Source organism: Venturia canescens, chromosome 1 (genome assembly GCF_019457755.1).
Source record: "Venturia canescens isolate UGA chromosome 1, ASM1945775v1, whole genome shotgun sequence".
Taxonomy (NCBI): Eukaryota; Metazoa; Arthropoda; class Insecta; order Hymenoptera; family Ichneumonidae; genus Venturia; species Venturia canescens.
The window spans coordinates 19325692-20261228 of NC_057421.1; the positions used below are offsets into that span (position 1 = coordinate 19325692).

Consider the following 935537-nt stretch of genomic DNA (forward strand, 5'->3'; position numbering starts at 1 on the left):
CAAGATTGCCAATCCTTATCGTAACTCCAACAGGTATCGCACAGTATTAGAGTACGAGCAGACAAAACTGGAAAATTATGTTTTACATGGTAAGATCGACGGGCAGCAGTAGAAGCCGGGCTTTCCTAGGCTGCTCTCCGAAGAACTGTGACATCGAGGATTTTGTTGTCTCTTCCTGCTGTAACTGCTGCCGCAAAATGAGTGAGGAAATGGGAGCACTTGCCACTATCTACGACAAAATGATGATATTTCCGGAAAAGAAGGAATCGTTCGACTCGATTGAAATGAAATGAACAATGCATTTTTTTTCTTTTAACTGAGAACGCGAAAGGATCTCAATTTGATGTTGTTCTTTTTGTCACGCAACATTTTCAAGCGCATTTTTGTATCAGATTATTAGCATGGATTAAGAATAATTGTTCTACGATGCAAGGTGACGATTTTCAGAATCACTTGATTCATCAAATGATCAAGTGCAATAGTGCTCCAATTATTCATAAAATGTCTCGTTTCATCGTCACCTTTTTCAAGTTATTAGTAATACTGTGTCAACACGCTTTTTATTTCAGAAGGTTCCTCTTGCAAATGAGCCAACACAGTCTAAAAAAGATTTTACTTAAAGACACAACCCAAAATCATTGTCAACGAGGTAGAAATATGCAATTATTGTGCAATATTTAAATCGACAAAAGTTATAAAAAGCAGTTTGAAAAATAAATCGTTATTAAAAATTATAATCTTCGGTGACGACATTGAGAATAAATAATATTGGGGCAAACCCATAATTTGTAATTTTTCAACGCTCGATAAGTCATTTCCACAAGAAAATATGTGTAGGAAAAATTATATTTTTTTATGATAATCGATCTCTTTTATCATTAAAAATTTCCCAATAGTTCATTAATGGGAACATTTTTTATTTTCCATCTCTGGTAAAATGAAGATTTCAGGGAAAACATTGAATCGAATATGTCCGTATGTTGTTTCACGTTCACGTTTATTTTAATCACTTACTTTAATTTACAAAAAAACTATTATTCGAGCGTGGTTTGCTGTTGTTTTTTCTTGTTTTTTTTTTTCACATTGAATTGTTTTTTATTCATCGTTTGTTCCGTTCTCTCGAGACACATTTTGACTACGTATTATTTGTTTATAATTACATGAAGGTTTCCTACGGTTATAATAGTACGATACCTTGAAAATTGAACGGAACGAGTGAATACCAAAGCCATTGCCGGCTCACACGTGTATTTTTCCTCGACTCGTTTATAATCATCATTCAATATATACGTGAAGATGGACGCTCAGTGTTTCTGGGGTATTTATTCACTTTTATTATTATTTTTCTTTTCACCATTGAAGAATAACGGAAAACATAGAGAAATACTTGGACAGAAATACTTCGGTATCCTTGACGTAAAATAAATATACCGTCAATAAATTTTCAAATCATTTCACGTAAATATTTATAATAATTTTTCTTCGACATTTCTCGAGTTGAGATATATCCAATGTATCGAAAATGTGTTCTTGGCATATCGAGCATTTACTTTCATCCGACAAGGAACTTTTCTTCACTGATTTTTTTGACTTCGTTTTTTATTCTTAATTTCCATGAATTATTCCCGTCGTTGGCCATTTCCATTCACTGAACGCCAAAGATTTCGGTATCTCGCTATTCCAGCGACAAATTCCTCGCAGCTTCTTAAAACTATATATCTATGTATATATTTATATTGTAATTGAACATCGCTCGCCAGCGAGCATTGTATTTCCCAAATTACTTAATATCAGGTAAAAGTCAATCTTTGTTTTTTCCTCTTTCTTTTATTCTGCTTCATATGTATAATTTAGATTTATTTCTGGTTTTATTTTCCTTCATTTTGCTCATTGTGTTCCCTCGGAAACGAGGCGGTATCACGATAGTTGAATAAATACACACAAATTTTGGGGTCATCTTAAATTATGTACATTCACACAGAATTGTTCTATGGCTAAAAATATGGAAATTTCCACAGTGATATTCGTCTCGGTGACATTTCGCTCTCCCTCTAGCGTCGTCAAAGTCTCCGATGAATTTTGATCGAATGATAAGCATACAATGTCAGTTGCATTAATTTTTCCTAATTGCTCAATTTGCAAAACGAATAAGACTGCGGAGGGTGTGATTGTTGGCCTTATCACGACTAAAACGTAATGCGCGAGTTTGGAAGAGAGGCTAGGGGTTCTACAGAGGAACGGCGAAAAAAGTTCAATATTATATTATACAGCAAGAATCCATTGACGTTATTTGCGTTTTACTTTTCATCTTCACACTTAATCCTATCCTTGATTTTTTTTGTCTACCCAGAAATTACATTTATTTTCTTCGTAGGTTCTCAGTATTGTTCAATCATACAATAATCACGAAGTCTTCCAAGTACTTCACGAATTATATTTAGTAAAGCAGTTGTCTCGTTAATTGACCATTGTGGAACAATAATATTACTGATCGAACGATTCAAATGAGAATTGACGTTTATAGTAACGGCTTGGGATTGGAGAAGGTCGTTAAATTTCTTCGTCATTGATCATGCGGCTCTGAGACCGATTAGGCCATTTTATTGCTGTTAAACATTTTGCCAAAACTCAACGATACTTTGAATATCTTGATAATATTGTTTCTCAGCCAAATTTTCTTCAAGATTGTGTCGTAGGAATATCGGAATATTGTCAAATTGAAGACGCAGATGACACTGGGGTTGTTGCAACAGTATTTTTTCTACTCACCAATTTTCATTCGATTATTTCATGAAAAGGAAGCAATGATTCGAAGAGAAGTTCGAATGATTTAGTTCTGAGCACGGAACCATCAATTATTATATTTCGTAGGAAATGAACGTTTTTACAATAATAGTCCCGTGACGTATCGAATCACACGCATACGCTCACACACGCACATCGTACCAAGGAGAATCCAACGATAAACCGATCGAGATCGAGTGCGATTCCAAATACGCTTTTCCAATATTATTTCTAGCCTGACGAATATTTACATAAATGATATTCGAAAGAAAAAATTCATAGCCAAGTTTCACAAGAAGAAACAAAATACAGCAATTTGCTCTCGCTGAATTAGTTTTTCATTATACTTCTAACCAATGAGACCTAACACCCGAAATAATCAAGATGTAACCACAAGCTGAACACAAATAATCTATTGAATTTCAAACTACCGAATATTCAGTGTTGCAATCTCCCTTAAAGTTTCTACGAGGCAAATGACTTGTCCAAATTTCCAATTTTCTCTTTAAATTCAATGATATCATTTTGTTTTCATTGTGAAAAAGAAGAAAAATAAAAAATCGATTTAATACACGGGATAGACGAAATAAATAATGACGAAGATATCAGGCACAGGTAGTGTTTAATAATTGTAGAGATCTCGGTAAATGGTTTATTCGAGAGAACGACACGTGGAATTTTATTCGTCAGCATGTACGTATGTGCAAATATGTACGTATATGTATTATGAAAATCCATATAGGCGTATCAAATGCACGTACATAAATCGCAAATAATCGATTTTGGTATGATACGTAGGTAGTAAAGTGTGTATATTGTTGTGTTTTTTTTTTCTTTCTTTTTTTCGTATATTTTTCATTCGTCGACAGTTTATGTACGTTTTAAAATTATTTATACACTTCGAAGACATGCGCTAATTGGTCACGAGATTGAAAATAATCTCTAACGAAGAAATATAATACATGTATCACGCGGAAGTATTAGAGTCCAATAGAAAAGGGGGCAACTGTGCTTTGTGATGTCGGATTATCGATTGAAAAAAATTGAATTTTGTGTGCTTTTTAATATCGTGTAAAAACGTTCGAGGAGAATGATCGAGAAGAGAAAATCTCATTGAACATAAATGATCGACGATAAATAACGAATCGAGACTATCCATTGAAAAGGAAATAAGAAATAAATGAAAATGCCCAATACGCATTGGGATAAAAGTAAATAACGTAAGACTAGAGTTCAACAATACATGCGGTTTTTCATCGCCGTATATAGAGACACACTGATGAAGTATAAAAATATAAACATCTAAAAATCCAAAGCGTGATATCGTAGGTGAACTAATCGTGAGAGTCGTTTTATTTATTTTCGATTATTCAATGTATCACTGATATCAATTATTGAACAAGTAGGCTACGATTCGCGTATATTCATATATAAATACTCACAAAAGTGTGAGTCGTATACCGACGGGGGGGGGGGGGGGGGGGGGGGGGCATGATGTCGCGAGAACGAGCGTATTATCGATTTGTTCAGTACAACGAGATACGTCTCTTCCGAATTAAGATGAATTCATTTATATTTTTAAATCGTGAAAAACATTCACGCGAGTTTCGAACAACCGTACAATTGCAGATGGAAAGATAAAAATTTTTGGCAAGTGCGACAATACACACTGAAAAGATCGTCCACAGTCTTAGGATATTCAAATAAAACGGTATCCGAAGCACCCCAATATGTACGAATCTACATAAATATACGCAAATAACCAGTTGATTTTTTTTATGATTACAGCTCTCTTTTATCGATAGCCAGATAAGACGTCATAATGTGTATCGCATTATTCATATATTCTAGCAATTGTTTCCCTTTTAGCAACATTCCAACAATTATTCTTTGTTTCATTTGATTTTGTTGTTTTTTTTTCCTTCTTTTTTCGAATTCATCATATGGCCGATATGTTATATATAATACATATACACAGATGTATATATGTTCGTACATATATATACATGCACACTTATACGGATGTGTACTTATCTATTAAATTGTCTGCAGTTTCCTAACATCTATATTTACCGATGAAGACAGACATTTAGTTCTTATATCTTTTTTTTATATTTTTTTATTTTTCTTTTTGCCTTACTAGTTTTATACCCCAAATGTTAACATACGTTGGTGGCGATTTGAATTTCCATTTCGATACTTTTCGTATGTATATACACGTATAATTATATAAATATATTCATACATACGCTATCATTGTCGTATGTATATACACATTTTTTCATATACGCGTATAACGAACAACATTGATGAATTAGTCACTATGACTACTCGTTAATAGGACAATAAATAAAATAATTCTACGTAGCTAAACACTTACGGACTGTCGTTCGGACAGAGTCACCTGAATTCATTGAAACTAAATGTATCATCTCCGATTAAATTTCTACATGATCGATGATTTTTTTTATACTTTTTCCTCCAGTTTAAGACATACTCCTCTACCGCTATGCATCGTCGCAAGACAATCCTGAGGAGAAAGTCAGGAAAAAAACGAGAACACTCGACAATGATTTTTTATGCGCAAACAATCGCATAATTAACGATTTTCTTAATCATTCGACAACACACTGTGGTCTCCGATAGACCTTGCACGAAGAAAGATGAGAGGAGAGAGAATAAAGTTCTGTATTATCGTTATAACGAACGATATTTCACATCAAATCTAGTCGCACAATTCTTCACGATCCTCTTGTTCTTGCAATCGACTGACCGGGACCATCTTATTTTCTTCATCGTTCAAAAGAATTGGAACGTAATGAAACAAATATAAAAGCAGATAAAATCACTTATTCTTTGGAAATGAGCGCCGTTAAAAAATATTTCTACCTTGTTGACGATTTACAGGCGAATAATTCGAAGTTTTTTGGTTTTCTAAATGTCAGTATCAATCATTCGAGAACAGATATTCGTGTTCCGAATTGCGTAATTTTTTCACACATTTTCAAAGTCAAGGTTCGATGGATTTTCAAATCAAATGAAATTTTCATACTTCACGAACTACTCGGAAAAGGACATGTTTTGACTGTGACTTTTTTGCTGTCAAGTATATAATTATCGATGAAAAGTAAACAAACAATATTTTATTGTTAGTTTTCACGTGGTAATATTAATTATGAAAATTGTCATAACGAACAAATTTCTGTTGTTATAAAATGAATTATATCTCGAACGACCATTTCAAACGCCAACAAAATAGAAAGTTTGTGTCTGTGTGTTTTAAGGTTCCTTTGTGAGGCCAGCGCAGCAAGAGGATCTTTGGGCCCACCAGTTGCTGAGATCGGCGAATCTACCGGATTTTGTCTTAACGGAGACCACAACGTATCACTTAATTTCCTCGTGACCGGGAGATTGAAGACCATGAGGTAGAGCACTTTGCAAGTCACTGGACTGTCGTTTAGGACGAAAACTGGCTGCCAAGGAAGATATCCAGCCAGTTTGTTGTTGCGAAGTCTGATCATTGAGTGAACTGCTGTTGCTAGCGCTCTTTGTGCCGTCGATACTCATGCCGGATTTGAAGCGTGAAAAAATGCCCGGTGACGATTTTTTCGCACTGTAGGGAGAAGACAATCCGGCAAATGATTTTTTCACGTTTTTGGAGGTATCTTTGTATAACATGGAGTCGAGACTACCCGTGTGTTGTTGATGTTCGTCGCCTTTTTTCTCTTCGAGGCCACAGCCCACAATAATATTTTCATTTTGCTTAGTAATTTTAGATATGTCTTCCATGCTGGCGGAACTTCGTCTGATCTCAATTTTTCCGATATCATCGTCATCGCTGTTAGCATCAACGACGTTCGAACTGCCTGGATTAACAATTATCTCGGGTTTTTCCGTGCTCGTTTTTCTCACGTCGATCTCTTTGAATTCATTTATATTAACCGACTTTTCATTTTTTCTCGTATGTTTGAGACTTTGAGTTTTGTTAACGACGATTTTACCTTCGGGATTAGAGAGATTGCGCTTGTGTTTGGTACCGCTTGTATCAATGTCATCCCCAACAGCCGGCAATGTTTCCAGAGATATCGAAGGCCTTTTTTCTTTGACGAATACAATACGCCAGCTCTTGTTCTTACTGTCCTGGGATTTTTTCACTTTCGGTAGAGTCGTAGCGCGCTTCTCCATGCCATCGATCTCGACCACCGTTGTAGTAGTCGTCGTAGTCGTCCTTGTTGTTCTCGTCGTTACCGACGTATCCTTGATCTCGTTCTTACTCATCTTGGCAAGATGACAACGTTTACAAAGTAAGAGAGAATTGTTTTGCCGCGATGGTTTTATCGCCGATGTGCCACTGGTGTTGCTACTACCCGTTACCGATTCGCTCTTCGTCAAGGTTCTCGAACTTGTATGAAGCTTCGATGATTTTGTACATGGCACAGTGTCCCGGGAGTCAAAACTGATGCTCAAACGATCCGTGAAATTTCGCAATCTCGACAACAGCGATTTGTGGTTGTTCGACGTTGCGGTCTTGTCTTCGCAGCAACAGTGCAGAATCATCGACTCCTTGCGCACAGCGGAACTTTTCCGTCCTGTACGAAAATCATCATTTTTCTCCTCTCTGTCGTTATTTCCGTCCTCCTTCTCGTTATCATCTTTACCGATTAACGACTTGACCGACACAACTAATTTCCCATTACCTTCCGGTCTTTCATCCCTTGTCCTCGTTTTCACGCTGCTCATCTCATCCCTCTCCAATTCTTCAATTATTCTACCGTCATCGATGGATCTAGCGCTCACCGGTGAGCTCATATCACTATTAAAATTTTCACCCCTACTGCGTCGTCTCTCACGATCGTGATCTCTAATTGCTTTCGCTAGATCGGGATTGTGATAATCCAACGATGATTTTTCTCTGCTTCCCTTACGGCTTCCTGGATAACTTTTTCTCCCAGCGCAGCTTCCCGTCGTACCCGTACCTTCCGTCGATATCTTGAACTTTAATGTTTTCTCACTTATCTCAACCTCCGTCGCGGTTTCCGGATCCGAGCTCTCCGGATTTTCCACTTCCGCGATCGTCGGATTTTCCGGATCCTCGTCTGTCGAACGTGAACGTGAACGTATCGTGCCTGCCGAACGCTTCGATCTCATACTGTGCGAAGACGTTGATTTCGTTACTGACGCCGCTGTACCGGTTGATATCGACGAAGCTGACTCACCGAGATCAACGACACTCTTCCGATGATGTCGCTCGTCCTTGGCCGCCTCGTTCAATCGCCTGTAGTATTCGAGAGCGAAACGCACTGGCTCAACTATGAAATCCTAAAATCAAATCGTTTTCATCTTATTACTTTTGCCACGTGGAACATCATTGGAGAAAAATGTTAAAATGCACTTTTTTCGGGAATAGAAACCCCACACCGGGTCTGGGAAGAAGCGTACAATTTTTTTCTAGTTTTACATTGCTTTTTCTGTTCCCATCTTATAAACCACCGAAAATTATAACCTGAAATAAAATTTCCAAACAGGCAAATTTTTACTCCGAGCAAAAGAGAGTAGGTGAAAAGGACAAATCGAGATTCGATCAAATTGGCTATTGATGTATTATGATCTTCGATAAGGCATAATCAGTCTTTCTCTTTGAGCGTTGGCGAAGACGTAACGAACCTGCAGTTCCGGCAAAAGTTCCCCCAAAGACTCGAAAAGAGGCAATAAGACGAGACCAATAAAGCTGCATTGAGAAGACGGCTTAGTGACTTTGTCACGATCCATGAATGGGGTTACCGGAAGACCTTCGAGCTTTTCCGCATCACTCTGCTTGAAGAATTCCTGAAGGAGGCTGTCCAACCACGGTTCCGCAACGTCCATGGGTCTCGCTTCGTTACTTATATCAGCTACTTTTATTAGGACCATTGAGAGCTGTAACATAAGCAATTATGTCCATTTTCAATCCATTATTTTTATCCCGAATTCCGATGAAATCATTTTTTTTCCATTTCCTCTCGCTTGCATTCGTAACTCACCAAATTGATGTGACTTTTATTTTGATAATCAAAGTCCGGAACTGTGTCAGTGAACTGGCTGAGAATCTCGTTGTGCCTTGCCATGTCGGTGGCGAGTATGCATCGGATTATCCCTTCCCGGACGGTTCTGAAGGTCGCAGCATCTAGAGATGCAAGAATATTGCACTCGGGGGCTTCCAGAACTCGAAATGCAATCGAACAGTGATGATTTTCCAAAGGTGATATGTCGTTGTAACGTAAAGCTAACTCCGTCCGCGCATTTATCTGATATATGTTGTTGTAACCAGGATGGTCGAGATCGTGACAAATGCAAGAGACTATCAGTACGAGCACTTCGAGATGTCCAATTTTCGAGGGTAGATCCACTGCCCAGGCTATCGCGTACATCTTCAAAGAAAATTCAACAATTAAGTAGAATCATTTCAATTAGATACCAACCAAACATTTTTTCCATTAGACAAATTTTCAATAAAAATTTCACCATGAACATAATCCACTCGCGAACATTAATTTTTCTTTTATTTCAATAGTTCTCTATTTATTATTCAAATGATTAGGAGAGTTTTACGATTGAATGATGTTTGAATATTCCAAGTAGGAATTCGGCTGACTGACAACAGAATTTCAGTTGATAGCGAGTCAGAATTTTTAGGTCAAGTATTGAGCGGTTTTACGGCACTTTAAAAACCGAAATGGTCCATTCGCATTTGGAGTTTTAACTAAAACAGTCTTTCTCAACGAGATGAGAGCATGAAACGCGGACGTATTATACAATTTTAGAATTTGAGAGCCGGAAGTGAGACGAGCACGATAGAGGGATATTCGTAAGTATTGCATAAGCTTACCATTTGAGCGACGCAGAAGCAGTGCCTGAAGTTGTGAAATGGTACCTCGTTGTAATTGTTATAAACTTCATAAAGGAAATGCCTGAGCGTGGTTAATGGTATGTCGAATTTTTGTAACAATTCAAGCTCAATGAACATGGTTTGAAGCATCAGGAGAAGTTCCTCGTCTTCCCATTGTCGAGCATCGAACGCTGGCGATCGCAGCCATTCTCGTACACACGACGATACGGCTACGTCACTGGAAAACGTAAAACGTAAAATTCAGTGCATATGTCGTTAATACCTTTGGACAGTTGCCCTAAAAAACTTTATTCGCAAACTTTAGTAGAAGAACATCAGTTGATAACGCGTAATTTTGTCTCATTACTTTTACCGTATTAAAGACTTTTGCCATGAGAATCAATATGGGAAATGAATCTTTAACAAACGTACGCATTAAACGTTCCGCCGTTGAATGCAGAAATTATAAACAAAGGGAGGAATATTAACGACCGTGCTGAGTCCAACCAGTTGCAAATTAATACGCTGCTATTAATACACCGAAAATTCTCTGTGAACCAGCACCCACGATGTATTTTAAGCAGAGCTGCAATCACGCAAAATCTGACACTGACAGATATACATTCGATAATGAAATTTTCACTGGGCACGCTCTAATTGAAAGCATCGAAACCATTCACCCATTGTTATGTCCTAATATAGTCGTTGATATTCTATTGTCTGTCTGACAAGCATAATGATGAGTTGCAATGAATTTTCAACGTTTTCCATCATTATTCTTCAATGTGCTCTGCCAAAGAGCATTCTTATTATTTCATTCTTGAAAATGTATTCCTACATTAACCTCAATAATTGATTCTTTCTCGATTCTCATAAATTCTTAGCGGTCGATAGTACAAAAATCAATTCATTTATTTTTTCCAATGAATCGTACCGGCCCTGCTATTTTCGTTCGACACACCATCAACTGTCCTAGTACCATTTCAATGAAATCCTGCAATTTTGAAGTAAATTTCGAACGTTCACTTGCCGAAACAGTGAATTCTCGTCGTTTTTTACAATTGGTAAACAACTGATAAAACGTTTTTGTGCAGATTCGAACTAAAAATGTTCGTTCTTGCGAAAAGACGAAAATCTCGTCTTTATTATCAACAATTTGTTATTAATGTCGTTCCCAGATACTTGAATCTTGCTCCATTTCAATGAGAACATTTCGTTAAATGATCAATAGAACGATAAAGCGGTACAAGAAGAATGGGAATGATGGACATGAATACGGTTTATCGTCTCGGATAAGCGAAGTTTAATGATCCGCTATAAACGAGAATCAAAGCTCGTGACATATAATTGATTGAATGAATCGGACACCCCTGAAAACACATATGAAGCGTTCTCTGTTGGTCAAAGGCTGCGCGGACTTGGGCTGCGGTAACGCCCAGGGAAATTCAATCCGCGACTATGCGCGTTTGATGCTAAAGTTCGAAATTTATTTCAGAAATTCGGTTATTACGTCGATGCACTGAAAACCCCGGTGATATACGCGACAACTGCAAACAGCAGAGCAAACGATGCGAGATCACCGATGTCCATTATGAAACGAAGTTAAACAAGATTGACTTGCCGAAATAAATGACAAGCTCGAACGAAGTTCAAATGCTAACGAGCCAACCACGACTGTCTTTTCCTTGCATTTATTTTAGAACACGAATTACAATATTATCGAACATGCTTCGTTACCGTATTACAGAAACATTCCTGAAGCGAATAACCAATGGAAAGGAGGCCGTTTTTCTGCTCAACTTTGTAATCATCCTAGAAAACTTCTGGGTTCGATCGATTTGGATAAAGATCGTTGAAGTACCTCAAAGACACCAACGAGTCCGAAAAAAACGTTTTCAGAGTTTTTGATCTATCAAAGTTAACGTGGCGAGTTGTTTATTGATTAACGAACCAACGCACTCGAATGCTAATGGCTTATTGACTTAGGGGTACACGTAAGGGACTTAATGGCATCTTGCTGTATCCCACCTCTGTCTCCTTCACGAACCCGGAAGACCATACATAGGTATATAGCCTTGACAAGCATGCTCCTAAGCTTTGGAGTGTTCGCCTCTATGGAGACCGAAGAGAAATAATGCTGTTGGCGAAGCTAACCTTCAATCTACGCTCAGTAAAATCTATATGTACACGTATGTGCGTAATACCTTTAGACGTACACGTCTAAACAGTGCACATATATAGATTCGTAATCAAAGAACGGCTCACTACGTCATGCATTGAACCCTAGCTTGTTTCAGTCTTCAATGGCATTAAATCAATAAACCATGAGGTTAGGGATAGGGATGATGAGTCCTTAATTGAATAAGTTGAAGTTACGTAAGTCGCGGAAATATTGTTTCCGAAGAAAGCATCAAAGAGTGAAGCTTGTGAAACGAGCCCTTGAGCGGTCACGCTATCAACGCTTTTCTCACTCCTTTATTGAAACGATGATAACTCTGGGGGTTCTAATGGCGTTTGATTTTTTTCTCTTTCCACCACTGTCAATGGTTAAATCGTCTTTGAATGTGCATTAATTTAAAAACAGCAATAAATCCTGAGCATTGAACGCATTTATCCATGATTGTAGAGAATATCTAGACCGAATGAACTGATTGAAGGAGTTTGGATTGTGATGAAAAAACGAGAACAGAGCAGTCAGAAAGAGCTCGAAGTGTTCGTCGAAAAGATTTTTTTCATCGTTTGTACGGAACGGAACGACTGAAAATCTGTACAATCTGCCATCAATCGATGCACTTGAATACAAATTAATGGAAAACGGTCACGCAACTCGTTGGATCCTCGTGCCAAACATCATCGAATCATTTGTTACCAGATGAGATTAAACTCAAATAAATGTCACCGATTTCAAGCAACTTTCCACCCACGTCATCGTTGCGCGGACCATCGAAAGCCGGGGCAGTGCTTTGTTCCAGTGAATTATGGGCAAGCCGTATTTGCCAAATGCCTCGCATCAGATAGAGTACTCACGAAAACACGTAATGGATGGAGAAATACGTCGAAATATTGAACATGCGGCTGGAGATGTGTTCAACCGTTCAACCATTACTAAACATGTTTCCACCGCGGATTATCGCACACGCATAAACCATGCACAAGAGGAATACGAAGAGACGTTGGCCCTTAAAAATTCTGCTCTTGTCTTCCGTCTCCTCTCAGACTACTAATCTCATCTTTCCAGAAAACTTGGAGGTGCAGTTGATAAGCTTTTTGCAACGTAATATACGAGCCTTGGTAGAAAACAGCGTTCTTCCAATTAGCCAGGAATGATAATGGAGTTTTGAGGTTGAATAATGACATTAGCATGAGCAGAATAAAAGTATCAACTCCACTGGGAACCCAAAGATGGCAGGACAGTCTAAATCGCTCGCCTTCCTCTATGTCTGGAGGCCTCGTCTAATCTGATTCCACGAGAAGATATAAAAATTCAAAATATAACACTTCAGTAAGACCGGAGCTCAGACGAAAGTCGAGTTCTGAGGTGTACACAAGAAAAACTTGAATATACGCTCGTGATAACGTATACACATCCGGATGATAAGAATGTACACGCGCTTGAAACAAATTCATATCAGTTTGTCGAAAGTTTCCGATAGTTGAGTGATACGCTGATGATTACTGCGATAGCGAGGGTAAACACGATGTTGTGTTTTCGATACGGGAGTCGTGATTGCAAGTTGCGGCTGTGAATGTTATGACAATTAGGACGTAATGAATAAAACAAAGTAACATTCACGAAGGTGCTTCCATTCATTCACTAATAATGTGTTTTGCTTCACTTCACAAGTTTTTACTATTTCGGAATACGAATTCAGTTTCCCAGTCGTAATACTCTCGGTGCTCCAATTGTTGTTATATTCGTTCCCCTTTCCCGAGGCGCGAAGCAGTTCACGAGAAACTCAGAGCGCGATTAAAATTCGCAGCGAAGATGAAATTCTGTGAGAATTGTGGAAAGCCCGGAGTGAAGTTCTCTAATAATTTGCCATAATTCCCCAAGTTTTATGCGTGTCACGATTTCCTACGTAGAAACGTCATAATTGCCCACAAATGATCATGCAGAACCAACTCAACTTACTGGTATTGCCGGAGCTGCTGCACTTATTCGTCGCACAAACGTCATTAACGCATAGAAAACATGCAAATCGAAATAGATTGGAGGAAAGCACGTTTTCGAAACATGCGCCAAAATCGCTGTGCGATTCGTCCTCACGAGAAACGAACAAACGAGTAAAAGATATGTGAATATGTCACCATAAAAAACATTCTTCGAAGCCAAGTAGAGTCATGTCCCTTTCGGGAAATTTCCTCCACTGAGGATTTTCGGTGTTGGCATTCTTCGACAAAGTTTCTTAACCGATTACAAAAAAGACACAAAAAGCCTCGCAAAAAGCTGCGATGATCTCAGAATATTCTGCGAATGAGTGATAACAATTATATGAAACAGAACCGAAACATTTATCCAGAAGGTTCGATACGACGCAAGTAGCCGTAACGCCAGAAACAATGAAAATAAAAAAAAGCGATGTTTTCAAAGATCACGTTACTGCATCGGAAATTACAAGTGTTGCCGAGATGATCGACAGTTTTCGAATCATATAAAAATGCCTATTTCGTTATAAAAATGTTGATTGTAAATTGGTTACTCGAAGATTGTCGATCTGCGACGTCGCTCTCCGATAACGAATGCTTACATCGGAACTGTAAAGCGGGAAATATCACACCTCGAGGGAGAATTGAGAGAGGATGGATTCTCGGAAACAGGAGGAGATGCGACGATATTTATTCTATTTTAAGATTCTCAGGGGTCCATCTGCACTTCGTCCGAGAAGTTTGTACAAACACTTACCGACGTACTTGCGTACAAAGAGAGAAAAAAGAGACAGGAAGGGAGATGGTAAGCAGCATGATTTACAACGAGCACAATGCAGGAGGAGAGTGCGGCGAATATTCCAAAGCACCGGAAGCCGCTTGCATAACCTCGCATCGTGCTGGATTTCTTGACCCAGCTTTGAGAATCATAGTGTGCAAATTTTCGCATTTCGAATTCCACAATTCGTTAGGTACGATCGGATTTGGGTACTGCGAAGTCGTACAGCCTGATTTCGAAAGAGAAGAGAGCCCACATTATGATTGCACCAGAGTCTTATGTAAATGCACCCCATCAGGTCAAGTCCAAATACACAGCAGATGTTTATTCAAATCAATCGTGCTGTTATATCGAGCGTGTATGTGTATTAGAAATGAATTTTCGAAAGGCACTCTGCGAGCGAAACTTCACCTCGGAGGCTCGCTCACAGAGTTAACTAAATCCAAGGCAACCAGGAGTTTTGAGGAGCATTTCGATCAACGGAATCAATGGAGTTTATCCATTTTCGAGGGTGCTTTTCGAGGGTGTAAATGCAAGTCGAAATACAACGCGACCAACAATAATGTGATAACGAAGAAAAAGTATCAGAAGGAGGAGGATAATTCAATGTGAGGAGATGACCATAAAAAATGATGCTGAAGTTTCCAACGTTGGAGTCCAACGAAATGATCGCGAAAAAAACTCTCCAATAATTCCAGTAATTCTCCTATTTTGTTCCCTGCCAAATTTGCGATTCGTTGTTTTTCAAGCTGCACCAACGATTCGTGAAATAAAAAATCGGTGAATTTCAAACGTTTTTTTCGTTCATTTCGTTGGACTCCAACGTTGGAAACTTCAGCGTCGTCATAAAAATGACTAAAACAGCAAATACTGGAATTTGCAAAAGACAAAACTTCGAGAAGAAAAAATAAGGATTTTGATTAAGTTCGCGGGGATAAAACAATCACGGTATTTACAAGAGGAAATGGGATTTTTACGGACTCCGCATCTTTCGAACAGAATGAGAAGTGAAGCCCTACGGTCAAGGGATCGTAGCCCGGAGGCATCGGAATGGTATTTGCCGCATGCTCCTGCGGCCCTTCGAAAAGTTATCATCCTAAAGCTAAAGTAAACTCCAGGAATATTACGTGACGGTCTTAAGCCCCGGATTATTATATCACACATATCCAGAAATGAAGCGCGTGACTCAGGCCGCGTACACGAATTGAATAATTCATATTCAGTGCTTCGTTTCGGAGAGGGATTTTTCGAAAGAGCTTCCGTTAGAACTTGAATATTGACAGTCTATAACGCTACTTCGTCGTTCCGTTGGTTCATAAGCTTTAATCTTGTCCGAAACTTTGTTCAAGTTGAGACGGGGGAAATGAATTAGCAGAGAAAAAGTAGTAAAAGTTACGCCGAAAAGGCGTAACTGTAGAGCCGGACGAAAAATGGCGAAACAAAATTCGTTTCCTGTATCTTGTTTTCATAGCACAGATGTTCAGATGTTGGTATTTTCCAAGATTTTTGTCGGTAGGCTTTCATGCATTCTTCAATCGACCCAAAGTCACCTACCCGAGTCCCGGGTCCCGGGAGACTTTTCACCCGGTGCTCTTCGTGGAACGTGAATGTACGAGGTGAGTTGAAAAAGAACAAGGCCTTCATCCTAAACGCTCCGAGCTCCGATTTGCGCAGAAAGGAGTGCAATAAAATATGACTTTACCGGGCGGAATGAGAAGTGAGAATATATTATGAGAAAATGAAGTTACGCAGTGCAAAAGCTCTTTGTGTTCAGCTTTCGAACGAAAACGTTACGTTTGTCGATTGAAACATGGGGCGGAGGACTCAGGTGGGACGACAAAGTGACGCAGAAAATTAAATAACTTTGTTTACGATCCCGACAACACACGTGTTTTTGAGCGAATTTTCATTTTCAAAAACAGTTGGAAATGGGGTTCTACAAGCGAGAGAGTCTGAAGCGAAGTCTCTTTTGAAAAGTACTTTTCTCGAGTTGCTGTAATTCATAAAAATAATGTTTACTCAATTCGCAAAGATCGAAAAGTAAGCACAAATGTACTGAGTGAAGAAAGAATTATTTATCGACCTAAAACCATTTTCATGGACGAGAATTCGGTAGATCCAGAAATATTATCGTCGGACGGCTCAAATTTTATCATATCATGAACCCAACCAAATCATTCAAGCCGTTCGACTGTAAACTGCTAGGGGAAATTGGAGTAATTCCGACCGCCTAAGGGAAATTGATTAATAACGAATCACATGATGAAATTACAAAATAAATTTTCCATGTATTTTACTCCTTGATATCTTGTTTACGATTTCCAATGTAAATTTAAACTGAAAGATAAAAAAAATTGCTAGATATTTAGCAAAAAAACAACACTCCGTAAAACTCGGATTTACCCCAAACCTCCGGGCTAATTACGGACGGCCCTTGGGTTAGATCTAGATTGCATTAGAAATAGTTACACGTGTCGCAAACAAATTCTCGACTCGTACTTTCGCTTGTGCAACTTTGAGAGCCCACAATTCACACTCGATTCACATAATTCAGTCTTCGGTTGGTGGATCTACATATTTTTCAAAACAAAAATAACTCTTTTGTTTTCACATCATCCACTGCTTTATTTGTGCACTCAATATCACAAGTTGGTGTTTTCTTTCATATGTATTTACGAGGTATCTGAAATTTGGAAAAAATCAATTGATATGGGGTAGGAGCAGAACGTCCGGAATTCTTCGAAAAAGCCTTTCGGAGTTACCCAAACTGAGAAATCTCACGAGTTAATTAGTAGTTAAAAAACGATGAGAAAAACCAAAATTTGAACTGCGTTTATGATACTCATAAAGAGCAAGGATATTAAATTTATTTTCTCAATAACATTGAAACCGTTTATCCTGTAGTTTCTTCAATTCATTTTATAGGCAAAAATGACATCGAAATGTACGAAATATTACAATCGGTCCTACCTCGACAAAAATATATCAATTAACGCCTCGTACAATATGAGTTTATTAAACATCGATAGAACTATCGCACGAGTTCAAGTGCATGAACGTGGGGGTTTCGGAATATAAAGATATCGCAGTGTCCATGTTTACCCCGCATCCGGAATTACCCCACTCTCCCCGTCTACTCAATTGTCTACGCATACTTTTTAGTTGAATTAATAAATATTCGTTCGAATCTAAATCATCAAGCTGACCGAGTACAACGCACATTTGGATGGATGTATGAACGAGTTTATTTATATAATAGATTGTTGCACACTAAACAACGAAATTTGTTGAATCAACAAATCCCATTAGCGAAACTGAATAGGTTATCAAACGAACTAACGAGTGGCTTCGCGTTCCTGCCACCGCGTGGCGCAGAGCGCCAGAATCCTTCTCACATGCACGATAAGCTCTAGAGACATCGATTATCGAAGTCAAATAACCTACAATCGATTATAGAGCAAAATAAGTCAGCTAAAATGTTCGGCCCCTTCGGGTAACATTCGTTAAAAAAACTGATCGGAGTCAATGTGTAAGTGAAAGGTTTTCATTGCAGCCATACATCTTGCCCAAAATTATTTCATGGACCCTGTTAATCAACAATGACGTTGATATTGGCTCTGCTCTTGATTTTATTAGCGTCTTTATCAGCAATTGGGAGGATCGCGGGTGAATCGATTAAGGATCCGGGTTATATCGTCCTGCATAGAAACACCAAAGTGCGCTCGTCGTCGATCGAAGAGTATAATCACGGAAGCAACGCTACCTCTCCGCCTATAAAATGAAGAAACCGAACGTGTGGGACGCGCGGAATCTGTACACCGACAGACGAAAGCTTCGCCGTGTATTTTGACTGACCAGTAACTGAATAAGTACGACAACAAACGAAAATACGATCGATGGGAAATAATGGAGCAATATAAAAGCCCTAAAACTCACTTTTCGCAAGCTCTCGAATGACTTGCAACGAGAAAGGACGCTCAGAATTCAGACTTTCTCAAGGACACGAAAACAGCAGGTTTGTTCTATTTCACGATGTCCATCGTTGGGCGTCGATTTAAGCAAAGGTGTTGGAGCAGCCATTCATTATTTTTTCGTGTCAATTTAACAACGGGGCTAATCTGTAACTGAATTGACACTCCGAGTTGAGTATTAATGATAAATTGGATGAAAATGAAGTGGTAATAACGATGATAAACGAGGAGCACGAGTAAACGGATCAAAAGCACCTTAATAACAAGATTTAAAGTGCCTGACCGTCTCAGGTGAAATTTCGTTATAACATAAATATTGAATATCGCTTAACCGCGAGGCAAATCCAAGAGGAAGTTGATTCCAAGGACGAAGCTACAGAGACACAGAGCCACTAGCTCCAGCGCTTGCATCAAGGTATAATGGTCCTGAAAATAACCTTGATGGGAAGTAGTCCCAGTAGAGCTTCACAGTCGAAGTCCCCCTTCCATCGTTAGAACCAAACGAGCCATCGACGATCCACTCAAATGTTATAGTGGTTATAATGGTATATCGTGACCGCACAGAGCGGTTGTGCTGTCGGATGGTATCGACCGAAGCTACTACCGGGCAACCCGAGCCTTTTACCGGGCACACTATTCCGCCTCTACGCCTGGTCCTCTCCACGGTGCTTACTGGTTAAACGCTCGCGAAACGAAACGATAAATTTACGAAAAACGGAACTCTCCTCTGGCCAACGGATCTCCTGGGTACGGCTAAAGCTTATGTCGTGTGCCCGGTTGTTTGTGACCCACTATAGATTCCAATATTCCATTCACGTTAAGATACTTGAAAACGAACAATGCTCCAACCCCGAACAGGGGAATGGGAGACATGAAGAAAACCGAGATGAAGAAGTTTTGAATTATTCTTTTTTATGATGGAACATTACGAGATAACGAGGGAAAAATTGATCGCATACGCACCAAATGTTGAGGAACTTTTCACGTACTCGACGCTTCACACTGTCGCTCTTCCGTCTGTACTGCAATCTTCGACAAGCCTCCGAGGACACGGGTTCCGGCAGCTGTTTGTAAAAGCCTGAAAAACCAAGTCACAACTCGTTATTATATTTTCAAAATACATTTCTTTGTCCCCGACTTTGAGATTCACTGATTGAAAAATCGTGTTACCGACAGAAATCAATGTGAAATTAAATCAATTCAACGGTGGGGCACATGCTCTTGTTTGGTGAGATGCTCCGTTTCGTGAGCGAGTTTCAAACACTGTCACGAACCCATTTCCAGCACAGTTTCTATAGTATTTTCAAGCAGAACTCTCCCAAGACTATTCGGTTAAACTTGGTTGGAATAATCCTGAAGTCTTATGGTGACCAAATAAACGAGTCCACAGGCTCATAGACGTGATATAAAAGCACTTTGTGAAAGCTCGAAAGTGAGTAATTTACTGTGCCCAAGAGCAACCATGCACCGTAATTACTGAAACCATTTTCCGGTTGAGCTTGCCCTTGCGAACATTAGTTTTTCATTAAGCGAGACGTGACGAAAAAAAGTTGTCGCTTTTTCCGATATCTAAGAAAAGAAGAAAGTTCGGGCAACCATTCAACGAACCTACCGGTAACTAAATTCAAGGTTTTTCTCAGTTCGTTTTGTCGACGAACGTTGGTGAAGCAGGATATGAATAGCACGACGAGGGTAAGCTCGGGAGAGCAATAGCAAATATTTGTTCGAGACAGACGCAAATTCTGGCAGCGAGGCTATTTATCCGCTCATATATCTGTCATTCGGTTCGAATGTGCACCGCTCATTTACGGATGATTGAAAAGAAAAAAAAGACTTCGGTAGTTTACGGAAAATGCCAGGATCGACTAGACGTGTTTTTCTCTGTTGTGAATGATTTTCGGAAATCTCGAACCGGGTGGATGAAAATTTGAAGAGCCAATGTGCTTACTCACCTAACCAACTGAGATGCTCGGTCGTTTCGAGCTTGTTCTTGAACTCGCCCATTTGTTGTTTAAGATCGCGTAATACCAAGGAAGATTCTGAGGTCGCGGCTTCCTGATGTTCGCGCAATTCACATTCCAAGGCGGCAACGCGCCTTTCCAGAGCACGTAGAAGGTCCGCCTCGATCATCCCCAAAGAGGTCGGGTGTGCTCCCACAACCTACGACATACAACAAACGTATCTTGAGCCACGTCTCTCATCAGGCACATCAGCAACATGTGTACATTGATCCATTCGAACATCGTTCGTTTACGGGCTCGCAGGTATCAGCCTTCGACGTTTCTTAACTCGAAAGATTTCCCTCCGTAAAGAAACGGAATCCCACTAATTTCTTATGCGAGTAACCTCTTGAAAATGTTATTCAATATCATGCTAGTGGTTATTAGATGAATCGAACTTACCTGGAGCGTGTAGGGTGTATCCGGCGTATTTGGAGGAAGTTGCGGTGAAATGTTGAGAAGTTTATCACCCTTGCGAAGTTTCACGATGTCAAGAGGTCCAGCCTCTGCTGCGCTTCTGAACAATTCTGAAACAGTATCAAATACAATCTTGTGAAACCCAGTAACAAGTAAGAATGGGAAACTGTGTAGGGCTTTTTAGCAACAACAATTTTTTCAGCGGATCTTTTGCCTGTGGAAATAACATTTTTCGTTCATCAGATCTTGAACGAAACGTGTGAATCCAGAAAAAAATTATTTCATGGTATTTACAGATGCGGTAAGGAGTACTTTGATTTTATTTTTATTTGCTGGAGTCCTATTGGAAAGTTCGATCTACAGTGATTAGTTCCCCTAGTTGCTGAGCCTTTAGATATGTTTTTCCTGAAGGTTGAACAACTGTTCCATCGCGCAAATTCAATTAACTTGAGCGCAAACACGACGAAAGATGATTTGTCTGAGAAAAGTTATCAGATACTGTAATTTATTTATTTAGGTGCACGAATATAAAGTGGACACGTTTCCTTTAAGGTAAATGGTTGCTCGAAGGTTACCGTCAGCTTCCCTTCCTCTGTTTCTCGCTTGCTCCAAGTCCAACATTTAAACGCTCCAAATGAGTTTGACTTTTGGGATAAAAGCGGAGGAAAAAAGTGAAAAAGAAGAGGAATAAGGAGAGAAAAGCTTTGTAGAGAAAATTCTTCCTGCAAGTGTTGAGCACTCGTCGTTCGTAGAAAATCCAGTCGCGTAAATCCTCGGGGAAAGAATCTTCTGCGTCAGTTATCCTAACGCCGGTTGCCTTCAGCTAGAAAAACTTGTAATGGAAAAAGAGGAGAGCAGAAAAGCTTTGGTGGCAGGGAGAAAGGAGGTGGGGAAACAGCAGGTAAAGACGATACAGCGAGCAGACCTCTAGGAGGAAAGTAGCGAGCGAGTGAAGAGCGGAAGGATTCTACGAGGAGCTTTTGCCCTGAGAACGCATCAGCTGCATACTTTTGTTGCTCATTGTGTTGGTGGTACCGAATGCTGTGCTTTTCTTGTGCAGCCGATGGAAAATGTTACCTCACGTTTTCGATCATCCGGTGTGAAATGAGAATGAACGAGAATGGAAATACGAATGAAAACGGCCAGCATCCACGAAAGATACAAATGCACTCTTCGACGTGGCTGTTTCATTCCAATTCATTCAATCGCTTTATCTGTATGTACGCGATAATTAAAATGAATGTAAAAGATGCAATGAGGAAAATACAATTGACAGGTATCCACAGCCTTTTTTTTCTCTCAGAGCTTTCGAACTAAATTTACGATTACCATGAGCGTGAATTTGAATTTTCGTTAATGATAATGTCACCGCTCGATAAAGAGCAACATAACACTTGTACTACAACCACCTCGAGGGAGATTCTCTTCAAGTTGAATTGTACGAATAAGTTTGTTTGATTATGATGAGAAATGCCTCGTGCTAACTTTCGAAACCGCCTCAGGGACTTCTTTCCAATTTTATAGCCGAGGGAACTCACTTCTCGCCTTCGTCGTTTGATGTCACCAAGGTGATTTGTCGCAAAACTCCGAACAGATTCGCTACCCCAGAGGGCAACCGAGTTCTATGATCAAACGAGAAATATTATACGGGAAAACCGTTTTCGGCTTCCGCGTTGAATAATATAAGAAACCAAAACTCATTTGTGGAATTTGCTCCTACGGCGAACGGTACTGGCACGTACAGTCATTGAACTTGCATCACTTTTTCACAACATCGCCCATGTTATTAAACTTTATTCGTCATAACTAATTTAACGGTTAAGTAGGCTGTAGATATCGCTATATCTGAAGCTCCTATCAAAATACGAGAGCACCGTAGTCCCTCTGACGTATATAAGCGTTCGTGATGCAATACTGTGCTTATACAAATCCAATTGACTGATAGCCAACAATTTAATTCGAAATTCAAACATCCTCCGTTATTTAACGACGTCTATAATAAACCAATTATGCAAATGCTCTCTTTAATAATAACGAAGTTAATGATGGTTAGAGGTATTATTGGTTGCGATAGAATTACGGCGAATCATATTTATCCATTAGCATTTAATAAACGATCGGCACAATGTACTTCAAGAGTAGAGGATGCAACGATAGATGCAAATGTCAACAAATAATAATCGTAAAATGCAAATTCATAAATATCTTTTCGCTGTGACGACGTAGTTTCTTTTTCATTGTTTATTTTTTTTTAATTTATTTATTATATTTATTTATAATACATAATTTTATTAAAAGTAATAAAAATTTTATAATATTAATTTATAATTTATTTGTCAAGTGCAATTCAATCGAGTATTATTGGGTGCTGATAATGGTTGGAAAACTTGCACAACAAATATCAAGAACAAAGTCCTTCGAGCTTTCAATTCCGTAAAATTAGTCAGTCCAAGCACGAAATCCACTCTGTTGGTGTAAAAAAAAACCGAACGTGAGTTCGAGAAAGTTAACGAAATGATAGTGGCAAAAAAAAGGGAAATGAAAATCTCAACAGGATGAAAATGAGAATAAACACTGGGCGAATGGCGTTGCGAGCTTTTATATTCGAAGCTACAAATAACGTTGGTGTTTTACGGAAGTTAGAACGCTTCTTTACAACCACGTACACTCGTTGAAGTTACGACCCTTCGCTCGAGTATAATGCTACCTGACAACCCCCGGGTTACCCGTGGAAACGCTCAGCTCGGAAGCAGAGCGAGCTTAGAAGAGAAAAAAGGATGAGAGATCCGATTTGGTGAAGGAAGAAACATCAGAAACGAAGAAGAAAAATATGCAAAAGGGAAGAAAGAAAAATTACTCATTCACACAAATGCTGAGACGGGTGACGCTATATTCGCACGAAAAAGAAGCCGAAATGCGCATCAACAAATTGAACGACGATGAGGACGAGCAGATTTTTCAAACCATCATAATGGCTCGTCTGCAGATGTAAAAAGTGCTGAAGCTCATTTATAATTCAACGATTTTAACATAAAAACAATGTTAAATGATAATTTTGTGACATTTTGCCAAAACGCAAATTATTTATAAAATGATTTTCTAATGATTCCACCAAAGTTTATGCCATAGAGATACACCTGGAAAAGAAAAAGTTGATGAACTTGCGAATGAAAAAATCTGGCAGCAGATTTGGGTTAAAAATTCCCAGAATTTAGTGACAGGCTGCCGAAGATGTTGATATTCACAGCGTTCACCAGCTGACGACTCAGAAACGATCAATCTTGCTCGAGGGAAAGTACCAGAAGCTGAGATAAAGTTTGAGCACTGATAGACGGAGCTTTTCACGAAAATTTCCGCTCGCAAGAATCAATTTCATTCGCTCGCCTTCTCTACCACATTGCCAAACCCAACCGCGTCCATGAGAACGTATCTTGAATACTTATATACCATAATTGCGCATCTTAGATTCCATGAATATCATTATTGAGATTAGAACAGAAAAGCGAATACGAAAATTCGAAGAATAACGACAATTCAAATTCTATTCTTACTGCCATCATGACGAATGCCAATCGCCAATCATCACAAGAAATAGTTTTCTTCCTCAAGCGTTCGAAACAAATCCAAACCTGGATGCAAGCCACCGACGTAAATCCTTTGAAACCTGGCACATCGGTTTGTAAACCAGAGAATTCCAATATGTCTAACGAAAACTTGATCAGATGGCACGTGCTTATGGACTCCTTTGCAAATAGTATTCACTCAATTCGCCCCGATGTACTCCGGCTCGTCGAGTGCGCAGCTGGAAAACCATTCGATTGTACGACATCAAAGAAGTTTAGGATTGAATTTTGGAGTCTGAATTGAAGCGGGGTAAATTTTGTCCGTAGACAGAGAAATTTGGCCGTGGGTACATCAGAAGAGAGGAAAGGTCGCGCATCAACGCGTGTTTACAAACTACGCAGATGATAGAAAAGTACGCGTGTACGTTGACGAAGAAATTAGGTAGAGAAGCCAGAGGTTCGAAAGTAGATTTGCCAGCGAGCTGGCAAAAGCAGAAACGTTGAATTCCGCGAAGGCCGAGACGACCCGAGAATATCTCACGTCGAGCGCGGAGCTCCGAGCGCATTCGGCATGCTGCTGCTATGCAATTCCAGATGCAGAAGCATGCGCTCAGTAGTACTTTTCGACGATCGCGTACGCGTGCGTTTGCCGAGGGCTCATATATATATTGGCAGAGCAGGGCACATACACGATGTCGTTGCGAGCTCGTATGGGCTCTTTAAACGGCAATTTATATGCGAGTTAATTCAACGAGTATAGATATAGGAGAGGACAGAGCAGTTGGGCCAGGGCGCGACTCTCGTCGTTCCGGGAGTCTTCAATTATTTAGGCCGGAAAGTAAAGTACAAACGTACCGTCGCTCCTGTGCGAATAACACAAAATAATGTTGTGACACTTAACCACTGTTTTCCTCTGGGCCTTCCTGCGATTTTGACCAAACACGCGACGCGTCACCGGTCAAAAGAATACGCGCAGTTACGAGCCGCTTGCCATGTGGCGAAAAATAAAACGTAGCGAGGTTGAAATGTGCATCGATGGGAAGTGATCCGTGCGCGGTGTATACCGGATGCCATGCATTGACGGGCACACATCGTGCTTTCGTTACGAACGCTCACCACTGGCCGGCTCGAAAACGGCGTCTCTAATTAACCGGTCACATGACTTCAAGGCAGCGACGGTATAGAAATCGAGGAGCGGCTGACCATTGGTAGCTCAAATGTAAAGAGAAAAAGAGAGAGAAAAAGGAGGGAAAAGATGATGGTGGCAGAAGAAATGAGGAGCTTGGAGGCAAGCACACCCGCAGAATACACCGTGAGCCCGGGAAGAACCGACGATATTTACGAGGTCCTTATATAAGCCCGAAGCCCGGATCATACGACTCGATCGAGCCAACGATATCGAGTGGAATTGCTGCAATTAAGCGTAAGTAAGAGCGCACCGTGACGTCGCGAATATACGTGGTACGTCGATGTGACTACTGTGAGATGGGCGTTTGAGAATATGTACCCACTATTAGTAACAATAGAGATGGAGAACGCCGCTGCTTCCTTTTGTGCATTATCCCGTCGCGACGTTTGATCGCTTCTTCGCAAACTTGATAGCATACGCGCCGCAGTATAGCCGTAGCACGAGACGTGTAAAGACACTTGCGTGGCTATAGCATCCTCTTACTTTCCGCACTTTAGCTTCGTGATACGAGCGACGATGACTACTGTCGTGCACGCCTTGTCTCTGCTTTACACGCGAGATTATCGTTCCCGTTTCCGTCCGCAGGAGGCTCCACGCAGAGGGGGAGAGGGCAGCAAAGAAATAACCAACAAGGGAGGGCCGCACAGTGAAAGATAGAGACACAACTCCCACTGATAGAACAGAGAAAGATTATGCCCGGTCTGCTGGGACTACGCGACCGGGAAAAAGTACCAGGGCCGTGTCACTTTGAGGGACTCCCAACTATCCAAGAGGGGACACACCACCAAGCCCGATTACTACATGTCTTCTATCCCATTCATTGACTCTAATAGGATAATGAAACGTGAATCATGGATGTACGATGGACGATTATATTTTTATTGTGGCCCGCTCAATTTATCCATTATTTTGTTGAGGCCAATATCATTGGCAACCCTCCCAGAGGTGTAAGCAAATTCAGACGTACGAGCTGCCTCGAAGATACGCTTCGTGCACGAGTTTTTCGATGCTCACTTCCACATTGAACGACGAAGAAAAAGGAGTGGAAAAAATTGAAATTTCGAATGTATTGGACTCTCATTTTTCTGTCAGATCGAATTTCCCTGGTACTATGAAGAAAAATCCTTTGAAATGATTCGAAACTAACTAGAGCCGTTCGAAACTTTGAACACTGGCAATTTAAGGCTAATTTACTACTGAATAATAACTTGGCTATATTTAACAAGAACTTATAACTTTACACGATTAATTGAGGCATCGCCCAGCATCCATGAAATATTATGTGGTTACGCTAGGATATTACATTCTTGCGGTTTGGCTACCGACCACCGACCACGATGTCGCTAAACTTATAGGTCCCCTTCGTTCTTTGTTTTCTTAAGTTTTTATTTAAATATCTGATTTAATAGTTTGCTCTAGCGCCGCCCAACGGTCCCTCGGACCTGCTCCCTCCTTCAGAAATTCCAATGCAATATTCGCTACTTCTGATTCTCGATCGTTGTTTTCATTGTTTTCACGATTCAATTTCGTAGCAGCGCATCCCCGGAGACAAATACGAAAAACTATACAACAGTTATTCAAATGTGATTTACAGAGTAACTTTGATTTCGAACTCGTACATGAAGTAAGCAAATCATTTGAAATTCACTCGTCCAAGTTTTGCTATAGCCAGATACAAATTAAGGTAACAATGTAGTCTAAGCAGGTATGAATATTTATGGGAAATGGTAACTATACAAATGTAGGGACGAAATCAGCAAACACGGACACGAGGCTTATCAGAGCTCTCGGTTTCGTAATTTCCGCAAAATGGTCCTGCTCCACACATACGTACACGCGTTATTCGACGTTATACAATAGTTTGTACTAAACCATTATAGGATCGATCGGATTTTCGAACAGAACGTGGTTGCCGTGAAACGAACGCGCAACAGGGAAGTGCATTAATAGATGTCTGTGAGGATAGAATCGATTCTTTGGTTTCCTCCTCCCTTTCAAACTTCTCCCGTTAAAGCTCTCGTGCTTAATATAGTAATCCATTGGCTTGAGTATACATGTATCGAATAACATGTGAATATATGTATAAACAAACATACGTACGAAGCTTCAAAGGCGTTTCGCTCACCAGCGGTCGCGATCATTTTCAATTTCCCTGAGATTTTATCATGAAATAGTATCCTAAGAAGGTAATATCCTAATGAATTTTTTCGATTGTTATTTAACGTTTTTTAAAAGTTATGATTTATTAATAAATCCAGATTTTGCGAGTTTCGAAAACGTTCCGAGGTCTGGAGCTGTAGAAAGAATCGGGATATCGAAACATTTTTCATTTTCGTTCATACTATCAGGAGAAAAAGGAGAAACATAATAAATCAGCGTTAGAAACGTTTGGTTTCGGTGTGAAAAAAAAAATTGTTTTTTTTTTTCAAAAATGATTATCATTTTTTTTGCAGATAATTCTATGAAGATAATTCTTATGACGCTGTTTCCATGACTCTTCGGCTTTGATTTTGAAGCTTTTATTTCCCAGGAAAATGAAAAAGGATTGGGATCAGGGCTGCGAGCAAAATGGTGTAAAAGCCCTCGGATACATGTGCCCACGAATTAGGGATGAAGAATACGCGATTATAATTTCCCAACCACTGTGGCTTCACTCCGGGGGTGCAGAGCTCGAGTTCGAACTCGTATTTATCCTCGTTGAATAATTCAGTTCTCTTCTCACCAGCGTCATGTATTGAAATAGTACGACGTGAGTGGAATCGATCGTGAAGCAGGATATTATCTTAGCGACAGGACTTTTGTCCTGCTCCAACAATGCTTATAGACATTCATATATGCCCACAGCTAATCCGCAATATTGCGGCTGATACACTCCCGGAAAACGTGGGTTTGAAAAATTGAGTCTTCCCCGTCCATCTCTCTACCTTTTAGTTGATTTTCTTATGAATTATCATAGGAGAATAAACCGCGGATGTAATAATTACTAATTCAATTTGTAGAATAAAGTTTTTTATTCGATTTGAACTAATCCATCGATGTATAACGTAAATAACGTAAATAAACTTAAATTCGAGTGCGTAAATGGTAACAAACTTTTTAACCAAGAGTTTGTCCATCCTCGATCAGAATGAACGAAAAAAATTGAATAATTCATGTAAAATACTGTCCAATAAGACTCACGAAGGAAAATTATGGAAAATATACGAAAAGCTCACCTTTGAGTTCGTTATTGGTGACGTGATCGGAGCGAAAGGTGGCGGTTTCCATCCGATCACCGACGTAAAAGTAGATATTCGTGTAATCGTTGTCGGGGTCGCCAGTTCCGTTCCTCGTCTCGTCGAGGTCCATGGCCCGTTGATTGTTCGATGTTCGATGCAGCTGCTGTCGTTGGTTGGAGGTCGTTTCAACCAAGGAACATCGGCAACGATCGTGGAGACAGGAATCGACGATCTCGTGCCCAACAACACGCTTGTACTGAGTCCGGAATGGGAGTAATATACGAACTCTTTGGTTCGGGGGTGTCGGGTGACGCGCCGCTGCTCCTGGACTCTCGCCGGACTCATCGTCGCATCGCCACCCTGGCACCCCCAAATAAGGCTGCCGGTCTCGACAATGATCCTCGTAACCCTCCTGACTCTGCGATCACGAAGTTACATGCGACGACCTCCTTAATGACGTAATATGACGCTGGAGAGTTTGTTACCGAGGCTCTTCTAATCTCGTCTATCCCGAAATCACCAAATCTCATAACATCTTCCATCCTGCAATACACAACAGGATCGTCTCATTAAGTTGTCTTTATCGCTGGTTCATATTGCAATCGTTGATTAAACAAAATGTACTTTATGGTTTGCCCATATTGTGGAGTTTTTTTTTATCGTTTGTTGCTTTTCTTGTTGAATACCGTGTGCGTTACAATTTAGTGAAAATTGATTCAAAGAAATCCCTATTTTTTCGATAATTCTTTTATTGTGAATCAGAAAGTTCATTATAATCGACGCTGCTCGGCCCGTCATACACTGAGAAAAGAAATTTGGTTGAAACACTTGAAAAATGTTCAATTCAACTAAAATATTTAGATAATTATTCAAATAGATAGCGATTTGGATTAACGAAATTGAGGGTTATGTGACGATATTTGGGTTACTCAAACATCATATTTTGTGGCCAAGAAAATAATTGTATATTGAATCTCCGTAGATTGTGATGTGGTAAGAAAATCTTGAAGCTGAGTTTGCAAAATGATATAATAAAATATACTGAACTTTTCTTTCGAGGTAGACATTTGTATAGACAATTAATTTGGTTCGTCATCGATAAAATTTAGTTAAGCTACACGAAGAAAAAATCCGACTATCAAAATTATTTGTTATTTTCCACAAATCGTATTGGCTAATACATTTCAACAAATTTTGGACTATATTAATCTGACCGATTCGATTTAAAAAATATTTATCATTCTCAACAAAACCGTTTACTTACTTCAGTACTTGATATTCATATAAATATATCATAAAGGTGCATGTGAATTAAGTAAAAATAAACAAGTTTCGAGTTCTTTGAACAAAAGATTTGGTTTCACTCGTTTAGTTAATGCACACAAACAAAAATTTAGTGATTCTGATAAATGAACTATTCCTAAAAATATCAACTGAAGATTGCTACAACGATTTTTTTTTTTTTTTACAATGTCTCCCTCTGACTCGTCAAATTACCTATTCGCTTCGCTTGTCCCAAAGAATCACACCAATTTTCCACAAAATAAAATAAATGCATGTCCGATACAAGCGTTAAAAATATAGTTATGTTTAATTCTCGTGGAGTTATATGAAATTTAGTTGCTTCTCTTATGTGGCTATCGTGTCATGGAACGTTGGTAATAGTAGTGAGTTATTAGTAATTATATACCGAGAAGATGGTACGCCCTATGCAGCGTGAATAATATACATTCGGTATGAAATGTTGGAGATTCATATTGGTTGGATTACAGGATTTCCCACGATCCAGTCGAAAAAATAACTCAAATACGTCAAACCCTTTGAAAGTTTTTGAATGTCTTATGGACCTGAAAAAATTAAAAATTCGCGATAGTTCAAAATGGTCGACATGCCTCTACCACCCCAGAACCAGCATAGAGGTGCGCCTCCAATTTTAAATATATTCTTCTCGTTCTCTTTACCCGAAGATTCTGTGCAAGAACAGCCCGCCGCGCTTGATCCGCTTAGCATTGGATTCCAGAAAAAATGATATGATCGGACGCGCCAATATCCACTTCTAAAACTTCAATGATTCGTAGAATATTGGTCGGATCATCACTAAAATTGCACAAGCTAACGTCAGTCACTATATTGTCTCACTTCTGAACATGTGAGGAAATCGCCTCACTTCCGTACATGTGCTAATGTTACATAAACGCAATTGTTGTTTGGATGTGTTTCTAACAAAACATACAAAATTTTTATCAACTTTACTGCATGAAGGAAGCTAGAAATGAAAATGCGAGACTTAGGCTGAGCAGGGAGTTACTGAATGCAGCAGCCAATCGTCTCGGGAGACCGACGCGCTTAGGGACTAGGAATTTCAATATAAAAAATTCTTCCAGCTAACGAACTTTTTTCTTCATAATGTAAAAGTTTCGAAGTTTCACCGTTTTCGTTAACTTGTCCCCGCAGTCAAACACATTCGGTAAATTTTACAGTGAATTTCACGCTAAATATTACCGTTTAATTCTCTCCGTGAAGACAATTGTGCTGGTACTTAATTTGAAAATACAGTCAAATCTCGATGGTATTAATAATGGAATAAATGAGAATAGGAAAAAATACGAGTGACTACGTCATTTAGAGATTTTCATTGATTGACATCTATCATTGTCTCCTCTGTTAGCAACGATTCATTCAATGTGGTAACAAGCGGTCGGAGCCGTGCGCACGGACACAAGTCGATGGTGAAGAGAAAAAGGATGAGGCCATCCCCTGTGAGACCATTAATCTGATTCAACGGTTCTAGCTTTTGCTTGATACCTGAACAAGACGAGAGATGCGGTCGGGATAATTGAATGAGAGAATGCTCGGTGGTGGACGGATCGAAAGACAGGTGGTGATGTATTGACGTATACTACACGTTTTTACATCCAAGTGTAGGTGAAAATGTACGTATATGTTGTTCTATATACACATATAGATGACAGCACGATCGTTGCTCTTCGAGAAAGTGCGGGGCACGGTGAAACCAATCAGTTTATCGCAATATAGCAGAGATCGTCAGGCGAAGCCAATCAGGCCGGAGTTACCCCCCGTCCCGAAAGACTCTACTTGACAGAGGAAACGAAATTGCTGAAGTTTTAATGTATTGAAGGAGAGAGAAATAAAGAGAAAAAAAACCGAACTCCGTAGATCGGAAATAGAGCACATAGTGAACCATCTATCAAAGCCAGATCCTTCGCGGACGTTAAGAATTTAATTACACGAAACATGGTAACTTGGAAGACTGACAAGTTTGGCAAAAAAGAAAATAAAAAGTCCGCGGCGAATAGCCCGCAATTCGTTTTTTTTTTTTTTTTCTTACACAACGAAAAAGTTGTCAGCCATAAAGCTTCTTCGAATTTCATTATCTCAACTCGGCCAAGATTTATATTACAAAGCTCCGTAATTTTGAGATTTACAAATGAATTTTTTGCTAATTAACGTGTCGACAGAACCCATTCGCTGCCTTGGGCATTTCGGCCCCATTGCCCGCAGGTTTCCTCTATTTTATTGCGCTTCGCGTGGCACTACATTTTATAATTTCATTGACCTACTATACCGCGACGCACAGCGGAGCGCAGGAAACCGCGGGGATTCGTTGCGTTTTCGTGCGGTATAAATTCATTATGAACCTCGAGTAAACCTGCGAGACTGCGTATCAACATATATTGATACTTTATCGTACACACTTATTTACTTTTGGGCACGAGCGTATATTTTCGCTTGTCAATATAGCGTACATAGAATTGAGGCGATAAACAATTATTATGGGATGCCGCTATGAAGTAAACTGTGGGGGGAGTGAAAAACGACAAAATTCAAACTCCGACAAGAAAACAAAAGCTCGATCTGGGCCATTAAGGTGTATTTTTTTCCTTACTTTATTCCCAGTCCATTTTTTCTTGAACAACAAAATCTACTTTGGCAACGTCATCGACGGTTATCACGGAATTTAGTACCAAAGAGTAATGTACTGTCCCGTGTATTTTATGTTTTGAATATGGATCAGTGCAGTCATTGCGAGTGTCCGTTTTTTATTCGTACTAACCATCATGTTTTATCGTCGAACGTACGAATTTATGGATTGATATTTTCTTACGATAACCAGCATAACCTCTTCGCACGGTTTTCGTACTTCATGGATTTCCGTTCACCATACTTGGCTCCGACGATTCAAAAAAGTTACTTCGTATCGTAGACAGATTTCGCATCATAAAAGTGGAAAAAGCTTGGAAGCTTACTAAACGAAATGTCCAAAACGAAATTGAACAGCAAGAAAAAAGCTGCGGTTCGACTGCTTTCCAGTGAAAAAAAATGTAGCGAGACTGCAGCAACTAAACGGCAAGAATTGAAAGCAAAAACTGGCACGAGCTCTGCTGCAGCCTCATACGAAGGTTTTAAATTATGATATGAAAAGGGATGGTGAATGCTGGAATGAAAAAGAAAATGATAGCTTTGACACTAATTTTAGTGCCGGCAGATATCGATTTTTCCCGTCTGTCATCGGGAAGCGCTGACCCATGGTATTGGCATCCCGATCCATCTCGGCTTCGCAATCAAATGCATATCGGTAGAAAAAAGGAGATAAAAAAAAAATAGAGAAAAAGAAAGTACGATGGGGTTTCGGTCGTCACACGCGCGTTTATGAAGTTCCTTTTTTCTTCGTTCCTCCCGTCCTCAATGGATGGCTCGTCAGGCTTTCCAGGCGAGCGACCAGTTCCGATAAAAGTCGCAAGATTAAATGGTTCGATCGTAAGCGTGAAACGATTCGATCTTCCTGTTAACACTCGTGGAAAACACCAACTCCCTCACAATCAGACACAAAGAGCATCGTAATAGCGGGCACATACACCCAGCAAAAATACTGTTCCATTAGCACTAGAGGAAATAGCGCCATTGATTTTCTATCACGAACCTTTATCGCGATCAACAATAAAAAAGGCATGAGCCGTTCTACACCGCTTGACGAGACATTGTTTCTTTCGTTCATGCGACCCCGACGCGATCTGACCCAAGTCCAAATGTCCATTGCACTTGCTACCCTTACACCTTCGATTACACGTCCTGACACTAGTAAACTGATGCAAAGACAGAAATGGAGATTTTCATTTAGTAGATACCAAAAGAAAAAATGATCTGAACCATCAACCCAGACAACGATCGAGGGGAGCCCATTAAAAAAACCAATCAACATCCCATGAATATATTCGAACATTTGTTCCCATAACGCACAGTGAGATGTGTCAATTCGAAACTGCCACTTACGAGAAACTGATAGAAGCTTGTTATGCTCCAGAGCAAAGCTTTGCCAAGACAATTTCTTTTGATCCGAGGTCAATTGGTGGAGGAAATTCACAAAAAATCGCATCACCCCAATAATGTTCACTCAACAGGATCGACTAAATGAATTTTTCTCGTTTCTTTGATAATTTCTTATTAACTGTGACTCCTTAGCATTCTCTCATCAGCCCTGTAACTTCCGTCTATTTATTATGACCACTTAGAGAAAAGGTACATAAAATAAGCATCTCCATATCCACACATATTTATGTTCTATTCCTCTTAGGCTGATGTTGGCGTGTTTTATCGCCTCGGTACGAGTATCAAGATGATTGGAGGGCTTTTTCTCGCATCGTCTTTGCCTGTCGGTGGGTCTCTGAAGCGCTCGTGGACACCGTGTGTATCCGTTCGTCCGTTCTTCTGCTCGTTCTATCGGAATGAGTCAGGGAAAAAGGAAACGTGCTAACGAGGCCCGGTCAGCATTAATTGTAACATCCTCCGCATGATGCTGCTTACCGCCGGTGGCGTACGCACACACGTAGCATAGGACTTCCGTCGAAAGAGAATCGCCTCGGGTCTCAAAACCCCACAAAGGAAGCTGCCAAGACGACCTCAACGCCCACGCTCACTGGCGAAAGGGCTTGGACGACTTGTCAGACTAAATACATATACGCTCATATGAGCACGCTTCTTGTCTTTGAATTAAAACGAAAGCAAGAGAGTGACTTACGTGCAACGACGAAGAACGGAAGAGTCAACATGTGACGAACATTAAACATGCTTACACGGTAGCCTACATTAATTCAAGTTTGTAGCACTCGGGGAACAGATTGAAAGTATTTTTTCATAAGGAATTTGACAGCTGCTGTCATTTAACTGCACTGGATGATGTATGTCATCGTGTAATTTTCATAATGGAATGTTATTATTGATCAAGCACTGGCGGAACGGCAGGCCAAAAGAAAAAAAAAAAAAAATTGACACATTTTTGGCATTGATAAACGTGCCCGGATGCAGCTGATGATTTGCTATTGGGCCTCTATCATTTATTCTCTTGACAAGTGCCCCAGCCTTAGAGAGTTACAGGAAATATCGAGCTGAATGGACACGATTTTCTTTGTACAAGAAAAAAGTACTCGCGTCCTGTGAACGTATCCGCATGAAGTGTTCATCAAGTATCAAGTTTTCTGCGAGTTCCACTCGTCTGTAAATTTCGCAGTGCGATATCTTGGAGAAATAGATCGGTTAGACTGGTTCGCGGCGCGACACTATCTCGAGACTCATTTTTTCTCAAGACGGCGTTTGACGTCACATCGTTCACCACCACCCGCAATTCAAATATTTGCCTACTCCACACCTCAGCCATGCTAGCACGTGCCCAGCTTGAACGGGACCAGCGAGAACGAAGAGCCAGGTAAAACGGATATTCTATATCGATCAGACAATTAAAGACACAACTGAACGATTCGAAACGTACGTCCATGGGGTATTCACATGCGACTTAACTCGCCGTATACCAAAGACGATGAAGAGAAGAGTATTTTTATAATTTTGTAGGAAAAATAAAACGAGCGTCAATGAACTGTTTTCTGATTATCTCCATCGATGATTACTTCAAAATGTTCAACTAACGAAAGAGTCGTATTCATATAGAATCTTCAGTCACAAATTTGAGGCTCCGCGTCCAAGAAATCTTCCAACATTATACACAGCCAAAGAATTAGCTTCAAGTCATTTGATTGCCTAGTCACGCATTCCATCGTCGGTAGCAATCGAAAATTATTCAAACGATGATAACAGTCCCAAAGTCAAATTCAAGGCGCGTCGACCCGCGTTGTACTTTGTAGTTTAGCATCGCATGCGGGTATAGAAACCCAATATAAAACTCTTCTATAGATGTAGTACAAGGAGAGTATAATCATTAGCATATGCGCCATAAAAAAGAATTTACCATGCGCATGAAAATGAATCAAGCAGAATATGAATATTCAAAAGTAATGCGTTGAATATTGAGCCCAACAATAATGGAGGAAACGCCATTTTTCAGTTAAAAATGCCTGTCGATACAGCCTCTCTCGTGTCATCAGTGTGATGCACCTCGAATTTCAGAACGGGCTTAATTAAAACAGCTTTACCAAACCTTTGTGATCCCGTGCATGGATTATTTTCTTCGACAGAACTAATATCACGACTAGGGATTACAGTTTAGATGATATCCTCACAAAGACGGACGAGGTTTGGTGAAATAGAAGGCATTTTCGATATCAAAGGGTAGTCGTTGCTGTTGCCATCGGCAGATGAACGATACTTGGTTTCGTAACAGAGCCAATAAGCATCCAATGTCTAAATGGAATGTAGGGAATGGAAAATATAACTCGAACTCTACGAAAAACAATGTGAAACGAGTTAATTTACATTCTGAAAATAGGAACCTCCAATTAAAAAATCATTCAATTCATTCAAAGTACAGTTGTTTCAGATGAAAAGTATGAGGATAAAAATGAAGTAAGGAAAAAATTCTGATATGAAGAAAACAATCGAATCGAAAAAAAAAATCAGCCAAAGTACTCCATGAGTTTTCTAGGTTCATTCACTCTACGCATTCGTGCCACGAAATAAAACGTGACAAGTTGCCACGGCCTCATAGCTTCAGATAATAAAAAACGCAGAATCGTGACACAAAAATTTGGCAACGTTAAATGTAAAATCAAACAAATATTTGCTGCCCCGTTGAAAATCGTTGATGCTAAAAATCGAATAATTTTCAGCATTTGCCAAGCGCTTATGCAAATGATTGAACCCATTCATTTTCCTTTACAACGCGAATGAAAATGCAAGCAATACCAAGATGCGTTTTTTCCTCCATCTGGAAAAATGCTCCTCGATATATAACAGCCATCACGTTTTAACATAGCTTCATCCATCTAATCAATATGCAGAGGAAGCTTCGTCGATTCTCCGGATCGACCCTAGAGAGGCTTTTCGCGTATACAGAGCCGTCTCACTTACCTCGTGAGAGTATGTATTGGAAAAGTGGAGCACAGACTCTCACGGATTGGATAGGGTGAACCAGTCTCGTGGTTTCCTGAGCGCGTTGCTGCAAAATCTCAACCCGATCATTTCGTCGTATCGTATCACTTGGGGATCAACTTATAACACATTGTTGTACTTGGCTGCATGGATACACACTGTCTTCGTCAGCTTATTTGCTTAAAATGGCTTGCTAAGGTTCTCCGCATACGTACGACCCCAAAAGGGTGCAAACAAAATTTACGTACCACCATTTCCACGCCATTTTTCCGCACGTAACACTCTTGGAGTATGCAAAATTCTTTTTTCTTAATACTTGTAAAGTCAGCTGCACTAGTTCTGTTTCTTATGGTTAATACGAAACGAGGTTTAGTAACTGAGCTATGAATAAGTTGCAAAGTAAATTTGCACCCATGACCACCGCGAAAAAAACGTCGATACAACCTCATGTGTACGAAAGGTCTGACTAAACTTCTGTGACGTTGAACCTTGATGCAAATCAATCGAGAATGAACCGAAGTGACGCCATGCTAGGGTCCTTCATGAAGACTCGGCAAAGACCTTTGCAGTTATATTTTCTACACTCGTATACGATAAAAAAAGGAACGAACACTTGGAGCCCTTGAAAAATCTCATTTACAAGCTTCATTTGAAATTCTTGTAGTTGAAAGTACCAGTACAGCACCCGAACATCTGGAAAAATCCTCCCATAACTGTGAAAAGTGAAGATGAGATTTCATAAAGATGAACTGGCAGGTAAGGTCTGATAGAAAATGGAGTTCGCGTCTTGCGAGAATCTTCAACGGTGAAAGAAGGATTTCTCTGAGATAGCATTCAAGAGAGAAGAAGACTCGGTAAGAGAGGCTACACCACCTTTCGAGGATAAATGAAACTCTTGCTTTACGAGCAGACGTGGCCTTCGATATATTTTCACATCGCTACGAGCCCCAAGAGCGTCACTTACTGTGGTAAATAGCGTTCGAAGCATCGTCTTCGCTTCTTGCGTCTGATACTATGACGAAGACGATGAGCTGTGAACTATTTTAATGGCTTGCCATAAACGCGGTGTATAAAAGGGTCGAGATATCGATCTATGGGCCTGACCTGGTGGGCAACACGGGCGACTATGTACAGGGAATTCTAGACCACATTAGCGATTATTTATAGGTGAAAAAATGACCCCTTTATTATTTAAGCTACATCAAGTTGAAAAGACGAAAAAAAAGTATCGAAAATTAGTTGAAGGGATAAGTCTCGCGAAGACTTTGAAATTTTTCTAACACCTTCCGAAACGTATTCCGGGCGACCTGAAAAAATTTCAACAAGATTGACTACTTACTCATTCAGAAAAAAAAATTGTGAAATTATCTTCAAATAGACACAATAAACTTATGAAAATTCGTTGAATTTTTTGGGATGGGACCGCACAAGCCTTTGATGTGGCAATTTTAACGAAGTAAAGAGACAGACAGATGGAACGGAAAAAAGTGAGAAACTCGGAAGATAGAAGAATCAGATTAGAAGCATCGCGGCTAGTTTGTGCATAAGTTAGAGACCCCACGCGTCCCTCGAAGTAGAAGCAGAACTTTCATAATCAAATATTATCTTCTGTTCGCAAGTACACAGCTGAGAAAAGGATCTTCCAAAATTTGAAAAAGTTGCCTCAAAGCTGCCACCGTTCTGAGACGTGCCTCCAGCTTAGGCTGCCGAGAGATTAACGGGCCATGACCACGTTTAGGCTCGACAGGGAAATTGGAACGTGGTTAATAACGCAGAGCTAAAAATCTTATAACATCGACGAAAAAATATTATTTTTTCTTCGCATAGTAACTTTTCTTTTCTTCAGTCACAGCGACGTCACGTTCAGATTCTGTATCATCGGAAAACTATGCCCTCATCCATATAAACAAGTTTTTTGGATTTTTATGCGCTCCCTCCCTCGATGAAATGAAGAAAAAAATGATCTTTGGCACTTATTGATTACTCCTGGTTCTCACTGAAGGTAATAACTGTCTAGGAAGGCATATCAAATATATACAGAACATTTCTGCGGTAACGTGACGATCGAATGACTGCTTTGAAGAACTGATTTTCCTGCAGTACACGAGAAACATGGATTGCAATCAATATGGTGTCCGGCGCAAGCGATATCTTCTTTACACCTCTTACAACTAGTTCCAGCCAGTAAATCAACAAGCAAGCGATGTCAGTGTATTAATACAAACGGCTGATTCGGTTGTTCGTCAATTTTCTCAAACAGACACATTGACTCTGGTATCAAATGCGAAACGAGTGTTGGCCATCCGAGCAAATGCTTTCAATTATACGTAGTTGATGTATCCACGTGGAGCCGTAACCGGGTGTTTGGCCGATAGTGTACACGTCTCACCATCGTGATCGTGTTAAAGCAATTTGCGTTATGACAGAAGCTGAGCGTGTTATACATACCTACATTGAATCCAGCCATCAGAGTGTTCATGAAACCGACGAAACTTATACACGTCGAACGTCTGTGTAGCTAAAGGGAAGAGCAATGAGAGTAGCGCTCACGTGCTACTTACGTGCACCTGTTCAATGCGATTGAAAAATTCGTAGTGATCATTGAGCGCAGTAAATCGAATTGGATAGCATTTTGAAATGATGTAACGTGCATAACCCTGTAACACCGGAAGCTCTGCCAAGTATAACAATTGATAATATCATTTGAACGATTTCACAGTGAGGAAAGATTGATGCCGAATGTCGATCAGTTTGTGGGAATCGACTCGTTGTGAAAGCGCGTCTTGGAGTAAAATTTCACGAGATCAACGTCGATCCTGCGTGTCTGAATTTCAGCGTGAGAACATTATTTCCCTATTTTCTACCGCACTCTTTCCATATTCTCTGCTTCATTTATTTCCGTTCACACTTCGTAGCAGACTTTTTCGGGGATTATCAGCATGAAAAAGTAATTGAACGGTCAACAGCTTGGCCCCTGACTCGCTGGCGAACTTGGCGACGAAAAAGAGCAACGCTACAACGAGAAGCAAGAAAGTATCGTATCGATCTCGCAATCGAACAAGCACAAGGTCCTGACAACCTTTTTTAATCAACTTGAAGCTCGGTGCTGCGAAATGGCGCTTAAACTTTGACCCGACTCCGAGACCTCAAACTCTCATCTGTCAAACGCTCAACATGCGCGTCTCGGCCACACGAATCATCTTTCGACTCCGTTCTTTTGTGTTTAATGATACACGGCGAGCATATTTTTCCAATAGCGTTTTCGAGCTCAATGTGCTAGGAAATTTGTAGCAGAACATTGATTGCTCGAGCCAGTAATTTTCAATGAGCACAGCTGATGGTAATTCGCTCCAATAATCCGCCGCCATATCGGTTTGCTGTGTTACCAAATCCACGCGTTCCGGTACATTCAACGCGAGCAGCCGGTAGTTCTCAAATAAGACAATGGAACCGATCGTGGTTTGTTAGAGTGTAATGGTGTTACAAGGCTGTTGCACCCGTATAGATGGCGTGTCGGAATAGTAACCTCCCTTAAGCACACGTCACTTTGGAATTTGCGGCAATATATTGGAGAACGGGGGGCTAGCCTCACACGGATACACGGGCATCCGGACAAGCATTATAGTGGTGCAATGTAGTGCTCCTTGATGGGAATCCCACTGTCCGCAACGATTCGAGGCATGCGTCAAAGGTGTCAGAATCGTCAACGATGCGTTGATTAAACGTCGTAGCGATGCGACGTGTTTTAATAGTCTGAGGGTTCGATGCTCTGCAACTACGTAAAAACGTCGATATAAACAGTCCGTATTAGCGATTGTGATTTTGTGACAAACTCGGTCAAACTAACCGATAAACTGCCACGAAGCACGTTGTTCATTATCTGTTTTTTTTTTCTGAGTTATTCACAGTGTTTGAACAAATGATTCGTGGAGTCACAGACCCTTTGGAACGCGACCTCAACCCAGATGCATTATTGTTACTGCAAAAACAAGCGTGTGATCAACAGCAACGAGAATTTTCGAAACAATTGGGTCAAATTACCTGCTGCTCGGTTGGTAGGACAGTTGCCATTTATAGTTCGAAGCCACAAATTTCACGTTACTGCGTAGAAGAGATTATAATGAAGATTGTCGTTTCACAAATTACGAATATTTGTTTTACACGATTTCACAAGTAGCTCGCTCTGTAATCATCGTACGCGTTGGCACTTATCTGACGAACACCACGATCGATGGATAACGATAATCCATGGATGGTAATTAGTTATTACAGCAGGTCAGTTTCATTAAGGCGTTATAATTGTGTTGTCGAAGCCTGATTCATGGACGGCAAGCTGGAGAACGAAAGCAGGCTGTTGGTCCCGTTAATGGATGCTGATACATCTCGTGGGTTTAGAACGATAGTGGTATTTTGGTTAAATTCATCTGTCCACTCGCTTCCCCCTCCGTTCTCCATTCTCTTTCCACATTTCTGCCTCGTACGAGTAACGCTCTGTATGCTAAATAGCACTGTGTATACGGCATCACTGTAGCTAAATATTAGCCCGTAAATATTATGCGGATAATTAAATTGGACATAATTTAAAACATGACAAGCGCATAGATAATGCACCCCACTCGAGTATCCGTAATCCTGATTTATGGGACGAGGTGCACGCATGTACTTTTTCCTCCCGCGCTTATGCGAATATATAGTTGGGAGTCTCAACCAGAATTTTACGTAATGGCTTCACCTCATGAGCTGGTATTGTGAAGCTAACGAAACGAACGCAGCCACTGCCTCCAACATCGACATTTCTGCCATATCTTTTATTAGCGTGTACTGTGTATCGTTTATCTCGTGTAATAACGTTCCCTCGTAGTCCGCAATAATTTAATGAAGCCGATCAGAGTTTTTCCCTGCATTTGCATTAAAACACGCGGCGGATGTTCAGAGCAGTAGAATCCACTTTTGTTTCATATCAAACCCAATTTTTCCAACATTTCATAGATCTAGAAAAAAGTGTCCAAGATCCAAAAAATATCCAAACAGAAAAGTTGATAGTTCCTTAAGAATGACAAAAAATAATTCAAAGGTATATCGCTTTTGAAACTCGTGACCTTGGTTCACTGTTCACAATCTCAGCCCCAAATATTATTGAAGATCGTAAAATATATGCTCAATTCTGTTGTAAAATTGAGTGAATCGTTTCACACGATGAGACAATAAATATACGAAAATCCGATGAATCAACACTGTAAATCAATATTCGATCTGATAATACTTTGATTCAATGAAATATGAAACATTTCAAACTGGCGCCAGAATCTACGTTAGCTAATTTTAGAGCGTGGTGGAAAGATACTGGCTTAGCTTTTCGAAATGCTACTTTGAAGATCGAACTCGTTCACTCGACTCGGAAACGCGCACACACGAATGTATAATTGCTCGGATCTGTGATTCGTATAAAGAGGGTCGGCGGATTTCGAGGTCGTTCAGGGCCAAGATTGGAAATCTACGTAGGAATATTTCCGCGAGATCAAAGAAGCCTGTGGCCGCGTGGGCACCTCGTGCTCTGTATCACATATATGTCAAGATGATACATATTTCGCGCTTTCCCTGAGCTGCGTGCTGTGTGCTGTGAGGCAAAGCGAATATGTATTCGCTCATGCTACTGCTGCTGATGCTATACGATGCTGTACGTTCGACGGAAGAAAACAAACACTCGTTAACGAGTCGCATCAGAGCAGATTGGAGAGATTTCCTGCCGCGCCGGGCGCGCGCGGCGCTCTTATTTGACTCTGTATTGGGCCCCAGTGTATGCCACTAGGCTGATGTGCCCTCCATAGACCTCGGCCCTCGACCGGCCAGGGCGGAGGTTAATTTATCGAATTAAGCCTGCGTACAATTGTGTTATGAGTTCGAGTCACGAAGACTTTTATTACTGGTACAAGTACAGATATACGGGAATACACGCTTGAGTCCGTTTGACCGTAGCGAATAACACAAGATTTTCGCTCCATCTCGCCGTTGTTTATTGTTAAGTTTCTTCAAAAGCAGCATACGTTATAATCGTGTTAATAAACAGGTTCAATATTTTGAAAGATCGTGAATTTTTGGCCAGCAGAGTGTTCCATGATTATTTCTGGTTAAAGCAAACTGATACTAGTCTCGATGCCTTGGATATTTAATTACAAATTATTATCCGATTAACCCGTGTCACTCGGGGTCCACTGGACCCCGGGCCAACTTCATGGCCATTTTAAGCTAGGACAGACTTTTCCGAATCAAACTTTTCGCGCCATCTGTTCTCGTTTGAACCCAATACATTAAATTTGAACACTTTTCAAAGGGCTGCATACCGTCAGTTGACCAAGAGACCTCGCTCAGTGCCCGCATGTTTTCTTGTGGGGCCCAATAAACCCTGTGTGACCGTACAGTGGCAAAGAATCGGGTCTCAAATTCGTTTTTTTTGTGCCAAAGTGCATTCAGGAACGTAAGAATTGATGCAAGAACTAAATTATTTCTTTGGCCGTAAATAATATTCATAATCTTCAAGTAGATGCTTCGTGTGACGAGTATCGCATATATTTGTGCGTCAATTGCGGAGGCCGTAAGTAAAATAAAATTTTTTGTTCATATTTTCATCATTTTCTATCGAAAATATACGATTTGTGCTACACTTTTTACCATTATTGGTCCATTTAAACGTTCATTTAAAATAGAATTTAAAATTCTATTTTTTTCTTGAAAATATAATATCCAAAGAGTAAAGCAGCGTTTGATTTTTTACCATACGTCAAAAATTCAATTCTTAGCGAATTTTTTTTGTCAAAAAAAAGTCAGATTTCGTGAATTTTATTTTCACGCCGTGTTTTGACGACTTTGAAATCCTAAATAAAAGACAATAACGATTAGATTATTTATAAAACATGTTAACTCGAAGTTCGACAGTCGATTTAACCCGATAGCAAAAAAAGAACGCAGACGAGAGCAGTTTTTGTGAGTGGGGTTCGCTGGAGGACCCCGCGTGACCGATAAGTTATTATTTGGAGGTGTGACCATCGCCGATTAAAAAAAAATCGTAAATGCTCCTTCAAAACCAATTTCTAACAACATTTTGAGAACACGTACAAGACAAATTTGTATGGAAAATTTCCTAGTCACACTGCTTTCGATGAACCTTCGGACAAAAGGACGATCGATAAAGACTGAAACCGTCACTTACTTTTTTTTGTTCCGAGCTAAGATCGTGCCAGTGCGGCATTACGAATCGATACACCATCAACGGAGGAGTCTAATTGAATTAGCGATCACCATTACGGATAACCGCACAGCAGTACTAATTCCTCCCCATAGTATCGTGTCGTGAGGCTCAGTAATACGAAAGATTCTAAAAGGTTTGAACGATTCCCTACTGGTTTATATTCTTGTATACTCCTTTCTAGAAAATTGATTATTTCGAGGGCCTTATTAATGTACATGTGTATTTATGTCCGAGAGCAAATACTCCTAAAACTATGAATAGGTATATCCACGAGGTGGCTCTTGTGAGTGAGCACTTGTGCACGACCATTTCTCCCATGTAAGCTTCAAAAGCTCGAGTGTTCTGCAAATACAGTTACCGCCGGGTCCCGTACCTGTGGCGAATGAACGGTTCGCTTGTCTTTTATCTTGCGGAGCTGCTGTCCTACCAGAGTTTTCAGTAGTCCTTCACTTCGTACAATTTGTTGATCCAACTGAAGAGCTGCTCATCGCTTCAATATAACGATTAATATGGCTCACGTGGATTCATCTATTTAATTTACTATTATATTTGAAAAAATGTCATTAAAATTCCCAAATTACTGAATCGCTCATACTGAAACGTTCATAAGCAGACATACACTTGGGATTTAGTTGGCGATTGGATTCATTTGAAATCATCGTAGAAATGTTTTTTATGCACACATCCCGACGGTAGGACAGTAAAAAATTCTTTTGTTGGGAGGATCAATTGCAGATAACATATTATTCATGTTACCTGCGGCGTGGCCTACTCTGTTACCAGAAAATCACGTAAAACAACTGCCGGACACTGCTGATCGGCATATCAAACAAACTTTATTATTAAATGTTGTATATGCGTTACCTACACTTTATTCCCTATTATTTTGCTGCTGGTGCTGCTCGTATACTGCGGTTTTAATAAGCACGTGCGTCTTCATCATGCTAGTGTTTAAATAGGGAATTGAGCTAGAGGGATATGAAGAGGGTAGAAGCAGTTAAAGTTGATATTTGAAGTAGTTCGACCGTTCTATGACTAGTCAAGTTTACAACTATTTTATGTGTCGATTAAATTCAAATCTAAATTATTAATAAAATTAATAAACCCATTGAGAATATTTTTATCATAAGAATGTAATAAAATCCTTTAAAAATATCGTGAAAGATAATATTTATGCTTCAACTTGGCTAGTTAATGATTGAGTCGGTACCGGTGACACTTTAAATATACATAACCTAGGGAACATTTATATTGTACGAAAGAAAGTTTATAACGGTGTAATGGCGGTGTAAAAAAGCAAAGCTACTAGACGAATGAAAGCACGTGAGCCAGTCTCAAAAATAAATTTGATGAAATTCCCACGAGATTCGAATTTACCCGAAGTTCAATCAGCAGTCAAACGTAACGACTGACATCCGCTTTCGAAGCGGCGTCAAAAAAAGCTCTGTAAAATAATGTTATTTTTTTAAAGGAACGGAATCTGTGATAAATTTTCTTCACGATGTAAACTTTTCCGAAGCTCGAACACAGTGCAATATTTTTCCAATTAATATTATTGTGAGTTCCCCCAAAAGGTACCGTGTCAAAAATTCAAAATTGTAAATGAAATAATTCAACATTTTGCCCCGTAAGAGGCCCCGGAACTGTGCTTATCGTTATCAGGGGACCTTAAACTATCATTTACCGCAAAAAAAGTGTGTCTTCGCCGTACTTTATCGAACGACCGAACTACTTTAATACACACGTGCGCGTTTGATCCAGAACTCACTATCACCTGCTCTCACGAGTTAAAAATCAAATTTACACTTCTATTCTTATAAGACTTTTATCGCAGCTTCCATCTATCCCAAGCTGCATTCAAAACAACCGATCATCAAAGGTAGAATTTCAATTATCATGGCAATTCGCTATGCATTGGATAAAATGTAAGCCTTGACACAAAAGTGTTTGATACTCGATGTCCTTTCTCATTCATCGATGGCTAATTTGAAAACGATCACAGTAATAAGGATTGAGTTGGCTGAATTTTTCCTGAGAGATTCTTATCCAATCAACAAGAGACAGTTTCAATAAAAAATCAATTTCACAAATAACGAAACGAGACCAAGTGAATTTATGAAAGCTTTCACTGTATCAAAACAGTCGTGTTCTCTGGAAGAGTACGAAGAGTAAATAGAGGGCAGACAACGACGTGTTGGCCAGAGTTTCAACTGTTGGTCTGGTCGACGATCGTTAAATCACCAGCACGGAGAGCCTCATCTAGCTAGACAATTTGTTACTTCCTTATCACTCGACTCTCTCGCTACTATTCGCCTCTCTGCCTTCTCTCACTCTCGTACTCTACATTTATCCTTCCCTCGCATTGTCTCCATCTTCCTCCAACCTGTGTACAACCAAAAATACACACTTTTGCCACACACGCGAGATTAAGCGTTATACGGTAGGGATTCCCAAAAGAATTTCAAAATTTACCTTCTACTTCGTACATTCGTCAGCTAAACAAATAAAACTACCACAACGTCTAATTTTCGCAAAAAAAACTTTCAACTGGCGATTATAAAAGTCGTATATCACGTTCCAAATGAGCTGCCATCGCAAAAAGTTTGCAAAGTAATCGCGTTATTATGTGCTCTTCGAAAATCACTTTACGGTTCATAGATTCCAAGTAATTATGCGCAATCATCGAGTCGTAAAACCCATTTTTTTTTTTAACTTGTTCATTCGCGAGCTGTTCATTCGTGTCGAAGTTATTACCGACTACATTATTTCCATCATTATACGTATTACAAATACACCATAAGATAATATACGCGTTCTAACAGCAGTGTTCGCGTACCCACTCAACAGGCGAATGCATCGACAGTATGCTTGATAAGTAAAGTTCAAGTAGGGAAGAGGTTTCTTAAGTAGCATACACACAAACAACGCACGCTAGTTTCACAATGTGTACTCATGAATGGATATTCATGAACGGATCGTACACTAGTAGCAAAATCTTAAGTGCTTCGTAAGCCGGTATCAAAAGAACTACCGAAGGTTGTCAGCAAGAGTAAAGAACAAGTTACTATAGACCTCTCCTTTTTCTCCCCCCCCCCCTCCCCCCTCTCCGCCTCACCTGTCGCTGCTGATTGCAGTTATAACGTAATTAATGAACAAAGAGTCACAATATGAGGCTTTTCTACGCTGTCGATCAATTTCTCATTTTCCCTCTGCCAACGTCCACATATCCACGCAGCATTTTCGTTGTATAAAATGCATCGAGGCACTCTACGACGCGATTTATAAAATACGATGACGATATAGGGTCAGCGATGGAAACAAATTGATTGCTAGATGCAATTATATTCCTATTTTATCGAAAGATATTTATTGCTACAATAATTGTCTTATTTGTAATCGGAGTTTCCCAACTGTTTCAAGCTCGTCGTCACAAGCCTTGAATTTCAATGGAATAACGCGAAGGAACTGAGGCGAGAACATTTTTTTTCTGTTTTTCCGGTTCTTCTTACTAAAATAAAACTAAAATGAGCACGAATTTTGGTGCTGACGTATTGAAAAATTGAGAAGACAATAAAAATTTAATTGCACTCTTCACGATTTTTGTGTTCTCGTGTATGCCCTAAAGAATGATTGAAATCTAGTTGAAATTATTTATAGTAAGGAAATGAATTTCTGAAAATTCGTGACTGACACATTGGAATGCTGCAATAATAGAATAAAGTATAAACGCTATGGGATTGTAATGAAGATAGAAGAGAACCAGGTTTTATATCGAGGATGAGTGATGATTATTTATCGGTAGACTAATCTCGCGAAACGTTGGGAACATTTGCGTATACTACATTTAAATACATCATTATAACGTCCAGCATAAACATAATCATATTTATACATGCATTCACGCGTACATATGCGTACGAAAGAATGCAATGCGCTGCATTTTGCACATGCCATGTAATTTTCTGCGGGACGAACAAACTGCGGCATCTCCAATCGAGAGACAGAGCAAAGTTTAGATTAAATTTCATCTGGTCTTTACGGATATAAACTCGATTATAATATCATATTCTGCGAAGAAAGGAAAAGGCGAATGATTTTTTTCACTCCAATGGCTTCCGAGCATGAGTCTGCGCATAAAACTTTTAAAAATTGGCGATTTTATCGTTTTTTAATACAATTTTTCAATCAACATTTCAAATATTCGACACTTTGAGTTCCAGATTCCATGACATCAACGGGCTTATAAGCCACGAGTTGTAAAAACCCATCACTTTTAGAGAAACGAATTGGAAGACATGAAAACAATATTTAGTGTCTCAACAAGTACTCCGTATAATAAATATGGAAATTTAGATTTCTGTAGCAGTCAAGACGAGGTAATGCTCCAGTGTTTGATATAAGAAAGAGACGAGCGCACACTTTTCTCGAATGATATTAAAGAATATTCAAGCTCGTAGATTGACGGGGAAGATGTGCATAGTTTTCGATTACTTAAGATGATGGATCAGTCGGTAATCACAACCGTGAGTGCGAGAGAGATAGCTGCAAATTTTGAAAAGGACGTTTTTCCACATCGTTCGTCTGATCGAAAAAATAAAAATGTCATCGGATTTTTATTGTCATCGAACGATGTCAAAGAGTTTCAATTTCAAAAATTCGAGGTGTGATTACCGACTGATCCATCATCTTAAGGCCTTATATACACTTGCGGCAGGCCTAAAAACGTGATTTCCTTGATTTTTTTTTCGACAAGAAAATAAATGTTTATTGTAAAACTGTGTGCGACATTCAGTAGTACCTGTACAACTTTTTACGTAAAAAAATTTCTTAAAATGGCGCAACTCCAGCTGTATTCCAGTAGCACCTTTTTTTAAGCATCAGTTGCGGTGGAACTCTAAAAAACTATTAATCCGATCCATACTAAATTTATACCACTTATTTATAATAATAATAGTTCAGGCCTGGACGACGGATTTGTAAAAATATTGATTTCCAAATAAATGCCGACAGTTTTAACAAAAGATTCATCTTTTGAGCTGCTAAATTTTCGGCTCTTTTGTTATAATTTTTTTTCCAACAAAATACGAAATCCTTCGTCCAGGCCCTAGCTATTATTATAATAAATGAGTGTGGATTGGATTAATAGTTTTTTAGTAATCGTGTCCACCGCAAAGGTATTTTTCGAAAAAGACGATTCTGAGATAATCCCGTTCGGTTGAAGTACCCATAGCTACGAATCTGATGCCCCGATCTTTATGAAATTTCGTGAAAATATTCTTCAGACATTGTACTTGAAGAATATCTAATAAAAAATGAATTAAATTAATTGCAAAAAGTTGTGAACGATCGATAAACGAGTATCGGTGCAATCACGAGTCTATATATCAAACTTTTGTAAACATGTATATACGCATGTCGGGATCTCTCGGAATTCACTACAAATATATTTGTATATTGTATATGAGAGGTAGGATGCCTGGCTTTAGAATAGACTCCTCGTGTGTGTAGGTGTATAAACCACAACCGCTAGGGGTTGCATAATGACAAGCAGTTTAACTGCACGTGAGAGCATTATACCCGAGCCTCCTGTTCGTTCATGCATTCCCCAAAGCTGGGGGTGGCGCATATATGAGAAAGCCTTGCAGCAAAGTTTGAGCGTGTACACAGACACGTGCACATGAGACGCCAGGTACATCGACGCGAGGATCGTGTGTGCTATTGCACGATGTCATAGACTTGAAAACGCGAAAGCGCTTCCAGATATATTTATATAACTATGTGAGGTACGTGTGTGTGTGTGTGTGTGTGTGCGTGTGCGCGCGCGTGTGTGGATATATTGACAAAGATTTCCGGAGCACGGAGCTTAAGGGCATAAAATGTGCCTTCAATACCTATATTTCTTGCTCTCTTCCACTCGGCCTCTGTCTTTCTTGAAAAGGTTTCACCTCTAACTCTCGTCGTTATGCTCCTGCAATACTGTTTATGGTACTAAAATAGATTAGTTTCCATCGAATCAATGTCATTAAGAAGATTGAAACAACGGTGTGGTTGCACGCTTTGCACGTGAGCTATATCGCTAAGATAATAATTGCAGTGACATCGTTATGATGTTGTAGGACAAGACTGAAATTGTGCTCTTATGAGTATTGAAGTTTAAGAGGAAGTGCAGTTTCCGACATCAAAATTGACTCGAATTGTTTCATAGTTTCAAGTAGAGTTGAATTACGTAGACAAATGACACTCGCATTCGGGGATAAAGAATTGTAAGATTTTCCAGTTGCTGAACAGGCGGTAATTCATAGAAGCTGTTGACAACCGATTTTCCTCGCCCTTGAGAATGTGCAATTGTTTTTTACAAATTTAAATATCAATATTTTCTCGTTCGATAGAGCGTTTCTGGTCGGCACAAGTCTCGCGGATCACCAGCACTAGTAATCTGCGAAACTGAAACTCCGGTCGAATGTGAATTCATTTGGATCAATAAAACCAAAAATGTAATTGTCTTTATCGAACAAATTACGCGATTTACGATGGTTGAATTATTCTCGTAAATGGACAGCGAACTACCTTGATATTTAAATCGTATACTCCAATGCTCCAAAATGTTAAAAATCATCATTGAACAGAAAAAAAGGAGGATGAACGAAGCGAATGAGAGAGGGAACGAAAGAGAGAGAAAGATAAAGACGAATTAAACTTCCATTAACGAGATCAAACTCGATTACGGTAGTTCTCCTCTCATGCCCTTATCTTATCCGAACGCCAACTCGAGAGAGCATTCGAAAGAGTGGGAAACGATGGGCGAACCGGAGAAAGAGAGAGAGGGAAGAAGGGAGGGTGAGCGAGCGACGAAGCTCATGCCATCGAGCGCTGGAATAACTACTTCGTGAAAATTTTCTCCCTGAGCCAAATAACATACATTCACACTTCGCAAGTCGAAGATCTTAATTGATAAACTCGCGAAAAGATTCGGACGATAAGTTTTATAACGAAAATACCATCGAGAAAAGGGGAGACAAGGCACGCCGGGGACAGTTTTCCCCAGGGAAGGAAAACACTCGGGGGTCGTGCAGAAACAATAAAAAAAATGTTTAATTTATAAGAAAGCATACAAAAATGGAATCAAGCATCTTTGCCAATTTGTATGTAGTTTCTTCACCTATCAAAACTTCACACTTTTTACATTTTTTTATTGAAATATCCACACATCGGTGTCTAACGTAAAGTCATAGCCGCACGTGACTCGTGTCTTATTCAGATTTGAAAATTCCAATGTGCTAACGAATAATGAGCTGCAAGTCAAAACTTTCCACCCCGATTGATTTCGGTACGATAAAAAGGACGTAAAAATGTTCGTTCATTGAAAGTTAAGTTTCAAAACAAGCTTCCAACAAAGTTGCATATTCGAATTTTCCGAAGTTATCATTGCCTTGAGAAGAGCTTGGGTGCAGAAGATGAAGGAAAATGTTTGAAATCTTAGAAACTTCGGTAATGAACGATTATGTATAAGCTGGTGAAACGAATGATACATTCCCGCGTCATCATGTACGCGCTCACTAATTCTCATTAATCGTTCTGAAGTTAATTGGCAATCCGATTGGCGCATATATGTGAACTTATGCACTTGAGAATGGAAGGAAAAACAAGTCGCACTTGCTCGAGGCATGCGTCACAAAATCTCTTCGTCGGTCTCTCTCTCTCTCTCTCTCTCTCTCTCTCTCTCTCTCTCTCTCTCTCTCTCTCTCTCTCTCTCTCTCTTCTTTCTACGATTGTACCAACAATCTCGATGTTACTCTCGCGGATCTTGTCAGATAATGCTGATGGAACTCTCGCTAGTTTCAACCGTACAAAATCGCACGCGCGCACTCTAATTAGCGACGTCTATACACGTCACTCTACAAGCTTTGTCACACTCTCACTCTCGCCCTCTCTCACTGCATTTTTCCTACAACAACTCTTCAGATAGTCAGCCGAGCATCCCACGCGTTACTCGTGAGGAAGTACAGCGCCAACACACGCCCCAACTAATGCTCGAGAATCTCCCACAAAATCATCCCAAGTGTGTGAGTGCTTCCGACAAATCCGAACATTCGTTAACGCCTCTCACATCCGGATTGCCCACTTTTACATTATTGGTCGGACGTAAAAAATGTAACGAAAACTACTCTCTATGTTGAATCCCTGAAAAAATAGACTTTGAGAAAAGATTTGGAGCAAATCGTAAAGGAAATTGCGCTTTTTAAGGGAGCAATCGATGCGGACAAATGATCTCTGTTAGAAAAAAGGCATTGCTCTGACACGAGCACGCTACTATAGGTCCGTTAAACTTTCCAGTGGTTAAGTTGATTGCGGATGCTCGCCAAAAATCTCGCGAGGGAGTGATATTTCGTTGAAAAATAATGAGCAATCTGTTGCTCACCGAGGACAGCTGTACTAACTTTTCTTATTACAGTTTCACGGTGTATGGAAACTTGGCAAGGTATCAAAAAATGTGTGGCTGCTCGGTTTTCCCGTGCATTACCGGCGAAGCGAAATAACGTTCACGCGGTTGTAGGAGTGCGAGTAACTTCTGCGAACCTGTTAATATCAGTTTTTTATGATCATTGGTCAGCCATCGTTTATAGCCAACGCCGCGGACTCCGAGATTGCTCCGTTCTCGAAAAGTTATCAAATAATTTATGAGAATGAAATAAATGGAAAATTATTCGCTTCGTTAATAATTCAAGCGAGTCTTTCATAATTCGATGAAACGACGTGGCGACCGAATGGCCTGCAGCGCTGCTATTGAGCATCTCGAATTGTACGAAGACCTGTAGAATGACATTGAAAATAATTGAGAATATTCAACTGCAGGTTTGCCTGCGCAAGGCAGCGCCATCGATGAATTCATCTTGCCGTCAACAACCCACTTGACGCGACCATACGAATGATCTAAACCGCGCGTATTGCATCGAAGCAGTTTCCCATTACGTGAATTCCCAACAGAAAACACAATATGACAATTACCTTCACATACTCGCAGTAATGACCCGTGTATAGGTAATTTGCAGTGTCGACTTGGGTGGCAAATTTGACTCTGCGATATCAGAGAAGGTATAAGCATCGCATTAGCGCTGCGATATGATCAAGCACGGAGGTCTCGATGTGTGTCACGATCGCTAGACTTCTAAAGTGTATACAATTTGCATCGCAAATCAATGCTGGATCGTCGCAGTGCGAGCATCTCTGCGGCGGCGTTCGTATTATGCCGAATGCGAAGAATCCATTCTTCGAATTAACGGTAATCAAAATATCGTGCAGTCATTTTATTTAGCGCTCGAATATTTCGTGTGTATGAGCAGAAGGTTTGGGCGACTCTTTGATCGTCGTTGCAGGTGGTCTCCGTCACCGGGAGCGACTAATGGCGGGTCTCGTATTCTCGCGACCGCTTTTGTGTTACCAAAACGAAGTAGAAGTGCCGCAAACATCCACTGAGCAGAGGAAGGCGTTCGACGAAAAAGGTGATTGATTGTATCGCTGAAGAACGAAAATAATGGTTGAATAAACAGTTTAATGATAAGAAGCCTCGATTACTACTGCAACAGTGATTGACGAATGTTAAACAAAGAGGAAACATGAAGCCATTGATGCCTCAATCGTGACATTTGCTCGCGAGAACCTTGATCAAAATGATTGTCAATAGGTTGAGAATACAAGTGCACCTTGATTTATTCATGCGTGTGATCGACCACAAGGAGAAAGACGTGTTATGATGAAGTGGCGTTCATTGGAATCGGAGATGTAGACTTCAGAACGTGCACGAAGAAACTAACTACGAGTGTGTGCTAATGTGTGTGTAACACAAAGTCTGCGTTATGGCTTATGCACGTCGAATGGTTAGGACAGTTATAAAGTCAGAATGCACGACAAAACAATACCGAAGAGGCATTTAATATTCCAAACGGTCAGCGCACTTGACCATACGTTTCTTGCGTTCGAGTACAAATCACGTCGCGAATGTACATGCGTATGCACACAATGGTGAAAGATTATTGCGCCACGGATATCTCATTGTTTTGGTGCTCTCGGTGAAACCTTTTGTAATTATTGAATTATCGTTGCAAGAACGGTTCTGCTGCTGTCAATTTTCAAGGATTACATCACCAAAGACACTTGAATGAGATTGTGTTTTGAAGTGGTTCGGTTGTTCCATAAAATGCTGTGAAGGTCCACCTTTTGCGGTAAATTATATAGTTTAAGATCCCCTGATAACGATAAGCACAGTTCCGGGGCCTCTTACGGGGCAAAATTTGGAATTATTTCATTTACTATTTTGAGTTTTCAACGCGGTACCTTATGGAAGAACTCACAATAGTATTAATTGTAAAAAAATTGTACGGTGTTCTAGCTGCGGAAAAGTTTATATCGTTAAGACAATTTATCACAGATTCCGTTTTTTTTTAAACATTACCTTACAGGGCTTTTAAGAAAGAAAACATGAAAAAACTTTGGTTTTTGACGCTTCGGAAGCGGATATCAGTCGTTACGTTGAACTGGTAACAGCTGATTGAACTTTGGGTAAATTCGGGTCTCGTGGGAATTTCATCAAATTTATTTTCGAGACTGACTCACGTGTTTTCATTCGTCTAGTAGCTTCACTTTTTTAAAATGAATTGACCATTCCTTTTTCTCGGTGCGGTTACACCGATAAAAACTTTTTTTTGCACAATAAAAATGTTCCCTTGATCATGTGTATTTGAAGTGTCACCGGTACCAACTCAATCATTAACGAGTCAAGTTGAAGCATAAATACTATCTTTTACGATATTTTTAAAGCATTTTATCACATTCTTATGATAAAAATATTCTCAATGTGTTTATTAATTTTATTAATAATTTAGATTTGAATTTAATCGACATAAAATAATTGTGAACTTGAGTAGTATTTTCTTTCGCGGTGTGCGAATAAATCTGGTTGTTGCTGCTTTAAGGAAGTTGAAGCGATATATATAGGACATGATACGAAAAATACATTAGATTTTATTATTCCAAATTAATGAATTGAAAATTCACGTGAATCTTCTTGAACAGCGCTTAATTATGTGTGAAAAAATTGGAGAGGTTTCACCGCCTGGTAATCGAGATATTCGTTGTTGAAAATGACAAGGTTAAACATGGGCTCTTATGGAAGCTTTCAAAAAATTGCTAACTTCAACAATAAACATCTCAATTTCACGACGGTGAATCATCGGCATATCCCGCCAGAAGTTTAATACTGCCTTAAGCTTTCTGTTTAAAAAATTTTAATGTGCAAAGTTGGAAAATAGTTTTAACATAAGATACGCTTCAACCTCCTTAAAATTCCCGTTCTTACATTTCAAATAAATGACAATTCATCTTTTAGTGATTAATGTGGCTCCCCCGATATGTGCAGAGCTAAGTGTTGATTAAATGCGTTTTTTTTTTCACTAATAGTTTTCCAGAAGAAAATATCAGAGTTGAGCCGTTTTTTTTTCAGAGCGTCGAGTGGACGTAGCGATTCGATCCCCTTCCGTTTCAATAACTAAATGAAGAGTCAGCGAATTAGAAAGACAGTTGGAGAAGGAAAAAAGCATAACAAGTTCGAAGGTGCTATTCGGTGTGCTTGGATAAGGCTCGTGAAGAGCAACGACTCGGAAAAATAAAATTGGAAGATGAGAATGAAGAGATAAATTAAGCTCGCGATACTTCATCCTCGTCCATTGTCGGAGAGGAAACGAGCACTCACGTTGCTCTTCCCTTTTGGGAGCGTCTGAGACGTACACGTCACTTCCGCCGAGGATAGTTCCCTCGTCCAAACTCTGTCTCGTCCAGCTATCGCTGTGACAGGATTCCGCCCCCGGGTCTGATGAGCCGGTAGAAATGATTGATATTACCGCGCCTCTTGGCGAAAAGTGTGCCCTTAACAGCCCATTAACATTGCTGGTGTTTTCTCTCTCTCTCTCTCTCTCTCGAAAAAAAAAAAACGAAAATATGAAAGTGAGAAAGAAAATGCCTAGCGGATTAGCTGGCTTCGAAATACCAAAAAATTTGTGTCTAAATTTGTGTGTAAATGCCTGACGCAGTTTTATTGATCGATCGAATTGAAAATAGCCAAGAAATTTGAGAAACCCTTGCCATCAGCCATCAGTAAGCATCGAAAACACGCCTTTGGCTATCCACCCGAATATGAAGCAGCGTCGCTCGCACACATTACACGAACGATCACAAAAGGAATTTACGTGTTTAAACGCCAGGGTATCATCGATATGTGAAATATGCACTGGCCCGGTGAGTTTGCGTTGATGATATTCACAGCAAAGCTACACTCACGTGTCATATATAAAGCGGCCAGTGCAGAGGGATCCTAACGCGTGACATAACCGTTGACGCTACCGGCGTATGTAAACTCAGCCGAACATTACTCATGGTCCAGCAACGTACACGGCGTTTATCGTTGTTTGCTTGTAGGAGGTATACGCTGTAAAGCGTATCATAGGTAGCCTCAGTAGTCAGTATCATTAACAAGGTGTATCAGTCAATGACTCTATCCACGTTCGTCAAATGAGAAATAATCGTTGTATAATAGGCACACAAAACTAATGGAACTCGAGGCTCATTCGTACACGGAGAGACTTTTATAGCAAAAATTACTATGTTTTTATAGTAACGTCGGACCACATCGATATTATAATAATAATCGCTACGGAGTGTGTCAAATAATGCAAAAGTTTGGGGAACCATTACCACAGTTCATAATAAATAACGCGCTGTTCTATATCAAAAATGAACACCGAGCGAATTTTTATCAAAAACATATAGTAAATAATGAAGTGATTTGATGAAAATTTAGAAGATATCATAGCATTAGTTTCTCTGTGTCATACGAAAAATTTCATACTTTCGTATTTTTCCTTTTACCACACTGAATTTTGCTCAATAACATAGCAAAATTCATGCGCCCACCAATTATACGAGGCGTTGCGAGTATAAACATGAAAATTTAGCAGTGGCACATAGTAAAATTTCAAGCAATTCGTCCAGTCTAATTCACCAATTTTTAACATTTCGCCAAAGACAACAGGGTGACGTTCGGGTATCGATGCATCATTCGATGTAAGAATGTCGCAGACCTAAATTTTGCCTATCGTACATAGTAAAATTTAAGAGAACTGATCCGGCATCAAAACTACTATACACTTTGGTGAAATGTAATAGAATGGCGATATAGAACAGCGCTGCTACAAAACATGCAAATTTTTCTAGCAAATTCATCGGAAATATTCGTATAAAAGTCTCTCCGTGTGCAGTCCGGCGTCGAGGTCATAGCACAGAGTATCTTCAATAAATAGTGCATTTTGTTTGATAGTCAAGCCAGCGAGCGGGTAGCGGAAAATGGTTCGTCATGGGGCCGCATCCCTGAGCTGGTTGGTCGATCCAGGCGAGCGAGTAACGCGGAGAACGTGGAAATACATGGATGCGTGTGTATAGCAGACATTGCATAGACGCGATGCATAACGATTGGTTAATTATCGAGACCACCGGTGCACGTAACTCACACAAGGATGTTGGCCAGTATCTCCAGGTCGAGGAAGTAGTAACTAGTGTGGGTGTGTTGCACACACGCTGTTACAGAGTTTGAAAGCATAAAGATTCGTGTGTAGGCTACACTTGCCACGGAAAGGTGCCTTTCCAATGTCGAGACTGTCGACATATTTGCTCGATATTGTTGGGAAGGCAAAGTAAAATCGAAGTGTCAAAAGCAGGCAGAGGTCGTTATTGTATTCTCACAATCCTGGCGTGTGCATGGTTTAGCGCACGACTCACAGGTTGCATTTGCCATTTGATTTTCTTATCGAGAGACAGCTTGTAAGCTTTGGTGATTGGATTGTTCGTGTACGTGAGTGTGTTATGCGGCGGAGCGTTTGTGTTGGTGTGGCGCCAACGGAGCGCTGTAACGAGGCGGCCGAACGGTAATAAATCGACTTAAGTGAACGATAATAATCGATACCACGGGCAGCCGGGGCCACGTAATGAATCGATTTATATACGAGTATGTATCGCGCGGGCGAAGCGCCAATCCACAAGAGAGGAACCGAGAGAGAGTGGCCGAGAAAGAGAGAGGAAAAAAGAGTAGGATTGCTATCATATGAGTCTGCGTGGAAGGTTTATATGCACCGAGTGCGCGTACCCTGAGCTCTGGAAACGTGTGTCGAGAGTATATAATCGCCTGCGGCCCAGAATCACCCTCTGTCGAGAATGAGAACTGTACGGATTGCTCGTATATACTAGCGCCAGGAATACAAGTACGAGCACAGCTCATGAACATGCTTCCCTCTCATCGGTTATCTTAATTGCTTACTTATGTACTCGTGTGTACATAATACAGCTCGCTGCTCTTGGCAAACCGCGTGCGCGACATTGCGTGCGTCTCGTCTCGCGCGCGCGTTAGATCACTCGATATAAAAGCAGAGATCCGAACCCTGAGGGGGCTGGCATTCGTTGATGCCGGTAATTTCACGAGCGCTCTATCGATTTTCTTTCCTCCTGCGGATTCAAATTATTTTCTTCCGATACATACGTTGCAAAACACAAAAAATAATAGACATCCGTCTATTATCGATGATCGTGAATGAATCGAGCTTTTCTGCAACGACGCTTCTTCTGCTGGATGTGCGCAGTTTAGTTTGAGCGTGGAAATATTTGCTGGTATATTTTCATCAGGCAATTTTCAATTTAACAACTCGACGCTCGCGACGCCGATCGAACGCGTTGTACGAGCTGTCAGCGTATGACACTGAAGTTTGCAACGTCGGAGTCCAACGAAATTATGGAAAAAAGCCTCCAATAATTCCAGTAATTTTCCAATTTCGTTCCGTGTCGAATTTGCAATTCATAGCTTCTTCAACCTGCACCGATAATTCGTGAAATAAAAAATTGGTCAATTATAAATGAGTTTTTTTGTTAATTTCGTTAGACTCCAACGTGTACCGTATCGCAATAGCGAGAAAATTACAAATGTCGGATACTTGTCAACGAAAATAATAATTATTTAACGGACGTTATGACACGATTTTCGCGATAGTGCTGCATTTAACGTGAAATTGAAATTTTGTGGCGACGAGACTCCATATTGGTTCGAAGACACACACGACCCATGGATTTGAAAATGAATTTTAATTGAGCGAATGTGGAATAAAGTTCGATATTCTTTTAACTAAAGTAAAATTGTCTAAAGCGTGATAAAAGGAAGGAAATCATCCCTTAATATTTCGTCTGGAAGTGGATTCTCTACGACTTCTTTGATGGATGCCAACACGGTAGAATTTCATTCCCACAATTGGGAAGCATCAGCACGATTTTAAACGTACTTGTTAAATGTAAAATGATTCAAATGGAAAGCAAAAAGACTGAATGCGAGGAGCATAACGACTTTTCTTAATGAACTCGCGATCGCGTTCGAGGCAAGAAAATTTTCAATCTTACGAACCTGTGAGAAGATACATCGCTGGGGAAGATTCTGATATGAAATCTGAGTGATCGCTCCAGTTATGCAATGATTGTAGCGAGTAATTCGGTAAGTCAATGTAAGGAAGTGTGGAAACGTGATCATACAGAGGAAACAGAGGAGGAAAGAAGCACGAATTCAGAAGAAAAATTGTTGTTCTTTATCCAGGCGATATAAGAGAGGGAAAAAGATGGAGAACGAAATCGTTGGACTCATACAATTGAGACTCGAAAGGGCCGACTAAAATAGAGGTTTGAGAGGGGAAAAAATGAGAGGCGGAGCGCAAAAAGAGACTGGAGGTGGAGATAACAACGGGAGAAAGTATGTCGCTCCCGCAGAGCGTCCATTCAGAGCAAATAGACGCGGTGCCAGCTCGGAAAGGTTTTTAGGCCACAGGTTCATTTTTGCAAAGCACTCTGCAACTGGAAACGATGATGAAGCCCTCCAAGTTCCAATTACTTTTGTATTATGTCACGTAAATGCTGGCATCCCGATACGTACCTTTCCAGATGAGATTCTTTCTTTTATTTTGACGACAATGAAAAGGGGCTTAATAAAAATTATAGGAAATTGTAATCGACTGAAACGAGTGCTACAACGAATTATTGGAAATGAAACTTTTCAATTTCAATGAACATCATTCATATCAAAATAATTGTTCAGCATAATTACTGTTCTCGACATTTTTTCAATCTCCATATTAATTCAACCTTAATGCTCCAAACGTTTCAGAACAAATGTCCTATTCGTATCAATTTATCTTCATGACTGCATCAATTTTCCAGTTTAATATTTACAGCATTTCAAACATTCTTATACGATGAAAACTAAAAGCAAACATTGAAATATAACAAAACATTTTCTCTGAACCGTTATCCATTTTGGTCACTCAATTATGTCAGAACTGATTGCAAGCTAAAAGGAAATGTGACGTTCCTGCGAGGACGTTTATTTTTTATTTTTCGTCGCGATGTCAAAGTACACCGGAGAGTACCACGAAACGAAGGAAACCTTTGCGAGTTTCTGCTTTTCTCAACCTTTTCCTGATGAGCGTTAATGAGGGTGGTAGTCATTGATACCTGGCTCCTAATTATAAATTACGAACAGTACGTCATTGACAGGACGTTAATTCGTTCCATCTTCGTTCTTTGAAAGCTCTCAGTGCCCTTTTTGCATTCGGTAAAAAAATCGGAAAAATAGGGGAAGAAATATCCGTTGTAATTGATTTATCGTCTACCAAAAAAAAAAAAAAAAAAAAAAAAAAAAAACAGTGAAATTAAGCAATGTTTGTTCAAACCCTACTTTCCTGGAAACTATAAATTTGAAAATGACAAAATTCCATCGAGTCTCATTGATAAACGGTTGAGAATAAATTGAACAGAAAAATCGAGTCAGCATCCGCAGTGAATACTTCTTTGAACGGATTGATCGATTTGCCTTGGGCAATAAAAAAAATGATCGTTATCGTTATAAAGATTGTTTTAATAATCTCGATACGTGTTTCATATGAAAAGTGTGACGTAAACATATTCGACGACACAAAGATATAATAATCTCGAGTACCCGAAGCAAAGTTATCTAAAACATTTTCGAGAGTCGGTATGTATATGTTGGCTATAGAAGAGGCAGAGGAAAACGTGTTTCCAGCAGCGAGTGAAGGAGTACGGAAGAGTATAAGAGAGACACCGGAATCAACGGCGTCTCCCTTGACTGGTGGAAAAGTAGAGTACATCCGCGTCTAGTCAGGCAGCGTCGAGCGAGCAGGTTCCAAGTTTTGACGAACTCGCTTTCGCTCTTCTCGCTTCTCAAACTCGAGCAGTACAATTTCTATACACGTGCGCACACGTATACGTATATATAAAGACATATAAGTTGAGTGGCTTGGGAAAACTCGAAAATTAGTTGGAAAGGGTGGTACCTGCGAACGTTGCGAAGAGTCTAAAGACGTGGTCGCGCCGCCCACTTGACGGGAAACGCTTCTGGCGAAGTAAATAGGAAAGAAAAATTTTTTCCGAAGAAACGAAGCAGCCACGATTCTCGTATCTATTTTCCTTCGTCTCTCATTCTGACTCGCATAAAAACTTTCAGACGTTCTATTGCTCTCGCTGAAAACATTTTATTCTCCCAACTTTACTAATGACTTGTAAGAACAAAAGCGAAAAATCCAGCCAAGAATAATTGGAAAAGTCCGTTTAATTACCAGCACCGTTTCATTGCAGCCTCTTCTATCTGTGGATACTACCGACATGTATCTCTCAAACGTATATCAATATGGGCGAGCTTAAACCGAAGAGGATACCAAAACCTGCAGATAGATTTATATCGCACCGTTTAGGGCTACGAAACAACAAAGTTTTACGTACCGACCGAAAGAAATTTATGGTTTCACGAAAAAGATGTGTTGGATGTTGAACGTGGATGAAAAAAAACGTACGAAAAGTAGTGATGGATGCGCGAGCACGCCGAAATAGTTTTTGTAAAGTAAGACGCATAGTACAATACGAGAAGATGAATCGAAGCAATAGTTGTCAGGAGTAGAAACGTGAGGGTCAATCTAAGCTACTTTTGTGTAGCCTTCTCTTCTCCCCCATTTCGTGGTCGATTTTCTTGTTTGTACTCACGAGCCTGATTCCCGAACTCTGGGGCCAATGAACCAAAGGTTTAGTCATGTTCTGCTGGGGCAGAAGTTCGTTGCCCTTCATAAGCAACAGTCTGTGAACACCCTGCAGTGACCTCGAGCCCTCGTTGCTTCTGTATACTTTGGAATGGGGCTTGGGGAATAGTTTTTCGATCTTATCTTTTAACTTAATTTTGTTTTTATTGGAAAAGTTTGATGGCCAGTAATCAATCGTGTCTGTCGACTGATTTTTACGTGTTGTTCATTGATTCGGTTTTATGAATAACTAAAACTTATTTTCATTGGAATTGAATGAATGAACGATGAAGAATGTGAATGGAGATTTTCAACGGAAGCGATTCGTGTATACGATAATCGCACCGATTGTATTTCAATTTATTCATAGAATTGAAATAAAAAATTGAGCGAAATCGGTGTTTGAATTATTCTTTGTACTCACTTTCTCACACAAGCTGCAAGCAAGGTTTTCATAAAAGAACTGTGCACAGGAGTATCGGTAGAAAAAAAAATTATGTAAATTTCGAAAGTCTTTTAACGAGATTCCATTCCTTGAACCAATTTCGATCGAACCCAAACGCACGTATACGTAGCAATGCAATTTTCGATCCACTTTATGAATTCTAGTTTTTCAATAAGAATTTCTGCGATTCGAAATCGATTCTATTGTCATAAGGAATGAAGTTACGCGAATAGCTTCTCGAGCATCGCTCGCTCATCAATTTCGCTTTTAATAATGGAATCAGGTCGTCGCGTCGCTTGCGACGACAACATAAAAGAAAACAGAGAGAGAACGAAAAAAATGACAAAACAATCGGTCGTTCTGGAAGGTACGACCGAACGTCCTCGTATAACGACGCACCACTACTGCACAGCGAAAGAGCGAAAGAGAGGAGCACATCCAGACGTTACGAGGTACTGAATATTTCAGTTGTTATTACTTACAAGTGAATAGACACAGCGAAAAACGAGAAAAGGATAAAAAGACGAAGCGAGGTGTGGCGCACAGGATTATGATAGGACGTAGGATTATTGACAAAGAAAAAAAAGTTGCGAGAGCAAAGTGAACGAAAGGTAAAGATTAAAATCCAAAGAGTTAGAAAATTTCCAATAATCCTCCCTTCGAATCACGAGTCAGAGAGGAATTTCATTCGAAAATATTCTCAGAGTCAGAGGAATCAGATCAGAGGAAAACAAAGTTTCTCGTTTTCATAAATTTGCTTTTCTACAACCAGAAGATCCAATGACCATACGAATCTTGAGTATCATCACTATCGGAATATACTATTGCGATCAACCATCCCAGTACCCTTGTATATGAACAGGAACATTGAGAAAACAATGTAGAAATTGTGAAGTGAATTTTCATTGTGTATAATAAAGATCACGAATGTTCAAGAACGTTAGCAATGATATCTCTGAAATATGATGAAAGATAATATCAACGGAGAGTATAAATTATTAAGCACCCCCCTCCCCTCTCGATTTTTATGTACTCGCGCGATCAACGAGAAAAGAGCTCATCGATAGTCAAAGCTATTATGTTTATACGTATAAATAAGTGTGTAGACAGTAGACAAACGTGTAGTGTTCGAGAGCCGTGACACGAGCGCGGTTAGAGTATCGTATGATCGCTCAATAAACCGCGGACTGACTGGCGTCGGTAAAGCCACGAGAATTTCCAACCGAGAACAACCGGCGGAGCCAGCCCGAAGTGTTTGAAAAAATAATGATAAATTTTGCATCAACACGAGAGCTATGCGAGATTAAAATTATCTTCCACTACGTCTTCGAGGACAATTTACTCGTTCTAGAATTTTCCTTGTCCTCTTATTTTTCCAATTTTTTTCCTAACCACCAATCAATGTATATTTTGATATTATTCATTCTCGTGGTGAATTTATCGTCTAGGAATGACGAGGAGAATATTTTTAATGGACTATTTTTCCGAGGGCTTTTTGAAATTACTAAAAATCAGACCCTCCAGCATGTGCCCATCCATTTTATATTTCGTCTATTATCATCCCCTAAGTACATTAACCCAACCGTGTATGTTCATTACAAATTCAACGTTTTATTAATTTACAAATTTTAAATGTGAAAAATTACATTAAAAAATTCATGAAACGTACTCGCAGGCTCTCCCGGGCTGCCATTGCGTTGTTGAAACTTTATAGTGCGTTTAATGTTTGGAACGTAACGTACCGCAGAGCTAAACCTAGAATTCACAGTGTTCATACACTCAAATATCGTGTCGCAATATTGCGAAAATCGAAGAATGTGAAAAAACGTATTTTCGTTAGTGTAAAATCACAAAAAGGTTTTTACTCCCAGGCAGTAACTATTCAGTTGAATCGAACGATTGATAAGAGCAATTAAAGGTATTTTTCAGCGTTATGAACATTGCACCCACCGTATTCTCAGCCCACAACTAGCTTCGCATTAATTTAATTTGTGAACGAGAGGATCGAGCCTCTCGAGAAAGTGGGACAAGCTGCGGCTGCCGACTATTTCGTGTGAAACAATGCGGCAGCTCCCATTCTCGTTTTGCGATGCAGCCCGCGAGTCGAGGGAGACTGAAAAACGAGTGGAAGACGAAAAGAAAGAAAGTAAAAAAGGGGGATGAGCTTGTGAAAAAATATGAAGACACACAACGTCGTGTGACTGATGAAGACCTAAGCAGGTGGGATAAAGGCCTATATACGAGATGAAGCTGGAGAAGCTCCGGAAGTTAGGGAAGAGTCTGAAGCAGAGAGTAGTGTCAAGTGTGCCTACTCGAATAAGAAAGAGGGTTGGTTCGTACGCCTCTCTACGGACGATAGAACTGGCACGGATTCACATCCCAGCATACGTATTTGCATCCACGGTCATTCTCGAGAGTCCGTACTGCCAGCGCACTTACTCCATTTCTTTCATTTTCTTACTTTTCTCTCGGATTTTTATTTTCTTTTATTTTTTATTTTTTTTACTTTTTTTCATACTTTTATAACCATAATTCCGTGGTTTTACGGAATCACTTTTCTCGCGTTTTCCGTATAAAACTGGAGCTTTGTTCGTACGTTTAAAGAGCTCAGAAACGTACCTTTCTATTTATTTTTTGCGTACTAGTTTGATGCCTTTTCATGTTAATAACTCGAGTCGATATTTCAGGACTCTTTATTGGGGAGTCATTCGTCCGGCACGAGCGATGTTTACGCCGAAAACGGTAAATATATTTGGGCAAGTGATATTTGACATTAATTGGTATAATTGATCATTTAATATGAAATCACGATGAATGAACTGCGTCGGAATAAATTCACTGACCCAATTCACACATTTTTCGTATAAACGATATTGAAATCCGGATCCGGATAATGAAATTTTAAGCCCAGAACTGACTTCGAATGATACCGGAACGAAGTTCGTATCAGTCGGAAAAATACTGCTCTGAAGTCCAGCTAAATTTATATTCATTTGGGAGTTTGATAACGTCCAAAAGACAACAACCACAAATTTCTGTGCGCCGAGAATGAACGGAAAAATCGAAAATGATAAAATAATTCCAATCATGGCTCATTGTCTCAATCATTTTTCTACCGTCTTCGAGCTTTCATTGGATTATGAAAACATGCTTCGAAATAAATGGCACAAAGTTTAAACAAAGCAATATTTTATTTAATGAGCTTTACTCTAAGAGATCTATTGAATAAGTGAGCGTTGCAGCGATCGAAAAAGTGACTCCGACTCTAACGACAAAGGACCTCGTGTGTTGACCTCTTTCTTGATCTATATTCGTTTTATAAACAAACTTATAGGACTGCAAGCACGCTCTTATGTGTAGTGTTTAATATCAAGTTTTATAACTATGCTGATGAATTATTTTTGCTCATATTCCAATAGCTTCAATCGACCAAATCAATAAATCAATTCTTTCGTATTTTTATTTCGTTTTTGCCTGACTACAAAAGAGCAGAGAAAATTGTGTTTGTCGCCCTGATTTTTGATCACACGAATAATGCTGAAGGTCTGAAAAGCTTTTTCTTTCAAATGATTTTTTGAAAAATGTTAACTGCAGTTTGAAAAGCTTGGAAAATTAAAATTCCGAGTTTGAGTGAAAGCGTTCGATCAAAAATCATTACAAAAAATTTGAAATTGCTCGAAAAAAAAAAGATTTTCACTCGAACGATCTACACTCAACTGAAAATATTCCTCCTCCCAGCGATTTGAGTCAAACAATTTGTTCAAATTTTATAATTCGCCAATATAACTTGGCATCAAAGTGCTGTCACATTTCTAGAATTGTTAAACATATCTTTAATGAAAAAAAAAAATAGCTGCAGAAGATTAAAGCACATAAAAAGTCCGAATACTGTTTTGAGCTTGAACTTACCTCGAATTAGAGCATCAGTTGACGAGCGTACACCAGAAAGATTGTTTCTTCCAGTAAATGTGCATATAAACTCTCGGCTCGCCCGTTTCGCTCGGTCTCACGATGTATTTTATTTGGTCTAGTATCCTCTCAAGTATGTAGATCTCACGAAATTGTCACTGATACGACAGTTTTATAGTGTTCTCTGTTTCCACCGTCATGTAAAACTGCACTCTGGAGAATCCGAGAAAACGAGAAAAACGTCAACAGCGTCCACGAGCGAAACACATTTTTTCACGTATGTCGAGACGGAATAGCATACCTATAATAAATATTATGCTCTGTTCTCTCCGGAGATACGAAATGGGACACTTTTTTAACGCGAAATCGATCCGATGCTTTTACTACAATTTTTCCGAGATCATGTTCTACCAGCTGTAAAGGTTGCAGCACTCGATCGTCCGTACTGAAAACAAAAAAAAAAGAAGAAAATTGAAATTTTAGAGCTTCGTATCGAATGGTTCAATTGATGGGAAAAATAAACATTTTGCATCGATATCTGCTTCGCAGCTCTCATTAAATTTAATGAGAATAAACATACTTAGGTATTTCATTCAGTGAGGTCAGTAAGTTTAAAGTTACTAATGATAGAATTCAACGTTTCACTGGAATGGAAATAAAAACCATGGGGGTGGGGATGAAATGTTAAAATTACCAAAATTTCTTTAAACTTCGAATAACAATATGGAGACAGATAAATTCGACTAGAGCTTTGAATGTCGAAAATAAATAAGGTAGAAACTTCAAGGTTCTAAGCACGTTTACATCGAAAAATAGAATGTAACAAAAATCCATCGAACGACGACTGAAATATCAATTTTCCGAAAATTCGACTATCACTTTTTCGATTTATGAATTACTACAATCAGCAATACTGCGAATATTCATAATTTCGAAAATATAATAATGAAAGAATAAATATTATTGAGGTTGAAATACTGAAACACCAAAAACGACCGATCAAAATAAAGAAATGCAACAGAGCTCAATATACACGCGTCTCACTCACTCACTTACTCAGACCGGTGATATCTTCAATTTCAAACTCGCCATTTTGACTTTCGCCTTTTCGAGCCATCGCTATCCTGCATATCGAAGTTTTGTAGGCTCCAAAAATTCACCTTCGATTTTCTGCCACTCTATATTCTGGTCTGTCTATAAAACTCTTCATTTTGAATTCGAAAATATGAACTTTTGACATTTGTATGGTCCGTTAAAATTGCATTCGAAATGAAAACTATCGAAATATATATTTTCGAGTAAATACGAATTAAAAGAAGGAATAGTCGGTTAAGCAGATAATCTGCTAAATAGTCGATAGGAAATAAGAATTTCGAATTACTTATTTTTCTCTAATCTGACATTACAATTTTTTTAATTTCGAAATATCGACCGTTCTACAATTTGGTTATTTGACATATTAAACCCAATCCCATTTTATTTCTTCAGAAAAGCCTTCCTATGAATCAAAAACTTTTTTTACGCTTCTAGAACCTAATTTAGCGAGAGACTTGATCGAATTCAAAGTTTTCTTAAGATGCTGTGTCGAAATATTACTTTTCGTTGTGTTCTGATCGCGCTAGCTTGGATACAATCACAAGTTAAATACAAGAGTTTCAGTTGAGAATCTGGTACATCAAAAAAAAAAAATGCGCATCAGATATGCCCTGATATTCGCGATTATCTTTTGTTTCGTTTTTAAAAAAAAGTATACGATGAGCGAACTATCGAGTAATAACACAGCTTAAAATATAATTTTTTATCCGTCAGCCTTGTAAAATAATTTCAAATACGAAATTATTCGAACACTCATAATTTCTTTAACAATTTCGTTCTTGAACCGTACGAGTCAGATATTTTTACAAGCGAATTTGCTTCGGAGGATGAAAATCCAGGAAAATTTCAAAACGAAGAAGGATGCAAGCACCTTCTACGAGGAAAAATAGCCAGCGAATTTTAATCAAATTGTACTGAAACATGTATGCGCTCATATAATAAGCTCGCGAAGATAAAATAGACAAGAGAAAAAGCAGATTTACTGGGAGGAAAATTACTCATGTATATACTTACATCGACGAAAGATCTCGTCGACGCTATTCTGGCCCTGTCTACACTGGGCGTGCAGATTATTTCACCTCGCCTTTCTTCATTGGGAAATATTTAATACTCTCTATACTTCCTTCCTCGCTTTTTCGTTTATAAACAAAAACCTTGCAATTCCGAGTCTGAAATATTTTCAAACAAACCCAAACGGTAAATAACCGTGCGCACGATGAGCCAGCATGGGGCAATTTTTTCGAGCTGTGCGAAATCAATGACTTTTCAAAATGACTTGCAGTCAAAACTCGATGAATGATTAAGAAAATAATTTTCGTAATTACGAGTCTGGATGAAACGCTAAACTGTCACGTTTGGGGTACCGAGCGAGTGATTTAAATTAACGTCGAAGAGAAAAAAAAAATTAAATCTGCGCAACAATAAACGAGGAAAAAGTGAATGAAAAAGGCAGCGATAGAGAACAAGGAAGGATTTTTCAAATCGTCTATTTTAGTAATACGAAGGTAAAAAAGTCGACTAATTGGATAGAAGTCTTGGCAACTGGCGTGTTCCAAGGGGAGGAATTGGAGGAAAAGGACAATAAAAGCCAAAGGAAAAATTGCTGACTCTCGACCATTTCATCGAACAAATTGCCTTGTCGCTCTCTCCTAGTTCCTTTGAGCGCGCGCAAGGTACTAAGGTAATTTTACAAGAGGTGTTTGCTTACACTCAGGTTGTCCGTGTGGTATACGAGTAGGCGCTTATATTTAGGTGCGTACGTATACGTGTTTGAGTGTAGCGTAGCGTGTTGTACGTTAACAACCGATTCTTTGAAACGGAGCGGAAGAAGCAGCCCACTATACGCGCTGAGGATGTAGCGGATTGAGAAGAAAATTGCAATTGCACGTGGAAACGAGAGTAGAAAAGACGGAAGGCGTTGATAGTCCTCCGAGGCATCTGTGTACCAAATATATTTCATCAAGTTCGTGTCTCGTGTCTCTGATACAATTGACATGCCCTGATGAGAGGAGTTCAATTTTTCCTGTCGATTTTCGCAGTGTGTTAAATCACTACACTCTCGTAAGCCCAATAAAAGAATTTATTTTCTAAATTACTCAAAAGTCATATCGATTATTTTATTTTCGAATATTTTATGTGAGTTGCGAAGAGATTTCACTCGAAGCATCCCAAGAAAACAATTTTGGTGCCTGTTGATGATCCTTCATTTATAGAAACTTCACCAGTTTCGTTTCAACTTCAAACTCGTATACGCACAAAACCGATGGAGTTGTTAGCACCGAACGTTTGGTAAAGAAGAAAATCGAATGAAAATGTTTTAGCTATTGACTAGGCACTGTTTCGAGCACGGTAATCCAATAACGTTTTGGTACTTTCGTCGAATTCTCGGAATTGTTTTGTATCGAAGTTCAAAGCATATGGCTGAAGGATCCACCGGATAGTTTGACTGAAAAAACAAAAAGTCAATCCATTTTTTCTCCGTTGGATGGGCGGAGTACTCTGCGAATAACAATGAAACAGACAATGCGAGAGTTATAAAAAGAGAAGGAGAAAGAAATAAAGGAACGAGAGAATATCCCGAAAATAGTATACAAGTTATACCGTTTCGATATAGATTGCCGATACCGAACTCGATTCATTATACTCCTCGATGCAGTTTCAATCAACTTTAATCCGATGATACATCCTTAATTGGACGCTTTCAACTCATCCCTCTTTTCCTCTCTTGCTCCCTCCCGCCCTTCCTCTTTACATGTACGCTCGATCCAGCCCACACGGGTTACGATGGCCTTCACTTCTGTATTGTTGTATAGAAACGTAAAAACTCGAAAATACATATGCATCGGCACATAAACCGTAAAATTGCACGCTCAGTGAAATTTTATTCAAAGACAATTGGCGAAGTGTGCAGGCTCTCGTTGGAATATGTGATAATCGGAAAATCAGTCAACGTCGCCTCTGCCTATCATCTGGAAAATCTCTGGCCAAACATTCGTCATATTAATCTTCAATATTCGTCGCTCATGATACGATTATCTCACGAAAAAAAAAAAAAAAACAAATGACAGGGTCAAAAATCGAATTTGCACTCGTATATGGTCCAGAATAATGATTCGATCCATCACGATAAACATATTCAGGAATACAAATGGTTTAAAGTTGAAAAAAGTTGTTATATAGAATCTAAAAGATCCAAAGACGTTGAAGTCCAACGAAATGAAGGAAAAAACATTTGTAATTGAGCAATTTTTTATTTCACGAAGTATCGGTGCAAGTTGAAAAACTACGAATTGCTAATTCGGCAGGGAACGAAATTGAAGAATATTACTGGAATTATTGGAGGCTTTTTTAGATCATTTGGTTGGACTCCAACGTTGTAAACTTCGGTGTCATGAAATCTCATCCGATTTTTCATTCTTCTTTCAAGGACCAATTTAATGAACACTTTACATGACATTCATGAATACTTTACCTGCTGGCAATTGAGAAAGGAAAAACAATTCTTCGATACGCAAAGCAATGAGACTCAAAGTGTAGGAGAAACTCAGCATCAGATAATTCTTTTATTGAGTAGGTGGGAAAGAAAAAGTAGTACATAACCTCGACGGAAATGCCATGGTCCCATATATCTTGACACATAAAATAGAGCCAAGTAAATTCAAGTTGCCAGACACGCTCATTTCTAGAGTTGACAGTTTTGTGAATATAACGTCGAGCACGGACTCACTGTAGCCAGAAGTCACGTACGTCGAATTTGGCAACATGTCAAAGGACCCGAACGTTACGGTGGACGTAGAAAAAGCTATGCAGGCGAAGTAAAGGGGTGTAATAGTTGGGACGCACATCTGGTTTGTATTATACATATAGATAGAGAAGTGGAACTGCATTTCTTCCAGGAAGAGTGAATAAGGAGAGAAACAAAAGGAGCGAAACAAAGGGAGAATTCAGTGCAACGAGAAATTGTCGGATAAAAACGAAAATTGCCACTCGCACAAATTGACATGACCCTTATTTTGTTTCTCGTAGTTTCTTTTTCACTATAGCTCTCCGCTGCGCTGCCAAGAAGTATTTTCTTTATGGTATAGTTTGTCGATGAGAAGAAAATTTACGAGTTCAAATTTTACGAAGCACATCAGAGAGGTTCAACCTTTAAGGAGTTTCCAATGCAATTTTACAACATGAGAATTCGACTCGAACGATATATTGTAACACTGCAACGTTGATGGTTGCTAGATTCTTATTTTCCAATATAATCCAAGAGAAAAGGAGATGACAGTCATCGAAACGACACATTTCAAGTATAAATTTACGAGCAGTTGGAAATTTGAGGCTGCATTTTTCGCACCATTCAAGCTTATCCGTGCGCCAATGTTTTTTGAAATTTGGGGGAATTTGGACTACCCACGACGTTGAATTTTGCAATGCTGGAGTCCAACGAAATGAAGGAAAAAAACACTTATAATTCACCAATTTTTTATTTCACGGAGTATCGGTGCAGGTTGAAAAACTAAGAATTGCAAATTCGACAGGGAACGAAATTGGAAAATAACTGAAATTATGATTAATATGAATTAGCTTTTTTCGATCATTTTGTTCGACTCCAACGTTGCAAACATCAGCGTCATGAACTACCCGCGCGCGCTCTCATGATTCTGTGATGCGATAAATTTGGTAAATTTTCTAACGTAAATTCGCGTAAAAGTGACATTTAAACAGTTGAAAAGGAGTTGCGATAAGTCATGTCCCCGGAGGTCCAGAAGTTTTTTACAACTTCGTCGAGTTTTCATCCAATTCGATTGGTTCAACTCGATGCACTTTATATGGTTATTGAAAATAGAGACTGAACGTGATAGTTGAACCGTTCAAATCCACCGGCAGTCGAAATATCAAGTAAAACGTATCCATGCATCTCAGTTTCAATCGACTGACTAAGGTTTCGTCGTGAGCTCAATTAGTCCAGTTATCCTAAAATTTGTACTCGCTCGTTCGAATTAGTTCAGCTGTTCCAACATTTCTATTCGGTTATTCTAATTTCCGGACATGTCGCAAGTAACTGAGATACAATGCGGGGGAACTCGATAACGTTGAAAATTAGTGAGGGAAGAAGCTGCACGTTGAAACTGCATATAAATGACTTCCTGGATCCTTTGCCCGATCTTAAAGGGCTCCTCGTGGAATAAATCATCACAGAGGAAGCAAGCTGCACGGCCCCAGTTGATCGAGCGATTCGCCTTATCTCTAAATCACTCGTACAATCATGAGAATCTCATGACCATTTTTTTTATCAATTGCCATTCAGAAGCGATAACATTAAGGAATTTTTTTTTCATTTCTTCAATATTTAGGATTTCTGATTATTGATTATCTTGTTTTTACATTAGAATTGTTTCCTTTCGTGTATTTTGACTTTAAGATAGTTCATGGACAAAACAATTTTCTCAATAAAGTCTTGAAATTTACAGAGTTTCAATGGGTACTCGACTGACACGATTATCAAATTCTCGAGCAAATTTTAAAGGGTTCGTCTTATTGGTTATTTAGATAAACGTATTTAAATATGAAGAAAAATACACAGGGGACTATGCGTAAAAAATCGTTTACCTTTCCATATAACGAATGAACGCTTTTCGCGAAGTTTATGAAAAAGTACACAATAACAATGAAATATCTAACGGAGGTCTGGAAAAAAATTCGAGACGATTGTCTTACTAGTAATAAAGATATATTACGTTAAAGATTGAACGAAATTGGTACTGAGCACTCGTATAACCTCACATTTGCATATTTCGGCGATTTGTTTTTTCTTGGCTTGGGCCATTCCTGTCATAGCCTTCTGTATTTTTATTCATACGTTTTTCTTGATGCATTTCCCGTTGTGTTTTCCGTTTGCGCTCTCTAAAGCGATTTTTGACATAAAAAAACAACACTATTTTAGCCAGGGACGAATGAAATTTCGGGTTCAGTCCCCGTTTATCCCCGTTTAATTAATGGCTTGTAATTTCATTCGCCAAAAAATAAGTTGGAAAAATTTATTTAAAATTTTGTATCAATAACTCTGACAATAATTTAAAGTGATAATATCTTCCTTAATATCTACCTTAAAATTTTGATTGAAATGGAAATATCTTCGAATGTTATTCGATACCAGCGATGAATGTACATTTAGGAACCCTTTAGAAGGAAGAAATTCCACGAAGCAAAACGGTGGTCCACATTCGCACCAACGGTGCACATAGAGTTTATATATATCGGTAAGATTTGCGTGCGACAGACTGAAGGGGTCTTGGCGGCGAAAGAAATAAATATTCATATTGGCTCGTCGTGAAATCTCTCACGCGACGTACTTATAATATTATGAATATACATATATATTGATATAGTATAGAGAATGACAACGAGAGAAAAAAAGAGAGAGAGCGAGGGAGAGAAGGAGGAGGGGGGAATGAATGACGCGGAGCAGACTCGTTAATACGCCTGCGAGTAAAAACGTTGACCCGATTCTCAACCGCAAGTTATGTAATGACTAAATGCAGCGTGAACCTCGAGCTCGCATGAATTAGAGAGAAAGTCAAAAGCTCTTGTGATGCTCGATTGATAAAAGCATTGTGGAAAAGGCATTTCTCTTTTGCGACGAAATAGATTGTTGACCTTTCAACACTTATTGTGAAATCCCAGATGTCAATACTGTAGCGAATTTTATGATGTTGAAGTTTATATCGCTGGACGAATGGAGAAAAGCTTCTTTCGTTCGTTTCTTTCCCCCGATTTTTCAATCTCGTCCGAATTTCTGTCAGCCATTCGTCTATTAACGATGCCTGGTGGAGATGTTAGAAAAAGCAGTTATCTTTGGTAAAAACAAAATTCTTAAGTTTCCTAGCACATTTCGTGCCCATGAGGCGTTGTTTTATGACGTTTCCCTCAACGAAATGTTGAATAAGCAAAATGCTTACGTGAAAAAAGTGATGGACGTAAATATGAGAGAAGTTTCCGTTTGGAATCATCGTCCTTCGACTTTGACGAAAGATCGATGTATTGGATTGCGCACATTTTTATCCTTTTCTCATGTTCTTTCTAATTTCTATGTGAAGAAACCAGCTGAACTTCTAATCCCTCGGGGTAACACGATAACCTCGCGGGACTTTTTTCCACCAGTGATTTTGCTAAGCACACATTTTGAGCCATTTTATCGAATATCTGCGGGAGCCCCAGAACCGGAGAAAATCCAATCCGTCCGATCAAAAAATAGGCTGAGAAAAAAAATTTGTCTGCGAATGTCGAGAACAGCGCCACGCTCGCATTTCTTACCCTATTTCAAAAGAAGATTGAAGCAAGGAAAATGATTCCGGAAAGGATTTTCACGCAGTTACTTCCTCACCTCGGATCCGACCGACCATATCTGTACACGTGGGGTATTCTTTTAAGGGTGTTCGTGAAAAGCTAGAAACGCGATTGCGCCCATGAAATCCATTCGGAGAACGGTGAATGGTGGATTTTTCTTCCAACCTTTCATTCAATCTTCTTTTCACGTCGTACAATGTTTAAAAAATACATGCGTTACTCCTCCACTAGGAGCGAAGTTACCGAGGACATTCTCGTTTGATTCACCATTTTCACTACAAAGCAATATTGCTTGTTAAAATTTAATCAAAATTCGCAAAATCATCTCCATCAACGCTCCCATTTTATTCTTCATATACCATATTTATGAAAACAGTTTGAGTGCGTGCAGTACTCGACAACCGCTTCACCACAGTAACTTCCCATATGATTTACTCCCCATGTAATATTCCAGACTAGTAACTGTTCAATCGAACCTAAAATTCGCCTTTTGCGAGAATCCCTACGTACCGCAAAAACGTGGAATATTACGATCCCTATTCCGAGTTTATGGGGTCGTCATGCCCAAGTAACACGAGATTTACCTTGAACAAAGTCCTGGATACATTTCGTTACACCGACGTATATGTGGGTTATAAAAGAGAACATGTACGCGATCAGGTAATAGCAGAAGCTACTGGAGGCCACGAGGGGAAAACCGATGGGGTGATCGAGGGTAGCGAAAATGGACATCCGACGTAGAAGCATAGCAATACACAACATTTGCACGTTTCACACTGGCGAGTGTGTCAATGCAAGTTTCCTTTTTTATTTTTTCTAGTGGACAGGCACGACACAAAGTACCGAGCAATAAAGTGCAATTTCACCAATGATGCACTTTCTTGCTCCGAGCCCTCGATAACTGAACAAGTGCACTCGTTTTACATCCTTTGTATCACATGAGACCTGGTTGTTCAGCATTTTCGATTTTCTTCTGTGCTTTTTTGTTCGATATTGAATTTGCGCAGAGGTCCAAACGAGCTGATAGGAGACGACGTAGAAACCTTATGGATGAGATAAACTGCAGCATTTATCGCTCTGAAACACTCCTTTCGAGATTCATCTTACAAATGACGATTGCTGGAACGAATGTCCAGTGAATTAATGATAGACGATAAATGCACACGATTCCAGAATTCTAACTCAACACCATAATTGTCAACTTTCGTGGCGGACTAAGATTCGCTGCGATTCGAAAAATTTTCGAAATTTTCTCAAAACTCGAAACAAATTTTCACAAAGATCATTAAAAATCACGACGTTGAGGCTTGCAACGTCGGAGTTTAACGAAATGGAGGAAAAAAACATTTGTAATTGGCCAATTTTTTGTTTCACGAAGTATCAGTGCAGGTTGAAAAACTACGAATTGGAAATTCGGCAGAGAACGAATTTGGAGAACTACTGGAATTATTGGAGGCCTTTTTTCATCATTTCGTTGGACTCCAGCGTTGCCAACTTCAGCGTCATTTCAAAATCTCTTTCCAGTCAGAATCTTCATTCAAAATTTCCAAGAATTTTTGTAAAGATACGAAAACCAGTGGGCAAAATTAGTATCGTTTATTACAATATTTCGAGCGCTCATAAAACGTAATAAACGTGTCTCGCTACTAGGGCACTACAATAATTTCGTTTAGCTGTATACACAGGTGCATGAAAGCATCCTCGTGTATAAATGAGTATCGATCCCTGTAATAAAGAAGTTAGTGCAAGTGAAGCAAATATTTAACTTGACCAGAAGGGAGAAGCTACGATCGTGACTATTAAACGAAAATCGTTAAATACACTATTTTAGTTGGAGAGGCTGGCGATACAGAGAGATACGACGAAGGTAAATGGGTGTATTGCACTACGTGTGCATTAAATTACCGACACGAGGGCTTTCAATTTGTTTACATACTTGCACCAAACCCTGGAGCACATATAACGCTGAAAATATTGTATATATTTTAGTATTCCTGCCTACTACAACGTATATAATATTCGTTTTATGTCGTGAAAAGAATCCATTTATTTGCCCTGTGTTACATGTTATCCCGGCGATCCTAACGCTCTCAAATTCCCCCAACATTTTTATTCTCTTTGCATTTAAATAGAAAATCTTCACATTGCAACCTGCTAATATTCTTCGATGCGATAATCCACGTCGTTATAAACCTATATAATAGTTTCGATAACAGCATCCCAGTGTACAGATTCACGTACTCCTTTTAGCACTATAGAGCAGTCGTTTTTACAATCTTCTTTGCATCGAGCTCACTTATTTACAGCATCAACTGTTCCATTTCGTAAGCCTCGAAATGTCATTACTCGTGGCGATAAAGAAGATTCATGAACACGTCGATTCACCATTTGCATAAATCGACCAGAACGAAGAGTAACGTTGAAAAGTACTGCGAATTCAAGAAAATCAATAAAAAGCTGATTCTCACTGGTGATATCGATTGATCGGTCGACTGAAATTCTATTATATTTTTATCAGTACGTTTCATTAAAAATGCCGGCCTCTAATTTTCGGGCTGCAAAGTGATAAACGAGTTCGGAAACAAAATCAGCAGTCTCGAGAATTGTCATAAAAAATTTTGTAACGGTTTAGTTTGTCTTTAAATTTTTTCCTGCGCAGCTCGATCCAGTTCTGAAGAAAAAAGTTTTTTTAATGCAAGCTCGAGGCACATCGGCATGTGCTGATAATTTACGAGAACATTAATCAAGCCAACGTATTGTTCTCCCTCTCGCAGTGCCAAACGTTTATTGTAGAAAAGAAAATATATCATTCGAATTTACGCTCCCCTTAAATCACCAAGACATCGAATAATCCGTGTATATATATTTATGATTATGAATGATGAAGACGCCGCAGATAGCGATATTGTTCTCTGTCTAGTCGTCATAATGGCGGAAACCCTCCCGGCTACAGAGGTCGTTCCCGTGATGAAACGTTCAAGACTGTCGAAGCAAAAAAAACAAGCGTATAGGGTCGGCTCTGACCCGGATAACGAGACCACTGATGATGATGATAAAAGCTCTCTCAGGCAGCCACGATTACGACCCACGATAAAGGCGGTAGCGTAAAAACAAAACACACGGTGGAAGATCTGATAACGGAAGTAACAATTATGTCTGTACAGTTATAAAGATGCGACGTTAATCCCAAAACACGTATTACAAGTTCTTCTACCTTTTTAACCACGAAATGTTTATAAAGTGTCAACCGCACACGAGTGTGACCTCAGTGACGGTTTTGAAAAATTCAGATCCAACAGCTTTGAGCTCGATTTTTATTCGGGAGATAATCAAAGTTTCATTGGAAAATGATCACTGAGCTTGGTTCATTCATCTCGAATCGATCTCAATTTCGGAGTGATGAATCTTTGAAGTGGAATGACGCCGCTGAAGTTTGCAGGGTTGGAGTCCAACGAAATGAGGAAAAAAAACATTTGTAATTGAGCAATTTTTTATTTCACGAAGCATCGCGGTGCGGGTTGAAAAACTACGAATTAGAAATTTGGCAAGAAACGAAATTGCAGAGTTACTGAAATTATTGGAGGGTTTTTCTACATCATAATTTCGTTGGGCTCCGACGCTGCAAACTTCAGCGTCATTGAAGTGGAAAAAAAATACTTTGAAATGAAAATTGCAAACAACAGTAAGTTCATACAAACATATCAACTGGAATCGACTGTTGGCTTCTCGGTGTTTTTCTCCCACGACGTCAAATTATATCTTCAACGTTACGAAGCGATAACGAAAAACAGATATTTGACTTGCGATAATTTTCTCGAATGCGACCGTTCGCTTACGAAAACTGTTGTGGAGAAAGAAACTATAAAGCGAAGATAATTTCATATCGTGTCTAATTTCCCAGCCGTTTTAACGACGTTGAGAACATTTTCATTGCATTTCACCCGTCGAACGCTCCCTTATAACGGAATCGAAAAATTACTTCGTTAATCAAAGTGGCTGCACCAGGAATGTCTGCTTACTGGCGTGTTTCCCATCAATGGGGTTCGTTCGATTCAGACACACCGGGTTTTCAATGATCCTCTCAAGGAAACGCGCGGGGTCTCGACCTTCGTGCGGTGTACGACCTCCCACGCCTGCATGCATATATCGGATATACAAGTCAGCTCCATCATCATTCGCAAAGTAGGAAAAGAGAAAAAGAAAGATGTGCGGTAACGAGACAATTACGCCCAGGAAGTCGTACGATCCGACCGCACAATATTTAATTAGCATCGCACTGCGAGATCCGGTCCATTCTCGAGGGCTCGTATCGCCGAAGAACGGAAGAAACACAAACGCGCGTTGTACAGTATTTTACGAGCGCTGTGAAATGCCAATTTCGAGATGTTCTCTGATTAAATATTCGATTCGTTTTGAGCTGGTCGAAAGGTGGAATTTGTATAACGTGAAAAAAAAAATGAAAATCTGATGATCAAAACGACGATTGCAGACAAGATGAAAGAGCCTACGATATAATAATGGTCGCTGGCATGCGAACTCTGATGCAGCAGATACATCTATGCGTATCTCTGACTCGACGTAATATTCCGAAGACTTGATAAATTTTAAGCCCTCTGCCATAACGATGTGGAATAATTGGAAAGAATTTTGTTTCTCCACCGGCGAAAAAGTTGGACGGAAAGTAAAATTTCGTCAGACGAATATGAAGGAAAAAAAGAGCGCATATAAACGATAAAACAAAAGCATAGAAAAAGTGTCGGAGGTAAAAAAGTTTCATTAGTAACGTTAAGAAAAGCGTAAAACTTTTCTGAGGATAAAGAAAACTGTCGAGCCTCTAAAAAGTAGTGTGAAAACTTTCATTCGTATATTCTCCAAGCTGAAATAGCAGTCCGTCGTCCCACTTATCGTAAGTATTTTCTTTGGCCCTGCTGACAACGTTCGGACTCGGTGTATAAACGTTGCTCTTGCAGCGACCACGGTATATTTTTCGTATTACGTCCGTCTCATGAATCATGAGGATTTCCTTAAGACATTTACTAGCGACGTCAGGATTAACAATTTCATATGGTGATATATGTACAGCGAATATGTAGAAGGAGATCTCCATTTTATTACACCGGAAACGCATAAAAGTAAGTGATATTTTGCTCGCACAAAAAGATAGCACGAACGCAGGCTACGCATATTAACGGGTCTCTTCGTACTATCCTGCGCGCGCGCGCGCCATGGAACCATAGTGATTTAGGATAATAAAGAGGAAAATGTGATATTCAACGAAACATATGCCGAGGAAATTTCAGCAGCGTTGAAAATCATGCTGCGAAACGTTTAACAACAATCCTCGCCGTCGATACAGTTACGTTGTTACGTCGACGCGTATCGCTCTCACCGCAAAGATAAGATTCGTCGTCGAGAAAGAAAGAGAAGTAAATAACAATGAAATCGACAGTTGTTTGAGTCGAAGGAATTAACATTCTCGGATGCAGCAGAGATAAGGCAAATCGATCTTATCGAAAAGTGTCTCGTTCTATCTTGTCGCTCCTCGCGTCGCCGTCGCCGCGCCGTCGCCGCTTCTCTCTCCTGCCATTGTCTACTTCAATGTGTGCTATCTCGAAATGCATTGCGTCACGACGCTTCTCAGCGCGATAATAGAGCTCTATTATTCTGTATATATGACATATATCAATATATACGTATATATGTGAGATCGTGGCAGTTTCCGCTTACCGCCCTCTTACTTACACACGTCTCAAGTTATGTGAAGAAACGAACGAGAGTATGTTACATGTAAGGCTGAATAAAACACTGACTTTTTCCTTCTGGCGTGCGGAATTCGATCTCGAGGCGTAAATGTTATTCAAAATTTCTTGGAGGCACGATTCTAAATTGGCTGTTCAACGATCATGGTCGAGTTATGAAAAATTTTTCGAATTCAGTCATTTTTCAAACGACGCTGAAGTTTGCAAGGTTAGACTCCGACGAAATGGGGGAGGAAAATTGGCCATTTGCAATATAGGCCAATTTTTTATTTCACGAAGTATCGGTGCAGGTTGAAATACTACGAATTGTAAATTCGACAGGGAAGGAAATGGGAAAATAACTGGAATTATTGGAGGCTTTTTTTCGATCATTTCGTTGAACTCCAACTTTGCAAACTTCAGCGTCACTTGAATTTCTGTTTCTCACACGTTCGTGTAATTGGTTGATTAATTACAGTTGAAAAATGCTGTTCATTGGATGAAACTAAATAATCGAAAAGCGGAAGGGAAGAGAAAAAGTTTGATGTACTTTGCGTGATGAGAGCGCGGGGAAGAGGATGAGTGTGACGGGGGGGGACAGAAAGCGATGAATGAGTTTGTAAGCCCGAGGCAAAATCATGGCTTTCAGATCGAATCTTTTCCGGGTCATCGTTTTGCACTATGGACGCGTATAAACGGCTATTGAAATGTATTCGAACGCGGAGAAGCCATTGTCAAGGCAAGAGGATTCGTTGCGAGAGAGCTGTTACTACGTATTTCGATATGTAAGTGTGAGAATCCCATTGGTATTCGCACTCCAATGCGATTCTCGTTAGCATCCGCGTACAATAACAACAGCGTCTCATCGATAGCGCCTTCCGGTGTCAACGCAGTCACTCCTGGTAAATCCCATCGGGGAAAAAGTGAGTGGGCGAATTCACAAAGTCAAAGTAAGAGAAAGAGAGAGTGCTCGCATTAGGAAAATGTCCTCGATACTTGTCAGATCTTGTGACGCTGAAGTTTGCAACGTTGGCCAACGAAACGATGTAAAAAAGCCTCCAACAATTCCACTAATTCTGCAATTTCGTTTCCTGCCGAATATTCAATTCGTAGTTTTTCAGGCTGCACCGATACTTCCTGAAATAAATAATTGGCGAATTACGAATGTTTTTTTCCTCCGTTTCGTCGGACTCGAACGTAGCAAACTTCAGCGTCGTTCAGATCTTCCGATCTGAGAGCAGTGTGATGAAAAGACAAATGAAACTCACATTTATCCTCGTCAATTCGAACATTGGCTGAGAACAGGTTCGTACTATTCATTAAAACACGAAGAAATACAAATAGAATAATCTATTTGTTCTATGGACATGAAATGAAATAAATTCACGAAAAATGCTGAGACTGCACAATCGTGAGAAACCGTTGCTCGCGATATTTCCCTCAATTTCGAGGATTATGGTCGATTGTCAGTCACTGCGGAGAGTCGGTGAACAATAACGTTCAAGTTTGGAAGAAAAAAGCTTTGAAATCGCTGTAAGACCTGACGAAGAAAGCGAGATTAGAACAGGAGTGGGAATCGTATTTGAATAAATTTCATTTTTTTCTTTTATTTGTCCCTCTCAAACATTCTCAAGGTTTATGAGCAATGAAGAATCGCATATTGTACAACCAATAGAATGCTTCGATATTAATATTCAGATGGTATTTATTTGACAAAGGGAAATAGCAATTTACGAACCGCGTTATTCCAGAACGTTCGAAGTTACATTAACGTAATTATACGAGGCCACCATAAATGGGCGCGGAGCAGACGGTGAAGCAAACGGACAATTATTCTTGTGACCTTTGCTGCGAATAAAATGAAACAGAAATTCGGTACAGAGAGCATGAAAATATTCGTTATTTTAATATTATTCGAAATTCTTTGCATACACATGAAAAACAAGATTTTTCTACCACCCAATACCAAGCACAGGAAATTTCTTTCTCGCTCAATCGGAGCCTGGAAACCCTGCAGGATTTTCACATCCGAAATTTATCCATCTACGCCCATTTTCAATCGTTCGTTCATTCATTCATTCATTCAGTATCGGTGTCAACCCCTACACTTTCTTAATCCATTAAATAAAAAGAAAAATCGATTTAATATTCAATCAAGATCTATGCGTCAACCGCACGAAAATACAAAATACATGAGGAAGCAGAAATCAGCGACGACGCTGAAGTTTCCAACGTTGGACTCCAACGAAATGAACGAAAAAAACGTTTTTAATTCACCAATTTTTTATTTCACGAATCGTTGGTGCAACTTGAAAAACTACGAATCGCAAATTTGGCAGGGAACAAAATAGGAGAATTACTGGAATTATTGGAGAGTTTTTTTCGATTATTTCGTTGGACTCCAACGTTGGAAACTTCAGCGTCATAAATCAGCGCAGCCTCTTGAATCAATACCCGTGCATGGAGAAATATATAATCCGACGAATCGTGATCCTCCGCCGTGTTTGAGGTACGCAGCTTCATTCTTCCTTTAAGAGGGGGCAAAAACCATTTTTTAATTACGATTCTTTAATTAACGGTTTGTTGGTACATCGATGGGTAGAGAAAAACTATATTGCGAGCTCGATATTGCGTTTTTTGTTCTCCCGAGAGTCTCGTTTATTGGCGAAACGGAAGTCACCAGAAGCGTGTACACACACACACACACACACACACACACACACACACACACACACACACACACACACACACACACACACACACAGCCACGCGCATATATTTGTATCAGTCCAAATACATACTCGAAGATGCAGAGAAAAATGATGCAATTGAGAACAATGGGGAACAGGTGAGGGGAAAATCGCGCAAGTCCGGAAAATCACATCCTATGGACGCGGTTGTGTCGAACTTAATGGAACGGAAAGCCCACGAATATAAAAGGAACATCGGTCAAGGTCACTAATCAATGAACAGTTCAACACAAAAACTTTTATTTGCCCGTTTGCTTTCAACATAAAAAAACCAATAACGGAGGATTCTCCACGAGGCAATCCCTCCTCATTCGTGAAATGATAAAAACTCGTTATTAAATATGCGAGGAACAGAAAATCCATGCTTTTCGTTAACAAAAGAAACGCATGCGAGAGGAAAAACACTCGTAGAGTAGAAACAAAACCTCGACTTCATTTTCCAGAGTTTTACAGCATTCGGTATTCGAACGTTTTCCATTTTGTAGTATTTCAAAAAGTGTTCATAACGGAAAACAAAGGCTGCGCTTGCACGTTGAAACAAGCCCCTTTAGCCAAAAATTTCTTATAGAACTAGCGCATATCGGAAAATAGACGTGGCTAGTTGAAAGTAGTAAAGAAAGTAAAAAAGGTTTGGAGGAGAGACGGGAGAGTAAAAAGCACAGAAAACTCAAGAGGAATGTGGATACGCACGTCTATATACATAAAATGGATCGATGCGCATTGAGAATGAGGGAAAGGAGAAAAAGAGTGAGCTCGACAGCGTCGAGAGACAAATCGAAAAATAGGCGGAAAAAAAAAAGAAATGACGCGTCGTTGGGTCGTCGAGCTGGAACCGGAATCGAAGTGCCACGCTCTGACGTTGGAAAAAGTGAGTAAAGAAGAGGTCGATGGGGATTATGCGTCTACAACGGCGTCGGGATAAAACGAGCGCCGAGATGACGCCGCTGCAGGATTGTAAGTACTAATGGACATCAATTCACGAGAGAAAAGTTGTTTTGTTATGCGGTGATGTATAGACAACCATAAATATATAACCATAGATATATATTTATTAGACATCACGAAATCTCTAGAGTTGAAGCATCGACATATGCTTAGACAGAAAGCTGCATCTATTCAAAATTTAATCTGCAGCTAAGTGGTCAGCTATCCACGATTTCCGATGGGGATAAAATGTTATAATAGAATGTAACAAGCCGCCATAGAAAGACGACGACGTCGACGACTGAAATATTGATTTTGCGAAAATTCCTTTCGATTAGTAAATTACTACAATCAGCAATACCGCGAATATTCATAATTTTGAAACTATAATAACGAAAAATAACCTCAAAAATATTATTGAGGTTGAAATACTGAAACGCCAAAAACTCGATGGGTCCAAATAGGAAAATGCTAGAAAGTCGACTGATCGAAATAAAGAAACGCAGCGGAGCTCAAAATACAGGCGTCTCACTCACTTACTCATTGTCAGACTGGTGATTTCCTATTTCAAACATCGCCATTTTGACTTGCCTTTTCGAGCCATCGCTATTCTGCATATCGAAGTTTTGTAGGCTTCAAAAATTCACCTTCGATTTTTTTCTGCAACTCTGTATTCTGGTTTGTCTATGAAACAACTACTCTCCATTTTGAATTTGAAAATATGAACTTTTGACATTCGTATGGTCAGTTAAAATTGCAGCCGAAATGAAAACTATAGAAATATATATGTTTTCGAGTAAATACGAATTCAAAGAAGGAACATATTCCATTAAACACGCAATCTGCTAAATATATAGTTGATTGAAAATAAGAATTTCAAATTACTTATTTTTCTCCAATCTGATATTTCAACTTAAAGAATTTCGAAATATCGACTGTCCTACAATTTGGTTATTTGACAAATTTACTTAAATTATTTGACAAATGAACCCTACCCACGATTTCGAACCATCTGAATACTTGAGCTGTGCGTTCTATTTAGTTTTCTAGTTTCACCCTAACGAGTCCAACGAAAGTTGTTTTATGGAAAATCTAATACCGATTGGTTCTCTAAAAACAGTCATCTGAGTTATTTCATTAATTCAAGGGCAAATTCATCATTCAAGCAGTTTACGAAAACGTCTTTAAAGGCTGTACCATTGGTGAATGAATCGCTCAACAACGGGCGAATATGGTCGAGATCGATAGTTTCACGATTCCCACAAAAAAAAACATACGGGGAGGTCAAAGGGGAACCCAGGAAAAAACAGACCGAGTCACAAATACCGATATTAAGCAACCGAAACCAAACTGAAAAAATAGGTGAGCGATAATCAAGGTGACAAAGTAAAGAACAATGTCTGGTGATTCGATTTTCACTCTGCGAAATAAAAATTCACAACTGTCACTGTGAACCATTAGAAAACAAAAATTCCAAGCCGAGACCGTTGAATATTGGATTTTTCATGTTTTCGTGCGAGGACAATTCCCATCGGAAGACACTAAGCGAACATGGTCCAGGAACATGAAACTCCGTTGTATCGGTATCCCCAGAAATTTCCCTGAGAAGATTTTTCTCAGAAGTTTTGAGCAAAAATATTATTCCCGACAAACCTGCTCGCTCTGGACGGACCTTCGGTCAGTTGCTGCAACATTCGATACCAAGCCCGTTCCTTGTTTCAGGCACTCTAGGGTTTCAACAGTGATGTGATAATCTCCATAAATATTATGGTTACAAATTGAACAACTTCGATACCACAACATTGATATTTTGACGCTTTTACTGTTCGTAGTGTGAATCTTGTGAGGAAAATATAACTACAATAGCGAATATTGTTGAGAAAAGATATTCCGAAGGTACAATGATGGTTACAGGAATGTTTGAGACTTTCAATGGGTTCATTACTCTACGACACGCCGCATGATGGGTTCGAAAAAGCCATGAAGATTCAACAGTTCCTCCAAAATGTACGAATCATTTCGACCTTGCATGAGGTTCGACCCACATTTTGGACCGGTCCATACATTTTTCGACGTAATTTCATTGAATTTCGTAAGCATACAACATGCAAAAATGAAATAAAATCAGTACTCGGAGCCAAGAGCGAGTTTATGAAAATCTTTAAACATTGGAGAAGCTATAGCTCGAAAAAAATTTCCCCTTCGAGCTATCACTGTCGAAGATCACTTAGAAGCTCGAATTTATTTGCAACAGTGAAAGACGATCGTCAAGACAATGTTGATAAAACTGTAGTCCGTTAGCACACGAACCACGATTTCCATGAGTACATCGATGACGAAAGAGCCCTCTGACGTACGTACGTTAACTCACGTTCGCGAGTTATGGTTGTGAGTCAATCAAAATATATAGAAGTTGTGTTAAATCGGCCTGAAATGTGCCGCATGCAATCCATGTACAAACTCCTCGTATAGTCAAAAAGTGTTAGCCAGCAAACATTGGGAATACCGAGGTACACATAAGAGAATGTGAAGCAAATACGAGGCGAGAGAAAAGAACTTTGGACCTAGGGGACACATTTTCAACTAGTTCAGCTATCATGAGCGGTGTTGCAATGAGTAAGAGAGCGTGCAAAAGAGCTGGAGAGTGGCAAAGAGCGAGAGGAATATAGCGATACAAATGTACAGAAAAAAATGGTACTGTAACTACGAGGATCATAAAAAAAATTCTTTTACGCGCAGCGTATGAAGATGGTTTGTTTTTAGTAAAATTACTGCAGAGTCTGTAATGTATGCAAGCTAAAATAAATTTGATGTAACGTGATAACGGAAACGTGATAATTGAAGGAAATTCGAGTGAAGGTCTGAAGTACAGAGCAATATAATTCGGACGCTTTCACTGTCATTTATCATTACAAAAGCTCAAGACTTCTGAATGCATGCACTGTAGTGTACAATACGTTGAAACATCCACCCAGAAACTTCTTCAGCGATCTCCCAGTTTAGGCAGCCCCAAACGAAGCCACCACTCAGAGGGGTGACTGCTTGGCCATGTACCAGTGATCTTATTCATGAGCAAGCAGTAGGCAGTTTTTCTGAATTTCTGATGACCCCAACTAATAACTGGAACCTAAGAAAAAATTCTAAAATTTCTAATTTATTTTTTTTTTTTTTAATTTCTAAAAACAGTGGAATAACCACGTCCCAGGAAACGCTCTAGAGCACGAATGAAATAATTTCAGAAGCATGAGTAACCCCAGAAGGCCAAAAGATCTGTAAGCAGCCATGTAACGATATTTATTTATATCAAGTACGAAAATGTTTTACGTCATGACGTACACTCACGGGACCATGAATGGTCAAAGTATGAGGAGTACAAAACGTAATTAGCAAGACGCTAATGATCAAGCTGATTCGTCTCGAGCTACTTACAACTCCAAACGGGGCTTTATGTATAAATATATATATATATATTTATTCATATATACATATAAGTCGAGCTGAATGGCAGAAATCCCCTGACTTTACGGCTTAGGGATTCGACGAACGAACCAGAATCATCCGTTTAATCAGAGGCCTCCTTGATCTTTCCATTGTACGTTAGTTTATGAGCAAGGTCTTTACGGATTTTCTGCGTTAGGTATTCCTTTTCAAATTTAAGACCTGAATAACAAACAAATATTTCCAATTCTGGTGTTTAGCCACAAGAAATTAACTAATCATGAAATTCTGAACGATATAAATTGCATTAGATTCAGCTAACAAATTCTTTTGTCAATTGTAATACGTGTGTCACTAATTTCGACACACAAATAAAAGCCCATAAAACACGCAGACCTCAAACGCGGTGACGAGGCCACGAAAAATTCGGAGCTAATTCAGCTCGTTATACGGCACAATATTACAAAGAATATACAAAGCAAAATGTATAAAATAAGAACGCAATTTCCACGTTTTAAATCGCACTCGCGCGGACCAGCAAGCTGCAAAAAGAGTAAAAAGTTACAGAAGCTCCGCTCACGTAGCTTTCCCAAATACAGGGGGGTTTGAGACACCCGGAAGCAAGCCCGTAAAATCTCTTCAAAGCGAAAACGTTTGAGCTGAAATCGTCAGAGAAAGGGGCATCTGCCTCTTTCAGCGAACTCGTTTCCCGTGCAGAACATCATTTTATATGAAAATGCTTTCTCCCATTCCTCATTCATCTCTTCGGTAGAGTCAGCAGCTCTTCTCTCCTCGCTGCTTGTTTGTTTCTCAACACATAAATAAATAAATATAAATATGTATGTGATATACGGTGCAGCAACAATCGATTGATAGTTAGGCAGTCGAGTTTAAATCCTCTGCAGGGAGAAACACAGATGATTTATGTGCAATATATATTAGTCTCGAAGGGAAGAGGAAGAGAGAGAAAGCCATATTGTGTGTGTAGCAGAGTTTGAAAGCTCAATAACATCGACACAGCGAGAGTAAAGCTGCCATGGCGAATGCGTACGTGGTGCATACGTGTGTACAGATTTCTATGGGGCTCTACTTTCTTTAGGATTGGATTTATCTGAAAACTCAATCTAATGGATTTCTTATGGAATAATATTTCGTATGACGCTGAAGTTTGCAACGTTTGTTCAACGAAAAGATCGAAAAAAGCTCTCCAATAATTCCAGCAACTCTCCAATTCTGCTATCTGCTTAATTTGCAGTAGTTTTCACTCTACACTAATGATTCGTGAAATAAAAATAATGGGTGAGTTGTAAACGTTATTTTCGTTAATTTCGTTGCGAACTTGAGCGTCGTACGTTTCGTTTCGATTTTAATGAAGTATTCGAATGCGTTTATGCAATCGGTAGACCCATCAATGTAAACTGTAGCCGCGCGCATTAAAGGAATATGAAAAGTTCAAATTCGCTTGAAGCCTCATATTAATTCTCGACTCTGATACAAGCAGTACGGGAAAAAAATGTTAAACAATACCTGCGAGCCTGAAGCTCATTGAATCGTATATTACGAATCTTATATGCGAAGACTCCTCGATTCCCAAGCCTCCTAAATCCATTAGACTCGATGGCGTGGGAATAAGTGTGTGTAAGCTCTTACGCCAGAGAGATTATTTCAACGATTTCATTTCAACGGTTCACCCAAAGACAGGATTGACCTTTCGATTACTAACGACATGACTTCTGGCTGAAACATGTACGCGGGGTTGAGTGTTGACTTGGAAAAAAGAGCGTGAGGGGAGAGAAATATGAAAAATCGAGGAACGGAGAGGAGTGCGAATGCCTGACCCCTCGACACATAAGTTAAGTGGTTTCTGAGTTTCAAGCACGCTCGCGGCTTCGTAAAATCGACTGCGGAGAAAAAAAATGCGAAAATATTATGACACACAGGGCAGGCAGCCCGGTACGCTATGAACTTCCAACCGCCAGGTTATCTGACGCGAAGATGATTGTACGAGGTAAATGTATATGGATATACATGGTTGATGGTGCGACCTCCGACCACCCTCACGCTCCGGTGCGTCGGTACGTATATACTTGTGCTACTGGCGTGCTACCTGCCGACGCTCCGGATGATCAATAACTCGAACAGTACGTTCTAGCCCTGCCTGCTTGCCTGCCTGCTTGCCTGCCTGCCTGCCTCTCTCTCTCCCTTTTACCGTTGCGATCGGTCCTGGGCTTCACTCAACATGCTGATTTCCTCTTCTCTTCCTCACTGGCCCCGCACTCGGTGTCTCGTGCTCCTGTGCTGTCTAGCGCCTCACGTGCCAGCTCATTTAGTTGTAGCGGTTTTCTCCGCGTCTGTCCCATCTACGAAAAGCCTTAGCCAGTTTCTGGCAGTGTTTATAAAGATACGAAAAACGAAAGGGAGTCTAAAAGCGTGTCTAGTCGTTCGATCGGGCACGAGACGCCTGTTTCCCTGAGAGTTTTATATATATAGAAGGGGGGCTTTCGAGACGCTTTGCTGTCTACTTTATTCCATGAGAGGCATGCGAAGAAACGAACTAGACAGGCCAACGGGGGAAGGGCCTTGCGAAAAACTCCGAGTTCATGCACCTTTTCTCCTCCGCATTTGTCTGTCCGTGTGCGTGTGCTTCTCGTGTCTGAGTATTCGGATGCTCGAATGTGTTCAGTCTCGTAGAGAGTCTGTGACTCGCTTCTTCTGCCTCGCACTTCGTGTACACTCGTGATAGGATCATTCCGACAGGACTTTTGAAAGCCGTAGTGCCAGCAGGAAACACGGGTGTTCAGTGTGCCTCAACGAGAAGCGAAAGAAAATCGTGCAGAGTCTTTCCTAGATTGAAAACACGTTTCAAAAGGCAACTCAAACGAAGCATACAAGCTACTTTAAAAGAATGGGAGGAATGTGCGAGAAAGGTTTTTACTCCTTTTTATATTAGATTCGCTTTTCGATTCGATCCCTGTATCCTTTGACATACTCCCTTTATATGTGCCCTGGGACCTCAGAACTCTGTGGCGTAAAGAAACTCTACCGTTTTTATATCGGAGCAATGAAATATTCTCATGCTCTGGTCCTTGTCAAGCAGCTTTCAATAAAAACCAGCAAAACCTTGACAACTCTCAGTTGCGATTGAAGAATTTTGTGACTTTTTTCGATCAACGATCTAACGCATACCGTGGAATTTATTTTCATCAATATTTCTGCCTCCACAAACTGCTGCTGCTGCTGCTGTTGTTGCCAATACCGAAAATTCTTCCACACGATACTTTTCTCAAAGGATTTTATTCAATTATTCGAGTGATACCACCTGACTTTTTAAAATTCTCTTGCGTCGGAAATGTGCCGTGCACAGACAAATGTCCTATCGTTTCCGACAGGCTTCAAAGAAAAAAGGCTTTCTAGGCTATCAGGAGATTCCCCCCTCTTCCCCGTGTCCACGTCGCGCCAAGGAACGATAAGCTAATTCAGCCGGCCTCGTTTCGACCGGCATATGATTTGGAAAAAACGTTTCAAGAATGCCAACACTTCGCGCAATCATATTTTCGGCGCGAGCTACTTTTTTAACACTTTGATTGTTGCTTTATCTTCGACGAGGCAAAGTCATGAGGGCGTGCCTGATTTTACCTGGCTAAGCAAAAAACGGCACTGGAGAGTCTTTGGAAAAACGACGCTGAAGCTTGCATCGTTGGAGTCCAGCGAAATTAACGTAAATAACATTTGTAATTCACCAATTTTTTATTTCACGAATCGTTATAGTGTAGAATGAAAAACCACGAATTGGAGAATTACTGGAATCGTTGGAGAGTTTTTTCAGATCATTTCGTTGGACTCCAACGTTGCAAACTTCAGTGTCATTTGGGAAAGTCTGCCACAAGACGACGTGCAGAGAAACTTGGGGTGAGGATCAAATGTTGGAATGACTAAAATTTCGAACAGCTAAAATTTCGAGTTTATAAACTATTGGAATGATAATATGGAGACAGATAGATTCGACTAGAGCTTTGAATGCCGAAAATAAATAAAGCAAAAAATTACTACAGTCAGCGATACTGTGAAAATTCACAATTTTGAAAATATAATAACGAAAAACCAAATATTACTGAGGTTGAAATATTGAAACACCAAAAAGTCGAACAGTCAAAATAGCCAAACGTTAAAAAGTCGATCGATCAAAATAAAGAAATGCAGTGGATCTCCAAATACACGCGTCTCACTCACTCACTTACTCAGACCGGTGATCTCTAATTTTAAACATTGCCATTTTGACTTTCGCCTTTTCGAACTATCGCTATTCTGTATATCTAAGTTTTATAGGCTCAAAAAATTCACTTTCGATTTTTTGCTACTCTGTATTCTGGTCTGTCTGTAAAACAATTACTCTCCATTTTGAATTCGAAAATATGAACTTATGACATTCGGATGGTCTGTACGAATTCAAAGAAGGACTTTTTGATTAAACACGCAATCCGCTGAATGGTCGATCGGGAATAAGAATTTCGAATTACTTATTTTTCTCCAAACTGATATGACAACTTTTAAAATTTCGAAATATCGACCGTTCAACAATTCAGTTATTCGACATATTGAACTCCACCCGAAACTTGTTCGCAAGGCATAGTCATGACAGCGATAGCTTCGGAGATACTGTTTCCGAGATTTTTCGTTAATTTTTACGCTAGTCTGGCAGAGACTGCTTCTTTTCCTCTCTTCGTCTTCGTGTCGATGCTCTTACAAACGCACTTTTTCTATCTCTCTCGCAATCTCTTCCTTCCTTGCTTACGTGCTCTTCATTCTATTATTTTCGTTCTTGTTTCTCTCTCTCTCTCTCTCTCGTTTAGTTTGCATGGCGAGTGGAATTTTCAAGGAAAATTGCTAAGCACAAAGCGGAACTTACGTTTTACGAAGTCTTTTTTGGCTTTTCCTTCGATTCTTCCAGCTGTTAGCTAGCTTTGGAAACGAGGGAAAAAAATGTCGGAAGAAACTAGCCTCATGACGTGCGGTAAGCGTCGGAAAGAGTCTCCGCGAACAAAGACTTGAAAAGTCTGCCTCGCGGTCCTACGAGAGGACTCTGCTCCGAAAGATTCTATCGTGGACTGCATATGTGTTTTCTTGCGCAGGTGACTAGAAATTGTTACGTACGTTATTAGTATAATTTGTTGTCTGAGGGGAAGAAGAGAAGCGCTCCCCGCTAAAACGAAGCTTCACAAAGAGTTGAGCGGGGGAAGAGACGGGCGCTCGTAAATTTTCAGCTTCCAACCGCGATCAGGAAAAGCACAGTAGTTTTTACGAGGATTTGAGCGATACCAAAACATTAATATTATAATAATATATTATAATTATACGATTGGGAGAGACGATATCCAGAAAGAGGGTGTGCATTTGCCTATTCGCTTGAGTGCGCGTAGAAAAAATAGGAGCAAAAGTGCCAAAAATAATAAATCAAAGTTGAGAAGCTCGAGACGCAGAAAATTGAAGAGAGAATCGTTCGATCGGATTTGCTGGGGCGAAAATTCTGAGCCCGAATCTCGCAGAATACATTTTTTCAAAGGCATTATTTCTTGTGCGTATCGACACCTCTGCCGCTCAAAACGAAATGTATGCGTTAAGAGCGAAAATATGGGGATTCGATTTCTCATCCTTAAGATAACAGGAAGTGTTCTTCTCTCCGTCAATGGCTCAGGCTCAGCAGAAGACAGTTTTCTCCGGATTTTTCATGTTTTCCTTGCAATCACTTCACAATATAAATATACGAAGATAGTACACAAGTGTGAACATGCATATAAATATTGACATTGTTAGTGAGATGCAACGTTTAGAGAGCAGTGGCAAAAGCGATACGTTTCTTATCATGTGAAACCGAGAGATGTTTCTTATCAGCGAGACGATGTATTCACCAACGACAGGCGAGATATCTGAGTATATTTTTTTCCGTGCAACCATCCCACAATCATCCCACATCCAGGCCTTCTGCTGTGAAGAGGGTGTCAAGAGAAGGGGAGAAAAAAAATGAGAGTTTCATCGTTCTCTTTCTCTGGAGCACTCGATATCCCTGGCCCCTCCTCTTTCACGCGGTCTCTCCTTCAACATTTTCCTCGTGTGATTATCGAAGCCATTTCTCTGTGTGGGAGCATAAACCTTGTGGCTAGAAAATCTTGTCTTGCAATTCAACGAGTGGGAAAGTGACACACGGAAAAAACAAATGACTCAATATGATCCGGAGCAGTTAATATTTTGGTGGTAAAGCTTTGAAAACTCGCGTCCGCAGCGGAGAGGAACGCGAGCCCGCACAAGGACCGCATTAATATTAATACGCGCATGTACACTTATTACGTTCGTACGCATCAAGTTCAATTGCGGTTTTACCGTGTCGTTAAATCTCGTGTGCGGATTTCGTTGTACGATGAAATTTATGCCATTCCGCGCAAAACCAGAGAGCAGAAAAGTGAGAGAGAGAGAGAGAACCGCTAACGATGAGACCGTGTTTCGAATATTCCATCGAAACGTGACGCTGCAGGAGATACGCAGGCTCCCCGTGCCCATAATTCTATATATATATATATATATGTTTCATTCAGCGTGTGCTATCGATCGCCCGCCGACTCCGGAGTGTAATTTCACCCTGAATTCAGGAAGCTTCAGGTTTCCATCCTTTTCTCCCCCCCCCCCGCCCCCCCCGCCCCCCCTCGTTCTCACTTTTCTCCCTATCTTATCATCTCTCCATAATTCCCACACAAATTCGTGTATCTCTCTTCTACAGTGCTCCGTAGTGATCAAGAACGAGAGGATTGGGGAAAGAATAAATTTAAAAAAAAAAAAACACAAAGAAAAACCGAGTATTCGCGTTTGTTTAAACCGAGAACCGAAACGTGACATATTATTCCGAGAAAGTGATGTGTGCTCGCTGGCTCGTTGAGAGCGAATTTCACAACATTTTTAGCCCCAGCGTGAATTTTATTTTTTACGGCCCTGGAAAAGGCGTCTCGCAGCAAAGGAAATGATTCATTTCGCTGGGATATGAATTAGATGAATATGAAAAAATGGATAAGTTTTCGGACGAAAACGAGCAGCGCTATATTGGTTTTGAAAATCTGTATTCGATCGAATTGTCCGCCATTGGAAACGCATCATTTCTAGTGAACCACTCGCGAATTTGTTCCTCAGCAAATATTCTATTTACTCTGATAGTCGAACGCTCGCTTATTCCTCGTTCACTCTTCAAAGGCCAGATGTTCAACGAAGTTTGAAAATAAATATTATACGAGCAGGTTTTCAATGTTTGAGCAAGCCACGAGTTTGATCATAGAATATTTTCAAAGGCTTTCAATTCGCCGAAAAGTTGCAGTCGTAAATAAATAATAGCCGAGGAGCAAAAATTTCAGCTTGAGTTGAAGAAAAATCTATTATTTTTCGAGCATCGCCGTAAGAGAGTCTCGCGTGAACGTTTTGCGCCGCGAAACCATCAATAACGTGGATAGGATGGCTTTGTTCGAAACTCTTTACCCGACTTTGACTGACTGAACTTCGAATTCGTTGAATTTACTGAAAACGGGAGATTCGTGAGCTTTTGACAGTAGAAAAAGGCGAAAACAGCAGCGTACGTAGCTTCGGTAACAGTGCATTTATTTGTACACTGGAGACTTTGGGGAGATGAAAAGCCAACAGGAGTCTCCTGAATCTGCTGCGTTGATCCTCTTTCCCCCGTAAGAGACGAAAACGTATAGAAGCGAGTCGGTAAAACGAGCTACTCCCATCATATATCATCGTCTTCTTTTCCCACATAAATTTATATATGAACGAGGTTGAAAGCCGACCCTGGAGTTCGAGGAAACACGTTTTTGTGGTCGGCAACGACTTTTCAGGGGATTTAGCTGCGTCTTCGCAGCAGCACCGTTTTCAAACTGGGGAAAAGTTTTCCACGAGCTCGTGCTGGGAGCTCTAATCGTTGACCAACAATCCAGAAAATCCTGCGGCCTCAGACGTATTCGCCGACGAAATATAGTTCACCAAATGTTTCATCGTTTTTCCTCCATTTGTCAAAGCCTTGGGGGGTGAGGGTGAAACCGACTTTTATCATTCGTTTCGTCACGATAACTAAAAATTCTCGCCGCTCATCGTAATAAGCTATCGATTTACTGGGTAATATGAAAGATTCAAATGAACAGGAAGGAAGTGATGGATGCTCGAAAATTCGTGTGGAATGTTGAGCGAATCCTCGAGCTGGACTTTGGTGCGGATTTACACCCTCAGAGTGATGCCGTTTTCATGAGCAAATTCAAAGCAAGATTTTCAGAGCGCTTACGATCAGTTGAACGCGAGTTCGAAGCCCTAAAGAACGGCGGTGTTCAATTCGCCATGAAATGCCGTCACACTACGCGACACCACTGCTCGTCGAACTCAATCCTGCAGTCCAACAATACCAAATTTTCCGGAGGAATTCTAAGAGTTGAATCAAAAGCGATGTTTCGAGGAACAACCGTAAATGCAGCCCGGAACAAAGGGAGGGAAATATAAAAGGAATTCCTTGCAATCAGGGTCCCCGATACTTCAAACTTTCCCCATAATACTTGGTTCCGTCAAAATTCTTCGTAAAATAACAACGATCGTAGAAACTTTAGCATCAAATATACAACGCGACAAAGCATCAAAATATCACGAAAACCAATTTCGTCTCTTAAACGGAAGTAACGAAAAATAAACGAAGTATATGCCGACTCGAGAGTTGTTTTCCTCATGAAAAATATCAATAAAAACTAGCTGATTTAACAATAGCTCAAAACATCTTATATAATTCCATCTCAAACTGATTTTCCACGCAATTTTTTCAATCAATTTTCTATACAATGTCACCCGCGAAGCTTCGAAAATGAAAAGAAGAAAAAATCGAGTCTGAACGACGCTGAAGTTTCCAACGTTGGACTCCAACGAAATGAACGAAAAAAACGTTTTTAATTCACCAATTTTTTATTTCACGAATCGTTGGTGCAGCTTGAAAAACTACGAATCGCAAATTTGCCAGGGAACAAAATAGGAGAATTACTGGAATTATTGGAGAGTTTTTTTCGATTATTTCGTTGGACTCCAACGTTGGAAACTTCAGCGTCATGAGTCTGAAGTAATTCCCTGGCGCCGCGACGTCCTCGATAAAAAAAATATAAGCGACAGGAATGCAGCGCCAACAGAATGTTCACGAAAGTATCAATACATAACGAGAAAGGACGACTGGCAAATTGGGCAATTGATAATAATCGTAAAGATATATGGATATATCGGTATCCCAGCGCTAGTGTTTGAGGTGTTCCTACGGAGTATTTCGAATGCGAGAGTCGTGATTTGCGAGTGAATATGAGTAACGGAATTCGCAGCCTCTGACCATTTAAATCGAGAAACATCGCGATCGGTGCATTCCTGATATCGGTACGTAAGCAAACGCTGCGAAGCGTGCACGAGAGAAAGAAAGCAAAAGACGAACAACGTGCAGGCACGTGTACGGGCGTACGTACAGTCAAATATACACACAGAGAGAAGCGTGGAATGACGAAAAGTGATTCGAGAAAGGGCGCGATCCCGGAGATTCCGCGTTGCGAATGGCCCGAGATTCGCCATTATCTGAGCCGCTCATCGTTACGAGTTTGTATCGAAGAAAAGTGCAGCGTATCGGGGGGAACGGACAAAATCACGAGCGAATAACGAAGGGCAAATCCTCGGGTACGTGCACGAGCGAACGGGAGTGGTGAATCTGGCGGATCTCGCCTCTCTTTGGCAGTAATAGGTTAGACATACAGTCGAGAGTCTCGATCAGTCGGACGAGCACGCGGATCGCGTATATGCCATTTTTGGTCATAAACGAAGAGCGTCGCGACAACACTGACGCACACGCTGCACGAAGAGATGCGAGAAAAATTCTTTCAGCGAGATCTTTAAAGCGAAGGACTGAGATCGAGGGATCTGTTTAACGTCGCTGCTCATAATCCTGAGGCTTTTTGTATAGACTTTATGAAATGCGGAATATTTTTGACCTGAATACCACTCACAGGAGGACAAAGAAAACCGTTTCTCGTTTCTCGTCGCGTTTATCAAGAAACCAAATTCATGAAAATCGTTTCGAAATTATTGTCGAACATTGAACTGTAGTCCTCGTGCAACAACTTCAACCGCCACACGATTATTGTCATGAAATATGAAAACTTCAGGCATAATATATTGTTTGCTGCACTCCGAGCGAGTCAACCTTTCGAACCCATGAAGTAGCTCTACGTTGAAGAATCCACGTTACAAACTGATAACTATCTTTGGGTTGGACGTCCAGGAAGATTATGGCGAATTGTACAAATTTCAGCATTTCCTGATCCAGTATCTTCTCTTCTCTATGTACTTCCATCCGTTCGCTAAAATGCTTGGGCACGTTTGGGTCGGAAACTGCTGAGCAGATTACGGCGCATCTCTGACGAGATCAGAGATTACGATTCAAAGCATTTTTGGAGTTTAAGAAATATCTGATATTTTGTTTTTTGTAGAAATGTAAAAAAAAATGTTTGAAGATTCGTTCGGATATGAAAGTTCATGATTCACCAGAATTTGAGAAACATTTATAGACGTGGAGAGCGAACGATGGGTTTAAAAGTTATTGGAAAAGGGAAAAAGCGATCTGTGGCGCTGTGAGAGTCTGTGTTACGGGCAAAAATTCGATAAATTTTAATCGAATGATCAAAAATTTCTTAATTGAGTATTGTCGATATTTTTTTAAAAGAAAAAGCCGATAATTATGTTTGACATTGAAAAATGGGTGTGCGCAGCGGGCGAACAAGCCCGTAGGCAGGGTTATAAGTTTAATCAGGAAACGATCAACGTGCGGAAATGTAATTTTTTATTTGAAGAGCTGGTGGGTAGAAATAACGGCGACGCAAATGCGCTGACTAAATAAAAACGACGCTGAAGTTTCCAACGTTGGAGTCCAACGAAATGAACGAAAAAAACGTTTGTAATTCACCAATTTTTTATTTCACGAATCGTTGGTGCAGCTTGAAAAACTACGAATCGCAAATTTGGCAGGGAACAAAATAGGGGAATTACTGGAATTATTGGAGAGTTTTTTTCGCTATCATTTCGTTGGACTCCAACGTTGGAAACTTCAGCGTCATAAATAAAATCGATCGTTCGAACGAATTGTATATATAAAACTGATTCGAAAAATGTTGAATTGCTTAAGATAGGAAGAATCACAAAAAGATACAATGCTATTATGTACCCCAGTCACATTTGTACTCCGACACACTTGGTCGAGTTTCCCCTCGTCTTATTTCAAAAGAAAAGTCACAAATAGTTGACACAAATTCTTCCCCTGCACGGGAGAGAAGAAAAAATTGGGTTCCGCAGCCCATAGGACCCGAGAGGAGTGAGCCTATGAGATAAAAATTGAAATGAAAAAAAATGGAGGGGCTGTGGGCAGCGGAAGACATGACGAACAGAAGTATAATTCCACTGCGAAGAGGAAAGAAGAAACTTAAAATGTCCAATCTAAATTCCCACGTTGTTGCCATTCCACTAATGCGATACGCCAAAAACTTTTCCCCAAGATTTATCGTCTTTTTCGACATTTTATTTGCAAAGTTCTTATTCGTTGGCAAGAATACGTATAAAGATTCGATTCGACGCATCAAAAACCGTGACAGGTGTGCGAGCAGCAATATTCCTCGCATCGTGTGTGCGAGTATCTTGTGCGAAGCTCTCCTGCCTTTTTTTCGTTTAACGTTACTTGCATAACTTCGTCAATGTGTATGTGCGAGCGAGGAGTGCTCGTGCGGTGTGGATCACTCATGTGTCAAACAACGCACGTGGGATTAGTTCCGCATAGTACGGAAACTGCTCCTTAAGCTCGTAAATTTTCTACAGCCTATCACAGGACGCCCTTCTCCAACAGCAACAACAACAGCCCCCCCCAGGTCTCGGCCCTTTCTCGGCATGACACTCAGATACAGCTTGTTCAAGCAAAAGCAATTAAGGTAGTCGATCGCACGAACGAGACGAGAAGCAGTGTTTGAAATAGAAGGAGAAACAGTGAGTGAGAAATAGTGCTCTCGAAGTGCTCCAACGTCGATATCTAGCACTGTCCCGGGTCTTCGAGAAAAGAAAAACCGAAGGGGCGGAGAGGGTTAGAAAAGAGAACTGCGAACACGAGAGAGCCGCTGTCTATATTGAAGCTCGTCGTGCTGGTATTGAGAAAAGAAATATAAGACGTGGATATATAAGAGAAAAAGAAAATCCAAAGGGAGATACGAAATGAATGGAAGAAAGTTGAGGGATAGAGTGAATCTATCTTGGGTGGATGAAAACGCTGTTTATTTCGCAGTAACGAAAAATTATTCTTCGTAGTAATATTCTTCGTAGCACGTGAGCTTATTCGTGAAGGATTCAATGAATATACCGATTGAGTATTAGGACAAGGGCCATTAATTCGTGAGGTATTTTCAAATCAATAAAATCTGCACGAAATTGTTACATTTTTGGACCATTAGATTAAACGAAGCGACAAGGAAAAAGACGCGGAATAAAAAACCAATGAAATTGGAAGACACGAAGAACTACGAAATCAAGAAAATGATGAGTTCGAGCCCTACAGTGCTTCATTCCTACGTAATAATTCGAGTTGAACGAACCCCTTCGAAAAATTTACCATAAATTTATGCAGATTTCTCAGCGGATCTCCAACTTGGGACATGCAACGATAAAACGAAGAAAGAAAGAAAGCATTAAAGAAACGATGGAGAAATGAAAGACGTGTAGAAACGAAAGCAGCCGAGTCCCTGACGAGCAATGCAGCGTGTGACGCTCTCTGTGAAGGACACGCTCTCTTCACGTCTTGTCCTTTCGAACGATATGCTCAGAATGTATCCGGCACACCTGCCCCAAGGCGTCATTTCGAGAAGAAGATTCGCCGGTGTCTTAGTCAACAAAAAATGCAATTCTACGTGTGCGCACGTAAACCAAAACGAATTTCCAGTCGGATATATCAGACGAAAATTTTCGACAAATGGCTCTCCGTCAGAGAAAAATGTCTGTACAGAGAAAATTCGATACTTCAGTGATTAATTTTCAAGTTTAAATATTCAGAAAGCCATTTACCGGACGTGGTTGAAAAATCGTCGATAAACATTGATATGAGACGCGAAACAATCTGAAATTGCGCAACATGGGCGCATATCTCGATACTTATTCTCATGCTCTAAATGAGAAAATAAAACTCGAGTAGAGCTTACTACACGATGAAAAAGATATGAGAAAATCGCAGAGACGATTCAGCTCTCTTGTTTACCGTGCCGATGAATGTGACGATTTTTTTTTTCATGAGTATGCAGTGAGAATATCGAGAAAAAACATCGTTATTCCTGTGAAATAAAATACGTACAGATAGTGAAAGAATATCAGAATAAAAACAATGGAGGGAAAAAAAAAAAGAAAAAAAAACGCAACATGCGTCGATACGACAAGTATCACAAAAACATGCAAATATCCGCCCAAAGCGGAAGGAAGCTTTGCAGATAGATTTTTCCTAGAACCTGGTAAGTTCGAATGCTCGTAATTTTTAGTACGATTTTATAACTCTTAATACCCATTAATTGAACAGTTACAGACGAAAAAAAGTACGAAGGCAGAAAATATAAAAAACTTGCATCGAATTCGATTGATAAAAATTTTTTGTGGACCTTTTCTGTTTCGATGGATGCATCAATCTAAACTGCATCAAAATCTAGTTTTGAGGCTTTTTGTCTTCTCTTTCATTTTTTGTTTTTTGTTTTTCGTTTTTCATTTTCGTCTCCTTTTGCCTAGTTAATAATTATCAAAATTCTCCATCGTGTTATCATATGAGGGAAAAAAACGATTCTCTCCATACTTAAGTTTTCACCGTATTTTTGTCACAAGTCTCGAAAGATAATTGAACTAGACAAAAGAATTAGACAGCTCAGGAGGTTTTATTGACCGAATGAAACGTGCGATCGCCGGAATATGATAAACGATCGATTGACAACGACGATTAAATTGATTTTGTATCACAGAACGTCCGAAAAGCGATAATGTGCGATTGCGCCACTATCTCGCATCAGAGGCCCGCTTGATTTCTTCAACTTTACGTAATTTGTGGTTTCACGATGACGAATCATCGGTTTAATCCGCGACGAATTGGTTAATTAAATAGTTTATGACTGTTTGCATCGTTCGAATGACAGCAGAAACACACATTCTGAACAAAATAAATGAGAAATTTTTGAATTCAACGTCCAAAGGGAGAATATCACAGTGGTAAATCGACTCGCACAAAAAGCTAAAGAATTATGAGTTTGAATTCACTCGAATTGGAGTATAAAGACAGGTCTTCTAAATCATTGGCACACGCACACCTCGTACGATGGACAGAGCCGATGAAAAATCTCAACGGATATGTAACAATTCACATTCTCATAAAAAAAAGTCATAAACGAACGAAGCTCACGGTTAATAGAGTAAAAACGGCGAATATGCAACGTAATTAATAACCGCACTGAACGTGAAAACACGAAAGGTCCCAACGCAGAGTTGAAAATTATTGAAAGTCTTGATAACATTGTGTGCAGCGGGGAATCACGAGTTTCTAGATGGTCAATTAAACGCATCGACGAGTATTCTATGCCGGCACTTAATACCGCGTCGCATAGTGTGGCGCATAAGTATGCGGGGGCCGTTTCGCACGCGCTAATCGACACAACCGTTATGATATGTATATACAAACGACACGGTAGGTAGACAGGCGGCATAGCTACACGAGTGCATCTCTCTCGATCTTTGACTTTCCCGCTCCCTACCTTTCTCTCTTTCTCTCTCTCTCGCTCTCTCTTGAAGGAAGATCAGCAGCAGCAGCAGCAGCAGCAGCAGCAGCAGAGTTCTGGCCGGATTCCAGAAGCTCGTTCCCGTGTAGGTCGGGCGCCGCCGGTTTTATTGTCCATGGCCAATGCAACTGGGAGCTCTTCTCTCTTTCTTTTTATCCTGCGAGCAGAGACTCGGACAAGCAATGCACATCGCGGCGCGTTGCGGCGAACACAAACTCGCGCGCACACCCGTTTCCCGACTACGACGATCTGCCAACTGTAATATATACGAACGCGCCAACAGTTTCTCTGCACTCACAACCACTTTTATTTAGCTCTTTAAACTTCTAAACACTCGTCTCCGGCCCTCGGATTTTCGCGACCTCGCGATCAGCCTGACATTTCCAACTGTTCATTATTCCTTATTAGATGACCAATAAATATCACGTGGAACTATCAACGCCCTTGGGCCGGCTGAACAAATGAACGATCTCTGGTGACACGCCTGCCAAATAATCACGATTCGCATTTTCGGAGGCTCGTATACCCAACAACAAACGGACTCAATGAATCAGTGCGCAACGCAATTCTCGTTGGTAACTTCCCGTTTTTTTCGAGGTACGAGGCAACTTATTATATAAACCGAGGCACGTTAGATTTCGGAACACGTTAAAAGCCGTCAAAGGAAACGTGAATTTGAACTTGTCCGAAGGCGAGTTCAGCGGCACAGTTGAACTAAATACAGGATTGAGCTAAGAGCACGGGGAAGCGCGCACGCAGGTTAATTAGTTCGAACTCATTGCTCCAAGGACTTTCCATCGCCCGAAATTCCGGTAAATTATATTGCCCACAGCGAATGAGTAAGCGGCCAGAAATGTAACCATTAGGAAATGCTTACTGCACGCCCGGTTCAATGTTTTTTCTTCGATCCCATTCAAAATGTTGATTGCTGATGTAGGTCAGATAAGATCGCGAGTGCGGCTAGATTCATTTCAGATAAAATGAACAAAACACACGATTTATCAAAGTCTAGGAATGAGTGTGTTTCGACAGAATTCAAAGGAACAATATTGATTTTACCATCGTTCAAACCCAATAGAATCAAATATTTTTGTTTTTCTCCACATACGCAGTGTCTCCCTAAAATAATTGTATTTTTTTCTTTTTGCTACATGGGAAGTAAACTTTCGAGCAAAAACAAATCGATTTCCGAAACGAATATGAATTAAAAAATTATTTCTTATTGCTGTCCAACGGTGAAAACTTTCGAAGAATTTATAAAAGTATAATGTAAACGGTCAAACATTATGAACATAGAGTCTGACGATAGGCGTAACAAAAAAGTTCGAACGAACTTTATTTCTATGACAGAGTGTCGACAAACATCTGAGATAAAATTTGTAGAGTAACTTTTATCTTTCCCAACGAGCCAACAACATAATTTACTTTGACATTTCTCTCTGATTTCAGAAATGAAGCACGAAGAGAAAGAAACAACTAAACGAAAAACGATAAAACGAGATGGAAAAATGTGCGTACGCAACGTGTCAGTGTGCGTGTGTACGTGTCTAAGTTGGAGAGTGAGAGAGAGTAGGATTCGAGCAATCTCTTTCGGGAGACTGAAGTGAGGGACACTAAAATGAAAAGAGCATGGAACGAAACGAAACAAGATTGTTTCTTAGATATGAACGAGGACGCAAGATAAATTGAGATTATAATAGAAAAACATTATGATGCTGGTAGGAAGAGCCACTTTTTTTTATAACGTCATCAGTCTCAACGAAACGGTTATTTCCAAAGTATTTCTCGCTATTGCCAACGCCTTTTTTTCTCAGTCTGTCTGCAACGAAGTGTAGATTATCCTTAAATATATGTTCTACGTTTAAGTGTGTTACGAATTCTTCCACTTCTTACGCCTTCAAGCAAAAGATAATTGCGAGTGTTCCACACTGTGAAATAAGTTGGCCTCGAGGCGCTTCGTCTTCCATCCTACTGGTCTAATGCCTCTTTTCTCGTCTCGTCCTGCAGGAACGAGACGAAAAATGAACATTTTCACTCCTTTCTTAAACATTTTTCTGTCTCTCTCTTTCTCTCTGTTGTCTTTGTTCCTTTTGCTTCTTCCTACGTTCTTGTATTCTATTCAGTTTCAAAAACAAGGAGAAAAATCAACGCAGCATCCAGACTGCAATCCCAAACTAACGTTCTGGAAATAAAAAACGAAATAATGGGAATTTTGTACTGCTGAGGCTTTTATAGATGAGATTGAATCTCTCGTTTCAACTCTCAGTATTGAACCTTTCTCATACGAATCTGCTGCGAAGAGTTTGGATCTTTCACAATGAAAACTATTGATCCAATTTCTACGAATCGTTCACAACAGACAAAGATCACAGATTTTCATTCAAACTCTGGAGTCGATTATACGAAACTCCGATATTTTTTTTTTTCTACACAAATGTCAAAAAACCATTTCGGATCGACCTCAAGCGATTTTCGAACCGTTGCACCTCAGTAAATATGCTTTTTTCGTTTTTTTTTTCTAGAGACTTATTCTGCAGTAGATTATCCATATTTTATGGTCCAAAACTTATAAAATGCCAAAAAATTCGCCCAAAGGGGGGAATATGTTGAAAAATGCATGTTTGGACGAAAAAAAATCGTATTTTTTTCTCTCTTAAATAAAAAAAAACCCCCCGAATCGTCATCCTCGTCCGATTCCTGAGGCCAAAAACGCTCTGCGTTACATTTTTGTTGCTCATTCGACACCCGAAATTCATAATTTATTATAATAAAACAAAATAAATTACATCTATTAGCTTTTACTATCGTAACACACTTACTTTTAAAGATTCCACACAAAACTTCACAAAAAATTGGATTTATAAGGCACTACTGCACAGACGGGGTCAAAACGACCCAACGTCGTTTTCGGCTGTTGTCGCAGGTATACCGGAAGACTCTGGGGAAGGGCCACGGCGTCTACCCATCGAGTAAGGAGTGAGAGAAAAATGCGGCGTCGAGATTTGGGTGAATAGATCCCCTCCCTTTGCGATAGAATCGACGAAAGAAAACTTCCTGGCTCATAATGACCCCAAATGCAGTCAAAGGGTTAATATCACCACGTTTAAGCATCGAATTTGAAAATGAATCAGTAATTTAAGAAATCCTGATAAACAGGAAACTAATTGCCAATTTAAAGAAATTGTACCAAATCGATAAATAAGCATATGTTTAATAATGATGAAGAATCTCTCGGAAACATTCGAGAGCCCACTTATAATTTCCAAATCATTTGTGCGAACATGAACAAGTTTTCCAAAAACTCGTGCATTCTATACACACTCAGTATTAAAATTCAATTTTTTCATAACTCGTGCAGCAACGTGACAAAAGTGAGTACAAACAATGGAAGCTCACAACATTGAAGAGGCGTACGAACCGGGACAGAGTGCGAGCTAATTAAAAAAGTAATGAAATTCCCGAAGGGAAAGTACGCCCGAGAAATACGCTTGTATCGAGAGCAGGAAACAATCAAATTTAAGGGGTGAATTTCATACTCGGAGATTATTAAAAACGAAAGAAGAAAGCACTTTGACGAATAATCATAAAGATAATTTTTATTGCTAATGCGAACGGATGAGAAAATCGATGAAATTAACAAACTCATGACGCTGAAGTTTCCAACGCGTTGGAGTCCAACGAAATGATCGAAAAAAACTTTCCAATAATTCCAGTATTTCTCCTATTTTGTTCCCTGCCAAATTTGCGATTCGTAGTTTTTCAAGTTGCACCAACGATTCGTGAAATAAATAATTGGTGAATTAAAAACGTTTTTTTCGTTCATTTCGTTGGACTCCAACGTTGGAAACTTCAGCGTCGTACAAACTCGGAAGGAAGCCCACCCACACAGAGACGAATAAGTAGACTTTGCCAAGGGTGCGAGGCTCATATTAAGCAAAGCATAAGCGAAACAATGCACTCGGAAATTGCAAATTCTCCATACTCGTTCGCGACTTATACGTGGATGCTACGAAGAGGTAGATACCGAGAGCTTAATACAGACGTTAAAATTCAACCGGCGTTCGCCTCGACAAGATTCTTTTATCAAGGAATTAACGATACGAAGCACACCAACATTGTGACGTTATTATCGTAACGTAATGTAAGTTATGAGCGATGAAGAACCTCTCGCGCGAGAATCGATAATAAATGAAACCCTCCTCAAGTTTATATGCAATTGAAGAAGCATCTGCACCGCTCTTTCGCTTCCAGCGAAGACGAGTCGAAATGAAAAATCGATAAAAACCTATTGGGTGAATGTATTTTGAAATAGTGCTTAGCTTCTTATTGCTATTTTTTTTTGTTTCTTTTCTCGTTCACTTTGCATTACACGTTGATCGTATATTATTGCGGGGTTGAAGAGATTAGCACGGTTAATTCTATAAGCCGAGTAATTGAATGCTCGTGGTGAAGCGGATGTGTAATTATGTGGTTGTTGACCATATATACACATCTCATCGTTGTGTACCCTCTCTTATATGTATACACATTGTGGCACAAGAGATGCGAGCACCTCGAGAGTCTCCGGCTGGCCAAGAGGCCTTCACTTCACTGAATACACACGTATATATCCACACACGAATGCACGAATGACCTCAAAGTCAAAAGGGCATATGAAGCCTGGCCGCGTAAATGAATTTCAAGCCATTCCGGCATCGAGCTATCCGGGTGTAAGCGAGTTCTCCTCTCATTGTCGACGACAAATGTGTCATCCCAGGTCAAATGAATAAGGTCATGACTTTCCCAATTTCATTCCTCAAATTCACTTCTATTACGTACCAACAACGTTGAATCAACATTTTTTATGGACAAACATTATCGACGAGTTTTCAAAGGAGCATCAGCTAAATACTTTCATTTTTAAACGTATGCAGCGACTATAAAACCGTTCCGGAAGAACTTGAAATACGTTGAGACTTTTTGGGTCGGCTCAGACACTGGAAAATAGAAAATTATCGATATTTTTATTACGACGCTGAAGTTTCCAACGTTGGAGTCCAACGAAATGAATGAAAAAAACGTTTGAAATTCACCAATTTTTTATTTCACGAATCGTTGGTGCAGCTTGAAAAACAACGAATCGCAAATTTGGCAGGGAACAAAACAGGAGAATTACTGGAATTATTGGAGAGTTTTTTTCGATCATTTCGTTGGACTCCAACGCGTTGGAAACTTCAGCATCATTTTTTATTTTATCTAATAGCACAAGCCGATAGAGACACGACGACTCGAGTTAACGGAACATTGGAGAACGTCGAAAATCAGTGAAGTCGTTCGTCTGAGAAGGATCGAAAGTTGAACATGAAAAAGTAATATTTTTTTGGGAAAAAGCCCCGTTGAACGGATGAAACGCAAAAGTGATTCAATTTTCTTACTTTTCGTTAATAATTGAATGGGATTCCTATACTGTGGAATATTCCAGAGAAAAAATAATTGAATGTACATTTTGTAGTCCCACATCGTAAAAAAGCCCACTTTTGACCCAAATTTAATTTAATGGTTGGCCTAAAAGGAAGATGTCATGTAGGCTAAAAGAGGGTGTAGTGAAGATTGATGATATTGGAGTTGATAGGAGGGAAGAATTCAGGTTAGGAAGGATGTGTAAATTGATGCAGGCATCTCTTATCCATCTATGAACATAATAGAACGAAAACAAAAAAAATCTTCGAAATAATAATACCAAAATGTAACATCGATATGAACTTGAGACAATAAACTATGTTCTTTCTCACAGATAATTTATGAGTTCCCACCTACACTTTGGCAGGAATACATGAAAGTTTTTTCAAGCGGAAGGGTGGAAGAAAAGAGGGGAGAAGAACTGTAATTAAAAATCCACAATGTCGACGTCAACCTGTCAATCGAATGGGAAATCAGCCAAGAATTGATGGTCAGTTCCGGTTGTCCGAATTGCGAACTTTCCCATTCCTTCATTCGCCCTCTTTTCCGCTCTCATTTTCTGTATGCTCCATTTTCATGTAATCGTTACGTCAAAGAGTTTATAGGAAAAAGTGGTGAATGGAAGACCGAAGTTTCTTTACCGTAAGGTTAAAAAATCCACGTTTGTCAAAGCTGCTTTTGCCTTTTTCTTTCTCTCGTCACAAAAGCACGAAAATTCCTAAACCGTTGTTCTTTATTCTAGTTTATTTAATCTCATTGCGTACGAAATCATTTAATAAAAATGATAAACGAAAAGTCGACAGTAGACGCGGAGCAAGAATCAAGCGAACGAATCAAAGAACCAGGGTCGATGAGCATATGGTGAAACGGCCCCTCCGGCACTCTTGTCCAATTTTTAGTTTGTTGTTGCACAAATCTCAACTGTAACAACGTGGAAGCGAAAATATTTTAAAAAACCACTGAATAAATTGTACTCGTGGATTTTTAATATTGCTGGGAATGAAGAAAATTTCCGAAAATCGGCAACGTACGTGAGAAGAAAAAAAAATTTGACAACTTGCGCTTTATGAAAAACCGAAAATGACGCTGAAGTTTCCAACGTTGTAGTCCAACGAAATGATCTAAAAAAACTCTCAAATAATTCCAGTAAATCTCCAATTTTGTTCCCTGCCGAATTTCCAATTCATCATTTTTCAAGCCACATCAATAATTCGTGAAATAAAAAAATAATGAATTATAAATCTTTTTTTCCTTCATATCGTTGAACTCCAACGTTGCAAACTTCAGCGTCGTTGGTGTGAATATCGTTGAAAGAATAGCGAAAATGAAAAAAAAGTTACACCTCAGCGTAAAGTGGCTACGTATCGTGAGCAACGGAAATTTTTGTCTTCGTATACTTTCCATTCGCCATTGACAGAAGTACTTATTGAACCGTCGAACATTTTTCAGCGTTTCAAGCTCGAAAATATGCTGAAGGATTTGAATTGGGAGAAGCTGGAAGCCTTAAGGAGCTCAGGGACAACGCTACTGTGACATTCTCGCTTCATCTCGACATCGCTTTGCACATACAAGAAGCTTGCACGAACACAAAGTACACAATACATGGGTTCCGAGAGGCTTTCCTCGTACGATCAATATCACAATTCGATCGTGAAATATGCGCGTGCGTGTGTGCGTGCGAGTATTATTCCGTGTATAGCAAATATTTTGCTGCATTATTCATATTGTAAATAAAAATACCACAAACAAGCACTTACGTACGTGTTCTCGAAATTTCTAAGTTTCGTCTTTCATGAGGCGCATAAAAATGAAATTTTTTATTTCACAGAAATTTTACGAACCTTTTCGAAAGGAGAGATTGTACTCACTATTAACTTCCTTAGAACACTTTTTTTTTGTTTTAGCATACGCAATCAAATGGTAATCATTATTTTGAATGAATTTTGTCAGTTTATGTTTATTGAAGTGTCATTTTTAGTTGAATTCATCACGAAACTTTCCATAGTTATAAGAGTTTAGTTTTATTCGTTATAAGAGTCCTGGATAGAGAAAAATTGTTGAAAGATACGTTGAAGGTCTTTGAATCGAGAAATAATAATTATATTAAGATCTCAAGTCGTCGCTCCTTCGAGTGCCTTTATTTTCCTTCTTCAAGCGAACTAGCAGTGACGTGCAGGAATTTCTTCGTTATTATTCATAGATTTTAGCGCTATTTATACCTCGAATGTCGAATACGTGTTTAGCAGTGAATTAGGGGAAGAATGTCTGATGGGGTGAGAGCAACGAGTGAATTATTGGGATTATATGGACACACGTCACCCCCTTAACCCAACGACATACATCGTGTCTCCGCAATCTCGTATAACACTATTATATTCATGGATCAATTGACATGAGTCACGTTTGAAAAATGGCTGTTCCGGGTCGAGTATTGGGGTGACAAAATATCGCGTGCCATTCAGTTCAATGGATTCTCGTTCAGTAAAATACAAGAATGTGAAAATTAATTCATTCTGTTTTCATTTCGAGTGTGAATTGTGTGCACTTTTTTTTCCAACTTATTATTGGACTCGAGGACGAATCACTTGAATGATCCAAACAACTTTTTTTTCATCCCAATAAATTCGAGCCGTTTATCTGCAAAAAGAACGACGCTGAAGTTTACAGCGTTGAAGTCCAACGAAATGATCTAAAAAAGCTCTCGAATAATTCGAGTAAATCTCCAATTTTGTTTCCTGCCGAATTTGCAATTCGTCATTTTTCAACCGACATCAGTGGTTGGTGAAATAAAAAAATGATAAATTACAAATCTTTTTTCCGTTCATTTCGTTGGACTCCAACGTTGCGAACTTCGGCATCGTCAAAAAGACTCTTTTCGTCGTGGAATATTTCAGAGCGAATAAAACTCGATGTGAGAAAAAATTCAGTACTTTTGTCCAATGGAATTAAAAGTATGCGCACGCGTCATTATTTCTAATCGATCAAACGACCAAAATGTCAAAAAATCGTGGGAAAACCCAAGTGTTTTATCTTTATTGAAAGTTATCTGACGCAAATTCATTTTGCGCCTTAATAGGCGTCATTAGCGTACGTTTTTTCGTGTAATCGATTTAGGTAATCGCCCTTCTAGTCCGCTCAGTTATTATTCTCCGAAACATGCGAATTCAAAGTTTTGAGAAACTCGACTGTTTGCCCAGTCGATAAAGTGTACGTCGTGAGTCGTCCCTATTAGGTTGTCAGGGTTCGACCTTAATAATTCATCAGCGTCCGGTCATCTCAAATGCCTGAATAGAGAGTTTACGAAGCTTCAGGGCATATTTGTCGACTGAATAAACTAATAACTGGAATTCGGTACGATACGTTCGGCGATCGATTTTCTAGGGACCTGCTAAGTACGTCGACGATCATTGACATTAATTCTTGCGACTGGAGACCTGAAAAAGCCGCACGCACTTAAAAAAAGTTCTCCCCCCAACCTACTAGGACCATTTATTCGGCTTTTTTTTACCTCAATCAACAGAATTGCTGTCAACGTCATCTGAAATGCTGTATTTGGATCAAACGAATGATGCTCTGAGTGCATTTATTAGGGTGCTCACGGAAGCCCATCGCTCGGCCGCTCCATGTCGTAGAGCATCGAGACTTTCCCTACAGGTAGAAAAAAAGCTGTAAAAAAGTTGAAACGATTACATTTGATCCCCCCCGCAGACTGAGTGATTATAAATTCATTTGAAATTTCACAAAAAGGGAATGAATAAATCTTTCGAAAGTATTTACAGTTAAATACTATTATTGAAAAATCTCTTGCAATCCCTTCTCAGTACCAACAGCACAGTTCAACAGCACCAAATTCCACTTCAATTTTTCAGCTATTCACCCCCTGCCCGCTGTTTTAAATCCACAATCGTTAAAAATAGATGTTGATCCCATCCGAGCACATCCAAAAGTCATGAACGAAAAATCGTCGTGGGTTCCGTCAGCCTCACGTTCGAGACGACGCTGAAGTTTGCAGCGTTGGAGCCCAACGAAATGAACGAAAAAAAAATTTGCCATTCACCAATTTTTTATTTCACGAAGTATTGGTGCTGGCTGAAAAACGATGAATTGCAAATTCGACAGCGAACGAAATTGGAGAATTACTGAAATTATTGGAGAGTTTTTTTAGTTCATTTCGTTGGACTCTAACGTTGCAAACTTCAGCGTCATACGTTCGAGTCGCTACACCGATTTTCTACATATACGAATTGCGCACTGGATGTGCATAAGTTGCGGAAACCCTGGTGGATTGTTATCCTTGCTGAAATCGGATCGTGTCTAAGAACAAACAGACCGTCGTGAATCATCATGCCCACCGATGGTTGCAGACGCATGGAAACATTGTCAAATGAGAATGACACTAAATACGATATAAATAAATACGAAATATTTAGATGAGAGAAAATCATTTGTTCGAGTTGAAGAGACGAGGAAAAAATGAATTTCGAGTAGGTCCAAGTTTAATTGGATCTGGACTGGATGTTTTTTTGGACAGAATTTGTGACTGCAATGTTAAAAAAATTTTAGCAGAAGCGACAGGAACGTCAAGGCACAAAAATGAATGGATTCATTCCAAAGCTAACTTTACCACGACACAAATACACTTTTTTTCGGTTCCGATGCTCCAAAAAACGAGTAAAATCCAAGAGTTTAAATAACTATCGTTATACAGTTGCTTTCCATGCACACGTTCGTTCAGCATCCCCCAACTCACGTGCGACGTAGCGTTCAACATCGCCCGGTAGTATTTGGTTTTCGGTACCGAATATTATCGATAACGCACCTATGAAAAATGATTGACGTTTGGAAAAAAAATACCAATTTTTTCGAGAGTTCCGCGAGCAATTCTGAGAATTTTTATTCAAACTTCCAACGAGTCGATCCATTTTTATTAAAAAACGAAAGAGCATGGAAACGAGAGGAATTATTAAACAATCACAAAATCTTAGAAACTGGAGTGCCTGTCTCTCGGTTTCGTCAAAACGAAATTCTATTCTCTCGATGAGCCAGCAGTCAACGAAACGAAAAGCTTTTCACCACGTATCGACGTAATGGATAATTCAAGAGTTAGTGTGCCAATAGTCTTTCAATAAATCTTTTTGATCACCGTTAGAAGTGTACCCAGCGGTGGCTTGCGTACAAATCTCCAGGGGTCTAATGAACTTTTGAAAATTCTCTTCCACATCGTCCTCGTCGCAGTCGTCGTTTTCCTCGTGGCAACGTCCGCGTTCTTCGCTTCACCTCGATTATTTGGATTTGTCAAGATTCTTTTTACAAAATGCAGAAACTAATGCACCCTGAATCGTTTATACGATAACACCGTAATAACGACGCTGAAGTTTGCAACGTTGGAGTCCAACGAAATGAACGAAAAAAATATTTGCGATTCACCAATTTTTTTATATTTCACGACGTATTGGTGCAGGCTGAAAAACTATAAATTGCCAATTCGATAGAGAACGAAATTGGAGAATTACTGAAATTATTGGAGAGTTTTTTGAGATCACTTCGTTGGACTCCAACGTTGCAAACTTCAGTGTCATCCGGAATAGTAACCGCAACGACGATAAGAATAATAATAATGACGATAAAATAGTACAAACAACAGAACTTGAAGCACTTAAAAAAAAAGCGAGAACTCAATTATTCAATGCACCAGAGATAAAAAAAATAATTTGTATTGTTTATATTATTGGCACTTTCTTTAATACGATTCTATCATAATAATAATGATGATGATTATAATAATAATTGAATTCAGCAACATTCGCGATAATTATTGCCAGACGCAAACGTCTAATAACGCGACTGCCTTTCTTTTCATTCTCTTTCGAGGTACACACAACGATCAGGCTGGGTCAAAACAGAGTCTCGCTCGAATCCGTTGATAACGACCTCTTATCACGAACCACTCACGCCCAAAACGTCGAGGACCATGCCCCCGTAACGATTTCGCATGAATTTTTTATTTCGTACATTGCCGCAGTGTCTTCCAACATTCTGACTGAAGAAGGTCAGGGCAGAGGCGAGTTATCCAAGAAAATATAGAACTTTGGATCACTCCGCCTTCATTTTAATGAATGTTATTTATCGAATTTCCTGTTTGAAACAACTACTACGATTATGGCTCAATGAATACCCCCTTAATCCCTGCTCTGTTGAGTACAAATGCCTTTAGAGGAGGATCCAACACAAAAAATTCTGTTGGACCGAGCGCGAGGAACGAAATTAAATTTCGCGATATGAGAAAACTTTGGAGGGTTCAACGAGGTTTTTTTTTTCGTAATTGGAAACCTTTATTCGATTGAGCAAATCGAGTGTTGGGGTCAACTTAATTTTGGGTCACCGACGAACTTTGTTTCCTTCACCACGATTCGTTGGTCCAACATGAATTTGGTGAATGCACGCTTCTCCGTGACTTTTAATTAATGAGCCTTCGTTGGATCATGGGAACGAGTGAAATTCCACTTCCTGCATCCTGAGCCACGGGAAGCGAATTCATGGCGGATTCGAATATGTGGAGAATGTTCTGCAAAAAATGTACAACGATGACCATTTCTACATTTGTTCTACATTTTCGCAGGTCCTGGAAAACGCACTGTTGCAATTTCCTGCAGAAAAAATTGTCACATTCGCAAACAGAGTCGCGACCTCAAGCCAAGTCTGTTCCGAGGCTCGTGCTCGATATCTGCAAATTGATAAGATCTCTAATGACATAAACACTTCACCGTCATCGGTGATATGCGCTGAAACGATGATTTGCAGCAATTCTAATTCCAAAAGAATTGAGACGTTGCTTCGCGGTTGAATGCGGCTTTGAGCGCGAACCGTAGACCAGAATGAACAGCGCATGCGTACAATATTATATACAAATGAGGAATGTCGATTGAAAGAAATGTAGTGGGATCCGAAAAAAAATGAGAAATTCACGACGTCGGAGGAAGACGCTCAGCAAAGCCGGTGCGCGCAAATTCCTCATGACTCAAGCCCACTTACCCAGAAGTGAACATTTCAAAGATAATTAAAACTGCGAGCCCGTGAAAAATGAAGATGTCATTTGTATCTGAATTAATACGAAGATCGAGCGTCAGAATTCGGAGGCAACAGTTTCCGCACACATTCGTACGGAAACTATTGTTTTTTCGAGTTAAAGTGTAAGGTGATGCATTGGACGCGTGATCGAATTTGAGATACTACACGTAAGTGAACGGGTCGGCGTCCTTGCTATATTTTACGAGCTGCGCGTCTCGCGGCAATAACCGCGGAAAGTCACGCGTCCGTGGCGCCCACTGTCGGTACTTGAGAAGAGGGGAAAAAAGATAAATCGAGACAGACAGAGCGAAAGAAAGGGAGTGAGGGAGAGAGGGGGGGGGAACCCAAACAAACATGCGGAAAGATAGAGATAGTGAGAAAAAAATAAAGAGAGAGAGAGAGAGAGAGAGAGCATGAGAAGTGAAAAAGCTTTTCCGCAGGCCGTAAAGAACGTGGGCAGCTAATAACTTTTCGTACCTCGACTCGTTGGGCTCTTCTATGCGACTATAATGATCGCGTGTAGTCGCGCCTCTTTCGTACAACACCCGCTCGATTCGGCCAGCTTCCGCGGGCGAAAAAAAGCGTAAAAAAAGACAGCGAGCGGAACGAAGAAAGGAATCATCTTCGAGGAAAATTTTAAAAAATAAAATAACAATAAATTTACAAACGATGCAAAACAAAAATGGGCGGAATGATGACACGAAAAACGGAACATGCTGATAACGCTAATTGACATACCCTGCAGCGCACAGTAACGTCAATTAATTTGATATGCGATCGAGAATAAACCTCGCGCGATAATTGGAAATCATTATCCGAGGCGAAAATTCACGCTAATTGCACAGAATTGTTCGATGTACCTTTGCATATAAAACTCGATAAATTTGTCTTTATTCGCGAGACGCGTTTGTCACAATATAGATGAAAACATAGCGAAAATGGACCAAGTTTTATCGGTGATTGGTGATCAAAGAAAAATGTATTCGTCGAGAGTGTTTAGGCCCTGAAATGCGACGAAACATACTCGAACCTTTTTTCGTGATGATCAAACAATTATATACGCATCAAGTTTTGTCGGGCGTTTTTTCATCGAGATTCGTTTGTCCAATCGATGATATAAACTCTTGAAAAATCGTTGTGATTATATTTCACGAGGATGCTCGGTGGCACGAATCTGCATTTGAACAGATTAACCCCACAGGATTAGGCTTTAACCTTCGGTCGCAATAATAAATGGGAATAGAAAAAAACGGTGGAAAAAAGAATAACGAAAAGCTCGCACCGGCGAGCCCATGTTTTTGCGCATATTCAAACGAAACGTTTTTTTTCAGCAACGGCTGTCGCGATATCGACCCTTTATTTAATGTGCCCGGAGCGAACTTGATAGCCGTCCGCTTTTGAGACACTTGTGACGACGAGGTAAAATATATTTGCCCCAATATTTACACAGCGTAGTGGCTTCGGAGGGCGAATTCATAACAAAAATAAATGAAAAGAATTACGCGCGCGAGCGAAAGCGTGGGACTCGAATTTTGTGGGCGTCGATTTTGTGCCAAATCTCAAGTCTATGGAATTGGATTGCGTTGTCCCTAAAATCGGGTCAAACCCGTTGATTGGGGACCATAATAAATTTAGCAGTTCAGAGTAACCTTGGGATAGACCGAACTTTATGAATTAGCTGGATTAGTATTTTTTTATTCATTTACTTTTATACTCGGATACCATTCAATATTTTCCCTTACAGTTTTTATAAGACGAAAAAAAAACACGACTGAGATGATTATTTGTTTTGGTTCATCTGCTCTCAGTTTCATCGTCGATGAGAATTTATTCTCACCGTTATTTCGTATTTTTATTATGAAAAAAAAAAAAAAAAAAAAAAAAAAAAAAAAAAAAAAAAAAAAAACAACAACGTACGACACAGTCGATTCATATTTGAACATGTAAGATCAAAGTTCGAAAGTAAAATATATGAAAAAAGTCAATTAATCACCTTCGTCTTATCTTGATTTTCCAGCGACGTAGGCAAATTCTTTGCATCTTCGTGCATATATGGTATTATCGTACTACATTAGAACGATAAAAAGCTTTCTCCGAATAACGTCTCGGTATCAACGTGATTACGCGAGAAAGTCATAACAAGGCGAAGAAAAAAAATCACAGGTCTCTCCTAAAGCGAACGACCAACGCGGTTTCGAAAAAAACGTATTTTACTTTTTTTTCGCATTTATTCGATGTTCGAATCGCGAGAGGTTTCATATTTCGGAGATCCGAAATAGAAAAAACGATCTCGCGTTTTTCTCATCACAAATTTTATACACGGAAAAATTTTTTTTTTTTTCATTTTTTTCACTTTCGTTTGCCAACAACGTCGAATGATATTTTTCTCATTGCAGAATAATAATTCGTTTATAACCGCCGTCAGTGCGAGTTGCAGAGTCAAGAGAAATTTGGAAATCGACATTGAAATTCGAAGCCAAACACGGAATCCGAATTTTGGACTGTGATGAAAAAAAAAATGTTGAATCCGTTGCATTCCCAGGATGCAACCTCCAACGCTAGAGCACGACAGCAATTTCAGCTCGTTGCAAGAGGCCTGTTCTGCTGCATGCATTTAATACAATGAAAAATGAAAAATTGAGAGAGAGAGAAACAGAAAAATTGAGAGAAAATTGTAATTCTCGGTACGGGCCCGTGGTTTTTGAATCAAGTCAATAAAACGAGTCAGTCAAAAAGCCCAGAGGCTTGGGAGAAACTCAGTCAATCGTGTTTTCACCGTACATGCGTTCAAATTTCAATATAATGCATGAAAAAAGGTCAAGTCTCAAACGAGCAGGGAAAATGTAACCCCAAAAACAACATGTTAAAAATTAGGATTCGCGAGATTCACCTCGACGAACGAACAGCGTAATAAAGGAATAAAAAAAAAAAAAAAAGTTCAACTCCCGATGCATAGGCGCATTTTGTGTATGCAGTGAAATCGAAAAAGGTATAGAAGCTTAACCGTAAAACGTTTACACACGCGAGATATATAGATCGAAATGGTTCCATGAGCCACGTATGGATACACGGGCGAAATGTACGTTTGCTCGCTTTAACGGAAACTGAATCTCGTTCCGCGTAACTCTCTTGCCTCGAGAGGAAATTAAGCACCATGAATACAAATTGTTTCGATAAAAAAAGGGAAGCCTTCATTTCGCAAGACGTATCGAAAAAACGTTGGCTGTGGATGAACTCGATAATTCACTTCCGAAGCTCTCGATTTAACCTTGTAATTTTATTCATGTTGCCTGAAGAAAAATCGTTAAATAAGATTAGTAGAAAAAATGATCGCGTATTCCAGCAGCATGCCAAACCTCAAAAGAAGGCAGTTGTGACGGAAAAAATAGCTTGGAAAATTTGAAAAAAAAATGAGAGATTTTCTGACTAATTGCAAGGTGGAAAACGATGCGTAATTTTCTGAAACGACGCAGTCAAAATAGGCATTGAAATTTAGTACGAAAATGAGTCAATGGCGTTTCCATTTGTCGAAAGTGCCGGACTTAGTTGGCACAAATTGAAACACGAATATGTCAAAAAAAGACAAATTCCTTGACAGATTTCATAAGAGCTTTATTTTTATCTTGACATTGTTTTAAAATTCATGAAAATTTCAGTAAAGACTGATGCACGGAAAATAAAAGAATAAAATCAGACTTTGTAAGTCATGTGACGTTTATCATCTGTCCAGTTGATGGCAAAGCGACAAACTAAAGAAACAACTAGAAATATTGTGATTTTCGTTGGAAAGAAGAGTGAAAAAAAGAAACGAGGAAAAGTGCAGTGCACAAATAAAACTTTGGTCTTACCTTGGCTATGGCGAGCACGATTTTCCCCTCGTGAAGTCCATTCACTGTCGCGAAATGTCAGAAAAATCCTTTTTCCCTTCCGCTTGCTTCTTTTAACGTGCAACCGCTGATCCGAGCAATCGTATAATTCCTCTAGTTCTTCGTTTTTTCATTTATTTTATCGCACTTTTTCACCATTTCCGGTAACACGTTCCAGCAGTAATTGACCGCGAAATATTGTTCCGAAGCCAACAAAATAGTAACACAACTTTTTTTAAGGTTCAGTTCTCGTTTTTCAATTATTTCCGAATTCTCGACGAAGCACTTCGAGTTACATGTTTTTCGTAAATCTAGAAATGCCGGTTTTCTTGATTTCTCACTCGAAGATTAACTTTTAGCTGATCCGATTGACCGACGATTGACTATGTAAATGCAAAACAAAGCAAAAGTGTGAAGACGTAATGCAAAAAATTTGTACATTTTCATACACACACGGATTCTATATTATTTATGTACTTTTTGTTTTTGTAGAAGGCAGTCGAAATAATTTTTCTGATTAGAACGAGAAAAACAGATAATAAAGTACTTCAAAGAGGTGACGAAGCTCCCATTAGATCGAGCAAATGACTCCGGGATATCAAGATAACCTCAAAACATCTCGTGACCTGTCATTCACTTTACAAATTAACTCTCAAGAGATTTTCTCGATAGCCTGATCGATGGACCATTGATTAAATTTATTGAATTTACGTAAGAAGAATCGATCGACGTATTGATGGGGAAAAAAAAACGAAATTGATCATCGAAACATTTGACCCGTAGACTCAACGGATAAAGACGTGAAAGCGATGTTTGAAAACTGAGCGGAGCTCTGATTTGATCGTGTGCCTTCGAGTGCAAATATTTTGACACGACGCGAAATAACAGAGAAGACAGAGAGCGAAGCGCAAAAATTCAACAAATGCACGATAATTCGACCGATATGTACAAGCTCGAGAAAGAGAAAAAAATAAATCTGCATTTCGTTATTTCTTTCAACGCCGCAGCAAATGAAGAGGAAAAAAAATCGATCTAACGATTGCGAACGAATATGTATCGCCACTTTTAACCCTACACCCGTGCTCGCGGATTGACAAAAAAAACGTACACCTCTCCGACACTGACGATTTTTTTTTGTATGTACTCCGCGCGGGAAATTCGACACAAATATTTGTTCACTTGTCAGAGCACGATACAGCAATCAAACGTAATAATGCAATCCCGGCGTCGCAGCGAACCGAGCAACATCGTTCGTGAACCCACTATCCGTCGTTTGTTATTTCCATTGAAATATTATTCATGTATATGAAATATCGCGTCGTAAACACACTGACAGATCGACGAATTAATATTTTCCGCGCTATATAATCGCTAGCGATAGTAAAACAGTAATTATTTAAAAGAAAAAGAAAAACAAAAAACAAATGACATCGGCGCAAAACAAAAGAATAAAACTTCAAAATGGCGGGATGAAGGAAGGAAGTTGATGTTTAGCTTTAACGCGCACGCGCGCAATAAACAAAACACACGCGTAAATAAAAAAAATGTATCGATAAACGTACGGATTAACACAAATATTCAAATATATTTTATGCGCATACTGATACACACATACGTACAAATATATGTGTATACGCATATAAATATATATAAATATGTATCTCGGGATCGACGATGCCGAGAAATCCCGATCCTCCGGGGTTTCCTGCTCAAGATCCGAGCAGGCACTGACCCCACTGCGAGACGAGAGACGAGAGAATCCCCGCGCTCGCAGAGCCCAGAGGAGTGGTGCGGACGACGAAATAAACCTCGACGACGAGCGCGAGCGACACGAGAACGAAGCCGCGCGCGAGGGAGACGGAGCGAGAGCGAGAGAGAGATAGAAAGAGATAAAATAAGAGGAAAGGAAAAAGATATAGAACGAAAGTGAGAGCGAGGGAGACAAAAGATGACAGCGATGAACCGCAGAGACAGAGAAGTGTAGAGTAGCCGTTCAAAGTCGATGGTAAGTGGCTTCGGAGGCGATAGAAAGGAGGGGTACGAGAAAGAGCTGGAAAATACGACGATGCCGTGCGAGCGAGTTAATGCGAAAGAATGGGATAGAGAAAGAAGGAAAGAGAGAAAAGAGGCGAACGCGCAGTGGCGCTGCGAGAGGCCGCGACAGTCAGACTGACGTTTCTTCCCTCGTTTCTTTTCATTCATATATATGTATATAGAATAAATGTATGTACATATTTATACACATATGTGCGCGACGTATGCGTGCGCGCCTGTGTGTATGCATACATATATTCCCACAAAAATATATAGAAATATTAAAATGTACACACGTAGAGTGAGTAGCCAAATGGTTGCTGATAGTGTGTATTATTATTTTTATGACTATTATTATTGTTAACTACTGATACAGGTAGACGTGGATAATATATATGAATATTAATCGCGAGTTAGCTCGGTCGTGCTAGCACGAGACACCGCGCGCCGACTTGTGGCCCGCGCCCGCTAGCGAATGCGAAATGCGAAACAAACGTCTCGCTCGCATAGCCGTGAGCCGCGAGCGCCGCACGCAGAGGAAGGGTGGGGGAGGGGGGGGGGCAAGGGACCCGCCACTAGAGAGAGAACGAGCTAGCTTCCTTCCCCCTTTGACTGCTCTTACCCCTTCCGCCGCTCTTTTCGAGCGTTCCATACCACCTCGCCGTGATTCTCTCGGTAAACCCGCATGATAACAAAAAGCACGTAGGAATTTTACTCGCGCGAGGCGTTCATCATCATATACATATATACGTCAAAACACGATGCCATCAATTGTTTCGAATTATGTATTATAAAATAGTTTTATTTCTTTCTTCATTCCTCCTCTCCATTGGCCCAACTCTCCGACAACGCGGACTCGTGACGTCGATTGCGAAAATAATGGAATTAGGCCGCCAAATGACCCAAACGACAATCCTCTATCGGCACCGAACTAAATACTACACAGTCTACCATCGCACAAACTCGTACCACTGCGCCTCACATCGACTCTGAATCGACCTACTCCTGCTGCTGCTAGAGCTCTATACAGCTGATAAAATAGGTATAAACGTCATGCGAATTGTAACATTTCCCCATTATTTTATCGACACATTTATTCTTCGTTCACCAGACACTGAACTCTCTTGCTGATACGACACTCGCTGAGAAAAGCAAGTAATCGATACATCCAATCCTTTAGCTGCTTATGAAAATACACCAGCGACGTCTTCCCCGTGAAATCAACGAGGAAAAGTTATCGATTTTTTTTTTTAATTTTCATCGTTTTTTTTTCGTTCTCGAAATTCCAGAAAAAATCGACCGTTAAAAACAATACTCGCGTAACGGAGCGAGGAATGTTCGCGCCTCCGTCACGTTATCGTTCACGTCATCCCTTAGTCTTCGAAATGTCATAGAAAAAAAGTAAGTGATAAATAAATTTTCGATTCTCTTGTGAATCCGATCTCAAGGACGTGTCGAATGTTTCGTTGCGCGCTTTTTTTTTCATAACCTAACGAACCCTGCCGCATGATTTTGAAAACCCGTTGGTTAAAATATGATGAAAATAATTCAAAGTTTCAAGTCCCACACGTTGAAACTCTTCTTCGATCCTTCTCGGCATCGATTGCTCACCACCTCAGTTTACCCTGCTTTTCTATTAGCGATGCACATCTTCCTTACGCAGTTGTTTTTCCGTTCTAACCTTACTTAGGATTCATATTATATTATGTACTGTATTCGTTTATACAATCACACATACACGTTAACTTATATATTTATTTCGTTCGTGCAGAGCCCCACGCATTCTTAAATATTTATACATACGGGAATCATGGTGCATATGTGTACTCTGAGATTCTCGTGTTGGCCGCCGCTCAGTCGCGGCTGCTGTCACTATCGTCACGCACGTGCCACTCGCGCGTCTGATCTTCTAACCGAGCATACTCTTATTTCACAGTATAACACGAGATATGTGTATAGAATTTAGTTGACGTGTATCAAAGAATATTATACATAAGTATATGGTTATACGTCAACTTGTGTTGAGTTTATTTCGTACAGATAGACGGGAGTGAGATTTTTAACTTCGGCGTACCTCGAAAGAGCATCAACGACTCGATTTACATGAACCAAGGTCGTCTTCCTACGTCGAACGACGAACGTACGACTGAGCGATAAGACATTTTTGTATTTCGATATTGTTTCAGTGAATACGAATTTCTCATTTCAACTGAAGAATTACCTTCACTTTTTACACATTCGTTTGCGTTGGTTATGTTTGTGAATTCTAGTTTATTTTCGAGATTTGTTAACTTCTCGCTCAAAACGCGTGAGAACATTTATTTGTGCATTTCCGTGAAATTAAATGAAGTTTCACGTTTTTATTGGCAATAGAGGAGAAAAATATTCGTATTTTTCAACGAGAGTAGATTGAATGATGTACAGAAATGGAAAATTCGATAGACGAGACATTTCCATTCAATTTCACCACGACGAACGGACCTGGCGCGTCATCTCATTTGACCGAGGATATTCCTAACCTAACTTTTCTGCTTTATGTCATATAGTATTTCCAAGCTAGAAACGTATTCATTTTTTTATTTACGATCATAAATGTTGAGAGGCATCTTTTGTCGACATTTTTATATGTTTGAAGAACATTCGATGCTTTTTCGACGAATCAAAAAATTTCTGCAGTTATATGATTATTATTCAGCCCCGTTGGCTTTTTTTTTTTTTTGAAGATTCTCGAGAATAAAAATCGAAAAATTCGCTAGCTTCAGCAATTGAGATTCACGGATAGAAGCCCATTTGGGCGTGCACGATCATTCGAGGTATTGAATTTCCCATTAAATTCCCACAATAGTGTACGTGCGCTTCAGTCTGACAGTAGAATTTTACCTGGACGCATTTTTTTGTAACCCACAAATACCAGAATATGAAATATGTCAAATTTTTATAGGAAAAATCTTTCGATGGGTCGTTTGCACAATAATGGAAAAAATGTTTGTTCAGAGGTAAAAAAAAAAATGATTTGTCAGACGAGCAGTGTTTATATGCGTCCAGATAGATAAAATCTTACTTTCGAGCTACGAAAAATGGTGAAAAATGAGTGCGGAAAGTGTTTCCAAGAGCTGGAATCGATTACCCTTCGATAAGAGTTAATGGTTTCGAGGTTTATCGTCATTAATCTTAATGGAAATAATTTTCCAGAACTTGAAATTCCAATGATTGTATCGTACGTTGACTTTTACAAAATTGACTTTTTTGCGATTTTTTTACAGCGTTAATTAACTCTTGGAATTACGATATAAGGAAATTTAATGCTCTTTTGCTGCATGAAACAACTATTCTTTCCTACCACGTAAGGAAAACTACCATATTTTCTCCAAATACTCGTTCTTCCAAAAATCAGGATCTAATTAGTCGAATAACCGTCCTTCGAAAATGACTTTTTTGTCGGTTTTTTCCGTTGACGAGAATTTTTTTGAAAGATTTTCCCCCAATGGTTCATAAACTGACTGATAGACGGCTCTGCCATCGCCCGTGATTGCAACGCCTCTAACGGAACAGCTCGAAATGCGAATCCGTACGTCTTCGCTTCAGTTTTTTGCACACCCATACATGCGAATGTATGCCTTCTACACATGAATGTCGGTACTCGAATAAAAACAGTAGCAAACGTGTAAATATGAAACGAAACCGCGAGGCAACGTATATGCTGTGTACGTGAACATTATGCAAAACGATTCCTATATCGATTCGCCGGCTAAACCCGAGTAAGACTTGTTGCACGTTTATAGCGCCTTTAGCTATGCCCAAGGAACTGGCGCATCGCGCACACATACGCACACTTAACCAACGCATGCTCGCAGCATTCGCGAGGTTATTTTCCTCCAACTTTTTTATGGATGCATCATGAAGATTCTCCGTGACGGCTATGGCATAAACTGAACGAGAAGTCTAGCGAAAAATTCAAAGTTGATATCCATTCTATGCAGCTTACGAGAGTGATCCGTATTTGAACTGAGCAGAGAAAAAAACAAAAACACTCTCGATCACGAAATAACGCTTCGCTCGTCAAAAATACAACTTTGTGCAGACAGCTTTGAAAAACCAACACAAATGGGGCAGCACTCTACGCCTGTCTGCATCCGAATTGAATAACGAAATACCGAATTAAAAAAAAAAAAAAAAAAAAAAAAAAAACACTTCACGCTGAATACAAGTTTGAAAATGTGGAAACTGCGCGTACGTTTCCAGATAGCAAGGCGATAAAGCTATGGTGAAAATCTTGAATAAATCGATAAATGTCAGTTGGAAGTGATTTCTTTTTCATATTGAAAAATGCGCAGTTTCAAAAAACGCCCTCCAACGATTTCCTGCCTCGAAGTCAACCTTAAAAGTTTAGCATTATTAAGTTTCACAAATTCCATTTCGTATTGAGACTCCTTAATATTGGAGAATGACCGGAGGCTGCTAAATTGAGAGTTAAAAAGCTAAAAAAAAAATACATGTACATACTATGGAAATATTCATAGGTAGAACTGATTTGAACCAAAAAATCAAATACCAAAGTTGTTGCACTGCTATATACATGAATAAGAATAAAAAACGTTTCCATAAAACTGTAATCATGAATATTTTATGATGGAAAAACCGATACGCCCGCAGTTTTTTTCGTACGTACATGAATTCTCAATTCCTGAAACGTGTATTCTACGTTCGTACATTTTTTTTTATCGTCATCCATAAAATAAAAAGTTTTTTTTGTATTATTTTTTTTTCCTCGTCAAACGTGGGAACCATGTGTGCAGTAACTTCGCGAAAATTTGATTGTGAATAGATAAATGTATGATGCAATATATAAATTTGAGTTTTCGTGTTGACGAGATCGCGAATAAAAAACAATAGATTAATCGATTGCATGATAAAGACACGGTTTTTAATTCCAACAACTGTAAGCTTCAAGTCAAATAACGATTGACCCCATTCTGCTAATGTTTAATCCAAACTTTCATGCTCCACGAAGAATGAACGAATCTTCCACCGTTTCTGAATCAATATTTTCAACAAAATATTCAAGCGCCTACAGATGGTGTGACCTTATCACAGATTCTGGGTATATTCTCGTCGATATTATAGTTTTCGGCGTGTGTTTCGAAGCCATGTATTTCCTGCCGCAGGTATGTTCTAAGTTTGCCTATTCAATAAAACTCGTCAACATAAAAGATCAAGTCGCTGATCAATAAAGAAATAAAACTCAAATAACATTTGTCATTTACTGCGATCTGGTGACGGAACCTTGGAACCTGTTTCGAATTTTCAAACTTCTCTGTCGGTAATGTTCACTCACCTTTTGAAAAAACAATAATGTGCTATCCGGCGAACATCATGACAAAAGCGATCCATAATAAATACGATTATACTGTCTGTCAAATTAATTAACAAAATTTCTATTCCGTTAAGAACCACAAAAAAGGGAACAAAAAAAGCAGGAAACGACAGTCAAGAAAAATGATTTATCGTGCGTGGTCAACAAATACAAACTTATCTTTGAAAAATTCGTCCAAATCTTCACCACGCATAACGAATTTTGTAAAATTCAACTATTTGCTATAGATTATGCTGAATGTGTGAATAGCTTTAATCCAGAACTATCATTTCATTGATTCGACACATCTAAAAATCGATTACGACAAAAATAGTAATATTGGAGGTTATACGTACGTAAAATATTCTGTGCAGGCATTGTTTACAAATAACTGAGAAAATTAGTACTGTCAAATATCCTTCGTTTCGAAACTCCAAAAAATCTCCATTTATTGAATGTTACCACAAAGCAAACAACGTTCCACAACATCCAGCTTGGAATTGGAAATAAAAAATGCTTCAGAGCATGCCACGCAGTTATTTTCTTGGTATTTCTAATGAGAATTACGAAATGAAAAATTGAATTCCTTCATAAGTGAATAACATTGAATGAAGTCAAATCCTGGTTTGACAAAGGGTGCGTGGAATCAACTGTTTGTAAGTAACTAATAGTCTGCTTACTGCAACAACTGATTTTTTCATGAGCAAAAAAGATCAACTGTTTTTATTTGCATTTGATGCAACACATAAAAGTTTATATATTATTATGATGTGATAAGTCATAAAAAATGAATTACAGGAGTTTTTGGCTTTGAAAAAGTTTACGAGGATTCCGATCCTCCATAGTACCGGCTGAGAAAAACGTTTGAAAATTAATTGAGAAGAAATTTGTAATTCTATTATTGTTCGTATATCTCAAAAAAAATGTGTGCCAAAGAAATATATGACAATTTCCTGGAAGAATACAGAACAGTGGTAGGCAAGAAGTGCAAGGAGGGAAAAAATGGGCAAACAGTACTCTGTGATCCGATCTATTTCCACTAACAGGAAAGTACCGATCATGGGTGTAATGAAAATAAACATTGTTTCCTGCTGGACGAGGCGACGTGATTCAGCGTATAGACGGGAAGTTTGCGAATCACGCGAAAGAAAAACGAGAAAATCGGGAAGGTTTCATCATGCAGAAGTCAAAATGGCCTGGAGCAATGACTGAATGGGAATGAAAATGAAGATAAAAGCGATTGAAAAACGTGTATATTTTATGAGAAATCGGCAAGGGTCGCGAAGAGGCGTAAGGTGCTCATTAGAACGAGTCGTAAACCACGTGGACACGTGATTAGATCGTTATCAAGCAAAACTTTTTGTCAATAACAAAAGTTTCGAATTAATATAAGCTTAAGGGATGTCGAGGTGAAGAATTCCGTGCATAATCACGTCGGTGTATAAAAAAAGGAAAAAATTGAAAAAAAAAAAATCAAATAAAATAAAAATAAAATGAAGAAGCGTGTAAGAAAAGAAAGGGAGGAGAGAACGAGAGGGGGAAGAGAAAAGTTTCCCGGCGAACCGGTGGGCCGATAATGACGGGGATCCGCGTACAGTTCCCTCGCCTCCTTGCGTGCAAAGTCAACCATATACGCAATTATCCTTTGCCGTAATATGCGGTTGTCGTAGCCACGCGATTAGCTGTCTTCGTTCGGACGATTCTGCTTGTCACAAATTGCTTTCGACCACCTTTTTCCCCCCTTTAATCCTCCTTCCTTGCGTTCTATAACTGGATTCAAGTTCTTCAATTTACAGAGAACTATCATTCTTCAGCTCTTTCACACCCTTCCGCCTGTCGATTTACGTATACTTCGATACGTTTTCTTACATCCGGTTAAACGAATGTAGCCAACTAAAGAACGATTGTTGCACGCATCGACCGTTCCAAGTTTTTGAATACGAGCCTCTTCTACAAAACAACGCAAATTAATTGATTAAAAATATTATAGTCAATACAAATCGATGTCAAAAATGAATACGTTTTATGAATTCTCATTTATCAGTGTTCGATGTAACTACATTCTGAGGCTTGTCAACATTTATTTTGCTTCGGTGCAAACTTAGTCGATTAGACATTGCCTTACGTAGAAACACGCTGTCGTTGGCGAAATATTGGAATACTTTGGTGATTAACACCAAAGACAATTTGGTAACAAATACAAAACGCCAAATTTTTTCATGGTGAGCTTTTCGTCATCTTTTGATATCTTTTTTAGTAACATGCTGCGGAAAACGTGTCAAAATATCTGACGATTTTTTCAGTAAATAATTTCCATTTACCAAATCAAACATTATTGTGGAAATGATCATCGTGGAGAGAGACTAGTAGTAGTAGTTTCGAAAGGAAATGAATAATCCACGTTCTATAGCTTATCATAGAAACTTTCTTTCGAATCATGAAAGTTAAGCAGAGAGTCGGACGAAATGTGATTGAAAACTGTTCGACAATTCGGAGGAAAAATCAAAAAGTTTGACATTTTTAACTGTTGGAAAGTCCTGATCCACTTTCTCAGATAGACTTTATAGATTTTCCTCAAGTTTATCTATATATGGTAATGCAATGATACAATCGAAATTACGATCTTAACAAAACATACGACGAGGAGTTAAACTTATTTGCAGTTGCTTTGATCCTCCTTGACATTCTATTCGTGAGGACAAACGTTTAGGGAAAAACTCTGAGGCGACAACAATTTCTTTGTTGCGCAGTGATGAAGATTATTCAATCAGTCAAATGTATTTCATTTCACTCCAAAACCGTTGAAGAACGAACAATGTTTTTAAGGAAATCTTATTTAGAATTTAACGAACAATAAGCATTAGTCGATGTTTTCAATGAGTGTCATTCGAATGATCCACGAAAGAAATTGGAATGATAAATGTAAATGAAATAAAGTTATTTGGAGCTTCGAATGAAATATTTCATCACATGTATGAAAAAATTTGAAAAAAAATGTAATTCTTACGATGTAAGTGAAGAGCGATTGTTCAATGGTAGAAACGATACTCCGTTAATGATATCATCAGTATAATTAATATTGAAGCGATCTTTTAGTCTGTATATCGTCTAATATAGTTCTGAGCTCTTCATCTTCGAGTCGACCTTCCAAACTGGGGATCAATGCCTTAGCCTCTTCAGGAGTTTCCGGGCACAAGTTGGCCAACGACGCCAGTTCGAATTTATGTAATTTTTTGTACGTTAGCAGGCTGTAAATATAATCATAATTAACCCAAAAATATAAAAAATAATATCAAAATTGTAAAAAGTTCAATGTAATTGAATTTAAGTTTATGAGTACAACGAGTAATTTTGTTTCAACGTACTTTCTTACAGCTGCGATGATTTCTTTGTTCTTGAATTTACGAAATCGATCCGTGTAATTCAGACTCTTTAAGAAAACCTCAGAAAATTCCTGCTCCTCCTCGGCTGACTCATTCTGTGCTTTCCTGTGTTCCAATAACATGTGAACTTCGGAGATGAGCAGGGTCTCAGCATTTTCGAATTCTGGTAGAACGAAAGTATCAATAACAAAGAAAACAAAAATTATACAATAAGATTATTAGAGTTTGATAAATCAATAAAGATTATTGTCGATCTTTATCCTCCGAAATTCCATGGCTTTCGAGTATATGCTTACAAGAAAAGTTCGCACTTTCTGTGCAATATAATTTTGAAAATGTATTTTTTGTTGTTTTCTTATTTTTATAGCATGTACAAAACTAATAATTGGGTTTTTTTCAAAGTAAATTTTACACTAAACGGATCACTTAATCTATCGATAATGGTCGCTCCTTCCGGAAAGTACAATATTTTGAATATGAAGAATTTGTTCGTAAACATGGTAACAATGATAAAAACAAGTCAACCGCAGATGTTGGGTAGTAAAAAATGTTGTATTTCACATAATCGTAACTGTAACTCACATGTGTGTAAAAACAGGAGTTTTTGTATCGAGAATTATCACTAATATCACAATGTTAAAACGACCTTATGACTAATTACGAAAAATCATTACAAATATATTAAACAAGTTAATTGAACGTCACGAAAACTTTCATCACGTTTGCAATTAATACTATAAGGGGGGTTTATTAATGTATCCTTCTTCGACCAAAAAGTCGTAAAGTTTGCGCGTTTTGTTGACATCAATTTTCAGCAAAACTCTCGCTTGTGCTAACCTCAAAGAACCAATTTTTTTATTTTCGTTTATCAATATGCGCTTGTAATCGAAATAGTTGGCTGGTACAATACGAGCATTCGAGCATAGTTCTCTTTCGTTTGGTGTAAGTTTGTCACTTCCGGGTAATCCACGTATTTCTAGAGGCGGTGGAACTTTGCGTTGGTTCGTTGGAGCAGTGACTTGTATGGATGGAGTTAGGACTGAGAGTGGTAAAACGCTTTTCCAACTGTACTCCGGATTGTTCATGTATTGTTTTCTATCTTTATCATGTTCCCTCCGCAATTTTGACAACTTTTTAAACATAGGAATACTGCGGAAAGTTTTGAGTCCATTCGCTCGGTAATCCATGAGTTTGCTGATATAATTTTTTATCTCTCCAAAGTGATGCAGTCCTTCAAGAATATAATCAAATTCGATACCACTTGTGAGTTGCATAAATATCAAAAGTCTGTCAGCAATTGGCCTTGTTATTGTTGTCTCGTATCTTTGTAGCCATGAAATCGTTCGTCTGAATGCAATTAAGCCATGATTTCGAAGGATTCTGTATCTTCGAGCTCGTTCCATCAATCTATTGTTGTAAGCCTGGACAATGGCGATTTGGAGACTGGTACCCAAACGGTAGTTATCATCCTGTGGTTCAAACTCTCGGAAGTTCAATTCTGACACAAGGGACTCCGCATGATTGTCAAAATTCACGTCAAAATCGGATCTGGCAGCATTGTATCCAGCTAATAAACGACCATTCATACTGTTGGGAATAAATCTTGGGGGTTCGTCAAGGTCTTGAAGCTTAAAGAGATATGGAATTGGTTCGCCACCGAAAAGACTCGTTCTTGTTTCCCTAATTCTTGGCAGATCTGGTAAACTCTGATGTTCTATGTAATGTTTCAAGTAATGGATCTTGCATTCTTCTGCACTTTTTCCCTGGATTCTCTTTGCTATGTCTATCCAATTGCCAAATCCACACTCCTGGATCACATCCAGTAATCGGGACTCTTGCTTAGCTGACCATGTGGATTCCTCTATAAGAGGAAATTCGTTCTTCACCACCACATAATTGTGATCGTTCTGATGCTGGTTCATTTCTCTACCGTTGGAGAAACACAACAGACACAAACGTGTATTTACACATTCTGCACATCTGATATATGGCTCTGATAAAGTTGTTTTACAAGCACAACATGGCGGATCTGGTACAAATGTGTCCTCTGTTGTGAGAGAAATTTCTAGCTCGAGATTCGAGTCTTTGTCATTCATATCATCGTCATTATCATTATAATCATCTTCATCATCATCATTATCATCACCATCATCATAACTATCAATATCATCATCACCATTACCACTCTTTACTCTTACGTGAGACACGTTTTCTGAAAGCAAGCAAAACCACGATTTAAGAAGCGTCGCTTAAGGCTTAAAAAGTTCTGCATTAACTTAAATTTTATCGAATGAAACTATTGAGTTATAAAGTATTCGGATGAACATATTTTTACAGGGGCAACTTCAAAATCCAACGCCCATACGAATTCAACCTAAAAAATCTCAAGATTCCTTAAAAAATAATACACAAATATAATACTGTACGGTACTATAGTTTTCTTTCCTAATAAAACCCTGCCTTACTAACACGGTCTATGTAGCGTAAATATTAAATGATTTGAAGTTCAGAGGGATTGAAAAATCGATTGTTGAACTTGTGTGAGCATGGAATCCCGGAGGTTAGAATAACTTTTTGTTTAAATATACCTTATACTTTACCTTTTGGAAACTGTAAGTCAGCTGCATCTTCCTCCGTCATATCAGCCAAATTTGGATTTGCCATATTGTATATTAACTGATTACTCAGAGAAAATCACGTTGCGTAGAAAAACGTAGACTATGGGTACATTCTACTTGGACGCTGACAGCCGACTTGGAGTTGTAAACGCTACAAGCGTTTATATGGGTGCGTTTAGAATTGTGTTCTCAACGCTCCCGACGTTCAAGTGGTTGAACGCATCCACAGAGAGAATCGTCTGTTATCTCTGTATCGTACTACTGCTTGTTTCGCTGTCTTCACTTATATATAATTCCAGTGTTATTTCTGTTATTTCGTCGAGTAATTGAAAAAGAACAAGATCACTTCTTGGTTCCGCCATTTTGTAACCAAGTCGAACATGACGTGAACGCAACCAGCGTCACCGCGTTCACTTCAAATCGAACACGTTTCAGCGTTATTAGCGTTATTAACGCTATTAACGCTGTCAGCGTCCAAGTAGAATGTACCCAAAAATTTAACCTAACATCCGAGTCTAGTTCCAAATATGTTAACACAAATGTGGCTACGGTCATTTTCTTCGATAAAGAAAAAAAATACGATGACAGAGATTCTCAACTTTGTTGACAGTCGAGTAAAGACACATTTACATTACCAGAAACATTTCAACCGAAATTTGATTGCACAACTACCACATATCAACTCTGCAGAACATTCTATTCGTAAATCTATAAATCGCAACGACTGTATCATGAAAAAAAATAATATGAAAATATTATATCTAACGGCTCATTATTAGAAAAAAAAATACTCCAATGAAATATCCAAACGTCATCCTGACGTTCACGTGTTTTGATCATTCAATCGGCAGAATGGTCTACATTTGTAACATTAAAATCATTTTTCATATTTCGCGCACTCATATTTGAAAAAAAATCGTAGATGTAGTTACTCACGGTTACAGGAACGAGCCTCGATCTTCTTCCTACCTTTTTTCCCGCGATCCTTGCAATCTCCGTTTTCCTCGACGATCCTCTCCCTCTCCGTCTTCCTCCACGATCCTTTCGCTCTGCCTCTACGATTCTCTTATCCTGCTGCTCCATGGTTCTGATCATAAAGAACTTTCCACATATTTTCAACACACTTTTCTTCCAATGTTTTTTCGTCCTCCCATGTTTGGAATTTATCATTTCACCTTTAACTTTTATTATCACTTCACCGTATCGCAGAAAATCGTAATCGCGATTCATTATCACAAAGTTATATTTCCGCTGGTCTTTTTTTCGAGAACGAATTTGGGTTTTTATTCACCAAAAATTTAACTTTATACCGACGCGAGATAAAAAATTCGTTATTTAATTGTACGACCGATTGAATACGAAAATTAACATAAACGATAAAAAATATCCCCATTTTCAGGGAGGGCTCTTCTTTGCCTACTCTTCCCTAGGTTTTTTTCCCCAGAAAACCGTTTTTGCGCAAATAGATAAGCCAATATGTTGAGTAACAGAAACAATTGTAGTGACAAAACCTGTACCACCGTTTCATAGAGAATCAAGTGTGCCCGCGTGCGTGCACGCGTGACCGGTTGCTCGCGTCCTATTGTTAGCATTTGACTAGTAAAAACTATTCGTAATGCTGTACATAGCTGCGGTTATAGGCGTTGCGTGCATTGCTTAGCGTGCAGCGTTTGCAACTCCGACTTATCTGCATGGAATCTTGCCTGCGCGACTTCAAAGTGATACAGAAACTGTATCGGCCTCGGAACTGTGTCAAACTATCCGCTATGGAGTAGATTTACTGACTGTCCGTCTTCGCTTGCCGACAACCCCATGGCTTTAGGACCGTGCGTTAGGTGCTTTGCTTTGCGTTGCGTTGCTCGGGGTATGCTTGCATCTTAGCTCGCTTGCGGACACGCGCGCGTGCGAGCATACACAAGACTCTCGAAGGCTATGTTACAGGCGTTACTAAACTCTTTCTGTTACTGGCCCTTGCCTCGATACTATTTTTCACGAATTACCGAAATTTTATAAATACTCATTCATGTGCAAATTTTGTAATAATAATAATATCGAGTGCGAGGACTTCCCTATCGGCTTATCTATATATAGTTGCGTCAAAAAAAGGAATCTCAATTATGAAAGAAAAAAAGTGTATATTGACAAGGAGCGAATCATTATTTTTTATTAAATTTCAACTTTAATATTCGTTACGTTGTGTTTTCGTGTCTTTTATCGATTCGCACGATCTTAAGTTCTTTTATTTTGTAATTTAGATGACCGATCAGTTGCTTCAGCGAGATTGAATTTACTGTTAAAATTATGAAATAACTGTTGAAGTTACAATAATTGATAAAATTATGACCGCTACTAATTTTTATTGATTTCTATTTTATTTGTTTATCGATTGATTGAAAAAAATTAAATCGTAAAAAAAGATTATTTTCGTTATTCAGGATAAAGTAGAATTCCACGTGTCGTATTTCGTGTCCCGTTTTCTCAATGCACTGGAATGTACAATGCGTAGCGATAACAGCACGCTCACGTTCCACGCCATTCCTCACCCTACGCCCGCCGGGCGGTGAGTGACGAGTGAAGCGAAAAGCAAAACGTTGTGCCTCTCTCCTGTCTCCTGTCCAGCCCTCCCCTCGGGCCGGAGCTCCCCCTCCCTGTGCGCGCCGAGCGGCGTGAGTGAAGCGAATCGTGTTGCGCCCGCGCCTCTCCCCTGTCTCGAGCTCCGCCCGGTGTCCGCCCGTCTCCCCTCTCTCCCACGGCTGAGCGAACGCCTCTATCCCCACTCCACTCTGCTACTACGCTATAGCGAATAGTCCAAACACGACCAAGCGTAAACGCGTGAAACGTAAACACGTGAAGAACGAAAACAAACCGAACGAACTATCCAAAATCCATTCGTAAATATTCACCAATTAATTGCCATAATTATCAATACACAAAATTGTATGTACCGAACCGTTGATTAAATTATGATTATCCATTAAAATTATACATTATTTGTGGCACTCTAATATTTATATATTAAGGTATTTTTATCAAATTTTAATTAATATTTTTTTATTTTTAACCTGGAAAACTACTTCACCAAAAAAGTGAGGTAGTGACGTAATATGATAGAACATTTTTGAAGTAGAAATATTTTCTGGTGGACATTTTTTAAATTATTTATTTTCATGGTACAGTCGTTACATTTTATACATTTACGAATAGAAATGTTCTCGTGGAGTTGATATGTGGTAGCTGTGCAATCAAAATTAAATTCATGGTGCAGTTGTTAAGGGGTAGTATTTGGTCATGGTAGAATATGAAACTTGATTTGTTGGGTGTAGATGAATTTTGGTATAGATGTTTCTGGTAGAATTAAATTTTGGTAGAAATGTTTCTGGTCGAACTGTAATGTGTGTGTCGTTTAACACGAAACCAACTCTTGAATTCAATTACCAACAAAATCGAGAGAATCTCTGTCGTCGAATCTTTCGAAATGCTACAAGCGTTTAGATGGGTGCGTTTAGAATTGTGTTCTCAACTCTCCCGACTGCTCCCGACGTTCAAGCGGTTGAACGCATCCACAGAGAGAATCGTCTGTTATCTCTGCTATTGTGTACTACTGCTTGTTTCGCTGTCTTCACTTTTCGATGAATCCAGTGTTATTTCGTCGAGTAATTGAAAAAGAATCCCGCAAAAAACTTGTTACTACGGAATTATAGTGAAACGGGGTCTTCGACAATCTGGCTGACTAGTTTTTTATTTTTAATTATTTGTCGGTTGAGTTCTTTGTCGGTGATTGGTGGATGAAAGTTGACGCTTGTCGGAAATAAATTGAATAGAAAAAATCAAAAACAAATTCCTCGTGAAGATTTTGGAACCATTGAAAAAAGTGAATAACACGTAGAATATCGCATTAAATTAAGTAAAACCATAAACTTAATTTGTTACCTATATATTTATAAATGTCAGAAATCCGAAATTAATCGGCCAAGTTCACGAAGGTCAAAATGAAGAACCTGTTCATTTCCCCCTCTGTTGTTACGTATGGCTATATTAGCGCTTACTTCACATCACTGCTCCCTCGAGGAGGTGGAGTACGGATACCTACTAAACGACCATTCTTTCAATGTAACCTGAAAAAATACTTTTATTTTCGAAAAAAATGAGTGCGGACAGCATTGAAGTCAGTAAGACACGTAATGACGATAATAATGATAAGGTGCAACCGCAAAAAGAAGTGGAAGCGAAAGAAATTTTGCCAGGCTACGCAACTTTTGACGATTACGTCAAGGTAATCGAGTTGTTTTGATGATCACACGTGGTGAACCACAAATTTCATTTACCTCACCGTTTCCCATGGCAGTTCAAAATTTTTAAACTTTACCACAGTAATTTGCCCTAAATATTGAACAATATCAACTTAATTATAATGGCATGAAAATATATGTCAATTAACCCTATGAGATCTTTCTACGTTATTATTGATATTGACCAATTCATTATCATGATTCTTGCATTTATGCTTCACTCAAACGACTACCGCATTCACTATGTAACCAGAAACCTAATTAATCTTTGAACTTCAGGATATAAGCTGTTAGGGTACATGACACTGAAAATTCCTATTTTCTCTCATCAACGGTGCCCCACGTTTTGTGTTGCATATTTTTAGGGAATTTTTCCAAGATGTTTAGTTAGAATAGGCAAAAGAATGGGTGTTTTTCAATCTTTTTTTTATATTCACTGAGTTATATATCAATGAGTTCTGCTGGCAAATATAATTTTTCTTGATTTCTTTCATTCATGGTAACTGAAGAATCTGTACATAAACCAAAATTCTTTATTGCAGAATGCGTTCAGTGCCATGAAAGATGGCATCAAAGCAGCTAACAGCTTACCAGCTGGAGAGAACTTCAATTATTACATGTGCTTCCCAAAATTCAACGAAGTAAGGAACAAAGAATTGAAAAAGATTCTTAATGTTATGCAAGGCATTGCACAATTGTCAGGAGTGGCTGGCAATATGAGACAGAGAGATGTTGAAGAGAAATTTGATCTTCTTGTTGAAGCTAACGACATATTTCTCGATCGAGCGGTAAGTTTACCCTTCTTAATTGAATTGGCTACTCTGAAAAGTAATTTGAGAACGATAAGGATTACTTTATTTGAAAAACTGACTTTTTCCATTGCAAAAGTATCCATAGCTATTGCATAATTCTGGAAATATAGTCCATCTAAAATCGAGTTGAAAATCTTTCACAATAATTATTCGTAAGACATATGAATCTGTGCTGGTGACATGATATTTTTGAAGTTTTCAAATATTAAGAATATTGAAATCATGAAATGGTTTGTTTGTGAGAGCCGTTTGAAAATTCTGTGACGTCATAAAACCGGCATATTCGCTTATATAAGAGTAGTGGCAGGGCTCGCGCTGGCTTTTCTTTTGCGCTGGAGTATTTCCTTTTAATACTTGGCGTCGAGCCGCTACCTCGTCTCTTGATGAATCATACTTCATCGTTGGTAAATTTTGACAGGGTGTGTGTATGGACGAGGAAGAGGGCATACCAAAAAAGCCAGGAGTATCGCTGATAGTATCGCAAACGAATAAAAAAAATGTGTATGGTTCCTGGAATGCAACAGTAACGAATCATGGACCAACCGAGAGTACAAACCCGACCGGTGCATCGGCGATTCGTTTATTGGCAGCTCGTAACGTGCAGAGGCCTCAATTAACGTTCAAAGACAAAATTGACAACAGTTCCAAGCCATGGCAACCAAGAATTAAGGATAAGCCAAATTCTCTCAAGCCTCTCGCGCTTTATCTTGAGGAAGGTGAGAACGGTGAAGTATTTAATCATCCGTACGAGTGTGAACTAGAGAAGTTCGAACCTCCGGAGAATCAGCTGGAAAAACGGGATCCTATACCGTACAAGAGCCTCGATGAAACGCTTCTCATCGTTATAGAAAAACCTCAAGACATAAAAATCTTACTCGACGATTTGAAACAATACAACGAAATTGCAATCGATCTTGAGCATCACTCTTACCGTACGTTTCAAGGTATAACATGTCTCATGCAAATATCAACGAGAGACACCGATTATATTATAGACACGTTAACACTGAGATCGGAGTTACACGTACTGAACGAGATATTTACAAAACCGAGTATTTTGAAAGTATTCCACGGTGCTAACTCGGATATACATTGGTTGCAACGTGATTTATCGCTGTACGTTGTTAACATGTTTGACACGTACCAAGCAGCGAAACAGCTTAATCTGCCGTATCTAAGTTTGGCTTATCTTATGAAACGATATTGCAACGTTGATCCTAACAAACATTTTCAACTTGCTGATTGGCGCATAAGACCACTGCCCGAAGAATTGATGAAATACGCCCGTGAGGATACCCATTATCTGTTGTACATCATGGACATTCTACGCAACGATCTCATTGATTCTGCCAATGGACAGAGCAACATTCTTCGAGCGGTTTATGACCGAAGCACCGAAGTTTGCAAACAAGTCTACACAAAACCCGTGTGGAACGAAGAGAGTTACATGAACATGTATCGCAAGAGCCAAAAAATGTTCAACAATCGGCAATTGTACGCTCTGAGGGAATTGCACCAGTGGCGAGATGTGACAGCGAGACAGGAAGACGATAGCACCGGTTACGTTTTGCCGAATCACATGTTACTAAACATCGCGGAAACACTGCCACGCGAGATGCAAGGAATTCTCGCCTGTTGCAATCCAATTCCTCCCTTGGTCCGACAAAATCTTTTGACGCTCCATAAATTCATTTTGAAAGCTCGCGAACAGCCCCTTATCAAACCGGTATTAGAGCAGGATATAAGACAACGATTGACACAGAGAAATCAAGCTGCTAATTCGGACGTTTGGATTTATACGCCACACGATGTACCGAGTAACACAGAAGTACGAGCAGATTTGCCCTGCCTACTTAACTCTGAAGACGCGAATGATGCGGTTGAGAAAGATTCTACGACCGATCATATTGTCACTGTTTTTGATAGTCCTACGGGATCTGATGTGAGTGATACTATTTTGATTCCTCTTAACTTGTTACACCACGAATCATGAAAGACAAAGAGAACAAACTATGCCGTTAAAAGAAAAAGAAAAGCCTTATTCGATGGTTCCTCAATATAATAGCGAATTAAGTTTTTTTTCTTTTCATTCATCTCCATTCCACAGTAATATGAATCATATTTATATACTTTCAAGGATTTCAAACTCATACTAATATTCAACATAGTATTATGGAAAACTAAAATTATAGTGTACTCATCGTTGGGTGCCATGAAACTGTAAATACAGAGTCACATCTACTTGACATTTAATGTGTTGATGTAAAAAAAAAGAATATTTTAATCGATTTTATTCGTCAAATACTATCATCGGATAGAGAAAAAAAGTGGTAATTCGGGCAACCAAATGCGGTCCCGTAGACAGTAAAGCGTTAACAGTACAGATATTTTTGTGTGATTAAAACAATTTTAATATCAATTGAGTGTGTGGCATGGCTCGATAGAAATTATTTTTTTTTTCTTGAAATGTGTATCATAATTAAAAGAAATATGGAACAATTTGAGGTTCAATACGACGCTACACATGTATTAGATTATATTTGTGGAATTTATTATTAAAAAATGTTGAAAATTAACAAAGTTATAACAGATAGAGTGACCAACCCTCGGGAAAAAATGTGCGATAACGAAAATTGACTGAAAATCAAATTTTTCAATTTTTTTCTTTACATATTCGTCCAGGTCAACGAATCTGCTTATGGTGATAAAATATCATTGAAAATTGTATAAAATATTATGAGAAAATAACTGTGACTGAAAAAGACGAGTTGCTTTAAAATTTTTCATTATTCGTGAAGGTTTCCTGCTATTTCATCAGGAAAACATGATCCACTAGTGGAAGTTGACTCATCTTTGTATAGTAAAAGGTTGAAATTAATTTACTATAAATTTCATATTTATAGCACGACGAATGGATAGAACGACGAAGAATATTAAGGGAAAAGAAAACGAAGTTCGTGAGCCCGTTCGAGAGATACAAGAGAGTGATGCCCATGGTCGCAGCGCAAGAAGAACAGCAGCGAAAAATGCAGGAGAAAGAAGAAGCAGAGCGGCATCGTAACGCGCTTGATGAGGCGGAAGAAACGGCGATGAGCATCCAGAGAGTACACGAACATTTCAAAAATGTTGCGCAGAATTCGAACGTCCCGGAAAATTCGAGGGAATCCCGAAAGGATAAAATTCAAGTTCCACTCAGTCAGATGCATGGTAGAAAACGAAAACGACAATCCGACTTGGTGGATTCTTCCGATCATCAAGAAGATTCAAAGTACGATGTTTCGACACCAAAACCTTCGATTGAACTGACCATTGCTCAGAGCTACGCTAGAAAGAGAAAACATGAAATGACGGATTATCCAGGAGCCCGTAAAGAGATGAAACGCGAACCGATTGTGAAAAATAAAAGTCCACAGAAGGGCAGGAAAATTCAAGTTTTTCCTAAAAACGAAACGTCGACGGGCCCCCAAGAAACTGACAAGAGATTGAATTCTGTCGGCAGATTGAAGTAAGTTTTTTTCCTTTCTTTCGTTCATTAACAAGTGATCGGGTTCGATCGATACTTTTCTCACGTCAAAATTCACTCAATTTCTTTAATTCATTCATAATTTTTTTAATTTTAATCAGTAACGTCGTAATTTAAATTATTTTAACTTCCCATTAATTCTATAACATGAAACTATTTCATTGATATTCAATTTTCAGTCTGAGATCAAAGGAGCAAAAACGCGCAAACCGAACTGAACTGGAAAAGAAGGGAATGCTGCCACAAAAAAATTTCGATTACAAATCTGTAGATTTCAGCAGTTTCCAAGGTGGAAGTTCAAAGGGTGATGAATCCACGCAGTTTCACCAGCAGAAGGTATTTTTTATGCATTATATAGCATTTCACGTAAAAAAAAATTTTTAACTTTATTCCAATTCATTTTCATTTTAATTTCTCAGCAAAAAGATAAAACCAAGAAAGGTAAGAAACGGAAGAAGCAGAAGATCGGCAAGATATGAAGAAACCAATCGACCTCTTTGTACAGTAACGCGTACGTTTAAAACTTTCATTTTCATATTTCATTTTTCTAGCCTCTTTTTACAAATGTATTATACTCAAAGAAAAATCTTTTGAATATCGTTTCGTTAGTTTTATGCTAAACTAAACTATTGTAAGTCACTGAGTTGTCGAAATTACGATGATTCAAAACAGACGAAATTAATTTATAACACGCTTGCGAAAGTTATTCATTGTGTTATAAAAAATAAAGAAAAAACATTTCTCAACAGGATTAGTACAAAATGTTTCAAATCCATCTTCCCAAATGTCAGGATTCCCAATCTGATTTTGTTTAAAACGTTTTCTGTTGGATAAAAACCAAACTTTGGAGCTCTCAAACGCAGAAAATATCGAAATGAACTCAATTTTGGGCTCTGTCTTCCGCGCTAAGTTTTTCAAAATTCTCACGATATTGAGGACATGCTTGTGAGACAGCTTCTATACACATTTTTTTCTGCCAAATTCTCAATTGCAGGTGGAAGTATAACGAAATTTAGAAAGAACACATTTTCATTTTGACGTTTCGTTCAGAAAACTTTTCTGATGTTCTCACTTTTCTGAGCCTATTTTTTCACCCTTCGGTCAATTTTTATCGAAGGTTAAAGATCTGAATGTCAACGGTTTGAAGGGTCTCGTAAAATGTATCTGGATATAAAAATACTAAAACGGCGATCGTATGTGAAGCAATTTTTCCTCTAGAAGTTGTGAAGATTTTTATAGATCAACGACAGGAAGAACTTTATTCATGACTGGAGCGAGACGAGGACTTTAAACGCCTCTCTTAAGTGGAACCGGTACTTTGCTCTGATGTCAATATCACTGAACTGATTCACATCCTAATCGATTAATAAGCGAATGTAAAACGGAAGTTATTTTCCTTATTCTCCGCACTAAATGGCGCAAGATCGTGCGTCGTTGTCTTATCGTGGTCAGCGGATTTGTTTTTTTCTTGTTTGAAGCTGACGAGAGAATCCATTAATATCATTTTTGAACTAGTTCTTCTCTCGAACAGTCGTGAAAATTTCTATGAAAATGAAATTCGTTAAGCATTTTGTGTTTTTAATGAATATTTTTGTAATCGTTAAAGGTGAAAATCATGTGAACGAAAGTTTGTCGGAATTCGTCCCGAGCAACAGCAGTGATTACGCAATAGCTTGGGCGAACGGTTCGGTCATAAGATTGAACTCGAGTTTGCTTGATCATCGAGTCGGATTTACTCCAATCGATTGTTTTGGACTCGGATCAACGGTCGCTGAAACATTGCAATGGTTGTTCGCCGTCCAAGGAGATCCCGCAAAGGCGAACGACGTCCGGTTCTATTATTCATCGAGAAAACAGCGGCAACGAGTGCGTTTGATTACGGGTGAACAATTCGGTCTCGAATGGACGGACTTCAACGTTGAACGAAGAACCGTGTTTATAGTTCACGGCTTCTTATCGAGCGCGAGTCAGGCTTGGGTCAAGCGCATGGAGGAGGCGTTTCTTCTGTGGGCAAGTATTTTGTGTTTTATACAGGGAGCTCCAGATTTTATGGCCTTTGACTACAAACCGAAAATTAATGAAAAAACTTCTCTGGCGATTCTCAAAAATGTTTCTTTCGAGATTGAGACTCGAGCAAAGCGAATAATAGAACTTTATTGGCATCGAGAGGGTCGAGTAGGTGAGAATTTTTTGCATTGGCGAAAACGAATGAAAGTTTCCCGTGCTTCAGAACATACTTTCGAAGAATTTCATACTTTTTTTAACATCACTGAGGCCCAGTTTTATAAAGACACCGCTTTGGACCTTGGATGAGTGTCAAAAAAGAAGTTTTGAATTTGACTTTGTGTACAACAGGCCGAATATTGATGAATTTCGATAACCAGTTATCAAAAGGCAGTGTGAACGTGGTCGAAAGACTGCGGTGGAGTCTTCGATTCGCAGTTTTAACTGCACCGACGTCGAGCTCATTTCAAACCTGGATCGCCCTGTAGAACAATTTTATTTCAATATCAGCGTGGAATAAACTTCTACGTGCTCCATCTAATGTCTCAAAAATCTTTGTCTCGTGTTAGGACGATGTTAATGTAGTAGCGGTCGATTGGTCTGCGAGAGGAAATAGCTACAATTATGTCAAAGCAGTCGTCAACACACGTACGGTCGGCAACGAGATCGCGAGGTTCGTACGTAAACGTTAATTTCACATCAAGGCTTGTCGTTCCTGATCAGTGAGCATTCAGGTGAAACTCTTTGAATCTTATTCGAATGACTATTTTATAACTTTGATCAATGAAGTATTTCTCGATCAATTAAAATATTTTCGAAATGATTTTCAAAGAAGTTGGCTTTTAGTTTCGAAAAGATAGTGAGAGAGAAAAGAAAAGTGAGATTTAGACATTTCGAAGAACGTTGTTAAAGTTCTTGTAGAAATTTCGAATTGGTTAACATTTTTCATTACTTTTCGAAACTCCATAAGTCTTTTTATACTTCCACAAATCCATGAAACATTCCGCACTTGAATTCAACGAAATAAACAGTCGATTTTTGTTTTTCCATTGTCAAGATTACTCCACCAGATCGTCAATACGACGATAGCTGCGACTGGGCCGTCCGCTCGGAAATTGGGTCCGCTCCATATGGTTGGGCACAGTTTAGGGGCCCATATTTGTGGTTTTGCAGCTAACGCCTTTCAGAGAAGACAAAGTGTGTGGAAAGTCAGCAGAATTACGGGACTGGATCCAGCGAATCGATGCTTCAGTAACGTCAGAGCGTCGTTGCGACTGAATACGGAGGATGCTGCATTCGTTGATATTATTCATACGAATGGCCGGTCGGACGAATTATTTTCTTTTGGATCCCCTCAATCCATAGGTTACATACAACAATCGATGATTTCATAAGCAAATCAGTAGAAAATCTAAGAGTAGCAATTATTTCGCCGAAAATCAGTGCTTAAATCAAATTAATGCTTTTTTTCTCATCAAAGAAATGATCAGTCTGTTGACTCATTATAAATTTCACCTTTTCAACCATCAGGCCACGTGGATTTTTATCCAAACGGTGGAAAAAGACAACCTGGTTGCTCGTTACACAAAGGCCTATTGCCCGAAATTGTAACGGCTCCGCAGACAGGTCAGTTCGATCATTGATCGATTGTTTTATTATCTGTTAATGGAAAAAAGGATTTTATTCTATAAGCAATTACTGAGTGAGATTACTGAGTGAAATCCAGTAAAAAGGGTTGATTTGAAATTTATTCGTACGCATTTACCACTGAAACAAGGCATATGCAGCCACGGATATTCCTACGCCTATTTCACGGATTCATTGATCTCTGCGAGCTCGAAAAACTGCACATTTTGGGCCCATCGGTGGGACCGATCCTATCGACGTGCGTTGCAGCTAATATCAGAAGTTTGTAACCCGAATAACTGCACAGAAATGGGCATAAATGCTGAAAAGTATTCTCAGCGTGGTACTTTTTTCGTTGCGACGTCACGAGCCCCACCGTTCTGTGGTGAGAAACCTAAGAAATCCTAAAATTTTTACCGTCTCCTTAACCGCAACTTCATATACGCAATTTTACCTTTTCTATCACTTTTTTTGCAGTCACTGACGCCGAAAGCAGAGAAGAAGTACGACAGCAATTGCAGATTGATTATGCCAGTGAAATACTCGATTGAACGCTAGAGATCATCGCGAATCCGAGTAAGAATCTACTTCGTTCTACTGAGATCAAATACTCGAACCACTTGATTTACGATCGAACCTGTCGACGATGAGCACCGTAACCAACGCCATTCTATTTTTCACCGATAGAAAATCCGACATTCCTCACCTCTTCTCTTCTTCATATATCTAGAGACGTGACAGCGTCTTGACGGCTAGTAAAGTATTTTAAAAAATCGTTCGACCGAATGCGGAAAGACGTGCAGCGTATCTTTGCCGAGGATTGATCGTTAAATATTAAAATATGCAAATCCGTTTACTAAGAAAAGTTGGCTGCTTTGATGTCGATAATCGATAATAACCGACAAAACGGACGGTGTCGGAGCTCATAATTCCACAAAAATTATAGTAGAGTACTAAAAAGTTCAGGAAAATCAAAATCTCTAAACAACAGAAGTTCAAATCGAACCGCGATCGATTTCATATCTTGATATCCAAACTTGTTTATCTAGACAAATACCGAGACAAATACATTTATATAACGAGTCGCCGCCAGAGAATCTGCACCAGAGCAGTAATGTTTCCAATTGTTTTCGAAAATTTTCAACATTTGTTTATTTAATAATTAATTAATTAAATAATAGTTCAGAGAATACTGTAAGTTGACGTATTTTTTATTCTTTATTTATTTCGATTTTTGACGAAACGAGGCATGTCTCGAAACGATCAATGCTTTGAATTTTGCGAGATGCTCGTCCTTCGCACCGAGAGACTCTTGCGTAACTCACGGAACGCGATATATTACTATGCAAATTACAGAAGACAAAAGATGTTTTTACAAATCGCGATGTCGTTCCCATAACTGCAGCATCCTTGTCGCTTATGAATAAATAACTGTCAATAATATGTAACGAAGAATGAAAATACACGTGTATGCAAATGCAAGTGATTATGTCGATCAATGGAGATTTTAAGATTCACACAAAAACTTGACAAAAATAACTTTCCATTAAAAGGCAATGTGCACTCGCGGATTCACGGGTGAACAGTCACCACTTGTTCAATCAAACGCGAGACAATTCGCGAGTGTCGCGAATGGATGACGTTTGTTTTTCGGTGCATTTAAGGTAATCAGGCAGGGAGATTTTTCTACATTTCCGTGTGTATATAAGATTAATCGCGACTGCTCACCAGCATCAGAAGCCTTCAGTTCCGTCCTTCCGTCAAGTTCTTTTTAGTTCGCCCCTCGAAACAACAAATTTCACGAAAATGTACGTGTTTCGCATAGGATTTTTCGTTTTTCTCCAATTACTCGCTTTTTCCGAGTGTAACGATCATGTCGAGGTGTACAAGGCGGTTCTTGGCGAAGATTTCGAGGCGGATACTCTCGACGGGTCAGACGTCCCTTGGTCGGACGAAGTTTTCGAATTGTTCAGCGACACCGGTAACGCTTCTTTCCCGGCCGAGTCCACCAATTGCTCTGACATGAATTCGGTAATATCACGTGGCTTGAAATGGATGTTCGCGAATAAAGTAGATTTGAAAAAAGCTGTCAAGCTTCGCGTCTATTTGTCGACGAGGAAACAAACCAATCGCTTCGAAGCATTCGCAAACGATAAGTTTAATCTCGAGAAGAGCGATTTCAACATCGAACGAAGGACCGTCGTCATCGTCCATGGTTTCTTGAACAGCGCATCCGAGTCGTGGATCAAGAAATTGGAAGAGGCCTTTTTACTTTGGGTAAGTTTCGCATCATTTTTATCCCACTTTTTCGACGAAAAAACATTCGACTTGCATCGTCAAGGTTTTTTTCGGTTCAGGGCGATGTCAACGTTCTCGTGGTCGACTGGTCGGCGGTAGGAAAAACCATCAACTACTACAAAGCAGCAATCATGACGAGAGTCGTCGGCTTCGAAATCGCGAGGTACAAACATTCATACTTTTTGTTAACCAACGCAATTCGCTTGAATTTTCACTTCCAATAACTTCTCGCATTCACATTTTTTTTCAATTCCATCCACACATGGATTTTCCCAATCTGAACCATGAATGGAAACCCATCGCGTGGCCTCGTGACTAATTTCGATGAACTTTAAAGATTCCTCCATCGAGTGGTCAATGTGACCGTCGAATCGAACCCGCAACCGAAATGGGGAAAGCTTCATCTAGTCGGGCACAGTCTTGGATCCCACATCAGTGGTGTCGCAGCTTACGACTTCAAAAAAATGCAGAGCTTATGGCAAGTGTGGAGAATTACTGGTTTGGACCCAGCTCTGCCGTGTTTCGAACAGGTCACCGATGTCTACCGTCTCGATCCGACTGATGCAAAGTTGGTTGATGTTCTCCACACTAGCGCGACTGAAAAGTGGACTGTGGGATTCGGAAACGTTGAACCTTTAGGTATCGCCGATGAATCTTGCTTGGACAATGCTTCGGAGGAAAAGGAATGTTATTTTGACATTAATGTTTGATCAAATCTTCTCAAGGTCACGTTGATTTCTATCCAAACGGTGGAAAAAGACAACCAGGCTGCCACCGAGTGCAGGGTTCCATTTTCGACTTCGTATATGTGCCAGTTGGACGTGAGTTAAAATTCGTTCGACACACGAGTGTTTAATTGATTTCTAATAATTGTATGCTTGAAAATTCAGCTATAAAGCGAGGCACGTGCAGTCATTCTCGTGCCCAAGAATACTTCACCGAGTCATTGGTCAACGCGGCCAAAGGTGGTTGCACTTTCTGGGCGAAAAAATGGGACCGCACTTACAACGGAGCTATGAACGTCATAACGCAATCCTGTGATAAGTCCAATTGCATAGAAATGGGTATCCAAACTGAAAATTATTCTTCCGCTTCGGGCACATATTTCGTCACTACTGCCAAGAGATCACCGTACTGTGGTGAGTATTTAAATGACGAGAGTGATCAAAATCGATTTGACCGATGGCTCATTTTTTTAAAATTACTATTCTCTTTCGCAGTTACGAACAAGCAAAGTATCGAAGAAAACAAATACCAGTTGGAGCTCGACTTCCTGAACGATGGCCAGCAGCAGTAATGATTGTAAAGAACTTGTCAAATTTTCCAAAGATTTTTCGTAATAAATACTCGTTTTTTAAAATAAATTTTCCTTTCAATGTTTGTTTCTTCAAAGTCGGCCGTTCGATAAAATACGGCGAAGGTCCACTTTTTAAGGTTCCGGAGCCTCTTACGCTTCGGAAAAGTTTACATCGTGAAGAAAATTTATCACAAATTCCGTTCCTTTACAAAAAACATTACCTTACGGAGCTTTTAAGAAAGAAAACATGAAAAAACTGTAGTTTTTGACGTATCGAAAGCGGATGTCAGTCATTACGTTGGCCTGCTGGTAACAGCTGATTGAACTTCGGGCAAATTCGGGAATCGCGGGAATTTCATCTAATTTATTTTTGAGACTGACTCACGTGCTTTCATTCGTCTAGTAGCTTTGCTTTTTGTTTAATGAATTGACCACTCCTTTTTCTCGGTGCTGTTACACCGATATAAACTTTCTTTCGCACAATAAAAATGTTCCCTAGCTTATGTGTATTTCAAGTGTCACCGCGGTACCGACTCAATCATTAACTAGTCAAGTCGAAGTATAAATTTTGTCTTTTATAATATTTTTAAAGCATTTTATTACATTCTTATGATGAAAATATTCTCAATGTAAGTGTTTATTAATTTTATTAATAATTTAGACTTAAAATAAATCAACATAAAGTAGTTGCACACTTGATTAGTGATTCCGACTTTAATTTTGAATTATTCCAACACGACGATCACGAATCATCCGTCGGACGGGGCAAGAAAAAACGATCGATCGAAACAACTGCTGAGCGTTTACGTGCCAAAACAAAGTTTCGAAGAAGCGATGACGAATTCGCTTGAAAAAATGTCATTGACCGTTTTCTTCACGTTCGAACTCGAGCCCGATACGAGATACGTTTTAAGCAGCTTTCACAAGGTTGTCTCCATTTCAGTGGATATTTTCCGACACGAATGGGAGTGTTTCAATGCCCACCACATATCTTCGTTATTGCCGGGAAGATAAACGTGCGAGACGTTTGTTCAGACACTCGCATGTGTCGCGGATCGTGGAGGTTGAGATACTGCAAGAAATGTGACAGCGCACGTTTAACGAGGCTTATAAAATTCATTTTCACAATAATTTTCAAGCGAAAGAGAAAGAAACGAGAATTTTTTGAACGCCTCGTTGCGCGCCCCCGTTACGTGTGACATCAGGCGCAAAAGCCCGAGACGATGCACCTTATCTGACGTTTTCGCATTCAGCGAATCGTCTGATATTCACGGACACTCGTATCTCCCTGATATTACTGTGACAAACTCGGATCTAAACGCCTCCGTGATAAAGCACCGCAGTCGTGTATATCAGGGCACGCAGAGGAAAGCAAAAGCACGTAATGCTTGGCGGACTCGCGCAGCCAGCCTCGGAGTGGGGAATCGGTTATATCGAACTAAGAACGGCGAGACGTTTATTCTGTGACGGGAGGAATTCCTCCTTCCCTCAATCTCGTTTATCTCGTTTTCAAGGTATTGTAGTCGGACAGTTTACGAGTGCGCTCCACGCTCACCAGTGAACTATAAACACCATCGACATATATTCTGTATTCGAGCGTTCGCGACTTCGTGATAGCCCCAATTACTCGATTTATCGACGATATCGACCGGGTCGAAGGTGTCGGGACCTCTGACGCCTGTCGGGACGGATTCGATATCTCATACGCGAAAAGACGAATTTCGTGGACTGATTTTTGTTTCTCTAAAACTCTATTTGAAACCGGTCACTTTTAGTTTCACGTAGAACTCATCGCACGGAATAATCCAAAATGAGGAGTCTTGGATTCATTGTTGTGGCCTTGCTTTGCTCCCTCCTGCTTGTCGAGAGCTTCAAAATATCTTCGGTTTACCGGTCTCTCGTCGGTGGCCGATCTGATACACCACGTACAGAGATAACGTCCGATCCCGACGAAGACGGAATGACCTCTGAACACGTTGATTGCTCCGAAGTTAAATCGATGCTGGGACGTGCCGTCAAGTGGATTCTCGACACGTCGAAGAAAGTACCACGTGTTCGGTTCTTCCTTTCATCGAGAATTCAACCAACTCCCGTCGAAGTTTACGAGGGCCAGGAATTCCGATTGGATCCAACCGATTTTCGAAGCGATCGGAGGACAGTGCTCATTACACATGGATTCAAGTCGAGTGGGTTCAAGGGCTGGGTACAACGAATGAGAAGCGCACTTCTTTCGTGGGTTAGTAACGTTCCATTAACAAATAGGAGAAGATTCGAGTTCGTTAGCGCGTACAGTCTCTCAAATGGCTCAGATCTAATGGGGAATTGAAAAGATAAAATTCGATGTCAACATCTCCCCAATGTTGACTCATTTGCAATGTTTTCTCTGTTACCCATCCGTGACATTGTGAAATTAGAGCTATTATCGATGCGAGTGTAAATTGAAAACTCCCAGTCACGCAGTGCCGCGTGGATTTCAACTTTTTGTCGGGTCTCGTTGAATGAATCAATGTTTTTTTTTATATTTTTCCTCGCCAAGAGAATAACAAAGTAAAATTTTCGAATCTTCAATCAATTTTATGAAAATATTATTTTAAAATCGCAAAGAAAATGTCGAATTTACCATTTACAGCACTCCCACAATAGAGTGGACTTATTTTGAGTCGGAAATAAATTAGAGAACTTTAGATTTCGTTCACGTTTAGTCCTTAGAATCTTACTTTTGGCTGTGACTGTATGAGCTAATAAACCTTGAGGTACACATCTGTGCGTTTGTATACTTGGTATTCAGAAATAGTTCGTGTCCTTACGAATGAGAAGAGAAACTCGTGATTAGTCCAATTTGAAGAATATCTGCCTGAGTGAAGCGAAGAAACGAACGTTCAATAATTGATTCACTTTGCAGAAATCTTTTTGCTTTAGTTTGTTGAGGAAACTTTACTTACTTCTACCGAATTAATAAAAAGAATATTTATCGAAAGGTCAATTAAATAAACGCGGTAAATAAACGCACGTAACTTTGCTCAATGCGAGGAAAGTTCATTCATGAAAGGCCACGAGTTTTTAGTCATTTGAAAAAATACGCCAGTTTTAACGTGCTCAATATCAAACGAGGAACTGCTTGCTCCGATACTTCACATTTGACATCGTACTAATGAAAATTATATTCTTTACGCATTTGATGGTACCTTAAATCACGCAAGGCCGATGTTAACGTCATAGTGGTCGATTGGTCGGGAGGATCGAAAAGTTACAACTATCTTCATGCTGCAATCAACACTAAAGAGATCGGTAATACAATTGCGAGGTAAGCATCACCACGTGAGTGGATCATTGGTTTACAAATACACTCACATTTGTTCAAAGGCAATTCAAATTTCTATTATGTTCAATGGATTAATTAAAATTTGAGAAACTGTGAATAAATTCAATTGTAAATCCATAATAAAAGTAGGCGATGTGTTTTTTGACGTAGGAATTGACACTGAAAGCACCCATTCGATTTATAATATTTTGTTGAAAAATTAGGACGAATCGTAGATTTTTAATGCTTAAAAAAAAGCTTTTCCGTGTCGAATTTTACGAAAGACTCATTTCCTTAAAGCAGATATCCAAAAGCGTTTTCTAAGGTAAAAATTTGCACACACACACATTCAAGATTTCTTCGTGACGTGGTAAACGTGACAAAATCAGCGGTGCAGTTTCGTCAGCCCACTTGGGGCCCGCTTCATCTAGTGGGTCACAGTCTCGGAGCTCATATCAGTGGAATAGCAGCTCGCGAATTTAGAGAAATGGGAAGTGATTGGCGAGTCAGTAGAATCACCGGTCTGGACCCAGCGGAGTTGTGCTTCCATGACGTTGCGTTGGAATTCCGATTGGATAACACCGATGCAGATTTCGTTGACGTCATTCACACCAGCTCCAAAACGAAGTCTACATTCGGATTCGGAATGCCTGATCCCATAGGTTTTATTGACGTTGCTTTCTGAAATTATTTCATCCCTTCTCGATGCATTGGAGCCTCTGAGCTCATTGAATCAATCGCAAATTTATTTGTTCGATTATACAATTCCTCAAATTTTGTTCAACAACGTGAATTTTATTCGATTTTTATAAACAGAAATAGGATTGTAGACATTCAAGAGAGTCGTGCAATGTTCGATATTCTTGTAATCATTCAACGTGATCATGCATGCGTCAAAGCATCGAGAATTTTTCGCTCTAATGAAGATAGTCGTTTTTACATGAAGGATCGATCAAATGTAACGTGATTGTTTCATCAGGGCATGTCGATTTTTATGCGAACGGTGGAAACGTTCAGCCTGGTTGCACTCATCGAAATGGATCACTTTGGAAATATGTACCAAATAAAAAAACTCGTAAGTGCCATATAATTTATCAAATATAATTATTCTCCAGGATCATACGAATAGCTCAATACATTTTTGTTATCCAGCAATCGAAATTGGTAAATGCAGTCACCAGCGTTCGTACCATTACTTCACTGAATCGGTTGTCTCGGCGAAAGCAGGAAATTGTACATTTTGGGCAAAACGGTGGGATCCGAGGGACGCGGACACATCTCAAGTTTCGTGGGAAACATGCAACGCTAACGATTGTACGGAAATGGGAATACGATCGGAAATGCACGATGAGAGAGGCACGTTTTATGCGACAACTTCGGCGACAGCACCTTTTTGCATTCCACCGTTCCATATAAAATAATTTTCATGAAACTGGAATTGTGATTTGGACGTGAAACGCTTTTTCAATAAAGCAATTTAGACCGAACCAGAATTTCTCGGTCGCAAGTGTTTGTAATGGAGTAATGATGCGATTTGAAGAAAAGACAATTAAAAACGTTTTTAAGAACTTCGAAATTTTCAGTTTCAACGATTGAAAGGACGTTCGTTGTACTCGGTCTTTTTAATGAATTGCCATCCAGTCGATGTTCCCAATCAATTATGTGACCGATATTTTGATCATCCGACTAGAAAAGAAGTTTCGATTACGCATTTAAAGTGCAAAGAAATGATAAAACGTAGAGTTACGTTGTTTCCAAATCAACACAATTCGTTTGTTCATAATTTGAAAGCTAATTCGTAATATAATTCGACGGTCAAGTCTTACATAAATCGTGAATGTTAACGAGTTGACAAGAATCATCAATTAACAAAGATTTCGCTTTTGTTTTATTGCTTCGATTAATTTACAGAATATTAACTTGCATTATTTTAATTTTTTTATTTAAATATTCAAACATTCTCTCGTACAGGTGATATGTCTATGTACAATTCAACAAGATCGCAATTCAATTATTGTTATATACAAATGCGTCATTTGGTACCGCTTATTTCAACGTTCTTTTGATTTCTTCATCAATTCCGTTCGATAAAGATAACATAAATTCACGATAGACTCCATAATATCAATGAAGAGCCAAGTTTTTCTGTTTCTCGTACGGTATAACCAAAAATTCTAGAAACACAGTTATGAAAATACGAAGTTTTCTTTTTCAGATAAACGTTTCGATGAATCTTTGTAGGGAAACATCAGAAAGAAAAAAAAAGAATCCGCAGCAACGAAATCGCGCGTGCACTTTTTTTGTTATTTAACATCGAAGTCGGATGTGTTGCGATCTATAAATCTTTCATCGATGTTTCGATTACGTGCCAAGTTAATAAATCAAAATATTTTGAGCTCCGCGCAACTCATAGGACTGCTCAATATTCGAAGAGTTCGTACAGTACAACGTGTGAGTTAAGTCCGATTTAATCAAAACTAAAACGCTGAGGTCTATAAATAGTGCTCAACCCTTTTTTCCCCCAAACAAATTTGGAGCTACACGAAAAATCGAGGTGCAGATCAACTGGAGGGGATTGATTTTTGCGTTAGTCCATTATTGACTCCTCGATAAATGGACGTTTTGAGGGATTGGCACTTGCAAATTTGCAACTATATGTACATGGATAATACGTCACGTAAATGAATGCTCGCCTCGTAAGTACGCGGGGGTAATACGTTACGAAATTTGTACGACATATTCGAAGGCCATTACTTGTTTTAAACCTCTTAGTCGTCGTTAGCGTATGAGTTGAACATAAGTGGCCGGAAAAATACCAGTTCTTCCAGCACATTCGCCGATCCACCAACCGTCGGCTTGTTTTTCATGTATCGTTATGAGATCACCGGGTGTCAGGCTAAGCTCATCGTTTAAATTAGCCGAGTATTGATATATTGCTCTGCACTGCTCGGTTATGTCGGTCTTGTCCGTCATATCAGCTATTTCGACCTCCTGATTATTGTTGTCCTCGGACTGACTACTAAATTCGTCAAAATCGCTGAAATCTTCCTCGTCCGGTGGATTTTCCGAGTTTCCGTCACCGGCTGTTCTGTCAACCCAGTCTTGTCTCTCGGCGTCGTGATCCTTCGTCAAATGTAGCTCCAGCTCGTCCTGGCTCTCCGGAAACTCGAACGATTCGTTTTTCGCCCAAGAGGGGACCTGAAACATTTTCGATTTTATTGAGTATCAAATTTTCTCTGTACTCACACTGAAAATTTTGAAATTCAGCTCAATTTTTTTTTACTTCTTTCTATTAAATCCTATTCGTTTTTAAATTGTCTCTGTTGTGAAAAAAATATCAGGAAAAAAATATGAGAGTTGACGTACTTTGAGAACACTTTGCTGCAGCCCTTGCTTGTCACGCGAGACCAGTATGTGCTCAGCCAACGGATGTTTTCCTCTCTTACCACCCTCGATCTCGGCCAGTGTACCACCAACTTTGTATCTTGCTGCTTCCAGAAACGTCAGCATAGATCTCATCTGTACGAAGGAATTTCAATTTCAGAACAGGATTAACGACTGTGCTCGTCGGCCACGAACTTATCGATGAAAACGTGTATCTACCACGTCTTTGGACGTCGTGCACCAAACTATTCATTTGATCTCGAGAATAAAATCTAAAAAACTCATCAAAAACACCAATATTTGTATTTTGGCCTCAATTGATGCGAAATCTCGAGGATAATCAAAGCGAATTTGATCCTAGTACGATTATATTGTTTTTTTAACGACTGGGCCAGTTACGTAAAATTTCACACGATTCCTGTATCGCGAAAAGTAAGATGTGCGAAGTAAAAAAGGCAGACAGAAAAGTTTTTTGACGTTGGCTTTCTGAGGCGAGAATTGATAAAATAATCGATATATAAGTACGGTGGATTTGTATTTATATATACATAAAGATATTTATTTCACAACTTACGTGATGCAATTTCTCCGTCACGTTCTGTGTGCTCTCGTCAGCGGCAAATGCCGGTGTCTGGATGAAAGCACGATGCAACGTCTCCAGGCCTTCTCTGCCGCGCCTTTCTCTCTCGAGATCTTGCCTTATCAGGTGCAATACTCTGACGAGAGATTGCTTCCGGCGTTCTCGATTCATAGCAAGGGTTACATGCTCGGCATAAAAATCTGGCAATAACTGATCGACGTTCGAACCGTCGTTGCTCTCCAATCTTCGAATAACGTTTTTCAAGATATCAACATCTTGGGAAACATTGCAGCTACGTACCGGCGAAGATAAACGATCGGCGCTCTAAAAAAAGTAAATAATGCCAATAATATTACATCAGTATGCGAACGTGGAGAGAAGAGCGCGAGGCAGCCGTGAGATTTCAATACCTCGTTACGTTTACGATGACACCATGGCAAATTAATCGTAATTTATCTTCATCGTCCACAACTCGATACTATCTTCCATTTGACTTTATTTATGCAAGCAAATTAAATTCAGAAATTCACAAAATCTCTATTCTTTAACTCGGAATATTTGGAGCGTAAACAAAAACCAAAATATTCTTTATTCGCTTGTTATTATTTGCAATTTTGGTGTCATCGATCAAGCTCCATTTAGCATCGGTCATGCTGGAAAAAAGTACTCAGAAAAGGGGCTATACCTGCTGAAGTCTCGGTGCAAGTGCCTGCAAATGTGCGAGATAAACGTTAGCGAGATCCTTGAGAGCGCTGAGTCTCTCCTCTTCGAGTAGCTCCATCTGCTTGGCTCCTTTTCTCACAGTACTTTCATACTCGAGTCTCGCTCTTTCGGCTCTCACGCTGACCGTATAAAATTCAGTGTCTGCTCGGCGTGACGAGTCCTCAGCCTTTCGTCTTCTAGTTTCAAGTTTATTGACTTCCTTCTCGGTCATCTGATGGCTCGATATTTTGTTGTTGTTCTGTTGGCTCTGGCTTATCGATTGTATTCGCGCGAGATCCTGCAGCCTCTCGTTTTCTCTTGCACACGAAAAACTCTGCTTCTTGCTCTTCGCAGCAATACCACGCCATTCCTGCAACGATTTCGACGCCTTGTCGACCGAGCTCTCGATCGCTTTCCTTGAGCGACCTTGCGCCTCGGCTACTCCCACCTGCCAAATGTCACAATGAAATACTTTATGTGCCAAACACCCATGAATTTCCGTTCGAAAGAACAAATATACGAAGCTCGTGTACAGAAGTACTTTGAATGGAAAATAAATTACTTTTTTGAGGTATTTTTTAGTAGTCTGTCAACTTTGACCTTTTCGAGATTTCCAATGTAAAGCGAAGCGATCGTTTTCATTTCTAAATATCCGTGTTTTAAAAATATTTATACATTCTTCTGTTGTTCGACGTAAATTAATTTTCATAATTAACAATTAACCACGATTTTCCATTAAATATCACTCACCCTCAATGGCTTAGCGAGCTGTTCGCCGAGTGCCGCACCCCAGACTCGGTGTGCTTCTGCCGCGGCCTCCATCTCTTCGCCAATGCTTCTCCATGCTTCGGTCACACCTCCACTAGTATTTCCACCTGCATTGCGCAAAGTTCAATGTAATATCAAAGCCTCGAGATGAATAAATTCCAATAGTTTTTTATTACTGCTTGAAATTTCGGACGAAATTATCTCACCTTGATCCTTCGCACAGGCTTTTGTCAGTTTACCACTGAGCTTGCTGAGACCCTTGGAATACGATGCTTCAAGTTCAGCTCTGGAAGGTCAGACAAAATCAAAATGAAGAAAATTTCAATAATTTTCAAACAATCGAATTTGTTTCATCTTCGTTCGAAAACACTTTTATGTGCACTGAAGGCCTTTGAGATGAGAGATAAAATTTTACCATTCACTTCGAATTCACGACGCTGAAGTTTGCAACGTTGCGCAGTTCAGCGAAATGAACGAAAAAGACATTTTTAATTGACCAATTTTTTATTTCACCAAGTATCGGTGCAGGTTGAAAATCTACGAATTGCGAATTCGGCAGGGAACGAAATTGAAGAATTATTGGAATTATTGGAGGCTTTTTTAGATCGTTTCGTTGGACTCCAAAACATCGCAAACTTCAGCGTCATTCGAATTCACGGAATTTATTTTTCGACACATACCGCGGAGGTGCCGTTCAAACTTTGTGACGATACGGCGAAGACCGTTTTCGAAAAATAAAAAATCAAAACTGAAAAGTATTGAGTTTGTGTATTGATTAAGTTCAGCGTAGAACTCACCTCTCATGTAAAATAGCTGCGAGCTCCTTGCAAAAGTCACCACCTTGTTTGACGTATCTTCGAACTTCCTCGAAACCGCCGGGACCTCCCTGCAAGAAAAAAGCACACGAAATGATTCGATGCCAATAGCTGGTACTTCTGACAAGAGCAGGCCAGGGTCATACGCCTAATTTATTGTTAGCCTTGATGCAGACTCACTGCGAATAAGATATTTGTAATATCGATATCGAGCAATGACTGATAGCTCCGACTGATAAAGCTCGCTAAAGATCGCGATTTCCTTCGACGCATTGTTAATTGCGTGTTTGTTTTTTTATATTTTTTCCACCTCATGTGACTTCGCATCATTCGATAGCATCGGAAACGTTTCCGCTCTTTTCCTCTCGAGCCTTTCACACACGCTTAAATAACCACAAAACTACTAGCAATACGTTATCCTCAAGTTTATCATAATGATACACCGTCTGAGCCCCGACGATCGTTCGATCTTCTCGTAACCGTTGTTATTCCGCTATTTCAACTTCGTTATATTCCCAACGGTAAACACGCTTCGTGATGCATGAAACACGATATTTTCAATATTTGCAGTTGTCACTGGTTATGACGATATTTGCTTTCGGTAACTGGCCGAAGGTCAACCTCGCGATTCCACTGTTCTCGAGCTCTTCTTCACTTTCTTAACTAATGCGAACCGCTCGGGATGTCACATTTCATATAGAAAAGTCAAATCTATGCTTGTGATTAGAACGAATGTTTGAATAAGAGTACGCAGGTGTGATCACATGAGATGAGATTCGAGAACGGTTCACACAAATTCTGCTCTTTGTTGATGCATAAAACGACTGGCTCGTTCAGAGCTTATACAAAAATGAATAAGCATTTATCTCGGCGATGGCAACACTGATAATCCAATAGGACGATAAGGAGCGACGATGAAAAAGGTGACCAATGTAACGCGAAACATTTTTATGCCTCTTTTTTAATATTTCCACGTTGAAAATATTAGTCACTCGTCAGTACTTAGATCGTTGTCGAAATACTTTTTCACTATAGAGGTGCCCACATGGCTAAACTTTATCTGTGAATCATTCAAGTTCAAGCAGAAATATTTCGGTAAAAATGAAACTTGGAAAAATGCGCGAAGGAAACTATATCAGGTGAATTCTCGACGAAAAAACAGGTTTTATAGAGATGCTTTTATCACTTGTTCAGAATACTTTCGAAGCGAAACGTTGTAATTGCATAAATTTGACATTACCGGGCCTGAAGTTCTCTAGAATAAAAAAAAAAAAAAAAAAAATTGAGAGAGAAGAAAACATTACTGGCGTAAATGGAGAGTATGGGATTGTGTGATAGTGACCACGCATTTCCGTGTGCCTTTCACCTTGACTATTCGAGTGTGTCGAGCATCGCAAAAAGAAATGGACACATTCGTCGTAACTTCGAATAAATTGACTTTCGTAGCTCCAATCTGACATTTATGTTTTATCAAGGTTTGTATCTTAATCGGCTGACTGCGAGAAACCCGCTCGATATTTTATAACTTATTCGATTTTTCGCAATCAAAGATTCGTTATTTTTCGTCAGCCAATGCTTTTATGCATTGCCTAAAATTGTGCAACGAACAATCTACAAAAATTACGATATCGGAACGTTCCTACATTCATTTAGCGTATTCATATTTGAACGCTGGGTTGATTTAATTTTTTATAAATTACGTCAAACGATCGAAGCATGAAGAAAAGACCGGTTCGACAGCGTATTCAAACCATATGGAAAAACGTGTTATTCAAATTCTCTACAAAAACTCGTCAGCTTGACTTTTTTCCGATCCGCGTAGACTGGATTGAGAAAATATTTTGAAATGTTGGTTATTTTTCCAGTCGAATACTCGTTTTGTTTTTTTCTGACGTGATCTTATCGTTAATCCCAGAAAACAATGAATTTGAAATGATTTTTGTCCTTCGATTTATGATTGATTCAAAATTGTGACGAGTTTCGTAACAGCGGAAATTCTGGTTGAATTCGTCGATAAAAAAGACAAATTTGAATGAACCAGATGTAAAGTAGGCTTCTGATTGACGTCTGTGGAATTAATTTTAAGGGGGGAAATAGGTTTAGACGGTTTAGAACATCGATTTTTGTTTCATTTCATAAATTGTTAGTAGAATTATTGAAAAATATATTCTCAAAATTTTTTAGTAAAATTCCGACTCGCTTGTAAGTAATTAAAAAAATTTATGACTGCTCGACTCTGTTTTTCTTGGTACTATATATTTTCAAACGCGTTTTTCTCAAAACGACTTTTTTTGAACTTGCGTAAAAAACTTGCAATAAAAGTAAATTCCAACCTCGTTTGATTTTCAATGAAAATTACGGCTTCCAGAATGTACGCAAAATGCTGAGTCTGATTGTGACTTGCAATATCGGGTCGCTAACATCTTCGGTGTTTTTCAAGGAAATTCTTCAAAATTTTTATAGTATATGCTTGAATATATACGTATAAAATATTCTCACAGTTTCAATAAATTATAATCATTTTTTATACTATAAAAAAATTCATGAAAATCATTGAGAAAACGCTGTCCTAACCCTATTTCCCCCCTTAAAAGCTTGCTGTAATGCCACAATTTTAGTAATTATTGCCAAAATAATTGAGTCGAATTGACTCGTCGTGCGATTTTCGACAATCGTTCGAACGATTTAGTCATTTGTGTTGAAAGTAATGCAAAATCGCGGTTCGAATTGAGGGTTATTCGAGCATAAAGTATAACTCGTTATCTCAGATTTGGCGTACTCCCGGACGTGCATAATTCCTCGAGTTGTCAAGTTGAACTGATAAGAAGCGATTTTTTGTGTAATTTTTTTTACTTTTCTCGTCTTCGATTAGCCGCAGACGGGAGCGGCGAGTGTTTTTTTTTTTTTGCATAAAAGTGAGTATCAAAGAGCCAAGGCGATGTGATGAAAAGGGGTTTCGAAAAAGTGAAAGGCCGGTCGATATTCGTGCTCGTTTTTTTCGTAATTTCACAATTCTCTTTTGAATCATTATTCTCAACGCGAATCTTTTCTTTCCGCGAGAATTCGAAAATTCGAAAGAAGACTCGCACGAGTGTTCGCGCGGCACGAAGAGCGAGAGTTTCGCACGTTCCTGTACGAAGACTTTCTACAAACCTGGTGAATAACCAGGAGACACAAGGCCAGTATTCTCTCCACCTCTAGGAGACTCGAAGGCACTCGTTTACCTTTACAATGTCACGGAATAAAAGTCATGAAGCGTGCAATTTTCTCAGCTCCGACTAATTCCTATTAATCAAGTAATTGGCCCCTCGTGGAAAGCTCTAGAGGGACGATGTTCCTCCAAGCTTTTTGTAACTCGTCTTACGAACTGCTAAATTGCCAGATGAATATTCCCATCGTTTCGCAAAGCAGGTGCACTGGGGAGTGGTAAAAGAGCCAGCTACGTTGGATGTACAATGATCTCAGAGAAGAGATCTTAAAATAGCACGAAACTTCGAGCTCATTTCGTCACACGCTCGTCCCATGTACTTAACGTCAAAAAAAGAGAAAAACAAAGAGGAACAGGGAAGTATGAGCCAGAATAGAAGAAATATTGTTCCCACTTTCTCTGATTAGTACAGTATGAAAATGCAACGAAAGGTAACACAGACGAGAGGCCAAAATCTGTACGATGCTATACAAAGTTCGGCCAGGAAGTCACGCTCATTTTCTGCCACCATTCGTTGCGTTTGTAATAACAATGCGTCACGTACAACAACAAAGTATGACCCCGAGCATCCACTTTTTGGCACGAATGGTTCTGTGACGTACGAGAGACATGACTAATTGCATTTGGTGAGATTGCAGCTCGGCAATTTCGTGCTTCGGGCACGGTCGACACCTTCGATCTTGCTCGAAAACCGTAACGAGTAATATCATGGTGTATATGTGTATTGAAATGTACCATGGAGGCATCGAATGCAATCGATTGAGCAAGATTAAAATTCGATCGATGTGGAGCGTGCAACGCGCTATCGACGATCTTGAAGTGTCTATGAGTCCTGATTCGAAATTCTGCTCTCGAATAAATATGCACCGATACAAAGTATTTCGATGCTTCGTTACGATGCTTCTTTTTGCCAAAAATTGGGTCAGTGTCGTTCGTGATTGTCAAACGAATGCTGCATTACAATAATTGTGTGAAATTTGTTTCAACTCTGACGACAAAATGAGAATGAAAATAATAGAAAATGTTGAAAGCTCTACTGGTAATCTACGAAACGAATGAAATCCGAGATCCTAGAAAACAAAACCGTTTCTGTGCTCGTCGATCATTACGAGGATTCTGCAAAATGTTGCATAAACTTGAAGGGAAAATTGACAAATGCTGACTCGTGAAGCTACAGCGATAATACGGTTTCCCTGTTATGTTGAGTGGACAATTTATCGAAGCCAATAAGCGTCGCACTGTGGTCAAGTAATAAATTGTAGACTGCTGAGTTGTGTACTTTCTTTCGTACTTTGCTTCGAGCACGTTACACGCGTTCTTGAAATATTAGAATTTCTCCGGATGCCTCCATTGTCATGTTTGTATACGTGAGGCTTTCCAGGCCGAGCCGATCGGTATTTTCACTCCTGTATATTTATGATGATAGAAATCAAATGAATGTTATTTCGTTGAAAATTTCATTATGCAACCGAAACAACCAACATATTTCGAATGGATTCGAACAAAGTTTCCATTATTCCAGACATTCGGGGTGCTTGCTGGCTGAAAATTTGTTTCACCGTTTCCATATAGCAAGTGGCATATATTCGCAGATGTGCACAGCCAGCACTTAGTCTATAGTCTCCATATCTGAAGGGGAATCTCTCGGGGCCATTGCTTTATCGGTCATGGTTGTATTCCTCGTACAACGTGAGCGATTATTCCTACGAACGCGTTCACGTGCGTGTGTCTCTTTCTCTCTCACCACATGCATGTGTGTACTCTACGTTTCCTGATCTACGCGCACTGCAAATCGTCTAGAATAAAAGACGCGGCGCATTTTCACCACGCAACTTTCCCACACTTTCCATGCTACAAGCGTGATTAAAGACGGCGAAAGAGGCACACATCAACGATCGCGCGTGCTCTCCTGGCCGAATAAATTGCCCGTTGAACGCAAATTATGTTATTATGCCGGGGATTTTTTATTTTTATTTTTAATACTCGCTCGAACTTAATGTCGTTACCACTTGCGAGTATCACGAATTATTCGAGGATGGATATCTGTGAAATTGATTTCGAGTCTTTATTGAAGGTCGTGATGTGGACAATCGATTTTGAGTCGGCATTACTTTTGGGCGATATGCAGAGCCGGAAGCGTGGTAGGAAAATGAGTTTTCTAAATATTTTCAATGTACCATTAAATGCGACAATATTTGTGCAGAAATTTGAGACTTTTTTCGATGCAGTCTGCAGATTCTCCATCCACCAATCAATGCTACATTCAGCCTTCGAAGTACCTCCATAACGAGGAAATCTATGTATGAAAAAACATGGCGCACTGAAAAAACGCGTTTTCTTTCGTCAACTTGTTCATTTTCAACGATTAATACATTCGAGACAAGTTTTCAGAACGGGTTTTCTCGCCGCGCAGCACGCGAGATACGGTGCACAGTAGTCTCGCTTTTAATCGTGAAACGGAGAGTAACGCCGTGGCCGAGTATTGAATAAATTACAGTATTCGTATCGAATGATCGATGTTACACAAATTTTCTCTGATCCATGAAAAACATGAACTTCGCATTGTTGTTAGTTGCATAAAAATAACTCATTCAGCACAGTTCATTACTCATCGATGTTGAAGAGTGATCGCTTAAACGAATCAGGGCACAAAGTTTTCTGATATCGCAGTACCTCGAATTATTGATTACAGTTATTTGCAGCTGGCCCCGATTCCACGGAATCGTACGTCTTGAAATTTGATTGAAGCACTTCGATCCGCAGGATTTTTTTATTAACGCAGCAAAATGGGACTCGACTAATAGCCGAGCATCATTAAACTCCAAAGTAATTCTTCATTTCAACCATTATTAACGACATTACACGGAGAGAATTAAACGGCAATATTTAGCGTGAAATTCACTGTAAAGTCTACCGGATATATTTGACTCCGGAGACGAGTTAACGAAAAATATTTATTCCAGTAACGCACTGTAAAATTTTCAATATTTTGCGAAATTTTCAGTTTTATAACAATAAATATTGCAGATGGCGAAAGTTACGGTACGCATGATAAAATTTACAAAACGTTCAGTGAATTTCACGGTGCATCACGGTTAAATGTCTTTGCCTTAACGTAGGCCGAATTTCACAGCACATTGAAACGGTGATTTACACACTAACAAAGGGATGAGCACATAAAAAGAGTGGGGAAATGGGCCGATATAGCGACAAGATAGTCCTGCAATGTCCCCAGTATAGCCGCATTTTAGCATAAACATTCGTAGGGAAATTTTGACAGTGCAGCGCAGTAAAATTCACCGTGACGTCAAAATTTACTAAATACTCTGTTAAAAGTTCCTACTGTGAACAACGAATATTATTTTTTAGTAGGAAAATTCAATTTCTTTACGGCACTGAAGTGTGCAAAGTTAGAGTCCAACGAAATCAACGAAAAAAACATTTGTAGTTGACCAATTTTTTATTTCACCAAGTATCGGTGCAGGTTGAAAAACTACGAATTGCAAATTCGACACGGAACGAAGTTGGAGAATTACTGGAATTGTTGAAGGCTTCTTTTAGATCATTTCGTTGGACTCCAATTAATTTAAGTCCAGTAATTTTTCCTTTGTCCTTGAAAATCCAGTAATTTTTCAAGTTTAATTTCCTCCGTGTATTTAAGTATTGAAAATAAAAATCGTGTAAAAACGGTTAATATCAATCGATGCTCACATCAGTCGTGTTCGTTCGTCTTAATCGCGGATGGTATGCACGTATGCGATAATTAAAGGCGAAGACACGCCCGTAAATGATGTAAGCACGAGTCGCGTGGAGTAAGTTGGACTTTTGCATCTGCTGTCTACGTGGAAAGAGCGAGTATAGGTCCATGCGGAGGCGTGGATGTGTGAGACAGTCCGATTCGTACGAGCTGAAAAATTTTCTTGGAGAATATTTTCCTTGTGGCGTAACTCGAACCACCTAACCGCAGCACGAATCGAATAACCTCTTATGCGGCAACAATTTTACCTGTGTAGTTGCGTCTACTTACATATAGTTGTAGGGATATCGCGTCGTAGCGGAATAAGCAGAAAACACTTAACGATTGTCTCGCATCGTTGGCATACTATTTTCTGTATACATAGGACAATTTGCGAGCAGTGCCAATAAGCGTGTTGCGTGTAAATCCATCGAACGGTAAATTCGTCGAATCATTTGTGAGAACACTCGAATTCCCGTCGTCGAGAACCACGAACCGTCTAATTTCGAATGCAGCCATTAACCCTTTTCCCATTGTTCGTCCTTTACGATCATTTTGATGTATTCCGGCGGATCGTACTTGCCAATTGCGTTATATACAGACAGAGGAAACTGCCTTGAGCGTCGAGGTCCTTGCGGTTCATTATCGTCGCGTTTCTGCCCTCTAATATGCACATTCGTTCGCTCAAATTTGCATCGTAAGATGCGCGTTTGAGTGAAACTTGTATACGTAATCCGTCAGCTGATCCGTCCTAACGTTTCGTGATGCTTGTCATTATTACGAGGACCTGAGATTGTAACACTCCACGGGATGCGAATCGTATGACCTCGTCGATTAACGCGATCATCACACGCCCCTAACACGTAACGTGTGCTCCGGTTACTTAATGGACGCCCACAAAAGTGCTCGCATAATTCGATCGGAACGACAGGAATAGTTTGAGAGTGTTTCGATTCGTGTGAGTTCATCAAGATTACGAAATTCGGTTAAAATAACGTGTATTATTGAAATAACTTGGAAATTAAATGGTACGCGTCGATGGTACTTGCGATTATTAAATGAAACTGCTTAACACGTGAATGCGAAAGTGCATGCGAATTAACGAGCATTAAGGCCTCGATATACACTTGCGATGGGCGGAAAAATCGAAATTTTTTTAATTAGATATTCTTCGAGTGCAATGTCTAAAGAATATTTTCACAAAGTTATTCATAAAGATGGGAGCATTAGATTCGTAGCTGTGGCTATTTCAACCGACTGCCCGCCGGTGCGCGCGGTCGTCTAGTTCTTGAATCTTTAAACGCCGTTATCTCAGAATCGTTATTTTTTTTTTTTAAATACCTTTGCGGTGGAGACGATTACTAAAAAACTATTAATCCGATCCGTACCGAATTTGTACCACTTATTTATTATAATAATAGTTGCAGCCTGGACGAAGGATTTCATATTCTGTTGGAAAAGAAAATTTTAACAAAAGCAAAAACCGAAAATTTAGCACCTCAAAAAACGAATTTTTTGTTAAAACTCTCACCATTTCTTTTAAAAAATTTTTTTCCGAATCCCTCGTCCAGGCCCAAGCTACTATCTTAATAAATAAGTGGTATAAATTTCGTATGGATCGGATCAATAGTTTGTTAGTTATCAATGCTGCTCAAAAAAGGTGCTACTGGAATACAGCTGGAGTTTCGTCATCTTGGAAAATTTTTTTATGAAAAAAATCGTTCAAGTACCTGAACACATGTATTAATAAATATCGTTCACAATTTTTCAATAAACGTTTTTTTTCTTGTCGAAAAAAAATCAAGAAAATCACGCTTTTTCGCCCGCTGCAAGTGTAAATAAAGCCTTAATGTGGAGAAAAGTAAGTTATATTAGGTGAAAAACCGCAATGAAATGCAATGTTTACACAGCACATGTAGTCTACCGCTGCGATATTATAAAACGAGCATGAAAATATAGATAAATATCCACATATTCGCGTACTCGAGGATCATATCTACTAAATAACAAAACTCACACACAGAAACACACATATTATAGCGTGGATAGAGTGAGAGTTGTGGTCGAGTTTAGCTACCTCTTCAGTCTCGTTTTGTTGCTGGTGAAGGAGATGAGTGGAAGCCATTAACCCCCTGATTGACCCGAGCATTCTCCTCTTAATCAGACCACCTTTCCCAACATGATCTCTCGTGGCGGTCGTTGTCGTCGATGTGGTTGTGTGTTCACTATCCCGTCGAAGGGGGATCCCGTTGGTAGGATCGTCGTTGACCTCGTCGGGGCACAATTTGTCGACACTGAACGATACCGGAGTTAATTTCATTGGCATCCCTCGGTGCGCATTATCCGCTCGCAAAGTCTTTCCCAATCTTCCCGAAGCCAAATCACCGTCCGGATAATCATTCGGAGAATGAGCCAATTGGTTTCTTTTCCTGTGGTTTTCTTTGTCTTCCTCGTCTCGAGCATCATTATTATCGACTTCCAAGGCGCATCCGTCATCGTCGTCAGCGTGTAATTCGTCCGTCGACCATTCGGGTCTTTCGGAATCTGAGGCATTGCCTTCCTCCGAAACCGACGAGAGTCCGAACTCTTCGACGCGTGTTACCTCGCCCAATTGCCTCGTTCGGGCCTCGGTCAAATCGTACGAACCCGTTCGACTCCCCATCGACAAAGCACTCTCGGATTTGCCGCTTCGATGATGCACGCCGACCGCCTGCATCTTTGCGTGTCTCGTGACAACTTCGCCCAATCGTGATTTCTCCTCCCTCAACCAGGTTCGCATTTTGCCCCAGGCTTTGCCAAGTCGCCGATGACGTTTTCGATTTTTCAGTCCTTCGACGTTATCCAACTCGTCAATAGCCCCTGAGCTTTCCTGGCACTCCGGATCCGAATAATAAGCTTGAATATCTTTGGCTCTTTCGGTATCCAAAATTTCTATCCTCCCGACGCTTCTGCCCGCTCTCAAGGACCTGTAAGCTATTTTCCTCTGATCCCGCGGACGGTGAAGCTCTTCGGTACTCAGCTTCTTCGTTCCGGTCTCCTCCTCGAACGGGGCGTTTATGATCTCGCTACTTTTGGAGACTGAGCACGAAAGATCTTTCGCATCGATTGGGGACTCGTAAAGTCTGTCTTCCAATTTGTCAATGTCTTCGGCGCATCGAGATCTCACAGATTTCATCGGCGTTTGCTGTTTCAGCGTAATATCGGACTTGCTAATCTTTGGACTTTTAGCTGGTAAATTGGGTCTGCCGTTCTTGGGGAAATCGTACAGCTCGATCTCCGTCGATCTCGGTGCAACGCCATTTTCACCAATGTTCACTAGTCTCCTCGGCGGCAGTTCAGCGGTCGGTTCTTTCTCTTCCGCCTTATTCTCAGCAGCCTCCTCGTCGCATTGAGCCGGGCGTTTGTTCGATTCGCGTTTCGGGAAATCGTACAAATCTTGCCTGACCAATGGCTCCGATACTTCGAGGCTCATTTCCACTTCGTCCTCGCCCTCGAGCGGAATATCGCGAATGAACGGTTTGGCGTTATCCTCGCTGCGTAGGAAACTGAAGCTGATCGTAGGTACGCCTTCGTTGTCTGTTTTTACAGTTGCCTTTGCCGTCAGTTCGACGCTGGAACTGTGTCGCCTGCTGCCGCTGCTGCTCTTCCGCCGCCTCCTCCTTCCCGCGATACTCCCATTGGATTCGTCTTCGGAGCGCTTTTCGTCCTCGCCTTCGATCGAGTCATCAAGATCAACGGGATTTCTCAGAGTGGAAGATTCCGCGTTGATATCCAGTTCTTTGGTGCAAATTTTACTCAAACTGTTGAGCGCTGCCTCCACGTTATTCTCATACAGTACTTCTTCGTGCGAATCCTGTTTCGTGAAATGGTTATTTTCAAAATTTGAATTCCCGTTCAAAGTTCCATCACTGGGATCGCTGACAACGAGCGTGCACCTCGAAAGTCTTCCATTCCGTGAGACGCATTCCTTCTCCCTCTGGCCCTCGACCTTCGCCTCATTTCCGAGCTCCTCGGCGACGTTGGACTTGCGGAATTCATCGAGGAAGGTTCTGCGCAGCGAAGCGATCGTTTCGATGCCAGAATCCTTGCTCAACCTCCGTTTCGGCATCGAGCCTTTGTATCCTTTGATAGAATTTCCCCCATTTCCCGGACTCCTTTCATCCGATGTTCTCGACATCGCGTTCGAATTGTCGCCCCCTTCCTGGTCGAACGTTCGACCATGAATTATAACTGGGACCGGTGCGTCGTACCAGGTTGCTCGGGAGTTGTTATTACCGGGAATGGAAGTGTCGCTAGCACCAGGAGCCGAGGTACCGCTCGTCACCAAGTTTTTCGATGACAGAAGTGCAGTCCACGCCTGTTTGACCTCTTTCATTATAGCCCGGAATCGTTGTATTGTCGTCACGTGACAACGCGCTTGGTTTCAAGTCCGTTTATCGTGCAGTTTATTGGGATCAGGAAGATTGAAGCAACGGTCACCGCTCCTGAATAATTGCTGTCGATTTTTTCTCCGTGTTTGTGGGACACACAGCGTCGCAGTAGAAAAGTTTACTGCACTACGATTCAATTACAGAATCCATGGGCATGAAGAGTCGATGCGGTGTATACGAAACGTCCGAGGTGTCTCGGATGCGGTTGATAATCTATCCCCGCGATCCCGTTGCATCGACTGGAAAACTATTCCAGTGCTTCGAGTCGAAGGAGCACCGGTGGAAACGCAGTTCTGGATTCTCCTTCATCGTCACGTCAAAAGCAGCGTATACATATAGATTCGCACAAACGTTCGAGCCGTTCGAGACAGAACGTGTTTCGTAAACTCGTACTCTCAGTGGCGATGCACGGGGAAACGCACTGGAACGACACGGTCGTGTGACTCCAGCACGCACGTTTGACACGTGCCCTCGCGACCAGTGATATCCGTACGATGGCGATTGTGTATGTGCTTTACATGTGGTTACAGTTAAAAATGCTTTTCCATTGGTATCGGTGGAGCGCACCGCCGAGTTTTCGCAATTTCCTGGATCCAGATATTGTGCACGTAACACTCGCGTTTCTAGTCACCAAGTCTTCGAACCAGGAAGTCAAACGAGATATTTCACCGATCAGTATATTTTGTATTTGGCCTTTTTTCTTCTTATCGCAGCCCCACGCAAAGTGCTTATCGATTCATGCGCCCCTGGGCCCGGCTGAGAGAACGATCTTCCGCGCACTTATTTCCACCTCGCACTCTGCTTTTATCAATAAACATTGAAAAAGGCTGAGGCTACAGTTTCACAAACTGGACGAATTTTCACCGCGGTGCCATGTTCCCCAGGCCTGATAACCGCAACGGAAACGTCAGCGAGCTTGATACGAGCACCTCGAATTCGAAATCCACCATGTTTCGTGCACGATGTACACACCGAAGACACCTCTTGTTCAAATAGATTCAGTGACGAATCTCCTTGTACGTGTATACACTCGTACACGTAAACATTATATAGCTACCTGCTACGTCGTTCAGTTCACGTATTTTTTTCACTCTCAGTCAGTTGCTTCGTCACACAAATATATATTTCTTCGAACGCACAACGAGAAACTTCTCTCGTCATTCAGTATCTTTTTCCGTAATTTTCCTTCCAATTCTTCAAAGAATTCATGACGATTCGATCGTCTTAATTGACTTTTTTTTGTCAATCATCCACACATTTCATAACGATGCTCTTTCGATGAGATCGTCCATTGAATTGACCTAAAATTCACCACTGAAAATTTATACATTTTACTCGTGCCACAGAGGAATCTGAGATTGAGGCTGATTGAATTTCAACATCTTAACGTCCATGCGTCACGAGCGTTTCGACAGGTGTGTTGTGTGTATGGAAGCCCGCGAGAGAGCTCGAGCTACCGGGCCGGGCCCGATCGCAAGACTCGCGGTGAGTCGCACTGCATCATCACACTCTCGTAGCCACACTCAAACCTCCACGTTCACCGGTGGTGTAGACGCGACAACAGTGACCAGCGAACAGTCGCTGGCACTTGTCTCTTTTCGAGCGACGTTCGATAGTACTGCGGAGACGTAACCGAACGAACAGTGTCGAGCTTACTGAGCCAACTAGTTGCCCGAGTCCGGTATATTATAGAAACGGTGCTCTTACACATTTAACGAACGAATCAAGCCTCCTCGGAGCGAGAACGAAGGAGCGAGAGAGGAAGAGAGAGAAATGGAGCGAGAAATGTCTATCCAAATAGACGAGAACACGTAGGCACAACTTAATTCGGCATCGGAACGAATTTTATGATCGATTGTACGAAAACATCCTCGAACGAAAACGATCCTTCAAAAAGATGCTACCATCGATACTGAGGGAACCCCAAATTTACCGGTAACTTATTGAGTCACGGTTTATAAAGAACATGAGATAAAAATCTAGTCAACCGGTGAAGAAAAACTCCTAAATTTAAGGTATTCCTTTCGCGGAGCCGAATATTATAAAAATAACTGATTTTAAATAGCAGTAAAGTAAAAGTACATGCGAGTAGATTGGCAAAATTTCAGGTCAGGTTACCGAACATTTAATAAAGAATTAAAACTTCAGAAATCGTAAATTTATACAGGAGCTTATGGAGATTCCATCGTCACCACATTTCTATTAAATAATTCATGTACTTAATAGTTCTAAATTCTCCTGATACAAACTGTCTCACAGACAGAAAAAAATGTAAAGAATCTATAACTTTTCTCATGGAACGGCGACTCCTCAGAGGTTAGAAATCAGTCGAGATTTCGAGTGCCCTATTTGCACCAAGAAATACGGTCATACAAAAGGAATACCTTAATTGGACGTTGGGGGGAAAAATTTTTTTGAATAGTTCTTAGTAGCTGACACTTTTGTGGAGAAGATACTATCAACGACTGCTACAAAAACTTGCAACGAAATTATCATCAATAATTTAACTTCATTTAAAAGACATTTTACTAACGGTAAACGTTCAAAAAGTTTTAGTATCTCAGTAATACCGTTCAGACCATAAGATCGTGAGTTTAAATTGTTTTTTGATTATAGAAATGTTGACTCCAGCAGAGTTTTCCTATACGAGCATATACTCGATTGCCTCGTGTCGGTGGTTCCCACTTTTTTCTGTACATAAAACGTTTTTTCATGAGTCTTTTCATAGAGGAATCTTCAGCGAGATAATTAACTGGAAATATTGAATTTGTGAAAAAAATAAGTTCATTTGATTGTATCGAAAGTTGCTATTAAATGGTACAGAATCTGTCGAAAAAGTCGGAGAATTTTTCACTCTCTTCGAGCTACCGATTTTCACCAGTCTCGTTACGAAGGAAAATAGCGTCCTGTTTTCACGAGAGTTCACTCGCTATTGCGCAGATTACGGGTATGCAGAAAGTGCACGGTCGCAAAAACTTGAAATATCCGAAAGACCATTTGGATAATTTTACTTCCAAGTGTACAGCCCCGATGGATACTCTCGTGACTTTTTTCTCTCAATAAATCGTGGCTCTTTTTAATAGTCGAGTTGACGAGCGAGTGCCCCTCTTCGCAAATCCTCTAACCGCTCATTTTCCCTCGGTGTGTGCATTCACATGCATATTTTTATGTGCGAACGAGTCCGTGTGCGCGTATGAATGCTTCGCAATAAAAACGCGGACTAGATAATACGCGCAGCCTTCTGTTCCAACGACGAATGGCACTCGCGGTGTTATGCAACCCGATTATTCTTTCGCGCCTCCTTCCTCGATGTGCTCGCACGAGAGGGGCCCTGCTCCAGTTTAACAAATCGTTTAACGACCCGCTTTTAAAACCCGCCGACCGATCCAACGCGAAGAGAAATATCTCGGAATTGGAAGTTACTTTTTTCAACGCGCTCGAAGTTAAGAAACATCCCAATAAATCTGTTTGTCAGCAAGAAATTAGCAGGCCTGGAGTTTACTCTCGAGTTGGCATAATCGCTTAAATTTTCGTTGGTCCGCCATGACGTGTTCCAATGTCAAGAAAACAACGGGAGCTACTCTCGATTTCAAATTCTCGCGCGGCTCTTTCGCTAACGCGGGTCTTTAAAAGTGCTTCAACGGTCCAAAAATCAATTGATATCGTTACAAAAAACGTTTCGAAATGTTTTTTCCTCACGATATTGTTCACTGAACTGAAATTTTATAAATTTTGCAACTCCGAGGGGTCGATGAACCTCCGGAATGAGAATTTCGCAATTGGATTTTGTGTGTGGACCTAAATTTTTGTCAACTATCCAACAACGAATATACAGAGCTTGATTTTCCGGTAGCGAGTTCTCGAGCGGTCAGTCACATTGGCAACCGGACGACGCAGCGTGATTCAAGTGTCCTCAAACGCGATGTTATTGTAACGCACGTCCAATAAAGATGGACACCGGAAATCACGTGACTGACGAATTGCGTGAGTTATTTTTTCTTTTGTTTATTGTGGCGACGATGTTGACTGAGCGACATCCGAGAAGAATCGAACGCGGATTCGTCGTTCGACGTGAAAGCCCTTTTTTCGATCCTATCCTACTGGAGTTTCGGATTGAACGAGATCGAGCGGACTTTTCTAACGGTGATTTGAAGCTCGAGCTATTTATACCAAGCCCACACGTACACGAGTGTCAAGAGCGAGCCGAAATTCGAGTGTGAAAGAGAGTCACGAGCTTTCTTAAATTTTGGCGAACAGAAGCAATGCGAGCCAGAGCTTGAGGCGCGTTTCAGCTCCGATAACGAAATACACACCCGACTTGGACGCGACAAAAATAAAAGTTCGAAACCCGAAGCCCCTCGCGTGTGAATCTTTTTTATTGTCGACGGCATCGTCGTCGTCGAGGAGTTGACGATAAGTACACGCACAAGCGCGAATGAATCGTCGAGCGACTCCCGCGGTGCTCGACTGGATCCGCACTGATGATGGAACTCGAGCTCATGTGGAAGTCCCGACCGTATTACACAACTGCGTCAAACGATTATATCCGTATTGGATTTGATGTACATGCACGTACACGTATGTGACTGCAACGTACCCGCGTACATAAGAAAAAAAAAAGGAAAAAAAACTCGTATCCGTATAATTGACTGTGTTTGTCTGTACACTCGATACACTGCACGCGCATGTAATTGTACTTTTGTACACACGAGAGAATACGAGTGTTATACAACCGGGAGCAAACCGTCGTACGCAGCCTCTCTGGGAAAATGCTTTTGCCACGAACTCCCGATGCAGCCTCGAGTCTCAAATAAAAGAGTGTATATAATAAAAGAGGATCGCTGACGGACATGTATGCTTATAATGCCATGTACGTAGTGCACTCGCGACACCGATTGCGAGCAGGAAAATCTCGGAAGAACGTCGACAAAAGGCCTGAGGAATATATTTTTGTTCGTTACTGCAAGCTTCTTCGCTACTGAAAATGGAATTTTGTTGATTTCTAACCTTCGATGGGATTTTAAAAAAATTCGTTTCTGTGTGAAAAAAGGCTGCTGGAAATTACGTTTCGCGAGTACAAGAATTTGGTTGAATGAGGGCAGCAAAATGTTGGAATATTTGAACAATTTTAATGTGGATTCCTCCCATTTTGAGTTATAGAGATCGGTAACACTGGAAATGGCCGATTCCTGCATTTGAGCATAACCCAGGAGCGCGATGACCTTGCCCACTGGCGATTCGATCTTGCGATATATCGGCGAAGTTCATGCGCGCGCATTCTCCGACATACGACGCGCGTCTATCCGCAAATCCCGATCGCTCTGTATCAGAGAGTGCAACTTTATGCGATCGCGAGTCTCGCTGCCGGAGCGAGGACATCGAGTCTTGCAATGTCACCGCTGCACTTTTTCAACTCCGTTCTTTATTTCGGACGATGCCATTTCCGCATAACTACAAACTTGCGTCGACTTTTATCGAATAATTTTTTCGGTAGACGTGCGAATAGAAACTCCGAAATTTCGCAACGTCAGTAGATCGACGACGCTGGAGTTGGCAACGTTGGAGTCCAACGAAATGTGCTCTCAAAAAACTCTAGAATAAATCGAGTTAATCTCCCATTTTGTTCCCTGCCGAATCTGCGACTCGTAGTTTTTCAACCTACACCGATGATTCGTGAAATAAAAAATTGGCGAATAACAAGTATTTTTTTCGTTCATTTCGTTGGACTCGGACGTTGCAAACTTCAGCGTCGTGCAGATCGATCGAGAAAATTCCTATATGAGACGATTTTTTGCAATTTTATATTTTGTCCAAAGCGTATTTACTCGGATTTTGAATACACCCGCGACGAAAATTCAGCTCTCAGATCGTACGATGTTAGAGACCGAGTGGAGGTGAAAAAAACGTGTGAAAAAGTATTCGAAATGAAACTATCGTGGAGTCGAAATAGTGGACGATAGGAAACAGATGTTTTTCTGGATCTATTCGAGAAACCATAGCTTGGTTAACCTGACATGCCTCGTATGACAGACTTTTTTTTAGAAATTACAGCGTGGCGAGTATCACTATTACTTAGAAGATCTATTTTTGACGTCAAGCACGTGAAAATGTTTGTAATAACGGTTGAATTCGTTGTAATAACCTTTGGAATCACCTTGACTACTGGGGGCTAGCAATTTCGACCAATTATTTATCTAGCTCAACTCTAAACACGAGATCTCTTTCTGTAATTCATTATTTCCGTGTAATTATCCGAGCTCATGTTTCTATCGACCTTAGCCAGCGGTAGAAAAGCACGCAAAGTGGATCCATGGGGCAGAATGTTCGATAATATTTGTGAAAAAACCCACAGAATTCAGCAATTTTTCTTACTTTTTAAAAATCCATCGCAGTGTTTTGGTTTTTTGAAAAAAATGATTTTTTCCCCTCTACGAAGCCACTGACAACGAACTTTACGTATAAAATTCGCAATAAAACATTCTTCACACTATTCAAGCACCCGAGGTCCCTCCGCTCACGTCCGCGAAAACTTTTGCACTGGCATCCAGAGTCACACATCGAAAGCAAAGGCGGGGAAATAGCTCGGGTTAAGAATAGAGCAAAAAACTGACAATGGAATCGCGCGCGAGCCTCTTGTAGGAACGTAAGCTGAAGCAATAAAGCGAAGAAAAATTGATGATGAAAACGTGTACTTTGGATGACGGTTTAAATGTGTCTTATCACGTCACGGTCGTGCGCGGAAAAATATGAATTTCTCCGTGAACTCATTCGACGAGTTGAGCGACAGCTGGACTCTTGGGAGAGGATTGGAGTCGCTTCAAAATAAGCATTGAACAAGCACCCGCGAAGTATTGACTCAAATTCCCTCATTTTTTCCCAATTTTTCGATTTCATGAAACATCAATTTTCCTGCTTATCGCCACACGAAATATTTCACGCATAAGCAATCAAAGCTAATGGGTTTTTGGAAATGACTTTACGGAAAAAAACTTTCTCTCCTCTTCAATGTTACGCGATTCACTATACGACGATGACAAACCGTTCAATTTCTCCGGAGGGAGCACCAAGTCGAATTTTCATTCACCCATCATCGCGATTCGTTATTCCCAAATAGCAATATAAAAACCATTTTTTTGAAAACCAGACGCTACGGAATATCGAATTGACATTTGTGCGCGTCAAGTTGCACGTACATACAAAAACAAACGTTTGAAAAACTTATGGACGAACATCTCGTTCTCGGAGTTGGAAACGCGACAAAAAAAACAGCCAACTACAGCAAACGTACACTTTTGCGGTCGTCACGTAGTTTGATGTTGAGAAAAGTTGTTACCAGCACCGCACGAGAGTTGTTGCACTCAACCGCGACTGCGGCCCGCGGGAACACGAAGATCCCGAACTAACCAAAAAGACCTACGGTTTCTCGTATCATTTTCTATGCGTATATAGGTATTTTCGTCTTCACTTAACATCACTCTCTGCTCTTCTCTGTCTCGCCCCTCGCCCTCCCGCGGGCTGGTGTGTTATAGCGGTGGTATCTGTACAGTGCAACTCGGCGTAAACCTATGCGGGGGGGAAATGTTCTCAAGCATGGTTTTTCTCTCCTCCTGATGATTATATTTAGTCTTGGCACTCTCGCGACTCGCTCGCACGTGGGCCGAGCTCTGAGAACGCAGGCACGCGACTTGTACCCAAGCTGGGAAAATACTCATCGAAATATACCGAATTCTAGTACGAAATCCGGGCAAAAACATGCTTTCGAGTGTTCACAATTATACCTGGGAAAGGCACTTCCGTTTCTCTATAAATTCAATTTCGTTGAAGCGCATCATGAGTAATTATTTATTGATTCTTTTTCGATTATGAAAACTTGGAAAGGCCGGAAAACTGATTCACGATTCGACCATTCGAATGATCCGAGCCCTCCGGGAGCCTGGGGTGGCCAAACTTTTCAACACTTTTCAAAAAACTTCAAGAAAAAAGATTTCACCGAAGGTGAAACCAAGACAGCCATATGGGGAAAAATCCTGCGGAAAATTCTCGTGACTCGTCGGCCTGAAACACTTCTGAGTCGGTTACTCGACGGTCACTGGACAGCGGTATTGAAGGAAAGTCTGCTCGTTGTTCTCCCATTATTCGAAGGCACTCGTCGTGTTCTTTCTGTGGGGAAGTTTGAACAAAAGCGAACGCTAATTCTTCGGGAAGTTCTGAAATAATTGTAGAATAATGAGGAAGCGATCAACGATTAATTAATAAAGGCATTTAAAAAGTTCATTACTCATGGAAATGCATAAAATTTCGTATTTATTAACGTATATTCTGACGAACACCACCATTTCCTGCAACCTTCGTTTTTACGCAATTGATATTCGGATCGTATAGCCAAGATAATGAAAAATCAGTACGAAGCATCGCTAATTCGCTGTCTTTATTAATCGCAAAAGGATATGAAAGTTCATATGCGCTTTGCAACTGAAGACTATTAATATTCGGTGTACTAATAACACTCGAATGCTTATTCTCCCCCGTCGGAAAGTACCTTGTTCCAAAAGAAGAAGAAAAAAACACACAATAGCACAGAGCAGAAAGCGTGGAAGAACGTTTTGAAAGATTGAACTCGAGGAGAATATTCGTTATACGAATAAGGCGAATTATACAGGCGAATTCATAATATGCTTATATCGATAACATTCATTTACTCGTTTATAAGAAAGGCGAAGCGAGCTTCGAGGATATGCAACGTTAAAATGCTGTCTCTCCACACTTAATTCTAACATATTTTCCGACAATCTCTTCGACGCTATATAGACCGTCGGTGAACGTACCGGGTCGTTGTTCTCAAAGTGCATACAAATATAAATATGGAAAACAAGTTTTGCACTCTTCTCATAATTTAACGCGCAATTAGCCTCTCGCTCGAGTACTATTTTATATCTTGAAAGACGTATTATGCATATGTGAATTTAACGACCTTATAAAACAGTACCCCAACGATAAATAGTGGGCAATCGATTAATCCAAAGTCGAGAACATGCGCGCCGGATCGAACATAGTCATTAGATAATTCATTCAATTTTTAGCCTCTCACACTGTCGCTCGAATAGCGTTTGAAAATCGAGTGGAAAAATATTCTTTCGCGGAACTTTCGGATCGTTGGAATATACGGAAATGGAATGTAACGACGTTGCAGCAACGTTGCAGTGCCAGTTCAATTGTTTTTCGAAGAATCGATCAGCGTTCCTGAATGAATGAAAACCCGCGCGCTGAAACTGCCGGTATACATCCGCTCGTTACAGTGATAAGAATAACCGCTTGTTCGTGTGGATAAATCCTGTACAAAAGTACATAAATCATCCATAAAGCGAACGCGCTCACGCGTCGAAAAATGTTCTGTCAAATGTGTCGAACCATTTACACGTTCGTTTACACGTTACACACTCGCCTCTCGTCGCTTTATCGCAAGAATATTATCATTCGATAAGAACCTTGAAGAATTTCGAACGAAACTCACTCATTTCAAGAAAAACTGGGGTTCAAAATTTCCAAATATTTTCACCTGCTTCCATAGGCGATCGAACCTCCATGATAATCGTATCAGTACTGCACGTGACGATAAACCCAAACAAAAATGATTCCACATTATTGTTAACTGCGGAACCAACATTTTTAGTGATTTTATCAACTTCATCCTCTGAATTGTCGCTTCTCGATTAAAGCGAAATTCAACATCCGAACGCGGAGTAATCTCCAGTATTTTTTTTCTACTATTCTTAAGAGTATAGATCAGTCGACTAAGTTCGCACTTGGAATTTTCGAAATCGAAATTCTTTGACACACTTTGACCGATTAAAAAGAGGCTCTGTCGATAGGAGGCTTCGTGTCAAACATCAAAATCATGATAAAAAATCCGGCATCGAAAACCGGAAACTCAGACCCGAACGAATCTCGATCAGCTCGACGTACAACGGAAGCAATTTTTCTTTCCTAGTAATTAAAACTCGATCGATCATCGGTAAACTCGGTCGAAAAACAGCTAAAAAGGCACCACCCGTAGTGTAGCCGACGATTAACCTTTAGAGGACGGGACTGTCCCTTCAGGGACCACCTGCTTGGTCGGAGATTTGTCCTGAGATTGTAAATTCGATTTATATATGAATTACACGATTTGAAAGATGTCGATTTGAACTGAAAATTTCCCGTCCTCTAAAGGTTAAAGGCGCAGGCCCCTTAGCTATCGAAGTTAAAATGGAAAATCCGAAGAATAAAAACGATCGAGTACACGGTTACGGAGAAAGACGTGAAAATTGTTCGCACCTTGGCGGTAACGTGTTTTCAACGAACATTGTACATTTATCCAATGTATTAGAGGAGTTCTAATTACAGGCTGAGGGGAATGTACGACATAAAAGCGAAGAAGGAAATGAGCCAGGTTGGGCGGTACAAGAACCCTTCCTTCTAATAAGGATAATTGGAATAGTCCGTTCAAACCTAGAAACAAGAACGTCGCTCGCTCCGTGCATAAGCTCGAGGCAGAGTAATGCACGAATCTTTACGGTTTCGTTTCTTGCCGGTGCGTTGTTTATACAGTTAGTAGCTTAGGATATACTCGTGTGTGGGGATACGTGTGCAGTCCTCGTAACGAGTGTTAGCTAACGGAATGGCACCAACGTCGGTTGTATCCTTCATGAAATCGGCGAGGTTACGCCTTTACGTTCGTCAGCATTAAACCGTGCAAAATACCATACAGCGGCCCGGTGAATGCGACTCGAAAGAAGGAAGCCTTATCGCGCATAGGTGCGGGTCAATGAAACGCAAACATCGAAGCATAAAAGACTCCGTGAAAAAGAATTAGAAAATAGTACCGACGAGAAATTATAACGGCAGGAAAGTTGAGAAAAAACATCTCGTCAGCATCCGGTACTAAAAACGCAGCTTCTGTCTATCGGATGAAAATCGCCTGTGCACAATCAACAAACTATCGAATATCGTAAACCTACTTTTTTCCACTCATCAATCGCTCCAGCGTAGTTGGCGTGCTCGCAATAATCCTTCACAATGTGATTATACGCAAACTATAAATCAGTTGATGCGGGATTTACAAGATTTTTAGTTCGCTATCGTCTTTATTAAAAGACGCTACGGCACCCAACATTCTTTCTCTCGTTTCAGGCACGAATGTCATCTCATTATTTTTGCTCTCGTAAACACGGAGTAAACAAGCGTGAATAGCACGGCAGTCCAGTAATATGTTCCGTTTCCTACGTTTTCAAGGTGATGCGAAAAATTCTTTATTCTTTGCTTGCAGAAATTGAGAAATCGCTTGTTACCTTTCGAGTAGCGTAAGAATTTTTTTCTCTAAAATTCAAATGCTTATGGCAATCAGCGACTCGTGATATACAGTTTACGCTCGCAATCAGCGACTCGTGATATACATTCGCTCAAATATGAAAAGATTCCCAAGAGCTTGGACAGATTCGAAGCACATACGAAGCTGCGCGAGATCCTGTTGGTGCGGAGTGAGTTGGAAAAAAAAATCGTGACGTATGCGAGCTGCTTTCGCGCGATGATGCGAATCGCCCAGTATGTTTTGTTCGGTGTATTGACCCGCTTTGAAGTAGGGCTGAGACAATGTATTGCGCGTTGTGCACTTGCAAGACCTTCGCACGCTCGCGAACGATCATAATCAACATGTATGCGCAGATGAGCATTCGTACGGAAATAGAATACGCCGAAGTCTCACGGGTTCACGTTTAAGATCCGCTCGCTCGTTTAGCAGTCATTAACATTTGAAAACGCACCTGAACGCAAAAAAATGTGCTGGAATAAGGAATTTCGGGACTTTTCGATACTGCGCACAAGCAACAACGCTTTTTACAGGAGAAAAATCGAGAGAAAACTACTCACGTGTCCTCGAATCGGGTGAGGATAAAATGTTGGAATGACTAAAATTTCGAACAGCTAAAATCTCGAGTTTATAAACTTCGAATGATGATATGGAGACAGATCAATTCGACCAGAGCTTCGAATGTCGAAAATAAATAAAGCAGAAACTTCAAGGTTCGAAGTACGTTTACATCGAAAATAGAATGTAACAATCGCCCACAGCAGGACGACTAAAATATCGTTTTTCCGAAAATTCGACTATCACTCTTCCCATTCATAAATTACTACAATCAGCGATATTGTGAATATATTAACAATTTCGGAAATATAATAACGAAAGAGCAAATATTACTGAGGTTGAAATACTGAAACACCAAAATCTCGAACGGTCAAAACGGCGAAACGTTAGAAAGTCGACCGATTAGAATAAAGAAATACAGCGGAGCTCAAAATACATGCGTCTTACTCACTCACTTACTCAGACCGGTGATCTCCAATTTCAAATTTGACTTTCGCCTTTTCGGGCCATCGCTATTCTGCATATCTAAGTTTAAGGCTCGAAAAATTCACTGTCGATTTTTTGCTACTCTGTATTCTGACCTGTCTATAGATACAAAACAACTGCTCTCCATGTTGAATTATTAATATCGAAATATATATTTTCGAGTAAATACGAATTCAAAGAAAGAATATTCGGTTAAACACGTAATCTGCCAAATACTCGATCGGAAATAAGAATTTCAAATTACTTATTTTTCCTCAATTTGATATTACAACTTTTATCATTTCGAAATATCGACCGTTCTATAATTTGGTTATTTGACATTAATTGAACACTCGAATCGTCGATTTCGTACGGATGAAACATGCCCAGCCCAATATTATCGCGATCCATTGTAAAAAACATTGTGGGCGTGAAGGGATACACGACCCAAAAAGTGAACCGTTAAAACCTTCGACGCAAAAGGACTTACGGGACAATGCGAGGACAAAGAAGAACGAAAATTTACTCGGCACGGGTTTTTGTGTCGCGTTGAAGTCTCCGGTATGAGGAGCAATTGAAAATGGTGCTGACTCGATCGTATACAACCGGTAATGTGCATATACATATATGTATGCAGGTCACATTTAAATCCCTATTATACTGCGATAATTTAAACAGCCTTACGAAACGTTAAGTATCTTTTTCGACGAAAATATATCCGTTCTTTCATTGGACTAATAAAAAGCATGGGTGTGCCACTAATCCACGGAGGCAATAATACGGATAATTGCGAGGTAAGAAAGTTTCAATAATTCGCGCGAGTATCGCACGTGCGTGTTGAATCTCAACCGCATTATCTTCATCCAAGAGAGCAGGAGATGACCATGATTTTATCGTCTTTGTTTATTTTTTTCTTTCGACTCGGTACCCGCGTACGAGTTTGTTCGAATGAACGTCGGTTGTTCTGTACGAAATAATACGTTATGAAAGTAGTTACGGTTCAGTTGACGCCGCAAAAGAGCGAGACAGCGACGCGCGTATTTTCTGGGTCTTAGCTGCATACAATTTTTCGGCGCACACATTCAGAGCAAACCGATTGCACTAAAGACGGGGTGGATGTCCGAAGCAACGCGTCGTTATCAGAAGGCTCAACGCCTTATAAATAAATCATATCCGCGCACCAAGAAATGAGAACGCGACCTGAAAATACTCTGCGAAAATATAAAGCTGTTGAAAAATGATTTTTTTTTTCTAGTTCCACGATCTTGCGAGGAGGGAGAAAGTGGAGATTCGTGGAATTTTTTATATCCACTCCACTTTTCTCCGGCATAATAAAATACTTTCCTGAATAATCATTAGTGCGTAAACGAAAATCATTGTTTGCAACGAGAATAAATTTTCTACAGAGCACTGTCACTCGAGCGAACCTTCGAAAGCCGAAAGTTAATCCAGTTTCGAAAAATTCTTCGAACGCACTAAATTATATGTAATCTGCCACCTTGTGATTACGATTGACGCGTTAAAGTTTATCGCTGCTCACGCTCTCGCCGTAAGCGGAAGCCTTAAGTTCAAAGAAGAAAAACAGCCCCCTCCGAGGGCAATCGCGATATAAAAAAGAGTTTTCGCGATAAGATCGGCTTGTATATTATACTCGTTACGTTGACTTCCGTGCGGTGAGTTTACTATCGCGTATAGGCTCGCCGCATTTAAGCCAGTCAAGCGGTCAGTAGCACCACCCACGTGCGCTCCAACGTATACAAATACATGTAGCAGAATGTTGTCGAGCTCATATGCAAGTTTCCGGTTTTAGTGAACGCGCGACTCTCGTTATCGCGGGACTTCGGAGCCATACGCGAAACGCTGCGCAGTCGATCCAGATCATACGGTCTTTGGCGCACCTCTGCTTTTAGTGTACCATACCGAATTCGAGACTAATCAAAAAGATTCGTTTTCCGGGTCTTTTGTAACCTCCATGGCAATCGGATTGAGACAATTCATTTCGTATCATCCTCAACAGCGACATCAATCATCTTTTCAAAAATCGTCGCATCATTTTAGAGAAAATCAGAAAAGCCACGATGAATATAGAGAATTTTTCTGCATTACTCGTAGAGAATCCACAGGAAACGCTCCTGGGACGTCCGCGTGACGAAACCAAATTGCCAAATCGAGATGCAAAACCAGACTGGAAACGGCCCAACTGTTTTTATAGATGGGAAGCTTTAGGAGCGTCCGCGAATACGATTCTTGCACAGGGAAGTCTGTAAAGAACTGAGAAGACCTTCTCTGCAGCGTCTTCTCGAAACAGCAGCGCACTTTCATCGCCAACCGCATGGCATCTCGAATTAAGTGCCAGGCATCATATAATGATGATAATAATTACAGTAATGGTGAGCATTGTTGCGTCGTCATTAAAACTGTAACTGAGTTAAAATATTGTATTGAGTCCACTGCCAGCACATAAGTCCCTCCATTTGGAACTCGAGCACCATAAAACAGTTCTAACGATTACGGTAATGCAATTGCAATTATATTTGAATAATCAGATCTCTCTTTTTCATAGTTATTCCACTTTCGTCGGTATACTTTATTGAACAGATAATTATAATGATATAAATCGTACATGAAAATCCGTATTGTAAAATCGTCGCGAGAGAGCCACCGTGCGAGACGATATGGGCCCGGAAGCGACACGACGACCACCGGAACCGTACATATACTCTTGCACAACGTTCATTATATCCGAGAGAGGCCCGACGGAATGGATGGCTTCGGCTCCCCCACGAACTAACGTTTTCACCGTTCTGTACGTAAGCAGGACAAACGGCACAGTGGAAATTCTAATACTGGATGAGACTTGCATGTGAAAATCGAAAATTCGGAAGCATCGAAGAGTTTCGATCATTTTTAGGCGTTGAGGATTTTTTTTTATTAGATACCACAATTTGTTTAACAATTCAGGCATTTATTTTTGATCGTTTATTTCTCATTTCATTGAATACAAAAAAAAATTTTGTTTTACGGTATAAAATTTTTCTTCATGCGTGTTCATGACGCTGAAGTTTCCAACGTTGGAGTCCAACGAAATGGTCTAAAAAAACTCTCAAATAATTCCAGTAAATCTCCAATTTTGTTCCCTGCCGAATTTCCAATTCGTCGTATTTCAAGCCACATCAATAATTCGTGAAATAAAAAAATAATGAATTATAAATAATTTTTTCGTTCATTTCGTTGAACTCCAACGTTGCAAACTTCAGCGTCGTTGTTCATGATACTTCAATTTCGTTCTAGGGCTGACGAATAATTTCGCGTTCATCTCCGGCTAATCGAACATCTTTCACCTTGAGGCAGTCAAATTTTTTATTAAACATAAGCCAGCATTTACTCGAGCGAGGTCAGCTCTCGTTGGAGGTTCAACTGTAACAGCTCCTCTGCAGGATTTTACGCACCGATGGAACCGAGACGTGTGGCGAGGGATCTCGTGTATGAATAAAATAACAGCGTTCCGCTTATCGTCAATGCAAACATCACAGTTTTTATACTCTTGAGTCTCACCGAATGGCAGACTCTTAATCAAGGTATCCAGGATCGATGGACGACGAAGCAACGAGAGGACTAATTTTTGAGAAACAAACTAAAACGATCGACCCCAAAACAATATTTTTTTGACTTCAATGCCGTTCCAAGCTTTTCTGGAACAAAAGTTCCCCCGAAAATCTTCCAATCGATTATTAACGAAATGGTGCGCTACGATTTCGTTACACTTTCATCTCCTCGAAATATTTTCCCTTCATGGAGATTTCGTAAAGCATAGACGAAAAATAGTTCAGCCTAGAACTCCAGGAAGATCAAGGAACATTGAATTTGTCGTTGTTTCGACAATCTTTCAAAATAGTCAATTATTCGCTCCGTTGAGAAGCTCGTCGGAGTAACCGAAATAACCAATTCGACACGAGTGCTCTGGGAAACATCGGAATCGACGAATTCACCAGCAATGCAGAATATATTTAATGTAACAACGAAAATTATCATGATTATCCAACAAAATGTATGGCCCAATTAGAATTGCGTTCGATTTCACATCGAGAAATAAAATAATGCTGCTGATTGAAACGAAATGGTTGAAGAATTTATTGAGCATCAGGTTTATTAGAATTCGTACAGGATTGCTAACAATGAGGTTAATCCGTGTTTTGTCGAACGACATAAATTTTTCAAATCAGACAACTCGGAGAATACACAAGCGTTTTACTCGTGCTGCACACTCGCGCGTTACGTGTCGAGAGGCCGGAGAGACTTTCCGAGATTAGTTAGCGAGAGTACGGCGATAATGCACTTTGAAACGTGTTCGTCCCGCGACCTTTACCACGATCGGGTAATACGCCAAGTTTTTCTGTGTGTATAATATATACGTGCAAGGACTAACATCGATTCCTGCTATAATACTGCTTCGAAGGCAGTGCACGCGGGGATAGAAAATCGTGGCACGCCTTTTCGCTTCCCAGCAGCTCCGAGTCGACAGTAAAAACGTCGGACGAGCATATCCTCGCAAATGCTGAAGTACAATGACTTTATAATTTTATATAAGTCTCTGTGAGACTGGCTCTGAAAGGCTGTGCCATTCACCGATTTCCGGTACGAGAGCTATTCGGTGTCTGGAAAAAACGAGATTTTCAGATCAAATGCGATCTCCCGTATTTTTGAAATGGCGAGCAGTCCAAGCGCGCAGTAGCAGCTTCTGACAAAAGCTCTGCGAACTACTTTCACTTGTGATTGCACCAAAAAAAAGATAATTTTTGACAGTTTGGAGAAAATTTTTCATCTACGAATCGCGATGAGCAGCGAAATGAAATTCATTGACTGAAGAAAACTTTCGATGATTCGACAAATTTCGTTTTGATCACAACGGTTTTTTGATTCAACATTTTTTCGTTTAACAAGTTTTGGTTTTCTGGGCTTTTTCTTTTACAAAATTGCAGTTCGATGCTTTGGCATAACAGAAGCAAAACTCACTGGAAATCTTTTTAGAGAAATCGAGTGTTATCCCCAACACTTTATACCGACGTTGGGCAGACGCTTTTTGATGTATCTCAGCGATCACAGCAATTGCTTCATGCTGCAATTGCATCCAGTTCCTCGTGGCTGCATTGCATGAGATATCTCGAATACCAGACAATAGACAATCGAAACGTAAACTCGGATCCAAGCTGGAGATCGGAACACAAAAATCGTTGTATACTTTCAGAATAAAAAGATCGATAGAAGTAAACGTGTTTGTTAATACGTTTATTTGTTTCCTGTTCCTTTTCTCACGTCGTTTTACAGTCTCAAGAGCATATTTTCTCGCTGTACAAACGATTTTTTCCGTAAAAGTTATCCCAACAAGCTCGAAACGAATATCAGACTAATGAATGATAAAGAACCTTCAAATTTGCGGGGTTCTCGTGGTTCTTTTACATTCGCAATACTTCGATCTCGCATTTGGAACGATCATACTCGATCAGGATTAGATTGTCATTATATTGACGTGATCGAGTTATTATAATGAATTCTTTAGCCTTCCAATCTCCCGGCCAAATTCGGTAAAATGTCAATCAATCCGGTAATTGATTTTCTTTTCTCTCGTTCCGAATCATTCATCCTACGCATGTTTCAACGTGCGCCACGTACCTTCAAGTTTTTATTGCAAAATATAATCGCAATACACGACCGGCTCGTGACATGTGGCCTCGAATTTTATCCGACCCGAATATTCCGACTCAAGAAACTCGATCTCCCCTCTATTGAGCGAGACGACGAACGGCGAAAGAGCGAACGCTCTGGGGATGAAATAAAAACGAGTAAAGCTGGTTCGAGTCGGGCCACTAAAATTCCAAAATTTAAACAGTTTTATTTACACATTTTTTACATTTAAACGACATTTATGGCACGTTGAAGATGCATCGTCGTCGAGTAACAAAAATAACTGAAAAAACAACATTTAAGGAGTGCCTATCTTTACCAAAATCTTCAGCACAAAGCCCACTCGATTATAAATCTACAAATTTTATCTCAAATTCGAATGATTTCAGTTTGCCTCGCACCGTCAATGAAACTGTGTTTTCGCGAAACTTTGTTCCATTAATTCGTTATAAACAACGATAGAAATTTCCACGAGCGAGGTCATTAGCCTTAGAAAGTAACGAAAAACGAAGCAACATATTTTCATCCATCAACGTCACTGGACCACAATTTCCCAGTGACTCGTTGTTGAAGCGGTAACGCGAAGATAAAATATGTATAACAATACGTGAAATATCGTTGGTCCCGAAGCCACGAGTGATTTTACATTCTTTTGGTTAATTAGCATGAATCAGAGGTGGCTCAAAGTCGCCATACAAGTATGAAGACGCCGCCATTATGAAACTGGTGAAGAATTCCCAAAGAGGACGGAGTCGTCGTCTCGTCAGCTTCGCCCATTCAGCACATTTTTCATCCTCCTACGTCTTTTCCTATGGTCACGTACTGATGAGTGTGTATTCAAGAAGAAAAACTGTTCGTCACTCGTCGGAATACAAGCGATAGAAGCTCTCGACGCTACGATCCTCGACACCTGATTATCGTTGCACGAAAATAACTAAAAAATGGTATCACACATGTGGGTTTCGTCTCGGTTTCAGGCTTCTATTACAGGTGCTTTACACACCTGTTCGAACGCACAGTGTACTAAATAGATCCAATAAATTTTTTCATTCAAAGCGATCCACTCTGGATAGACAAAATATGATACCCCAGTTCACCGTCGTGGGTCAACGAACCTTGGCATTTCTCTTTTCAGTGAATTGCACACAGTGAGGAAAGAACTTGTTGGTGGAGCTAAATTTTCGTTGGATCAACGGCGGAGAGCACGGAGTTCTTTGAGTGAATGAAAACGAACGTCGACGATGGTTGGTTCGAACCCTTAAGGAGGGTGGCTACGTTCGTCAAATTGATAAGAAATTGATCAAATTTGGTGATAATGTTCTTCAACATCAAGTGCGAAGACACCATTTTTTTCAAAATTTTCTTCTGCTTAGTTATCGAGTAATTACGCATTAAAGCAGATTTCTTATGCCCGGAATGTATACCTATATATATGGAAACGCTATGCTTATACACGTGAACTTTAGTGATCAATTACTCGATAACTGTACAGAAGAAAAATCTTAAAAAATTTGTATTGTCAAATTTAACTCTAGAGAATATGTTCACCAAATTTTATTAAATTCTTATCATTTTGAAATTTTTAATGTATTTTACATGGTTTAGCATGGCAACATTGTATCGTCCCTAGCCACCCTCCTTAAGGTAAGAGTCGCGCGACTCTATGGTCAAATGACTATTTATTAATCGTCGAAATAAAATAGGTTATAAGAAAGGTTTTCTGTATTGAATAAATCTTGGGGCAATTTAAACTGGATTCGTCTAAATTTATACAAGATCATATTTAATAATTTATGATTAAAAATATCTTATGATTGCTTATTTGACCCGGTTTTTCAATATATACATATATATATCGGTTCTCTTCTCACCTGACAGTCGAAAGATATCCTAGCCTCCAAACTCGCCGGCTATCACGAAAAGTATATATATATGTATACATTCTTAACGTTGCCAAGTATATCGAGCCACTTCATGGCAGTCGATCTCCTTCCATTTTCTGAGTTTTCATCGAGATTATTTTAAAAATTCTCTTCGAATTAGTCGATGGCCCTATATTTTTATGGTCACATTATAATCTTTATAATATAATCTATGAGGAGCAATTTTATCATAAACTATATCTAATCGATAAGGAAATGAATTCTGCAATCATAGTGTTGGCGGGATGGGTTTCTCATACGATGCGGTGTTATATTTCTATTTTGGATCGTAAATTTCTTGATATAATTTTCGGTAACCTATTAAATCCTTTAGCCATATGAAAGTTTATCACGTAAAAATGGTATAATTTAAAAATCACGAGTTCGTCTAATATCGATTGTCGCGCGACTCCTACCTTAATTCGCTGACTCAGATAAATATTTTTCACTAATATGCAAACTAGGGTGTCCCAAAAATCGTCTTTCAACAGCTCGTATATGGCGAAAGAAAAAAACCTCGTGAAAAGAGGGCTCCGAATCTCAATTTTATAAATGGTACGAGCCATTTTTATATTTTTTTTCAAAATATTATGAACAAAAGTAGTTTTACCGTAGAAAATCAATAACGTAGAGAACTCATATCAGTGAAACAATATTCGCCATTCATATGCTAGCACACAGAGGTAAAAAAATGCCAGGACATCACATTTATTTTCCAATGTTGCTCACACATCATTTTTTTCGCAAGTTGGGTATTTTTCCCGGTGATTTTGGACAATTTGTACCAGACATTGAATTCGGGTTTCGTCTTTCCATTCCATTTATTACAAGGATGCTATTACAATGATTGAATTGACGATGAAAGTTACTCCCAATCGACAAGTTTCATTGAGTTCGCCACGATTTGTTGAGGCCACAAAATTTCTTGGGTGAAGCAAGTTTCCTTTCGCAGTCCATTGATCGAGGAGAAGAATGCACAACAATTTCCAGTTTCCTCCCTTTCCCTGAACTTCCAAATGCTTGAAGTCATACCTGCGCGAGTTCAATTCTCTCATTGAAGAGAACTTTCGAAATTCATGAATAAAACAGCGATGTCGTTTCCATTGCAAAATGCGCAGCTCTGTAATGACAGATAGTAACACTATTTTCGTACTCCGATATCTTCAAACTCGTTCAGGCCATACGATCTCAGTTACGGATAAAATCATTCGCAGAAAGCTCGAGAGCATATACAGTCCATCGAAAAATGTGTATTTTGGACCGCTACCGCGACACTGGAACCGATTTTTACGTCACACTGAATTTTCTTACACTCGAGCGCGCAATCGACGAAGTGATTTAGTAATCACAGCTGTAGATCACGTTGCTTCGCACGGGAAAAAAAAAATGATTATTATTTCAAATGCGATCGAACATTCCGATTTACTTGTTCGATCAACTGAATTTGTAATTGAAAACATGAGAGTCCTGTACCGATCGAATGCTGCCTTTCACACTGCTGTAAATCGAAGCATTTTTTTCTCTTTTTTTTTTTCAAAAATTCCATTTTAATGAGCCAGGACTTTTGACCATTACAAAATGCGTAATACTGCCAATAACATCCATAAAGCATTCTCTACATGCCGTGAGAATTCGCAGTCCACATACATTAGAAACGTATCTTTGTTATTACAGAACAGTACGCACAGGCTCTCTTGCATTAGTAGATCTGTGAAAGGCATTGAATCAACATTAAGAATGATGATACAAGCCAGATGTATATACGTGCGAAACTATCGTGCACACGCCTCGATATTAAGATCGTAACTCGAGTTTATACCTCAAAGTGATTTATCTTCCTACGAAGCTGTGTATACACTTATATAGGCATACGTAATAGAGATTCGCAAAGTGCAGTATTAATATTTAGCGAGGGTATAAATTAAATATTTTCCGCTTGTAACGTATCGGTCTTCATCTGATACTTCACGCAAACAGCTTTATCAAAGACGCGTAGTATAAATAACTGTCCAAAATGGTTTTATTTATATGACACATTTTTCAATTGGAAAACAATATCCGGAGCTTCGATGATCCGCTTCAACTTCACTGAATATATAAATTCGTTGATATCCAGCGTCGAGATTTTTAATCGGTTGAACGAGTCGTGGCAACCGAGACAAAACTCAACCCGAACGAATATTTGGTTGATTAAATTGATTGTTTTACTAAATTTCTTAGCCCAGTGCATTCGATTTTCCAAGCTTCGGTATAGTGAAATCCAATTCGGCATCCCAGTTGATTCGACGAGTTATAATTTTTAACAAAATTCGAAACTAACTGCATTTTTCCCGTCGAGTATCGAAGCAATCAAAAAATAAAGATCGCAGAATGTGAAAAAAAAACGATTTTGATGAACAATATTTTAATATTTTCATTAAATTCATCGATAACACCTCGCAGACAGAAACGGCGTTTAAATAGACACAGAACCGCGCATGTCAGCCTGCGAGCTGCGGCATATTTACGATCGCATATACCACCGTGAAGATGATCCGGTGAATCGCCATTCATCAGTCGGCGAAGTGTTGCTTGTATTCATCGAGAAGGAAATAACATTCCGTGGGAGCTCCGAAGGAGATCTACTATCGTTGACCTCTCTCTCTCTTTCCCTTTTCTCTCTCCCTTTCTATAAGAGGCATATAAACCCCGTGAGCTAAAACTACGACGGCTCGTCTCGTTATTGCGTGGGCCGGTCGCTGGTCCAGCATAATAAGATGCATGTCTCTGACATAAGACTTTCACCCCCGTCGGGGCTAGTGCTATCTGTGCGTATATAATACATATTATATATTATAAATGGATAAACCGTCGGCGATAGTGTGTATCGCAAGCGCCGGAGGAGCCTTTTATGTACGAATGTATGGGACATTCGAGATTTTCATCTTCGTAGATCTGACGCGAAGACAAAAATTTTTCAACTTTTGTAACATCACGCTCAACACTCGCAATGTCGATGGTTTTTTTTTCATGTTTTTCAGAGCTTCGCATAATGCGTTTATCCAATGGAATGATAAACTGAATTGTGAAACGAATCGTTCCACAATGACGGCCCTTCGGTAGCCTGGCGAGCAAATTCTGATTGAACTTTTGGAGAAAAATGAGCACCGGTAGAAAAAGTAGGTTCCGGTATGACGCTGAAGTTTCCAACGTTAGAGTCCAACGAAATGATCGAAAAAAACTCTCCAATAATTCCAGTAATTCTCCTATTTTGTTCCCTGCCAAATTTGCGATTCGTAGTTTTTCAAGTTGCACCAACGATTCGTGAAATAAAAAATTGGTGAATTACAAATGTTTTTTTCGTTCATTTCGTTGGACTCCAACGTTGGAAACTTCAGCGTCGTGATTCCGGTGAGAAGAAGATCGAAATTTGAATGTAAATTTGAAGACTCGGGAGCGAAGAACGCATTATGTGGAGAAGAGCCCATACGTAAACTTCCAATTCAGATTTATCTCTACGGTATAACTACAACTTACGCGGATAATGCCCGCCTGACTCCTCGACCACGTATAATCGTATCCAATAATTATATAATCAAATAAAACACGCCAAGACGTCCGAGGCGTAAGAGCCGGTTGAACTTTGCCGCACTATTCCAACGTTACGTTTTTCTCTTCTAATGTACACACACGTAATGCACAACTGGAGAATTCACTCCTTCGGGAGATGCCCGCACGTCAGGCAAATTATCCGCATATTCTGCAGTTGTTCATCATCCTCCCAAGAAGCCATAATTTCCTTGATGAAACCTGCATTTTTATTCCTATCAATTATTCTTTTTCTTCCTGTTCGACGAACTCGTAACTACGAGAAAATATTTATTCGTATATTTAACGAGCCTCGGTCAAATCTGAACAAGATTATCGAACTAGGTTCCGGGCAACCGAAGATTCAGTTTACTTGATCGAATCGCGAAACGACGCTGAAGTTTCCAACGTTGGACTCCAACGAAATGAACGAAAAAAACGTTATTAATTCACCAATTTTTTATTTCACGAATCGTTGGTGCAGCTTGAAAAACTACGAATCGCAAATTTGGGCAGGGAACAAAATAGGAGAATTACTGGAATTATTGGAGAGTTTTTTTCGATTATTTCGTTGGACTCCAACGTTGGAAACTTCAGCGTCATATCGCGAACCGGCTTGCGTTGATTCCAAATTTTATTGCTACTAAAAAAAAAACGATAAAATCCCTGAAAAGTTGAATGATCGGATGTAATTTTAGTTAAAACTACTAGAAGTTAAAACGACTTTGGGCACGAGTCCATCCGATCACAAAACACCGACTGACTGCTCAGCAGAACTTCATTTTCAGCTGGGAGTGTACAAGAATGTATTCTTAAATGATCCAACAGATGAGAATATGAAACGTTCTTACGTCAACCTAATTCTATGGCGTATCGAATTTGCATACCTTCACAAAATTCGTCCTTGAGAGCTACTGAATAGTTGACACCAGTATTTTGAAATAAACGCTACTAACGGTTTTAAAAGTATACGTGTCGATAGTGCTTCCGTTGAACACGTGCCTATTAATATAAAAATAATAATAATAACAGTAACTTTGATCTGAAGCATCAAGCACTATTACATTTTGATGTTCAACTTAAAAATAAGTGCGTGTATCGAAATGGGTGAGAGATTGTAATTTAATACTAGCACGAATATTCAATCAGCCTCGAAGGAAGAACATTTAGTTGCTTGGATCCCAGCAGAAAACCGCTACTTTGGTATACACATTTAACCAATCCTGTCAGATTCTCATACGTGACGTGATGAATTGTCACGTACGTGTATACTATCGATATAATTATCCGTTATCCGTTACCATAGCCTGCCTCAGTAACATGTTTATATAGATCCGTACGATGCATAGTTTTGATGAAGTTTTTTACGCATAAGCATACTCGTACAAAAGCCTACGTTCTCAGGTATAGGAATTTTAATTCCCAAGATTTCTTCGTCCTCGTCAAGTGACAGATTCGATACGTCCTGCCAAGAGAAATTATGAATCATCGATATGCTAGCACACTTGTTCTCATGTCGAACGAGTTCATTTCGGAGCAGGAAATTAAGAGCCGCGACTGTGGAAATATAGTCCAGGAAAGACCGTGGCGTGCAGAAAGTCATTCGTTAAATCTACAAAAATTCGACTGATTCAAAGAATCGAAGGAATCTCTCTAAGACGTAAAAACCGACGAATCAACGAACGACGCTGAAGTTCGCAGCGCGTTCGAGTCCAACGAAATGAACGAAAAAAAGATCTGTAATTCATCATTCTTTTGTTCACGAATCATTGATGTGGATTGAAAAATTAATAATTGCGAATTCGGCAGGGAACAAAGTTGGAGATTTACTGGAATTATTCAACAGTTTTTTCAAATCATTTCGTTGGCCTCTAACGTCGCAAGCTTCAGCATCATAATCAACGAATGTTTTAGCTATTTCACAAATTTCAATTCCTTTTTACCACTTTTTCTTCCTTTTTCCTTTTTATTTTTTTTTTTTCGGTAACTAGATTCTACTATTTTTGTTAATGTAATCTGTCGATTCAACGAAATCTTTCGTTCTTTGGTGCAAATAATATTACGTATCTGGGTGTGTTCCATATTGTCATGAATAAAAAGGAATAAACTTTTTAAACGATTCGGTAGCTGACAGCTCTCTACGAGACTTTGAATTCTTTATAAAAGAGTCGGAAGTCGCTATTATAGTTATAAGATGGGAAAAGAAATCGTTGATGTCACGCCGGTGTGAATGGAACCGTAATTTGTAGCGTCACACCATAATATTAACAGAATCATTGTAAAAATGTTATAATTTCTTCCAAGTACGATGGGTTAATGAACGGTTAAAAATTAAGTTGATCACGTTGAATTTAATAACTTTACGGAGACGAAAAAATGCATGTAATTACGAAATTCGATGCACCGCGGAGTGGCAAATACACACAGACATAAACAGGTTGCAGATAGACCTCGGATTTGTGATCAAGGATAAAACTAAGTAACGCCGTACACGGAAGGAGAGAGTGGGGAGAATAGACGAGAATAACGGAGTCTTAAGAAAAGCCACAAGTGCTCGTAGCTCGTGCCCGCACGATCTCGATCTGAGCAACGGTGCAAGGCAGATCACGCACCGGTCTTTATCCACGTATATCTCTTGTAGCCTTAGCGCTTATGTGTATTACGTACATTTTTCTATATACACATCGAACCCTTGCGATCGCGATAAACTGCGGAGGAAGGCAAAAAACAGGAAACTACGATATTAAAGGCGTGAATCGTGCAATGAATCAACGAAATTTATCAAATCTGGGGTTACAGAGTTGAACCGTGAGCTCGAGTTATTAAAAAATTCTCACTCGATCACTGCAACGAGAAAAAAAATTGTTGAGTGAACCGAATCTTTTTTGGTGTGCACAAATTCGGCAGAACCAACCATTTTTCTGTGATTTTTAGCTTCATTTGTTCGATCGAATGATGATAATTTCAAATACTGTCCATTTATTCGCTATACTTTAAAGTTGCTTCGATAAATATTTGCTCGAATCCGAATAATAAAATAGATCAAACGATCTTCGTGAGCTTTTACAAAATTTACCTTGTTTATCTTAATAATACAGTTCTTTCCTTCCCTCCTTTTGTACATTTCTCTTTTTCTATAGATATTAGTTCTATTTCTCTAAAAAATTGACACGTCTTTATCAATCCTTCCCACCCATCCCATTTTTAGATGACGTTGAAGTTTGCAACGTTGGAGTCCAACGAAATGATCGAAAAAAAGCCTCCAATAATTTCAGTAATTCTCTCCAATTTCGTTCTCTGACGAATTTTCAATTCGTAGTTTTTCAAGCTGCACCGATACTTCGTGAAATGAAAAATTGGTCAATTGAAAAATTTTTTTTTTTTTGCTCATCTCGTTGAACTCCAACGTTGCAAACTTCAGCGTCGTATTTTTAGCCTCTTTTGACCTTACTTTTATATATTCTTCCGTTTCCTCTGTTATTGACTGCCTTCCTTTTTCGCAAATGATTACATGTTCGAAAGTTTCATTTTCATGCTCGCACATCCCGCACGTCGATTCCTCGTCCCCTTTCTTTCCATCTCTCCCTATATTTCCTTACCTTATTCTTGCCCACATTTCTTTGTATCTGTTGCCTTAATATTTTTCGCCTCCCTTCCAAGGTTTTTCTTAATTTTCAGTTATTTCTTCATATGCATTATTGTACGTCGAGCTTTGTGTCTGTTCGTTTTCTTTCGCTATGGTTCTCGTTATTAAATTTTTCAAACCTTTCTCAATTAGATTGACTCTTGTTTTTATCTCTCTTCTTTCGATGGCCATATCTATTAGTTCCATGACGCTGAAATTTACAACGTTGGAGTCCAACGAAATAATCGAAAAAAACTCTCCAATACTTCCAGTAATTCTCCTATTTTGTTCCCTGCCAAATTTGCGATTCGTAGTTTTTCAAGCTGCACCAACGATTCGTGAAATAAAAAATTGGTGAATTAAAAACGTTTTTTTCGTTCATTTCGTTGGAGTCCAACGTTGGAAACTTCAGCGTCGTATTAGTTCCTCGATTTCTACTTCTTTTAGCACTCTTGCTAAAACTTCCCCCCACTTTGACGGTTTCTTATTTGCTGTCCCTCGAATTTCCTCCCTTAAACATATGCTTGGCCATTTGTTTCTTGGCATTTTTAATACACTGTAATTAACGTACCGCAATGCTCGGATCGGTACGTAAATTAGTGAATCTTCTTGATATTTTGTTGCATGAATATCTCCCGCTGGGTCCAAGCTCAGTTGTTTCGATCATCGACGATTTGTTTAAGCGTCGAAGAATCATTTTAACTCGACTTAGAAAAATTTAGACGTTTGAGAGTAACGAAAAGCGTTTCTGTTGTGAAACTTTTCGTCACTCCATGGAGCGGATTCAGGCATAAAAATTGTTTATTCTATTAGTTTCGCCAATGAGGGAAGGAATTTCTGACTAAATATGAAAGCCACCCACGAAAGATTTGCGCACGGCACGTTGCCTCTGAAGAATGAAGCACCTACGCTTTCAAATGTGTGCGCACCCACGTTTCAACGTTTAATGATAATGAAGAAAATAAGACTGCCGTTTTGATGAGAGGCGATCCGAGTTGTCCGCGTTTGCGGCTAAATTGCCTCCCTGCGTTGCGGCAATCTCGCGCGCGCGCGCGCGGTCGCATCGCAGAGAAAAAGAGAGTGAGGAACGAGCACCCGAACGAGATATATGTACGAACAAAGCTTCATAACAGCCTTGTAACAAATCTCCATTTTTTTCCATCGCTCGCTTTCATACGGGAGCCGGTCTCTCGAAAGCGATTTTTACCATTTTTTTACCGCACGAATTTCGCTCGTTACACACACGGGACAACGAGAGTACAGCATGCAGGCACTAAAGTTATCCGTGCAATCAGCCGATAGATACGAGTCAGTAAACATTCGCGATAAACCACGTCTGTGTAGAGCTCGACATTAGAATCACCTGCGGCAACAGAACTGTCGTTTTGATAACAAAAACGACATTTATATTGAAACCATTTTGAGAACAACGCTAAACTTTACAGCGTTTGACTCCAACGAAATTAAGGAATATGACGTTTCAAATTCCCCAATTATTTATTTCACAAATCATTGGCGTAGACTGGAAAACTACGAATTGCAAATTAGCCAAAAGTAACAGAATTGGAGAACCAATGGAATTTTTGGAGAGTTTTTTTCAGATCATTTCATTGGACTCCAACGTTGCAAACTTCAGTGCCCTTTTTGAGGTTTCAACATCACACACCGAGTTCATTGCGCATCCAACGGAGACTGATCTTCCCTCGATCTTTCCCCAAGCGATCTTCGATTGATGACAGTGAAGTTTGCAACGTTGGGGTCCAACGAAGTGATTCGAAAAGGCTCTCCAACAATTCCAGTAATTATCCAATTCTGCTAGCTGCCTCATTTGCAATTACGACGCTGAAGTTTGCAACGTTGGAGTCCAACGAAATGAACGAAAAAAAAACATTTGTAATTGACCCATTTTTTATTTCACGAAATATCGGTGCAGCTTGAAAAACTACAAATTGCAAATTCGGGAGGGAACGAAATTGGAGAACTACTGGAATTACTGGAGGCTTTTTTGACATCATTTCGTTGAACTCCAACGTTGCAAACTTCAGTGTAATTTGCAATTGGTAGTTACTCGGTACGCATCAATGATTCTCGTGAAATAAAAAATTGGTGAATTACAAATGTTATTTTCGTTTACTTTGTTGGACTCCAACGTTGCAAACTTCAGCATCGTTTCGATAGTGATCATTCGAACAAACAAAAAACTTGTTTGACGTCCATATGGGAGAGATCAATATCTCTAAAAACATATAATTCTTGTTACAGAGCCGAGAAGCTTCTTGTTTTTACGATGATTCAAAATGACGATCATTCGGTACGAGTAATGTTAGCAAACACCTGCAATGATCGATGATGAAACGTAACAAGATTTACGCAGACTCATTCGTCAGTAGGAAGGACTGACGTGCAGTGGAGAAATAACATTTTATAAACGGCGTTTTGTGTGGACCGGAAATCGAATATTGAAATAATTGTACAACAAAAACTCAAGTCTACAATAAAAGCAGAGCATAAAGCAAGATTACGATTTACTCGATAATTACCGACATGAAAAACGAAAGTTAAAATAACTTCACAAGCTTTATATCTATATTGATATTAATAAAATAACGCGCGGACTTTACTTTTCACCTACTGTGAGATCGAGCGCTCTCAAAATCAAAACAAGAACAACGACGAGAGATGAAACGCGCGGTTGTACGGCGAGGATGGCTTTGTACGAAGCTCATTGCTACCGCATCACCTCGTGCCAATCGCTCGCACAAACCTCTGTACACATGCACACACACTCGCGCTACGGTAAAGGTAAACTGCGACGAAAAAAATGAATCATCCCACTTGTTTTCTCCCTCCATTATTATATTCCTCTCGAGATCCTTCTCCGCGGCTGCTGTGTAATTGCAAGTCGACCGATTCCTGGGGCCGATCTCTCGTCGTCTCGACGATCGCGTTTCTATACTTTTATATGTTGCGAAATATTTGAAGGTATTACTGGATGGATAGCCCAGCCGATAAATTGTACCTGATCGGAATTTCCGTACTTCATGATGCAATAAAAATCTGAAAAAATTCAGCAACATTTGGAAAGTTATGAACTACAATTATCAACAATAATATTGCCCAAAAGTTATTAATAAATTGTTTAAATAAACAATTTTTCAACAATTTTACAGTAAATCCTTGTTTTTTTTTCACGAATCGAATGTGCGCATTTTTCTGAATGCTCACGATTTTTTTCAAAATTTTCGTGGATTTTTGAAATTCTCTTTTTACAATTTTCTAAGTGGCTCTATTTGTAGATTTCTGATCCGGTAACCTTGAGACTTTTCAAAACTGATGGTAAATATGTCTTCTAAAACATATCCAAAAGTCAAATTTAAAAACATTTTTTTCAACATTTTTTCAAGAAATTTCAAAAATCGACGAAAATTCTGTAAAAATTCATAAGCATTAGGAAAAATACACACATTTGATTCGTAAAAAAAAAACAATAGGTCACCGCAAAATGATTGAACAATTAATTGTTTAAACAATTTGTTATCAACTTTTGGGCAATATTATTATTGATAATTGTTGTTCATAGCTTTCCAAATGTTGTTGAATTTTTTCAGATTTTTATTGCATCACGAAGTACGGAAATTCCAATCAGATATAATATTTGGTCGAACTATCCATCGCCAGTTATACCTTAACACGGCGTACGAGTTTTAAATCGTTTCGTGTATCGATCAATTGAACTGTCGAATCGACGAATAATCGAATTTTCATTTCGCTCTCGAAATTATCCGTGGACCGATGACCTCAAACATTATTTCTCGAGAGCACACAAAACGGTGAAGACGTTCATTATGAAAAGAGTTGATCGAATGACGCTGAAGTTTGCGACGTTCGAGTCCAACGAAATGATGTAAAAAAGCCTCCATTAATTCCAGTATTCTCCATAATTTCGTTCCCTGTCGAATTTGCAGTTCGTAGTTTTTCAACCTGCATCGATACTTGGTAAAATAAAAAATTGGTCAATTACAAATGTTTTTTTCGTTCGTTTCGTTCAACTCCAACGTTATACGTTGACGCGACTTCTCCGCGCAACGAAAACCCACTGAAGTTTACCAAGCGAATAATAATCTCGGGAAAAAATGCGACTCCGAGCTAAATATCGTAAAAAAACATCGAGCAAGTCAAATTGTGAAAACTTGAAAGCTGCGTAGCACCGATAAAAAAAATTTCAATCAATCAAAAATTGTCTTGCGCAAAACAGTATCGTGAATAAAAATCGAACGCAAATTGACCGCGATTCCAACAGGAATGGGATTACACATTGACAGCAGAAATGCCCGACTATAAGCCGAACCCCTCCAACGCGATCCTTACGAAACTCTATTTTTCTAAATCCCAAAATGCATGCTGTCAATAAGCCAAGAAAAAAGGCCAGTAGCAGTTCAGCCGGAGCCGACATAAACGTGTGCTTTTAAGAAAATGAAAAAACTGCATGGAATACCTTTCATAGCAATAATTATACGCCGCGTACAAACACACGCATGAAATGATCGAACTAATCGTTCATCCACTTTAGAAAGTGAAGCTGAAGCGTATTCCGCGTAAATTATACATTCGCAGTAACCGCCACGGCGCCCCGCCGCACCGTCGACGAACCTTCGTATCTTCCGGTTCGAATGGATACAATGGCGCGCTTATCTTTCTGTCTTCTCACTTTCACGAGAGTCTCCTCGGCGGATCAAAGCTCTGCGGAACGGGCTCGGAAAATATTTGCAGAATCCATATTCCGCGTAGAAACGAAAGAAAATGAGGCGTGACGTGATTTTATACAGTTGACAGGCACTTTCAACGACACTGCAAGAAACACGCCGGATTCGATAACGTATCTGCGTTTGCTTAACGTCCGTTCCAACTTTTAACGTTTTTTTTTTTTTTCCTCGACGTTGCTGACTAATTATACGTGCAATAATGTCGCTGGTGACATTGACAGTATCTGCGGCGACGCATTTATATCGAATACGAGAATAATTATAGGAAATCGCTTTCTATAATTAAGAGAACAGTCACGTTTGCTCGATGATCTCACGGATATATTTTGCCAGCGTTATTAAACCCTCGCAACAATTGACAGCGCTGCCGGCTGATGAATCACTCGAAAACTATCAATTTCACTATTTCTCACTCCCCGATATTATAAAGCGAATAAATTCGCTACTTTTCAGATACTTTTCATCAAGAGGCCCGGTAAACAGCGTTCGTAAGCACGATGATTAAACCGTCGTTACACTTTCATTTTCCTGTCAACGATAAAATACTTTTTGCACTCCTCCAATAATCGCCACCGCTTCGAAATTACTGAAAACATTAACCCTCGTTTCAGTTCGAGATTTCTGTAAACTCGCGGCGTTATTGAGAAGAAAAAAAAAAAAAAACAATTCGAATCGCACACTCATTTATCCATTTTTCCCCATTTTTATATTCACTTTGCAGCAGATACATCGACAGGGAAAAGAACGGAAAATCGGTTGAAATTTTTGCGCGAAAAAGACGACGATCGAAGCTTCGAAGCAAGCTTACGACGCAACAGTTATTTGTACCTCGTACATTCGCGTTATACATGGATACGATACACTTTTGAGTCACGAAGTTTACTATTCACGTTTTACTATCGATAGTTAAACATCCGTGAAAGTGTCAGGTGTTGTCTACTCAGTACATACACACGTATAGAGGGGCCCCGGTAAACGCGATACACTTAATGCACGTATATACGAGAAACCGAGTCCGTGCGCTCGAAACCTGAAACTTTCTGTCATAAAATACCAGAGAAAAATATACGAAGGAATCGCGGCTACCGATTCGTGTAGACATATTCGAATAATTTGTCGGAGCGTGTTATTCGCGAGATCAAATAATTTGCGATCTCCTGCGGGAGAAGAAAAAGGAAGAAATTTATTCTCATGTTTCAATATCTAGTAAAATGTCGACGAAATTGTGTAAGGATCGAAATGAAAGGGAGGACGTAATAGTTTAATTTTAATGGAATTTCATTTTTTCGTGTTACTATATGATTGATAAAAATGGTGAAGTATCGATGAGAAGGCATGCGCGCACGTGAAAAGTATTTTTGACACTGAATACCCAAGTTTTGAAAGATCACCCGATGCTGCATGTATAACCTCAACAACTATGATAATAAACATTATAAAATGAAACTTACGGCGTACTTGTCCTTGTAGAACAACGAGCTGGACGACATGACTTTAACGGAGCGCTCATTAACACGCCGGTTAGCAGCTAATTATCCCGACATCCTATCAGCGACGGCCTGTTGCTCACTCTGTCTTTTATTCGGGAATTATCCGTTCGTTGTTGTGCACGATTTTTTAAGTTTTTTAGTTTAAATATCAAAGAACATTGAATATTTTATAAACTTTTATGCGAAAAAGAGAAATGAGCGATTTCTCCGACGGGCTGACCGCGCGGTTAATGCACTCGACACTCGGAAAAACCACACAGTAGCACGTGCCGCTATAACTTTGTTTCCGGGTTTTTATGGTTAGATTCTTTTTTTTTACGCTCTTCAAGTTTATTCGTTTATAGGATTTTTTTATTGTACTATTTTATTCTCATCTTTATTTTCCATCGGTATAAAAACAGCGCGAACTCTGCAAGACGAGACGAATGACTTTTCTTGTTGTGTTGTTGTGTTCTGTGTGCGCGCTACGAGAACGCCGTCACTTCTATATCACCTGGATCGAAGCTACAGGAGAAAGAGACTGGCGGTTACCGTCTCCATGTCCAGTTAGTTCGTGGCCGCCAACCAAGGCAGAAGGGTACACGAGTATTCCCCACCAGTCGCGCTGTAAACACACGATGATGGAATGACCTACAATCCCGAGTTCTCTATGCTGCCCCCTCCCGCCCTCCTGCCGCAACGCTTACTCTTCCTTCCCGCTCACGCGTCATTATCTCTCCATAATGCCCATAATGCTGTATATTCACATGGATACATATATGTACTTTTTACGCACTCGGGACGCATGAAAAACACTGCCAAGTTACAATTACGAACAATCATGAAGGACACCCAAGCTTCTGCGAAAGGTACGTCGGAATAAAAATATCGAGCATCTTTCCTCTTATGGCAATCGCGATACCTCACTTTCTCTCTAAAAACTCCTCTTTCAAGACCATATTTACAAATAAAAAAAAAAAGTCATCGTAATTGTTCCAATTAACATTTATGAGACTTCAGTAAGTGACGAAATTTTCATGTTTTTTCTTCCCCTAGACGGGCAGTTGATAATAATTGGATCTTCTCGCTACATGGTTGTTCAATTGACAGACTGTGTGTAACGTACAAAAATTCGTATGGTATGAATTCGATCAGATGCTTTCGATGATTTTTGCGAAAAATCTGCTTCCGTGATTCGGTGTAATTTTTTTAGTTTTCATAAAAATCCAAAGAAACAAAATGTTTTTTAGGATTCTCGATATTATGAAGTATAAAAACGTATGTTTGAATAATTCTCGAAGACTTGCGGAAACACCCGACCCTTTACGAATAGATTGTGACGACACGAAGCAGACCCGTATCAGGGCGCAAGCGCGATTCCACTTTACGGTTTCCGGTGTCTAACCTCACATTTGGAATACCCACGCCCGTCTTCATAAAAATAAACAAAGAATATCACTGCACACTATTTACAACATAAAAATTTCTTGCAAATAAAATAAAAATTGATTTTCATATATTTTGCATTTTACACTAAATGTTCAAGTGATCGTCATTTTGAAAAACGTCTCAATACTCTTATAAAAAAGCATAACATTGTCCCTCTGTTCGATTCTCCTACACTTCGGTGTGCGATTCCATCATTTATCTTTCAAATACACCGGAAATAATAAAAATTTCATAACGAATTTTTCCCTTCTCGCTTAATGGCGACTGGTTCTGTAATCTGTAAATGGATTTTTAATTTACTTCTAGAAATACAAGTTATTGATAAAATTATTTTTCACGAAAGATTCCTCGAAAAATAAAAGATAGTTATGTCCCTTCATGAATTTTCAGTGAAAAGTAATGAAATAGCATAAAAAAAAATGTTAGCAAATATTGCTTAAACTACGCGCCAGGAAATGCTCGATTACTCGTATGGTTAGTTGTGCTCTGATTGGCTGAATTCATTTTATATGTGTTTGGTCGATACGTGCCGCAGGGGGTGAAGAGTGAAGAGCCTCGGAAACATTCTCGAATCAGTTTCGTGCGGCGCGATACGTGAGTGTGCGCTCTGTGTTTGTTTCCTTCGAGTGTACGAAAAGCAGTCTTTGCTGAAATGAGTCAAGAAAATCAGTAAGTAGTCTTTACTTAAACTACATTAATATCACCATCATTCAATATTTCTGTATAACACCATATCATCGGTTGGATTGTCGTTAATCATATCTTGAAATTGTTCAAATGATGCGTGATCTGATATGGGGCCTGTGGCTTTCGAAAGACCGCCATGTTGCACGAGGAATTTTATTGATTCTCTTTGGTTTAACGACAAAAGATGTACGCCTCACACAAATTTCGCTGTTTTTATCAAAATGATAAACACTCGTTGGATAAATGTGCAAAATATCGGTTTATCTTGATTTCACATTAATTTAATTTTTCTTTGCTCGCCGGCCGGGCTGTCCGAAGCTATGGGAGGCTTGATCGAGCCAACTCGCGTAACACGAGATATCCCACTCTCCCCCGCTGCCACTTGAATATCATAATCTCGCTTTGCCGAACGCCGGAAGAATCGTATTTCATAAATCTGATTCTTAATCGATCGTTGTATATAAATATTTCTACCTCTAATATTCATATCCAGTAATTCTTGTAGTCAAGCCATTCTTCAATTTATCCAATGCCATTCTCGGAGATTGCTAAGGTATTCCTTACAATGACTCGCGAATTCATCGCTATCAGGCCTAACCTATTCGGCGAAAAAAAAATTGACCGCATGCTTAGCAAAAAAAAAGGATACAAAAGAGCGACATGATGTAATGATTAAAAACAACGAAACCCCATTGAAATACTTATTATGCAAATACGTTCTGAGCTTTATAATACAATATCTCGGTGTTCATGGTCTCGATTCTCTGCCCATTTTATCACTTGTTTTTTTAATATTCTTGCAAAAATAACAAACTGTTAATGAAAATGCATAAAAAATCAATCGCTTTTTGAATGTTCAAAAAAGTAAAGAAAATGTTACATTTTGGCAAAGATTACATTGTTACTGTATTTTTCCATTGTTTACAATGAAGGTTTTTGTAATATCAACAACCTTATTACCTAATCTGTTGTGGTGAGGCTCCGCATAAAAGTATTGTTTGAAAATTTACAATTATTATTACCTTTATTGCTGACGTGAAATAACGATTAATGAACATTACCAATCCTTTCCACAAATATTTTTTTAGATTTTCTGTTTCAGGCTTTGCATTCTTTCTAATTGAAATCATAAATAGAATTTTCAACCTAATATCTCTATCTTGAACTTTAATGCGAAAGTAACTTGATGTTTTTCTAATAATTTTTGTTCACTTTTCAGAGTCATCCCGCCTCCCGTAATATGGGCTCAAAGAGCAAACATTCTTTATGTAACAATTTGCTTAGAAGACTGTAAAGATCCAACACTCGAGATTGAGTGCGACAAGATTTATTTCAAAGGAGTAGGAGGAACTGATCGCAAAATGCATGAGTTGACGATCAATCTTTTTAAAAGCATTGAACCTGAGAAGACTGTGCGAAGTCCAAAGGAAAGAGTATACGAGCTTGTGCTTTACAAAAAAGAGGAAGGTCCTTACTGGCCTCGTTTGACCAAGGAGGACAAAAAGTTTCACTGGCTCAAGAGTGATTTCAACAAATGGAGGGACGAGGATGACAGTGAAGAAGACAGCGAAAGCCAACCAAAGGACTTGGAATCGGTAATATTTTAAATATATTAAATTTTCAATTTGTCCACTATAATCCATAAAATCAGAATATTTTCAATGAATTCTAAACTCTTGCATTCTTTTATATTTGATCTTCAATTTACTCAAATGAGATACAAATAAGACAAAATTTTCAAAATTATAGACGCTACAGGAAAATTATAAATATTAATACGAACATGCATAATTTGTTCGAATGTTATGACCATATGATATTTGCAAGTTGTATGAAAAAAGATTTTGCGTGGATTTATTCAGAATTTTTGCTTTTTTAAGTCAACTCATATAAAAATGGTAAGAAAAATGCCAAGCTAATGTAATCTTTTTCCCAACAAATGTAAAGATAAATGATACATTATCAAATTTTACTCATTCATTACTTATGTTGTTTCTCATATACAATGGACAAAAGTTTTGAAAACGTGACTCAATCATTGTAATATTAAGTATCTATTGAACGAAGAAAAAAAATTTGTTAAATTAAAATTATATGAATGTTTAAACATCGTTTCCCCAGAGATTGATCCCGATTTTCTGAATAGCAAACATGAAAATAGTACCAGAATTGTTGTCTTTAAAAGGGAATATTTGGTGTGAAAGTTTTAGTGCGTCTAACTGAAATTTTTCGTACAACTTTTTGTGCGTGTTAAAAAATGTTTTCTCCCCCTCCCGTCTAAAATATAAGCAATTGTGTGAACCTCAATCTGATTTTTCCATACGTTGCAATAGCTCGGCGATTATTCGCAGGTGATGCGAGACTTGGGATATTTGGGTGGCGCTAAGGACGCAAAGCCAAGTCTGGACGATCTAGAAGATAATACAGAAGATGCGACCGAATCGGACAGTGACGACGAAGATTTGCCGGATCTCGAGTGAAGAAAAAGAGCGCCAGCGCAATGAAAATTCGATAATAAACTCAGTTTAATCCTCGTAAAAGAAACAACAAAAACAAAGTAAAAACAAAACTAACATCAATTGAAATTTGGAGAAAACAAAAGCAAGAAAAAAAAAGTAAGCGGTTCAGAATGCGCATGGAATGCGTGGTCAAGCCACGTAGTTAGTGTTTCACTGGCTGTACGCGTAATATCTTACCGCGATGAAAGAGAAAGAAAAAATTCATTTTCAATTTGCAAATAATATTTTGCAAATTTACGAAAGGGCCAATGACGTGTATTAGCGAATGAAAAGCAAATCGGAGGTGGGCCAAAATATTGTTACCGATGGGATAATTCATCATCGACGAAAGCCGATGTTAACTACGTGAACGGCAATATAGTGTTCATCAAAAGGCCCTTTTTAACAACCTCTGGATTCCTTCGTTTTCCTCGTACTACCGCCCTCTCCTCTTTCTCTCCTCCCAAAATCCTCTCTTTAACTTTAGTTCGTAAAATAAGTTGTAATGGAAAAAAGCTTTTTTAATGATGGTCGATTGAATGTGTAAAATATTTAAAAGTGACAAAAAAATATGATGTGCAGAAAACGAACCGACTTATTGAAGACTGTAGTCGTGCTACCATTTATGGAGTATTTTATTCAGTGCACACACTACAAAACACAAACATTCACACGTTGAATTCAGTTAAAATGGTCGAATGCTTATTCCAACAAAACGACCACGAATCTTTTTTTCATTGGTACAATCAGAATTAGTGATTGAAATTTTAATACTTTTTTTGTTATTCTTATTTGGAACGAATTTTTTCTATGGAATAGGCAATCGAGATCATCTATAATTTTCAATTAAAATCGATACCAGTTTATATTTCAGACTTCACATTACTTTTATTTTCTCTATTCTAAATATTAAGAAACCTTTTTGCGTCCGCCCTTTTTCTTAGGCATAGCTCGCGAATCACAAGACTTGCACGTTTTTCACGATTCACCGTGGAATTATTATTGTTATTTTCATTTTCTTTTTTGACAAGTTTAATCAACCTACGATACTAGAAGCACCTCGCAGTGCTAAGTATCCAGCAGTTATGTCCATCGGCAAACTCCTTACCGTCGAGAATTCCTCGGCAGTCGCATAGTACAATTTAGTCTGAGGATCGGTGTACCGTGCCTGCAGAAGACCGATTAAACAAATGAAAAAAGCAAGCGAAGGATTTGTAACGAAACTCGTACAACATATTAGCACGCATAAAATGAATGTAAATTAAAGTGTTTTTTTTTTCGAATACGACTCTGTTCCAAATAGATTTTTTTGTTAATCAAGACGTAAGAGAATTATTCGAACGTACCGGTAAACCAGAAATGTCCGAATATTTTTTAGCGGGTCTGAAACTCGGCGGAGCATTTATGCAGCTGTCTGGAATTGTCAAAACGATGAAAATATAGTTGATGTCGCAGTATTTGGAAAAAATTACAAACTTTGATGCAACGAAGCGTTATAAAATCTAGTAAAATTTTTAACAGATTTGTTCATTTTCCTTCCATCGCTTTTTAAAGATCGTTGAGGTTTGTACTTCCTCGCATGAAGTATGGTTTTTTTTTGTGTTTTTAAAAATTGAAGTACTTCATCACTAAAATTGTATTTTTTTTTGACGGTCTGGACTTCGTGGAAAATTGAAAAAAAAAAAAAATACTTGCAATGAACTACTTCTGGTGGCCATGGCAATGATCGTTCTTGAGCAAGAACTTGTTTGAGCGAACGCCAAGTCCTCTTCTTCCCGGACGTACTTATCGGTCTGAATTGCTGTTGGAACGACGAATTCTTGAAGACCAACTGCTGGGGCTTCTTAGGAGATTCTGTAATTTCTTCGCTCACCATGTTTCTTGCAACAGCAAAAAAAATCAACCCAACCTCAATGCTATTTTCATTTTTTATGTGCTATCATCAATCGACAAAAGGTCAATGTACCCATTTTATTAACGGGTTCGTTAAATTTTCCAAAAATAAGCTCTTTCTGCTAACATAGAATTGTCTTGTTAATTAGAATAGTGTATTCGAGTCTTTTTTCATGCTTGGTTTGTTTTTGGGTTCAGGCTATATTTATGAAACAAATTTTACGTTATGGCACAAGCCCCCCGGTGGGAGAAGCCAATGATGGAGAAGAAGAAATTTTACGCGAGATGAAATGATGAAAAGAGGGTTAAATTGCGATAAAGATTTTGAGGTTACATTTTTTTCTGAAAAACAAGTTGCAAATCTAAAAATTACAATTAAAATAAATTCCATCTAGATTTTTTGATAAAATTCTGAATCTTCATATTCGCAGGTTTCTAAACTTGCTCAATTTCTTTTTCATCGCATTTCACTTCGAAATCAAACGTTAACAATCAATGGGCTCGCAAAAATGCTTTGCAAACTTGTGATTTTCTGCCTCAAGGTTCTGTTAATGCAACTTGAATATAACATCAAAGACCATTTATAATAATGGGTGAGTCGTGATTTTCAGCAGCTCGTGAATAAATTCTATTTCCAATTATATACTTTTTAAGTATTCGCAATGAGGATTTTATTAGGTTGGGTATTTCTCAATTTTCATCGAAGTACAATGTTCCGTTGTTAAATGTTCTATTCGCTAAATTCTTTGTGCTTTAGATTGTTTTCGAAGGACGTATGTGTTGAAGCTCAACTTTTGTACGCGTGTATAGCGATTGATATAATCCATAGGGTTCGAGTAATTTGTGCCCAAAATCTTATCCGTCGATCATTATACTTTTACATTCTGATGTAAATTCTTCAATATCACCACCACAACTATAGATGTAAAGAAGTTCGCTTTTTGTTCAAGTTTGAAGTTGACCACTATGTGGAATTGCGGATTAACCGCTATTTGTATTGCGCTATAAAAACAATCATGAAATAGTGCCCTAGTGTCAAACGTCTGATGAACGGGATTCATTAGATTGCGAATTCTTTATTGATTGTAAAAAGTGGCATCATACGATTTTTCTGAGCTGGACACTAAAACTCGCGGAACTCAAATTATTCATGATCAAACAAAATATACTTACAACTCAATCGCAGATACTTGTTGAAATTGCGATTTCAAAACACAATAATTTCGAAGTCTTTTATTACAACGATGAAACAGCTAATTGATGATTATATTTTGAGATTTTTCCTGACAAATATCCTTGCGCGCCAAAGTCGTAAAATAGGTTAGGAGCGATATAAGACGAGTGGTGTAAAATATATATTATTCTTCATTTATTCTCACTCAAACGAATGATTCATATTTTGAAATAATTCAACAAAGTTTATGCTGTTAAATAGTCATAAAAAATATATTTTTAATGTGTATAAAAATTGTATAAAACAAAACTTTTTTAAGCTTTGTGAGAAAAGGAAATTTGTTATTCTGATTAAACCTAACCTCTAAACAAAGGTTTGGGTCAAGTATTTCAGATTGTTATACTTCGAATGTCAAAATGCAATGACAGGTGATTTATTCACATCTTGATTGTTAGCAGTGTTATACAATGGCGTTAACAATGTCAAAAACTCTTTTCCAAAATCGCTCGACAATAATCACTCGAGCTTTGAGTTCTTCGAGCTCGTGTTTACATCTGCAGCGTGACAGTGTTATGAACGTTTTCGACAGAAATGCGAAACTTCTGCAACGAGAACGAGCTGCTCGAGCGTCCAATGTCAAATTGTATGATTACCTTAAAGACGAAGTGGGCTATCGTTTGGCTGACAGAATTTTCGATATAAAGAGAGAATTTAAAACTGCTCTTGATCTTGGCTGTGGTAGAGGTCATGTTGCAAAAAATATTTTGCGTGAATCTGTAGAAAAATTAATTCTTATTGACATGTGTTCAAGCTTTGTTGAACAAGCTGAATCAATGCCGGATCTAGTCGTAGAGAGAAAAGTTATGGACGAAGAAAATTTTGTGTTCGACGAAAACAGTTTAGATCTTGTCGTTAGCTGCTTAAGTTTGCATTGGGTTAACGACCTTCCTGGTTGCTTCAGTAGAATCATTCATAGCTTGAAAAATGACGGAGTCTTCATGGCAGCGATATTTGGTGGAGACACTTTATATGAATTGAGGTACAAACACTTAATAACAAATACCAATATTGAAAATTCTAACGGAAAAGTGTATTCAAGTTTTTATGGTACTGGCTAAGACCATATTGAAAAAAAAAACTTTTTCTAGAGACTGAAATTAATATAATTCAAAATTATCTCAGGATTTCATAAGCCTGAAATTTCTAAATGAGGATTTAGACTTCCATTGGAAAATACAATTTGTACAATTATTACTTTTGGAGAAAAAATAATTATTGGAAAATAATGCAAGGTTCCAATGATTTAATGTAGTTGTTCCATTATGGTCTCACTATACCTTCATGTTTATTCAAGAAACATCTAAGATACTGATACTTGACAACATATTAATTTTTCTAACGAATTCCTTTTTCAGCCTTCTAATATTACCATCCGAAGTAGAAAAACTCGAACTATAATGTATTAAATCACTCGCACGAATATATATTTTGTAATTTTTACAGAAGTTCTCTTCAGTTAGCAGAACTTGAAAGAGATGGTGGCATATCACCTCACATTTCGCCATTTACTCAAATTAGAGATATTGGAAGCTTGTTGAACAGAGCAGGATTCACAATGTTGACAATAGATACGGACGAGCTGGTCATTGGTTTTCCTTCCATGTTCGAACTCATGTGGGATTTGAAAGGTAACATAAGTAGCTAACAAAGTTTATGATGCAGAAATGTTCAATATTTTTTTCAAAATAGGAATGGGCGAGAGTAATGCAGCGAGAAATCGAAAACTGCATCTAAAACGTGAAACTATGATTGCCGCAGCAGCAATATATGAAGAATTATATGGAAAAACCAAAGATGATGGGTCGACTTACGTACCGGCAACTTTCCAGATAATTTACATGTTGGGCTGGAAGCCAGACCGTTCTCAACCAAAACCATTGGAAAGAGGCACCGGCGAAATATCGCTCAAAGACTTGTATAAATTAGATCAAATAATTCGTGACAAAAAGAAAATAAAGCTCACTGACGAAGATAACTAATTTCAGAAAAGTTCAGTTAAAAAAATACAATGTAAACATCATTAAGTTTTATATAAATTTATTCATCAAATAATAGTCTTCTTCCTTATTTCAGAAAAATTAAATTCATTGTTGATGTGTTGTGGTTTGTTTTTTCAGGATTATTGCATATTCTGTTCCAATAAAATTTGTATTAATTGAATTTTTATTTTTGTTCATCAGATTTTTCTTTATGTACCAAAATGCCTCGTTCTATAAGATCAGGAATTTCTACGGCAAGCCACGGGCCGAGCTGTAAAGTAGAAATATGTATGCATTGACAATTTCCAATTATAAGTGAAAAAAACTTGGATGTCGTTATAAATTATCTCACCCCTAATGCCATTGCATGTGAAATTCCAAATTTTGGAACATTCCTCGCCCACAAGGGTTTAAAGTGATCTGTCAGGCATATTTTTCCACCCCTGTACATTTTAGCTGTCTTACCGTCGAGTTCTGGCAATGCCAATTCTGGTGCAGTTACCGGGTATGTAACAGGAATCTGAGTAAGTGCAGTTATTTCAATACTTTCTATATAATCGCACAATAGTTAAAAATAATCATGCAGCAAAAATTGACAACTTCATCTATGTCCAAGAATCAAAAACTTAAAATAAAAATTTCACGAATCGAGAGTTAGATTATTGTTTAGAGATCATAAAAAGTATGTAACTTACATCAAATTCAACATCAAACTCGTACTTCAATAGATTGTGAATGTACCAACATTTTCCGAACCATTTAGTTCCCTCCTTGTTCGATTCCAATCGAAACCAATCATTGTCAGATTCTTTGTTATTTTGTACATACTTGACATTTGGAAAAAAATACAGGAAACTGTTAATAACTCAGGAGCAAAGCCTCAACACGTAATCTAAGATTTTTCTATTAAAATTGACTTTCTTTACTTTGCACAGATATGGAATTCGTACGTCATCAACTCATTTAGTCAGCTGTTATAACCATCAATTTTCGTGATCAATCACAAATGAATTCAATAATTTGAGCATATATCACGTTGAATAAAAAATGACACGAGTTGATGACAATTGTACAGGGTATTCCAAACCATATGGCGACAATTCAAAATGTATATAAACCTTAATTAGACTCATATATTCTTCCTTGAGTCGTTGGACCCATAATTCTTTATCTCTCGGTCCAGCCTTTGTTTGACACAATGGAATACTGCTTAATGTTTTTTTCGTCGACGCATCAACCATCGTGACAAGTATGTAACTATTTGTTTTTTTTCTCTCGAGGTTCGTTCCGTTCGCATTTACTAAACGTGGAACGTTGTTTGCTCCCCAACCATGCAGAGGATGAATTAAATTCACATGGTACTGAGTTTGATGATGACAAGATTCAATGGTAATGTCGCACTCTGCTTTGCAATTTTCCAAAACAATTCGAATATTTTCTGTTTAATTGTATTCCATTTTTTTCTAAATAACGAAACCATACGGTTCTAACTCAAATGAATTTTTATAAGCGTATCATGCAAAATTTGCATATCCCCCAAGTCTTAATTGCAGTTGAAATTACCAATTGTTGGTGAAAAGAAACGCTAATCTATCTATCACTTGCGCGAGTGCGAGAGAGATAACTGCAAAATGGTTGCACGGTTTACTCGGACACCCTTGATTTTTTGAGAAAAATAAAAGTTACACCTTGTTCTCTGATAAAATGAGAATAGCGTGTAACTCATATTTTCTTTCAAATATCAAGCTACTCGGAATAAACCGTGCAACAGGATTTTTACCGACTGAACAAGTGACAGAGCACCTTAACCTCTTCCCCCTTCCGACTTATAAAGTTTACTTTTTTATTAGCTTTCCGTTTTTTTAGTGATAAATCTGTTTTAGAAACGTTAAATTTGTCCTTATAGGTACCCCAGTATAACCAAATAATAATCATTAGTATTTTTAAAAATTTGACAATATAGCCAGCACCCCCTGCCTAAGTGAAAATGGCATCAAAAGGTTTTACGTTTTAATTAAAAATTTAACACCATAGGCCATATCAACTTTCATCAGATTCTTGCAAAAATCTCATCCGTTCTTACTTATGATCTAATCAGCTGATGATCAAACCATCTCAAATCTCAACCACGGTCTGTCGAGGAGTTTCTCGAGTAAGGAAGGAATGGTTACGTCGGTAAAGGAGAGATCCCTATGCAGTGCGTAGCTGTGGAAAATATTGGGATCGTTACGTTTCGTCTTCGGTACGGTCACAGATTCATCAGTAGGGCTAAGCGACCGTACCGTGCCCTAAACGAGCTGAGGATGTTGAGGCGTAGCGGCATATCGTGAAGTCTCAGATAGGCGTATCTATGCATACATATGAGAACCCTTGTCGCCGAGATTGCAATTTTCAAATTATCGATGAAAATACATACTCGTCTCGTACTTCACGGAGAGTTTCGTACAACAGCCACCGCAATAAACTCCTTGACATTGTTACTCGTCAGACACACGCGAACGGATGTTCGAGCATCTCTCTTTATTTCTTCTCCCGCGACGTAAACAACTTCGCTAAAAGGCAGATGGGGGGGGGGGGGGGGAGCAAGACACGTTTGTGTACGAGGCGTGTCTCGCGAAAACGACCTTTTTCTATTCACATTTTTAAATACATATATTTTGTTCCTTATTCAGAGAGTCGTAAAATGTAATGAAAAAATTCTTTGTGTCGATTTTTTAAACTTCAAGAATCTTCCATCCGTCTTTTGTCCGGTCAACAATTTTAATGCAATCAGAAAGTTCTGTTCGAGGTGATATAAAATTTGGAAAACCCAACTCTGACAAGGTATTTTTCGAAAACTCCTTTTCAATCGTGAAAAGTTCTAGTGCCATTAAAGTTTAGTCTCCTAACTTCATTTTATTAGGATTCTGAGAAAGGAACAATGGATTAATATGATCGCGACTACATTTGAGGTTACTCGTCAAAAAAAAAGCGAAAGATCAGTTTTACGATTTACGAGATACTGACGAACGAAAGTAATTTTTGATTTTTCATGAAAATTCCGTTATGTACATTTGAATAAATCAGATAAGGCACTGAGGCAGATTTATTGTATGAAAACTTTCATATTAAAATGTATGCCTCTTGATTGGAAAAGAAATCGTGAGGATTTTTTTGTCGGATACTTCAAAAAATTGTTATGGAAAAAAAATGCTAATTACCGGAAGACACTGTCACGTCGACTTTGCGTGGAACGTAGCATATTTACGAAGTGTGTGTACACCTATAGGTCAGTCGCGTGCGAGACGACACGAAGACGGTTGCCGGTTGCAGTCGCGGTCGGTCGGTCAGTCGGTCGATTCGTTCGCTCTTTCGAGAGTCCCCCCTCAACCTACGCAGCTCGACGACGAACACACGCCGTAATCCCTTCCCTACGACTTTTAACCCGTTCGAATATGATTTGCGAGTGCACGGGGCATTTTTATTAAAAAACGTTCTGTTTACCTTTCAATAAAACTTTTGCGAGAATATATTTGGGAAATCCTGGAATAAATTATTGTTCAGGCAACAAAATATCATTCGTATTGACGGAATTCAAATATTTAACGAAACCGTATTGTTCAATGGAAATGATTCTTTAAATTCGAAACAAATATTTTCGTGAGGCACACCAGATTGTATAATTCAAACTGATTTTTCGTATCCTTAGCAAAATTTTTCTACGATTACCTACCACAGGTTCAAGGTTTATTTTTATTTTTTGCTCTGCGATAAGAAAGATAACTTCGACAAGTTTTCTATAAAAATTGATAACTATTCGTTACGGAAAAATAAATAAACGCGATTTTAGCGAAAGGGTAACGAGTATTTTCTGTTTGCCGAACGCGTCGTTTCCAAAACATCTGATTTCAATGTTGCATATTATGATTGTGTACATGAACTACATCTAATAAGTGCTGCTAAATCAGATAAAGTTTTATTCGATTCTAAAATGTTGCCACGTTTTCGCTCTGAGCGTTTCTCCGTGAAATCACAAAAATTGAGAAAGAAATTGGGATAAAAAGTGTCGTATGTCCGAGTGTACGAGCAAACGAGCATGCGGCAGCGCTCCAGCCGGCTTTTTTTCGAAACACATGGCAGGCACGCTTGACATGTGAATACATACGTGCAAAGGACGCAAATTAGCGTCGTAATTTTCACCTTCTCAACTTTCTGCAGCCGTTTAATTAAGACGCAATGAAAGGTCAGAGTCAGGCAAGTATCGAGGGTCAAACGTGGCTCGAGGTGACGTCGTCGAATGGCTTCTATGTACATCAAACGATCTTGGGATGTGGGATTCAAAAGCTTGGCGAACTGTGATAAATTCCTAACTTTTCCGAGGTTTGCAGCAGCATATCCGAAATATCGTTGGACTATTGACCTCCATACAACTTTCCCAATATACGACGTCCCTTTTATGCTTCTCGGAATTTTTTCCGTGTCGATACTACATTTGCGTCTCTGTACGTTCATAAATATATGCATATATTCAAACAGACGAATACATGTACATATTTCATAAGATCGGTGTAAACGAGTTGTTTCATTCATTCGGCGATGCGTGTATACATACGTAACAGGAATTGCAATTATGCAGAGGATAAAGATATCGACGAGTAGTTTCGCCAGTCATCGTGGACACGAGTGTATTATATCGGAGACCGGTACGTACGCATTTTACACACCTTAACTTATATAGCAGTTGGCATAAAAATCAGTTATTCCCATTTTAAATACAGCGTGGTTTTTTTTATTGGCTATATCAATTTTTTTTTCTTTTCAATTATTTTAAGTGCTACAAACAAGGCTCAAAATTACTTATTTACAACACAGTGGGAAACATTAATAGCCATTGATACTTCAATTAATGGACTGTGATGCGTTTGAAAAATATTAAAACGACATTCTGCGATTGCAAACGTAAATCTACAGTTACTTTGTAACTTGCAAGCTTCCACGATTCCTAAGAGGCAAATTAAATGTGTTTTTTCCTGTTATTGAATATATCAAAATTGTTAAGGGACAGAATTTAATTGGCATTGAAATATCGTCAGAAAAAAGTATTGAGATTTTATTTTTATTGTATATCCAAAATTAATATTTTTTTACTCATTTTTCAGGCTCGGTGTGCAAAAAATCTAGAATGTGGAGATTCCTCCGATGGCTCTTGTACGATTTTGATGTTTTACTTTCGTGTGAAAGCCAGCATCAGTGCAGTTGAAATATTTTGATGAAACGCTCCTGTCGTAAAGTTCATTTGACAAAAGTGGATTTTTCATTGGCATTTGTTCCGGTCGCTCCGGACCACCTGAAAATTCTTCTTCCACGGAGCATGTGTCTCAAAAAATGTTTTTATATATAGAAATGTGAGTATGGATATGAAGAGTCCACGACGAAATTGTGTCAAGTTTGGCGTGACTGGGGTCCGAGAGGAGGGAGCTTGGAGATTAGCTGATGGTTGTGCAGCTTTAAGAATGGGACATTCGTGCCGAACGGGAAACAAGAGAAGCGGGACAAGAAAGAGAGAGAAAAGGAGGGGAGGGTCTCACTCAACACGAAATGCGAGAGGAGGCGAGGAGTGTATGAGAGAAGAATGAGAATGAGAAGAGAGAGGAGGAAGGGATAAGTACACCTTGCACGAGACGCGGTGTCGCTCCGTTGAAGGAGGTTGAGGGGAAGGAGCAGGTGACGAAGGCGCGAGGAGGAGATGAGAGAGAAGGCCGAAGATATGAGAAGATTCGTCGATCTGTGGCAGCAATGAAAATAACGTTTATCCTGCTGTTTGGACCGCTTGAGAGACCACGTTCTCCTCTCGTTAAATGTGAACAATTGTTTATTGGGACATTCCTTCGGAATATTTTGATGGTTTTGAATTTTCAGGCTTCCCCGTACTGTTTGACTCTTGCTTTTGTTTCTACCGAATTCACGAGACCGTTCGGTTCATTCATTTTGCCGGACGAAAAGTTCACTATTGAAGGGCCTCGATTCCGAGGTCGAGTTCCAGCTCGAGCTGCAACACAAAACCAAGGGAAAAGCTTCGCGTGGGTCATTGAAGAGACAGGTTTCTGGCATTGTTTGTGCGAACGTCGTACAATTGACTCCTTTTCCGGTGATCTAATTCGAGCCATGCAAAAAGTGTTGAATAAGGTCACGAATTTTTTGACGAGCATCTCAAGACGAAGTTACACTTCTAGACGGCGAGCTTGACCTCATAAATCTTCATCGATCCGGCTTTAATGAAACGAAGGACCGATTATTCAAATTTGATAGGAATTCAAATGAGAAAAGCACACCGCGCGATTAATCGTACAGCGAAAAATGAAAGGTCGCAAAAAAATCAGTGCACCTCGCGAAGGCAGGGCGTTCGGTACAGAGAGATGGACCGAATGGAGGGAGGGCTCGACGATTTAGGATGGGACATCCGATGGACCATATATACACATATGGATTCTCCTTTCTCGGTGGCTCACAGGGGACCTATATAACTGTACCGCGTGTCTGGGTCAGGGGGCGGTCCGCCACGTTATAGTATACACTCTGTATATCGTACAGGTGTATACCATTCCGTCTCCGGCACGAGTTTCGCGCGTACACGCATCATCGTCGACGTACATTTCTCTCGTGATCGCCACTTTTGCATCGTCATCATCGCGTACAAATTTCTCTCTCTCTTTCTCCTTTTTTCTCCTCCTTTCTCTCTTTCTCTCTCTCTCTCTCTCTCGCTCTCTCTTTCTCCTCGGCTCTCTCAATGGCTGTACAATAACGTTGGGATCCTCATTTCTGTATCAGAAAATCGACAGACGCTCGGAGACGACGACGACGACGACGAGGACAGCGTCTCCGAAAAGCCCAACGACTTAGTACTTCTTTAGATTTAAAGAAAATAGAAAACTCGTATATTTAGTCGCTTTTCTAACCGATCCTCTCATCATCCGAGCTCACTGTTTGTCGAAGCGTCAGGCGTTTTGGCGAGTGTTTTGTTGGACCTTCGAAAAGGTCGAGAGACTCTGTGCTAGTGCTATTCATACGCGGCGCGAAAGACTTTCGGCTCAGGCCCACTCGATTTCGTCACTTTTCACGGCCCATTTTTTCCTCCACGCTCGAGTTACCCACCATTTATCATCATCATACTCGAAACTACTGTCCAAACAGAACTACCGCTTTGCCACTGCTGTCAGAACTGTCTGACCGGTGACAGGACGTTTCTACTTGGCATTTACTGCTCGTGACTTGTGCCTATTCAGTGATTGTGCACCGACTCGGACTGAAACCACGCGACACTAACTACCGTCTTCGAATTACCCTTAAGGGATTGTCTTTGGATACGCACGAGGTAATTTTTCATCATGCATCATATATTTACTATTATTAACTCCCTGATTATCTCGTTTTCTCCAAAATAGTTAAGACGACAAACAAACGTTCGGCCTATTCCTTGGTGCACTGATTGAATGGCCAATTTTTCGGGGACTGACAAACATGCTAACCCACGTTCAGACCAACGATCGGATTTTTATTTTCTCTCGGCCCGAAATTAATAGAAAAAACTACTCGACCACATTTGAGTTATGAGTCCACGGGATGAAAAAGTTCAAAGTACTTGCATCGAGATAGCAACCCTGAGAAAAACTATATGCGTGGTAAAATGTCACACGTATTCGGTGTATATTCGTGTATTTGTCATAGAATTTACTATGCTGACAGTGAAAGTTTGCGATTTACAATTTATTTTCACTTATCAGTAAGTGCTAGTCCGACGCGATGAATAACACTCGAAAACAAAACGAAATATAGCTCTCACGCGCATCACTTTTTGCTATCCGCATAAAGCTGTTTAGAATTGAAGGGACGAAAAATAGCAAAATTCAAAAAATATGACGCTGAAGTTTGCAACGTTGGAGCCCAACGAAATGATCTAAAAAAACTCTCCAATAATTTCAGTAATTCTCCAATTTCGTTCTCTGTCGAATTTCCAATTCATCGTTTTTCAGCCTGCACCAATACTTCGTGAAATAAAAAATTGGTGAAAGGCAAATGTTTTTTTCGTTCATATCGTTGGACTCCAACGTTGCAAACTTCAGCGTCGTCAAAAAATACTATGCAGCTTGTAATCGGTGGCTAAATAATTTTAAAATTCTTGAAAAATAATATATTCCTCATTAAACAAAACGAATCCGTTTTCTCCGTGTAGTTGAACGGAGTGAGAAATTGTATATCGATAAGTGATAATCCACCGTGCATAAATAATCCTGTGTAATCTTCTCCAATCTTTCCGATTCTTATGAATCGCGTCTTTCCACCTGTACGGTTTCTCCACACCGTGAATAACAACGACGAATACTCTTGCACCGTCCTATCGTAGCTTACTCGTACAACTCGCTTTAATTAACGCCTCGGTGTACTACGATCAAGTTATTCACCGACTAAGAAATATGCACAAAACCGAAAGAGCCCGCAATAGCGAGAGAATGTGAAACGAGAGAGAGTATAGTTCCCTCCGTTTACTGTGCCAGGATGCACGTATATAGCAAATAAACCAGGCAGTCTGGTGAACTTCTCGTTAAAATAACATGTTTACGAGATGTTTTGTCTGACGTTGCAGCCATCGGTATATACGCGATCTTACCAATTACATTTTCCTACTCTTATAGACGTAAAAGATCACACGAATTCTCAGCATCGTTTGCTCAGACACTTTTCGAACACTTCAATTATTTTCTTAGAGTACTGCTACTTGATTTTTCTTCAATTTACGAATTTATTGAATCCCGAAAATTTCAAAATATGACTCGATGAGTTGAACGTGGAGGCACAGATTTTTCATTAAACGTTATTTCGAATTATAGAGTCAATCATATATCGGCGAAAGCGAAATATTTTTTAAACTTCGTCATTTTGGATCCACACGCTGATTCGGTGATCGGAGAACTTCTTTGTGTTTGTGTAATTTCAGAAACGATATGACGAAGGCGAATCGTAAAACTTACAGTAATAATTGATCCATCGATTCTTATGAGAGGCGCTTAATTAAGGATTTCTCGTGACAGGTGTCATGTCGAGGATTGAGGCGTTGCCACGTGTGTTATGCCCATGAAAATATGACACACGCGATCGAGACGAGCACGAAGTGGCTGCGAGAAAAATCATTCAGGATACACGCAGCGTGTGCTTAGCAGCCGGTTTAACGCCTTTCTCGACCGGTTAATATTTTCATGTTATCGTTACATTATCACTATCGCGTCGCATCCTGACGAGCCCCTTTATCAATCATCGCTACCAGCGTAGCTTTTCATTAGGATGTTATAAGTGATACGTACAATGATTAAGTGACGCGTAGGCCAACACTTGAGATTACTTGATCGTTATACTTATCTGTCATATTAAATCAATTCGAGGCTTGAGAGACTGATTACAGTCCGATGCTGGAACTAAAGACAAATATTGGACTTTCTGTACATTTTTTAACCGTCTAATTGAGGTGAAAAATTGGAAAAAATTTCATTCTCAGTCCACACGAATCGAGGCTGTGGCCCAGTGATGACGATTAACGAACCGGAAGTTGAATTGAATGTTCGTCCGAGAATTTTATTAGCGATCTCCTCGTCCGATTATTGGATCGTTAAAAGATCTCAAATCGATTTTGAAACATTAAGCGGCCATTCGAATCGATAATTTAGTTCAACGCATCAACAACTCTCTCCCCGTTCCTTTGTAGCAAAAGAAGTAACAAAAAAGTGCATTCGCGATAAAACAAAGGGAGCAATGAGTCGAGCGGCGTTGAAAACCGATCGGACCGAAACGATAGGCAGGACGTTTGTCCAAAAAAAATTGGATAGAGAGTGGGGCCCCAAGCTGGATTTTCAGTGCTGCTCGAAATCGAAACATTGGCACGAGACCACCAAGGAGTGTCGAGGATTTGTGTGGACAGAGGTATTTACAAGTATAAAAAAAGAAGAAGAAAAAAAAACAAAAAGTAAAGTGGCAGGGAGAAGGAGGATTGGCCCTGATTTCCATACAGGTCACCAATAAGTAAGAGCACGGAGCACCACGGAGCACCGCGGAGCACGTGTGTGGTGCATACACATACGCCTTCATTATGTGGGAATTTCACGTGTTTCATTTTTTTCTCTCTCTTCATGTAGATTTTTTATCCTTCTCGCTCCGCCAATATAAGTATATATAGAATCCATTGAGACCGAAGCTGATAAAACCGTTATATGTATTTGGCAAAGAGCCATTCCCTCGCGTGGTTGTACCCGATTCTCGTTGATGCCCCTTTTATTGCGCTCTGTGCGTTGAGCTTCTGTTTTTCTCCCTGGTTGATGGCTCGCCGGTAAAAGAATTGCTGACGATGTGGGATGAGAATAAGATAGCCCCAGGCGCTTTCCTGCCCTGGGATCCTCCTGCCTTAAAATTATACGTGTGTGTACATTTATCCAAATACATAAACTTGGGCTTTTCTTAAGTCAGAAAGAAATAGAAACTCGAGTGAAAGAGGAAAAGAATTAGTGCGAGAGAAAGGTTGGCCAAAATAATGTTTAATTTTTTATATCGCATTTTCTCGCTCGTTCGCACCACGATCGAGAGACACGCCGAGGATTACTATCGGAATGACCCGTTGGCTCGTTCAGACGAACCGCTTGAAATACTCGGTTTCTCTTTCTCTCTCATTTCTTGCTAGCGCACACGAGAAACTGCGAGCTTTAACGCTCTTATGGGTGTACGAGAACGCGGAGGAAAATAAGCCAAGATTTATATAGGAACGAGAAGAGGACGCGACTCAGACGAGATCCCGTAACTTAAGTTACCGAAGACCGTGAGTAGAGAGAGTGCGCCAGAGGGACCGAGAGAAAACGCGACGAGAATACGAAGCCCACAGGGCAATTCTCAGTTAATCGTTAAAATTGCTGTTTCAATCAATAATCATAAGTTAAACGTCAAAATAAACGAGGGATTATGTACAGAGAACGACTCGCAACGTCCTTTTTTTTACTTAAAAATATTACGATGATCGATGATCCATTGGAGATACGTACGGGAGGAAAATTAACTTTAAAGCTCCATGATTAATTATAGAAAACTTCAAAGTTTCGTTGCTGTTGGATATTGTTAGATTTGTATTAACAGAATAATATTAAGACTCGTTCTATATTTACTGATCCAAAGTGGTGAGAATCCTCTGCAACTGCAAAAGTATCATTGCCAGAAAGTGAACAAAGATCTTTATGCAATGGATGATCGATCGTCAAATGAATGGATCGTTGAAAAAATCAAACTGAAACTGGTAGTCGGGACAAAAATTTTTCTAAGAATTGAAGTGAGGATAAACGCGGCAACGTTTTGCCACGGAAACATCGAAAAGAAAAAGTTTTAACGAACCAAGGAAATCTTCAAAGACTTGGTAAAAATTAGAATAGCCTGTGCTGAAAAACGCTAATGAATACTTCGAGTAGCGTTAGTTACGAGAGTTTGAGTGAATGAAAGAGAGCATAAATTAGATGAACACTCGCATATGAGTATGATCCGTGAAGTGGGCTCGTGTAAAAATGAGGTTCGAAATGTATTCGGGGAGAAACGTGCCGAGTATGAAAAGACAAAAGTAAACCAAAGTGATGATAAGTTCCGGAAGACTCGGGGCATTGAAATTCGCGGTGTAATATGAGAAGCGCGAGACTGTGAAGAGAAAACTTAAAAGAGTATTAAAAAGTCTCATACATACAGAGAACTCGATTGGCAAAGTGATACAATATGTGGCTGGTGAGTGGAGCGTGGATGGGTATGCTAGTTAGTAGGACACATTTTCAGTGGCGCATCCTCGATGAGAAGAGTCGTCACGTGATCGTGGCTTGTCCTAACGTTCGTTCGTGTGTGAGCAAATATACGAGTTGGCCGGAGGGCTCTGAGGCCTACTTGCCTGAATTTTGCATTGTCTAAACACCGACGGATAAACACGAAGCATTATTGGCCATATTACTATCGGGAGAAACGTGAGCATCTGCTCTTTCTACCCAGCAGTTTACTTCGCGCGTCCCTATTTCCATTGATCGAATACGGTGGAATAAAACGACGAGTATATCCATTACGTTGGTTTATATTCGCGAATCTCTTTCATCTCAATTTCTTCTTGTTCTTCATTCCTTGCGTTAGCTCTTCAAGGACTTGGTAGTCTTGTTTTTTACCTCATTGTCGTTTATTTTATCGTATTTTTTCTTTGCCTCGCTTCTGTCATTCACACCTTTCTATTCAGCTCGTCAGCTCTCCTGACGTTTTTCATCTCCGTCATTGATTCTTTCCTTTTTGACTTTCCCGCGTTCTTTAATCTCCCGCGACTTCCTCCCAATTCGCACTCGAATTTCATTCGTTTGTTTTCGTTTTTCTTTTATTAATCTTTCATCATCCGCGTTGCAAAGTTTTGCGGTGATTTATTAAAACTACGCTAAAGTCTGGCGCTCGAAAATAACGGCAATGGGCAAAAGTAAGCGAACGCGAAAGACGCGCTCTCACGAGCGAACACACTCGTCTCTGGAATTTGGGACAGCTGAGGGGGGCAGAGTGAAGATCCGAAGAGCTCGATAATCAAGAAGCGATCCCAAACTCACCGTGCGCAAAATTGTTTTCTCTCTCTTTCTTTCTCCACTCCCCTCATCGCTCTTTCCGTCTTCCGACGTTGTTTGAATTATTTATGATTTATTTATTCGACGCTGTTTATTTCCTTGTACGGTTTCTTCGCTTCTTTCATATTTATCGTTCACGACGAAACTCTTCCGAGTCCACAAATTGATACTCCCACGGCTGATTGTTGTTTGTTCGGGCGAATATCTTCCGCGGACGTCTAATAATTGCAATTGATTTTTGAATCTCAGATCAAATTGGCGAAGCAGGCGCGTCACCAAAAGCATCGTGAAACGCATGCAATTGCGCGTAGACCGCAGCCGCGTGGACTGCAAAATGCGCTGTAAACTCGGTGCTTTCCGCACTTTCTACTGAAAATACTATTTCATTAGTATCATTGAACTCGTTACCAAATCTGGGCACAGTGTGAGAAAGCAGTCCAGAAATAGGCTCTCGTAATTGTTGTTTCTGGAGCGTTTCACGTTAAGCGTACGATCTCAGAAATTCACATATTTTATTTCCCTGAATTTCTTCAGGTGTCTCCTTTAATATGAAAAAATTAATCGAATTTTTGACAAACCTCACTGTCGATTGTTGCTTCCCATTTGTTTTTTTTGAATCTGGGTGAACTTATTTGTACAAGTCATAGCTACTCGAATTTATGAATGCTCCTCGAATAACGATCACTTTCGGCCCCGTCAGTGAGTTTGTGAATATACTGTAATAATGGTACTTTGTTAACGACGAAAACGAATATGAAAAAAAAACTTGTTTTTTCGAAAAGAAAAAAGCATGATAAATCTCTTTTTCTGAGCAATTTTAAACCTCTGAGAAAAAGTTGAAAACTCTGGTCAAAAAGGTTCCGATCATTCGGTTCCTTTCCTGTCCGGTTCATAAAAATTCCAAGTTGTTCACACGTCCGGGCCCACGAGGAAGCGTGTTTGCGCTCGGTATCCCATTATATAAAGGCCTACGAATCTTGACCTTGAATTTTATTGGGGGCCCCTCGATTTACTTGAATTTTGAACGAATCTAAAAAAAAAAACGGTTTTTGTCAAGTGCACCATCACGGGAGTACGTATTCCGCAGTCTCAATAATCGATGATTCAAAAAGCTTGTCCTCAGGTTGGTGCTTTGGACGAATGAGCGTGACCTCAAAGATCCGGAAATGAGAGTCTCGTAAAAAGAGCGCGCGACAAAAATTTCATTCTCCAAGACGATCGTAAACAATCTCATTTATCAGACGAATTCAATAGCGTCATTTGCAATCAGTTTAGAAAAGTTTTCCGTAATAAAGTTTTGTTATCGAAGTGAAAAGTAAGTGCCAAGTATTCCAAGCATCTTCAATATTTTTCATCAACAAGTGATACCTTCAGCAATCTATCGTGAAACGAAAATAAATTAATTCATATCTTGTTATCTCCCGATGGTTTTTATCACGATTCTCGTGAGGTCCAGCACCGACGAGGGACTGTGCTATCGAAAAATATAACGGGGACCCGATGGCCTCGGGGACACAGACTCACGCGGAATTTAGGACGAGATGAGAAAACGTGCACGGCTTGAACGATGGGCGGGTTCGCCGATAACTAGCGATCAAACAAGCTACTTTACGGCGATGCGAGTTTAACTGGGCGTCATATATTTTATCACTGTATCGCTAATCGACCGCTAATCGTGCGATCCTCGTATTCTAACTATCCATCCAAATGACATTTGAGTGGACCCGAGTGTACCCGAAAATCGTATGTGAATATCCGACACAAAAATACGTCAACAAACCATGAACGTGCATTCTTTCGAATACCGCTGCGTCGGAGATGCGTCAGCTAACTTGACCTACTCTTCGATATTGACCTCGAGTGTTTCGAGAATGTGAATAAAAATAAGTAAAAACAAAAAGTTTTTTTATTTATGGGATTAGAAAACTCAAAGTTTTTTGGCATTTAAAAATGATCTTACGTCTAAATTTTTGAGCAAATACTTCAATGCAGATTAAAATGTTTCTGGAAACACTGGATCGATTTTATTTTGATGATCTTTGAAATCAGAAGCTTCCGACTTTGAACGAAGTATGTAAAAAATCAAAAAAATTGGGTTCTATTCGTGTGTGTTTGGTTTTGTTGAAGAAATTTTTATTTTGTATTTCTCAGATGAAAATTTCTCAATGAAATCTTGTTATAATGTGATTCGATGTTGGGATGAGATAAAAGAGGAATTACGGCAAATAAGGCGAGTAAGAGCGGTAGTGATGTCGATCTTGAGGTATATACATAATAATGACCACGTGCGCGCGGCAAAATTCTCGATGGCAAGGCTCAGCCGCACTCTCTCGAACTACTCGAGCTCGCGGGATACGTAATTAGAGTGCAAGCAGAAAATGCGACGAGGAGAGTGGTTTCCTCTCTCTTTCTCGAGCACGCTCTCTCTCTCCATTTCACCGAGCTCATCTTTGATTCTCGTTTTCTTTACCGTATGAGAGTTATTGTAGGCTTTGAGAATCGCTCGCGTGCATATACTTATCACAGAATGGCACGATTTTTTAAATCAATCGCTGTCGTAAAGGAGCGATGCGATGTACGAGTGAATTTGGAATGACTGTGATGATGGGAAAATAATTTTTATCGCTGGAGTAGACTGTTTATTAATTACGAATGATAAGTATCCGGAAGTATATTATTTGAGTGATGTGGTTGCTCCTTTTTTCGAAGGTGAAAATCAGCACGGTGAGCGAGGAATGGATGAATGGAAAAATAATTTTTGTCCCCTGCGTTTGAATCATTGGAATTTTGATAAATTAATAAAAATCGAGGCCACGAGATTCGTGTCACGCGACTAGCGAATAATGCATCGAAATTCGATGCAGAATTCACGATCTGATAAGCGTTTAATTGAATGTGTTTCAGAGTGCCAGTTACTCGATTGCCTCACCGTGGACGGGGACGCGGTATGCGGTTACGCATTGTCATCCTAGCCTGTCTCCTACTTCAGGGGGTAAGTATTCGAATTATGAGTTATTGTGATTTATACGTGCAGCATTCAATCATTTCTTTCGTAGTCGAATATTCGAGTTAAAGGAAAATACTGCAGTTGAGCCACGAGACGATCGATTTTCATTTGTTCATTATTGGAATGAGCAATGAAAATAATAAATTCTGCAAATTTATTATATAGTGTTCACATTGTATTTCTCGATAAACGTTAAAGATTAGCCTCATGGAAAGAATTTATATTTAAAATATATGTAGTATTGTATGAAAAGTATAGTTCTCATATGAAAATATATTTTTTAAACTTTCGTACACACAAATATATGAATTATTTTTTTTATCAATGATTTTGTCGATGTCAGTATATTTTAATCATGTATTGTGCTGTCATTAACGATTCATTTTTTTAAATATTGAACATACATTTTTGATAAAAGTAAAATACATTTTTTTTTCAATTTTGAATGAATATTTCTCACATAAAAAATACTATAACAGTCGATCGGAAATATGTTTTTTTTTTTTATATGAAATATCAAGAGACTCGGCAGAGTCAGTCGGCACTGACACTCCTCTTTACATTTTTTTGTATTGAAATGACACTTTCATTGCACACACCAAACATATATTTATCATATGCCAAATATGTATGATTACTGTATGGAAAAATCTATATTTTTGATGTTTACATGCTAGTTTAAGTTGACTTGTTAACGTCTTAACGTTATCTAAAAATCATAGAAATCATCGACAAAATAAATACATGATTGATATATTTGTGTGTATGAAGGTTAAAAAAAATATATTTTTTATATATGCGGAATATACTTTTCGTACAATAGTACATATATTTTAAATATATAAATTATTTTCATGGGGGTAGCGAGAGAATAGAATTCGAGTAAAACGTAAGGAAGGGTGTCGAGGACTTGATATACGTGAAATGAGAATTCCGACGAAAAATTGAGTCGATTATAATTGACCTGAAAATAAAATGAACAAGGCATACTTCGGTATATAATACCGGGAAGGGGAAGTAACCCTTTAACGATTTAACACGGCGCGTACCGCTATAATCATACAGAGTACATGTGGAGCGCGGCGTTAAAGAACGTTTCGTCCGAAATCGGATCATGGGAATAATAAAATGCATGTAAAAGCTCAAAGGGCCCGGGTGGATCGTGCTCCGAAAACCAGATTGATTTCTCACCGCTCGTTGCCTCTCGTTGGCTGCTCTTTCTCCGTCGAGTTGTACAAGAGACCGCCCAGAAGCGATTGACTCTTGGAGTTAAGGAAGACCGCGAATAATTCATCGATCTCTCCTTTCGATCGATCTCTGTCCACCCCTCCCTTATTTCCTACCTCTCCGTTTCCCTTCTCCCTTCCCTCCCCCCTCGCCGAGCGCTCTCTTTTTCTCTCCGTCTCTCCCTTTTTTCGGTGCAGAATTCGGTGAAGAGGATGACGACCGCGAATGCGCGTATAGATTGATCGCCCTCGCTCGTGCAAACCGACGAGCAAAACTCGACCGGTAATTACAACATTATAACCCAGATATCGAAGCTCAAGAAACGCGACGGGCGCACCGGGAAACGCGCAAATGCTCTTTCGCCCGCGCGGCGCGTTTAATGCCGTTACCCAGTGCCCTGACCCAGAGCTAAGGGCGACGGACGCGAGCACCGCATGAGATGCCTCGAAATGGTGCGTTCGTGCGTTCAGCCACGTTTCAGACGCGCGAGCGCGTGCGCGTTACGATCTTCGCGGCATTCGATCTTGCGACCTGTTCCTCATATCTATTTATACATCATACGTTTCGATGTGAATCGGATAGTTTGTCGGGAGGTTGAACGAGCGCGTTGAACCTTCGAATGGAACAGGCTACATGGACCAAAACACGATAAAAGTATGAGAAGAAGACGAATTTTATCAACTGTTTTGAGATGATGCATTTTTTTTCTTCGTTTTTTTAATTGCTCGATGAAAAAGCATTTTTCGATACACGACTTTGGTTTCGGAAAAATATTCGATTCTGTTTGGGGACAAATAAGTTTTTTATTTTTCGGCATTCGGCCATTATGGTGCTCTCGTTCGTCCAACGTGATCGTGAATCGGAACGCGCTGAATAATAATAATAATTTATACGTTTTTTTAAACGTTGAAAAGCGTTGCTCGCGGATAATAAACGTGGAGCATGTGCGTTAAACGTGTGAAAAATTCTCATGTGCTTGCTCGAATATCCGAGTAATATACATCACATGAACTCGAACAATTAAGTTAACGTTCGTATCAGCAGGAAGTCCTGACCGGTTTGCCCCTTTCTCTCTGCCTATTTTGCATCCTACATATTCATTCGGTGTATACGAGCACACTCGATCTTCCTCTTTATTTTTCATTTGGTTGGATGGGAACCCGCGCCAGTCGAAAATTCACTGTCGGTGAGATAAAAACAAAAAGTAGGAACGGGATATATCCTCATTTCTCTCCTCGTGCTCGTCCTCGACCTCGTCTCTTCTCAGGTGTCCCGGGGAGGTCACGAGGCCACACCTTTTGCCGATATATACGTACGGGGTCTTGGGGTTCCTCGCTTTAAGGTGAAGTTACGATATGCACTCTAAAGATGGCGTTTGCGGGACTATATGGACATTACGACAAATCACTGTCTCACTGCGCGTTAGGCTAACTCAGAGTTACGTGTTTTCGTCTCTGTAACTTCACAGTGGTTAGCTCAACATTTTTTATTTCATTTGCATGATCAATCCCCATGGCTCAACGTCGAGCTTCGTTCGTCGAGCAGGTTGGGCATGAGTCAATAATGTCTCGAGACTCGGCAGCGTTTTGACACAAAGTATTATATAAAAAGATAAACTCATTGTTCATGAACGTCATTCTTTGAATAACTTTGATGCCCTCAATGACTTTTGGTACATCGAGGCCTCTAGACGGAGCCCTGGATATTATTTTCCCTCGCAATGTTCATCCGGTCGCTTTGTTTTCGTGACATTTTTTCTGCGCAAGCTTTGAGCGGCTTATTTCCTGCCGAAACTCTGCGTGCCTGTCGTTTCCATCTCTAGAGTCGGCGTTTGAATGGAAAAAGTGGCAATTAGCGGCACACAAAGAATATTTAATCCACATTAAATACGATATTTGGCAATTAATATGCGTCGCGTTTTACATTCGGTAAAAGTAGAATATACAGAGAGCGACGGGATACCGTTGTCGATTTAGTTTAAGCCGATTTTCGTTGCCGGGTTACGAGGTCACATCCTCGTGAAACAGGTATATCGATCGAGATCGCCCAATAACCCGCTAGCTTTGTCCGTTTATCTACACGCTCGTATCCCCCAATGTGGAATAAAAAGTGGTGCAGCCCTCTCTTTCGTAAGTCGCCGCGACCGCCGGAGGATCCGGGGGTCCGCGTAGCCACGAGCACACGTCGACTCGTACACAGGAGACGCTCGATCGTGAGGAATCGTTTATTTTGCGGGAGAGGATGCTAGCGGGAGCGCTGTATTAAACTGGCTTATTTGGCTCGAGGTCGAAGGAACCGGCCCCGCAACACGAGTCCACATTACAACGCGAATCCGTATCACTACTGTACGTACAGATTCGTTGATCGGCGTGGAAGTACATACACGCTTGATCCCGTTCGACAGGAAAATCGGCCAGGCTCTTGTCGGAGAATTTTCATTGTAAATGGAGATTTGACCTCGGCGGTGTCGATGCCCATCTTGACTGGAGAGAAGCTTACAAATGCGACGAGCGCAATTTCCGTTGCTCCTTGACAAAATTAGGATCATGCTTGTCGTATCGAAGCTAATGAAACATATGGTCCTTGGAATCTCAAGCAAGTTAGCGCATCGAATTTGAATATCCTTGCTTTTCATGAAACCAGCGGCGGTTTTTAAGTTCAACGGAAATGAGAACGAGCGATAGCTCGGTAGGGAGGGTTTAAAAAACAACGAAAACACACATAACCCGTCTAACTTTGCGGCGATATTTCCTCTCCCGCCAGTTGGCCTTTTTGATGCTATAATAATCGAAAAAAGAAGAGGCAACGAAAGAGGCGAACGCCGAGAGAGCGTTATACGCGTTCGAAAGAGGATAAGAGGGAGGCGAGATTACACGCGGTGTGTGGGCAAACAGGAGAGCTTTCGACGAATTATGGAAGATGCAACGTTACGACCTCCCGACTACCGAAGAACGTGTCCGGGATGTATGCACGCGTTTGTACAAACGCCAATATCAGAGAGTGGAAGGGAGTCAATGTCGGTTGGAGCGGCTCAGTTTGTGTACTCGTGTATAATGCCGCGTGCATATATACACAGGCATATAGATCGAGGTGAGCGCGAGCTTGAGATCTGTGAGAAACGCTGTCCGATTGACCCGCGGCTAAAGACACCGGGTGGCCCGTTATGCCCGAGGGTCACGCGTGACGCAATTGTCGGCGGCTCTGCTGGGAGCCAGCGCGATTCTCCCAGTTTTTATTCCCTCCCTCCTTCTTTTCTCCCCCCTCTTTCTCTCTCTCTCTCTCTCTCTCTCTCTCTCTCTCTCTCTCGTGCCATGAGCCCCTTCCTCGTAAGTCAACCAGACATCGTCAATGATCTTATTTCGTCTTCGTTCTCGTCGTCTCGTCGTCTCGTCCCATTATTCGCGGAATAGCGTATTCCCGAGACAAGTTTCTCCCTTGGTCTAGAGTGCAGCCCCCCTCCCCGGGTTCGATCTCCCTCCGCCACTTCCGCAATATCGCGGACGAAGACGCGCAAACGTGAACGAGAAATTTGCAGTATCATTTCGATTATCTTGTCATACCGGCTGATCCAAGTTTTCTATGTAACTTTGTATACGAACTTCGAACTGTGTCACGTTCGAGTTGAGAACCGCGATGGATTTGTGGATCCGAAAGGTCTTTCGTATCGGAATAATAATTGAAGTTTCATCGAACTGGGAAATAAGGGATTGTTTGACCTGCACCAATGGTTACAATCGGATTTCTCATTCTACCGGGACGTCTCCCCCTTGAGAACTGATCTCGATTCAAAATTCGTTCCTGAGGTTTCGCGTCGTTCGTTGTACGAGTTGGTCGTTTTCTCGATTTATAAAGCACGTTATTGCGGTTGCGCCGTTGAGACTTTGATAAATAAGTCGTTCCCGAAATTCAAAGGTGTCTGTAATCGCGAGCAATGTTTAAACTTGATTTTCGAATGTTACAGCTGGCTCGATCAGAAGATGTCGAAGTAGTAGAGGCGATCCCAGGCGACGAGAATCGAAACGACAATACCGGCTTGAATCGTCAGGATGGGGAGATCGGTGGTTCGGATCAGCTGGCACTCGAGTCCCTCAACGAGAAGGAAAATAGTGTTGGAACATCCGCCGGTGGCAGCGGAGGCGGAGGAGGCGGCGGCGGTGGCGGAGGAGGCGGAAATGCCGGAGGAGTTGGCAGCGTGCAAGGAGGAAGTGGCCAGTACAAGGGTGCCCTTCGGGGTCATTCACACTCGTTGCCACCGGGACGAGGAAATCTCGGGTTAGCGCATACACGACCGCATCACAACGTTGCGTATCACGGTCCACCACCTCCTTTGCCTCAGAAACCTCAGACCGAAGCAATGGATAAAGTGTTCAGCACCGGCAGCGGAATAAGTAGTTCCGGCGATACGTGGCCTGCGAGCACACCGGACATGCCAAAAATCATATCACTCGACGTTAAGTGCGAGAAGAGTTTGATGAAAGTATATCTCGGCTTTGACAAGCCTTTCTACGGCATCGTTTTTTCGAAAGGTCATTACAGCAACATCAACTGCGTTCATTTACCAGCTGGCCTTGGACGAACATCGGTCAACTTCGAGATAAGCATTCACGCTTGCGGAACAGCTGGCAATACGGAGAACGGTCTTTACGGTTACGGTGCCGAGTCCGGTTCGGGTACTTACTTCGAGAACATCATCGTAGTGCAGTACGATCCGCAGGTCCAAGAGGTGTGGGATCAGGCGCGCAAATTGCGTTGTACTTGGCACGATCTGTACGAAAAATCAGTCACTTTCCGTCCGTTCCCCGTCGACATGCTGGACGTTGTGAGGGCGGACTTTGCTGGTGATAATGTTGGCTGCTGGATGCAGATTCAAGTTGGTAAAGGTCCTTGGGCTTCGGAAGTCTCAGGACTGGTGAAAATCGGACAGACCATGACGATGGTACTTGCCATCAAAGACGACGACTCCAAGTTCGACATGCTGGTTCGAAATTGTATGGCTCACGATGGCAAAAGGGCACCGATCCAGCTGGTCGATCAAAAAGGTTGCATCACCAGGCCCAAGCTCATGTCCCGTTTCACCAAAATCAAAAACTTCGGCGCCAGCGCCTCCGTATTGTCTTATGCGCACTTCCAAGCATTCAAATTCCCCGATTCAATGGAAGTTCATTTCCAATGCACCATACAGATATGCAGGTATCATTGCCCCGAACAATGCTCCGAGTCTGGTCCGCTGCTCGATCAACAGTCCGGCCTCCTGGAACATCATCAAACGAATATTCATCCTGCTGATGTTGGCTACGGTCTTCCGCCGCCGCTGCCACTCGAAGCTTATCTTCAAGCTGCTGCTGGACGACCGCGCGATGAAAGACGACGAAAATCTCGAGAAATCCCGAGCCCGACGTCACTCAAGAACGTCGGTGTTGATAGAATAATCAGAGTCGTTTCCACCGGTGATCTGACCTTCGCTATCGACGAATCGAACAACGAGGCACCAAGCTCGACTATGGTATTCCCCATCAAAGATTCCACCGCCAATTCGAGTCTTATATGCATGACGACACCTGGATTTGCGGTCACACTTATCATTCTTCTAGCTGTACTTTTAGCCTCTTGCATACTATCGACATATCTTTGCATAAGACTCAGACCATTCGGGAAATCGAAAAAATGCAACGTCGGCGTTACCTACAGCAGTAGTCAGGGTGGACTGAAAAAAGCTCCCAAGACCTGCTTCTATTCGTAATTTACTTTAGTTTATTTTTAATCACAGGAAATAAATTCATTAGAGCGAGAGTCTTTCTCCTCGAACAGCTGATCGTTTCGGTTTAAACAATTTTAGGATTACCTTCCCATGGAAATAAAGTATGTTCGAGAACGTAGACATTTTCTTGCCAGGCTGAATGATTTTTTTGCTGGGAATGTATTTGAGATCAGGGTCCATCTGCAAATGAAGATGCTTCGAAGTTGTGATTCGAAAAGAATGTGATTGGGGAAAAAATCTTTTTTTGTCAAACGTTAACTATCACAGTCGTTTATATTTCATGTTCGATTCCTTTCGATGGGCACTCGATTAATCGAGTCAAGAACATTCAACAATTATTTTCAATCCGAATCTACATATTCTTCGAACATAATTTATTTCCATTGTGACTTTGTTGTCCTGGTATCACGATTTTGCGGATCGTCCATAAATTCGAATTATACAGGGCGATACCCAAAAACGAGCGAGTCCGGTAATGCCCGGTTCGAGTTTCCTCCGCACAGCACTGTTCACTGTGACCATCGTGTCTGTGACCTCTTCGGTGGAGAGAAGAGGCTATATCGATTATAACCGTAAGCACGATTCCATTTATATGTATTGTGACGTGTGTGAACAAAACCCAGCTCCGTATTCCGTTTATTGGACTCAGCGAGGTCGTGATGTACAGTTTAAAGACCACGATAACGAGATCCTCCACTATAGATGGATTCGTGCTTGATGGTCGTAGAGACGTTCTTTTCCCTGATCCGTGTCGTGCGTGAGTAGCCAATAAAATATTTTAATTCAGGCACGTATGGCATCGAGGCAACGGCGGATTATTTAGTCAAAGAAAAAATTCTTCATATTTTTTATGCGCTAAACATATACGCACACGTACGATTGGAGTGTACGAATGGATGGAAAATAGGCTCGATAAACTGTTTATTTAAAGTATTATTCGATTATTCTTCCAACATTCGTTTTTCGATAATGATTTTTTTTCGTCTCATGATTTTTCGCAAATATTATTCATTCATGAAACGATCAAACGTATTTACTTATTTATTTATTTATATTCATATTTCGGTATTTACGAGTCATGGGAACAAAAAAATTATTGTTTGAAGAAAATGCATTGTCAGAAGAATAATCATTTGGGTTTTCGGTTGGTGATTTTTTTAGTGCTCATAGGGATACGAAATTTAATTTTCACAGTTATAAAACGGAGCGAATCCAATGAGATTTCTCCGAATTTCCGCAATCACATCTGCCTTTTATCATCACAATTCATTAATATTGTACAAATAGTGCGTGAGGCCATTTTCCAATAAGATAAAGATTCGATGAGCGATTTGAGGCACGCGTCCGTTATGACAAATGTCAATATTTAATTATATATATGAAATATTTATTTTAGTCAATATTGTTATACTTGTGCTCATACACGAAATTATTTTAAGAATAAACAATGAATAAATGATTAAAAAGTAATTAGGAAAATTATTGATCAATTTCCTTTATGTTTGAAATGAATTATGGTGCACCGAGAGATTGTGTTCATTTTATTGTCGCATTGTTATCAACGTTCTCGAGTAAATGCGACAACGCTTGCCACAGGTACAGTGAGTAAACTTGTTAATTAGATCAGTAAACTATTTACTTTTGTCGTATAACAATTATGATTGCTCATTTACGTTGTTCGTGCACGAATAATGCGGAAAGTCCAGAGGCCCTCGTTCGTTGATGCGTAATTTAGGATAGAATTTCGTTTCGTTTTGAAAATCATGAAACCTCAGAACGTTAAACGATCAACGAGAGATGCACATCTAGAATAGCTTGGGAAACAAAAATTGCAATCATTCAATAATTATGACGAATTGATTTTCAAGAATCAACGACGTGTTAATCATATTGAAAAATGTAGGGGGAAAAGAAAAAGTTAGCGAAATGGCATTTTGGCAAATTTTGTTATCAATTGTTTAATTATGTGAATAAATACTCATTTTTATAAAATCTGTTCTTCTTTTTCCCCAAAATATAACTTTTTTTATAATTTAGTAATAAGTTTCGAAGAAAATTTTCGTGCGAACAAAAGTTTAATGTGATACAACTATAAGTTGGTGAAAAGTTTTTCAAACGACCAGAAAAGTAAAATTGAGTAGACTCGAATTATAAATTGTCCAAACAACTCAAGCCGCAAATGGTTACCAAAAAGAATCAAAACGAGAATCAAGAACGTACCTTTACAATGAAATTCGTACTTTTCGTTCTCTCAGGATCGCTTGAATCGAATTTTTATTATAACATTCCACATAGATACATAAAATATACAATAAACGATATCAAACTGAAAAGAATGGAATTGTTTCTCGCTATTAGCGATAAGCATAGCAAAACGTGTTGAGTACCATCGGACAAGCCTAACGATCGAAAATGTATGGATCAACATGAGGTGAAATATATTATTACAACTATTATTGCCTAATGGATCTACGAATCAAGTAAGAATGAAAGTTCAAGGAAATTTTTATGATGAAATAGAACCATGAAGACTCCCATTGCGAATAGACAAAATAAAACCATCCTCATTTTTTACGTTTATTACCGATGTACCTAACGATAAATTGAACTTCGATTTTATTTTCATGAATAACGAAAGAAACAGAGTGTATGCAAAGGCATTGCGTCGATGTGGGAAGGAAAGAAAATTTTATCGCTCTTCGCGATCGTTGACGAATTTTTAATACTAAAACATTACATAATATCTTGAAACTAACCGGATATCATTCATTTTTACCATACAGGTAAGTTTCTCAAAATTGATATTACAAGGTTTGTAGTCGTACTCTTCTATTGTTGGTATTCAAATAATCATGAGGTCCAATCCATAGCAGTAATGGACCGAACACCACCGTTCCACATACGCAATTATGTATCGTGAACGATTAATAACTTTAATAATAGCCCTAATAGAACTTACGTACATCGGGTAGGAGTGGCAGGTAAACGAGCTTATCGCTTTTTTTCCTTCGTGTTGAATACTAACTCAACAGGGATTGAGGAAGGCCTAACATTACGTCTACTGTACCACGTCTGCCCGAATGAAATAGTAATAATAATTATTACAATATTGGTATGATAATTAATCGTAATAAAATATAATTGATAATAATAATAATAATAATAATAATAATAATAATCATAATAATAATAATAATAATAATAATAATAATAATAATAATAATGATAATAATAATAATAATAATGAGTTCTGAATTCTGGCTCAGCCCTCTGACACGTATCGGTGACATTAAATAGTAATAACAATATTATAATATATAATAATAATAATAATAATAATATCGATAAAGTTAATAATATTCTTAATAATACAAAGTACCTGACCTTCTCCTGGGAGTGGCTTGAGGTTCAAATCTCCATTTTCATTAGTTTCTCTAATTATTTTTGCACTCACTTTCATTGTACCGGTTCATTGAAATTTTTGAGAATTTTCATCTATCAAAAATAAGGTACGCGTGCGATTAAGGCTGTATTATAAAACGAAACGAGAAAGAAAGGGAGTAACAGAAAATAATGGAAACTCCACGGTATTTTGCTTCTACAAACGCACTTACGGTACTTTGTACAGGGTATTGCACTATGTGTCTCTCTCTCACGGTATTTGGCGCGTTGCAAGAATTGTCGTTTTCAAAATTTTTCGTCCGATCGTGGGTCATCTCATGGTAAGTTCACCACACTGAGTTGTGACCACTGTTGCAAGATAACGCGAAGAATGAATGACCGAATGCCTGTCACTTTATCTAATCGTCTTTTTCTCCATTTTTTTTAAGTTTTTCTAATACTCCTGTCGACACGAGCAGTAATTCCACTCTAAAATTACGGTCACTATCGTTTCATGGCTCTGACAGTCAATTTCGCGCTGGCAATGATACGCTGATGGATATCCGTTAAGCAACCGGTTATTAGACTATCTTGTGTTAAGTGACGCGTCATATAATTTTTGCTAGTTCAATAACTTGGCGTACAATCGTTTTGGGTTCAACGACCACTGGGGTAACTGCTCCGTGTATGTCCAATGACCTTCGCACGGCTTTTCATGTTTGAGTAACCGCTCGTTTGAGTCACGCCATTGGATATGAAACCGCACGGGTTCGGCGGAGTCCGTCGTTTGGTTAACAATTTTTATATTATTTTTGAGATGCTCCATCAGATGGTGCAACGAAAAATTGACAATTCGAATAGAGCCGCGGCCTCTTCCGGCTACGAAACAATGGCCGAGTACAACGCTCGTGAATCATCGACGAAGATAATTCGACACATTTCCACTGACCCAGATAACACTCAAGTCGCGAAACATGATCGCACAACGCATATTGCGCGTGACGAATACAGCAATTTCTCGTTATCCTCCGGACTCAAATTTTTACAATGCTGCGTGGATAATTGGAGTCGCGAATAAAAGAGGAAAATAAAAGAATAGAGCGAGAGGATAACTAGAAGTTACTGTATTTCCATTAGGACAAGTCGCCGGCGGGGTTGTTCATGTAGACATTCTTAACGCGTTATCTTACGGGTGATCGGCATCTCAGCCTCGCTCAACCGGACTCGCATCAACGACTTCCTGTTCCTGCTTTTGGAGCCGTTGTTGTGGTCTGTCGGGACAACGTACGCGCAACAAGCCGTAAGGCAACCAACCGTTAACACCGGCTACCGGTACCGTACCATTTTTTCTATTGGTCGTCGCGACCTCTCGCTGCGTTTGTAATCGATGCAACATCGCGCCCGCAACGAGGGCCGAAACAACTGCCGAAAGTGCAACGACTATGAAGAGAGCACTGAAACCTGGCATCGGCAAACAAATACCGTAAACGACCTCCTCCCGTATCCTACCCTGGAAAACTGTAACCGCCTCCGCGTGACTGTCCGGACTGAAAGCCAAATCGGCCTCCGATATGACCTCGTATATCCCACTAACTCCAACATCCGCGCTACGCACTTTACGGTCGGATATTATCATCGAACGTTTCCTTCGCCGCGAACCCGATAACGAGGGCGTTCCAGTTACGTCCTCCTCCAGATTACGAGGCCCGTGGGGGAATTGCTCTTCGCTCTCGTATCTCGTGACTCTCGGTGGTTCCTGCTAAAAATTTCAAATTACCAACGGTTAATCATCGATTCTCCAATTTCTGTATATGTTTTTAATCAAAAGCTCATGTTTTAGGGTTCTATTGTCGTTTTCATACTCTTCTCAATACCGATCAAAGCAGAGCAATTTAATTTGTTGATTCTCCAAGTGACGATTCCCTTCGAGACTCACCAAGAACGGATGAGTCAAATCCGGATCGTCGGGACGAGAATCCTCGTGCTGTTGATTGTCGCCGGAAGTGGAAGAGAGGCGATTGCTCATTTGCGCTTGGGCTTTGGGAGCCGATTTTTCGACGCCAAGAAAGTGGCCCCCTATCGAGGCCATCTCATCGCCATTTTGGATGATATCCTCGTACAGCGATGTATCGTCATCTTGAGTCGTCGAAGGTACCGTGGTCGGTGGGTACAGAGGTCGGACCTGGTGTTCCTGATGTTCTTGCTGCTGATCCTTGCGATCTTGGATGAAATGTCCGGCGTTGTCGCTGAGCTGGCAGTGGTCGAGACAGCCGTGTCGACAAATTTCGACTTTGCATTTGATGTGAACGCTCAATGCATCGGGAAACTTGAACGCGTGGAAGAACGCGTACGTTATGACGGTAGCGCGATCGTCCGAACCACGAGCTTTGAGAAAACGACTGATCATTTTCGGCCTGAGGACACAGCCCAATTCGTCGCTCAGTTGTATCGTGTGACCACCTCCGTCAGATGCGACACAAGATTTCACACGCATGTCGAATTCTCCTTGAAAAAAACAATATTTATCAATATTATTCTCATATTTCACCAGTAAACCTCATACTTGGTCTCTCTGAAAGCCACTAAGCAACGTTCGTGTTCTACTTTTCACTCAAGATGGAAAATACAAATAACTAACCATCACGAATAAACATGGCTTGCCTTGATTACGCAGCTTGGGATATAATAAGCCCAAGATTGAAGATGAAAATACCAATAAGAGTTACCTCTGTAATCATTGATGGCGACGACGAGTGTGAGGGTTGAGCCCAACGGAACGATACCAGAAACCGGTGGTGCCCAAGGTCCCTTGCCATGTTGAATTTCCATCCAGCAATCGACGTTGTCGCCTGCACAAAATTGATATCATAGTTTCAACGATATTTATCCTACTGAAAACCGCTTTCAGCAGCGCCATAACGTTCCAGCACCATACACAATATATTATTGCCTCGATACTTATTCGTGTATGTGGATTCGTGTAGATACGGAGATGGTAGATAATAAACGTACTCGTTTCGTATACATGTAGAATATAATCTCGATGTGCATATTCGAGGAACAAACGCGTACATAGGAAGGAGACTGAAAGTGCGAAAATGATGAAATACGTGCAACAGTCGAGCTTGTATATGTACGTGACTCGCGGTTGGCTCTTGCGGTTGACCACTTTGGCCGTGCGCGTTCCGCCATTACTCCATCAATTCACACTTCCCGTCTGTCCCATGCAAAGATTATACGTTTATGTGCGCGGGACCGTTAAATTATGTTTCGATTTATCACTTTTCTTTTCCCTTCGAAAAATCGATAAAAAATTAACATCATTTTCCTGGTGTATTATTCTCATGATTAAGGTAGAATTTTAATGGTTTGAAAATTGCATTGAAATGTTGAAAATTCACAATGAAATGGGGCCACGAAAAGTGGAAGTTTTTATTTCGATATATGAATTTCCGTTGGAAATGATTTAGAAACACGATTTCTCTGATGTCGAACCACGTAAAAATAACGAACACGAACCAAAACGACCATCAAAAACTTTTTAATCTTTAACCAACCCTTAATAACTCTGTACTCGTAATAAATATTATCGAAAATTCTGCAAATCCCACGCACCGATCAAAAGGTTTGACGTCATAGCATAGAGTTCCATTAGACACGTAGAAAGAAAGAAATTCGAAAACAATGAGGTAGAAAAAATGGGATGATTGATGACTTTATTTTGCTGAGATACATATGCTATTGCATGATTTACGGAGGGCTAAAAGCCGCACTTACTCCGGTCCGAATCATATTCGCTAAATCGTTATTTAATTCGTTTTAATGATAATTGTCGACTTCGGTAATATTAAGTTTGTTATTTTTATTTTTCCCCCTTTTTTCCCCTCAGTATTCTCAAAGATCTTCGTCAATGGTGATAATTCATCGTAATGGAATATTTAAACGATATCAATCAGTTTATTACGATGTATAATAAGAGAGATTAAAGTTGAAGATGTATGCGAAGGAAAAGATTTTTTTGTACCTCTAAAGTCCAATTGTATAACGTCGAGATCGGCTATAACCATCGGTGGTTTCGACGCCGTTTTCTCGTAATCGTTGAACCACTCGCATCTCAGACGTTTCGCCTCGTCCCACACTTCGAGAAGATCCTTGTCGTATTGTACAACAACCGTGTTCTCATAGAATTGACCGTGCATGTCCGGCTTCGTGCCGCACCTGTGAATGAGAGCTCGAAATTGAGGTCTACGTACGGTGAGAAATAATAATAGATTATATTAGTGTGATACTTTAATATTGTTACAGACGATGCGAGATCCTACGATTAGAGTTTCGAGGTCAGCATTAGGAGAGAAATGAAAAATCATTTTTTATCGTGTGCTAGTGAATTGCGATTGTCAAACAATCACGCGTTTCGATTGATCGTATTCGAATGATGATAATAAAGCTGAAAAAATTAATTGGTAAAAGTGAAGTTAGAAATTAGTCCGAATTTCGAGTAGCCCAATTTGCGCCACCAAAAAATACGCTCGGGCGAAAGGAATGCCTTAAGATAAGAATTTTTATTGCTTCTCTCGTTATTTTACAGGCGTTGTGCGAAAAAAAAAAAAAAACAATAAAATTTCATTATCTCGAATGGTTGTCATGAAATTTTTATTTACATTAGTAAATCAATTCCTCGATAGAAGATATAATAAAATGCGTACATGAATGGTTAAAAGTTCACATTTTGATATACAGAAAGAATATGAATACTGAAATCGAGTAAATAAAAATTGATTATACAGAATATCATTTAATTCATTGGTTTTTTCAAATGACATTAGTCAATGGAGAGTATACTTAAGGTACTTTTAAGTCTCACCTCGCGTATGCTATCCGAAATGAAAAAAATGTTTGGCCCGTAGATGGAGGGACGTAAACGCAACGGGGATCAGCGTGTTGACCCTTGGAGGACACGATACCCTCGAAAGGCTGGGAGAACGATAAATGTACGTCCATGTGGTCCTTACCGCACATTACTTCTAGAGATTGGATTGCTGGCATACCCTCGGGCCTTTCCAATGGCCAGATATCGCCGTTGCTACTGACGTTCCTCAGGCCAGCCATCTAGATCACGAATATTGATATTTTTTTTTTTTTTTTTTTTATTGAAACAGTCATTACTCATCTCTGGGTCATGATTACTCTCAAAACTTGAATGAATATCGAATCCGAGGAAGATAATATTTGGGTTAATGGGAAAAGAAATTTCGACATAAATATTGTTCTTTTGCTCACATCATAAAAACTTGTCAGTGCGATTTTGATGATACCCAAATATCTGAATTTCGAAAGTACGACGATTGCGTGTGATACCCAAATCGATAAAAATTAAACCACACATTATTCCACGAGCATTTAATTTTCCGTCACTGCTGAATTAGTAAATTTTAATATGAAAGCATCGTTGGAAAATGATTAGACCAATTGAATAGTGTAACTGCACAGATGCGATAGAAAATTCCGTAATGAGAGCAATGTCGAGTTTCTGTATTACTAGGACTGAGCTAGAGCACATTAATCATACAAATTGTACGAAATTGGATTCGATTAATGTTTTTTTTTTTTTTTTTTTTTTTTTTTCATAACTCGCAAATTACTAAGGCTTCTGAAGATCCTACATAAGATATGAGACGTGTACGCGTATAATACGAAAATAAGAATATACGTGTCTCCAGTAACGACTCGATCCTAAGGAAGATAGATCTCACGTGCAGCATCGCGGGAGTAGGCTGTCAGTGAATTCGCAATTAACGTTGCACAACTCGCTCGTATGACCGTATGCAATGCCAATGGTAAATAGTACACGTGTACAGTATTCGTGGTACAAAAACGTGCGGGACACAGACGCGTGTATGCGAGAGAGGAATATAAAAAGAAAGATTGAGAGAGAGTCTTCCATCACGCTTTGCGTATCATGGAAGAGCATCTCGCTCTCCGTTCTTCTTTCCATTTCTCGTCTCCTCTTTTGCTCACAGGCACGTGTAAGTGATCTAGGCTCGCTAAGGATCAGCAAGTAGCTCCCTTTGCCAGTGCGAGGGGCAAATTAGAGACGCCGCGGCAGCGATGCTTCATTACCATGTTACAATCACACGTTTATTTATATGTATAGCATGTACACTCGTTTTATGTACTACTCCTCAAATGATTGCAATCTAACCAGCATGTTTCTATATGAGTTACAGTGAGCCGGCAATAAGCGGTCCCTGCAGCATCGTGCACGAGGGTTTAAATTTCCTGTGGATGAAGTAATAAGATACACGTGCTGCAAGAAAGAACGACGTTTGGTTGACAGAATTAAAGGGTTTACTTTCGTTCTGGATTCGAAGAAGCTTCGATTCTTCGGCAGATCGATGGGCCTTTCATTTTCGTGTAGCGTAAATTTGCAACGTTTTTATTCACTAACTTTATCTTCTGGATTGGTAAAAATACAGGCTGTGGACGATTTGCAATTATCGTGAGGGTGCTGAAGGAATTTATGGTGTTGTGATACCTCGAAGCAGAACGCTCAGGGCGGTCGTTCCAACTGCTACGCAGCTTCCTTGTCGGCTGAAAGCGTTCAATTATAGATGCTCCTCTGCCGTGTATATACGCTTGCCTAAATGTTGAAACAACTCCCCCTAAGTAAATATAAAATACACGATCGTAAAGATACGAGATTCAGATATGCTCGGGAGATATCGGCAGAAGATCGCGCGCCTGTCCGGATCAATTAAGCAACCATATATCAGGAACAACATGTGGGAATTAAACTGCTCAAGCGTGTGGCTGCTCGGTAGGCGTGCAATGAGACTCCCCGCATAGATTTATCGTTCGTACTATTCGTTTGGTGCACTCGCATTTACATATCTCTCACTTGCCCATCGCCTCGACTATAACGATAAGGAGATTCGTTATATTTATACTCTGTTGGCTTCCCATACAATGACGGTAGTATGGACTTATATGGGAACTTCGTTGATTTCGATTTCAATATCGGAATCGACCATTATCGCTCTGGAACTGGCCATATTTAGTTTGACACTTGAACGTCAACGTTGGTCAGTCCATCCGAGGCTTTAGGGTTTTTGTCACTTCGAGTTATCTTTTTACAGTTTCCGGGAACGATGAGTCTTGAAGAAAATAACGATATAATAGTGAAAGAATTTTTGGCTTTTCAAAAAGGTCGGTCGAGGCTGCAGTAATTCGTTAACGGACAACGCTCAAACTTTCGGTTAACAGTGATGAAATTCGGTTAGCACGGTTTACACGTCCAGGTTTAACATCAGGGTCGAGCTCGTGTATCGGGAACTGGAGCATTACGGACAAGCTCGATGTTGAACACATCCGGAAAGGCTTTTCTTCGAAAACGATGTTATTCGAAGCTCCTCGCAAATTCGACCTCATACGCGGGCAGGCTGTTTCGAACTTTTTTCAAAAGATCTTTCGCCTGCAGTAGCGAATCTTTCAGTAAGAATTCAAAATGTGTTAGTTGGTCGGAAACGATCGCAGCACGAGGAGGGGAAAGAAACTTGGTCGTTTCGTTGCTTTTTTTTCGGTCAAATATGTTTAATGATCGCGGAAACGTGTCTGGGTAAAATTCGCCGGCTATTCGTCTATGTGACTGTCTCTTTCGCGGAATCTCGGTAGCGTCTCGGAAGAAAAGGTGTTCCTCGTGTAGTCCAAGCTCGCGCTCAATCCTGTAACGGGAGAGGCGTCTTTACCGCTGCATTAACGGTCGACGTTTTTCACACAAGTGAAAACAAGTTTCCATGCCGTTCGCTCACAATCGCACTGTTAAATGACAAAGTTTCATTAGAAAATGATTACTTATATATATCGCTATATAAAATATATCCAACTGCTGCACAGCTTCGTTGCTTGAAAAGAGCAAACCTCCTACTGTTTTGTCCCTCAGAGACAAACATTTATTCTGCTAGCGAGAGCGTAATACTTTTTACGAAAGAAAAATTCGCGTTCTGGAGAGCATGCTGGATCGTCGAGTCGAAGGTAAATGTGGAATATTATTGAATGTATATACGTCCATGTATGCATTTACTTGCTTTATAAGAACGGCATTTGTACACTAGGATTGCGAGTTTAGCGATTTCCTGCTGGAGTAGTCAACCTCGAGAGACCTCGAAACTCCAAATGCATGCTAAATGACTGAATTTTGAACGGCAAGGAAGATTTTTTTTTCAGTAGGATGGAGACACGACGATATCGAGAACAAATGGCACGGAATCGATGCAAAGACGGTCCGAAAATCATCATTTTCATAAACGTGAATTCCCCCGTTCGAATCACCGAGACGTTAGAAATAATAGTACAACAAATGAAGTACCTTTTTTTCATCGGCTGTTTTTTCAGATTGTCAAACTCTGCGAAATTTTGTTTCTCTGTTCGATAATTATAATATTCGATTGTCGCTTCGAAGAGGACTAAAAACTGTGGCTGATTGAACTATGGGAGCATCCAATTAGACAATGGACAGACGAAATCGTTCAGGAGATGAAGGTCATGCAGGTTATCCGATTGTGAGAGCGAGAAAAATGGAAAATGTGAGAAAGACGTTGACAGCAACGAAACAAGGGGAACATCCGCTTAAAAAACGTGGCATTTAAACTCAGACGAGTCGTTTCAATGTTTGGAAGAAGGAAGAAAGAAAAATGCTAGTAAAAGTGCATTTTACCGCGTAGCGCATAAAGTACACTTGATACGGCTATTACAACCGTCGTATAAATTCCTGAGTCACACAGCACTTGGGAAATAAATAACTTTGAAACGATATACTGCAATGTATTTCCTATTAGTGAAGGGGTCCAGTGGATACTACCTGTGAAATAATCGCTTATATTTAAATATATATTTATATGGCGTATAAAAGACACGTCAAAAATTTAATGACCGCAATGACTGTCCGGCGTTTATGCTCGGAGACACACAAGTTCTCGATCATAAAGGTACTCATAAACATGAATAGATGTACGGTACAAGATGTTGAAGAACCCGGCATAATTTTAATCGCGTGTATTCAGCAATGAAATATTTTTTTACGATAAGATTGAATGGATTAATGCAAAGCGAATGATAGGATGGAAAGTTGGTCGTATTTGGAGGGCGAAAAGTAAATAGAGAAAAGCTGATTATATTTTTCATTGGGAATGTCGATTCGGCTGACGATTACGGAACATTTTTTCACGGAGGCTCGCACCTGATCGTGGTTCTTGGATAAACTTTTGCCAATCTCTTCAGGTATTCCATTGGAAAAATTTTCGTATTGAGATCCTGCGCACAATCCTCTTCATCAATGTTTATGAGGGTTCGGAACGAGATTTTATCGCGGCATGTACGATAGAATGTATCCGAACGCTACTGGCTTTAACGACGTCTTTCTCTCAGCGATTACGAGCTTTTCGTTGTCTTCATTCAACAACGTTCCAGCATTCCGATATTCATCAGAAATCGATGCTTCGCGATGCTTTCGGCGCGAGAGGGCAAGGTGTTCGAACGTAAATTGCATCATTAAGTGGCCGTTGTAACGTTGTAGCAGGGACATTTTATCGGCGAAAAAGAACGAAAAAAATGAGCGAAGAATCAAGTCCTGCGAGCTTGACATTGCTTACCACTGGGGGGAAGGCGATAAAGAAGACGAAAAGCGGGAGAAAAATGCAACGGGTGTTTGAATGGAACGGCACGAGCATCGTGAACGAGGGCGTCTGCTAAGAATTTGGAATTGAGAAGACACTGTAGGACTCTGCAGCTTGAGATCACAGTTACAACAAATCGAATTTGCATTGATTTAATTCTAGTCGATTGAAATACGTTCTCCCGCTCGGAGGATTAATCACTGGAACGATCCAAGGAAAAAGAATATGTTCATTAAAATGTAGCGAGTATGCCTGAACGATCGGTGAATATGTGTAAGCACGTTTGGGTTCATTGGAATTTCCACATAGTAGAGGCAGACAAATTTCCGGGACGTATACGACCAGGCGAAGAGGCTCGTTCTTGATTCTTCTTGCGGCCCGCGGTGTTCACGTCGCGGAATCTCTTCTCGTCTCCCCCCACCGTCTTTCACCATCGTTTCATGTACGCAGCACCCACACGTACACTTGGCCGTGTACGTATACAGAGTATATCGAACAAATTAGTATTTCGCGTGTGCGCGTACGAAAGCCAGCCCGTAGCCTTGGCCGCACGCATCTTTCAAAGAGCAGTGAAAAAGAGCTCGAAGAAGCGAAGGAAAGAAGAGAAACATACACGAATGCTCGAAGGGGGAGTTCGTCCGTGGAGATTTCCCGGCGTGGAGGATAATCGGGCTCGTCGATGTGTGCATATGCGCCCGTATGTGCGCGCCTATCTTTCGATCGACCAAGAGGTCCCGTGACACGGTAACGTGGCCATGCACGTATGCGCTGCACCGCGCGCACACTCCTTCCCACAAATACGTTGACGTGCGTCTGGTTCGCTGTTGCGAATAGCAACAGGAAGACGAATCGGAGAGTCGAGTCCCTCCACCGATGCAGGTAGGTAGGTAGGTCGAGAGGGGAAGGCAAGAGGAGAACGTGGCGGAGGACACTTGAATAATGCACCGCGCGGCGCGCCGGGTTCTCTTGAGATACACTCGCTACTCACGGTCTCAGAGGATGAGGAGAAGAACAAGAGGGGCTAACGGTACCTAGAGTAGGCACGAATATCCGCTTGCAAGCTGTCGCGAAACGACGTCCCGCCGGCAATATTGTATCCTCTTCACTGCCCGCCACCCTCCTTTTCCCTCTCTCTCTCTCTCTCACTCTCCTTTTGTCATTTGGGCATCCATGGTTTTACGAATCCGTACCATTGTTGCGGTTCTATCGATTCCTCGTTAATCCAATAACTTTAATTATCGTTGAGTGAGGTTGCCTGTGTAGTACATACTTTTGTAGTTATATGTATACGCATAAACAATACGGTTATTTGAAATTTAGATACGGATTGACGGAACATTCGTGGTTTATGTGTATCTCCTCGTATATACGATCCAATAATCCGACACGCTCGAGTCTGATGTGTTTACCATTCATCGATGTCGACCAACGATATTTCTCGGTGTTTATCGAAGCACTCTGGTCAACCTTCAGTTTATAGAGGATCGGAATACCGCCCGAAGGGATATCCGAGTATTTATATTCGGGCCAATTATGGAGACTTGGAAAAAAATGTTGGATAATGGAATTTTCATTGCTGTACGGATATGTGCAGCTTCGTAACGGTTGTGGACTGGTCACGAATTTTTCATATTTTTAGCTTCGAAAAGTTTGCAGGGCACAAATATCACGAGAATTATGATAATGAATCAGGCTTGAGGGAATTGTCAAATTCGGGTTAATAGTGAGGTCTTTAAGTTGAATTATCACCGACGAAAATTCACCAGGTCGTAAAAGACTTGAGTTTTCAGTTTCACGTACTTATGCACCGAATGGTCTCTCGACTAAGAATAAAATACACGGCATAATGAAATCTGCCATAGAATTACGAGAAATGGAACTAAATGAGCGCTCGAAGTCGCGTATTATTTCCTTAATGTACCAACCATTTGTCGTTATAGCACATTGTTTCTTTTCCCTTTTCTTTTCCTTCTTAATTCCTGCATATCTACTTTGAAGAAATACGACGGTTTCGTTTATTCTTGGCGCATAGATCTCGGTCTCTCTCTCTCTCTCTCTTTCTTGAGCTATAACGGTATAGTTCAAGTGTATAGAGAACACAGGTAAGTACTTCGGTGTGTTACATACACAGAGGTAGAAAAAGAATGAGCGAACCGGGCGCTGGAACGATAACGCTATGCTCGCTTCCGGTTTTATATAGTAGTTCGTCGTCTCGTCAGGTCGAATGAATTCAATATGTCAAAAAAAGAATCGATAATATTTTTACTCATCGTAGTGAATATCAAGTTCGTCTCCCGCGATTTCCACACTTTGGTCCATGAATAAATGTTCTAATTACTAAAAAGTCGAGCCTTCCGAATCTCTATCATCATCATTTGCTCTTGCAAGCTCAGTTTAATGTATTTCCTCGGACCCCTCGTTTCAATAACCACATATACCAAAGTGCAGACCTCCCATTAGCCGTTGATTTGGAACTTTTAATACGTACCATGTAGATCAGCATGCGTAGCAACTTCCACACCCCTGGCATCCTGGAGGTTCCAGCCTCTCACGCTGAAACTCGCGCACTTGCCTGGAACAATGTTGGAATATCGATTTTATTGTTCAATCAGAAATCGTCTAACGGGATCGTAATATCCATCGATCTCTAAATCATTTTTCCGCATGCTTGTTTCTCATGAACTTTACTTTATCTCCGAGTTAATGAGAATTGATGTTCCGACGAAATCGAACAATCATTTATCAGACATTGAATCGCATGTTGTTTTTCAATTACGACCAAGATGAGCTGGGATAGAATAATCTTAGTTTAGACATTCAGCTTGCAATAAAAACTTACTATTTATCCCTTTTTTATCGGAACGATACCGGATACATATGTATATCTGTGTATATTCGTTCATATTGCAGGGTATTTTGTGTGCGAGTGCGAGCACGGTCTAGTAGGCTAATTAATTGAGCCTCAAAGTACTCGACGCTCGAAGTACGTGTTGCGCTCGAAGTACCAAGGAGGTCTTGAGTGCAGCAAAATTTCCTTGTCCCGAGAGAAACAGCGTAGCCCCGATAATACTTAATAAAAAAAATAGAGGCAGGAGGCAAAGAAAAAAGACAACGTATAAGTAAGGGGAGGACGTAAAAATAGTAAGAAATATCCGACCAAGCAAGAGGACAGTGTGAGCCAAAGAGTTGACAAATTGTAACGAAAATATTGATAACAATGGCCCAGGAATATGCTCCAGGAAGAAAGGAAATCGATGAAAAAAATCGAAACAAAAATGCGAGGACAGAGACCTCAAAAAATAATAAACGAATGCAGAATATGGATGAGATGAAAAAAAAGATGACGAATGCGTCTCCTCACGAAGGGTGCATCCGACTCAGGTAATAGTCACTGTAATGCCTTAAAGTACGAGACGAAAGACGAATAAGAAGACTGAAGGAGAGGGATCGTGAATGATATGCCTGTCACGACTTTTGTGAAGTTGTATATATATTTGCATTACGTGGAAGGGTTGCTGTATCATGTAAGACGAACAGTGATTGAAACGTTTGCGCGGAAGACATTAAGTTTATGCGTGATTCTCATGAGGTGTTTAATTCGGGTGTTATTAAGATTTTATCTTCTCGCACAAATTACTTCAATTCGTTCAACAGAGCAAAAAAATTTGATAATTAAATAGCGACTGGGTACGTACAGTCGGGTCGAAAAAGTACAAAATTGTTCACACGAGTATGCGCAGGTTACCTTTGATCGAACGGTTTTGCTGGGACCGTGGTTAATCGTTGTTCGCTTGTCTTGAAATTATTCTTAGCTTTGTTCATATTATGCTTTGTTGTTACGATATTTCACGGCTTATCTGGCCTGCGGTGAGGATGATGTGAGGAATAGAAAATGGATTGTTTACACGTCGTTTTGTGACTTAGGGCTTCAATGCCTTTGTGTTGGAATTAATTTTTCAACTCTTCCCGCTGTTGTTTCCTGTTCGGAAGTTTTGTATGTCTGCGAGTCTCTCAAGGCAGACCGCGAAGTCAGTCGGAGTTCGTTGATCAAAAAACTCTGTTGCCTTCTAGAATTTCAATTATCCGAGAGAAATTTTCTTATGCATATAAATTATGAGGCAGCAGAGCATAAAATTCAATTGTGATCGATTTTTCTCCTTTACTGCCTCGTAGTCTCGTGCAGAATTGCTAATCTGAAATAAAAATTTCGTCCATTTACCGTTCAGAACGGTTTGTTTACAGAAATTTTTTTGAGAACAAATTGAAATTTCATGCTGAACCGTTACCAACAGTTTATCGTAATCCATTAATTTGTACGAATGAATTATAGTGTTTTGTCTATACTTTTGGAAACTCAACGTATTTGCATTTCTGCACACATTCGTTTCTCGTTTGTTTGAACCTCCCTTCACTCGATCGCGTCCGTCTTCTGAATTTAATCATTGCGTCGTATCAACGCAATCATCATAAACTCATAATATTTAACTGTAATGATTTCTCCCGCGGGCCGCTGTGACGCTTCGTTCCCATCGAAAAGTGGCTTACAAAATCCAGTTACGAATGATGCGTGCATCATTCGTGACTGCGTTGCAACGTGATCAAACTGTGTTGGGTAGTATATCAAAGCGATTATTATCGAGTCGCGAAGCCGAGCGCAACGGTCCGCTCAATCTCGATTTCAAGCCCGCGCGTTCGTAGTCATTGGATGCACGAGCAATGCCATTAAACGAGAGCAGAGAGAAAGAGAGGAAAAATCGTTTAAAACGTTGTAAACAAAATATTAAGAAATTGCTATAAATAAATATAAATTTTAAGAAGTCTCCCTGAAAATTAAAATGGTCTCCCAACACTTTGGTTTGCGGCATAGCTTTTAATCAGCACAAACCTTTCATCTTTAGAAAAACGTGTCGAATTTCCAGTTCTCAAAAGTTTCAAATATCGATTTAGTTCTTGAAAAGCCCATCTCAATTGAGAGCCCGTTGAAGGTTAATTTTCGTGGTTCGGTGTCAGTGACACGAATCCTAACGATGAAGGATTAAGAGTGCGTTTAGCCCCATGAAGTTAAGCAAGCAGTTTCATACGTTTAAAATACACTGAAAGTGAAAGATGTTTCCGGAGGAATAACGGAGTGGAAAAAGTGAGAAGAACTAAATTAACGAACACAATTTCTCCTGGATTTACGGGGGATTTCAGTCCTTCCTAAAGGATCCTTAAAAAATAACACAAACCCTAGTCCATTGGTCCAATCACGTTTGTATTCTTAGCTCAAAGTCCAATCACATTGTTTACGAGTCTCACAAAGTCTACATTCCCGTTTGTTTATAATCCCATTGTGATAAGTTCTTCATTTTAATCTCAAAAGACTCGTCGAATGTGTTGAAATCACGAGATAACAATTTTGGGGCGGCGCGCTCACGATTCATGTTCATCGGGGTCTGCAAATGGATTACGTTGATTACACAGTGCAATGCTAATGCCTCCTCTTCTCCTCTTACCGCGTGGCAGCTTCCACGAGTCTAACCGATCCGCATCGTTATACACTTCGTACGTCCACAACGACAATAGTTGTTGCATTATAGTTAGTATATATTTGGATTGCTATCAACCGCATTACTGTCACGGCCGGTGCGACGCGATGTGACTAATTAACGTAGAGAACCGATATACATCCGCCCCCGCAGCCTCCTCGCAAATCGAATTTCTATGTATCTATGTACCGATAAATATGTACATATATTATAAGTAACTATATACAGTTGGACGGATTAGATCCGTGGACTGAGCATTAGTTGATACCTAACAATTACCGCTAATTGGTTAATAGCCATTAGTTATCGGAAGCTAAGCCTCGAAGCGCGATGCCGTGCGTTCGGATACGCAGCGGAGAGAAAGAGGGAGGGAGTGAGATCGATAGCTGTGAAGGGGGAGATTGAAATAGGATGGGAGAGAATGAGATGGTTGATGAGAAGGTGCGTCATGAGAGCCTGACGACGTTTACAGCTTCTCGCGATCGCGGATGAGATCCCTGCGGTTGAAACCGCACCACCTCCCCGAGGGAGCTAAACAATCCTGACAGATCACGCACGGATTTACGGGAATCCCAAGATTCACGAGTAACTATCAATCAATGAGACAACAAGACGCGATTCAACGGATTAAGGATTTACTCCCCGAGAACATACAGGCTCGAAAGTTATGCATTTTCTCTCTTGGCATTCTTCGTATAATCTTGCGTCGGTGAGAGTACTTAGAAATTTATTAGTCATTGTTAGTGGTGAAATTTTTTTCACAACTTAGATAGGAGAATCCGCAGTGAGGAAGACGTTCATAAATCGGAATAATAAAAACGCTCAACTTCCAAGAAAGCAGTTTGAATGCTAATTCGAATTCATATGCATTGCGTTTCCTTTTTTCTAATGATTTATGGGATAAAGGGATGAGAGAATATTAACTTCGAGTTCACTGGACACAAGGAAATTCAACGACTTTCTAGACTTACTGTCCCCTCGGTCGAGTCCAAAGCTCGACAGCTATTTTCGAGCCGTAACTATACTTCAAAGAACTCGCTACGATGTAGAACTTTACTTGACACGAAACGTTCTCTCGAAAATGTTTAATTCTTTTGATCAAATACGTTATAAAGTTCACAACCACAAGTGTCTGTTCGTTGGGTCCTGATCCACGGAGTGCAGCAGTGCAACTCATGAAATTTCTTTCCATTTCTCAAACAAAGTAGAGATTCGCGTTTCTCTAATACTCAAATTCGTCGAAAATCTTGAATTTTTATCTCGCACCGTCGTTGTCCTCGAAACGGAACGTGGACGCGACGACTGCTTTTTTTTTTTCATTTTTTTTGGAAAAGCATGCATCAAATGTCGCATCTCAAATGCACCGCGCGCATTATCTTTTTCTCAATACCTTAAACAACTGTATTGCGGTTTGTAATCTTATGCGATGCATAAGGAAGCTTCTATTCACGAGTGTCACTTTGCTACCTCGATGCGGTGGTTCCAATTCTTCAATCACATACCACACAAACACACATACAAACGTATATGAGATAAACTTGTAGTATTTCTCATAATGCACACGTCTCGAAGTCGCGTTTGTGACTATCGTATACAGGATGCAAGAGACACGATCTCGGCATATCGAAAAGATATGCGACTCGTGTCGCGGACCTCACTTGATCTCTCTCTCTCTCTCTCTCTCTCTCTCTCTCTCTTTCGGTTATGTCTGGGAATGAAGCGTGGAACGTTCCTAGACGAATAGAAGCGTTGCAGCAGCAAAATACGCTACGTTTCTCGGAGTAACGTTTCCCAAGCGCACAATACATTCCAGGAATGTTTCAAACGGAGAGGTCCCTCTTGAGTTGAGAAGAGGGGAACTTCATGCGTTGAAGAAGAGCTCACAAGCCGGGTTAACGGTGATTTTCCCACTCGGGCTGGGCCACTAAGACTCTCAAAGAGTTCTACTATAGGTACAGCGAAAAAAAAGATGAAGAAAGAATAAAAGAGACGGAGAGGAACAGATAGAATGATGAGCTCATACCGATCGAGTATCGTCGTACCTCACCATGAGAATATAATGCTTTTCTATATGCACACTCTCTTTCTTCCTGCCTCTTTTTCTCTTTCCCTTCCTCTTTTTAACATTTTTTTCATTCCTGTGTCTATGCGTGTATGATTTTTTGCGTTCGTTCTACGCATAAATTTTCATATACTCAACTGAGTATGAACCTCGTAGTCGAGTCTATTCTGAACTACATCCTTGGAAATAAACTGCACACACGTTCTAGGAAAATGTTATGTCAATGGAAACGAAGCTAGACAAAAGTCAATTTGAATATGGGCTCTAAAAATAAGGGAGGCATCGATTCATGGACATTGCACGAGTCTTGTGTTAAGGTAGATCATGCCTGAAGGACCGTATTTTATGGGTGTCTAAATTCGGTCGATTTTTACTTCCCAATTGAAGATATAATCATTTTAAATTCATGTCAGAGTTATTAATTCGAAATTGTAAATACATTTTTTCAACTTATATTTTGGCGAATGAAATTACAAGCCATTGATTGATGGGCCAAGCAAAGAGGAAACAAAATGCCGAAATAAGCGAATGTGAGGTTGTACGAGTACTCATCATTACCAATTTCGTTCAACCTTTAACCTAATATTTCTTTATTACTAGTAAGACAATTGTCTCGATTTTTTTCCCAGACCTTCATTATATACTTCATTGTTACTGTGTACTTTTTCATAAGCTTCGTAAGATACGTTCATTCGTTATATGGAAAGATAAACGATTTTTTACGCAGAGTCCCTGTGTATTTTTATTCATATTCAAACACGTTTATCTCAATAATCAAGAAGACGAACCCTTTAAAATTTGATACGCGTGTCAGTCGATTACCCATTTAAATTGTGTGTAAATATCAAGTCTTTCTTAAGAAAATCGTTTCGTGCATAAACTACCTTTGAAAGAAGCATATTTATTAATTGTTCATTTATGCGGAGAGTTAGTTTTTTGAGAGTTTGAATTTCATTGGATTACCAGTTCCCCAGTTTTGCTTTCGACTCTCTTTTTTTCACCATCCAATAAAAAATTTATTCGAGCTCGAAGAATTATTTATCCACGTTATCGTGAACAAAAAAAAAGTAAAATACGCAGGGACGGTTTCTGCCCGTTCGGTATGTGCTCCGGTACGTGGGGCAGCATCGTACACGCGTGTGGCACGGAAGATCCCACGCTAATATATAATTCTCCACCTCTGACACCGTTTTTCTCCGCGACGTTTTAATGTGACACCCGTATCGTTTTCTCAAGCACCGGGATGCCGCCACACAGAGACGCAGAAAGAACGAGAGGGAGGAAAAGAGAGGGCGACATCCAGCAGCTTCGCTATTGCTGCTCTTGGCTTCTTGCTGGCGACTTCCGTCGTACGGGGCACGTATCCAACCGTCCGTTCTGTAGTTTTGTGATATGGAATCGCGCGGCGAACGGTAGATCGCTGCTATTTTGTCCCTTTTTACCAGCTTCTACGAAATCGGTGAACTCGACCCCGAATTTTTATCGCGATGATCTCATGGGTATAATATAAGTATCAGTGAGATAGCGTACACATGATACGTTTTCCTGGTTCGCAGAGGCCATTTTATATATGATCAAAGCGCGATTGCGAATGAAACTGATGTATGGCGATACAACGCTAAGGAAATCCCTCGACTTCGTTTAAATTAGTTGTTTACTTGATCATTCGTTCTCTTCATAGTCTCTGCGATTGGAATTTATTCTCTTGTACGCCGCAAAAGTTGTTATGCACAATGAAAATTTGAATGAGTAAATTCTTGTGAGAAAACACAACAGGCAGTCATTTGAAGTTATTCCGAGTTTATCTAAATCCGGGATGAGCCCGAGAGGAGCGAGCCCAAGAATTCCTACGGTGAAGTAGGTCAGGGAAAATATTCGAAATTGCAGATGACATCTTCGAAGAAATTACAGCAATTTTATTCTTATGATTCCAGGCACGTGAAATGGTAACTATTGCATTAGAGTGTAGGTACTTTCCGAGTGCATGACTAAACGCGGATTCAGTATTCTTTGCAGCACCGAGTCCAATGAACTCTTTTGTATTGGATGAAACTCATCGCGTATACCCCAAATCTAGAAAATATAATTGCCTACTTTTATGTCATTTTAATATGAACAGTACTTCGTACCGGTACCGATATCAATAATTATTCCCAGTATACATAATAATTAGCGAATACCTTTCCAATTTCAGGCGTTCATTCTAGTTCTCTAATTCAATCGGAGAACCGTAATTTTTCTCCTAGTCATGAGGAATGATTGCCAATTACTACTCTGCCAAGTACATTGGAGATATTTTATTTTCTGTTTTATTTTTCCATTAAATTAATTAGGGGTTTTCATCTGTACTCGTGGTTAGAGTTTGATTGTTCTAATAACACCTTTTACATATTGAGAAGATATTCCATCCTTCAGCTGCAAACTCGTGAGCGGTCGGGAGACTGAGGGAGAGTAACATTTCGTTGGATCGATATTCGGTTTCTCGATCGATAAAAAAGGTGAAATTCAGCTAGTGAAAAAATGAGCGTAAGTTCGCGGGCGAGGGAAGAAAGAAATGTGATGAAAAACGTGCGTTGAGAAAGGCACGCGGTAAGAGGGCAAGAGAAAGAGGAAGAAAAGATTCGGAGAAAGAGAAAAAGGCCGATGGAAGGAGTAAAATAGAGAAGAAGACGAGAAGCTAAAAGAGATGAAAAGGCTCGTGCGTCCCGCGTACACACCGAGTGTTGGCACAATGGTCGGCGAGGCGTGTGAACGCGAACGCCCCGACCAGGAGTAGAGTGGAGTGTCGACTGCGCCGGCGGGCCCATCATCATGAATGGGAAAGCTCGTCTCTTTTACTCGCACGTGCGAGGCCTCGGGATAAGAGAGCGCGAGAGAGAGGGAGAGCCTCTCGTCTGCGGGGTCTTGCCGCAGTCAGCTAGCCGGCGGTTCGTCGCGTTTCGCTCCTCGGCACGGGTCCCAATCTTACGCGCACACACACACACACACACACACACACATATAGAAACATAAATGTCTGTAGAGAGAAGATCGCGCCTCAACTGCTAGCTAACGAGTCACGGTCTACGAATGGCTGGAGGTAATTACCGAGCTCGAGCCACGGCAGTGGACACCCGTTAAAGGCCAAGCCTTTCCACTTCGATTCACCAGATCCATCGCGGGTTCTCTCTTCGTCTATCGTCTTTCTCACGCATGCTCGATCCTCTATTTTTTTAAATACCGGTATCGGCCTCTTACTACTTCCGGCACTTCGTATTCATTCAATTTTACCTTTTTTTATTATCCTCTGTGTTCATTCACGAACGATATTATACTACTTTTTCGATCGGGACTGCGACTACTCTTGAAATTTCGGTATCCGAGAGTTTCGTGGTCAACAGGTTTTTAATTGATTGTTATAAATTATTCAAATTAAAAAGAAAAACAGCATCAAATGAGTGAACCATATTTTCATGTTTATCGAGATGACAATCGTCGGTGAGAATATTGTGGCTCGTGACAGGAGTGAGGAATGACTCGAAGATTCCAATTTATTCGTTTCGAATACCAATGGGTACAAATAATATTTAAATTTATCACTAAATTGACGATTCCAACTTTTACCAAATCTTTAGTGAATCTTCCAATCCGGCGAAATGAATTCATTAATTAATTGAAATATATGAGTCAGCCTCGAATATTAAATTTAGCGTCTGTAACCTCAATTTCCGGTTCTGAGATGTTTTTCTGCATTTACGAATCTTTGAGATCAATGACCCGAAAAGGCTTCCTCCAAAATGTATGTGCCGTGTGACGAATAAAGTTTATTTTTCAATTTGAAACGATTTTTTTCACCATTCACAATCCTCTTAAATAATTGAGTTCCCAAGTTTTCATTCAGCCGAATTTTAGGTATTTCGAGAATTCAATATTCCGATGCATAAAAACATGAAAAAAAAAAATGACGCTAATACAATCCTCTGAAATCGGATGCAATTAATAGTCCTTTAATGCCAGTAATAACCAGAGAGTCGATATATCATTAAATTTTTTTCCACTTCCCAACCTACAATTTTCTAGGACTGAGTTTCTATCTGTATCATTATAATTATCTCGAAATTTTTCGTTATTCAAACAATTCTCAATGTCTTTTGCCCACATTATCAAGTTTAATGAATGTCTTACAAAGTCGGGCTATTAGTACTCGAGCGAGTCGAAGAAATTTACATTCAGCGAATACCACACCGGCGGGGATATTGCATAATAATGATGATAATTCTTGTTTCGTTACCGGTGAGCTGAAGCAACGATCGAGCCAAGAATTCTCGTCAAGAGTATTATACTTGCGGACAGTTTCTGTAGATTCCTCAGGTCCTCAGGAGGATGAACGAGAAACAGTGGAAAAAGTGGGTTGAAATTAAATCGTAACGCTGAGCGGTTATGTGCCAGTGAGTTTATTGCACACCTTCAATATGTATATAACGTTCGAGGGTTATCACTCACCACTGCAAAAGACGTTTTATTCAGCGTTCTATCTATATCGCATTTATATATCTATATATCTCGTTTGTACGTAATAATATAAAATATCTACGAAGGCTACTGGGCTTTCGTGAGGATCCGCCGCGTATTCGTTATACCGTGCTTAATTACTCCAAAGTTTTTTGCGTTCCTTATGAACCGTTCGTTAAGAATTAATGGTCATCTTGCCACGCATTTTTCAAAGCCGTTTATTTTTATATTTATTTGAGTAAGTTTTTTTAACGTACAACTTTTTCTTACGCGTGCATACATAAATGTATTTATCTTTTTATCGGGTCTCTTCGAGATCTCACTGCTTCTTCTCTCGCCTCAACCGACTGGCCCAGAATCGAGTGGACTCTTGTGTCCGCGATATTTTATTAGATTTTAGTGCGGTATAGATGCTTGCGCGCCGTGTCGAATGAACACGTGAAACAGCCTCGTGTGAAGATAATGGATAATGACAGACGCCGAGCGGACTTCGTTATAGGCGCACTGGCTTTTCGCAGAAGTATCAGCTGCTCAAAGCTACTGTGTTTATACTCGCAGCCCCCCCCCTCCCCCTCCCCTCCCCGCTCCCCCCCATTACTACGAACCGTTCATTACCATCTGAGAACTTGATTCGACCGATTTTTATACCCCTTTCGCTGCTAATCATCAACCATGCCGTGTATTAATATTAGCTATTCATAATTCCGCTCCCATGAAGAATTCGTGAGAACTTGGCTTTGAATAATACATCTTCCCTTCGTTTGATCTTTTTGCACGGCAAAGGCGTGCTTTTTTATGATTGGAGAAGCTCTCATTAACGGTGGCTTTCGCAGCTTCCATATCGTTTGATTTCCCATTTTGTAATAGTCTTTAATTATTTATTTGAATTATATCGAGTTCAGCCGAAATTTGCGACGCGTGGATGCGACGTGTCTAGGTCCACTATCCCTACTCCAAAAGAAAATGTGACGTGCGAGATTACAAGATTCTAAATCACATCGTTTAAATTTGCCAAGAAATAAATATCAAGTCAGTCAAAATAAAATGCAACTCGTTTTATTTTACTACAGTCTGGAACATTTTGGAGATTTAGGATTCCAATTGGTCACAAGATCTCAATTTTTTATTGCTCGTAAAACCATCGAGTCGAAATACCGATCCTTAGTCGTCCTTATCTCGAACTAGTGAAAAGGCTTTTCCACCAGGAAAAGGGAGAAAATACAGAAGCGAGCAAACTCTGGGAACAACATTTTTACTGGAATGATAGCTTTAGTAGCGATTTTTATGAATGAAAATTCAAAGCCTCTCATGAAACTCTACGCAAACGTCGTAGGTATACGTACATTATGCCGACTCGAGAGATAGATGTATAATTTCTCTCACGTTCGGAGAAGTGTCGACTCGATGCTGACGTTCATGGTGAACTGTGAATCGGCAATAAATCCTGTGTGCAAACACCACGGAGAAGGGCGCCGATCCTCAATGTCTGATAAATTCTATGCGCATGGTCTCGTGCGTCCAGACGCTTATGCATCTGTGCGTATCTATTCACAAGCGCCATTTATAGAAGTACATTGAGTAAGCAGCTTGCGTTCGTCTGGTTCTTGGTCTCAGTTAACCGACGTATGACTCCATGCATACGGGCAATTCAAGTTCAAATCGTTGAATTCGTGAACTTCGGTTGTTTCGTCGATAATCGTATATATCGTTGAACATTCGCGAGTTCGAACAACCTCGAAAAAGGCACGTTAACATTTTTGACCCTCGTGGCTGCCAGTTATAACAGAAATGAATGCAAAAATTGCGTAGACGCAGATCAGGCAAAGCCTCGATAGAAATTTATGTCAAAACCTCGAAACTTTTTTATCGTTCAAAGCCCAAAATTCCGTGCAGATTCGATGATGGTAAAAAGTCTTCAAATCTCAATCATCCAACTGCACGTAATCATGAATTTCTCTTACCACCGATAAGCACCGGTGTGAGCTGGAAAATCCTGTGCACGCCGGTAGCCACACCGATGATAAAGAAAAGGGCGCATCCGGCATAGTCTGACGCGCAGACGCGCGCGAAATACGGCGTTTTGTCATTCGACACGATACATATATGCAAGCGCACTTAACTCGGGGCATCGAGAGACGTTTAGGCAAACATCCGGAAGGTCCGACCACGCACGTGCGCCCGCAAAAGCACGCACGCACGCTCATGTTACAGGCCGCACATTCGCGTTTCACCGCCTGCATTTATGCTATCCTTTATATTCAATATCATTATCATATTACGTTACACGAGTAAGCCGTGTTTTACAGTATGTTACTATAGCGTGTATCTAGACTCGCGTAATAAGTTATTTAATCGGCATAGAGTATCGTGTTATTAGCCCGCGTGTCGGCTGATAATTCATCGTCAGTTTCATATAGTAGAACGAAAGGTGCGAACAAAAACCACTCGATGAATGGGAGCGAGTACGGATGCATTTGAACAAAACTCCTTCTCTCGGCTATTCATTTCTATTCTGTTTTATATGAATATCCATATTTTTCATACCACATTCATAGCAGGACGAGTCATCGCGTGCTTCGAGCTAATTGATTTTTATTAACACTAAATAAGACGATATTACGAGTCTCGAGACATCCTCTCGAGATTTCAGTGACCTACTCCGCGGAACAGCATATATTTTTTCGAATATATCAACATGCTGATGTGAGTAGTCAGTTTCACGGTAGAAAAAGTTCAGTTCGATCCAGCACAGGTTTTGGAGCACTCTGAATTTTCGGGTGGATCAAGCAGTTTTTTTTTAACGATTTTTTGACAAATACTGGGTGCAAGATTTCGTACAGGAGAGCTGATATCATCATTGATGTATACTCAGCCGCCTGATATTTTACGTAGTAATGAGCCATTAATAATCCTCCGTGGAAGAAAGAAGCTCGCCTCACGACCGTTACCACCTTTCCATCGTTTTCTCGCAACGTCTGTCTTTCTGGCTGCGTGTACACAGTCGTCGTCGCGCATACTATTTGACTACTTAACGCTCGAGCGTCTGACGACAGACGTGCACGCTCTACTGAATCGGGGCGCGCCTTCTCGAACGCTCTCTTCATCTCGTTCATTCTCTCTCTCTCTCTCTTTATTCTTGCTCTCACTGAGCTAAGCACGAGAATCGTGGATTTTTCTGTCGTTCGGCTTTCCTGAGACGAGGTCGAACACCCGGCATTTATCACCAGGAGTTCAGGATTAGCGAGAGCGCGTGGAGCAAAAGTGTACGCTGCCTCTCATATACCGGAGCTTCATATAATCGTATGCGCATTCTGAATATTTAATGAATATCTCAGGGAAACAAGAGACGACACCTGTTTGCAAAAAGCAAGGACATAACCGTGTGTCCGTTATACATATATGTCTATGCGGATATTCAAATTTTTCAACCATACATATACATTAGGTACATATATACATAACGTATCTTTGATACTCAAGAGTGGGCAGAACGAATTTCGGTAGTGTATTAGCTATATGTACATTTTTAGGTGCTAAACAGATACGGGGAATTTCATGAGAACTTGACTCACATCTGACTCTTTAAGATTTGTTTCACCTTCTTTTTCAAATTATCATTGCGTCTCTAAAAGAGTTTGTGTCTTTTTTTTTTTTTATTTACTTGAGAGTATCGTTCAGCGCTTGCTTTTAACACGGTCTCAGTCAACATCTCACCGACGTTATTGTATGTAAATACTTCTCGCACTCATGGCATCGCAAATTTTAAGAGAAGCAACAGTATTTAATTTTCAATGATTCGAAGGAAGTTTGGGTATGGAAAATCGTGTAAAATTTCTTTGTTTTCTCCAATTCATGGGGCTTTATGAGACTCGTGAATCGCCTTTTTAGAAGGTCCGAAAGACTTTCGGATTCGACCCTTAAAGTGCGCACTACCTCACGATATTGCGAGGAAAAAACGTGAGTTTTCTTGATGCTTCTCGATGTAGCTGCGGGGTAATTCAGGGTCCTTAGCGCGAATGGTTCTTCCTCGGATTACTGAAACACTTGGGTGAACTAGTTCGGTGGATTAAGTGACACGCGATACGGGGGGAAGCATAGAATGTACTCTGAGTGTAAACAGGTAATGTTGCTATCTTTGGGAGCCTAGCTTCTAAGGATTATTTTCGAGCGTTCGGAACGTTCAATTCCGGCATGAATAATTGGCCAAAACTGATTATCGATCGATTAGGAAAAACGTGCAAGAAGATTTACTAAAAAAAACAGTGTATTTAAGTTCTGCAGTTTACAACTGTCGTAAAAAATGAATGAAACATAAAAATCGAAGCTGGATCGAGCTGGCTTGGAATGTCTCATTTATATCCACTTTATGTACGTTTATATGGCTACTAAAGCCTAATAATTATACGAGTTTCTAAAGTCGCCGGCGGCGTTTAAGCGGCCAACACGGCCTCTCGGCAAATCTACTCGATGCAAATTGAACATGTTCAGATATACGCGTGCGTGTGGACGTTAAACACACATCCGCGGAGATTCGGTGTTATACGAAGGCACAACGTTGAACGATCGGTAACGTACGCGAATGATTATTCCAACTTTCGCCAGATAAATAATATGAGCTGGCGATAATAATAATTTCTAGGGGTTAACGCGCTGGATGATTTTTTTCTCACATCCTCGTGTGCGTATCGGTCCACACGCAGTGGGAATGACGTCGACGACTCTTTAACCGTTATCTCATCTCTCTCCGCTCTTCTCTTCGTTCAACCGCGGGTGGGCAGGGCGCTTTTTTGCACGAGCGACAAATTATTCAAAGTTGAATCAGCGAGATGTCTAGCGGGACAAGAAATCTGTAACGTGTACTCGTCAAAATTCAATATTATTTTCGATCGCTCTGTCCGAGAATCTGAATCCGGAATCTGCTTGTTACAGAATTAGATTCTGATTGGGACTTGAGCACGTTTCTTTCGCAAACTTCTCGGAATTTGATCGTCGATCATGATTATATTCTTTTCGTCCTGTTTGTAAACTTACGAAAAAAGTCAAAAGGATCTGCTGAAAATTGAAGTGGAGATCAAATAAATTCTGACGGAATATTCGATAGTGTAACCTTGAAATCCCTCGTTTGCACACGCTCTTAATTGTGTCAATGAAAAACAGTTTTTTGCATCTTGTCTGCGCGTCTTTAATAACAAATTCGCGCTTGATCACCCTCAGTATCAGTCGGCTTACGTTATTCATTAAACGCTGCCTCATGATTACGTGGCTCTCACAGTTTCTGAGTTAATATCGAACTCAAAAGTTTATATCGATTGTTTATAATAATTAGAATTTTGTCTTTTACGTGGCAAAACAAGTGCCGCACTTCACGTTCCTCAAGAGGTTAAAGCATCAGATGGGTTGCACAGGAAGACGAGTGACGAAATTTTCCTGCGATTATACTCTTACGCGTACCGCTAACTGGAATGTCGCGTGCGAGAGGCTCTGACAACTTGCACGCACATGGGGGCCAGAAGAAGATGAACAGAATGGAGAAGAAAAAAATGAGAAAAGAAAAAAGAAGGAGTTAAAACGCAAAGAGGTAACCAGAGAAAACGAGGTCGCAGAGATGTCGTGTCGGAAAGAGGTCCGAATTTGGTCCCACAGGTGAATGTAACCCGAAGATTCGTTAGCGTGCAATAACGTAGCCGAACAAACAAGAAGAATTTCGACATTATCTTTCCGAATCAAGAGAATCGCGTCATCCAATTAACATGTGATTTAATAATGTCTGAGTTTACGATATTTCCAATATCATATTTTTTTTGTCGCACAATTAACACTGCTCAGTAAGAAGTAACATTTTTGTCACGAAGTTTTCTTCTGCGAGGACTTTTTCTTTACGAGTTGACATTGCATTCGTAAATAAATGTCTCGGAATATCTTGAGTTTATACTTCTCAAAGCTTTTTAAAGTATAAAATTCAAAAAGTTGCGAAATTACAGGATTCGATCGTGTGGATTAAAATCTGTGCTGGGTGATCTTCAATCTTGATAAATATCTAGAGATATTGGTATTGGGCAATGTAGAAAATTAATAGAGAAAATTCTGTCGTGCTGGGTTCTGAAAAGTTTTCGATTCAACGAGGGTTTTTCATCAAGATACTAATGGATATAATTAGCTGAACTCCATTAAATATGCTCCTAAAGTATAGTAAATGAAATATTCAGCTATCTCTTGGGATGGTTCACGTCAAATAAATGTTTTTCCATGATAGATGAAAACATCATGAAATTATGGATACGAGCAGTTTTACGAGGTTTAGAATATATTGAAATACACTATAAAATATCCCTCGGTATAGTGGAGCATTTCAAATAAGTTATAAACTCAATATGCTTATAGTTAAAAAGTGTACAAGTCGTTAAAAAGGTTTTCTCGATTGGTAGACAAATAGTTAGGTATGAAGAAGAGGATGAGCATAGAATTAAGAGAGCACGCGAAGCACGTGGCGTTCTTCCGCGTCGCGCGTGCTAGAGACGAAGCTCTTCTCATCGCTTCGAGAATCCACCCGTTTACACAGTCAGAGAGAAAGACAGAGAGCGAGAGAGTGAAAAAGATAGGAAGAAAGAGAGAGAGAGAAAGGGTGATCCAAAGGTACACGATGGGACGAAATTTTCAGAGAGCTTCATTCGCTCAACGGGCTCTTTCCTTCTCTCTCCTTCGCCCTCTCGATGCGGTCGTTGCAGCTCTCGCCTCCTCTTCCTCTTGTGAACCGACCGCATTCCCTCCCCACTATCGTTCAATTTCCACGAGACGAATTTTATCTGTCCTCTCGTTCTTTCTCTCTTTCGCTCTTTTTTTCTCTTCTTCTCTCTCTCCTCTCTTTCTCTCTTTTCCCGTCTGATCATCTTCTTGGAGCATCTTTTTCGGTTTTACTACACGTTTATCATCTCTCTTTCTCTTTCTCTCTTGGTATCGGGCTATTCGGACTTGCGCTCCCGTAAATCGGTTAAGGGAATCTGGGATACGCGACACGGGCATTCGGGCATTCCATCCGTTCTCGTTCGGTAATCGGTATATAACAGCGACAGTTAACATCTCTCGTCGTTTTCCTACGTCCCTTGATGATGTAGTAATAAAATATCTCCCTCGAACGGCTTCGCTTAATTTTTATGCGCGAGACTGTCCCATTAGGACAAAACGGTACAAAGTAACATTTTAGAGCAGGTTTTTTCATTTTTTTTTCATTCCGCTTTTTAAACGTTCTCGTCTTTTTTTTGCACACGCTTGCAAATTTTGAGACTTTTTTACAGCTATAACATACATCTCTCCGAGATCTATGGATCTCGATCGTAAGAAGTTCGCGTTGCAAATTGCGCTCATCGATGAAAATGAATTTTTAATGAAATGCTCGAGATTTATTAGCAACCGGATCCCGTTTTTTTGTGCTCCTCTCTCTCTCTCTCTCTCTCTTCGCCTTCCTTTTCTTGTTGAATAACCGTAGCAAGAGGTTAACGTGATTTTAATGCAAACCTCGCTGCTCATGCAGTTTTGCCTCGTGGCACATTTTTTTTCACCGGCGAACCGTGCAACGAAATTATTTCTACTGAACTGTAAATTTGTATGTTAAATAATTCGAGGCCGAACGAGTACCGTGAAAAATCTTACTCGTATCTTGGATACTTCAAATTTTTCATTTTTATTGATGAACCGACCGTTTTTCAACGTAAATTACAGGAAGAAAAAATCGCACTGGACGAAAAGTACACACCTTTCGTATCGAAGTAATGAACTTAATTAATGTCCATTTAAATATTCATTTAAACGATATTTCCATACGAAAATGATGAATTTTTATCGTGCCTGATAATTCCCGATATTTTCATTTGTCCAACTAATTTATTGTACAGAGCAAAAAATGCGAAGGTTTTATGTGGTAATAAAATTATTATGTGTCTCCGCCCGAGAGTTTTACGAGGTCGATATGCGATCAACATTTTATTTGCTCTGGTTATATCGTTCCGGTTGTTAATCCGTTAATTGAGAGAGAACATGGTAGACTGGGAGGCACGATGTGCGGCCAGGATCGTAATCCCGACCGGACAAACAGCTGATCGCAGCAAATGCTCACTCTGGTACGGTAATTTAGTGGAAGAAACGGAATCGAGTAATAAAAATGTAATATACAAAGATATGTGAAACGGTGTAAACCGCAATGAGAGAGGGGGAGAGAGAAAAAAAGAAGGAGAGAGAGAGGTATCTTACCTCGTGAGTGAGGAGTGTGTGGAATCGCCACGTGTTATCCGGAGCTCAGGACCTCCTCGTGCCGCATCCCGACTACCGGATCCGTAACGTCGTCCAAGTCGATTTTTCGGGTCTTAGAAAAAGATAGAAAATCCTGTAACGATTTTCTCTCAAGTTGTAAATGAAATAAATATTAAGGCCAATATTCAAATGATTTATCGTCAAACAAATTTGGACCACACTTTTCGTCGGTTAGTGTTTTCTCCGATGATTTATGCATGCACGTGTCCCGTGGGTCAACGTTTTATGAAATAAGTTTATAAACTTTAATTGTTGTTTCACGTAACAATCAACGTTTCGTCGACTTTATTGCTTTTTTCAATTGAAATATTTCGTTCGTATCTGCGCACTTCACATCACCTTTCCGTCTCTGGCCAATGGAAATCTCAATGCAGTATTTAATCACAAGTAGCACCCGCGATAATACAAACAGAATAAACGTGAGTGAAACTTTTCTGACTTTTGGTTTCAACTCTTCTTCGGTATACACAACGCTTTATATATCGATGGCGTTTATTTTCAACGTCGAATCGATTTTTTCTCTGGTTTTTATTTCATTACTTTTTCTCCCCGCGATACACACATTTGTCTCCGAAGCCTGATAATTGAAAATTTCATCTATTTCCCGCCAAAATGACCGTTCAATCTTTGTCAATGGACAACATTCGCTTTCCACGCCCCCGCATACCGTCCCTTCTTCGCCCCCCCCCCCTCTCTCTCTTCCTCTCTCTCTCTCTCTCTCTCTCTCTCTCTCTCTCTCAAACGTATTTCTATGCTCTAATCGTGGTTTCGCGAGCTCCCTGCTCACGTGTCGTGTTTAATTATACACATTTACGTTCTTCCACATGTACACTCGAATATGCAATCATGTGTACAAGTACACGAGGTATAAACATGTATATAAGCCGATTACATATACACACATACATATATATGTGGTTTTATACATGTGCACGTATCGGTGGAGAGCTCAAGCGAAAAATAATAGAGACACGGGGATGCCGGGTTCTCTCTTGTGGTCCCGTACGCGACGAAGATGTCGTGCCGACTGATAACCCGTCTACTTACCTCCTCGGCGAGCCCCCTATAACGCTCACTCCCAGAACGCTCCTGCTGCTCGGACGTTGCTGCTGCTGTACGACAGGTGCCCGCTACGAAGGGGAGAGGGGGAATGAGTGAACGAGAGGCGGAGGAGGAGAAGGAAGAGAAGTTGGGGAAGGAGGCGGATGAGGATGTGAAGGAGGAGAAGAAGAGAACGAGCGGTGCAGCCCGGTCTCGGCTCGCGCGGAATTGCTGCTCAACCTCACTCTTTGCTGCACACAACAATGATGTGTGTACGGTACATTCGGCACATGTGACTACATACACCTATATATTCACCACTTTTAAGAGGTGTTAAAACATTTTTAAGTTTTTAAAAGCCCCTCGATTGACTCGAGACACTGGAATGGAGAATATACGAACGAGTCGATTCCTCGCACGGGGGATTTAGCGCTTTTCATTTTCTCTGGAGCAGACGTTCAGCGAGACTTTGACCAACTCCTGATACGCAGCTTGGCAGGGTTTAAATATTTTGCAACGAGAATGTGCCAGGACCGATCACGACGATTATGCGGTCACAGCGAGCATGAAATGTATGGCCAAGTTTCGGTTCTAGGGCTTTTTGTAGGTGTGGAGACTTTAGGTATAATGGTTGTGACAAACAGTTTCTGGGATTGGAGCTCAGAGGATGAGTTTATCCCAGTTTTAATAGAAAGCAGCGAGTGATGATAGCAGTGAAATGGCCAGGGTGAGGATTCCGCGACGAGGGACCCCTGCTTCTGTATTTTGACCGTAGTCGAATCGTACCGAATGTCAAAAGTTTTGAGACAATGATTCACCGTTGTATAGAGATATTCCAATATAATTTCGTAACGATGTTATACTGGTGTGACCATTGACTGAATACATTGTATAAACTCGTAACCGACTTCTAATCTCCATCGTGCGTACCCAACAACCTGACAACATTGGACAGCTTCATCGTTATACTCGTTACCCGCACTCGCTCCAAATTTGTTTCAAGTTTAAGGCGCGTATCGCTAAGCACATTGAGAAGCGCGACAGCGTCGTGTCATATAACACATCAACGTACTCTTTCAGGTATTTACATGTCTATGGAAGTTGTCGGAAAACCAAAATTTCCCGCACACCTTCTGTTCCCTCATACACACAAGTATCGAAGACATGCACACACTCACGCATACATGCCAATCGACGTTTTAATGGAAGAGGGCGAAGGTGGAGAGTCAATGTTCAAGTGCAAAGAGGTGAAGAAGAAGGTAGAGCAGTTGACAAGACGAAGAAGATGGAGACGAAAAGGGTGTAGGGCACAACCGAACAAGACACGAGGGCGTATAAGAATACCCGTATGTATGCACATACACTTCTGCAGATTCATATATACCTGGGATGTGTAAGCATCGGTTGAGTGTGTGCCATCGGGGGACCAGACCGAAGAAGAGGGCAACGACATCGGTGCTTACTGTACGAGCTACCAGGGACAAACACACGTGTATACATAAAATGCGTTCATGGATATATTATATATGGATATGGGATACTCTACGCAAAGTGAGGCAATTGCTGGTTCATCGTTCTAACAAGCGAGGCTCAGTTTATTCGCGCCGCTCTCAGTTCTACGTGCGAGAGAAATTTGAAGAAACTTGCAGAACTCGTTTCCGGCGAGGCTATTATCATATTTTCATCGATGCTTAGTCGATTCAATAGCTACTGCGAGATGCTCGGGTGGGAAAGGAAACCACTCTCCGTTGAATAACCCATACACGTGAATACGTGTATATAAATTTGTGAGGTCCAGTGCGCGTGTGTGAATATACTCAATCTATATACACGCGAAAGAGCCACCGACGTCGTTGTCGCGGTGATCGCATCTTTGGCGAGCACGCGGGAAGCGAAAGAGCGAAAGGCAGAGAGAGAGGGCACCCCCCCCCCCTTCCTTCCCCCAGCCCCCCCCCCCCTCTCCCCGCCACGTTTACCGAAAGATTGGGACGGTGATCACTGCAAACGCCGCCGGGTTGACGATCATCCTCTCTCTATCTTTCATTCTATCCCGAGGAGAGGCTCCACGAATCGGTGGGAAGCGAGACTCCGGAGGAGGACGCACGCACATTCCTTCGCTTCCGGTTCGCGGTCAACGAACAAAAGCGAATCGGAGGATGATCAGGTGAGGCAATAGCTTCACATTTTTTTTTTCACACCCTCTTGCACTCGGGCGTGCATTTTAAACGTGGATGCAAGAGTTACCGGCCCTTTTTACCAAACGCCCTCGCTCTCGCTTCGAAAGGAATAATATGTGGGCGTCGAAGATTATTCTCGAAAAAGATTATAAGGAATGACGTTTCAACCGTTGAATCTGTAAATACCAAGGAACAGAGAGAGAGAGAGAGAGAGAGGAGGAAAGAGAAAGAGAAGAGTGGACAAGGAAAAAAACGAGTGCGCGATATATTCCGTAACTTGGTGTGAGAGACGTGGTCATTCCCGAACATTGGCCCCGACCCAGCCCAACTCTTACAGTTCAACTGGCCCGGATCGACCGGCTCGCAACGCAGGGAATACAAGCTCCGGATATGCTCGATGCTCTTCCTCTTCCTTCCTCCTCTATCTCCGAGTATTTATCGAAGTAGGAACATTCGTTGGAGACAAAAAAAAACAAGAATTTGAGAGTCAGCCCGGGTGGGATGTTCGTTCTTAACACGATTTTCTTAGCATCGATTATCTATGCATAGTTTTCTAATGTTATTGATAATACTATCGGATTCAACTGTTCTACTCTCAATTTTCTCTTCCATTACTCCTCTTTTCGTCTCAGACGATTATCAGGGAGGAGGAACAATGCAAATATCCTTTTTCCATCAGATGAGGACGAACCTAAGATTGCGCAAACGGAAAAGAGATCTCGAAAGGGGAAAAAGTAGCTTAACCATTTTTGCCATATCGCTAAAGATATTTGAAGCTCGTAATGGCTCGAAAATTTCCAGGGAATTGTTCCAGGCTCTCACTCATTCACTAAATTTAGAATTTCCATTTCAGGCAAACGAACAACGAGATGAGAATCAACGAAAAATAGGAACTGAAGATCCGAACGTATACTCGAGTGAAGAATAAGAATCTAGATGAAGCTTCCGCTACAATCTGTACGAAAGCGATGCATCACTGCATAATCGTTCTGCGATAGTGCATGGGAATTAAAATGCATTTAATCGATTGGCATCGAAGTCAGTACAGTAATATAAAACTGCGCGGATCCCAAACGCCTACCATGCCTTATTTTTCATTGGAGGTTGAAAAAATATTGATATTTTTATCATTGAATCATACAATGTAACGCATCATTTTGAATGCAGGGTCCTCCGGGGCAACAAAAAAGAAGAGGAATGAATGAATTTTAACCACTCGCGAACGGTCATAAATATGGGATGTAAATAATAAGAAAAAATGAAGAATACGATTCGTGCATCTCTCGGAGGCTTTAAAAGAGCGAAGGAGAAAAATAACAAAAAAAAATAAGAACAACGAGCGAGTCGAAGTGGACCATATATCTCCATGTAAAACTTCGTCAATTGGTCATTCTCGAACGTTCGCTCCGACCCGTGCCAACCCTTTCTCTCTCTCTCTCTCTCTCTCTCTCTCTTTCTTTCTTTCTCCCCCGATAATCTCTCATTCCATCTCGTCGTTTTCGTTTGACCGGATGGTGGTACGATGATCACGCGAGAGTTCGCGGGATGGTCTGCGGCTTTTGCGACGGTCCAGGGAAGCAGCGTTTTCTCTCGCGCGAGTCTTTGCTCCCTCTTCGCATCAGGCAACCCTCGGGTTAACTCTTCTCCCGTGATCGTGCAAGCCCACGGGGGTCTCCCACTCTCATCTGGGCGGCGGCGTACGCATCGCATGAATCCCGGTCCTCTCCGCTGGAGAGAGTTCTCTCACGTTCCGGTGCCCTGGAGACTCGGGGAGACCTCTCTTCCTCCCAGACTTTTCTCATTCGCTCTATCGTTTTTTCAATGTAGTAGTCCCATTACACTCAGTATCCAGTATAAATATGTACGTGCGCGCATAATCGTATTATCCAAAGAAGACTCGGCACGGTGCAATTTTACATGCAAAACGATCGTAGTTACGACCTTACGCGATCGTTCCTGTGTTCGATGTATGCGTGCACCGGAATTCGTTGGGCCGTGGGGGCTCTTCCAAATGTATACTTACAAGGGGTCCTCAAAATTATTTTTACAAACTCGCAGTTAACCAGATTCGCGATACTGAAATCGTAAACTGCAAAGAACTCTTCACGTTCGATTGACCTTAAATGGTTCGAAAGGGTCGATCAATTTGGTCAAGAAACCTTTTGTATAGAAACAACGAATGAATTGTTTCATTTAGGAAAATTATCTTAGGCTCGCTGACTTAGGCTCGCAAATCAAATAATTTCTAAAAAAAAGCCTTTTTTTTGAAGACTCCGCGCGATCTTGGCTCAAGCCGACACTTACGAGCATGATTTTCAGGACACCAAGTATATAGACACATGTGAGGCAGGAGCTGATCAGCAGGCTATACTGGAGCAGAGAACACCTCTCAGCGCACCTTACGCGCTCAAACTTACCGAGAACTCTGCCACGTACCTTCATCGCAAAGTCTCGTGTACTCATTGTCCGCGTGTATGTACGTCCGTTTCTGTATGCGTGAATGTGACGAGAGAACGTGAGAATACCCTCGGAAGTATTCCAAAGTACTTACTTCACTTTTGAATGCGTATCTTTATTTATGATTGATGGCTCTGCTTTTTGTTATTTTTTTCGCTCTCTTGCTAGGAAAATGTAGAGACTGTGACACATTGACGACGAGAACACTTTTTGATGAGAAATGCGAATCACGATTCGTTGCTCAGTTTCATTTTTCTGCTGGGAATCGTTCTTAAAAGGTTAACACTTTTTTAATCCTTCACTTGCGAATCACTCGAATGCACAAGTGAATTTATTTGAGGTAGGTTACATGACGTTAGTATCGCAAGCATAGGAATACGCGGTATTACAAAATCATGGTTTTATTGCGACGATATGTCAGATCTTGATGAAGATTTCGAAATGATAGTTTTTTCATGGGTTTTATATTGAATTTTTCAAATGATTTTTTTTAAATTTCGGAATCCAGGAAATACGATAATACCCAAAGAGTTTTCTATCCTTAGCATTGAATATTTTCTGTTTGATAGAGAAATTCTTTTTCAAAAAGCCCTCGCACAATCAGAGGGCAAGACATTCGCATAAAGGTAATCGAATCTTCTCGAAAATGTTCGCTTTTCGGACGAAGTTTTCAAGGGATCGACATTCCCGGGCAAGAAAATAAAATTGAAGTTGAAACGATGCGGTTCGAAACCCGTTTTTCCCCTCTTTTGTGACTCGTCACTATGTCCTCAGAAATGAAGTGGAAGTAAGAAGAGGAAAAAACAAAAACAAAAGGGTAACATTTTCTGTTTTCAAGATCGCGCCAGTTCATCCGTCGCGTGAAAAACCCGACGAGGACGACGAGGACGAGGCGGCGTCCTGGTGCTCGGCTTTCTCAGAATGAGCGAGGTCGCGAGTCTCGCCGAGCGAGTGTTGGCCGCTCTCGCGAGTCCGCGATCGACGCGACTCCGACTGTATCTACTTGAGAAAGCGAGACAGTAACCGAAAGACAGAAAGAGAGGGAGCGAGAGAAAGAGAAAGAGGAAAAGAAAGATAGAGATATATGGACGTGCGGAGCAAACGTAGCAAGAGCAGCCGCGGCTGCTAACGCTTCGCTCGCTTCAATTCCCTAAAAGGAAGTTCTTCTCTCGTCGATGCGCGGACCCTTCGAGATATTCTCCACCATCGCCATATGTATATATATATTTTACACAGGATTATGTATGGAGATATGTGTGTTTGTATTTTAATCAAGAGCAAGTCGAATGGTGCAATTTGCTCACTTTTATGAGTTAAATCCTGCACGTCAAGCCCTTCTGTTTCCAAACATTCGACGTAGAGGAGTGACGATGTTATATCGTATATTGGAACGATCCTTCGAACGGGTTTGAATTTTTTTCGACGAATTTTCAATCCCGCATGAGCAAAATCAGTGAATTTTTTATTTTTTTATTTTTTTTTTACACACTTATTTTGCATATTTAAAGGAGTGAGTGGGAGAAGTTTTACAAATTTTATTGCGAATCATTTTTTCTGATTTCTGAATCCAAGATAATGTTTTGGGCATGGCTTCGGTGCGTCAAAGTTCGATAGTGCTCCTAAGGTCTCTGTGTCGAACCAAAGAGGAGTTGAAAATTGGTAGAAATGAATTGTCTAATAATTTTCTGAGCGACATCTGAGATATTCTGCTATCGGTACTGTCTTGCGTGGCAGCATCACTGCGGATTATTCAGCGTAAGAAGTTAAGAACAGTCGTTCTCTCATGAGTAGTACAGTGATGTTAGCTACTGTAAAAAAAAGTCGTGAATTGAAAAAAAGCTGAATTTATTGATGAGCTGTCACCACTCGTTATTGGAGAATTAATTCACGCGAAACCCCTCGCTGTATTGACGATCGGACTTCGCTCTATTATGATAGTATATCAAACAATGTCCTGTTCAGGGTTTGACAGTTTAAAGCACTTTAAGAGTATGGATCAGTCGACTAACCTCACTTGGAATTTTCGAAATCGAAATTCTTTGACACAGTTTGATCGATTAAAAAAAGGCTCTGTCAGCCTACGCAGAACGATGGCAAAAATCGACTGACAGAGCCTTTTTTTAATCGGTCAAACATTGTCAAAGAATTTCGATTTCGAAATTTGCAACTATCTCTCTCGCACTCATGGTTGCGATATACCGACTGATCCATCCTCTTAATTGTGAGAGACGTGGCGATTCACGCGAATCAAGCTCATCGATCGTAAGTAACGAGGGGAGTTATGCCAACCAGGCACCCTGATCATGACTGGTGAGGATCACCGGATAGTTTCGCAATTACCTCTGGATGTGAAACCATCTTTTTATCAAGCCTCTTTACGTTACATTGTCTATTTATGAGGTGGCTGCTAACCACGACTTGAAATGCTTTCCAATATTAAGAAACACCTGATCGTAAAAAATCATTGGGGTAAAAGCTTTTTCTTTTCCCACATGAAATAGCACTTTGGGAATTCCGTTCAAATAAAGTTTTCTTCGAACCAGAAGAACATAAGTTGTTGGGCTCATTTGCACTTATCATACGTCCTTTGCGACAAAATTTTAGTAAGGTTGGAGTGGAAAGATGAAGTGTTGAAGCTCAGGCCAGCAATGAAGTGATAGAGACGGAGTGACAATTATGTGCTGCGTTGATGAGAGAGTGAGAAAGAAACAAAGTTGGAGTTTAAGGTCCGCAGTTTCTTTAAAAAATTGTTCATTTTTTTTCTCGACGACAAAGTGCATAAGTTTCAGGCATTGTGTCGTTGGAAAATGTTCTAGAAATTTTTTTTTTCTTGCATTACCTGAAAATACCGACTTTTAGGAACATGTTAAGGTTTGGTTTCAAAATTATGCCAAGGACTATTCCAGCTGCCCTTGGGCCAAGATTCGATAGAGAAAAGGAGAAATAAACGATCAAATGTTGAAGAAATGAATGTTCTATGGAGTTATTGCCCTACACTCGATTGCCTATATGTTGCCCTATATGTTGCGAAGCTGTCATGAGTCAGCGTGTTTCCTGTTCACAGGATCCTCGTATCAGACTCGAAATCGGCAAGATAATCTCGCTTACATCCTGTTCAATTCTTGCAGCATTTCTTTTGATGAAAATACTTTTGATGAAATATAAATTTTGTCAGGTAATTATGGAATTATGCTACGGACCTATCCCACAAGGAACTCATAACTGAAAGACCACGATCCGATCTAGACCGGTGTGATTTACGAATCGCTGGTTCCAAGGACCGAGCGAGTCCTGAAACGTTGGATTTCAATTGCCAAAATTTTGTTATTTTGTGATCGATTGCTGGATGGATTGACTTGTAGCAAGAGCCATGCAATGAAAATGGAGAAGAAAAAGAAAAATACACCAGAAAATCCAAGTTTTTTGTCTGTTGACACGTTACCGGGTAATGAAAGCCTGAGAAAGAGACAGAGAGAGAGAGAGAGAGAGAGACGAGGAAAATAGCAGGTGGGGAACGGGAGAGATTTTTCATTTTCGTATCGCAACTTATCACCGATCTACGTGTCCCGAACCTCTTGTAGAGACAATTCAAGGCTTTCTTAAGTATTTCTAGTGCAGATATTTCCACACATATACGATCGTAGATGGCAGAACGAGAGGAAGGCTGTCGGTCGAAGCATTCGCTATAACGCGGACACGCGCGTGAAGCCACCGAACCCGTGCAACGGCACTTTTAATTAATCCCTGGAATAGAAACGTTTCCCACCACCTCCCTACTCTTTTTACTATGCCTATTTTTCAAGTTCTCTCTTCGACTATTGACGCCAGCATGAAAAGAAGTTAGCGAACATCGTGTTTACTCACGCGTGTATCATCGAGCCACGAAGGAGGCCGACAATTCAACAAAAATTGCGCATACGTGTTTCACCTTTTGTTCGGACATTATTCTCAGACCGTCTGCACGTAAAATGTCCGATCTCTCTGCACACTTCACGTCGCTCGAAGACTATCATTTACCACGAAAAATGGAAGTTTGGTCTCCATCGATAAATTGTAGGTTTCCTCAACGTCGTTTATGAAACGTGTTAAATGATTTTTTCCTCACACAGAAAGTACTGAACGGAATATTCTAAGTAATGATGCCTCTCGAATGGAACAGAGATTTTCAACTGTTTTTTTGTAGCAATTTTTTGCACGATGCACGTTTGAATGATATTTTGTCGTCATATGATCATCACTCTATAGAATCGGATATAATAAATTCGACATTCTTTATTTTCAAATATAATTTCCAGTGTATAACAATATTTTCTTAAGGAAGCTACTGCGTTATCGAACTTGTCATGAAAACGTTAGGCCATCGTTTGACCTGAGTAGTAGTTCATCTATCAACGTCGCTTTTCGTTTTCATGTGGGCGCGTTTATGTGTGTTCAAAGAGATGCAGAATACGATTCGTGCATCTCTCGGAGGCTTTAAAAGAGCGAAGGAGAAAAATAACAAAAAAAAATAAGAACAACGAGCGAGTCGAAGTGGACCATATATCTCCATGTAAAACTTCGTCAATTGGTCATTCTCGAACGTTCGCTCCGACCCGTGCCAACCCTTTCTCTCTCTCTCTCTCTCTCTCTCTCTCTTTCTTTCTTTCTCCCCCGATAATCTCTCATTCCATCTCGTCGTTTTCGTTTGACCGGATGGTGGTACGATGATCACGCGAGAGTTCGCGGGATGGTCTGCGGCTTTTGCGACGGTCCAGGGAAGCAGCGTTTTCTCTCGCGCGAGTCTTTGCTCCCTCTTCGCATCAGGCAACCCTCGGGTTAACTCTTCTCCCGTGATCGTGCAAGCCCACGGGGGTCTCCCACTCTCATCTGGGCGGCGGCGTACGCATCGCATGAATCCCGGTCCTCTCCGCTGGAGAGAGTTCTCTCACGTTCCGGTGCCCTGGAGACTCGGGGAGACCTCTCTTCCTCCCAGACTTTTCTCATTCGCTCTATCGTTTTTTCAATGTAGTAGTCCCATTACACTCAGTATCCAGTATAAATATGTACGTGCGCGCATAATCGTATTATCCAAAGAAGACTCGGCACGGTGCAATTTTACATGCAAAACGATCGTAGTTACGACCTTACGCGATCGTTCCTGTGTTCGATGTATGCGTGCACCGGAATTCGTTGGGCCGTGGGGGCTCTTCCAAATGTATACTTACAAGGGGTCCTCAAAATTATTTTTACAAACTCGCAGTTAACCAGATTCGCGATACTGAAATCGTAAACTGCAAAGAACTCTTCACGTTCGATTGACCTTAAATGGTTCGAAAGGGTCGATCAATTTGGTCAAGAAACCTTTTGTATAGAAACAACGAATGAATTGTTTCATTTAGGAAAATTATCTTAGGCTCGCTGACTTAGGCTCGCAAATCAAATAATTTCTAAAAAAAAGCCTTTTTTTTGAAGACTCCGCGCGATCTTGGCTCAAGCCGACACTTACGAGCATGATTTTCAGGACACCAAGTATATAGACACATGTGAGGCAGGAGCTGATCAGCAGGCTATACTGGAGCAGAGAACACCTCTCAGCGCACCTTACGCGCTCAAACTTACCGAGAACTCTGCCACGTACCTTCATCGCAAAGTCTCGTGTACTCATTGTCCGCGTGTATGTACGTCCGTTTCTGTATGCGTGAATGTGACGAGAGAACGTGAGAATACCCTCGGAAGTATTCCAAAGTACTTACTTCACTTTTGAATGCGTATCTTTATTTATGATTGATGGCTCTGCTTTTTGTTATTTTTTTCGCTCTCTTGCTAGGAAAATGTAGAGACTGTGACACATTGACGACGAGAACACTTTTTGATGAGAAATGCGAATCACGATTCGTTGCTCAGTTTCATTTTTCTGCTGGGAATCGTTCTTAAAAGGTTAACACTTTTTTAATCCTTCACTTGCGAATCACTCGAATGCACAAGTGAATTTATTTGAGGTAGGTTACATGACGTTAGTATCGCAAGCATAGGAATACGCGGTATTACAAAATCATGGTTTTATTGCGACGATATGTCAGATCTTGATGAAGATTTCGAAATGATAGTTTTTTCATGGGTTTTATATTGAATTTTTCAAATGATTTTTTTTAAATTTCGGAATCCAGGAAATACGATAATACCCAAAGAGTTTTCTATCCTTAGCATTGAATATTTTCTGTTTGATAGAGAAATTCTTTTTCAAAAAGCCCTCGCACAATCAGAGGGCAAGACATTCGCATAAAGGTAATCGAATCTTCTCGAAAATGTTCGCTTTTCGGACGAAGTTTTCAAGGGATCGACATTCCCGGGCAAGAAAATAAAATTGAAGTTGAAACGATGCGGTTCGAAACCCGTTTTTCCCCTCTTTTGTGACTCGTCACTATGTCCTCAGAAATGAAGTGGAAGTAAGAAGAGGAAAAAACAAAAACAAAAGGGTAACATTTTCTGTTTTCAAGATCGCGCCAGTTCATCCGTCGCGTGAAAAACCCGACGAGGACGACGAGGACGAGGCGGCGTCCTGGTGCTCGGCTTTCTCAGAATGAGCGAGGTCGCGAGTCTCGCCGAGCGAGTGTTGGCCGCTCTCGCGAGTCCGCGATCGACGCGACTCCGACTGTATCTACTTGAGAAAGCGAGACAGTAACCGAAAGACAGAAAGAGAGGGAGCGAGAGAAAGAGAAAGAGGAAAAGAAAGATAGAGATATATGGACGTGCGGAGCAAACGTAGCAAGAGCAGCCGCGGCTGCTAACGCTTCGCTCGCTTCAATTCCCTAAAAGGAAGTTCTTCTCTCGTCGATGCGCGGACCCTTCGAGATATTCTCCACCATCGCCATATGTATATATATATTTTACACAGGATTATGTATGGAGATATGTGTGTTTGTATTTTAATCAAGAGCAAGTCGAATGGTGCAATTTGCTCACTTTTATGAGTTAAATCCTGCACGTCAAGCCCTTCTGTTTCCAAACATTCGACGTAGAGGAGTGACGATGTTATATCGTATATTGGAACGATCCTTCGAACGGGTTTGAATTTTTTTCGACGAATTTTCAATCCCGCATGAGCAAAATCAGTGAATTTTTTATTTTTTTATTTTTTTTTTACACACTTATTTTGCATATTTAAAGGAGTGAGTGGGAGAAGTTTTACAAATTTTATTGCGAATCATTTTTTCTGATTTCTGAATCCAAGATAATGTTTTGGGCATGGCTTCGGTGCGTCAAAGTTCGATAGTGCTCCTAAGGTCTCTGTGTCGAACCAAAGAGGAGTTGAAAATTGGTAGAAATGAATTGTCTAATAATTTTCTGAGCGACATCTGAGATATTCTGCTATCGGTACTGTCTTGCGTGGCAGCATCACTGCGGATTATTCAGCGTAAGAAGTTAAGAACAGTCGTTCTCTCATGAGTAGTACAGTGATGTTAGCTACTGTAAAAAAAAGTCGTGAATTGAAAAAAAGCTGAATTTATTGATGAGCTGTCACCACTCGTTATTGGAGAATTAATTCACGCGAAACCCCTCGCTGTATTGACGATCGGACTTCGCTCTATTATGATAGTATATCAAACAATGTCCTGTTCAGGGTTTGACAGTTTAAAGCACTTTAAGAGTATGGATCAGTCGACTAACCTCACTTGGAATTTTCGAAATCGAAATTCTTTGACACAGTTTGATCGATTAAAAAAAGGCTCTGTCAGCCTACGCAGAACGATGGCAAAAATCGACTGACAGAGCCTTTTTTTAATCGGTCAAACATTGTCAAAGAATTTCGATTTCGAAATTTGCAACTATCTCTCTCGCACTCATGGTTGCGATATACCGACTGATCCATCCTCTTAATTGTGAGAGACGTGGCGATTCACGCGAATCAAGCTCATCGATCGTAAGTAACGAGGGGAGTTATGCCAACCAGGCACCCTGATCATGACTGGTGAGGATCACCGGATAGTTTCGCAATTACCTCTGGATGTGAAACCATCTTTTTATCAAGCCTCTTTACGTTACATTGTCTATTTATGAGGTGGCTGCTAACCACGACTTGAAATGCTTTCCAATATTAAGAAACACCTGATCGTAAAAAATCATTGGGGTAAAAGCTTTTTCTTTTCCCACATGAAATAGCACTTTGGGAATTCCGTTCAAATAAAGTTTTCTTCGAACCAGAAGAACATAAGTTGTTGGGCTCATTTGCACTTATCATACGTCCTTTGCGACAAAATTTTAGTAAGGTTGGAGTGGAAAGATGAAGTGTTGAAGCTCAGGCCAGCAATGAAGTGATAGAGACGGAGTGACAATTATGTGCTGCGTTGATGAGAGAGTGAGAAAGAAACAAAGTTGGAGTTTAAGGTCCGCAGTTTCTTTAAAAAATTGTTCATTTTTTTTCTCGACGACAAAGTGCATAAGTTTCAGGCATTGTGTCGTTGGAAAATGTTCTAGAAATTTTTTTTTTCTTGCATTACCTGAAAATACCGACTTTTAGGAACATGTTAAGGTTTGGTTTCAAAATTATGCCAAGGACTATTCCAGCTGCCCTTGGGCCAAGATTCGATAGAGAAAAGGAGAAATAAACGATCAAATGTTGAAGAAATGAATGTTCTATGGAGTTATTGCCCTACACTCGATTGCCTATATGTTGCCCTATATGTTGCGAAGCTGTCATGAGTCAGCGTGTTTCCTGTTCACAGGATCCTCGTATCAGACTCGAAATCGGCAAGATAATCTCGCTTACATCCTGTTCAATTCTTGCAGCATTTCTTTTGATGAAAATACTTTTGATGAAATATAAATTTTGTCAGGTAATTATGGAATTATGCTACGGACCTATCCCACAAGGAACTCATAACTGAAAGACCACGATCCGATCTAGACCGGTGTGATTTACGAATCGCTGGTTCCAAGGACCGAGCGAGTCCTGAAACGTTGGATTTCAATTGCCAAAATTTTGTTATTTTGTGATCGATTGCTGGATGGATTGACTTGTAGCAAGAGCCATGCAATGAAAATGGAGAAGAAAAAGAAAAATACACCAGAAAATCCAAGTTTTTTGTCTGTTGACACGTTACCGGGTAATGAAAGCCTGAGAAAGAGACAGAGAGAGAGAGAGAGAGAGAGACGAGGAAAATAGCAGGTGGGGAACGGGAGAGATTTTTCATTTTCGTATCGCAACTTATCACCGATCTACGTGTCCCGAACCTCTTGTAGAGACAATTCAAGGCTTTCTTAAGTATTTCTAGTGCAGATATTTCCACACATATACGATCGTAGATGGCAGAACGAGAGGAAGGCTGTCGGTCGAAGCATTCGCTATAACGCGGACACGCGCGTGAAGCCACCGAACCCGTGCAACGGCACTTTTAATTAATCCCTGGAATAGAAACGTTTCCCACCACCTCCCTACTCTTTTTACTATGCCTATTTTTCAAGTTCTCTCTTCGACTATTGACGCCAGCATGAAAAGAAGTTAGCGAACATCGTGTTTACTCACGCGTGTATCATCGAGCCACGAAGGAGGCCGACAATTCAACAAAAATTGCGCATACGTGTTTCACCTTTTGTTCGGACATTATTCTCAGACCGTCTGCACGTAAAATGTCCGATCTCTCTGCACACTTCACGTCGCTCGAAGACTATCATTTACCACGAAAAATGGAAGTTTGGTCTCCATCGATAAATTGTAGGTTTCCTCAACGTCGTTTATGAAACGTGTTAAATGATTTTTTCCTCACACAGAAAGTACTGAACGGAATATTCTAAGTAATGATGCCTCTCGAATGGAACAGAGATTTTCAACTGTTTTTTTGTAGCAATTTTTTGCACGATGCACGTTTGAATGATATTTTGTCGTCATATGATCATCACTCTATAGAATCGGATATAATAAATTCGACATTCTTTATTTTCAAATATAATTTCCAGTGTATAACAATATTTTCTTAAGGAAGCTACTGCGTTATCGAACTTGTCATGAAAACGTTAGGCCATCGTTTGACCTGAGTAGTAGTTCATCTATCAACGTCGCTTTTCGTTTTCATGTGGGCGCGTTTATGTGTGTTCAAAAACAGATCATATGTCATTGACAGTTCATCAGCTGCGTGCAATACATTAGTTCTCAAGGAAAGACTTTGCGTTTACACGAAAATATGTATGGAAATAAAAGAGTACTTCTCAATTTGTTTGTGAATTTATTATATTAGTAGTCATTCTGACTCATATCCTTTAAACAAAAAAAGTTTTCGAACGTGTTTGTCACATACATTGCTGATACATACATTCAAACTTCAAATTACTCGGACATAACCTTGAATATGAGACGTTGCAACAACATCTCTAGTGACGCTCTGGAAAGAAGCGAGTGTCATGCCTTATTTTAATAAATACTCCTGTCATAAGTCACCTTCGATAAATTTTAAGCCGGATAAATGATTGGAAATATTTCATCTCTCTACTGTTCAAATTTTGCTCCATACCATCCATCAATAACGGAGATATGGGGAAAAATGTACAGCTACTTTGGGATTTCTCATGAGAGGCCATGCATGTTAACGTGGCTTGTCGAGGCAGAAAAGAAATTACAGATATTTCGTGTTACAACCCATCGCGGACCTCAAACATTTGTACAAATGACTTTTACATCATAATTTAACATTCTGCAAAGTTTCATATTATTCTGTGCATTAAAATTATTTCCTGCTTAACTTCCTTGAACGACTTCGTTCTTCGAGGTTCACGCAAACAAAAACTGGCACTTTTCTTGATATTTTATTTTTCTTTACTTTCAATTATTTTTTAAGAAAGAGTTGTTATTTTTATCATTGCTTTTGGCAATGTGAAGATATCACATTTCGAATACGTCTTCTCCTTTCATGTTCCGTTCCCACAATCCAAATGTTGCTATGAACTAAAAGTTAAAAAAACATATGCACATTTAGTTTTTTTCAACTCTACAAGCCAATGGACGAGCAAGTGAAATATCTCATCAAGGTGATTTTCACCTCATTTACACAGAGAAAACCAGTCTCATGAATCCAGACTGTTATCATAATTATGATGCGAGTTTCGTAAAATGTTTGCATTGCTCATGCATCATTGCGCGGCCAACGAGTGCGCAAAGTGTCATCTACGATTCTTTTCAATTATTTGCACCGGAATACCAAACAGGTGCGACCTCGTGTTGTGGGCGTGTATACAGATATGTAAATATACAAATGGACGTGGCGTGTAGACGTTAAGCTATCGGGCGTACACAGCATGTAACTAAGAGTTCCCTACGGCATATTATGTACGCGGAGGTCTCGTGGTGAAGCTTTGACTAGAATTCGAAAAACGGTGTCCACAGAAGAGACGACCCCGTATACTTTCTGTCCCTTTCTCGTCCTCCACTTTAGCCATACAAGTTTAACCGTCGTCGGGCTCTGGGTGACACACGGCGTTGTACCGGCCACTTGCCCTAATACGTGCTCGCAATTTCTTCGAGGCTGGGAAATTTTCTGGCATCGATGTTTTTCGGGTCAAAAGTTCGTTCAACGAGCAACTGATACTTTACCGCATAACAGAAGGCTCCGGTCATGTGCGGAACACCGAAAGGGGAAGGGGTTACATCGGACGCGAGAATAATACTATGTAAAGGAGAAGAAGCGAGCGTAAGACGGGAGAGAAGTACGTGATTTTTTTAAATTAACTTACGTACATGAGTAGCTAATTCGCGTGTTACGCTTCCATCCAAAATATTTTCACAACACTCTCGAACCTCACTCGTCTCTTTTTTGTTCTATTCATTTTATTGAGAGTGCAAAAATGTCAAAAAAGGATTGCGAGCAATGTCTGGAGATTTTCAATCAGTAAAAGTGCCATCGTGTGCATGCGGTTCAGCAAATTGTTAGAATCTCAACTCAATTGAATTGACTCTTGCGTGATGTACACTCGGTGAGGAGTTTTTTCGCGTATTTAGAAAAGTCTACGAAAGCAGTTCATAATGGCTGGGCCTAACTACGTACGTCAGGTTCAATAGTTAAAGAGAATTATGTAGGATTCTGAGAGTCACGATTCTAATCGCTCTCGGTAACACGTGGCTTCGCCAACCTGCTGCTTTCTGCAAATCAGAAGCATTTTTTTAGTATAAAATACGTATAAGAAACGCTGTCCGGATGTATCGTATATTTAATGTGTTGCATCGCGTGTAAACCTCGCCAGTATATGACGTTGAGTCATCGGGTATGAAGTTTAGACCAGCGAATACAAGCCAACAGGATATGACATTTGGTGAATAGTTATAATGGAACGAAAGACACGGAGGAGTGGAACGACGCGATAAATCGTTCCTGCAGCCGTCGTCGAACGAGCGACTTGGTGGTATAACAGTAACACAGAGTAGAACTCTCATTTCCATCGCAAATATTTAACGTAGTTTGTTTTAGTGTAATCATTTTGTGCCCTCGCAGGCAGAAGTTTGCTTTGGAAAGATGAAAAATTGCATGGATTCATGGCTCAGCCATCTGGACGATTCAATGACTAATAAAAGTTGTACGAATCATCAGACGGTGCGAACAAAGTTATTGATTGGTGAGAAAATATTTTTCAAAACTTAGTAAGCTATCTGTTACTAACACTTTTCAGAATAACATCTGTCACAGTGCCTTGATAATAAACTGCTTTGCAGAATGAATAATTATATACACGAATAATTTATCAATCGATTAGGACACGGACGAAGTGCGGAAATGATCCGGATGATATTCACTTTGGGGAATCTTCAGAAACATGGATTAGAGAAAATTTTTGGAAAAGCTGTTTGGAAGATTGAGTCTTGAAGGTGAATGTAAAATGAAGCATATACTCAGCGACTCTCTAATAATAATGTTTAATAATGAATCATGAATATACAAGCAAGGAAAAAAACTGAGAATATCACTAATTCTGAGAGAGCAAGAAATTGAAGAACGAAATTTACGACGCTTGTGCCAGTATCGAGGCAAAATAGCGAGATGAAAATTTTTTTTCCAAGATCTCCGGGAAGTCGTGATTCCTTCTTGAATGTCAACGATAATTCATTATTTACTTGACACTGCATCAAGAAATCACAACCTTCTAAGGTGGGGTCCGCGATGTGAACGATAACCGCATCAATCGATGATTAGTGGAATAAAAAGAAAACTCAGACGAATTGGCGTCGAATACTGGGGAAAAATAAAAAAATTATACACAAAAATTAGAGTTTTTCTTCAAGCAATTCCAAGTTCTTGCAATTTATCCTTTGTCGTTGATTCCTTATTTCGATAGAGAAACGCGACAGCCAATAAACGTGAGTGGACACTGTAGAAAGGTGATTTTCCAAGAGGATCGAGTATTATCGTCGAAAAGGTCGCAAAGTGACGGAGGAGAAAAAAGCGGAAAAAAGTGAGCTCACTTCCCTACCCCTCTGGGGCTAAAAACCGGATGCTCGCGACGCTTGGTGCATCCTCACACGCTCTTGACTGCCGCGGATCCGCGGAAGACTTTATCACAAAAGTAAAAAGGCCACTAAGTTCTGACTAAGTATATCTATGCATATACACATGCGTGTGTGATATACGAGAGTATCGAGTAAATTCTCACAGTCAATAGGGCGCATCTATCTTTTCTTCATCGCGTTAAATAGCAAAAGAGTAAATGTTCGTTCAACAGTAGAAATGCGATGGGTGCAGGTGCCTTTAAAGCCATTATACACTGTGACTGACGTACGTGCGCTCGCGTACGACTTTTAACACGAACTCCACATTCGTGTGCAGTTATAAACTAACGTACACCACATAGACGTCTAATTCAATTAAAAGTAACAACCGCAATGTTCTTCTCACTGTTTTCACCACGTGTGGAATCACCTACACGAGCATAAAAGTGGCTTATACACAGACACACACTCATCGATCACCTGCAAGTGGCGGAAGAAGTGAGTTTATGCTGAGCCTTTTATTTCCGATGGGTACTTATTCTGTACGATGGAAATTTAAGCACAGAAATAGAATGAAGTAGGAGATTTGCATTCGTTCCGCTTGAGTGTTTCAGCCGCGATTATCGCCCAGCGAGAGGAGCTGAAGAGGCTTTGAATGTTTCGTGTCTATGAGCCCAAACGGCTCAACCGATTTGGAAGATCAGGTATCATCCGATTCGGTTTGACATGTGCGAGGCTCCAAATAATCGGCACATTTATATAGCGGTCAGTGTCAAAGTGCGTTGACCTCTCTGTAGATAAACTAGGCCGGATTAAGCGAGTTTTCATCTTTGCACAGTCCGTTGTTTGATTCTGTTTTAGTCAATTTAAAGTAAAAAAGGAAAAAAATGGTGGAGAATTGCAAATTGTCTCAAGGGGAGTTAACTAGTGATTTGAAAAAAAAATAAAAACTATTTCAGGAAGTTTTCGAACGTCAAAACGGTTAGGAAAATAAAATGCCGCAAGGCAAAGGTCCCCTTTCCCTGCGTAGACACACGAGTAATTCTGATTTATAACTTATTTTTTTGAAAGTATGATTTTTTGAATACAAATCGTGAGATCGTTCATTGAATTCAGAAATAAATGGATAAAAAATTGGAACTTTACATGTTGTAGGATTACTTAAATTGGAGGAGGAGGGTCCTTTCGAGGGTCACAGAGGCGTTGGGGCGATGTAGGGTCCGATTGAATATTTTCCTCGATAAATCGTATGGTCCGTTCTCGCTAAGCCGAACAGATGGTGCTCTGTGGGTATAACCCGGGAATCGATTTATCGTTGTAACGAACTTTACGCATTCTTTAATAATGGCTCAACATTTTTTCCGAGCCAGAGTTCTTTAATTGATGTTTCAAATAAACGGCCCAGAGACTTAAGCTTTAATAAGTGCAGTTTTATTAATTTATTCGCTGCAATGCACCGATGAATTGACACTTTTTTCTAGTTCCCTCCTAACGATATTTATTTTAATCGTTCAAGCAACACTATTTTTTGACAAGAATCACAATGAAATGGTGCATTGCAAGCGACGAATGATGATGAATACATAAATTTTATCCCATCGAATCTTCGTTACTCCATAATCGTAAATTTATTCACCACAATACCAGACTACCCATTTGTCGAGAATATTCAGCTCACTCATAAAAAACAGGTTGAATTATTTTGAAAAATTTCCGAGTCCAAAACGATTCATATCTGACACGGTACACTCGCAACACGAAAGGTACTCTCACGAATACATACTTTAGACTAAGACCGAATCTGAGAAGGTACCTAAGTAAAAGTGCACGACGTTATATATATTGGACTCTTACTCATCGGATTACTTAACGACACAGCGTTACCACTCGTATGAAATAATATATAAGTTCTATAATTTGTGTTGTATTCACGTAAGCATGCCAGTATCTCGCTTCTATATCCTCCAGAGTTCGGGTTCGCGCGCGCGAGACGTCCATTACTTGGTATTAAAAGGAATGGACCACTTCTTTCACGCAGCTTCCATTTCTCCTTTTTCTATTCCTCTTTCTTCAATGCATGACTACATCTATATATACACATTTACATATATATGTACGTATATATACATAGACCGACATTAGTGCACGTGTGTGTGCGTTAGTCCACGATTGTGTACTACTGAGCAAAAGAGCTGGCAGCGATGCTGGGCGATTATATATCGGAGTACATAGGGAGGATAGTACGTGGGGAAATGCCACCAGTAACAGGAATGGTCACCGAGTTACGACGACGTCGAGAAGAGGCGGGAAGAAGCATATTATCGGAAAAGAGTACGTTCGCATAGCCTTTTACAATAGGCGAACACGCGCGACTAATGTACCTCGAATGATCTCTCACGAGATACAGAGAAAGAGAGGAGTTGAGAGGGCAGAGGAAAAACGAATGGCGAGGAAGAAGAATTGCTTCCATCTCCATTTACGAAATTTTTTAGTGAAAAAACTGGGTCTGGTATACCTTTCGTTGATAACTGATTTATGAACTCGTTCAGTTTGAGATTCTTTTTTCTTCATTTTTTTCCTCTTGCGAGACTCGCGGTAACTGGATTTAGCGATTCGAATTTTCATGCTCCCTTAGTACTTCAACATTTTTCAGAACTCAAATATATTAATGTTCGTCCATTTATTTCTATACACTGATCAATATATTCTAGTTGCTTTAGAAAATCGCGCATTGCAATCCTTTTATACGAAGAGATTCCATATCGCGCTTGCTTTTCATTCCTCCTGCTTCACTCATCTTTGTGCACTGCTCTATTGCATATGACGGGTCGGACGGAATTGCAGAATCTTTGTGCCCCGAGTAAGTTGACCGTATTTCCACTGATCGAGTATCGCGCCGCATAATTAGAAGTTTGCTTCGCTTGCTAATTCGACTGAATTTTGGAATTTCGCGTGGCACGTCCTGCTTCAAGTTAACGATGTGAGCACACGATATACGTCTGATCAACATGCGTACAGCAACTGCAGGGTCAAGTGGCACGCACGTCGATAAGTGATGTACTCGTGAGTGTCACGCAAGCATTCGTACTCCTTCCACTGCTCCTCTCGCTCCGTGAGAGATTCTTTTATCGCGATGAGAAGAGCTCCAGGTAACCTCGGAAGAGAAGGCATAATATGAGGAGTATTACCTTCCTTCGTACTCTCTGCCTTTATCTCCCATTCTTCATTCCTCTCTTTCTCAGAGTTTCTCACCTGACGTTTATGCCCGGAGGAGGGGTGCTCGAACCTTTAACGGGAAAAGTTCACTTTCCGTTGTTTCAGTCCCGATACATTGGCCGCGGGCTTGAAATTCGATTAAAAAACGATTTCTTTCCTTGCACCTTTCAATTCAAATGTACCCTGTTTGTACGTAACAATCTTTTTTTTTCCACTAAACGCGTTGGGTGGTTCGGATAAAAACAACTTTTATCGCGTCTAAGAATAAAAATGGTAAACTATTTTAACCCGCGAAATTGTCACCTGAGCCGCGGAACGAGGCAGGAAAGTCCACAACTCGGTATAGTCCTTCCGCTCCAGAGTAGCGAGTGCCATTTCTCATCACAGCTCTGCGAAACATTGGGCACGCGAAACGGAAAGTTGGACTTTCCGCGGAGGTATGGTGAAAAGGAATTGAACAAGTCGAAGAAGTAAATAAGAAAGATGATCGATTAGATTGGATGTCCAGTGAATCAAAAGTGAAAACCGATAAAAAAATGTATCACGGCTGACGTCGTAATCGAAAGTTTCCCGTACACGTCACAATACATTTATATCTAAAGGCGTTATTCTTAGTCAGCATAAGTTACGAAAGAATCAGGAGCAGGATGAAAGAGAAACAGAGATAAGAGGAAAAAGATCTTTGAGTGGGTCTCGATAATGCATCCCACTTGAGATAGATATGCATTCGTCTCCTCGGTGACACTCGCCATAATAGTCTCGCAAAGCCTGTATGAAATAAGGAGAAGGATAAAACCAAAGACAGAGAGATAGAGAGAAAATGAGAAAAAGATGTCGGAGCAGGAGAGAATGGCTCGAAATTAAAAACGTTTAACGACTGTGAGAACGCTTCGGGTATAGAATGTCGAAGAGGGTTACTGTAGGACTTGTCTCTTCACTGGCTGCACTCATCTGTAAGGTTCTCCGACGCTCCCTCGTGTGCTATATTGCACACGTGAAACAAATATATATACGTAAATATAGTGTATTCTAAGTTGAGTGAACGTCAGCTCTCGAATCCTTCACGCTTTAAGATTCAACCGTAAATTTTCAATAGCAATTTTGGACATCGAGTATGTTAAATTAGTTGTAACTTTTCAAGATCTTTACAATTAACTTTCGCTCATTCGAATGCAATGAAAGTTGCGACCACGACCCGAGACGTCGAGTATTAAGAGAAAGTGAATAAAAACGACTTCGCATTTTGGGTTTCAATAATGAATTCATCGCCTGGATCCGGTTGCTTCCACTTCACTCCGGATCCTCGAAAATAATAGACGAAATTCCGGAAATCGAGCGTTGAGGACCCCTCCATTTCCCGTGGAATGTTTCGTGTCCATATACGTGTACAAAATACATTGTTTAGTTGAATAGAGTGTGCATTTCTCTCTCCCTCTCTCTTTCTCTCTCTTCGTTTTCATCGCTGCGCTGGTACTCGTCACGTTGGACTCGCGATGAAAGCAGAGAGCTAAAGAGCGTTGAGACTTAAACTCTCCTCACTGCAACATGCGGTACAGAGAGTCCTCTTGCAGCTTCTGCTTGCTGCATAGCATTGTGCAATGCGACCGGTGGCCCTGGGATGAGTTCGGTTTCTTGTGGACCTACCGAGCTCACCAGTATCAAGAGTCGAAGCTCAGCAACACGGTCCACGCTCTTATGTACATGCATATACATATATATGTAGTACATTTAAAAGACGCTTCAAGTTGTCGCAATTCTTAGAGATGCATTCGCGAGAGCATATCGAGACATCGTCGCACGACTCACCAGAAAGACAGAGAGCGAGAGCGAGATAAAAAGAAAGAGACGCTCGCACCTGCCAACTATATCTAGTCGAACCTGATTAAACTCTGCCCTTTCGCGACGTATATTAAACCCGTATTTATTCTCATGCTGATAAAAGTACGCGCGTACCGTGATTTTTCGATTTTCAGTACCGCGATACTAATTATTAAGCTTTTGATTTATTTATGGTATGGCAGTTTTGCCATTGTTATATATCTTTCTGGTGTCGTTTTGGCGTGGAAAATAATAATTTTAGATTTTCAGTGTTCGTGGCACCAAGTTGAGACTCGGTGATGACGCAAAAACAAATTCTCGAAGGCAGTATTGAAAAAGAGTGAAACAAAATTTTATTTGATGCTGCAAGCAAATCCAGTGGATTGTGTTCGCAATATTGAAATACGTTGGAAAACGCTGTTGAATTTGAGCTCTCGATTGAAGAAAGCAAAACAAAAATCCACGTGTGATATAGTCCCCAGGCCTCTTCCCTCCGATCAAGTCCCCTCTTTACCTCCTTTCTTTCGTTCACCCTCTCTCTCTCTCTCTCTTACTCTTCCTATTACTCCTGCGCAAAAGATCGCGTATATCCGGTCTGGTATTCATCGCATCCATCAGGCTAGTTCTTCTTTGCCTTCTCAGCCGCTATCTCTCTTCTTCATCTCCTTCTATCTTTCATTGCTTCTTCACTTTGCTTGCACTATCTCATTCTCATCTCGTCTATACAAACAATTACAGACGCTCACACGCAAACGCACACTTTTGTAAGCCCTTTCTTCTTTTAGCTACAACTTCTTTTGCCCGTTTGAAACGTTGTCACTAGGAGAGTGCTGAGAGCTCGAAGGTACTGCAGCTGAACCTCCGAGTGATGCCTTAACCGATCGTTTCGCTATATACATCTGTGTATATATGATGCATAAAGAAAAGCGAGATCGCAACTCGCTCTTAGTCATATATAGTCCTATATATATACAGGAGGCAAGCAATTCGAGAGAAATCGTTCTATACTCGCGAGATGTTCTTCCACTGAGAGACGATGCGATGATGTATGACGACGACTTTATGGATATCCGTTGGTGCGAAATTCCACTGACACTTTTTGTCGAATCTATAATACGACTAGAAATCTTTGCTAATCGTCCGAAAATAATGCTAATTAAAATACTGCGAAAATATTTAAATACATTTGATTTTACCGACTCGATACATTACTCAAAGTCGGACCAACTCCGCCGCGACGATCAGGCGTTCCGATAATCTTTCAAGAGCATGGCCACAATATATTAATATTTGATGCATCATATTTATTATACATGTAAATTTTTCGTATGAGCATCTACAAATGAAAAAAAAAAAATAAAATAAAAATAAAAGTGCATCCACCGATTGATTCCTTTTTCTCTGATAGATCAGATATGGATGACAAAGTTGAGCCACTGCGTCCCTCGAGAAGAGAATATCTCGAGACTCGATCCAAGAACCCCTTTGGAGTGCACGTACTCTCGGGTTACTCACGTATCACGACAATGCGAACGAGAGACGAATGTCCCACGACTGTCCTGTCACGTGAGTTATGCGACTACCCCGCTGATGGACGTCGAATCCCCCGGACTATTTCAACCGAGTTCGGTGACGTTACTTGGAATTGCGCGAGCGCGGGGGTGAGAGAGAAAGAGAGAGGGAAAGAGAAAGATAAATTGCTTGAGACACAATCGTCGTCGCACCTGTATCAAAGTATCACCGCGTTTTATACCAACTGGTTGCCCGATGTTGCAAGGCATTGCCAAGTCACAATTCCAAAGCCCTGTGTAATCTGACCTAACTACGGTTTAAATGATTTATTTCGTTAAATAACAGAGAATTTGATGAATTCATTTGCTGAGAAGTGAACTAACTGTGAGCAGCTTTCATTCATTCAGTTTTTATTTCGCCTACACAAATGAGAAAATGAATCTTTTCTTTGGGTCAGCGAATGATAGAATTTCGTATTCGAACGTGAACACGCTGCTCATGTCTGTGCAATTTAGTGCATAAAGAAAATTCAGATGCAACTATTTTCTCTACTTGACTTTAATATGTAGAACAAAATTTTTAATATTCAAAGTAAGCCATCTGCGTTGATGGCGTCGGAATCGTATAAATGTGATTGAAAAAAGATTTTATCTCGACGTAAACTTATTATAGAAGGCACTCCACGAACCCTTGGAGAGTCGCGGTTGTGTTTTTCAACGAGTGATGCTCCATTCACGTCAGATGGCGCAGCTAGTCACTCTCGAGAGATGCATTAGTCGCTGCACTTTTATTTCGTATTCACCGTCAATTTTTCATCTTTCAACTTTTTTTTTATACAATCCAGCAAGAAAATATTTTCAACTTCCGTGGGCAGATGATTAGAAAAGTGGTTGAACGCGCGGCGGTGAAAGGGGGGGACGTGCATAACTGGGCTAATTTTAAATAAAACGAAAAAAGCAGTGGATCGCGTTAATAATTGAACAGGACATTATGGCATCAAAGTCTCGTGCTGGGTTCGTTACGCCATGGAATATGATGAAAGCTCGAGAGGAGCTTATACCGAGGTTGTTTCGCTGCGAAACTGTGCGTTTTTTTCCTCCTACTTTTGCTTGATGCTCCAAGAGTAATTTATTGTGAATTTTAAACTCTAATTATGATGACCCGGAAGTTTTAGTGTGCACACGAATGACAATTTTTTTTAACGTCCTCAACACCTTAATGTGAATCAGGAGAATTGAAGCGTTTTTATTTCTTAATTACCCTGCGGAGAAAGAAAATATGACACATTAAATAATGTTGGCTCCATAGTTTTCATAGCTGTGGGTAAATTCTTGTACAATGATGTAGGAGGTTAAGTTCGTATGCTTGATTATAAATAATTAGGTTGAATTTATGACACGCAATGTACTTAAGGATTTATCATGTTCACTGTCTCTTTGTGCTAATAATGGAACTTACACGTTACGAGAATATTGACGTTGAGTTTTCATTTCTGACTGGGACACTCGCAGAATATTTTTTCTGCACTATCCCATGCTAATCTGGCAAGTGTCATCGATCACTTATACGTCAGTTCTGCCTTAAATAACATCGAAACTCGATTTAATCGAAGTACCAACCTACTGGATAATTAATAGCAAAATGAAAACTCTTTGATCTACAGCTGGAACCCCTGGGCCCGCGTGATTCGATGACCTACTTCAATAATCATAAAAACATTGAATCATCGGATATGAGAATAACCGGATACGATCGTTTGCACGATCATACGCCTTATGATCAGAGCAAGCCGCGGTGCGATCGTATTAAAAGAGATACGATATGGCGTGAAATTCATGAGGAGAACAAGCTTCACAAAGTTGCAATTATCACGAGCCATTGGCACGGACGACCCAATCGAGTTAAGCTCGATTTCCATGACGGAAAATTTGGCCGAACTAACGAGATACGAGATGATTTTTATCGTCGAAACGGTGTTGATTTATTGTAACGATATTTCGGTATGTCAATTCCAATGCATCGTGTACATATGTTGGCACAGCTAATTTATTGAGAGTCTGGTATTGAATGAAAGGAACTGGAATCGGGATCGCATTTTTTTTTATTTTCACTTCACTCTGTTCCAGCTTACGTGACTTCCACCCTCTTCTTATTGTGTTGTATGTATATGTGCATGTTTTTATTGCAAGTCACGCAACACTCGTTTCTGTGTTCTCAGCTTGGTAAACTGTTACGTTACCCTGTGTTTCGATCAACCCTTTCAGACGTTTCAGAGAAGAATGTGGAAGTAATTTCTTTAATTCCCATCCATCTGCACCGAGCCTTTTTTTTCTTCAGTTCTGTTCTTGAATCCTATTTTATGGCTTAAAATAGTGTAAAATTTATGTTCCCCGAGTCTTACCTTGTTTGTTTGTTATCGTTTTCAAAAATCCGCCTATGGAAGATCGTAATAATTTGTCGTAAAACATTTTTTTTTTAGTTCCCATTTATGTCAATAAAAATTTCATTCTTCGAGTTCGTGCGTCGTCGGAATCGTTCAGGTTACGACGCCTTAATAATGCACTGCCAATTCACTACAATTGCACTTCAAACTTCATAACACTCAACTGAAACATTCAGGTAGAGCTACCACCATTCTCGAAGTCTGCCGAAATGCTCGGTGAAACTTTGATATCGACCTTTGGATCTTCGTCCATCTTTCATTGACGGATAGAGATTTCGTTGTTTTAGGGTTCGAGAAGCAGACCAAGGGTCGAACAAAAATGGCGTTGTTGTAATTTTCTTCAAAAATATGACCCGGACCCGAAAGCTAAAAGTATATTCTCCTATTTATCATCATCGAAGTGACTTTCATTTTTTTTATTTGCTCTTTCCGTCGAGTTGAGATTGTACCTGCTGCTCATTTAATTTGTATTCGTAACCCGTTCAGAATAGAGCTTGGCTCGGTTCACTTGTCGAATTGTTTTCTTTTCTCTTTTATATTTGCTTTTCCCTAGAGTCAATATTGAATGTTTAAATTATGAACGAATCGAAAATGTACTTTTAATCGGTGTTTGCTCCGTCACTACGTAACGTCGATAGATACAGTAAAAAAAACAAACTTTTTTCCTCACAGAACTTTCGCAAGCGGTAGTTTTCCTCACGTATTTTCCGGATGAGAACACTTTTCAGAAAAAATGTCAATATTTGTTCTCTACGCATGCTCTCCTTCTTGGTTTCACAAAAAATGCTGAAACTAAGCAAAAAGTAACGCACAGGTAACGGAGTGAAACGATAGAAATATAGAGGTTTGTTCAACTACTGGCAAGTTTAAACAGAATTTGCAATTATTTTTTTTTTTTATCAGGATAAAGCTTTAATTAAATTGAAGCGGAACTGAGGGCACAGCTGCAGTGTATGTAAATTGAATAGTCATTTATCGACGAGGATCGAGAGAAATTGTCCGTTTTTAAGGTATATAACTTCGCTCACGGAAAGGGCCCAAAAAGTTTCGTTGGCTTTTGCCAGGAAGTCTTTGTGTAAAACTGAAAATACCAATTTCAGCTATGCGCTATCCACTTAATATATAAATTATCTAACTTTTTCCCCCTTAAAAAAATGAGCAATGTTCAGACTCCGAATTGCCTCACTTCTGTGTTGAAAAATAAGGAACATTAGCCATTGGTACCCCGGAACCACTGTTTCGTGTTCCCACGTAATATAAGGGTGCATCGTTATAACGGCATAGCTGGAAAATCGATGTAACTTGAGATCCGTTGCGTGTGTTTTTGAGAAAGAATTGGAATTAGCCTGCGGCGTACCATTTCATTATTCGCGAAGAAAGACAGAAAAAGGAAAGAGAAAATGATGGTAAGATTGGATAACGACGGAGCATAAACTACACCGAAGTGTACAATGTATCATAACGTTGGATGCTTCGCTGTGCATGTATTGGACGTGAGTAGAACAAAATAGTCTAGTCAGACGTCGTACTAAAGTTCAACTATGAATTTTGGGTGGACAGTGATTTTTTTTAGAGCATTGGAAGTTTAATGACCAGCTTCAAGGTAAGTCGTGTCTGTAGGATCGTATTTTATGGGTGTCTAAATTCGGTCGATTTTTACTTCCTAATTAAAGATATTATCACTCTAAATTAATGTCAGAGTCATTAATTCAAAATTGTAAATACATTTTTTCAACTTATTTTTTGGCGAATGAAATTGCATGCCATTAATTAATCGGGGATCCGTCACCGACCGAACCCGAAATTTCATTCGTCCCTGGCGAAAATACTATAGTTTTCCTTCTATAAAAGAAGAATTGTCACGAAATCTCGAAGTGCGAATTATTTTTGAAGCTGCTATAGACGTACTTTGATTGGTTGTCGATGTTGTGCTCGGAGTTCGTTCATGTGCGTATTTCAGATCGTAGAAAAAAGGAGGAAACAATTGCAACACATCCGATCGCGATCGTGTCAGATAAATTTATTTAGCGACATAAGAGTGAAGTGATGGAGTAATTTAGTAAGAGTGATCTTACGCAATTACTATTCGACCGTAGATACCGTGATTTTTGCAATGAACTATTCGAAACAATCGTCCTGAGTAATATTTTTATTTAAAAAGTGTTAAAACAATTAAAGACAAGCGCGCGCTTGCGCGCGCGTTGACCTTAGTTTATGTAAAAAATCGCATTAGAGAGCGCAAAGGGAAAACGCAATGGGGAATGGATCAAGAAAAAAGTATTAATAAAAAAACAGAAGGCTATGACAGGAATGGACAAAGCCAAGAAGAAACAAAACGCCGAAATAAACAAATGTGAAGTTATACGAGTGCACATTACCTATTTCGTTCAATCTTTAACGTAACATATCTTTATTACTAGTAAGACTTGAATTTTTTTCCAGACCTTCATTATATACTTCATTGTTATTGTGTACTTTTTCACGAACTTCGTAAGAAGCGTTTATTCGTTATATGGAAAGATGAACGATTTTTTACGCATAGTCCCTATAGCCCTGTGTATTTTATTCAAACACGTTTATCTCAATAACGAATATAAAACGAACCTTTTAAAATTTGATACGTGTGTAAGTCGACTACCCATTGAAAGTCTGTGTAAATATCAAAACATTCTTAAGAAAATCGTTTCGTGAATGAACTGCCTTAAACCGAGTTTTCTGGGTCTGCAATGTTGTCATTTGATTGTCAACTTGATGATGTGGTGCTTTCAGTTTTTAACTGTATCTAAACAACTATAAATCTCACAACAAATTGATGAAAGACTTCACTTTTGTTTATAAGAAAAAGTCTGGAACGACTCTCAATTAGATTCACCGTTGTCGGGATGAATTGGAAGACCTAAAATTTCGGCATCATCAACTGTATGAAAGAAATTATTCTCACATTGTCCTTGTCAAGTGTTCCTTAACCAAAAACTCAAGTATTTATTTTAGCAAGTCAAGTTATTCCACATTGAACTCGAAACCATTCGCACACACGCACGTGTTACTTCATGCACATTATTTGATACGAGTGAAGATACCGTGCTTCTAGCTCTACGTTCATCCATCAAACTATATTTTGTTTATAAGAACTATTCCATTCATTAAAGAATAAGCTTTGAAAAGTATAAAGGATCGGAGAATGAAAGTGTCGCTGAAAGTAAAGTTTTGAAACATGAATAACGAAGTGTGCATTGTGAAATTTATGCATGAAATTTTTTCGTCCTCCACACACAGATGACCTAAATATTCATGATACCATCAATGTGCTGTCAACTGGTGAATTGAACTGAAATGAATTTAATCAACGATATGGTAAGACGATGCAGCGTGTAGCGGTGAAGTTATAGTCGTGGTTTCTAGTTGAGCTAAAACGCTTAAGTGAAAATTGTACTCACATGGGAAATTTATAGCGAAAGAAGAGACATTAAACGTTAATAGCGCAAAGAAGAATGGGCTGTCTGATGTCATTCCATACAATCTTCTCTCGTTATTATCACATGTGATATATTGAACAGAAGTCTAGTGATTTTTACGAGGTGTCAGGGATCGTTCAACCGTCATAGGTTCAACGACGTCCAGAACGAAAGAGATTGAAAGATAAATGGATAAATCGCATGAGAGAAGCAAAGGGGAGAGCAAGACGGTAGCGTGAGAGCTCGCCGTACACGCTGAGTGGCCACTCATTAATATTACCCCGTGGAACTTTGGCACTCCCACTCGGTTATAAGTATTGTATACCTGCAAATACATTGTGACTGGAAAATCGTCTTCGGCTTTGCTCCTCTCTGTGGCGGAAAATACTTTTTCACCACACATGCACCGAAAATTCAACCTTCCGATTTCGGAAAGTGGTGAAAAATAGTATACACTCCACGGGAGTGAAATTAGACCACCTGAAACCGCGTGCTTATTACCCTCGCCTTCGGCTCGGGTGACAATTCTGCCCGCGGTTTGAAGTAGTCTACTTTCCCTCATCCCTAAGTGTGTAATATACTATTTCTACATTCCGAAAGGTTTGACGTAATTATTTTTTTTACTTTTGACGTTTGAACCGATATAGCTTACGTGTTTTTTGAAAGGTTGTGTCTAGTTATTCGCAAATCGTACGAATAAGGTTATGTTATTCATTCGGAAATATGTTATGGAAATGCCATATTATCTTTGCTAATCTTGTTTTTTTGATGCCCGCCCCCCCGACCAGCAGCACTTGCTTCGCTCGTGCAGCAAATGTCGGGGCAGGCATCGAAATATCTTCTATCGATAGATGCATATTTCGGAAGAAACGTACTATCGACCGGCTATGAAAAAAAATAGTATACACTACACGGGCAGAAGTTTGGTAGCCCTGAACTGCGCGTCAAATAGCCGAGGCGAAGCCGAGGGCAAATTCATATCCTGGTTCAATCGTCTCCGCATTAGAAACGTTACAGTCTCAAGTTAGGGATGGAAGATGCAGGATTTCCTTTTCTTTTGTCCTTGTATCCGAGGTAAACTATGAAAAAAAGGTTCAGAAGAAACGCGTATTTTCATCTTTATACATTTGGTAAACTTTGAGTCTTGGAATTAAGCCATCTTGCTCGCAACCATTTTACTCATATTTTGACGTTGGACAAAGCCATTTCGAAACCAGACCGACAACCCTTGCAACCTCTTCAGGAAAAAACACTCCATTCATACGCACCGTCGAAACTAAAACGCCATGGAAGATCACGGTATATCGTCGTCAAAAAACGACGAAAATATAATAAAAGCTGAGTCAAAAGGGACGAATGAGTTGCTGACTTTTATCCAGAAAATGAGAGTGAAATGTAAAAATACTGATAAGGAAATTGCTTTTCGGAATCAGACAACTTAACTACAGTTTTGGAGCGTGGTCCTGACTTTGAGGACTTACCGTACTACGTAGAACGCAAGTCTTAAGGCCTTAAAAACAAAAATATGGTTCGTGTCAAGTATTGCGTGTGCGAGCATGTGTCGATGTGAGTTCTATACATTGAGGAAACTCCTGAGACGACACTGCAGGATAATAAAATTTTTTTTCCGATTGTTTTATAAACCCTTACGATTTTATGCGTTTTTCTTCTGGTACGAGAATTTTACGTATGCTCAATAGTTCGCCACTTACGTATATGAGGATTTGAGTGGTTTCTTATCGCTGCTCACTAAATTTCTGGCTCTCACGTCAACTAGTTTTTTTCTCTCGTTTCCCAATCGATAAGATGCCAGTACGAAAATTACATTGGTGAAAAAAAAAAATCGAACGGCGCCTGATTTCGAGGCAAGGAGAGTGCAGGCTTTTAACGACATTCATAGAATTTCGTTCAATTGGATGTGAATAGATTAATAAATAAGTGGTACGGGGTATCCAGGCCGACATATCAACCCTCGACAGAGGAGGTTTTTAGCCGCAAAACTTGAGCCTCGCTTTCCTCGAGCAAGACGAGGGTAAAACCTTGGAATTTTCATACAAGTACGAAACGAACTGACGGCCGAGTTGACGTTAAATATTCCGCGACGTATAAATGCCGTATTTAGACGATCGCTGTTGTTGGTTGGTACGAAGAGTCGAAGAGAAGGGCGGGGGCCAGGAGTTCGTTCAAGAATGACGGCAATTCCGGTATTCGACTCGCATCGACAATTTAAAGTGGCATTGGAGTTCCATTTACCTCGTATTTCGCCTTCTCCTTCCCTCTCGCTCTTTCGTTCTCATTTTTGTCTCAATTCACTCTTCTTTCTTGCCCCCCTTTTGCAATTTAAATTCGCCAGGGTTCGCCCGCCCCCATCCGGACGCTTTGTATTATAAATGAGAGTCTATTACGTAGATGTGGTTCCCATCGTAGAAAGATCCTCGAGAAAGTCCCTTTCTTTCTCATTCAAACGTACCTCTGTTACGCGATCATCTCTCTTCCTTTCTCCCCTTACTCTCTCCTTCTCTTCCTCTTTCTCGCTCTCTTCCAGGTACTCGAAAACTTTTCTCCTCAAGATGTCCTATATACATGTGGAATCGACCAAAACGATTCAAGTCAGAGAAACACGTCTAAGATTCTCAATCACCATCCATCACTCTTTCACTCGCGAGCTCTCCTTACTCTGTACGCTTGTGTAAAAAAAATTTTCAAAGAAAAAACCCCGTACGTTACTTGAGGTTTAGCTTTTTCCTTTTTTCCCATTAGGCTACTATTCACCTGCAAAGGTTTCAAGTAGAATTTCATTCTTGCTCTTCTTTCGTACGAGTGAGTTTTCTTAATCTAAAGCTTTCATAAACTACAATGGTGTAAAGTAAATTCAAATTCAAGCTGTTTACTTAATGGTGTAATATTATTTATGCTCATGTACGTGTCATTCGATATGCGAAGCTTATTTAATTGCTGTACCAATGACTGAATCGTATTCGTATTTTCTTATAGAATCGTTCAATTACGCGATTCTAGTTATAAATTTTTATGCACAACTTTATAGGTTCTATCAACACTCTCTTAGAATGAGCGGAGAAATTATTTTATTGATTTAATTTTTTTGCTTTTTACGTTTCAATCTAATGTTTTTTTATCCTCATAGTAAAATAACTTTTTGTTTCAGTGTCGAGATTTCATCTGAAAAATTCAATCATTCTTACAATCTTTTATAGTATAGGCTTGGAACGAATGTCTAATTTTACGCGTAAATTTCCATCACGCTAGGGTATTCGGTAGACAAGCCAACGTGGCGCATGACTCGTTAATCTAGAAGCATGAGAAGAGACACGAGTGAACGAAGGTGAGCGAGATATGAACGAAGATAGGGATTTTATCGTGTCAAAATTCTTCTCATATTTATTGGTACATAAATTAAACGAATGATAAACATTGCGATAGTATGAGAATTGTTTTTCCTGTCTCCGACGTGTCTGTTGGAAGCTGAGAGTGTCTAAGAGCTTTCAGTGCAACAGTATAAAAGCGTCGAAACAGGACAGTTTTTGTGAAAAATTGTGATCGCGACTTGGAACGTGGCCAATGTGTTCAGAATTTTCGAGTAATTAAAATAGTCAAATTCACAAGGATGTCGACAAGTTTTGCCAAGGCTCGATCACCAACAATTGCTTCGACGGTGCAGACGACAATCGAGGAAGAAGTTTTATTGAATGACGAAGACGTGAAGACGGTGATGGAAAGAAAATTAGGAAAAGAAGACTTTTGTATCGAGAATTGGAGTCTCGATCGTATAGCCTCGACCAATGGATATCTCGGGCAGTATTATCATCTTTGTGTCACCTGTACCATCAATGACAGAGCGAGCGAAAAGTTTGTGTTTTTCGCAAAAACAAAACCCCCAAGTAACAGCCCCCAGTACGAGTTTGCCGTTACAGGAAATGTATTCACGAAGGAGAATGTTTTCTACGAAGATATCGCAAAAAATATGGGAGCGGGTGAAGGTCCGAAATGGATGGTGGACTGTTATCTTGGCAAGGGTGACGTAATCGTTGTTTTGGAAGATGCAACACTCGATGGTTTTGAAATGCCGGATAAATTTGTTCCCTTCGAGTACGACGAGTGCGCCGCGATGTTTTACGCATTGGCGAAATTGCATTCTCGCTCTGTGGTACTCGATGAAAAATTGCGGCGGGAGAGTGGAAAAAGACTCGATCAGGTTTACGGCGAAGTGCTGCAAGAGGCATTGTTCCCAAGTGACGATCGCATGCGTCGCAACCCGATCAATTCGAGTGTACAAGGTGCCTGTGGAATCGTCAATCTGATCGAATGCCTTGACGATCGATCAAGACAGCGAGTAAAAAGCTTAATTGCCGATTGGTCCTGGCGAATACCGCGACTCATTCGTACATCGAAAAAATATCGTAACGTTATTTGTCACCAGGACCCTTGGGCGAATAACATGTTGATAAAGCGTCATTCAAAAACTGCACGACCGCACGGTTTTTATTTGATAGATTTCCAATTTATACGATATTCACCGCCCGCCATTGACTTTATGCTCGCTCTTTATTTGACTACGAGACGTAAAACGAGAGACGAAAACTTTGAAAAATTCACTCGTATTTACCACGACCACATGAGGGAAGAATTGTGGAGAGAAAAAATCAACATTGACGATTGTAATTTGAGTTGGACAGTTTTTCGCCAGTCCTGCGAATATTACAGATTTCTCGCTATTATTTATACAATTGTGAATCAACAAATCATGTTACTGGATGGAGATACGGCTGACAAGTATTTCACTCGAACACCGGAATTGCTCGAGAGAGTTATTTGGGGTCCCGGCAGACAAGAACTCGTTTGTCCTATTTTTGCAACAGATCACCGGTACAGGGAACGACTGACAGAGATCATCATCGAAATTTACGAGAGGCTCGACGACTTCGAGGACTGCCACGTTGAAGATTATTAGATTATAAGTGCAGTGTCAACGCTTTTTCTATTCAATTCGATTGAGAACTTGGATAGGTTTCAAAAAAATTAATTTTTAAAAAGTTTTGAAAATACATATAGATTGAATAAAAAGTAATAAACGTAAGAGGCGCGTTTTTTATGTTTCCTCGCGTTTGAGAGTGTATAACAGAGCAAATGCACAAGTCGTAATAGGGGAACTGTATCGATTGAGCGAGCAACGGTTAAAACCATTTGTGATCTGCTGGGAAATGATTGTGATAAATCTTCGAGTTTTCTTTCTTCTTCATCGTTACATCTATAGCAATGCACAGAACGTCTCGATCGCTATTTAATTTCATTGTTATTTCCTTCGCTGTTTGTTTTGGTCCTTAGAATTACTCCCAGTGTCGTTCTCCCTCTCTCTTTTTTCCGTACCTCTTCCCGAAGGAACTGTGGCAATGGGAGACGGCGAAGAGAGAAGGAGACTGGCGAACTACGGCAACGACTCTTCGAATTGTAAATCGAGCGCAAGAGCTCAGAGTAAAAGCCACAATAAGAGGAAGAGAGGGGAAGGAGAAAAAGAAACACCGTATCTGCACAGACCATCGAGACTGTTTATTTCGACGCGATAGCAATCTTCACCTGTAATTAAAGGAGGGTCGTTTAGAATGGCGAAGGTGAAGAGAAGAAATCGTACGTTAATGAGCAAAGCTCTGGGCCCATCGACGAGAATACTCTGTGCCCATCGACGAGAAGGGAAAAAATATAGAAGTCGAAGGGGAAGCAGGAGAAAGAGCGGAGATGAAACCAATAGAGTGACATTCATTGCCTTTCCCATTTCGACATTCTGACCTGACGCGTAATACTATAAACAAACATAACGTAAATACCAAACGTATGGATAATTTGTCTGGTTAAAATCGTAAAATTTCTATTCCCTGCTATCGATTCAGAGCAGTGCTTACGCGGCATTGCGGTTTTATCTTGAACCATCTGAGCCTCTCAAGATACGATGCAATATCAAGGAAAGGAAATTCGAGTCATCATGTAATTGCATGCGATAATGAGAAAGAGGCGGGTGGGAAGGTCTGATTTTAATTTCTTTTTTTGTGGACGATTTTTTACATTAGAAATGAGATTCCCTCGAGATAAGCACGATAGAAAAGAATATAAGCTTCGAAAACCTCACATTTGCCTAATTTGTAAGCGTTTCGTCACATTTTCGCACTTGAGTAATTCCATTAGAAGCCTCAAAGGGCGTTAATTTTTTAACGCCACACGACATCCTACGAGGCAACGAATGGATATTGGTTTTTGATGGATTAACGTATGCTTTGATGTAATGCGAGTATAATAATTGTCACGCGAGGGTAAAACCGCTTTCACATCATGGCCTTTTTCATGCTGAATAACATTCGTGGATGTGCTTTACGAAAGTACTTCACGCATGCCATGTGAAAGGGGTTTAAACGACGCTCCGTTGCGTGCGTGTTTGCTTGTGGGGCCGGGAAAATCTTTACTGGCTTTGATCCTGGGGCGATGCTTGCAGTGAAAAAACCGTTCAACAAATTTTCATTCGACAGTTTCCAGCCAGGATTTTTACCGTTTTGGAAAACCGCTTATTCAAATCACCCCTCGAATTAAACTGCATATTTCGTCCAAAGATATCGAGATCTAATGATCTGAAGCTTTCAGGCTATGTCTGCGAATAAAAATCTCGAAGCTGCCACAGCACGGAGCCACCTTGAGATTGATTTTTTAAATGAATCGTGTGACGTTCGGTATTACTAACTTATTACAAATTGCAGCTGACGCTTTAAGGAAGAATAAAAACCATCCGTAGTTCTCATATTGCTACGAAGAAACGTTCGTTTCTCATTTTAAAAAATGAAGAATCCTTCCAATGTCGTTCATTTCCAAACAAATATTCAAATCGCCGAAAATTCGTGGGTTATTGTTCGATTAAACTTTCCCATTTACCCGACAAGGGCGACTGGATCCCCGAAAATAATAGTGGATGTTGAATCGTGAGCGGGTGGAAAAAGCCCCTCATCAAGTTTCTCGCTTAGCTGTAATTAAAAAAAGTTTAATTGAAAAAAATGGCAATATTTTTGTTGAACGCCGGTACATATTTTTCCCAAGTACATATCACGAGCGTCCAACATCGTTTTGTCGGGAGCGATGGCGCGCATCTGTGGCTCAAAGTCAAGCCATAAAAGTGCATGTTTTTGTAAAACTTTTGCTAAATAAGCAACAAAAAAGGAATTTTTTATAGCGGTTATACCGAGCGAAACTTTTTTTGGTATAAATACAAGAGTAAATCAATGTAGCAAGATATATTCGTCGTTGTTGTCTAGTATATGCGATATAAAAACTGAGATGCGGCGTATACTCGTTCGCTCGCCCTCTTCTCCCCAACTCTCGGTCTGAAAACTACCACCGGACGTAACGTTGAATTAAAGCGAAAGTTCATTTTACGAGCATCTATTCGTAACGTTCGCGCGGTCTCTCGTCTATGGAGGAGAGCACGAGACGAGAGCCATACCAACGAACTAATAATGACATAATAACAACCCTCTCCAGCGTTCCTGGGCAACGTGCATTGATGAATTCTCATCGCTAACCACGGAAAGAGACTCACCCTTTTCGACTCTCTCCGGAGGGATGAAAAAATAAATAAATTCAAAAAAAAATAGACTCGATAACGACTGCTGTATGCGGAGCGGAAATAAAATTTCCCGGAACGAATTTTCCATTGGATTAATTTTAATTTACTGCAGCTATAACTATGCTGGTTTAGATTGATTTCGTCGTGTTATATTCTGTTGAGTTGCGTGCTCCAAAATTTATGCGGTAATTAAAGTTCGAGCAGTGCACACTAAAAATCGATTACTTCTTTCCATCTAAAGCTCTTATACACGGAATTTCTTTTCCAGAGACTGTTTATGCAGAAGCTGGAAATTCGAATATTCAATTGTATACCGCCCTAATTCAAGTGATTCTTATACATTCAAGCCGTACCGTGTATGAACAATGACTTTTCACGTGAAATAATAATGACTCACAATGATTTCATTCGAATCGTGATTTTCGATTTTCAGCAAAATGCTAAACCGTCATTAGCGCCGTTAAGGTAGAGCATACAAAGAATCATGCGTCACGTTCTGAGTCTTCGGGGTCAAAGATCATCCTTTCCCTGCCATAGAACCACCATAAATGATGCAATTTCCCGCAAAACTGTTGATCTCTCGTTGTTGACTGTCCTCGTGATAAAATGAATTTGCGTTCTTTTCCATCATCGGCAGTGAAATTAAGTTTTGGAAAGACATATATACGTAGCGTACACGTTGTGCAGGGTGGTAGTGCAAACGGAGGGGTTGCAAGCTCTGTGTCTGGCCGTGCAGCTGAAAGCTCGTGAAACATACCGGCGAGAAAAGCGCGCAGGCGTTCCTCAGTCGAGTCTTCGTCGCACAACGCGGGCCAAAGTCGAGTACGCGATTTTCTCTAGTATCGCGCCAACCACCGTTGGAGATGCGCGTTTATTGTAATCAACGTATAGGGAGCAGTTTCCTCACATTTCGTCACGACAAACGACCTTGTTTTTTCTTTACAATTTAAACGCAAACGAAAACGATTGATCGTTTACGAAGAAAATCAATGTAGATTCGCCCATCTGGTCCGCTCGTATAGCCGTGAATTAGTTGGAGACTTCGAGAAATAAGAAACGAAAACGAGACACATAAATTGAAAAAAATATGGTTGGAAAGTCCCAGTAGTATAATCTTCACATGGAAATTCATTGTTTTGTGATTTCAAACAAAACTCGTAAAATTTTTCCCGAGACTTTCACACTTTAATTAGCGAATATACGACCGAAAACAGTGCCACGAATTCTTCAGTGAGAAATTGTTCAATTTAAAAGAATATATGTTCTTTACTTCCATCAGAAGTAACTCACTGAGGCACATTAGCTAAAAAGTCCTGCTCCATTAAATTACGTGACGTATTTGTTTCATTTCACTGACAGTTTTCAGAGAGCTGTGCATTAAACAAAAAACTCAATAATAACTTTATACTTTATTGTACTTTACACGCAGTTTTGAAGGAAAGTGATGTTACAAATGATGGCCATGAAGTGATTGATCCGAATGGCCATAAATTTATTAAAAAATATTTAAATAAAATTCTAATTGTTTATTGAACTTGAACGATTTTTCTTTTCCACCTTTTGTGAATTGGTGCGTTATCAGTTTGAACAAGTGGTAAAGTGTCAATGATGTAGATTATTTGACGTGCCGCATCGAACGTTTCGCGTGTTTACATCAAAGTTCACATTCGCATATACACAAATATATATTTCTAGGTATATAAGCGTGTATACTTGAGTATATACAGGTATATAAATATCGAGGGGGTTGAAAAAAGTATGAATTGGTGGGTATTTGTACTAGTGGTGGATACGAGCTCGAAATACCCCGGACGTACTGGATCACTGCTCGCATTGCGCGCCGAAGCATGAAGGAGAACGAAAACTTCACGTAACGGTAGGCAAACATCGATAGTGATTGTGGAACGACAAAAAAAACTCTTGAATCATTCAGTCGTTATTCCAATGACTTTTTTTTGGTAAATTCACTTGCCCAACAAAAAAAACGATCAATTTCATCGAAAATTTTCGATTGAGCTGTTGACCACAATTTTTTTAAACTCTTTTTTCAAAAAGTGCAGAGGTTTTATCAATATTTACAATTACGATTATTCGAATAGTCTCACGACGAGGAAGAATGTTCAGAGTTTTTTTGAGCGTTGCCCGTTGTGAAAGTTAAAATTTTACAGGGTTTTCACGACTACTTTCTTCACCATGCTCAACTTTTGTCGTCCTAACTTTTGTTATTCATTTAATATTTAATCACAATTATTTTACAGCTCTCGTTGCTCTGCATTATTCGTTTTTATCGCAGATTGCATCGTGTCTTAGACGTTTTTAAGTGTATCGGTCGTAATTATGGATAGATGAACTAGTTTCGTAAAGCTTTAAGATCCAATATAACTTCGGAATAAGGATCAAAACTCTGAGAAACACTTCCCACGTATGGAATATTTATACTTACTCTGCCATGAAGTGGTGACAGGTTTTTTTCGACCCTGAATATCATTTAATAAAAAGATCACTCCTCACTTGATCGTGGATGTCGATCAGATGTTTTTTAACCGTTTAATGAATTTTCAACAAATCAAGCCATGTGATTACGAAATCAGAAACAAAATATGCGTTTGAGATCAAGTTCATGCATCAGGTTAATTGAAGTCCTCGTATTTACACATGAAATATAACTCAGTTTTCAATGTAATTATCTTTATTTATTATGGAATAACGTTTCATTAGAAGTATCTATGTCATTTCTGTTGTAACTAAATCGTGAATTTAAACAACCTTCATTAAAATCTGCGATTACTGTCAAATTGCTTGATTACTTTTTTATGAACACTAACTTGAAATGCCGCGAAAGTTTTGTGGCTTATTTGAATATCGATTTTCCGGATTGCCAATGAATAAGGTAGTGTTTTTTATCATCAGAATAATTTTACGTTACAAACATGAACAAATTAAAGTTTGCGAAGTGCCCAGTGACTGAACTGGACTCCCAGTTTAAAAAATTTTGAAATCTATTTTTCTAAATGCACTAACAAAATCTTGCCCACAATAAGTACAGATTAATGCTTATTTTGAGTTTGTTTTCATGAAGAATTTCGGTCTAGAAATAACCGTTGTTTAGTGTTACGTATTGAACATCGCGAATCACTCAATTCGGAGTCGCCCAATGTCAATCCATCTTTCGTCAAAAATAAAACACACAAAATTTGAGGTTCGCTTCACTGACACTCGACAGCAACCTGGTATAACGCATTGCCGCAATGCTTTTTTCTATTGTCATGTCGCATTATACATTAACTCGGTGCTCTTTGAGGAATGGTTTAGGGTTAAGGGGTTGCGAGGTCACACTGGACCGACGTCTCTTGGCCATGTAGGATGCAGGAAGTCGTAAGCTATTAATGATACACGCGCGGTGGGAGTACAATCTACATAGGCGAGTAGGTCCGTCGTCACAGTTGGACGTGAAGAGACATGGCAAGAGAGCGTGTGTGTGTATCCGAGAGAGAGAGAGAGAGAGAGCCGGAAAATACATATTGGATGCTCCAAGTCCTGAAGTATCTCGGGAGTTAATATAAATACATAAAACGTTAACTTTTACGTTGCAAAGGATTTCATTATTCCTTCGAACAAGGAAGCAGAGCTTGAGATTGTAAAATTGGAGACGAAGAGTCCTCACTCATTTCTATTCCCAACGTAAGTTCGGTAAGGTATAGAGTTTTTGAAAAAGACAATTTTCAAAGGGTTAAACTTCCCCAACACGCGTCTGTTTCGGTCAGATCATCCTTTTCCTCTCTCAATTATTATTGAGCTAACGCTGTTGTTAAAAAAATCAAGGATTTTCTGTTTCCCCGATAGATTTACTTAGTAGAAGCGGAAGGTTTTGTAACACTCTGTACAAAGGAGTTGGAAGCTCCTGCGAAAGAATTGACCGCAGTATCAGACGAGCGAAAGTCTCTCACTCGCTTGTCTGATCTTAGAATCTTGTTGGACGTCTCAGAGCCACCGACAGAGATTTAACCTCGGCGACCTACAACCTCCCCAGTCACGACGTAGACGCTCTTTTTACGCACAGTGTATCGCGATTTACGCACGTCGGCAACTTGTCTCGTGTAAAACTCACACCGTGTAAACGTGTAATTTTGTCGATCCTACACAACGATTACATGTTTTGCTTCCATTTACGCTTCGCAATGACGAGTATATTTGAGTTTTGTTCCGACTGAAGTAGCATTATTCGAGCTCAATCGATCTACTTATTTTTGGAGATGCTTGACAGGTATAACTGAAAGCCGTACGGCTCAGATTGAATGGAAGCCATTAAACGAGCTTTTTTTTGTATTATTCAAAAACTTTTCATCGTCCCGTTTGACTTTCTGTATCAAATTTAATGCTGAATGCAAATTAAACGATCTCACTCAAATTAGTTAACGTCTTTTTTTAAAACCTATCATTGATAAGAGCATTTGAGTTTAATAGATAAAATGAATTTATCAGCTAGTAACGAATTTAACGATGAATGACAGTATTTCAACGTTCGATGTGGAAGCTCTTCAAGATTCTATCGATGTATCGAAGCTCTAAAATCCCAGCGTGCCTTTTTATACGATATTTTAAAAAATTTTACGACATTGCAATGTCTGATACGATAGTAAAATTGATCCTCGAAAACGTGACCTGTGAAACGTTTAAAGACATCACGAGCGTATGGTGTGTAACGGCGAGCAGTACAAACTTTGCAAGCAATCGATTCTCATACAAATTTTACGCATTCGCTTGTGGGCCACGTACCTAACCTAATCACTTAAAATAGCCGATAAATCGAGTGCCTCCATATCTGTACGAGTGAAAAATGAATACAAAATCGATTCTATACGCTCGCGAGTCTACCAATATCTTGCAGTACACTTTGGCCTGCATATTATCCGCAATATTTTTAAGTTCTTTATTTTCGTATGCATGCGTCGATACAAAGCAAAGAACTGACCGTTATACTCATGGAGGTTATCCCGAACGAATCAAATAACGGATATCACCGGACGCGAGATATTATTGCACGGTCAATATATTTTTTGATAAAACGTTTCTCAACGACTTTATTTCTCAGCCTGACGAAAAAAAATGAAAAAAAACGAGGAGCTTGGAGGAAGGTGACGACTAAATGATATTCGAGACTGATTCATGTTTTCCTTTACCAAAGCTGAGCATTAATGAAATTCATTAAAATTGATCAAGTACACCTGATTAATCGGGGTTTGAACGAATTAGCGGAAGAAGCGGGGAATTTCAAGAGCTGAGAAGAGCATCTTCGGATGCAGAAAGAAAGGGATCGAGGGGCTAAGGGAGACAGAAAGAGAGCTGGCGTCTGCGGTGAGACGACGGTGGAGCTTTGGTGATTAGGCTATCGTATAATACATAAGGCCGTACAGGATCCGGGGATGATGAGCAAACTTGGAAAACCGCGGATTGCTCTCCGCAGGCAGATCGACCCACGAGCCGATCTTGCCTCGATCGTGTACGTGCGCTCTTATATCTATTTATAGTATGGTACATGGCATATTATATGTATATGTACATAAAATTTCTGGCTTCGTGGACGAAGCTGACGCAGACCGCACCTGGCTTTGGCCGTATAATGGATAGTGGTCTCACGCTGTGAAACCTTCTTTCTGTCTCGCTCTCTCCTCATTTCTCTCTATCATCCTTTCATCGTCAAATTTCCCCATTCTCCGCAAGTTGGCTCTCTGACTCTCAGATTAAAGCCCTCGTTATTCCCATAAGCAATAAACCCCAGAGCATATTTTACCGTTCGTAGGCCCGATCACGTCCATGATCGTAAAAGCGAAATAGAACTGCTGCCAACAAATCGGAGAACTCTCAATTCTTGTGGCCTATCAAGAATCGAATGCATTTCGATGCAATAAATTCTAATACCGGCCATCTTCATCATCTACTGATTTCCTCGTTTGACATTCCGTCGAAGAGTCTCTGCCTGTAGATTGAGAATTTGTACGTTTCTGTAGTATTACGGCTGCTTCGGCAAGACGCTCATGTATAAATGAACGATCCTTGCTTCCTTCAGCTTTTAGTATTGTAGGATACAAGCCGTGCAGTCAGATGTTTTATATCGAGCGTGCCTAGGAATGAGGTAAAAAGAAAAGAAAGAAATGCTGGATGTGAAAAAAGGGCAGATCGATGTCGCGAATTGGAATGGAATCATTAACAAGGATTGCTAATTCTTTGTTTTATTCATTAACTAATAATTCATTATCACGATGCCATTTATAAACACTACAGTATAGAGGAGCTTTCACGAAGAGAAGGCACAAATGAGAAGCAGATACGTGTTGCGTGCTTATTATCCTGAAAATCAGATTGGATTCGTCCAAAGTTTTGGTATACTTTTTTCATGATTTTTTTGTGTCAAAAAATCAAATCTGCGAATTTTCTCAGAGACTTACAACTCGGGAAGATCAATAACACGACGATGGTATCGATGGCCTTTGATATTTCAGTGGGAGTCCGCAAACCGCGGAATTTTATCTCCACAATCCTGCTCTACGAAGTAATCGAAGAAAATATTGAGATTTTTATAATTCGATTCGATCAAAGCATGAATTATGATCACAGTAACTCTATATCCATACGAAGAATGAACTTACCTACCGGTTCTACATCACAGGTTGGAAAAATATCTCTTAACCATGGCGAAGTCGCGACCTACATTTTGTCTTACGTCGTACCCTCTTTTCATGTGACCTTGACGTATAAATAGATCCAGCAAATAAAAAGGGCCTGAGAATGCAGTGCTTCACAGTTCACGAAGCAGGCAAGATGATTTCTATGAGAAGATGACCTCAAAAAGTTCATATATGGATGTAGTTTGTTAGCTGTGTGGGGCAGCAAGATCAAACTTGTGGATGCTTCGAGGCTGTCTTCATATTTGCACCAACTTCATATGACGCGACGCCGAGAACATAGCTGTATGCGAGCGTACTTTCAACAGTGCAAATATCGAATGCATAGTTAGACAGGAGTACATATATGTGTATATCATTGAAGATGGCCGGCAGATGTCGATAGCTGAGTTATTAATGGACGTTTTCTCGCTTTTCCTCGCCATATCTTATATACAGTGAAGCTTTTCGTGCAAAACGCGGATTCTCTTGTCGATTTCCATTGTTGGAGAACGACCTCGTTCCCCACTCTTTCCAAGCAATACCATGAGGCACATATTATATGTATGGGAAATTCTATACAAAGTGTGACCAGCATTTTGAGGCAGAGATATTTTGAGAGGTTGCGATCATTTCATTGGCCTTTGCATTTTCCCAACCCTTCACAGGTGCGAATGAAATTTTCGTCGTAACATTTTTGCTTCATGAAGAGTGATTTCACACAGTGAAAATGTACTTTTGATGCAAAAAAGCGAAAGACTAGATAAACCCACTCAAATAAAAAAAAAAGACTTCCTTAACACTAAAAAACGATGGCTCAAATGATAATTGGATAAATGCATGACGAAATTCATCATCCGCTATGGACTAACCCATGGATGGGTTCACGAGTCGCAACATTTTTGACTCGTACGAAAACGTCATCTTGACCCGACGACTTTTACGCCAAACTTCCTTTTGCATTATTAATGCTCTGCTCCATAGAGAAGTTCACTTTACGGTACGTTCCAAAACTTTTTCGTGCGAATAACTATTATTGTTGGCTCGATTGTGAATGTTTGTGACTTTCTATTGTTGAAAACATTACATCGTAATTCTTTACAGGAGTAAAGATTGAGGGAGTTTATTATAGAATATTTCTGTCGGCGTTTTCACTACAAATAAATGATCTCTTTCATTTTACTTTCCTCGCATTAATATTCCGTGAAATTATTCATTTTTTCGCATTTTTTTCGAGTTATTTGTTGTTTTTAATGTTGCAATACATTTGTTCGAATAAACCGATTATTAAAACATTTCGTTGCAAACCGTGAGTGCAAATAAACTGTTTATATTGAATAACGAAACTGTTTTGATATTTTGTCTGTTGATTGAATATTATCCGTTATTTAAACTCGAATTTATCGAATACCAAATATTTGAGGTAATAATCGACCAATTTTACGTTCGTTCCGTATTGCGAGCGGTATTTTACGGTGATTTTTTTTTTTCAATTTTCACTCTGTGTAAACGAATTCGTATGTGTAGTTTTATCATCAATGTGTTGTGGAACTGTTAGATCGGGATTACCATCGAGATTGACAGTGCTATGGAACAAACGTAGCTCTCTGGAATTCCATGAATTTGTTTGCAAAATTTTTGAATACAAGTTTCCCAATAACGCAAAATAGATGGACGAGTTACGTTCTCTGTTTTCCATTACCGTTCATCATCAAGAGCTTTATATCCGGCACTTGCAAACCGTGTAAATATTGAGTTTATCACAAAAAAATTGAGTACGCAACATTTTTCGTCTATTTTTGCTGTCTATGTGGCCATACGAGGGATTTTTTAAGTTCGGAATGTGCGTCCATAAATATTTGTTACTGATCATTTTCAGGGTTGATCAATTTAGAATTTCATTTCGGTACACATGACTAACGTGAAACAGTTCAATTGTTTCGAACAATTAAATTATAAATAAATCTAGGCTCTTCGACGGTCAAATTTAGGCACCAAAATAGTCGACACAGAATTGCTGATCAAAAAATTGTTGTCAACACATTGGATTTATAAATTAATGTTCCTTAGGTGAGAGAATGAAAAACACACGTCTCACAGTACAGAGAACTCAAGAACACAAGATTCACTCAAATCCTTTCTTGGGCGTTGAAAAAAAAAAAAAATCGAGAAAAACGTAACCAAGAACTTTTTATGACGCCAAACTTTTTGGTGACTTTCGCACTGCTTTCCAACTCCTATCTGTGTATACTCAAGACAGGGGTAAATATTTTCGTAGTGTCGTCCTGTGGATGTTAGACGTTTTCGTGAAAAATGGAGCTGCTCGTACTACGTACGGGTGAAGGTATAAAAAAAAGCTTTCGCCTTTTTGTTTGTTTCTTTAGAAATGATTTTTTACTTACGAACTTGAGGTTCGTCGCTGGATCGCAAAGTTTTTTTATTGGAAATAGGAAGAAAGAGAAATATGACTAACGGACTTACCGGATGAGAATTCATGGGGGTGGAATTCCCGAATCGTAAGAAATGTCAGGGATATGCAACCGAGTATATGGACCTGTATTTATATACGTACGTATATATAAGATGAAAAGACGAATATAGTATAATTGTACGTGCGCTGAACGACAAAACCGCAGAATCTCTACGTGAAGTCGAGTGACCGCTCGAACGATAAATCAACCGGTTGTTTTTGTTGGTCAACGTTATTTGGCGTAGAACCCGAGAGAGCCACACCGAGACTCTGGCCGCCCACTTTGGCAACTGGCCCATTCCTGATCTCCCAATGAAGCTTTATTACACGTATATATATATTTATATCAGTTGAGCTGCATGTATATCTATATGTGTATCCTCTCGCGGAACCCTTTAACCATTTTCTCCTCGTGGTTTTCTAAGCCATAGTTACCCTCTTTCTATGTCACTGTGACAAAATGTGCCTTTCGTGGTGACATAATGTCTCATCGTATGTTCTCGCTATTTGTCAAAGTTACGCGTGTGATTTTAAATGCAAAGACAAGAATTAGCTGCGTGCTTTGTTTTATGATAATATGTTTTCACAATTTTTTATTCGACATGATTGCTCATAAATTTGACGACTCTGCATTGATTGAGACGAATTTTTTAATTAATCTTTATCACGATTTCAGTCAACTAGTGTACAAGAATTTATGAGGGGACGTCGGAATGTGAAGTAACTTGAGGTTCTTTAACAACTACTGCAAGGCAATTAATAATCGTTTTGACTGTATCATGAATGATGGTCCAAATCGTCTGATGGTCGAGGGAGACTATATCAGGAGTATAGTGAATGTGATGCATTTTGCTTTATGAAGAAATTCAAGTCAATCCAATATTCATTATATCGTTTCAAATCGAATTTACTTTTCATGGTACAGATTCATATTGGATTATTGAATGTTTTTTGATGCAATGAAGCTTCTACCAAATTTTTATCTACACATCACTATCCTGCAAGAAGAGAAGGCGGAAAATATCATAAAAAGCTTTATATCACGGGGGAGATTATTGGTGGGAATTACAATTGTATTTTATTGTGTTCCGATTTTAACGAATATAATCCACTTTTTTCATATGGAGCATTTGACTTTGATTTTCTTAGAGATTCATGTTTTAGATTTACGTTAATTTTTCACTGATTTTTCTCATGTTAATGGACGCAAGTATTTTGGGATCTTTCGATTTCGTCATTTTTTCAGGTTTTACTGGTAGTTTGATTTTAGAATTTGTGCTGGTTGTTCTTGAAATCTCATAAGGTAATTTTGTTCTCTATTTGTTCTCTACGAATGGATGAATTTTCAAAATTTTAAGCACTGGACTTGTGGAGAAGCTACACTTTTTGAACTCACAAAAATTTAATGACGATACGGGTGGGGGTCGAAACAGCGAACGATCAAAATAGCGAACAGGCATTCTGTAGCTGTTTCGACCCCCACCCGACGATACTCGAAAACCGCTGATTTCCTCTTTCAAATATATATTCGAACATAAAAATGTTATGATTCCACTTCGTTGACGGCGAAAACGAGAAGGAGAAAACAATTTTTTATCAAGCTTCGATGATTGAAGAGAAAACATGCGAAATTCTTAGTTAAAAATAATGAAACTTTTGAAAAATTATTATAAACTTTCGTATGTTGGCGTTAACGACTAATAATTATGTATTTCGAGTTTCTGTAAACTGATAACAGCAGAGAAAATTGTGTTTTTCTATCTACCAGAATCGAAGAGCGGTACGCCTGGAGAGAAAAATTTTTGAAAATCTGTCGACGTAATTTAATAACTAAAACTGTTCATGGTCTCGTGATATTTTATCGTGATTGGTTCAGACAAAATTTCTGACATCCGGTATTGTGTATTCGAGAATTCAAAGTCAATTCTCGTCAATAAAGTAATAAAAAAAAAAGTGACAAGATTGATACGCGTGCGAGGCTTGATTGGTGAAAAATTGAAAGTTGTATGTACAGCCGTTCAAAGTTTATATGCAACAATGTAGAATGGCAACACAACGTTTTTGAAAACCCGTCGAGTTGCTTCGTCACAGCGGTCAGACTCAGGGAGATTCGCGTTTATTCGATTACTGGTGTGCCTGTGTTGGCCACCCCACAACCCGAACACATATGTTCGCACGTATACACGGAGACAAAGGGGCGTCCCCAGAGGTGATGGGAAAAGGGCAGGAGGGTAGCAAATAGTTGAATATCAACATTGGAAACCGCGCTATTGGCAGATTCAACTCGTTAATACGTGTGGAACGATGCACGCCAATGGAATCTTAATAATGCATGTCGCGTCAGTCTTTCGCTCAGCTACTACTTTCAATGGTCAATCATTGAGATGTCGCTTATTTAATGCTCAACAGTTTCAAAATATATTTTCACCACATTCATTCAACTTTCGGCGTATGAAAAAAAGCAGCACGCTTTTTTTCGCTTGCCTCTCGATTGTTATTTCGTTCTTGTTTTTATCGTTTTTTTTTGCCATGGACATTATGCAATTACTGGGAAATTGAAAACAATATTCGATTGAAAAACAATGGAAGGACAGGATGGTGATTTTTAGGGAATTCAGTGGGGAAAATTAATTTCTGTTCCTTTCATGAAATCATATATATGTTCTCGTTTGATATCGATTTTTTGTCATTGTTATTTTATCTTTGAAATTCGAGAATTTTTCGCGTTTCTACCATGAAACACTTTATCATGATTTTTTGATTGTACAAGTGTCAATTTGATTTCGGGATTGGCATTGGCAATTACTTGTTTCCCTGGGGAATATCTAGCCCTCATGCTCGTGGCCTCTGATCCCAATGACATCAATGACCCCTAGGCATTACGCTTATCCGATAAAAATAGGATTTAGCCTGCCGGCGTGAGCCTTTCTACCGCGCGAGGTTTGTAAGAGGCCGACTCGTCGGCATACAGAGAATATATGGCGGTTCTATGAAGCAAAAGGACTGAAATTTTTCCATTTATAAAGGAGAACTCACGTAAGCCGCGCCTTTTCATTGCTCAGTAATCGATGTGGACTACGGTCGCAGTGTATATAGCTTAAAATGGCTTTTCGTATTCCAAAGCCCGATTTCGCCGTCCCTGTGGCATGGCAATATGAAGTATTTACTGGACGCTCACATATTACGCCCTCGGGAGATTCTTCGGGATCTCCATAACAAAATCGATCGGCTGGAGCTTCAAACCGACGCCATTTTCGCCAGTGTACATTCATACGGTTCTCCCCTCGATACCTACAAGTGATTGGGGCCATACTATAAGTTGACTTTTCAATTTGGATCTCTTCTCACGGAGTGATCTAGAACTTTTATTAATCGAATTCGATCATATTTTGTAGGATGTGGTAACTGATCGATTGAAAAGTTCTTTCAATTAAATCGTTCCCGCAAGATATTGACGAATTTTCCTTATCTTCGTGTAAGAGTTAAGCCTCCAAAGGTCACGGGTAGTGACAAATTCGAAAAGATTATGTGCTGATACGTTCAATGTTGATGGCTGACGTTGATTGAGGTCAGTAGAAAATTATCTCTAGGTCAAAATCGTTCCAGAGAGGCAGGGTCACCGTGCTTCGGTATAAATTGAACCCTCCGTGAAAGGAGCCCATTTTAAAACCCTTTCAATCCTGCTTTGTCGAAAAAAATTAGTATACGTATCCTCAAACCTCATTTGTATTTTATGTTTGATAATATTTATTGAAAATACATTGAACGAGCTATTGATCTCGTTTTCCAATTTTTTTTTTTATACAAATATGCATCATATTTTCACCTACGCAATAGCCTGAGATCAACTGTTTTTTTAGTGCTTCTTATATTCTACCCCTCGAAAATGTTACGTAAAGTGGATGGTTAAAAAAAACAAAGTGTGTTGTGTGTCGCTTCGGAACGAAACGGGCGCAGAATAAAAATCAATATTTGTTTTTTCGTTCACATATTCACGAGCACAGTTCTGTGTAACCGAAAAGCTTCGAAACATTGGATTGTTTTCAGCATTTATAGTGGACTAATTATTCATCTCAATGAGTACATTTCAGTTGCAGTGTTAATCTCTGTTTCGAGATTGCCTTTTTTTTTAAAAGCATTTGAGATTATTCAGTCAATGAAATTTTCAGGGCTTTTTATCATGGTTTCGCGTTTGTTTTCTATCTCTTTAGGTCTCATTGGTTAAAGACTGTATTCCAAAGCTCGAAATGGAATTTTCATATCAGAGATTTTGGTTAAGGTATTCCTTTCACGAACCCGAATTTTTTACAAGTAACTGATGTTAATTCATAGTAAAGTAAAAGTGCATGCGAATAGATTGGCGAAATTTCAGGTCAGATTATCGAACATTCAATGAAGAATTAAAACTTGAAAAATTGTAAAATTTATACGGGAGCTCACGGTGATTCCATCATCACTACATTTCTATTTAATAATTCATATACTGAATACTTCTAAATTCCTGATATAAATTGTCTCACAGATAGAAAAAAATGTAAGGAATCCATAGCGAAAAATAAAGGGTCATCGAATGTTTAACAGAGATATTAACAATAGAAATTGGAAAAATGGCAGAAGCAGAAGCTTTTCGTATATAACCACGACTTTTCAGAGGTTAAGAATCAGTCCAAATTTCGAGTGCCACATATTTGCGCCACAAAAAAGTGCGATCATGCGAAAGGAAGACCTTAAGGAAGATACTCGTTTGTCCGTTAGGACGTTCTTATCAAGTTTGGAGAGTGCGCCTTTCGACAAAATTGTATCTGCCATATCGCATTACGCTGCTGAGTTTGTCGGACTTTGATTCGTGTCTTGACATTCGAGATTCATTAGCACAAGTTCTGAGTTAATCTTGGTGAATATTCGTCGGTGATATCGAGATTCTCAATGAAATGATCGAGTTGGGTAGACCCGGAGTAATTTTTCCCCGTTCAAATTTCAGAGTTCAACAATCGAATTTTTCCCATTTTCTCCTCTCGTATTTTACACGCCCTCTATATTCGTTTGGGTCAATAACAAATCACGTTAGTTATCAGAAATTGTTAAAAAACCTTTCAAGCAAAAACGTCGTCGAGTATCATTGCTTTTTGCTTCGGTAACTGCTACAATCAGAGCAAGGTCCAACTAGTAAAAATAAATGAGCACGGGTGCTCGGATCCACGACAAATTGCTTTCCCTTTCAAATATTCACGGATTTGCGGTGTTTTAAAACTAGGTTTTTTTCTCCACATTCTTGGGGTTCTCTCATTACAGATATATCTATAAGAAATGAGAAAAACCGAGGGATATAACACTCGAGATTTCCAGACACGATTTTGTTATTCGTACATACAGTTGGGTACATAACCATAGCCGGATACGGGATCACGAAGACCCTCCCCCCCGGAGCCATCAAGCGGCAAGCGCGTTCTCGCGAAGGTTACGAGGTCGTATTTCCTCGTTTTTGAAAGTAGAAGCCTTGCTCTCTTCTTCCCAACCCTCTGATTTTTTTATTTTTTTATTTTTTTTTCATCCCCCTAACCTCTAACGTTCCACTCTTTCTCACCCATACAGGGAGGAGTGCTTATATAGATATCACTTTTCTTTGCCACGGCGTCGTTTTCCCACATGCACACTGGGTGGGTATCGAGAAAGGACGTGATGAATTTTTTACCCAATATTCTCTCTTTTTCCCCCCTCGAGCGCGAATCAATTTAACTCTTTTATTTTTCATTTTCTCTTACAAGACTCGCAGCTTTGCTGACAATCCTAGAACATAACACGTACAAGTTAAAATTAAATTATAAAACGCTCGGGATAATAGACCGAGATATTGAAACGAAATTTTTCGAAATATAAGCTCAGACGGAAAATTTACGGATGAAATCGCTTGGAAGTTTTGCTGATCCATGAACTGAGAATAATTGACTTTTTCCGAGGCCTATTTGTCGATAAATTAACCCTCGCGAGGAAAACTCTCCGTTTCACTATTCTTCTGGCTCGTTCGTTTCTCATTCTTCATTCACTTACGAGCTCATGTATCTTGCTTATAAATCTCGAAAGCCAATAATGGATCACTACGCTTTCGAGGAATTGACACACCGTGGTTCGAATAATCCCAAATCGTTTATTCTCCGTCACCAACGAAATGCGGAGCTGTCCTCAGTTTTTGCCCTTCTACTGTCGTGATTGAAGCGTTTGAAAGACCCCAAAGATGCTCCCCCATCATCAACTATTTTCGAATGCACGAGAGCCATCGTCGAGTCGTGCGCATATCAACGCCATTGTCAGTGTCAAACTCTCCACAACCGAAAACGAATAACATTGTAATTGTAACACAGATGCAGAGGTTCGTGCGGATACTCAGTGCCCCAATATTTTACATAATATTTTTATAGTCAAAGCACATAGCGTAGAAAAGTGTGATCAGGTGCGGACAGTGATAAAAATGTGGTAGTTAGCCAAGAATATTTTTGATGCATTTGAAAATTTATGGGAGTTCTTTCTATCGCGAAGGGTTTTATTATCAATTTATATATGCGTCGCAGGGCAATTGTGTGTGCCGACGTTTGTGTATCCTTCTTGACTTTATTCATCACTCACGCGGGGAGGATTGAGAAAAACGTCAGCGTTACTTTTCCCGCTTCAGGGATTTTCTTCGTGTTGGGAATTTTCTTTCTGTACAATAGAGAACTCGAGGAAAAACGGTATTAAATCCGTGGCGAAGGAGGAGGCTATGTGGAAAGAGTTCGGGGTAGCGGTTTGATGGCTTTTCTCTCCGGATACTATCAATGGATATATATTCACGGAGGGAAATATGTACATAGCTGGAAGTCATCACGTGTATAAAGGGCCGCAGAGCTTTTGCTCAACGCAAGAGACAGAGAAAGGTGGAAAACGAGGGAGATATAAAAGAGAAGAGACAGGAGCCAATCGATGGCTCTCTCGCAATCACCATCGACGATTTAATCAGAGGTATCATCGGTCGGTGGTGTCGCTGTAATCGCGGTCTCTCTGGTCCTCCACTCTCAACTTGGGTGCTTCGGGTATTCGCTTTTCCCAGTACTCACCCATTTCATACATATATATAAATAGACGGAGAGACACAAACACACGATCGAAAGAGAGAGAGCACATATATGTATATATTAAAATCTGGAACATAACCCCAACGCAATCCATCGATGTTTAATCCACTTCTCGAAAGCCACGAGCACTTTAAATTGATGAAGTCACGTGAAGGCCGATCCCGTGACACGCGCAAACTATTCCCTGTCGCAATTTCATTAAGACGAGCCCTCACCACGAGCCGCCGCACGCTCAATTACAAAAATATTGATTACGAGTTTAATTACATTTCTTTTTCAACACGATGCCGTGAGGAAGGGAGAGAATGATTTTTTTTAGTTATGAGTTTCGAGTGGGGTCGAATTTTAGCTCATTTTCACAACGGATTTGGCAGTAAACTCGAGTCAAATCGATTTCCTTGAATTGTGGAGAAAGTAGAATGACTTTTAAATTATTTAAGACTTTGCCGTTATTGTGATAAAGTTTTTAGTCAAATTGCTGAACATCACCGAACATTGATTAGATCGACGCGCTGATTAACACGTTCCATTCCCATGAGGATTCATTCCTCACGTTACGAGGCGAAGTTTTTTTTTCTTAAGCATTTAACGACTTGTGGAGAAAAAAAATTGCGTATTCCAATGGCTATGAAAGGTCAACGTCGAGATAGAAACGGTCGGGAAAAGCCCCCGTACAAATGTTGTAGGAAGTTCAACGAGTCTATGCACACGCATGCACATATACACGAACATGCATTTAGACGTACAGATATACAAACATAAATGTATATGTACGCGTCTTGTGTAAAAAAGAATAAAAAAAATTGTCGGGCGGAGTGACGTCTCGAAAGCTTAGCCGCTGCTGGGTGAGTGTATATACGTATGAGAAATAGAGGGAAAAGCTAAGCCCGGATATTCTCACAGGGCTCTGTTCCTTTTCGCTACAGCGATAATGGGCTTGAGATTGTTTCCTTTTATTCCCGGGGATATAATCATTTCTACCCGTTGTTGCAAAGAGATAGGAAAAAGAGGGAAATAGGAAAAGAGAGATAGAGAAAAAGTAGAGTGTAGACAGAAAAAGTAAGGGTGAGAATGATAACGGCAAAAAGTGACAGATGCAGCCGTCAAGGATCGAGCTCAACGGAATTCAAGGAAATGAGAAGATTAAGAAACAGCACGTTGTGGCTTAATGAAATACTGGCTAATTTTTTGTTTCAACGTCAATGTTTACGTACACAAAGTGATCAACTAAAAGTTTAAAATTGCAACTCAAAGACGTCGCTAAATAATTTGAAGAGACTACCAAGGAAAATGCTACTGTCTCGAAACTACTTCATATAAGACTTCTCCAGATTCAACAAATAATGAAAGAACATGTTTTATGAAAAATACAAATAAGTTAATGTTAGTAAATAAATATACATTTGAGCTCCAGTAAAAATGTGATGAGTAACTAGTGCAAGTAATGCAAATAACCGGCTTAACGATGTATGGTACAAAAGTCTAAATAATTTGAAATTGATCAAATTTGGTGATAATGTTCAACATGAAGTGCGAAAACACAATTTTTTTCAAAATTTTCTTCTGCTAAGTTATCGAGTTATTACGCCTTATGCCCGGAATGTATACCTATATATATGGAAACGTTATGCTTATACGCGTGAACTTTAGTGATCAATTACTCGATAACTGTACAGAAGAAAAATCTTAAAAAATTTGTATTGCCAAATTTGGCACTAAAGAATATGTTCACCAAATTTTATTAAATTCTGATTATTTTGAAATTTTTTATGTTTTTAGCATGGTTTAGCATGGCAACATTGTAAGCCTGTACCAAATATCCTTAATTAAGGAGTTTCGGTACAGGCGATACAATGTTGCCATGCTAAACCATGCTAAAAACATAAAAAATTTCAAAAAGTTTAGAATTTTATAAAATTTGGTGAACATATTCTTTAGTGCCAAATTTGACAATACAAATTTTTTAAGATTTTTCTTCTACACAGTTATCGAGTAATTGATCACTAAAGTTTACGTGTATAAGCATAGCGTTTCCATATATATAGGTATACATTCCGGGCATAAGAAATCTGCTTTAATGCGTAATTACTCGATAACTAAGTAGAAGAAAATTTTGAAAAAATTTGTGTTTTCGCACTTGATGTTGAAGAACATTATCACCAAATTTGATCAATTTCTTAATATTTTGACTTTTGTACCGAAACTCCTTAAATACAACAAATTAGCAAAATTCTTCCATTATACAGCACAACGAAGCTTCGTCCAATGGGTCTTTTGTCTCGACGGATCTCAAAACTAGCATGACTTTGTTTCGCTGACACGCGGACCTAATAAATGAGGAAATGTTAATTGGGAATGGTCTCCAGTTAAAGTCTCAAGTTCCAGATGACAAGGAAATTTGGAGATCAGGAAAAGATTAAATAACAATTTTCTCGTCTACCGGATGACGTCGCACGATCGTGTCGCTAATGAATATTGCGCTAATGGTTGAAGTATGTTGTGGAAATAAGTACTACACCGAGAAATGGGAATCGGTTCGTGATTGCGACCCTCCTTCATCTTATATCTGGTAACCACAGCGGTTCTAATTCGTGATTAATCTTGAAGATCATTAAGCCACGTCGATGCACTTGTCGTCTGCGTATGCGAATGGATTATTCGTAAATGTGTGTTTTGCTCATGCATGGGTGTACTGGAATTTGCATGGGTTAGTATAGGAATAATTATCGTATGCAACTCCTTCGGGATTTCGTGCTGTAGATGGGGTTCAAGTATTTTCTGAACATAAACGGAAAAGCTCACATTGACAGGGCACCAGATGAAATGACGACGACAATTTAGCTCTCGAAGAAACGAACGGATCAAGAAAAGATAAAACGAGAGTGTACGAAAGCGAAGCTTAGCTCCTGGGAAATGAAGGAGAAATAGAAAGGAGAGAGAAAGAGAGAAAGGAGTCCCACAGCCTTCGTTATCGGACTCTTGAAATTTTAATTTATCCGAGAAACTAGGTGAGACTGAAACGACAGGAAGTGGATAAAGACAAAACTGTTCGAACGGACCGTTGTGCACACGTAATACCTCTCCTCGCTTCCTCTGCTCCACTCTCTCCAATGGTACAACGCTTGATGCTGCCATTGGCAAGATTTTGTATAACAGAGCCATTGAATCTTGAAATCATTTTACTCGTCTCTGTGGATCTCTTCATTCTTTCCTTATATTCATCACAACTGGAGAAAACGAATAAAAGGAAGAAAAAATGAGCCTGAGAGAAAAGGCATGACCGCTGAATGATTGAACGTTTTAACCGTTTGCAACGGATGAACGAAAATGTTGGAAAGATCTCGAGGGAAGACGTAGAAGGGGAGCCTCTCCTTTTATTCTCTTTGACAGTTGAGGTAAAACAAAAAATAACGCGCGAAAAAAATATCTTCATTGGGAAAAGTTGATAGAATTTAATTGAGTAAGAACTACGACGAAAACATGAATATATTTATGCCGTAAGAACAAAATCATAATGTTGAAAACTAAGAAAATTGTAAAAGTTGTCCAAACTTTGTGAGCAAATTATTTCCTTTTGTTCCTCCCGCGTTGGCTCTATTTTTTCTGTAACAATGCTAATCGATTTCACTTCTACCATGAATAAGAAACCTCCCAGTACGAGGATGATAGGAAAAAAATTGCAATCTACGGTCACTGCACTCCAGCATTGAAAGTAACAGAAATTTCTTTGTAGACAATCTGATAGATATTCAAACATGAATGTTATTGTTGCATATGCGTCTTCATTTCACAAATTCATGACTTAACGGGTTAATCAACGGATGTTAATGATATGGAAGTTTGGTCTGATGCTGTACCTTAATGAAAACTTCAGCTCCCGAAATGCTCTTTCATTTCAGAAACAAAGCGTCGTGGATACGATTGCGCAACAAGAATAAAAGATTCCTCGAGTGAAATAACTCACTTGAAAAGAGTAAAAGTAAGACCGTAAGAACAATATGCTCACGTGAATACATGTGTTTTTCTTGTTTAAAGCAGTGCAACAAAGGTAACTTCTCCATTCACCTAATGTAACATTTTTGCTAGGAAAAAAGTTGTGGTATTCCACAATTTTAATATTGCACTCACCGGTTTTGGAATAAAAAGGCCAAGTAGTTCGAACCCGCGTACTGGATTTGGAAGCTCGCTTCATTGTATTCTAATCTGAAAGCACCAAAAATATCGGCCATTTTTGGTCAGATGTCAAAAGACGGTCAAAATGAGGTATAAATCTCTTCAGAATTTGCAAAAATATCAATATTTAATTACTCGCTCCATCAGGGGATGCACGTATGCAAAAACATTTTTTCCTCGACTATTTTACTGTGTCAATTTTTAGATAATTGCGGCTTTGAATACGCAAAAGGTGAGCTGACCAGCGAGACTCTGTTAAGGAGAAACATCAGCTTCGCGTAAAGCGACGTTATGTATATATATACGAATCTGATTTTTTAAAATCTAAGTTATCATAGGTTTTATGTAAACTCCGTTTGCTTTGTTTGTACGGGATTAACCCTTAAAAATACGTCATCTTTGGGTGGAATTTTATGTGAAATATAAAAAAATGGTAGAATGAAACGATCTCCAATTTTGCACACATGTTCTTTAAAGTTCAGACTTTGGAGTAGTACTTTTTTTTCTAATCTATCACCATTTTTTATTTGTTTTTGATTATGGAAAGATGGGACCTGTGGAGTTATTTCTTATACGTTGAATGATCAAAGTTTGCAAATTATTTACTAAAAAATGGCTGAATGAAATAGAATAAAAATTGGACTGGCTATAGAAAATCAAAAATAAAATAAAAAATGGCAATTTCATTTGTGTGACACGCATTATAACACCCATATCAGGATAGTTCAAGCTCTTTGCTGACTACACCAAACACACATGCATATATTTCTCTCTTTCTCTCTTTCCCCGTCTCTCTTTGTCCTTCTGCCTATCGCTATCTCCCAACTTTCATCCATTCGTTACCATATTCGAAGTGTAGGAACCAAGCAAACTTTGCAATCTCGGGGGTCTCATTCCATGTGTATTTTCCTCGTGTTTAAGTGCATCTGTATAACATATTACGTACGATTTATAATTAATTAAGGCAAACGATTTGTTACAGTACTCTGAAAACTTGTGGTCCTTGTTAACAATTATAATGTATGCCAGGGTTGATAAAAATCTGGCTATTATTTAGACTAGAAGATCGTAAGCAAAGTTGAAAAAATTACAGTCGAAGTATATTCGTTGACTGAACGATTCTAAGATTGTAAGATGCAAACAATCATGGCATTCGTATCGGTGAAAACCATTCCCATAAGCTTGGAGGTTTTCAATTTTTTTACTTTTTCCTTTTCGTTACACGAATCATCGATTTCTCTATACAGGTAATAAAATGGTGCGATTATCCAACGACGAATGTTTGTTAATGTTGAAAGAAGGTCTTCAAAGTTTGGTTGAAGAGCAATGGATTGAAGCCATAAAAGATTTTGAAAAATTGAAAAAAAATAATGTGTTGCGAAGACAGTTTTCGAACGGCGGAGTCAAAACATGCAGCGAATCTGGGTACTCGCGATTGAGCGATTTCCTCAAACTTTTGAACTCCAAGTAGTCGCTACTGAAAAAACGTTTATCAAAAAATACGGAAATACGCGAATTCGTCGAGTCACGAATTCGTACCCGCAAAAGCAAAAAGAAAATACAAAAACTTGGCATTCACATGGCAACCTGCATGCCAAGTTTTCGTATTTCGTTTTTGCAGTAAACTCATGTGCATGTACACCGACGTCCGTTTCTTAGCTATATCGAAAGCTTGTAATCTTGTTACTTTTTATTTGAAGTAACAACAAAAATGTCAATTCCAAATATCGAAAATGTCAGTGAAGCAGCGATTTTTCAAAGCTCAGTGCTTTTTTTGTACTTGCGAAAAGTTTTCACCGAGTAATACGTACATACGTTCACCGCTAGTCTCATTCCGTGTATTCTAGTAGAAATAGACACGACACATCTAGAAAGTGTCTGTTCGCATACAAATTTATCCTGTAGTAGGGTGTTACATTGAAGGAATTCGAAAGAGTTGCGTCCGATAAACTTAATTTGAAAAGACACTCACTAAAATGGAATTCGCAAACGTGTGTACCATCGTGGGTGCAGCTATCCCAGTCTTTTTCATTTTTGCTCTCTCGTTTGTGAATTCGTGAAAGTCGAGTTGAGAGAATAACATCAACTTGGATGGCGTCGTTCCCATCCTGCCTGACTTGGAATTAAAAGTGACGGGTTCTACTATACCAAAGACGAGAGGGTGCGAGAGTGAGAGAAAGCGAAAGGGAGATACAAGATGAGAGAATTTAGGGGTTGCACTTTGGTACCGAGCGGGTCCGGGCATATAATAGGCTTGACGTCCGGTTCGTGTTTCTCTCCACCTCGTCAAGTACAGAACATCCCTAGTAGGGTATATACATCAGACAAACGTGATATGCACTCAACTATCCATGTATATAGAATTTCCTTAATTCGGTGCTTCACCGTCAGCTTCACGAAAAGTGTAAGTTTCATCAGGAAGGAACCATGAAAAAATGGATAATGGTTGTTGAATGAATCAACGCGCATTTGGCTGTAACGAGATATTTCATCGCATTTAAAAAATTTTTTTTATTAACGTATCGTAAAATATATTGAAAAAAAATTGATCTGACAATGTATTTCGTTATGGTTTGAAAAAAACGTTTTTTCGAAGTTGTAAATTCGATGAAAAAATTTATGTTTTCGCAATGATTTTATCATTTTTTTTCTAATCGTCAAATAATTACTGACCATTTGGATGGAGGTAGGGCGAATCTGACCAGAAATTTTTCCCGTGCTGATTTCACGTATAAAAATGCCTCCCGCGAGGGTGCTTTCGGATTCGAGTCACACCTTAGAGTTTTCTTTCTTTTTCGAATTAAGCTCCGTCTGGCTTCGCCATTGAAAAAGAAACAAGAGTTTAAGATTGTGTTAGGTATGTATACGTACATACAGTCTCGCTGTTATAACTCCGGTGTACTCTATTGGCTTTGATCCAGAAGGAAAAAGGCGTGTTTGGGAGGGCAGAAAACGTCTGTGTTACAAGATGAATTTCGTACAAACAACTTCTGAGGTTTCCAATTTCACAAGCTTATTCGGGCGGAGGTGTAGGGGGGGAGGGAAGACCGTTTCGCGCGATAAACGATAATCTCCACATTTCCCTTCTTTTCCGGCCCTTATATTTCCCGTGGAAATCGGCGATCGCCACGTATTCGGCTTCGAAAAAAAAGAAAAAAAAACAGAAATACAGATATCGATATATCAATGTCACTAATATACCATTTTATGGGCAAAAACGGTGAGATAAAAGCTGGGAAATGTGGATTCTCGATACGCAGGTTGGCCATACAAAATCTACCGGAAGAGCGAATATACGCCTAGAATAATGCGCGTTGGTCTCCGAAAATTTGCCCGGTAGCAACCGAAACTGTGAAGCACTCGAATGGTTTTTTCCTGTAACGTAATTCAATGGTTAACGTTAAAAATCGACGATAAAAATCCTGTTGGCCTGTCTCGTTTTTTGGCGCTGTGGGAAACTTTACTCGCACATACATCCGTGCAAAAACCGGAAGTGAGCCCGCATTTGTTCGGTAGATTCATTAATTCTTCGTGAGAAAAAAAACGCTACCTACTCTTCTAGCTTTGGTCGTTTTACACGAGTTTTTCTTCTCCTCTTTCATGCCATTCCTCTTTCTGCTCAACCTCTTGTTTTCTCTCTTTCTCACCCGCTTTCTCATTCGCTCTTCGTATGTCGAGTATGCTTTATTTCGAAACGGTGGAGATCAGCATTGTTACCGGAAGTACTTTACACTATGTCTCTCCCCGACGTAACGTTTTTTTTTCTACCATCCTTTTTTTCAGTTTTTCCGTAAGCTTTTTGTCTTTTTGTTTCCACATTGTTGGCTCTTTTTCTGTTCGTTATCCCTCGCATACACTTCTCCAAGTTTCCCTTCATCTATATTTCTCCCTCTCTTCAGCTCTTTCTTTCTTCCCTTCGTACACCAAGTTGCTGCTGCTGCTTTTTTTATCGTTCTTGGTGTTTGGGTCGAGACGGATGATGATGGTCCGACTAATGTCGAAGTGCACTCTTAGCTAGGATTCTTTATAAACTGCATCTGAGCGATGCGACCGTTTCTACTGTTTGCGATTTCATGAAAAATTGTGACCTCTCAGTCCATTCAACAGAAGGTAATGAAAATGGGGACTGAAAAAGCTGAATAAAAAGCGTTACATCCATTCTCCCGCACGTTACTAATGTTATTTCCACCGGTCATGGCTACTCTGCTAATATTAACAAAAACCACTAATTCTGATGAGTATGAGTAATTACAGTGAAAGCGCGTACAAATTTCAATTTCGTGCATTTGTTACCACAGACAGCGGGGTAATCAATTCACGGTCGACAGAGATCATTTTCAGTTTACGTTTGAGCCCTAATTGACCAAAATGTTTGCACGATACATAAAAATTGTTTCTGTTTTTTGCTCTCTCTCTCTCTCTCTCTCTCTCAAGGTAGTTCTGTATGTACACGTACGAGCTAAAAGTTTGGGCCGCGGCGTACAATGAAATCCAATGCTGATACGGTGCTGCCGATTACACGATTTTGTCAAAGCTTGTACACTTTGCCTCTCTATACACATAGAAAGCGACGCTGTAATCGTGCCAACAACGCCATTCTCCGGTGTTACTATAGCGCCGATCGTCAAAATGTCAGTATTTCCTGAAATCTTATTTATTCATCACGGGAGATGTTAAAAAGTGTTCAAATGGTAATTTAATCGAGAAAGGTGGTTGAACATTTGAGAAAAAAGCTTTCATATTGTTTTGTATTGCGCCTACCGGTTCGCCGCACCGTACACTGTTGCCACGTCGTCACAGCTGGTCATGCGCCCGTTCCGCGTCACGTAAAATTAACACAGTTCATCAGTCGATATCTCCGAAACTAGATGGTCGAAAATTCCCATTTTTTTAAAATATTAATCCCACAATAGTACTGAATACACGATTGGTTTTATTTTTAAGTCGTAAGATCCGTTTAGCGATGGTAATAAAAAATGTAAACCAAGTGCTATCCAGTGACGTGTTAGGTAAAGGCATCGCGTACAAAATGACGAAAAAAAATCGCGAATATCTCGAAAACTAAGGCTATTATGACACCATATTTAAATTTCAGTCGGTACTTAAGATTTTAACAAAAGTACAATAATAATAAAACTTTTTGATTATGGATGGAAATACTGGGTTTCGCGATGCAACGTTGATTAGTTTACTTTTCGAGTATTCGCGAACGTTGGAATTGTAATAATATCCGACGAACGGAATCTCAAGCATTCGAATTTCCCTGGACGGAGATTACCTTCGAGCTAAATGCATAGAAATAATCATCGGAAGTTCACTCGAAAAGGTAATCCTCATTTTTCGTGATAAATTATTCGTCACTCCATGAGTCTTTGCTAAATTGCTTCTACGATTTCCGTCGGAAAAGCTTAAAACGGAAATCCTCGCATTCAAACTGCCTCGCGAAATGGATGAGACGCTGCAAACTCAATTTGGTTCATAATTGCGAATCGAATTTCATGAGAGAACAAGAAATTCAGCATCAATACAGTAATCTTGAGAGGAAAAATGACAACGTGAAAAAACCAGTATAAGCAATAATAATTTATGCGCGTATAAAATTTCATAGGTATTTGTAGAATATCCGATAACGTGGCAACCTTCCATAGGTGAAATCACATTTGCGTATTGTTACCTCCAAATTATTTTGGCAAACAAACGGATTGCACATTTCATTGTGAAAAGCTCAAAACCTTTGGTCCTCCTTCCTTTGTCTTTCGGACGACCGAGCATTTTGTGAATTTCGTTGAATCGCGATCATCATTATCACCTGGCTTCACAGGCACGAGAGCTCCAGTGTCAAAAGATCAAAGGATCTTTTGCGAAATGATAACCATTATGGTTTTTTTCTCCTCAGTCAAGATCGAGTCTCGCGTGGCCACTGCGAGGAGGGCGGAATCTCATGGTCGTTTTCGACAGCCTTGCGTCCAACGAGTGCCATGCACATACTTTAGCCACTCCTATGCTCCTATCTGACACGCAAAAATGGAGAGAGCGAAAGAGAAAGAGAGAAACAGACGAAAAAGAGGCGAAGGAAATAAAAGCGGATAGGAAATCCACCTTCGGGGCACACGCGATTCCCACATTTTTTATGATCCTCCACGATGCCACCACCAGCTAGTAGAAGGCACTACCAATTTCTATATACGTGGATATATGTATGCGTTGAACGAACGAAACTTTACAAAGTCCGAATAAAGAGAGGTCTGCAATAGCGATAGTTTGAGCATGTACATACGCCTTCACACACTTATACATTTATATATACAGTTACATACTTTCAAACCCTTGTCCGGAGTACGTTCGTTGTTCGGACGTTCACCGTTCTGTTTCTCTCTCTCTCTCTCTCTCTTTCTCTCCCCTTTCTGCTGTGCAACTCTACCAAAGCTGCCGCTATGTACCGGGGCAAGGAAGTTTCCACTTGTCGGACGATCCTTTTTATTTCCGGTACATCCCCACGGTCACTGTACCATAGAAACTGGTATAGTTAACTCTACAGGACGTTTCAGAAAATCAGATTTTTTACCACCCCCATGCGGCTACGGAAATCGGGTTACTTTGCCTGAATCTGACGTTTGTTCCTTGATCGTGCACGAAAAGGGATAACGATGTTTAAATTAAACGAGATTCGACGAGGATGAATGTGCGATTTATCAGCGTACTTAAAACCGTTTTGAGCAAAAGCTTTAATCCTATCGTCGTTACAGATATTACATTAGAATAATTTGTCTTCACGATATACTATTTATATTTTCCTGAATTATTTTCATCATAAAAACTTCGAGTTTGGAGATTTTTCGGGATTGCGATTCTAAAGTTTCTCAAACGTATCTTTGCCAGCCTGTCGTGTATCTTATGCCTTAATTTTCTTATTCACTTTTTATATAGTTAAAAAATTTGAACCGAGTGAAATTTCTAATCGATAAAATGAAAAGATTTGATGTTAGCCGGTTGCGGCGTTCTTCTGTTAAGTCGATTTCTACACATGATTTAAATTCACCGGAAAAAGATTAAAAATCATTCTCAATTGCGATGACTTTTATCACTGAGTAATTGCTTATTGTCATTTTCTTTGTTCGAATTACTCGGGAAAGCTTTTTTAGCCTTCGAACCTGAAGCTCAACCTTAAAAAATCAGCTCAACATGGGCCATGAAGTCTAGTTTTTGGTCTACAGTCCAGTTCTCAACTTCATCGTGTATGGCTGTGGTTGACCTTGAGAACACACGATGTTTCAAAAGCAAAATTATTTCAATAGAAATAAAAAGACTCACGATCAAATGAATTCCTTAATTTTCCAATGAAATCGACCCAAATCACGCCTCCTACAATTAAGCATTCGTAATGTGTAACGAGATGTACCACGAACCGATCGTAAAGGAGCTTGTACATACGAATTATGGATGGGAGTTGGTTAGGAAGGACAGCAATAGTATATATGAAGGTGGAAAGGGCAGCAACTCCTCCTGGCGGACCCTTCGTTAAAGTTTTGTTCAACGTGCAATGTGCTTTTGTAGTTTGCGAAACGATGAAGGAGGTAAGCGAAACGACGAAGATAGAATAAGTGGGAGCGGTGGGGAAGAGAGAGGTAGAGATAGTTAGAAGTAGCTAGAAACTCACTGACAACGTGGAAAACTCGTAGTCTCTGCTTCGTTCGTTTTATACTGTACTTGCAAGTATATACCCTGGATTCTGCACGTATATATTAGTGAAATACTAGTACGTTGAGTGACCAGACCAGAATGTACTTTTTACAGAAAACCTGCTTTTTTAAAACCTTATATTGGCTTGTTGCATTTGGATTTTGCATTTCGCACGTTCCTCCGTTTCTCTGAATCTCTTACAATGTATTTTTCCTTTTCTCTCATATTCTTGAGAGTATACTTTGAACTTTGAAGCATAAATTGCCAACATGTTTGCAGAGGTATAATTTTTCCTTTGACACCGGGGCATTAGCGAGCCACCAAAACGATAGCTGGCACGTGTTTCTCTGATGATCTTGATCTTGAACCCGCAGTCATTTTTCTTATCTCAAAGCCAAGATCTTCCGGTGATTGGATCTTGTATACGAAGCTAATCAAAACTCGTGATATTCAAGAGGAAAATTCATGTATTTTCATTCCAAATGGAATGATTGCGATGGCCGATGGCTTATATGTTGAGTGATCATTAAAGGCCAAGTTAATGGAGAATCGAATAAGAAATCTGAAACGTAAAATGTCGAAGTTCGATGTCTAAATTCAACGGTTTTTATTGACTACAAAAAGGTTCAGAAGTCGAAATAAAACAATTCGTGCGTTCCGTCATCAAACGAAAGAAAAAACCTGGTGGTGGTGACTTGACCAAGCTCGAGACAATCTCGAAAAGATCGGGAAACAACGCGACTTCAAATTCCGGAGATACGTATAAACAATGTTCAAAACTAAAATACTGCGAAATAAGTTGAATTATTTTTTGACTGTTAGTGACCAGATTTTTCTGTAAAATCGATAAACCTCATTGGCGTAGATTTCTTTTTCCTCTGATCGTCGCACGTGTGCGATCCGTGTGATGTATTTTCTTATACGATTCGAGAGGCGATTTAGGGGACGTTAATAAAATGCCTTCGCAAATATTTATGCAGACACCGACAATTATGCTATTAACCTTAACAATATGACCCCGCGTATGACTTTTATGGTTTCCATATATGTAGAAATGCGGCGTCCGCAATAAATAACATGTCTCATATTTCCATTCCAAAAATAGCAATCATTATTATAAATAAAAGAGTAAATTTAATAATCATCACAGGCGGAGCGACGTCCGTCGGTGCACTTGCGATGACGTGACTCTTTCGGCGAAGAGAGGTAGTGTGAAGCAAAGAATCGAACTAACACTCTTTTAATAAAATGCTGAATCAAAAGTGAAGCAGATTAAAAAAAGAAAATGTAAACATTAAACATTTAGCTGTTGAAATGAAGAATGTTTACTCGAAGATCAAAGATTGACTTTGATCCCTCGCATTTTCTCTGTTGTAGTTCGTCCCGTATAAAGTGATGATGTTTGATTTATTGGCTCGGATCACCTGCTGCCGTTCTGGCGTATCGTCGACACATTTTAAAAAATTATATATCTAAAATAATTATTTCATTGAAAATATATAAAAAATAAATATTTCTCGACCTTATAAGGCAAAGAAAACTCCCCAAGACACGAGGAAATATTTATACACTCATTTTTGTGATTACTATACAAAGTGCAGAGACTGAAGATCCACATGCACATTGCCTGGGAGGTTTACCGTATAACGCCATTTTGATTTCTAGTGATCGTTGCGCCAAGGGTTGTGTAGCAGAAAAAAGTGTATGCAAGCGCGTTCGGTGTTTGCTCAAACGAAAAATCGTCGGACCGATGAATTTTCCCGACAGCGTGAGTGCACATAAAAGGGCTAAATTCTGTTGTTCTACACTCTGCGTTTCTCTGTTCTGTGTGTCTGCCTAATACCGAGCGTACGCACGCCTATATACTCGTACAAATGTTACTCTCGTCGAGTTGTTTTACCCCCCTCCGGAGTCTATACATCGCTCACTCTACATACAATCGAATACGTGCATGCGATATAATAAAATAACAGGTTCCTACAAGCTTGACTTATGTTCAATTCGTTTCGCCGTCATTCACCGTGCCGTTTCAACAGGGATTTCTGCACACATTATTCGTAAGGATAAACGTCACAATACGTTTTTCCCAATTGCTCGTATCTTCGAAACGATCTCGTGAACTTTGTTATCTACGAGTTGCGAGTTTAAATATCGTCTAACGTTGTTTATAGTACTTTGTGTCGATGCTCGTTTGTCACTGTTGATAGTTCTCAAGTACGAGGGAAATTTTCGAGTGTATATCGAAAAAACGGTGAATTCTATAAAATATTCAAGAGAAAATTGCGAAATTCAATATTTACAGCGCGTTAAAGTGATATTCTTCTTCTTTAGAAGCGTTCTTTTCGAACACGCATTAAAAATATAGAATTTCGCAATTTTTTCGAGTTTCTATAGGTTCGTATGGAAGGAAAATATGTAAAAATGAAAACAAAAATTGGAATTTTTCTTGCAGACAATAATTACGATCTCCGCATTGTACACAGCTGAGAAACTTCGACAATGAGACTTTGCGCATAAACCATGTACAAATTAGTATTTCTCACATTCAAAAAATGTTTTTATACTCTCGAAACATCCTTGAAACTATACTAAAAAGTTCGCTATGCTGAGTTATTTCCTTCTATCAAAAAACGTTCTCGAAAACAATCTATGTTTTGACTTCCTAAAGCAGGACCCCCCCTTAAAAAAAGGCATAAATGCGTCATTCGTGAATCTGAGATTTTCAGATGATTTTTTCCTGCAGAATCTTCCTGCATCTTCTCCAAAATCCGCGGACTTTTCTCAATTACTATTATATCCTTCGCTGTCTCGATCAGCTCGAGAACTTTTCTGAGATATTGAATTTGACGAAAGAAATGAAACCCCAGTGATTTAACATGAAAAGTATATTTATTTCGCTTAAATTGTACTCGCGCATACACGCACCGCCCGATACGTATATATACCTCATTCGTAATGTCAAGATAATATGGTGTGCATTCGCGAAAGCCGATAACCACGACGTTGACACAGGGCTTTAAACCAATTTACAAAGCTGCCTCGTGAAATTTACATGCCCGAGGGAATGCAGCTTGTATATGTATATGATATATGCATATAATACTATATACGTGGATTTCGTATATACGAGTGCTGACTTCACTATACACGTCCATGGCACTCGGTTTTAATGAATGTATGAGTATCCGCGAGATCCCCTCGGAAATCCCTTACGGACTTCTATCTCTTCTCCCTTTCACTCCCTGACTTTTGGTACATCCCACACGGGAATAAAGCGTATGTGGAAATATGTATCATTTAATGTGTCAGTGTATGTATGAAGGAGCTTAATCTCGTTAACGTATCTCAAAAAAAAATGGATTTTTCTTTTAAAACGATACTTTCGTTCTCGGTTTCGCAGTCCAAAAATTATATCGGTAATAGGATTAAAAACGAAGCTGCAGTTCAACGACTCAGTGAGTCGGCGAAGACTAAAACAGTTTGATAGCGATGATGGAAACCAGCTCATTATTCTTGACATAGTAATTTGTAAGTTTTTCTCTATTCCACCAGCACTCGGGTTTCAGAAAAGTGAAAAAAACACATAAACTACAGATTAATTATAACTTCTTATGATGTGATATTGGATACGTACAATTTCGTATGATATTCGAGTCACCGAATGTACTGCAAAACCGAAAGGGAATTACTCGTGGAACGATGAATACGATTGTAGTTGAACAATTTATTTCTCGTCTTTTTTTGCACGTCGGTAAGCAACTCAGTTAATTTATTCGGTACGAACTTTGCAGCACAGTCAGACAACAGTAACCCATTTAACTGAAAATCGATTCGAAAGTGGGCTGGACTTTTCTGGTAGACAAAAAAACGGCAAAATAAAATGTTCCAATTCGTAGAATACTGGAGCATTCTCGAAGACTGGAAAACATGGAAATTTACTCGAAAATCGGGGTGTATTTAGTCCAGCATATTACTCAATGCGAACCTTTTCACCTTCTAAGTGCAATATGATCGCGAATTTGAGCGCGTTCATACAAAAGGCTGAGAGCCATACTCACGGAGGAAACCCCGAACATTAATGTTTTTTCTCTATTTTCGTACATTCTATACGGGAACACATTCCCCATTGGCTGCTTCTGCGCTCTCTAAACGAGTTGCGTTTGTCTATACGCCTTTCGCAGTTTCGCCTTCTCATGGTTTCACGGGTCATTGGAATTAGCGATGTTGAAATTCTACCGTTCACGGGATCCGAGCACAGAATACAGCTCCTCAGGGGCTGCACACTGCGAATCATAATTGTAAGTGTTTAATAACAAATAATACAGCCGGGTTTTCCACAACTTGTTTGGAAGACGACTTCGCCATAAACGTGTGTACGCATCAGGCAAGTGGCTCAAGTTCGATGATCAGCAGGGCAATTTACGATGAGTCTTGAGTCAGAGGGTGTCATCCTCTAGGATTTTCATCGTTCACGATTATGAATAAAACCAAGAAAAAGGCTCCTTCTTCAAGATGACATCTCGTGCGACTGTCCAGTTGTTGCATCTCATCGGTACGAATTTGGATTTGTCTCAAGATTCTTGACATACTTTTTTCAATGCCACGTTCTACCTTCAATATTATAATTGCTGGGAGATCTTGCGCGCAGAGATTGTAGATGTAAATAGTAATTAAGGAAAAAGCTTATACGAAGAGCCGAATAAAGTAAAGGTATATAGAGAACGAGAGAGAGAGAGAGAGAGAGAGAGAGACGGCGGAGGTGTACAAACTTGGGTTTGCAGGGATAACTCGTTCGAGGTTCGCCAATTGTCGGCAAGAGTTTTCCCCAATGTAATAGTACATGTAACGGCATACATACAAGTATGCACGAAGCGTGTTTGGTCCAATGCCGACAAACAGGAATAAAGACTACAGAGGAAGCGGTGCACTGGTGCGAGGATCGTTCTCCACTCTCCGCTCTAGCTCGTTGCTAAATCGTGAATGTGCACATTCGCGTTACTCTCGCGTGTAGAGAGGAACGGCGAGCGAGCGCCTCTGAGCCGATTACACCGTGTGCTCTGCTGGGTTCCCATTCATCGTACAGAAGGGGTGAAAGTAGCGGAAACGCCATCGCCGGATTGCTCCGCAAGGTAAACGACGCAAAGAAGGATGAAAAAGGCAAGAATATACGGAGAGAAAGGGAGAGAGACGGAAAGGGACAGGCGATGATGAGAAAAATAGGTGAGGCGAGGCTTTTGTGTGTTTCACAAAACGCATTTCTCTGAATGATGATCAAAAGTTCTGGCTAGAATATTGTGTGGGTAGTAGCGTAGGAGCGTTAATGTTTAACATTTTTGATATTCAGGGAGTTGTGATAAGATCCGAGCAGTGTTGAGCAGTCACTATAATGGGACTACTTTGTATATAAAAAACGAAAAATAACGCAGTATTGAAAAAAAATCACTGTCAAGCTGGAAATGTCCGTTTCAAAGTTTTCTCATAAGAACAAAAAAAAACTAGCAGAACATTTCACAAGGCTCTGTTTTATGCAGTGAAAAATTAAAAATAGAGGCCATATTCAAAGTTACGAGCGCAGAAAAATTCAGTGGATTTAACAAACCAGCAAAACACTACTGAATTTTTTTCGCTGTAAATAATACTCCATTTTCGCCCCATCACTGGATACTAATGAAAAGTCACGATTATCGCTATAATTTCGAACGTTACAAGCGATTTTTTTTTTCACTGTCACATCCAAGACGGACCTCAAATGCGAATGAAAATTTTTACTAGATGGCGGCTGCTGACGAAAAAAGAGCATCAAAAGTGCGTGGGTCAAAGGTTATCACTTTATGCTGAGCTTCAACTTGGCTTGTTGAACCTCAACCACCAGTTCAAAATTTTATAGAGAATGAAAAAACTGGCCCTTAGTGAGTCGAATCTTTAAAACCCAGCTGATAAAAAACGTGTTGAAGTTTTGTTCTCTGTCATCAGACGAAATTTTTTATTCGCGGTCGTAAGAAGCTTTGAGCTTGCTGGGATCCAATGACGGAGGATTTGTCGAAAGCTTCACAGAGATTTTCTATGCTCAGCTTCGGCTCCACGATGGAGAGAGAGTCGGTTGAATTTTTTTGCGTTTACCTTATCACTCGTTTTTTTTTCTCTATTATTCTCGTTACTTCGATTTTGCTTCACGCTTGTCACGGTAGATGGATTTATATGCAAATACATATGTACACGTGTATATACGCACAGACTTTAGCCCTCGGAGGCCAATAATCTGGGCCGGAGTTACTGCTTATTTTGGAAAGCGTCTCGACGCTTCGATTGACGTGCCACGGAATATTACCCGGTCTGTCCTTGAGCGGAAATCGTATTCTGCTTCGAGGAACAATCGGATAACCACGGTGCAGTCTTCTTTTAGTTTTTCTTAATACTTCGAAGACGTCCTCGAAGTGTCTGGGCTCAACGTCACGTGACTCAATCTGCTTCGTTCCAGACGGAAAGTGCGAGGGAAGGAGAGACATGACCAAACTTTTTATCCAAATATCTATCGAAAATCGATCGTCCCGTGTGGATATCGCGTTCAAGTATTTCGATACAAGTAGTAGCAAAATTATTTGCTGTGTCCGTGTGTGTGTGTGTGTGTGTGTGTGTGTGTGTGTGCATGTACATACAGAATGCCAAAAATACGAGCACTATACACAATCATTATCTCCCTCTTTCCTTCACACCAATTTCTTCCTCGCTTTCGTGCGTCGTTACCATCTCCAAGAGTGGAAATCAAGAGGGTCGAAAAGTTTGCCTTCTCGCGATTCAATATCGTCGCGCGCGAAGCTTGCCAAAGGTGTATATAAAGAATCGGAAACTCGTAATGTGTTATGTATACGTGGATGTGTGTACTATATACGAGTCCAAAAAGAAAATCATTGCCCATGGATGGTACCCGTCTACGGAAAAACTTCGGTACATACATTTCCGTTACACTGAAATTGATATTTATAGACTTTTTTCAAGTTTTGGATTGAGCACGAAAGTTTGAGTTCGCTTCCTAATAGATCGAGCATGATTTTTTTTGCTATCTGATTGTATGGTTTTCTTTTACATTTATGGGAAAAAATACTCCCTCCTGAGTCTTTTGTTTCATGAAAATCTCTCGAGATTTTAACATTCGATCATCGTAATGCCTCCGTACAATGAAAATGTTATAACGGATCCGGCATTATTTGCATGTGCTCCAAGTTTCATGATAAGCAGAGGAAAAAATGGCTGCTCATTGCTGAATTGAGCTCAAGAGCACAGGCGAGGGTTGTGCATGATTATAATCAGTTTGTGAGTTCATCATAAGGCCTATAAATTTGAACTCCACTCTATTATCGGCCTTGGCAAACCCAAAAACCGGAACCTATACGTCGAACGTCATCGACCACATCACGAACTAGGAGGATAATTCAATGACGTCGCGTAATAGTTAAGGATGGGCTTACGGTGTGCAGAATACATATAGGTAAAGGCTCGAAGTCACCGAAGTGTAAATTATGTGAGTAAAATTAGAAGAGTGAGATGGAATGAAAGGGGGAGGCGAGAGTTGAAGAGGAAGAGACTGATGCAAGTCTATCGGCGACGTCGTCGGCTCGTCGAATCGGATTTTCCAAATTGCTTTATGTAATCAATTCGAGGCTCCCGTAATTTATGAGATAACAGCCAATCTCCACAAAATTTCAGTACGCTGGGAAACAATGAAGCAAAAATGAAAATAGAACCGAGAATATTCGCAATTTTCGCTGCCTCAAAAAGATCTCGATTTATTCTTTGATCAAAATTTCTTTTCCTGTTTGCAATATTATAGCGAAAGTGTTAAAGTATTTATTAAACACTCGAAGGCCTCTTTTTTCTTATTTTCATAAGAGACGAAGTAATTTTATAGATCAAAGTGAATGAGAAAACTATCAATTGATGTCGCATGTACAGAATTTTCATATCGAGCATTTACATTGTTTTTCAGAATCGGAATCTGTACTTACGCAATCGAAATTAAAAATTCCTACTTTAAGAGTTAAAATTTAGAAGTATGCCAGAAATATAACAACGTGCATCTATTCCTGGAATTATTATAGGATCTACCGTCTAATTGTCGAAAAAACAATTAACGAAAATCACATTTTTTTAAGGCTCTTCTGGCAGGAACACTCCCTGTGCGACGATTTGGATTTAATGAAATAGGATCCTCCCAACTTCAAAGAGCCAAAAACGAGAATAAGAAAATAGAATGTTTTTAGACACCAATGATGTCTTGAGAAAGCCTTGTTACCGGTGAAAATCACTTGGAAATAGAAAAAGAAAAACACTTGTTTGAGGTTAACGGGTAATAACGACATAAACGGTGGAAGGTTTGACAACACCATGAGCCAGCTGCTTTAAAATATAGATATGCATACGCATATAAATAAAAAATGGCTGTTGTGACATTTCGCTTGACGATTTTACTACGAAAGTATTTTAGCGGCTATCATTATATTGAAAATTTATCAATCTCAACAAATAAGTTACACATAATTTTAATAATTACGAGAATAAATTTTCATCGTTTCCTTGATCACCAAAAGAGCCAAAAAGTTCAGTTGCTTTTTTAAATCACAAGTAACGCATGATCTTCCTTAATTGCTTGTCAAAAAATCCCATTTATCATTTTTTTTTCGACATGAAGTATTGAAAATCAAGAAAGATAATGAACTGAATACACATACAACCGCCCAGTATGGTTATAGGAATAATTGAATGTTGCTTTTAGCTGATCTCCATTTCCTCCTTCTTCCATAGAGGCTGCAAGTAACGGTATCAGGAATATTGTGTGTACAGTGTACTCACATTGCTCTCGTATAGGGTATAAGCTGGGGTGATCACTTCGACCGTGGTATTAACACGACCCGGAGGGCTGGAGGGCTTTTACTGTTGACGTTACACTCCTGTACACATCTCTTGCTGAGAACCAATCCTTGGACATGCAAGATATCACCTCGATAAATCCTCCAAGTATCCTGCAACGTTCATTCCACAACTTGAGCAATGAAAATACGGATGGATTTGATTTTTAAGAGTTTTATGACTCGCTCAACAATTTTCGAGTGGTGTAAACAGCTCAAAAAGTTTACAAGGAGAAAGGAGCAGATTGAAAATTACTGGGAACAAATATTGCACGTTTTCCTTTGCTGTTTATTAGCAGCATTGATTATTTTTATGGGAAACAATGTCCCATGGGGATTCGGTAGCATTAATTATAAGAAAACTTAGTGTTCCTCCACTTTGCAATTCTTTCGATAACCACACTTCTAAGTATGTTGGATTTAGAAAAAACGTCTACTGAGCGTACGACTCACAGGGAAAATGCGCAGTGAAACCAACATTTGCTTTTGTTCGTGTGCACAGATTTTCCCCGTGATAAGTGGGATCGTATGACCTCGTTAATTAGAGAATAAGATCGTTAGATTTGCAGATCCATGAAACTTTTGGACATTTACAGTCGACAATAAAAGCGCCTTGCGCAGTTTCCTATCGAGATCTCTGACGATGAGCTACGTTATCAAGGTGGAGAGTGGCGATTCAAGAGGTGAAACTGGTGACAGTACGTCTATGCGTGTGCTGGCGATCAAACTCGATGGCAGTTTACGCCCGCGCGAAGGCGCGGTTACGCTGACAATGTGCGAACGTAACTTGGCACGAGTACGGTTCTACGTATAGTTTGCTTAAATGTGATGGACGGAAGCTCAGCGTATATGCGATGGAACAAATATATGTACAATACCCATACATGGGAGAGTCAGCATCCGGTCCAGAAAACAAGACTTAGCCACATGGACCAGCATACTCGTTGCCGTGGGGAGAAAGAGAGAAAGATAGAAGAAGCGAGAGGGAGCGAAAGGGAAATAGAGAGAAAGGAGACCTTCAGGAGCGGTTCATCAAGTCAAAGCATTGGCTAAACTTCATCGAATTACCGGCGGGCCTTGGGTAATCACGAGAGCACCTACCTCAACGCTCAAGCTCTCTTGCTCTCCCACACTTCCGTTTTCTCTGTGCTTTCTGCTTAGGGATGAAAGCAGCGCACGGAATATATATGTATTTATACTGTACAGATGTATATGCGTGCACATGGAATGAAGTTGTGCATGAAATGAGAGAGCGAAAGAGAAAGAGAGAGAGAGGGAGGGAGGGAGAGTGAGAATGCCCCTCTGGGCCGATGAAATGAAACGAGGTCACCAATTGCATTGTGTGTGCAACCGTCCTAGAGCGGAGAGCAAAAGAGGGTGGAATGAAGGTAGAGAGAAAAAGGGTGAGCGATGGAGGGAGGAAGAGAGAGAGAGAGAGAGAGCGAGTGAGTTTTGAAGCATTCCGCAACAACACGTACTGCACTTTTGACCCTCGTGGCGATGAAGAGGGCAGGGGTGTGGAGGAGGCAGCAGAAACGTCAGTGTTCTGAGGGCTTCTGGATTGAAATGACGAAGCTACCAGCCACCAGGGCGGCCTGCTTTTCTCTTTTCTCTTTTTTTTTTTTCACGTCGTTTTTTTTCAACCACTCCACCGAGAGACCAAAATAGCTACCCGCTCCAACAGGTATATTCATGATTTCTCCTCTCCCTGCTTTCCTCTTCGTGCATGCTTTTGCCGTTTCACTGAAGGACATTTTTAATGACACACCGGTGATATTCTTTTACGAGGTTTGTTTGAAACGCCTCATTCTTTATTTCGATGTTTATCGCGCCGTCCTCGCTCACGTTCGAATCATGCAATTGGCGCACAGCGAAAATATTCACAATTTTACATCGAACTTCGCTTTGAAGACAACACTTTTTGGTCGTATTCCTCTCACTCCTAAATGCCCCGTGATGGTTTTCCACTCCCATGCGAAATTCGAGCTGCCAATGCTACATTATTATTCATACTTTCTCCAAAGCTCTCGTACACTAAGCCGAGCTCTTTGAATATTGAAAGATGATCTCTGTACTCACATGCAGATGTACGGAAGTACCATACAGTGTTTCAAATGCTCCAAAGATTCAAGCTTCACCATTCGGAATCCACGTTAACGGAACAGCACCAAAGCTTATCAACTCCTAACAGATGGGCTCGGACGCTCAGCGAAATATCGCATTTAGAAATGAGATTGAAGCCTCCGAGCTCTAATACTCATCTGGTCAGGATTCATCGACTGGCTATTGAGGATGAGAGACGTAGGATTGCATATGCAACTCAACAGCATACGTCAGAATGCCAGAAATTATTTAGTTTTTTGGCTTTTGTACGATATTTTTCCAAAATTATCAGTATAGAAAAATATTTGGGCATTTTTTTAAATTATTTTTTTATTCATGTACAGATTGGATGAAATGTGCTGAAAATAGTGGCAGTTTTTATAAATAGACGAACTCTCAATTCTTCTGGGTCAGTTTCGATAACTTGGAACGCCAATTTTAAACATCTTGTCACGAAACTGACGATTACACTCATCGCGACTGCAAGAGGAATGAAGAGTTTGAAATATCACGGGAGCTGAAAAAGAATAAGCTTTTTCGTCGAACACAATCGACTCCCAGTTTTCGGTAAAGCTGTTAATCACGAAGAGGCCGTAACAGAGTGGATGGGAGTCTCGTGAAACGATCGCGTTCTATAACTATAATCGCATTTTCAACGGCCAGCGAGCCGTTGTGAGAATATAGAGCAAGAGAGATTTTTGAGAGGGGGAGCGTCACGGTGCAACGGCAGATGCACTTTTGACCCACGGGCGACCTTTACCCTCTCGTTTTGTGAATGAATATCACTCTTCATTCCGGCTATGTGTGGTATATAAATACCGTGCATATGCACAATAGGGTATTACACCTTTTTTTGAATAATCTTGAGATCGTAATAAACCAGTAGAATTTTTATTTCAATTTTATAAGAGGGAAAACTGTCTTAAAAACTATTTTTTATTTACGATTTTCAATTTTCGCGCGGAAAGGCTAGCCGCCATGTTGTTTCGGTTTGTGACGTCACTCCGTTAGTAAACAATACAATTGCGGAAGACCAAGTAATAAGATTTGTAAAAATAATGAGTTTTAGTGGTATATCATTGGTGTCTCGTGCCTGAATGCAATAATACGAGTGTAAAAATGCCACAAAAATTGTGGATTCATCGCCACCATCAACATATTTATCATGGGTAGATTTGTACTTTCTGCTCTCACAAAACCGTTTTGCATAATGCGATTTTAATCAAATGAATGATAAAAGTCCACAAACGTGCATAATAATTTGTAAAATTTCAAAATAACACAGAGCGCACAATAATAATCTAGATTGTTTACTATCGGAGTGACGTCACGTTGGAATCCAATATGGCGGATGGCGTTTTAGACATTTGAAAAACAGATGAAAAAAGACGGTTTTTAAAATTGAATTATAAAATTTACATTGCATTTTTATGAATAAATATTGACGTTTCTCGTTTACTTTTTACGAAATCTATCATAATCATGCATTTTTATATATTTTTTTACATGGTGTAAAATACCCTATTTCTTGCAACGTGATGCCTTCACTTTTTGGCACGTTATTTCTGTCTATTTTTTCACTGCGATCGAACTTTAAGAAATCTCTTTTTTTTGAGTTTTCGAACCAAATCTCCACATTTCTCAACAGATATTTGCGAACTTCTAATATCTCTGACCACTTGTCAGTCTCCAAGACTACGAGATTGTCAATTCTTCATCAGATATTTCCTTGTAACGAACGAATAAGCGGATGAAAATTTCGAGAAACTGATTGTATATTTCAGAATTCGAAAAACAAGATACAGTAGCGCAAAAAAAAGTGAAAGCTTCACATTCAATCTTTATGAAGGGCTTGAGCCACATTACGAAAAGTGAACGTACTTCATAAAAAACCTTCGAAGAATATATTCTTCGAGAACGTGAAGCTGACGAATGTTTTTCTGATGAAAACTGCTCCCTTACCGAGACGTGGCTTGCCACAGAACGAGGTGTCATTTTTTTCCGAATACCGGATGAAAAAAATCTTATATTCTCGTCAAATTGACTTTTTGGAATTGTACGAAATGAGGAATCCAGTAACCGAATTTGCTGGTAGCTTCTATGAAATTGAAGCATTCCGTGACAATTAATCGAGTGGAGTCCAGAAGGTTACTTGTGATCGAGGCGGACACATACCCGCCCTGTCACCTACTCAGACCCTCACCGCTCACAGTTTACGAGTTCCCGATTAATGAAATTTTCAATGGAGCACACCGCAATCGTGTGCGCCGCTACGGTTTCGAATCCTGAGTTGACTGATTTCTGTCTCTGAGATTTTTCACTACGAAGTGTCGCGCTATCGTTGGGTTTTTAGCCCTTTGTAGCCATCGAATTTTCGCGCACCCAAAAATCTCACAAGTTCACAGAAAATTTCGATAATTCCAATCCTCAAGTGAACAGAAAGTTTTCATTCTCAATTTTGAGGTGAGAATTTCTCCAATTTATGTTAGTCACAGTCATTTGTAAATACGAACGTTTACATTAATTTATAACGTGCATGGAGTTTTAACGAAGAGAATTTTTGATCCATCATTGCTTTCGCTACAGCCGATGTTGGAGCTAACGGAGGAAAGAATTTTCCATTTATTTCCATTCCACAGCACGCTATTTTCAAAATTAACACTTTCATATGCACCGTGTAAATTTGATCAATGGTCGATACCGGGTTTCCAGCACGTTAAATATATCGGCACATATCGAGAGAGGGTACGAAATTAAGCGGGCTATACTTTGACTCGGTTATTAACGTTCGACAAGTCCGGCGAGTTAATTAGATCACTTGAATTTCCGTTGATACGAAAAAGGCTGAATTTTTTCCATCCACAGCTGTAAATTGTACTTTCGACACTTTTCTACAGAGTATAAAAACGGTCAAACGCGAGAATATCAATAGCCAGCGTCGAATCCCGTAGGGTCCAGAACTAAAATACAACGGCGGATATTCGATATTTGGGCAAATTGACATATTTCTGGTGCGCTGGAGTTTTTTTTTCCAAAATTAAAAGCTAATCCTCTGCGTATACATAACAGTTCCAATTTTGTAACACAAATTGTAAGTCGAAAAAAATAGAAGGAAGCTTCCCGAAGCTAATTAGCGTTTCCATCCGCTTTTCATCAATTTTTCATGCGAATTAGACGGCAATGATCGGATACACTGAATCCCCAACGATATTGGACGATATTGATAAGATGAAATACAAACGGCCAGTTTGAATGGTTCGAGAGTCCGAGCCATGTTGACACAGCCCATTGGCACCGTTAATTTGTTATTTATTCAATGTGCGTACTAAATATTCATACATTCTCACACTATAAGTGTACGTTTATACAATAATATGAAAGCAGTATTTTCGGAGCCGTTATGGGCCACACAATCACGAAGAGCTTCGTTTCCGTTGGCCCGAGCGATACATTACACCCTACGTGTGCGAGGGTATTCGGGAATTTTAATTAATACAAGCGAATCAGTATGTGTAGGTATTAATGAGTTTCGCCTCGACCGGGGCGGACGTTCGCTACTATCTCTCGTGCCTCTCGATACATATTCCAAAATCTCCATGCACGTATACCATTTATTCGAATTTTCGAGCTGTCCGAAGTTTATTATTCGCACAATTTTCTCCTTGTCACAAATTTCATCGGAAAAATATAGGCGCATGTGCGAATGGAAAGCGAATTCGTGGGTGTTGAGAGACTCCGGATTTGAAATAGTTTGAGGCAGGTATAGCGACGTCGTATATCTACGAGAGATCCGCACATACATTCGAGATCCGATACGTGCTCTGGGTACAGACGACTGCTCATAACTTCACGATTGTTGAAATATCTTATGAATTAATATAATTCATGAACGATCAGAGAAATGACGGACCTGCAGTTAATATTGACTCGGGACAGTTGAGTCGAATGAAATGAAAAGTGTTACACGACGAAGAATTCTGTAGAAAATCGCACTCGGTTGCTTCACTGCTTGATGCAACACGAAGAAAATATACGTGCATCATTTTTATGTCGTTCGCAAGCAAATGGGGTGAAAGTGTATCTACTCCAGGATACAGTCCACCCCAGAGATTCCTCCATGTAAACCGAACGTGTAAAATTTTGTGTTCCTCTTTTTATGTCACGATAAAACATCATTTTCCTCCGGTATGACTTTCGCAACTTTTCTCTCTCTATCTTTCGAGCACGGAAACCTCGCGATCTCAATATCTTTGTTAAACATCATATCGCACAACTCACAGTCGATAATATATTCATCCAGCTTTTGTAGTGAGCTTGACAACCAAACAGCCTTAACATAAAGTACCGTCGTAGTACGAGACCGTTTTTTCCTCCTTTTCCACATTTCATGCAACATCGATCCCACCGGAAATATAATATATCCGACATTTTCAATGCGCTCCGAGTATATATGTGGTACGATATATTTTTATGGAGTCAATAAAAAGGCACAGCCACCGGATTCCAGTGCTCCGAGCGAGCAGAATTACTGCCTTTTGACTGTTAGCGGATTCGGAACGTCAGTATATTCGTGTCGCACATTTCACCCTACTTGAGACACTAACGATTATTTATACACAGGAAAACAAATAAACTTTAATTAAACAATGGCCTTGCCAAACGTTATTTTGCTGTCGTGAGCCAGCGACAATTCAACGATCACGTATGCAGAGACCGAAACGAATATGCTTCGATTAAACCATGGGGGAGTCAAACGTTGCTTGGCTTTCGTGAATCACACTTCATTTTTTTCTCATTGAATCGGGATGTGATTCCCCCCAAGGAAGGGCAGTCACGGCTCGAGTTATGAAACAAATAATCGTGAAATCGACAAATTAATGAATGGAAGCAGTCTCAATGGTCTGGAAATAGGTTCTTCTTTAGAAAATGAAAATGCTTCCTGAGTATTTGAGTGAAAACTCATTATTTGAAGAGTACAAAAGCGGCAACTTCTGTGAAAAAAAAAACAGTAAAAAGTTCATGAGTAATAGTAGAAGTTAACAAACAAAATGTATTGAACGATACGGAGACCCGAAATACGAAGAGAATTCAATGCACAAGTGTATAAAAGTGCATGTAATATGTCTGACTGTACAATGTAGTCGAACGTCTGGGCGGATTGTCGGATATTTCTTTGGCCGTGGAGACCCGAGGGAGAATCTTTTTAATATGAGATCGTAAAGGCGGAACCAGAATAGAAAATGCATATGCGGTATCGCGAACGAGGGCCCATAAAAATATCTTCCCACAGGACTTACTCGTTCCCACATGCATATTTATATCAATTGCTCAGGGGATTGAGAGCTTCCGCGAGTTGGGGAAGAACGCCGCATTTTTTCAACTACAAAAACAAAAGCTAAAAATCGAGCAATCGATCGTTGCTGAAGAATCCGTTCGAACAAACGATTCGTTATTTAGAAGGTACAAAAGTATTCAGATCTGTGAGTCATAAAAATCATAAAAATGGTGCTCCTTAATGATAACAGTTCGGAATATTTCAATGTCTCATCATCAAATTATTCCAATGAAAATAATCGAAAAAAGAAAACAACTTTTCCCCCCAAATTACGACGATTTCGATCAATTCGTCGATGTGATATTTCTCTGATGAATTTCGACGATACATCGATGACAGCTTTTGTCATGTTTCATTAAGCTCTTCGCATATTGGATTTAAACATTCATTCTTCCATGCACACTATGATTCCAAGTGAGGAACGAATAGATACGATGAATCATGGATTTAAAAAAAAACCATGATTTCAAAAACCATCAACTGATAAATGCAAATTTCCATGCTGACACATTTTCACTGGTATTTTTCAAGGAATAATCTGCGTTTTTTCATCGTTTTTATTGCAACAAGTCTCATTTTGTTCGTCAACCGGTCCTCTATGAATCATGTAGTTATTTTTTTAACTTGATCGTTTCACTGTCGCAGCTAATTGTTCATTAAGTGAAAAAACTTTTTCATTCATAATTTCTCTCAGGAATGAGTTTGAAGGAAAATCTACGTGGTGAATTCGTAGAGGATCAGTTGAGGAACAAAATGAGACTTGGTGCAATAAAATCGGTTAAAAAATACAGATGATTCTTTGAAAAATAGCTGTGAAAATGTGTCATCATGAAAATTTGCATCTACCAGTTGATAGTTTTGCAAAACTATCATTTTAAATATTTTTTCACGTTAATAAAATATGCTCGAATACATATTTACTAACAATAAGTTTAATCGGTACGTTGAACTTGGTCTAAAAGCGTTTTGAAAATTTAGCACTCATTTTGACTAGCATGCAGTACAGGAGTTACCTTAATAGACGAGTGTGTCAACGCAGGCATTTATCCAAGATGGTGCTCGATGACCCTTGCCCTGGGACTGGAACGTATTCGTTATTGATAATTATCCGGACTTTTCCTTCGATAGCGAAATGTCCGGGAGACTTTGTAGATAATATTTTCCAAGATATCCGAAATTCGACTCCTCTCGTGAGACATCCCGAGTCCAATAAGGATTCGAGAAGGAAGTCGTTGCGAATTTCCCCCTCTTCCATTATTCCTGCTCCGAATCGATTGGCTTCGGGAGATCGATAATGAGTCAGCCTGGAAATAAAACTAATTAAAACAGCAGTTGACGCGTTCAGAATCGAATTTTCGGGTATGCCAACATCAGGCAAGAACCAATATACTCTGAAAATATTTTTTCTTCCTTTCTAATCAGTCTCTCGAGTTTTTATGGCGAAACTTTTCGTTGGCGAGTCTTTCAGCCGGTATGAATCCAGTGGGTATCGAAAAATGAATTTCTTCATATTTCAAAGATCTTTCGTAGAGGATCTGAAAGTTAGAACAAAATATATACGAAAGTCGGTCCGCTAAGAAGGTTGACATCGCAGTGAGCACATTTCTCCGTCGAATTCGATCCACATTCGTTATTTAATATTCCAGTAATGTTTTTTTTACTCCCTACTCTCCTCATCTTAATCTACGAGAAGGTGAGACTGGAATAACGTGGGTGAAGAGTTATTATCGCCTAGAAGAAAGCCCCAGGAGCTTCGAAGATTATAAAACAGCAGACTTCCGGAGCTTTTTTTCTCTCGCCCCTCATTCTCTTGAAAGGACACTGGGGGATCTTTTCCCTGCTTATTATATTCCCATTTTTCATATTATTATTCACAAGCCAAGTATTGCAGCCCATCAGCTCCGGCATTTTTTTTCTCCGACAGGATATTTCGTCCTCAAATAAAAAGAAAAAATAATAATAAAAAAATAACGTCTGCGCTCGCATATTTCACACTGTATGATATGTTATTATCGTCATTATTGTTATTATTATTGCTATTATTATGAGGATAGAAAAAAGGCATGGCATTTGCGAGGTCGCACCAAGTATGCGAGCGACTCAACGCAATTAGAGATGGGCTTTTTAATCGAGAAAAGTGCGCGGCTTCTGGTGCCTGAATTTTTTTTTCTCTCTCTCTCTCTCTCTCTCGTTGCCTTCTCTTTTTTACTTTTTTCCTAACTGTGCGCGGTAAAGTTTACACCGCGGGTCATTGCGCGGTCCGTGAGCCATGTGTACTCCACAGGTCGCGCGGCCGAGTCACCGGCTGCGTGTTTCCCAATTTTTTTCTCGCCTCTTTCTATCGTTACGGGAATGAGGAGATTCGGAAATAGAGAGAGACGGGGGGATGGTAGTTTTTTTGGCGATGTGACTGCGGAGGATGCCGTGAATTGATAAAGTATGAAAATTGTTAGGTCTCATAATTTATATCGAACTGTTAACGCTTGCTTTCTTGATTCCCGTGAAATTAGGCTCAAAATCTATTCTACAGGGATTGTGCATATTTCTGGGTCAGTAAGCAGACTTTGTCACTCTCAGTTTCTACGTGAAAAAAGAACAAAGCAACGAACGGAACTCTGTACTTATAATATTGATAGTCGGTGTATTATGGATTAGTCATTGTCGACAGTTGAAAAAACCCGAGCCCATTTTGATCTGATTCTGTGGAAATTCATCATATACGGCAAATGATTTTTTATGGAGAAAAAAAAAATCGTAAATTGTTCATTGTAAATATATAAACAGGTAAATGGAAGCTGCTTAAATAACCGAGAGTATTTTCCAACTTGGTAAGAAGTTCAAAAGGGATTCTGCGTGCATAAAAAAAAAACAAACTTGTCTCTGCTCATTTCTCTTATCAATATTTCATGAACTCCCGAAAGTATATACATAATGTATAGAAAATTGTGCCAAGACGAACACCAGCCGATCTCACAAGGATTACAAGCGATTTATTCTGAATATACATAACATTATTGGAGACACACCGGGGAAATTGTAAAAATATAGATATATATATACATTTATACATTCGTATGTTCAGATATCGACTATAAGCTTATAACGACCGTACACTTGGTGATTTGTCGATTCTTCTCGTGAATATGGAATGGACGAGATATACGTGGCTTACCTTGGGGGATAATTCTGCTCGAAAAGCTCCAGGCGTGTGTTCGTTGTTTTAGAAGATGTACTTCACTCTTTATAATCTTTTCTCGCTCGTGCTCACTCTTTTTCTTCTCTTTCTCGGTCCCCGCACTCCCTGCTCAGCATAAACATAAATGTTATGAAAGTTGTACCGGTCGTTCGTGTAGGAACGTGTGTATGTTCAAGATTTTCGTAAAAGAAAGTTGAAGTTATTCGAATTGGTTAACGATAAAAAGAGTTATTTGACCTTCGTGAATTCAATTAAATAATGAATTAAATTTGATAATTAATCTCGTACTTTATTTCCTTTTGCATGAGGTTTCAGGTGCAAATGAAATAATTATTAGAACAAATAAAAATAAAGAAGTCACGTAACTCACAACTCACGTAACTGAGAGCTTAGTTTGAGTTTATCGCGGTAGGCGGCGATGTAAGCGACGACGCTTCCGCTTCATCATCAGGCTTCATCTCTTTTGTTTGGCATTTGGCAGTTTCAAAATGGCCGCCGATGCCAACAATCGAGCGCGTCGCACCAGGTGTTGTTACTAAGCGTTTCGCGAATGTAGTTTGTTTTAGTAAGCGTTTTGCATAAACTTTTGTTCAGATTATATGAGTGTATACTGTACGGTATACGGTACATGCATGTGCAGAAACACGGGTTGCTTCATACCCAAATTCACTTGAATTTTCTTAATACTTTACCCAGCGCGTATTTCTTTCGAATCGTTTGATTGTTGTACGATTTTGGTGTCATTCATTTTCACAATGGCAGTCGTTATTTCGATAGAGACTCATGCAACGTGGAAAAAGTCGTGCATTAGTACTTACTTTTAGCTTCATCTGTCAATGTGAGCGCCGGGTGGCCACATTCCGTAACGTGTGTTGGGTATTATTGTTGTTGCCAAGATGGCCGACGCAAAATGTCGCGTCAGTTCGTATTTATTGTTTACATCAAAAAATGTCACATGTTCAGCATGAAAATATATCCAAATGTTTACTCTCAAATTAAATGGTTTTTATATTTTCATAGTTTTTAACTACACAATGCTATTTGCAGTCTATAGATCGTTGCGAATTTTTTTGTTGCAGCTCTGGATAAATGATAACTTAGTTTTTCACTTCCGTTCGAATATCGGAAGTACAGTTGGGCGAACGTCGCGTCAACGACGAACATTCGGGTGATCTCTTTCGCGTCCTCGATGTGCACATTCGTCGCCTGGTATTCGTACGTTCGCGCTCGAGTTATTCGTTTCCTCAATACATAGAATTTTTTTTTTCTCTCCTTACCACTCTCTTTCATGTCACGTTGGCTTTTGTGCCATGAGAAATTTCGCGAAAAATCAGCCTCTCGAGTTCGATCGAAAATATTGAATGCACCAAGGGAGTGCAATTTCACCGACCTGCCTCGTTGATTGTCAAGGATTTTGATTTTTGTTATTCGTCATGTATTTGTTCAAAAGAACAAAAATGCTTGTGAAGCCTCTTTCAATCGTTTTTCCAACAGTGATTTGAAATTATCATTTGTTGAAACACGTTTTTGTGACAATTATGATATACCAGCCGACTGGCGATACTGATAATTTTAATCATGAAATTTTGAGGAAATTTTAAGCTCTAGATCATAAACGGAGAAGCGACAAATGAAGTGGTTTCTTGAGGTTTGCTTTTTCTAAAGTGTAGAGAAAATGTGCTACGACTTTGGTAGCTAAATATTTTAAAAGTTTCACATCCAGCGGATTCTTGAGTGTGGAAAAGATTGGCGTTTTATGATTAATGGAAAAATAGTTTCCACTTTTGGTATTTAATTTATGTCTGTATGGCCCGATTGTTTTTGAGTGCTGAAAAAACTAATTGTAGAGTGATTCCAGAAAAAGGCACAAGAAAACTATGGAATAACAGTCGAGATGATTACTTCTAGTAGAGTGTCAGATTAAAATTTAAATTGAATGCAAATTAAACGAGCACTTCAAGTACCCATAGCAATTAAAAAAAAATAATCATTTGTAATTTATGAACATTTGAGCTACGTATTATGTTATTCGTTTATTTTGTTTATTTCAGATGCAGAGAGCGGTGCTACTAATCTGCTGGCTGCCGCTCCTCAACCATTGCAATGCCGTTAATCCAGGTATTTCAGTTTAATATTTCGACAAATATTTCTTAATACAATGACAAAAAGGAACTGATGAAATGTTGAAAACCTATTTGTTGTTACTTATGAGAGAAATTCATACAATTATTTATTGATTTTCTGTCCAAAAAATTTTGCTTGTCCCCATAATGTTTCTTGGATATCAATTAGAATTTTTTGACCCCTCCATAAATATGGGATGTTTTTTCAACATAGAACTTTCTTGACAAAAAAGTGAGAATGTGTTCTGAGTAAGAGTTTTTCGTCAAAATTCGAGTGAAGAAACAGCTCCATTAAATTCGTAATAAAAAAGTTGACAATGCATGCACTTGATCAGTTTGCATCTGCCCATTCTGATAATACTATAAATTAGTAATAAATTAGACGAAGTGTGTGGATAAGGAATCGAGGTTTGCCGTTAGTTGCAGATCGTAACTTCATTCGCCGCAAATAGTGTTCATGAACGGAATTCAATCGATTTCTCCTGATTGAAAATTTCCGCGTGTATTTCTCTATCTCCATTTTCAAACTCAATTTTCTCTAACACATTTTCGTAACAGTGCAAACTATTAGTTATCCTGGATCGAACAAATCCGAATGAGAAACGTGGCTGTAAATTTGTGATTGGTAGTCAATTGTGGTGAGCGTTTTTTCGTGAAACATACAATAAAGTAGCTTTCTGATTCTTGCAGGTTTGCGGGAAAAAAAAAATTCCTTGCAGTAGCTAAATTCTCTGAGAAAGCTGTTTACTCGTTTCTTGTACAGACGATATTTTTCTGCAATCGCATTGTACATTTCGAGTCAAAAATTCTCGTAGCTATATTGGCTCCCCCGAAATAGCCTGAAGACATTGAAGCTGCAGGCTTCTTCCAATCTTACTGATCAGAATTGTTAAGAGCGTGTGTGAACGTGGGTGACAGAGAAAAATGAGAGTCGAAGTGAGAGAGAGCTCAGTTCCAAGAAATCGATTTCACGAAAACCTGAGGATGGAAGAAACAGAGCGATGGACAGAGAGAGGGAGGGAGACAGAAATCTGAAGGAGAAATAGATCGAACGAAGACATTGTATAGCACACTCAATGATGATAACTGTGCAACACTAACATAAAATATATACAGAACGTTCTACTCAGGGAAAGTACGTTTTCAAATATTTTTTTCTAATATTAGGAAACATTTCTATTTACCTTAAAATTTCTAAGAATATCATATTGATTGTTTAGAGTACTTAATCGTAAAAAAATCGTCTTTGTGAATAAATTTACGAGTCCCCACGAGGTCCATTAGATACGCTCCAAATTCTTGATATTGAAATTTCTTATTTTTATGATTCTTTGTCGAGTGAACATTTCGGTTGAAACTGTTATTCTGACATGTGTTAAACAAGCGCTGAACTGTTTCAGGTGGATCGCCCCATACACATAATATATGATGCTCAGTATATATGTGCACATACACAGTATATGTATAGCGAGATTGCTTTATATAAGAGAAGAGAAGAAGAGAAAACGTCGGAGCAATCCGACCAGTTGGCAACTTGGCGGTTTCGTTGTGGCCTCGCACTTCGATTGTTCCACCCGACCTCACCTTGTTATACCCATACTGCACAACTTGGGTGACCGAAAGTTTATCGAGGTTTCAACTGAGGCTGTGGGCGTTCGGCTGACGTTACTCGTTTCCCTCATTCGTAGATACGAGTCTGCCAGTAATTTCGGTATTTCCTCTCGCGTTTCTCTGGCCTATTCCTAACCTTCGTTTCATGTCGTGAAGAAGCTTTCATTGCTGCGACAAGCGAGACCCACTTCGTTGTTCAACTATCAAATGTCGGTGGAAATTCACCACCGCAGGGTCTCGGTCATGGACGTCGGCGAGGAAACATTAATTCACATTTTCCGCATGTCTTCCTTCTTTTTATACCGACGAACGACCCAGAAAAGGAACTTCAACTTTCGACGTTACAGAGAGCCTATCTGATGTGAAAAATTCTTTTTTTATTCTCCGAATGGATACGGCCGCTAAATGCAAAAATTTATTTTGGTCGCTACGAAATTGATGGAAAAAAATTGTTCAAAAACATCGTCAATTTTTATCGTGCGAAGGACAGCCTCATTTGATGATGCCTGTTTGTTGAACTGCTTCTCTTCTCGTTGATATATTCGAGAGAAAAATTCGTCGAGGAGGTCGAAAGAGGAATGTTTTTAGTTCTCAGAACAATTCTTTCATTGTAAATACTTCACTTTATTTATTATCAAGGGCGACACAGTTTCAGTTACGTCCTACAGTAAATGTGCACGTATTTTGTGATCGTTGATCGTAACAGGATACTGTCAAAGCAGGAATTTAACTTGGAGAGTCCACGAAATTCGTCCGTGTATGCGTTTTCTCGACGAATGGATATATCTACGAAAGTGGAGAAAATGAAAAGGTGAAATGTGGGGGGTTGAAGAGAATTCCGTTGGTAAAGCACTCTTTGGCTTTCGGCCTGGACTCCTCGCGAATCGGACATCGGATCACACTCATTCCTCCTCTCTCTCTCTCTCTCTTTTCTCGATGTTGAATTCCTCTGTTCGGCGTGTCTTAAATAAAGAAAGGAATCGCTCGAGAGAGTAATCTCTCTTTTATCCCGTTTTTCTCGTGATTCTCTGTGTAGAGATTCGTTCGTGTCACTTCAATCGAATTTTTTTTGCTCTTTTCGAGCTCTCTTTTTTCGTCTCGGTCGTTTTATCGCTGACAGCAATTTACAATCGCGTTGAAGGTATAGCCATAGAATATATAAAAAATGGCAGAGGAGTCGAGTATGAAAAATAATTGAATAACTGACTCGAAAAGTGAATAACAGAATGAGTGAAAATTATAAGAATTGAAGTGAAAACGATGTACGTTATTAAAAAACAGTTGAAGCGATAAAAATATGTTGGGAACAGAAATTGTTAGTCTTGAAAGAGTTTTCAATTATTCACTAAACACTGTTCTCGAATTTCCAACTGAGCTGAATATTTCCGTGGAAAGAGATACGTCCAAAGGATTTCATTTCATTCTTTCTTATCCTGATTTTCCGTTTTCCGGTTGAAAGTTCCGTGTGAGACCGGAGAGAAACTGAACTGCTCGAATGCACATGCGAGAGTCCAGGCAACGTTTTCCTCTATCCTCCGTGTAAATTATGCGTCGCCGGTTTTCAGGGGCTCCGCATTTCTCTCCACGAGAAATTCTGGAACGGAAAATATACTCTCGTTTCACCACCAGTCACTGAGAATAATGAAATAATTGATGGGCTGAAACTACTTAGGCGCAAACCCTACCAAGGGATTTCGAATTTCTTTTTTTTCACCAACGTTGCATTATTTGAAGATATTTCATTTGAATAGTTATAGTTTGCTCGAGGAATTTATTAAGCTACCTTATACGTGGTTTACTGAATACTCTCGGATAGCAACTTTCAAAAGAGCTTGAAGTGTCTGTAAACAGATTCCATAGTTGTCATGCCGACTTATTAAAATTACAACGTTGCATAGTGCGAGTGAACGAATTAATTGAATCCATTTCATATGCTGTGGAATTAATTTAGGCTCCTTTTCGTGGTATTAAAAAAACTTGAGTGAAAATCCAATTCGAATTTGCGGGCTTAACTTGGTGTCCTTTTTGGCCAATTAGTTTTGTTCGAAATGAAATTGATATTTTCAGGTTCGTAAATGTCTCCAAATTCAAGTAGCTCATTCGTGTCTTTTTTTTTAAATTCTTACTGCCGGGACGAAAAAACTTTGGAAAAGGCAATCGCCTACTTTTGAATATGAATTTTTTGGAAAAAGAAATCCGTTACAAGAAATTTGATCGCTGAACAAATATTTGGTTGATTCGAAAACTTGATCCGTAATTCGTTTCAGTAATAAACAAAATTGTGAAGAAAAGCGTAGCATGCAGGTAGTTGTCAACGAATTGAAAGGGTACAGTCAATACGTGAGTTCAATCCCGATAAATAGTTTAGAAATTTCATTTCTATCTATATTTACGAAGCCTCTTATTTTGTCGATGCAGGCGTCTTTTTTTGTCAAGAGCTTTCCATCAGAGAGTCCAGATTGAATTCCACCGAGTGTCCGTTGCTGTTTCTCGAATTTCACGAACGTCAAGTCCCTCTCTGCCTCGAGTGTCACTGGACGTGTTATATAGTTTGAGGTTGCACTCTTGGCTGCTTGGGTGATTGTCGGTCTGATTCAGTACGCGCTCTTTCTACTACTCGTCGAGGAAAAACTCAGGACGTTTTAGCCGATTGAATTAGTCGCAAGAGATGAAACGTAGACAGCAGTTTACATGCTACTGCAATAAAATAACGTCAAGTGCATTTTTTTCCTCGTTTTTTATTGTATTTGTGCACACACAAAAAAATTGTTGGTCTTACAGAAATTCATGTTAAAGGAAGTTTCATCGCTAGAACAATGTAACGTTCTCGATCGAAATAAGAGTGCAGGTTTATATAAAACTAGTACGTTTTTGTGAACAGTTTATAACACTGTGATAATCGCGAACATTTGATTGAAATTTTGGCCCTTTAACTTTGTTTTGTCAGCTCTTTCGTCCACAATGTTTTTTTTTCCACTTTTCATTGAGGATATTGAATTTCTATATTTATACCTTCCAATGACAAAACGATGGACGAACATCCGCACGTTTTGTAGAAATCTCCAAATATTTGGATAATTATCTTAATCAATTACTATACCTTTTATGATTAGAATATTGATTGGTGACAAAAAAAAATATTGATTCATAATGACGTGAAATAGAAAACACTTTTTCTGAATCTAGCATAGTTGGGAGTCGAGTACACCGATAAAGAAAGCTCTTACAGTGAGGCGTCAAGGTATATATTATCGTAGCATCTGGGCTGTGTTTTCCAGTGAGTGAGGCAAGTTGAGAGGCAGGAGAGGATGAAAATAAACACAAAGATAGAGGGGAGGTGTGATAGAGAATTAGCCCACTTGAACATTAAGCCAGAGCATTCATGTTTCTCGTTGTGCGGTCTCGTCCGTTTTCCGTGTGGACATATATTTGCTCGTTAGCACCGAGCGTTGCCGATTTAACAACGTGTGTGAGCATTGTCTCTGGTCTAAGCGATCTTCTGAGCTACTGATGTCCGTCTATTCGTTTACCCCCATATTCTCTCCTGCTGCCTCACTATTCCTGTTTCGTAGCAGGTAGGGGATGAGCGTAGATGCTGGTCCGCTTTGCTAGCCCACAATATGCATAGATACTTTACGCGACCTCCATCTGCATCAAACTAGACCACGGAATGGTCAAGGGTTCTAACTATTGTGCGAGGTGCTGCTGTGGTCGGCTTCACAATGCTCATCACACAGTCATTCTCTCTCTCTCTCTCTCTCTCTCTCTCTCTCTCTCTTTCTTTCTCCATCTAGTTCCCTCGGTCTCTCTTATTCTCCTGGAATTTCACGCGATTAAGCTTTGGAGGAAGGGAATTGTTGCGACGACGCTCAGGTGCGTCGAGTGATGTGGCTTGCAGCTTCGTCTTGTCAATGTTCTAGTCTCCCTATCACTCTCAAATGTACACAAGCCTGCAAACATGCGTGTTTACACACATGTAACGAAGCTTACGTCCAAATTGCGCGCAGCATGTGGAACCTGTACGAGAGACATACGATAACATGAACGCTGAGCTGAGAGAGGATTGCGTAGATGGCGCTACGCACCCTGACGGAAGCGTCATGTACTAATGCACATAAGGAGACACTGAATATCCTCAAATCGAATCTCTCTCTCCTTTCTCTCCGTCCCAATTTCTCTGTCTGAGTAAGTTACGCCCTTCTGATTGCTAAAGTTTTCGTCACATGAGCACTGATATACACACACGGACATATTGCTTGTTCATCAAATCAAGGGGAGTTTAGAAACTTCAACCGGGTGTTATCTGAACCCTCGTATAGCTTAGAGCACCCAACCCCACCATTAATGAGTCTAAGCCTGCAAGGGTTCACACGTAATATAGCAGTAACCCATGAACGAAGAGATGAGGGATCCGATGGACAATTTCCAATCGAGATCTGAATATGTTCCGGCGAGTAATGTAGTAAAAGACGTCGAAGAAGGGTGTACATTGGAACATCGACGAATGACAGATAAAACATCGTTTTCATGGCGATTCACCTCCATAACTTCAACTTCGAATAAAACGAGATTCGATCGTTCAACAGGATTTTATTTATGAAATTGGAAAAGCGAGGAACACGAATTTGTGTGTCACTCGGAGGAAGTAACAAAACGAAGTTTCCATTCGATGTAATTTCAACTCCATTATTCTGGTACCGTTTAATTTTGTTTGGTAATGAGGTTCAAAAGAACTGACGAAACGGTCAGGGCTTCAAGGGTCCTAATGAACCCTCGAATCGTTGTGACAAAATATAGCGAATACTGGAATATTTATAGCGAAAAAAATACAGAAAATTGGAGCACTTCCTAGCCGATCTGTGCTTTGACGATTGAGTAGCGCACCTGTGCTTGCACCACGTTGTGGCTTTCGTGCTCTCATGGCTTCACACGCTATCCAAATACACCCAGGAGGCATAGATATACGTATATGTATATACGTCGATGCATAGGGTGCTTCTCCGGAGTACATTTTTTTCGTTCGTGTATATACGGAGAGAGCAGAGCGCAGCACGTGTGGCAACGTCCCGACGTTGGTAAACGTGCTCCGTTCCGGTGTGCTCCATAACGGGATGGGGATCAGGCAGAATGGGGCTGCGGGGAGGGCCGGGGGCAGCGAAAAGGCATGAGAAAAAGCAAGGGTGGGGAAGAGTTTCACTACGAAGAGTAATGGGACTGTGGGATAGGCATCGCCACAGCAGACTGGGCTCTAACGAAACGAAAAAAAAACACACACACAAAAAACAAAAAAAAATGAAATAAAAAGAGTGAAGAAAAAAATCAGCAAAAGCGAAGGGAACAAAATTAAAAATGATAAAAAAAAAGAATGAACGAGCCAGACATCGGAGGAATGAGGAAGAGATAGAAGGCAATGTGAACGAGATGGCAGCACAGTTTCCGCAAAATAAAACATACTTTTTATTGCTTTATTACACTTTTTCAACATTCTAGCGCGCGTACGCGACACCATCAACGGGTTTTTGTCGCTTTCACACTTGGAACTTCACTCCACTCAAGCCTATCTGAGTAAGAGAGAACGAATTTGTTGAGAATACAAAGCTCTGTGGGTATGAGAAATTCAACGTACAGTTAGGAAGTTTGACGTCTTGAATTTTGAAATATAATTCATCATTGAATTAACTAAACTTGGGGTGAATATTGAAATAGCATATTGAAATATATGCGACGAAGTTGTTAGTCTTTCAGACTGGAAATAACTTGAATCATCTTGAAATATAGATGAAATAGCGACATATTATCCTATTCTGGTTCATCAATCACTCAACACAAAATGATTCGCCTGTCTTGACAACTTTTCCTCACGAAAAGTCGCTTATAGACTTCTCTCACCGAAAGCCCCATATGCTACTGTGCAGTCACAGAGTTTCGAAGTTATCTCCACTTTTTCATCACTCGGCGCTTGCACTTTTATTGGAAAACGGCGTTCGGAGTTTTCTATTCTCTTTTTTTATAGACGTTTTTTTCCTTTCGTATAGGCGAGATGAACGAGCATTTTCGTCTAGTCACGAATGTTTCGTTTTCAATCCACGTGACAATTTACAGAAATGTTACTGTCTTTATATCCTTCTCTCTTTATCGCACTCTTATCCTGCCTGCTCTCTGTCCCGCTTTCGATCCATCAGATATCGGCTTTGCAGACTAAAAAACAAAAATTATCGTCGCAATAGCGAGGTAGAAAGGAAAAAACACGGGAGTGGCATCTCAAAAAATTCCCATTCTCTGACGATAAGTACACGGCTGAAAAAAATTAGTCGCGAGCCAGAGTGGACCTACCCGAAAGTAAAGTTTTGTTTATATTCCTACTGGGACTCAACATTTATGGAATACCGATTGTTACCTGGGACCAATGAAATCACTTGCTTCGATGAGTCATCGAGCTCACGTGACATAGGGACCGTGCGCAGCATCTACAGTGTCACTACGCGGCCAATTCCAAAACTTCCTAGGTGCAATTTAAAGCAGGCGCATGTGGGAATTATTACTTTTCGTATTATTTAACAAAATAAAATTATTATTTTTTATAATGTCTCGATCGAGAAAATATTGTTGCATTCGAGAGTGCTCTAATGCACAATTTCGACGTCGAGACGTTGACGTATCAGTAAAATTTTATTATTTCCCAGAGGGCACAGTCCATTCTCCATTGAAAAGTGAGAAACAGACCAAATGGATCAAAAGGTTAAACACTGTCAATTCATCCACTAAACTTTCTGTTTCGACGACATTTAAAACGTCATTCGATGCAAACAGTTTTTTTCCTTTTACGTCATTTTGATTTTGGATGCGATCATTCTTGATCGGACAAAAACCGTATTTGATTACTTTAATCATTATTTTTTTCCGAAATTTAATGATTTTCAATGATTTACAGTCAAAATATCATCAGAAAAATTGCCCATTCAGACACGAGGGAGCGCGCTCATCGACGGTAGTGCTGCTCTCTATAGCTCACGCACGGTCCGTCCCTATAACCCCGGTTGCTGCCAGATGTCATACGCCTCGTGTGTACTCTACCGAATTTCTCCGTAAATTTTTATTGAAATTGCGACAAATAAATTTCGTAATGAGCAGTGAAGTGGTGTGAATCCGGCTCTGGGCTCTTCGCTTGTGACGAATGTGTGTACAATTTGTGATAAAATGATCTTTGTGACCGGGGTAAAAGGTGTCATGGCGTACGCAAAATGCTTCGTATTTTCATTTATTCATTGCGTTGATGAGAAAAATCTGCTGTCCGAAAACGGACCGCAGCCGAAATCGGCTAATGAAATCACATTTTTTGAAATTTTTTATATTCGCGACAAAATCGAGTAGAAACGGATTTTAGTTTGATTCCTGAACACTTGTCGCTGCGTATGCTATCGCTCGGTGACTGTTAATCCTTTATCGTGCTTCGTCAAACGAATACGATTGATTGTGAAACTGAATTCAGTAACGCTTCGTTGATCAGAAGTTTAGGTTTATGTTAGTTGCTAGTCAGAGTTGAGATTGAATGTATTTGAAAAAATTTGAAACTGTTTCATTGTCATTCTGAAAACAATTCAGTTTTCCGATCGCTTGTTATGCTGTTCGTTAACAACTTTTTTCGCACTTCTAATTTATTCATAGATCGACGACTACAAAAGTTGAATAATAAAAGACGTTCGAGATAATGGTACGATTTTTTCCATGGAAAATTGGATGGGATGAAAAAACATTGGTCGATGAAGAGAAACGAGGATGCGGAAAATTGTGATTTTAGACCCGAACTTTTTTTCGTTGTCAGTGTGTCGTCCGATAAAATATCGTTTCGACAATGTTATTCGAGTATGTTAACGTATAAAAAACATTTTGTGGGATTCCTGTTTTTAAGGACACGTCACGCAAGTATGTCATCGTTCGACCGTGATTTTGATTGGCTGCCAACCTCGATGCGCAACATACTGTCTCTGATTGGCCGCGTGTTGGTATCTAGGGAAAAACGGTTAGTCAGAACACGCTCCAAACAAGTTCGAGGACGAAGTTATCGGGACCGATTACAAAAACTGTTTCAGCATATTTTTCTCGCAGATTGCAAATCCAATCTCCACGTGAAAATGAACAAAAAACACTTTTTTTTCGATTTGAGCTCAGAATCTTGTATTCCGAGGCACTGTTTCCTTTCATCGGGAGAAAAAGTGTTCATTCCTTCATTATCGAGTTTTGAAATCAATTGTGCAAATCAGGATTTTAAAAAGTGCACACATGTTCCTGCTCCACATTTCTTATCGTCTGTAGCTATTGAAGTCTTCAGTAAAAGGTCAAATATTCGTTGGGTGCATTCATCAGTCTAGTGAACAATCGGTGTACAACAGAGATGCGAGTGGTCGACAACAGGAAAGAGTTTTTGTCTAGTCAATTAATTCGTGGCAACACTCGATTACGATTCTACAAAATGATATTTGACGACGCCACACCACTCCCATACGTACCGACACACGAACCCACTCGCATGACATTACATACTTTTGCATTGTGTGTGCCTGCGTGTACTACGGACGAGGGAAACACGGATAGAGATAAAGGGGGAATAGAGGATGATGAAAAAGAAAATAAAAATAGAAAAACGAGGTTACGAATAGCCGAGAAGAAAAAAATATTTAATTTCCATGGAATGGCATGAGAGCAGGGAGCGTATATTTACGTATGTATATGTATGCATTTATCAGAGAGGTTTATACCCCGTGGTGAATGAGATTTACGATTTTTTTTTGTAATTTCTACACACGCTCCATATCTATTCACAATGTATGACCTTTACTGACTTAACTCACGTGATATTTATTCCCGAGAATTTTTGATGCGAATGAAATTATTTTCACGTGTTTTTTCGCATTTAAAAGTGCCCCCAGGATTTATCGTTGACCAGTTCTTTATCCCATGGCGTTGTCGAAAAAATCATTCTTGCATATCGAACGGCCAATGAACTAAAAATCAGCACATCGTAGACAAATTCCTAGATTTATAAAAAGCGAGAACTTTGTGTTCTTACGGATCGCGATACGGAAATCCAGCGATTCGATTACTCAACATCACCTCGAAGAGCTTCTTCGAGGATATTGCGGAGACAAGGAGACCGAAAGGGTGGCCGGGTCCTCGAGTGGCAAACCGAGCCAGGTTCAAGTGAATTTTTGTGCAAGCCTTCATACACGTGCTTATATTTCACTTTATTTTCATCGTACATGAAGGATCCGAATGGTCGGACTCATATTCTGGAGTACACCGGTGAGCAGCAAAATTTTGAAAAGAAAATTTCTTTTTCGTCTTATACTTGACAATGCGCCAGAAATGGGAGATCAATTGAATTGTACCTCGAGAGCAATAAGGTTTCTATAGAAAGGTGGTCTTCATTGAAATAACCAAATAAATGGATGAGCTCATCGTACTTTATTTATGATCGAGCATGTTCCACGGTGAAAAATTGAACGAGACTTTTAGAATTTGACCGTTCAAAGTTCGGGCTCCAGCTTTTGAGACGCCCTGTTTATAGGGACTTTTTAATTGCATATTACAGCCTCACAGACACACTCGGAATATAGGGAACAGCGCGCATATGTACGCGGCGAATGTGTAATCCATAAGCCGGTTTGCTTCAACCGTACGAGGGAATACATTCGTTACGTTAACGAAGTAATTCGATAACGGGAATCGAGGATCAAATTTTAACGAGAAGTAAACATTTTATGATCTGATCGTTCTCTTCATTTCGTTATAAGAGGGGAAAAGAGGCTCCATTAAATCATACTGCGTGGATACATGCCAATGGAATATTATGATTCCATTGGAATTGCAATGAATTCAGGAGTGGTTTGGAAACGATTAGAATCCCTCAAAAATCGACGTGTAGTACGGTCTCAATAATAAAAGTACATTTCAGTTCACATCGCGACGAGTTTCTATTCAAAATTAAAAAAAAAATGTCTTTGATAGGAATGATAAAATGAACAAATATCACGATTACGACGACCCATATTCACGCCTGGTGAATTTTTAACTGAATTTACAGCGCTGTATTCGATGGTCCGTGTTTTTCACAGTTTTTTTTTCTCCATTCTGAGTGGAACTCGTTTTCCTCCAATTCACTGAAAACGATGCACCGTCGATTTTCGTCCAATCCCTACAAGCTGTTATTTTTTTCCGTCTATGGGTACGATTTGTTGCCCAAACGTGATACACAATTTTGCACGATGATCGAAAACCATGCTTCCAGATTGTGAAATACAGCTGACGATTTTTGGAAAAAACAGTGGGTCCAGCAAAATAGTGGTTCCCCGAAATATCACATCAAAAATCCCCGCACAAACTTACAAATTTTAGCACCCATAAAAACTTTGAGCGGAAGCCGTTTCACTTTGAAAAGAGTGCAACCAGTTTTAGTGCGTCCGAAAAAAATCTGCTCAGAAAGTTTTTGAGTATCAGTCGAACCCAGTTTTTTTCAGTTTTTACATGTTCAAATTCCACGTAACTGATTACGATGACGAGTCGATCGGACACATTTATTCTCCAGCTAATGGAATAAATGGAATGGCTTATTTATTTTGTCTTGGAAACAAAAATTTTTCAAACAATTACTTTCTTACCGACTTTCATTCTTATTTTCATCTCTGGAAACCGCTACAAAAGCTGTTCGGTTTGCATTATTTTTCCTCTTGCTTTCCATATTTCGTTTGCGATATGGTATTTCCGTGCTCGACACTCCATTATTTATTATTATATCATATGGCTCTTTCTCTCTCTCTCTCTCTCTTTCTCTCTCTTGTCATACGAGTGTACGTATACGATTTAATATCGAGAGAGGCGGAAATCTTGAGCCAGTTTTTTCTTCAGAATAAATTGAAGACGGAAAAAGATGGAGTGAAAGGGGGGTGAGAGAAAAGAGAATAAAATGAGAAACGAAAAGAAAAGTAGCATCTATTACGTAGGGCATCGCTCTTTTCCTCCTTCTTGGTCGCTGTTCATTTTTTTTACGTACTATTTTTTACTATTATTATTGTATTACTTTTGTTTGCACTTTTCTATGGCGTAGTGTGTTTACGGATATACCTCGTTTTTGCAGGGGCGTGTGCATGGTTACATAAAACTTTATGACATCGAAACAACTCGATAATCGACGAGAAAAATAATACGGTAGTAAAAAAGCTACTTCGGAACTGAGAAAATATCTCTGTGCTCTCCAGTTTTCACTGAATTGTTATTGCTTATGAAATCCGTCACGTTCGTGGTATTGTCTAGCGAGGATTTATTTTTTGAAAATCTTTTTTTCACCACAATCCATAAATTTGCTTGACATTTCGTTAAATTTTTATTTAGGTTCATGGGTATTTAAATGCGAATACTAAATTCTGGTATGAGTGACTAACAAATTTAATGCGCATTGAAACAACGAATTGAATATTAGCACATGTGCGAACGACATTTTCTGCTCGTCCGTTTATGAAAAAATATCGTTTATTATTAAAATAAACCCCTTTTTGTTCAAAGAAATGTATGATTTCTGAAAGGCAATAGGAATTTCATCAGGATTCAGTGATTAAATTGAAAAAATTGTGATAATTGATCCGGAGCAAAACCAATCTCACACGAGAAGAGAATTTTCACGAGACTCGTGTGAGATGATGTACCATGTCTTGCTCACATTTGAGAGTTGGAGAATTGATTGAAGAAATAAAACTGCAGAGTTGAGGTGATCGATGTGATAGTTTTTGAGGAGGAACTTCATTGAATTAAAGACAAAAACACGAGTGAGCAATCGAATAGAGCATAAAGATTATCACATACAAATATAATACGTTTGCTCCAATAAAAGTGTAAATTATAAAGAAACACGTCAAGTTTTATTAGATTACCTTGTGAAATCTTGGATGAATGTAATTCAAGTGAATAAAAAAATATGATCCATTAAGTCAGTTTCACCATTTGTTCGTTCGACCGAGAAGATATTCGTTGACATCTGAAAAAGTGCAGGATCGCGTTGGTTTCAGTTTTTCACTTCGTGATGAAACACTTTATCATTTTATTCCGTTGTCATGGTATTGAGACGTATACTACTCACTTTCGCTACAACGAGAAGGTCCTATTTCCAATGACTCTTGTTCACGAAAAAAAAAAAAATATTGCGAAAAACTAATTTAAATATGGCACAATTGCAAGGTTGATCAATTGAGAAGAATATTTCGGTATTTCGTCCGCAGCAATTTTAGATTGTGAAATTTTCCGGAAATTATTCGTAAATTAAACTCCCTCGATATTTCATGTTCGAATCTTTTGCCCATCTGCCACTCTTGTTTATCGCGGTTTCGGCATTTATGACATGGATCCACTCATAGTTGGGCGTGCATATAAACGTTTTGCATACAGACAAACGGGGATGTTTACCGCTATTTTCTTCACGTTTTACTCTTCAATATTCCAAATCGTTTTTCAACCGCAACTGCAATCCTCGTTTGGCACATCGATCGCTCCGCGTAACTAGCTGTTCGCGTAAGCTTTGAAATTCCGAGCGACGATGACGAAGACAGCGTCAGAGGATTACCGCCGTTCATATTCATGTCATTCTTTGCACTAGACATTTCGTGAATTCCAAATATTCGTAAACTCTATTTTTTCATTTTCTGTCGAGGTGTTAAATTCATTCGGAAATATGGAACTAAATATTGCAACGCAAAATTGAATTAGTCATTTGAATAATGAATCGGAAATGGTATATCTTCTTCTCGTTTTTACAGATCAATGTTACCAAAAATGAAGTGAATTTCTTTGTAAAATTCTCTACGTGTGTTGGGTCTTTGCAGGAAGTGCAGTTTGTTTTTTATAAAGATTTGATCAGTTTTTGTGTGTTTCGGTTTGATTTTCGTTTTCGTCATAAAATGAAGTGCAAAATCATTAAACATGAATAAAAAACGAATTTTTCAGACTCGTCGCAGGCTTTATTCCCCGCTTTGTCAAATAATTTTTCATCACCCTCTTTCGAATCTAATACTTCCATTCACGAGTTCTTCAAAGTCTTGAAATATATTTCCATGCCTGGGAAGAGTAACGTGATATCATTTATTCAAGAAACGAAGTCGAGGAATCGTCCTTAATCTCCGCCTAACGGCGATCGTACGAGAATCTAATGTTATATAAAAACGGATATTACAAAAATTTGATTAACGATAATAATGCCCTGCGGCAATGTGGTTTCGACGACGAAAGGGAAAATATTTTTAATACTTGAAGAAAATCTGAGTTACGCGGAAGGAAATGAGGGGAAAAAATGGAACGTAATTTTCTCGGCTATGTCAATGCATCCACTTCGGATTAATTGCATTTTGTTCACTTTGAATCGCGAGGAAATTGTTTTTTCTTGGAAACTTTAACAATCGCATTGTTATCAGAATTCAAAAAATTTCTTTTTCAATTCAAATTCAAATGTCCTTCAGGATTTTAGTTAGAAAAATTCTTCGAAAAATTCTCTTATACTCAGCTTCGAGTATTTCGAGAAATAAATTTAAGAAAAAGTGAGTTTTTGCTGCACTTCCAACAATGTTGGTGATAGGTACTTTCATACCAAACTAGACTCACAGTGGCGAGAAAAAGAAGAGTTCGGTTGCTTTGCAGACATGTTTCTGCTCCACCGATTCCACAGAATATCGGTCATAGGGTGGTCAAAATTGCTCCATCCTCGTTTATATTTCCGCTATCGAAGTGTTTCTGCCGCACATAGAAAAAAATATGAATAACATTTTGACGAACAATTTCGACAGTGTCAAATCACTAAGTTTTTTTGTGATAATAAAGATGGAATTCGTCAAATCAGACCATAAAACATCAAGATTCCTTGTTCATTGGTCAAATAACAGGGGTAAATTCGCTAATGAGCTCTTTGTCAGACGCGCTACCTCGAAAAATACGAGGGTTGGAAAAGAACTTGGGAGGGTTGTCTGCGAGATTCGATTCGCCTGTCCGACGTCTCGCGCTCATACTCCAGTTTCGTACCACGCAAAATGCCCATAGCATCAAAGAATTTTCGCTCAAGCGAACCTGTCATTGATGATATTTGCCTGGGATGATGTATAATAGGCTATTCCACGATATATTTCTAGTAAATACTTCACCAAAACAATTTCTATTTGTGACACCTTAATCTTCGAAAAGTATGCGAAATCATATAAATGCTTTCATAACGATAATAACCGGTGTGGCAATAGTTACAAAATCTCATAATAATAATGATGAAATTACAATTGATTGGGCACGTTGTAACGTTTAATCTCTTCGGGAGCTCTTTGTTCCACTATGATTTAGGCTCGATGCAGACAGTGTTTATGTAATGTAAACGGTAAGCAGGGGGGACACAAGGGAAACTCGCTTCGATTTTCGTTCCACTCTTCATCCCTGTATTCGTACGTATTCAAGTATCATATACGCGGAAATAGATTATTTATATCTATAGCATTGTGATCGAGTACGAGTTTGTGTATAGTCTGCAGTTGTAATGCAACGGGTTGATACGAGTTTGTGTATAGTCTGCAGTTGTAATGCAACGGGTTGATAGCTTCAGTGACTACGCGAGCTCTATACTAGCGTGTTAATTGTACCGGGCTAGTCATTATGTTCGATAAATTAATAATTCAATTACGTATTTGCTAATGTTTCGAGGTTTCACTGTCGCGTGTTCCTTCTTTCTCTAATTGCTTCTATTGTTAATCTCGAATTTCCGCATGTGAGAATCATTCTTTATTCCAAGTGACATATAAGGGTGGCACTGTGACTAAGCGTTTTTCAAAATGATTGTATTGAAGTTTCTGAAAATAGGATTTTCAGCTGGTTGTCGCAGTCCCTTAGGAATTTGATGGAGCATCGTAAACCATGATGATTCTGGCAGGATGATTGATAGAGTATTTTGCAATTTACGAAAACGGAATAGCTGCACAAAAGCTGAATCAAGTTTAATTATCCCTACAGTAATATTTCATTCGCGTGTATTTCGTCTCAATGTGCTCTATCGCGCTCGAAGTTTCGTAATTGATTTAAATCGTATTAGCGATTTCACGGCGATACAATTTCGGGGATGGAGTTATTGAATTAGCTTTTATACTACGAATACAGTCCGCGATTCCATTTCATTTGATTATTGATTAATGAATTTGATGAGAATTTGTTTGAATCGTTATTAAGTTCAATGAGTATTAATACCGGGACACGATTTTCAGTATGAGTGATCAGTTCATGATGATTTGAAAAACTGATAATTATGGTTCTCTCCGGATCAAGTTGTTTCAATATTTCGTGTTTTTTATTTTAAATACATTGCATTTCTAGGTAATCGGTCATCATTGATGATCGACGATGAATTTTCGCAATCATTGATTAACAATCGTTGCAGGAGGAATTCCAGTTGAAAACGTTGTTAAAGTTGAGAAAATATGAGCATTTTAATGAGTAATGAGATCAGAATATTAAATGCTTATCAATTCCTTCAGTAAGATGAACGTAAAACTTTGATTTTGCAAAATGTAGTGCTTCCGATAGTTCCCTCACGAATTATTAGACTGCATCTAATATAGAGACGTTTCCATGTACGTTGTATACATCGACGCCGGAAACGGTAAAGAACATCGAAGTTATGTCGGTTTTTCGATCAAAGAGACACAGCTGGTTCTCCATGCTGGAATTTCGACTCTCGAGTATTCAATAATCGACGAAATCTCGTGGAAATGTTCATTACGAGCGTGAATACGGTCACGTGTTTCATCACGTCGAAAAGTTAAATAGTAGCCTCGAAAGAGAGACAACGAAACAAAAAATGGAACAAGACCAAAAAAATAGAAAAAAAAAACATAGACGGCAAATATGGAGGCGATGAAAAAGTGCGGGCAGTTTTTTAATATGTCCGGGACATGATATCGGTAGGCCAGCTGGTGTGTCTGCTTCTTCGCTCTCGAAACTCACTTTTTATCCATCGCTTGTTCTCCCTCCCTCTCTCTTTTTCTCTTTCCGTCATGAAAAGCTGTTTTCTCGATTCCTCGCTCGCATCGAGAAAAGCCAGAAGCAACTTTTCCGAATATAATATTTAACCACTTTGGCTCGTGTTAAAAACCCTCAGGAAACTTTAGCCAACAAATGACGGGATCTATAGTAATGGATATGATCAATAATGTCCACAGATGAGCGAGGACGCTCAAGACGACGATACTGATGCCGAACGACGTCAAAACTTTCAAGCGATACGTATTATCTTCATCAGCACTCTTGTTTTATATATCCTCGGCTATTTTTGTTACCCTCTTGCTCTGGACCTTCATAAACGTTCGGGTAAAAGTTTACCGAGTGTTTGAGGGTAGGTGTTGAGTACTGTCGAATCATTACGTTATTAAATATTCACCTCGCGCTCGAAGAGTCTCCATTTATGTTCAGGACACCGCGTTTTTATCTTTATCTTCGAAACACATATATTCGCTCCTCATAACCGCATTCCGCTGTCGTATTTCTCAGATGTTTTAAAATTATTCCGAAACATAACTTTTTAGGACATTTAGAATTTTCTATTTTTATTCTTTTTATAGCCTTTCTTATATATTTTTTATTAATAGAGGGAAAAGGTCGACGTATCCATTTCCCTTTCGAGGTACACTGGTTAGTGGTACGATGAAACATTTCGATGTAAAGTTCCGTGGCCTCAATTGAAATAATAGAGACTTGAAAATAATTCTACGCCTATAAAGTGAATTTGAAATATCTTTATTTCTTGAAAACCATAAGCACAGCAAAAATTGTTGCTGAAAAAAATAGATAGAGAAGAAAATCAAACAAATATCGAGATTGGAAATAGATTTTCTTGAGTTCCGTGTAGGATAATTTACGTTTGGAGGAATAGCAAAAGGGCTTATGCATACCCCAACCGGTGATGTGGAGTATTTAAATATCTTACGTTTTCACTGCCTTAATAAAATGAATTGATAAATAGTTGAACAATCATTCGAAATAATCGAGCTTGTGTTCGTGTCAGTTGATTGATTATTTTCACATCTCAGTAATATTTCTATCCTTCATGATAACATTTTTATCGAATTTTGCGTCTCCGTGCAAACACATTTGTACTCGAATCTACCCACGTATATCGGAACGGCTATTTCGATTGATTTTCTTCCCGTCGTTTTTAGTTGTAACCCTCGACGGAAATTTTCTTGACAAATTTTTTACCCATCGACATCCGACGATCGAGATTCTCTGCGGACGACCTGTATATATGAACCTTTCTCGCGTATCACTCTTCATCGCCATCCAAACCATTCTGCACTGCGTAAAAGAGAGAGAGAGAGAGAGAGCGAGAGAGGAAGGAAGGGGAAGATATCCTTATGAGCGTTGGGCAAAGCTCCACTTTCCAACGAGGGGACAATCCATCAGGAACGCTGCTGGCTTAGCTCGCCTATTTTTCACCTGTTCCTCGATAAAGCGAGTGCGAAAGAGTAACCGAGCGGTAGAAGGAGATATTCCGAACCTCCGAGCGAATGGTCTGTGACTATGCGAGCGATGGAAAAGGACTTTGGAAAAACGTCGAAATATCTGAAAATAATGGACGAGAGCAGATGTTCAGCGCATATTTGGACTTCAGATTTTTTGGTAACCGCGTAACTCGAGCATTGATAAAGCTCACATGCTGTGGATACCGTTGAGAAAAACAAAAATTATCACACATTACGACATAGAAGAAAAGAAATAGAAAATGAAAACACCTGGAGGTTTTGATTAAGTTCATTTTTAATTCTTCATTTCAGATATGGACGTATAACAAAAGTCACGTTCTCATATCAAGTTTTCTAAGAAGATGCAAATATGCCCGAGACATCGTGCATGATGAATGTATGTGCTCAACGGATTGGGCTTGTTTCTCGGTTCGTAAAGCTTATAGAACTGTATGCTCAGAAATTTTCAGTTTCCTTGCCTCCATAATCCTTACTTCAGACTATGATATAAAGGGGTTCTAAGATAGAATTAACTGAATCAAATAGTTTTTGTATTTTTTCAGTTTTCGACTCCACACTTTGCAGATCTATTTTTTCTTTGTTCTTGTGACAAAATTTTATGTTTCAATCTAAGGATTTTGCAATGGTTTTAGTTTCATCGCTACAAAGAATTTCGGTTCTGGGTGTCTCAGTTTTTTAGGGTTTCTTCAAAACAGTTAACGAAGCTCAACGTTTATGTTTGTGTGTTCCCACGTAGGTTGGTTTTTTTTTATACGAATATTGATACTTTGCCTTCTCGATTTGATCAGTCATCGCTGGTTACATTGGTAGAAAATTTCGTATAAAAGTCTTTAGTAACAAGCATTCAATGTCTGATCACTTCGTTTTTGACAAAAGTAACATCGATGAGGAAAGCGCATGATGACGAGGAAAGCAAACAGCTTGGATGAAGAATTTGAGACGAGGATTCTCGCTGCATTTTCTCGTCGTCTCACGGTGAGCTTTGTGTAATCTTTCGCAGTGTTTCACAAGACCTCAAAGGAAAAGTGCAACATATATTGCGCGACGAACTCTGTCCAACAATCAGTCTTGGCTTTGGTGAAGTCTCTCGGCAAATCGACTGAATCGCTCGTACAGAGTATTTTTTGCCTTTCTGAGGGATCGTGAAGTTTTTTATTCCTGCACGAAACGAAAATCGCTTGTGTCGCGATTCCATCACAAATCCTTTCAATCCAATGAAATTCGACCTCAGACTCTTCCGTCAGCAACTAAATCTGATACATTTTGTGAGTACGTATTCGAGATACAATTTACGTTTAAGTTTATTGACATTCCAGTTAAGCAGTGGTGCGAATCGACGATAAAGAGTGAATTTTCGAATCTAGAATCGTCCAAATAAAACCAAAATCTGATGCGAGGTTCCAGGAATTCATTGAATTTCAGATTCACTGAGAAATTGTTCCATGAGATGGCATGTCCCTTTGAGATGACAGTGACTTTCTTTCTTATTGTATCGAGGGTTCACCATGAGTGTACAACCAAATTTTTGGGGTCGAGAGTGTTGTCACTTGATAGCTATTTTCCCAGCAAGGATGCATAATATTTAGCCCAGTATATCTCGGCAATCATCAGTCTCATGAAGAATTTTCCAAATACTTAAAGTCATTTTGCGTGAAGGCTTTTTTCACTTTTTTTAGAAATTTTTTTCTTTGCGAATTTTATTGAATTTTTACTTTTTTTTTATTGATGATATCAGTTGTGTAAATTAGTGCAATACATTTTTGCCTACTACTTTAAATCCATTAAGAGTCATCGAGCTCATGCGACCAACTCAAAATCGAAGGTCACCCGTACGATTTTGATTCAAATCACGCGGAAAAAATTTTGAAAAGTGCCGTGAAGTGTCACACTTCTGGGTTCGATCCCTTCAATACTGAAAAATATGGGTAAAGTTTGTATTAGAATAATCTTCGTGATAATATTGAAACGGTGATATTTGGCAGGAAACTCTGGATTGGCGCGACGTGTATGCTGTCACTCGATAATGAAAAAAACACCTCTTCGTTAAGTCGTCCTATCACAACTGTGTGCCATGTTTTCGAAGAAAAAATTTACAAATATTTTCCAAATCGAATTTTTATTATCGTGGACACGTACGGTTAATTGGTTTTTCAGATAACCGAATCTGGACCAATTATTTTTTCGTTTTTCCATTTATAAGTCATTTTTGATGTTTGGTTGTTTCTTAGCGTCTCATTGTTCACCTATTTTGTTTCAATATGACAGTTTAGAAAAAACTTCCTTGAAAGATTGTTGAATAACAGCAAAAATGCATTTTAACATAGCAAAAGTAATTAGAGATGATTTTCAACTTCTTGTTTCCGCATCACGGTTGTAAACTCCAGAGTTCATTTGAAAGAATGGCCCTTGTGATAATTTCGGAAAAAAGTGAAACTGGAGAGAGTGAATGAGATTTGCGTTACCGGGCAAAAGACAATCACATTTTTTTCATTCCATCGTCGCTTTACGGGGTGGGTACTTTCCTCAATCTCCATCACTTATCTGCTTCCTCACCTCGGCTGAAAAGTCTTGGGTAGCTTTTAGCAGAAGACTCTTTCCTGTGTTGGCCGCCGGAGTGAATAGGGTGGTGATGTAAGAGAGATACTGTGAAAGAGAGATGAGGAAATACAAAGCCGGGGAAGCTCTCATAGCGAAGGAGAGAGAGAGAGAGAGAGAGAGGAAAAACGTGAGAGATGCAAAGGAGCGAGAAAAAGATGAAGCACAAAACAGAAAAATACGAGATTGGAGCTTTCAACGCTAACAGACGTATTTTAACAGATATCAAAGTTTTCCCCCACTCCCGCGTTGCCATTTTCCCTGGCGATTTCTCGCTTTGCTCGCCAAGATTTAAAAGGATCGAACGGTGGAAAAGAAGAATTTCTTTCCAAATGGAATCAGGTACAAAATGACGTCGATAGTGAGAAACGAAATCCCTTGAAAAGATCAAAAAAATTTTGAGTAAGAGAGACGAAATCAGGCATTTTCGCATATAAGTGCAGCTTGCGCGTGCTCCATATCGAGGACTTTTTCCTTTTACTTACTACTCCGAGTCCTCGTATAGCAAACCCAGATATTTCTGTGCATCCCTGATGTTCCCCGACACTTTCGAAAGGGCCAACTTTCAAAATTCGCAGATGCCGAAAACTCAGACCAGAGAGCAACGTCATCCGTTGGTACATATATCCCGCTAGAGATCGAAGGAGCAAGGGAGAGAGCGAGAAAGAGAGAGAGAGAGAGAGAGAGAGAGAGAGAGAGAGAGAGAGAGAGAGAGAGAGAGGGAGAGAGTAGGTTAAAACTTTTGGAGTCTGTATGATCTCGAGGAAACAGGCGGTGCGACTGTCGCGCGAGCGAAAAGTCAACTAAAGCTCTGCCTCGTACGACAAGACTTCACGAGAAGTCTCCAACGTCGAATATCCCGTGAGAACGAATACGTGATTGCATGTATATGCATGTGTGTGGGCAAATATACGTGGATGTGGGATCAAAAATACAAATGACCACCTTCATTTCGTTTTTTATATTTTTTCTGAGTATACGTTTTCGGGTTTTGTACCGTATTGTATTAACATGAGACCAAGAGAAACTATGGGAAGCTTGGCGAAAGCAGCCGGCTGCATAATTACTGACTTCTAATTGGTTGGCATCATTAGAAGTACCAGTAAAACCACCCCCCGCTTATAGTGATTGGTATGTGAACCGACGTATGATTAAGCGGTCACCGAACCGCGTATTGACATTGCCTGGCGTTGTTTGAGTCGAGAAAGGGCCAACACATGAATCGCAAACTCATCTCTGTCGCTTCAGTCGACGTTAATAGATCATTCGACGAACCACCATTTGAGCGAGTGACAGTTATTTTGTTTGGTACCATCCCATTTACTCTAATGGCTATGATCGTTTCGACTGATTTGCATTACGAGCAGACAACAATAGCGAACTATATTTTATTCGATGTAATGTAAAAGATAAAGCGTCCTGAAAATCGTCGTGTTCAGGCTGAAGCATATTTTTCCAATGACGATTACTCGAAGTTCAAAAGTGAGGGGAATTATCAATCTCGAGTACAGATGATAAGAAAGCATGGTTTGCTTTCGGCGTTTGATAACTATTGTTTAAATATTTGAAACCATTGAATAAGTTTGTCAATCGAAACAGAAAGAAGCAAGCTGCACTCAACTGTCTTCGAAGAAAAAACCATTTTTTAATGTTACTTCTTCAGTTATGCGAACTGTTTACATGAAAATTGTACACATCGAACCCCTGAGCTGTTCACATAAAAAATTTAATTGCGATCGATTGGCTAGCTGCACACGTTTTTGAAATTACAAGCAAACGAGCAAACTCTCAGTTAGATTTACCAAAGAAACGCAACTGTATATACAAGAGTATTCCAGAATTTGAGAGAATATGCAAGTGCTCTAGAGACAGTCTCGTTTCTCTCTGGAGAGTGAGTTTTTGTGTTCTCGCCAAAAGTCGCTCTTAATAATATTCGTCTTTCTACACTCTGTGTTCTCTGGATGTCACCGATCTCAGTGCTTAAGTGCAGAGACCGACTTTTACATGAAGGCGAACTGAAAGTCGTGGGAATTCGACTCCTGAAAATTTCCACGACTGATATATGCTCATAAACATAACGGTATAGTAAAATAAAAGTCGAGTACTTCTGAAGCCTTGCAATACTTCCTTCCTCGCGATCTTTTTCTTCCTGAAGTTACGGTGTATCGTGTGCCCTTTTCTGTGGAATCGTGCAAACTGGGGAAACACCTGGAAAGTCTCACGGATACGTATAAAATTTTTCGAGTTTTCATTCTTTTGTCGCTGTTTTTATTTTTTATTTTTATCGTTTCTTCGTATATTTCTTCAGGTTTCCAAGGGCTCGAACAGCCATCCGTCCTCATTTTTTCTGTTGCTAATACTACGAGAAATCAACGAAATAAAACAAACGTTTTATCCACGATTTTGGTGAGTTATCGAAAAAAAGTTCTACGGTAGAACTACCTAAGCGACTTTTGTCTCATTAGCCACGATAGGAACCTGGTTTGAGCAGGGCAAGAAAGAGGTGCTGAATTGTTATGAGGTAAGAAGAAGGTTGTACCCGGCTATCCTCGAGATATAAATAGAGGCACCGAGAAACGGGCTAAAAGATGCTCGAATCAGCAAGAGCGCTAAAAACGTGACTGAACAATGATCTCTCTGTAGACTAAACCATGACGTCGACCTAACGGCAAGGCATGCGAACACTTGAGGGAAAAAGTTGCTGGTGGCACAACTTACACATGTATGTGTCTGAACATTCATATTCGTCTCGATTATGCATATATTATGAGTCTGTTTGTCTATCCACCAAACAGTTTGTAACTTAAGGGGCTAAAGCATCGAGATAAATCTACGAAAAAATTAAACCACGGATTTGTGTTGATTGCTCAATACGCTGTTTTCTTTTTTTTTCGTCAAAGTTTTAAAAGTAGCTGAAATTTTTTTATCTGAAAATACGGAAAGCCAATCTTTATTTGTTGTATTAGTTTTGAATTTCTGTGAAAAGGTCGAGAGTTTCAGCTGTTCGTCTAAATGAATATAAAATTAAAACCTACCTCGAGTCTTTCAATGCTTTCTTAATTGTTTCATCTTCAACAAGCCATTCACAACTTTCACTCCACGTCATTCATTCTTCTGGCTTTAATGTTAACGAAATTTTATATGGCTCGTGTATAGCACGAAGAAACTTTGCTAGGCTACCTCGAGGAAGGTACTTCTTTAAAATTTGATATAGTATTTTCAAGCATCCTTCTAAAGAGCTTAGAAAAGTTACTCACTATCTATGATATTACCATCATACTATGTGTAATATTGTTCTCAAATGAAAAGAAAGAGGTTAAAGATATTAAAAAACTTTACTCACTCACGACATTACAAAGAAAAAAAAGAAAACTTTTCAGCAGATATATCGATCAGCTTTGGACGATGACGGTACAAAAAGCTATGTCATTCTCTCGTCTTAGATGCTCACCGGTGAAACAAAGTGTCTTTTAACACATGTGCTCCTTGAACCAGTGCCTTCGAGAGTGGTCGATAAACTGCTCCTTCGTTATTTGTCTATCCTGCAGATTCGTGGATTCATTCAATTTTTTCTGCACATAAACAATTAAATCTGAAAGTTTTCTCAAAATGCTTTCATCATTTATTTTGGAATCTTCCCTCTTCATATTCATTGTTCATATTCACGCGCCACGTCACAAAACGCTTTGCATCTGTGCGCAAACTGCTTATTCATATTTCTACTGCTGTTCATGAGTTTAAATACATTCTGAGGCACTGAAAATGTTTATTTGTTCATTGATTGACGTGAAATCGAATCCAAGTCTTTCTACGTAATTTCATTGGCTTTAAAATTCCTCCCTCGATGTGCTTGTGTACTCATTACACATTTTTTTCACCGGGTGATGATTTACCTCTGGCGTTGATGTTTGTTTTGTCCGCTAGATGATTGCCTACTATAGCGACGAATGGCCAGCTGTTTACATTGCTTACAACGTAAACTGGTAATGTCAATTCAAGTGGCATCGCCCATTGGCTCGTAAAGGAGTCAGTCCTGGGGTCAGGTAGAAGAGACTCCAATACTGAGCCTCCAACAAACGACAAAAAAGAAGTTACACAGATATACTCAGCTTTTTCAACTATTGTATGTATGGTTAAAAGTGGTCGAGTACTGCTCGTCACTCTCAACCCTTGGACAGATATTTTAATTAACACTCGTTTCTAATTGACCTACGAGCTCGGTTGAAATAACTCTGCAGCCTGTTGAGAGCATTTCCATGTGTATGTATATATACAAATGAAATAGAAGGCTGTAGCATTTCAGGCAGTTTGCACCCTCGGTCATCCACAACCCAAAACGTGACGTAGAATTTGATGTGGTTTAACAAAATCGAGTTTTTGACGTTTAAAAATTTTGGAGGCTTGGGAAAGGTTGAACTGTCAAACACTTTTCGACTGGTTTTACAGCGAATGAAATTTTGAGAAAAACTTAGTGCTTTCCTCATTATTCAGCGATGAAAGCTGCTGGTCGTGTTTTTCATCGTGGCACTTCCAGCTCCCTATTTTAATTAATAATTTTCGGTATGGTCTCGTCACTCCTTTTGATGGAGTATGACAAACTTGAGAAAATCAATCCTTAGCTCGCCGCGTAAACTTTTCGTCCGCAAACTTTTCAAGAAAACGAACTAATGCCCTTTTTCAACATGTTTTCACGGAAAATCCTGTCTGTAAAAGGGGACGAAAGTTTCCCAGTAATTTCGGTCTGGTTTCAATTTTCATGTGAAGCCAGCAGAAACAAGAGGGAAAACTGGGAGGGTGAGAAAGAGCTGGAGCGAGGTAAAACGAGTTAAGGTGGAGGGAGTTGACAGGAGGGACTTCGAATCCTGCTGGAGACAAGCGGTCTCTCGCAGGATCTCTGGAATGGTCACTTGGGTGCCATCCAAGTCATGTGACTCAGCTGAGATAGAAATTTTGAAAAAAAAAGTCAACGGGCGGAGGGTTGACCGAAAAAATGAAATCGAAACGACGGAGCTCTACGATTCGAAGAAAAATTCAAGAGATTTGCTAGCAACGGCCAACTTTATTGAAAATGCTTCCTTAATGAGCAATGGTCTCTCTTCTGTTTCTGTTCTCGTGAATTTTATTCCCAAGTTTATTTCTCCAATCATAAAGGTTCCACGAAAGTGGGGAAAACCTGTGCCGATACCGGCGGTTATATTTTCACCGACGTTTCGAGTTGAATAACACCATCACGAGAGCTAAGAAGAATTGCTCACAGTGGTGTTGAGCGATCAATATCCGAGTTAGTCCATCCAAGAAGTGGCTGTACCCGAAGCTATTTGACCTACAAGGGTGCTAAAACCACATACCAACGAGGTATAGATCACGACTGGTGCTTTTCTAACGTACTTTTTACTGTTTTTCAGTCGTATTTTTTCCATAGTATATAATACTCTTTATATACTCACATACAAATATCCGTTTGATTTTGTTCTTTTCTCTATGCACTTTTTTCTAGAGGGAAATACAAAGTTCCAAGCTGTGTATTCTGATTAGTAGTTTGGATTGGGTTTCATTCACTTTTTCACTGTTACATCATGAAAATAAATTCACACAAACTCTAGCCATTTTGCTATTTGTATTGGCATAATGGTCACATGAACTGAAAACGAAATTCAGAGATATCCTAACTACCAATTTACTAAAAAAAAATGCGATAAAATCTTGCGGAACAGCGGCGTTGCACAACGAGCAAAGCGCAACGAGAAGGTTTTTTGTGAGTGGAATGAAATGCCAAAGGAATAAGTGACGAAGGTGTTTTTTAGCCTTGTGCCCCTATAAAGTACACGTCTATTGGATACTTGATATTTCAAGGGTTATGGTCATTTCATGAACGAGTGGGAAGGGTCTGTACAAAACAGTGGCTTTGGTTAACATAATATTGCACTACGAATAGTTGATCAACGGCAGGCTCCCGGCAATCAGTCCATACGCCCCTGGAGGCGCTAGTAGTTGTGTTGTCCTACTGAAACCATGAATTCTTCATCTTAAAAATATATTCTCACATTTACAAATATATAAGCTTCAATGTTTTTGAATTGAGAATTCTATTTCAAATAATCAGATCAGAAGCTATGATTTTAAAAAAATATAATTATTTGTGGATGTGACTGTAGATGAAGTGTATACTTAAGAGAGGATTCGTCAGAAAAACAGTCAAAAGAAATGGACATGCGGAGCTGGTGTCTCGTTACTGAATTCTATGAAACGTGAGAATTAACAGCAGAACGACTAAACGCCGATCACACGGCAACCCGGAATCTTGAGCTCACTCGGCCACGTTATTCAATCGATACTCCAATTAGGAAAATATTTCATGACCTTTATAATGGAAAAACGAAGATCTGTGTCATAATATTCACGTATAATTGTTATTTTAACTACCAATTAAGAGCCACAGCAGTGGCTGAGCATCAAGTATTGAAATAGAAAAGCCAACGCGAACCCTGCAGCATTCTCATGTCCTCGAATATGATGGGAATCGTATATCGTATTATTTCAGATTTTTAAATCGCTCTCATGCAATATACCCGACAGTACACCACTTTGGAGTTTATATGCCATTTGTTATCCCGATTGTTTCAATAAACTAACAACACAACAATAAGTTTATCGGGTATTAAGAGCTTGAAAATATGTTTGTATTTGTTGTTGTTCACGTTTCAGGTTGCTCGTGCGTCGTGTACAGCAGCGCTTACAGCCCTCAAGGGGGTACATTTATGTCGCCCGATTATCCCAAGAGATATCCTGGCAATATAGACTGCCTTCTTTACACCTTCACCGGCTATCCCGACGAAATAGTCCAGATAACTTTTCATCAATTCAACGTTCGCCGGGTCAGCAACGAGTAAGTAAAAACAGTTTAGTGTATCGACCAATTTTATTGACGTTTCAGTTTTCTCTTCGATATCAAAGTTCAATGGTGTATACGCGTAGCGGTTCGTGCAACGAATTTGTCACGGCGGAAATGAATTTTAGAACTCAAGAGATGGAATAAAAAATTTAAGGTGAATATGAAAGTCAAGTTAGATTCTCACCGTCACATTTTTCTAATTTGACGAGTCAGTAGAGGAAACCGGGGCCAAGCGAGAAGCTTTTATAAGCTTAAAAAGCTTTTTATAATTCTTACTCTCAAACATCAAGAAACGCACTGTACTTTTCTGCAATTTAAAAAAAAATAAAATTCTGGAGCTAAACAGCTAGCTTTGGGGCCACAAATTGTTCGTGTGACTTAAATCCAATGCACTTTAACTGAGTCTTTTGAAAAACTGGGCGCATTAGATAAAGATATAAGATATAATACAAATTTAAAACAAAAAATAAATAAAAAAATTGAGAATATTAAAACAGAACTCAAAGTTCCTTTCCCAAAGACACGTCCTAGTTCGTTGATTCAATTGGACGGATTCAAGAGCATATTGTGGTTACTCTAACCACTTAATTTTTTTATTAAACTACGTCTAAGCTTGCAATGACATTATTTCTACCAAATCAGCCCAATTTTATAGCGAAAAAATGAAATTCGTTGACTCAATAAATTCGTTTTCACGTGTCCGGTATCCATGAAATCCCTAGTAAAAATTGCGGTTTACTCTGTTCGTTGAATATATAGCGTATCAAAATGAATATGTTTCAAAGTATGAATAAATAATTCCAATAGAGGGATCATGTACAAAAATTGACATAATTACACGAAATTTGCATGTACTGTGTTCGCAAATCGCACGTGAGTGTCAATATATTTTGTGTGGGAGTAGAGCACAGAGATATTGCGGTTGGAGTCAACGGGGTTGACTTTTGCGAAATTTATGTCGATAATGCATACGGAGCAATCCGATTTATGCGCATATACGAGCACAGGGTATACACCCATATGGTTGAGCGCGCTGTGTATATACGCGTAATACTGTGCATGGATGTGTCTATGCATATGAGGCATTCCGTGTCATTCCACCTTTCGTTGGGAGTCAACAAGTTTTCATTATTTTCCATCTTTTGTTTAAAAAAAAGTAGCAAACCACAATAAAAATAAGCTAACTAATTTTTTAATTTTTGTCTGGAGTTCTTCGAAGCTACAATTTAGTGAAAAAATCTTGATTTTTTTTTACTTGGAAGTCGTCAAACGTCGGAAACTGTAAGATCAATCAAGATATTAAGGGACGTCAATAAATATTGGATACCGTTGGAAGCTGGCTTTCATGTAAAAATGTGTTGAACAGAATGCATCAACGTACCCGTTTAACCCTCTGTGTCCCGCGTATTAGTTTTCACCCCTCTTTCACGATAAACTTGACTTTGGCAAGGTTCAAAACTAAACCTCCTGTGGTGGTACGATGAAAAATCAACAATATCAACAATACGAATTCATTTTTGTAAAAAAATCGATTTCATTTGAAAGGTCTACGTTTTTTAAATGGAAGAAAATTTCGGCTGTCATTTCGGGAGAATTTTTTATTGATTATGATACTTGATAACTCTTCCACATTTTTTGATGTTCCAAGATGGAAAATTTGATTTTTTGGGTGTAAAACAGTGGAGAATTTGATTCGAAAATCCGCAAACTAGTCCAAGTGCTTTCACACGGGTCACTATTTTTGAAGAAAAAATCAGAAAAATCATGGTACGTCAGGTGCAGTGGCATGGAATGGGTCTTATAATGCATTTACGTAATCCTATTCAATATGGATGGCGAGGCGCTGTACCAAATTAATAATGGGAGTCGAAAGGAGACGATGCTGTGATGCGCTGCCCGAAAGCAGAGTAGAGCGTGGTTTACAGACCTTATTGCGAGAAATTTATTACTTTTCCGTGGAATTCGAAAACATACTTCGCAAATGGTAGGAAAATTAGGCAACAATTGTTTCAAATTATGTTCATCTACTTTCCGATCAATTTGAAAGTTATTCAGCGAAAGATGATCAGTTGATTATATCATTGTATTGATGTTAAAATCGCCATCGGATCGGCTGCAACCAGTGATTTTTTAACAAAAAAAAAACAAGCAAAACTCAGGCCATGAATTGAAGTCTCCATCGCTGCTGTTCAGCTGGGAGTAGTTCGTATTCATGAGATCGGAAATTATTTGGCGAAAACATTTTAGTACGGCTCTTCTGGCGAAAGAAGCTTCTGGTGCCACTATGTTCCGGCATGGAAATAATTGGGCGCAATTCTAAACGTCTTCGAAAATGAAAGCTGAAATTTTCAAGCGAATGAGTTGGCCATGCTTCAGATCACTACGTGCGCGTTACGGTGTGCATATGTGTATGTTTTCGGTGAGGTGACAGGTAATTTTATCGTCCAGAAAATTGACCCCCGCTGGAGAAACGTAAGACTCCTCTCTATCCTAATATTGAACGTCTTGCAGGCTGGAACGTTTTATTCATTTTTATTTCGTACTCACGGGTTTTATGAGCAGCTACGACTACTCGGAGAAAACGAGGCTGAAAATTCTAGAGGAAAGCACCAGGAATATAGTATCCCGGGGACAGTACGTACGTACTGGATTGCTGCATTAATTCGAAGTGCAGTAATAAGAATTGTTCTATCCACCATAGAAAAAAGATCAATACCCATACCGGCAGTATTACGATATCTGTGGCCCCAAGTTTTGACTATGTATTCTTTATATTTGGCTCAAAATAAGACTTTTTTCAAGAGTGACAAAAATCGAAATTCGACCTTTAAGGGGGTGAAACAGGGGGTTGAAAGTTGAAACATTATAATGTTTGTGGTCCCTAATTCTGACGATACAGCGTCTATATTCCATCAAAAATCAGACTTTTTTTTAATATACTCAAGATCCAAGTTCGACCATTAAGGGAGTGATAGAGTGGTTTCAAAGTTGCAGCGTTTTTATAATGTATATTATTTGTGATCGCTAATTATGACCATGCAAACTCATATTCTAGAATATAAACGTCGAATTTCAAGGAAATCTGCCAAAAAATACTTTCTCTTAGAAAAAATTTAAAATCTCTGTTTCACCCCCTTAAAAGCCGAATTTCGATTTCTTTTACTCTTGAAAAAAGTCTTATTTCGGGCCAAATATGAAAACTACATGGCTAAAACTTGGGGCCACAGATATCGTAATATCCCCCCCATACCTTTTATACAAAAGACTAAAGAGTTTTTTTCTCTATAAGCATAGTAAAAAATGTTTTCAGTCATTTCAAATGTTTATATTGTAGAGTATGCTCGAGCAACCCTGAAAAAAAAACTATATGTATGGTAAAATGTCACACTTATTCGGTGTATATTCGTGTATTTATCATAGAATTTACTATGCTGACAATGGAAATTTGTGATTTACGATACATTTCCACTTATCGGTGAGTACTAGTCTGACATGATGATGTAACATGTAGTTTTCGTTTCGAATGTATTTTTTTTTATTACTTATGCACGGTCAAAACCTCGATTCACAATAACACACAGAAAGCAACGTCGAATCGTTATTCCTTTCATATATTAGGATTGGTTCATTTTGATTCGCAACATAATCGCTCGTCATACAAATATAAGGTATAGATTTCACAGATTCAAAACCTCCATACAAATAAATCAAAGTGAAAATACATAATAATTGCAAAATACAATATAAACTTATCTCGTGATACAGTCTGCGAGTCCCACGGTGACTCTTGCCCTGGGACCGGAGTGCGGGTTCGATGATAAATGGGAAAGCTGATTCTCTGGTAATGGGCGATGGTTGATTATGAATTTTCCGGAGAATCCTGTCCCAGCCAGCCTCGTGGATGTCCCAGAGCGAAGAGAGCAAGCGCGTGTTCTCGTGCGGCGATGAGAAGGATAATAGTTTAGGAAAATTGGGCACTTGGGCGCTGTGCGCCAAAGATACCCTCGAAAATTCAGATCTCAATAAACGACGAGCTCACAATGAATGACACTCGAAAACAAAACGAAATATAGTTCTCACGTGCATCACTTTTTCCTATCCACATAAAGCTGCTTAGAATTGAAGGGACGAAAAATAGCAAAAGTAAAAAAATACTGTGCTGTTTATAATCGATGGCTAAATACTTTGAAAATTCTTGAAAAATAGTATATTCCTCAGTATAAAAAATAAATTTGTCATTTGGCATTTGTCTGAATTTGTTGAGTTTTAAAAGCATCTTGTTACGTAATGCATGAAATTCGAGCTGAAATTCGTGATGACAAACCTATTTATACATGCTCAAAATAGTAATACCTATTCAACCAGTTTCTGTTCACCTTCGTCAGCCGCATTGTATAGCTATAGAGTTCACCGATATCTTTGAGCTGCTACTCTAAGCGTTGTACTGTGTAACCTCACTGCTGAGAAAAGCTCCCCTTCGGTCCTCCTTAGCCAAACGCCTTTGAAGGATCCCTACGCTTCTCGAGGGTGAAATCTTGGCTGTCTGGTTGATTGAGTGACACTGATTCCACCCTTGGAAGGTATTGCACTATCTCCGATTCTGCCAATCATACGATGCGATGAATTCTCGCTTCCCCGCTTCGATCAATTCTCCTTAGTCACGTCCTGCAACAGCTAGTCAGATGAAACGATACGAACATAAAAATTTCACCGTATTTTAACGAAATTGGAAGAATAATAAAACTTTGACGACATTCTGCAGTTTAAATAACCGTGATAAAAGAAAAGTTAAAATAAGTACGATAACCTTTCGTTTGCCATAAAGCTAAGCAAATTCCTTTCCGCTAATTAGTCACGAACTTTCAAGATCGAGTGATTAGATTTCCAGATCCTCTCATTAGAGAGGCTTGTTAGGAAATCAAACCCTCGATACCACAATTATTTCGTTCATCTCGTTTTCTCTTGCCAAGGTTTATTGCCTAATTTGTAATTAGCACCGCACAGTCTAGTCTCTCTCGTAGATCGAGCCTGGGAATAGACGATCCAACCTAACCAGCGGAAAGAGGCAGGGAGAGAGAGAGAGAAATAAGGGAGAAAGGAAGAGAGAAAGCATAGAGGTAGTCAACTGAGCAGACACCTTCCACCGGATATAGGTTGATGCACAGGGCGTTGCTTGCATATCCTTCGAAGGATGTGCCTGGGAAAACCAGAAGTGAGAGGGCCATTTGTATGGGAAATTAATGTCGGTAGGTGAATCCTACAAAACGATAAACCGTCTTGTGGCAGTCTCGTAAACTGCCTCCGGTCGCCGTCGCATGTTGGAATGAACTAAGAGACCATCGTGTGCCATGTTCTATCTTGTTATATCACATATATGTGTATATACATATATCCGAGCGTGAATCACCTTACTTGATTACACGAATCCAGTGTGGATGTCTGCCACACTTTCAGAGAAAATCCACACACAAGCTGTGAGTGTACACAGGGTGTCCGGAAAATGTTCTGCTTGTTAACGAGGCGACGAAAATTGTTTGACCACCGGCCTCGTTCATATTGACGCTCTAAACAACCAATAAACCTGTGCCGAGTCAACAGTTACACTGCTGCTTGATCTACGTTCTAAAATCGTTTTAAATTTATTTCATGCTCAAACGTACGTTCAGTTAATTTATCGATTAGTCATTGTAAAAATGTACTTTTCATTTTCATAATTACGCAGAATCAAATTTTCGGTCCATGGCGTGAAGTGCCTCTAAGGGACTTTTTTTGTCAACATTATTTGGTGAAGGGCGTAATTACTTTCTTCTCTCCTGTCGAAAAAATCATCACAGTTTTTTTTTTATTTTTTACAGATATTGTAGAAAAAATGTCAAGCCTTGATGGAATTCAACTTTTTGCGACATCCTCATTTTTTCATGTCGAATTTACGATCCGGTAGAGAGCATATCAGTAGTGAGAGTTCATTGCATTAAATCACTTTGGCTTAACATTCGGTATTTCCCACACTGCGAGCGAGTTCTCATTTCTGCTCTAGCGAAACGCAACAAAGACATTGATTGTGGAAGGGGCCAAAGGTAGAAGGGCGATTAACAATTGACGAATCCACCCGTTTCGTGTCCATGTTTCTGTTTATTCAGAGGGTTGAGCGTTTGAGAGCGATAGCTGCAGAGTATCTCGTCGTCACGTCCCGTCAATCCCATAAGTGAAGCGTACACTTTTCATTCCCGAATAAGTCTGTCTCGGTCCAGCGAATTTTCTCCATCTTTTCCATCTTTTCCATAGAGACCTAACCAGAAACCTGGCTACGTCTCTATTCGAATGGCTCGAGAAGACTAAATCGCTCAATGGCTTCGGCATGAAAAACATTTTATTTCCTGGTCACAGCAATATTATAACTTGCGAAGAATCATGAATATTATCCTAATTTAATATCAGTTTTTTTAATGTATTAGTTTAACGTATCTTCACTGTGTTGTAAGATATGTTGTTGATCGAAGGATGTTAAATTTTGACTTACGAATTTTCGGATTCATAAAAACAGTTCATACCCGGGAGTCTTAAAATTTTTATAACAAATTTGAGTATTTTTCACGCGCTGTTGTAATTGTTAAAAATATTATGTAAGTTTAAATTTGGTCGATGCGTAGTATTACCGCGTAATATTAATCCAACTCAAGCGCATTGCGATGACTCCAGAGGTTTGAAGTTTCTTGAGGATAGCTTGAATGGTTAAGTATTTCTCCCACATTTGGTACGCGTTACTCGTTTTGTAGACTCGAGGGACTTTGCTCTTTCCGCAAGCAATCTCCTCAAGAAGGGATGACATGGGGTAAAAAAAAAATAATTTCCCCCTCGTAAGCGGCATTAGATATTCGCTTTGCTACAGGAATATATTGCTTAGTGCAGAGTGAGCGAGATTCGGAAAATGGTTCTGGTAGCAAGGCCTTAGGATCAACAGATTTGGGATTTTAGACCGTTCCTTTCGGCGGTTACGACGACGGATATTCTGTGCTGCTTGCGAGATTCATCTTGCGGATAGTATTACACAGAAATCTGTCCTACACATATAGATATCCATAAATACGCTGAGTAAAATATATTTGGGATAGAGCAGCCAGAAAGGGAAATCGTTGAGGGCTCAGCCGCATGTAAGCATTACAGGAAAGAGCTTTTAAGGTGAAACGGATCGTAACGTACACACACGACGTCGTAAGAAAAAAAATCATACGTACACGAAATGGAACTTTTGCTGTGAACCAGAGCTTTAGACGCTACATTCGTTTCCGAACTTTCCACTCGCATCAATCTTCGAAAATTCATAAATTTTTGTGTTTCTACATGCACAGAGGCCATCTTACGTCAAGTGGGTCTAATCTTTGACAGTTTGGCTCCGGAAAAGAATTTTTTTCGTCGCTCGATCGAGTTATCTTTGCTGGGAGGAGTTTCAGAAAGAGCTGTAGAAAGCGATGAACATAATTTTCGATGCTTGAAAGTTTGTACTCTATCAGCTCGGACAACTAGTCAATATCAGTTTATAAACTATATATAGAAAATCCCATATACAAGTGATTGATAATGAAAATTCAGAGATGCAATTTCCCTCTTTCTACTGCGTCATTTTCTTTATTTGACGCTCACATTTCACGTTCTGAATTTTGATTGATCGACCCGGCCTTCACAGACGGATAAATATATAGAATCGTACGAATCTGCTGCTGGCTCTCTCGCGTTTTTATCACGAGGCGATGGAATTTATTATACGTTCGGTTCATGTAAATATGCACATATATATATATTCATAGCAGAATATTATTTTATATACACATTTATCGAGCATGCAAGTTCCATGTGCATTACACATGCATGCACCACATTTTCATGCACTCGTACATCTACATCTTCGTAAATATATTCGCGGAGCTGTAGAGTCGGCATTCTTAGCCATTTCTTTTAGCCAGGCTGCTAAATATCCTGCACCGTGGCAATAAAGGGCTCCGACATTTATAAATTCCTTTCGGATCTTCATTGCCTAGGCGAATATGTACTTTACGCCGCTACGTCCATCGCCCGAGCAGACCAAGCTGTGCGAGAGGTGAGAGAAGGTAGGGATTTAATTGGCCCCGGAATAAGCGTGGCAGCATGATGAGAATGGGGTTGGAAAAGGATGCATGCAGAAGGGGTGTAGAGCATGGGATGAGGCAGAGGTAGACGTCGGCTAATCTCGAAATTCTCGGCTCGGCGAGACTCTACGGGAGAACAGCTCAGGCTTCTACCCTCCGAACTCATACTAACCCAGGGGTTATTAGAGATATACGCAAGCGATTATGTATGCAAATAAGCGACTGAATTCATGCGCCCAGGGTATTATTATACCTGAATACGATAGGAACCGTTGAGAATTGTGCAGGGTGGGGATTGGATATTGCACTGTACACCCATCACTATATATATATCTGTATGCACTATATGAATGTGTGTGTACGAATGTGTGGGTTTATACGTAATGTTATGTTCCTCGGTATCTGTGGATATATAGCAATGTTATAGTCTCCCTTGCGTTCGACTTCCGACAGACAAGACGAAGTGGAGCTTAGGAAACAATTCGGTCATATAACCAGGAGGCTCATAACGAAGAGAGAAACCGCTTGTACGTATTAACGGGACCGAGGATAATGTGACGTTTTTTGCTAGGCCTGAAATACGATTGTTGAGCATGATTCACATTTATCAAACAATCGAATTTATTAGCTGTGCTCATTAACTCTGAGATAATATTTTTAGGTTTGTTTTCTCCTGTGGGTCGCCGAAAACAAGATTATTCATGCAAGCAAAGTGGTTGAATGCAATCTGTAATGTTTGCAGTTATCCTAATGGGCTAGAGAAAAAATGGTACAGTGATGTAAATGCATTTTCGTTTTGGAGTTGATGCTTTTGCAGGAGATCCTTAAGTTTATAATTCCTCGGATAAATACATAGTAACGCCTTCGCGTGAAGGATACTTGATTCGAACAATGATAAGATTAGCGAAATTATGGGCTGGAATCGTAAAATTGAATATCGAGCTTGGCTAGAGATCGATATTGATCGTTTCGTCGTCAAATCCAGTCGTTGCTAAAAACTGTGTAATAAAAGTTTGTGAAATCCGCCGCATCGATTTCCTCGTATACTATTAGAGGTCTGTATCGCTGAGCGTATATATATTTTATTGCTTTGCATGAAAATACCAGAGTCATTCGGATGGTGGTAGCGAGCTGGCTATACGCGGTCTCTGAAGTTGACTCTAGGGAAATAGACGACAATGCGGGTATCCTCCTGCTCGTTTTATCGTCCCCAACGTGCCCGGAAGACAAAAAAAATTGTTGACACGTTAGCATAGACAGAAGCCGAGAGAGAAAGAAGCAGCGAGAAAGAAAGAGAGTGAGACATAGAAAAGAGGACACATGAAAATGCCAGGAAGAGTGGCGGTGTTGGAAGAGCCAAGTGAACGAGGGAAATGTGGAAGAAAACTTTGGGGGGTGGCTGTTACAACACTCGCGGGAAAAATATTCGTATGTCGTCCGTTGTTTGTTTTTTCTTCTCTTTTTTTTGGTGCCTCAGGGTCACGAGCGTTCAAGTGCTAGAGCAGTGCTCTACCGGTAGAAATAAAGTGAAATAGATACGAGAATGGCGATGTGAGATTAAAAAAAAACGCTTGAGGTGGTCAACGCGGTCTATCGATGGCAAGAAATTACTGGATTCGACGAGATATGCAGCCACAGCGTGTGGTGATGTGATTTTTTTTCACGTTATAACAACGCAGTGTCTATTAGAAGTTAGAAGTGATCAAAATTTAGGAAGCTTTTCTATGGAATGACTCGCTTCAGAACTGGCCTCGCACCATTCGTTTGTTGCAGTAGAAATTTTTATGTTCACAAAGTTTTGCTGTTGGGAAGAGCAGTGTAAAAACTTGGGAGTGGACGACCAAACCCACGTACGTGTAACAAAACAGTCGAATAGTGGTTTTTATTGTCTGCATTTTACTTGGAACTAGAACAATGAAATGCGTTTGAATAACGTAGAAATACAACAGAAGTGGAAAACTGTTGACTCATGCACGCGCAGTCCGATTCTTGGTATTCATATTTTTATATACACTATCTCTTACAAAATTGATCTAATTAAATGAGTCTAAGGATAAGGTGGTTCTAAGTATCATTACTGTCGTAGAATAATGTTTTTATTCGCCTACCATCGGCAGTGACTCCTTAGTCATACGAGAAATGTTATCGATTTTCAGTTCCGCATCTCATTTATATTCATTACTTATACGAATCAACGATTTCATATCACAACCCCAAAATTAGTTAATCTTCTTCAGACACTTCGCAGTTAGATGAAATATCAGCTGACTTAGGATTTCTAATGTGGTATAAAGTAGTTTGCCTGTTAGGTTATTAGTCAATCTGCTTAACAGTGTTCCCTTGCATAGTACTAGAAGCAGTACTATTTCTATATCTTATTCACAACAATACCGTAGAGGTATGTAGCAATTCAGACTTCGTGTTTATAGTGTTGTTGCATGAGAGAGAGCTTCCTCTGTAACAACCACGTATTATACCATCTCCAAGGATTCTATGCAGCGAGTACTTCCTTCTTGACAAATGTGTATATATTCATTCGTCTGTATATCGTCCAACTGGTGCTGGTAGTGAAAAAGACGCAACCAAACAGGATCACATGTGAAAACGCTTTACTTACGCCCTTTTGTTATCTTCATATTGATTGCATAGATCCGGGGTTCGTTAGAGGCAAGGACAATCATCTCAGACATCTGGAGTTTCCTAATTGTATCTTTTCTCATCTCCAAAGCCTTTTCCTACACTGTCTACGGATGTTCGCTCGGGGGGCCCTCATGTCGAGTGAAAATCCTGCGCATATCCTGAGACAACATTCAACGAGACTTCGTTGCTCAATGATGCTCTCCGAGCTTCGAAAACTGTCCTTCACACCCAACACATATCAGACTGAAATGTACTAACCAAATATACAGGGGGTTAAGGCGTTATGTCATTTGGTTAGAGCACATTGGAACGAGAAGGGTTGGCTAAACCACATGAAACCGCTATAACGGGGTTAGATTAACATACCCCTTGGTTCAAACATTCATCTTTACATACGGTAACATGTTCCAAGGATGTCGGGTCTAGAATTATATTTGCACCGCTATGCTTTTCTTCTTCGTGCTATTCGTGCGTCTTCATCCTCGCCTCCTCCATAATTGCCAAGATTAATTATGTGTGAGATGAAATTCCTGAATGTTGGAATGCGACGATTCGAGGCGTCGACATCGTGTCGCCATTCTTGACGACGACGATGTTGTCAAGAGGTATCGTACACGTCCGACCTTCTCTATGTAGCCAGTAGTTACGCACTTGTTTCTACCCCCCCCCCCCCCCCCCCTCCCCCGACTAAACGTAATTACATTGCCCGGTGAACCTCATTTCGTCGTCATTCATTCAACAACGAATATCATTTAATTGAGGTTAGACTCGTATCAGGTCAGATAATTATAGATGAGATGATGGATCACTCGAGGCAATGTCATTGCAACCTTCGCGATATTGTGAACACTATTGATGCAATCATTATTTTCATGTGATAATATTTATTTTTTCATAGAACCTACAGTTCTCGTGACTTAAGGTAGATCATGCTCGAAGGATCGTATTTTATGAGTGTTTAAATTCGGTCGATTTTTACTTACCAATTGAAGATATAATCACTTTACATTTATGTCAGAGTTATTAATTCGAAATCGTAAATAAATTTTTTCAACTTATCTCATGGCGAATGAAATTACAATCGTCTCGAATTTTTCTCCAGACCTTCATTATATACTTCTTTGTCACTGTGTACTTTTTCATAAACTTCGTAAGAAACGTTCATTCGTTATATGAAAAGATAAACGAATTTTTGCGCATAATTCCTATAGCCATGTGTATTTTTCTTCATATTTAAACACATTTATCTCAATAGCCAATGAGACGAATACTTTAAAATTTGATATGCGTGTCAGTCAACTACCCATTTAAACTCTGTGTAAATTTCAAGACTTTCTTAAGAAAATCGTTTCGTGCATGAACTACCTTAATAAACCACATCGAACGTTGTCACGACAATTCACATGCAGTTTATTAACAAGGGAGAAAATATTTTAAATGGAACCGAGAAGGTTTGACTTTCTCAACGGGTAAACTTTGGGGTCGAAGAGGTTGCCGCGCGTTAATAAAGATCGAGTTCGAAATTCACAATTCTTCCGGGCAAGTCTCTAAAAGGGACGGTGTTGTGACGCCATTCATGTTCCACGACTGTGTTCGCTGTGTACCGAGCTTGGCTAACTCGTAATGCACGACGTCTGTTCACTCTCCGTCCGTCGATGGTAATCGTAACTTTTCCAGATGAAAAAACTTCTCCTCATCTCACCGTCTCTCGTCGTCGAGGCCCAAAGATCTACCATCCCGTGTCCCGCTTGTCGTCAACTTCAGCCGTCCACCACACTAGTTGGCTATACGAGGCTCAAACTTTACCGCCAACTGGCCTCTTTTAATACATCCTTTCTTTCCTACGCTCACTCGGCCGCTGTCGTTTCATCTTCCACTCATTCCATATTTGCTTTTTCCTCGAACATTTTGTTTTCCTACTGCTGCTCCTTTTTTCTCATTTCTGCAACTTTAGAATCACCAATTTATTCTAAGACGAACTAGTTACGCACGAATATTGATCTACAACTCAATTCGTAAATCTGTTGTTTATTATGACATTAAAGCATGAAAACACATTAGTGGAAATCCAACTCGAAAACAAGCCTGTTCTGCTCGCATTCTCAATCTATGTTCATATTGAAGCCTTGCCAGCTTATCAAGATCTTACTCACGTTTCTTCGATGCCTTTTCTGCCAGGCATAAACACTATTTACATCGGTCGAAGCCACTCGTTTGAAATTATACGACAGTTGTGGCAGTCGAATCTGCTGGTCACTTTTATTCCGCCCGATTCGAAGTGATGGAGTAACTCTTATTCGTGGTGCTCGACATCAAATGGTAGTGGCTGTAAGGATTTTCTTCTTACTCGTCAATTTACGGCATAACAACCGGGATTACAGTTCCGACAGTCTTTCCAAAGATCTACATAGTTAAATGACACGATATATTTTTAAATTCACGGTTGCTGCCTCAGGAATTCCTCTTTTTTTCATCCTTTTGCTGAAGCAAACGCTTTCCTTCTGTTATCTGGACACGTGTACAATCTCCTTCCATGTTTATTTGACCATTCTAGTGTGATGATGGGTCCTCGTCCCCTAGTCTGTTTCCTGGTTACCGAGCTTTCGATGCTGATTATGCCGAGGTGCAGGATTCTCGATAGCTACGCTGATGTCATGGAATCTTGAACTCACATTCGAGTATTCGTATGATTTGAATCTAAAAAACGAGTTTCCATAATCAGTAATAATCAATCGAAGGTAACTGTTAAAACATCTGTGGAGTGATGTTGATGTCCAATGATCGCAAAGTGATAGCATGACGGAAACTATTTTGATGTTTTATAAACTAATCGAATAGCAGAGTTAACGTGCCATAAACCATTAAAGTTGGTTGTATTTCGATTTAGCTAATCTTAAAAAAAGTTTCTCAACCGAAGAACTGTAATTAAATGATTTGTGGCGCCTTCCACCGAAGATGAATAGTTCGCTTTTTGTTGCTTCTCTGGTGCTGTATTCCCACGAATCACAACTCACAGAGCGAAGGCGTTGAATTGCACATCATACGTGGAGTAGAAATTCGGTAAAAATCTACGTGAGATAAATATTGGTTTAGGAAAGTTTCCACTTGTGCATGAAAAGTCCCAACAATACATTTGGATAATTTTCCCAACTTCTGTGTGAAACTTTACATAAACTGGTAACTTGTACACAGAAATTACGAAAATTCTGTAACTTGTGTATTGCCGGGTTTCTCAATGACTCGTTATTAAAATGTCTATCAAACGAGGTTTCATGAGATTCCATGAAAAGAGGAAAAAATTGATGAGAATTCAAGAACATTGTTGATTCAATTCCCTCTACGGCAAGACCCCAAAACGTCACCAACTAAGGAATAGGTCTCCAGAGGAGAAATAAAGAGTGGGAAGACTAAGAGCCACATTGGTTGCAGGGCTCTCTTGATCGTGGAAGATTCACAAGCCCACGAGGATTTAGTTTTACTACTCGTGGACGCGCGTGAATTCACATTGGGGATAAAAGAGAGGAGGACAGTAAAAAGTTAGAGGGAGCAGAGAACGGTGTGGGATGGTCAATGAGGCTCTTGGAAAGGGAGAAAGTGAGAGGCAGACACGGGAAAAGATCGAGTTATATATAGCAGCGTATACTGGGATTCTGCTGCTTGTCCTTAAGACCTTTGGTCATCGTCTTACCTTCCGGACCATTTGATCTGACGCTTGGTTGCGACCATGCCGGCCGATTTCTCACTTCGTCAAATATCCATTCGTTTCTATAGCTTTCCTCCCTGTCGCCTTCATCCCCGACAACTTCTTTTTCCTCCACTCTAATTTTTTTGTCTTTCTCTATCGTTACCCACATACTTTTTGGGCGTTCTACCAGCCTCCCTTTTCACGAAACATCGATATTGTTTTCGGCCGTTATTCTCTCGAAGCTCAGGAGTGTCATTGAGTCTCTAGATGGTCGTCTTTCACCCTGCTTATTCTCCGTCTTCCGTGAATCCTTCCACTTTCGTATTCCACTTGAGGCTTCAATCGACTGGCAACGTTTGAAACCCATCAGGTTCTCAGCAACTCAGATTTCACGATGAACCATACAGTCCGTAATTCCAAAATGGAAAATACTTCAAGGTGATGCTCCTCGTCGTCATTTTACCCCTGAAAGGCTTGGCTCAGAACGCGGATTGTGAGCAATTTCTTTTCCATTTTGAATTGAACCAGTCGCGAAAAAGATTTTTTACGTTCAAACATATGCTGAGGCAAATCTTCCTACAGTGTATAGTCGTAGCTTTACTGCTATCAGGGGATCGAGCTGAAATACGCAATCTTCGTAAATGGTCCTCTAGGAAACCTAAATACATTCTATGACAAAAATTTTGAATAATAACGAGTGTGCATTCCTTGTTGCCGGAAACAGGGCGATGAATTATCAAAAAACGGAGCAGTGATTAAACTTTACTTTCATACTTTTATTTAAGCAGAAGAAAAGATCGTCTGCGCGATTCAAAGGTCTCTCGAAGACTAAAGTCCGGCAACGAAACCGTTAAAGAATAGCGTCACGGAATCATAAAGAATTCTCTGTTTCTCGAGTCCGTGTATGAGCTAGTTTTAGTGCTAGTGACTCCATTGTCCATTACTCAGTCTGCCATTACTACTTCAGTCTTTTGTAAAATTAGAAATTTCATAAGCAACCGACAATTGATTCCTGTCAATTTTATTGCGTACACCGTATTGAAGTAACGCGAGTCTTTAACTCGAGGTACGTCTTCATACCGAGAACGAGTTATTCATTTGATTTTATTCGCGAGAGCTTTACTCCGGTGCGAAGAGTACATTTGTAAAAATTTTTACGACGTGACCAGAAATACCAGGAGATAGGAATGGTGCTGTTTTGCTCAGCAAAGTACTCCACGTTCTTCCATTTCCTTTAAGATCATACAACAAACACATACACATGTTTGTATATCAAAACACAAGCGAGCATAGATATTCTGGATCAGGCGCTCGGAGAGCTCATTTCACACTGCTGGTGGCGAGAAAATATGCAAAAAGCAAGGGAACGGGAGAAGCAAGAGGGCTACGTGATCTCTGAAGAAACGGACAGCTAAAGCGAGCGCGTAAACTGTTTGTACTGCCGTGATATGTAAATGACATCGACAAGGATGCCAGTCGAGTGGATATACTTAGAGTGTATCGCATCTCTCGGCGAACTGCTGCAGAGTAATGCATAGTTTATATAGAATGTACTCGAATTCTCGCTGACGCAAATAGCATGTTGTATACATAGATATATAAATGTTTCATACTCTCGAAGGTGGATATGTATAATATCACGGTTACTTTCTAGCATAATCATGGGTTTTGCCACAACCCGTATCCACTCTTTGCTACCTTCCGACTGGGGCTTCACGATCGCATATCGCCTTTGCCAACCTGTACTGAGAACACAGCAACATTAAAGGGAGAGTTCTCTCTGTTGTTCTCTCCTCATCCAGTGAAACGCGCCCATTTTTCTCCCTCGGGATAGTTTAATAGCGAGCGACTCGGCATTTGGGCTTTGTGGTACGGATCAAACGACGGAAGGTTTTACTAATTAAATTTCGTGATACAATCTATTGTGCGTGTATTTACAGACTAAATTTCTCGTCAGGTTAAATTAATTTTCGCACAGCCCGACAGTTTTCCTTATTAATGGATATTTTTTTTTGTTTTCGTCGCTTGAAAGCGTATATTAGGAATACCCTGTTCTTCAGATTTTTTGTGCAATTAATAGCATGGAATTCGAGAGTTGCTGAAGAATGTAGAGCAAAAATAAAAACGTGGAAGACCGGTGAAACGGAGTTCACGATTTTACACTGCTGGGTTGCACTCCATGAGTACGTTGTTTTCATCTCTTTTTTCCGTAACTTCAATGCGCTAATATGAAAATTTAATTTTGAATGATAAAGATGAATTAAATAGCAATTAAAGACACAAATTTAAAAATTTTCTGCAACAATTATTTCGGCGTTAAGAAGAGTAACGCGTATATACAACTATATTCGTAAACTTCTGTTCACATCTTTTGTGAGATTAAAAAGTCTACGAAAATAATAGGAAAATATTTTTCTCACCATCCTCTAGAGTAAATGAAATGACCATGCGTGAAGGTATGTAAAATTTAATCTCAGTTATGCTCATGGAACTAAAACGTGTTGAAAGCGGTTGGTTTATGAAGTCTGAGTGTGAAAAAAAATAGAGCCGGAACGCTTTGTACAAATTTAATGGATACAAACGCAGGACGTTACACAAACATATGTAAATGTTTCCCCTCGCTGCGAAGAGATAGAAAAACATTCAACGGTCGGTCGAAACGAACGAGGAAACTGAACGATGAAGGGATAACGAGTCGTATGGAAAAATGAGATTTTGTCTCAATATTTGTCCGACTCAACCGAGTCTACTGAGAGGATAATAGATGGAGAATGTTTCACAAGAGCTGATGAACGTGATGGAGGATTAATAATTCCCGTAAATGATTCTTATGATGAGTCTCATTTCCATTCCAAGCTCCGAAATTGAAAGAGAGCAGAAAAGTGAATTTCCACAGGTGTAAAAAAAGACAAATTAGCACATTATTCCCTCGAACGTTCGCTCAAATCGTTGCACCGAGTTTTTCGCTGAAGCGCTGAAAGAGTAGATTCGCTATCCGGGACACGACGACGTACCGGATTGGCTACAGGCTCCGTACAAATATTCGTATATCGTGTGTGCGTGTGTGTACGCTCATAGTTACTATGCAATGCCGCCTGTTATGTGGCAAGCTGAGTAAATGAAAATATGCAGAAGTTGACGCTTCAAATTTTTTTTTATCGGCGAACAAACGCGAGAAGCAGAGCTTTTGCTTCGGTTGTGCGTACCGGATACGTGTGCGCGGGCGCGTTGTAAGGATAAAAACCACCAGATCGTCGAGAATTTCGCGGCTTGTGCTATCCGGTGCACAGCTGCAAAAACAGCCTCTTTAACCATGGAGAATTATTTCGCTGCGAGTCAGGCACGCGCGAAATGTAATAAAAATACTTTCCCACGATGGATAATGTTCACTATCCTCGTAAAAACAAAATTGAGGCACAATCGGCCATAACTAATGATTCATTTTTCATGATCAAGTACTCTATATGCGAAGACTAAAATCATTTCCGGGCTATTTTTCACTATCTCTTCAAGTATATTACAAATAAACCTCTAACCGTAAAATATAGTTTCACACATTTAACGTCATTTCTCCACATTTCCCATATTTCTAGTCGTCAATAAAAATTCACAAGGCAAAATCTTGTCGCATATTTTCCGTTCACTTTTTCATCCACTCGGTTTCATGATGGTAGATACGTAACCGGATGAATCGCATATCCGACAGGAAGGGAAACGCAACCAAAAATCCGTTTGTGTGATGAGCTGCTCTCGAAATCGATATTCGAAAAAGAAGATTTGTTGCACGCTTTTGACGAAAATTTGTCCCGCATCGGATAAAACAAATCGCGACGACGGGTTAGCGGTAGATCATTGAATCTCCTACAGCGTCATAGTATTTGTGCTACACCAAAATAAAGAACAAAGCTAAAACTGCAGTGAGTGAAAACTTCACTCTTATTCACACAGAATATTGAATCCATGGTAAGTGTATAGATACGAGTGTGTTTTAGTGCATCTACGGTGGTATTATGATTCAGTATGCAGGCATAGAGCAAGTGAAGCTATGACTTCTCGTCACTCGTTTGTTCCCGAGGGCAGTGAGCGCGCGTAGAGCCGACGCGAAATGGCTGTATTGCAAAATAAAGCACGTTGGGATTACCGGAGTCGTGCTTTGAATAATGAGCTTCTCTCGGTATTCCGTACATTTGGTAGGGCGAGAGCAACGGATATTCGCCTTTTCTCCCTTTCTGTTCCACCCTCAATCGTATTCTCTCTTGCCTTTTCCGGTTCGGCCGGCAGCTTTCGCGTAAAATCATCGTGCAGTAGAAAGTACGACCACAAACGCGTCGGTGGGCTGGAGTTCGCGCTTGCTTGCACCGAATTCCAAATACCAATCTGTGCTTGCAGTTATATACATGCGTATAAGATTATAGATATATGTTGGAAAGCAAAAGTACAGAGGAGGCAAAAAGAGCGAGGAAGCAAGCAAGCCACTTTTCCTTTTACCAGCGGTCGTCCATCAAATCAACGTTCTCCACCATACCCCATCCACATATTCTCCTGTGCGAGCACGCTGAATTTCCGCCGTAATATTCATCCCTCAACTTCTCTCCCCGCTTGCCTCCGATTCCCTTTTATTCTGCGAATATTTTACACACAAGATCACGATTTTATATACGCCTTCGCTCTACGTCGTACATACGTCTGTGAATGTACACTTATATTTTTATGGATATGTGATATGCGCACCGTCTTTTTGATCCACCTTCAACCCTTCTCTCAACCTCATATTGCAAAATTTTCCAACGTTTACGATACTCACCAGCAATGATCTACGAGCAAAGCACACGAATGTTCCGCTCATCTTGTTACTACTGCTTCTGCTTGCCTCTGTTGACAAAAACAATCAGCAGATAACGGGAGGAAGAAGTTCGTCTGGGTTTAAGACTGGGTTATGTGACGTGGACAATTCGTTCGTAAGAAGTACGCCAGAATGTATGACCACGAAGATAGCTACGTTGAGCTGACCATTTCTACTGGTGATGGCTGCACCATCGTATGGGAAATCTTTGAAAATTTTATATTTGAACTCTTTGTGAAAACTGGGTTGAATTTCAGTTTATAGTTGTTTCTGGTTTTAGCGTCACTTTGTGTAACAATTCTTATGGTTCTCTTGGAGGTAGAGTAAAAAGGCAGGACTTAGAACTGAAGTTATGTTCAATTGTTAAAACATCCATTCGCTGTGATATTTTATCATTTTTTTTTTACACGGGACGATGCCTCAATAGTTTTATCTGGGAATAGTTCCTTTTGAGCGAAAAAGTGTCAATTTTTCTATTGTATGGTGTTCGCTACTTTGCAGCAGAAGAGCGAAGCACCATTTCTTTATCCATTTATTGGGACATCATCCGTTTCGATGATCGAATGTTTATAAATTTCGAGACTGTCATTTTACGTGGATTGTTAAAAAAAAATTTCTTCCCACTTGGGCTAAATTTGAGCCGAAATAACACATGACATGTTACTTCTACTTGGGATAAATTTTTCAGACCATATTTTGCGGAAACGTTCTATAATATATACAAAATATTTGATCGCTTCATTCGTCTGACTTTTGGAAATGAATAGAAGAGGAAAAAACGAAAAAAATATCTGCAATCTTTCACCGTGAACAATACAATGGAGCTCAATAGCTTCGGTTGCTGATTCAAGCTGCGTCATATAGATCGTCAATATATAGGAATATTTATATCAGGGTCCAAATGTATATAGCGAGAAACCATTAGTCACAAAGACGTTTCATAGAATTCTCGATTTCTCGTAAAATATAAAATCTATCTTAAACAGGTTTTCCCTAATGAGTATGCAAAATCGTTTTCACTTGCAAATGCTTCGGCGATCAATCAACTATTTGTTTCTAGTTTCTTTCATTTGCCATTCACCATTATTAGTGATTTATCATTTTAACGCTTTCACCGTTCTTCGTCACTCCTTTCGTCTCTTTTTTCTTCTTCTTTGAAAATGATGAGTTGCAGTTGATAAAAAAGTACTCGACGATACATTGTTCGATCAAAAAAAAACTTCTTATCGAAGATGGAAGTTTGAACAGAGAATTGATTTTTTTTTTTTTTTTTCCAGTAACGCAAACACGAAGGAAGTATCATCGTGTGCAGAATTATCATGCAGCAGTCTTATTGTTAATCTGTCAGAGAATTTCGCCCTGTACCGTGCATGGTTCAGATCCATTTTACGCAGTGAAATTGCTTCGCGTACAAGGGAAAGGCAAAGGATATTGAAAACTGAAATTATGGCGGAACATACAATTATTCGGGATTGGAGGGTTGAGCTTCCAATCCCGAAGCGAATATAGCCACGTTTGCTCGTTCCTGGATTCCATGTAGTAAATTATTAGGGCGGCTTTAAAAAATGGGGGCCAATAAGGAGTTGAATGTGGATTCTCCACTGCGGATTCCCATGACAGAGCCGAACTAGGTCCTAGCCGGGGAGTAGTAAAGCAAAGTCAAGTCTCTCAGAAAAGTCCTGATATGGAAAATCATGAAGAACCTAAACGAGCATTATGATGGCAATCGTTGTCAAAACACACTGATGCATGAAATAAAAGGATCACTCAAATGTCGACGATGTATCTCGGTGAAAGATGATCGCACCACGGTTTCTCAAACAGCATTTTGAAGCTCCAATCTTCTGGTATTTTCTCATAGCAGGTTGTTTATTCAGTCAAGTCTCAGGCACGAAAACACGACTTTTTTAATCTAATTTGCGGCAGTGTGATTTTTTTTTATCTTTACAATATCTTCCTCATACCGTTTGTAGACAATCTCTTCAGCTTTGAATTACTTCTTTACGCAGGGCGATTTAAGCAGGATGTCACTTCAGCTCGTTATGTGTGACACTTGAGTTCTCATAACGCTTGCAATAAATAAATCCACGTCGCGTTGTGCACGAGAAATCTTCGTTTCACTCGGATCAAAGCGACTAGTATCATCCAATCCCTTGCTACTGTGCTGAAAAAAAAACCCTCCGGTTTCTTATACTCAAAAGTTGACCACCTTCTTGGTGGTGACGAAAAATGTCACAAGCGAGTTCTGGAGATCACGTTTGTTAATATATGAGATTCTATTACTAATTCTCAGCTAACCCAATATTTATAACTTGAAATTACGATTTTAAAGATGCTCTGAATAACTTGCCTACGTACGCAGAGTAACCGGAAAGCTGTGGGTCGATCCGCGCAGTGCTTCATTCTCTGTACTGCGTAGACACCCCTGTGGCTGCGAATCCGATCTGAATGGTGCTAATTTCCGGTGAGGAATATTTCCGCATATGGATATTTGATTAATTTGTTTGACTTGGGGCAAGTAAACGAAAGGGGAAATTCATTTTTAGGCAAGTTGAGTAATCTGAGAATAATGTTTGTTCAAGAAACACGTTGAGTATGTGAACTGTCGAATGAATCTTTCCACCGAGTATTTTTTCCCTATACAATCTTTTCCATACGCATTACCCACACGTTTGAACTCGCTCGTCGAGAAGAATTGTGTTCCGGAATGTTAGATCTGATATAAGAGAGATCACCGAAGCGGAAGAAGAAGAAAAAGGGTGGCTGGGAGAGAGAAATCGCGAGAGTTCGACAGAGTTGAGAAACCTTAGTTGAACTTTGCGTTCCTGACAATCACATAGACGTTATCCATTATTTTTGGTGCGTTGATATTTTCTGGGATACGTCCTTTTCACGTTTCTGTCCTGTGCACTCGATATAGTACAGCGCAAGCGTTTTATGGCCGCTCAGACTGGCATGTACGAATGCTCTACTACGGCAATAGCCGTAGTACTGCTGTGAAAGCTGCTGCTGTACCGTGGCACTGTTGCTTTACGATCGGCTGCTTTGGCTTTGCTGAAGGACCGACGTACGAGCTTCCGGTACGTAGCCAGAGTATTATTTACGCCACGAAACAAGTCCAATAAACACGGCAAGCATTGGTATAAGGACCAGAACGAGAAGTCGGGATAGAGACAGATGAGATATACGGAGAAGAAAAAGAATGCGGATGAAAGAGATTGACAGAGAAAGGGCGGGGATGAGAGGGCAAAAAGAGAGAAAGGCGGAAATGAGGCGTGTGAAGAAGGGGTTGCTTGATACAGAGAAACTGAAGGAAAGAGTGAGTAAGAGGGTGAGGGCGAGGAGGAGTTGAGGCAAGTAAAAAAAACGAGAAAAAACGAAGCACAGAAGTAAAAAGGGTTTCCGGGTTTTGGTAGCGGCGCAGGCACGACGGTGCTTTTTTATTTACGAGGGAAAAGGTGGCTCGTATGTGTGTTGGCTGTATACGGTTCGAGCCCCCGACGCCATCGCACGTTTAGTCCCCCACGGATCAGTCCCGGGATTTTACGTTTCCGAAGTACTAAACGTCTGCTTTCGAATCCGACATTTACCGTTTACGCTCCAAATGATAAAAGGAAAAAAACCTGCTGCCCAAACGATCGTCAATCGTTTCGAATCTCGACATTTTCTCGAGTTTCGAGGCAATATGGTATATTTGAGCGAGTAAAATAAAATTCCAGCTGATCAAAAGACCACAACAAAATCAATTCACCACGATTTATCTCATTGCAATTGTCCATCGAACGCACTTGAAATTATTCGTATGAATAAGGGCGACAAGTGGACGACGAATTCAACGATGAAGCCCAATAAAATAGATTAAATAATTTTTCCAATTTCTTCTCTTTTCCAAACATTAATAATCGAAAAACCCATTGAACTTTAAAAGTTTATTATTTTCAATATTTTCCCAAAGATTAACTGTGATTTTTCGGATCTAAAGCCTGAAAAATTGTATATTTAATATATGATGAAAAAAAATGCAAAGGGAGTAAAAGTAAATATTTCCTTTCCCCCCCCCCCCCTCTCCCATTCGTACTCAGCAAACAAAATCTTTGAAATAATCATTCAATCATTGAATTGCTTCATTCAATATACTTTCAGTTCTGTATTTTTTTTTCAACCTAATGATCGACGATCAAAATTTGTTGTCTGTCTAGCTACAAATAGCGCTGCTTTCTTGCATAATGCAAGCACGTACGCTTTGCACAAACGACTGGAACGCGATGGTGCTGCGAAAGCGACGTGTAGCCGCGGGCGTGCTGGATGAGTAAAACCGGCACGCGTCGGAATAATCGCTCAAGAGCGCGAGTTAATCCTCGTCCCTATTCTCTCATGGTGTAGATTCTACTCTATCTCCTTTCCTCTCTCTCTCTCACTCTCTTCCCACGCGTGTGAGTAATTCTCCAGCTTGTAGCTTCATTCGCACTTCACTTCACTGCGCATCATCTTCTCGCTCGTTGCATATATTTATATAAATATATATTTATCCATATGTATAAACTTCGCACATGAACCTTGCCCTGATTCAAATATAAGTACGAGTCCACACGGTTATCTCTCTCTCTCTCTCTCTCTCTCTCTCTCTCTCTCTCTCTCTCTCTCTCTCTCTCTCTCTCTCTCTCTCTCTCTCTCTCTCTCTCTCTCTCTCTCTCTCTCTCTCTCTCTCTCTCTCTCTCTCTCTCTCTCTCTCTCTCTCTCTCTCTCTCTCTCTCTCTCTCGTGACCTGGCATTCTACCGTAGGAACCGCAGAAAATACATTATCCGGGATTTCTCGTGTCGTTCGTCTTGTACACACATTCATCTTCGCCACCCTTTCTGTCCTGCGACATCATATTTCTCACAGTTAGTGTACTCCTCGCATCCCTTATCAACCTCCCTCCTCTTATCCGTTTCCACCTCACTTCATTCCTTTTTCCTCCCCTTAAAGCGTTTTCGCCTCGATTCATCCCTTCTCATTCCTCTCGCTGCTTCTCTTTTTGTCTCTTCTTCCCTTCGCGGCCTCTTCGAGTCGTACTAACTCTCACCGTTTCCACTAGCATCCCATATTCTTGTATTGTTCACGCAGAACTCGCGAGACAAGATGCCGACGATGACAGACGTGTATTCGTGTGCACGTAGCAAGGATTCCCACTTTATGAATAAAGTCGGATTCTAATTTCGTCAAGTTTAGTACGTGAGTTCCCTCGCTGTTGAACTTTGCGCGCCAGCCGTTCTACGGTGGAAAATGTCAGAATTGAAACGAATTGTTTTTCAGCAACATTATTTTTAACTTGTTACAGTAATTCCGGGGTTTTCGTCGCTTCGAAATTCAATATCGTGAAGTGCTTCAAAATGTAAAATATGCAGGTGCGTGTGGTATGGCAATATTGAATTGAATCTTAATGGCCGTTCTAGCATCATTGAAATCTGCGCGATTCAACTTTCTTCTGTTAGATTGATCATGAAATCCCATTGAAAAAAGTCTAATCGAATGTTTATCCTTTGACGAACTCGAGAGAAAGCATTGCTTCCAATTCCACGGAAGAGAATTTTTTTCTTTCTATAGTTTTCTTCACGTTTTTTTCGCTTCCCCTGCTTGGAAAAATCGAGCTTCTAAAAGCTTCCAATTTTTTTTCTCTTCTTTTTTCCTGCTCTTCTTACATTCACTATCCACCGACGAGAGTGATATTGAAGAAGCCACCCTCCGGGACTCTATAATGGTCTCGCATCCGTTATGGAAACTCAACGTGCCCATATGGCTCCAAATGAAAAGTGCGAGACTGCGTATTAAGCTACATATATATATTTCGCTTTTTCTTTGTCTTTCGCGTTTATCCTCGGTGCGCCGAAGGTGTATTTGCTGCAGCAGATTTTCCGGAGGCATCGCCGATGTATATCCACGTGAATACGCTCACCAATCCAGTGTGCTGATGCCCTGCTCACGCGTTTGTTTTCCTCCTTGTTACTGGCAACTTTGCGAAATCAAATTTTTTCACAACCTTATACACATTTTTGCTCTTTTGTGAAGACTATTACGATACATTTAAACGGAAAACAGAAAGGGAAAGGGAAGAGAAGAGAGAAAGTTTGGAAATAAAAGGTTCATTGTTCTTTTTCCTCTTGTCCCACGTCGAGGGATGCGAAACTTTCAACAATTGCTTTGTTACTTCGAAACGTTTTGGCGTTTTCTGCCCGTCCGTCTTTCTTCCATCACGTCGTGAATCACACAACGAGGAAACTTTCATTCTCGCGAGTTTCGCCAAAATCATCTTTCAACGAGAACACGATGGAATTGAATATACAAGGGGTTACGAAAATGGTTGAGAACGAAGTTTATATTTTCCCTTAATTACTCATTTAAAAAATTGAAAAAAATAAAATAAAATAAAATTCTCACTCCACTAAACAAGGAGGACCAGGGCATAGCAAGCTGACTAACAACCAAAAACATCCAAACTACGGAATGTAGACGTACCTCCGGTTGATATAACTGTTAATTGTAAACTCTTTCTCATTCATGTGTCTCAACGCATCGGAGCGACACGTCGTTTAGGAACAGTGAAGAATTTTCATAAATCCGCGGGTACAAAAGCAAATTTTTACGTCAATCTTATCTATCTCTTGCAGCCTCGATTGTTTCTCCAATTATTACAATAATCCTCGACATGAAAGCTCATATATTGAACTATAATTGTGCGCAGTATTTTTTCTTAATTATCGCTACAGTTTGCTGATAGAACGTTTTGTAGCTCAAAAAAACAGTGTGGAGTAAGTAGGCCAACAATGAGGTTGATGAACACATGTGTCGACGTACTTGAGTGCTCTAAACGGGCCTACTCAAGGTGTGCCAAGAAAAACATAATATTCTATGGACAAGGATCAAATATTCCTTTTTCTTACACTTATGGACAAAAATGATTTTTACATTCACTTATGTCAACATTTTGTATTCATTGTTCAAATCATCAAATAAATAGTATTGATAACTATCCGTTTTTATTAATTTCACTAATGTATAGTTAATTATCAGGTAAAAATAGTACCATAGTCAATTTGCCCCGACCGTGGGGTCAGTTGACACAAAAACAGTTCACCAAAAAGGCAATTCAATAACTCATTTCGTTTTACGTTTAAAAATTCAAATTTTTGTCCGAGATAGAGGAAGGTTGCTTTTACTCGGAATAACCATTTGGTTTTTGACATCGTCTTTAGTTCCTTGTTTACAAGCAATAGTTTGATAAGTTGGCCGGTTGGCCAACTTATCAACATTTTACCCCCATTCATTATTCGATAGAGCTCATCGTTACTCTGATGACGATTCTGACCATTCGATGGTGGTTTGATCCTTTAGTAGGTATAAATGCTGCGGGCCGTTAACAAAAACTTTTGTCGTCCCTCCATTAGTTAATAACGAATCAAAGCTATGGCTAATGCGCAAAGCTCTCTAATATCCCAGGGGTAAAAGGAAAATTGAACCCACAAATCTGAAATCCTTCTTGTCCGCGAGTACGAGATAACCGAATAGAAAGGTTGGCCATTTCACGTTACTATAGTAGTGCTATACATACCGCGCGAGATATGCGGTAACCTAGCAAGTCCGGCTTGACTTTTGGCTGCACAACTACCATGTCGGACCGTACTCTCTAGCCTCTCCTATGGGATTTTGTCTGCTCGAGGACCACGAACAAATTGCCACGACGAACTTAACTCGTAGACTAAATCCTGCCTTTATATTTAGCCCAACGTTTCACTACAAATCCTACCTCACCACTGAGTCGCTCTCTCACATAGGGGCTGATCGTATGGTGCCACGTGCACTCGGATAGATTCGAATAGTGTATTTCTTGAATTTTATTTATACAGTATTTTTTGATCATGTCCAAATTAACTGAATCGATAGCGACATTGGCATTTTCCCTATTTATGGCACCAGCAATTTTTCAAGAACAATTGAAAAACTGCTTATAGGCATGCATTGGTTTGGACACCAAACGTTGATTGAGAAGCAGCTTTTTTCGTGTTGTTAAGTTTGCCAATTAAAGGAAAAACTCAGTCAATATGATAATCGGCCATAATCAATTCGATTTTCTATAGTTTTTCTGGACCACTGTACAAATGCGATAGAGCGGTGGATCAAAAAAGAGTGGCTATGGGCAACACCGTTAAGGGAGTCACGGAGCCGGGACGGGAACATTGAAGCAGCAAAAAAAATGAGTGAAGTGTCAAGTTCGTACGAGTCTGCAATTATTTGCGGAGGATCAATATAAAACTCGATCACAATCGAAATTATTTGCCCATTTCTTTCGATGATCACCGATCAGCGTTTTTATTTTCTTCGTTTACAAGAAAAATAGTGAATAGTTCACCGTCTATAAGGAAAAAAATGTCACTTTAAAACCATCGCATTGTTCGACCTTGTTCAGAGACTTCTTTTCTAGAAATCAAATCTTCCGCAGAACAGTTTTTTCCCTTGATTGAATTAATAAAAGGCATTTAACCCTATACAATGAAAAGCCAATTGCATTCAAAAAATTCCCTTTACCTTAAGAACGATTAAATTCGACTTAGCTCAGCGAGTTTTTTCTGAATTGGCTACACAATGGAAATGAAGTGAAATCCCTCAGGAAAGATTTTTCCTGGCGAAAATAAATTCTGTTCACGATATTGGAGACCTTACTGCGGCTGCACTTCCTGTTATTGTACGGTCCACTATTTCAATAATTTATCATCTTCATACAGAACAAGTTTCTGTATCCCCTGAGCAGCCAAACCATTGCACAAATGAGGAAGTTGAAGGAGGAGCGAGAGTGATTAAAACGTGATACGTTAATGGACACGTCCGTTAATGCCTCAAACACAGCTCGTGAGTAGTAGAAATACCCACAGCCCCAAGGCACGGGATATTTACATTGGTCGTCCCTCCGTGTTCTTCAGAAACAGCACACGCATCGATGTAATAGGTTCCGTATTTCGATTCATGTACGAAATACAATGTTAAAATAAACCAAGAGCGTGAGATTATTTGACAAATCGAGGCTTGTTATTTACGAAAACAATTGTCGTTTATTGAACGTTAAAGCTAAATATGTCCTCTCATTAACTTTTCCCTCTGGAATACTACAAATGAGTTTAAAATGTCGAGGATCGTTAGATTAGCGCTACACTCGATGTTCTTTGATGGTCTTTCCATAAGAATTTTGGTGGGCCAAGGAAACAGAAGAAAAAGAAACTATTAGACACGCGTATCGAATGACAAATTTCTAATCAAACGGAACACATTCCCAAATTGACTGTGTTTTTTTTAAAAGAAAAAAAAATGTTTAAAAAGAGGAAAAATTAAGTGTGTTTCATGAATAGCCTGTGGATTGTACACTTTACAATGTCTATAGACAATAGTTTTGATTCATTCGGCACGGTAGGATGAGCCTGGCGCGTTTGGGTGAGCGACGTGCGTACATGTCTCTTGGCACCACCAGGGAAATACGAGAAACGTGAGGGCTCTTCTCTTTTTGTATGTATGTGTGTGTATGTACGAGGGTTACGAAAGGAGCGAAATTTCTCACAGGGCATTACATCCATAGATGCATAGAACGTAACAGAAAATCTCTTTCACGAGTGCAACATTTCGTTGGTACACTTGGGAATGAGCGTGTGAGAGCAAAAGAGAAAAAGATGAAAAGATGAAGAGAAAGGAACACGGAGGAACATGTGTGTAAGAGGAGGAGAAATGGCTTTGCTCGCGAGGCTCGTCTGAGGGAATGCGAGCGACTCATTGATCGTTATTTCGCTACGGGTCTTTACCTCTGTTCCGACTCTGCCCTTGTTTCACAGGTCGAGGTGCCTTTTTCTCTCGCCGGATCAACTCCTTCGTTTTTCCCATTCGCCTTTTAATTCAATTACTTTTTCTTGCCTTTTTTTTTTTTATTATTCCGGCCATAAGACTGGCATCATTTCATCGCTTCATATTTTTGGAATCACATGTTGCTACATTGTGAGATGAAGTGATTGCAAATTAAAGGCAACAGCGTAAATAGCTTAAGAATCTTTCGTACTGTGAGCTTGAGTATCGGAATTCTGGAAATTGATGGTTTTTTATTTAACGATTCAGCAGTCGCTTATTGTCTTGGAGATTATTCCCTCACAAATTGAGATCCCTGATGGTTTTCGAAGAGAAAAATTCTCTTCAAACTCGATTATTGGATGACTCTACCTCATATCGTTATTTTTTTGTTTCGCCTCAATGCTTGTCAAACGTTTGCGACCTTGCCAGGGGGATGGAAAAAATAGATATTAACTGTACACAGTATAAAAAACGACTCGCTTCTCGTCAGCCCATTGATCTCCATCAAAACTATCATATCACGCCATTTGTATTCATAGATATTTTTTTAACAACCGGATTTAAAAAAAAACGTAAAAATATCGACGAAGCACGATTTACCAAATTTGTGCGCACATATAAAATAATCTTACCCTACGTATACGTGTTTATATAAATAAGAAATGATCTTGATTAATAGTACTTTTCTTGATGATGGAAAAGCGTGTTATCTAAATTTACAAGACAAAGGACTATTTCAAAGGTAGTAGAAACACGGTAGATATACGTGTATATACATACTTATGAGTTTAGCTGGTGGCACATACATTTTGATGATGAATAATTGACGAGGACGTGATGAAGTGCAGCGCTTATCACTATTCTTATATAGCTGAGAGGGTGTTGAGAAAAAGCTCGCGCAGGAGAGCAAGGGACGGAAAGTCGCCCTCCTTATTGCGATGCTTGCATGTTTCTCACTCTTATAACGGAGAGGAAAAGGGAGAAGAAACTTGAGTTTGAGGTCGATATTCCTCTGTGTACACCCGCCGTCTATCCAGCTCCCTTCCTTGGCCCCTCTTTCGCTGTGGCAGCAAATGACTCAATAATGCATCGTCGCGAGCCGTTATAAGAAACCTCGAATACCGCCATCCTTGTGCTGCCCAAGCCAGTAAGAGAGAGAGGCCCCGAAAGAGCAGCAAAAGTATATGGATTCGATGCAAAGAGCTTGCAAGTCATGAGAGAACCGCAAGGGAATCGATCCACGAGTAAGCGCTCTCTCGATAAATCCACACACTTTTCGTCACTCTTTTGCTGTTATATAAATTACCATTCTAGCATATTCCCTCGAGTTGTATACGTTCGTTGAACTTTCCTATCTGCTTGACCCAGAAGATCATAAATCCACTGACCATTTAAAATAGAAAAAGATTATATTTTTGGCCGCCTCCACAGAGAAAACAAATTCGTTTTGCACAGTGAGGAATATATATATTATTTTTCAAGAATTTTCAAAGTATTTACCCACCGATTACAAACAGCACAGTATTTTTTGAATTTTGCTATTTTTCGTCGCTTCAACTCTAAACAGCTTTATATGGATAGCAAAAATAGTGATGCACGTGAGAACTATATTTCGTTTTGTTTCCGAATGTTATTCATCATGTCGGACTAGCACTTACTGATAAGTGGAAATGTATCGTAAATTACAAATTTTCACTGTCAGAATAGTAAATTTTATTATTATAAATACACGAATATAGATCGAATAAGTGTGACATTTTACGATACATATAGTGTTTTTTTCACGGTTGCCCGAGCATACTCTACAATATAAACATATTTGAAGTGACTGAAAACATTTTTTACTATGCTTATAGAGAAAAAGACACTTGAGTCTTTTGAATAAAAGGTATGGGTATTGGTCTTTTTACTATGGTGGACAGAACAATTCTTATTACTGCTCTTCGGATTAATGATGCAATATCCAGTACGTCTGTACTGTCCTCGGCATACTATATTCCCAGTACTTTCCTTTAGAATTTTCGGCCTCGTTTTCTCCGTGTTTCTTTTCAACAGTTTATTGCCTGCTTTTCTAACACAAGAATGAAATAGACTGAACGCTATCAAAAGATCTCATTCACAGGAAATGGCCTTTTAAAAATTTCAAATCTTTTCAATTTTTATATCTATCCCGAGGTTGAAAAAAATACTGCAGCAATCGAGTAAACTTTCAGAAAAAAGTACTTCGTACACTAAAAAATGTACATAATTGATTCGGTGGGAAGCGATGTCATTGGAAGAAATGTATCGATTGAACTCCAAAGTTCTCGATCCGTGCCAATAGCTTTTCCTTTCTTCTCGTGTTTTTCTCTCGAATTTTTTTTGGTTTCTGAAGATACTAAAGTATCGAAGGCATGTATACTCAGAGTTCAAGAGGTCATTGAGTTTATGGAGTTGGTATTAATACACTGTCGATTCAGGGAGAGGACACTTTTGACGATGTTAAGCGCAGTAGGGACATGCTACGTCAGTTACACGTTAGCTGATCGTCCGATCATACCCCTAACTTTGACTGAGAGCACAGCTACGACGGGTGTTTAAAATATTGATTAATCTCTGTGTACATGTGACCTGCACCAACACACTAGAACTTGTACCGAGACACGTACAAGCTGGTCTGTAACCAGAATCGATTACAAGCTCGGATGCAGGTCAAAATTCTGAGTTCAAACATGTTGAGACAATTTTTTGAGGCAGAACTTTTAATGAACTTTTGGGAATGAAAGTTCGGAAGTAGCTAAAGATTCTAATTGGCCAATTCCCAATGGACAAAACTGTTAACAGTTCCGGAACATTGAAACATGTTTTCATAAGTTTTGTAGCAGCATTTTATCCACAGAATTTCATTCGACATTATCGAATTTCTTTTGTTCAATAACCAGTACATCGGAGTTTGAATAATATATGTGCACTTGACGTTCGCGTGTTGCAGGAGTGAAGAGTAGAAGAGATGTGGCGATAACAGGAAAAGGAGGGATGCGGCGGGGAGGAGAGTAGCATGGGTCAACGTTCTATTGTTGCAGCTTTAGATTCTCATAAAACCCGGTCCGCTATTGTTTACCCGAGCTTGGCACTCTCCTAAATCTCCATTGTCGCGAAACGAATACAATCGTGAATCGAGAGGCGCTAATTCGGACGGTACCTCTCGAATTTCTCTGTTTTCTATTCCCGTCCTTCCTCGGCGTTTGCTTCAGTTATATTCTCTTCGTTTCTCTGTCTTCGTTTTCTATCAAATAATGCGCCGGTGATCCGCGTTGAATACATTGTCGAAACCCGCGGATCATCGCTGTTGTTTTGTTCAAGCTGACGCTACATAGGTCCAAGATAAACAGACGCATTTGTAAGTGCAATGGTTTCAAGTTTACCTCTTGAAACTATTGATGCGTCGAATACCCGGTGGATCTGCTCTCAATAGGCCGTAATTATTGTTTTGTCTTATCTATTTTCAATGAAATTCAATACCTTTCGAACTTTCGCTCACGATTGTAGTCCTTCGAACGTTATTCAACGTTGTACCAATGAGCCTTTTGTAACTTTGATCTGTTCGTTAATTTTACTTGAAATAGTCAAACGATCATGTTTACTTTCAAGGTCAAATTGTCTAAAATATCAAAATGCAATTGAAATATTTGTGACAGGATCAAAAATTTCGTACGTTTAATAACGATTGGTAGTCGTTCTGCAGGAGACTTGGTCAAATTAAGGTTGCTGCTATAAATCTTTTTAGAGGATGGAGGTAAAAGAAGAAGCTAATGCATTGAGTGACGTCAGCCATGCCACCTTACAGATACTGAAGACTTACTACTCATTCGGATGAACAATATCGTCCTGATCTGAACTGTCGTTTTTCAAATGAATTTCTTCGTTAATGAGAGTGATATAAACAAAAAAGTGTGAAGGTAATGACTCCGTCCCATTCAACCGATGCAATGAAATGGCATACTCAACTTCAACGTTTAATTTCTCCAAAATTAGTTCGGTAACCTCAGTTTTCCTTGAAACAGTACATTTAGGAGATATTCATCAACAAATAGAAACATTTTTATAGACATCTATTCACTTCAAAAATTTTAAGCAACAACCTTGATCTGAACCATGCTGGAAAACAACAAATTTATGGAATTTATGTAGGGAAAATAAACATCCATTACTTTTTCTTATGTATCGTGGAATCGTTGAACATTTTTTTATCGTGACCTCTCCCACACTGTATTTATTTCTACAAGCCCATCGCTCACATGCAATGGGGTCGTAGGAATAAAACGCTGTAATATCGCGTGTTTTCAAGCATACGAAACGAATTCACGGTGCTTACGATATGGGTTAAAACAAGGGGAAAATGTGAAAGCAAGTCCCAGGTGATTTTGTTGCTGTGACGAAATGATCCCACCGTGCGAAAGAGAACACAACACAAGTGTGTAGGAGAACAATAAAAGATTGAACCCTAGGGGATGAAATAATCAGCAGGTAGAAAACCTTCCATTGCTTCCCCGGTTGCCTTTTCTGCTACTTTTTACTTATCCTTTTTCTCTCCTTTCCTCCTTCGTGAGTTGGAAACATTGACGAGGTAGGTTTGGCTGCCATCCCTCGATACTGTTTCCTCGGTCATGCTTTTCTTCATCTCCTGTGTACCATCGTATATGGCCGATTTCATTCATCGTACATACCGTACTTGACGGCAAAAGGGCTTCACATAACACATTAAACATGTTAAGGTACCGTACACTCGCGACTGTCTGCTTTTTAAGTAACCGCATGTGTATTTATACGTATTTTATACCAGCTAAAAATCGTCCATTACTCGCGTTGTACAGAATCGGCTTTTTCGAACTGTTCATCATCCAAGCTGCAGCTCTTTTGCAGCTGCCTTTTCCCTCTACTCACGACGTTCCACACGACAAACCCCAAGAGATCGAGCACGATAAACTTCACGCAAACTGCGACAAAAAGTCGAGGGTTTGGAGGGTTTTGACGAGCCGGCTTTCAGCTTCGAAAAGCCCTGAGAATTCACTGACTTCTTTCATCCACGTCTAATGTCCGTACGTAGCATGGATATTTTTTGTATTATTCTACTCGGCATGGGTCAAACTCATTCGATCTACAGATATCGGTTACCATCACATGCATATCTGCTGAAAAAAATTCACTCACGAAAAATCTCTTGGAATTCTGCTCAATTAGTAATCGACCAATGGAAATTGATATTACGAAAACAGTATTTAACGTTCCTAGAAACATTTTCGGTCACCTGTACTTATTGAGCTTGGAAATGTCCTATCTCCGCTAAGTCTATTCTACTCAATACATCTCTTTTGTTTGCATATACGACGCAGAAGTTTTTATATTTCAGCATACCCTTGTGGCTAGAATATATAACGGCCAGCAGAAGGTAAAGATAAGTTTAAATTTTATGAAGACGAATGCCTGCTTTCGTTCCCACATTCCCATGGCTCTTTCTCTCTTGCGAACGTCCGTTTTCCCAAAGTTGTATGTATGCTGGACGTCGAAGAATAAAAGCCTCAAGGGAAAATGTGTGCGGCGGCAGACAACCCCCTCCCCTTCTCGCTACTCGTCTGTACAAAGTGTGTAACTTCCTCTCATATGTTCATTGAATCGAAGCATCTTTTTGAATGCATATAAGTGTTGGAAGTTCACTCTGAGCTTTGAGTCTGGCAGCATCTGCGCTTCTTGATTTTGATAAGGTCCGAAATACGACGTCAAACTTATTCCGTTACTAGGTTTCTTAACTGGCTTCCCAACGACCATTAGTTCAACCTCAAGACTCTCATTAAGGAATTTCCTCGACTCCACAATTGGCCCTTCGGTGGAAGATCAAATTGACTTGGTGATTGACTTTGTTCTCAAGCTTTTCTCGCGAGCTCCTTTCCTTTATATCTTTCTCTCTTTATTCTCGCCATTTTCGTTTCGTTTCACTTGCAAACTTTCTTCTGCATGCTTTCTCAACAGTTCGAGTTTCTCCTTATCTACTCGATGCATAGACGTATACATGTATAGAGGACTGAAGAACACCAGTGGACTAACTCTGAAGAATCGTGACGATCAATTTTTTACTTGAAGATAAACTTACCTACCTTGAAAATACCGTTCAATGGATTATGTTAAGTGTCGGCTGTGACACATTCCATCCATTCAATTTTTTTTATTTTCAGTTGAATGGATGACGATGTGTTGAGAGATAACGTTGAGACGCAATGTTTCATGGGGGCTTAAGGAGAATTTTTATACTATGTGGTTCATACTTTTTGATCCTGATGGCCTGGAAGGAAACGTATTATTGATAAACCTGACAATTATTGGTGAACATTACTTTTTCAATGAATAATCTGAAACTTTCTAATAAATGATGGCAGCAAATGGAAAGGAAAGTGATCTGCGGAAAATTATGGTTTGACAAATATGTATTAGCACACTCAGTTAGCTGCTTGAACAGGTTACAGCTTCAGATATTTTAATAACATTTTTTACACTTGTCTCTTGATTTTGTATAGAAACGAGATTTGTACTTTGTTCAACTGGCTTGTAGCCAATCGTGGGAATAGTATTCCTACCATTTCACTACGCCAAGATTTCATCCAGCTCGACTTTTCATTTCTGGCTCCTTTTACCGTCTGTTTCTGGCTGTATACTTCAACGCTTTCCCTTTCCTCCTTTTCGCTTGCTTGGGTTTAATCCCTGCATATCGTTTTACAAGCTCTTTGGTATCCTGAACGTCGCTACTGCTGGAATACGATGACGATTGCGAGGAGCTGGTCAGTTTGTATCGACTCTGACAATAAGGTTTGGAAAGTAGTTTGGAAAAAAAAAATATAAATTTCTTCATAATAAATAAATATTATACAAATAAACTTTTCGAAAAGGTTGCACACATGATCTCTCGAGGATATGAGTCTGAAACCTTTTTTTTGGAGTACCTAACTTTGTGTCCTCTGATCTTCCTACGATGGTGGTCAATAAACACCAATCATCTGTTTGTAAGATTTTTTCCCATCAACACCTTAGCAAAAGGACGTAATGAGCCTCATTCAACATGGAAAGTACGGTACTGTGTTAATAGTTTATTTCAAGTTCTTCGCCACCGACTGTTTGAAGCACTCTGAATAATTTAAGTAGTACATGATTACTAGAACTAACCATCGACCTCTTCAAACCATTCCATTATTTCACCAGAATATGAATGGCATCCATTCTTCGTGTTCTTGCATTTTAGTGCCTCACTTAGTCTTCAAATTGCGGTTGCGAGTGCAGAACTTGTTTATTTTGTTAGAATATGTTAATGTGCGGTATTAAACAAATAAATGTTTGGAGACACTGCCACGATTTTGTTGGATTAGGGTCAGATAAAATGCTCTTGCTATTTTCTTGGGCTTCTTTTCCTAAAGCACGGTCTTTGTGATTCTTCCCAAACTAACAGTGCGTTCATCCACTTTTCCTCTACATTATTTCACGGAGAATGCTAGCCAGCTGTGCGACGAGCGCGGAAAATCACGGCTCGACATATTACCTGCGTTCCCGGAGCATCTTGCGTGCCTGGTAGCGCAAAACGAGCATAAAATAGAGTGAGATTATTATGTCGGTGAGGCTCGCCACGGGGTGTTACTACGTTGTCCTAGGGAGCAGCTTTGCCCCTTGGGTTATAAATCTCCGTTCAAGAAAGCCCCTTTTCGAGCTTACTGCATGTATATACGAAGTCTATATTGCTCCTTTGCACGTAACATGTATGATTCCACACTTGGAAACTCTAATGCAACCTGAACCTGGTTAACTGGGAGCTTCTATCACTATTTTTCCTCCGTCATGCTCCCTGAATCTGTGTTTATTTGACTGATAATCCCTGCGGTATTCCATTTTCTCATGAGATCCCATATTTTTGGACCCTCAGTTCTTCGGATATTATGGCCTAGAAATATTTGCAGAGAATAAAATTTTCTGCATTCGCTTGTAAAGAACAGATATTCGAGTAAAAGCGGATGGAAAACTTGACATCGCAGCAGCGATTTCTATCTGTTGTTGACGTAGATTCCCTGACTTGCAATCGTATCGATTCGCATGATTTGGAAACTTAATTTACAAATGAAGGTTGAAAATTTCGATAGATTTATAGATTTATTCATGAAGCTATTTTAAATTGTCCAACGACTACTCAATCCCCACATCAACGGATGGAGTGCTTTAAATCTGTTTATGAAATGGCGAGGCTCGATGAGTATGCACTTGGATGGCTCACTGAAATCATGCCAGAATAGTGCAGAGGTCTTTTCTGTTCGTAATAACTATTTTTCTTTCTCGCGATGTTTTTTGATTGTTCCTTTCTAATTAATCATATGGGCAATGATGACATCGAAAGACGAGCATTTTCCAACAGCTGTCTGTGTCCTATTGACAGCAGGTGCACTGAAGAAATTTGATTGTTTCATTTGTAATGTCAACGAGAATAAGAATGATGCTCCTTTACTTTTGTTGTTGATTTAGGTAAAAATACGATGGAAAAAATATTATGTTATCAATTACAAAATTATTTTTCACTGCCCGCGATGGTCATCACAGTTTTTGGTATATCTTTGGAACCATTTTAATCGAACAAAAAAATTCTTACCTGCATATGTGGGTCCAAGGAAAAAGGTGCATTGAATAGTGTAAAACGACAACAGAGAGAAAATCTTGTGAGAAAAGCTGATTTTCATCAAACTTATATGCATACACAGAAAAATTTGTGTCAATCATCGCCAATGCCTTCAGAAATTCTAGAAACCTTTGTTTCCCTGCGTTCGAAGAAGCTCTCGTCGTAAGCCTGTTTCTTTCTCGGAAAGATTGAGATACGATTAATCTTTGAATCATGAAAATTCGGAATGAAATTCTATATCATTTCTGTACCACAGCAACTCGAAACCCGAGCTATGGAAATAATCTAGAAAGCTCTTAGTGGATGGTCCACGTGTAAGCAGACTGAATAACTTCATCACGATTTGTTTCGTAGGAGACTCTGATTCTCGACGCTTTGGGATCAAATGAAATTTCGCAAAGGGTGCTTCTCTGGATTTTCCGTTTCTCTCTATATTCCATTCTTCCTGTCCCTCTAATTAATTAGAGACTCTGTCCGGACGTAGGGTGATAAATAACCCACGTAACAGGATCATTAGGACGTGTGGGAGTGTTCTCTCAGCCACTGACTAAAGTCAAAGAGATTGCTGTCACAGGGGGATAAGAGAGGGAAATAAGAGAAGGAGGAGGAGAGAGAGAGGAGAAGAAGGTGGGCATGGAATGCGTTTCGGTCGTGCCGCTTCCCGTTACCCTCAAAATATACGAGTAAGAGAAACGGGTAGGCAGCACACTCGTTATGCGATTCGTGGAATCTCTTATCCGCTGTGAAGCTAATTACGTACGTGATAGTGCATGGTACAGTATCCTGCAGCAACGTTGATATCACGGGTGGCTTCCATGGTCCGCAGATTGCGGCTATTTCTATTGGTTTCCCTATACGATGAAACTTTTCTCTGACTTCTCGCCTCTATTTTGTTCATTCAACTCACTTTCCGTTTTCTTTTTTCCGAATGACTGTTCTACAGGATTACGGATACAGCGAAGACAAATGTGCGTAGAATCCGGAAAATAATGAGCGACGCTAGATTCTGTCTATCGTTCAGTGAATCCGACTACTTTTCTTGCCTTCCAAGTCGTGTCAGAGTGGCCTCAAATTTGGATGTTAAGAATGAATGCATTCTTCAGATATCCGTAAGACGGACGGGCCCGGTAGTCTTGAACCTCATTGTGATTAGCTAATAGCAATGGTTGAACGAAACTGGCGTCAATTGAAACGTTTGGGCAGTATTGAATCGCGAGTGTGCACATAAAACGTTTATACAGGCAGATACATCTGACGACTACTCGCCCTCGTGCTTGCTTAACCTAGATGACCGAATACGTATGTCGGTACGAAGGAACTTTAGTTAGAATCGCCGTGAAGCTGATTGAGATAACTCACAATTGCCGTCGCTTAACGATACCCAATTGGTACATTTCGACTACCTTCGTCGTGGCGACCTCCGCTCATTCAGCGCCTCTTGGGTGCCACATTATAATGGATGAGCAAAGGGGTTGAGAAAGCCTCCAGGGATTCTCCGAAACTGCACAGAAGCTGCATTCCGGCTGGCATGAGATCGATATCCTCAACTCTCAGTTCTCAACTTCCATACCGAGAGCCAACATCGGACATAATCTCCTCCAAAGCATGTACCACTCCATATCCGATGTGCAATCGCATGATTTCTGCAATTCTATTGCTAACCTCCACCTCTGCAGCGAACAATTCACTATCAAGCCTGTTACCACACGCTCAATTAAGGCTTATTCCATGGATGCGGGTAGAAACACTGCGTGTACCAAATACCAAAAGTCATTATATTAGCACTTCCAGTCCGGGTGTGGGTCGGACCAATCGCCTGCAGCACTAACGGACACGGGCTTCCAAAACCCTCGGGCACTGTTTGCTCTGGTAACAATTTCCTTTCCCGCAAGAGAAATGAACTTTGAACTTGTACCTCCTTTCTTGGTTTTCCGGAATCGCATTCCATTTCGTAGATTCCCAGAGGCAGACTTGAGCCGATCGCTCGCACCCGTTGCTGATTTTCCCTGTCCGCGATGTTTTTCTTTCTTTAATTGATATTCTGAGACGCGGCAGAATCTTACCTTCAGCATAAATTCTTATTTTATAAATTCATGAATTTAAAGACACGCCTTACAGCTTCATGATGTTTTTTTTTTTTTACTTATGCCGCTTTGTATGTGTTCATAAGCCGCCCAATTGCGTAAGGTGAGCCATTGATTGTTCAGAATCATATGATCCTCGGCAGCATCAATTGGTTTCAGCTCAGGCTAGAACGGTGAATGAGTCTAAAGTTTTGCCATGAAATTAAATACCAAACGTGAATCCTGGTGCCTGGTGTTTGCGTGGAAGCACCTCTAACTACAGCATTCTCTTTCCTAGAGAGTTAACTATTCTAATAAATCAGTGTCATTCTTTCCCTTTTTTGAGGAGAAGAAAAATGGAAGATTTTTCCTCTGGCACTAATTATCTCAGCAAAGAAGCTCAACCTGGCAGTTGCTTTGGAACTTTGCTGTGAAATAAATATTTTCAGAACGATAATTCAAGTTTGATAATTACAATCAGAAAATATTTAAAAAAAAAATTGTACCTTTTTGTTTCAGCTGTTCGAGGGGAGATTATTTGAAGGTATTCCTTCATCTTGAAAACCGGGGCGTATCCGAGTATACACCATGGTCAGGATTGCTGTGTGGAAATATTAGCGATATTCCGCAAGTGCTGTACAGCTCGAGATCGAGTCTCGTTCTTGAGTTCCACACCGACAGATCGACCAGCAATGCTACTGGTTTCACCGGTAGTTTTCGATACATCGACAGACGTGAGTAAACGATGAAACTTCCTTATACACGGTGGGCTTCACCAACAGATTTATATATCGTTTAACCTTTCATTCACTGAAGCCCGATCACCGGACATTTCGTATAAACCACATACGCTTTAATGTGTATAGAAACTTATATGCTTGGTCCGAACGAAATGTCGTTGTATTTTGAAAATTGAGGTCTACTCGTGGCCTTATAGAATCGAATACGTTACCCGAAAAATTTCTTCTTCATTTCAATTTTAAATCGTGTTGAAAATTCGCAATCTGTTCTCAGTAAAATTTCCACTGAGAAATTTTGAAAGTATATTCCATGCAAAAACTTTTATTTATTGGTAACAACAATTATAAATAATCAAGTTATTTAAATGACTGCTTTCTTAGTAAAATTAAAACGTTTCGAAGTGAGAGTAATTTTAGCTGGAACAATCCTCTTGAAAATATCCGTTTTGCTTTCCACGTGAACGCCAAGTTTGTCTCTGGTGCGAATGAAATGTTTCTGTGATGAATGAGAAGTGCGTTAGCCGACGGCGCAATATTAAAGCTCCTTGTCCGAAGAGCATTAAGGGATTGCCTGAGAAATAGCAGGAAACTCGTTCTCGTCGCATTCTTTTGTTGTGTGCAAATATATAATGTACGTAGGTGTGTGGGAGTGTCAGTGTGTTGGTCCCCATATAAGTATAACGCTGTCCGCACGGCAGCTTTATCTCATCGAAATTGCTGTCCTTAACTGTTGCCACTGGACATGGTGAGAGCGGATGGTTTTGTAAGTGTAGAGTTTCTTCACAGGTTCGTATACGGCACGGCGAGCTGAGATGTCTACTGGGGATGAGGTTATAAAGTATGCTCCGACCATACCGTATTTCTAGTCTAGATGAAGCTTTTATAGATATATTTAGAGATTGTTATCAAGCAAGAGGACACAGGCGATGTTACTTCATGCTTAAAGCTACCCGAGTTACGCTTTTTCTCCGTCCCACCAATCAATGTTAGCACCTCTGTGTATATACATAGAATATAAGAGGAGGTATACCATTCAAAATCCATCGAGCGTTCGAGACTGACCCTTGAAAGTATCTTTCGTGGCTCTGTTTGGAATACGCGAACGGAACCACTCAAGCGCTAAGCCTGAGCATTCTACTTAAGAGGGCATTACTCTAACTCTTCACCGCGGTGACCTCTTCTCTCCTTCGCATACTCCTATCCGATTCGTTTGCTCTTGTGCGCGTGCATAGAGCAAAACCTCATGCGGCGACACCAGGTCTGCAGTGTCCCAGGCATCCGCCCGCATCGAGCCAAAGCTTGCTACTATAACCAACCTACTGCCACTTGGATCCACCGCTGTCTCTGTACTCCTTGGCATTTACCTTATCAAGATTTTATATAGATTCATGTAAATATTAGTTATACCTGCGACTCCGCCCGCGTGGAAAATCTTCTTACGAGATGATATTTTGGAATAAACTTCACATTTATTTAATTGGTGTGGTATCCTGTTGGTATCACTGATGTGATAAATACATGAGCACACCTACGCACAAAATTTCATCTAAATAGCTTAAGTCGTTTCAGAATGAACACGTAAATATGAAATCACCTTCGAGATATATCCCAAAGCATCTTTTCAGGATAAAAAGTAGTGTCCTGTTTGTTATTTTAACACTCAACACACCTAGAGACTCAGTTCATCGAATATCATCCTCCGATTCAACAGGTGTGCCAAGTTTCATCCATATTCGTTCAATGATTCATGCGTGACGAAGTACCAAATATACGAACAAATAAAAAGTAACAAGCAAGCAAATAAAATATGAAAATAACCTTCACGTAAAGTCATACATTAACAAAAATAGATGATGGCAGGTTGTTTTTTTTTAAGTTAAAAAGCAATGAGTTCCGAGAAACGTACTGCAGCGCCGGTAAAAAATGTTTCATGACCGAGGTTTATGCAATATAGAATCGTGCTTCAATGTATCGAGGAATATACTAGAAATTGAAATATTGCTGCGATAATATAGTGGTACGGTTTTCTGCGTTTCTTCTTCAACTTCTTGGAAAATCAGACACGTGACTGAATATAAATCTCTGCTCTGGTCAACTATAAGTCGGCCATATATAGCTCTGAGAAAGCCTCGCGAGCTACCTTAACACACCGAGCCATAAGAGAGATTGTTATGCCGTTCATAAGTTATTATCAACCTTGTTGACAATACTTTATGCTCTCGAGAATTGTTTACTTCGAGAGGAGTTTGCAAAATTTCTCGGGAATGTGACGGGATTTTGGTAGGAACAGTACTGCTCGCAGCAATATCGTTGCAATACTTCATAAATTAGGAAAGTCATACGAAAGTGAATGGATTTACGAGAGTAGAATTTATATTATGCGAATTCGCTTGTTTCAATATTTTCCTACGTGCTTAAACTCCTTCAGATATTCTAGTCATTAGTATCGCTTTTCTAGTGGAGAGAGTAGAAATACGAATAAGAAATTCCAGCACGAGTGCCCAGTGATTCGGAAATATCTGTGAATCGGTGAATTCTTATCTGCATCTGACTCTAGACGGATTTTACTGCTGAGACGAAGAAAACTCCTACTCTGCAGAGATTTACCGTCACGGCAGTGACAATCCTTTGGCAAAAATACCATTAATCCCCGATCAATAAAATTGCTATATTACGATATGTGAATCGTAAATCGCGTTTCGTGAAGAATAAAAATCGTGCATACACAGAATATTCACAAAATCATTTGTTCAAAATATTCACTCAACGAAATCATTCAATTTTCAAACATAAAATGTTACGGAGCGTGTACACACGCGGTGTAATTGTTACGAGATGAGGCTCCCGAGATCCATCAAATGTTGAAAACTCCTATTTGGATGTTAATTCACACACTTCGCATGTTCAGCATCGAGACGCACACATACATGCGCACATTTATTTATATACATATCACAGCTTTAGGTCCGTAGTGATTCGATAATGTGCAGTCACGTCCCACAAAAGCTTCATCTATGTAGTAACTGCTGATTCGTCCATTCCATCCTCATTGATCGACGCAGCATATTCGTGCCCGAACCAAATCTCATTCGACCTTCTGTATTTGTTTTGAAAACCAGTAAATTCTGCTAACAAATACCTTCATACAAAAACGTCAGTTCTCACATGGGTGTATTGCGTATGCATGTACGCATGTCTGGATGATTGTGATTTCGTAATATTAAGAGTCTTGTTGGAATATATGAGGCTTTACATTTCCAAGAGTATGGAAAATTATTGTGTGGGCAAGCCTCCATTTCCATGAGACTTCTCACCTCTTAGCAGTGGGAGATACTTTTATCGAAACTCTGGAGCTTGGACTGTAGCTCCATAAACTTGAATAAATGAACGAGAAATCAAGCACGCAATGGACGCATCTCCTGAATATTCTCGGGGAAAAGTTACATGGTCTTCCAATATGCGAGGACACAAAGTTCAGAAGTGCATTGTCTTGGCTGGTTAGAAATTTTCTTCATGTTACTCCTCGCCGAGATGTTGCTGTGTCTCTGGATGCTGCCCGAAAGTCTCACGCACAATTTTATATTTGAGGAAACAAATAGCGTCCAGAATGGCTTTTTTATTTCACTTGAAAATATTTGAGAGCAATTAGCGACGAATTTTAGCGTGTTTGTCGCGATAGAACTTCTGCGAATTATTCGAATCGTAATCACGCCGACGTGGGACACTTGAAAATGACCAAAGTGTAATGTATTGTTTCCGCTAACATGGCATAGTTCATAGGATACGGTTACAGCGTCAAATTTCCCTTTTCTCTCCCACCCTTGACAAGCAAGCCCTGACGTGGTCCCTGACGGACCACAGAACACCATAACGACAACAGTGTCACGCTATACGTTAACTATGTACTATTTTATCTATGTATTTTTTACACGTGCATATTCATTTGAGTATAGAGTCTGTGACCAGCCCGTGGAGAGCACTCGATTAAAGCATGCATGCGTTAACTTTTATTTCGCTTGGGAGAATGCGTTCGTCCGTGCGCACATGTGTACGTATGTGTTGTATGAAGTAAATCACGTTTTAGCTGTCAGAAAAGCGAGAAAAAGAGAGAGAGAGGGAGAGAGAAAGGTTGGAAGAGTATAAATCGTACAAAAGTGAAAAAGATGGAAAATAAGAGCCTTCGCTCTCACCTGCGACGAAGAAAATGAGCTCACCGAATGTGTTGATTTTCCAATTCAAAAAATGGCTGCCTACGCTTTTTTCCACGCACCTTTTCCATTATCGTATATTCGTTCAAAATGGATCCATTGGAAGCTTACGAGGAAAAGTTTTGCTGAAAAAACTTGCCAAGAGGGCAAAAGTTTCTCTCACTTTTGTGCAGTAGGAACTCGGAGTATTGCGTCGTTATCGACGGAAATTTGGACGAGCTTTTCGTCGATGTGTGTTCAAGTAGACCATATGAACAGAAGTGGATTGTGCTACTCGATTTTACGTGCCCATCGCTGTCCTACCCTGCCTTCTCATTCTCTCTCACTCGCTCTTCCTGCGCTTTATTTTTTTACTATTTTCTGTTCTTTTCATTTCCCCTCCAGAAGCAAAAATCGTAAAGTGTTTACTCGTGAACTGCATGTCGCCAATGTGTTGGCAGAGAGCAAAACTGTGCCAGTGAAAGGGGGGGGTTGCGCTTGTTGACAGAACAAACTGTTCACTTTAATATATAATAAAGGTAAAGTGCATTTTAGCACACTGAAAACTCGCTCTTTTTTTCACATTCATATCCGGATTCAGCTGCAAATTCTTTTCATCGAATTTTCATCGTTAGGGCATTGCACTTGCGGTGCTCAGAGCCCTTTAATTTTCCTGTGAGGTTCCACAGAAGTGGTAGGCCCACAGTCACCAACACTCAGTGCTCCAGGGTATCGGGCTTGCACGAAGGTTCAAGGGAAACTGTTGAACAGGCAATCTCAGCGGTCACCAAACCCACGCACCTACCTCGTGCTCACCGCTGCGTCAACAATTTTACACGATCGAAAAGTTAAAGTTTTACTCGTTCAAAAGCATTTTCGGATCAGTATTGAGTCTTGAAGGGATTTAGAACAGTAAAAAATTTGTTGCCGCGGTAGAAGAAGAGCGGAGATACGCGAAAAAGTCGTGACCGTGGCAGGGCAAATGAGAAAGTTAGTCAAACGATTGAAGGAATAAAAACTTGGTGATGAGATGCATCCCGAGCGGCGCATAGCAGGAAACGTCCACTGCCGAAACGCCAGCATTGTTAACAATGGAAAGACAAAAGCTCGTGAACACCTACGTAAATGTGTATATTTATGACGTTAGGTATATTCAGGTATACGTGGGTATAAACCTGAGCGAACCGTCGACGCCCCTGTGCTCTCTCACCGGGATGTGCCCGTTATAATCTAATTTCCGAAGTAATTTGTCAGTTCACGGCCTGCGCACGTTATAATTTGGTCGATGGAGACGTGCACCCCCGCCCTTGTCGACGTCACGAAGCACTCTGTGCGCGTCCCTGCCGACGTAACCCTTTAAACTCCCCTTCCCAACCCTTTTTCTTCCTTCTACGTAGCAAGAGGTAAAATGTGATAGAAACAATTATGCGAGATGACGAGTCGGTGAGTACGTGGTAAATTGTTTAAGAATGGAAGATCTTGCAGTCTGTGGCGAAGCATCTTCCTTGGCAGGGCTTCAGGATTGAGGATTTCACTCTGCGAAGACATCGAAACAATGAAAATCGAGTTTACAAACGAATCACAACGGTGCTGTTGCTAATTTTGGAACCGCGTAAGCGACTTTTCGCTGTGAACTTTTCACCAGGAGTCGCGCAGTATGTAACTTGAGATGATTGACAAGCGAGTCTCTACTTTTTTTTCTACCGAGATGCAAAACAATTTAATCAAATCGAGTTGAGCTTGTAGCTGAAGAAGAAGCCATAACAATATTATTTTAATTTTTAAAGCCATAAAAATAACGATTCGATTTGAGAGTTTTGGACTTGCACAAAGTGATATTTTTTTACAGTCAAGATCTGTGAATGTTGATTCAATTTAATTTTGTCAACTTCAAGATCGAGTTGAACTACGAGTCAATTAAAACTTGATGTCATCAAACATTTTGAGGGTTGTCAAAGGCAAAACGAAAATTTTCGATCGAGTTTTAACTTCGTACTACAGCAGTTTCAGCCGTTTCCTCATTATTCTTCTCGCAGTAGAATTTCGATACAATGCTCTTCGAATTTCCTTCACAATCCTTTAGTCGTTATAGTTTAAATCGGGCAGAATGGTCGAACGATAAATGTCGTTACAACAAAACGCGCAGTCACGAGTAAATGGGGTAAAACACAGTTGAGGGTTCGAGTAGTTTCATCCCTTATTGTGTCTAGTTTCTACATTATATACTCGTCTTGTTTGGATGAATATACGTATATCATTAGGTATTTCCTACATATACATATATGCAGGGATTTGACAAGCTCTCGTCCTTTTCGAACCTCCATTAGATCGCATTGAGTCAACCTAATAATACTTTGAGTACTTCGCTTTCCGGTTTCTTGTACCGTACGTTCGTTGTTGTTTTCTCTCTCTCTCTCTATCTCTTTCTCACTCTGCCTGTACAACCTATTCTGTGAAATTTATTAATTAATCATAGAATTGCTAGAGCTTATCCTTCCCAAATAAGAGCGCTTCGTATGTAGTTGCATCAGGAAAATGCAGAGTGCTTTGGGAGGTCCAGTCCTGTGTCAAAAACCGTTGTCCAATTAGCAGTATCGCGTGTTTGGTAAAGGAATACAAGGGGATAAGCATCACTCCGTTATGGAGGATACAAAACGATGAACATCTCTTTATATTCCTTGAAATGTAATAAACCCCCTTCCTTGAAACACTACGAGCTCGCTGACCGTTTCCCCCGATTCCATCGTACGAAGATTGCTCATTACAACAATGCGTCATCATGTGTTTAATCTTCAAGTATTCGGATTCCAAAAATCGGGTCGAATATTGATTTGGAGTGAATCCCATCCCGAGTGGTCGTGGAGATAAAAATTTTGTTCGTAATTGTCCATTTAAGCAAATCAATTGACCGAAAATTTTTTAATTTACATCCGAAAAATGATTCGTAATGTATTTTTAAAAAACAAGGAAATCTACACAAAAGTTGTGATGTCTAGCTGCGGATTAAATCAACTGTGCATCAGACGCATTTTTTCACGCTACAAAAATCGTTATCAAGGTCGAAGGGAATTGATCGTTTTACAGGTTTCGATGACCCACTAATTTGGAAAACAACATTTTAATTTTCGGTACTCCGAAGCGTACATGTATCGAGCGAAAAATTTTCATCGTTTCCGGATCAAGGCACGAAGAACGATCAATTAGCAACTGTCGAATCCGCCTAGTCTAATAATATCGTTTTAAGAACTTTACCAGTGCGCTTCAAAATGAAATATTTTGCAGTTTCTCAGTTACGGATTATGTGGACGAAACAATTTCATTTTCAAAGTTCTGAAGCACTGCGCGCTCAGGAAGAGAATAATGAGAGGTATTTATTCATGATCGGAAACGAATAAATCGAATATTAGCTTCGATTTAGTTGAGAAGAGAGTTAATAGCGGTGAGGTAGAGTCGAGGAAAGATCAAGTTTAATGTAATATTTGAGGGGCATTCAGTAAGTTTCGCCTCAGCTTGTTCCGAAGCAATGGACTTGATATCTATACATTCACAAAGTATCGTGAACTATTGCTTCAGGTGCACCAGCTCCATTATTAATTTTCCCTCGGTCTTCGTTACCACCGAGGTAGGAAAAGGGAGGGGGAAGATCTCGAGGAGTAACGCATCGAAAACCTCGGCCATTACACTAGCACACGGTACAGACGATATCGTCCCTTAAGAGGGACACGCTAATAAATTTCCAACTGAGCTCATTCGACGTAACCGCGAATCTTGCTCACTATCATTATAGACATATGCATGTACGTACACGAGGCTTATTTACGTATACGTTCGTATATACTATCCGCATTAGTGCGTTTAAACAAGCACCTGTGTTTACTGGAAACTATTTTTATCGTATTCTTGCAGGTTACAACCGAATTTCTTTGTTGTTTATGATAAATGCTGTTTTATCAACCATTTTACTTTCGACCGTTTTCATTCCATCTCAGAATAAAAAGAAACCGATCGATTGCTCTTCTATAATTCGGTTAACCGTATCCTTGACGTTAGATAATTTTATATCAAATTCATTATTAAAAAAAAAACGGTATTTCAGAAGCACGTCGATGAACTGTTCGAATTTTCTACATGGTTTTGGATCGGAAATCTTTTTGAAATGACTTTTATTCTCGCTCCAGCGACAACGATATGTGGCATTATGGAGTGCCAATGAAATATATGATCATCACGAGGTTATAAATTATTGAATAACCAAAATTGTTTCAGATCAAACCACAGATTTATTTTCTCCGAAAATATTGCAATTGAATGAAGAAAACTCTTCCAGTAACATCAATTTCTATTGAATCAATAATTTTTTTTTTCTCAGTGTGTGCTACATTGTGCAGTAACATAATTTTTTTTTAAATTCACTTCCATGTTTACTGATCAAGCGACGGAATAGTCCGACGAATCTGACACGTGGCACAGAGTTTGAAAAATCAGAAAACCGAATCTGAGCAATCCTACAGTTTTATACGTGGTTTTACGCTCGGGGAAGTGAAGGAGTGCCTGCGGTAAAGACCGACGACATTTCTTCGAGACATCTGGAACGAAAAGTACTCAAACTCGTAAAAGTCTTGCTCGAGTAGGTCTCAAGCTTTTACTAAGTATATACGACGTCCGATTTGAAGGTTCTCAAGTTTCTACTCTCCAAAGTATACATGCATTAAAATGAATTCGAACGAATGACGGTTTTTATAGTTTGGAACATGTAAATCAACATACAAAGCAGTGGAATCATCTCGCACGGATACTCGGAGGTAAATTCGAAGTTGCAAATCTCGAGTGATGAAGAATTTGGAGCAAGATTTTCTGGGGGATGGCCCGAAATATGAGGATTTTGGGGTTTCGATGAAACGGAGTTTATTCTCACAAATTTGAAACGCCTGCGGATGTCGTGATTTTATGAATATTGGCTGAAAGCCTCGGGCCAATATACAGCACCGTGGAATAGTGGAAGTGCGAGTGAAACATTTTTTCCGAAAGCTTCGACGCGTTGGTTTCGGTGCCGTGAAACGTTGTCGACGTGCTAAACTCGATCGACCTCGAATACGCTCGTAAAAATGGCACGAAAAAAGAAGGGAGAATAGAGAAGGAGAGAAAGGGAGAAAACGATCAACCCCATCGCCATTCCGAATTATCCTCTACAGTTCCCTTTCACAGAGACTCTTTCTCTTTCTCGCAGCACTTCCTCTCGCGACTATCCGGTGCGTACAGTTCTCACGATAAAAGCCCATCGTTAGTCGCGAACGATCGGCTCGAATCGCTTGAAAAAAAGGCGAATTTCTATCTGTGCTAGAGTCGCAAAATAAATAGCTCCAATCTGCGAGTGAAATCAAAGGACATACATTTCGTTTGCGGTTAAATGAAAAAGAGAAAGAACAAATCTCTATTCCCATTCTTGCCCGTTGATTCCCTACCTCTGGCAGACCTATATTGGCCTACTTCGTCTTCCACATGAAACCAACACTAGTCAATCCTCTGTTCGAACTACTGAAAATCTCGAATACATGGATGAATCGATTGCTGAAAATGGCTGTTTTTTTCCACCGAGTAAAGGTCAATGAGAAATAACTGTCTCAAAAATAAATAAATCGATACAGCATCGATTGGGTTAAAATTGGACAATTGTGCCGCAGGACAAAAAAAATCGAGCTACTCTATTGAGAATCCGAAATTTTGTGGACGAATCGTGATTTCACAGGTGCATATTCAAATCAATTGCTTTAAGTTGTTCATTGTTTTCGATGACGCCCTCGCGGTTTTTACGATCCCAGCTTTTCACTTCGAGCTTATTTTCTCTCCACTTCACTGGTTTCACCGTCTGTAGGAGAGCCCCCTTGAGAGTTTTGCCCACAACAAACCCTCTAGAGTATCGCATTTGCACGAAGAACGACGATAGTTCTGAGGAAAGCAGTTACATTTTAACTGAGTTTCAATTGATCACCGCGCGAACCAGTGCACGGTCAGACGGTCGCCCAACCAAGTACTGATCTCGTCTGAAGCGGCTTAAATTTTGCATGGAGTGGAGCCACGTGCAATATTTATAAGAGCAGAATTTCGTCGCCTGAATCTTTCATGTGAAAACTGATTTTACGTGTATCGCGTTAATCGCGGATTATTCGAGTTGTCAAATTTAAATGATTCTCATAACAACGGCGTGTGAGTTTTTGAACAAAAACACACCAAACTTCTTTTTTATTCTAAGTGGCATTTGCTGATGAAGTAAACACTTTCGGCCACTTTAAGGACAATTTTCTGGACAGTGAAGGATGAAAGTAATGCTTTGGATGAGCAAGGCTGGAAAATTTTCAACACCAAAAAGTCCTCACGTTCTTTCAGTGGGCAACGTGCAGTACGAGAGAACGAGGCCGAAAGAATGGCTAATGCCAGTGTGCACAGAAACAAAATACGCTAAACAAGAGCCTCGAGAATGGAGGAAAAACTAAGATATAAAGAGAGAAAAAGAGAGAAGCGAGAAGAGAGGAATGGACCACACGCCTCGACGTGTCAGAGTTTATAGTCACGAGTCGTATAACTGTACACACACTGAGAGCCGAGTGAGTAGTAACAGCTGGTGCAGGTCAGACATGGTTAGAATTTTTCCGGCGTTCACGAACTCGATATGTATATCTTGATATTGCCGGCTTTGGAATGAAAAAGCATATTTTTTTACGAAACGTAAATATCACGATGGATGAGAATGTTAAGCCCGGTTATTTTTCTTTATGAACAGCATTTATATAGACACATAAAAGGGGACGTCACAGCTGTCGTCGAAACTTCTAAATATTCGAATCAAGATTTTATCCACCGTTTTCTAACGAGTCTAGGGCCCAGGGCAAAATGACTTCAAACAAAACAAGTCCCTGGGCAGGTGGTGTATACATGTGAATGGTAATAAGTACATCGTTTCGGCTACTGCACCGAGGCCGTTAGGTATGCACCCATAATATAGTAATTTACTTTTATTGCTCACATATTTTGAGCTTCTTGTTTCTTGCCACGAGGGAAAAAAGTGACTACAGTATCCTGATGCATAAAGTTGAATTTACCACGCTGACGTGACAAGCATGTAACAGAAGCATCGTTTGAATTTTTTCATAATAACCAAAAAATGTTCTTCCTACAGAAAAACCATTCGCATGAAAATGAATATTGTTTAACCAACGAATGTTTAACCAATCATAAAATTATTAAGTTCAGTAGGAAATGGAAAGTGGGTCACTGTCACGAACGGTTGGGATTGAAATTTCAAATATCAGGGCTAGTTAGGACTCAGGGTGACGTCAGAGTTAAGGGAACCCGGTGGTCTAGAGCACGAAAATTTCATCTATTTTCACGATTTTTTTTACCATTAAAAATTTAAAAACGATGTTTCAACTTTTCGGGCTTATTACTATGTTTATTGAGCATACGAAATTTTTTTTTTTTTATTTTAAAAGCAATATTTATTATTATAAAAATGCCGCTGAAGATGACCCTCTCGAAAAATCGGACCCGGACGGCGTAGGTGATGTCGACACTTCTACTCATCTCAAACACAAAATTCAAGAAGATTCTTAATCAGAAAGAGTGCAGTTATGGTCGGAACTAGAACAAATCGAAAAAATTGAAAATTGACAAAATGGCGCGGTTTTGAAAAAAGTTCGTAAAATCGGGTCTTTTTTCACTAGTTTTTTAGTGTAAACAATGGGAAATTATTTAAATAAAATTATGATTCTAGTTCCAACGATAGCCATACATATTGTGAACAACATATCCAAATTTCAAGTGATTCGGTTGAATAGTTTTTTTGTTTTCACCCCCGCCGTGCGAAAAAAATCGTTTCGAGATAAATGAGTTTAAAGTTTGAGATAACGAGCGCGCGGACCGCTGTCTACCTGGTTAATGGGCTGTAGAAGCTATAATATTGTGAATTTCGGCATGAAAATTTCACAGTATATTCTTAAGGTATTATACTTTCGAAATATCGAAAAAAATTTTTCGAAATTTCTAGACCACCGGGTCCCCTTAATGAGTTAGTGAGTTAGCATTGGAGTGAGTTTGGAAATCCCTATTCGAATGTATCCAGTGACTATGTAAAAAGCGGCCCAGTTACATGATCACTAATATTCAATTTTTCTCCATGTTGCCCAACCTTCGACTATACTGGCTTGTCTATACGTATACGAATGCAGGCCAATCTTCTTCATCATTAACTATTCAATTATTTATAATCCTCGGACACGAGGTTCACGCACCATCGGATTTATGCCCGACGCGGTTCACATGCATATCCAAGAGATGGATTTTTTCTTCCATAAATATTTATAGATTAAGTAATGTAAACATCCGCAAAAGGAAAACAGATAAACGGAAAGATGAGGCAAGAGCCGGAGATTGATGGAGGAAGGGGAAAAGAGAGAGAAAGAGAGGAAGAGAAGAAAAGAGAGGACTAAGCGAACGTTGATTAAACTTTACGATATTGCCTAGGGAGCTTTGGGTGAGTGAGGAGGCTTTACCGGCTATTTCTTGTTTCCCCTACCACGGTATTGGGTTTGAGCGAGTTTCTTTTTTTTCTTTTCCCGTCTTATCATCGTTAAAAAGTCCACTATATAAAAATGTCAATCAAGTCTTGTAGCACTCTTTTTTTCGATCGAACAGACAAAATGATATACTGGGATTCAGCACGACTCAAGTATCCATTCCAGAGTATGAAAGATTGAAAAATAAGAAGAATCCGAAAAGCGTAATATGCATGCGAGTACATAAGAGCGTCGCAACGGCGTTTGTTCACTCCACGACCAAGGACGGCCATTCCGGCTCTATGTATTTATATAAACATTCCTGGATTGTGACTCGATAACGGTCTATGAAATATTCGTTCGAGCTTTAACGGTGACGACAATAACCGCTATTCAAAATAGCCCGCTCGAAAAAGCTGTTTGAGGTGGAAAGTTTTTGCACAACAATAATACACGAGAGTTCACAATTTATTCGCGTGATACACAAACACAAAGAAACGGAAAGATAACTTTCGAGAAAGCGCCAAGTTCGATCGCGGGTTTTTTTGTCAAATTCGCAGACACGGGGAAAAAACAGTCGCGCACTTTTCATTTTGTAACTGCCATGCGGCGATTCGGTCTTGAACAGCTGTTCGATTAATCGAAGTGTATTTTGAGGTTTCGCATGTTATCACCGCGGCTAACGAACACAAAAATTCGTTCCTTGTTGAGACCCACGAGATAAATCCGGCGCGCATTGTCCGTAGGTTCATTTCATTTGGTTTGTTTTCGTTTGTCCCAACATGGTTTTGTGAATGCGACTCCTGTCGAGTGTTCAATGATTCATTGGGTGCGACGGCCATTATGCTATTATCGTGGGACTTATTTCGGGTTGGATATCACCCGGCCTGATAATCGCTCCACAGAAGAGCATGTTGAATGTTTAGCAGCATTGGGAAAATATCGAGAAATATTTATTTACATAGAACCTTGAAGACGATTCAAGACATGGTAAGAAGTTGCACCAACGGAAAAGGTATTAGAGTGCAAAGAAATATGGTTTTTTTACGTTCGTTAATGCAGCTGCGCAAATAATAGTGATAATCTCGATCCCGGGAAAAGAAGGAAAATCGCGCGATGAGGTCAACCGGAAACTTGGAGTTACATTCGGCCATCACCGAGGCTCTTCCCATGTAAACCCCTCGCTATCACTTCTCTCGTGAAACTCTACCGCCAGACTTTTCTATATATCTATGCGTGTATATACATCAAGATTGCGAAAGAAATACGGCCAAGAAGTTTCGTCGTTTAACCCCGGCCATTAAGCTTAATGAGATTACTGGTTAAAGATACTGAAACTCGTTGTCTTATGTAAGTATTTGTATATATCCGCGACTTTTTCTTACATACATGCACATAGGAATAATGTACAAAAGTAGTATATAAATACTTATCTGGTACATTAAGAAAACTTGTGTCGTTGACAAAGTATCGATACGTGTTACTGTACGTTCGTTTTGCTCGCGCACTACGTATTTTTCCCCTTCCCCTCTCGCTTTCTATTTCTCCATCTTCGCGGACATTTTTCTGCTATTTATTTTTTGACATCTTCAAGCTGTGCCCATGCGAACGTGCATCCAATACTAAAACTTGTTATTGTTCTGATTTTTCCGAGAGCTTATACTGCAGACGTACCGAGGAAGTAAATATTTTTTATACTCGTGAGATTTCGATTGCATATTTTTGCGAGTCTTCTATAAAGCTTACAGCAAAATGCCTCAGTGAACGTTCTACTTTAGGAGAGCTGGAAAAATCGTTTATAAATACTTTTTTCGGATTTTTTCTCAGGAGGGAAAGACGTTTAAAAGCGTCCAGCTGCACTGAGAATATGTTTTCCTGTGTATTTGTAATGAATGAAAAAAAATCGATTGTGCAGCAATAAATCACTGCAAATACAGTTCCGATTCTTGACTGAAACGAGATGACCAATGAAGGTGTTGAATGTTATTCATTTTTGTTATGGTTAAACTGAGATAAAGCACTACAAAAATGATTTAAACACTTTTTTGACAATTCTTCCAAGCCTACTTACGAGAGAATTTAATACTGAAAGAAAAGATCTGTAATTCGATTCAACAGGTCGCCCTCTGTTTTTTGCTTCGATGCTCGCCAGTTTGGAAAATCGTGGCAATTGGAACTGAGAAAAAAATGCCTTCCAGGCCACATACCTCCTAAATGCTCTTAAAAAAAGATAAAAGATAAAAAAAAGTAAAAAAGATCATTCCGAGTGGTTTAACGTTAAAACTTATGTATTGGCGCCCACATGACGAATCGTAGCCGGTCGAAAATCTTTTTAATCGTTTTAGTATGTCTGTGTTCGACCGAAAACGTAATAGACATTTTTATTAACGACGAAAACTTCCATTCATTTCAGAAGTGACAAATAGACGAAGAAAAAAAATTCCTGACAAATGTGGCCGCATTGGGCTGGGAAACGGCGGGAGTGTTCCACGTCTAAATTATTTGCATAATCTCGTTTGACTCTACGCATAAATTAAGTCTGCCGACATATATGACGAATACATGTTTATATTCTCCGTGTCGGCGCATTTGTCAGAATTTTCTATTCATAGAAAGAGTTATTATGTACGTTGAATATATATATCTGACAAATGCAAAAAAATTATTTTTATTCTCGTGCATTTCATTTACTTTTTCTCCGGACAATGATAGTCTGATGGAATTGCGATGTCCGCGTTCCAGTGAAATTCTGTAATCCGAAATCTGCCTCTGTCGACTTGGGTGTGATTATTTTTTCGAAAGTTGTTTGGGTTGTGCATGAAATAATATTGATTCTCCTGAGAATTGAGGGACCATAAAGTGATTTGATTCTATTCGATGGCATGTAGAAAATACGCATTACAAGCATAGTGCCCCATATTTTGGTGCTTTACTTCAGAAATAACTCAACCATCTTTGCGTGTTTTGATCATTTTCATGAAACTTTGATTTGAAATCGTTCCGAAAAAGTTTACTGTCTGCCACGTTCCGACACATTTTTACCCCCTTTACGATGACACAATGTGTCATTTGCATTTTCATTCTTTAGGAAAAAAGTCGTTGATAATTTTCTTTTTCTCAACAGTTTTGACAAAAAAATACACCGTCTTATCATCAGAAAATCATAAAATCAATATAAGTCGAAGGGGTTCCCAGAAATGATTGGGCGACTCAGGTCATTTTTGACTTACTCGAAAAACTTACGAATAAGAGCCTGAAATTGGGAAGGAAATAGTTCCCTCAGCTCGGACAGGGAACTAGAAATATAAACTCATGCAAATGGTTATCCCTTTAGGTTCCTTGTCGTCAACGCAATTATCGTCCATTCGTGATACAAGAAATTTTCCGTGCCGTGTTGTTCTAGTTGCTTTTTTCGTTCCAGACCACGGAGCTACCGAAAGGGGCAAACTATCCATAACTACAAATATATACATATCTTGGCAAGGACTCTGTGTCTTTACGACAGCAATAAAGATCGGAGTTATAGAGCATTTTCGAGATGTGTGTCGGTGAGGTACTGTCGTTTCGGCATGTTGTTCTACGCTTGCAATTTAATTTTAACGATGCGCTGATTTCAGGCTTCTGCTCGTAAGCCGTACACGTGTGTAAAACATAACTCGCTGACAAAAAAAGCTCGAACGTATATTATTTTGCAAGCCGATCTACTTTTTTTACGCCTTTTTTTCGCGTGGTGATGCAATCGATGATTTTAGACGGAGTGCCAACCCATTTCCGATTGCACTGTTTTCTTGGAAAAAATTTTTCGCTTCTTCTATACACTCACGTCAGTTGAACTCATGGGTATTATAAAAAAAATTGCCACGAAGACGTGTGTTTTTCTCGGAATGAAAAGTGTCGTTCTGAGTAGCAAAAAAGCTCTCGACTTCGCTGTTTAATATTCAACGACAATTCAACAACAATATCTGTTCAATATTTAATACAATATTGAATATTCAACAACATTCATCTGAAAATCTTTGCGTTAATAAAATTGGAATACCGCGATAATAGAAAGTGCACAATTTTCAGTCGTTTCCTGAACAAAAACAGCTCTTTTTGTTAAAATAAATTTCATCTCGAATAAAAAACAGTACGAAGCATCTCTCATCAACTGGTTGAAAACTATTTCACGAATGTCCAGACGAAAATTCGAGAAAACTTATTTTTCACGTCCTTCTCGAGCGTCAGGAATAAGTCATATTTCGGGACAAGAGTTGAAAAAGCCGCGTTCGCATCAGATCGACCAAGCGAGTTTCACCCTCTGCTAGTTTTTTCACAGCTCTGAAGCGACCACGTGAAACGGGAAGAAAAAAGACGGAGCGAAGTCGAGAGATTTATCGTTTCTTGAAGAAAACCGCGATAAGGAGAACTAATTTCTTGATGTTCGTAAGTTATGTGGAAGCTACGGCTGTTCCTGCTAGGTTTTCGCACTGTATTTTCGGCTAAAATACATTTTATTGAAGCTATTCCGAAAGGGAATAAATAACAATTCGCATTTTTGTAAATATTTCATACTTCACTATACACTTTAGTACCAAAAACTGGTCGAAAGTATATTGATTGAATGACGAATATATTTAGCGTCTTGTGAAAATTCCAGTAGAAACTCGCAAACAAAAATTATGTTTTAAAGTCAAGAACTTTAAAAGCAGTGAACCTTAATTTGTTTGGGTAAATTTTCTGGGAAATTTCCATGAAGGTACTTGAAATAGTGTGAAACAGAAAAAAGGGTAGCATCATTGTAATATCATTCTGTGAAAATCTCAGCCTCGCTCCATTCGATTTTACGTTTGCAAATTTTGACTTGGAGAGCAAAACACTTTTGGAGAGGTCGAAAGGAAGGCATGTGTACGATTTTCGATACATCGAACTTTGCTTCGTATCATTCTCTGCAGTTATCTCCAAGCTATGAAATCATTTTATAACGGGCAAGGTGGATAATTGGAAAGGCGAAGTACCGCATACTCTCATCGATGTATTGTCATATTGTTTAAGGCTTGTTGCCTCATTTTCTTCGAGGTGATTTTCATTATAACATTACCGTGTGCGGCTGTATTATTTAATGTCGATGCCATAAAATAATAAATTTACGGGATGATTGGTTTTCAGGGTTTTGAGAGAAAAATTTTTTTACACGTCAATTTTATGTTCGATTCGATAATGCAATTTAATTTCGAGTCGATCCTATGAGTTTTTTTCCAATTATTAATAAATCTTCGATATTCCACGCTGAACGATGAATGCAAATAGCACGATTGCATTCATCTGTAGAACGATTTATCCCGTTCTGATTGGTGTTGTTTATTTCAGATTAAAATATAAAATTCAATCGAATTGAATGTAGGGTTGCTTGGCATTACTGCGAAAGGAATTTACGAAGCTCTTTTGTTAGATCAAATATTCAACGAACGTACTTTCATTTCGTTGTATCGAAAGATAAAGAATAAATTACAAAACAATTGAATGCGATAGTTATTCGCCTGATATTTGTTCACCATTTCTCGATCGTTTGCAATTAGCTCACTCTCTCATAAATGTATTTTATAACATCAATCGTTGCGCTGAGAAAATAAAAGGGATGTCGAACAATAAAGGGCTAAATGTGCGAAATAAAGAACTGAAATTCAACAAGAAATATTACGATTTCGTTCAAGATTCCAACGGTTATTGCTAATCGTTTTGATCGATCCGCCATAGCTACCGTTACATTGTCTACTCTTTCCTTTGTATCTCTTTCCTTATCTTCCATCAATTTGATAGTTTCTGACACAGCACAAAGAGCGTTTAACTGATCTTGTTACGGTCATGCTAATCCAGTTACACAATTACGCCAGTGATAGGGTTTGGTTGCTCACTGTATTCCAACACATAACGATGCTATTCTCGTCGGGCTGTATTGGTCGATGGCAGCCGAATGATTGCCATGAATGACGGACGCCAACGACAGAAAGCTACTGAGAGTAAATGTATGCATGTGTAATTGTGTGCATACGAGAGAGAGAGAGAAAGAGAGATGGAGGAAGTGTAACGCGTTAATGTACCACAGTGTATACTTGCCTGTATCAAAATCAAGCTATATTAAAGCATAACGTGAATAGATCACGAGAAACAGGATGTGGATAACCTAATAGAAAAGGGGCAGAGAATGAGATGTGAATATTATGCAATTACTCCCGGTTCATTAACTCGAAAAGCACGTATCGTGCATCGACGAGAAGAGGCTTTCCAATAGATATTTGCTATAATCGTCACAATTAAAGATTATCGTTTGAATAGAAGTCTATCAGACTTCATTTTTTCGTGCGCAATATTATTTTAGATATTGTATGAAACTCTTAATTCTTCATTCTGAAACACGATTGAATGGCCCAATTAATCGTAGAGCCCACATAGCAAGGGTCAGAAATATTTTGGTGATGGCATTGTTGACTCAAACTTTCAGGATAACTGTCTCCGTAGATTTTCAGTTTTTGATGAGGGAGAGAGAGACAGAAAGAGTGAGAAACACACGCCCAGATTGGGTATCGATTTCCGACAACCCCTTAATTATCCTCACGCTGAGTTTTGATTTCTCATCCCTCTCCTCATTTAGCTTTCATCACTGTATTCACAGTTTCATACAATTTACGTGTATAAGTGATAAATCCCTGGAAGGTAGTTTCAGTAGCGTACAGTGTACTCGAAACTTGCCCTCCTGGTTTAGTAATAAATACTATTCCAGCCTCTTTCTCTCCCCCCTATTTACGTACCGGTAATAACCGCGAATGTGACGGGACTCATTTATTAGAATAAATACTTGTTCTTCCTTTTTGCCCCTCTGATTCTCGATAGAGTTTCTTCCGTTTTCATTCGTTGATCCTCGCTGCATATTCTACCCGGAAATAGCCTGTTAAAAGCTCGCGTGTTACCTCACGCGGAATATAATTTTCCTCGTCAATGCATTATACGAGTTCATGTTATTGCTTTTATATATCCGAGGACCCGATCTCCGGTCTTCTGTGTGCGACGGAAATTTTGCACCAACGACGTTGAAGCGTGGTGTGATCCTCACTCGGGTTTACCGACGGGCTTCCGCCTCGATCGGATATTATAATTTTCTCAATACATATATGTATGACGATCTTTTCTTGCCTATAGATACACACAATATATATGTATATTTGGCGGAAGGTTTAAGGGACGTGCGCCCGCGTTGTTTGAACAAATATCTTCTATAACTATGAGGGTAAGTCGAACGGTCGTTTGCACTGAGCTCTTCTCGACCCGCGCGATATCCTTTTCCGTTTCAACATTATCACTCTCTCTTTCTCTCTTTTGTTTATTTTTTTCTCGTTCCTTTTGCTCTTGACTTATCTCTCTCTCTCTCTCTCTCTTTCTCTCTCTCTCTCACACACACACACACACACACACACACACACACACACACACACACACTGTCTTTCGTTTGCTAAGAATAGCAGAGTATGGAAAGAGCATCACGAATGCCCTCCCTACGAGGGCAAAGTGACTACGTGTTTGGGGTGCCAACTCGATTAAAATCTATCTGGGCCTTCCTCTGCTTATTCTATTTTCCTCCCTTTTCCTCTCTTTTACTACTTACTGAACATGTTGGGCTCTATACGATATGCGGTGCGCGTGTTCCATTCGCGCCTCACACGGAATTTAACAATTTTCTTGTTTCACGGAGATCTTCCGGGTGCCCGCTGGATTCCTGTTGTTTGATATCGCCATATACACAGAGCTTCGGCTCCTTCCATTTACCCAGTTACAGAATTCATCTCTCGAAAATTACACTTCAGAAAATCTGCCTCTGGTTTGAACATATTTACTTATTAGATTTACATCGAAATCATCTATGCTTTTTGTGAATTTTTCGTTTGATATTTCACCCAATAACGTTTGTCAAACATATTATTTTATGTAAATTAGGAATATGACAAACGTAACCTTTGATCGATCAAATGACGCTGATGTATCAATGAAAAAATTTTCAAGGTGATCAAACTTGAGGAAAAAAACCGAAGACGAACTTCTTTCAATATTGGTTATTCAGCGATGTTGATATTTTATTTTTTTCTACGATCATCGAATTGTATTATTCGTATTGAGTCGACATCGCGACGGCCCATTATGGGTAAAAATGGTTTCAAATTCATGAAAATCCTCATTTTTAGTCTCAATAGATGTGAAATCTTTCAATCATCAAGGTGTACTGTTGTAGTCAAATTCATGTAATTAAAAAAAACCTCATGTACGAGCATTAAATCTTCAGTAGGTTGGATGAGGAAAAATTTGACTGCTGCGTAAACGAGAGGGTGTTAAAATCGAATAATTTAATAGAGGATCGTGATAGTGAAACTACTCCTGCATACGGGATTTGAGCTCAGACCGACGATATTCTGTGCGGAGTTTCGAACGACACGGGGTGTTACCCAATGGTACTTATTTTAGCCCTTCACTGTTGGAATTCCATCCGTACCTAGCCATGAGGAAGAAACCTTCCAGTATATACTCTGATCTTTAAACTTTCGTTTTTCCACTTTCTTTTTTCTCCAAGCATCTTTCGATCTTTGATACTTTCCTCAGCAATATTTTTCATGAGCTACTTATCTTTTATTGTCCATAATTTAGAGTCCCGATAGCGACTCGAGACGAGTAAATTTATGCATATTGTAATGTCAAAGACAAGTCGAAGAGTTTGAAAGCATAATAGATGAGAATCAAGCAAAAGCCTGCAAAGTACTTTAGTCGATATTATATCTCAATATAATTTTTTCTGTTCGAAATCCTGTATCGAGTTTTCCAATTTTTTATTTTGGTTCTCGTTGTGCAGAGTACCTGCACTATACTGTACTTGGAACTAGTTGAGAGATTCATCGTTTGCATATTGATCTACTTGACTGTCAGTATATTTTTGATGTTTCAATTTGTTTGATGAATTTCTATCAAGTCGTAACTCAATTTCGAAGTCAGAACTATATACTGTTTGAAGAAGTGAATACGCTTGATTCAACCTTCTTGACAGCCTTTTTTCATACAAAATGTTTGAGTATCTTGAAATTTCAAACTGAGATTCAATCTTAAATCCCACTTTTTAGTTTTCAATAATAACGTCGAAAAATATGTTCCTCTCTCGTATCATTTTGTCTCCAACTGAACGTTTAAAATCTTCAAATTAATCAGTCGATCTCAAAGAGTCAATGACCGTGCTAATCGAAACTCCTCGCTCAGTGTGTTGAAAGTACTTAATTTCCTTTGGACAAGGAAAATGAAGGTTTTAAGTAGAAAAAGCTAAGGGATGACAATGTTGTTACATTTAGCTCGAACAAGAGAATTCATATTAAAATGGATACCGAGCATAGAGAGAGGACTCGCGTAGTATGAAGGCATGCATGCTCGACCCGGCCGCAGGCCTCTTCCCTTGATGTCACCCACTTGCGTCTCTCCGTTCTAGGCACTTTATACGATAATGCAAACCATTTGGTCTCCGACGTAACGACCTGAAGTGCATATATAATATATAGTAGACTACACAGTCGTTATGAAAGGGCGTAGCTCCGTAAATGTGACAGATGCAGTTGAAAAGTTGCGCCCTTTCCTTAACTCGTATAATCGATGTATTAATCTACAGTCATACGTTCGCCATTGGTTGGTTTCGTGTCCCGTGCAGATGTGCCTCTTCATATAGATACCTTCGTTCTGTTGATGGTCACATCGTATTTTCTTTGCCCTTTCCTCTTATTACTTGGTCCATCAGATCACCCAAGCTCACATTGTTTTGATTCTATCGCAAATTTCATCAGACATTCTATGCCATTTTGCATATTCCAAACCCTTTTTTTATTGGAAATTCTATTAATTTATTGGAAATATTCTATTCATGCACGTTGAAAATAATTTGCCACTAGTAGAGACGGCAATTAACGGTTATTGAAACCGACGAAATATGCAAGCACTCGACCTTTTGAAAGAATGAATTTAGTACGCCATTTTCAAGATAACGAATTCAATTAATGCACGAAATTATATGCCCTCTGTGTAATTGACATTGATTTCGTAAAGGACTGGAGGAAATACGTTGAGAGGAGAAATCGTTGAACCAACTGCATATCTCATTACGGGCAGCCAATCAACTTATTCGATTACCCGAATATTAGGAATTGGAAAATAGAATTCGATGAACAAAATGTTGAAATTCATGAACCGATTACCGAACCATTTAGCTGTCGGTTCGAAATACTCGAATGCCCTTTCAATTGATTGAAAATAGTTTTTTTTTAGCGCATGCATTAATAATGAACTCACTGTGTTTCGTTTTGATCAAATAATTATTTGCTGAAACAGCAAGGAAATTCCTTGCAATAGGAAAAAAGATAATAAAATAAAAAACCATAGTGAAATTATAATTCAAAAAGGCACGAACAGAGTAAAAGGCAAATCGTAGTCCTTACTCCCGTTTAGTGCCGGAGAAGTTTACATCCCTTTCTCACGCCAGAGTATATCCACCGCGCCTTTAGACTAGTTCAAGAAAAATGCTGAGCTTCGCGCATAAATTCATTCCACCCTCTTTCTCTCGTCTCTCTCCCATCTTCTCGATCTTTCTCACTTTCTCCTTTTCTCTATCTATATTTTCCTCTTATTTTCTAGTCTTGTGCCGTCTCTTCACTCTTCGCCGGGCGAGGGTAACGAAAGATTAACGGTGGCCTTTAAGCTCCGTTCTTTGAATGCGCGACCATTTCAACCCTCTTCCACACGTAAAGAATGTACGACACTTTCTTCTTACAGCACTTATACGCATGGATGTATGTATATACATTTGAACGTACATGCAGGACCGGTGGCTCGCGTTTGCCAACCGGAAATTAAATTATTCTTCACCCCCTCCTACCTTGGAGCGGTTGAGTCACCCCTGCTGTGCACTTCTGCTCTTCTTTCTCGAATTCCAGTCCTCCTTCATGTACACAAATGGATGTGCAAGCCGTGCGACATTTTCACATATCCCTTTTCATCAAGTAGGGATATGACGCGTGAACTATCTGCCCATTCTCACTGCTTTTCCTAGATTCTGGTTGGTTTGCTATGGCGTTGCACGTAGCTCGTGTCTCGTGTTAGAGTTCCACTCGAATGATGACTTTGTAGCTGTTTTATGTACGCTGAAATGGTAGCTGGTTCTTCGAATTATCAATGACGAAGCAAATTCAATTTCGACAAGCCAAGGAGTGACAGTAGCAAACGAGGATCCTTTTTGGAAGATATCGATAAAATTATATTTTTCCAAAACTGAAGTTGGTGAATTATGAATAGTAAACATATGCCAGGTTGATATAATTCATTGTAACCTCCTTCCCATACATGTGTCCGAACGCGTTGGAGAGACACGTCGTTTAGAAACAGTGAGGAATTTTCAGTAGTCCAGGTACAAAAGCAAATTTTTACGTCAATCTCATCCTCCTCTTGCTGCCTCGATTTTTTTTCAAATTATTCAATAATCCTCGACATGAAAATTCATATATTGAGCTATAATTGTGCACAGTATTTTTTCTCAATTATCACTATAATTCGCTGATAGAGTGTTTTTTCGATAAAATAACAGTGTGGAGTAAGTAAGCCAACAGTGGTGTGGGGTTACTCACTTAAGATGTGTCAGTAAAACCATAATATTCTATGTGTGTAGAAACTGCAATTCTGATTGTGATGACGAGGATGAAGATCGAATATTCCTTTTTCTCACACTTATAGATAATAATTATCTTTACATACACTTTTGTCAACATTTTGTATACATTGTTCGAATCATCAAATAAATAATATTGTTAACTATCAGTTTTTATTAATTTCACTAATACGTAGTTGATTATGAGGTAAAACTAGTACCACAGTCAACTTACCCCGACCGTGGAGTCGGTTGACACAAAAACAGTTCGTCAAAAAAGCGATTCAATAGCTCACTTCGTTTTAAATTAAAAAATTTAAATTTTTATCCAAGATCGAGGAAGCTTGCTTCTATTCGAGACAACCATTTAGTTTTTGAAATCGTCTTTAGTTCCTTGTTTACAAGCAATAGTTTGAAAAATTGGCCAACCAGCCTCGTTCTCCCCTACTGAGCTTTCACTTTTTTCTAATGGTTTCAATATATTCTTGAAATTTATGTGACTTCACTATCAGCAAAATTCATTTGTTATAAGCGATGCAAAAATGCAACTTTGGATTTCCAGAATCATTGTTGTGGACATTTGTATGAGACTATCAAGAGCGAAGGAAGCTTCGCTTCGAATCATTCATATTTATTCATGTCTGTTGATGCTGCACACAAGATATGTAAAACGGAAATTTTTCAAGTCTTACAGGTGACCTGACAGCAGGAAATCACAACTGTGTTTTCTCAGTATTTATATTGCATATAAAGTTGAAGGGTAGTTTCATCGATAAACGAATATACTTGAAAGAGAAATATAAATAATGAATAGGAATCGATCTCAGATCGTTTTTTTACGAGTATCAATTTGATGGAAATTAAATTCGACCGTACAACTTTGAGGGCTGTAGTTTACGATTGTTTTTAATCGATAATAAAACTGCAATGGTTGGTGAATTTCATGGTGGGATTCACAACCCCTGCTGTTGGTAGCAGAAAATATGTACAAATTGAGGGTTCCAGTTAGGGTGGAAAGATTTTTTACGTTCATATCGGTCTTCCGACTCCGTATCTGGACGTGTAATGTTGATTTTCCACTTGTATTGAATTTCATGAAGACCAATAACGGACAGTACCATCACATTTTGAAAAGTAATTTGACCTTGTTGAATCGTTTTCTTTCACTTGGTTGCACTGCTCACATCAAATGATGAATCCTTGAAAGAAAGAACTTTTCAATAACAATTTTAATCCTGAAAATACATTCATCCTGCATTCAACGTCTTTTTTGCAAGCTTTCACAAATGTTTGTAGTCACCAAACAGCAAATTTCATTGGAAGAAACAACAAACTACTTCACTTTTGCTTCCCTATTTTCAGGTGCTAAAGCATGTTGTCGAGCCGCCGTTAAGAATATTTTCCAATGTTATTGGGAAACATCACGGGAGCCTGGTTTAGCAAATTAACTGGGAATGAGTGTCCATTTTTGATAAACATTGTTATAGAAAAGCCCAGGTAGCGATTGGTTTTGAGCAGCTGAATGTTTGGCCACCAGAGGCCAGGGTGACACTTGTGAATTTCCAATAGCCAGCACCCACATAAACAAAAATGATTTCGCGACTGCTTAAATGCTGTTAACGCTTGTAGTTAGATTTTGGCAGTTTATAGAAACTACGCGCGTCAGTCGCGTACGTAGTAAAATATAAATAGTTCAAATAAATATATTCTTCATACGTATACATTCATCCGCCGTATACAGAGCGAACTATAAAGGGTAGAACACCCGTAGAAGCCGGAAGGTTAACTTCCGTTGCCTAAAATTCCATTACCACAAATTTGAATAATTATATGTGTGTAAATACCGCGTGTGGTCGGCCTCTGGCTACGCTATTCTCCCCAGCCAGGTCTAGCGCAACGATGCTTGTGCCTCCCTTGCACAATATAGATAGACACGTAACATACGCATTGGAACGGAGTAACAGTCCCGCCGCTGTTCTCATCGGCGAAAGCCGAAATTCGCTAACACGTGCTCTTGTCCAGAGCCCCCTAACGAACTCGACGCCCATCGTGCGCCAACAACCCCTCACAACCCTTCTTTCATTCATCGAGTCCTTGAGACAACAGAGAGGACAACCGAGAACACTAATTTATTCGTTACCCGACGACTCGAGCAGGGCCTGTGGAAAGAGATAATTGTCGAAAAAGTAAGGAAATTGTAGAAGGGAAGTGACTAATTGAGGAAAAATTATCTCGTTTGTTTTCGTTTCTATCACTCCGAGCATTCGGGGGGATGGAAAAGTAATGATCGTTAACAAACTTTGTTTACCGTTGGAACGGAGTTTAAGGGTAAAATTGTAACGTTAGATTCTACTTTAGCATGATCTTGAAATAAAAATGAGATTTTTTTTTCAGTGTATATGCTATTTCATCCTCCATTGTCGAGAACCGTTTAAGCCAGACACGCATTTAAGAAGCTTTGCACAGCTTATTTGCAAGTTAAGTTCTCATCTCAGTTTCGCTTATCGGTAGAATCTTATCTCTCTCTGTCTTGCTTTGATAGGGTTAATCTTCACTACCAGGAAAATAGCTGATATGCTCATAGCGAAATTTTCATGAACGTGAGCTGGATCAGCCGAGATTCTCATCGTTTGTATACATGTATAGTAACAAGTTTACTATCCATTAGTGAACCTTGCAAATGGTGTATCGAGGAAAATCAAATGGCAAAGGGGAATATCAGGCTCTTCGTTTTTTCGCACGTCAAGCCAGCGACCTCGGCTGCTGTGCTCAAAGTCGCCCCGGAGTCGCTTGAACGTGATATCGATATTTCATTTAATCGTCGCTAATTGATCAGTCGTGCATTACGTACATATGTACTTTTTTTAGAATACTCTCGGGGCAGTGATCACCGTCACGAAAAATCATTTGATCTTTCTCCTCTGATGACGTAAGCTTTCAGTTCGATAACGATTGCTTTTTTAAAAATATTTTTATTTTTTTTTCATTTACCTTGGAATCTTGTTAGAACTTTTTTATTTTATTTCGATCCAAACACAAGCAATGGAACTTTAGTTTAGTCAAACCATCGTTGAGAAAACTTAAACGTGCCTTTTGGGTAGGCAGCCAATTTTTCCCTATTATGTTGGAGGAATACTCGTGAATTTAAAACTGAATTTTTTAAGGTCTACCTCGAGTGTTGTCTTTTCATTTGGGGGATTCAGTTTTACCGGTTTATCTCGATAATAATGATGTCATGAAATTTTACTGTGAAATAATTGATTTTGAAAATGACGAGTTTAATATGTGAGAATTTTGGTAATCTGAATATCACAAAGAGAAAATTCTCATGCATTTCTGCCGTCATGGTTGTCGTGATTTTCAAATGAAAAAACTCCATTTATTCGTTTTTTTTACTCCAAAAACTCGGTTACATTTTGGAAAATATTTGTAAATCGAATGGCAATGAGAGAGTTGAACGACGCTGTATTTCGTAAAACGTTTTATTTATTTCAAACGAAATTCATTTCGCAGTAGATAAAAGTAACATCAACCAGACTTTGTTGCGCTTAAAAGTGCGACTGGCAGAAACTTTTTCACGCCTGAACTATCGCATTGTTCGTTTTTCACAGGGACGATGAACGAGGTGGTGCAAACGGATACACGTTCCAAAGGAATTTGTATGTACATACAGTACTAGGAACCATACACGTTCAATTATCAATTGTCCACGATGGCACGCTAGCAGTAACCGCAGTTGGCCGTAAACCTCGCCTGCGGGTTCTACGGATCGTGAAATCCTGCCTAGGAAACCTCTGAATAGTTCGCTAAACTACGTTCCAAGTCAGTTCACCGTCGAATCTTGAAAAGTACTCTTACATGAGGTGTTCAACGTCAAATTATCCGTTTTTCTATCGTAACTTTTAGTTCTAATTCAAATATACTTCGGGGCGCCTCGTTTTAACGAAATCAAGAATTAGCTCAAAGCTCGCTCTGAAGCTCATACCCACTAAATGACTCGATAGAAAAATAAATCGATGAGAATTTTTTTCCATGTTTTTATGAAGATGCTATCAGTGGGGCTGCAGTAAACTTGATTCTGTCGACCACCGCGAAACGTGCTTTTGGATGAGTTTAATGTGGTTTGGTTGCTGGTTTTTTCCTCTCGAATTTATTGTGAAATGTGACATTGGTAAGTGTCCTCTCATAGAAGTGCATAGAACGTGAGAATGTATTTAAAAAAAAGCTACTCGTATATAGCTGGAGATGATTAATTGTTGTAACTTCACACTAGTCATTGAAAACCATGCAGCACACACACGAAGCCGTTTGGAAAATTTAATGCTCATTGCGCCAGGATGGACGGTAATTAATGGATGCTAATTAAGAATTTAGCCTCTCGTTTGGCATATAGAGGACGCGTGTAAGTTTAAACCAGTCCGCGAATTCTCTTCGAATACGAAATTGTACCAGGGCGGGAAAGCTTTTTCGACTATCATTACCGTTTCATTGTCCATCCTGCGCACGAGCCATAAATGATGGCTAATCCCATTCAGACGGAATCCTATTCAGCCGTCTGGCACATGAGAAATTCCATATTCACCCCCTCTGGGCAGGGGAAATACTTAGTGAAAAATGTAGGACTTTAATCAAACCTCCGAACGATGACAGCAAAAATTTGAACGACGAGAAGAATCTATAAAATATACTGCTCACACGGAGAATTAATAATATTAAAAATCATCATGGCAGCATAGTTTCCGGGTACATCATCGTTTTCAATTGAAAAAACTTTCGAAACTTTTGATGAAATCTTAATCATTTTTTTGTAGACAATTTTTTTTCGTTCACTACTCATTCATAAAAATCCAAAAGACCGATGACATCGACGCGAAGAATGAAACTCAATCATAATTTTCGAAGCAAGCAAAAATCTTAAGAATCAAAATAATAAAAACCTTCAGTGGAAATATATTTTTATTCTGCAAATAGTTTTCGTTCATTAGCACTCGGTGTTGTAAAATAGCTTTTATAATATATATGTACGTGTATTATAATTTATTTATATAACAGATGAACCGAGCAGCTCCCACGCTCGTAAAGCTGTATTTACGTGGGCGTCAGTTTATCGTAGAACCCTATAGATATTGTATCGAAAAGCCCTTCATAACACGGCATGCTGTCCCAAGCGCATCAGCTTAGTTTATGGACAGCCCGTAGCGAAGCAGCCCGTTCTTCTCCATATTTCGTCTCTTCCTCACACTTTCTGTTTCACTCTCTTCATCTTTTATTGTAGTTTCGTTGATAGAGAGGAATAGCGAGAGAGAAGATGGGATACGCGAGTTGAATCTCGATTACCATCTGTTTCCAGATGTCACGAACGTGTTTATAATTTACCGTCAACCAGTGCGATTGTCATGGAGCGTTCAGGATTGTTGACCATCGTTGATCACACAGCCGTGTATGATTCCAACGGTTCTTTTTGCAAATAACAACTATTTCGTTTGTCGAGATTTCAAAGAAAAAGAAACAGAAATTCAATCGAATGAGCGATGTATTTTACGAAGGAGCAATCCTTCGTGATTTATTTCTGGGCTTAATGAAATCGGAGGCAACAAGGTCGTAATAATGTACGTGACCCTCTACTTTTTTTTTCACCTTTCAATTGTCTCCTCACCTTTCGACTAATTCTAGCGCAGGAAGATGAAAAGGTTAAAGAGGGAAAGACTCAGACTACAGAAGTAATAATTGGAAAGATGATTTATTACAAGAGTTCGATAGCAACAAAATCTACACATACCCAGTAGAAATGTTTGTCTATCATAGAATACAGTAGCAGAAGCTTGAAAAGTTTTCCCTCCCTTGGCTTTTTGATCTGCCATGGCCGCTTATGGTTCTCTTACTTTCTTTTTTCATTTGTTTTCTCATGTCGTATTTCCCAAGTTGAGAAAACCTTCCACAAATCCAGGCCAAGATGTGTATCTGTATTATCCAACGCTTTTATCGCTCGATTCAACGCTGCTCTTCTTCCTCTGACATTTCACCATAAATAATTTTAACCCCAGTCTTTTCAAGCGTGCTTTCACACTACTTATCCTAACTTAGATCTTCTCTCTCTCTCTCTCTCCTCCCCCTCTGCTGTCATGCTTTGACCTTTTTTTGGATAACACTTCCTTCACAACAATTGAAACTTCCAACGCAGCAACGGAATCGTTTTCGTCCGTTCGTTTGCTGGTGAATATTTGTTGAAAATTTCTCTATTGTGTGTCTGTTCAAACGGATACGAAGAGAAAATGAGGCTAAACGTGAAAATTATGGGAGAGAAAGGAAGTCGGAGGAAAAAAGCAGAGATTCCAGTTAATTTAATTTAATTTATCATGTCGTAGTTCGTCATGAATCAAATACAGAATCATGGTAGAAAATACCAATGCAAGCGAAAGGAAGAAAGAAAAGAGCGGGGAGGGGGGGTATTTGCGTAAACAACCGTTCTACCTCTTGTTTGAAAACTCCAAGAAAAGCCGAACTCCCTCCTTGTCTCTCACTCCTTTTTTCTTCTTTCAGTAATCAGTTCATATTCAAAGTCAAACTTTTGATATTTCTTTTGAAAATTTGACCACAAGACATTGGACGCGACTTTTCGACGTCAAAGCCTCAAAAATCTCCATCAAATTGTACGAATTCGGTCACAAATGTGAAAAGATCTGTGATTCTTTGGCAAAGCAACACACAAAATTATGTTGCCAACTCGGTAGGCAGTGATATTTTTCAATTTTACTTTTCATATAAACGAGAATAGACCTGCTATCACCCAAACGTGTGTTCCATCGTTTTTCCACTGTTGCAATAAATATGGCTTTATCGCCGGTATTTTTTGCTAATCATAGATTTTTTTCCATCCACCGAAAAAGCATTCGAGCCCCGAGCCACCACCGGCGTGCTGCCTGCAACTAAATATTCTCTGTGGCTCGGAGAGTTTTGTAATCACTAATTTTTTTGTGTATTCATCAAAAACACACACAGTACCATAGCGTTGCTTCTACCAACTGCAACGCGCGACTCCACCTCGGAATGTAATTTTAGTTTAATGTTTTTTATTGTTTTAAATTCACGGAAATTGCACTCGTGTTTCGCAGCTCTATTGTTTTGCTGCACTAAATCCCCTCTATCGCTTGACCCCCCTTTTTAATCTCGTGTCATTTATTTTTTTGAATTTTCTCTATAGTCACCAAAAATGCGAACGGACGTTTTGTTCCAGTGAGATAATTACACTAAATATTCTTCAGAACAGCACATACGAAACGTTTATTCTGGCCCTTTTGTAGAAGGAAAAACTATTCATGATATTTATTTGACACAAATGAGAAAAACAGGCGCAATATACCGCTTTATTGACGGAACGATCGTTGATACTCTCTGTTTGCTTTTCCTCGTCACAGTTTTCATTGTTGGCTAATGAGATCTCTCATTGTTCGATATAATAACAATCGCACTCGTATGAATGAGTGAATACACCAATCCCGACGAACTCATATCTCGATTCGTACATACACGAACGGAGGTCACGATTAACGGTATAATTACAAGATATAATGCTTGTTAATGGAATAACAGCTTCTGATACGTACGCGATAAATAATCATTGAGCGTGACTGCCACGAATATGCAGCCCGTGTGCCCATGTACTTTGGCAATCGACTCGCTGAGGAAGGATGCGATGAAGTTCCATCAATGCGACAATCGTAATTTGAATAATTTAAAGAACAAATAATGAGACGCAGAGAAACAATAATTTGCACGAGTTCTCGCTTCCTCTGTCAACTCGGCATTCGATATCGAATAGCTATAACGCCGTCAAAATTTCTTGCGTCATTTAACATTTGTCAGATATTTCGAATATTCATACGAAAATTTGGACGCTATTGGAGAGTCGCTCATAAATGCCAAAAATGAAATCCGAGACCAGATGGTACGAGCGCATTCATCTGGTTTGTAATGAAGTTTTTAATTGCCACAGTAACAATAATTATATTGCCACAAGGAATATCGGTGTTTCCTAACTTTTTTTATACTCCAAAACACGAACTATGAAAGTAAAGTTTTACATTCATGGATCTAACGACAATAAATAGATTAAAAGAGCACAGCAGGGTAAAAGTACTCCAGACGTCTCCTAGGCCCTGAGGCTGCTCGAAGCATTTTCTTTTTGTTCTTTTTGTAACTCAAGATTTTCAGGGTGAGTCTTCCTGCTGCCGTATCGGATACCAGTATTTCGCGGTTTATTCTCCAATTCGTAAGAGGGACCCGATACTCGACATCATATAAACCGCCCCGGTGTCTTTCTCACCACATCTTGTATCGTCATTCGAGTCACGAAAACTTCAGCCAACCCCTTTTTCACTCCCAGCCCAGTTTTTCCTCCCCCCCCCCCCCCCCCCCGTCCCTCCCAACTTATCTTTCTCTCGTGATTTCGTTTCTCTCTCCGACCACTGTTCGTGTGTATTTTACACCGGCTACAGGTCTCATGCTCCTCGGGGATTTTTATGTACAGGCTGTTCCAGAAATTTTATTTCATGTTTAAAGATATCACAAAAAAATGTTTTCGAATGTCTTATTCCATGATGCGGTATCGAAATAACGTTTGAGAATTAGTATCAGTCAATTTAGTTTAGTGATGAGAAGGATTGGAATCAAGCAATAGTGAGCAGTCGTACTGCACCAAAGTCATTGGAGCTAAAGCAGCGAAAGCTTTTCCAACCCAATCAGCTGAGCATGAGCTCTTAACTGAACGGATCAATTAAATTGCTCTTTTGAAATTCTCACACGGAACATTAGCCATAGCGGTTAGTAAATGAGGAAAAAATGTCCGAGTACATTTAACTGTGATCACTGAAATTCTTCTTCATTTTTTTTGCCTTCTCGTGATTCGTCTCGTCACGAGTGATCGCGCCAGTACTAATCGTGGAAAGTTCATTTTCTATACAATTTTTTTCAAAATATCCACCGTCTAATAAAACAGAGCGTGTGAATCAAAGTGGGTTTAGAACGAACTTAAAGTATGCCTGACCATATCCGTTCTGTACCTACTTTCACACCACTTACGGCCAATCTTTTTCCCACAGTGGAAAAATGAAAAGAAAAAGAAATGTATATAGTGACGGTATGGAAGTAAAGAAGTTTCGACTGTGGTCTCGGTATCTCACCCTTTCTCAGACCCTCCGGGCGCACATGCCACCGTAATCCTATTGTGGCTTTTTTCATCCCCTTTTTCTTCCCTTCTTTTTTCTCTGCTCGTGTTCAATGTCGACTCTAACATACCTACGTCGACGAAAGAGAAGAGAAAGGTATTGAATATACTACTTGCACTTTAGATCGAGCAAAATGTACACATACATAGGGCACAATTCCTTTTTACCAAACCCCGAGAAGTGGCCCGATTCAGCTTCGATTTTTTTTCTTTTTCTAAATTTTGATTCTACTCATACAATCCGCAGAGTCAGCACAAGGCCGTAAACAGTCGCAGTAGCCATGCCCTTTTTCGTTGGAGTATCGGATAAGTGATTTTTCTTTTCAGACTACCTTTTGCCCAGCTCAATCTTTTCTTGCTCATCCAAATACTATATTTTATAAGTGTATAGTATTCATGAGCGTGAGCGTGTGTCTGTACATGGCTCAGTTGGCTTCCACATGTTTTTTTTCCCTCCTTATGTTTTTCCACTACACATCAAGAAAAATCCAAACATTCGCCAAGGATTATCGATTTTGAGTTATTGTCTCAGTCTCAGAAGAGTGCTGGATTTCTTCACAAAGATTTTCACATTTTATCGAAGTGAATTCTGGATTATCGACTCAAGAAAATACATTTTTTTGTTATTAATTTTATCGATCAATAATTCAAAATATGTAACTATTGTGTTTTATTTGGAACAAGACAATATGTCGAATTAGATTTCTCTAGTGCTGAATACTTCAAAAAAGTAAAGAAAAACTTGTGAGCGAGAAAATTTATTCACACGAAAAAAGAACACTAGGAGATATTGATATATAATAATATAATGAATTGGATTCGTTATAAATACTTTAAAATTCGCGCATACTCACACACGTCCGCAGCATACAAAGACAGGTCGAGAGATTATTTCGATATACTCGCTCACACGCTCAATTATAGACACACAAAGATCCACACTTACATACACACAGAGACACAATATCGTCGAAACAGATGCCTTTTTCTTTTCGTTTTGAATAGTTAAGTCTTTTTCTTTGTGATGGCGCGAAAAAAGAAAGAGCTCACGTGGAACCGAAAGCAATCTTATTGACTTATCTCGTGATCATCGAGTTGCAGACAAATCGTCGGTGGCTCTTGTACTCCGGGCACCTCGGGAAGACTTCGTCAGAATGTCGTTATTTGGTAACTCGTTGTTTTTGATCCGTGGTTGATAATTGGGGCGGCCAGACCCAGTCACGCACGGATTAAAGCGAAGAATCTTGGTCGAAGAAAAGCTCGTTCCGTTGTTGTCCCTGTGACGGTCACGGAGCAAGAGAGCTCTCGAATATTTGATTCCCTGGTCATCGGCGATGTTTGGGCGTGGGGAAGAAAGTGGGGCGAAATCTCGATGACCAACGAAACGTCGCCGATCGTCGAGGCGATGGTTGCGAATTTCAAATCTTTTCTCACAATAATAAAAATGATCGATCTCGATGTCGAACGTCAGTTGTTTTCATAGCAGATATCAGGCTGCTGCACATCAAAGGGAATTTGCTGTTCCTATATTTGCTTTTGATTTTCTGCTCAACTTGCTCATCTTCTTATTACATAGGAGTGCCGATTCCAAACGGTATCGCAAAATTGCATGTGTCTTCAAGTGCGCTGGATTCTGACGTTTCAATCAAAAGAATTCCGATCCGTATTTACGTTCACGAGAGCGCTATCGAATTGACATATGTGCAGTCATGAGCATACGGTCGATGTTCAAACGCGTGCCTTTGATAAAAGATTTATACGATAAAAAATAATAATAATAATAATAATAACAAAATATATGAATATTCCACAGTCAATATACTGCAGTTGGAAGCCAGTTTCGAAGAAGAGGCTCGCAAGATTTTTTATCAAAAGAAAAAAATTGAAATTTCATCTTTTGTTTCCATATCGATTCTCCCATTCTTCGAGATGCAGTCCGCCCACTCATGGATGTGCTTCCTGCGAAAACCTTTCCTGGGATTCCAGCTAATGAAATCGTTAACTTTCTTCCAACTCAAGTGCAACTATTGGCATATATTTCTTTTTTTTACTCGCGTACGCAAGGGTTAAATTTCCCTTCTTCTTATATCGTTATTCAAAAGTTACCTGAGCACTAAACTTCTTCAAAAAAAAGTAGTCCCATTCGTTATAGAACAACGGAATTCCCACCGAACGAAGAGACGTCTCTTACATAAAAACAAACTTAGGTGTGTGCATATCGCAGAATTGTGGATAGGCCAGTGCTGGAATAAAGGAAAAGGGCACTTCAAGAAAGATTGCTCAACTTGGCACCTTAAGATTTATATAGACCTGCACATGTATTCATAAACTCTCGAGAAGTGGAGATTCATTTAGCATCATGTGTATGTACGAGCGCTAAAACTCTCTCTCGAGAAATGATGGCGTGAAGACACTGTACTCGAAAAGCTCTTATAGAGCCGAAGCAGGGTCATAATACGCGAAGGATTTTCACCTCATCCCTTCGCATTATGCACTTGAGTCTGTTCCATTGTAACGCTGACGCTTCCTTCATCGGTCCCAATAAAGTGGAATCACTTAGGTGTGGTCGTGATTCGTTATGAAGCCCATGTATATATATATGCATATTGCGGATGCTGTATTCTAACTCTGACAAAGAAGAACGTAAAAACTCTTCGCCAGAGTGCGGAGCAGCGTGCAAGTTTTAAGGTGTAAAAACAATATTGTCTCGGGGATCATTTTCGCTAATTACATAGTATTTTTAATTAATGTTTCTCACGCTGCGTATGATTTGCTCAATCAATCAAAAGTTTTTTTTACACTCACTCAGCAAAGCGTCTATTTTTCCAAGTGGAGTTCTCATCTTTCTCTCAGGCACGTAGCCGCTCTTTTTCTCGTTCTCTTTCAGAACCATCGCGCTTCGCTACCCAAATTGAGTGCATAAACGAATGCAGCGTTTCTGCCTTACTTTCTCTTGATCAGTGCAAACTTTTTATGTGTTTCTCTAAATAAGAAACGAGCGGACACGGATTTATTTACTTGTTTTATCTTTTGTTTTGTTTTTTCTTTTCTATTTAGCCATGCTTTTGTGTCAACAGTTCGTTGAATTTTCAGCTTCATACCTCGCTCTTTTGATCTTGTGGGGTAAAGACGTTGAAACTGTGAGGTTTACTTATGAAGTAATTGGCAATTTAGAGTAGTTTGTTGAGGTGCTTGTAAAAAAATGAAAAATATATCGAGTTCAAAGATCGAGATACTTTTCTGGGATTTTCCATTTTCTCCAAGTGAATGTGAACGAACGATTTTCGATTCGAGGATGAAAGTCTACATTTAAAAAAAAAATAATTAAGAGTGAGTTTTATATTTAATATTTAAATGAAAGCATTCAAGCTGGTTCAAACAAATCATGGTTGAGGCTAGAAAATCTTTAAATTGCTTTCAAATTTTGAATAAAGTGGGAATATAAAATGGAGTTGAGCTTTTGTTTTTAACAAATTCAACTTCGATACGAAAAAAAAGCTTTCATTGCCGATTTCTTTGTTAATACTATTATTTTACATATTCAACTCTTTTATTGATAATATTAAAAACTGAATTCGAAATTATTTTATCTAATTTCTATGAAAGATTTTTTTGAATTCCAGTAAAAATCGTATTAACGATTCTCATTGTTGAGATTCCTATTCCCCGGATTATCGCAGTCTGGCTCTAAAAGATTGGGCACAGAAAAATAGCTCCATAACCATCTGCACAATCGGGAACATTGTCGAGTCGATGAATCCAAAAATCTTTCATCTCATGCATAGAAAAACGAGAGGCCGGCGGAAAAGAACATTCAAGCGGAGGCATGAGGGATGAGGATTTGAGAATATAAAATTTGCCCAAAATGGCTCATGTGTTTGAGCATTTAAATAGCTCTTCGAAATGAATCTCGTGGTTGAGTACCGAAGAATATCGTTTCGATCAAACCTTCAAGCCTCGGCTGATCTGTAGCTGTAATATTGGGTGTGCTCGGTCATGCAAGCATTTTCTCGCCCGCATTTCTCTCAATACGCGCATTCGACGAGGTGTACGAGGTAAATATCTGTGTTGTATAGGGCACACAGCAAAAATGGTATCTGCCGGTGGTGCTCCGTTGAGATGTTTGAGATATTTCTCCATTTTCCACCTTTCGTACATTCTCGTGTGTATGAATGTTAAAGTAAATACCCATACTTTCATCGTGGACGGCGGGGCTGTACGTGGCGTATAAATATCTACAGAAAACATTTCACATTTGTATATACGCACAGACATAAATAAAGGAAAAAACGTTGAGGAATGTTGAAAATATTTGCTGCTGTATTGGGCTGCATGGATTATCTTTCGTGGGAAAACCACTCCTGTTTTCATGTTATCGAAGTGCGAGACACTTTTCTAGCAATCTGCAACATGACACTGTGAGATACTTTGAACTGTGTCACGTGATAGCGGAGGCAAGACTGAGAAAAAGCGAAGCAGAGAGCTGCGAAACTCTAACTTTTTCTGTTTTCTAGCTCTCTTAGGCTCCACTTTTCTGTCAATTTTATTGTATTCAACCTGTCTATCCATTCATTGTATCAACGTTCTAACGTATCATTGTATCAAAGATCTATGCGTGTGCGTATGTAGAAAGTGTCTCGGCAAGTTTTACTTACGACTTGCGAAGTGAAGAATAATCTTGAAATTTTGAAAGACGAAGGCCTGCTCTTTTCTCTGTCCGATTCATCGTGCTTGAGTTATGAAACGATTATGCTAAAGGGAGCTCAGATCTCCACTTCCCTTTCGAATAAGAGCTTCCACAAGATTTTTCTTCAGATTCTTCAATTTTTTAACTATGCTAAACTTCGTCTCGACTCATCGGGCACCTTGCAAGGTCGATCTTAACCTTGTCTCTGGTTTGAAGAGCCCGAGCTTTTTTCTTCCTCTCCGTATACCAACCGGCCTGCATATCTGTGATTGTACGGGATACATCTATCGTAGAAAGCATCCCCCACGAGGTCGAGTCTCGGGGATCGGGCAGCAAGATCGAGATCGTGGGGAGGGTCGGAAAATAAATCCAGCGAATAGCACGAAGCTCGAATACAGTTATAGCGTTTACACGCTGCATGCAAGGCGCATCCTCAACGACCTTTGTAAAAATTTCCGATCCTCGATATACACACTCGTTTTTATATCTTAGATGTTGCTCATACAAGTACGATGCGCGCCTGTTATGTGCACGTATTCGAATATTCGTCCATGGGCCAATGCGATTGTGCTTGAATTTTTACAGCCCTTTTCTGTACACGACGTTTCTCCTTAACCAGTCATGAAGGTAAACAATCTGACGATGTCCCCGGAGAATTGATCTCTACTGATTTCTGTATAGCAATACTTTTGAGAACGAGTCGAGTAATTTTCTCTCGACCCAAGGAGAGCATTATGCTTCCTTTTTCGTCCACATGTCCTCTGACTATCTTCGGATCTGTACCCAAAAAGGAACAATGACTGAATAATGGATCTTCGAATTTCTTTCCTATCCGATGAAGTAACCTTCCTTTCGATAGATTAGGCTAATCGGTTCGCTAATAGCATATTATTCATTCGTTTTTTTCTTCATTTTCAGGAATGTTCGTTACGGATGGTCAACTCGTACCTGGGACTATGTGTGATCATCAATTCATCAGTTCGCAAGCAACTCCACAGTACGGTCGCTTCTACTCGCCCGAATATCCATCATCATATCCGAAAAACGTCAGATGCTCATATTACTTTCGAGCAAGGTAATAAATATATATATACAGATATGTTAATTTTTCCACATCAAACCAACGTGTGAAGCAACGTTCGTGTGTTTTAGTAATTATTTAGTAAAAATCGGCCATGAAATATTAAATGTTTGTAACAACTATAAATTACACAGTGACGTTTAGACACTTGACTTAATGAATTCAGTTGAACAATCAAATGGAAAAGTTTTTATATACCAAAAGTCTGGTAATTACGATAAGTGAGTTAATGACATAAAAAAGGTCACTCAGAGATTGATGAAAAAGAAAAAAACAATGCTTTAAATTCATTTTTGAGTAGTGTCGCGAATGGGCGAAATGAAAAGTATTATACAAAAGTTCGAGTAAAAGTGAGTGAGTTGATAAAGAATGTGCCATAAATACATTTTCATGTACTTACATACATTTCACACTCTTTGTGAAATACAACAATATCATCTCTAAAAGGCTCCCGTTCTCATGCTACTTTTGCACCCTTTTCGTTTCTGCATGCGCCTTTTCACTCCTGCTTCATGGCCTGGCCCCCTTTTCACCGGGCCCAACGGTTTCCTCTCTTGTCACGAGAAATTTTGCGGCTTCCGGCTTGGAACAACTTTTCTCGTTCCTCATAGCCACCTCCTTGTTACGGAGCTCGGGAAAGTTCCCCTGTCAGACACGCCGCGTCCGGGACAGCGGGCTTAGCTTGAAAAAAATGTGAAAAACGAGAACGAAGAAAAAAAACTACGAACCCGAGCAGGAAATAAAACAAACGAACTGACGCGCTCCCTAAACGGGAATAACGTAATAGATTTTGCCAAGATTTTGTTTACAATAGGGAATTACTTCAATTGTTATTGTTAACTTTTTTTTACAAAGAGCTTTTTGGACGTGGATCCGTTGAAAATCAATAATACTTTTCCTGATTAATTTATCAACGAGATCGTTACTCTTCGTTCGAGACTTGAAATTGCTTATGAAAACGATCATTTTTCACTATAAAACTCACTCATGTTGAGACGAAAGCAACGTAGAAAGAATTAAATTTTGCTTTTTCGTCTCATTATCTTAAGCTGGCATTATCACAGGGATTTAAATCATATGTTTACGGTGATTATTAAACATACGAACAAAACTCCGTCTGTGGTAACGACAGAATTACAACACCGGAGATTAGTTAAATGGAATAAATGCCTGCGTTATAAGGGTCTGTATTATGGGCGAGGATGAGAGAGTTTCCTAATGAAACGAGCCAGCTTCAACCTTCGAAGATACATAGGCGAATAATACGGTCTTGTTTGTCTGCAAACACTATACACCTGCAAACATATATATTCATATTATGTGCTTATGTGTAATATGCCTATGATACAAACTCGGAACTTTCCCTTGCTTTCGGCTACATTCACTCATAGTGCTACAAGCTTGATTTTAAAGACGAGCTTATCGCAGCCTCGAGCAGAGACTAACGGTCTTCCAAATTGCTTCGTGACACATCAGACTTCAACACTGTCAATAAAAATGATATTTTTTTCAAAATCATTACGCCTGGCTATTCCATATTTTTAAAAATGATAATTTATCATCTCAATTTCAGTATAAATTGTAAAATTTATTTAACCCTCTCGGACCGTATGTTGCTTCTACGCAACACGCGCTTTCAGGCCCAATGAAACTGCATCGGTCATTAAGGTCGGGGTTCTAACTGCCTATTTCAATCACGCAAGGTTAGATTGCACCTTAGATACTCCTAAACCAAGAGATAAACTGCTTTAACTCATCGAAATATCAATATGAAGTCGGCCTTTCATGTTGAGTTGGCGTTGTGTGAAAAGGTGCTTTAGTTATCGCAAAAGAAAAGTGGGTATAAATTTTTTTTTCGTACTCCAAATGTTATTTCCTTTCAAAGGGAAGCTAATATGATGTATTTAAGGTATTCGGTGCTAGATTCATTCGTAAATTTTCCTGATTTTGCTCCCCAAGGACCTGGTGCTGCGCGCAGCGAACATTCAAAAATTCATATTTCCCAACAAAAAAACCGAAATGTCACAATGGATTCGGAAACTAGAAAGTATTTTGAGATAAAATTATGAAGGGAATCATTTTCCGTCAACGCGAAATAGGTCTCGATCTGAGTGGGTTAAAAAAAAATTCACTTCATTGTTCATTGTTATCAGTGGCACTAAAAAAAAAAACGTCTGAAAAGCTCTTGAAGTGGCATAAATCATTTAAGCGAACACTTTGGCCACGTATAGTCATGAATAAGTCGTCCATCTAAGCGATAGTAACTAAAAGATTAAGGGATATTACATTTCTCATGACTTAACATGTGTATCTTTCCATTTCTATTGTGTTTCAGAACAAAGGAACGAATTCGTGTCGTGTTCGAGAAGATATCGTTACAGAAGGGTGATCTCAGGTAGGTGTGGTTGAAAATGGTGGAAAAGACCTTTCCTTATATTATTTATATGCCGGTCTCGGAACACGAATTACTATTTGCATATTGCCTGGAAGGGAAGGGAAAGGGGATGTGAGTCTGCAGCAAGGGGGCGGTGAGAACGTTCTCGCAGACGCTTGAAATTTCTATCGAGTTTTCAAAAAGCTTGAGGTGAAAGAGAAAAAAAGTCGCGCAAGGATTTTGTACACGAGACAAGATATAAAACTCTCTTGTAGAGCACTACTTGTGAATTTTTCTTTCCCCGAGCTTTTTTTCTACAGGATTTTATCCGTAAGATTCTTCTCTTATCCTGTACCCACCAATGAACGCTTCCAGTTTACGAAGACTTCGGACTTTCTTTTTTCAACTTTTTTCCCGCCTCATCTTCACGTAGTTGATCAAAAAAGGACGCTGAAAATATGCGTGGCGCATCGGTTCGAGCTTCCATTTGCACCGAAAGCCCTCTTTCCGCTTGTACATCGGTTTCCTCCAGAAATTTACAAGGACATAAAATTTCCGATAAATAATGCCAATAACGTGCATCAAATTTTGATTTGTCAATAAAAATTCATCCAAATATTAAATTCAGTCTTACCACTTTTTAATCTTATCATTCGATTTTACAGAAAGTATAATGACTCTTTTTGTCTATGTGCGAGCACTCAGTTTTCTCATCTATTCACGAATTTGTTCAATTTTCTAAACTTCACGATCATGTTGAGTCATTCAATTAATTGAAGATTTCCCTTAACCGTCGTTCCGAATAATCATACTAAAAACTCTGCAACCTACGATAATTATTCTCATTACAAATTCCATCTCTTAATCAAAATCTCCCTGCGATATTTGGAATTGATCTTTCATCCTTTATAAACCCGATTCATAAGAGCTTGTCTCTAGTCCACGCGATAACTCGTTGATTGAATTAGCTTCCAGTAAGTGGGCTTGAGATCCCGCGATTTGACTCGAAGATGAATAGGGCAAATGCACAGTCTGAGCTATTGGTCTGCACCAACGACCACCACGTATACAGGGTGTGCTAAAGTCAGCACTGTATTGGCCAATGATTTTAGTTCATTCGTTTACATGGTCTTGTAAAATGCCTTGAAATTAAAATATCCAGTGATTACTTGTATGGATTTCATTAAAATAATGTCAGTTCTACAGAATGTATTGAAAGTTATAAGAAAATTGCTGCTGTCAGAATTACGTCGTAAACCACATTCCCTTGGAAAAATGTATTTCATATCGTTTGATTTGTTACAAAAGAAACAAAGAATCGATATTATGATAACTTCCTTGCATGTATGAAAAAAGTTCCATGACCAAGGTCCAGGGGGGTAGCAAAGCACGTGTCCAGTGAAGAGATAAAAAAAAGCATCGGAAATTCTGGGACTTGATGTCGAACGTGAAGAGAAGCATCCAGAGATGATCTGTATTTATAAATTGGCATTGAAAAATCTTGCGTACCCAATTCCGGAGGAATATGTAAATGAAAAACGAAAAAGTCAATTTTCAAAGGAATTCCAATTAAAAACAGAGAAGAATGAAATATTTTTATTATATTTGTTCATTTTTGGTAGAAAAACATAGTTAAATAATTAAAGAATCGATTAGGTCGAGAGTATCTTAATGTAAAGTCGCGTAAAATGTTTCTCGTTCATGTTTAAACGTATCATGTGGCTAGCTTGTAGCAGCCTTGTGTTACCCCTGGGAGAGCTCTTCAACTTACGTCGAATCAGAGCTTACCCGAATCGCGGACTGTAGAGAAAGGAAGAGTGAGAGAGAAATAAAGACGAAGAGAGAGAGAGAGAGAGACGGGGTGAGTGGGGGAGGGAGGGAGAGTTTCGGACGTCTATCCAGGAAACGGCGCACCACACGATTTAACGTGTAAAATTTTGTGCTTTGTGCCGTCCTGCTTTTCACTTTCCTATATATGTAATGAGACACGGAGAACAGAGCTTTGCTTCAAGTTTCCTCAGCTCCTTTCGTACGAACGCCAAGACCAAGTCTTGAGAAGGCAAAGTCACTCGAATAGGGCCCCCCAACCTTAAGTGAATGTTGGAAAGTTTCCCTCCAACTCTGCAGTCGAGTCGCTGGATTAAGTTTCACCGCTATCGATACGACACGACGCAGTCATGATATCGAGGAAACAGTAGATCCAGTGACAAAATACGTGTATTTCATGTATGTAAAGTAATACAGGAGATTCTCGGTGCAATCGGAAACCGATTATAATTTCCATAATTTGTCTTCAACTCAAGATTAAATTTCGATTCTACTGCATGCATTTTCGAAATTGATCTCTTGGAAATAAAATGTAATCAACTCGCTTTTTCAAACGCTACCGCAATTCTAGACAAACTTTCACTTATTTTCGTGGAGACGTTCAAATTTGAAAAACCTGGCTCTTTAAGGTTTTAATACATTTTTTTGTATTGCTTGAAGTCATGTAGTTCCAAACTGTCTACACGTACGAGGACATGTCTAACAATAATTTCCACGTTGAACCACTTATATGGAAACGTCGAAGGTTGTATGAATCTTGAATAATCCGTAGGCCGGTACCATCCTGAATTTGCATTGTTCCGCTTGGTTTGACGTTTCGAATGTATGTTATATTTCATCCCTGGTTTCATGACGTGACCAATGAATAGGAATTTACCAGGAGATCAACGAGCTCGATTACTTCTGATCGGCTGCTTCGTCACATCTCGTGCTAGTTCCATCGTTTTCTCTTCTAGTTTTCTTACACCTCGGTGTCAACGAGTTGTGCTAGATGGAATCCATTGTTCAACATAACTAAAACGTTGGATTTTGTTCAAAAAATGTTATAAAATAAAGAAGCTTGTTCTTTTAATAATCGGATCGTTCTTCGAATTGAGTATTATTTTTATCGATTGGCGCTGTGAGTGAAGATAGTCACACTGCCTTTGACTAGTTCAGATGGAGATATATATATAGATATAAAAGAAAAAGGTACAAACAACGCGAAGAAGTTTGTTTACTTGGAGACAGTAGTTGTTATATTCAAAGACCGGAAAAAAAGGACGTGAAGTTTAAACGTCGTCGGAATATTCAATCAATTCATCTAATCTTGACGGTTTCAATTCTATTTCTTTCTTCACTCTAAAAAAATTGTATTTGAGTTGTACAAGATCGAGGAAGTGACTTCTTGAGGTGATTAACGTTGCATCTGTGTATTCGAACTAACGAGTGATAGAGATGATTTAATGGATCGTATTTTTTCTTTCATTGGAATTACATTTGGTCAAGATTTCATCAGGTAATCTAAACAAACTTGTTTTCTCTTTACAATTTAAACTTTTGTTGGAGCAATCTTACTGCGTTTGTATGTGATAAACTCTATTCTCTATTCAATTGATCGCTCGTATTGTTCTCTATTTCAATTAATTTCGTAATGAACTTGTCATGTCGATTATCTCAACTCTATAGTGGTATCTCATCAATCAGTTCTCCAATTCTCAAATTTCAGCTAGACACAGTACATCATCGTCTCACACGAGTCTCGTGAAGATTCTCTTCTCGTGTAAGCCTCTAATCATACTTTTATTTTATTTCAGAAGTAAAAATTTTTTTTAACAAAGAATGATCTCACTTTAACAAATTTGAAGGAAAAACTGCAATTAAGATCACAAACTTGAAATGTGAACCTTGGTACTTTTGTATGTAAACAAGTATTATAAATTATAATCTGTATCTTTGTGCAAAAAAATATTTATTCGTTTATGTCATAAAGAAAGATGAAAAACAAATACGGTGGTTAACTTACATGGTTACGTACTCCCATGGACTCAATTGCACGCTTCGACATCTCTCGAGGGCAGAATATACGAAATTATCGACATCGTAAAGGAGAGTTCCCATTTGTACGAACTTTGTAGCTACCCTGAGTGATGGAGGGGAAAACCTAGAGATAGAGCAAGAGACTAAGGGTGACAGGGTCTGAAGCGATGGTGTTCAATTAATGAACGATTAAACTAATCAAAGTTGTTTCAATGTTGGCTCGATACACGCTCCAAGTACGTTAACAGTTCATGCCAGGTTCTTTGTATTAGATGGCCATCCATGTTTCCCTACGAACCGATGTTCATCTCTCGTTTTTTCAAGCACGTAAACAACCATTTTCACGGATCATGTACATCGCATCTTACAAAAAACAAACAAATGGTATTAAAAAAACGGCAGCGTTAATGGAGGACCATCGGATTCTCCCTTGCTCGGTCCGTCGTTTACCGGACGTGTACTGTATTCCGGTAGGCTAGTCAACGACGATAATGCGCGCTCCACATATTCAATAGAGTATGGGACACGATCGACGGAGTTCAGCGATGCTCAACTTCCGGAAGATCAAGATAATAACATGATAGTGTGATAGAACATCGTAGACAGACTCATATCCATGGCCATATTCACACGTGCATATATATAATGCATATGTACACGCTTTCGAGTATGGGAAAGTTGTACGTGTATTAGCATATGTAGATATAAATATAGGAATAGTTCTCTATCTCTATTCGCGAAATGCTCGAACAACCAAGTGAATATTGCGGAGAGCAGAGTCGAAGCATTGGAGCAAGTTTAGATCCGCTGAGCGTTGCTAATCGCTTATAAAGATAGAGAATAGAATTGAGAGCTTCCTTGATCGTTACGCGATATTCACAAATTTTTCCTAGTCAGGAATGTTGGTGTAATTTCACATGAGTGTGTATGTCCACATTCATGTTCCACCAGCGACTAGAAGATGTCGTATATATGAATATTCTATACGTAAAATTTTCTGAGCTCCTCCGGTGCGTTTCCAGCTCAAGCGGAGTTTAGATAAACCAGGGCGTGATTATACTCAGTGGAGAGTGCCCGTAGGGTATAATCGTGTTTTTCTCCATAAAAGTAGATTCGAAGGGACGCGAAAGAGAAAGATAGCGAAATTTCGGAAAATCCTATATAGTAATATCGCAGAGTCGCAGAATTCGATATTCCCATCCTAACTACTTGCTTGTAACATTTACGGTGTCTGTATGCGGTTAACAAGTACTGGGAAATACGTCATATGAATATTCATCAGTAAAATAAACATTTTTCGAACTTACTCATTATTCGGGGGGGATAAAGTGAATGATGACACAACATTGTTGAGCGTTGATGAGCGTAATTCGATAAGAAAAAATCCGGATGAAAAATGCTTGTAAATGCCCCAGAAGCTGAATCATTTCTTCCAAATTCTTGGTACTAAGAAGAACGTGGAAAAAAAAAACATTTCTCTTATGAGGAAAAAAATAGATTGGGCAATCCCGCCCTCCGACAGGCTGGAAAGCTTCAGAAGGCAAAAAAGAGAAACTCCCATTGGAAGATCCAAGGTGGCGAAGGTCAGTTTCGGGGTGCTCTAGTCCGAATGAAATTAAGGAAGCTCAATGCGGAATTAGGATGGAGTTCGAAGGATTTATCAAGGATTAACTCCTGCACGAAACTAGCTACAGCCAGAAGGTGCTCCGCTGATCCTTTCCCCCTTTTCTGGCTCTTCCTAACCTCCTACTTCTGTCGCTTGCTCGATTCTTTCGTCTTCTCTTGTTCATTATCTGCCTTTCTTTATTCCTCTTCTCCCGTCTTTAGCCGATCCTCTGCGTTCAAACACATCTTTGTTCGTTCTTTCTTTCACACAACTTGTCCTTCCTTCCTTCCACCATCTTTTTGACACAAACAAAAATACGTTTTTGAGAATAAAAACCTCGCATGAGTCCAGTAGGAACGTGTTCAGAGCGAAGGATTCTGAGGCTCATTTATCAAGGATTACACATTCCAACTGGATATGCCGTACATAACGATAAACCTTGATCGTATAACAGTAAAAGTACATTTTTCACAAGAAAGAAGATTTTGAAAATTATTCTTTGCACTTTGACCATGAGATGGTGGTCGATCACTGTAATTGATTTGAATTTTCTAAGCGGTTCGTTGATGTCTATACCAACGGAATGGAATGACATCGGAAAATGCATGAATTCGATGACAATTGTCAGTTGAATAAAAAAAAAAGTAACCTCGTGATAATCAACAGCTCTCGCGATCGAACTCATCCGCAATCACGAGATCCGAGGACTTCGTAATGCTCTTGAAAACTCTTGGTCTTTTGTCACCTGCTTTCGTACGGACTGGAGTTTCATCGTTCGCTCCAATAGTTACTTGTGTATAATGATTTCTGTAATCCATGTCTATTTCTCGCTATTCATCTTTCTCTCTGGTTTCTATTGTTCCCGAACTCAAGCAATTCCAGAAATAATCGTCGTCATAGTGTTTAATTACTTCTCGTATTTCGTAAAAGCGGCTCTAATAGAATTCCAACGTTCTGACAAGGCTTTCGAGTATTCGCTCTCGTTAACGCAGCGTGTTTTCTACCGCTAACCCTACATTGAGGTGATACACGTGATCAATTCAAGTGGACACTGCGAAAAAAAAAAACAGCGAAAAGGGAAGAATTCAACCAAAATAAAATGCAGGCTCGGCCAACGTGGGCGAGCCAACGTTTAAATTTGTGAGCGCCAGAGTATTGCTTTGCTGTGCATTTTTTCGTCACCAGCGTTTGGTAGGTATCTATGAGCTATATGTTATTTCCATGGAACTCTGTACTTCCTTGTTCGCTGATTTATGCAACGAATTTTTTCCAATATACCCAGCACACGTATATTTACGTACCTCATGCAGCGTCCTATACAGGGTGTTACTCTCGTGAGTGTTTGTAGTTTCTAGCTTAAAAACTGACGTCGTACTGAACAAAAATGATTTGGGACAAAATCAAGAAGATTCAAGAACCGAAAGACGTTTTCCCGTTTGACCTTAGGGCGAAACCACGGTCCAGTGTGAAACGTTCAATGTTTCAAACTGCTGTTCACACATATTTATCCCTGTATTAATAAAATCGTTGGAGGTCTTCCGAAACGATGTGAATTAATTTCTTTATATGGCACACTCTGTTAGATTTTCTTCACGAAGTTCATTTTATGTCTTTCTATCGACAACGCCAGTTCATGAGTTCGCTCTTCAAACAGTATTGGACTTTTGTTAAAGGCCAATTGTTAGCTGTCATAGTAAATTAAGAATTTTTCGTAATTTGTATTACTATGAGTATCGTATGGTTGAATACTTTTCAATCGTTTTTATTTTGGAGTCAATTTGAAAATGGCTCGAATGACCGAGGTAGGACACTTCAATTTATGAAATTAAGAGACATCCATGGGAATACGCATAAACATTTCGAAAACATCAGCTTTTTTACTAATCACGTTGTCTTTTAGATCCAAGGAAATAAAACACTTCGGTTTTGAGTCCGACTGATGATCGGTTAATGGTGTTCAAAAAATACTTTCTACACTTCATGCAGTCAAATTGGTTGATAAAATAATCACTAATATGTGATATTCAAGTCTACTTTTAAGCTCAATCCATCATAACTGTTATTCAAAAATAATGGAAATTTTTATAACGTCATGATATGATACATTCGGTTACATGACAATTGGTCCCAGGACAAAATATCCTGAGACACAATATCCTCTATAATTTTGTTCAATGATTTTTTGTTTTTTTTTTTATTGTTTTAAACACTTTTATTGTTACACACACACGCAACCCAAACTAACATTCAAACAAAAACACACATACACACACACACACAAAACATACAAACAGTATTATTTTTATAATATTATTTACAATATTATTTTTATTACTCATAAATATTACACATAAAAATATTCAAGACATTCAGTCTTACAAGTGTAGGATATTTTCAAATCGAAGATATTATGTCTTTAGGATATTTTGGCGCGGGAGATTTTGTCTCGGGATCTTTTGACCGTACACCGGTACATTCATGAATTGAGTTGAGACGCTTCCTCGTAGACTCTTCACAGCTGACCGTGTTGGTGACTCCAGAAATGAAGTTGAAGCAGCGACGCCCATTTGCCAAATTCGGTTCAATTAGAGTTCAAGAGTTCGGTTAACGTCTTAACATACTTGAAAACTTGAACAGCGAAAAATTGGCATTCGAATCATGTTTCCATGATAAAACGTATTTTTGAAATAACGGCTCGTACAATTGTGAGCAGGAGACACCCTGTATACTTATAGAAGTGGAATCGTCGTCATTCACTCGTACGAACAAGCTTTCACTCCATAAGATAATTGGAAAATTCTAATGGTACCGTACGTTTTTACGAACGCGACATTTTCTCGATTTTATTATCTCTTTCACGCGTGAATACAGGATTCATTGCGAAATCGTCTTGAAAGCAATAATAGTTTATTTCGCCTCCCGCCCAAGATAGCTCAATAATACCGAGTGGTCTGTATTTAAGGACGAGGCCGTACAGTCATTTTTTTACCCAAAAGTTGTGACCTGTACCTTTCAAAAGTTAGGCCAGTTTACAAGTTGGCAACGTTGCATACACTTTAAAGTCTTCGAAAGACTTTAAACGTCGGAAACACGGACGGTGACGATCCTAGCCTCAAAAAACTGCACGGGAAACAGATTATTATTAATATAATCTCAGTAAATCTCCTTATAAATCTGAAAAAATTGACATTATTCAGCAAGCCTTGCTCATGTTGCAAAAAAATTTCATATTTTTAGCATATAATTTTTTACGGAGATATCACTGAATGTGTCTTGACTTCCATAAGATTACATGTTATTAGGCCCAAATTGTTATTGATTTTTCTCAACAACGACGCTCCTAAATTGTCTGAAAATTTAACTGATTTTTTTTTACACTTCGCTTTATAAGATGCAATCGGTTTAAAAGCGATAACATCATTTTCTTTCTAATGCCTCAACTTCCTTAAGGAGAGTTGAAAGAGAGAGAAAACACGTGCTGACACTGATGAATGTCACAATGAATCAGCGTTCAGTTAGATGAGCCATATTATATTTTATGGATCACGTATTTCTATACATATATGAAAAATAACCGTAAAAATATAGTCTGAACGAAGAAGAACGACTTCTATTGAAATTGAAGCAGCTCTTTTCAAGTCCATCGGAATGCTTAGCACACATAACCCCCTAGTAATTTTTCCGATATGCCATTGGATCGGGCGTACGTTCCTTTTTCTCCAATGAAATTTGAATTATCAAAGCTTATGCATATGTGAGAAGGAATAGGACGACCAGATACGCTTGAATAGGAGGTCGCTTCGTGCAGCGATTGATAATATACTTTCATATGCTCATCGATCGTGGTGAAACTGACCGCTTTATTGTGGCATAGAAAAATCTTCTTTAACGGAAGCTCGTAAAACGTCGGCATTCCTTAACATTCTAAAGCACGTTTGCGTGTGACATTTTTCTAGTTCGAGCTTACGATATCGGGATTGAGCGATCAGTTTTCAAATTGAATGCTTCAGTTTACGTTCGACGTTTTTTCATGCTGATGATAATTTTCATAACGTTGTCGCGAATTTCAAAGTTTCTTCCCAGATATAAATTGTGTAGTCGCCATCACGAATATCGCAGAGTGCAGTCACCGTGCCGTCACTGTGCCGCGAGCAGGGTCTTAGCTTGATTCTCAGGTCGACGAAAACGGTGACAATTTGTCATTTATGAAGACATTTTTGCACGAACAATATTAATCTAGAAAATGACATGCCAATTTTACCCCCACCACCGCGGATCGTTTTATTCAGAGAAAAGATAGTCTCGGCGACAGCTTCAAGCCAGCAGACGACAGGGCTGTCAATGTACTTGTCCGGAGACTCTACCGAGTCTCTTGATAATGACGCGGGGCCATTGTTGTAGCGTGAAGAAAATTTGCTATATTTCGGTTTAAAGCAAAACGGAAAGTTTTTTTTGCAAGTGTTGACGCTTCAAAGGGCCAACACGCACTTCACACTGTAGTATAGGGGATGAAATAAATATTTTTCTAAAATAACAAAAAACTAACGGAAACTTTGTGAATAAACAAATGTAGGTACGTATTTCTATGTTTCGTTGGTTCGACTACGATTTTTTTTTCTCTCTCCGTTGCGTTTGCTCATTGAACTTTCAAGCGGATCGGAAGAAAGGAAAACTTTTTCTTGCTCTCGCAGAGTGTGTGGATCACTTGCGCAGGTTCAATTTGTTTAGTCCTTTAATTAAATACTCGAGTATACGCTCACGGTGAACCATGAGACGAAGGCAATATTGCCGACTGCGTTCCCTTGAGTTATGTGCGACAACCAAGTGCCCATACTTGCTCTTTAACCGTCTCTACTTCTCCCTGAAGAAACCGAGGGAGAGAGAACGAGAGGGAGGGAGTGCATTCACGTGCCGTAGCAGCCTCCACGACACTCTCGAGTTGGTCTTCTAAGTTTACTAATCAAGTTTACTACGTGTACACATAGCAAGCAGCTCAGGGGCTCCTCGTTTTTTCGAAAACTCCATACTCACTCGGTCACATTCCTATACCCTTCGTAGCTCGTATAAGGTGCAAAAGTATTTGTACACAAAGTAATTCAAGTATGACGTGCTGAAATACAACGCCAAAATCGTGATAATTTGTCGGTTTTACCAAAACGAAAAATAATTGATACTGGTCGCACAGTAAAGACGAGCAGGATAAAATGTTGCGGCCATATGTGCAAGAATATCGCATGAATATTAAAGAAGTAACAGAGAAATTTAAAGGATGGAAGAGAAAGAAATAGGGAGTGAAAAAAAGGAGGAACTGTATACACTTTATGAGAAAACTTTTACTTCTCGCTTAACAGTACATCTTCGAGACCATTTCGTCGCCGTTGATACTCTTAGAAGTTTGAGTAATTATAAGCCGCTCTCTTTCTCCCAGGCTTAAGATAGATCATGATTATCCCTGGCCGAATTGTACTCCTATGTATATATCTACGGATATATACGTGTCCACTAAAAAACAGCGATGAAGTGGTCGGGGATACGGGGTTGACTGTCGAGAGACAAAATCCGGACTCGCGCTTTTGCCTCGGGATTGTACTTACTACTTTGCTCAACTATATCCGACTCTAATGTCCTTAAACCTTTCATGAAAGTCTCGAGGTGAGGAGAGCGGAAGGAAGTAGAGCAATAGGGATGGAAAAGTGCTTTTGTGTGTTTCTGACTCGAGGGTTCGTACTGGTTTTGAAGCTTCTCTATCTTTATCTTGTTTGAACCGACGACGTCCTTCCGATATTTATCCATATATGTATATCCCAACCACGTGCGATATGAGTGAGGGGTGTATGCCGACGAATTCACTTTTATTCTACATAGACTTTTGTTGGTTTTTTTTTCGTTGTCTCTACCGTTTTTGTAAGATTTCGGAACAATTCCGAAGACCGAGTGTTGGTTTCTCTCCTCTTCGTGCTCCGAGGGTAACAGAAATAAAACGAGATAAATTTTTCCGACGTTTATCGCTCGTAAGGCTAATGAGATTAGCGAGCAACTGTTGGTCGTAATAGCGGTAATTTGGTGTCTCACAAAGTCTACTACATGCTTAAACTTTCATCTGATAGCATAAAGCTAATATGCACGCCAGAGTTCAAGACTATTTCCTGCAATCGATGAAAATGCACGTGTTTACCATAAAAAAAAAGTAAATTGACGCTGTGATAAAAAAATGCATACATAAAGATGTATGGATGGGCGCACATACGTAGGTTCATGCTTGTTTATGAATAGCGCTCCTGTGCTCCTTCAAACATTTTACAACCTTCGCTTTGTCAATGTACAAAGTCTTTCTAGTTTTATCGTCGCATTCAACACTCGGCGAATGCTTTAAAACACTTCAAATGAGCCTCTTTTTTCTTTTTTTCGTCTCATTCAACTTTTTTCCCACTGTAACGCGGTTCAGCTTCTTTTTACGCCAAGAGAGAAAGACTCACCTTTCTCCGCGTTGAGTCGTTTCTGGCCGGGCTCTTTCGGCAAGCAACTTAATCAAAGGAACAAGGACTCGCTCAAGAGAGTGGCAAAATGAAGAATGAGTCGGCTCGTCAAGCACAGACTCCCGAATACAAAGTTTGCCCTGCGTTATGAAAAAATGGACCTCCGAGTGTGTAAACATTAGAATAACTGCATGCCAGGATATTCATTAATGCATATGAAAATCCGGCATTCAATCGACGCTGATTAAGAGGAGAGAGAGAAAGAGAGAGAGAGAGATAGAAGAAATTATAAAAAATAAACGAAGCAAAAAGACGAAAAAGCAAAAGGATAGATAAAAATAAAGTATTCGTTCCATCCTTAATTGCTATCCTGCATAAATAATGAGATTGGTGAACGAGAGCATCGTCAGCGGAGCAGCTTGAAGAGGGCTTGATAATTAAATACTATTCATAGAATTAATCGGATTAACAAACGATTTAATGAGGCATCGTTGTACATTCTTCAACGTCATTACTCCTCGTTCCAATAGGTGTGCATATATACAGATATCGGTATTGTATCGCGTGAACATTGGGATGAAAGTTGCTAGTGAGTTTTGAGTTCACTGTTCTCACCGAGCATAACGGACTCAAATATTATTCCAGGGATTTTCCTGCCCCACTGCGTACTTCGATTCAAGCGAAGCTTTTCACGAAATCTAATTTATTTACAAGCCTACGAAAGATTCACGAGCTCCGTCTGACCTAGAAATTGTGATATTTCGTTTCAGTTGCATAAATAGAGCAGACTTGATCAGGGTACATGATGGAAGAAATTCAGACAGTCCGACAATCGCCCTTCTCTGCAATCAAGCTGCCGGCGTCGAAGTGCTCAGTACAGGACCAGATTTGTTCGTCGAATTTGTTGCTAACTCTGAGTGGCCAGACCAGGGCTTCAGGGCAATGTTCCAGTTTCAACCACTGGACGATACGCCACATTCAGGTTTGTAGAAATTCCATTGTGCTAAACGGCACCGCACCATTAAGCTCCCTACACGAATTTAACCATCTAGAAATTTAACTTTAATATTTACTTCGATGCACTAATTGTTCTGAACCTCTACCCATCTATTTTCTTCTGTATTGTGCTAACCGTGTTTCATTGTCGAGAATTTCTTGCGGTCAGCCTCTATCGAGACAAATCGATATTCTTCGAATTCTCGCTCCGACGAGCAATTTGCACTTCGCAGAGAAGATTGACTTACGATCATCATTATCACGATAATCTATTACCACAATCAAATTTATTCACACTATTATCGTTACTCTCACAACCCCCAAATTGAATACAGATTTTTTCCATTTCGATGTTTTCATACCAGAGATCAACGATAATCGTTAGATACAAAAGCAGTCAAAAAATCAGATCGTGAACAATAAAACGTACTGAAAAGGCTCGGCGATGACGTCCAGGCTTCTGCATTAACTATAGTCCGTGTTAATTATAAATGCCGAACTGATGTGAAAATAAAAACATTGTTGAACAAGAAAGAGCGAAAGAGCAATACTTTTATACACTTTCATTCGTCAAAACATATTTTACAATTCTAAGAAGAATGCAATAGATTGTGAACTCCATTGAACTCGTCAAAAACCATCAATCTTTTTCTCAAACTTTATGGTGGCTTCAAGTTGAGCGAATTAGGTTAGAAAAATCTTTTCGTCAAATTTCTGTCAAATATCTTGAATCTATACCAAATCGAACAACGCTCAACCTCCTGACGCTATTTCTGAACCCGCGTCATTTCCGTTAAGCATCTCCAACCGTAAATATCTTTAACGCGGATTTTGAATAAACATATAGACTGGAATCTTATCCAAATGCCGAATGATCCTGCTAAGGAATCCTGGAAACACCAAGTTTACGAAATGGTTTATGAAACACGGTTAAAGTTTTCTAGAGTTTACAAAAGTAAATAACAATGAGCATTTTTTATTCTGGAAAGTTCAACTCGCCTAATTGTAAGCTTCCTGAAGGGAAAACTTAAGGTAAGAGTCGCGCGACTCTATGGTCAAATGACTATTTATTAATCGTCGAAATAAAATAGGTTATAAGAAAGGTTTTCTGTATTGAATAAATCTTGGGGCAATTTAAACTGGATTCGTCTAAATTTATACAAGATCATATTTAATAATTTATGATTAAAAATATCTTATGATTGCTTATTTGACCCGGTTTTTCAATATATACATATATATATCGGTTCTCTTCTCACCTGACAGTCGAGAGATATCCTAGCCTCCAAACTCGCCGGCTATCACGAAAAGTATATATATATGTATACATTCTTAACGTTGCCAAGTATATCGAGCCACTTCATGGCAGTCGATCTCCTTCCATTTTCTGAGTTTTCATCGAGATTATTTTAAAAATTCTCTTCGAATTAGTCGATGGCCCTATATTTTTATGGTCACATTATAATCTTTATAATATAATCTATGAGGAGCAATTTTATCATAAACTATATCTAATCGATAAGGAAATGAATTCTGCAATCATAGTGTTGGCGGGATGGGTTTCTCATACGATGCCGTGTTATATTTCTATTTTTGATCGTAAATTTCTTGATATAATTTTCGGTAACCTATCAAATCCTTTAGCCATATGAAAGTTTATCACGTAAAAATGGTATAATTTAAAAATCACGAGTTCGTCTAATACCGATTGTCGCGCGACTCCTACCTTAAAGTAGTTCGGCCGTTCTACGACTAGTCAAGTTTGCAACCACTTCATGCTGATTAATTTTAAGTCTAAGTTATTAATCAAATTAATAAATACTTACATTGAAAATATTTTTATCATAAAAATGTAATAAAATGCTTTAAAAATATCATAAAAGATAAAATTTATACTCCAACTTGACTAGTTAGTGATCGAGTCGATACCGGTGACACTTGAAATACACATAACCTAGAGAACAGTTTTATTGTGCGAAAGAAAGTTTATATCGGTGTTACGGCACCGAGAAAAAGGAATGGTCAATTCATGAAAAAAAAGCGAAGCTACTAGACGAATAAAAGCATGTGAGTCAGTCTCAAAAATAAATCTGATGGAATTCCCGCGATTCCCGAATTTGCCCGAAGTTCAATCAGCTGTTACCAGCAGTCCCAACGTAATGACTGGCATCCGATTTCGACACGTCAAAAACTCAAGTTTTTTCATGTTTTCTTTCTTAAAAACCCCGTAAGATAATGTTTTTTTTTTTAAAGAAATGAAATCTGTGATAAATTTTCTTCACGATAGAAACTTTTCCGAAGCTCGAACACTGTACATCCTTTTCACAATTAATATTATTGTGAGTTCTCCCATAAGGTACCGTGTTAAAGACTTAAAATTTTAAATGAAATAATTCAAAATTTTTCCCCGTAAGAGGTCCCGGAACTGTGCTAATCGTTATCAGAGGACCTTAAAATATCATTTACTGCAAAAAAAAGTAGATCTTCACCGTACTTTATCGAACGGCCGAACTACTTTAATATCTACAGTGAATGTGATTTCTCTGAAAAATCGAGAAGCAGAATTCTACTTATCTTCGTCAGTTGAGCTTCGGTCGGTAAGCATACCATCTCAGTTACCACTGGAAGCAGCGCATACGTTCTACTCCATTCTGAGCGCTGCCTCGCGGAGATTTTTCAAACTACGTTGGGGATAAGCTACCCCTTAAGGTGATCTATCACTTGTTCAGTCGGTAAAAATCCTATTGCACGGTTTATTCCGAGTAGCCTCATATTTTAAAGAAAATATGAGTTACACGCTATTCTCATTTTATCAGAGAACAAGGTGTAACCTTTATTTTTCTCAAAAAATTAAGGGTGTCCGAGTAAACCGTGCAACCATTCTGCAGTTATCTCTCTCGCACTCGCGCAATTGATAGATCACCTTAAGAGTATGGATCAGTCGACTAACCTCACTTGGAATTTTTGAAATTGAAATTCTCTGGCACGGTTTGACCGATTAAAAAAAGGCTCTGTCAGCCTACGCAGAACGATGGCTACGCAGAACGGAAACTGACAGAGCCTTTTTTTAATCGGTCAAACTGTGTCAAAGAATTTCGATTTCGAAATTTGCAGCTATCTCTCTCGCACTCACGGTTGCGATATACCGACTGATCCATCCTCTTAACGTGATACGTATCCGCACTAGGCCCCACTTCGAAACGGCAGTCGGTAAAGTAACCTTCCGGGAAATGCCGGAGTGAATCATGAAAATGCTTTTACTCAATTGGTAAAGTGACTGTTTTGAGAAAAAGCTCGACTTCCGAGTTGACGACTGTTGAGTTACAATCTCGGGCTTTTCAACGTCATTCGATAAGTTGAAAAACTTGCAACTGTCTCGGTCCCCAAGGAAAAACTCGTTATACGAATCCTCCCAGAAGCAAATGAAATTTTCCAAAAAAATTGTCCAATTTGGTCGTTTTGCGAACGAAGTTTTAGAAAATTCGGTAATAATAGAAGCGAGCGGATAGCTCACGCGGTAATTTGTCTTGCCTATCAGAGATATGAGTCCAGGAGAAAAGAACTACTGGCGAACACCCCGGGTTACCCAATTTATGAGGTAATAAATCATGAACGCGGACCCTTTGTATTAAGGTAGATTGGTTGTGTTCTGTTGCACACAGTAGGATAAATATACATATACAGGCGAGAACGGATACACAGAAGGGCGCATGCGTGGTTAGTACTCCCCGCCGTAATTAACGGCACTGTATATTCTGAGGATAATTACAATAATGTGTTGCAGAGCTAGACAAGGTCGTCCCTGGGGCTGTTACGGGTAACCCCAAGTACTCGGTCATCGGGCCGGCTGTCAGCGCAACGAGTAAGTATCCAGCTATCATTCTAGATGTGTATATATGCTCGCGCATGTCCACAACTATGTACAAGTTCAATAAAACGCGATTTTCTCGTTATGTCGGATGAGACGATTTATCACAAGGAGTTCCGTAACGAATAACCCTTTGATTAATCATCCAATTGCCTCGTGATGAAGAAAAAAATGAAAGACTGACGTTGACGTCAAAAGCGATTTGCCAGAATCTAGGTACATGTCTGATGGATTGCGAAGTTTTGTTGAACTCGAGCGAGAAGGTCATGCGCGCGATGAGGATAAATTGCAACAAAAACATTTGCTCCGAGCTCATTCTTCGTTGTTCATTAAACAATCAAAAACTTTGTGTCCATTATTTCTGCGCCCTCGTCAGAGGCATAACAGCGATTTCTCGAAGGAAGTTTTGTTCGGTATAGTTTGATGAGGATCACACAGAGTTGAAGTTGTCCGGCTTGTCTACCTTGTCCGTGGATTCGTTTGTTGCTGCTCACCATTGTCCATGCTCTCATCATCTGTCGTCACGGATTTGCTCGAATGAGAAGGACCGAGTGAGAGATAGAAATGCCTTAATCTCAATTTGTACGTCTCCGTGAAATCCGCGTATTTACTCATGCAAATCTTCCACTCCCTAATGCAAACTAACAACGTGACTGGACCAACGTAAACGAAGAGCAGTCACGAGGAACTCCAGAACAAGGCAACGGACAGAGGGAGCTAGAGTGAGAAATTCAAATGGTACAGTTTCTCTAAGCTCGCTTCTCCACCGCCAGTAGCAAGTTCAATGTGTTATCCGTGTAGGTCGTATAGTTAGTAGTTTATGTCTGGAAAGGCTTCCCAAGTTAGGCTGAGTGAAGCGAATGAAACAGGCAGGTTGAGATGCAGTTGGGTGTTACTCACAGCGGACCTTCACCGTCTTAGGGATACTTATAGGTTCTACCGTAAAACAAAGTATAGTTGTTTCGCCACATACCATCATATACGCGAAAGCTCTTCATGGTCCTTCTTGAGCGTTCTTCCTTCGTTGCCACGCTTTGCCTCCCACTCCTCTCTGTCCCTCTATACATGACAGCTATATAATACGTGGCATCACAGTATGTGAATGCGTGTGGCTGCGCCGTCGGAAAACCCGCGAGGATAAGTGCCACGAATGCGGTGGTGCACCTGAACCGTTACATAAACTCTCCTAAGAACCGATAAATTACCATTTCAGAGCTTTTCGCTTGTCGGTATAAAAACATTTCTGGAACAAGTTTGAATAAGTATACACTTGAGTAACAATAGGCTCGATTCTTTTAAAACTTTTTTGAGATGTTTGTGTTCATCGGCAACCCTGATGCGACGAACTCTCGAGAAAATCGATAAAAAATGGTTTTTTAGGATGGAATTGTTAACGATTGTGGGACTACTTCAAGGCCAGACTGTGAACCAGTGTGTAACGAACCTCAAATATTGAGACTGAATGTACAAAAAAACAGCTGACCCGAACGGAAAATCACTGGCACAGAATGTAACTCATCGATGCATGCGAAAGTCATTACGGACCGAAAGAGGCCTGCAGTCGGTCCAAGCTTTATTCACCCAATCCACCGGTTCGCGCCACTGAATCCACATGATCGATTCAGTCCGCGTTTTCCCGTCCTATTTGCATCGTACAAACTGGCCAGCAATATAACTGATAAGTCCGTAGATAAATGTGATTTTTTGTATACTGAGCTCTCTCTCTCTCTCTCCTCTCTCTTGATCACAAACGTTGTTTGTATATGTGACACATTCACAGATTGCAACGGGCAATAAATTATTAAAGCGCTTATACGTACGTACGCGACGATGTGCTTCGTCCCACTCTCCCGGATTTACAGTGTACATAGAACCACCGGTGCACCGTGAAAAATGTCCCATTTCAGGTTGAGTGGCGGTGGTTGCGGAACAAGCCATAAAGAGGTGAGATCCAGTGTGGCCATGACGCGTAAATTGTGAAGCAAGTGTAGAATGTTCGAGTATGAGACTGACGGTATATAAATTACTTGAAAATAAGACGCATACCTATATTTACAGTGGACCCTACGTATATAACATACACAATATTATGATACGTGATAAAGTGAGTGAACGCATCAAGAAAAAGATTAGAGTTTATTTACGACACTGATCCCACAATACAACAATGTACGAAAAAAAATGTGAAGTGTTATTGCGCGTTCCTTCAATATTCGCTATACTGCTAGTCCCTTATCCGATTTAATTAAAGCGGAACCTTCAACGGAGGCTTTCCTTTGTCGGGAGTAGTGCCATGGGGATCCAGTCCGTACTATGCTACAAGAATAGTGAGAATTCTTTTATGTAAGGGCCATCGTAATATCAACTCAATATCGTATCGTAACGATTTTTTTAATGCCCGATGCGTACTTCCGTGTATTTAATCCAAACAAGACGCAGGTTTCTGAAATCTCGGCTCTGTTAGCGTCCATTTTTTAAACTTAACGTCCATAAAATTGTTATTTTTTACCTACTTGATAATAAAACTTTCGGCAAATCGATAAACCGAGAAGAGCAAATGTCAACCTGTAAAGACTCTGGTTCGCGAATTGTTGAAGATACACAAATTGTACTTCTCCAATAACACGTATCCATTCCGGGGAGTTTGATATACTCCACAGTACCATTATGCACAGTGTCGTATGTCATTTCAAGATTGGACTCCGGAAGTTTGTAGGAAATCCTTTGAATCTAACTTCTATTCAAGAGAGTTAACCTCAGAACTCTGTAGATCTAAGAAGCTATGGGTGAAGTCCACTGATTTACGTTTACATGCGATGATGAAAAACGCCAACAGGCGAGAATTTAAAGACAGTTATCAAGGTCGTAATTGAAATACTGCGCGAAGCTGTCGCTGTTAAGACGCTCGTCCCCCGTCGGTTCGCAATATCAATTACTTTTAAACGAGTTCAAGTGGTCCGAAGCTGCCAAAGCGACAATATCTTTTTCCGAATTTTATTAGAGCGTGCAGTAGCACAGGAGGACGAATATTCTAAATTTACCACGAGCGTTCGTTTGTCTTTCTAATATTTCGCGAAAGTCTTCTACAAAGGGATTGAAAAACGATGAAGAAAAGGTACTACGGGTTAAAAACGGAATGAAGTAAACGAAAAAAAATTGGGAAACGATAAAAAAACATAGTCCTTTTCAGGATACGGAAGAAAGCACAGAGAGACGTAAAAGAAACATAAAAAACGTATGTTAAGAAAAGACGAAATCAAATAATCTTCGGTAATATAATAGAGCCAAAGGATATCAAAGAGTAGGGTAGGATATTGGTTCGCAGAGAGTACGATCAATGCAGGATAACTGTCAACACCAATACGGCTTTCATTTCATCTACACTGTGCATTACATTTCACTTTAATTTACATTTCGCTACACATATACTTATACGTATAAAATATATAATCTCTTCCCTCTCAATCGGCTCGAGGAATTCGAGTCAGGAAACTCATTCCCTCCAGTATAATCAAAAATATGATTCAATACTTGCAACGAGTGCAGAGCCTGTAAAGAGGATGCATATCGGTGCTTCGCCCAATTTCGCACTGGAAGGCCTGTAAATGTTCGATGCTACATGCGTCAATGAAAGCGAACGTTAAGACCTTCGAACCTTCCGCGTTTAGGCAGTGCTCTGCGGCCTATTCGGTAGTTACATTTCATCACGTTACGAATGGCAGTAATTTATGCAAAGAACGAACAACAGGTATGCGGGGGTTGAATATTCTGCGGTTCAATCACATCTTAAGGAAACGTTAACCGGAAATTTATAGTGGAAACGTTAGTTAAAGATGATTTGATGGGATACAGTCACTCAAGCATCTACCTGCGCCTGCGGAATGATCTTTACACGGTTTGAAGCTTCGGGCCATTAGTATCATGAAGGAAAACACGGTTAGCATGCTTTGAGTTGTTCAGGGTATACCTTGCTAGTTATCGCGATGGTATTTCTATCCTCGAATTAGGTACAGCGGTCTGTGGTGGTGATCTCGCGTATCTGAGTTTGCATATTGCAATCGGACGAAGGAAATAGTATGTATGTCTTCGCCTCTGCCGCATACATCACAGTCCCAAACCTCCCTAACACTAATTGATCGTCCGATATTCTACTACCGGAGTTGGCTGAAGCCTCAGCGGCATTAACCTTCCGGGTGTTAGTACTGTCGTATCATCTGGTTCATGTTGGCTCTCTACACATCCCGATTCCCTTCATGGATGTCGTAAATAGATCCACGAGGGACGAACGTGCATCGAGTGATTCTCGCACATGCCGCTCTTGGCCTTTCCCGTAAGCACTCTTGCTTTGGATATCTTCCGCATTGCTTCTTTACCACTGCATACTTTTTTCCGACACACAAATCCAACTTGTACATACATTATTCTCACAGATATACTGCGTCGTTGATTCCGAAACTCAAATCAAATAAATCATGTTTTAAATGATTGTTGTTTGCATCCACTATTCCGTTTGGATATCACACGAGCTGCTGGCTCATTCTGTGTGTACTTGTATCGTCCATCAATGACAATAACTCACTGTAGATTACAGTTTTGGTACGCAACGGACTTAAAACGGACTCGCAAAAGAAGTAGAGGTTCATTTTGCGTTTGCAGGCTTGAAAAAAGTTAGGAAAATGGACAGATCTCTCGCAACGAGGTAAAGAAGTAAAACGCAAGGAAGATCAAGCTGGAGTTGTGGAGGAAAGGCGACACATCTTTCCGCAGTGCGGATGTAACCAGCTCAGGATTAGGTTGGCTTACACAAGTGGAAACGATAAAATACTTTCGTGTGTCTTATTCGTTCTTGCCTCGTTTTCCTCTACTCGAGAGAATTCTAACAAGAACGTTAGTGTGTTGGATGCCCATTTACCAACGTACAGACGATTTTGTAACTTTCATAAATTCCCTTTTACTCTGCTGTTAACTTTTAGAAACTCATAATTTTTGATCTCACACTTGAGAGATCTGAAATACATTAACGCAGTTCAAAGTTTGCCGATCTACAGAGTATTAAATTATGATTGAGTACAGAAAGAAACGCCGACTCTCCGATGACCAAACCGCTAACGTTGAAAGCAATTGCAATAGTTTTTCTATCAACACCATTATTTCATATCTGTGGAATGTTTTTTCAGGAAGAATGTCGCTTGTTCGTGAAACCACAAAACATACGTGTAGCAGTTTTTGCGCATGAGAATTGTGGACCTTACTTCACCGGAATAAAAATAAAAAGTGATATTTCGCTCACACAAATATTGCCATTCTCTGAGCTGACAGAAGCGGCGAGTTTGTAAACTCGCTTGGAAGGCTAATGATGTGAAACATTAAAGTTGCATTAAAGGAGAGACGGGAATGGGGTGAATATTTCTCACTATTGCTTGTCTCGCGCCACGAACTCTCGACCAGGAGAATTCGCCGTGTCGCCCAGAGCTCCAGCCAAATCGTCCAGCGGGACCCGCACCACCGCAACCATTTACCGTGACGCTAGATTATCGCTGCCTGCGAATTATATATGCCACGCAGTTATAACGAATTGTTGCCTGTGTGCATATAGAAACTTTATGTACACTCCATTTTGTCTGCATTTGCACGGGTACATGTGTACTCTGATATAAATGAGCGTGTAAAGGTACCAGTTGAAAAAAATTATGCGGAACTGCGGTTGGTTTTGGTGCGCACAGCCGGGACCAGTCCCACGCTCTCTCTCTCTCTCTCTCTCTCTCTCTCTCTCTCTCTCTCTCTCTCTCTCTCTCTCTCTCTCTCTCTCTCTCTCTCTCTCTCTCTCTCTCTCTCTCTTATAATAAAAACACAAATATTGTGGATTCACGTTTTCCTTTGTCTGGTGGCTGCATATCTGTATACACCGGTTAAACTACACGCAGAAATACATTTGTGTGTGAATTGTGTGCAATCCTTTCTTGCAGCTAGATTTGTTCATTGGCTTTTCCCATCGTTTTCTTTTTTCTACACTTACACCGGTGTAAGCCCAAGAATGAACACATCCAACTTTGTCTGCATTTATGAGAAAAAGACTAAGCGGAAAAAAGCTAAGCTCTTTCAAATAACGAGAGGAAGCTTCGTAGAGATTGGTGACTCGAGGAATCTACTCATTCCCGGCTCACCATCGCACACACGTACATTTAATGAACATGGATACGAGACACACACAAATACTTTAGCCCAGATAGAACCTTTCACAAGACATTCGTATCACCGAGTTATTACCAGTTGAGCTTCTCGTCCGGTATTGTTGGAGTCGCCAATGTAAGTGAAAGAAATTGTTGTATGTATATACACATATTGAATCGCCGAACTAAGGAAAGCTGGACTAACTGACTTTTTACCTATCGCGTTAACGTTTTTGCAAAGTTAGAGCCCGCACGGACAAACCGGAAAACGGAAGTTATCGTCTCCGGCGGCGAGCAATTATCATTAGTTGCACTCGCGGCGACAGAGGAGAAACCTTAAGGGGTGGATGAGACTTTTGCCAGGGATGTGAAACGAAAATCAGAAGGAAATCTTCGGCGGAAGGAGAGAAGCAGGGCGGGAGGGGGGAGCTTATCGTTTTTGTTCTGGTTGCTGCTAATATACGTATGCATGCTGTATATATACAAAGAAAAGAGCGTGCGGAGTTTGGCTTCGAAAATACCAATTGAAGAGAGCGTCACGTTTTAGTGGTGGAATTTGTGTGCGAGTGTGTGTGTATGTGTGTGTGTGCGTCAATGCGCGTTGTGGCTAAGAATCGGGAAAGCCACAGGCAAGAAAATAAAAAACGATATGCCGCGAGCGCGTCTCGGTAGAGCGGACTATATAGCTGTCGGCAGTCTCAACAGCGTGAGACTAAGTTGGTGGCAAAGTTGTTCCAAAGTCGTTATCACGCCAAGAGAACTCGGGACAGAAGCGAAAGGGGAACAAAGAGGCGCGGCTAAACTAATCGGCTCGGTGGGCTCGTTCACGAGGATGGCTCTGCCAAAAGAAAAAGGATAGAAACGGATGAAGAGAGAAAATGTGGAAAAGCCAACGTAACGAAAGCTCAATATAGCAAAGACACAAAAAGACCAAGGAGAGAGATATACACTGGAGATGGAAAAGAGACAACTAGAAATCGGAGGAGATCTCAAAGCTCTGGCAAAACACCGGCTGCAAGAGTTTCCTTCGCGTCGAACGCGAAAGCTCAACCGATCGCTTCGTGACGCAAGACTTGCTCGCAGTGTGTATGTGCAAAGAGCAGCCTGCGCATGGATACACATACACGTGTGACTTCTAGCCAGCAACCCCTGAGCTTCGGTTTATATACATCATTGTGTATACTTATCCGGGCTTGCGGGACAGATAACAATCCGATAAAATCTAATTTAACCCCTTCCTGACGTCCACCGATGCAGAGAATGTGTGGGACGTTCGTGAAGCTACCTTGCTCTTTCCATCTCTCCATCCCGCATTCGGTTCACTGACCACTCTTGCCTGCTGTGGCTCACGCTCATTGCTGGATACAAACAGGACTCTCGCGGCCACCGGGCCTGATACATTTTGCGGTTGAGCAACTCGAAGTTGCGGCGTGGCAGACGGGAAAATGGAGGCGCGATATAGGGGTTTCACCGGCCACGGGATATCCTCACCACCAAACCCTATTCCCAGAATCCTTTTCTCCTCCTGCTCTCTTACTCTCTGAGCCTCTATCGCTGAGAAACCTTCGCCACACATGTGCAACCCTGTTTCGAATCCATAGTTCACGGTGGTATGTACAACCATATACGGGACTTGGTGTTTACATGTGTACATATTGAAACTAACTCATCCAACATGTGTATGTATGCTTAGAGCTAGATATACAATAGATTGAGCCCAAAGTACGTCCACGAACGGGACAGGAACTACGTTGGAGAATCGGGAACTGATATTTTTGACGCAGGGCCAGGGCTTCATCAGTTACGTTCGAGTGATAGTACAAGGAATTTTGATGTATGGGATAGGTGTGGTCGTGTGTGAGTTTGCTCTCAGGAGTAGCAGGATCCGACGAGGGGTTTTTCCCTGGGGAGCCCTAGCCGCACTCGAGTTACCATTGTAATTGGCCAATCCAAATCCTTGGGGTGCAATGCGTATTTGTGTACTTGAGAAAAACATTTTTTCAATATCCCTCTGTGTATTCCCTCGGATTTTTATGACCACATTGCTTCACTTATCTTTTCTTCCATGTTCTTTGATACACTGGCCGATACCTTGATAGGAAATTCTACGCTCTTGCATTCCGTCATCCTTTCCCTCGTAACGAGTTGACCATGGCTGTACGATTCTCGGAGATTTATGTGGGCGCGAGAATTTTGCGCACCATGTCATCCCCCCCAAAAAGATCGACGGACATGCGCATAATGTCTATCAATCAAACGTCGATCTCCCGAAAATTTCGTCGAGCTCTCTCTCTCTTTCGTTCCGGGGCCGTTAACGATTTAACATCTCCAAGATCGCTACATCGTATCAATAGATACGAGAAATCGTCGATGGTGTATTCTTCAGATATCAGAGTGGCCACCCGAATCTGTCGTCAATTTCTGAAGCTATGAGATCTCCCCGGAACAGAAGAAAGAGCCAACGTGGGACACCCAAGAAATCATCAGATAAGAAACATTTATCTTTATATTGTCCACTAATCAGTTCCATGGCAAACTCAAATTTCTATTTTTTGAAACAACTAATGTACAATGTATGTTGTCGAATGAATGTGTGAACTCGTGTGCTAAAATTCTTTTGAATAAATATTATAAAACATTACACCCTCTCTCAGGAACCCTTCGAACATGGCTCGTGGTTAGATATGTTCCGATTGAGTTTACCAACATTGTAAGAAACTTAGAAGACTGTTTTTCAGGCTATTCTGACTTAACGCAAACCTGCATTTCACATCATATCGCCAAGGTCATCTTGGCGTTCGTCGTTGTGAGCTGTGAACTTTCTATGCACACTTATTTGAAAGCGTCCTCAGGGTGATGACATCAATGACACGTTATGTTTATGTTTGTAACAATAGTTTATATTTGTCAATCAGATGAGCACAATATCCTTCAAAGTAGTCTCTTAGCGTAATTAGCATCAAAAGTACACTTCCAAAGCGATGCTATTCTTGTTATAAGATCAGTGTGGTAAGTATATAATTTCGTCGCATGCAGCCCTGTTCACTCGCGTGATGTTGGTTTTCTCACCATCCCGATAAGCTAACATTACTGTTTTCTTATACGGGGCTTCCTTCAAGAGTTAAAGCGTCGGTCACATCACGACAAACTTTCACGACGTTGTGCGAGCAACCACTTTCAAGTCCCTCCGGCGGTAGCAGTGGAGAATCGCTCGACTCCTCATCCCCTCAATGCCACTCGACTTTGCCCTTACCAAGACTTGGCTTGTTCACTCCTTTACTATATCGTCCCTTTTCACTACTAAGCATCGATCGCGCTGGTGCGATGTTGCTGTTTAACGTACGTCTTTAGGCTGAACAACGTACGGTCCCGTGCTATCCTGCCATGAGAGAGTCACTAGGGGATGAAAACTACAGTTTCCAAACTTTTCGTCGCAAAATGAAGCTGCAGAAAGAGAACGATGAAGTTAAACGTCAAGCGGACAGGAAGTCATATAAGTTTTGACACACCTTCGCTTCAAATGTTGCATAACCTACCACCAGTTTGCATCTTCAACGATGAAATGCCTTCAGCAGGGATAACGTAAGCTGAACTCTTCAAAGCACTATGAAAATAATGTATATTCTAGTCAATTTTCCCCATGCTGTTTGGCAATGAGCTTACACATTGAGAGAATAATTAAAAATGACCACGCATTTTAAAACCTCACAATGTTGTGTTTCAACGTAGAGAATGAGCTATATTAACTCGATCGAAAGTTCGCCAACTGGGCGTAGCTTACAAGCGTAGCGAAAGCCTGTTTTATAAAATTTACAGGGTATTATCTCCAAAGAGAGCATTCTAAAATAATCATATTCTTGTTAAAGTCCACGCATAAAATAGAATATTCCATCATAACTGTTGAAGAACGTATTACATACCGAATCGTACGCAGTTGTTGTACTCATCCATTAATCTCGAAATTTTTGCTGGAGATTTCTCCATATGATGCTTCATGGGAGTGCTGTAACTGAAGTAGCGTAACAAACCTTGGGCCTCTTTTCATTACAAAGTAACATTTGCGAATTGGTGGTCGTAAGCTTTACAATGCTGAGCTCAAGTGGATGCTGCCACGTTTCGAGTCACTGCTGGACAGAAGCGAGTCTATTCTGCCCAACTTCGGAGGGTACTGCACCGACGACGTATGTCTCATAATATTTTCATTGCAAGCCGCGCGTTGTGTAGTCCCAGGAGTTCTATAACATTGGTGGGATGGAGCTCCTAGGAACAGTAGACCAACGGTAGGCCACGTGCTTACAATCTCGATGCATATATCTATGCCAAAGTTACAGGCAAATCTGGTATATATATATATGTATACATATTCGCCTCGCACTCACTTGCCGCACGTCGTGTCTCTACAGACCCCACACAGCTCAAACGCGCGAGCTCACCTTTTGACCTCGGAACGAGCACGAGAACTGTGAATATAAGAGGTTCTGCCAGCAGTAGAGTAGCACATCTCTCATGGGAAAACCTGAACCAGAGAGGGCGAGGAAGAAAGAGTGAGAGAGGGGACGATAAAAAAAGAGATCGAGCTAGTAGCGGAACCCGCAAGGCGACGTGCAGCATTTACCTTGCAGTGCTCATTCCCTCAAAGTAAGTATGCAGTCCCAGATCTCGCTTCCCCGCTCTCGCTTCTTCCTTCATATGTGCCTTGTTTTTTTCCGCCTCTCTGCTCACTCTTCAGAGCCCTGAACATTAAAAAACAAAATCGTAAAGCGGCAACGATGGAGGACCCTACTGCTGAACTTGGAAAACATGCCATCGACTCCGTTTTTAGCTCATGACGTCAATCATTGAACTGATTCAACCCGCAATACACGAACAAATTTGTAATTGTTTGAATGCTACTCTTGCTTCTTAAACGGTTCAATACTGATTATATCGATGAAATAAACGAAGCTCTTGAGGATAAACGATAAGTAAGTTGCCTGATAGATTACATCATTCGTGTATTACACACACAAACTTACGCTCAAACCGTCGTCATTTCACTCTCTTACTTTTCTCCGTTATTAGATACAATATGGGGTATTTCCCCCTGAATAGATATATTTTCTGTACATTTTCACTGGAAAATAAAGGCTCAGACTGAACTTTAGAGTAAGAGACAGTAAAAGAGTGAACTATTTACTCCATTCTCTTGAAAGGATCGCACTTCCTGCAAACGCTGTGTAATTATAAGCTGACATATAAGATTCAAACGCTCTGACAGACTCAAACAGAATGACTGAGCAGGTACGTAAGATGGAGGACGACGATAGTAAGATACCTGCTCTTGTTGAAACGTTTAGTTCTGTATCTCAAAACAAAAAATGAATGCAACACGCAAAATCAAGAATACACGTCGACGTAGAAAACTTCGTGCCTCTTTGAAAGCTTTGTTACCCATAGATTTTTGAGATCATTTAGGAAATAAATGAAAACTGCCTCGCACAACACGTTATGAGCTCTGTTATCAGTAGAATACTCTTAAACATTTGGAAATTCAGAGTAGAGGAAAAAGAAGCTTCATGCCATGTGAACAACAACAAAAATTTGTCAACCGTAACTCATGGGCGAGCAGGGAAGAGGAAAAGCGGAAGAACGTCTCTGTTAATTTGGCGTATGTTGTCTGTTGCTTATATACCTTGATACCTATAACGTAGTACGTATCTGACAAGAAATATCTGTATAACGAGTTTAGTTGCCTTGCCGTTTAATGGGAAAAGTTAACCAGTTCATCGAACCGTGTTCGCGTACCACTCATTTCCGGTTCTTTAGCATGCAACCATTGTTGGATCAAATTGTATCCCACAAAATAGCATTCGACTATGTAATTGATTTTTACCAACAACTTTTAGGCTTAGCGGAAAATTGTTATATTATCACGGTAGCACACTAGAAATTAAATGACCAATTGAAACACTCACAGGGTTCCATCAAATCATAAATGAGTGGAGAACACGCCCATATGACGATGCTTCTTGGCCTATGACGGAACGTGATCCGCAAATCATGTAACCTGTAATCAATAATATGACGTCTAGGGGCTCTCATTTTAGCTCATCGTATAAGTGTCGATTTATTTCGTTAAATCAAGACAAATTTTGAATGATCCATTAAAAATGAGGTGATCGGAAAGAACTCTCTTTTCCTCATTCGAAAAGTACTATAAACCCAATTGTGCGAAGTGCGATAACGTTTCGGACAATCCGCTTTACGGGAATCAAACTTTTGTGTTCCCAGCGATCCAAAAGAGATCGCTACGTTCAAATATCCCGAAGCGGAAGAAAGTTGAAAAAATACTGATCGAACCTTTATATATGAATATATATATATATATATTCGTGGAGCCGAGAATACGTCGCCAAATTACCGCTAATGCATCTCTCACTGCGGGATAAGAGAACGTGGAAAATGGAAGACCGATAAAATTATGAAGTTCTTCGTCGTGTCGACGCCAACGAGGAAATGCTGAAGTAAGAGTACAAAAAGAATGACGAAAGAGAAAATGAGAACGACAGCAAGAGAGCGAGGGATAGAGAGAGAAAAAAATAAGAAAGAGGATTGGAAGACTAAGGGATGCGGGCTGAAAGTTGGCCGGTAAAAATGGAACTCCTTTTTGGTGCGGTATACTTGGGCAGGTTGAGCTCGAGATAAGTGCATCCTGGACTTATAAATTTCAATGGAAGATATGTGTGTAACAAGAAATTCTTATATACAAAGATGTAAGAGAGTGTAAAAATTTTGTGTGATGGTGACAAGCCGCGGTGTGAGTTTTTTCGCCTCGTGACGGTGCTAAAACGACATGGTAAAGCGTGAACTATCTCAAGCTTATGCTTGCCGCTGGCTGGCGAAGAAATTAAGTGGGTGAGTGAGAAGGAAAAAAGAGAGGAAACAAGTTTAGCTCCTGAGAAAAAGCCCACACACTCTTTCATCTACAGATATATAGAGACACTGGACCAAAAAAAAAGAAAGAAGTAAAAAACAACACGAAGACGCAGCATGCAGAGGGCGAAAAGCGTGTGCTGTGACCATCACGAAAATTCCATCCCCCGCAGGGCGGACAACGTTGCGTGACGCGCGACACTCTTTCCTAGCAGCAAATGCACGGTGAAAATAGCGTGAAACGGCATAGACCGAACGTGTACTGCGGCAGGGAAAAACTTGTAAAAAAAACTTGTCCGACGAACGTGTGTTTGCGTGCGGCTGCAAGAGTGAATCCACGAGAGTAACGTGTGCCAGAGAATATATCCAGTAAACGTGAGACTCGTTGTATGAATCATTTTTGTCGTGAATGCGAGTTCGTTGAATCCCTATGTACGTGGTCAAACGACACACCCGGACTTGTGCTCAAGAGAAAACGGAGAGAAGTGAAATTTCTCGTGGTCCGTGGTACACTGTGAGAGAGTCGAATCAAGTTGAACGACTGAACGGCGTAAACTCCTCTCATTTCAACACCAGCTTTTTTCTTCGCGCCCTTCTCATTACCAACTTATTGATATACTCGAAACATACCGAACATGGAAGGACAGCGTTGAGAACTAGCGAGAAGGGCGACAGATTATGGGTCATGGCACACAGCCGACACGTCTTCCAAGTGAAAATTATGACTTTTCATTTCATGTGTACTAGGACACATGGAAAAGCCACCATCCAAAATCACTTTCCAACGTACCACCAACACTCCCCCTATATCCCACTGGTTTTAATGCTTCACCAAGTCTTCTCTATGCACTACCGTCCATGTATTTCCTTCTACGAGTTACAACCATTTCTCAAGGCGTTTCCCACCTCTCATTCCTAGATTTTTCTACTTTCATTGGCGCCAAGGCATGTTTCCTTAACTCCGAGACGTCGCGGGTATCATCCTTCTTGAGATTCACACTTTTTCATCTCCTCTTTCTCAACTTTCGGCACTGACGTCTCCCTTAAAATGTTAGCGCAAAGAATTTTCAAGAGAAAAAAAAAATTTTTTTCAACTCTTTGGAACGGTGGAGGGAACTGAGTAGATCTGGAAGAAGGTAAAACTTCGGGTCGTCCTTTCTTCCGTATCTATTCCATGATAAAGTAACGCCTCCGTGCACCCGAACATGTGTCCGTGTGTGTATCTACGCGCACGAGAAATCCCATTAAACCCTCACAAGTTCTTATCCCGCCACTGCGCTTTATGTCAATAACATGTGGTTGCTGACGCTAAGCAGAGTTCTAATCATAGTAATGTTGATTAGAATTAAACTTTTCGATCTAAAGCGGTGGGTACGCGTTGAGTGTGCGGTGCCAGCGACCAGGGTATACACATGAACAATAAACAATTATAAATTGTAATGATATCAACCGTTATTTTATAATGGTGGGTACTTTAATACAGACAACGATGCCCAAGTTTTGATGAGGTGTTCTCTAAACTTTACGGTTGCAAGGGTCCAAATAACTTTGTAAATCGGGAATCTCAAACATAATTATTCGAGGATACATTAATTATTCGAGGAAGTTTAGACGACAGTTATTCTTTATGATGTTATTACATCGGATTAGGAGTAAACGGAGAAGGTCCGGAGGGAGAGATTGCACCAGTATTCGTGACGTGGATCTGCTCATCGGTGATGATGACTCGTGCTGATTAAATTCCTTACAGATTCCCAAGATTATTTGGTCACGCTCCAAAATCGATGACCACGCGTACAATAACACATCTTGCCACAGCCAAGAAAAATTCTCCTCTAGCCGCTGTGGAATATTTTACTGCCGTAGTTATCAGGAACTGGCGCTATGCTTTGGGTTCTTTTTCATTGATATTCTGTGCTTGGATTATAGAAAGCATGAAATTCGCTATTTTTTTGAAATGTTTTTCTTTTTGGCCTAAAGCTTCTCTTATACAGGGAAGCCCTGCTCTCACCATTCTGATAAAACGAGGCGGGATTGAAATTCCGTATACTGTGAGAAATCAGACGGCTCAAAATTCCGAAAATCTAGCTGGGACTCGAAATATACAGATATATCGCACTAGCGAGATTTTCGGACTTTTGAGCCTTCTGATTTCTCACAGTTCGGAATTTCAACCCGGCCCCTGGAGGTGCGCATTTATCGACCGAAACAGTTGAATGGAAGCAAACTGGTGAGAAAATCTTTCATCGCACGGTCAATGTTTGAAGTACAAGTAGCGCGACCGCTGACGGGTTGAGGCGATTTTACCCTCCGGAGAAAAGTAAATACTCAATCCTTCTTTTCTTCGCATACAAAGTTCATAACGTAAGGAAGGATTTTTCTTCCTTCTAACGCTCAACAGTAGGCAGCTCCTGGCCTAGTTTGATGTAAGCCGTCGGTAGTTTTTGTCATTGTTCTCGCCTTCATTTTTCAAGCTGTCCTTTTGTACGGCAAGGAAAACATCACAGCTAAAATTACGATGAACCACCCCGGACTGTGCACACTTACAAGCTGGTTGGTACAGTGGAAACCAAAACGATCAAACTAACACTAAGAAAATCAAGAATGAGTTCTGGGCCGTTCGTAACGAGAGCATATTATGAATTCCATTCCACGGTTCAATTAGACGCTGTTGAATTCCGGAACCCCCTGTTACACACAAGAACAAAGCTATCGCTTTTTGGGCTCGCTCCCTGCCGGAAATTCAGCATTGCCGAGTAATCGTTCGTTCGGAAACCTTGCGGAGTTTTATTCTTGTTTATTTTTCTCTCTTCTTTCACAATAATCGCGCTCCAAAAAGTCGTATTTAGTTGTCCTTTTTTCCGTACAGGTTATTTCATCTGATTTACGATATATCGATTCCAATCCGTATATACAATTGGCAAGAGCCTTTGCAATGAGTTAATTAGAAGTCAGAACACAATTGATTTGTTGAAGCCACAGTTCGATTCGTGCAACGAATAATTCGCTTTCTGTAGTGATAATCTACAGCTCAGTTTCACGTGAAAAAAGCCGACGACCAGTCCAAATCTTAGTTGACACGAATAATACTCGATCGTCTCATAATTGAATGAAAATACAAAAAATTTTAGAAAAACCAGAAATTGCAAAAAAAAAATGTATTCTTTACACATGAAGTTTTCTCGTAAAATGAATTAAAAATCCGTCAAAATACGCTAGAGATTCCAAATTTTTCATCATGAAGAATAACGATCAATTAAAAGCGAATGGTTATTGCGTGATTTAGTTTCGTGCATAACAGATATTCCCATTTAGGAAAAAAAAAAACATTCTACGAGGGTTCAAACAAATGCATCATGTACCAAGAAGACTATCGCACCAACATTTGTATGGACTATCGTTGTTGTGCAGACCATTATTGATACCGAGGGTGAAAGAGAAAGCAGCAAGTGAGGGAGGACGCCAAGAGCCTAGACAGGACTTACTCGAGGACGTTATTGTGAGAGTGTAGCAACAGGGGTTTCTAGCACGTAGTTACGCGCATTCGACAGTGGTCGCTCAAGAGCATGGTAATAGCAAGATAGTAAACAGGAACAGACCCTTCCCTTAATTGCCTTATTCGCTCTGTTCTGTTACTTGTGCACATGTATATCGAGAGTCGTGTGTCGTATCTCTATCTTGCGAAAGCTTCACGAAGAGACGTATCTTCGTAACTGGGATTTCACACCCTTCCACGACTAGGGAGGTAACCTATTAAGGAAATGTTTGCTTGAAACTACTGTTAATGCAGAAAATTAAGTACTTTTTTCCCTCGTTTTCTTTTTGTGCTGACTGCAGGTTTTTCAAATATACGCACTTATAAAAACGGTTCTAAAAATTCTACAAATGTACAAAAAACATTGAAGCATAAATTTCTCTATATTCTCATATTCAATTTATCTCCCATCGGTCAATTTTTATTATTAGAGTAGATTGAAAATATCAATTGTTTTTGGGTGGCAGGTTTCCGTGAATTAGCCAAGTGCCGTTGAAATTTCTGTGTCTAGAATAATGGAATCATCCATCAGATACACGAAATTTAAACCAAAGACACTGAATTAATTCACTTTTTCATAAGTTATCTAATGCCGGTATTAATCCATTAAGTTTAACGCAAAAAATGTAGCAAAATATTTCAACGTGTGGTACCAAAGTTCATTTTTATCCTCGTTTTTATCTGTTTACATGTCATCGTACTATACGAAAAATATTCCGTGGTATTTTGCATACTGCAGTTTAAATATTGATGTTATAACGGTTCATCAACCGATTCGTCTGTATAGGTACGAGGTACAGAAGGTTCGACGAAACTTTGTGAGCTACCAGATCAAAAACGAAACATTGGTAAACGAGTATAAGAGAAAAAGGGGAGAGGGAAAATGGAAAAGAGATGATAAAAATGGGGATGAGGGTTATAAGTGTACCTACCTCCGGGGCTCCTCTGCTTCGTTGCCCGCAGGATCGTTACTCCCTCTCTTCTTCCGCACGATATTTTCGCTTCTCTTTCCCTCCATCCAGGCAAATAGCGCAGCTTGCGGCTCACACCGATCCTCGACGTACCATTCACCATCGCGAATACTGCAACTTTTACTTCCCTTTTATTTTCTACGCTTAGAGAATATTTTCAGATGATAACGAGATCAGGTTGTTGCATCGCGGTACAAAAGACCGGTTTGCCGAACGAATTTACCCATCGTTTGTCGTACTCTCTCGACGTAACGTATGATCAGCGGTGGATATATCGTCGATATATAGGCGAACAATTTGTATGCATAATGTTTACGTTTCCTGCCTGATTAATATTATTCGGATGGTCGGCTCTGTTTTCGCTAATTGCTTTAATCGAAAAGTTACGAGAGTTTTATGGCTAATGAAAAGCATTATTATTCATAACGTTGCTATCATCGATGCGCCGATCGTGTCTCAAAATTATACTCATAAACTTTCCGGTAAAGCTAAATTGGCTAATCGGAACTTAGAGCTCGTGCAATAAAGTTACAGCGATTCGGAATCTGTGATATTGGAAGAGGAATTTCCTAAACTGCCCTCTAAACACTCTGATTCTGTTTAGACTAATTTAACTCGATTTTTGAACCGCACAAAAACATGAAACAACTTTTATCACGCGATACACGTCGGCTTCCTTAATCGAGTGACGCGCAGACCTTAGCCCCTAAGGGCACTATTCCTGCTCCTTGTAACTGGCGTCGAACTCACGCCAACGAAACTGGCTCTCGTCTCTCGTTTGTATAATACGACAAGCTGCAGTTGAAGTTAATTACACGTGCTAAAAGCGGCCAGTGAGGCAGAGTAAGGTTCGCGAGGTGTTGCCATTGCTGAGAGTTGGCACCGACGAAACGGCATACGAAAGGGAAAATCAAGGTTGGCTTGTTTCGCAGCCACGCTGGGATCGTTTACCTCGTACAGGATTAAACAATCTAGCATTGAGAACGAATGATAAAAGCGAGTGAATCGAAGTGTCTGTTTTTGGTTTATCGACAAGCACAAAAAAATCATGATTTGAAGATTTTATGGAATAAATGTTGAGAATAAATCGTTTAACCTCTTGGGTAAAGATGCACAGCGCCACTTACCTTTGTCGTTTGAAAGCTCTTCCCCAAATCCTGAGAAATCTTGATTTTGCGTCATCACCTTGAAGTTCAAACGCAATGAAAATTCATCCAATTTGGAGCACAGATTTGTAGTGCGATTTGCCTCCATCTTTTGATAAATATTTTTCGAATAATGTCAAAAAAAATCACAGAAACGAATGACATCTTCGTGCCTTTGTTCAAGGATTAATAATCCTCGAATCTACTAAAAATAAAGAAGTGAAACACTACTAAACAACTGCAACTAAAACGTATAGCGTATGTTAAAACATATGCTACAAGTGGGAAAAAAAAACAACGAATTACGTCAGTCGTAAAGTTGCCTCGTGAGCCCAAAGTTATGGAGAATTCACACGAGTATGAATGCGAGAAACAGCGTACATAGTTCGTCATTTTCCACACTTGTTGCATAAAATACGGTTCGTTTTTTGTTTCGAAACAGTTGACTACTTTGATAATAATCATTCTTATCAAAAATGTCTTAATTAAGTTTTTGAATTTCTCTTTTTTTTATTAATGCAGCAATAATCAAGATAGTTCAAGCGCTGTGGGGTTGATCTCTGTTGAAAGACCTGCGTTCTATCCTTAAGAATTTTTCGAAGAACACCTTAGCGAGCAAAGCTCATAAAGTTTGTTTTCCGAGATAACAACCACGATAAAAAACCACGTGAAATTGTTCTATCGTATAGAATAAAAAAGTTTTTGAGAGATTGCGGTAGCATGGCACTCTTGACATGAGAGTATAACTCTCGTTCGTTAACATATCAAATAATGTTTGATTTCTATCAACAAATATGTTCAAATTATACAGGTTGTGTCAATAGATTTATCGGTTTCAACTGGTAGTTCGTATAACCGAATTCAAAGAAGATAAAACCGAAGAAGTGGAGCTAGCAGCGTGTACATTGGACAAATTTGTGTAAGAAAAAGTAAATACTTGAGGAAGGCACGTATCGCAGAGTGAATAAGCATCGGGAAGACCGGAACGTAAATCCAACGGTTCGCAAACGGGAACAAGATAAATCTGAAATTATTGCCGAGGAGTGGGTTTGGGGGAGGTGGAAGGCGAGAGGGTCGATGTACGAGGCTATAAGTCGCTGGTCGGAACACACGAGTGAAGCTTCTGAGGGTGAGGAGGAAGTAAATGAGGGAAGGGGTTTTCACGGGTGGCGCGTTACGCGAGGGTCTCAACAGAAGAGGAGAGAGGACCATCGGTGGCGGCATGATGGGGCAAGGCGAGAGAAGAGGGCTGTTGGCGCAGTCTCGGTTCGCGTGCCGGGCATTTGAGGCTCGCGCGGGCCGCGTGTTCGCTGCTCAGTTTCGGTCCAGACGTAAGTGCGTTTTCCTCGCAGAGGGGCCCAGAACTTGTTGACTTTCGTTGGTGATTCGAGAGAAACTTGATCAAATATTTTTCCATTGTAACGGGTGTGAAATAAATAACGAAGTTATTTCATTACGAGATTAAAACTTTGCTTAATCGACTGATGCAAAGTTAACTTTGTTTACGCCTTCGAAAATGTTTCGGTGAATTGTTTTCCATAAAGATTAAAAATCCATGACAATAGAATACTGACACTTTGGTGTAAAAATCAAGAAATATTAATCATTCGTTATTTGCTCCACGACGATTAAGTGGAATGCGACAAGGAATTGTTCAGGAAAACTTTGACGGAATATATAAACGTCGGATAGTCACGAGGGTAAAAAAATATAATTAAGACATTGCCCCCCGCTTCCCGTTCGGAAGTATTTTCCAAATGAAATTTATGGTGTCTGCGTTTCTTTTACGAGAATTCCATATATTTACACGTGTTTGAAGAGGAAATATTACCGTATTATTTTTGGCAAGAAGTCATCTCATTTCGCATTCACTTTCGACTCGTCTTTTCTTTGCTTCGTTTTCTTATAACCCCAGCAACTTTTCTCTCGTTTTTACGTGTTCTCTCGGTGCATTGATTCGGCAAGTAATTGGCTCCAACGTCTCAATGGTATAGATGTATATAGAGACGGAATATCCAGTAACCACTATATACCGGACGAAGAAATTCGCATGGTGCTTTTTCCGATTCCTTTTATCCGTCTCTCATTCGCCATCCTCGCGGTATATTGGATTTTACTTTCGCGAATTTCTCCATTCTTACCGACCTCCCTTATCATTAGACTAGGAGCGAACCAGGTGAATGGCATGATAAGAAGACAGTGCAAAAAATAAAGCTGTAGGGGATTCCGGGAATATTGAGTAACGAATAAGTTCCAACAAGGTTACTAACTTTATTATTACTTCACAGCCAATAACAGTTGAGGTTAATCGAAAATGAACGACTGTCTTCATTATTGAGGTGTAAATCTATCGAAGAGTTGTGAAAAAATTTGGAAGAAACAAAATCGAATAAAGTATCGCTCGATGGAATATAAATCGGAATAAAATCAAGCTAGGAAAGATTTTTTTTTTTAAAAAAAAGCAACGATTTCCGCGACACGAGTATGACGCCTCGGAAACCAGTAATATTGGATTTGAATGGATGTCACACGTGTGTTCGTCATAATCGAGCTCGAAATTAGAAAGTGTTGCCATTAATCGCGTTGATTTCGTGCGCGAGTGTTGCCTCAATTTGATATTTGATAAGCTGTCGCTTCAATGTGTCTCCATCAGATTTTCTGTAGCATGAAAAAAAGTAATTAAAAGTGGATGTTCTCTTTTTGTGAAAGCTATTCCAGTAATTAACGTTGATCCTTCGGTTCGTGCTCCTCATCATTTTTATTCAATCGCGTAAACCGCCAATTCATAATTTCAATTTTTTCGTCTCTTAACGCGCATTCATGTTTCGTAATTTTTCGGTATATACCGCTAAAGTATTAAAAGTGATAGTGCACCGGGAAAACTGTACACGAATCATTTTATTTTATTTGTATGCACAGGCGAAACCGAACATATTTTTCACGTACATTTCACAAGTACCGTTGAAACGACCGCAATTAATTACCCAGCGTAATTAATAACCAATAAAACGCAACGATATCAGGCTTCGTGGATGTGACGAATATGCTGTGAAACGTGAACTCCAATTAGTTGGTGTGTTTTTCGAAGGTAAAAAAAGCTTCACGAGTTTGACACAGTTTTGTTCTCGATACGCAGTCCTATATAAAACACTACATGGAATGAATATTGCTCAATAACCATGTACTGTCCATCGTAAAATGCAGATAAAAAGTTAAAGAACGAAAACTTTCGACGAAAAACCGTTTGCTCAAACGTTCCACCACTAGCTCTAGTTCCCGTGAGTGTGAATAAAGTTCAAATAAAATCATGTGGTTTCGGGCCTTTTGGTGTCTTATTTGTGCCTCTTCGGTTACTCTCGGTGCACTCAGGGCGAAGGAACTTGGTGAAGGAAAAGGTAATATACCAACTTTAATAATATCATTTCAGTGAGAGTAATACAGTGGATTTGCAGCTTCGCGCATTTAGAAACTTTGTTATTACTACAGAAAGTAGATACGCTCGCGAATTACAATCACGTTACTGGGAATACTCTCGGGTGATACCGAATCTTTCTGTACAGTTATCTCTAAGAGCTTTTGCCTGGGGCATTCGTAAATTAATAGTAAAGTTAACTAGTAAAAGCCTCTGCTCACGACTTAAAACTATACGTGTTTAACTATTATTCATTTACGAAAGAACTGATGTAGAAAAATTACAAGTTTCTACGTCTAGTCATACAGGAAAATGCGTTTCATTTTTTAAGCTTTCCGGAGCCTTTCCAATCCGTTGGAATTTTGAGTCTTATTAATAGCCGTGAAATTGAGAGTTACAGCTACGTGCAATTAGTTCAATATTCACACTTCGCAATACTTTACGAAATGTGGTGCACAAGGTTGTGACGTCATTTCTGAAATGCAATTGTCTTACCATGACTGTCTTTATCGAATACAATCTTTCGATACGATACTGAATTGCCGCTCGTATTTATTCACAGACGTTTGAGCCAAATTGTTTTTTCTTAATTGCAATTATTCCAAGAAGATATCAAGATAAAGGGGCAGCCTAAAATGAAGTTGAAAATCAAGGATCGTCCTGTTGGGTCAACGTAATTTCATTCGAAAGTGGGTTAATGAGACGGCTTTGGTCTGAAGCCATTTTCTTTTGCGCGTCATTGGCTCGTATAACCAAAGAGGTTTGGGTAGAAATCGTGGTCGTATTCGTGACAAGACCTCTACGTAGTTTTCGATGAGGTTGTGGAGAAAAAGGAGTGGAGAAAAACTCATTTGGAACACCAATCAGTTAGCTCTCGAGCGAGTTCGCAGCGATGGGAAAAAGAAGGAAAAGGGAGCGGTATTCGATTTTCGAAAAAGAAATTTGCCATGGTGAGCAGCGGATTTGGTGATAGCTCCAAGTCCCCACGTAAGTGTGTATTCGTGTTATTAAGAATGGAGTCACAATAGAGGGGACCCTATTATGTTGGCAAACCGACCTATTGGTGGCCACTCAATTTTCCTAGGTCAAGATCCACAGAGAAGATTAGTTCTACGTGACTATGGAGGGTTCTTTAATCCGCAGGATGCCACGGTTCGTGAATTTTGTCATAGTTATATCTGTGTACGTGTATTATATACGCGCGCTGTGTACACCTAACGAGAGTACGTTTCGCGATAAACATTTGAACGGAGAGAAGGAAGGGGACAAAAACACGAGAAGGAAATTAGGATCTGCGCAACTCTGGCGTGTGGAATACGTGTCCACAATAGATCGCGTTGCAACATTCAATTACGAGACTCCAAGCTTCGAGGGAGATTGAGATCACGAGGAGGAGAGACAAAGAGGGAGGTAGAGGAAGGAAGAGAGGAGAAAGAGAGAATTATGCATAAAGCAGAAAGAACAGACCAGGACAAACCAGCTGAATGAACTCACTCCAGAGTCACCCTCCTTTCCGAGTTAGATGCAGCCCTCTGTACGTGCAACTTGTCGGTGAAAGATAAACCAAAGTTTCTTACGCCGGAGAAACGAGAAGTTCGGTTGCTACCTCTCCCTCTCCCTCCTTCATTTCTTCATTTCTCTCTCGCTTCTGCCATGAGTGGTTCGCTTTGCTGCGACTAATGACTTACTCTCGAACTATATATTCACGGCTCGAGCTCCGATGGTGCAAACATCCAAGTGTGGAACCTCGCGCCTGCGACGAATGGCTTAAAAATATAGCTTTATCATTCGGCGTGAGAACTCTGCTCTTTGATGACTTTAAACGTTGACGTTTTGCCTCGAACCCCATAAGTATTCAAGGGGGGGGGGGGGGAGGGGGGGGGGTGAACTTGTCTTTCAATGAAAAGCCAAAACTGCATCAAACCTGCAATTAGAAAAAAAAACACATTTCAATTTATTCGGTGTTAGAATTCCGTAGACTCTTCCTGCTTTTTTCAACTTCCTTTCAAGACGATATTGATACCCTTCGGGATATATCGTTATTACCTGACTATATTAACTGCTGATCATATGTGATAAACCGTCCGGTCCGAAACCCTATTGAGACACATTTCAGGCGACTATGCTTGTTCAGGGACTATTGTTGCTCCCCAACCGTTGTCCTTTCGATAATGTTTATTTGTGTGGGATTTCATGCTGGCCCTGTTGATACTACTGGTTACAGTGGTAGGAATCCGTAGTATTAGTAGTAGTTTATCCTGCATTGTATCCATAGAATACACCCACAAGTACACGCAACGTCACAGGTGTAGCCGTAGATGAGTTAACTGAGCATACACCTATGGCGAGTTGAGATTCTCAACCTGTTCGTAATGATAGTGTGTTGGAGGTTGGTATACAGCAGCAGTTCGTGTATGATAACCCAGAGAGCGTAGAATCTAGAATATATAGTACGAGGTAGTATAGTGTCCCTGGCCGGTTTCGGGCACGTGGGCACGTGTTCGTAACTGCTCCTGCGGCTCCCCGAGTTATGCTCCAAAAGCCCATTTGGCTATCTCCCTTTAACTAGCCGCCCTTCTCTTTTCCCTCTTCGCCGCCAACGCCGCTGTCATCCGTTAACCTCAAAACCCCCTTTTACGTTCAACAACCCTTCCCACTCATCTCGAAGGTATTTTCATTATATTCATATAGTCTTGGATCGTAAAGGGTGCGGAAAGCAAGCGCCGCGTGCGAATAACGCTGATAAGCATCTGGTTCGCGTTCTCTAACGCTTTGGCTGCTCGTGATTCCAGATATTTGGACAAAGGCGAACTCGGGACTCGAATGTTCGTTAGAATCTGAATGTAAATGACGAAAAGATTGCAACAATCACGCGTCCCTGTAATATTCAGTGTATTTCCTCGTCACTTTCCCATCAAGGCCAAAACGTTCGTCACTAATTCAGGAAGTGATGATTTCTTCAGTTTCGGGATCATTATGACTTGTGCAACATCTCCGAAACTTGTGGAAATTTCAATTTTGAATACATATTTTTTAATTCTCTGTAGAGACGTAAAAAATATAATAATAAAACAAACAGACGTTGAAGAAACAACGAGAACAGCAGCGAGGAGAAGAGAACCCTAATCATGTACTATGTACATGTTTGTGCCGAGTTTGAAATATGAGGATAAATATTTTTGAACAATATTGCTCCTGAAATTGATCCGTTGAAGCGTGACCGTGAGCAACAGCGCCAAAAGAAATAGTGAGGATGAGGCAGTAGTGCGAATTCGGAAAATGTTGTCACAGCCATCGTTCTGTGACGTGCCCTGATACATAAAAGAATCTGGTTTGCATATTTGTGGGCTTTTTTTTATTATAGGTTTCTGTTTTCATATGGACTTTAATGAAACATTATGAGTGGGGTCGTTGAAAAATATCTGTGTAGTGGAAGTCGAAAAACCGAGGCTGCAAAAACAGTTCTATCCTCACAGATCTTCGTTTCTCGGTAACACGTAGCCATGCGGAAACTCTGTCACGAGATCGGAAAAAGTATAAATATATATATGCTACAAAATGTTCGAGGGTCGGAGTTTGCCGAGGATATTTTACGATGAATGCGCATTGCCACAACTCAGTGTGCATATTCGGCATAATTCGGTTTACACTGCATTCTAATAAGCTGCACATTCATAAAAACTATAAGCGGGTACGTGTCTTTTGGATTACAGACTCGACAAATTGTGAGCACGCTGATTTATGCAGGTTTCAGTACCTTTTCAGACGCGTTGGCGATGATGTTCTCAGTCCCTCATATACCTAACACCACTGCTATTATATTATCGATAGAAACTATCGACTGCATTTAATATACATAGTCTCTTGTATAAGTGAATGACAGAGTATAAATTCGCTTTGGGAAAATTCAACACAAGTTCACGTGCTCTTGCAGAGTGTCTGATACCCGGAGTGAACTTTCGGTCACGGATTTGATGTGCGGTCACGTTCGAGTTTAGAGACTTACACGGGCAGAGCGCATAAAATTATTTACAGCTCTTCAACCGCCCATTCTACTTATTTTTTGCAACCACCAAAGTATGGAACCAAAGTCAGGAAAAAATTAAACGAAGAAGAAGTAAAAAAAAGGAGAGAAAAAAAGCATCGCCGGGTGGCAGAGTTTCTTGAGGGTGGAGAACCTTGTCGTCCCCACGGAATATCTTATGACGCGGCAACAGCAGTGGGGTATTATTAAAACGTATATAACGGGATGGTGAGCTCGGGTGCAAAGTTGCGATTGAAATGAAAACCAAGATGGGTATAAGGATGAAAAAAAAACGTCAAGCTCGTTGTGGGACTCGTCCGGAGAGAAGCGAGAAGCATACAATAGTAAACGTATATATAAACATTCTTAATATATAAACATATTGGATGCCAAGGCGAAACAGTGCACCAAGAATATTTAGCAGTTTCATCACCCCTGTTCCTCTTGGAACTTGTCAGGAAAAACATGAAATTCTATCACGAATCTCCCGCAATATAAATGCGAGAGGTAACGAGAAAAAGTGTGCGTTTTCTAATATTACCAATTGCCGGCAGCATTGCAATGTCGGAAAGGATGATTCTGCTTGTGTGTGCGTCAACGATGCGTTACAACAACGTCATGGCCATCGGTGGATATTTGCCATTTACTTTTTTGTTTCACAATCATACAATATCTTTCAGCTGCTGGTGAATTCTCCGGACTAAAGACTTTTCGCCCGACGAGAAAAAGCTTCGTGAAAATTCTCACACACCGGCTTACCCATTTTCCACTAATGTATACTGGGAATTTTCTCCGCGTGCATTGGGATCCTCGAAAAAAAAATATCATAATAATACTACATTCCAGAATAAATTCTTGTGCTCCGTGTGTATTTACACTTTGCATTCCTAACCAGAGGGGTAAAAATTGTTCGTACGTTTAAAGGAGATGGCGTCGGGTATGTTCCCACTCATATTTTATCTCGTATACAGCTCGATCAACATGAAAAATTGGTCGCATTTTTCTCCATAATTGGATTTCGTTCGATACACACTTTTGTACCACAATTATCTGGAATTTTATCGATAATAACGATCAGTTTTTGCTAATTCCGTGACGCATGTAAAAGGCACTTAAAATTTCATTATCAATTCATTATCCCACAAAAATTCTGTGTTATTGTACACCATGAAATAATAATGTGACACTAGATGGTGCTACTAGCGTGATCTACAAAATAAATTATACTTGCACAGAAATGAGTATCAATATAATGAGTATCAATAGATTTTCCAGTTGATATCAAACTATAAATAGTGGCTCGTGGAAACAAGTCTAAAGATATTGTTTCACAAAAATAGTGATATGTTTTCTATTGTTTATCCGTACGAGCTTAATGAATTTTATCTTCGTCGCACAACAGCGTTGCGCTAGAACAGTGATCGCAAGGCTCAGTAACGAGTGAAATCCTCATCCCTATTTTCATCATAAATACGGTATTTGTGTAGACACATTAAAGCCGTTTCGAGCGGTTGTTCAATTTGAATATGCATTTCAGTAAATATGCAATATTCCATGCTAATTTCGATGGGTACATTATCTGGCAAACAGTCTACTTTATTCATATTTCGAAATAAAGTTCAGCGAAAAAATATTTATCAGACATTGAAGATCGTCTCCGTCTTCCATTGAAATGCAACAGTAATTTTCACCTTTCAGTTCTCTGAATTCCGATTTTTGCATTGTTTGCCTGATTAGTCCAAATAAACCATGATTTCCTTGCAAAGTGGGGTGGGTGAAAAAAGTATTTTTTCCAAAAAGTAGTTATTTATACACTCGGTACCACTGACGATGCTGCAATTGTCTATTAGTGCTTTATCAACTCAATGGAAGATTGAAATGTAAACGTTGCAAGAAAAAAAATGAAGGCACTCGATCGATTTCGTTAGAGGAAAAGAAAAATGTTATTTCCTTTGGTTTTAATGATCTTGATTAGCCCGTATATTATAAATGCTTTTCGAAGACTCCCTAAAAGTAAACATGATATCCGATAAACTACAGTCAACAGTCGACGAAGCCCCAGTTTCTGCAGGACGATATAACACATTACTCTAACTTCTGTGTACCCTTAGAATATTGACTTCGTGCAATCTCGAGAGGCACATAAACTCCCTCTTACATTGAACATATGTGAATAACTTTTGAGGGCGAGTGGTAGCTTTCGACTGGTACCAGGGACGAATCTGGGTATGTAAGTGCCCATAGCGTTGATCGCGCTATGCATAAAAAGCGAGATAAGAAGTACAAACAATCGAGTGAGCCATCTTTTGGTCTTTTTTTAATGGCGTTTAGTAATAATTGGTCGTGTTCACAAGTAGTTGAAAAAACGTAAATTTTTGTTGTCACACTGAAATCCAAAACATTGGCTTCCTTTTACGTAGATTTGTTTTGTTCGTTTGACAGTTCGTTGCTGAAACGAATTGAGGAGAAGAAAGGAGAGAACGATGATGATGGTGATGATGATGATGATGATTAAGTTTATTTGCCTTAGGGACCTGTTAGGCAATTAAGCAGAAAAATAATAATCCAGCCCAGTTACAAAAAATTCTGAGCATGGATAATGCGTAATACAATGTGTAAAATTAAACTAACTTACAATTGAGTAAAAAAAAATATATAGACTTATATAATTAGTAATCAATATAACGAGAATAAAAGAAGTACAGCGAGGTTTAAAATAATACAATTTTTCTCACTTATGCATACGAGGATATCTTGAATGTTTAATAACAGTAATGAATTGAGAAGAGAATGATTTACCCATTAGAATCAATCGACTCAAGTTCGAAAAGGTGATCACGCAGAGCGCGTTTGAAGATTGGAAGAGAGTGAAGAGTAGAAATGGAGGTAGGGAGTTGCCCTGAGAGACTCTTGAACATAAACAGCAACACCTCCACCTCTTGCGCAATATCTATCATGGCGAATAAGAGTGTAATTTGGTATGTGAACAAGAGTATTGGGGACGCTCGAGTGTAGCCAGGTTTCAGAAATCGCAATTATGTGATAAGAATGAGACAATAGATGCGCAGTAAGCAGTTCGAGGTGTCCTAGCAAAGAGTTAACATTAAAATGCGCAACATGTAAAATATTACAAGAACGGTGGTTCGCCAGGGAGCGATTCTCAATATTGGGGCGCAGAGTAGAAGAATTAAGTGAGGGGCAAAGTCAGGACAGTGCATCGAGATCATCAATAGAGCCAATTTTATGACTAGGTTCGCCGTTTGCTTTACGGGCGAATACTGTATCGTCACGAAGCCAAATATAACTAATACCTAACTCTCTGGCTTTGATACGGGCTTGTGTGTACAGTTTGTGGGTAGCAGGGGACTTCTGAACGATGGAGAAATAATCGGGCAGTTCGCGAGATTCAATTACGACAGTAATCGCACACTTGTCCGTCGGTATCCATCCTCGTCGGGGATCTGTATTCGTGAGCGAAAAGAAGAATGTTTTGAAATAAAATAATGAATTGCGGTGAAAAAAGACACCACGCGCAGCTCCCCATGCGATCATTAAGCAAACTTTTCTTCTCACGATCCCCAACTCTCGTTATTCCGCTTTAACACTTTCACACAAACTCTCGTGATCTCAAACTTTACGAACGGCGTATTAATCGAGATTATCATTAAATGGACAAAACTACGAGGAAATTTCACGTACGGCCGTGACCCTGAATTTTATAAGGGTCAGATTTATCCCTGGCGTGACAAAGGTCATGAAAAGAATGAAATATCTAGCAGATTTAGGCAGCAATGCTTTGACTTCCGAACATTCAATAAAATGGGAATAAACTCCCTACGGATGACGCTGAAGTTTCCAACGTTGGAGTCCAACGAAATGATCGAAAAAAACGCTCCAATAATTCCAGAAATTCTCCTATTTTGTTCCCTGCCAAATTTGCGATTCGTAGTTTTTCAAGCTGCACCAACGATTCGTGAAATAAAAAATTGGTGAATTAAAAACGTTTTTTTGGTTCATTTCGTTGGACTCCAACGTTGGAAACTTCAGCGTCGTTCCCTACGGAATGTGTGCCCATATACTGAACTCGCCAAGCGAATCCCAGTAATCTTGCATGTTTTATTACGATCTTACACGTCGATCCTGCCTGAGACTCATAAAAGATCAGCCGAATTAAGAATATTACGTGAAATAATAGTAACTCGCTCTACTCTGATTATTAGATACTTCAAAGTATCTTTGAATACTCTAAATCCACTTTTGCATATTCCTTTAAAAACATTTCCATCATCCCAAGGTTATGATGTCGTCAATTCGCATCGCGGAACCTCTCAAATTCTAATGGTGACTTTCTTTCTCGCTTTCTTGTTTAAAATAGAATATTTGAAAATGTTTTCAAGTGGCTACCATCGAGCGGATCACGCTTCGTCAATGAAATACAACTTTTGAAATATTTCGGCCTCGCCGAAATGTATCAGTGCGTTTTAAAAAGTCCTCGAAAGCAATGGAGGTTGATGAAAGGTTCTACAAAAATAAGAGTACACGAACATTTTGTCGTTTATCACTTGTTAGTTTAGCGATTCGTGGATTTTTAGGCCTTACCAGGCAGGTAAGCAAAAAAAGATTCACTGAATAGAAAAATAGAAGATTGCGCAGCTTTTTTCTCTCAAACTCTTCGGTATGAAACTCGTTATATATCCATCAGGAATTTCACTTTATTCTGAATTTCGCTATCAGGATACTCGAGGGAGGGAATAGATCGATATACGTTCATCAGGTGACCGACTATGCGTATATTCGACAGATAGAAACCTGAAACTCCCGAAGGGATTATGTAGAGTCACGTTTCTCTCTTTCCTCTGTACGCAGGTTCAAGTGGAGTACGTGAGCGTGGGTAGGCTTTTTCATATGAGTTTTCCTCTCGATTGCACAGCAACACATCTGGGAGAATTCATATGAAAAGGAACGAATTTTGTTGCAGCGAAAAAACACTGCAATAAATATATGTATTTGTGATCGTAGGTGGTTCAGCTTCGAATGACGTCTGACTATACCAAATCGTGGGCATTAACTACTTGCAATTTGTTTTCCGTTAGGCGAATGTTCCACGAATTCACCGCGATAACGTGAAAAGGGAAAAATCCACTTTTTTTTGGGATTGACGACTCAAACGACGGAATTATTTTCCATAGCTAGAAATATGCACGGTACGAACTCACTCTAATCCAAAATCTGTTTGCCGGATTTTTCGAAAAAATAGATTCCCAGAGACGAGCTACCACGTGACCAATACAAAATAATGTACGTAAAATTCATCGTGAAACGTGAAATTGTACGAGAGTCTCTAGCCTCTCTAAAATCTTAAAACGAAATCTCGTTCATGTGTGTTAATGCCATTTTACCCCTGAGAGAGCGAACGACAATGTGTCGGAAAAAAAAACGGATTGCAAGCAAAGTCAAAGCTTATAAAAATGTATAAAGAATACACGAGGTCGAAGATTCGTAAGTTTCTTATACACACGATGGCGAACAATAGAGCTCGCGGTACTGACGAGAGTTTTTTTCAGTCTCGAACTATTTAACAAAAATGTTACAAAGAAAACGTAGACGTCGAGGTTAACCATTGTGCCCCGCTTTGCATTGTGTCGAATGGAATGTCTATGAAAAATAAAAGCTTAGCGAAATGGAAAAATAGAGAGAAAGAAGAGAGCGAGAGAAAGAAGAAAATCGCGAAAGCGTCATAGCGACGTCTGATTCGCTTGAAAACGTTCACATCTACTTCGACTATCTCTACTGAAGTTGAAGGGGGGAAAAACGCTAACAACTCCGGCCGCAATCGTGGCCAATATAATTTCCGTTATGGAGTGAGGCTTTCAGAATTATTCAAGAAAATTCTGTCTCCGTCAAAGAATGTCGACGAAACCGAACCAGAACGTGCACTGTCTATATCGCAGAAAAAGTGTGGAACGAAAGGAAAACGATTAAATATCTTGGTCACAAACCACCTCCATGAATGTGGGTAACGAGAGGGAATAATAACACGCTACACATATTGTATACATATATTTATATGGTATACGAACACTTATAGAGAATGAGCCAAGTAGAAGTTCCGGAGTAATAAGGTTTGAAAAATCACCTTCGATAAAGGATTCTTTGATTCGTTCTGGGCTAGAAATCCTCTCAGGTTTTCCAGTGTTCATATATCTCAGCAATAGAATCGACGTAAAGAATTTTCTCGGTGGAGCGCGCCATATTTTCTCAACCGCACCCGCCGCACTTTCCACTTTTATTAATTCGACCAATCGAATCGAAAGCAGCGAAGCTCACTCGTCACGGCGGTGCTCCAGTTTTTGTTATTTCATGGATCCTTTCGCATTTTTTCTTCTTTCATTCAGAACCAATCCTCGATATATGCAAGCTCATTCGTAGGCATTCGTAGGAGGCAATATTTTTCTTGAGGTTTTACTCGCTGGATGAAATACATATTCGCAAAAGCTCTTTCAGGTTTCTCTACGCTGGTAGCGAGGACCCGCTGCGAAGAGTTTCGGTTCAAAATTCTTACCCAAAAAAAGAAACTTGAGCGAGAGAGACAGGCCAAAAGAAGAAGAAAAAGCCAAGGCGCCCTACCTTCCGAAGTCATCCAGGCGGCTTCGCCAGCACTTCCTTCATTCTCTTCTGGAACTGGAATAATATATTTATTCGAACGTTGCGTCATATAAAATTTCCCCTTTTTGGCCTGTGACCAGCTAGTCTGTCGAGAACGCGAGTGGAATGGGTTTCGATGGGAAGAAGAAGAAGAAGAAGAAGAGTGAGACACACAGAAAAAGAGAGAAGCAGATGGAAAGAGCGAAAGGATGGAGTGTTTTACGTAGTGGAAGCCTGCGCACAACTTTCCACCCTTTGCCGTGTACCTAACCCTTTTGGTCATTGCACGCTGCACACGCTCACCCCTGAACACAAGATGCTCCGCAGCCTTCCGTGACACCCTCGACTGATGGCTTTAATTACCCAGGGATACTTTTTTATCTCGTCTTTTTTATTTCACTTCAGGCCCGATTGGCTCCCGCAATGATAAACTTTTCCCGGACGATTAAACAGTCGTAATAAGTCAACGAACCCGATACTTTTTTACGAGCCAATAAAAAGTAAAACAAAAAGTAAAACTCTATCGCGATTGACAATTATTCACGATGTCGTTTTTATTGGGATGCATAATCATTTTAATGCAAAACCCTGTTTGTACGATTCTTCGTACATTTTGCGGTCGGGCAATCAAAACCACTTCTGAATCGAAAATCAACAACAGATCGTTTATATTCTCTCGTTCTTTGGTGAACTTCTTACCTACGAACTCTTTCAAACGCGACTCATTAAACATCACCATTTCTCTTTCTCTCTCTCTCTCTCTCTCATCCTCGCTCTCTCCCTCAATCGCAGGTTAGTCTACTTTATTTACGGGCAATTTCGTAAGAGCTGTCACCCGGGTACTTCAACTACGATTCATCAACGTTAAAAGGGACGCTGATTACCTCGGCGCGTTCTGGACTTTTATTCATAATTTAACCTTCCACTGCCGTTTATTTCCAGTTCAGGTTTACTATTCACTGACGGAAAAGATAATGAATTTTTCTGACATATCGCATGCAAATTGAAATAAAAGAGAAACGATTTCTTTACGATTAACCCTTGCACTTTATTAAAAAAAAAAGATATTTCCCTCTTTTTTTTTGGGTATTGCTGTTCGAGGAAATCCATCCGCATCTAAAACAGAGCGCGTCCTTGTTAATGGTCCATTGAACAGCTTCGCACAAGCTCAATTCCCAATGAATTTTTTCTACGAATGGCAAAGTTACGATTATTTAAGAACATGATTTTGACACTTCACTGAACAATTGTAAGGTAAAGGTAAGGCAAAGTGTAAGGTAATCCGAATACAAAAATATAATCGAGTATATGCAGAATCATCGTTGATTCAGCTTATCAGGTGTTTTTGATTAATTTCAATAAGGGTTCCGTCTCGAGTTTCTATAAATAATGCTGAAAGACAATCACCGATATATCGTGGTTTCAATAATTCCGTCGGAAATTCGTCGGACCATTTGCCGTCAACTAGGCCATTGGAGGTAGAAAGAGATTTATATATCTGGCGAATGCCATGCAAAGTCTTCACAAGTTTAAAGAACCTTCTCGTTAAGTATTAATGGTAATGGGTTTGCTCGCTGGACCGAAAATGCATATAAAAAAGGGGAGACAGAGAGTGAGAAAGGCGACGAAAGTGCTCGTAAAAACAACTTCGGCCGAGCAGATGGAAAGCCTTTCCATTTTGAATAATCCACAAATGAGATGACTCAAAAGTATGCATGTGTCTAAGGTTGGGAATAAAACTACGAGTGCGTATACTCTGTAATATTAAAAATAACGCAGAGGTAAACTACACTCAGCGAGGCAATTTTTGCATTTAATTGAAAGCCCTTTTCATACATAATAGATAAAAGTGAATCATGGAAATTGTAGGTTGCACCGAATAAAACTTGTTCGTCACACCGTAAATTTAATTGTGAAAACCATCCACATAAAAATATGGAAGTTATATTCGAGAAGTACGTGGGGACACGTTGTATGCTCGACATGGTTGGGTTACCTTCGTTCGCTTATTCGAATTTGTTTCCTGCAATCGACGAAACACGAGAAAGTGACTGAATTATATGTTGAATATTTGTACTTTTTTTAACGCGATGTGAAACGTACTGGTAATTCGGACGAAGCCCGTGGATAATCCGGTTTTCATTTTTTATTTAGCTTTTCCGTATATTCGTGTCGTTCATGGTATATGTAGTCGTAGCTCAATTGACAAGAGTATCGTCGATATTCCTGAAAACGTTGAGCGGATTATACAGCGTGCATTCGAAATGCAAATAGAATCTGTTCGTTGAACCAACCTCCCGAGTGGACAGCAAAATCATCAGTGACGAAGCTGCTGGAGAAGTTTCATCCACTGCATACATTTTCTGTATAGATCCCGAATATGTTGAAAATGTCTCTTTCTGTGATCCTTATTTCCAAGGAAGCATTAACCGAATGTACTTTTCCTACGATACGCATTGGAAAATCAAACTCCTCGGGGACAAAGAATCGTTGAACGTTGGATCGCACATTGAAACTATCGAAATTCCACGGAAATTTATTTCCACAAGCGCTCATTTCAGGTTCAATATTACAGTGTATTCCTTACGATGAGAACTCGAACCAATTGCCATGTAATTTTCCTCGTTTTGTCCATATCTTGAACAAATTTTAGTTACGAACTATGAGTATCGGTCATAAAACATTCAAAAAGTCAATTCGAAAGCTCACGTAAAGTGTTTCGTGCCTCCGAACAAGTGAACGACGTTATGTGTACGAAGAAATATGTCATCAAATCAGCGCCTGTCATCCAACCGGAAGAAGATATTGCAGCGAACTTGGTATCGGTATCGAGTTATTTTTTAACTTCATGAAGCATCGCACAGGGATAATATAAAAAGTAAATGTAAATAAAATGAAAGTTGCGTGAGCTTCGTCAAATCCGTATGGTGATTTTTATTTTTATACTGTAGATGGAAAAAAGCTCATCGATAATGCTCACGAAGCTATTTCCGGGAATCTTCAATGGTATGCCCATAAAAGAAAAGCTATAAGATGAAGCTTTTACGATAACCCGGGCCGCGGCTGCTGCTTCCGTACTTTCCTCCGCCCTCTCGTTTTCCACCTATTTTTCTTACCACCAGACACAAAACGCGTTCCTCAACAGAATTTTTCGCACCTCGTAAAATCAGCCATTTTTCGACGAATCCGCGTGAGTTTTAAAACTTGCCGGAGCTTGACTTGCACAGAAACTGTCCAGTGAAAAAAAATGTCAGGCTCTATTTTATCCAACACGAATCACATACCTTTGCTCAGTTGATTTCATGAATCGATCTATAAATAGGCGATAAATAGATTGAGTGGAAGTTACTTCCGTGAAAGCTATTGGAGACATCAATTGAATTTCATTTCTGCCGTTATATTTGATTCGATGATTAAATCAAATGTATTGGTCGCCGAGGAGTATTATCGTTGCTGCGTCACAAGAACTCATTCCGTAAATAGCTCTTGAACGTTTTCTCCCACAAGAATTGCGATGACGAATGTGAATATTGGTTGAGTGAAAATTGATGTTATCAATCCGATCGAAGACGATTCAGCTGAATGTTATTCCCGTCGATTTATTTAATTCAATGATAGCACTAAATGCATTGATCACCGAAAAATAGTGCTGACGCACATTACGCGAACTATTCCTGCGAATAGTCCGTGAACAGAGATAACTAGTTGGGTCAAACGATTTCGACGACTCCGTCACGCTTCGCTCGTCTGCAGGTTCCCGCATGACATGCGTAAAAGCGAGTTTTCAACTCGAGGAGCCCCAAAGCGTAGAAAACCCTTCCAAGAACCGGGCAAGAGAGAACGCTTCCCTCCATAAATGACAAACCGAGAGCTAAGGGTTTCGAGATTCCGTGCTCCCTTCCAAGATAAGGGAATCGGAGCGCGGCAAAGGAGTTCTCTCTAGGCATATAGATGCACGTAGAATATAAATGTAATATGTATGCCTACACATAATATGTTTATAAATATAATAGTAACGTAACTGGCGTCGAGAGCATGCTTAGTTCCGCGGACGAGCTAGTGAAAAGCCAAAATGCATAAGGCATCCGCAGCTATATACAAATAGTTAAACAACATATAGGGAGACAAGAATGACACAGTACACGAGAGACAGTGGAACGCCCGAGTATAACTGCATGCTCGAGAAACAACAATTGTATGAGGGTATGTGCCAGCACAAACTCCGTTTATACTACTTGGTTGGAACGACGAAACTCGCCGACTGTTGCCGGTTTCTGGGGCCATAGTAAAGCTGTCGCCCTCGGTACGTTGCGGGCCACAGAAGCCACCGACTAAAATTCTACTGAAACAGTCAATTTCATCATGCCGCTGTGTTTTATACTATATATATAGAGCTAGACTGCTCAGCCACTTGGTGTAGTTTCTCCAGCGGAAATAATCCGCGGAATTATCGTTGGGGACTTTTTCCGGCTCCATACGGACTCCCTTACACTCTCGTTCTTAGCCGCGTGTTCAGGCTAGTGGAGATATTGCATGTACGTCGACTCTAAAATTATATTTGTGTATGTGGGGGAGCGTGTGCACGGGTAAATATACGCTTTCATTATGTGGGTGTTTGCGCTGTTGCGGAGAGAAAGAGAGAAAGGAAGAGCGTCACAGACCAGGGGGATTACCTCTGCCACGGGAATGCGTGAGACGCGGGTATTACACTGGGACGATTGCCCTCATATATTAATGCCGGCATACGAGAATCCTGTGCGTCGTGGGTCGTTAATAATTCCGACCTCTTCCACTGCTCGTGTACGTAACACGCCAAGGACGAAAGATAGAGAGGAAAAGAGAACGAAAGAGCGAGAGATATGCGAAAAGACAGTGGTACGACGCGGACGCTCGCTTACCACTACGTATCTCAACGACCCATCCGCTAGTTAACCGTGAACTCCCTATTTACCCATCGTGAACCAATTGCGGTAAACATGAAGGGTTTCGTCGAACGGTCCGGTCATCATTGTTAAGCGGAGACGTTATCTTCACCCAAACGTCAACGATGAACCAATGTACTTTGGCGAATGAGTAATCACGAATGATTATTTCATCGATGCTAAAAACACTTTCCCATGGGCCGCCACTTTATCTACAATCTATCGCGAGACTTGGCTAAGAGATTTTTTATATTGCAATAATCAGTAATACGATCCTGCCTTCTAGCAGTCCGTCTATATGAATTCATTAGCCATATCGTATTAATCATCATATCAATAATGGAAACTTCATCCGTTGTATGCAAAAGTGCACAACGGTTTCAGCGATGAGCGTATCTCATAGCACGATTGTCATCCCATTATCTGACGTTCATACTTGCTAAGGTAAAACGAAAAAGAAAAAATATCAACCTATTCGGAGATGAAAATGATCCTAAAATTGAATGATTTCGATTGAATGTTTAACAGAACGAAAATTCACGGCACGCCGAAGTGTTGAATACGACGGAGTCGATTTTCTCTTTAGATGATTATGGAATAACTACTGAAAAAAATCTTGTTATACGCGTGGATAAGCGAATTCACGGACCCCACATATATCTCGTCGTTGAAGCGGAATCGGAATAGGCGTACGCGTACATATGTATTGTATATATTGAACAGACTGGCGACAGAGATACTCCGAGGGTTATGAGAAAGTCGATATACATACACCAAGAGAGATTACGATGGACCGTATATATTTGTTCGTACATCTGTAAATTCATGTATAGTGTATTTTTTCGATTCTCCTTCCGCGCGAAGTTCTTCCGGATACTTACTGAGTATACTGTCACAATATTTTTCTTTTGGTACATCGATCCTTCGAGGAACCAACGGGATGACGAGACTGACTCCGAGCACTCATTTTTCACGCTACCTACAAGCTGTCACCACATTTTTTTCAGCATTATAAGAAAACGGACTATCTAAATATGACGAAGAATATGTTTCTGTGTTAGTAAGCGGTGTGTTTAGACATCATTATTGACACGACGTTGAAGTATCGTACATGAAGAAGACAGTTGTTACCCTGACCTCCATTCTGTTTGTTGTCTCCAAAGTTCATGAAAAATGTGTCTTCCAGATACAAAATGCTCTATAATCTCCACCGAAAACACTATGCCCATTTCTCTTTCGCTCCAATCCCGATGTTACTATTTTTATTTCACCGGATCAGAACGTTTTTTCCTGCAGCACGAGTTTTATATCATCGTATCTGTCATAGATTCGAAAGAACATGGAGCTGTATCACTACTTGTTTCATTCTCCACACATATACCGATCCTGAATGTTTGCAAGCATACGTATGCCATACATCCCGCCCTGCGAAGAAGAAATGAATTACGGAGAGTGCGAGACGATCGAAATCCGTAGTAAATCGTTCGAGTGAGTGGTTCGACCAATGCCAGAGGTCTTCGCTACCACTCGGTCCGTTCCCAATGGTAGTCCAGCCCGTCGTAAATTTTACAATGAAAACGTAAGGATCGACTATAGCCAAACTGCTGTGGATGCTGGGGGTGAATCCTGGGATTTTTCTGCACGCTGTAATCCAAAGTCCACGTAGAATGACCAAATCTCCTGCTGCATGATCCTTCTTCGTTTTTGACTCTGAATAAATTTTCATGATCCTGACATTTTCATACAAAGTCATGACAATTAATGGAAAAGTCAAATTCTTTTTGCTGGAATTGTTTTGAAAATTGAAAACTGTTCCTTTAATATCGAAAAGGACAGTGAAAATAACGTGACAAGAAAATTTAAGTAATGATACAAAATTGTAATAACGAAAATGAAGCAAAAGAACCCAAAAAAGGGCAAAATGGCGATAGTCAAAGGGAAACTAGAACAATCAGTTGAATGCCAATTGCAAAAACGAGTGAATTATTGCTACGGAAATCAATGAATATTTACGCAAAACAAGCGCAAGAAAAATTAACTGAAAAAAATAGGTCGTTGAAACGTGTAAGAAAAACAATGCACACGGAACATTTACGGTGGTACAATTTTTTCCTTGTGATGTTATATAGAATTCGTACACACTGAACCAGTTCTCGTCGTCTAGAAAGTGTTAGACATTCGTTGGTGAAGTAGAGAACCATAAAAACGGTCGGTTTGAGCTGGTCCAAGATTAGTACAGGATAGGATGGAGCGACAGGGGCAACTGGGATGTTGAGCGTTGCTTGGGGAAACGAACGATAGTCGTTTTGAAACGATATCAAACGTGCTGCGCAGCTTTGGAGTGAGTAGGTATACGCGGATCAGAAGGACTAAGAAGGATAGGATAAAGGGCATTGTGCAAGCTTGTAAACCTCACAGGATATAAGTGCACATCCGAAAGGAGTTCATTCGATGTGTATGTACATAAACCCGGGACGGGACGGGAACGGGTGTGTACCTTGCGTCTCTTTCTACAAGGTTTTTTCAGGTCTCTGAAGCCACTGCTACCAACGTAAACCCCCGTCCATATCACTCTTTTGCAGTCTCTTTCTCCTTCGACCCGACTACTTCAAGTATAGCTGTAGTCAGCTCGTATATACGTCATATACATAAGCGTTTCCCACGCGCGTGCACATTTTTCTCATCTTTTACTCCAGATACGAAGTTAAACTCCTCTCCGAGTTTAAGCCGAATATACACACGCTTTTGAACGCACGGAGAGAGAGAGAGAGAGAGAGAGAGAGAGAGAGAGAGAGGAAAAAAATGGCAGAGTACCAAATGCGAAAGTCAGAAATGAAGGGACGAGGGTGCATATTCTACTCGGAATGACGCGCCTTTGTCGAAAGAACGAGATTTCCAATTTTATTTATGTGTGCACTCAGGCGACCTTTGTCAGCCTTTAATACTAACTCGCCAAATCTACTACACGATGTGTTGCAATTAATCCGTTGTGATGAGTTCTCTGCAAACAGTGGATGAGCGGCACAAGGCAGCTCGTTATCAACGCAGCTTGAAAGGAAGGTCAGAAACTCTTCCCAGCTGGATTATACGCAAACAGACAATTATTCTAATAACTCCGGTAACCACTGGTTTCTTGCAGATGAAAAATAGCCTTGGATAACAGGTGAGTCCATGGCAAATATGCCTGTGTCTACCTGATGACTTTTTCTGGATTACGGCTCTTCGTTCATTATTTACCATTCCTCTACACAACCATCTATCTCTCTCTCTCTCTCTCTCTCTCTCTCTCTCTCTCTCTCTCTCTCTCTCACCCATCTACTCGGTGTTCTATTTATACACGTACATGGAATGAGCGAGAGCGTGAATAAGCAATTCTCAACGTTAGGAGGGTCGGTCATTATTCTCGCATGAAGAATTTAGATTCGCGAGTGACGCTGTTAGCCCGGCGTTGTAGTACTCGGAAAGAGAGAAGGAAGGAGTTATGACGGTAAGGCTGGTTTGATGCGACTCTCTTCCACAAGAATATTACCATATCACGCCTCCTTTTACCAGGGCAACGTAACTTGACGTAATACAAGATGACATGCCTTTGCTGAGGATGTTACATAGGTACAACGAGACATGGGTCTCTCCATCTGATGGCAAAGGGTACGAGCACTGCGCACAAAGGTTTTAAGCTATATCAGAGAAAGCATGGATATTGAGGTAAGGGAAGAAGGTGCCCAGGAAACTCAGCTCTGGCTTCGTCTGTCTTTCCACAAGGTTCTCCAAGTACGTTCTCGAGGGAAATACTGCAAGCTTTGCTTACCACCTTGATGCCATTACAACGACTGAACCCTACAGATATGCAGACGTCTTGTATTATATTGGTACAGGAACACAAAGACCTGCGGGTATCGCTATACAATTCTATGGGGCAAAGGTATAACTAAGACAAAATCTTGCATTGTGAACAGAGTTTATACCAATTAATGCGAATCCTACGTAAGTTTATGACATGATGACTGTATGTAATGAGTGTTGGAGTTCCACAAGTAATTAGATATAATTAACATGCTTCGAATAAAACTTTTAAAATCCACTGCAGATATTTCAATGATATTAAAGCGCGATGTTTCTAACAGGATTGAACTATTTATTGAAAATAAAGTACTAAAAATCCCAAAGTTTTCACTCAACGGGAACTTGGAGGAGAAAAAAAATCATAATCTCTAAGTAAGCAAATCCGAATTGGAAAATGGATTTTCTAACTTATCCCCGCCTTCGTCGTTCATCCTGTTTCTTCCTCTCTCTCTTTCTGCCCTGCAACCATGTAATCCCTATATACTTATCATAGCTCTATAAGCTCCGTCTTCTTAATCCCCACGGTTCTCGAGTAAAGCTCCTGGGATCGTGAAACTATATGATCAGTTGTAGCACAGTAACGTGAAAATATATGATTGATTATACTGATGGACCGAGAGGGTCACACTCTGAAAAGTCGAGGTGCCTAAGAGGACTAACACAGTGTGAAAAGGAATAAGGACTGAAGTCGTATTACTGCTGCTTCAGTGGATGATGTCATCCTTTAACTCGACTACAGCCATAGATATATTGTATCGTATGTATATCACAGTCCATATATCACGGTGAGGAACGTTACTCGAGTCTCCAGCTCGAAGATAAGCCTCGTTCTGCAGGTAGCATGGATAGCAATTGAGGCACCTTAGAAATAGGAGGTCAGATAGAAAGAAACAGAGAATACAAGAGCGACGGAGCGCGAACTGAACAAGTGGTGGTCGGGGTTGCAAGGAAAAGTGGTTAAAGCACTTGCAGAACGAGTCACCGTAGTGCAACGGATTTAAAAAAATTCTCAACGGCCCGACCAACAGTCTCGAATCGCACCCCTTACTTTATTCCACAACCTCTGGGTGGATGCCTCGAGGCTCGAAGAGAGGTTTTCTCTGCACGAACGGAACGTTTTGTTGTCCCACTACACAAAAGTTTCTACAGTTTCGATCACACTTTTCACTTTTTTCATATCTTCTTCGCTCCCCATTTATATCTGTCGAGATGTATGTATGTCGTCGAATTCGTGACCTCGATGGGTTTTTCATTTTGACGAAAATTTGTTGATTTTCTTCACATTTAACTTTCACATTTTTATCTTGACTCGTCAAGATATTGAGAAATTTTCATAAATTCGGATAATTGTTTATTGCATGATCCTGAGATTATGAACGTCACTAACATTGAAATATAACATGCTTTTTTGTTACTCAAACGTTATTAGAAAAATTAGTCAAATTAAAAAATTCCCAATCAAATTTTTAAATTCATGATCAAATATTTTTTAATTTTTCATGGTAAAGATTGTCGGATAGAATAACGTAGAAGTTAAATTAAGAAAATGATAATGAACGTGAATGTCATTTGGAAAATTCATCACTTCTGGATGCGGTGAGACGAAAAAAATTTCTGATCTGACTGGATAAAAAGACTGTATGACGATACAACGATGTCTGTCAATTGTATGACAAAACTATACGGTACTCCCCGACGTAGTGAGTTTTTGGTTAAATATATTTTTACCAAGTGGCTAAACAGAGATGTCATAACTCAACAAGAAAATCTCACGGCATTTATGTATATTTGGGTTGCGTCAGAGTGCTTGAGCAATCGACACGTTTCCGATGAAAAAGTACGATTCTGGAGCTTTCTATCAGAAGCACGGTTAACACGCAAAGGGAAAAGACGAAAAAATATCGTCGCCAGCTCTGTCACACGATTCTACTCGTTACATACGTACGTAGCATGGTTCGTTGATTGAAAACGCGTCAGTCATTGCCCGGAATATGCCACTGCTCCGTAGCTCAGCTATGTGAAGTTTATGAATGTGCAACGACGAAAGGTTATTGGTATCTGTAGAGGACTATTGGAAATATAAAAAGGAAATAATGGAAAAATTTCCATAGTAGTATTTCTCTTGATTGGCGTCAACGATGAATAAACTTGGGAGGGTAGAGGGAAGGGGAAGAATAAAATGAAGAGAAAAGACAATACGACCACCTGTGTATGTGTTTTATATGAGCAAAACCATATTACGATCTGTTCGCGTGCGAGTTCTTGACGTATACGACGATATTGGGATCATAGCCGCACCTGAGAGTACCCAATGCAGCGCGCCCTAGCGAGAGCGTCGGTGAACTTTTGCTGAGCATAAATAATGCAGACACCTCGTAAAGCCGCGAAGCAAACCTCCTATATTTTGCATGGAACCACGACGTTCACGTACTTCCAATACATTCCGTCGATTTTCGAGCGATTTAGTTACCATACCTATATATTCCTACGTATACACAATGTACGGTGTACTATGCACAGCTCTAGACTGGAGTGGAGAATCCGACAAGAGCTACACGCCAGGCGGTGCCAACACACCAGGATATTCCTGTGTGCCTACTACGAATGCATATTGAATAGAACCGTGGATCGCATTGCCGACTTTTCCACTGCTTCGGTGCGCTATGTACCTGTAGCTCTGTATATACTCGCGACTAAGTCAACAAACCAGTATAGTGTATTAGAATCTACAACTTTGGACTGTCAAAGACGACGTGACGCGCGATCCACGACCCTTATGTCGCATCTTTATTGTGCACCCTCTTTCGGCGCCCATGCATCTCTTGTTTCTTGCGTTATCGAACGCGGGGAGAGCAAGATAAAAGAGCTCCACCAGCCTACCATCTTGGATGGCACGAGAATTTGTTATCAAGTGATTTTAGGATTGGAAACGTCTTGGAAGTTTCTATCCTACCTCGGTAGACCAAATCATAAAAGCTGTCAAAGTATTTATGTTCCCCGAATATCTGATTCACGAGATACTCCGCCCCGGGCAAATCAAACAAACAGTGTGTAATGCGATACAAGTTATTCTGTTTCATTGCATGCCGATAGATATAACAGTAGCCTCGGAACGCACGAGATTCTACGTTATTCGCAGTCCGTAACTTTGTATCCAGCGATGAAGGACACCTGTAACTTAGGCGAAATTTCGAACTGAAACTCTTAACTTAAACGAGATTCTACGTCAGCCATCATACCGCAACATACCGGACTGTGATGAAAATTACTTAGATGACGAGATCTATTATTGAGAAGTTTCATGGAGACGGAACGTTGCAACCCCTTGCGGATAGAGCCTCACAGCCCTTTCACGATATATTAAACACGACTACAATTCGTATTGCTGATTAGTGTAGATTTCACTGGTACAATCTTCAACTGAGTTTGCTCATATACATTTTCCATTGTATACGGTCTGGCACGTAGTAACGATTCCACTGAATACTCTACCAACATGTTAATATCTTCGTCATCTGAAAGCAAAACCGTTCGACGCCCTCCGGTAAATCCGATAGTACTTACGAACTTGGCAACCATTTCCTGTAGATATCTGCGTAAGAGCCTGAGACATGCTTTCCTACTTTGCAAATCATATTCTTCTTTGCGCACTCGATCCACGCTTAATCTTCTGGAACTATCGAGCTTGAGATTTCTCATACAAAACCATATTTCGACGCTCGAAGACCCAGTGCTTTTTGGTCATTATTAAACTATACCAACGTCTTCGTGGCTTCGTAAGACGATCCAAGTTCAAAAATTCGATCAACAATGACACTCTGAAGTTGGAACTAACTAACGTGGCAAAAACTTGTACCTTCTGACAGTGTCGAGCGATTTAGAAACAGGGAAGCCGAAGTTTCTCTTGGAACCATATTTTCATGGAAAAGACTCGTTTCGAAGATCCTTTTGGAATAAAATGAATTCCTCTTCGTTCCACTTCTTAATACTGCATACGTATTTGTGATTAACTTGAAAAACCGTTGGAATTTTAAAAAATTCTTCCATCTCACAACACATGCGATCGAGTAAAAGTGTACTCACTGATAATGTGTGCGAAATTTTATCTCAATTCAGAAAGCAAATTCTTGTGCAATTGTCTGTTTCGACAATGGGTTATTAAATTTTTCTTCCGCTTAAAAACATTTGTATACATCGTAAAACAAACGAATAAATTCCCTTACAAAATTTCAAAAGAAAAACCTAATCCCTCATTTATTTAGGCATATGACCGGTTCGAAAATCAGTTATCCTTAACAGCACTGTACCTTAATATCTGGCGTGTGATTGCTTGGGCACTTTACAGATCCGTACGTAGCGTACTTGCTCTATTCCATCACCGTTGCCTGAGCTGGTTAGAGTGCTTGCAACGTATGAGGTATCATATATCAACAATTCATTCCTGATCCCACGATACAATAGAACTCGTGAAATAGTAGAATTAAAAACAGTTCCAGAAATGTCTCATCAGCGATAAAACATGTGATAATCAGTCAATAAATTTTACGGACTTACTTAACAACGCTAAATATGATTCGAACGAGTCCATGAACTTTCGTTCCAAGTCCAGATCTTGTAGGATTTACATTCAAACTCTGCTCCTCGACCTTGTACGCTGTTAAATGTTGTATCATGTATGATATGTATTATGCAATGTCACATTCCAGCTGTACCCAGTGTTCGTGTTTTGTCTATTTTTGTTGCGAAGCTCTCGTGGAATGTACTATCGTAGAACCTACGTAAGCTGCGCGATGTTTCCCTAGGACGTGTTTCAACGTCGTTGTTCAGAAGGTCTGTAGAGAGGCACTTTCTGCCACTTGGTAAGCAAATAGCCAATCATACATAGGGTAGAAGGGTCGCGTCTGCATCTCATGCATTATAGAGGCTCTTGGGTTCAAGTACTTGGCAGTAAGAGGATGTGAAAGGTGGCGGGAGGAGTAGAGAGCGGGATGGTGGCACGAGACGATTCACCACAGATATTGACCAATCGTGTTAGAAAATGGTGATCTTAAATTTACAACAATAAGCGGTCGTTATGAGTTGAAAAAAAGTTTTTCAACTACGAGAACAAATTCTTTTAATTCTCGATAGAATGCGGTGGTTTTATTTGGGAATTTGTTCGTTGAAAAATGGATGGAGATATTGCATCATATCTTTCAGCGGTATCAACATCGTTAACCCAAACAAACCCAAACGGTCCTCCGTTTGTTTATATAGGTCAATCGATTTCGTTGATACTTTATCGCGGTGCAAACCGAGCGTGTAAGATACTCGGTGTAAATTTACACTAACGCTGCGTACAACGAGCGCTTGGGCAGTGTCATAAAATAACGAGATACCACCGTGGTGGGATCGTTATTTTGTTTTCTCTGAAAACGACTGGACCTAGTGCGTTTTCGTACACACTATGGGAAGATCCTGCGATGTCCTTCGTGGCCATTGTTTAAAGTGATTTCCAGAGGGAAATCAATTAAAATTATCATTCTGGTTACCATGATCGGTTGGCATTTTAGTAATGAAAAGTTGCATCTATCCGTAATGACAACTCCATCGGTAAACGACTCAGTGTAAAACAACGTCACAAAGATAATAAAACGATATGATCGATTGTCGGAGATTTTTGCTCAAGGCCTCCTCACTCAGAGGCTCGATGAATATTCTATTTCGGATCGAGGTGACCCTTCTGTTCGACCACGACCGCACTGCGGACATGCAGTTAGTTAAATAGTCCGAGGGATTGTTCCACGGCTGCTCCTAAAAAGCATGGACGGTGACCAATACATAGAAAAGGAGCGAGGAAAGAAGAGATCGAAGGGAGGTGAGCGCCTGACTTTTGACTGTATTAAAAACCCAAGAGACGCTCGAGGTTCTGGAAGAACGATAGAAAGATAGTAGGAAAAGGTAGCCTTGCTTCTCGTATTTAATGTAATTTAACTTTCGAGGCTACCGCGAAATTAAGGTGGTACGGGAAATTCCCCTGAGTACACGACGCCAGGGAGAAACGTATATTCATTTTCTAGCTTCCGCTTGCCCTCGCTTACATTCATGTTTATACGGGCCCGATCTTGTACTTTCTCCCTCTTCCTCGCACCCTTACTCCTTCTTTTAGTCGCCCTCTCCACATCCCTGGGGCTGGTGAAAAAGAAGGGTTATTACCAAGCATGCTGGAGCGGTAGGTGGGAGGATGAGAGCACTTCGGTGCTCGTTACTGCGAACATCGCCCCTCTGCACCATCCTCTCGACGCAAAAGTAGAACGGTAACGCGCGTTATGTGTGCCGAACGCCCGGTGTCTCACCATTCTTCCCTCACTCCTATTACTATGTAGCACTTTATTATTTTTCATAGACGGTAAATAATTTTTAACCCCCAACCCAATTTCCCTAGTTCATGCACGCTCATGTATTAAAACATACTTGATTACTAACTTTTGAATGAGCCACTATTTTTCTTTATGTTTGACGCTATACAGGAAATTAGTATACACCCGGGAGAAGTTGTTCGGTATACCGAGTTGGCAATTTCTCGCAAACTTAATTTGGACGATAGAAAAAACAATATACAAGTGTAATACAGATGTGAATGCTCCCAAAAGCAGTTTCAAAAGCCTGGTTAACGAGTACACGACGCAATATTCTGCTCAACAACACGAACTTCATTTTTTTTTTTATGTATCGTAAAATACGTTTCTCTTAAATCACGTACTTATTTCACCCATTCATTGTATAAACATTTCTTACTGTTACAAAAGATCCGTTTATAATATCGGAGTTACCTGGACTAAGGAAACCGTTTTTGCTGAATGACAAAGCTTACAAGTTTATAAGATCGACCCACAAATTCTCTATCTATACCGAAGCTTAGATATCTTCGCCGATACTTGAAAAAGTTCGCTCCAATATTCGAGGATTTAACGGATCACCGGTTGGCTCCGATTTTATTCATAAGTTACAAAGCTAGGATATTGTCAATGATCGACGAGACATTTGAATATCAAAAAGATTCCTAATTTATGCTTTTGCGTAACCACAATGTTATAATATCGATGGTTTCGTGAATAAAATGTGACCCTGCGTTACAGCCATGATACCGAATACCAAAAGCCCAAGTCGTTAATCCAAGCTCCATCTCCGAATCCAGTCCCTAAACAGTAAGGGATAAATTTCTTAAGGAGAAAGAGTGAGAGAGAAAGTGGAATAAATCATTCGTCAAAGACCAAGTAAGTAATTGCATTGCTTTGAGTAACATGGATTACACGCCCCAGTTACATATAATCAGCCGTATACCGAAGTGATTCGTTATCGATGAGGGATGAAAGGATGACGAGGAGAGTAGCCCGCATAAGTAGAGATGTCGGGGGTCTAGTGCGAGGAGTAAAACGATATGCTGGAATCCCGTGCAGCAAATGTAACCCGACCCTCATACCGCGCTTCCCTTACCTTTATCGATTCGCCCTTGCAATTCTTATTTTCTCTTCCTTTGAAACCTCGAATGCCCACAAAATTTCGTACAGTTCTTACGAGCACTGTGTTCATTCTTTTCCTGGGCTCCGGCCAGGGCTAAAACCGAAAAAAGGATCGGACTGGGAGGCGATGTCGATGAGGGAAAGCCGAAAGGGGATGAGCTCAAGGATCTTACGTGAGATTCAGAGAGGCGGCCTCCGGACTCGAGATATCAATCCTCGTGAATTATCCAGGACAGCCAAGTTCGTTCAAGCTAAACTGGCAGCCGAGAAACTGAAAAACCCTCTTGTGCTTGCAGTACACGCTCGAAAGCTATAAGACTCGTAAAGGTTTTCCCTGTATACGATATCCTCAGCTACTCCTACGTATGTATACATGTTTTCGTGTATATACATAGTTGTATAACTGCAACTACATATATGTATAAATATATAGATATTTATGGATATACCGAAGGAAAAAACACTGAGTTAACTTCTCTCCGAAGCTCTATATATAAACATATATATCTATCGGTGTCTTGTAGATACACGCAATCTAAAGCTATATTGCTTTAACTATGTACTCGTCGCAGCATTCTGCTATATATGACCCCACAACATCGTTGAGATGCTGTACGATACGCTGCTGCCCCAGGCCCATTGCATGTACCATTTTTCGCACCTGTCACTTTAATTATGACGAATTGTTTCTCTCCTCTTTACCGCTCATCTTCTTTTCCAAGATACAACACCGTTATGCTGGCATTGTAATAAACTACCATCTTCGCGCTCCAGTGTTAGACACAACATAACCGAGGCAAAACGGGAGCCAGCGCTGAAAGGCTTGAGGTATTAAAGCTTTATTTGGGAAAAAAAGCTTCTTGAAAAGAAAACCTGTCGATGTTGACGAATAGGGTTTGCAATCTTTCGAATGGCAGCCTTGAAAAGTACTTCTTCGGTAGTAAAAAATATAGTTAAGCGAGCCATTGATAATAAGCCTGAATGAGGTGTCCAATCTTCCATTTTTAGCAATCAACAAATTTGCTTTCACAGTCAGAAACAAGGCAATATGAATGATGACGATGCTTACAGTCCCTCTGAAGAACAAGGCACACAAATCAAGAATAGCAAGATGGAAATATTCATAAAACTACCTCACAGTGCAACGTAGTAGAAGTAGATGGCTAGAATTTCGTAATTGAAACCGACAGATTCAAATAAAAATCTCATTTTTTCTTTTTTCATGAATAGACATTAGGTAAACAGCTTTTATTTTTTCAACACTCCACAAAGTTTTTTTTTACTCTCATAGGTTGCTACCTCGACTCTTTTACTGTCTGCTTTTTAAGGCTGCACATTGTGCTATATTTCTATTTTTAAAAAGCTGGAGAAGAAGCAGCAAGAGATAGAGAGAGGCGTGCCATCTCATGCACAAAGTTTTCAGTTGATTTCTCCGTGCCTGGTATACAGGTATCCAAAGTTAATCGGCCACTTGAAAAATTCACGTATGCACTCGGCCTGGCTCTCTCGCTTGGTACTCCCACCCTTTTACTTATATAGAACCCGCATAAACTCGTGCATGGCTTGCTTTACCTGGAATAAAATTTCGTACAGAATTCTCGCACCGCTTTAAAACCGGCCAAAAGTTCGTGTTCGCCTACAGCTCTCACACAGCCGTGACCAATGCGAGTTACAACGCTGAGTCTTCGATTCTGCATTATTGAGGAGCTAACTCCAGCACAGACTCCCGATAAAATTTCTTTTCTAAACACGAAGCCAACTCGTCTCAAATCTCTATGCTGCTTATCTCATAAATTTCGGAATGAACTTACATTTTTTTCTTCAAAACATACAGATAGTTATGCTCCGAAAATCTAATTAAATTTATTGATTTTTATGTGAAGTATTTCTTTTCATAAAGTTCCCAAATGCCAAGCTTCTTTGGTGCATTCAATTCTAAATGCTCACTGATTGCAGGTTTTTTAAAAATATTCAGAGCTCATTAGTTCGGTGCACAAAGCACAAGCTATTAGAATCAACTCATGGAAGAAAAAAAAACAATAAACAAACGTATTCCATTGTAAAGAGATTACGTAGACGTTCAAGGATTCGATTCCAAACACTGGGAACCATAACGAGCATAAAAATTGCATCCGCTCAAAAGAAACGTTATAAATTCATTTTACCGATGCACAAGAATTCAAATGAGCATTTCCACATGGTATACCAATAAAAATAAAAAATAAATCTAGCAGCATCGTCTCATTCTTCGTATACGTACCTTATGATTGTTCCAATAAATTGGGACGGCAGTCTAATAACAAATGATATTCTATTGGTGCCATTTTTCTTGTGGGCTTACACGAGTGTATTTTGCGATTATTTATTCGAGTGGTTTTTTATTCAAATTTTCACCGTCTACGGGCCCATTATCAGTAGCGTGGTCCAACTTTTATTATCGGCCAACGCCGTGATATACAGTCGAGCGTCTCCGATAGACGCAAACGGGAGATTCAAGAGTAGTTATATCCCTTCGGTGCGCTATATATACAACTCTATAGGAACTACATATCGTCACCAAGCCAGTTAAATGTTTTATCGCGTTCGACACCCCGATTCTGACCGAGACCGATATGACTCACCGCGGAACGTCCGGTTTTTGCCAAACCTCGGTTATATCCGTTACCACCTATCACGATATAGTCCCCGGTGTCCTGCCCACGGCTTTGAGGGAAATGTTAATCGGTGGGTGCGGATTTGGACGCAAGCCAAAGATCCCGACAACTCTTTCGCATTTCCATGCACTGCTCCAGGCGCTCCCTCTTTTTATCTCTCACACTCTATTTTCTTAGGGGGCTTCCACGCACTCGATCTTCCTAATTATACAGCGTTACCCTTCAACACGCTCACCAAATCTTAAGCAGCGTGTTAATTAATGCGCTTATCTACGAAGACTTTTTCCCTTTCGCACGCTTCGTCGACGTACAATGTACCAATGGGGTTGACTCTTTTCTTCGTTAGAATATTTGAAGAACTGGCTAATTAGGTGGCTCACCGCATGCATGAAATGACAGTAAAAAATGCGTCAGGCTCTTTGAGTTTATTTGCTTAGCTATTATTTAACTCGATGTACAATCATACGCAGCCTCTGATTATTTGCATTGGAATGCTTTCCGCAGCAATGCGAATTAATTCATTCATAACGAGCGCAACGATGAAATATTTCTTTCTTAAAATTGAATTATTTCCGGGATTTAGCCGACGTGTATCATTTCCATAACTGATATTGTTAATTAATATCTACTCCGATAAATTCCATACTGGAATTCAACGTGTACTAATGAAGCATATTTTTCGCCATCAAAAAGCAACACGAAACATTGCCCGAGTCGTTTTTATTAACTCTATTTGCCTGTTCGATTAACCCTTGCTCAGAACGAGGCCTATTTCACGTTGAAGGAAAATTATTCCCTTCATAATTTTATCTCAAAATACTTTCTAGTTTACGAATTTATTGTGACATTTTTGTTTTTTGTTGGGATGTACGAATTTTTGAATATTGGATGCGCGTAGCACCAAGTACTTGAGAGGTAAAATTAGGAAAATTTACAAATAAATCTAGCACCGAACACCTTAGATACATCATATTAGCTTCCCTTTGAGAGGATATTTATAACGTTTGGAGTATGAAAAACAAATGTGTACTCACTTTTCTTTTGCGGTAACTGAAGCACGTTTTCACACAGCACCAATTCAAAACACGAAACACTGGCTTCATAATGATACTTCGATGCGTTAAAACAGTTTGTTTCTTAGTTTAGGAGTATCTATGGTGCAATCTAACCTTACTTGATGGAACTAGGCAGTTAGAACGCCGACCTTACTGACCGATGCAGTTTTATCGATGCAGGGGCCTGGAAGCGCGTGTTGCGTAGAAGCAACATACGGTCCGAGTGGGTTGAGTAAATATTATGTGCAGTATTCTTGGGATATCACTTCTGTAATAATTTTGTAAATAGAATGAAGGAATCTTCACATTTCATTATACTGTTCAAAGCTCCATTCACATGCTAGTAAAACTTTGTTCAATCGATATCTGTTTTAGGAAAAACGTTTGATTGCGTTATTTCATGATCTCACGGATATACCATGGAAAGTCTTTCCAAACGTTCAGTTTAAGCCGAACGAGCTGTCATAACGATAACTAATGCACTAGAGACTGCAGCTTTAGGCAAACCTTTCTCTGTGCTATTATATGAAATCTAATTACTTCGCAGTCTTCCATTTCAAGTGTTCCACAAAATAGTCTACAGTCGAGCAAAAGGACGAGTGGAAGATTGAGCGAAACGTTCATTGTTCCACGTGGATGAGAATATGTCGTTTGTTTTCTTTTTTTCCCATCGGAGAATACCGCGAACGAAAAAAAAAAAGTAACGGAGAGAAAAATCTCTGCCAACTAGAGATTCTTGAAAACTTCAATAGTCCGAATGAAATGGCGGAACTTTCATATAACGAGTGTGCATCGAAACTAGAAAAACGAGGAGCGATAGAAAATACATTTAATTCTTTCTTGTTGAATTTTTCTTTTTTCAACTTCAAGCACAGAAAAAATTCAAAGTGAGACGAATTTTCGTATTTCTAGAGAATGACTTCTCAAAATGCACCGTGAAAATGTCGCGCATCTTCATACTTTGCTAGTTCTTAAAGTAGTCGTAAAGATAGTGCTCTGATTCCGTATATCCTTATGCGAAAAGGATCGTTATACGTGCAAGATATATTCCAGTGTCGAATAAATCCAAAGTTAACAGTTGCAGACGCATATTTTTGTACGGTATAAATATATGAGGGAGCGAGCTGAAAGTATCGTCGGAGGATATGCCAAGCTGAAAGTTTTGAGAGCCGCGCGACAGCTGGAGAGCTCCTCGCCATGAAAAATCGCATCTCTCATTTCGAAGTTTGTGTTTCGATTCGTTTTTTGCAGCCGCATTAAAAATTCAACATCTCTAATTGTATGTGTGTCACGGATTGTATACTTTGAACTGATAAAGTTTTCTGCATACCAAACGCTCGCTGTTATGCTCGCAATAAAATGTGTCATATATCTGAATGGTAACAAAACAAATTTTGCACAGTTGATTGTAAATAAGATGAACTTTATTTGAATGTCAAAATTATTGACACGAAAACCTACCTGCATACAATTCGAAGGAAGATGGAACGACAAACTCTTATTCGTTGAGTATCACGATGGATTCGAAAGCGGAGCAGGAAAATTGATTGAACGAGATCCATACCGTTATACTAATGTGATCAAGTACTTTAATTAATCTCACTTCTACCTCGGTGTGGTTACAACAATATGATCACAGCGTGACATCGATAGTCGATTCAAATGATCAGGAGCACATAGATATGAACCAGGTTCTTTTCTACATTTTTCTCTCAATTCTTTTTCCTTTTATTTTTTCTCTATTCATTCCTCTCAGCCATTATTCTGATGAATACATTCAATTTGTTCGTCCGAAGAAAGCACCAGATCAAATATTTTCTCTCGGTTCAATGTTTCCACTTCCCAGCATTTTTTTCAAAACTTCCAGTTTTCATCTTCTTTCAGAATACTTATTTCGTTTCCATGCAGAAAGACGTTCGATTATCACAATAATAATTACCAGTTGAGTACCTCTGGTTTTGCGGAATAATGTTTTCCTCTCGTTATTTCTTTTCGGACTCTTGCTCTCGTTGCTCGGACGCTTCTCGATTCGCACCGATGAATATATCCAATTTGCGAGTGCTGGTGGAGCACTTCATGTCACATCGCAAACATACATTTCCACACGTATGCACAAACGCACCTACGCATGCACATTAGCATACACATCCACGAGAGAAAATTGGGAGCGAGACGTAGAATCGTCGTTCCTAGTCGCGCACTAATTATTGTGCCAAACGTTTCGATCGTACCAGTAAACGCTAATTGATATTTCAGTCCTTGGTAGATCAATGGAGCTCCTATACGTGCATAGGTGTATATTGAACACGTACGTAAAACAGGTATGACGTCGTATGCAGACTGCATTTTGGAGTGAAATCAAAGTATTCAGCTCACTGATGAATGTTTATTTTCAAATCAACAGGAGAGAGCACGACACATTTCAAGAATTCATTCCAACTTTCTCAACGAGTTTCCAATCCTTTTTTCTTGAAAAAAATGGTGGTTTAAAAACCAATGCTTTTAAAAATCAATTAATTTTACGAATATTCCTTTGTTCGTTTAGCTTGCCTAACAATCCCTTCGAATTCAAACGAAATACCTGCAATTTTTATTTTTGTAAAAGGTTTTCCCCACTCTCATGATTTGCACGATATAATAACTCATTATTTACCGCGTGCGATTATCGCATCTAATATTGATATTATAGAACTTGAAATTAGACGCGAAATATCTCAAATCCATCTACACAGGCAGACCCAGTTTCATCACCTTCGTTATTGACACTTCCATCTAACGAAGCATTTTTCTATCTTTTTCTGGATCTGCCACTGGCCATGAGAGGACCGTCGTTCGGCAGCGATTCGATAAGCCATTTAGTTAATTCCACAACGTTCATCGTCTGTGTACACAAAACTTGAGCATACAGAAGTACACAACGAGTGTACATGTGAGTCCACAAATAAATGAACCAAGATATATATACATAACGAAGCTGCAAACTTGGTACAGCGCAGAGACGAAATATCAATAGCCCTATCGGCCAAATCATTTTACCTGCTCATCGATATATTCATATTTATCTGGAGTGCACAATCCACGACTTCGGTCATTTCCGAAAAAGCTCTCTCTCTCTCTCTCCTGTGCCATATACACATCCTTAAAAATTGAAAAATCAATATTCCTAAATATAATAATGCATGGAACTAAATCTCCGACTACTGGCTACAAAGCGATAGGGCGTAAATCCCTAAACTTGACATGTCGCATCGTTGGGATTACGTCATTTTGTTTACTGAAGTTGGATGTGATTACGGGGATTGGAAAAGCCACCAGGCCAGAATCCGAGATATGATTGGAAGCCGAGATAGCACGTTTCTATGAAGAAATTCAAGGATTTCAACGCAATTCACAGAGATCGAGGAGAAAGAGGATGAGTCCCATGAGGCTTATCTTGATAAAGCCATACAGGACATTCAGTGGAAAATCCGGTTAGTGTTAAATACCGTAATGAAAGTACGAGGGAAACCAATCATCCTAGTTCGGGTGAACACATATTCGGACTCGAGTACGTATATACCCCGCATGTTATTTAGATGTCCATATGCATTTACATAGAGTCGCTCTAGAGTCTTGACTCTGCTGGGGTTTATACTGAAAAGTTTGAAATTACGGGGCAAGACTCAGCACGTTTTTGATCGTCAAATCGTGGTTTTTTCGCAGAGACCGTTTGTACTAAATTGACTGATCGGAAAATGAAGCTGAAAAGAAATAAACTAATACGAAGATTTGAAAATTATTTTACCGTTTTGTTTTTCATAGTTTTTTAGTATGTATCATCAGAATAGTGTTTTTGGAGGCTACAGTTGCGAACTACCACTTTATAAACGATAACAACAGCTCAAATGATTTTTTCATTTTGTAATGAAATTTTTCAATTGTCTAAACAATTTTTGCTGCGTAATAAAAAAATCCTAAACCTTAAATAATTCCCTGAATATACTTCGCCGAGTTCGTCGTCTGCAATATCACCAATGTTTCGTTATGATCCTCGAGAATCAAATATTAACCAACACTCCAGTGGAATAAAAGTTTGCGTGTTATTTGTTTGGTGAATGTTACATTTTTACCGGAATGTTTGTACATTTGTCAAAAAAAAAAAAAAAGTATACAGCACGGCTCTTCGTATTTTTCTTTATTTACCATACATTGATAAAACATTTCATTGGAATATTCAATATTGAATAAAACAGTGAAGAAAAAATTCGTCGAAATACTCTGATAAAAATAAAAAAATATATATTCGATTGAATACTATGGATGAATGAATTAAATGTGATGAAAATTGATCAGTTTATTTGAGAATAAAAAATTATACAATTCACGTCCTGAACTGAATAAAAAATCATCCACGTTCTGTGCGACTTTTCACCTGTTGTTGGAATCCTAACCGATTGGATGAAAATATTCATTGCATTGACCTCAATTTTATAACAAATTTCATAACGATGAAAATGATATTAAAATATATTACTGTAAAAATATTGAATGACGGGAATCAGGGGATCAAAAGAGATAGAGAACAATAATTTAACTTTTGATGAGACAAACCAGTGAAATCGCCAGTTCAAACAAATACGACTCTGCTTGCTGATCTATAAAACGGCGGATTTTACCGAATTTTATCCACAGGATGTTCTTCTTTACGCCCACCCATTTGACACCGGTTTATCGATATATATGTCCATAATCACATCGAGTCGGCAATGTGCCAGGGCAATTCAGCAACGATTAAAACAATGCGCTCACCGCAGCGGGTAGTATGAGCTTTGGTACAGCAAGTTCTGCACTCTCACATCGGTCGGATGTCCATAAACCACTGAGTATTAAACACGGATGTGAACTTTACGGCCAGTGGTAGATGCTCGATTGGATTCGCGTTTTACTTGATCACCGCATGAACGATACTCATTGTAGGATAATCTATATTGTAACTGCGCCTTTACATCCCATTCTGAATAATGTTTGAGGAAGGATCGCGCCAGGAAAAGTTTCGAAGATGGTGCCCATAATTTGATATTTAAAAAATTGTCAAAAACTGTGATCTTCTTTCTGGCTAAAACTTATATTTTTTCAGCGACGTGCAGATCTTTAGAATTTCATTTATTAGAAGAGACGTAGGCGTTCATGAACGAGTCATTGTTATTCGGAACAAACTCGCAAGAAATCCGAGTCATTGCGTTGAATTACCCCCGAAAAATCGTATACCCCCGACAAACCCCCACTATTAAATCAGCACCTCAGGACAACGCCTGTCTTTCTCCCAGCGGTGAAAGTATTTCTATGAAAAAGTTTGTGCATGTGTATCAAAATATGTTATAGTTGGTCTTGCGCACGGCACTAATGAGATAGTGTCGTGGTGTGAAGAAAGAAATCATAAAAACCTCTTTATTCTACTGCGTATAACAGCAGACCGTTAAAAAAATTATACCTGGCTCTGGTGTAGGTTCGTGAAAAAATTGACTGTGAAAAACTATAAAATTACAAAACTACATGAGATTTAAGTTTATTAAAGTAGTTCGGCTGTTCTATGACTAATCAAGTTAACAACTACTTTGTGTTGATTACATTCAAGTCTAAATTATTAATAAAATTAATAAACACCTACATTAAGAATATTTTTATCACAAGAATGTAATAAAATGCAATAAAAATATCATAAAAGATTAAGTTTATACTGTAACTTGACTAGTCAATGATTGAGTTGGTACCAGTTACACTTGAAATACACATAACCTGGGGAACATTTTTATTGTGCGAAAGAAAGTTTATATCGGTGTAATGGCACCGAAAAAAGGGAATGGTCAATTAATTTTAAAAAAAGCGAAGCTACTAAACGAATGAAAGCACGTGAGTCAGTCTCAAAAATAAATTTGATGAAATTCCCGCGAAGTTTGCCCGAAGTTCAATCAGCTGTTACCAGCAGTCCAACGTAATGACTGACATCCGCTTTGGACACGTCAAAAAATAAAGTTTTTTTCATGTTTTCTTTCTTAGAAGCCTCGTAAACGAATGTTTCTTTTTAAAGAAGCGGAATCTGTGAAAAATTATCTTCACGATGGAAACTTTTCCGAAGCTCGAACACTGTACATCCTTTTCACAATTAATATTATTGTGAGTTCTCCCATAAGGTACCGTGTTAAAGACTTAAAATTTTAAATGAAATAATTCAATATTTTTCCCCGTAAGAGGCCCCGAAACTGTGCTTATCATTATCAGGCGACCTTAAACTGTCATTTACCGCAAAAAAGTGGACCTTCACCGAACTTTATCGAATGGCCGAACTACTTTTAAAACTTTCCATATGAAAAAAAATGATCGTTTGATGGAAACGGAGAATAGTTAAATATAAATGGGTTATTAGAAACACAATTTCGTCCAGTGAAAACACCAAGTTTTCCATAAAGGTTGATGGATTACTCGAAGAAAAATGCTTTCACCAATCCCTGCTAGCATAAGAAAAAATGTTGCGATTGAAAGTGATTTTAGAGGAAACGAGAAAGCCTCAACAATGATGCAGGGATGGTTTTTTTCGTCTCGACAAAGTAACAAGATTTCTAAATCTGCGCAGGTGCTTTGGGGAGCCGCACGTTTTCACATCCCCTGTACACGCTCGTCTGTTATAAAAGTTAGTTGTGTTCCCGCGGTACTCTCACTGCGTCCTATATTCTGAAATGGAAGAAGAGACAAATTGAAAATATCGTTGTTGAGAGAAGCTCGAGTTCCAGGACACAAAGTTGTACTACGGAATAGCATTTGTAAATGCAAATATATCGTACCCACAGGTACGGATATGTGGGTACGAGTTTCTTAGTGTATTTCCGTAAGCTCTGTGTGCGAATGCTCGTAGACAAAAATCTCTAAATTGATTGGAAACAAGAAAAAAGAAAATGGCGAAGTAAATTTTAAAAATAGGCATCCGGTCCAATTATTGGTCAGTTTCCGCTTTGTCGGGCGTGCAAAGAAACGAACCCGGCGCTAGGTACGCATACGCCCGCAATATTCCTCTCGGACTTTACCTTGTTAATTTTAACTAGGCGTTTTTTGAGCCCGCCTCGTATAATATAATAATATACATCACGCAACAAACGAAAAGAGACGAATTCATACACATCGATTCGTCCAATTATATTCGATGAAACTTTCAAGTGAAGCGCGTAAAGTCCCGGAGTATCGATATGTTCTCGTAAACGCCCGCAATTTTTCGGTCTCTACAGATTCATCCATTTCCGTGGACCGAGTAGCAACCGTAATCGTCAATATTATACAGAATGTAATTTATTAAACCAGCTTCCAAGTATAGTTGTATAACTGAATAGCTTATAAAATATAAATAAAACCATTTCATTTCGATGCTCACACAATTATATGGAATTCGTACTCCTGTACTGGGATTCTCGATATGCTCGTCAATTTGTGCAACTAATTGGATAACGCATCGCTGGCCCAGCTGAGCTTTCACGCTGAAAACAGAACGCTCGTTAGACAAAGAGTACGCGTTCAACGTGAGCACCAAATCATGAATGAATACAAGCTTATACGGATAGTCCAACATTTTTAATTCTTTCGATCTTTTTTAATCCAGCTTTCAAAATACTTTACATTTTCGAAGAAAAATTCAATAGTATTTTCCTTCGAGTGCGAGTATTGTCCTGATGCTGAAACCTCGATACAAAAAGTCGAATAGAAAATTATGTTCTCATTGCTGTACGTATGTACACCGGAGACAAATTAAATTTTGAGAACTCTGCTCATTGAGCATACACTCGTCCCATAATTATTTCCATGTTAGTCAAAGAGTTCGTTTATTCCGATTGAGATTCGAAATGAAGGGGACATGCAGATTTTGTCCGTCCACATAAGCATGAATAGAATTTGGAACAATAATACCGTAAATGAAAGAAGAATGAGTGAAAAGCTCGTAAATTCGTTGCGAGGACAGCCCCGCGGACGCGTATTAATAAAATTTCATAGACAAAAGCTCTCCGGTTGTCCGGAAATTGAGTTTCATATTTTTCAAGCGTCGCGAAACGAAAAAGAGGATTTGTAATTATTCAAACGAATACCCCACCCACGGATATATGAAGAGTATCCTCTTGTTTATCCGATTCACTCATTTACAATCCACAAAATAATGAAAGGACAAACGGAGAATATAAAAAGAGATGAAAAAAATTTGAAAAAACTCCCTCCCTCTAGAACGTACGTGTCAAAAAATCCAAATAAAAATCAAACAGTGAAACATTTTGTGCGTCGAATAAAATAATCCCACCCAGATTTTGGAGAGTGGGCATCGTTGTATCGCCTCCGTCCATGTCACAAGATACACGGAAATTTTACGTATTCGTACGCGGAACGAGAGCTTGCACTGCTCTGACCGTGAAAAGTGGGAGAGTGAGATCGTAGAGTATTTGATAGCCCAGTATATATTCGAGGCTCCCGTAAAGCGCAGGAGAGGAAAGTACGAGAGCATGAATATCCTATCGCGAAAAGGTTGACGGTGAGTGGGTTGGTTGGGTAGCTCGTTAATAATTCGACGTGGACACAAGTGAGGGCACGAGCGTGGAGCCGTTGACATAAATTGGGTAAGGAGAGATATCCTAGCTGGTTTATCAAATATTCAAAAGCGCACAGCGCGTAAACGCGCCAGGTTTCCGACAAGAATGCCTACATTCTGTGTATGTGCGCTCGTGCTTTTCCCCCTTCGTTATAAGAAGAAAGTGTGTATGTGCGTGATCAGTAACTCTATATTCGTGTAGTCGAAGTAAGAAACGGAGAAGAATAGTGAACGAGGTCAGATCTTGCATTGTCATCCGGTCGACAATTTATTCACAGATTTACGAAAAACTATCGTTGTGCTGGTTGCCTCAGTGCATCCGTCAGTGATGTATTTCATCCTGAATTATGCAGAACAGAAAAGGCGTCTGGATCAATGACGGCCTTAGCGAAGGACCAGTGATCGAGAAGAGTTGAGTTTGTTTTTGAGCTTGAAATTTGTGTTCAGTAGCTTAAACTTGGCAAAAGAGTTCACAAATTTCTGTTTTATTAAGTTGGCATGTGACAAAGCCAAGTTGATGGAGATGATAACGTTGAATTTCACCGGAGTAATTATTCTCGATGCGATCACAGTTGGCCCAGTTCCAAGTGAATCATTATTTTTTTCGATTTTCAACCGATTCCAATCATCCATCATCCACTTCTGATTCTTCGAAAAACTACACGCCAAAATAATTCAATCTGCCACTGAAATTTCTGAAATTAAAGTCAAATGAGGCTGAAGGCATTGCTCTAGTATAATATGAAATTGAACGATGACTTAACCAATCGACAAGGAAACTAGAAACGATCAATCAATAATTTCACTGACCGTGAGCAGTACTCGGTCAGTACGGTTGCATAAACGTGTAATAAATGTGGTGTCTTTTTTTTTACAACCTTTCAAAACGTTGCATCAAAAGAACGATAATGCTCGTAAACTTGATAGTTATTCACAATATTCAACAGCTCTGGAATGAATAGTTGGAAAAAAGAAAAAGATCTGTACTAACAAAAATTAAGTATTCCTTTCATCAGAGCAGTTGTGTTTAAGATTAAAAATGTTTCATACAAGCGACGATGAAAATAGGGTGGCTGGTGCGAGCGGTATTACAAAAGCACGAGATGATGTAGTTTGCCAATTAATGATGATAAAGGAAGGAGAAACGTTACAACGGTGAGGATAGAAGTGAAGGAAATCCCAGAGAGCTTGACCTGCTTGAGAAAGTCCTCAAGTGGGAGTAAATGCAAGAGATGGATAACTGCAACGCAGCCACCAGAGTTTGAATAAATAAGTACCATGCTCCTGCGCTTAACTCGATGTTCCAATGCGACAAATAACGTGGTCGTTTCAACGAACAGGATGAACGTAAAACACACGTCGTTAAAAGTTCCCAGAGAGCAGATTGACAAAAACACTAGAACGACGTTGTAAACGTTGGATAAACAATACTTTGGAAGGTACAAAATTGATAGAGAAAGTGAAAGAGTGCAGCCATCTTTCGAGCGACAATCAGTATAAAACTTGGCTATGCTTCGCAAGAGGACGCGATCACAAAGGTTGTGCAAGAATAGAGAGAAAAAACATACGCCTCGTCTATTTTTTTAATACTTTGGCTTCTCCCCAGGCATTATCACCTGCCGGAAAACAGATGGTTCTGCAACCGGAAGTGGAGCTCAAGTTACAACAATGGCGTTCTCGCTGCTACAACGAACGGCGTAACCATGAGGATTTTATGTCCATGAGGTTATAAGCGTTACCAAGTTACGCCTCCACGAACGTAAACCTCCCAAAAGGAAATCATTAGCGAAGCTTACATGACAACCTGCTCGAGTCGCACTATATTATCTCAAGACAAGTCACGAATAAGAATAAAAGGACTTGAACAATGATGGAAACAGTTTGTATGAATAAGTCGAAACTGAACAAAGAGACTAACGAAAAACACGGACAATATAAGTTTATATGAAGCGTAATACTCGCACTCGGAAAAAATATAGACAAATACCGAGGATGACACGTGGGTTGAACCGGACACGACTCACGAGGCCGAGATTTATGGTCAGGCAGATGTGGTTGCCGATCATAGTTACCAGTGCCGCAACGACGACTACGTTGAAAAAATGCACAAAAACTAACACTTTTTCATTTTCTACTTCTCCTTGCTTCGCATCAATATTACATTCACAATGCAATATCTGTATACGTCAGGGTGAAAATAAAAGCGCGGAAAATGAAACATTTCAATGACATTTTCCGGTGTGTATACACTCCCGGAGATATTCGACCGAGCAACGCAACGGACTGGGCTTGAAAAGTTGCAAACAAAGAAAATACCAGAGCGAATTGTGATGGACAAATAGAGCCTGGAAAAAAATGCACACTAAAATATGAAAAAGTGTCCTTCGAGTTATTATTTGCTGGGTCAACTTGACGGGCTCGCAAGGCTCCATGCGTTGCTGCTTTTTCAGAATTCCATTGAAAAATTGATTAACGTGACGACTCCAATCACACAACCGGTACGATCGAGCTCGCTTGTGAAATTCCGAGGGAAAAAAATGCTTCATTAAAATTACAAATGAAATTGTGCTTCTAATTATTTCTGTCCTTCCGCAGCAATAGTTCTCAATGGTTCAGTGCTTTGCCTGAAATGGAAGGGAGGTACATAACGATGTTTTTAAATTCAACAACGTCCTGTTCGAAAAGGTAACGAGGAATATTTGCCTTTTTTCTGGCACTTGATGGAACTGGCGAAAAAAGTTTATGAATTGTGTACGTTCCATTGAAGGAACATGAATGCGTCTTCCTGTCAGGTTGATAAAAATTCCAAAAGGGCTTGCTAGCTAATATTTGTCATACGTTGTCCATTTCTGTTGTTTCACTTGAAAAAAAATCTCTACATGATAACGATACGACGACGGAAGAACGTATATTTTTCTTCGGATGAAATTCATCTCGAAAAATATTCGAGCGTGTTTTTCACTATAATTATGTGACTGGCGACAAACCGAACTACAAATTTCACACGTTCAACGGCCCTCGCTTTAATGCCTCGTTGCTTTGCAGATTATTCTCATATACGGTCTTTCCTCATTTTGAATAACTACTCAATTTCGTGTAGACTGATCAAAGCTCGTAGTTCGAGTGTCTTTCCGCCTTCATACTCTTTATTTTTTCGCCATCGTCGATACCGCATACGGTTTTCTATTCATCAGACCGAACCTTATTACCGCAGGCATGATACCGAACGAATATTCATGAAGAATTTTTCTTTCTCCAACATTACGCTGGCCATTTCATTCTGCCATTTGATCTTTGAACTGAAACAATTCTTCCTCCTATTCGGTTATTCATCTCCGGTGTAGTAATCAGTCATAAAAATTAACAAGTCTCCTCGTTACGAACAGATAAAAATGTACTAGAAAGTATATGAAAAAAATTATTAACAATCTGCTGACGAAATCGAACGAGATTATTGCTCCAGTTTCTCCGATGCTCAAACGAATTCATTTCGCAGAGGCCACAACTTTATTTATTATTTTCCAACCCACTCGGTTTCTCTCTTTCAACCAACAAAAATAAAAATACTGTAATGTAAACTCAAATTTATCATGCATTGGTTTTTGCTCAGTACGATTGGATGAAAAAAATACCAGACCAGGTTGATACGCGAAACATTTTGTTAGCGTTGCTTCCCACCGGTATTTTCTCCTCGATTCTTCCACATGGGCGTAAGCAAAATACCGATGATAGAAGGTCAACACGGAAAATTCTTCCGATATAGCCAAGGGCATCCACTCTCTGTCCGTGTAAACGTTTTCGTCAAATACGAATTAGCTCGGTGTTGGTTCTACTTCGTTAAAGGAACCTTCGTTATTTAAATTATTGAAAATTTCAACTATTTTCACGAGATCAACAGACAGAAAATGTTGACATTAATCATGGTATTAAGGAAGTTGATATTCCGGGGGCTTGAACCAACGATAGCGGCACAGGAAACAGGTTAAGTAATGGATGATGCATAAATATCGTATGCATATAATAACGTTACGAGTTATATGCATACACGTACATTTTTTCAACTCACACCACTCGCGGAGGGTTTTGCTTCTTCATCTAATATTAACCCACGCGTACACACGTACATATAAACGTTAAAATTTCACGAACCCGAAAACAACAAAATCCCTCACGTACCTACAAATCCCAGTTGGAACGCCGGTTACGGGAGGATGTTGTCTCAGAGCTCGTATCGCATATGTAAGCCTCGCATCTGTGGCATTTGAATTAACCATAATTCGGAAACTTACAGTCCATACATTTTATGTACAACCGAGTAAACACGTGAATATATATATTCATACATGGAAGTATATAGGAACGGTGAAAATATACATAACGTTGAAGTAATGTTGCAATAATGGTGTTACTTGCACATCCTCCGACGAGCTTATTAAGCCGAGAATGTATTTTCATTCGAACTGGATAAGCTTCTTTGTTCGTTGCTGTCGAGAACGCTGTTGATAAGCCATATTAAGATGCGGTACTCGTTATTACACTTCAAGGCTGCAGTGCCAATCTCTCCGGAAGCCCCAAACTCGAAATCGGTGTTTTGGAAATCATTAGTACATCCAACAATATTCATTGGAAAACGAGAAAATGACGAAACTGTTGACACATGTGACGAGCATTTCTATAAGCTTTTTCGAACTATGGATGCATGAAATTCAGCTTGTGAAGATTCGTTCAAATATAATGTCTGTCACCACGTTCATAACTGGATGAAAAACAGAATGGTCCAATACTCAAAATACTGTTCGTTGGTTTGTTTTTTTATGCGGTTAAAATTCCACCAGCGATCGTCAGTGAATAAACTTGGAGTGGAGAAACATCGCGGTTGTTACCTCGAAAACCCGCGGTTCAATTACTTCGTTTTAGTTCGATTGGATTTTGTATCGTTCAATGCTATTCTGCAAACACGAAATTACTGTCACGAATCTGCAACTGTCGCTGCAACAGCTATAAACGAGGAATTCGTTGAAAATTTGATAAGCATTATTTCTAAACGTACGCCATAAATTGGTGAACAATATCAATTCATACCTTACACTTTTATTTATCATAGCGATTTATAGGGAGCATATTTGCAGAGTTGGTACGAAATTCCCCATGTATAGGCTATAAAGCGGTTAGGAAGAGACGATGTGAAGTGTTCGCACAGAACCAGGCCACTTGTCGAGCCGAGAGAGTCGAGAGATAGTCAGCCAGTTGTGCAGACTCGACACTGGTCCTTACCTCGTCCTCCAGAGAAGTACGAGAAGTTGTAGGAAGACGAGAAGGACCTGGGTGGCTCACTGATGCAGAGAGGACTTGGTGATTCCATGTCAGAATGTTGGTGTGCTCGAGGTCCCCTGTACATGCACATATCGGACAAGCACATACTGATATGCGCGACAAAATTTACGTGTAGGTGAAAAGACGGTGCTCGTACACACGTGTGTGTACCAACACACTAAATTTCTCTGTTGTACTATATACGAGTATGTCGTACATGGGAAAAAACTACTAGCGTCGCTTATTCCTCACACTCTCAAGAACAAATATAACTAGATGGTGCTTTGGCAAACTGCCAAGCTTGACTGTATATTATCTCTCATGTGTTTGACAAAATTTGTCAGCCCGTGGGAACCCAAAGAGAAGGAGAACGGAGTAGAATAAAGAGGGGCGAAACCTTTCTAATGCTCTTCACATCGCAATGTCACTGTCCGTATGTTTGGTTATGTCGAATACAGAGAACAGCTGCGACGACGGGTTCGCCTAAAACGTACGTATCTGTGTGGCTCCCTATGCGTACTCGTCTTTGCAATCGAACATGTGTTTTAACGAGCTGCCTGGGGCATTTCACTCTAGCTTTGAGAGTTTACCGTCCTCGACCAACTACAAACGTTTTCCTGTGTCTTCTGACCCGTATGAGATTCTCACACTTATGATTTCGCCTTCATTGCTCATAGCACGTTGCAGCATTAGTCTACAGGAATAAATCATCACGGTAAAGTTTTCTTCATTATTTTCATTTTTTCAATTATATCCATGCGAGAAGTACCATTCAATGGAGGATTTTTGTTCACAATTTTTGAGAGGAAATCTCTTCTATTTCTACCATATTCACTCACTAGATTACTTTACATAAGATAATATTATTTGTTATTCCGAAGAAATATGATGGTCGATTTCAAGTGAATATTATTGAAACAATATTGTGCTTTTCTGGAAGAATTGTTTCCTGACTTTCAGATTCTCTTACGGGAAAATAGCAATCAGCAATTCTGAACTTGAAAATCTGAGAGTTATGCAGAAAGTCGAGCTCAACGATAGCAGGAAGTCAGAATCTGGGCAAAACTGCACGATGGAAAATTGTGGGAAAATTAATGCCCAAATCACACGAAACGCAAGACGCGTTACGCCAGAAGTACAGCAGATAACTTATTTGACTAAAATGAGTGAGCTGAATGCATTTTGAGCGCCGATGAACACTAGGCAACCGATAAGAACGTAGTGTGCAATTCTGATTTCGCTCTATATTTCGTGATTACTGTAGTTCCCTTTTATATTGGAAATATTATCATGTAATTTATCATATTCTATTCTTAAAATAAAGATGATATTACTTTCCTACAGTATTTGCTGCGGTGATTGCATCCGCCAGAATACATGTGTTAAAAAAATCTCATTTTCCAATTTCATTTTGTCTGTACCAACACTAATGTGAAATTTCAATTTTCATGCATACTGATATTGTATGAAATGCAGAAGAGAAGTATGCATGGAATATTAAAAAACGGTTTATTTGAGGAAAGTTACTCGTTAGAAGTTGTTTGAACTTGCCAACGTCTGCTCAACGACAAAGACAAATTTTCGTCGAAGTTTCGTGTTGTTGACAACGTCTAGGTAAACTTTTGACGTTACTTATCAGCGACACTCGTGTTTTCACGTACAAATAATCTTATAAAAGTTTCGTCGCTATAAAATCGTTGTCCCTCGTGACAGTTTCTTGCGGTTCGATTCTCATGTTTTTCTACTTCAAATTTCCATTGATGCTTCTGCGAGTGAAGCTTCCGTGTGTGAGAGATTCTGAATGTTGTTCGATCAAACGCTTCGAATCGATCGAACGAATTTATCGAAGTGTTCTTGAAAAATTGAACTTCTGTGGAATCAAAAAGTTGAAGTGCGCAAAGAGCTACATTTTCAAATACTAATGAGCGTTTTAATAAGGTTTATTACTGCAATAGAATTATAGAAACTCTTCATCCATCGGTGGAATTTCGTTGCAGATAACAATGTTGAAATACTAATAAAAAATCGGAAGTAATAATGACACGAGTATTGTCGTTACGAGCGCGCGCACATGTTATTCTCGTAATATTGCGCTGTGACTGGGAAGCAGCGTTGCAATCCATGCTAAATTATAATAATGTCGTAGTAATTGAGGTGTCAGGGTTGACGAGTTGTATGGACTAGTTCGCGGAATTCTCATCTGTGCGCGGGAGGCTCGTCTCATCGAAAATCTATAATCCCTCTTGGTTATGTAATAATTCAATGGTTAATGGCAGTTCAATTTCACTGACCTATTTTTAGTGTTAATCAAAATCTCACCCGCTGTTCTCGTTGCGTGAATTTTTCCACGTTTATCAAGTCGAGATTGGATTATAATTAATTGGAAAAAACAAACTGTCGATTCGGTTGTACAAACGGGCCCATAGATGGTTGCAATAAAGCGATGTAAGCAAAACAAACAGTCCCCGGAGTGGAAAATCATGGAGCACAAAATAGCGACAAAATAGAATGCTCATATATAATAATTATATTGGCGTTCAGAGAAGCGTAGAAATAGCGAGAACACCAAAAAGACGGCCATGTCTCCCTTTCTTTGCCCCTTCTTTCAATGGGCAAAGCGTCTCAAGCGTGGAACATTAAACTCGGCAAGACATTGGGTTTGGGGAAGCAAGAAGAGGTGAATTTATTGAAGAACGTTCCTCGTCGTCGTCGTCGTTGTCGTCGTTCTCGTCGTTCTCGACATCCTCGCAGCTCGCTAAAAGACCCTGAAGAGAACGACAAGGCTCTCTTTTCCTTCAGAATCGATATGGATTTACGATGTTTTTCTATTGCGCCGACTTGGCAGAACTTTCTTGAAGCTAGGGATAGCCATTGCAAAATCGAGATACCCCACGAAAACGAATGAGGAAGAGAGGAAAAAGGAGTGTGGAATAGAAGGAGAAGAAAGAGAGAGGGAGAGAGAGTATCTTGCGCGAAAAGGAGATTTGAGCGCACGAGGCAGGAACATTATCCCCGAAATTTATTATTTCTCGTGTAATGCTGGATTTCCGACGGTAACGGTAAATTCATACCGTCGAAGATAATAACGGGATGTGTGCGCGCTCCGAGAGCCCAAAAAGTCAAGGCGCCACCCACAGCCAAGCGCCCTTTTCTCACAAATCGATCCTTTTTTCTTTACTCCTCCCCCAGTCGTACTCCTTCCCAGAAGTTATTCCTCTCTTGGCTCATTCCAATAGAATCAACCAGCAGTTTACAATCGTTTCGATTTAAGGGGATTCCGAGCATAACAAACTCGTCTTCGCTTTTCTTTCAATTCCGTGATTATAACATTCCATTTTCTCGAAATCAAATTTTTTCTCTATTCCGATATTGCACATAATTCCATTTCCTGTTCGTATAACTCATTCACGAAATGTTACATTACTTATGATTTAGAGTGCCTTCATCTGTCGAACAAACTCTGTTTATCGACTCGACTAAACTTTTTTTATGGACAACTATCAAACGAATCATACACCAGCTAAAAAGTGCTTTCATCAAATAAATTATGTACATAAAACTCGTAAAAAATAATTCCTCTCAACGGACGTTGAGCTTGAAACAAAAATTCCCTCAATAACTTCGAGCAATGGATTCGTGCCGTCAAACACAAATATTGTGTTATTTTTTTTTCTCGCGTTGGAATCTCACTGCGACACAGATTTGAATAGATATCCATGAAATCTCTTCATTCGACTGAACTATATATCGCGTGTTATACGGAGATGATTCGTGCCGAGTTCGGTTTGAAACACGAGAACACAAATCCTGGTAAGTGCTGTAAACTTAGGTGAACTCGAAGGGCCGTGCCGAATTCTCAAGAGGATATACCGATGAAGAAGTTGATTACTTTACCGGAAATGCTGTTTCTGCAAGAGAGCCTCCCTCTCGTAAATTTATGTGCGATTTGCCAATACATGGAAAACAAATTTCGCATGCAGCCCAGATCTTATCTAAGATCGTTTGGATTACCTGTTAGGACACTTCCGAGTCTTCCGGCAAACAACTTCGAATAGTCATTTTTCATTTTTTCGAATTGATTCTCCTTCGTGTCGTCACCAAACAATTTCACGACCCAGTTTTTCTTCCTCAGCAATTTCAAAATTTATACTATTTGTTATAAATAATGAAATTGACTGCTGAGACCGCGAGTACATCTGATAAACGAGATTCTGATTTTCCAAAGTCCCAATGAATCTCATACGGCCAATTTCGTTTGTCAGAACGTACCACGGCGATGTGTCACAACAATAACAATTGAACCAGGAATCTGAAGCGAGGCACGAAACACAAGGGTTTTTTAACAAAGCCAAATAAATATTTTATGTATGAATCGATCAGCCAAAAATCTGAAGACAAATGTCAGGCGGTATTACATGAAAAGAAAGTAATATAGATATAAATGGGAGACGAAATTTCATTACCGAATCGACTCTCGCGTGGTGTACGAATAAAAGGACGAAAGGTCACCCAATCTTTTTCTATCCGACCTTTTTCGATTGGTATTTCTGCTTCATGGGTATGAAAAGAGAATAGACACAAGCATTGAATGGATGGATATTTCTATATATGGGTACATGTAAGGACACACGTATAAGTATTGGAGAGGATAGTACGAGTATGGGTTGTTTGACCGAATCGACCACTGAAACGTCCATTATCCGAATTCCCGGCTTTTCTCTCTAGTCTCGGTACTCGACCTTACAAATGCTTTATGTACAACGTCATCGTGGGCATTGTTTACGCCAACAATTGTAGATATAAACGGGTAAAGTAATTTTGGGTACGGAAACAGTTGAGTATGAATTTATTCGATTGTCCGATATTCGAAAGCAATTTATGTGTGACCGCGCTGTATCAATTGACTTATCAGAGGCTACACTTCTTTAACGACCAACAAGTTCGCGTGATGAATTTTGTGCCGTATATCAGATTTCGCAGTGGCCTGTGTGAATACATTCTGTTATCTTCCTCCGCCTGATCTGCCTCGAACTACGCGACGCAATACTTCCGAATGAACGCGCCGAGAAGATTATTACGAACAAAAACAAAATTGGAAAGAGCACAAAGAGCATATTCATTCGAGAATGCACTTTGTGGATCAAAGGGATCGACAAATAAAAGTTCAAGGAGAGAGAATATTTGTGTCCTGGAAAAAATAAATAAAACAAGCCACCTGACCCCTCGGGACCGTCCTGCGGCTGTACCCTGACTCCCTCCGGAGAGTGAAATAGAAAAAAGTATCGCGCGAGCGCGCGGGCGGAGGGAAACAAATTGCGGAAATAACGCCGACGCTCAGACGGCACGAGTTTACGTTATATTGGCGTACAGATCCAAGCATATATACGTTTTATGATTCGACAACAATCCAGGCTGTAGCGTATAATATTCTGAAGAAATGGATGTTGAAAAAAGTGCTGATCGTAGAGTGAAAGGGCAATACATCGTAGACGACGAATTTCCAAAAGTCGTCACCACCTTCAGTCTTCCCGTATGTTTGAGGTTGTAAAAGTTTCGAAAAAACTTGCTCCTGCTGAACGTTCGTTGATGGACAAAAGTTTTGCTCTTGCACGCACCGAAAACTCATATTTGCCGATAATGTACGACGAAACGAGTGTTCAACTGGAGGCGACGTCTCGTTCGTATAGTTTGAGCTCTAGATGGAATGAATATATACAGTATAGAATTCAATTTCCGGTGTAACCTAAGGGCTGAATAAAATAAATTTTACAAATACGTAAATGCTTATATATCCGAATAGCTATTGTTGATGCTTCATGGTTATTTCCAAACATTTTACAAGTTTAAAATTTTATTTTCAGACCGAAAATCTAATATTATGTAATATTATCATAAATATATTTTTTCGTCAGTACACAACAGTTTTCCTTCGTGAGTATGTTTCTCTTGCTAAGGAAGATTATGCGTTACTTGTGATTCAAAAATGCAACTGAATGTTTTTGCTCTTTTCATGATCAAAGAAACGATTAAAATTTATTCTCCCAATTATTAAAATTATGTGTAATTTATTTATTGAAATTCATACATTTTTAATATTATGACAGCGGTTAAAATACTTTCGTAGTAAAATCGTCCAGATAAATGTGACAACAGCCATTTTCTATTTATATGCGTATGCATATCTATATTTTCAACCAGCTGGCTCATGGCATTGTCAAACCTTTCACCGTTTATATCGTTGTTACTCGTTGACCTCAAATAAGTGTTTGTCTTTTTCCATTCCCAAGTCGTTTTCACCGGTAACAAAGGTTTCTCAAGACATCATTGATATAGAAAAAAATTGTATTTTCTTATTATTGTTTTTGGCTCTTTAAAGTTCGGAGGATCCTATTTCATTGAATCCAAATCGTCGCACAGGAAGTGTACCTGCCATAAGAGCCTGTGTATAACCCTTCAAAAAATGTGATTTTCGTTAATTATTTTCTCGACAACTAGACAATAGATCCTATAATAATTCGGGGAATAGATGAACGGTGTTATATTTCTAGTATATTTTCAAATATCAACTTTCAAAGTTGGAATTTTTGATTTCCATTAGATTCGCGTGATTCTCATTAAAAAAGCATTATAAGAAATGCAATATTACAAAGCATTTTGATGAATGAAAATTTACAACGAATGATGATGTAGCGACGTATAGGCGGACAGCTCGTTCAAACTGGTGCTCCTTTGCTTCACAAAGGTATACTTGTCACCCCTGTCGAGGACCTACTAGAGTTTCACGGAGCTAGAGTTAGCGCGGAGTTTGCAGTGAGAAGGAACGCATTGAGTAACGTAGCAGAAGAGACGCTCTCAGGTTGAGCTCACTCGACGTGACTTCGTATCATATAATGACCGTTTATAAATTTATTATTCGACTTGGAACGGGAGACGTCACGAGATACAAATACACGCAGACTGAACATCAGTGGACCCTTGAGTGTGCTATCGTGTTCTCTTTTTCGACTTGCAAAGCGCGGGAAAAAAAAAGAAGAGAAGAAAAAAACGATGCAGAGAAAAATGACATGAACAAACGATAAGTTTATAATGACAAGAAAATGAGAACGCTGAGGACATGCGAGAGAAAAAAGGAATGGGAAAACAATGGGAGAAATGAGTAACTAGGGTGAATTTAGTTATTCCGAGTATTTCTACTAAGCTGACTAGTGATCCATGCTTTTAAGGTATTCCTTTCGCATGACCGTATTCTTTAATGGCGCAAATTGGGGCTTTCAAAATTTGGACTGATTCCTAACTTTTGAGAAGTCGCAGTTATATAGGAAAAGCTTCTGCTTCTGGATTTTTTCCAACTTCTATCGTTAATATCTCTTTTATGTATTCGGTAACCCTTAATTTTTATCGTCGCTATGGATTCCTTACATTCTTTTTCCGTGAGCTCCCGTATAAATTTTACCATTTTTGAAGTTTTAATTTTTTATTAAATATTCTATAACCTGACCTGAAATTTCACCAATCTATTCGCATGCACTTTTACTTTACTGTAATTTAAAATCAGTTATTTGTAGAATATGCGGGTTCGTGAAACGAATACCTTAAAAGTACCTACGTATTATTAGTAATTCAAAATGTATCATGGAATATTGACATCAATGAAAAAAATGTTACCATTGAATATGAATTCAAAAAAAGACGGAAGAGCGAAACGAGCTTGCTGGAGGTGGGTGAAGTTTTATAGTCGCTTTATAACAACCTCTTATTCGAAAGTGATCACATGCGCTAATAAGAGCTCTGCTCAAAAATAGAACTTCAGTACTTCAGTATCTCGAGTACAGTTAAGCAACGTGGCTTTTGTATATTTTTATATATTCGCGTATATAAGAGTAGCGGCAGGGCTCGCACTGGCTTTTCTTTTGCGCTGCAGTTTTTCCTTTTAATACTTGGCGTCGAGCCGCTACCGCGTCTCTTCATATAAAAAAAGCATACTTCGTCTAATCATTGAAGGAATATTTAAACGTTATTTTTAGAAGGAATACACTTGCGTGAATATTTTCTGAGATTTCGCGTATGGTTGAACGAAATTGTGCGAAAATGAGGTTGGAGGGAGACGATCCGCACGTTGGTGGCAGCAGCGTCCTGACAATTTTACACGTTATGAAAAATGAACGTTCAGGAAATCAATTTAATATCGATAATAAAATTATCTCTCAATAATAACGAAATTTCAGCTCAATGCTTCTCTAAGTACACCCGTTAGTGTACTTGAAACGAAAATGGATGAAAAAATGAATGACTGGTAGCACTGATTGCTAGTTTCAAGCACCGGCAAAGACGAGCAATTTTTAGAGTCTCGTCTTCATAAAAAATGGAAGACGTTAGCGCTCACGAAAGGAAATTAGTCATGGCTGTGATGTCCCAGCAGAAATTTTTTCCCCTTAGAATTCTTCGCTGTCTTAACGGTCAGAGAACATAGATCAAACGAGGAGAAGGATCGAGGGAGTAAATAAACTGCGCGAGGGATGAGCGAAAAATATGGCGACCCGTAGAAAAGCAACTTTCTGAAGAAATATCATTGCTATAAACGACCCTTTTTCGTCCAGCGTCTTCACACCCTCCTCGTGTTTCATTCCAATCTAATCGGGTCTCGATCCTATTATAAGTACAGTGAATGTCAGTGCACACGAGCCACCCTATCGTCTGGATGCCGAAATACAATTTGACGGAAGCATCCTCAATTTCATTGTCATTGTTTTGCCGTCAGTTTTCCTTTCTTTTTCATTCCATCAAAAGGTGTCGTGCAGTCAGCAATGCTGAATTTTGCCTCTTTTACCAGACAGTCGTGTATACCAGCCCATGCCGTCAGCTTTCGTTTCTCCCTCTATTTTTCATTACTGACGATAGCTTGCACAGTTCTAGCGCTAGCGTGCAAGCTATGTGACGAGATCGTTTCAGCATGTCCTACCAAATATAATGCAAGCCCCTTTGATTCACTGCGTGAATATGTACACGTGTCGATGCGAGTCTCCATGACCGTAGACGCTTGTGCCAGTCTCGAATACCTTGAAATTTTGCGAGTCGACAGATTGCGATCTCTGAATAATAAGAATTTCTTTCTAATACGATGTTTCTCAAATATCAATCATAATTAGTGTCGAGCAATTTACGGCATCAGTGTAAGGAATGTGTATCCCCACAATCAATAGACTCGAACGTTATCGCTTAACGCTATAGTCCTGCTCCCTATCTCCAAGCAGCTTACCGTGTTAACTGAGATAACCAATCTGGAACGGAAGATCCATTGGCCGTCTATCTTATCGAGCAAGCGTGAATGCTAAAAATGATGAGGACTCCTGTGCTCAGCTCCTATCAGCCACACTCGAACCGTCCTTTGTAGTCCTGCAAAATTTTTCAATCACACCGTGCAAAGCTCGCTCGAGCTTTGACGCAACGATTGTAATAAAGTAGAAACGTAGGAGGATTGAGATTTTGTAGATCCATGTCCCATGGGATGGAAACGTCGGGACAAGAATCCAGACCAAAGTCCTTTTGACTCATCAAATTTACCAACGCAACGTCTTTTGAGATTCGTATACACTTTTGAGTGAGTGTATACGAATGCTGGTGCTTCACTCACAAAATTGCTTTACAGACGTCACATTATGTCTTCAACTACATTGTTTTCCCTTGAAACATCTCCTCGATTCGCGCTCGATTTAGCAGGCTGAGGACCTGTTCCCTCAGCCCATTCCAATCTCCGATTCCGTTATCTTGTATTTTATTACTGTCCAGGGATTCTGGTTTTCAACGTATTTGAGGGGGTGTGTCGATTTATTATGTTCACTCGGGCAAATTTCAATGCTTCATCATCATTGAATTGAGCACTATAAGCTTGACCGCTGAACCATAATGGATATCTCGAGGAGATTTGGTGGGTCTGCCAAAAGGAAATAAATTTGACTGACACGCAACGGTTTCGACTGGAAAACTGATCGAGGCTCAGGATGAAAAAAACACTAAACTCGCATACTAACATTAATAACTCGACGATAAGAAATAAAATCGTTCGGATTTCTTTCGAGAGTGAAAAAAATGTACATTGAGTGAAACTTCGCCAAGTAGTCGTAAAAAAATGGAATTCCATTGCTTCGATAAGCCGTCGTCGAATAAATATTTAAAAACCAAGCAGCGAGAATTGCCACCGTGCGAAGCCCCGCAAGAAAATTTTGTTGAGCGTCTCTGTAAAATTTTTTGGTGCTTCCACAACGTGATGTACAGTTTAACACAAAAATGTATAGAAACGACAACGCGACGTATGACACGAGGATGTCGTCAAGGGAGAAGAGCTCGTTTCGTTGACTCAAAAAAGTGGCGGATCATAAATATAAAAGTACCAGAAAACACAGACTCCAAATAAATGAGCAATTAACTTTTACGAGGAGAGCACTCAAGATGAAAAAGACTAATTGATTTTTGGTTCCGTGAAACATATTTTGTTCCTGGAAACTATCAGCTTTACGGGGAGACGCCGGTAAAATTTATGTCACAGTGGATGTATAGTGTCTCGGATGATACACTGTCGGCGTGACGGGTGACCGATCACCCGTTGATTTATGAGAACGTTCGTAACAATTGACAGGATTCCTTCCTGCTATATAACCAGTGACGTGAACCAGGAAGAAGAGAATATCAGTGTATTTTGCTTGTTATTAATGGGCGGAAAGATTTTTCACGAATATTCAGGCTCTGTTGACACAAGAAGCTTGATCAAAATAACGACTGAACCGAGCCATTCGACCAGAATTCGAGTCAACGACTGACCAAGCGGTTATTTTTTTCTTCGATTTCATTTGACCGAAGCGGAGCATACTTACAAACATTTTTATCCAATGTTTTCTTACAAAACATTTGGCAAGTGGGGACGTTTATATAAATATTTGATTTTATTTCGTGCAGTTTGTACACATACAGTTCGAGTGAGTGACCGTTCGGTTGGCACAACAGCCGGTCTACGATCAATCGATGCATGAAAATGTCAATGTTACAGGCATCCGAATTTACACGCGTGCACACATCCACTGAAATGAAATTACAGTATTCACATTCCGAATCGAAAATTCAATAGCGCCCGAAAGCCCCGCAAAAAGGACTCTGTTACGCTTTTTTTTGTCATTTCTTTCTTGTCCGAATCCAGTACTTATTTCTATGACAAACAGATACGTCGCGACTCTCATCAACTAATGGAAATGCGATTGAAAACTCCAACGAAAGTCAGGTATCTATAAAGCATAACAATTTGTTCGTTTTTCATTACTTTTATCATTATTTTTTTTTGGAAAAAAGTCTGCTGAATAGACTCAAGAGATATCGCTATTCCCACAGAGTCCTCTCTCCCTTTCACACCTCTACAAACGGAGATTACACAGAGCGGATGGCATATATCGATTCCGAGGCGATTAACGAAGAAGGCTGTGCTATCGCATATATATATTCAAATTTATGGCGGAAATCGATCTGTCCAATATGCTCGATGGAGTTTGTATTTGAAGAATGAGAATTTCTCGAAAGATCTGTCTTCCATCCAGCACTCGGTAGTTTGTTTCAAAGATTATTACTACAAAAATTTACCCTGATAAAATGGTTCTGTGATAAAATAGTGGAACTTTGGATATTTTTATCATTTTTCTACCCTTAAGGGCCACACATATACGTGGATGGTAATATAATGGGTCACGAGAGTCTCCAGCCACCCCTAGCGCCACTAAACTATTGCCAAAGTATATAAAAGTATTGAATGATAGGATGTTGAGGGCTCGAAAAAAATCGTGCGTCATTCTCACGCGGTGTGCTTGCTAACACAGAGTGATCTTTCTGTCGAAGGAAAAATTTTACTAACGTATAGATAGAAGATTGTTGAAGACGTCCAACAAAAAATGTCCCTTTACGAAAAATATATGAACGTCGTAAATTAGGAGCCTTTTAACGTAAAATTCGAATAGCTTACTCATAAAATATGCTTGTGCACGATGAAAATACATCCTTAAGCCCCGAAGATATATTTATTCGAACATACGAAGTGATACATTCTTTAAAAGGTCACAAGTTCACGAACCTGATAATCTTTTCTGCATAATGTCACTGGGTCTATCGTACAGGTTCAGTATCACACGACAAGTTCAATTTTCAAATAGTCACACCTTTAAATTAGATCCTAAACTTCGTCTGGGGCGACTTACACTACCCCAAGTGGTCGTTAGGGTGGCCGTGGTGAATCCCAAAATTAGCTGAAACAGTTAGGCCAGGGAGTTTCAAAACATTGTTAGTTCCTTCCCACATCTTACAGATCCACTCTTTGCTTAATTCAGTACACATTTGCATATGATATAAGTACAATAGAAGTTGAAACTGGAAAATCCAATGAATTCGTGACAAAAGAGTCAAAATTAGTTACTGTTCTATTTTGAATCCACGTTGAGGACGTTTTCTATCCTCCTTCTCGTTTGCTCTTTCCGTTCTTTTCGTTTTACTTGCTGTATATTATACATCCTTCCTACGTTTTACAGCTAAAGATATATATGCACATACATATATTTATATATTTATATCGTATCCCTCGAGTCTATACTTTTTCGTCTCGTACCCGAGACTTTGACTTCCTCTCCTGCTCCTCCTATCAGCCACATCGTTTCCTTTCTCGTTCTTCTCTGCATCCGGATTTCAACCCCTCAACTACCCAGACCCGTCTTTACTTCCTCGCCATCTAACGTCGCGTCTCTTTTCTTCTAATTCTCGTTTTCACTTACTGCTCACACTCTTTCCTTCTTGCCTGCTCTCTCTCTGTTCTCGTACTCACTTATTCCCGCGGTTTCTCCTTCAACAACTCTCTGCATAGGGTGATCCATTGCGAGTTTTCACAAATGAGTTTATGCTACAAGAAATTTTGGCATTTATGTTTTGTGCTTCCTCTCGAGAGCGGCTTCCTCTCTTCCCGGTTTTTCTCACCCGAAATTGTCTTCCTGGGAATGGTTAACAAGATTAATGGGCCTCGAGTACTCCAGATTAATTATACGATATTGAATTGTTCCAAATGAATCGTCGCAATCAATGAAATATTAGAAAATTAGATGCAATTGGATATCAGAAAATTACATTGCATCTGATTTTTTTATGTTTACTCATCATCAGAAAATTGGACTGGAAAATTTTCTCACAGTTTAAATACAACAGCTAACTCGCTTTTATCAATATACTTGTCTCATTTCAGTGCCAATCATACTCGGATATCCGAATTTTCAAATTGCTATAAAGACGAATATTAAGTTCGCAGAGTTTTCCGCCACCCGATATATTTTTTATACATCTTTTTCCGACGCAATCTTCATGTAACCCATATATATCTTGTACTCAGTTCGCTATTCGTTCTCTCATTCTTCTCGTCTCAAGATTCATGGATCCCCATCTTTATTTTTTCTCTGTTATACCCACCCTTGGCTGATTCCATCGACAACGACCACGAAAATGGTTGTACGGTATACATATACTGAGAAGGAAACGAGAAACAGAGCAAAGTAGAAACATGAAAAGGGAGAAGGAAACATGCCGATTTCGCGGAATCTCTTGCGAGAATATTGGCGTTGTGGCTGATCAATCAGCGCTGTAACTACTGCTATGGAAAGAAATTCACGGTCGCGGTCGGCGTAAAGTTTTAGTGGTTGAAACACGAGCATTTTTCCTTTCGCATTTATTTTTATTTACTTTTACTTTTCTCTTTCTTTTGGATATTTTTTACGAAATGAAACGTGCAACGAAACGGTGGCAAGTCTACGTCAGAGCGCTTGATATTTTCTTCTATCTCGCTGAAAATTTTTCGTACTTTGAAAAAAGTAATAAACTGAATACCAAAATAATGTTAGAATGAACGAATCGCTTTCGATTCGCGAATAATAAAATCCGATCAAAATGACCACAAAATAACCCAATTTTTAAGTACGTTACTCCATCAAAACGGAAAACAACTCGATCGATTGCTGTAATTGCCTTTTCGTATCTTCTCACTTTCTTACGGAAGCAATGCTCGAAATACCATAAAAAACGTACGTGACATTTGAATCATTTTCTTAAATATTATCAGCCCTGAAAACATCCCCTAAGCAGTTATAAATTTATGAACATAAATGAATTTATTGAAAAAAATACAAAGTAGATGCTTGTATAGCATCTCTTCAACAATTGTCAAGTTGATTTTCAAAACGAGTTGAAAGAGCTTGGAACGTCGGGGTATTGCAAATGATTATAATTTCACCAACGGTCTTCATAAAAACCACTTAAATCTATGCATCTCGAGGCACGTGGTGTTACCAGCAATAGATACTCGCAAAAAGGTCAAGAATCCTTTTTTCCTGCTTTATTTCGAAAGCGAGCTCGAAGCTTGGTGCTTGAACGTCAAGTTTTTTGAAAGGCCACACGCTTTTTTCATAACTTTCCGCCTAGCAGCATCGGTAGAGAAAGACTGCCCATTTTTTTTTCAATCTCGCTGCGGCTGCACTTTCAGCATGTTTGAGCGGGGTATGCCGGCTTTGTTTTTATGCCGAAGTACACGTGCACGTACCAAGTCGCTTTCCGCTTTAATGCTCGGCTTTGTCGGCTCTTTTTTTTCCTTCTGGCGAGTTTTTATAATTTGTTTTGTTTTCGGTTCAGCTTTTATGCTAACTTTTTACGAAAATATTCACACTTTTGTCAGACTATCGCATGCAGTTTTTATGTCTCAGAAAATACAACGCCTCGCATAGCTATTGAGCGAGAAGAAATAAGGAACATAAAAAGCAGACTGAGCGTGTGATGTCAGTCGGAGTACCCAAATTTCATCCACTAAGTGGGCTCCATATTTAAACGAAAGAAAAAAACGATCGAATGAAAAAAAATTGTGAATTGTGCTGACTCTGCGTACATGGGAAAAAGCAATTAAATTTTTGCTTCATTTGCATTAACGAAATAAACAAAACTCTATAGCAAACGCAAATCTATGCAGTCAGCAAACAAATTTTTATCCTTTTTACAAATATGTTACAATCTTAGCTACCAACATCAATTGTGAAGAATTTATCGTTAATTCAGTATTCCATTAGTGAAATCGTGGACTGACATAGGTACGCGAGTTCACGAATAGAAGTGAAAACTCGTATACAAAATATAGGTAAATGCAGCGATTTGCAATGCTAGATTTGAATCATTGCAAAGTCCTTCTGCGATTTCTCCCTCCCTCTCTCATTCTGTCTGTGCCTCTTTCATGGCTGTATGCATTCTCGTTTTCGCCGAGTCATGGAAAGTCCACGAATCGTGCAAATACCCATACATATAGATAGTATTTATCCGGGCTTTTTAGTGAGTGTATATATGCGTGAGAGATTCGCATTCGTCGTTTCGGTAGACCAGCAAATGCGAGGAAGGAAGAGACGGAAGAGACGTGTGCGCAGACATAATTAAATATCCTCTCAAACGTTCTGTGTGTAAGTGTGTTTATGTCACCTGCGCTAGATCGGAAATGTATACATTTATATATACAGTATACATGCCCATCTTAGAGATGGCACAAATTAATTTTCGTCATGGTTGAAGCCGGCCTTACGCCGCTTCTGGAAAGTTGAGTTGTAAATTATAAATGCTATAGTGTCGCAACGAGCGAATAGAATTGATAACGGAATCAGGAGCGGTGTACAAAATCAGGAGGAGTAATGCGGTGGTGGTGGTGGTAATCCAAAGGAATCATGCGAATGAGTCCATCAGCTTCAAAAGCACAGCTTTAAATCCATATAAATATACGGCCACTTAAACAATTGATATTTTCTGTACTATGGAAAAAGTGAGCAAAGCGAAACAGGCGGATGAAGTCGAATAGCCACCTGAATGAGAGAGGAAACAATATTCTCGTTACGAAATTTCAAACGAGATCGCCCAAAACCGTTTTGAAACTGTACACTTCAATCTGTGCTGGCCCGCAACTTCGGTCACATGGTATCAGTAATATTCTCTTCTATTTTCAATAGAAACGTTCAAACCCAGCATGAAATGACTGGATATGTCAATTCCGTCGATATGAATCCATTGATTACAACGTTACAAGGTAAAAATATTTCGAATATCAAATGATTGGATTAATACTGAAATTCGTCGAGATAGCCAATATTTTTTATAAAAATATACAAAAGTTTCTTTGCACAAACAAAAAAATGCTCGTTTCCATTCTCGAAATTCAAGGTGGAATTGACAAGTCTTTGCTATTTATAAACTACTCTTTAAATCAGATGTTCGAAGTTTGGAACCGCATTTTTCTCTACGTGTATTGCAATTGTTTTCTATCGACAATCTTTGTAACCTTCAGTGGCAAATAATCACGTGAAATTCTGTCTCTCGTCAATGTCATTTTCAAAGGATTTCATTTCCGTTTATTTTCATTATTTGTATTCGTTTGTTTAAAATTCCAAATAACGTGCATACTTACGAAAATACAATTAAACTCTAATTTTTGAGCAACGTGCACAAATGAATTTCTCACTGACCCAGTGATTTCAATTAGCAAATCTATTGTCATGTGCTCCCACGTTTACACACCCATCTGTACCGTTACATGCAAACACGGAAACATTTACATACGTGCATGTATATGAAACAGCAAGCTAATCACGAACACTAGTAATTCCGATGGTACATGATAGATCACGCTCAGCTCGAGACAATAAATTAACAGTTAAGTTAGTTTTTTATTTATAATAAACTTGATGCGAGTGGTCAACCAATTTCTAATGACATTCGACGGATATATGAATCAAATGCGGAGATTGGATTATGCGCCAGTCGAATCCGATTTCATGAAGACTAACTGGATTTAACCCCATCAAACGAAACTAATTTGTCTTGAAATCGGGTTTGATTGGTAACCGTATTCACGTAAAAGGCTCGACGTAAGAAAATTGGGACTAATTGCAGAAACATCGTTGGTAAACCAATTTGGATAGTTCCGAGTGCAAACTGCTGTCGCTTTGGTGCGTATGGAAAAAAAAATTTTTTTAAACGTTGCTCGCTCCGCTTTTTCGCGGAATCAGCTCAAAGTGCATTTCACAAGGGAAGGAGTTTAGTAGCAATTTACGTTAAAAGATGCTTAATGCATTGTATTTAAACCTCGAGCTCCTACCGTTTTTACGACTTTTTGTAGTATTAATTGTATTCATTTGGATCCGTACTGAAGAGAGTGTGCTTTCAAACATTAATAAACTCGTCAGTGTGCAGATGGATCGAGTGCATCTTCAAAAGTAAATAAACTTGTAAATTCAACAAACCAAGTAAATTCAAGTGAAAATGAGTAAAAAATTGTCAGGAAAAAAAATAGAAAAATTACGATTTTCAAGAATTAAGTGATGTGCCTCATCGAAGTCGATTTTCCATTAACGTAATTGCAAGAGAATTGTATAACTCCACAAGGAATTTGGTTGCTTTATTTTACGTTTTCTATTTTTTTCATCTATGAGGGAATAATCAAGTCATATTTTCTTTGAGTCAACATTTGTGATGTGCCAACGTCAAAAGTCGTTGTTCATTTGATGAAATTGGTTCCACGGGAAGACCAGTGCAAATTGACTAATCTGAAAATGTGTGTACTTATTCTAATACTCACTTGAGACATTTAGATTAATTACCTTTCATAAACGTACATACACGAAGACATGTAGTTACACGTGTGAAGCAGTGCACACCGTTTCATCTCACAAATGAATTATTTCAAATTTTTTACATGTTTTGTCAAAAAAAATATTAGATGAAAGGAATTCCCCCGATAACTCCTAAACATTCGTGCGATTTTCATAAATTGACTCTTTTTTTACCATCCAAAAAGTTCAAGTATCGACAACTCTTAAACCGAAGAAGAGGATAACATAACTCAAAGAAGTGGGTTCTCAATTCCACCAATTTTATATAATTTATCAACGCGGTCGAGCCAAGATATTCATAAAAAAGATTCATGAAAAAAAATCAATGAATCCATTTTAATTTCACTTTTCAATCTTTCAATCTTATGAATGGATTTTATCAGGTTACTCTTCGGATTTTGAATCAGCGCTGAAATATTCTTTTTGTCTGTGACTACTTTTTCTACTTGAAAGCTCGGACTAGAATAGTTGAAAAATGTATCGGTCTCCGACAAAATTAATTTCCAATTTGAACTTGAAAAAATGTGAGCAATGCCAAAAAAAAGTGAAAATATATCAATATCTTGGCTAGTTCAACGTTACCAAAGCATTTCAAACCTTGCAAAACGATATTTTTCCGAAAAATCATGATATTGAAGGGCGTTGAGATAAAAGTTGAACGATTGGTTTGAATATTCTCCTTGTCAGTCATGAAAAAGATTCGGTAAATGAAAATTATGTAAAGAATTAAAAAATCGTCGAATCACCTGGCAAGGTACAAATAGCACGGAATGCTCCGTCCATGTATTTCATAGATTTGCGCGTGAACTCACTTTTTCTCATTAAGTTTGTGATCTTCCCCTTGAGGGATAGTACCACAATTGAGGACAATACAGAAGAAGGGAAATCGGTGAAGAATAAGAAGAAGGAAAAGGGATAAAGATCGATTGCGATAAGCGATTCCACAGCCCCCGGGAGTCTACTCTTCTGTTCCCATTCTCTTTCTCCCTCGTTCTATCTCCATTTTCCTGATTTTACCTTCAACCTGAATCCTTATATACGCCGCCTTACACAAGCTCACGCCCACCTACACATCTCAAATCGATATCTGCGTAACTATAGCCACAATGCATATAAGCTTCAGGGTACATACGTAATTCAGGTACGGGCGGATTCGCGGTTACGAACTACTGACGAATTTCGAGGAAGAAGTCGTGGTACGGTGGTGAAGCGAGAAAATACGCGAAAGGGTTGAAAGCGAGAAAAGCCGCTCGCGTCTCATGAATGCAAATTAAATCGAGAAGCGTGAGCGTTGACTTCTCCCTCGACTTTTCCCTCTTGCTCGCATAGGCGCCCTAAACATTCTTCATTAAGTCCGTCGAGCGAAAAATGACCTCTCACCATATGATGAGAAGCGACGAATAAACGGCTGGCTCATGATAGACTGAGAAAAAAGTGCTTGGTGTCTCGTAGCTTTGGCTCCCTCGACGTAATTCGATGTTTTATATTTAAAAGAAGTTCTATGTATTCCCTCGACTCGCGACTTTAACTTACTTTTCGTTTATCCGAATTGGGAGCTTTCTTTGATTTTATTCAGCGATTTTCTTCGTTCTCCTCTTCCTGCTCTCCATCTCCGCTTGCATCTGAACTAAAGACTTAATGCATAAAATCGAAATCCAAGCCAAGTTCTTCGAACGCTCTTCGATTCGCCAATTTTTAGCCAGCGGCTCGTTTTTCTCATCCAATTAGTCACCGAATAACACAACCGAGCCGTCGGCATGTACAAAGGGTTGGGTCGTTCAGGAGTACATATAATTTCAACGCGCCATGGGATGTATGTCAGAGAATGCCAAAATCTAGATACGAGACCGAGCATACACGCTTTTCTCTCGATCTGTCGCCAAGTTCCGAATTAATTATCATCCCTTGCGACCGCTGCTTCGCTCTCTGACAAGGAACAGTGCAGGTTGCATACATGAATATATATAATGATTTTCATGCGAGATGAGCCATTCGTACTTCATCAGTCACTCTGATAAATAAATCTCAAGCAATCCAAATTAATTCACCACGAATAACCGCCGAAACTCAGGAAACTCATGTTTTTCCAATGATCATTTAACTTGTCTCCTGTTCTTGTCGACTTCAAAAATTCAGAGACACCGCAGTGAAAGATCATAAAGAATCAAAGATTATATTCCGAATTCATTTGCAAAAAGAGGAGCACAGCACTTCGAGAATGTCCAGTTTGTAATAATGCAACGAAGCCCCAAACGATTCCAAGCTTTTTTCACCAATCGATTTCATCCTCATTGAATCAACGAGAATCCCCTTCCCCTCATCAATTCCTTTTTGGTTTCACTTGATTAATTTTATTCATTCATCAAAGAATGAATTGAACGAGCTCTTGTAGCTTATCTGCCATGAAATTACTCGTATACTGCACACAGATTTGAGGGGTGAAATCTCTATTGAATCTAAGCATGTACTGCACAAGGGAGAAACGGAATACCAGGAATATTATACGTGGATGTAACCACGTATAAATACTAAACATGAAATTCGTTATTTTCATCACACAAAAATGAGCCGCGTTATATTATCGTGTCGAGCTCGTCGAACAATTAAAAAAAAAAAAAAAAAAAAAACAGCATTTAGGGCATTCGTTCATTTAAATGAATTTTATCAGCTGATTTTATTTTCAGCAAATGGTCTCAACATTTGACAAAGACTGTATACACAACTATGAATCATAAAAATAGTTTCAGACGAGTGGCCTAGTCTGTTATGGGTCAAAGGTGATGGACTTCGATTACAGCGACCTTTCGTATATAATTGGATAAAGCTCCACAACCTGGGCTCCAATCAAATTTCCCAAACTGGTCTTGGTCGTGCCTCTTACAATTTAATTTTAATTTCTGAATTTCTGAATTTCTGATCTTACCGAAAACACTCTAGTCATGAGATGATTGTTTCATTACATTTTCGCTGACAATTGACAAGTGATCTATCGATCGAAATCTCACGAAAATAGTCGTTAATCGGTAAACTCTTTTATAGGAAAATTATAGACCGAGGATTCTCTCCTACTTGAAAAATGGAAATAAGATTATTGAGTCGAAATTCCAGAAATAAGAAATTCTGACCAGATCCAGATGGCTTATCAAAGGAAGTGAAGTGATTCCTATGGGAGCGAGAAAACGCTCCATTCGTTCTTCTGCTGGTGACTGTATTGATCTTACCCTAATCATTGTTAAAAGTGCATGTTCAAACTGTATTCAAATATACATCGCGTTCCTTTTTTATAAAAAAATATCGAAAATGGTGCCTTTGAAAACTGGATGAAAAGAGGTTTTTACAGGGTGAACTTGTCAGCGGTCCCTTTGATGTTAGTCAGAATCTTTTTATATTCTCGTTGAAGTAAATTCATTCCAATTTGTTCGAATAGCAATAAATCAATAAATAAAACGTAGACATGAAAATATGATTTAAATTCTCAGATTTTATGGTTATATTCTGCTGCCAGTTTGTTTTTATTACAAAACAAAACAAAATGAAATACTGCCAAGATCTGCGCCAGACTCGTTTGAATATTTTCCCAGTGCTGAGTTTATAGAAAATATTTAATTTTCATCATGTTCTTAGTTTGAGTTGAGATGATTTTTCCATCTCATAAGAAGTCTCGGAGGAATAACGTATTTCTTATTATATTAGCGATGAGGCGGCAGCATCAGTAAACCGTGCTTCATCGTTTGCTAGAAATTTTTTTTAATAAAAACCAGTAAATATGTTTCTCTCCCGAGGAAATGAGCGAGGAAATTTTTCTTTCCACTCGAATCAATTTCACTCCATTCGCAGGAGTAGGCTGTTCGTTAGTCTGTTAAGTTCGCTACTAAATTGTGAGGTATTAGCAATGGGGATCCACCTTTCGATTCCCTATATCAATGCTTATGTACAGAAATATTTCAGGTTGTTAAATCCGCTACTAAATTGTGAGGTATTAGCTATGGGCATGTACCTTTCGATTTCGTTTGTCAATACTAATGTGCAGAGATACTTTTTGTCTGAACAGTTTTCGTAACGCAGCAGCATTTTAAAATTTACAGTAACATTGACATTAAAAAATTCATTAAATTCGACAATGCGTAAAATTAAAAAAATCAGATATTATTTCAAATGAGAATCAAAATGCCATTCCCTCCTAGAGAAAAGAGTGCGAATAGATATATAATTAAGCATGTTTACGAAGAGACGGAGTGCACGAGATTGTCTTTCACACCTGACAATAATCTCTGTCGCGTGTACTCGACTCCAAAGCGTTCGGGAAAAGAACACGAAACGTGCATACAAAGAAGCCACCTCTTCCTCCTCCATTGACTAGGGATTCGAAGCACCGCTTAGCATGTATACATAGAACAAGAGGCATTGGGTACATGGCTTCGAAGCTTTCGGTTTTACTCTGAGACGTATAAGATATGCAAAATGCATCCGCTAAGCTCCATTAAGAAAGTTCGAGCACGGCCGAGGATTATCCCGCACCTCCTGTTCTATACATACGATAAAAGCAGACTCTACGCTTTCTCTTTCTCTCTCCTTCTCTCTTGCTCTCGCTTTTTCCTTTTCGCTTTCCGCAACGAGAATTCTCGCACCTTATATTTTAGACATTATCTCCTGGAAATGCCTACGGGCACTCTTCTGTGATTTATACGGCTCGTCCAAATTCTTTAGCGCGCAGGATGTTAAATATTCACGTCACACTCGTCTATTTTTACGCTATACATGTTCGCATAAATGCATATTGATAAAGGAAAATGACAAAAACGGGAAACAGTACAATTAAAGGAAACTTGGGAAAGAATAGATTACGAAGTATTCGTGAAACTGTGATTTGGAAAAGCAAATTTTATTTTAAATGACAGTTCTAGTCCCAATAAATAACAGTGGATCCGCAGAGGTTCCCAAGTATTTGGAACTCAAACTCAACAAAGATGTTTTAATGAATAGTCAATAAGACGCATTGAAGTGACAACAAATTGATGAAATACAAAAAAGTACAAAATGAACAAGGAGCTTGAAATAGACAATAATGAATTGAGTTCATCGTTATCGTTGAATTTTTACGCCTGACCATCCCGTGAAATTATTCTCTTCCCTGTTCTACGAGGGGAAAGCTAGGAAATATTTCATCGCGTTCGTGACAAGCCTGCTGTGGTTGGCTAGACCTACCTAACTGCGCAACGACTCATGAATGCTAGTCGCGACAAGACTAACAAAATATTCGTTCACACACAAGCGTCGCTATCCTCGAGGGCTTTCGTGGGTTATTGTAACCGACGTCGTTTACCGGAGAGTTTCTCAAAACAAAAAGAGCACGATACGGCAGAAAGCACAAGTCCCCGAGATCCGAACGCACTCATGCAATATTCATTTTATAAGGGGCGAGAAAAACGAAGAGCAAAATTCTGGCAAGCCTCTTGCCAGTAGCAATTTCTAACAACGTATTTTCCTTGTTTTTCGAGTATACACCCGGTCATTTGGTGTTAGAAGAAAGTTCTTTCTGCAGGTAATAAATATAGATACTTGCTTACGAGTTACAGAGACTGATACGTTTACAAAGGTATGCTCACAAACAAGCCAAATGTAACAATAACATGTTGAAAATATACAACGAAAACGTTTCAATACGAACGAACTTCGTGATACCGAGCACATCGGAAATTTAAGGATGATCGATCGTGACTTCGGAGTCAAAAAAGAACCTAAAATTATTTTACTCATAGCTGTTCTGATTTACGTTTACCGGTGTTGAATATTCGTATCACCGATTTTAAGAAGCATAATTACCGTTACTAAGTATTTCTTAGCACAATAATTCGTGAAAAATGAAAAAATTATATCGTGAATGACTCTGCAGTATTCTCCATAACAAAACACACGTGGCAACGTTGCGATTGTAATGTCGGTAAAGCTATTTTTTAATACTCCTTCGTCGTTCTCACAATTTTCAACCGGAAATCAAAACTTTTTTGTAAGATAATTTGTTAAAAATCTGATGAGGTACGATTTTTCTATTTTTTAACAAATTCGTAATGACCAATTTATCTTCAAATAGGTTTTTCAATGAATAATCTTGGATCTTGGACGAGAAAAAGTGTGTTCATGGCACTTCCGGTCAATCTTTTTCCATAAACGGCGTGTATTGAATACCTCAAAATGCTCGATTTTGCAATTTAATTGAATGATTAAACGAACTTACCTGTAAGTGAAGTTCTATCATAATTGTATGGAGCGCCTCTTCCGAATAGATCATCATGTAGTACCCCACTTCACGCCAGTGTTATCACATGTTTATAGTTAATCTAGAGACTTTTTGTCTCGGTCGTTGGTGTATCTGTCTGAACTATCATTTCTTCAAAGTATTTGCCGTAATCTTTTGGGTCTACCTCTGTATACACAGAGGTGGGTTACCTATGGGTGGGACTGATCTATTCGGAAGAGGCGCTCCATACAATTATGATAGAACTTCACTTACAGGTAAGTTCGTTTAATCATTCAATTGTATTTCGCGCCTCTTCCGAATAGATCATCATGTAGATGTTTAAAGATCATTACGGCATCAATCGCTCAATAATGGTTAAAAATGAATATATTTTTAAGTAGCGAACGAAACACAAAAAATGTAGTGCAACTACAACAACACCATAACTACTTGAACAATATAAACTCCTTACTAATCTAAGACTGCTTTAGCAAAAGCATCCTTATCGCTACACACAGGTAAGTGATAAAATCTCGCAAAGGTCTGAGAAGCTGTGGTCCAACCCGCAGCTCTCCTTATACAATCTATATTCACTCCTTTCTTATGCGCCGCCGAAGTCGAAGCATGGCGAGTACTATGCGCCGAAAAAATATTTGTGTCCACGCCGCTCTGTTCTAACATACTTTTCACCCACCGGCTCAAAGTCTGAGCTGTGACCGCTGCGTATGGTTTTTTTATTGCAACAAATAATGCTTGTTCAGCGCCCCTGAGATCCTGTGTCCGTTTGAGGTACGCCTCTAAAGCTGCTGCGGCGCATATACTATTATCTTTCTCGTAAAATGGTACACTTAGCAAAGGTTGCCTTCTGTTGAGTCCGGAAGTCTTTACCTTATCCGGAATTTTAATCTGTATTTCTCCACCCAAATTCCGAATATTTGATATTTTAATTAAAGAGAGAGTCTGCATTCGTTGACCCGTAACTAGTGCGAGTAGAGTGACAACTTTCAACGAGAGGGTTTTAAGTGAGATCTGCTCGTTTGGCATTAGACTAGCCGCATACTTCAGAACAACTTTAGGGTCCCACGTTTCATCATACTTGGGTTTAGAAGGCCGCAATTCAGACACTCCCTTAAACAGTCTTTTGATCCTAGGGTCCTGTCCCACGTGAGGTCCCAGAACTAACGCTATTGCCGATCTTAAACAGTTTAAGGATCCGTACGATGCCCCTTTGTTATATTCGTTAGTTAGCAATAACAACACATTCTCAATCGAATTATCAAATGGGCTGACATTCTTTTCCAAGCAAAAGAGCCACCATTTTCTTAACGCGCTGTCGTATTGCTTGATCGATGAATGACGAATTGAAGCTAGCATCAACTCAACAGATTCCTCGGGAACGTTCCTAATCTTGAAGGATTCCCTGATAATATTGCAGCCACCAGGGTAATTTGCCGCCATAACGGATGACATTCCCTGTTCGAGGACAGTAATAATTTCGAATTAGGCTTAAAAATAATCGGCTCACTAACACAAAGTGCCCGAAAAAGTGGATACCACGCTTGTCCTGGCCAATCAGGAACTACAAGAATACCCGTCGCGTTCTCGTCTCTTATTTTCCTCAGGACTCGCGAAATAACTATAAATGGTGGGAATGCGTAAAAGAAATTTGTTTCCCATGAAATTGTGAAAGCATCTACTGCTATACTATCTGGGTCCCGCAGCCAAGAGACGTATTTTTCGCATTTTGAGTTTATCCGACTTGCAAAGAGATCGATTTCCGGTTTCCCAAATTTCCGGACTATCGAACAAAAAGCTGCCTTTGATAGCTCAAATTCGGTTTCGGGTTCGAGTCGACGCGATTCGAAATCCGCTTCAGTATTCTCTTTCGTACTAATAAAGGACGCAAAAACCCAAATTCCCCTCGTCTCACACCAGTCCCAAAGTGAACGAGCTAAACAGTTTAATTCCTTAAAACGGACGCCGCCCATTCTATTAATGTATGCTACAGCTGTGGTGTTGTCAACTCGCAAAAGAATATCGCAGTTTCTTAAGTTATCGGCGAAACACTTCAAACCGAACAGAGCCGTCTTGAGTTCTAATACATTAATATGGTTCTTTCTCTCTTCCTTACTCCAAAAACCGTGAGATCTCTCGCTTCCACAAGCAACGCCCCAACCCGATAATGACGCATCTGTAAATATTTCCCGACAATATCGAGGAGTTTTTATCGAATTATTTGCAGAAAGTATAACTCTGTTCCACCATATCAAATCAGACTGAAGATCTTGAGACAGAGTCATATAACTGTCGTAATTCTCATTATTTTGCTTTAAAGCTAGATACCGAGCTCTTTCGAATGACTTTGTATGACCCAGGCCATATCTAACCGCTGGGCAACATGAGACAATAGTACCAACAAACTCTGAAAAAGCACGAATTTTACAACGCCCAATACCGCTATATTTTGATACCATTTGTTTGACTTTTAATCCTTTTTCCTTTGGAAGCTCGATAGTCATACTCAGCGAATCGAACCAAAAACCTATATATTTACATTTATTATTCGGAATTAGCTGGCACTTTTCGTCATTAATTGGAAATCCCAATTTCTGCAAAAGAGAGTAAGTGACTCGAACATTCTCTTGACACTCCTCAAAAGACCTACCGACGAGTAAAATATCGTCGATGTAAATTACCGAAAAGTACCCCTGTCGTCTTAAACCGGTGATTACCGGCTTTAGCAGTTTAGTGAAAACGTATGGTGCTGTGGCGAGCCCGAAAGGCATACACGTAAACTCATACAGCTGACCCTCAAACTGAAATCTTAAAAATTTTCGATCCGACTCTGCAATTGAAATAGAATAATAAGCATCCTTTAGATCAATTTTTGCCATAAAACAACCTCTACTTAAGAGATTTATCACGGTCTTTCGATCTTCCAATTTGAAATGTTTCGTCCGAATAAATTCGTTCAACTGTTTTAAATTCAAGATAAATCGGGAACCGCCATCCGATTTCGGTACCAGAAAAATACCAGAGAGAAATTCACCGTGAGTGCTGTCGCACTGCCGAATAGCACCCTTCAATTGCAGCTTTGTTATTGCTTCAATCATTGCCTCTCTCTCTTTTTTGGCCTCGTGACTTCCCTTCGGGAAAGTAAACTGACGTGGCTGAGACTCAAAAGGTATTTTGTAGCCCTTTATCCACGATAATATTAACGGGTTACGCGTTATCTGTTCCCATTCTTGACTAAAGAGTCTAAGTCTTCCGACAGTCGAACTTACTGGTTCTAATAACGCTTCCGGTTGTTGCTCCGCTCGGACTTCTGATTGTTCCTCCAGTTGTTTCCGTTCTTGTGATTGTCTCGGCGATATGACGAATATCCCTGATTCCTCAATTCCTTTCTCCCGCCTGACATCGTAGCAGATTTCTGGTTGTTTTGACGACGACGCGGCGGGACTGTCAAGTTTTTTGAATTTTTGTACACTTGTAGCTTCTGAGGCGCTTTCAACTCCTTACGCGAGCTCTCAAGCGCCTTTGCCGCCTTTAACTTTTCTTCCAGTTGTTTCCCGAATAGCCATTCATCTGGAATGGTAGCGTTTAAGGTCTCCTTACACGACACGTTTAAGTTTGCGAGAATCAAACTTTTTCTTATGATAGACTCGTCGTGGAGGAGATCGGCTAATAATCTCGAAGCGTCACTCAATTGCTCAAGAATTAGTAATTTCTCTCCTCCACCTTCTAAGACTTTCCGGAAAGACTTGCCAATTGCGGCGAGACACGCCGTCATTTTCGTTTGTTTCCCATAAATCCTCTCGTCTCTCTCGGCAACCGACTCATGCAAAGACGCCTGAACTTCGGGATTGACTCTCGGTGGATCGATAATTATGCAATTGGACGGCGGCGGGTATTTCTTTATGAGAGAAACTCTCTCCTCAGTAGGCAAACCCCTTTTTAGAATTTCTTCCCAGCGAATAACTAATTCCGTTGGAATCGCTGCCGCAAGAACTCGATCCTCTGCGAAACGTCTCCCCAAGATTTCCAAAATCTCAGGATCAAGTGGAACTTCACAATTCGCTGGCTGAATCGACTGTGATCCCTCACCAGGTACGCCGTGACTCTGACCAACTGCGTTGGCCCTCTGCGGAGCCCCTGACTGTGTAATCACAACAGTCTGTTGGGCTAATTGCCCCATCGCAGGAAAATTTTGTGTCAAACCTGACTGCGCAGCTGTCTCATGGACCACTTGTCCAGCTGCTAATGAACTCGTTAAAATCCCAGCCTGCGCCACGGTCTGATCGACCAACTGCTCTGGAGACGCAGACTGTGTTGCAATCTCTTGGCCCATCTCTATCTGTGAGCTGCCTGAAATTTCTCGCTGTATCGATTCGTCGTCAACGCTGGATCCCTTTGGAGAATTCAACTGACTTCGTTCTCTGCTTCGTCCTCTGCTACGCTGTCGACGATCGGTTTCTGAAGACGAAGATCTTAAGCCTCTATGACGTCCTGTCAACGAGAGTGAAAACAATGACGAACATTATTCCCGTGGCCCTCAAATATGCATCTGAAAACTATCGATTTTCATCCCTTGTTTTTCCTTCCTAGGTTAAGACGTTTAGAAATGACGTTGTGCAATTTTCGGCTGAGTACAACTCCCCTGTATAGGTTAGAGCCTATAGGGTGCCTCGAGTGATAGACCTAGAGTAACTCTCCTCCGTGTAGGTTAGAGCTTACACGGGTGGCCCCGAAAAAACAAAAAAATTTTTTCCATCGGTCTGAGTAATAACTCCTCGATATAGGTTAGAGCCTACACAAGTGACGATCGGACGCCAATCTCTGCCATATAGGCCAGGAACGTTATAATGCATCCTCTCAAAGACTCTGAAACATAAAATGAATGTAAACTTACGGCGTCTCTTTTTGTGACGTTTATTTTCTCGTTTCAGAATCGCATTCTCTAATCGCTTTAATCGCTTCTCCATTCGGTTTTCCTTATCTTCTTCCTCGTCTGAATAACTCCGCTGTCTTTTCTTATCCATTTGAAATAATTTGCAAAACTCAAGAAAAAACACATGTGATTTCACCGGCACAAAGATGAAGAATGATAGTTCAGACAGATACACCAACGACCGAGACAAAAAGTCTCTAGATTAACTATAAACATGTGATAACACTGGCGTGAAGTGGGGTACTACATGATGATCTATTCGGAAGAGGCGCGAAATACAATTACAAAATAACTAGATGGTCAACCTAGCCCAAATTTTGCTAATCGTCACGTAAAATATTCATCTACATCATATAAAAATTTCATGTCAGAATATTGGATTCGACCTGGAGATCGATCATCCTTAATCAGAACGAATTCACTCATTGAAACTTCTGACAAAAACGGCATCAGCATGCCATGATGATAATTTCGAAAACAAAATCAAGACAAAAAAACGATAACAAAGCAATCGCATCGAACGTCTCCCATTCTCATCCATCTTCGTTGCAACGATCCCGCATTATTTCTCTGAATGCAAATACATATACAGAAATGGAAGAATATTTAATTACAACCCACAACCCACACCATCGAGGAGTCAATATCCAGTGACTCGAAAAAATGTTCCTCCGATAAAATAAATCCGCTTTTATCGTTGTGCCATTCGTTGAGAGTTCTCGTGCGCTCGGACCATCGCTATTGAATCATTTCAGCATCGATGCACCACGGTCGCATATAACAGTAGACGGATAGTAGAAGGAATACCAAGCTAAAAGAAACAAAAACGCTAAAAATCGTGTCCATAACATCACTCTACCTATCGAGCGAAATCGCCAGATTCTATACAGTATCTCTAGTAGGTAATGCTCGCGACGAGAAAAAAAATGGAAAGCAATATAAAAAGGTCTTGAAACTCCAATTGTTTCCAACGAGTTCAAAAGCTGCCGGAGTGTTTTTCTCACTTGCCTCCTCCTCCTCTTTCTCCCTCTTGTTGAGGCACTTTGCCCAACAACGATTGCGCAAAGGCTTTCACATTGGCCGAGACTAACCAAGAGTCGTGAAAGATTTATTCACGTGAATTTATGACTCGTGGCTGGAGTTACTCCCTACTTCGAGCCTTCGATGTATTACACATTGTCTACACATGTACTAACGTTTTCCTAGCACGATTTATCCAATATCGTGTACCAACAGGAGCTTTCCTCGCCCCCCTTGGGAATTCTTGAAAAATATAAAAGTCGACCACCTACGAAATTGTCTTAGCTTATAATATTAATTTTTTCATCTAGTGCCAGAAGCAATTCTTTAAAGGATGGATTTATTTTACCGAAACAATTTATTCCTCACATACGCAAAGTGAAAGTTCAGCTTGATTTTTCACAGAACCAACAAACCTGGCGTAATATCAATACTAAGGACGCTATTTTGACTATTTTGGAATTGATACAGGAACGCAGCATGTTCATTAAATCAAGAGCTTCCTGGTTGTTATTAATGAACTATAGAGTAACGATACTGACCAACTCTCGTTAGATCAGCATATTTGGTTTCGGTTATCTCGCCGTTAAGCTTCCACAAACTCTCAGTAGTTCTCTCTCGGTATTGCATATTCGGTTCCCTATGGATTCAACCACGTTGAATCGGTCCTACGATGTTGCCTCGAGTAATCGAAATTGTTCGGATCTTCGATATCATTATTTCACTTCGAGTTTATTTCTTTACCTGGTAGGTGCGTTCCCACGGCTATCAATGAAGCCTATAGACTCGATTTTTGGTTGGCCAATAAAACGGTTTGAGGAAGTGAATCTATTAATTTCAACTTCTTTTAATCAAATCCATTTTTATCACTCATTGTTCATAACGATTTTTGACAACACCGTGATAACTTAAATCCTCTTATTAAAACGATGAAATCGTTTGTTATTTTTTAGCCTCATCTTGCGACATGGTTTTCAACAGTGACTCTACGAAAACCGGTGTTGTGACGTCACCAGGCTATCCAAATCCTTATCCATCTCGAGCAACGTGTAGATACGACTTTCAGGGACGAGGCAAGGAGAGAGTGCAGGTCGTCTTTCAGGATTTCAATCTGGTTCATCCACTGGAAGTACCAAAAGAGTAAGTATTTTAAGAGGAAAGATATTAGTTGATGAAAGTCTAATTATCGTTTGAATTTTCTGTTCGCTTACTTCGAATGCTCAATCCAAGTGAAAGCATTTGGCATAAAACAATTATGACATTCGCTGAAAATGGATAATTATTAAATTAAACCTTCAACTTCGAGAGACACTACTTAAATTGAGGAAAAAAAATTCACTCCATTTTTATACCTACTTTTCACAGCTGCTTTTCAATGGAGTATTCTCAACACGTCTGACTTTATTAATTTAAGAAAAATACACAAAATGGACGAACTCTATTATCAATATTGCAATAATACGAACCAGTCTTGGTCGAAGGAAAAATGTTTACGTTGTTTTGCAGAAATGCTCCAATAAAAATCGAAAGAAAGAATGAAAGTATGTGACAAGCTCAGGTTTACAGTGAGATCAGTTTGACGTGGAATGCATCGCACGTAATAACTTTATGTCAGTAGTAAGGCATCCTATATAAAGGACATACGACAGTATGTACAAAATCTATATATCTACGGACGCGTGCTTCGGACGGTAGTATAAAAGCGATCGAGTAGAGTACGAGAGGAGGGAATCGCCTCTGTCTGACTCAGCAAAGAGAGAACTTCCTTCACTTAGAATTCTCGCGATGCACGTATATTGAAAGAGAGGAAAGAAGGAGAGCAAAAGGCTGAAAGAAATCAAAGAAAGTGGACATCTTTCGCGTGGAAAATTTTTTTAAATGTACGTTAAATAAATAAAGCCTGGGAGGCCTGAAGACGCAGAAGGCGACGTCACCGAGAGTCAACGAAGAAGAGAAATTATGAGAGCGGGTTATTTGGCTTTCGTGTCAACAAAATATCAAAAGTTTCATCCAAAACCGACAAACACAGAAAGACAGTCATAAAATATTGGACATAAAACAAAATCCATACGAAAGAACTATAGATCGAGTGGAATCAAATCAACGTGGGATTGAGCAATGAGACTCGGCAATATAACTAAGCAGTTCAGTAATCAAACACAAAAAGAATTGCTCGCTCCATCCTGAAAGTCATTCAAGCTCGTTGCTCGCTTAACCTTCATACAATTGTATTGATCTTGATTTTCTTTTTGTTAAAATTTTCCTACAACATTATAATTCCGAAACGAGAGTGAAAAAAAATCACTCGTATACTTCTCTTTATGCATTCTGTAGATAAAAAATAGTTTAACGAGACGAAGATTATGGAAAATATTACAAACGAAATTTTTATCTGTTTTTCTTTAAGACATTTTTTCAAAGTTATATCGTTTTTAAATTGATATTAATGAGACAAAAATTAATCCGATACTATAATTGCGACTATAGTGGGTTGGTATGAAAACTTATTCCTTAAGTATAATTAACAATGTAATTATAATGAAATTATAACTGAATTCGAAGTTGATCTGAATAATTCTAACGAAATAACTGAAACTTTCCATAATTGTGAAAGTTTCTCCATGGACGACAAAATTTTTCCTGAGTTAGCTACAGTCAATAACTTCACATTTAAATGGAACAAGTGAGTCCAGACAAACTATAGTTATTTAGAGTCTAGAAAATAGAGTGAATTATAAAGCCAAACCTACAGGAAACATAATTTTACATACAACTTTAAACTTTAAGCTCAACTTTTTTCCCCGTTTGAGTAAGCTTTCATAGACTGCTAATTCTCTCTATTGCTTCAAGGTCATCCAATCACTGGGAGGTTCAATTAAAATCGTAGCATAAATCCTCTTCGGTCCACGTACCTCATACTAATTATTATTAACCTTTTAAGAACGGGGATTTTTACGTTGAAATCGACCTTTTTTCACACGAAATTTGTCCATAATAGCGATGATCTTTTCAAGTGAAGTGCCCAACCAAATTAGTGGTCGATATTTCGACCAGAACCGTCTTTCAAAGTTCAATAGATCCAAATCTCTGAGATAGAAAGTCGAAGACATTTCAACACTCAGACCCAAATCTACGAAAAACTGAAAGAGAATAAAAGAAAAAGTAATATTTAACATTGATATTCTAAAACCTCCATCGTCCTTTGATGTTTGGTCTTTCGTTATTTTTTATTTCTAATGATAAAACACACACCATTACTTTCTTCTTTCTGTCTCTACTTCCACTCTTCTCAGCCAAATAAATGCGGACTTTCATCATGATGAATAAGTCGTAGGCGCACACGAGTGCTTCACGGAAATATTGATGCGGAGCTAAGAATATATGTATTTCAATGATAAATGTACCCTGTCAGAGTCCACTTGACGATGGAAAATTATATATACACGTCAGGAGGATTACACACGAGAATAAACGGAAGTTAATAATGGATTGCGTAATACGAGATATCGGATATATGAAAATAAGGAATGACAACAAAACATGTCAATAGAGAGACTTCCAGTGGCAGTCTACTCGAAGCTTTTCACCTGCAATAATAAACCGAGTATAGAGAAGCAGCTCTGATAAGCAGACTGTGAGCTTTGGAGCTCATATATGCGAAAATTTCTCTTTCTCTTCTGTACAGAAGAACGAGTCAATTGTGTCAATAATTGTTATGAAAGAAAAACAAATTAGTTTTGTTTGGTCGGTGCACGGCGCACAGCAAATCTTTCCATCTTTACCTTCGCGAAAAAGGGCGGGCTTGTCATATACTTTTTCTCTCCTTTTCCCATCGCAATAATTTATCTCATGGAACTTTTTCTTGCGCGAGACAAACTCCTGTTTCCATGCATTTCTCTATTTTTCAATGAAACAGTTCGTAAAGCGAGTGGAATTTCATTAATTTTAGCGCAATAAATCGTCGATTTTTCGAAAAATTCTTGATTCTGAAACTATTGAAATGTGCAGGTGCGAGGGGATTGACTCTCTCGTTGCGTTCGTGCCGATTGATGGAAAAATGGAAAAGATCGACGCTTTCTGTGGTAATGCACCGCCACGGCCCCTAATGAGCAACGGAGCGAGACTTTTGCTGGAATTTCGCGGTGTTCAGTCGTCCCGTTACGCCAAGGGCTTCAAGGCGACTTATTCATTCACGGAAAGTAAGTGAAGAGCCACATATATATATACATATGTAAATATACGTTGCATCGAAATATAAATATGAGGCTATGAGGCTAGATTACTCTTACGAATGTTTTTATTATGCGACGAGTGATATAAATTCAAGAGTATCATCAATCATTCGTGATTCTTTGTGAGTGCATTTAAATTTTTATCTTTGTCCTCGTATTCTTTGTACTTTCTTCACGTAGCGTCTCTCTTCCGAAGCATAAATCTCGCCATGTATCCAAAATGCAGTATACGTATATCTACACGTATATGGGACATTTGGTGCCAAGTGAAGCAAACTTTATTTTCAACGCTGCAGATTCGATTTTTTTCACAAATACACTTCTATCGGGTCTCACCCTGCGAGACGTTTTTCTTCTTCTTATTTACTCGGAGCTCACGTTCTATTTTTATCTTGAGTACCGATAAAATCAGTTGTTTTTTGAGATTTCAGCGACTATGTAAAAACATTTTTTTTTACAAATTCGACTGATGGGTTTATGCAATATTCAACTTTCCTGGAAGAATACCTCTCGTATACGCAGAGAAGAAAAATGAATTCGAGGTATAAATGCCTTTTTTACGGGGCAGTTACCTCCTTAGTATTTCTATGTAGCCAACTGAACTGAATGGTTTTTTTTTTCTTTTACTATACCAATTGGAGAGTACGTTTGTAAAGGAACACAGCGTTGAATTTTTCGCAGATTTCCTTGCACCCCATTTTTTGTACCATTCAAACGCGAGCACCCTATTTCCCGATCTCTCTCTCTCTCTCTCTGTGTCGCTTTCTCTGTATGAAAAAGAGCACGAAAAACGAAATGATAAATGACTTCTTGTCATCGCGCTATAAGATCGAATAAGTTATCGATACTCGAAATCGTAACACGACAACGAGTCACTGCTGCATAATATACGAGGTCTCCAAATCTCTCACGTGCTTGTACAAACATACATATCCGAAGACACATACACGCGAAATAGAACGCTGTGGTCGCGATCTCAGTACAGGAATACAAGCTTCAATATACGAAGACACGTGCCAAAATTTCAATTTCCTCGTCTCCGAACCCATTCCTATTTATTACACACGTTAAGTCGTTCTGACGATGATATATTCGTGATAGTTTTCTTCAAAAACAACTTACCACTACCGAGTATTCTGTAGCAAACATTTCCCTTCAAAGCTCTGGTAATCAGTGAAGGAAACATGGGCTTAGAAACCGTAGAATACGTATCGAACGAACGTAATTCGTAACACCCAAAAGCCGTTCAGAACGGTTTGTATTTTCGTAATTTGTCAAACACTTTGGTCCGTCATGATAGGAGATGATATTTTGAAAGATAGGAAAATAAAAGTAACGTGAAAATATAAACTTTTCTCGATTGTCAAAAACTTTTGATATTTTTCACAAAGAGGCACTTACCAAATGAGGTACAAAAATGTATAAGATTACTATTTTGACTGACACAAATCTAAATCGTTCGATATTGATTATTCCGTAAAGCTTCAACTGCTGGACGGACCTCTCTTCGACTTCCTTGTACAGTATTTGAGTGCAGACGTCAATACTGAAAACTGGAAATCACATCTTTGGATTCCTTCGAACACAAAGAAATTGAAGGGATGAACATCAGCTGGATCCTTTGAAAATAATCACATTTTTAGCCGCAATTATAACAACGCTCATTTCAGTACCGATTTTTGTACTGGAATGAGCTGCTTCCGTTTTATTAAAGAAGTGCCTCGAAAAATTCAAACATCTAGGAATAGAATGAAATTTGCAAAAAAAAACCCCGATATTTTTACACATCCTGAATGCTCGCTATGAATTAAGAAAATCACCGTTGAATAATGGAAATAAGCAAATATATTTCTCCACAAACAATCGTAAAACACGATGAATTGCAACAAAAGGTTGCCCACATAAAACCGCATTTTCGTCACCCGGAAATGACCTCGTTTTACCGCGATAATCGTAAAAGTGACAATGGCAATTTCAGCGGCTATTTCACCGGTTAAGACCTCGATTTTTTGGGAATAATCAAAATTTATGTGAGAAGATAAAAAAAAACGTAATACCTCATGCGGACGTCCATGTATACATGAAGCGTCAACTCATACGTGCGTGTGTAGGAAAACATAGAAAAACAAAGAAGAAGAAGAAGAAGGCTGGGGGTGAGAATATAGCCGATGACGAAAATTCCATTTCATCACGTGCGGCAACTTCGAAATCAAATGGGATCTCCGGCTGTTTACTTCTTGGAGACATTTTACCATTATTCCACGAGCGACGTATAATATTTTCGTCGATCCCCGTGCTTTCATACTTTCGTAGCAGGGCCTGCGCTGCCAGTTGGAAAGAATACAATCGGCCAATCTCGATGCTTGCGCTGACAAAAACTTTGAAAACTCGTCCTCGGCTATGATGGCGTGCACTTACTTACATGTATCATCCATATGCACACTCATACACATAGCGAGGTCACGATATGGCAGATCTTATGTTTCTCAACGGTGAAGCGAGTCTCGAGTAGCCGCGAAAATTCGCAACGACATATTCTTTCGGCTCTACGATACCAGACCGTACGAAACCTTTCCCCTATACCTTATGCCAGCCCGATTTACGATCTTCAGAGCAGACGGCAACAGAGCTGTATATACATAGAGCACATTTTTCCTCGCGCTGCGAAAACAACAAAACCTGACGTTCCTATTTTCTCGTCCCCATGGACCGCACGCTGCCCTCTCATACTCCGGCTAAAACATCCTGCGATATTTCGCTTTATAAGGTATTACGACGGAGAATCACTAAATTCCGATTCAGACAGGGAGATATTTTACGGATACTTCTTTTTTCAACATCTCACTATTTTTCAAATTAATACAGAAATTTTCTTTCGGCGAAGAACAAAGTTTCTGATTACGAAGATACAGCCCCGTTTCGTTATTCATATCGCACAGGATATCGAGATTATTATGGTTGGAGGTGAAGTGAGCTTTTCGCTTGATTGATTGAACGCAAAGCGAAACACGTCGGCTCAAGGTTTTGACAGCTCGAAATCTGATATCCCGAAATGGATAAACGGAGGTAGGATAACGCCTGCAAGGAGTTTATACAATTCTGTAGTTCATGGTTCATCCACTTTTATCATCGTATATAATAAGCGCCGACTGTGTAACGAGGCACGAAACATAGACGGGAAAACTTTCTCAAAACGGCTTTTTGTATAAACAGGGTGTCCTAACCCTATTGCCGATTTCGAAACTACGTGAGTTCGCTCAAAATAACATGGTCGTGACTAAATTCGAAAAAAAACACCATTTCGTGATCAGTTTGAACTGTTGTTCGTTGGATTTCTATAAAATCTTGATGGATCTTCAGGTACTCACTGTAACTCTGAAAAATAAAAATTCTGACAGTTTCCCTTTCGAAGGGAATCGTCGAAGTTATGGGTTGAGATGTCCGACCAGAGCCACAGCACTTCCTACGGTCAAATCAGAATCCCAACAATCTTCGAGATTAGAAAAAATCGGAAATGAAGGAAATCTCACAGAAATATTAACGCTGGAAATGTCAGCAATGAGTGAAGTTTTCCATCGCATCATGAAAGTAAAGTAACGAGGAATATTTCAGAAATGACCCACTTTCTACAATCAATTGAAAATCAAACTTTCGAGTCAGGCACCACAAATAGCTCTTCTACTTTGCATTTCATTGTACTAAATAATCACGTAATACTGAATTAATTCAGCGAAATATGGACAGCTTACGGATCACCAAAAAGGAAAGAAGAGATGATAGTTTGAGAAAGCTCGATGGTTGGTTGTCGGTTCCTTAAGGGGGAGTATCAGTGTGACAGCCTGAAAAATGGGGTATGCTTTTTTTTTAAATGGCTCGATAAAATTATTTGAAATTTTGTGTATTCATTGTTGAAGTAATGAAGTATACAAGGAATTTTATTTTTATTTTTTAGTACATTTTATTAAGCAGAGGAGCGATCGCAAAATAGCGTCTCAAAAAACGGTTCCCCGACGGTTGACAGCGTAAGTGCCACAACAAGCATCTGAAATCAAACATTCAAAAACATTATTAAATTATAGTAATATAGCTATCGCAGCATCGTAGAAAATTTGAAAATTTTGATGAGAAAAAAATGGCGGCTATTTAAAGAAAATTCGAATTTTACACAAATATTTATCGACGATAGCGATAAGTTTCCTGAAGAGAATCCTTTTTGAATGAAGTCGGTTGGACAAAATTTAACAGAGTTATGCTATCAACCAGGTCAATAAACATGGTTTCGAGAAAGACGCGTTTAAGGTTTTGAAAGGATGATATTGAATGATGTAACTTAAATATTAATATAAAACAAAAGTTCTTACCGATTAGTCTGCTATGGTTAACTGTCCTAAGTCGCAGGCTATGTAAATTTGTGAAACAAGACGTCGAAAGGATTCATCAACTCCGAAGGTGGATCCTTTCTGATGTGGATTCTGAGGGTACAATATTGGAGGAGTTGAAATAATCGTAGTGAGCTCGGATTAATGAAAGAGGAGGAAACTAAAAATTTGACTTTTTTAACAATTCAGGACCGTAGCTTCGCACGTGAAATTAAAGCATGCAATCTCCAAAAAGAGTTTTCCATTTTCTTCTCAGAAAACATGGAAATAAACTCTCACAAGGTGATGAATAGTTGATTCTTCGGCACCGAGGCAAGCAGTCGGGTGCTGTAGGAACGTAGAGACTTCCCGAAAATTCATGCGCGACGACGAAGAGAATGAAACACACGAATAGCCACCCTGATGAAGTTTGAAAATATCCAGAGCCGCAGCAGCGTCTTGAGACCGAGCATTGAAAATATAATTTTGAAATGGCAAAATGGCAAAGTCCAGATGTACGCAGCGTACCAATAATCAATATTTAAAGGTTTTCTCTCACTACTATCAACTCGTGCAATTCATAAACAAACAGAAAGTCTAATCAAATTTTAAAATGTGCATATATTTCGAATCGACGACGTCCGGTAGAATTGAAAATCGTTGCTTTATTTGCAGTTACAAAATAGTTGAAGTGGAAATAGATAATTCCGCGATTTAAAAAATTAATTTTCATAGGTCTTGCGTATACTTGATTAAAATTGTTTTTTGTGCGAGCGAACATGAATATTTATAGCGTTATGATCATACATTTAGAAATACAGATATTGATGAGAGCATTATAATTTGTGCACGTTACTTTTCGATATTCGCTTTCGAATAAATAAATCATTTCCATGCGAATGCACGCACTGATTTTTATTCCCACGTGAGTATTTTGACGATAATCTGACAAGGGGTGGGTCGAAAAGTGCACAAAACTCCGAAGTATTGGCTTTCGACTGCAAATTCACCATGAAATATTTCGGAGCTTCGAAATAAGAAAAAGGAAAATTTCTGGCGTGGTATACAAGGGGAAAGCTCTTGCCATCTCGAAGGTTCCTATTCGCCCACTTTTCTGGCTCTACTCCTCTGCAACCTACCATCAAGGAAAGAGGAAGAAGTCAAAGGCAGAGGTCAAACGGTATCCGAGCCAAGAGAGCCTGCTCGCCTCCCACTCTTTTCGCCTACCCAGAGAGAGGCCTTCTCTCTCTCTCTTTCCCTCTCTCTTGGAGAGCCGAACATAAATTGCCAGTTCGTATATACTTGAACATTCTTCAATAACCGGGTGAGGAGTATGAAAGGATGAGGGTTCGTTGTAGGTGGCAGAGCTAGGGGGTCACGCAGGGTATTATAAAAGTTCTCTTCGGCGAAACTTTATCAATTTTACGGATTCACCACGTGTACGCCGCGAGGCGTGGAGAACCGCGCGAGAGGGAATCGAGCTCACCGTAGCCGAGCGAGCTAAATCCACGAGGTCAAAAAAACGTATATATTTCGTGCAGCTTTTTATAACTCGAGAGAAATAATTACTGTGTATGTTTTCCTCCCGGATGTGGGTGTTCTCGCACATAAATTATCTTTCGATGTGTAAAGGGCGTTATCATACTTAAAGGCATGAGATGTATCCGTGATTCATGGCTCGAGTTTTGGGGATAAAGAACAAAAGGATATAAAAGAGTGGAAGATTTGTGTGAATTATTTGAATGGAATAAAAGTTCATTTTTTTAATCGGGATAATCAAAAAACGAAGTTTTTATAGGGTTAGATAATGGAAAAAACTTTGACCACATGACCAGGATTTTGGTGAATCGCGTTTAATGTTTGTTTTGGTTGGTGGGTGAGTTTCTGGAGCATTCGAACAGTTCGAGAGAATCGCGTTAAAGTTTTACGATGTTCAACACTCATTTACCGACGTTACCAGACTGCGAACCTTTTCGAGTTAGTACACTGATTGATCCTTCGCTAAAATGTAAAAGGGCAGTAAAGTTTTGCGATCGCGTGCGAATATAAATGAGAAAAGATTCGTAATAAAAATAGTCATTTATGATCTTCATCGAAATTCTAACGTTCTCATTTCGCACTCATCCACGAATAGATAATCATACTTTCCTTCTGTTCAAGAGAACTAATTATTACGAAGTTTGAAGTCAAATATATTCTCGTTAACTCATAAGTATCGGAGTCAGGAGAGAGCTTGGATTGTTTCAACACTTTTTCTACTCATTTTCAACCAACCACACGAATCTATACGATCACCATGGTTACTTTCCTTCAAGATTTTTTTACTTTGAAATAAATCTTCCTGAAACAAAAAAGTCGTAAATAAAAACGAAATAGCCGCACCAATGAATTTCATTCGAAATTTAGATTTTTATATTTTCCATTATTAGCGTACTTTGTTGAACTTTCCCTTCATTCGTAAAGTATTCGCTCCCTCAGTACTTAATTCGGTTTAAACTGTAAAAAAGTTTTACTACTGGTGTAGACTTTTTTCTATCCTGTTACCCGACTGCATATTAAAAAACGAAGCGTAATTATATTTTTTTCCTTTACCTACTATTTAAATAAGATATATACTTACGAATACATAGGAATATGTGTCGGGGAATGTGAATATATACGTGTTATATGTATTGGATCGCTACCAGACAAAAGTACATAAGTAATATTAAATACATAAATGTAAAATATAATTTCAAAAAGTGCTCTCGGAGCTTCACCAGCAGCTCGCAATCCCAGAAAATTTACAATCCCCCATGTATAACGAAACGGAAAAATTTCCGATATCCCCGGAAATGTGAAGAGAGATATGCGGAAAAAGAGACGGACCACGGGGATGATAGTAGGAGGCTTCATTTGAATTTTAATTTCATTCCAGTTGACCCAAAAAATTTTCAAAATTGATTTGCATATTACGCGTATCTACGTCGAAATCTCACTCGTATGTGTGGGTTTGATTACTTCATTAAGCCTCAATTTAAAAAACACCGTGAGGCAATAAAATACACGAATGTGTATAGTTGATTAACTCAATACTCAATAACACGATTTAGTGTTTGTGAACTTCACATTAAACCAATTCGCACGGATGTACAGAGCAAAGTAGGTCGAGAAACTTCTATTTTTAATACGTTTTCTTGAGTTATTTCAAGATTGACTTAAAAAAAATGGTGTTATTTTCAGCTTCATTTTCGACCATATTTTTCGGTCACAGACCTAGTGACCCTTAAAAATTAAAAAATTCAACTTACTTTAGCATATGCAACATTCTGTAATTAAATTTATCGACTCTTGAGCTGCCATCGCGTTTTTGTTGTTAAGCCAACACGAAAAACCTCAAAGTCATAACTCGACAAATACCACAATACATCAAATAAAATAACGAAAACTCGATGGTCAAACTGCAACTTCATACCTCGCTCATGAATACTTGTGACCTTTAACCGAGTGGAAAGAGGACACATGAAAAGTAACTCGATTTTTTCCAGACAATCATACAGGATTGCAAGGTGGAATAAAAATAAAAAATTTGTCAACTATTTAAAATACCATTTCACACGCTCGTCAAAAGTTTATTGGATGTCATGTAAATTCAATGTGATTATACTTGCAGGAAAAAATACTGTCGAACAAAAATTCGACGTTGAAATATTCAAGGAATGCTTTTTTTCATGATAAAAACGTTGCCACATACAAAATTTTTTATTCTCTACAAAATTGAGCGCTTCAAAATCGAGTTACTCCCATCAAGCTATTGGAATCTAACATAACTTCGCTGCCAGCAGAGCCAGTAGGGCGTAAATGAATTGCATCTACGAGCGACATTATAAACTTCTGCGCTAAAAGAAAAACTGTTTTTAGAAAAGATAGCAATAGAAATGAATAAAAATAATTTTTACACATTGGTTATTAGTATTTAAACTTTGTAAAAAATGCATTTCTTTTTTTTTTTAATTACGACATAGAAAATCACGTTTCTCGAAGCACTATATGAGAAAAAAGTTGCTCCACGGTCTGCATCATTTCTTCTTGAAATGTTGATAGATCTGCAAAACTTAAAAAAATTCTTGTAAATTAAAGTTGTAGTTATGATCTGTCGAGCCAGATTTTTTAAATTCGAAAAATCTAGCAATTTCACACTTTAATTATGTGTATAACATTTTTTAATCACAATATCAAAAATCCGACTCGACGGACTATAGAGAAAACAATTTCGAATATTTAAAAAAAAGTATCAAAAAAATATTAAAAACTGTATGAGTTATCATGTTGCATGCAAACCATGCCAGAAAAAGTAGTTTTCAGAAAAACGCATTCAAAGCTTCAAGTGCGCATCAAGCCCTCTCGTTTAGCAGTAACGTTTTCTATAATAACTTTCATTCTATAGGGAATTTTTACAGTCGATTTTCACAGAAATACGCCTAAAACTATAGAGAATAATAATCTGTAAAAAAAATCGATTTTTTGAAAATTCTAGACGTAAGGCCTTAAGACAAGTTCTGAATCTTCACTCGAAAACATTTTTAAGAACACATAATGACATCTTAATGTCATTATAACCGTTGGAATGAGTTGAAAATCTGAGAAATGCATCAAATATTCATTATGAACTTCTTAAAGTTTTAATGAAATCTGTTTTTCTCGGGATATATTTTGACAATGATTTTCAGAGTTTTTTCCTATTTTGATTCACGACCAACGAAAATAAATTTGATTTGTCACAAGGATTCCGAAGGGCCACGAGCTGATGAGCTTTGGAAGGGAAAACGATTATGGATTTTGACAATGTTCTCAAAGCCTCTTTTTTGCTATCTCAAACTACTGTGCGTGTAAATAGTAAGCTAGTTTGTTTGTGAAAGCCCGAACGAATTCGGGACGAATGAGAGGAGCAGAAAATGCAAGAGGACAAACGCGGTACTGTCATTATTCTATTTAACTCCAAGGCATTAACGAGGGGTCAGAAAAACTATACCACCACTCGATAAACATGTTGGAAAAAGTCGTCAAAATGTACAGCTGATGGAAAATTCATCACCCGTGACTGAAATACGTGCAACAAGAAAAAAAACGTTCAAACAGAGCGCGGCCGAACAAGAAATGCGTCCGTGAGGTAAGCCGACGTACGAGCGCTGATAGCGCTCTATAAATACAGGGATATAGAGAAAGAACGCTTGGAACTAATGATGAAAAGAGAAAAAATAACTGCGCACCACGTAAATACAAACACTCCGGGTACGGATATGAGAGCAACCGAAACGCTGTCTATCTATAACATTTTATATATTGGACATATATTTGTCCCGTGTGAGATACACAAAGAGCTCAAAGCCCATGAAAATGATGAAGTCGCAATAAAAATGTTGGTCATTTATACGAGAGGATGCAGAACCAGCTGCGATTATACGGAACAGAAAGCGAGTAATGTCAACATAAATTTACATAGTGGAATAAACAGCCACCCCAATTTTTCTCACATCGAGCACGAGTGTAAACGCCTCGATAGTTAATAATCGTGCAACCTGTTGAAAGAGTAAATTATTTGAGGATCGATTATGTGTATTTGTTCAATGATTGTTCAATTAAGATGATCCAAGCGAAAATGATTAAGTCCATCATTTAAAAAGTCTTTATTTATACACAATACATTTGCTACAAAACCGTAATGTCGACAAAAAAAAATCGTTTTGATTATAAAAAGTTTCTCGTCGAGGACGCAGGAGCGAGAATTGGTCGATGCTTTTTTCAATGCTCAATTCGAAACGGATGAATAATTACCCCAACAGCGGAAATGTTTACGCCATTGAAGTCGCAGAATCATTGAGCGATCATGAATCAAACAAACGAAAAAAAAAAAAAAAACATAGTATAAAGAGGAAAGTTCGACCACGAAGATAGGCTCCTGTTACGAATTGATGTTCTTCAACAAATAAAATTCTGTTACTATATTTCATCGTTTCATTTAGTATCGATTTGTGGTTTATAAATTCGAGTAGGCATTCTGGTGACATTTATATCGACATTTACGAGAACCACTAGATAAATTTTAATTCCCACAGAGTCTTTTTAATTCAGCATTCAATGGAATTTGAATTATTCAGCGATAAATCACGAAAAAAAGACGGAAAATGTTAGAGCTTTAGAGACAGTTGATGAAGATTCAACAGCGTAATTCCATTAAAAAATTTATGGAGAATTCGGTATTTCAAACATGCCCGGCTTCGCGACTATGGAAAATTATTTTGTAATATTTAGTTGCAAAGTGCTACTGCATGGGATTAAAAGATCAAAATTTTTCAGGAAAACATTTTCAACGAATCATTGACAAGGGAAATTATTTTATCATTGGTATATTCATATTTTTACGAAACGAAACCCTGCGATTTTTCCATCAAACCGGATTAAAAGCGAAATTTCGAGAAACAATCGGCAAATATTCGCCATTCAATATGGCTCTTCACTTTGTAGGGAATGGAAAATTCGGACTGCCAACGCTGACGAAAACATTTCCATTAGCTTCCCGATTTTTTTTTTTTTCTTTCAGTAACTGCATTGATGACTTGATAACAACGCTATGAATTCGAAATTCCTCGAACATTCCGGTACGCTCTTACAAGCAAATATCTGCATGTATTTTACGAAAAATCAACACCGCATAGTACCTCGCTGCTATGAAATCGTTTGAATATCTGCGCAGCGTTTCCGTTTCAATTTTTTAAAATAACTTCCACTTGCTTGATTGTTATTGCGAGATTACAAAATTTTTATTTCGTTTAATCCATCGCCGAATGGTCGGTACGACAGTGAATGCGACGGTGTTGTCGGGTCGACGTGCGAAATCATAGTCAATCGAAGGTCTGTCCAATATCAACGTTATCTATAGTAAATGGATGAGAGAGGTGAAATCTCTCAGTGCTGTACGTGGGGAGTAGAAAAAAATCACCCTGTCATTGGCATCCTGTCGCGACGGGGCGGGGGGGTGGGGTTAAAAAAAAATTGAAAATAAAAAGTCAAAGATCGGACGTCGGCTATCGACAGGTGGCTGAAACGTAAAACACAGAAAAGAAAGGCATGGACGTTTTTTTCTATCACGTTCCGCTTCATATACGCTTTGTTTCATTCTTCGAATTGACATTTTGTATATTTCATGTGAGAATTTTTTTCATAGAATTCATAACTTTGTGTTTCGTCTATTCATTATGTTCCAAACTTGTTTCTTCTTCTTTCATAATTGCCGAAGCCACTGCTCTCGCATCAAAGTTTACAAGACGAATGACTCCTTATGAAAAACCATAAATTTTCTCAACTTGCGAATTCTATAGGAAAAATCAAACAAAAACCTCCTTCGCACGACCGTTGAACGTAGCGCTCATGTTTTTTTTTTTCTTTTTTTTTTGCAACCCGCGAGCAGGTGAATGGAAAGAAAAAAGGAGAAGAGCCAAATGAATATTCATCGAAGGGGCAAACGTGATATGAAAATCTGCACAGCCTTGCTCTTTTAGCTGTAGTACATACAAAAGTACATACCCTCGCATGTATCCATTTGGTAGCAATATACAATGACCGTTGTAACGTCGTTCATGTGCGTTATCGGTTCACCACGAAGATGTCCGTATTCATGCTCACACTCGCAATGTATGGGATGTTCGAATACTGATCGACGCGTATTTGTCATTCAGAGAGTTGATTATTTCTCAATTGCGTTACAGAGATTGTCAAAGGATGAGATCGAAGTTACCAAAATTAGACAAATCTAGCATCGAAAAATAAAAATTCTGACGATCACGTTATTAGTGGAATAACAATAATGATTATTTTGAATTACGTGGCAACTGACAGAGAAAAGTCCAATTGAATATTCTATTTCCCTACTTGAGGTAGTTCCACAGCTAAGTGCCGTATAAAAAATAGGGTTCAGCCCCCTTCCTGTGTGAACATTATTCGTTGTGAAATATGTTCGAAAAATCATTCAAATTATCGTTAATGATCAGTAAAAAAATATATGGTTACGATATTTCACTAAAATTTCATAATTCCTCGTGATTTTGGAATTTTTATATTTTTAAAGTACAGTGATAATCATGGCTTGTCTCACGCGACAGCGTTGCCACGTTGCGAACCTTGAAATTCTCCCAGTCAAATTCTCATACGATTTTTATCATAATCATTTTTTTCATTAAAACGAGACGATAGATCATGTGTTTTTTTTTAATTTTTTCTTCAGAAGATACTCTGAAACTGTGTTTTTTAAATCAAAATCGTAAAAACCGTTCTCGAGTTATTTCAATAGACATTTTTTGTTTGACGATTACCATGTGTTCAGATGGAGAAACCATAAAACTTTAAGCTGCAATATCTGAAAAACTATACGGTAGAACTACTTTTGTTTTTTTCCAATCGATTCGTTAAATTTTTCCGTGCGACATTGCTTTTTTTAAATTTTCGTAAGAAATCGAGTTTTGCTATTGAACAACTTTAATGTCAGTCGCTTCTTGTTCCTCTTAACATCTCGTCGACGATTAAAATATTAAATAGTCTCCAAAACTCAAACCAGCCGTTTCGAATACGAATGACCCGTAGACATGTGTACGTATATTGATACACGCATAAATAAAGTATGCAAAGATTCTCGTTACCAGACCAACGTGTATCCGCCGGCGTCTCCGCGACGTCACATAGTAGAAAAGTGTATCACAGCGACATCGTAGAGCCGGAAGTCTTGTCTTTGTAATACCTACAAACTACGTGTATACACAGAATGGAGGTTTACTTGAATATAAACTTTAAGTCGGTGCACGTATCTCTTTTGTTATGTGTTTAAAAATACAAATTCGATAAAAAAATTTTGACATTAACTCAAGGGAGGATTATCTCGATGAAAGCCTTCACCGATTCGTTTGTTTGACAAGGTTTTTTTCTCCTCCGGACAATTACGAGGTGTTGGACGACGTTGGAAACTTAATGGATCTGAAAAAAATGAGATTAATTAAAAGATATCAATCCTGTTCCACAGAAAAACTGTTGTAATGAAATAAAATTTATAGCCTTATGCCAGCGCAGCCAAGATCCGAAGCAATTCGATTCAATTGCTTCTCGACAAATGCCAGAGTTTCCTCACTCAATATGGTGGTTTGGAATTTCCTTCAAATTTCCATGCAACCCCCGTGTACAAGCATACAATTCAGTGGGATCATAATCGTCTTATCAGCGGATCATGAGATTTTGCTTATTTTCAATCATTAATTTAGGCCTTGGATAGCTTAGCTATGACTGCAACGAACATATTCCTCGGATTGAAGTGAATGAAGCAAAATATTCAATGTATGCTTACGACGATTTAACCATGAGTATTGAACGTAAGCTTTTGCTCTGCATGAGTTTGCCAAATATGAGCAAAACGCGATCGAATTGATGAGAATGTTGATCAAACGGGATCTGCTCTTACGTGAATTATTCCAAACAAAATTCAACCAATAGACCCAATAAATGACTTTTATTCTCACGAAAATAATTTGAATAAAATGCAATAATATTTGGTTGTTGACTCGACTAATACTATACAAAGGATTCTAAATAAACTTTCGTCAAAGCAAATTAATCAACCTTTGGTCGATAGAGTTGCAGTGATCCGAGCACATGCGGGCATCGTACAAATAATCCAGAATGTTTGAGTTTCCACATATTCTCATACGTAGCTTCATTTTTCCCGAACGCAATCACAGCTTTGGGAGAATATTTTGGGATAATGAGTGGTAGCGAATAACGTATTGAAGTAAAACGCCTTGGGGACTGTGTACAGAAACAGCACGAAATTTGATAACTTTCACTCGTTCGACCGTACAGGTGGATTCATGATCAGGGCGTGAATGAATTTCCATCTGATTGCACGCAGTTTACAAATGAAGCATCAATCGAAATTCCAACAAAAATAGCATCGAATATTTCAATGGTAATTCGATCTGAATGGCTGGTGCAAAGGCGAGAGTACCTTTTAAACAATGAGCACCTTTGTAACGATTAATTTGTTTGATGAAAAACATCGAAATCAGTGTGAAAACTGAACGAAATAATTGAACGCAAAAGCTCCGAAGCACCCGATGCCAAATGCCTGATTTCAAAAGTTTGCGACAAAGTAAGCGACACGAGCAATGAAAATATTATAAGCACCGACGATCGCGAATAATTCGATTGGTAGAATTTTCCAAATCATATTTCACGTATCTCTGACCACTCGGCATGAAATCGTCAATAGTAAACTGTTTGAGGATCGAGCTGATGACGAGTTGACCTGATTGTGAATCTCTCTGTATAAACAGTACGATGCCTCACTACCCATCCAGTCTCCTCCCTCTCACCGTCTCTCATCGAGATATACACCCGCTCCAGCCAATATAACTTCGGCGTATAATCGGCCAAATCAGCAGCACCCGCCTGATTTAGCAATAATCTCCTAGCATTATTATACGAGCTGATACCTATGTATATACACACGAGAGGACTGCACACGCTCTTTGAGCTATACGTTATATCTCTTTATACGAGAGGTGAGGGGCCCCGAAGGGGTAGAAAAGGGGGAATAGGGTACGTGTAAACGAGTTAGCAGTACCAGCGGTTTACACAGTTCTACCCTCTGCTATTGCAGAGCTGCTTTCGACCTTCCACCATCGAGAAATGGAACAAATATTGGCATGTTGCGTGATATAGCACCGTCGAGAGACGCAGAGTGAGTGTGCTGGGAAAAAGAAAGGGACGGGGAAAGATCAAATCAGAAGCGATACCAAAACGAGAATGAAATCTGAAAAATAATTCAAATTACCATTAGCGATTGCTCCTGAATATGTGGACGGTGCTGAGAGCCCGGATCTATCGTATTTCACTTCGAAATATATGTACAGGCTTCTCCTAAAAATATTATTTCAATTCTGTAGAGAAAGTACATAAAAAAATGAGCGGATACCAAAACCAACTGTTGAGTTGGAGGATTTGATTCTGAATTCTTCGAGCCAATTACCTGGCTTTTTTCTGTTGAAATTTCTTTAGTGACATGACTTTTGTTGAGACGAAATAACGATGAAGACGGTTTTTATTTCGGAGATAATCCAAACTCTCCGCTATCAAACGCGATTATACATCGAAGCGTTTTGGTAGCCTCAAGCACAACCGTGACAAATGGCATTGAAATTACATAGAGCGCTATAATTGTGGGATGTATACAATACATACATGAGTTTAATATAACAATTTTGGAATACTAATATGAATTACGAGCAACGGTGGCTTTGGAATCGAGTGTGCTCGTACCCGACAACCGTGACAAAGAGACTTCTCCCGGAACATTTGCATTGTTTCGCGTGCGGCTTGCCGGTTTCGCGGGGGTCTACACACCGACCAGTGACCGGAAACACATCCGGGGACGAGACGTTCAGTGTTGCAAAGTTCGGTTACCGAAAAGCACTGTCTGTCTCTTCTTCTCTTCCTCTTTCGGCATCCTACGCTCTTTAGTTATAACACTGTCTCTTTTCCACTCGCTATTTCTTCCGAAATGCAAGCAAGGATATAACGATACTGAGGTTTTCGAGAAGCGGGACCGTTCAACTCTTAATGTACTATTGAAAGTTCTGGCTCACTCCACCGCTGCAGTTATTTACAAGAGAAACAGAACGAACTATACAAAGTAATCAATTTGCAAATTTTTGTCTCGGATAACTTGGAATTGCTGCTTTGTTACTATATTTTTCTCAAGGCCAAAATATTTGGGGTGAGTTTTCCAAATTTGGGTAATAAAACTAAAGAAACGAGACCACCTGGGCCCTTGGGCCCTACCTTGGTATGAAAGAAGAATGACCAAATCTTGAATCCAATTTGATTCATGTTTTTGTGTCATGTAAAAAATGAACTTTGGGCCGACTGCACTGGGGTATAATTGCTGTTTAAACTATATTGGAGTCCCACGACAATCAATTATCGATTTTAGTTTTCCGAATTTGATGAAAAATATTTTCGGAGTACGTAAAATGAATAGAACTTCTCAAAGACATTAAAAATTGAAAAATTACATTTTTCGCATTTCGCAAGAGATATTTTTAGGTAAAATGTAGTCTCTATGATATGTTGAAAGGAATCAGTACAGTTTGGGATCGAAGTAAGAATTTTATGAAATTGATAAAATTTTAGATTCGACGTGAGACTATTTGGCTCTAAAATTTGATTTTTTTTTGCATTCCACCCTAGAATTCAACAGTTTAAGGTCATTTAAGGTCAAAACATGATTTGCATGCGAAAAAAAAAATCTTGTGAATTTATAAAATTTCACATTTTACGTGTATCTATTTTGCTCCCCCTCCATGTGTCCATTTTTCCTCAAAATTCACCAATTCAATAAAAAAAAAACCCAACGAATACAAAACTATTGGGTCAAAATAATTGTGCATTACCGAAAAGATTTTTCTTCGCATTCTCCATCGCTATTGGGAAATGTTTTGATTCCAAAATTGAAGGGGAGAATATATTTGCTGGTTATTTTGTGGATAACGTCGCGTTGTTACCAAATAAAGGAAAAATTCGTGATGCTTGTGAATATTCCTGTCCGCTATTCAATACTTTTTTTCATTAAGAACTACTTGCGAGAGATCTTCACAGCCGAAAAAGCTGTATAAAAAAAACTAAAAAAAAAAAACAAATGGCATGGTAACGATAAAAATGAAGTGCAAATAGTGTGGTGTCGTTTTTTCTACCCCGTGCATCTTTCCAGCTGGGGAAACGCGCGTTTTAGAGGTAAGGTAAAATGTTTCCGGCAGAAGGCACTTTGCTGTGGTTAGTCAAAACATTTGCATCCCTATCGCGCAATCCCACAAATATTTAAACCCACGCTCTGTAATATTCTGAAAACCATAGACATGAAAAAGAGCTTTCCGAAGCAGAGCCCATCAAAGGGCGAAGAATCTGAAATTCTTCACAGCTGCAATCAACTATTACTTAATTGGCAATGAACCAAGGATAGCAAACGCTGAGTGATATTTTTCAATTATACGATCCAACGGATCAGTATAACGGCACAGAAGCTACCTGCCACTTGCAACAATTCTTTCAACTTCGGTATAACAACGCTAAAGTTATTTTTATTCATTTCTCCATTCACGGTGGAACAGAATTCAAACGAAATTACGCGTGCGGATAAATTTTAAATGTCACGAACACAAATGAATTTGGTAGTACTGGGAATTCTGTAACGTTGACAACTACCAAGAACCTCAATCTCCATCGCGACATGTGATGTGAGAAGTTGGAGAAATGTTTTAAAACGTAAAATCACGGCACAACGAAACGGTTGAAATTGCGCTGGAGATAAAAAATATTGGATATTCCCAGTACGTTCGAATCACTTTTTTCATCGCCCAAAATTGAGAATAAATTTAAAAACACCATATACGTGAAAAATTGAAAAATATTATATTCAGTAGTAGGTGCAATGAAACATTCGAGATTATTACAGTGCTGCTAGAAAAGTATGAATACAATTATCGAAATAATTGATATGATGATTTTGCTTCTATCACAACTCCGTAAATAATAATCACCATTCGTCCTTCATTATTAATCCGTAGACACCACACACTCTCCACACCGGTGCAAATTTGCACTTGGACTTTTCAAAACTTTTTATTTCAACCATGAATGTATGGAATTAATCTTACGAGACATTTTAAGGGTAAAAATTCCTTATTAATCGATTGCAATCATTAAAAAAATTGAAAAATCAAGTTTTATTATAAAAAAGTATCCAAATTGAAGAAAGGATCTTTGAATATCTAGAGACTGGAAATTTGCGCCGGAGCAAATTTGCACCAGTATGGTGTCTACCGGTTAATGCAACCAAAACTGTTGTCATCTCATGTTTGTTTGACAAGCGGTACCCTAAGAGGAATAGAGCCAGAGATGCGATTGAAATGGTTTGGAATAATATGATATTTGAATAAATTTCTATTCATGCAATCGAATAAAAGACTTTCTTATTATTTTGCAGACTTTGGAATAACGACCGGAAGACAAGAGGCTGATTATCCCTGCGCTTTCGTATTCAATAGTAACGAGACTAAAAACGGAACGTTCGCATCTCCAAACTATCCTGGCTTCTATCCACGTGACACCGAATGTCACTATTTCTTTAATGGTCAGCCGACCGAGCGGGTTCACTTACATTTCCATTATTTTGATGTGGAGGGTGTTTTACCGTAAGTATCAAATTTTGTCTGACTCCTTTAAGACATTTTTCTGTCTTTTTGATTATTTTTTTCATTCTGTTTTTCATTTCTGTCATTTTGATGATTTCAGATGAAATCATCATTCTTCTTTTTCCGTAATCAAATACTTTGATATAATTTTTGTAGTGATTGGACTCAAAATAACCCAATTAACCAATTAACATTTGAATGATTTTTGATCGTCGATAAACATTTCTCATCATAGCAAAGCGATCATTGATGCGGATACTAGTAAAATAGCAATCGATTATAATTAAAATTCAGCTGGGCACCTGGAAGCCAAGTTCGTCCACTTATCTCTCTGCGCCCGGCGTTTCATGTTCCACCGCGTTCAATGCGAAAACTTCTCAGCGCGTTTCAACTATTCTTCCACAGCCAATACCTCTGCGAGCACGATATCAAGATCTATCATTTCAAAACAGTATTTGAAACATAACATTGGAAGAACTGATCAAACCATTACGTCGATACTTGAAGGAATGTCAAAACGACTGAAAACTTTCGAATTATCATATTTTGTCATAACAGCTTGAATTTCGTTTAAAAACATTTAATTGTGGAGTTTAAATTATTCGTCATTTGAAAAATGATTCCCGTTCGATTTATCGATCATTTTTATTAGAATTGCGTTACAATACGATAAACACCGTACATCCAATGATCAGAACTTCCAAACACAATAACTTAACCGACATCCTGTTGTACTCGCGATCCAAATCGTAAGTTTTAGTTCAATCATGAGATATGCCAGACATCTGCTATAAGGTGCCGTTGCTGAATCAACGATCAGTGAAAGATGTACGCATAAGTTCAATTACGGTCTCTCCACTTCGCACGACAAAAAGAGAGCCGAATAGGAAAAGCGAGAGAGAGAGAAAGGCAGGAGGATGTACAGCGAATTAATGTGTTCGATGCTCGGCTCTTCGGTAGACGTAGCGTCCCTTGCCCTCTTTACTCCCGTGCATCGAAGGTATATATAACTCGCCATATCCTCTCGCTTTACGAAAGCTTTCCCCGAAGTTAACGGGAGCACGGTGCCGGTGGTCGCGAACCGGGACATCTCTACTAAATCAAACTAGCTTCGAACAAAGTTACGAATTGCTTATTGGACGACCGGAATATGAAGGATGGGAGCGGGAGGTTGAAGTAGAAGGAAGGAAGGAAGGAAGGGAGGGAGGGATGACAGGGATTAAAACGCATCGGGGGTAGTCAAGCTGGCGCGTATAGATTCGGGCGTGTTCTCTTCGCCGTTCGAATGGAGTTTACATACGTGGCAAAGCCAGCGAAATGGTGCGAATCACACAGTGAAAAAGCATCGAATATTGGCAAAGCTAAAGACAAAAGCACGATGATGCTCGAAGAGAACGGCGCTAATCGGACTGGTGAAAGGGAGATGCTGCTTTGCTACTGCAAATTCAATTTTCCATCGCTACTGGCTTGAGGAGAAGATACATGTACAGAGCGATTGAAATGTTCAATATCATATCCACCTCGAGGCTAATATGCGACTCGAGTGTATTGGAATACATGCACACATGCGAAAGTCATTTCGAACGCATAAAATATTTTTTACTTATGTTAAGGAGTTTCGGTACAGAAGTCTAAATATTAAAAAATTGATGAAATTTGGTGATAATATTCTTCAACATCAAGTGCGAAAACACACATTTATTCAAAATTTTCTTCTACCTAGTTATCGAGTAATTACGCATTAAAGCAGATTTCTTATGCCCGGAATGTATACCTCTATATATGGAAACGCTATGCTTATACACGTGAACTTTAGTGATCAATTACTCGATAACTGTGTAGAAGAAAAATCTTTAAAAATTTGTATTCTCAAATTTGGCACTAAAGAATATGTTCACCAAATTTTATAAAATTCTCAATTTTTTGAAATTTTTTATTTTTTTAGCATGGTTTAGCATGGCAACATTGTATCGCCTGTACCGAAACTCCTTAAGGTGCCCCAACCTGGAAGAGTGGAATCATTTTTTTTTTGGTGGAAGACTGCAGCATTTGATAAACTCAGAATACAGAATATCGAGTATTATATTGAGTAATAAGTATGGAAATACAAGAAAAACTAGCCATTTTATTTGATTTAATTACAATTGATGGAGAAATTCATGTTATTCATTATAACGAACGTCTTATAAAAGTCTCTCATCACGATTAATAACTGCTGGAGTATCCACATTTCCTGGATACATACCGTTGATTGAAAAGAAAAAAAACCGCACGGAATATGAATCTGATTTTATATTTCACTTGCGAATGAGATAAAGTTGTATAAATATATCGAATTTGTATTAAACATCCGTGTTTACCATGGTCGAACGTTTGGACTGTATTTTTCTTTCGAAGATTGAGCGAATTTTTTTTTAGTACCAAACGAACTTTCAATGTCCGGAAAACTTTTTAGTTTCACTGGATACTATATTTTCAACGTATATTCCGAGTCGAATTTTCAGATTTTGCAGTTTTCCAAAAAAAAAAAAAATGTCTCTTTTCCGGAGAGCTGTTCCGCTGTACAACGGTGATTTGATTCACTCGGCGCTTCCCTGTTTGTCCAGCGATATTCATTTACCCAACTACCGGACCAGCTACCGGACCAGCTACCGGACCAGCTACCGGACCTGTTATCGAGCAATAAGATTACATACAATGACACAAAAAAGAATAAATAAATATTCGACATCAGTAAAAAGTAGCATATTTCCATTGAAATTCAATAAATAGGAAAACGCCTTGAATCAGAAGTACGAGAAACGTTGTTAAGCACATTTATGTGACTCATGAAACAAATAACAATGATGCTCAATTAATTCTAGTATCCTCAGTGAAATGACACTCAATGAAAACGTTGGTGGGAATTTTATTCGAAAAAAATGCATTTGTACGTGCTCAAAGGGTCAATGAATATGCAGACAAAATTAAAAAAAAAAAAAAAACAAACAAACAAACAAATCGAAGTTCCAAGTCTGTTCTACTCTGGAAATTAACTTTGAACTTCGACAACAATGCAATCTCGAACATGTAAATACTCGAGGGTCTTTATATCAGCGAGCAAATGATACTTTTCTCTTAGAATATGGGCTTGAAAAGATTTTTCGACTACTTATTTCCACTAAAATTTTCTACGAAGTACTCAAAAACGATATCTGTCAAAAGTGCTTTTCAGTACCTAGCAAACCTTTCAACTGAAGAGCTGGAATATTCGTGCTGAAATGCCTCGTCCATAAATGGATATGGCTCATTTTACCTCAAGGAGAAATCGGTCATATGAATTGCCTTTGGATTCAACGTCCTAAGAACGGCCGCTTCGCCTCTTAAGTCATCGTCCTAAAGGCAGTCTTTCGCAGACGGCTGCTCTCTAAAAATCGACTATCCGGTGACAATTCGTTTGCTTCATCTCGCGTACAAAGGAAATAAGGATATGAAAAATTTTCTGAACTCAATATATTTTATTGGAGCAACTATAGGCACAGAATGTTTATTGAGAATTGCTATGGCACACACGCGCTAACCCTGAAAAGGCTTTCTATTCAGACAGCATGCACGTCAAGAAAATTTCTTCAAAAAGACACAAAAAAGTCGTTCGGAAAAAAGTCTTCGAGGCTACTTTCTGATGAGATTCACAACTCATCCAACATTTGCTCAGCATCACACCAACAGTGTTTGAGATCAGTGTCTGGTGCCACAACTGATCGAAGGCTTGAAGACTGATCAAGCTTCATGACTGATGAAATCTGATTTCGTAACGGGCCAATATCGACTATCAGTCACAAAGAGCTTCGATGAATCATTTCTTCTCGATTCATTTTCGGTCTACGATGATCCATTGTTCGAAAAAGAGTAACAGATTAAAAAAACGAGGATAAAATCTTCGTCAAGAACCACTGAAGCTAGAGTTGAAAGTTTGAGAATCGAAAAGTTCGGAAATCGTGGAAATTACATTTGTTATTGACTTTTGAAAAGTCAAGATGGCGAAAGTCAAACATAGCAGAAAATCTGAGCTGTGGAGAAACAGAGATTCCAATATTGGATACCAATAGTTTTTTCTATTCGAAAGTTCACACTGATCCAACATTGACATTTCGTTCCATCCTGGTTAAAGATTTACTATATTTTATTCACTTTTCAAGAGTCATATTGTGAGATGTTTACTGCAAAATTTCATCGAATGAATCATTCCTTGCGAATATTCATAACTATTATTTTCATTTTGTTGATGAAGATTTAACACAACGATAAAAACCTAATAATTTTTCGAATAAAATCCCTCTGTGTATCCAAGACGTTTTATACCGCATATTTCGTTATGATTTTATGCTACGAACTCATTCAACTGCGTTACCACTGCTGAAGCTGTTCGTTCTGCTCTATTTCCTAGACCGATGAATCATTAACTTAACGTCAAAAGAACTGAACTCGCTTCCCCAAACGATCGATAAGACTATGAAAATGAGTGGTGTATCTCAAAAAATGTATCCAAGTTTTTTCTTATTTTCGACTTTACAGATGCGAGGCCGTTTCGGCGAGCGACTATGTTGAATTTTCGAACTACATGAGCAGAGATCGCAAACACTCGCGTCACTGTGGTCAACTCAAGGAGTTCGATGTTGAAAGTGATAGAAAATTTTTTCGCGTGACCTTCAAGAGCAACGATAGACTGGACGGCACGGGATTCAATGCAAGTTACGTATTCTACGACGAAGAAGACAATTTCACGATGAAAACTCCTGTGAATTCGACGAATACCGTTTATGGTAAGTAATTTACTTATTACCCCCCTACCCCTCGGTGCTTCGACCATTTCGTTCGTACTACAACATTTATTAATTCTTTCTATCATCGAATAGGAAATTTACAATGTAACCCAAATGTCACTGGTTGTACGACTCCAAAGAAATTTGGTGTGATAGCTTTTTCAAACTTTTCATTACAATTTTCTTAGAAAATGTGTATGGATGGGAAAGACTGAACAGATATTTCAAGCGTGAAAAATCGTATGGAAATCTGAATTCAACGGGAACCTCAAAGTTGTTATGCTCTCTATGTGCATATTCGCACTAGCTTCAGGGTTTTCATGCACTCAAATGCACCTATATACGTATTGTAAGAGAATATTTCCGTATATTTATGACTATTCGCTGCACGAGAGGTACTCGAGGCCCTGCGAAGAACCTTAATATATTTCTGTACGAATTTTTGTGTTGGTTTCGAATCTAATACAGACAAAACTTAATGTACAATTTTTCTGAAATTCATTGTCAGTAAAAATGATCTTTTTGTTATTTTTCCCAAGCGTACATTGTTCCTATCAAGGTCTTTTGAACGAAATGGATTTCTCAGTTATTCCCAATGAAAGAATAAAAGTCGAAATGAAACTTTTTTTTCAATGTACTTGTCTCGAGTCACTAAAACTACTCGGTTTTTTTGTCGAACAAATGTTCGTTCTTTTCGAGCATGGATTCGAAGCTGGATGTCTTCAACTTTAGATTCGTTGTTGTCTTTGATTTTATTGGGAAATAGTCGATATTTTTTTTTTTTCAGATGAATAACCGAAGAATAGTTTTTCGAATAGAATTTCTCGGTTTTTGAGAGATTTTGAGTACTGAATAAATGAAACTTAGGCAATGAAGCGACGAACAAAGTAAATCAACAAATCAATAAAATTTCTGGGAGGGTGTGGTTATGGATTTACGCGCTCTTTCCTCAATTACAAAACCGATGGACGAACGAAACGCGACCTGATTTTAATAGCGTACGAAACCGATATTGAAGAAAAAAGAGATTGTTCATGGCACACGCCGAGGGTGAGAAAAAATGAAGGTTTGGTGGGTTGAAAAGGGAATGGAGAAATGGTTGGAAATGAACGGGTTGTTGCGAGGGGGTGAATAGGGCGAATTAAAGGTTACGTGACCGCGAGAACTCACACGTACAAAACGAGATTTAACAAAGTACGTGTGTTTTCACGATGAAAAGCAAAAAATCATGGGCAGTGGAAACAAGAGTCGAAAGCAAAAAGCAGGAAAGGAAGGAAGAAGAGAGAGGAGGAGAGTTTGCAACTAGAGCACAATACCCATTTTGATTCTCAATTTCCCACAATTTTTCCGAAAACAACAGGGACTGGCAGCGCTGGAAAAAGCAATTCTATACCGTATGAAAAAAAGAAGCTTGTCCTTCAGTTTTTTCGTGCACCATTTAAACGTGTTCATTCGAACGAAACAGTAAACTAATACCTGTGTGTACCCGTGAAAGAGTGACAGCGGAAACATACAATTTAAAATTTTATAAAAATTCACAACCAGCCCTCGAGTGTATTCAAAATGAACTCGCTTACAGCGTAAAAGATTATAAAATTTGATAAAGTGAAAGTTGAGTGAGGGGAATTTATTGAGCGGTGCCTAGCATCTAGTAATTATTCCCGAGAGAATAAGAAGAATTTAAAAAAAGAGGAATTTTTTTAAAACCCATTTATAGAAGCACCACATTGAAACGCATTGAGTTTTTTGAATGCAGAGTGAAAATTGCAATCAATTATCTGATTAAACGCAATTACAATCGCTTTTAAAACGTGCAACACCACAGAGTTTAATGAAAAAGCGTTGCATAGCATAGCAGAAAAGCTTTTGTGGAAAAAGAATGAAACGGGCAAGTGTATTTCAGAGTAAACTAACAGTGTCAGGTATTTTCAGAACTAATGAAGGATATTATCTCATTATCGAGAATCAAGACCGAGCTAAACTCGTCGCGTTGAATTTCTAGCTCATACTTTTTTGTATTCGCACGCATGGATAATCAATGGGGGATTTGTTTTGCAGACAGAATTGGCCTGAGATTTTGAAACATATCAATTAAATACAGTCAAAAATACGATTATTGATGAACCAATAATACATATGGAGGAAACTTTACATGTTCCTGTAAAACGAAAAATTTTCAAAACCTGTGGAGCAAATTACATAGCCTGTAATATAATTGGACAAATTTTATTAATAGCGTCCACGAACTCGACTGAACGTTCATAATCAAAAGCGTGATTAACATGTATGAACAAGAAAATTCAGGGGTTTACATGCATAATAATAGTGCTCAACGGATCTTCTTGAATAAAGTGGTAAACGAAACCAATCGTCAAAAAAATATTACTACATGAATATTCCAATCCAAATACAGACTAATGTTTTGGTTAGGTGAAAAATACAAAACCGATCGTACGAAAGAACTTTATTTATTTAATGAACAATATTATAAATCGATGTGGTCACGGAGGAGCAGCTGAAGAAAAACTGAAAACACAAACGACCAAACGACGATGAAGTTTACAACGTTGAAGTCCAACGAAATGAACGACAAACAGATTTTTAATTCGCCAAGCAGGGATATTGAGGAAATAATTTGGATGAATAAATTGAAAAAATACAAGGATCATTCGTGAAAAACTCGAAAAAATTGTAATTGTAGTCAAACATTGGAGTGAAGTTTAATTGAATAAACTAAAACACCCGGCCATTGGTATTTCCGCATAAATAGAATCGATGATTTTGTTGGTTATACTAGAGAGAACGTGAATTCTCGTGGACTTGCGGTACAACGTGTACCTTGATCACTGTTTATTTTATGTATAAGCTATCCCTGTTACGTTAATTAATCCCTTAATTAGAAAAACCACTTACACCGCTACACGGAGAGAAGTTTGTGCGAAATACGCGAAAAATCAATGAGTCTGTTCTGCTGTTTTCCTGTGCGGACCTTCAACTTTCCTATAAAAAGTGGAAAAATTATTGTGAATCCAATTGAAATAGCCTCCACAAAAAGTAGATTTCTTGTTATTATAATTTAAAAAACCTCGTAAAATACCTGAAAAAAATGTGTTCTCGACTCCTCCCCTTTTCTATCTCTTAAGGAGGGTGGCTACATTCGTCAAAATGATAAGAAATTGATCAAATTTGGTGATAATGTTCTTCAACATCAAGTGCGAAGACACAATTTTTTTCAAAATTTTCTTAATGCTTCTTCTGATTAATTACTCGATAAGTGTGCGGAAGAAAAATCTTAAAAAAATTGTATTGTCAAATTTGGCACTAAAGAATATGTTCACCAAATTTTATTAAATTCTTATCATTTTGAAATTTTTAATGTATTTCACATGGTTTAGCGTGGCAACATTGTATCGTCGCTAGCCACCCTCCTTAACATAACGATGGTAGGATTTCCTGCCACATACTCGTGTTCAGCAGAACCCTATTAGCAGAGGTTAAAAGTTTGTATTTGTAATATAACAACGTCAGGTTACTCGTGAAATTCATTCAAGTGAGAATTTTGCTTAATTTTAGTTCATCCTCGTTAATCCTTGTACCCACTCATCTCGACTCTCTCTCTCTCTCTCTCTCTTCGCATGTCTTTTCATTACTAGCTCTCGCTGCTTAGGATTAACAAACCTATTCAAATTCACGTATATACATACGTGAGTGAGAAAAGTTTGCCTGCGAGTTGTGCAAGGAAGGGACCTTGATATCTGGAGAAAACAGATTTCAATGAATCTCCTACCAGAGCAAAAAGTCCACTATTCATAATACTTTTCAGGCTTCGTAACATCAAAATCACTAGGGGAAAAGATCACCACTAATTAAATTTAGAATGTCAACAATTCACCAAAAGTGAAAAGACTTGAAAGAAAAAAAAAACAAAAAGTGAGTTCAAATTAATTCAGTTACAGCTATCAGATAACAGTCAGAGCATCAGCTGCATCCCTTCTTCGAATAGGAGAACTAACGCAGTTAGTTCCTTTTTTTCTAACAAGTACTTGATTGAATATTTTCAATGGAAATCTTTGAGTAATCAGTTTTAGCTGAGAATGATTTAGACTACAAATCATTTCGCTGTATTCCATCTCATACCATCTCAATCTTATTATTATATTAATTCTGGAAGAAATTGAAGTATATCTTGCGTATTATGCACAGTTTTTCAAAATTTATTCTAAATTAACTTTTCAAAATAATGGCTCTCCAGTTACTGAAATACATAAAACGGAATAAAATCCTTGTCAACATCACTCCCTTTCATAAATGAATGTTTTAGTCACGCATGACCGTGGGTCCAGAAAGTATACATTCCTGTGGACGTGAATCTGATGACATAGAAGAAGAAAGAAGAAAAGCCCACGAAAAAGCGTATTTAAATTATGAGTAAACACCTAGCATCAGCACACAAACAAGCACTCAAAGTGTAATTAGATTCAATCTACACAGGAAGTGAATATTACACTTTTCATCAACATTATGAATACGCGAAGATGTGTAAATAAAATTATTTATTTAGGACGTAACAAAATGTTCAAAATGAGACCTCCTTTAGGGCCTGTTGATTACTACTATCATTACTTCTAACGTTCAACTTTCAATGGTTTCCACATTAATGTGATTTAATAATTAAACTGCTTTAGCTGATTTGGTTGGCACACCATCAGTGTTGGCTCTGTGACAATATTGAAGTCATAACACCAGTACTTGAAGTGAAAGTACCTGAAAATAATTAATCTCAGTTTCCTCACTCTCACTGAAATATGATGAAAAACTTTTCGTACGAAATTTCAATTAATTTTTTAGTTACTGGAATAAAAATACCTGAACTGGTCAGATCCAAATTTCCGGACCGTCTGATAATAACTTCAGTATTTTCAGACAAGTTTCGCCGGAATGAACGATTTTTTCCACAGGTGTACATTGATTTTGCATATGCATTTTTTCGGAATAATTTCTTGAAAAATTGTAAATTTTCTGACAATTGCAAATCACCAGTAAAAATCAATGCATGCACATATTAAATGTTTCGAGAATGAATACGTAGAACGATTCAATAAATATCCACTTATGCTTCGACATAGTTTTTTTTTTTTTGGAGCGTAAACACGATGTTGTATGGAAACATATTCAAATGAAAAATCAAACGTTCGGGTACGACTGAAAAATATGGAGAGTGTTTGACCTGGTTCTAATGTGAATGCTCCGATGGTCGAAACTGCTGCAACGTATTGAGAATTAATAAAAAGCTGTTTTCGGAAACGATTAAACAAGTGAATAGCTCAAATCGCATCCAATTTGTCGATACACGTGGGGGCATTTTTCTCAAAAACCAATATTCAATCACCGTGCTTAAACTACGGAGGTGAAATATTGTGTTCGTCAAATATTCAATTATATTTGAGCTCCAGAGTACTTCGAATATTCGAAACATTCGTGTATGAAAATATCACAAACAAAATATTATAAAAAACGTCCGCAACATCGTAAATCTTAGGACGCGATTTCGTTCCATTTACAATGCACTCGAATGCACCAGTGACAATTTTTTAATTGTACAGCAATTAAAACTCGCTGAAAATATTTGGTGCTCTGGAATTTACACTACCGAACATGGGAACAATCAGATTTTATGATTATGAGTATTTTATCAGTCTTGAAAATTTTCATGCGTTGACGATAATCTTACAATATTCGTAGTTTTTGTAAGTCATTCAACGAAATCCTCCAATCGCCAGTTCGAGGTTGAAAAACAATTTTCGTTTCACAGAATGTAGCAAAAATTAGTGCTCCTCTACATAAAAAAAAATGTTTGAATAAAATTTCAGCAATCGAAAAACTTTTAATTGATTCTTCATTTGTGATTTATGATTTCAGAGAGAAGCTTCCCGCTGCTTATCGCGTGCTGGCTCCTCCTGTACGTCGGGAGTCGAATAAACCATGCGTCTGTTCATAGAAAAGGAATAATTGGGCGTAACTAAATCGTGCCGCTTGGCAAGCACACAAGTACAATATTAGGCACACCCTCCCTTGAGCCTGAATTCAGCATTTTTCAGAAGAGCGAGGATCATCACGAAACTTGGTGGTGTTGCTTCTCACCCGTTTACTCGACCCTTCAAAATCTCGAGGATGATCAAGCACGCTCATCAACGCACACGCACCTCGCGTGCTATTCCATCTTATCAATCGACAAACAGGTGAAATGAAGAGAAAAGTGACAAAGGGAGAAACGGATATGGGAAGAGAGAAGGCGAATGAAAGAGGGAGCAAGAGAAACAGAAAGAGCGAAGGAGAATAAACTCCACTAAACATGAAATGCAATTCGTTAGAAAATGAGCATGATCCATGAAAGTAGAAATCATCATGGTGGCGCTCATTATTTAATCTCCCTAATAGCGTTGAACGTCCAGAAAATTTTCTCGTACGAGGTTTTCCGACGTTCAAGCTCCATTCAAACACTAATCCATTCACAGAAATGGGACTCTCAAACGAATACTTAATTTCTTTCATTACTTCTCGATTAAATAGCGATTTTGTGTGAATAATATTCATTTTCCAGGATTTCAATTGAGGTACTAATTCAAGTATTATTCCATCATGAATCGGTAATAATTGTCAGAACTAAAGTTTAACGTTGCCAACGACCACTGACCTCATCAACATCCACAGTGTAGAATCCATCTATAGATTCTGCAGGCGGACTCTGCCTATTGAAAAAAAGGTCTTACAAATTTCATGGTTACTCGAGTACCGTTCGAATATATCGTTGATTTTAATAGGCAAACTCATGATCCGATTACAGGGAAAAACTCTGGTTTCATCTTCTTCGGAAGTGAAAAAGTTGAACAATTATGGATAAGGATGACATGGAGATTCGCAATTTTTCCTTAACGAGATTTCATCTTCAACAAGATTGAAGATTTTTATCGTGATTTTCTATTGGCTCTAACCAAACTGACAATGAACTTCATCAAAGCTATTTGACTTTTATTTCTTTTTAATTGCGTGTCTGTAGAATTTAAGAAAAGGTTTTATAAGGAATTACCCGAAGAAAATAATCGTTCGGTGAAGAAAATTTCATTAAGTCAAACAAGGAAAGGGATCCAACAATTTTTTTCGATCAATAGATTGAATCAATCGGCGTTCAACAAACAAATAGTCGATCTAGCATAGCCTTTCCACTCGATGAGATTTCGTTCTGTAGACTATTTCTTTTATTTCCACCGAGCCTGACGAACACTTAGGAAATTATAAAGTTCACTATTTCAAACAATTTAACTCTAATCCAAACGATTGCATTGGATTTTTTTTATCTAAGTGAAGAACCCATTACTTTGAAATAAAAGAAACATCAAAGAAGTTCATTTACAAAATAAATAGAGAAGATGCCAGTTACATTATGAGCGAAATGTTTCGTGAATTATTAAACTCTTTCTACAATCACAAGAAATTACCTCGTAGATTCAAAGCATGCAGTGTTTCAAAATAGTTTTTCCATTAAGGATAGAGAGTGGAAAATATCGGTGAGCTATATACAAGGGATTCCAACAAGGCGTTGACTTTATCAGTGAACTTTTCAACTTTTTGGTATTTGAAAAAAAAAAACAAATAATCGTGGGAAAACTAAAGAACGATAGTCCACAATGAAATGTTTGTTTTTTCAATTGAGTTTAAAATTTGAAAATTCCTCGATGCAATCCAATAGAATCAAGGTCATTTACCGAAACAGCAAGAAGTTTCCGGGACTCTTGTTTCACTGAATAAAACCGTCACGTAGGTCAATACAAAATAATGGACTCCTCGAAGTCCTTGCACAGAAGAATAAGCGCGAGCATCATAGGTCCAATTTCTTTGTCCACTCACGACTCAGATTGAGCCCGAAAACTCACAATTTCCAACTGACGGAGATGACAGTGAGACCGACAAGTCTGTGGGTGCACAACGTCGTTGGAGAACGTCAAGAGGATAATGGAGAGAGAAAAAAAAATGCGAGAGCTCAACGAAAAGAATGAACTTTGTATTCTGCGGAGCAATATAATCCGAGTACAAATTGCTTGGAATATTGCCAGTTTTCTTTTCCTGGATGAGCAAGAGCGCTACTCCACGGCGTTTTGATGAACTAAACGGATCACGGTCTTTGCTACATCCATATAAATATAGACATATACGGATATGTATATAGAATATATATACGGACAGTAAATGTATATAAGAACTTGAAATAGTTCGATGGGCTAATTGCAGAGGTGTTCAGCGTAAAAGTACTCCAGACAGTCAGTCCGCGGAAGTTCCAGAGCTCTTAATGAGTTGAAAAGAGAATATATACGAAGAAAAAAAAAATCATTTCTTTTTTCTTTTTTCTTTTTATTGACTCTCAGCATTTGGACCAGTTCTCGGTCTCTAATCGCGAATGAAATGAAAGTTGTATAATGCAAATATATAGATATGTGATATTTCTTACATGAAGAATTTCACGTGAAACTTTTATTCCCCGTGCGAGCCTAACCAGTTCCGCCGATTTCAATTAGTCGAAAGTTTTCGTGTTATCCGATGGAAGAATCCAGCAAATGTGTATTCAAGTTTTTTCTTCGGTTGAGCCATTTTTCGATTACATCCGCAACCGAAGATTCGAAATCTTCAATTTCTCCAATTAAAAACTGCTATAACCCGATAACTGCTTCAATTTTATTGCTACAAAAATGCGCCTAAGATTTTCACTAGTTTTTAACTTGCTCTTCAATCAAATAGCAAGTGGTTGAAAACAAATTTCTCATACTTTTACCCGAGGCCAGCAACATTCGTACGAGATAAAAATTTTACGTGAAGTGAGTCATGGACAAAGAAAACATCCTATGAAAACGTAACTGGTACTCTACTCACTCTGTCTCTTGCTCCACCTTTTTCTTTATCACTATCTCCCTACGAAACAACAATCCTTTACATCGAATATTATAAAAATCGAAATATATAATTCGAGATAATAAAGTGTTATGGGAAAAATAAAGATCGTAAGAAGAAATAAAAGGAAGATACAAAAATTGATGAATTCATATAACGCGAAAAAACCAATGATTCGTGCGAACTTGATATCAAACGACGTAACATTGTATAGAAAACGTACCTATACTGTTAGATAGCAATACTATCGTTGTCTATGTTAGACCATTGTGAATATTTTTTAATAGATTTATATTTAACAGGTTGACGGACGTTCGTTAGCCTCCTCTCAAATCTTCTGTAAAAGAAGTCGAGCGCGTTGATTATTGAACGGTACGAGAATATACGCGAACATGTGTTTGTGCGTCTGTGAGAAAAAGAGAGAGAGAGAGAGAGAGAGTAACGAATTAATGCTAATGAGAAAATGAGTTGTAATTAATCTAATGAGACATTGACGAACGAGTGACAAAAATCATGATAGTTACATGTATAAATGCCAATTAGACCTAACGATCGAATCAATAGAGGGGAGGCATCATTCGAATAAATTCGTCATCGTCATTCGTCGAATGAATCAATAATTAGAGGTCTTTCTAACGAAAAATCACGTTTCGTTTATTGTTCCTTGTTATTATTCTATTCGCGTAATGCCTAGAAAAAACTTAGCAGTTTCATTCTAATTCGCACCTCTGAATTGACAACCGCGAATGAGAGTTGACGTTCTTGTTACTGCAACTATTTAGTAAGTTTATTTTTCTGTGCATTTTGCATTCTTTTTTTTTAATCCGAATGAAGCCGACGTGTGAGTGAAAAAAAAAACACAAACTTTCTGTCTGCTCATCACGAAAACAAACGAGGAAACAAAGTTATTTTTAAGGGTTTGTTGAAATCTGATGAACACGAGCAAAACTCGTATGGATCGAATAGTAGTCGACTCGCATTGGTTGCTAAAATATTGATCTACGAAATATTAGCATCTGTGCTGGAAGCATGCAAGTTTCATCATTATCTTATGCTCTTTATTCTTTTCGTTACCAGCGTAGTGGATTTGCCCTAGTCGAGAATGTCAGACGAGATGCGAGTGAATGTAAAAAAAAAAAAAAAAATATAAAAAACATTTGAACGAAAAAGACTCAAATTACGGATCGTAATACCAGTGCACGTCCAAAGCCCTCGTGCATAACACGTACACATTGTAAATATCTTGAATTCACCAGAACCAGAGAAAAACCACGAAAGAGAAACATTGACAGATTCAGTTCTGCTCCGGAGAATCAGAATCGCCAGTTTTCTCACGCTTAGAACGATTTGTATGATGAAAAAAGAAACATGTAAAAAAATCTAACGATCGTTGAAGAACGACTAGCAAAAATCGGAGTTGAAAAAATTTTAAAGGAGGATAAACGGTCATTTGGGCTGCGACAACACAAAGGGTGAACACTAGAACTAATAATATTTATAATATAATAACGATAATATTAACAATACGTACATAAATAATAATAACGATTCCCAAATCATTGTCATCGCCCCGAATAGTGATTTCCTGTGACATCGCCGGGGCCGACAGGATACGAAAAAATCGAACTTTTCCTGTTCGAAAAAAAAGCATGGAAAAATACGTGCTTAGGAGATATGAAAAATGAAGAGCGACTTGATAACCGACGGCGCTGAATCCGCTTCTCAAACGGATTACGTATTTTCTTATTCTGTTTATTTCGCGGGCTCTTGCTCGTTGCATCCCCATACTTTATTCATTTCGGAATAAAAAAAAAAAAAAAAAGAAAAAAAAGAAATAAATCAACCAAAATGACAACAAATTTATGTAATAAACAATCACCGTTGCTGTACCAATAAACTGAATGAACGAACTGAGAAAAAAACCACTTACGTCATTGATCAAATTGAAAATCCAATTCCACTTTTCCCAATGTTATTTGCACCAGAAAGAATACAACGGCGTTACGAATGAAAATTAAATCTCATACACAGCTCTGCTGCTGGGAGAATTTGAACCAGAAATTCAGCCTAAATTCGTTGATTTCGAAAAAAGCAAAATTTTTTAAATCCATCGTTTCAAAGACAAAACTTCAATAATAAAATATTAATCATTTAATTTAATGTTAAAAATTGGTTGAATTTGTGCTGAACTTTTGATAATGCCTCAATAAACATGTTCCGTTCAAGCTTTTTTCAAGAATTGTTTTTTTTATCTTTCACTTTGCTTAAATATATCTGATTTGGAAATGCTACAATACCGACTGTTGAATGAGATTCGAAGAAAAGCTTCTACACATTTATTACAATTATTTGGCAGCACAAAATTTCAAATGAAAAATGGAACGATGAAGCAGGATCCAGGAATAAAAATAATTTTGTAAAAATTATGAGCGTTATTAATTTTCATTGGTTTTTATTTTATTTGCTTTACCGTTTATTGTTTATTCATAATTTTATTGAATCTTTCGGTAGATTGAAAAAAAAAATTAAATCATAGGAAAAGATTATTTTAACCGTATCTTAGTCATTGAAAATCAAGCAGAATTCCACGTGTCGTATTTTGTATCCTGTTCTCTCCATTTCACCGGAATCTATGAATTTTTTCGTATAAACTTTTCATTACGTATGTCAAGTCGATAAACCTACAATATCGGCTGCTATTAGCGGAAACGAAATCTGCCGGTCCGACAGAATTCCGTGGGATAATATTTCATTTCCCGATTTGACCACTACGGAGAAGCGCCCTTACTGCGGGCTCTCCAAACGTCATCGCAAATCTTTTTAGTAGTTTTTTGTCTCAGCTCGAAACGAAAGAGCAACAAACGTGCAACGAACGCAATAAGAAAATTTTATGAAAAAAACCACGATAAAATTTTCCCTTACCCGAGAATTCTTACCGGTTGCTTTTTACAGGAATCTGCCAAGCCAACTGAGTAATTTTCGTACGTCAATAAGTTTCGGAGATTTCACATTTCTCACTTTTCTCTTCCAATTTTACGCTGCTAAATAAAAACAAACACTTTAACGAGTTTCTGAGGCCAAGAGTTTGTATGGTAATGTTCGATGAATTGGAAAAAAAAACTTTCGTATATGGTCAATAGCAATTCTGAATAGCTGAATCCTTCACTTTTATAATAGAAGTTCTCAAACTATAATTTGCATGAGGAAGAAAACCATGAACTCTTATGAAAAAAAAATCCTCACTGGACGAAAGTCTTGTGCGATTAAAACCGTCGTTGTTTTTTAAACCAGTTGACATGCTGCGTTCCCCTGAATCCTCAAAAACCATATTTATATGAAAGAACCTCCTATAGAAGTTCGTAATCTCCCCCACGATTAAATGAGGCTACATAACCACAGAATAAGAAACTCAACTTACAATAATTATTCTCACCCTCTTTCCCAGAGTCTCGTGTCAAATCATTGAATCATCGACTGTCATCTGTCACGTGGTGCCCCCTCGCGTTAGGAGAGAATTTTCTCCTAGCGGCTGAATTTGGGTACTTTTTTCGGTGTCAGAATGAGAAGTTTGTCAACGCCGAAGTCACGAAAGAAGAGGAAGCCGTAGCAGTGAAGCTTTTGTGTATATAAAATTTTGATACAATTCATCCAAGTAAAGTAACAACAAGAATTAGGCAAAAATAGATCGAAGGATGATTTAGATCGATGGAAGCAAACTAGAATTCGTGTTCCCAAATCTTCCGGAGGGTTATTTTCCCCTTCTTCGGTGTTTTCCCCTTCCTTCGACCTCGAAGAATAATACCAGCTCTATGGTATGCACATATACATAATAGAAATAATAGCAAAGGAGCGAGGGAGAAAGCAAATGTTTGTAAGGAGTAAGGAATTTATATCCGCTGATAATCGGGCCGTGTAGTACGTTCCGATCGCGCAGTCGCCCTCCCGCGTTTGCGCCGTCGTGCTCGCTGGAAGAAGCCGCGAAACGTGAGAGATCGGGAACGTCGAGTGGGAGCGGCGGGGTGGAGGGGAGGGGCAAGGAGAAGGGAGATACGAGGTAACCGCGAGCACGATCAGCTGGTTGAGTACCGGGAGGTGAGACACGAGATGTTCATCATACAGAGGTCGATATTGTGAGTAAACGATATTTTCATATTTCACCGAAATTCTTTTTCAAATCCTCCATATATTCGTTAATAATAAATAAATCGAAAAGAATCATTGATCGAAAAGCAAAAGGGTGTTTCGGCGTCGTTTACTAAATTTCTCAGATTTTTTTGGTGCTTCTCGTAAACGAGGTTGAGTGCAACCCTTAAAAAGGGTGGAAAAAGTGCTCGAGAAATGTAACCGGTCAAGAGGGAAGGTTTGTGCCGGTTTCGTTTAAGTTGAGTAAGTGGGTGTGCGCGTTACGTCTACAATCGATATTTCGTTCGCTCTCGATGTCACATATATTTGGGCTTTCGGAAAATTCGGGCTTCGAGAGTCTCTATACCCCTGGCGAACAGCCGGCTCTGTATACACACACGTACAAACGTTTTTGTGTGTAGGTGCCTCGTATTTAAACGCACAGGCCGATGTATCTGCACGCAAATACTCGATATACACATGCATAAGTAAATTTATAGACACACACTCACACAGGCAAAAGTTTCCGAGCCTCTTTGAGTTAGGTTGTCGTAACCTCGGGTTTGCATTAGTATTGGCGCAATGCAGTGCTGAAAATAGGAAGTCCCCACAGCCAGGCCAACGAGAGAGAACCCCACAACGAGAACGATCGATAGCCAGGGAACTGCGCGAACGAAACGCGAGCAAGAGACAGAGACCGAGAGCATTCCCTCGCTCACAGTGCCCCCTGAAGGGTCCAAATTGTAAGGGGTTTTTTGTGCAAATCTCGGCCAGTGCCAAGCCAACTCGGCCAAGATCACAGCTCTCTTATTTTCGAACTTTTTGTCCCTCGCCTTATACCTCCGTACTCCAATTTTGAAGTAACTGATCGCTCATCTAGATTTCTGGTTCGTTGAATTATTTCCGGTTCGCGTATCGCTTTTTACTGCCTGGAACCGGCGTTTTTATCAGAGAAACTCGGGCGATGGTTGAAGGATTTTTCGAATCCTTGGTTGGTATCGAGTCTTTGGCTTTTCAGTTCTTACGAATTGCAACGAAATTGTGGCTCCGTTTCGTTTTATGAGTCTCCGAATTGGGTCGATTTTTACTTCCTAATCAAAGATATTATGCACACTAAATTAATGTCAGAACTATTAATTCGAAATTGTAAAAATATTATTTCAACTTATCTTTTGGCGAATGAAATTACGAGCCATTAATTAATCGGGGATCCATCACTGACTTAACCCAACATTTTATTCGTCCCCGGCAAAAATACTACAGTTTTTATGTCAAAAATCGCATTAGAGAGCGCAAAGGAAAAACACGAAGGGAAATGGATCAAGAAAAAAGTGTTAATAAACAGACAGAAGGCTATGACATAAATGGACCAAGCCAAGAAGAAAAAAAATTCCGGAATAAGCAAATCTGAGGTTACGATTGCTCATTACCAATTTCATTCAATCTTTAACTTAATGTATCTTTGTTACTAGTAAGACAATCGTCTCGATTTTTTTTCCAAAACTTCATCGTTGTTGCGTGTACCTTTTCATAAACTTCGTAAGAAGCGTTCATTCCTTATACGGAAAGGTGAACAATTTTTTGCGCATAGTCCTTATAACCTTGTGTATTTTTCTTCATATTTCAACGCGTTTATCTCAATAACCAATAAGACAAACTCATTAAAATTCGATACGCGCGTCCGTCGACTAACCATTTAAACGATGTGTAAATTTCAAGATTTTCTTAAGAAAATTGTTTCGTGCATGAACTCCTCAATGGATCGTATCCTTTCTATCTATGTCAGCTTTACGTAGAATTATGAAATATTAAACATTTTCTATAATATAAACTTTTAATAAACCGTCGCTATTTCGGAATTTGGAATTCCACCCTTTCCAACGATTTTAATGCTCGAGTAGTCATGACAATGGTTGCAATTTGCTTTTACATAAAACTACAATCTCTTCAATCTTAACGTGGTTTACGTTCCAATAAAAAGGCGCTGAAATTTCAATTTCCTCTATAAGAAATACAAACTTGGAAGCACGATTCAGAAACTATTGATTTTATATGCCCAATCACCATAATCATTATAGGAAAAGCAAAGAGAGAATATGTCGATTTAGTCGTGACTTGTACAATCTCTATTAAGCAAAAATACATCATTTTTTGTGGTCTTTTCCATCGCACAGCGACAGTCGAATTAGGCCACGGTGTTGTAGAAAAACAATAAATAATTGACAGTTTACTTGTGAATCTTGCGATGGGAAATCGATAAAAATGTGATATGACGTGAAAAGTCAAGGCCGATCGATTAGATACAGAAATCTTAATGCGTCGTGCGCCTTCCTGGTTTCCACTGACTCACGCGACTGCCCCCACACATAGAATTATCGACAGTCTTATTCGTGTCCTTCGCCGATCATGTGAGCCGAAATCTCCGAACTTACTTGACAATCTATCGTCAGGCTTATCTGTCGCGTGGCCACGTTTTTCCACTCACGTGTGCTTCTATCGAGGCGACTTTTTTATCGGACTTCAAAAACTTTTTTTACGCTATGAAACCGAGTGACTAGAATTGTTTAAAATCGATGATCTCGACGCGCAGTAGCGCGACGAGAATGAAATCATCGACCGTTTTCCATACGCCCGTTTCACTATTTGTATGAATGTTTTCCTCAGTCCCACTCAATTCACATACCTTATAAAACTATTTTAGTTTGCCGCGCTATACACGCTGACGCGCAATGACTTAAATTCGGGGAATTGCCTGACGTCATGAAAAAACCGTTGGTTAGTCTCGTGTAACGCTGGCACTGGAATTTTTCTTTTTTCATCTACTGGTCCGACGTCTAAATAAATTGCGAGCCCGAAATCAGCATCGACCGATCATCAACTGTTCTCAGATCCTACGATCTTCCGAGCAAGCAAACTTGCTTTATTTTCCCAGCTTTCCATGTGAACTTCGCGTGAGCTCATAACTTTGACATAAAAGTTATTAAAATCCTTAAAGTTCCGTTTGCTCGGTTGATTTTCAAGTTTCGCAGCACTTCTGCTGCAGCATGGAATCTCCCGTCGATGCTCCCGTCAATGTACAGCCATCGTTCTGGATGAGGAGGGGGATTCTTCACGGCCATCAAACCAGCCGTTAAAACTGTATAAGTTATCTAGACCTGCCTCCTGCAAATGTGGCTTTCGTGAAGTCAAAGCTGGTGAAAAAAGCTAATGAGCCACCGAGTTTTGCTATTTTCGCAACAATTTCTGTTGGAATCTTTTCAGCGATATGAGTTTGTCAAAAATGTCATTCTCTCGCTAAAAATAAGCAACGATGTGCACCAACTCACGTAATCGACACAAACGACACACGGAACTTGTATGATAAACGTTGGAAAACGAATAGCTTGTTTATTTTAAGCACGAAAAACCAAGAGAGAACTCACAACTGAAGTTTAGGCAGTCAAATGATTAGACTGGTTGTCTTCGCTGACAAGGAATAATCCATGGGACACTATTAAAAGAATGCTTATCGAATTCTCGGAACTAAATATCGATTTTACCTTGGCATTGTCGAGTGTTGGATTCGAGTGATAACGCTCGGCCGCGTTGAAACCGATACATCGCGTGATGATACGGTTATTACGAGAATCAGCAATGAACGATTGTAACACGAACAGGAAAGATGTATGTGTTGTAAGCGTTCCATGTGCGAAGTTCTACGTCATCGGGAGGCGTTATCGAGGCGTTTTTACTGTACATATAACATACTTAGGCTGGACTCCAATCTTAATGATCCTTGAGTACGAAAATCGAGGTGAAATTCGATTTTGAACGAGAAAATTTGAAATATTTTCGAATTTTAATTGTTTCTGTTTGAAAACTCGTTTGGTATGCGACATCGAAATTTTGAATGAGAATCACGGAAATCGCTATGGAAAAGTCGAAAGTAAGGAGAAATAATCGCATTCCTTGAACCTCCATTTAGCGGGAAATTTTAAAAAGACTTCCACGAGAATTCGTTCCGATGATTTCATAAAATGCGAAACAATCCTCACTGTCGATTCAAAGTGTTAATAGTGACAGCTCCGTACGCGTCAAACGTTTCCGAATTGAAGAGCAAAAGCGTTTTTCTTCAATGAAAAATAAACAGAAAATCGAACGAGAGAGAGAGAGACGCGAGCGGCTGTCAATTCGCCATAAGCAAGCATTATCACAGTCGCATTAATTACGATCAATCGTAATTCGTCGATCGTACATATCCACTTGACTGAAACACCGTGAGGGATTATTATGCATCAAGGAATCGATCAATCATTATTATGATCAATTTCAAGCTCTACCCTCGATAATGCACTCGTGGAGACGAGATTTATGTGTCGAAGACTGGCGTGATTAATTCTGGGGACAGCAATCACTCAACGGTGATTTACAAGCTGTTCAATTTGCACCGTGACCCGAGTTCATTCAGCACAGGAGCGAGCTCGATCACATCACTCGGGTTTTTCTGCAAAACGAAAAAAAAATTGTTAATCATTTACGAAAATACGATCGACAAACGAAGCAATTTATTCTTTGATCGACCCCGGCTCACCGAATAAAGTTTAATGAAAAGTAACTCAATTGACATCAATTTATAACTCGAACGCCCATTACTGGGTATTCGGGGCTCATGGTGACCTTCGAAGATATTTTCTAAACCATTTTCCCAGCAATGAGGGATAGCAAATGAGAACGTAAGCCGATACCGAGGTGCGTTTCTTCGGAGGCACGAATAAACCAATCGATTAAAAGCATTGTCAATTTCAGTGCTCGTAAATAAGTGCAGCATCAGAACGCCACCAACCGATCGAATTAATCGATGAATTCGTGAGACGAAATGAAATAAAACCTGATGTTCCGCAACAGTTGTCCGTCAATCATTCGGTTTTTGCAAACATTTTTTCGCCTCCTTTCGACCTTCGAAAAGTCTTCTGCATCATACATTTTAAACGCAAGATAATAACAAATTTATCTGAAAAATTAACTCTGAAAAATAATTCAGAGACGACTTATCAATAAAATGCAAACAACAGTGACGTGCCCGTTGACAAATGTTGACGAGTATTGGAAAAATCGAGCTCAGTTCTTCTCAATATATACAATAAATTAAATAACGACCAAAGTTTCATTTTCATAAAAAGCCATCGTTAATTATCTCCACCTCGACCTACATGCTCGCCAATAAATCCCTTTCAATAAAGCTCGGCACTCGAGAAGGGAAAAACCAGATGAAACCTCCGATAACAAGACTTTGTGTCAGTCGAGGGGAAAAATCGTCCGCGTAGATTAGTAAATAAGACACGAAGAATAAAGAATATTTTGAAAAGCTCGAGGGTGTACAAAAATACTTGACAAAGTTGTGACTCCCGTCGAGCGAGTTTTCGTCCTCGCCGGTGAGAATGAAAATTTTCTATTTATAAAACTAATATGGCGGAATGCCAGACGTGATGAATGACCGGCGTGAAAAAATTAGGCTAACCAGTGCGTTTTTTTTGGAGTTAATAAATACTTTGTTTCATTTTGTTCTCACGGCAGTTGCTCAAAAACGTGAGTTTCCGGTGGCCTTTTTCGTGGAAAAATTTACAGGCATGGATTGGGGTCAATTTTCCAATGATTTTTTCCGAGTTTCTCATGAAACCGGCGTTTTCGTAGGTTGTTTCAGCGCTCCCCGAAACTCGTTTTATCTGACAAAATATGAAAATTTTCATCCTTGGTGCAAGCACGAACTTTTGGGAATCGTTCGATGTTCCGAAGCGCATTAAAACCTCGAAATATCAGTTGTTATCTTCACAAATGAGAGTCGAAGAAAATCAGAAGAGTGATCCACTCGAGGGAGAAAAAATTTCGAATATTTTATGCAATCGTGAATTTTGTCACTTCGTTGAACCCTCCGCTGTATGAGATCTAAAAAATACTTATTTGTGCCCGCAAGAACTACGGAAACCAGCCAATTAAGACTGGCGCGAAGCTGTCAAGTGAGCCAAGAACCAAAGACTAATGGTGTTTGCGTTGAATGCAAATGCACGTGGAAGCAACTGTAGCAACTTTACAGCAATCTAATTAGTTTCCTCCCTTGCATGTAAGCCATGGCTACGAGCCTTTAACCACATTTCGAAAGTTTTTGATTCATCAATCCCAGAAATTTCATTCGGAATTACCAACCGGATAAAATTTAACGAAATAAAACAAACCAACCTAAAAAATCATCATTTTTACATTCAACGTGATGACGATAAAAATATGCTGACTTCGTTCGAGACAAATAAAAATTGAAAAAATTGATGCTGGCTCATGGAAAAGAACAGCAGACACGAGTAACGAAACGAAACGGCGCGTTGTCTCATCATTTTATTCCCATACTGACTCCCTTTTGTGCTGGCATTGCTTAATTACGAAGACCCCATTTGGATCATCCCACGAGCACGTTCATGGCCATTATAATATCCTCATTGACTCTCAACAATCCTACTGTCGCGCTCGACTTCATTACCAGCACCATCGTGTCGCGTTTATTCATATAAACGCGAGTGTTGAGTATGTACCAATTTCGAGCTGCGCTGCATCCCGTGATAAGAAACACGTCAGTCTACTTTCCGGAATGGAAGTCGACTTCCGAATCGAGTAATAAGTCTGATTTTCGTGGTAGGAAAATTACCTCGCATAAATCCTGTTCACATCAATCTTTACTACCATCGAACGTAATTCGTTAGAATCAAACCGTTGCACGTTTCACCTGGTGCATTCTGCAATACCAAAGAGTGCAATCCCTTTAGAAGAGACGACACGGTCCACTCGATTCTGCTCCTTTCTCTGTAGTAGCTTCAACTCGAATGTACTCCGAATCAATTCTCGCTACATTCCAACACTTTTGTGTATTGATGCGAGAATTTGTTCTTGGAATATACTCGTGTTATTGAAGAACGTACGAACTTAATTTGTTGTGAATATTTCGCCGTTTTTCTAACAATCGAGTGACTATAAATTTCAATTCGCCAGTAGGGATGAGATCCGAGGGACAGTATAACTGATGACTGCTTCTTCGTTCTTCATATTTATTATGCTTTGACGCACAAATCTTGTTTCGAGGTCATTGACACGAAAGAGTAATAAAATTTCAACAAATTTCAATGAACTAATTCAAACAGCAACTTTTTGTTTCCATTCTTCTTGCATTTTCGTACCAGATTTCAATACTTCAAATTCCTAATGAATCATTCGGAAAAGGAATGAAAAGTCGTCGTAGCTTTTTGTAACGAAAAAAGCTTGCGAGTGTACAAGTTTGGCGGATATTGATTGTGCAACGTTCAGTGACGAGCGTGACGATCGTCGTTGGTTTAATGACCGCCGTATCTACTTTGACGAGGTTCGGTAACGACCGTGATGAATTTCAAGTAGAGCGAGCATATACCGACGAAGCAACAAGTGGCTTATTGGCGAGATTTTCAGCAGTCGACAGCTGAGGAAAACACAGCTCGCGTCATTCATTTCATTTTGAACAGATCGACGAATTTCTTGGCTCGAGAAGATTTTAAAGGTTTATAATTTCACGAGAAATATGAACAGCGGCTAATTCGGTTCAATCATTTTGAAAATGCGATGAACAGCCATTGACTCATTCCGTAGTTTGAACTCTTCAAGTAAATTAATTCATTTTACCGGAGCATTTATTTTGAAGCTTTGTTATTATGGAAACTAATGAATGAATTATTCAGATCGTCCCGAAATGGCGCGGGCACGTGGGCCAGGGCACTTCCGCCTTCCCATCCCGCGGTCAAGGACGTACAGCAAAAGGAGATTCACGAGATTGCCGGTGACATCGTGCCCATCAACATGGTCAAAGGTATCGGGCATCTTAGAGATCCACGACTCAACAAGGTCAGTATTTTGACTGATATGAAAAAAAATTCGTTTGTCCCTTTTTACTACACTAATTTGTCTGCTGAGCAAGAGAAAACTTTGATTCAACAATTATTTGTTAGAATCAACAAACCGTGAGGAACTAAATGAAATTCGTCGACTCAACAAGAGCATCTATTCATTCAAGTCTTGAATTCATTGACTCAAACAAATATTTTTTACTCCCATGAAAACATTTCGATACTTTCGATTACAAATTTGATTTAACTCATATCGACAAGGGGTTATGTCCGGTTCAACGATTATAAATAATTGACCTCGATATCTCGTGTGAGAAAAAACAGTGAAATTGGAGAGTTGAAAATTAACGAAATATTGTAAAAAATTTGCAGGGTCTCGCTTTCAGTCTTCAGGAAAGAATATCCTTAGGTATTCATGGCCTTCAACCACCACGATTCAAAACCCAAGAGGAACAGCTCGCCCTTTGCGTCGCCTCAGTCATGAAGTACACCGAAGATCTCAATCGTTACCTTTACCTCGTCGAGTTACAGGTAACAATTTTTTCATCCACCCCTTACAATGTGGTTATTCAGCTGTAAGAAATCTACCCAAAAAGCTCCAAATTCAAGAGGTGCGAAGCAAAGAACTGGAATTTTATCGAAAAAACCAAAAATGTTTCAAACAATAAAATTGTTGTGGCCATTCTGTTCGATCGAGTATTCTCGTCAGTGGGAAGGACAATAATTTAAAATACATCAAAATTCAATGAATCGTGTATGGCCGATAAAATAGAAAATGAAAATAAAAAAAATGATTTCATCCAACCACAAAGTAATTTTGCACAATAAAACCAAAGAAATTAGTAACGCTGCAGCAATTTTCTTCAGTCATTTGATGAAGTCAAATAAATTTTGAATCTTCGTGCAACTTCTGTAGGAAAGAAACGAGCGTCTGTTCTTCCGGCTGCTGAGTGAAAACATCGAGCAAATGATGCCAATCGTGTACACCCCAACGGTCGGACTGGCTTGTCAAAAATTCGGTGTAATTTACCGAAGACCACGAGGACTTTTCATAACGATCTATGACAAAGGTCACATATATGAGATTCTGAACAATTGGCCGGAACAATCGGTACGCGCGATATGCGTCACCGATGGTGAGAGAATTTTGGGCCTGGGCGACCTCGGTGCCTGCGGCATGGGGATCCCCGTCGGTAAATTGGCCCTGTACACGGCCCTCGCTGGTATAAAACCGCATCAGTGTCTTCCAATCACAATTGACGTTGGTACCAACAACGAACAACTGCGCGACGATCCGCATTACATCGGTCTGAATAAACCTCGCAGCCAAGGAGCCGAGTACGACGAGCTTATCGACGAATTTATGGCCGCTTGCGTCAAGAAGTACGGCCAGAATGTGCTCATCCAGGTTAAATATAATTCCAACTACTCGGCAGTATTACAAACTCAATTTTAGCCATAAATAATTTACAATTTTCAATATTTCACGTCATCTCTGCAGTTCGAAGACTTCGGTAACCACAACGCATTCCGTTTCCTCGACAAATATCGTGATAAATATTGCACGTTCAATGACGACATACAAGGAACCGCAGCGGTTGCAGTAGCGGGCATTCTCGCTTCGAAAAGAATAACCAAGAGGAAAATGTCGGACAACAAGTTCGTCTTTTTGGGTGCTGGTGAGGTCGGTATCTGAGAATGAATTTTTTTATGTCGTAGACTGTGGAGAAATGTGCCTCAAAGCTGTAAAGCTGCGTACAAAAAGTTTCTAATTCGGCTCGAAGATGCGCAGAGAAACTTGAATTTTTCAAAGAATTGTCAACGATTCGCTCGATACTTTATGACCATTCGATGAAAATATTCAGGCTGCCATCGGGATAGCGGATTTGTGCGTGAAAGCCATGGAAGCTGATGGCTGCACGGAGCAACAAGCGAGGAACAACATTTGGATGATGGACATCGATGGGCTCCTGACGAAGAGTCGCAAAGACGGTAATCTCGATGGCCACAAAGTTTGGTACGCCAAGGATCATTCATCGATGAAAAAACTCGTCGACGTCGTCAGAGAAATCAAACCTACCGTGCTGATTGGTAAGTCGGTCTTGCTAATGCTAAAACATACCGATTACTTTCTACAGTCCGAATAAATGTACAGGCGCGTCTGCTGCCGCGGGTGCATTCACCCCCGAAGTCCTCCAAGAAATGGCCAAGAACAACGAGCGACCGTTGATCTTCGCGCTCAGTAATCCAACCAGCAAAGCCGAATGTACCGCGCAGCAGGCTTACGACAATACGGAGGTTCGTTTTTTCACGTCAACATCCATGTCTTCAATGTTTTCTTTTTTTTTTTTGATGAATTAAAAATATTATTGATTGAATGCATTTTTAATGAGATAACGAAATAAAAATGTTGAAATCTCGCTTGAAAACGAAAATTCCATCTAAATCGATGGACTCGATTTCTTCGTATTGAAAAATCTTATCCTAGTTGAAGAGAAACAATCAAATTTAGCTCCAGGTCGAAAACATGATTAAAAATGACTTTTTCTGCGATTGCGCGAAGATCGAACGTACGGCAAATTATAAAATGGATTTCAACACTTTTTTATCTCACTTTCAGTCGACTGTTTCCGTTGCTCTGTTGTGAACGTTTCAATTTCCTTCTTGACAAATAATTCATTTGAATATCTGTACTTTGCACAAAAATTGAATCTCGTTTGACCCCCTTATTTTTAGGGCCGCTGCATATTCTCATCCGGATCTCCCTTCGGCGAGGTTAAATATGGCGGTAAAATCTACAAACCGGGACAAGGAAATAACGCGTACATATTCCCGGGTATCGCGCTTGGCGTGATTGCCACTGGGGTTCATCATATTACCGAGGAATTGTTTCTGATATCGGCTCAGGCTGTTGCCGATCACGTTACGGACGAGGATCTCGCCGCAGGAAGCCTTTATCCACCTCTCAACATCATTCGCGAATGTTCAATCGATATTGCTGTTCGAATTGCTGATTACGCGTATGGACAGTGTAAGTGCGACGTGGAAAAAAAAATCTACAAAATTGACGACGCTGAATTTTGTAACGATGGAGTTCATAACGAAATGAGCGAAAAAACTTTTGTAATTGAGCAATTTTTTATTTCACGAATCATTGGTGTAAGTTGAAAAACTACAAATTGCAAATTCGGCGGAGAACAATATTGAAGAATTATTGGAACTATTGGAGAGTTCTTTTAGATCATTTTGTTGGACTCCACCGTTGGAAACTTCAGTATTAAAAATATGATGTATAAAATTAATAAAAATTGCGTGTTGAAACGTTATCATGAAAATCATAAATCAACGAAAGTCAATGCGAAATTTTGAGGTTCCTGGTTCAACTGAATTTCAATGAGAGCGATAAAGAAATTGGAATTTTTATACAAAGAATTTTGAAGGTTCATATTTTTGAGGCCCAATATTTATTCTCAATCATAATATGAAGTAAAATAGACTCAGGACTCAAATAAAAATGATGCTCGACGTGAAGAAAAATGTATAAAATTCTAGGTGGTTTGGCGAGCGAGTACCCCGAGCCGAAGGACAAACGCCAATTCATTGTCAACAAAATGTACAATGCCAACTACGACAGTCCACTGCCAAACCTGTACGACTGGCCCGGCGATTACGCCAAACCTCGTAAAATTCCCGAGAAGTAAGTAATCTCGACATAGAAAATGTATGTTATCTTCATATTTTGTTTCGAGCATCTTGTGAATATGTAAACATAAAAGAACAAACGGAAAAAGTTCCACTTTGTAATCTTACTGAGATTTCAAGTTCTAAAGGTTGTTTTTTGCACGTGGAGTCGTAGAAAGATTTATTAGAGTAGACGTTACTAGGTGACGCTATAAAAATCGATGGATGTAAGTAGATTTAACGATAGTTTCGGTTCTAGACCACCCAAGAAAAAACGTTGGTAGAAGAAAAAAGAATTATTATGACTACAATAATTTCAGCGAATGTATTGAAGTGTTCCACCGAAGCCTCCCAACGTTCACTATGCTTTTATAAACTGAATGCCTTTTTATTTCATGCTACATTAAAAAATAATTAGCTTTTCTTTTGCTTAACTCAGAATAATTTTTTTCTTCTTTCCTTCATTTTTTGCTACGGTTAAAAAACAATTGCTAGGAAAAATTATAAGGATTTCTCATCTCTACTCGTAATATTCATCACCCAGCGATTCGGAGTACTCAAAGACAAAGTTGATATAAAAAATCGCTATTCTTTTGATAGTAAAAAAAAAAAAAAAATTATAAATGCCAAATGAACCATGAAAAATTGCTCAAATTCAATGAGATTAATTAAACTCACATCGATTTCTCCAGTCACAAAAACTTGAGATTCAGTGTTGAATATTGTCGAGAAATTCTTTTGCTAGTGCATATCATTTGATATTCGATTGAGCGTGTGCATATGAATTTTTTCATGCTGTGTTTTAACCCTAGTTTAGCAAAAGGTTAATACATTCAAAAAGCTGTGAACTCGACCGAAAACTCGCTCAACTTTCTTTCTTTTTCCAGAGATACAATAGAAATTCGTCATGATTTAAAACACCTGTAGCCAAAATTCAACAGGCTGGTGAAGAGAACGTAATTATTATCGTAAATAACGGTTATGAATAATAACGAAATATTTAAATGTTGAAATTTTTGCCTGTTTCAAAACAGAAAATAATGTTCTGTCGTGAATTTTGATTCTCGACGCACTTCCCCAACACGATTTTGTCACAGATACATTTAAAATTCTAGAAATCATTTGTCCAATGATATCTGAATTTTGTTTCTCACACGCTTTTCAAACTTCTGCACTTTCAAGTTCATAATCTCAGATCGAATCGCTTATCATAGAAATACAACATTTCGAGCAATGACAAAACTGGAAATACCGTTGCAATGCAAGTACTTTTGAGGTATTTTAAAATGTTGATAGAAACATTCGCACCACGTAGTTTCAATACATTTTGCTAAACTAAATTATTATTATATTTTTTTACTCTCAACCGCAATAAGCACAGCTCCAATAAAATCAATATCTTCTAGGGGCAAATATGCCAATGAAAAAATTTCGCTCTAATCGTTTACCCAAAATTCTATACGGAGCTGGTACCAAAGAATGTAAAGTACATTGAATGGTTTCCCTCCAATAATTGTCAAATATCCATTCAAACATTAATGTTTCATCGTTTTTCCCTTCGAGTAATAATACGAAAACCTTAACCCCTTTCTAAAGAGTTCTTCGAGACTAATTCAAGAGTCTTTACAGTAAACAGATTTTATTAATATTCTCGTGGATCGAGAACTAAGGTATTTGGATGGAAAAATTTCTTAGGCTACCTGACTGGTCGTGGACAGATGATAACCTCCAGAAACAAAACTTTGAAAACCCATCCAAGAATTATTTCAATACCCTCGAATCGACCTGAGTACCAAATAACAATTTTGAAAATCAAGATGAAGAGAATTCCCAGCCACCGAATATGCCCAGACTTGAGGATTTACTGTTTTCGGGTACAATGAGCTTGAAGCTATTTCTTTCTTCGCTATTTCATTTACTTTTTATTTTTCCTTGAACTTTGGAAAAAATAACTTTTGCTATATATTTATATAAGAAATGTTGAAAAGCTTCGTTATTTGCACATGCTATTCTGTGATCAATTTCGGCTTCTAACTTTACCAATTGGAATGCATCGTAAAAATGCGGTAATGGAATATGAGTTGGGTTACGCTGATTTTTTAATAACTAATCTGAACTTGCTGTTTTGACCAAAACGAAAAAAATGCAACTTTAAAATAACATTTTAATAGTGAAAATAAAAATGAGAAAAGAAGAAAACCGTACGGTCACAAAGTAAAAAAATCAAAAGTCGTAACCCACTTCTATTCATACACGTATGACTCATTTTGCACCATTCGACTTGACACTTATGGAATTTATAAAGGTGGCACTGTAAATAATTGATTGTACTATTGATGCGACGAATAATTATCATTTGCCCTCATTTATTTGAGTGTGAGGCTGAAACTGGGGCTCTCTGAAAACTTGAAAACTATTCAGTATTGAGAATTGATAAATCACTCGATAATCTGAATTTTCATGCTTGATTCATGCTATTGATTCAGATACGCATAAAAGCCAGAGTACAAGTTTTAATTCCCCAAAAATATCGAAGAATTGGGAATTCCCCAGTTTGAGTCAATCGCCATTTGAAAAATGGCTTGTCAATAAAATATACGAAAAGCAATGAAAATAATGAGCAAATTTGTAAATAACATATGTGATTTTGTACTTTTTGTTTCCTTCGTTCGAAGACCAAAGAAAAAACGTGTTGAATAACTAATATTTTTCTTCTCCTGACAGATTATGACGTGTTGGCGAGTCGAAACAAAGGGATGACGGTTTTCCCATACGCAAAAGCGCGCTAGATTGAAAGAATTTTGATTTTTCCGCAACAATTCCATACGACGTCATTGATTTGATCTTTTTGTGCTATAAAAATACGAGAAAATTAAAGGAAATTTAAAGTGAAAAGGAAAACGAAATCGGGGCACAGAGCCCTCCAGAGCGAAAAATAGTAGTCATAAATGTTTAGCCTTCGAGTTAAGTATCATTCATTTCATCCCGTATCGATAACGTACTTATTTATTTTGTATTTAACGAAAATCAGTCATGCCCGACCGTACTTGTAACAACTCTGAAGTTATTTCTTGTCTGAAAGAAGTGATAGAAAAATGAAGAAATTGCCAAAACGGTACTCATCACTCACTAAAAAAAAAACGAGAAAAAACAACAACGACCAAATGTCTTCATCGAATCGTCAACGTTCATCATCCACTACGATTGAATTTTGCCAAACTCCGAGAGCAGCGACGACAGATACTACAGAACACGGTCGATGTATAGAAAAATTCAATTCCCCCTCCCACGTTATTTTATGCGATTTTCTGACAGCAGTATTTTTTCTACGACAGAAGAATGAGTCGTTTTTGAAATTTTTCAATTGTCTAGATGGGATGTATTTATAAATGGCAAAAAGTGACAAACGCGAGTCACACTTTCTTGTCTTTTTTTCCGTCGAAAGATCTTTTTTTACAATGAAATAAACACCTGTACCGTTATCGTTGTTACAACATCGATTAATAAGATTTATACTGAAAAAAAAATAGAGTTCGCATATATTTACAGTTCGCATAAGCGAATTACATCCACGAAGAGCTCTATACACGTTCAAAACTATACTATTTTACTCGTTTGTGATGAACTCTATTTTTTCGTGTTCCGTTCCTTGCGGCATTCGCACCTGTTGACAGATGTTTAATGCGCGGGAAGCGCATTTTTTTGAAAGTACATGTACATTGATAATCGCTCGAGCGATTTAACGACCTATAATCTGATTAGGATTTGTTGCTGAATCGCGAAACTATGTTTCGATGTTCGGAATAAATGAAATGTGGTGAATCGATACTCGTTTTATTTTCCCAGACCCGTTAATTACCTGTTTCCAACTATTTTCTGAGATAACCAAGTTGATATAAGTCATTCTAATTAAAAAATAAAATACTCGTCGTTACGAAATTGTGTAGTCCAAAAAGGTTCTACGATTAATGATAGTGAGAAATTATAATGAAAGCAAAATAGCAAAGAAGAAACAGTGAATTCGATGTTTAAGGTTTGTTGTAAACAAAGTTTTTTTATCATCCGAACGAAAACATAAGATATATGCGCATATTTACAGAGTCATTTTGCACGTTCATTCACATAAGCGATTCGGTTCTCTCCTTAAACGATTTCCTCATTGTTCCGGGAAGATTGAACCGGAAAGAAGAAGAAGAAGCCAGGAAAAAATCTTAGCTCTTGTAAATTCTCGTTTCTTAGGCACTATCGTCCGAAGCATTGTCCGGATCAAAGTCCGGATCATCCTCGTCATCTTCGTCATCAAGATCCAAATCGTCGAGATTTTGGAATAGACTTTCGTCCACTTTCACCGCATCTCCTGGAATAAGAGGAAAAAAATGACCAATGAAAAGTGGACGAATCCTGAGGGAAACAAAAATTTGTTCCAAGAATCTCTGATTCGCACCATCCTCGAGGAATTTCAAATCTGACTGATCCAACGTTTTATCGGTCATAAACAACTCTCTTCCCGTCAATTTTTTTCCCTGCTGGGCTAAGAGTTCGCGCTTTTTTGTGTGACCCATTTCATCATCAAACTTCTGTTTCCAAGTCATGAAAGTTTCGACCGAGACTCTCGTGCCCTCGAATCGTTTCTGGAAACCAAATTGAAAATGAAGCCTTCGAACACTGGTTACTTTTATCTTAAGATTCTATGAAACCAGAACTCAATGATATTATTCATTGTGATAGGTCACATTGAATATTACAGTTGTGAATGTGAATACTCCACTGAATAGTAAATAGAATAACTTATTGTTAGTCAATCTTTGCTCTATGTTTGTTTTGGAAAATTCTAGAATTTATACAGATTAATTAATATAGCATAATTACTCTTTCAGCTTCTTCTTCCTCGATCAATTTTTTTGCTGCGCTTTCTTCTCTGTGCAATTTAATTCTATCCCACTGTACGTTGAGCCACTCCTGAGCAGCGCTGACAAGTGTAAAAACCATAACCATACCCAGATTTTCATTCATTTGTTCCGCAAGATGTTCCTTGAGTTTTGTTTCGTCTCCATCCTCAAAATTTTCTGGTTCATCGATTCTGACCAACAAAGGTTCTTCTGGGTATTTAGGGGTATAAGTAAACTCTAATTTACATGAGAGCCCATTGTTAGATTCAGGCTCGTACTGTTCAGACTTTATCGGTAGGACAAATTTGAAATAAGGCACCGTTTCCAATACTGAAATAAAGAATATAATACAATGAGACACAGGAATGTGTAAAAATAAAACAATAGGAAAAATTAGAAATTTTCAATGCAGTCATCTCATGCCGACTGCAAAAGTGTTCCGACAATAATTCTGCAAATAGGGACTTGCAGAATTAAAAACCCAAAAATCACATATCTTTTGTTTTCGAGAAACAGTTACAAAGTAACATATTGTGTGGAGCAGTATTAGGATTTAGAAAGAATTACTATTTAATTGATGTAAATTACTAATCAATATAAATGAATAATTGTTAAAAAAATTCAATATTTTATCCCTAAAAACGTTGGGTTTAGGGATGCTCCAACGATTGGAAAATCACTGCAACTCTTTCACACTCATTTTGACAACAGAAAAATTTTTTTTTTAAGATTGGTATTGGTATTCAATATTGGTATTCACAATTAAAATAGCCTGTGAACTCTCATTTAGTATAACATTAAAATGTATGCAGTAAAGATCTAACGATCGAAAGATGACATCGATTCAAACTGTTGAAGCAACAGTATTTCAAGATTGCAAAATGAATTGGATGTTAGGTATTTATATTTAATATAATTTAATATAAATACTTTTAATATTCATCAATACCAAAAAATAATTCATTGTTGTATATTCGAAAATATTAGAATACAAAAAGTCCCAGTTCTAAGCCCTATTCATATTAGAAATGATTCACAAGGTTTTTTGTCAAAGAACTGTTGGAATTTTTCACATTCAATGATAAATTTATGACAGAGTTGACAAACTCCTGCAAAAATTTATACTTGCAAGGAGTTTGTAGTTCGACATGGAAAAAACACTACGGGACATGCGGAACTTTAGAGGTTATGTTCCCAGAAATAAATATGAAATCTCACTTTCGAGTTCACCGCAGTATATGGAATCCAATGCTTCGATCTCATCCTCCTGTTCAGCTTTGTGATCCATATTCTCTACAACGTAAAATTCTCAAGTTTCATTTAAAATTATTGCATTCAAAGTGTTGACAGGCACGATCCAAACTCAACGACGTCGCGGAAATAAAATGAGCCAGATATATTATTTTCTCATTTCAGTCGGCTGTCGGCATTCAATACACGCGATCAACGACACGACCTGTGAACACGACAGATCGCTACCATGCCAAGAGCCAGACAAAGATGAAACATAACAAATATACCGAATTCGCACGACTTTTATTGGTCGCTGAAGTATGGCGCTTTTTCGTGGCGATTAATTTTGGTAAACATTGGATGGATCGTCTCTTCAGTCTCAGGTCTCAATCGAGATTGCAAGTTGCAAGATGCACCTCCATCGAAACAGTAAACAGCTGATTTTACCCGGTCAATCGATAAGACAGAACGGACTGGAGAATTATTGATTATTGTGGTAGCAACGAAGCCCGATTTTGGCGGTGGTAAACTCCAACAGTTTGCAAGTACATTATTTCGATTAATCACTGAAAATTGGATGAAAACAGGTTGATAAATGTCGTGAAGTTCTCTAGGTTTGTCTGAATCGCACAAATGTGTACAGACGAATCGATCTTTGGTTTGCATCATCGATCCCACAATAATTTCAATGCCTATATTATATAAATATATACCCGATCATTCAATGGTATATGTACATAATTTTGAAATTGATAAGCTCGTCGAACATAGCGTGTGATTTCAAAATTAGCACAATTTCGAAAAAGCTTCATATTTGAGTAAACTCAAGAGTAAATTTGATCCCGTATTCCCAATGCGAATTTCCTAGAGCATCCTACTCGACCAATTGCTAGTAATTTTTTTTTATTCTAGCATGGAGAAATTTCTTTCGAGATTTAGAAGACTGAAATAAACGACCTAAAAGAAAAGGAGAGTCAACGAGTTGAGGTGCGAACACAATAATACCTAAACCAAAATTATTTTTGGAAATTAACGTACCCAGTAAATTGAATTCTAAGCAGTCGATAAAAAATCACTCTGTACATTCAACTCTGGTGGCAAAATTTCAACTGTGTGCGGGAAACTGGAACTCAAGTGGCAAAAGTGCAACCGAATACAGTGTGACGAATTGAAGAATTCTTATTCTAGTTATACGTCGAAATATTTCGTCTTCTCTTCGACCAAAAAAGTGATGAAAAAAAAAATGATAAAACGAACCCGATAAACGGTTAAGTGGGGTTGGGGGTGTGGCAGAGCGAGGAGGGTTATTTTGCGTTCGCTAGCGCGGGCAATGAGTCTGCGCCGAAGCGTCGAAGAGGCGCGTCTCTTTTCATCGTCCAGGCTCTCCGTCGTCCGGAAGTCACAATAGCCGCATTATTCGTCTTCGGACTACCGTGAAAGACTCTGCGGAAGTGAGAATGCCGCGAGGGTGTATTTGTGTATGTGCGTTGTGAACGTCGCTGTGCGCAAATGTGCAAATCCAAACAAAAAGGAATCCGGTTAAACGAAATAAGGTAAAAAACATTGAAGAGGCAAAGCTTACAGAAGGAAATAAATACGAGACGGTGGACGTTGCATGACCGGCGAAAAAAAGTGTGATAAAAGCCTGCGGGTTTAGAATCAAGAGTGACGAAGAAAGATAGAAAATCCATTTGGTTCCTCAATATAAAATCCGTGAAGCCGGCAAACTAACGCGAAAATGTGAAGTAAAAAAAGCTCTTTTGTATTAAATATTCCCGCCAAAACAACGGACTGCAAAGACGAGTAAATTTTATTCAACTTCGTGCTGGTTTTTTTTCGGCGCTGATGCAACCGGATTTCTCGAATTCGGACTCGCGTTTTTAGCTTTAGATATGTTTATTTCTATACGAATGTTAACTCATTTACATATATACATGTTTCACATGTATAGAGCAAGTCGATAAAACTCGACTAACCTCCCGTAAATTCCAATGGCTTGAAGAGGAACGAAATAAGAAGCGGAAAACAGCAAACCAGATCGAATCTCGTGCGAGATTTACTTAGCGGGTAAAAGAAAAGAAGGGGGGAGTGAAGAACATCGCGTCTGCGGCGAATTTCTCATCGACGTTGATTCTTCGAATTCGACGGGTAAGTCCTGTTTTTAAATGAACAATAGTTCCTCTCGTGCTCGTTTGTGTTTTAATTTTTTTTTCTAAAACCTCATTTCTCGCTGACCAAGAAATACGAGCTCATTTCCTTCATTATTTCCGTCTTTCGCCACGCTTTGGTCAGCCCTTTGAATGCCTGTAATGCGATTGAGTTAACGCACGGAAAATGTGAACTCATTTTCGCAGTTAATTTTCAAAGCAATTTCATTTAATCGATCGTCTTTTTTCCTTCTACACGCGTTTTTTCAAGTCTCTAAATATTCCGCATTACGCGGGAAGCGAAAAGTTCGCGAAATTCGTTTATTCGTATCGGGAGCGTCTTGGAAAACTTGCTTTGAAATTTTTTCTTCGTGGAATTTTCAACAAAATTAAAAGTTCCCTGTTTTTTGTTATTACTTTTTTCCCCCGCTTCTCACTAATCTGCTGTAACCGTCCGCAGCAATAGACGAGCGTAGCGCTCGCATTGTTGACAAATAAGATGGAAGGAGAGCGATATGAGAAAGAAGACGTGACTCTGTGAATTGCGAACTGATTCACGACTCGCATCGTTCGTGCTTCAGTCGTGTCTCCGTATTTCCATGTTTTTATTCGATGCTTTTCCTTTCCATCCTTTTTCGAATCTTGTTTTATTCTCGAAGTACCATTATCGATTTTGACCATATTTTGCCCCATCAGACATGCGTGGTAAAGGAAATTTTTCTTCTTTTACGTTTCTGTACTGAGCCCTTGCGAATAAATACTGAGAAAAAAATGACGTTGAGGTCGGTGAGCGAGAATGCACGAAAGAATGCTCTTATATCGCGAAAGAACGAGCGGTCGATTGCTCTCACAAACTCACAACCGAGACGCGTCGTTTCTTGCGCGCGAACGTAAACAATGGAACGGTCGACGACTGTTCCCTCCGCCACGACTTGACACAGCAATCATAGTTCGTCCATGGCAGCGAATCTCTTCTCGCTCTGGACCAGAATCACTCTTAATTATTTTCAGTCTTATAAATCGATGGATACTGAATAAATTCATTAATTATGTGACTTGCAGATGATCTTGGGAAAAATAAATGAAAGTTTGTGAAAAACGTCAACAACTTCGATCATGACATGAATCGATATCAAATATGAAAAAAATACTTTTTCTAGTGGTATAAAAACACAGAAATATGAGAAGTGGGAAAAGTTAATTGAGCCTCGGAAATCGAGGGGTTGAAAACACTTTTTTTTCGCTCTTTGAATTCCCACGTTTTTCAAGAGAGCAACGATTCTCGTGCTATTTTCCATCGAATTTTCCCACTTTCCCCGGCGGTTGAAAATGATCACGGAGTCAAACAACGGTCCAGGATGACGATGGCTGTTGTGGTCTGTAGTGGTTTAGTTGATAGTCCACGGAAATTACACCCTGACAACCAGAGCGCGCCGTCGCCTCTCTCTGCCTCGTTAGTACCACGCATTGGGCATTTAATTTGTTAGTTATTTGTATGGCTCACATATTATCGAGGTTTCTTACTCAACATATGACGCCGAAGTTTCCAACGTTGGAGTCCGACGAAATGATCTAAAAAAACTCTCAAATAATTTCAGCAAATCTCCAATTTTCTTCCCTGCCGAATTTCCAATTCGTCATTTTTCAAGCCACATCAATAATTCGTGAATTAAAAAAATAATGAATTATAAATCTTTTTTTCGTTCGTTTCGTTGAACTCCAACGTTGCAAACTTCAGCGTCGTACTCAACATTTGAAAATAAAACATACTCTACCAACTTTTCCTTGACAGCGATCATTTTTATCAGACTTTAGTCCCAGGCATGATTGAAAGTTTTATAATCTATGGAGGATCGCTTGAAATCCACCAAAATGGAGAGGTTCCGCAAGTTTGCCTGGCTTGAGCAGTTGCTTCTGTTTCAACTGGCCGGTTCAAAACCTCAAGGCAGATGGAACGAACCAGCTGGGACAGAAGCCGCTCAAACAATGCAGATCCAAAGTCCTCCCTTTGTTCAGTATTACTATAAAATCTGAATGCTTGTTCCCAGTGATGATTTTTAGCAGTATTTTTCATGGCGCTGAAGTTCGCAACGTTGGAGTCCAACGAAACGATCTAAAAAAACCCTCCAATATTTCCAGTAATTCTCCAATTTCGTTCCCTGGCGAATTTACAATTCGTAGTTTTTCAAGCTACGCCGATACTTTAAATAACACGTGAATAAATACGTGAAATAAATCATTGGTGAATTACAAATAGTTTTTTCCTTCATTTCGTTGGACTCTAACGTTGCGAGCTTCACCGTCGTTATTTTTCACAAAAATTGGAGGCTTAACCACAATTCTTCATGCTTTTAGGCAAGTTCATTAACCCCCTCTCAGACCGAGACCTATTTCGCGTTGACGGAAAATGATTCCCTTCATAATTTTATCTCAAAATACTTTCTAGTTTCCGAATCCATTGTGACAGTTCAGTTTTTTTGTTGGGAAATATGAATTTTTAAATGTTCGCTACGGGCAGCACCAGGTCCTTGGGGAGCAAAATCAGGAAAATTTACGAATGAATCTAGCACCAAATACCTTAAATACATCATATTAGCTTCCCTTTGAAAGGAAATAACGTTTGGAGTACGAAAAAAAAATGTGTACTCACTTTTCTTTTGCGATAACTAAAGCACCTTTTCACACAACGCCAACTCAACATGAAACGCCGACTTCATATTGATATTTCGATGGGTTAAAGCAGTTTATCTCTTGGTTTAGGAGCTTCTATGATGCAATCTAACCTTGCTTGATGGAAATAGTCAGTTAGAACCCCGACCTTACTGACCGATGCAGTTTTATTGGGCCTGGAAGCGCGTGTTGCGTAGAAGCAACATACGGTCCGAGAGGGTTAAGGAGGTTAAAGCGTATCTTATGTTAAAACTATTTTCCAACTTTGCACACTAAGATTTTTTAAACAGAAAGCTTAAGACAGTATTGAACTTTTGGCGGGATATGCCGATGATTCACCGTCGTGAAATTGAGATATTTATTGTTGAAGTTAGCAATTTTTTGAAAGCTTCCATAAGAGCCCATGTTTAACCTTGTCATTTTCAACAATGAATATCTCGATTACCAGGCGGTGAAACCTCTCCAAATTTTTGCACACATAATTAAACCCTGTTCAAGAAGATTAACGTAAATTTTCAATTCATTAATTTGGAATAATAAAATCTAACGACGCTGAAGTTTCCAACGTTGGACTCCAACGAAATGAGCGAAAAAAACGTTTTTAATTCACCAATTTTTTATTTCACGAATCGTTGGTGCAGCTTGAAAAACTACGAATCGCAAATTTGGCAGGGAACAAAATAGGAGAATTACTGGAATTATTGGAGAGTTTTTTTCGATTATTTTGTTGGACTCCAACGTTGGAAACTTCAGCGTCATAAAATCTAATGTATTTTTCGTATCATGTCTTATATATATCGCTTCAACTTCCTTAATACTTGAGCAAAACGGCGATAATCAACGTGGATACAGGGCACGAATCGTCGTGCGTAAAGCTTCCAGAATTATTGGAGCTTTTGGACTCGTCAATCGAGAACTCTTACGGGGTAATTGGAGAATATCGTATCAGTTACGTTGTCGTTATTAGGGGTCCGATTATAGGTGAAGCAAAAGAGAGAGCGAGAGAGAGAGAGAGAGTGAAGAGAACAAAGAGAATGCGGGAGATTGATTGATTGATGGTTTATTTATGCTGCGGTACAATCCATTGTGCGATCAAAAATATAGTAATTGGATATAGGAAGCGAGGAGCAAGAGAGAGAGAGAGAGAGGGAGCTTTTGTATCGTTGGTACTCCGTGATATTGTGAGCGCACAGTAGTTATAAGTTGTATATACGAAAACGGATGGAGGCAGCAAAGGGCGATGAGAGTCTTCCGCAACTCGATACTTTCCTCACGCTTCGCTTATTGCGACAATCATAGCGAAGTATCTTGTAGGGCTGTAAACTGCATCGATACTGGTTGGAAGCAATTATTTCACACTTTGTTTCGAGGGGCAGTCGCGCAGTCGCACTGTTTTCACAAGAACACAATCCTTTAGGATACTCTCAGAAGGAGCTGAAGTGGAATTTTCTCTTCGGAATTCGTTTATTCTCAAAATCATTTGAGGTTCAAACATTCCGGTATCCATAAAACTACCCAAGTTCGATCAATTTTTTTCCTCCGATTTTTATCTTCGCCTGCTTGTGAATGATAAATACGCTGGAACGAGAAAGTATTATAAGATACGAAGAATTTTTTCCATTTTGTTAATATTCATGTGAGGCATTATTTATGCCAATGCGAAGGAAACATTCGGCCTGGAGAGAGTCGCAGGCTCTACCGTATGGACGAAGAGAAAAAACAGTTTTTCTCAGTTTCCCTCTCATCAGATACAGCGTTGGTTAAATTTTCTTTCATCAGAGATCAGCAATCCTGTTGACCCGCGAAATGCAGGGCCGTTCCGGTTAATCGAAGCCGTCACAATGCGTTTCCTTATGGTCTTTCAATCTTTTTTCTGTACTTTTTAAACTACTGATCGAAAGGGATGAAGTATTTTATTAAATGTTCGACTCAATTCGTAGTGGTGAAAGAGAATGAGGAAATACGATCAAGAGGAAGTAGGAGAGACTAATAAACATTAACATGCCTCGATTTTTTTTCTAATTATCAGAATAATCGTCTCCATCAATGTTCATATATTGAGCTATAATTGTGCACAGTATTTTTTTCAATTATCACTATAATTTACTGGTAGAACATTTTGTTGCTAAAAAAATCAGTGTAGACCAACAGTGGTATGGGGTTGGCTAACACATGTGTCGACGTACATGGGTGCTCTAAATGGGCCCACTTAAGAGGATGGATCAGCAGTCGATATATCGCAACCGTGAGTGCGAGAAATCGAAATTCTTTGGCACAGTTTGACCGATTAAAAAAAGGCTCTGTCAGTCGATTTTTGCCATCGTTCTGCGTAGGCTGACAGAATGACGCTGAAGTTTGCAACGTTAGAGTCCAACGAAATGATCTAAAAAAACTCTCCAATAATTCCAGTAATTCTTCAATTTCGTTCTCTGCCGAATTTGCAATTCGTAGCAATTCAACCTACACCGATGCTTCGTGAAATAACAAAATTGGTCAATCATAAATGTTTTTTTCGTTATTTAATTGGACTCCAACGTTGCAAACTTCAGCGTCGTCTGACAGAGCCTTTTTTTAATGAGTCAAACTGTCTCAAAGAATTTCGATTTTGAAAATTCCAAGTGAGGTTAGTCGACTGATCCATACTCTTAAGGTGTGCCAGTAAAAATATAATATTCTGTGTGTAAAACTGCAATTCTGATTTTGATGGCGAGGATGATCATCAAATATTTATTTTTCTCACAATTATGGACAAAAATGATCTTTACATTCACTTATGTCAACATTTTGTATTCATTTTTCGAATCATCGAATAAATAATGCTTGTGTCAACTTGCCCCGACCATGGGGTAGATTGACACAACAAATGGTTAGTCAAAAAAGCAATTCAATAACTCGCTTCGTTTTAAATTTAAAAATTCAAATTTTCACTTGACATAGAGGACGGTTGCTTCTATTCTAAACAATCATTTGGTTTTAGAAATCGTCTTTAGTTCCTTGATTACGAGCAATAGTTTGAGAAGCTGGCCAATCAGCCTCGGCCTCCCCTACATTGAACCTAACTTCCGTACTTCAGTGGATAATGTTGTGGGGACAATCACTACTTCCGCCTATTTTAAAAGCGAAAACACAAGTGACCGTTTCGTTTTTGCATTTTAAAATTGACAAGCCTAGTGTTTTCAATAATTCAAGGATTAATTCTTCCTCTTTAGTTTTACACGACGACGCTGAAGTTCGCAACGTTGGAGTCCAATGAAATGAACGAAAAAAACATTTATAATTGACCAATTTTTTATTTCATGAAGCGTCGGTGTAGGCTGAATTGCTACGAATTGCAAATTCGGCAGAGAACGAGATTGAAGAATTACTGGAATTATTGGAGAGTTTTTTTAGATCGTTTCGTTGGACTCCAACGTTGCAAACTTCAGCGTCGTAGTTTTGCTACTTGCGACCCCATCGAGCTCAAGAATACGATCGGCAAACCTTACTCCACTCTTCTGACTTCCGGGTCATTAAAAATCCAATACTTCAATTTCCATTTCCGTGTACCAAGTAAATACGTCGATTGACTCTGAATAATAAACGATTGGAATGAAAACTCTAAAAATTTGACACAAATCATTCTTTTGTTCGAGCTTCTCCATCGGTTTTTGTTATTCGAGCTTTTTTCACCTCCATCAGTAGAAGTAGTCGTCTCAACGTCGTCACGTTCGTACGTCATACGGAATTGAGGAATTTTATCGCTGCAAAACCGTTTATATTGCTATATACACGGGTGAGTGTCTACGTGGATGGCTCTCCAGTGAAAAACATCCCATGGAGCTTTTAGTTCGAGTGTCACAAACCACCCCGCTTACTCTCGTCCGTGGCACACTTAAGCTCTCCAATCTTCTCACTGTTTGATTTGTCCGTAACCCATTACTGCACTATCGTACTAGGTAAACTTATACCAGTTGCTATACACGCTATACTAATCTACACTTGTACACACAAAGTGTCTAAACAAGCACACAAGTTAACGTCGCACCGGTACAATCACTGGCACCGATGGACTGGTCGCAGCGCTCCGTTTGACTCTATCATTATATATTAGGTTGGCACCGAAAATCTTCAAAGCAAGAATCTTTGCGTAATGTAATCGACCATTATATCAACTCGAGGATATCATCCCTGCCAAATGGACTTCTCGATACCTTGAGCTTTGTTTCACTCGTTGTGTAGACCTTTCATAGTGACCTGAATCTCGGTGATCCTCGGGATATGAACTTTATCGGGGATCCGCAATGAATCGAAGACTGACTATTGATTTGTTGGATTTTGTACGTAATTCAATCTCAGGAGAATAACGCGACGTTGAAGTTTGCAACGTTGGAGTCCAATGAAATTAACGAAAAAAATATTTGTAATTCACCAATTTTTTATTTCACGAAGTGATTGGTGCAAGTTGAACAACTACAATTGCAAATTCGGTATGAAACAAATTTGGAGAATTACTGGAATTATTGGAGAGCTTTTTTAGATCATTTCGTTGGACTCCAACGTTGCAAACTTCGGCGCGTTGTTGAGAACACTTTCAGGCCGATCTTTTTCGAATGATTCGATGACGTATTTTGAAGTTAACCCGTCGATAGGCGCGCTACCTCATCCAACTTCGTTAGTCGCGTGATAATTCTCTCACAGTCATTCCTATGTCACGCTCCCCTCCAACCGCACCTTCCTATACCTTAATAAAGATGCGAGAGAAAATCTCATAGTGCGACTATCGACGGGCTAAGAGTATGGATCGACTGACCTCACTTGGGATTATCAAAATCGTAATTCTTTGACACAGTTTGACCGATTAAAAAAAGGCTCTGTCAGCCTACGCAGGACGATGGAAAAAATCGGGAAGAAAAAGAATTTCGATTTCGAAATTTGCAGCTATCTCTCTCGTACTCACGGTTGCGATTACCGACTGATCCATCCTCTTAAGAGCCACGAATGTTGCTCACCGGACCCGAACAATCTTTTTATCTCGTACGCTCAGTTCCACTTGTATCGATTCGACAATAACGAGTTTTCTCAACTCGAAAATCGTGACAACCGTATAACGAGTTGTGTTCAAGTTGAATCAGTTTCCGAGGAAGTATAACGGACGGAGATTTTCATGATTTTCGTCAAAATCGAAAACCTGAAGTTGCCATTTATTGTCTCCGTCGCGCGTATCTCCCGCGACTCGATTAATCTCTTGAAAACTACGTGAACCATCTAACTTTACAATTGGTCAACTTAAGCCGATTTTTCAGGTTAGAATTTCACACGTTTTACTGTCACAGGCCACATATCCATAAATACGTGAATGAATCAACGAACAGCAGAGTGCATTCCATTTTCTCAATGTTTTTTCCCACGCGTCAAGTTACTGAAAAAGGTCGAATATCAGTTCACGAAGAGTGCCAACGTTCGGAAAGATCTTTATAATGCCAGAACTATAAGATTACACGAGGAATAGAAAAAAGAATAATGTCAAGTTAGTTGTGTATTCTCCTGTACGCGATCGGAATAGTATCGATCGGAGTACGAGAAGAGAGATGAAACGTTGAGAAGGGTATATATGAATGGAATGAAAAATTCAAAAGACTTTTAATTTTGAATGTATATACGCCTCGAGGGAATTCTCTATAACCGGTGGAAATGAAACGACTGAAAAATTGTAGTTTTGAGCGAGAGTCTCGGTGAAATGGTTCCGGAATAATATAAAGGATCTGGTGAAAAACGGTCGAGCTCCATTTTCAATATTTCAAATTTAACGCGATACACGCATGACTGTTGAGAATCTTCGTGATGAGTGAATCAGGTTAGAAAAAATTTCAAGTTAATTGTTGTTACATCAAAGTCCTTGTTATTACAGGATTTCAAGTTCACAGCACACATCCAACGGAGTGGGTTAAGGAAGTTGAGGCATTAGAACGAAAATCGCTTTTAAACCGACTGCATCTTATAGAGTTAAGTGTAAAAAAAATCAGTTAAATTTTGAAACAGTTTAGGAGCGTCGTTGCTGAGAAAAATCAATAAAAATTTTGGCCAAATAACATGTAATCTTATGGAAGTGACACATTCAGTGATATCTCCGTTAAAAATGATGCTAAAAATATGAAATTTTTTGAGCAACATGAGCAAGGCTTGCTGAATAATGTCAATTTTTTCAGATTTATTAGGAGATTTGCTGAGATTATATTAATAATAATCTATTTCGCGTACAGTTTTTTGAGGCTAGGATCGTCACCGTTCGTGCTTTCGAGTGAGCTTTCACCCGTTTTTCATCTTTTTTTTCCCAACTTTTCTTTAAAGTGTATGCAACATTGCCAAACTGTAAACCGGCCTAACTTTTGAAAGGTACAAGGTACACTTTTGGGTAAAAAAAATGACTGTACAGCCTCAACTTCCTTAATCGAGAATATTCGAAGGATTCCGTGATAAGTTTCACATTGCAATGGAGTTCAGAGTGTGATCGTATCTCTTTTACTACGTCGTATAAATGCACATTGCGTTTCTGACAATTGGATTAAGAAAAGAAAGTGGAGCACGAAACGCAGTTCGTAAAAGCTTGCGATCTTTTAAATCTGTGCTGCAACGAAAGGTTCGCGCGTATGGTGGGCTACGTCGAGCGTTTTCGAGCTCGCGTTTCCTGGGTGTATACATGCGTGAATGCCAGAGCCATTACTTCCAGAACGAACTATGACTCTTTTCGTTGCTCTACTTGTGAAAGGGCACTTTTGGCTCGGTAATCCAGGACATTCGATGACATCATCGAGGTCGGTACGCGACGCAAAAAACGACGAATTGGAGCAAAAGCATGGGAGAGAAAACGTCGGTTGAGGGAGTGGCGAATTTCGGGCTTGGCTGGTCGGAATAATCGCTCGTTTCTTGTCACTTGAAACTATTTCTCCGTTGTTTTTTCATTTCTGGAAAGGAAACTTTTCAGTGTTAATTATTGATCAAAATTTTCACGGAACGCGAAGAGACGGTTGACGGAAAAGGAGTGAATTGTAAATTATAAATTTTTATAAATAAACTACGTTTTTTTGTGGCTTGAAAATTCGAAACATTTTGAATTACTCGCAGTGGCATTCAGTATTGATGAACCGATGAACTTTTCACCGAGCCCTATTTTTCCATGCTGCTATAACAATTCATTGCATTCGCATGTAATTTCTCGTAAAATTTGACTTTCAACCAAAGATTCGTGCGAGTTTGATTACACGAAATTGCATCGCGTCGATGCTGTAAACCGAATTTGTAATAAATTTTAATTTATTCTTATTGTGAGTAGGAGGAAACTGGAATACGCTGCACTAGTCCATCGCATTTCCATGCAATTTTCATAAAGCGTTATCATTGCAATAAAATTGCACGCGGTTCACGAACAATTAAAATTCATTCTTCTACCAAAATATTTACGCAATGTGCTAATGAAACTAAACAAAATTGCTTTTTTTCATCCGTAATTTTATCTGGAAAATACCAGCACGCTAGGCTGTGCGTTTCTATATATTTTCCCCTATCGTGATGTACGATCAAGCGTCGAAAATTTGTGCATTACGTTGCAGCGAGCGAAAAAGCTTTGGCACGTAGCCAGACTTGAAATAACCAAAAAATAAAACAAAAAACTCTCCTTCGAGTATAGAGTATCGCTGTGCGCCGTGACTACATGCAAGTTTTTCGTAAATAGTTGTGAACGTACAACATCCGCCGCCATTGCACTATTCATCGGAGTTTCAGAGTTTTTTTGCCCCTGACTCGCTCTATTCATTCAGTTGAAGAATTTTGTCTGAGAATGTCAACCCTCAATACACAAACGCCAGCTCATCGATGCAGTTTTTGAAGCAAAATTAGTGTCACCATTATATTAATTGGTGCGAAATATGAAAATCAAAAGTTTCAGAGGTTCATTCAAAAAGGAGAATCCAAAGTCGAAATACGTTTGGAACGTCGAAGAAAGCCGAATATACCCAACCTTTAAGAGTTTCCAAATCGTTTTTCTATTTTCGTTCACCGGACCCAACGTCCATCAACCTCATACGAGATTTATCGGATCGTATTAACGTTAAAATTCGAACGCAGACCCCTGCGAATGCATTGACACATTCGTCAAAATTCTAAATCCCACTTGAATAATTCGTTGTGCCAATTATTCTAATTTCATGCCCGAGCGAGCACACTTATTTGCGTGCACTTTGAAAGGACACGTGTTCATCTGACTGAGCGACTTCAGATGCTTTCATTAGCATTTAGGAGAAAACGCATCACGTCGACGACTCTACAGCGCTGATCCCACTATCAAAAGCCGCTAAGGAAAAACACGCACGTAGATCTACGATTATTCATAAATTTATTAGTGTAGAATAATATTTTATTGCGATACAGTTTTTACATTGTTCGTCAACATAAATGAGACGTGGCTATAAAGAAAACAACCGTAAAGATCGGTAATGTAAACTTCGAAAATCTAAACGTCTCGTTTGGTCAACCGGTTATTCGCAACTGCTTCGAACAATAAAAATATGATAACTAATTTATTTTGCGTTATTTGACAACGTTTTTCACCTTCCTTCATACACTCGATCGATTATCTTTTTCAATACTACAATGAGTTTATAAAAATTCTTGCTTTGTTGGGATACCACGTAGAAGAACATTGAGAAACGAATTGTTTGTTGGTAAGGTCAATTACATCGTTGAATACTTACGACTACATATTTTGTAATAATAAGAACATTTTTGTCATTTCAACAGTAGATTTTGTGGAATGAACAAATAGACAGTTGAAATGTCTATTTTTTCATTCCTTCAAAAATTCATTCCTTTCAACAACATTTTTTGCTCGATGTAAAACGTTGAAACTTTCCTTTATTTATTTTCCATACCGACAACGAATTTACTCCATAAAGCGGTTGACGCACGATCAATGTTTTTAGAAAGAAGTAATTTAACTCGAAGCGACCAACTGTGTTTAAGTGGCTTTGAATTTTCAAGGAGATTCCTCATCGATTTAGGTGCCGGCGCAATCACCACGGGAAATCGTGTATGCAAATGGAGCATATAGTAAAATAAATAATCGAATATTCGATAGCGAGGAGTAGAGGCGCAGATATCAGAGAGTAAAAGATAAAAATGTAGAGAGTGAGACTTATACGCTCGCTCTCGATCTCACGCTGTCTCGGGGGTTTATTATCTCGTGTGCTAAAATCAGATTTTGTGTGCGGATCCGTGTGCATGCGATACGAAAAGCTGATCCGCCCATGCTGGTTATAGCGATGAAAAATTCGAGGGCAAATTCTTGGAGTTGGTTCGATCGAGTTTCGTACGAGAACTGTATACGGGAAATACCGAAAAAACTTAATAAAATGAAGCAACTGCGTCTCGCGAGATATGGGTTTATTGATCGACGATCAATAGAGGGGAGGATTTAACGCTGACTCACAACAAGACGTCAATTTTACTCATTTTTCGTAAAGAAACTGAACGAACTGAAAAAGTGACGCAAATCGAGTATTTCAAAACCAAAGTCCATGCATCATACGAAATTGTATATTTTATTCCAGGAAATTGGAGCGTTTGGGCGTACAAGAGTGCGCCGAAGCTCGGGCGAAAGCTTTTTCTTCTCGGGTTTCAGCTGGCACCGCGTCCTTTATTAATGCACAATCCTGCGTCCACTCATGGCAAAACCGTAACATCTAAAATTCCAAAATATCGGATGAAATTGTTCATTGAATTAATTCTTAATTGGGTCAACAAAATTATGCAAATTGGAAAACTTCGACGCTGCTATTGCTTCGTTATTTTGGTATTTTTTTAGAAATTTGAATACACCTTTCCGAGCGGAAAAGCTCTCTTTGAAAGTTTGATTCACTGATGCATGCATGTTCAAAGTTTCAGAATTTGTAAAGCAGTAAGGCAAAAGTGTATTCCCATCTTTCTGAAAATATTTGTATTTTCCATATTTATTCAGTTATGACCGAACTTGCATGGGGAAATCGTGGAAAATGCTCTTCCACTATATTCCTAACTATAGTCGCTCTTGACACGCTTCTCCAACGCAATATTGAATTATGTACAGGTCGAGACTGCGTATAAGCACAAATACGAATAAACCTCGATCTATACACGCTTATGAGTTCCCTTAATGCAACGAAAAAAGCTTTCGAGCCGCGTCTCATATGCAGTTTCCCAACATTTCAGTATGCTCTCGTATTTTTCAATCCCTCCGTTAATTTTCGATGAGGTTGGAACCATTGCGATCTCAAAACTGCTAAACGTCAAGTCTTCTGTAAACTTGCTGTCACGCTGTTTACAATTTGCACACTGACGTTCGAGGAAAGTTTTCGACGAGAAATTCAGGCGGAGCGAAAATTACGGGAAATGTTAGATGAACTTGCAAATTTCTTTGATCTATGAACGCGTCAATTTTCATTCCCTATTTCAGCATCATTTGAACCTTAATTCGTTAATATTTTGCTTAAAAAATATTTTGAAAGCATGTTTCATCGAAAATATGTTTCGTTTCCATTCTTAGAGGAGGTGCAGCATATATGGAATACCAATTTGTTCTTAAGAAATGTCTGAAACATTTCGAGAACGCGAGGACAACTGCATGAAAACGTTTAAAAAACTATAAACCTTTGATCACCTTGAGCAAAAAATTAAAAAAAAAAAACTCAAGAACCTCGTCGAAGTTTGAGCAGAAAATATAAAAAAATGACCTTCGACTTAGGGCCCAGGACGACGTTGAAGTTTGCAACATTGGAGTCCAATGAAATGAACGAAAAAAACATTTACCATTCCTAACACCTCTCACTGATCAGTAGCCATATTAAGGAGGGTGGCTAGGGACGATACAATGTTGCCATGCTAAACCATGTAAAATACATTAAAAATTTCAAAATGATAAGAATTTAATAAAATTTGGTGAACATATTCTTTAGAGTTAAATTTGAAAATACAAATTTTTTAAGATTTTTCTTCTGTACAGTTATCGATTAATTGATCACTAAAGTTCATGTGTATAAGCATAGCGTTTCCATATATATAGGTATACATTCCGGGCATAAGAAATCTGCTTTAATGCGTAATTACTCGATAACTAAGCAGAAGAAAATTTTGAAAAAAATGGTGTCTTCGCACTTGATGTTGAAGAACATTATCACCAAATTTGATCAATTTCTTATCAATTTGACGAACGTAGCCACCCTCTTTAAGTTTAAGTTTGAGCCATTGAAACGGAGATGGCGTCCAAATTACCTGCACAATTCCACATACGCTGCATTCCCTCTATTAATTGTACGTAATCGAATGAAACTTTATTCGTAAGTAACTTCAATTCAATCACTCTCCGTTTTGAGTCACCAGAGTCACTCAATAGAAGTCTAATCATTGAAAATACAGCGAGACCGAATGGACCTTTAATATTTGAACAAGAGCTCGTCTCATCTTTTTTGATTTGCTTAGAATTCATTAGAACTAATGATGAAACAAAAGTTTCGAATGGAAAAAAAAACTGAAAAGAATAGTCAGCAGAACCCACTGCGGATTAAACACGAGGCAGCACAGTAATTAAGCTCCTATTCTCAAAAGCTATCGAGTTCTCTTTTCCAAATGTTTTAACGGAGACTTTCCACTCTCGGAATACATCATACACTTTGTCATGAACGAGTGTTGGAACGCATATAAAGCGCGACTAAGAGTTAGGGGTACTACAACATATCGATTTATGGAAATGCGTCGTCGTCGCACTGGGTTCTTCGCGTAGCAAAACTTTCCCTTGAAACTTGAGTAACGTCCCACTTTCTCTCTCTCTCTTTCTTTCCTTGTCTCTCTATATCAGTCCTTCGTCATGCGAGAGACGATTACCGGAATAAATAATCTGACGTAACCATGAACCACCGCTACACAATACACCATCGACACAACGGAAAGGACTCAACTTGAACCCTTCAAGGAAATTTGTCACCCTTCAATATCTCCCAAACAAAGAAATTTGTGTACGAGACGAATATCACGAACTTGCAAAGTGAACCGGATATGTTTGTACGACGCTGAAGTTTCCAACGTTGGAGTCCAACGAAATGAACGAAAAAAACGTTTTTAATTCACCAATTATTTATTTCACGAATCGTTGGTGCAACTTGAAAAACTACGAATCGCAAATTTGGCAGGGAACAAAATAGGAGAATTACTGGAATTATTGGAAAGTTTTTTTCGATCATTTCGTTGGACTCCAACGTTGGAAACTTCAGCGTCATGTTTGTGCCTTGAAATTTGGAATCTGGATGGCACATTATCAGCATTGTACCTGCAGATTTTTCGAGTTCGTCCTGCCTTTTATCAACTCAACAATTCACTGTCGAGTTGTACTATGGACCTCAAAGAGACACGATCACAAAGAGATTTCCTGAGTAAATTCAAGCTTACCCAAAGCTTTCACTTCAACATGCTCGACTTATTCTTTATCTACCGATGATCACGAATCACTCCTACGCAGACCGGAAAAACTAGTTCTGATCAAGAGACTTGGTTTAATGTTTATGGAATAATTAAAAATCTGCGAGAACCTATGTTCTCATTTTACGTTACAATATTTTCAGTAATAAATCGCGTTACTATAGATAGGACTTTTCAAAGGTCAGATAAGTCCCTCAAGGCGTAGTTCAGCAGTCTCGTAAATCGTGAAATCTTGAAACTACTTATTCCATCCCACGCTTTTGCATTTTATCATTTGCATCGTAATTATTATGTTTTCCTTAGCACGAGCATTAAGATATTTTCCGGGCAACAAAGAGAGTCACGTGACACGCTTCGTTGAGACCATTCGTACTGTGTGTCCCGTCCTGGATTTTTTCTTTTCTTTTTATCCCCATCGAGGATGTCTTTTGGAGGTTTTGTTTTGGTACTTTGCGTTTACGATGATGGTGCAACGAAAGAGAGATAAAGGAGAAAGAGTTTGAGGTTGTACATATCTGTATACATGCACGATGTTCTCACTTTTGGCGATAACGTAACGTGCGGTGAAACGTCGCGAGATAATAAAAATACGTTCTACGCTAAGAAATATGAAAAAAGTGTCTGAAATGGCAAAAACCTTAAACGAAGGCTCGAATAAAGTCAACGCCATAACTTTATTTTATCGTTTAACATTCTTCAAAAACTTCGAAATTAAAGATCGACTTGAAACTACGATTTGATATTTTTCGACCTCGATATATTTCGTGGTTGGTTTGATTGTCTGCGGAGTAAAATAATGAATGTGAAGAATGAGGATCGAGAAAAAAACGTCGACGTAAAACTGGTTTATCTACGGTTGATTAAATCACGGATTGTCCAATTATCAAGTTGAGTAGCGATTGAAACAGCGAGTGGCACTTTGAACTTTTCGTATTTTTTCTATGAATCGTGTGTACAGTTCTGCCTGAAGTAATTCTGTTCTTCGTGTCGTTCGAGTTTCGAGTACTCGAGCTCATCGAGTCGCAGTTAGTTCTCATCGCGTGCGCAATGGCAAAGGATTTAGACACCACTCGGTTAAGGAAAGTTGTAGCAGTTTAATAGAATGTAAGCGTCAAATTGAAATGTCATTGTTGAAAAAAACCTTCAATCAGCCTCACAATAACTTGTTTTTATTCAACCGTTTGTTTCTCACGAGATCACGATGGTTTTGAGGCAACTTTCTTCGAAGGTTAACGAAAAAAACGAATTTACATTTTCATAACGACGAGCCTTTCGCGACGAAACAGGTGGCCGTTTGTGAAAATATGACAAAGGAAAATCGATCGCTGCCTGGTGTGTGAAGATACGTCGACTCACATTGTTCCTCGTGCTCCTATAGCTATAGATTGCCCTTCGCCTTCCTCGGCTCCGGTCCCACACCCGATATGGTAAATCTGGGAAAATTTCAAATCAATTACGTGGAGACCCTCGCGAGAAAAGGTTGTGATGGTATTAATTAAACATTTTTTTACTCTCAATTTCATCTATCGATCAATAGGGTTTGTTGAAGAGTGTGAAAACTCTATTTTTCTTTGTAGAATCTGATCATCATAATCGATTTTTATATCCACTGACATAAAAAATTCACTCCCATGTTAACTACCTGAAGCATTAATAATGTGAAATTTCTCTCGAAGGTTTCTTCGTCAATTCGATGAAAAGGTGCTGAAATTTTGGAAATGTTCAGTGAATCAATTTCTGGGGATGGTCTTAGATCTAGAAACATCGATCCAGGCATACTTTCATCGTCAAAAACATCAACTGCCAAAAAAATGCGAATTCTCAATACTCATTTACGTCTTTGCAGCAGAAAATTTTTCGACAAATAATCGGATCAGTTTTTAGCCCGGATTTGTCTCTAAAATAACAGAAGATATAAAAAAATAATGCAAAAAGCCTCAAGCTTTTTGGACAATCGTTAAATGCGTTTCACCAGACGAAAAATCGTTTCACTAATTGATAAAAAATTATTTTCCGATCCAATTTGTCAGTTGTCTAAAGCTATATCACAACATATGGAACGAAGCGATGCTCGTTTCAATAAATTGATGATCCTCTGTCAATCGATGGTGTATGAGAACTGTCATTAGATTCGTGTATAATTCGAGCAGTTACCTAAAACCGAGCGACATGTAGCGAGTTCGAGTTGAATTTCGACATTTCGACACGCCTCGCAAACAATTGCATACGAAAGCTGTGGTGGTAACATTCCTCATGAAATTATAAGATTTGAATTGAACAACGTTCAAATTGAACATCAATGCTTCATTTATACGTGCTCGTTTTCCAATACTCGCGTATCGAAAAGGTTTCTCATGCGGATTTTGGGATATGTAGCCATAAAACTACCGGGAAATGAATTTTCGTAACTTCATTGAATGGTTTCGGTATCGATGTGTACTTTGAAAGTTTGCAAAAACATATTTAGCATAATTTAATGAAAATGACGTGTTTCGTGCTTTGTCATTTCCGAATCTAATTTGGAGTTCCACTCCAACTGCTCAAATTTAACGTGGAACGCATTTCCCGGTAGTTAGTATATCATCAAGTCCATAATGAATTCGAATAATTACGAAACGCATATGTACGCGGATATATATTTATGCAGAGACGTCAAAAGAGCAATTAGGAGGTATTTTGCGAACGGGGAGTGTTTGCCGGATTCATGAATTTCATTCGTCCCTGACATTATCATACTTCTATAATTATTTTTCTCGCATATTGCCCTCATTGCATGATATAATGTCAAATGAAAAAGGCAATTCGTTTTTGGTGTACGTACACGATGACAAATAAGAATGTGCAACCGAGAATGATCCCGATCTCTTTTGCGTGCTCATACGCACATATTTTGTTTGCCTCAGACCCGGAAATATTGTGCGAGTTCTAAATTTATGCAGCGCGACTGTGTTGCACATCGCGTTTTCCACGTCCGTGCTCTTCTCCTTCGTCATCGTCATGCACACTCTTTTCCTCGCTCGTTCTCTGTTCTCTTGCTCTTTCTTCCTCGCTCACGCCATATCCAAGCTGACTTTATGTGCACCGGTGAAAATGATAAATATATATAAGCCAGCAACTCTTCCGAGAAGCTTTGCCACAACTTCCACAACTCCCTCGCTCCGTCTTTGTCTCTTTTCTATTACAACTTTAATACAAGCATTTGTCATTGCTTGTGAGATTTTTCTGTGAGGGATCCTTCGAGAGAATAATATAACTGTGAAAACGCAGTACAGGCATTTCGCGAGAAAAATGGAGCGTTATGCGCTTGATTTATTAGCGAAATAATTTATAAGCTGAATCCAACAAATATTGTTCGGATCCTGGCAAGAAATTTCTTTTTTTTCTTCATTTTCCACTGATTTTTTCTGCCAACAGAAGTCTGCAATGATAGTGGATCAATAAAAATATATCCAACTACCAAAACTTATCGCATTTATCATAATAATTATTGTCATTTCGATTTCATCTGTCATTTATTATTGCGTCACATTTTTACGTTGCTGTGTATACCCTCGCTGGTTTTTACGAGCCCGTTCCATCACCTGAACCCCATGCACTTTCCTCCACTCACTCCCACGTTCTCGTGAGACCCCTCACGGAATTTACCCGCAGCCACGCTTTTCTAATAATCTACTGAATCTCATTTGCATGGAAGCTGAATAAAACTATTGAGAATTCAGCTCATTCATGCGCGGTCCATATTTGTATTTAGTTTAAGCCGATCAACAGGATCAAAAGCTCAGATTGCGTTTAATCTGAGCTTTCCTGGGTGCCTGGAATGACGCAGAAGCCACACTGTTAAAAAAATTTTTTTCAAACAAGTAACTTTTTTTTAATGCAAATAAATGAATTACTTGTATATTATCTAGTAATTCATTATTGTTTCCATGTAAATATGTTTTTGACATAAATTTAATATTTTTATGAAAACAAATATAAATTTCTTAAAAATAATGGACCGTTAATAGACGAGATTGCACGTTCACTACAAACAATGCGTCAATTTAATTCGGCTGACTAAATAAAAATTTCGACAGAGCTTTCGAATTTTTGCAGCCAAAGTATGTTTTGTTCGAAATGAAAAAAATGTACAATCTTAATTTAGAAAGTAATTTCTTTCTTCTTCCTGGAATACAAATTTTTTCGATTAAAGTTTTTTATTTTTATACCGAAGAGTAATGCGATTGCTGGAATAAAAGTCAATTACTTGTTTCAAGTACGTTGCGTGTTTCCAATGAAAAATATTGCATATTTTTCATGAGTAATTTCCATGTATGTCATCAAAATAAAATATTGTCACCAAAAATATTATTTATTTACCACGAAAATATATTATTTGCTATTGGCAGCAATTCTGTATTTAATTTAAATAACGGTATTTAGTTTCAAGAACCTTTATTATAACGACTAATCAATAACTGCCAAAAAAATGATTTATTGGACGTAAAATATTTTTTTATCCAACCCAAATGAAAATATTTTAGTAGTCAATGAATTTCCCTCAAATAATTTGAATTACTTGGAAAAAGAATTTTTTTTTAACAGTGCACAAACTTGTCATGGACCAGTAGTCGTTGGACGTTCTTTCCGTGGTTTTTTCACTTATTTTCACTAAAATGTATGAATTTCTTTAACCATTTGCTCAGAAGATTGTGGATACTGAATAATTCGTTGTAGCAGTTGATCAGTGAGAAAAGAACGTCACGGTAGAATACGAGCAGTGAGGTGAAAGCGGATGAGCGGAGTAAATCCAGCAAAGCTCCTGCTTTTTATTGATCGTCACAGAGCCTCCTTTCTCTTGAGGGTTTATCGGTCAAATGGTAGGACGCTCAACTCTCGATTTTACGGCTCACCGATTCTCGTGTATCTCCGTCAAAACATGGACCGAATTCTCATCTTATTCCATCTTTTCTCCTATTGTTTAATCTCCTTGAAAGTGCGCAGGACGGATCGACGAGAAATAAATTATTCACAGGTACAAGGCTGAGTTTTTTTCGATGATTTTGGAGCTCGTATCCATTGCGGCCTACGACGAAAAGTCACAGTTTTATATTGAGCTTTGTTATTCAATAAATTCTTGAGGGTATTCCACCTTTTCAAAATCTCCAGATCCCTTTCAAACCTGAATTGTGCAAATGTTATTCTTGAGACTGAACAAAAAGTCGTTCGCACTCGAACCATTCCAAATGTAAATATGTTTTTATAAATACTCCCCGAGCGCGCTCGCAAGTCACTATTTCGTGCTACGTTCTGTGAGCAATGCTCTCGTCCCTTTAAAATAAATATGCGTCGTGTGAGCGGTGTGAAGCGCCAACAAAACTTTTCCTACGTGGTTATTTGGACTTATGTGGGGAGTTTTTTGTTTTATGGTATTCCATACATGAGCGAGCCCCAATGTTCGTGCTCGAAATTTCGTCTCGAGTAGCCGACCGCATGAATCCTAATGAATTCAACATTTAACACGCGTTCCGGTGACTCGCGTAATGAGCAACTGAAAACATGAAATCATAAATATTTCTTTGAACGAATGTGCACGTTCACCCACGCAGTAAATTCTCAATATTCGTATCATAAATCGCTTTTCAATTACTGGTAATCCAATGAAATATTTCCATCATGATCCGAACCGAATGATTCCACGTCACTTATGATGCTGAAGTTTGCAACGTTGGAGTCCAACGATTTGAAATGAAAAAAATTTTCGATTCTCCAATTTTTTATTTCACGAATAATTTCAAAAGGTTGTATAACTATGAATTCCAAATTTTGGAAGCGAAAAAATTTCCGGAACACCCCTTACAGTGGGGTTGACATGGAAATTTTTCAAAACCAAAAAAAAGTCTTACCACGACCGGTCAGAAACGCGTTTCAGGCTATTCTGAATCGAATGAGATATACGTGAAATGACCGAAAAAAAGTCCCTTCTAAGGAAATGCCGTGGGACTTGATGAAATTCGGGCTCGTGTCGAATGAACGAATGACATTCATTATTTCGTTCAGACGCCTGTTCTGGCATTCTCCAATTTTTTATTTCGCGAATATTTTTCAATGATCAAAACACACCAACATGCCAAATTTCAATCGAAAATATTTTCTGTAACAACCCCTTCCAGGGGCTAGAGGTTGAAAATAATTCGCCAAAATCACGGTATGAGGATTCTCCAATTTTTTATTTCGCGAATATTTTTCGATGATCGATACACGCGCCACCGTGCCAAATTTCAATCAAAAATATTTTCCAGAAGGACCCCTTCCGGGGGGTTGAAGTTGAAAATAATTCGCCAAAATTACGATATAGGGATTCTTTAAAATCTTAGAATGCATTTCTCTGTGCCAGGAAGAGCATTAAATCCTAAAAGTTGAAAGTGCTTTTTTAGTGCACTTTTCACTCCGAGGATTTAAGAGTGCTTTTTCGAGTACACCCCATTACTACTTTTTTCAACAGTTGCTGAAACACGTAACTTTCTGTATCGTAGACAGAAAAGGTTGCTTTATATAATTATTAAGTTCCTTCTCTGATTCTTCAATCGTTGAGTTTTGAATTAATTTCTTATTTTCGATCACGAAGTTTGCACAGCATGGTTTTTTAAGGTAAAGTAAATAGGAGGGTTGATCACGAGATTTAGCTGAGTTTCAAACTGATTTTGTTCTATATAATTTATTGGTAGAAATGAATGAATGAATGAAAAAAAAAATTAAAAACAGATTTTTCATAGTTCACAGCTGGAAGGAGAATTCAATAGTTTCAAGTATAAACAGGAAAATATAAAAAAAGCAGGATCTTTCCAAACGATCCATTCATCAATCATTTGAGCCATTAATTACACCAGGATCGGTGTGTTGGTTTAATGAATCACGTTCGAGGAGATAAAGTAAACAGTATTTTCGGAGTAAATCGCTATTTTTGGTATCTTCAATGGGAAAGGATAAAATTTCAAGACGCAACGCGAGAAAAGCTTCGTCCAGAAGAAGATTACCGAGTGTCTGCAATAACGTTCTGTTTTTGTGAAGGTGTATAAGACTCGGTAGCGAAATTGGTTTGCTTGGATGTAGAAGGTGCTCTGCTATCCAATCGTTGGGCGAAGCACCATTCAGAGAATGAATCTGGTCCGTACTGTCATCCGCGGTCGGAATTTCTGAAGCTACAAGATTTTTAGCTGCCCAAGCTTCGACCGTTGAGTTTTCACTCGCTGTCAGTATCTTTCCTTGGTGCACTGCCATCCAAGGCGAGAAGAAAAGGTTCAACTCGAGTTCCGACAGTCCATTTATGCCTCGAGTATTCACTTCCGATGCTATAAAATCGTACTGAGAACGTTCGTACACAAAGACCTGAAAGGGTTCGTTGATAAATTATAAATCTTTGTTGACAAACTGACGGTATACCAGAAAAACAAAAAAGCTTCTGTTCTTGTGGATGACTTTAAGGCACACTGTTTCGATGGGAATTTTTGACTGTTTAAAAACGTATTAAGAATATCTTAGAAACTTCCCAGTGCGTGTTCCCAGAGGAGGTCCAAATGACCTGCCGAGCAAGATTGTTACTGCCAATTTTCGTTTCAAAGTCGTTGAATAGAAGAGATTCGTACTCATGCACATTCTGACTGGAATAACGTGCCATACATTTCGATGGTAAACGTTTTTATGAAATTTTCATCTACGTCCAGACAGTTCAGAGAAAACGAAAGAAATCAAGATAACTTTTTATAGTTTGAAGTAACTTTTCGTGGCGACTAGAGAACTAAAGGTCTGGTGATATTGGCTCTAAGGCTGCTGCATTCGTATTGAACAATTTAAGTTTCAGAGAATTACGAAAATGGAGTTTCTTAGCACAATATCGTGGTAATTTTCGAGCTCGTTGTACAGGTCCAGGATTGAGATGTCATTTGGCAAAATAATTCGGGAGAATTGGCATACTTTGAGAGAATTTTTCAAACGATTCTCATATCAATTGTCTCACCTGGTAAAGGGAATTTCCAGTAATGTAAGAAGTGACGTAATGTGAACCGTATGCGAACAAAATTTCGGCAAAACCAGATATCCCTTCAGTAACGAGGTTTTTTACTGCCACGACAACGTCGTCTTTAACGCTCATGCTGGGACCTATTTTTTGACTGTCGCGTCCTCTTGCGATTCTGAGAAGACCGAAGGAGTAATCACTCGTGAGGTAGGAAGCGTCTATACCGAAACGCTCAGCGGTCGCAGCTGCGGACCAATCTTCGATGAGAGCGCGCCAAGGTTTGTGTATCCCTTCGATGTAGAAATTGCTGAAGTAGGTTTTCAACAGAGTATCGATATCTTTGCAAAGCTTTACTTGAATATTTCTTGTTGAGAACGTTGAAGTTCTTTTCTTATTCAAAGGCCTCGGTGCGACTGATAAATGTTTGAATACGTTCACTCTTCCTGTGTTATGCCATTGCGCGTTTTCACCTCTGTGTATGAAATTTCTCATTATTAATTCGTCGAGATGTTGGAAACCACCGAATACTGCTATGGATTCACCGAGTTGCGGTTTTCTGATCGCTCCCTCAATGTTCATTATCGCCGTTAATACGAACAGAAGCAAGGATCCATGAATCCACACTTCTCGATTCTTTCCTGACCGTTCTCTCAGCATTTTTGCTCTTTAATCTTTAATTTTTATCTACGAGCCGCGAGCACTATTCGAAGCGAAGATGAATTTTCTCAGCGTTTCTCACTACACAGATAAACCAGTCAGTTTTAAAACTAACGAATTTTCTTACTTCAATTTCTTCACCAGACTGCATGATGATGTGGAAAATATTCTCACTTTTATACCATTTTTATGCGAGTATCAACGGATGGAATATTATCGGCGATAAAAGTTCGTCAATTCACAATTTATGAATAGGAAACATATACTGCTGAATAATTGTTGACATTTTTTCATCCTTTGCATGAATTCAGGTGTCAAATATCGTCGAATTCGTTTGATACATTTTTTTGAGTCAAGTATTATTTACTCAATTGGTGTAGTTGACGTCAATCCGAATGTTTGAATTAGAAAAACAACAATGTTTCCTCGTGGAATTTTTTCCTGCAGACTAGAAGAGTGATATTATATAAAATTTTCAGCGTATAAAATTTAAGTCAATATTAGTTAGCACTCGTAATAGGTTTCGAAACTGGCCTTCGTCTGTCAGAGCAATCGACTTCAGTAGATTTTCCGTAGAAACATTTACCGAATTTTCGAATAAAATCATTTTTGAAAGATCATCAAAGATCAGTGTCCCATCGACCTACTGGTTGATCTTTGCAAAAAAATGCCAATTCTTTGAATTACGATTTATTTGCGTTTTAGAAATTATCGTAATTGCCTCCAGTTCAACGAAGAAAACTTGACGAACTCCCTCATTCAATCCACATACTTTTTATTTGAAAGAGTTGTTTTGTGTTTCCTGATGAAAAGCCATAAAAATTGGTATCGATTTTATCTAAATTGGTGACGATTTTATCTAAAACATGTTTTTAAAAAAAACATTTAAAAAACTCCCGACTGTGACGTGTTGAAAAAGCATATTAAAAAAAGAGAAAATAATTCAATTGATACGAGAGCAACGCCCTTAAAAACAAAAATATCGGGAAAATCGACTTGATAAAAAAATTTGGTTAATAAAAAGATTGTACAAGCTGCATGAAATTCATAAATATTACAATAATTACAATAGAACTATGTTGTAGTTGGAAGACGTTTCTGAATAAGAAAAGGAAACATTGTGGGTAGAATTTTCACAGCTTTCGGTCATTTTCAAGTACATTCCTAAGACCAATAATTCTTCATATTAACCGAGGAAGATGTCAAATAAACTTAAAAGAAAAAAAAACATGAAATCATGAAATCGACTTCGATGACAACAGTTTTAAGGAATTCGTTATTTTTCGAAGCGTCTCAAAGGATGGATAAGAGAATTGTTCTCCATGTCGTCACCGATCGAGCGAAAATAGTCTTGCAGTTCATTTAATTGTTTGCTGGCTGAACTCGTGAAGCGTTTTTTCCTGCCAAAACAATTTAGATCGTGCTCAACTGTGAAATACACATTGCGAGATTTCCGTGTCTAACTTGTTGAGTCTTTTCCGAGGAGCGAACTATTCAAAATTGGCGATTAAAGTCGATATTCGTAGTGAGCGAGGGTTTCTCATCTCATCGCGCATAGCCCGTTTCCCTTTCCTCAGCTCGATTCAGATCGATGAAAATGGCTGAGCGTAGTATCCTCCTAACAATTTACGAAATTGCACGTTTCCACGAATTACATACGTATGTCTACTGTCGAAGTTGCCCATTTCCGCCCCGCTATTAGCTTCACTGTGAACCTCTCCGACGACCCTATTTACTGTGAGCACGATTACCGCCAGTAGTACAGCTAACGCATAGTCAGACAGTGGCGCGTCTCGGTCGAACGTGTATGGGGGGGACGATGACCATTAAAGTTCTGAGGAAGTTTTCGCATCCGCCATTAAATCTTCTCAGCCCGCCTCTGTCGATGCTTTATACGTAAATTCCTTACTGCGCGGCATCAGATCTGACCAAGATCGATGCGCAGAAAGAATCTTCGTCTAGAAAAATCTCGAGTCCACCTTTCCTCATTGTTCCAACTCGATTAATGTCAAAACATCGAAAACTCCTCAAAGCTTTGCTTTCCATGACGCTGAAGTTTCCAACTTTGGAGTCCAACGAAATAATCGAAAAAAACTCTCCAATAATTCCAGTAATTCTCCTATTTTGTTCCCTGCCAAATTTGCGATTCGTAGTTTTTCAAGCTGCACCAACGATTCGTGAAATAAAAAATTGGTGAATTAAAAACGTTTTTTTCACTCATTTCGTTGGACTCCAACGTTGGAAACTTCAGCGTCGTTTGCTTTCCAAAATTCACTGATCGATGGACCCGCAGTATGGATGTGAACTTTGAGGAATTCCGGCAGATCGAGGAGCTCGTTTTACGAGGGTTGATTCATACGAACGCGAAGAACAACGCACGTGTATGCGTAAAGCATTTTTTTGCAGTGAGATGCGACGCCCGGCACTGCGGCGCCCGTCTCAGTCATAACCGCGCCCGCTTCGAGAATTCTCGAAGGGCACAGCATAGTCGCTGGCAGCAAAGACAGAGATTGGCAAATGGAATAGATTGATGAGAAAAGGTTTCTTGAGTGATGATTCTCCGCGATATTTATGTCCTATTTATCTGATTGACCAGAAATTGCAGGCTCACTGAAGCCTTTACTGAAAATAGTTGCTCCGTCGTAAGAGCTCATATTTCATATGCGAATTCATCCCGCTTCCATCGCGTGTATGGATGATTCCACAAGTTTATTTTTTCAGATCAATGATCAACTCGAACTCTTAGATTATTCAGCGATTCAAGTGACAACGTTACAATCGATTGCAGTCCCATTTTTTCGTCGAGTGATGAAATATTTGTCAATGTCAAAGTGCAGTTAAAATATGCGGATAATATTCGTGATCAATCCAAGAATGTTTGCTCGAGTTTATCGACTGTCCACCTAATCACATCCCAGTCTCTTTGCTCTATTAATCTCTGAGTATCCTGGACCCTGATCCTATCCGATTGGAATGCTCAAAGTTGACACAAGAGGAGGCTAAAGGTCACGGGAGACGCGAGAATTTCGATGGTAATTCCAGCGAGAAATTCGAGAGAATTTCGAATCGCTGCTCCTCGATAATCAGTTTTTCAAGTTTCATTATTAACGTGTTAACGTGGTAATGCATCATTAGTGCATAAACGCACACGTGTCTCTGTGCTCCCATGTATATTTACACGTGCGTATGTACCACAAATTTAAAGCATATACTTGGCCTCCCACATCTTCTCGCAACATTAATATTCCATGAGAATAACCTGAGAGACCCAGCGCTCGGATCGTTATATTAGATAGAATAGGAAGCAACACGCGTTGAAGGTACACCGCGTGGAAAACGGGGGAGGACTGGAGACATCGATTATCCCAGCACGTAATTCACGTTAGTACGGACGAGACTCGAGAAATAGCGCCAGAGTAGCTCTCGTGTTTCACAGCACGAGAGGGAGCTCGTATATATACACGTACATTGATGTACAGTGATGATAGAACATGTGTCTTCGATGGTAGATGGACATGTATGGGGCGTTCTACCAGCATGCATCAGTCGCTCTTTCGATTGTGTACTGTCCATTGGCTTCACTTTCCTTCCCTTCTCCTGAGTCCGAGGGAGCGCAGGTGGCCTAGTTTTTAATTTTAGTTGTCACCGGTTTATCGGGTACAAATAATTAAACGAACAATCGATTATACAATCATTCGAAATCTAGCAAGCGAGATGTGGAGGGGGGTTGAAAAATTTGTTTCGAAATGAATGTTCTCTTATTATGTGAAGATCGTGACAAGAAATTGAATCGATGAACTTTTTAAATGATCAGAAAGTGATTCTATTTGATTGTAAAAACTTTTTTACATTTATTGTCAGTAATTCGTTCTCGATGATTACGTTGGAATGAAAATGTCAAAAGAGTCACGCACAAGAGATGCTTCTAATGAGATTGAGAGTGAAATTCCCATATGTAGGTGTTTACGTGTATCTTGCAAATACAAATGCATGTCGATGTGTGTACACAGATATATAAATATGGGTGAGCTTGGGAAAGTTTGCTTTACACCGACATGTGGATAGAAGGATGGGTCAACGAGATTGATGAAATCACGATCCATCGTCGTGTTGCATTTTCCATTTCATCGAATAAAAACGATGACGTTACTTCACAACCCTCGAACATACCTGCGCGAAAAATGATGCGGATTGAACGATGTCATTCCTTTCAGAAGTGAGAGGGAAACGGAGAAACAAACCCAAACGAAATTGATCGATGAAAAACGAAAAATACTTTTCTGCTTGCTAAACTGGATCAAGATGAATGGATGGATTTTTCAGACGAGCTTGTGATTGCTACTGGATTTTTGGAGCATGACTAACCTCTAGAATTGTTCTATGCGAGAGTGACGAAAGCCAGTTTCTGGTTAGTCGCAGAAAATACTTTTTCTCTCGTACATTCGAGATCGTTCTGAATGTTCTATGAATATTCTTTTTTCCAATGATACTCCATATTGTTGAGCTTTCGAGTCGGGTGTTTTTTGTACCACAGGCGTATCGAATATTCCGAGCCGAAACGTTTATTAATTTCGTTAGAAATATGGCGAAAGTGTAAATTTTAATCGTTAAATTTCTCGACTCATTCGATTTATACTTTCGACGAGTTTCGCATGAAACCCTCACATTTTTCCAGCAAATTTATCGTCAGTAATATCAACAAGAGATTATCGAATTTTGCTGCCGCATATCTAAAGCTTATCTTATCCGTCTAACCATCCAAACGCTCTTACTTTAAAAATCCACCTTGTAAATGTCAAATATTCTCATAAAACGTCAAAATAAATGCTCCGATTATTCCACAAATGTAATAAATCATTTGAATTTATTTTTTGATACTCTGCAGCTCCAAGTCCTGCGGACTCTTGTATTCGCTCCTCTGACGAATTTTAAGTGGTAGCAAAAACACTCGGATTCCGTCAGAATTCCAATGAACCCATTCGATACACGAACCGTCAGGTAGCAGGGACGATAAAACGAGAAAAATTGCAAATATACATTTCTTCGACGTCGTCTGAAACACGATGTAAAAAAAGAGATTTCACACTCCAGTCCCATGACAGTTTTTCAATTCACTAACAATTACTTCATGATGACATGCACGCCTTGAGATTGCTACTTTGAAAAACCTCTCACAATGTTCACCCACGTTCTATTAACTCTACGACGATCTTTACTTTTCATTTACTTACCCGGAGCACATTGATAGAAATCAAGTACAATGGTACAGTGCAGAAGCGTACGCAAAGTCGAGCTTGTTTAACTCGAAAGAATAAATGAATTTTTTCCCTGCAAGTAAATCTTTACTACACTAGTTTTATTGTGAAAATAATAAGAGAAGCGAGCTCGCGAAGTATAGCAGTAACCTTAACACATGTGCCCCTAGACACAGATACATTATCGTAGAAATTTTTTCTCACAGCTTGAACTCTCGGGCGTACGTGCAAGTTGCGTTAGCGTAACGTCGCATGGGATCGAGGTGCATGGAGGTACACGCTTATTGATCGAACCGCGGGGTTATAACGGTGCCTTTGCCTGTATTCTCCCTTTCCATGCTGTTCCACACCCTGCTTACTTTACTCACACACGCACACACACAGATATAAAAAGTAAACTTGTATATACGCGGACGTGTCTCTTGTACATTGTCATCGTTACGAAGCGAAACGAATATTCCCTATTCCTTTCTCCGACCCCATATCCTTTTTGCACAACCTTGACTTTTTATCTTCGTCTCGTTCTCTCTCTTTCTCTCTCCTTCCGAAGCTCCGTAGTTGGCTCCGTTGGTCTTCGACAATCTGTACGTCTTCTCTCTTTTCCGACGAACGTTTGCCTTTGTCTGTTCTTTATTCCATTATCCGTTTTGATTTTCCCACGATGAAATTCGATTTAATAGAAATGATAGGACGCGAGGCATGCACAATGCTTCACAATCACACGTTATATATCGTGGGGTATAACGGAGTTCATAGTTCAGGAAAATGGTTCAAGAACATGCAAAACTCGATGAAATATTGCGATTTAATGGCGAACGATAGCAGAAAGAGAAATTGAGTGAATAAGGGCTCTTGAGAGGACAAGAGCTCTCGACAAACGCCAACGCTGTGTACGCGACGCCCAACAATTCTCCAACGATATAAACTCACCCCAACACATCGATCGCTCTCCTCGTATCTTTTGTCGTCTTGTATACTAGACTCGAACTACATAAAGAAATCGATGGGTCACGAGAACCTTCACACTTGGCTCGCCTAACCCACTGGAACCCTCAGACTTTGTATTTTTTCGGGTTTCCACGTCGAAGGATGAAAGTGCTTGCGTTGTAATACGCTCAGACCCGTATCGAATTTTTTTATTTATAAACTCTTGGAAGAGCCTCTCGCAGGGCTCTAAAGAACTCTTGGGCCTTCCAGCGCTACTGAGGGAGTCTTCAGTTGTATATTCTGACAGAAATTTCCTCCAATTCATTATGCAGTCAACGAAAAATTTGCCAGACCGTGTACTTTATTCACCTAATTTACATGCTTCGTAATTATGATTGAGGCTTGAAAATAACGTCGAACACTGTTTTTGGCACAAAAGTAAATTTATCCTGCAGTAAAATATCCACGTATATGCCTTCATCACGATTGTGCTATCCTAGTTTTCTGAACGAAAAGGCACAAAGATCCAGGGGAGGAAAATCGTTCATCTGTGCAACAGAAACAAATGGGATCGCGTAGGCTGCGTACTTGTCTCGGGCGCGAGGGACAATAGACGAAACTCGTTTCGTACGAAGAGCTCCAATTCGTGGGGTTTATTCTCACTGGTTGGCAATGCTATCGAGATACGAACCTTTCTGAGATCGAAGGAACTGGCAAGATTGAAAGTATCCTTTTCGTGTGGTGTATAGGTTCGAACGAAAACGACACGAAGATGCAGGCGAAGAGGCAGTCAGATAAGACATCGTGATATTCCCATTCCGAGAATAATCAAAACTGCAAAATCTGATGAAATTTGTGGCTGTGCGACAGGCTAATGCGCACAGAATTCCATTCGGTCTCTTCCCGGCGTCGATCTTCCTCGACTCGAAAATCTTCCGAACCGAAAACGCAGAATATCGTGATAAAGACGCGTAGATAATCGGCAAGATTAATGACAACCTTATGACGAGAATTAATAGAACGAAGGTAAAAACACGAAAGTACATCACGCTTTTTGCAGCTTCCTCTAGGGGTTGATCGAGTGTGGTAGTTACTTTGCTGCTCTAAATTTAGCAGGACACACGTATCGTTGCTCCTGAGGGTCTTCAACCCTCTCGGCAGACGAAGATAAAACGGTGAAGCCTATATAAATGCTGTTTGAGCTTTCACGGCACAATTCTCTGTTATCCCTCCAAGACTGTAACACGATTCCCTCTAGAGATTGAAGTACGTGAAAACTCTTCGTGTCTTATTTGCGTGACGCAAGAAAATCGAAAATTTCTAGTTGTCAGAGAGAAAAGCAAGCAGCAGCCCCTCCACGCTGATATAAATTCGACGTTTTTCTAGCAAAACCCTCCAGGAACACGTGGAAACGCAAAGGATACAAATGGACGCGTCCCCGTGTTGTAACTTCGCCACCCTTTATAACCCATCTTTTATGGAGGATTTTCCGAATGAAATATTGAAGTGTTTCTCTGCGTTCGCCGGATAGATATACTTCCGCAAACTCTGTCGAACGTAGATGAAAAAATGTGGTCGATGCTGTAGCTTGCTTGATCGCCATAAATCTCCACAAAAAGTGCATGTTATCTACCGCAGGTTTTCTCACGTGTTCATTTCGGACAACGTGAGAATAATACAGAAAGCTTCAAATTTTGGGCTGGCGTTGAAAAATGTCCGTTGCCATGCCCTCCAGCATCCGCAAAAACCCCGCGAGTACACGTACGCACGAAATAATAAAAGTGACTCGTCGCCAAACATCAGCCCCTTGGGAAATGAATTCTTTTCATTTTGTTATATTTTTTTTTTTCATTCCTTCAAATGAACAGTTTTATCTCGACGTTGAAACGCTCAAATATTATTCAAACGCCACCGTTTCTACGGTTTGTACGAATAGCAATGAAATTTTAGTGCTCGAATTGATTCCGACTATTTACATCCACAATATGACGTATGATTATTCATTGTAAAGAATGATAAGAAAAAGTGGTCTGGGACTCTGGAAATTTTATTCATCGCAGGTTTTTCGTACGTGAGCATTCGTGTACACACATTTAATCCTGGTTAAGTACCCCGTGAGAAATAAAAATTGTGATGAGACGATTTTCTCTCGAAATATTCGATTCGAAAAATTTTACTCTCAATTATTATTGTCGTGCGAAATAAAAACACTTAACGGAGCTCTACTCAAAGTTCTGCGTTTCATGCACGGTGAAAGTGATTTAAGTTGTCCGTGTACGTGACACAAAGTTCAAAACTCGAACGAAATACTGCTTGTTGAGCTCATAAACGTGGCTGGTTTTTAGGTTCTGTGCATCGAAGTCGCAGTGTACAATAGTCGCTACCATAATATTTATCGCTCGATATTGTCGAGAATTCTACGAAAAAATTTAATATTCCGCTATGCCGTACAATGAGCATGCATGTCGGAAAAAAAACAGGGTTTTGTACAGTTGGGCATGAACTGGAGCACCATAAATCGATCCGCGATCCACACGACCAATATTTTTGCCGCCTTGCTCGTTAAACCTGTCCGTCTCGTACGCTCCATCACTTTTTGTCTTCAAACCCTCACGGGCCTTCACCCTCTGTAGCGTTCTTCGAATTGTGGCCTGAACTCAATTTCGCAATCCGACGGGTTCCCCGGCATCGTTGAGCATGAATTTTAGAGACGGTTGATTAGACGGAGAGGAACAAGAAAAGCAAAGTCGATTTTTCAGCTCTTCATTTTCCAATACGATTGGCCCACTTAAGGCATTCCTTTCGCATGAGCGTATTTTTTGGTGGCGCAAATTGGGGCACTCGAAATTTGGACCGATTCCTAACCTCTGAGGAGTCGCGTTTATATAGGAAAAGCTTCTGATTCGACCATTTTTCCAACTTCTGTCGTTAATACCTCTTTTAAGCACTCGGCAACCCTTTATTATTATCGTCGCTATGGGTTCCTTACGTTATTTTTTCTATCTGTGAGACAGTTCGTATCAGGAATTTATAATTATTTGGTATATGAATTCACGAATAAAAATGTGCCGATGATAGAATCTCCGTAAGCTCTCGTATAAATGTTACGATTTTTGAAGTTTCAATTCTTTATTAAATTTTCGATAATCTGAAATTTGCCAATCTATTCGCATGCACTTTTACTTTAGTATCATTTAAAATCAGTTATTTGTAGAATATTCGGGTTCGTGAAAGGAATACCTCAAAGCAAATTTCTTCGAAAATTTTGTACGTTAGGGAATTATTTATCGGCAGGAGAATTCTGCGGCTTCCCCTCTACAATCGAGCTTTTTTTCATCCTCGTCGTTGTGGTGCCCAATTAAAAGCTTTACACGCTCTGAAAAAGTATTCTATCCTTTCACCCGCTCATCGCAGGACAGACCCACCTCGACTCCACTATACTCATGGACACACGTATGCGAGAACGTGCAGTGATAGAGGCGAAGGACGAGCTCGCTTTCAAGGGATTAGCTGAGCTCTTGATGATGAAAGAAATTCTTGCGATCCGTAAAAAAGGTCGAGAGTGCCCTGCGAGTCCGTTTTTTTCATAATTACCGTGCTTTAGACTCGAAAATGTTGGGAGTTTTGAAGTTCCCTCTTCATTTTCTTTTCATTGATGTACGATTGCAATAAGCTCGTTTCGTACGATGAAATGGACCATTTTTTTCAGCTCTTTCGTCGACCAAGCAACGCCAGTATCTGTTGAACTGATTTTTCGCGATGGAAATTCTTGGCATTCAATGTTTTTTTAATCAGAAGTAAAAGCTGAAGTGGAAAGAGGGAGAACGAGAGTCAGCAAGCGAGAATAGAGGAATGTGAATAGAAATGACGGACGGATCGATTAGGCCGATTAACTAGCGGAGACTAAAAAAAGGAATGATCAATCTCACAGCTTCGCTAAGAAAAAATGAGAAAAATATCACAAACCAGCAGAAAAAGGACACGAAGCGCATACCCAACTGTGAATATCTGTGAATACTAGTCATTATGAAAAAACAAGTAAACAAACCCCTTTTAAAAGGTCATCTTTGGCCATGCCCTTCGAAAGGTAAAAAAATCAAAACATCGCGAAAATGTTATCCTGTCACTAAATTTAAGGCTTTCCCAAAGAATAATCTTGTCTCTTTTAAATGTATTTTTATAAATTTTATTTTCAGCCAACAAACAGGTTCTTTGATCTTTCGTTGCTTCTTATTTTCACAGTGGAAACTCAATCAATCCGAATCCGAGTTCACAGCTCCCCCCGATCGTTATTGAATGGCTGAAAAAAAAAATAGTCCCGTGAGAATTTCCCTCGTAAAGCCGTTCCGGCCGATGTTAGAGGTCGTAGAATTGCTTTTACTCGAAGAAGGAGATAAATTTCCAGGAGGAAATACTCGCGGCTTTGCAAGATCAAACCTCTCTCGTATCGATTTAGCGGATGATAAAAAGCGAGCTCTGGCATTTTTTCAATCCATCTGGGAGCGGAGTAATAATTAGCCGAGTCGAGGGTGGAACAACGGAAAATTAGTCAAGGCGTTACAAAGAGGCTGAATGAAATTGGGTCTTCATCCGTTGCTTGAAACTTCTTTTCGGATTAACTTTTCATAACGAGAAGAAAAGAAAGTATCGCGACTCTGTTTTTACTGCCGAGTCCTTTCGCGATGGGGATTTCTTACTCTCAATGTAAATTGTACTTACCGACGACTGTGCGAGCATTGAGCTTACATTGGCGTAAAGGAACTTTTGAATAAGGGGAATAAAAGAGGCAAATAATGAGACGAGAAGGGTGGAATGAAACGACGAGCGCGTGGGAAAGAGAAACAGTAAGATTGACTGCAGAAAAATGACTTTGGCCGCATGCGGTAAGAGCAACTACAGAAGCTCTCACGTTACAATGCTTCCTTTATTCCGGTCTTCCTGTATTCCGTTGAGATTCTTTACAGCGCGTTTTTGGTGACCCGAATGTAAGCGTCGAAGAGAACGGTTTGCGGTAACTGTTTGGCTACTTTTTCCTCCTTAATCCAGCAAAGACTGTGCGCGGGGGAAAAGAGCAAAATGAGAGAAAGAGCAGAGCGTTGAAAAAAAAGGGAAAAGACGGATTGCGATGGAAAAAAAAAAACGGTTGGAAAGCTTTTTACCGCGGATCGCGAGCATCACGCTCGTCGGAGACTCGACCCACATTCTTTAGGAAAAAGAAAAAAACGAGAAAGAACGAGAAAACTCTGAGGTATGCCTCGGCACTTCGGATTCTTTCGTTTTCCGCTACCGAATGACTCGCTTATGCATTGAGCACTCGCGAATCCTCTCCACTGACCTGACTTCGACCGAGATATCTTCTTATGCATATATGTATGTTCCTTTTCAACCTCGACTTTTGAAAAAGCGGTATAAATATTAAATCGTTTGGCGAGATACCAGACCCTCGACGATACAAAGTTAAGCCCTTACTTGTTAATTTTCAAATTGGAAGCACTCAATGCTCTTCACCGTCTCCAGGCACCCTCTTTCGGTTAATTAACTTCTGCTCTACATCATACTGAAAAAAAAAATAAAACAACACAAGCGAATATGGTGTAATATTGAGAATTTTCGCTATCGAAACTCAACGTGCTTATACCTAGTTTTTATATTTTCCTCCGAAATATTTAAGATTATTCGCACATTTACGGTAGGGGAGACTGCGGGTACGGTTGTGACGATTTTTCAATATGCTAGTAAGCTTAACGAAAAGTATTGTTTAATGTAATGTGTTCGTTGGTTTACTTATACAAATGACAGTACCTGGGGTCGATAGTGACAGGTTTAAAAATACTCGAATATGGTTTGAAATCACTTTATTTGCAAGCAATATGCAACGTAGTAAAACATAACGCAATAAAACTTTTTTAGAAAGCAATTGGAACTTTGCGACAACAGAAATAAAATCTGAGAACGTTTCAATCAGAAATTCTCGATTTGGGGCTTGAGTTCGGTTTCAGTACGCCCAAAAACATCACTACTTTACATCCCATTGTAGCTTTGTTAAATGCAAAAAATTCACCTTCAAACATACGCTACAAAATCAGCGATCTGGGTCATTGAAAGCATACGTCACAATCGTAACCAGGAAAAATGTCACTTTTTTCCAAGCGAACACACACCATGCCAATAAAAAATAATCTATCAATAAAGTAAACACTACTATTTAACTACTAATATTTGACTTATTTCGAGGAAAAACTCTCATTTTTCTATTGGTATATTTGAGTCAGTAATTATCAAAAGAAATCGAACAAAAATACTTACTTTTCGCCATCAAAAACCAATGTGAGTACTTTCAGAGAAATTCGGACATGAAAGCAGCTCCTTTGTCCCCTTGCACATCCCCGCTATTCCCTGTATATATTTTCGCTTATATGAGAACTGTCACAACCGTAACGTGGTATCCAGTCTCCCCTGTCAAGAAATGTAGTAAGAAAACATGAAATCCATTATATTTTTGTAAATATTCAGTGGATCCTTCATTTCAAAATCCCATCGAAAAAAATGCATTAAAGATGTAAAAGCAGTTCGTACTATAGTTAATGGACAGTCTTTGACCATATTTTTTCAAAGAAATTACCACGGGCAATAGATAGCACAATATTATTAAGAAATCTTGTAATGATTTTTTAACGGTAAATAATATTTAAATTCATTCCATTACGAAAAGGATTTTATGCAGAGTTATTAACACGACTCGGTAGTGCAGTGTGAAAAGTTTACGTTTGACAACATCGGACGTAGTCAGTTGACAGCTGAGGTTAGAGCTTACCATAACGACAAAAAAGTTTCATCGAGCATTATTGTGCAAATGTTTACATTTATCGGTTGTGCGACGTTGCCACAACTTCACGCGGGGTTATGAAATCCTGAGGTTCCGTGAGCATTTGTCGTCTTTAAGGATGTTAAAGCGGGTCGTACTAGTCAATGGACAGTCTTTGACCATATTTTTTAAAAGAAATTACTACAGGCAATTATACGTAGCATAATATTATTAAGAAATGTTATAATGATTTTTGAACGGTAAATAATATTCAAGCTCATTTTATCATGGAAAAGATTTTGTGCAGAGTTGTTAATATGACTCGGTAGTGCATTGTGAAAAGTTTACGTCTGACACCGTCGGGCGTTGAGGTACCCATAACCTCAAGTTATTATGTCAACAAAATGATCCGGCATAACATTCACGCCACTCACGGTAGAGATAAAGGGAAATTTATTTCCAAACGATCGATCCCATACCTTTTGAGGCCTCTCAATAAAAAATCTTCCACATATTACCAAGCATTTGATGAAATGAAATTTATTTTACAAAAATATACCATCCCAAATAATTTTTTTTCCGTGCATTTTTTCATTTTCCGTTTATTAATGAAAAAAAGAGCCTATCTCAAAAGAATTTTTGTATACACAATGTGCAACCGCCTTTCTGAGCCAATTGAAATATTTTCTAAACGCAAATTATATACATTTTTTTGCATTAACGTTTAGTTATTTTATGAATGCAATCATTTCTTCATAGTTTTTATATCGCTTGAAATGCTGTGTATCAAAATATCGTCAATTTTTTCATTTGGAGTGAGCCTCTGACAGTAAAGTTAGGTTATGTACAGATGTATACATATATATAGGTTTTGCGACGTTGCCACAACTTCTCAGGGTTATAAAATCCTCAGATTCCGTGAGCATTTGTCGTCTTTAACTTTATATTTCTAATTCAGATGTCCGCTGACCCCCTTTTTTTAACTAACCGTTAGAATTCCGAGGGTTCAATTCATATAATTGATTTTTTTTATTATCGACATCTGATATAGAATTGCATCAAATTTTGAGTTATACAAGCTTCGAAGCCATTGCGGCTATAGGCGACACGTAAAATTGGGTTCTTTTTAACTAATAATATTTCGATTAAATAGTCGATAAGGGACCTTGAAATTTCACACAGATCAAGTATTAAGCTTGGACTACGACATAGAAAAAAATTAGAGTGCCATCTGAAATCGAGTCTAGTGCTCGTACATCCTTAACTTTATATTTCTAATTCAGATGTCCGTTTACCCCCTTTTTTTTAACGAACCGTTAAAATCCTCAGGGTTCAATGCATATAATAGACGTTTTTTACGATTAACATCTCATATAAAAATACATCAAATTTTGAGTTGCACAGGCTTCGAAGTCATTGTGGCTATATATGACACGTAAAACTGTCTTTTTTTGACTAAAAATATTTTGATTAAACAGTCGTTAAGAGACCTTGAAATTTCACAGAGATTAAGTTTGGACTATAATATACAAAAAAATTAGAGTACCATCTGAAGTGGAGCCTATAGTGCTTATACATCCTTAATTTTTGGTGGTAATTTTTGACGTCTGTATTATTTTTCTTTTCAAACAGAGAGCGACATTTATCAAAGAAATAAAAGAAAATATTCCACCGTTTTGTTCAGACACACATTTTGACGGTAGTTTTGCTACGCGAAGGGCTACAAATTTGGCAATTATATCGATCCGCAATTCTGCTTCACATATAGTTTTGTGATTTTCCGGGCAACTGGGAAACAATCATAAATCTCTTTTCCTCTTCCGTATATTAGGGGTTGGCAAAGGGGACACGACCCGTATAATTACGGAAATGATAACCATAATTTCGTTCCAGTCCGCCCGAGCAATAAAAGGGAGAAGTGAGCAGAGAGCGTTGCGTATTTCCCCAAACAAGTGGATCGTCCCAATTCCTTTTTTACCGGAAAACCCAGCGTTTTCCGACGTATTATCGATTTCACCATTTTTGTCACAATAATTCTCTCAAAGGCAAGCCGCATTACAGAAACTTTGATGTTGCCAATTTGTTGAGTTTGTTCAAATTATCACATGCAATTTTCAGCGAATTACAGGAACAGCTTTCCGTAACGATCGATCGTACTCGAACAGTATCATCAAAGGTAAACGAAAGATAAAACACGCCAACATAACTTTCGGGCGGTGGCAAAAATCAAAAAAAAAATAAAATAAAATAAAATAAAAACACGCGAAACACGATGAAAAAGTAATCCGGACGTTGATCCAAGAGTAAAACCAACGACGCAGTGCATCCTGCAACCACGACATGTGCAGTCCATACGTAATTTAGAATGAAAATAAAAACCGTTTTTTTTGTTAACACTTAATTGATACTTGAATTGAAGAGAAATTGGATTGATAGCGTAAAATAGTAGAAAATTTTCAAGCGGTTAGAACAATCGAACGAAACATACAAAAAAAAGAATAATTTTGAGAATAGTGCGATAATGATGTAGAGAAAGTAACACTCAAGCAAAACGGTTGAAGAATCGCTGATAATTCTCAATGCGTTATTTTCATGCAGCATTATTATCATTATTCTCTCAGTCTCTCGCATCTCATGGGGATCGAAAAAAATACAAGACTAAAGAACAATAGTAGAGATGGAAAGAAAAACGAAAAGAAAAAGAAAAACATGCGAGAGATCGATTTTTTGTGTGTCAGGACGTTGACTGAGCGAGACTGTGATTTTCGGGTGTTGCAGGATGCACGCGGTTGGATTGCACTCGGCTCTGGCCATCAAGCGTCAGCGTAAGCGTCGCGACGAGCAGAAACGCGCTCGCGAGCGTCGTTACAGCACCCAAAGCGGTGAGAGCGGTCTCACGTCACCGCGAGCTTCGACCGGATCGCTGGATCGTCATCCCCGTCATCATCATCCTACGCAGGTTCACCGTGCCGCCGGACAAGGGATGTTGGACTCGAAAGTCGTAACGTCCATTGGGATGCTACATATCGGGGTTGTTTTTCTCGTTCTCGGGGGTTTTCTATTGGTCAGTGGTCTTTTACCCGGTGATCTGGCAACTTGGAGCTCCAAAGCCTCGAACGGTTGGTGGAACGAGCTCGTTGCTACCGGTGTATTTGCCGTTATGGTTGGTATATTTCTCATAATACTCAATCGCGTTATCGCGAAAAAGGAGGAAAACGATCTCGAGGAATACGTACAAAGACAATTGACGAGATCGAGGTCCGGACACAGACTCGAGAGGGACGTTGAAACCGGTGGTTTGACCACTCGGCATGCGAGAAAAGCACGACAATTGAAAACCGTCACTTCGTGTAGTTCGATCGAGGTACAGAGCGAAAAAAATTCGAGCACGCCACCCCGCAGCCCGCCACCCGCTTACTCACCACCCCCCGTTTCAAACGTCGATCAACAAAACGCACAATTGTTTCTTGAACAAATAACCGAGGAAGAAATAATCAGCGATCGAGTTGAAACTTCCACCACCAACAGCCTCAGTCCGGGATCACCCAGCGAGACGAGAGAACTTCTTCATGGCAATAACAAACACTACAAACACAATGGAAATCACAATCCACAGCATCATCAAGAACACATACCCATCTACGTTCATCCAACGAGGAATTAAATTTTTTCTTTCCATTCCTTTTACGGCGTCAGGATGTCGTTGTTCGAAATAACATTCCGTCACAACAACATTGACTTTTTAAATTAGGGCTCCGCCTGCGGAATATTCACTGTACGATTCGCTCTCACGATCAATCCCCAATGAGCTGTTTCGGCTGAACGAAAAGAAGAGAAATCATGAAAATAGTATTGCTGAAATGCTGCTGAGAAAGCAGATGATTCCGCAGCCATAGGCTTGCCCTGCAATCGCCTGTAGTTTAAAATTTTACACTTTCGTTTTTTTTTTAATACTTGGCGTCGAGCCGCTACCGCGTCTCTTGATTTGTCAGACTCATCGAAACGGTGTACCGACTGCTGATTTCGGACGAAACGTGCAAAGTGGAATTGAATATTTTGCACAATTTGATTAATCACGATTTGCTGTATTACAAACGATGATTCTCTAAATTTTGTTTTCTCCTTTGGTCACAGATTGAGAGAAAACTTGTTAACCTCAATTCCACAGCTGAAAACTTTGTTCACATTCATGCTTTGTAACTAATAACATTTTCTTTCTGGAAAATTTTGGTCGATCGTCTCCAAATTGTTGAAGCCTGTTCATGCTAATCGATGTTTTTCTTTCGCATCAAATGATATTTGATTGAATTGAAACGATTTTTTTGCTAACATCACTTCAATCCTCAACAGCGGGACCATACGTTACATTTATTGAATCGATTCATGGAAAATTCGTCGATTATTCGTCAAATTATTCCTCAGAGCTGAAACACGCACACGTGAATAAACCAACTTGTACGTGCCAAAGCATCGCAGAAAGGAGCCTTTTTTGGCAATGAATTTATTTTCGTTTCGTTATCGAGCGCGGCACAGTGCTACAAAAGTTTAAAATAAAATATTAACTATAACCAACTCTTTTTGGACAAATAAATAACAGAAGGAGAAGGCGTTATAGCAAAGTAGGAAACAGTCCCAACGACCGATCTAAATTCAGCTTCGTTTAACCATTCAGCCTTGAGAAATTATTCCTACATTTTTCAAATATAGCATTGAAAAATTAGGGTTCGAGCGGTCTATGCTACCGACAAATCTACCAAGATTCTTCGCGTCCTATTAACGTAAAACAGGCTTCAGAAAAATCGGCTTATAAAACCGCAGCAATACTAATTTCATGCTTTGCTTTTTGACAACCGCGCTTTCCGCGTCTCGTGCTGGCCGGTGGTCAAGCAACACTCTGTGTCACAGAGTTTTGCACGTATTGAAACAAAGAAATATTGCGTAGGAAAAAAAATGATTTAAACCAGAAATTCGAATGTTTGAAATGATGAAGAAATGGAGAAATATATCGAAGTCTCGAATTCCATGCTACTTTTCCTCTGCCCCTGTCTCCTCTCCCTTATTCGTCTGACGTTTCCCCTCCGTACCGGTCATTGAGATGGAATAAAATCGATTCGCACGATTCGGCAGAGAAGAGCTCGTAAAAATGGCGAAAAAAGCTGAGCGAGACAATTGGATTTTTCATAATTAATGTTCTCTTTCAATAAACGATAAAAATGTGGGAGATCCCCAAAAATGTATATTCTTGGATGGAACTCATCGATGTAAAACTGTGAAAATTATGCGAGTCAGAGTTCTGACATACAAAAAGGTCTATCAACCTAATTGTAAATTTGAAAACTAGATTAATTCAATAATCACAATGTATTATGACGAAAGACATATCGATGAGGCGGATTTTATTCATATCCGTGTAATCGCACCATACATTCAATATCCGATAAATGATATTTATGAAAAAAAAAATCAATCAGAAAAATCGAAGTGAGACTATCGTTAAAATCGTGTATATTCCAATGAAAATTGAAGCAAATTTTCAATGAAAAGGTTCCATCAAGTTGTCGTTAAAGATACAACAAAATACAGAACGTTGAGTTATCATAGACACGCGAAAATTCTTTTCATTTGCCTCCGCAAAAAAAAATGCAGTCGCTAAAGTATTCATCGGAGCACTTTCACGTGTTAGTAAGTTCAGACATTCTTTAGGTGACGAAAACCTTCAATTAGTAGTCTTAAATAAACGTAGGTACGTAAACGCTTGATTGAATATAAACCATCGAAGCTATTCTGAAACGAACAATTGCGAAACACTCGATATCGCTTTAAAAAGTATCAAACGTATAACGATAAAATATTGGTAAAAAAATTCCAGGAAATGGTGCTATTCGTACGTGCATCAATTGCTCTGGATTTTCGGACAAGAATTTCGAAAATGGCAAGTTTCGATACTGGCTTCATTCGATAATCGGATTAAAATCTCATTCGGTAAATTCGCGATTCACCCGTTTACTCAGAACTTTGAGAAATAAAAACTCTGATGATGAGAGTTGAAAAAATATTTATGGAATGCAAAATTGTTTCATTCCATCGATACGAAAAGTTTTGCCCGAAAATCCAATGAGATTCGAAGAATCTCTTTTTCAAAGAAACAAAAAACAAAAGATAGGTAGAAAAATTGATTTTCGTCCCTGAGAGGTTTTACCTCGCCTTAATTGAACTAGAAATTTTTTTTTTTATCTATTATAAGGTAGAGAGTGTGGGATCGAATTTTTGCTGTTACGTTTTAGGCTCCATAACGTAAGAAATAAGATAATCGAAATATTTATCCAAACGTCTCACGTGCTCGTTGTAAGAAGAATGAAAAAAATTTCAATTGTATCGTGGAGTTTTCGGGGGTGGTCTCCGATCGGGTACCGATAAGTAAATTATGTAAGGATTAAGTATCTTAACTTATATTAAATGTATGACGTGATCCAAGGACCAAAAACAAATATGTTCGCGGATAAGTGGATAAAGAATCGTTTCGAGACTTAAAAATATATGCCGAGGTGGAAGAATCGTAAGGAAAATCGAAGGATGAAAGCGGACAACATACGATCTAAAACAGATAAGAAATGATTAGTTGATGGATAAACGTCTGACGTTGTCTTCGATCGAATATCATTGATGGAATAACTAAATAACCGAGGATCGAATAATCGAAAAAAACGTGTGGATTTATCGATAGAGGCAAAGAAAAATGTACTCATTTCTTATACAAAATCAAAAATAAAAAATTCAACGTCCTCACAGTCAGAGTTGAATATTATCGATGAATTATGAAAGTAGTAACGTAGAATTCTTCACCGCAAACAAGAGATAATCTTGTGTTGAAGGCAATTTATTAACAAACATTGACCGATTTAATGAGAATGTACGAAAAGACTGGTAGTGGCAATTGACGAAAATTTAATGGTCTGAAAATGAGAGTAAAAGAATATCGATTTTAGTAGAATTCTATCGAATTGAGTGTTCGATGTTTCACGAACATATGATTTTTTTTAATACTTTTTGTCTAGAAGTATCGATAGTTCATGCAAAAAATATAAATCAATTCGCTTTGACATCAGGCTACGAAAGAGTTTTAATTACGATAGTTATAGAAGCTTATTTATAGAGAAAAGAAACTATAAACACTACATAACCGAGCAAAAAAATTGGAGCATAAAATGAATACAATGCATCCTCCTATCGTCCAATGTCCAAGTACACTGTTCATTCTTCAATCATTCCTTTCGTTACATTTAGCTTTAAGTCTAGTCGTAAAATGACAACCAATAAATAATTATATTCCATTTTATATTACCTCGAATACTTACCTACGTGCGCTAGCTTTAGACTCCGAGATTTTCGAAAACGAAGTCTCTTCGCGAACTGGCATTTCTTCGCACAGAATGAAAAAATCATCGAGTTCATTATTATTTTTGTTCGTTTTTTTTTCAATTCTTCTATCGAAAGTTCCAAAAAGCACGAAATATTAATCGTTTGTCGGAATCAGCATATCTTAAGAATAAAAATTATTTGAAAAATGTACATTTGCACAAACGGAAAAGCAGGCTCACGTTGCTCAAGAAAAACTGCAAATAAATGGTGCACGCACACAACGAGCTGTGAAGAAATCGTTTTCGAAAATCTACGAAGGTATTATATTGCCACGCTCGGGCGCTACCATTCTGTGATCCAATTAAATGAAAAAATAAAAATAAAAAAGAAAACGTAAAGAAATCGACTCACGCAATGACAAAGTGAAGCTCTTTCAACAATCTTATTCTATTAAGTAAATATACACATATGTTTAAATTTGAATAATAAATAATTATATATATACAAATAAACTTATCAATGTAAGTATCTGATAAATTGAAATAGTTGAAATATTATCTGCTATGTTGAAACAAACTTTTTCACTCTCTTTATCCCGCATGTCAAGATGCTTGAAAAAAACAGGATGCACAATTGCAACGATTTTCATAAATTTTCACGTAAAAGAGAAAACAAATTTTCACGCTTGTCCTTGAATGTAAATTTCGAGAGAACAGTATCGAGAGTTGCGTGCAAGTGCCTTTCTCACTAATCGTACTTGTTTCTATTTTATTTTGTTTCTTCAATGACAACACCAAAACGAATTGAACCATCAGAAACATCACTTGCGTCGTGAAACAGAATGAAAACGTTTACTCAGTACAACTTATAAAATTTTGTACAATTCTTGCGTGTGGATCGAACGAAAAACAACCGGAAAATGTACAAGAATCCAGCGTAAACAAAGGTGCAAATGTGTTTATATGAAATGTAACGTAATTACAGTGTTAAACGCGAATGAAAAAAAAAAACCACCTCAACGGTAAAAGCTTTAGCTAATTTCTTACGCTTCACCTTTCATGAAAATTATGAGATGAAATAAAAACACGAGGAAATAATAATGTTCTCGGTGTCTCTGGTGAAGGGACAGATAAGGGTCGTAGTTACGATTCAAGTAGACTTCGACCTCATTCGGTGAAACGTAATGAAGATACCTTCGGTCGTGAAGAGTAAAATGCTATTATCGGTTTTCGTTTTGTCTAAGAAGATCGTGAAAAAATAATTGATAATGAAGAATCGCGTGGGAGGAATGATTCTAGAAAAGTTGTTGTATCTCAAAAGACCAATAAAACACAGCAAACATTCTTATGATATGAAAAAAGATTTTCCAACTTTTTTCAACCGAGACTTATAATTTGTTTTTTTTTTTTTTTTAATTCTTCAACGAGACTGAATGATTCAAGTTCCCAAGAGTCGAGTCTTTTATTCCCTCGTTCGTATTCAGAGAATTATTGCAATTAAGGAACTGCAATTTTTTATTTCAAAGTCTTTTCCACAGTGAAATTTTCGAGAACAGTGAACTTTAACCAAGCTCCAGCAAAGCCTTTAGAAAATAATTAATATAACGAAAAGCAAACTTGTGCACAATTTTCTGGCATCTAAACATCATAATCCAGCGGTAAATGAGTATTTGAGTACAACTGAAACGCAACAAGAAAAAAGTCCCCGGACCAAGAATAAGCTTTTATCAAACGTTTCATATTTCTATTCCATATTTACTCGCGTACACTAACGTGCGGATAATTTTTCAAGCCTCGCTAATATAATCATTCTACGGAAGCGGACACCTTTACTACTTTAACACCGCGTTGACTTCCTAGCACCAAACCCAGCTCTCCTCGAATCTCGCCGCGATCGCGTGTTAAGAAAAATAAACGAAACTAAATATAATCTACGATGAGAAAACTTCGCTTTGTATATCTTGACAAGCAAACGAAAAAGTATCATGTATAACCAGCGTTTTACGGTGAAAGGGAAAAAAAATCAACTGAAATGCATTAATGTAGTTTGATGAAAAAAAAGCGATGTAAAAATACTGCTTTTGCGTTGTAAAAAAAAAAAAAAAAAAAAAAAAAAACGCGACGAATAAAAGACAGATTTCAATCATTTGGAAATTGATCCTTCGGAGAATTTCATAAACGATAAAAACAAATGTTTTACAATGATGAAATGAGAACGAGACGATTGTCATATTGCATTTATGAAAAATAATACCATACGATCGAACTTGTCGAGCGGTTTATCGGTGTAATATTATCGATGTATATATAAGATTCTGCGACACGCTCTACACCATTGTTACAGATATAATAGTTGTACATTTAATATCGTTATTTCTATTATTATTATTATTATTAGCATAATAATTATTATCATTATGAATATTATTATAGCTATCATGATTATTATTGTATATTGAAGAATAAGCTTTCTTATCGCATTTCTCTATTATACCACGAATATACATTTGACGCACGAATTTTCGAGAATAAAACTTTATGAAGCGCTCTGTAATCTTCGAAGTTTCGTCAATGTAAGTTATTACATCGTTCAGCATTTCTTCTCCAGTTAATCCATTTCCGTTTTCTTCCTTTGCACTTTCCATCATTCGACACTATTTCTTTTTTTAATTATTTCTTTTATATTACTTCATTTTTGTACGTTTTTCTTCGGTGCAAGAAGCAATCGTATCCTGCGCCCGTATTGTGGAGTCCTTTTATTTTCTTGTTTCGTTAGTGTATTCTTCCCTTCATTGGGGTTGTACTGCTCTTGTTACGTTGCCCAAAAGTTTTTGAGGCAAAATATATCATGTCGTGCTACACTCCTTGGAGTCGATTTCAAATGAATTTTCAAATTTTTAGTCTCGATCAGTTGTTGGACGATAATCTGAATTTGAAAAATTCCTGTTCTGGGTGTGGCCCTTCTAGAAAACGGACATGATGGACCGATAATCACACCTGATCGAAAGAGAATAGGAAAAGAGGAAACGTAAATTGCTCGATTTTATTCTCTTTTATTTCTCACGAGAATACCCCATCTAATGTACTCCAGGAGTCCCTTCGATTTTCCGATGGGATTCAATACGTACTTAATGGGAACATTTGCAGGAACGATTGAATATCGAATTTCTCACGAGAACTCATTATCAACTGTTTATTCGATTCTTAACATCCTCTCACTGATAGAAAATTTCGATCCCATTTAGTATATCACAAAACAAGAAATGCAGTAATAGTTGAATGTTTGCTATAACGATTCGCATGAAACGATTTTCTTTACAAAGTCCTGAAATTTATACAGAGTTTAAATGGGTAGTCGACTGACACGCGTATCAAATTTTAAAGGGTTCATTTTATCAGTTATTGAGATAAACGTGTTTAAATATGAAGAAAATACGCAAGGCTATGCATAAAAAATCGTTTATTTTTCCATATAACGAATTAACGCTTCTTACGAAGTTTATGAAAAAGTACACAATAACAATGAAGTGTACAATGAAGGTCTGAAAAAAAATTTGAGACGATTGTCTTACTGGTAATAAAGATATATTACGTTAAAGATTGAACGAAATTGGTAATGAGCACTCGTAGAACCTCACATTTGCTTATTTCGGCATTTTGTTTCTTCTTGGCTTGGCCCTCTGTCTTTGTCTTTTTATTAATGCTGGCCTTCTGTCTTTTTATTAATACTTTTTTCTTGATCCATCTCCCGTTGTGTTTTCCCTTTGCCCTCTCCAATGCGATTTTTTACATAAAAAACTGTAGTATTTTCGCTAGGGACGACTAAAATTTCGTGTTCGGTCATAGATCTCCGATTAATTAATGGCTTGTAATTTAATTCGCCAAAAGTTAAGTTGAACTAACGTACGTATAGTTTCGAATTAATAACTCTGACATTAATTTAAAGTAGTTATATCTTTAATTAAGAAGTAAAAATTGATCCAATTTAGATACCCGTAAAATACGATCCTTTGGGCATGATCTACCTTAAATTTATGAACCTCTGGTAAAAAAGTTTCCAATTGATTGGGAGCACAGTTATTCTACGGTACAGTTGTTCATAGTAATGTAAAATCCTTCGAACTGCTGTAATTATTCAACTACATCAACAGAACCAAATTTTGAAAAGTTTTTGAAAGCAGTTGACAAGGCAATCTCTCGGTAGTCTTACAGCAATTTCTCTTGCATCAACGTACTTGTCTAGGCAACTAAAAATCAGCTTCTTTTGAATCTGGAATGAAAACGAGCACTGACATGGGAAAGATATGATGACATCATTCCTTGAAAGTAATCCTAGTAAAAGCAAATGTAAAAAATGTCAATAATCGTCGACTCAATTGGTTCGATCGCTTTGAGTTTCCATGAAAACAACGCGATTGCCTTCCACTCTAGCATTCCTGATTTAACTTTAAATTATTCTCTCCAATATGGGAAAATTTCAAAGGCGTTTATCGACTCGACGAAGCATGTGCTCCAAAAGCACTGCTGGAGTACTGGGTCAAGCCGAAGCTTTTTGATCAGCGCATGTCTTCTGTACTGTAGGTATGCGTCTTGATATTCGAAAATGATCAGAGGCTTTTGTAACGATAAAAAATGAAATTTACGAGAAATCTGAAAACCACTTTCACACCCGTCGCAACCGTGATTTGACGAGACGCAAAACATCAGCACTGCAAGGACATGCATTTTGTAATTGGAAGATAATTTTGCTGTTTACCATAAAAGAACTGAGAAATACGTCACGAGAATCAAATTGATCAAACCCCTCTTCTATTTTGTTTCTGGATCCGGTGACCTGGCAACAGTAGCAATCTGAAGGCCCATTTTTCAATGATAAAGGCGTATAAGGTGGACGAATTCACAGAGATTCCGCCTCTCTGAGACTGAATAATCGATTTATATTGTCGTGCCAAAGAAACTAAGCGCACCCTCGCTGTAGGCAAAATAATAATTTGCATGGCTAACCATGGCAACCGGGCTCAAACCTCTAGCCATCGGTAACAAGCTCTGTGGGTAGAATACACTCTGATCAACATAAATATCTCGCTCTCATCCTGTTCTCGTTCATATGGCTTCAGGTAACTAAGTATTATTTAATCGTATATCACGAGTGAACGTTGCGATTTTCCATCTCGAATTATTTCATTTCCCATCAGAATTTGAGTCCCTAGAAATTTACTCGTCAATCGTTCCTTTGAGGCAAATCACTATTCTCATATTTATACAATCACGTTATATCCTAATTTCACAGTAAATATAAAAAATTCGACACTTTCACTCAAATTAAAACAATAATGGGTCCGCACATAATAGTAAATTTGCATGATTTCTTCACCGCCATTTCACTTCATCTACTCGTCGTATCGTCAGCAGTTGTTTGCTTTTCAATTGCACTTTATTTTCAAATTGTGATCAAAAGAGGCTTCGAGTCTCTTTGACTATTTACATTGATTCATGGACAGCCGGTGTTTACATTCGGATGCTGCCGAGTGGTTTTTCATTGCGAGTTTATTATTTTTTCACAAAGTCGATGTTCACGGGAGTCACGAATGAAATGAAACGGAAATTCAACCAGCAAAAGCTCTACGACATAATTTCAAGAGCGACGAAGCGCGGAGGTTGGCAAATGGGAAAACATTTGCATACAGCGAATTATTTAATACCAAAGTTCAAAATTGCAATAAGCTTTGAGTAAGTTGACATTTTCAAGAGAATTGCTAACTTATAATTTTATGCAATAGGGAGAGCACACATTTTCGATTAATTCAAGTGGTTTGTGCTCGATCGCGATCATTCTTTCGGTCCCTTGTTCTTAGGCTCCGCACCGTAATTGCAAGAAAAGCTTTCACAGTCGGATGTGCGGGGGTTGTCGTACGGAGATTTAGTCGATCTGGTGTTGGGTTTGGGAGCGATGAAGATAGAGGGCAGAAAGCTCGTAGCTGGGGGAGGTGGCTCGGAGGGGGTTCCGGGCCGACACTAGCCGGGGTTGTAGTGACGTATCGACCGGTCCGGGGTCATTCGAGGTCACCAAAGTTCACAGTGTCTCGCGTATAGTTCAGGAACCTCGTACGAGATGAAAGTGCATTGCGCCGTTATAGAGGCGAAGATGCAATATAACAATATTTCGAAAAAAAACAAACAATCGTTGTTGCTCTCGTCGAATACGACGAGAGAATCTTGTAAACAACTTCCTGGTACAAAAACTGTGCTATGAGAAAAAGCCAAGATAACAGACCTGCCGGTCTTTCGACTCAAAGCAACGGAATTGCCAGGACAAATGACCGAGTCGCCTGCTGAACCATTCATTAATTCCCTAGAAACTGTTTCTTTCACTATGAGTTATATAATTTTCGTACTTTCCTCGTAATGCGATGAAAGGTTCGGTAGATAGAACGACGTTGATCGTAACAATTTGCAAAGCAAACAATTTATTCTCATTCCCAAAGAGCATTTTGTCCCTTCGTACTCGTATATTTTCACTAATTTTTTATGACAAAATGAAAATGTGTCCTTTGGTCGTTTTTTGAACGCTGAATAACGATCCGCAGGATGATCGGGGCAATGCCAGCTGTCGCTGTCCGCCACGAGCGTCGGAGACAGGAGAAAAGGCTGAAACGTCCGAGCCAGCTCTACCTCGGTGGCCAATGGATGCCTCCACCTCAGGGCTCACCACCAACCCCCAGTCCACACGGTCACAACAGCCATCTCGATCCCATGCCCGAGCTCTATCTCTGTGGCAAAGTGAGTATAATAATGTGACTTGAGAACCCTCTTACGGAGCGTAACCCATTAGCACCAAAGTGAAACCTTAATTATGCATTGGAGGACCCCAAAGAGAACATAAGTTAACATCTAAGAAGACGTAGGAAAAAACCATCTTGACAAAGTGGCTAAAAAAACGTGAGATAAAAAATTGTTGAGATATATTTTGGGCAACACTAAATTTTCGAGAAGTAATTTTTAACCATGATGCAAAAAATTGAGCTCTTCGCACCTGTTCCCGTTCCCAGCTTTTCGCTTTGAACCCTCGTTATTCAAGCGGATTTCAGTGACGTTTATCTACAAATTCAGTATGCATATATGCGAGGAAAGATTCCTTCGTCTTATCAGATGTAAAAGGAATTTTTCAAAGTCTAAATATAGAATGAAACCCCGTTTAAAGTTAATCTAGGAATTTAAGTGCTTTCGTTAATTCGAATAAACAATCCTGGAGTGATTACTTCAACAGATATCCGGACTGCATGCTGTGGTGGTTTGTTTGCTGCTGGGAGCGGTCGTCCTCGTGGTTGGATTGGTCCAGTTAGCTCCAGGAGCAACGACCACCGACCACAGGCTCGCGTTACTCATAGCTGGCGCTACCCTACTTTTATTGGGTAAGATTACGTCCGAAGATCCTTCTCTTCGCCCTTTTATCGTATGACCCAGAAAACTTATAAAGAAGGGAATCAAGTTTACTGCACGTAAACACATCTCCGGCAAGATATTGCAAATGAAATGTTTGAATTGCTTCGCGAGAGGGAAATTGAACAAAACTAATGCAAGCCTTGTTATCATGTTATTTAATGGACAAACGTGCAAACAGTGTCGTACATGATTTGAGAATATATTTTTTTTTATGTGAGAAACATCGCCTTTGATCTATCATTTCCACGAACAACAAAACCGTTGCATGATTATTTAAATCTGAAACCAACCATTGGATGTAAGCCCCCTTAATCCAAAGTGTAAGAAAATATATTGCAGCGGAATTCAAATGGAGTCACGTTATGAAGGGTATGCAATTCATATGGCACAGTAATGATTTAAAGTTGACTCAATTTTTCCGGACTTTTAATTAACGCGACGCACGAAGAAAACGAGGCCGACAATTATAGAAGAAAATACATACTAGGAATATAGTATCTTGGGGACATCATATATAAGTACTACATTGCAACATTAATTCGAAGAGGAGCAACATGTATCCACCATAGTAAAAAGACCAATACCCATACCTTTTATTCAAAAGACTCAAGACTGTTTTCCTCTATAGGCGTAATAAAAAAATGTCACACGTAGATATTCGGTGTACATTCTCGTATTTATCATAGAATTTACTATGCTGACAGTGGAAATTTGTGATTTACAATGAATTTCCACTTATCAGTAAGTGGTAGTCTGACATGATGAATAAAATTGGAAAACAAAACGAAATATAGTTCTCACGTGTATCACTTTTTGCTATCCGCATGAAGCTGTTTAGAATTCAAGGGACGAAAAATTGCAAAATTCAAAAAATACTATGCTGTTTGTATCGGTGTCTAAATACTTTTGAATTTCTTGATACTCCTCACTGTATACAAAACGAATCCGTTTTCTTCGTGCGCCTTCAACGACGCAACGCTTGTGATTGTTAAAAAATAAAGAACCGAGTTTTTTTAAGGAGTTTCGGTACAGTCGATAGAATATAAAAAAATTCAAAAAGTTCAGAATTTTATAAAATTTGGTGAACATATTCTTTAGTACCAAATTCGACGATACACATTTTTTTAGATTTTTCTTCTACACCGTTATCGAGTAATTGAACTCGAAAGATCACGTGTATGAGCATAGCCTTTCAATATAATATATAAGTGTACATTCCGGGCATAAGACCTTTGCTTTAATGGTTCTTTACTCGATAACTATGTAGAATAAAATTTCGAAAAAGATTGAGCTTTTGCACTGTATGTTGAAGAACATTATCACCAAGTTTTATCAATTTCTTAACATTTGTTAACAGGTATCGAAACTCCTTAAATAAACGAATCGTCGATGAAACTCATTTGCACTGCACGAATATGAAAATATTTTTCACATTTTTTTTCCTCATTCGAATTTCGTCAACAGGAATAATATTGGCAGGGGTGAGGTGTTACGTGTTGCATTGCATGCCATTGCCAGCTGATTCACCGGTAGCAACACCGTTGCCACCTCCAGCGACGGATCAGCCTCCGGTTCCTCGTGGAACTCTCGATCTTTTGGTTGGTCATCAAAATCAACCGGAGACTGACGCATTGATGCAAACCGAGCATCAGCAGCAGCCGCATCATCATCACCACAATCATCATCACAACCATCATCATGGTAACCACAAAAAGAAGCGTAGTTCGCAAGGCTCCCACTCCGAAGAAGCCTAACTTCCAATATTAAATAAATTCTTATATAAATAAAGTAAACCAAAAATACTATGAATAATGATAATAAAATAAATGCAAGCTCTTCTATAACGACGCGATATTAAATTTTCAATTTTCCATTCGTATGAGAGCGATGAACAATAAGAAATATTGAATCGCTCGTTGAAAAAAAAAAGAAAAAAGAAAAAAAAACGCTCAATCGTCACGTTCCGTGCGATTGAGCTCAAGTTTTCAGGGCCCATTAAAAATATGGTGTTATAAAAATGCTCGTGAGATTAGACGAATTGGGAGATAAATGGAGAAATGAAAAAAGAATGAAACTGAATAGCTGAGGGAGTTTAATGGGGTGGAAACTGTTCTAGAATGGCGAGAAATATCCCGCCAACCCGTACACACATTGTACTCGATCCTTTTATCTTTTATAACTTTCTATATATCTGGAAACTAAATAAATATATATGGATGTTAAAGTATTAATACATCGTACTGTGTATATCGTAATCGCGTGCACATAATATTCTCATGATCTAACGTACTGTGATCTGAGCCACAGATGATCTTTTTCTTGTGTTAACGATTTTTTAATCCATCGTTCGTTCACGATTTTTCGAAATGATAAGAACAAACGCCTTGCACAAAAACAAAAATAATGAAATCTGCAAGTCTGAATACGTTTTTTCTTTCTTTTATATACTGCCGAGATAAACAAACAAATGATATGAATAATTCTTACACGATTTACCAAGATTAACATCCCGGCAACTTACACCTTATACACTAATATATATATATATATGCGTACGAAAAAACAAAAAGTAACTCACCTATCAAGAATAATCCATTAACACCGATTTTATCAGCACTCGCACTTTCGCCCTGTGGATTTGTATGTTTGACAGAATAATCGCTCTACTCTTTCTTTTCTCTATTCCTAAATATTCTTTCCATTAAAGAGACTCCACTCTAGAATCATCTCTCGTCTTGAAAATGTCAAATCTTTATTTCTGATACGATCTGAAATATCACTACTTTAAATATTATAACAAAATGGTTTGATTTTTTTCATTGATATTTCGAATATTTTGTATTTTGAGAACTTCCATTGTGCTGTGGGTAGTTTGGAAGTTTATAACGATTCAGGGTCAATGTACTTTTTTATTTCTACTCGAAAACTTAACATTCAATAATAACTCTTTCCCGAAATATGCTCTGTTCGATAGCTGTTCATTTATAAGTATTGATTATTGGTTATATTACTTCCCAAAGTCCAGAGATGATCGATAGCAAGTTTACTGTACTTTTAGTTACCTTTACTTTCAGTAATATTTAGTTCAAAGCACGGAGAGAGAGAGAGACGTCGAACAAACGCAGTTTTCAAATGAAATAATGAGACCAATTGATAAAAAAAAAAAAACCCTCTGATTTCATAAATTTCGACAGACACGTCAACCCGAATATTCGTTGTATAAAAATACGACAGAAAAATATGTATAAAAACAGAGACAGAAGAATTTTTCGAATAGTAGTTTCATCAGTGGAAAAATACTTCGAGTTCTTGCTCTTTGTTCCACTTTGGATCTCGGCTAATCATTTTACCTGCAAGTTTGTCTAGGAAGGCAAAATTTTATAGAATTTAGTTTGTTTCACACGGTAGCGATATTCCAGCGTATGCATATTTCAAATTAGTATGCATACGATTCGAAAGGGGACAGGACTGAATATTTTCAGAAGCAGAAAAGTTGGTAACGAAATTTTAAGGTCGAATAGAGAAAGAAGGATTCATTTAAGAGTGGAGCCGTTATGCTGTCACATACTTTATTCCTCGATTTACATATGCAGGAAAATAAATTCGCATTCGTGAGCAAACGATATGAGATAAGGCGGAACAAATATTGAATGCAATTGAAAGTTCACGAATACGGACTGATGAAAGTAATAGCGAACACCCTCTTCTCGTGTCGTTAGAATTCCAGTAAATTGTTTGAAAGTCCGAAAACCCTCATATTCGAATATACAAGAATGTGGCAGGGCTCGTGCTAATTTTTTTAAATACTTGCCGTCGAGTCACTGCCGCAGCTCACCCTCTCTCTAACAGTCGATCGTTCAAGAATATTTTTCACTGTACCAGCTCTTCATTAAATTCGGGGATCCGGAAAATCAATAAAATTTCCATGTTTTCAAATCCAATAGTGCATGGTTTGAAAAAAAAATGATTCGTAAGATTAGCAGAATTTCAGGAACAATTGCTGGTCGACTGACTGAATCTAACATTTGAAATTCCATTTTTTGAACCTTTTACATCAGCACTTTGTACAAATATTTTCAAATACTCCGGCGAACTGTTAATATCGTATAATATTCGTACGAAACAGAAAAAAATGAAAGTACCTTTATAAGCCTGAAAATTCGTTCCTTTCACCTACGTATTTTTGGAACTAGACAACAGTTCAATGAACATTGATGCCGAAAACTCCGCCAATTCACCCAATCGACCAGAGTTCGTGAAATTAATTAATCTTCAAATGATTTACAAGAGATATACAATGAATGAAAAATTTTAATGAAAAAATAAAATTGAACTTTCGAATAATGCAAAATCAGACTTGTATTATTAGAGGGTCTTCGCTATTGCATTTTTTCAACCCCTATACGTTTTCCGAGCATTTTAAAATATTTCACTGACGCATCGTCGTGCGTCACTATATGTGTCTTTCGAGTTACGTATTAAAACGATCTATTTACACGAAAAAAAATATATATATATATATATATACACATAAGATATATACATAAAAGTAATATTTACACTGTAAGCAAGAAAAATTAAAAAGAAAAAAAATCATATAAAGAAAAATAAAAAGAAAATGTTTTACGCCCGCGTGTCGAGGAAACCAAAAGAAGAATCGTCATCCATTCAGAACTTTGAAACGTTTAAGTCGAACCAAAAGAATAATTAAGAGTCAGAAATGCAGGCACAAAACACGTTCGACTACCGGTTGGGGTCCACTTAAAATTACAAACTACAAAAAAATAAAATAACACAGAAAGAGTTCCCAAATGGAAAAAGAAAATCACACAAACGAGCGTCTATATAAGCAATTAAGCTATTTTACAAAGCGATACGTACAGGGTGGTCAAAGAATATATTCGGGCGATCCAGACCACACCCGATTTTTGTTTGGCCACTCTCCGTACAGTGATATATAAATATATACATGGAACTAGAGATATAAATGAATATATATGAATATCTATATATATAAAATACACTGTACGTAAAAGTATATTGAACTATATTGATATACATACAAACTATCTATAACGATTCAAAAAAATGTTTGAATAGTAACGAGTCTTAGGTTTTAAGTTCTAAAAAAAAGTCTTCGCGTTGCTGAAATAGCGCGCATAATATTAAGCACTGATCGACGCTTGAATATCAAACAGAAAAAAGTATGAAAACCAAAAAAAAATAACTTCGATGTGTAAAAATTATTCAAGCTCGCCACCGCCACTGGGCAGGGTTTTTGTACCGTTGTTCTCTTGATTTGATTTTTATGGAAGGAAAAAACGAGCTCGAAATCGAGAAGCCTGGAATTGCCACTTGAATCTTGTCGTATTATCACTCTCCTTATTGTAGGATCGAATTATTTAAAATGGAATGAAGAAATTGATGAATAACATTATTAATGATGATAATAATATTAACAATAATGCTCAGTATTCGCATACGTCCTTGTCTCACGAGAAAGAGTACATTATTTTTGTGCTTATGAAATGGTAAATGAAAACGAAATATGTACTCTTATTCGTCGAGGCCCGAGCATAAACGTGGCCTCTGTCTTTCAACAAAAAAAAAATGCAAAACCGATCGCTTTATAATAAAATTAAAAGCACCAATTGCCATTTGTGAATATACCCTTTACCTCCGAAATGTAATCGATTTACTAATTATAACTGTATGTGTATAAAAATATAATATTCGTCGATGCAGAAATGTACAGGGACCCGAGGAATTAAAAAAAAAAAAAAAACAAAAACAAAAATACCTTAAAGTTGCTTGACCTATACGTCCAGAGACAAAACCAAAATCTCCGATCTTAAGTGCTCACGAATTACCTGAAAACTTACTTCCAATGTTTGTAATTACGGAAAACGATTTAGTTGTTTGTTCGAAAATGCAACCGCAGTTATTGACAAATATTGTATTGATCGTTTGATACGAATTTTTCAAATTTAAAACGACGCTTTTTTATAAATATATATTTTTCTTATAACAGTACGAAAAGTCTCTCAACTTTTTAAATCTCGGAATATTCGCAATCCATTTATGCGCATTAGGTTACATAATTACAAAAATCTATCAAATCGAACAAGCCCTGTACAAAAAAACAACAACTGATACGTATTTCGCCAGGAATAAAAAAGAAAGGAAACGAAATTCCATAAATATCTGTAAACGTAGCGATTATTGGAGTCGATTTAAATAATACTCATACGATACTAAATAGTAAGGTGATTGAATTAAGTGTGTTCGTCCTGGGGATTAGTTTGTCTTGTAGCATCTAAAAGTTTTATTTTTTATATGTGTAACCATAACGCACACACCATTATTCGCGCGATACGCTTTTGTGCGACTCATTCAAGCCACGAAATTGATGAAGTCTTACCATTTCAATAAAAGGTCGAGAAAATAAAATTTAAAAAAAGAAAAATTTTATCCGACTACTGTAGTTCAATTTTGAAGAGTGTCAGAGCGCAATTTGTTTTGTTCAATACTTATTTGCGAATTGTCTTTTCGAATTCTCGAGTACTTCGAAAATCATGGGAAATATGCGTGCAAAAATCACACTTGCAATAGTCTTTTATTTATTTTTTTTCGAATGTAAAACTGTAAAGCATGTTTGCTGAAAATTCTATTACGCGATCGGTGCGTCTTGAACAGACGTCCGAGAATGTCCATTTCCACCTGAACGATGAATATTTTCATAAGAGAAGATAATTTTAGCTCCGTTATACGCAAAAAATAATGCTCGCTATTTCAAGAAAAGTCGCAAGGGATTTAAACGTTTCTGCTGAAAAAACTTGTGAACATCGTTTGAAAGAAATTTACGAACTGTTTAGTTCATTTAAAAAATGTATGAAACTTACGAAATTTATGAACTGTTTAATTCATAAATGAAAAACTGTGAGAAATTGAAATATCGGTTCCTAAAAATTTTTTTAAATCAAAACTCTGCTCGAACTTCTTACGCTTTGTCACCGTTTTCCTTGATGTACTACGATCTCGATACGTACGACGCTTTCGCTTGTTTCCAGCCATAGATTGCGCTACAACAATCTAAAAAACGACACCGTTGAACGACATAAATTTGAAAATCTTCCAACTTCTCTACAAAAACAACAGAGTTCCATCATCAAAAAACCACCCAAGAATACAGATAAAAAAATGAGAGAGCGCGAATATGATTTCACGTATGGAAATGATTTCCAACGCGTTATTAAGCCAACGTCCGATCTGATATTTTTTTATACAACATCTGAATGATGAATTTATTGCACGACGCACAGATAATTTGAATTTTTCATATTTGATCGGTATCCCGAATGAGGAATGACAAAATGAGGATGAACTATTCGAGAGGACGATTTAATTGTGTACGGGAATTGTGCAACTACCGCTTAGCGAAACGAGGGTGTAAGATGTGTAAGAAGATTATTGTAATCCATGTATGTGATTAAACCTTATATGAAATCAGAGAAAAAAAAAGAACAAAACTAAATGAAAGAACTCTAACGCTATTGTAACTTTCAGAGTTTAATAAAAACGTTTTCACTAACAGAATGACGTCTCGACTTCGTTGACCCATTTTTCTTTTGTATTTCACACTGGTGCATCAAGTACTTTTTATTTCGTTATGAGAAGCTGATGCTCGAAGAACGAGAAAAAGTGAGCGTTTCCTGGTTAGAGACAACCATTTGGTTTACATTTCATCGAGGTTTTTTCTATTCAATATTCAATTTTAAGCTGTGCTCAAACGCCCACTCGCTCATCTCCCTTACCGCAACGAGTCACGAATTTCCCCGTCGTTTTTGTTCCAAGTAATTGAAACTTGTACCGAGTGCAGGTTCCAATACTTCCAACTTGGAATAGCACATGTCTCCTCGTTCTAGCATCGACCCCGAGCTGAATTTCGTATCGTTCAAAAAATGTGTATGAACATCGATAACCGCTCTGTCGATACAGTCGACAGAGCGGTTTTCCTATCGGTCACGACGAAATTTCGGAGCTTCCATAGCCCGAACGAGCAGTTTTTATCAACACGTTCTCGCGGTTAAGCGCTCTATCGATAAGGCTACCGACAGAACGGTTCTGGGCTTGCAAGCGCCTTCGGTCGATAATTTTACCTCTGGACGAACCGCAAGTTCTCTTATTCTCTGCTCCCGCGTGCGGTGACTAATTGCCGGTAAAACGAGTGTCGATAAGAGCTTTAGTAAATCCTGTCAAATATTTTTCTGACCTTTCTTTCAAAGCCACCAAATACGAACATCCTCGCGATCCAATGGCCCAAGTAATTAGCAAAAATGTAGGAATATTTCGATACAAAAATTTCACTCATCCTCGTAGAATCGCAGTGAAATTTAGATAGTGGTACAAAAGGGAATGATCACTGACTCGTTTATGGGGGTTAAGTAAGCGACGCACTGGACAAACCGGTGCGGAGGTGACGTTTCAACGGCGGGATAAGGCCGTGGCAGGTAGCTGAAGACAGAGGGAGGGTTTATCGACCAAGGCAGACGAACCCCGCGAAGCTCAGTATCCGCGGGACCACCACCCCGTCGAAGTGTATCCACGGGACGGGAGTCTCTTTTTCTCTTCCTCGTCTGCCACTGTGCTCTCTTTCTCAACGTTCTATGTCAAAAATCGATTAAAACTTAAGGGGAACGAAATTCGAAAATCCGAATCTCAAGACAAGTAGTTTAAGAGTGTACGTTTTTAAATAGTGCCCTTCGAGGAGTTGATAGAAGACACACCAAACAAAACAAGTGAGTGTTCTCCACGGATATCTATAACGAAATTTATCAACGTTTTTTTTCCTCTTCTTTTCATCAATTACGAAAATAGCCTCATTTTTTCTCCCAACAAATGAGACTAATTTTACTGCTGTTTTTATTTTCACATGCCTCATTGTAGTTTGAAAGGAACTGAAAAAGACACGGTGCCATTATGAAAGCACTCTCGGTAAAAGGCCCTCAGCTACCATGTCAACTCGCGCCTTGTTCAGTCACTTTCTCGAGGCCTGTAAATATGTACTCGAAAACTGAACTCCGAAAGAATACAAACTCTGTATACGGAGGTCCGTGCATTCCTTGCCACTCACCCCTCAAGTGCCTTGTGTTTCATTCACACCAGATTTTCTCCGGTTCTCTGAATGTTTCACGATCTCTCTAGCTCGCCAGTTGAACAAATAGAAGAAAAAACTTATCTTTTAAAAAATGTATCAATTCGTTGATAATTCCTGGTGGCAATGTTTTTTCGATATTCTCGTTTTCCACTAGCTGTGATTGGAAAAATAAAACTCGAATAAATCTCAATCCATACAGCCGCGCGTGTATCGAGGGTCGTTGGAACGATAAAATGGTAAATTTGGTTTTGAGATCTGGAAGTGGAACGACGTCGAGACACGAAAAATCGTTGCCGAGCGAGATATAAATAAAGGCGGTATGAGAAAAAATTGTCGCACCGTTGATGCCGTTATCCTGAAAACATAAAAGCGTTTGCATAACCGAGGCCATAAATATCGAGGGCTGGGGCACTGCACTTGAAAATACCGAGCGCGAAAACATACAGGCCCAGAATACAAATATATGAATTGCAAATGTGACTCACGGATTCTTGGACTTTGCACCGAATAAAAAAGTGCTTCAACGTTTATTCTGAGTTATTATTATATGGAGAGAATTGAATTCGACGCAATCCGAACAAACGAAACATTCCTCATAACATACTATTTTAAAACAATTAAAAAATGAAACTCTTTTTCTCAAAATTCATTTTTCGGAAATGAAATAAAAGTTTTCGCAACAATACCAACTTCCACATCCTAATTCTCGAAGTAAAAAAAATCAGGCCATTTCTGCACTGACCCAAAGGAACTTGGGTTAGTGTTCCAAAGGTGAATGGCATAATTGGCAGCACCGTGAGTCCACCGACCTCTTTCCTTCATGATTCTCCAATTCGACGTTTATACGTACGTCCATGCTCATATATTTATTTATGTGCATCGTTGGCTTGTGTACTATTTACGGTATATATTCTGCCACGACGTACCGATACATCTATACATGTTGAGCTGGACTGGAACACTGCCAAGTAAAGTAACGACTACATTTGGTGCATCGTCCGAACGGAAGTCAACGAACGAGAAATCCCTTCGTGCCTTTTTCGCTTCGATACAATCCATGCAACTATATTTTCGGCCCCGCTCTAAAACCGTGTCAACCGAACGATTTTTCGTCTTCTTTTTTTTCGTTGCTCTTTTTTCAAGAAACCACCCGCACGAGTTGGGCTCTCGTTCACTTTCTCTTGAACGTTGTTCAGCCACCCCTTGGAATACTGCTGTCGTAGATCTAGCGGGCTGTTGGAAAAGTGCCTTTTTTATAAAATCACTTGAACATTTGACCGAGATGCAGATAGCAGCTGAACTACAATTGTTCGCTTATCGATTCTTGCCGCGTGAGAAAAAAAGTAGGAATTCCATGATACATTATTTTTTCCCCTTCAATCTCGAACATAAAACGTGTCGTAGCGAATTAGCTCGAACCAGGTCGCGAGCAATTGCCACTCGAATCTTGAGAACTGCGACGTTGATTTTCAATAGCACGGAAAAGGAGACACGGAGCGAACGATAACTAGTTACGTGAGCGTCGAGCTGCTAACTTTTGTTCAGAATTTCACAAGCTCGTACGAGGAATCTTGACGGATAAAGACTTGCTGGAACGCTGAGAATTTTCACTTTTTTCTGGGAGTCATTCTCGCCCAACAAAGTGGCTGCATCCTCATCAATCAAGGTCCACTTTCGCGTAGGCGCTACTTTATTCCGGCACGTAACCTACAGATTTCCCCGAGATACAACGGTATTGCGCGAAATTTTTTTTCTTCTCGCCACGTGACTCTCCCACCTGAATTCGCAAAAGTCATAGGTCACAACCACACAAAAAAGTCATGGCACGCACAAGTTTGAGTGATCAACGAGGACAGGGCCAACAAATGCTCTCGCGCATTCTTTCAGGACGAAAATTTGTGGCAGATTTACAAACATCTTCGCATTTAACTGGTTTCACTTCAGTGTCTCAAAAATTTAACAAAAATAACTTGAAAGAATTCGAAGGATTGCCAAAGACTTGAAATTCGGTAAAAGGTCGTCTAATAGCAATTTTTTTGTTTGGTAGCAATTTTTCAATAATTTCAATCGCGACTAAGTTCAATTCTCGTCGCATTTCGTTCTTTATAAATGGACGAAGAGAATAGCTCGAAAGAAAAGTGTACAGTTTCCACATAAGTAAAAATTTGTATCCTCTGACTTCGAGTCAATATACGTGAGAAATCACCTGGGCAAAGGGATTGTAGGCGAGGGACGTTTGCATTAATCGTTGTTGGCCTCTTTCGGGGTTCGTACAGATAAATTGCCCGAAAAGGAGGTCGGGCCAATAGTTACAGTTCCGCCAATGGCCTCAAGCCACAACTAGGCCTCACCAATGTCACAAACATTTAGCTACCACTGGGGCACATATTTACGTTGGTCTAGAAGTACGCTTACATTATCAAACAAAAGCAGGGCTCGAGCGCCTTTTTCCACGTCGATAAACAGTGTCGACGATTCATGCACTTGCAAACATTATCGAATCCTTGGGAGAATATGACAGAAAAATAGCGACTTCGACATCAACGTTGTTTTCTAAATTCCAAAACAAACCAAAATTTTTTACAAAATCTAGCATTTCCATGAAGTTAATACTTTTTTGCTCGAAAAAAATGTGTCTGCTTCGACAGAAATCGTTTTTGTCGTTTTCGACGATATATAAAAACAGAGATTTGCGAAACGATGATTCAGCTGGGTATAATTGCCCCGAGAGCTGGAAAAAAACATCCCCAGACGCACACTATGAGCGTGGCATCAGGATCAGATATGCAAATATGTGACGTCGATGTCCAGAAGAGACCGGTGGCCTAAGCAAACCTCAATACGTTGCTTTATTCCGTGCACTGACTTCGCAAGTCAACGAACGAGCAATCACCCGAGCGGAGACGTTTCCATTAATCGCCGTTGACCACCCCCTGTGACTCGGATAACGCGAACGAGGTCGACGTAGCAGCGACCCCGTATCGTTGATTTCCACCGAACTTTATGATCAGCAAATCAAGATTATTTTATCAAACGAAACTGGCTTGTGAGTTTCATTTTGAGAGGGACAAAAAAGCGGCTACATCGACGGATATTTTCCACCAGGAATTTCTACGAAGATTATAAAACGAGAGAAAATTCATTTTGTGGTTGAGTCAAAGGACAGCATTCCAAGAAATTTCGCTGCGTACGTTTGACCCATTTATTCGTTAAGCAGAAAACGTTGGTAGAATTGAATTCTGCGTAAATGACATCACGGCGACAAAAACCGGTTGGTGGGCTTCAGCGTTTTCGTTGAAAACGAATTCATCGTGGGATTTCTTCTACCACCCCCGCATTCGGGTAGAATTGGAATCTTCCATCGAGGGTTGAACTACCTCTCTACGGGTAAACGTATAGAGGGAAACACAAGTGTCTATACATATTACTTGGCTTCTACTCCCACCGCGTTCGCAGCGCCCACGCCTTCCTGAATCGCCTCGGGAATACTTGACTTTTTTTCGTATTAAATTCATAAAAGCAGCTATTCGATGAAATAGCACGTCTTTTCTTATATCATCAGTGTTTTCCATCGATGACGTGTTTACTCGAAAGACAATGAATTCTTATAACTTTACTTTGTAAGTTTAAATGCCAAATGCTTTTGGCCAAACGATTGCGTAAATAGGCAGGGTGTTTGCAACGATTCTGTTCCCTTTTATCAGCTTAAAACAGTCAAATATTCCTTCTTTGTTTTGTAGACTAAAAAAGTGTGGATTTATAAAAATTAATTGGCAAAAACATGGTGGGGAGACTAGCTCGTAAAAGCAGAAGGTGATGTTGATGAAGAGTCGTTGATGCCGAGCAGAGTTTGTTCTCACGAAGCGAGAGACAATTTTCGAAAAAAGGTAGAGCTTCGAAAAAATTTTAATAACCGAAGAAACTGTCGAGGCCTTGGGGCAAGAATTTTTTTAAGCACCCGAGTTTAATGAGCGAAATTTCTACTCGGATGACACCGAAAGAACGTGTGTACGTTGCTGTATCAGGAAAAAGGATGGATTTCCCCTTTTTTTGGATGCCGAGAGGTTTTGGCCACGTTCCAAAGAGGTCTCGAGGAAAAACGGACGATGGGGGGGTTACGTGTTGTCAGCTCTGTGCGTCCACTTACCATCCCTTGGCTAAGGCTTGCCCAACACACATAAACATACCCTCATCGAAAGAGCCTACAACGCCAGTTCAGCACCAACCCTCCCTTTTCTTGCCATGAGCAAATGCGGCGGCAACCATGACATCGAGATTCAGGCCACTGTCCCAGTTTACGCCTTTCCAAGCAATAAAGCTTTGCTTGCCTCTCTCTCTCTCTCTCTCGCTCTCTTTCTCTCTCGCTTTAGACTTTTTCCTGCCAATACGTAGAATAACGAATTTCCTCAAGGCGACCATAACATCTGAAATATTAGGGCTGTCGTTAAAAAATAAAATTATATCGATCGTGTATGACGAAGTGAATTTTATGGCAGAGTAAAAAAAATCCACTTGCTATACGATAAGCCTCTGAATGACGACGATTTTAGATTTTGAATTCTCATAATAATTGGAAAAAGAATTTAGTTGAACCAGCAAATGGCTGTCAAATTGTTCAGATTAATTATATAGAATATAAATCTACTTAAAACAAACTTTAAATTGAAAACTAATTTTGGTGGGATAATATTAGTGAGAATAACATTCCAGAGATTTGTGGGGCTCGTAGGTCTCTCAAGCCGTTTGAATTTGGTTCGATGTGGATTTTATCTGATTATTTATCTGAAACGTTTGAAATTTATTCAAAGTAAATACACCTCCATTTATCCCACGTAGTAGTTACGCACGTGTTCGAATCAGAGTAAACAGAGTTCGGACCTTATCGGGGTGTGCTACATCGAAATTACCTTTGAACTTTGTACAGGGTAGCGGCGTTCGAGTCTGCACGTGCGCTCGTAACCGTATATTCTTATGGTCAAGTAACGTGTTTGTACTCCAGCCAGATAGACAACGGTATCGTCGCCATCTAACAACTTTCGGAAACCTGAACGATCGCAAGAATGCCGAAAACACGGAATACGTTTTAGCAGGAAATAACATTACGCTCGGCCGTTCAAAAGCTCGAAGTTTTAAATCATTTTTTATCGAACTATCGGGGACGTTTTCGAAACATCAGTTCGCATTTTGAGCTTATACGGCGCCGTCAAAAAGCTAATTCGATGTCACGTTTCCATTCGAAAGTTTATGTTATCAAAAACTTTTTTATGAAGTTCTCCGAAGAGTTTTCGTGTCAGGCTTTGAGCGAATGGAAACCTCGTTATCGTTAGAAATCCAATTTCCTACAGCTCTATGTTTGTTTTCGAATTCTTTCAAAAAATAGAGACGAAAGATATTGAATAGAGATTCTGATGTTTGTTACTTTTTATTGCTATACTAAAAACACATTAAACTTATTATTTCAATTATCAATGGAAATGAGCTCTCAAAACTTGGTAAATGCGATGTGGTGTATGGAAAAAACACCACATCAAGCAGCGGTAAGAAAGTCCCGCCCACTTTCAACGCGATAATTATCCCAGTTACTCAAATTTAATTAATATTTTTTTATTTTATTTTATGCACTACTGAAAGGATTTAGAGCTTACGTGAGAGCCTTTTAATTACTCCTACCACCGAGTGCATGCTTCAACGTTTTATTTTTAGCGAGACCATCCCGAGGCTCCCGTGCACAACAATATTTCAGGTTTTTTTTCACCAACTCACATCATCCATATACCGAGCATGTTTCGTGTGGAAGCATCATTTCGAACGACGATTGCGAGTTCAATGAAACTCGATCAACATTGTTCCCAAGTGCGTGGCAGAGGCTGCGGTTCCCGCAACGTGCCGTCCGACCCACGGGAAATAAATGGGAATGAAGATCGTTATTCGACTTCAATATTTCATCGTATAACCCTCCTGCTCCGAGTTCGCAATCGCAGTGATTTTCAAAGTATCAGAGCACACCGTTTCGTGACACGTGGCATGTCATTAATTCATAGTTTATGATGAAAAAGAGAACGGAGAATGCGAAGACAACGCACGGATGAGCGCCCTCTTTATACCAGAGACAAAAGCACCACCTCCGAGTAATTAAGTTAATGTCTTTTCTTCCTCCAACAAGAAGCGACACAATTCGCTGTCATTCCTTCCGAGAGTACAGGAATATCCGAGGGCACAAAAATCCGAGAGGAAAACGAGCTAGCATCCTCCCACGCACTCCTTTTTCCTGACATTTTTACACCGAAATGTTTGCTCGAACATAATTGACTTTGTCGTATAACAGTAAAGGGTGAAATCGGAAAAACCCTTTAGCAATTGAGCCAGTTATAAGTGAAAGTAGAAAGAAATACGTGAGAGTAGAAAGAAACAGGAATAAGGAAATTTGAGTACATGAAGTTCTCTGATAAATTTTTATAAACTCTCATTGAAATCTACACAGTTTGATTGAATGAAAAAACTTCGGAGTATCGGCATTCAATGGGATTTTTTTACACCCTCTTCCTATCATCGATATCGTAAATATAATATTATTCGCATTATAATCTGTTATTATGAAACAGTGAGTGCGTTGGCCGACCTCGGGCTGCAATATATACGAGTCGTATCTACCCCCGTATACGAACGAACAGCTTTCTCGACTGTTCGATAACACACCGTGGGTAGGTGCAACGGCCGTCGGCCTCGCAAGCTTAATCTAGGGCAACAGTACCACCACTACCGTTCTGGTGCTGTTACCAATGTTGCTATACGGATTCCCGGGTTTCGAACTCCTCTCTTCCTCTCTCTTTCCTTTTCACTTCTTTTATCCTTTTTCTATGTTATTAAATCTTTTTCACTATTTCTTTTTCTCCCTCTCATTCTCTACGTTTATTTTTTTCATACTATTTGTTATTCCTCGATCTTCACTGTGGTATTGGATATAATAAATTTGATATCCTTTATATTTTCAAATTCAATTTCAAATGAGTTATCATAATTTCTCAAACGACTTTGTTCTTCGAGGTTCGTGAACAAAACTGTCAAGAGTCTCTTGACGTTCTTTTTCTTTGCTTTCAATTATTTTTTTAAGGATGAGTTGTTCTTTTTATCATAGATTTTTTTTACAATGTGAACATGTCACATTTCGAATATGTTTTCTCTTTCATGTTCCCTTCCCACGTCGCTTTGGCTCCTTATCTTTTTCGATTTTTGCCTTCTTCCTTTCGTGCTTTATTCTCCTCCTTTTTCTCTTCTATTATGTGTAACGTTTTATCTGCTCTCTTTTACTTTTCACTTACGGTTTTTCTCCCAAGTATTATAGATCAATGATTTCGTCGATTCGCTCAAGTTCTCTCCTTTTTTTCGTCTCCCATTTGCCCTCGCTTCGACTCTATTTCTTTCTCTCTGTCTCGAATCTCTCCGTTTTTCCTTCTACACCAGCTTACTTTCGTGTTCGCCATCGAGAATGATGCGGTATGTGCCGAAGTTGCTTACCCCGGCGACCGCCCAAAGGAGCCGTGATACCACAGAGCTGTGAACCCCGGAAACCGCATAATCTCGACGATTTATTCACCCCGAAATATACTCGTGATTATTACAACGAGAAAAAAATATCGACCCCTTCCATGCGGATCAATATATTTTCATACTGCGAAGGCTTCTCTCGATGCGCACTTTCACGCTCCAATCAATTACCCTTATCACGATGGAGAGCCAAATGTATAACGACCCCGCAAATAATAGAAACGCGAACTTACATTCGATATTTTAGGCCAAAATTAACGAAGCTCGCACCCCTACGTTTTCTATGTTTCAGCTTCTCATAACGCTGTGGCACGAAAAAAATTTATTTTGTTCAGAATAAATCTAGAACTTCTCGAATTTCAGTATTTTTCCAACAAATTTCAAATATTTTCGATATTTTGAGAAAATGTCGAAGTGTGCACTCTACCCTGGGCTGCTGAGGTTTGCCTCTGCTCATCAATACTGCAGAATTGTTAGCGCAAAGGTGAAAGTTGTAGGGACACGTAGTTTCTTTCGTTCGATACTGTGTTTATGAAATTTGTATATGAAGCTCCGAAAGTTTTCAGATTGACCTGCATGTAACTGCAAAAAATGGAAAGTAGTGTTGTTTACTCCAAGAACTATTTTATGAACAAATTTCCAGTAAATTGACACAGCATATGGCTTCCTGGAGCAAATTACCCCGGAGGTTCAACCCCGGAAGCTTGGTGCTCGTATTCTCGTTTGCTGGAAGCTTGGTTATTGAGGACAAATTCGCCATCATGTTTCTGGGCCGTAAGAGTTATTGAATTACGGTTCCGAAACTTTGTAAGTTAAAAATAAATCTAAAAAAGAATGAACCAACGTCGAAACTTCATACATAATGATTTTTATCAACGACCCTTCGAAAATGTAGTAAAAAATTGTTTAAACAAAACATTTCAACCGATACTGAGACAATTTTCGTCCGTTGCGAGGATTCAACTCGATGTTTTCTCAAAATGGTCATTGATGTTTCGAAATTTTTTTTACTTTTTTTTCCAACAGTTTTTCTGCTTTAAAAAATCGCGTTTACTCCTCACTTAGAGATCTTAAAAATCAATAAAATACATCAACGTTCGCGGAGCTTCGGAGATAATTCAGTTTTCTCAATTTTTGTTAAAACCGACGGGAACTGATTTTTTTCTACTGAATAAGATAACGAGTTTTGAAACGATTATTTTTCCAATAATTTCCTGCTAGCACATAAATGTCATTGATAGCTTTCGTGAGGTTGTTCAGCCGGTATCATTATTCATCTTTCACGACTGTGTTAATTCGCGCCCCTCGTAGTGGAAAATTAATCAAAGGACGTCGATGTTATGATCGAAAGGCCTCGAGGGCTGCTCCGTCGAGCTGGTTTCATAGGACGAGCTCGATCTCGTAATAACGCCATCTATCTCTGCGGTCCATGGATTTTCGATGGATACTGATAACGATTAGACATTAAGTGACATCGTGACACTTGTTAGCGCTAGAAATATCGGACGACATGACAAGAAAAAGAATCGTATGACGACGCGAAGACTTATTCGAGCTGGTGCCTCCAAACGTAATCTAACTTGGACTGTAGCATCATCGCACACAAACTTTATTTTTATTGAGCTCCCTAAGACAGACGGAGATTGGCTCTCTCTCCCTCCCTTTTTTCTCTTTCCTGATATCGCTCGCTCGCTCTTCCTCGTAATTCAAATTCATTGGAAACTCATTTTGCGCCCGGAGCTGGATAATAATTAATCCAAGGTTAAATCGAGAGAGCACAAGGCGAAGAAAGTGGAGAGAAGCATGGAGGAAAAAAGGGCGCGGGAAAAACGGAGACGGGGAGAGCGAAATAACGAGGCAGAGAAAATACAGAGTCAGATGAGCCAACCGTATAGGGTTGACTTCCAAGGTCGCGAACGAGTTACTTGTGCAGCACGAGAAGTGAACGAAGACAGTCAGAGATACGAATCATTCGGAGGATAAATATTGCACGAATGGCCTCGAGAGTCTTCCAACGGAGACGTACAACAGAACGAAACGAGTTATCCCAACTTCTCGAAATGGCATGGCGTTTCTTTCTGACTTTGACGCTTATATTTTGACTTTTTTGTTCCCATATTCCCGACACGAGTCTCTTGCGATATCACAACGTGATGATTTCAAGGGGATGATCCGCGGTAGATGAGAGATATAAAGAATCTACGAGATTGAAATAAACATGCATATGTTTGGAGTAGCAAGCCACGCACGACGAAGTAACTTTGTGCGGATCAATACCGTGTTTCCGATGGATAACACTAACATGAGAATCCGAGTGGGAATCAGTTTGGAATTTTACATTCAACCGACAAAAAACATGCCAGTTTAAAGCGCTGCTCAAAAAATACTCTGCCGAGAGAAAAATATGAGCGTGACTGACCTTTTGGAAAGGAAAGACTGAACTGAGCTGAGTTACCGAAAATAAATGACGAGTTGTAATCCCCATGGGACGGAATTTAAAAGGAAGTTTTATGAATTTTTTATGCTGGGCACGATTCGATTAATGGCTTTTGTTTAATGAACTGAGTGATTGTAACTGGTTTTGTTGAATTTGGTTATAAGCAACATATAATATTATATACGATCAAGCTGTAAACAAGGCCGGGATGAAAAAGAATCCAAAGCTTGAGTCAGCTCATGTTTTCACTCTTTTATTCTCTGTCCTCAGCTTGTTTGAAGAAAATATAATTAGTGAAAATTCAATGAAAAAATTATTAGGATTAACTATTTGATAGTTATGACAGGCACGATATTAACGACAACTTTACAAATAGCCGAAAGCCTTAGTTTGAGGTATTGGGAGAAAAAAGTTTGGGGGTTTGGCCATTTAATCGTTGCGATTATCCATGAAAAGCATCATAAACAAATTAGAGCCGTTCATCGTATTGAGGTCATAGGTTTTGGATGTTATTCACGAATATTTATACATCCGAATATATTTACTGAAGTCATGGAAAGTTGTTTGAGAAATTTACAAAAATCGATAATAATCGATTTCCCATTGAAGAATGTAAGCATCATTGAACTCAATAAATATAATACTCTTTGGAACGGTCGTAAATTTAACTAGTACCACCTGAAAGGGTAATATTTCAGGTTTATAAAACGAGTTGATTTTTTTTTAATTGAAAATTACGATTTCTACATCATTTTTTGTGAAAAAAGTCATTTTTTCTGCATTTTTTTTCAATATTAAGAATAGCAATAATAGAATAAAACCGTCACAGTCGTTTCTCAAAGGCTCGAAATACATTATAGTATTTTTGTTATATTTTTTTTTTACAGTTTTTCAATTATTTATCACCCACCAATGTGAGTGGGGTGGATTACGATCCCAATGACTATTACGTCAAAATCCGGAGGTTTGACTACTAAGGGTTAAACTCATATAGTTAATTATGAATTAGATGAATAAATTTACTTCCTTGAATAATTCCATACATTATAATAGTTTGGTTTACATTAAGAATCCATTTTACATTTTACATTACAGAATAAATGATAATGACAACAACACGGTTAATCAACTAATGATAAAGAAATTTCAAACAGCTTTTCTTTTAATTTTGTTATTTTCATTGAAATTTTTCATTTGTTTCCGATAAATAAGCTCAATACGTTCTTTAGTGTCTATCTTGTTATACAGAGCACGGTTTTTTGTGACGTTTGTTCAGCTGTAAAAAAAGGTATTCTCATTCCCACCGAACCTGATAGATACGAGGTCGTTGTGTGGTCCCGGAGGTCTTCCAAGTTGAGCCGCCTCGAGTGAGGTTGGGTAATTGGTTGGGTAATTGCTTAACCATGCACCAACTCGCGCATCGATCGGCAAGCTCGATACGAGAGCGCTCTGAGATTCTGATGGTCCAGCTAAACAGAAACTGATTTCTGATCGAAACGTGTAGCCGTTCGATTTTCCATGGTTTTCTCGAGCCCTCGTAGAAATACGACTCGGTTGTGCATCGGAGCAGGGTTTCTGTGAGCGTCATCATGGTGGTCTCGCACCGGAACAGGAACAGGAAGCTCGTAAAACAGGGTTCAAACGGAAGGATGGAGTCGTAAAAAATTTATAGGTTTTAGAAGATTAAAAATAAAAATAAAGTATTTTTATTCACCGGGATCCTTACGCATGAACCATTTTCAATGTGGTAACCCGGAATGAGCTACGAGACTCTACAGAACTTTTCACACGTATAGGAAGTGCGAAGAAAGTGCAAAAACTGGAGGAGCGCCTGTCATTTTATTACGGAAAACGTAGAAATTGTTTTGCCCAGTTCCAAAAGCGCGCGGGGTTGTAAAATGTAGAATATCTGGATTGTGTCTTCGCCAGACAGTGAGGACAAAAGAAAATTAGTAAAATGATAACTTCGAGACATTTTTCTAATGAGTTTTCGCTCCGAAACATCGAACATAAACCTCCCAGGCACCTTTCAGTCTTCCACGTTGTTTGGGTCATTGAACATGAATAATTTTTTTCACTTCGAGTGTGTGAAAACTGGAAATCCAACAGGCAGCACTTTTTTCGTAAGCATTGCATAAATGCCGGAGGCTCGTTCAAAAAGTTGACGTCTCAGGAGCCTCATTTAGCTCGTTCATTTTCAACCCTCTTTTCACTACGTCGCTATGCTTGCACCTCATTTATTTTTCTCTCTCACACCCTTCGGAATCTGTTCTGTGAGCTCACGGCAGACAATTCAGGCATAATTCAGTGGAGTCGTGGACACACGAGCTCTTTTCACATTTCAACCTGAGACACCCTCGTTCTCATAAACGAAAAGATTCGCTTGAATTTAATTTCTCAGTGAGTACTCTCGTCATGAAGAGTTTTCATAAGTTACGAAAAGGCATTATCGCACGAATATTTTACTTTTTTATTTTTTCCACCTTCTTTCAATACGTCATTCGAAGAGCGTTGCACGGAATCTCATTGAAAAAACTGTTCCAACGTGCCATGAATTTAGCGCTCGATCAGATTTTCCTCCATGCCAACAATAACTCAAAACTCTTTTCGACAATTTTATTTTCAGAATGATCACGGCGTTACCGGTGCCTTCGGTGAAGGTATTTCACAAAACGTACTACCAAGAAAAAACCCAGAGGATAGGCAACAGCCAACCTGGGAGTCCACTCGCTGACAGCGAAGCCGTCATGGCACTTATGGACAAGGACCAACCGGAGTATTTCTTTTGCGGAAAGGTATTAACTGCAAGTCTTTTTATATTATTTACGAATATCTGCGCACTCTCCATGCTCACGGTTCAGAATCGATTACCAACGCTCGTTTTGCCGATCTCACCGGATCTGATTGAGAATGAGAATTTCTTATATACAAAAAGCTTCTGATCGATCGCGCTATTTTTGCTTTTCGCGTCGGAGTAATCCATCGATCGATGGCATTGAATACGTTTACCGAACATCTCTCTTTATAAATACGTACGATAGCTGTGTACCAGCTGTGCCCACGACTCTGCTGGAGTTTCATTTGAGTAACACTTGCTAAATAAACTTCAATTGCTGCAAGAACTCAGTCGATGCGGATTGAACCATCGGAGCAAAGTCAGCTCCATATTTATAGCTCAACAATGTTTGCTTCGAAACGTCAATCTTCATTTTCGCTCTCAGTTATGGGGATTCAAACTTTTGTAATATTTGAGTTTCTTCTTAGCGATGTATAGAACAACTTTTGTAATGCTACCATTATATCGAAAATTGTGATTCGATGAAACTTGCATCTCAAGTTTTGCATTCTCAGTTTTAGAGAAAGCCTTTTAGAATTAGTTAAGTAAATGTTAGATTTCAAGCCACTAAATCCAATGGGATAGAAGAATAATCTTAAGGTGAGATTTTTCATAAAACCACCCACGAAACTTTAAGTTTTACGAGCATCAATTAAGGCGTTTTTGGTATCAGAATATTCGAAAACAGCGTGTCTAGAGAATAAACCAACAAATGTTTGATAAGTTCGTCATTTTGGAAAACACTTGTATCAATTTATCTTTTTTAGGGTCAATATTTCGTGCTCCACCCGAATTTCCTCCACACTGGGCCCGAGTCCATCCCTTCTTTTCGTAGATCGATTTTTTTCAGTTTAACATTCCTAGCTGTATAAACACTGTACAAGTACGAATTCTGTTCTCAATCACGAGCTCTAGAGATTTTTTTTAGACTTTATAGTCAGATACACGGATAGACTTTTATAGTAAAAATTACTATGTTTTTATAGTAACGTCGGATCACATCGATATTATTATAGGGATTATAATAATAATCGCTACAGAGTGTGTCAAATAATGCAAAAGTTTAGGGAACCATACCATAGTTCATAGTAAATAACGCGCTGTACTATATCAAAAATGAACACCAAGCGAATTTTGATCAAAAACATAGTAAATAGTGAAATGATTTGATGAAAATTTAAGAGATAACATAGCAGTCGTTTCTCTGTGCTATAAGAAAAATTGCATAGTCTCGTATTTTCCCTTTTACCGCACTGAATTTTGCTCAATAACATAGTAAAATTCATGCGCCCACCAATTATATGAGGCGTTGCGAGTATAAACATGAAAATTAACCAGTGGCACATAGTAAAATTTCAAGCAATTTTTCCACTTCAATTCACCAATTTTTACTATTTCGCCAAAGACACGAGTGACATTCAGATATCGATACATCGTTCATCGATGTAAGAATGTCGCAGACCTAAATTTTGCATGTCGTATATAGTAAAATTTGTGAGAACTATTTCCGGCATCAAAATTACTATGCACTTTGATGAAATGTAATAGAACGGCGATATAGAACAGCGGTGCTACAGAACATAGCAAACTTCTCTAGCAAATTCATCCGAAATATTCGTATAAAAGTCTCTCCGTGTATACGTATAAGGAGAGAAACAGTGAATATATTCGTTAAATTTTCATACAAGATTCATTGACATCCTTCTATTATTATTTTCGTTACATCGGAGCGTAGACCCACACGAACGTTGCAGTTTATATATTCCGATGAAAAAGGCCAATCGGAGCTCATTCAGAATCTGAAACGTTTTACACTTTTTGCCTCGACTCGGCGAGTGTACGTGTATGTGGAGGGTCGCTCTATTCTTGTGTGAAGGGATACCCCCCTATATACGTGACGGGAATATTTGTGTGCCCAATGAGGTGGAAAATATACTAGCGCAGTCCAAGACGTAGGCGCCTGTTCATAAAGGTCGAAACCTCCTGCAAGTAGATATAAACTCGCGCGGCCCACGAGGTATACAACATTGAACGGTACAAAAAGTGTTTACGTTTCGAGGCCATAGTAAAACGGGATTAAATATATACAATGTTCCTATCTACACATCGATACGAGCTATATCATCTAAACGAATTATTTTGACCATGCAAACCTGCCACTCCGGCCTAAAATAGTAAAAATTTTATATCAGACATCCGGGTGCGGTAAATTACTTTTTTATTAACGTGACTATGGCTGGGGTGACGAGAAAATATTCAAAAATTTTCAAAAACTATGAAAGGTTGGCAGAATTATTAAAATATTTAAAAAGTGAAATACGTCAGCAAGGGAGCTGTTTCCGATACTATTTTATTGCCAATCAATGCCAATATTTGCGTCGTGATTTACGAGCCATAAACTTTGTAAGGAAATCAAATTGGGGTATAAAAATCGTTGTTCTGATACGAGATGCGTCGAGTAGGGAACGTAGCATCACTGGAATATTATACTATGGAGTTAAGGGTTTGGAGAATCCGGCATCGATAATCGATAAAATCGTCAAACAAACGTTTAGTTTGTTTCAATATAACCGAATCGAAATATTCGAGGATGGAGATTGCCATTAATTATTGGCGGGAATACGTCACGTGTCGGTAGATGCGCGAAAGCTCCGATCTTTTACCATCCTCATCGACGCTTCCGAACCATCCCATCGTAATCCCTGCGCCCACGTAAAAGCTCCGAGCTCCGAATGACGTCACTCCCTCCACACCGTTGCGAAGGTACTCATCCTTCGTTGCTTCTCATCCCACATTCCGACAGCAGATAGCTTTCGGATTTACACGGTGAATGAGTCATTCGACTCTTTGTTTTATCCTTTTGGATACTTCTCGATTCCCATTCGCTTCCGGCATTTAGAGAATACACGATGACACGATGACACTTTACCCGTTCAATAAACAATTACTATTTTCAATACACTATTTCCCTTCAGTTTCATTCGGGGCTTTGGCCTTGGTGACGTTTCCAACCTCTAAACAGGAACGCTGGAAAACTTCATTCATTTGTTCGCAAAAATATAAAAGAGTCTGCTTTGATTTTGAAATTAAAAAAGATCATGCGCTACTTGTGATTCAAAAAAGCAACTGAACTTTTTCCTCTTTTCATAATCAAACGATTAAAATTTATTCTCGGAATTATTAAAATTATGTGTTACTTATTTGTTGAAATTAATACATTTTTAATATAATGATAGCGTTTAAAATACTTTCGTAGTAAAATCGTCAAGCAAAATGTGACGACAACCATTTTCTATTTATATGCGTAGGCATATCGATATTTTAAACCAGCAGGCTCATAGTGCTGTCAAACCTTCCACTGTTTATGTCGTTATTACTCGTTAGCCTCAAATGAGTGTTTTTATTTTTCCATTCCCAAGTGATTTTCACCGGTAACAAGACTTTCTCAAGACATCATTGATGTCTAAAAACATTCTATTTTCTTATTCTCGTTTTTGGCTCTTTAAAGTTGGGAGGATCCTATTCATTAAATCCAAATCGTCGCACAGGAAGTGTGCCTGCCACAAGAGCCTGTATAACCCTTAAAAAATGTGATTTTCGCGTTAATTGTTTTCTCAACAACTAGACGGTAAATCCTAGAATAATTCCGGGAACAGATGCACACTGAATGTTTCTAGAATATTTCCAAATTTCAACTCTTAAAGTATGAATTTTCGATTTCCATTAAATTCGCGTGTACTTCCTTAACTAAAACGAAATCGATCGAAGTATTAATTCCGACTCTCGAGTTTTCGAGCAAAGTCAAAGCTAAGCGCCGCTCTTTACAATCAGAAAATAAGCTGTAACTTTTATACTTCTTCGAATACGAAACCCCATCTACGAGGGAAACGTCAATCTGCTTATCATCAGTATCACGCGCACCCGATTCCCAAAGCGTGTTGGAAAGCATTCTGTCGGTGAAAGTGCCGTCCAAAGATGATATTTCAAACAACTAACTCAACCAACCTCGTTCATCTACTATTGAGAAGCGATGGAACTTGTATTTTTCCCTTAAATCTCTTTTGTTCAGAAGAAAACTTGTTCAGGGCGGGAATAGCTGTGTCTGAGTCATTGTTACATTACGACCTTGGGCGTTCAAGCAGCATGAATGCCTGATGGAAGAGTCGATAAATCGGGGCTGCTGCTCAATAACTCATACCAGAATTTTTTCGAGCTGACATGCTTATTGATATTGTAATTTCATCAAAACGGTCCTAAAGTTCACGTCACGTCTGTTTATGTTGGCATGTTTGCCGAGATACAGAAACGTCATTCAAATTACGAAATACTGAATAACGAGAAATGAAGCTACTACAAATGTCATAGTTCCAGTTTGGATTATGTTTCGTCCGAACGAAAATTGTTCCAAGAGTGTTTGCCCATCTCGAAGGACTGAGTTGATGTGTTTCGAGACCATGGACAGTACATCTTCTACCGAGACTGTACAACTAACGAACGAATCGCTTGAATAACAAATACTTTAGTGTGTTGATTGTTTGTTTCATATTTTTATATTTTTGTTCTCCATGCTTTTTAACCTTCCACGTGGCATAATTGAGCGGGCCGGGGGGATTGAGCTGGATTTAAATTGTTAACGATACGCAAGAGCTCGTTATCGTAGTCAAAACTGAAATGAAACATTTTTCAATGGTAAATATCGAACAATGATTCCCCCACGAGAATCGTGAGTCGTATATCTGTAGTAGATGGTAAGGTTTAATCTGGAATGCTGGACGCATGTTCGCTCCTCATTACTCGGGCCTTGAACTAATATATCGAGAAAGGCTTGACACCGTGAAATATTTTGGAGTCTGATTGAGTATTCTGCGCTCAACGCCCCCGCAAAGTTAGTACGACGTATTAATAACATTATCGCGTCTTTTTAAACCCACGTCTATTTGCAGTTGTGACGCTACCAGTGTAAATAGACAGCGAATTCGAGGATTTCTTTGTCCTCAAAGAGCAATTATTTTACCCAATGGATTTAAAATTTTATTGAAACTCGTTGGAGGTGGTTACAAATGGATTCTAACTGAAGTCGGATCATGAGAATCTTTTCATGTGTTGTACGGTTTATTTGTCACATTAATAAGGGGGTCACCCCGCGTGGCAGCCAGATTTTTGGAGGCTTTTTCGCGATTTTATTTTTGCGCCAAGGAAAAAAAAACATCGACCTTTGAAATTGGGAGGGTTTATTTATCGGTATTTCAACTCTATGACAGAATTTTTAAACTCTCATATCTCGGGTAGATTCGGTGTAAAACTACTCCGCAGGGACCCACGTGTTTCTCCATGCTCGTCACGATTCCGGGGGATTGGTTGATTTGAGATAAAAAAAAAGCAAAGAACGTTTTGCTTTGCAAAGCAGTGGCTATCGCTTGAACTAATATCATGCAGAAAAATCCTTAAATTATCCTCAAACACTTACCCCTTAGTTGTTAAACTCGTCATAATTAGATGGAAAAATCGAGAATGAAAAACTCGAAAAGTTGCCTTGCGCCGATTCCAAAGTGACATTCCTGGAACACAGATTATTTATGAGGCCTCTTCCTCTGTTCATTGGCAGGTTAACTCTCTGCACGTTGTAGTCGGATCATTGCTTTTCGGCTCTGTAATCCTCGTCGTGGGACTCGTACAGCTTGCACCCGGTGCAGAAGCTGCCCAAAACTCAACGGCCTTGATCGGCGCTGGCTGCGCTCTCCTGTCGCTCGGCGCTCTCCTCGCTCAACTAAGGATCCTTTGGATAAAGAGACAAAAGGCAGGCCAGAAGGATGGCACCCATCAACGAAGCGTAACGAGCATAGATATGCTGCTTGCTCAACATAGGTAAAATCAAAAGGACCAATACATTCTTTCATTCTCTGGAATATTTTTGTCATCGAGAAGTTGGACTTCCTGGTCAAAAAATAACGTGAAGCTATGCAGCAAACGTGGTTTCATAGCAGGCACATCTTTTTTCAAATCTTTTCATCGACAAATTCATTTTTTGTCGTTTATTCTTCACCGTATTCGTTACAAAGTTAAGAGCCATGTTCGGCCTTGTTTCTCTGAAATGTAACCTCAAATCCACAGTGAGTTAAAATTCCATTCCCAACACTTGTATAAGCTCTAGAAACGAGGAGTCAGTTTGAAGCCTGTACTTAGGTCGGCTGATGCGAAGGCATCTCAAGAATTGACTCCCTCTCAAAATAGCTCATATCAAAGCAACGATTCAACTACCAAATCCACAGAGTGATTCTTATTGTTCTATTTCTTATGATTATATTGAAAAAAGAAAACGTTCTTTCAGAGACTTTACTGTGCTGACGCTGGACGAACTTGACGATCTCGTAGAACGGCCTACGCCTGCTCTGGAGAGCAAGATACGTGATCAAGGTCACAATACCTAGGTGATGCCGGCCTCGAAGAGGATAGCATTAGAATCGTCATCGCCGTGCCCGACCACACCCTCGTCGCTATCCTCGTCCTCACAATCGCCCGGCACGAGCTCCTCCATCCTCTACACACATCGATACGACTCTCGAGAACACAGCCTCGTATGAGGCAGCGAGGGGTAATAAAAAAAAAGCTTTCGATCGCTCGCTTTATTCACACACTCAAGTTCCCTCTTGCCATCTCGTTCTTTCTTTCTGCCCCTTTCTGCCTCTTTCTCGATTACTCTACTCAATTCAGCCTAGATTTCACACGAACGTATGGAAACCGTGTACACATACGTGTTAGGACTTCATGTACGTGTTATAAAAGACGCCACTCGAGTGGCTCGTGTATTGGTTCAAATGAATGATGAGAGCACATGCATGCCCCCGTCTTTCACACGTCGATCGACCACGTGTGGCCTCATACGTTACGGATGAGCACTTCCCGATAAAAACCAATGACGAAGGCAAAAAGAGGACAACGAAATGTCCTCCAAATCGCTCCAACTCTTCTGCACTCTCAATACATGGAAATTCTAAGAAAACGAGCCAATTAAAAAGCTATTTATTCAATCGAACATTCGATTCGGTCATCCCTGCAAGTATTTCGTTAATGGATCATCATCGCCAACGATACTTTGGTATTCGTGGATTTACCTCCCTGTGCAATGACATATTTCATAATGAAATTGCTCTTTAATGTGAGGTTAATTATTTAGCGGAATTCACTTCAGTTAAGTTTCGAAAAATTGATTAAACAAAACTAAAGTTTTGTAAAAATAGGTTTTCACGATGTTTTTCAGTTTCTGGTTTCCGGAATATTCGTATATTCCGGAATAATTTTTATTACTCGAAAGCACAATTCAACTTCATTGAAAATTGACGTTCACTGTGTTTTGGGAAGTGCTCACTCATTGGAAGCGTTCCTAACGGGAGCTTAGCGAGAAAGTACCCATTGGAAAAAAAAATAAATATATGAAAACGTGAGATTTAAATCAAATATATATCGTGATCTCAAATATCGATACATATGATAGTGCGTATTGAGGAATCTCAAAGTGAACTACGTTAGACGTAAATGACGCCGGTAGGGGGTCAAAAATTTTTTCTAATTATTATAATAACGAAGCCTTTGAGGATGAATAAAAGGGAAAAACATTTTGATGAAGTTTTATCGTTCCACCGATTTGATGATTTCAAAGGTTGTACCCCATGAAAAATACTTCGTCACACAAGAGAATCCAAAATTAGGGCGGAAATGATGACGCGAGCTCGAAATCGATGGAAGATTCGACCGAACTTATTGACAATTATAATTATAATGATCGTAACAATGAATAATAATAATTATCGTCAAAATCACAAGATAAATGTCGAATTAAAACTCACTTAGTTAACCGTGTTAACTCACGAGCGCTTGAGACACGATCTTTTTGTAATTGTGATAGATTATTTCGTGTAGTATAAAAATAAGATTGAAAAAATTTCGTAAAAATCGTCGAAACTTGATTCGAGCATTCGAAGCTTATGAAGAAAAAGGGTAGAATAACGACCGTCCTCTTTACAGCTCTACTCAAAAACAACGCTGCTCCAAACAGCCCTACTCTCAAATTTGCAAAATCAATACAATCCAATATGTCTCTTCTTTTGTCATAAATAATCAGTGCTATCCGCTTACACATGTTAAAGAGCAGAGACGTTATTCATACATAAAATAAAAATCTTTAGAGTGGAAATGTTATCGAGTAGATTTATAAGAGTCGAGTTATGTTGAAGCAAGTCAAAAATTCTATTCTCAGTAAATGTATTCAACAACAGTTCTCCTCTAAATACATTTTTAAAGAGCGAAGGTGTTATCGAGTCGAGCTGTGACGAATATAGTTATACATTGCTGCTAATTAACAAAACCGTATTGGTAACCATTCTCGATCTACGTAGAGAACGTCTATACTCCTTAACATATCTATTCCGGTGTGATATTTAATCCCCAATATCTCTGCTCGTGATGATTTCACAAAATATTTCATCATGAGTAGAGATATTGAAGATGATGGATTATACATGAGTAGACGTAGAGTTGTTATGGATTTCGGAGTAAAGATTTTAGAAGCAGGGTTGTTTTCGAGTAGAGGAGTAAAGAGGGTGGTTGTTATTCTGCCAGAAAAAGAAAAGTTGAAGAAACTACACTCCGTGCAGCAACGCAGTCCCGACGCCCTTATGAAATTCCACAAGCAATATTTTTCTAGATCGTTCAATCGATTGGAATAAATCCAAATGCAACTCCAAAGCATTTTGGTCGTAGAAAGGTACCGAGTTATTCAAGTTTCCGAAAAAGTTGGCCATTTTTCATGAATCACTGTCCGCGTATTTTGAACGATCGCTCTTGAATATGAAGCTGGAGAAAAAATGTGTTCGCGACTATCAATTAATGACGATTCATCATAATTAAGCCTCATTGAGTGCCCGGAACCACATGGGCTGGATTTATTAGAAGCTTCACACGATCGAATTATTTCTCTTTCTCAATTTAATCAAGGAAGTCCTATCGAAATACTTTGCTGCAAGTTAATTAACATGTAAACACTGTCCGGACACCATGATGAAGCAGCATCGGTACCAACGAGCACTATTTCAAAAATTCGTGTAGTCCATTGGACCAAATTGAATTCTCGTGGGCTCCATGGATCAACTGACGATGTCATCGACAGCAGAATGTTTCGATGAAGTTGCTTTTTTCTTTAGAAACAAGTACTTAAAATTTCAATTTAAAAAAAAAACTATTTCAACTGCGCGAAGAAAAAAGTAAGAATTTTCTTCGAGCGTAACCGACTCGCAGGGGTCGATACGTGAATTATATGCAAAGATAAAAGAAAATATCTCGCTTGCACAATAAAACGATGGAAAAGGTGTAGTCATTGAAATTATGTAAAATAATACCTTCATCATCGTTGTGGAATTGTATTCGGTAATGTCACCGAATATCGATGATACGAGGAAATAGCATCAACGAGAAATCAAAGCACGTGATACGAGGAGACACTAACGTCAGTTTCTTCTGATTCGAGCGTTAGAGGTTTATGAAACCGAACCTTTGATAAACCAGGTTAAAATGAAAGAAAGTGCGAACGAAATGTCGAGTATAAACGAACGAAATTAGAGGATCGATTCGAGCGAGAATTCACTAATTAGCCAATGTTAGCTGCCAAAAAGCATAACCAACCGCTGTAACTCATATAATCACCAAATTTTTGTAACCCAAACGTCGGAAGATAGTATTGATCTTCTCTCGGTAAAAAAAACTTGACGATTAGTCGTTGTCGGCCGATTTGGTATGACGAGCGACAGTTTTCTGAATCCAGCTAGCACAGCTAATTTCAAAAGTGGCTTCCCAAGTGATGACCAGTTAAAAAAAGCTAATTTAGTGTCGGTCCATAGCCACCAAAATAAATACGTTTAGCTGTACCATAGAATACGCTAGGAATGCCATCGGAGTACAATTTTATTTTGAATAGCGCCAACCTTAAACAATATGAAGAGAAACAAAGAAACCGAAACGCATAGATAATAAAACGCTTTGAAAGGAGCATTAGTGATAAATAGGCGCGAACAAAAAATCTAGCAGCCGAACAAACGAAACATAAAAAATATATAGGCGATCGATTTTTCATTATATACTTGGCTCATGATAACGAGGTACATTTATTTCAAGCTCGACACACTCTCGAATACAGGAAATAAAAGGAAAAAGGAAAGTTTGAGATATGAAAACTACGTAATCGTAAAATTTGGGACGGCGTGAAAAACTAAATAATTTCACCGTCCATTGAATAAGGAGCATTTGTTAAGTAATATTAAACGTGGAATTTTGGAGAGGAACATATCGATCTGTATCGCAAAATTATTTAGAAATATTTTTTTATCGACAATGTGTCTTTTTGGGAAGATGAGTGAGGTAAACGAAAACAAAAAGAAACTTAAGAATATAGGCAAAAAATACGAAGTGACATAAGCGCGAGCACGCCTTATTCACGTTGCAACAGAGTTTTTCAAATAAAGATCGAACTTTTCAAGAAACCCAAAGATTTTTGTTCTCCAAGAGTGCTTTCGAATTTCATCCGAATCCTAAAATGTTTCAACAAATTTTTCATTTATTTCCTGTTCTACTGTGCAAATCGTATTATAAACTAAGCCGTCAATAAATATCTCGATATATTGTCGATTTAATATTTGTCAAGTTTCATATTTATAGAAAAAAAAAAATAAAAAAATAAATTAATAACGCGTACGAGGTCTCATTATAGAACGATACTGAAATGACTGCCTCAAAAACCCAAGGCAATGGAAGAAAAATACGATTCTTTCATGCTACCTATTCAACACGTATAATTATATTTCGAAACTGATTTTGTTTTTCCAATCTCTAAGCTAATTCCTATTCGATAAATAAATTAATTAAACGATATGGGAACCGAAAAATTATGGGATTCATTGAGGGAAACTCATGGACACGCATCAGTTGAAAATTTAATGTCGGACGTTTTAAAAACCAAAAAATTGATCGTGAAGAGGAGACCAGAAGTATTTGCTGATCGTTCGCATCCCAAAATTGTTCGGTCCAACAGGCTTTAAAGTTTCGTAATGTTAAGTCATAAAAAAAACGCACACATAGTTCTTAAGGGTTTTTATAATGGTGATCTATGGAGAAAATTATTATTTTTATTCGGTTTTTTTCTTTATTGCCATAAAAATGTATCGTTGAAAGATTTTATGACCAATATGAATGATTGAAGAAATATAAAACGTGTTTATAAAATAACTCAAATGCTTTATGCAAATAACGTCATTACAAGAATGTCAAAATATCGATTTTTTCGTTTACTTACAAATCGAATCCCTATAGGACACCATGATACTTGCCGAGCCTTGTAAATATTAATTCAAGTTTGTAATGAAAAAAAAAAATAAAATAAAATAAAATAAAATAATCATCGCTCATTCGTGGATACATTGTTTTTAAAATGAAATGAATGAAAAAAAGAAGAGAAAAAAAAACGAAAAAAAAAATTGTCAAAAACATGAAATTTTTTATGTCACTCGACTCATCAGTCGAGTCTCTTTGGTGACGCTTCGCAGCTTGTAAAACGATACATTATTATTGGGCAAGTGAAAAATCAAGAGGTTCATCCTTGATGAAGCGTCGAAGTGAAAAAAAAATGGGAAAAAATGTGAAAGAAAACTTGGAGAAAGTTGAAATTCGTAAATACCTACGTATACATAGATATAAATATATCACGTTAATTTTTAAGAAAACTTATTTATAAAAGAAAATCACTAAAACACATAATCATCGTGTATGCGGTGTTTTAACGAAATTATCCATTTAAATGCTTAAGGTAATTACGTTATCCGTATATTTTGTAAACAAAAGTTATGATCGATAACGATTAATAAAAATCATAGTATATATACGAAAAAAGGGCCTTCAACTGTTTGAAATTCCAATTTTCGATCAACCCCAATCCGGTATCAAAATTTCCCGTTGTAACTTCACTCCCGACTAATCCAATATAAATCTACGAATTAAAAATCCTGAGTTTTGTAGTTTTTGGAAAGGAATAAAAATTCCACTCGTTTGTGTCTAAATTCAAGAAATAAAAATCTTCCCAAGAGACCCATCGTCCATCGATTTGTAGGTTATGAAAAAACCCTCCGAGCTCACCATCAATAATCAATTTGATAGTTCATTTTTTAATTCTTACAAATTTATGTATAACCGTTGCTCGACAAATGTTGAGCATTTACGTTTGTGCTTCACCAACATCGGCAGTCTTGCTACTCGTCGCTTTATCAACTTGGCTGTCCATATGCCGGTGGGGATTCCGTTATGACATGAAGGATCATCAAGTAGAGTATATAGAAAATCATCGTATTGCCCACTTTCAATTCCGAGACGTATGAACTCTCGGTTGAGAAACGAATTCATAATTTTCGAAATTTTTATGGAAAAAGATAATCTAATAGAAATTACAGTGCATTTTGAAGGTGGATTCCAAATATTGAGCGTGAGCATTGATTTCATTCTGCAGAAAATTCAATCGGTTTCAAAACGTTACGAACATTCATATGCAGAAATAAAAAATTGAAAATAGATTTTTAAAAATTTCCAAATTGATACTTTTCCCTGCGAAATTCATGTTTCGCCTTTTTGTCGAAGCAGTATTTAATGAACTATATTCGATAAATTTGTATTCGAAAGTAGAAAATTATGAACAATATCACGCACACGTTTAAACAATGTGCTGAAGAGCAGTGAGTGACCTTTTCGAATGACCATCAATCGAACAAAGCTTGTTATTCGATACTTTGGTTCCAGGTCGTTTATTGCCTCGTCGTTTATTACATGGTGATAACAACATTAAACATGGTATTTCTTGGTCACATGAGATTCAGCTGCGATCATCCTCACCCGGATAACCAATAAAAAAATGGGGAGAAATCGTGTGGGAAGACAAGTATACGAACGATATTCTGACGTATATTCTACTTTACGTGTATAGCCTCGTAAATATTGCAATTCTCTAGACAGTAAAACAGTGATTCTAACCTCACTCGACTTGGTGATCTTTTATTTATAATAACTAGAGTCGCGATACTAGCGAGGCGAGACAAATGCATTTATAAAAGAAACTGTTTACCGGACCGACCGTGTTTCAAACTGTTTCCGAATTTAAATTATAACTTGTCCGGTAACCGTGTATGCCGGAATTCATCAGTTGCTCTCGCTTCTATTTCACAATTTGATTACCTAAACAATCCAAAAACCGACCAATGTTATCCCTAAGAGTTATCTACAGCATTGACTGTTTTTCTAGATTTTTCGTATTTACTGATGATCAAACAGAATTTTTGCGCTTCTTTCTTGCACTCCGTTTTCATATTTGTCTAATAAACGAACAGCCGCCAAATTATAAATCGTGGCCGATAACCGATCGCGCTTCGATTCAGATATTTGAAAATGTATAATATTGACTTTAATATTGAAAATTGAAAAAAAAAATTCAGCTACGCCTTCACACGGATTTTTGTTTTTATTTTTCTACTAATTAACTAACCTTTGATAAGCGTTGATTTTGATCCCACATTCACCGACAAACGATTTACACTGATAAAAATTCGGAAATTCAAAAAAAGTCAGCCAGATTTCACAAAGGACAACTATACAAACTCGTTGAAATCGTCTTTTTATCTCTCCCCTCTCCCCTCGAATGTGTCGTGTCCGTGGTCGTGTCCAGTCGTGTCGAATAACTGAGTCCACTGCGCATTGCTTGCACCCGGTGAATTTTCTCTCGATATATACGATCCAAGATCCAATATCCAATTATCTTGGTACACTCCAAATATAAAGTAAAATCAAAAATGATGAATACATTACGTCTCGTTGCACGACAAAATGTCCATCAGCTTCGGAAGTTTCACAAATGGTTAGTGATTTCTATTGACACGTTTCGCTTTAGTTTCATTAATTTCGAGAACAGCTTACATAACCTCCCTTTTTCCATTCTGAACCCAAAAACTTGTCCCAATTTCATTAAACAAAGTTATCTCCACAGTGTCACGTATTGTCAAACTGAGGCAGCTGTCGCTGGTGAAAAATTGTCAATTCCAGTCCCTGAAGGGGTTGACAAACCAGTCAGTCCAAAAATTGACAAACTTGCTAACGATATATCATCTCTAAATCTCATTGAGGTTGCGGAGCTCAGTGATCTACTCAAAAAAAGACTCAATCTCCCTGATGCACCTGTCATGCCTATGGGTGGTTTTGTTGCTGCTAAGCCACAGGTAAATCTACTAAATTAGATTATTGCTCAATTTACATTATTTGCATCACCGCAAATCTGCTAAAATATGAACTTTTCTCATTTTCACTGTTGATTACTTTCTACATCTTTTTTTATTTGACAGACAGAATTTCTTTTTTCATGCGATTCATTCAATATAATACAGAAATAATTATGTAACTTGATTGGATTGCATTACTGTATTTACAGTAATCTTTGAGGATTGAATCCTAGAGTTCTTAGGTTCCTTCTTTTTCTTCTTATTCTCTTTGAGGAGGCCTCGATAGAGGCAATCCCCCCTGGCTTCTGGGTTCCCATCCTGGCCAATGGGCTTGTTTCTTTACACTTTTTCATTATACATTCATTTTTATTAATTTAGCATATCCTTTACTGATTTGATATAAGAAAAAACTGATTATTCGTTAAACAGATCAATTTACAATTGGTGATTCCTAAAAATCTTCACATCGTTTGAAGTATAAGGACATTTTCAAAATAAACTAATCAGACAATATAAAAATTTGTTTGAAACTTCGTTTTTGAAGCATAAAAAGTGTCAGAACTCAATTTCAATGAACTAACACTAACAAACGCTTTTTCTCTAGGATGCCGATGAAGATGCTGCTCCTCAGATAGTCAAGACATCATTCACAGTGAAACTCGTCAAATTTGATGAAAAACAAAAAGTGGCACTAATAAAAGAAATCAAAAACCTTATACCCGGGACGAATTTAGTTCAGGTAATTTTTTTTATTTGCCATGATATCAAGTCATCCTGCCATAAAATCATTGTTGCACCAATTTACTAATTCAAATGTTTCTTTCTTAACCAGGCGAAGAAATTTGTTGAAAGCGTACCAGTGGTGGTAAAATCAGATATTCCGAAAGATGAGTCAGAACAACTGAAAGAGGCGATTACTAAAGTTGGTGGAGAGGTTGAAATTTCATAAGTGCACAACTGAAAATGAATGTGATCGCTTGTTGATTTATTGGTACATATAAAAGAAATGGAATTAATAAAAACGAAGCGTTTTTTTTTCGTTTGTAATTGCAATGTAAACTTTGATACATTGGTGATATAACAGTGTACTTTATTTCGTGAAAAGATGATAACAGATGTTTTCACTATTAGCAAAACCTACAGCATTCATGCAATTTCGTTTTATGGATCGAAGACTTGGAAAAATATTCACACAAGCAAGTTTTCAAATTTGTTCTACGAAAAACAATCCTATGTCACTATGATCTAATTGCAATGCCGTACACTTCTGGGGACATGTAAAACCATGTAAAACCATTCATGAACCATGTAAAACCACTCAACAATTTAAATTCGACTATAGAGCACGCTACCCTGATCTACAGCCGGTAAATCTCTGACAACGAAGTCTGATTCGTTGACTATCGTCGCGTTCAATAACCGCGACAATAGCGCCAGTTGTTATACAGTGGTTTATCTACGACTGGTATTTTCGCCTGAAAACCACAAAAGTGCCACAAGTTTATGCATGCATCGCATCGCAACAACACAGTATTACAAATTGTTTCGAAATATGAGTATATTTACTCAAAAATTCGACCCCATAACCGGTCGCAGTGCATGGGAAATGCAAGATCCAGATTATGATTATCATCAGGAAGTTGCACGATCGGCTTTCGCTGATATGCTTCATGATCATGAACGTGTGAGTTTTTTTTTCTCTCCATCAACCACGTGTTTATCTTCGTTTGCTGCTGATATATTCGACTTTTATTTCCTCGATAAATGAATAAATTTTGACGTCAAAATCAAAAACGTTGCTTCCTTATCAGAAGACAATGTCCAATTTTTCTATTATGAACTATTGCTGTTGTTTTTTCCCTCATTATGTATTTGTTTAATTAAACTTAGTATCTCGTGCTCTTTTGTTTGTCAATTGTTCCATTACTCTGATGCTATGAAAGTTTATATCATTTTTCAATAGTATTTACTACACTTGTTTCCCAGCACTTCTATCAATATTTATTTATTGATAATCTAATTATTTCTTATGTAGAATGAAAAATATTACATGGCATTGAAAGCGGCAATAGAGATCAAACACAGAGTTGGTCAAAAAGCAAATGTTCTCGACATTGGTACTGGAACAGGATTACTCTCGATGATGGCAGCGAAATGTGGAGCTGATTCTATAATTGCATGTGAGGTATTATAAACCAAAATTTGTGCATCGATATGGTCAAGTGTACATTCTACTTAATTGAGGGAGATTGAAAAAAGCATTGTTGCAGATGTTACTGAATATTTCAGTGCGAATGAAAAATTTGTTTTCAACGCTTAACTACTTTTGTTTTGAGAATAGAATACGAGAAAAGGAGTAATGTGTGACGCTTCTTCATGAGTGAATCTGCTTGTAGGGCTTCAGACCTATGGCAGATTGTGCAGCTAGGATTATCGAAAAAAATGGTTATAGCTCGATGATAAATCTAATCCGAAAACGTTCGACAGAAATGACAGTAGGTGAGAACGGGGATATGCCTTCGAGAGCAAACATTTTAGTTACTGAGGTCTTTGACACTGAATTAATCGGGGAAGGAGCATTGTCAACATTTCAACATGCGCAAGAAAATCTGCTAGAAGTAAGTCTTGTAATTTGATTACTTATTTCATTCGATCGAAGATTGAAAAACAAATAAAAAAATAATAAACAATGATTCATCAGTTCAATAATTTTCATGCAGCATGTTTCGACTACTTTTTGCAGAAAGACAGTTTGGTCGTGCCCAGCAGTGGTACGGTGTGGGCACAATTAGTAGAAAGCAATCATGTCCGTGCTTGGAATAGAATAAATCCCTTAATTGATCCTGATTCGGGAAAAACATTGATTGTTCCACCGAAGAAAACAAGCGTTTGTCCAGGTGCTTCAGCAGTTCACGATATTCAATTATCACAGTTACCAAGAGAATGCTTCACTCCGTTATTACCACCACAGCCGATGTTCACATTCGATTGGACAGGAAGGAAGCCTCTAGTGTTTGAGGAGAATGTGGCCTTACGAGCGAAAGCAATAGCTTCAGGAACGGCTCACGCAGTTTTCATGTGGTGGGATTTGACAATGGATTCGGAAAATAAAATATTATTGAGTTGCGCACCAACTTGGGAGCATCCGGATGCCAAAGAGTATATGAAAAATGGATCCACTCTAGAAGAGGCATCAGATAAAATTCCTTGGCGCGATCATTGGATGCAAGCAATTTATTATCTTCCGGAAGAGCATTCGGTCGAGAAGGACGAAGAGCTCATCCTTGTTGGAGCACACGATGAGTACTCATTTTCATTCAAAATAGAAAAAGCATTGACGAAACTGACGAATGGCCAAGATCGAGAATACAAAATTGATCCACCCACTTGCGAGTGCTCGTTACATCTCGCCTACTCCAGAACACGTATCGGTCAACTGAACGATGCGAAACGAAACGAAAAATATGTGCGAGCTTTACACAAGAGAATAAACAGTGATACCGTATGTCTTTGCCTTTCGGATGGCTCAATTTTAAGCTTGGCTGCTGCTTCATTAGGTGCTAAACGAGTCATTGCTCTTGAACCTTGTTGCCTCTCGCGAAGAACCCTTGAGAATTTTGTAAAGGCCAATGACCTCGAATCACGCGTTACAATCATTGAATCGATTGACGATTTGCCCGATAACGAGAAACCCAGTTTTGTTTTTGGGGATCCATATTACGTCACATCCATTCTGCCCTGGGACAATTTAAGATTTTGGTATTTAGCGACTCATTGTGCACCGGGTGTCCCGAGGATACCCGAAGCGGCGAAAATTCGAGCGGTCGCCGTTCAGTTCAAAGATCTTCACAAAATTCGAGCCCCTCTCGACATTTGTGAGGGCTTCGATCTTTCAACGTTCGACAAATTCGTACAGGTTAATATTTTACACATTCGTGAATAGTATTATTTTTTGTGGGTAACACTTGTGAAAGTTATTTTTCTATGTCTTTCGAGCAGGCCTCCAGCGAGATAAGCGACAATCCAGTAGAACCTCATCCTTTATGGGAATATCCAGGGATTGCTCTGAGTCAACCATTTGAACTAGCACATTTTGATTTGACAATGGATCTTATGAAAAATCACGTAACTAATTCATCTGGCAAAATTTCATTTGACGTGCGAGGTTCGTGCAACGGAATCGCAATATGGTTGGATTGGATTCTCGACCATGAAACGACTATTTCAACGGGACCAACGTGCGATGTAATTCCAGGACAGGGAATATCTTGGGACTTTCACACGAGACAAGGCGTTTTTTTGTTCAGAAATATCAGCGAAATTAACGAAACAAATGTACTCAATTGGACGTTCTCACATCGTGCTGAAGAAACGTGGCAATGTGATTTTGACTTCAACATCAAATCACGATAACCGAATTCCATCGTTTGACTCCAACATATTACGACACTGTTACAGTTGATAGTTTTATTTGTGCTGATATCAGTGCTCGCTTCAATCGCAAGGATGATCTACAGAATTTGAGGAATGAGCCTTGAAGCCAGAATATCGTGTCAAGTCTACAATACAATTTCGCACAGCAACTTTATGTCCATCCATGACTGCCCACTGCCATAAAGCCAAAACACCACATTAATAAATGGAAAATTGCAAAAAAAATCGTGGCTCCTTTAAATTGAGGGTTCCAATTCATATCTTCTTAAGAAGAGCTTCATATCCGCAATAGCTGAAGCCCAAATTAGCTTTTATATGTCTGATTGACGTGTGTTGCAAAAGTTACACGATTCAACAAGAGGAATATTGAATAATAACGAAAAAACAAGAGTGAAGATAACAGTACAGAGTTCAAAAAGGGCAACAACCACGGTAGAAAAAAGTTTCACGAAATAACAGTCATAACATTTATTTCTCATGTATCCCATTTTGCCTGTATCTTGTACGTTCTTTTCTTGATTATGCATAACCAAAAATGCCACGCGACTTCGCTGTGAATCTTAAGAACTTGGTCAGCTAAGCTGAAGAAAAAAATGTCGAATAACAGTAAACTGTCGAGAGCATTGTAACATTGGAGTAGATTCTGCTTTAGAAATTACTCCGTTATAAAAAAAAACGTCACCACAATAATGAATAAAAATTTGACAATATTATAACGTTCGCGGCTTCAATACCGATTTGATGATTTTGAATTGTCTTTCTCATTCATTTTCTTCAAAATAACTTTATAGATTGAGACGTCTAGTGTAATCTAAGTTTACCGAAGTGAAAAGAGTTGCTCCAGCGTTACGAAGCCGATTCAGGGAGCAATCGCAACTGCTTCGATAATCTTTTGCCTATGAGTTTAGGATAAGTCTTCTGTTTGATCAGGTACTCTTTGCTTTGATGAGTCACCGCACCGTTTTCGAGTTGATATCTGCACAGATGGTGAAGCGGTCCGAGCATCGCATCTCTTAGCCATAATTTTCCTTCGAGAAGCGCTAGTGAAAGAGCTCCGGATTCCAGTGTCGATAGGCAACCCTCAGTAGGTTGGGTTCTTATCACGTATTCGCTCGTTGCGACTCCGACAAGCTTGCACGCTCGCAAGTACCATAACGGTGGGCTCGAGTGATACATCGCCTAAGGAAATCCAATGAAATATTTTTATTTCTTTCATACTACTCAACTTTGGCGTGGAAAAAAAACAATATTTTTCTAATGACTTCGCAAAATTTTAACTGTGAATTAACGGCCAATTGAAATGTCTTGGAAATTATTGTGATTATAAAGGTAAAAAAATCGAAATTGATAAATGTGTCAATGTTTATAGTTTTACCAAAATATATTCGTTTCAATAGCAACTTTTTTCACGATCCTTGCATATTGTTTACTCGAAAATTTCCGTCAGTATCAAAGGATTTCCAATTTTACCGAAGTCCGGTGAATATAGAGTTATATTTGCAAGCACTTGGTATTAGGATGGGGAAGAAATGAAATCTGATTTAAAATACGATCGAGAAAACAATAAACTTTTTCATGCAATTTTTCATTTCGTCAAGTATGAATTTTGATGCTTACTTTGGCTTGCGGCCACGTGCCGTCCAAAAGAACGAGATTATAAGGCCTCTGTCCATCGACTCCGACTATTGGAAGTTCGGCGATATTAACGGCATTCGGTGAGGGATACAACAATATTGTATCTTTGTCTTCTAAAATTTTTGCGAGACCCTCATGCTTCGTAGACGGAAATTTTTTCCCCCTCAAAATACAAGTATTATAATTCAAAGGATTGTTTAGAAAAAAACAACTGAAAATTCAATCCGAATTTGGTGGTTTACCTGTAAGTGAGACATTTTCCCGATTCAAGTCCGAGCGCGAGCATCGGTGCGGTGCGTAAACATCGCTTAACTTCCGCCGGATGTTGAAGTATTATTATACGAGATTCTGGACACAGAGGAGTTTTCGGTAAACCAGGACACCAGCAAACGCCGACGGGTCTCCTTTTATACATTAAATGACCGTTGTTAAAATCAACGACTAGAGTTGAGGTTAGGTTATGTTTCTCATTTGGTTTCTTGTTTTCGTAACTCACTTGCATTGTCCACATTTGTCGCGCATTTTCGGAGGATCCGCTGGAATACCCGAAAGCTCCTCCCAAACATCTTCCTCGTTCGCCATCGCTCTTTTCTCCTAATGTTACGAGGAAAACATCACGCCTGCCATTGCTTCGTCTTTCAACATTTTTTTACAAACTGCATGAGGATAGTATTCTCCGCCTCCTGCTTGTGTCTTGTGACACACTTATTCAAACGGGCGACTCTGTCGATATTTTGCGAAATTGAACTGGATTAAATATTTTTTAATTTATTCATTTCTCGTATACGTGCGTTTCGTAAACTCTAGAAAACTACCACACGCTGAATAGAGGACGTCCGCGGTTCTATATATTCTGTGTCTGTGCTATTATTTTATTCCAGCATAAGGAAACTCGACTTTTTACCATCGGTCGGTTTTTTTTTATTCATCGGAGACAGATAAAATCAAGCCAGATGGGAAGTTTTTTCGTCTTATTATTTGGAGATGTTTGATTGGAATTTGGAATGATATTTCCGAGTGCAAAGTGCCGAATATTAAAGTTTTCAAACCTTTTCGAACGTTCGGAATAATTTCAATGGGATTAAAACGGAAATATTTTTGAGAATAAAACAGTTCGCTCGAAAACCGATGGATGGACAAAAGCAACGACAAAAGCATCGACGTTGCTTTGAATTCTGAGGGTGGCGATTTTTTAACCACAAATATCATTTTTCACTATTCATTTCTTAAATACACTGTTAGGAAAGTGGTTTGGGAAAAGAGCTACTTGAAAAACGATGCTGCAACGAATAAGATAAAATCAACGAAAATACGCGAGGCTACAACCTGAAGAAAAAATTAAAAATTCCATCGAAAAGTGCCATTGTTGAACGTCATTTCGTTCCTTTATTCACCTTAAGCGAGGTTTTACATCAATAAATAGTTCAAATTATTGTGAATCGATTTTTTGTGCGAAACGGTCCGAACTTCTCGGGCAACGTTTCCACCTTCTGTCGACATAACCTCCCAAAACTCCCTCCAAGATGCGTTGTCTTCCATTTACGTAATTTACGGAAACTAAGCGTTTACTTTCAAGCTGTCCAATAATGCTTGCAACATCTGTAATATAAAAAATCAGAATTAGAAAATATAATCGTTGATACAAGAATTACAAATGAAAAACATTGAATTAAGGCTAAATCTAATCAATATTGATGCGATAGTTTTCTCATAAGAAAATTGAGCTTCGGAAGCCCCCCAAATCGAGAGTTTGAACGGCGATCTTCACCATTTCAAAGACGCAAGTATAATTCATTCTCAACGTCTGGCAGGCATTCTCATTTCCTGAAAAATAATTAAAACGAATATTAATTCGACATACTAAATATCCTGAAGTTGATAGGTAACTGTCTATAAATTTGCTAACGTAAATAATTTTGTTGCGACATAAATGGAGATGCGAATAATCGTAAAACAGATTTTCCATACTTTTTTCAGAACATTTACCCAGAGCGCGCATTGTTGCACCGCTCATTGTGGGACCCACGTAATTTCGGATGTATTCAACATTGATAGTCCCATCATTATGCATCTGAAAGTAAGATCTTATTATTATATTGAGTTTGAACGATCGACAGTCGCGATAGATAAAAATATTTAATACTCGATGATTAATAAAGAGTTTTGTAATATCCCGGTTAATATTTACATATCCAACTTTCTTTCCAACGCATAATAAGTAACACAAGATGTTCTCGTTCGCTAGAAGCTTTATATTCACATCAGTAACTCGCTCCATAAACTGATCTCGGCTAAGCCCACTTTCTACGAGACAAGCATCATCGAAGGTAGAATATCCACTGGCGACGATCGTCTCACTGAGGCCCTAAAATACGAAGATTCATTGGGTTTAATGGGTTTATTTAATCATTCTCGCGAATGAAAAAATTTCCCATTTTTTTTTTCAATCAAGAACGTGGCTCATTAGCATCTAAAACTGTTTCCAACCAATGAACCTAAACAGAAAATTCTAGGAGAATTGATCGTTCGATTAACTCATTTTCGTGATCAGAAGGTGTTAGATTTTGGTCGGTAATTTGATGCAAAAATAGGAAGGTGTGGAAAAAAAAATCGTCAATTTATCAACAAAACAATTAACGTTGATTTTTCTACAAGTATCAAAATTCTTTCTGCGAGATTCTTTTGGGTATTATCAATGATCAAAAAGGTGAGTCGACCAGCCCAAGCAGGATCAATCATTGAACAAAATCTTCATAACAATTACTAAAAATTGAGTAATTGAAAAGCTTATTACACTCCAACGTGGGACGGGACGATTCGGTTTGGTACTAGAAGAATTTTCCTCAATTGAATTTCTATTAAAGTGCGGAAGTATTTAAATACGATTAATAAAACGCAATAAAATGTTTAAATTCTTAAAAAATTTGAAGGAAATAATCAAAGTGGATGGTGGGCGGCGGGCGAGTTAAGTTGATCATCACTTACCGATTGAAAAAGGGCTACGAACACGAATATTGAAATCTTGCAAAACATGATGAAAGTTCGCCAAAGACTGAAATATCGATTCATTCATTTATGAATTTATATAGATATCTGTGTCAATAATGATATTCCAATATGCTCATTATTGCTAGCGCGTGGCAACGCCTAAGCGACTAATACTTTTCATTAGATACTATTGCGTCAATCGAACCATTCTTATTGTTAGCCTACTTCAGCAGCGGGCCGGCTTTTTAAAAATAGAAAACTAGATAGTCCATATATTCCTATGAAATTGGAATAAAAAATACATTTGAACGGGTGAATGAATGGAAATTTACTCAAAATTTTTAATTAAATTTTCAATAAATTAAGGAATGACGTGGTGTCATGAAAATTATGAGAGTTTGTCTGCTTTCGCGCTCAGCCCAAAAAAGTTGTGTCTTTCCAGGTTCTGCCTCCTTTAGAAATAGATGAAAAAAAAACAATTCGATCATTAGAGAGGTCGATGATGATCATTATTAACATGACGAAAAAAAATCTTGATTAAAAAAAATATTTCTGATAGGTAACAATAGCGCAAACTAAAAAATTTTACTAAACAATGGCAGCGTGCTGTGACGATGAATTCCAAAGCCTTTTTCATCACTTTTACTCATATTTCTCTGCTAATATTGAACAATAACGTCTTTCATTTCCCGTTTTTTTTTTCACTTCTACACTGAGAAAAAATCGTTGTAACAACTAAATGTCTTTGGTTGATATTTTTGTTGCTTGATCCAACTCGAAGAACTCGAAATATTTGTTCATTTCTACTTAATTCACATACACGATATGATACATTTATTTGAATATCAAGTACTGACGTATTTAAATAGTTTTTTCTGCCCTCCGGGCCGAAAGTTGCCACTTTCGGCCCGCTGCGTCGGACAGAAAAATCGTATACACTCCACGGGAGTGAAATTAGACCACCTCAAACCGCGTGCTTATCACCCTCGCCTTCGGCTCGGTTGACAATTCTGCCCGCGGTTTGAAGTAGTCTATTTTCCCTCCCTAGGTGTGTAATATACTATTGCGAAATTAATTTCGCAAATTACAACATTTTTCAAGTGTTTCAACCAAATTTTTTTCTCAATGTATGTTTGGAGTTCATGATCTCAATTGCAGAAGAATTGAAGAAGAACGGACTCAGAAAAATAAGTAAGCTATTGATCTGGAAAGCAGATCGAATATGAAAGGACGTAGTTGGTTCATAAACCGTATCATAAATATCTAAGTCGATTATGATATTTTGTACCATTGTGTAAAACGTGTCCGCGAGGCAACATTCAAATGATCGATATCTTTATGAGTACCCGTTCAATTCTTCTTTTTTTTCTCAGTCTTTCACTCGTTTAGATTTCAGAATAATAGCTAGGTTGATCTGTAAAGCAATGAATACTTTATAGCGACACGAACGAGTTGAACGAACGTAAGTAACTCCTCAAGAAACTCAAATGGAATTGAAATGAATATACATAAAGAATAACGAAAATAGATAAAGAATAAACGAAGAAAAAAATTTGATATACCACGATTTGCGTTTAGGTGAGTATACATATATAGCAGGCATTGCATTTTTAGTTTTATTTCATGAATAGCTTAAGTAGAGATCGACATTTTTTACGCTCGTAATGACGTTTGAAAAACAGACAAGAAAGAAAAAAGGCATATTAGCACAAAAATGAAAAATTCTAACTGTCGTTGATTGGATTTCAATTGGACGAAGTTAGTGGTTTCGGCAGGACTTGGGGCTGTTTCTTCCAACGCGTTGTACATATAAATATAAATAATTCTAGAACAGCGTATAAGTTACTTTTCAATCGCAGTTCTGAGCAAAGCAATTCGCCAGAAATTTGGACTCGACCGGCTCGTGCATAACTGTAAAGAAGTAATTGGCCCAAGGATCAGGTGTATTAATTAACGACGAGTAACTCAACAAGAAATTAATTTGTATTGCATAATAGAGATTCGTGCACTGAGAAAAAAAAATTATTGATTCAATAGAAATTGATGCCATTGAAAGAGTTTCCTTCATTCAACTGCAATGTTTTCGGAGAGAATGAATCTGTAGTTTGATCTAAAACAATTTTGGTCATTCAATCATTTTTAATCTTGTGATGATTAAATATTTCATTGGCACTCCGTAATGCCACATTTTGTTGTTAATGACTTTTTTTTCTCTCAGTGTGTTATGGAGCTTTCGTTTATATCTGCGAATGACTAAGGCACGCTGAAGAAAAAGAGACCGTTCGACTAATCAGCGTACAATTCACTAAGCCAATTTTCCATTTAAGTTCCATGATTCTCGAGGAAGTTGTGCGGCGATCGTTTTTGCTAGGATAATCATTGAAACGTGGGAAATCAACGCTCGCGCCATGATCCAGGATTTACAATAAATGATGCTAGGCGAATCAGCAAGTTGCAGATATTTATTTTTATTTATTCGAAAATTGATATTTTTATTATAATTTTTTTTTTCAATTAAGCGCGGGTCAAAATCCACTTCGAGGCGTACATTGATAATATATGACGGTCCGACCACCGCATTAGTGGAATGGAAAAAAGAAGAATCCGGAGTATTACGTTTTCTCTTTATTGGAAAGTTCTTGGGTCGACCCATCTATGCAATCAAACCATATTCACGAGGCTTCGGAAGCGGTTGCTGCATACTCTGTTTCTAACTGCGCGATCTATAAAGCACACAGAAAAAAACGATGACGAAGGATAATAAATATGACTTTTAACCATATTGATCACTAGTTTTATCGGGCACTCCGCTTGAAAAATTCATCGATATTATGCATATAAATTTCGTGTTAAAAAAGGTCGATTTCAACGTAAAAATTCCCGTCCTTAAAAGGTTAATTATTGATGCAATCATGATTGATAGACATTAGAATATCTAGAGGGTGTGGATTCATGTTTTCATAAAAAATTCTTTACAAGAAATGAAAACAGACTTTCGTTTAAATAATGTTTTTTTGTGAATGTTACATCAAGATTCTCACCAATTGTTTCACGCACAAAATACTCTTCTTCGTCGCTTGGCAGGGATTGACTTCCGCTGTAACAGATCAGTTACAATATTAATAGAATCTGTGCGAGCTTAATCCTGACGACGCTGAAGTTTCCAACGTTGGAGTCCAACGAAATGAACGAAAAAAACGTTTGTAATTCACCAATTTTTTATTTCACGAATCGTTGGTGCAGCTTGAAAAACTACGAATCGCAAATTTGGCAGGGAACAAAATAGGGGAATTACTGGAATTATTGGAGAGTTTTTTTCGCTATCATTTCGTTGGACTCCAACGTTGGAAACTTCAGCGTCATTAATCCTGGGACTGGATATAATTTTATCGATAGTTGGTGATTGGATGTCGTCATGCTGGGGTACCACGAAATTATACTCATCAGCGATAATAATCATCAATTCGTACTTTGTTCGGTGCAGTTTTTCAAAAACAGGTATTGCTCGTCTGTCATGTCGAATGCACGCGTCCGAAAGCCGTCTAAATCAAGGATTCCATCATCAAGTATCTGGAATTGAATTTGTCAAGAGTTATAACGATTGAACCATTGACAGTTTGGATGCACGAAAAAATGTTCGCATTCATAGGATTTATTTAGATTCTCAACATCACTCTATTTACTTACTTCCCCTGATTTCTTCCCGATGCACGAGAAGTAACACGATTCCTTGTCGCTCATAGAATCTAGGTCAGCCAATAGAGTAGGGATTCGCTTCTCGAACTCATGTTCACTGATTCCAGCTTCTTCGAAACAAGCACTATCGAAGGTTGTTATCGGCACATGAGCATTGGAGTTGAGCTGAAAAAAATCGTTAGTTTTCAAGTAACTGGTTATGGCGAAAAAACTGCTGACATCAATGTATTGAAACTTTAAACAATGCGTTATTTCCTTAACCACCGAACGCATGCATTTTTCTCTTACTTCTATGTCGGTTTACTTGTTGGCATTTGCATGCAGAGTTTTTTGGGGTCGCTAAACTCGAATGAATTAATAATACGAACATATGCGAAACTTTTCGGTACATCATTTCGTACCGTGAATTCAACACAGAAATAGTTTTATCTCCATTTCGTTACAGAAAAACGAAGAAACTGAGGCTCGAAAAGATCGTTTTGAATGGCAAACTTGTTCAAAAGCACTGTACCATTGCGAAGGATCAACTAAAATTTATGTAGGAATTTTTATTCATGTGTCATTACCATTTATTGAATTAAAATCAAGGGCATTTTGCATATAAACATAGCTTACCACTAGTGAGAGTGCCAACAGCACAAAAACCAAAAAGTTGCGGAACATCGTGCAGGTATTGGGATAACTGAATACTTTCTTCGACTGTCTGTGAACTTTATATTAAACGCTCGCTATGGATGACCGCGCAGACGACGCAATTTGATACCATCGCAGATGTCGATAAGAAAAATCTGTACAAATATGTACTCAAAGTTTGCTATGAAAAATGAAAAATATTATGATCAAAAGAGCGTGTAACGTCAACAATATTGGGTACGTGAAATATTTCAACACATGCTAATTAAAGTTTAAAAGAACTGATGACAACGTAATTGAAGACTGTGAGACGTTTTGGTGAGAGCTCGAAGCTCGAATATATCTGCACTATCATTTTTATCCGTATTTTCGTCTTTAACGAGAAATTAATGCGCATTTCATGATGGATATTCGTGTGCTATGGAGCCTTTATACATATCTACGAATCACTAGCAAACGCAAAGAGAACGTTCGACTAATCAGCGTAAAATTCACTAAGCCAATTTTGCATTTAAGTTCCATGAGATTTTCGAGGAAGCTACGCGGCGACAGTTTTTGCTGGGATAATCATTGAAACGTGGGAAATCGATGCTCGCGCCATGGTCCAGGATTTAAACGAAATGATGCTAATCAATATTAACAAGTTATAGAATTTTTTTTTTATTCGAAAATTGATATTTTTACTATACATTTTTCTTCAATTAAGCGTGGATCAAAATTCACTCCGAAGCGTAAATTGATAATAGATGAAGATCCGACCACCGCATTAGTGGGATGGAAAACAAAGAATTCGGAATATTACGTTTTCTCTTCGGAAAGTCCTTGGGTCGACCCACCTGTGCAACCAAACCATATTCACGAAGCTTCTGCCATCTTCGCTCTTATCTTCGGCATCTAAAGTACACAAGAAAAACGACGACAAAATATATTATTTTCAATTTTTATTTAATAATAATGGAGGGACATTAGAATAGCTGGTGAGTGTGATTTCACTATGTTTTTTTATTAAAAAAGTGAATTTTTTAAAAATGGTTCTTCAAATCTGAAACCGAAATACCAAAAAGTAAGAGCAGATCGACGTTTTCATTTTCTCTTGCGAATTTTTCATCAAGATTCTCACCACTTGTTTCACGCACAAAATACTGTTCTTCGTCGCTTGGCAGGGGTTGACTTCCCCTGTAACAGATCGGTCATAATATTAAATAGAATCTCTGTGAACTGAATCCTGGGAATGATAATCCGTTATGCCGGCATCGCTGGATGTAATTTCGTCGACAGTTGGTGATTCGATTCAATCATACTGAGGTATCACGAAATAATACTCTCCGATGAGGTGGTCGCTTAACTTTTTACAAAGTTAGGCAATAACGAGCTATCAATGATTTCAATAATGAATTATATTCTGTGATGATAATCATCATGCAAGTTGATAAATAATTGGCATCTTAATATCACTGTAACGATTTTTTCGTACTTTGGTTGACGCAGTTTTTCAAAATCTGATATTGCTCGTCCGGCATTTCCGGTATACGGCTCCGCATGCCGTCGACATCAAGGGTTCCATTATTAAATACCTGGAAATTGAGTTTCTCGGATTTGTTACCAATCAACGGGACAGAGTTTGGATGCACAAAAATGTTCATTCATAATAATGATTAATAATCACAACACTGCAGTATTAACTGACTTCCTTTGCTTTCTTCCCAATGCATAAGAAATAACACGATTCCTTGCCACTTATGGAATTTACGTCAGCTTTTATAGCGGGGATTCGCTCCCTGTACTCATTTTCACTGATTCCAGCTTCTTCGAAACAAGCACTATCGATCGTTGTTATCGGAACATAAGCATTGGAGTTGAGCTGAAAAAAATCGTTAGTTTTCGAGTAACCAGCTATGACGAAAGAACTGCTAACATCAATGTATTTAAACTTTAAACAATGCGTTATTTCCTTAATCATCGAACGCATGCATTTTTCTCTCATTTCTATGTCGGTCGACTTGTTGAGGAGGGTGGCTAGGGACGATACAATGTTGCCATGCTAAACCATGTAAAATACATTAAAAATTTCAAAATGATAAGAATTTAATAAAATTTGGTGAACATATTCTTTAGAGTTAAATTTGACAATACAAATTTTTTAAGATTTTTCTTCTGTACAGTTATCGAGTAATTGATCACTAAAGTTCACGTGTATAAGCATAGCGTTTCCATATATGTAGGTATACATTCCGGGCATAAGAAATTTGCTTTAATGCGTAATTACTCGATAACTAAGCAGAAGAAAATTTTGTTGAAGAACATTATCACCAAATTTGATCAATTTCTTATCAATTTGACGAACGTAGCCACCCTCCTTAAAATTTGCGTGCAGAGTTTTTTGGGGTCGCTAACCTCGAAAGAATTAAACTTCGAACATATGCGTAATTTTACTGCTTATCATTTCGTACAGTAAGTTCAACACAAAAATAGTTTTATCTTCGTTTTTTGGGTTGATGTCTCGAGTGAAAGTCGCTTGGATGTAAAAAAAAATGACAATGAACAGTCGAATTTCAAACAGAAACACCGGAAATTCAAAGTTGAGAAATAAAGAAGTCACTTCGATGAATTTTTCAACTAAACTCAACGGCATTTTGCCTGTAAATATAGCTTACCACTAGTGTGAGCGCCAACAGCACAAAAACCGAAACGTTGTGGAACATCGTGTAGGTGTTGCGATAACTGAACATTTTTTTGAGCCATGGTGCATTTTATAGCATGCGCCCGCTATAGAGATGGCTGCGCAGGCGACGGAATTTAACTATTACTGTTTACGGTAGAGAAAATTTGTACAAATATATGCTCGAAGTTTCCCGCTAAAAATGGAGAAAATATCATTATTGATAAAATTGAAATATGGAATATTCTGTATGTTGCTTCTATGAGATCGTTTTTTTTCTGCTACTGCAAGATAATATCTTTTTTTCCATTATTCCACTCTTTTTTCCTTGAGCTTATTTTAATCCTATCAAACGTATTTTATCGCTCGTGTCGCAATTTCAAACAAGTGGTTCATTAGTGGTACATAAAACATTTTTGTGTGCTGGTGTTATTATTATAATGATTTATGTCTAATATAAACAACATAATTGTAAATGAATGTTCGCTGCATTCTGATTTATATCTTCGAGCTATTCCGCTGGGGACTCAAGAAAATGCTGATATCGATTGTTCATGACGAGACAAAAAAAATTTTGATTAAAAAATAATATTTCTGATAAAAAAAAAAATATAAAAAAAAAAAAAAAAAAAAAATCGTGGAATACGGAATCCAATGATTGTCACGTACTGTGGGGACGCATGAAAGCCTTCACTATCATTTTTAAACAAATTGCTATTATATTATTAGGAGATGTCATTACTCGTTTTCTGCTTTTTAAAACCTTTTTTCGTTCTTCAATTCTACCTATCGCATGTACGTATGTCGATTATGATATTCTGTAAGATTGTGACTAGACACGTGATAACAATGAAGTTATCGATATCTTAACGCTTATTCGTTATACGTCGACCCGTCTTACCCTTCTTTTCGTTCTATACCAGTCCACCGCAAGTGTTGGTTTTTTGGTACAATGTCTAGGTGCTATTAAAGTTCTACGATAATATTTACCGAGTGGTGACGCAAAGGAGTTGGAGAAAAAAAATTTGACAAAATTCAAATTCGAGTACAGTGCCGATAAACCAGACTGTAAATGTGCGAATCTTCGTATACTTGAGTATGTATGAAGAGCATTAACATTAAAAACAGAAAACATACATTTGGTAGTGAATTTCGAGTAATAAAAAACGTGACATAGTTTGACAGTAAAAATCGTGAAAAGTAGGAAATAAAGTTGTTTATTAATCGTATTTAAATTAATTAATACGTACACGGCTCTGGAGTTGGTTACATTTGTCATTGTGCAATTCGTAACAATGATTGGAAACAATATACAACGGAAATATACAAATTCACAATTCCCTGCAAGCTCGTTGCAGGAGATTCTCTCGTTATTTTCCTTCCGTTAGCTCATTAATTATCGTACAATTTGCTCGGGACGAATCTCGAAAATTTGTAGGGTCGCTGTATTCACGTTTTGATTCGCCCGGAATAGATTTTCAGTAGAAAACACGCTTACGCTTAGTTGGATGGAAGAAAAAAAAATATAATAAAGAAGCTACGACGAGTTTGCGTTAAAGCATGTAGAAAACATTACAACACCGGAAGTAAACGGAGCTTTCGATACTTTTGATCTTGCTCTTACCAATGTCAATTATACAATTAATATAATTTATAAATTGCCTAAGTGGAGATCGACATTTTTAAACGCTCGTTACAACATCAGGATACACGAAAAAAATGAAAATAAATGGTAAACAACAGATGTAAGGAATTCTAATAGTCGTTGTTTGGACGGCTGATCGAAGATTCGAGACGCCGATATCCAGTAAATTAATTGCGATAAACACTCTTCCGAGAACAAAGAAGTGTTCAAATTAGATTATTTTTTCTACCAGTCCCTACTACAGAGTTTCTACCACGCACGAACGTTGGAGTGACGTTTAAAAAAGTCAAGACACACCGAAATTCATTCTGCGCACTCGTTATTTTTCTTTGTGTTTTCTCTCTATTTGGCGTACTTTTGTTTTTATATCGTAAAGTGTAGTAAGGCTTTTTCGATGTTTGACGTTCACTTTTTTTTATTCTTTTTTCTCGTGGAAGGAGTTCAAACTTTGTCCTTTTTATTATTTCGGCTAAATGGAGTTTTTAAACCTATCGTCGCATCGACGTTCAGCTAAAGCATCAATCCGTACACGGTTGCAAAAAAAAGGAAAACATTTTTGTGTCATCGCGATCGTTTCGAGGCGGGGATTGAACGACCTGGTTGAGCCGACACACCGGTTGAGCCGACTTGGGAGGCACATAAAATTTTTTATTATATCTCGCAAGGCAGCTCGGTCAGCATGGATCCAGCTATCGAAAAAAAAACCAAGTATCAAAAAATTTCTATTTGGTTATTTGTCTCTCAAACAATCGGTTTATACCTACAATTGACGCAATACTCTCAGCGTAAAGCGCCACGATATTGAATTTCTTTCAAAACCTTCATTGACATTTCTGTCGAATTCGGAGTCTTAAAATAACGATATATAATTTTGTTTTTCCTTTCATTTTTCGTTATTCCATTTCGCCCAGTATCATTCCTACTATTATACACATTTGTTCAAATAAATAGACGGCTATCACATTAACACACTTGCTCGAGACTTTGGCAGTTTTGTTCTTCATCCTTGATGTCTTCTAGTTCGTTATTTTTTCTCTCAAATCGTGCATCAGCCAAAGTCATTTGATCATCTCACTTTTTCTTAAACATAACGCTTTATTGGATCTACTTCGAGCGATTTCTTTTTTCGTTGATATTCACTCTGGAGCGAGGTACAAATAATTACAAACGGTGGACTCGCACGCAATAAATATACTACGCATACGATGCTTCTCATTCGTTCACGCGGTTTTACGTTCGAGAATAACAGTGAATGAAAAATTCATTTTCTTCCTTCATCAAGATTGTCTTTTTCGCAGTTTTCGCACGCGCGAAATTCTCGTGAGCGAAGAAGAGTTAAAACAAGAACAACATTTTATCTGCATCATTTCAAACGTCTTTTCGCTTAATTGAATTATTTACACGGTCAATTTGAAAAATATACACATTTCGTTCGTAAACCTTCACGGTTACAATTTGACGAAAGTTCTTCGTTATTTTACATCGAGGAACTGGCGAAAGATTGTGCGGCGTCGAATTTCCGTCCCGCTGATTTTTGACGTCTCAACGTATTTTATTTTTCTTTTCATATACGTCGATGAGCAGCAACCCACGCGTTCCTGGCACTTTTTTGTCGTCTCCATTGCCTCTCTCCCTACGACTTTCCGACTGGGAGCTTATTCTAAGTAACTCGAGCTAGTTTCTTGTTTCTCGTAAAGAAGTCGGGCTATTTCGTGCTAAAAATTTCGCACGAATTTTATAGCTAAATTCAGTCTTTCATCCTTCGAGAAATTCCATCATTGTTTCGTCTTGATTTTGAATCGAGGGAGAGAATCGGAGAGACAGTATTGTGAGAACAAGTCAATCCATCCTTCACGACTATTGGCTTTAACTCTTTGAATGAACGTTCGTCTTCTGGGCTTTCTTCTTTCGAGCAGCGAGCATATCGTAGAACGGATTATGAGATATACTTTGCCTGCAACACAAATAAAAAATTTATCGTTAATAAATCCCCGAGTAAATAATGATGAATGAGCTTAAAATCTACGCCGTTGCAATCCAATAAAAAATGCAATTTAAATCGTTTCTTTAAAAAAAAATTAAAGTTTTATTGCTTCGTGAAGATGCACTTTTCTTGCTTTTTTTTATCCTGCTACTTTTGTTATCGCATCAATATAAATTTAAACTAAAAAAATAAAATCGATATTCCGCAAATGAATGTTCTCTGCAATCCTCACTTCTGTTTGCTTAAACAGAATATAAATCGGACATTCGATCAGAACCGATCATGAACCAATCGTGTAGTTTTTCTCATACCTGACGCATTTTATCCACTCGTCTTTTTCCTCGTCCGTTGCTGCCGACATTCTGTACACTGTATGTTTACCTGAAAATGATTGGAAATGAAAAATTTATAGACGAGGAAGTCAAGTTCGAACTAGGTCACGTTGAGCTACGGTTTCGTTCTCGCCACTATACTGTAACGTGTTATTTTATCTTGTAACTTGTTTCCAATGAAGGAAATTACGATTTGAGTTAAACAATTTGGAAAAAAAAATTATCTCATGTATCAATAATGAATTTGAAACGTAAAAGTAACAACACACATTTTATTACAGCCATCGATGAAGGGAAAAGAAAGAAACAAAATTGCATAAATACCTTCAACGACCTTTCCCTCGCTGTCAGTTTTACACGCTTTGATGAATTCTGAGCCAGCTGCATAGAGCTCGAAGCAATGAGGTTTATGCCTGTCTTGGACTTCCCTGACTTGAATATTCTCGAGCGGTATAATACCTCGGGGTTCCTTGTCGGTCGTATACTCGAAGTAATACAAACAGTTGTCGTTTAGGATGAACCATCGTCTTTTCCAACTCTTGTAACGTCCACCTGTAACAATTTTCCCCAAGATACGAATTAATAAAAGAAAGAAAAGCACAACAAAAGACATTTCCTTTTTCCATTTATTTGTTCTTTTTTAATAATGTTGAAATTTGCATAGTCGAAACGTAACAAAGATTAGTTTTCGTTTTCTTTAATTCAGTCGTATCTAGAACTCCGTTGGTGTCTGTCGTTGATTTCTGTTCTCAAATAAAATAGTCGAAGGCACGTTTAGTGGCCTTGTTCTCCAACAAAAATGAAAACAGAAAAAATAGCGTTGCATTAGAACGACCAGAACTTTCAACATCATTTGTTGTTGGTCTACACACGCAGCAAACACACAAATGAACGAAATGGCTACACGGCTACATCTGATGACAACCGCGAAACGATGAGAGATGGGAAATTTTATTATCTTCTATTTACCTGCTAGCTCCGTCAGGGCAGCAGTGTCGGACAGAGAGAGAGGCAACACACAAAAAGCTCAGTGAGTCAAAAGACAGGATAAGCACGTCAATATATCGTATCATTGGACATTTATATATTTTTCGATTAACATTATTTCTTCTTCTCCATAAATAAAAATCTCTGAATCAAAATGTAGGACTAATTTTCACTCGCAATTCACTGAAATAAATCTTTCGTCAATTTTTTCGGGATGTAAATTGGACACTTTTTTTTATTACTTCATTATCGTTCAAGAAGCTCGAAGTTAGTTTTCTCAAGGAATGAAAAAAGTACTCCGAAAAGAGTGTATTAAATGGAATCTACGTTGCCTGATTTTCGGATAATAAAATCAAGCCACCAAATCAGTGTTTACCTTGTTTCCACAGCCAGCCCTCTTTGTCGGGGTTGAAGAACGTGTGCATCAAATCATTGCCATCGTCCTCTGGTATTTTGAAGGGTTCCGTTTTAATGCTCTCGTACAAGCTCTGTAATTTGCACAGGACAAAATCATTAATTCGTGCTTCTAGCCACAGACATAATTTAATTTCAGCAATTTAATTAAAAGGCCGTACAATTATTACGCAAATCACTTGATCAATTGACTTTTTCGTCAAGAAATATTTTTTTGACTCAATTCGAATAAAAAATTGATGAAAATATTGCTCGATAATAATGAAAATTCATTGGATTTTCAGCAAATCAATCATTTCTACACAGATTCTCCATAAAATTTGTTCCAAAGCATAGTGCTGCCGAGACAAAAAAATTCAAATGAAATTCCGTGCATCTGTAGCATCGCGCAAAGCTTTTTTTTTGTGCGAGAGTCGTCGTAGAAAGTTCATTGACTAGAGACGGCGCTTCGCGACGCATTAACGCCTGGATATATATTAGTTAATGGAGGCACTTTCGCGAACTCACTATAATCGTACATAAAGTTCCAAGTGTCTCGTTACACGAACGTGCAACGTGCGCAGAGGAGCTTGCATAAATCTGTCATTAGCGAATCATTGAAACAGAGTGGTGAAATCGTCTCGTCCTCCCTCGCTCATACGTTACACATACGCACGTTTTATACGGAATGAATATTGCGCGGTGCCATATACACATGTAAAGCATATTGCTCGAATAATTTGCGTCGTATGAGTTACATAAGCAAGTCAATTATTTCATATTCCGGGGCGTCGAGAACGCAGGACGCAGTGAAACGAGCACGTCCAATTTCGTGCGAGGCGAGTTCGCGGACTTCACGATTGTAAGGCCGCGAAAGGTATTTTCAAACGGGTGGACAAAAAGTTGAGCATTTGTGCGTGTAAATTGCCGGCCACGGGCGATCTTTGTACCGTTCGAAACGTCTGGGACTCAAAGTTTCAATTCTGAAGACGCGCCGAATTTTCTGCAGTCAAAACGAAAAGTGGGCCACGTGAGAAAACAGCAAATTGCTGGGTGACGATTTTCGATAAAATTCAAATTCGTATGCGCAATAAAATTTGAAAGACTGTCAAGAGAATGAACGTCGTCGGAAAAGGATCATTCGAGCTTTCGTACGAATTTTTCGAAAAAGCGTTCGATTTCGATTCCACGACCTTCGGACACCTCGTGAGAGAAACAAATAAAGAGAAACGGTGCGAGACGAAGGATTCGACGAAAATAGCGAACGACGAGCCAATGATCGACCGAGCGCGACTCGAGAACCAATCAAAGATCGAACACGACCGATTTTCAGTTACAATTTGTATACACGAGTATAACACCCGTCGATTTGTGATACCATGTAACGCGCGCAGTATCTTACGTATTTATCGTAAAATCGATCTTCGACTACTTTGTCCTATCATGGATGGAGCAACATAGAGAGCGAGAGAGGGGGGCGGGGAGAAAGTAACAGCAGAGCGTGTGGAACTGTGTACTCGAGTATGGCAGACGACAGAGCAAACATAATAAATCTAGACCGGCAAAAGCCGGCTGTGTTGAATGTTCAAATTTGCAATTCCCGATCGCCGCTCAGCCCAAAAAACACGAGTAAGAACCGTTATCAATATTTATTATGCTGACTTGCTCCAAATCTACGTTGGAGCATCGTATTGTTACAATAAAACAATATTCTTTTTGACAGTGTTGCTCAAACTTTTTACCAGCTTATATTGCGTCAATTTTCCATTTGTTTTTCTACCATTAAACATCAAATTTGATCCCTGCTTGTTTCAAAGTCGACTTTCGTTAAAAAAAAGACTTTGAAACCTCACCAACATTTTTGACTCGTAGCCATAACACTCGAGTATAAAATTTGTCGAGTTGGACGATAAATATTTTCTTGACAATTGATATACAAAATTTCGATACATTTCAACGCTGTTAGCTTCACTAACCGACATTTTTCATCCGCGAGTGAAGGCGATAATTCACACCTCGAATTATCATTTGGGTGAGAATGAGGAGTAGTGGAAAGGGAAGAGTATAATATACAGGGGGGCTGACTTACTACTAAGAGTTCGCGGGGAAGATCACCACCGTTGTTGATGCCACGATTCATCGTGATGAAGTGTTCGACGCTGGGCTTGTCCTTGACGCTGGGATTGTGCAACGATGTATTTAGCATTATTATCGCGAAGCTTAGTACGTAACAGGTATCGGTATTGGTGAAAATGTTTGGATTTAATTGGCAGTAACGCTGAGCAAAACACTCCATCATGCGATCGATTTTTTGTGCCTCGCCGGGCAGTCTGAACGACCACAAAAATTGTCGTAGCGCTTGGACCAGTATGAGGTCGGTAAAATCGTGGAGTTCAACGAATGCTCGCAATACACGCTCGTTGAAGTCGTGGCGCTCGCCAAGGTAATCCCCGATCGCAGTTTTGTTGAGTCCCTCCCCTTTGTACAAAAATTGCGCAACGTCTTCAGGAGTCGGTGTGAGGAGATTGTGGTCGATCAAATATTCGATCCCTTTCTTCGGATCCATGTTGAATTTTTTACGTCCGATCGATGTTTGTTTCGCCTTATTCGTCGGCTTGGACTCGTCAGCTGCCAAACCCCCACCTTCCATCGCCTCCATCTCCGCGACAACTTCCCCCAGCTCATCTTTCAATTGCTGCAATAAGAAACAAACAAAAATATTTAACTTTCCTTCACCGATTACTTTACTCTATTTTGTCGTAGCATTTTTCAACACTTTCGTTAAAAAATCATATAAAATTGAAGTTCGCAACGTTGGATTCCAACGAAATGAACTTAAAAAAAAAAAAAAAAAACAATTTTGAATTCTCCAATTTTGTTCCCTGCCTAAATTGCAATTCGTAGTTTATCAACGTACGCACCAATGATTGGTGAAATAAAAAGTGAATTGAAAATATTTTTATCCTTCATTTCGTTGGACTCCAACGTTGCAAACTTCAGCGTCATAAAATCGTTAAAAATTTCGTCTTTTTCGTATGACGTTTCAGTTTGAATCGTTCACCTTTTGAAATAACATAAATTACGCATATACTGAAAGAACGGAAGAAAATTCCGTTGCATTTCAGTGACGTAAACAATGATTTTGTACAGTTCGAATGCACACAATCGCGATCTTCGTACCCGTAATTTCTGTACGCATTAAAAGAAGATAAAAAAATTGAACTAAGGAAAAAACGTAAAAATGCTTAGTCATGTTTAGGAGTAATTGAAAGACGAATAGCCGTAAAATGGTAATAAAGGAATGGAAAGTATGGTGAAACTGGCCGTATAGATAGGCAATTACCAAAACTCGAAGCTCTAATAATAACCGATGCGATGTGACCGAAGATATCCGGGCCATAATTACTCCGCAAAGTATTTGAGTCTCTAGTAGTCGTCACTACGTGGCATCCGAGAAACTCGGCCAAAGCGACCGTGCGGCTTATTACGGCACACTGTCTTTCGACGTCGAGGGTTACGTCAAGATGCAGCTCCGCTTAAAATTCATACGTTTTAAAGACCGTATAATAATGGGGGAGGAATGAACGCACGAGCATGTGAAATGTTGCTTTTCAACGATGGATCTAGAATAAAACTTGTTGTGCGTCGGGAGCACGAGCATCGGTTGGCATTTCGCAAATTAAGGAGCTTTTAACGAGATAAAAATGAGTCAATGCGAGACTTTCCAATTGAAACTCGGCCTTGTTATATTTGCCTAATTGAATGCTGTTAAAACGTAAACGTAGTGAATGCGACTAAAACCTCGTTCCCACTCGTTCCGGGATCCTCGCAATGACGATGCCAAGGAACTTGATACCGAATTTCCGAACACCGAGAAATATTCGGTAGCGGCGATATTGAAATTCCTTGCATTTCGAAATTTGTAAAATTGAAAATTCTAGACGAAAAACTAGTTGAAAAATTTTCTTCGTATTTCAATATCGTTCACGATACACAGAGACGCGAGAGATTCTGAAAAATGAATTCTTTCAAGGGCGAATGTCAAATACTTGATAATTAAAACCTTGGAGAAAGAAGCCACTGCCGAGATTCCAACAGTTTATCTTTCATCTTTAGTATCCCATATGAAAACAAAACTGCGCACGTTGGCATAAGTGCTGCGGATTCCCAGCGAGGAAAGAAACCTCCAAAGTTATCGAGCTGTGGGATATATCGTATGAAATTCTTCATGCAGTAACGAGGAGAAAATTGATCCGGATTCCTCGGTTGCGATCGTATATGGAAGCTGATTATTCCGTTGGACTATGAAAGTATAGAAAAAAGATGACGAACAACATTCGACGTTCCGGGCTATCTGCGCGTACGAGCAATGATAATTTTTCACATTCATCGATCGAATCCCACAACGTTCGACTACACGTATACACATTATATCGATGAAGAATATATAATAATCGAGCGATCGCCAGGCTTAACCCTTTTTACTCGCCTCCCTTGCGTGCCAGTAACTACGCACACGCGATCATTATTTATTCATGGTAGCAGGAAAGGGAGATAGAGGTAAAAAAACGACGGAGAAAGATGACATGGGGGGAGATATAAATGCGAGTATAGACAGGGCGAGTCTGTAATTTTCATGCTGCAAAAGAGTTTTCCAAGTTGCCATGGTTTCCTTTTTATTTTGCCTCGTTTTGCAGTGTACTTTTGCCCTCCGTCGTACAACAACTTGTAAACGATTGAGTGTAGTTGGGGTTGAAGTTTACCTGGGGAAAAAGCGAGTTCCAAGAGCGTAATAGCGGAAGCGAGGGTTGCAGCAATGCGATTGTTCGTTACAGAGCTTAAGGAGGAACGATAGACCAGCAATATAAAAAATCTTCACCCTCCGGCATCGAGTTACCTCACGACGGTGGGTGTAATTGCGAAAGGGAATTCTACACTTTTCGGGCGACTGGAGTATCCTTATCTACGCTATCTTCGAACCACGTTCATTTGTACTTGCAGGACACGAGGGTCATTTTGTAAGGGAGCCTTGCGTCGAGCAAGCGAGATAAAAGCCTCGAGCAGAATTACGTAAGAGCGACGAACTTAAGTTGCGTTGAAGATATAACGAGAAGATTTGAACAATAGAATTGTCGATTCTATTGTACAAAGATAATGATAAATAAAGTGATAAAACTTTTCGGTATAGTTTTAAGAGGATGGATCAGTCGGTAACCTCACTTGGAATTTTCGAAATCGAAATTCTTTGACACAGTTTGATCGATTAAAAAAAGGCTCTGTCAGCCTACGCAGAACGATGGCAAAAATCGACTGACAGAGCCTTTTTTTAATCGGTCAAACTGTGTCAAAGAATTTTGATTTCGAAATTTGCAACTGTCTCTCTCGCACTCGTGGTTGCGGTATACCGACTGATCCGCATCCTCTTAAGGATATTTCAAGAGTACAAAAACATTGTTTATACAGGGTTTATGCACAAAGTCTGATTGTCAGAATTTCTTAGCTGTGTACAATGATCGTAATTATTGTCTGCAATAGTAATTCCAAATTTTTTTTCCATTTTCATTTATTTTCCTTCCACACGAACCTATAGAAACCTGAAAAAATTGCGAAATTCTATATTTTTAGCGAATTTGAAAAAAAAAAAAAAAAAAAAAAAACGTTAGAATTTTGCCATTTTTTTGGGTTTTTATAGGTTCGTATGGAAGGAAAATATACGAAAATGGTAAGAGAACTTGAAATTTTCGTTGCAGACAATAATTACGATCTCCACGTTGTACACAGCTGAAAAATTTCAACAATCAGATTTTGCGCTTAAAAAATGTTTCTGAACTCTTGAAATGTCCTTGAAACTATACCGAAAAGTTCACTATGCTGAGTTATTTCCTCGTCTATCCTAAAAACATTTCCGAAAACAATCGATTTTTTGACTTTCTAAAGCAGGACCCCCCTTAATGAATTTCCACAAATCATTTCCGTGGTTCATTATCAACGGTATTTTCACCTTCATTGATTCTACTTGGAGTCGATTTGGAAATACTTTCAAACGCAATGAAACACGACGAGACACCGAACGATATTTTTTCTTGATATTTCATGCAAATTAGTACCATGGAAAGTATACGTTTCCAGATATGGCAACCGTGCACTTTTCCCGATGGTTGAATGGCGCGAATCGATCAAAACTTTCCGTAGCGTACATAGAAAAATCGTATCGGCAATAAAATAGGAGGCAGAATTTAGTATCTTTCGAAAGGGGTCGCGAACCTTTTTTTATTGGGGTCATCAACATCGGCGAGAAAGCGACCTTTGCACCACCGATCAAACGCTATTTAAAAAAAAAATACTCCGCTTTTTTTTATTTTTCTCTCCTTCTCCATGTTTTTTTGCTTTATAAATTCTTACGAAGAAAAACGTGGGAATGAAAATAGTGCTAAGTCTCGAACGTTTCATAGACAACGAGGGTGAGAAAACGGAGGGTGAGTCTTGCTGTATATGTTTTTATTCATAGCTCCATACAAGAGGGGATGAGGGCACTAACATTTTTCAAATTGTTCATTGACCTGAGGAGGGTTTATGTTGTGCATATTCAGCCCTATGAAAAAAAAGGAAAACAATTTATTGGTGTAACAAAGAAAAATCCAAAATTTTATCTCAAAAACTAATCCTCAAATAGAAATTATGCGGGAACGCAAACACACCGAGTTTTCCGTGATGCTGAAGTTTGCTGCGACGTTGGAGTCCAACGAAATGGTTTTAAAAAACCCTCGAATAATTCTAGTAATCCTTCAATTTCGTTTCTTGCCGAATTTGCAATTTGTAGTTTTTCAACCTGCACCGATACTTCGGGAAATAAAAAACTGGTTAATTACAAATGGTTTTTTCGTTCATTTCGTTGGACTCCAACGTTGCAAACTTCAGCGTCATAGTTTTGCAACGTTCGTTTGGCCAGGTAAACACTGCATAAAATTTCCGACTCAATAGGAATTCATCGAATTTGATTTTGCACTGCTCCGTCAAAAATGAATTCAATTGAAATCATCCGAGAAATATATCAGGCGAGAACACGAAAAAGTCTCCTAATTAAAAGATTGTGAAAAACCTTTTTCCAAAACACCACGAAGAAAGTGCGTCAGAATTTTGGAATATTCAGTATCGAAGGTTGCACGAGTCGCAATCAGTCAAAAAAAATAATGTTTTATACCAAGTGATTCGGAGCCGTTCAAAATACGATTTGGCCATTTTCATTATTCACAAAAAAAATGCATGTCCGTTTAAATCCATTGAGGCAAGGTTCTGTCGACAAATGTTGCATGTGACCGCAGAACAGTGCGGAATCCCCAGGCGGGTGGTAAGTCAAGAGTAAACATGCCCGTTTTTATCTTTTTTTTTTCGGAGTTGACTTTCCCCGTAAAATATTACGATAAGTCGCGATACAAGGAGAGGAAGGGAGAGAAGTTTAATAAAGTGAGACGAAGGAAGAAAGAGGAAGATAATAATCGCGATAAAGAAAAAGGGGTGCGGTAAGCTCTTTCCTCCCTTCAATGGTATTCATCGTAGCGATGACGACGAAGCCGGAGACGAGACGATATTAAACTGATCCGTCGACGGGTGAAACGGTCGCGTCGCTGCTCTCGAGACACGTGTAAAAAAAGAATCGAAGGTGCAAAAGGTATACCGATATGTATGTCACGCATACATACAACTGTGCCACACTCTGCTAACGAAATAGACACCCGAAGGGATCGTTAAAGTCGAGCGGGGTGTGGCTTTCCTTTATTTACCTCCGTTTCATTCATTCTCCCTTTTTCTTTTCCCCAGCTCTTTTTATCAAATTGAGAATCAGATCGGTGGTCCAGACGATACAGACATTTCGAATGAAAGAATCCGAAGTGCAAATAATTTGAATTATTACGAAATATGGACCGTGGATTATATCGGATTTTGAACCTCGATTCTAAACGTCAAAAAGTATATTTTTCAATCCTAACAGCTTCCCAACTGATTCTTATGAGATTAAGATAAATATAAATAGAAAAAATCGTTTAGTCGAAATAGAAATTCTATTTTGAAGAGTTCACAAATCGTAGGAGGTTCGTTTCATCGAGTGTGGAATCCCCCATTTCATCGGTATTTCCAGCGGAGAAAAATACTCTAATTCCGCCTCAACACAGTAGCCTCCGCGTCAACAAAAAGACATTTACAGAAAGTAGATTTTTTTTTAAATCTGTAACTGGACCATTCACAATTTTCACATTCCAACGAGAAGTCCGTTAAATCCGTCACTACGGAGTCGCGATAATTATAAAAACACAGTGAAGTTTGAAAAAAAACGTACTGAACAAGCGATCCGCTTGTTCGCCCCACACCGGAAGTCGTCCTTCCCCGCGCGCGGTTAACGAGGATCCATGCACACGCACATTTTTCACCGGGCTCTATACTTATGCGTATTAAAAGATTTTTTTTCGGTTTCCAACACCAAGATAAAGAGCGATAAGGGACGTGTGCGTGTGGTTGCTTTGTATTTGAATATGAGCGAGCTCAAGGATCTCGTTGGGCAGTGAAGACGAGAAGCGAAAGAGGAGCGAGGAAAAAACGACACGGTTGGTGGTCTCTTGCGCTCGTGTCTCGAAGAAAACGATGTTGCATTGTGCATGCCCCTATTTACTACATAAATTTACACGTACCCACACTCCTGCGTGCAATGTAGATTGAATGTCCTTGTTCGTGTATATTTCATACTGTACTTTGCCCATGTAAATATTAATGTCGAGAATAAAATGGTGGATATACGGGGCGTTTCGAGAGTTCTTAGCAGGCTGTAGGAAAAATCTTGAAACAAAAGACTGAATAAGTTGGAGAAAAATGATTTACACGAGTATGTTCGCCTCACAAATATGTGTAGGAGAGATTTTCGAATGTTTGCGTCTTCAAGAAGTATCGAAAGCGATATACAAGTCCTGGTTTCCTCGTCCAAAATTAGCTCGTGGTATGACTGGAATTTTCGAAATTTCAGTCGATGGAATAGAGTATCAACGAGATTGGAAAGTGGATCGTCGCGAGCGCGACGAGCGGTTTTATATGTGTCAATATATTTTTAAGGCTTATCAAGTTTTTGGAGCGTTGAATTTTTATTGCAGATTTCGAACCCGATGATTCGTACCGAAAAATGGAAGAGCATATTTCACAGAATGTAAAATCGATGACGATGGAAAATGAGACTTGTCGGAACGGCGGGGAACACCTCGCTGTGCGAATTTCACGTGCTCCAAAAGCGCTTTTTTACGTTTGTATGAACGTCGTGTAGACGTCTTTATAGGTCGACCGTACGAGTTTATGGCTTTATAAAATCCAGTGCGGTGTGATGTTCGATAATAAAAATATAAAGCGTTACAGTTAACAGACATAAAACCTCGTCGCGTATGAGTAAATCAATGCAAATTACGCCCTTCCGATCGGAGGACGAACGTCACAGATTAAGCGGTGGAAGAATAAGCCACTCGGATCTCGGAGTGTCTTATGTATCACCTATAAAACGTGTGGCGTGTCGACTAAAGACGTCGACAGCGACGACGAGTTCTTCGTTCTTTTATTCCTCGGTCTCTTGCATCCGGTTGGCCTTAGGTCGTTCCTAACTCGTCTCTCCCTCTCTTCTTCATCTCCGTTCCTTTTCCTAATCTTTCTTTCCTTTTCCTTCCCTATTTATCTCCACTTTTCTCTCTCTCTCTCTTTCTCCCTCTCCTTTTGTACCTTTTCCACGCAAACTTACGTAAAATTTGCTCAACAAAGCTTTACGTACGCACATAAATGTGAGGAGTCGAAGCGTGAGAAAACCGCAAAGAATGAATCATTCCCGGTGTCAACTAATTTATGCGGCAGTACTCTCGATGCATTGTCAACCAACGACATTGCGCGGAAATCCGCTCATTCAGTTTACTTTTTCGATCTTTTTTTCAGCACACTTCTGGCACACTCAAAGCGAGTTGTGGTTTTCATTATTTTTCTCATATTTCCAATAATTTTCAATGAATTTTCGATAAATTCAAATACACCGTCGCGCAAGTTTTATGCATTTTGACATTGGACGATAAAATAGAATTGTCAAAAAAGACAAAGCAAAAATCCGACGTTTTTTTCTGCAAGTTACGTACGAAATGCAAAACCGACTTTTTCAACAGCACATTTTCTGGCCAGTTGTGCATTGCCCCAAGCGCGCTCACGCTCCGTCGACAATGATCCGTTTTCTTGCTTCCCTCCTCCTCTCTCTCTCGCCCTCTGTTAGTTTCACAACGAGCTTCGGTACACAGAACATCCCAAAGTCCCGACTAGAGGTACGGAGCCAGCTGGCACGACACTAACGTCGTTTATGCTACAAGCCTCGCAGAAAGCGGGGAGGAAAACGACGACGACGATCGTGTTGGACGTTAGAATGTACTACCGTCTGTGGTCTATCACACAAGCGATACTGAATCTCTTGAGGTCCGTAATTCGTAAAATTGTGAATGGCGAGCAACCTGAAATACGCCTTTGTGATTTCCACAGCCGCGTCATACACGTGAGCTAACTTTTGCATGCACGAATCTGTGGTAACGAGAAAGCGAGGGCTCGATCGAAGCCGCGACATAATTAACCGGGCTATTTGCATAGTTTCGTTTGCGGACACAAACGAGACGCGTATGATCGAGAGAATCTATCTCTCGTTTTTTATTTACAAAAAAAAAAAAAAAAATAGAAAAGAAAAACAAAGATTTTTCCTGGGCCTCGAGCCAGATAAAAAAGAGTAAATTATCAATTCATGCCAATTCATTTAGGACAAAAAAATTTCAAAAATTCTACTCATTGTGAAAATGTGTTGAGAAATATCAAGACCGAAATTATGATAACCAGAAAGTTGAATCACGAAACGAGAAATTTTATTTGAATTCTTTGCGAACACGAATTTAAACATGCGAATCCAAAATTCGACGCAGATTCAAAGTCCAATAGATCGACTCACAAAAAAACAGTCGAATCGAATTCCGCCTATCATATTATAAGAAACGTGACGAAATTGCGAATAGATTGAAAAACCTTCGTTCATACTAGTGATGCGAAAGTTTCGAATCTTCGAAGTAGGACAACAATCTCAATGGATTTGGAGCTTTCGACAGAAATAGCTAACGAGCCATTTATCTATCCTCACGTACATCTTATCGCAGACGAAACTTTATTTTTCTCGATTGTCCCAATCCAGGACAAGCCCGAGTTATATAAAGTGGTAGCCTCTCGCATGCACCATTTTCGCTTGGCCCAATAGACTGTTAACCATAATTAAATTCGTCCGGAATTCTCCTCCGAGTTCTCAATCGAATCTCGGACGTTGAGGGTGCTTTGCTTTGCTATTTTTGTTCGGTCTTTTCTCCCCCACTCCCTCTCCCGTCCTAATACATTGGGTGTCGTCGAGCGGTTCGTAATTCGCGAGAGTATACATGGCATTTAACCGGAATACACACGTGAGCAGACATATACGTGAGGAAGCTGGTGTGTAGCAGTGAATTTGGCACGATTTCACCCTCGCCAACGTCGACTAGATTATTCTTGTCAAATTCTGTCGTTGAGTATATTCTCACGGGTCATTCGCATTTTCTCCTGGGCCTTGTGCTCTGCTCTCGCGAGACTGCGAACAACAACGATTCGCTCTCGCGTTCTTCGCAAACTGTCATTCTTCTACGGAAGGTTAAACAGTGACAAAATAGAAAAGTGCACGCGGAACGATAGCAGCATCCCGAGTAATCGGACGAGGCTGCGTTCAACGGTTTTTCAACCTTCGTCATTTTCACTCGCGTTTGTATACCGTGGATAAGAGTTCAGCAAGGGGAGAAAAAAAACAACGGACGCGATTTCATATCAATTTACCTCCCCCACAACCGGATACAACGGTGCTGCAATGCCCTCTCTGCTTCAAAGTGCACACATATATGTAACTCCGCGAGCGAGAGCGAGAGAGAGAGAGAGAGAGAACGGGAGTTCACCAGCTAATTAGCATGGTAATGATAAAACCTCGTCTTGTGCATTCCGCTATATTTATATGCGTTCATATGTACACGTATGCGCATACATTTTTCTCTCTTTATTCCCCTTAGCTCTGAGCGAGACTCTGACCTCGCGGTCGTCGCTATTTCGCCCGGTACATACAGAACTTCCTGCGTCTCCCTCGACTATCGCATAATCATAATGCCCGGGGAACGAAAAGTAGCGGAGGCACGTGCGAGGAGAATCGTATAGAAATAATTGTTTGCTTTATACAATTTGCAACATCGCTGCTGAGCGACGATCATCGTTTTCTTTACCGCAAAGTTTTTCAACGCACGAGGGCTGCAGTTCCGAATGGTTTTAATCGACCGAGTGCTTGCAGGAACAGAGGTGCTGAAACGTCGAGGGTTTCGGCGCTCGCATGAGATTTTATTGATCGCGATATTTTGAATTTTTGGTTAAAGAATTTTCATCGCGTATACTCGATGCTCCCAAACGACGTGGGGGGTCGTGAAACGGGTCGGAGCAGGGCGCTCTGAAAATTCTTATACGAAAGGAAAAGGATCGTTTCCGAGAAAACAAGAGGAAAAGGGAAGCCACACGAGTGCTACGAGGACGTGAACCAAACGCTTTTATCTCGGTCACGAAGAGCACGATTTATCCTTGCCACGACTAGAAACGTTATGTGCCGAGTATATACTATATGCTCAGACGGAAGAGCTAGTACTCGCTCGAGAACGCTGCCCTCTCGGTGTATGAATGAACACGTAGCGCATACAGCCACATGAGCGTATGAAAAGAAAAAAGGGCTCGACTACGAAGGATGAGATTCCAAAGGGGTTGGAGGCTGGTGCGGAGAAACTCGAGAGAGGAAGTGAGAGAGTGCTCGGTTCGAGAGTAGACCCCACGCGTGATTTATCGAGTCTTGTGGTCTTGCCAGTTGCTCACGATGTCTAGTGTGACCATTTCTTTTCATTCTTGCCCTACACTTGTGCTCGGACTTGCCAAGTCACTCAAAGTTTGCATGATGGATTAATCAGGGGAATAAAATGAGTGCACGTCCATAATACGATAATTAATCGTCGAAATATTAGCCTCGAGTCTTGTGAAACTCCAGATTTTGTTCTACTCATTTGTTTGTCTCAAGACTGCAATCTAATTAAGGTAGATGGGTGAATATTCGCCATCCAAGATTACCCGATGATATTTTTGGTAGGCAAAAATGTATACGTACTGGATAGATTTGCAAAATTTCGACGCTATTTACCGTGTAGTTTAGCAGCAAATTAATTATTGGATATTGACCTTTCTCTAACGCTTATCACTCCGGCACATGAAAGCCGTACACACATGAAAAGTTATTGAATTTTTTCGTTAGTTATATCCAAGATTTCGCAAAAATAAATCGATCGTTGTATTTCGTGGATATTCAAGAATACATGAGTATTTTAGTTTTTTAACGTTACCGTTGAAAATCAGCTGAAATATGGAAAAAGATCTCATGAGAAGTCATTCAGATTACACGACAAATGGATCAGTAACGTTTGACAACGCTGCATTCAATATAGGTTCACATGTGACGTCAGTTCGACCTTTTGGTCATATTTTGTCGTTCGTTAGCTTCGCCACGTTATCTTGTAAATTTTTAACAAAACGACGATTTTTATTCCGGTAAACTTTTTGATCGTTCATTTGTTCATTTTACTTCACTGCAATACTACTTTGGACAGTAAACTCACTTCATAACCTATAAAGTTTGTAAACAAAACTGACAGCGTGACATCAACAGCAGCGGCAGATGCCGCACCACGCTAGTCAAAATGAATTCTTCAAACGTTTTTTTGATAATAGAATTGTATAAAAATGTTGTTGGTTCTTTCCCAATTATATTTATAAAATAATAAAATTATTGTTTTCAAGCAAGTTTCGTCTTTTGAAATTTTTGAAAAATATAGTTACTGCAAAAATCACGTAGCCGTCACCCATCCACCTTAATTGGTGTTTTGTACTCTTCAACTTTGAGGGGGTCACCCCGTGGGGCAGCCAGATTTGTTGGGGTTTTTTGCGATTTTTTTGCGGCGAGGAAAAAAACGTAGACTTTTGAAATTTGAAGGGTTTGTTTATCGGTGTTTCAACTCTATAATAGAATTTTTTAAATTTGATGTCCCCGATAGATCCCGTGTTAAACTATTCCATAGGAACCCATATGTTTATTTGTGGTCTCCACGATTCCGAAGGATTGGTTTTCCTGAGATCAAAAAACTAAAGAGAGTTTTGATGTGTAAAACAGTGGCTATCGCCTGAACTGAAATCATACAGAAATATTGAAAATTGAAGGATTTTCGTGCTTTGAAACATTTTTTAAATTGAAATTTTGTGTTTCAGAGCATGAAAATCCTTCAGTTTTTAATATTTCTTCACGATGCTTGTTCAAGCGATAGCCTTAACAACGCTATTTCGGTTTTGGATCTCGAATAAATCAATCGATCCCAATAATCTCAATAAACCAATCCCCATAGGTTCCTGTGGAGTAGCTGTGCACTGCAACCAAGCAAACTTGATCATCCTTACAGAATTCTTATACGTCACAACTACAAGTCTGCAACTTTGAATATTTTTGATATTTTCAAAGAAATTTTATTCTCCGGTTGGTTTTTGTCGTCAGGGAGAATGCGATTTTTTTTTCTTATTGTCCAATTGAATTCACACATATTTACAGTTGAGTGATTCTTGTATGCATTAATTCATGGATGTCGTGCACCGAGAGAACAAAATCCGTGCACCATGATTATTGAACTTGGTGCGATATAATGACACGAGCATTGAAAGTTACGAGTCAGGTCAGAGTTCAGGGGCCTATCGATAATCCCTTTTATTGAGATGGGCAGGTTGAATGATCGCGACTAACAGGCGCCAGTATGAAGTTATGTGGGCACTAGTTGTAAGTCGTAAAAAAATACGAGACAGAGCATTAGCCGTATTATTGTTTGGTCGTACAACGTAGACATTTTTCCCCACTAGACGAACACTATTTCCGATAATCTTCAATTGAAAAGTTGGCTTTATCCTCATTCACTTGGCAACTCGATAACAAAATAATCATCGCAATGAAACTTATCTCGTAGATTCCGATCGCGAGATGCTGATAATCACGTTCAACGTGTGTTACGTATCTTCAAAAAAGGCAAAAGAATGCTGTACGTGAACGAGGTGCCAACTTCACACGTGTCTCGAGTTTCGAGCGCGGGTCATTTCCGCCGGTGGTTTCATTGGATCAGAGAAAAAAAATGAATCCGACACGTTCGTTCTCAGCTTGACATTCTCATAATTATTTTCACTCGCTTCGTTGCGTTCTCAGATTCTTTAATATTTCGTCTAATCGTGCGTAAACGTTTTAGAAAATATTTCGCACACGTAGAAAAAGTTGTCGCTTCGATGGACCTCGATCGCATTCAATTTTAACCATTTATAAAGTGTCGTCGATTCGGGGACGTAAATATACATTTTTGACAGGAATCCTTCACGAGGCTTCAGTCCCCGTGTGTGACATCACGGAAATTGAGAGTTTCGGCCTCGATGGAAACGTTCTTGATGCTCGAGTTGTTTATCATACGAATATGCTTCGGGCTACGAGTGATTCAATATTGCATGCTGTAAACGACAGGCTTATCGAAACTTCTATGAAAACGGTTATTTGACAAGGTTGCTTTCGATCCCAGAATTTACGCGTGCACATCTTGCCATTGAAAGTGAAACGTATTGTTCGTATGGATGAATCGAAATTACGTATTGATAAGGGAAGCGAGGCTCGTTCCTGCGTCCTTCTTCATCATTGTCATCGTGTGGACATTCAACTTTTATTATTTCAATGAATATTTTAAATCTCCCATGACGTTTCGGATACTGCAGTGCGTTTTGCATTATTAAAAATCACGAAAATTCTCGCCAATAAACAGTTTTGGAGATAATAATAAATAATTGGCGATCCACATTAGAAGAGCTTCATTGTTCTGGGCAGAATAACAACCGTCCTCTTTACAGCTCTACTCAAAAACAACGCTGCTCCAAACAGCCCTATTCTCAAATTTGCAAAATCAATACAATGCAACATGTCTCTTCTTTTGTCACAAATAATCAGTGTTATTCGCTTACACATGTTAAAGAGTGGAGACGTTATTCATGCATAAAATAAATATCTTTAGAGTGGACATGTTATCGAGTAGATTTATAAGAGTCGAGTTTTGTTGCAGCAAGTCGATAATTCTACTCTCAGTAAATGTATTCAACAACATTTCTCCTCTAAATACATCTTTAAAGAGCGGAATTGTTATCGAGTAAAGCTGTGATGAGTACATAGTTATACATAGCTGCTAGTTAACAAAACCCTATCGGTAGCCATTCTCGATAACAACTCCGATTTCAGAAGATATTTCATCATGAGTATTGTTATGAATTTCGGAGTAAAGATTTTAGAAAGAGTTTTTTTTAGAATAGAGGCGTAAAGAGGATGGTTGTTTGGTTCTGAATGCGCTTTGCAGTTAAATTTTTCACGAGCTTCTAAGACACTGTAAATTCCTATGTTAATAACGAACGTTTGGAATGCGGTGTTTTGGGGTAGTTTTTTGGACTCTCACGTCGAATATGAGAAACCGCACACTTGTTCGTCATGATATTCTCTGCAGTCTTGAAAATATCGAGGGAGTACAAAAGTGGAGGAGCAAGGTCGTGAAGAGCTCTCGTTTTATTCACATCTCGACCCAGTTCAATGAATGGACGTTGTACAAACGTTTCTTTACGCTTACGTAATGGCCGGACCTAGCATTTTCGATTACCGCATATTCACTCATGCGGGTGCTCACAGAGGCACGAAATGCTTGAAAACTAGCGGATTTTTGCTTGCTCCGCGTCGTTATTTTTCTCTCGAACTCTGTTACGAACTGCTTTGCAGAAAAATCAAAGAAATAAAAAGGTAATACGTTTGCACGATTCTTATTTCTCCCACGCCTTTTTTTTATCTCAACTTTTCGAACTTTGACGCATCGTGACTCGTGCGGATTTTGTCAAGGCCAGGATGGAAAGACTTTTGGATGATGGCCAATTTCTAATCGTTCGTCATACATCCATGTCGTATCAACTATATTTCGAAGCCACGCGCGATCCTTTTTTTCAATAAACAGACGTCAAGGAACAGCAACGTATTATCATGAACTTGTGGTTATAAAATATCGCGTGCTTCACTCACATTTTCTCCTCCTCAATTCGTAGTGACATTTTCATTTACAGAATTCATTACAGCCACGATATTAAGGCAGTTAATTAGGAAAGTATCATTTGTTTTTCTACCGAATTTATGGCGCGACGTAGCTTCCGCCCCAACTGCATAAAACGAGGGAACTTCACTTTTCGTATCGTAGTTCAAGAGGCTCTTGAACTTTTGAGCCGATATGCAGAGTGTGCGTCGTTACGTTGATGCTAAACTTAGAAATATGGAAAAAGAGAAAAAACAGAATCGATTAAGTGACGAGAAGCATCGTAAATTCCAGGAGAGAATTAAAACCCCAAAATTTCGTCATGCTTCAAAAATAACCGAGCGAGACTCGAACCGGGATAAAAGTCACGCTAGCTCATCGCCGCAAATTTGGGTGGAAAAAAAGTCCATTAGAAAAATAAGGAAAAAATGTGACTTTCGGATTATCCCGTTTGGGAAAAGACCTACGACCAATAAACGCTGAAATAATGTTGAGAAAGTTTTTTTTTTTACTTCCTTCAATTTATATTCCTCGCGAATCGATGGAATAAATGTTTCCTTTTTCTCTCTGCTTCCTCCAGGTGTTCAACTACTATGAATTTATACATATGAAACGGTCTGAAACAGACACGCGTCTCGTTCGAACAATATCAGGAGCCGCGAGTGTCCCCGAAATTAATCCATATTTATACGGCGATCATCCAAACTTGGAGTGACTGACGACGCTACAAATTCGACTCTGTTTCGTCTTTATCATAATTTCTCAGAATTTCTTCCAGTTACGATCGACGCCGAAGTTTGCAACATCAGAGTTCGACGAAACGAACGAAAAAAACTTTTACCATTCACCAATTTTTTATTTCACGAAGCATCGGTGCAGATTGAAAAGCTACGAAATTGGAGAATTACTCAAATTATTGGAGGGTTTTTTAAATCGTTTCGTTGAACTCCAACGTTGCAAACTTCAGCGTCATCTTCCAGTTAAGTATTTGCCGAAGTGAAAAATAATCAGTTTATAGAAATTGCAACTTTGGAGTTATTTCTGCTGGCCTCAAAACGGAGAAAATGATAAGATTCGCTGTCGGATAAGTGGGGCACGGCATGCGATAATTGCTTGTTAACGCAAAGTCTCTTGAGAGCGAAGAAGTTGAGCGTATACCTGGGATGATGTCGAGAGACAGCGAGAGAGTGATCATCGACACATTTACCCAGTCAACGAGGAGAGTTCAATAAGCCGAGCTTTATGACGTTATTGATGTTTTCAAAGCTCCAGTAAAACGCTAATGGACCAAGTATCTTTACAGTGTCCAAGCAGAGATCTTTCGTTTCGATCACGGCTCATTAGGAATAAACGTGCGACATGAAAACGCGGAGCGTTCACGAGAGGAGGGTTCCCGCATAAACAAAACGCTGTGGCGGGTTCGGTTCGGGTTTGCATCGAGCCACGAGTTCGCGCTAGAAAAAATGTGGATAGCGCACGTTCTTTAGAAATATATTGAGAGTATACTCGACCTATTTGATCGAACATCCGTAACGAAAGAAAATCCTCTCATTTCATAAGCCACCGCTTCTTTTTTTCTTTCCAACCTCCATTGATGTACCTGGCCGAACGACTTTTCTGTGTCGCTTCATGTAATAAATCCTCCTACATAAAATATGCGGTTGGCTCGTAGAAACACGCGGCGCCGATATAAACGGAACGAGGTAATCGCTCTCGAAGGTGTTGCATCGATGGTTACTCATTAATCATTATACTTTGAGTCGCGCTTCGAAAAAAAAGTAGTTTCGCGTGATTTTACAGCTTCAGCGAATTGCCGTGAAATGTAAATTCCTTTTTTTCGTCTCAGACACCGTCGATTTGTGTGCGTTTCATTAGAATGAGCGGAAAATACGAAAATGCCATTTTTAGTGATGCATAGTTGCTGTAAAACTTCTGAGGAAATATTTAACGCGAATATTTAGAAAAAAAATTCGGCAGACGCCAACTTTCGCTGTTTTCCCGGGGAATCCTCGTCGATTTAGCATGACGATAGCGAGGAGTTTGCGTTGTGATAACGCGTCAATTTATCGCGACTCCCTCCGGTTGTTGTGCAACGTCATACACGGAACAAAACACGTAGACAGATTCGACGAAGAGGAAAAGGGTTTTGCGTCATCGTTCTGGGCAAATTTCTAATCATTCATTTATGAATTATCCACTTCCATGGACTGGCTGTCAAGCGCACATTCGAGAGGAGGGGAAAAGCTCGACATATATGCGTCGGTCGCGTCGATATTAACGCGGTATTCATTCATTCAGCAATTTCGCAGAAACAATTGAGAAATGTTTTACCGCTTCCGGACCATGATTGTTTTTTCACAGCGCGTTCTTTTTCTCTAGTTCCATTATGCTCTGCTCGACCGTACATCGAAAATTCGTATTTTTGCTCGCTCGTCATTTTGCCCGTATGACGCGGGGTTCGATAAAAAAACTTCGACTCGTTGATCCCGAAAGTCGACGATAAAGGCACGTGACGAACGGGCAGAAAATCCCAAAAAGAGCTGAACAATGATTCCGAGTCCCTACGAACCGCTTCGGGCTCAAAATCGACGCCCCAAAGTCCGTATTTCGTTTCCCTCTTTCATTGTTTCGACAATTTATTGATTTTTTCTCTTGAATTATAGTATTTTTTTTGTCCCCTCAAAAACTGGCGTGCGTTACGCTTCGATATTTAGCATGCAATTTTTCGTATCCGTTTGTAATCTGGGAGGCTCGTTACCGTTTTTGTTGTGCTTTTTCTTCGCCCGTCAAAATGAATGGTGGCTTACGTTGGTGGTCGAATTCAACGGTGATACTATTTTTTCGTTGATTCCCCGTACGATTGTGATTGCACTAATACGATATGGCGCGCAGTCGTTCTGTTTGATGGCATCTTTCGCGATAAAAATCATGACTGTTACGACGACGCATATATATACTTTTTCACATTTCCAAGTACATAATGGAGGATGACGTCATGCGCGCCGGAATGCGTTTGCACCAACGACACGATCGATTCTTCATTTGTATCGTGTCCCGCTGCATAAAAATTTCATATCACGATATTGTCCCGTAAATCTGATGAATTTATCGTTGCATGCGCGTCGGAGAAACAGCTGCCGGTAGCGCTTCCTTCGTTCAATAACAGTAAACAAAAAAAAATAGTTTCGATCGAAACGAGTGGAGATGAAAGTTTTCGATACGAGGGAGGCCGTCGATGAAACGGCGTGACACGTTTGATGTTTGGAACGAAAAACGTGAAGACGAGTTTGTGTGGAAAACGATGAAGAATTTTGCAAACCAAAAGTCCGAGGAACACCGATTTTGAAATAGACAAAAACACGTGGAGTCGATCGAACGTTTGTTTCCACGGTTTCGAACGAATCGAGAATAGCGATGACGCAATACACGCGAGTAAGTGTGTTACGACGAGCCAATGCGTAGTTCGAGTTTGAGGTTTTGGCAATTTTTTTATCGAGGATCCAACGTCAAGGGTCCGAAAAGAAATTGCAATCTTGTTTTAAAATTTATTTATTTTCTCTTTCGAGTCAGATTTCAAGTCCGTACCCAGAGCAGGCTCTGCAATTTTCGTGCACTTTATTCGTCCTCGATAAAAACAAGAGCGCGACGAGGCTAAGATAACACTTGGATTCATGGAAACTTTTGGTGAGTAGGGCAAACCCGAAGATGATGAACGACCAAAAGCTGGCCGATTTCGTAAAAAATGATTCTCGTTTATCGAATTCGCTCATGGAGCTGCCCGTTCGAAGAATTTTTCGTCCAATTATATTCGTCGTAAAATTTGGTCGACAAGCATTTTTTCTTTCGTTTTAATGCGCGCAGAATAAAATATCAAAATTTTAACAGACCGTTGATAGTTTGAAAGTTAAAACAATTTCTGCGTTAAAAAAGTGATTCGAAATGGCACGATGTAAAATTCGAGCCAGAACAATCGAATGTAATGATAATACCAAGAATAATATAAAAATGATGATTCAACGATAATAACAACAGTGACGATAACAATAAAATAATAACAAAATTCTATTCTTACAACTTGAAAAGCTAGAATACAAAACGTCTTATCTGCTACTTTGACGTTTCACTGACCATAGACAATGTGCTGAGATCCCATGCGCTCTTCGCCTGTTTGTGATAACCCTTTTTGTTCTTCCTTCCAGGTCTACGAAGACTGGAGAACCAGCCTGCGGCAATTGCGATAGCACTGACGTCGCGACGTTCATTTTCGCCGTGAACGTCGCCGCGTACCTCGTCCAGTGCATCGACTGATCTCCCCGTAAATATCATTTTACTTTTATTTATCTCTTGCTAAAACGAAAGATCTTACAGCGGAGAAGAAATCCGCTCATTTATTTGTTTGCACAGCGAATTAAAAACGTTCACTTAATCCGTTTGATCAACGATCAGCTGACTCACTGATTCGAGCACTTTAACGTGGCACTGCTGCTGTGTCCCCGTAAGAAGTGACGACAACGAGCTTGTTTATTTATTTGTTCCGACTTTTTGTTCTCACTCGAGATTCGAACTCGAGTTAATTCCGTTGACTGTTTCTCTTTCAATTGAACCGCTCATCAATAATGCATCGAGCTCTTAACCTTAGTCACGAAAATATGCAACTTCGTCACTTGTTTCTCGTTCATCATGCGAAATAACCTCGAAATATCAACGCGAGAACGAGCAGCTTTGTCTTCGAACTTTGGGTGAAATAATGAAAAAAAACCTTCCTCTCGATGCGTCAGTAAATACTTCAATGCACACTCTCGTGCTCGCGAGCTTACGCTGAGCCTCGCAAATACTGATTAATCATCGATCGATTATACAGTGCTTGGTCCCCTTCATATTGCGTATTTATATACGTGGATGCAATCCAAGATCACGTTCGAAGCTCGTGGTGGTAAGCGAGTTCGAAAAAAATGAAGGAAATAATCTTCCGTTGCAAAACTCGGTGTCTCGTGGAATAAGCGATTTCTCGTCATCGCCTCTCTTCCACGCGTTCAATAAACATTTGATGGCTTCTTGATACTCTTTTTTATCGTTCAGATAAAACTTTTTACAACGAAAAGGCGCAATTGCAGAAAATATATTCGGATCACATTCGTATACTCCGCGCTTCGGTTAGCACTCGGTTTTATTTCGGTTTGCCTTATTTTTTACGGGCTGAGCACGCGGAACCTCGAACTCGAGGTGAAGAAAGCCCCGCCACTGCAGATCCGCACAGGTCTGCGGTCGGCGCGCAACTGCCGGACCGTCGACACTCATCGCCGGCTCTCCCCGCGCACCGCGTCAGCTACGGCAATCAAGTTAAAGATTGTATACAGGATTCCTCAGATTTTCATTTACTCGTTTGATAAACTCAAATTTGTAACGGAATTTTTTCTTCGTTACGTGCGGCTTGCGGCCAACTAATCGATTATCGAAGTTACCGGGCTCAGGCATTTCTAACGCGAATATCGTCGAACCAGCCAAACCTAGAGCAAAAGTGCATAGGACCGATTTTATAGAGCACTCAATTTTCTACGGAAAAGTCCCCGACAGTTTTTCTGTGCTGTCAACGATTGAGACTGGAAAGCTACCGAAACGTGATCCTCGAAGCACATTTTTAGTCGCTTTGAGAATTTTTAATTGCCGCATGCAGAAAAGCCCTGGCACAGTATTTTTTGTGTAGTAAATTTTATGCCTTAAAAGCTTGATTCGTTCGTTTTCTCTTTTCAATAACTTTAAGGATGGGGGATGAGCGACTCTTTGACGAAAAATCGAGTAAAAACCGTGGATTCGAATTGTTCCTTGGCAATCCTGGGACACCTTACACAACTCTGGTAAATATACCAGCTTAAGAACGACCATAACGTGCCTTGTCGCGGTAACAACGGTGAAAAAAAACCGAGAAGTGTATGCGTCGACAGTGAAAGATAACATGACGTTTGCAAAAGAAAAGCAGCGACTGTTTTCATTTCAGCTTCCTCGACTTGTTTCACTTATCACCAGTCAGAAGCAACCAGTATACGAACGAGGAGAAACTTTAGAGATGAAATTTTTTACGAGAATCGAAGACCGGGGTCAATGCTATGTCACTGAAACGTTCTCGGAATCGATCTTAGAAATTCCGTGGACAAATAATTCACGTTTTTATGGCGACGTTTCGGAGTCTTTTGAAAACCGCTTATCTGCAGTACAGATTTTCAATAGAAATGCAAATGCCTCCGCGATCTTTCGGCGAAAGGATAATACACTTGGAATCGTTCGTAGAATCGATCGGTATCATCAAAAATAAATCTGCGCTTGCGAAAAGGATGAACGCAACGGAAAAATATTCGACTGAAAATGCGAATTCTATCACGATACGACAAAAATTATTTAGATGAATCCTTTTTTCGAGAAGTAAATTTCCATCTTTTTTTTAAGGTAGATCATACCCGAAGGATTGTATTTTATGGGTGTCTAAACTCGGTCGATTTTTACTTCCTAATTGAAGATATTATCACTCTAAATTAATTTCAGAGTTATTAATTCGAAATTGTAAATAAATTAGTTCAACCTATCTTTTGGCCGAACGAAATTACAAGCCATTAATTAATCGGGGATTCATCACTGACTGAACCCCAAATTTCATTCGTCTGTGCCTAAAATACTGTAGTTTTTATGTAAAAAATCGCTTTAAAGAGCCCAAAGAGAAAACATAAAGGGAAATTGATCTAGAAAAAGTATTAATAAAAAGACAGAAGAACTGTGACAGGACGACGCTGAAGTTTCCAACGTTGGAGTCCAACGAAATGAACGAAAAAAACGTTTGAAATTCACCAATTTTTTATTTCACGAATCGTTGGTGCAGCTTGAAAAACAACGAATCGCAAATTTGGCAGGGAACAAAATAGGAGAATTACTGGAATTATTGGAGAGTTTTTTTCGATTATTTCGTTGGACTCCAACGTTGGAAACTTCAGCATCATATGACAGGGTTGAGCCAAGCCAAGAAGAAACAAAATGCCGAAACAAGCAAGTGTGAGGTTATTCGAGTGCTCATTACCAATTTCGTTCGATCTTTAACGTAACATATATTTATCACCAGAAAGACAATCGTCTCGAATTTTTTCCCAAACCTTCGTAATATACTCTATTGTTATCGTGTTATTTTTCATAAACTTCGCAAGAAGCGTTCATTTGTTATATGGAAAGATAAACGATTTTTTACGCATAGTCCCTATAACCCTGTGTATTTTTCTTCATATTTAAGCATGTTTATTTCAATAACCAATAAGACGAACCCTTTAAAATTTGGAATGCGTGTCAGTCGACTACCCATTTAAACTCTGTGTAAATTTAAAGATTTTCTTAAGAAAACCATTTCGGGCATGAACTACCTTAAAGTTAAACGATTATAATCATATTTGTCTTAAAAAAGGATTTGTGACTGCCATAACAAGGAAGAATGATGGGCTCACAAAATGGAATTGATCAAGAAATTAACTCGATTATACGATAAGATTTTTTCACGATGACGTTCTTGGATAAATAAATAAGAGGTTTAAAACTTTTCTCGTCGCATATATTTCATCCCGTCGGATCTGGTCCTCATAACCGCGGAAGCCAATACTTCCTCGTAGAAATTTCCTACCGTATTGTATATCGTTACATAAACCATCATAACATCATCCGAACCACGTGAGAAGCCTCTCGAAACGTTACACTTGCGAGTAGCTATCGATTATTATCACCATTATCGGTGTTGCATTATAATCAGTTGGATTATTTCGTAATCATATGCGAAGCGAATGCACAATCCCCGATACTATAACGATTCTTTCACTGTAATTAACAGTTCATTGAATTACGTAATTTTCGAAATTTTTTTTTTCGAATCCACGATGTCAAAAAAATGTCAATATTCTACAAGATTTTTTATTCCTCTGCTACACTAAGAATAAAATTCATCAAATTATTCGTTGATCGAAAAATTTTGGATCCAACATTAATTTCATTGGCAGCAAGATGAATCGAATTGAAAATTCTTGTAGAAACAACGAAATTACCAGGGGCCAAATTATTTTGTTTCCAGAACTGGTAATTATTTATTTGCTCACCCATAATTTTCAGGTTCTTCTCTGGAATATTTGTTCGCATTACGATTAACGAATCGGGTGACCGGAAATCATTAGGAATAAAACGAGTCCGTGAGCTTATTTGAATTACATTTTTTTACCCAAACGTCAAATCGTTCGATTGCGTTGAGTTTCGTTTCCCCTAAATCGACGATTCGTTTCAGAGCATACTCAAATTATCTGGTCTCATTTGACGATGTGCCCGGATCGAATTTAAATATTTTAGACGAAAAAACGAAATTAGTTTCGATCAACAAAATTTTTTGGGCGAATTTCGCGATCAGAGTGAACGTGACACGAGCTCAAGTTACATTCGCAATCACAGTAATTATCATTTAATGTCGAATAGACGACAAACGTGAGGAATTTTTTCAATGACTCAGAACGGAAACCCGACAGAATAAAATCTCTGTGTCTACATACATTTATAATTCTATGCTTTATGTATGAGAACGATGGTAGATAGTAAAGCATGAGAATATTTATCATTTGTTTCGAAGATTGTTTTTTTTTTTTTTTTTTTCATTTCCAGAGTTTCCGGTTTGTGTCTCACTGATAATATTTTCATGCATATTATAAAAGCTGATTCATTCAATTGTAAGAAGACGTTCAGAGTTTTTATGAGGCGCAGAGATTATTCGAGTCGAAATTTTTATGACGGAGAAAAAAAATAAAAATTGGAATTTTTCAATAATAATTTTAATTGAACTCCCCAAAAAATATGCCACAAATTTTGAGAAATTTCAACGATCATCAAGAGCTTTTGTGTTCGACCCGAAGGTCGAATGAGCAGCAATTTCTTCGGTGATTAAGCAAGCTAAATTGGGAGTCGAGTATTGAAATGCTCTTGTAATTGGAAGCTCGATGAACTCGCTCGATTGACTGACAAGGTGCAGCGGATTCCGAAGATGGCTGATTATTTTCTTTGATCCGATGCACCTGCTGCTGCTGCTGCAGTTGCACCGCTCCAGGACTCGACGCGGGGTGATTGACTGGTTCGCGTTTCAAGTAGCGTGTATACCCGTATATACAACTATAAATATATACGTTGGGTGGACGCGGTCAAAAAATTTAGCAGCTGGCATTCACGCGAAACGATCAAATCATAAACAACTCATCGTCGTATCGCCAAATTTTCTTAAAGTTCGACGATTTGACGCGAATAATATTTGGAGTCCAGCTTTCGTGCGGAGCGGACGAGAAGTGTTGAATAATCTCCGGAGAAATTCGCTGAGAACGCAGAGAACGTTGAGGAAAATCGATTTTTCCATTTTTTTATGGACCTTCATTACGACTTTTATTTCAGCGATTCGTAAATCTTCTCTGAGTAACATCGATTAGAATTCCGACTCGAACGACTGCGAGGAAAAAACTGTGAGGGACGTAAACAACGTTTTGTGTTTGACAGAAAAATAGCAGCTGCCAAAACTGGTTTAGCTGGCGCACGACTAATTCAGAAGTGAATATGAAAAACATTTTTATCATAAGTTGCTTCAAACAGTGGGAAAACGACCAAAGAATCGTGGCAACAAAAATATGCTCGTTCGATCAAAATATTTTTGAACGAAACGCCTTCGCGACATCATTCAAATAAATTCCTCTCTCTCTCTCTCTCTTCGTGTTCTGAATTGATATCCAATAATATTTTATGCAAACAGCTCAACGGCGAGACGAGGAAACCTTCGATGAGGAATACTTGAGACGAGAATGTGAAATCGGGTGGCAAAAGTGCCCGGGAAATACAGGATTTCCCATCCATTTTTAATAAGCTATTTCACAACTTAGTTTGAATATTTTCGAAATATTCGGAGCGTGTATCTCAATCGCGAAAATGGCTGCAGAATAAAAGACGGAAAATCGGCTGGTTTTTTCAATCTATAAATATTTATGTGCGGCATGGATGAATCAACATATCGCGATGTCGTACGGTTACATACTTATAAACATAATTTATCTCGTATGGTCATCCATCTATATATATGTATTCGAGTAAATAAGGTGTGTTACGGCTTCTGGGAGAGCGTTATTGGTGTGTGAGGGAAAGGCAACGATGCGGATTTGCTTAAGGTAGATCGTGCCCATACGATCGTAGTTTATGGGTGTCTAAATTGAGTCGATTTTTACTTCCCAATTAAAGATATTATCGCTCTAAATTAACGTCAGAGTTATTCATTCAAAATTGTAAATACATTTTTCCAAATTTTTTTTTTTTTTGGCGAATGAAATTACAAGACATTAATTGAACGGGGATCCATCACAAACTGAACCCGAAATTTCATTCGTCCCTGGCTAAAATACTATAGTTTTTTATGTAAAAAATCGCTTTAAAGAGCCCAAAGAGAAAACACAATGGATCAAGAAAAAAGTATTAATAAAAAGACCGAAGGCTATGACAGGAATGAGCCAAGTCAAGAAGAAACAAAATGTGAAAATACGCAAATGTGAGGTTATTCGAGTGCTCGTTACCAATTTCGTTCAACCTTGAACGTAACATATCTTTATTACTAGAAAGACAATCGTCTCATGACGCTGAAGTTTGCAACGTTAGAGTCCAACAAAATGACGAAAAAACTCTCCAATGATTCCAGGAATTCTCCAATTCTGTTACCTGCTTAATTTGCAGTTCGCCGTTTTTCAGTCTGCACCAATGATTCGTGAAATAAAAAGTTGGTGAATAACGAATGTTATTTTCGTTAATTTCGTTGGACTCGAACGTTGCAAACCTCAGCGTCGCAATCGTCTCGAATTTTTTCCCAAACCTTCGTTATATACTTTATTGTTATCATGTAATTTTTCATAAACTTCGCAAGAAGCGTTCATATGGAAAGATAGACGATTTTTTACGCATAGTCCCTATAACCCTGGGTATTTTTATTCACATTTAAGCACGTTTATCTCAATAACCAATAAGACGAACCCTTTAAAATTTGGAATGCGTGTCAGTCGCCTGCTCATTCAAACTCTGTGTAAATCTCAAGATTTTCTTAAGAAAATCGTTTCGTGCATGAACTACCTTAATGTATACATCAAATCGATACGAGCACGTAAACACATAAATTTGTGTATCCCGATCGTTGAAAGTAACAAAGGCTTAAAAAGAGCGATTGGAAAGCAGTGGGAATCCGAGTTACGCCTTTACCCTGCGGAGAATTGCACGCTCTCGAAAGGAGCGCGAACGAAAATATTCCTCGGGACGAATCGCGAATGCCACACGCGTTTCTCTCTCCCTCTCTCGCTATTTCTCTCCTTCAGCCTTTCCATCTCTGTTCCGTTGTCCGCGTATCCACCGACGTGAAAGAGGTTGAATCGTGCGAATGAATTTCCACGGCGCGTTTGCAAAAGCCGCTCACCTTGCAATGTCGTCGGCCGCATATGATTGAGCTCGCGAGCAGGCCGCTGCACGGGGCAGGCCTTGCACGCGAAACGAGCCTCAAATCCGCGCCCCAACTTGAGAGAAAGTTACCGCGCGGTCAGCCGCATCCAAGAGGACTCCGAATCCAATCGTGCGACGAGATCCCTGATAACATCTCGCTCCAACGTTCTTTAATGCAATGACAAATCGCTCGATAGATCTAAGCACTGATTTTCTAGCACTAATCAGCTCTAACCAAACGACAAAAGCGCGCATCCAAGTACTCGCAATTACTTGACTTTATTAAACATTTTTGTACTTTTTTGATGATGAACGATTTCAGTCGTAACGTTTCATTATTATACTCCATTACGAAGCTGCAATGTGGATAAAAGTCATTGTTTTATAAGTGCATCGACAACGGCAGTTTTCGAGGACGCATCAAACGAGAACGTCTCAGCAAAGAACGGTTATCGCTACTTGACGATCAATTTTCCCATGACCCTGAAAAGATCTGAAAAAACTGATTGCCCACAGCTTACTTTATATCCGTCGAATTGTTTCACGGAGAAGAATTTGTGGATTGTTGCGTAAGAGGAAGAGAACGGGCATGTGGTGAACGCTCTCTGGTACGCAATCACCAGCTCGTGCGCTGGCTTCCGAGATGAAGACCCGAGATCGCGCGATCGTATGTCTATTTATATATACAATCACAAAGATGTGTGTATAATCGACTTCGTCAACGCCTCACCATAATTGTGAGATTAAAAGAACGGAGTGTGGCAATTGAAGCTAGCGACGGGAGAACAAAAACTCATGTACCGCCGCGTTCGCGGATCCCACGAAGTGTATAAAACCTCGCCAACGGTAAAGCGAAATTCCGCTAATTACGATACGTCCCGGCGTACAGAGAGAACATTTTTTTATAATTAACTTAATGAAGAGTGACAGAAAAGTGACCTCGTCGACAGTTTTTTTCCTTTTCAAGCCTCTCTGTCATCTATGGAGGAACGAAGGTCACGATTTTTTTCCAGACAGAAAATAATGTTTGAAACAGTTTATGGGTTTTGAAACAAAACACTCGCGAAATGAAGACTCGAAAAAACACTCTTCCTGCTCTCGCTTTTTTGTTATTTTTCTTCTGAGCTGACTCTGGCTCGGCACGTCCTTCGAGTTAACAACGGTATAATGAACGACGAAGAAGAATACGACGAAAAACTACAGAAAAAACACTCTTTCTTCTCATGTCTGCCGAGTTTTTTCGAGCTTCGTAATACCACTTGTGAGAGTCAAGTTTTGAGAATACTGTTAAACCTCAAAAATTCCTCTAGGGAAAAAAGGTTTTGGGACAAGTACATTGATGGTCCCTTGTTTCCTGATCGTATCACGAAAAATGTAAAAAAAATTATGAAACCAACTGTGAATAATTTCAACACAAAAATTCGAAAAAAATTCACAAATCATGAAAAAACATGGCTTTAAAAAAAAATACAAATCTGTATTTTTTTCTAAAAAATCAAATAAAACGTACGAAATAAAAAACCGAAAAATCGAGCTTGAAATCATTTTGGAAACCGATGCCTCATTCTTCTTATTTGAGAATACCGTTATGAAGATCAGAATACTTCAAAATTGTGGGAATTTTCGTCGAGCTTGTTGAAAAAAAAATTCAACGAATTCGATCTTTCCATTGAGAGTGTTCGCCGATTCATTGAAGGTCGACGAAGAGCACAATATTCTGCTCGCAATTGTTTCGATTTCGGTCGAATATTCATATTTTTCATTATGATTCTCACGTGCGACGATTGTGATAGACAATTAGTTGACAATAATGAAAACTGAGGCACGCGACTGACTGATCTCAGTGGTTACCTGTGTATATGGTGAAGTTTTTAATTTTTTAACGATATCTAATTTGTCTAATCAACGGAAATGGCACTTTGCGGTTAAGGGGTCTACCCTCATTAGACGGGCAAAAAGGAGACTATTTTCACGAATTTTTTTGACCGGTATAAGTTATAAATATGGATATAAAGTGTTGGGCCTAAAAAATACGCTCTTAAAATACATAAAAAAGTTTTTTTTGGCCAAGTATATTTAGACTGGCCGGATCTTTATAAAATTTGAGTATGATACTTTTAAATATGCATAATTTCAAAAAATGCCATTAAAAAAATGGATTTTTTGAAAATTCCAATTAGAATAGACCCCTTAAATGAGTTGCGGTATTCATGAGTAGGGAAATTGTGATTCGTGAAGTTCTGATCGATCGCGTTTCTATGGCAAGTCGCTGGTGGTTAGCAATCGTAAACACTCGACTTCTGATTTCAAAGCGAGTTTATTAATTTCGAGAATATTCGTCAACGCGGAGTCAAAAGCTCGACTTCTGATCGTGCGCCATTTGAAGAAAATCACAATTGAGCTTCATTATGCGTCCGGGATTGCAAACAAAATAGAAAATCAGTTTACGTCCACCCGCATCGAGTACTTGAAGAGAAATAATGAAAAAAATGAGGATAAAGCAACATGGAAGAAAAATGGTGGAGAACGAAAGGCACGCTAAGAAAATGGCTTTTGTGGAGGAAACAATGGGCCGCCCTATCTCGGCCAGCAGTGCTCGTGGAAACTCTGGACAATATCCAACCTGCAGCGTGCATGTGTGTATTCGAATGTGCACGGGGAAGCTCGAAACACTTGGAAAACATTGGTTCTGTGTCACGTTTTCTGGTTTTCCTCGGAGTGAGAACAAAAATGGAGGGCGAACTTAGACGAGTTGTGCTGCTCGGTGCTGCGGCCACTCTCGGATTCGTTTCACTAGAGAACGCGACTGAGGAAGACCAGACGAGAGGAGAAAAGATTTCTTTTCGCTCTTCTTTCAAGCACTCTTCGAAACGCCACGAAAATTACGACGATGCACTTGATTAGTTTGGCAGACCGCGCGGAATCGTTGATTAAATGAAATTATCCGAGATTTCTCTCATAGATTCGTGATGAGGGGATTGAAAAGAAACGCTGCAGGAAAAATAGTCGAGGAGCAGTGAGACCTACTGGCACGGTTCCCAGATAAATTCTATTTTTTTAATTGTGCATACTTTATCTTGACCCCGAATCTGAGTAACCCGAGAAACTGAACTTTAGTTCATAAATATTCATACAAACAAACAAGAACGGGATACGATTCGCAAATATATTGTCCCGCCTGTACTCAGCCAGGCTCAGAAATGTTGGAGAAATTACCTCCTTGCAAAATCTTCTCACCGGAAAACAGACGAGCAGGAACGAACACACGAAGCACATTGAAAGTCGTGGATCAATCAAAAGTAATCTGCGCCGGTCGATCCGGATGAAGCCGAACAGTTATCGCAGCAGATTCCGATTCCTTGAGTCCGCAAAAACCAGATTTTATTACTCGCGGCGTTCAATAACATAGTTTTGTCGTTCTAAGCGCTCGGAAGAAGAGATTCTATCGGGGGTTTTCGGGCACTGAAATTTTCGGGTAAACCGGTTACCCATGAAGCACGAACCCCGCCGACGTTAAACGTGGAACTGAAGAAAAGAAATTTCCACGCAGAAACTCAGCGAGCCCGACGAAAAGATAATCGTTCGATAGCAGAAAATGTTGACAGTGCTTTCCAGGCGTGCCAAAAGTATACACAAAATATTTACGATCATTTCGAACCTTGAGTCACGCCTTATTGAGGGTCCATGCAGACAAAATCGATAATGTATGAATGGACATTCTTCGTCGTGATCACAATTCACGAATATTATCATAATTCAATGGGCGAGGAATTGTTATCGAAATAGATGAAAGGAAAACATGGTTCGTTCGTTCGCTAAGCAGCTGATAATTGTGCAGGAAAATTAAAATTATAATTTGATCATACGAAACGATCGAATTGTTTTTCCAACAGGAAGCTACTTTCGATCGATGTTTGTTGAAATTTTTACGATTTTTACGATTTTCCCTTCCCTGATTGAATATTCGATCATTTTTTTTGCAGAGTAAATTCACGTTTCTCGTAAGAGATTTTGACATTAAGCTACGCATGGGTTTTCGAAATGGAGAATTTCTCTGTATCAACCTGAATAATAATTGCAAGCTTTTCCTGCTCCGTCTCTCCGGAATGGAAGCGAGCATATGCCGAATAAATTATCAAGCGAAAAAACTCGAGGATGTTTACATAGCCACGGTATATACGAATGGGGAAATCTTTCGTTCAGAAGCCCCTCGGAGTGTGATGACAGGATGAGTAAACGAGAGTTTTTACTATCACTGTCCTGCGGAAACGACGATTTTCTTATCGCACAACAAAATAAAATCTCAACGCTTCCGTTGATAGTGAATTCTAAAAATTTGTGCGTCCTCAGTGATAAAAACGGTAAAAAAACAAAAATTATTTTGCTTACCGTGATCACGAATTTGAGACAAATATTGATAAACCCTTGAAATCCAGATGACGCTGAAGTTTGCAACGTTGGAGTCCAACAAAAAGACCAAAAAAAGCTTCCAATAATTCTAGTAATCATCCAATTTCGTTCCCCGCCGAATTTGCAATTGTTAGTTTTTCAACCTGCACCGATACTTCGTGAAATGAAAAATTGGTGATTTACAAATGATATTTTCGTTCGCTTCGTTGGCCTCCAACGTTGCAAACTTCAGCGTCGTAAATCCAAAGTTTTCCATCGAAGTTTCGGCTTTTACGACGAGCCTTTCCTCTTTGTTGGACTCAAAAATAATTACGAAGAAAGCCAGAGAATAATGAAACATCGAAATTTTTGTTTTGTCTGAACTTCAATCACTGAAAATTCCAATATCGGCGTATTTGTATTGTTTTTCGTTGGCCAGGTTTGGGTTCAGTGGGCACAGACTCGATGGATTCGTCGCGAGAACGGCGCGATATTAGCGGTCGATCTTTTGAAAGCTTTGATGAAAAATCCAGGCCACAGGGAAGAAAAACGCACGTTTTAAATTTGGAGAAAACGCCAATCTCGAATGTTCGTAGTGAAAGTGAGAAAACAGTGCAAACCACCGTTTTCGATTCCACTATCCAATCATTGCCATTGTCCACAGTTAGTAACAATCCTGATGAAAGCCACGTTTATTTTCCTCCCTGGAGGACAACAACAGCGACATCTATCGGAAAGAGATCGAAGCGAAATTATTAGTCGCCGGTGAAGAAGATTCCTCCAGCTTGGCTGAGCGCAGCCGATAAATTTAATCTCTTGTGGTCGATATGCTCGAAGAGGAATTCCGTAGACCAGCAACAAAAGCTCCTGGGCAATTCTCACCGCATTTCTCAACCCGCTTTTCAGCCCCATCCAATCTCCGAGAGATCATTACGGAGCACTCAGGAAAATGGATTTTTTTCTCTCTATTCTCTCGTCCTTTCTTATTCTCCTGTTCGTGTCAGCTGTACTCCGCTTCGTGGTGTTCCTAATGCTCTCGGCCAACTGCACTTTGGTGTGATATCAAAGGAATCTCATTTCTTTAAATGTGGAAAAAAGTTGCTTTCATTTTTTCGTGCATAAAGAAATGAGGGGAATAATAAATTGTTTTGATTGTATTTTATCGATGAATAAGCGACTCTGGCCATGGAGAATTTTGAGACGGAACTTTACGGAGTAATCCCTCCGTGCTATGAAATTCACGGAAATGTTACAATGAAAAAAATTCGTTTTTGTCTCAGCAAACAATGGAGGTCACCGATCGTCGAGACTTCCACTGGAATGAGAATTCCCTCGCAACTATTCTGATGGGGATTGAAGAACGAGGTCTTCAGGAAACTCAACTCCGTCGAGCACAGTATTGGAATCCATACTTTTTTCAGATTTAGAAACAGCCGCACTTACGACATCGCCGGAACTGCTTGAAATTTTGAATTCTTTTCATTCGTGATATTCGAACTCGTGCTTTTTGTTTAATTAATTTCATTTTCGAGGGGTTGATTTAGCCCAAGTTTTTACGAGCCATTCCCTGACATTTTCCCTGTTTACTCGCTCATTTCGCTCACTTTTCTAGCCTCTCGAGATGAAGGTTCCAAAATAGCTCTCGAGAATCGGAGCCTGCCGAAACTTACGAGCATTTGTCCGTGCACTTTTCAGTGCGTTTGGGATTTCCTCTGCGCAACACTTCCACAAACTCAAGTGTCACACTTCGAAGAATGATGTTGAAATATAAGAGAAAAAGTAAAAAAAATTCTCACGAGAATCCCAGCCGGTTCGTTGATTCAGAATTTTTGAAAAAAAATGTTGGTGTCTTTTTAAAATATTGAAAATCGCCTCTTCATAGCCGACGTTCGTAAATTAAAGAGAACCACAAAGACGCGTGCGAGTTTAAGGACGTCTACGCTTTTTTCGCGACGTCGACGGTTTCCTTTATCTGCGAGGGGGATCTTTGCATTCGAAAATTTGCGGAGCATTGAACCGAGCGTGTTCTTAGCCCCGAGCGCCCCGAGAAGTCTGGAGCTCACTTTCCTGTCCACGAGTCGAGCGAGCGGGACCCAAACGCATTGGATCAAAGGCCCTAAATGGAAATTCCAGGTCTCCGCATTGGTAGGGGGAGTTAAAAAACTGGCCGTGGACGTTCAGACTGGTCGGAGACGACAACGACGATGGAACCGAGAAACTCTCGTGGGAGCGCAGTTTTCCTTTGCTCTTCCACTCATTTCTTTTCCCATCCAGTCTGTGCCTTGGAGAATGACTCAATGGGAGCGACCGCGGAGAAACTCAACAAACTGTACGTTAAATAATGAGCATTCGAACCGTTGAATGATCTTTTTCCTCTAAAAGATGGTTTTTGTACTGAAAAATGTGAAACTTTCATTGTTGCTTGAACAAAACGATGGTCTGATACGAGGATAAAAATGATTGGCGGGACGCAGAGTTGTTTTTTTTAGTAGCGTTAAACGCTCGTCGAAAATAACAATGATACGTAAAATTATTCATAAGCTTTGACAACTCGCTCATTTTTTTATCAAAAGCAGCAGTAACAGTTTTTAAACTGTACAGGAAATTATATTCACTTATGATTTCCTGCGATTTCAAACAGCCTCCAACACGAATCAACGCGATTCTCTTAGCTGTATTTCATGCAAAGGAGGATTTAGGGAGAAAGAAATACAAATTGATGTTTCAAGTCAAATATAGATTGAGAGCTTTGCTGTCAATTTTTAAGGGACTCATCGACGGTTTGTCCTCTCTTTTCAACGACGAGCATTCCCAGTCGTTAGGAATGCAATACACGGCGCCTCGGACGAGTTAAAGTTTTCTTCGAGGGCTCTTTGCCAGCTGGTTTTTCGATAGAGGAATATTCGAGACAACGAGAAAAAGGAAGTGAAGGAGAGAGAGAGCGAGAGAGAGAGAGAGAGAGAGAGAGAGAGAGAGAGAGAGAGAGAGAGAGAGAGAGAGAGAGAGGAAGAGAGAAATAGAGAGGAAAAGAATAGAAGGAATGGAGGCAAAAGAGGGGGAGAAACCGAGGTCTCGTGGTTCGTTGGAGCACCTGCACGAGGGCTTTTCGTGAAATAAAAGAAAAACGAAGTGTCCGCAGCTCGAGGGAATGACCCTTGTGGTGCATCGGTTCCGAATAATAATAATAACAATCCTTATTATTATTATTGGTCCTCCAATTATTATGATTATTGTCCTTCCCCCATTGAACGATAATTCGTTCAATAAGGCAGTTTGAAAAAATGTAATATTATAATTTATTCGCCTCGCTGCTCTTGCTCGTTCGTATGCAAATGTCTAACGTACGAGACCGAGAATTCGAGGTGGAACGTCTCGAGAATGCCAACGAATGAGTCACGCTTCTACGACAAGTGAAATCATTTTATCGCTTTAGATAACAAATTTTACGGGCTTCGTAATAAATATGAGTCACCGGTGTAATGATATCGATAATTCTCGCAATTTCTTGTATTTTTTTGGAACAGAGAAAAGGGATTTATTTCAAGATGATCGAAAGCAAAATTTGAAAAAGAAAGAGGAAAAAAAATGTTGAGAAAAATGCAAATTGGACAATATGAAAAGAGTAAAAACTTTGAGAGAATTTCTTTTTCTTTATTTTTATTGACTGCTGAAAAGGATTGGTCAGCAAAGTCAATAAAAACATTTATTGCCCGCTTAAAAAGATGACCGCTCGAAAGGTGCATTTGATTGAAATTGCAATAAAAAAAAAAAAACGTTGACAAATTTTGAAGGAAAGCCCCATTGCGACCCAAAAAGAAATGGTTTTTTTTTTCATAAATTGCAAAAAATTACGTTGAGTTTGAGTGTAAAAAATAATTCAACTTTCTCAAAATTCTGAAGAGTACAATATTTCCTCAGATACCCCGTTTTGACCGGTCCTCCTTAAATAAGGATGAAAACAACAGAAAAATGTTGATGAAAGCAATGAAGAAAAACGTTTGTTCAATTACCTGTATTTCTAGGAGCAATTCAGTCTTCTTTCGACGTATGTCGATCAAATTTTTTTGTTGCTCTGGCGTCAATTCTGTAAAAGTAGAAAAAAGCGAAGTTTATACTCGGCCATTCTTATCGTGAATTTCGGTGTTTCAGTAGTAGCAATTGCTTATCGTCGTGATAACTGGCTGAAATTCCCTGCAATTATAGATTACGTTCACGAATTGACTGCGACCGAAATTGCCGGTGAATGAAAATGTTTCGACGCGAATTGATCGCGCTCGGTTGAAAGTGAGTCACGTGTTCTACCGACCAACAATCTACGCTGGTAATTAAACACACAAGAGGTAGAAACCGTTGAAAAGGCATCTCCGAACAATGGCGGGCATCTCTGGCGTTCGGAAGTGGCGAGATGGGACTCGTGAGGGAGACAAGAGAGTCTTGGAAGGCATTAAATACCCATTTTGTATGGGCTTTTCTGTCTGGTACCTTAAATTCAAAGTCTATAAACAAGTTTCCAGTAAAAGCTTCGAACTCACGGTGGAAACTTGGGAGTGCATTCACTCAAAAATTTATACTTTCATTCAAAGAAGTTCTAGAGTCTGATGAATTTCACGGCATAATCGTATTCGTACGCGGAAATAATTAAACTGTAATATTTAGGGCGAAATTAAATATAAAATTTACCAGAAATATTTCACTAACGAAAAATATTTATTCCAGTAACGGACTGTAAAATTTATAACGCTGATGTTTGCAACGTTGGAGTCCAACGAAATGATCTAAAAAAGCTCTCCAATAATTCCAGTAATTCTCCAATTTTGTTTCGTACCGAATTTGCAATTGTAGTTGTTCAACTTCCACCAATCACTTCGTGAAATAAAAAATTGGTGAATTACAAATATTTTTTTCGTTAATTTCATTGGACTCCAACGTTGCAAACTTCAAGGTCGTTAAAATTTTCAATATTTTGCCCCGAATTTTCAGTTTTATAATAGTAAATATTGCAGATTGTGAAATTCACGGTACGTGAACTAAAATTTACAAAAGGTTTAGTGAGTTTTACGGTGCATCACGGTTAAATGTCTTTGGCCGAACGTAGGTATCGATCACTCGTTTCCGAATTTCGTAGCACACTGAAACGGTGATTTACACACTTCAACGAAGGACTGAGCATATAAAAAAATTGGGGAAGTAGGCCGATATGGCAACAAAAAAGAAATACTGTGAACAATGGATATAATTTTTTTATAGGAAAATTCGATTTCTTTTCCACAATAATATGATGAATTGCAGCTCGTCACCGCATTTTCGTTACTGGACGGTAATTTTCAAATTTGATTCTCTCCGTGTACGGAACCCTCTGAATTTTAGACATTAAAGTTGGAACTGGTTCGGGAAAATGAAAATATGAAAAAATGGAAATGATTTTTATGCAATTTTTTACTTCGAGCGAACATTTACGAAATAAGAAAACTCGGAATTGTTTCCTCGTTAAAAAAAATCGTCCTCGTGCCTTAAACGCCTGATGCATTGTCAATTCACGTTCACCTACACACGTGAAGATGAAGGGTGAGAATGGGAATTCGAGGGTCTTTCTCCGGCAGCAAACGCGGTTGACGATCGTCGATCATTACAGCCAATTTACCCAAAGTTCTAAAGATAGAACTCTGAAATTAAGGCTGCATTCACGCCTCCCGTATCCAGGGCATTTCATCCCGTCAACCGCTGTGTTATATTTCGAACTTGCCAATGACACTTTTTCACAACCTCCTAAAAAGCCGACGACACAATTCCATGCATCAATTTTCCATAGTTGAAGATGACGCTGAAGTTTCCAACGTTGGAGTCCAACGAAATAATCGAAAAAAACTCTCCAATAATTCCAGTAATTCTCCTATTTTGTTCCCTGCCAAATTTGCGATTCGTAGTTTTTCAAGCTGCACCAACGATTCGTGAAATAAAAAATTGGTGAATTAAAAACGTTTTTTTCGCTCATTTCGTTGGAGTCCAACGTTGGAAACTTCAGCGTCGTTAGTTGAAGCGACAAAACTTTATGACGCTGAAGTTTGCAACGTTGGAGTCCAACGAAATGATCTAAAAAAACTCTCCAATAATTCCAGTAATTCTTCAATATCGTTCTCTGCCGAATTTGCAATTCGTAGCAATTCAACCTACACCGATGCTTCGTGAAATAAAAAATTGGTCAATTATATAAATGTTTTTTTCGTTAATTTCATTGGACTCCCACGTTGCAAACTTCAGCGTCGTAAAACTTTTTTCCTGCCTTAAAATGGTACAAAGATTTGAACATTTGAGAAAATCCATGAACGTTCTCATTCCAACCAAATTTTCACAATTTAACATTTAAAAAATCACGTTCAATAAACAAATGCAAACAATGGCTTTGTCCATGTAAAAAAATTCATTTCCCTCGTGTTAATAAAAAGTTGAACGCCTGAATATGAAGATCGTACCAAAACCAATAACACCTTAAAACAAGAACTTTTGCGAGTTCGTGCTGCAAGTAATTAATGGAAAAGGTATTTTGCCTCGAAGTTTGTCGAGAATAATGCATAGTCGTTTGCTTCGCGAATGGATGAGAGTGAAGAGAGCATTAAACCACGTCCGCGTCGTGTATAGCTATTTAGGCGCATATTCGCAGGGGCACATATGTTCGTACGAAGCCACATGCATAGAAGTGTGAATACGTCAGAACATATCTGATATAAACGACGTCAAAAGGGGAGCTGGAAATTTGATTAGAAATTCCGCCCGAGCCGACGTCAGAATTCATTTCGTCATCGCGTCCGGTGCCAAGAAAAACTTCAATCTCATTCCGTACTCGATTAAATGAAAAAAAAAAAAAAAAATCAGAACAAAAAAACCAACAACTTTCGTACACGATGAACAATCCGATTCAATTTCGAGCTCAATTAACCACGAAAAAGTGCTTTAAATTCCTCCCCGACGTTTGGTCATTTAATTTCAAGGTCACCATCCCACTGCCGGATCAGAGAGCGTAAATCGATGCACAGATGTGCAGTTATGTACACGTTCATCGTCGTAATGTGTTATTTTATGCAGGCTATGAATGAACTGCATACACGATTGTGGGACCGATTCGCAATCCCCCCTCGATCATTGTGCACATACGTAAAAATGTATGTGTGTATTTATGTTTATGTAGATACATATATTTATATATAATAGCGCACAAAGCCCGCATTATTACGAGGCGCGACACAACAGTGTACCGTAACATTTGTTTTCTTCTTCGTTGCCCTCTCTTCCGCTCTCTTTTTCTCTCTTCCTTCCCTCCCCCCCCCCCCCCCCCGCCGTCTATTCCTCTTGCTCTCTAAGACACACGCACGAATTCTCTCACCTGTCCATATGCACCTGTCCGCGCGCGCGAGGAAGTTACGCAATGATACTTGAACGCACGTAAGGCGCTCGGGTACGCTAACCCCGGGAATAACTCGGAGCTTCCTTCATTACGGGGCATCATTTCACAACAGTAAACAGAGCACATGTCTTCGCGCGCACTCATCGAACGGAGAGAAACTTCTTTTTCGCTGATTCGATCGCCGAAAGCTCGGGTCGGCCAAGCTGGGAAGAACTTTCGAGATTTTTTTCCGCTTGCGGCTTCTCCATTCGTCCTAATTTTCGTGAATTTTTTATTTACTTTTGTGGCCGAGGACGCGTGCTAGGAGCTCAGGGAATGAGGTTTTATTAACAGCTCCGATATTGAGTCGCGATTTGTGATAAATTAAGCGAAATTTGCCGAATGGAAGATGGTAGGTTTAGAGAAATGAAAACAATCGAGATGTGAAATTCGAGTCGCTGGCTGAGGACGAATCGTTAAATTTTAATGAACGTCAAGTTCTAATGAATAAAAGTCAAACGAGATTGTCGGGATAATTAAATGCCGTAATACACTTGACGCGAACGCACTTATACTGAAACTTAACAGAAACTACTGACTTCCGGCTATATCCGAAACTCCCATACGCTTCCAGAACTCACGTGAAATTTAAACCGAACGAGTATTTGCTCATTTGGACTCGGTGGAATTGAAGACTGGCTAAATTTACGCTGCCACCGGGAAGCAGAACAATTAGAAACTGTTCCCATGCCACAAGGAAATGCTCTTATGCCTCTATATTGCACCTGCATGAAAACAGGGATCGTTTCCAAACCAGAGTAATGTGTGCGACGAAAAACGATTTCTCCCATTTTTCTATTCTCTTGATTAATAAAAAAAACTCTGATTTTAACATTACGAACTATCTTGACATGAAAAAAAACCACAACACGAGAAAAAAGTCACCCGGTATGCATAAAATAAACGAGCAAAAAAGTTGGCCGTGTAGAGATTCGCACTGAACGAACTCGGCTAACGGGGTCGACGAAACGTCTGCGAGCTTGTTCAATCCCGGCGATAAAACCTCACGCTCGTGCAATCGAACTAACGCGGTCTAGCCAGTGCTAAATACCTCGTTACGTTTTGTTCGCTCAACGAAATCAACGTTAGACCGAATGAGTCATGGGATTACACGATTTATCTAAATTATCACGATTTTATTAGACACACTGTACTGCCCAGAGATCGAAACTCTACAAAGTTACACGCTTACACGGATTCAGAATTCTCAATCAAGGGCCACTGAAGCGTGATTATCCGAGGCGAATATTTTTTTCTACTTTTGTTCAAACGCACGGGGAATAGTCGACATTTCAACACAGAGTTTGAACGGAGGCACGTTGATTGGAAAACACGATTTTGAGTGGTTGACAGTTTTGGATTTTTCACTGGTAGGATGGTACTAAAATTGTACATCGATTTAGTTACGTCAAACTCCAATGTAAAGGTTAACACAGCACAGGTTTTTCCGAGCCAATAAAAATTGAAGCTAATGACCGTGATGAAAGTGTACACGCGCGATGAATTATCGATGGATCCTTGGAAATCTCATAAAAACTCATGCATTCTGTGCACATTCAAGGAGATTTTTTTTCTGATATGAAAAAAGCGGTTTGTATTGCAATGATTGAAAATTCGTCATCATATGAGCGCAAGAACGTTCATGAAGTTAGGTTAGGTTAGGTTAGGTTAGGTTAGGTTAGGTTAGACTCTCACTTGACATTCCATACTTCACTGAATCTTTACGGTCCATTGTCGCAAAGTAAAACAACCAACAAGATAAGAAAAGTTGACGTAACAATATTCTCTTGGCCACGAGAACTGCAGATACTATCGACTCGAACTATGTACGCTTTCGTTCGATACGTACAAAGACGAAAGTGAGTGATGAGAGAGGGAGAAAGAGAAAAAACGATGGAACTATGCCACAGCCCTACTTTTTCTTCCAATCGGAGCTCCGGTATAAATTTTTCTTTCTTACCGTGAATACACATTTTACTGAAAACTCGACTTCTGTGTGGTTCAGTCAGTTCAGTTTTGAAAAATCTGCCTTGCTTTTTGATCGAGAGGACCCACTAAATCTACGGACAGGCTTGAGCTCTCTCTTCGTAACACGAATCTCTTTCACTGTGATTTCTCGTACATTCACTTGTTTTCATCGTTGCATCGAGAATAGATAATAAAAACAGAGTGACACGTTTTGATACATTTTTCAAAAACAACTGGGTTCCGAGATAACCTGCACTCCGATAAAATAACGAATGAGAATTTTTTTTTTGTTTATTCGATGGAGGTAAAGAAACGTTTTGTTTAGTTAACACGATGCCATTTTCAAATGCTATTCTTTAGATAAAATTATGATTACGAAAGCGTTGGAGAAATGTTATTGTTTTATATATACGTAGTTGTCGAGTGTATGCAACTGACGCGCACGCGCCAAAACACAATCAGGAGGGGAAAAACTGTTCCTTCCTAGTCTCGTAAAGCAAAACCATCGACCAAGACAAATGAAGAAAAACCATTTCCCCTACGTTCCGTTTGGAATAATTTTATTGTGGTCGCACATATTTTTTTGCAGTTATTTTAATTGTGCAAGGTGTGGCCTTGAGTACTCGTTCTTACCCGTGGTTCCAAACTGATCGACCTGTTGTGACCCGGAGTTCACGGCCGAACCACCGAGGCCATCAAGGTCCTGCCACATATCCGTGAAAACCAAATGTATATTTAAAAATTATGTTTCACTCTTTGATGGATATTCCGGTTGTGTGACAAATAAACGTTCGACGCGCGCTCGCACAACCGACAAACACGACACCTCACTCGAGCGGCGCCATTTTCACTGTGTGTTTCGGTACACGGACCCCCGAGAGCTCGGTGGGATTTTATATATTTTCTATATAACGGAGCAAGCGCCATTCTCACGTACAGCGTTACCCATGGCAACCGTACGTTGAATCTATCATATTACATCACTAACTCACTTTCGTTGGTAAAGTAGGTTTCCCAAGTTATCAACTTTTATCAAAAATAGAAAATATTAACCTTAATAAGAACGCCATAAATATGGCGTTTCAATTGGGATTTATCATTGTTTTAACACGAAAGCCGTAGATATGACACTTTAATTGAGGTTATATTTACTTTTAATAAAAGTTGCTAACCTGGAAAACCTACTTTACCGACGAAGTGAGATTTTTTGGGTAGAGTCGTTATGTGGTAGTCGTGCTTTATCGTGTAAACGTGTCTATCGTATCAAGAAAATGAATAATTTTGAAAATGTTTACCGTGACACACTACCAAAAACATTTCTATCACATATTTCACTAAATGCCTAAGACTTGTCTACCCAAGCGACCGAGGACGGCTGATAAGCGAGGTGGTGGATACTGATCTTTGCACACTTGCCGCTGCGAAAAAGCGCCACATTGGAACGGGAAGCCCAGGGTGGAGAAGCCAGCCAATTTTATTCTACTTATTTATTCATCGAAAAGGCAGACCGAAATATTGTTGGTGGGAAAAGAAGCTATAGCAGATTAATATAAGGTATGATTTATTATTCCAGTCTATTACACGCGAGAACATTTTATCCATAAACTTCGAAATCCTATCGCACTTTTCTAACCTCACAACCGAAGCCGACAACTCGGTTTCCTTTATTTCTCGAAAAAATGTTGTGCGATGTTGTTTACATCGATGTACGAAATAAAATTAATTTCTGCCTCAAATAAACATAGTTTCGTAACAACTTCAGTAACTAAGGACTTTTACGCATTCCCAATTATTCTCCATAACTCTCAACCACTTGATAATCCTTATATTATTCCTGTAAACAATATTACTTTGAAAAAAATATTACAATGAATCTTTGTGATAATTCAATTGAGTGATTTTACCAGAAAACGGTATCAATAAGTTTTGGAAATAAGAATTTTCTGAACTCATTGAAATTGAAAGATTTAAAAGCATTCTTTTAACACATTGACTTGTTGCTTCACATTGCTTCGAAACCGAACACGAATTTCAATATCGACAAATCAATTAGTCAATTAAAATAATACTTGCAGCACGAAACTTTACACAAAACATTATTCCCAAGTTCTTTACTCACATCATGTTCCGTTTTTGTTTTCATGATCGTTTCTACCTTGCATATTTATCATTATTTATCTGCTGTAGCTGTTATCGCATAGATTATTTCATGCCTGTATTGCCAAATAGGACATTATAGCATCAGCTAAATTAGTGCAGAAACTCGTTGAAATGTCAATTGCGTAAATCTGTTAGACATCACAGCACCTATTTTTTGAATGAATCTTGATTGCTTCCAAAGTTAAAAGTCAAATTGTCATTAGTTTGATATGATTTTCATTCATATTCATCAACATTTTCCTCTTTATTGACTAAGAAAATTCACAGAAATAATGGTGAATACTTTCTTCGAGAAACTGTGAATCGTGATACACTTTGTGAAAACTCAATGGGAAACAAGTCATGGTACAATGAATTTGAAAAGAAAGCATTGTTTCAGATGGGTTTCAAACACACATATTTCTTCTCGAGAACAGTCCTCGTTAACAACAATGACATTGAAGGAGCCTGTCGAGTATTGAACAGAATAATGGGTCGTGAAGGATTGTTAGATCAGTTCAGGAGATGCAGGTACTATGAGAAACCGACGCAAGTAAGGAGAAGAGTCAATTACGAAAAGTGCAAGGCCATCTATGACGAAGATATGAACCGGAAAATTCAATTTATCCTGAGAAAAAATCGGGTCGAACCATTTCCTGGCTGTGTTTGAAATACTTCAGGAATGGTTCTTTAATGTGTACAAATTTATGGAAAAGCAATGTAAATGAGCAATTGTGAATATTACAATGCTTAAGACCACACCAAACCTCGTAATTTCCAATTATTTTTATTGCCAGTTTTCCTATAAGAATTTATTTGTAGAGGATAGTGACAGTGTAGGGAACAAAGCGTGAGTTCTTGTTGAAATACTTCGAGATTCTCATAGCCTTTCTGTAGGTTTTTTCGTGGTTTTCATAATTTTTGGAGTTTGGATAAAGACTTGAAGATTTTCAGTTGAAAGGAACAAACTTTTTTAGAACGAGTTCTAACTTTGATCTTCAAAAACAACAAATTCAGAAAAACTTCAGTTCCAAAGTAAAAATAATATTAACGAATAACAGAAAAAAAAATATTTGAGTAAATCAAATAAATAGGGAAGAGAAATAAGATTCTAATAAAATATTTTCCAACGTTTCAATTATCATAACTAAAGTACAATTAGTCAAACCCTCCTTTACCAAATTCTTTGACGACAATATAGTAGATCACGTTTTAAACAAGGAGACAAAGATAAAACATGAGAAAACTTGCTACCGCCACCTACTACATTGGCAGGTGGCGCCGCCAATGTGAAATTATTAAACCTCTAAGGTATTTTACTGACTGTCGAAAAAGAAGCTGTGCGAAACAGAGCTTCATCGATTATTTAAATTCGTTTATATCAACATTAAAATCTCGAGACATTTTTGTACCACCAGTAGCTTAACGAAATTTACAGACTTTTTGCATATCGATACCGATCGTCAATTGAAGGATATTATTGAATAACCATTTTATCAAATTTCATCATTTGAAATCCATCCACTTAAAAATTCTTAATTCTCCTTTGAACACTCGATTTTGGAAAGATATGACATGACAAAAATATCGAAGTGGGTGGCTCCAAAATATTAAAATGAACTTTAAACTGAAATTAATATTTCAATCGTTTCTAATTTTATAATCATACGATTCATATTGCAAAAATCTTTTGTTTCACAATAAATTTGACAAGTAATCGTTGTGACATGATAAGTTGGGATGTTTAATGCCCCAATATGATGGATTTTCCATCCAGTGAATACCAAATATGAATAATCGATGAAATTGCATATTTAACAAAAGAAAAATATGGTTAAAATGTCTTTACATAACGTTCATGAAGCTTAGACTTCACGAAGCAGTTTTAGCAGTTTTGTGATTACAAATTATTAAGTTTGAATTTTTATTAAAAATTTCAACGAACATCGTAGTTACGAATATTCTCAAAAATTGTTACATATGCAGCAGTAGTTCCTTCCATAACTCATGATAATGTTAAAACAGTCCTGATCATCTTCTCTTCAGGAAAGCTTATCCAGCCCCTCCCTCTTGCAGTGCCAGTCTCGCATCACAGTGGCTACCAGCACGTAATTTCAGTCCCTCCACCTCGCACCATGCTATAGACGAGGATAAGTGAAACTCTGAAAATCCATTGAACTTGATCGATCAACAATATTTACCATTTTCGTGATTCATAATTTGATGGAAGACTGTATTCCACGAATACAAGCTTATGACGCTGAAGTTTCCAACGTTGGAGTCCAACGAAATGATCGAAAAAAACTCTCCAATAATTCCAGTAATTCCTCTATTTTGTTCCCTGCCAAATTTGCGATTCGTAGTTTTTCAAGCTGCACCAACGATTCGTGAAATAAAAAATTGGTGAATTACAAACGTTTTTTTCATTCATTTCGTTGGACTCCAACGTTGGAAACTTCAGCGTCGTTACAAGCTTCTCCCTTAAACGAAGTGGATTCGTGTGACTCAAGTAAATGCCGATGTGACTAGGGTTTATTGTCAAACAACGTTGTATTTAGATATTCAGATGATAAACCAAGAACAAGACTAATATAGAATTCACTTTGAGGGACTGGATCGCTGTTGGTGGATTTGCTGACGTACCTTTGACCGCGAACTTTAATTTCGAATAATACGTCTAGAATTCAAATATGTAATCAAACTACGTCAACTGAAAGTCCAACACAACTTTCAAGTATTTCAATAGAAAGATGAAACTGTAGGGGCGACAGAACACGCATTTAAATTCTTTTCGCCGCTATGAACTCGTGCATACACGGGAACTAATGAAATTGGATGACCTAATATTTTAAGTTCCCTCAAAAAATTTCACGTATAAACTACAAATTGTGTTAATGAATTTTATCTCGAATTTTCAGGAACAAGGTCTTGAATTTCTGCTCACTAATCATTGTGATCCAATATTGTTATGGACAGCTGTCCATTCGCTCGGAACATCAGGTTCATCCAAGTACGCTTCAGTTCATCACGTCATAATTACGCAACCGTTTGTCGGCAGTGATGATTTTATAGGATAACGAAATGATTTGGAGTTCTCTGTGGTTCAAATCATATTTTGCCTCTATTTCAGATAGTCCTGAGAGCTCGGCAATGCGACATTTCAGTAGAAATCACTTGCTTTTTAGATACTCGTTGGTATATTGTGATAAAGATTTTTTTACTCACTTGTGTAGCAAATGCTACAAAGTTGCGAAATTTCTGTATCTTTATGAAAAATGAGGGGGAGGGAGGGAAGTTCGAGAAAGCTTTAAGAAAATTGTGGATACTTTACAAGCTTTGAGACATAATGATATTAAAATATGATTGTAAGTATTGTGCATATAGGGGGGACTGCGAAAATCTTAGAGGAAATGAAACTGTTGGAAAATTGTTTGATCGTAATTTACGGGGCTGGCACCGGGTGCAGATTCGATGTTCGAGAGACTTTTGAACCGAATTGTCGAGGAGTTATCTGTCTTAATAACCTTTCCTCTCGCTCTGTTGGAACCCCGAGAGAATCGTTGAACGCAACGAAACGAGAACATGAACGAAAGAGTTGTTGGGATTGGAGAAGGCGGCGAAGAAGAGTGAGGCCGAGCGAGGGCTATCTCTTGGTCTCGTTTTCCACGCGTTTTGTGAATTTGCCCGATACTTCGCCTGTCGTTTTGTGTCCCACAGTCGACGACGATCAAACCTTTTCACTCGTTCAGAGTGCAGGAAAACTTGGCACCGACCAACTATCCCAGAAACCGTTGGATGCCATTCTGCAAATCCTCTCTCATACTTTTCTCACTCTCTCTCACTCTCTTCTTGTTCTTGTTCTTTTACTCTGCCTTCACGAAGCTCCACTATCTATTCAATTTTCGCCAAGTTGGCGGAGCCTCTGCCAAGAAAATATCCTACACTCTTTCTACCTTTCTTTTCGCGTTTTGTCTTTTCCCACTCGCGAAGTGAGGATAAATCAAAAGACCGGCCGTAAAAATAAAACAGCTTCGTCCAGATATGCCAGGATGGAGAAAGGATCTCCTTCCCCAAAATGCAAAATTTGCCTTCCAAAAGAAAAGACTTCATTAACTTAATTATCACTGATCATGTCGTTTGTTTTTTTAGACACTTTATCAGCAGACAATTCTAATTTTCACATTTCTACGTTATTCATTACTACAACATTCCAATGTGAATTTTTATTCGCATACAAACGTTCAATTACTAATCAGAGAAATTTCAAATTGAACAAAATGTGTAAGCATTTTAAACTATATCGCTACTCTCTCCTCAAAGTTCCTCTCTTAGAAACTTCGTTTCTCAGTGCTAGCAAATTTCAAAACAAGTAGCACACTACCTTCATCCTCGACATTTACACAAAAACTTTTCAATGAGTTTTTCCTGAAATTGTGTTTTCCGGTGTATCTGGCACGATATCTCGACCAGGACGATCCGGATCGATTTGAAATTTTGCCAGCTCTTACTAAACTCGTGTCTAAAGTGAGCCTTGAAAAAAGACGTTTATATATTCGAGTTTCGCGTACGGTTGAAAAACTGTCCGTTTTAAATTAGTATGAATCATCGAATATTTTCAATGAATATTTTCAAACTTATTTGAAAAACAATAATTCCTATTCAATAGAATCCAGTAAATTTTATAAGGACAATCACAATGTTTTTCTTTGTCATAGATTTGATTACTCCCTTATCCCCAGTTGCGATGCTCTTCGAGCACATTCTTATCTCTGCCTCCCGTGGCTTGGTATTTATTTATTTTCCATCGGAATGTGCACGATTTCCGTTTTCTCAGTTATCAGTACCCGTTGATAAAAAATTGGGAGTTTACCCCAGAAATGGGTCTTTGGAACATTGTAAAATATTTCATGCACGCATGCTCTCGTATCTAACCCTTAATTTATTTCGTTAACTCGGCTGGTAACACGAAGCCAGTGGATTAATAGAAACAGTGTTACGTGATTTTTGCACCAACGATATTTTTCGAAAATTTCAAAATACGAAACTTACTTTAAAATAATAATTTTATTATTGTAGAAATATAATCGTTAGAGAACCAACATTTTTGTACAATTTTATTATAAAAAAAAAGCGTTTGAAGTTTGATGTCACGCTGTCAGTTTTGTTTACAAATTTCATAGATTATGAAGTGAGTATACTGTCCAAAATAGTATTGCAGTGAAGAAGAATGCAAAAATGTTAAAACTGACAGAAAAACGTGGCGAAGCAAACGAATTATTGAATGCAGCGTTGCCAAACGTTACCAATCCATTTGTCGTGTAATCCGAATGATTTCTCATCATATATTTTTCAATATTTCCGCCGATTTTCAGCGGTAAGGTTCAAAAACTAAAATACGTATTCATTCTTGAATATCCACGAAATACAGCGATCCATTTTTTCCCCCAAATCTTGGATATAACTAATGAAAAAATTCAATAACATTTCATGTGTGTGTGTGTGTGCCTGACTTTCACGTGCTGGGGTGATGAGTGTCAGAAAAAAGTCGATCTAATCTAAACTACATGAGAACTCACTTTTGCCTACAAAAGAAATCATCGCGTAATCTTGGATAGCGAATATTCACCCATCTATCTTAATGGTCTCAGCAATCTTCTCTCCCCCGTCGTCAAGCAGAGGGTTAACAATAGTGACCTTTGGCTGCTCTATTTGTATCAGAAGTTCTTCATACATGGATTAATCTAGAGTTCCAGGCTGCAAGGTCGTATAGGTACATCAATTATGTATAGATATTGCAAACTTCTGACGGAAACGCATTGATGTACATGCTTGCATGTTTGCTCTGGCGTATATAGATGTAGCGAGATAATAGTGGAAACTTCCTCTCGGTCTAATCGTCGAAACTTAATACGACTCCAACAGCCAAATGTTAGATAAGAGTCCATTGATCTCTCTCACTCAGTTCCGCTTTATTAGTCACTAAGTCTGTGGGCATATAGACATAATACATATAGCTCTGCACGTCAGCTACTCGCTCCGTATTTCTTTGTCTACATGACCGAGTGCTTCAAGTTATATTGCCTAAGTTTAGCAGCAATTTTCCTACCAATGATGCTTTTCCCTTCGCAAAACTTATGTTAGACGTAACGTTTACTGCTTCCATGCACTATTTGTCCTTACGATAACGATTCGTCTCGTTCGACCGAGCGATTACTGGTGACGCATACTTACGCGTCATCATTTGATGGCCGCCATTAGAGACTGCAGTGTCGGGCCAGTATCCAAAATATCTTTACTTCAATAATTATATTTGGAGTTTCAAGATGGATGAAAATTCTTGCGCAGACAATTTTCGTTATTGTCAATCGAGTTTTTTGGTAACTCTTGAAATTTGCGGTCTCACTTCTTTCTCCATAAATTGAGGTTCGTACATTTTCTGTAAGCTTGGACTACGGCCACTTGCAAAGGGAATTAGCGAGAAGCGCGCAACACTTGGAAGATCGAGCCTAAAGTATGTCGTCCTCGAAAACTCATAAAATAGAAAATGTTTATTTATAGGGATCGAACACACGAAAGTTCGACATTTTTCTCTGGTCTTTCCTGTAACCGAAAAGCTTTGATACCATTTTTTTTTAAATATTTCTCATTCGAGTTTCGGGTTCATAAAACTTACGTTTTGTCCTCACGTCGTCGCATATAGATGCAGGCTTTCAGATGGTTTGAGAACTTGCAGCTCAGTTACGGGGAAACAGTCTTGCGAGTACTTCCTCTCTCTCCCTTTTCCTTGCGGTTGGATAGTTCGTATAGAGTCCAGATTCTCGGGAGTTTAGTCAAACCGCGCTGCATCGTTCTCTCTACTTCACAGTCTCCGGAGAGTGGAAACCTCGACTAGACCATCACACTGTTAGGTTATCCAGTTGAATTGGTATGCGTCTATATCTTGACGTGGTTATCCGGCCCAAAGGCTTCAAATAAGCTATATATCGTGGCCAGAAGAGATGACTCGGTCGCATCTATCTGTTCTACGGATTGGCGATCAAGAGATTTTCAAGAGACCGCCTACGAGAGCAGGAGAGAAGAGAATGTTGAAAACTCACGTGAAACTGAGTCGAAACGAGAAGAAATAGTCTCTACCCCTTTATATGAGATGGGGAGTGAAGCACAAAGAAGTATATAGAAGCGAGTGTTCCATTGACGAGTTCCCGAGAAATGTACTACATCGAGGAATGTACTGCATGCTTTGTTTCTCGTTTGTAAATGATCCTGCTGTCATGTGGCAACACCAAAGAAGTCGTATTTCATTGCGATTGGAGAAATCCGTAACTTTTCGTCATTCTTTGAAAATTTATGCGAATATTCCAACAAGAGCCTTTGCAAGCGGAGTTAAGATTTAATAGTTTTCTGAAGAATCTCAAGTTCATCAATTGTATAAAGATACGTTCGAATATTGATATCGATCTTTGGTACGTAGGAAGGAGGAAGTAAAAAATGTCTGCAGAGGAAAAATCGCTGGAACAGGAAAAATTATAAGGATGAATAGTAGATTGCTAGAGATACGAAAACGAGGTCAGAAAGGTTATTGCTTTTTCGATAACGATTTTTTTAATTTAGAAAATACACTTGGTGGCTGACTTCTGAAAAAGGCCACTCGGTAGTTCAATTATTTCCTTCTCTGAATACCAATTTGTCAGATCTTAAAAAGCATATTACTTTAGTCTCGTCTTGAAAGGAGGTCTGTGATATTTTTAACGAGTCACGAGTTTTCAAAGCGAAAATCCTTCTCGCAATCGGAGGAAAAAAGAACATCCTTTCATCGACGCAGAAAGAAGAACGGTCGCGGAACGTGGCAGAACTTCCAAAGTTTCTCAATCTTTGCCGCGTAGAGGAGAGACCGTCATTATTCTGCTTTTTGATGTTTCCGGCGCGGGTGAGGTTCTTGATGAAGAAAAAATATACATTGACTCGAGATTTCTGGTACGATAATTGAGGATATTGCGCAGGTGAAAAAAGCGAAGAGACTCGCAGATCCGGTTCGTTGAACCGCAGTACCATGAAATTAAACCTGGAGTATGCTTTTTTCCAATATTTCGACAGTGAAACTGCTTATCTAAATTTCATTATTCGATTGCTTCAGATCATGCCGTATTAATTAGCTTTTCACATCCTTTCAACTGACATTTTTCTGTCTCGATATCCGTTTAATTTCTTGTAATTTCTTTGGAGTCTCTGCTAATTTTTTTCTCGAAAAAATAATTGCTATTGAGAATTGCATTAATTTTGGCTGTTTAAATCCAAGTTGACTGATAGCACAGTCGAATGTTTGTAGAGGAAGAAAAATGCTTTTTAAACAAGTCCTACACAATCAAAGCACAGATTAAATGGGGTCCTCGATCTAAACTATTTGACTGTATGAATATTCAGATATTAATATCGACCTTTGGTACGTGGCAAAGCGAATTGAAAGTTACACGAAACTTGCACAAAATTTTTAACCCGATCCTCAAACGCCTCTTCGACGATTGGTTTTCGTTCGATGAACCGGAAGTTCTGCAAGCGCGAAGGCCGTCTACAGTTAAAGGAAGGAAGTATGTCGGAGAGAGAAAGGTGAAGCGTTACAGCGCACGCCCTTGCTTTTACGATGGTAATCTCACTTTGGACAACGTTTCCGATGCGTTGTTCAACGATCACTCAAGAGGTTCCGTCATTCTGGTCACTCATGAATATTACCCGAGGCTGTGATACCCGTCCTTTCGCCAGATTACAAAAGCCTAAGGGATAGTTCGCGAATGTTTCTAGAAACTACTGCATATTGCAGTGGATACTCGACAAATCCCCTTCGCCCGTCTCTTCCTCTTGCGTTTCAGCTCGTCCAAATTACTTTTGCAGACTGTTCATGATCCTTTCTGTTTTCTCTCGAGTGTTGCCTCGTTACTACCAGCGGCGGGGGTTAAAAATAATAGATTCCAAAAACAGTGGAGTTTTGTATTCCACGGATTTGACAAATAATATATTAAGGTAGATCATGCTCGCGAAGAATCGTATTTTATTGGTGTCTAAATTGGAACGATTTTTACTTCCTATTTAAAGACATAATTACTTTAAATTAATTTTGTTAGATTAATTAGTTATTAATTCGATATTGTAAATAAATTTTTTCAACTTATCTTTTGGCGAATGAAATTGCAAGCCATTAATTAATCGGGGATCCATTACTGACTGAATTCGAAATTTCATTCGTCCCTGGCAAAAATACTAAAGCTTTTTATGGAAAAAAAAAAGATTTTTATGTAAAAGACGGAAGGTTGTGACAGGAATGGTCCAAACCAAGAAGAAACAAAATGTCGAAATACGCAAATGTGAGGTTATACGAGTGCTCATTACCAATTTCGTTCAATCTTTACGTTTATCTCGATAACCAATAAGACGAACCCTTTAAAATTTGATACGCGTGTCAATCGACTACTCATTTAAACTCTGTGTAAATATCAAGACTTTCTTGAGAAAATTATTTCGTGCATGAACTACCTTAAAAGTATTGAAAACAATTCATTGATTTCATAGAACATTGAAAACCACTGAATGCTTCGAACACTACACAATCTTATGCTATGATTCAATTTCAACTCCATTGATGCACAGAATTTTTATATTCCCAGTACAATTTATCTCTGAGTTTCAATTTCCAATACGTTTAGACATTTTTCCCAATGACCTCTGGCATTAATATTTATTTTATTTGAATTTCTTGTAAAACCTTCAAAGCTTTCATGTCATGTTGATATAAAAAACGAATATGAGAGCGCGCCCATGAACAAATGGAAATTGCATTGAAGTTTCAGATCGGAAAAGTAAAAATAATTCGCAAGTAGAAAATAATGTCGATTGATTTCTTTCATCAAAATTCTTTTTTACGAGCCCGTGAGTTGAAAAGTGAAAAAACATTTCATAGAAAATCATCATATTTATTGCTTTTTCGAAATAATCTGATGCCAGAGTTGCATTTTTAGTCGAGAAACTTGTTTGCAGTAACGAAAGTATTGGAAAAAAAGTTTGACAGGTACAAAGTTGTTTATCGCTTTTTTCACTTTTTAAAAAATATCTATTTTGTGTGAATATATGAATCTAGAAAAATATATCTGTAGTTACACCAAGTGACATTCATACCGAGGATCGAAGGTGGATAGAAACGGAACACGTAGAAACGCTTTAGAATCCTCGCGAATATTTTGCATACAAGGTGACTCGTTATATGAAAGTTGCGATCGGTTACATGTGTGCATCATCGGCCCGTCAAAGCTCTGTGACTGAGATCAAAGGATTTTTATGGAACTATGTATCCTCTCATACCCTTTACTATTTTGTATCGAGCAATTTCAGGAGAAGGAGTTCGAGTTGATCGCAAGTTCACATTGGCAACATTTTTTCCAACGTAAAACGACGAATACGTTGAATATGACGAATTTTTAAATTATATTTCATGGACATCGTGCCGATGGGGGAGTGAATTTTGTTGAGGAGGCTGAGAAATTCGATTTCGAGTTTTCAAAGATTTCGGGGAAATTTTTTAAATATATGAAAAAATGATAATCCTTGATTTCCCAAAACTGTACAATTTTGTACAATTTTTTTTATAAATCGAACAGATTTTTCGTTTTAAATAAAAATGGAATAGAAAATGATAATCAAAGTGTTGGAAATGAGTGTTGAAAAAGCGTCGCTAATTCTAACGAATTCATTATCCTATTGGAACAGTAGTTTTCTCCCCATCTAATATTTTCTCAAAGATTAAGTTGCCTCGAATTTCATTTATAATTCTATCAGCAGACAGCGAATTTCAAAGCTGCTGTTGAATTTTCACAAGCTTATTTGTATCACCTTATACACGTTAGCAAGTTTTCAAGCGCGACGTAACCGAAGCCAATTTCTAAGGAACAAAAGTCTACGGCTTGTTTCCTCCACCGAGAGTCATTTTCTCTCTTGCCTCGTATTTCACACCCAGTCTGAAGCGTACACACTACAATGAGCGGATGTATACATGTGTATTCATATGCGTTTAACCTCGCGTTGCTACGTTTAAAGTTGCTATTCCCTTAGTAATTTTCAAACAAGTCTCTAGGAACACCAGTAATATAAAGACAGTCTTGGCTTTTCCTTTGAAATTACAAATTGACGCAATTTCTCTGCCTTTATTTTGTACACTATAAAACCGTGTGTCAAACCTTCCGTGTGAACGTGTCGATGTTTTTTATTTAAAAATTTTTTTTTTTTTATTTTTATAAAAACATTCTATTATTATTATATTTTATAAAAACATAATGATATTATAAAACATATTATAAAAAACACAGCTTAAATCCGATGAGTCTATAAAAGGTAGTAACGAGAAGCACTTTATTTAACCAGAGTGGCTTATTTATGGGATAGGGGACGTCTTTATTTTTTGGTATTTGCGTGAAACCATAAATGTAACTCATCACGGAAGAGCTCTTGAAACACTGAATTGCCCATGTAGATTTTCAGCTGACACGTGCGTGTGTACCGTGTGATCGATTGCCACGAATTCGAGCAACACCTTTCTTTCTCTTTATCACATTTGTTCCCTGCTGAGTTCATAAGTTCTTGGCAGAAACGCAGGTGGTATGGAATTGTTACTTTTCTCGGAGTTCGACAAGTTTGCGACACGTATCTACGAGTTCTAACGTTTATAGTTGTTTTACGGAGCATGCCATCACGAACTATCATCTTTTTGTAAACTCAATTTTCGGACTGAATTTAGGATCGAAGGGTTCATTGGAATTTTTTTCATCCGACTCCTAAACAACTTTATGAAATTATTATAGGAAGGGGAAAAATTTTCAATGTTACGCTATCCATTCGCTCAGACCCAGCTTTATGTTCTCAATTTTAATTACATTTTGATGGATTCATATGTCGATTCAATAATTACTGAAAAATAACGTTGACAGGACAATCACAATCTTAAATAAGCCGAATTTATATTTTCTAATTTTTTTAATTCTCATGAAGTTTCTGTTTTCATTTAACAATATTTTCCACTGTAATATACTACGTGATAACCAATCTTGTTTTCCTCGAGGATCGTAAAATGTTATTTCATTAGCCTTAGCATACAGCGTATATAGAATATCGGATCTAAGTTATAGTTGCAATAAGACATGAGCGAGGCTCCAGAGTTGGTGGAGATTTCTCGGAAGTAGCAAGTTCTGAATAGCAGCATGATAAAATTTAGCGACCGGGAAATGAAGTTTTTCTTTTTATACGACGATCTGGAATATTCGTTAGGCTGTTTGAATATGAAAAGACTACATGCACTGATTGATTGTACGTAGTGAACCGAACCACTGTGCGAAGGTAAATTAATTTGAATCCTTACAGCAATGATAACGAACTTCAATATAATAATTTACGTACAATATTGATTTTTATGAGGAAATCTTCTTTTCATTTCTCGTACATACTCACACACTTTCACAGTCAAGTTGACTAATGCAGCTTGACTTCCAGTCTTCTTCGTAAGAATCGACCAAATTATGTTTTTCTTGGCTGATATTAAATTTCACAGAAATGATCGCATCAGTCTGAAGCAAGCTATATTTCCATCGCTGTACAATGTTGACGAGATTTTTATAAAAAAACAAGACTAACGAATAGAAAATTAATGACGAAACGCTCTTACGAATACAGGCGAAGCATGAGACCGAGTGAAACAATGTTCCGCACATAAAATAGGACACGTCCTGCGGCGTAGCAAGAGATAAAAAAAGGGATGCGGGGAGAAATATAAAATCGATAGAGAAACTCATCGACGATCCTGCCTTTTTCTCGTCAAGGGATTTTTTTCCCGTAGGATGGGGCTCCCCATTATTTTCTAGTTTTTCCGGACGAGAACGTTACATTTCCGTGTGAAAGCCCCATTATACGCTCTCACAATAGAAATTGGTGGGGTTATCTTTCTCTATCTTTCTCCCTCCTCGGTGTCCCTCGTTCTCACAAAATTCCTTCTTTTCATGTGTTCTCGCATGTCTACCCTTTTACCTTCCGGCTCACATCCATGTGTAGCTTTTCCATCTACAAAATTGCACCTTCGCAGCCAGCCAGGAACGTAGCCCATCCCCGGAGCTGTGCTTTGCTCTTGTCGTTTCACGCATCACGACTAACTCACTATCTCGACAACATGTGTGTTTCCAATTCTTTCCCCTTCTCTCTTCTCTCGGGCGAACACGGCTCTTTCTTCTTCACGAGATTAAAATCGTTGACACTTTTTCACACTATCGAATGTAACCCCACTTTTGAAGAATCACCTTTTCTCTTTGTGAATTTTTATTCTTCTCATGAAATTCTTATTCGTTTACCTTCTCCGCACAATTTTATTCGCTCAACCATGCAAATCGATCGTGTCATTTTTTTTCTCCTTTGGCTAATCGACGATCGGCGATATCCATAAAAATTTTTTTGTAATCAGTGCGAAAAGTGTGGAAATATCAAAAGGAATGTAGAAAAGAAAAAACTATCCAATCCTCGTAATTTTACATCCACACGCGAGTTCAGAGACACCCGATCATTGACGGATCCGCAACGCATCTGAGACACGCGATGATTTCTCAAATTTTTTTCCACAGAATTGGAGCAGTTATGGCGACGAAAGAATGCCGTAGTTTTTCACGACAATCAATCTTTTACAGCCCACATTCGGTGTTCCACACCTCCGATGGCTTTTCCGAGGTATTACGGCCATAAAAAACGTACGTTCCGCAAAATGGTTTTTTTTATTTAGCCTAACAGTGAAGACATCTCGCTACGATTATTCGGCATCTCTTGTCAATTTGCCATGAATGATTATCTGAATTATTCAAAGACTCTTTTATGAATTATGACAAAGTAATAAACAATAACCTGAGAATGGCATCGATTCTTATTGTAGAAATTACTCTCCGGAGTCTTCAGGACCAGGGCCATCGTATAAAATCGACTTTTCCTTTTTCCAACATATTCAGTTTACCATGCCTGGCAAATTCTCATCTCCTCTTTTTTATTCTCCTCTTATTGAACAATGTTTTTCTTCAGACCAAGTTTTTAATAGGTACGAAAGTTGGTATTATATATATATCGGTGGAATTCTCATTTTACGGGCCTATACATATACATACGTTGGGGGTCGAGAGTACAGCGACTTTGCCACGGTTCCAGTTTCCATTCGCTGTTTGAAAAAGGGAGCATCGTAGAGATTTCTTAGCCGAGCGTCAGAGGCAAACTCAGGTTTGAGTTTGATATCATAAAGGCAGCTATTTAGACGAAGAATAAAAAAAAAAAAAATAAGTTCGAGAAGTCGAAAATCGAGAGGCAAAAACGACTACGGAGAAAGTACGTAGCAGAGCAAGTAGGAGTGAATCCACAGTGAAAACGGTTCGGGTTTAGTCAGACACACATAGACGTGAAACGGAGAGCAAAGAAAACCGGCTGTTTCGTATGGCAGTGGTCGGAGATCGCGGATCAAAAGCTCTCCGCAGCCTGCGAATTCAACTACAATTCTAGTCTTTTAACTTCCATTTATTAACGAAACTAGATTACTCCGATTTTTGAGTGGTGAATTAATCAAATATACAAAATCTAATTAAAACTTATCGTTATGAGTTTTTATTCGTGTTTCATTCTCAAAAGAATCGATTTATATGGCGTTAATCAAATTTGGAAAAAAAACGACAAAGAATCATTCATGTATCGCATTGTACAAATATAATTAATATCTATAATGTCGTACTCCGACTAGAGATATAAATGAACTTCAAAAATAAAAAGCGAATGAATTTTATGCAATAAAAGCATACGCGAAGTTAACAGTATTCCGTGATTGTCTCTATTTCTGACTATTTCTGCTTCGAAAAATGTCACAGTACCAAAAACCGAACAGGAACAATCTCGTTAATTGTAAATCAAGATAATCACACATCGCACAAAACAACAAAAAAATCATTGAAAATTTTCAATAATCTATCGAAGTTCTGTATTTTTATGAGACGTGGAGGAAAATGTTTTCAGGAATTTTGGAAAGAAACCATCAGCCGTAAATTCAGAAAATAAGGCAACATGTACTCCCTCAAGGTTTGATTTATATTCGCTTTTTCCATGCAGATATTGATGCATCGTGCCCATCCACATCTATGTACGTTCGTACATGGCCTGTGGTGAACGAGGAAGCGAAGCTGGATGCTGGATAGAGATCGGACTGGTATCGGAGGTGGAAGCTCGTTAACGAAAGACATCCGGTTCGGTGAGTAATAAAACTCGAAATTGCTGTATTTGTATGCTGCTTCTACGTTCAGCACGTATCCCAGGTCATTTGAGAGAAAGATTTTGTCACGTGCCAACGAGGAGTTGAAATAAAAAAACGCAAAATATATTTCAACATTTGGCCAAAGTAACAATAAAAATTCATTTCTTGAGCACGATGATGAACGATTTGAAACCGAACTCAAAACCATAATTTTATAATATTTGAGATTTACTACTGAAAATTCTGACTCCGTATGAATAAGAAGCAAACGTAAAAGGTAAATGTACCCTCTCGCGAGGGATTAATTAATTTTAACCTGATGCCAACCTCGTCAAGCGTTTGAGATTATACACCGAAGTGAAGCGTTATATGCTTCGTGTGGAATGCGAGAGACTTCCTCCCTGAGACTGCCCATTTCAATCAAACAAGTCCCTGCAGAACCGAAGTCAAAATTTTGGTTATGGATGAAACGAACAAATTTCCAAAAATTCAGTCTGAAGAGAACTTCGAATGTACTTTCTGATGTCATCGATCTTGAATTGCACCGTTGAATATTTCTCATGATAAGAGGGTCCTTAACGGTGTCTACAGAAGGTCGAAAAGCGTTGCTTCAAATGTTTCAGTGATCGAAAATACTCAATATTTCCCCAATGTTAAAACTTTTTCGTATCGGCTTGTCATTGTGGAGAAATGTATCACATACTCGAGTGTGTTATAGTCTAATATATCGAGAATTTGAAACCATTTATTACCGGGGTGCAACTCGCGAACGAAGCCGTCTTGGTTGTTTTATAGAAAATCAGATTTTCCGCATGGTGAATTTCCGAATGCGGCGAATATAGAACACGTCGGTTATAGGAGGATGAAAAAAGGACAGGAGGAGCATAAAATCGAACGCGCTGCCCGAAAATGGATTACCCTCGTTTTTCGTAAGCCCGAAGTTTTACTCGAAAAGCTCCCTGAATCCTTCTTCCGTATGATCGAACGTTTATACATATACCAGATCGAAATGTTTCGTGCTGCTCTCAAAAATATAGCTTCATATGTGTTTTAGCTCTTTTCAAGAAACGTGCAATTGACCATTGACTGATAAATGAGTGAGATACAAAATAGGCCATTTCGAAGTACCCTATCAATTTAATCTAGAGCGCATATCGGTTTGCTACGACTGAAACGATTGAATGACAAACATTCTGTATTTGCAGTCAATTTGCGTACGTTAAATCTTCTCTTATGATAGCACGTAAATGCTCGAACGATGTGTTTCCAGAAAAAAGTTGTTTTTTGGAAAGAGACAATGATCGATATAATGATAACGACCGAAAAAAATCTAAACAATTGAGTGTCGGTTGAGTTTTTCTATATCATCGAGAAGCAAATAATTGGTCTAACAGTATCAATGTAATTCGTATCAATTATACGAAAATACAATCTTTTTCACTGTTATTTTTCTCTCTCTCTCTAATAATTTTTGGCCTAATTTTTTTTCAATATGCTTCTGCAAATACGTAAAGAGCTTTGAATAATTATTTATCGATACCAAATTTTTCTTAACACAGGCTGCTTCGATCATTCGAGGAATAAAAAAATTGCAAATAATAAATCGACATATTTAATAAAATAATTGAAAAGTTATGACTATTCATATTTGCATAAGGTTGTAGAGGTAAATTGTGAAATCTGAATATTCATGTTACCCGCTTAAATACTGTCAATCTACTTGACATGCTCGTTAAATTGAGACCTGACCCTAGCCTGCCGCGCTCATAACGAACCCTTGTCGTACACGGAGGGTTGAGAATAAAAATAAATAAAACTACTGGATTCCGCTAAGCCAGGGAACTGTACGGAATAAAATGAAGTGGTGCAACGCAACAAAAAAAAAGAACAATTTGCACAGATCGATAGAAAATCAACGAACCCAGAAAACCCGTCAAAAACTAAAAGTTGATGATTATTTGCAAAAAGTGAAGTTACGGAACCAAGGCGTGAGGTAATGCAACATTTATCGTTGGTGAAATTAATTGCTCGTGAGTGTCTACTCCGGCTTAAGGCTTTCACAACTCGAGTCGTATGAAAATTGTTGTGATCGTATCGAATATAGTACGTGCTTAAATTACTCCGTACGGTACAAATATCTTTTTGAGTTTTTATTTAAAAAACTCAACAACTTTCATCCGATTATAGTTTACATCTTTTCTATGGTCATTTTACTTCCTCATTCTAGACATCGTGACGCTGCTGTCAAGTTTCTAGACTGAATAATATCCAGAGTTGTTTTCAGATTATTCAAATCTTAAGTTCTATTTCGAAGAATTTTTTACAAAATGGGAGATTAAATGGAGTGTAATTTTCAGAATATATTTTACCAGGGCAGCTGGATAGTTTTCTGATAAAATAGAACTAGACTTAGTTCATTGTTGTTTTATTGCTTTAATAAAATATAGAAAAAATTGTTGTAACCGTAACTGCGTTCTACTTTCGTATAAAAAGTCAGCTCCTCGTTTGCATTACAAATGCGACTCGTTGGACCAAATGTCCAATTAGCATATAGTTGATAAACAAGTATTTCAATGCCCCTGACTCTGGCTCTGAGTTACACTGACCACCAAGGGAATAGTCATTCCGGAGGGAAAAAGTACATAAAATACATGAGACTATTTTGATTCAGTGAAGAATGCTCGTTCATTTATTTATTTAAACATTATTTATCGGAAATCCATTGGTACAGGATGTATTTCATGCAAGGGCTATACATCTGCACCTGGGCTATGGGTAATTCGGGCCAGCAGAGTTCTCTGCCGCGAATAAATATCGGAAAGAAATAAAAACCACCAAAAGACTTCGGCTATTATATTATAGCTCCCTTTGCCGTGAGAAAATACAAGTTTTTTTACGATTCTTTTACTGCTTTATTTCGTCTGCACCCATTCGAAGATCTTGAAAGACAACCCCGACCAGGACCAGTGGAAATTCTAAATTATGAAGAACCCTCGACCTCACACTCCGGGACTCGATTCTTTTGGCTATATTTTTATTCGATATAAAATATATTTTTATTCGATATAAAAATATATCTGAGGACTGCTTCATATTTTTTTACCCACCATTCTGCAGTACACTTAATATTGTATCCACTAAATAGTAGAAAGTTCATAATTTTTTGTTACTCCTACAAAAAATCGTGGATATCCATCTTCAAATAGAAAATAATCACGAAAGCAAGAACTAAAGGTGGTGGCTCTTTTAAAAGTACGAAAGTATTGCTTCCACGATAAAAAATATAAATATTTGCTCGTGGTTTTGTAATTTCCTTGGGGAACACACTCCGCTAGCTTGAACAGAGAAGAAGCTCAGAATTAATTCCTCTTTCTCGTTCCTGAGTCCAATCGCCAGAAGTTTTGATTTCCACACAAGCGTGATTGTTTTAATCCCAGCCAAAGAATTCGCTATCTTTTCAATCCAAGCCTTTCGTGATTAATTACCTCTTCGTATGATCATCAACGCTTCGTTTCCAATTCGTGAAAAATCCTTACAAAATTGTCAGATTCCCATAGGACATGCGTAAAGTACGAAACTTCAGGTTTCGATAAAAACTTCATTCAGACTTGTGGTAAGATTGAGAATTCCATATATCAAAATCATTTTCCCACTTAAACTAAATTATTGAAGGGAAGTGACCGACTTTCCAAGATTTCAGAGTAGGTTTGATGCGTTTGTTGAAGTTTGCTAACACAATTAAATTCTCCTTGTATATCTTTCTGGTGCCATTTTCAGAGTCGTTGAGACGCTTGACATTGTCGTAATTATGTAAAGAGGATTTCGTACAATAAGCAAAACTCTTGAGAGCTTTATAAAAATGCATGAATATCCATTATGAAAAGTATTAAAAACCACTCGATAAAACGTAGTAATTCAATGCATGTAATTTCTAAAAAAAAACTACTGGTTAGAATTCCCTGAAAAGATCCGCAAATAACTTCAATTTTTTATTTATTAAACTGAACGGCGACTGAATTTGAACTCGGTGACCGAGTTCAAAGTTTGTTAAATATTCGAAAGAAAGAAAATGAAGGAAGAGAAAAAGCTATATTCGTGTTATTCGAACGATGCCTTTTTTTCACGTATCCAAATGAATAATAGCAAAAGTAAATTGAAATGAGTTTGTTTTAGTAAGTTTCCTGTTCTTGTTGATTTTGGGTGTGTTTTGTGATCCGCAAGAGAAAAACTGTCTGCATCAGTTGTAATTAATCGAGAAAATAAAATAACAGTTGTTTCATCTTGAAGTTTCGAAGTTATTCTTGATTGAATGTTATCAAGATCAGTAATCTGTCATCAAGATCGATTGTCAGAAGTATTTAACTCCTCTCTAATAATCCAGGTAACCTTGTTTACATGATTGCATATTTGTATAGTTATAGATATGAACATATTCTGGCATGAAATCGTATATCGAGCCTTGAGGAGAGTTCGTTTCGTTCGTCAGACATTTCATCGAAATTCAACTCAGTCAACTGAATGTTTTCGTCCAAAGGTCTATGTGAGAGGATTTGTTCGTTAATGGACTGACTTATTCCGAGTTCTGTAGCATCTGAGACTAGTGCATTTCTTTCGTTACTCAAGTAGTCTGGCTGATTTACGTTCATAAATCTATTCAGACTTTTTTTTATTTATGAGTAGACCATTTAAAGTGACAAAAATTGAGTTGAAAATTCGGTACGAAATAATGGGAAAATTGCTTTACAGAAGCCTCTTAAGGGTTTATATTCGCTTGTGTGAAAACTTGATAATTCAACACTTCCACTGAATCTTTAATTGATTTCTTATTCTACTCGTGATTGAAATTTTTGCTAATTCTGTTTGTTTTGCCAAACCAGGTGAAAGAGAACTCCCTAACACGAAGTAGCAGACGCAATGCTGTTGTCGAATTCCAAGTTTCGGAAAACTTGATCGTTTGGTAAAGAATGAACAGTTAGTTCGCCTATTGCTGCCTTTGTGGACTCGTCAGAGAATCGATATTTGGGGAGGGAATCCACGCTTGTGTTTTTGCAGTGCATCGAGTTTGTTCGTGTGTCACGTCAATACGTATATAAAAATGCCATCTCGTGTCATGAAAATCTCGATTTTTAGGAGTTTATATCTTCGATCATCTTTCTTAAGGATAGTGCAGGATTTCTAACCCTTCACAGCCGATGATTTGTTTCCTACTACTGCAGCACTGCGAACACATTCAAATTCCTGGCTCTAGTCTGCAGTTACTCTATATTTTGTGAGCTGCAGTTATCGTCCCAAACAAACGACCCACTCTCCGTTTTCCCTCTCGAATTTTCTCTCTTTCAGGACAAAAATAATTATCATTACCACCGTGTTAAGCACTGGCATAAACAATTTCATTTACTGCTCCGGTGAGTAAGGGTACGGAATCAAGACGTGATGCTCATACGTGAAACAAAAATTTCCTCATTCCACAATAACGTAATCGTATTGTACAGTGAGTTGCATATTTACCACAAAATGTGCATGAAAGACAAATTCGTTTGTGTAAATGAAAAAAAAAACTTTGCGCATGGTCAGTGTTTTTACAATTGAATTTTATCGTTGTTTTTGAAGAATCGTTTTCCGGATCTACTTTTTCCATGAATACAACTTCGTGGAATATATCGTACGGCAAATGTATTACACGACATTGTCTGTTCAAACTGTGGGTGGCAATTGTTCGTTGAGAGCATGAAATTGACGGTTTCGTGACCCCTTCCCCGACTCCCTCATTCGTTCAGTTAATGCAGCAATTTGCATTCACTTTTGGCACACTGTGATATAATAGTTCCATGTTTTTTCATCGTCTTTTTCTGAAAAAAGGATAATTGACGCAGCCCGGTTTAAACGTCCCCGATATGAATATTTTTTCGAGAAATATTTTGTAGATTAAAACTTGATGATCGAAATGTTGATTAATATTAAACAAAAACTCTCTCATTAGTAACATCAAACCGATGTGCAACAAACCCATGTATGGGTTTCCATTTCGCATTTCATTGCATCAAATGAAATATATTTTCTCCGAAAACACGGTCATTTTGATTACACTTTTGATTGCAATTACATTTCAGTGCAATCGGCTGTAAATGATTCCATTAAAATTTTTCATTTTTTTCCAAATTTCATTTTCATTTTTTATTTCTTTCTGGGACATTATTCCATTGATGCGAGCAGCTTTAAATGGTTTGAATGAATGAATGTCTTTGAAGACATTCGGTCCTTAGAACGTTGATCTTCCTCCGCTAGTTACTAGAAAATTACTCACGATCGTTCCTTATGGGCAGTCTCATCAATCGTATGAGCTGTCAGAAAGAAAAATCCTTTAAATTCCTTGCAAAAACAATTCGTTTCCAACTCGATCGATGCACGAACGAACGACGATTTTAACATACCAGAAATCGAGGACATTCTCACCAATATTCTCAGCTTTTTGTAAATTTCTTATACCCAATAGTCGGAATATTAGTCATTTTCTCGAAATCTTATGTTATACGTTCAAATTGCGGATTGTTTGTCAGAAGTCTGGTGGAATTCTGGAAATGTATGCAGACACATAGATGTGCGTTGATGAATACAATAGCCAAACTTTGCGAAGTTCCACTAGTAGTAATTCAAACTCAATCTGTTTTTGTCGTAGTTCGATGGCAAAGCCAAAGTTAGCCAATCCATTCGAGCATCGTATGTACGTGTCAAGAATACACTCGTACATTGAGTGTATTATGCACTAGGCCATTGAGTCTCAATCGATAGGAAAATTTCGAGTGGCTCATAATATTTAGAATCTCGAAAAGTATGAATGTTTGAAATACACCAACTGTATCACATCTTCGTGAGCATCGGAATGAAAGAGAGATTTACTCTTATAACTCTTGCACTCTTTGCAAGAGTGCATAAACGCACTTTAGTACGGAGGCGACAAAATCTGGGAATGTGACATTAAGAAACGAAATGGTCTAATTCACAGGAAACTTTGTAATACTTCGGGATGTTTGCAACACTGTGATTATCGGAATGATAGTCGCGATTCATCGCGAGTATTCCAGATTCTCGTTTTTATTTTTTTACTCTCATTGCCCATGCATCCATTCTGAGACTTTTTACGACCCCCATCCGTCGCCACTCAAACTCCGCTCCGGCACTAATTTCTCTGTTCCTTTGAGTCTTCCCAAGAGGGTTGGTCGTAGTCACTCTTTCCAGAAGCGGTACTGCACTGTAATTGCACCAGGGTTAAAGAAAACTCTGAAAACCTGTCCCATGCAGGTGCCATATTTTTACAGAGTTTAATTAGTTAGCCGCCTCGGAAACTGAGAAAAACTGCCTCCCATTCAGCAAATTATTAAGGGGCTGATGTTTCGAAATAGGCTAAGCAGTCGCTCAACCGAACGGCGGCCTTGCCTGAGGCTGCGAAACTTGGGAGAGCACGGGAACCGTACGCACCGACCGCTCATATTCATCGCTGTCGGTTATTCATCACAGCATTTCCAACCAGCTTATCCGATGAAATCACTCGTGATATATGTTGAGCTCGCAAAGACCTTAACGTGTGGGAACGTGCTGTAGTCGACCGGTAATTCTGAGGATCGTTGCTAATAACTGAGTTTAACCTCCAACTCAATATTCTAAAACTAGGCTGATTCAGTAAAGTTTACGAAGTTTAGGCTCATCTGCCTCGAGACTATTCGATCGGAATTTCGCTGTGGATTATCGCAGACTGCCCAACTTATCAGACGTCGTAATGTTTTTTATAAACTATCGAATTAAAAAAAAATGATTAATGGATCCTTCTATAGTTTACGTTTTTACATCCTGCTGATTTGTGTTGCCATGGGCATAGCACATACAAATAGAGACTAAGAATGATTCGATTTCACGTGCCTTCCCTTCAGGGTTACTATTTTCTGTGACTTATTCTTTAAGGTTTTTCTCATATTGAATGTACCTAAGAATAATGGACGTGGGGCCGGGTTGAAGTTCCGAACGGTGAGAAATCAGAAGGCTCAAAAGTCCGAAAATCTCGCTAGTGCGATATATCTATATATTTCGAGTCCCAGCTAGATTTTCGGACTTTTGAGCCTTCTGATTTCTCACCGTTCGGAATTTCAACTCCGCCCCATGGACGTCAATAGTGTACAGGGAGGAGAAATTATATTCGCTGTGGTTTCAATCATTGAGATGGAAATATTTGTTTAAAAAATACTCGAGCTGGAAAATCATACAGGACCTAATTTTATTCGGATCTGTATCCTAAAGATCCGTCAGTTTCTTCAATAATGAATAACTTTGAATACTGATGGACATGTATCCCAGAAATATGGAGTCATGTTTCATTCTCTTTACCTTCAAGAATCGTTTGCAGGAGATGAGAATATCATACAACCCTTGATTTGAAATTTGGTTATTTAAAGATCGTCAGTTCTGTGGCTTAATATTCGAGAGTGATCTTTTCTGAAAGCACGTTGAAATGACACTTCGAAGATTGACGTTCCATTATTCCCTTCTATACCTTGCCAAAAATAGTGATCTTTGCTGAAAGGTTTGCTGAAAATGATTTCATAAATTAACGTCCAATCTTTCGTTTCTATATTTTGCACAATGATCAAAATAGCTATACGGACATTTCAGAGCAAAATATCTATGAGGAGGGCAACGAAAAATAGTAAATTTGATAAAATGCAAACTGATTAAAATTCAACAATATTAATAATTGAATAAAAATTTCTAAGAAAATTTTGATAAAAGTAAGAATTACTCATGTGTGAAAATATGTGGAAAATTCGGTGGACAAATTCCTCTAGATTAAGGCAGTCATTCTGTCCGCGGTTTTTTTTATCGACAGCCATCAGGCCGGTGGATACTTTAACGTGAGATGAAATTTTTTTTTTTTATTTTAGAGTATTAGAAAAATGATGGTACTATTCAAGCAGTAGAGCCATGAAATTTCAGAAAGCAGTTAATTTATCCGTGTTCTATAGATACATAATTTGGCAAGTGCCAGACGCTTTCCAAACGCGCACTTCGTTAACGGCCCATGGGAAAGGCGCCTATCTCGTATCTCTCGTTTCCCCTTCAGAACAGTAGTCGTGCAGCTTGCTATAACTCTCTAGTGGGTTCTCAGTCGAGAAAGCACCGCGAACATCGAATTTCCGTGTACATGCACAACTTTCTTGTTCCAAAATACTTACACGCGTATCCGCGAAGCCTGCTGAAAGAGAAAAAGGCACATTCTCCAACTGGCAACATGCAAAACGAAGTCGAATACGCCATTTTCAGTTTTATTAGTTACTCTGCACATATGGGCTTGTTCACATAAAATAGAACGTTTTTGGCTCGGAGTTACGCCGATGATCGATTATATTCACAGAACGAGGCACTTTGAATTGAAAAATAGTGAACCGTGATTCAAAGGGTTGTGGCTTTTTGGTCCCTGCTTGTCTTCTTTATTAGTTTTACGTTTTTTGGACAATTTTGAAATCGCCATGGATCCCGGTTGTCGTGGAATTGCCCGCGTATATATTAGGTAGAGTGTAGAGACGAACGCGTTTACTGTACTTCGGAATGGGTCTGCGTTTCTTCTCAAACGAGCGGCATTCATCTCCCGAAACGAGAAAATCATAGGAATTAGTCGAGGGAGGATGTTCCAGTTAAATAGAAAGAGAAAGAGGGAGGTGGAGAGATACATGCGGAGGAAAAGATGGAAATGGTAGAGAAAGACGAAAAGCGGAAAAGAGAGTAATCCTCGAATATTTTCTTGGCATCTATGCAAGCGTTGAGATAAAAGAGAAGGCAAGTTTTGGCACCTCTAGTGGCCGTTTCTTTATACGAAAGAGCAGAAGTTACACTCTCTCTTTCTTCGTCTTCTCTCTTTCAGCTTTATCGTTTTCTCATCTTTTCTGCGTCGTGGATAAAACTGTGCACTCCAACGAAAGGATGCTGGAGTGAAATTAAAGGGGAATCCACTGCATTTATAGGTCAGGTGGATCCGTACAAAAAGCTTTTCTAGAGAACTTGAAACCGCGGGGAATAATTGAGAGGAAATTCGACAGATATAAACTTTCGAAATCATCGATGTTTTCTCATATTCTCAGCACCAAACACCGTATAGAAATATGCTAAGTAATATAAAAATCAAAAGTTTATTTTTTTCCATTCCTTCTGTGGGTACACCCTTTCGGGTTTTCACGGGTCCATCCCACCACTTTAGCCCACTTTGAAAGTTTTAATTCCATTCGAATTGCACGATTGTTTATATTTTTCAAAGTATAAATGATTTGGCAATGACTGGGTGGAATTTGGGTCAAATAATCGCCGGATGTTCTTTCAATCGAAGTTAATTAAACTCGGCACTCTTTTCTCATTTTTCATCAAATCTGTAGAGTATCTCTATCCTTCAATTCAGGATGAAAGTGAAAGAGAGAAAGTAAACACTCCAATTCCTTTTATTTTATTTCTGATCAGTACTCTTTTTTCCCCGCTGATTTTCCGGATGAAGACCGAACATTTGAGCAGAACTTTGAGATTAATTAAATTTTCTGTCCAATATACGAATAGAAGTTCACCTCGCTCCAACGACACGTGCTTTCCAACTGCGTTGGATCTATTTTCCTCTAGCTAGTGTAGAACGAGAAAAGGCTGGTCAAGAGAAAGAGCTTTCCACACCTTAAAATATAAGATGATACGTACCAGGTACCAGCCAGGTGTATATGGAGCGTTCCACGTCGAATAAAATTATTTGAAAAATTTGTATTTTTCATTTTCTCTGGCATCCCTCACGAGAGCCTTTTCGCTAAATTTTAAGAATTTTTTAATTAATTATTCAAACGATATCGAATTTTTACTATTGAGAATCTGGGTTCCCTGAAAACAATGATGATTTTTTTTCTCATTATTTAATATAGGCATGCCCAGTGATAACAATTAATCGTGAAAGCTTGAAAATTCCCACGAATGTAATAGCCCTGACAATATACCGGCACATCCGTATACTCGTATGAAGTAAGCCAATCACTATATGAATTCAATAATTCGCCAACTATAATACGACATAATTGAATTTGTATAATTAAATCCATAGAATTCTGCGATGAAAGCAGAGACGCGCAGTAAAATTATATTATTAAATCAGTCATGAATGTTCAATGATTTTTCTTCGTCGTTATGAATATTCGATGCTTTGTGAAGCAATACCATTATCCCCATATCATTACCAAGGAGTACGTCATGCACCGTTAATGAGTAACTTGAATATTCTTTTTTCTCTGTTTATATATCCCCCATTGAATAAAATGTTGCGTGTTAGATGGAATCGAGCAGATTTTTAGAAGAGAATTGAGTATATCTGATGCATATATATATTTGTGTGTTGTGTAATTTAATTGTAGGCCTCCGAGGCGCCCTACACTATAGGCTGACTATTGCTTTCCTTCGTGTACCAGGGCTCAGCATCCAGCTGGTAGTTTTTCCTAAGAATATAAGAATGTATATGTATACCATGCGTATGGTTATATATATAGGTCCATAGATTACACAGAGTTAGCATCTCCGCAGCAACGAATAAAATAAATGTTGTAGCCGATAAAAATAAAGCTTGGAACGTAAGGAAGAGTGCTTGGTTTCGTTTTTTTTTTTTATTTTTATTTTTATTTTTTTTTATTGCGTAACAGGATTAGTTTGTCGACTGGAGAGTAAGATCAGTAAATTCAGTTTGCAATCTTTTCTAGTGTCTGTGAATAAATGCATTTTATGCATTTCCGTAGATAGCTTCAACTTTCTCATTCGTTTACATTCTGTCTTTTCGTATCCTCTTAAAATGTTTGTATTTTACGGGAAGAAAAAAAGAAAATATGAATAAAAAATAGTAAGAAATTATTTTCAAGTATATTATCTTGTTGCAAAACACGAAACGAATACGATTCGCTCATATGTATTTTTTTTTTTCATTCAATAAATAGAGTCGAAAAATGTCCACTAACCTTTGAACTCGTGCATCGTTTGCATCGGTTTTCTTGAAAACGAAACAAAGCCATTGATTTAATAAAACATCGAAACCGGTCAGTAACACGTGCAGTTCTTTTTACTTTTTCGTGTATTACGTGCAACTTATAAAGTATGTGAATATCTATGTATAGAGAAGCACACGTACATCTGTCGTACAAAAGGATGAAGAGACGTCATGTTTCCAGTACAAAGAGATATGGGATTTGTGCTTCACTGGAACAGGTAAAACACATATCTACGTATATATGGCAGGGATATGTTCGCAGATTTCAGGCTCGAGGGACGTAAATTCACTACGCGCGGGGCATTCAGTTTCCAAATGGCTAATTTTCTAGGCAGCCACCACCGAGCAGAAGAGAAAAATAAAATGAGACGAGAATGGAGAGAATGGAGATGAACAAGGAGAGCAGCAGCCTCGAAATTTTCGAAAAAGTAGACTACATCGACTCGTATACTAATCAGAGTTCGCGCACATGACGACAAGAGAACGCACGGAATACGACGCGAATTTTCCGTCAGGCCGGGCGTTAATTTTATTCTCTAGTGTCTTTCCTGCTCCATTTCTCTTTTTCCTTCTCATTCTTCCTTCGTCTGCGTAAAAAAATTTTCCGACCCAACTAATTAACGCTCATTTCTCTTCGAAGGATTTCCAATCTCTATTTTCCGTTCGTTCTCTGTGTTACACCAGATCTGTGTTACACAAATGGATCAAGTGACGAATTCGCACACTGCGTCTCTTATCCCTCTCTTCGCCATCTCACTACCTCGTACTTGTCTCATTATTCAACTTTAATATTATCAATGGAGAGCAAACGTTAGCACAGTTTAATGCTCCACTTTTTATTTAAGGAAGTTGAGGCATTAGAATGAAAATGATGTCATCGCTTTTAAACCGATTGCATCTTATAAAGTGAAGTGTAAAAAAAAATCAGTTTAATTTTCAGACAGTTTAGGAGCGTTGTTGCTGAGAAAAATCAATAACAATTTGGGCCAAATAACATGTAATCTTATGGAAGTCAAGACACATTCGGTGATATTTCCGTTAAAAATGATGCTAAAAATATGAAATTTTTTGGGCAACATGAGCAAGGCTTGCTGAATAATGTCAATTTTTTTCAGATTTATTAGGAGATTTGCTGAGATTATATTAAAAATAATCTGTTTCCCGTGCAGTTTTTTGAGGCTAGGATCGTCACCGTTCGTGTTTTCGATTGAGCTTTCACCAGTTTTTCGTCTTTTTTCCCCAACTTTTCTTTAAAGTGTATGCAACATTGCCAAACTGTAAACTGGCCTAACTTTTGAAAGGTACAGGTCATAACTTTTGGCTAAAAAAAATGACTGTACAGCCTCAACTTCCTTAAACACTAATTATCATGGCTCTAAACAGCAATCAAAAATATTTTTACGTGGCGAATAGGTCAAACATCTTTTGGTATCAATGAAACACGCGTTTTCGTGAATACACCCACCCACGTATCCGACTGGTTGATTCATTGTTGACGGCTGTGACAGTCACAAAACTGAATATCGTTCTCAATTCACTTCTTCAATTTTATATGGTTATATGTTCATATATCTATACCTAGATGGCGACAGCCTATGGCCACAGCAGTCGATGATTTGCTGAACTTCGATTTTAACTCGGTGAAGTGGAACCCAACTTTCCAATGGACTACGGACAATTTTTGTCGCCTCGTTGGTCAGCTCGCTTGGCCACCGTGCCAGATAAAATTTTTTTTTCTCATATCGCATATTGTGAGAAATCGCGTGGAGCAAGGAGGGTTCGAACGGGGCTTTGTTGTTGAACCTCCGAAGCTTGACGATCCGTATTGGAACGAGGGCGACAAGGGCCCGGAATTGCAATAGTCATAGTTAATTCTATACGGAACAAATGAACTAAATTCTATCGACCCGGAAAAGCTCGTGAATTATGAAGACGAAGGAAAAGGGCTTTTTTCATTAAAAAACTTGATAACTCAAGATCGAAGGGTCAAGTAAGTCGCAAAAGCAGCTCCTGCGATTCTTGACGTTTGTCGGAGTTTCAAGGCCTGGATAAAAGAAGGATTTAAGGCAGGTTTTTAGTTGAAGTTTCTATTTGAAACTAAAAAAATTGAAAAAATCTTTTTCCCAAATCATTCGAGTAGTTTCCTGGACTAAATAATTTTAAATCTGTCAGCCTCTGCTGGGTGGCAAGGTCGAACACGCGAGTAATTAGGACCCGATCTGAAGGGACGTTATCATCGGCGAAGGAGAGTAAAAAACCTAGAAGTTGACTGGAGCCGAAGTATTTTAAGGGATTAGCTTCATGCGGACAGTGGCCCAGAGAGATAAAAAAGTGAGACAAGAAAGAGCAAGTGCGATTAAAAATGTTTTATATTTGTGAGAAGGAAATTTCTCTACTGCAATATTATATAGAAACATTGTGAAAACTAGTCGCCATTTGACCGCATTATTTTCCGCTCGGAGTATTCCTCAAATTTTAAACGCACTCAAAGCAAATGAAGCTCTACCGCTTTTACATCGTGTATATCCCACGGCGATCCGAATGCAAAAGTGACCTCGTTTGAAATCCTTTTGTATGCGCTTAATTTATGCATCTGCGCACTCTTCTCTCTCCCCGTCATGCCCTTTTTCTATTTTGTCGTTCTGCCAACAGCCCATAAAATACGATCCACTCGTTTTATTGTCAGCTCAAATTATTAAAAGAAAAAAATAAAATAAAAACCACGGAGGATTCGCATACGGTATACAGCAAATGAAGTTTTTGTATCGGACGACACACGGTGAGTGGATAAAATTGAATCTGTCCAGGGACCAAGGTTTTTCCTCGTTCGAAAAATTTTGTCACGCGATTACATGCATAATCTGATTGATACCGATTCGACGGATAAACCAGTTTTTTCTCTACTCCCTTTTTCCATGTGTTCTATATTCCATACGGTGCAAATTCATTTAAGGGCTGGTATTCCAGTTCTATTTGGCTAACAAGAGCTGCGTGACTATCCCGAGCAGCATTCAGCTTTGGGGGACAGTCGTGCGAGGAGGTTTCTCGATAGAACATTGCGAAATTGGTTAGAGGTTCGTTCGTGCATTTTTAAATAATGTTCATGCTTCAAGGTACCAGTGGGTGATTATGAAATGATAATAATCGTGATAACAATTTTTTTGCAGTGCAGACAATGTTAAAACGTGAAAAATTTATCTGAAGCACGTTCTGTTACGCTCGTACAACGCAGTTGCCAACGTTTAAGGAAGTTGAGGCATTAGAATGAAAATGATGTCACCGCTTTTAAATCGATTGCATCTTATAAAGTGAAGTGTAAAAAAAATCAGTTAAATTTTCAGACAGTTTAGGAGCGTCGTTGCTGAGAAAAATCAATAACAATTTGGGCCAAATAACATGTAATCTTATGGAAGTCAAGACACATTCAATGATATCTCCGTTAAAAATGATGCTAAAAATATGAAATTTTTTGGGCAACATGAGCAAGGCTTGCTGAATAATGTCAATTTTTTTCAGATTTATTAGGAGATTTGCTGAGATTATATTAAAAATAATCTGTTTCCCGTGCAGTTTTTTGAGGCTAGGATCGTCACCGTTCGTGTTTTCGATTGAGCTTTCACCAGTTTTTCGTCTTTTTTTCCCCAACTTTTCTTTAAAGTGTATGCAACATTGCCAAACTGTAAACTGGCCTAACTTTTGAAAGGTACAGGTCATAACTTTTGGCTAAAAAAAATGACTGTACAGCCTCAACTTCCTTAATGTACTGGTTGCTACACTGAAAAAACTCTTTGTACTCACCTCATGTTTTCAGCCCTTAAATCACTCTTCACATATGCAAAAGTTACAAGACACTTTCGTTACTCAAATAAAGAATTACGTCAGCTCGAGTTGTTCTAAAAGTTAATCGAATTCCTTTCGAGTTAAATGGTTCTAGATAAAAATGAATTTGGTCGGTCTTTTTATGAAACCGTATTCGTATAGACCTTAGTAATCTTTTAGAGCCCATAACAGAGTTGAATTTAACACGCGCCAGCAGCAATTTCATAGGAAGTATCTCAACGACCGCTATTAAGTTCCTTCGGCAAAATTTTGAAAATTCGCTCGATGGTAACGGATACTGCGACAAATTTTTCCTGAATCCAAGAGATTGTTGGGGAATCCAAAATCTTGGTTTATTTCTGATGGCCAAAAAAAACTTCTTCGTTATTTTATGCCGTTTTTTCAAAAGACAAAAATGGATTTGCAACCGGTGTTTCGGTGATCTACCAAGTTAAACAGCAGCCTCGAACTGGGACGATACTTGGATAAGTGACAGTTATGCACTGTCACTGAGCAAGAGACAGTTTTGCTGAATTTTCGATGCTCGCAACCAAATTAGAGCTGAGAATATTACAACCTGGTTTTCCACAGCTACCCTTAGTCTTTGTGCAATAATGTGATGCAGTTGTGGCTTACGATACACTGTGGGGAGAAAGAAACCGAAACAATAATTGTGAAGTGAAAAAAAAAGTTCACAACTTCGAGTGGTGAGACAAGTTGCCAAAAACATAAGAAAGCTTATGCAAAAGTAATACACAATGAAGAATACATTTTTTTCGATTTTTTTTTAATATCTTAGAAAATATTTTGTTTAATAAAAGAAGTAATGGAACAATATTGATAATGATACTTACTGGATCGAGGAAATAAAAATCTTCTGGCAGTGGATTGTTGTCTTCGATAAAGCCAATTCAGTGTTGATCGAGCAACTAAAACTTTCAAACTTTACAATTCTCTGCAAAAATCGATCATAATTATGCTGCGATAATATAATATTATACTACATGAATGAAAGCATTCTTTCATCGTGTCACTTTCAGCACGTTCCACGTATCAATGACACTAAATTTTTGAATCAATTGAAATTATGAGTATTCCAGTTTATGGTTCCAAAGTTCCTTATCAATGTAGACAATAAGTAAAAACTTCTTGGCTGAGTAATATTGATTATTATGAATTGTTATGTTTCAGGGAGTGCAAATTTTCGTCAACGTTCCTTGACGATGATAGTTTAAAAGGATAATTTAGTATGACTTGATTATAATTGTCGTTTTGTGGGTTAGGAAATCCACGGTTTATGCGTTAATTGTGGGAAAAGCAATGCGACAGTTGGGTGTTGCATTTGTTCAGCATGGGACAGTATGTATACATATATAAATTACACGTGTTGTGGTTGGCTGGCTGGGTTCGACCACAGAGTCGAGGCTGAGTTGCGGAAGCATCAGAAGCTCAAATTCACAACAGAGCTTGTGGTCCGTCAAAATTCTCGAATATATGCTGTTTCAGGTTTATGCACGTACAGAAATACCTTCAACGCGGCTCCAACTCCGTTTCTGTCCCGTGTCGACCCGTCCTCCACAGAGATACGTCTCTATCATCGCGGAATTTCGCTTGACACGTAATTTGGTTTATTTGAATAAAAGTTTACTCATTCAAATGGGATTTATTCAAATTATAAATGACATTCATTTGGACAATATGGGAATTTATCATTTAATAATTTGAATACGAATAGAAGCTCATTATTGACGAAAGTGATTAACTCAATGCATTACTGTAGGAAGTTTCGTATTTGGCATAAACGACTCAGCGATCTCCTGAGTCTAATGTAAACTAAGAAAAATATTATTCACACAACAGATTACATTTTATTTGAGAAATTGAGAATTCCACCTTCTCTGTAAAACTTCCACTCAAGCTTATCAACTCGATGCATCGCTAAAAGTGATTGTCCTGGTTATTTTTTATTACAATACTGCTGATGTTCGTTTGCTGGTGGCTTTTTGCCTGTAATTTTGTTCATATACTTCGAGGCTCAAGACTGTCGAGCCAACAATTTCATGGGGACCGTAACCACACAAAAAACAAAACATTTGGTTTGTTGAAGGGACCATTTTGAATAATCGAATCGAATTCTTGTCTATCCGACTGTAGGTTCCCAGAATTTCAAGGGAATCCGAATTTGTATACGGATACAGCTGAGGTATCAGATTTCTCGTTGTGCGTGCGACGAGCATAGCTCCCTCGTAAGCCTTCAGTGACTCGCCATTGATGGAAGACTAGGAAGTGTAAAAAAATCGTCGCACGAACTATGGACACGGAATCAACTGTTTTTTTTTCTCCAAACAAATATGCGCTTTTTGTGATAAAATTATATGCGATTTTAGTGTCTCGTAGAAGTGTCGGAAAAAAATATTGAAACCTTGAAACTTTTGAAGGAAACACTTCGTTGCGTGACCTCATTTTTTCCATTGGTTTAAATACTTTTCATAAAATTGGACACCCTACATGTATATATGTATAGTACAAATAGAGCGTTGTACGTACATGTGTACCTACATTGGAACATCCACTTAAACCCGAATTTCAAGAGTTTCATCCTCGGTTAGATAGGACGAGATCTCTCTGGGGGTGGCCACAGGGCTTCATCCCTCTTTCACTCAGGATGGGTGGAAATTCAACTCGTAACCGTAGATTTATCAGCGCGGTTTCTGGCTGCCTTTTGCTCGGGACCAAGAGAGCCCCAAGGAATATCCCGATAAAGAGATCAGCGAAGGTGGGCCCACGGTAGGGCAAAAGAAGAAAAGGTACGAGGGAGATGGAAAGAAAGCAGCTCACTCGTTTGGCATTCGTGTCTAGTGGGAAGTTGTGTGCGTGAGTGTTCAACGCATATATGGGGCGTTCTCGAAAAAATCGAGGCACGATTGAAGACCGCGTTTCCGAATGTTACGAAATGAAGATGTGTCGCTTCTTAGCCCTTCCAATAACAAGATCCATTATTTTCAATTTAATCCCAATATTTATTTCCATTTAACCAGATTTTGTTGGCTTTATTTTAGTCAAAAATTTTAATTTACATTCTATTCTTTAAATTCATTCTGATTCTTTAAATTCGGTGTGTAATTGGTCTCTAGTTAATGGAAATTCAATGATAATGTATGTACATTTATGGGGTTTCGATATCGACAATCAAAACTTTCACAGGGTTCCCAGGGATAGTGGGATTGAAATTTGACAATTTGAATGAATATTGCTATTATTTACCGATGGATATGAATCACTTCATTGGCTTCGTCTTATTTTTCACATCAGTCAACAGAAACGGATGAAAAAATCGTCGACGTTTATTCAATAAAAAGTGAATTAGTTTTACAGCGTATACAACATAGCCTGAAAATGTTCTCTCATGTTTTTCTATAAATGTAGGAGCACCATAGTCAGAAGTACGAATATCCTTAACGAATTAGAATATTTTTTCATCCACCAGCAGTAATGCCCACCGTGCTTTCAAACCGCCCACTAGTGGAGGAGTTTTCCTCGAGTAATTAAAAAACGTTTGGTTCTCTCGTCCTTACAGACTATCAATTACCGGTATAATTCACTTAGATCTGGGGAAAAATGCAATTCGCAAGAAAATTTAAAGGTTTTTTTCTGAAGAGGACGTTTGGTGCAAAATACTTCGTAGCTTCTGTTTTTTTTTGTTTTTTTTTTTTAAGTCGTTCAATATAAGTGGCAAAAAGATGAGACTTTAAAACTTTTTCATTGACGATTCGCGACTTTATGTCGAAAACCCTGTACACATGAGATCGGTTGCAACAGGATTTGGTTAGTGCGGAAACAAAATTTTTGGCTATACCCTTGGACTCTCTCCCTATATCCTTGCAGATAAACCATTCGCTGTCCTGCTTCCCCGCAGCTCTTCTTTTTTCTCGGCCTTTTTTCGACCGCTATACTCGCTACTATTCCCTGAAGATTTAAGGACACATTCGAGACGATTTTCCCTCTTTGGCCCCGCCGTCCATTATATCTCTTCGCTTCCGTTCGCGATCTCTCGTTGCGATCCAACGAGCATCTCCCGAAGCTCTCCCGTGATATTTCAACTCTTGGGAAAATCCAAGAAACGTTATTCTTGCGTGAAAAAAAAGGAAAAATCAAAGCTAAAGTGAATTTGCGTGGCGAACTGTTTTTTTTCTGCTCGAGGACACGCGGTGATGGAGCTTTTTTCGGCTCAGAGCTGCACGTGCACGAGGCTAGGAAAGTGAAAGCTTTTCTTCTCACTGCAATGTTATCGAACTTTTGTTCATGTCGCTGGAATAATTTTTTTCCCCGGTCGCCCTGTCTGCTCGGACGAGGAGCCGAGAAGTTGTGAAAGTCGTCAGTTTTCTATGAAAGAAAAAACCGCACGAACGCGCTCCATCTCTCCTTCCTCGCTTCCACCCTTTTTCATCCTCTCTTTTCACTAATACTCTTCTGTCCCATGCTCTCGTGAAAAGAGAGTACGGGGGTGGGATTCAACCGGCTTCGTGTATACGTATATATACAGTTGGTACTATCGCGATGGAAAGCTATTCCCAGTGTTTTATATCGCACCTCTGGGAATCTCTTAAAGCCGCGATTTTTCATACCGCCCTTATCCTCGCTGAAGCTGCATCGGGTGAACCTGGAAAAGACTCATAATAGCTCCTTCAGCTGAACGTGAGATTTCGCGCAAGTTCCGCAGCCAAAGACTGAGTGCGACTGAGAGAAATACGAAGATGAAAATAGAATAACCACAAGGAAAGTAGAACGGCAAATATTAAAGTCCCAGAGCCGAATATATTATTTACAAATAAACAAAAACCTGTTACTGACATCACTCTGCATATGGAATGTGACGTTCTTTTTAATTTTGCTTCAACCACGCTTTAAATTTATTTTATCTACCTGAATACGTTCATATCAAGGAAATGTTTTTAGGATAGATGGAAATAACTCACGATAGCGAAGTTTTCAAAAAAATTTGAAGCTTTATTACACTAAAATTCCTGCTGAATTCGTATTCCAATAGTTTTGATGCGAGAGTACTCTTTACATTCAGACGATCCCAGTAGTAGTGCTCAAGTTTAATTACGATGGTCATTCGTATTAGCAGCTCGTAGCAGCAATTTTACGAGATTCGTATCGAGCATATAACATGTCGTCCCCAGTCCCCATCTTTTTCTCGTAATGGCAGTCAACTCGAAGCTCCCATGAACCGAAACATGACCTCGTTAGATTGATGTCAATTGGCTGTAAGATCGTATGATCGTATTCTTCGACCAATCACGATCGTACGCTACGGAGGCGAGCCTTCAATGACGCTCTCTTCGTTCTGAGTGAATACGGTGACTCAATACGAACTTCATCATTTTGCTTGAAACATACGATAAAAAACTTTTTCGAATATAATCTAGGGTCGCCTGACCAACGTCAAGTTTCATCTGGGATAAGAGTTTTCGGCACGAATTATCTGCTGGTAAAGCAGTCCTTCACCTCCCTTATAAGCCTGAAGAATATTGGTGAAGCACGAGTAACCCTTTACGTGATAAGTTCTCGGACAACCTTAAAAAAGTCTCGAGATGCACTTCTATTCAACTCGACACAAAATTTGATTAAAAAGTTTAGGGAATTTTTCCATCAGCCGGGTTATTATATATACACTGCTCTATTGAATACCATTAAGCCGTAAACAAGTAATTATAAACCCTACGCTTAAAAGGCTTTAGTGATTTAACGTTTATTCGAAACTTTGGTTTGAAGCGATATTTTGGCCTTAAACCCCTTTTTCAGTGAGGTTTTTTCTTGTTTTATATTTCAACGACGACATAAGAGTTTCGCATGCTAATTAGTTTCATACGATCAATTTTGATGCAACTTTATTGGAAAATTGATATTTTATAAGCAGATGAAGTGATCCTCTCTCAGGGTGTAAGGAATAAAAACCCTAAGATTTTCGTCGTGTGGCGTTATCGTTACCACGATTCTGTGAAGTCTGCTGGAGCTCTTTGAAACTCCTCAAACTGCTGAGTTCGCAGTTCTGCTTCTCTTCAAATAATTAAACGCTCTCACAACTCGCAACAAGAATTAAAATGGATTGTAATCCACGTTGTTCAAAGTGTGATGAATAGAAATGAGAAAAAATAGCCATCTCTTGTAATTAGCAGAAATGTTCCTCAGTCATATTTATATACTGATATTGCAGCTTCATGATCACTGTAATTGGGTTTATTTTAATTCTATCGACTTCTTTAATTCCAGACTAATAAGTCGAGTAAATGAAGAACTCCAGTAACCTTCATTTTCAATTATATTCAATCGTACGTATAATAAATATTATATTAAAAACACGAAGGGTTATTTTCATCATGCCTTTCATACGGATCGTTTTCCGCTTAAAATTTTATTCCTGGGTACATTTAAGAGGAAAAGGAAAACGAAAAATCACCACTCGTAAACGATCGTAACGTTACCATTATAGTCTTTCTCCCAGCTACCCCTCCTCGTTCACTCCTCCCACGAGAGCCGTGATTAGTTGCTCCCTAATTCCCTTTCGAGCAGTAACTTTGTCCCGGCTTTTCCGCGCGATACTTTGTCTTGCCACTTTTATTTAACACACAGATTCATAGCTAAATTTTCTGTTAAGTGATTTTTATTTGAACGTATTGTTTCTGCCTTTCACGAGACTGAATTACAATCGATACGAATTTTGGAATTGGTGGTTCGTTGTGATTAAGTTAATATAATTATAATTAATAAAGAAATCAACCAATCTCGAGTAAAGATACACGGCCCGTCTTGACTCGCTCCGCCTTCTTCAAAATTTTTCGTTTTAAGAAAATTCGAGGACACCATACCAAAAATACATTAGATTTTATTGTTTCAAGTTAATGAGTTGAAAATTTGCGTGAATATTCTTGAATGCCTTTATTTATGTGTGAAAAATTTGGAGAGGTTTCACCGCCTGGTAATCGAGACATTAATTGTTGAAAATGACAAGTTTAACACAGGCTCTTGTGGAAATTTTAAAAAAATTGCGAACTCCAAAGACTTCAACTTCTGCCAGAAGTTTAATACTGTCTTAAGCTTATTTCTGTTTAAAAAATGTTATTGTGCAAAGTTGGTAAATAATTTTTCCATAAGATACGCTTGAACCTCCTTAATACTTGGCGTCAAGACGCTGCCGCATCTCTATAGATAACTGTTCGTAAGTCTTTGTGAATAACCAATTTCATTAAACTCGAATCGACATTAAGTTATCGAACGTTTTCATAGTTCATATTCCATAATGTTGTGTCAGTGTCTGGTTCGATAAATCCATAAAATTATTTAATCATCGAAAAGTTCATCGTTTTCAAGCGTCAAAATTACTGTGTCAAAGTAATATTCGAGATTCTTTTATCAAATTAAGTGCTCGGAACTCTACACGTGAGAAAATCTCTCATTACGCCACTGCTGAGGGGTTTATCTGAACACGTTTCAAAATTAAGGACTCCCATTAAGGTCGTTACAATATTTGATTAACTGCACGATAAAGGCATTATTTCTTAAATACACCGCTTAAAATCTACGAAATTATTGAGTAGAACGGGGAAAATACTTCGTGGCATAATATTGACGTATGCAAACCCAGCGAGACGGTATAGCGTCTTGGGACGACGCTATGTTCAGAGCCACTCCACTAAATTCAATAAAACCGGTCGTAGTCACGAGTTGAATATTTATTCATATGATCCGAGCACTTCCTAAGTATAGATTTTCCAGTCAGAACGATTCCCAGTGTTGGAGGAAAAAATCTGCCAATTTTTTGCTAGATACAAATATTATTTATCTTTTCACCGTTCACCGGACATTTTTTGCTGACAAATCGAGGTTTTATCGATTAAGCTCGAACCAGCACGATTTGTCGCACATTTACGGATAGGAAGCTTTGCTTTCTATTTTTTAATTCTAATTTAATTTTAATTTAATTTTAATTCCAATTTTTTAACAAATATATTTCGTATGCACTCACGAATTTTCACCCGCATGGTCAGGATTGTACTTGATTCTCTCATTTGTATTTGGCATTTCAAACTATTGAAGAAAACGGGCCTGCGTTGCATTTCAATTCGACCCATTTTCTTATACTATATCTCATCGCAAAATGTTTCCGATGAGTTTCTGAACGTTCGTTAGCACTTTAAGTTAAGCCGGAACTGAATTTTTTCATTCGAAAATTTTATGAACGGCGCTGGCTACAGTATTCCTAGCTCATAAAACAACGATAATAATGATAATAACAGTAACAGTAATCATAACAAGTGCAACCTGAACTTTTTTGTGCAAAATTCATGTTCGGAGAATGTTTTTTTTTCCCCCCAAGTTAATGCAAATATACGATGTCGAGTGGAGAACCGGAGTGTATTTTTCGTAATACGGGACATATACGCGTGCAAGATACGAGCCACGTGGGAATCTCGAAAGCTCTCGGACATTGTAGATTATGCTGGATATACATACACCCGAGGCAACGAGTTTCGCGGGCTTCTCTTCATGCTGGTACGATATTATGTTGCACGTCTGTGGATTTTAGTAACGTTCGCCACTGAATAATGCGTACATCATCAGATTATCGTGCATTCAGTTCAGGGAGTAATAAATTACTGCTCAAACCTGCCGACAGTATGGGTTAATAAATTATTCGCGTAATTTATCAAGTGAGTAATTTCTCTATGGATGATTTGTGCAGAATTATTGTCGATTCTATCGTTAAACAATGTTTCAGTGAGGCATTTTTTCACAGCTTACTTTCATCGTGAATGTTCGTGAGAAATTTCCATTCAACGAACATTCATGTCGGTCCATTTCTACTGAGTATTTATCACGAAGTTGGAACTTGCGTCATGGATCGTTGTTCCGGAGATTCGTTAGAACAATTGGACAATCGATTGGGAATCATTCGGCGACACAACGCCGAATATGATTCGTAACCAATCGATCACAAAAATATTTGTTTTTTTTTTTTTCATTAACATGTCACCGGCTGTCAGCGTGACAAATTTATTTATCGAAATGTAGAGTCGAAATATTGGTCTCGTTGGCCTTGTTCTACTGAGTGGGTCACGGACTGTCGAAATTGCGATTCATTCACGCGCCAAATGTCAAATTCCATAACTTTTGATCGATGTGGTCATCAAACTCTCGCGATTAACTTGTCTTCGCGTTACCTGACCGATTACAGCGATGAGCGAATGAGAAATTTTGCAACTCGTTAAAATGCAGGTCACACGTCAACTCGAAATTCTCAACCCCCCACTCCAGGGACAACCTTTTTTTGATTACTGATGAAAATTTCTTGAGTCTCCCTACTTTAAGGCGAGCAATGCCTTTAGAATTTCAAAAAAATTGATTTTTTTTTACTGAAAGTATGATATCCATGCAAAGAATATACTGACCAAAGGAAAACTCAAAATATTGGATATTTGCGGAATAATCGTACGTAATCAGAAGTCACTACAATTAATGATTTTCACATGTTGAAACTAGCGCGATTATCTCGGAACTAATTTTTTCAAAAACTGCTCGTGTTGTAGCTCGAGAAGTTATCGACCGATCTTGATGAAATTTTGGGAGGTTGTTATTAATATTTAGTTGTTATAATATTATCGGCAGGATATACTTAAATCTTACAAGGTATCATGTTAATAAATCACTTTTTTGGGGTCAAATATATAGAAAGAATGGTCGAAAATTCGAACTTTTAAGTAAAAAAGGCCCCCAAATATTCAATTTTGCACTTTTTCATTATTCTTTAGGTACATATTAAGGCACTTATTAAGTAATTTTCAAATAAATAGGGAAAGAGTGACAGCTGGAGCAGTTTTCGATGTCGCGAAAAACAGGCGTCCGCAGACCCTTAATAACGCCGCCATTTTCATGGTCATCCCAAATGAAATCTTTTTTTTAACTTGACCGTTATAATAAACTCATCCTGAAATTTGAAAATGATCAGATTATTCTACCCCCTCTAAAAAATGTCCCGAAAAATACTTATTTTTTACGCTCCTATAAAGGGATTGCTTGCCTTAAGGAAATCAAGCAATGAATCGTTCAGATACGAAATAATACGAACTACATTTTCGAGGAGACCTGAAAAGTTTTCTTTGCACCACAAACAAGTTATGAAGATTTTCCCTTCGCCTTCCACGATCGAAATGTTTGAAACTTTTATCTCCTTCCACGTCCAAGAACACAGTCTCGTGTCATCGTGTTGCTAGCGGCGTCAATTCATACGAATCTCGCCCTTTACCTGTTGCACGCAGAGCCAGCACTCATTACACCTATATACGTCCATGAACTCGTGTATATATGTACCTTGTTTCAGCTACGAGTAACATGCGTTAAACGCGATTAGAGTTATTACGGTCTCTCCACTTCTTCACCCTTAAAGTTCACACTATTTTCCAGTCTTTATCCATCTAACAGTCTTCATAGATTACAGAAAACCACATATTTTCCCTCGAAAATCTGGCTCCCGAATTGCACAAGTTCAAAGTTTTCATCGTAGTCATTTTCTACGGCAGGAATATCTATTTTTATTTAATTTTATTTTTTTTTCTGTTTTTTGCTTCTGCGTATATACTTTAGGGCTTTTACGAGTCCGTTCCATCGCTTTAATCCCACTGTTCTTTTTACAACGGCTGCTGCTGCCTGGGCTAGCGCAGTTATCGATTATTTCAGATCGTGCAATCTCGACGATTCGATTAATTAAACTTTTACTATCGATTATTCGCTTTATTGGTTTATTTTTTGCATACCATGTATGGGGCGTAGCGCTCCCATTCGACCTGGGTCCGATCCTCACCTCTCTAATTTTTTCTCCCCAATTTTTGATAGTTTCGTAGCACCTCGTAAGAAAAATTGAACATTTTCGCACCTCCTAACTCCAATCATTTCTTACTTCATTTTTACTGCTTCTTGGCGAAACTAAAAAACTTTCAGATTCACTGTTGTAACGACTGGTTCTTGAATATACGAAAAAGAGGTTTTTTTGAAGAGTTATATTGAACAATTTTAGTGTAAAACCGAATATGGTCACAAATGTTTATAAATGAATCAACAAAAGTGTATTTGTGGCAAACGAAACCAAAAGCAACAAAACGCTTCTTTGATGTCACGAGAAGTTGCAATTTTCCATGATCAACGAAGCCTTATTGTGGGAAGTTTTCTTCGAAACTTTTCTTATGGCGATTCCTCTCACGCAGCTTCACACAATATTGTGATACATCGACGTGGATGAAGGACTTCTTTTCGTTAGGGCTTTCGTTAGGCATGATCTAAGAAATTTGGTAAAATCGAGGTTCTTATGGAAACTTCTTATGGAATTTGTTGCGCAATAAATTTTTTTCAAACGTTGCTATACGTGTTTTGTACATTTGGATGGATCAAAAACGACTCTTATGCTTTTACAAATTGGAGCATGCTGTCGAAGCGTTTCTCGGACTTTGGCAAATCGATTATGATTTGTTATAGTTATGAGCAAGTTGAGCTCGAGCTTTTTCGCGCATTTCCATATATCGACGTTTTTCTACGTTCAAAATGTCAAAGGTCGGAGAAGGAAGGAAGGAAATGGAAAAGAGATAATTCAGTCACGCTACGAGAGCACAACGTCCTCTCCTCGTTCACCGTCGTTAAACATGATTCACCTTTTGCAAAAGAAAAAAAATTATCAATCTTTATAGGTCTATAATATGCAGATTGCTTTAAAATTGACTATCAGCAATAAGAGCTGAGTTTCTGAGAAAAAAATTCAAACCGCTCATTAGTCCCCGCATGAGAATACTAATTTAGATCAATGCTTAACTATAATTAGTTAATAAAAACGTCAGAAGCACATTCCGTTATTAAAATTCTCAAAGAATATCTATGAAAAGGTTCACAAAAGTTCCAATCATCTTAATGTCGTACCTGAAAGATCTACAAACTCCATTCCTTTACGAATGTAAATTAAAAATCAGTTTTTCCGAAAATTTGCCATCGTTCGCTTCCAAATCCAATATTTACACGTTTTTTGCTGATGATACCATTTCATCTTCACATTCTCATGCTTTATTCGTAATTTTGAAAATCCTTCAGCGTCTTGGCTATTAATATATTTAATTTTCGAGCACAGCTCTTCGTTCGAATTGATAATAAGTTCCATTCATGGAATTATTTGAATTTAATTGTGTCAGCGTGTTTCATATTTAGCCAGAAATAGAACGAAGGTACTTCGTATCAAATAATTTTGTAAATAATCCTTTTTCAACTGATTCAATTTCTTTATTAAACGAATATATGAATCTATATATTGATGAACCGAAAGAACCGGGGCACGTTGAGAATCTCTAGAATAATGACCTCACGTTATATTTAATTTTCATTCCATTATGCAAATTATTCCTCTTTTACAACGAATTTTCAATTCGTTTGACTTCAATCGGAGCTAATTTTTTTTAAATTGCATTTTGTCGCGTGAGTATTAACGTCATTTACGCGATGAGTACTTATAACTTTACAAAAAGTTAATCTCTTTTATCTCGTCTTATGACGATGGATGATTAACGAAGAAGAATAATTATCGCATGAAAAGTTTCGATCGTTGGTGAACGGGAAATTATTCGATAGAAATGGACACGTTGATTAGGCTCGAATGAACGAAAATTCGGTAGGTTTGTAGGATCCCCTCATGGGTTTAGTTTCCTTTACTCATGAGATTGTTGAGAAAATGTTGTGAAGTTGATATCAAGATCGGAATTGTGGAGAATAAATTTTGTGTGTGTTATAGTCCACAAGAAATGATTAAGACTCTGACTGTCTCTGGCTTTAAAGGATTTCTCATTTAGAAATAAGATTGAGTTTTTCCATCCTGCTCGTTTTTGTTCCGAGGTTGCATTACTTGGATCTTTTGAATTTACGCAAGCAAGAGTCGTCTCGTCGTCCGTGCTTCGCTCAATTTACCACTCAGCTCACTGGAGATGTACGTTCACGTTTATGTATACTGAGCTCGAGTGTCACTCTTATTCTGCTCTGGTTCAGCTGATTCCATTCACCCCTTTACTTCCTGCTTCAATCCTCGTTTACTCTACTCCCTCGTAGAAGTCCTTCCGCAGCCTCTTACCTACATCAAACGAAATAACCGATCGATAACCCGCGAGATATTAAAGTCAAGCCAGCTCGAAACATTCTCCCTCACCTATATTTCGCAATACCTTCACGCTTATTTTTCTCCTTCTCTGCAACTTACGCTTGTGTATGCCAATACAAACTAAAATAGATAATTATGTATTGAAAGTCATTAGGTCGTGGTGTCCGAACGATTATTTCCAATTATACCATAAAATATGACCCGTAGTACCTAGCGGATCAAAAAAAAAAGTGGAAATCCTTAAAAGTCCCAATAAAATGACAATTAAAAAAGGCATTTCAATTCGTTGCATTATCGTCGCATTCTACCCTATTAAGGTGACTTGGTCTATACACGTAAATAACGTTGCTGTCCTTATTCTATGCATGAATGTTTTTGCGTAAATATTAAACTACTGCGATTCTAGAAACGCCTGGGTAAATTTATTCGAAACTCGCTGGTCTGCCGGCTGCTGCTGCATTCTGTGAAAAAATGTGGTTATATATGTGTATGCATATGTGTGTAGTCGACTTGAGATAAATCTATACATATACAATTACGTATTGTGTTCTTCGGTCATACAAGTTGAGTCAGAATAATTTGGCAAACTCGGGTACCTTTCGAACCGAGCTAACAGCACACGCTTTTCCTTATCCATGAAATAGTGCTCGCAGCATAAACGAGCAGGCATGGTGTTCGCACAACTCCGTTTCTTCCCTCCAAAATTGTATTTTTTAAATTTTTTGTGAGGAAAAATATATACGATGAGTATCGGAAAATTTAGTAGCAAATTTTGGTCTCTGTACAGCGCTCATTACGGTACTAAAAATAGTGACGAAGCACACTATTTGATATTCCAATTTTCCAAGAAATTATTTGTTTGATCTACGTTGAGGGTTTTTTGTTTTTATAATCATCCAATAAATAATATGATAAGGAATGAAATTCCATTGGTACTTGAAACATAATTAACACACGGAGTAATCATCGTCGATATTGATAGAAAAAAAATATACAAAATTGTCGTAGTCTCAGTATACAAAGAACACTTTTATTTTGAAAAATATCGAAGCGTTGAAACTAACCGATCCGGAACGTAAGTACTTTGTATACAATCCTTACTTAGCTGTAGTGTGAAGAGCTCAAGGCGCAGCGAGAGGGTCTCGAAATTTCTTGGATTATTCACGAGTCGAGCGTACAAGCCTCTATCGTCGTCGGTACATTCACTCTGGCTGGTAGGATACGCTGTCATCGCTGGCAAATCCTCTCGGTAAAGTGAGAAGTACCGACGACGAGATTTTCTGTTTCCCACTTGGAAGGCACTAAAGGTCCATGAATAACTAATTTCTTTCTTCCCATTATACCCATATATATGTACGTAATTCGCAAATTTTCTTCTCCGTACTTTTACTTATTCCCAGAGGTATTGCGTGAAGCTTTTTCCCTTTCTATTTCTCCGAATACGAAACGAAGGAATATGCCATAAGCTTTCAGTTCTGTTATCCACTTTAGCCCCTGAGTGCAAAAGCTTATAACACTTTTGTCCCCCAAATAACGTTACATTACCGAATACAGATTTAACGTTGGCTCCACTTTATCGTTCGGTACGAGTCGTTTTAAAGCCCACGTGACTCGGTGCTAGAAATCGATGTTACGGATTATAGACAAGATAACGAACCGTGTTTGATAATTCAATCTTTCTCGCTCCAAAGTTTATTGATTATGATAAACGTTGAATGAGTTCAAGCAAGCTTAAACTATTGCTTTCGATACAAAGTTTGTTCAATTACACAAATAATTTTCAACCTTTTTCCACTAATTTATTTGGGGAATCTGATGTACTTTCGCACACTCACTCAGCAGAATTACCTGGTTTATTCTTCAGCTCATAAAGTCACTCATTGCAAAACAATAGTTTATGACGCTGCTCCAGGCCGAATGCCGAATCCAAATATTTATATCATCCGTTTAGAGGGAAGAAATAACGAAATGAAAAAATCATTTGAGAATGTTGGAAGGCAGATAAACAATGTTACAAATGGAATATGGAAATAAGTTTAGCAGCTGCAAATATACAAAGAATAACGAGAGGGATAAAGAGAGGCAAAAGGGGAAGGGGAAAATAAGGATCCTCGAGCCGAGAGGAACTACACATAATGGAAAACGGTAGTATAAGCGAGGTGGGCATTTTAAAAATGCCCTAGCTCCCAATTAATTTCTCGTCTCGTGTATCCACGCGGCTGTCAAGCGAGAGGGAGAGTTAGAGAAGGAGAGCAGAAGAGCAAAGCTTCCTGTGTTGCCGCCCCAAAAGGATCTCGTTAAACTTTAAATTAACGTCGTGGCCGTGGGCAGTCCACCGAGAGATCTTCTCGTCTCTTGTGTAATTCTCTGCGCGAAACGAAAAAAAAGCTGCATATATACGTCTATACATATATTTGGGTATATGGGAAGAAGAAAACAAGGAAGAGAAGAAAAGAGGTAAGATGGAAAAATACGAGAGAAGTGAAATAAGTAGTTGAAACACAGAAAGGCAGAAGAGATGAAGGGAAGAACAAAAATTGCAACGTACGAAAACCCTCGCCAAATACGATGAAGAAAAGCTCCCCGGAAGTCAGTTGAAGAGAGGCAAGGAAGAGAGGAACGGAGGGTTAGATATTAGTTCGGTAGACCGCCATATAGTTACGCTACTTTTCCGCGGTGCAGACTTGCCGTCTCGCTTCAAGCTTCTTCTCGTTGAGTTAACAAAACTGTACAAGCTCCGTTGTTTCATTCGTACGTATGAAACGAATCAAGCCAAAAACTTTAACACGAAGAATTTTGGATTCTTCCTCTCTCTCTCTCTCTCTCTCTCTCTCTCTCATTTGTATATGAGTGAGGAAGAATTTTATGTCTGTTTGGCGAGTAAGAAAAGCCTATAAGAAAAGTTTGTACCACAAACAAAAGGGGTTTATAATAACATGCCAAACGCTCCCGAGCGTTCTACTTTTTTCTCAAAATGGGTTCTTACTGGGCTCATTTTTTGTCGTTTTAAAATTTTTTTCATTCATTTCAAAATGGTTCAGGCGAAAGAATGTCAATCTTCACATTATTTAACGTGATCCTGAACGAAAAAGAGGTAATGAAGAACGGTTAATGGCCAAGAGAGTCAAACGAATTTTGGTAGCGAGTACTGGATCGAACGGATTTAATTAAAATTTTTCGTCCCCCCTGATCGCTTCTTGTCAGAGCCCCTCGAATTCATTATTTTTTCATCGGATAAACACGGAGGGAATGAAATTTGAAAAATTACCGATCAGTAACGATATAGTGCGGTGACAAGCTGCAATTCGCGTGATATTATTATTGGAAAGAAATTGAATTTTTCTATAAAAAAATAATATTTATTGTTCACAGTAGGAACTTTTACCGAAGTGTTTAGTAAATTTTGACGTCACGGTAAATTTTACCGCGCTCCACTATCAAAATTTTCGTACGAATGTTTATTCTAGGATGCGGCTATACTGGGGTCATGGTAAGGCTATCTTGTCGCTATATCGGCCTATTTCCCCATTTTTTTTATATGCTCAGTCCATTGTCGAAGTGTGTAAATCACCTTTTCAGTGTGCTACAAAATTGGGAAACGAGTGATCAATACCTGCGTTAGGGCAAAGACATTTAACCGTGATGCACCGTAAAATTCACTAAACGCTTTGTAAATTTTAGTACACACGTACCGTTACTTTCACTATCTGCAATATTTACTATTATAAAGCTGAAAATTGCGCAAAATATTGAAAATTTTACAGCGCGTTACTGGAATAAATATTTTTCGTTAACTTGTCCCCGCAGTCAAATATATCCGGTTAATTTTACACTGAATTTCGCACTAAATATTAAATAGACTCGTCTACTGCAGATTTCGACTCAGAATTTTTACTCCGTTACAACGAAACCCAAAAAGAGGCTCCCCATTTTTAGCCCTCTGTGTACTTGGCTAGTAATTCCCGAGAAGTTATTTGACGTCTGTGGAATTACCGTCCAAAGAGCATCCGAGCTTTATGAGTCATCTGCAAGGTAAAACGAAAAGTTGCTAACCAATAGATATTTTATTCACAGAATAAAATATGAAAAAGAAAATAACAATATTTGCTGTTTACTTATCGATTCGATCACGAATAGTCACAAACGCCCCAGTTAACAGATTAATTGGATCTCGAGGCTACGAGTGATGAGTACAAGTTTGCAGCTGCATTGTCCCGAGAGAACAGTGGCTCGAACCACAAGCATATGTGTATCATCTACCCAGAAGTAACTTGTCAATGTATTCACCACAGGTATCTTTTTATCGCTGCAGTTTTTTCCACACCCACGGTTCGCATTTGTTTTTTTTTCCATGCTTCTTTTTTTTTCTCCATTTTCACAAACAAGGATACACAACCCTCGGATTTTCGCTCTTGTGGAAAGAGATAATACCCAGTTCTTAAACAGACCGTGTTCATTATCGCAAATGTTCACTGACTTTGCCAATCCGAAGTAATAATAGACCGAACGAGAGGAAGAAGAGAGAGAGAGAGAGAGAGGGAGAGAGAAAAGAGAAATGAAAAAGGTATAAAAGAGACTTGAAAAAAACTGGGACCGAATGCTTTGAAAATGATTTCGCAGGTAATTACTTTGTTGCTGAAAAAAAAAGCACACAAACTCGGTGACTCTGTTTGCTGACATACTTTCGTACACCCCCCGAAAAAGAAAATCGAAATAGGTGCCAAGCCTACACTCGTATTACAGTAAATCGACAACTCCTTGTCGATTTGACTAACGCAGTAACACGCGAAACTACGAAAATAATTACCTTGTTAATCCTGGCACCACAGGCTTTGTGATAGTCAAAACTGTCTTGCTGTTAGCACGTTGATGCTCAGTTTTATGATTCTGTACTCAAACAAAAATACAATGAAGGCGATAGTGGTCGTAAATTTATCATTGACTTTCCGGGTCCATGCATATTTACCCGAACTCGATCAACCCGAACTCGATCAACCCGAAATATCTGAGCCTATCATACCTCGTTCAATATTGTTCAGAAATATTCACGCTCATATTTTTTGTGGATGGGAGAAGAAAACGATTTTGAACAGTCGTAATGACAAATCAGCTTTACTCTCATTTGGTGTCATTGCTTTGTGACAATTTCGAGTGAACAGTTTCCAAGATTATATACGAAAGCACGTTATGAAGACAATATACTCAGGCTTCAATTTTCAAGATGCGATATTCTGTGTTTCAACGAGCTATTTTAACGACTGCGAACCTCCGACTCGTGAAGGACCTTTCGCGGTACGTGATCATACTCAGATTTTTCATCAAGACGAAACTCCATCTTTCGAGAGCAAAGTTGATTCAGTTTTCTCAAGCGAATCATTCCGAGATGGATATTTCTTGGACGAAATTACCTCATGCACGGGCATTCGAAATCTTCAGAATTTCACGACTTGAAACGTATTGTTGATTGTGATATTTTTAACACGAGAGTTAAATAATATTTTGTTCATCTCATACTCAGGAAAAATCACAGATAAATTCTTAAGGAGTTTCGGTACAGGCGATACAATGTTGCCATGCTAAAAACATAAAAAATTTCAAAAGTTCAGATTTTTATAAAATTTGGTGAACAAATTTTTGAAGATTTTTCTTCTACACAGTTATTGAGTAATTGATCACTAAAGTTCATGTGTATAAGCATGCATAGCGTTTCCATACATTCCGGGCATAAGAAATCTGCTTTAATGCGTAATTACTCGATAGCTAAGTAGAAGAAAATTTTGAAAAAAATTGTGTTTTCGCGCTTGATGTTGAAGAACATTATCAGCAAATTTGATAAATTTCTTAATATCTAGACTTCTGTACCGAAACTCCTTAACGTAGATTACCGACATTGTCATTACTAAACAATTGTCAAAGGTTTTGTTGTTTTATTAAAACATTTATTGAAACTGACTACTCAGAATTCCAACAAAATAACAACGACTGGGTTTCAATCAGCCAGTCGGAGATAACTCAGACTCTCACTCTTCGAGTTCTCACAAATGGTCCAAAAATTTGTGTTAGTATTGAACGAATTTGTAACTATTAGATCACAAGAGTTCTGGAAACTCGTCCATTGTTTTTCCTTTCTTTTTCTCTTTTTCCAGGATTGTGTCTATTTTTCTTTTCGATAACGGGAATCCCAAGCTGCACATTGGTGACTGTGAAATCGTTAACAGGCAAAGTTCCTCGTTTTCATTTGAGGAAGAGAAAGAGAGGTTTGGAAAGCAAGAGCCAGGAAGAGAGAGAGAGAGAGTTAGAAAGGTTATACTGGAGGGAGAGCTTAATATCGTTTAACCCCGAGCTGGACATGATTCCACACTCGGAGTACCTCTACCTAGGGGAGAGGCCCTTATGAATTTATCGTAAATGGCTGTTCCCAGTGCTTCCAAATAACAACATTTGCGTGATATTTTTATCAAGACTTTACATCCGCCAGTGTTCACCGACCAACAAACTCTCTGGTACGATTATATGGCATTCATAAAAAGAGATTGCGTGGTTTCCATCTCTGGTGTTTTCGCCTTTTTTCTGTGCATCTGCCCTTTTCCTTCTGTTTCCATGGCAATAACGATATTTCTGAACTTTCGAACTCGATTATAGTTTTATTGCATTTTACTCGTGTCGCAGTTTAACGTTTAAATAATATGTCATACAGTTGATCTCGTGAGTTCTACTTGAGGAGTTTCGTACGGTGGCAGAGTACCCGTCGATACCAAAGCCTTCATTGTAATCATATTGCGAATTTTCATTACGAATCCGGCTAACAACGGATATCTCCAAGCTCGACGTCTCAATTCAAAGACTCCAATACCGAGTTTAAGGGTAAGAGAGAAAATGAGATTTGCATAGGATGTGTTGCACCATGTATATAGACATATTTGAAGGACATATAATGGAGCTTGTAGGGCGCACGTGGTGTGAAATTACAACGTCAGCTTTCTCCTCTCTCTCTCTCTCTCTTTCTCCAGCATTCTCTGTCCCTGTCCACCACCCAGTTCCGTTATAGGAAACAAGGTGACGGTTCTCGTTCACCAGCGACCATAGAGGGCCTACCTTAACCCATAAAATGTATTGCTACGGAACATCGATTGTTTTAAATTATACGGACGTAACACGTTTGTAGCCGGGAATGGACTCGATGGCGTTCTGACGTTCCAGCAATGTACGTATAATTCTATACACGCATGTCTGATTTGCCGCTTCGTCTCGCGTCGATCTGTGACGGGATATTCGTACATACCTACGAATCTCTCTTACCATCGACATCCTGGAACAACCTAAACTCACATACTTGTCTCCACATATATATGGCTGTGTATTACATGTATATATGAAGCCATAAATGCACACATAGGGGACCCTCGGGATGTCAAGCACTTGTCGAGAAGTGACAGTGGGTTCACTGTTGGTTTCCCTAACCCCTTGAAGCTTCGAGTCTCCCTGCACACTCGTGAACCTACCCGAGCACAATATACATAGTCCTACAGCCCCCGAAACGCGGAACATCCTCTCCATGAAACTGAGCAATGCTCGTGTGTCGAGACACATGCGAAGGGGGAAGAGAGAGAGAGAGAGAGAGAGAGAGAGAGAGAGAAGGGAATAGAAATAGTGATAGAAAGGGTGGGAACACAATCGATAATTGAGGTCAACCGGTCACCGCGTTGATTCGCCAGTGAGCTCAGTTGGCTGACAATATATTAGTAGAATTTGACCTAAATTGAAATTTCAAGCCTAATATCAATTACGCTCCATCATCTATCCGCGCGTTTTGATAAGTGGGTTCGAAGTCTATCAGTCGACTTGAAATTTCGTGTGATGGTTTGTGAAATGTATTTCCTTATTAGTTACTTTTCGCGCGAGGTATTTGAAGCTCCATTAACAGAATTATGATTCTAATTGGTGTTTGAAGATTTGATCAGATTTTCTGAAGATCCTGATTAATCAGAGCAGCCGAATGGTTGGAGTGTTTCCAGAGATCCTGGGAAACGCTTCCACTCGATTGAAAAACAAGAGAAATAATAATAGCAACGAACAAGTATTCAGCGAAATAGGGCTTCTCGGATAAAGCTCGATCTGTGATTTCTTACGAGGAGGAGATATTTTGTGGAATCATACGTGCAAAAGAGCCAACGAACGATCCGATAAGCTCTGGTCTTTGTGTGCGTTCTCTCCCTCTCTTTCCCTCTTTCTTTCCTCGTTCCTGCAGAGAATCATCGAGCACCCATATTGCCATTCCTCGTGAGACACGTACGGTTTCTGTAGGGCATTCCCGACATTGCTGCACTCTATATATGTATACACCTGCCAACATATGTGTACACATGTTTACTAAGGAACAGAGAGCGTGGCATCGAGCTTAATATATATGCCATAAGCTCGAGTTGGAAGCGGCGTCAATCCCATCTTCGATCCAGCTCAGTACGACCTTGTGACTTTGAGGAATCGAGATATGTGTGTGTGTGTGTGTGTATACGCAAGATGCTTCGGTCGAGGGTTCGTACTACGTGCTAGACGATCGTGGGATGAGAAACCACGAAATTGTAAGGGACGACGAAATGTTGGAGAAGGACCTGATGCGGAGTGAAAAGTCGTCACGAGTTTTCGTACATTATATATATAGCGATGCGCCATGGGAATGAACAGAATCCGACGGATCAGGACAAGGACCTACGACTCAAGAATTCTAATACCAATCTGGCTATTGTACCACTTCGAGAACCAACACTGCTCAAGCATCCAACAATTCCTCCCTTCTTATTTACATACAGCATACAGATTTTATCCTTGTATTTCTCGTCTACTCTTTTTCTTTCTTTTTGCTCGTGCTTTCGCTTTGATCTTATTTAGCATTTGATGAATTTTGAGTCTGGTAGGATGCTACTTTACTTGTGAGGAATGCCAACGGAAGATATAGAATGGTCTGTGTGGAAGACAAGAACGTAGATTGACTCGGAGAATTCATTTGTATTTTCTGTTAGTTAATTTACTTTGTAAGAATCACGCTCAGAGTATTTGATAGCTGAAAATTAAATATCTCTGGGATTATCTCAGATTCTGATGATAATTAGTTCCGAAAGTCCATCTCTTTTTTCAGAAACACTTGACCTGAATTAAGGGGGGGTCCTGATTTAGAAAGTCAAAAAAACGATCGTTCTCGGGAATGTTTGCGGCGTAGTTTCCAGGATATTTGAAAAGTACAAGAACATTGTTTTAGTGTGAGAAATACTAATTTCTAGTTTCATATATTTTCCTTTCATACGAACCTATAAATACCCGAAAAAATCGTAGAAATCTATATTTTTAGCGAGTTTGAAAAAAAACGCTTCTAAAGAAGAAGAATATCACTTCAACCTGCTGTAAATATAGAATTTCGCAATTTTTTCGGGATTTATAAGTTCATATGAAAATAAAATATATGAAAATGAAAAAAAAAATTTGAAAATTTTGTTGCACACAATAATTACGATCTCCCCATTGTACACTGTTAAGAAATTTCGACAACCAGACTTTGCGCATAAACCCCGTCAAAATGAAAAGTTCTCTATGCCGAGTTATTTCCGTCTATCCTGAAAGCATTTCCGAAAACAATCGATTTTTTTGGCTTTCTAAAGCAGGGCCCCCCTTAAAACATTCACGATGTTGTCCGCATATAAAGAGCCTGGTTCTATCTCGTGCTCATAGAAATTCGTAATGTAACCCTAACGACACGATGAAATTACAAAAAGCTTCTTTCGTTTCTTCAGTCAGTAATCGAAGATTGATTCCAAAACCTGATCAATCGGAAACGATGCGATGACGGACTATTGATCCCATGGAGAAAAGGAGAAATTGAAGAGAAAGTGTACCGTGTGGAGGATAAGTTTGTAGTACCGGAAGTTCGGTGAACGGCAGTAGTTACCCACTGAAGCTGAAATTCGCACTGGGTGCTTAGGTGTTAGCCCAGTGACGATAAATTTACCAACACCTGGGTTCTCCACCAGATTGTAGGTCGAATAGAGTGTGAGTATAAGAAAAGGAGCGAGTGATAGACGTTGAATGCGGACGCCTGTGGTCCTTTGTTTTTAGTTCAAACTTACATTTGCACTGATTGTGTGTGTGAGTTGAGAAGCGACGCGTTGCTGTGCTACGCTCCATAGGAAAATTCGCTTGCACTAAAAGACTAGTCGGTGCATGTAGAATGGCAAGGTGGAGAGATTTGAGTGTATGTACCTGGAGTCTTTGACGACTAAAGGAGTCAATGGAAGAAGCCTTGTGTGCTAACGACAGACCTTGCGGAGACGTGGACCCAACTGGGTAATTTCAGTCCTTGTCTATCTTGTGGTTTTCCCTGCTCGTTCCAGTGTGAGATTTAAAGGTGCGTTAGAGAACTCAAACCTACTTCACTCTTCGCAAATGTTCCTCGAAAATGGTACGCCGTTTCAGAAAATCGTTCAAGGTGACGGACCAAGGAATGGGAATAGGAAGTGTTGGCTGTAGATATCAGTGGGCAACTCGAGATACGAGGGAAAATCGAAGCGACGAAGACGACCGAAATTTTCCCTTTCACTTGTTCTGTAGAATTTATCTCGTGGACTCGTAACGATGAGCTAACATTTTTAGAGATTACTTTAGCTGCACAATCCTTATTATTTTGATATAGTTATTTATTATTGAAACAATGCTCCATCACTAGGAATTATCAAAGTTCTGCGAAGATAAGTTCGATGGAGCTTTTTAATAGTGTCTTATTTTAGTTTTTGGTTAGCGTAAATTCACGTACTCGCAAGCCCATAAATTTCTCAAGCATGATGCTCGTGGTGAAAGTACGCTGAATTTCGTAGAGTTGTTTGGTAAGTTGAGCCTTTGAGTGTATCACAAGTTTTCAGATAAATTGACACGGGCCCGGTACACAGACTACGCAGTACTCTTCATAAATCTCTAACAAACTCATGAATTTTCTTGTTATTTTTCAGCGTTGAATAAATTTAGTAAAAAATCATTAGTTCACTGCATCTTCATAAAAAAAAAAAAAAAAAACAAATCCGTTGATTTTTTCGGCCTGCAATACTGTTCCATTTCTGTGTTTTAGATTCTGGAAAGGATGTTTTGAAAGAAAGAAAGAGACAAGAACAAATCTTTCTGGGCTGGGAAATTTTTATTATTTTTGACATACGAAATCTATGACTTTGAAGCTGCAACGTTGGAGTACGAGGAAATGAACGAAAAAAATATTCGTTATTCTTTTATTTTTTATTTCACGAATTGCCAAAATTAGTGAGGGAAGAAAATTGGAGAATAAGAAATTGTTTTTTTTTTTTCGTTCATTGCGTCGGGGGCACCAACGTTGAAAACATCAACAAAATCTCGCATTTTCATTCTAATATTTTATTAAATTCTTATCGCAATGAAGTATGCAGGACTGAAAAATTATTTCTGTCGTGTTCGTCGTTAATTCAGGAAATAAATAAAAAATTGAAAACGATTTTGTAAATATGGCTGCAAGCATTGGAGGTACGCGTGTTCTCCATTTCTCGTTTCGCTTCTAAATGAAACGAAGGCGGTTCGAATGAGAAATGTTCGTTGTCTTTATGTGATTTTTAGTACTGGCTGAACATCGTAGAAAAATCGGAGGCTTTATAATATGAGAACCACTGAACGATCTCACGGAAGTAATTTTGCGGTCGTAAATTCTCACGATCGACGCTGGACTATCTTTATTCTCGTTCGTGGTTTTCCTACCCCTTGTCTTTGCCGTACAAGCGAATTAACTTTTCACATACTTAAACACACACGCGCATTCGTACACTCAAGCACACTCACCTACAACTCAACAATTCGTCTGGCGCAAACCTATCGATGTTTTCTCTTGACCTGAAAGCAAGAGACGGACTTAAGAGCACGTGTGAATTTATTCTCTTCAATAAAATACCTCGATCCTTCAATTTATTCAATCATTGTTAAAAAAAATGAGTACAACGTAAACTGAATATACGTGATAGAGCTGGTTTATGATTTTTTTAAAAAAAAGTTTTGTGAGATCAGAGAACAAGCGTTTCGACACGTTCAACATTTTCGGGATTGAGAAAGCATTGAACTTCTTTAGAGACCGATCATTTTTCTGAAATCACCAAAAAGGCGGCGAATATGAAACAAAAATGATGATTTCAGTATTATAGAATCAAATCTGCCGTACGCTCTAACGTTTTTTGCAGCTTTCTATTCACAGCATTATTTCACGTATTTTTAGGAAACCATTATTTGCGAACGAAAATATTCTTCGATAATTTTGCATCTCAGATTTTTATCTGGCTTAAAATGGAAGTGATTATTTCCGTTACTCTTACGTCCATGCGGAGTTAAATTAACGGATTAAGTGCTACGAATACACTTGAGAATATCTGCTTCGTAAGAATAACCCAAAATTTCTTTTTGTTCTGCACAGTTTTTCTTGACAATCTCTAACTTGATATGACCAAAAGTAGATGCATATAATTTTATTTAAATTTAACGACGAGTTTTCCAAATTTTTTCATTCTTGTTATTATAAACCTGAGAAAAATTTTTCTGGCTGATCTAGCAACATCGTTATCATTGCGTGTATATGTTACACTAGAAGAAAATTATGGAAAGTGTGTTATTCATATCCAAAGCATTCGTTTTGTCGTAACTCATTTTTTGTCGTTGCTGACTTTCTCGCTCATTGGCCTTTTCGTACTTTTAACTAGAGAACACATCCATTTGGTCTCAAGAAGGTTGATTCGTCTAGCAACCCACTTCTATTTCTTTTTTTTAGTTTCAAATGTGTTTTGGGTTAATCTGATCGTTCCTTCTATTCGCCCTCAAAAAAACTGAAAAACTTTTTCCATTTCCCTCTCCAAGCTGCCCTTCACTATCTACATCCATATGTATACATATTCTCCCTTGTCGTTCACCACTCGTGTTCTCGTCTCTTATTTTTCTTCCTCAATCTTGCTGGAGAATGACGTCTCTCTTTCTCTCTTTGCTTGTTATATATATTCGAGCAGGTGAAGAGGTTCAGGCTATAATAAGAAAGTCGAGGCCAGCATAGACGAGAAAAATGCTCGCGGGAGGAAAAAACGCGAAAATTCTGCCACGAGTATAGTCGCACTTTATCGTTTCGAAAGTACATTTGCGGCAAAGTCGTCCTCGTTGTAGCACACGCGTTCAACACGCTCTCACATGGAAGGAGAAAAACCGTGGAAGCGTTCCCGTAGACTCTCCTGCTCGATTGCTGTCACACAACAGTCTTCAGGGAGTACGTGTTCTCGCGTACTCTCATCCCTGATCCATCCATGACAAGCGGGAGAGGAAACCACCCCTCGTAAGAAAAGGAAAATCTCATTGCACGTAGCTGAAAAAAAAGGAAAAAAACGTCAATTCTCTTCTATGCATGTGTCTCTTTTTTTGTGGCAATGGATGCTTCCAAAAGTTTGACAATACGTGGTAGAAAACCGGCAAGGAACATGAGATAAAAATAACGTCGGTCTTTTTTCGTTATTTGGGCTCTTCTGTTCAAAGAAAGTGGAGAAAAAATATTTTCGTTTGAAGTTATCGGTCAAGTTTTTTTTGCTGTTGTTCAATAAGTAATAATTTATATTCTTAAATAAATAGGTTTTCTAAATGACGTTGCAGCCACATAGGTTTGAACTATTAACCAACTTTCAACCGAAATGAATTTTTTTGCCTCATTTTTATATGTAATAATTTACTTTTACTCGCATTTTATGTTCTGGTAACGAAGTAAATTAATTTTTTAACAAAAAAACTTCATGCGTCGGTCCTGCAAAATCACTTGCTCGGCCGGCAAAATCATTTGCTCGGGCAGCAAATTTATATGTTCCAGTAGTAGACAATTTTTCAATTCGAATGTATACTTCGTCTACTTCAACAAAATTTAGTTAAATCAAATTCAACGAAATATTTAGCTACGGCTACTACAAAATTTATTTGAACGTATCCGACCGTAGGATTTTGTTTAGTCAAATTGATTTTCAGCAACATTTTTTTTCAGTGGCAATAATACTTTATTCGTGAATAACTAATTTATTGAATATCTCTGCTCCAAAATATTCCACGATGACAATACCGCTTGTCAACTCTTATTGACACTCCCAGAAGAGAGGACTGCTGCATGCTTCATTTACGTAAACACGTATATAAGAATACAGGTATTTAAGGACATATTTATCATAACAGAACAACAAACGAAGTTGTGCAGCTCACAAATTTTCACTTGAGTTTCTTTCAAAAGTTAGTATATGTTTAAACACTTTTCCAAGGCTGTTTTCCACAAAAATTTCTTTTCGGAGTTATTCCCTGAAAGCTCTACAATCTCTTTCCGTATGTTTCCGAACAAAGTGTATTTGAAGTTCATTAACTTAACGAATCCTATGCATGGAAAATAAATGCAATCCATACTGTTCTATCTCGATTCATTTTCTTCAAAATCCAAATGAAAAAAAATATTAAAAACAATAAAAACAACGAAAATAATGAGAAAATGCAAGCGTTGAAGCGTACAATCCAATTAGCTATAAACATTCGTAACGTAACAGAGAACAGAGGTATCAAACAGCGAAAATGGAGTGTTGATTATGCACTTAAAGTTTTTTATTCATCCAACAAAATGTACGTTAAACAGATTATGACTGATCTTCGTTACTCCACAGATTTTGACAACCGGTAAGATGAATCTTTCTACACAAATGAGTGCAATGAATCTCAAATTGCTTTCTATTCGCATCTGTATCTATAATTTCATCTACCACATATATATGGATATACGAGAAAAGTAATATGAGAGATGCAGAAAGGGAAAAGTTTGTGCGGAAATGAAGGGTAGCAGGCTGGAGATTCACTCTGGCCTGCTTCCTCTGTCTGTACGGCTGTACCGACACGAACTTGGCCGCGTATATATTTGCATGACCTCATCGCACTGGGCATGGCTATGTAGCAGTTTGGTGTTTCTCTCTCTTTCTCTCTTTCTTCGTCTGGTAACTGGCGGGGTGACTGAAAGGTTCGTTACGGCCTGGTTAGACAGACAAGAGGTAACGCAGAAGACGGAACAACGGAGGCTTAGAGACAGACGGACCTAACAGAAGCCAGAAACCTTTCGGCACTCGGAGAGAGGCCTTGTCGCTAAAACGGATGCTCAGTAGAGCAGTCCGTTACGGGTCAGACAGAGCATACAACACGGATTGGTGCTTTTGTCGTCTGTTTTCCCGTCTCTCGTGTACTCTTCCGTTTGCTCCTACGTTTTCCTCTTTTCTCGATGTCCCTTTTTCACTGCCTCTCTATTTATATTACTTTTTTCTTCTTTTCTCGTTGTACAATTTCGATTTAAGATAGAACAGAGAGATCACGGTGCATTCTGAAAGTACATAAAATCTGTTACTACAAATTTCTTCTTTTCAAGCTTTTTATATTCTTGCATATATTATTCGCGTATTCAGTTTTCTTCTTTATCCCCCCCCCCCCCCCTCCCTCTCCATCTCTCTGACTCTCGCTCGCTCGTTCTCCCATTTTCTCTATTTTTCGCGCAATTCGCTAAATAAACTGGGTCACGCGACAGATAATTTCTTGCAAATGAAATATAAATTTCTTACGCTCCCAGGATTACTCGACTGAACGGAATCCAATGCGATTTCTGTCACTTGGTTGGCTCCGTTGTGTCATTTCAATTGTCAATTTGAGGTGATATCATGCTTTTGTACGTTTCATTGAATCAATTGAACAACTTCAGCGGTATATTTACTTAAAAAAGTAAATCACGTATTAGGAGCGAAGGGAATTTGCTAATGTTTCCTGGAATGATTCACTTGGAACGAAGCGAACTATTTTTCCACTCTTTTCCTCTCAGCACACGAAATTTTTTCTGTTAAATAAATAATACGAGATTTTCATGTGAAAGCATATTGTCAGTTAAATTGACATCTTCATATAGAGTGACTCGAATGAATTGACAGAAACCCCATTGCTACGATATAAAATAACAGAATCGTTTCTTTGAGATATTGGAATGACGATAGGAAGCGACCTTTTTCGTTCTCCCTCTATTGCGCCCTTAAACGGAAAACTACACTACCGTTTTATCGTCAAAGTGTTGGGAGGCTTGCTTTTCCCATTCAGGACGTTCCGATAAAAAGAAATCTCGCGAACAAGGTACGAGTGCATTTATATCCGCCATAATATAAATACATCATATCTTCAAGATATGGTGGATATATGCTTGGGATCGCTATATCGGTTTATATCGCGTATAACGCACAATGGACATGCACCAACTTTCATCTACAAAACGAAAAAGCCGTAACCAGACTCACTTCATTGTACGGGGCGTGTTAAAAATGGCCTTCCATTTCTGCCATTTCGTTTTCTGTGTATGGGGTGAGTCGATTAAAAAGTCACTTATCAATTAAAAATCCGATTATATCGAGTCCCCTGAGCCTTGGTAAAAATTGAAAATTAAAAAATGCTCGAATCGTTTATATGTGAGAATATGTTATCGAATGTTTGATCTTATTTATATTTCGCGTAACAAGTAGCTCCGAACTCCGAATTTGATGAATATTTATTTCATAGATTTTGTCATTAGTTCGATGGTTCATCCAGTCTAATGCAAAATGAAATGGTTTTTTACGGGTTTCACAATATTTTAATAATTCTATTCACGCTCTTTTCCAAATTACACGGAGAAAACGAGGCCGAAAATTCTAGAAGAAAGTACTAGGAATATAGTATCTCGGGGACAGTATATACGTATTGGATTGCAGCATCATTAATTCGAAGAGCAGTAACAAGAATTCTTCTATCCACCATCGTAAAAAGACCAATACTCATCCCCTTTATTCAAAAGACTCAAGAGTCTTTTTATCTATGAGCGTAATAAAAAATGTTTTCAGTCACTTCAAAAGTTTATATTGTAAAAGTATGATCGGGCAAACGGGGAAAAAACTACATGTACGGTAAAATGTCACACATATTCGATGTGCATTCTTGTATTTATCATAGAAATTACTCTGCTGACAGTCAAAATTTGTGATTTACAATACATTTCTACTTATCAGTAAGTGCTAGTCTGACACGATAAATAAAACACTCGAAAATAAAACGAAATATAGTTCTCACGTGCACCAACTTTTGCTATCCACATAAAGCTCTGTTTAGAATTGAAGGGACGAAAAATATAGTAAAATTCAAAAAATACTGTGCTGTTTATAATCGATGGGTAAATACTTTGAAAATTCTTGAAAAACAATATATTCCTCACTATACAAAACGAATCATATACAGACTCAGTTCTCATTACGAATTTCTCATTATACACGGCCCTTAATGTGGCTTTAACCTTTGTTGGGACCATAGTTCAATATTTTACATCACGTCGATATAGACAAGGAATTTGATTTATTGAGGATAATAGAACTAATTAAAACTGCACATTTTATGTTTCTGGAAATTTCAATGATGTTTAGGTTTCGTTCAACACGCAGACTCAATAAAATACAGTATTTTGATAACGCAATGAATGAGAGTCGAAATTCAGAGTTGCTTTATAATGGCGAATTGAATATAATCAGCGAGAATATAATTTTTGATTTATAGGAAATATAATATGCATTCTACAGCTACGAAACGATATGAGTAGACTGGAGGGGGTTATATGCACGAGTTAAAGCGTTCGTATATTGGGTTCGTGAATCCATAACAGCTCTACAAAAGCACCATAAACGATGGGACGTTGCAAACTTTCAGTAGAAAAGGAAATGCATAGATACACAAAAAAATGTAAACGGACAGGAACGGCGCATTGAAAGGAAGGGAAAAGAGATTGAGAATCGCGAGCCCTTTATTGGAATTTCACATTCGACTATAAAAGTCGCGTTTATATACAGAAAACCATATATTTTTATCCATGTTTCCCAATTTCTATTTTATTCTCACAATGTTTTCTAGATCATCATTCTCAAATTGATTTCTGACATTTGGCCAATTTCTCCGTGGGTGATAAAAAATATTGAAGTTAATCAAGAAGTGCTGCACCGCGATTCGACGCCAGGTATTAAAAAGCAATCGCACAATATTGGAAAATTTTTGTGGATTTACGTTCTTTTCATCAAAGTTTAGGGGTTCCGGAATAAAAAAAGATTTCGAGGGAGGTATTAGTTCTAGATTTACCATCAATTTATCGACTCTTTTTCTCTTTCCTTCCCCTGAATATCGAATCGAAATTAATATGCAATTTGCTTGACACAATTTACTGCAGATTTATTCAACGAGGATCGCTACGCAATAGCGCACACTGATAGTCTCTCCAAGCTTTTCTTAAAATTTCATCGAAATCGTGGATTATTCACACGTGATGCACTTGACAGTTGCACAAAATTTTCTCAATGTTTTTCTCCCGGAAAAGTAAATCGAAATCGAGTATGCGCATAGAAAATATCGTCCAAAAATCACTGTCCATAGTGCAGAGGAAATTGTTGTTTTTATTTTTAAAAGATGGAAAACGTTACTTAAAAGTATGCCATTTTGGTTCCACCTCGCAATGTGAACGTTGCTTTACGCGTAAAATTTCCTCTGTGTATATCCCCGATATGGATCAGCTATAAAAAAAATTCCCATTGATGATGAGCAGTATTATGAGAGTTGTTCTCATTTCCTGAAAAAAAAACGATGCTTGTACGGAAGTTCCGTTACAAATACTCCATCCGTATGCGTGCATGAAGATAAATTGATTATATCGATTCGGCACTGTTCTTGTTTGCAGTAAGGGAAAATACTTCAAATCTACAGACCCTGCCTGGAGTGATTTCATTGCGAATGTCACTGGTCGCATTGCCGATTTAATTCAAAATAAAATGAAATGCTGCATCAACCAATACAAATTAATCGAACGTTGAAAAGTCGTACGATATGGAGACTTTTCCAACCATGTACGAAACTGCAGTGAAGTGTTTTCATCGTTTATCAAATTTGGGGTACGCTCACAAAAATACCTCATAATGGCATCACTGTAGGTCGGCTTTTTGGCATGGTATTAATTTTTTTTAACGGAAAAAGTGGCCTCAGAACCACACGAAAACCGAGAGAGTCTGTTATACTGAAACGGTTCAAAATGTGGAGCTCGTCCTGTAGATTTTTCGAATTACAATCATAACGGTTTGGCTCGTACAGGGTCATGAAAATCAACGATATTTGTTCGAAGAAAGAAAATGTCAGATAAATTACGTATACACAAAAGTTTACATGGAGATCTAATACGAATATCTCAATAAAAAATACGTTTACGTGCACATGTCTGTATGTATGTAGAATTTATCACTACATAGATAGAAATGATGCCCTAACTTTATAGAGAGGCTGTGCAAACAGCACGTATCGTCAGACTCGTATACTCGTTTGACGCTTCTGAGGTAAATGTCCCTCGGGATTCTATGGACGTAACCATACGAGGATCTCTTTGATGCCCTTAGGGAAGGTGCAGGAGGAGACGTGAGATTCAATGAAAATTTGACTCTTGGTCGATGTGCAGGTAGGTACCCTGCGGAAATATGGTTGGAAAAACCCTGTGGGAACGTCCCTTCGGGAATTCTTCATCGCTCCGCCAACAATGCTCATACAATTTCGTATATTTTAGACGTTGAATGGCTAAGTTGAAAAATTCTTTAAAATGCACTCTAATTGTAATCCTTCGAGTTCATTGATGAGTGCATTCGATTTTTTGAAATTTTTCGGACATCCGGAACCTAACTTGGGTACGAAATTATTATTCCGATACTCAAAGCTCCTTTAACCCACTGATCAATAATAATTTTTCACCTGGGAGATGTTTCAAATTATTTGATATATGGGGACGACTAAGGTACATCAGAAGATACAAATAATATTTTCTTTTTATACATTTTTCTAACACTATATACTTCGTCTCTCACTTGCTACATGTATGTATTCCTTCGATTTCCTTTCGCTATTTCATTAATCAATGCAGTACCTTACGTTTCGCTGCAGTATCGAAATCACTTGAAAAGAATATAAAATGCTTTTTCTTCATTAAGAAATTAGTCGAATCAACCCAACGCCGCTTTTTACGGGAGAGAAAATTGGCTTGACGTATGCAATGAGATGAGTACACATCGAAAAAAGATCGAAAAAATGAAAAAAATAATAATAATAAAAAAAGATCACCGTGTACAGCCACCACATAGTTAGAGGAGAAATGAGAGCACGTAGCTTGTTACCACTTGTTTATCCACTGTGACGTAGCTGTTGAATTCGTGGCAAAGCTTAAAGCCAAACGGATAGATCTTCGCATAGGCCATTCGCCTCTCGTTCTCTTCAATTTCTTTTAGTATTTTTTCTCCTCTCTTCTTTTTTCGCCTCTCGTCTTGTCTCTCGCGTGCGACTGCTCCTCCTTCCCCCCTGACTGGAACGTGTTCGTTCTTCTTCTCGATGTTCCCCACATACCAATTCCTTTGGGAAGTCTTCGAGCATGGTTAGTCTATACGTGCTTTCAGCCTGTACTCGTTAAGAGCTTATACGCGGGGAGACGAACCAGAAAATCTGGTAAAGAATTCTTTTTTTTACTGATGCTTTACAAACATTCTCTGGTTTAGTATGAATCCTCGAACTTCAGATGCTTTTTGTCAATGTTCTTACCATTTCCACTTGTATTATCTGCATTTTCCAACTCAATTTCACTTTATAAGATGATCATTTGCAAAATAGTTTTTTTCACAAGTTTTTTGTTCGGCGACTTTTTTTTTAATTCATTTCTCGTATCTTTTGTCATATTTTATCGAGTTGACGAAAAAAAAAGAAAACCTTGGAATGTGGAAAATCTGGAAAGAGGGATGAAAATCATTGTGAACAATAAGATGAAAAAAAGGCAAGCATCTTAGATTTATTGGCTCGGAGCGGGGAATCGATATCAATCATCTTTTCTTTTCTTTCAACGAAGTTTTTCAGAAAATAAACCACGCCTTCGAACTTCCAGTATAATTACTTTCTGACAAATATTGATAAATCTCTTCTCACGGTTTTTCATGTAATAATTACTACAGTGAATTGCACCGTTTGATTCCGGGTGTGCGGTGCATACATTAAAGTCGATATCGGTAGCTTCGGTAAATAAATGAATTCAAAGGTAAACTGAAAATAGGTTTGAAGTTGAGAATATAACTGGAAAATAGGTAACAATGAGATGGGAACATTAAAAAGCAAAAATGAACGTGCGAAAGAGGGAAACAGAGGGAGAATTAAAGTAGAGGAAAGGAAGTCGAGTGGATAGCTTTCGAGATTGAACTTCTAATATCGATTGAAAGGTAATTTAATTGAAATCGTGAGCCGGCAGCGATTTGCTTAAACGACTGTCAATTTCTTTCGGTGTGTTGGATAACGACTGCTTGCGGAAGACGGAAAAGAAGGAAAAGCTGGAACAAACTTGAGATAAAAAAAAAGACAAAATGGGAGAAAGAAGCAGAGCTATTCGAAATAGAAATGAGCTCGAAACGACCACATCATTTTATTCGTTTTAGTGATTGAAAGTACAAATTACCTCAAGCAATAAAGTTTTCTGACGGCAACAAAAAACGATAGTTTTTTATGAAAGATTTCACGCAAAATATTCATTTTTATTAAATTTCTTGATTTTTTCCGTGTGTGAAAAAAATCGACCCATAAACAGCCATCTTCGATTTTCTTATTTTTCTTTTTTCTTAAGGTAAATCATACCCAAAGGATTTTTATCGCGAATGAAATTCCAAGCTATTAATTAATCGAGGATCCGTCACTGACTGAACCCGAAATTTCGTTTGTCCCTCACTAAAATATTATAGTTTTTTATGTAAAAAATCGCATTAGAGAGCGCGAGGGGAAATAGATCACGAAAAGAGTATTAATAAAAAGACATAGAAGGCTTTGACAGGAGCGGGCCAATCCAAGAAGAAACGAAATGCTGAAATAAGCAAGCGTGAGGTTATACGAGTGCTCATTACCAATTTCGTTCACTCTCTAACATAATATATCTTTATTACTATAGTAAGACAATCGTCTCAAATTTTTTCCAAACCATCATTATATACTCAATTGTTGTTGTGTACTTTTTCATAAACTTCGTAAGAAGTGTTCAATCGTTATATGTGTATTTTTCTTCATATTTAAACACCTTTATCTGAATAACCAATATAAGACGAACCCTTTAAAATTTGATATGCGTGTCAGTAGAGTACCCATTTAAACTCTATCTAAATTTCAAGACTTTCTTAAAAAAATCGTTTCGTGCATGAACTACCTTAACCCAATCCGATCTTTTTGAAATCTAGAACCCACTCAATCGCTACTAATACATAACGATTGAAGCAAACACATTTCTCTCGCTATTTTTCACATTTTCCAATACCGAAGGAAACGATTGCCTAAAAGTCTAAAACAATCCGTGTCAAATGTAATAGATGTTCATCGACCGTTGCCTGTTGCACAGAAATCGATAGTAATACGTTTCTCAATTCTCGGATAATTTATAGTTCAAATTCGTTCCCAGCAATGATGCGCGCTCACTAGCGATAGACGCGATGAAGTCTTGCTTTACAATTTCTTCTGTACAACATTTCTCGTAAACAGATTGTTTAACCAGTCTACGATCGTTATAAAGTGTACATGAAAAAGCAGAACTCTCTTCTTCGCGTATTTTCAGCCCTACCAACCTGCCCAGCCTCACGGTTCACTGAGTTAGCTGTCACGTATTAATGAGAGTCTCATAAACTTCAAAAACATTCTCCTTTGCAATATCCTGTTCGACCGGCCTGAACCTGATGTTCGTTCTTCAACCCGCTTTGTACATACATTGGGGAGCACCGGGTATGGCAAAACAGCTCCCGGAAATGTGGACTTTGTTCGATGGTAAACTGCAAAATTTGCTAATTCGACTCGAAGTATGCAACGAAAACATTCAATAAAATGTTGAAATTTTTTTTCAATTTTACTCTAAATAAGCGGTAGAAACGTTATATTCATAGGAATTATGAATATTTGAAACAAGTTTGATATGTAATGATACATCTTCGTCTTATTCACAAGTCAAATATGTAATCACAATAAAATCTCGTATACGTGAGCATTTTTTAATCAACGGTATGTACACAGAAAATGTGAACATTCCACTGGCACGAGAGCAGTATTTTGAACGTCGTAAAAGGGTTTCAAAGGTCGTGCATTATAACATGATTTCCCTTGTCAAATATCATGAAGGCTCGTCGTCGTCGAAAAATAGGGTCACGTTCGATGATCATTACCTAATCGAATTTTTTTTCATATTGCAGCATTTATTGTTTCATAACGCTCATTGTCTATCCCGAATCAAATAATCGAATTCTGCAGGCTTCTATTGCAAAAAATGATTCCACTTTTTCGTTGGGGCAGGAGAGCGGAGGGTTCGCTTTGCCCGGCCTTCCCCTGAAGCTACCATATATAGGGATTCAAGAGAAAGACTCTGAAACAGGAAAGGAGTGCGAGAATGAAAAACGGTGCGGATAAGAGAGCTCCATGCCACGATTCCTTCGCGCTTCAAGCTTTTTTCCTCATTTTTTCAGTCTTTATAAAACATTCGAGATTTTAGTACGTATTCACGTCCTTTCTGGATATCTGACTCGTAATCCTGTGGAGAAAAAAAGGAGTAAAAAAGATTTGAAGCTCGGCTGACTATGTTAACCTGTACGAATATCTCATGCTAGACGCTCATGAGTCGCTTGCAGACAGCGACCCTCCGGTAATTTTCATTTTGACAACCTATTTCGTTTCATTCTTTGTGCATCTCGACGTAACTGTCTGTACATTTGTCATTTCTTGTAAGCGTTTGTACAAAAATACAATCTGAGACTAGTGCAACATGAAGCCACGTTTAATTGAATAACAGGATTGATTTTGTTCGCAAAATTTAATTTTCAGTTAACACTTGTCAGCTTTCGAATGAGATCTTATTTCAATAGGATTCGAAGTTACCGAAGCTTTTTAATAAAAAAAAAAAAAAACGTTTCTTCATACTCTCGTAAGAAAAATTTCAGTCTGATAATCTAGAGTGCAATCTATTCATGTTTCTTGTGTGTTTAATTTTTGTACGGTGATTCAAAAGGTGTCACGACACCTCAAAATACACCGTCGCGTTGATCTGGTCTAGACATCGGATGAGTCCCCAAGACTACCCCACGACTGGAAAGCACATGATTATTTTTCATTTCCTAATTAGTTCATTTCATTTGAGGTTGTAAAAGTGGTGAGTAACCTCGTTCAGTTTATCGGTTATCGTACGACGCGCGGTGATTCAGAACTCATGTCTAAGCTATCGACCTTATGAATCGTTCACACGCGTCTCTTCGTTGGATCGTAGATCGCGAAAATGTTTAACCTACTTTCAGTCATCGAAAATTTACAGGGCTCGTATAAAAACTAGTTTTATGAGAGAGCCCGACCGACAGTTGATTAGAAGGCGCTAATGTTATTTCCGTTTCTATATTATTGTTTTACGCCACCGTCTGGAGTTTTTTATTTGACTGCTCTGTAAAGAAGTGTCTTCTGTTTTAAATCATGATTAAATTATTTGCCTCGTCGCAATTGTCCTTTTCCTCTGATTATATGTGTAATTCATCAAGCTTCATGTGTCCTATGATTGAAGTCTGCATGGTCTTGTTAAATTCTCATTTTTTTTACTTATATCGAATCTATCTTTGGTAAGGCTTACAAACAAAGTATTTCTGAAAAGAGTTTATAACATGAACCGAAATGAAAATAACGAAATAACACTCAACCAACTCTCGGATTAGCCCTCTCGCACCGTATGTTGCTTCAAACTACTTAAACCAACTATAATATATACTAGAGATAGACTGCTTTAACCCATCGAAATATCAATATGAAGCCGGCGTTTTGTGTTGAGTTGGCGCTGTGTGAAAACGTGCTTTAGTTATCGCAAAAAAAAGTGAGTACACATTTGGTTTTCATACTCCAAACGTTATATCCTTTCAAAGGGAAGCTAATATGATGTATTCAAGGAACACCTTGATCTAACAAGATGTTAAATTAATTCATAAATTTTCCTGATTTTACCGCTCGAGGATACCTGGTGCTGCGCGCACCCAAAATTCAAAAAATTCGTATTTCCCAACAAAAAAAAACCAAAACATCACAATGATGGATTCGTAAACTAGAAAATATTTTGATATAAAATTATGAAGGGAATAATTCTCCTTCAACGTGAAATAGGCCTCGGTCGGAGAGGGTTAGTGGAGCTACAGCCCCGAGCTATAAAATGGACTCTCTGGAGATGACCGCGGCCACAACACAATTCATTTCGAAATATTTATGTACTGAAAAACTTTAATAAAAAAAGTTTTTCTATACATTCAACAATTACAAATTTCCAGATCATTATATGATAAATTATTGAGTTCGAGCGTAGTGAAAAATTTGCACTGACAAAGTTTTTTTTTTATTATGCACAACTCAATTCGGAGCTTGAGCTTTGATAGAGGTAAAACCCTCGGCGAGTGCGTTGAGCCTCGTTCTTACTTGCACTCTCATTATATTTAAACGTAAAGTTTATGGTTTACATAGCTTCTGCCGGTAGAGTTATAGCAATCTTCAGCTTCAGTCGATGACCCCACTCGGGGGTTTTATTATTACGTTTCAACAAGCTATTATATATTCCAGTGCATTATATTCGCGATCGAATAAGGAACAACGAATCGCTTGGAAAATTAAAAGCGGTAGTCACTTCGGACAAGAACTTCAGCTATGGAATATGGTATCGTAGTATGATTGCATATTTAAGGGAAAGTATCAGTGGGAAAAAAGAGCTTGGACGCAAAAAAGCTTTTGTATGGTCCAGGGATAGCAGACTAATCGATAAGAGCTTGTTTTATATTAATATTTAAGTTCCATCATTCAATTTAATCCTCTCAAAACTTAAAACGCACTTTTCTCGAAACCATGTTTTTTAACCTGGTTGACAAATAATTTAATCGAGCCGTTAAAAAAAAAATTCCCAAAAAAAATACCTCATTTATCAGCCTATCATTGATTTTCCTCCTCAATAGGTCAATACAACCTAAAAGATTATTTGGGTTCGAATTATGATAAGATTATATTTCATAATTTATTCATCTTCTAAAACAAATGTGGCATCCCAAATCATACCACGAAGAACTCGCGAATCGAAACGTCCACAGGTTCTTCCTGAGTCTTTATCGCTCGTGAAAGCCTGTGACAGGCAGGGGGTGTGAGATTCAAACACATTGGGCTGCCTGGAACTTTTCCCGAACGGTTTATTTCAAAGTGAGCGCGTTTTTCTAATAGTAGCAAGTGCTCTCACGTATTGTGCTGAAATGAATAGTCTGCAGGACTGTTCCCTGATGGACAGTAGAAAAAGCATCCCTAAGCAGCCATTGAAAGGGCAGCTATAGTGAAGGCTAACAAAAATATTTCGCTTCACCCTCGACACTTGTTTTAGTACACACTTCTGGCCAACCTATGCCATTCGTGTCCAAACCAGTTTGTGTCCAATTAGTATGACGAGAAAATATTCGAACCGTTCATAAAACTAGTTCGATCCACTTATTAAAACAAGGCGGCGAAACATTCCCCAAATGATGTGCCAAAAATACTGCACAAGAATTCTGTAACTATTGAATTTCTATTTTCGAATTAAATGTGAATAATTAATGGGAATTTTATCACGTTATTTGTAATCCGGTTATACTGCTGAAAGATAACGCGTTCATTCCGATTAACAAGAAGAAAACAATACGAGACTCTACCCAGTCTCTTGATTGATAATTCAATAACGTCGGATGTTCTCATGATTAGATATCGAAATTTGTAGCACGCTTACGACATACGGAATTCTGAAGATGTTTCGCCCATTCAGTCTGTTAGGAATTTAATTATTTATTCATTATTCATTGAGCTTTATCATTATTGGCCCCTCGAGCATTTGCAAATAAAGTATGCTCCAGTCCACGTGTTAAGCAAGCCTCCTACGTATTAAGGGGCGTATGTCCAATAGGAAAGAATAAAATTATTCAAGAGAAAAAATGAGGGGATCAAGCCATTTACATATTGAGATAAAATGTCGAAAAAATGGAAAATCGACGGAGATTCATTCTTCTCTATTTTTTCGTGAACTCGATTTCAATACCGTGAGAGACGCTCATCTGATGTTTCCGACTCAGTTTCTCATTCCGTGCACTTCATTTCTTCAGGTTTTTTTTATATCATTTTCCTTCTTCCTTATATGCGTTATTCTCTAACATTTCATTCTTTCCTTGAACGAGCTTTCGTTTCCATATAATATCCTCCCCTCGTCACTTGCAGCATTGTTATTCTATTTCTCGTGACGATGTCTGCGGCTACCAAAAGCTCTATCTTCCTTAGCCTCAAGATGCCTCATTTTTTCGAGCCTCATATACAATGGAACTTTTGCGTGTCTAAAAAACAGCAACGCTTCAACTCTACTGGCCCGATGCTAAAATATTTCTGACTCCTTAACATCCTACGAGCCCAGAATCTTCGAACTCTGACCCGTTCACTGTTAAACGTTCGCGTAAATTCAAAATATCCTCCTGCAACTGAACCTTTGGAGCCGTAAAAAACAGCAATAAGAAAATAGAAAAGTTCTTTTCACCTTGACCATGAAATCGATATTTCCAAAGAAATATCTTCCCCTTAAAAAGCATAATGAGGGCTAACATTTGACATGTACTTCATCTCGCGATCTTCTTTTTGCATTGATAGTTTGTTAAGCGTTAACGTACACAGAGAAAAAAGTTGTTGCTACAACGAAATGTGGCATTACGGAGTGCCAGTGAAATATATGATCACCACAAGGTTAGAAATCATTGAACGAGCAAAATTGTTTTAGACCAAACTACAGATTTATTCCCTCCGAAAACATTGCAGTTGAACGAAGACAACTCTTCCAATAACATCAATTTCTATTGAATCGATCTTTTTTTTTCTCAGCGATAGGAAAACGATAAAGTAGCCCATGATTATGTACTCCTTGACTCGAGACTAGCCTGTAATTTCGCCCACTCCAGTACACTGCAGACAAATAGGTATGCTGTATTAATTATATTGACGTCCAATAGATGCGTAATACGGCATACTTGAATAGTTTGGTTAGGGGAGTTGATTGACACATGATTAATTATTACTGTATCAAACCCTGTCTCAAAGTCATGTTTACGGTTGCAAATATTTAACCTTCAATATTATGTTCCAACTAACAATATTCTGTTTGTCATGTGCCAGGAAAGTCGGTCAAGGATTAAAGCGATTTGTAATGTGCCTTTGGACTTAATACTCATTTCCCCGATAAGCGAACTTTCTACTCGATCGCAATGAACTATAAAAATGATCACAAAATTTATTGAAGTGTTAAAAATTTTGATAAATATTCTGATAATAATATTACTCTTTAATAAATATTCTGTTCAATTGTATTGATATTGCAAAAACATGATGGAAATATTAAAATCATCAAAGGGCAACGAGACTGGAATAAGGTTCATTTCAACCTGCCAACGTGATCTAGACTCTGTTCAATGGGACGTGAAGCAATGCTATTTTTTTCTCATCACCTTCACTTTCGGGGTAGAATTCAATATGTGAAATAACCGAATTGTAAAACGGTGATATTTGGAAATTTTTTAAAGTTGTAATATCAGATTGGAAAAAAATAAATAATTCGAAATTCTTATCTCCGATCGACTATTTAGCAAATTACGTGTTTAATCGAACATTACTTACTTAAAAATATACATTTCAATAGTTTTCATTTCGAATGCAATTTTAACAGACCATACGAACGTCAAAAGTTCATATTTTCGAATTCAAAATGGCAATAAGTTGTTTTATAGACAGACCAGAATATAGAGTAGCAAAAAATCGGAGGTGAATTTTTCGAGCCTATAAAACTTTGATATGCAGAATAGTGATGGCTCGAAAAGGCAAGAGTCAAAATGGCGATGTTCGAAATTGGAGATCACCGGTCTGAATAAGTGAGTGAGTGAGACGCGTGACTTTTTGGTGTTTCAGTATTTCGTGTTTATATTTATTTCGGAATTTTCGGAAAATCGATATTTCAGTCGTTCTATGGGCGATTGTTACATTCTATTTTCGATGTAACGTTTTGCGTAAACAAGAATCAGACTTGATGATTCGTCACCATCTTACAGAATGCGAACTACGGTTGCACATCCTTTCTATTAGTTTTAATTACGGATTTACATCAGTCTCAGGCAGGCTCTAAATGCGTAATCAATGCGCGCGTAGTTTACGAGTCAATGGGCATTAACTCCTTGGGAAGTAATGTAATTGAGAATGAGTACAACCCCTCCGAGGTACGACACGCCACGCGGAATTCCCAAGGGCTTTTTTTGTTGGTACAGCATCGCGATGAACGATTGCATGGATTATGACAGAAATTCAGCATTGCCACGAGAGATTTTCTCGAGAAAAGTGAAGCATGAACTCACGAATGTTGCCAATATTCCTCTGTCATTGACTGCGCTCGTCTTTGCTTGGTCGTATTTAACGAGAATTGGACGAAGAAAGCGTGTAAAGAGGAGGACAAAAGCTGCGGTATCACACGTACCTGGTACAAACCTCAGCGTCGTCGGTACAGTTCAGTGAGTGCTGATATGCCACATTGAAGACGCTCTCGGTGTGTTGGTTACGGATGAAGAGGGATTTTGCGGTTGTGTGTACCGAAGGGTTTCAACGTATTAAATCATATACGCCGTATAGGTCTGACGATGTGGGCGCGACGTTGTTGCAACGAAAATGCCTGTTACGACTAGATTTCATATACGAAACAGCGGGCATGGCGATGAACGTGGGCTATTAATTTTCATTAGCCAACGACGAAATTCCGCCGAGACCTCTCTCGGCTCTCCACGAAAAGGATTTTGCTCCGGCCATGCCAAGGGGAAGGAACTCTCTGAAGCGAGAATTTCTACATATAGACGAAGATTAAACGTATATACATTTATATACAGATGTATTTGAATCATTCTGGCTGAAAGAACGAATGGAGATCGATTTATGGGAGGATGATACCAATATTTATTTACCTTTAGATTTTGTCGGGCAAGTCGCGATGCGTGAGCCTCCGGAACGGTTTTAGAAGACCTTCGTTTCGCCGTTTCGGGGCGTGCTGATTTGAGAAAATCTGAAATTAAGCTTGGAGCTGTGCATTTATTTCCAATCAGCGATCATATTCTTTAAAAATCTTCTTTTTAGGGAAATTTTTATTTTCAAGAATTCGGAAACGCTCCATAACGTGGATATGGTTCTTTGAGATATCAAAAGATAATGTTCGAATCACAAATTATTTTAACCGCTGACCCAAGCACGATGTGATTCTTCTTTCCTTCTGATTAATTGTTCATAAACTCTGGTCGAGAAGTCAAAATTTAAGAATCGATCGAAGAAAAACCATGCTGTTCACGGGTGCGTTAGAACTCTAGATTGCGAAACTAAAAATTAAACTTTGTACCACAATAGAATATACATAGAATTTTGTCTAATTCGCCATTCGATAACTTACTTAAGAGAGCACGCGATTCATACAAACGTGGTTTTACTCAAACTCCAAGAGATCATTAAAAATTCTTTCTTTGAACCGCGTGCAAACGTGAGTCAAGTTGATGAGGTAAATTAACAGATTGATGGATTTAGGATGGAAGACGAAATCTGAGGCGAAGCCGGTCGTTTATTAATTAATTAGTACCCACAGAATCGGGCGGTATTCCGCATCATCCAGGCTAGGACAATGGCGAATTGAATGAAGAGATTAACATAGTTATGGTACTGATAGAGAACTAATCAAATGCAGAGAAGCCATCTGACGAACCTCGCCTGTATAGATTGCTTTATGCCTTTTCGTCTTGTCCTTCTCTGTTTTTTTTTTTAAACATCTCCTTTTCTGTCTTCGTACGCCTTTGAATAATATGTCAATCCGAAATAATTGGCGTCGAGTCACTACCACCGTTTCTTGATAATATAGTTCCATCGCAGTATGATATTGATGGATATTTGAGACTCATAGCCTTAAATATTCAAGTCGGAAAATCCTTTGAAGCTCAACTTGTAGATGCCTCTTGCACATTCATATTGGTGAGAAAAAATCATCAAACCACCAAGAAATGGAATGTCTTTTCAGGCTTGAAAAAATGAGTGTGCCGTCAACTTCGGAATGGCACCAAAGCAAGGAAATTTTTTTTACTGATGTGAGTCGAGCAGCGGAAAAAGAGATAGAAAGGATTTTTAAAGGGTCTACCCTAATTAGACGTGAAAAAATACTGATTACACGAATTTTTTTCAAGTTTTTTTTTTAATATTCATTTTACTTAGTTTTTGTACAGAAAAACAGGGAGACTGAAGTTTGAAGTTTGAGATTTCCAAGGGAGAATTCCTTCGACTTTCGATACTTCTTACCAAGACTTGCTTTCAAGCGCAAATATCGAACAGGACTTATAATCCCTTGGAGTGAATTCCTAATGCTGTCCTTTGATCGTAGCAGGTAAGTAATGAAAAAATTCGTACATGTCTCAGATGTAAATGAAAATAATGGTTTTATTGTAAATTGTTTTGGATGAATTTACATTATTACACAAAACAGCGAGAGCTTTTTAAATTTTTACAATGTTCAAACTCTTGTTCTGCGTGCCCTTTTTCATGGTGTATTTACAATGATTTATTCACTATTATTGTACAAATAAATATTTCGTTTTTCAATAGTTTCGTATTTACCCATATTTTTTCGACTTCTCGCAAATTCAAACATTTACACACAAAATACTGACGAATTTTCATCCATTGCATACTCCTAACAAATTCGTTGCATAGTTAAAACTCTCTGCTCGCCGATACGTTCAATTCCCCAAGCAAATAAAGTACGCAAAATAGACATAAAATATGAACATCAGATTTTTTCGCCTCAGACCACTTTTTAATTGCAATGTTTTCAAATGAACAAGTCAAATTATGTACTTGAATTTCTGCGTGACAAGTATATATTGTTGTATATAATTCCTGTCTTTTTTTTTTCGATTTCCACGGAAAAGTTTCGTCGCTTTGCTTTCGAAGAATTGTACAGTGAGCATGCCACGATTATCCATTATATTTCCGATCGCACGTACTCTGAAGATGGGTTTCGGAGTAAAAATATTTCGATGTGTATACGTGTACATATTTCTGTATATATCTGGCGCTATTAAAAAAAGAATAATAATAATTTAAACGATGCTCGACGTATGAAAACATGCAAGCTCGAGAAATGCATTTTTGGTATTCGTGGCAGTGTATTAGCAATATGCTACGTCTAAAAAGTCTTTCTGTAAGTTTTATTATTTATTAATGAACACAAACGAATTGCCTGCAGGATCGTTACATTTTTATTAATTGTTATTCATCTAAGTCGGTGCAACTATTGGGGTATTGTGGATAACCATTACTGCAATCACCATACCAAAACTGTTTTTCTGAAAATCCTTTTCCGTTGATTTCGAGCTTGATTCGAAAAATTTTAACGAGAGGCTGTCAAGCGATCATTTTTTTCAATCAGTTTCCCTGCTAAGGGAAATTGCTTAATTTGACAAATTCGACCCTTGAAACCGAAGGTTCGGGCCACTTCTTGTGGGACCCCCGCAAGATATAACACCGAGAATTATTTTTACTCCTTCCATCACTCATCGCTCAGCGAGGCTACTATAATGTTAATACGAATCGGAGGTATTGACGATGTTTTTTCGTTCGGTACACAATAATACTTTACTTCTGTTTGCGCATGGTGAAGTAACAAACGCTCATTAGACGAACATCTTTCGAGACCACGTCAAAACGTAACTACATTATCTCTATAATATATTATATACACATATTTAGTTTCGTTCGTCATGAATTGTATACATTTTGGATATACTGGTTTTTAAAAGGCGCTCAATGTATACAGTTTCAGCCAAGACATTTCGTTAAATTTCCAAATACTTTGCGGTCGAATAAAAATGTGTCGTTGAAATGCTTGTGATTTTGGATATCTAAAGATAATAATATTGATGATAAAAATTATATTAATCATAATAATAATGATGACGATGATAATAAATTTGATTAAAGTAAAAAATTAATTATTAACCTAGTAAGGAATACTTTGCTTTTTTCATTTTTACTTATCTTTATGAACCTCGGCAAAGTACGACGCTGAAGTTTGCAACGGTGCATTTTGCATTGAATGCATTGAAATTGCAAAAAAAAAAAAAAAAGATTTTTAATTCGCCAATTATTTATTTTACGAAGTATCGGTGCAGGTTGAAAAACTACGAATTACAAATTCAGCAGGAAACAAAATTGGAGATTTACTGGAATTATTTGAAACTTTTTTAGATCATTTCGTTGGACGCCAACGTTGCAAACCTCAGCGTCATGACGAAGTTTAGCGAACGGATGTATTCGAAATAAATCTGTTGACAATTTTTATGGACTTTTAATAATTCTGTGTTTTTTCCGTGATACCCTCCATAATTTTCTGAAGCATATGCCAAACTTCTAATAAAATCGTTATCTCATAACGAAGTATCGGAAGTTTTATTAACAAACTTGTTAATGGAAATTTATGCAAAAAGCCATGTTAAGGTTGATTCGATTAATTAAAATTTCAATAAAGTATAGAAACGCCTTGCTGTTTCCTTTCAAACCATGGATTTTTCTCACCAACTAACATTAAATTATATTTTTTCTCGGTAATTATAATAATATTAGATTGATCGTTAGAATCTTTATTTACAATGCAGTTTACTAATGAATTTTCGTTCGTCTCTCTCTCTCTCCCTCTATCCCACTCTATTTTTCACACAGCTTCCACTCTTTGACAAACTAATTGATGAGAAAAAAATTATTGATGCGTGAACGAATTCACAGCCGATTAGCGAGATATGAGAGTAAACTACTTAAAATGACGATGCGTTCATTCGTACATCCATACACGACGACAATTCATCCATTCGTTGAATTATTCTTCTGCACACGAAAGAGAGTCAGACGATTGGAAACCCATACTAATAATGATTGTTGCGAGGGAAAATGTCTAATGAAAATTGCACATAAGATGCTGTACGGAGGTAGAGGATGTGGAAATAAATAGTGCATAGTTTTATTTTTCTTCGATGCTGCTATCATGGGTGATGTGTGATGAAAAACAACAGAAGGAAAATGAGCATAAAAAACAATATTCAGTCGCGTAATAGTTTTTCAATGTCTCGAAACTACTCCACAGCCTCGTAAGATATTCCTATCTACTTTCAAATATCTATATACTTCGAGCTTTGGCGGAATTGTCGAATCGATTTTAAAAAAAATCAATTCATTCAAGTTTTATTGGGAAAAACGATTGTCTTAAATTAACCATTTTTTCCCACCTCACGTTCTCTCTTCCGGACAAATTCTTCGGACGAATCGATGGATGCACTGCTACGATCACTCATCATCTCCTGTGCGGCCCACTTATCCGGAAAAAAGAATCAACGTGAAATCGATTCCCACGACTTCAACGCTGTCAGCTCGACTCTTTGCATTCATTTCCCCTAAACTTTTCTTTCTTCTGCTTTTCGTGAAGTGGTATGCCGTCTCCGCTCGAAGATTCTCTACGTAATGTGGCGGTCGTGATTTGGAGAAAATAATATACCTAAAATGCGAGATTAACGCTCCGGGCGTCGACCTCGTCACACTCGACAAAGACGGAAAAAGGAAAAGGCACTGTTGCGCTTCCGGTGGCCACCTAGTTCCTTGGCATTTCACGCGCAGCCGGTGAACACTTTTTTCTTCATCTCGTTCTAGCAGTATATACGTTCGCATAGATATATACATATATTTTGTGTTCGATCTACACGATCGAGGCCCAATTGTTTTTTTACGTAAAGTATCTAGCAAGATAGACGAGAGCCAGCGGTATGAGTACTGTCTGGACCCTCACACTCTCGCTTCCCGAACCCAGGTCACATTCCCCGTGAGTGTAAGGCTCGCAGTGCATCTACGGCAAATTTAAAATGAAACAAAAGTCAGTAAACATGGAGGAAATGAAATATTTTTTTGTAATCCATAACCTGTTTCATCTTTCCAACCAAATCATAAATCGAAAATACTTTCTCCAAATGTAGTTAAATTGGAAATAATAAAGTACAAAACTGCAAAAAATTAGGAAACTGAATTCGACATGAGACTAACGCGTTTACATTACAATCGACTTCAACAGAATCAGAATTAAATAAGTTTTAATTTATTCAGATGAAATTAATAAGCCGGACGACCGCAATAATAAAACTGGATTCTTGGCCTTTCGAGTAGCGCAAATCCTCGATGCTTTGCTGTAAACCCAATTCCGATTTTTATCCCAAATTCAGATTTAACCGTTGAACAAGCCAAGTTCTGCTGATGCCTCGGTCTGCTTCTAATAAAACGCAGCGAATGTTCTGCGTGACGAGAGCAATAGACTTTTATTTTCTCCAATTTCAGGAATATTGAGAAATTGTACGACATTGCCAATGTTTTTTTTTATGTTCATAGCCATGAAAGATTCGCAATTTCAAATTTGATTGGAAACTTTCGTCATTTCGCAAAATAACTTCGTCATGATGAAACTTCAAAGATTTTTCCGTGTGTTTTACAGGATTACTTTGAATCTCGTATTAAGCTGACAGGGATGTAAAAATTTCTCATCAAGCGATGTGACACAGCTCTGTCTGACTATGTATTTTCTGGTATTATTTGAATAAAACATTCCCGAGCAAACTTTAAAAAAAAACTTAAAATTGTAGTGTCTTCAACGCTCTAATTATTTGCTAAGTTTATTACTGGAGTATAAATTTGATTGATGCATGGACGCAAGAAGGTTGTGAAAAGACTGAAAAATTCGTAGATGTTTGCCCATAATTTACATACGAAGGTTCGAATGATGTATGACCGGAAGTGCGGAGTGATTTCCTAGGTCTAATTATTCAAATTTGCGGAACTAACCTTCATGAGAGAATTGGACATTTTGTCGAGGAAGTCTTTAGTGAACTCAGCAGTTTCTTTGCCGCATTTTCGGAGCACAGTGTTGTGTGAACAGTCGAGGTATTCTTGAAAAGCACTGAAACATAAACGTTACAAAAATGATGGATCGCTTTGTTCCTTTTCAAATGAAAATTCTAGTTTTTATTTTTATTTTTTTTTATCGGCCTCGTTGATGCGAGTTCAGCCGGAACTTTCGATATTTCGCTCTTTCACTATTCCCGAAGATTTTTCTTTGCTTTTGTGACGCGCTTTGGTCTTGCTCTAGCTGACAGGCTGCCTCTTTCGGAGCGCACACTTGACAACGTTTTGAGATCTATTTATTGGTTCATACGATGCGTCTACGTGCGTAGAATTCTTGTGACACTTAAAGATAATTGAGTTGCATAACGCATCTGCATGAGTCTATTGCGCATCAAATTTTTCCACGACTGAGTAGCGCTCTCGTGACACTAGCGTTAAAGTATTTGACGCAGTTCTTCTAGCCTGAATGATTGTTTTTGTTGTGCACCGGACACGTTCGATTTCTAATCGATCGGAAAAAACAATTTCGAAATGTTTGAGTTTATTTATCAGAAGGAAACTATATTTCAAAGCTTCAACTGTACTCTCACACACGTTCGTCGAACGCATAAGCACGTATCCATGCACGAAAGATAGAAAAATTCATTTATTTTCGAATAAATTTGATTGAAATATCGAAAAAATGGTTTTTTCCAATAAAAAATTCTATTATCGCAGTAGCCGTTGAGCACGTTTGTACCGTCGCGGGAAAGCATTAATACATAACCCTGAAATTGAAACATCGATCGGAAATTCACCGATATATTTTGTCGTTTTTTTTTACCAACGACTGAGAATGACTGAGAGGCATATCGAGTAATCGGAGAAAATTGGGGTGAGACCAAGAGAGCAAAAAAGAGATATGGATGGGTATTATCTTTTCCAATACCATTAATCGAGTGTTCACCCTTCTGCGGGGAATTTTAATGATGGCCCGATACAAATACGTGTACAATATCCCTACACACCTTAATTCATTTATCGTGCTCGGAACGTAAAGGTCGCAAACAAGGGAATTCAGCACGTGAAATAATGGGCGCAGTACGCCTTTTTATCCGGTTGGATTGAATCTATCCATCGTATTCTCGTTTCTCGGTGAGCGCTAAATCCGGCGAACAAAATGGACGAAGAGAATGGCATAAAAGAGAGACGGAGACGGAAAATTCGCGTCGGTCGATTCTAGCCGGGAACGTAACGTCATTAGCCTATCTGTGCCACGGTCTACTGCAGCTTTTGAACTCTCGTTCTGGCCGAACGGGGAAGAGACGGTGGTGGACCGTAAGGGCGAGCGGGAGGGAGAGGCAGAAAGGGGCTTTTTGGTCCGGTGGATAGGCGATACGAACTGTACGAGATTGGGCGTGCGGAAGGAAAGGGATGAATATGACTTTTTATAACTGTATATAAGGGGCCCTGGTAAAATTTTGCAAAAAATTATTCCGAGCCGAAACAAAGATATCGCGAAGACCAGCAGCTCTGGAGTACTACCAACGCTGCATAAAGCACGGGCAGTCAAGGGGTGCGAGTTCCGAGTTGCTTAACGAATAGCGCAAACTGATGTTTTTGGATTGTTTGTTTCTGCATTAGAGGTATCTTGAGTTTAAACGGTGAAATGTTTCAAATTTTACTACCCCGTGCTATCTATTTCAAGAGCCTGTTTTTGACTCTTTTGACAAGGTTTATACTCACGTTAATGGTTTAAGGTCAGATAGGAAAAATTTTAAAATGCGTCTTGAGCTCGAAAATAATCAGCCTGTAATTAAATTTTGGTGACGGCAGAAACTTTAATACGCAGACATTTATTCAACAAACTATACGAGCTGTTCGCGATCGATTACGCGAACGCCTACAGCACGACTTAACGGGGTGTAGGAAATTTGTTTAATAAATGAAATCGGGCTGTTTATTACAACCTTCTAAAATTTATTTTAATCTTAAAACTAGTCTTGACAAATCTTTAACATGAAAATATGGGAAAAAACTTGGAAAAATCCGCTAAATGATTAGACAAAGATAGACTCTTGTAAGCCGGACCAAATGGTCGCGACTTACCGTAGAAAAATGTGTTTCGGCTTCAAAGGTAATGCTTAAATGACAAATTGAAATGGGTAAAAATTATAAAACTTAATAAGATGCTGCGTAGGCGCGATTTTTATGAGGGTCGGTTCGGAAGGATTCTCGGCTCGAGGATTATCGCGCGTACGCTCTAGCATTTTTTCTGACCAGGGCTAGTCAACACGTGTTGAGACCGAACACGAGCCAGCTGCCATTGGTGGACGAGAAGGTTTATGCATTGCATTTTTCAACGGAGCATGTTAACGAAGCGCGTAAGTAGAGCGTTCGAAAGAGTTTGAAGCGACTTTACGTAGCGAAATTATTGTTATGTCATGGACAAATTCACGATACGAAATGGTAGCTTACAGAAAATCTATTATTCCGTGTATTCGGAGAAATTCTTTCAAACATCGATAACAATTCGTGGATAAACAAATTCAATAAAACTCGAATCAGATACAAAAATAACGTTCGAAAATCGCTCCTTACCAGCAAATTCCTTTGAGCGGCTCGTTCGCTTTCACGCTCGTCTGATTTCTTCTCTCGATAGCAAAAGCCGCTTGCACATACCGCTTCGAACAGATTTCGTATTCGGCCTGAACTTTCTGCATGCAGGGTGCGTGCTTCAGAAACTCTGGAACAAAAATCATGGGATCCATTTCAATTTTCGTGACATTGCATCGTTTGTGTCCCCCCCCTCGCCGTAATGATGTCCAAAAATCAATTCGTTTGCATTCGGACGATGTAATCTCCAGTATCGTTCTAAACGGCTGCACGGAGAAACCGGATTCGTTTTGTATAGTGAGGAATATATTATTTTTCAAGAAATTTTAAATTATTTAGCCACCGATTACAAACAGCATAGCATTTTTTGAATTTTCCTATTTTTCGACCCTTGAACTCTGAACAGCTTTGTGGATAGCAAAAAGTGCTGTACGTGCGAACTATATTTCGTTTTCTTTTCGAGTGTTTTTCATCATGTCAGACTAACACTTACTGATAAGTGGAAATGTATGGTAAATCACAAATTTTGACTGTCAGCATAGTAAGTTCTATGATAAATACAAAAATATACACCGAATACGTTTGACATTTTACCATGCATACAGTTTGTTTTCAGGGTTGCCCGAGCATACTTTACAATATAAAAATTTCACAAGTGACTGAAAACATTTTTTACTATATGCTTATAGAGAAAAACATTTTTTGAGTCTTTTGAATAAAAGGTATGGGTATTGGTTTTTTTTACTATGGTGGATAGAACAATTCTTGTTACTGCTGTTCGAATTAATGCTGCAATCCAGTACGGATATACGGTCCCCGAGATATTTCTAGTATTTTCCTCTCGAATTTTCAGCCTCGTTTTCTCCGTATGACCAATGATTCCAACACCTTAATTCCAATGCTAGGATCCCGAAAGAGACGCTTTGGTACAGATTATCATAGCGAACTTTGATATTTAAGCATCGTTATAATATTGGCGATTCTCCCAATTTCATGTTTGTTTAACCTACACAAATCAATTTCATCGTATGTGTAACTTTTACCGTGCTAAACCAATTGCTACGAATCTGAGCCAAAAATCCGCACACCAAGTTACACATTCATGTACAGTTTTCGTTCATGTGTGGTCAAACCAGAGTTTAAAAACATTCACAAAATCGAGTCGGTTGCAGAAAATAGCCACGTCGTTAAACCGCCAGGATAACGACATCACGAAATGAAAAGCTTCAAAAAATTGGAGAGCGAGTCAGAGTTTCGGATGAAACTTCATAATCTCATATCAAGTATTAATACCCTTCAGAGGTTGCTTTATTAGAAGCTTACATTGTTCGTTTCGATGTTTAGTGGTTTTTTCAAACAAATTTCAGGTTGTAGGTCGAAAACCTACGAATTGCAAATTATGGGGAAACAAAATCGAGAATTAAAAATTGTTTTTTTTTTTTTTTTTTTTCATTCAATTCGTTGGAATCCAACGGTGCAAACTTCAGCGTTCGCTCGAAATACAATATTTCATGCAGTTATTGAAAATGATCCTGTAATAATAAATCAACCTTCAGGATGGTCTATATCGTTAATGTCACTCAAATGATGTTACAATTTTATCCCTCAAAAATAACTGGAGGTGAGTTTACCATCGAGATTTGATTCGATGCATCGACGGTTCAATCATTCCACAACGATGTAATAATCATTCACCGATAACACGCCGTTTCACATATAAGCGACCATCATACCGTTTCAATGCAAAATTGATTCTTCATCCTCCCCATAATCCTATAATATATCATAATAATTCTATAATTCCATAATTCTATAATATACACCAGCAGAACAAAATGAGCGTGGATCACATTCTCAAGAGATTTCTAATTTAATTTTAAAAATGCCTGCAAGCGTCCAGTAATTATCGAATTATTCTGAAAATTTCTACTGTCCCGATTACCGTGTTACTATGATCTGCGTACCTCAATCTGTGCTATTAATGCGCGCATCAAATAAATTATTTCTATACAAAGCGAATGGTAGAAGAGAATTTATTTTAGAACTGCAACATTGTCACCATTGCGACCGGACACTAGTTCGTCACTTTTATGTAATTTTGCCAAAAAATCTTCATCGAAAAAACTTATGAAATTTTAAATATAAAACTGAATCACCAGAATAGAAACGAAATGTAAGTTTTCTAATAACTTGTCATTTCGACGTTTTGAAACACGGCAATGAGGGACCCAATGCAGTAAATAACAAAGGGCACAGATGTTACATTCGAGCGTCTCGATGTCATCGTGAGTTAGTCAAGAGCTGTCAACCTTCCTCCGTCTATTCATTCGAGCCTGGCAGCGTTCAAGCATAAATTTAGTTTGGGTAAAATTCTTCGTGATAAAAGTCTTGTATCCAATTTGCAAAACTCATTTTTTCGAAAATCAATGGTGTATAGGACTCAGAAGCTCGTCTGAGAACTCTCAGGCAAAAACAAAGGCCAATAGTTTGTTGTTATTTCCGCCTTTTCGCATATCTTTCAAGTAGGCCGACTAAAAATGGGAGCAACATCGTTTTGCTGTTTCGAAATGAGATGAATAATTCTGCATTAGTTTATAAAAAAAAAAAAAAACGGACAGTTACGGAACGGACAGGTGTCGATTGCTTTTTTGTAAAATTTATTTCTTCGTACTTTCGACACGTAAGCTTTATACACCGGTAAGTGCTACCGAAAGCTTTCACCAATTTAATAATGCATTCGGCACTCTTCAGATTACCGGAATAAAACGATCAGCTCCAGGAATATCGGCGTTCTCAACAGCTTTGACCTTTGTATCCCCTGCGTGCTTAACGAAACTTCCGAATTCACCGATAAATTATTCGTATATTCCTACGCCTGTTATCCGTATCCATGTATAATTATAGAATAAGAAAAATCGGCCAAATACACACGTCGAATCGTGAAGAACTTGAAAAACAATGAAAACACAAGAAACAATAAAAATAATGAACCATACGAAGTTTTAAACTCACCATCCTGGTACGGACTGTCTTGACACAGTTCCATTATCGCCATATTGACTCCATTATACAGCGAGTTGAAATTTTCTCTCTGCTCGCCCTCCATGCACGTGAGTGTATATTTTTTAATGCACGTCATACCATCCTCCAGTTGTCTGCAACAGAAAAAATATTCTATGTGAAAAAAAAAATAAAAATGTATGTTTGTCTGTGCACGTGAGTGAGTATGTCTTTTCATACGTGCGTATACAAGTATACAGTTGGGGTGAAAAAGTGTGTTCCAGAAATTCTTGGCAAAGAAAACTCGAGAATATATCAGGGGGGAAAAGGCATTTAAATTTCAAATCTGGATTTCAATATTTTCGTAAAGCTCTTCCGTATCTGTACGAGAGAGCGAGACGGAGATACGTGCATATACAGTTATGGGTTTAAGAGGAAGGAAAAAAAGCTGAAGATTTATTAACGAAGCCCTTTGAAAGGGGACTGTATTCCAAGAGAGCCCTGTCGTTGAAAAAACTGACAATCCACGTACGAATGAGTGAAATATCTACACAATAATAACTTTCACTAAAAATCCTCGTTCATTTAACACTATTGCAATTGTGTATCAAGAACACTAGCCATTATATAATGGGGATAATGGAAGAGCTGTACCATCCTCGAAAACTTAGCACAGTTTCGTCTGCATAATTTGAAAGTTTTACTTTATCGAAATGAAACGAGAGATATGTAATACGGCGGCAATCACGAAGCTTTCAAGATGTGTAACAATGGCGCGAGAACAGGTTCTTTGAATATCTACGGAACATTATGAACATCAAATCATATATTCTCTTCACTAAATATATTAAATCCATGCGTACAAACGTTTATATACAAATATGTAGGCATTTGCGATATAAATATATGACGCCGAGCCTCAGCCGTTCTCGAGATCGTCAAATGGTTGCTTCGAGTGAAAACTTGCTCAAGTTCCGAGTGCTCGCTGTGAATCTCGGAGACATGTTCGACTACATCCAAAGCAGTTTTCCCTTTTCCGCTTCCTTAGTTTATCCTGCGCTATCTTTTCTCCGGCCCTCTTCACCCCGCATAATGAGAGAAGATGGCCAAAGTTGTAACAAGAAGCTACTGGCCAACGTGGCTCGTGGATTCCAGGGCAGAGTCTCAACGGAAACACGTATATACCGAAGCCGCACATGCTCGACGCAGGAACGATGAGAGACCGAGAACAAGGGCGGGTTTTAGACGAGAACCAGCAACCGGAAGTCGTTGGATAAACTAGCCAACTTCAAAGAGGCTAGGGTTTGAGGCGCGGATGGTCTCGCGACAATCGAGACAGTCGAGAATTTTTTCTTTTACAACAATTTCGATCGCCTTTTTTCTCTAATTATCCTAGCCCTCTTTCAGGCTTCTGTGATATGTTTCAATTGTTTTGGAAGTTTAAGGGATTTTGGTTTTTCAGTATCGAAGCAACGGGACAACGAAAATAATTGGGCACTTGATACACTTGTCTACAAGCAGGCTTGGACTTTTATCGAGCGGAAAAACGACCTCAAAAACTCGTCATCTCTACTCGCTGATATCAGAAACAACGCGGAGTTCTTGACAAATCATTTGACATTTTGCTTAAAAGTTTATGAACGTCGAAAAGTGGAGAAGTCTCGACTTTAAATAAAATCGGACGGTAATTGTGAGATTTGACACGATTTTTATTGAGTACGAACTTTTTGGAATACATCGGAGTTGTTCGAACAGTGAAAACCGTAATACGTGTCAGAATATAAAGTCCAATGATTTGTCGGGATATTAGTTTAATCGATAAAACGACATTTGCTTGTGAGCAATTGATGTTCAATTAATTGGTCTTATGTGCTTGAGCGCGGGACCGCTTTCAGTGCTGCAAATAATTCAACGGTTTTGTTCTCTAATTCATGGTCTTACTGTTCTTGCCCACGGTTTTTCTTTCGCTTTTTCTGTCTTGTTCTTCATTCTATTATTTATGTCTCAATTTTCAGGATAGCCAAGGAAAACGGTTGGACTCGGAGGCGAACGTTCGTAAAAGCTAGAAAACGATAAATCACCTTGCTGGCTCTTTTTTTCACAGGACGACGAGGAGGGTGCGATCAAAGTTATCCGGCTCTTTATAGAACGCGTTTCTACATGCCGGCTGTTTACGAATGTATTGTATACTCATGCGTAATTCTTGATCGTAGAGTTACAAGAATAAGTAGGAAAAATAAAGTTGGTGAGAAAGAAAGAAAGAAAGCAGGAGGGAGGGGGGCGAGTTAGAGCCAGAACTAACGTAACGTCAAGAAAAATATTGTAGCAACTCACGGGCAAAGGGCTTCAAGCTCCTCCTTGGTCGTGACGAAACCCAGCTCGTTGTTGTTGGTGATTTTGCCGAGTGGACCAGCGCAACGTGCCAGATGCTCGTGCCCGCAGTCCTCGGCACGGCAACTCGCCAACACTAAAGCCAACAGAAGAAGAAACAAAAAACACTGTATTCAATACAAACTTAAACTTTTGCACGTCCGTGTGCATACCACATCCTGTATATATGCATAAAATATAAACACATAAATAAAAGAATAGTCGTCATGGAGTTGAGCTTGAGTAAGGGACTGAAATTAAAATCAGTTCGGAGGAAAATGCAAAATGTATTTCGTTGGTGGAGTTTACTGGATCAGACGCACTACGTCACAAAAAGCAGCACCAATCCTTTCCAGTTCGGTGATGGGACTGGAGAAAGCTCGGAGTTCGCTGCATCGATCGAAAATTTGAGGATATTTTTTACAAGATTAACTTTTATAATTAACTGCTCTAAGTGAAAAAGCTAATGACAGAAAGATCGTATTACTTCTCAAACTTTTTGTTAACTCGGTTCATTAGACTACAGATTACTTTCAACGAACTTTTTTGTAGCGGATTAATTAATTCTGACTTCGTTTTGTCGATGGAGGCTCATTAAGATTCAGTATGATGGAAACGAAGGGGAAGCGCCAAGGTTTTTTGTATTCCATGAACTCCCGATGAAAATCGATTTGCTTTCATCGTTTTTGTTTGTTTGATCTCAATACGATGTATGTGCTTAATGTGGTAGGGTAAAATCTGAAAGTCATCACACGCTGGTGAAATAATAGAGCAAAACAATGTAGGTTTTTTGCTTTTGAAAAGTTTGTTCAGAGATGACAGTCACGGCTGCAGCACTGTCATTAAGGAGGGTTAGTTTGCACTTGGGAAGTGGCACTTTCGACTAATCTATTTGGGCACGAGGGAGAGGCCGGAAAAAGTATGGCAGACTTCGTGTCTGCCGAAAGTTCATAAGTTCGTTATCTTCTCGAAGTGAGAGAAATTCTTCGGAGGTGGGACAGAAATTCCGTGACGTATACAAGTGAGTTGAAGATTGAAGCGGGGTCGAGATCGTCAACGTGCTAGGGCCACGAAGATGGTCGTATCTTATTTCCGGGCTAATCCGATTACCGTTATTCCCCTTTGATCGGAAAGCTCTTACCGTATAAAACTTATACGTGTTCAGATTGCCAAACCATCTTTTGCCTCCTGTTACTCTAAAAGAATCTTCCTCCTCTCGTGGATCAAGCTCAAGACTTTTACGTCTCACCCTCGCGGACGAATAACTTCTTCGCGTCCCCCTCCTCCCTCTCTCTTGCTCTCGTATTTTTTGGGTCAGAAAAACTATCCGGCATAGTGCAGCAGGTAAAATGACGCTGAGTATAAAGAGTATGTAACCAAGAATTTTTCATTCCTCAAGCACGAATAAAGTTTATTACTCGAAGGAATATTGAAAAAGTTATACCCTGTATGGAAAATTCATTTTCTTTGATAAATTCGCTTTTCCACCGTACCTCGTACGCGAGTGCTACCTTTTTTCATTATTATATCATAATGCTTTCTATGGCTACTTACAACAAAGAGTATATATTTCATTTCAATGAACTTTCCACACCGAATCGATCGTTTCTGAACGTTTTCCATTTTGTAATATCTTGCCACAATTGAATATAAAAATTACGTCATAAAAAAATCGATGTTAGAATATTTAAGTGAGATTAATTCTGCAACATTTTTTTCATTATTCAGAAAATTTTTGAAAAAGTTCGTTAATACATTCTGGGCGTAGTACATTCAAACAAGCGTACAAATAATGGAAAAATTTTCACAAATTATCGTTATTATGATTACTATGAATATTATAAATTTTATATATTAAGATTCACGAGCTGAGATGCTCTTTTGTTAGGGAATTTAAATTCAGCTCTTCCAGACTTTTAGAATTCTATATATAAGCGTTGGAGCTTGTTTGACCAAACATAATGTGAAAGGTCCGATGATACGTTGAGAAGTACTACTGGACGTCGAGGCAAGCCTTCCGTCACAGACTTTATCCATTTGAACCACGATGGACAACCTCTTTTTGTAGGATCAAGATGGCTTACAGGGATTACGAGTTTCCTCTTGCCAGATATTTCTCTATGTGTGTTTGTATTTATGGATGCGGCGTGTGTAAAAAAAGTCTGAAAAAGTCTTGGCGTGGTATCCGAGCGAATTGAAAAATCGTTCGTCTCTCTTGCTCGACGTTCAACTTCGTAAAAATAACGTATATTGTGCGTGCTCACAAAAATGTGTACATGAACAGCAACCATACAACTGAACGTTTTCATTAATAGATAATCGATCGAAAACTGCAATTTTTATGGTTTCAGTAAATGAAGTTTGCATAGAACCCGGTTATATTTTCATCAGTGCAAATTGATGCAGATTTTACTTCAATTTATTTTAGAAGCCATGCACAGAAAGATGAATGCACAAGAATCCACGAGAGTGAAGGACGTTAAAAAATTACTGAAAAACCAATTAAAAATTGTAGTACGTAGTCGGGTAAAAAAAGAAAAAATATTAATCGACCGAAGTATACAATGTACACATGTATTCACATGTGTGTGTGTGTGTGTGTTGCCAGGAGCACACAACTGCGGTATCATATTTCGTTCAAATAGTATGAATTCTTACAACTTTAATTGTGAAAACTGGAAGAGAAGAACGAACCATTCGGTAATTCAACCCTCGATATTGCATTTCAATTCCGTAAAAATGAATTTTTTAATTGTACTGCAGTATGTTGGAACCAGATTATTTTGGTTCAATTGATCCGAAAGGTTAATAGAATGTATCGCGAATAGCTTTTTTTGGACCGGAATTGAGAGGAAATCCTCGACAAACTGTTTTTATTTTTTCATGTAGTTACTCTAAAAATCGAAAAATCGGTGGAATTGAAAACGGGAAAGGCGAGAACACACAAGAGTGAGTCTGGAATTCCAATATGTTTTTTTATTGAGTGAATCAATGAATTTCATAGTTCACGAGTGGTAAAAAGTAAAAACTTTCGATGAAGAGAACCTCGATACGAACTGAAGTTTGCAACGTTGGAGTCTAATGAAATTAACGAAAAAAAGATTTGTAATTCACGAATTTTTTATTTCACGAAGTCATTGGTGTAAGTTGAACAACTACAATTGCAAATTCGGTATGAAACAAAATTGGAGAATTACTGGAATTATTGGAGAGCTTTTTCAGATCATTTCGTTGGACTGCAACGTTGCAAACTTCAGCGTTATTACTAACAAGCAGTAGCTGAGTAATTAGAAGGATAAGAGAAAAGGACAGAACAAATAAGAAGTAAGTACTGCGATGAACGAGAACCGTTCGAATCGTATTAAATTTGAAAAAATGGATTTTTTGCCCTGAAGCTTTTTATAAGTGGGAAAAGCGAACCGGGAAAAAAGCATTGAATATTTGTTTCAGCACCGCGGCGAGGGTTAGAGAACTGTCAAAATTTGCGACCATGTTTGTCTATATGGACGCGGATATGTGTATTTGTATTCACGTGGAGATCATCTGTACACAGCGATCTAAATATTGGGATTCATTCGTCATCGTTACCTCGTTTGTACTGCAGACGTTGGTTTTACGTTGCAATGTTCAGAACGCCTACGCCAACATTTTTCACACTATTAACCATTCTCCGGGATTTCGTGCGGAGAGTTTACTCGATCTTTCATTTTCGATAAAACCGTACCAACAGATCGATCAATTTATTTTTGGCACTGCGTACATAAATTCGTGGTTTTTGTGGAAACCTTCGCCATTGTTTTGACCTCGCTTTTCTATCCCATTTCTAAACTGTAAGCATGTTTCTGTGAGACCGCCTGAGCTTTAGCCCCAGCTACAACTTCCTGACGTACTGTGAGCCACCGTATTTGCACAAGGGCCAAGAAAAACCGAGGAAAATACGCTCGTGATTGTTTCTTTTACTGGATTTTACTCGACGAGTACATTCAGAAATTCATAAAAACTGTCTCCGGTTCAACGATCAAAGCGCGCGTTGGTGCGCATAGCCATAAGGTCCTCCAACTGAGTACGAACCTCCCCGGAAGCGGTTTACGAATTATTCGAAACCGGAAAAAATGGTTCCATTTAAATAATCCGCATTGTTTTGGTGGCTCGAAGATCGGCAGAAGAATTCAAATACCGAATAATTCATGTATCGAAATACGATTTTCTTAGGAAAGTCTTTAAATTTACACAGAGTTTCAATAGATAACCGACTGACACGCATATCAAATTTTAAAGGGTTCGTCTTATTGATTATTTACATTAACCTGTTTAAATATAAACAAAAAATACACAGGGGTATTAGAGACTATACATAAAAAATCGTTTATCTTTTCATATAACGAATGAATGAGTAAGTTTATGAAAAGGTAGACAATAACAATTAAGTATATAAAGAAGATTATATAAACGGCTTGTAATTTCATTCGCCAAAAAATAAGTTGAAAAAATGTATTTACAATTTTGAATTAATAACTCTGTCATTAATTTAGAGTGATAATATCTTTAATTAGGAAGTAAAAATCGACCGAATGTAGACACCCATAAAATACGATCCTTCGGGCAAGATCTACCTTGACCGCGAATCTCGGTATTTGAGTTTTCTCTTTAAGGAGTTTCGGTACAGAAGTCTAAATATTAAGAAATTTATCAAATTTGGTGATAATGTTCTTCAACATCAAGTGCGAAGACATAAATTTTTTCAAAATTTTCTTCTACTTAATTATCGAGTAATTACGCATTAAAGCGGATTTCTTATGCCCAGAATGTATACCTATAAATATATATGGAAACGCTTTGCTTATACACGTGAACTTAGTGATCAATTATTCGATAACTGTGTAGAAGAAAAATCTATAAAAATTTGTATTATCAAATTTGGCACTAAAGAATATGTTCACCAAATTTTACAAAATTCTGAACTTTTTGAAATTTTTTATGTTTTTAGCACGGTTTAGCATGGCAACACTGTATCGTCTGTACCGAAACTCCTTAATGTGGAATTTCGATGAAATGTTGCGAATAGTCGAATTATCGGCACACGTGTAAAATGTTTTTTCAATGCGTTACCCGGGTACGTAATTACTGCGGTGCGCGGTGGGCGTTTCAATAAAGGGTAATCATATGGATTAAGTTTAATTGCATCATTACTGAACCATAAAATAAAGCCATTGAGGTGCACTATGCAAACGTGATTGGGCGAATAATCAGAAGTCGATAATTCCCTTGAGCTTACAGACAAGTAGCCCCTACAGAATTCGAGTATGGAGATTGAAGCTTTCGGTATATCGGTGTGGGTCGAAGAGATGAACAAGCCCGTAAGGGTATTTGTACGTCCAAAAGCTGATGAGCTATTTGGGAAAGTGAAAACCTCGAGAAAAATTCAACTCTATTTATAAACCGAATGAGTTTTAGAGCCTGTTACCGTTCACGCGGGCGTCATTAAATTTAATTACAGACCATCTAAATTATCGGCAAAGCCGCGCCTAGCGGTAAGCTTCGCCGAGCCCTGGCTATTTGCTACAATAGTTTCGAAAAGTGAGAAAGGGAGTGAGATACGGAGGGAGAATGATAAATAGCAGGACGTGCGCGGATTGATCACAAATTTACAGTCTTAAGGTGGTTCCTCCACGAGACAGTTAAATTAGGAAATTATTTAAATTTGGCATACGTATTGTTTAACATATGAACAACACCTCTATAAAATTTTAACAAGTTTCACCATCCCGAACCCGCGATATATGTATAATTGAAGTTGACTCAATTAACATGTAACATATGGACCATGCATAGGCAAACAGCACATTATTAATTCTACTGCTAGTACTAAAATTAGGAAGTTTATAAAAAACGAGAAGGAGCTAGAGCAGGATATCACAGATATTGTGAAAAAAATTCAAGGTGATTGACCATCTAGTTTGACAGATATAGTCTCGAGAAGTACGAAGGTTTAGGTTGCATACGATATATTTTGCAAGCGAACATGTCGTCTGTATAGGCAACCTTTTCTGTGTTTTGAAGCGTAACCCAGATAATTCCGTCAAAAAATTTACTCGCGATGTCAGATCAAAAATACTTTTAGAATAAATTTTACGAAAGCAAATGATATTTGTACTATATCTGCTGGCACCGAGTGCGTATATAGCGTCTTTACAAAGTTAATGATTACGATCCGAACGAATTATCAACCCTTTTAATATGTAGACGGTACATAACTTTTGGTTGGGGCTGTCGCAGGGGATCGACCTTAAAAGCGATTACAAAACTTGACAGAAACAGGCGAAAAATCTGCAGAATTATTTCAACAATCGATAATAAAATCCAATCAATTCGTTCGTAAATATTCATACGAATTTATTTTAATCTCGTATCGAAAAATTTTTATTATCGAGCCTGGTTTTCGCTGTGCATGTTTTCGACGAAATTACGATGTTTTTGTTGTCAATTTCGTCGGGATGAAAATCCGATGAGCCAAAAATGAAAACAAAAATCAATTTACACACGAACTTCCCACACGAATGTCATTATTCATCTGATCCAATAAAAAGTCGTTGGACCCGAATACGGCAGAGTCCCGAGGACATTACATGGAAATAGTTTTAATGCTATAATTATCAGGGCATACGAATACGGCTCGTATCTATTTATCCCCGATAAATCTCATACTTTTGCATCTACCATGTTCCTTTGCGAATGGAAAACTGAAAAAATAAACGGAAAAACGAGAATTTACTATGCTGACAGTCACAATTTACAATACATTATTGATTTACAATACATTTCCCCTTTTCAGTAAGTGTTAGTCTGACATGGTGAATAACACTCGAAAACAAAACGAAATATAGTTCTCACGTGCATCACTTTTTGCTATCCACATAAAGCTGTTTAGAAATTAAGGGAAGAAAAATAGCGAAATTCAAAAAATACCATGTTGCATGTATTTGGTGCCTAAGTACTTTGAAAATTCTTGAAAAATAATATATTCCTCACTACACAAAACGAATCCGCGTTTTCTCCGTGTAGCTTCACAAAAGGCCAGTTGGGAGATGTAAAAAAGCGAAAAGACTGCAATCACGAAGAAAGCCCCGAGCAACTTAAAATACATACAAATTGTATCAAATGAATTTAGTACTAGAGAATCTACAGATTTTTTCACCCAAGAGAAGAAAAAAAAACAATTATACCCGGATGACTAACGAGTATTGAAAAAAGGTCTTTCTTCGGACGCGCTCCACCTCTTGAATCGCGTGGAATTCCCTGCAGGCTCCTATTACCACGATAGAATCTCGCCAACATTTTGTTTCGTCGTTATTTTAACAATGACCAAAAGGTTTTTCTGTTCCATCTATAGACCGAACCACGAGAAAACTCAACGAGTTCGTGACTCGTGGCTGAATTATTAAACTTAAGCTGAGAAATGTACGTGCTGAATAAAGACTCCATTCGGTAAGGGAACGAACTGATGAAAAGTGTAGTTTTTAGAACGCAGGAGAGAGAGATACAGTGAATGATGCATGGTTACTGTGGGGGGAAAAAATTACAGAAAAAAGCATTAAAAAAATATTGGAATAAACCTTCAATAATAAACAAGAGTTATAGGACGTTGGATAAAGCACTTTATCGATAAATAAAGCAAGGAAGATTATAAAAAAAAAAAAGAAAACAAAGTATTCATGCTTTGGGTATAAACAGCGTTTCTCGAAGCCTAAGAAAAGCTTCTACATATACCTCGATAACCTAAAACGATCGATACATCATTAATCGAAAGTTTCATAGCTCCGCATCCCCCTCTTTGTCTCTCGCCCCTTCCCTTTTCACTGTTTTTTCCTCCCTGCACCCTTTTTCCGTGCATACATCATGTGGCGTTTCTTATGGCTGTATCGCTCGAGACGATCGATTCTTCGTTATCGGTGATTTACTACTAAAAAGGGATGTTGCAAAGAGCTCTCCACCTTGTGCTCAGGGGGAGTGAAAAAATATAAGACAAAGAGGAGGAGTGAAAGCATGCTTCTCATCTCGAGCACGTTCGACTGACCCACTTAATGTTTGCTCTTATAACGTTGGTAAATCCACTCAAACTGATGGAGCATCTTACACATGCGCTATTCCTCTGCCAGAGATCAAGTACGTGACACTATTGACTCGATGTAATTTAGTCCGATCAAACGTACTTAGAAAATTTGCCAAAATTCATCCAAAAATTGGATTAAGAACTCAGTCTGGAAGCCTATTGAGTACCGTAAAAAAATAACATGAGAAATATTCAAAAAACGTAAGTTTAACCCTAATCTCTCGCTTGGGGTCTAAACGACCCCTACTCGCGAAGATATTTGACGAATGAAATCAACTGAAAAATTTAGTGTTTTCGTGATGTGGCTGAAGTTTGCAACGTTGGATTCCAACGAAATGATCTAAAAAAACCCTCCAATTATTCCAGTAATTCTCCAATTTCGTTCTCTGCCAAATTTGCAATTCATAGTTTTTCAACCTGCAACGACACTTCGTGAAATTAAGTAATTGGCCAATTACAAATGTTTTTTTTTTCGTTCATTTCGTTGGCCTCCAACGCTGCAAACTTCGGCGTCGTTTTTCGTGTCGCTTCCCAGGGGCTGGACTAGCTTCTAAGGAGTTCGCTCCATCGCTCTCTCTAACCGTGAGAAAATACAAAATTTATTAAAATTTATATGTATGAAGGTACACGTCTATGGTTGTCGATGCATTTTACATGTATGGGTACAAAGAGTAAACTGGAAAATTTTCCAATATTTATGTGCATACACATTATAATAGATGCGGTGTGATTTATAAAACGGTAATCACTCGTCCGCCCTTGCCACACTCTCTGTACGTAAATTTCAGACGTCGAAATATCACAAATCTCTTGTGCATAGAGAAATAAGTGTTATGATTTTGTTTTAGGTTATCCAACGAACGATTTATCTTGGCATTCAACGAGGAAACAAAGCCTCCCATTTGGCGATCTATATTTTATTTCGCTACCCGCCGCCACCTTTGTTGCTCCCTCTGCAACTTCATTCTCTTTCATTTCGATTAAATACGCAGTGGAGAGCGTTTATTTCATTTCCGTTAGTCTCGCCCTCGAAGCTTAATTGCACGCACGCAACGGACAAAAAATGGGCAAAAAGCGGTCACGAGAATGGGGGGGGGGGGGGGAAAAAAGATAAACATTTATAACTTTGCGTACATTTAGCGTCGCGAGGGATGCTTACCTGCCCGCCCCCTACATCCCTACACATAAATTCCCAAACCATTTTCCGAAGCACTGGAATTTTCTCGCGTTCCCATATACATGCATTCTTCATTCAAGTAATGTGAGTTTTATATGTGTATATGCGATATGGGACCGAGGTTACGGCACTCGTGGGAGAGAAATTACGGGAACATTACGTGAACAGTCGTTAGTTAATTTTCCCAGAGAGTCTCGTGTGCCCGGGGCTACTCGCTACTCTCTACTCTCTCCTCTCTCTCTCTCTCCTCCCGACATTTCGTTGAGCCTCGCAGAAAAGTCCAGAAATAACAAAAATGTGGAACAGATAACGAGATGTAAATTCATTATCATTTGAGAGTAGGAATAACGATGCGTAAGCAAATGAGATAGCGGTAAACTCCCGAATAACTCGAATTCGTTTCATCCCTTTAACCTCTATCTTTTCGTTCTCTTCCCTCGACAAAGTACTTTATCTACACATTCTTGGTCATAAACAACTCCAAAATTTTGTAAACCACTTTTCAAATGCATTATTCTCGGCATAAATTATAATATTAAATCTCGGAATTTCGAGGGATTCATTTCCATTCATGCAAATATGATTTTTCGTTTTCATACAAATTATATAAAGTATTACCAAAAGGTTTATAAATCCATGCCCGATAACGTTGCACTCCAAACGTTTTGTCTACTTTTCAAGAGCATATGTAGAGATGCTATCAATTTTACAATCTTTATCCGTCACCTCGTGCGGGAATCGTAAATTTGATAGAGATTTGATAGATCTACGATCGATCAAATCACATGGTTTAGTATACTGACACGAGGAATAAGTATTTTCAAAAGACGAGAGAATGCCATACGATACCGCGTAACGAGTATCGATTCTGTGGAAAAATAAACCAAATAACGAGAGCTAGCACACCAAGAGTCTCTAGTTGAATGAGCTCAGCATTTGCTCGCAGGGAGTAAAGTTGGTTAAAGTTACTTTCCGCTCCGCTGGTTAGAATTTTCAGTGATTCTCATTTGTGTGCTGATCTATATCTGAAGCTGTTACAAATTTTGTGAACTAAAAAAAAAACTAGAGTATTCGAACGTCCGATTCTCGTTAATAAATTAAGGGCAGAGTAACGTCTATTCGGTGGAAAAAAGACCAAATTTTAAGAATTTTTTTAGGCGCTACAAATAAGCAAATCAATTTTATTGATCGTGACATTATATTGCAATATATGTGAACAATATTTCGAGAATTCTAAAAACTCGAACATCAATAATTAACTCGATGGTAGCAAATGTTTAGAAGCACTTCAAAAAAAAGTTGTTCATCGGTGAACAGTATAAATCGAAATCTACTCGACCGATCCTTTTGAAATTTGGCATTCCTTACAAAATTCCTTCCTTCCTTACACAATTAACCAGGTATCTAAAAGAGGATTTTTTTTCTTCTAGTGAAAACACTGATTTTCGTCTAAAAAATGAGTCTATTTGTTTCGTAAAATGAATAATTATGAAATATTGGGAAAAAAAGTTCTCGTAGATACCTGGTCAATTGTGTAGGGAAGTGCCATGCCAAATTTCAAAAAGATCGATCGAGTAGATTTCGATTTACACTGTTCACCGGTGGACGCAACTTTTTTCCGAAGTGCCTTCGCTACTATCGAGTTAATTATTGATATTCGAGTTTCAAAAATTCAGAAAATCTTGTTTATATATCGTGCTATGATGCCACAATCTGTGAAAAAAAATTGTTAAAATTTGTTTCACTGGATTGAAGTTACCCCACTCTTAACCTACCAAAAGCTGTTATATCATCGATCAAACTAGAGGTTTGATTTCTCAAGCTTGAAAAAGGTTGATATAGAACATCCCGAATTTGTACATTGAAAACAAAAGAAAAAAAAAAGGAGGAATTATCATGGAGCTGGTAATCGCTTATTCATGTCCGGGGGCAATGACACTTGCCAAAAACTTAAATGAGACCGTTATGTTAATTAATTATAACTGAATTGAATTTTGCAAGAACGCGCGGCTTTCAAATCCCCGATGCAGACAGCTTGAACGAAAAGAAAAGGAAGGGCTTCTCAACTTCCATTAAACACCGCGATTCTGCAAGAGTTAACGACATCGAAGAGCTCGTTCCATCTATATATACAAATATACATAATAATTTATGTATATCAATTGCTCTATCGCCGCTTTCTCAACATAATGAAAGAAAAATGTCACGGAATAATATCGTATAAAATGTCAACTCATTTGGACGATTTTCGTCGCTAGTGCGAATCGTTACTAGGACCACGTTGAAGTTTGCAACGTTGCAGTCCAACGGAATGAAAGACAAAAATATTTGTAATTCGCGAATCTTTTATTTCACCAAGTATCGGTGCAGTTTGAAAAATTACCAATTACAAATTCGACAGGGAACGAAGTTGCAAAACTACTGGAATTATTGGAGGATTTTTAGATCATTTCGATGGATCTCTGACGTTGCAAACTTGAGCATCATTTATCACCATCATTTTTTATTTAGCAACTTATGGACTTGATAGTGTCTATTATCGTATATACTTGTTAGAATAACGATGCACTTTGGTCAACAGCCTTTCGTCCCCATATTAAGTGGGTTTTCACACAGTTGTCATGAAGCACAACTGCAAAGGGTTTTCACTTACACCCCCTGGCAGCTCCTGATTTTTCCCAACTACTCATGGATTTCGGTTTCCCACGTGATCGTGTAAAGAGAAACGAATTGAGTTGTTTCGACTCGGTTCTCCCAATATCCATAAGCCTCATTTCCAAACGAAACTTCGAAGGGGTTACTCGTGCTAATATAAGCGCGATCTTTCCTTTGACTGGATATCGCAGTGTTCCATTTCCACGAGTCTACTACAGAAGTCAGCTCCCCAGGCTCCCTGGCGCTGTTTCAAGTGAGCTCACGTATTATCGGCATTCCGTTTTCCCTAAACCAAATATCTGTTCCAATAAAAATCTTTTTTTTCGTTGTTAGCATTAAAATGCTCCGCAAAACTTGTCACCAGGAAACTTTCGATGCAGATATCTTTGTGAGAAGATGTTCAAAGTCCGAAGGACTACTAACCACCGGATGTTCATGAGCATCGGATTCAGGGTAAGAAAAAAAAATATAATTAGCAAGATTGTCTTGAAATAAGATTTCGTCGCCGAAGATTGCGTTCTGACGTAATGTGTCTATCGATTAAACATAAGTAACCGTATCTAGAATGCGTTACCGAAGTTATTTGACCGACAGAGTGTCGTGTATAAGCAGATTACTTATCATTGAGAGAGAAGCAAAGCCAGACAGAAATTACGTACACTTAACGAGCAAGAACTTTCGTATAAGTGTTCTGAGAGCACCGCCCTGTTTGAATAAGTGTCTGAAGATTTTTTTTTCTCACCTCGTGACGGTGAGAGTGGGAGAATCTCTTTCTCCCTCAGTATCTCTCTATTTCTCTGAATCTTTCTCTTTCTCCCTCTCTCGGTCTCGCAGTTTGTGATGCTAGAGTGATTGAGGTAAAGAGTGAAACGTTCGTGTGAGGTCGAAGCTGTAAGCATGTGTAGTATTGAGTGCGAATGTGTGCGAAGCGCTCTCTGGCGGCCCGCGCAAGGCCAGACCACACGAGAGTCTCCTCTGATTGGTCGAGCCGACATCGTACGATGGTCCCTCTTGTTCGCGTTATAAATACCATTACATTTTGTTGCTTGTGCTCGCGGTCGCTGCGGTACGCACACGCACACGAATCCACTCGCGAAAACACACACGAAGATTGTACTTGCATACTCGCTCCAAAAAAACGGTACAAACATGAGCAAACGACGCGAAGACCCGACATGAGGTGTGCGTAACGAATCTCTACATTCAAAATATCAGTATACATATATTTAGGTGGCAAGTGACACGCGCCAATGACTGCAGGAAATGTGTAAGACAGGTACTCGCTAACTCGCGAACCCGCACGAATAATCTCCGGGCCACAAAATATGCGAGGGAAGCGTTAGGGGATTTCGTTGTCATGACGTATCCGGACAATCGGTCAATTTCAATTTTGCATATACGTACAAAGAGTACGATGAAAAAAACAAACTTCTGAGAATAACGTCAAAGTGCGGGCTTCACTGGCGAGGTAGTTTTGCCCCGATAAATCCGTATCGGACACATGTTGCTGCCAAGCTCCAATAACGAGCTCCGATAACTCGAACTATTCCACATTGCTCGATGGGCTCGGGTTTTTACGATTGGACATTAATTCCAACACTTTTTTATTTCGTGAATCTTATCCCTTTGCTGTTTAATTGGTTTGATAACAACTGTAGAGATTACGTCTCATGCCGTTGACTTATTTGATAGATTTTAAGGGACTTTGCTTTGCGATTTTTCCATCAGAGAAATGATGCTAAATGAGTTTTATTCGTGAGCTTCTAATAATGGAAAAATTAGACACTTTTATGAGGAATCGGAATCGCGGTGTGAAGCGTTTGAGGCCCGTCTGCGTTTTATTTCTCCAACGAACCGTTCAAATTTGACATCTGCAATTAACGACGCATCGTCATCAGGATATGCACTGGAAACCACGGCGGATACGACGCTGAAGTTTGCAACATTGGAGTCCACCCATTTTTTTATTTCACCAAGTATCGCTGCAGTTTGAAAAAAAAATTGGAAAATTACTGAAATTATTGGAGGGTTTTTTAGATCATTTCGTTGGATTCCAACGTTGCAAACTTCGGTCATCGTCGGATATATTCTTCGAAATATATATCTGCAAATACAGACATATCGATGAAGTTACAACGCCTATTCTCATACATTTAAGGTCGTTGTCTGGTCACGTCTCGTATCGTTGCGAGCAAATGTGGATTAAGTTCCGTTTACATCGTTATTTTGAGAGTCCAACACTCTGATCCGCAATATCCAAAGACAAGTTCCCGCTCCTATTATGATAATTATGGCACCATCAATATGGAGTCCTGTTACAATGTTTCGTTATCACGAGGATTTCTGACAAGGATTTCCACATCAAAGCTGTTTCCTACCGCAACTAATTCACTGGATTTCGAAAGTGTCAAGTCATTGAACATTTTTTATATTGATTTTCGATTAAAGAAGTTTTCTGAGGTACCCTTCAGGCTCCAAATCGATATCCTGTCTTTGGTAGAATCGAGTGTAAATAAATGAACGTCAGATTCGTGGCGAAATTAGGTCGAAGACTGTACAAATAGACTTTTAACGTGATTATCAAATGGAATAATCGTACCGACTCTTTTATTGACGAATGCATATAATCATTCATTCTGTGTGTGCGTGTGTGTGTGTGTGATAAATGTTTTTGTAGAACCGTGACGATGTCTGACGACTGACGCGCTACTGGGATAAAAAACATCGCGAACAGTTCCACTTTGTCCGAGGGAGAGCCAGTGTCAATTATCTCATGAAACAATATTAACGAATCTACGATCAACGCGCCGCGAACAGTCGACTCGCGTGTTTTTGTATAAAAATGATGCATGCGCAAACTGCGAAATATAAATCGGTGACGCGTGTCTTTGGATCATCGTACTCTGCGGCGCGATCGCAAGGAAAAAAGATCTAAAAATGCGAAATTTGGTGGCAAAGTTTCGTTCGAAGCCTCCGATTAGTTTTGTTGGTCCTAGCGATAGATTGAAACAAAGAAGCCAACATGATCGTTCCGTCAAACGAATGTTTGTCGAGAGGTATTTCGTGAGTGATCCTAATTTCGGGCTGTCAATTAAATTTAAAAAACACACATACGCACGGATTAATAGGCGAAAAAATTCAATAAAATCTCCAAATGGGTTTGGAAGTGGTCATCTTCTTATTTTTTGCAACGAACTGAGTCACCGCCGAACGAATGAACATTTAAATTCAAACCTCGTATTCGAAAGCTCTTTCACTGTCATTTGATCCGATAAAGGAAAGTTGCTTCGTACAAAACGACCATTATTCTCTTTTCCAGAGCACTTAGACGCGCGATCTCTGTTTATAGTTATTCGAGCCTTTTATAAGCAGAAAAACCGAAGCACGCAGAGCAGACGCTAGGATGAAGGGTCTACGAGTCCGTGACTCAAGACCGGTCGAGGGCCTTTTTTTATACAGATTCGCGCCTCCAGGAGACTCGTTTGTATTGCAGGAAGACAAGACATTGACTCGATCTTGACGAGAGGGAGCACAATCCCACAGCATTTCAATGTCAGCCGATATCGAGAATCAAACTGATAAAGGAGTTCATTGATGTATTCATATGTTTATATAAATACATCCACTCAGATATGTGTATCAAAAAGTAATAAAAAGATATACACGTGGATCTCAATCTATCCAGACTGTGCGCCAGACAAAACGGGTTATCGGCAAGGTTGAGGTCAGACGTTGCAGACGTCAGTGCGCCGGCCAAAGATAACCGGAACTCCGATAAATATATGTGGCTACATATCTCGGGGTTATATACTCGGGGGACGGTCAACATATTTACGTTCGTTTTCGTTTATATACACGAAATCGCTTGAGTTAGATAAGTTTGAAGTTCGATGAAATTCGAACAAATAAAATGAAATCGAGGCATGAGGCACGAAATCGAATCAAATTAATTTAATGTCGAAAAGTCGAAACTTTCGTTCGGAATTATCATTACCGGTAATCACTGACGAGTCGATTAATAACAAATTTTACTTTCAATCTAGATGACGGGAGATAAGATAATTTAAGCTAAGATATTAACCATGCAGATAACGAATACGTAACAATGCGTAATTAACTATTGAAGAAAGAAATTTTGAAAATTTTCGAAAACAATTGGAACCGCCATCGCTCCGGTAAAGACTCTCTGGGAGCGACTCCTCGTGACATAAATGCATGACGCTGAAGTTTGCAACGTTGGAGTCCAACGAAATGATCTAAAAAACCCTCCAATAATTTCAGTAATTCTCTAATTTCGTTCTCTGCCGAATTAGCAATTCGTAGTTTTTCAACCTGTATCTTTACTTGGTGAAATAAAAAATTGGTGAATTACAAATGTTTTTTTCGTTCATTCCGTTGTACTCCAACGTTGCGAACTTCAGCGTCGTATAAATGCACTTGTCTCAGAGTCGCTGGCACGGTGTTCTAGATCCAAAGAAACCCTCGAATGATTCCAGTAATTCTCCAATTTCGTTCCCTGCCGAATTAACAATTCGTAGTTTTTCAAGCAGCACCGATACTTGGTGGAATAAAAAATTGGTGAATTACGAATGTTTTTATCGTTCACTTCGTTGGACTCGAACGCTGCGAACTTTAGCGTCATACACTCTCAATTCATTTGAAAGAAACAAGAAAAGGAACGAAGGCGCAGTGCTTTTGGATCAAACATACTACAAGGCCGTAGCAAGAAACCAGGAGGCATCCTAGCAACGTAAAGTCGTCGATACTTGAAATGCAAGTATTAAAAACAAGTGGAACATTTATATATACTCATGTCGATAAACGACGAGTCTAATTGCAATGTTACCGGGGCTTTTAACCGTAAATCTGCAACTCGTAAAGCTCCTATGAAAAGACAGTGACCGAGTAGAAAGTTATTTTATTTTCTTTCCAACCGCGCGTATACCCAAACACGTGGAGACATACCTACTGCTGGAATTTATAAGGGAAGGCGCGCGCGCGCGCACAATTATTTATTCCTTGTGTATAGAGTATGGGAAAGGTCGATACATATAACATCCGGTCTAATTGCACGTCAATTTCCAGAAGTTCGACGAAGCTCGACGAACTGTATAATTATCGAGGAAGTTAGACCGGCTGAAGAGAGGGAGTCGCAGGCACGTGGGTCGCAAGGGAAGGTTTTATCAAGCGTCTATAAAGCTTGTATTCGTGAGAGCTTAAACATTGATGTTGCGCGCTTGTTGCTATAAGCATTCACGCAACAAAAAGTAGCCACTTTAGTATCTAGCGTCCGAGTCCATCGATGCTGGAAGACTAGTAGGACGCAAACGTACAATAATAACTCATTCCTAAGCTTCGTCGCGACCCCCGCGCAAAGCTTACGCATGGACAAACATTCTCCCACACACGTTCCAGCCATTAGGCATGCTACTAAACAACAACAAAAAAACTTTATCGTCGCTGCTCTCGCTGAGCTCGAGGGGGTTAAAACGAGCCACGTGTGACATTTTCTATACACACGTTTTAACAATGCCACCGAAGCTTCGCCACTGTTCATTTTTTTTATAAAATACCCTAGAAAAAAGCGTTGGAAAGTCCCGTCGGTTTGTTTGGATCCAAAAAATAAATAAACAGTTGATAGTTGCACGTTTGGGAACGCGTGACCGTGGTATGACAAAGGATGAAATGTATCATTAAAAACACTTATGATAACCGGGAACCGGAGAATCCAAGCGTGCAAGGATGGCTTTACAGGTAAAAATAAAAATTCAATTTCAGCCATTCGTGCAAGGTGAGTTTTAAACTCGTGTCAAATCCACACAAATCCGAGTCAGATGACGAGATAAAGAAAAAAGAGAGGGTTGAAAGTTTAGAAGGAACCGAAGTCAAAATGCAACGTGCATTTTCGAGGCTGTCAGAAAAATTTGAAACGTCTCAGAGATGAAATTCTTCTCCAGCAGGGGGCAGAGAATTAAAAGAAAAAAAACATAAGATGAAACAAGAGCCACTCGACGCGTCTGTCGCTTTTCATTTATAATATTAGTAACGCTCAATCTTCGTTTTACAAAACGGTTTTATTCACTTGGAAATTCGAAATTAAAAATGAGAATAATCTTCATACAGCATACAAATTTTCTATCAGAATAAAAGGAAAGAAATTCCTTTTCGTTCAAAGGGTATAAATGCGAACGCGATCGAACTTCCGCTTGTACCTATGCGTGTCTGCATTGCTGCATATTCGCATATGCGTGTGTGAAAGAAATTCCATGAATTCAAGCTTCATGGGGAACGTGGAATGCAGTCGGGGGTCGGGGTCGGACATTAACGAGTTCCATCAAAAGGGAGATGGCGGATAGAAATAAATGTTGAAAAACGAAGGATTATAGCACTCGACGCGAAAAAGAGCGTACGAATTCACAATACAATTGCGAAATGCTTGTTTAACTATTGAAATGCAAAATTCGAGTAAAATCAAAGTAAATTGAAATGGTTGAAACAGTTTACGTTCTCTTCCGAGAATCATCGAACTCCCAAACGTAAAATTAAATATTCTAAAAATTCGAGGACAACTGATAGTCGAATTTGAGTGTGCAGATTTCAAGATACATTTTTCGCATTCGTTTGGGGCCCGCCACTCTCGCTGAGACGAAAGCGCTTCTAGCAGGCAAATTTCCAAAAAGCTTAAAAATAAAGAAAATATTTATAAACTTGGTATATCAACAACTACACGAAAATAATGTGTATAGAAGAATTGAAAGCAGACTGAAAAATTAAAATTAGAACAGTCGGAAGGAGCGCTGCTCGTTGCTGTTAACTCGATGAGGTGAAAATTTCGCTAGACTCGTTTTGTAGCATACCCGAGAGAGAGAGAGCGAGAAAGACGCAGAAAGTGAAGAAGAAGAAAAAAGAATAAGTACGAAAGTGAAGATGATTTCCGCACTGCTGGTGCACTCAGCCTGGCACGTTTCACCGTCAGTTTGCATACTTCATAAACACTAAATTGGCAGAAACACTCATCCACATTAACGAATGTTCATTTGTACGTACGGAGCAACAAAGCGCATGCGGATCATGGAAATGAACGCGAGAGCGACAGGCTCGGAGAGAAAGAGAGAGGAGATGACGAAGGTAGATAACGCAGATCGCAAGAGTCGTCTCTGGTCCCTCACCAGAGAACAGTCGTGCCTGCGCGGCCCAGGTGTGCGGGCGCCAAGCTCATGTGTGTGCGAAAACGCGCTATATGTGGATGAGGAAAGGGAAAAAAACAGATGAGCAGAATGGGAGAACGTCGAAAAGAGTGAGAAAGAGCGAGAGAGAGACGGGGAGAAAAGCGCGTGGCTCACGCCCATCTCTTCGTCCAATAGCCAACGTATACGTCATCTCGTACGATGTAACGGAAAATACGTGCCCACGTGGTATGACTGGCTGGTAGATAGCACAAGTACGTCTGCAACCATTCTCGATACTCTCACGCACGAGCATACCAACAACGTTGAGCCTCCAACCGCACTTGCTCTTAAGTTATTTCGAGACGGAGAGCTAATTCTTCAGCTCTCTCATCCTTCTTTCGTCGCTTTGATCCTATGTCTATCTGTCTCCGTCTCCAATTCTCATGATCTTCGTTGCGAAAACTACGAGAGCTGTGTGACGATCGAACGAGCCCCTCGGATCGTTCGAGAATTCCTTGAAATAAATCCGATTTACTGTATGATTAATGAGCATATTCTTCGTCAATTGTAACGTCCTTCATCGCCACTTAACCATACGTCTGATTGCTCGAGTTTACAATCTTTCCTCCAACACTATTTTTATCAACTGTTAATGGATATTGGGACCCGAAAATATTCAAGTTTGTCACAAGTTTCTCGTTTTTTTTTCGTCCGCCACAGCAGTTCGTACGCAACGACTCGCCTGTCAATTTTTCTATCGTAAACATTTTATAATTAAAAACTACCAAGTTCGTTAGATTAAAAGTTCATTCTCGGTTATCGGACGACTGACGTTTTCGTTATTAAAAATGAAATTAACATCGAGTTCCCATATCGCGGAATTACCACTTCGTTTATCAGTTACACACCGTTTAGAGATACGGAACACTGAAAATGTCCAAACCGATTAAATGCGTAACGACTGAAATCATCGTAAATCGAATGGTTTGTTATTTTGCGAGTTACTTAATGCGAGTTACGTAGAGTAGACAGCATTGGTTAGGAAATAAAAAGGAAAACAATCGTCTGCTAAGTGCAATTGAAAAGATTCAAGACTGCGGCTATATTTGTCTATTCCAAGGAATTGCGAGGTATTGACAATGATACTCCAATGTTTATGCTGCTTGTGTGCGAGCATGTGCGTCGTTCGACTGGCGCTTGCACATCGAACGTACATTTAGGTCACTACGTCGAGTCATGACGAACAAGCGATATACGAAAACGTGTTATAATAGGAACACAGAATGGAGCGAATGTAAACAAATTATAATCGAGAGATACCGAATGGTATGGATTGAGTCCTGCAATTATTGGAAAATGTTAATCAAACAACATCTGAAGACAAACACATCTATATCGATAATCCGATCATACTACGTATGCGTTGACGTATTGTTGTCGCTCGTTGTATTTTTTCTTTAATTTGCATATTATTACGGAACATCGAGAGACGCAAATTGTTTTTATGCAAATACTTGAAACGTCTCGTGAATGGAGTATGAAACAAACATCAGATATATCGCAGCATCCGATGTCGTCTCATTGAAGAATTCGTCATACAAGTGTCGAGGAATCTCTCGACAAAGTTGCTTGATGAAATTACTCGGTTCATTAACAGTTTCGATGGAATGAGAAATTTGGGGAAACAAAGTTGATCAATTAGCCAATCTCTTGAGTCAAGGGACTGATTCACATTTATTTTCTTCGGTTCTATTCATTCACAATATCATTTCCCTTATCGTATCAATAAAAATTCGAAATTTATTCCTGAAAATACACTTGGACGAAACTTTTTGGAGATTTTCCGTTTCCACTTCATTCAAAATGGATTCAAATGAGATAAAAAGATCGTAAAATATTTGAATACTTACATGAATAAAAAGCTGTCATGATCAATGCAAACCAAGACAGTTGTTTTTCAACGACGTTCTTCATATTAAAATCTTGTCTCAGGAGCAACGAAATTATTGAAGAATTCACGCACAAATTTACGATGCAATTTTCTTCGGCGCTGATATACGGCTGATGAATAAAAGCACCGATTCGTCAATTCACTGAACTCAACGAGTGTTAAAGCTTCGATAAACTTGTGAAGTATTTGCGATCGAATTGTTTATCACGTCAATCGACTACAAGAATTTTATCTTAAGCTTCAGTTAATATATTGCGTTCTTCCTTACTGCGATGGGTCGATTTATCGCGACTTCGCACTTCGTTTTTTAATGAAATATTGATGGTAACTTATCAATAAATAGTGACAGTTCGAAAAACCGTCGTTCCTTCGGTTTTTAAGTGTTCATATAAGCCGGCTGGTTAAATCCTGAGAAGTTCCGTACAATTCGCGTTACTTACTCGGTGACCGGCTTGCTCGCTACTGAGCTCGAACACTGGCTTTTTGGCGGCACTCAGCTTTGAAGGTGGAGGATTGTGCGCATGCCCCAAGAGCTCACGCCACCTTTCCCCTCTTATTCTCTCTTTCGCGTCTCGCGATCCCGACACTTCTCATTCCTCTCTCCTCCGCAACCTCCTGCACAATCCACACACGCACACACTTACGCAGGCATCAGCATGTGTACTATCTTCTCACACTCTCGCGTAATTTTTTTCCTCGTCCTTAGGCCACCTCGAGTTTCTACCCCTCCTACTTTTTCACCTCGTTCTCGCGACTCGATCGTGACAAAGTAGTCGTCGCTGAATCGAGAGAGTTTCCTCGCTGCGAGGAACAAACGTGGCATTCCCGATCGACGGGACGCATGCTACAGAAATTTCGAATTTCGAAAGAACACAAATGCGGAAATTCAGGGGCAAACGAACTCTGAGGTTGTTGTCCTAAGGACCAGGCTCGTTAGCGTTCCCAGAATCCATTAAGTCACGAGGAATTAACGAAATCACATTTATTTCTTCACTCCCCGATGCTTTTTCAAGTTTCCTTGTAAAAACTCGTTTTTCTTTACCGAATGGACAAGGAAATCGACCTTTTTCATTAATTCTCATAAATTTTAAGTCAATATGTACAAAACCACGCGCAATTGCATTCGCCGGTGTTTCCAGGATGCCGATATAAAAAAAAAAAAAAAACACTCGTTGGTGTTACAAGCAGGCGATTGATTTTTTCAAAAATTATCCAGACATTATTTACCTTGCGTAAGAAACACAAACATACCTCGGACCGTGTGCCTTCACGATACTGCCGTGCATCCATCGATCACGTTGCTTAATCAATTAAGCACTATTTCTACTTCCCGATTTTTTTTCATCCTTCAAACTGACACGGAGGAGTCGATAAATGCTGGGAAATGCATGGATGTCAAATAGAAGAACATCGTTTGTTTTATTGTGTGCAAAAAAAGTCCATTTATTAAGCACCCTCTCTCTTTGTCCCTCACTCATTATTTATTCACGTTTCCTCATTTATTGTTTATTTCCTAATGTCGTATTTGTTTTTATTATTCGCATTAATCGAATTTGCCGAAGCAGCAACTTCGGAGCTGAATAATGGATGGTACACCAATTTTTCAACGCGTACCATAGGGAACGGTTCATTTTTTTATTCGAACCTTATCAAATATTGGCGAATATCACGGGTGATTCGAAAACATTATTGTAGGAACCTGCACGTGGAAGTTGAATCGATTTTTCGTAAAAACATTCCCGTTATACGATTCAAATAATCGAAGCTCCAGATACCCGGGACGAGGTTTAGATTTCTAGAGTTAAATTACTTCCCATTTTTTTTCCGATATGCGATTCAACTGCGTTCGTACAAGAACCGTACGCCAAAATATTTCGAGCCGTATTGATTCAAGTATGACGCGACCACGAATTCTGTGTTGATGGTATGATTTTTCTTCAGCAATACCCAGCTAAGTGAATGAAAAATCTTAAACATCGGAAATAAAAGCCATAATTTTAAGATCGAAATAAAGTACTTGCGACTACGCGAATTGAGTAAATAAAACTTTGGATTTGACAAAACACGAATTAAATCACTTTTTCTCTCATTACTATCGAATATGAATGAGAAAGTAAAGAATGAAACTTGTAAAGCTTCCAATTTCTCGATATTGTAATGTCCCATTAATTCGAGGTTCCAAACGCTCAGTAAATTCCAATTCATTCCCACGACAATATTTAATTTATCTTCTTTCTCTGTCAATAATCACGCGATATTACCTACCCCCTCCTTTCGTTATTAATATGTGTCTCGCACAGTTTGGCTCTGTGGCGGTTCTCGATTCGCTTTTGAAGTCGCGCGAGCTCGACTCGCCAACGCTGAACGCGCGCTCACTTTCCTCCCACCTTTTGAATCTTTTTTCTCAGTCTGCCTGTCCGCCCTCTCCTTTTATGCCTTCTTCATTCTCATTTTTATTCACCTCGTACTCTCATAACAACGTCTTGCGACAGGGTATAAAACATGTACTAATTACGATTGGGAATAATGATTCACGCGAAGAATTGTTCTCGGAAATGATGAAGTTTCAGTAAAACGTTTTCATTATATTTAACAGAAATGAAAAATGAGAAATATTTAATAAAAATGGCAATAATGCTTAAGCACAATTATTGGGAATCAGTACAAATTTAAATCGTTCCAACACTTAAAAAGAAACTTCATCGTCGCCCAATTAAAGCGTAACACAAATGACATTTTTCTAAAACAATATTTCCCAATATCGTATTCACCGATATGAAATTATCTCAGTACTGCTCCAGTCACATTTCATTTTGTAAAATTTTAAAAGCTGCCACTAGGACGGCGTGGTCCCTGCGGACGCATCAGTAAAAATGAGCAATCCATATGGTAGATATCCCAGCTTGACTCCTGACGCCTATATTTCTCTGCCAATCAACATAGTTATACGTCGGAAAAACGGCGACCGAAAGAAAGAAAGAAAAAAAAAACAGATGCAAGTTTTACGTGAAACCAATGACGCATGAAGAGACGCGTGAGCTCCACGTAGTCGCGCCAGCGTTATCAATGAAGACGTCGAGTTGAGCGGAGGTAGGGAAAACTTGGAAATCTTGTAATGTATTTTTGTAGGGGACATCAGGTGATGTTAACGCTTATTCTTTTTCCACTGATTTTGTTGACACAATCGGTGTGAAGACGTGTGAAAAAATGTAGTCGCAACTTCACAGGTAGTGATACCAATTTTTCGTTTGCTTTATCGCTTGAAGTTACAGGGAATTGTTGACTTGACAATGACGATTATGAGTAGATACAGATATTCTAAAAAATAAATGATGACCAGTCACTTTTCCGTGCAGAATAGACATTTTATATAGCCGCAGCATAAATACTTTCTGGGGGATATTCGTCGGGTTGTATGTCCCATAGAATTATTTATTTTAAACTCCTCAAATATAATGGATCTTCGATGAAGTATGGTGCGATACCGCGCACTGGGAGGGGTGTATCAGCGCGCTCAGACAGCCAAGTAAGCGTCGCTCAAAGGTACACTTGGACTGCTCAGATCTTAATAAAATTTTATTATGATTCTTTTAAAAATGTATTCTCCCGAAAAATGCAATAAAAAAAATCGATTTTTTGAAAATTCTAATTAGGGTAGACCCCTTAACGATGTATGGTACAAAAGTCTAAATGATTAGAAATTGATAAAATTTGGCGATAATGTTCTTCATCATCAAGTGCGAAAACACCATTTTTTTCAAAATTTTCTTCTTCTTAATTATCGAGTAATTACGCATTAAAGCAGATTTCTTATGCCCGGAATGTATACCTATATATATATGGAAACGCTATGCTTATACACGGGAAATTTAGTGATCAATTGCTCGATAACTGTAGAGAAGAAAAATCTTAAAAAATTTGTATCGTCAAATTTGGCACTAAAGAATATGTTCACCAAATTTTATTAAATTCTGATAATTTTGAAATTTTTGATGTTTTTTTAGCATGGTTTAGCATGGCAACATTGTAAGCCTGTACCAAATATCCTTAAGGAAGGTGGCTACCGACGATACAATGTTGCCATGCTAAATCATGTTAAATACATTAAAAATTTCAAAATGATAAGAATTTAATTATACTTCATGTCTCGCCCTTCGAGATTACAAAGGTAGTATAGCTACTTGAGGTCCACAATTCACACGTTTAGAGTAATATGATTTTTAACGTTGCCGTCTGGGCGCTCCTATCGTCCTCGATCGTCTTTTCTCGTCATTAGTAATTTGTGTGTCACACAGGAAACACGTACGAGTAAACGTCCGTATTGATAATTGGGAAAATGAAGAGGATTATGACAGAATTATGAGCATTCCAAACTATATAATCGAAGACCTTATCTGGTGGCAAAAGAAATTACCTGTCGCTTTTAGGAAAATCAGAAATTTCAAGTTTGAGAAGGAAATTATCTCGGATGCGTGCTTGACGGGATGGGGCGCATTCTGTGGAGAAGAAGGGGCTTATGGAGAGTGGTCACAAAAGGAAAAGTCTTGTCATATTAACCACCTTGAATTGAAAGCAGCTCACTTGGCACTAAAAATTTTCGCGAAAGATTTGACTTCTACAGAGATTCTTTTAAGAGTCGATAATACAACTACGCTAGCTTATATCAATAAAATGGGTGGAACTAAGAGTGAAGGGTTACACAAACTAGCGAAAAAATTATGGGACTGGTGCGAAAAACGAGACTTATGGGTACATGCGTCCTATATTGCTTCCGAAGACAACAAAGAAGCAGATTCTTTTTCGCTACTCGCGAATCACGATATGGAATGGAAGCTAGTCGAATACGCATATAAAAAGATCACTAGCACCTTCGGAACTCCGAATATGGACCTTTTTGCGTCAAGGAACAATAAAAAATGTGATTATTACTACTCTTGGGATAGAGATACACAAGCTTTTGCTTTAGACGCATTAACGATAGACTGGAGTCGGTGGTTTTTCTTCGCATTTCCACCATTCATATTAATTTCTAGAGTATTACAGAAAATTAAAATTGACAAAGCAATAGGCATCCTCGTAGCTCCTTTATGGCCTAGTCAAAATTGGTTTCCCGTATTTAAAAATATGATAATAGGAGACTGGATTATCTTCGAGCCGAATGATAATTTATTAACTTCTCATTCCAGCAGCATAACGCATCCGCTGAGGCAAAAACTTACCCTGGTGGCCGCGAAATTATCAGGCAGGCATTAAAGAATAAAAACACACCCGAGGAATCAATGGAAATTATAATAGCGTCGTTAGAAAGTTCGACTATTCAACAGTACGATTCAACATACAGATCATGGTGGAAATTCAATCAAGAGGCACAAACAGACCCCTTGAATATTTCAGCAACCAAAGTTTTAACTTTCTTGACCAAAAGTTTTCAAGATGGAGCCAGCCATGGAACCCTAAACACAGGGAGGGCAGCTCTTGCACTCATATCAGTGGGGAAAATCGCGGATTGTAATCTAATTAGTAGATTTCTAAAAGGGGTGTATAAGATAAAACCTAGCAAACCTAGATATGACACAACGTGGGACGTAGACCCAGTTCTGGACAAAATATCGAATTGGTACCCTATCGAATCACTGGACATCAAAACTCTTACCAAGAAACTAGTGCTACTCCTTGCTCTAGGTACAGCTCATAGAATTCAAACACTGGCAGCTATCGAAATAGGAAATATCACGGAAACTACGAAGGGACTGGAAATAAAAATTTCAGATCGTATTAAAACATCCAGACCAACCTTTATTGAAATTACCTTTCTTCAATGATAAACCGAGCCTTTGCATCGCAAAAACTTTAATTCATTATTTGTTTAGAACAAAAAACCTGAGAGGTAATGAGAGTAAACTACTCATTTCCTTTAATAAGCCATACTCAAAAGTATCAAAAGATACAATTGGAAGATGGATAAAAAAGTCTTGGAGAACTTGGAATAGACAAAAAATTCACAGCCCATAGTACACGCCACGCGTCGACGTCGAAAGCAGCTGAAAAAGGAGTTACTATTGATGAGATAAAGAGAGTTGCGGGCTGGTCTCAGAGATCCAGAGTATTTGCGGATATATATCAGCTCCCTATCGAAATTCGCGAGAACAAATTCGCAGAGACAGTAATGTTAAAATAAAAAAAAAAAAAAAAAAATTTTCGCAAATAACTCTGACTTTCTACCTTTGTAATCGCGAAGGGCGAGACATGAAGTATAATTGAACCATCAAGCGAGCCCGCCGAAGGCGGGTGAAGCTCGATGATAATTATACGAATGTCTCGCCCGAGAGATTACCCACCCAACGTTACTTAAACCATTGTAATAATTGTGAGTGTTTAATTCAAGTTTTCAATAAATCCAGTAAAAATGAACATATACAAGGAGTTTTCCCCAACCCAATCTCTCGTAAATGAGAAAATTTTGTTTGTTTTTTGTTTTATAAACTTTAAACGGAATGACAAGAAAAGACGATCGAGGACGATAGGAGCGCCCAGACGGCAACGTTAAAAATCATATTACTCTAAACGTGTGAATTGTGGACCTCAAGTAGCTATACTACCTTTGTAATCTCTCGGGCGAGACATTCGTATAATTATCATCGAGCTTCACCCGCCTTCGGCGGGCTCGCTTGATGGTTCAATTAAATTTGGTGAACATATTCTTTAAGGCCAAATTTGACAATACAAATTTTTTAAGATTTTTCTTTTGTACAGTTATCGAGTAATTGATCACTAAAGTTCAAGTGTATAAGCATAGCGTTTCCATATATATAGGTATACATTTCGGGCATAAGAAATCTGCTTTAATGCGTAATTACTCGATAACTAAGCAGAAAAAAATTTTGAAAAAAATGATGTCTTCGCACTTGATGTTGAAGAACATTATCACCAAATTTGATCAATTTCTTATCATTTTGACGAGTGTAGCCACCCTCCTTAAGTACTCGATGGCACTACCGAATCTCTTGGTGTTCAATATTTCATTACAACAATAATATAATTATTAATTATCTAATTTGGAGGTAAATTGAAAAATAATTGAATATTTGAACGATCCCTTCAAAGAATCCCAACATGAATGAAACACATGTTTCATGAGAATGCAGACACATGCGGCAGGTCATCATTCATGAACAAAATTACCAGACAGTCGGACATGAAATACCTGATTATTCATCAGGCACAAGTATTATTAGATATTTTGATTTATGCACATTTTCATTCAATATTTCTTATTCTTCGGCAGTCTATGATTATTCATCATCATAAAAGAAGAAACAGGTAAAAAAAGATACAATTTACATCAGACACAATCGAGTTGCATAGATTTTGTACCTTTGCAAGAATTTCATTTGTCTGATGAATGTAGGGGAAACCGCTGCAAAACATGATAATTAAGGAAGTTTTTGGACTTGTCAAAGGTCTTTTGAAATTTTACTTTTTGGATCACAACTTTAATTCATTCATAAAATATTGATGATTATCTTATAGTATCACTTTTCAATAGTTCAGTGGTAAAACAGAGCTAATAAAAAATAGTGTGTTAGGACAAATCTCAATACACGAAAAAGAAAAAAAAAATGAAAAAAGATGTAATTTTTTGCATCGGTCTCCCCCACCTACAATATTCCTATTGAATGCCTAATTCCTTATTCCGCAATACTAATCAGTAGCCACGCTATCAATACTATTCAAATTTTATGAATATTTTCTCTTCATAATCTGCAAGCTTCCTCCAATACGCTGCTTCTCGCTGGCAATGATATAAAATTTTTTAGTGTATCGTTCATTCATACACTTTTGTAAATATTATTCGCAAAATCCTAGTAGTTAAAAAAGTGAAATTTGAAGTGCCGATAAGTAAAGATTTGACCACCGTCTCCGTCCGGTCAATAACGTAATCGAAATTTTGACACTGTAAGAATATTTAAATTCTAAAATATCGAAATCAACACGTCATAAATGTCCAGTAAACTGTTGCATTGATTGAAGGCTGTTAAGCGTCATAAAACGTAGAACGTGAACTGCTGTACAAAATAAACAGAAACCGGCCCAGCGCTGGCACCAGACCTCGCCGCCCTCGTGTCGAGGTGCTGCAATTGGCACGTGGCAATCGCACCACATACTCGATAGTATACAGCGAGAGTGAGAAGAGCAGACAGCGCCAATGGCGTACTCGATTGGCTCAGAATTGACACTTTGTTGCTCTCCTATGCTGCACACCATGAATCCTGACAAGGCGGGCTGCCCCATGCAATTGTTCAGCCTGAGCTCACAGGTAAAATATAGAAAAATGTATTGACCCATGTCCGAGATCTGTGCCCCATCGAATGTAACTCCAAGCCGAGTTTCAAGCGGTTGCTTCATGGTTTTTTGTTTTTTTTTTTTCTGATTCTTGTGACATTAATGTGGCGACTGTTGCAATTTGACACATTGCTTAAAACGTTAACTTGGATGGCCATACGCCGAATGTGCACTGAAGAAAAGTTGGATAGCATAAAAAAAGCATTACCAGCGCGGAGGCAAAATATGCATAAAGGGTAAGAGGATTCGCTCAGATCTGTAAGCTGATTACGCTTGTTGAGGGGAATGTGGGAGCGAAGCAAAGAATCAGCTCCATATGTATTCCTCTTCTATAATATAAAAACCCGCACGTATATACATATACTTAATGATAAACCTTGAGTGTTTATTTTTCCCAGGATACGCTCCAAAAAATACTTTGAAATCTTCACAATGGGAGCAAAAAGTTTGGTAGCATGAAATATAAAGCGTAATGGGAGGAAAATAAAAAAAAATGGATTTCCGTTCTTTTACAATCGTTTGAAAATTTCTCTCACTATTTTTGACAAGATTTTTTGTTTGCTTCGTTGCGACGTTCTACGTTCTTCCATTAAGATGAATAAAAAATGTGTTGGCTGGAACTTCATCAAAGTTGTGAGAACGAAAAATCATTGAAGTTTCAATAACATCGGTGAACTCGATGCGTATGCGATTGAAAATGTCTTGCATGTTTTGCCTTGCCTCTATTTTCATCACCTCGTTCTTGCTCCGAAATTCGATCGGTAACTGCCAAAGTACGTCACACACTATGCTAGATTTTTCAGAAAATGGGAGAAAAAAGACAAACCTACTTCATTCTTACCCATTTGCTTTTCCATCTATCCCACTTGAGAAGACGTGAAAAATCGAGAGGAAAGCTTTGCGAACGAAATTCTTTCACCGAAGGTGTTTGTGCGAACGCGGTCACGACGTCCCGGCGTCCCTGTTCCTACACCAGCGTACTTTTGCCAAGCTCGTTCCCGTCAAATAAGTTTATATACTTGTAACCACGTTTTCCTGCCATACGTGTATGGAAATCGGAATGCTATTTTCACATTTTATTCTATTTTATCCGGAAACGTCACTCGGATATCGATTACCTTGACAAAAGCTCGAAAGACTCCGGTCTGACAATAGCTCTCATCAATTCTTTCAACATTTCTAAAATTATCCGTATTTTTGTCTTCGTTTGTTGTTTCAAATCGTAAAAGAGCGAAGAATCCGGAGAATAATTCGATTGGTGAGATTGACGAAGAGCTCGCTAGTAGATTCTTCTTTTGTTTGCCGGAAGCTCTGATTATTCTACCGCAGGAAAATCTGATCAACCTCAAAATAATCGAATAATATGTTTATTGATTATTGCCAAGTTAAGCTCACAGCTCGTTGGTTGTTGGACATTTTTTTTTACGAGACTCACAATCCGTCGCTGATCGCTGAGCTCACTTCAGATATTTTGGGAGATTTTTTAACAACGGATATTCCCGGTGTATGAAAAATACGAGAACTGCGCAAACCGCAGCCTCTGTACTTCACAAAATAATCATCAGAGTCCGCTCGAAACCACACGACCTTCGTTATATATTTGGTTGTACGAAAAAGAGTCGTTAGTTGCTACAGAAAATGGAGTTTAGTTTTACCGCATGATAATTATTTTTACGTAACATGATTGCATTTTACAATGCACCATCTGTCAATCAATAATTTTCAATTATTTGGGGTTCACTGAAAGCCTGAGGGAAAAAGCACGAATGATAATAATCCTTTGCATGAATTTAACGAGATCGAGACGAATAAAAATTTTCATTACCATTTTAATCGATTCTCCACCGTCTCTCAGAATTTCACGAAAGCACGTGGAATGCGAAAGTTTCATTTCATCTGTCATTCGGAACGAAGCAGTAGAGAACACATTACGTTTACACTCTTACGATGACTGGCCAAGCTGTTGTACGATTGTTTCACGGATAATCCCTCGTAAAGTCTCGTCATAACCCGAGCACTATCGCTGCTTGCGAAAAGTAAAAAAAATCAAATAAAAAAAATAAAAGTAGATAGTCATACAAAAATCTGGTTGTAAGACGTTAGATATGAGCGTCACCGGTAGACGCGCTGACAATAATTCAAGCTGCGGATGAGAATGTATACGTTAATAAACACGAGTAACTGACACACCGAATTACTTTGCTCGGAGATTATGAGCTTTTCTGACAAACTTTTTATTCGTTTTACAAGTGCTCTCGAGATTGTTCTAACGCTCACATAAAATAATGCGGTACACACGGGAATAATAAAATATTTGTGAAGTTTTTTTTTTCATGCGATAAGTTGCAATAAACCGAGAAATAAGAAGAGTAGAAAATTTGAGATTCAACCACCATGAGAAGCTTCGGTCGATTTCATCAGCTCCGATTCGTGATTATTTTCATTCAAATGTTGTATTACGAGGTGAAAACAGAATGAAAAACTGTTGGTTTCGATAACGAGCTTTCTGAACGTGGTCTCCGAAGAACTTTTCGTTGATACCACATTTCAGCTCGCTTGTTTCGCCCTTTCTTTCTGGCTCTCTTTCTCTCCCTTTTTCGCAAAAGTTTTTTTTATAGAGAATTGGAGAAAAAGTGTATAAAAAAGTTTGTAGAGAATTTAAGAGGAAGTGAACGAGGTTATAGACTTATCGACGCGTATCGAAACTAATAAAGAATTAAATGAAACAAATAACGATGAACGTGCTCCACGGATGAACGCTCGAATGGCAGCTCTTACGGGTTGATGCGCGACTCGGAATAAGCCCTTCGCTCTCATACCACGTTTCTCTTGCCCCGACCTTTCCTATTCATTTCGCGCTGCCACCCTCCTGCTCACCTTCTCATCCCACCCCCAAGCGATGCTTCTAGAGCACGAAGCTACATTCGATATATGTACACGAGTGTTTCCACCAGGCTAGATCCAGAGCGGGAAAACGAAACTCGTAAAGTTTTACGGTCTTGCAGGAGTGTCGGTTTGAGCTCGAGTATGCTAGACGACCGAGTTCCTGCTACGTTGGCGCAAAATCTTCGGGAGAGAGAAAAAGACACTATTTTATGTCTCTCACTCGCTCTCTTTTTTGACCATGGAATATGCTAGCACAGTGCTATCCCATTTTCTATGGGAACACTTCACGCGTCTTTACCCTTCCGAAATATTAGCAGGCTATACGAGTTTACAATAGCACTTGTCTCAGACACCTTTTTTTTATTATTTTTTAGTCTTTTGCTTCTCCCTTCTTGCCAGAAAATTACATGATATACATTCTCGTGATTGTCTTGCCCTTATTAAAACAAAGAAAAATGCGTTTAGCTTTCTCCCTTTCAATGCTATCGTCATTAATTCAATTGTTTCACATTTTTTCTGTTTTTGAATTTGACCAAAGTGGATATGGAATTTGTAGTTCAATTTTGAGTTACGAAAATAGTGCACGTGGTTATCGAAGGAACCACTTCACCTGCCACTTGTTAATGCATTATGCTCGCTCCGTTTTTGACGCTACACACGGAGAATTGTTCTATCCACCATAGTAAAAAGGACAATACCCATCCCCTTTATTCAAAAGATTCTAGAGTCTTTTTCTCTATAAGCATAGTAGAAAATGTTTTCAGTCACTTCAAATGTTTATATTATAAAGTATGCTCGGGCAATCCTGAAAAAAAACTATACGCATGGTAAAATGTCACACGTATTCGGTGTATATTAGTGTATTTATCATAGAATTTACTATGCTGACAGTGAAAATTTGTGATTTACAATACATTTCCACTTATCAGTAAGTATTGATCTGACACGACGAGTAACACTCGAAAACAAAACGAAATATAGTTCTGACGAGCATCACTTTTGCTATCGACATGAAGCTGTTTAGAATTCAAGGGACGAAAAATAGCAAAATTCAGAAAATACTATGCTGTTTGTAATGGGTGGCTAAATACTTTAATAATTCTTGAAAAATAATATATTACTCACTACACATAAAACGAATCCATTTTCTCTGTGTGTTGATACAGCCACGCCTCTGTGTCAGATCCGAATACTATACACTGGAAGTAAAAGCTCTACGGTACCGCCTTCTCCTACCTGTACATACTCTCGATTATTTTCCAGGCGAAGTTTGTGCTGAGAAATTAAATTTTCTTTTTTTTTCATTTAAAATTGAACCATTGGGTTATTTAGTTGCGTGTATTCCTCTGGAACGATTGAGGAACGCTTTTTCGAATAGCCCTTTCCTTCCCCTAGCCAAATTTATTTTTCGATTAATCGTTTTGAGTATTCAAATACGATTTGATGTTTTCCGAAAAAAAGACTAATAAAAATGAAAATATTTTCTCAAACGATAACGTAATATCCTGCTGGAAGAAAACACGATTTTTCTTTCCTATATTGAGTTTCCGCTGATTCATTCCATCAACAAAGTTCACGTTTCTCTCCCCCTCTTCGCACGGCTATACGTTGCTTTATTTTTTCGAAAACAAGCTCTTCCGTTCGTACGATGTATTTTTATGCATGCATTCAATTGGTGGCAGTAATTCATTGATGTTACACTCAAAATGATTGGGTTCCTTATCATCGAGCCAAATTTCACTCAGCTCTTCCGGCTTTATGTCTGTATATAACGAAGCTCCCTTATCTGCTGCAAATCTTTCGTTCATTCTCGGGCTCCATCCATCCGGAGATCTAAATTGGAGCCAATACCCGAACGAACAGCTTCCTACTCGTGCAGAAATCACTCCGTCTCGAGGGTGACGTGGTCAGCCACGTTGGTTTAACGCCACAACGCTTTTTGTCGACCACGTAATCTCGAGAACACGTCTTCTCATCTACAACACACGTATGCTTGGTTGCGTCAGCCACCAACATCGTACGATCGTTCACCTCACACTATCCCATTCGGAACATGACGTATCCATAGTTCTAAGTCACACGATCTTTCCCTGGATTCCAAACTCTTTAACATCGAGTTACTTTCACGTATCTGATTATTCAGTAGATTACATTCTAAGTATTTACAATAATAAGTATCGGAGCCCATTGAACTTACACTTATAAAAACTGTCACGACATCACGACCTACGTCACAATAACGATAAATTTTTAAATCTCCCCGTCTGAATTAGTCATTTACATTTCACTCGTACTAATTAATTTTTCAGTAAGCTTGGTATTCCGTTGAAATTTTCAAATTACTGTGCACTTTACGTATCCGATGTAAAGTCAAAATCACTGCGAGTTTATATAACTATATAAATTATTCGATGCAATTTAAATTTCGACATCGAAAGAAAATGTTATTTTTCGATTTGACTTAAGGTAATTCATGCACGAAACTATTTTCTTAGGAAATTCTTGAAATTTACATAGAGTTTAAATGGGTAGTCGACTGACACATATCATTTTTTAAAGGGTTCGTCTTATTGATTATTTAGATAAATGTGTTTAAATATGAAGAAAAATACACAGGGATATAGGGACTATGCATAAAAAATCGTTTACCTTTCCATTTAACGAATGAACGCTTCCTACGAAGTTTATGAAAAAGTACACAATAAAAATTAAATGTATAATGAATATTTAGGAAAAAATTCGAGACGATTGTCTTGATAGTAATAAAGATATGTTATATTAAAGATTGAACGAAATTGGAAATGCGCACTCGTATAAACCCACATTTGCTTATTTCGGCACTTTGTTTCTTCTTGACTTGGCCCATTCCTGTCATAGCCTTCTGTCTTTTTATTAACACGTTTTTCTTGATGCATTTCCGATTGTGTTTTCCCTTTGCGCTCTCTAAAGCGGTTTATTCTAATATTAAAAAAACTGTGGTATTTTCGCCAGGGACGAATAAAATTTCGGGTTCATGCAGTCAATGATGGATCCCCAATTTAAACACTCATAAAATACGATCCTATACGGGCCTTAAATACTTTCTGAATACTACCTTAAATATTTTCAGTATGAGCTTCGTTCGAACAAATCCACTTTATTGCCGATTTATAAATATTCACGGACTTATTAAGCACTTAAACAAACAGCTCATATAAAATATTCAGAAGCCCTAAATTAATAGTGTGACCTACTATAGCTGTGCTGAGATGTGTATGCGAGAAATAATAGAGGGTAGCTTGTACCACAAGTTTGCCCAAATTTCCAACGATAAACGCGACCCTTTTACACGCTAGATAAAATAGAACAACATTTCCCAACTCTCTCTCTCTCTCTCTCCCTCTTTTCCCCGCCCTCTCTTTCTCTCCCTTTCACCGTCATTGGACTCTCCTCCACCGACTTCGCGCTTTTCGTCTCCTTCCTCCCGTTCCTTCAGTTTCTGCTATTGTGTAGTCCGCGGGGGTGTCACGTCAGGGCGAGGAAAAGGGAATTGGGAACAAGATACGTGCGAGAGAGCGTCAGCTCTAATTTATTGACGCGATCCTAATTGGCTCGGCGCCGGAGCCGGAACGTTGAAATAATTGATCCCTCACTACATCAAATACGTTGAGACACAATGAAAACCATCACTTTAAACGCGAATCAACGCTCTACGATCTCGGGCTCGAGGATAACACACTTCTAAGCTGTTAGACTGCATATACTCATAGATTTTATTATACTGTGCACATTCATGTACACAAAGAAGCAAGCAAAAAGGTCAGCTGGCTCTCTCGAAGACAACAAATTATTTTCAATTTTATATAATAAGCAGCCTGCGGTGGCCAGTTAAACATTTTTATCATCCCCGTTTAAACTTCTTTAATAAATAAAACAAAATAAAGAGCTCACAAGGAGTCGGAAGTGTATTTCCAACAAAAATTAACGTAATGAAATCGAAATAATGAAAATTCGTTCAGAGAAAAGGCTGATTTTGTGTTTCGAAATTGGTTAAAAATGAGAAGATCGATCGATCTTAAAATCGATACACGGAGAAAACGAGGCCGAAAATTCTAGAGGAAAGTACTAAGAATATAATATCTCGAGGACAGTATATACGTACCGGATTGCAGCATTAATTCGAAGAGCAGTAAAAAGAGTAGTTGTCCTATCCACCATAGTAAAAAGACCAATACACTACCTTTTATTCAAAAGGCTCAAGAGTCTTTTTCTAAGCATAGTAAAAAACGTTTTCAATCACTGAAATGTTCATATTGTAAACTATGTTCGAACAAACCTGAAAAAACTGTATGCATGGCAAAATGTCACAAGAATTCGGTGTACGTTCTTGTATTTATCATAGAATTTACTCTGCTGACAGAGTCCAAATTTGTGATTTACAATATATTTCCACTTATCAGTAAGTATTGATCTGACATGATGAGTAACACTCGAAAACAAAACGAAATATAGTTTTCACGTGCATCACTTTTTGCCATCAAAATAAAACTGTTTAGAATTGAAGGGGTGAAAAGTAGCAAAATTCAAAAAATATTATGCTGTTTGTAATCGGTGGCTAAATACTTTGAAAATTCTTGAAAAATAATATATTTCTTATTGTACAAAACGAATCCGTTTCCTCCGTGTAGGAGAGGCGGAGAGCTCGTTAAAACAATAAAAAATAAAGTGATAAATTAGTTGAAAGAAATAAAATATATTCAGTTATTTTTATTATTACTCTGATAAGATTTTACCGTGAAAACGAAAAAGTAATACGACAGTAAGCCTCGTCTTCGGGAAAACGAAGCTCGAAAAGTTCGTATAAATCTACAAAAATGCGTGACTCACAAATTCCTCTCGTGTGCCAACATGAACGTATCAACCATGTACTTTGGTATTACGCGTTATTTATAAATGTTATAGATAAAAAGTGACAGTTGAAATTGGCCAATTCTCGTCGACCTACTTTCCACTTTCCTCATAGAAGATTATTTCTGGCATGACTGAGATCCTCGACACACCCTCTGCTCTATGTCACACGAATACAAGCAACCCCTTTGCCCTCCTCTATCTCCTTTCGAGGCTTTGCGATCCTCTTGGTGTTCGCTTTTCCGTACGTGCGTCATCAGGCGTCTCGATGTCGGACGTCTCGGCGCCTGTCGGTCGTCCTGATTCAATTTTTTTCCTCCATTTTCCCCTCTATGTATCTCTAGTTTTCCAGTTTCTTTATCCTCTAGATCCACACTCCAATTTCATCCCCGCGCCCGCATCCCCTTCTTAACCCCAGGGAAATAATTCCCCTTTCTCATATAGTTGTGGCGCCTGCTTCCTTAATATTAAACTGTCCTGATCCGTACGTGCATCCACCGCGTATTTGCATGGGATTTAAATGTCAAAGATGCTACCTGATACGACCCTGTCCAGTTTCATGCATCACCGAATCGTGCTATATACATGACCTCTTCATAGAGGACACAGAGGAAATTTCCTCCTCCATCCTTCGTGAATAGAGCCTCGTTAAAAGCCAACTCTCGCATTCATTGACCGAGCCAGAAAGTTCCTTCAGAATCACCATCATTTGCCTTGCGTCACTCTCAACATTACTTCGTGACACGCATCCTCATTAATATATTTCCATGGGCGTATTATCTTTCCATCCCTTCCTCCCCACGGTCAGTTTTCGAATTTGAAATAAATTCTTTTCATAAAAGCTGATAAATCAATTGACTTTCATAAATCACCGATGATGCAGCGCAGAGATAATTAAACGAAGCGGTCGCGTCGTTTCAATGGACGAATTCTAATTTGGATTAATCGAATTAAAAAATCTCATTCGCGACGATCAATAATATATTCATATAGCTAAGATCCAAAATAACGTTGATGTGGTAGTGTGTTTAGTGGTATCCAAGAATTACAAACGCGGTCAATACGAAAATTACAGTTTACTATAATCATTCGTGTCTGGCAGCCGTTTCATTTGTTTCGTTATTCATAGCCATTTGTTCAATCGTTTTCAACATACTCAAAGCTTTTGGAAAATTTTTTTTTGGAATAAAAAATATGAATGAAGCAATTTAGTGATTACAATTTTCAGTCAGATGAGCTCAACAGAGTTTGTTTAAATTTCAATTGAATTTGTTCTTTTTTTAGACTTGACCGAGTTTCATCATCAAGCCTCATGAATTGTTATCTGGTTGAATTATTTGTATAAAACTAAGGTTTGTTTTAATCGCAGCACATTAAATTGAGCTGAAAAAAAATTGTGCCTTCTTTATTGACGTCCAGTAAAGAATAACGAAAATAGTTCTGAAGAAAAATTACGCAATTCGAGCCAATCGATAAGTTTGTTATATTGCAGAAACTTTTTTTCGACCCTTGAACAAAATATTGTGAAGAGCCATCAGTAATTATTCATAAGCCCCATCGGCTTTTGGACCTGATATACAAAGTTATAAAATGTTTGCTGAATTTATTTATTTTTTATGCAACATCACGTTTGCAATATTGTAACCCGTCAACGAATGTTCATGAAGCTCCTCTTGATGTCGCATGAGCACCGACTAAAGGGTTTCCGAGAGGGGAGGTTTATTTGTGAGATCGTTATATAACCTGATCAGGGTACGATCTCACGAGGTTGAAAGTCGCAGTTTGGATTACCCATGAAGCTTTCCCTTCCAACTCCAACGTAGTGTGGAATTGAGGCTTTCCTCGAACATGCATTGAGCCAGATTGTGCGAATATATATAGTCACTGACTGTAAAGCTTACTACAGTGTTGTGCTTCATACTAAAAACGTCCAATGTTCACTTGAGACTTTTTAAAAGAATGTGTATAGAAAGCTGTGAAAATTTGAATTGTGCGTGTCAAATTTATTCATTGCAAAGGGATTTTATGGAAAATTAACAAATACTTCTGCCAGAACTGACTCGAAGGTTCTGATAGGATGTAACCATTCCAAGCATCTTTGTGGTCCCTGTAATCGGGTTTTCCAATTACAAACTCGTGATAAAATTCGAAAAACCTTTTCTGGACGATGACTGAAATTTTCAGACTGAAGTACGTGAGAATAAGTTCGCATTTCGAGGCATGATTAAGGGGTCTACCCTATATAATCAGACGGACAAAAAAGAGAATTTTCACGAATTTTTGAGATCGGTATAAATTATAAATATGGATATAAAAAGTGTTGGGCCTGAAAAATACACTCTTAAAATACTAATTTTTTTTAAATTTACTTTACTCACTTTTCGTACAAAAAAACAGGGCAGAAGATAGGTCCAATAAAAAGATGGGTGCGCCCTGTTAATAAAATCTCTCGAATGGATGATCGGAGAAAAAAAGTACGCGGTACCGCACTGGGCGGTGCGTATTAGCGCGCTCAGGCAGCTAAGTAAACGTCGCTCAAAATTACACTTGGACTGCTCAGATCTTTATAAAATTGCGATTAAAAAAAATCGATTTTTTGAAAATTCTAATTAGGGTAGACCCCTTAAAAAGTGCCAAGAACTTTTTTAATGACCCGCTGTACATAGACAGCGGAGCGACACGCACTGCGACTCCGATTTTTTCAACCCCGCGGTTAATTAAATTTTCTTCACAATGGACCAAATGTCGAATGGTTTGCACTTCGCGAGGAGAGCATCTAGTCCAATCCTACTTAACGTCCGATCCACAAAGATAGGAAAGTTAACCGTGCGCAACGCCGATTCGAAGCAAGTGCGATGCGGAACCAACGTGTCCCACTGCTCTATACAAATCAGGGTCCAAGTAGTGTCCTCCCATTTCACAACAATTCCCTTTAAAACGTTACGCACATTATGAACATACGAACACAAAAAAATCACATAATATCGATCAAATGACCAGGCGACGAAATAATTGTCGATCCAACGACGTTTTTTCCATCTGCGTGAGGTCAGCGAAGTGTGGACATTCCGGGTGTTCCTCGCAGTAGAACCAAATATCCTGCCGGATGTCGCTATCTAACATAGAAAATAATGATCTCATGCGAAGCTGCATTCCCATGAGAAGCATGTGGCCGAATGTCTGTAAAATTAAATAGAACTTTTGACATTATGACCACATGAGTAACGTAAATGTAAATTTTTAGCGTACCTCGATGAAACTGTTTTTTCAAATGAAATTCAAAATTTCGGTGTAACTGAATAAAGTAAGTGACTTTGTGTAATCTCCCATGTGCAACATTCATTGGTCGTCTCACAGAAGCACGAGAAACAGTGAGGAGCAGAAAATTTGGAGTTAACGTAATGGGAAGAACCGACAAAAGTCCGTAAATGTATATGGGCAGAAACATTTGAGCAGTCTCAATAAAACTCGTTAAACATTTAACACACTACTGAAAACTGATGAAAATCTAAACGGAGCAAGAATTTCAAAAATTCTTTTCTAGTGAGTATTCGATTACCAATACCCGATGAATTTCAGAACCCCAATTCCAAAAGTGTGTCATAACAGGCGTTATTCCTTTGAGCGAAAGAACTGACATTTCGCTTTTTCACGTCGGATATCTTCCACATTGCAGTGTCCAACGAATTCTCCCATCTCTACGTTCACGAGTTCTTTTGCTCCTCCATTTAATCGACGACAAATAATCCAGTGTTTAATCATTTACACAGCCTTAACAGCGTCCTATTATAAGCAAACTTGCAATTAGCAGTTCGCGTAATATCGCGTGGCATTCATTTCCTCTCCGATATTTTTGTTTTTTTTTCAGTTACCTCCCTCCAAACACACGACACGAAATCCCTTTAATTATAATAGCACGATATGCCCTTGGAAGTGAGATTTTCTGGGCGTGGACGTACGAAATAAATCCTATTCGAATAAACGAACCCATTTAAGTGTACCACAAGTACACTAATTAATTAATCTCAGTTATGAACATAGTCACTGCATGAATTTCATTCGCTACTCGCCATAGGTGATATCGACTGTGGAACGGAATGTTTGCTTGGCCAAAGTTTTTCGTAATAGCAAGGAAACAATAATTCGCGATGTAGTGAAACGACAGTTGAAGTGTGAGTCAGAATCAACGAAATTTCAGACTGAAAAAGTTTTAGCTTTGATTTTATCTCCCTCAAAATTGTTCGGTCTAAAGAAAAGTCAAATGATTTTCTGTCCGTTCACATTCCGCATTTACATTTCCTGCCAGTCATTCATATCGATTCGGGATCACGGAATGAAAAGCAATTGGAAAGAGAAAGAAGAGCAGGTGCACGTTTTGCCGAAATAGAGGCACGGATATAAATACTCCCTGAAGGATTCGTCCTCCATAGGGTTGTCGGGCAGCTTGAAAAGGGACACCCGGAAAAGCTCAGGTCAAATAGTCTTTTCCTCGCTGCGAAAGGAACCCTTCGGCATTGTCCCCATTGTATGAGGCATTTCACACGAAAGGTTGTCAATATTTTTCCAAAAATAATAAATCGATTCGTATTGCATTAACCAATCTGGCTGTTTTATTGATTTTGTTAGAATATTCCAATATTTAAATTTTTACTGAATCCATTCACGTCTGAATGACGAAAAATCGGGAACACGAGTACAATGAAAATAGCTGGTTGCACTACAATCTAACAAATTTGTAGAATTTTTTCCTTCCTCTCACTCTCGAAATCTCCGATACTCGAATATAAAAAATATCAAAAAATGTGATTTTACTAGTCGATTCCGGCTGTGCTCCGTTTTCGGACGGCGCATTTTTTTCACCAACGCAATGAATGTATAAAACAACGGAGCAGTTTGCGTACGCCATGACACCTTTTACGCCGGTCACAAAGATTATTTTATCACAAATTGCATACACATTTGCCACAACCGAAGAGACCAGAGCCGGATTCACACCACTTGACTCTTCATTACGAAATTTATTCGTCGCAATTTTAATAATTTTTTTTTTTTTATTTTAATAAAAATATTGTAAAAGAATTGTGACTTTCGAAAAAAATATTTATTCTCACGAATTACAACACACAAAATCGCTATTGTCAGCATTTTTCCTATTTCACGCTCTCTTAGCTTACGAATTTTGGAATTCAGATGAAAAAAAGGTAAAAAAAAGAATTGAAAAATACGAAAGATCCAAAAAATTATACGACTACGAAAAGATGACCAATCCGAGTGAAAACTCGACGTGGAACGCCGCATATATGTAATACAGCTGCAGCTCCACCGGAGTTTGACGATAGTGTTTAGAAGTTGTTACGGCTTCGACGTACTTTGCTTCCTATACGAACCCTCTAACGTATTCAACCGTATATAATAAACATCCAGACGTATATTTCTTCGTGCTGGGCATACATACATTCGTTGCTAGCTCTTCTATACCATTCGACTAATTCCACTAGTACAGTGACGGAGCTGTTGGGACGTAGAAACCCCTTTTCCGTCGGTACTCAACTCCCGTATCGTGGCAACGTACTAACATAAACTGATAAATCGTACATGTACTCTCGTATCAGGGTGGAAGAACGAGATTGACAAAACTCGTGCCAATTTGCTTCGATCATATTTTGTAAGTTTAGCTCTCTGGTTATTCGTATGGGAACGAGTTTTCGATTTCAGTATTCGAAATTCCTTTTCGTATAATAACGTATAGAGGGCATCAACAAATGTAAGAGTCATATTAGTTCGGAAACTGTAGTATTGGTACATTGAGAAAAAAATTGTGGATTAAATAACAATCGATGTTGTTGGAAGAGTTTTCTTCACTCGACTGCAATGTTTTCGGAGAGAATGAATTTGCAGTTTGATCTAAAACTATTTTATACTTTCGTTATGTTAAACCTTGTGATGATCATATATTTCATTAGCACCCCGTAAGGCCACATTTCGGTTTTCCAATGACTTTTTTCTCAGTGTAGCACGTCTAAATAATTTAATGGTGATACACTGTTTCTATGATATTTTGTCTGTGTGATTTTTTGTCGGTGATATTTTGTCGTGTGATTTACAGTCATGGAACCGTAGTATTTTAACGTAAACGATTGAGTTTCTAGGGATTGATTGAACATTTAGTTAAACGGCAACTCAAATTCGGTATAACAGGACTTTATTTTTATTTTTCCGAGCCCTGTAGATTATTTGAATTGCCTACTTTAGTTAGTGGCTTTACACGATTATACTTGTACTTTGGAACGAGCAATGTGGCTGAAGGGTCGGATAAGGTTCATTAACTTGTTTAAAAAGATCGAGGGGAACAGAAATCGTTTAATTATTGTCAGGAAAAGTTTACTCGAGTACTCACGGGAATACGAAAACTTTTGTTATCCAATCGAGGATCCATTATAAACCGAAATTTATTTAAAATCGTTGCCTCCGCCCCGTCCGCACCCTCGTGCGATAATGTTACGCTTGAAAACGCCGTTATATCCACGTGGAAAACATTCGTCGATGCTTTCCTAAGGTTTCACTGTAGAGTACGGTTTGAAACTTCTGACTTCCTAACAATTATTTCCCAGAGGCCTTCAACAGTCGTAGTAACTTATTAAGCTTCAACGCTATTTTGAATCAATGGTCTCACTAATGATTATTTCCTGGCATTGTTCTGTGCCTGTGGCCTCATTCCATAAACTGCTGGAGGGAAAATGAACCGATTACTACCCTCAAGGCAATCTTTAATCTTTTGAAAATCTTCATTGTATTGATCCCATTTGTCAGAAAGAAAATTATTAATTTTTCAGTATCGTGATTCCTTAATCTATGAAACATTTTCATTTATTGTATTTTAAACAAACATAAATTTACATAATATTTGAAATTTGTAGCTTTTTATACTACATTTATAAATAAAATAATAAAATATAAGATTTTACATTTATTATTTTTATCTAAAGTGTTTACGACTCGAGAATTTCTGACCTTAACTAGCCGATCATGATTTGCAGCTTAACCTTTGCAATTTGAATGAGCGATTCGAGACTCAAAACCTACCATTATAAAAAAGCAGTATCGATTGTACCGTCGAGCTATACAAGTTTCCTCGAAGGTTACGTTCCTTTTAACCCTTTGAATCCGGTGTGGTGCGTGAAGCGTAAAACTAATGTTTTTAATGGAAATGAACACTTGCCAAAGAATAAAAAATGTTCTCAAAAGGCCATTGCGTGACATGCGACAAAATCTGAAAAAATTATTAATGCTCTTGAAGCAACGGCAAACGCATAAAAGAATATGGAAATTCTGGTAAGCAGACGAGCAAGAAAAGTCTGAAAGCCTTCGTATCGAATAAAAGTGTCACACGAGCTGGCTTTTTTCTGTACTTTTTTCTATTTGCATTCTTTTTTATAAAAACCAACATAATTGGAACAAAATTAACCGAATAGTTCGGTTAGTATTACAAGATTTTATGCTTGGACGGACTGAATATGAAAAACAGCATGAGAGCGTTAATTTATTTTCGTAAATATGCACCGAGTCTCGCCTTTAAACTTCTGTTTTTATCCTTGATCTCGGAGTTTCATAGTGTCAGATAATTATGAAAGGATTTACTTGGTTCTGGTGAGTAATTTATTATGATTTATCTGTAAACTGCCTCGCGCCTCAATATTTGAGTGGGAAGCATTAAATCTGAATCGAGCTGTTACCGCATTTCTGGATCCCAGACGATGCTACCTCACTAAAAATATTTCCTTGTAAATCGGCCAAATTTTCCACAGCTTTGCTCACTCTCGTAGGAAAACAGCAGAGCGCTTAAAAAGTTACTATAGATAACACCTCGGAACCCCTCGTAGGGGCGAAGAAATTAGTAAAGTAAGAGAACGACTGGGGTCAGAGTAATGGACCAGAGTCATGATATTCCAGAAGGTATAACTGACGAAAAATAAAAAATCTTTTACATGCATGCACCATTTAGAGTGCTTCGGGGCTGAATTGATCGAAAGATAGTAATCCATCAAATTTGGGTAAAAATTTTGTCGCACTTTTGTTATTCGGAAAGACTCGATATTTTCAAAAAAGATATGAGTTACACGCCCTTCTTTTTTCGCCGGGGAAGATGTAACTTTCATTTATTCCAAAAGTGTTGGAGTGTTAGAGGAATACAAAGGGTGATCCGACTCAGAAGATTGGAAGGCGTGTATCCAGAGGTTGTAGCGGGTATGTACGAAGTCGAACAATTCTAGTTGTACAGGAGGCTAACCTGATTCGATTAATTCGATGAGAAACATCCGAAATTGGTTTAATCGAGTTTAAGTTTACACAATTTGTTGTGCAAGTTTGTGACGAGAGAAAATATCAATTGGGTTATTCATTTATCGATGAAGAGTCATCGCTTTTCGTCCCTTCAAATTCTCCAGAATTAGACTAATTATCGATAAAGTCTTTATCGAGATCCAGGAATACTCCCGACAAGTTCTGATTTTTCAAAATATATTTGTCGATTAAAGCATCAAGATATCGCTTAACGAACATTTTTGAACGTTTTTAAGGGGTCTACCCTAATTAGAATTTTCAAAAAACCGAAAAAATTACCTCCGGGTGCGTTCAAAATATGTTTCACGCGATCCTGAGTCGAATGAGACAAAGTTGTAATGACCGAAAAAAAAAAAAAATTTCAAAGACAGTAGACTATGAAAAAATTCCAGGGTTCGAAAATTTTCGAAAATTTTTAAAATCGAAAAAACGACCTCTAGATGAGTTCGAAACGTGTTTCGCGCGATTCTGAGTCGAATGAGACAAAGTTCTAAAGACCGAAAAAAAAAAATTTCAAAGGCAGTAGACTATGAATAAATTCCAGGGTTCGAAAAGTTCAAAAATCGAAAAAATGACCTCCGAGTGCGTTCGAAATATGTTTCACGCGATCCTGAGTCGAATGAGACAAAGTTGTAATGACCGAAAAAAAAAAAATTTCAAAGGCAGTAGACTATGAAAAAATTCCAGGGTTCAAAAATTTTTTAAATCGAAAAAATGACCTCTAGATGGGTTCGAAACATGTTTCACGCGATTCTGAGTCGAATGAGACAAAGTTGTAATGACCGAAAAAAAAAAAAATTTCAAAGGCAGTAGACTATGAAAAAATTCGAGCGTTCGAAAATTTCAAAAATCAGAAAATGACCTCCCACAATGCGTTCAAAACATGTTTCATGGAATTTTCAGTCGAATGAGATAAAAGTCTGATGACCACGTTTTCCACTTTTTAATCGGCCATTTTTTTTTCTCAATGTTTAATCGGAATTTTGCGCTCACATTCTATAAGAGCATAAAATTCTACGTCGATATACCTGAAAACAAAACTTTTTCGACGGCTATAACACAAAAAATAATTGCGTTGAAAGTTTGGTAAAAAAACGTGACGCTTGGGCGTTAATGGGTTAAAAAACACCCACGGAACACAATGTTCTGAAGCAAATTTTCCGATCAATCGTGGCAAGTCTCTCTGTTTCTGCCTCGAGAAGCAAATCGTGAATAAAAAAAAATAAGAATGCTCATTTTTTTCTCAACATTCGGGTTCGGGACGGCTTTGTCGACAATTGTATTCCGGAACGAACATTTCGACCAAACTTGGCTCGTCTTCTTTTTTTGACCTTACGAAGTGGTTTGTCAAATAAAAAAGATACGAATGCCCATATTGCCTATAGGTCTCATACTTCCCTTTTGAGTCAGCTGTAGGTCGAAAATTTCAACCCTCGAGATGGGGGTGTTCCGGAACGAATTTTTCTACAATATTTGGTACGTCTTATTTTTTTGATCTCACGAAGTGATTCGTAAAATAAAAAAGATATGAATGCTGATAGAAAAAAATTATACGAAATTTTCGAAAATTTCAACCCTCGAAATAGGGGTGTTCCGGAACGAATTTTTCGACTAAACTTGGCACGTCTTCCTCTTCTTGACCTCACGAAGTGATTCGTGAAATAAAAAGATACGTCTTATTTTTTTGACATCTCAAAGCGTTCCGTACAATAAAAAATATATGAATCGATTTTTTTTTTTCCCCCCATTTCGTTGAAGTCCAACGTTGGAAACTTTAGCGACATCCTTACCAAAATTTTACCGAATGTTTTTTACGACTGTAGCGCATATCATACGAATTTTGAAATTTTGAGTGGAACAACAAACGAAAAAAACATGCTTTTTTGTAGTTTTTGGAAAAATGTCGACCATTTTATCATTTTTGAAAAAATCAAAAATCGTATGATATGCGCTATAGCCATTTACCTATTGAATCTAAAATCACTTTTTTTTCTCTTCGATCATCCATCCCAGAGATTTTATTAACAGCGCACCCCCATCTTTTTTGGTCCTGTCTTCTCTCCCGTTTTTCTGTACGAAAACGGAGTAAAGTAAATGAAAAAAAATGTTGTGTATTTTGAGAGCGTATTTTTCAGGCCCAACACTTTTTATATCCATATTTTTAATTTAAACCGGTCAAAAAAAATTGTCAAAATAGTCGTTTTTTTGCCCCTATAATTAGGGTAGGCCCCTTAATTCGTTTTGCAATGTATTGCACCAAGACAAGTTTTCCGGTTATGCTTTCATTGAGAATCGTTACAGAAAATTGATAGGATTGATGAAAACGCACAGCACTACGAGGTAGAAAGCTTAGTTCTGATAGTCTCATTATCTTATGGCTCTGCTGGTGAGGGCCTCATCCTTCACTTCATTTTCGCATATAAGTATAGCCACTAGCAATTCCCGAAGAGCCAAGTGGCGTGTGCGTTCTCCCTCATTCTCGTTCTCATTCGTACCATCTCCCTTCCTCTCGCCCGTTCTCCATCAATTTCTCTCAACGATGTAGATCGAGTTTGTCGAAGCGCGACTAAGACGAATAAATTTCACTCAAATCGAGCCTTCTCGGTGCTGGGCTGGATATTAGTCACGGGCGACAGTCGAGATATTGTTTAATATGCAAGACCTTCGTACGAGACTGAAAATTTCATCGCTTTCTACCTAATTGTGTGGGATTCAGTACGAATGCTCTCAGATTATTCGTGCACAGACAATGGATAGTAAAACTGCATTTTCGGAGAGCAATTGTTTCGATAGCAGGAGTATCGAATTTGCGAATGTTATCCAAGGAGTAAATGTAGGAGAACAATTTTTGTTTTCTATCTTGTCGGTGCCATTCGTTCGAGCTTTTTTTATTAACTGTTCGCTATTTTTCAATCTACTACGGCTTCTATCGTTAATAAACCGTGAATGGTCCTCAAAAGAGAATTGGTTTACGGGGGTGGGGCACTAACGAATACGCGAAAACGATTTTTTATCGCTTTTTAATTCTCCACCTGCACATTTCAACCTTATCCTTGGCCGTTGTCCCTTGAAGCGTAACCGATAACGCAGAATTGATCCATGCGAGCTATCGTACGTATAAATTGGATTTTAACTCAACTCAGTTTCGTTCGTTCCCTCGTTCCCCTCCGACTCTCACCGCTCATCTGGCTAAATGCCCCTGGTTCTATCTCCTTTTCGAAGTATTAGTACACGAGCGGCTCTTTGACTTTGTGAACCATGTGTGGAAACCCATACGCATGCAATTTCGCACTTCTGTTCATAAAGAACAACACGAACATAGGAACGTTCTATAGAACATAAATGAAAGTGAGAGTGAACCGTGGATAACTGCTGCAACTGTATAAGCTTTTGTTTAATCCAATGTTTGGGAGATTGCAATTCAATTTAAATGTGCTAAAAAAATAGTGCTTTCCTCTGAACAGAGGAAAAGGCACAGTGGACAATGACTGAAAAATTGTATTCACTTGGTCACTTTATTATAAAATGTTTGTCGTTTATATTGAAGAACGCGTATGCGTTAAATTAAAAAAAAGGATTTTCGAAATTTTTTCTCCATCCGAGAAAAAAATATTGGATCGATTGACATCTTCATCTTTGTTATTATCTTCTTTTCCAATTCTACTACTTTCTCTCTGTCTCCCTCTAAAATATTTCTTTACCGAACTTGAAGTAAGAGCACGATGAAACCCGATTTTAAGGGTTCTCTTCAAATGTCATCCTGGTATCGAGAGGTCTAGAAATGCAAGTAAAGAAAACCATCGAAGGCTTAAAATATTCAACGGTTTGACGGAGAGACGTATTCCAAGGACGTTGATTTTTTAATATTCCAAATTAAAAGGTGGCGAGTTAAAATAGCCAACCAAAAAAATCGATAATTGCTGTCGTTGATAATTCACTGATAGATCCAACGGTAAGTGAAGCTTGAAATATATCGAACTTGTGGCTGAAAGTCCAATTGTACAATCATGAGACTTGCTGGCTATACGGAAATTTCTCTAGTTAAAAATGCATTCTTCGCGATCAATTTCTAAAGTCAACTCGACGCAACTGTTCGGTCATCCGATAGTTTTTTGCTAAAAATTTTCCATTACATTGGACCTCTTCTGGTTGATAGACAACTGTGACCTATTGAAAATTATAGCAGGAATTATCGATCAAACAAAGGGTGCGGCAGCATGGGAGTGTCAAGGTCTTCTTGACTACGGTTTCATTTGGATAATGGAATCCTGCAATTTTAGCGTATCGTCTCTTGATTAAAATCGATACTGAATAAGCGATAGATCCTGCATGTCTCATCGATATTCAATAAGAATCTTCGGTGTTGTCTGAAAGTCACCGAGAATGTGAAAATGTTTGATGCACCTCTGACAATTCTTCTACGATCGAACCTCCACTTCCAAGTTGAATTTGACAGAACATCGCATATACACAAAAAAAACATTGCTTCATTCGAAGGGTTTGGTATGTTCGAATCCATAAATCAAATGAACGTTTTTCTATCAAATATCGAGATCTTGTAATATTCTTAACAAGACTGTTATTTATGACTTCTTTGTAAATTTGACATCAGGGCTTAAAAAAGGAACCATTTTTTTATAAAGATGAAATTTTTTTTAAACCAATTGAATATCGAAAAATAGAAAACATTGATTATTGTCATGAGGTTGGAAATTTTAACTGAAACAATTACCCAAAGTTTTTTC

At 38.9% G+C, this 935537-nt stretch overlaps 31 protein-coding genes and 3 long non-coding RNA genes across 63 annotated transcripts; 17 read left to right on the forward strand and 17 right to left on the reverse strand.

Moving 5' to 3' along the window:
• Positions 1–978: 978 nt before the first annotated feature.
• Pde9 (phosphodiesterase 9) lies at positions 979–123407 on the reverse strand. Of its 6 annotated transcripts, XM_043434121.1 has the most exons (12): positions 121115–121360; positions 119535–119935; positions 67328–67471; positions 67027–67239; positions 28929–29474; positions 20947–21071; positions 20497–20704; positions 19508–19622; positions 9650–9887; positions 8805–9191; positions 8449–8700; positions 979–8103 (listed from the first exon to the last, which is right to left on the reverse strand). In XM_043434121.1, the coding sequence occupies exons 5-12, from the start codon at positions 29059–29061 to the stop codon at positions 6169–6171; spliced, it is 3393 nt and encodes a 1130-aa protein (XP_043290056.1). In that variant the 5' UTR covers positions 29062–29474; positions 67027–67239; positions 67328–67471; positions 119535–119935; positions 121115–121360; the 3' UTR covers positions 979–6168. The 6 variants fall into 6 exon arrangements, with proteins under 6 accessions (XP_043290056.1, XP_043290060.1, XP_043290058.1 ...); XM_043434125.1 differs by lacking the exon at positions 121115–121360 and adding an exon at positions 123390–123407 and having other exon boundaries at positions 67027–67471; XM_043434123.1 differs by having other exon boundaries at positions 67027–67471; positions 121172–121360.
• Positions 123408–129692: 6285 nt separating this feature from the next.
• On the reverse strand, positions 129693–133309 carry LOC122419504 (DNA-directed RNA polymerase II subunit Rpb4-like). 2 transcript variants are annotated; one of them, XM_043434127.1, is made up of 3 exons: positions 132923–133116; positions 130305–130485; positions 129693–130187 (listed from the first exon to the last, which is right to left on the reverse strand). In XM_043434127.1, the coding sequence occupies exons 1-3, from the start codon at positions 132984–132986 to the stop codon at positions 130013–130015; spliced, it is 420 nt and encodes a 139-aa protein (XP_043290062.1). In that variant the 5' UTR covers positions 132987–133116; the 3' UTR covers positions 129693–130012. The 2 variants fall into 2 exon arrangements, with proteins under 2 accessions (XP_043290062.1, XP_043290061.1); XM_043434126.1 differs by lacking the exons at positions 129693–130187; positions 130305–130485 and adding an exon at positions 130856–132534 and having other exon boundaries at positions 132923–133309.
• Positions 133310–136833: 3524 nt separating this feature from the next.
• Positions 136834–142310, forward strand: Rrp6 (exosome component Rrp6). The gene is made up of 6 exons (XM_043417841.1): positions 136834–137213; positions 137772–138017; positions 138460–139983; positions 140945–141546; positions 141744–141900; positions 141984–142310. The coding sequence occupies exons 1-6, from the start codon at positions 137085–137087 to the stop codon at positions 142041–142043; spliced, it is 2718 nt and encodes a 905-aa protein (XP_043273776.1). The 5' UTR covers positions 136834–137084; the 3' UTR covers positions 142044–142310.
• A 136-nt stretch (positions 142311–142446) lies between these two features.
• On the forward strand, positions 142447–146676 carry LOC122409938 (phospholipase A1 1-like). Of its 2 annotated transcripts, XM_043417861.1 has the most exons (7): positions 142447–143574; positions 144138–144241; positions 144626–144933; positions 145099–145194; positions 145346–145579; positions 145672–145770; positions 145882–146676. In XM_043417861.1, exons 1-6 carry the CDS (start codon positions 143110–143112, stop codon positions 145743–145745), a joined length of 1281 nt encoding a protein of 426 aa, XP_043273796.1. In that variant the 5' UTR covers positions 142447–143109; the 3' UTR covers positions 145746–145770; positions 145882–146676. The 2 variants fall into 2 exon arrangements, with proteins under 2 accessions (XP_043273796.1, XP_043273787.1); XM_043417852.1 differs by having other exon boundaries at positions 142500–143574; positions 145672–146676.
• A 324-nt stretch (positions 146677–147000) lies between these two features.
• Positions 147001–148856, forward strand: LOC122419191 (pancreatic triacylglycerol lipase-like). Its single transcript, XM_043433521.1, has 6 exons — positions 147001–147471; positions 147552–147655; positions 147830–148131; positions 148218–148313; positions 148383–148631; positions 148713–148856. Exons 1-6 carry the CDS (start codon positions 147001–147003, stop codon positions 148787–148789), a joined length of 1299 nt encoding a protein of 432 aa, XP_043289456.1. The 3' UTR covers positions 148790–148856.
• Positions 148857–149965: 1109 nt separating this feature from the next.
• LOC122419022 (phospholipase A1-like) lies at positions 149966–153658 on the forward strand. 2 transcript variants are annotated; one of them, XM_043433254.1, is made up of 6 exons: positions 149966–150303; positions 150565–151025; positions 151990–152093; positions 152445–152752; positions 153070–153165; positions 153243–153658. In XM_043433254.1, exons 2-6 carry the CDS (start codon positions 150600–150602, stop codon positions 153509–153511), a joined length of 1203 nt encoding a protein of 400 aa, XP_043289189.1. In that variant the 5' UTR covers positions 149966–150303; positions 150565–150599; the 3' UTR covers positions 153512–153658. The 2 variants fall into 2 exon arrangements, with proteins under 2 accessions (XP_043289189.1, XP_043289188.1); XM_043433253.1 differs by lacking the exon at positions 149966–150303 and having other exon boundaries at positions 150311–151025.
• A 297-nt stretch (positions 153659–153955) lies between these two features.
• On the reverse strand, positions 153956–174190 carry Nost (Nostrin). Of its 2 annotated transcripts, XM_043433251.1 has the most exons (9): positions 174027–174190; positions 167361–171014; positions 158322–158410; positions 157731–157810; positions 157507–157631; positions 156740–157204; positions 156049–156378; positions 155457–155609; positions 153956–155288 (listed from the first exon to the last, which is right to left on the reverse strand). In XM_043433251.1, the coding sequence occupies exons 2-9, from the start codon at positions 169656–169658 to the stop codon at positions 154869–154871; spliced, it is 3960 nt and encodes a 1319-aa protein (XP_043289186.1). In that variant the 5' UTR covers positions 169659–171014; positions 174027–174190; the 3' UTR covers positions 153956–154868. The 2 variants fall into 2 exon arrangements, with proteins under 2 accessions (XP_043289186.1, XP_043289185.1); XM_043433250.1 differs by lacking the exon at positions 174027–174190 and having other exon boundaries at positions 167361–171312.
• Positions 174191–183369: 9179 nt separating this feature from the next.
• On the forward strand, positions 183370–186198 carry LOC122419027 (uncharacterized). 2 transcript variants are annotated; one of them, XR_006262799.1, is made up of 3 exons: positions 183370–184470; positions 184644–184886; positions 185372–186198. It is a non-coding gene; the product is annotated as an uncharacterized lncRNA (long non-coding RNA). The 2 variants fall into 2 exon arrangements; XR_006262798.1 differs by having other exon boundaries at positions 183370–184886.
• An 18880-nt stretch (positions 186199–205078) lies between these two features.
• On the forward strand, positions 205079–209260 carry p23. Of its 2 annotated transcripts, none has more exons than XM_043433256.1 (3): positions 205079–205226; positions 206464–206839; positions 207578–209260. In XM_043433256.1, exons 1-3 carry the CDS (start codon positions 205210–205212, stop codon positions 207722–207724), a joined length of 540 nt encoding a protein of 179 aa, XP_043289191.1. In that variant the 5' UTR covers positions 205079–205209; the 3' UTR covers positions 207725–209260. The 2 variants fall into 2 exon arrangements, with proteins under 2 accessions (XP_043289191.1, XP_043289192.1); XM_043433257.1 differs by having other exon boundaries at positions 205098–205226; positions 207596–209260.
• LOC122419026 (INO80 complex subunit C) lies at positions 208360–210947 on the reverse strand. Its single transcript, XM_043433259.1, has 4 exons — positions 210809–210947; positions 209438–209622; positions 209089–209156; positions 208360–208910 (listed from the first exon to the last, which is right to left on the reverse strand). The coding sequence occupies exons 2-4, from the start codon at positions 209616–209618 to the stop codon at positions 208779–208781; spliced, it is 381 nt and encodes a 126-aa protein (XP_043289194.1). The 5' UTR covers positions 209619–209622; positions 210809–210947; the 3' UTR covers positions 208360–208778.
• Positions 210948–211063: 116 nt separating this feature from the next.
• On the forward strand, positions 211064–212921 carry LOC122419023 (arginine-hydroxylase NDUFAF5, mitochondrial). The gene is made up of 4 exons (XM_043433255.1): positions 211064–211182; positions 211268–211848; positions 212313–212497; positions 212559–212921. The coding sequence occupies exons 2-4, from the start codon at positions 211277–211279 to the stop codon at positions 212846–212848; spliced, it is 1047 nt and encodes a 348-aa protein (XP_043289190.1). The 5' UTR covers positions 211064–211182; positions 211268–211276; the 3' UTR covers positions 212849–212921.
• On the reverse strand, positions 212890–214182 carry Ufc1 (Ubiquitin-fold modifier conjugating enzyme 1). The gene is made up of 4 exons (XM_043433258.1): positions 213967–214182; positions 213544–213675; positions 213201–213368; positions 212890–213119 (listed from the first exon to the last, which is right to left on the reverse strand). Exons 1-4 carry the CDS (start codon positions 214087–214089, stop codon positions 213033–213035), a joined length of 510 nt encoding a protein of 169 aa, XP_043289193.1. The 5' UTR covers positions 214090–214182; the 3' UTR covers positions 212890–213032.
• A 5863-nt stretch (positions 214183–220045) lies between these two features.
• dy (dusky) lies at positions 220046–237464 on the forward strand. The gene is made up of 3 exons (XM_043411500.1): positions 220046–220199; positions 228385–228472; positions 233676–237464. Exons 2-3 carry the CDS (start codon positions 228428–228430, stop codon positions 235452–235454), a joined length of 1824 nt encoding a protein of 607 aa, XP_043267435.1. The 5' UTR covers positions 220046–220199; positions 228385–228427; the 3' UTR covers positions 235455–237464.
• A 259-nt stretch (positions 237465–237723) lies between these two features.
• m (miniature) lies at positions 237724–345135 on the reverse strand. The gene is made up of 8 exons (XM_043415230.1): positions 345029–345135; positions 328457–328531; positions 251013–251096; positions 243718–243962; positions 242878–243071; positions 241580–241702; positions 240790–241358; positions 237724–240612 (listed from the first exon to the last, which is right to left on the reverse strand). Exons 3-8 carry the CDS (start codon positions 251052–251054, stop codon positions 240058–240060), a joined length of 1728 nt encoding a protein of 575 aa, XP_043271165.1. The 5' UTR covers positions 251055–251096; positions 328457–328531; positions 345029–345135; the 3' UTR covers positions 237724–240057.
• Positions 295565–296564, forward strand: LOC122419192 (uncharacterized protein C5orf49-like). Its single transcript, XM_043433523.1, has 2 exons — positions 295565–295657; positions 296238–296564. The coding sequence occupies exons 1-2, from the start codon at positions 295565–295567 to the stop codon at positions 296562–296564; spliced, it is 420 nt and encodes a 139-aa protein (XP_043289458.1).
• On the forward strand, positions 304050–305557 carry LOC122408459 (uncharacterized). The gene has a single exon (XM_043415257.1). It carries the CDS (start codon positions 304098–304100, stop codon positions 305439–305441), a length of 1344 nt encoding a protein of 447 aa, XP_043271192.1. The 5' UTR covers positions 304050–304097; the 3' UTR covers positions 305442–305557.
• Positions 308948–620828, forward strand: Sol1. The gene is made up of 14 exons (XM_043415216.1): positions 308948–309180; positions 309450–309966; positions 357770–357836; positions 386296–386476; positions 426898–427112; positions 466375–466531; positions 468873–468932; positions 481610–481821; positions 485620–485697; positions 583258–583444; positions 586313–586503; positions 604954–605161; positions 609716–609963; positions 615883–620828. The coding sequence occupies exons 3-14, from the start codon at positions 357770–357772 to the stop codon at positions 615984–615986; spliced, it is 1908 nt and encodes a 635-aa protein (XP_043271151.1). The 5' UTR covers positions 308948–309180; positions 309450–309966; the 3' UTR covers positions 615987–620828.
• On the reverse strand, positions 576708–581445 carry LOC122408440 (uncharacterized). 4 transcript variants are annotated; one of them, XM_043415235.1, is made up of 3 exons: positions 581246–581445; positions 579621–580842; positions 576708–579181 (listed from the first exon to the last, which is right to left on the reverse strand). In XM_043415235.1, exon 3 carries the CDS (start codon positions 579120–579122, stop codon positions 577710–577712), a length of 1413 nt encoding a protein of 470 aa, XP_043271170.1. In that variant the 5' UTR covers positions 579123–579181; positions 579621–580842; positions 581246–581445; the 3' UTR covers positions 576708–577709. The 4 variants fall into 4 exon arrangements, with proteins under 4 accessions (XP_043271170.1, XP_043271182.1, XP_043271184.1 ...); XM_043415247.1 differs by having other exon boundaries at positions 576708–577809; positions 581246–581443; XM_043415249.1 differs by having other exon boundaries at positions 581246–581443.
• On the reverse strand, positions 583300–583888 carry LOC122408472 (uncharacterized). Its single transcript, XR_006260496.1, has 3 exons — positions 583771–583888; positions 583516–583569; positions 583300–583427 (listed from the first exon to the last, which is right to left on the reverse strand). It is a non-coding gene; the product is annotated as an uncharacterized lncRNA (long non-coding RNA).
• Positions 620829–622854: 2026 nt separating the features above from the next.
• Positions 622855–638423, forward strand: Men-b (Malic enzyme b). 5 transcript variants are annotated; one of them, XM_043429969.1, is made up of 11 exons: positions 622855–623033; positions 630756–630918; positions 631293–631451; positions 631837–632328; positions 632422–632604; positions 632786–633011; positions 633076–633218; positions 633657–633951; positions 634473–634617; positions 636297–636475; positions 637326–638423. In XM_043429969.1, exons 1-10 carry the CDS (start codon positions 623008–623010, stop codon positions 636388–636390), a joined length of 1926 nt encoding a protein of 641 aa, XP_043285904.1. In that variant the 5' UTR covers positions 622855–623007; the 3' UTR covers positions 636391–636475; positions 637326–638423. The 5 variants fall into 5 exon arrangements, with proteins under 5 accessions (XP_043285904.1, XP_043285922.1, XP_043285931.1 ...); XM_043429987.1 differs by lacking the exon at positions 636297–636475 and adding an exon at positions 635489–635569 and having other exon boundaries at positions 622856–623033; XM_043429996.1 differs by lacking the exon at positions 637326–638423 and adding an exon at positions 635489–635557 and having other exon boundaries at positions 622856–623033; positions 636297–636435.
• Positions 638424–638628: 205 nt separating this feature from the next.
• Positions 638629–640952, reverse strand: LOC122416907 (RWD domain-containing protein 1). The gene is made up of 4 exons (XM_043430053.1): positions 640709–640952; positions 639471–639820; positions 639046–639232; positions 638629–638958 (listed from the first exon to the last, which is right to left on the reverse strand). Exons 1-4 carry the CDS (start codon positions 640776–640778, stop codon positions 638837–638839), a joined length of 729 nt encoding a protein of 242 aa, XP_043285988.1. The 5' UTR covers positions 640779–640952; the 3' UTR covers positions 638629–638836.
• A 228-nt stretch (positions 640953–641180) lies between these two features.
• On the forward strand, positions 641181–689569 carry LOC122416896 (uncharacterized). Of its 2 annotated transcripts, none has more exons than XM_043430027.1 (3): positions 641181–641268; positions 641636–642871; positions 682436–689569. In XM_043430027.1, the coding sequence occupies exon 3, from the start codon at positions 682437–682439 to the stop codon at positions 683319–683321; it is 885 nt and encodes a 294-aa protein (XP_043285962.1). In that variant the 5' UTR covers positions 641181–641268; positions 641636–642871; position 682436; the 3' UTR covers positions 683322–689569. The 2 variants fall into 2 exon arrangements, with proteins under 2 accessions (XP_043285962.1, XP_043285951.1); XM_043430016.1 differs by lacking the exon at positions 641181–641268 and having other exon boundaries at positions 641300–642276; positions 642675–642871.
• LOC122419193 (torso-like protein) lies at positions 664786–666670 on the reverse strand. The gene is made up of 2 exons (XM_043433524.1): positions 666014–666670; positions 664786–665385 (listed from the first exon to the last, which is right to left on the reverse strand). The coding sequence occupies exons 1-2, from the start codon at positions 666668–666670 to the stop codon at positions 664858–664860; spliced, it is 1185 nt and encodes a 394-aa protein (XP_043289459.1). The 3' UTR covers positions 664786–664857.
• On the reverse strand, positions 678323–721957 carry LOC122416937 (uncharacterized). The gene is made up of 3 exons (XR_006262193.1): positions 721901–721957; positions 679159–679308; positions 678323–678409 (listed from the first exon to the last, which is right to left on the reverse strand). It is a non-coding gene; the product is annotated as an uncharacterized lncRNA (long non-coding RNA).
• LOC122416912 (uncharacterized) lies at positions 682774–702054 on the forward strand. Its single transcript, XM_043430065.1, has 4 exons — positions 682774–682820; positions 693603–693795; positions 694283–694427; positions 695923–702054. Exons 2-4 carry the CDS (start codon positions 693604–693606, stop codon positions 696210–696212), a joined length of 627 nt encoding a protein of 208 aa, XP_043286000.1. The 5' UTR covers positions 682774–682820; position 693603; the 3' UTR covers positions 696213–702054.
• On the forward strand, positions 703036–728364 carry LOC122416931 (uncharacterized). Its single transcript, XM_043430089.1, has 4 exons — positions 703036–703256; positions 716224–716392; positions 722039–722298; positions 722762–728364. The coding sequence occupies exons 2-4, from the start codon at positions 716225–716227 to the stop codon at positions 722859–722861; spliced, it is 528 nt and encodes a 175-aa protein (XP_043286024.1). The 5' UTR covers positions 703036–703256; position 716224; the 3' UTR covers positions 722862–728364.
• Positions 728365–730168: 1804 nt separating this feature from the next.
• On the forward strand, positions 730169–731774 carry mRpL12 (mitochondrial ribosomal protein L12). The gene is made up of 4 exons (XM_043430077.1): positions 730169–730369; positions 730499–730727; positions 731332–731466; positions 731560–731774. Exons 1-4 carry the CDS (start codon positions 730305–730307, stop codon positions 731674–731676), a joined length of 546 nt encoding a protein of 181 aa, XP_043286012.1. The 5' UTR covers positions 730169–730304; the 3' UTR covers positions 731677–731774.
• Positions 731775–731914: 140 nt separating this feature from the next.
• On the forward strand, positions 731915–735874 carry Art7 (arginine methyltransferase 7). 3 transcript variants are annotated; one of them, XM_043429940.1, is made up of 5 exons: positions 731915–732411; positions 732763–732912; positions 733124–733345; positions 733471–734643; positions 734727–735874. In XM_043429940.1, the coding sequence occupies exons 1-5, from the start codon at positions 732235–732237 to the stop codon at positions 735138–735140; spliced, it is 2136 nt and encodes a 711-aa protein (XP_043285875.1). In that variant the 5' UTR covers positions 731915–732234; the 3' UTR covers positions 735141–735874. The 3 variants fall into 3 exon arrangements, with proteins under 3 accessions (XP_043285875.1, XP_043285891.1, XP_043285882.1); XM_043429956.1 differs by lacking the exon at positions 731915–732411 and adding an exon at positions 732450–732522; XM_043429947.1 differs by lacking the exon at positions 731915–732411 and adding an exon at positions 732454–732595.
• On the reverse strand, positions 735615–737631 carry Dtwd2 (DTW domain containing 2). Its single transcript, XM_043430039.1, has 4 exons — positions 737293–737631; positions 737039–737200; positions 736779–736959; positions 735615–736340 (listed from the first exon to the last, which is right to left on the reverse strand). The coding sequence occupies exons 1-4, from the start codon at positions 737376–737378 to the stop codon at positions 736008–736010; spliced, it is 762 nt and encodes a 253-aa protein (XP_043285974.1). The 5' UTR covers positions 737379–737631; the 3' UTR covers positions 735615–736007.
• Positions 737632–738149: 518 nt separating this feature from the next.
• On the reverse strand, positions 738150–740587 carry LOC122408357 (uncharacterized). Of its 2 annotated transcripts, none has more exons than XM_043415094.1 (6): positions 740379–740587; positions 739782–739795; positions 738985–739161; positions 738765–738867; positions 738565–738620; positions 738150–738395 (listed from the first exon to the last, which is right to left on the reverse strand). In XM_043415094.1, the coding sequence occupies exons 1-6, from the start codon at positions 740419–740421 to the stop codon at positions 738354–738356; spliced, it is 435 nt and encodes a 144-aa protein (XP_043271029.1). In that variant the 5' UTR covers positions 740422–740587; the 3' UTR covers positions 738150–738353. The 2 variants fall into 2 exon arrangements, with proteins under 2 accessions (XP_043271029.1, XP_043271019.1); XM_043415084.1 differs by having other exon boundaries at positions 739782–739848.
• A 1659-nt stretch (positions 740588–742246) lies between these two features.
• Positions 742247–744162, reverse strand: LOC122408409 (uncharacterized). Its single transcript, XM_043415187.1, has 5 exons — positions 744096–744162; positions 743472–743645; positions 743255–743354; positions 742826–742881; positions 742247–742507 (listed from the first exon to the last, which is right to left on the reverse strand). Exons 1-5 carry the CDS (start codon positions 744141–744143, stop codon positions 742457–742459), a joined length of 429 nt encoding a protein of 142 aa, XP_043271122.1. The 5' UTR covers positions 744144–744162; the 3' UTR covers positions 742247–742456.
• A 629-nt stretch (positions 744163–744791) lies between these two features.
• Positions 744792–747845, reverse strand: LOC122408397 (uncharacterized). 2 transcript variants are annotated; one of them, XM_043415177.1, is made up of 5 exons: positions 746768–747845; positions 745801–745974; positions 745588–745687; positions 745234–745289; positions 744792–745007 (listed from the first exon to the last, which is right to left on the reverse strand). In XM_043415177.1, the coding sequence occupies exons 1-5, from the start codon at positions 746840–746842 to the stop codon at positions 744969–744971; spliced, it is 444 nt and encodes a 147-aa protein (XP_043271112.1). In that variant the 5' UTR covers positions 746843–747845; the 3' UTR covers positions 744792–744968. The 2 variants fall into 2 exon arrangements, with proteins under 2 accessions (XP_043271112.1, XP_043271102.1); XM_043415167.1 differs by lacking the exon at positions 744792–745007 and having other exon boundaries at positions 745054–745289.
• A 128-nt stretch (positions 747846–747973) lies between these two features.
• Positions 747974–795537, reverse strand: step (cytohesin steppke). 7 transcript variants are annotated; one of them, XM_043415126.1, is made up of 7 exons: positions 795308–795537; positions 789279–789352; positions 754203–754808; positions 752097–752208; positions 751058–751285; positions 750713–750782; positions 747974–750371 (listed from the first exon to the last, which is right to left on the reverse strand). In XM_043415126.1, the coding sequence occupies exons 1-7, from the start codon at positions 795384–795386 to the stop codon at positions 750284–750286; spliced, it is 1257 nt and encodes a 418-aa protein (XP_043271061.1). In that variant the 5' UTR covers positions 795387–795537; the 3' UTR covers positions 747974–750283. The 7 variants fall into 7 exon arrangements, with proteins under 7 accessions (XP_043271061.1, XP_043271056.1, XP_043271073.1 ...); XM_043415121.1 differs by having other exon boundaries at positions 751058–751288; XM_043415138.1 differs by lacking the exon at positions 795308–795537 and adding an exon at positions 794667–794694 and having other exon boundaries at positions 751058–751288.
• Positions 795538–872797: 77260 nt separating this feature from the next.
• On the reverse strand, positions 872798–906792 carry LOC122419486 (uncharacterized). The gene is made up of 6 exons (XM_043434097.1): positions 906296–906792; positions 885239–885371; positions 882917–883059; positions 879890–880034; positions 877250–877364; positions 872798–876266 (listed from the first exon to the last, which is right to left on the reverse strand). Exons 1-6 carry the CDS (start codon positions 906357–906359, stop codon positions 876147–876149), a joined length of 720 nt encoding a protein of 239 aa, XP_043290032.1. The 5' UTR covers positions 906360–906792; the 3' UTR covers positions 872798–876146.
• Between the last annotated feature and the right edge of the window lie 28745 nt (positions 906793–935537).

Bases quoted from the DNA above. Each gene is read 5' to 3' on its own strand.
- Pde9 (XM_043434125.1), bottom strand. From the start codon at position 29,061: ATGGACCTCGACGAGACGAGGAACGGAACTGGCGACCCCGACAACGAT. The intron at 21,072-28,928 runs GTGAGCTTTTCG...ATACTGTTTCAG, and splicing joins CACCAATAACGAACTCAAAG to AATTGTTCAGAAGCGCAGCA. The intron at 9,888-19,507 runs GTGCGTATGCGA...TACGTTTTCCAG, and splicing joins GAAAAGTTCCTCAACATTTG to TGACGTAGCCGTATCGTCGT.
- LOC122416931 (XM_043430089.1), top strand. From the start codon at position 716,225: ATGATCACGGCGTTACCGGTGCCTTCGGTGAAGGTATTTCACAAAACG. The intron at 716,393-722,038 runs GTATTAACTGCA...GTTCATTGGCAG, and splicing joins AGTATTTCTTTTGCGGAAAG to GTTAACTCTCTGCACGTTGT. The intron at 722,299-722,761 runs GTAAAATCAAAA...ACGTTCTTTCAG, and splicing joins ATGCTGCTTGCTCAACATAG to AGACTTTACTGTGCTGACGC.
- m (XM_043415230.1), bottom strand. From the start codon at position 251,054: ATGCCAGGGGTGTGGAAGTTGCTACGCATGCTGATCTACATG. The intron at 243,072-243,717 runs GTGAGACTTAAA...TCTCATTCACAG, and splicing joins TTTCGGATAGCATACGCGAG to GTGCGGCACGAAGCCGGACA. The intron at 241,359-241,579 runs GTAACTCTTATT...GTTTTTTTCAAG, and splicing joins CGCCATCAATGATTACAGAG to GAGAATTCGACATGCGTGTG.
- LOC122416896 (XM_043430027.1), top strand. From the start codon at position 682,437: ATGCACGCGGTTGGATTGCACTCGGCTCTGGCCATCAAGCGTCAGCGT.
- LOC122408459 (XM_043415257.1), top strand. From the start codon at position 304,098: ATGTCGACAAGTTTTGCCAAGGCTCGATCACCAACAATTGCTTCGACG.
- Sol1 (XM_043415216.1), top strand. From the start codon at position 357,770: ATGCAGAGAGCGGTGCTACTAATCTGCTGGCTGCCGCTCCTCAACCAT. The intron at 485,698-583,257 runs GTAAGTATCCAG...GTTATTTTTTAG, and splicing joins GCCGGCTGTCAGCGCAACGA to CCTCATCTTGCGACATGGTT. The intron at 586,504-604,953 runs GTAAGTGAAGAG...ATTATTTTGCAG, and splicing joins GACTTATTCATTCACGGAAA to ACTTTGGAATAACGACCGGA.
- Art7 (XM_043429940.1), top strand. From the start codon at position 732,235: ATGCATCGCATCGCAACAACACAGTATTACAAATTGTTTCGAAATATG. The intron at 732,412-732,762 runs GTGAGTTTTTTT...TTTCTTATGTAG, and splicing joins TGCTTCATGATCATGAACGT to AATGAAAAATATTACATGGC. The intron at 734,644-734,726 runs GTTAATATTTTA...TCTTTCGAGCAG, and splicing joins CGTTCGACAAATTCGTACAG to GCCTCCAGCGAGATAAGCGA.
- Men-b (XM_043429969.1), top strand. From the start codon at position 623,008: ATGTTCATCATACAGAGGTCGATATT. The intron at 632,329-632,421 runs GTTAAATATAAT...TCATCTCTGCAG, and splicing joins GCCAGAATGTGCTCATCCAG to TTCGAAGACTTCGGTAACCA. The intron at 633,952-634,472 runs GTAAGTGCGACG...ATAAAATTCTAG, and splicing joins TGATTACGCGTATGGACAGT to GTGGTTTGGCGAGCGAGTAC.
- LOC122419022 (XM_043433254.1), top strand. From the start codon at position 150,600: ATGAGGAGTCTTGGATTCATTGTTGTGGCCTTGCTTTGCTCCCTCCTG. The intron at 152,094-152,444 runs GTAAGCATCACC...CACACATTCAAG, and splicing joins ATCGGTAATACAATTGCGAG to ATTTCTTCGTGACGTGGTAA. The intron at 153,166-153,242 runs GTAAGTGCCATA...TTTGTTATCCAG, and splicing joins TGTACCAAATAAAAAAACTC to CAATCGAAATTGGTAAATGC.
- LOC122419191 (XM_043433521.1), top strand. From the start codon at position 147,001: ATGTACGTGTTTCGCATAGGATTTTTCGTTTTTCTCCAATTACTCGCT. The intron at 147,472-147,551 runs GTAAGTTTCGCA...TTTTCGGTTCAG, and splicing joins AAGAGGCCTTTTTACTTTGG to GGCGATGTCAACGTTCTCGT. The intron at 148,314-148,382 runs GTGAGTTAAAAT...TTGAAAATTCAG, and splicing joins CGTATATGTGCCAGTTGGAC to CTATAAAGCGAGGCACGTGC.
- LOC122419193 (XM_043433524.1), bottom strand. From the start codon at position 666,670: ATGCTGAGAGAACGGTCAGGAAAGAATCGAGAAGTGTGGATTCATGGA. The intron at 665,386-666,013 runs GTGAGACAATTG...GAACCCTTTCAG, and splicing joins CTGGAAATTCCCTTTACCAG to GTCTTTGTGTACGAACGTTC.
- LOC122408440 (XM_043415235.1), bottom strand. From the start codon at position 579,122: ATGCCTTTCGGGCTCGCCACAGCACCATACGTTTTCACTAAACTGCTA.
- dy (XM_043411500.1), top strand. From the start codon at position 228,428: ATGCGGTTACGCATTGTCATCCTAGCCTGTCTCCTACTTCAGGGG. The intron at 228,473-233,675 runs GTAAGTATTCGA...CGAATGTTACAG, and splicing joins CCTGTCTCCTACTTCAGGGG to CTGGCTCGATCAGAAGATGT.
- LOC122416912 (XM_043430065.1), top strand. From the start codon at position 693,604: ATGATCGGGGCAATGCCAGCTGTCGCTGTCCGCCACGAGCGTCGGAGA. The intron at 693,796-694,282 runs GTGAGTATAATA...TTACTTCAACAG, and splicing joins AGCTCTATCTCTGTGGCAAA to ATATCCGGACTGCATGCTGT. The intron at 694,428-695,922 runs GTAAGATTACGT...TTTCGTCAACAG, and splicing joins CGCTACCCTACTTTTATTGG to GAATAATATTGGCAGGGGTG.
- LOC122408357 (XM_043415084.1), bottom strand. From the start codon at position 740,434: ATGAGTAAAAGTGATGAAAAAGGCTTTGGAATTCATCGTCACAGCACG. The intron at 739,162-739,781 runs GTAAGTGATGAT...TTCGTATTTTAG, and splicing joins TCGTAGCCCTTTTTCAATCG to GGCCTCAGTGAGACGATCGT. The intron at 738,868-738,984 runs GTAAATATTAAC...TCTTACTTTCAG, and splicing joins TTGGAAAGAAAGTTGGATAT to ATGCATAATGATGGGACTAT.
- LOC122409938 (XM_043417861.1), top strand. From the start codon at position 143,110: ATGAAAATGAAATTCGTTAAGCATTTTGTGTTTTTAATGAATATTTTT. The intron at 144,242-144,625 runs GTTCGTACGTAA...TCCATTGTCAAG, and splicing joins GTCGGCAACGAGATCGCGAG to ATTACTCCACCAGATCGTCA. The intron at 145,195-145,345 runs GTCAGTTCGATC...CACTGAAACAAG, and splicing joins TGTAACGGCTCCGCAGACAG to GCATATGCAGCCACGGATAT.
- Ufc1 (XM_043433258.1), bottom strand. From the start codon at position 214,089: ATGGTTGATGCGTCGACGAAAAAAACATTAAGCAGTATTCCATTGTGT. The intron at 213,369-213,543 runs GTAAGTTACATA...GCACTTACTCAG, and splicing joins AGTTTGATGTTGAATTTGAT to ATTCCTGTTACATACCCGGT. The intron at 213,120-213,200 runs GTGAGATAATTT...TCTACTTTACAG, and splicing joins CACATGCAATGGCATTAGGG to CTCGGCCCGTGGCTTGCCGT.
- Rrp6 (XM_043417841.1), top strand. From the start codon at position 137,085: ATGAGTGCGGACAGCATTGAAGTCAGTAAGACACGTAATGACGATAAT. The intron at 137,214-137,771 runs GTAATCGAGTTG...TCTTTATTGCAG, and splicing joins CTTTTGACGATTACGTCAAG to AATGCGTTCAGTGCCATGAA. The intron at 141,901-141,983 runs GTATTTTTTATG...TTAATTTCTCAG, and splicing joins CGCAGTTTCACCAGCAGAAG to CAAAAAGATAAAACCAAGAA.
- LOC122419023 (XM_043433255.1), top strand. From the start codon at position 211,277: ATGGCGTTAACAATGTCAAAAACTCTTTTCCAAAATCGCTCGACAATA. The intron at 211,849-212,312 runs GTACAAACACTT...TAATTTTTACAG, and splicing joins GACACTTTATATGAATTGAG to AAGTTCTCTTCAGTTAGCAG. The intron at 212,498-212,558 runs GTAACATAAGTA...TTTTCAAAATAG, and splicing joins ACTCATGTGGGATTTGAAAG to GAATGGGCGAGAGTAATGCA.
- Nost (XM_043433251.1), bottom strand. From the start codon at position 169,658: ATGAAAGAGGTCAAACAGGCGTGGACTGCACTTCTGTCATCGAAAAAC. The intron at 157,205-157,506 runs GTGAGTGATATT...GACATTTGGCAG, and splicing joins AGCTCGCTAAGCCATTGAGG to GTGGGAGTAGCCGAGGCGCA. The intron at 155,289-155,456 runs GTACGTCAACTC...AAAATGTTTCAG, and splicing joins TGCAGCAAAGTGTTCTCAAA to GTCCCCTCTTGGGCGAAAAA.
- LOC122419026 (XM_043433259.1), bottom strand. From the start codon at position 209,618: ATGGTGAGCGAAGAAATTACAGAATCTCCTAAGAAGCCCCAGCAGTTG. The intron at 209,157-209,437 runs GCAAGTATTTTT...TGACAATTCCAG, and splicing joins GCCACCAGAAGTAGTTCATT to ACAGCTGCATAAATGCTCCG. The intron at 208,911-209,088 runs GTACGTTCGAAT...GGTCTTCTGCAG, and splicing joins CGGACATTTCTGGTTTACCG to GCACGGTACACCGATCCTCA.
- LOC122419504 (XM_043434126.1), bottom strand. From the start codon at position 132,986: ATGGCAAATCCAAATTTGGCTGATATGACGGAGGAAGATGCAGCTGAC. The intron at 132,535-132,922 runs GTAAAGTATAAG...GCTTGCTTTCAG, and splicing joins TGACTTACAGTTTCCAAAAG to AAAACGTGTCTCACGTAAGA.
- p23 (XM_043433256.1), top strand. The intron at 206,840-207,577 runs GTAATATTTTAA...ACGTTGCAATAG, and splicing joins AACCAAAGGACTTGGAATCG to CTCGGCGATTATTCGCAGGT.
- LOC122408397 (XM_043415167.1), bottom strand. From the start codon at position 746,842: ATGTTCAGTTATCGCAACACCTACACGATGTTCCACAACGTTTCGGTT. The intron at 745,975-746,767 runs GTAAGCTATATT...GATTTTTTTCAG, and splicing joins TGTTGGCGCTCACACTAGTG to CTCAACTCCAATGCTTATGT. The intron at 745,688-745,800 runs GTCAGTTAATAC...CTCAATTTCCAG, and splicing joins TTGGGAAGAAAGCAAAGGAA to GTATTTAATAATGGAACCCT.
- step (XM_043415105.1), bottom strand. From the start codon at position 773,697: ATGATATTTACGGGGAGATCAGTCGATGCACTGGACGAGGTACGCGGC. The intron at 754,809-773,499 runs GTCAGTGAAACG...TTCTTATTGCAG, and splicing joins ATCTCAGCACATTGTCTATG to CAATTGAAAGATGAGCTGGG. The intron at 750,783-751,057 runs GTATTTATGCAA...AATCATTTTCAG, and splicing joins CGAGGGAAAGGTCGTTGAAG to GTAAACATACAGTGTACAGA.
- LOC122416907 (XM_043430053.1), bottom strand. From the start codon at position 640,778: ATGGATCACAAAGCTGAACAGGAGGATGAGATCGAAGCATTGGATTCC. The intron at 639,233-639,470 runs GTAATTATGCTA...TTTGGTTTCCAG, and splicing joins AGGAAGAAGAAGCTGAAAGA to AAACGATTCGAGGGCACGAG. The intron at 638,959-639,045 runs GTGCGAATCAGA...CTCTTATTCCAG, and splicing joins TTTGAAATTCCTCGAGGATG to GAGATGCGGTGAAAGTGGAC.
- LOC122419486 (XM_043434097.1), bottom strand. From the start codon at position 906,359: ATGAAGAACGTCGTTGAAAAACAACTGTCTTGGTTTGCATTGATCATG. The intron at 883,060-885,238 runs GTGAGTTGCTAC...TTTCTGTTGCAG, and splicing joins GAGCTTGAAGCCCTTTGCCC to ACAACTGGAGGATGGTATGA. The intron at 877,365-879,889 runs GTAAGGAGCGAT...TTTATGTTTCAG, and splicing joins CCGCTCAAAGGAATTTGCTG to TGCTTTTCAAGAATACCTCG.
- mRpL12 (XM_043430077.1), top strand. From the start codon at position 730,305: ATGATGAATACATTACGTCTCGTTGCACGACAAAATGTCCATCAGCTT. The intron at 730,370-730,498 runs GTTAGTGATTTC...TTATCTCCACAG, and splicing joins CTTCGGAAGTTTCACAAATG to TGTCACGTATTGTCAAACTG. The intron at 730,728-731,331 runs GTAAATCTACTA...CTTTTTCTCTAG, and splicing joins TTGTTGCTGCTAAGCCACAG to GATGCCGATGAAGATGCTGC.
- LOC122408409 (XM_043415187.1), bottom strand. From the start codon at position 744,143: ATGTTCCGCAACTTTTTGGTTTTTGTGCTGTTGGCACTCTCACTAGTG. The intron at 743,355-743,471 runs GTAAGTAAATAG...ATTCAATTCCAG, and splicing joins TCGGGAAGAAATCAGGGGAA to ATACTTGATGATGGAATCCT. The intron at 742,508-742,825 runs GTGAGAATCTTG...TGTGCTTTATAG, and splicing joins TTTTGTGCGTGAAACAATTG to ATCGCGCAGTTAGAAACAGA.
- Dtwd2 (XM_043430039.1), bottom strand. From the start codon at position 737,378: ATGGCGAACGAGGAAGATGTTTGGGAGGAGCTTTCGGGTATTCCAGCG. The intron at 737,201-737,292 runs GTGAGTTACGAA...AATGTATAAAAG, and splicing joins GACAAATGTGGACAATGCAA to GAGACCCGTCGGCGTTTGCT. The intron at 736,341-736,778 runs GTAAGCATCAAA...GGATTTCCTTAG, and splicing joins GCACGTGGCCGCAAGCCAAA to GCGATGTATCACTCGAGCCC.
- LOC122419192 (XM_043433523.1), top strand. From the start codon at position 295,565: ATGGCATCAAAGTCTCGTGCTGGGTTCGTTACGCCATGGAATATGATG. The intron at 295,658-296,237 runs GTGCGTTTTTTT...TTTGATCTACAG, and splicing joins GGTTGTTTCGCTGCGAAACT to CTGGAACCCCTGGGCCCGCG.